This window comes from Sus scrofa, chromosome 5 (assembly GCF_000003025.6).
Source record: "Sus scrofa isolate TJ Tabasco breed Duroc chromosome 5, Sscrofa11.1, whole genome shotgun sequence".
Classification (NCBI taxonomy): Eukaryota; Metazoa; Chordata; class Mammalia; order Artiodactyla; family Suidae; genus Sus; species Sus scrofa.
This window is the reverse complement of record NC_010447.5, coordinates 13,171,059-14,303,754: the sequence shown is the minus strand read 5'-3', so window position 1 is coordinate 14,303,754 and position 1,132,696 is coordinate 13,171,059. Positions and strand designations below refer to the sequence as shown.

Genomic DNA, 1,132,696 nt, shown 5'->3' with positions numbered 1-1,132,696 from the left:
TAACATACAACAAAAATATATAGGAAATGAAAAAAGTGGAATGAGACACAAATGTTAGAGTAAAAGGAGGAGTTGAAATTTCAGCAAAGAGAGTCAGAAAAGCCCTCGCCAAGTGCCATTTCAGTAGGAACCTGAAGGAAACGAGAAGGCCAGCCCTGAGATTTCAGTAGGTAATGCTCATCAGGCAGAGGAGGCTGGCCAGTGCAAAGGCCCTGGGGCAGAGGCGTGCCTGGCCTCTTTGGGAAAGAGTAGCAGGTAGCAGGTTAGAGTGGCTGAGGTAGGGCGAATGAGGTAAAGGGGGAATAGCTGGGGATGAGGTCCTAAAGCTGACATGGGGCCAGAGATATAGAGTGTCTTCGGTACCCTACTCTGTAAGCTAGGGGAACTCTTTGAAGAGTTTTGAGCAAAGAAATAAAACATCTGACTTAAATTATTAAAGGATCTTTCTGGACCCTCTTTTGAGAGCAGACCGGGGTGGGGTGGGGGTAGCCATGGAAGGATGAAAGCAGTTTATGATCAAGGAACCTCATGGGGTTTTCTCTGACCCCTAATTTCCACCATACTTGTCTATAGTACTTGTGGACATTCATACCAAACCAGGGCTGTCCCCAGAGCCAGATCATAGACTGCAATGAATTGTACCACTGGATGCATTCTGTCCAGCCCAGACCACTCACAGCCTCATAAAATCAGAGCTTATCATGGTTGGAAAGAACCTGGACCATCGCTTGGCTTGACTGTTCCTTTTTAAAACTGAAATGGACTATACATACAGAACAGTGTAAATGATAATAATAAATATTCACATACCACTATCCAGTTACCAATGAGAACATGACTTGTCCCTATATACCCGCCGGGTGCCTTCCCAGCCACATGCCTCTCCCTTCGCCCCCACCTAGAAGCAGCTACTATCCGACCTTCAGGGTTAATCATTCCCCACGGAGGTTTTCTCGGTGGGTCTCCCACCTGTGCATGAAGATCCACATAAAATACTTAGTTTTGGAAAATGGGCAGCAGCCCAAACCTGCATGCGACCCTGCTAGATACACAGGAGAAGATAGGCTGACCTCGAGGGGGTGGTCTAGGCCAGCTTCCCTGAGGTTTTACACGAGCTCCCTTGGGGAAAGTCACCCGGCAAGGTCACACGTGAGTCCTCCAAAACACGGGGCTCACTTAGAACCCAACAGCCTCTCTGGTAAGACAAATGTGGTCCAAGCTTCCTTATTGTTATGAATAAAAATGAGGAACTGAGAAACCTGATTGGAAGCTCTCGGTCCAGGAGTGGAGACCCGTCAGCCTTGACTTCATCAGACCATGTATTAGGAAACCCCTTTTGTCAGGATCTTTCAGTCTTTCTCCTTGGCTGGAGGTTAGAGTCCCCAGAGAAATTCTACTGGAGGGGAACGTCTTGGCAGTGTCCTGTGGCCAAAGTAGGGAAGAAGGTCAGCGATCTCAGCACCCAGCGTGCATTGTGCCAACAGCCTCTGAGGTCCCTGGTCCTTGACATGGGGTCTGTACTTCATGCCTGGTGTCCCCTGCTCCAGTGACCTCCAGTTTTGCCCCTCCATAAAATAAGCCTTCAACTTACCAGCTGTTTAACCATTTAAGGCAAGTAATTGTAGCTGCTGTAACAAATTCTCAAATCTCAAGGGCTTGCAAAATAAATTTTCTTCTTATTCCTGCATAGCCTAATGTTGATGATCTACTTGGCAAAGATCTTTCCACTCAGGACCCAGTTTCTTTGCTGCTTCTTGCTTCACCAGGTCTCAGAGATGGTCTATGTAGCTTCTCTATGCAGAAAAAGAGAATTATGCATGTAAAGTTGTTATAGGTCAGGCCTGAAAGGGGTGCATATCATTGTGCCCACGATGCATTGTCGACTCAGTCCCGTGGCCATACCTGACTGTAAAGGAGACTGGAGCTTGTATTGAGTGTGTGCCCAGAAGGAAAAGGAAATGGGATTTGGTGAATGCATAGCAATCACTACTCTAAAGACCCTGGCATAGGGCTTACCCACCACCAGGAATCTCAATTTTTTCACCTATGAAATGGGAACTTTGGAACAATACTGCCTGCCTCCCAGGGTTATTGTCAAGGTGGCATTTGTGAAGTGCTGTGCCTAATGCCAGGCACACGATCAACCCCCAGGAAATGATTGTTGTTCTTACGGTTGCTGTAGTCTTGTCTTAGATTTTATTGTTCATTTTCTCAAAAACGGAGATCTACAAAAGGTCAAATCTTTCATCTTTTGGAGAAATTTAACAAGCAGATGGCAGCATACAGAGGAACAGTAAGGAGAAGAAAAAGGAGAGGGAAACTTGCATCCTGTACATTTCATTTGTCAAATGTTCCCTGAACATCAGCTGTGCATGTTGTGTGCAAGGTCCAGAGAGACGGAGATAAATACGATCCCTGCCCTCGTGATTATCACAGTCTGACTGAGAATCAAAAAGCGAAACCTTGTCACTCTTTTGGAAACCTTGGGCCATTTTTCAAAGGCAAGTTGGGAGATGACCCAGAGGATGGCATAATCTGAAATAATGTTCCATTGTCGTGGTCAAGACTCAGATTTGTCAAGGTTACCTATCACCTACATTGCTAAACCCAGTGGTAAATTCTCAGTCTCTGTCTTGCTTGGCTTACATCTGATCAGGACCTCATCCTTGAAACAGTGTCTTCACATGGTTTCCAGGATAACACACACCCCTGGTTTTGCTTTTACTTCCTTAGCTGCTCTTTCTTAATCTCTTACGCTGGATCTTCTTCCCTAGGGCTCAGGCGTTGTACCTCTTCTCTACATTCACCTCTCCCTTAATGATCTCATCTAGGCTCATATAGCTTTCAAGACCACCTAGAAATTAAGACTCCCCAAATTATGTATTCTGCTCAGACCTCCTCTGAACTCCAGATTCATATATCCAGTGCCTACTCAGCCTCTGTGTTTGAGAATCTGTTGACTGAACTTCTGGTCTTCCCCCCATTCCTAAGCCTCCTCTTCCCACAGCACTCCCCATCTCATTAACTGGCAATGTTCTTCTAATGTTCAGGCCACAAATCTAGGAGTCATCCTTGACTCCTCTCAAGCCGTCATTCAACCCATTCAGCCCGTCAGTAAATCCTGATAACTCCATTTTCAAAAGACACCCAAACCCAAATACTTTTTTTTTGCTTTTTTACTACCACTTCCCCAACCCAAACCACCATCCTCTCCCACCTGGATTGGTTCATTAGCCTCCTAAATTGTTTTCCTGCTTTTTACCATAGCATTTATCACCATGTATCATAATGATCACCTGTCTCAGCCACGAGAATGTGAGTTGCAAGAAGATATAGGATTTTTGGCTCTCGTGTTCACTGCTGTCTCCCTGATAGCTAGAACATCATCTGGTACTTGGTAGGTAGTCCATATTTTTTGAGTCCATGAAGGAAGGAATGTGGGTGCTGTTTTCAGTATACCTGCTACAGGGTAGGATAGCCCCTTCCATCCTGAAAGAGAGGGAGGAATGGGCTTAATCCGATGTGAGCCCTTCTGCAGCCTTTGTAGCTGTTAGGTACGATCATATTTGCTGGAGCAGGAGCTAAGGCTGGCCCCAGGCATGAAGGTGAGCTCTCAGAGCAACAGCACCGATGGAGTTCTCCAGGCACAGGAGAAATGGTATAGCCTGGTGGTTTTAGAAAAGCATGAGTCAGCGTCATTCCTCCTTCTCCTCCATGGCTCCTCACAGGCAAAGTTAGCAGCCATCTCCTCTAGGAATCCCTGGCACTTCCTTCATTGAACTGAGAAGATTCTGTGGTCCTTGCAGTAGACAGTGCTGCTCTGTCTGCATTGTCTTTTCCCACCTAGAGTGACCAACTCATCCTGGTTTTGTATCCAGGGAACCCTCTCAGCCCTGGATAAACCAGGAGGGTTGGTCACCTGATAGGACATAACGAATAAATGATGGACGGAGATGACGTACTACAAACGTCTGTACATGTATCCATTCCCACTCCGTGCCTGCATGTGGCATTATGTTTCCTGAAAGGTGTTTCGGAGAATGCTAGTTGTACACGACAGCACCGAAGGTCATTGCTATAGTAGGCGCTGTTGGGTGCCCCACCCAGATCTCCTTCCCTGAGGGGGTGCATCCATCCCCGAGAGGATTTGCCCATTGGCTCCGTACAACTCACAGCTCTGCCCTTTACAAAAATATTTGCCCTTAGCCTACAAGAGACTCCTTGCCTAGGGATTTCAGAGAGATTTTACCCTCCTTCCCAAAGGATTGCTTGAAGGTGATAACTGTGATACTGGCAAAACAACAACAACAACAAACCAGCAAAAACCTCATCCCATTTTCTTCAAGATGAGGTAACTACAAATGGGGGTGATTATTAGCCAAGTCCATTCCACCTGCCTTCACAAGTCAAAGTTGTTTTGATTGTTGCTATAAAAGACTCAGAGGTCCTGCAAGAGGCACAATAAGATGTTTTTCAGGAACCTGTAGTCAGCTGTGTCTAGTTTGAGCTGAGCTGGTTAAGACTGGTTAGGACCACTGACCTGGGCACCTCAGAGGAATGTCGATTGGTTACACCTGCACAGAATAATAATTATTTCACCTGTTTACAATCACATCCCCCCCCTTTATTCATAATCCCATAAATACCTCCAGCCCCTTGCCTTTGCGGAGGCGGGGTTAGGATTTGTTCTCCCATCTTCCCGCTCGGCTGCCTTTCAAACAAGCTCCCTTTCATTGCTTCTAGACCTCTGCATCTCAGCATCCTGGCTTGCTGTGCGTTGGGCAAAAGGAACCTGGCTTGGCAGCCTAATTCTGTAGCGTCTTTCCTACTCTAAAGCTCCCCGTGGGATTCTGTAGAGGCTAGACTTCAGCTGAACCTATATCTTTGAGAAATTTCTTCTCACTTCCTTAAAGATCTCTCCTGAGAGCTCTCTCAGTAAACCTCTTGCAAAAAAGTACTTCTTAGGCTCTGCTTCTAATAAGCCGAACATAAGACAGTTCTTACCTAGGGTTTCCCAGGAAGCCACCTCTAAGTGTTCTAGAGTTGAATCACTCACCTCATTGCAGTGAGGACCCCTCTACTGATCAGTGAAGATTGGTGGTCCTCGGCGTGCTATAGCCCAGTAAATTAAGGTTTTCCCCTGAACTTGGGTAGCATACAGGTGTAAGGATATGCACTCGTGTAATATACCTTTAATAGGGAAAGATACAGGGAAACGGTGATGGTAGGGACAGTGGAATTGGTACTTGTTGCTGAGTGCCCTTAATACAATGAAGAAAGAACATCCATAGGTTCAGATGAATGGCTCATCAATTCAAAGCAACATGTGAAATTCAACTGCGACAGTATTTATCCTGTAGTCAGAGGGCCAGCTGAGCCAAAAACCAGGCTCTAACCTACGTGTAAGAGCAGCAGAACTTCAGAGAAGTTTGAATTCTAAGCCTAGAAAAGCCTTCTAATGCCAGAGTTGGGCCCTGATCAGAAAGGGGGGCTGAGGCTGGGTGGGGATGCCTGGGGAGATGCACTTGAGAATCTTGAACTAGGATGAACCACCCCCACCCCGGCTCCTGCCGTGTGAGCCACGGCCCCTCGTTAGAAGACAGAACCTACTCTCCCCACCCGGCCTTACCTGAACACGGCACAAAAGCCTTGAGGGAAACAGTCCTGCCCTTCTCCATATCTAGTTCTGTTTCCCCTCCTGGCCACCAGGCTCTGGTTAGGGGCAAATCTCAGCTGGGCCTGGCTGAGGACGTGCTGGGCCCGCTAAGGCAGGGCAGGGGCTTGACACCAACTGAACAACGGATGTAAACAAAATACACCAGTAGGGGTTAAGAGAGATACCAGAAGGGGATCATGAAAGTGTTGGGTCTAGGAGAGTATGGGACCTCAAGGCTTCTCCAAGGAGATAAAATCAAAAAGCTTCCGCTGAGATAAGAATTGCCAGACCCTTATCAGCCACCCGTCTCACTGTAATTGTTACAGTGTTCCTAAGGATCCCCCACCCCAGCAACTCGGCCTGCTCCTCCCTGCCCCCTACTAGAAGAGGTATGTAGCCCACTCCTTACCCCACCCCTACAGGGGCAACATACGCCCCCCAACCAACCAGCAAGTGTATCCAAAGACCGCATCCTTCCCCAACCCATCAGCAGGTCACCAGGGAGAATGGCAAGACCACTCCTCGCACACCTTTGTCTTTGGGCTATAAAAAGACATGACCATGTGCCCAGAGACAGCTCTCATTATCAGAAGGTCGGTCCACTGTGTTAACAGGGCCTCTTGCCTCAAACTTTTCTACACTGTGGTTTAAATCCAGAAAATTCTCTTTCCACCCACGTGCAGAGACCACGACAGAGAGCAACGTAGAAATTTGGTTAAAGGAGAGTCTCTCAGGATCAGGGTACTCTCTTCCATCCCCCAGTCATTGCTGGAAAACACCGATTGTTACAGTAACTGACTTGGGGGCTAGTCTGATTCCCTGTAGAGGTGTATCATGCAAACTGGGAAGAAGCAACTATTGGTAGTAAAATGAAACTGAACCCAGATCTGCTGTGTAGACGTGGAGGGAGAGATCTAAAAGCCCATCCGTGGAAGTGGGCATGTGAGAGTGGGTCAGTGGAATAAGACCAGGGAATGCATAGCCTATCTGTGCTCCCCAGGAGGCCCCGAGAACATTCCATTTCTCCAGGTGATCAGGGCTCTGCTGGTCAGGAGAGCAGCAGCTTTGTTCAGACGCTCAGTAACAGCTGTCCTCTATAGGCTGAACTGATAGCATGGGGCTTCCTAGTAGCATTGGGAGGGCAGAGGTCAGGGGGCAGCCCTGAACTTCAGAGACCAGGTAACCAGAACTGGGGAAATGCTCGTAGAGGTTGGACTGGTAGCCAGGAAGGCCTGACATTCAAGCACATACAGTGATGGCTAACAGCAGGGCTGCCTTTCTTGGGGCAAAATAGCCAGCAAGAAATTTTCCTCTGAGACAGCTCAAACCTTACATTAGATTCAGGTGTGTTGCGACCATCTAAAACAGCTATTTCAAACTTATTTGACCAGGATGGAGTTCCCGTCTGGCTCAGTGGAAAAAAATCCGACGAGGAACTATGAGGTCGCAGTTCAATCCCTGGCCTCGATCAGTGGGTTAAGGATCTGGTGTTGCCATGAGCAATGGTGTTGGTCACAGAATGCAGCTCGGATCTGGTGTGGCTGTGGTGTAGGCCGGCAGCTGTAGTTCCAATTCAACCCCTAGCCTGGGAACCTCCATATGCCACAGGTGCAGCCCTATAAAGCAAAAAAAAAAAATTTTTTTCACCAGGAATTCTCTTTTAAAGAACCTTCACGTTGTCCTACAGAATAACAGTGCTACAGAATTCGTTGTTCAAAATACTTCGTGAAATTGAGTATGCAACTTCATATAGTCATGGACCATATCTAGTGGCCTAAAGCATTATTCTGATACTTACATCTTGAAGGAAAACTGGGAAAGTATTGATTTGATAATAAGAGTAAATTTATTAATGAAACGGCCAAACCACAAACCTCAAACTGCCCCAAAGCAGTCAGCAACTCAGCCACCCTCCCCCAACCCCAACCCCAACCAAGCTTATAAAGGCAAGACTTGGAGAAAAATGACTTTGGGGAAATTCATGGAACAATGTAGAGAGGAGGGACCAACGTCAGTAATGAAACTGGTTCAGTTTCAACAGGCCGACGCCACAGGTGACTTATTTACACTTACAGTCAGTGAAAATAAGTCCACATGATTGAGTTAGCATTCCCGAAGATAACGCGTGTGAAGCATTTGTTTATGGCTCTTTATGTTATCATCAGAGCTCTGTGCTTCCTCGATCTGAAGCGGGGTACCACCCCCTTCAAGAGGACCCAGTAAGTTTGGTCCCTGCCCTCTGGCTGCCTACACGGTTCCACAACTGCACCCAGAGAAAGAATCTAACCATCAGAATAAGACAGTTCCTCTCCATCCATAGGTGAGTCGTTAGAGGGAATAAATCCAGCATTAGCATGAATTCCAAAAGGAAGACCTCCGTTTTTCCAACCGCAGGTGGTTTCTTCCTGAGGTTTGTGTTGCCCAAACTCTGGGAACAGTCTCTGCTCTGTTCCTGTGGAAGATGTCTCTCGCGCCGGCTCCCAACCTCGCCCATGATGCCAAGTGCCCGCTGCTTCCTCTCCAGTCCCGCTGTTCCTCAGATACAGCCTTCGTCTCATGCTCAGACAAGTGCACTGGACTACTTATTAGTCACTCGACTACCTTGAGACACATTCACCGCTCTCCTTCACACCTGGCCTGCCCTGTCCTGTTCCGAACTCACCAGCAATACAGCGTGCCCGCCCTGCAAAGCCCAAAGGCCTTGTCCCTCGCTGGACATCTCTGTGAGAGGATCCAGGACCTAGTGAAGCCAGCCAGACCTCACTTCTCAGAGGGCCCTTTGCTAGCGGAGTCATCTTGAGAAAGTGATTTCCCCGCCTTGGGGCTTCATCCAAAAATGGGAATAAACCTTGATGCTGTAGGACTTTGTGGGCATCTGATGAGAGTGAACGGAGGTGCCTGGGACCACTGTGTCGCGTATAGCAGGCACCCTACCAGAGACCGCCATTTATCTGCATATGATATGTGTCCCTCTTGCCTTTTCCTCGCTTGTCTACGACCACACCCTTACCCAACCCAGCTTTCCAGTCAGCTCAGTTCTCCCACAGAACACAGGATATTTGGAGTTGAAAAAGGACCAGATTATCGTCTAGTCTAGAGCCAGCCCAGGAGTTTCTTTCCCCATCTCAGCCTCATCTGTTGGTAGAGGCCACCTGGGATTCTGCATTCAGAGTCATCCCAGCGAAGTGGGTTCCTTTTAATGCTGTAATTGATTCATTCGTGTCAGGGGAGGAGAGAGTGGGTAGTAAATAAGGCAAATACGTCTCACATCTGATCAAGATATTCACTCACCCACACCCAGGTTTATCACCACCTCATCACCTTTTTGGAATAGAAGTTTGGGAAACTTGCCCTGAAGCCACATTTGCATAAGACCTACCTTGATTTTGACTTAGATGACAGGGATTTTTGACATAATGTGGAGGGATGCTGCTAAGGGTGAAGGATTTCACAATTAGAAATTTAGAACGTTATGCAGCAATAAGCAACGAATTCAGGGTACATACAGCTATGTGATTTATCTTTATTTATTTTGCTTTTCTGGGCTGCACCTGTGGCATATGGAGGTTCCCAGGCTAGGGGTCGAATCGGAGCTACAGCTGCCAGCCTACACCACAGCCCCAGCCATGTGGGATCCGAGCTGCATCTGCGACCTACACCACAGGTCACGGCAAAGCCAGATCCTTAACCCACTGAGCAAAGCCAGGGATCGAACCTGACACCTCATCGTTCCTAGTCGGATTCATTCCCGCTGTGCCACGATGGGTACTCCTGTGATTTATCTTTAAAACGTGCTTCACTTTGAAAAAGAAACAAAGTGAGACACATAATCCAAGGTCTCTTATGGAACCGCACGCACAAAAACAAGATGTAATTACACACCCATTAGAATGGCTAAATTCCAAAACACACCAAAATACTACACTATCAAGTGCTAATGAAGACACACAACAGGGAATTCACAATGATAGAGCCACTTTGGAAAACAGTGTGGCAGTTTCTTACAAAGCCAAACCTGGTTTTACCATATGATCCCTCAATCATACTCCTAAGTATGTACAGATTTGAAAACTTACATCTATCACAAGACTTGCATGCAAATGTCTACAGAATCCTAGTCACTAAAAGCTTGAAGCAACCAACATGCTCTTCAACTGATAAATGGATAAACTATAGTACATCCATACGAAAGAATACTGTTGGACAGTAAAAAGGAACGAGCCATCAAGTCACACAAAACCACGTTTGCATCTGAAATGCATGTTGCTAAATGAAGGAAGTCTGCAATGGTACATGCTGCATGATTCCATTAATATGACATTCTGCAAGAGGCGTAGCTATAGAGATAGTAAATAGATGCGTGACTCCCAGAGGTTCAGGGGTGGGGAGGGGTTAAATAAGCAGAAGGGAAAAAGGTTTTTTTTTTCCCCAGGGCAGTGAATCTACTCTACGTGACTTTATGGTAGCAACATGGCACTATGTGTCAAAACCTGTAGTACCTTGGAGTTCCCATCATGGCTTAGCGGAAACAAATCTGACTAGTATCCATAAGGACACAGGTTCAATCCCTGGCCATGCTCAGTGGGTTAAGGATCTGGCATTGCCATGAGCTGTGGTGTATGTCGCAGACTGGGCTTTGATCCAGCATTGTTGTTGTGGCAGAGGCCAGCAGCTACAGCTCCGATTTGACCCCTAGCTTGGGAACCTCCACATGCCCCGGGTGCAGCCCTGAAAAGACAAAAAAAAAAAAAACCCCTATAGTACCTTGTAGCATAAGGAGTAAACCTAATGTGTTCAAAATTTTAAAAATTATTTGGAAGGTCAAAGGATCCAGGAAGGAATTCAGAATGTGATAAAAGATTTTCAGTGTACTACAAATGTGTGAAATAACCTCATCGAAGAGGATGGGGAGATAAGATCTATCCAAGTAATTTTGGAAATGCATGGAGCCTGAAAGACTGAAGGCCAAAGAAATTGTACAAGAGACCGATAAGCTAATTCATATAGTCATTTCCCATGGGGGGGGGAATGTGTTAACAATTCTGAAGCCACAATACATTATACAAATTGAACAATTAAACAAAAGGAGGCCAATGATGGGAGCCAGATTTTTCACTATTGGGGGAGGAGATTACAGATGAGCAAAGGGAGCAACCTGAATGATCTATGTAGTGATGGTTTGGGGCTAGAGACATAATTATGAACTCATGGTTAGTTTAATATAGATACAGGTTTTTGCATATGGAAATATTTATGTCTATTCAGGGTTTTTTTCCTTACTGTGTCAGCTAGGAGGGCACACAGAAGCAATGGCACCCATATAGCAATGAGCACACATTGCCTAGACCTTGAATTCTGATCTTATTCCCCAGGAAGAGGATCCTTAGAGAAATGGCTGATTCTAGGACTGGAGCATCTTATAGTGTCAGAAAGTAAGGAAGTGCTCAAGACTGAAACAATACTCATGATGATGAGGGTGTGTCAAGAGGACACGGGAGATTAACTGGAAAGGGTTCTAAAGGAAATCTGAGTCAATAAACTATTGAATAAATAAATGGTAGAGAACAGTTAAATCTCCCATGTAGAAGAATTCCAAATAAGTTGTGTAGATACTCTGCCCTCTGGGAGCACAAGCCCCTGCTCCCTAAGTGGAGGCCATACTTAGTCCCTTCCTTCCAAGAGGGGACAGTGTAGAAAGGGGGAGAGGAAGCAGGTGGAGAAACCTGACAAACGAGCAGCGAGGTGACCCAGATCCGTATCAGTGAGGAGGCCTGGCTCGGGAGTAGCCACCCTTAGCAGTGATGTGATGGGAATGGCATGTTACCTTCCCCAAACACCGCCTTCATCTGCTCATGAGAAAAACATCGGGCAAATCACAACTGTGAGACACATCCTACAAAATACCTGACCGGTAGGTCAAGGTCCTCAACACAGAGATGGAGAAATGGTCGCAGCCGCGGGGACCTAACTGCATTGAATGTGGCATCCTCAATGGGATTCTAGGATGGAAAAAGGACATTCAGAAAAAGACCAAAGAAACCTTAATAAAGCATGGGCTTTGGTTAATAATAGTCAGTATTGGCTCAAACTATGGCAAATGTACCACAATAATATAAGACAATTATAGTGAAGCAGGGATTGGTGTGGGAACTCTCTGTACTATCGTGGCCATTTTTTGGTGGATCTAAAGCTATTCTAACATTCTGTAAATCCGGAACTATTCTAAAATTTTTTAATTTTAAAGCAAAATGTAAAACGCATTCAGTTAAGGAAAATAATACCTTAGGAAATAACATAAATAAGAGATACATACAAAACCCAATGGTTGTCTATAAGGAAAGAGAATGAAAGTGTAGGATGTAGATGGATGGCGGGGAAGGAGCCCAGGAGGGAGAGAGGAAAAGACTTTCAGGAACCAGTGAGGATGATTTTCTGTGAACCAGTAATTGAGATAAATCTAAGCTTCTGACCAGAGATCTATAAAAGGGGAAAAAAATAATAATATACCCCATTCCAGTCCCATGATATCAATGCTTCTGCTGCATCACGGGACCAATATTTGTATTATATTTACCTGTGCTTCATTCTTTTGAAAGAATCACCTTCAGAGCAATGGCTTCTCCTGCTCACCTTCTACATTGAAGCCCAAGGGCATTGCTCATATCAAGTAGGAAACTGGGTACCTTCTCTGTACCCTTGCAGGTCAAGAACCCTCTCTAATGAGGGACTTTGATAGAGCAAAATAGGTGTATATGCACGGGTATGTAAGTATTATCTTTGTGGCTCTTAAATTCCTTTAATTTCCTTATAGTCGTAGTGGTCTGCGAGATATTTGGAGAAAATATTAATAAGAGAAAATGGACTTGCACTTGGGAGTTGGAGAGATCTGGGTTCAGATCTAGGGTAGAAGTTAGGCTTAAGCAAATGACTTAATTCTTTCGGTATTTCAGTTCTCTTATCTGGAAAAACTGTCATACTGGAGGTAAAGTGTGTGTATACCTAGAACTGGGCTTTATCTACAGCGGTGCTCAATTTTCCTTGACTTTCCCACTGTTACCTTTAGATACTGAGATAAATGATGCTATCTTAGAGGAAAATGGGAAAATTGCAGACCGAAATATCTACCTGCTTAGCTAGTTTCATGGATGTGCTCTCTGGTATTTGGTTCTTAGGTAAAGGTTATCTTCCAGTGAGGGTAATTCAGGGGGCTGTGTGCCCATGCCTTGTGAATCAGGAGGTGAAAGGACTGATCCTTTGTCTGTCATCCACTGAGTTTGTAATCTAGGGACACTCACCTCCTTTTCTCTGGACTCAGTTTTCTCACTTTTAAATGTCACTAGTTGACCTCCCAGAAGCCTCATGAGGAAGCCCTCTCAAGAAAGGAAAATCAAAATTGTTCTTTGTTTCCATAAACATTGCCCTCACCCTAGGTGGGCCTCTGTGCCCTTTGCTGAGATGTGGTTCCCTATTGGTGGAAGCTGATGTAGCTTCTAGGAACTTTTAAATATGTGCCCATTAGTAAAATTATCAGGGACTCAGATATGTTTTAGAACCAGTTGAAACTAAAAGCATGGTTTCGAAGGTCCCTACCAGTTCTAATATCCCATTTCTTATTGGACTATGAGATGACTTTTTTCCATAAGACCTCCCCCATCCAGTCACTGCACACAAAATTATGGGGGGAAAGTGTCTGCTGAAATGAAAGGACTTCAGGTGGGTACAAAGGTGAGAACAAGAAAAAATTCACAAGGCAAGGCCATTTTTGAGTCCTCCAAATGGATATTTCATTTGGCTTCATATGAAGATCCAACTCGATTTAATTCCAGAATATTCTACTGAGCACCCACCATGACCCAGACACCTGTCTTCAGTCCAGGAGTAACAAGGAGTGTTTGAAAGCGTAAATCACAGGAATTACGAGATCAAGTTTGCATTTGAGAGAGATCACCGCAGGGAGTGGAGAAAGTGGAAAGGCGGCAAGACCATGGGGAAGGTTGAGAGGTTCTTGAAAAAGTCCAGGGAAAATGCGACGGCGGTCTGTGTCAGCCTGGGCGGAAGAGACTGGACCTGGGTGGTTCTGAGGGAGATGCAGGAAGAAAGGAAACCCAAGCTTCGTGACTGGATAAAAGACACATGTACAATGAGTTTGTTGCATTTGTAATACGAGATGTACAGGGTTGGAGGGCGGGGACCGGAATGCAAACTAGGAGGTGCCTCTGAGAAGCAGATCCTCTTCCTCGGACTGGCTGAGGATGGGGTTTTCCTTGACTCCTCTTCATAAATCTGCACCGGAGAAAAACAAGAGGCCAGACAAGAAGATGCATGTCTGCGGTAAAAGGCAAAACATGTTTGGCCCTCACAGGGTTGGGGTGGGGGGAGGAAGAGGGGAGAAGGAATGTTCTGGAGCCATCTGCCCCGGAGGAGGTGAGGACTGGTTTGTGAGGCTGCCAGTATCTGCAGCGAGATGTTAATGGGGGTTATCAGCTGTCCCCGAAACAAAGGCAGGGAGGGTGCTGGCAGCCCCGGAGCCCCAGCCAGCCAAGGCCTGTGCGCACGCCCGCCCGCGTGTGCACGTCCCAGAAGAAACACGGGGCTTGCTGCAGACAGACGTCCTGTGAGAACAAAGACTCTGGGCATGGCCCCCTTTGAGCACCAGCTACTCAAGACGGACACCTTTCCCCGGCCCTTGGCACGTCTCAGCAGGGGCCCACCTGCAGACAGCCCCTCCTACTCCTTTTGCCTCCGGCAGAAAGTGGATCACTTTTATCCCAAAGAGAAGGTCCCCCCCACCAAGGAAATCCCTGCACCCCAATCAAATACACCATCACGCAGAGTCCCAGAAGCCTTCTCAGCATTAAAGGCGGGTCAGTTTTCTTGTCCTTGTCAATTCACATTTCCAAACCAGGGCTTGTATTTAAGCACATTCCTCTTAAATGAGCTCTTGTCGGAAGAGCAGATCCTGGGACATGCTCTGTACATGCGTCCAGAGTGGACACCCAACAGCATCTCTCAAGTACTTTGGCATTTTGCCCTGTTTGATGCCATCAGAAGGGGGTCCAGGAATCAACTTGATGTTCCTGATCGCCCAGAAACTATCTGACCTCTGGAAGTCTTGGTAGCAGGTACCATAAACGTGTGAATTTGCAATGAGACTGACGTGGGCTGAGTCCTGGCTTTTCCACTGACCTTGAGCCTCTGCCTTAATGTCTCTGCTTCAGTTTCCTCATCTGTAATCTGGGAATAATAACCATGAGTCGGCTCTATGAGCCCTATTTTACAGATGGGGAAAACTGAGACACAAAGAGAAGACCTGATTGTTCCCAAACGAAGCAACGCATGAAAAGCATAGTCGGAAAGTGAACCCAGGCAGTCTGGCCCCTTCCTGCCTTGCCTGCCACACTTCAAATTTCTTCTTTTAACTTTAAAACAGCTCTGCTCATGGGAACTGGAACAAGTTACTTAAGCCCCCTCAGTCTCTTTGCCTCAAGAGAAAGTAGGGTTTTCTCATCACAGACGTCATAGAATGCTAGGGCAGTAACAGGCATTCAGGTAACAGGGTTCGCAGAGTGCCTGCACTGTTGTGAGCACAGCAAGAGAGGCTGTAGTCACTTCAGCGCCAACACTAATCAGGTTGTTACCATCACAACACGCACTATACTTGTAATTATTTGTCTCAGTGTTTCTGATTTCTTTGAACTACATGTTCAAGGACAGAATCTGCCTCTTCCTTATTTGCCCCAGGAGCCACAGCATTTGGCAACTCACACAGCCCCAGAACGTGCTGTGCCTTTCCGTGATATCCACCGATGAATGAATTGACGACTGCGTGCCGCCTCTGTCTTGGATTGCTGTAAGAATTAAATGAGATAATGGATGTACAAAGAGCTAGTACAAGGTTTGGCTTGAGAATTCCACCCAATTAGCGTTAGACCTTCCCCCTTTGCAACCAGACATAACTATCTGAGATAAACACCCAGAATCACATGATCCAGAGAGTAACAAACAGAAGGCCTGGGCTGTTTTGACCAACACCAACATCCCAGACGTAATCCACATACCACGTGACCTGGGCAGGTGCTCGGAAGAGGAACACCAGCTGGGCTCCACCTTGATAGGCAGCACTACCGCACATCATGGGTGAACCACACTGGGCACGTTTGGAAGGCTCAAGAGCAGAAAAGGGAAGGCACTTGACGTCCTGATTGATTAAAGCTACTAACTGGGTCCATGCACGGTACAAGCACCGGCAGCTCTTGCTGATTGGGTACCAGGGAAGAGTTTGGCAGAGATGAGTGAAACTACAGCCAATCCACCCGTGAGCCAAGGTGCTGCATCCATAAAGGGATGATTGAATTGACTGCATTTGGAAATAGAAGTTGCTGACGGTGTTCAGAAACTCTAAGTAGAAATAGTTGTTCAGAAATGAAATAAAAGCATAATAGACAGGTGGGCAAAAAAGTCTCTTCACACTTGAAACAATTCAGAAAATCTAATAACTAAAATCATAAAATCAAAAGGCAGCAGGCAATGTGCATCACACAGGCTTCCCCTCTAGTCTTGGCTCTGCCAGCTGGGACCTGAGGCAAGTCAACTAGCACCTCTGAGCAACTATTTCCTCTTCTGCAAAATGGAGAATACCTACTTTGCAGAGGTATGGGAAAGCTTCCGTTAATAATCTATGCAAAGGACTGGCAAGTGGTTGATCTGCTGCCCTGACCACCACGACCTAAATTAGCCACCCTGATTAGATGAGCCAGCCCACCTGGAATCCGTGCACTCCTCTCTTCCCTCTGAAGTGGCTCTGGTGGTTGTGTACCATGTTGTGTTGTGAGTCTATTAATATAACTCACCCAGGGCTGGTAACAGGACAAGTGGCAAATAAGACTTAGAGGTGGTAGGGACCTGGATCATTCTCAAATAAGATAAGCCACTGCAGAAATAAATGACAGGGCAGTGGCTGGAATGGAGGAGGGAGAGGGGGGCTGGCATGAACCTAGAAGGCCAGGAAAGGGCAAATTCTGAGAAAAGAGGCAACAGGAAGAGCTCTAGGAGAGAGCTGAAGCCCAGCAGTGGCCCACATGAGAGAGAGAGAGCAGCTAAGTGATGATGCATCACCCGCTCCGCTGATTCTCTACCTGCCCAGCGTGAATTATGAAGGCCAAGCATGGTGGAGGCAGCAGCCAATGAGAGGCAAGCTAAGTCATGGCTGGCAGCCCTGGACCACCTCGGGAAGAGAAGGAGCAGATACCACAGGAAGTGGGAAGTGACCCTAGGCTGGAAATGGGGCTGGTTGAATATCCATGTAATAGGAACCTTAGCCACCAGGGTACCCTACCTCATCAGATACCCAGGGCAGGAGACAGAGTGGGTCACTGGTGACTCAGGAAATCTCTTGACTCACTTTTATTTAACTTCCTATTTAATTCCTTTTTAATTTATGCCAGAAGAAGTAAAAATCTTACAATAAATTTCTGCTATACACAATGCTAATGAGAGCTGGTATGTAACTATGCCAGAGTATTTTTTTTTCCTTATTTAAAGCCATAAATTTTTAAGTCAAACTTCACTGGAAAAAAATAGTCGATTACCCTTAACATTTCTTGAAAGTGATCTTTTTTCTTTTTATACATTTTTAAAACTCATAAGGATAACTCAGTACATTTCTGTCAAATAACTGCCTTAAGGCAAAATAGAATTTAATTTTCCTAAAGATAAAATAGGTTTGATATATTTTAAAAAAAGGTTGTAAATTTCTTACAAGCTATTTGACACATGAAAATGTATTGACCCTGTTGAATAGTAAAGCTACTAAAATCACAAACCAAAACAATATGAATAAAAATACAGCCTAAGACAATTTATACAAGACTTTGAAAAAACATTTTCTCATTGACATAATCGGGCTTAACTATAGGCCTGGTTATTCCAAAATAATTATAGACATGTGTTGACTTCTTGATTTTTTTTTTTTTTTTAATAGGCCTGTGTGTGCATAGAAAATGTTAGGTTTGAAATTTTTCTTTACTGCACAAATAGTGAATTCTTGATCAAACCTGATCGGTCGATACAGCTTTCATTTACAGCTGAAGTGAGACCATTTCTGTCCGGGCTCCTCATGCACGTTACACAAGGAAAAGATTGTTCACACGTGTGGGAAGCTGAAAACTGCAGCAGCAAAACGGCCCTCGCTTTCCTATGCAAGGCTGGATACGCCTCTGCACAGAACCAGGACTTGGGAGAGGACCTGACTGCCCCTCGCAGAGCTCTTCCTCTTCTCTCAACATCAAGTCCTCCCGTTGAGCAGAAGATTCAGAGAAAGGGTCCTTCATTCCATCAGATGCCTGTGCTGAATGGGAAGGAAAAGTCTGCTCAGTTGGGTCCCATAGATTTTCTGGGTGGTTGTTGCCAGGTCTTGCAGGCTGATCGCCATCCTCTCTCTCAAGCCCCAGCCCCAGTAAAAACATGTCAAGAGTTCATTTTGCAGCATGACTTTTCCCAAGTATCTCGCCATCGAAGTCAAAGCATTCTTCCTGAGGCCTTGCAGAAACGTCTTCCTTTGGTCCATGTGATGAAAACTGTCCTCAAGAAAGGCTCATTTCTACACCTTCAAAGATCTCCGCAAATCTGGCCCACCATTTTTTTCTGAAAGTACCCCTGCCATTCACTTTTCAGCTCAAACTCCTGTTGAAAACTCCTCCTCTGTGCAGCCACCACGTTTCTGTATGTGGAAACTTTGCATGGAGCCAGCCGCTGATGGGCCGCCATCAGATCAGGCACCAACACAGTGTCTCCAAGACAGACTTTGTGTTTCTAGATATAAACACAGAACATTAAATATAGGTGGTTTTTTGCTTATTTCAGAAAATCATTTTGGGTAAGTGATTTTTTTTTTGGCAGTAAGTTTTCTCAAATTTCACTATCTACAAATGTAGCAAATACCACCTCATACCGTTTACTGGTGAGAGCTGTTGACTCATAGAAAATCTGTTGTTTTTCAGTTTATTACACAAACCTCTTCATCGTGTGAGGAGTCATCCATGCATTGACTAATCAAATGGCTTGAAAGTGGAATCATTCCATTTCTCTTCCTGTATCCTGTCCTAGCATTTTACTCAGTGTACTCTTTCAAGGCTCATTAGGTTTTCACCAACTGTGTGACTTTTCCTTTGAGGGGCAGTAAGTTCTACTACTGAGGACCTTGCTCCTTGAACCCGAATGTGTCTTCTTAGCTAAACAAAACCCTGTTTGTTTTGAGATTTCAATAGCCATTTAAAATCATTAATAGGAGTTCCCTTCGTGGCTCAGTGGTTAATGAACTGGACTACGATCCGTGAGTATTCGGGTTCGATCCTTGACCTTGCTCAGTGGGTTAAGGATCTGGCATTGCCGTGAGCTGTGGTGTAGGCTGCAGACTTGGCTCAGATCCTGCATGGCTATGGCTGTGGTGCAGTCCAGCAGCTGTAGCTCCGATTGGATCCCTAGCCTGGGAACTTCCATATGCCACAGGTGCAGCCCTAAAAAAAAGCGCAAAAAAAAAAAAAAAAAAACAAAAAAACACATCAGCTCCTTTCCTTGTCGAAGTGTGATTTGTCATTAAAAGTCATGTTTTGCTAAGGCTACTATTAGTGAGGTGTTTGCCACACACCTGCCCAGTGCATAGATCACCAGCCTGTGTAAATCCACCAATGAGTAGCTTCCATCACAAAGAGGGACTTCTATTGTGTGCCACTTACAGCAGGAGTGCAGCACGATGACTCAGAAGACTGTAATTCTTCATTACTAATCTTATCAGAATTAGCCATACATGTAGGTCTAGAAAAGTTCACATGGAAAAACAAATATGGAAGAAGAGCCAAGGAACACTAAAAAAGGAAAATATCAAGGGGAACTAACCCTACTATAAAAGCCAGTGTAATAATAATATTATAATAATAATAATAATAAACCATAGTATTGACACATGAATTGACAAGTAGACCAATGGATTAGAATTGGAGACCCAGAAATAGACCCAAGTACATTTGGAAATTCAGTATATGATAAAGGTGGCTTCCCAAGTCACTGGTGCAAAAAATGTATATTCTAGGAAACAGTACTAGACAATGAAGTAGTCAAGAAATTGGGCTTATAGAAGCAAAATTAGAAGCCCTCCACAGAGTTGGGGAAAGAAGTGGTGCTGCCTCGTGCTGTGGCTCTGAGAGTTTCATGGGCTTGATGCTAAAAGAAGCTAGATGCTGAGGAGTTCCCATGGTGGCTCTGTGGGTTAAGAATAGTGTCAGAGAGGATGTGAGTTCAATCTCTGGACTTGCTCAGTGGGTTAAGGATCTGTGTTGCCACAAGCTGCAGCATAGGTCACAGATGTGACTCAGATCAGTGTTGCTGAGGCTGTCGCATAGGTCTGCAGCTGCAGTTCCAATTTGACCCCTAACCTGGGAACTTCCAGATGCTACAAGTGCAGCCATAAAAAGAAAAGAAGAAGAAGCTGGAGGCTGAAACCAACTGCCAGGGTGACTTTGACAGGCATAAGAAGTTCTTCCTTCCTTCCTTCAACCTTCTGCTCTCCCCTGTGAAGTTGCTGGTAAAGGAGAAACTGTAGTGTTCAAAGGCCCAGGACCAGCCCCACAGAGTGGCAGAAGGTAGGTTTGGAGCTGAACCTAATAGCTGGCAAACTCGTAAATGCTGAGTACTTCTAGGATAGTGCAAGTTAAGTCAGTCTATCAAGAGGAAGGAGCAAGGGCAAATCAAGGCACTGCATGGAGTAAGAGTGCTAAATCTTCATCTTTCTCCATAGAAAGTTAAGGCAGTATCCAAAGTGATAAGTCAAGAATAGTAATATAAACATAATACTTAGAAAAACAATATGAAACAGCTAAAAAATAGTTTAAGGATTGGCACTCAAGTGGGGAAGAGTAGGACACACGTTTGCTTTTTAAAATTAGATTTAAATTAAATTTGACTTTTAAAAAAAATACAGCTTAAGAACATATGAGTGAAGGGAAAATAAATTCAATATTATAAGGTAGTTTCATACTTGGAAAGTGAATGGGGAAACTTTTTTTTAGGGCCACGCCTGTGGCATATGGAGGTTCCCAGGCTAGGGGTCAAATCGGAGCTGTAGCCGCTGGCCTGTGCCACAGCCACACAATGCAGGATCTGAGCCACATCTGTGACTGACACCACAGCTCACGGCAAAGCCAGATCTCCAACCCACTGAGCATGGCCAGGGATCAAACCTGCATCCTTGTGGATGCTAGTCAGATTCATTTCCACTGAGCCACAACAGAAACTCTGAAACTATGATCTTGATAATACAAACTCCCCAAAGCAAAAAGCAAAAATCCCTTTTGTTGTTGGATCTTGTGAGAGATGGATAAGAAATTATATTGTGGGCCTGATGAGGACAAATCATGTGTCTGTTTTATTTACCAATTATACCTATATTTTATGAATAAATACATGAAGGAAAGATTGAACAGAAAATGTCACAACAGAAAGAGCAGCCGCATATACCTGCATTGATCACAAAGAATCTCAAGGGCTTAACAAGAGAAAAGACACCCACCCATCATCCAAGCCTCTGGTTTCAGATGAGCAACTGGAGAATTACAATAGCACGTAGTTAGGGCAATTTCAATAATGGGGACAAAGAATTGTGAGCCATAGAAAGTGAAGCTATCACTCAGCCTGGGAGTAGCTGGAGGTGACCTTGAAGACTGATGGGCCATTTTTGGTCTAAGTCTTGAAAAAAGTCTGAGTTTTCCAGGTATGGAAACAGAGGTTAGAGAATGAGAGGACAAAGAGGGATGACAAGCCTTAGTCTATCCAAGTAGAGTCCAATGTCCTGTGGGAGTGAAGCCAAGGGTCTAAGAGATGTGTGGTGGGTGATGAGATTGGAAAGGGAGGTAGGTTACCAAGTTGAGTTCATTGGATCTTATTCCTTGGGCACTGGGATCAAACAGAAGCAGAAAAGTTCCTGAGTCTGATTTGAATTTTAGGGCAGATCCTTCTGGTAGAAGTATGGAAGAAGTACCCAGAGCACAAGAGAACAGACACAGGCACCTGAAATACCAATAATAGTAGGAAAAGTTAGTGTGTAGTCAATACTTATGACATGCCCGGGTCTGTGCTCAGGCTTGGCCTGCATTGTCTCATTTAATCTTGACTATTACTATGTGAGGTAAGAATTTTTATCTCAACGGTACAGCTAGGGATACTGAGAAACAAGAGATTGGGCTTTTATTTCAGAAAAGAAAATGTGCCCTAACGAGGACGCCTCCGGTACATTTTCTGCCTGGGCAGGAACCAATCAACACGTGGGGCTGGCCTGATTCCAGCAGGTGTGATCACCTGGCAGAACAGGAAGCCTTTGGGCAGGAATGAGGACAGTTCCTGACAAGTGCAGAATGACATCCTTTGAGAGGGAAGTCGGGTTAATGCCTAAATATGGTTGTTCAGGAGAAGTTCAGGGCCATGGTGTCAGAAGACATCCAGCCAGCCTCCCCACATCCAGTTCTCCCCAAAGCTGTCTGCTCTAGCTCTGGGTGACTTAATCTTGCCATAAAGAGGTATTAGCCATGCCTCCCCTCAGTAAGTTTCCATTTGTTACTCCACAATGATGCGTGGCACACTGTGTGTTCAGTGAATGTTGTTTTCTTTTGCCCACTCCCTTTTGCACAGTTACTCCCTCCTCTTGTCTCCCTGTAACCTTTCTCCTGTTTATCGGACTCAACATCCTTTGCCCTCTCCACGCATGTGCCTCCTCCCACTTTCACCAATGGCTTCATCTACTCAGCCGCTGGCCAAGCAAGAAGTGTCCAAGGTAACGTTGAACTCCTCCTACTTCCCTCTCCATAGTCGCCAAGTTCTATCTTGACCCAAATCCCACCCCCCAATGCTTTTCCAGTCATTCTCTTTTCTCATCTGACTACCACGGACTTATTTGGCCATCCAAGGCACCTTCTTATGATTGCCCAACCACTAGTTTTGTCAGCACCAAAACATCCCCTGTGTTATGGTTGAAGTATGGCCCCTCAAAATACTTTGAAGTTCTAACCTTCATACTTGCTAATATGGCCTTATTTGGAAGTTGGTTTTTTGATACATGTAGACGTAAGCCTTCGTAACCTAAAGACCTGCTTGGCACATGGGACCCACTCTGAGGGAAGAACGTGATTTCTAGGACTTAGGAAGTACTCAGAATTAATGACTATAGGACTGACTTAAACAACAGAAGACAGAAGCACTAGATTGTAGAGGTCAGCACCCTGGGTGAAAATGATCCATGCGGCTGCCACTCAGTTGCTAAGCACAAACTACACCTCCCACTTTCTCTGCATAATCCTCACAACTCTCGGAGGTTGGTACTGCTGTTCCCATGTTGCAGATCAGAAGCCAAAGCTGGAGGAGCCTAAGCTGACTCAGAGTCACAGCCAGTGTGTGGTGGGGCTAGGATTTGAATCAGGATCTGAGTGATGCTGCAGGCTTGTGTTCTTGCTCTTAGGCTAGGCTGCTGCCACGATCATCTGCCTGTGGGGCAGCCAGGCCAAGGCCGATGAAAGAGCTGAGAAATTCAGGGTGGTCCCAAGCCCCACAACCACGGAGATCTCTCGGCGCACCGTCCTTTCCTGCGTCCCAGGTTCCTTTATGTGAACAAGATGATAGGAGTCCCTTCCGCATAGGCTTGTATGTTACATGTGACTTGTGCGCGTAAGGTCTTTAGCAGACCGCTTCTAAAGGCTCCGAAAGTCTTGCCTACCCGCATTATTGTCATCCTTCCCGGCAAAAGCTCTGCAAGAATCCGTGATGTGCATGGGCCCCGCCCTGAATGGAAGGCTCCAGAGGGCGCCGCTGGGTGCGCTGCGCCTCACAACTGTCGGAGCCTGCATGTTCTTTACATTTTGGAGACCCGGCCCCAACTTTTCACAGCCTTCGCAGGCCCCCCTCCTTCCAGCACAGATCCCCGGGGGCCTCAGAAATGCCTGAAACGTCTCTTTGTCGCTTGAAGTTCTGATAATTCACTGCTGTCACTGTCATGCTCAGCCAAGGGACCGTCCCTTGGAGCCTGAAGGCTCGTCCCTTAATCCCGCGCAGGTGTCAGGCAATGCCCCATGGGCGGACACCGCGCTACCGTCTGGCTCCCGGCCGGCCCCACCTTAGCACCAAGAGAGCAGCTGGGAGTTGGACGCGGCGGAGATGAGATGCGGGGGCGGATTGGCGTCTGAGATGCAAATCTGTCCGGCCGAAGGCTTCACATCTGTCTTGGCACACACACAGCCCCACGGAATCTCAAGAGTCGGTTACAGCTCCGAGCGGGTGGGGCGGGATCCTGGGGCACCGAATACAGGTGGGGCTAGATGCCGACCCTGGCGGAGTGGGCATGGCAAGTCCCACGGATGCCCGGGGCCTCTTGGGAGAGTCAGTGTGGGAAAGGATGGGGCAGGAAATTGCTGTATAAAGTAGGGTTTTGCCATCAGATCTGTGTGAATGCCAGCTCTCAGGCTTATTCATTGTGTTTTTCCTCCATCACTTTAACCTTTTAGATGCCGTTTTTGCATCTTCAAAGTGGGAAAATTAATAGTACCCACTGTTGTCAGGAATATGAGAGATGATTTAATAAAGCTTTTATCATACTTTGGGAAACTCTCAGTGCTCAATAAATATTAGCTATAATAACAACATAGCATTAGTATATGTATTACGAAAGCAAGAAGCTTCAAAACAATCAGTTACAAAGGGCTGTGTGCTCTGGGAGTGCAGGGGATTATATTTTTTGTTGCTGCTTATCTATGTCCTGTAAAAGTGTTAAGATGAATGGGCATTGTGCTATTTGGGGATAAGAACATATCCAGCTCTTAAACTACACGTTTTTTCAGTACTTACACTCTCCTCAGTGCTGCACTTGCTGTTCTGAATGAATAAAATTATCTAATATAGTTCCTGCTTTCAAAGAGCTTTCAGTCTAACTGGGGAGACAGCATAAACAGAGACAAAAGTCATATGAAAAATGTAAAGATCCGAAGTTCCCCTCATGGCTTAGCGATAATGAACCCAGCTAGTATCCTCGAGGTTGTGGGTTCAATCCCTGGCCTCACTCAGTTAAGGATCCGGCGTTGCCGTGAGCTGTGGTGTAGGTCAAAGATGTGGTTCAGATCCCACGTTGCTGTGGCTGTGACGTAGGCCGGCAGCTGCAGCTCCAATTCGATCCCTAGCCTGGGAACTTCCATTTGCTGCGGGTTCAGCCCTAAAAAGAAAAAAAAATGTAAAGCGCCTAAGATAAGGCACACAGCTCAGGGCTAATGTGGGTGGATGTAACCCTAACCCCTGGGATTATTCAGAAGAGACTAGTATCCAGGAGGGATGGAGTGGATGCCTAAGGTCCAGTTGGACCTCTCCAAAGGGGCCTGAATCCACTAAGATTTGAGGTTGATGAGGAAAAGTGAGAGGCAGTCCTTGCAGTGCATTTACCATGTGCCAGATACTCATCAGCACTGTATGTATGTTTTTACTTTCATCCACACAACAGCTCTCTGTGGTGGGTTGTGTTATGATTGCCATTTTAAGGATGAACAAGTAGGGTACAGAGTGAGGTAACTGAGCCCAGGTCCCACAGGTGAGTGGCGGAGCTGGATTCTGAACTCTGACCCTCTCCTTCCCAAAGCTGCTCCGAACCATTACACCATACTCCCTTGCAGAAGAAAGGAAACTAAAATGTATCAGTTTTGTGTAAGAAACAGCAGATGCTGTAACGCACAACCCCCCGTATCCTTAACACAGCAGAAGTTTATCACCTACCAGGTAACAGTTCAACGCACGTATTCCGCTGGCATCCTCCACACAGTGACTCAGGGACCCAGGCTTTTCCCCTCTTGTGCCTCCGTAACTCCCTAGGGCCATGAATTCTCTTATGGAGCTCTCCTGGAGGGGGTCTTGTGGTCAGGGCTGAAAGTGGCACCCCTCATTTCTACTACCACATGGGGTGCAGTCACACAGCCATTCCTACCTGCAAGAGAGGCCGGAAAATGTCACCTACCCAGACGTCTGGGGCCAACGTGGATATTAGTGAACACTCACAACCCCTGCCACACAAGGCAAGACTCAAACCATTTACCCAAGTGCAAAAAAAAAAAAAAAAAAAGAAATAGTCTTAGCTCCAAAGGCCAATCCCAAATACACAAATGTAGAGTGCCATATGCAAAGAGACAACATCTTTGGTCCTAATTCAAGTGTCCCTGGAGGGCCAGTTTCACGGCAAGGACCCTGCAATGTGAAGCAGAGAACTCCAGGCATGACTAAGGACTCAGAAGCACCATCAGCCGAGGCTCTGCCTTCCACTGGCTCCCCTGCACAAACAAACCCCAACACCAAAGAGGTGCAGCAAGCTCTGTGTCAGTGAGTCGGAGTGCCCCCTCCCCCCGCCTCATCTGGAGTTTGGCAGGACACCAGGACCCTGTCAAGATGCTGTAACTATAGGAGAGTCTAGAACATGGCTGGATTCAGGATGGGGCTCAGGTCTGGGGTGGGGGGTGACCAGCATGCCAAGCGGGGGGAGTAAGATAAGGTCGTGTGACTGAGTCACTGTAAGAGGTAGAGAGATGGCACGGGAGGATGAGGAAAAGAGAACAATCAGCCAATGGTGCATGGTGCTCACCCAGCGATCACCTCAGGCACATTGCAGGTTCTGAGCAAAACAGCCTTAAGAAACAGGACGAGACCACAGACACCTTGAACTCGGAACATCCAGAACGTCTCCGCATCTTGTATTCCACGTGCTGATGAGCCACGCCACATCCATCGAGCTACTTGAGACAGAGGTGTATCATCTCTAACCCTCCACTCAATTGCCAAGCCCAGTGGATCCAAATTACCTCTTAAAAATCTCCATTCTGTTCACCCCCACATTCTTGCTATAATCCAGATGCCTCCAATTTCCCACCTGGGCTAATAGAGCTAATAATACAGCTTAACTCCAGTTTCCCCTCCTTCCCATATTCATTTAGTCCAACAAATGTCTACTGAGCTCTGCAAGAGATACTAGGATGCTGCCCTCCAGGAACCTCCCTCACCCTCTTCCTTACCATCTGAATCCCAGTTTTCTCCAGGAAAGTAATATGCCCAATTTCAAAAATCTTGGAGGAGTTCCTGCTGTGGCTCAGTGGGTTAAGAACCTGACTATTGTCCATGAGGATGGGGGTTTGATCCCTGGCCTCACTCAGAGAGTTAAGGATCTGGTGTTGCCACAAGCTGCAGTGTAGGTTGCAAATGTGGCTTGGATCCCACATTACTGTGGCTGCAGCTGCAGCTCCGATTTGACCCCCAGCCTGGGAACTTCTATATCCTGCAGGTGCAGCCATTAAAAAAACAACAACAAAACTCACCTTCCCAGGCTTCTTTGCAACTAAATTTAACCATGTGACAGAGTTTGGGCCAATGAAAAGTAGGCAGATATCTCTAGAGAGGGTTTCTTTCCTTGAATGAGAACAAAATGCTTCCAAAGAAATATCTTTATCTATTCCCCTAGCCTTTTCCTTTCCTTTCTGCCTTAAGTGTGAACAGGACACCTGGAGACATAGCACCTTCTTACAGCCATGAAGAAATGCCAGGCATTAAGGATGGTGCACACATCTTGGGATGCCCACCTCTGGGTATTTTGTTCCATGGGTTTACCAGCTTCCTGTGGCTGCTGTCATAAATTACCATAACTTAATGACTTGACACAAAGTTGTCTCTTAGGGCTCCAAAGGGCAGAGGTCCAAAATTAGTCTCAAGGGGTCAAAGTCAAGGTGTTGGCAGCGCTGATGCCTTCTGTTGGCCCTGAAGGAAGAACCCATTCCTTCACCTTTTTCAGCTTCTAGCAGCCACCTGTGCTCCTCGGCTCTTGGCCTTGCCTCCATCTTCAACATGCTTCAGTCCAAGCTCTGCCTCCGTCATCACACCATCTTCTCACTGATTCCTCAGCCTCTCTTGTCTAGGACCCTTGTAACAGGCCACAGGAGGATACATCGGGGACCTCAGGATAATGCAGGATAACCTCCCCGTGTCAAGATCCTTAGGGCAATAGGATCTAATGTGAGAAAAACAATGTGCATATTTATATGTATATGTATATATGTGTAATTGGGTCACTCTGCTGTTCAGCAGAAATTGGCAGAACATTGTAAATCAACTACAATTTAAAAAAAAAAATTTTAAAAATCCTTAGTTACATCCACAAAGTCCCTTTTGCCATTTAAGGGAACATAGTCACAGGTTCCCGGATTAGGATGAAGTCATCGTTGAGGACCACAGCTCAGCCCACTGCAGTAGGAAAAATGAACTCCTTCCTTGTGTAAACTGCTATTTAATGATTGTTACTCACCGCCGAAGGCAATCCAAGCTGAGAGGAGCATCTCCTGGGTCCCGGGCCCTGTACTTGGTGCTGGAGACCCTCCAGCCGGCCGAGTAACCATTCCCAGCTAAGAGCCTGTCATGTTGTGTTTGCAACTCCTGTTTGCTTATTTGGTGGCCTTGGAAGGGTCGGCACTCTGGAGAGCAGGAAACGTGCAGCTCATGCTCTTCTGTCGTCCCAGCGCTGATCAAGGGCCTGACGCATCGTGGTGCTCAAAAACTGTTGGTTGAACAATTGTTTGAACTCAGCAGCCAGGCAGTCATGACTCGGCCACCGCGTCCTTAGCCAGAGTTCATTCTAAGGTCACTGAAGAGGAGCCTGGAGACTATTGTTTGATGCTCCGTCCCAACCATCCCCAGAAGAGGTTCCATGGAGCAGAGGCTGGATTGAAAACAAGAGGTGAGAGAGGGTTGGGGGTGGGGTTGAAACAGATTAATTTAGAAAGCCCACCCATACCTGCCAGTCTCTTGAAAGTTTCAGAACTCTGAGATGCTCCATAATAAAGAAATCTGCTTAACTTTATTATTTTATTTTGTCTTTCACGGCCACACCCGCAGCATATGGAGGTTCCCAGGCTAGGGGTCAAATCAGAGATGTAGCTGCCAGCCTATACCACAGCCACAGCAACGCCAGATCTGAGGTGCATCTGGGACCTACACCACACTCCGGGCAACGCCGGATCCTTATCCCACTGAGCGAGGCCAGGGATCGAACCCGCAACCTCATGGATACTAGTCAGATTCGTTTCTGCTGAGGCGCAACGGAAATGCCTTGTTTTTTATTTTTTATTATTTATTTTTGAAATCTGCTTAAGATTGTAGCTCGGCGTTTCCCTGTGTTAGTTTCCTGTGGAAACAGTCTGTGGAGCATCTTTTGAGAAACTTCTCAGTCCTTCCCAGGACTGGTTTGGGAGCGAGGGTGGTCCAGGACCCCCCAGGGGAAGTGAGCAGTGGGTCAGCCCCAAAGTGCACCAAGGCTGCCACGTGGAGGAGCAGCCATTGTCAGGGGGGCTTTGGGGGTACAGCTGGACCTCAGAGGGAGGTGGCACTGGTCCTGGTGGAGGGGAAGGTGAAGCGTTTTCCACTTTCTCCCAAAGGCCGCCTGGCTGGTTTTAAATTGCGCAGGTGCAGAGTCAATGAGCTGAGAGGAACCGTGGCTTCAGGACCATCCAAAGGCATCATTCCTCAGTGTCCCTGATCCCAAGCCAGCTGACTATTTCCCAGCCACCTCCAGCCAAATGGCAGCCAGAGCATTAGAATCTGATCTTTTTCTCCACAGTGGCCAGCCCGGTCAGGGCTTCCTGTGCTGTCCCAGGAACCCATGGGACCCTCCAGCCCCTCTGCGCACTGATCCAACCGCATTGAGACGTCCTGCTCTCTGCTCCTACTCAGCATTGACCTCCAGGCTCAGAGGAGCTCTGCACCCCTCCCAGCCCCGTCCCAAACGTCCCGATTGGGAGGGGTGTCCGTGGAATGATGGAGCTGCCTGTGATGTGAAAGAGCCTCTTCTGTGTGGCTTTTCAAATTGAAATCTGCAGTTCAATGTGTCCAGTTCCATTTAAAACCTGGGAGTTCATCAGGTTCCCTGGGGACCCACTCTCAGGAACACAGGGCAGCTTTTCCTTTTTTCAAATGGGACTCAAGAACTTCATTTATACGCCTTACAGATAAATTTTAAAAAAACTTTAAACCGCAGACTCTAGATGAAGTCTTCATATTACACATGGGAAAACTGAGGACCAGAGAAGGAAAGTCAGTGCCCAAGACTGCAGAGCAAATGAAAGGAACATTTGGAAGGTGGATCCAGGTCCCTTGAGTCCTAATTAAGCCTGGTTTCCACCACACTGTGCAATTCCTAGCATGGCTGGCACTGGACCAGAGGAGAGCATTTGAGGCAAAATCTTTATGAGCTATTTTTCCCCCAAATTCCCAACAGTTGCTAGAAACGGTGGTAGAAAACAGACTTTGAAAAATAAATTTGGATTATTATAACAAGCAGCATGCTGCTTAATGGGCACGCCCAGGGACTCCCTTTGGTAAGTTAACTCCTCCAGCATTGCCTCCCTTTTGAAGGTTCCACTGGCAATAAAATGATTTGGGTGTAGGGGTCTCCTTACCTGCCCCCAACCCTTTCAAACCCAATCCACTCTCTCTTCTCATCCACGTCCGTGTCGTTTTTAGCAACATGACTCTGCTCAGGAGGGGAAAGTATTTTAATCATTTATATATTTTTTTTCTACTGTACAGCATGGTGACCCAGTTACACATACATGTATACATTTTTTCTCACATTACGTGTTCCATCATAATTGACTAGACAAAAGGAGGGAAAAGTATTCTTAATCCTGCACAGGCTTGGAATAGCCATATACTTGAATATTCCAAAATAACGAAGCACTGTCCACCCCACAGAGTAGGTTCCAGCTCAGTCTACTTCCTGACCCAACCAGCCCCAGGCCAGGACAAATCAACAAAAAGGACACTTTACTTCTCAGAAGCCACAGTAAAGAGAATGAGGATCAGTAGGAAGTTTTAAGCAAAGAAATCCTCCATTGGCCAACTTGAGGACTGGTGTCCGAAAAGACCGGTGAAATTTAAATAGGTAGCAGGACCCATCCATCAAGTTCAATGGAAGATAAGTTTTTTTTCCTTTTCCTTCCCTACACCATCCTTGTCTTGCTGACTCTCTTATTCAGGGTACACAGCAGCCATTTACTTTCAAGGATGTATGCTCTCTGTGGGCCTGGAATTATGACCATAACACAAAAATGAAAAGCTGAAGCTCAGGATGGTTAAGTCACTTGTCCCAGGCCACACAGCAAGGAAGTGGCAGAGCCTGAATTCAGGCCCAAGTTTTAGACTGCCGGGTTCATGGTTTCTTTCCTGTGGCCATTGCCTCAGTGACAGGTCATATGAACACAATGAAGTCTTGCTGTGTGCCAGGCATTGTGTGAAACTGTAGCCCTTGAAGAAGTATTGAGATAAACCCTCTTCATCAAGGAACAGAAGTGGTCTTTGAATTTGTAAGCTCCCCCCCCCCACCCAGTTAAGACAGGAAAAACACTGTCCATCTCTGGAACTTACAATTGAATGGAATAAGACTCATGGACCCAGATAACTGAGTGGTCATCTTTGCAATCTACCCCCTTGTGTTTGGAAGAGAGAGACATGGTCCTTTTAACTTGTCACCTCCTGTGCTCTCGCCAGGTCACAAAAAGAAATAGCAGTGGCGTTTTGATGTTGCCCATCTGAAGATCAGATGTGGACACATGCTGGATGAGACCTATGGCATCTGATGTGCTAGATGTTTTAGAAAAGTTCCGGCCTTGGTATCTGTCCTCTGATCCACCTGCATAGCTTGTCAAACCTGGTAGTTACCATATATAAAGCCCACAGATCTACCCAAAGAGTTAAGACAAACCTCATGTCACCAAAGCCCAGAGTTGTAGGAGCTGAGCTTGCCTCTGGAATTGCTTTAATTTACAACCGTGTCAAAGGGGCCGGCTTTCAAGTTGCTGTCCATGATCTCAGAGGCAGGCAGGAACCCTGTCTCAGTTTAACAGGTTGGTTTCGGGAATCAAAGATCCCAAAGATTGAAGTGTCATCTGTGTTTTGCAGGTAAATATCTACTTAATCACTACGCCATTGCCCGAGGAGAGAATCATAACCCGTGCATGTGTTCTGAAGGAATCTGCTTTCCCAGTTGGCAATAAATAGCGTACGTTTCCAAACTGGGCATGTTTAGGCATTTGATGTATCGCTCTGCAGATCTAAGAACAAGACAAAGGGTGGTTTTATGCCAGAGCATAATAGTGGGGAAGCAGAGGACACCCAATGTTGTCTCATCTAAAAATATTCCTCCACCACCACTCCCATTCCGCTGCCTTAATCACCAGAGAGACTGCCCTCCGTTCCCCCAGGATTTGAACGATCCCCAGAGTTCCTTGGTCTTCAGGACCCCGGGAAGCCAGCTGGAGGGGGCAGAGGGGTTGACAGAGAGGCAGAAGCACAAGAGTTGGAGTTCCCATCATGGCTCAGTGGAAATGAATCTGACTAGCATCCATGAGAATTCAGGTTCGATCCCTGACCTCGCTCAGTGGATTAAGGATCTGGTGTTGCCATGAGCTGTGGTGTAGGTCACAGACTCAGCATGGATCCTGGTGTGAAGATCTGGAGTCTGGAAGGTCAGGGGAAACAAAGTGGGGAAAGCTGTTGATTCCAACTCATAGCAGCCTTGGACGAGTCCCTTTCTCTGGGTGAGCCTCTGATCTACGTTCATGGGCAGATTGGCTTCAATCGTTGTCCTTCAGCCCAGGTCCCTGGGTCCACTTACTGCCCCAGCATAAAGGATTAGAACCCTATTTCCTCCTTGCTCTTCTCAAATATGCCCAAAGAACATTTTTTTTTCTTTTTAGCGACACACCAGAGGCATATGGAAGTTTCCCAGCTAGGGATTGAATTGAAGCTGCAGCTGCCGGCCTGTGCCGCAGCCACAGCAACACCAGATCCTTAACCCACTGAGCAAGTCCAGCACCCTCACAGAGACTAGGTGGGTTCTTAACCCAGTGAGCTACAATGGGAACTCCCCCAGAGAGGAACATTTTAGCAGTTGAAAGGCAGCTCCTTGCACCTATGAAGGTGCACAGAGCTGAGGGATAAAGCCAAGTCTGGCCATCATATCATCCAGGCCCCAGCCCCCACCATGGCCGCAGCCAGCATCTTCCTCTGGACTATTCCATCATAGACACTATGGATTTCCCCTTTCTGCATACTCCATGGTGGGCTGGCTTTGCTATCCCAACCGAAAGAATCCCAAGCGAAAGAAATAGTGCACACCCCTCCCTATCTTGAGAAATGTGATGATGGATTTGATGTTTCGTGAGAGCACTCAGCTAACTAGAAGTGTCTGTCCTGGTGTAAGCTGAGGCAGGGAGTCTTGGCACCTGTGCCACACACTTGAGAAAATAAGTCCAAATCTGGGTGGGCGGTACATCTCCTGTCTTTAGTACCACGGATTATTGATGATTAATCAGACCCCAATCCCCATTCCCCCAAGGAAAAAACAAATAGAAACACAGCTAACTGCCACTGCCCAGAAAGATGCAGTTGGCCCATGGTTTTCCCAGTATATAAGCGAAAGTGCAGTGAGATTCCATCTGATCTGCAAAGTAGCAGGTCCTGTGAGCAGTAAGGTACTGATCAGCTTTCAGAAATGAACCAAGCATCAAGCCAAACTGAGGAGACTTAGACGGTCTTCATGTATCAGCCACCCTTATGATTAGTGTTTCATTTCACTTTAAAGATTAATTCTCCCGGTACAAGGGTGAGCATTGGTAATGCATATAAATTTACTCACCCCATAAGGAGCTTTGTATTAAACTAAATACCTAAGGCTCTCACGATATTGTGAAACCTTAATCCTTCAAATGAACAATTGAGGTCTTATGTGCAGCTTAGAAGGGAAAGCATTTCAAAGGCCTTGGACCTCTATACCTTTGGGTTTGGAGTTTGACTCACCTTTGGGGTTTGAAGGATCTGAACCAAATTTGTTCAATATAGAACCAAAACCTCATCACCACTGCCCTGTCCTTGCCTCACATGGTTCCTAGAACAAACCTAGAAGCCAAAAATATATGCTTAGTTTTATTTTTCCTTTCCCTCTAGAAGAAATTCTAAAGCTAAGAATGTCTATTCCCTGGCACTCAGGCCAATCCTAAATAATCAGTCTTTAGAAGACCAAATTCAAACAATAAAAGGAATTCAGTAGTTCACATAACTGAATGACCCAGGGATGAGTGAAACTTCAGGCAAAGCTTTATCCAGCACTCATACTTTGAGATCAGGTCTTGATTTCTTTCTTTCTTTCCTTCCTTCCTTTTTTTTTTTTTTTAAGCTTAATAGTAGTCCATTTTCTTTGATGTTGGTTCCATTCTCAAGCAGTCTCTCCCCTCATTGTGTTAGGAGATGATTGGCAACATCTCTTAGAGCTACACAATTCCGTATTCACATCCAACAGAAGTAGCGTCTGTGTCTCCGCATTTCCGGCAATGCTGGAATCAAAGGTTCCCTCTGATTGGACTGGCTTAGGTCACATGTCTATTTCTGAACCAATTGTAATGGGCGGGATGTCTCCTGCTGTTTGGCCCAAGCCAGAGTCCATCCTTGGAGTTAGGGGGAATGTCAGTCTCACTCCAACCACGAGACTGGAGAACTTGGAGGACAGTAGGTAAAGGAAATGAGGGATGGTGGGGGGCAATCCCCAAATGTCTGTTACAGCCCTCCTTTTACACATGAAGCAACAGAAACCAGAGAGATTATGTGACTCACTCAAAATCACACAGTGAACTGAGGGGGAGAAGGAGCAGGTCGACCCAGCCCCACTGCCCAAAAGAGCCTTGTTCTTTCCTCGCTTTGTTATACTAGCTCACTAGTTAGTTTAGCTCAACCCACACTGTACACATGTCATTGTGTCTTTTGATACTTCTAAAGTCTCTGGGGGGAAAAAAAGATAGAAACCCTCCCAGGTATGTAGGGTAAAGTAAGTCGCCTGCAGGGGCACACCATTCCTGGAGCAAACTCAATAATTTCCAAGAAGAAGCAACAAAAAAGAAAAGGTCCGAGAACCCTATGCATAGACCAACTCTATCATCCCTGCCAGATGGAGGAACATAGGATGCTGGGCGGAAGAACAAAGGAGAAAGTCCCGCTGGGGTCCCGGGGCCGCCTCCAGATTTGAGGGAGAAGGCTGGGGGCCAGGACCGCCTTTCCTCTGCCCCCAGTCCTCCACTAGGCTATTTGCATTTCATTGTGGTCCTGGATGATTTAAGGAGCCCAGTGAAAGCACTTGGATGTGGTTAGGACATTCATGCTCCAGTGATAAATAATGTGACCAATGTGTATGGCCCAGAGTCATTGCATTATCAAAGGACTCCTTGGAAACTGGGGAGATGGCAGGGCTTTTTTATCCTGCTTCTGCTGGTTTTCTTTCTTTATTTTTTAAGCCGCTTGATGAATTGATTTCTTGTTCCTTTCCAAGTATTTAATACCATCCCGGGAACTGACACTCTCCTCGTTCTTGGCATCAGATCTTTTCAATACTGTGGTTCCACTAGATGAGCGATTAGAATCAAAAGCAAAGGGTGAAGGATGCCGGGCTTCTTGCCCCATCCTTTCTCTTCTGCCGCCATCTCGACACATTTTTTTCCCCAAATGAAATCTCCTGGTTGACTTCAAAGGCAGCTCTGGATCCAGGAGAGATAATACTGCCTGGGAGCAGGGAAAGAAGGAGGAAGGTTGAGAAGGCGTGGGATCTCTGGCTGGGGGCTGGGGAACAGGGGACAGATGGGAGCCGGGCCACTGTCTGGGCGGAAGTTATCCCTGTGAGGGAGGCGTCACGGGAGGGCTCTGCAGGAGGAGTGACAGTAAGAAGTCGGGAGTCTGGGCTTGTCTTGACTGGCAGAAGAGTCAGGTTTAGACAGGTCAGGCAGTGACTACTGGTTATTTCTGGAACAGCTTCTTCAATTGGCTCCCATTTCTGCCATGATGGTCGAGAGCTTGGCATTTGCGGTCTGGGTTCAGATTCCAGCTCTGCCACGTTCTAGGTGTGTTCCGTTGGGAAAGTCTTTTCGTCTCCCTAAGCCTCAGCCTTCCCAGATCACCTTCTATGTGGGAAGACTGCCCTTCCCCCTCCACTGCAGTCACCACCAGCTACCAGTGTTGAGAAGAGCCACCTGAAATGGCTCTGCCCGCGGCCAACACGGGGTCACCATCAGGTCTGAGCATTTCCTCCTCCTCTGTGCTGGCAGGGAAAGCACTGTGCCTCGCTCCAAGCCTGGACTTTTCCAAGTCACAGGTTGTCGAGGAGGTGGGGATGCAGGCATTGGAGGAAGCAATTTGCCGAGGGGAAGGAGTACATGAGGTACACGCACAGACAGGTGACGATTGGGAGAGCCGGATGATCAGAGTGGTGGCTTTCTGGTGCCACCTTTGAATTTTCATTCACTCACCCTTCCCTTCTCCATCTCTAAGAGCCAGATTTTCGGAATGAGCTGACCTAGCATCAGGTTCCAACCATGTCCGCTCGGTAACACCATGAGCGTAACCACCAGCTCCCCAGTTACTAGCAGGGACCTGGGACCGCATCAGCAGAGGGAGAAGATACCTTGATAGAAAACACACACCAAGGGCTATTTCCCTGGCTGACACCCCATCTCCTAGAGCTGGAGATTGTTCTACGGTCAGAGAGAAGGTTACTAGGAAGCAGGATCAGAGCTTATAATCATGCTGCCTCTCAGAGGTAGCAGGCCCCAGTAAGATAATGTATGTGTGGGGTGCTCCGGCAGTGAAAGGCACAGCATACTCTCTCAGAAATGGTAGCTCTCATTAGCATGTCAAGAGCATCCCTTTTGCCTGATTTAGATTGTTAAGTTTCATCAGAACTTCTCTTTTCAAGATGGAAAAATCAGAACGCAACTCAGATTTCAAATGTTTACCTCCCTCCTTTTGCACGGTGGCTTCTGGGGCCTTGAGGCTGGTAATGTTTTTTTTTCCAGCTATCCAATCAAAATAGAACTTGTTTCTGACACCCTAAAAGGCCTCTATGCCTGGACAACCAATAGGCTTCCACGGATGGAGGTGCCTGTAACTCAGGGGCTCATTTTTTCCATCTGTCTTCCAAGAGCAGTGATGGTTGCTTTTCAGAGCCACAGCGACGCCATCTGTGCCAGACCCTCCAAGACAATGATTCACAGAGCTCTCTTCAAGGGTGCCTTGACCACTTTGCCGATTCAGGATTATCGAAATCACATTCTGGTTTCTTTCTGCCCTTCTGTCACACACCTAGACCTTTTGTGCACCCTCCCCGCCTCCCCCGCCAGTTGTCATCGTGTGGTTACCCAGCAATTGCCAAATGGTTTTTCTTGTTAGCCCAAGAAAAACATCATCAGGAAGGGTGAGCCCATGGCCAAATCCATTGCTTAATGGTTTGCAAAGCCAAAGAGAAATAAATTGGAGGTATCTGAAGTAAAGGCCTTTCTGCAGCAAGGAAAGTGAAGCTTGACTCTTTATACATGAAAAACGGTAGTGTGGCCATTGCAATCACTTATGGCAATGAACTGTTTTTCTTCAAGTCTTCTCACAAAGATGCTGCGGAAAGGAAGATCATTTTCTGTGCAAGGTAAAGCAATCATCTGCTCAGTTTTCATTAAAATTCTTGTTCCCCGTAGAACAACTTCTTTAGGAACTGGCGCTATTTCTTCTTAACGACTTGCAAAATTATGGAGAAAGCAGTTCAATGTCATCTCCCTTAGGGCTGCTCTTTTTCCTCCTCCTACCACTCTACTGCTACCTCTGCAATACTCACCCATCTCCCCATCACCGTCCCACCCCTACCTCCACACACCCCTCACCAACAGATGCCTAAGTGGAGAAACCAAGTCACCCTCCAAGGGTAAAATTCAGGCTGACATCAAACATCTCAACAGCATAAGACAGAGATCATGAATTCCAAGAAAATAAAGGGTGACCCAAGAATTTTACCTACAAGGAAGTTGCCTTTCAAATTCCAAAGCAACAGCCAAGATAGAACATACCAAGAAAGGGAAAAAAATAGAGAATATAGCTTAAAGTGCCCTTTGAAAATAATTGAAAAAGGACTTGTTTATCAAATCCAGCCAATCAAAAGATCAATCAAGAGAAGGAACTCCATCTTCCTCAGCTATAATGGAAAAAATAAAAATCATTATTAAAAAGGAACTCCATCTCCCCCCACAACTACCAAAAATACTAAAATATTAAAGAAGGCTTAAATAAATGGAGAGGTATAGCATTTTCATGGACCGGAAGGCTCAATATTGACAAACTGCACTTCCTTTCCAGAATGATGTATAGAGCAGCCTATGTGGTCCTTATCAAATTCCAGCAAGCTTTTTAAAAATAAATTTATGGGTGTTCCCATCATGGCTCAGCAGAAACGAATATGACTAGCATCCTTGAGGACACAGTTTTGATCCCTGGCCTCACTCAGTGGGTTAAGGATCTGGCGCTGCTGTGAGCTGTGGTGTAGGTTGCAGAGTGGCTCGGATCTGGTGTTGCTGTGGCTGTGCTGTAGGCCAGCCACTGCAGATCCAAATTTGGTTCTAGCTTGGGAACCTCCATATGCCACAGGTGTGGCCCTAAAAAGCAAATAATAGTAATAATAATGTATAAAAATCATTATATAACAAAGAGGAGGTAGAGGACAAGTAAACCATTAAAATTCTAATTTCTGAGTTTGCCATAATAGGTACTTATAGGTTTGTGTACTTTTTTTTTTTTTTTTTTTTTTGCTTTTTAGGGCCACACTTGTGGCATATGGAGGTTCCCAGGCTCAGAGTCAAATCGGAGCTGTAGCTGCTGGCCCACACCACAGCTATAGCAACACAGGATCTGAGCTGCATCTGCGACCTACACGACAGCTCATGGCAATGCTGGATCCTTAACCCACTGAGCAAGGCCAGGGATTGAACCTGTGTCCTCATGGATCCTAGTCAGATTCATTAACCACTAAGCCGTGACAGGAACTATTTGTACACATGTAAAGCACATGTTCAAAAATACATTAACCTCAGGCCGTTACTTTTCTATAATCTTTGTGTTTTTGCCTTTGGTAAGCTCTTTCAGAAACATTAATAGTTGTAAATAAATGTGTGAGGTTTTAGTAATTCTCTCACTTTCCCTTATTTCAATGAAAGAGAAGATTATTTAATACATTTTGTTTTGGAAGATACACATAGAATACTCCTATTTCTATTCTTTTTTGTTGTTGTTATGAGTTATACTTTAATTTCAGCCCCTCTATTACATATTTCCTATGAAAACACAGGTAGGAAATACAAGTTATAATGTATGACTATATTTGTTCCTTGGATTTTATAGTCCAACTCTATTATTTCAATGACAGTTCTATTTTATTTTATCTGTATAGAGAGGGAGAGAAGAGGGGATCATTATCACAGATGTTGAAGTGGTCATTTCTTAGTGAGACTGGACAAAATGCTGCTTTCGTTTTTCTGCGTTGTGTGTCTTGTTTTAATCATTATTGCATATCACTTTACACAACCAATATTATTGAAGAAAGTTAAAATGCTGGATTTAAACAAAAAAGAATGGTTGGTGCCTTTACCTACACTCCTCAGCCTTCTCTGACAGGGAAGGACGGTGATTGTGGCGAGGAAGGAGGTTCCCTCTGTGCATTGTCTCTGGAACTATTTTCTGTCTGTACCAGAGCTCGATTTCCTAGCCACTTGACTCACGCTCCCCCTTGGAAGCACCAATCGAATCTGGCAAAGTGAATGTCTAATGTTGTAAATTGCAGGAAACAGGCCTGAACATGAACATTCCTTCAAAGATGGAGGCGGTGGAATGGCTGATGCTGGGATCCCCGCCTTTCTGAGTCAGCCATCCAGGGACTAAGGCAAAAATAGTGACAAATCCTTTTCAACCCTTAGGACCAAATTCTTTATTCCTGAACCACTTGAAAACTTCAGGGGAAAAAAAAAATTCTAGAGGGAATTAACCAAAGTGGGAAAAAACTTGTTCCAATCAAAATTCAGTGGTACTAGAGGTCTTTGGTCTTTACTGTATTTGGGGCTCAGCAGAATGTACGGGTGGCAGAAGCTTTGCACCTGCTGCTGGAATGACCTCAATGTGTCACAGATTCCCAGATGTTCTAAGCAATGGGCAAGGCACACATTCAGGAGGGGCAATTGGAGCAGCCATCCAAGAACTTGTGAGTGCTCCCACAGGACCCCAACGTGAAGAAAACTATTTTTATGCATTCACTGAGCACTTTACATTAATAAATACCATTTATCTTCACAATCCTTATGAGGTCAGTGCTATTATCTCCACTTTACACACACACAAAACTGAAGCTTTGACAGTTTAAGTAACTAGCCCAAGGTCATGCAGCTAATACTGGTGGCCCCAGGATTTAAAAATAGGTTAATGGAGAGCTGCTCAAATATGACAGCTTTCCTACAAGAGGCAAGGATTTGAATCCAACAAAATCAGCTGAGTCAGAGAGAAACAGAATGGGATCTCAGGTATAATAGGACAAGATTTGAATCTGGGCAACTAAGGCTCAGGGTCTGGAGTTCTGAAAAGCAGCAGGACAGCCACAGCAGGCAGGGCTGCGGGCCCCTATCCTCTGCCAAATCTCCGTTTATATGGCCCAATGGGTCAGGGAGAGAAGCTCTGTTCCTCACGGTGGCACTATAGCCAGAGGGATCTGCACTTGGGCCCAGGCCTGAAGAGGCAGAGACCAAGATGCTGAGAGGTTCTTGGATCTTCTGGAGGCCCACCCTGTCTTCATACCAATACCTAAGATTAAGGTGACCGGATGTCTCATTAGAACAAGACGGGGTCATGAAGTCCAAACTGGTGTGCCCAGTCTCCACAATGAATTGCAGCTCTCAAAGTCACATTATCCAAAGATGTTTCCTGTCTGTTTGCAGTAGCAGCTGTGATTCTTTAAGGCTCTTTGTCCCCATAACACTAGCTGAGCCTGGAGGATGTCAGCAACCAGCCTGGAGAAGACAAGTCCTGCTGGGGCTCAGCAACTTCCTCCTGCTGGGGGAGAATCCTGACTCCAAGCCACTGTGTAGCATGTTGTCATGGAAACTGGGCACCGCACAGCTCTAGGAGGACTACAGCGTGAATGATGCCTCTTGAAGCCTGGCCATGCATCGGCCCTGAGTGCTTGCTAACGTCTGCAAAGCCAACTCCCATCCATCCTTCATGACTCAGCTCAAGTGTTCCCTCTCTGAACTCTCCACTAAGCAATAATAATAAGAGTAATGATAAGAATGATTAGTAGCATTTTCTGGGCACTAGGTACCTGCCAAACATTGTAGTAAGCACTGTATGTGCTTTGTCACTTGACATAGTGACCATTACTGCCTCTGTTTTACAAATGACAAAGCTGAAGCTTCAAAAGCTTACGTTGCTTGCCCAAAATTCCAGAGCTAGTTAGCAACCAAATTGGATTCAAAGGAAGGCAGGGTAAGATCCTCTCATAGGTAAATCCAGCTGTCTAGACGTCAGAAAATGGATTTTGCCTACACATCCCATCAAGCTCCATTAGTAATAAAGCTTATGAATTAAAGCCCACTATTCAGTCACTTCCAACTCTCTGGTGGGGGTTTGGTTTTGGAAATATATATCCCCCCCCACGACAATAACTTGTCCCAAGTCAATCAGGTAGGAAGGATATAGAGATGAGATCTGAATCCAACATCTGAGCTTTTAACCTCTGCTCTGCATTGCCAACTAGGAGGAAACTGAGGCCCGAGGAGGTGAGCCAGGAGGCATGTCACAAGCATCTTCTGGAATGTGGGAGAAACTTGGATGTTCTCATGAGGGCTGTGGGAAGCCACATGTGTTTTTCAAGCCAGGAGAGGAGCCATTACCAGCTGTGATAACCCTGTACCAGACCCCCACGGTTAAGACTTTGTGTTACAGTTTTCTTCCCAAAGAAAAAATTAGCTGAGAAAACAGTATGGTTACTGCCTCTGAAAACCATTCTTGACATGTGGGGCTGGGGAATGGAAGAGTTTATGATTGTTGTTTGTTCTTGAGGGAGAAACGTATCTGAGCCAGTGGATTTTTTTTTTTTTTTTTTTTTTTGTCTCCAACTTCTTCATTTTTAAGACGTCAGGCAGGTCAAAGCAGCAGCTCAGGAACACATGTGGTCCACCTGGGCCTCTCAAAAGAATCCTGTGGAGCCAGACTTCACAGGGACTCACTGGTCTTTGGCCCCACTAAGCTCAGAATCAAGCCCTAGCACACAGTTTGATTATCATCATCAGTGTCTTCTTTATCATGAACAATTTCCTCTAGTTCTTATGTCAACCTCAGGATGTACTAGTCACTTGACACAGTCAATCTCAAACAATTTTATAACAAGCCGATGAGGTTGAACCATTATACTTTCCATTTATAGGTGAAGACATTGAAGTGCAAAAAGTTTAAGCAATTTGGTCAAGGTTAAACATGCAGGAATTGGCAGAGTGGGTCTATTCAATGCCAGACTTCAAGCTGTTAACCACCAGGCTACCCTGTGCCACATAGGAGTTGCTCACAATTGATATCAAGACTATCAAAAGCAGTCTTTTGTGCAATGGTTGTGGTGTGGTTGAGGGTGGAGATAGCTTTGGTAGGAGTAAGGGTTAAATGCCCTGGTGCAAAGGCATGTGGAGATGCTTGTGATGACTAATAGAATCACATAGGGATGGGATGGATACCTTCAAGCTGGGAGACATTCTCAATGAGCTTCAAGTCTTGGCTCACTTAGCATAATGTGGAAACATCACTTTAGTCATCTGGCATACCAAATAAATAAATGAACAAACAGAAACATTTGTATTTTTATCTTTAAGCATAGGATGCACAACAGAAGTAGGGGCAAATGGCTACTGAGTCAAGGCAATTCAGTGTTTATAGAGCACATACCGTTACTAGATACTGGACACACAAATGAATCAGACACAGCCACTGCCCTAATAAGGCCTATGGAGCCCTGGAAGGCAGAAAGCTTAAAACTACCTATCCCACCATATCCAAAGTCGATATGTGTCATCTGAACAGGGCGTTCCTTGCAGAAAAGAAGCCTGAGCACTGATTTTTATTCAGAACTCAAGGGATACTTCACAGAGGCAGGGATATTAGAATTTAGCTTTGAAAGAAGGGTAGAGTCCGAAGAGAGGGAAGGAGATTCTGAGAGGGGAATGGTTTAAAGAACAAAAGTGTGAGCAGAGGGAAAAAAAAGTTCAAGGTATGCATGAAACCCAGGGGGCATGTTGTATTTCTGGGATGTTAGGACAGATGGAGGGGGAGAGAGGCAAGACCCAGAGCATGGGGTGCCTTCCATGCCAAAATAATGAGCTTGGACTTGATCCTGTGGGTTATGGAAAACCACTAGAGAGTTTTAGAAGTAATGAGAATCAATGGTTAGTGTGCATTTTGGGAAGCACACATGGATGTTGCAGTGCCTGCTGGACTAAAGAGTAAAGGCTAAAAGTGAGGATAAGCGAATACTTTGGAGGCTACTTAAAAGTCTAAGGCATTGATGACAAGGGCCTGAATCCCAGCAATGGCAGGAAGGGTGGAGAAGAGCTGGACAGATACTAGGATTCAATAGACCACGAATGGTGGAATTATTGGACGTGGAGTTGGGAGAATGGGAAGAGAAGTTGCTAAGGTCCCTCACGTCTGTGAAAAGGGTGGAGGGCTGGTGATGTCATGTATCAAGTTAGGAAGCCCAGGGGACGTGAGGGTGGGAACCCAGGAAAATAATGAGTTCAGTTTGGCGTGTGCTGCATTCGAAGCATTTCAGGGACACACACAAAATGGGAAATCAGTTGGAGGCAGAAGCCTGAATCTCTGAAGAGTGGGAGAGAAATGTGCACATCATCAGCGTTTCTTGGTAGTTGAAAGTCTGGGAGGAAAAATCTCCCAGAGAATACAGACATGGCCAGGAGAGCAGAGAGGGCAGAACCCCAGGGAAGAGGCATGTTCACAGGACTCTTAAGAGGAGCCAGAGAAGGAGTGTAAGAAAGCGTAGCCAAAGAACTAGCAGGAAGATTAGGAAAAAGGGGTACAATGGAAGGGAGGAAGGTTTTCCAAGGCTGTGTCAAAGACCTAAAAGAAACTGAACATTGGTGTCTCCTGAGTCATTGGAGAGCTTGTTCATTTTCAGATCTTGATACAGCAGGCTTACGATAGGACCTCTGATTCGTCGGTTCGAACAAGCTCTGGGGGATGCCCTGGATCCTGGTGCTTGGACCACACACTGAATTAGCAAGGGAGCAGAGTGAAGACTGAGACGAAAATCATAGAACTTGGCAGTTAGGAGATCTCTGGGCACCACTGAAGGGTTTTAATAAAGTGGCGGAGGTTGAAGCCAGATAATAGATCTGAGTGATTGAGACACTGGGGGAAATCCAGGCAGGGATGGAGCCATGGTCTCCTTGAGGCTCAGCAAGGAAGGAGAGAAGTGAGGCTGTGGCTCGAAGGAGAGGCAACGGCAGGAGAAGACGTTGGGGAAATGGGGGAAATTTGAGCCTCTTTGTAGGAAGGTGAGGGAAGCAGTGAAGGGGAGGTGGTTGACTGTTCTAGAAGAAGGTAGGAGGAAGGGAGGGCGTGGTACGAAGGGGTTGATCTTTGTCTCCTGACCTTCAAAGATACATCCTCAGAGGCAAAAGGGAAGAAGGGAAGGCTGTGCCAAGAAACAACAGGTCGATTTTTGAGGGGAAGGTAATGACTTTCATAATGAATGTCCTTTATTTTCTCCAAGACGCGAGATCCAAAGTTCTCTGCTGAGAAAAGAAGACAAGAGTTGGTTTTGGGGGTAGGAGAGAAGCATCATGATGTGGAATCGACCCCGTAGAGAATGGGACCAGATAGGAGTCTGATAAGAAAACACAAACTAGGACAGTGATGTCCAAATGAAGCATGAAAAAAACCCAAACGACAATTCATAATAATCCTATTTTTAGAATAATCCATTATGGATGTAAGAGTCTACTTAGCACGCAAGAATCAATTGTAGGAGCCCAGAGCCCAGAGAATTTTACTTGGAAGGGATCTCTTATTTTTGAAACAGAACCGCCAAAGCCATAAAGTGAGCATCTCACAGGAAATGTACCATGTCCACCTTTATCCTAGAGAAACCTTCGGTGGCTGTTGCTCCAGCTTGAAGTGTGGATCTCTTGGACCCCACCAACAAGGATTTCCCTGTACTTCCTCATTGCATCAAACTTAATTCAGATACCAGCCACACCAATTTCATCCCATTTTAGTATTTTATAAGAGGCAAATCTTTCTTTGCAATCTCCCCTGTGGGGGGAAAAAATCTATAAATAATGGTGCCTAGGCGATGAAATTTTACAAATATCATCCTCTTCTCTATCTGAATAAAGAGAGCAAGTTGCTTTGGAAGGATTTATAATGGGGTTACATTGCTTGCAAAGGAGGCCTCCCTTTGTACATGTAAAACCCAAAGGCTGTCTCCCTTGTCCTAGAGAAAACAGAAGCCACAAATGCTTCTGTTTTCTGTGGTTTTCTGAAGCTTTGCAGGACCTCTGCTTCTCTTGTCACCAGAGCTCAGGCGAAAGGGGACAATCAATTACATGGAGAGCCGAGGGGTCTCTGGGAAAGAAAGGCCCTGAGACCTCCAACTCCTTTTCCATGAAATTCAAAGTTAGAATATGCTGGCATGGTCTCACCGAGGAGTGTTGAAATGGAAATGTCACCAAGAACCCACAAAGTCTCCAAATCCATCCAAAACCTGAGCACTTCCCACCTGCTGTGACTGCCCCGTCTCTCTTCTAGATGAACTTGGTCTTTTTACTCTCACTTGGTCTCCCTGCTCCACCCTGGACACCAGCCTTCTGCTTTCAAAACCATGGCAGGGTGATGCTCCCGCAGCTCTCCCACTGAAGTCAGCTCTGGTCACATCTCTGCAGTGCCTTCCTGTCTCAGGCAGAGGAAGTCCCCACACAGCCTACAGGGTCCTCTAGCCATTTCCCTTCATCCCCCCTCCTCCCCTCTCCCTGTTCACTTGGCTGAGGCCATGCTGCCCGCTTGCTACTCCTCAGACAGGCCAGACACACTCCAGACTCGGGACCTCGGCACCCTCGGCTCCCTCTGCCTGGAATTTTCCTTCCGCCAATGTGCCAACGGTTCACCTTTTGCTCAAATGTCATCTCCTCCTGGGGCCGTTACTCACAACCTTGCAACCCCACCTTGCCCTCCTGCATTTCCAGCCTGCCTCCCCCGCCGACACCTATCGCATTCATGTGAACGATACATTCTCCTTCTTTGGTTGATTGGCTGTGTCCCTTCACTGAATGTAGGCTCCTAAAGTCAGGATTATCATCTGTTTTCACCACTTTAGCGTTCTCTGTGGACAGCGCCTGGTCCATATTAGGCATCTGATAAACATTACTTTAATAACCCTTGCCAAGCCCAATGCAAGGGCCCAAAGAACAAATTACAAGCCCAAATGCATGTAGGGCTGGGCAGGCCGTGACCAAGAAAATTGTAAGAGCTGGGAAGCAGCGTGTGTTGGAAAGTTCCCTCCCATCAGATGCTGGCTTCAGCTCACTTGGACTGAAGAACAATGAAAGGCATAGAGGCCCGGACTTCACATCTTTTATTAGGAGAAACCAGAAATATTACTTTTATATGAAATACCAAGATTTGGTTTCTGATGACTAGGTATCAGGCCTAGGAGGTGAAGGAAAATGGCCTGGCCCAGCAGAACATGTGGTCGAAGCCCAAAGTCCCTCCAGACCTGGTGGTCTTGTCCAGTGGGGGCCTTCAGAATGACAGTGAGCCCACGCCAGGGCCAAGGAAAAAGAGGGTACCAGAGAAGTGCACTTTGACAAACAATGCCAAGGCCGGAGTCTGCTGCCTTTGAATTCAGGAGTGTGCCAGGAAAGCTGTGTTCATAGAATATATATATGAACAATATAGAACATTCTCCCCAAGTTGATTCAATATAATACTGATTTAAATCCTAGCAGGCTTTTCTTAAAATGTGTACTGAAAGGCAAAGGAGGAGTTTTTTGATGGCCTAGCTGTTAAGGATCCTTGCTGTGGCGGGAGTTGCTGCTGTGGTGCGGTTCGATCTCTGACCCTGGAACTTCCTCAAGCCAAGGGTGTGGCCAAAAACAAAAACAAAAACAAAAAAAAACAAAAAGAAGAAAAGGCTAAGGAACCAGCATAGCAAAAACCATTTAAAAAAAAAACAAGTAGGCAAACCCATACTATCTAATACTAGACTTACTATAAAGCTGTAATAATTGGGACATTGTCATACTGGTGACAAATTAAACGCCTAAAATCAATGGAACAGGATGAAGAATCCAGAAATCAACCAATACGAATACAATCAATTGATTTTTGACAAAATTGAAACAGCAATTCAATAGAGAGAGGAAGGTCCTTTTAATAAATGATGCTGTAAAAATTAGGTGTTCAGATGCAAAGGAAAGTGGATCTCAACCTATAAAAATTAACTCAAAACGGGTTATAGACTGAAATACAAACTGGGAAACCATCTTTCTTTCTTTCTTTCTTTTTTTTTTTTTTTTTGGTCTTTTTTGTCTTTTTAGGGCCACACTCACGACATATGGAGTTCCCAGGCTAGGGGTCAAATTGGAGCTGTTGCCATCAGCCTACACCACAGCCACAGCCACACCAGATTCGAGCCGAGTCTGCCACCTACACCACAGCTCATGGCAATGCTGGATCCTTAACCCACTGAGTGAGGCCAGGGATAGAACCCACAACCTCATGGTTCCTAGTCGGATTCATTTCCGATGCGCCACAATGGGAACTCTTTTTTTTTTTTTTAAACCATCATTTTTAAAAGAAAGTCTTCATAACCTAGGGTTAAGCAGAATTCTTAGAAATGGCACCAAAAGTGATCTGATCTGTGAAAGGAAAATTTGATCAAAATCAAAATTTTTACTGTGTGGAAGAGTTAAAAGAATGAAAAAGAATTGACAAAATAATAAAGAAAAAATTTTTAAAGAATTGAAAAGGAAACCCCAAAACTGGGAGAAAAATGTTTGCAAAGCCTCCACCTAATAATGGACTTGGATCCAGAATATATTTTTTAAAAATCTCCAAACTCGGAGTTCCCTTCGTGGCTCAGCAGTTAACAAACCTACTAGGATCCATGAGGATGCAGGTTTGATCCCTGCTCTCATTCAGTGGGTTAAGCATCCGGCATTGCTGAGAATTGTGGTGTAGGTCGCTGATGCAGCTCAGATCCCGAGTTGCTATGGCTGTGGTGTAGGCTGGCAGCTGTAGTTCCAGTTTAACCCCCAGCCTGGGAACCTCCACATGCTGTGAGTACGGCTCTAAAAGCAAAAAACAAACAAACAAACAAAAAAAAAAACCTCTCAAAACTCAACAGTAAGGAAATAAACGGCTCAATTAAAAAAAAATGAGCAAAAGATTTAAGCACACTCTTTATCAAGGAAGATATATGGATAACAGATAAGCACATGAAAAAATGCTCAGCATCATTAGACATTAAAGAAATGCAGATTATAACCACGGTGAGATACCAACATGTACCTATTAAAATGGCTATTTTTTTTCAACTGGCAATAGCAAGTACTAAAAAGGATGCAAAGCAGTGACAATATGCATAACCTACTAGATAACTTACCTCTACTGCTGTTAGAAATGCAAAATGGGAGGTCCCTTCATGGTGCAGTGGAAACGAATCCCACTAGGAACCATGAGGTTACGGGTTTGATCCCTGGCCCTTGCTCAGTGGGTTAAGGGATCCGGCGTTGCCATGAGCTGTGGTGTAGGTCGAAGACGCAGCTCAAATCTGGCATTGCTATGTTGTGGTGTAGGCCAGCAGCTGTTGCTCCAATTCGACCCCTAGCCTGGGAACCTCCATATGCCGCGAGTGTGACCCTAAAAAGCAAAAAAAAAAAAAAAAAAAGGTGCAACCACTTGGGAAAAGGGTTTGACATGCACTTACCATATGGTATAATTCCCAGGTATTTACCCCAGAAAAGTAAAATATATCTACACCAAAACCTGTATGTGAATGTTTAATTTTTAGAAACTGGAAACAAACCCAAATTTCTTTTAACCAGAGAATGGATAAACAAACCTGCACATGGGATTACAACTCACAATTAAGAGGAGGGAACTTACTGATACAACAGCCTAGATGAATCTCAGATGCTTTATGCTAAGTGAAGGAAGCTAGAGTCAAAACGCTGTTTGGGAGTTCCCGCTGTGGCGCAAAGCGATCAGCGACATCTTCGGAGCACTGGCGCACAGGTTCGATCCCTGGCCCAGCATAGTGGGTTAAGGCTTTGGTATTGCCGCAGCTGTGGCTTAGGTCAGAGATACGACTCTGATCTGATCCTTAATATGTCTGGGGAACTCCATATGCTGCCGGCTGGCCACACACACACACACACACACACACACACAAAATGCCGTTTGGTCTATTTATCTGTTATCCTGTAAAAGGAAAAATGATAGGGATGGACAGGAGGTCAGTGGTTGCCATGGGCTGGGGTGGGGCATGGAGCGAGGAGGATTTGACCACCAAGGGACAACAGGAGGGAATTGGGGAGGTGCCAGAACTCTTCTTTTTCTGCATGTAGTGGTGGTTAGATAACTTTATGCAGCTGTCAAAACTTACAGAACTGTACAGCCCCCCAGATTTTATTACATGTAGTAATAGTACCTAGTCTATAGTCTGGAATAGTAGTACTTACTCCATATTTTATTTTATAATAGTAATACCTACTCCCTACTCAGAAGATGATATATAAGGAAATAGCCCATGTTCCACACCCATTATAGTGGCCAGCCCATAGTAGATGCTCAATTAATGGTAGTCACGTTATTCGGGTCTTCATTTGGTTTCTCAATTTTAGATGATGACAAACGCTTAGCATAGGGCTTGACACCAGCAAGTGCTATGTAAAAATCCAGTGCTACTACCAAGGTTTAGCATCGTGCTGTGGTTAAGAGTATGACTGACTCACAAACGGAGACCATTTGCGTTCCAATTCCATTTCACCACCAGTTGGGTTTTTGACCATGGCAAGTTACTTTATCTCCATGTGACTCGGTCTCCTTGTTGGTAAAGTGGGGCTAACAGGACCCGCTCTCAAGGCATGGCAGGCAGAATAATGACCACCCAGGATGACCACATGCTAAACTCTGTAATATGTTACTTGGCAAAGGGAGATTAAGTTTTTGGATGGAGTGACATTTGCTAATCCATGGACTTTAAGATCGGGGAATGATGCTGGATTATCCAGGGGGCCCAGTGTCACCACAAGGGTCATTAAAAGTGGAAGAGAGAAGCAGAAAAGTAGAGTCAGAGAGAGATGCGACTATAGAAGAAGAGTCAGAGAGATGCAGCACTGAACACTGTTGGCTCTGAAGATGCAGGAAGAGGCCATGAGCCAAGGGTGGACTCCAGAAGCTGGAAAGGCCAGGGAATGGGTTTTCCTCAAGAGTCCAGAAAGCAACATAGGCCTGCCTGCTCCTTGATTTCTTTTTACAGCCATACCCGCGGCATATGGAAGTTCCCGGGCTAGGGGTAGAATTGTAGCCACACCTGCCAGCCTACACCACACCACAGCCACAGCCACGCCAGATCCAAGCCATGTCTGTGACTTATACCACAGCTCACGGCAACGCCAGATCCCCGACCCACCACTGATCGAAGCCAGGGATCGATCCCACATCCTCATGAATACTAGTTGGATTCGTTTCCACTGAGCCACAATGGAAACTCCTTGACTTCAATGAGACCCTTGTTGGACTTCTGGCCTAAGGAACTGTAGGATAATACATTCATGTTGTTTTAAGCTGTGTAGTGATTTTTTACAGGAGCCAAAGAAAATGAATACACAAGGGTTGGTAACTATAAAGTGTTTGAAATAGTGCTAGGCAATAGGAAAGTGCTCAGCAACCTATCCTTATTTTATCAAGGTCATGAACCTGGTGATAACACTTCTTCTATTGTCAGTCCCACAACTTCTGTTCATTTCTGTATCAAAGCACATCACCCAAAGCCCCATCTCTCCCACTGTCACCCGGCTGGATTGCTAGAGATTCAGAATGAAAAAAAGAAATACTCTTCCAGCCCCAACTCTCTGGCTCGCCCCAAGCTGTTCACAGCCCACAGAGAGCGCCACCCTTGCAAACAAGTCATTTCTAGGCCAGGAGACCAGTTCTAACAGGAAAAAAAAAAAAAAAAAAAACCTAAGAGTTTGCTTTCTTGTGGTCCTGCTTCATTTCCTGAATGGCTGCTAAAGAAGATGTGTTGGCTGAGTGAGGATTAATCCTACCTGGCTTTCCTAAAACGTGAAGCAGAGGAAAATATCTGTGGTTTTCTGATATGATGACTCTGTGTGTTTCATGCGGATTGGGTGCTGTGTGGGAGAGCTGGACAATCAAAACACAGAGCTGACATGGAAGTGATAAAAGAAATTTCCACATACTGCGGTTTAGGGAAGTCACTCTGGCTTATACATGAGTTAACTTGAATTTTATGCTAACTGGAACAGCCTGTTTGTGGCCTATCAAACACACACTGTACATCTGCTTTAATTAATTTTTTAAAAAGGGCGCCTTGGAGTTCCCTGTGGGGCTCAGTGGTAACGAACCTGACTAGTATCCATGAGGATGCAGGTTGGATCCCTGGCCTTGCTCAGTGGGTTAAGGATCTGGTGTTGCCATGAGCTGCAGTGTAGGTCACAGACATGGCTTGGATCTGGTGTTGCTGTGGCTGTGGTGTAGGCTGGCAGCTGCAGCTCCGATTCCACCCCTAGCCTGGGAACGTCCATATGCTGGGGGTGCAGCCCTAAAAAGATCCAAACAAAACAAAACAAAAGGGTGCCTTATCCTGAAGTAAAGAACGTTCGTATTAAAAAGATGAATGCCTCCCTTCCTGGGATACCCTTGCTGGTCCTCCTTTGATGAGAAGACCCCCCTTCCCGGGTGCCAAGGCCACACTGATTCACCGTGCACGTGCCGATCTATTTTTTTTTTAAACATAAAGGAATGTATCCCTGACTTGTTTGATGTATGTTCTTTGTTCTGACAAGAAAGAAAACTCTGCTGAAACCCTGCTTCCCCAGAGCAGCTCCTCAGAGTCATCCAAGAGGCTGTCTCCCACCCTATAGTCCTCAGTTTGGTTCAAATAAGACTCTTTTCTCTTCCTCTTATAGACTGGTTATTGACTATTTTCATAGATATTACCTTCAAGGCAAACTTGAAACTTGTTCCAACAAATGCCTTGAGGAAGGAGAGGAAAGAGTGAGAGCGAGTGAAATGGCTCAGGAGCCAGAAGACCTGCATACACTGTGTTTCTCTCTATTTTATGTGTTCTTTGTTTCGTTTATTTTATTTGTTTATATTTATTTTTAGGTGCCATTGTACCATACCCTCCCCCCAGGGAGGTGTAATCAACCAGTGAAAATAGAACCTAGTGCATGTGGCTTGTGATCACAGTGGTGTGGGCAGTAAATGTTCAGAAGGAAAATGGATCAGGTTGGACTAGAGAGGCTTCCTGGTGTCTTGAGCTACCTTGTAAGGCAGAATTGTCTAAGAGCACACAATCCCTCACATACACACACCTACACACCATGACCCGTGGTGGTCCCCTCCCACGACTCTGACATATACAGCTTCAGGGGGAGAAAAAAGCCAGCCAAGAGTGAAGAATGCCTTACGATGGTTTGTGTTCATTCATTCATTCAACCAACATTCTATAAGCGTCGACTTGTCCCGCCAGGTACTGCCTAGGTGCTAAAGATGGACAGACAGACAAGACACAGTGTCTTGCCTACAAGAAGCTCTCCATGGCAAAGGAGGGGCAAACAAGAAAGTTAGTGATGACAACACCAAGAGACGGAGGTAAAAATAGCGGTGAGCACAGGTACTGCGGGAACTCAGTATGAAGATGCATCAGTGTGAAGGGGCCAGAAAGTCTTCCCAGGAGGCTGAGGTTGGCCTGCCCTTGAAGGATGAGAGTGGCTGGATTAGTGCCTGAGAGAGTAAGGACCAGCTATCTAGTGGAGAGCAAGTCTTAGTTTATGGTGAACCACGCCTGCTTTTTTCAAACTGTTAGGCAGTATTTAAGAACTTAGTTCCTGGAGCCCAATTTCCTGGGTTCCAATGCTTATTTACTAGGTGGGTCATTTAGGCAAAATTCCTTAACTTTTCTGTGGCTCTATGTCATCATTTTTAAAGGGACAGTAATAGTATCTATTGGATGGGGTAGCATCCTGATTATTTGAGTTAATCCATGCCTAGTTCTGAGGACAGGCCCTGACACACAGTAAGCACTGAAGTGTTCATTTTTATTATTTGTGCTTGGTTGTCATTACTATCCCACTGCAGGCTGGATAACCAGTAGTAAGCCCAACCACAGGAGAGGGGCAGGAGCTTTAAAGAAAGCCAGGAGAAAACTAGGGCCCTGTCCATTTCCTGAGCTTCTTGCTCACTGGTTAAACCAGAACTTTGACCCCTATGCCAATACTGACCCTCCTTCTAGACTTAGTTCAAACCTCATCTCCTTCTCCGTGCCTTAGCAGCATTTTCTAAACCATTTACTGCGCTATGATCTTTGCTGTCAGGTACTGTTCATCTCACTTCTCCAATGAGATTGAAAAGTCCTTTAAGAAGGTGAGAATCACACATTTGGGGGTGCCTCTCCAAAGCCCCAAACCTCCCAGCTGGGCACATACCGGGCTTGGAATGTCCTTCAGTTGAGTGGACTAGACAGAAGTCGGGTGAATCATTTTCAAGCTATTTAGCTTTCATGTTAATATTCTTCTCACTGACCTCCCACTCACCCTCATCGATCCTATTGTCAAGCCCAAGAAATGACCAGACTCTGTCATCCAGAAGGTTCTAAAAAGCCATGACAATGAGTGTTCTGTCCTCACAGTGGTACCTACATTTCATCATTAACATCCTTAGCGTAATCAGTATCGGGCAGCCTTTTCCGTGTCCTTCAGAGCATCACAGACAGGGTGGGGCCCTAAAGTTGGGAGGTTGAAAAATGTGACTACCATCTCCTAGTTGTGATCTTGGACCAATCAGGGACCACCTCTGAGGCTTACTTTTCTCAACTCTAAAGTGGGAATGATGAAATGGCTGCCACCTAGTCTTGCTGGTCAGAATAAAAGAATGTCTGGTGAAGTTCTTTGAAATGGTAACTGTACCAATCGAGGTGTGATTCCTAGTTTTATTTATTTATTTATGTGCTTTTTTTTTAGGGCTGCACCCACAGCATATGGGGGTTCCCAGGTGAGGGGTCAAATCAGAGCTGCAGCTGCCGGCCTACACCACAGCCAGAGCAATGCAGCCTCTGAGCTGCTTCTGCGACCTATATCACAGTGCATGGCAACACCAGATCCTTAACCCACTGAGTGAGACCAGGGATGGAACCCACAACCTCCTGGTTCCTGGTCAGATTTGTTTCTGCTGCACCATGATGGGAACTCCATATTCCTAATTCTAAATGTAAGAACCCACCAGAGAAAGGGGTGCCTAATGGAAGAGGCACAGACCATTGACCTTCCAGCTTGTCTTCAGCCTAATTAGCATTCGCCCCGAGAGCTTCTGAGACCACCACCAACAACAACAACAAAATTAAAAGGGACAGAGAACATGGGGGATGACAGGGTGGGAGAGAAGCAGTTGGTGATGAAGAAAGAAAAATCTAATCTTTGGCTAATACCGAGGGCCGCAGCTTAAGAACACACAAGTAAACAGTGAAGCGTGGTGACCCAGGACCAGCTGGGGGACCTCTACAACAAAAGCACTTAACAAAGCTGCTTTCAGCCCTGCAGCTCACCCGGGGCAGCTCCGGCCTGGCTCTGCTGGAAAAGGAGCTGGGGTCCTGCTTGGGGACCCAGGCTTACAGTCAAATGTCACCCTATCAATACCAAGTGAGCAGAAAGGAGCCTAATGCTTAGGGGCCTTTGTTTCTTTGTTTTTCATTAATTAGTCTTTTGTTCACCCATCTGAGTCGGAAAGAAATCTCTTCTGCAATCCTTTCAAACTCCAACTCCCCCACATGTACCCACATGAGTGAAAACAGAATAAAATCTATGGGTTTGGCTCACTGCCTCAGCCACATGGTCAAAAAGGACTTTGAAAGGCTCTTTTTTAAAAACAAAACAAGTGTTTATTGAGTAACTGCTATTCATTCAACAAACATGTAAAGAGCGTCTACTGCACTGCTGGCCCTGTGCTTGCTGTTAGGGACACAAAGATGAATAAAACCCAAACTGGGGACTCAATAAACTCCATAAGGGAGATGGGAGCTCAGCGGCGGTTCACACAGCGCCCGGTAGAAGGCGCTAACGGCAACTCCGAGGAAGAGAGCGCTTCTCTGGGATGGGAGCAGGGAAGGCTCTATTTCATGGCTTCGTGGCGCCATTGGAGTGCTGAATGGTGCAGACGTGCCTTCCTCCACGTGTTCACCACATTCAAATAATAGCGAGTTGGGGCAGAACATCCCCTGGGCGTGCCAGGCACGGTTCTCGGGAGTTTCCTCCTGTAGCTCCCACAGTGCTCTTTACACGGAAGGCCTTTGATTATCTCCACTTTGCAACTACACATCTAAAGCCGGGCCGCCTGGCTCCAGAGCCTGTGTTCTTGAACTTGGAGCCGGCTACGCAGCGTCTGCTTACCGGACCAACCATCCCCGAGACCTGTCTGCCTCGCCCCCCCGGGCCCTCAAAAGCGGGGCCTGCAGTTCCCACTGTGGCGTACCGGAAATGAGTCCAACTGGGAACCATGAGGTTGCCGGTTCAATCCCTGGCCTCGCTCAGTGGGTTAGGGATCTGGTGTTGCTGGGAGCTGTGGTGTAGGTCAGCAGCTGTATCTCTGATTTGACCCCCTAGCCTGGGAACCTCCATATGCTGCGAGTGTGGCTCTAAAAAGCAAAAAAAAAAAAAGTCCAACAGTGGGGCCTGTGTCTTCCTGATCTCTCTGGATGGGCTGGGATGGGGAGAGGTGAATACACCATCACTGACTCTGTCCAGAGAGGCTCGCTTTCCAGGAATGATGGCAGAGCTGGAGCTTGGGAAAAGGAGGCCCTGAATCTTCAGGACCCCATGCACATGCTGCCTCTGCTCGGAACTCAGACCTGCCCTTGGGTGCACTTTTGCGGCTCTGAGGACAGGGTTTGGGCTTTAGGTAATAATTGCATAGATTTGCTTAGTAAACACAGAGCAGCTGTAGGATAATGACATGTTCTTACAGAGATGGTGCTCGGTAATTACTTTCAGTGGCCCCAAAGTATTATTTAACACATATTCTGGTTTATAAGGCAGAAATAATGATGAATTTGCTTGGTAATTACACAGCACTTACCCACTACATATCCTGCCAGGAGCTGATACTTAGTCCATCATTAAGGGGCTAGCAGTTGCTTTGGTAAATAGTAAGTTCTTCTTATTATTGGTCTCTAGCACATAAAGCATTATTAAAACACCATTAGTGACATTTCTCCAAAGGGTAAATACACAAGCCGACTCGAGGAGCCAACTTTCCCTGGGCGACGTGCTTTATTTTTATCTTTCTGACAAGAGCGATAGAAAAGAGTCACTGCTAACTTGACCGTCTGCTCACGGAAGTTGCCTCCTTAATGACACAGCAGATGAAGCGACATTTGCCCTGGCTTAAGGACCGGGATGGGAGTCGCCAGCATTTTCATTGTGCAGATTGCTCTTTCGCTCATCTGAATGGCAGCGCCCAGTTTAGGAGGGGCCCTGGGTCTGGCGCCACCACCGCCGTGGTGGGCTGGGTCAGCACATTGAGTGCCAGGGCAAACCACAGCCTTTTGATGGGTCTCATTGGCGCATCCTCAAGGCTCCTCCTAGGATGGAGCCTCAGAAGCTCTTGGAGAGCCTGGGGCTCTAGAAGTGGGGGCTCCTTGGTTTTCAGGCCATTTGGGGTACATATGGGCAAGGAATATACACACATCGGATACCAAAGAAGAGGCAAGCCCAGAACCAGCCTCTTTGTCTGTAAAAAGGGCTCTTGGGAAAACTGCCTGACATATTTCATCTGGAAGGCAGTAATTTGGGGGGCCATGGCTCAGCCCTAAACGCTCTTGGCTCAGCCACTGGCTTCAGAAGAAATCAACTCTTTGTAATCAATAGGGGGCTTTAAAAAGGTGGTCAACCATTATGGCCAGTGGGCAGGATCGGGAATGGGCCTTCTGGAGCAGACAGAGCCCTCATTACCATCCCACTGCAACCCATCCCATTTCTGGAGGGAACAGTTCAAAACTGTATGTGAACTCACTTCCAGATCCAAACTGCCAAGCCAGCTGGCCAGTTCCAATGGCCTCTTTCTTCTGTAACAAATGCCAGGACTCTGGCTTTGGAAGTGACGTTGGTTGCCATGGAAACCAACTGGGAGTAGTTGGGAAACCTTTAGGGTTGCCGTCAGAAGGCCTGAGTTCAAATCTCAGTCCTGCTTTTACTAGCCGGGCAGTCTTTGGCGGTCACCTCTCTGAGCTTCAGCTTCTTTATCTCAAAATACTCTGTGACGACTATAAATTCCATCAGGCTAGAAATCACCCCTGTTGTCTTCACCATGAAATTCCCTGCCCCCAAATCAATACCCAACACTTTTTAAATCTATGATGAACATTTTTAATTGACTAGACTGGGGAAATGCATCACACATTTGATTTACAAACATCCACCGATTTGCACTGAGTGAAAAACAGAGTGAAATAAAAACAGCAATTTAAATAGTCCAGAAGATTCTGCCTGATAAATTCACTTAATGCACATGTGCCCTGGACTGATGCTAAAAAACAAAGATGTGGAACTGCTCTGCTCTCCCTTCCTGGTTTTGAGAACCTTGCTGTACCGAATGTATAAGTTAATATGAATAATTTAATATTGCACTTTGGAATAGACACACTCACTACGTAATATGCAATATGTTACTATATCCATTGCACACAATTCACATGGGTGACTGAAGTTGGTTGTAATCACAAAATCTTTTAAACTCTACTTTAGAGATGAGTTATAGGAGTTTCCCGGGAGATTTTGACTATGCCCAATTTTTTCTTTGACTTAGACTTAACCTTGAGATGTTAACCTCATAGCCTTTGGGTTATCTCATGGGGTCGTTGTGAGTGAGCTGAGAAGGAAAGCATTGTGCATAGAAGCACAAGGACAAAAGCACTAGACCAAAATAGCTGTTATCCTGTTCACTGCTCTGTAGGTATGGCTACTTAGCTTGGATAAGGTCAAGAGCTTTGATTATTACCTAGTCCTTCGACTCCCAGGCTTGAGTGCTGGCATCTACATCACAGTTTAACCAACAAAAACCCATTGGGTAATTATTAGGAGCTCATCAGCAAACTGCTCATCACATTTGGTGGCAAAATAGCCACCCAGAGCCCAGTGATGACACAGAGTCAATAAGTAGTCACTAGCCCCAAAGTACAGCACATCTTGGCATCCTACCTGCACATGGGGGCAGATACTGAGGAGTGTGAGATGGAGGGGCCCTCATACAAACAGGCAGAATCGGCCCCAGTCCTTGGCACTAGGGCCCATTTCTTCCCTGTTCCAGACTTCTTGTTCACTGCTGTAAATTCTTTCCATTTGAAGCTGCTTTGTTTCCTTCTTATTTCACTGGGTTTAAAATAAGGAAAAGGAAATACAATGTGATTTCTAGCTCCCATATGCTACCCACATCCCATCCCAAGTCCGATATTACCCAGGAAGACCCTCCAGTCCCATGGGAGGAGCAAGAGAGGTATATACAAGCCCAGATTCTTTTTATTTTATTTAAAAAATGTAATTATTTATTTATTCTGTCTTTTTAGGGCTGTGCCCACAGCATATGAAAGTTCCCAGGCTAGGGGTCGAATCAGAGCTGCAACCGCCGGCCTATACCACAACCACAGCAACGCCAGATCTGAGCCACGTCTGCGACCTACACCACAGCTCATAGCAATGCTGGATCCTTAACCCACTGAGCGAGGCCAGGGATTGAACCCGAGTCCTCATGAATACTGTCTGGGTTTGTTGCCGTTGAGCCACGATGGGAACTTCTATGACTCCTACAGATTCCACTGTAAAGTGTTACAGTGATGAGAAAGGAGAACGTGGACTGGGAGCACCAGGAAGGCTCCATGGGAAGGTCGGAGTTAGAGAAACGCCTGGGAATGACTCGAGCTTGAGAAGCAGGCTACGGCTTGTGTGTCTGCTGGATTTCTCTGTCCCATTTTCATTCAACCTTCTTTTCATAATAGAACCCTGATATCCTTTGGGGAAAGACCCTGCCCCCTGGCCTTGGGGTGAGCAACACACTCGGCCCTGAGAAATAAATGGGACTTTCATGCCCTTGAGTTACAGGGATGCATTCATAAGTGAACACATGTGAATGATGGTCTCATCAGCCCCATGCCCAGGATTATTGGGAAAGATGCAACCTCTTCCTGTAGAATAACTAACCAATAGGATATAAGCCTAGAGCTGCCTGGGCCAGCCCATCTAGTGCCTACCTGACACTGGAGCCAATGCAGAAGGAAATGTAGTCTAGACATGGAAATAGACTAAGACCAGGTCCTGGAAAAATCCAGTGCCTGACTTTGAAGTCAAGTGGTCTTGGATTTTAAGGTACATTCCTCAATAAATTTAGCTGTTAATGGAAGGCACGTTGGATTGGGCTTCTCTTAATTGCAGTGGAAAGAGTCCTAATAAATGCGATATTCATTTTTAAAAAGGGATGACAGTACAGGCATGGAGAACAGAGTGAGCAAAGCCCTCAAGGCAGGGATATAGGCTTTTGAGGGTCCCGACATATTCCCCAAGGACCATGGAGGGTAAATCATGGGGAGAGGGGCACATTATAAAAATGCCAAGTGATGGAAAGACGTCTTTGGTCTTCTGAGAACCGACATCCCCCGCTGAAAGTAGGCAACTACGTGCCTGGACGCCAGGGCAGCTCATGCACTGGCTGGTCCAGTTACATTCTCTTCGTTCAGGGAAATCCCTACCACATGCCAGATGCTGCACATCTGTGGTTAGCATTGTTCCCTTAAAGAATAACATGGATTCTTCCCCGGGCAAGCCACACATTTTCATTAACTGTGGTCAGGATGAAATCGGGCTCCCTCCGACGAGTTTCAGCTGACAGACTGCTCTGGGGCAGGTCTTTCAGGGAAGCTGATTCATCGCCTCTGTCGGCTGGCTGTGGGGGATGCACACCTGTGTCCCAGGATGACTTCAGAGAGAGGGGAGACAAAAGACCACGTGAGGCTCCAGCTGCCCCTGCAGACACTCTTACAGCGGAGCGGACGCAAGCGCAGCCATGCCTGGTGGGCAGTCAGCAGTGGGGTGGTTTATGTTCCGCTCCTGGGACCCTCCCCCCGACAGGGGGCTCTTCCTCTGAGTTCTGTCCCAACCGACGGCTTTGGGTCTGGGGGGGAGACTGGCTGACATCTGGGCTTGATTTGATCCCCCGCTTACCCACCTCTCAATCATCCACATGCCGCATTCTTCAGCCATTGCAGAATGCAAGCTGCTCAAAGATGATGCCTGAGACCGGGGTGGAGGTGCAATCCACACCGTGTCCACATTCGGCTTACAAGAATTCTGCTGTATGTGCCGGGTGAGAAAGAGAGAAAAAGAGACCGAAAGCAAGCAAGATAATAGGCAGGAGTGCCTTGACCTTCCATCCCCCCTCACAGGGCAAAGGCGCTCTAGGGAGTGTGAGAAGGTGCATATAATCTATTGTTTCCGCGGTTCATCTTAGCCCATTGCTTTGCTGAGTATACCTGTGAAATAAGTAGAGTTAGCTGCTAGACCCAACAATACCTAATCTAAGAGGCATAACACAACAGAGGCTAACTGCTTCCCCACAGTCACAGGGTAAGGTGGGTCTGGAATTGCTCTGTGGTGACTGTCTTCTTAGCCGGGGTTCAAGGAGCCAGCATCTTCCATCTGAAACACTGGCAGGAGATGGAAGCCACTGCACTCAGGCTCTGAGATGGAGATTAGAGTGCGGGATATTTAACAGGGAGTGCTCTTGGGATCCACACATGCGGAAGGGAGAGAAGGATATAACCTTGGGCAGAGGGGGGGAAGCTGAGATGAAGTGCAGCCCCCCAAAGGTCTCCTCCAACCCATTGGAGAACGCCTTATGGGCTGGGTGACCTTTAGAGCTGTCCGAAAGCTGGTTATACTGGTCAACCTCTGTGTTTCTCAGTCCCTGGATGCAGGTGTGGACCATCTTCCAGGAGTACTCCCAGCGGCTGAGGAATTAAGTTTTTCATTGCTAAAGGGGGATCTGGGGGGCTCACTCATCACAGCCTCCACCACAAGGGGATTAGAGCAGGGATCAGCAAACCTTCAGTAAATAGGTTTTACAGGCCACATGGTCTCTGTCACAACTTCTCACCTCTGCTGTTGTAGCACAGAAGCAGCCAGAGGCGACATGTAAGTAAAGGAATCTATGTTCCAATAAAGCCTTATTTTACAAAAAGAGGCAGTGAGTCAGTCCATAGAGGACTGATTTCTGGACTAGAGGATGAGGGATGTAATTAAGGTCCAACCCTATCAAGGACTTAGCTCGCTCCTGTGTATATTTCACTGGCCCAAACTTAACTGAACAAAGTTAGGAAGTGGAGTCTTTCTGTGAGTCCCTAAAGAAGATAAATGGAATTTGTGAACATCCAGCCAGACTCTGCCACAGTATGATTCTTGAAAATCATTTCTTAAACATGTAACAGCCCCGAAATATCTTATCCATTTCTTCACATCTGCGACTAAATAAAGTAGTATACGCTTTACCTCAAGGGAGACTTGGGAGATTTTTGAGAGTACTTCTCTGGCTGTGTGAACGCTGCTCCATGCACTGACTTTGGAACCGAATCCCTGTGTGAACGCTTACTCCACTGTGTGAAAGGGTGGAGAACAGGAAGGAAGAATTAGAAGTATGGGGTTAAGAGATACACACTACTGTATATAAAAGAGATAAACAACAGGGACCTACTGTATAGCACGGGGAACTATAGTCAATGTCTTGTAATGACCTATAATGGGAAAAAAATCTGAAAAAGATATATATGCACACACACACATATATATGTGTGTGTGTGTATATATAGCTGAATCACTTTGCTGTACACCAGAAACACAGCATAGTAATAAATCAACTGTATTTCAATTTTAAAAAAAGAAAAAGAACAAGAGTGAGGTGTTTGACAGACCCGGATCTAGAGCTTAGCTCTGCCATTTACCCGCTCTAATAACTGGTCCATTTCCTTCTTGATCCTCATGTTCTCCTTTTCTAAAACGAGACGCTAATAGTGCCCACTTCCCTTGGTTTTTTGCAAGGATGAAAGTGCTGCAGTATATGCAAAGCACTTAGAACTTGCATATAGCAAGCCCTCAGTAAAACGCCAAAGATGATCAGTTCTTTGTTAAGAGAAAGGCCATACAACAAAAGTGATCAACGTCTTGGAGTTCCCTTCTTGGCTCAACCGTTAATGAACCTGACTAGCATCCATGAGGATGTAGGTTTGATCCCTGGCCTCGCTCGGTGGGTTAAGGATCTGGTGTTGCCGTGAGCTGTGGTATAGGTTGCAGACACAGCTCAGATCTGGTATTGCTGTGGCTGGGGTGTAGGCCAGCAGCTATAGCTCTGATTCAACCCCTAGCCTGGGAACTTCCATATGCTGTGAGTGTGGCCGTTTAAAAAAAAAAGTCTGCTGGGGTGACCCAATGCATTCTTCTGTCTTCATGGACCTTGATTACATCTTCAAGATGATCAGAGGGTTCCCCCCAGCATGTGGGATTGGGACAAGTGAGAATTTCTGTGACTCTTGCAATTAAAAATAAATAGAAAATGATAGTAATACCTACCTGACAGGGTTGTTGGGAGGATAAAGTTTAACAAAAATGTGTTAAGGGCAGAAATATGCCAGGCATTATAGCAGATTCTGGGTACACAAACATGAATAAAATATTATATTGGTTATCTACTGCCCCAGAGCATAGTGATTTAAAACAATAATCATTTTATTGCCCACAGTTCTGTGTGTTGGCCCGGTGGTTCTGCTGCTGGTTTCAGTTGGGCTTACCCTTGCAGCTGCAATCACCTGGTGGCTTGGCTGTGGATTGTGCTCAGCTAGGACAGCTGGGAAAGCTGTGTTTCATGAGAACAAGCACAAGCATGTACCAGTCCTCTGCTTGCATCATGATTGCTGATATCCCATTGGCCACAGAATGTCACATGGCCAAGTCTAGCATCAGTGTGGAAGGAGACCACACAAGGGCATGGCATGAACACCCCAAGGAGAAATTCCCTCCAGGCCATTGTTGTAACAATTTACTGCAAATATCTTAAGCCTATAAGAAAGCTGCCATGAAGTGTCCATCTTAGCCCTACTGGACGTATCACTCTCCACGACCCACCTTCCCTGGTATCTCCCAAGGAAGCATGGATGAAAGAATCAGCCAGTGAATTTGCATGAAGTTGCGTAGGACTGACTCTCCTCCCAGAACATTAGGCATCATTATGTCCATCTCATATCATTAGATCATGGCTATTCAGATCCCATTGGTCAGAACCCAGTCACATGGTGCCAATATAACTACAAAGGAGCCTGGGAAATGTAGTCTTCCTGCAAGTTCCAGAACTGAGAAATGGCTCAGCCCTCATAGGGACTCTTACACTGGATGTTACTTTGCCTCCACAGGGTCCCTCACACTCCGGGAAGCTCACAGTGAGATCCTCCTTTGCCCTTTGGCATGACTTGGCCGACAGTGACGCAGTAAAGGGGAGATGGTGGTATCTGTGGAGCTCAGGCTGTTGGCCATGTGTAGAGTAGGATGATTCAGGAACATCCAGACATTATACCATGAGCCCCTTAAGTGGACACTGGGTGCTCCATACAGCCCAGTACAGTGTGTCTCTACTTAACCTTCTGGAAAAACAATGTAGGGATGGCTTTGGTATGTTTTTCTGGCAAAGTAGCATTGGGTAGGTTTTTCTGCCTCAACCCCAGGAGTCACCTAGGATTTGTCTCACCACACAAAGAACAAGGTCTCACCCTCTCTCTCCAGCCTGGTGGGGCGACCCCTAGGTCTCCAGGAAATGTTCCCCACAGGGCTTTCCCATGCCCTCTCCCCTATGCCTCTTATCTCTCCTTGACCCTTCAATCCTCTCTCTTTAAGCCTTGCCTGTATGGCATCTCCACTCTGCTTTTTTCTAGACATGCCAACCCTCCTTAAAGCATGGGAGTGGGGGCATCTCCCAGAAAGATGGTCAAACTGAAGGAGCTGAGGGAAAGCAGGACCATGAAGAGACTACCAGGCTAATAAGCCTCAAGGGACAGATAGAAAAGATATTTAATGGGGAAAAACAGCAGAACTTGGCAATGTGGGGCTCCTGACCCATTTCTTTTATGGACGACCCCAACTCCATAGTTTGCAGGACTCAGCACAAAATTAAAATGTGAGCCTCCTATTCAAAGTGCAGTAGTGCCATTAAAGGTATGAAAATGTTTTTCTTTCCTCCACAGTCTCTCTTGCGACTTTCCATGGTACTCTCTATTTGCCATTTAATGTCATTCTAAGGAGAGAAAAATTAAAATTTTTAATTATTTTAAATTATTAGCACAAATTATTTTTACCATTCATTCATCTTTATAGTGTGCAATATCTGTTTTAAAGGCATTTAACTCACATGCAGAATCACCAAGAGTGCATAATTCTTGTTCTGCGGCTCTTAGATACATATGTATTTTGTTTTTGCCAGAAGAGAAGAAACGCTGCACAAAACGAACTCGATTGTTTTCATTTCTGGAGTTCCCATTGTGGCGCGCGGAAACAAATCTGACTAGGAACTGTGAGGTCGCAGGTTTGATCCCTGGCCTCGCTCAGTGGGTTAAGGATCCCGCACTGCTGTGAGCTCTGGTATAGATCGCAGACGCGGCTTGGATCTTGTGTTGCTGTGGTGTAGGCTGGTGGCTGCAGCTCCGATTGGACCCCTAGTCTGGCAACCTCCATTTGCTGCGGGTGTGGCCCTAAAAAGACCAAAAAAAATTTTTTTTTTAATTTTTTTCATTTCTTAATACATGTACATCCTTTCGGGAATGATGAAAGAGGGAAGGAAAGAAGGAAGGAGGGGAGGGGGGAGAGGGGCGGGGATGGGGGAGAGGGGAGGGGAGAGGAGAAGGGAAGGAAATGGAAGGAAGGGGAAAGAAAAGGAATTATGGCTTCGCCTGTGTTCCTCTTTCCCTCCCCGTCTTCATTTTCGGCCTCAGTGAGGATACAACAGGGCTCCTTTGTTGGTTGTGTCTCCTTTCTGTGTTCTAAGAAAGTTCTGTTTCAGATGGAAAGTGTGGCCTCTTAGGGTTGTCAGTGCCCCATACTTAGCCAACCATAGACATAACACACTTATCTTGTACAGTGGTCCCCCCCGATCTGTGGTTTCTCTTTCCACGGCTTTCAGTGACCTGTGGTCAACTGAGGTCTGAAAAGATTACATGGAAAATTCCAGAAATAAATAACTCATAAGTTTTAAATTGCGTGCGCTTCTAAGTTGTGTGATGAAACCCCGCATTGTCCTGCTCCCTCCCGCCAGGGACATGACTCAACCCTTTGTCCAGCATATTCCACCCATTAGGTGTTTAGTGGCCGTCCAAGTGGTCAGATCAACCGTCAAGGTATGGCAGGACTTGTGTTCGGGTTTATTTTACTTAATAACAGCCCCCAAAGGGCAAGAGTCCCAATGCTGGCAATTCAGATCTGCCAGAGAGAAGCTGTCAGATGCGTCTTTTTACGTAAAAAAATGAAAGCTCTCAGCTTAATAAGGAAAGGAAAAAAATCATAAGCCTGGTTGCCAAGATCTATGGTAAGAATGAATCGTCTACCTTTGGAATTGTGAAGAAGGAAAAAGAAATGTGTGCCAGTTTTGCTCTTGCACCTCAGACTGCAAAAGTCACAGCTACAGTGCATGATTAAGTGCTTAGTTAAGGTGGAAAAGGCATTAAATCTGTATAATAAGGATGAGGGCTAGAAATAGTTATGCTTGGATCACAGGTACAAACGAGGACTGGCTGGCCAGCTGGATTTTGGTCACCCTAGGAATAGGTATATAGACATAGAGACACATAGAGAGATAAAAGGCTGTGTCACGGGCCCAAGAGCAAGAGTGGGGGGAACCTCAGATCATTCTAGATCGGATCATAAGAAAATTCTTGGGCGAACAGGCTGCTTCACTCCCTCCCTCTCTCTCCCCATCATTACCAGTTCCAAATTCCCAGGGAAAGCTCTAACTGGCCCAGCTTTGGTGAAGTGCCAACCCACCCAGCCCCAACCTTGTACACACTACCTGGACCGGGGGCAAGAAACTACTTCACAGACATGCCTTCTAGGTGGCACATGAAGCTGGGCAGACTCTTCAAAAGAGATGAACTACAAACTCTGAATAACATTAAGGTATTACAGCTCAGCTGGCCAGGCATGATGATGTATTGAATAAGTAGAGTCAGCTGTTGTTCAAAAGCTCCTGGCGGGGAAAGATAGTCAGGGAAGACTTCCTGGAAGAGGTGACCCTTGAGAGACTGGCAGACCTTGGGTGGAGGCAGAGGAACGGGACAAGTTTCCAGAGAAGGGAACAGCATGAACCAAGCCCAGGAAGCGAGATAAGTGATCATTGGTAAATTGGTCACCAATTTATCTTCTGCTCTTCCCCCGTTGGGCCTCATGGTCCATTATCATGAAGTCATGTTTTAGGTAATAGTCTGTTTGAGGACTTGAAACCTTACTCCCCGTCGTCCTCCTGCTCCTTGCCGGTGGGGAGCATGGAGCATCTGGCTGTAGCTGGGATGGTCTATAGGTCAGGCGGTAGGATTAACCAATATGTGAAACCATTTTTACGAGACGCTGTTGAGACCACTTACAGAGAGAGATTTTTTCAATCATTAGGGGGTCAACCAGTAGTTTCATTTTTGGTTTGGTTGGGGTTTTTTAGCAATAGAAAATACGACAGAACAGAACACGTCAGAACTCATTGCAGGAAGTGTGAATAGTGCTTTGTGAAGCGTGGTGCAGTCACATGTCCGTAGACGAGGGGGTCATGGTCAAAAATGTCTAAGAACATTGCCTGAGCCAGAGCCTCTTTGATGAACTTCTACTCCCGAGGAAACCGCTTTATAGGAGAGAGTACAGAGGTCAATGGTCTTAACTGGATGCTTTCCTAAGATTTTAAATGCGGATGGAAGAGCTTTTGGTTTTGGTTTTAAAGAGAGGCAGAAATGAGGTCATGCTCAGTTATGAAGCGCTTCTCTGACCTTCCTCTCCGTCTCCAGTCCTGTCCTCCTTGTGGCCATTAATAGGTCCATCAGTATGAAGCAGAAACACAGAAATAGCACAGGCTAACATGCAAGAATGATGCGTGGCATGGACAAGAATGAGCTGCTCAGCCGCAGTGTGGATGCCTCTGATGGGCTGCTCTTGAAACGCCCTATCAGTGACTGGTCGTGATCCTTGAACTGTCTTGCTAGGATATAAAAGGACCACATCTCCTTCCCATCCATGAAGAGATAAACCCCGATCTTCCCATGGTGGTGCCAAGCATCTGGCTTCACCAGATTGCTCAGGCTGAGCTAGCCCCCGCAACGAGCAGCTAAGCAAATTCCCAGAAGTCCAGCTACTAGGTCAAGATGCCAAGAGCCAGCAGATTCTGCCCTGCTCTTGCCCACCCATGGAAAAGTGTAGCCTTTGGGTCACTGCATAGGCCACTGAACAAATGCCCAGTTGGCCTGGGAGCCACGCCTTTGCTCATTTCACTGTGGGAGGTCAGTTTCCTTTTTCCCTAAGAATCCAACACGGAGTGTCCCAGTCCCTCTCTTCTCATTATACAATCCAGCTGTTTTCTGCAGCCGCCTGCTGGACGGAGAGCACTGGGCTGGAGACCTGGCTCTGAGACCAGCCTCTAGCACCCTCCAGCCACAGCTCGGTTACCGATCCTCTTGCCTCTTGGAACTCCATTTCTTCATCTGCAAAATGGGAGAACCCTCCCGGGGCGTCCCTGCAGGGCTGTGGGAGGATATGTGTGACTTGATGCCCATTTCCCTTTCTGGAAGCCTGAGGCGGTGGGCGTTGGATAAGCCACCGTCCCGGGCTGCAGTCTGGTGGGAGTCCGAGGGGGCGGCTGGGGAGGAGGGAGAGGCCGGGGTTGATGTTCAGACGAAATGCTGACCCTGGGACACCTTCACGGTACTTGGCCCTTGGCCCACCCACAACTTTCCCAGCAATCTTGCCGCACCTTAAAACCACCCAGCAAGAAAAGGGGGAAACTATTTCCCTCAGTAAAGCCCTCGGGTCCTCCCTCTGAAACCAGAGCTTCGGGGAGAGCAGCGAGCGAGCGGTGACTCAGTGTTTAGTCTGTGGCATTTCGTGTGCAGAGGGTGACCCAGGAGGGTCTAGCTGAGCTTCCGAGGCCGCTCGTGGGAGTCTGTCTGGGAATGAAGCCCATCCAAAGGGCCTCTGATCCCAGGAGAGCTGAGGCTGAGGTGAGATGCTGGTCCAGAGTCAGCGAGGAAGGGAAGGTTTAAGAGGCGGCCTGAGCATGCAAGCTGGGGTCAGGCATGGGATGGGCTGGGGCCAACCGGGAGGCCTTCCAGGTGGAGGCTTCTGGAGCCAACGTGAGGCAGTTTGGCAACCAGAGAACTTCTTCCCCTCAACGGATCCCTGGGAGGGCGTGTAAACAGGGCACCGTCTCCTCAGGGCCCCGGTCGTGACTGCGTGGAGGAGGGAAGAGCCCTGGCCCACCTCCCACCTCAGGCTTCTATCAGACCCCCCACTTGAGCCCTGGGAGAAGCCAGCAGTGGTCCCCCCACGTCTCGGTCCTTCCAGAGGTGGAAAGCAGAACACGGGAAACATCTGCTCCTCTTCATGGGAGTGAAATGGGCTCCATGTGCACGTCTCCCTTTCCTCCTCAGGCCTCCCCTCTCCCGCCTCTCTTTCTTCCTGACCTGTGTGAACCTGTGATGCTTACTATTATGAGCTGCACATAGCAGGGCTTACTATTATGAGCTCCCCAAGCCAAACCCAGGAGATCTGGATGGGTCTGATATGCGTGGTTCATTCACCCCCATGAAGGCCTGGCTGCCAGGGTGGGAAACACGTCCCTGAAGAGAGAGGGAAGGAGCAGGATGCAGGGACGAGTCGGAGGTGTGAGGATGCCGGGGAATGAGGGACAAGCTCAGCTTGTACCTGGAGGTGTCACCAGCTTTCCAGCCCACGTGCTGAGTGCATGGATGCTTGGATTTGTTCTTTCCTACATGGAAAGCCCCTCGGCCCCAGGCCATGCCTTCCACCTGCACCGTATTTTGTCCAAAACTCAATGCCCAGATTCAGCAAGCCATAAATAACAGTAAAATAAAGAATATCTAGTGAATGTTCAATGCATCACGCTTAACTGAAGGGACCAGTCACAGGAAAAGCAGCTCTTCCCTCCTGGCTCCTAGCTCTCGGCTGTGCATGTTGACCAACATTCAGATCCAATCTGAGCACCTGTAATTACTTTTTTCCAGCGTTATTGCAAAGTCCAGCTACTCTCTCAGGTTTCCCCTTTTACCTCCCAGAATCTTCTTTCCCACCTTAGCTCATGTGCTTCTTAGGAGACCAGAGATACTCATGCTGATGGTGTTCTGGATGTGTGGGGACAGGTCCAGGAATAAAATAGTCTTGGTGTCCGAGGAAGAGAAAAGAGGCTCAACCCCCTTTCTTCATAACAGCAATTTATCTTACCTGACATGATAGTATGTGTTTCACGTGTATCTTCTGGCTCCTTCACTACAAGATAAGTTCCAGGAGGGCAGAGAACTTGACTTTTAGAGTTGATCACTCCCTGTATCCTTAGTGCCCAGGACAGTGTCTGGCACAGAGTAGGTATTCGGTGAATATTTATTTAATGAACAGCAGATGGTTGAGTGAATCTGATCAGATTGGCTTATGAATGACAAATGGAACATCTAAACACACACACATAATGGGCACAAATATGCATGTGTACCCACACACAGGACCAGGAGGGCTTATGAGTGAATATGTAATGATAATACTAATGCTGGTAATAACGGCTAAAAGCACACCTTTCTATGCCAGGGACTGTGCTAGCATTGTCTCCATGCATATTCACAATGCCCTGTCCTCTTTTAAAGATGACAAAACTTTCAGAGAGATTAAGTGATTTGGCAAAATCAAGACTTAGTTAAAAATGGAGCCAAGGCAGAAGTCAGATCCATTTGTCTATAAAGTCTGTGCTTTTTACTTGTGATACTTCCTCAAAGTCATCATGTCACTCAGGCTTTCGTTGTGTTCAGTGAAACATGATTATATTATTACTGTTTGACCTCTCATGGGTGCCTAATCCCTATCACTAAACTAGAACTTCCTCAAGTTAGGGACTGTATCTTATTTCCTTATTACATCCCAAGCAGGGCTTACTATTATGAGCTGCACATAGCAGGTACACAGTACGTATCTACTCAATTAATTAATATAATCATAGGACACCTCACAAAAGTGAACTCAACTATAGATGACATTCAAAGAAAGAAACAGTAAGACAGGGGGGTCAAAATGGCCCTCCCTGACTGCTGACTGGACCCCTCGCCATGGTAGGGCCAAGTTTTATTTCTCTTTTTATTTCCAATTGTTCACAAAGTTCTTGGCTTCATGCTTGGCGCATGGATTAAGAAAAACTGGTTCAGGAAGCTTTCTGGTGGAGCAGTGGGTTAAAGGTTCAGCATTGTTGCAGCTATGGCGCAGGTTGCAACTGTGGCATGGGTTCAGTCTCTGGCCCAGGGAACTTCTGCATGCTGAAGGTGTAGCCAGAAAAAAAAAAAAAAAAACTGGTTTATAAACTGGGGTCTCACAGAGGCGTAGAACTGAATAGTCTTGAAGGATATTTTATCAAGACTTTTGAAGATTTTGATAGATAAGCACTTCATATAATGTCTAGCATACAGAAAATACTCAAAAAATTCATTGAATAACCTAGTGGCGCCTCATAGTAACTGGCACAGTATCTGACAAAGGGTGAATATTCAATAACTAGTCACAGAACTGCAGCAAATGATTTTTGCTGATCCAATAAAAATAGTTTCCATTTATTGAGCCAGGCACTAACCATTTTGCCTTAATCATCTCATTTAATCCTCATATTACTGTAGAGAGCAGGTGTTATTATTACCTGTATTTTACAGATCAAGAAACTGAGGCTCCAAAAGATTAAGTAATTTGCCTAAGGTCCTACAGCTGTAAGGGGTGGGAATAGGAATTGAATTGCTTGATTGCAAATGTTTAGCCATGATGCTTGGTCCTGCCCTGTCAGCTCCCTCTGGCTGAGTTGCTGTGTCCTGACAAGCTGAGAATGCTGGGAAACACCAAAGATCACACACCCAAGTCTGCTACCTGGAAAGAATTTCAGGTACAAGGCACAGCCTTGATATGGGGGCCCCCAGTCTGTCTTCAGACTTCCCTCGTGGCCCAGAGCCAGAATCTCTTTCCCTTGCAGCAACAACGTCAAGGCTTAGGTAGGAACATGAAAGAGTCAAGGGCCCTTGGTCTCCTTGGGATGTCCGCTATCCAAGTTCTTTGCTTTCATTGTGTGATTTAGGTGTCTCAAAACCATGTGACTAGATCCTGATTTATTCCCATTTTATAGAGGAAGAAACTGAGGCTTGGGGACGTTGAGCTGACTTGTCCACGCTCACACTGCTGGAAAAAGGCAGAGCTGGGTTTCGAACTGAGGTCATCTGACTTCCCAAGCTCTTCACCACCACAGCTGCTTTATTTACATTCTGCAGTGTCTACAAACTACCAATCAAGACATTACAAGTGACAGAATAATTAGAGTCCTGACAACCAAGTAATGGGTGACTACTGTGCTCCAGACATTGTTCTTAGAGCATATTCCTCATTTGATCCCTCTGCCAATGCTATGGAGTGAGGACTGTTAGCCACATTTTCATGACCAGAAAACTGAGGCTAAAACAAAGTATGTGGTAGAGCTGGGATTTGAACCAGGCCTGTCTAATTCCAGCGGTGGGATATGTGGATTCCAACCCATCTGGTATCCATGTCCTTAGCCATTAAGCTTTCCAGTCTTCCTGCTTTGACTTTGCTTTTGCCCTTGAGGTTGTTCTACCTGCCTCATCTACTCTATGTCTTGTGCTGTGTATTTCTTGGGAACTATAGTCTGGAAGATTATGGAGAAACACAAAGACTTGTTGATGCCTCTACCATCTGCTGGATCAACTGGGGGTTTTCCGCCCTTTTCAACAAAATCATCAGGGTTACACTCTCGAAGGACTTTAATACAGAAGGACATTGGAAAGATTCTCCGGATCTGTTAGAATTCATCTGGTTAGAAAAAGTGTGAGATGGGGCAAAGTCTCATTGATGAGCAGAATGGCTTCGTCAAGAAGAATCTGTTTGAAATCAGCTCTTTAACCAACTGCTAAACCACAGAAAGAGAAGCAGACATATGTGCAGAGTAAGACATGCAGATGCTAAATGGAATGCTCGTTAGCAGGTAGGCTCAGACCCCTTCAAATTACATTGCAAGACCAATAAAAACCTGTTGGAAAATAAATAATTCAAAGAGATGGCTCTAGGTGTTTTCTAGAAATAAGCGTGTTATGTTGTTATCATTAGAATCAACATTGCCAGAGCAAGTCTTACACATTAATTAAGCTGGCAACCACTTCTGAGGATAATTTAGGCCATCAGGGAATAGGAATAGGAATAACCTCTAACACCTGTAGGAATTTATGGTGTGCAACACTTTTTCACGTGTAATGTCTTGCGTTGTCCTTACCACAAACCATTGAGATCTACAGGATTTCCATTTAGAATCAAAGAGTCTAAGGTTCAGATTTTAGGTTTCCTGCCTTTAAATCCATTGCTTTTTTTCCCCACTACTCTAAAATGTAATAATAACAATAATACTAATATAAAATAATAACAATGGAAATTAAGGGAGTAACCTGGCAAAGCAGATATACTCCCCCTTCACAACTCTTCCTGGGCCCTGCATGATATATCGGCTTCTTGTCTTTTACAGTAGATGATGAAAAATGAGTTAAAAGTGGATGCCAGTCCTCCCTTCTGAAGGATTACATTTAAGTGCAGCCCATCTAAAGAGTAGGCACGTATTCATTCATCAAACACAAGGACATAGGGCTTTGTCGGCACATGGCGAGGTTTTGTGCAAATTTGAAAAAAGGTGCCTCACCCTCTGAGCTGATGTGGCCCCAGACAAAGACACAGCTACTGACCGGCACAGCACTGGCAGGACTTTAACACCCATTTTGTCCCCCAGACCGGACACCTTTGTCCGGAGCACAAATTGCACAACCAAAAGCAAAGACTCACCCTCCAGAGGAGGAAAAGGCAAATAGATATGGATCATTACAGCAATGTAAATAATATCATCATAGATTTGAGAAAGGTACTTCGAGAGGATTAACTAGACATTCTGCTCAAAATTTTACTCTTAATCCTCTTGTTGAGGTTTGATAGAGCCCAACTAATTGTGTTCTTTTTCCCTGACCCTGGATCCATGGAGAGATAACATTTAAAAATAAGCTGATATTAGAGAATGTGACTTGCAGCCTAGAAGCAAATAGACTTTGTCAGGCTAAACGTCAGAATCAGGCCAACTTACCTACCCTGTCAGTTAGAGGCAATGCTGGATTTCCATGACCTACAACCCGCCTGGACCCATGTGGGGGCCTGGCCACGACAACCTCAATTGCTTCCTGCCAAGTGAATTACGTATCAGAGAAAGAAAGAAGAAAAGGCTGAGAGGCCCATTCCCAGGTCCTGATCCCCAATTCAAAAATTCAAAAGGCCAGGAATTCTAGCAGAGCTTCTCCCACGTAGAAAGAAACATCAGACATGGGGAAGAATTCCCACTCTGCCCCCCCCCCTTTTAATGAGTATGAAGATGTATTCCATTTCTATTCCCAGCACTAGACCACGAGTGGGGACCACATCTGCTCTACTCCCCATTTTTTTTGCCAGTACCCAGCCAGGACTTGCCACATCGCAGGCACTCATTAGCTAGCCTTTTCAAAAACAATGATTAAATGTTGACTGAAAAGCTCAGAAAAGGCTTCCAGAAAGGAAGTGACATTTGAGTTGAGCCTCAAAGAGTCAGTCGCCAAGACAAAACAGTGATGGAAGGGAATTGCAGGGGTTTTCATAGGGGCAGCAGGCTCTGTGAAGAGGGGAAGATGAGAGGTGGCCCAGGAGAAGCCAGATCGTAAAATGTCATGTGTGCCAATCAAAACCGTACTGGAAGACAAAGGAAAATAAACAGGGATGAGCCACGGATTAGCCAAGTGGCGTCTGGGTTACCATGACAGCAGTGGAGACCTTACACATAAGCCCCCTCCAAGCCTCCTATTCAAATGCCCATGGAGCTGCACCAAAAGACACTCATCCCCCATGGAGTGAACAAAAGATGGTAAATCACATGATTTCTAGGAGGCGTCCCACCATCCATGGTATGGAAGGAGAGGCCACTACAAAGTACAATCTAGAGCTTTGTTTCACAGGCTCCACCTTGAGCCAGAATAGCAGAACCCCCAAAAAGCAGATGCCAACACTCTATATACCACTCATGCTGCTTCTCCCTATGGGACCAGAATCCAAAAAAGACAGGCTCTTGCCCCAGCAACCGGGAAACTGTCTTCTGAGCCAGCCAGAGCCCTGATCTTCTTCTCGCTCCTTCACCTATAGATCCTTCTAGAAGGCACTACTCCCAGCATAGACCACGATACCATCTTGGGATACTTGGGTGCACGGCAAATCAAAGGAAGCAGGATTGTGAGAGGGATGCAGCCAAGAGGGAAGAGCAAGGCTGGGGGCAGGTGGTCAGTTCTCACGGCCTTCAGTCCTCAAAGAGCAGGTCCCAAGTGCCTTTAAGTCAGAGGACCAGTCTTGCTCAGGCTTATCCACATTTGAAGAAGGGCAACCTGAGGATGGGGTTTACATACTCCAAGGACACCTCCTGGAATCCACGGGAGAGTAAAAGGCACCAAAGCTGTTTATTTCTCCAGCCCTCTCTGCTGGCAAACTTTAGACTAAGCTAAGCCTCTGTCCATCAAAGGAAAAGCAAACAGAAAGAAAAACTGCCCAGTTCTGGAAAGACTCTGTAGTTTAAAAGAAAAGACCAGTGTGTTAAAGTCTCAAATTAAAACAACACTCTGATAATAATTTTCTAGGACAAATAGGAAGTGTCGAGCGGACATCTATCTCAGCATCCTTCTAATCATAAGAGGGGGACATGAGGAGCAAAGGAACTGAAATGAAGACAAAGGTGAACAGAAGGATGGTTCCTCATGACTCATTTCTCAGATAGGGGTTCAGCACCTGCTATGGGCCAGGCACTGTCCTAGGCAGGATACAGCAGTGAAACACAGCAGATGAAGATCCCTGCCCCCCAGAGCTTCCATTCTAGTGGGGAGAGGGGGGACAGATAATAAACAATAATAATGAATACATTATTTGGTAAATTAAAAGGTGATACTGGCTGGGGGGGGGGAAGAAAGGAAAAGCAGGACAGGGTCGGGGGTTCAGAAGTGCTATGATGTGGGATGGTGGGAACGGAGGAGAGGGGCCAGCAGCCTTGCCGGATGATGCAGAAAGCCCAGCAAAAGTGCACTGTGGACAGGACCAAGAGGGTTGTTTTAAACTGATACAAGGTAAACTCCACGACAAGGGAATCACTCATTTTTATGGACTGGGTGCCTCCGTATTCATACAGTGAGAACTGCCACTGCATCATCTCAGTCCCTCTCGTTTCTCTTTGTATGGTGACAGCCTCCCAGCTGGTCTCCCTACCTTCGCCTTGCCCCTCTCCAATCCCCTCTACCTCTGAGGCCACAACAAGTTGTTACATGCAACCTGTAGGTGTCAGGGGTTGCGATAGCAGAGATTGTACCTGTGCTGCTCCCTTCTGAACGCTCAACACCCAGCCCCAGTGCCTGGCATCTGCTAGACTTTCACGAATGCGTTAGAGTGAATTAGAGAGATGGAGAGGGATGGGAGAAGGGAGGGAGAGAGATGCGGAGAGGAGAGGCAGGAAGGCAGAAAGGCAGAAAGAAAGGAAGAAAGAAAGATGGAGGGAGGGGGGAAGAAAGAAGGATGGAGGGAGGAGGGGAGGAAAAAAAAAGACATGAAAAGAAGAAAGACCCACTTGGAAGAAGCAAGAGCAGAGACCTAGTAAGGTGTTCAGCAGGAGGAAAGGGGTGGAGGAAGATTCCAGGGAGAAGGAGGAGCCCGTAGCTGAGGCTCTAGCGCTCTTTGAGTCTTCTGCTGGGGGAGGGGGGGGGTCTGCTCCTTGGCTCCTAGAAATCTTCCAAGAAACATGGGACAGATCCTCAAAAGGATGGATGGAGCCAAGCCCGAAAGGTCTAGAAAATAAGCCAAATATTTGAAACCAGGACACCCTAAAAATCTAGGAATTCTGGTCCCTTGTCCCCATAACCCACATGGGACAGCTGTACCCAGAATGAGTCCCTAGAGTTCAAAGAGCTCCACCACAGAAGCAAACTAGCTAATCAGCCCCTTCCACCATCATGTCTCCTTTCAGGGGACGTGAATCCCTCGTGAGATTTGGCAGTTTGAAGAGAAGCAGAAACCCCAAGCATCCAGTGGGTGAATAAGGACAGGTTTTGTCACCTTGTGGCCCCCATCACTGCCGTCCAGGACCATCCTCTTGGGGCATCCGCAGAAGCAGGCTGCAGGGACATTTGAGCTCCTTCTCGAGGACAGGAAGAAGGTCACATGCCTCTTCTCGGCTTCACCCGTCCTCCCTTCCCCCATCCCTCCATCCCTCCCTACACACACACACACACACACACACCACCCAACCCCGCTCCTTCTCAACACAAAAACAGCTGTGTTCTCATGGCTGGAATGATATGAGGTCTATTTATTTGGGCTTAAGAAGAAAATGTTTATCATCCACAAATTGAGTGAATAGTTTCCTAGCAACTTCTTGTATAACTGTTATGAAATCACTTTCCGTGCTCTCTCTCTCTCCCCCCGCTGACCTCCCTCCGTCCCTTTCTCTCTCACATCCTCTCCCTGACCACCAAGGATTTTTTTCTATTTTAAATAGCAGAACACATTGAGGGTTTGATTAAAAACTACAAATTTTGGAGTTCCCGTCGTGGCTCAGTGGTTAACGAATCCGACTAGGAGCCACAAGGTTGCGGGTTCGATCCCTGACCTCGCTCAGTGGGTTGAGGATCCAGCGTTGCTGTGAGCTGTGGTGTAGGTCACAGATGCGGCTCGGATCTGGCATTGCTGTGGCTCTGGCCTAGGCCAGCGGCTACAGCTCTGATTAGACCCCTAGCCTGGGAACCTCCATAGGTCGAGGGTGCGGGCCTAGAAAAAACAAAAAAGACCAAAAAAAAAAAAAACTACAAATTTCTCCCTAGGAGAATCCATGGAAATAGACACATGCTCAGTCACTCTTCGGTACCCAGAACTCAAGGAGGTCACAGCATGCCTGAAACCTACCCCCGGAACCCAGGTAATCACCATTTCTTACACACAGGTTAATGTTCTCTTAGTTGGCCTCTCTCTCATCTAGGCAAGGAAACCATGGCCAGGAGGCAGTTATCCTGCAAAAATGTGATGAACTCAGCTCGCTTCCAGCTATCTCCTCCACCCTCCCAACATGACACATTCTAATCCCAGAGCCTCAGTGCTCCCGCCCAGCAGCATCCGATCTTCTGCCTGTCTCCCTGCTCTCCCCCAGCTCGCCAGCCGGGAGTTAGGAAATGTGAACACGCTTTACGATCGCCTGAGAAAAATGCCATGAGGTCAAGGCACCTGCAAAGATTTCCAAATTCCAGGATGCAAGGCACCAGTCTCCCCTCCAGGCTTCATCCCACAGCCTCAGCCAGCGCTGGGTGTTGACGAGAGCCATGGCCAAGGGCAGATGCCAGGATGCCCTCCTCTCCTTCACCCCTTAATGCAGCCCAAGGTTGACTTCACTGCTTCACGAGGCCCAGAGGCCTCATAAATGTCAGCTGGTCTAGGGAGAGCCTTGGTTTCCTGATCGCTTCAAGAGCATCAAGTTGGAATATCTCCTTGACCCAATCTTTCATAAAATGAGAAACAAATGGAATAAAGGGAGAGATGAAAAATTTCCTCTTCATATTAATCACGACCATGTGCCAGGCACTGGGTCAGATGCCTGCCCTAAGTAACCTTCTTAAATCCTCATCAACAACCTTCTAAGGTGCCCCTTCCAGGGATGAGGTAGGAATTAAACAGGCATCTGATTGGACATCCATCTCTGCTACATACCTGCTGTGTGACTTTGGCCAAGTTGTTTAACCTCTCTGTGCCTCAGTTTTTTCATCTGAAAAGAGACTCTCATTTTACATTATTTACATTCTTGTTCTAATCATGTTTTAAAATATCTCTGTTACAGTGTTGTTGTGAAGATTAAGGGAACCATTCAGTATAAGCCATTTGCAACAACCTCTGGCAATAGTTAAGCGCCCCAAAATGTTAGCTAGTGCCACTCTACCCATTTTACAGATGAAAACACAAAGCCTGAGAGAAGTCAGGTGACTCTCTCAAGGTTGCCCTTCTAAATTGCATCTCTAGCAAGTGATTCCAAGGCCTGGAGCTGTAACCATTCTGTGATGCTTCCCATCTTTCTCAAAGGCCAAACCCTTTGAAATGATCACCTTTGCAAAGTCAGTCTTTGGGAATATCATCGTTCCAATGATATTCCCATCCAAAATGCAAACCTGCATCCAACCACAAGAGAACGTCACGTAAATTCAGGCTGAGGACCATTCCCAAAAAATAACTGGCCCCTTCTCCTGACAAATGTTGAGATCATGAAAGACAAAGCCTGAGGGCTATTCTGTGCTGAAGGAAACTAAAGGGCCTTAACCATTACATTCAATAGGTGATCCTGCGCTGGATCCAGAGCCAGAACAAGTCTTCTGCTTTTCCTTTATAGGATATTATTAGGTCAGTTGGCACCTTGAATAAGGTCTGTGGCTTGGAAATAGCATTCTAGCAATGTCAATGGCCTGATTTTGATTATTGTCAGAGACTGTCCTTGTCTGGTGGGGAAATAGACATGGAAGAATTTGAGGTCAAGGGACATCAAGGGACATCGTGTCTGCAACGTGTTCTCAAGAAAGTCAAAAAAAGAGAAATGATAATATGGAAAGAGAGGGAATGATAAAACGAATATGGTCAAATGTAAGCTGTGGGGAGATCAAAGTGAAGAGAAACGGGGCAACTCGGTAGGATACTTGCAACGTCTCTATAGATCTGCAGTTACTTCGAAATCAGTTTGGGAGAAAAGAAAGACAAAGCGAGCGTCAGCCTTTTCACCGCCCATGATTGCCCCTGAGCATGCTGCCTGGGAAGCGCGTCTTCTTGATGATCTCACCTGTAGACACAGCCTCGTTCCAGGGAAGGCTTCTTAGTCGATGTTAAGACAATAGCTTTGCTTTCCCAAGTGAGCAATTACTCCAAAACCATCCATTGGCCCCTTTAAATTAAAAGAGAGACTTTTAAAATTAGAAGGCAGCGTTCCCTCTTGCCCAAGAGGATGTAGCCACTCCGCACCCCTTTCCCCACGCCGAAAAAATGTCCACAGCTACACTCCTCATTTGACGCCCACACACAAAACCCTTGTCTGTCTGCCAGATTCTCCCAGGCTTCCAAAGAATGCGGTGAATGTGCATTGCTGAATGTGGCTCATTTGCGCAAAATTCCTCAACCCCTTTCTTCCCTCCTCACTTTCATCATCCCTGCCCTTTTCTCCAATAGGTCACTTAAAAATGGAACCAGAGAGTGAAGGGAGGAATAGCGAGGGCTGGAGGGGGAGGCTGCAGTTCAATGTGGTGACAGTCAGCCAGCATTTATTTAGTGAGCACCTACTATGTGCTGCCCACAGGACCAGGGACCCAGCAGGGAAGGAGGCAAGCCTGACCTGTCTTCCTGGAGCTTGCACTGGGGAAGCTTTGCACTGGGGGGGTGTGGGGGTCGGTTGCTAATCAAAGTGCGTAGAGTCCTGCGGAAGAGGAAGCATGGTGGGTTGGGGGGCATGCCGAAGGGGAGCCAACTTACTCGGTCCAGGTCAAGGGCAATCCTGTGCCTGATGATCACATGTCAGATCAGAGGGAGCTGGGTGGAGAGCAAAGAGGAAAAAGAATGCTTTTGGCTCAGAGCAAAAAACACCCGCACTTTTCGAAAGCAGAACAAAAGAGCCCAAAATTAGAAGGACAAAGGAAATAAAAAAGGTCAGAGCAGAAATAAGTGAAATGAAAAAAAAAAACATAAAAAAACCCAATGAAACTAAGAACTGCTTCTTTGAAAAGACAGACAAGATTGATAAACCTTTAGTTAGATTCATCCAAAAGTAAAGAGGGTGGGAGTTTGGAAGATCTAAACTCTTACATTTAGAATGGATAAGCCATGAGGTCATACTGTATAGCACAGAGAACAATATCCAGACCACGATGGAAGATGATATGAGATAATGTTTACATAAGTAAGACTGTGTCGCTACACCGTATTGTAGAAATGGACACAACACTGTAAATCAACTATATTCTAATTTTAAAAAATTTAAATTAAAAAAGAAATCAGGAGTGAGGCCCTACATAAAATCGGAAATAAAAAATTACAACACGACAGCAACCACAGAAATACAAAGAATCATAAGAGATTCCTAGGAACAATGAAATGCCAGTAAAATGGACCACCTAGAAGAAATAGATCAATTTCTAGAAACGTGCAGTCTACTATCAAAACCTCAGTTTCTAATCTAAGTTAAAGGTTCTCCCTCCATGTCCAGGCCCCTCCCACTACTCAGTTCAAGCCGTACCCCCTGCTGGGAAGCTTCCACTGAGGAGTGAGACAGGAGGGTGCTTTCTAGCCCTGCTCCAGCTTCCCTCTCACTTGCTCATCCTTTCCTGGTCTTTCCAGGGCAGAGGGAGAGCAGGAGCAAAAGGAAGACCCAGTTTGCTTGGTGCTGCCGTGGTGGTCATCTCTTCAGCAGGTGGAGACCCTTGTGTTTGTTCAGGCTCTCTCCCTGGTACTTCCCACTGCCCAGTGTCTGGCAAAAATGGTCCACCCTGACCGATCGGGTACCACCACCTTCTCCCATCCACCCCTCACGGCCCTCACCTCACCCTGCAGTTCCATGGAGAAAGGGAACCCCTCCACCAGAATCTGGCAAGGCTTTCCCATCCCATCCCTTCCCTTCCCTGCCACCGCAGCCCTCTCCCTTTGCTGTCCTGCCCCATGCCACCCGAGCCAGCGTCCTGCCTTTAAACTTCCCCTGGCCAGAGTCTGGCAACAGCCCCCAGATCTCCCCCAAACATCTAAGCAGCCCAGAGAACTCTCTCATTACACTCAACCCCACCCCAGCAGAGGCGTTTTCACAGCTTAGCCAGCGCCGGGGCCACGGGGACACATCCGTCTCCATCCCGGTGGCCCTCCCTGCTCTCTGTGAAGGGGACCTCCCAGTGCCTGACAACTTTCTTCACACGAAATCCTCCCTCTGCCTCTTGCCTTGATCCATCCCCTCCTCTCTTCAACATTGGCTGAAGTCAGCGATGGCTCCGGGTCCCAGAACTGGTTTGCGACTCCCCTTTCGTGGATGGTCTAAAACAGAAGTTCCCAATCAGGGGCAATTGGGTGCCCCCCCCCATTTTAGGAACATCTGACAATGTCTAGGGAGCTTTTTGGTTGTCAGGTCTGGAGGACTCTTACTGGCTTCTAGGGGGTCGAAAGGCAAGGTTATTGCTAAACATCCTGCAATGAGCCGGCGTCCCTTCTTAACATTATTAGTATATCTGGTCCCAAATGTCAACAGTGCCAAGACAGGGAGACCTGGTCTAGTACCTCCCTTTGTAAAACGCTGGGGGAGTGGAGAGGTGCCTCTAGTTCTCAGGTCTGGAACCTTGGTCAAGAGTAGAAAGAAAACAGAAGAAAGGGTGGGGGAAAAAAACTGTAAATGCAATGTATACATGTAAGGATAACCTGACCCCCTTGCTGTACAGTGGGAAAAAAAAAAAAAAAAAAAAAAAAAGAGTAGAAAGAAGTCCCGGGAGTTCCCATTGTGGCTCAGCGAGTTAAGAACCCTACTAATATCCATGAGGATGTGGGTTTGAGCCCTCGCCTGGCTCAGTGGGTTAAGGATCCAGCGTTGCCATGAGCTGTGTGGGTCACAGATGCAGCTCAGATCTGGCGCTGCTGTGGCTGTGGTGTAGGCTGGCAGCTGCAGCTCCGATTAGACCCCTAGCCTGGGAAATTCCATATGCCACAAGTGTGGCCCTATAAAGCAAAAAAAAAAAAAAAAAAAAAAGGAGAAAGAAGTCCCATTAGACATCTATCCTTTATTATCTGTCTTAAGAGCTCCTGAGGGAGAGTAGCTGCAGACTGGATTAATCCAGCATCTCAACCATGTCTTCAAGGGCCTTGGGGGAAGGAAGGCTTGGGGGTTCACCGTACCATCCTCACTGTGCCAACCCATCTGCTTAGGCTGGCTCTCCTCTTGCTCCCAAGATGGCTGCTCCACCCCAGGTATCCCCTGCTGACCCTGAGGTCCAGGGACAGAAAGGGGAACGAGTGCCCCTTATCATTTCACTCCACAAGGAGGGCCATTCCCGAAGCCCCTGTCGACATCCCCTCCTGTCTCACGTGGCCACACTCAAAACTGCAGTGGCGAGAGGAAGGAGGGTCCCTTGATTGGTTTCCACCAATCAGGATTCCAGGCTGGGTGATTGCCCAGCCTCTCCAGAATAGCACAGACACCCATTACCTAAAACTCAGTTGTTGTCCTGGCAGCAAGCATGAGGGCGGAAGGAGAGCTTCTGGGTAGGAGACCCACGGTGTCTGCCACATCCTGATCCAGGGTCCCTAGCCACCTCCTCTCACAGCTCAGGAAACTTGATTTCACACAGTAGCTCTAGGGCCGTGCTTCTCCAACCTCAAGACCCATCATGGTCACCTGGGGACAAAAGCTTTTGCACTTGGGACCCTTGCAGACTTTGTCCTATGTACCACTCCCTCTGGCTGCTCATTTGTATCCTTGATCCTTTAAATGGTAATTGTTAAGCGTAGCGGTGTCCTGAGTTCCCTTAGGTCCTTCTAGCAAATTATCAGACCTGGGGCGTAGGGATCAGGAGAACCCCTGCATTCGTAGCCAAGTCAGAGAAGATGCGAGTCGCCTGGAGACCCCCACTTGCTTCTGGCATCTGAAGTAAGAGCAGTTTTGTTGGGGACCTCACCCTTTAACTTGTGGGATTGGATGCTAATCTCAGTAGTGTCAGAACTGAATTGTAGGACACCCACTGGCTGTCAGAGAATTGGAATTGGAAGACACTCAGTGAATCATTATACAGACTTTTTTTTTTTTTTTTTTTTTTTTTTAGGGATGTACCTGCAGCATATGGAGGTTCCTAGGCTAGGGGCTGAATCAGAGCTGTAGCCACCAGAACTTATGCCATGGCCACAGCAACGCCAGATCTGAGCTGCATCTGTGACCTGCACCACAGCTCATGGCAACGATGGATCCTTAACCCTCTGAGCGAGGCCAGGGATCAAACCTGCGTCCTCATGGATACTAGCCAGATTCATTTCTGCTGAGCCTCGATGGGGGCTCCAAGACATTTTGTATATGATTTAATCATCCCCATTTTAGAGATGAGGAACTGACACACTGATCTCACATTCCCACAATCCCACAGTAGGAAGCCATGGAGCCCAAATTCACACTCACATTCGTTTAACTCCAGAGCTCTGTCTAAGTCTGGATGACAGTTTCGCACAAGGCCAAGGGCGCTAGCATTTTGTTTATGCGGATGGTCCACCTGCAGTTGTGCAATGCACAACCATACTCCCCCGTGTTGGCCAGACCTGCCCGATCCGCAGAATCACCTGGGGTGTTTATAAAAGAGGCCTTCCCAGGCCCTCCCCTACCCCATCACTCTGATACAGTAGCTGTGGGGTGGGGCCTGGGAATTTTTATTTTTAACAGGCTCCCCGGGAGATTCTGACCATCAGGCAATTTGGCAACCACTGCCCTGTGTTGCATTTACCAACGTCTTTGCTCAGGTGTGTCCATCTGCCCTGGTGCCCAGCCCTTCCGTGGCTCAGGTTTGTCTGGAGACCTGACACATTCTATATCCAGTGCTTAGAAACCCTCCATACGTAGACGGTTTCTAAGCACTGGATATAGGCTTTTCCAGTCTCCACACTGTCGCTCGGTCTTACAGTGGGAAGAATTTTAATGAATCAGGCAATGTGAGTCCAACTCAGCAAGGCCCAAGCCAAACCCATCCACAGCCCCCTCCTGCTTCCTGCCTTTCCTCCTACGTTCTCCAACTCAAATGACCCACCATCCACCCAAACGGCAGAGCCAGGAATCTTTGGCACGGGCTTGCTCCCCTTTCTCCTTCATTCCTCGTTTCCCAATCACCATTTCCTCGTGATTTCTACCTCCTACAGAGTACAAACCAGCCCTCCTTTCTTACTGCCTCCATGACATCCCACTCTACTTTTCACCCAGCCCAGCCTGCGAACTGGGCTTTCTGCCTTCATCCTTTGGGCAATGGGTGTATAGAGGCAGATTATATAGTCCAAAGATGGTTATACTATCTCCCATCTCATATGTTCTACTAGAATATCGCCACTACGCCCTCAAAAGCTAAGGTGTAATATACCTTCTCTTAAATAAAGATGTGGTTTTGTGACTATTTCAATCAATAAGTAGGCAGAAGTGACACTACAGGACTTCTGAGGCTAATTCCAAAAAGGTGATTCAGATAACACGTTGTCCACTCTTGCCTGACACTTTGTCTCCATTTATGCCTCCACGCCAGCAGTCACCTGCCCTGAGACCGACCGCCATGCTGGGAGGAAGCCCAAATTAGCCCATGCAGAGAGACTGCATGAAATTGTCCCATGACTACACAAAGAAAGAGAGGTTCCTAATCAGCCCTCAGCTGCTCCAGCCCTGCATTATTATAACTCCAGCCACCTTCTGACTGCAATTGCATGAGAGATTCCAAATCAGACCTGACCAGCCAGACCCCTCCCCAAATTCCTAACTCAAAGAAATCATGAAAGATATGAGCTAAGTAATTTTTTAAGCCGCGAAGTTTGGGGAGTGACTTTTTTATGCAGCAGTGGCCAACCAGAGCCCCATCCAATGGGCATACACACAGTGGCCAGAACCGTATGAAGGAGAACTACTCAAACTGTGGTCCCTGGTCCAGGACTGGAGAGTGAACTCTTTGTTCCCAGTCAGTGTGGAAATTGAGAGTAAGTGTTTAGAAGCATCCATAGAATGATTTTAGATTTGGTTGGATCTAATAATTAAAACAATTAAACTTGTGTTTTGTCGGCATTTGGGCAGACCTGGGTTCAAAAAGCAGAGGGGAAACCACTTTTGATTGGTTCGTCTCCCCCTGCCCCTTCTGGAAATTGCACGGGCATTAAAAGGATGAAGAGAGGCCCTGGGTGAGAAAGGGGAGGAGAAAGTGAGCCAGGCAGAGGTGGGGGAGTATGAGGGAAGTCCTATCTAACACAAGAATAGTGACATGTTCAGGGGACTGAAAGAAAGTGAGATGTCTTCCGATAAATGCTCGCCTTGGGAGTCCCTTCAGCTGCAAGTAACGGAAAATCCTCTTCCAGTGGCTAAACAAATTGTGGTTTATCTTTCTCATTGCATCAGAATCTTGTCGTGACACCCCCATAGCCTCTCGGCACTCGACACTCCTGTGCACACTGGACAATCTTCTGAAGGCTGGAATGTGCAATTCATCAAGGAGTTTTTCCAGAGCGACAGAAGGTCACTGTGCCCTTGGGTGCGATAAGAAGTGCATGTTCCACACAGGCTCCCAGGATCCCCCAGCAGGTGCCCAGAGGGTCATCCTTAGTCCTTCATTCTTCATTGCCTTTTCCCCCTTCCTTGTCTCCCATCCTGTCTCCTTTGTCTGCATGTCCTGGGATCCCTTGCTAAATAAACTGCTTGCATTCTGTGACGTTAAAGCAGCCTGAGCCATGGTAGGATGAGGATGGCAGGTGGCCATGCTGGAGAGTAGACAGGGACCAGAGAGGCACCAACTTGCCCAAGGGATGTGCAAGACACTGTGACACAGCTGGAATTAGACAGTGCTCCCAGGGTGGTGGGTCTGTCCTTTTCATTAGGGCGCATTGTGCTCCCTAAGAAGTCGGGAGCAAAATCGCCAACTTCAAGTTGCCTCCAGAAAGATCCCACTGATTCTTCCTACAAAGGACCTCACTGGGATTCTTATTCCTCACGGCGTCCTTGAGCCCAGCGGCACCCTGCACAGAGCATTTCTGATACTGAGGCTGTCAGAGCAGAAACTAGCAAAGAAAGGCCTGGAGGAGCTAGGAATGCCCCTGAGGCACATCCACATCCATCAGCTTCAGGTGGAAGAACCCGAGCGCTTTTGGTCACAGACTCTGCTCCGCATATGCCTCCTCCAGTGACTCCATGTGAGGCTAAGGGCAGTTTTCTCAACGTCTCTGTGCCTCCTCTTTAAATAGACATAAGTGCATGATGCTACCTTGCTGGATCATTTCAAAATAAAATATCAAGGAGTTCCCGTCGTGGCGCAGGGGAAATGAATCCGACTAGGAACCATGAGGTTGCGGGTTCGATCCCTGGCCTCGCTCAGTGGGTTCAGGATCTGGCACTGCCGTGAGCTGTGGGATGGGTCGCAGATGTGGCTCGGATCTGGCGTTGCTGTGGCTGTGGACTCCTAGCCTGGGAACGAACCTGTATATGCTGAGGGTGCAGCCCTAAAAAAAAAAAAATGCCAAGGGAGTTCCCATCGTGGCACAGCAGAAACGAATCCAACTAGGAACCATGAGGTTGTGGGTTCAATCCCTGGCCTCGCTCAGTAGGTGAAGGATCTGGCATTGCGGTGAGCGGTGGCGAAGGCCAGCAGCTGCAGCTCCGATTCACCCCCTAGCCTGGGAACCTCCATATGTCTCAGGTGTGGCCCTAAAAAGACAAAAACTAAAAGTAAATAAATAAATAATAAAACATAGAGCGTGGAAAATGCCTGAGTCGTGCCCGACACACGGAAGGTGCCCAGGAATGGCCAGCCTCCTCTCACTGCTCCCACACTCGCTCTTTCCCAACAGAAGGAAAGATCAAGTGAGGATGTGTTGGCCAAATAATCAACGGCATTTGTCTGGCGTTTCTCAGCCCACTGGCTTCACAGGCTAATACCTCATTACAGTAACACCGCACTCTAATACCAGTGGGCCCATAAACAGAGGCCCAACTAAAATAAAACGATTATAATCATGGCCCAGATTTAATCACTGGCTAGTGGGCTCCCCAGTGGTTTGACCAAGAGCCAGGCAATAGTCAAATAATCAAACTGCAGAGACTGGGATCGCAAATCGGCTTAAATTTAAACAGTGGCAAAGACCCAGACTGCAGTGGGGAGAAAAGAGGGACGAGGAGGCCGATGCGGCCTTGCACCGTGTCGACATTTCCTTTCTAAGGCCTCCCCCATTCACTGGCCTGTAAGGTAACCAGACTTGTCCATGAATGATAGGCTCATTCCTGAGGGGCACCTATGTCAGGTGGTCACTCGGGGTCTGCTGGCTGTTGACTCTGCTCTTAGAACTAAAAGGATCCCTGAGGGTGACAGGAAGGCGGAGGCATTGTATCTGCGTCCACTGACTGCTCCTGGGGACTCAACTTCTTGGAAAGAAGATCCTGGGTCATAGAACCTATAAGGAGAGGGAGGGAGAGGCAGATCAGTTTAGGAGGCCCAAAGCGTGTCTAATTTGGTCCCTCTTTAGGAAAAATCAGACAAAAGTACACATATAAAATATGCTGGAGAGTTCCCACTGTGGCGGTGGGGTTAAGGATCTGGTGTTGTCCCTGCAGTGGCTTGGGTCACTGCAGAGATGCAGGTTCAATCCCTAGCCCAGTGCAGTGGGTTAAGCATCCAGCATTGCCCCAACTGTAGCATAGGTCCCACTTGTGGCTCTGATTCGATCCCTGGCCTGGGAACTTCCATAGGCCTCAGGTGCAGCCAAAAAAAAAAAAAAAACTGGGGAATCCAGTACCACCTTGAAGGAAAGAGTAGTCACCCCTACACCACCTAACCCAAGAACTGTGAGGGGGAGGGAGTGGAGTGGAAACAGACAGCAAACTAAGCCCGCTGCAGCTCAAATAGCTCACAGAAGCACATGGCCAGGGGAACACGAAGCTAGGGCCACCCCTGGGCAAGTGAGGGGCCCCAAAGCTTCATTAGCTTCATGGCAAACCCATCTCTGTTGGGGAACTAAGACCATAAACTCCTGAGTTTTCCATGATTTTGCTTCCCAACGTCATTCTATCAAACCAAGAACCTGGCGCTAGCTGACATAAGAGCTGGGCTCCAATAAGAGCATGGCTTAACTAGACATGGAGAGCAGGGCAAAAGAGTCCCAAGGTGAATGTCTGAGGGCGCATGAGACTCTTTCCAAAACCAGACCATCAAGGACTTTGATTCTCCAGGGTGTAGTTTTCTCTTCTATCCTTGAGATTTTTGTTGTTGTTGTTTGGCTGCACCCAAAGAATGCGAAGTTCTGGGGCCAGGGATCGAACCCAAGGTGCAGCAGTGACAATGCCAGATCCTTAACCCACGGTGCCAGGTTGGGGATTGAACCTGCCTGGTCCCCTGGGAACTCCATGAGAAACTGCTTTAAAATGAGGCACTTCATGAAATAAGCAGTCACCAAAGCCCAAATTCTTCTAGGGAGCAGAGTAGGCTGTCAGTGGCTGAAAGCATCCTGGTCGAAAGTGTAGGTTTTTAAACTGGGCAGATGTGAGCTCAAAGTCTGGCTCTGCGGCGTTCTAGTTCTGTGACCTTAGATCACTTCACCTCACTGCCTGCAACTCCCCACGCCCCCCTTCCAGCTACAGGGGTGGGTCAGCATCCAGGATGGCCAACCTTCAGTAAAATTGAAGTAATGATAATATCTATTTCATAGAGGTGGAAGGATTAATTAATTCACATAAAGCACTTAGTTCAGTTTCTGACACACAATCATAGGAAACCGAGATTTACTGGGATTAAGAATAAATCTTCCTCTAGACTGAAAGTTTATATCACCCCAAAATGCATTTGTTGAAGCCCTAGCCCCCAGGGAAATAGGGCTTTTATGGAGGTAATTAAGGTTAAATGTGTTCATAACAGAGTCCCTTTATGGTCCTTATAAGAAAAGACACTGGACAACTCTCTACCATGTGAGGACACAGGGAGAAGGCAGCTGTCATTAAACCATGAAAAGGTCTTTCTCCAGACATGGATCCTGCCAGACTTTGATTTGGGACTTCCAGCCTCCAGAACCATGAGAAAATAATGCCTGTGTTTAAGCCACTCCAAGCACTATCTGCGGACTGCCGATCTCCCCACACCCCGCCTCCAGCTACAGGGGTGGGTCAGCATCCAGGATGGCCAATCAGAGCATTTCCTCTCTCCAGCCCCAGTGATTGGACAAGAAGTGGACACATGACCTGAGCCAAGCCAATTAGTCTTCACTGAGATTTTTCTGCAAAAGCAGTCTAGGAAGATAACTTCCTGTGATGGGGGTTCGTGGGAGGATGCGCTGTTATGGCTTCATAGTGGTCATCTTCTTGCACCACAGGGAGCTAACTTATCTATAGGAGGAGAAAATCAGGCCAATACAGAGAGGAGAAAAAAGCAACCTACACCCCCGCTCCAGTGATTTCATCCAGGATCGAGATCTGAGTTTTCCTTTATTTAGAGCCTCTCACCGATGCTCCAGCGCTATAGGTCTGTCACGACAGACGGTACAAAATGTGTCACTAACATATGTCAAAATGCAACGGAGGGGAGGTGTGATCTGGTGGAAAAGCCAGGAACGGTTCACTGGTGCCAAAACTAAACAAGGAGAGGAGACAAATTCAAAACGGCCGTCCATATTCACTAAAATAGATGCTAAGTTCCAAATAAATATTAACAGATCAGATTTAGCACTGTAATAAAAGAAATACATCGTGAAGTAAGACGTCTATTGTCGTAATTCATTACATTAACTCATTCAAAAATATTTCTTGTACTATTTGAACACTTACTTTTTGCCAATGCAGTATGGGCTCCAGTACAGCCTGATTGAACAAAATAGAAGGATGAATATGATTCAGCCTAAAAATATATTACTGGAACAGGGGGTTCCAGAAACAGACCCAAATAGAGAGATATACCATACTTTATAGATTAAGGTGACAATTTAAATCAGAAAGGAAGAAAAGACAATCCAATACATGGTGTTGACACACTTGTTAATTTACAAGGGAGAAAATAAAATTAGATCCTACTCAACATTATTCAAAATAATAGATCCCAGATGCTTTAGACTTCAGCATGAAAAAACAACTGAAGGGTATGCCTCATAACAAATGAATTCAGATATAGCGCGATCAGTGATTGACAATTAATTCTCACCTTCAGGGTTATAATACCAACCCCGCCTCTTAAGTGACAATGTTTTGGGCCCCACTTCTAGGATCATGATGGGGTTTTAGTTATACCAGAAGAGAACATAGAAGGAGGGTATTTTTACAACCTCAAGACTGGGGAGAAGGCGTTTTTTGTTGTTGTTGTTGCTTTTTAGGGCTGCACTTGCAGCATATAGAGGTTCCCAGACTAGGGATCAAACCGGAGCTGCAGCTGCCAGTCACAGCCACAACCACAGCCACAACCACATGGGATCCAAGCCGTGTCTGCAATCTACACCATGGCTCGTGGCAACGCCGGATCCTTAACCCACTGAGTTGGGCCAGGGATGGAACCTGCAACCTCATAGTTCCTAGTCAGATTTGTTTCCACTGCGCCATGATGGAAACTCTGAGAAGTCCTTCTTAAATGAGACACAAAACTCAGAAGCTGTAAGGGAAAGACTGACAGATACAATTACATCAGAATTTAAAGTCCTGTTACACTAACACCAAATGAAGTTCGAAGGTGAAGCACGACAAACAATCCAAACATTTTCAATAGAGAAACCATTAATAAATCAGATTACATAATCTATCACACAGTCATTTTTATGGACTCTTAATGTGGTTTCCCAACATAATACAAAGTTTTGTATATATATGGAAAAATTTCCAAGACATAAAGCTAAGTGCCAAAAATTGAGTCACAGAACTGGCTAGATGGATCGATCGATAGATGATAGATTTTTAAAGTGAGGTGAAAACTATGGAACTCCATAGAAAATGGACAACACTCATCCAGAATGAACTATTAATAGTGGGGTATCTCTGAGGAAGAGAGTGCGGTCAGCACGTAAGGGAAAACTTCCCTCTTCCCTCTCTATGCTTTTGAATTATTGAGTTTTTCCAAAAAGAATACATTCGGGCATTTCACGTAAGAGACAAAGAAAATCAAAACACGTGGACTCTGTGAGGCTGTCATCCTGGCTCCAAAGTACATCAGCTTGTGAGCTCTGGGATTGGCTCAGATGGGGCAATAGCACCTACCTCACTGTAATGTTCTGAGCACTGGATAAGTTAAAACTGCTGCCTATTGAGCCCACACTGCATACCAGGCTTAGTAAATGCACTATCGTCTTTTAAATACAGCAGCAGGCTGAACTGCGGTAGCAGCCAGAGAGCTACTGCGTTTTGCATGGAAGGACACTGAGGCCCAGAGAGGTGAAGTAATTTGCCCAAGGTCACAGAGCGGGAAGGGGCAAAGCTGGAGACTTTGGACTCTAAGATCAATGCCAAGTCCTCCCATGTTTGCTCATGGAGATTCTTTTGTCTTCTCTCTCTGAAGCGTGGTGCTTGCACTGGGCTTAAGCAACACTCTAAAATAAATCTTCGACCAGCTCCAGGCCAGCCCCCTGCCTTGACTCTGCAGAAAGGGGACAAGGAATGACTGACTCACAGCCGCAGCCGACTGCGCACAGACAGTGTCTGGAAGCGCCCATCTCCCACTTCCTCTGAAATAGATAACGATGGCTCTTTTAGCCTGAAATCCCCCTGGCATAGACACACCAAGAGTAGTAAATCTGAGCTGGGGAAAAAAAAAAAACTTCTTGTAAAATTGCTGTCAGGGACTTGCATTGTAAACCTCCATACCCTGCTACAGCCAGCCAGGACCCCGACTCTGGGGACCCCCTGCCAAAGCAAGGAGAAAAAGAAGCGAAGACCAGGAGACAGATACCCCAGACAGTCGGGGGTTAATTAGAACCTTTTGCGGAAGAAGCCGAACAGATGTAATTAGCCAGGAATGGCTAATTGGCTATTTGATTTGTTTATGGCAGGGTGCCACTTTTCCTCTGTGAACCCGGGATTGTCAATATACCTGCAAATATTAACCAACCCCTTCTAAGGACTTATTCTGTGCCAGAAACTCTCCTAGGAATTTTCACAAATCAAGCCCTGTAATCCCCACAGCAACTTCATTATTGTTTCAGATTTCCCGATGAGGAAACAGAGGCACAGCGGAGTTAGGGAAGTTGTCCAAGGTCCCAAAGCCAGTAAGTGACAGGAGGTCTAGGCAGACTGACTTCAGGATCCAGTCCCTTCACGGCTTCTCAAACACTTGTGGGGGTGGGGCGGGGGCAAGGCAGGATGCTTTGTATCACAATCAAGGTGGGAACTGAACGTCAGCTCTGGGTTTCCGTAGCTGAGAGAGGTTATTCTTAAGGTGGAAAAGGGCCAGGAGGATGGCAAGAATACTCAGAAGTCTGGAGAAGAGAGTTGGACTGCCTGGAGAATGGAATGAGCTTTCAAGCCAATCTTATCTGCATCTCAAGTGTTTCCAGAAACCCAGCTGTTGTCTGAGTTATGTTTCTGAAGGACGTCACCACTTTTTCTCCCCCCAAATCTCTTTGGGGGTCGAGAATCTCAGTGGGTGCTGGGTCTGGCATTCTCTGGTCCTGGACAGCTGGGCCCCCATCTTCTAGTTCCCCTTTCGGTCTGCCGGTCTATTAGACCTTTGTCCCTGCTGGGTTATGTTGGGATTGGAAGGCATCCATCTCATCTCTGTCCCATGGCCCCCGGGACAAAATACATTTAGAACTGTAAACACAGCACTCAGATGGAGGATAAACTGCCAACGTGGTACTGTCTGGCTGGAGGACATGGCTGATACTCCCTGGCTTTTAATGGAGTTCCTATGACTTCCCCCATGTCCAGCCCAGTGCCATCCAGTTGTCCTTTCTAAGACGATCAAAATACCCCACATCTGTATTGTCAACGGGCAGTCACAAGCCATGTGTGACTACTGAGCAGTTGACGTGTGACTGGTGCAACAAAGTAAATTTTAAATTAGTATTTATTATTATTATTATTATTATTATTATTATTATTATTATTATTACTATTATTGTTGTTTAGGGCCGCATCTGCAGCATATGGAGGTTCCCAGGCTAGGGATCAAATCGGAGCTGCAGCTGCTGGCCAAGACTTCAGCTGCAACAACAACAGATCCGAGCCACATCTATGATACCACAGCAGCAACAAGGGGCATTTCTGCCTAATACCAACTGAGTTTATATCAGTAGCCTATAACATATGCTGCAACAGATGACCAAAACTTAGTGGCTTAAAACACACAAAGTTATTTATCTTACAGTCCTGAATGTCAGAAACCCACATGTATTCATTTCACTGGGCTAAACCGATATGGTCACAGGGCCGTGTTCCTTTCCAAAGGCTCTAGGGGAGAATCTTTCCTGCATTCCTTGGCTCACAGCCCCCTCCTCCATTTTCAAAGCCACCAGTACAGCATCTAGCTTCTCTCTTTCCTCATCACATCACCTTCCATCTTAGAAGGACCCTGTGATTACATTGGGCGCACCCAGATAATCCAGGATAAGCTCTCATCTCAAGATCTTTTACTTAATCACTTCTGCAAAATCTTGTGCCAGGTAAGGTAACATATTCAGAGGTTCTGGGGATTCAGATGTGAATATCCTTAGGAATGGGAAGCCATTATTCTGGCCATCAACTGGGCCCTATATTGGGACAGCAAGAGAAGAACTTTCATCAGATCTGCCTTTCGAAACTGACACTGAGCCCTGATCCAGAGGGCCTGCTCCACTGAGGGCTGGAATTGGAGAAGGGTAGGGCTAGCATTCTGCTCAACTCTAGGGAGTGCCATTTGCCTCCTTTTTGCAAAGGATACCATGGAGTTTTGCAGTGCACAACATGAGCAGCTGCACATGGGAAACTGGGAAAAAGCTTCCATCCTGCAAACAGGCCATAAGGAGAAAGAGAGGAAAGGGTGACTGTGAAGCTTTACTTCCTTCATCTGGTTTGGCCAAGCAGATTAGACTCCTTTATTCCTTGGGGGAAGATTCAGTGAGCAAAAGGTAGGAAATGAATTACTTCCAAATACTTTCACCTCATGGAAATTGGGGCAGAAGTTCCTCGTGGAAACTTGAGGACAGAGGAAAAAGTTTCTCCTAAAGGGCTTCCCAGCTCAGAGCATCCAGCTACTAGTTGGCTGGAGTACAGATTCCTCCCCACACCACAACATGTACCCCATACCTCCCCACCCCAAACGTTCCTCAGACTGACGCAGCCGGAAGACTGATAAGCCCCAAAGGCCCTCATGACCACAATCACCCCTGACAACCAGCCCATAAAAATGTCCTGTGGGCTTGGCCTTTCCCCACTGCAGGAGACTGAGTGAAATCACCATTCCTTACAGCTCTCTCTGCCTCAGTCCAGTTAACCATACCCTGTCTCCCTTAAAGAAGAAGGTTTGTCATTGTAGCCACAATTTCCCCTTCCGCCCAGTACCAGTAACACACAGAATTTCTCTGACTCCATCCCCACACAGTCAGGGGAGCTCCAAACACCATCGGATCCTCCTCAGCGTGTCACGAGAGTCCTCGATGGGGGCTCAGGTGTGCTCACCAATGTCCCCTTCTCCCCCTGCAATGACATCTCCTGGCCCTCCTGATGTCTGGGGGCGTCACATCCTCTCTCCTGCTCCGACAGCCTTTGGGCTGCATCAGCTCCCAGCTCAACTTCTGCTTTGTTCCAGCCCCTCCCACAGATGCATCAGCTCCAAGCAGCCTGGAGTCGTGAGGGTCTGACAAGAGCTACTAACATGGTCCCCTTGGTGTCTCCCCTATTTTGTTAGTATGTCTTCTCTCTGGGGCTCTGCCTTAGACGGTGATGAGTATGAGCAAGATGACGAAACAGGGAGATGACATATGTGTGACTTGAGAGCAATCAGGGGGCGCAACTCGAGTGGAGGTGGACATGAAGTCTTCTCCGAGACACAAGATTTGAGCTAAGAGCTGAAGGATGAGCCCATGCAAAGGGCTTGGGGAAAGAATGCTCCGGGCAGAAGGAAAAGCTTGTGCAAAGACCCTGAGGCCAGGCCAGGCCAGTCTTTGAGGAATAGAAAGAAGATGGTGTGTCTGGAGTGAGGACAAGAGAGCCAGACGCAAGGTTGGAAAGTGGAAGAGTAGAAAGTGGTCAGACCATGTAGGGCTTTGTCAGCCATGACAAGATATTGATATTCAAGTGAGTCCTTAGTTGTTTGGGGGCCTTAGAAACTGGGTGGAAGAGGTGCCATTGACTGAGATAGAAACATGGGAGGGAAAGGAATAGGCTTGGGAGGATCGTGAGGTGAAGTTCTGTCCAATGGAGACAGTAGTGGGTAACCATCAGGAGATGGGACACTTGGGATCATTTTCTCAGTAAGAAAGATGATTTGAACGAGGTCCCCTACTGCCTACCCCATTGTCCCTCTAGAAGTGGCCAGAGAGCATTCTGGCGAAAAAACTAGAATGAAACCCACAGAGGCCCAGATAAATGAATTGCTCACTTCATTAACCTTAGTCCCTCACTCAGTCCGCTACTAACCTACACCCAAAATATTAAATCAGCCACAGCTTAAGTTGGATGGTTTTGTGCTTCTGCTGAAAATCTTCTAATGTCCTCCCTTTCACTTAAAATAAAACCAGGCTTCTTATCTGGATCTTAATGCAGCACCAGCAGTGATATCTACCACACCCCCAAATCTCAGTGGACAAACCTAATAGAAGTTTAATTCTTGCATCAAAGCTATGGACTGAAGGTTTGTGTCCTCTCTACTCACCCATCCAAATTCATGTCTTAAAGCCCTAATCATTAATGTGACGGTATTTGAGAGTGGGACTTTGGGGGTAATTAGTATTAGATGAGATCCTGAGGGTAGCCCTCCCACAATGGAATTGGTGTCCCACTCAGAAGAAGAAACTAGAGCTCGCTCGCTCTCTCTCTCTCTCTGCAATGAGAGGATACCCCAAGATGGCAGCCATTTGCAAGGAGAGCTGACACTTGATTTTAGATTTCCCAGCCTGCAGAACTGTGGGAAGTAAATGTCTGTGGTTAAAGCCACCAGTCTATGCTATTCCGTTATAGCAACCCAAGCTAAGACAAATGTATAAAGTCCAAATGTATTCCCCGTCAAGGGGTAGCTGGCATCCAAGTAATGATTCAGAATTCAGGCTCCTTCCATCTTAGGATTCCACCCCCTTAAATGCGTGGGTTGTAATATTACCCTACAGAAGAAAGAGCATCAAGTCCTGGGCCAATGGAGTTGCCCTTGGCTAGAGCTCAGTCACATGACCACACCTAACTGCAAGGAAGGCTGGGAAATGTAGTCTAGCTGTGTGTCCAGGAGGGTGAGGAGGACACCTAACAGGCCTGCCTGCCTCCATGCTTACAAAGTCCCTCACAACCTGGCCCTTGTCTACACCTCCACCCTTATCACCCACACTTCTCCCCTCACCCACTTGCCTCAGCCTACTCTGTTTCTTGAATATCAAAACTCAAACCTTCCAAGGTTTTTCCTGCCGTGGAACCTTTGTATTAGCTCTTCATCTGCCTAGAAGGCTCTTTGCCTGATCTCTCATTGGTTGACTTCTCGTCAGGCTCATCTTTATTCAGATATACCCTTTGAGAGACATATGACTTTCTGATGTATTAGCCAATTTCCTAAGTCTGTAACATATTTCTTTCCTTTTTTTTTTTTTTTTTGCACAGCAGGCTACAATTGCAAAACATCAGTTCTTCCAGCAAGACAAATAAAAGGAAATTATATGGATTAATGTCCTTATGGTGCTGATTGGGAACTGGTATGGACTGAATTATGTCCTCCCCCAAAAAATTATGTTAAAGGCCTAACTCCCCAGGACCTCAGAACATGATATTACTTGAAGATAGAATCTCTACAGAGATAATCAAGTGAAAATGAGGCCACTAAAGTGGACCCTAATCCGATATAACTGGTATTCTTTAAAAGAGGGGAAATCTGGACACAGAGACAAGATGATATGAAGAGACGTGGTGAAAAGATGGCCATCCGCAAGCCAAGGAGAGCAGCCCAGGACCCATCCTTCCCTCACAGCCCTCAAAAGGAACCAGCCTGGCATTCCCGCTGTGGCTCAGCGGTAGCACACCCAACCAGTATCCACGGAGGGCACGGGTTTAATCCCTGGCCTCACTCAGTGGGTTGAGGATCCGGCATTGCCGTGAGCTGTGCTATGGTTGCAGATGTGGCTCGGATCCGGTGTTCCTGGGCTGTGGTGTGGGCTGTCACTTGGATTCATCAACCCCTAGCCTGGGAACTTCCATATGCCACAGATGCAACCCTAAAAAGCAAAAACAAAAACAAACAAACAAACAATAAGGAACCACCCCTGCTGACACACATTCAAAATTGATTTTGAATTTATGGCCTTGCTAGTATTTTGTTATGGCAGCCCTAGCAAGCTATTATGGGACCATCTTAGCTCATTGTCAAATTTTGGAGTGAAACTGATCTTGAGTTTCTTTTTATTTATTTCTCTAAATGTGGCACATGATTTGAAATCTGTCTACCGGCGTAGATTAAATGAATTGTGAGACAGTACATAAAAACTTCACAGCCATAGCTATAGAAAATTAATATGGCAAGATAGTCCCAACTATTGTTGAATGAAGGTTGGAGTCAAATTGGCCAAGGTTTGAATACTGGCTCAATCACTTATTGCTGGGCCAGCTTATTGAAACTTTCTGTGATTCAGTTTCCTCACCTCTAATTTGGGGATGATCGTATTAATTAAGTAATTAAGTAATTAATACCTACCTCATAGTGTTATTATGAGGATTAAGTAAGCTAGAACATACAAAGACATTGGAATAATACCTGCACGTAGGAGGCCCTCTATAAATATTAGCTATTACAATTAGTAGTGCAATTTGATTCCATGTTTGTAAAAATCACTTATAGATATAGATGTATAAAGCTTACAGGTCTAGATATGGGTATGCGTATTTATTTTTACATATGTATCGGTATATAACTTTAAAACCTTGGTAAATAGCAGTGATTAGCTCTGGATGGCGGGATTACAGGTGATTTCTGTTTTCTTCTTTTACTGCTTATGTATTAGCCATTGTAAAAGGGGCATTAACACATTTTAAGGTTTTTTTGTTTTCTGTTTTTTCAATGTTGCACTTGCAGCTTATGGAAGTTCCCAGGCTAGGGGTCCAATCAGAGGTGTAGCCGCAGGTCTACGCCACAGCCACAGCAACACAGGATCCTTTAACTGACTGAGTGAGGCCAGGGATCAAACTCCAACCCTCATGGATACTAGTCAAGGTTGTTACCGCTGAGCCACAGCCAGAGCTCATTAAAAGATGTTTTTACTAAGTACTTACTACACACCAGGTCTCATATTGAGGATAAAAAAGGTGATTCAGATGGAGTCCCTGCCTTCAAAAGCTCACGTTGCCCTTGACATTTTTCTCTTTGATATTTACGTGGGACCAGTGGAGGAGACCAACTCAGACATCCAGGAACAAAAAGCATCCCAGGAGTTCTAGTCGTGGCTCAGCCAAAAGGAATCTGACTAGCATCCATGAGGACGCAGGTTCGATCCCTGGCCAACCTCAGCGGGTCAAGTATCCGGCATTGCCGTGAACTGTGGTATAGGTTGAAGAAGCAGCTCAGATCTGGTGTGGCTGTGGCATGGCGCAGGCTGGTGGCTACAGCTCTGATTGGACCCCTAGCCTGGGAACCTCCATATGCCATAGATGCAGCCCTAAAAAAAGACCAAAAAAGAGAAAGAAAAAGAAAAGCATTCCATTCCCATGGTACGCAAGCATTCCACTTTTGGACACCCTGCTGGGTATTAGGAATAGCTAATTAAAAAAAACCTTTATTAAGCCCTTTACAAATCTGATAAAAGACACCGTAAAACATCCCGGCTAAAGTTGGGAGATACATAGATGCTCAATAACAAGTGGTGATAACTGGGTCCCTTTCTATAAACTCTCCCCAGACTCTCAGGCCTCAGGCCAAGAAACCCACCCATCCTCACGTCACCCCCCAGAGCCTGAGCCGCCACCTTTTCAAAGCTCACCCAGCAGGTGCATTTTTCCACCCTGCCTTGCCTGTTATCCTCAAGACCCCCACAAGGCACAGGGAGAGGCTCCAAGCCTGGGGCAGGCCAGAAAGGAAAAAAATTTCTGAAGCCCCAGAAAGGAGGCGATTAAGAGTTCTCCCCACCTCCAACGTCACTGCCACCAGTGCCACCATCATTCTCACCTCCAGGGGACTTTTATTGAGCACCAGCGGTAAGCCCAGCATGACTGGGGCTCCAGCATGAGCAACACAGAGGAGGTTTCTGCCTCAAGGAGCTTCTATCCTTGTGGAAGAGCGACACTAAACCAATTTCATAAAATGCCAGATGATGAGAAATGTCATGAAAGCGACGAGATGGGGTCACGTGATAGAGAGGAGCTGGTGTCCTCGAGGGGGAGACAGCAGGCAAGCAGATGAGAGGAGGCATCCATGGAGGTGAGAGCCTAGCGATAAGGAGACCTGAGGCCGAAAAGTCATGAGAACAGTTCTCGGTGCAGAAGGAACCGCATGTGCAAAGGCCCTGAGGTGGGGATGGGCTTGGGATGCTGGAGGAGCCGGAAGATGAGTGTTTGCACAGTGTGTGAAAAACGGCAGGGAGAGGAGCGGAGACGCTGTGGGAGAGAGACACAGGATCCGAGCCCGTGGGGCTTGTAGACCACGTTGAGGAGACTGGATTTTGTTCATGGTTTTATTGAGCACCTGTTGCATTCTGGGCAGTTTACAGAGTCTCTGTCCTTAAGTCTCAGGGTAACCACACAGAGTCGAGGTAGTGAGCCGCATGTTATAAACGAGGACCGTAGACGTGGAGAGGTTACAGGTTCTGTATCCCCCAGTCAAGGGCAGAGCTGGAATTTCAATCCACGGTTGTCAGACTCCAAAGCCTGTGCAGCTAACCACCCCAGCACGCTGGCTAAAAGGATAGGATTTTAGCGGTTACAGCATCTTGTGTTTTCCCCTCCCCTCCCCCCACATCCCTACCCCCCACTCTTTCCCTCAAACATCTATGGTATGTGAACAATTTGAGGGCCAGGGAAAGACAGCCTCCCTGGAACCTTCTGAGAATCTCAGAGCCCAGGACTCTGCATCGGCTCGCAATTCTGACCATTGAAGGGGAAGCTTCCTTTCCTTGCCCTCGAGTAACACTCTCAGCTTCTCCGGCCTCCTCCCCACTCCCCCATCTCCCCAGGGAAGCAGGGGGACTTAACCTGATTGGTGAGGTGGAAAGGAAGCCCTTTCCCCTCCTCTCCCCTCCTCTCACGCTGCTTCCCTTCCTCCCAGGACCATGTTGCCTGCCTGGAACAAAAATGTCTCCAGACCTTGGCAAACGCCCCCCGAAGGGGAAAAAAATCATCCCAGTTGAAAATGACTGCTCGAGACCCAAGCCATGAATGTTCCATCCAGCAAGTAACCTTGGTAGTGAAGTGTGCAGCCCAAAGACCCCAACATTTTCAAGGACCCAAGCAGTGAGAGGTTTGGAGAATTTAACAGAAGGCTTAGAGATGCAAATTACCCGAGAGGGGCGAGAGCAGCAACATGGGTGAAAGTGAACACAAAGCTTCTAAAGGCATCCTTGTCATTGTCATCGTCAGCATCGACATAAGCTAGCACGTATGACGTGCCACTAGGCACTTTTCACTTATGATCTCTTTTCCCTCACACAGTAGTCTCATAAGAGGAAAGAATTTTAGAGAGAGATGAATCACAGATGAATAAATAGAAGTTGCCTGTCCAAGGTCACACAGCCAGCAAAGGGCAAAGGGCATGTTTGGGATTCAAACATAGGTACTCTGACTTCACAGCCCAAATTTTTAACAAAGATACCGTATTTGGGTTTTGTTAGATATTCCATCAACTGAATTTGCTGAATATATTTGATAATAATTCTAAGTGCGTCAAAGGAATTCCTGAGATGTTAGGCCTAGATGGGTGATAGATAGATAGATCAATAGATGATAGATGATAGGATAGATAGGTAGATCGATCGATCGATCGATTGATTCGATAGATAGATAGAATCAGAAATACAGAGCCAGAAAAAGTCTTCGACATTATTGAGGTCTGTGGGTCCCATCCTGGAGACAAGTACCCCACTGCTCCTTACTGATTAGAAGCCCTGATTTGCTATTGGGGCTACTATAAGAATTCTTAAAATGTGATTTTATTATATAATCAGAAATACACATCTGAATCGTAAGTAGCAGGAAACGAAATTTGGTTATCATTTAACAATTAGTCTGTTCAGAGTGCAGTATCTTACAATACAGGGAGAAAAGGAAGCAGAAAAAAACCCCAGGCACTGAACACTGTGAGTCTCTACCCCAGACCATCTTGTTGCTTCTCATGAAGGTGGGAAATCTCGGGAGCTGAGTGGGACAAAATTGTAAAAGAAAAACCCTCCATTTTCTTAAAATCACTGTCTTGAGAATACTGTCAGAAGACGTGCCATACAAATGTATTTCTTTTTTCTAACTATACATGGATTGGACTTTCCAAAGCACTTGCTGTGCTTAGTTGGTCAACGTTTCTAGATATGAAACATTCCCATAGAGCTTCATAAAATATTCATGTGACCATCAGGGGGATCTGGAGCAACCAAAGAATAAAACCACCAGCCTCCTTCATCCTGCCTCATCTTGGCCAAGTGTAGGAAGAACGACCGGCTTGGTCAGTTCACACAGACCAGCCGCGTGACACACGCTCATTCTCAGAGGGAGACGTATAAATCTTGGCTCTTGCCATTTGCTTATTCACCAATCTCCCCCCAAGTCTATTGCCTCTTTTTTGTATCTTTTGCACCCAGCACCTTTCTTTCTCTGTTTGTTTGTATTAAAGTAGAGTTGATTTACAATGTTGTGCTGATTTCTGTTGGGCAGAAAAGTAGCTTCGTTATACACATACATACATTCTTCTTTTCATAGTCCTTTCTATCATGGTTTATCCCAGAAGACTGGATGTCATTCCCTGTGCTGTGCAGTAGGACATCATTGCTTATCCGTTCCAAATGGAATAGTTTGCCTCTACCAACCCCAAACTCCCAGTCCATCCCTTCCCCTCAGCAACCATAAGACTTTTTCCTTGTCCATGGGTCTGTTTCTGTTCTGTAGATGGGTTCATTTGTGCCATATTTTAGATTCCATATATGTGATAGCATATAGTATTTGTCTTTCACTTAGTATGATAATCTCTAGGTCTATCCATGTTGCTGCAAATAGCATTGTTCCTTCGTCTTTATAACGAAGCCGTATTCCCATTGTATATACATGTGGCATCTTCTTCATCCAAACATCTGTCAATAGACATCCAGGTTGTTTCCAAGTCTTGGCTCTTGTGAATAGACCCAGCACCTTTCTTGCCATATAGTAAGCACTCCATAAATGTTTGTTGAATTCATTCGTTTTTATAGAACAAGACATTAATCAATAATGATTAATATGGATTTAAAGGACCAGGGCTCAAATCCTGGCTTTTACTGGAAAACTTGGTGGCCCCCCTCCGCCATCAAGGCCTGATTGCCCTGTCTGTAAAATGAGTAAATTCTAAGAGTAAAACTTCTATGCCATGTTGGTGAAAAGGTAAATGATTGCAGACATTTCCAAACGCAATCCATCAGCCCGGAGTGAAATTAAATGTGTCTATGTCCTCCTGCGTACGCAGAGCCCAGAAAATTCTGGGTCATGGTAATGGCTTATGGTAATGGGGGGGGGGCACCAGGGGAAATAACAAAGTTAAACGTAATAAATGTGTCTGTGGAACACGATGCTGCCAAGAGATGGGACAAACAACATCCCTAGAGCAGCTTGGAGATATTTCAAAGCGGTGGTATTAACATGCAAATAAGCAGGCCAGAAACACATGAAAAGACCAACAGACTCACCCATAATAAGAAAAAAAATACAAATTAAATTGGTGCTAAGATAACATTTCTCACCTACTACATTGTTATAAACATACAGCTATGCCCTCACTCTATTGGCAGGACTGTGGATTAATGCACATCTCATACATTGCATCATGTAAAGGATGCCCTCTCCATGGAGAGGGGGGGTGACAATATCTCTTGAAGGCATGCACCGTTTGTCCTTTGACACTGTAAATCCATGTCTAGGAACCTACACTGAAAATGCACCTCCTTAAAGACAATGTCTACTCAGGGTTATTCCTTGTGGCCTTGTCTGTAGTAATAAAAGAAGAGCAGCAGCCTAAATTTCCAACCAATAGAAAACTGGTTGAAACTTTGCCACGATGGGCTTCTATGCATCCTAGAAAGAAGGAAGAAGGGCTCCCCATGCTGAGCTGGAGTAACTCCAGGGTGTATTGTTAAGGGAAGGAAAACAAGGTATAGGATGCTGTGGATTCCTATGCTGCATTGCATGTAATAAGAGAGAAATGAGAATATATATACATGCATATGTATACGTAAGGATTTACTTTTGCCCCTCCCCCTAGATTTGCTGAAAACATAAACCAGAACCAGTAACTGTTCCTCTTACAGGTATGAGGGCCAGAAACAGAATGGAAGGGTGGGGACAGGAAGGAGGTGTCTGAGTGCACTTTTTCATCAGGTTTCATCTTGTGAACAATGCGCCTAACACATTCAAAAAAAGAAATTGAAGTCAGTTGCTTCATTTGCAAATATTTTCTCCCATTCTGTGGGTTGTCTTTTCCTTTTGTTTAGGGTTTCCTTTGATGCGCAAAAACTTTTCAGTTTAATAGGTCCCGGTTGTTTATTTTTGTTTTTATTGTCATTACTCTAGGAGGTGCATCTGAGAAGATATTGCTGTGGTTTATGTCAGAGAGTGTTCAGTCTATGTTTTCTTCTAAGAGTTTTATAGTATCCAGTCTTACATTTAAGTCTTTAATCCAGTTTGAGGTTTTTGTTTGTTTTTTGCCTTTTAGGACCACACCCACAGCATATGGAGTTTCCCAAGCTAAGGGTCAAATCGGAGCTACAGTTGTGAGCCTACACACAGCCACAGCAACACAGGATCTGAGCCACATCTGCAACCTACACCAGAGTTCATGGCAATGCCGGATCCTTAACCTACTGAGTGAGGCCAGGGATTGAATCTGTATCCTCATGGTTCCTAGCGTGTTCATTAACCACTGAGCCACGAAGGTAACTCCTTGAGTTTTATTTTTGTGTATGGTGTTAGGAAGTGTCCTGATTTCATTCTTTTACATGTAGCTGTCCAGTTTTCCCAGCACCACTTATTGAAGGGACTGTCTTTTCTCCATTGTATATTTTTTGCCTCCTTTGTCGAAAATTAGTCGAATATAGGTGCATGGGCTTAATTTGGGGGAGTGAGTTTCTATTGAAGGGAGAAAGAACGGGCATGGGTATTAGGGGAAAGGTGGGGAAAATAAACAAGAGGGAGACTTTGCAGGTACTAATTATGACCATGTGCTATGAGCTGAGAGGTGAGACTTCCCAAATGCTCTGACTACAAGGGGCAGGTAGTACAGATATTACAGAAATGAAATGAATGAATCGACTTGAGTAATTGCTGAGGTTTCTCCTAGCTCTGATCTAAATTTTAAATAGAGAAATTGACAAGACCATGAGCTACATTGATGTCATTCTTTTACTTCCAGAAGCCAGAGCAATATCTAGCTCATAGTAGGTGCTCATTAAATGTTTACCGAATGGATGCATATCAGCTATGAATTGCACTTGACTGTTACTGATAGAGATGAAACTTCATAAGAAAGGAATTTATTTCTCTCACACACAAATGATGTCTTGAGGTTCACCATCTAGGGCAAATGTGATGAACCCGTGGTCGCTGGGAACACTGGCCTCTGTCTTTCTGCTCCACTGACCTCATTGTATGGCTTTGGCCTCAAGGTCCCTTCATGGTCCAATATGAATGTCAGAGTGTCTGTCATTCATCTGCATTGCGGGCTAGATAAAGGGGGGAAATGTGAAAGACCAAAAGGGAGAAACTGTTCCCTCCCTTTTAAGGAAACTTTTCAGAAGTAACAAACAATGCTTGTGACCACATTTCATTTGCTGTAACTTCGTCACTTGGTCATACCTCAATATAAGGGCCCAGGAAGAGAAGCCAGGAAACATCATGTTTTATTCTGGAAGATGTGCCCAGTTAGAATTTATGGTTTATTACCGAGGAGAGCTAGTTAACTGGAGTTGGATAGGCAGCTAACAGTGTCTGCTGTAGGGAAAGGAAAGAAGGCCTTTTGAGCACAACTATGTGCTCTGTGTTTTAACAGACTTTGCACACTCATGACATGGCCATGGTGCATAGGACACACTTATACTAAACACTTATACTAAAAAATTATTCGTGGATTATCTGAATTTATTAAAAGCTTCAATTATTGAAATGTAATTGTGCAGGCTATATTTTTATTAGGAAAATCTGGCAATCCTACACTCTCGGGTAATAAAAGCTAGCAATTAGCTGGGAGGCTATATGACTCAGCTGTATGGCAGATTCTGAGTACAAAGGTTCAAATCCCCACTGGTGATAGGACCTTGGATAGTTTCATAGTTGTTTTAAGTCTCTTCCCATGCTTCAGATTCATGCATTGTGAAATGAGGATAATAAGATTCTCTTAGGGTATCGTTGTTCGGTTTGGATGAGTCGTGCAAACAAAGTACCTAGGGGAGTTCCCATCGTGGCACAGTGGTTAACGAATCCGACTAGGAACCATGAGGTTGCGGGTTCGGTCCCTGCCCTTGCTCAGTGGGTTAACGATCCGGCGTTGTTGTGAGGTTGCAGACGCTGTGGCTCTGGCGTAGGCCAGTGGCTACAGCTCCGATTCGACCCCTAGCCTGGTAACCTCCATATGCTGCAGGAGCAGCCCAAGAAATAGCAAAAAAAGGACAAAAAAAAAAAAAAAAAAACCAAACATAGTACCTAGGACAGAATGTGTCTAAATAGACACGGGAAGTGGGTTTTGGCCAAAGGACACAGTCCATTATCTTCTAGTCCCTCTAGTGTGTCACCTGAACAGGCTGTGGTCCAGAGAGCACATGTTACCACTGACCCTCTGTATTTCACAGTCATTACTAATGCTAATTATAATGATTAAACACAACAGTAGCAGTTGTAATCGTCACCCACTGTGCTTTACGATGTAGGAAAACAATCTCCCTCCTATTAGCTTATGCTCTCAGCCTCCATTTTCTCATCTATAAAATACCAGTGATGACATCTACTTCCGGCGCTGAGGTGATGAGTGAATGAGAACAGGTGTGCTGAGGGCTTGGCACAGAGTAGGTGTTCAGCAGTCCTTGTTCTTCATTCCTGGACCTACTCTGTGGCCCAAATATCAAGTACTTAGATATTGAAGATTTACTTTATCCATTTTTATATTATATATTTTATATTTGAAATCTGTATTGAATATATCTGTATGTGTTGAATATTTATCATCAAGAAATGCCTAAAGGAACCAATTCTTGTCAGTGCTACTAGTCATTCTCAAAGATAACTTGATCGGGGCGGGGTGTTTTCACTCAGGGCACTTTTGAATTGGGGTGTCCTCTCTCGGGGGTCTAAGCTTCGTTGTTTCCATTTAGCCTAGCCCTTACACCAGTAGAGGAACTCAGACCTCTTTTAATCCCTGGCCTGAACCTGGATCTGCTCCCCAAACCCTGAGTCAGGAAACAGGCTCTAATGAGGCATGTTGCGGGGTGGGGGGGCCGCAGTTGGCTCTTTCTGGTGTTGGTATGGCTCAGAGCCAAGGGGATACAGGGCAGAAGAGACCTGCCTGAAGGATGCTAGATGGTGCCTGGGGTGTTGAATGCACCAGGTGGGGCCCACGGCCCACCCAGGCCCCACTACCCCCAGGTGGAAGGCAGTGACTACTGTCCAGTGTGCCCAGGTGCAGTCCTGAGGGACTGGGGATCTCGGGACCCCTCCCACTTCCTGGCAATGCCAGATGGGAGGAAAACAACACAGGGGACAGGAGAGCGGTACCTGGTGTGGGCGGGCAGGACAGATGTAAAGGTGAGGCGTCCCGATGGGGCTCTCACCAGAAGGACCTCAGATGTCCCTTGTCTATATTTGAGGTGGGGAAAGGGCAGGCCGTGTCACACGAGAAACAGTAGCGGAAGAGGACTGACCCAGAACAGGTGTCAGAAGGCATATTTCACCAAGGAGGAAACATAAAGTTCTGCTATGCCCAGGCCTCGCAAGCAAACAGGTCAGAACGGTGTCTGGCCAGCTGCTGCTCCCATTCAATCCATCTAATCATCCATCTATTCAGAGTCTTCCGGACCAAGGACCCAATGGGATGCACCTGCCTCTTCTTTCCTCAGAAGGGATCTGAACCTTGACTTCATCCAGCTTGAGTTATAGCAGGAAGAGCCCAAGGGATGGGCTCCAGGCTTCAAGTCTTAGCTCTGCCCCTATAAGCTCAGGACTTGAGAAAGTAGCTTCACCATAGGAGTCCCCTGCTGGGTTATTATGTGAATGAACTGAGATGATGTAGGATGATTTGTCATTGTGGTGGGTCATTTTTTGGCTCCCCAGCCTCAGAAAGTCCTAGGCCTATGACCCAGGCCAGAACAATCAGATTCAGCTGCCAGGGATTTCAAATCTCAATGTCAAGATCCACAAAAGCAAGGAAGGGGAAAAATACATTTTGGCAGCTCTGACCAGGGCCCTCTCATTTTTAGGGGGACAGTGCCCTGTGGCCAGAGGTCAGACCTGCCTGTGGTAGCAAATCCTCTGTGAGGGCAGTGCCCAGCCATGACCACTCCAGCCTTCTCAGCAGTCAGGCTCTGTGGCCCGATTTTGACTGAGTTTTGGCCAACTTGCTTCTTTCTAAACCTGAGCCTTTGGGTTTTGTTTTAAGCCTTGTTTCCTAGGCTTTCCAGAGACTCTGGGATTTACCCATATTCTTTCATAGATTTCTTTTGCACTCAGATCGCTGGAGTTCCTTTCTGTTGCTTGCAGCTTGGAGCCCTGTCTGGCATGGCTGTGGGAAGAACTGGCCACAGTGGCCGGTCAAGAGCAGACCATGCTCATTTTCCTCAGAATTAATCTTAGTTTGGCTGTATTAGTTTGCTAGGGCCGCCATCACAAAGTATCCCCAATTTGGAGGCTTAAGACGACACTTGGTTGTTATCTCATAGCTCTGTAGTTCAGACGTCTGACTTGATACGACTGAACTCTCAGCTCAGGGGCTCAGGAGGCTGAAATCAAGGTGTTGATGGAGCTGCATTCCTTTCGGGAAGCTCTAGGGAAGAACCCACTGTGAGCTCATTCCGAGTGTTGACAATTCGATTCCTTGCTGCTGTAGGACTGACGAGCCCACTTCCTTGACCTGTGGTCTCCTCCATCTGCAAGCCAGCAACGGTTGTGGAATTCTTCTCATACTTCAAATCCATCTTTCCCTTCTGCTCTGAAGGGGTCATGTGAGTATCCTGGGCCCAGCTGGGCCCATCCCCCTCCCTTACAGTCAATTAATTCTAACCTAAGTCACACCTACAAGGTCTCTTTGCCATTAGGGTTGGAATCTGATGGGGGCTCTAATTCTGCCCACCACACCCTCCTTCCCAGCCCCTCTGCCATGCCTCGGACTTCTCTCCTTGCTGATGAAACAGCAAGGAAAACACTGACCAGCTTAAACAGGGCTTGCCTCCTTAAATAAGTGGATTGATTAAGCAAACCTTGAGTTATGTTATGAAGACAGCACTGCACATGGGCAAGACGGGAGCCTGGGTCTCCAGGATGACCTGGAACCAAGAATTGCCAGTCTGCAGAACTCAGAAAAAGGCCACGCTGCCACCAGAGCCCTTTACGGAGCAAGACGTGCTTTCCATGAGGAAAACCTGGCTTCCAGCAGCCCGAGTAGTTAATATGGTCTGATTGGAGACCAGCCAATCAGCTTCCAAGTTGGAAATTCCTCCTACCCCTTAAATGTGGCCATGAACCCTGGGTTAGGGGAGATAGATTTGAAAGGCTTGCTTCCTGTCTCTTTGCCAGTTCACCTTGCGATACCGCTCTTTCTCTTCTCAAAAGCTAGTGCCTCACATGCTCTCCTGTGTGACACAGTGAGCTCTTGCTCGATAACACTAATGCCGTTGGTCCCTCCTAGAAAATGTCTTGATAAGCCAGGTCTGAGCAGCGTTTTAGAAAGATGCCTTGGGTGGCAGCTTGCAGTAGGGAATGGAGAAGGAAGAAAGCAGTTGGGGAAATCAGCTGGGGTGGGAAACAGAGGGTGAAGAGCAGGATGCTGGTCATGGAAGCAGGCGTGGGGGGTGATGGGGAAACCAACTGGAGACGGAGATGGGGTGGCAAGGAGAAGCCGGGTAGAAAGAACGCCAGCTCTTCCATGTTTCCGTCTTTCTCATCTGGTGCCCTTAAGCAATAATGGGAAACTTTAAAACCCAGGGAGGCAAACAGGTTCGCTTGCTGGTGGGAAGACGTGGTTTTGACCTGAATGCATTGCGTTTGAGGTTCTGAAGACTCCCCGGGGAGGTGCATCCCCGGGCCCCCGGGGAGGAGGCAGAGGGACCTTGGAAAAACAAAAGCCACAGCCAAGAACGGGGCATGCAAAGGGCAGAGAGGGAGAGAGGAGGAACTCGGAGGGAAAGGAAAGTACAGTCAAGAGGGGGGAGGATAAGAGACTGACAGCTGACAGCGCTGCTAAGGAGTCAGATCCTGCTGGCTGTGCCCACTCCGACATGTGACTTGAAGTTCCCATCTGCCGCTTAATCATACACGCCGGCCTCTGCTTCCAAACACAAGGCTCTTAGGCTTCCCAGTAAAGCTGCAGCCCAGTACAGGCTGCTGGCCTGATTTTGCAGAGATAAAGGCAGCTCTGAGACTTCACGGAGCTGCAGATGGCACGCTGGGATGCCTGCCCACGTGCCTTATGCTTTCCAGGCCCAAGAGGGTCCCCGCCACCTGCATTCTCCTCTGTTCCTGCCTACCAGCCCCATCTGTCCTATGCAGCAAGCCCTTCCGTATTGCTCCCCTTCCTCATGCCTCTGCTCCGGGAAACCATGGAAAGATCAGGGGCTCGGAATCCAGCAGGCTTAGGCTAGTGCCTTAACCAGCTGGGTGGTCTCCAGCAAGTTACCTCTCCGAGACTCATTCTCCACCCATAGCATGAAATCCCTCCCACCTGCCTCAATAGACCTGTTTTAAGTAACTGCCTCACACAGTGCAAAGGTGAAACCCCATGACGTCCATCCCCACCCTCCAGCCTGGTGCCCATCCCGCAGCTCCCTCTCAGACAATGAGGTACCACCAAAGCGGGGCGGGGGGGCCAGAATGACGATGATGAGCACAAGCTTTACAATGAGAGGGACCGAGTTGCCCTCTGCCTTTGCCACTTCTTGATAGAACCTTGGCCTCATTGTCTAATCTCTCCGCTTTGGTTTCCTTGGCTAGAAATAGGGACGGGAGGAACATGTGCCTCTGAGGCTCTCCCACGTGCTCCTCTGGCTGTGCTTCGCCATCTGCCAGAGCCCTTGCAAGGTGTCTGTTACATCAAGAGCAATTCCTGGAGTTCCTGTTGTGGCGCAGTGGTTAACGAATCTGACTAGGAACCATGAGGTTGCGGATTCGATCCCTGGCCTCGTTCAGTGGGTTAAGGATCCGGCGTTGCTGTGAGCTGTGGTGTAGGTCGCAGATGAGGCTTGGATCCCGCGTGGCTGTGGCTGTGGTGTAGGCCAGCGGCTGCAGCTCCGATTAGACCCCTAGCCTGGGAACCTCCATATGCCGCAGGAGCTTCCTTAGAAAAGGCAAAAAGACAAGGCAATTCCTGCCCTCAGGCTCCCTGCCCTGAGGGGCCACACTGGCAGATCAGGGGGAGAAGAGTACATGGGCCCGAGTTCCCTCCCTGCAAGGTTACAGTGGGGCAGAATACTGCGGCCCACCACCGGGTCCAGGAGGGCTCTAATACTCCTGCCCACTGTATCTTGGTACCCGAGTCACCAAGAACACAATGTAGCCAAGCACTGGGTGGAGCAAAGCTTCACTTACACAGAAAAGGGGGAGCGTCAGTGTCCAATAGTGAGTGTGGTCCCCTTGGCTCAAAGGTCTCCCCTGGGGGCTGAGGCAGCGCAACTGGCCTACGCACATCCTTCTGTGCCAGTGTGGAAGGAAACGGTTCCCTCGCCAAGGCGTTCAGGCCAACAGGGGGGTTGGCCAGGTGCCATGTGACACCCTCTAGACTGAAGAGCACTGGTCTGTGCCTAAAGCAGGGAAAGATAATCCCACACACAGTGCGAGGCCCAACACGGGTGAGGTGGGCCCTTTCTCAGTAGGGACCTGGTGTCCAGGCCTGGGAAGGCCCATTCTTAGGCAGCTGAGTGGAGGCTGAAAGACTGGGGCCTGGGGACAGACTCTCCCAGCAGTCTTCTCCGGCTGGCTGCTTCCTCTGAGACCATCTCCTGTCCTCACACTGTCCCCGCTATCCCTGGATACTTGAGGAATTGTCCTTTTATTCAAATCTCGAGTTCTCCTGGTTCACGCCAGGACCCTCCCTAACGCGACGAGAAATGAGTTAATAAACGCCAAGGACTTAGAAAACCTTTCAGGCAAAAAAAAAGTGTTAGCTCTGATGTTTCCTAGGGTTTTCGTGAAAATGTAGTGGTTATCTTTGTAAAGTGCTTAGTGCCGTGTCAGGCACAGAAGAAGACCCAGTGCACGGCTCTACAAGGAGAGTGTTAATCCCTCCTGTCCTGACAAAGGAAGGGACTGCCTTTTGTACGTAATGGTGTGGGGTGGAAGGGGACAGGGACAACGATGACGCACACATCTCCTTCTCCTCACCCCTCTCTCCTACGGCACAGTGATTATGTAGCTGGTAAGACCAGAAAAGGGGTGAAGGGCAAGCGCATCACCCAAGGCCATTTGGGGATGCTCTCCTGCTCGACACCTGCCCACAGGAACCTCAAGTCCTTCCTTGGGTCCCAAGCGAAGCACCCTGGGTAGAGGAGGCTATGTTCATCCAGCTCCTGCCTCTCACTGCTAAACCAGCTCACCTGGAGAGAAGGAGCAGAAAGCCTGATGCTGCTGCCTAAGGGCCAAGCCGTAGTCTCCAATCTGCTTAATCATCACAAAAGCTAACAAAGCGAACGCCGTAACCAAAACAAGTTTGGGGGCCGGATGCACCATGTGGCCAAACACACCGAAAGTCGGTGTTTGGAGCAGAGAAGTTTCATCGCAGGGCCCAACAAGGAGAACAGGTGGCTCATGCTCAAAAACCACAAACTCCCAGAAAGAGTTTCAGCGAAACAGGTTTTAAAGGCCAGGCAGGGGGACTGGGAGAGCCCGGGGTATGGGATCAGCTCGCGCCTGTGCTCTGATGGGCGGGTGGTAAACTATCCTTAGGTGCCAGAAGGTCTGGGGGCCACGTGTTCATGACCATCAGGTAATTAATTACTTTCCTTTGGTGGTGGTTTTGGTATCTGAAGAACTCAGGAAAAACTCTGAGGCTATTACCTAGGTACTTTAGAGAGGAGATAAAGCAGAGGTATGAGGCAGGAGCCTTTCCCTGGAAGGTCCCAAAGGGTCTGTTCATTACAGTGCCTGGGTTGGTCTCTTAATAGAGTCAGAACATGGAGCCAAAAAAGTGAAACTGTTACCCTGTCGATCCTAAACCAGAAGTTGATTTGGTAGCAGCAGCATTATTTATTCTACTAAAAGATAACTTGCAAACAAAAGGGAAGCCGCATTCACTGCTTGGCTCTTTGAGGAAATGTGAGCCTATTTTGCAAAGCCTGTCAAACCTGGGTCTTCCCATGCAGCATAGGCCACAGTTCTTGTAGGTGTGGTTGAAGATGCTGTGTGTGCAAATTTCACCTTCCCTACTATAATCGGCACGTAGGTATTTATCATCCTACCTGCTGCCTAACCTCTTTGAACAAGCATCCTCTGTCCAAAGAAGTCCCCATCTTGTGAGGCTTGGTGCAAAGTAGAGGTTACTATGGAAACCAGAGAGTCACTTCCTTTGCCCCTCGGGTGACCCGGTCCCCACCTATTAGCTTTGGGACCCACAGGCAGACCACACATGGAGACCCTTCCAGGAAGGGTGGTGGCAGCCACCGCCAATTATCAGAGCCTCTGTAACAAATATCGTATCACGAGGGGCCTGTCCTCAGCATCACCCTGTCAGATGGTGGCAGGGCAAGGGGCAATATCTGTGACCACTGGGGCTGGCCCCGGAGCCTCCATCTAACCAAGTCCCCAGCAGCACTCTGTTTCCGCACTGTCTCCAAGGCTGGCTCTCCTAAAGGTTCTGTGTTTACCAAATAACCTTGAAGTTCCTTTTCTACATAAAAGAACCAGTACTTGTTTCTCATGTTTGAAGTAAGACCTTTGACGCCTCCAGCCGTTGAGATGACAGCCCCTTGGACCATGAACGACAGAGCAAAGGCCGAGTTTGTCTTGATCACCACTGTACACCACGTTTCTCTCGGCTTTTTAATCCCAGGTTATGCTCAGAAACCGTATCAGTCAAGAATTCTTTGGTTGCCAGTGACAGAAATTTGAATCAAATTAATGAAGCCAAAAAAGAAGGGAGCTAACTCTCGTAACTAAAGTCGTGGGTTAGTGTTGACTTTAGGGACAGCTGAACCCAGAATCTCAAATGATACTATGTTGCACATTTCACTAATTTTCTTGGTTTGGTTTTTTTTTTTTCCTTCTCATTTGGCTTTATTCTCAGGCTTTCTTATCACTTGGGTATAAAACTGCCACCATTAGGAGTTCCCGTCATGGTGCAGTAGAAATGAATCTGACTAGGAACGATGAGGTTGCAGGTTCGATCCCTGGCCTCGCTCAGTGGGTTAAGATCTGGCATTGCTGTGAGCTGTGGTGTAGGTCGCAGATGTGGCTCGAATCTGACGTGGCTGTGGGGTAGGCCAGCAGCTACAGCTCTGATTAGACCCCTAGCCTGGAAACCTCCATATGCTGCAGGTGCAGCCCTAAAAAAACAAACAAAAAAAGCCACCATTAGTATCTCTAGGTTTGCATCGTTCTTACGGTAATTCCGGAAAGAAAAGAAAAAGAACACAAACCCCTCTCACCCAATATCCCCACCTTATCCCCCAAATGGCACTGATTGGCCCTGTTTACATTTTGCGATAAACCTGGGACCCTTTGTTGGGTCCAGGAGAGGAGAATGCCAACTAGTTAGAGTGGTAAAAGCCCTCACCCCTTCAGTGTAGAAGGTGATTACAGCTGGGCGATGTCCTACTGGAGTCACATAGGACTGGGAGGGATTGGTCCCCAAAGGAAGAGATGCAGAACATGCAGACATGACACAAAGAGCAGAACCATATGTGGCCCAGAGTTTGTAGTCAATAAAAGCTACCAAAATGTTTTGGATTTTTTGGCAGCACCGGCAGCATGTGGTGGCATGTGGAAGTTCCCCGGCCAGGCGTCGAACCTATGTCACAGCAGTGACAGCCACTGCAGTGACAATGCCAAATCCTTTACCTGCTGTGCCAAAAGAGAATGCCCCAGTAAAAGCTGCTAAAATGGAAACTAAAAGTCTCCTCCTAAGATCATTACATTTCTCTCTCCCTCCCTCTCCTGTACCACATGTATGCACACAAGCGGATTCAAACAGTCCTGTGGCCCCGGAAAATGGCAGAGAATCAATCCCATTCTTAGAGAACAAAGCTGAAGTCTCTGATTACATCAGGAGGAAAAGAAAAACCAGGAACTGAAGCCTAAACTTCCTAGTTGGGAGGACTGTGATTGGCAGGCGGTGACTACCTCATCATTCTCAAATAGAGCATAAGCTTCAGGAAGCATTTAGTCAATATCCTATTATATTGACATGAATAAAGTTGAGAAGGAGTGGGCTGTGCTGAGGCAGAAGAGGCTGAAAGAGAAACTTGTTTCTGACGTCCCCTTGTATCCCACTCATAGACAGATACTGAGCTCGAACCACCCCAATAAGCCAAGTATCATATTCCCAAAATATCTGCCAGACATTTCTTGCCATTTCAGCTTTATTGAATTACTGAGTGGTGCGGCTTTAGAAATATAAATCACAGAGAAGCAGGAAATGCGTTTATTTCATTAATCCATCTTGCCTTTATTGAAGGCCTGCTTAAGCCTCTCTTAGGAAGAGCTTCGCGACCTCACCCTGCAAACACAGTGCGTTTTGTTTTCCAGCAGCAGCAAACCCTGACAATAGACCATCATTTGATGCCTGACTCTCCTCAAAAGGCCTCTTTTCAGTTGAATTGCCCAGATGGAGTACAGAGCTTTAAGATGAGAACATCTTTGTATGTTTTCGTGTGTCAATTTCTTGGTCTCCCAGGCAGTCATTGGCCAGACTTGCTTTTCACTTCCATTCCAATCAAGCAGCCACAAAGAGGAAGAACCCATTCCCAAGGTAGGCAACAAGCATCTGGATGATATGCAAGAGCCCAGATGACCTCTGACACAGAACTTGGTGCTCCTTGGAGGGGTTGCGCATGCAAAATGCATGAGGAATGGAGACAGATTATTGCAGCATAGCAAGCCATGCAGCATGCTTAGATGACAGCAGAATTTAGGATCGGAGGGCCTAGAGTTTTAAATGGCCTGAGTTCAGATTCTGGCCATGCATTTATCAGCTGGATGACTTGATCTCACGACTTCCCATCTCCAAGCTTCCATTTCCTCAGCAGTATTCATGTTTACATCCAGGGACTATTGAGAGGCAGCTTCAAGGAAAAAAATTGTATATGGGGGGGAACCTGTAACCTATAAAATCTCACCCAACTTTGTTATGACACCCAGACCTAGAAAGCAAAAGACATTAATCCTCAACTGGCTCAGTTGGAGGAAAAATTTCAGAGTATCTTTGCTACCTTTCCTGTGAGAATTCCTTTGCTTTCTCATCCTGTCCCATTTCCCAAGGGGCCTATGTTGTCCCCATTCTTACTCTCAGACCTTAATACATCTCTCCTGAAACACTGACGGCTGGCCAAGCTTTAGTGGTTCAAGATGTGATTCTGCCCCGTGGTGCTGGCATTTATTTAATAGGAATTAGGCCCTAACTTCTCACCACTAGATGCTTCACCAGAGTCCAGGGCTACCCTGAAAACAGCACCATCTGGGCCTTTCCCTCATGATCATGTTAAAGGTTTGGGAGCGTGAATAAGGGAAGGAAGAAGAAAGCAAAAGATGAACCTGTTGGAGTTACCATCGTGGCTCAGTGGTTAACGAATCTGACTAGAAGCCACGAGGTTGCGGGTTCAATCCCTGACCTCGCTCAATGGGTTAAGGATCTGGCATTGCCATGAGCTGTGGTGTAGGTCATAGATGCAGCTCGGATCCCGAGTTGCTCTGGTGAAGGTTGGCAGCTACAGCTCCGATTGACCCCAGCCTGGGAACCTCCATATGCCGTGGGTGTGGCCCTAAAAAGACAAAAAAAATAAAAACATTGGAGTTCCCGTCGTGGCGCAGTGGTTAATGAATCCGACTGGGAACCATGAGGTTGCGGGTTCGGTCCCTGCCCTTGCTCAGCGGGTTAAGGATCCGGCGTTGCCGTGAGCTCTTGCGTAGGCTGGTGGCTACAGCTCCGATTGGACCCCTAGCCTGGGAACCTCCATATGCTGCGGGAGCAGCCCAAGAAATAGCAAAAAACAAAAAAAAAAATTTTAAAAAACCTGTTGAGTGACTTCTTGCTCCCCAACATGAAGAAAAGCCTAGTGCCTGGAACCTGGTAGTTGTTCTATAATGTTGAATGGATGAATAAATGATAAAATGAATGAATGAAGCCATAAGGGAAGAGCTGCCCCATGCACTCTTCGCGCACAAGGAAAAATACATAAATAAATGAAAACTACTTCAGGAGGGCCCCTCTGAGAAGTAGCTGACCCCAATGGCCAACTGACTCCCTGTCTACTTTCTACTGCAATTACAAGGTAAGCAGCATAAGCAACTTGCCTTTTCACTGATTGGAGTTTTGCCTGCCTTCGGGAATGTGCTTTTAAAAAAAGGCCGGGGATGGTGAAGAAACACGCTCTTGATAAGGGTGAAAGGCACAGCTTTTGAAGTCGGTCATATTAGAGCTGAAGAGCCAGTTCTGCCATGAATTATTTCTGTGATTGGCCAAATAGCTGTACTTGAACTTTTTACTTCTATCCGTGAAGGAGAAACTCCTATGTTATACTCCTTGGCCCACTGTTTAATACATTCTGCATTTTTTAAACAATGTTTTTAGGCATTAGACAACAAGCCAATAGGACTCTGACCTCCAGTAGAAAGGAAAAAACTAGGTAACGATTGAACCTGGGGGTCATCTCTGATGAGAATCACCAGGAGGGGGGGAACCCAAACAGAGAAAGTGACAGTGATGGAGACCATGAGGGCCAAGGCAGCTAGATGTGGGGACAGAGTATTGGGAAGGAGGGCACTGGACAAAGAGCTCCAGAAATCTGCACAGGGACACTTTGAGTCTTTAGCTAAACACTAAAACCTGCTAATATGTAGGGGGAATGTCTATGAGGCTGAGCAAAGAATAATAACATGAAAAAGAAAAAAATACCTTCTGGGGAGCATCAAGCCAAACCATCTCTGAACCCACCCAGGGCTGGATATGTTCAAGTTCCCACCAGCCAGAATCGAGAGACATTGCTGAACTCCCAGGTACCAAAAAGAACTTTTAGAGAGAAAAAACACAACGTCTAAAACAAAATTTCACTGGATGGAATTGAGATTAAATGCTACTGAAGAAAAGATCAGTGAATTTGAAGATATACCTGCCCCCCAAATTCCAAAACAAAGCATGGAAGGAAGAAAATGCCAGCAGAGCCTCAAAATCACAACGTGAACAATATCAAGTAGTAAAACATACGTAACTGGAGTACCAGAAAGAGGAAAGAAGAATAAATATAAAATGTTTGAATACATAATTGCAATTTAAAAAAATCCAAATCTGGACAAAAACTTAGATGTAAGTAGGTCAATGAACCTGAAGAAGAGTAAACACAGAGAAAACCATACCAAGAGAAATCATAACCAAATTGCTAAAGAGAAAGTGATAACCAGAAAATAAGAAATGTTGTACAGGAAAAAAAATCATGTCATACACAGAACAAAGAAAATTTTCAGAGTTTTCAGAAACTGAAAACCAGAAGACAGTGGCATGACGTCTTTAAAGAACAAAAGATTAAAAATTGTCACCTAAAATATAACCAGAGAATATTTCCAAACTTAAGCTGAAATAAAAGCTTAGAGAAGTTGTCACCAACCAATTGTCACTGGAAGAAATGTTAATGAAAGTTCTTCATAAAGAAGGGAAAGATGATCACAGAGAAACTTGGAACTCAGAGGAGGGAAAACACGGCAAACATGAAATGAGGGGGAAACATGAAAGATGTGGTCTGATTTTTAATTTTTAAGAAAGTTCTATTTAAAAGGTACCATTAAGATACATCAAAAACAGTAACAGTATATTGCGGGACTTAAAGCTTATGTAAAAATGCAATATGTGAAAACAGTAGCATAAAGAATTGGGGGACAGAATGCTTTTATGCTCTATATCCAGTGGTGTAATATTTGTTTTTTACAGCCACACCTGCAGCATATGGAAGTTCCCAGGCTAGGGGTCTAACTGGAGCTGCAGCAGTAAACCCTAAAGATGTTAACTTTCAAAAATAATAAGAAAATCTGTCCTCGTACAGATAGGTAGTTGCAGAAGGTCGGGGTGGGGGAGGGGTGCGATTTCCAGCAGTCCTCAGACCATACCTTGCAAATTGCAAGGAAAAAACAAACGTCTCCGTGGGTTCCACAGTAGGGTTCTGCAGCTTGGGATGCTCCAGCTACCAACCTCTTTGACATCATCCCCAGCCATTCATCCTAAAGCTTCCTCTTCTCCAGCCGCACTGGTCTTAGTCATTTCTTGAACCCCTCAAGTATGCTCTTACTCAAGCCCTTTGCACTTGCTGCTTTCTTCTGGCTAAAGACTTGTTCAAGGAGGTCCCATCGTGGTGCAGCAGAAATGAATCCGACAAGGAACCATGAGGTTGCGGGTTCGATCCCTGGCCTCACTCAGTGGGTTAAGGATCCGGCGTTGCCGTGAGCTGTGGTGTAGGTCACAGACGCGGGCTCAGATCTGGCGTTGCTGTGGCTCTGGCACAGGTCAGCAGCTATAGCTCTGATTAGACCCCTAGCCTAATTAGACTTCCATATGCCGCGGGTGCAGCCTTGAAAAGACAAACTTTTAAAAATTAAAAAAAAAACTTGTTCAATACACAGCTCTAGGGCTTACTGCATAAATGTCACTTCATCAATAAAGCTTTCCCTGATCGCTTCACCAAAATTATTGCTCACCACATCCGCATTTCTTTGTCTGCTTTATTTCTGCTTTATTTCTTCCATTGACATGTCGTCTGTCATGTTACATGTTTATTTCCTTTCTCCTCCCACCCACCACTGTCCTGGCTCTCAAAAGGACTTGAGCATTTGATGATGAGCTGTTTCTTTAAAAGGGAAGGCATTTTCCCCCCCAACCTTCCATGTCTTTTAGTTCATCCCCATGATGCCCTAAAAGGGTGTTCATGAGAAGTCCGCCTAAATAGCACCAGGGCCCGTCTGCACTTCACAGGGATTCAACCCACAGCCACGGCCTCTTTGGGGCCATGTAGCAGGCCTGGTTCAGAGGGCTGCCCTTGGCTTTCTGCTTTGCACACATCCTTTTGTCTGGGCTGTGAAGTCTGATGGCTGAAGTTTCTGGGATGTCCCAGGCACTGCTGAGCCAGATGTTTTTCAGGTTCAGCAATACACAAATCTCAATTTCCAGAACTTTCTCAGGATAGCTATTTTGGGAGCTCTTTTTCTCCAGCTGCCTCTAAGATGAACCATTCCCCACCCTCAGTTTCATCTGACAGCAAGGTGTTCCTCTAGAAGCCCGCATTGGGTCCGTGCCGGAGAGATGACCCAGCTCTAGGCTTTGAAGACTTAAAGATGCTCTGTTTTGTGTGACAGAAGTGGCTGTCACGAGGGCTGAGCCCAGCCCGACATCCTGTGCTTGCACATGGTTCTAAGAAGCTGCTCTGAGCCCTCAGTCCTCTGGAAGCAGTGTCCCCTGTGTCGTGCCAGCACAGGAAAGAATGTCTGGAGCTCTGGGGGTGGTGCATGTGACTACCCAGCCTTGGACAGAGGGACCCAGCCACTGAAGGACTACTGTCCCCTCTACTGGGTCCTAAGACATAGCAGATTCTCAGGATAGAGAATCTTCAATTCCATTCCATTCCAACATACTTAAGAAATCTGAATTAATTGTTAACTTCATCTGCTGAGACTGGGTCTTCTAGAACCTGATAACAATCAGATATGGGGAGACAGCTGCTCTCCTGCCTGTATTTGTTTGGAGAATTCACAGACTTGGGCCAGCGTCCTTATTCTTGAGGATACCTGTTTAGCTCCTGCAGGAAGATGCCATTTACATGAACAGGGATAGTGACAGAATGGGGCATATGATGGAGCTAGACTTAAAGAAGGACCATCCCAGGCTCACAACAGAGTGATTAAAATCTTGGGCTCAGGAGTTGCAGTTGTGGTTCAGGGGTTTAAGAACCTAACTAGTAACCATGAAGATGGGGGTTCCATCCCTGGCCATTCTCATCGGGTTAAGGATCTGGCGTTGCTGTGAGCTGTGGTGTAGTTCACAGATGCGGCTCAGATCTGGCATTGATATGGCTGTGGCGTAGGCCGGCAGCTGCAGCTCTGATTCAAACCCTAGCCTGGGAACTTCCATACAAAGCAAGTGTGGTCCTAAAAGACAAAATAATATAATAATAATATCTTGGGCTCAGAAGTTGGTCAGCCCGGCCTGCACTTGAATCCAGCTCCACATTTAACCATTTGGGTGAGCCGGGAAAGTGCATGTTTCCAACACTGTTTGCTCATCTGTAAAAAGAGAAATAAAGGAACATGAGGAAACTTACAAGAGGTGATGTATGAAACGGTGGGTGCCTGGCTTGCAGCTCACTCAGCACTTGGTGGATTTAGCAATAATGATTTTTTTATGCTAGGACTCCCTTCCCCACCCCCAGCCATGCTAAGCAGACAGAAGCTATGGCAAAGGCATTGTTGTATATCCATCTGATTCCAATTTACTTGCCACTTTTTAAGTCCTATACACTTGAAGACGCTGCAGGAAGCTAGGTTGGGGCCAGCTGACTGAGTTCTGGCCAATGGGATGTAGGTACACGTGATGGACACCACGAGCAAGACTGATCCTTGAAAGGTCCTGACTTGGCGTTCCCTTGGTGGCTCAGCAGTTAATGAACCCGACTAGTATCCATGAGGTTGCAGGTTCAATTCCTGGCCTCAGTGGGCTAAGGATGCAGCGTGGCTGTGGTGTAGGTCACAGACTTGGCTCGGATCCCGTGTTGCTGTGGCTGTGGTGTAGGCTGGCAGCTGTAGCTCCGATTCAACCCCTAGCCTGGGAACTTCCATGTGCCTTGGGTATGGCCCTAAAAAGAAGGGGGGGGAAGTCCTGACTTGTGCTCACTCTCATTGGCACAGCTGGAAATGAAGGGCCTCAAAGTGGCAGAACCACAGGACACAAGTGCCTGCATGGAGATGGCATAGCAGGAAGAGCTGCCCAAACTATATTTCACTTGGTGAGAGCAAGTAGGCATTTATTACACTGAGCCACTGACGTTTCAGGGTCGGTTACTTTAATGTCACATAGACTATCCAGACTAATTTCAAAAATGAAAACTAGCACAGGAGTTCCCGTCGTGGCGCAGTGGTTAATGAATCCGACTAGGAACCATGAGGTTGCGGGTTCGGTCCCTGACCTTGGTCAGTGAGTTAACGATCCGGCGTTGCTGTGAGCTGTGGTGTAGGTTGCAGACGCGGCTCGGATCCCGTGTTGCTGTGGCTCTGGCCTGGGCCAGTGGCTATAGCTCCGATTAGACCCCTAGCCTGGGAGCCTCTATATGCTGCGGGAGCGGCCCAAAGAAATAGCAAAAAGACCAAAAAAAAAAAAGCACAGAGAGTGGATGGAGGAACCCGCGGGTCAAGGCACAGCGGATGCTCCCTGTCAGGCAGTGAGGGACAGCGTACATTGCTCATCAGTAGAGAAATGACTCAATTTTAAAGCAAAAGGGAGTGCTCATTTTCTGCATGATTGCCGACTGCAACCAGACAGTTGTGAGAACACAACAGGTCTTGTGACGTGAAGACCTGATCCTGCACTTTCTGGTCTTCACAGAGCATCACTGTGACTCCACCTCCAAGCCCCAAACTTCGCAGGAATCTGTGAATTAAAAACATTCTCTCCCTAAATTTCAATAAGTGGGCAGTGAATTTCTGCGGTGGAAACATACTCTCCTTTAAAATCGCGTGTCATGGTGTGTGTCTCATCTGGGGACCACCTGTCGAAGGAAGCAGCCATTTGTAATTAAGGGAACACGCAATCATAAATGATCACAGCCAGTTCATGTCAGAATGTGGCCACATATGTTTCGCAAAATGCGAGACTCCCCGGACCATGGTTGTCCTGTACGAATAGATCGGAATTTATCCCCGTAAAACCACTGTTTTGAAGACCCCAAGCCCTTTGCCTGCACTGTTCCCTCTGCCTGCAGTGCCTCCGTACAGCTAATTCTTCTTCTCTCCCTGAGGGTCACCTCCTCAAGGATGCCTTCCCTGATTGCTCTTTCTACAAGAGGGACCCCCTCCCTTAATTCTCTGACTTTGCACACATTTGACTTCATTGCACTTACTACAACCTGTAATTTCGAGGGGGTTTTGTTTGCTTACTATCTACTTCTCCTGCTAACCTATCTCCAAATAGATGAGCTAGTTTGGGCTCTATTTTCTGATGTTACACACCATTGAGAGCTAAAAATCTTGCTATCTGTATAACATCTCCTCTCTGTAGTTATCTTTCCCAATCTTTTCTATATAAATTAAATATCTTCTGTGTCAGGTCCTGAATTAGGTATTTATTTCATTTAATCTTCAAAATAACTCTGGAAGTTTGGATCTTTTAATGCTATTTTATAAGGTAAAGAACTTAATGCCCAAAAGTTGTAACTAACACAGGGGACTTTGTCAGGTTTGCATCCCTTCCTTTGGGAGAGCTGCCCTCCTCAACTCTGTGATTCTAGAGGAGCTGTCATTCAAGGATAACACAAGGGTGAGCACATGATCCAGGCTGGCCAATCATACGTATCTCTCCGCCTGGACTCTGACTGGGCCAGAGGGAGACACGTGCCCCCAGCAAAGCCAATCACAGTCCTTCCGGGGCACATAAATGCTAGGAACGTAAGAATTGCTCTCTGACTCTAGGATCCCACACTAAGAGGACCTCATAACTCTGTTACTACTGGGAGCTCTCTCAGTGCCATGCCCAGGGAGCCTGCCTAAGAATAAAGCCCACATCCAGGGAGAGTAAGCGAGAAAGAGGCCAACAGCATCACTTGAATCCTGGATCCAGCTGTGCCTGACACACCTTGAACTTAGTTGCACGAAGCAGTAAATTCGTCTTGTTATTTAACGTGGTCCGAGTTGGGTTTATACCACTTGCTACTGAACAGGATGAAATGAGCATCACGTAGAAGTTCAATAAATACTAATTCTCTTCATTTTCCCCCTTAAAGTGATTACTTCCCATTAACCTCACCAGCCTATCAGTTGACAACGTGTCACCTGTTTCCTCACTACCCCTTACCTGTGACATTTGACCCAGCCTCTAGAATAGGCATGAGCTATTCCTTCTACCAGGCTACCAAATCATGCCTTTCCAAAAGGGTTTTATTTTTTAATCACGTATTTATACTAGTGGGTTAGTTTCAGGGGTACAGCAAAGTGATCATTTTTTTCAGATTTTCCGTTATAGGTTATTATGAGACATTGAATATAGTTCCTGTGCTATACAGTAAATCCTTGTTGTTTAATCTATTTTATATATATAGCAGTATGTATCTGTTAATCCCATACTCCCGATTTACCCCCCCACACACCTTCTTCCTTCGGTAACTACAGGTCTGTTTTCTGTGAGTCTGTTTCTGTATTGCAAATAAATTCATTTGTATTATTTTTAGATTCCACATAAAGTGATATCAGGAGATTTTTTTTTGCTTTTTAGGGCCACTCCTTCGGCATGTGGAGGTTCCCAGGCTAGGGGTCGAATTGGAGCTACAGCTGCCAGCCTACACCACAGCCACAGCAATGCGGGATCTGAGCCACGTCTGTGACCTACACCACAGCTTGCAGCAATGCTGGATCCATAACCCACTGAGCATGCCAAGGGACCGAACTCACAACCTCATGGTTCCTCGTCAGATTTGTTTCCTCTGTGCCACAATGGGACTCCTGCTGTCATGTAATATTAACTTTGTCTGACTTAGTGTGATAATCTCCTAGTCCATCCATGTTGCTGCAAATGGCAATATTTCATTCTTTTTATGGCTGAGTAATCCATTTATATACACCATGTCTTCTTTATCCATTCATCTGTTGATGGATACTTAGGTTACTTCCATGTCTTGGCTGTTATAATTAGTGCTGCTATGAACACGAGGTGCAGGTATCTTTTCAAATTAGGGTTTTTGTCTTTTCCAGATACATGCCCAGAAGTGGCACTGCTGGATCCCATGGAAAATCTATTTTTAGTTTTTTACATAGCCTCCATACCCTTCACCATAGTGGCTGCACCAATTTCCATTCTCACTAAGAGTGTACAAGGGTTCCCTTTTCTCCACAGCCTCTCTAGTGTTTAACCAAAGGGGTTCACTTTTAAGTGAACTTCTCCTTAACCCCTCACCCTACAAACGACTGACAGGCCCATTTGCTAATAGCCGCTGGGACCACAGCAAGAGTTAAGTCTCCAGACCAGGCAGAGTGTCTTAAAAAGCCTCATTTTAGGAGTTCCTGTCATGGCTCAGTGGTTAATGAATCCGACTGGGAACCATGAGGTTGCGGGTTCGATCCCTGGCCTTGCTCAGTGGGTTAAGGATCCCAGCGTTGCTGTGAGCTGTGGTGTCAGTCGCAGACGCGGCTTGGATCCCGTGTTGTTGTGGCTCTGGTGTAGGATGGCGGCTACAGCTCTGAATAGCCCCCCAGCCTGGGACCCTCCATATGCCGCGGGAGCGGCCCTAAAAAAGGCAAAAACACCAAAAGTCTCATTTTAAAAGTCAGTGAATAATGAATGCCCTGTAAAGAAAGGACTACAGTTCCCCATTCACAGTGAGTTTTAGTCTCAGGATACTTTCATAAAAACTCTCTCATTCCTCTTCATAGCACCATTAGAATTGGGGAACGGCAGCAATTAATATTCCCATGAGGCAGATGAGAAAACTGAGGCCCAAAGAGGTGATGCAATTTGACTCAATAGCAGTCATCACATCCAAACTGGAAAGCTGCAACTTCTTTGGAAAGTCATACTCTTGCATGGATCCCTAAGCACTGCTCTTCAGGGCACAGCATGGCTCTCTAATGCTGGGGACTAGGGGTAGGATTTGATGTCATTTGACAGTGTGACCAGAAACCAGGTACGCCTCCATCTTACCCTATGAGTCATCCCTCTCCCCCTTTCCAAGAGCTTCCTGAAGGGTCTATTTGCCCAAAAAACAATGGCAAGTGGGGCTCCCATGGCTTTTCATTCTAGGCAAAGCAGTGGCCTTCCCCATTAGGAAATATGGCCCAGTGACCTTGGATTCCAAGCAATCATATTAGTGCTTCTTCTGCCCTTGGGACAGAATGGGGGGGCGGGGAAGAGGAGACTGGAGAGCAGGGAGTGAGTGACGCTGAGGGTTAACCTTTGATGCCAGTTCTCATCCAGATGGCAGGGTCAACATTTTGCAAACCAGAACTGAGAAGCTGTAAATTCAGAAGCTATGGGGTAAGCCAAGGTGGTCATGAAAGCAGGGAGGAGAAAGCGAGGCTGTAAAGGGACAAGAAGAAAACTGGCATCCAAGGAGGAGCAGAAAAGAGGGCCCTGGATCTCACTTTCCCAGCTACAGTGCCAGCTGAATTCCCTCTTCTGAGAACTTCAAAGAAATCCCCCTTTTGGGCTTAAGCTAGCTTGGGTGGGTTTCTGTTCCTTATACCCATTCTGTCACTTATTTAATTTTAATTAAGAGAAAAAAACAATCAAAGAAGCAAGTCCAGGTTCGGTTCAGTTCATGGCAATTTATTTAATTTAAAAATAAAAACAGGAACCAAAAAACCAAAACAAAAATCAGTTTCCAATGAAAATACAAACACTCTGGGTAGTTATCTGGCTTTTTTTTTTTTTTTTTTTCCTCTCCTGTAGGCAGTCCTGGGCTCAAACCAATCCAATGAATGAAAACCAATTTTTACTGGAGCCATTAAACATGTTGCACCAATTAAATTACACCAATATATTATTATAATACCTTTGAAATGCCTTTCAGACCAATAAATAAAAAAGACAAATTCAAATAAAAAAGTCAACTTTTTATTACCAAAAAAATAGAAATTAAATAAAAGTCACAACACGGATTTAAAAAAAAAAAAATGTGCAGTCAAGTTTCTTTTTTTTTTTTTTTCTTCTTCTAGGAATGATACCATGCCAGTAAACCCCTACAGAACATTTCCAGTTTGGCAATAAGCAGTCAGTCAGTCATTCACATTTGTACTCAAGGCAGCAGGCCCGGCCAACACCCATCTGAGATTCTCACCCTGCAAGGTGCTCCTTTGTCATCTGCAGAAGCAGCACCTTATAATAGGGACGGAAATTCAGAGAGTACTTAGCATTTTCATTTCGCCTGGGGTCTTGAAGCACTTCCTGAAAACTGATCAGGCCTTGAAATTTACCTGTTAAGAAAGAAGTATCATTCTACTCCTTTGGCAGATGTGTAAACTAAGACACTGAAAGGCCCAAGGAAGCAAGGAGAGGACCAGGAGCGCTAATCTGGAATCTCCCGCTTGGTCCACCAGGTCGTCAAAGTGCCTCTCACGCGTAATTCCATGGAAATGAATCAAGCAGGACTTTCTTGGCTGGGACTGGCTGGTAGGGATGATAGGACTGAATCAGGAAGCAAAGGAGTTGCTTTTCAGGGCTTCCTTTCCCCTCTATTCCAAGTTTTTCCTTGAAAGGACAGAGTCAACATCGCTCTAGAATTGGAGGATGTTAGCAGAATGTCAGGACTAGGCAGGGCCTGAGAGACCAGCTAAGCCACCCTTCCAGCTCTCACTGAAGGGGAAACTCAGCCCCCGAAACACTGAAGCCACCAAGACTCAACTCAATCTCTGCATCTGAGTGGAGGACGCTTTGCCATAATCCACAGTTTCGGTCTATTGACGAAAGAGGACATACCTGTATTTGGGGGGTGTGGGGGGAGGAGATTAGAATGATTTTTCCCTAATAGTGTCATTTTTACTTCAAAGCCTAGAAGGATGAAAAACACTAAGCAGACACAACCACTTGGGCAAAAGGAAAAGGCATCGACCAGTCGGTGGATGTTATCCCAAAGTCATACTGACAGCTACCCACCAGGCCGGCTGCCATGCAGGTGGGACCAGCAGCGTGGCAGGCAGCATAGGCTGCCCAGGAAAGGCTGCATAACATGGGGTCCAGGAGGAGGGAGCTCAGAGGTTGCAGAATGCCTTTCAGGCACACATACATAATTTGCTATCTACAGGTTTTTTTTTCCCTTTGACCCTACATTGGAGTTGAGGGTGGAGGTGGAATTGCATGAAAGGAGACCGAGAAGCTTCCCATAGGACCCTGCCCAGCTCAACCAGAAGGAAAACACAAGCCAAGACCCCAGTGCTGGTGGCAAGCGGAGAAATGGAGCCATCTCCTTAGGGAAAGGGCAGTTTCATTCTAAGGAATGCTCTTTGTGCCTGAAGGTGAATTCCTTCTCATCTCCCCATGAACTATTATCTCTTGGTTTTCCCCCAAAATACCTCCAAGGCAAGTCCTCCTTAAATATCTAGGTGGCTAGCTAGTGGGCCGTCTTGAAAGAAGAGGGTCCCTTTGCCAGGCCCAGGAGAATGAGAAATCAGCCCAAAGTCCCAAATGAGACCGTCATTCCAAACTCAGTACCTGAAGATGTCCTGCTGTGGGAGTCATCTCTTAATCTGGACCCATAATCTGACCGTCTGGAAGTTAAATGCCCAGTTACGTTACTTTTTAAGGTAAGAGTCCTGTCCCACTCCTCCTCTGCTCCCTGCCCCAAAACCATCTGGTGGACTTCTAAGGAAAGCTTTCCTCTCCTGCACACTCCCTCCCAACCCACTCTGCTCTTTCAGCACCTTACTCAGTTCAATGGCTGGAACTTTGGCCCCCGAAGCCTAGGACTTCAAACTCATGACAGAGACGACCTAGATCTGGGGGGGGAAACACCTTCTGCCTGACTTTCCCTTCCTCCAAATATCCCACCAACACACCAACTCCCTGCAAGCAAATTCGCCTACCTCGGAGGAGAGTCTACACTCAGTGGATGGGAAAACCACTGTTTTCTGCCACGAGTAAACAGGGGTAAATGGCTGAGCCAGCTACTCCTTGGAGATTACGGACAGTATCGCCCCCCATTCAAAGCATTCATGCAGGTGAGACCCTGCGAGGCGGCGTTCCAGTTAATATTGAGATGTTAAACAGACGAGTTGCCCCCTTGCTGGTGTGGCTCAATGTCCATTCATCCACACAAAGACCACAGAGGGTCCTGAGATGTTCTACACCATAGATCTGACCTTTGACACCACCATCTTTTTCCCTGCCCACCCTCGGGAGGTTGTGCTGAAGAGCCAGGCACACACCAGGAAAGAAGAGGCAGACAACAAGAAGCCAGAAGAGCACCATGGGCTGACTTAGCAGTCCTTAGCAGTGTTCAGCGCATTCTCTCTCTCACCCAGGCCCTGTCTTCCATTCAAGGTAGAGGAGCAAACTAACACATGCCATCCTAGTGGCATCAAAGAGATAACAGAGATCCCACAGGATCTATGTCAACACTAACCCTTCCCAGGGCTTAGCCAGGTCAAGGATGGCACGTAGGAGACGTGAGTGCTATTGCCCCACTTCCCATCCCTACGGCAGCCCTTACTATTCAATCACAGCACTCCTCCCACCTGTCTGGGCCACGCCAACCAGCACACCCAGCAGCCACTATCAATCGATCACCGACCCAAGCTCGGCTAGCTGAAATCTACATGCCTGCCGACCTCCTGCGGTCAGACCAAGCCTGCTAATGTGAGGACAGAAGGAACAAGCTGAGTTCCCTCAAAGCAGATGGCCCCAGTCTGTCTGGCCCCTCCTCCAGAAGCATGTGGACGACTTCTAGGGAGATGCTTCCTCACCCATATGCTTCCTCCCTGCCCGCTAAGTGCCGGCCAACACCACCTCCCCTGGACAGCTGGTCCTCAAGAGGTGCCGTCAAGCAAATGCCAATTAGGATCCAAATTCTGACTGGCAGGAGGCAGGACTGGCAGAGAGCCCACTTCTCCCTTTTAGGCGCTGCTCAAGGCTGCAAACAGAGCCAAAGCAAGACCTCCCCAATCCTTTTTCAGTCTATTGTCACGGCCAGCAAGAGGTAACTGGCTCCTCAGCCTAGTCACTGCCCCGACTCCTCCCTCGTACCCACCCCAACCCGCCCCTGTGCCCCGGGGGAGCTAGTTGAGTTTGTTACAGATCTCCAGCGCTTTCTTGTAGACCTGAGTCACATCGTCCATGTCTGTGAGGAGGGAGAAGCTGCTGTCTCCCAGCCGGTTCCGGTACCGCTTCAGGTACTGGGGCCGGGGCCGGTTCTGGAGCCTCTCAAAGTCCTGGATCTGGAGGAAGTTCTCGGCAGAGACGCAGCTGCGGATGCGCTGGCGGGCGGGGCGATTCTCCTGCAAGTCGAGCAAGTCAAAGGAGTCGCTGGACAGGACGCTGTCGTCGCTGATGACGCTGGAAGGCCGGCTGTAGCTCCGGGAGATGCCCTCGGCGGGGACGCCGGGCTCCAGCAAGGATTCCAGTGTGGGCATTTCAGGGCTGGCCAGGGCCGGGTCCATGGTGCCTGCTGAGTACTTGCTGCTGTGTTTCAAGATGCCCTTCCTGCGGCAGGAGAGGCTGTGGGGAGGCGCCCTGGCTGCGTCCGGGGGGCTCGGGGACGGGACAGGGCCACCCAGCCCATCGTTAGTGTCTAACAGCTCCGAAGACTCGCTGCGCTCCGGGGACGAGTAGTAACCCGATTCTCTCTGCTGGGTCTTTTTCAGGATGCCTTTCTTGGGCATCGTGGCCGACTGCTTGGGGCTGAGTTTGCCCGGCACCTCCGCCTCGGGGGAGCTGGGCAGGGGCACGGCTGTCCGGCACAGGTCCTGCTCCATCTTGAAGGTGGGGGGCAAGGCGGGGCTGACGACGCCTTCGATGAAGCCAGTGCTGTGAGAGCGATGCTCGCTGTTGCTCCGCTTCTTCAGGATCCCTTTGGGCCGCTTGGAACTCAACTTGGATGGGCTTTCGGGCACCGCGTCCTGGCCGGACTGAGCAAAGTCGTTCTCTTTCTTGGACTTCTTCAGCGACCGCTGCCGCTCCAGCACGACCTCAGGGGCCCCGGGTTTGGCCAAGCCCTTCACTTTAGCATCCGCCTCCACCTGCAGCCCCGTGGAGCGGTGGTGCCAGTCGATGATGCGGGCCAGCAGCGGGGACTCAGAGCTGTGAAGGGCGTCGCAGTCGCAGACGCTGCTCTTGTAGCCCCAGTTTACCCACCAGTGGTTGGCGATGTCCTCGATGGTGGCCCGGCGGTCGGGGTTCACCATCAGCATCCACCGAATGAGTCCTCGAGCATCTACAGCACAAGAAGCAGGGGTAAGGATACATTTTACGGAACTCTGGGCTTTGCAAGGGGGCTGCTGCTCCAGAAGGAGCTAAGGAGACACATGCGTTTTAGGAGAAATCCAAAGGGAGCCCTGGACCCACCACACTCTAAAGCAGGAAGCCACTGTCCTCCAGACTGCACCTCAAAAAGCATCAGCACAGGCCTTCGAGCTTGTTTCTCCATAGGAGTGAAGGACTGTCAAACTACTGAACTTTCCATCAACTCGGATCTTTACACAGTGGGGAAGCCCAGGTAATGGGAAAAGCATCCAGACCCGACCCCAAGCAGGACCCCACTATTCCTTTGGTGTGGACATCATTTTACCAAAGGGGAAAACAGGTGTAGATTACCATGGCTCTTTAGTTCTCCAATGGTAGGCTTTTAGAACACACAGAGCTCAGGTCATTGGAAAAGGGTGTCTGTACACAAAGGACATTGAGGGCTGAGATGGAGAAGAAAAGGCTTCTCAGGGGAGAGGGAGACACACAAGGGATGGAGCAGAGCACGCACCTGGGTGAGGAGCACACCTGTCCCCAAGCCTGGCCTGACCCTGGGAACCACACCCTCAGCGCACCTCCTCTCCGTCCCCCGCCCCCGACATAAGCCACAGCCTGGCGAGCTGACAGATCAGAGAGCTGACCTCGAGCTGCTGTCCGTTTACGGCCTGTCTGAAAAATTCCATCTGCAAACTTGTGCTGCCAAAGTATTTGGGGAAAGCCCCCTAGGGGACCCAAGCACAGGAACCAACAGACCCTCACAGCTTATAAATTGCCTTTTAAGATCAAACTGGGCTTCCCAAGAGGGGACTGCACTATATCCTGGGAAGGTGCCACCTCCCCTCAGCTACTGACGGAGGCTAATGAGTAGCTGGCAGGGGCCTGGCAATAGCGCCAGGGGTGTGCTGCACCCCTGAAACATAAGGGGATGTTCAGTCGGTTGGTCAATATATATTTTCTGAACCCCTGTTATGTGCCGGAAACTGTGCACGCACCAGGTAGCTGGGGAGGCCAAAAGTATGCCATAGAGGCCACCTGGAATTATCTCAAAAAACACCCCACAGGTTAGCTCACTGGAAAAATATATAGATACAGATATTTGCATATCTATATTTATACATGTAAAACAGTCAAGGTTCATTATTCAGAGATTCTCTAATTGCAAATTCACCGACTCACTAAAATATAGGGGTAACCCTAAAATCAACACCTGGGGTGCTTTCCCCAGAGTGGCAAAAAAATGTGAGTTGTGCCCAACACGCATGTGTGTCCCCAGCTGAAGCGGAACCAGGCGACAAGGCACACTGCCTCTTTGTTTCTGCTCTCATGCTATAAACAAGCATCCTTTTCATGGTCTGTTTAGTTCATGTTTTTCACATCCCTGCACCTTTTGGTGGCGAATTCACCATCTAAAATGGCCCCCAGGCGTGGGGCTGAAGTGCTGTCTGGTGATTCTATGGGCCACAGGGCAGTGATGTGCCTTCTGGAGAAAATGTGTCAGATAAGCTGCGCTCAGCCCTGAGTTACAGTGGTGTTGGCTGAGTCCTACCTTCATGAACCAATAATATATTTTAAATGAGGTGCCTTCAGACAGCCACACACATGAAACAAGGACAGGGACTGATCACGTCACCAAAACATTGTGCCCAGAGGCTCACAGGACTCAATGCTGTATTTCTCTAGGAGCGAGGTTTCTGTATTCACTGACTCAGTGGTCACAGCAACTTTATAGAACATAGCTGCTGCAAATGATGAGAATCGCCTTCATATAGGCAAGTATATGAAGTGTCTGTAAACTATGTTCCAAAGCCTGTACACATCCCCTCCATACCCGCCACGATGCTCTCCCACCAAGAGTCAGTGCCTTGGCTGCTTTGACCAATAGAACATGGCAGCAGTGATGTCATCTGGCTTCCAGGAAGACCATAGGAAGGCCCTGCAGCATCTTTCTCCCATCTCAGAGCCCTGAGCTGCTGCATAAGAAGTCCAACCTCCCTCCTGGAGAGGCAGCTGGTGGAGGGAGAATCCCCATAAAGGCGTACCGGGCTGTCCCCACCATCGACCTGGCTGCCATCTAGTTGCAACTGAAGGTGAGACACCCCCCCACCCCAAAGTCAGGCCAGCAGCACTCCAACCAATCCAGGGAATCAGGAGTGATGGTCAATGGATGCTGAAAGCACTGAGTGTGTTTGGAGGGGGTGGGGTGGGAGAGAGCTGCTCTTTGGCAGTAAGTAGCAAAACGGTGGCCACACACCACATCCCCGGCCGGGGCAAGGTGTGAAAAGGAGCAGCTGCCACCACGTGCACCAAGAGTCCAGTGAGAGGGGTTTATATGGATGGAAGGGACATCCCATGATACCTTTTCCAAAATGTGACTTCGTAGTGGAGACGTGGAGTCCCAACGGGGTAAGGGACTTGCCCAAGTTCATACCGAAAGCAAACGTCACGGGGGAAGGTTTGGGGAAAGTGGCCTAACAAGCCAGCTCTACCAGAAGGCAAAGATGCAGGGAGAAGAGAAAGAAAAAGGAGGCGTCTCCTTACAGACTTCAACGCCAAAGCGGCAGGTGGGAGCCCGGCAGGTGCGCTGGCCTCTCACCCGCCGCCCCGCCGCGGGCACACACCTGAGGGCTGGGTGGGCTCCCGGTACTCTCCGCTGCTGATCTGACGAATGAGGTTTTTGTGATCGAAACCGTCGAAGGGCATTGTTCCATAAACAAGAGTGTAAAGCAACACGCCCAGGGCCCAGCTGTCCACCTGCAGCAGAGAGAGACAGGACATGTGGGAGCTGGGAGGCGGATTCCGGGATGCCGTCCAAACCATGAGCATCGCAGACCCTGAGCAGCGGCCCCCAGCAACGGAAGTTAGCACCTGGCAGACAGGTTCCCAGCACAGCCTGATACCCGATATCTAATGCAGCTGGGGTCTGCTTCAGAGCCTGACCTTTCCGTTTTAAACCGAGATCCATGGTCCCAACCCACGGAAGAACTTTGACTAGATTATCATTTTTGATCCTCACTATAATTTTGTGGAACAGGTAGGCCCCCCTGGATTATTTTCAGCCCCATTTGACGGATGAGAATACTGAGGCCCAAGGATGCTACATGGTTTCTCCAGAAGTCCCCTCCCCAGTGGGGGAGGTAAGATGAGGACAGAGGGCTCCTGATTCCAAATCCAGGAATCCTGCACCTTTTTCAGATGGATCAGGGTTGGCAAACACAAATGCTTACAACAGCCAGGCAGACAGCAAATACGAACAAAGCAAGAAGAAGGTGGGAACAGCATGGAGTACTGGGCATGGAGACAAACTGTAGAGGGCGGCACCCATCTTATGCAGGCGGCCCCCTCTGGCTAGCTGCTGCCACACAGGAATATAAGCCCAGCACTGCTGGATCCTTTGGTTTTTTTGCAAGGGAAGTCAGAACCCAAACTTTTCTGTGAAATCTCCCATTTATTACATGTTTGCTCAATTTTTTTTTTTTAGAAAGATGCAGGTGGCCAAATAAAGCAAGCTTGCTGGCCAGATCACAGGCTGCCAGCTTGCAGCCTCGGAAACAGATCACCAAGGATCAAAGCAGCATTCATTATCTACGATAAATGCACAGCATCGAGTTTCTGCAGTTTTGTAAACTGAATCAGGCTCCTCCCTTACATTCTTATTTTAGAAAGACCTTCTCATTGCAACTGATGAAGGCTCCTGGCGTCTGTCTCTTTACCCTCCAGCCCTGCCCCCAAACACCCTCGAGCAGATAAATATTTAGAAGGAAACATTTCAACCCACTGAAGAGCTGTTATTTAAAGGATCCTGGGTGGATGAATCTCTCTGTAAATAGAACTATCTTTTTAAAAATGAAGAATCACTCAAAACACATTCATTTTCAAGATGACATTTTCGTATACCTAGCTCTTACAGTGGCCTTAAAAGCTTTAGACATACACAGCAATGCATTTCAAATGGATTTTCTTACTCAAACATACATGCAAAAAGATATTCACTGCAGAGTGAGGCTGCTTGCTTTCTGTTTTGCCTGTTTTGTTATAGGGAAAACTTGAAAACAATCTGTCTAAATCTAGGGAAGTGATGAAATAAATTATGGTACATTCATACAATAAAAGATTTGTCATTAAAAATGTTTTTAATGACAAATTCAGAAGATGTCACAATATAAAAACAAAAAGGCAAGACAGACACATACACATAGTGATCTCAATTATCTTTGAAATATGAAGATCTACACTGGAAAAGAGTCTAAAAAACCACATTAATATTAAGTAGTTAATGCTTGTGGGGAGACTGGAGGCAGCTTTTTTCTCTTTTAGGCATTTCTGGATTTTTCAGAATTTCTCCCAGGTATGTATATGACGATTTTTACAATCGTATAAGGAAAAGATTTTTTGTTTGCTTTTCATGAAGTTTTTTATTTTTTTTGTCTTTTTAGGGCCAATGGAAGTTCCCAGGCTAGGGGTCCAATCAGAGCTGTAGCCACCAGCCTATGCCAGAGCCACAGCAATGCTGGATGCGAGACACATCTGTGACCTACATCACAGCTCACAGCAACGCTGGATCCCCAACCCACTGAGCAAGGCCAGGGATTGAACCCGCAACCTCATGGTTCCTGGTAGGATTTGTTTCTGCTGTGCCATGATGGGAACTCCTATGAAGTGTTTTTTTTTTTTTTAAAGTTTTCCTGGGTCCAGTTCTTTTCTCTCCCCAGTGCCTACTCCTCCTACCCCACCAGCCATACACACCAGGTAAGCTGCTCACCTCTGGCCCTCGGTAAGGTCTCCCGTTGACGATTTCAGGAGAGGCGTAGAGTGGGCTCCCGCAAAATGTTTGCAAGAACTTGTCCTTCTGGTACAGGTTGGAAAGCCCAAAGTCAGCAATCTACAAAGAGAAGCAAGACCCAGGGACTGTTAGCACTGCAGTCACAGTCCACACTGGCGCAGCGGAGGTGCCCCTGGGCGGGTCTGCCAGTGGGGTCTCCCTTTTCTCTCCAGCCCTGAGCCTTCAGGAAAGGACTAGGTGACACAACCGGACCATGATTCCTGACTGCAGATCTTTGCATCATCAGAAGTTCTGCTGGATCTGCACACCGCCAGTACTTAAAATTGCTCCCTGCAAGGACTTGATTTTCGCATCAGTGCAGACTTGCCCTGAGACACAGCCACAGAATCACATCCCTTGATGTTTCGGATGAACATTATCGTGTATAACTATCAATCTGAAGACTGTCTGTGGCTTACTAAGATCACACTGCGTGCCTCCACAGCGGTGTAGCACCCACCTGTACAACAGACGTCACCACCTTTTAGCCACCCACAATCATGACTGTACTTTGCCCACCTTGGGACCCTAGAGGAAACAGCCCAGGGCACTGGGTTCTGAGTCATCATACCACAGCCCAAACTCTGCCACAAGCCATCTGTGTGACATGGAGCGGGTCACTTAGCCACTCTGAGCCCGTTTCCCCACCAGAAAATGGAAACCCTTGAGCCCTATCCTGTTCCAGATCACAGGATTATTGTGCGAATGAGGAGGGGAAAAAAATTAATCAAGAGGAGACCCTGAATGCAAAAGTGCTTTGTGACTTTCAAGTCTTCAAGTTCTATGCCAGTGCTTTACCTAACTTTGCGTCTCCTGTACCACACACCTCCCAGAATCATCCTCTTCCCCTTTGGTTTGTTTTTATTCTATTTTGTATTCGAGTATAGCTGATTTATAGTGTGGTGTCATTTTCTGCTGTAGAGTCATACACAGAAATACATTCTTTTTCTCACACCATCTTCTATCATGTTCTGCCCCAAGAGATTGAACATTCGTTCCACGTGCTGAACAGTAGGATAGTTTGGTAGAGGCAGACTATTACATGTGGGATGGATAGGCATCGGGGTCCTTCTCCTTTGGCTTCTTAAAGTGTTTTGTGATCCTTTAAGGCAGCGCGCTTCCATGCGCATGTGTGTGCATCTATTCATATATACATACAATGTATATATTACACATGGATACACATATTATCACACATATAAAATGTATGCATATCACAGACTTACTTAAAATGTACATATTATATACCTATGCATAGAGGTACCTATGAATACACAAAATATATATAAATGCACCTTGCCTACTAGACTCTGTGTCCTCAGAGGCAGGTGGCAGGTTCCACATCTGCGCTTCATCTTTGTATCGTCCACTGCTTGGCACCTGCCCTCACCTAAGAAACATCTGTCACCAGGGGAGGTATTGTGAAGAGCACAAGATAATAGATAATACAAGATAATAAGAAACGTAGCTACCACTTACGGAACAACCGCCAATTATCAGGCACCATTCTAAGCACCGCCCCCTCTAAACTAATCCCATCTAAAACCCCATTCATACAACAATATGAATGTACTTCACGCCCCTGAACTGTACACCTAAAAACGGTTAAAATGGTAAATTTTATGATGGATATTTTATGACAATTTTTAAAAACCCACCTCACAGAGGAGGAAACTGAGGTTTAGGGCAATGAGGTTATTCGACTTAGGAGCACTAACAAGTGACAGCGTAAACCGGGTGTCTCTAAAGCTGCAAACCGCTGCCCAGTGCTACCCTGGGTAACTGCAAATTTCACCCAGTAAACCAGCCTTACACGCGGAGCCCCTGCAGCCTCTACCCGTCCCCAAACTGATTTCCACTTGAGGCTTATAAATAGGATGAGAGATTCGCATACATGCCCAGCTGAGGCTGCAGATCTGTTTTGAATGCAGGCCCAGAATAAGCCTATTTTGTAAAAATCGTCCGTGAATGAATGGAATGGCATTGAAAGCAGCTGGTGCCCAACCGCCTTCAGAAAACACATTCTCAGCGCTCAGATTGCACTTAATTGCCCTGAATTCCACTTTCCTATCAAGGCCCCGGACTGGCTGGCAGGAAGTTGGTTGGAAGCTTTATGAAGTGTGTCCTGTCAATCAGAAGAGGAAGGGACCAGACCGGCTGCAGCCCGGGAACATCCCAAGAAATCCCTGGGCTTCGTCCTCTCTGCCTGCGGCTACGGCAGGACCCGACATGGCACTGTGAACGTAGGTGGCATCCAGGGCACCTCCTGAGCTTCCAAGCACACACACAGTCTCTCTCATACATGTATGGGAGACACCCTCAACCACCATGTGCAAAGCCCCCCCAACACCCCCGCCCCCCGCCCACCAGAGTGCTCCAAGTCTGGGCGTCCCTGCTTTCTCTGGCCCTTCTGAAAAGCATGTTTATGTTATGGTCCACTCCCATCCTCACAGACTGATGTTTATCAGCCTCTCCCAGTAAAACTGTCATTGCAGCTGACATAAGATTAATAGAAATCTAGATTAGTCCATGTTCTTGGCACTTCAACGGAAAAGCAATATTAATCAACAGACACACACACACACACACACACACAGTTCCCATCCCTGAGCCACTTAAACTTGGGCTGCCACTCTAAGATTCCACGCCATTTGGAGCTCATATCAACCGTAAGACGGAAAATGGCCATGGGTTAGAAAACATCTCAAAACCTCAATTTCCCATCTCTAAAGTCATGGTGAAAAATGGAACGACAAAGTAAGTGCCAATTACTATTTAAAGCATTTTACGGAGTTGGAGCTCAGTAAATATGTGTCCCACCTTTACATCCACATGGGTAACATCTCATTAACTTCACGATGCTCAACACTAGTTTTCTGTTGAAAGTAACGATGTTCGGTTTCTTTTTCAAATACATCTTTTTTTTTCTTTTTTGCTATTTCTTGGGCCGCGCCCGCAGCATATGGAGGTTCCCAGGCTAGGGGTTGAATCGGAGCTGTAGCCACCGGCCTACGCCAGAGCCATAGCAACGCGGGATCCGAGCCGCGTCTGCAACCTACACCACAGCTCACGGCAACACCGGATCGTTAACCCACTGAGCAAGGGCAGGGACCGAACCCGCAACCTCATGGTTCCTAGTCGGATTCGTTAACCACTGCGCCACGACAGGAACTCCTCAAATACATATTTTTTAAAGTGACTTGAACTAAGGAAAGATATTAAGTGAAATATCTTCTTCCTACAGAAGATAGTAGGAAAAGGCAAAATCAATGAAGTGAAAGAAAGAAAAATTTGGGAAGTTTGGGAAAGATGAAATATGGGAAATAATGATTTTAAACATAATAAAACCATGGACTGGGAGTTTGGGGTGAGCAGATGCAAACTATTGCATTTAGAATGAATAAGCAATGAGATCCCACTGTAGAGCACAGAGAACTATCCAACCTCTTGGGATAGAACATGATGGAAGATAATATGAGAAAAAGAATGTATATATGTGTATGCCTGGGTCACTGTTGTACAGCAGAAATTGGCACAATATTATCAACTATACTTCAATTTGAAAAACCTGGATTTTTAAAAGAAGTGTTATTGTTTCATTTTAGCATTTTACTGAGAGCAGCAAGTCTTAATGACTTAACCCTATAATGTCCAGTGAGGTCTTTTTTTTTAAATTTTTGTGTGTTTTTAGGGCCGCACCCACGGCATATAAAGGTTCCCAGGCTAGGGGTCTAATCGGAGCTGTTGCTTCCAGCCTACACCACAGCCACAGCAACATCAGATCTGAGCCGCATCTGTGACCTACACCACAGCTCATGGCAACGCTGGATTCTTAACCCACTGAGCGAGGCCAGGGATCGAACCCGCAACCTCACTGTTCCTAGTCAGATTTGTTTTCACTTCGCCATGACAGGAACTCCTCAAGTGAGGTCTTTTTATTTTATCAGCTCTTAATGCATTAAAACAATATGCACCTTAAACAAACAAACAAAAATACATCCCAGAAATGGTTCCAACCTGGAAAAGTCCTGAGAGATGAGCTAATCCTGCCCCTCGCTGTGAGGCAACTGAAAACCTTCAATGGACGTAAGCTTTGCTGAAGGTCACAGAGACAGAACAGGTGCGTGGAGGTCAGGTTCTGCATGAGTCTCTGGAAGAGAACATCGGCTGTGTACCAGGGTGACTTTCCACCAAGGAGGCATCCGGCGTTGCTTGCAAAGTCATACTCTGCTGCCACACTGGTCACCTTTGCCTTTGTCCCTGCCCTGTACCGGTTCGGAGCCACCCTCTGTCCTCACCCAGGGCTATTCCATTCAGCCTAGACTCTGAAAAGGAATCTGGGATGTCAACACTCACGTCCTGAATTGTTGGTGTTTTTGTTGTTGTCAAGCCTTTCTAGAGGTGCGCGCCGCTGAATGAAAATCAGTTAAGAAGACACATGGGGACGTGATTAGGCACGTTTCAAAAGAATTAACCTCCCTACAGCATGGATGAACCTTGAAGACACTGTGCTAAGTGAAACAAACCAGACACAAACAGATAAGTATTACATGATCCCACTTATGCGAGGGACTTAAGAGGTGTCATGTCCATAGCGATGGAAGGTAGAAAGGTGGTTGCCAGGGGCTGGGGGAAGGGGAGTGGGGAGCCAGTGTTGAATGGGGGCAGAGTTTCAGTTCGGGAAGATGCAAAAGTGCTGGGGAGGGATGGAGGTGACGGGTGCAAAATGTGCATGTACTTAATGCCACTGAACTGAAAACTGAAAAATCGTACTTTATGTTACACATGTTTTACCACCGTTAACTTCAGATCACAGAGAATAAGCCCTGTGAGCTCACCCAGTGAGAAAGGGAGCATCAGCTTGCTGATGGCTAACTGCTGGGAAAGCATGCTGATGTGGATGATAAGAGAAGCAACGGTCAGACACGCTGTTGCAGTGACAAAGAGGAAGTGCAGAGCGCTGGACAGACCAGAGGTCGTGGAGCCAGAAGAACCTGGAGCTGACCTTGGACTTAGGCAGTGCTAGGTGACGGGTGGGAAGTGCTACCCATTTCCTCATGAGCAAAATGAGAATAAAACAAAACCCACCTCATAAAGCTGATGTAAGACTGAAGAGCATGCAAAGCCCCTGACATGGTCCTGGTCCCAGCCAACGATAAATTACAGCTGTTGGGATGATGCTGATAGTTTGGTTTACCCAACAATTATTTGCTAGGAGCCAGTGCCCACCAAAGAGCCAAGAGAAAGGATTATCATTCATTTTCGAGATACGGGTGTCCAGCACGAGGGGCTGATTCCAAGATGATGGGAAAAGAGAGGGATGTAAGGTTGGAGTTTTGGGTTCAAATCTTGGCCTCACCTCCTGGGCCAACAGCCGAGGGAGCTCATTAGAACTGGGACTCGCCAGCCCCAACCACCCTAACCCGGGTCTGGGTCTGCAGTGACATAAGGTCCCCAGAGGATTTACTGCACACCAGCCACTGGAAACCTGGGTTCCTTCAACTGCAACATGGGGGTGATGATTATAATATAAGCTGCCTCACAGGGCTGATCTGAAATCAAATGAATTGATAGGTGGAAAGTGCCTTCGACCACGCCTTACACTTAGTGGGGCCTCAATCAATGGGAGCACTTACTACTTTCGCCCGAGTCTCCGTTCCCTTGGTTGGAAAATGGAATTGCAAGAGCACCCACCACACAGCGCTGTGCACAGCAAGGTGCGATTAAATGAGATAATAGCAACAATGGCAGCACTGCCACCGGCCAGTTGCTGCTCAGTGAGCGCCAAAAATATAAAATCCTCACAACAGCTTTATAGGCAGGGTACTCTCATTATCCCCATTCTGCAGATGGGGAAGCTGAGGCCCAGGGCAGGAACATGGCTGGCCTGCGATGTGGGTGAAGAGCTGCTTTGGCTGTAAAGCTCCATGCAAAGGGGCGTTACTGCTCTCAGGTAGCTGAGGAGGAAACGGACTCTCCGTGTCGCTCTGCAGAAGACATACTCCAGAGCTCTTTCCGGGCCTGGAGTTCACTGCTGGGGCTCTATCCGTGCCAGCCTCACCCCAGTTGTCAGGAAGTGGACATAGGGAGTGAAACAGCGAGCAGAAGTGAGTGGAGTCGGCTTGCATCTTCAGAAGACCTAAGGTCACACCTCCTCGCGGGAGAGACTGGAAATGACAGAGCCCAACGATCTGGCAAAGCTCTGCACGGAGGAGCCTTCCAGAAGCAGCCTCCCAGGCGACAGGAACTAGCCAGGCTCACTACACATTCGACCCCTGCAACCCTGCCCTGGCCATGGCGACCCAGGCAGCCTGGCCATGGCCACCATCTGCACTGGCAGGGTCTCTTGTCTGAAAGCTGCCTCCAGACAAGATAAAGCCACTGAAGCAAGGGCCAAAAAAGTGGCCGTACCAATGTGAGGACGCTCTGTGGGTCTGGGGCAAATCTGGGTGGGAGCAGTAGAGAATTTACCAGGTCCCTGGTCTTTCGAGTCAAACAGCCTTAGGTGTGTGGCCTGCCCCACTGCTTATTAGCTGCAGGAGCCTCCTCATCTGTAAAATGGGGGTGGTCAGACCCACCCCCTGGAGACATTCTGAGAACCAAATGAAATAAGGTGTGTGGCAGGTCTGACACAACTCTGGCTCCTAGCATGGGCTCGGTAAATGTCACTTTCCTTTCCTAGGCTTTATGCCCTGCCCGGTTCATGTGCTCCTAAGGCTGTCATCACATTCCTTTTTACCGAACTCCTATGCATCCTTCAAAACCCAGTTCACTCACACTGCTTCAACAAAGGCTTTCTGATCCACCCATAGTTCAGACCCACCACTTCCTGCTCAGCACTTCCACAACAGATTACAAAGGGGCTATGAGGCACACAGCAGAGCCCCGTGGACCTGCTAAGAGATGAGGACCAGGGAAGGCTTCCTGGAAGAAGAGGCCTTGCTACTGAGACTCAATGGAGGGGTAGGCAAAGAGCAGCAGCAGAACATTCCAGGCAGAGGGAACTGTGCGCAAAGGCCAAAAAACCTGGTGGATTTTTGGAGTTGAGTTCTATGAAAGGGGCTTCTCTGACCACCACCTCCCCACCTCCCCGTCCCCACCCACCCAACTAAAATAGCACCTGCCATTCATTCTCCATCCTCATCCTGCCTGGAATTTCATCACCACCAGAGAATTACATTATTTATTTACTTGTTGATTGTTTGCATCCTCAATGGAATCCTATGTCCATTAGGGCAGATACTTTACTTTCCTCATTTACCTGTGCATTCCTCTCATGGGCCGTTATTACGGCTCACTTTAACAACAGCTAGATTCTGAGCTCCAAGAAGACAAGGACCTGGCCACCTGGTTCACTATCGAATTCCCAGCATCCAGCACAGGACCAGGTACACAGTAGGAACTTAGCACATATTTGTGGTCGAATAAATAATGCTCATGGGAGATATTCAACTCACCAAGTGAATAAGCACAGGAATGGATATATATGTAACACACACACACACACACACACAAATGAACAAACAAATGAATGGACTCATTAATGCATGAATGCAGCATCTTCACATTCACACACCCTGAGCTGCCCCGCTTGGTCTTGGTAAGCCTCGGGGGGTTGCATCGTGTCTTAGCCCTGGCCATTCAGAGCTGCTCTTCTTATCCACACCAGCGGGTGTTTCCATTGTCATCGAGGCCAACGGGCCATTTCCCCTGTGTCCCTCTTACTCTGAGCCCGGGGAGCTCACCAAATTCCCAGCCCTCTTTGTGGAGGTCGCCTGACCCTGGCGCCTGGCCCCCTTCTCCTTGTCAAGCACTTTTACAGCAGCCCAGGACGGGAACTGTCGGCATTCCGTTCTCCCAGAGAGTGGGATGTGAATCGGGCCGTTTTTATTAATTGCAAATTCACGCTGCGCTTGGTGTCTCCTTTAGCAGACGCGCCGCTTGTCCACAGAGTACGGAATGCAACCCAAAGAAGCACATTGCTCTCATTCTTTCTGCCGACCGACTGTGTGAATATTTTTAGAAGCCTCGCCCTCGAGCAGTGGCCAGATAAATACTTCCCGACGCCAGATGTGCTCTCTGTGAATCAACATCAGGCAGGGAAGGGGAGAGGAGCAAACTCCCGGGCTCACGCCAAAACTGCAGTGACATATGAAAAGCTTAAACCAGTAGCATCTTTAAAGGCTTTCTGGCAAAAGCCCTCCACCCTCGAAATATGGAGGGTGGACCCACATTTGGAGAGGTACCGCACTGCTCGTCCTCTGCTGGTTGGCAATGGACCTTCAGGGTCAGTGGTCCCCCAGTCCAGACACTGACGGCACGAGCTCTCCTGAACGCAGAGGCCAGCTTGTGGCCATGTGTCTGCCTGCCTTTGCTAGAAGGGCCCTTTCTAAATATGTTTCCAGCAAGATGCTGAGTCAGGAAGAGCTGAGCATATCCAGCCGAAGACAGACCAGCAGCAGCTGAAACACATTTTCAAAAACCTTGGAAGTGGGTGTGAGATGATGAAAAGAGAATGTGCCTGGAAGTGAAACATGTGAGTTCTAACCCTGGCTGTCTGCCCTTCACTCCAAAATCCAACAGCTTAGCAGCCCTACTGTGTGACAGGCACTGTGCCACATGGCGAGGAAACAAGGACGTGGCAACATACTGGTTCACTGTGTACAAGCTTGGGCTCATCACTTAGACTTTCTGGGCCATAATCATTCAATTGAGGGGTTGGAAAATGACCTTTAAGGTTCTGTCAAGCTCTAAGATTCTCAGATCCTTAAAGGATTCCCTGAAGTTCGAAGCAGAAGGAACAGCACCAGAGAAAGGGAAGAGGGGTGTGTGTGTGTGTGTCCTTGGCAAATGCCAGGAACAGAAATTAAGGATTAAGAATCTTAAGTAAAAAATACGACCAAAACTTTTTTGTAATGCTCCACATAGCTGCTGTTACATACTGGTCAAGGATCCCAGATGAAGGACCTGGTCATGGGAGCTGAGAGGCCCAGCATCACTGCCCTATTGCGTTATGCAAATGAGCCATTCTCCGGGGCTCCTGCCCATTGTTCCCAGCACAATGGCTTTCAGAATGCGAACCATTCTTCTCTTCCATTGGGGAATTCTATGACTCAGTAGGAAGCTATGTGCCTTATCACTTCTGGGACTACATCAGGGGACCAAGAGGTCAAGCTGTACCAAAGAACCCAACCCCCAAGCGAGAGGCTCACATTCCAGGCCTTGTAAAGACTACATTTCATTCTGAGAGCTCTGGGCAGGTGGCAGGAAGAATCTGCAGAGAAAGTTAACAGGGTGGATGACAGAAGGCCTTAGAATGTGCACCCCTCAGACCAGAACCCAATTCTCTAGCCATGGCCTGACCACACGCCCCAGGTCCCACGGCACCCTCAGGCAGCTGACTTCCTGTTCTATTTGTTCCCCGGGTGGCCAGTCTTGTAAGCAGGGCCTTGGATATTAAGAGTTCAGTGCTCTGACTATATAGTGTCTAAAATCCTCCTGTTTGTCATGGACTCTTCAGGCCTGGTCACAGGGCCTGGCACATAGTAATTACTCTGCAAATACTCATTTAACAAATGAACAGATAGAATTCCCTTTGTTGCTTAGTGATAACGAACCCGACTAGTATCCATGAAGACTCAGGTTTGATCCTGGCCTCACTCTAGTGGGTTAAGGATCCAGCATTGCTGTGGCTGTGGCGTAGGCCGGCAGCTACAGCTCTGATTTCACCCCTAGCCTGGGAATTTCCATATGCTTCATATGCGGCCCTAAAAAGTAAAAAAAAAAAAAAAAAAAAAAAAGGAACCTGAGGCTTGGATACATGAATAATTTATCTACAACACTGCCATTAGTAAGGGGTATCCCAAACTCAGGCAACCCAACTCCAAAGCCACTGCTCTTAACCTGGACTCTGCACAGCGCTCAGCAGTTGCTAAAGCTAAATACTGAGCATCTGGTTCAGTCCTCAAAACAAGCCCGTGGGCATTATCCTCTCCCCATTTTATGGCAGAGGAAACAGCTACCATGGCTCAACCAGTGTCAAGCAGCTAGTAAACCACACAGGATGGAATTTTCTAACTCTGCTGCCACTGATCCTTCTAGAACAATCCAGAACTTGGCCAGAAATGGAGAGACCCTGAGATTTCACGTCCTGTTCCTAGAAAGGCTGTTTTGACTAGCTGTTTCCTCCTTACTCTATGGACCACAGAGAACTAGTGATCACAGTTAACCACTCATGAAAAACAAGAGGTCACCCAGAAGTGGCTTCCAGGGGCCTCTCAAAGGACTGTGGTGACTAACAGTTGCCACTATGATCTGCAAACAGAATCCAAAACCAAAGCCACTCCATCGGTCCCTGCAAGGAAACAGTCTCCGTGTGATGCACGTGCTCAGCTGAGGGCAACAACAACAACAACAAGAGGATGATGCAAGGTCATTCCCATGCTCAGTCGGGGACCAGGGATGCAGCACCCACGTCATCAGTGGCCAATCAGAGGGACCCCTGGTGCCAGGAGTGCTAAGGCCATTTCATAATGAAACCCATGCGGTGAGTTCCGTTTATTTTGAAACTGTATTTGCTTATTTTGCAGCCACGATCAAAAGGCCATTCGGAGTGCTCTGTAGGAGGCACTTGAACTCTGTCGGCCAGGAGAGCTTTCTCCAGCTCCGGCAGCAGCCAGCAATAATACTCTCCACAAAAGCAAACCCATCACCCGCCGATGCGCTCCTTCCCAACAGCAACCGCCACCCCCGTTTCCGTCAGCTTCCCAGTTCCACGGCTGGGGTGGCACGGTTGCAAGGGAAAAGGAGGACACGGGGGTGGGAGAGTCAGAGACGTGACAGGGATAGATGATAAAATAACTAGGGGCCCTGCCGTCAGATCCAGTAGAATGGGTCACACTTGGGCTTGGTGGGTCAGAGAGATGAATTCAATCCCCAACTCCACTACTTAACCACTGGGTTACCCCAGGAAAGTTACTTAATGTCTCTGTGCCTCACTTCCCTATCTGTGAAATGCTGTGGATAACAATACTATCTCATATGGTTGTGAGACTGAATTAAGTGCTATCGGGCAACTACAACCTGAAATACAAACGCCCTACTGTTATTGTCATAAGTATTCTGACAGTGATAATAACAGACTACGAGATCCCCAAGGACAAGATGGTATTTTAGTCAACTTTGGAGGACCATGTCTGGCATGCAGTTGGAGATCAATAAATGCTTGTTGGATTTTGCAGTTTCAGCTGAACTGAGGGCTGGAGCCCAGGGACTCTCCCCACCCACCTGCCTGGAAGGAAGTGGCTGCCTTATTTGTAGGCGGCAGGTTGGAGCAGCGTTTAAGCCCCCCGCCAGCTGCAGTCCCCAGGTCCAGCATATCAATCAGCAAGGCAAGGGCTTTACCTTGATATTACAGTTGTCATCGAGCAGTATATTCTCCAGCTTCAGGTCCCGGTGGACCACGCCGTTCTGAAATGAGAAGACAGGCCGGGAAGTGAATGGGAGCAGCTGGGGTGAGAGAAGAGGAGGGAGGAGGGTAGCAGAAGGAAATCTTTGACAGATTAAAGCAATGCGCCAGCCCCGGTGGTCTTCGTCCCCATCCTTCCGGGCCTTTCTCACTGTCACGAAGCTCCCTGCCAGCGACCAGGCGACAGGAGAGCATTAGTCACTTGCTGTGCGGTTAAGGGAAAAATGACTGGAATCCATTCTCCCCCAGAGCCTGTAAAACAGCAGGAGGACCCTTTGTCGGAACGCAATTCCACTGTGTGAAGGCACCACAGTCCCGGGCAGTGGCAAACACTGTCTGTGATGTGATTCCCGGGAGGCAGCAGATTTCTCTGCTGACGACTCAGGAGGTGGGGGTCGCAGACCTTGCTTGTCTGTCTGCCTATCTGTCTCCGAGGCACCTGGCTCAGTCTATTCGGACTCATGAAACCACGCACCTCTGTCCCCAGGAGAACGGATGTTTTCCCAAGAGTATTTCCTAAGCGGCTGGAAGGGAAGGTTCTGGAGGTCCCTCTCTGCAGGGCAGGACTCAAGGTGGGGTGACCGGTGGAGGTGGGAGAGGCCAAGGAGACCGAGGCAGGCCACCACACCTGGGGACATTTCCAGTCGAGCAAACGCTGGCAAAGCTGGCAGCTGAGCTCAGGGACAAGCAGCCAGCCAGGTGAATGGTGACAAGACGTCATTAGCCAAGAAGCCGTTGGTCTACACAGAGGTAACAACTGCCCTGCTCAATTCTTTTTAAAACCCAATGATCTTTGAAGAAGGAGGGGGCAGGGAAGAGAAGAGGAATTGAAAAGGACCAGCTCCTCGGGGCTGGAAGGGCGTTTTTAACACCATTCAGCGTAAAGGACCTTTGCAATTGAAGCTGTCCGTCCAAACCAACGGCCTAGCAATTCTTTGTCTTTCATTCAAGATTTTTTCAGTTCACAATCTGCATGTTTACAGCACGTGCTATATGCTTATTTTCCTTTCCATGTGGCAGTTCCTAGTATCTCCAAAGGCACTGAAGGAAAAGACGAAAACATGTATTTCTATTGCTCTTTCTAACCCAAATCTTCAGGGATGTGTTTTGAATTCAGAAATGCACACACCAGGGCTCCTGGAGGAAAGATATGGAATGCAAGGTAGCTGATTTTTAGGTTTGAATCTGGGAGTCGTTTGGTTTACACCATTGCCTTCCTCATTTTCACAATAAGATGGAATGCATCTAATAAAGCCCCATTCATACAAAATCCAAGTTTCAGACACTTCGAATGATGGAAGTAGAATCTGTGGTGCTTCACGAGGAGGCCGGACGATGAAAACATTGTATAATCTGAATTATCAAAGAGTCATCTGAGTCAGCAAGGAGGAGTCAAATAGGAGTTCCCGTCGTGGCTCAATGGTTAACCAACCCGACTAGTATCCATGAGGACGTGGGTTCAATCCCTGGCCTTGCTCACCGGGTTAAGGATCTGGTGTTGCCGTGAGCTGTGGTGTGGGTCGCAGACGCGGCTCAGATCTGGCATTGCTGTGGCTGAAGCATAGGCCGACAGCTACAGCTCTGATTAGACCCCTAGCCTGGGAACCTCCATATGCTGCAGATGAGGCCCTAAAAAGACAAAAGACAAAAAAAAAAAAAAAAAAAAAAAAAAGAGCACAGGCCATTAGTTGTATGGCACTAAAATGTCCGTGTCAGTTCATAACCTATGTGAATGTCACCTATGCAAGGAACAGAAACAAGGGCATAAACAAGGTCAGAACCTCTGGCCTGCTAATCCCACTTCTGGAATTTCTCCTAAATAAATTATTCAAATGAGAGGAATAAAGGTTCATGTATGAAGAGGTCAATCCTATTTAGAATCAGAAATTAGAACCAGCTTCAATGCCCAACCATCACAGTAATTACAGAGCATTTTTCAGTAACGGAGGAATATGTTTTGCGTTTTCACTTAGGATTTCAATGTAGACACAGATGTAAAAAAATACATGCACTGTGGTACTCTGGATGGGATCGTGGAAGGGAGAGTGGTCACTGGTGGAAAAACTGGTAAAATCCAAATAAAACCTGGAGTTTTGTTAATAGCAGTGTAAGAATGTAGGTGTCTCCGTTTTGACAAATGTCCTACAGTCCTGCAAGTTGTTAGCATGAGGGTAAAACTGAGTGAAGAGGTACCTGAGAATTCTGTGCTATCTTGGAACCTTTGCTGTAAATCTAAAATTATGGTCCGTGTGGTGGTAACGAATCGATAGAACATGATCTTGTGTCATGTAACGATCGCGTTCGTGACTTGTGTAGGCAGACGCTCGATCTGCGTTGCTGTGCTTGCGTAGGGGTACAGTCACAAGTAATATAGCCGGAGGAAAAATACAAAAAAAAAAAAAAAAAAAAAAAAAAAAAAAAAAAAAAAAATTATTCAAAATAAGAAGTTTACATAAAAAAATAAACATGAGGAGTAGGGGGACGAAGTTGGGAAAGATACAAACAAAAACGTCACTAGCAGGTCATCCTGGGCTTCTGGGATTCTGGGGAATGATGATTTTCTTCTTTCTAGTTTACAGATTGTCTCTATATACAGTGAACAGATGGCACCTTTATTTTCGGCCTCGTCTGCAGCATCTGGGCAGGGATCAAACCCAAACCACAGCAGGATTGCGAGTCACAGCAGTGACAATGCCAGGTCCTTAAGCAATAGGCCACCAGGGAACTCCAGATGTCACCTTTATAATATGAAAGAGTCACGTGGTTCCCTAACAACCTGTGGCCAGCGCAGCGCAGGGCTGGGCCATACCTTGTGACAATAGTGCACGGCGGAGACGATCTGCCGGAAGAAGTGCCTGGTCTCCCGCTCGCTGAGCCGGCGCCGCTCGCTGATGTAATCGTACAGCTCCCCTTTGCTGGCGTACTCCATGATGATCACAATCTTATCTTTGTTCTCGAACACTGCGGGGGAATGGCAATACACAGACAGCCTGTTTACCCGACCAGCTCACTTATGATACAGAGACTGTGAGAGGGGACGAGGGAGATGTCACCGGACGGGGCAAACAAGTCAGGCCATCAACGCCACGAGGGGATGAGCAAGCTTCCCAAGCAGGTGGACCGTGACATCATCGCTGTCTCTGTCACCTGACTGGGAAGCGTGCCTTCTTCTGAGGACCCTGCTCCCTTTACCAGGTTCCTTCCTCCCAAGCCCTTCCCATCGGATCGGCTCCCCTGTGGATGAGATCATGGGGAGTAACCGTTTGATATGGACCAGCTACCCAGACCCTGAAATGAATGGCTGAACTTGTTGCCTCTATTCAAAAGCTTCCAGACTTTCCATCCCACTCAAAATAAAACCCAAAGTCCCAAATGCAGCCACCAGACCCTTTTGAGCCCTTTGATGCATCTATTCTGTGTATTTCTTTGGTCTCCCCCACTAGAATGTAATGAGGATTGAGCTGTCTCTTTTTTTTCTTTTTAGGGTCACACCTGCGTCATATGGAAGTTCCCACGGTAGGGGTCAAATCAGAGCCTCCGCTGCCGGCCTACCCCACAACCACAGCCTATGTTGAAGCTCACGGCAATGCTGAATCCTTAGCCCACTGAGGGAGGCTCGGGATTGAACCTGTATCCTCATGGATATTAATCAGATTCTTAACCTGCTGAGCCACATGGGAACTCCAAGGATTGATCTCTTTCATTGGCTGATGTACCCCAGCACTCAATGCCCATTGGCAAAAGGTGTCAATTAATATTATTAAATGGGGGAACTCACAGCATCTTAAATGCATTCTGGACTATCACTGTAAATAATCAAAGCACTAAATGCGTCTCTCTCCCCAACGCTGATATTCTCTAACACTGATGTTCAAACGCTGCTCTCCTGAGTCCTAGGAGCTCCAGGCAGATGCCCAAGGGGGCAGGTTGGGAGACCATGAACAGAGTCTAGGTCCTCAGCTCCACTGCAGCCAAAGCCCCTCCAATGCTATCTGTTTCACAGTTGGGGGTTTCACACAAGATGCCCTTTGAGCGAAGATAAAATAATCATCATATTGAAATCTATCACTTCCAAGGGATATGGTGTAAAAACCTTTGTAGGGTACCCAAGACCCTCCCGTTCCCTGTAGGACCCCTGCCTACCTCCTCCATCTCACTGGCTTCTACCACTCCCTATCAGGCCCCCTCCGCCCACCAATACCAGATCTGTTCACAATTGAGCCAGATTGTTCACAATCTGATGTCAAGTTGTTATTTCTCTCTCTCTCTCTCTCTCTCTCTCTCTCACACACCCACACACACACATACTGCTGTTCGCACCTCCATGCTCTTCCTTCTGCCTTTACTCCTACCTATCCTACCTGCCAGGGCAATACCAACTCATCTGTCAAGAATGAACTCAAGGAGTTCCTACTGTGGCTCAGCAGGTTAAGAACCTGATACAGTGTCCCTGAAGTTACAGGTTTGATCCCTGGCCTTGCTCAGCAGGTGAAGGATCCAGTGTTGCACAAACTCTGATGAAACCCTTAGTCCGGGAACTTCCATATGCCAAAGGAGTGGCTGCAAAAAGAAAAAAAGAAAAAAAAAAAAAAACTATTTTAAAAAAAGGGAACAGGAGTTCCCGTCATGGCGCAGTGGTTAAAAATCCGACTAGGAACCATGAGGTTTCGGGTTCGGTCCCTGCCCTTGCTCAGTGGGTTAACGATCTGGCATTGCCGTGAGCTGTGGTGTAGGTTGCAGACTAGGCTCAGATCCTGCAGTGCTGTGGCTCTGGCCTGGGCCGGTGGCTACAGCTCCGATTGGACCCCTAGCCTGGGAGCCTCCATATGCTGCGGGCACGGCCCAAGATATAGCAAAAAGACAAAAATAAATAAATAAATAAAAAATAAAGAGAACACACGAATGAACTCAAATATGGTGTCTGCAGGTGTGGTTATAAAAAGGAAAAAAAAAACTATTAAAAAAAAAAAAACATAAGAATGAACTCAAATATGGCATCCGCCTTGCTTCCCTTCCACCTCTCACTGCGCTAATGGATACTTACCTCACAGCACTTTGAAACTGCATGGATATACTTGCTGATTACATATTTATTTCCCCTGCCTGGACTCTGAGCCTAGACTTGGAAAAGTAAAAACTGTCATTTTAGAATCAGGCATTCCTAAGTAGATGCCTGGATCTGCCTCTTACTTGCTGTGTGACTCTGGGGGAGTTGCTTGCCCTCTCTGTGCCTTTGGTATTACATCAGTATTTCCCAGATTGTTGGGAGGATTTATTGACATCAGGTATGTTAAGTGCTCAGAACAAGGCCTGCCCTCATGGCACACACTCAATAATGTTATTACTGTTGGTATCAATACTCTTGGACTCCAGAGGGCCCAGCACTGACCAGATGCACAGACACCCTCAATGAACTGGACTGTGCCCCCAGCCAGCATCCCCTGTCCTCCCGCACCTCGTCCCTGGCTGCTAGCAGCTCAGGCCCCTCCAGTTTCTTTCTGGCTCCTTCAAGTCCAGCCAAACCTCTCTGATAAAACGGAGGGAGAAGGAGGAGGGCAGGGAGGAGGAGGAGAGAGAACAGCCAGATAAAATTGGCTGCTCCCGCGTCTGCTGGCCTTGGTGTACCCTGCAGCTTTGGCTCCTGCCAGGGATCTCAGCCTGTTGTGCACTCTTCATTAACAATCAGCTTTGGAAACTGGAAAGCCTGCCTCAGGATGCATGGCTCAGGCTCTAAAAATGAACGAGTGATAGGCCCTGGAGAGGGCAGCGGGTTTTCTAATTTTAAAAATGGTTGCGGGGTGGGGGGTGCAGCAGGACAGAAAGTACTTTGAGAGGGAAATAAACAAAGAGCCTCACACCCCCAAAGAGTCGGATGTGCCCTTAAAGAAGGCCAAAGCCACTGGTCCCCTCAGTGACCATCAGAAGGTGTGGGTCACTGGCTTCATGCAGACGAAAGGACTGTTTCAGTGAGCAGACTTGTCCCTTTCCTGGCTCAAGGAGATAGAAACACGGTTCAGTTCAACACAGTTCAATGTGCCAAAGAGTTTACTAAACAGCTTCCATCGCTAAGTCCTGCTGGTCCTACCTCTAAAAACAGACCCCGATCCTGTCCACCTGTCTCCCATCCCCGGCCACCCCTTTCCCAACCATCTCCCCTCTTTCATGCTTGGTCCTCTGCTGACTGCATTTGGAGGGGCTAGGGACCAGTTGTTCCGAATGCAGGTTTCCTGGTGCCCTAGTTCTGAAAGACTTTCTGGAAGTAAAGAGGGTTCCACAGTGAGACAAGTAAAATATCTGGAAAAAGCTAATATTTAATCACTCTTGGAGAACCACGATTCTGTTTTTGGGTTTTTTTTTTTTTTTTTTTTGTCTTTTTAGGACTGCACCTGTGGACTACGGAAGTTCCCAGGCTAGGTGTCGAATCAGAGCTGTAGCTGCCAGCCTACACCACAGCCACAGCAACGCCAGATCCTTAAACCACTGAGCGAGGCCAGGGATCGAACCTGCATCCTCATGGATACTAGTGAGATTCGTTTCCACTGAGCCACAATGGGAACTACGAGAACCTGTTTTCTTTAACTCTTGAGTTTTGCAGAGTGATTTGACCATTTCTGTTTCCCTACTGAACTAACCAGGTGGTGGTCTGGGAACCACAGGATGAGTGGTGCTACCCTCCCTGTGGGCAGCCGGGCAAGAGAACAGCCAACGTGGCCAGGCCTGGCTCTGGGACTCCACCCCCAGGCCCCCAGCAGGAAGCAGCTGGAGTCCCATGGCCAAGGCCTTGATTGCAACCCTAGATTAACTAAATATAAACAACATTTCTAGACTTGGAGTGTCCATGATTCATCGAGGAGACCATTTGGTATTATACTTGAAGCTTCTTGAGTCTTTCCTAATAATAGCAGCATTTATTGAAGACCTACTATGTGCAGGCACTGTGCCAATAGCACATCTGTTCCACAGATGAGAAAATCTGGATACAGAGAGGTGCGTAACTGCTACGGCCACAGAGCAAGTACAAGGCCTGGACCTGCGTCAGACTGCACACTCCACGCCCTTAGCCCCTGTACTGTTAACCATATACAGCAACCCCTCTGACCCTCAGTCTCTTCATCAGTCAAATGAAGCTAATAACCGCCTCACAGTGTTATGGGGCTTCAGTGAGCTCACGGGTCCAGCACCCCCAGCACGGTGCTCCTGCCACTGCTCAATCAGTGGGAGCCATTCTCAAAATTTTTTCTTTTTCATCTTTTTAGGGCTGCACACATGGCATATGGAAGTTCCCAGGTTAGGGGTTGAACTGGAGCTGGAGCTGCAGCTGCTGCAGCTGGAGGTTCCCAGGCTAGGGGTCCAATGGAGCTGTAGCTGCCGGCCCATGCCACAGCCACAGCCACAGCCACGCAGGATCCGAGTCGCATCTGTGACCTACACCACAGCTCATGGCAATGCAGGATCCTTAGCCCACTGAGTGAGGCGAGGGATCAAACCCAGGTCCTCATGGCTACTAATCAGGTTCTTTACCGCTGAGCCACGACGGGAACTCCTGTTCTCATAATTGCTTTATCGGCCTCTTAGTTTCCTCTCCCCACCGGCATCGCTGTTTAAAACATGCCACGGCTGCCGCAGAACCAGGATTTTTTGAGCAGGAAGAACCTTAGATCAACTATTATTTTTCCAGAATGGCCCTGGATTTATAATGTATACGAGCAAGGCCTTGGGAATTCGTCCTAAAGAATGATCAGCTTCCGCAGCCACGGCTCCTTGCCTGCATTAAGGTCACCATCAGTGAGGTGATAGGAACACTCTTGGCCATTCTTCTGGCAGAAAGGGCTGCCTCCCTTGGGCACTTTTACAACTGGTTATTTATAAGCCCAGAAATCTTGTCTGTGTTTATGTTATTAGTCACTAAGCAAAAGCTTATTTTCCACCAGTTGGGAAGGGTTTCCTTTCTGAAGAATGAAAGCCTGTGTCTCTTGGCCAGACAGTTTTACCCAGAAGCCCGGTGGCTCCAGAATGGTAAGGAAAACTATGGCCCTTGACATGCCAGGCCTACCAGGAAAATTAAACCCTGAACAGAAACTGAGCTCAGCCTGAGTCAGCCCACGGCTCGGGGGCCAGGTCCACGCGGTGCACACCCAGGTTGTTACTAGAGCAACGAAGCTTTATAAAGCACCCACTATGTAGATGGCAGGATGGCAGAAAAGACAGCATAAGCAGAACTACCAGAGTTGGCAGGTGCTGAAAACTAAGGCAAGAGAAAGAAGAAGGAGACTAGGAACGAGACGCAGAGGCCTTCAAGTCCCATGAGGAGCTGGGGGCGGGAGTGGGGGGTGGTCAGACAGGTGACCAAGCAATGCCAAGAACAAGAATGGATGGAACAAGGGACAGGATGGCATCCAGGATCCTGGACCCATGAAATAGTGCAGGGCTCGCACCCCCAGACAGTGACCCCTTCTTCCCTAGACGGCTGAATCCTAGACACAGCAGTTAACATTTACACAGCTGCTGCATGCCACGGACGGCCACGTCCAATCCTAACAATCCTGAGACAGGTATTAACATTATCCCTCCTTTGTGAATAGGCGGCCAGCGCTCAGATCAAGAAACAAGGTGGCCAGGAGTTCCCATCATGGCTCAGCGGTTAATGAACCCACTAGTATCCATGAGACTCGGGTTCGATCCCTGGCCTTGCTCAGTGGGTTAAGGATCCAGCATTGCTGTGAGCTGTGGTGTAGGTCGCAGATGCAGCTCGGATCTGGTGTGGCTGTAGCTATGGTGTTGGCTGGCAGCTGTAGCTCTGATTTGACCCCTAGCTGGGGAACTTTCAAATGTCACAGGTGCGGCCCTAAAAAGACAAAAGAAACCAAGAAACAATGTGGCCAGTGGTAGGAAAGCACCCTCTCCTGTCCTCTTTGGTCACTACCCATCTCCCCAGGGACATGTACATATGCCAGTATCACAGATTCAGTACTGATTTTGATTCTACAAATGGAATCCTGCAGCACACAGTATATTCTATTCTTTTGTGTCTGGCTTCACTTTTTCAACATTTGTAAGAGTAATCCATGCAGTTCCGAGCTGTCAAAGACGGTCCACCCGCGTTGCTGTAGGGTACTTCATTGTGCGACTGTATCACGTTACAGAACCACGTACCAGTGGTTACTGATCCACTACTGGTGAGCGACACTGGGTGGTTTCCAGGTGAGGCTCATTACGAATCATGTCCCTACGAACATTTTGTGCATGTCTTTTTTTTTTTTTTTTTTTTTTTTTTGTCTTTTTAGGGCTGCACCCATAGCTTATAGAAGTTCCCAGGTGAGGGGTCGAATCAGAGCTGCAGCTGCCAGCCTATGCCACAGCCACAGCCACAGCAGATCTGAGCTGCATCTGCGACCTATCCCACAAGTCACAGCAACACCAGATCCTTAAGCCACTATGCAAGGCCAGAGATAGAACCCACGTCCTCATGGATACTAGTCAGGTTTGTTACTGCTGAGCCGCAATGGGAACTCCTCAGGTGCATCTTTTCATGCTCCTCTGTAGGCACCTCTGGGCAGAGGACCAGTACGGATTTGGTCCCAAATGTGAGTGACTCTAAAGATTATGTTCTTGCCACGACTCTGCACCACCTTCCCCAACATCCCTTTACCCTCCTTGCATAAAACTCGATGAAGATCCTTCTCCATCAGAGATCCCACATCACTACCTTTTCTGAAAATGCGTGTTTATCAGCCTCTCTGAAGCAATGAGCTGAGCAACTAACCATGTGATAAAGGAGACAGAAACATAGCCCGAGACACTGTCTTTGACCTCCGGGAGTTGCTATCTAGTTGATTATAACCCGTCCTTACAAAAATAAATACACTGCTAACCTGTGGGATACAGACTGGAAGTACCCAGGTGATCAGAGAGAAAGAGCTGAGGTCTGAGACCTGAGTGGGCTGGGGAGATTCTAGAGAAAAGAGGTGCAGAACTGAACCCCCCAAAATGCCTTGGGTTCTGGTGGCACAAGCCAGTGTTACCACTGCCCTCGGCATAGCCTAAAATATCCAGACTCTCTCTTCTCTTCTGCTGCTCCACAGAAGGGCCTTCTTCCCAGACACCAACTTGAATTATTTGTCGTGTTTTCTTTTTCTTTTCCATTTCAAGGGCGAGTGGGAATTGGTTGCTATGGGAACAGCGACGTCTCCCACTTAATTCTGAGTTTCATCAGATGTTCACTTTGACAGTCCGGTGCTGCTGCCTTCGGATGGTCTGGCTTTCACAGCCACGCTAATTACCCACCCCCTACCCAGCCCCTCCTGCTGCCCTCGGGGCTAATAACACAACTTGTTTGACTTGAGAGAAGGCCTGTGATTAAAAACAGTGCTCTGGCCTGGGGAGTGAGGCGATCTGGGGATTTCAACCCTTCGCCAGCCTTGACGAGGCCATTCAGCGAAGACATGGGCTCGGGAAGGGGAGAGGGTGGGAATCGAGTAACAGGAAGCTCCAAGAGAAGCAGGTTAGGAAACACGGAAGCAGGAGAGAGGACGTCTCCTTTGTTGGTTTTAAGCATAAAGGCCAAGGCCCTAGAGTGGACCCGTCAGGATTCTCCTCATGCCTTTGTCCTCTCCCAACTCCATCGCCTAAATGAGTTCGGCGTGCTGCCATCCCTTCTGCGGGGTGCCCTCCTCGCATGGCAGCATTTTCATTACTTTCCTAAAACCTCAAGCAGGAAGAAGTGCCATTCCGCTCCTCAGGGGTGCTCTTTTATTAAAGTTCGGTGGGATCCTCCCAGAAAAGCAGCCTTCTTCTTCATTTCAGAAATGGATTGTCTGCAACCTAATTAGGTCAGGTAATCCACACCAGGTTCATTCTGCAAGAGTTCCCTCCCCAGAACTCAATTTCAAACACCTTATGGGCTCACAGCTTCCTAAAATGGTCCTCTAATCCCACAAGAAAATTAAGCTACACTGGCAGCTCTCCTATCATCGAGTTGGTCACAGTTGACTCCGTTTCCTGGTTGGGACAATGAAAGGCTCTTTAGTTTACTCATTGTCTTTTCTTAAACCAAAACTCTTTCTGGATGTGGGCTGGCATGCCCAAGGAGAACGATGGCAGTGGACTCCACAGAAGGCAGAAGAAATGAAAGAAAGTTTCTAAGCTACCTGAGGAAGGAGATGCAAGAGGTTGGACAAGAACCATTCATTAGGAGTTCCCATCGTGGCTCAGTGGTTAACGAATCTGACTAGGAACCATGAGGTTGCAGGTTCGATCCCTGGTCTTGCTCAGTGGGTTAAGGATCTGGTGTTGCCGTGAGCTGTGGTGTAGGCTGCACTCAGCTCAAATCCACGTTGCTGTGGCTCAGGTGTAGGCCAGTGGCTATAGCTCCCATTCGACCCCTAGCCTGGGACCTCCATATGCTGCAGGAGCGGCCCAAGAAATGGCAAAAAGACCAAAAAAAAAAAAAAAAAAAAAGGAACTTTTCATTAGTGCTATTGGATGGAGGGGAGGGGGCAAGGTCAAACACTAGGAGGGCTGGGGACGTGGCCAGGACAGGGGATTTGTGTGGGAAAAGGAAACAGGGCACCATGTTGGGCCAACCAATGGACTCCATCCTCCTACAGAGTGAACTCCTAGAAAAAAGCATGCTCCCCATTTTGGACAGTGAATGGGGTCAACTCCCTCTCTTGAAAATCCAGGGGGGTCTGCTATCCCACTTCATCCCACCCTCATCACTTAGGGTAGAAAAACCAAACGTGTGGTTATCACACCTCCAGTTCTAGCCACTGCTTGAGCTGCCATGTGTGGCTCAGAAGTACTCCATCAACCTTAAATTCTCGTCTGCTTCATTAGGCAACGGAGTGCAGAGCTTAAGAGCTTGACTCCCAGAGACAGGTTCAAACCCAGGTTCTGCCATTTACGCAGTTGAGGGACCTTGGCAAGTTACTTAACCTTTTTGTTGCCCTGGTTTCTGCATCTGTTAAAACGAAGCTTCCAGCCTCCCTGCAAGAACTATCCCAGGACCCAGCAAGCAGGCAGCAGACATGTAAGGGTCAGCTGTTACATTAGGCAGCAAGTCTTAGTTTAAGAAAGAACAAATGAAGACATGCCTGGATCAAATCCAGGATCACTGTGGATATGTGTTGGCAGGATCCACACTTGAGATGGCACGTGTGCCTTTGAGAGGTGGGAGAAGGGAGGAGAGGGTGAACTAACACTCAAACACATCAAAGGTCTCAGCAAAGCCAGAGGTGGAGACGAGCCTGGCTCTCCGAACTGGAGTCCACCCCTCAGTCCCAGCAGTGTTCTAAAGCACAGATGTCAACCTTGGAGCCACACCTACCAGATGGACCCACCGTCAGAAATCACTGGAGGGCATGGAGCACAAAATCCGCCCCCCAAAAAAAATCCCAGACTCTGCAAGTTAGACATTACAGTTCATCTAGTCCAATCCCCCCGCCAATACCCAAAGGCCCCTGCAGGGTATGGCCACTGCAGAGACTCGCCTTCTACTCGCCACTGGCCTTCCTAAATGCAGCTGCTGACTGCCCGGGCAAATGAACAGAGCCATCCCAGCTTATTTCAAAAGACCCCAGGTTCCATAGCAATAAAGTGTCCTTTTTTTTTCCCCCTTCAAAAATTAGCTTTAAGTGCAAGTGGTATTTTTTTGAGGCACTAGAAAATACTGAATTCCAGGAAACCCAAGAGGGCGAGGCAGGACAGCCAGGGAGTAGCATTCGCGTTGGGTTGTTTTATTTCTAATCTCCAGCCTCTAGAAAAATGACTTGGGTGTAATCAAATAAAAACAATGAAAATAATACACTGGAAGGTCAAATGGCTAACTTCATAGGAAACTCATTAGAAACGTGACTGGACGGATTCACAGCCCAGGGGACCATTCGTACGATTCTGAGTGAAGAAAACCCTCTGGACCTGTGGGATTAACAGCGGTGGGTCCTTCCTTTGGATGCAGTCTGAGGAGACTGCATGAGGAACTCGCAAATCTGGCAGCAGAGGGAGTGTGCTACAATGCTCAGCAATTCACCATGGGTTCAGAAGAGTAAACACACGCATAATACACCACGTTGCCAAGTTCAACAAACTGTTTCATGGGGCTCTGAGCCCCTGATGAGGGCAGCAACCAAATGGCTGAGGAAGGAAACCCAAGCCCAAAGGTATCGTCCTCGGCTCTTGGGTGACGGCTGCCAGACACACGTTCTTCTCTGGAATTCACCGATGACAAATGATGGGATCAAGGCAAGGGTCTAGAGCAGGGCTCATTTCCTCTGGCTTGGAGGATGAAGTCCATCTTTCTCAGCCTGGCCAATGAAATTGAAATCCCTAGTGGGGCGGTCCAGGCATCAGTATTTCTTCTTACAAACGCCCAGTGAAATTCTAACATGCATCCAGAGTTTAGAATCACTGCAATGGACAATCTGACCCCAACCTTCTCGTTACCACCTCCTGATAGAAGGTTCTACTCCAGCCAGAAAGGACCCCTCAGATCCCAAACATCACATCAAGAACAACCAATAGGGGAGTTTCTGTTGTGGTGCAGCAGAAACAAATCCTACTAGTATCCATGAGGTTGAGGGTCCGATCCCTGGTCCCGCTCAGTGAGTTGGGGCTCTGGTGTTGCCGCGCGCTGTGGTATAGGTCACAGACGAAGCTTAGATCCCACTGTGGCTGTGGCGTAGGCCGGCAGCTGCAGCTCCGATTCAATCTCTAGCCTGGGAACTTCCATATGCCATGGGTGTGGCCCTAAAAAGCAGAGAAAAACATAAAACAGTGATCAGTATAGCTTATTAAGCATGTACCGGGGACCATGCTTTGCAATTTTATTCATTATCTTATTTAATCCTCACAATCTTATCTATTAAGTAGCTCGCTGGTGACCCCATTTTATAGCTAAGGGAACTGAGCCTCAGAGAGGTTAAGTCACTACCGCAAGGTCACGTAACAGTAACTGGCAAACAAGCTGACTCATTCACATCTAGGCCCATTTGGACCATAAATACATACTCATCCTGCTAGAACAGTACCTGGAACACAGGTGCTCAATACATTTTTGTCAAATGAATGAATGACTGAATGATGAATGACTCAGTAAGCAAATGAATGAGAACAGTGGGTAGTATTAGTGACCCACAGACGCTGTGAGATCAGCTCAGCCGCCCCCTGCCTTCAAAAGGGCCTAACGCAGGATCTGCTTGCTGCCTGAAAATCTGGATCACGACACTTGAGCCAGAGAAGAGATATGTTAACTGCTTCCTCTGTAGGTATTTCCAAGTCATTGATGCTCGCATCAATATTGGACTTTGGCTTCTAACCTACTGAGCAAGGGTTTTTCTAATACAGTGGTTTGTAAATTTAAGAGTACATCAGAGTCACGTGGAAGGCTGGTTATTACACAGCCAACACCCGGCCCACAGGCAGGGTTTCTGATTCAGTGGGTCTGGGGTGGGGCCTAGGAGATGCTGCTGCTGCTGGTCCTGGATCGCCCTCTGAGAACAGTGCCCAAATGCATTATTAGTCAGTTTATCAGGGTCCTGCCATCCTTAAGGGGTTCTTTTCCAGAGGCTGCAACAGTTCCTGACTCCAGGACTTCTGGCCATAAGCTGCGAGGGAGGAGAAGGTAGGAACGCCTTCATCTGAGTCCGGATTTTTTTTTTTTTTTTGCTTTTAGGGCCACATTTGTGGCATATGAGGTTCCCAGGCTAGGGGTTGAATCGGAGCTGCAGCTGCCAGCCTACACCACAGCCGAAGCAATCGGGATCTGAGCGGAGTCTTCAACCTACACCACAGCTCAAGGCAACACTGGATCCTGAACACACTGAGCAAGGCCAGGGATCAACCCAAGTCCTCATGGATACTAGTTGGGTTCTTTACCACTACGCCACAATGAGAACTCCAAGAGCCTGGATTCTTAAAAGCAGTATTTTTTCACTAAGTGGCAAAAACTATATCCCCTTTCAGAAAGATCTACTGGACAGTCAGGAGGCATAGGCAGCTTTAAGAAGCATATTGTAATGTATACTTCCAGGAAGATGGGAGGAGCTTTTTTTTTTTTTTTTTTTTTTTGCTTTTTAGGGCTACACCCGTGGCATACAGAAGTTTCCAGGCTAGCGGTTGAACTAGAGCAACAGCTGCCAGCCTACGCCACAGCCACAGTAAAGCCAGATCCAAGCTACGTCGGAGACCTACACCACAGCTCATAGCAACACCGGATTCTTAATCCACTGAGCAAGGCTAGGGATCAAACCTACATCCTCATGGATACTATCTGGGCTCATAACCTGCTGAGCCATGACGGGAACTCCAGGAGGATCTTTTAACTGGCAATGTCTTAACGGTAGACATTTGGAGAATTTTTTATTTTTTTTTGTCTTTCTTTGGGCCTCACCTGCAGCACATGGAGGTTCCCAGGCTAGGAGTCGAATTGGAGCTGTAGCCACCGGCTACACCACAGCCACCACAATGCCAGATCTGGCTGCTTCTGCGACCTACACCACGGCTCACAGCAACGCCGGATCCTTGACCCACTTAGCAAGGCCAGGGATCGAACCTGAAACCACATGGTTCCTAGTCGGATTCGTTTCTGCTGCGCCACAATGCAAACTCCAAGAATTTTTTGGAATATAGCTTCTTTTACATCTTCTAACGGGCAGCAGGTTTAAGGCTCATGGAGCCAGGTAATGAGGCTCCAGTGACGATCAAAACACACTTGCTTATTTGCTTTGCTATTTTGTTTGTGAAGTTTGAGAAATCCCAAAGGAGAACAATCACAGCTGACAAGCGCCAAATAGCCTCCCTTACTTTGTCCCAGAAAGCCAGGTTCACCCTTATCTAAGACAAGGGACATGACGAAACGCTGGCCAGTTCCGGCACATCACAATGCCAAGGGCCAAGAATGAGATGTAATCTTGCAAGGCCAAGAAGAGAGATTTCCAGGAACCAAAAAAAAAAAAAAAAAAAACCAAGGGGATAAAATGAAGGCCTGGCCCAATCCCCCGCCCCCCACCTTTCTGCTTTTATGCGCCCGACCTTTACCAGATGGGGTGCGACTTCCCTGAAGCCCTGTGCTGTGAGATGCTTGTCCTCAGTTTTGCAAATTGAGTCTCCTAGACTTTCAAAGGGGAAATGGGGGTGAGACAATGTGCCTTTGATGTTTGAACTTGGGTCCTGCAATCAGAACCCCAGGCAAAAATCGTTTTTTATCTCTTCCATCCTAGGCAACCAAGTTGAAAGCTCCAGCGGGCACTTCCTTTTCAGCTGTTCTTTGCACATTGTCAATTACTTCCCCGCTGGGAGACTGGAATTCCTTTGACTGGAAACAGGGGTCCATCTCAAGATGGTGCCAGAGATTGCTTTCTTCCTTTTCTCTCTCAATTAGGTTACCCTCAGCCTCACAGGCTGCAAGAGGTGTGTCTCTCCTTCTTTGTTTACTTAGCATTAGAAGCCAGCTACGGTTTGTGTTTACGCCAAGTTGACAAATTTGAGGGTCAGTCACCTTCACCTCTGGGTCAATAGGAGAGTAACCCCGGGTCTGGTTCAAGAAGGAAACATTCGAAAGAAATTATTTTTGAGATGTGGTGAACAGTAGCATCGATTCGGTGAAGTTGCAGATTTCTGGAGCCTGAAGGTATTGTGAATAAGATACCAGTAACTTCTATTTCCATGAGCTGTCGCTTAGAAAACACTTGACCAGTGAGTTTACCAGATTGGGGCCCCAAGCTTCTTCCTGAGATGCAGGCAGAAATCGTTTCTAAAATACCCAATGCTGGAGTTCCCGTCGTGGCTCAGTGGTTAACGAATCCGACTAGGAACCATGAGGTTGCGGGTTCGGTCCCTGCCCTTGCTCAGTGGGTTAACCATCCGGCGTTGCCGTGAGCTGTGGTGTAGGTTGCAGACGCGGCTCGGAGCCCACGTTGCTGTGGCTCTGGCGTAGGCCTGTGGCTACAGCTCCGATTCAACCCCTAGCCTGGGAACCTCCATATGCCGCGGGGGCGGCCCAAGAAATAGCAACAACAACAACAAAAGACAAAAAGACAAAAGACAAAAAAAAAAAAAAAAAAATACACAATGCTCTCACATTTCTTAGACAGTAACCTCTGTGGAGGCCAGGAAGTCTCTGGAACACAGGTTCTAGGACAAGGCAGCCCAAAGTAGGGGTCGCTGCAGACCACCACATGACCTGGCTAGCATTAGGAGCACCAGCTTCACAGTGAGGCTGACTAGGTTCATCTCTCAGATCTACCACTTACTGGCAGTTGGTATAATGTTGGAAAAGGCCCTTAGCCTATAAGCTTCATTTTTTTTTAACCATAAAATAGGGATGTTAACAATTTGTCTTTCATGGATGTAAGGATTAAATAAGATAATACATAATCCATCCTAGCACAAGGTACTCAATAACTCCTAGCTATTATTAGTATTATTTTCAAGTGTAAATTTTTTTTTTTCCTTTTTAGGGCCACACCTGCAGCATATGGAAGTTCCTGGGTTATGGGTTGAATTGGAACTGCAGCTGCTGGCCTATGTAGCAGCCACAACAATGCCAGATCTGAGCTGTGTCTTCAACCTACACCGCAGCTCATGGCAACACCAGATCCTTAAACCACTGAGCGAGGCCAAGGATCAAACCCTTGTCCTCAGGGATACTAGTCGGGTTTGTTACCGATGCACTTACAATGAGAACTCCAGTTTTTTTTTAATGGCCGCACCTGTGGCATATGGAAGTTTCTGGGCCAGGGACTGATTCCGAGCAGCAGCTGTGAGCTACCCACAGCTGGGCCATACCAGATCCTTCAACCCACCATGCCAGGCCAGAGCTTGATCCCGTGCCTCCAACCCACACCTCTGCAGGATGCAAGCTTCTGCAGTTGGATTCTTAACCCACTGTGCCACAGCAGGAACTCCTGTGTATATTTTAAATCACAAAGAACAAAGGTCCTTGCTGAAGAAACAATTCTAAGGCCTTAGAAGAAACCAACTCTACTGACACCTTGGTCTTGGGTTTTCAGCCTTCAAAACCAGGACCAAATCAACTCCTATTGTTTAGGCCATTCGATCTGTGGTAGCAGCCGAGGGAATCATTAACCTTCAGAGCCTCAGTTTCCACAACTACAAAATGGGAACACCTGGAGGCCCACCCCCCCAGGTGTGCTGTAGAGCTCAAATGAGACCAGATGTGAGAGAGCTTTGCAAACAATTCAGAGTTCAACAGGCGACATCAGGATGTTTAACTTCACTCTGGGAGCAGGGTCCTGGGGTCCTGGGCAGGGAAGCAGACAAGGTCACGAGCCCTAGAGATTGCGGAGTCAGAGTTAGAGGTATAAGAGCTGGAATAGCGCCTTGTTCCTATCCCCTGGGGAAGGGAGGGGAGCTGCCCTCCTCCACAGTTATTTCATGGATGTGGGAGAAACAGAACTTGCGTGGGAGAAGGGAAAGAGAACAGAACAGAAACTTGGAGCTCTCTAAGAAATTAAAAGCAAAAGCGAGCCACACTTAGGTCCCTGGGAGTTTTCTAGATGAAAACACTACCTTATTTGCAGGGCACTCTGCAGGTCACAAAACCCTGAAAGGCGGTGGGTTTCTTTTTCACCTACCAGAGGTCAGGACTCCCTCTGAGGGTCTGATGAAAGCTATGCATTTACCCCCTACCTAGAAAAAAATTACGCATGAACTTAACACTGAAAACATTATACACCAACAGGGTCCCATCCTGCAATGACAAAAACGTTCCATATCTGCGCTGTCCAGTGTGGCCGTCCCTATCCACACGTGGCTGTGGAGCCACTTGAAATGTGGCTAAGGTGACTGCAGAACTGAATTTTTCATTTCTTTCAATTAATTTACATTTAAATATCCAGCTGTGGTGACTGGCTTCTGTATTAGACAGCATAGTTTTATCCCATTCCAGAGGATCTACAGGACACCCCCCCTCCCCCGCAGTTCACCCGCGAAGTACTCTTGTCAATGGACCCCAAGTTAAGAACCACTTATGATGATCATGGGGTCTTCATAACAATGACCTTTTAGAGCTTACCAAGACATGCATCATCTCATTTAAACCTACTGACCAACCCTGAGAGAGGGGCAGAATGGTCATTCCCATTTTATAGGTACAATCACTGAGGCACTGAAAGGCCCACCATCCTGCCCAAGGTCTCAGGGCTGGTGTGAGAACTCACACTCTTTCCTGACTCTCTACCACCAGTTCTAAAGGTTTTATGAATTGAAGTCCAAGCCCTCACCTGAGGCCTTGGGAACTTATTTCTAGTCACCCAGAGAAAACTTAATTCATGCTGGTACCCATCTTTAAAGTTATAAGCAAGGGCTTCTCTTCCTGAAGCCTCCAGCTGGGGCTGGACTGAGGCCATCTGGATCTTGACGAGAAAATGTTCTTCCACTGAGGTTCGTCTCTGGCCTTCCCTTGGGAGGGGGACAGATTCCTGTTCCCCTTCTGGCCAGGAGTTCCCAGGCCGAGAAGGGCATGAGGCTGGCAATGGAGGTAGGCTTCTCAATGCCAGATTTCCATGACCACAGACCACCTCCCAGATAAAGAACCTGGAAACTTCACGCTGGATTAACACTCTCTCTCCCTTCCTGGTAAGGAAGCCTCCTGCTCTAGGCCAAGGACTTGCACACACAGCAGTGCTCACAGGGCACATGACCCACACTGGTCCACACTCCACACCATGCAAGGAGGGCCTTCAGGTTTCCATGGTAACTGGGCCACATAGAGCAAAAACACTCCAAACTTAATAAAACTCACTCTCATCCTGCATTTTGTGTCTCAACCCACTTCTAACTTCTGGAAATTCCCCTCAAGTACCAAGCATATTCAGATTTGTTTTATTAGTCCAGAATTCTACTTAAGCCAATTCTTCCTCAAAAAAAACTCCTTCAAGGCCCAGCCTGGATGTCATATATTTCCATGAAAACTTCTAAGCGTGGGCCTCTATGGTCCCAGAATATGTTGCTTATATATTGACAGCAAGTCCTGGGTAGGGCCTGGGATGCTGCACTTCAAATGATGCCAATTTATGCCAACAATGCTGGTCCAGGGACTGTGCTTTGAGACCCACTACAAGAGACGTTTGTGGAAGGAATAAATGACCAAATAAATGAAAATTTCCCTTAAAAATCCTATACCCAAGGACCCCAAAAATGAGCTTTAGAAAAATCAAGATAAAAGTACTACTAGCATTTACTTTCGGATGACAAGCAAAAGTAGAAATAGCAGAAAAGGAGTTCCCTGATGGCCTAGCAGTTAAAGAGTTAGCATTGTCATTGCTGTGACTCAGGTTCAATCCCTGGCCCGGGAACTTCTTCACCCACAGGCACGGCCAAAGAAAGGAAAGAAAGAGCAGGAAAGAAAGAATAGCAAGAAAAAAAAAAAGCAAAAGCCAAGGAACCAGAAGGAAAACTTGAAATATCAGAAAAATGTTAGCATTACCATCTGGTTTCCTCCCAGTCCTTACTGTATAAGTTATGATCTGACCAGAAATTAAAAATAAGTTTATTTCTCTGACTCAATCATATATTTTAAAATATTCTGCAGAAACATTTGGACTCAGTAAGTCCAAGACTAGGAATGTTTCATAAGAAAATAATTAGAAATGCATATAGGAGTTCCCATCGTGGCTCAGTGATTAATGAATCCACTAGGAACCATGAGGTTGCAGGTTCAATCCCTGCCCTTGCTTAGTGGGTTAAGGATCTGGCGTTGCCGTGGGCTGTGGTGTAGGTTGCAGATGCGGCTTGGATCCCACGTTGCTGTGGCTCTGGCATAGGCCGGCAGCTATGGCTCTGATTAGACCCCTAGCCTGGGAACCTCCATACGCCGCGGGAACGGCCCAAGAAATGGCAAAAAAAAAAGACCAAAAAAAAAAAAAAAAAAAAGAAATGCATATAAAACCGATGTACCAGGAAGGTATTTAAGACTTGTTTATAATAACCAGAAACTTGAAACAATTTATGTATTTGACAAAAGGAAAAAGATTCAATAAATTATGGTATGTCCATAAATGGAATACTATAAAGTCTTTTAAAATGTCCTAATAGGGGAATATTTATTGACATAGGAAGAGATACGTGATATAAAAATTGGGGGAAAAAATTAAGCTAAAACTCAGTATAAATAGTATAATCTAACTGTGGATAAAATCCACAGACATAGAGAAACTGATAAAATATAAATATGGATAGAGAGCTATTTATTATACTGAGAGTTCGAACAGAAATTACTTTTATAATTTTAACAGTTGTATTTCAGTCATGTCTGCAGTAAACACATGTTGCTCGTGTAAATGTTTAAGAGACTTTTTTTTTATAAAATGATAGGCTGTGGGAAGTTCAAACTCTCCATTCCTTCCCTCGAGGGACCAAAGCCTTGAAGCATGAGCACTTTTATAAGATTTTCCCCCTTCCTGCCTTTCTACAAACATCAACAACTTGAACGTGTGCAAAGCATCTGTCACCCCAACAGATCCCTCTTCTTTCTTGGGATTTCTTAGACCTGCAGGAAGTTAATTCCTAACTCAAAGGAGACTAACTTTGAATAATGCATGACACCACCCCTGAAGCATCGGCGCTGGCAATGACATTTACAATGGACCCACCGTTTCTTGGCCACCCAGCCAACTGCCATTTTCCAGACACCATGGCTATTTCACCTACCCACTTTCAGTAACTCATGCAGGTTGCTTAGCAACTGCCAAGGAACTGGGAAGACGGAAGAAGGCACCCACCAGAGCTCTTTTATGACCAAAGTGAGCTGTGTAACATGTGTCTGGCTGCACTCAAGGTAACCAAGTAAGAGATAACACCCAGCTATTTTTGCATCATGAGGAAGAATACTTGGCTCTTGCCCAGAAGGGCAATTACAAAAAAATCTTGGCAGGCCCCATGGTATGAGAAATGGTAACTGATACGGGGGTGAAAGAAGAAAAAAAAAAAAAATCACTGACCTTCATAAATACTGATGATATGAGGATGGCTGAGGGATGACATGATCTCAATCTCTCGTCTGATGTGAACCATGTCTTGTTCATCCTTAATTTTGTCCTTACGGATGGATTTTATAGCAACCTATAAAGTCAGGAAATGAAATGTTATTCGGAGAACTAAACAGATGCAAATCAGCCATTCGAAGAGTTTGGAAAATAAATACAGATGTTACTTGTTGGCAGGACCAGAAATAACCAAAACAAAGCTTCGAAATACCCCCGTCATGTCTTTCATTTATAGCAAAAACACCCTTCTCCAGACAACAGAACACATCAGGTTTTAACAGCCTGGGGTTTGGGATGGTGTGGGTTTGTTTTGCTTTTTTGGTTTTTTTTTTTTTTTTTTTTTTTTAAATAAGGCACAGGGCTGCTTCACAGGACCGGATTCATTTACTCTAGGGATCTTGATCCTTTGAAAAAATAAAAAAAAAAAAAAAAAGAGAGAGCTTGGTTTACAGGGTGTCAATGCCTACACTTGGCTAGGCGAAATTAGCATCACTCAGCCCCACCCGGCTGCCTCAGCAATGACTACAAAAGGCTTGAGCTCGGGTGGGGGGCCCCATCGCCAAGCCAGTTCTGCTCAAACCTTGGGTTTTAAGATTTCAGCCCCGGCCGTGCTGATGCAATTGCTCAGAAGCCAAATCCTTCCTACATCCTTCCTCTCATGAAGGCACCTCTGACAGCACGTGATGTGACCAAGAGGCTGCTAGAGAAAAATCAGAGTGAAACAAGGAAGCAACAGCTCGACTCCCTGCCCAACCCCGGCTGGTTCTGAAAGCTCCTTGCCAACATCATCTGCAAATCCAAACTGCAGAGGACTGCCAGGGCCACTGCACAGATCAATTACTCAAAAGAAACACATCAATCAGAAGGCATCAAATGACAATGGGAATCTAATAAGGAATAATAATAATGTTTGCCAATGGCTTCATCTCTGCTCATAGACAAGCTGGTTGGTAATTTAATCCACTTTGGCTCTAAAGGGGGGCAAAAACTACTCTGGTGGGGGGAGTTATCTGTGGGTTACAACGAAGCCTGCCAACCAATCTGCTGCCAGCTTTGCTTCAGCCCCCTCCAACCTGGTTCTGCTGTGACCTCGACTTTCACCTTAGCCCCTTTCCTGGATGAAAGGAAGTAAAACCATCCCTCTGGATTGCAAAGGCACGAAGTGCTCTGGAGAAAAAAGGCTTTGTGAGCAGCAGCCCAGGGCCACACTTTGACCATCACAGGGTCAAGCACAGCAGCCTCACCAGCCTCAGCAGGAACGCACTCACATCTGTGAACATTCGCAACGTTGGACCTGCGTTAGATCCCCACGCAGCTCTATACATGGAAATGCTTCTAAACTACAATCAGACCATCTATGACTCAACAAGAACTGGGAAGAGCTTAGTATTCTTTTTGCTGTTGGCTGGTTAAATCAACTGGCAGGTTCCTGGACGTCTCATGAGCAGAACCTTCCCCAGCTGTCATTAAATCAGTACTGGTTTCGTCACTTGATGCCACCCTCCTGGGGATCTTATTCACCTCTTTATCTCCAAGGCTAACACCATGCCCGGCAGGTGGCATGCCTGAGAAAGCACAGAGTGTGGGCAGGCATGTAGACAGAGAAGGAAAGGGAGAAGGTGGGAAGGAGGGCAGAGAGGGGAGGGGAGGGCTTGATGTCATCGGGAAGGTGAAAGGCCAGACCAGGGAAGAGATGGTGGAACTGGAGCAAAAAAAGAGAGACCCCGCCCATCAAACAACACGGCCAAGACGGGCACGTTAGGAAGATGACTTAGGATCCTCTGGCATCCTCCCTACGTGGGCCATCGAGGAATGGAGAAAGCAGAGGAAACGCTGGACACCCTGCTGTAAACCCGGGGCAGGCAGCTCCCTCCCCCAAGGACTGTGGGTGGACCACGTGGCTGGATAAAAGGCTGCACAGAGATGAATGAGCATCCAGCCTCAAGGCCCCTTTTTACCGCGGTGCCCAGCTCCCCAGCTCCCCCAGGCCCCATCCTGTGCAGCAAGAAAGGCCCACCTCTGCTTGCGTCAAATGTAAAGATCTGACTGGAAGGCTTTATTTTATCTGAGCCAGGCCTGCAATCCTGGGAGCTTGCTCTGGGAGGAAGCAGACAGTGAACACACACAGGCCACAGAGGATGTGGGTGGCTCTTGGACCAGCTCCTACATTCCTCCATGAACTCAGGAGGGGCTGAGGGGAGCAACCACCCCTTTGACTATGCAGCCGTCTGAACTTGGCCTTGAGGAGACCCTATTGTCAAAAGACAGCAGAAATAAATTCTTTTACCTTCCAGGGTCAAGGGAGGGTAGCAAACATTCTGGGGGGCAAGAAAAGAGCCCACTTGCCAATCCCCTCAGCCGTGAGCGAGAGGCCAACGGTCCCACGGTGTGTCTGCCGGGGGCCGGGGGGCGGGGGCGATGCTTCCAGCCCAGGACGAAAAGGAAAAGTGCCCACATTCTAATAAAACCCTACTCAGCACCGAGGAAACAAAAAGGACTCCATAAATGTTAATGGCCACAGTCCCTCCACAAAAGCGTCCTTCTTCCGACAAGGCATCTTCCATGGCAAACACAAGAGGGCTCATTCTGCCCCCCATCTCAAAGCGGGGGGATGGGAGACAAATGCTAGAAACCACTCAGAACTGTGCAACTGTCAAGGCCAGGGGGAAGATATTCAATTCAACTTCCAGGAGCGGTGAGATGACTCGACAAGGTCACGGATCCAGTTAATGGCCAATCACAAAAACAGTAAGGACAGGAATAACAGGCATTCACAGGGCATTTAATAGATGGTACAGACCCGGTGCCAAGTGCTCTATACACCACGGATCTTTACATCCTTGTCACTCAAGCATCAGCACCGTGGTCACCTAGGGAGGCCCTCCCTGACTCCTCGAGCTGATAAGGACACTCCTGGCCTTATCCTCTTTCTCTCTCTCCACCTTTCCTGAACCATCTGAAATGATCCTGCTTCTTTGCGGGCTGCATATTCAGCCTGAAGCCAAATCCAGGTCCCAGTAGGTTTCCATAGGACCCAGAGCTAAGAATGGCTGTCACATGTTTGAAGAGCCGGTTTAGAAAGGAGAATGAGATCTATAAATGCAGCTCGTGTAACGGAACACAGTCCCCCTTCGTGACATTGAAGGAGAAAGTGAGCCAGCACACAGGGAAGCAGTAGAGCCTAATGGTTAAGTTCAAGGCTTCAAATCCTGGCGAAAACCACGGCCCTTGAGCAGGTTGCATCACCTCTCTGTGCTCCAGTTTCTTCATCTGTCAAGTAGGGGAAAAACAGTACCTACCTCACAGGTTCCCTATGAGGATTAAACGGCTTCGCACATGCCTGGCCCAGGCTGAGTGCTCGATACATGCCAGCCATGTTTAACCCGTGGAAAATATCCCGTTAACAGGGCCGCCTGCCTTCCCTCCCTCCACGCGGGGAACAGACTTGAACCCCTGCTGCTGCCTCGTGGGACGGCAACTCAAGACCTAGGGAACGGAGACCACATCTGTTCCCAAACTGCACAAAAAGCAAGAAATCTCTCTCTCCTGAGTCTTCAAACTGTACCCTGGTCAGAAACGTCCAGGAGCTCAGAACAGCTGGACCCACACGAGCATCCTGGCTCCTGGGTCCTCCGCAGGGGGATGAACAACTGGAACCCAAAAAGCAACCTCAGGACCATTTTCCCCCTTCCCCTTCTTACAGTTCCCAGCTGAACAGGGGAATCCAATGTTCCCACTTAGAGTCAAAATGCTGACTCACGGTATCCACTTCAGCCTTTCTGGGTCTTGACTGTTCAGTCACGTAATCCTTTCGAGCAGGTACCAAGCGTGGTGCTGAGCCTGCACCATCCAATGTGATCCTGCCCCCAGCCCCCAAGGGGGAGTCAAAGGGACGAGGACAATAGGCAAAAATCACACACATAATTACATGATCACCCTCGGGGCCAAAGGCTACCAAAGAGACACACGGAGATACCCGATTTTTTTTTAAGTGGTCGCACCTGCAGCATGTTAGTTCCAAGGTCAGGGACTGAATCTGAACAGCAGCTGCAACCTATGCTGCAGCTACAGCAATGCCTGATTCTTTAACCCACTCGCCCCGGGCCAGGGACCGAGCCTGCACCTCTGCAGTAAGCCAAGAGGCTGCAGTTGGATTCTATTTTTTCTTTTCTTTTTACAGCTACATTGCAGCATATGGAAGGTCCCAGGCTAGGGCTCAAACCAGAGCTGCAGCTGCCAGCCTATGCCACAGCCATGGCAACACCAGATCCGTGCCACATCTGCGACGTGCATAGCAGCTTGTGGCAGTGCCAGATCCTTAACCCACTGCATGAGGCCAGGGATCAAACCCGCATCCTCCCAGACACTATGTCGGGTTCTCACCCACTGTGCCACAGTGGGAACTCTCAGGGATGCCTGATATTATGGAGCAAGCCCCCTCCCCAGTTTCCTTCAATCCTCGCCCACATCTACAAAGAAAGACAGAGGTAAGGAAAGGCCCCAGCAGGAAGAGATTAGCAAATGTCTGAAATCAAACACCCTCCAAAAAGTCAAAGTCCAGTTTGTTCCTGCACGAGTCTGAGAGATTTCACTCTGCTTCAAAATAACTGACGCTAAGAGCTCAGGTGTTTGAGCCCAACACGCAGCCCAGCCCCTCATAAGTGTTCCCAGGTCTAGACGGCACCGCGTGCCCTATAAAACGGTCTGCTTTCAAACAAGGCCACCCTATAGCTTAATGATTAAACCTTATGGCTGTGGATCTGCAAATGCTGCCCTGTGGCGGAGTCTGCCTGTTTAAGAGGCAAACGGCAGGGCCAATTCCGATCCCTTGTTAAATGGAACAGCCTTCGCTTCTGCAGGGAGAGAGGGGGAGTTTTTCCTTTTTGGAATAATCACCAAAAACCACCTGCTCTGCAGCCTGCCAGGCGTCCTCTTCCTCAGGGGCCGTGGTGAATATTAAGAGCTGGAGTCTCAGTTCCCTCATCTGTAGAATGGGGTCAGCGCGTCCTAACTCTTGAGGCTGTTGTGAGGAGGGGACCTAATGTAAGGAAGGGCCTGGTACTCAGGTGTTGACTGAATGGCAGTGACGATAAGGAGGCCTGTCAGCCATGCAGTGACACGGGGTCCTGGGCCACATTTACGGGGCTGACGAGCCCACAGCACATCATTACAGAGGCCTCTACCCTGCCCATTCTGCCCACGCATCCTCCCCTCCCTCTCATTTGCAATAAGGCAAGAGCAGGTTAAAATGAATACCCAGCCTGCATGCCTGTGTAGAGGGGGCAGCCAGCTGTCTCTCTGGCCTGCTTGGGGGGGGTCGGGGAAGTGCCAGGCAGACTATGTGCGCCTGAGGCTCCAACCAAAAGAATCACTGCCCTCTTCCCTGCACAGCCACCTCCGGGGATGCACACTGATCAACAACAGCCTGAAGGGAGAGTTCCAGAAGAGGCCTCTCAAAGGGCTCCCGGGTATCTTCTTTTTTTTTTTCTTTTTAGGGCTGCACCCATGGCATATGGAAGTTTCCGGGCTAGGGGTCGAATTGGAGCTACAGCTGCTGGCTTACGCCACAGCCACAGCAACACCAGATCTGAGCTGTGTCTTCCACCTACACCATAGCTCACACCAACACCGGATTCCTAACCCACCGAATAAGGCCAGGGATAGAACCCACACTTCATGGATGCCAGTAGGATTTGTTCCCACTGCACCACAAGGGGAACTCCTGGGTATCTTTTTCAAAAATGCAGATTCTGAATCCAAAGGTCTAACACGGGGCCTGGGATTCTGGATCTCTAGCAGCTCCCAGGGGACACCAGTGATGTCAGTCCAGGGGCCACACCTTGAGCAGTGACATCTGAGTGCTCCGCCGATGGCCCTGCCATCTCGACATTTTTTAAGCAATGGTAATATTTTTAATAAAAGCAGCAACAAGGAGTTCCCATTGTGGCGCAGCAGAAACAAATCTGACTAGTAACCATGAGGTTGTGGGTTCGATCCCTGGTCTTGCTCAGTGGGTTAAGGATCCGGCACTGCCATGAGCTGTGGTGTAGGTCACAGACGCGGCTGGGATTTGGCATTGCTGTGGTTGTGGTGGAGGCCGCAGCTGTAGCTCCGATTTGACCCCTAGCCTGGAAATCTCCATAGGCCTCGGGAGTGTGCCCCTTAAAAAAAAAAAGCAGCAAGTAATATTTACTATACATTAATCAGGTGCCAATGGACCTTATCTCATTTAGTCTTCCCTACAACCCCACTGTAGGGGAGCACTGAGGCACCGAGAAGATCAGTATTGCCCAAGGTCTGGCAGCCTGTAAAAGATGGAGCTGGGACTTGAACCCAGGCAGGCTGAGCCCAGAGGCTGCAGGTTCTTGAGGCCATGGATAATGTTGGGATGGACAGCAAACACGGCAGGAGACAGAATTTCTCGGTCTCTGAAGCCCAGGGTGTTGGGCCCCCTCCAAGCAGATGAAATTTTTTACAGGGTCCCACGTGAGGTCCTGCGAGGCAGGGCTGAGCAGCAGGGAAGAAACAGGGCCATAAACACGGCATTAGCATCACTTAGTGAGAACAAGTTTGCGTTCTAATCCCAGCAACAGGAGCTGGCAGCCTCACTGCCATTCGCAAGGTGTGATCTCACACCCGCCCCCCCCCCGCCATGTTCCAGGGAGCAACAGGGCACTGAGTCAGAGGCACCTTGGGGGATCTCTTCTCACCACAGGCCCAGAGGCCACTTGCAATGGGCGTGTTTAGCCAAGTCAAGTTGGAGGCCAGTGTAGGGGTTCCTGCTCTGGTCTGATGGATGATCAGTGTGGAGCAAGGCATAGCTCCACAGGCACCCTACTGGTCCAAACCTCCCCAGGATCACCAACCAGCTTCCACTCAGAAAGGCTGGGCCTGCCCATCACCACGGGGATGCCAGCCAGGAGGCCACCCTAATTAATGAAATGGCCCCCAGCTCTTTGTGAGGAGTCTGGCCAACTCAGGACAACATTCAAGCAAGCTGCTGTGATGCAATCAGCCCCACAGGGACCCAAGCCAGCCCTGCCGCGGGGCCCACGGGCCTCTTCCACTCCAGCCTGTTGATTCATGTTGATACATGGATGTTTTTTCAGACAGAAGTGGGTTGCAAGCCAAGCGATGTATCAGCAGGCTCTGCGAGAGGCTCCCCAATGCCAGGGAGCAGGGCATGTGGAAGAAAGGGCTTTTTCTTCAAAGAATGGCATCCTGCCATTTGCCACCACCTGCCCTTTAATTTTGTAAGATGTTCTGAAAATATCATCCTGTGTAAATCAGCTCTCAATCCTCGATTTCCCAAAACTTCTCCATAAGACATGATGTTTCCTTAGATGATGCTGACTTTTTTTTTTTTCCTGCCATGAAAAAACGTGGTCTATCCTCAGCATTTACACAGCAAACCAGATTTTGAATTGACTGGGCCAGGGCCCGCTTAGGAGGACCTCGGCGTTTATCTACATGTACAAGTCACTCCTTGTTTTGCACCCACCCCGCTTCAAAGCCTGAGCAAAGAGTGTCATTACTACCCGTTGGTGAGGCCCCAAGGGACGTGGAATCAATGACTAAAATCTCGGGCAGATTTGCACTCCCTGCCTTGGCGCTGAGGTTTGTAAACAGGAGATAGTGGCCATGGCTGACCGGACAGGAACCAAAGGAGTGGGGAAGAAAAGGCCAGTGGAAAGTTAACACCTGCAGCAATGCCCAAGCAAGTGACAAACCTGCCCGAGCGCGCAGCCAGATTCAAGAACAGAGCACCGTGCCAAAGGCTGCTGGGCACACCACCTGCATCAGATCCCTTCACCGGGAACAGAAAGGGGACGCTGGTTGTCAAAATGCAGATTCCGGGGCCCAACCCCAGGCCTATTGAACGTGAAGAGGAGGACAAACTGGGATGGGCACTTTTTTTTTCTTTTTTTCCTTTTCGGCTGCACTCGCAGCATATTGAGGTTCCCAGGCTAGGGGTCGAATCAGAGCTGCAGCTGCCAGCCTGCATCACAGCAACCCAGGATCTAAGCTGCGTCTGAACCTACACCACAGCTCACGGCAGTGCCAGATCCTTAACACACCGAGCAAAGCCAGGGATCGAACCCGCATCCTCATAGATACCAGTTGAGTTTGTTACCACTGAGCCATGACGGGAACCCCCTGGGATGGGCACTTTTTCCCAGCCTCCCAGGTACTTCTGCTACCCTCAGTGGTTTGAGAATTGCCACCTTAAACCAGAGTCAGTGTGGCCAGGATGGCACTTACTCCATAACTTAAATATCATGCAATCATATGAAACACTAGACGATTAAGGAAAATGAATGAACTGCCCATCTATAAAGAGGAGAATTTTTTAAAACAAGCTACTTGCTTGAAGGGACTGGGTGACAGGCATTCATTTTCCCCTGGGAAGGTGGAGATTTGTTCCCAGAGGACTTTTGGCCCATCAGAGCCCAGCCAGGCCTGTGGATGCCCTGAGGCCATGGAAGCTGGCTGCTCACAGGTACTTCATGCTCTGCCGGCCACCTGGAGCGCCCACACTTGGTGAAAGTGAATGAACGTGTTCAGGGGAAGGGAGAGGAAGTGGACTCTGCAGCCTCTGTCCCTCCTGCTCTGGAAGAGAGGGTGCAGCCACAGGAGAGGGGGGTGCAGGAGGGGGTCCAGCCACAGGAGAGGGAGTCCGGCCACAGGAGAGAGGGTTCAGCCAGGCCTCTGAGCAGCCCACTCTTACCAGGACCTGCTGGAAGTCTCTAAGGGCCTCCTGCAGGACAAAGCCTCTAGAAGCCCAAAAAATGCTACACAAATACACAGATGCTGCACAGTCACAAAAGGACTAAGACTGCAAGGCTCATCCAGCTGGGACCAGAGTGGCCAAGCAGGGATTTATTTTTGGATTTTCACATTCCTGAACGCCAAATGCAACACCAACTCAGAAATCTAAAGTTCAACTGCTCTTCTTCCTGGTTACAACTGGCCTGGGGGCGGCGAGAGGGCAGATGAGGGGGCTGAGGTTACTTCTAAGTTGGACAGCCTTAAGGAGCAGCATTGGATCACCCTGACACATTTATACCATGGCTTAGATAAACTTAGGGTCACACAACTCTGATTTATCAAACTCCAGGCCCAGTGGAGGCCCAGCCAGAACTGCTCAGATGCCCAGGCTCAGCCCCTTGGCCCTGTCATCAGTCACAGGAACTTGGCCCAGGCACCCCCTGCACAGGGAGGGACTCAGGCAAACCTGTCGTCGCAGCTTTGGTTTCCTCAACTGCAAACGAGGATGACAAAAGCACCAACCCCCGCCCCCACCCCGACACCGCAGGTGGCAGCAGGAATCCTATCAAATGATGAAGGGCAGAGAAGGTGTAACTAGCATCATTATCACCCGCAGATGTTAGAGCTGCAAGGATCCGGAATTTTCTATGCCAACCCCCTCATTTCACAGAGGAGCAAACTGAGTCCCAGGGAGGTTCAAGTACAGGCCCAAGTTCACGGAGTAAACAGCAGCCCTGGAGTGGCAACAGGAAACCTGAGCCCTCCTCCAGTCTGGGATCTGTCAGACCCAGGGTGAGAATGCCTAACCAAGTCCCAAACCAGAGCGAGAGCAGCAGGACTGAAAAGGTTTAACACTGACGTGGGAGGCAGGGCCCGGCATGGCCAAGTCCCCAGAACTGCTGCATTATTAATAAACCGAGATGGGAGGGGGAGGGGGGACAGCTACTGCTAAGCGTGCTGGCAAATTGGGACCCGTTTCACAGCCCGCCTGCCTGATGTCATGTCCATCTGATGCCAAGGGGCTGTCCTCACACACACACACACATGTGGCAGCACTGCTTTCAGTCCTACTCAGTCCCAACCGTGTTCCCATATCTGAAGCCTGATTTGATGTTACACAGAGTAGGCAGACCCGGGAGGTTCTTAGCCCATTATTTCTTAATTCACTGAAAACACTGCTTTTAAATATTAACTTCAGGCTGCCACTGAATCACTGACCTTGGGATCACTGAATAAGGAACACAAAGGACCTAGAAACAAAATGAGTTTTCTAAAAGGAAAAGGAAATTAGCCAATTGAGTTTTGCTGATCCAGGTGAGCAAAACAAAGAAAAAAAGCTTTTAATTTCTTAGGGCAGTAAAATACATATACTACACACACTAATTAAAAGGCATGGCTTTAAATTTTATATTTTAACCATGGGTGATTTTGCGGATAAGAGTCGTCAGAAGTTATTTTTATCCTGACCAAGTCCCTCTTCTCTCTTTAGAGGAGAACCAGCTTACAGCAATTAGTTTGCAAAGACTTATCAGACAGGGAAGGAACAATAAATGGCCCAGGCTGCAGTCTGTCCCCCGAGGCCTCATTCATCATCTCCTCGCAAGCAGCAGCTTCTTTTCCTTCCAGGAGAAGCTCTTATTGTCCATTACCCAGCGTGCTAACAGGCTGGCCTCTGCCCCCCAGCCCCCCTGCACAGTCCATCTGAGTGCTTGTCAGCCCGCTAATTACCACCCCACAAACCTGCCGGGGACCTTGTCACAGCACAGCGCCTCTGGCTACAAATGCACAGCCCCCATCCAGCCAGAAGAGCCCCACCCCCATGAAACACACTCAGCCCCTGCCAAGCCCATCAGGCCCGTCGCTTCACCCAACACCCATCCCTCAGTTCCCACCCCAGGGGAGACTAGGGCAGGGGTCCGTGGTCATTACAGGGACTCAAGGAGCTGCCTGGCTGTGATCACGCCCCTGGGCATTTGTGCTTGTCAATTCCTCTGCCAGGATCCCTCCACAGCCTACTGCCTGCAACAAACTTCTCCAGCTGAACTCCTCTCCTCCGAATGCATCCCCTGCAGGGAGCACACCCCCCCCCACCGCCAAAAAGGCACATTATCCGTCCCCTTTCATAACCTCACTCACCGTTCCTTGTAGGCTTCTCACACAGAGGCCATTTCTGTTTTATTCACGGCAACATCTCCTGTGCCTAGCAAGTGACTAGTGTTTTGTCTACACCAAAGAGCTGCTGCTGAAATGGACCCCAGGTATTAAAAAGGACCTTTTGTAGAAACCCTAAAGCAATAATTGGGCTGCTTGTTCCGCCCAACCCCCCCCGCCCCCCACCCCCGCCACTGAGTCTTTGAACTTGCTCACCTCTCAAAGCCGGCGAATCCCTGCTACTCCCCAAAGAACTGAGCCTGAACTTGCTCATCTTTAAAATGGAGTAATAAGTGTCCGCTCCAGAGGAGCTGGGAGATCATTCACACCAGCTAATGGTAATCACGATCATTGCCAGGGATCCGAGGCACTGGGCACCCGCCTGTTAAACCTCTCAACCGCTCACTCATTAAATTCTTGCGAAAACCTGCTTTCTTTCTCAGTGAGTTTAAATGGAGTCTGAGGGCGCTAAGTAACTTGCCCTGGGGCACACAGCTAATGAGTAGGAGGGCTGGGTCTCGCTAAACCCCAAGACCATACTCTGAAGCCCTGGACCCACAGTGACAAAGCAGGCAGCACAGTGCCTGGCAGTAAGGGGAGGTCTAATCCAAAAAAGGGGCTGAAATCAGTCTCCGGAGATCCAGGCCCCACCAAAGCCAACCAGCCTTGTCTCCACCCTAAGTCTTTTCTTATTTAAATCATTCCCATCTTCAAAATCCGGTCCACCTGTGTTCCCTGCTGCTCGCTTTGGGCCAGCCAAGGCATCTGGGCACAAGGCAGGGTGGATGGAAGGGGCTGGAGAGTATGTCCCTAAAAGGATGTGACAATGAGTCCATCCTCCAGCAAGCGATTTAGGGAGATTGCCTCTGGATAAGACAATGATCTAGGTCCGGCAGAGCATGGATCTATCCTTCAAGTTGCTTCCAATCCCAACGGAGAGGGCAGTGGACAGGCAGGCTCCTCCCTGCCCTGCATCCGTTCACCCTCCTACTAACGGCACCCTGACTTTGCTCTGGGGACCACTCCTGCCCCGCAGGTTGCAGGTTTGTTTTTGTTTGTTTTTGTTTTTTGGCCACGCCTGCAACATACAAAAGTTCCCTGACCAGGGATCAAACCCGCAGCGACCTGGGCCACAGCGGTGACAACGCTGGGTCCTCAACCCACTGAGCCACCAGGGAACTCCTGGATGCAGTTTTAAAGAGACTGTCAGTCAAGCTACTTCACTGTCCCCATGCCAACAGGCAGATGCTGACCCAGGGTATGGCCCAAGGAGAGACTCTTTCCAGGACTCTAAGACCCTCCCTAGGAGAGTGTTCTTTTGTAAGATCACAGGCAAAAGCAGGTACCTGTGCAGGGGCAGGGCCTCCTGAGAGGTCCTTCTGTGCATCGCTCCCCCGTTTCCACCCCCAAGTCCCACTCATGGTCCTAAGTAAGAGCGGCACTGAGTCTCACTCTGCTCGGAGTGTTAACTGCCCCGTCGCTGACAAGAGCCGGGAAAACACCTTCCCTTCCCTTCTGCTCACCCAGCCCAGTGCCTTACGCACCCACGTCTCCCCCACAAGGTGGGCCTCCAACGACTTCACTTGACTGAAAGGGGTCGCAATACCATCTTCAGCATCCATCCAGATGAGGTTTTTACAATGATTCCTTTCTCACCCCAACAAAGCCACAGTAAATTATTATGGAGGTCTGCCCTCTTTTCTGGCCGATGGGGGGTTCAGTCAGGTCATTCTGACCCAACTTGCAAGAAAGGGGCAGGAAGTCTAGTTAGTCTCTGCCAAATAATGCTCACATCTATAAAATATTTACCAGTTGTTATAAACTGAACTGCGTCCCCCCTCCAAATTCAAATGTGGAAGCCCTAACCTGCCCCCCAACCCGCCCTGGGTGACTGTATTTGGAGGTGGGGCCTTTAAGGAGGTGACTAAGGTTAAATGAGGGCAGAAGAGTAGGGTCCTGATGCAATAGGACAGGCGTCCTTAGAGGATGAAGAAGAGACGGCAGGAGCGCGTGCTCACTGAGCCAAGGCCGCGTGAGGACACAGGGAGAAGGCGGCAGCTGTTTTTAAGCCAAGAAGAGAGGTCTCCTGAGAAACCAACCCTGCCAGCACCTTGACCTTGGATTTCCAGCCTCCAGAACTGAGAGAAAAATAAACTTCTGTTGTTTAAGTCACTTAGGCCGTGGTCTTGTTATAGCAGCTAGAGCAGACCAATACACAGTTGTCCACACTGCCTGAATCACAGTCAACACATAATCTAACGAGAGAGGGTCAGTCATGGTCAATACCAGGCCTAGGAAGCGGAGATGGCAGGACAGGAACCCTAACGGCCTCCTTCCCCCTGTGTCCTCAGCATCTAAGGAAGAGTCTGGTCCCATAGCAGACATTCAATTAATACGTGTTGAGCTGAACTGAATCAAAGACGATGCATCTCATCCGCTGTAGTTTATTTAAGAATGTTTTACCCATCTACCCACTACCACCAGCCAGGGCCAGAACCTACAAATGGCTGAGGTCCGAGTCCTGAGTCCACTCTGGTCCACACTGAATCTGTACTTGCAGGTGAGACCACAAACCCGTGGATGCAACACCACAGTGTGTAAATGACCTCCTGCAATGAGCCCAATGCCCTCCTATTTTATGTTCCTCTCCCCACCACCCATGAGACAGGCTGCCTATTTTCCAGGAGAAGGAAACGGACACTGAGGGAGGGAAATCCCCAAGTCCGCACGGGTCATAAAGGCAACACCCCAAGTTCCAACCCAGGTACTTACACTCCATGGCCAACACTGCTTCCGCTGGGCCACACCTGTTTCCAAGTGCCAGCAAATCTATGGAACCCCAGGGTAAAGAAAAAACACCCCCCTCAGAGTTCCCATTGCGGCACAGTAGGTTAAGAAATCAACTAGTGTCCATGAGGATGTGGGTTCCATCCCTGGTCTTGCTCAGTGAGGTAAGGATGAGGTGATGCAGCAAGCTGCGGTGTAGGTCGCAGGTGTGGCTCGGATCCCATGTTGCTGTGGCTGTGGCAGAGGCCCCAGCTGTGGCTGTATTCAACCCCTAGCCTGGCAACGTCCATGTGCCACAGGTGTGGCCCTTAAAAGAAAGAAAAAATGAAGGAGGAGGAGGAAGAGGAGGAATACGCCCAAATCCTGCCGTTGCTGACACTTCTTTTCCCTGTCCTCTAAACCTTGGAGAAAAGCAGCTCAGATATCGGCCTGTTCAAATAGCGTGACCAATCTGGCCGGGAAGCTAATCAGAACAATTTGAGTGTGCAGCTCCATGAGGACACCCCCTCCTGGACCCAGCCTGGCCTTTATGGCAACACTTCATAAGAACCATTCGCTTACAACAAAACTGTCAAGTCCAGCGACCGCAAGCCAGAAACATCCCGGCTGAACCCCGCCAAGCTGCTTTCTGATGTACTGTACACACAAATACCAATATTCCCAGATGGTCTCCATGTAAAACATTTGGTTTGAGACACAGCCCTCCTTTCCCCCAAACTCTTACATTTGTTTAATGGACTCATACAGTTCAGCTAAAATATCCTGGAGCAGACATCTGAAGCCAGCCGGGCTCTGATGCAAGCGTCCCATCTGCAGAGAAGACGAGCAAGTAAATAAGACAGCCCTCCCCAAGATTTATGCTCCCTGCATCTTTAAGCAGGTCATAAAATGTAAGCTATGTATGGAGAATAATGCAAGTTGCTTTCAAGTTTGTTTCTGAGGCCATCCCGGTATTAATCTAAGACTGATGTTCGAAAATAAAGCGGGGCTGGTCTGCTGAAGAGGAGGCCGCTTTCTGCTTCCTGTGCTCCCAGAAAAGAAGTTTAAAAAATCTGTCACTTGAGCAACCTAGATGATTACGGCAAAGGTAGGTTTTTCCATGTATAGCAATGGCTCCTTTGTTCCAAGGCCACTTGGCCCTTAACCCACAATTCAGAACACAGGTAAGACGTGGCCAAACGGGAAATGCACTGGACCTTGACTCAAGAGACCCAGCTCGGCCACACAGTAGCCGAGGGATCCTGATGGGCCTCACTCCGCCCCACCCCCCCATGGCTCATTCTGTTACAAGAGAAAATGGAATTTCACTAGGTTCACTGCCAGGGCCACTCGTCTCTGAAGACTGTATGAGGAAGGGACATAAACTCTTGGAAAAGCCACCCCAAGAAATGGCACAGAATCTGTCCACGGAGCCCTTGCCTTTTCCTGCTAATACAATTCTAAGCATGGCAAATCTGTCGGGAAGTGGGAAAATGGAACTAAAGGGCTGCCAGAAACGGCCTCGGTGATGGAATCAAGACAGGAGAGCTTGCTTTACCTTTTCATCCATAACTTGTCTGTGTCTTGTGAGCTTTCAGGATTGCGCATGCATTATTTTTGCTAGAGGGAAAAGAAAAACGTTATCCTTTAAAGGGATTACCAAAAGGAATGGAAGCTGAGGAAAGGGCAGGCAGATAACCTATAAAGAGCAGACACGAGGACTCCAAATACGGTACCGAGAACCATTTAGGAGACGTTCCCCAAAGACATCAAGAAAAGGTTTAACTACCTTCAAGGTACTTGGTTTTAAGAAGGCAAAAAAAAATGTGCGTTCGCTTCAGAAACATTTCCATAAGAAATGGCCACCGTTTATTAAAAGACAGGCTTGCAAATGGGTGAGCATCAATTAACTGGAAGTATATATTTAGAGCTATTATAACTATCAGGATTATTTCCACTTAACCAATGCATCCAATGAACCAGAATTCTCCATTTTCTTGACTGATGCCCAGGACATGATGCACCCTAGGGGCTGTTGGGCTGCTCTCTGCTCTTCCCACCCCTCTCTGTTCAATTAGCCAACTTGCCCACCACCATGCTAGCCAAGTCACCAGGCCCAGTATGGCAGCCTCTACAGTCCATGGAACTCCTCATCCTTCGACGCAGCCAGCAAATCGTGGTAAGCTATAAATTCCTCAATTCAAGAATAAAGATCCTCAGGAGTTCCCGTTGTGGCACAGCGGAAACGAGTCCAACTAGGAACCATGAGGTTGCGGGTTCGATCCCTGGCCTCGCTCAGTGGGTTAAGGATCCGGCATTGTCGTGAGCTGTGGTGTAGGTGGCAGATGCAGGCTCGGATCTGGCATTGCTGTGGCTCTGGTGTAGGCCGGCAGCTGTAGCTCCAATTCGACCCCTAGCCTGGGAACCTCCATATGCCGCAGGTGTGGCCCTAAAAAGACAAGAGACAAAAAAATAATAATAAAGATCCTCAGATTTCAGACTTCTCATCACTGCCAAGAAAACCCAAAATGCAGTGAGACAACAGACAGAAAACGCCCAAGAGTGACCAACACATCGTATTCACACCACAGCTGCTTTTTAAATTATTATTATTGTCACCAAACAGGTCACGTGCAGAGATGTAAGTTAAAAACCCCACAGTGAGACCTTCAAAATACGAAGTTGAGAGAACAATGTCAGAGGGCAAAGTGAGAGGGGGATTGGGAGAAAAGGAACGGCTGCAGCCTCTTGAAAGAGGACATTTCAGGTCACTCCCAGTAAAAGAAGTCGCTCCAAGTGTACTTCCGGAGCCCCCAGGGAACTGACTCTGCAGGCAGGAATTATTTCCCTGAAATAAAAGACACACAAAGGTCTCTACGATTGGAGCCTAAAAAGAAACCAAGCCAGCGGCCGATTTACAGGCAGCCTCTGATGCAACAGAGCAAAAGGTCCCAGGCTCAGGTCCAACGGGGTGATTCTGAACACACCAGCCCTCCCTGGAGGACACACACCGGGAGCAAGATAGGGGAGGGGGGAGTTCCCGTCGTGGCGCAGCGGAAACAAATCCAACTATCATCCATGAGGACGCAGGTTCAATCCCTGGCCTCACTCAGTGGGTTACGGATCAGGCGTTGCCATGAGCTGCGGTGTAGGTCACAGATCCTGCTTGGATCTGGTATTGCTGTGGCGGTGATGCAGGCCAACAGCTATAGCTCCAATTTGACCCCTAGCCTGGGACTCTCCATATGCCAAGGGTGCAGCCCTTTTAAAAAAAAAAGACAAAAAAAAAGATAGGGGAGAGGCCTGGCCTCACTGGGGGCAAGGTCCCAGATTGAGCAGGCATGGATGGGACCTCCTTCAAGGGTACAGACTCCCGGGCCTCTGCACTCAGCACGCTCCATGTGGTCTCAGCCCCTGCCGTGCCCCTAGGTGTCTGTCTAAAACTGGTGCTGCCTGGGCCCCAGAGAGCTTCTGAAAGGTCCCAGGGCTCTTCTATCACTCAGCCAGGACTGAGAACCAGCAGAGTAGCGGGAAAAGGCCACGTGGGGTCAGAGGGACCTTTTCACTCAGGTGCTGCCTTGATCACTTTAGCAGATGAGGGACCCTCTCTGAGCATCAACTTCTTCAACTGCCAAGTAGGATACCAGTGACTCCATGACAGAGCTGCTGTGAAAGGAGATGATGCATGCAAACGGCCTCATGGAGGCGGTCCTGCCCACCCCAAGTCATTATTCTACAAATCTGCCCTCTGCCCCGCTTCTTTGAAGGTTCTCCCGAGTGGGTCAGGAGTTCTAGGCATCACCCAACTCTAAAAGGTAAGGGGGAGGCATATCTTTCCTTATGCTGGATCCCACCCCCCATCACACATACCAAATGCAAACACACTCAGAACACCTACAGGGTGACACAGGCATATTCTAAAGCACAATTATGACAAACATGGGGAGGAAGAGTCACAAGCAGTAAAAGGAGGGAACACTTAGTTTGTAAGATCTGCTTTGCTCTTTCTGTCTAGAGGAAAAGACCCATCTTGGGTGTGACACTTTCTTGGGAGGTCCCTGCCTCTGCCCCGTCTCCCCTATTTTAGCTGCAAGCCTCTTACACCTGCCAGCATGGCAGGAGCTGGCGCATAGGAGGCCCAAGGGAATGTCTGCATTAACTACGCTCCTTGAGGCCAGGGATGGGCATTTGTGGATCATCAGAGCTCAAAATCCCCCCAGTGTGTTAATCCCCTAAACAGGCATTTCATAAATATACCTGAACTTGGATTCCAAGCAACTGGCAGAAGAGGAGATAAAGGCACTTTCAGCATTCGGGGGGCCAGGGAGGTGAGGGGGGGAGCAGCTCAAGGCCCAGTGACTGGGAGCAGCAAAATTAAGCACTTCTGGGTTGGAATTCCACTCATGGGTAGTGACTCAATTTTCTGTGCCTCCATTTATCCACTGTAAAATGGGTTTGATAAAGCGGGGCACCATCTCTTAGGGTTACCCTGAGGACGAATTAGGTCAATGATTCAGCACGCTTGGTCTACTGCCTGGCACACTCCCTGCTGTGTGATCCTTTGCTGTTATTATGACTCCACAGGAAAATAACAGGCAAAGAGACCTCAAACTACAGCCCTAATGTAAGGCCTGGGGGGAGTTCCCATTGTGGCTCAGCAAGAACCCAACATAGTGTCCGTAAGGATTCGGGTTTGATCCCTGGCCTTGTTCAGTGGGTTAGGGATCCGGTGCTGCCACAAGCTGCAGTATAGGTCACAGATACAGCTCTGATTCAGCATTGCTGTGGCTGTGGTGCAGGCCTGAGGCTGCAGCTCCAATTTGACCCCTGGGAACTTCCATGTGCCACAGGTGTGGCCCTAAAAAGAAAACAAGAAAAAAGAAAGGGCTGGGGTCTTAGGACCCTCTGGTTACCACGAAAGAAGGCATGAAGAAAGCAGCGTGGTGTATAACTCTGATGAATGCAACCAGCTTCCCACTATTCTGTCTGCCAAGTTCAGACCAGGGGCCAGGCCCGTCATATTGCCTCGTGTTATCTGGTTAAAATGCTAAAGATGCCCAGGTCTCCCTAAGTCCTATCCCAGTCCGGCTGGATCAGGCTCTCTGGGGTGGGTGCCAAGGATGGTGCATTTTAACAGGCATTCCCAGGCGATGCCCAGATCCCCACAAATCTAAGAGCCAGTAAATTGGCCAAGCTCCCTAACTGGGGGACCATGTCCGTTTGCTCCCCATCGTAGCCTGGGAGCCTTGCACCATGCCTGACACATAATAGGTGCTCAGCAAACATCAGACGACTCCATTCAAGACGTAATTCAACTCTATAAGGATTCAGTCAATTTTCTGCAGGCACATGCAAAGCAACACTGAATCAGACAGACAACTGCATTCATTTATTCTGAAAATCTTCACCTGCTTGCTACACACCAGGCACTCTTCTGGACACTGGAGATGCAGAAGAGATGATGAATGAGGTTGCTTAGAGATGATTCACGGATGGCGACAAGGACTGTGTATGGAGCCACTAAAGCAAAGAAACAGGTGGAGCGTGTCACTGCTGTCACAACACTCTGCCCCTCGAGCAGCGCCATCCTTCAGAACTATTCTGATGGAAATGAGCAGAATGGCAGCCACTAGCCCCTTAGGGGTTATCAAGTGCTTAACGTGTGGCTCAAGTGACCGAGGAACTGAAGTTTTTAATTTCAGAAACTTGAGCTTTTAAGTTTAGTTCCTGGTCGTTAATTTTAACTTTAACAGTCATGTGTCTCCATATGTGACCGTGCAGGTCTAGAGACAGGAAGCGATAAGGAAGCTGGAATGAACAACCCAAGGCAACCGGGGCTCGAGGGCTGGGGCAGGAGAACGGAGCACCACACGGTATCAAATGCCTCGCGCCCAATTACCAGATGCCCTAACGTTCTCTGGCTCTGGGAGCTGCAAGAACAAGGTCAGGTACAAGGCAGTGTACTTGGGCTGGAATTTTTATAGGCCGTGATCCGTTGGAAGTGGTATGCAGCCCGGCCAAGCCCCAGACACTGCAGTTCAAGAAGACACCACCATCCCCAAAGCCTGCCCAGAGCTGCCAGAAAGATCTCCCTCTTCGCCGTCATTCCACAGATGGCCACTCTCTCCTTGGCTAGAATGTCCCATGGGGCCCTGCACGGAGGTTACGAGATTTCTTCGCTTCAAGCAGAAGTACAAATGCAAGCCTCCTAAATTCCACCGGAAAATTGGTGGCTAATCCAACCATTTCATAAAATTAGAACTCATTGTGGGGCTGAAAGGAATTCAGACTGTGCCGCCACCAGAGAAATGCAAAATATTTGTTATAATTTTTTCCTTCATGAGCTGTTTTAAGCAGCAAGTACTTTTTGGGCTTGAAGTTAAAGGAGACGGCGGGGGTGGGGTGGGGGGGAGTGGCAGGGAGGAATCGAGAGTTTTTGTTTTTATTTTGTTGTCTCTGTGGTTTGTGAAAAGCATCACCAGATGAAGAAAAAAATCAAGGAATCCTGCCTGACTCCCTGGTCCCTGGGCTAGCAGAGACAATAAACTTTCCCAATCTCGGCTGCGGGTTGCCTTTAGGAAGATGGTGTTATTCCTGGAAAAGAGTACTTCTGCTCCTTAATTTTCTTCTTGGGCTTTAGCCCCAGAATTTTTTATATGCCGAGATTTCATCAGCAAGACACAGTAAAGTCATTCACTCAGGCATGCATGCAGGTCCCCAATACCGATTGGCCATATAGTGTGCTGGCAGTGATGAAAATCCATATTCTGGAAGAGCCTGCCTGTCAGGAAGGAAGACAAACAAGGGAGGAGGGAGTTCCCGTTGTGGCTCAACAGAAATGAATCCGACTAGTATCCATGAGGACACGGGTTCGATCTCTGGCCTCACTCAATGGGTTAAAGATCAGCCTATGGTGTAGGATGCAGATGCGGCTCAGATCCCGAGTTGCTGTGTCTATGGTGTAGGCTGGCAGCTGTCGCCCTGGCCTGGAAACTTCCATGTGCTGTAGGTGCAGCCCTAAAAAGCAAAACCGCAAAAAACAGCAACAACAAAGCACAAGGAATGAGACGGTGACTGCCACTTTGGGGCAATTTGGCAACAAGACCTGAAGACTCACCAAATGCAGAATCTGGAGGGGCTGGACTATAAGCTCTAAATCGGTCCCAGAACTCTCGTCTTATAGATAAATTAGTTGAAGCCACAGAAGGGATGCTAACTCGCATAAGGCCACGGAGCTCAAGTTATGGCAGTGATGGTTCTGGCCCCCGGGTCTCCTGACACACACCCCACCCCCCGCCCCGCCCCAGACTCCTACCTGTCCACAGACATTCAGAAAGCATGCACTTCCTTCTTGTGCACCAGACACAGAACCAGACACCAGGAGGACAGAAGCGAGTAAGACATGAAAGAAGTAGGATCGTGGAACCACGTTCTTCAAATTGCTATTTTCACAAGCCTGGAGACAACGTCTCTGAGCAGTAAGTCTGGGTTTAATGGGAGTCTACCACCCAGCATGTGGGTGAGGAACCAAGCAGGACGTTGCAGACACTTCCAAGGATCCACACCCATGAGAGGCCTTGGAGCCCCGTGGTTTTGACCTTGACCCTGAAGTCAGAGAGCAGAGCCCTAGACTCCAGCTCTGTAACTTTGGGCAAGTCCTGTGACCTCGATAAGCCGTCCCTTCCTCGTCTGAAAAGTGATCGTGCTAATAATACAGGTGCCAAGGAGAGAAGGCATATAAAGTAGTCAGAACAGGGCCTGGCACCCATGCTTCCTGCTATCATGACCCTTAGGAAAGAATTCTCCTCCTGCTCTGGACCTTCTGACGCATCTAAGAAGGTGGATACGACTCAGCGGAGATTTTCACTTAATTCTCTCCTCTCCAGGAGTTCTGTCACCAGCTCCCCCAACACCCACTGGCACATGGGTCCCCCCACCACCACCACCAGCAGTCCACTTGGCTCTCTGCCTGGAACACGGATCATCAATTAACCATCAAGAAGATGCGAAGGGCGGTTCTCCCCGGAGCAGGTGCCTCACTGCCCTGCCTCGCCATCCCAAACTCATTCCGCAGGGCCAAAAAAAAAAAAAAAAAAAAAAAAAAAAAAAAAAAAAAAAAAAAAAAAGCTTCCCAGGCAGGGCTCCGAGCTCACAGGATCAACACAGGCATCAGCCTCTTCCCTCTCACGGCGTGTACAAGCTGAAGAAAGAGCTCACTCCCGAATCTACCAAGAGCTGTACCAGGTAGTAATGTTCCATCAAGGACCACTGAGAGCTTCTCAAAGTTTGCTGGCATCTCTTTTAATTGATACTGAAAAAGTCAGGGCTGCATAAAGAATGTACTGGATGCACAGGGATGAAATTCTAAAAGATGAAAACCAAAAAAAAAAAGGAATCAGTCTCCTTAACCGGACCAGCAAGGAGGGGTAAGTGGGGACCACAATGGCTGGGGATCTAGAAGTGACAAGAGGCAGCTGCTCATTCTAGAACCAGGAGGTAGACGAGCTTTTTGGGGGCAGAGGCCATATCCTGCTCCTGGGTGTCTGCACCGTGCCTGGCACAGAGGAGGAGTGCAGCAAATATGTGAAAAAATATGTTTCACCGTGCTACCGGGGAGAGGCAGAAGGAAAACTGACAGCTGCTTCTACCTACTCCTTCCTGGAAGCTGTCTAGGGTTGTAGCTCAGACAGTCGTGAGTTTCATTCCTGCCGTTATCCTCAGGTCACAAACAGGGTCCCCCTGGGCCTTCCTTCGCTCTGCAGTAAAGTGGGGGTTCTGATAGCATCTGGGGTGTGGGAAGGGAGGGTGTCTAAAAACAACCAGGAATTCAGCAAGATGCTGCAGGCAAGGCACTCGCCCAGAGGCCTGGCAGACAGAGTGCTCCACAAAGGTGAGCCTGATGGCGTGAGTTCATCTTTCAGGATGAAAGAGTCATAAAGGCACTAGTTGATTCTTCTTTTTAAGTGAGGCTGCCAAAAACACGCCTTCCCCTGGGGAGAGGGCCCCCTCCTTAGTCTTTTCCTACTTCCCAGAGTCTTGCCTCCACCCACCTGCCCCCAGCATGAAGGGGCTCCTTGGATGCTGAATGCCCCCCATCATTGCTAAAGCCACAGGGACTCCCCCCAAATGCGCGACGGAGAGCAGAGGCAGCCGCAGGCCTCCAGCCTCACTGAGACCAAAGGCAAAGCCCCCTAAACTCAAGGTGCCTAAGGAATGAGTGACCATCCCACCAGCAGAGTAGGAGCCTGCCTTCCTCTGAATCCCAAATAATAACAGCTTATGTTTATTGAAAACTGGCGACGGGTCAGGCACTGCTCTCAGCGCTGTCCCTGACAACCTAGGAAGCAGGTTTTATTATTATCCCACTTTGCAGATGAGAAAACTGAAAGAAAGCTCTCAAAGAACCTAACTCACACAGAGCCTAGACCAGAACCCACCTCACAGTCCTGCTTAAAAGGCAGTGCCTGGCTTGAGCCAAACGAGAATGCAGGCTCTCCTGGCAGCCGGGGTGAATCACACATGAACTGAGCCCAATTCGTGGTGAAGTGACAACAGCCAGCAAGGAAGCAAGGATTCTTTCTTTCTTTTTTTTTTTTTTTTTTAGAGCCACACCCGTGGCATATGGAAGTTCCCAGGCTAGGGGTCGAATGCAAGCTGCAGCTGCCAGCCTACACCTCAGTCACAGCCAAGCGGGATCTGAGCCTTGTCTGAGACCTACACTGCATCTCACGGCCACCCGGATCCTTAATCCACTGAGCGAAGTCAGAGATGGAACCCGCATACCCATGGATACTAGTAGGGTTCATTACCACTGAGCTACAATGGGGTCTCCAAGGATTCTAACTTGCACCTGTCGGCTGCCTTTGTGGCTTTCCCGCCACATGTCACACAAGGAGCTTGACAGAAGCGGGAGGGAAGAGACCATTAGGAAACACTAAGACGCAGAAGCAGCTCCCTTTTCTAAAACTGGCCACAGAGATGTAAGCTGCACCCTCAGTCACCTGGATGTGGCCCTCCCCCACCCTCCTCTTCCAGGGAAGGAGGGCACCTACCACAGTGGCCTCTTAGCACCCTCCTACTGGAAACCTCGGGCTGCCTCGCAATACCGCCAATGAAAGTGAGCAAAGTGGCGTTTTTTTTCCAGACACACATGAACGCCACACTCCAGCCGGTTTACAATTCTTTAGGTACTTGATTTACAACCCAGGGAGAAAAATGTGAAAATCTTGCAAATGCATTTTGCATCTAAAGCTTGCCTACTCTGCGGAGCTGATCACCTGGGACTCTCAGTGGTGGTGGTGGTGGTGGGGGGGTGTCTGGCGTCCCCCAGAAGTGTGGGAGTGACCCAAGGAGGCCACAGAACGCCAAGGAACTGCGGGGAGCCACCATCGAGGGTGGGAAACGGCTGCCCTCATCGTCCCTCCAACCTCAGTGCAGAGCGGCAATGGAGAGGCACCTGGCTGGGCTGGACTCCCCACAGCTGTCCGTGTCGTGGTAAGGAGGGGGGAGACCCAGAAAAGGAGGAGGCTGGGGCTTCAGGAGCCCTCCCTGCTGCCTCCTGCCTCCACAGAACTCTCCCTTCTCAGGACAGTGCTGGAGAAGTGCAGGCAGTGTGCTGTGCTGGGGTAGTGTGCACGCAGCTGTTCATTCACTCATTCATTCATTCATAAATTCTTACTGAGCACCTACTATACGCCGGCACCAGGCTACAGGCCAGGATGCAGCAGGGGAGGAAGGAGAAAGGGGTGCACAGACAAATCATCAAATCCACATGCTTTGAAGGCAACACAGGCCAGTAAGGATGTGGGAGTTTGGACTGTCAGGCAGGACTTGAAGGATGTAGCAAATTCAGAATTTAGCCCCTACTGCAACCCAGGGGAGAGTTTTAAGCAGGGAGAATGGTGACCTGGGATAAGAAGGCCACCAGGTCCTCAATGCTGGTACTTCTCACCAAAATGATAACACCAGCTCCGGTTTTCAAAAGTCTGCTCTGCACCGACTCGGGTGTTAGAAAGCCTAGTTCTCATGGTCATCGCGCTTGGTAAGATACTGGCAGCTGCACTGTCTAGATGAAAAAACAGAAGCTCAGCCCAGGATCCCGAGCCACAGGGGGACACAGGAACCCAAGCCTGTCTGATTCTACAGCCGGGGCTTCTTCCTCTGTTCCTCATTTACCTACTCCCTTGCATCGTTCTCAGGTTATTCCAGATGTATTCGCTACATACCCCAACTAAGTTCTTAGTACCTCAACAGTAAGATGTGTCATATTCTGCTCTGAAACGTCCCACTGTCCTGGGCACTTGAGGAAGCTCTTATTAAAGCCATCTGGTCTCTTGTCAGATGGAGGGAAAAGGGGTTGCCCATCCCAGTGGAGGTTGTGTCTTCAGTATGGGGATTCTTCAGGCGCGCGGGCAGAGCAGGGGGCAGGCACACAGGTGCCCAGGTGCTGGACAAGCAAAGCACAGCCCTTGGTCTCGCTGTTCTCCTGGAGCCACAGGGCTTGGGGATGCTCCGGGCCAGGAGACCAGGCTTTTCAAATCCATCCACCTAGAGGGAGGCCGCTTTCTAATTTGCACAAATGCACCTAGACTAGTGATGGCTCTCGCTGCAGTAATGTGTACCTACTATGTGCCAGGCCCAGGGCTAAAGGCTTGACTACATCTCATTGCCATACTGAATCCTCTCGACGACCCATAAAGCAAGAACTCCTAGGAGCCCCAGAGGAGGACACAAAGATTCAGAGGAGATTAGTGACTAGCCCGAGATCACATAGCTGTCACGGGGTGAGGTGGCACGAGGGCCCCAGCAGCCTGGTTCCAGGGCGCTCTCTCTTGAAGGTGGCACATAGGACAATGCTTTCCACTTCCACAAAATAGAGATCTGTGGCCCCTCAGGCTGGAATCAGGGGGGCCTGATAGGCACGGGTTTCTACCCCCCTCTCCACTTCCCAACCACCCCCCAAGTCTCAGGTGGTTTCTATAGCTATAACGAGATAAAACTCAGGTATCATATATTTCACTCATTTCAAATGCATTATTTGGCGAGGGGAGGGGTTAGCATATTCAAATTGTGTAACATTATCACAATCAATTTTAGACCATTCTCAGCACTCCACGAGGAAAACCCGACCCACAAGAAGCCACTTTTCCTTCCAACCCACCCCAGCCCGAGGCACGTGCCCTCTCGTTCATTTTCTGTCTCTGTGTATTTGCCTATATGGGATACTTCAGAGACGTGCTATCACCCAACATCTGATCTTTCGGCTTCCTTCACCAAGCACGTTCATCCACGTTGGAGCATCTATCAGTCCTGCATTCCTTCTTATTCCTGAACCACAGTCCGTAAATATCCCATCATCAAAATGATGGAGTGGGTCACAAACGCTATCCCATAAATCAAGTGAATGGACCACGCTTCGCTTCTCCATTCACCCACTGACGGGTCTCTAGGGTGCTTCTGCTGTGGGGCTCGTATGAAGAACGCGGCTGTGGACATTTGCGTGCAGGTTTTCCGGGTGGACACACGTCTGCGTTCCTCCTGGGGAGGCGGGGGAGGGGCAACGGCCCAGCCCTGGTTGAACATGCCGTTAAAAGTCTACCGAAGAGCCTCGAAGTCAACATCTGGCGGCTTCTGGACCGTTTCCAGAGAATTTTATCAATACGGCCAGACTCTGCTCACGGGTGGGTCATCTGGCCCAGCCCCTCCTCTGCCGGGGCCTGGGATCCTCTCAAGCCTGCGCTGCACTCTGCCGTCTGGGCCAGCGGGATGATAAACGCATTCTGCTTTAAAGCAGATACTTCACAAATCATAACTTACAGATGCTCCAGGACTTTCATGTGGGAAAGACAGATGAGACTTAGGCTGTCTGACTCCGGAGCCACTGAGGACAGGAAGCCCCGGCCAGGAAGGCTCTCTCTCCCCGTAAGGAGCACAAGAGCAAATGTAACAAAAAGGGAATTCATGCAGGGAAGGGTCTGCCTGGCTTTGCAGACTCGGCTACGGCTACGTAACCCGCCATTCATTTCCAGCCATTGTCTTCTCTTGCCCACAAATCAGGAAGCTCCTTGGGGTCGGGGGTGGTGACCTAGGGCCTCCACACCTCCTAAAACCATCCCTCGCTCAACGTATTCCCTTCTGTGCCATCCTACAAGGCTGTGCTCAGGACCTACTATGTGCCCAGCCCTCTGCTAGGTATAGATAGTAGGTTCACGAAGGTTATATGGGGCTTCCTTGCAGACAAGACACCTTGACTCAATCCTCATCTACTACGGCTTCCCAAGAGGAAGTGAGATCAGTCCTGGAGTAGAGTGGGTGCATTTCTGTCTGCAGGGAGGGAAGTGAACCAGCTGACCTCTCTCCAGGGCCCCATGGATTCCAGAACCTGAGGGTGCTGACGGAACAAAGAACTCAGTGTGTGTCCAGGTGGAACGCTCCCCAACCTGCTCCACTAAAACAGACTCATGGCCCAACAAGCAGACGCCTCTCCCCTGACAGCCTTCTTTCTGACCCTTATCTCCTCACGGCTCAACTCTTGTGAAAACCACCAGGCTGGCCTTCCTGCTCCAAGCCTGCACACCATACCAGACCATGGGCTCGGAGCCCCACTGGGAGCCGAGCCGGGCTCAGCCCAACTAGGGGGAGGGGTTGGGTCAAGATCTCTGCACTCACACTGCCTAAAAGCTGCCTCTGCTGCTGCGTGTGGCCGTGGCAGGTTAGTGACGCGCTCTGTACTCAGTCTCTTCACATGGAAGAGATGAGATGGTCACAGGCTTGTTATGAGCGTTAAATTAGTTAAATGGACCTAGCACGTTAGAAGCACTCAAGAAGAATTAGCTGCTGTTATTTATTACCATTCAATGCTATGACTTTTACCTCCATCCCAACTTCCAGCCTTGCCTCCCACCGCATCCCAGCATAACCCATTCTAAGAGATCTGGCCATTCGCTCGCTACCTGAAAGCCTCCAGAGTTCAGTCCTCAGAAACCCAAAGCGAGACTCATTTTTAACAGCCCTTGCCCTCCTTCCATCTCCTTCCCGAACAACAAGAAGCCCCCCACCCCCACCCCAGGAGAAGAGTCGCCCTGTGGCTGGCCTGGCGCATGAGCGAAATACCACACCCAAACCCAGAGGTCTCCCACTGTGTATCACAAAGAAGGTTCTCCATCTCTCTAGCAGCAGTGGGTCTCCAAAGACACAGATCTGTTTGACACCATCTGGCTGTTGGACCCCAGGCAAGTCGCTTAACCTCCCCAAGCATTGCTTTTCCCCATCTGTTAAACGGGTCTCATGAGCGTGCACACCTCTTAGGCTTGGGGTGTCAATGACATGAGAGGAAACCTCGGTAAAGTACTCAGCGCAGGACGACACGCCCCAAGCTCTCCAAAGCATCAGCTGGTAGTACTAACAGCAGCAGCAGCCATACAGGGAGGGGGTTTTCCTGTGCAGGATCAATTTGATGAACTGATCTTCCATGAGCTACGCTCCAACTTGAGAATCTCTGGAAGTAACTGATTCCTGCACAGAAGAGGTACCGAGCCTAGCAACTGCTCATATTGGCTCTTCTGTCAGACTGTACGTGGCTTGGGTCTTGTTCATGTGTCTGTCCCAGATCTTAACATGGTGAGAAGCATATGGCAGTTGGTAATAAATCTCAGTTGAACTGAGCAGAATTAGTTCAATATTTGTAAGTACATTTTTTCTTTGCTACTAGGTTATAAACTCTTTAAGAGTGAGGCTCATGTCTTGCTCTCATAAAGATTTATGAAATGAGTGATGGAAAAACACCAAACCAAAAATCAGGTTGTTTAGACTTACCAGCTGTGCAACCTCAGAGAAGTCACTTAACACTTCTGTGCCTCATTTTTCCCACCTCCGGGATGAGAAGTTTGAACCACATATCTACCAAGGTCCCTTACTCCCTGAAACTGGCTTTGGGCCTTAACTGCAATGTGGCATCTCAGCCACCATGCCTATGACAGCCACATGCCCTTGGCTCAGCAGCTTATGAATTTGCACCTGCCCTGTGGTTTTCCAGCACAAGGATATGAATAACTTGGGGCCAGTGCTTAAAACACCCATTTGTGATGGGTGTTTAAAATGACTTCCTCTGCTGGGCGAGGACATCCCATGACCCGTGTAGGGGGCACCATGGCAAACTGGGGGCACGTTTTGCCCACCAGCCCTTCCGCTCCCATGCCCGACCCCTCCCAGAGCCCTGCTTCCTGATCACACCACACCATGCACTGCTCCCAGGAGATAACCTGGTATAGAGGGAAAGCTGAACTTGGCCCTGGACAGTGAGGGGACTGTATGGTATTTCTCCTCAAAATGTTGTTTGTTTTTGCTCTTGGAGTTTTTCTGGCAATGCCGTATGCAGCTGGAGGATCCAGGGAGTTTGGCTCAAAGAAAATGCCATGTCATAACACAGGAGCTCGCTCCACAGCCCCGCCCCAAACGGCATCAAAACAAAGGTGCAATAAGCAAAGCCCAAACTCAAGGCCTTAGAAATGTGTCAAGATCCTCTCGGCATCTGGCTGTTTTGGCTTCCTCTGGGTACCCTTCCCTAATTAACCTGAAACGTTATCTCCCCTCCCTCTCTCTTAGTTAACTGCCCACTGCATCAGGCCTCTCTGACGGTCTTAACATCTAAATCAAAGTCCAGGAGTTCCCGTCGTGGCGCAGTGGTTAACGAATCCGACCAGGAACCATGAGGTTGCGGGTTCGGTCCCTGCCCTTGCTCAGTGGGTTAACGATCCGGCGTTGCCCTGAGCTGTGGTGTAGGTTGCAGACGCGGCTCGGATCCCGCGTTGCTGTGGCTCTGGTGTAGGCCGGTGGCTACAGCTCCGATTAGACCCCTAGCCTGGGAATCTCCATATGCTGCAGGAGTGGCCCAAGAAATAGCAAAAAGACAAAAAAAAAAATAAAAAAAAAAATCAAAGTCCAGGTGAGATGAGGAAAAAGCATCAGCTCCAAGAGGAAACTAAATTTACTCACTTCCCTTCCTGAGGCTTTCTGCAGGTTATTTTATTCAGTTCTCACTGCCAGTCCATGAAGTTGGTACTATATGAGCCCATTTTACAGATGAGGAAGTGGAAGTTTCTGGACAGATTCTGAGTCACCAAGCACTGTGCAGGCAAGAACAACTTGCTGACCAATTTTTTGGGTGTTTGTTTTATTTTTCTGTTCAGTCAGGCGCAGAGAATTTTCCACCTGACAATTTCTGTTTCTCACTGAAGTTCTTACACCATCTGTGAGCAGTGTGCTCAGCAGGGGGAGGACTCAAGGCCAAGGAGGTCTTCCCTTCACCCAACCTCAGTTTTCCCATCTGCTTAATGCAGCGTTTTCAACCAGATGATTTTGCTAACAGCCTAGGCTCATCTATCATGCAGAAAGCAGTCTGGGGATTGCCAGCTTCTGGATGTGGACCTGCCACCAGATTTGCAATCTTTGCAGAATTTTTGAGTAAGACAAGAGACTTAGCTGAAATTAATAGCACAATGGGAAGCGAGACTAGAACTGGACAATAACAGCAGGACTCAAATCCTGCAGCGAAATGAGCCTCTTCCGTTCTCAGGGCGCCCCCTCGTGGCTATTCGACTAAATCCTGACGGAATGTTCAGACTTTCTGCAAATAAAGGGAAAGACAGCCACCAAAAGAGAAAGGCAGGCTCCCATCTACTGATGGGATCCCTTTCACTCTAGACCATGGATCAGACAGCTACACAAATACCTGAAGCCCCAGCGAGGCTCAGAAAGACGTCTGCCATAAGACAAGCCTTCATTCTTTCAGTTAGCAGCAGCTCCCCAGCCTTCAGGCGGCTGTGTCCCCTCACAGATCCCAGACACACCCTGACCACTCACAAGCTCACATCCTCAACCTGCAACCCAAACCGCGTCTGTTTTTCATTATTCCACTTTCCAACTTCCCAGCGCGATTCTTCAACAGCTATTAAGACAACATGAGCAAGGAGCTTAGCTTTTGCTTATTCAACATCCAGCCTGGGGAATATCACCTCAGAAGAAAAGCATGAATGAAGCGCACGTTTCTCAGCCTCCTCTTCCACAAACCTGAAAGTGTGTTCCTCAAAGGACATCTTTGCAACCATATATCTCCTCTTGTAAATTTTCTACCTACCAAAAGGGCACCTGCCCTCTCAACTACTTGCTATAGAAATTTGTTGATAGGAGACAGCTTAAAAATAAAAGGTATAATCTCTCAAATGTCCAATGAACCTATAACAGACTTTTTTAAAGCTATAGGATAAAGCTGTATCAACCCAAATAGTGAAGCTTAGAATGAGGGCGTTATCCCGTATCCAAATATTTGAGGATTTGGGGGCTGAACTTTCTGATTAGTGCCCCATTTTGTCCGCAGAACTGCCCCTGCACAAATGCAAAAGACATCATCATACCACTTCGTTCCACAGTTCATTTTGCTTTCTCCCTGTGGTCATCTGTTAAGTTTATAAGCAACCCTGGGCCCTGAGTCACCCCCAAAGTCACACAAGGAGTCCCCTAATTAGTTCCTGACTTTGGCCCTAAATCGATTAAAAGCCATTTGATATGCTTCAAATCAAAGAATCATATTAATTTTCTGCCACACACCACACAAAATCTTTCTGCAACAGTCAGTCACTTTGAACCCAACCCTCTAGCCACAAGCAGTGTGGATTTCAAGGGCCTGTTTTGCAGAAAGGAAAATGACAACAAACCAAGGTTGGGACAACACAGAGAAGTCAAAGCACTCATGCCTCTCCTTGGGGCAATATAAATGGTCCTGGGGCCCTGGCAGGGTTTCAGCTGTCACAAAGAGCAGGGTGGCTGGGCCAGACCCTTTAAGCAATGCAGTAGCCCTGCAGCCAGGGCCTGAAATGCAGTTGAGTCTGCAACTCCGCGTCTGTGTGGCTGTCCATGCCCTGGGCAATTCAGTCCTCCCAGAAGCCAGCCGCAAACTGTCACAACCCTCAGCCATGCAGCAGCCTTTACTTTGCCCCCCTAACATTCTCTCTTATAAACAGGCAGGAGTCCACCCTCCGTTGCAGGCACATCGGCATCAGGGAGAAGGGGAAGACGAGTGGGATGATGCCGGGAAGGAGGGGGAGGGTCCCATTCATCTACTGGACGCGGGACTTGGGGAACCAACCCCAAGCTGAGGATGTGGCTCTGGAGTCAGAGCAATAGGCATTCCAGGGCATGAATGCGTGACTTCGAGGGAGACCCCAACGGTCCCGACGTTGCAAAGTGTTGGCAAATCATAAACACTACTTTGCTGCTGGGATCAAAACCCCCAAAATATGCGCAGACAGGATGTAACAAGTGTTCAGGGAGAAAGACACGCCTGAGCCACGGGGAGCTGGTGGGAGAGTCAGGAATCCGCCAGAGGGGCGGGGGTGGGGGTTCCCGGGAAGCCCCCTCGCGGACAAGTGATCCCCTCCGTGCCCCAGACCCCATCGCACGCTGGCTCCGTCCCCGGTTGCGTCTAGCCCCAAGCCCCCCGGGCTTCCCCCCAACTCACCACTCGGCCCGAAAACCTCTCGGTGGCCCTCTTGACTTTGCCGTAGGTGCCTTTGCCCAGGGTCTCCTGCAGCTCGTAGCGGTGCTTCAAGTTGTGCTTGTGGTGATGCCGCTTCACCCCGTGCGGCTTCCTGGGCTCCGGGGCCGCCGCCGCGGGGGCTGCGGTCGCCCCCGCCCCCGCCTCCGGGGGAGAGCCCGGCGTCCCCAGCCCCAAGTCCGGGCCGTCCCCGGCCGCGGCCGCAGCGGCCCCCTCCATGTCCGAACGCGGGGCGAACCCGGCAGGAGAGGGCAGGGCAGGACCGGGCACAGCGCTCGCGGTGTCGGGGTGCCCGCGGAGGGAAACCGGGGCGCGCTCAAGGTCGCCCCCGCAGCATTGAGGAAGCAGCCCGCTCCCGCCCGGGCTGCGGCTGGGTCACTGGCGGCGGCGGGGACTGCACATCTGGCGCCCCCGGCGCGCACGATCCGCGCACCGCCCACCGGCCGCGGCGAGCTGCGGCGCGTCGGGCGAGGTGGCGGCGGCGGCGGCAGGGGAGGCGGTGGTGTTCGCAGGAGGGAGGGGAGAGGGGTGGCTCCGAGCGCCGGAGGGGGCGTGTTATGTGGGGCGCCGCGCCCCCCAACCCCTCCCCGGCAGGACCCGCAGACGGGGCGGGGGCGGGGGCGGTGCGCTGGGCGGCCCCGGGGGAGGGGGCGAGGGGAGGCGCGGCCTGGGCTTCCCCCACTCGCGGCCGCCTCCGGGGCCGGGGCCGCCCCAAGCTGCGGGGGGATGGGTGCGTGTCGCGACTCGCCCTTTGTGCAGCGCCGAACAGGCCGCGCTAGCGGCGAGGGGGCTTTGTCCTCGCTCGGCCAGGATGGAGACGGGGGTGGTTCCCAGCCCAGGCGCCCCCTCCCCGAGCTCGCCAGCCGTAGCTACCGCGAGCCCTCTGCTGCCGCCGCCGCCGCCGCCGCCAACGCCTCCTCCGACGCCTGCTCCGGACGCTCGGCCTCCCTTCCTGCTCCCGCCTGGGCGGCGGCGGCGGCGGGCGCTCGCCGAGGTCCAGGGCCGGGCCGGCCGGAGTGCTCGGAGCCCGGGGCCGCCGAGACCCGCTCGCGATCCGGCGTGGGGCGCCGCGGGCTCGGGCGCCCGTTCATTTTGTTTTGGGTGTCGCGGCGGCCGCCAGGCCGGAGACGGGGGAGAGGCTGGGGGAGGGGAAGCAGCGCGGGTGTAGGGTTACAGGCGGTGAGTCACGGCTCCCCCTCCCCCGCCGCGGCGCTCTCCCCCTCCCGCCCGGCGGGGGCTGGCACCCCAGCCTCTCAGGCCCCTACCCAGGCCGGGGCTAGGGTTGCTCGCCCCGGACAGCTGCGCGCCTTGGAGAACCCCCAGGGGGCGCGTTGACCCCGGCCCCGCTCCCTTCCCGATTGAAAGGCTGAATCGGGGAGGAAGGGAGGCTCGGAGGCTGAACCTGGGGCCCCGCCGCCGCCAGACTGCCGGCCTTCTGACACCATCCAGGACGTCCACCCCTGGGAGAGGAGAAGAGTTGGGGCGCTAACGGCACCAGGTTGCACCTGGGTGCCCGTCCTGCCCGCTAAGGCTGCTTTTGGAGATGGACAGGCCAGGGACCTTGAATGGAGCAGGGCCTGGGGCCTGCTGAGCAAGAGATGACTCTTAGGCCCCTTGGGCCTTTGGAGTTTAACTGAAATGGCCAGATTCTGAAGATGGTACCAGGCACCCCACCCCCATCAGCGAGGGTCAGGCAGGAAGGGCCTAGGACTGCAGCAGGACTGCCCCTCTCATTCTTCTCAGAAGCCTCAACGGAAAATAAGGAAGAAGGCAAGAGAAAAAGAGGGCCTATGGGATTTTTTTTTTTTTTTCCTGTAACTGGTGCAGTATACCAGACTGGGATGGGAAGAGTGGGGTATGAAGCATGCCTGGTGCATTCTACAGATGGCTTGGTGGTTCTTTACTTTTTCACCTGTGAGTGGGGCTTGCAGCCCTCAGGTTCATCCCTTCTGCATTCCTGCTGTCTTCACTCCTGTCTACCCCTTATCACCCTACCCTGGACTCCAGCAACAGCAAGTCCTGAGTGTTAACCCCCTCCCTGCTGCCAGAGTAATGGCCTGTTAACACTGCACTCATCATGTGCTTTTGCCACACTCTCGTGCTTTGTACTCTTCTTGGTCCAAACTTTTGCTGATGCTTGACTTAAGCCCCTCTGCCCCTTCCTGCCTCCCCCAGGAGCACACCAGTTATTGCATAATACAAACAAAGGCCATGTTTATTCAGTTCTTATTCTGTCCACACTCACAGGGACTCCCTGCTCCCATCCTGCAAGGATTCTGCTTTTATACAAAGTCTGTAGACACTGTGAACGTAGATTAAAGACAGGGAGTGACAATGCAGGTTGAGAGTCTATCTGCCCTGTGGATAGACTGTGTGACCTTGGTCAAAAGACTTAACTGCTCAGAGCTTCACTTTCCTCTTCTTAAAGTATAGATCAGTGGGTCTGTTTCACAAGTAAACAGATTGTGTCTGTAGTGGTAATTAAAACTGTTCACTAAATATTTTCTGGTTCCTTCTTTCCCCCAGGAGTGTGGTAGAAATCCGCTACCCCATCTGCTTAAGATTAGATGTGGCCATGTGAGTTGCACAGACCAATGGAATGAGAGCAGAAAGGATATTCATTGCTTTTGGCTAGAAACTGGTAAGGGCCAATGGGCAGGTGCCCATTCTTGACAATCCTGAAAGTTCAATCTCGACAGTCTTATCTTGACAACTATGGGGTACAGTGAGGTGTCTCCATAAGAATGGCAGAGCTGCCCCACTAACCTTCATTGAAAAAGTAGTGTGAACAAATATTAAACTTGTGCTAAAACAAGGAGATTTAGGGGCTGTTTGTTATAGCAGCAAAACCTAGCCCGTTTAGGCTAATTGTGTTTCTCCCAAGAGCCTGCAGGACTTAGTAGGTATTTGGATAGCTCTTGTCGTATGCTGATCCTCTTTTTTGTTTTGTTTTGTTTTGTTTTGTTTTGTTTTTGATGACAAACCCTATTTTCAGTTAAGGAGACCATATCAGAAAGGTGAAGAAATTTGCCTGAGGTTACACAGGTGGTAAATAACAGCACCAGGATTTAAGCCCTACCTGTCCACTTCCAAAGTGCGTGCTCTTCTTCCACACAGGCCGTGCTACCACTCCTTAAATGGAAAGAATGGAAACAGTACAATGCCTGGCACTCAGTCATGCCCAAGCACAGGGAGTTCCTTTGCAGACTGAATTCCTATAGCATTTATAATTTGAACCACACTTCAGCACAATGTTATCATGCCTTGTCTCAAGCGTTTTCACACAGATAAAGCATTTCCTCCAACAAAATCCCAGGATTCTTGATTAAGAGCTCGAGTTCTGGAATCAGACCGCCTGGGTTCAAATCCCTGTTCCGCTACTAGTAATTGAGCATCTTCCCTTTCTAGCCCTTGTTTCTCTCGTCTGCAAAATGGTGATGGAAATAACATAGGTGGTATGGGTGGTGGTATCAGGATGGCCCAGGGGGTTGGTATGAAGATGAAGAGATATAATATACACCCTCAATAAACCAAGGCTCTTAATATCATACTTATTTTTTGTCTTCCGTGGCTCCTGCAAGAATTCAGGCAATTGTGAGCAGTTTAATCACACTGCCCAGTTAGACTCTGGCTTCATTCTGGATATGAGAGCGATGTTCTAACATCCAGAGTGTCCTACAACTTACATTTACATAGGCTCACTGCTTGTTCTTTATTACCCTTTTATTTTGAAAGCAATTTAAAAGAAAGAAAGTGTGTTTGCTTTCTTGAGAAATCTTTGTTCAGATAACACAGTAATGCCCGTTATCATTTATCTACTCCTGTCTACCAGGACCTTTGCATGTATTACCCCTAATCATTGTAAAACCACAAGATGGGTGTGACGATCCCCGACTGGCTGTTCAGAACACTGAGTCGCCAAGAGGTTAAGTGGTCTGTGATCAGGCTTTGCTCTGACCCCTACTCCAAGCTGCTTGACATCCCTGCTCAGGCCAGGGAATGCTCTGCTTGACACTAGCCTTCCATGTTTCTAGATGAGGTTTTGGAAAGTTATCTAAAGTTGTGATATTTCTAACAAGTATGTTGTCTGGTAGACATATTACAGGAAAAAGCAACTCAGGAAGGTTCTTATGCTTCACATGGCAGATTTCTAGCTGCTCACCAAATAGTCATGCTTTTCTCCTTCTGTAGGTGAGCCGACAGACAGGGTGCTCAGCTGGGATTATATTCCCCAGCCTCCCTTGCATCCAAATATGGCCACGTGACTGGTTATCTCTAATGGAATATAAGAAAAGTGACGTTTATTACTTCTAGACCAGGGTGTTTAAAAATGGCACAGAGGAGTTCCCATTGTAGCTCAGCGCATTAAGAACCCACAGAGTATCCATGAAGATGTGGGTTCAATCCCTGGCTTCACTCAGTGGGTTAAGGATCCAGTGTTGCCACAGGCTGCAGGGGAGGTCACAGAGGTGGCTGTGATGCAACGTTGCTGTGGCTGTGGTGTAGGCCTGCAGCTGCAGCTCCAATGTGACCCCTGGCCCGGGAACTTCCACATGCCACAGGTGCGGCTGTAAAAAGAAAAAGAAAACCTGGGTGTGCATTCCCCACTTTGCCCAGCTGCAAGCAGGGGACTCCAAGGCCCAGCAGATGATAGAGTCACGGGGTCAAAGAAGCCTGTGCCCCTGCAGCACCTTAAGGAATAAAGCCACCCTCTGACCAGGACATTGGACTGGTACATGTGTGAGAGATACACCTCTTGCCTGTTAAGCCCCTGAAATTAGAGGGTCTCTTTGTTATGGCAGGTAGGACTCCCTAATATGTAGAGCTTATACTGTCTGTATTTACATATAAAAAGCCAAGTGGAAAATGATAACAGCCATCTGAATAGTTGGAACCGAAAATGCATTTGTATGTTCTCTGTCAGCTTGCTTATTTAAGGAGAAAACTTATCATTTGGACCTGCAGTTTCTCCTTTAATGTTTCCTAGGTTACATGTATCAGAGATCAAACGAGAGTAGTAGTCAACAGTCATAAAACAGTAAGAAACAAACTGAGTCATTCAGCAGTATTTGTTTTTTTCCCCACTACATACCAGGCATCTGAGGCTGAGAATGCACTGTGACAAGTCATGCCTGGTCTCATCTTCACGGAGCTTCTAGCCTGTGGTTAATAAACAAAATTTATAGCATTCAGTTGACCTCAAGCCACCAAACTTCTTGGGAGAGCCCAGACTATTTGAACGTGGAATATGTACTTAAAATAAGAACTAAAATTTACTCATAAATCAAAACAGAAAACTATATTTCTTCCCCTACTAAGTGGCTTGAGAAACAGTAAAAATGGTGGTTAAGACCACAGGCTCTAGAATGGGATCTAGCTGAGTTCAAATCCTGGCTCTACCACTTTCAGGCTGTATGATCTTGGGGTAACTTCCTCTTTGTCGCTCAGTTTCCCCATCTTTTAAATGGGACACGAATAATACCTAGCTCAAAGGGTTTTTGGAGAAGATTGAGTTCATAGAAAAAAAAAAAAAAAAGCAGTGAATAACACAAGATGACACAAGAGAGCATCCAATAATTGTTGGCTGTTCCTATTTTTTGGCCACCTTCCCACTGATATGACATTTTTGTATATAAAATGATACAAGGGAAAGCCTTTTTGTGAGAGCTGACAGACGACACCACGAAACAGAATTATCAGTGGACTCAGTTAATATTTCATGGATTCAACTGCAATAACCCAGATTGAATCTTACTTGGAATTCTTCTCATCTATTTGGTGATTGAGGGGGCAGACGGATTCTATCGGGAAAAGCATCCCTTTGGGTCACCACAGGAGTGTGATAACCAGAAACGGGACAAGAGACAGGGCTTCCAGTGCCTGCTATGCCCAGAAGTGGTACTTTGGGCAGGTGCCTTCACCCCTCTGTGGACTGTGTCATCAGATGACATGCCCCCCCCGGGGTGGGGGGGCTGACAATTCATGATCCTTTTTGGAGATGTCGGTTTTACGTTCCCTGCATGTTCCTTTTCCTCCCATCTTTGCACACGTGTGAAGAGCATGGGGCAAACAGACAGCTGGCAGCAGTTCCATTTGCTTTGTTTTCTCTGTCCTAAACTTTATACCGAAAAATAAGATAGCATCTTCCTGTGGGAATACGACAGCGGGGATTTGTTGGAAGGTTCTGTTATCGAAAAAAGAAACTGCAAGGTGATAAATTCCCCATCAACAGGGAAAGCACTGGCAGGACTCCAGAAGCAGAAAACAACACAGTGCCACCCTGGAAAGAGTGGCTGGTACATATGTCATGCGCAGGGATGCACGGGGTCATGTGGGAGGAACCCTAACTGAAACTGTGGGCTTCACCGAGGTTAAATGGGAGGGTTCTGGGCAGGGTGGGGAAGCTCTCAGGATTTCTCCTCTGCATTTCTCCCTGCGTGGGCCAATGCACTCAGTCTTATTGACAAAGCAGTAGCTGTTCTTTTACTGTTTAAATCATAATATTATTAAATTTATCCTATCAGCTATATGTATTCTATTCCATCTATTATTATTTCAATAATAATATTATTACATTTATTCTACCATGTCAAGCAATTAAATTTCCCAAGTAATTCTGTCCCAAACAAACAAACAAACAAACCCTAGGTCAGGGAAAGATAGCCTTGGGATCTAGACATCCTACATAATTGCCTATATTTACCTGTCCTGTTTTTATTTGTATCTCTAACCATGGGATACAGGTCCCTCAGCCCTGTCCTGCCAGGACCCAGGGCAGCTCAGTGTCAGGCCCTGGGTCCATTATGTTTCCTGTCACCAGGGACTTAGGCTCTAAAAGCAGGCACGAGAGGGAGGGCATTCCAGGCGTGTCACCAGCCTGCCTGTGACGGCAGACGCCCTTGGCCCACCTGCCCTAGAGCAATTGCCCAAGCATTAGATGGCCCACAGCCTGGCATCTGGGCCCAACAGGAGCCAGGCTGCCTGGGCTGCCAGCTGCTGAGGGATGTGGTAGCTGCCTTCCCAGCAGATGAGACAGGTGCCCCAAATTCCCCTCCAGGGTCTGCTGCTCCAGCTCCCTCTGCATCCTCATCCTTTCAAACCCTTAATCTACTATGTGGGGAAAAAAGTCTGAAAGAGAATGGAGCTGTGTATAAGTATGACTAAATCACTTTGCTGCACAGCAGAAATTATCACAACCTTGTAAATCAACTAGACTTCAATAAAAGTTACGATTTAAAAAAAAAATTTTTTTTTTTACTTTATTCCTTTTCTAGGGCTGTTCCCGTGGCATATGGAAGTTCCCAGGCTAGGGGTCTAATTGGAGCTACAGCTGCCAGCCTGCACCACAGCCACAGCAACAGGGGATCTGAGCTGCGTCTGCAACCTACACCACAGCTCATGGCAACGCGGATCCTTAACCCATTGAGAAAGGCCAGGGATCAAACCCAAGACCTCATGGTTCCTAGTGGGATTCGTTAACCACTGCGCCACGACGGGAACTCCCCCTAACAATTTTTTTTAAAAAAACTTTAACAGGCACATTTCCAGTCTCCCTTTCCCTTCATGATGCTCTGCATCCACCTGTTTCATTCATTCGTGCAACCAACGTTCCTTGAGCATCTAAAAGATGCCAGTCCTTGTGCCAGGACTGGGCATCAAGAGTAAGATAACAGAGGGAGTTCCCATTGTGGCTCAGGGGTAATGAACCTAACTAGTATCCATGAGGATGTGGGTTCAATCCCTGGCCTCCAGGGGATCCGGTGTTGCTGTGAGCTTTGGTGTAGGTCCCAGATGCTGTTCGGATCCTGTGTTGCTGTGGCCGTGGCATAGGCTGGCAGCTGCAACTCTGATTTGACCCCTAGCCTGGGAATGTCCATACACTACAGGTGCAGCCCTAAAAAGAAAAAAGGAAAAAAAAAAAAAAAAAAAGAGTAAGATAGCAGAATCCTCTGACCTCAGGAGGCTTCTAACACCTCCCATCAGCATCTTGCTTTACTGACTTCACGCCTTCACGCCTTCACTCAGTCTGGTCTCTTTTCATCCCCATAATGATATTTTACTTGGGATTAGAGGTTTTGATTTTCCCCACATTTCACTTGATGTGCTAAGAGATGGAGTACCTTATCTAAGTCCTCGCAGCTCACAAATGGGGAGCCAGGACTCAAACTCAAGGCATTTTAGCTCCGCCACAGGGAGTATCCAAGCAACATCACATCTTGCAAACAGCAGTTCTATAAAAGTCACAAAAAGTCAGCTCACTGAAAGATAAAGGCCATCTGATTGTATGCCTAATGGCTCCAAAGAGAACTGCTGGTTATGTTTGGGGAAGAGAGAGACTGACTCCCTCCCCAGTAAGACAGAAGGGGGCACCTGGCCAGGAATTGGTATGAACTGGGAGACTCCCCAGCTCTATCTTTTCTCAGACCCTCCAATGCAAGCACCCTACTCAGGAGTCCTGAAACCTCGGCACTCAGAGCCCCAAGTGCCCGAATTAACAGGATGTGACAAAGACAGAAACACAAGCACAGGTGCGAACCACACCTCTTTTCCTCCCAAAGGTGCCATTTCTGGCATCCCTACCTTTGAACCTGGTGTTTTCTGGGAGAAAATTCCAGGTGCTTTTCATGAGAAGAAACATTTTCCCACAGCACCACCAAGTGGCTAAGTCCCTGCCCACTGAAATCTCTATGAAACAGGCAGAAGAAATCCAGTTCACTTCAGGGTGAACCAAGACACAAAATATCTAAAGACCAGGACTGAGAAAAAAGGAAAAAAGAAAAAAAAAATGGCAAAAATGGAAGTGGAGTGGAGAAATTCAGGGGCAATCCAGTAGGCGTGGATGCCTTCAGGACCAGGAGAGGGCAGGCAGTCAAAGCTCTTTATCAAGAGACGATTTGGCAGAAATTCATAGGCTACTAAGGCTGTGAGTAGCCAACTCTTCCCTTTTTGCATATGGGGAAAGTGAAGCCCAGAGGTCCAGGGAAGGTCATGCTCTTACACTGGGATACAAGAGTGACCATGTCCTCTGTGCAAAATGTATTCTCTGTATGATCTCATTTAATCCCTACAAGTCTAAGACAGAGGCGGAGTTTCCATCGTGGCTCAGTGGTTAATGAATCCAACTAGGAACCATGAGGTTGCAGGTTCGATCCCTAGCCTTGCTCAGTGGGTTAAGGATCTAGCGTTGCCGTGAGCTGTGGTGTAGGTCACAGATGCGGCTCGGATCTGGCATTGCTGTGGCTCTGGTGTAGGCCGGCGGCTACAGCTGTGATTAGACCCCTAGCCTGGGAACCTCCATGTGCTGCTGCAGTGGCCCAAGAAATGGCAAAAAAAAACAAAACAAAAAAAAAGTCTAAGATAGAGGCACGGGTGTTCCCCAGTTTTACAAACAAAGACAGAGCAGGGGCCCACACACTGTGGCCCACCACCTGTTTTTGTGCCTTTTAAGACTGATTTGCACATGATTTAGTGGTTGGGAAAATCAAATAAGAGTACTGTTTTACGATACCTGCAAGCTGGTATGAACTTCAGATTTCAGAGTTCCTGTTGTGGTTCAATAAAGTGTCCGTGAGAATGCAGGTTCGCTCAGTGGGTCAAGGTTCCAGCGTTGTCACAAGCATGGGTTGCAGAGGTGGCTCCGATCCAGTGTTGCTGTGGCTGTGGCAGCTGCAGCTCTGATTCCACCCCTAACCTGGAAACTTCCATATGTCACAGGTGCAGCCATAAAAACGAAAAAAAAAAAAAATTCAGATTTCAATGCCATAAATAAGGATTTCTTGGAACTCAGCCATGCCTGTTTATTTATGCACCTCTATGGCCATGTTTGAGTTATAAAAACAGAACTGAGTTGTTGCAACAGAGACCATATACTTGTCAAAGCTTAAAATATTTATTACCTGGCAGGAAAAATGACCAGCTCCTAGGACAGAGATTCGAAGAACTTGAGGAGCTCAGGGAGGAGTGAAGTGATGGAAAGAGACTAGACAATGGAGTTAGAGGACCAGGGCTGCCACTAATCATGTGACCTGTAAAATGGGAGATAGCAACACTTGTCACCACAGGGATGTTGTCCAAAAAAAAAAAAAAAAAAAAAAAAAGTGTGGGGCATGTTTGTGAAAACCACTTATAAGATACTTTCTGTGTGGTTCCTTGCAGGGTCTCAATGTACTTTCATAAGGAAAAGGAATGCACGGTGCCCTCAGCTTCCAGATTAGAGTATGATGAGCCAGAAAAAAGATGGGACAAAGAGCCCCGGCTGGCTTCAGCTTGGCCTCCTGATCTTTCAAAAGATCCAGCATTGGCACTTCAGCAGCTCACGTTGCTACTGTGGCCCTGGCCTGGGAGCTTCCACATGCTGAGGGCACGGGCAAAAAAAAAAAAAAACCAAAAAAACAGAACATCTGGCTGACTGGATGCTCTCCACCTTCATTATGCTGGCAGCATTTAGGGACATGAATGTGTCCTTGGGGTATTTTCACCTAGCAGTCAGTCCTCTTCCACTCACACTTGCTTTTCAGCCGCAGCCTTCTCCCCTTTCTGGCAGGCTTTCCCTTCAGGAGAAGAACCAGCCCTCCTATCAGATGTAGCAGATGATGAGTGGACTCCGGCCCGAGGGCCTAGATCCCCACACAGACAGAGTGGACCACAGCCGGTCCTCAAGGCTATTCATGAAAAGAGGCAAGGTCCTGCTGTGAGCAGGAGCTAGCAAGCAGCCTGCTCAATCCACACTCGCCCACAGCAAGACGGAGTAATTACCCAGAGTTTGGGTCCCCAAAACCTAAAATGTCCCAGCAGCTCTTACCAATTTGCTTGGGTCCTGGGCTCAGAGCTCCGTTTGTCAGTGTGGGGCTAAGCGGCCAGCTCCATCCACCTCCAAGAAGCCCAGCCAGAGTCAAAGGGAATAAAGCACAGAGATGTCCAATGCAGAAGAGGCCATGTATGTGAAGAATGAAAGGTCTGGATCTGAGTCAAATCCTAGCTCTCTCCATTGCTAGCTGTGTGACCTTGGGCAAGTTGCTTAACCTCTCTGTGCCTCTGTTGCTGCATGCACAAAATCAGAACAATACCTAACAAATATAATTTGGGAAGGATGCCTTGCATCTAGCACATAATAAGGGCTCGATTAAAGGGAGGTATTTTTCTTTTACTGTTGGGGCAGCAATTTCTCCCCATGCATCTTGGTAGCCCCCTGTCCCTCAGATCAGAACTACGACAAACTACCTGCTAAATGTGATGAAAAAACTAATAAGCAAAAGAGCAGGGTGCTTCTTTGGTCCAGGAATTGTGCTATTACATTATTGTGTCCAGTTTTCACCAGAGCAATGTGAGGCCCGAGAGTCCACATCACCCATGGAATTTGGAATTCAAGCCAAAGGTTTAAATTTTGGTTTCTGTTTGGGCCTCTGTTTCCTCATCAATAAAACAGGTATACTCAATCAAACCTATCTTACCATGTTGTACAGGGCATCCAATGAGGGGAAGAAATGTGAGGATATCACTTTTGTGGCTATGAAATGTCACGGTTCACTCTCCAAGGAATGTACCTAACAGGGCACTTTAGCCAAAAGGATGATACTCTAATTATAGAATTTCAAGCATGGCCAGATGAGCTTAAGAAGTGCCAGTGCAGGCAAAAGGAGAATTTCCATTATTTTTGCAAACACGTCCCATGTGGCAACGTTGTCCAAGGATATGCTTGTCCTCCAAGTGTGTTTTCCTAGATTGGTAGAGTTCAACCTTGACTATGGCTCTAGCCTCTTGAATGAAACCTGTAGACAGCAGAGTTGCAGAGACAGTGGACCCTGCAAACTCCATCTGCATTACTTAGAGGTATCCGGCACAGTCCTGGTTTATAGGCATTCAGTCAGAGCTATGGGGGTCTAATAAGGTGAGCCGGACTTTTTTCACTGCACTGGCTCTGAAACCCATCAGAGGATGCCTTTCAGATTACACACACACAGAGGAGGACTTGACATCAAAAGATCTTCCAGGAGTTCCCGTCGTCGCTCAGTGGTTAACAAATGTGACTGGGAACCATGAGGTTGCGGGTTTGATCCCTGGCCTTGCTCAGTGGGTTAAGGAACGGGTGTTGCCGTGAACTGTGGTGCAGATTGCAGCTCGGATCCCGAGTTGCTGTGGCCCTGGCGTAGGCTGGTGGCTATAGCTCCCATTCGACCCCTAGCCTGGGAACCTCCATATGCCACAGGAGCGGCCCTAGAAAAGGCAAAAAAAGACACACACACACAAAAAAAAGATCTTCCAATATAATGTTATTTAAACTAGACTAAACCTTTCCCTGGATGCATACACATATATTCTTTCGGGATAAAAGGCCTTAGAGTCTTGGGATAAAAGGCCTTACCGGAATTCCCGTTGTGGCGCAGTGGTTAACGAATCCGACTGGGAACCATGAGGTGGTGGGTTCGGTCCCTGCCCTTGCTCAGTGGGTTAATGATCCGGCGTTGCCGTGAGCTGTGGTATAGGTCGAAGACGCAGCTCGGATCCTGCGTTGCTGTGGCTCTGGCGTAGGCCGGCGGCTACATCTCCGATTAGACCCCTAGCCTGAGAACCTCCATATGCCGCAGGAGCGGCCCAAGAAATAGCAAAAAGACAAAAAAAAAAAAAGGCCTTACCATCTTAATGTCCAGGAAGGTACCTGTAGGAATCACTCACCTGTAGAAATGAATGTTCCCTCTCTCTCCTTAGCAATTGTCTCAGCCATCACTGTGGATTGAGTCCAGCACAAGAGTTCTCATCAGGGAGTTCCCATTGTGGCTCAGTAGGTGAAGGACCTAAAAGATTGTCTCTCTGAGAATGCAGGTTTGATTCCTGGTCTCACTCAGTGGGTTAAGCATCCAGCATTGCTGCATTAGTGTAGATTGCCGGCACGGCTCAGATCCAATGTTATTATGGCCATGGCCTAGGGGGAAAAAAAAGAGTTCTCATCAGAGCGTGATCCAGAGCTTTTGGTGGAAAACTTCCAAGGGTTACTTAGGACAACGTGGGAGGGGCATGCAGAGGTGCACAGCACAGTGGCTGCAGTGTTAACAAATGCCCTGTAGCAACGAAAGCTCATGGTTCCTGGGCTTCTTTTCTGCGATTGGTTTCAGTGGTGTGTTGCAGTTTACAGTCTTCCTCTGATTGGCTATATGCAAATAAGCAAACCCTCATGTGTTGATGGTATGCTGATCAACACATCTCTCTGTCGTTCATGCATGTGTAAATTAATCTACCACAATATGCCAATGATGAAAAGATGAGGGAGGAAGGCAGCCCCCATGAGCTAATATTAGTTCCAGAACTGGACTTCAAGATAAAAACCATGCATTCATATACTCTATACACCCCATAGTAGGTGTTCAATAAATATTTTCTTTCCTGGTTTGATTTGATTTACTAGCCCCATCAGCTCCCCCAACCATGTGGCTGGTTCCCTTCCTTTGTACTTCCATACCATCATTGCACTTTCCACTTTTTGGAATTATCTGTTTATCTCTTTGTTCTCCCCGCTAGACCGGGCAGGGTCGGGGTGTCTTTTTCATTGTGTGTCACTAATGCTATTACTGTGCTTGATATAATTGGTGCTAAGGAAATACTGAACTAAGCTGAGCTAAAGCCCAGGTGTGTAACTGAAGGGATGAGACTGATTTTAAAAAATACATTAAAACACATAAATCCAGAATGTCCTTGCTCTTTAAGGCTGAATAATTTTCATCCTATGTATACATCACAGTTTGTTTATCTATTCCGTCACCAATAGACACTTGGTTGCCTCCACCTTTTGACTACTTTGAGTAATGCTACTAAGATTGGAGCTGGAGCTGCTGGCCTGTGCCACAGCTACAGCAACACTGAATCCAAGTGTGTCTGTGACCTACACCACACCTCATAGCAATGCCGGATCCCCCACCCACTGAGCAACCAGGGATCGAACCCACATCTTCATGGATACTAGTCAGATTCGTTTCTGCTGCACCACAGCAGGAACTCCTATTTTCTGTGTTTTTAATAATAATAGCCATCCTGATGGTTGTGAGGTGCTATCTCATTGTGGTTTTGACTTTCGGTTTCCTAATGATTAGCCATGTTGAGCATCTTCTCATGTGCTGATTGCTCATTCCGATGTCTTCTTTGGAAAAAGGTCTACTCAGGTCCTTTGGTTTTCTTTTTTGTGACCAGATGCTGCCTTCCTGTTCTGTGCCAGGCTCTCTAGCAACATCCACAGAGACATCACTGAACTGCGTTTAGCTTCTCTACAAGCAAACGAGGGGTTATGGTTCCCATTTTACAGGTGAGGAAGCTGAGGCTCCTTTCATGACTTGCATCCTAAGAAGGGGCAGAGAGGGATTTGAGGCAGGCCTGGCTGAGCCTCACTGCATGTCAGGCAGGGGAGACCCGCAGGAAAGCAGCCTAAAGGGGGAGACCCAGTGGACCCTGGGCCGGAGGAGCTGGTCTTGGTGTCTCACGTGTTCCTTCCCGCCTTTTGTAGCACTTTCCTCCTCCTTTTCCTCCTTCCCTTCCCCTCTTTTCCAGTCTCAGCCATCTCCTCCCTTCCTGCCAAGATCTGATGAACTCTCAGCACCTCGGTAGGAATAGCTCTTTCCCCCTGAGAATTGTCATTTTCATAGGCCTGAACTAGAAAATAAGTGCCCCCCAAAGGCCCTCTGGAGGCCCCGACTGGGAAAGCTGGGCTGGAGGCCCTGAGCGGGTCTCACCTGGGATGAGACCATTGAAGAGCAGGCAATCCAACCCAGCTCTACCCCCATGACCTGGTGACTGGGGTTTTTTGTTTGTTTGTTTGTTTGTTGTTGTTTTTTTTAACAGCTGCACCTTCGGCATATGAAAGTTCCAGGGCTAGGGGTTGAATTGGAGCTGCAGCCACAGGCCTACACCACAGCCACAGTGACACTGGATCCAAGCCACATCTGTGATCCACACTGCAGCCTGCAGCAACAATGGATCCTTAACTCGCTGAGCAAGGCCAGAGATCAAACCTGTATCCTCATGGACACCATGTCAGGTTCTTAACCTGCTGAGCCACAATGGGAGCCTGGCTTTTTTTTTTTTTTTGCATGAGGAAGTGTCACCCAACTATTCATTAGTCCTTTTTTTCTGGGATTGGGGAAGGTGCACCCATGGCCTATGAAAATTCCAGGGCCAGGGACTGAACCTGCACCACAGCAGTGACAATCTCAGATCCTTAACCCACTGAGCCACCAGGGAACTCCTTGCTCATTCTGAATTAAGTGGGGTGTTGGCATAGCAAAAAACTAACTGAGCACCTACTACGTGTCAGGCACTTCTCTAAACACTTTACACATATTCACTCATCTCATCTTCCCAACCACCACTGGTCCCACTGAGAGGGGCAGAAACTGAGCCTCAAAGAGGTAAGACAACCAGCTCAAACCCCCACCACTGTTAAGTGGTCCAGCCAGCACACCAACCCAAGTGGTCTAGTTTCAAAGGCTGAACTTAGCTGCTACTTCATACCACCTATAATTTTCTCCTAGAAGAATTTAGAGACAGATACACGTGATAGGTGGGTAGGTAGATAGATGGATATACAGATAGACAGACAGACAGACAGTTGGGGGAGGGGAAGGGAGACAGTAGGACTTTTTCCTACTTGTGTACTTTTTCTTACTTGTGAAGAAACTTAGATTTTCTTACTTTTTGTCCACCATCAAAATCAGCCTCTCGCCCGCTCCTCACTCACTCCTCTCTAGGGCAGGAGGTTTCTGTTGCCCATTTGGTGCACCTTCCACCCAGCACCAATCCATTCCATTCTTTCTCTGGCCCAGGGAGGCCGACTCCCCTTGACCTCTGACTCTCAGCTGGGTGCAGCCAGTAGGAGTCACCAGCAAGGATCAGAGGGTGAGAAGTGCCCTACTGCTGGCAGCTCCTGCACCCTTCTGTGGCAGGGATCCTGCCCTGTAGCCCCCTCAATGGTCACAGCTTCTCCAAATCGAACGCCTCTGCCTTCCTGGCATCACAGGGGAGGTAAGACCTGCTGGCCGTGGCTAGCCTTAGCGCGCCCCACCTCTGCACGTCTGTTCCCTGACTCTGCCCACACACCTGTAATGCTCCCTTCTTCCTTCTCTTCAAAGATACTCGTCCCTGTTCTTCAGACTCTCTCAAGAGGTTCAAGTCTCAGATGGGAGAAAGGGCCGTTTTTGTTGGGCCCTACACACACATGCACACACTCACACACATATATCCACATCACACACCCGCATATATACTCACAGAAACATAGATGTCTACGTACACACATGTATGCACACATGCTCACATGTACACATACATGCACACACACATATATGTACATATGTGTGCACGCACATACACACTCACACTCCAAATACTGGGAGGACACAAGCCAAAAGGTTCACAGAGGTTTTCTATAGGCAAAAGGATTAAAGATGTTTGGTTTGGGTTTTTCTTTGTGTATTTCTAGATTTTCTATGATATTCAGGACAAATTGTTTTAATGTTCTTTCTTTTTTCAAAGAAATGCTGATCCATTGGTGAGATGGCAGAGCCTATGGGGTAAGAGTATAGATATGTTCAGGGGTCAGGGCTTCTTCTGGTTTCCCCTGAAATCACAAGAAAGAGGGGGGCTTCCCCCACCTTTGCAAAGACCTCTCCTCAAACCCTGCCATGGCCATCACAGAGCTCTGAGCCCACCTCTGCCTTCCCACCAAAGCTACCTTGAGGCCTTGAGCAGAGGAAAGGCCCGTGAGAGCCCTCCCATGCCCCCAAATGGCCAGAAGTGTCAGCCAGCCCTCTGCCTGGGCCCTTGTCCCCCACTAGCCCCTGTGCTCAGGTGTGGAGCCTCTCCCCCCAAAATTCCCCGTTCCCCATCTGTGAGAGGAGTTAAGGGTGGACCCAATTCTGAGGACAGCCTGGACTTCCCAGGCAGCCTAGGAGTCTGGTCAAGATCACAGGGCAAGGAGGAGTTACTGCTATGGCTCAGCAGGTTAAGAACTTGATTAGTGTCCATGAGGATACAGGTTCATTCCCTGGCCTCACTTAGTGGGTTAAGGATCCTGTGTTGCCATGAAATGCGGTGTAGGTCGCAGCTGCCACTGGGATCTAGTGTTGTCATGGCTGTGGCCTAGGTCTGCAGCTACAGCTCCAACTTGACCCCTAGCCCAGGAACTCCCATATGCTGCAGGTGCGGTCCTTAAAAAACTGGAAAAAAAAAAAAAATCACTGGGCAAGAAGGGCACATGCCCCTCACCAGGCACGGGCTGGGTCTGTGAGTCCACCAGCCCTCACCAGAGTCTTGCAGTGAGAAAAAGGAATTTCCCACGGCCCATCCTCACTCCGTATTCTCTCACCCACCCTCACAGTTCGCTCTCAGGACCTGCTCAGAGATCAGAGACACTCTGTGGCAACAATAGCAGGTCAGATGGAAGTGTGGGGGCAGCTCCCAGGAGTATTTGCATTTGAAATGGAGGAATCTAAGAAAGGCAGAGGGCCTTGAATGGAGGAGTTTCAGGCAGTGGTTGGGCAGTGGGTTGAGAAAGAAGTCGGGGGATGGGGGGATTGGTGCCACCCTGCCCTCTCACCAGACCATCAACAACTTTCTACCAAATTTCAAAGTAGGGTCAAGCAGGGCCTGCCGGGTCACTGCCCGTGGCTGCTTCTGAGAAGCTAATCTAACAACGATCTAGCCACGTCACTGGGAGGAACCAGCTATTGAGATGGGAAATTGGGTCCAAGCAAGGAGTCCACCCTCCACCCCACTCCCCGGCTCTGCTGAGCCATCCAGGAAGCTCCAGTCAACAGCCTCTAGGGGTGGTAAACAGCCCCAGGCCTAGAAGTTTAAAATCCTGTGGTTTGCACCCAGCTGTCTCCTAATTTGCTGGGTGACATTAGGTGAGATAAACCTCTCTGAGCCTTTTGTCATGACTGGCCAATTGAAGAGGGTGGATTAAATGGCTCTAAGGTCCCCTCTGGCTCCAGTGTGCTATGATCTCCCTCCCTGCTCTCTCAGCCCCTCCCCTTCACACACCCCTGGCCCAAAGAATGTTTATCAAGACAAAGGCAAAGGGTTTGGCTCAACTCAGTCCAGAGACTTCTGGGAACCGCAATAAGCCTACAGCTCACATCTGATCAACTGTGGCCAGCTGTCTTAGGGGCTGAAAGAGCCCCTTTTCCCAGGTCACACAAAAGTCCAGGCCTAGATAAAGGGTCTGCCCCAGGCTCGGCTAGTTGAGTTGCTCAGTCCACATCCAGGATTAACCAAGGCTCCTCACTGGCTCTCTGGTTTCAAAACAAAACTTTTGAAAGAGAACTGCATTCAGTGGAAAATCCCCCAGAAACAAGCCTCCTGGGAGCATTATGGGAACACCATCTGTTGAGCACTAGTTCGCACAACCTGTGACATTAAAAGGCTTTTTAATGTCAATACCAATCACAATCATTTCACCTTGTGTATTTAGACAGCGCTACTGACCTTTCAAAGCCCTTCATCTGGGCTCAATTTGGCCTCCTGCAAATTTCTGAAGTAGGCAGAGCAAGGGACTTGCAAATAACTCAGTCTCTGTGTTAGAGATGGAGAAATTGAAGCCCAGAAAAATAACAGAGCTGAGAGGAGAGACACTCAGAGCTGGAACAAAGCCCCTAAGCAAAGCTCAGTGAGTTTTCCTGCACCAGTGCGATCCAAATGCCATCTGCAGGTGACGGCCCAGCCGGCAGCATCAGAACCATCTGGGCCCACCACAAAGACATTAGAGGTCTTGCATGTGACCCCCAAACGAGCCTTTTTTTTTTTTTTTTTTTTTTTTTTAGTTTCCCACGTGATGCACAGATTTGGCCCACCATGCAGGGTTCATGAAATCTGGGGATCCTAGAAACTCTAGACATCATCTGAGCTCACTGAGTGCAGACACCTGCTCAATGCAAACCACCCCCTGCACCTCAACAAGTGCTTAGGACACTGGTTCTGCAACAGAAGGAGAGGCCCGAAGAGCACAGCTTGCATGGAGAGGCATTTTCCTTCTTTCTCACATCACACTAAACAATAGAGGGCCTATCGATCAGCTCCCTGGGGTCAGGAACATGGGCTACTTCTCTGCTTTGGGTTCTTTAGGGCGTGTTGCAGTTTGCACACAGCCTCACCCCCACCCCCAGGAAATGGATTCAGGAATGGAGGTTAGCATGCAGCATGGACACCTGTGGAGAAGGGTACAGGCTGGATGGAGCACGGGAGGAGCTGGGCTGTGAGGCAACCCCTGGCAGTGCTCTGTAGCTACAATGGCTTTTCAGGGTTGTCCAAGATGAGGTAATGACGCTGAACCTTTAGACACACACACACATAGACTGGTCATTGGATACTGTCTGCCACCTGGAGAAGGCAGGTGACCTTGGAGCAGAAGACAGTCTTGAGCTGAGGGCAAGTCTCAGCACAGGCCGATGGCCGAGGGCTGGTAACTGGGGGGACACAGGTCTCGGTCCTGAAAGGTAATCCCAGCACAGAAGCCACGATGAGGTGGTTATGGTCCCTCCCATAATTCATATAGGAAAGTCCTAACCCCCAGGGCCTTGGAATGGGACTTTATTTGGAAAAATAGGATCATTACGTTATAGGTTTCATGTCCCCTTCAAGGAGATTAAACCCAAAAGCCTCTGGCCATGTCTCATCGTAATGCCCCTTCCCCCGCCTTGACCAGCCTGGGCTGCTCACTCCCTACTAGGGAAGGAATGTCACCCCTTCCTCACTCACCTATATAAAACCTGTTCCCCATGCAAATAAGGTAGCCAGCATGTGGACATAAAAACACTGTAAAGTGAGGCAGGTCCTCTTTTTACCCCGGTGTGGGCATTTCCTCTCTCTCTCTTTCTCTCTGAAAATATACTTTCGCTTTAATAAATTTGTAAAAATGCCCGCTGTTTCAAAGCTTTGCTACAGCGGGGTGGGGACTGAGGAAACTGCAATTCTATCATTCTGGAATAAATGCTAACCATTGCAGATGTAAGTCCTTAAGTTTAGATGAGCTCATCCTGGAGCAGGATGGACCCCCCATCCAATATGACCAGTGTCCTTATAAAAAGGGGAATTTTGGACACAGAAATGCACACAGGGAGAATGCCACAAAGGCGGAGATTGGGGTGATGCTTCCACAAGCCAAGGAATGCCAAGGATGGCCAGCAAACCCTCAGAAGCCAGGCTAGAGCACCAACAGATCCTCTCTCACATCCCTCAGGAGAAACAAACCCTGCCGACACCTTGGTTTTGGACTTCTAGCCTCCGGAAGAGCAAGACAATAAATTTCTCTTTCCTAAGCCATTAAGTGTGTCATACTTAGTTAAGGCAGTTCCAGAAAAACTAACGTGGAGATGTTGCCTTCACCTACATGGTCCAAAATGGTCTACCACCATGTCTGCCTTCCAGCCAATGGAAAGGAGAAAGGAGAAAGAGGAAGAGGGAAGCAGGCAAACCTCCTCCCTCACTTCCAGTCATATCCCATTGGTCAGAACTTGATCACATGGTCAAAGTCGCTGCAAGGAATGCTGGGAAATAAAGTTTTTATTCTGGACAAGTGGACAAGCATGGGCCCTGGGAAAAACTCGGCTTCTAAGGAAGAATGAGGCCACAAATAAAGGGATGTCGATCCCTTCAAGGAGCTCAGGACCACTTAGGCAGCCAGATGTAAAAACAAAAAAAACAAATATTTCCCTTAGCGCACCTTGCCAAGAGAGGTAGTGTGCTGTGGGGAGGTTAGGAGGAAGTGAGGAATTTCTGCTCTGGCAGGAATTCTGGTAGAATTACTGGGGCCTGTGATAGTCACAGCAGTGGCTAAGTGACTCTGGACTCCAATCACTCTGGCAGAAGCAGTTCTATTTCAGCAGCCCCAGCCTGGGCTGAGGAGGCACCTCCTTTAACTGACTCAGATCTCACTGCCACAAACTCACTGCAGTGGCTCCTGCCAGGGGTGCAGGCAAATATATTTGGCTATTTCCCTTTGCCTCCAGTGAGTCAAAGATCTGTGTGCATGTTGCTCAGAAAAATACATTTTGCATTATTAGAACATATGGAAGATATAATTCTTGGAATATCCTTATATGTAGTAGTCATTCAATCATTGGGTCATTCTGGTTGTTTAATATTCATTTTGAAAAGCTAAGAGGGATCCATTAGATCTACCTTGATTGAAGTTTTGGGGTCATTATCTGATATTATCCCTCTAATGGTATTTTCCCCAGGAGAGTTTGGAAAAAGATCATCTCCCTTTGAAGCAGATAACCATTTGTGGACGAAACTCTAGATATGCCCCCACCTAGGCTGGGAGATCTATTCAGACAAGAAAAAAAGGAGTATGTGTCCCAAACGGGGGACTAAAGTATCATGGTAACAGCTGGATGTTGGCCAGGTTGATACTAAAGGGCAGGAGAACAATCTTTGAGTGGTTGCCGCATCTCCTAGTGTCCAGAAGCTTCTTCTTTGTTGCTTATTCTAAAAGATAAAAATGTTGAGGCCACTCACCATTCTTGAATTTGGTGAGTTTTTAATAATCTTGGTATGAGCTTCAGAAAGACTCACCCCAATCAGTTTCATCTGTTTTCACAAATAAATAGGCTCCCTCCTCAAAGGAATTCTTCTCTGGTCAGCTACCAAGACAAGAGTTTTCTCTGGGGTTTTGTTATTGCTTCAAACAAGTTGCCTCCACTGCCCCAAGCACAAGTGTTTTCATAGAGGGCTGGTTTGGTAGCTGAAACCATGAATATCCAGGTCTATTTGGATTGCTCTGTAGTCATGGAACAGATGTCTCATCTAAACCTCCGAGACTCTCCATCATACAAAGGCCTAGAAAAGGCACAGTTCTGTTAGGATAAGTCTTATATCATTGATTATCTTGTATGGAGGGGTGCAAAGGTGCAAGTTGGAACTTCAGTGCAGGATGGAGGGCAGGATTGCTTTTGTGAGTCTAATTGTCACTTGAGTTGGGGCTGGGCTTGAAGGAGGAGAAGATTGGAGAACCAACAGATGAAATACCAAGATGAGCTCAAAAAACACCTTAAACTGGGACCTAGGAATGACCCTTATAAAAACCATGGCATACCAGCCTCCACAAAAACTTGGGAAGAAAAAGTGATCCCCTGTCCTCATACATCTTTCAAATAATGTTGATTGAGTCACTCACTTCATTCCTTGACATTCAGAGAAGAATAAATGTCTTACCTTCAGTACTGCCTGGTAGTTATACTTGCCTACTCTTGAATCAGGTACACCTGAGTTTGAATCTTTTTTCTTTTTTTATGGTCACCTGCAGCATATGGAAGTTCCCTGGCTAGGGGTTGAATCGGAGCTACAGCTGCCAGCCTGCGCCACAGCCACAGCCACACAGAATCCAAGCTCCATCTGCCACAGCTCACGGCAATGCCAAATCCTTAACCCACTGAGGGAGGCCAGGGATCAAACCCACAACCTCATGGATACTAGTCAGGCTCATTACCACTGAGTCAAAATGGGAACTTCCCTGGGTTTGAATCTTGCCTCTTGTTCTTATTACCTATGTGTCTCAGGAAAATGGTTTAAACTCTCTGAGCCTCAGTTTCCTCCTATTTAAAAAAATGGGATGGGCTTAGCAGGTTAAGAATTGAACTAGTATCCATGAGGATGTGGGTTTGATCCCTGGCCTCCTTGCTCAGTGGGTTAAGGATCTGGCGTTGCTGCCAGCTGTGGTGTAGGTCGAAGATGCGGTTCAGATCCCACATGGCTGTGGCTGTGGCATAGGCCAGCAGCTGCAGCTTCAATTTAATCCCTAGCCCGGGAACTTCCATATGCTGCAGGTGTGGCCCTTAAAAAAAAAAAAGAAAAGAAAAAAGAAAAAAAATGTGGGTGATAATGCCTCACTCAAAGGGTTGGAGTGAGGACGAAATGAAATGGGTGCAAGTCACAATGAATGACTTACAGAGACACTCCGTTTAAAAATCTGATCAGGTCATGGCAGTAAGCACACTGCCTGGATTTAGGGGATTATTAAATGCTTATTGACTGCTTGGCCCATGGCCTGGGGCCCCTCTGCGAGAACACTGACCTAAGCTAAGCCAATTTGATTTTGTCTTTTTAAGATGTGTAAGTGGTACTCAGAAATTCTGACTCTTCTCTGTTGGTATTTGAACCAAGAGGACAGGTAAGAGCTGAGGCAGCTACTAGACATCCTAGGTCCAGAGAAGCTGAAAAAGCCTATGGGAGGAAGGAAAGAAGAAAAAAGAGAGGCAGAGCGAGGAGCAGAGATGAGAAGCCACTGGGGCAAGTGGAGGTTTAGGGATTAGGGAAAATCCAAAAAGGAGGGGAGAAGGAGAGGGCACATACTTGTTTTGTTTTGTTTTTTGTGGGGAGGGTTGTCTCTTTAGGGCTATACCCATGGCATATGGAATTTCCCAAGCTAGGAGTCAAATCGGAGCTGCAGCTGCTGGCCTATATCACAGCCCACAGCAACGCAGGAGCCAAGCCTCGTCACGTATCCTGGCTACCCTAACAACTGATATCATTTGTATCCTGTTTCTTTTTCTCATCTTTGCCCATGAGCATAGCTATTTTCCAGAGCATCATGTACAGTCCGTTTGCCCACAGGGATATGCAAGGATGGCAGAGTAGTGGCTCCAGGTGTGTTTTGCCCACAGGGATATGCAAGGATGGCAGAATAGTGGCTCCAGGTGTGTTTTGTTGGGAAGTTTGCTTAACCCACAAAATAGGACTTTTGTTGTTGTTTTTACCAGCCTGGTCCTTGAGTTGGCAAGTTCTGCATCATAACATCTGCCAGCTTTAGCTCTTCCTCGGGTCACTGATTCATCAGTTCAGGCCAGGGATCGAACCTGCATCCTCATGGATGCTAGTCTGATTCATTTAGTCTAAGCCGGGACGGGAACTCCAGCACATACTTGGTTTTCGTGAGACACCCCAGGATCCTCCCACTGACCCCTCCTTTTGCTTAGACTACTTCATGAGCCTGATCCACGACATCGCCCTTCAAGTCTCTCCTTAGCTGACTGGCTAATCTCCCATCCCTCTGGTTATAGGCATCCTAGTTCTTCCTCCTACAGGTGAAGACGTGACGTTTAGAGCACACATCTGGTCAGCAAGAAGCCCCATCACTCTGTCTCCCTGGGGAATGAACATGACTCTAGGAGGCAGGAGACCTTGGGTGGAGGGGTAGCTCTGTCCCTCAGCAGCCACGTGACCTAATCCAGCCACTCAATCACTGAGCGTCCTGCCTGCCTCTTCTGTAAACTGGAAATAACAATGTCTCCTCCCTTACCCTCCAGGGTTATGGGGGAAATACTCCATGTGAACGCACTTTGTAAACTGCAAAGCACTGCCAAATATTAGCCATTCATTCATTCATAGGTTTCTATATCTCTGCCCGTCTTAGGAGATTTTTAAGTTGAAGACCCCATGTCTATTTGAATGCCCCCACAGGCACCTGGAAATCTGCTGATCCTCAGAAAACATTAAATAACTCCAAGTTGAGAAATTGCAAACACATTTCTTTTTCTAAAGCAGAGGATACAGATTTCATAAGGAAAGTAAAAATGTTAAGAAATTACTCGATTTCTTAACTCGTGTTCCCAGTTGTTCTTTGGAAATGCCGTGGATGGCATTTGGGGTGATTAACAAAGAAATAATTTATGTGAATGTCTGCGTGTTGTTTCTTAAAGTAGCTATTAAAACACAACTGAATAGCATGTGTTTTTCCATTCTCTGGAAAGCAAGAAATATAGAGCTGTTTTTACTCAAATTTTTCCAAAACAAATCACCTTCTGTGATGGAAAATGTTGCCGGAGGGGGCAGACATTTTCAGAAAAATTCTGAGTGAATAAAACAGAGCACCAAGTGCAAGTTCTATTTAATGAGAACAAGAACTTTGGCTGGTAGACCTGACTCTGTTTGCACCCTGTGTCCCTCAGCTATCATCTACATGAGCACTGAAGTGGGACAGATCTGGGTTCAAATCCAGCTGTGACAGTTAGTTAGCAGAACAGCCTGGGTTATCTCGTCACTTCTGTAAGCCTCAGCTTCCTCTTCTGTAAAAGAGGGATGACATATTTTACTCACAGTCTTCTGGAAAGATTGAATGCGGTTGTGTATTTAAAGTACCACCATGTTGTTAAACTCTGACTATACTGTCATTTTTCTGCTTGCACTGGACATGCTTAATCCTATTGACCATATCACACTGCCTTATAGCATCTCCTAGGTCTAGAAACCACACTCTTCCTAGAATATTCTTACCCCCTCCAGTGAGATCTTAGGCCTCTCCTTCTAGCGTCTAACAGAATAGGGTTGGATATAGAAAGGTAAAGAGATTTTGTTTTCTCATCTTAATTGATTATTCTAAACAATATTTCCAAGTGTGAAAAAAAAGGTGGGAAGGGGACCTACCAGACGAGGGATATCAGTGCCGAGGGTGTGTGAGGAGGGTAAAGTGGGGAGAAGGAGGAGGTAGGGAAGTGGACTGAGAGAGAAGGGAAAAGAAAATTTCCATGTTATCATAATTTAAAATTTTCATGCATATAAAAAGATTCGAGGGAAAGAATATAAAACGTCAACAGCAATTCAAAATGGCAGGTACATGGATGTGCATTACGATCTTCTGTGTACCTTTCTGCATGTTTCACTATCAAAATTATTTCCAACTAACCACATTTTTCATTCAAACCATAATACATTTTTAGTGGCAAGAACCTCACCCGTATCCTGGCTACCCTAACAATTGATATCATTTGTATCCTGTTTCTTTTTCTCATCTTTGCCCATGAGCATAGCTATTTTCCAGAGCATCATGTACAGTCCGTTTGCCCACAGGGATATGCAAGGATGGCAGAGTAGTGGCTCCAGGTGTGTTTTGTGGGAAGTTTGCTTAACCCACAAAATAGGACTTTTGTTGTTGTTTTTACCAGCCTGGTCCTTGAGGTGGCAAGTTCTGCATCATAACATCTGCCAGCTTTAGCTCTTCCTCGGGTCACTGATTTATCAGTTCACTCTAGAAATTTATTGAATAACTCTCTCTACGTAGCCCTGTGCTGGGCCAGAGGAAAGTGAATGAGTCAGTCTGGGCAGTTGCCTTCAAATAACTCAGGGTCACATGTGAGAGACGGACAGGTAAGCAGCCCACGGAGGGTTATACATGGTGATGAGATGATGATGATGGAGAGAAGAGAGTGATGGGGAGGGGGGCACAGAGGAGACTGGGGGGAAGGGATGACTCCCCAGGAGAAGTGATAGCTGGGATGGGTATTAGAGGAAAAGATAAGAGTATGCTAACATTTAAAACTTGGGAGATTATTTTATGATTTTAAATCCAGGTATGTGAGCTTATCTTTTTTTTTTCTTTTTTTCTTTTTTTGTCTTTTTGCCTTTTCTAGGGTCACACCCGAGGCATATGGAGGTTCCCAGGCTAGGGGTTGTATCAGAGCTGTAGCCGCTGGCCTTCGCCAGAGCCAGAGCAACTCGGGATCCGAACCACTTCTGCGACCTACACCACAGCTCACGGCAACACCGGATCCTTAACCCACTGAGCAAGGCCAGGGATCGAACCCACAACCTCATGGTTCCTACTCAGATTCGTTAACCACTGAGCCATGATGGGAACTCCATGTGAGCTTATCTTTTAAAAATCAGAAGAGGGAGTTCCCGTCATCGCCCAGCAGTAATGAACCCAACTAGTATCCATGAGGACGCCGGTTCGATGCCTGGCCTTCCTCAGTGGGTTAAGGATCCGGTATTGCCATAAGCTGTGGTGTCCCCAGCAGCTGTAGCTCCAATTCATCCCCTAGCCTGGGAAATTCCATATGCTGGGGGTGCGGCCCTAAAAAGACAAAAAATAAAATAAAATAAAATAAAAATGAAAATAAAAAATAATCAGAAGACGTGGCAATGCCAGGGAAGAGTTCTACAAGATGAACGTCTGCTGGGCCTGAGTGGAGGACTGGGTGCTTGAGCAGGTGAAGGGATTTTGCAGCCAAACTTCATCAGATCCAACTGCTACCGCACAGGCCCAGGGGCTTTCACATTCCCCTCTGGTTTCTCTCAGCTCTCGGGCTGGGGTGCAGGGGGCGGGGAAGAGGAAGGGAGCATTGACTCCTGCAGGCAGAAGAGCCTGGATTCAGAGGGGTTCCTTCCTGGGATCTTCCAGGACAGAGACACACTGCAAACTGCACCCTCTGGTAGGAAATCCAGAGAGAGCTCTTGGTTCTGGGCCAGAGAAGTCCCTGGGACAGGGAAGATACGAGCATTAAGGGAGGCCAGTCGAAGAGACAGTTTGGGGGGCAAAGAATTCAGATCTCTGTAGATTATACCTCAAAGCCCACTTCCTTCCCTGTGGCCTCACAGAGAGGTCTTCCTGGGGAAACAAGAGTGAGAAGAGGCTAGTTGAGACACTGCCAGGTGTAGAGTTAGCTGAAATGAGAGGACAGCTAGAAAGCGTAAACGAGAGGCCTTGACCTATTATCAAGGAAAAAGTCTACAGAATGTCCCAAATGTTCATACCCCCCTTTTTTCGGTCTTTTTAGGGCCATACTCTTGGCATATGGAGGTTCCCAGGCTAGGGGTTGAGTCTGAGCTGCAGCTGCTGGCCCACACCACAGCCACAGCAATGCAGGATCCGAGCCTCGTCTGCAACCCACACCACAGCTCACGGCAACTCCAGATCCTTAACCCACTGAGGCCAGGGATCGAACCTGCATTCTCATGGATACAAGTCAGGTTCGTTAACCACTGAGCCAGGACAGGAACTCCCCAAATGTTCATACCCTCAAATTCGATAATGTGATATATTATGTAGTGGTGGTTATTGTTCAATACTAATACCTGGCAGACCTCATTTCGGCACTTACCCCTGAATCTTTACAATAAAAATGGGTTACACTTTCTAACCTATATTGTAGAGACAAGAAGCCAAAGCTCTAAGAGGGGATGTGACTTGTCCAGAGTCATCTAGATACTAAAAGGTGGAGCTGGGATGTGGCACCAGTTGTCTGACTCAGAGACCTAAGATTTTTTCCACTAACTATAGTCAACTGCCTCCAACTTCTAGGAAACTAGCCTAAAAAGATAATCTCAATCTTGAAAAAAAAATTATCATGTAGAAAATTGTTCACCCCAGGACTATGTACACCATTAGAAAAATGAACACAACCTAAATGAACACAACAGTTCACATAGTGCCGGACCCAGCCTGGGTCCTCAATGAACGTCTTTCAAATGAACAAAGAGGGAGTCCCCGTCGTGGCTCAGCAGAAACAAATCAGACTAGTAACCACGAGGATGCAGATTCAATCCCTGGCCTCGATCAGTGGGTTAAGGATCCAGTGTTGCCATGAGCTGTGGTGTAGCTGGCAGATGCGGCTTGGATCCCTGGTTGCTGTGGCTGTGGTGTAGCCGGCAGCTGTAGCTCCGATTCGACCCCTAGCCTAGGAACTTCCAGATGTCACGGGTGTGGGCCTTTAAAGACAAAAAAAAAAAAAAAAATGAACAAAAAGGAAATTAAAAAATCATGGGCCAGCCCTCCTTGATGGAGTATTAGATACACGTTACCAGAAGCACTTAAAAGGAATCTGTGATATTATTATAATATTATAGAAAAACAAAGGTACACAATTATGTACAATTATATGATCCCAATTATGTTAAGACACATTTCATGTAGACAAAAATAATGGGAGAAAATATGATATTGTAGTTACTGAATTTGGCTGTTCGTTTTAGGCTAAGGAAGATTTAAATTTTTTCTCCTTTTCCCATTTTGCAGATTGTCAGTTAAAAGTTTAATTGCTTTTATAATAAAGAGGAAACACTTTGTTTTATTTAAAGGAAAATTTGACTTTCAGAATTCCAATCTCAAAGGGACCCATCCTACACTGTTGGGGGAAATGTAACTTGGTGCAGCCACTACGAGGACAGCCTGGAGGTTCCTTAAAAACTAAAAATAGAGTTACCATGGAGTTCCCATTGTGGCTGAGCAGGTTAAGAACCTGACTAATATCCATGAGGATGTGGGTTCGATCCCTGGCCTTGCTCAGTGGGTTAGGATCCAGTGTTGCTACAAGACAGGGAAGAGTGCTACAAGGGGAGTTCCCATGTGGAAATGAATCCAACTAAGAAGCATGAGGTTGCCAGTTTGATCCCTGGCCTCGCTCAGTGGGTTGAGGATCCAGTGTGGCCATGAGCTGTGGTATAGGTTGCAAATTCAGCTCTGATGTTGCTGTGGCTGTGGCATAGGCCAGTGGCTACAGCTCCGATTTGACCCCTAGCCTGGGAATCTCCATATGCCAGATGTAGCCCTAAAAAGAAAAAAAGAAAAAAAAAAAAAAAAGTGCTACAGGGCGAAAATCAGCTGGGCCTGAGTAGAAAGAAGTCTGGGTGCCTGAGCAGGTGAAGGGATTTTGCAGCCAAACCTCATCGGACCCAACTGACACTGAGCAGGGCCAGCATTGCTGCAAGCCAAGGTGTAGGTTAAAGATGTGTCTTGGATCTGGTGTTGCTGTGGCTGTGGCATAGGCCAGCAGCTGTAGCCCCAATTTGACCCCTAGCCTGGGAACTTCCAAATGCCACGGGTGCAGCCCTAAAAACCAAAAAAAAAAAAAAGTAAAAATAGTTACCATATGAACCTTTCTAATTTGAAAAGATATATGCACCTCTATGTTCATAGCAGCACTATTTACAAAAGCCAAGTTGCCTTGAGCTGTGGTGTTGGTCACAGACGTGGTTCTGTAGAACTGGCGTTGTGGCTCTGGTGTAGGCCAGCAGCTGTAGCTCCAATTAGACCCCTAGCCTGGGAACCTCCATATGCCGCAGGTGTGGCCCTGAAAAAACAAAAAAGACCAAAAAATAAAAAATAAATAAAAGCCAGGACATGGAAGCAACCTAAACCCATCTATCCATAGACAGAAAAATGGATAAAGAATATGTGAGATATATATATATATAGGAATATTACTCAGCCATAAAAAAGAATGAAATAAGGCCATTTGTATCAACATGGATAGACCTAGAGATTATTATAATAAGTAAAATAAGTCAGAAAGGGAAAGACAAATACCATATGATATCACTTCTATGTGGAATCTAAAATAGGACACGAATGCACTTATCTACAAAGCAGAAACAGACTCAGACATAGAGAACAGAACTGTGGTTGCCAAGGGGGAAGGAGGGTGGATAAATTAGGGGTTTGGGATTAACAGATACAGGCTACTATAAAATAAACCTCAGGGACCTACTGTATAGCACAGAGAACTATATTCAATATCTTCTAATAACCTATAATGGAAAAGAATCTGAAAAAGAATCTCTACGTGTATGTATATGTGTGTAACCAAATCAATTTGCTATATACCCAAAACTAACACAGCATTGTAAATCAACTATATTTCAATAAAAAAAAAGAGAGAGAGAGAAAGAATTCCAGTCTCAGACAATGAGGACATGGACCTGGGGCATGCTGGGAAGGCTGGCCCTGCCAAATGGCCCAGCCAACAGGCAGGTGCCCAGGAAGAGGCAGCTGCTCTGCGACAAAGGCTCAGAGGAGAGAACAGAGTGGGCAACAGGGACAAGCAGCAAGGGAGAGGGTATTTAGGGGGAGGGTGTGGTGCAGAAAGGGCCTGGGGTTAAACAGGTGCCGGCAGCTGCACTAAGACACCAAGAGTCAGTAGACAGGCATTAATTGGGCACCTCCTTCGTGCTGCTGTTTTCATATCAAGCATTTGCCATGTCCAGGGCACTATTCACATTATCTCACTTGACCCTCACCAGGAGACTGTTAAGTTTTATTATTTTCATTTCCCAGGTTCAGAAAATAACTGATTGGAAACCATGTTAGAGGCGGGAAACACCTAAGACTTGATTGGCACCGGGAATGTCCTGGCCTCACTGTATACCACAAACTGTGATATTTTAAAAAGTATGAAATAGATTAAAAATAAATAAATAAGAAGTATAGTGACATCATTTATCCTGGTCACTCAGCTAGCAAAGTGGCCAGGCCGAGATTCAAAACCTTCCTGTAACCACTATGCCCCAGTCTTAGCAAAGTGTGGTGTAGCATTCACCTCTGATCATCTGAGGGTGATGTCATGAAGGGGTCTTTGCCTTCCCACAGACCCCCACCTCCAATACCCCACAGACCCAGCACCCCAAGCCTGCTCTCACCAGCAGTCCTGAGTGTGTATTGTGTATTTACATAATTCTCCCATGCACACACAGCAAGCTTGCAGCTATGGAATATTAGAGTCAGAAGACATCTTAGAGATGACCTGGTTCAACCCTCTCTTTGACAGATGAGGAAATTGACACCCAGAGAAGTAAAAGGACTTTCCCAGGGTCACACGGCCAAGTGGTGCCTCTAGTCCTAACTCTGACTTAGCTCTGCTAGAATTGGACCCTGAAGCCTGTGGCTTCTAGCCCACTTTCCAGTTTTCCTCTCTAGGCTTAATTCTACCAAGTTGCATTTCACTCTTCTAAGAAGAAGAATCATTAGACCCAAATGGGGAAGAAGGTAAACTTTTTTTTTTGTCCCCTAAAGATTTTATTTCCAATATTCAAGGGATTATTGCAATGACAATAATATTAAGTTATTGAAGCAACTCCATGTAAAATGAAAATGTCATCTCTCAGAACTGGCTCCAAAGTCATTTTTCAAAAATTGGGGGAAAAAAAGAGTAGAACAGAGCAGGACAAGCACAATTGATCCAAACTGAACACATGTACAGCCCAGGGCTCTGCCAAAAGAGGCAGAAATAGCCAATTTCTTTCAATTACCCCCATTTTCCATCCTTAAAGTAGATGAAGACTGTCATTTTATTGGCTTGTCAACCTTTAGGAAACTTGACCCTGCTCTTAATTTATTCAATTGTCTCCTCAGGCTCAGCACTTAGCCAGAGAAAAGCATGTGGTCCAAGCTAACTCACTTTTCCCCCTGGGGCGCCTCTATATTTATTCATCATTGCCCCAGGAGCTTCTCGTCTCTATTTGGTTATTTTTTATTTTCTGACATTCCCTAAAGCCTGTGCTCATCCCACCACTCAAGAGTGTGACTTAGGTGGCAGCCCGAACTTGGTTTTTATACCCAGTAGAGCCAGAAAGGAACTACACAGGTTGTCTTGAATAGTTGAGTTCTCTTAGCCTCAGTTTCCCAGTCTATAAAATGGGGATAATAGGAGTTCCCGTTGTGGCTCAGTGGAAACGAATCTGACTATCAGCATCCATGAGGACACAGCTTCCATCACTGGCCTCGCTCAGTGGGTTAGGGAGCCAGCGTTGCTGTGAGCTGTGGTGTTAGGTCACAGACACGGCTCGGATCCCTCGTTGCTGTGGCTGTGTATAGGCCAGAAGCTATAGCTCCAAATTGATCCCTAGCCTGGGAACCTCCATATGCTGCGGGTGTAGCCCTAAAAAGACAAAATTAATAAAATAAAATAAAATAAAATGGGGATAATAAAACTATACATAACTTTCGTGAGAAATGAAGATTATGTGTGTACAGTAACCAGCACATTTTAAGCACTCACTGAATAAATGCTGGTTTTATCTCTGAAGACACCTGGCACAACATACATATTAATCATCCTTTTAGTTCAGGAGACCTTACTAGTTGACTTCAGGGTCTCATGAAAGATTCCAGGGACTTTAAAACTTAGAAGACACAAAGGGGAAATAGTTACCAAAAAATAAACAGAAAAATCATTTTCCTTTTTTAAAAAAATCAGAATTGAGAATTCTAAGAACTAGACTAGAGATGAAGTTGGATAAGAAATCAGCTCAAGGCACTGAGAAGTTTTGCAGAAAGAAATCTGCTTCACTTGCATTTTCTAACTTATCTGGCCACAGAAACTTTTGTCAAGGAATACCTCTTTTTTTTTTTTTTTTCTTCTCTTTTTGCTATTTCTTTGGGCCGCTCCTGCGGCATATGGAGGTTCCCAGGCTAGGGGTCGAATCGGAGCTGTAGCCACCGGCCTACACCAGAGCCACAGCAACGCTAGACCGGAGCCGCGTCTGCGACCTACACCACAGCTCACGGCAACGCCAGATCGTTAACCCACTGAAAAAGGGCAGGGACTGAACCCGCGACCTCATGGTTCCTAGTCGGATTCGTTAACCACTGCACCACGACGGGAACTCCAAGGAATAACTTTTAATCCTCCCCTTTCCCCCCCCAAAAGGCCTGCATTCTTTTAATACACTTTCGGGACTATTATTAACTATTTTAGGAGGATTAACAGCTATAACTGGTCCAGCTGACCCCTCTGTGTTAGGTGTTTCAATGACACCTGGGCTCACACAGACCTGAGAGTCATCGCTGTCCATATGAGGCAACGGTCTCTAGGGAGTTGCCCCGTGTTACACAGGCAGTACAGGAAGAATTTGTCCCCAAGTCTGCCCAAATCCCAGGTCTATGGCCTTTCCCCCATATCCAGAGGCCCTCCCAATTTTGTCCGATTTCTGCCTCCTTCTTCCCAACCTGAGCTGCAGCCAGTCCTTCTACGTTCCACTGAATCAAACATTTTACCAAAACTCCATGATCAAACAATGGCGAGAGCTTGCCTTTGATAAGCATATACGCACTGTGCATCTCTTCTAGACACTGCCTAGCCTTCAACTACCTCCAGACCCCCTCGTTCACAGAGCACCTCACGGTATGTGCTGCTGGAAGGTGGAATTCTGGCCATTTTAGCATAGTTGAGTCCTGATCTTTTTTTAACATGTGACTGAAGTGGAAGTCATGGACTAGGTTCTCAGCCAGCTCCATCTCCAAGGCATACCCAATAGCCAAGCCCTATGTCTCCCAACATGCACATGAGATCATCTGAGTGTATTATTTCATAAAGATTTAGCTTCTGAAGTCCAACTGCTTGGGTTGGAATCCTGACTCTATCACTTACTGTGTGACCTTGAGCAAGTTACTTAACCTCTCTGTTCCATGGTTTCTCATCTATCAAATGGGATTAAATGAGAGAACTGCTTTGAAGGGTAAAGCGATCAGAATAGTGCCTGGCCCATTAAGCACTTGATAAGAGTTAATTATCATTCTCATTAGCATTAGCCTTGTTGCAAAGTGCTGCCCGGGAGGTTACATATCCCCAAATGCCTTGGTTTCTGGACAGAGCTGACCTCTCACCCACAAAGCTCATTCCCTCCTCCCCTTTCTCTTCTCCCTTCTCCCTCCTCCCTCCAACACCCCCTTCTCAGCCTCTGAGTCTGAATCCCTCAAAGAGCAGTCTCCAATAGCCTAAATGGAAATCGCCCTGCCGGGGACAGAGCGGCTGACCTCTCACCACAGCTGGCCCAGGCTCACAGTGACTGATGGAGTCACACAAGGTCAGGGGCGGCAGCAGGGTTAGCAGAGAGATTGGCCAGCGTGCCAGCCCATTCACTAACACCTGGCGCCCTGCCTGTCCCCCAGCCTCGGGGCCTCTGGAGCTACTGTGAGGGAGGAGCCCTCCGCCCTGCTGGGCTTAGCCACCTGGACCCCACAAAGGCACTGGCTGCCCAGAGCCGGCCCCAGAAAGGGCCCAAACTAACAGGGGGGAGTTTCGCTGCTGCAGCTGGACCAGGGAGAAGCTGGTGCGAGGTGAGGAAAGGAGGGGGAGGGGATAAAGATGGGGGTGGGGAGGTGGGCAACAGTGAAACACACTAGGATTTTTACCAAGAGCTGGGGCTTTTTACTTGATGGTTAAGAGTGCATGCTGGGGAAGGAAAGAGGTGAGTTTGAACCGGGCTGCCCTACTGCATCACCCTACACGTCCCCATGTCACTCAGCCCCTCTGCGCCTCAGTTCCTCAAAATGACATGTAGAAAACTCTAAGAAGACGTGGCAATAACTCGCCAGGAATCTTAACTATTATTCTCAGCGATTACTCATTCATGCTTCACAATCCTCTGAGAAATTACTTCCATCTCCATTTTCCTAATGGGAAATGGAAAATTTCCATTTCCACAAAGCTCTTAAGTTTTGGGGCCTGGGTACAAATGCAGTTCTGCCCTCAACATCCACACTGTTGCAAAGCCACCCTCTGCCCTGAGGCTTCAGACTATCCCCGTCGCACACATTCTTTTCTGGTAGAGACAAGAGCTGTGAAGTTTGTCCACTTAGGCAGCACGTGGGATGTGCCAGGTACTAACTACAGGGTCAGGGATACAGCAGGAAGCAAAGAAGTCATGTCTACCTTTATGGAGCTTATTTATGGGTTTGTGACAGAGACATACAGATCAAATCAGCAGGGTCGAGAGACTGTAACTCCTACAGGAGGCAAAAGATTCAAAGGAGCTGTGCCACCTGTTGTGGCTCAGTGGTAATGAACCCGACTGGTATCCATGAGGACGAGGGTAAGTGCCCAGCACCCAATGGGACTAGAGGCTACCCTACTGCTCAGCATGAGCAGACAGCATTTCTATCACCATAGAAGCTTCTTTTGGAGAGCACTGCTCAAGAGGAAAGAATCAAAACTAGGAGTTCTTGAGATGTGGACACCAAGAGGCTTCCCTGAGGAAGTGGCATTTGAGCTGAAACTGAAGGACAAGGAAAAAAATCCAGTGATAATGAAAGCTGGGGAGGGGCTGGAAAGCACGTAGGCACAAGACCCATAAAAGCGCGCAGGGGAGGGGAGGGCGGCGCCTGGGAACCACGTGACTGGAATGCAGCGAGGGGGAATGGGATGATTAAGACTGGAGTCTCCAAGGGGCTGGCTGCCTGGTTGGAAGCCAGGTCTCATTCCTCTAGCTGTGTGCTATTGGACCTGTTTCTTGACCTCGCTGTGCTTCACTTGTCTCACCTGTAAAGTAAAGATAAGAAAAGTACCTCCTTCCCAGGATGGTCTTAAAGACGGACAGCGCCTAGCACATGTTTAGCCCTATATGTATGTTTGCTGTTATTATTCCTGGAACAAGATGAGGACAGAGAAGTCAGGCTATGCAGGCCTTGTGGGCCATGGAAAGAATGTTGGTCTCTAACCTAAAAGCAACAGAAAGCCTAAAGGTTACAAACTAGAGGGTGGAGAGCATGACTGCGGGCAACGGTGGCAGTAGCTACTGCTCAATGCCAGTCTGGCACTGGAATGTGGGACAGAGAACCCAGTATTACCAGGCCTTCCAATTTTCCAAAAGAAGCAGGAAATTCACCCTCTGGCCTGGGGTTTTCAATATAAAATCTAACTTTTTAAAGTAGGCCTCTTATTCCCTAATTTTTTAATATCTTGAGGGACAAACCAACCACCTGCTAGGACTTCTGGTCTACCCCACAATCTGCAACTCTCCAAACTGTCATAAACCAAAGTCTTTAGTTAAAGCCACATCACCTGGTAAGCCAGGTGGCTCCAGGATAAAAATTATAGATTGCCTAGAACAAAAGCAGCACATCAAAAGAGTCACCGAATTAAATCTGATCCAAAATAGCTATACAACGGGGCTGGAGGACCTCAGCGCCTGAGGAAAAAGGGCCCAGTGATAAAAGCATGCACAAGCTGCATGGCCCTTTATTTTTTTTTTTTTTTAATCCTTTGGTGGTAAGAAAGAAAGTTATGAAAACCTATATTCTCTTCACTCTTCAGTTGTTAAATGAAGGTATTCTCAGCTCCTCTGTGGGGTCTGCCAGTCCTTTCACTGCAAAAATAGAGGGAGCAGGTGTTCATTGGGGAAATCTGTGGTTCATGTCATTTCCTGGTGCCAGTTATAAAGCAAAAGCACTTAATGAGGACACAGGAGAGTAGGAGCAGACATAGAGGTAAGACTGGTTTGATGAGTAAAAACCCCTGAATGAACACCTTAGGCCTGAGCAAGAATCAGGTATTTTAGGTTTTAGGTTCTCATTCTTGAGATCTTAACCTCAATTTATGTATGTATGTATGTATTTTGCAGCCCGCGGGGCATATGGAGTTCCCTGGTCATGGGCAATGGGTTAGGTCCAAGCTGCAGTTGTTGACCTAAACCAAACCTGCAGCAACACTAGATTCTTAACCCACTGTGCTGGGCTGGGGATCGAACCTGCATCCCAGTGCTCCAGAGATGCTGCCTTGCACCACAGCAGGATCTCCACCATTGCTTTTTTATAGATGCTTTTCTTCCAAAAATACTGAAGGTATAATGCATACTAGAATTTGGGACAGAGCCCTGGGTCCTGTCCTCAGGTAACTTCCAGTCAACTAGTTGGTGATGACCATTCCTCCAGCTTAAGAGAGAGACCCAGTAAGTGCTTGTTCGAGGTGATAAAACATTTGCTACAGAGAAAATTTTTAAAAATCTGATTGGCTCAAGCATCTTATTAACAGCTCTTTTCCCCATCTACTCCCTTAATCAGGAAGGAAATGTAGGCATTGGGCTTCTTGGGGAAGGTTTTATGACTACCAGGAAAGTACAGAAACTGTCTCTTTAGAAAGAAGCTTCTAGCACCTCCTCCGAGACTGGACCACCAAGGGTCAAGCTCAGCAAATAGCCATCTAGAATCACTAGACTGCTCTCTAAGAAGGGAGTGGATTTTTTTGTTGGGTGAAGAATGTCGGCTTGGACTGGCACCTGGAGCCGATCCACCCCATCTCCCCCCACTGCCCCCACCCCTCCTGTAGGTAGACGATGGAAGGGCAGGTTATGGGCTGGCTGAAGGTGCCCGTATGTGTCAGTCCAGCTATGAGAATAGAAGATAGAGACATGATATGTGACACAGAGTTAGGGACAAAATGCTCCCAGATCTTAGGTCAGGGCCATCTAAATCAGACTTAGCCAGAGCTATTAACTTTCAGTCAGTAGATCAAATTTAGTGGCTCCCTGAACTTGGGCAAGTAAATATTTTATCTTAATTTTCACCAACCTCTAACTGAAATAAAGAAAGCCCTTCTATTAAGAGTGTTGGTAACAAACCACAGTGGCATGAGAGTTACTTGTGACTTAGTCATAGATATTCTCATATCACATTTCATTTGTGGCAGAAACCTTGAAAGAACATTTGCATGCATTAGGACATCCAAATCATGGTTATTAGACTTGCTGCTGGATCTTATTATCTAATGCATTAATAAAGAAGCGCATAGGGAGTTCCCATCGTGGCGCAGTGGTTAACGAATCCGACTAGGAACCATGAGGTTGCGGGTTCGATCCCTGCCCTTGCTCAGTGGGTTAACGATCCGGCGTTGCCGTGAGCTGTGGTGTAGGTTACAGACGAGGCTCGGATCCCGCGTTGCTGTGGCTCTGGCGTAGGCCGGTGGCTACAGCTCCGATTCAACCCCTAGCCTGGGAACCTCCATATGCTGCGGGAGCGGCCCAAGAAATAGCAACAATAACAACAACAACAACAACAACAACAAAAGACAAAAAAAAAAAAAAAAAAAAAAGAAGCACATAGATTCCTATATCACTAATTCATTTTTTTTTCAGTGGGCTCCAAGGCATTAAAAGACTAATGGTCCCCGGACCATAGGACACAGGTGTGGTCTTCTAAAGATCGGTGGCTTAAATTTAAAGGGCATCAATTAAAGCAGACAAAGGAAAGGGGCAGGGGAAAGGCATCTGGGGCTAGGGAATAGCATTTGGAAAAGCACGTGCTTTTCAGGCCCTATAGCTGTTTGGTGAGACTGCAGAGGGTCTCTTAAGCTGGGGAGAGCTGAGGGGATCAGAGGCTAAGAGTATAGCTGGATGGGCCTCCCCATCACAGAGGGGCCCCAGATTCAGGCTTCTGATCCTAATCATCAAATGAGATAGTATCACCATTGACCTTTTCATGCATGTGTTGAAAGGGTTAATCAAAATATTTTTTAAAAACCCCAATTTTCCTAATCCTATTTTGACATGTCTTCAAGGCACCTCTCTTGACTTCTGAGGAAGTGAAGTTTTCCAAGAGATTTAAGGATTTATCAGAGGTAGAGAGGAGAATAAGGTCAGCAAAGTGAATGAGGGCCAGATCAAAGCGTTGGGATTTCATCCTAAAAATTACGGGGTTTTTTTCTTTTTTTTAAGTTGTTTTCACTGTCCTACAAGTGACATAAGGAATATAATGCTCACTTGCTGATTTCCCCGCCAACAGCCATCCCCTTTCTCCTGGCAAGAGTGGCTCAGATTTCTTTTTTTTTTCCTTTTTTTTTTAAATTTTTTTTTTTTGTCTTTTTGCCATTTCTTGGGCCGCTCCCGTGGCATATGGACATTCCCAGGCTAGGGGTCAAATCGGAGCTGTAGCTGCCAGCCTACACCAGAGCCACAGCAATGAGGGATCCAAGCTGCATCTGCGACCTACACCACAGCTCACGGCGATGCCGGGTCCTTAACCCACTGAGCAAGGCCAGGGATCGAATCCGTAACCTCATAGTTCCTACTTGGATTCATTAACCACTGAGCCACAACGGGAACTCCTCAGATTTCTTTAGAAGAACCACCTCTTTATGCCTCCTAGAGGCAGGGGTAAGGCCTGTGACCCAAACCTAGTCAGTCAGAGCACAGAATTCCCGAAGCCACAGTGACTGATTTAGAGGTAAGCCTATAACAACAATTCTATCCTTCTGACTTCAGAGACATTGTTTCAGGAATGAACATTCACCAGAGATGGTCCAATCAGAGTGACTGGGATGCATGCAAGCACTACTGGTAAAAGAGTGGGGTTTGTTTATTTGTTTGTTTTTAGGCTAGATTGAACCTAGAAGGGCTTAAGCCTAGAGAAGGGGGCTAAAATGGCCATCTTGCTACCATACAAAGCCTGAGAATAATGGGGGAAAAAATGGGAAAGCGGGAAAGCAGCGTCAAGAGATAGAGAGGGAGCCTTCGTACTGCACCTCGGGGTAAAGCCTGGCCAAATGTGTTCTGGACTTTTCAGTTAAACACGCTATACATTTGTTTTTTTTAATTGTTAGCTGGGTTTTCTGGAACTTGCAGTCAAAAGCGCCTCCATGGATACAAGCAGAATGGGTATGCCATCAGCTGGAAGGGAAATCATCAAGGGGAACCTGCAAGTCTCTGATCCAGACAGGGAAGTGGTGAACTGGGTGCCAGTAGGGTTACCAGCTGAGAGAAATGGAGAGATTCTGTACCCATCACTGGCCTCACCAGATCTTTGCCTCTCTTCCTCCCGTCTCCCCCACAGCTCTGTTGTCTCTAATTTCTCCCAGAGTCACCATCATTCCTCTGAGGGTCCCTCTTTCCCAAATTTGTTTTCATTGATGGGTATGTTAATTCATTCAACTCTCAAGATAAGCTCTGTATGATGGACACCATTATCTCCATGAGGCAGATGAGGAAGTGAAGCTCAGAAAGAAAACTGATCCAATGTCGGCCACACAGTGGTAGAGCCAGCATGTGAAACCACCTCTGGCCGGCTCCAAAGCCAAAGATGCTGAGATTCATTCATTCGCACATACGATAGAGTCCCTATCAAGTCCAAGTTCCGTGGGAAACTGGAAATAAATGGTATATGAGACCCACTCCTTATGTAGTTTATTCCAAATGCACTCAATAGATATTGTCTAAGCTCCCACCATGTTCCTGGGCCATAGTGGTTTATAAACCCCTAACAAATGCAGACACATTCCCAAGCAATTAACAGTGTAATTGGCTAAGTGCCGCAGTGATGGAAAGTCAGGGTAGGTGATAACAGAGGAAGAGGGTGAGAGGCAGCTCCTCCACCGCCTGCCCCCCCGTACTGGGTTGGACAAACCTTGGAACAAGCCTACCCAGCCCCACTTTCTCCATTTCTAATCATCCCCTTCCTTAACAACTCCTCCATAAGCAGAGGTCTCAGGGATTTAGGCTATACTGGCCTTTGGCCTCTCCCTTGCAGCTATAGAAAGCTGTAGTGGAGCAATGCCTTAGGCGGGGATTGATTTCCATCCAAGAAGCCAGGCAGTGTACTTGAAGCTCCATCAGGGGAAGGGACGGGGAGAAAGACTGAGAAAGACTGAGGTGGTTCTGGAGAAATCCAGAGATGGCTCTGCAGTTAGTTACTGATGGTGAGTGAAAAATGAGGTGAGGTCAGCTCCCTGACAGCAAGGTCCAAGAGAAGCAGTGAAATACCACAGAACTTCCATTCTTTGTGGCCCTGAGGACATGGTGTCTAAAAATAGACACACAATACCATTGGATCTGCTATGGATTTCACAACTGCTGGCCCAGCACAAAATGTTTGGCTTGGGCCAAGTCAGGATGCAATGAAAACCAGCCGGGAAGCTGAGCATGACCAAGATCAACATTCACCAGGACAACAGCAACCCCTCTGTCCATCAGGCCCTTGACCATGAAAAGTAAGTTACCCACTGCCCCCAGCTCTTGTTCAACTCGCTCTGCAACTTACAGAAAACTCGCCTCGTGTGCCAGGGACTTTCTAAAACATTACATTTCAGGGACACTGGGGGTGGAGGTACGGATGGAAGTTTGCCATAAGAACTGGAAAATTAGTGAGAAATGTCCGTAATTTCAGTGTAAGGGGAAACACAACTGCAAGCATGGGATGTGGGTGGATGGCTAAGAAAACATTTTAAAGAGAAAATAATTACAAACACATGAGAGGAAGGAAGGGTATGGCCCAGGCTAGAAATGTGTAAGAAAATAAAATGAAAACAAGAAAAGATTTGGCATTATGTTTTGTGGGTTTAAAACCAATTTTGAAGTTGACAGTTCTACTCTACTGGCAAATATCTATTTTTATAGTGTATGAGATATTATTGACTAAGTAGATAGCATGTGCCAGAAGCGGCTTTCAATCCTTTCTGTGTATTATGTCATCTAATCCTCAAACCAACCTTATGGGGCAGATACTAAGAATATTCCCACTTTCCAGATAAGGAAAGCAATTTGGACCCTTTAAAGCTTGAACAGACCTTAGCAATCATCTTAGCCAGTGGTTCCTAGGCCAACTTGTACATCAGAATTGTCTAGAAAACCCTACAGAATCTGAGATCTTAGTCTAGATACCACCACCCTCTATTAGAACAAGGATAGGAGGAGATTCCACTGTGGAATGTGCAGGTTGAGAACCTGACACAGTATCCGTGAGGATATGGGTTCAATCCCTAGCTTTGCTCAGTGGGTTAAGGATCCAGTGTGGCTGCAAGCTGCAGAGTTGGTCACACATGCAGCTCAGATCTGGCATTGCTGTGGCTGTGGCATAGGCCGGCAGCTACAGCTCCAATATGACCTCTAGCCTGGGAACTTCCATATATGCTACAGGTGTGGCCTTAAAAATAAAAAATTAAAAAAATTTTAAAAAACAGAACAGGGATAAAAGCAGGTCCAGGAACCTGTGTTCACAGAGCAGCCCAAATGAGTCTCAGGTACAGCCTTGTTTGGAATCCACTTGCCAATCCAACTGACCTCTTCATTTCCCAGATCAGAAAACTGAAGCTCAGACAGTTCTAGTGACATGCCCAAGGTACCCAGCCTGCTGGCAACAGAACCAAGCCTAGAACCCAGGGCTGGCAATAAAGCCCTCATAGAACACATACTTCACTGGATCGTCAATGGAGCATAAGTGGTTTCTTTCTTTCCCACTAAATCACTAGATTTGGCATCACCTTCACCCAACTCTTGCCCAAACTCTTCGACTCAATGCAATTAAACCAAATTTTGCTGAACCCCTGCTGTGAGCTAGGAATCCCACGGTGAAGAAGACTAACATTCACTTTTGCCCTCATGGAGCTTAAAGTGCAGCAGAAAAGGAGCATCTTTTAAATGTTAACCAGCTTCCCGAATGAAGTGGAATCCATTGAAAGCAATTTTATTTTCTCATCACTGCCTCTTCAAACCTGCTCCATCTTCCTATTCCTGAGAAATCTTAGGTATCTTCTGTGGATCTTATATTTATATCTTCTATGTTATTCTATTCTGGCTACTCCTGGGTATTAAAGAATAATCTCATGCCTTGGGTAATTTGTAAAGTCCCGTTTAGTCTAATGGCAAAGTTCTGCTCTTTCTTCCAGTTGAAAATTTCTCCCCCAGCCTTATCTTGGACCTGGCTAAGGCTCAGAAGCTGAGGAAAGCGACGGCACGGGCTCCTTTGCTGGTTCTTACCCTTCTCCCCCACCCACTGCTTCGTTGGCAGGAAGAAGAGATGGCAAAGGTAAAGAAAGTGAGAAGGCTTTTTGGAGCCATTCGCTGATACTGGTCGAATGTCCTCATTAACGCAAAAGGTCAAACACTGATTCCTCCTCCCAATAAGGACCTCCTCTCCACTCCCTTCTGCTCGTGGTGGAACTGGCCTCCTGGAATTTCCCGACATGGGCTCTGCCTTCCCCAGTTGACCTCTCAACCCCTCACTGCCAGCCCCTGTCCTATTCAGACACCCGCTATGGAAGCCACCTTGTGCCTCACATGGGACCGCTTGGATGGGGACCCTGTCGAAATGGCACAAGTCTGACTCCTCTTTTTTGAGACCATACCCAGGCTTCCGCTGCCACTGGGAGGACTAGTCACACCAGTGTGGCCCGTCTTCTCGTTCTCATCAAGGCAAATCCAGTTTGACTCTCTCTTTAGACCTTCCAAGCAGAGTTGTACACCAGTCACTCAGTCCCTTCATTGCCAGGGAATTTTCCAAGTGATTCTCCAAAGGCCTCCTCATCTGGTTTGGAGGAAGAGGAGAGAAGCACATACCTCCCTTTCCCCGCTCTGGCTACTCATTCTCTGGTCTTCCTAGATTAATCCCCACTCCCACCCTATTGTTTGTCCCCATGTGGGTGATGAGCTAAGATTTCTTTTAAATAAAAACTGATTTCACAATCTCTTAGCATTACTACACAGATGGCCTCAACCCTTGGGTACTTTGCCAAAACACCAAAAGTCAAATTTAACAACCTGTTACATGAGAAATTGCAAATTCAGAGTGCCGAGGGAACAGATAGCAAGGGTACTGGGGGCCAGCCTTCTTTAGTTTACTGAGCTATTTCCCCCACAACCCTCAGCTAAGGTACCAAGTCCCACCTTTTCTAGGCCTCAGCAGAGAGTGGCTTTCTAGAGGGCAAGTAAGTCTTTGCCATAGCTCACGATTCACCCAACCCACTTCACCAAAATAACCACTGCTTTGTATTTTACAGTATATATTTAACTTTATACACATGTGGACTCTATATACCTCTGTCCCTATCTTTAAAATCATAGATTATGGAGTTCCCTTCGTGGCTCAGTGGAAACGAGTCTAACTAGCATCCATGAGGATGCAGGTTCGATCCCTGGCCTTGCTCAGTGGGTTAAGGATCCAGCATGGCTGTGAGCTGTGGTGTAGGTGGAAGACACAGCTCAGATCCCGCACTGCTGTGGCTGTGGCCTAAGCTACAGCTACAGCTCCGATTCGACCCCTAGCCTGGGAACCTCCATATGCCGCAGGTGCAGCCCTAAAAAGACAATACATACATACATAAGTAAATAAAATAATAGATTAAAAAACTATGACGGTAGCCTAGGATATCTCTAGAAGGATGATGTTGATGATGATGACAATGACCTTGCTGCTGTCAGTTAACAATGGTGGTAATGATCAGGGGTGAAGGAGCAAAGAGAAATGATTGGTTCATACCACCCATCTTTTCTAACTTTTCATATATCGTCCAGGCTTCTAGATCTCACTCAAAAAATCTGTCACTTTGGAGTTCCCGTCGTGGCTCAGTGGTTAACGAATCTGACCACTGAGGTTTCAGGTTCGATCCCTGGCTTTGCTCAGTGGGTTAAGGATCCAGCGTTGCCGTGAGCTGTGGTGTAGGTCGCAGACATGGCTCAGATCTGGCATTGCTGTGCCTGTGGCGTAGGTCGGTGGCTACAACTCCGATTAGACTCCCAGCCTGGGAACCTCCATATGCATAGGAGCGGCCCTAGAAAAGGCAAAAAGACAAAAAAAAAAAAAAAAAAAAAAAAAACAAAACCTGTCACTTCCACCAATTCATTTCCAAAGATGTGAAATATTTTATTGCCTATCTTATTGAGTACTTCCTGTGTGTTGAAGTGGACGTTGTAGCACCCAGCCTTCGGAATAGTCCCTAGTGACCTTCAGCTTCTTTATGCACACCTTTGTGCAGTTTTTATCTATGCTGAATAGGGCTGACCTATGTCACCAAAAGAATGTTGTAGATATGGTGTATGACTTTTGAGCCCAGGTCATTCCAAAAAAATTTTTTTTCCTTTTTTTTTTTATGACCATAGTCACAACAATGGAAGGTCCCTGGCTGGAGTCAAATTGGAGCTGCAGGTGCCAGCCTACACTACAGTCACAGCAATGCCAGATCCAAGCCACCTCTGCAATCTACGCCACACTTTGTGGCAATGCTGGAGTGAGGCCAGGGATCGAACCTCCATCTTCAATGACACTATGTTGGGTTCTTAACCTGCTGAGCCACAATGGAAACTCTGTGGCTAGGTAATTTTTTAAAAAACTGTTAATTTCTACGTTGATCGATCTCTCTTTGAACATTCACGCAAGAGAAAGTCAGTGGCCATGCTGTGAGGACCTCAGGCAGCCTTCTGGAGAGGTTCACCTGGTGAAGAACTGGGGCCTCCGGCCAACAGCCAGCACCAACTTGTCAATCACGTGCACAAGCCATCTGAGAACTAGGTCCTTCAACTTGAAATAAGCCTTCAGATGACTGCAGCCCTAGCTGACACTTTTGACTTTAACCTCATGAGAGACCTTCAGCACCCAAGGTAAACAGCTCCTCAAGTCTTTACTGTGTGAGATAATAAATGCTCATTGTTTTTTAAGCTGATAAGTATGGGGATAATTTGTGACACAGCAATAGATAATTAGTATTCTATGATGGTTAAAAGCATGGCTCTGTAACTATGATGCTTGGGTTCATCTCTATCACTGATTACCGTGTGACCTTGGAGAAGTTATTCAATGTCTCTGAGCCTCAGTTTCCTCATCTGAAAAATGAGAAAACAAGAATACTTACTTCATAGACTTGGATTCAATTAAATGAGATGAGCCAGTAAGGCACTTAGCACAGGATCTGGCATCAAGAAGACACCAAATATTAGCTATTATTGTTAAGACCTGCAGAAGCTTTCCTAATACCCCATATAAAATGAGTGCTTCTTTCTTTAAATTCTGAGCATATTTGCTATTGATTTGTGAAAACAGAACGGTAATGGGAATGGAATTTACGTTATCTGACCATGTGTTACTGTACTGGGGACTTGACATGTATTATCACATTTGATCTTTGCACAGTCCTGGGAATATAAGGGAGTTGCAACGAAGGCATTTAAGTCATGTTCGTGCTAATATTTTGACATGTGTGGCTTGTTTGGCAGATGGATGGGGTAGCCTGCCAGAAGTCCATTTGCATGAGGGACCAGGGAGCCCTCTAGGAAAATATGCCACTTTAGGGAGCAGGATTTTTAACCTGGTGGTGCAGATTAAAGATGCCACTTTGACACTTCGCTCATTGAGAGGTGAGATCTATTTCACCTCCCCTGAATCTGGGCTGGCCTGTGACTGTTTTGACAAATAGAGTATGGTGAAAGTGACATTATGCCAATTATTGGTCTAGCCTTTGAAGAGGGCTCATAACTTCTTCTTAGGCTCTTGGAGCCTCCAGATCAGACAAGGGCCATCAAGGATTCCAGTTAACACCTTGTGGAGCAGCAGAAGAAAATGTGGAGGAGCATTAAGGTTTGAGGTAGCTTATTATGCAGCATAAGATGTTATTGGAGTTCCCGTCGTGGCACAGTGGTTAATGAATCCGACTAGAAACGATGAGGTTGTGGGTTCGATCCCTGTGCTTGCTCAGGGGGTTAACGATCCGGCGTTGCCGTGAGCTGTGGTGTAGGTTGCAGACGTGGCTCGGATCCCAAGTTGCTGTGGCTCTGGTGTAGGCTGGTGGCTATAGCTCCGATTGGACCCCTAGCCTGGGAACCTCCATATGCTGCGGGAGCGGCCCAAGAAAAGGCAAAAAAAAAAAAAAGATGTTATCTGGGACATCTGGGGTCCACATAGCCCAAAGTGCCTATAAATAGAACTTAGGGAGTCCAAAAATCTGGAGAAGAAAAAAATATATTTTTATTTTCACTAATCTATAACTGAAATATATTTTTCATTTAAAGTATAAGCAGCAAACCACAGTAGTATTAGCTTCATCTATGACCTTGCCACTGAGAAGGGACTGGTAGACTTTTCCAAACCGCCAAATGGGTTTGGGCTGTGTGTATATATGCGCATGTGTGCACAGGAATGCACACTCATACTCATGGACACATGGCTTAAGAACAATGGGAAAGAATGAAAGCTCAGCAGAGAGGGTCCAGGGCGATGGGCCGGTGTTGAGGGGGAAGTTGATTCTCAGCCCCAGGTTCTGTTTCCACACTGAGCCTCGGAAACAAGGTGACTGCATTGAGAGTAGTTAAAGGGACCGTTTACTGAAATAACTCTGAGACCTTGAGAGTCCACAGTGGCATTGATGCAGCCGCTCACACAGAAGCAGACAGTCCAATAAGAGCCAGAGAGAAAAGGAGAATGTGGCAAACATCTCTGGCAGCTGAAAGGACTCTGCGAACACAGGCTTGATTTGGGGGGAGCTATTCGGAAATCACTGAGGCGAACCCTGAGCTGGTCTGCAGTTCCGTAAAATACAAGGGGGGAAAGAATAGAGAGAGATTCTTTGGGACAATTTGGTGACAACAATTTCCTCCCACGCTGGAATGGCTTGGAAAACAAACATGAGTTGTATGACACAGGCAGCTCTGTTGCAGGGACCCCAAAAGTTTTAATTACTTCACAGAAGACATCAAGGCAGTAAGAGGCAGAACTAGGATTCAAACGCTGATCTGCCTGGCTCCAAAGTGCACGTTATTTCCACAACATTGGTCCAGTCACCTCCTATGATTCCTTCTCAAGTATTCTTGGTCTTTTTTTTTTTTTTTTTTTTTGGTCTTTTAAGGCCGTGCCGGTGGCATATGCATGTTCCCAGGCTAGGGGTCGAATTGGATCCACCGCCACTGGCCTACACCATGGCCACAGCTATGCCAGACCTGAGCTGCGTCTGCAATCTATACCACAGCTCATGGCAACATGAGATCCTTGGGATTGAACCTGCATCCTCATGGATACTAGTCAGATTCATTTCCCCTGCGGCACGACAGGAACTCCTATTCTTGGTCTTCTTTTTCTTTTTTTTTTTTTGTCTTTTTGATATTTCTTTGGCCGCTCCCGAGGGATATGGAGGTTCCCAGGCTAGGGGTCCAATCGGAACTGTAGCCACCGGCCTATGCCAGAGCCACAGCAACGTGGGATCCGAGCCGCGTCTGCAACCTACACCACAGCTCATGGCAACACCGGATCGTTAACCCACTGAGCAAGGGCAGGGATCGAACCCGCAACCTCATGGTTCTTAGTCGGATTCGTTAACCACTGCGCCACGACGGGAACTCCTATTCTTGGTCTTCTTAATCACATCTTGAGTTCGCAATCATCTTGTACCTTTGCTCACGTTGTTCCCTTTGCTGAGGGTTCCTCACCACCTCCTCCTACCCCGACTCCCCAAAATCCCTTTCATGTGAAACCTGATGCAGCAAGAAAAAGTTTTCATGTTTTGTTCTCTACTCCATGGTTCCATAACTCTTCATTCATTACAGATGGTATCATATTATGAGATTTGGCCTGTTTGTCTCCCTGATTGAAGAGGAGACTTATTACTAATAATGACAGCTGACATTCACTGAGCACTTAGTAAATACTATTCCTAAGACCTAACATTTTGGTCACTTAATAACAGCAGCCCTGTAAGATAGGTGCTACTATTATCCCTATTTTACAGACACGGAAACTAAAACACAGAGTTGGGTCGACGTGCCCAAGGGCACCCAGCTACGAGAGGGTAGGTCTGGGATTTGAACTCCCAGCTCATGTTCTTAACTACAAGGTTATAAGGCAGAGATTGCACCTTATCACTCTCAACCTTCCCTGCACCCAACCCAGGGTCTGGCCCTCTCAGTGTATACCTAGTAAATAATCATTGAATGAATGATGGGAAAATGTATCATCTCTGTGCACTGCTGCACCCCTGTTCCGGGTCTGGTGCCTGGACGAATGGAAGACACCATTTGTTAATGCGACTGATGACATGATTTCTTATTTATTTATTTCGTTAGTTAGTTAGTTACTTTGCTTTTTAGGGCCACACCTGTGAGGGTCCCAGGCTAGGGGTTGAACTGGAGCTGGAGCTGCCAGCCTACACCACAGACACAGCAACGCAGGATCCGAGCCGCATCTGCGACCTACACCACACCTCACGGCAACGCCAGATCTTTAACCCACTGAGCGAGGCCAGGGATCGAACCCGAAACCTCATGGTTCCTAGTTGGATTCATTTCCACTGTGCCTCGACGGGAACTCCAATAATTTCATTCTCAGCTCTGATGTCCTGAGATGGTGGGACAGGAACACAGAAATGAAATCATCTTCCCAGATGAGAGTTGCCAGACCTCTTGATTCTGAAGGCTCTATCCTTGCGTGGGGCTATCACCACCAACAACGATTTTTAAAAGCCGAACAGAACCCAAGCCCTGCCACATTCTTGGACTGACTCCCCAATACACTGGGGAGTCCGGTGAGCAAGTCCAGGAGGAACTGAACATGCAGTCTGTGAAGTTCACGCTCAAGTTCTTTTCCAAGCCAGACCCAGGGGTCTGGTCTTGAAGCGAGCCAACATTCACAAAGAACAGACTTAGCAATCTTGAGCCACTACTTCAATAAAACAATAATAATAATGAGTTGAAAGAATAAGCATTTCTAGGCCATTATGTCTGCACCCGTGAGCCAACCAGGCAGCTTCAGAGTAAAATCTCCACCGTGTCACATGCGACAGGGAAATATGAGGTGTGAATACAGACAGAAAAGGAGGCCCATTTGGCCCTCTTGCTGTTGGCCTTTTCTGGTTTTGCTAGAGGTGCTGGTCCCAGCCAGACCCATATGACAGCCCACTTTTCCTAAGCTGGTTTTAATCAACCACCGAGGTCCTAGGAGCACCTTTTTACCTGCCAGTCGCACTGCTAGAGTGGATGCAGAGAGAGGAAATTGGGGGCCTGGAGGAAAAGGGATGTTGAGGTTCGCGATTTTGGATTATTTTGAAATAAAACCACATGGACTAGAAAGTTAAATTAAATAATTTAACTGGCGGCAGATGAAGTGCTCAGTAGATGTGTGTTCCCCTTCTTTTGACTAATTAGAGACATTAGCCCTGGCAGTGCCTCTTGGCAGAACATGCCTAATACACTGTTAAAAGAGAGCAGCAGATTCTCAAACGCTGCACCCAGTGTCCCAGTCAAGGCTAATATTCAGCCAGAATGTCTACCCAGACTGTACGGTTGTTTATAGCAAATATCCATCCCAACTGGATCATGCCTCCACTTTCTCGTTATGACCTATTTTGAATATTACATCTAGTCCCAAATACTCATGTATTTACTACACATGCATGAGTGCCTACTGGATGCCAGAAGATGGTCAGACAGTAGCAAAAGCCTGGAAAACACCACCACCACCAAAAATGCCCTCTCTCTATGAAGCTTCCATTCCAATGGGAGAGACACATAAAACAGTACAACACGTAGTCAGTTACATGGTGATCGATGCCACGGAGAAGGAGGAAAGGCCGCAAGGACAGGAGCGCAATTTTGAACTTTTTATCACACACGCAAGGAAAAGTGAATGAATCGTCCATGTTCCACTCACCAAATTTTCCCACGACCAGGAATTCTGGAGTTCCTGTGTCACCACCAGCTTCCCCAAGATGCGGGAGCCGCTGGAAATGTTGCCCAGATATTTCCAGCACTCTGCCTCCTGGACCTGAGGCAAGACTGCACATCTCTGCTCCCTCCCAGTGCAGCCCTTTGCTCGCTCTGGCCTCTGATGTGTGAGCAGAAGGGACGAATGTCACTTCCCCGTGGTCCCCGTCAGGCTGTGGTGATCGGGGAATCCACGTGGTCACAGAGCCTCCATCAGCCTGGGTCCCAAGGACCTGTGATGAGCAAAGCACCCCTGTGAAGCCGCAGGAGCATGTGGCACGGGGACAAGTAAGTCCCTGCTGGTTAAGCCACTGAGATGACCGGCTTGGTTGTTACCTCAGCATAACTAACCCATCCTGACTGAGGGAGGAAAGGTCATAACTCAGGAGAGATCTGAGGAGATGAAGGAGTGAGCCTTCTGAAAACCTGGGGGAAGAACAACCCAGAGACAGAAAAACGCAAAGGACTTAAAACAGGAGGGGGTGTGAGGTGCGAGGAACAGCGTCTTCAGATGGAACCCCAGAAGCACACCCCGAGACGAGGATTGGGAAGGAAGCGATCTAGTCGGCAGTCGACCCCAGAAGCAGTGAGATGAGAATGAGGAAGTGAGGAATGAGGTCGGGGGAGGAAGCCATCCTAGGGAGGGTTCTTTCATGAGTGGGTCAGCCCCCGGGTTCCGACCCACTGGGGACCTTGGGAGATGGTGCAGAATAGGCCTGGGAGCTGCTCCCCTGCTCCCCTGGGCTGCTAGGGGCCTCAAGTGTTTGTCCTCTAACACTGGCCGCTGGCAGAGGCTGCTCCCCAGGGGTTAACTCCAAGGCAGGCCCAGAGCTGCAGGTGCCTGTCCCTGTGGGGTGCCTCAGGCGTGAAGTGGGATGGGGAGGGACAGGGGCTATGGCAGGGTACAAACGGCCTCTGCCACAAAGAGCAAGGGGACCACGGGGCTGGAGAACCAAACTACATACACACGCAAGTTATAGGAACCACCCAAACCATCGGCAACACCCTGGCTTTCACCCCATCATCTGGACCATGCAACCCCTCCTACCTGTGACCCCCTGCTCCAGCCCCTCCCTGATCTCATCCATTCTCCCCACTCAACCAAAGTGAATTGAGAATCTGACAGTGACACATCCCTGCCTAAACTCCTTCCGTGCTTTTCTGTCTCTGTCAAGAGAAGCTCTGGGCTCTTTGGGTTGGCAGACCAGACGCTGCGTGAGCTGGCCCCATGCAACTCAACGAGCCATTTCCTCCACGCTCCATCTCAACGGTGATGGGCCAGCCGCACCAGATGGCCAACCACCCCCCACAGCCCCTTGTGCCCTCGAAACCTCTGCCTTTGCAAATGCTGTTCCCTCTGCCTAAAGTTCTAGTTGGTCCTCCCCTCCACCCTTATTCACCTTGTCACTCAACAAATATTTATTCAGGGCTTACCATCTGCCAGGCACTATGCGACAGAGCTGCAAGTAACCAGACCTGCCCTCCTGCACTCAGTGAAGCTCACTGTGGGGGACAGGGATAGAGAGCAATAATAGAAAATTAATAGAAGGAATTCCTGTCATGGCGCAGCGGAAACGAATCCGACTAGCAACCCTGAGGTTGCGGGTTCCATCCCTGGCCTCGCTCCGTAGGTTAAGGATCCAGTGTTGCTGTGAGCTGTGGTGTAGGTCACAGACGTGGCTCAGATCTGGTATGGCTGTGGCTGTGGTGTAGGCTGGCAGCTACAGCTCTGATTTGACCCCTAGCCTGGGAATCTCTATATGCCATGGGCGCGGCCTTAATAAAACAAAAAGACAAAAAAAAAAAGAAAAAGAAAAAACCCAGAAAATGAATAGGAAAATCTAATAGCAATAAATGCAGTTAAGCAAAAAAGAACAGTTACATAGAGTGATGGATACAGGTGGGTAAGTGTTGTGACAATCGGGTGGCCAGGGAGGGCCTCCAAGGAGGTGATATTGGAAGTGACTGGTTTGAATGACAAGAGGATGTCAGCCAGGTAAGAGGCCAGGGTAGTGTGTTCTAGGCAGAGAGGTAACAAGTGCACAGGCCCTGAGGTTGGAAGGAATTTGGAGGCACTGGCATAACTGAAAGAAGGCCAGGGTGGTGGAGCAGGGCAAGCCAGGGGAGGGAAGCCAGAGATGTGCTTGGCAGGCGGGAGGCAGGCCGTCATGGAGGGCTTTGCTGGCTGTGGTGATGGTGGTGGACTTTATCCCACCACCTTCAATCCAGGTGACCCCTTTCTGTGTGTCCTTCTCGAGCCTCCAGAGAAGGTTGAGCGATGGAGAAGCCAGTTCTCCTAGTGTCCCTTTCATACTAGAAATAACCCCTGACACAGAGGTCTCCACAGAGGCTTCAGGCTTCTATTCTTGGCCCTGCCTCTACCTGACTGTGTGACTTTAGACAAGTTATTCACCTCCCTGTGCCTGGACCTTCTCCTTAAATCTCTGTTCTATCCTCTGAATGATGCTGAATCAACTCAAGCCTTGCAGGTAAATTAGGAGGAAAAGCAAAATTTTCTCCCTACAGGAAAGGGTTTCATGTGGCCTTCCTTTGTACCAGTCACTGAGAACCTGAGTTCTGAAGTCAGACCGACCTCATATTGCATGTGGCTTCATTGCTTTTTTGAGCAAATTATTTAACCTCCCTTAGCCTTGGTCTTCTTAGCTGTAGAATGGACCGCATAATTGTCCCTACTGCATAGTGTTTTGCAAATGATTTTGTGAAGTAAGGCCTTTAACCACTCACCGTAATCTTTATACAAAGTAAAGTCCAATATACAGTGTCTATAATTTTTTAGTCACTCCTTCTAAAGCCGTCTGGGCTGTCTCATTGCTTCCTCTCTAGGAAGGCTATGATTTGCACTACAAGGATTCCCACCCACCCTCTAAAGTTCAGCCTCAGATTCAAGCACCATGGAAAGACCAGGGATCCTAGACTAGCATTTGAGTCCCATCTCAGTCCATGATGGGCTCTATGATTTAAAGCCCTCTGTCCTCTGGGTCTTTCTACAAGACTTCAGGCAACTGCCTTTCCAAGAGGCCTGTGGGAGACAGAATAACGGTCCCCCAAAGACACCCACATCCTAATCCCCGGAGCCTATGAATGGCAAAAACTTCGATGGGGAGATTATTCTGGATCATCTCAGTGAGTCCAGTGTAATTACAGGGGTCCTTAAAAGAGTCAGGGATGCAGTGATGAAGCACGGTGTCAGAGCGATGCTATATAGATTTGAAGATGCCGGACAGCTGGCTTTGAAGACGGGTGATGGGGCCATAAGCCCCTAGAAGCTGGAAAAGGCAAGGAAACAGATGTTCTGCCAGAGGTGCTAGAAAGAACACAGCCCTGCTGACACCTTGATTTCAGCCCAGTGAAGCCCATTTCACACTCTTCTGTCCAGCACCATGACAGAGGACATCTGTGTTACTTTAAGGCACTACGTTTGTGGTCATTGGTCACAGAAGCCACAGGGAACCAATGCAAGGCCTCTCTGTGTTGTTCCCTACGTGTCCCTGCCTGCCTGCTTTCCACGCGCCGCTAACATTTAAGGTGAGTGACCTGGCGGCTCAGTAGATAGTTCGAGCTTTCACAGAGGGGAGAAGTATAAACACAGAGGTTTAGTACCCAGAAGCCAGGGGTCACTGAACCTTCATTAGACCAGAGCCAGATGGCACAGGACCTGAACTGGGAGCTTCAGAATCGCAGCTCCCCAGGAGCCCCAGAGCCTGGAGAAGGTCAAGGAATTTATGATCTTTTCAACAAACACTTATTATGCTTTCCATCCTTACTCAGAACCAAAAGATTTTGTCCCAACCAGATCCTCTTGGCAAAAGCGGGACCGTCCACAGGAATTTAGCAGAGCCCTGGCTCCTTTGCCTCCAATGTGAAAAGTGCTAAGGAAAAAAAAAAAAAAAGACAGCCTCCCTTCACCACTGCTGACAGTGGTGAAGTTTCCCTGATCCTTCGTAATTACCCTGTGTTGTTGTTGGTTTCATGTTTTGTTTTTGTTTTTGTTTTTTTTTCTCCCTTTTTTCTCCATAAACAATGCAATTTGCCTTTGCTTTTGAGACGGTTCCTTGGAGAAAGTGCAAAAAAAAAAAAAAAAAAAAAAAAAAGTTGCTTTTCGGGATCCCTCCCTGTGGTTTAAAACTGCCAGGTGCCAGATTTTTCTGAGGAAAAGTTCCATAAACATTCTGCCACGAGGAGAGCTCTCGCCTGGCACCAGGAACGTTGTTTTTGGCAGCCAGGCGGGTCACCAGGAGCACACCTGCTAAAGGCAGCCCTCCCTCGTGCTCAGCAAGAGCTGAAGCTGATGGAGAAAGGGGTGGCAGGCAGGGCAGGTGGCCAGGGGGAAAATGAGAACTGGGGCCGGGGTTGGGCTGGGGGGTGTCCTGGGCTTAATGGGACACATGTGGCAAGAACAGCCTTGCAAGGGAGCCCTTGAGTCATTTTTTAAGACCATGTGCTTTGACACCACAGATCAAGAAAAAGTGATGGAGCTCCCACAGTGGCTCAGCAGAAACAAATCCAACTAGCATCCATGAGGACACAGATTCGATCCCTGACCCTGCTCAGTGGGTTAAGGATCTGGCATTGCCGTGAGCTGTGGTGAAGGTCAGCAGTACAGCTCCAATTAGACCCCTAGCCTGGAAACTTCCCTATGCCGCAGGTGTGGCCCTAAAAAGATTTTTTTTTTTCCCAAAAAAAAAATGAACCATAGTGATGATAGAGAAGGAGAGTCTTGTGTGAGGAGAAGGGAGGTTGCTTTGGTGGAAATGGGTGGAGAAGGAAAAGGAGGAGTAGGAAGGAGAGACAGTCAAAGGAAGGAAGGGGGGATGGAAGGGAGTGAGGAAGGGAGGAGAGATAAACCATTAATGGAGAGATGTTCATACAATTTTTCAGAATTTATAGCTGGAAGAAAGATTCACCCCCAAACTGACATACTCTGAGAGAGTCCGTGGTCTGGATTGTTCACTTTGTTTCAAGTTCTTCTCTTTTCTGGGACACTTGAGACAGGGTGAGGGTGGGTGTGGGCATGGTGAGGGCAGCCAGTCCCCCTATTCCTGGCGCAGCCCCCACTGCCAAAGCCCTGGGCTCTGTTGGGAGCTGCTGCGTTGGAGGCAGGAAGCTGCACGCAGCCTCCAGTTTCTCCTTCCCTCTGCAGGGCTTGGGAGGGCTTACAGAGGTCTGGAGGAAACCCAAGTCCCAGGCAAGCCCCGAACTACCAAAATGTGCCTGCTGGAATAGGGTGACCAGAGCCCATCTAGAAAGCTCCTAGGTCAGTTAAATGCTGGAGGATTCAGGACCTCACTAAATTATAGATGATGGGAAGCTGGGAAGAGGTGCCTTTTTAAGGTAATGAAGCCAGTAATCCTTAGCCAGGTGGATTATGGAGAAGATAAAGGAAAAAGTATGGAAAACAGCAGAATGCCGTGATTTTCCATAAGGAGAAGATATACAGGCTTTACGAAAACAGATTCATTGGCTTCATCTTTCCCATCTTCGTTCTGGGAAACATAGGAAAGGATAATAAGGAAAATAAAAGAGATTCATTATACTACCATCAAGAGCTAATCTCATTATTAGCTTTATTGAGTATGATTGACATAAATATAGTACCTTTTGATATATATGTATATTCCCATGCAACCTTCACCACGATACTATAAGGATCATATTCATCACCCCCAAAAGTTTTCTCCTACTCTTTTGGAATCCCTCCTCTCTATTCCTTCACATTTTATCTCCCCTGTCAGCGTATTAGCTATAATTTAACTCTTTGGTTGGTGACGTTAGTTGATGCTCCAGGGTTAACAGTAGTCATTTTTAACTTACCACAGTCTCCCTCTATATGATAAATTCACATATTACATAAGGACTTGACAACAGTATCCTTTCCTTTCACCCTCCTCCTTTTGTTATATACCTTGCTTCTACATGTTCTTAATCCCACAGTACGTTGTTATTCCTCTTTAAACAGTCAATTACATTTTACAGGGATTTAAATAATAAGAATATTTATGCATGTAATTAACATTTCTTGGACTCTTCATTCCTTTGCATAGGCCGAATTTCCACCTGGTTTCATTTTCCTTCTGTGTGAAGGGCTTTCCTTAATATGCTTTATAGCACAAGTTGGCTAAGGATAAATTCTTTCCTCTTTATTTTGTCTCCATTTTTGGAAGGTGATTCATGGGGTTGACAGGTTTTTTTCTTTCAATAATTTAAACATGTTATTCCACTATCTTATAACTTACATTATTTCCAGTAAAACATCTGCTGTCTTCCTTATCTTTTTTTTTTTTTTCTTTTACATGTGTTTCCCTTTTTCCGGTTGCTGTTAAGATTCTCTGTCACTGGTCTTAAGCAATTTTTTTTTTTTTTTTTTTGTCTTTTTGCTATTTCTTGGGCCGCTCCCGTGGCATATGGAGGTTCCCAGGCTAGGGGTTGAATCGGAGCTGGAGCCACCGGCCTACGCCAGAGCCACAGCAACGCGGGATCCGAGCCGCATCTGCAACCTACACCACAGCTCACGGCAACGCCGGATCGTTAACCCACTGAGCAAGGGCAGGGACCGAACCCGCAACCTCATGGTTCCTAGTCGGATTCGTTAACCACTGCGCCACGACGGGAACTCCAATCTTAAGCAATTTGATTATGACGTGTCTTAGCGTAGTTTTCTTCATGTTTCTTTGGGTTCCACAAGCATTGCGGATCTATGGGTTTATGTTTTTCATCAAATTTGAAAACTGTCAACCATTATGTCTTCAAATACATTTCTGTCCCCTCCTCTTCAGAGATTCCAAATACATGTGTATATCAGGTCACCTATAGCTTTACCATTAACACAGCTCACTACAGTTCTACTCATCTTTTCAGCCTTTTTTTCTATGTTTTGAGGGATAATTTTCATTTTTACATATTTAAGTTCATTAATCTTTCTTCTCAAATATTTAATCTGATATTAATTCTCTCTTTGACATTGTCATTCTCATCTCTAGAGGTTCGACCTGAGTCTTTTCATAATTTCCATATCTCTACTTAATAGTTGATCTTTCCTCTAGGGTCTACAACATGTAGAATAAAACTATAATGATTACTTTAATATTCTTGTCTAAAACTTCTAACATCTGTGTCATTTCTAGGTCGGTTTCAATTGATTGATCTTTTTTCTCCTCATGATGATTATTTTTGCCTGCTTTTTCACATACTTCATAATGTTTTATAAAATGCCAGACATTATGGATTTTACCTTTTGGTAATTTTATAAATATTCTTGAACTTTGTTCTGGAACATAGTTAAGTCACCCAGAAATGGTATGATATTTTCAAGTTTTGCTTTTTAACTTTGTTAGGCAGGACTCAAGCAGAGTTTAATGTTCAATCTAACATTAACTTTCCCCACTACTAAGGCAAAACTCTACTGTGTATTCTCCCCACTGCCCTGTGAATTTTAAAGTTTTCACTTTGACTGGTGGGAACAGAAACTATTCCCATACCTGCATGAGCTCTCATCCATTTGAGGAGTTCTTTCCCCAACTTTGGGTATTCCCTCAAATACATGTGTTGATGGTGATTCCTCTGAAGACGGATGAAATTCAGTGGAATTCTCCTCCCCAGAACTGTGTCCTGTAAACAATAGCCATTGTGGACTCCCCAAGAGGAGACCTCTGTCTTCTCAACTCAGGGAGACTGCCAAGACCTGGGTTTTCTCTCCCTGACAACATCCTGGAAACTCTCTCCACGTAGTAAATTAGGCTTGTTTCAGGGCTCACTTGATTTGTTTCCCTTCTCTCAGGGATCACTGTCCTTTGTTTCCTGATGTCTAGTGTCTTGAAAATCACACTTTCAGGTATTTGGCTCAGTACTTAGTGGTTATAGATAGGTAAGTAAATCCAATATTATTACTCTACCTTAGCCGAGAAGCAGAAATTGAGATAATTGGGTTTTTGTTTACTTTCTCCTGTGATCTTTTTAGTTTCTGTAATATATAATGTATGTGTACATTCAACAAATCTTTATCCAATGCTTACTGTGGACCAGATCCTATAGTAGTGTTGGGAAAACAGTGCTCATCAAGACAGACATGGCTTGTACTCTAGGAAATACATCAGGCAAACCAAGAACTATATAATTACCATAATTCATCAGATCTAAGATGGCATTGCTTGCAAGTTGCACCATTATTTTATATACCGCTGAAAATGAAACACACTCACCAATGATACTTTTGAGACACATACAACTGTAAGATGCATCCTGATTTCAGAGATGTTAAAATATTTGGAAACATATATTAGAAAATCAGGGAAATAGAGTAATAATTAATTAGTTATGACAAGAGCTGAAACAGAGAAATCCAGAATGCTAGAAGAACATATATCAGAAGGACCTGACTTAGCCTGGAGAATCAAGGAAGAATTCCATGAAGATATAGCATGTGAGCTGAGGTCAAAAAGGTGACCAAGCCTTGGCCTTGTGAAATTGGGTAGAGGGAAGAGTATTCTAAGCAGAGCAACCAGATTATACCAAGTTGACAAGGTGTGAAGGAGTTTTGCATTGGCAGGAAACTGAAAGGTCCATGTACCTCTAGGGTGAATTTAGGGACTCCAGTGTGATTTTGGACTTTACCCACAGAGAAACACAAGGCACTGTAGGCTTTAAGAGAAGGAGTTATAAAATTAGATTTGTCTTGTTAAAACATCACTCTGGCTTCTGGGGGAAGGACGGGCTGAGAAAAGCAAGGACATCAGGCAGGAGGCAATTATAAGAAAGGAGGACCATAGTAATGGCAGTGGAGAGCAGGAAAAGTTCTCGAGAAATGTTTAGAAAGCTGTGTCAATGAGATCTGGTGACTGGGTGGTGACAGTGAGGGAGAGGGAGGTGTAAGACTCATATTGCTGACATAGAAAACCAGATAAATGGAGAAGCCATTTACTCCAATACAGTTCTCTGGAGGAGGAGAAGGTTTCAGAGGAGTAGATAATGAGCTCATTTGGGGCACAATGAATGTAACAAGCCTGTACCTTTGATGGGTTCTGGCTACAATCAGTACAAAACAACCTTGGGTTGGAAGGATATCTGGCAGCTCACTGGTGCGTCAGAAAGGCTAGAGACCCAGTCATCAAAAACAGACAAGAGGCAAGCAAAGTTCAAGTGAAAACAGCATGTTGTCAATGCTGCCAGGGGCTTCCCAAACCCTGAGCCCTTGCCATCTTAACCCTGGGTGCTCAATTTCTTCCGTATCACTGTAAATAACCTCTGATTACCTCTGCCCCCCAAAGGCTCAGAGCTCTAGACTCAGAGTTTGAAACTGGCTGAGCTCTAGACTCAGAGTTTGAAACTGGCTGAGAACTAGAAGAGAAAACACCTGTGCCTCTTCCCCCAAATACAAAGTGTTTTCCAGAGACAGTCTGCTATGGGGTCTTTAGTTGCCAAGAATGCATTTAACAAGAGCTTGTCCAGAACTCAGGAGAGAGGTCTGGGCTGGAGAAGAAATCTTGGTGTCCTCAGCCTATGGAGGTGGCATGCTGAGCCCAGGAGCAGATGGCATCACCCAGGAAGAGAAGATAGAACAAGGAGAGAGGACTGCCCATGACCAAGCCCGTCACACACTTGTGAGGAATAAGCGAGTTAAGGCATGAAAACAACAATATCACCAAACATTTAATCAGCACTTGTTGTATATTAGCACTTAGTAATTTCAGACAGGTGGGTATATTTAGTCCCTGTATCCACCTCAGCCAGACGTGGAAGTAGAGGTAATGATTTTTTTTTAAGTGTTTTCTTCTGGGATTTTTTCCTCTCTACATGTACTAGTCTCTGCAATGTAGACCTGAGTGTATATATTCAGCAAATCTTTATCAGGTGTCTACCCACCCTGGGCTAAGCACTTTCATCCTCACAAACACTGTGTAAGGCAGGTACTATTATAATCACCTCCATCTTACAGGTGAGGAAATGAGGCAATAAGAAGTTTAGGTAACTTGCCTGGAGTCACACACCCAGATGGTCAAGCTCCAGAGCCAGTGTTCCTAGCCACTAGGCCATCCTGCCCCCACTAGCTCTAAGAAGTCCAAGGGTAGTAACAGGAAGTGAGGCAAGAGGTCCACAGCCAACGGATGCAGGAACAGGCTGGGAAATTGGAAGCTCACTAGGAGGCTCCTGAACAAGGCTCACAGGTCCAAAGTTTATACCTTTGCAGCTGGCTTTTGGGTGAGTCTGGCAGAATTAGAGGCCTATGGAGATGCATAGACACCAAACCACTGAAAATGCCCATCCATCTTCTAATGACAAGCCTGACCCTTAGTGCTCTCTTAAGATACAACCTCACTGTCTCTGACTTCAGGACACCCTAACAAGTGACTTCAATGGAAAAAGACTCTGCCCCAAATCAGCAGGGGCCCCCAGAACTTTGATGGGGTTTCTAAAGCATAGCAAGGCACCCTGTTCAGTGGAGCTCCTGAGCCAGAAAGGGTTTTGCCTGCTGACTTCACTTTTTAATCTCTGCCAAGGGGTACCCCGTGGCCACCACAGGCTCTCCATCAAGCCATTTCTGGAAGGATTTCCACCAAGAAAAAAATAGGCTCTGCTATGACACAATGCAAGGATGGGTAAGCCACCAGTGCGTGGTATGTGTGGTAATTTTGAATACTTCCCCTGGATTAAGCAACTGCCCCCAGCAAGGGTAGGAGCAGGCTATAATGCCAAACTATTTGGGGTGGTTTGACATGCTGCCCAAATGCGAGCACATGACCCTAAAAGAGACACTTTAAGGCTTTTTACCCCCTGCAGGATTCAAACCTTAGAAAGGTTTGGGCCATCACAAAAGAAACCTCTCAGCTGCCTACACCACCACCCCATTCTCGCCATCCCCCACCGCTCCCCCACATCTGGTTTCTTACATAGACCTACTTGGAGTTCTTGGCTAGTTCATCCCGATCCTCTCCTGACAGGATCTCAGAACCTTAGAACTGGAGGGGGCTATCAGGAAAATGCGCCAAGCTTATTTTGCAGATCACCGCTAGCAGAGTGGACTAGAACCTGCGGCTCCGGAACTAATCTCCTCTCCGTCCTTTGCACTACACTGCCCTCTAGTGGCATTGAAAGGAAATTGGCTCTTGGGTCTGCATCCAGTTTTTAAGGCTCTGACACTTCCTCGGGGATTTGGGGCTCTAGGCTGTGTCTCTCTCTCTGAAAGTCTCACTCACTCTCTCTTGCACCCATTTTGACCTCAAGGGGCCTGATTCCTCCCTGGGAAGGACGAGAGGAAGGGAGACATCTGTGGAAGGAGGTAAGGTGGAGCTGGCCCTGGTTCTTGGCTAGCAGAGCCCCTGTTCTTGGCAGGAAAAACCATATTGCACGCAGAGAGAACCCAAAGATCTTCTCTGATATAAAAAGCTGTGAAGTCACAAGCTTTAAAAGGGATCTCCAAAGAGCCCCAAGTTTCTATTTCTCAGGGTGACCATTTCTATTATTTCATCTCCTACCCTAGAAGGATCAAAATCCCAAATGCCTTTGAAAGCCAGACAAGAATCCTAAGTGGATGGAGATGCAGGAGTGAGTGGGGGATGGGAACTGTGAGTATCTAGAGGACACACACAACCTGAAGAGCCTCAGACTCAAAATTCTAAACACATCTTTTTCTGGCCATCCGCAGGTGGGCTCATTTCACAAGACTCATATTTTCAATTTCCTGCCTTACTGTCAATTTTCCAGTAATATGTACTGAACACTTTCTGGTGTGGTGGGCACCGTTCTCCATACTGCAGGTGTAGTGACTGTGTTAAAGGTCACACAACTCTGTGAAGTAGGTGTTAACAGCACCATCTCTGTTAATAATGGGAAACTGAGGCCTTCGGCAGTTGTCCCTCTGTCAGACCGTTAGCCAGTGGTCTGGCCAGGATCTGAGCTCAGATAATCTGCCTCTAAAACCCAGTTTCTTTACCATCAGTATTATATACACAGCACAAGTATGTACAGCTGTAGCCTTGGACATTATGGGATGCCAGCTCTATCACTATGGCAAAGAGAATGTGATTTAGCGGACCAAGAAGAGATGTTAGAGACAGACGGATGTGAGTCTGAATCCTGGCCCCAACAACTACCTACAAATTAATAAAACCTTCTTAGCTGCAGTGAATGATCAGCAAAGCAGCGATCACTGTTCTTCCTCCCCAGGATAATCACCAGGATTAAGTGAGATAAGAAATGTGTTTTACCTACTGTGTGACATAAAACACAGATACACAATTATGGGCGACTGCTACTTATGTTAATGCCTAAGCATTCAGCACTGGACTGAGCTGCTTCAGGGGTCAGTGCTTGCCCTTCTGAACTAGCTGGACGTGGGAAGGACAAGGCCTTTAGGACTCTCTAAGCTTCTATTAACAAAAGATGCCTATTAACAAAACCCTTTATTATTATCTAAGTTTTCGGAGGGAGCTAATTAGGGGGAGAGTATACATATTACAAAAACGTTCATGTTACATAAAAATACACTCACAAGTCTTTTAAACAGTGGATTTTCTTTGTTTATTTTAATGGTATATTTAATGGCTTTACTGCTGCTTTCTGAAACACCTAAAAAATGAAATCACTCCTGTGATTCCCAACTAAGTCACTAGATGGTGCTAAATTCTCACTTCAAGTGGCATCTCTGGTTTCTGTAGCCGCCAGCCCCACAAATTTGGGGTTATACCCCAGCTGAAAGTTCAACAGTTCGAAATACTTTAGGTTTGTTCCTGGTGCATTCAGGCATCTTCTGAGAGTAAACAGACTTTGGAGGAGGTTATACAAGATGTCAGCCCACCTTGGCAGCTATTCCCAGTAAAGAATCTAACAAATCACTAACCCCACCCCAAGAAGAAAGAAAATATTTGCGTACTCACTGTATGCCAGACACCGATGAGAACTGGGAATACAGCCTGGGTTAAGACAGAAGTCAGCTCCACCCCCACCCCACCCAGGATTTGCCCACCCTCTAGTTTTTCCTCCAGACCTCCTGCTGCCTACAGGATGCTCCCAAAGAATCATATAAAATGATAAAGTCATGGAAAGTTGGAGCTAGAAGAGAACTTGGAGATCATTTTATCACCTTCTCATGTATCAGAGAGGAGGGCAGACAGGGGCCTAGAAAAAGGAGATGAATTATACAAAGCAACATCCAAAGACCAGAGCTAAGACCAGTTTCCTGATCTCAGGTCCTTTTCTGCCCTGCCGCCTGTCCTTAAAACTTCAGCTGGGGACTCCCTAAAGGAGAACAAACCAGGACAATACCGGCACAGGAGAAAAACAGACTTATGTTCCCCCATTTCTGACTGACTGTGGGAGAGAAAGCACCTTAGCACTGGGAAGAAAACACCTTAGCACTGGGCAGAAAACATTTTAGCACTGGGCAGCCACACCCAATTGGTAAGAGGCATTTCAACAGAACATTATCAGGTATTTAAACACAGATAGGTGAGGTTTCCCCACAGCCCATTGCCCAACAGGTATTGCTCCCAGCGGTTCATGACCAGTGTGCTCAGCAGGGCCACGGGCTGCTCCCCTTCCCACCCAGAATACAGGAACTCAGCTGCCTTGATCCTTTGCTTGCTTCTGGGCATTTCAGAAATTTGCTTAGGCCTGGGGTGGAGCCAAAATAAACAGTGGGGGAGAAGAGAAGGAACCAGGCTTCTCTTAACACTAGTTTGTGAGCTTGGGGGAGCAACTTCTTTTCTCTGAGACTCAGTTCCCTGATCTGTAAAATAGGGGAGTTAGACTGGAACCCCCTTTCAACCTTAGCTCTCTAAGGCCTGCCACGTAGTTATTTAGCTATGGCTATGGTGAAAAGTAACTGATTATGTTTAAATAGAGCGCTGACGTATATGGAGATCATCTTTTTTTGTTTTTGTTTTTTTTGAAGTTTAGGAGATTGGCTTTGGATCATCATTTGTTTTTGATTTATGCTGTTCTAAACAATGAAGGTATGGGTTTACCACCACACACTTTCAGAATGGCTAGCATCTAAAAACAAGTGACTTGTGGCTGTGGTGTAGGCCAACAGCTGTAGCTCCGGTTCGAGCCCTAGCCTGGGACCTTCACAGGTGTGGCCCTAAAAAAGCAAAAAAAAAAAAAGTGTTGGTGAGGATGCAGTGAAAACAGAACACTTATCCACTGTGGGTAGAAATATAAAGTGGTGCAGCCATTCTGGAAAACAGTATGGAGGTTCCTCAAAGACTGAAAATAGAACTACCATATGATCCAGCAATTCCACTTCTGGGTATTTATCTGAAGAAAACAAAAACACTAATTTGAAAAGATACATGCACCCCCATGATCACTGTAGCATTATTTACAAAGGCCAAGAAATGCAAGCAACCTGTGTCTATCAGCAGATGAATAGGTAAAGAAGATGTGGTACATATACACAATGAACTATTACTTAGCCATAAAAAAGAATGAAATCATGCCATTTGTGGCAAGACAAATGTGGATGGACCTGGATGGAGGGCATTATACTAAGCACTAAGTCAGATGGAGAAAGACAAATATCACATGATCTCACTTATACATGCAATCTAAAAAACAAACGAATAAACAAAACAAAAACAGATTCACAGATACAGAGAACAAACCAGTGGTTGCCAGAGGGACAGGGGGTGGGGGAAATAGATGAAATAGGTGAAGGAGATTAAGTACCAACCTCCAGTTACAAAATAAGTCATGGGAATGTAATGTATAGCATAGTGAATATAGTCAGTAATATTATAACCACTTTGGATGGTGACAGATGGTTACTAGACCTACTGCAATGATCACTTCATAATGTGTAAAAATATCAAATCACTATGTTGTACATCTGAAACTAACAGTTTATGACAATTATAATTCATTGTTTTAAATTTGAGTTTTTCCCTGTTTCAGCCCCCTTTTCAAAAAATTTAATTATAAAATATTTCTGACATAAAACAAGGTATCAAGAATATGGCGAGATCGGAATTCCCTGGGGGTGCAGCAGGTTAAGGATCCGGCATTGTCACTGCAGTGGCTCAGGTCACTGCTATGGTGTGGGTTTGATCCCTGGCCCAGGAACTAACACATGCCACAGGTACAGCCAAAAAAAAAAAAAAAGAATATGAGGAGATGGATATATATATGATAGCAAAATGTTCATTGCACTATCTCAGCTGTAAATGTATGAGAGTTCACTGGACAATTCTTTCCATTTTTTGTATGAATTTTCATAATAAATTGTTGAGAGGAGGAAAAAAATATTAAGAATAATATTATGAATGCCCAGGTAGCCCTCACTTAGCCAAAGAAATCAACCTGAATTTGGATATGCAGTTCTTAGCCATTTCTTGACCCTTTTACTACAATATATGGTATTATTTTGTAGGGTTTCCTTATTTTATATATAAGTTTTCAGATTGTGTATTTTCTTCTGCAGCTTTTTTCCTTTTCACTCAAGCATTAAGAGATCCATCCGCACTGATACATAGGATGCTGATTTATTCATTTTTATTATCATTTTGAGATCCATTGTATGAACAAGTGACACAGCAGTTGTTGATCAGGTTGACAGATTTTTTTAGTTACTAGCAGTGCCCCTATGCCTATCCTCTACATGGCTCCATGTCACTCTGTGTCCATATGAAAGGTGGCACAGTCATGTAAGATTCTGTGTAGTAAAGAACATGGCCTCTGGAGCTTCAGGCACAGCTGGATCAAGGTGCTTATACTATGTCATCAGGACCTGTCTAGTGCCATCTCTTGGCTTTGCTTTCCTCTATGCCAGCTTCATTCTCAGTGGTCTCTCCATATAGGGTGGTCCCTAGCAGCTCTGGGCTTATATCCTGGACAGAGGGTACTCCTTTTTAGAAAGTTCTAGTAGTAACAGACAAGATTAGGATATGTGTTCATCTTGAACAAGTCAGACAGGGAGAATGGGATTTCTCAATGGCCAGCACCAGGTCACATGCGTATCCTAGTCAGTATCATCAAAGCCCAGTGGACTGAGAGAGGAGACAGAAGGGTCTCTGAAGAAAAACAGAGGAGTTGTTGCTTATGGTTATGGCACCATTTACGTATCTGTGTCCCCCTTTCAGCTGGGAGTCTCTGGGAAAAGAGACCTCATCTTTTTTTTTTTTCCTTTATTTATTTTTTTGTCTTTTGTCTTTTTTGTTGTTGTTGCTATTTCTTGGGCCGCTCCCGCGGCATATGGAGGTTCCCAGGCTAGGGGTCCAATTGGAGCTGTAGCCACCGGCCTACGCCAGAGCCACAGCAACGCGGGATCCGAGCCACGTCTGCAACCTACACCACAGCTCACGGCAACACCAGATCGTTAACCCACTGAGCAAGGGCAGGGACCGAACCCGCAACCTCATGGTTCCTAGCCGGATTCGTTAACCACTGCACCACGACAGGAACTCCGAGACCTCATCTTTCATGTCATCTCCCAGAGTGGATGCAGTTCTGCCCGGTTCATAATAAACAGCTGCTTGTGGAATCCATCCCTTGACCAAACACAGCCTGAGGAGGGGGCAGGGCAGTTGAAGCCGCTGTGGTTTTCACCTCCTTCCCTGTAGACTAGCCAGAGAAGCAAGAGGAAGAACACTTCCACCACTCCTTCCTCCTTTTTCCTCTGAGTCACTGACCAGCAAGATGGAGACCTCAAAATGTGTTGTCCAGTTCAAAACACCTTTTGCACTCAAACAGATGCTATTTATTGAACACTTAGTATGTGCCACATTTTTTTTTTTTTTTTTTTTAGTATGTGACAGGGGCGAGATTTATCAAATTAGAAGATTTATCAAATTTACGGCCTTGTGTAAATATACTAAGAACAACTGTACAGTTTAATTGGGTAGATTTTACAGTATATAAAGTATATCTCAATAAAGCTGGGCTCTTTTTTTTTAAGGAATACCAGGTCTTATATGGTACAACTCCATCTATGTAAAAATCAAAAATAGGCACAAATAACTGACAGTGATGGCAGTCAGAAGAGTGGTTACCTTGGGAGGTTACTGGCTAAGGGGGCATAGGAAGCCACGGGGGTGCTAGAAATGCTCTGTATCTTGATCTGGTGTGATGTAATCTTAGTACGTGGTGTATCATGTGCAGAAATTCTTTCAGCTGTGTACTTAAGATGTGTATGCCTTAAAGCGCACAAATTACACTTCAATAAAAAGTAAACCCCAAAAGTACTAGTTTTTGTTTGTCTTTTTAGGGCCGCAACTGCAGCATATGCAATTTCCCAGGTTAGGGATCAAATGGGAGCTGCAGCTACCAGCCACAGCCACACCAAATCCAAGCCACACCTGTGACCTACACCACAGCTCACTGCAATGTCAGATCCTTAATCCACTGAGGGCTTGAACCCTCATCCTCATAGATACCAGTTGGGTTCCGTTACTGCTTGTACCCCACGGGACCTGCAGTACCAGGTATTTTTAAGTGAAGAAAAGAAACCAGTTCTAGAGTAATTCATAGCACAGGTTTTTAACTGGGATTTTCTCCCGTAGCCAAAGGAAAGATACCGAAGGATTTAGTGGGGAAAGGACACAGGGAATTCCCTAAACAAGAGCTGGGCTAAGGATAGGGAGGCCAATCAGGGCTGTTCCTGCCCCTCAGGACACTAACTGCACTTTGTACATTTAGCTCCGTTTCTCCACATCTATTGCTGCTCTCCTGCCAGCTAGACTGTGGGCTTCATGAAGGCAGGAACCACATCTATCTTGATCTCTGTCATCTGCTCCTTGTCCAGCAGAGTGGAGCTCTCCAACTGCTGCTGCATGAAAACTGAGCATACCAACTGTGGTTCTGTGTTAACAGGCAGGGGGGGTGAGGTGAGGGGCTGCTGCTGGAATCCAGGCAGCATCTGGTGATGGAGTGAAGGCTGGAAGAAGTGGAATGGGGGTGGCTGTGCCTGGGCTTCAACCTGAGTGGGTATGGAGGGACAGGAAAAGGGAGAGGTAGAGAGACAGGGGTGATTCTCAAGCAATGAGAATCTGGCTCAAGCAAGGAGGGAGCAGTGCTTCCACTTACTCCACGGGAAAAGGTCTTCAGTTCTGAATGATGCAAGATGTCCAGTGAGGTGGGGGGTGGGGGTAGCACAGGGAGGGAGGTTGTCCAGATGTTACTAGAAAAACAGATCGGTAGCTCAGAATCATGCTTTGAGGAAGGCATTAAGGTGATTTCAAAATATTGCACCACTGGCAAAGCATGGGTGCCCATCCATCAGAATGAATGCTGGCCACGGGGCTAGAGTCAGGTCCTGGAGGCCCCACTAGGCCAGGGTTTTAGCCTATTAGTTGCTAGACTGTAAGGTGGTTAGTGGTCCCAAGGAGGGCACTCAGGGGCCTCAAGGCCGCAGCTCTTCATGGAACAGCAAAGAAGTATTTCAATCTTCTGCCCATTGGTGTGGCTGCACATGGATGAGCCCTGGAGCTCTTACTATGTGCCAAGCGCTGTGTTAAGCTAAACCCTCTCTACCCATGACTTCATTCAACCGTTACAAGCATCCTGTGAGGTATCACCATCACCATTCTAAGTGACACGGGAAGTGGTGAAGCAGTCTCCTTACCAGCTGCCAGTCTTGCCCGGAGAATGTCACTGCAGACTATGATCCTGGTGCTTGATCACCTGCAGTTTAATCAATAGCTTCAATAACTTGTGCCTATCCCCTGTACAAAGGGTGGGGCAACCTCATGTTTCCTTCGGGCTCCCATTACTCGTGAACACATCCCAAGAGACTGCCCACAAGCTTTTGCAAACCTATTCTAACCACTGCAGTCCAACCCCGACAGAACTGGCCACTCCCTCCTCTGTGACCATTATGCCCACAGCACCCAGAATTCCCTGTAACATCTACCAGCTTACATGACTCACCCCGACTCGGCTACAAACTCTTTGAGGACAAGGATCCTGTCAAATGGGCATCTTGAATTCACCAATACTTAGCAAAATGTCTGGCTATGGGCGCAATAAATATCTGGTGAATGAATGAGTGAGCAGACACAAGAACAAGATTGAATTGTGATTGTTATTTGGGTTAAGATCTACCTCATAATGCATTCCTTTTATGTTCGCCACTTCAATTTATATCTAATTATTTCTCTGTCCCTTGTAGATGTTTTCAACTATTAACACTAAGTGAGAATACTTTAAACCACTCCACAGTCTGAGATTAGAGACTGCAGAAATGGGGCTAAAAGGAAGAGCAAGAACATGACCTGACAAGGAACCAGAACTTACTCTGCTCCACACATGGGTGTTTATGCTGCTCAGCACACTCTCCAAGAGGGCAAAATGAGTTATTAAAATATACATATCAATTCTTTGACTTTAAAATAAAAATACAAATGATTTCTAACACCTATAAAGGGCCCATCCTGATTTGCAAACTGCCTTGGGAAAAAGAGCGTTGTGAAGCCTCAGGGATGCAGGATGACTGACAGTTCAGAGATGAGGGGGCCTCTGGCCAGAAGGGGGCATGAAGCTCCAGGTGCACTCAGCTCTTGGCTTCCCTCTACTTCCTGGGTGGGAGAGAAAAGAGCTCTTGCAGCCTTTGGCTCTGAAACCAGGGTCGCAGGTGCCACACAGGTCACTGTGGCCCTTCACATGCGCTGGTGGGCAGCAAAGGATGCTGTCACAGTTAAGGGTAGGACTGGGTTCAAGCCTCAGCCCTGCCAATTCCTAGCTAATTAACATACATGATGCTTCTCAGCCTGCTGCCCTTCTGGAAAATGCAGAATGATACTGCCTACCTCCAGGGACTATTAAGAGGAATGAACAGAGGCTTATAAAGTGCAAAGCACCATGCCAGACACACAGGGACTCAATTCAATAAATAGTATTGCTTATTATTAAGTGGCAGGTGAATGGCAACCTGAAAAGGAAACATGCCTAGGTTTGCACAGGGACCAAAGGTCACCAAGGTGTCCAAGACAGTGGTTCTCAAACCTGGCTGTGCATTAGTATCAGCTAAGGATACTTTATTTATTTATTACTCTTTTTATTTTAGGCCCACACCCACGGCATATGGAGGTTCCCAGGCTAGGGGTCTAATCGGAGCTGTAGCTGCGACCTACACCACAGCTCATGGCAACACCAGATCCTTAACCCCCTGAGTGAGGCCAGGAATCAAACCTGCATTCTTACGGATGCTAATAAGATTCGTTTCCACTGAGCCACCATGGGAACTCCCTAAGGAGACTTTAAAATGCTAGTACCAGACCTCTTTACAACGACTGAATCTGAATCCATGGATTTTTAAAAGCCCCTAGAAGATTCTTTCTAATAGGTAGCCAGGGTAAAGACCCTCTGCTATAGCTAAGAGTTGGAGTCAAGCAATGACCTCTAAACAAGTCAGCTAATAATCAATCAAAACTATGTCCACAGGCCTAAGAAGAAGGTCATCTTGTTTCCAGAACTGAAAAAAAAAAAAAAAAAAATCTTAAAACTGAAAACTTGTCCATCTTTCTAATCCTGAATATTGTGCCTTAATAAAATGTATCATTAAAAGCTACTAAATTCTCAGAAGGCAACCACTCTGAAAAAGTCATAACAAAGCTCAAGTGTTTATTAAGAATTAAAAATACTGTAAATAAGCCATACAGTTCATTTCACAGTAAACTAAACAAACCTTTTTTTTTTCATTTTTCATTTTTTTCTTTTTTCTTTTTTAAAGGGCAAGACAGCCATTAAAGAACAGTACAGCTCAAAATGAAACAGCAAACAGCTACAGAAAATGCACACGTTCCTCACAGACGGATGGGGTCTGCTCTAATGGCAAACCTCTTCATGGACATCATGGCAAAAAGAAAGCCGTAGCCTCCACTCCCCAGGGAGGCAGCCCGTGCCTTTAGGAGCAGCCCTCCTAATATATTTCCTGAAAGAATCCAAGGGCTCCCCCTTCCAGGGATTCTAAACCCCTATTCTAATCGAATTATTTGGGGACCCTCCCAAGAGGTGACACAGGTCAGCCACAGGGGACTCTGTGGGGGGTTGTGCCTTCGCATTCAGAACCGTTTGGATTCTTTGCATAGTTACCTTTGAGATCTCGAGATGATTCAGGAATGGAAAAGACACCCACACCACAGGAGGCAACCGGCAAGCAGCTGATTCTTTTCAACTAAAAACGGAGGGGCTTGTCCCGCTCCCAATCCAGAGCTGACATTTGAGTTGTTACCAGTTTAAAATGGAAGACAGGAAGTGAGTGACATCTCATGAAAACTTCGGCCAAAAGTATTAAAAAAAAAAAAAAAAAAAAGAATTTTCCTCAAAGACGTTTAGAAAAAAAAAAAAGTACCTCCTCCCCCCATTTTTTTTTTTTTTTTTAAACTTGAAATCTGCCGGCCAGGCAGGGTTTTTGAGGTTAATCTGCTTCTGTTAATCCTCGGTTGCAGCCACTACAGTTCCTCCCCAACACTAGAGAGGCACATTCCTTCTAGAAGGCACCTCAGATGAACAGGGGCCGGGCCCTTCAGGAAACCCACCCAAAGCAGAAGCAGAAAACTTGCGCAACCAATGGCGCGTGGTAACAATCGTAAATAAATTAACCGGGCACAAAAACACAGAAGGCCCGGGGGTCCCGGCGGTGTGGCCGGCTCTTCCGGAGGGACCAGGCCGTGGGGGGAGGGGCGCGGGAGCGAACGACACATTTTTTTGGTCATGAGAACCTGGACTCGCCATCCGCGCCCTGCACACGCAATCCATTTAGACTTTCTCGTGAATCTTTTCCACTTTCACAAACAACCTATCCAGGTCATTCCTCAGGTCCTCTAGCAAGCCCTTGGCCGATTCCAAGTTGTTCTCGTTGGTCTCGATCTTCACTGAGTACGCGACCAAACTGTCCACGGCAGTCCTGAGCATTTTCAAGTCCGACTCCACCTGGCCCACCGAGGCTCTGAGGTTGTCGAGAGAGGAGAGTCTGTCCAGCAGGTCCTGTGGGGGCGCGGCGGTGGCGGCGTCCCGGTCAAGCAGCGTGCGGACCTGCTCCTGCACCTTCTGTAGCGCCTCCACTGCGCCGGGGAGCTCCGCCACGCGGCGCTTCAGCTCGTCCACGTCGCTGGACAGCGAGACCTGCGACTCGCCGAGGCCGCGCACCGCGCCCGCCAGGCCGCCGTCGGCTGCGTCGGGGGCGGGGCCCAGGCCGGCCAGGCGCTCCCGCAGCTCCGCCAGGCGCTGCGCATGCTCCGCGCTCTGCGCGCGCAGGGCCTCCAGGCTCTCGCTTTGGCGCGCCCAGGCCTCCTGCGCTGCCTGCACCCCGTCCTCCACGCTCTGCAGCCGCGAGTCCAAGCCCTGGCTCTCCTTCTGGAGCGTTTCAAAGGCCTCGGAGGGTCTAAAGACCCCGTCTTCTTCCGGCCGGAGAGCTGCGGCCTTCAGCTGGCCCAGCTCCTCCTCTAGCTCTGGATCTCCTCCGGGAGGCGGGCGGCAGACTCCTCGGCCCGGAGGATCTTCTCCGTGAGGGCCTGCAGGGTCAGGTGTTCCGAATCGGCCGCCTCCTTGAACCTCTGCTGCTCCTGTTTGAGACTCACCAGCTCTTTGACCTCTGTGTAGACATCTGACTCCATGGTCTGAACGGTGCTTCTCAGGGCCTCAATGTCCTTCTCTTTGGACTTCACCGAGATTTGTATTTCCTTCACCACTTCCTTCAAGGCTTTCAAGTCCTGTTTGTACCCCTCTGAGTCTTCCAGAGAGGCGACCTTGGCCTTCACGTCATTTATTTCCTTCTGGCTCCTCTTCTGGACCTCGGTGAAGATGGCGATGTTGTCGTTGATGGACTTGGTGAGCTCGGTCAGCCTCTCCTCTACCGTGTTCTCCAGGGACGTGAAGTCCCGCTCCCGGGCATCCTTTACCACGTGGATCCCGTCGGAGAGGTCTTTGAGTATCTCATTCTGGAGTTTTTGTAGAACTTCACTGATGCGGTTGATCTCACTCTCCCCTTGCTTCACGGCTTTCTCTGTGAGATCTTGTTTATGCTGGGAGCTTCTCACGATGGACTCAAAAGTCCCAAAGGTGGCTTGCAGAGACTGTACCTGTAACCAAAATCCAGATGTTAACTGCCCAGAAGACCTGATGGGTTTTATGTGTTTGAACTATGTTGCTTTTCATCTGCCCAGCTGCCAGGTCCCTCCTCCTCCAGAAGAGCACCATAATTTTCCTTTGGAGACCCATTCTTGCACACAGCCCACATGGTTTGGGAGACCAACAGGAAGGCCCCCCTCCAAGGGCGCCACGGTTGGTCTGAAACTCAGCCTAACCAATCAGTGCTTTTCACCTACCCCCGACCCCCTCCTGGAGCCACAGTGATTAACTGGGTGGATGGCCATGTGGCCTAAGCCAGGCCTAAGTCAATTCCAGAACTTCTCTTATGGCATTCTCTTGTGGCACAGCAGATTAAGGACCTAGCATTGTCATTGCAGCAGCTTGGGTCACTGCTTTGGCAGTCCTTGGCCCAGGAACTTCCCTATGTGGCAGGCCAGCGCGGGGGGGGGGGGGGGGGGGGGGGGGGGGACACACTATTGGGAAAGAAAACCTCTTTCTACTGATTGCTATAGGATGAGGGAAGCTCAGAACAACTCAGACCAGTATGTAATCAACACCAGTCTGCAAATCAAGCTAGCACAGAGGGAAGCAGAACTAAGAAACAGCGAGATCAAGAGTTTCACAGGTTTTCGTAGGAAAAAAGCAGAGGCTCATAAGAGGCACAGGGCAGGGAGGCAAGAGAACAAGGTTCAGGTCTCTGGCACCACTTCTGGCTGTAGCCCTGAACATTTTGTCCTCACCTGAAAACAGGATCAATGGACCAGTGATCCCTTAGTATTTTCTGGTTTTGTGAACACATGATCCTGTCTGCCACTACACATTCATTCTAAATAAATTCTACCCTACACAGGGTCTGACCTGGGAACCACCCTGGGGAGCAGTTTAATGTACTGAGGCACTGAGAGTGTGATGATTAATGGCCTGGGCTTCACCCTGATGTGGTCCATGGTACCACTTAATATGCTTTCTTGCCAAAAAAGAAAAAACAAAGAATCTGAATCTATCAAGTCTCTAGATCTAACATACAAGAGAAAACTATGCCATAAGGATACAATCAGCCAAATCCACATGTGGAAATTTCTACTGGACAAATAATCAGGATCTTTAACAATTAAATGGCATATGTAAATTATTACAGTTTAAAAGAAACTTAAAGAGATTTATCAGTCATTGTAATATGTGGACTTATACGGATCCTGATTCAAACCAAGTGTAAAAGATATTTTTTGAGAGTTGGAGAAATCTGATTTTGGACTAGGTATTAGATGATAATCAAGAATTACTATATTAACTTGGTTAGGTATAATATACTGCACTTTGCCAAAACAAACAAGGAAAGGGAAAAAAAGGAAAGGAATTCTTTGTTAGAAATAAATCCCAAAATACTCTGGGTAAACTGTGTCAATCAAAATTTAGATACTGGTTCACTATCCACCTCATCTGCCAGGCAACAGGGGCCCTTCAGAGGGCCTAAGAATTGAGTGCCAACGCTTTTCTGAAGTCCTGCACCCACGTGTGCCCACTGAATCTTCCGGGAAAAGACAGGACAGTTCCTCTGCCCATGCTCCAGCCATTCAGCAGACCTGGATCATTTCCCAATACCAAAAGCATCTGAGAACAAGAGAACCAGGGGTGCACCCAACAAGGCAGTGGAGTAGAGTGCTTCAGAGTCATATAACTTGCCATCCAGCCCCCAAAGAGCAAAACAAAACAGGAAGAGGGAAGGGTAGTGATGAGATGAAATAAAACCAGCAAAATAGTTGATAATTATTGAAACTGAGATTCACTATATTGATCTCTTCTTTCGTGTATACTTTGGTAACATTTCCATGATAAAAAGTTAAAAAATAGGAGTTCCCCTTGTGGCTCAGCGATTAAGGAACCCAACCAGTATGCACAAGGATCCGGGTTCAATGCCTGGCCTCCCTCGGTGGGTTAAGGATCTGGTGTTGCCATGAGCTGTGATGTAGGTCACAGATGCAGCTTGGATCCCATGTTGCTGTGGCCGTGGTGTAGGCCGGCAGCCACAGCTCTGATTCGACCCCTAGCCTGGGAACCTCCATGTGCCTCGGGTGCGGCCGTACAAAGACAAAAAAAAAAAAAAGGGTTAAATAATAAAATAGCATGGATTCTGGAACCAGGCCATGTGTGTTCAAATCCTAGCTTGGACACTTCCTAGCTATGTGATCTTGGGCAAATTATTTAGCCTATCTGTGCTTTGCTTTCCTCAGCCACAGGATGGAAACAAAAATAGTTCCTAACTCATAGGCTTGCCTTGTGAGGATTGAGTTAATATATGTAAAGTGCTTAAATTGTGCCTAACACATACTTAATGATCAATAAACAGTAACTATCACCTTCATTATCATTTAATCTTTCTTCTGCAGTAGCCCAGAAGTCTGGAGAGTCCTAGCCCACCCTTGGCCCAATGCCAAAGGGCAAACACACAAGAATGTGAACAGAACCCTGGGCTCTAGTCAGCCGCACAAATAACCAGCTCTTTGAGCACGTCACACTCAACGTTCCAAGTCCTATGCTCCTCATCTACTAACAAGCAGATTTCTAAAGTCCTTTCTGGCTTCTACTAGTCTGTGATTTTAAGACAAATTAAAATTGAGGTTCTCAAGGACTCCAGAATACACGACAGTTTCCCCTGCTCAACGAGATAGGATTTAACACATAAAGGACACTTTGAGAAGGTACTAGAGAGAGCTCACCTCTGAAATTAGGTTATTCAATCACAGAACCTGCCTATTCTAAGCACAGCATTTAGAACAGAGGTGGGAACAGGTACTCACAATACCTACAACATGGCAGATATTCCTTAGTGTTTTCTGAATTAGTCAAAGAATGGATTAATTTAGAGCAAGACCTGATGAAGACACAGCTGGTCCATTTCCCCCTGATCCTTGACTCACTCCTAATCTGAGCTGGTTCTCTACAAATTGCTAGGAAGGAGACTGGATCAGAAATTATGGATGGGACTTTCCACTGTGGCGCAACGGGTTAAGAATCTGACTACAGGGAGTTCCTGTTGTGGCACAGCAGAAACGAATCCGACTTGTACCCATGAGGATGTAGGCTCAATCCCTGGCCTTGCTCAGTGGGTTAGGGATCTGGCGTTGCCGTGAGCTGTGGTGTAGGTCGCAGATGTGGCTTGGATCCCGCGCTGCTGTGGCTGTGGTGTAAGCTGGCAGCTGTTACTCTGATTCAACCCCTAGCCTGGGAACCTCCATATGCCTTGGATGCAGCTCTGAAAAGCAACAACAACACAAACCCGACTACAGCGTCTCAGGTTGCTGTGGAGGTACAAGTTTGATTCCTGGCCCAGCACAGTGGGCTAAGGGATCCGGTGTTGTCAGAGCTGTGGCTCAGATTCAGTCCCTGGTCTGGGAGCTTCCAAATGCCTCGGGTGTGCCAAAAAGAGAGAGAAAGAGAAAGAAAGGGATCGAAGGAGGGAGAGAGGAAGGAATTATAGATGAAACCAAACAACCAACTCCCAACACAGAAAGCTGCACAGAAAACACAGAAAGTATTTCCCTGTGCTAGTGTTATGAGCTGTGCATCTTCACGTGCAAAGACCTCATTATAATCAATATGTAGTGGATGCATCTGTTTTCCCAACATATGTGGGATGCCCACTAAGTGGTGGACAAGAAGCCAGAGTAAAATAACACTAAGACAGTTTCCCTGTCCTCAAGGAGCTACAGCAGGGGGTGGAGGGAGAGAACAGTGGTGGCTGACATTCAACAGGACACTTGAGATATACCAGTAATTACAGGAAGAACTTCAGAGACATCATCTCCATCCACCCTGGTAATAATCAAATGAGTTGGTGGCTCCTGCTGATGCCCCTTTTACAAAGCAGGAGACTGGGAAGTGGTGGAGCTGAGCATCATAATCCCAGAATGCCTGACTTCAGAACCTGTGCTCTCAGCCTCCAGTGATACACTCTGGCAGAAGCGTGTTCAAAGTGCACTGACTGCCTGGAGGAGATGCTGCCTCAGCCTAAAGCCCCGACTCCCAGCCCAGAGTCAAGATGAGAAAACAAAGAAATACGACCAAAGGACTCACTCATCCACAAATAGCTCCTAGTCTTATTAAACTGTCCCTGCCAAGCCTAAGCCTACTCCTACAATCATTTTATGCCACCCTGGATCAGCTTTAGAGGGCCTAAAGCTGAACTGCCAGCATTTCCTGAAGCCCTGCATCCATTTGTGCCTGCTTAATCTTCAGGGTACCAACAGGCCAGCCTCTCAGCCCACTCAACAGACCTGGGCCATGCCCCAATATCCAGAGCATCTGAGAATAAGAGGAACCAGGAGGCCATACAAGAGGGCAGTGGAGCAGTGTACTTCAGAGTCAGCACTGCTCTGACTGCAACCCCAGCTCCACCACTGAGGGTCTGTGAGTGACCCTGAACAAGTAACATAACAGCTTCAGGCCCCTCTGTGAAACGGTGCTAATGCCTCAGAGGGTGGCTGAGACAGCCTGGCCCCGGCGAAGATTAATTATGAGTAATAATAATAAAAACTATGTCTCTCAAACCCCAGCCCCTACCAAGCCTCACATAGAGTTAAGGGGCTCAAATTCAGGTTATAAAGAGGACCCATCACTACTCATTCCTCAATGCAAACTAACATTTACTGGCCATCTGGAGGTGCAGAGAGAAGTGGCCACACACAGTGGCAAATCCGATGTGGCCAATGGCCACGTCCTGAGTTCCGAGTCAATGAAAGAAGCATTCATTGAGCCCCTAATAGGTACCAGGCAAGGCCTGGGAAAGACAGCACAATGAACAGGTGGGTGGTTAAGAGTGTCCTAGGAGTTAACTCCAGTTTGAATAGCCCTACCACTTGCTAGCTGTGTAACCATGAAAAGTTTACTTAGCCTCTCGTGCTCACTTTCCTCGTCTGTGAAAAGGGGATCAAAACAGTATTTACCTGGCAGGGTTGTGGGAATCAAAAGAGATGAGTGCATAATAAATATGAGGCATCAGCTCGATGACACGATTCAATATTAGCTTGATTACATTACTAAATGAAAGGTCACTGTTTCAATGGTTTACAGCCAGGTGGATTCCTAACAATCTGGGCAGAGCGCTCCCCTTACTGTGGAGACGGGAAAAGGGAGCCCCAAAAGGAAAGGAATCTGTACAAGGCTGTTGATGGAGATGGGGTGGGAACCAGAACGGAGAAGGGAGGGGAGGGAGGAAGCAGAGAGAGTAAAGCCCAGTTTCTTCCACCTGGATTCAAGACCTCCACCACCTAGGCCTCGACTTCACCTGCCCCTCTCACTGCTCCCTAAATGTTACTCTGCTCCAGGCAGGGGGACCACCTGCTGTCCCCAAACAAGCCTGTGTGTTCTTCATTCCTTCTGTCAACAGTGAACCATCTCTGTCTAGATCTAGACTGGCATGGCCCTGACCGCCAGGATACAGGTCTGGGCAAACTCCACATTCCATCTTCTGCACTCGCACAGTGGTTTCCCTTAACTGAAACCTACCTGTGGGCTGCTCCACAAGCAGGATTTGTCTTTTGCACCTTGGGAGCCTCCACAGGGCCTACACGGAGCCACACTATCAGACTTCACCAAATATTATGATTGATTGGTGAGTGGGTGGATCAAAGAGAGGAAACTGAGAGGCTAGTGATTATACTCCAGCAGTCTGTTTTTTAAGAATGATTTGACATTCAAGATAGGCGAAGCAGCACTGTCTACTTTATTCCCTTCAAAAAGTCACCTCCCTTGGCCTGCAGCATGGAGCAAGATGACTCACTCCAGTTGCTCTGCCAGTCTTAAGAGGAAATTCCTAGTCTTGCATACTCCACACAAGTCGATAGAAACTTGGCAGGGCAGGCAGCATGCTGGGAAAAGGAGGCAGCAGTTCCGGGCTCAGAAGTGGTGGCGGGATTTTTTGTTTCGATCGTGCAACCAACTTTCATTGAGCAATGGCATCAGTGGAGGATGGAGGAGGAGGAATGAGACTGAGGGAGCTGCCCTTGGTGTAGAGAAAAGACAGAAAGGGAGGAACCTATGCAACTTTGTGTTGAAAGTTGGGTCCATCCACACCTGAAATAGGCCCCTGTGTACACTGAACCGAAAGGGCCAAGACACTGTCATGCAGTCTGCCTATCTGCTGGGGTCTTTATCGATTCACTAAATCTCCAGACCTCAATTTTCTGGTCTGGAAAATGGAGTCAAAACTGCCAGTTCTCCCTCCCTCCCAAGGTTGCTACAAAGATTAGGTCATAAATGAGTAAGCCCTCTAAACACCATATAAATGTACCCCGTGGTGTTATTCACCAGTGTGACCTAGTCTTTTTGGCCTTGCCTTTCCTCTAAAGCTGAAATATGCTCTTCCAAGGCTCAAATAGGTACATTGGTCCAATAAAGGGCAAGGGACCTAAAGATATAAAATATTCCATTATAACTACACAAATGAGTAATCGAGTAAGATTACTAGCTTCTCCTTCTCCGGGCTCCAGGTCTATTAAAAACTGGCTCAGATGTCGCCCACCTGGCGAGCAGAGGCACGGCCTTGCCGGAGGCTTCCAGGGATGCACTGGCTTCCCTTCCAACCACCTCTTTAGACAACTCTGCCCATTCAGTGGTTCCTAATCCAAAAAGAATGGTCTCCCCAGAGGCCGCCGGCTTCCTTACAGGTCACCGCTAATGTCCTGTGACAGGCCCTTGGCCCACCCTCCGGGACTGGCCTGACCATCCTCGAAGCGGTCCATCCCTCGGGGCCGATTCCTCAGCGGCCATTAACAAAGAGGGTCTGGGGACCGCCTCAGAACTAGGGGGCCGGGGAGGGGGCCTCTCAGGTCTCTGGCGAAGGACACCAGGCCTGGGCCGGCAAGGGGCCCGGCTGTGGCTGCGGGGGCCGCAGACTGGCGGACGGGGGTTGAGGGGACCCGGGAGCACCCACCTTCTGCTCGACGCCCTGCAAGCCCTGACCCAGCTCCTCCCTCTGCCGGGAGAAGTCCTGGTGGCTGCGCCGGACCTGCTGGACCTCCTCCAGGACGTGGTGGACACACCAGCCCGAGAAGGCGGCCGCCGCCACCAGCGCGAGGTAGAAGAGAAAGTTGAGCGCCCGGCCGAGCCTGCGCGAGCAGGACGCCGAGGACGAGGCGGCAGCAGCTGCGGCGGCGGCGGCAGCGGAGGAGGACTTGCCGCCGCGGTGGCCGCCCCTACCGTGCGCCTGGTTCTGCGGATGCTGCGGCGGGTGCTGCTGCGGGTGCGGCGCGGGCGGCGCCGGCTGCTGCGGCGCCGGCGGCGGCTTCTTCGCCACGTCATCCGCGCCGCCCGACGGGTGGGCGCCCTTCTCCGAGGGGCTCGCGGCGCCGTGGCCGCCCTTGGAGCCCCTTTGTTTGGCCGAGGGCATGGCGGGCGCGGCGGCGGGTGAGGCCGCGGGCTACGAGGCGAGCGAGCGGGGCGCGCGGCCCGGGAAACTTCCTCGGGCTCCCCCGGGGCTGGGCGAGCGGCACGCGGGCGCTGCTGGCGTCGGAGCGGCCGCGAGAGAGAGCGAGAGAGAGAGCGAGAGAGCGAGAGCGGGCGGGCGGGCGAGGAAAGAGGCCGGGCGAGGGAGGAAGGAGGAGGGGGCCTGCCTCCGCCGCCGCCGCTGCCGCCGCGGCGTCGACCCCGCCTCCCGGGAAGGGAGGCCGGCAGAGCCGAGCGGGGAGCGCCTGCCACGCACGCGGGGGCCGGCGGGCGGCCCCTCCCCCTGCCGCCACGACCCCAAAGAGGGAGGGCCGAGCCCGGGGCGGCCCAGCGGGGTCCACGCGGGCTACGACAGGGCGGGGGGAGAGGGGCGGCCGAGGGGAAGGTGGCGGCCCAGCCGGGGATGCGGGAGCCGGGGTGGGATGGGGGACAACCGAAGGGCGAGGGGCGGCCCAGCGGGGTCTGTGGGGTCCAGGGGTCGGGGGGTCGGCAGAAGGGAAGGTGGTGGCCTAGTGGGGTTTTCTGGGGCCCGGGAGAGTGGGGTGGGGGGGCTGAGGATGGTGTCCCAGTCGGGTCAACGGAGGTCGGAGCAAGCGGCTGAAGTGGCCGAGGTGGGAGGGGGCAGAAGGCAGCCAGGGTGGGGAGCAGCCAGGCTGGATCTACGGAGGCGGGAGCCGGCAGCCGAGGTGGCCACAGGGAGGGGGTGGAGGGCCGGGTTGATGAGACCCGGACTGGCGACTGAGCTGGGGCCACGGGGCCCCCTGGGATAGGCGGCCGAGATGGGGGTGGCCCGGCGAGTCTGAGGGAGGAGAGCCGGGCAAGACCCGGTGCAGCGGGCTAAGTGCGAGCCCCCCTCCCTCTGGACCAGAGCGGGAAGGAAACGAAGGAGGGCGCCCCAGGAGCCCTGCCCCTGGGAGTAGGAGTAAAGGGGCGGGAACGGATCCCCCCCAGTCCTTCCCGCGGGGAGTTGGGAACATCCCCGCCCCTCCCCATCCCACCCTCCAGGCCTACGAGGGTTGGACCTTGTCTCTTTTCCTGGGGTTTGAAGGCGGAGGCAGAAAGGGCTTTATGAAAAGCAGTCGGCTCCAGTGGCATGTTTAGGGAGAGTTAGCAAAGATTCTTGCACTGTGCCAAGACTGTTCAAGGGGACAGACTTGAGCGTCCCACTTAGCCCAGCCGGTCCACTGTCGACGCTGTTGACTTTTTTCTGAAGCCCTTTCATCTCCATTTTCCCTTTGGGGGCCGCTCTCTGTCCACAGTCCCTGCTACGGACAGGCTCTTTGCTACATGCTGGGAAGGCGGCAGTGGCAGCAATGAGAGGGAAGCAGATCAGGTTGTCGGCCGTACTTTGGTAGAAGAAAATAGAACTATGCCAGGCTCTGGCTCTGCTTAGCAACGTACATACATGTTCTCAAAACCTCCCAAAAACCTTCTGAGGTCGGAATTATATTACCCACTTTCTAGGAAAGAAACAGGCTGAGCCGCACCCCAACTGACTGGCTCAAGGTCACACACAACCATGATTTGAATCTTGATCTGCTGCTTTCAGGGCCTATGCTGCTTAATAGGCCGCAGAGAAATTAAGCAATTTGCCTACTCTCAAAAAGGCTAGCTGATGCTGGGGCAAGGAGAGAGCTCCCCTCTACAAGCTGCTTTCCCCCTGAATCTGGTGTCTGCGGTGTGTTTCTGAGGTGTTGTTTCTTCTGCCTGGAAACTTCTCCCAGTTCTGTCTTTAAAAACAAACAAACAAACAAACAAAAAAAAAAAAACTCCCAATGAACCTATCTGCAAAACAGAAACAGACTCAGAGTTCCCGTCGTGTCACAGCAGAAATGAATCCGATTAGGAACCGTGAGGTTGCTGGTTCGATCCCTAGCCTCCATCAGTGGGTTAAGGATCAGGTGATGTGGTGCGCTGTGTTGTAGGTCCCAGACTCAGCTTGGATCCTGCATTGCTGTGGCTGTGGCTTAGGCCCGGAGCTGTAGCTCCAATTCGACTCCTAGCCTGGGAACCTCCATATGCATGGGTGCAGCCCTAAAAAGCAGGGAAAAAAAAAGAAAGAAAGAAAGAAAGAGACTCATGGACATAGAGAACAAACAAGTGGTTGCCAAGGGGAGGGGGGGGAAGTGGGATGGACCTGGAGTTTGGAGTTAGTAGATGAAAACTATTGCATTTAGAATGGATAAGCAATGAGGTCCTACTGTATAGGACAGGGAACAGTCTCTTGGGATAGACCGTGATGGAAGATAATATGAGAAAAAGGATACACACACGACTGGGTCACTGTGCTGTACAGCAGAAATTGACACAGCACGGTAAATTAACTATCCTCTAAAAAATAAAATTTTAAAAACGCTCCCTGTTCTTAAGGCCTAGTTCAAATACCCCCCTTTAAGACATGATATCTCTCATGGGACTTAGAGACAGAAAGTAATCACAACGCAAGGCATTGTGTATGTTAATTCAACATAACAAAACTTTGTGGAGGGTCCACTATATACCAGACAGATGTGTGAAAACTACAAGCCTCTCCTCTTTTGGAGGACAGGAAGCAACCATTGCTTATATTGGTGTATCTCAATTTAAGTTTTAAAAAATCTCTAATGGATTAAGTGGATACATGTGCCTCTCCTCAAGGGGCCTGCATTGCATTTGAAGAACTGCGCAGAAACATTTCGAGGGCTAAATTATACAGTTGAGAATATAAATGTAAAGGGAACTTGGAAAGCAAACCCTTGGGGCTGCACATGGGGAAGTCTTCTGAGGCGGAAAGTTCTTGAGCAAAGCCTTGAAGAATGAATTTGCATAGGAGGAGAGCAGGGAGGATATTTCTGTGGCAGAAACCCGCTGAACCCAGGACACCTGTCTGACATGAAGGGTGTGAGCTACAATTAGGAAAGAGAGAGATGAGCTGGGTGGAGTGGGTCCGGATTGCAGAGGTCCATAGAAGCCAGCCAGTTGAACAGAGGAGTCGCTGTTAGTGGGGAAAGCCAGGGTAGATTATAGCAGGTTCTGGACTAGAAATACAATCATTTGCCCCAGACAGAGAGCAATGTCCCCACTGCAACTAAATACTGGGAGCTCCAGGAGAAAACTCCTAGTTCAACACGCCTACCACTGACCTATGAAAGGGGAAAGGAGATGGCAGAGGAAAGCAGACCTACTCATCAAAGGTGCTGGAAGAACCTCCTTTAAAAATTTCAGCTAAATTCAGATTGTGTTTAAAAATCTCTAGTGCACAAAAGAGTAACCATCGTCCTTCAAGCAGTCATCTGTGTTAGGGCAGCGGGAGTGATAACTTGCAAAGCAGCTTTGGCGGCCCAGCCCAGCTCAGGCCTGGACTTTTTAGCCTTAGTTCTGCCCCCTAACGAACTCTGTGACCTTGAGAAGTGTACTTAATCTCCTCTCTAGATTTCAAGGTCAACACTTCTGTATCTCTACACGCTTTTCTGATTAGCAATCTATTTCTTAGAGAAAATAGTCATGTGATTATTATAAGAAATAATTAAATTTTTAGAAGTTGATTTAGAATATAGGCCAGATATAAGAATGGCAGGTAGCTAAACTTTCTGCCTCTGCTGAGCATTGGAAGAATGTGGGAGTGGGGAGGGTACCGTGGCTATTATTAGTGTTTCTCTCTTGTCCTTTTCCTTTAGGAAGCAGTGAAATATAATGGTTAAGACACAGGCTCTAGGGATTCCTTTGTAGCTCAGTGTTATCACTGCTATGGCTCTGGTTACAGCTGTAGCATGGGTTTGATCCCTGGCCCAGGAACTTGTGAAGGCTGTGAGCGGGACCAAAAAAAGAAAAAAAGACACAGGTTTTGTAATAGACTGACTTGGGTCCAAATTCGACTCCATGACTGGCTGGGGCATGTGACTTCTCTGAACCTCTGTGTCTTCACCTGAGAGAATGGGATATTAAGAACTATTTCACCTGGTTGCTGTGAGCGTTAAATGAGACACCATATGATACTGGGCACACATCAGGGCTCAGTGAATGAAGGGTAGCTAATACAGTTTGCAGAGTCACTGAGTAGAAGTCTAGCTGCACAGAGCTTCTGTGTCTAGATTTCAACGATATTCTTTCATCATTTCTTGGAACTCCCAGCACCCCATGTGGCTTATACACCACAGGCTCTGATGTGTTTAACTTGAAAAAGAAGCAGTGTTCCCCTCTGAAGCGTGGTTCCCCAGTGCTGTTTGGCTACACCGGGAGGAGGAGGTTGGTAAGTAGTCATGGCAGTTCATCTTCTAGGGCAGGAAGGCTCAGGTTTTCTTGGAGATTTCCATTCTTCTATCTCATTTTCTGAGTCAGAACAACAAGTATTTAGAGGACGTTTCCCTTCTTTTCCTCCTGATTTCTTCTCCTCTATCCCTTTTCATTTTCATCCTCCCTAGAGTGTGTTGGAGAATCAAGAATGTGGGTGCAGAAGAGGAGGAGCCAGAGACATCTCTTCCTTTCCCCCAGCTTGTGCAAAGATGCTTCTGAACACCCTTGGACTAGGTGGATCTTAAATTACAAGGTAGAACTTGATAAGCCTGCACCCCTCTTGGTTTTCTGCATTCCCATTAGAACGTCTAAATAGAAAGCCGCTATTACCTTGACTGCTTCCTTGTTCCAGGTGGACGAGACCCCCAGGGGCCAAGGCATAAGCCTCAATGCCCTGCAAACAGGGTGTGTGTTAGAGGTGGGGACCTCCTGGATAGTTTGGCTCTGGAGAGCTTGGATCACCCCTCCCAGCCTCAGCAGCTCCCACTCCCAGGAGCTCCCACTCCCAGGAGCTCCCCAGCTCCAAACCCTGCAGGGGTAGCTTTCTTGAAGCTCCCAGCACCATATGAAGTCTCACCTCACTGGGTCCCAATTTTTATGGAAGATAACCACAGTCCCAACCTTGCAGAGCAATGTGAATACTCACCTGATTTTCTCCTCCACTCATAGTCTTCTTCACCCCAGCCCAGGCCGGCAGCATCCATGCAGTTCTCAGGAATCATCCTTGACTCCTCTTTTCCCTCACCCATCCCCCCACACCCAGTGCAGTATGTTAGCAAATTTTGATGGCTTTACATTCAAAACACATCCAGGTTCTCTGACTTCTTGCAACCTGCACATTATTCCACAGATCCAAGTCCCCACCCAGCTCACGCTTGGGTTATTGGCATAACCTCGTGCAGGAGTTCCTGTTGTGACTCAGTGGGTTAAGAACCCTAGTATCCATGAGGATGCAGGTTCGATCCCTGGCCTTGCTCAGTGGGTTAAGGATCCAGCATTGCCGTGAGCTGTGGTGTAGGTCCCAGACACCGCCCGGATCCGAGTTGCCGTGGCTGTGGTATAGACCGGCAGTTGCAGCTCCAATGTGACCAATAGCCTGCACCATATGCTACAGGTGCAGCCCTAATAAATAAATAAATAGGGGAGGGGGAGGCAGTGGGATGGATTGGGAATTTGGGGTTAATAGATGCAAACTATTGCCTTTGGAACGGATAAGCAATGAGATCCTACTGTATAGCACTGGGAACTATATCTAGTCACTTATAATGGAGCAGGATGTGAGAAAAAAGAATGTATTCATGTATGTGTGACTGGGTCACCTTACTGTACAATAGGAAATTGACAGAACACTGTAAACCAGCTATAATGGAAAAAAATAAAAATCATTATAAAATCAATCAATCAATGAATCAATCAATAACAAACCTCATACTGGCCTCCTTGCTTAAGCCCTTGCTGCCCTGTGGTCCTTTTTTCCAATACAAAGGCCAGATCAGGCCCTGAAAATGTATCACATCATGTCCCACGTCTTTCCATAACCCTCCAACAACTTTCCAAGACAGAGGAAAAGGCAGTTTTTACAGTGACCTCCACGGTCCCCATGTCCTGGCCCTCTACTGCCTCTCTCATCTCACCCCTTCTCACCACCCCCTCAATTACTGCCATCCAATCACACTGGCCTCCTGCTGCTCCTCAATATGCCACGTATGCTCCTACCTTGGGGCCTTTGTAATTCTATTCCCTGTGCCCAGAGAACTTTACCCCCAGGTATCCGTGAGGTGGTATTCTCCACTTTCTCAAGTGGTACCTCTAGGTGAGATCTGCCACGGCCATCCTATATAAACTAACAACCGAGATACTATCTTCCTTCTCTCCTCCCTTTTTTTCTCTGTTTTCCTCTGACATACTGTATATCCATTTGTTTCATTATTGCTGCCTGTGTCTTCTCATTAGACTGTATGTTCCGCGAGTAGGAACCCCATTTAGCTCACTCTTGTATCCCCAGTTCCTAGAACAACGTGTGGCCCGTAGGAGGAGCTCCATGAGCGTTATGACTCTCACATTATTTTAAATTTCTCTCTGGAGGGCCTTCTCTTTCCGAAGCTGCCGTGGCTCATGAAAGGAAAGACCGTGGAAGGGAGGAACCCAGTGAGAAATGACTCCCTAGAATGTCAATATCAGGAAGGCGGGGGGCGGATGGTGATGGAGGTGTTGGAGGTGGTGATGGAGGAGGTGGTGATGGTGGTGGTGGTGGTGATGAGGATGGTGACGGCAACAGGGATCAGGATGGGGATGACAAAGAGGACGATTGCTAACACCGTGAGGCCGCAGGGAGCTGCACTCTCGCAGCCAGCTGACATTTACTGCTCTCTCGCTCCAGGCACTCTGCCAGGAGCTTCACATGCTTTACCTCCTTCCACGCTCAGCGAGCCTCTGATGTAGGCACCACAGTGGTATTGATTCAGTTTACCGATGAGCGCGAACAGCTTATACCGGGTGACATAGCTAAAGAATGGTGGGAGTCGGGCGAGAATCCAGGCAGTTGCTCCTGGGGCTCTCAGTACCCTCAGCCAGCACATGAGTGTGGAGCCCAACAGGAAGACAAAGCCTAGTGTCCGAGGCTCATCAGTCTTCTGACGAAATCCAGACCCTTAATAAGCACCATGAATCCCAAACCGGGAAGTGCAGGGCAGGGCCCTATCTCACCCTGACATGGGCAGTTTATCTCCACAGCTGCTCCTTCTCACCATGCCACTGATGGACGTATTATGCACCCCTCGGGAGTGTTGTAGGGAAAAAAATATATAAGAATCACTGCCTTGGAGCTCCTGTCGTGGTGCAGCGGAGGCAAATCCAACTAGGAACCATGGGGTTGCGGGTTTGATCCCTGGCCTTGCTCAGTGGGTTAAGGATCCAGCATTGCCATGAGCTGTGGTGTAGGTCGCAGACGTGGCTCAGATCCTGCGTTGCTGTGGCTGTGGTGTACAGCTCCAAATAGACCCCTAGCCTGGGAAACTCCATATGCCCTGGGTGTGGCCTTAAAAAAAAAAAAGAAAAAGAATCACTGCCTTATTGTGACCTTAAAAAATCCTTCATGATCTGGCCCCTGCTTCTCTCTCTAGCCTCATTTCTTCCTCCAATCCCTTCCTATCCTATGTTTAGCCAGAGTGAGCTTTCCTATAGTTGCCCTGATTTGCCATATTCTCTCAGGAACTCAGCTTCCCTGACCCTTTTCCTGCCCCACCTCCACCCTGAGAAGACGCCCCTCCCTGGTGCTCTCCCAGCTCCCAGATGGGTCACAGCACTTGCCACGATGTAATATAATTGCCTGTTTACTCAGTGTCATTCACACTGAAGCTTTCAGGGCAGAGACTGTCATCTGTTCCTTTTCTCATCCCTAGAGCCGGGCAGTTTGCCTGGATGTAGGAGGCACTCAGCCCACGACGGATTGGTCATTGGATGGATTCAACAGTGTGTGTGTGACTTCAATGCTAGACTTCAGATTCTCAGCATCCCCCCTTTCCTGGTACCCACTCTTGAGGGGCTGGGGGTGTTGGGAAAGTCTCCCAAGTTTTGCAAGTTTAGAATTGGGTACTATGTGGAAATGCAATGTTTCATGATACATTCAGATAATTTGCTAATTTAACAACAACAACAAAAAGCAGAAGAGGTGTGTGGACATAATGGAATCCTCAGTGAATGGGATGGAGAGGTAGCTGCAAAAAACTGTACACCTCAGAGACCATTTTCATCCTGCTCCTGCCTTGCTGAAGGATCTCCCAGATCTCTTTATTAGAGTCAACCACAATGGCCTGGAGTGTGGGGCGATAGGGGTGTGAGAACACTGCCTCCTCCCCCACCTAGGATTCTACTCAACCTGCCTCATCCTGACCTACAGCCACCTGCAAGCCTTTGTTCTTTGTTCAAGCTCTTCTCCCCAGCCCTTTGGCATGGAAGTCCCAATTGCTTCCTTCTCTAGAAAGAAGAATCTAGTCCTTGGCCACCTGCACCCCCTCCCCCACCCAGTTAGTCCCTCCATCATTTGGGTTGCTCAGAATGAGGAAGAGTGATAAGGGTACAGGTTGGGTTTGACTCTCTCTGGTTGTGTCCCTCTGGAAAGTTTTGTTTTTTTTTTTTGTTTGTTTGTTTTGTCTTTTTGCCATTTCTTGGGCGCTCCCATGGCATATGGAGGTTCCCAGGCTAGGGGTCAATCGGAGCTGTAGGCACCGGCCTACACCATAGCCACAGCAACATGGGATCCGAGCCACATCTGCAACCTACACGACAGCTCTCGGCAATGCCAGATCCTTAACCCGCTGAGCAAGGTCAGGGATCGAACCCACAACCTCAGGGTTCCTAGTCGGATTCGTTAACCACTGTGCCATGACGGGAACTCCCCTTCTGGAAAGTTCTTTAACTTCTCTAGTCCTCATTTACAGAGTAGAAGGAGTACTTTGCAGCATTCATAAGAAGTGAAGAATATGAAAAAGATCATTTAAGTTCCCTATACATAATTATCATCAACATGTGCCAACTAAATAAATCCAGTCCCTCTATAATTCAGAGATTATCTGTGTATTTTCAGCTAGAAAATAAAAACTAATATAGCATCTGTAAACCAGGGCTTATTACCAATGGCCTAATGTTGTGGTGAGGTTTCGATGAAATAACCCACCCATCCTATTTCAGCAGAATGGAGTTAGTATATAAGTCGTGTACCATCTTATCCACACCAGGTGGTGAACCTTTGGGGGCAAAAACCTTGTCTGCTTCGTTCACGACACTATCCTTAGTGCTTATCATTGGGTGGAAAAGAAAGCATGTCATTTGATTCATGCTTTGGGCAAATTTCAGCATCTGACCTAAGCAAGGGGGCCAGAGCAGTGAACAAAGCCATCCAATGTCCTCACGGAGCTTTCATGCCAGCAAGGGAGACCAGGCAGTAGCACACGAGCAAACACAGAATGCTGCGTGGTACTCAGTGCACAGGGCAAAAAGTAAAGTGAGGAAAGGGGAGTAGGATGGCCATGAGACTGGGGGCAGGGTGCAATTTTAGATTGGGTGGTCAGGGAGACCTCACTGAGCAGGTGACCTGGAGTCAAGACCTGAAGAAAGTGAGGGCTGGCCACGTGAACATCCCGAAAGCTTTCCAGGTAGAGAATAGAGCCCAGGCAAAGCCCCTGAGGTCCATCTGAGGAACAGAGAGGAGGCCAGTGGAGCTGGGGCAAGTGAGTCGTTCATCCAACAGTGTTATGGAGCCCCTGGTATTTATTGAATAAATGAATAAATGAGCTTGATGCCTGGGGCGCAGTCAGCTCTCACCACGGTTGTTGTTATTATCATGTCATCCTCATCTTCTCTGGGTCTGTTTTGCCACCACCACAACCCTCCATACCCAGCCCAAGACCCAGCACCCAGTAAAGGCTCAGTAACAGCCTGATGAGCGGAATCTCACTCTGTCCCTAACCATTAACACCTGGTTATCCCTCGAAATTTTGCTGCATTGGAGACTTACAGTTTCCTTACAGTTGGCCTTTTGCTCTGAAAATCCTTAGGTCTCAAAGTGCTACCAGAATTGTCTGTAGATGCAGTATTGCATCCTGTGGGTGGACTTCCTCAGCCTTCAAAGAGGTAAAGAAGGGAATCTACAGTTCGGATTCTGTGACATCCGACCAGCCCTGGGTCCCCCTTGTCTTACAGGAACAAACAGCCAGAGTCTGGACTCTACATCCTCATCCCCGTCACCTGGGACCCAACATCTTCATCACCTGGGACCCAGTGGCCAGACCTAGCAGCCTGCTGTTTGCAACTCAGGTTAGCCCCTGCAAAGGTTCCTCCCTAGACGGTGGTGGATGAGCGTGAGGGAAGCAGAACTCACCAAGAAACTTTCAAACACGACATCCTCACGGCAAGAAGGAAGACTTATCCAGTGACATGGAAGAGCCTGAGCGTCATCAATGAACTAATGAACTGTGAGTCTCCGCCAGCCAGGAGATCCCAAGTCCCTTAGGGAGGAGACTCCTTGGTGAGGTAGGATGACCTCGTCCTTTTCTCACAGTGAGTAGGTCAGTAAGTATTACCATCTAACTTAAGGCCTTCTTGCTTCAATAAGTCTAGGTCCCCTTGTTCTGTCTTCAAGTGAAAAAAAATACCATCCCTCTCTTGGTCTATTTCTCTGACATCCATTGAAGGTAAAACAGACAAGAAATCCGCCTACAGGAAGTTTGCAATTAAGTTCCAAGTGATTTTAATTTTTTTAGTTCCCAGCCTTGGGGTCCAGTCGGAACAACAGCTGCTGGCCTATACCACAGCCACAGCAATGCCAGATCCCTAACCCATTGATCGGGGCCAGGGATCGAACCTGCATCCTCATGGGTACTAGTTAAGTTCACTACTGCTGAACCACAACAGGAACTCCTGCAACGTGATTCTTAATGCATCCATCCCTCCTGCAGCTTAAGCCCCTCCATCACCCAGGGACTTCCAATACACCTGTCCTAAAGTGGTATGTGACCAGGGTGCAAAGCAGAAGGGCCCTTCTTTTGCTCTTCCAATATTATCTCATTGTACCTGTACCCACAAGTTCTTGTCTCCTAGAATAAAAGAGTTCTTTTGTCCCCTCCAGCCAAGAAAATGTTGTTCTTGCAGGAAGAGAGCACTGGTTTTATTAACATCGAAAGATATTCTCATTTTAGAGAAAAAGGCCAGGGCCCGGAGTCATTTAGCAATTGGCCTAAAGTCACACAGTGCATCCCCATCAAGAGTCAGGATTTGAGACCTCGAATGTCTGATTCCAAACCTCTCTCCCTTTCTGCCTTGCTGCCTCTTGGATGAATGAACGCCAAGGAATACTGATTAGTGTCCAATCCCCAAATAAATATTTGGTGTCAATTTGAAATGTAGGGAAAACTGGTTTTAAATGAGTACTATGCAGAGGCCAGTTCCAAAGGACTGGCCAAACAGAAGGGATATCAATAAATATTTGTCAAATCATTGAATGAGGAGTTCCTGCTGTGGCTCAGCGGTAACTAACCCTGCCAGTATCCATGAGGATGCAGATTCAATCCCAGGCCCCACTCAGTGGGTTAAAGATATCGCATTGCTGTGAGCTGTGGTGTAGGTTGCAGATATGGCTCAGATCCTGCCTTGCTGTGGCTGTGGTGTAGACTGGAGGCTACAGCTCCCATTCAACCCCTAGCCTGGGAAACTCCATATGCCACAGATGCAGCCCTAAAAAGCAAAAAAAAAAAAAAAAAAAAAAAAAAAAAAATCACTAAATGAATATCAATGAAACGAGTGGTGGCAGGTGGATCTTTTGAAAAAGGAATGGCATTTTCCATCCCTGAGAAAGGAGATTCTTAGTACTATAAACAGAATTTGTATGAGAATTTTTTTTTTTTAGGGCTGCATCTGTGGAACATGGAGGTTCCCAGGCTAGAGGTCAAATCGGAGCTGTAGCAGCTGGCCAATGCCACAGTCACAGCAATGCCAGATCTGAGCCACATCTGCGACCCTACACCACAGCTCACAGCAATACCAGATCCTTAACCCACTGAGCGAGGTCAGGGATCGAACTGTGTCCTCATGGATACTAGTCAGATTTCATTTCTGCTGAGCTGCGATGGGAACTCTGAGAGATTTTTTATAAAATGACTGCCTGTGTTATTTTCACAACAGCTGTCCTTGGTTTACAGGCTAAGCTGCCCAGGGGCTGGGATTATCTGTGCCACTGAGCAGAGGTGGCCTGTAGTGGAGCCAGATTTTGCCTTTGCCTGGTTTATGAAGGCAAGGCTTTGTGAAGTTCAAAGTGTCTCTCTATTTCTCTAAAGAAAAAGGGTTCCTCCTCTAAAAGGTACAGCCTCTTTGAAGATTTCCGAAACCTCTGGGACTAAAAGACAACTTGGACTTCTTTCCATTTCTCCTCCTGACATGTATTTGCCTGTTTGCTCTGGAAATGTCTTACATCAGCTCATCCTGAAGCAGGCCCAGTGCAGGCCAAAGATTTGTTCAAGAGGAAGAAGGGAGAATTTATTAGTATGTCAGGTGCTGAGCCAGGCATTTTATATTTAATTTCCCATTGAATCATCCCAGCCCAATTAGGTAAATATTACTAGGTCTGATTAGGACAGAAAAATAAGACTCAGAACCAGGGATCTGCCCAGATAACACAGCCCGCAAATGGCAAAATGGGATTGAAACCTACATCGGCCTGAGTCCAAAAACCCATGCTCTTTCTACTCTTAGCCCCAGAGGTTTTCTGGACGTGCAGCTGAATTCAGATTGGCATTGACAGCTCTCTCAGTCTGTTCCCTACTTATCCGACTAGCTTTATTCTCCATAATTTTCTCCATCAGAAAGTTCCCAGGGAGTTGTGTGTGTGTGTGTGTGTGTGTGTGTGTGTGTGTGTTTTAAAGAGGTGAACTCTGATCCCATATCAAACTGCTAATGACCAGCACCTTGATCTTGGACTGCTCAGCCTCCAGAATTGTGAGGGATTTCTGATAGGTTATTCTATTATGGCAGCCTCAATGGACTGAGGAATTTTTCATATTCTTCCTCAATTTTCACAAAGAGAAAACATTTATTATCTGAAGGGAGGTTTACTCCAAATGTGTAGAAATATATATATGAAGATGTGGTTCCTAGGAAGAAGACTTGATTTTCTCCATGCCCAGGGCAAAAAAGCTACTCATTTCCTGCTGCATTAACTTGCACCCAAAGAATAGCCTTGCAGTAAGATTGAGGATTTCAATACTATAAATAGCGAGATTTAGAAACTCTCGCTATTGCTCACAAATACTTGAGAATTGGAATATTAAGCATGAAAATTCAAGTGTCTACAGTCGATATGGAAATGATAATCATGTTTATCACTATGAAGAGTTGGGATTTGCATGATTGGCTATCAGAGATATGATAGAGGCAAAACCCTTGGGCAGTGCATTTTGAGTTAACACAGTTGAAAAAAAAAACTGACCTGTTGAAGATGAGGAAGAAATTATTTTCAAAAATACTTCCACTTCTGGAGTTCCTGTCGTGGCTCAGTGGTTAACGAATACGGCTAGGAACCATGAGGTTGAAGATTCGATCCCTGGCCTCGCTCAGTGGGTTAAGGATCCGGCGTTGCAGTGAGCTGTGGTGTAGATTGCAGATGCAGCTCAGATCTCGTGTTACTGTGGCTGTGGTGTAGGCTGGCAGCTGTAGCTCCGATCTGACCCCTAGCCTGGGAACCTCCATATGCTGTGGGTGCGGCCCTGAAAAAAAAGAAAAAAAAAAAAAAAAAAGAATCACTACAATATATGGATTCTTTATTCCAGACAAACTCCCACCCATTAAGGCCTTATGTTTCCCCCTCTTCCTCACCATTTCCCATACGAATTCCTAAACTGAGCAATTCCGATTGCCCTCAACAACCCCCCACCTCACCTCACAATCACAATTCTGACTCATTTTTACAAATCAGTGAAGGAAAGAAGACTTCAGTAAGCATTAAATGTTTGGGGAAAATGACCAGTTTTGATGTGCAGCTCACCCACACACTATGACAAGTTACAAACGACTTAAATCATTGAATACAATAGTTTCAAGCTTAGGCAAATAGAAAATAAAGTGAATCCTATCTTAACATGGTGAGGAAATGGAATTTAAACATGGAAGAAAAATCTTTTATTACAAAGGGGAGTTTCGCTGTGGTACAGTGGGTACCGCTGCAGCTGCAGTGGTTTGGGTTGCTGCTGAGGCACTAGTTCAATCCCTGGCCCAGTGTAGTGGGTTAAAAGGATCTGACGTTGCCCCATCTGTGGCATAGGTTGCAGCTACAACTCAGATTCAGTCTCTGGCCCAAGAACATCCATATTCCACAGGTGTGGCCATAAAAAATAACAATAAAATTAAAATAAAAGGGGAAAGTAGATCAGATTTAACTGCATGAAAATGTAAAACTACTATATTAAAAACTAAGGAAAAATATAGGAAAATTATTTGTTAAAAATATGGCATGCAGGAGTTCCCGTCATGGCGCAATGGTTAACGAATCCGACTAGGAACCATGAGGTTGCAGGTTCGATCCCTGGCCTTACTCAGTGGGTTAAGGATCCGGTTCAATCCCTGGCCTTGCTCAGTGGGTTAAGGATCCGGTGTTGCCGTGAGCTGTGGTGTAGGTTGCAGACACAGCTTGGATCCCGAGTGCTGTGGCTCTGGTGTAGGCCAGCAGCTACATCTCCGATTAGACCCTAGCCTGGGAACCTCCATATGCTGTGGGAGTGGCTCCAGAAATGGCAAAAAGCAAAAAAAAAAAAAAAAAATGGCACGCAAATATGAGTATATTACTATCTAAACAGTGCATACAACTAGGGTAAGCACCTGAGGACAGGAACTCTATCTTGTTTGCTATTGTATTTCTTAAGTCTGCAGATGCTTGGCCTATAATAACGATCAGTAAATATTTGTTGAATGAAGAGATTAAAAAAAAAAAAAACCTTAAAACCTTAGGAGATAAGTGAGAAAAGGGCATGAAAAATAATTCGCAAATAGGAAATATGATTATTCAACACTTAGGAGCATCTTGCTAACCTCTCTTGAGATGTAAGAAATAGAAGCGTTTAAAATACCCACGGGTTATCATTTTGCCTATGAAGTTAGCTGAGTTTTTTTTTTTTTTTTTTTAAACATGACATGTAATGCCAAGGCAGATGGGATAAAACAGCTCCTTCATGCTGTCATTGATTTGGCCACTTTGGAGACTAGAGGAAAAGGGAAACAGGAAGAATAACATATACACCCTACTGTGTAAAACAGGTTATTAACGAGAACCTGCCGTAGAGCACAGGCAGATCTACTCAATGGTTTGTGATAACATGTATGGGAGAAAGGAATGGATATATTTATACTTACGACTGGGTCACTGCCGTACACCTGAAACCAATACAACATTGTAAGTCAACTCTACTTCCATGGAAATAATTTTTTTTTTTTTTTTGTCTTTTTACCTTTTCTAGGGCCGCTCCAGGGGCATATGGAGGTTCCCAGGCTAGGGGTTGAATCGGAGCTGTAGCCACCGGTCTATACCAGAGTCACGGCAACGTGGGATCCGAGCCGCGTCTACGACCTACACCACATCTCATGGCAATGCCAGATCCTTAACCCACTGAGCAAGGCCAGGGATCAAACCTGCAACCTGCCAGGGATGAACCCGCAACCTCATGGTTCCTAGTCGGATTCATTAACCACTGCGCCACGACGGGAACCCCAATAAATTTTTTTAAAAAAGAAAGAAAAGTAATGGTAAACTGGTTCTGATGTTATGGAAATGGTCCGTGTAATGGGAATTATTGGTTCTATCTGACCAGCGCTCTCTGTCCCCCTCTTTTGACAGACCCCACGATGCTCAGGCAGTGCACCTACCTTCCAAGCCAAAGGGAAAGGGCACCATTAAAGGCTGGTTGACTCTTTGCTGGGACTTTCAAACCAGCACTGGTTGGAGGAGAAGCCCTTCCTTTTCTCTGGTTGTGAGTCCTCCTTGTGACTCTAAATGTCGCCAGCAGTTGTGTCTCTTGAATCATGCAGAGAGTATATCTGTAGTCAAAACATATAGAGAGATGGACTTGCAGAGAGAATCTGATGGGCATTAGATTCCTGGCTCCCATCATTCCTGAGGTCAGTTTCTGTGTCCCTGATCTCCCAACGTGTTGGTGACATGGGTCAATCAGCCCCCTCCTTTAGTGAACACCAGAGTGTTCTTGCAAGAGCTTATTGTTAAATTTTCAGGAATTTTGTGAACTGGTTGTTAAACAGAACTTGAAATCAGTGCTGTTAGAGGGATTTACTGAATAGCCACAGGGGAGTTTCCAGCCCACAGAAGAAATCTGCAAACCCTGCAAATTAAGGCTTTTTTTTTTTTCTTTTTTCTTTTCTGGAGATCCTGTTGTTAAACATTTACCAACACACCACTTTCTATAAGCTACCTGTGCTGGATTTCTCTAGCAATCCAGAGAACTTTGGGGAATGTAGTTAGAGATGCTGACAGCACCCAAATCCCACCTGAAACTTTTATTATCCCCAGTTTGTGTTTCTCTGGGCTTTCTGCACCTCTAAGCAGAACTCCGATGCATGAAATAGTTCAGCAAGGTCACGCCTAGACACCTAAAGGGGCAGCCTTCTCCCTTGACCTGAATATTAGGCCTGCCATTTGCAAGGAAGGGTAATACAGTGCACATCCATCAGTGCTGGGTGAGATGGAACCACAGAGAATGAGATCTCAAGAGAAAGTGCATTTGCCTCTAAGCCTAGCAAGGAGCCCTAGCAGGGCTGGGGTGGGGGGAGGGGGTGGTCCAGGCCCTCCCTGGGGTTTTGAGAGGAAAGGAAACTTCCAGGCATCCTTCAGAAGTTCATGCTCTGGGTCACCTTTTCTCTCAGTCTGCGTTCAACAGACTGGCAGAAAAAAGAGAAACTGTACCCTTCTTCAGACTTGTTTGTCCTGGTGATTCTGCCCCGTGGTAACGGTGACCCAGTAAGTGCCTGGGCATCTGGTTCATCACATCCCTTCTCTTGGAAAAGAGGCAAAAAAGAGGGTCTTAAGGGAAGAAACTGGAGGTAGACACCCCTCTTCCAGGTGCCCTCAAAATTCTCTCGACAAGTAGAAGCATTGAAACTATTCATATCTTCCACAGCAAGGATTTCATTTCCAGGCATCCTTTCTAAAGGAACGATACAAAATAAAAGAAAAGGTTTATGCACATACTTGTTTATTGTTGAGTTATTTTGAATAGGAAAAACAAACCTGGAACAGCACAAAATCGAACAAGAGGAAAATGATAAAGTAAATCACAATACATCAATTCAACTGAATATGTTGCAGTCATTAAAAATGTTTTGAAGAGATTATAATAAGATGGGAAAAATTCTTACGTTAACTAAATAAAAATTAGAGTTTAAGTTTTATATTCAGAATGCCTGGCAATACAAAAAGAAAAAAAAAAAAAAAGAGGCAAACTAAACTTTGCATTAACTGAAAACTGGAAAGGTATACTCCAAAATGTTCACTCTGATTTTTTTCCTATGGGTGGTAGAACTCTTGATGGTCTTCAGTGCTGCTTTTTTCTGTATTTTCCAAACTGCATTCAAAAATATGATAAAAATGGATACCATGTATTGAGTATTATTGAGTATCTTGTGCCAGACGCTATGCTAAGTACTTTTCATAGATTATTTTGTTTACATCTCCCGGCAAGCCTAGGAGGGTGGGTATTTTTAGTGTCTCCAGTTTAGAATCTGAGGCTCAGAGAGCCTAAGTCCCTTGCCCAGAGTCACACAGCTGGTAGACAGGATTTAGAGCCTAGCCTGTTTCATTTCAGAACCAAAGGCCACTATGCACCCCACCTTCCCCAGTAAGAGAAGAAAATAGAGAAATACTTTCTATAAAGCTATATGCATAAATATGTACAAATACAAATATATATATAAAATCTTCTTTTAAGCGGTAGACCCTTCAAGGCTAGTTCGAGGCTTACCTCATTCATAAGAAAGTCTGCTCCTGTCCCTAACCCTTTTGCTGACATCGGCTCCCTTCTCTGACTCTTACGTTGCTGGTTATCTTTTCTTCTTTCTCATTCTTATTCTTTCCTTCTTTTCTTCCTCTCCTTCCTTTTGCATCCTAGATGTCAGCTGCAGTCTCTCTGCACCATAAGATGAAATGAGCTAGAAACTCCTAAATCCATGTCCTAAGGGAAGTTTAAAAGCCTGCAAACTCCCCAGGAGCCTTCTTGCCTAACATGACTTGCTTAAGGCTGTTTCTGCCTCCAACTCCTGACTCCCCTGAACTAGTTCATTCCGGAAATGGTCTCACCTTTCTGTCCCTGACCCAGATGGAAACTCAGCTCCTTCCTCGGTTTCTGCAGAAAACCGACTCTACAAGGTGATCTGAACGTGTAGACTTTATCAAGGGTTCTGGAGGGTGAGGCGTTTACACTGCTGAAACTCAAACAACCTCAGTAGGAAAGTTAAACATCCTGCGAAAACAAAACAGAACAGAACACAACACAACCCAATCCTCTGGCTATCAGACCCTGCAAATGCACTACTTATTGGCCGCTATGCTCTCTAAGTATCTTATCAGATCCTGCCTCCCTCCTCGCCCTCTCATTGCCCTGCCCTCACCCGATACCCATCCCCAATCTCTTCTCTCCAGTACCCACAGCGGCTCAGCTCACCCAAGCCCCAACCTCCAGACTCAGCTCCTGACCCTTCCAGGTGCCCAGCTGAACAAAAGGGCCTTTCAAGGATGCCAAATCCTCTCTTCTTACAAGGCAGTCACATTGGCGGAAAGCAACCATTTTGTTCTTCTTCTGTTACTCTTAAATCTATAACTATAATCGAGAACCCGCTTTGTGCCAGGTGCTGGAGAGCTACAGAATTGGAAAAATACACAAACAACAATTCCTCAAATTCTCGGCTTATTGGAGTTCCCTTGTGGTGCAGCAGGTTAAGGATCTGCCATTGCCACTGCAGTGGCTTGGGTTGCTGCTGTGGCGCCGGTTCAAACCTTGGCCTGGGAACTTCCACATGTTGCAGGAGTGGCCAAAAAAAAAAAAAAAAAAAAAAAAAAGAAAGAAAGAAAGAAAAGCAAAGGAAAGGAAATGGATGGCTTATTGAACAATAATCCTCATACCAGGTTATTGGGGCTATGACAACAGTAAGGGCAACGTGCCATGTGACTCAAGGAGAGGGAAGCACCTGTAGACTGGGGTCTCTTAGAGAGTCAAGGGTCAGAAACGCAGGAGTCCTGAGTTCTGAGGTCCTTTCTCAAGCCATGGGTTCAGCAAGCGTTTCTCACATTTCCCTTCTAAAAACGTCTCTTTGGCTGTGGCTGCCAAGGTCCTTTGCCTTGCATTACACAACTTACAGCATTTATGGCTGACATGAACCCCCAAAACCCACATTTGACAATAACCGCAATTTGAAACACGCAGAACCTTAGTTCCACACTAGCTCTGCACCAGCCTGTAGGGTAACCTGAGCATCTGCAAGGCGATTTGGTGGGTTAAGCAACAGAGGATATTGAGGGTTCGCCAAGGAAGCCAACATGTGCTAAGATACTCAATAAAGTCCATTTTTTAACCTAAATTTCCTGTTTTTTTTTTTTTTTTTCTCTCTCTCTCTCTCCTTTTCAAAACCAAGTGCAAACTTTTGTCAGATTTTCTCAAATAAATGAGAGGCGAGGCAGGGCTGGGGATCTCTGTTATCACGAAGGATGTTGACACTGGTTTCAGCAGTTCCTTTACAAAATACCATGACTGTGCTTTATTTAGTCTCAGCTTGAATTTTGAGCATGGGACCATTGGTCGTCAAGACACTCAAACTGATTTGACAGAGAAGGTCTAGTATTTGTGGAACATGTTACAGGCTAGTTATTGTGCTCAATAAAATCTCAAATTTAATCCTGCAAATGAGCCTATGAAGTAAAGGATATGTTGGATGAAACAAAAAAAGAAGAAGAAAATTAAAGCTCTGAGAATTTGCCCAAGATCACACAGCTGATAAGTCAAAGAGCTGGAGTTTGAAGCCAGGTTCTTTTGAATCTAAACCTGTGGTTTCTCAAACACAATAATCTACAGAAATACAAATCATATTAGTTTTGAGGTCATTCCTAGTAATTTGAGAGTGGAAACCAAATATTGTACATCTGAAGGATATAATCAGGATTTGCTTTCAGGATCATAGTATACTGCTAAGTTTAAAGTTCAAATCGTAATGATTATTTTGCTCAGGATTGAGATATTTTTAAGTAGTTTTATTATAAAAGATATATGGTCACTGTAAACATTTTAAACATTATGAAATTTAAAGTGAAGTAGAAATGTCAGTAGCCCATAAAAAATTTTTTTTTAGCCATCCCCTTGGCATGTGGAAGTTCCCAGGCCAGGGATCGAACCCATGCCACAGCAGTGACCCAATCTGCTGCAGTGATAGTACCTGATCCTTGCACCACAATCTAATTCCTAGCCCACAAAAATTTGAATAGACACTTCACTGAAGGAGATCTTCAGATGACAAATAAGTTTGTGAAAAACACATTTTAATCACTGAACAAATGAATATTCAAACCACCCATGAGAAGAGCAGAAATTAAAAAGTTTCATCAGGAGTTCCCGTCACGGCGCAGCGGAAACAAGTCTGACTAGGAACCACGAGGTTGCGGGTTCGATCCCTGGCCTCGCTCAGTGGGTACAGATCTGGCGTTGCGTTGAGCTGTGGTGTAGGTCGCAGATGCTGCTCGGATCCTGCATTGCTGTGACTGTGGCGTAGGCCGGCAGCTGTAGCTCCAATATGACCCCCAGCCTAGAAACCTCCGTATACTGTGTGGGTGCGGCCCTAAAAAGCAAAAAAAAACAGTCTCATCATGCCAGATACTGGCAAAGATATGGAGAAACTGAAACACTCATCCAGTGCTGTTGGGATGCAAAATGGCACAACCACTTTGAAAAAAAGTTTCTGGTTTCTTGAACAGTTAAACACTCACCTAACATGGAATCTAGGTCTTCCTCTCCTACGTGTTTATGCAAGAGCAATGAAAGCACAAGCAAGTACAAAGATTGATGCATGGGATGTTCATAGCAGCTTTATTTATATTATCCAAAAACTATTAACAATCCAAATGTCCATCAGTAGACAGATGGATAAACCAATGTGGTACAACATACAAGGTATTGTTAATTAGCAATTAAAAAGAGGGAGCTCCCAGCGTGGCTCAGTGGTAATGAACCTAGTATCCATGAGGACGCGGGTTCAATCCCTGGCCTGGCTCAGTGGTTCAAGGATCCAGCATTGCCCTGATTTCTGATGTAGCTTACAGACATGGATCGGATCCTATGTTGCCATGGCTGTGAGGTAGGCCAGCAGCTGACACTCTGATTTGACCCCTAGCCTGGAAACTTGCACATAGCACGGGTGCTGCCCTAAAAAAAAGACAAAAAAAAGCAATTAAAAAGAATTAGTTATTGGTACACATGACAACGTGGATGAATCTCAAATTAGTTTCCCTAAATGAAAGAAGCAAGATGAAAAGTAAGACATATTGCATCACAGGGGTCATATCATCCACTGTTCTACAACTTGCTTTTTTCACTTGGACATGTTTTCACGTGGGCACTCAAATCTACCTCATTTCCTTAAATGACTTACTGGTAATCTCGTGGGGGAATGTTTCGTGATATTTAACATCTCTTCCATTTGAGGACATTTAAGGGACTTCCAGTTTTTGCTGGATAATTTTTTTTTTTTTTAATCACTACAGTTCTCTCCAGAGTTATGGGGACCTGACTCAGAAGCTTCCTGCTCATGCACACAGTCGGTTGGTGGTGGTGTCTCCTCTTTCTCCACATACCGCAGCCAGCAACCAAGCTGTTCTGGCCTACTTCCTCCACCTGGTGGGCAGTGTGGGAAACTTCCACGCTCTATTAGTTTTGCCATGTGAGTGAGGCTTCTGGACTCGCATTTGCCCTTCTCAAATCCATCTTGTCCCTGGATGCCAGGGTGATCTTTCTAAACATAAATCTGATCCTTTTGGAATTCCCACTGTGGCTCAGCGGATTAAGAACCCGATTAGGATCCATGAGGATACAGGTTCGATTGCTGGCCTCTCTCAGTGGGTTAAGGATCTGGCGTTGTCGTGAGCTGCAGTGTATGTCGCAGAGGTTGGTCAGATCCCTCGTTGCTGTGGCTGTGGCATAGGCTGGCAGCTGCAGCTTAATTTGACCCCTGGCCTGGGAACTTCCATATGCGGCTGGTGCGGCCCTAAAAAGAAAAAAAAAAAAAAAATCTGATCCTTTCACTCTTCTGTTGAGAACTTATCACCAAAAACAAACCCAGAGCCTCTTATCAGAGCTTACCAAGTATTAATACTCTGGTCTGGGCCAGCTCTCCAACCTCAGTTTTAGTAACTCACCTCCTGGCACTTTTTACTCCAGAAATTTAGAACCAATTATAGTTCCCTAAATACACAGTGCTGCTTCACACATCCACAGCTTTGTATCTGCTATTTGCCCTCTTTGGAGTGTCACTCTACCATCTTCTATTCTGTGTTTGCCTGGTAAACTCCTATGCAGCCTCCACAACCCTACCAAAGAGTCCCCTCTTCTCTGCAATGCGGTTTGGGTTGCAGTTTAGAGTCTCGTCCCCTTGGAGGCCATGGGGAACTAGTCCAGCAAATGGAGGGTTTTCTGACTTTTTTCCTACTTCCCCAGGAGAGCCACTGAAACTCTCCTTTTGCCTCCTTTGGGATCCAAAGGAAGATATTTCATCTTTTTACCCACTCAGCAAATATTTATTTCACTATTTCAGGCACCCGTCTAGGCTCTTAGGATATGTAAATGAACAAAACAATGATCTTTACCCTCGTGGAGCTTAATTCTAACGGAGGAGGAAAGACAACAGCAATAAACCTAAGTAAGTACATTTTCGTGTATGCTAGAAGATGTTAGGGAGTAAAGGGAAAGTCAGGTCAGTCAGAAGGTTCTGTCTATAAAGATACGCATATCAGGAGTTCCCTGGTGACCCAGCAGTTAAGGGTCACCAGGGAACCCTTGTCACTGTTGTCAGTGTTGTCACTGCTGTGGCACGGATTCGGTCCCTGGCCTGGGAAATTTCACATGCGGTGGACACAGCCAGGGGAAAAAAAAAAAAAAAGATATGCATATCAAAATGTGCAAAGTAAAAAAAAAAAAAAAAAAAAAAAGTGCAAAGTAAACAAAATACCGCTCAACTTCCTGCTATGAGAGAGTTGATTTCCCTGCTGTATAAGCCAGTTTGAATTGGCATTCTGTTCCTCAAAGCCAAAAGCATCTGAACTAAACTGAGGCAGCTGCCTTGGCATGCCTTCCTTGAGAGCAATGGTTGCCTTCCTCTAGTGCCATCTGTCCCTTTGGCAAGGAGAAATTAATTACAAGGAGAAGCCGTAGGCTCAGATTCCATGTGGGGATTTTCCTGACGGCCTTTGACTACCCTAGTTCTTACCGTTCAATTCTTTCCATCCCGGGTAATCTCCTTCTCCAGTCAGACATGAATTAAAAAGCCACACCTCAAAGGGCAGGATTCCCAGGGAGCACAGCCACCTGTTAGTCATAAGCTGATCTCTGCAAGGGACAAGGCTACCAGCACAACCCCAGGATGTTTCGCATCCCTCCAGACTGAATCAATACCACAGTCTCCGACTCTGCTCCCTGCTTCCTTCTCGCCCGGCTTTGCTGTTATCCTCGCGCAGCCAGGGTGATTCTTTTAAAACATCTATCACATCCTGTCCCTTCTCTCCAACCACTTTTCATCCCTCACAGGTCCTGTGTGATCTGGTTTGGGCGGCTTTCAACCTCCCACCCCCTTCTTCCTTACCATGCTCTGGCCATACTTGCTTCCTGGCTGTTTTTTGTATTTTTGGTTTGGTTTGGTTTTTTTTGCAGCCACACCTGCGATATATAGAAGTTCCCAGGCTAGGGGTAGAGTCCAAGTTCCAGCTGCCAGCCTGTGCCATAGCCACAGCCATACCAGATTCGAGCCACACTGGCAACACCAGATCCTTAAGCCACTGAGCGAGGCCAGGGATCGAACCCACATCTTCACGGATAGGAGTCAGTTTGTAACCTGCTGAGCCACAGCAAGAACCCCCTGGCTGCTTTTTTTTTTTTTACTATGCCAAATATGTTCCTCTTCACATCAGGCCCTTTGCATTTTTCCCCCCAACATCTTCTTTTCCCTTTGTTTTCCATAGGATCAAAAAAAAAAAAAAAAAAATAGACCAGTGACTCTTAAACAAAGAGAAATCAACTAAATGACATGGCATGTAACCACTTGCACTTGCTTTTTAAGTCTATACACATTCTGATTTCTCACCTCTCTGCCTTTTGTCATGCTGTCCGCCTACTCTGAACACTGACTCCCTTTCTTCTTTAGCTAACTCACTAACTCCTTCCTCAGGACTCAGCCTCAGGGCAGCTCATTCATCATTTAGTCACAAAATATTTATCAGAGATGGAATAATGTACCGGGCGCTAGCTACCCCAGGCAATGGAGAGACAGCCATGCAGAGTGATGCAGCCCCTACCTGCGCAGAGTCCAGTGGAAGGAGAAGCTTTAATAGGACATTTAACGAGACAGTGACGGTATCGGTTTCATCTGCAGCCCAAGAAAACGGCAGACAACATCTCCCATGTCCCTAAGAGCGATGTCAGATGACTTTGCTAAGACCTACAAATAAGGGGGTGCAAAGCAAGTTTTGTGACTCATGGCTCCCCATCCACTCAAAGGTAGAAAGGATCAGACTTAGGAGTTCCCGCTGTGGCTCAGTGGGTTAAGAACCCAATTAGTAACTGTGAGGATGTGGGTTTGATCCCTGGACTTGTTCAGTGGGTTAAGGACCCAGCGTTGCTGTGAGCTTCGGTGTAGGTCATCAATGTGGCTCAGATTCCCCGCTGCTGTGGCTGTGGTGGAGGCCAGCAGCTGCCGTTCCGATTCTCCCCCTAGTCTGGGAATGTCCCCATGCCACAGGTATGGCCCTAAAAGGAGGGAAAAAAGAAAAGAAAGGATCAGACTTACAGAGTCCAGGAGAGACACAGCACAGTCAGGAAGTCATGGAAGGGGTGGGGGGGTACCGGCAGGGGAGATGCGAGGGACAGTTTAGAACAAGAGCATCGAGTCATCTAAAGGGTGCATCAGGGGAAGAGGCCCCGGCAAAGACCGAGAAGGAAGAGCCAAGAAGTAGGAGAGTCTGATGCACAGAAACAAAGCAAAGAATGTGTTTGAAGGTGGAAAGACTGTTCAAATTGGGGCACGTACTCTACAGAGATCAAGTAGCTTGAGGACTGAGAATTCACCGTGGGGTTGGCAATGGGGAGGTTCTTGGGAAACTTCCCCCCCAGTTCTCAAATTAGCCTAAATGCACCTTTTCTATGCTCCCTTGACAGCTTGGGTGCTTTAAAAACCATATTCCCTTGATGGAGTTCCTGTCGTGTCTCAGAGGTAATGAACCCAACCAGCATCCACGAGGATGCAGGTTCAAGCCCTGGCCTCCCTTAGTGGGTTAAAGATCCAGTGTTGCTGTGGCTGTGGCGTAGGCGGGTAGCTGCAGCTCCGATTCGACCCCTAGCCTGGGAACTTCATATGCTGCAAGTGTGGCCCTAAAATAAAAACTAAAAACTACACTCCCTTGAAATTATCTATGTTATTCTTTCCCATCAGACCATAGCTATTTCATTTGAAAGTAGTTCAAGTGAAATAAAAGTCAGCACTGTGTTCCTCAGTTGCCCTAGCCACGCCCTAAATTCTTGAGAGCCACCTGCGGCTTGAGCGTATTGAGATCACAGGTCATCCCCACCATCGCTGAAAGTTCTATCAGGCAGCGTTGCTCTGGTCTGGGTCACTGAAGACAACGGTACCCTGTGTGAAGTGTCAAATCAGGCAGCCCATTCTTAGATCATGACTTCCCACCTGCCCTCTTCCTCCAGTGTCCCCGTCCTAATGAATCTTCTTTCCCACAGAACCTCAGGCCCTTGACTTTACCCGCAGAGCTGAGCCCCAGACCTCAGGGGAGGGGCACAGCCAGCTGCCAGGGCACCCATCGAGGAGCTTCACTGAAACCTAGGAAAGGCCGAGAGAAATCGGCTGAAGGTTGCCAAGGTGATGGACCACTGCTGAGGACCAAGGGCTTCTCTCCCCTCCAGCCTCACAGTTTCCCTCTGGTGCTCACCCCCACCCCAATTAGCAGAGCACTGAAGGTGGGTTGCAGTGAGAGGAGCCTTCCCTGTGCCATCCTCCCCTCCCCTCCCGCTCCCCCTCCCCCATCAGCTTCAGTCCCCTTCCTGGGCATTATTTTTGCCAGAGCACTTATTGCCACCCAAAATCATAGTATAAATTCGAGAATCATTATCTGTCTTCCTTCCTAAATTGTAAGCTCTTGGAGGTCTGGGCCCTTCCTTGGCTATCGTGTATCTCTAATGCCTAGAATAGAGCTGGACACATGGTAACTGCTCAATAAAAGCGTGCTATATATTTATCATATGTATATGCTATATGTCATATATGTTAGTATTAAAAACTATATATAGGAGTTCTCGTCATGGCTCAGTGGTTAACGAATCCGACTAGGAACCATGAGGTTTCGGGTTTGATCCCTGACCTCACTCAGAGGGTTAAGGATCTGATGTTGCTGTGGCTGTGGTGCAGGCCAGCAGCTGTAGCTCCGATTCAACCCCTAGCCTGGGAACCACCATATGCCGTGGGTGCAGCCCTAAAAAGACAAAAAACAAAATAAATAAAAAATAAAAAAGTAAAAATTATATATAACAGAGGTATAGATATATAGTTATATTATTATATGTTATATATATTTACTATATAAGTGAAAATATCTATCTTATATATTGTATATATAATAAATGAAGGTATGTATGATTATATGATATTACTATGTACTATATTAATATATGCATATACACACACTAAATGAAGGTAAAGCCAACTGCTCTAAATCTTTTTTTTTTTTTTTTGTCTTTTTTGCCATTTCTTAAGCCGCTCTTGCGCATATGGAGGTTCCCAGGCTAGGGGTTGAATCGGAGCTGTAGCTGCCAGCCTACACCAGAGCCACAGCAATTCGGGATCCAAGCCGTGTCTGCAACCTACACCACAGCTCACGGCAACACGGATCCTTAACCCACTGAGCAAGGGCAGGGATCAAACCCGAACCTCATGGTTCCTAGTCAGATTCGTTAACCACTGAGCCATGACGGGAACTCCTAACTGTTCTAAATCTAAATAACAGCTTCTTTGTTTCATGAACTCCAAATGTGTTTTCCTGACCAGCAGGCATCTGGGGACCGAGGTACCTTCCAGGGCCTCCACATCATCTGGTATCCAATCCGCAGATGGGGAGAGTGGTGTTTAAGGGTCATCCTGGAGGGGCCTCCATCCCTCCCCTCCCATTCCATTGGCCAGAACTCAGGCACATGCTAATATCTAACCTCTGGGAGGCAGTGCACCCAATGGAAAAGGAAAGGGGAGAGGCGGGCCAGTCTCTGCACATATTGGTATATAGACCTACATTTCATTTGTTTCCATGGGATTTCCAAGTAGTCAGACATTAGTCTTCTCACTTTACAGAGAGACGTGCTCAGACTCTGTAAGGTTAAGCAGCTTGCCTAAAATTATACAGCCAGTATAATTCCAATCGGAATTTATTTGAATAAACTCGCCCTCTTTCATGCTCATTTAATTTATGCTAATTTCTCCCACTCCAGGTACTACCCCCCAAAGAAATCTTACCTCATGACGAGTCTTCATAAGTAGTTATGAAGTTTGAAACACTGCTCAAACACTAATTTTCACACAGTTCTGGGCAGTCCTAACTGACCTTTAATCTTTCTTGGTTTGCTCGGGGCTTATTCCAGTTTATCCTAGCTCCAAAAAAAATCTACCTAGATTTTCCTCAAGAATCTCTGTGGGTCAGCTCCCCTGTAGTTTTGATCTTATTTAAAGCAACAGTGAGACGTATTTTCAAGTTAAACAGAGATAAGGGAATATATTTCCTTCCTAATTTTTGCAATTAGCTCTCTGATCCCTCTGACTATTTGTATGTTTCCTGGTTTTCAATCAAAGAAAAACAATTATACTTAAAGCTGTCAGAGTGGGAGTTCCCATTGTAGCTCAGTGGTAACGAACCCGAGTCGTATCCATGAGGATGTGGGTTCAATCCCTGGCCTCACTCAGTGGGTTAAGCATCCTGCATGGCCGTGAGCTGTGGTGTAGGTCTCAGACAGGTCTCAGATCCCACTTTGTGGTGGCTGTGGTGCAGGCCGGCAGCTGCAGCTCTGAGTCGATCCCTAGCCTGGGAACGTCCATGTGCTGTGGGTGCGGCCCCAAAAAGCCAAAAATAAAATAAAAGTAAAAATAAATGAAAATAAAGTTGTCAGGATGAATTTTCCTTTCTCTTCCCTTCCCCTGCTCTGCTCTGGGTCCTTGGGGGCTGATCCCTGGAAACCACATTTCCCAAGTTCCCTTGCCCACTGCTCAGGGTTTGGCTAAGGGGTAGCCCTGGCCAGGAAGAGAGGAAAGGCCCCAACTTTGATCCCTCCTTCTCCTCCCCTCACCCACCCCACCTTTAGAAACCCTCTCCAGGGGAGGGCTGATCTCTCTGGTTCCACTTTCCTCCCAGCCCTCCTTCTGGGGTCTCACCTCCTGCTGGGCAGTCCTGATGCCCTCTGCCTTTGGCCTTTTATTCCTTGGCTCTAGTGATGGAAATAGCTTTCCACTGATTCTATTATCTGGGTTGTTTCACCAGCCTGTAACAGGACATCTAGCTCTTCCTTCCTGTATATCATTTCTTCTCCCTAATGAAGTCTCTTTAGTCTGCTAAGTGGAACAGACTCTGTTTTCCTGACTGGGTCTGAGTTATTGGCCTAATGAGTAGAGAATAGCAATATGCACCTTGATATATCAATACCGGTACTCGGTTAGGCTCATTCATTAGCTAAGTAACTGGCCCCTGTAGCACCAACTTGTTGGATTCAAATTTGTTCCATGTCACAGATCTTTAAGTTGCTCAGAAAACTGCTGCCCAGTTGAAACTGTAAATATTAAATCAGCATATAACGAGAGCATAATAATAGTGGCTGCCGTGTTTTGGTCTGTACAATATTGGCACTTGGCTCAACTCCTTTGACACATAACCCTTTTAGTTCTTCAACACACTGCGGGGTCCTTCAGTCAACATTCTCAGTGGCAAATCATAGACACCTACTTTGACTAGAAATCTCAGAATGCTTGTGGGTAGTTCGTGGCATTGAGAGGAAGGCTGAAGATCCAGGCTTGGAAAAGAACCAAAGGAAGAGGCCTAGCAAGCCCATGTTACAGGGATGATCGATCTTTAAACACTCTGTGTGCTGGACACCACCACTGCAGGCCCTGTCCACCGCACTGGACACACCGCCTGCCTGTGGTGGGCAGCATTTCATGGCATGTGCTTAGTTCCCACGCCCATGGCCCTGATGTCAGGATCTGGGAAAAGAGAATGTCTTTCCCTCTTTCAGCTTCAATGGTAAAGTATTAATGGGATGACGAAGCAGGAGATAGCTGGGTCCCAGGCCGAGCAACTGGAATCTGCCCCTGTGGACAGATACTTCAAGATAAAGATTCTGGCAGGAGCAAGGAGGAGCTGTGTCATGCTGGGATAAAAGATAAAGAGACCACATATTTTTCATCTTGAGGTCAAGGAGGCTTCCCGAACTACACATGCACAGAAAGGTTCCTCAGGGTTCAGAAAAGGCAGGGGCGCCAGACCTGTCAACTTCCCAGAGACCGTTGCACTAGCATTCATTCATCTTGGCTAAAAGATGTTGGTACACATAGGGGAGGGCCCTGAGTCTGGCTAAATGTGGACTCAAGGTCAGACAAAGCAAGATGATGGCCAGAGGAAGCCTGGAAGGACTGCCCCCAAAAGTCATTTAAACCACCCCCAAAGCACAAGGGGCTCTCTTTCTCTTTCTCTCTGTCTCTCTCTCTCTCCCATCACCCCTGTGGCCCAGCAGTGCTTTCCCTATATCTTCTCTCTAATTAACACGTTGTTTTCCTCAATACTCCCGGTCTCTTTGCAGAATTTTTTCTCCAAAGGGACAGGACTGAGGATCCATATCAAACCTACTGGTTTAGAGGTCTAGTGGTTAGGGTTCAGCCTCACCCCACAGCCACTTGAGAACAATATCACCCCCCTTTTGGCTTCTATAGTAAATAGTAATAATAGGGCTACCATTTGGGATGCTGGACCAGCAAAATGACAAATGGACCCCACAGTATCATTACCCATATTTTACACCCGTGACGATAAGGCACAGCATAATGAGAGTAGTTGGAGCCCACTGGTAGGTGTGAATCCAAAGCCCTCCCTCTTTCTGCTAGAATACAGTCCTTTATATACAGTTTGTTTATACCTGAATTGATTTGCTCTTTGAAAACTTAGATCTACATATGCCTGTAAAAATTTTTAAATTGCTTAAAAATTTACAGTATAACCACAATAGCCTTCTTTTAAATAAGGAACTAAGAGTTCCCATCGTGGCACAGCGGAAATGAATCTGCAGAAATGAGGTTGCGGTTCGATCCCTGGCCTCGCTCCGTGGGTTAAGGATCCGGCGTTGCCGTGAGCTGTGGTGTAGGTCACAGATGTGGCTTGGATCTGATGTGGCTGTGGCTGTGGCATAGGCCGGTGGAGCTAGCCTGGGAACCTCCATATGCTGTGGGTGTGGCCCTAAAAAAACAAAAAGACAAAAAAATAAAAAATAAATTCAGTATTTTCACAAGAATATGAAAAAGCTAAAAATGAATGGATACATTTCCCAAAATTGAAAAATAAATAAATGAATAAGAAATAAGGAACTCCGCTTGAGCATTAAAATTCATTTTTCCACAGTTATGCTGTACTCACATTTTCAGGATTTGCTGATGATGTACATAATGATGTCGACTGAAAAGAATGCACAACTGAAAAGGTGAAGGTTATGTTTTATTTAGTGGCATTTTTAGGATTTCACATGACTCTAAGAGACTGCTCTGAGGAAGGGAGAGGAGGAGCCAAGATATATGGAAGTTTTTGCAACAAAGCCGAGGTCATTGGAAAATCAAAAGATTACTGTTAATAAGAGAATAACAGGAAGTTCCTGCTATTGCACAATAGGATCAGTGACGTCTCTGCAGCATTACCATACAGGTCCGATACCCGCTGACACAGGTGGTTAGGGATCCGGCATTGCCTCAGTTGCAACTTATTCTCAGACCGGTGGCTCACATCTCATCCCTGGTCCAGGAACTCTACATGTTGCAGGGCAGCCAAAAAAGAAAGAAAGAAAACAGGGAGCGTGAGAGAGAGAGAGAGAGAGAGAGAGAGAGAGAGAGAGAGAGAGAGAGAGAGGGAAAGCAAGAGTGAGAAACAGATAGTTCAAGGAATTTAGTGCTTTTCTGTATATGGGAAGATGCAAGAGTCTGGGCTCACTGAAATCATTCCTTCGATATGTACTCAGCTCTCTAGGGCCAGTATGCTGTGTTTCTTCATCCCGAGTTTCCTCTTGTGCACCATTGGGGGTGGTGCAGTGGCTGACTGATGGATGGGCTTGGCAGTGGGCAGCTCTTTTGCCTCTGTCCCAAGTTCCCTCAGGGCTCACCGTGTGGGCAGCTGTAATGTAAAGGCTTGATGGCTGCAACATCCTCGTTTACTGATATGGCAGGCAATATTTTAGTTTTCAGAGGTGTACGTGTAACACAATGTCATGGCCAGGAATCCCTACAAAGGAATCAGTCAGAAATGCCTTGTTATTGCTCTTTGATCCAGATTTTCTTGCAGCAGAATTTCTTTTGTTTTTTCCCCTCTGACTGCTTCGTATATGCATATGAGACAAGAATGGACAGCTTTGTATTTTAGGAGAGTTGCCACCATGTCATTCTCCTTGCTATCTAGAAGGCACGACCACCCCAGTACCTGGTCCAAGCACCCTTCTAGAGTAATGGAATATTGGAAACGAATCCGACTAGGAACCATGAGGTTGTGGGTTCAATCCCTGGCCTCGCTCAGTGGGTTTAGGATCTGGCATTGCTGTGAGCTATGTTATAGGTCGAAGACGTGGCTCGGATATGGTGTTGCTGTGGCTGTGGTGTAGGCCGGCAGCTGCAGCTCTGATTAGACCCCTAGCCTGGGAACCTCCAAATGCCTCAGGTGTGGCCCTAAAAAAGCAAAAAGCAAAAAAAAAAAAAAAGCTAGAGTAATGGAATGTGATTATAAATACTTTGGGCATGTAGTTGACTCAGTGCTGGTATGCTTGTTGACATGTCATGGAAGTTAGATAATTATGCCAATATATAATACTTTGCAGGTGACACTGTGTGTGTGTGTAGAGAAGCCATGAAATGAGTTTTGGTTTCTATTCTTGACCAGCCAATTCAGTGAGTCACTGAATATTCCTTGGCTCAGTCATAGCCCATTAATACCTTCCACTGGAACCCCCTGGAACCCAGGTAAAAGCTATTGTACAGACATCTGAATGTTTGGGGCTCATTTTTTTTTTATTCTCAAAAAGTATTGTAATTATTTAATTCCACTACCACATTGCTTTATAATTAAAGGAAAGAAAACATTAGAGCTCACAAGTGGGGAAAAACATGTTTTTATTTATTTATTTTTTGATGTTTTCATTTTTTTCTTTAGGGCCACACCCACTGCATGTGGAAGTTCCCAGGCTTGGAGCTGAATCGGAGCTACAGCTGCCGGTCTACACCATAGCTCACAGCATCGCTGGATCCTTAATCCACTGAGTGGGGCCAGGGATCGAACCCACATGCTCATGGTTCCTTGTCGGGTTCATTAACCACTGAGCCATCAAGGGAACTCTGCAAAACATGTTTTTAAAATCAAAGTAAGCTCCATGCGCTCTGACTATCTAAGAATTGGGCTTGAAAAGAACAACTTAAAATGTAAAGATTAGTATTCCAGCCACCACCCCTCAACATAAATTATTCTGACAGACCTTAGCAAAGGCCTTTTGTAAATCTATTCCTTACCATAGTTTACATAAAAAGCTCTTTTTGTTATCCTAACTTAAAAAAATATGAATACAAAGGAGATGGGAAAGTTATTGTACAGTGTTAATAGCCCACCACCACTAAGGTGTTCTTAGCATGACATTCAAATGATGACTGTAGAATCATTGCATAGCAATGTGAAATTACATTAATGATGTATGGGTGAATACATTCTCACTATAAAAAAAATAAGCCATTTGTATGTCTATAGAATAAATGAGCAACATCTTCCAACGTGCCTCCTAAACAGTTTGGAGGCTAAATTTTTAGTTCATTTCTATGCATTTCATACATACAAAATACATCCGTGCTTCTCTAGTGCCAGCTCTCTCTCCAGCATAAATGGAATCCCCGCATAATGACTGTTCTATAACTCATGTTTTTATGTTGAACACTCTGAGGAGTCACATTTCTTCATCTTTTCCTTTATATCTTCTGGGTTTTGCCTCTTATTTTAGAAGCTCTTCCCTGATCCCACTGGGTATTCCAATTGATTTTTTTTCCCCTGTTTTTTCTGCAGCATATGGAAGTTCCCAGGCGAGGGATGGAATCAGAGCCGCAGCTGCCAGCCTACGACTCAGCCACGGCAACGTGGGATCCAAGCCACATATGCAGCCAACACCAAGGCTTGCGGCAATGCTGGATCCTTAACCCACTGAGTGAGGCCGGAGATCAAACCCACATCCTCATAGATACTAGTCAGGTTCTTAACCCTCTGAGCTATAATGGGAACTCCCCAGTTGATTTTTAAATTGAGGGCCTAAATTTTCGTCCATGGTTGAGTAGGACTAGGAAGACATTTAGAAGGATCTGCCCGCTGGCCCCGAGGTGGGGTACAGAGCATGAATGTCTCCGTGGATCCTGAGCCATCATTTCTTTGGCTTCTCATAGGTGCTCCTTTGAGCTTCACCTCTCCCTGGCCCCGCCCACTTCCCCGTCCAGGAGCTGTCTTCTCTGCTGTCCGCATTCTCTCTTTTTCTTTCCCGGGGACAACAATACTTCCCAGGTAAGTGAAGGGAGCTCACAGAGGGTGAAGGGGAGTAGTAATTAAGAATGGTTTTCGCCATGGAGACCAGCCTCGGGGGTTCCTGGGGGGCGGGCAGAGGAAGTGGGATGGACAGACAATTGGGGGATTTTTTGGATGCAAACTGTTATATTTGGAAGGATGGTCAGTGGAGTCCTACTCTACAGCACAGGGAAATGTGTGTGATTGGGTCCCTTTGCCATACAAATTGAAACAACATTGTAAATCAGCTATACTTTAATAATAAAAAAAAGGATTGATTTTCTTTTTAGTATGCTAGGTGTGAAGGTAAAGGCAATTGGAATGAGAAATAACCTCCAAGTTTACACCAATTCGGTTCCGAGGAGTCAGGGGGAAAACTGGTTTTGGTGCATTGGAAACATGATCAAGCATCAATATTTTGATTCTCTCGCAAAACTGGTCGATGATCTAAACCTGCCTTATATTCAAGAACAAAAGGGAAAAAAAAATTGCAAAATCTGCCAGGAAGGTGTGGTTAAATTTTGAACATTGCGTGACTGGCTATCCAGTTTGTATCCAAATTATTTTTCTTCCTTCTATTATCTATTGCCTTTTTCCTCCCTTTTCTGCTTTTTAGGCCTTCTCAGAGCCATAAGATGGACAAGGGAGAGAAAAAGAGATGGGATTCAATTTAATCAATTTTTCTAGTTACAGTGGAGTTACATCTTTTTTGGGGGGGTAGTGGTGGGGGAACCAAGGCATATGGACATTCCTGGGCTGGGGATCTAATCTGAACCACAGTTGTGACCTATACCACAGCTGCGGCAACGCCAAATTCTTAACCCACAGTGGAGTCATATCTTATATGAGGGGATAGCTTCTAAAGGGAGAACAGAAGGTCAAAAATCATGTGCAAAGTTAACCTTGAAAATTCCTTAAATGGGCCATAAGGTCTGGGAAATAGCTAGGTTGTGTTTTGTTTGTTTTTGCCTACAGCACTGAAATAGACATATGTTTCTTAGCTTTAGCACTACATAAAATAATTGATTTGTATTTGGGGAGATAAAGAGAAAATAAAAACCTTCAAACACTAAACTCCTATTCTGTGTGGTGAGATCAGGACCAGCTACATCTTTTTCGAGGCCCAGTGCTAAATGAAAATGCAGAGCTCCTTGCTCAAAAATCACTGAGAATTTCAATTTGGCAGAAACAGAGCATTGAAGCAAGTGTGGGGCTCTACTAAGTGTAGGATCTTGAGCCATTGCCTGCCCTTGAACCCAGCTTTGGATAAAAAGCTTGGAAGGTTGTGAGAAGCTTGGAAACTGAGATCAACCCAAGAAGAGAAACCTCACAACTCGCACAGAGAGAAGAAAGGGTTAACATCACTGCCAGGGGACCAATTACCCTGCTGTGCTCCCTACTCCCTGTCAACCCCCCCCCCCCTCCCCTTGGTAAATTTTTTCTTTACCAAGCAAAAATTTTGATCTGCCCTTCGTCCTTTGCCAAAGGCAATAGATCAAATTTAGTCTATTGTGTAATTTACAGGGGCAAACTGCATTCCTGTGAGTCCTCTAAGTGATTCAAAAAAGGAAAGTTAGAAAAATTAGGTGTGATAATATATCTTCTTCAAATAAAAAGCTAATTATTTTACTTACTGAAAAGCTTGTCTTTTCAGACATTTTTTCCAGAAGGTCATGAACATAACCTGAGCAAGGAGAATTGTATTCTATGACTGTATATGATGCAAGCCTACCTTTTTTTTTTTTTTTTTTAAGGGCTGCACCTGTGGCATAGGAAGTTCCTGGCTAGAGGTCAAATCAGAGCTACAGCTGCTGGCTTACACCACAGCCACAGCAACACTAGATCCAAGCCACATCTGCAACTGGCTTGTAGCAACGCTGGATCCTTAACTCACTGAGTGAGGCCAGGGATCAAACCGGCATCCTCATGGATACTAATGGGGTTCTTAACCTGCTGAGCCACAACGGGAACTCCAAGGCTCTTTTTTTTTCTTTTTTTTCCTTTTCTTTTTTTTTTTTTTTTTTGCTCGTTTTAAGGAAACACCTTAATATTTTACAATACTATATTTCTTCAAAAGTACTTTTTATATATAAGCCAGGCTACGGGCAGTTGGTCAGGTAATTGACCAGAAGGTTTCCAGATAGCAAGTTATTTAACATTGATGTAATGGAAGACTTTTTTCCAGGATATTTTCCCTCCCTGTCATGACTCTGATGTTACCTTACCTCCTCCACTTCAAGGTTTCACCCAGCACATGCTGAAACTTGACTTAACTGCTCTGACAAAAACTGCTTCCTTGTGGCTTTGAGAGTTATGTATTGAGCTTTAAAATAAGTGCCATGCCCAGGGTCAAGCAGCTGGTGACCCAGGTAGACTGGACAACCTCTCCTGACTCATGTTTACCTGCTTCACGTTATGTAATATGGCAAAAACAATACTTAACAAGCTCCTACAAAGCTAACAAAGGACGCAAAACTGCAATGTGTCATTGCCACAGTGTCCAGAAGTTTGGGGGATATTTTTAGTTAGTCTTTCTATTGCGCAGTTTTTAGGGTGGTGATGGCAGTTGTGTGGTGGTTGTTATTTGGCAAGGCTTAGAAATGGAGGCTTCTGTTAACCCGACTGCTGATTCCAACAAACAATATAAACAAGGTTCATGGGAAAGGGTGGCGTAGTATTTTCTCTTTAATCTCTTGGTTTGTTTCAAGTTGTGTATTTTAGGAGAGGGGAGGAAAGAATGGAATAAGGAGACAAATACAAATTTATACAGACCATAGCTAAGGTTCTGAGTAGTTTGCCAAATAGTTTCAACAACTAACATTGACTGAGTGCTTACTGCATACAGCTCTAAGCTCTTCACATGCTTTATCTCGTTTCATCCCCACAGTAGGCCAATGAGACAATTATCATGTTTCCCCATTGGCCAAGATCTCATAGTAGTAAATATCAGAGCCAGGGTTTGAACCCAAGAGGAGTCCATGGTGTTACACCAAATGAATCCATCTAGGTTAACTGGCTTTCTACCCTCTTTTGAAATGCTGCCTGTCTGTTTTTTTTGGTTTTGGGGTTTTGTTTGTTTGTTTTTGTCTTTTTAGGACCGCACCCACTGCATATGGAGGTTCCCAGGCTAGGGGTTGAATTGGAACTGTAGCTGCCGGCCTACGCCACAGCCACAGCAACGCGGGATCCGAGCCGCGTCTGCAACCTACACCACAGCTCACAGCAACGCCGGATCCTTAACCCACTGAGCAAGGCGGGGGATCGAACCCACAACCTCATGGTTCCTTAGTCGGATTCATTAACCGCTGCGCCAGGACGGAAACTCCTTTTTGTTGTTTTTAGAAACCAATTTTGCCTCCACAATCCAGACATGATATCAGGGCTAAATGGAAATACTTGAGCCTACACAAAAATCACTCACATTCTTGCATGAAAGTGTCTCCCAAATAACACCAGTTTACACCTGGCAGAGGATACAGTGTGCAGTTGGGGGAAGGGTATTTCTGTACACCCTGAAGCACACCCACAACGGAGCTGAAAAGTAGGCCTGACTGCACAGAGCTCCTTATTTACATTAACCGCTGTCGAAACTTCTCCCCGAGATAGGTGCTGCCAAGTACCTAGGGGAAATAAGATGCTTTATCTTTTGCATGCACACGAAGTTCGTGTCTTCGGAGAGCCTCAGTGGGTGTGACTCCCAGGAGGTAATCATCCTGTCCAGCCACATGCAAATCTGGACTCCTGTTTCTGTGGAGGTGCAGACACAAACTCGGTTGCTGACATGAGTGGACATGCACTTGCCCCGTTGTGGGTTCAGTTGTGTCCGTGTAGACGGTGTGATAGTGGGCACTCAATTTGGATCGCCCGGTGTGGACAAGGGGTGTTGGGCCAGTAAAAGTTCCGTCCGCAGCCGGGGAGCTTGCAGGGGTGCCCACTGTGATGCGTCCCGGGAGCCCAGGCAGGGTCCATCCAGTGTTCTACAAGCCAATCCGCGGGAGGCTCCGCCCCGTCCCCAGCGGCCCCGCCTCCAACACCCTGCGCTAAGGAAGGCACTGCTGCCCCAGTTCCGTAAACACTTTCTCCCCGCCCCTAGCAGTCTGGGACTACACCACTCGCAGCCCACGGGGGGGAATCGTTCCCTCTCGCAGCTAAAAAATCCTCAATCCAAGCTCTCTCTCCTTTCTTATTCGAATATGAGGAAAATGTTCTGTATAGGTCAGATCTGTCAGACTCTGCCAGCGAAGCCTGAAGTGCCCTAGATTTCCCCTGCTCCCTGATGCCGTCTTCCCCCCTTCTCCAGTTACGTGGTGGCCACGTCGTGGCTGTCTCCCTAGAGTCCCTCCCGGCTCTTTAAATACCGCGTGGGGGGGCCGGGGGAGGCTGAGGGTTGTTGGACTCGTGAGTTCCTGAGGTATTTGTGCGTGCGCGTGAGGGGACACCCGGAGACCAGTGACTCGGCTTCACTCAGTCGCCTTTCTCCCCCGTCTGTCTCCGCGCCGGACCGGTGTGTACCATCCCGGGGGAGGGGGTCGCCAGATCTGAGGGGATGGGCCGGGGGTGACGGAGGGGGACACTTCGCCTCAGGGCAGCTCTAGGGCCTCCGCACCCCACCTGGAAGCTCCGTCCTGGGACGCCGGGGCCGGGGATGGTGAAGCCCCGCTCCTTGCTCCCCCTATCCTCCCCGCATCCCCTTGTTTGACCTCGAACCGCCGTTTCGCGCGGGAGCGGAGCGCGGACGCAGAGTGGCCGCGGCGGGTGTTGAGGTGGCCGCGGGCTTCGGGCCCTGAAGGCGTCGGGGTCGAGGCCTCCTGGCCTCTGTTTACATCTCTTTGGGCCTGTGCCAGCGACTGCGGCTCGGGGGGGCGTCCCACCATCGGGCTCCGGGAGGGAGCACCCTGTGGCCCGCGATCCCCGACCCGGCTGGGTGGGCGAACCGAGCGGCTGTGGGGCCGGGCGGGGCCCCAAGCGTGTGTTTGGGGTTTGTTGCCGGGGTTCCCTCGGTACCCGGCTCGGCCTCCGCCGTCCCCTCCCCCAAGGGTTTGTTTTGACAGGAAACGTGCTGCTGGAGGGAGGAGCGGCGGGAGGATGTGGGCGAGGGGTGTGCAGATTCCCGAAGCGTCCCCTTGGCTGTACCCTCAGTTAAGCCGGAGGGAGGTGGGCAGGAGGGGAGATACAGCCGTCAGGCCGGGGCTCGAACCCCTGGGCTCTCAGACACGGCTAGGGCTTCCCAAGGCCGCTACTCTGGGTGGCGCCACTCCGGGTTCCTGCGATGATTTGAGGTGGCTCGTGGACGAACGTGATTAAGTGTTTTCGTTAGTATTAGGGAAAAAAAAACTCTTCCCTTAAACCGAGCGATTTCACAACGCTGTGAAGTTCCTTTCAAAATAAATGTATTTAAATGCAGACATCTGGGCAAGATAAACAGAAGTGTTTGCTAGAGCATAGGTTAGCGGATGAAGGATGGAGATGTGGAAACGGGCCTGAAGAGTTGTGCTCAAAATACCGAAGTTTGGGAAATATTGTCCTCGATAGTTGTCCTGTTACTTTCACCTTGAAGCAACTAAACAAGTTGTCCTTGTCCCCAGTGTGCCCCTTCGGCCCCCAAGATCCCCCATGGTGCCATGGTCTCCAGCCCAAAGACCTTGCCTTGTCCTACCTGCCAAATTTTAGGAGGTTATACAGTGGCTCCCACTTTAGGTGGCGCCCTGCCTGCCTTTTCCTCTTGCCTCCAGAGAGTTCATACATCACCCTGGCAGCCCATGGAGGTTGCCTGACTTGAAGCAGCCCAGGGCTGAAGATACTTAGTTGTGTGTGGAAGCAGCTTCAGTGTCATTGAGGGGTGGGTATGGGGGATTGCTGGAGCCCAGAAGGGGAAACAAGTACTAAAACAGGCCAGCCAGGGGCGGAAGGAGAAGTGTTTTCAAGTGTGAAAAGTGCCTAGAAACCCTTTTCCCTGATGCTGTAATGTTATGAGTAGCGTGAACATCTGCTTTTTTAGACAATGACTGGCTTTGTTGGCTTTTATCTAGCTCTTTGTTGGCTCTAATTTGATGAAGACCAGTATTCGCTAGCTGAATGGAGCAGGCATCTACCTCTCTGCTCTGTGGTTTTTGCTTTGCTGCATATGAACAACTTTTTAGTGCCGCTGCTGTGTAAGACTCATTCTAGAGCATCATTTTGCAGAGGAGGAAGATGTTCCATGTCATCTGCGTTTGTTTTTTTCTTCAGAGCCCAGTCTTACTCTTCTGACTCCCTGCCCTTTACTACAAGTATGTGAATGCTTGTTCTTGCACCTGACCTTGATCTGGTCTTGAAGGATGATGCCCACTAGATGTTTCTTGAAAAAAATTTTTTTTCATGACTTAACCTTAATTGGATGGGTTGCCTTCGTCAGGGGCTGCTGAATAATCTGAATAATTCACCTCCAAATGCTTTTGACTTAGGCTCGCTGTAAGCAGTTAACCCTTTTGATAATATTTGGGTTTTAAGGAGGAATTTGGCAGTACATAAAGAATGGCTCTCTGGTAGAGAAGTTTCAGTCACTCCTGTGGGGCGGTTGAGAATGATTTTGGACAGTGGCCTCCTTCAGCGATGCCCTTCACGGTATAGCGTTTAAGCAGCCAGCCCGGCAGTAAGGTCTGCGTGCTACCACATGTGCACGTGTCCGTGTGGTGATGGGCAGATTGATCTGGCAGCGTGGGAGTGGAAAGAATGAGCAGTATACCGAATTTTCTGCAGCCATCTTAGAGTGATAAAGAGCATGTGCTTTAGGGATCCACTGCCTAGGTTTGAGGTGTGTCTCTGCTGCTGTTGTGAACGCTCAAGCAAATAATTTAACCTCTCTGAGGTTAAATATACAGGTTTTACCTATACAACAGGGATAATGATGATACCTAATAAAGTTATCATGAGGATTCTGGGACATAAAACATTTGAAGCACTTATCATGGGGGCTGAGACGTAGAAAGTACTCAATAACTATTAGCTCCATGTGTTATTATTTGCCATCACTTAGCATTAGGAAGGTGGAAAGTCACAATGCAAAAGTTTCTTTAAGCTCAGGGACTGTAAATCTTTGCTAATTTGAATTATTGGTGCCTTGGAGATGTGTTGAGATAATCACTGGAAATTGGAGAAGGGAGACATAGCTTCCTGCAAGGAGCTTAAAATGTATGGGGAAGCAGATTTGCAAACAGCAACTATTGTACTTTAAGTGACTGCATAATGAGAATATGAGCAATGTGAGTGAGGCAGAAGAGAAGGGCAACCCAAGTTGTCTTATGAGGAGAGTGTGGCTTAATTTGTTCATCAGAGATTCTCATTGAGCCCCCACTCTATCCCAGACAGTGTTCTAAGCTCTAAGATGACTGATTTAAACGGAATGAGTGGGGATATCAGAGAAGGTCACTTTGAAGTTGTAACACTTGCTTTCAAATCTGAATGATAACAAGGCTCCAACCACATAGAAAAGGGAGAAGAACATCCCACTGGGAAAGGAAAGCAGGTGCAAGTGCTCCAAAGGAGAAATTTTGTCATGCCTTGACGGCTATTGTGTCCAGAGCATGAAGGGTTAGGGAGGGAGTGGTATAGGATGAAGTGGGGAGAGACCAGATCACAGAGGGATTATAAACCACTGCCAAAGGACTTCTTAGGAAAAGAGACCCCACCTGGAGAAGAACTCTTACAAGGCATGATTTCTTTTGCCTCTTGTGAAGGGCTCTAGATGATTTCCTATTTTATTCACAAGGTACTGTTCAAGAAGACACTGGGACACATTTATCTAGAACAGCTTTTGTAATACAGTGATATCTAAGCTATCACAGTGTTGGGAACGGTCAAGATCTAAAAACCGTCATAAGAGAAGTCTGTTCTCAGACTTGGACTTTTAGTTCAGTTCTTCTCTTTTACCCTTTTGCTTGGAAATAATTTCAAACTTACAGAAAAAGTTTTAAGAACAGTACAAAGAACTTCCTATTGTTTACCTATTAACATATTGCTCCATAGGGAAAAGGGCACCTTCCTGCACTGTTGGTGGGAATGTAAATTGGTACAATCACTATGGAAAAGAGTATGGCGGTACCTTAGAAAACTATACAAAGAACTACCATATGACCCAGCAATCTCCCTCTTGGGCATATACCCAGACCAAACTTTCCTTGAAAAAGACACATGCACCTGCATGTTCATTGCAGCACTATTCGCAATAGCCAGGACATGGAAACAACCTAAATGTCTATCAACAGTAGATTGGATTAAGAAGATGTGGTATATATACACAATGGAATACGACTCAGCCATTAAAAAAGAGCAAAAAAATGCTATTTGCAGCAACATGGATGGAACTAGAGACTCTCATACTAAGTGAAGTAAGTCAGAAACAGAAAGACAAATACCATATGATTTCACTTTGTCTGGAATCTAATACAGGGCACGAATGAACCTTTCCACAGAAAAGAAAATCATGGACATGGAGAACAGACTTATGGTTGCCAAGAGGAAGGGGGAGGGAGTAGGAGGGACTGGGAATTTGGGGTTAATACATGCAGACTATTGCCTTTGGAATGGATAAGCAGTGGGATCCTGCTGTATAGCACTGGGAACTATGTCTGGTCACTTGTGATGGAGCATGACAATGTGAGAAAAAAGAATGTATACATGTGTGCATGACTGGGTCACTTTTCAGTGCAGTAGAAAATTGACAGAACACTGTAAATCAGCTATAATGGAAAAATAAAAATCATTATGAAAAATTTACAACAAACGTATTGCTCCATAGGCTTTGTTTTCTCTTTTTCTCTCTCATTGGAATTATTGGAGAGAAAATTGCATGTATCATGGGCCTTTATTTCCAAATTTATCAACTTTAGAAAATGTAACATTGTAATACAGACAGTAGATTCGAGTATTGTAACCATGCTGTCAATTGACCCAGTAGTGTCTGCTCTGTGTCTAGCATCCTCCCTGTGCCGCCCCGCCTCAGTACAGGATCAGTTTAGGATCATCTGTTGTACTCATTTGTCAAGTCTCTTTTCATCTGGAAGATATCTTCATCCTTCCCTTGCTTTTTTCTGACATCGACAATTTAAAAACTCATAACTTCTAAGAGTAAAATAATAGCTGAAATCTGCCGAACACTTACTGGGAACTGAAGTACTGGATGTAGACTATTTCAGTTAATCTTCATGACAGTTCTGTGAGGTAGATTCTACTTTGTCCTCAGTTTATAAATGGTAAGTTCCCTGTCCCCAGTCAGTTTAATCTTAAGAGTCAGAATCAAGAACCCTGTCCACCTGGCTCCAGAGCCAGTGTTGTTACTGCTTCGGTGATATGTGCATTGTCACTGGTGGGTCTTTGCAGTCCTGAATCAGTGCAGGATCATTTACAGACAGAGTTTGATACAGAAAGGAAATAAAGAAGTAAAATTGATAATCTGGAAGCAGGCTGAGGATCACTGGCAGATTAAAAACTGATCTCCCCTCCATCTGTGGTGGAACACAGGACTAGTCCCTCAGGTCTCCATAGCTGTTCCCTCCTCTCTAAAATGTCAGTGGTCGTACTGCCATTCATCCATCCACTCATTCAACAATAAATATCTAAGTGTCTGCTGCCTCTCAGTCATTGATCTAGGAAGGAATGACTTAATATTATCTTTATTATTACAAAATGTGGCAACAGGACAATGAAAAATATGATTATTCTGTTTGAATTGTGGCACACTGTAGGGTTGGAGATTTTGTTTTGGAGTTATCGTCTGTCTTCACATTGACTTTACCGTTGGCCAGTGAGTAAATCTTCCCAGGGAGGGTGATTTGTGATGTTTTGAGAAAGTTGTTTGGTTTGTGTGTGAGGTGCAATGGTGAAAGTCAAGTAGATCTAAGTTTGTTGGTATGAGAAGCATTACTTTTCTTAAAGAAACAGCCTATTTTCCCTATCACTATTCTAAGAATCCAAAATAGCTTTGAAAGCAGTGTAATTACCCTCAATGCCTTTGAGTCAGAGTAGCTTTGTCCCCAGATGACCTATATGGAAACATGAGACCAAGAAAGGAAAGAGCAAGTATGAAGGAACTTGCAAAAGACTGTTTAAACCATGATGGGCCATTTGGTTTTGATTTGTATATTTCAAACACATGCAAGAATTCTGTCATAGGTTACCTACTAGTTTTTTTATCTGTGGGGAACATGCTTTTTTCATCGTGGAATAAAGCTATTCTTCCCTCCAGAGTTTTTAATGTGAAAATGATGATAACAATAACTACAAAAGCAAATAATGCTAATAATAGCAAACATCTGTATTCTGTTTACTCTGGGACGAACACTGATCCAAGCACTCCACATGTATTGACTGAATGAAATCTCATACCAACTCTATGAGTTAGGCATTATTAATATGAGGAAGCAGGCAGTTTCTTGGCAGAGTATAGTGGGCCTCAAAGCACAGTTTCTCTTTGGATCCACTAAAACCCAGTTGTAATGTGGAGGCTTCTGCCAACTAAATGAGAGTTTTTAAACTTTTTTCTTTGTTTCTTTTTATGGCCACACTTGCAGCATATGGGAGGTACTCAGGCTAGGGATCGAATTGGAGCTGCAGCTGCTGGCCTACGCCACCACAGCAACACCACATACGAGCCACATCTACAACCTACACTGCAGCTTGCAGCAGTGCAAGATCCTAATCCACTGAGCAGGGCCAGGGATCAACCTGCATCCTTACAGAAACAATATCCTGTCTTTAACCCTCTGAGTCACAATGGGAACTCCAGAGTTTCAAAAACGTCTTTTTTTTTTTTTTTTTTTTTGCCTTTTCTAGGGCTGCATCCACGGCATATGGAGGTTTCCATGGTTGGGGGTCTAACCGGAGCTGTAGCCACCAACCTACGCCACAGCCACAGCAACTTGGGATCCAAGCTGAGTCTGTGACCTACACCACAGCTCACGGCAACACCGGATCCTTAGCCTACTGAGCAAGGCCAGGGATCAAGCCCACAACCTCATGGTCCCTTGTTAGATTCATTAACCACTGAGCCATGACGGGAACTCCTCAAAAATATTTTGAGGCTTCTGAATTTTCTATTACGTCTCCTAGGCCAGAAACTCTACCTTCAGTGAGCTGTTAGAAGAAAGCATAATTGCATGTTATTAAGCATGTCTACCATGAGTACATTTAATTTCTCAGAACTTCTAGTGATGCTTCATGGATTTCTGGGTTCATAGCCTTTTAGCAATTCCTCAGTAAAAGATACCTGATAGCTGGCCCCAACCCTCAGAAAAATGAGGCGAAGAGAGCAGATGCTATGTGGATCAAGTCATGCGGCAAATCAACAGCGGACGATTGTTGTCTGTTGGCCTTTCACCCAGGACTTCTACCTCCTAACCTAGAGCTTTTCAGCTTTTAAATCTTTGTACTTAGCTGCCTTGTTAAACACAATTAAGAGACCTACGAAGTGTGCTGTCCAGCTGGAGTAGAAAAATGAAATGGACAGTTATAGCTGTTAACCTGGTTCATAAATTCCAACGGATGAAAGCTTTTATTCACCTTTACTTGGAAAAATATCCAAAGTGAAGAGAAACTGAGGGCAGAGCATCATCGCACAGTTCTTGCAGTGGAATGACCATAAGAAATAGTAAAGTGGAAAGCGTTTAGGATATTCTAGTATGAGTGTGACAGGACCAGGGAATACTGAGTCTTATGCCACATAAGGTAGGTTTAGGTGGTAGGTTTTCTGCTCCGGGCCTTGAACTTTGACAGCAGCAGGCCTGTCAATGTGTAGTGATATCAGTTTGCAAATGTTCTGGTTGCAGCTGTACCAGATGGGATTCGGTAATTCCGATTCAGCTGACACCGAATGAATACTTGTCACATACTTGACACTGATGATGGATGAGACACGGTTCCTGCCTTATTAAGGAGAGTCGAAACTAGCCACAGGAGGAGAAGAACTACGAGGGACTAAGTGCTGTTATGCAGATACAGGAGATGTGCTGCAGTCCTATAAAGAAGAGTGTTTTTAGCTCAGGCCACGGCACAGAGGGAAGGCTTCCTGGAGAGGGTGGTGTTTTCAAGAAATGCCATCAACGAGAAGTAAAATGTTGGTAAAGAGAGAGCGAGCGCAGGAAGGTGAAGGAAGGTGAAGCAGTTCATTGGGGGTTTGAGGTTTGGTGGAAGTGAAAGGTTTTGAAACAGTGTCTTCTGTCTTCTCGTCCCACCCCTACCCCCACCTCTCTTCCAGCAGTTGGGTATTAAAGCTCAAGGAGGATCTGGTTTGCCTGGGGTATAGGAGGTGAGTTCACCACTGAGGGTGCAAGGATTCGGGCCCTATCTTAGCCGGTGTCCAAGGTGGTTGACCTCGGGACTCTGGGAGAAGGCGAAGGTCTCTACGTGGGAGCTTCCCGGCAGCTCCACCCCACTCCCTGCCCTTTGGTCTGCAGAGGCAGCCTCTGAGTTGGTGGTTTTCTGTTTGCCAAAGTGGTGGGCTGAGCATGGATGCATGTCTACAAGGGGCAGGACTGGAGAAGGTTTAGGTGAGGCCAAGGGCAAGTGCCCTTGGGCTTTTGACCTTTAATAAGTCCCTGTCAGGCCCATCCATTTCTCTGTCATCACTCAAAGGATACAAAAGAGTGCTATTTCTCTCAGCAAAGGCTCGATTCCCTTTAGCCCCAGCCCTGCCTCTCCTTTCTTGTGCTTCCTCAGCAATGCCTTGCTTTCCTTTTCCTGGTCCTCCAGCGTCCGGCACACAGTTTTAGGTGACTGGACTTGAGAACCATGAGAAGGTGGCCCTATGTATTTGTTCACTGTTACTTTTCCCAGTGCCTGGTGCATGGTAGGCACTTAATACATATGAAAGGAACCAATGGAGAAACTGCTGGCATTTCCAGGCATTCTATGGGTAGTTGTGGTTTCACATGCTGACAGCATTAAAAGCCCTGTGAACTTCATTGCATGGATTTGTTCAAGTGTGAAGAGGACTCAGTGAACCTTTGCCATGATGGCTGTCCATTCAGGATTTGAAGTACTTTCTCCTTGGGCCCAGATTTCTCCTTAGTGTCAGCTACCACCACACTCGTGTCAGGGCCAGCTCCCTCACAGGCCTGGCTAAGGCTCCTGGGCTCAGGCCTGAGCATCCTGTGTGCCCAGGATCTCCTTTCTAAGGAGTGTCTGGGCCCAACTGCCCTCCCTTCCTTGGGAAGCCATCCAGTGTCCCAGAAGCAGCCCTGGATGTAGCAATCCAGGGACTGGTTTTGTGGCCTAGTAAGTCTCCTAGAGTCTGTCTCTCCCAACCTGTGAATCAGGATCTTTTGTGCCCACTTGTTCATTGGGTGACAGTGAGTGCTTTGTCAGGTACAACCCAAATATGCCTTACTCTTCATAGCATGGCAGCTCAAGGGAGACTGGAGGAGAAAAACCCCTAGACTTGCCAGCTGAAGATTTTAGTAAGTCTTCCTCTTTTCGAAGGAGGCTCACAGACAACTAAAGAGGCTGATTTCACAAATAGTTTGTTTTAAAGTGAAGTCTGAGGAATAATAATAATATAACATGTGAAGGTTGTGCTAAGCACTCTAATAAAATTAATCCTATTTCACCAAGCAACCCAATGAGGTTAGTCTCTCGGCTCAGGTTTATTGTCGAGGTAGGGAGTTATAAATGACTTCTCCAAGGTCACATGGCAAAAGACAGAACAAGCTTCAAACCCAAGCGGTCTGACCACAGAGCCCACACTCTTTCTCTTAACCCCCAACGCTTTGGCAACCCCAGGAGGAGAGAGCGTGTGCATGCATGTTGCTTTTTAAGGGTCCTTTACTGCTGAGAGCTGCTCCACGTTCACTCTGAGTATGCCCAATGCGAGCTCACATCTAAGGCTGCGGAATCCCTTTCTGGAAGGCAGTCTTGCAAGCCTAGTGATGGCCTGGCATGAGAAGGATGAGGTCATCTTCTGGGGCCCTTTCCAGTGCTGTGACACATGTGACACAGGAGAAAGCATGGGCACCACGGGTGGAAGTGCTGCAGAACATTGACACAGGGTCTGTTTGTCTGTGCAGGTGCCATCTCTTTATCCACGCTCCAGTGACACAAGATGCCCTTCAATGGCGAGAAGCATTGTGTGGGCGAAGACCAGCCGAGCGATTCAGACTCTTCCCGGTTTTCCGAAAGCATGGCTTCCCTCAGTGACTATGAGTGCTCCAGGCAGAGCTTTACAAGCGACTCCTCCAGCAAATCCAGCTCCCCTGCTTGTAAGCTGACAGAGAGCAGAGGCTGGGGGGTGGGCGTGGAGGTGGTTCTAGACATGCCTGTTGTATTTTAAAACTTAGAAATGAGTGAACATGAAGTACTAATTTCCCTTCTTTTCTAGATGTACCAGAATGGCACTGCCAGGGCACTGCAGCTGTCTTGTACATGCGCTCAGCAGTAAATAGCCACCAACGTCTATAATCTGCCCATTTTTATTTTTATCGCTGTCTCTGATCTGCTTTGGTCTGACTATAAATCAGGTCTCCCAGCCCCACCTGTCTTCTCTCTCAAGTAGCGGAAAGCTACTCCTTCTTGAGATCTGTTTTTGAGCCACAGTCAAGGATAAATTCAAATCTGTCCTTTCTGATTTACATGGGGGGAAACTTGCCCCAACTCAAGGGTCAGGCAGGAAGTGAAATAATCTAAAGGGTTTCCTGCTGATTTCAAAAGCCATTGTGCAAATCTCCCCCAGAAAAGTGCCCAGGAGGAGAATTACCACACTAGGGGTGTAAGAAGGAGTTAAAAGAGTGGCCTTGGTGAAGGGGGATACCTTTTTCCTTTTCTGTGTGTGAAAGCTAGAGGCGTGTGAAACAGATGTGGGTTTTTTTTTTAGCTTTTTAATTGGCATTTTGTGTAGGAAATATAACCCATTAAACTGCCAAAGCAAATGCAAAAAGAAGCAACTGATGTTTAGTATGATTGAATGCCCACTTCAAAAAAAGTTTGTTCGTTTGTGTTTATTTGAAATGTGTACATTCTCATTAAAAAATGAGAAAGTCAGAGTTCCCATCGTGGTTCAGTGGTTAACAAACCCAACTGGTATCCATGAGGATGCAGGTTCGATCCCTGGCCTTGCTCAGTGGGTTAAGGATCTGGCGTTGCTGTGACTGTGGTGTATGCTGGCAGCTGCAGTTCCAATTCCATCCCTAGCCTGAGAACCTCCTAAAAAGACAAAAGACAAAAAGAAAAAAAAAGAGAGAGAGAGAGAAAGTAGATAAGTAGAGAGAGGAGAAACTATTGCCAATAATGTCACCCAAAGATGACAGCTGGCAGTGCCTTGTGTCACATAGACATACTTATGTATCCATGTGGACTCTTTTCACTTACTATTACAACTAAAACATTTACTCATGATAATATATTTTTAAAACATTGCTTTTATGACTACTTACTATCTCATCAAGTGAATATGCCATCAATTTATTTAACCTCTGATTTTTCATTGGACATTTGGTTCATTTCCTTTTTTTTCCCTCTGTCACAAATAATGATTTATGAACATCTTGGTGCATAAAGCCTTTCCAGGAATTCCTTTGGATGTAATTGGATTGCCGTGCCAAAGGGTACAGACATTTTTAAGGAAAATCTTAATGGGACAGAGAATTGGCAAGAGAATTTATTAGCAGCCACTCAGCTTTCAGTGTTTTTTTCTCACTGTTTATACTGTATATGGGATTGGTGTCTCTAGCAGGGTACCTCGGTGGACCACGGCGTCCTGAAGAAGGGTTTTACTGATTGTTCCATTCCCTGCTCCTCCTCCTCCCTCCTCTTCCTCTTCTTTCATCTCCATTTCCCAACTTCCTCCTCCTCCTCTTCTTTCTAAAATTATTTTGGTAGCAAAGTATTGCCAGTTAGGACTGTTGTTTGAGGTAATGACTTTTAACAGAAGTTAGGATTTCCAACAACGATTTAAAAAGACATGGTTTATTAGAATAACTTTTTGGGGTTTTTTGTTTGTTTGTTTTTGTCTTTTCTAGGGCCGCACCCTCGGCATACGGAGGTTCCCAGGCTAGGGGTCTAATCGGAGCTGTAGCCGCTGGCCTGCACCAGAGCCACAGCAACGCGGAATCCGAGCCGAGTCTGCGACCTGCACCACAGCTCACGGCAACACCAGATCCTCAACCCACTGAGCAAGGCCAGGGATCGAACCCACAACCTCATGGTTCCTGGTCACATTTGTTAACCACTGTGCCACAACGGGAACTCCAGAATAATTTTTGAATTAATCTTTATAAATTATTAGAATAATTCTTTATTCACTAGCTCCTACTGAGAAGTGGATTATCCAGCTTATCAGATTTATTTTATTGTAATTATCTGCACTTATAGAGTTCTTGCCCTATTATTATTTACTTAAATTATCTTGTTTAATCACCTCAGGACAACCCTATGAGGAGGTAAGTTATGCTTCAGTGAAATCAAATGATAATTGCTAATTAGCAAAACTTAGACTTGAACATTAGTATACTGCATATACTTTTAGAAACTATTGAGTCTGCTTAAATTTATGAGACTTGGAGTTCCTGCCATGGCACGGAAGAAACAAATCTGACTAGGAACCATGAGGTTGTGGGTTCAATCCTTGGCTTTGCTCAGTGGGTTAAGGATCCGGCGTCGCCATGAGCTGTGGTGTAGGTCACAGACGTGGCTTGGATCCCGCGTTGCTGTGGCTGTGGCGTAGGCCGGAGGGCTACAGCTCCGATTAGACTCCTAGCCTGGGGACCTCCATATGACATGAGTGTGGCCCTAAAAAGGACCAAAAAAAAAAACTTATGAGACTTATGAATCACAGAATAAAAAGTAGTCATCAATTTCCTATGTAGTCCATGTAATAAGCGCAGATATCAATAGGCACTAAAAAATTAGGTGATCTAATTTTAAAAAGTAACTTATAATAGCTTATGTTAATAAAATTTTCTCAGAAACATTTGAGAAGTTATTATCAATATAGTAACTGAAGCTATCAAAGGAGTTCTTAAGTTTCTGAAGTCAGGTATTAAGCAGGGGGATCCACCTATTTTAGTATGTATGCTTCTTACTTGTAAAACCCTGAAAATATGTATTGGAGTCACTTAAACCCTGTGTGCATCAGGAGGCTTCATTGGATGGCAGCTTCTCTTCCATAGCATTAACTGAATTTTGTTTTCCTTTCAGCAACAAGCCCTCCCAGGGTTGTAACATTTGATGAAGTGATGGCTGCAGCAAGGAACTTATCAAACATGACTCTTGCTCATGAGATTGCTGTAAATGAGAACTTTCAGTTGAAACAAGATGCCCTCCCTGAGAACAGGTAACCTGGGGCATCTGCTGTGCATAAGCTGTCTGTGTGTGTGTACCATGGACACAGATATTCACACTGATTCCTGAATGGTTTTGTATAATATCCACTGGAAGTTAACAGTATTTATTTCTCTAACAAGGTTTTTTTTTTTTTTTTTTTTTTTTTTTTTTTGTCTTTTTGCCATTTCTTGGGCCAATTCTGCGGCATATGGAGGTTCCCAGGCTGGGGGTCGAATCGGAGCTGTAGCCACCGGCCTACACCAGAGCCACAGCAACGCAGGATCTGAGCCACGTCTGTGACCTACACCACAGCTCATGGCAACGCTGGATCCTTAACCCACTGAGCAAGGCCAGGGATCGAACCTGCAACCTCATGGTTCTTAGTCTGAGCCACGATGGGAACTCCTCTAACAAGGTTTTATATTTGTTTTTTTTTTTGAAGTTTTTTATTGAAGCAAAGTTGATTTATCATGTTTCAGGTGATACACCAAATTCATTTATACATACATACATATATATATATATATCATATTCTTTTCTATTAGGGTTTATTACAAGATACTGAGTGTAGTTCCCTGTGCTCTACAGTAGGACCTTGTTGTTGATCCATTTTCTATATAGTTTGTATCTGCTAATTCCACACTCGTGATTTATCCTTCCTGGTCTTACACTTGTTTTTACAACCATTCCTTTAGGATATATGTTACTCATAATCTCAAGAATTCAGCTTATATGTCACTTCCTGAGGGAAGCTTTTCCTGATACTCTGAGCCTACTAGACTACATTAAATCCCCTTCTAAAGACCCCCATAGGAGTTCCCGTCACGACTCAGTGGTAATGAACCTGACTAGCATCCATGATGACGCAGGTTCGATCCCTGGCCTTGATCAGTGAGTTAAGGATCTGGCCTTGCTGCAAGCTGTGGTGTAGGTCACAGACGCGGCTTGGATCTGGCTTTGGTGTGGCTGTAGTGTAGATGGGCAGCTACAGCTCTGATTCGACCCCTAGCCTGGGAACTTCCACATGCTTTGGGTGTGGCTCTAAAAAGAAGAAGGGAAAAAAAAAAAAAAAAAGGCTCTTACAGCCCTCTCTACTCCCTCCTTGATAAATAAATGCAGCTGAGCTGCCAAAGTGCTAAGAGGTAATCCAGAAGTCTATGGCGGTGGGAATCACAGCAACATAGGCACCCCTGTCTAACCCCTCCCCTCATAAAGGACCTCTAGTTAGAGCCATGCCCTTGTATCCTGTCTCATTCTCTCTGGTTTCAGTGGCTCACAAATCCCCTGGGAGAGAGAGGAGAAAAGGCTTGTAGCTGTTACTGCAGGTAAATCATTAGAGGCAAAGTTGGCTCGTGGATCTTCAACCTCACAGTGCCATTTATAAATTGGGGGGCATTCTTCTATCAATTAGGACAACATAAAATATTTGATTCCATTTAGAGCTTTTTTGTTTGTTCTAAAACAGGGAAATAGTAAACATAATAGTTTTCCTTCATTAAAATCTGGGTCATAGTCGTCCTGCTCCTGGGGATGTTGTTCATAATAATCCTTAATATTTGTTAAGATTACTGGCCAGAGTAGGTGTATCTGTTTGGTTTTCCATGGTGAGTGCATTTTGCCATGATCAGGTTTTTTTTTTTTTTTTTTTTTTTTTTCTTTTTAAGGCTGCGCCTGCGGCATATGGAGGTTTCCAAGCTAGGGGGTCTAATTGTAGCTGTACCTGCCGGCCTAGGCCACAGCTCACAGCAATGCCGATCCTTAACCCACTGAGCAAGGCCAATGATTGAAGCCGCACCTCATGGTTCCTAGTCAGATTCATTTCTACTGCATCAGAATGGGAACTCCACCATGATCCTTTATACTAGCTCTGCTGCTACACTCCCAGGCCAGGCCACCATCATCTCTGACCTGGGCTCTTTCCATCCTAACTGGTTGCCCAGGCTTCATTCTTAGCTCCCCACTGTTCATCTTCCACAGCCACAGGCAGCCATAGTGATCCTTCTAAAGGGTAAATCCGATTAGATCATGTCTTTGCTTAAAAGTCTTCAGTAGTTCTATTACACTTAGAAGAAAAAAATCCAGGAGTTCCCGTCGTGGCGCAGTGGTTAACAAATCTGACTAGGAACCATGAGGTCGTGGGTTTGATCCCTGGCTTTGCTCAGTGGGTTAAGGGTCCGGCGTTGCCATGAGCTGTGGTGTAGGTCACAGACATGGCTCAGATCCTGCATTGCTGCGGCTTGGATCCCATGTTGCTGTGGCGCTGACGTAGGCGGCAGCTGCGGCTCCAGTTAGACCCCTAGCCTGGGAACCTCCATATGCCACGGGAGCAGCCCTAGAAATGGCAAAAAGACCAAAAAAAAAAGAAAAAAAAAATCCAAACTCTTTAGTATGACCAGCCTCCTTTGCCGGCCATGTCTCTCACTCACTCCTTTCCTTCCTGCTCACTGTGTTTCTGCCACACTGGCTTCCTTGCTGATCTCAGAGCACACCAACTTATTCCTGTCCCATTGACTATGTCCTTCATCCTTCTTTTTCAGTGTTCTTCACATACATCTTCACCAGCTGCTTTCTTTTCCCCATTCACTTCTCAGCTTGAAGGTCACTGTCATAGAGAAGCTTTCTTCAGCCACCTGCCAAATCGGCACACTTTTCATCACTCTCTATCAAACTGTCTTCCTCTACCTTCTTCATGGCTCTGAAATTGTCTTCCTTTCAATGTGTTTTTTTGTCTTTTGTCTCCGCTAACATAGAAGCTTCTTGAGAGCAGAGACATTCCTTTCACTACACCCCAGGGCCTACGGCCTACTACATATTGAATGCCGAATGATCTTTTATTGACTGACTAATAAAACTGAAATTTTGAAGTTAGAATGAGCACACTTTATGAAGTGCAGCAAAAGATGACTTGGGAAGGAGTTCCCTTGTGGCCCAGCGAGTTAAAGATCCAGTGTTGTCACTGCTGTGGCTCTAGTTACAGCTGTGGCATGGGTTTGATCCCTGGCCCCGGAACTTCCACATGCCATGAGCATGACCAAACACACACACACAAGACAATTTGGGAGTACTTGTGGGTTTTGGTGGGGGTTTTTTTTGGTGTTTGTTTGTTTTGCTGTACCTGCTACATATGGAAGTGAGGCTAGGGATCAAATCCAAGCAGCAGCTGCAACCTACACCGTGGCTGTAGCAACACCGGTCCTTAACCCACTGCACCAGGCTGGGATCAAACCCGTGCCTCATCAGTGACCCAAGCTGCTACAGAGACAATGCCAGATCCTTAAACTGCTGCACCACAGGGGAACTCCTGGGAGTGCTTATGCTTTAAATTCAAAAGTTACAAATACAGGCTGAATGAAGGCTCTTTAGAATCAGACAGACCCTGGGGTTTGAATGCTGGCTCTGCTGAGACCATATCTGAGCTTTGTTCTCCAAGGATCTGATGGGGACCACAATACTCACTTCATTATTTTTTTAAATGATTTTTATTTTTTCCATTATAGTTGGTTTACAGTGTTCTGTTGATTTTCTACTGTACAGCAAAGTGACCCAGTCATACATACATGTATACATTCTTTTTCTCACATTATTCTCCATCAAGTACTCACTTTATTATTTATTTATTTATTTATTTTATTTTTTGTCTTTTTGCCATTTCTTGGGCCGCTCCCAGGCTAGGGGTCGAATTGGAGCTGTAGCTGCCAGCCTACACCAGAGCCACAGCAACGCGGGATCCAAGCCACATCTGTGACCTACACCACAGCTCACGGCAACACCAGATCGTTAACCCATTGAGCAAGGGTAGGGATCGAACCTGCCACCTCATGGTTCCTAGTTGGATTCGCTAACCACTGCACCACGAAGGGAAGTCTCAAGTACTCACTTTAAATGCATGCTCCTAGGCATACATGTGCCTTGCATTTAAGTACTTTGATACTATGGAAGAATTCCCCTTCCTTTCATTTTCTGCCAAAGCTATAAAATGTAAGCAAGGAAAACAATATGCAGAGTTGGGACACATTAACCTTTGTCAAAAAGTAAAATAGTGTATCATTAGCTGTTGATTTTCTAGATAACTCTCCACAGTGGCCAAGTTGTTACTATTTTTTTTTTATCAAAGCATCAGTGTTACTACTTGTGACAGATAAGGAGACAGGAAGATAGCTCTCAAATACTATCTCCTCTTCCTCTTTAAAATATGGCTGGCTCTCACATTTTACCATGTATTTCCTTGGGGGGAAACACATGGTAAATAAGTAGGATTTCCTTCTTTCTTTCTTTTCTTTCCTCTTTTCTTTCTTTCTTCCTTTCGTTCGTTCTTTCTTTCTTTCTTTCTTCCTTCCTTCCTTCCTTCCTTCCTTCCTTCCTTCCTTCCTTCCTTTCTTTCTTTCTCTCTCTCTCTCTCTCTCTCTCTCTCTGTTTCTTTCATTCATCTTTTTAGGGTCACACCTGAGGCATATGGAAGCTCCCAGGCTAGGGGTCCAATCAGAGCTGTAGCCGCTAGCCTATATCACAGCCACAGAAATGTGGGATCCAAGCCAAGTCTAGGACCTACATCATAGCTCACGACAATGCCAGATCCTTAACCCACTGAGCGAGGCCAGGGATTGAACCTGAGTCCTCATGGATGCTAGTCGGGTTTGTTACCTCTGAGCTACGATGGGAACTCCTCGGATTTCTGATACTCAGTAGGAATGCTTATAAATGATTTGACTGATCTCATCTCCACCCCTCCCTCCCCACCTCTTCTACCCCTGAAAATTAAAAAAGCTAAAAAGTACCTTTGTAGCCTTTAGGAAAACAAACTCTTGCACCCCTTAAGGAGCTGTAAAGTTGTTTTAGCTCATTCTTGATTGGTCCATTCAAGCCAAGTACATGAGGCTTGTGAAGTCAAGAGCACAGATCCCTTCCCGTGCTTTTTGTCTTCCTAATTGTTTTGTAATTGTTCAAGAGAGTCTCAAACATTGGAAATGGAATTTATGTTGAGTAAATCTAGTCAGGCAACTAAAATAAGTCTTAACATTTAAAGTGGATGAGTAGAATACAGTATTTGTAGTTACAGAAACAATTTTAACTCACACTCCTCAGAAAGCTAATTTTCATTTCTCATAGCATTATTATGTAATTAGCTATTTGTACTTTTTTTTTGGTCTTTTGTGTTTTTAGGGCCACACTCACAGCATATGGAGGTTCCCAAGCTAGGGGTCTAATCGGAGCTGTAGCCACCGGCCTACACCACAGCCACAGCAATGTGGGATCTGAGCCTTGTCTGCAACCTACACCACAGCTCACGGCAATGCCGGATCCTTAACCCAATGAGCGAGGCCAGGGATCGAACCTACAACCTCATGGTTCCTAGTCAGATTCGTTTCCGGTGCATCATGACAGGAACTCCCTATTTGTACTTTAGAAAGAAAAATTAGGATATATGCTTAACTATCAAATTGTTAATTCACTTACCATTGCATTCATTGAACACTCAGAAAATGCCAAGTGCTCTGCTAGTGCAGTGGCAGGTACCTAGAAGTGGCCTCTGCCTGGGAGAGGTGGATAGCACTGTGGGGCCCAAGACTCATAAGTAATTACAGTTTAGGGACTTATGTGCTTTTCTAAAAGCTGTGGCAGAAGGGTGTGGGAGTTCAGTAGGGATGTATGTTTTAATGAGCACCTATTTTAAAGCATTCACATACAGGGTAAAGCAAGGTGGCCACCTCTTCTATTGTGAGCCTTTCCTAGGAAGGCTCCTGTTTCAGCAATTTGATCTGGCTAACTTTAAATGGGACGTCTAAGCTGAGGTTGGCAGGTGTTCAAATGCATGTCTCCTTAAGGCCAATCTGTTCTATTCCATGCCATGAAATTTCAGCTGTTAAGGAAAGAGCAAGTTTGCCATCTCATCCCCAAAATATAGAACAAGTCTAAAGATCTGCATAGAAGAGTAGCTAAGTAAATTATGGCATCTCCTTAGGACAGAAGGAACTTATTGAAAGCTATAGGAAGGAAGAATTTTTAAAAATATAGGGAGACACATAAGACAGAATATTAAATGAAATAGGTATATCATATTGTACAGACCATGTATTAAAACAGTTCACTGAATGTCTGTCATATATGTCAAAAGATTAGTAATGGGGAGTTCCCGTCGTGGCGCAGTGGTTAACGAATCCGATTAGGAACCATGAGGTTGTGGGTTCGATCCCTGGCCTTGCTCAGTGGGTTAAAGATCCAGCGTTGCCGTGAGCTGTGGTGTGGGTCACAGACGCGGCTTGGATCCTGCGTTGCTGTGGCTCTGGCGTAGGCTGGTGAGTACAGCTCCGATTAGACCCCTAACCTGGGAACTTCCATATATGGTGGGAGCAGCCCTAGAAAAGGCAAAAAAAAAAAAAAAAAGGACAATAAATAAATAAATAAATAAGATTAGTAATGGGATTATGAGCAATTCTTCTATTTTTCTGCATTTTTAAAGATTTCTACAAAGAGCATATTTCTTTTATAATCAGGAACAACAGTGCTTATTTAAAAAAAACGATTCCTATAGCTTGGCAGGTCGAGTGAGGCACATTGTCCACCAGGCCTTCTGGGACGTCTTGGAATCAGAACTGAATGCAGAGCCTCCCGAGTATGAGCATGCCATCAAGCTGTTTGAAGAAATCAGAGAGGCAAGTAGATGTTGTCTGTATTAATTAGTAATTTCCTCCTAAAGGATGTTTTTGTGTCCTTCACAGAGAGTTGGAGATTCTTTGAAAAAACTGAGCCAGTTCAACCACTGGAAAGATTTTTTTCCTGCACCTCCTCGAGTCAGGTGGAGGCTAGGATAGCAGGGCAGCAGCCGGAACTCAGGCCAGTGCTTAGCATGTAGGACAGTGGTTGGGATGCTTCAGGGCACACAGACTGGAGTTAGATAAACCTGCTTTAGTGACAGGCTCTCTCTCCTTAAGTCTGTTTCCTGAGTAGTTGTTAGAATTAAATCAGATGACAGTTACAGCTGCCTTTTACAAGACACTTGCTCTGTGCCAAGTGCTTGATTATTCATTTATCTTTACCATAACACTGTGATGTCATTATTATGCCTGTTATTATTTTCTATAAAGAAACCAAGTTCCCCAACTCACCCAGGGTCCCACAGCTTTGAGGGGTGGAGAGGGATTTGAACCAAGGCACTCCAGCTCAGAGCCTGTGCTTCACACATGCTCTGTGTGTGTAAGTATAGTGTCGACTGTGTGGTGAATACTCAATATAGGTTGCTTATATAATATGTAATATTTTCAATATGTGCAAATATAGTATTATTCTGCTAATGGAGCCCATGGGGATATTTCCATTTGCCCTTCTTTAAAGGATTCTTTTGGAGCCATGATCTGCAACTTGTTCTTTCTTTGCCTGGCTTATCTGTAACCTCTTTGAAGTTCTTTCAATAATACTGCTTCCTTGCCAGTTGTTTTCATTCTGGTAGTGTTAGTAACTTCTCATAGGAGGGGTGGTGGTGGTGGTTTTAATTCAGAAGATAGGGCTTTCTTTCTAGAGTCAGCACACTGGACTGCTCCAGTGATCCACTACCCAGTCAGTGGCATCATGGGCATTGAAATATGGACAGGGAGCTTGGTCATCTAGACACTGAAATAAAAAATAACGACCTTTATTCTCATAATGATGCTGTTAATTTTTCTTTCCTTTCCCTATGTAGATTCTTCTTTCTTTTCTGACTCCTGGTGGCAACCGGCTTCGCAACCAGATCTGTGAAGTTCTGGACACAGACCTTATCAGGCAGCAGGCTGAGCACAGTGCTGTTGACATCCAAGGCCTGGCCAACTATGTCATCAGTACGATGGGAAAGCTGTGTGCTCCCGTGCGAGATGATGATATCCGAGAGTTAAAGGCTACCGGCAACATTGTGGAGGTGCTAAGGTTAGCACTTCTGCTGCTCGCATTTTCTTCTTCTTTTTTTTTTTAATGATTTTTATTTTTTTCCATTATAGCAGATTTACAGTGTTCTGTCAATTTTCTACTGTACAGCAAAGGGAAATATACATATATACATTTTTTCTCACAGTATCCTCCATCATGCTCTATCACAAGTGACCAGACATTGTTCCCTGTGCTATACAGCAGGATCTCATTGCCTATCCACTCCAAATGCAGTCATTTGCATCTATTAACCCCAGACTTCCAGTCCATCCCACTCCCTCCCCCTGGCAACCACAAGTCTGCTCTCTAAGTCCATGAGTTTCTTTTCTGTGGAAAGGTTTATTTGTACGATATATTAGATTCCAGATATAAGTGATATCATATGGTATTTGTTTTTCTCATTCTTACTTCACTTAGTATGAGCATCTCTAGTTCCATCCATTTTGCTGCCAATGGCATTATTTTGTTCTTTTTTATGGCTGAGTAGTATTCCATTGTGTATATGTACCACATTTTCTCAATCCATTTATCTGTCGATGGACATTTAGGTCATTTCCATGTCTTGGCTATTGTGAATAGTGCTGCAGTGAATATATGGGTGCATGTGTCTTTTTCAAGGTAAGTTTTGTCTGGATATATTCCCAAGAGTGGGATTGCTAGGTCATATGGTAGTTCTATATTTAGTTTTCTGAGGCACCTCCATACTGTTTTCCATAGTGGTTGTACCAATTTACATGCCCATCAACAGTGCAGTAGGGTTCCCTTTTCTCCACACCCTCTCCAGCATTTGTTATTTGTGGACTTATTAATGATGGCCATTCTGACTGGTGTGAGGTGTACCTCATAGTAGTTTTGATTTGCATTTCTCTAATAACTAGCGGTGTTGAGTATTTTTTCATGAGCTTGTTGGCTATCTTATCTTCTTTAGAGAAATGTCTATTCAGATCTTTTGCCCATTTTTCAATTGGGCTGTTGGCTTTTTTGCTGTTGAGTTGTATAAGTTGTTTGTATATTTTAGAGATTAAGCCCTTGTCAGTTGCATCATTTGAAACTATTTTCTCCCATTCCTTAGGTTGTCTTTTTGGTTTTTTTTTATGGTTTCCCTTGTTGTGCAAAAAGCTTGTCAGTTTGATTAGGTCCCATTGATTTATTTTTGCTTTCATTTCTGTTCCCTTGGGAGACTCACCTAAGAAAACATTTGTAAGGTTGATGTCAGAGAATGTTTTGCCTATGTTCTCTTCTAGGAGTTTGATGATGTCTTGTCTTATGCTTAAGTCTTTAAGCCATTTTGAGTTTATTTTTGTATATGGTGTGAGGGGGGTTCCAGTTTCATTGATTTACTTGCGGCTGTCCAATTTTCCCAGCATCACTTGCTGAAAAGACTGTCTTTTTCCTGCTTTATATTCTTGCCTCCTTTGTCGAAGATTAATTGACTGTAGGTGTCTGGGTTTATTTCTGGGTTCTCTATTCTGTTCCATTGGTCTATATGTCTGTTTGGTATCAGTACCACACTGTCTTGATGACTGTGGCTTTGTAATATTGACCTGAAGTCTGGGAGAGTTATGCCTCCTGCTTGGTTTTCGTTCCTCAGGAATGCTTTGGCAATTCTGGGTCTTTTATGGTTCCATGTAAATTTTTGGATTGTTTGTTCTAGTTCTGTGAAAAATGTCATGAGTAATTTGTTCGGGATTGCATTGAATTTGTAGATTGCTTTGGGTCACATTTTCTTAGAGTACCTTTGAGTTCATTCAGAAGGGAATTATGGGAATTGAGGAACACAGAATAATAACTGGTCTCCCAAAGGATTCCTTGACTCCAGGAAAAAACCCAAATAAGTAAGAGGCAAGTCAATCATTTATTGTGTACATGGAGTTTTCACATAGAATAACCTAACAAGGTTGTTAGTTGGCAGGTCCTGGGCCTTAGGGACACGATGATGAAAAAGGCAGATACAGCCTCTGACCCCAGGGAGTTTACAGTCTAATGGGGAGACAGCCCTTAAACAAGGAATTACAGTTGTGATGAAGTGCTATGGAAGGGGAAGTAGAGGGGATGAATAGAGCCTCCAGCAGGGGGACCTAATCTAGTTAAGGATCCAGGAAGACATCTTTATTAGAGAATTGCTAGCTGCTATGAAAGGTAAATTCTGAATTCTCAGTGATTTAACCAGTAAAAGTTTGTTTCTCACTCATGTCATTCTCTGAGTCAGGGATTCTTGGTCAGGCAGCCTTCCAGGTGTCATTTAGGCACCCAGGCCCCTTCTGTCCTTGGTTCCACCATTGTCCAGGTCCTTGAAGTCCTTCACATTCAGATGGTGAAGGGAAAGAGATCATGGGGGAGGCAGGGGAAGCCCAATGTTTAACCACATAGGCCGAGAAGGGATGTATTCCATTGACTATACCCAGTCCCATGGTCCCACCTCGATTGAAGCGGGCCTGGGAAACATGGTTGCCATCTGGAAACACATTTCCCAGCCACAAATCCACATTGCAGAAAGAGGGCATGGACCTCTGGTGGTCTGCTAGCTATCTCTGCCGTAGCTTCTCTAAGGAAACTTAAAATCATGAAACTAAAATCCGGACACTAATCTGGCTCTGTAGATGATAACTTCTTTGTAATCCCAGAGGAAAGAGGAGTCTGCAGTACTTTTTGCCTTTAAAGAGAACTCTTCTCCTTTTGTGTCTATAGCTACATTGAGAATTAAGTTTAAATAATAGTATTGGAAGGGAAGCCAGTTTGCACATAGCAAGTAACTTACTTTATGATATTGGTAAAGTTGATAACTTCTTTTTTTTTTTTTTTGTCTTTTTGCCTTTTCTAGGGCCGCTCCCGTGGCATATGGAAGTTCCCAGGCTAGGGGTCTAATCGGAGCTGTAGCTGCCGGCCTATGCCAGAGCCACAGCAACGCAGGATCCAAGCTGTGTCCGTGACCTACACCACAGCTCCCAGCAACGCTAGATCCTTAACCCACTGAGCAAGGCCAGGGATCGAACCCTCAACCTCATGGTTCCTAGTCGGATTCGTTAACCACTGCCCCATGACAGGAACTCCAGAAGTGGATAACTTCTTAAAACCACACTTTTCCTATCTGAAAATGGGCTGTAAGTATTCTTGGAGTTGCACTCGGCTCTGGCAGACTGATTCTCCAGGTGCAGAATCCTTGTTTTAAGTTCTCTTATTACCCGTGTGTGCTATCAATTCTGCAGTATTCATCTTGGTCATATGTTGAGCACCTACTGGTTGCCCCTGCCCCCTATATTTTATATTCATTATCTCATTGCCTCTTCACAACATCCCTCTAAGGCTGATCTCATCCCTTTCTTTCACAGACGGGGAAACCGAGGCTCAGAGAGATTGAGTAACTTGTTCCTGGCCACAGAGCTGGTCAGTTGCAAAGCTGTATTTGAACCCAGGGCTGTCCAACTCTACAATGAAGTGTTTTCTCCCTGTGCTTCACTGTCTTAGTCTTTCTTTTCTTTTTCTTATTTCCTTAGGGATAGAAGCCATGTACATACACTATGTTGAAACTCTTTAAAATTTCCTTCTTGAATCTTTTTTGTCCTTATTAATAAGACTTATTGTTGATGCTTCTTAGTGTCTATCAGTTTATGGCTGGATGTAATGGATCGCCTGGAAATATTGTATTTGCTAAAGCAAATACTCTTGAGATCTATAGAGGAATACATTCGGAATGCATATGTAAAGTCTTTTGTGAACAATGACCTTGTCAAAGTGATTGGAATTTCAAAACTGTTTCAGGAATATTTATCTTTTCCAGCCTGTAAAATAGATAATAATTAATTTCAGCTTTATTTATTAATCACCTCTCTAACTATTTTAACTCTAAAATTTTTAGGCAAATATTTCATGTCCTGGACCTGATGAAAATGGATATGGTCAATTTTACAATTAGGAGCCTGAGACCACATCTTCAACGCCAGTTGGTAGATTATGAGAGAACCAAGTTTCAAGAAATTTTAGAAGAAACTCCAAGTAAGTACAATATAAGTGGGTATATATTATAGAGAGAGAAATTGAATGAAAAGATGATATCTTCATTTTTAACATTTTAAATAGTATCCCTGAAGACTGTTGGCATTTCTGGTCAATATTTTTTTTTTTTAAACATTTTTTTTTTTTTTTGTTGTTGTTGTTGTTGTTACTGTTGCTATTTCTTGGGCCGCTCCCGCGGCATATGGAGATTCCCAGGCTAGGGGTTGAATCGGAGCTGTAGCCACCAGCCTACGCCAGAGCCACAGCAACTCGGGATCCGAGCCGCGTCTGCAACCTACACCACAGCTCACGGCAACGCGGGATCCTTAACCCACTGAGCAAGGGCAGGGACCGAACCCGCAACCTCATGGTTCCTAGTCGGATTCGTTAACCCTGCGCCACGACGGGAACTCCTGGTCAATATTTTTTTAACTTCTAAAATTGGCATCACATGGGAGTTCCCATTGTGGCTCAGTGGTAATGAACGTGACTATCCATGAGGATGAGGGTTTGATCCCTGGCTTTTCTCAGTGGGTTAAGGATCTGGTGTTGCTATCAGCTGTGGTGTAGGCCACAGGTATGGCTCAGATCTGGCATTGTGGTGGCATAGGCCACAGCTGCAGCTCTGATTCAACTCCTAGCCTGGGAACTTCAATATGCCCCAGGTGCGGGCCTAAACAGTCAAAAATAAATAAATTTAAAAAAATTAAGAAATAAAATTGATGTCACGTACAGCTTTTGACCCTGACCAAAGAACTGTGCTGAGTACCATTCACTTCTTCATGCATTAAAAAAAAAAATTTCTTAAGCACCCGCTGTGTCCAGACACATCTTAGGTGCTGTGGCTATTACAGTGAACAAAAGAGAATAAAGTTGCAGCCCCCAAAGAGCTGACCTTCTAGTAGGCATGACAAACAAACAAGCATATATTACCAGATGTGTTTTTAAATGTTATGAAGAAAAATAAGATAAAGGGACAGATGGTAATGGGGTAGGAGTGAGGGTAGGGGGTGTTTTTTGAATGAGGTGAACTCTCTAAGAAGTAATGTTGGGAGTTCCCGTTGTGGCTCAATGGTTAGCAAATATGACTAGGAACCATGAGGTTGCAGGTTCGATCCCTGGCCTTGCTCAGTGGGTTAAGGATCCAGCATTGCTGTGAGCTGTGGTGTAGGTCGCAGACACTGCTTGGATCTGGGTTGCTGTGGTTCTGGCGTAGGCCAGTGGCTACAGCTCTGACTGGACCTCTAGCCCGGGAACCTCCACATGCCGCGAGTGCGGCCCTAGAAAAGACGGAAAAAAAAAAAAAAAAAAAAGAAGAAGAAGTAACGGAGCAGAGTTTGCAAAGGAATAAGGAAGGGGCATGTGAAGATGTAAGAGAGGAACATTCCAGCCAGAGGGAGCTGCACACATAAAGGCCCTGCAGCAGAACCTTGTTTGTGAAGTTGGACAAACACAAGGTAGACAGTGTGGCTGGAGCAGAGTAAGCAGGAGGGAATGGGAGCAGATGAGACCAAGAGGTAGGCAAAGGCGGGTCATATAGAGCCTCATTAGGAAATGAGAATTTAGGTTTCATTCCAAGTGTGATGGGAAGTCATTGGAGAGTTTGAGTAGGGGAGCAACATCTGATTTTCAGTTTTAGAGTGTGCCCTGGCTCCTGGGTAGAGAACAGATTGTACGAGAGCAAGGAGGGAAACAGGGATACCAGCTGGATGGTATTGCAGATGGTGGACTGGTCCAGGTGGTAGGGTTCAAAGTAGTAAGAACAGGTCAGGTTCTGGATGTATTTTGAAGGTGGAGTAACAGTTGGATGTGGGAAAAAAGAGAGGAGTTGAAGCTGACTCTTAAGTTTTTCCCTGAGCAACTGGGTAATTAGTGATGCCTGTTAGTGAGTGAGAGAGACCAGGGAACGAAGGTTGGGAGACGGTATGGAATCAGAGTTCAGCTTTAGAAATGTGAACCCTGAGATCCCATTTGATAGCAACATAAAGATGCCAGGAGGGATTTAGATAGAAGAGACGAGTTCAGGGGAATGGTGGGAACTGTACATCTGGGAATCATCAGTATGTTTATGTTTATGTTTATGGTAGATAAAGCCATGGAGCTGGATAGTAGCTAAATATAGAATGCTTACCAATTCTGAGTGCTTGACCTGTTTTAACAGATTTAATCTTTACAAAAACTTTAGGAAATTACTCCCCATTTCATGCATGAGGAAACTGAGGCATAGAGAGGTTAAATCACTTGCCTCCCTGACCCAACTTGTGAGCTAGGACTCACCCCAACAGTCTGGCTCCACAGTCCATGCTCTTACCCATCCATTTCACTGGATGGATTACGTAGGGAGTGAGTGTAGATACTGAGCAGGACTGACTTGGGACTCTAAAGCACCTAGAGCTTGAGAAGAGCGTTCAGCAACAGAGACTGTGAAAGGATAGTCAGAGAGGTGAAGAAAGCCAGGAGAGGGGGGCGTCCTAGAAGACAAGTGAAGAAAGTGTTCAGAGAAGGAAGACATGGTCAGCTGCAACGAGTGCTGCTAAGCAGTCAAGAAAGATGAAAGCTGGAGTTTCCATTGTGGCTCAGCAGGTCTGTGAGGATGTGGATTCCGTCCTGACCTCGCTCAGTGGGTTCAGGTTCATCGCAGCACTATTCACAGTAGGCAAGACATGGAAAAAACCCAGATGTCCCTCAACAGTTGAATGGATTAAGAAGATGTGATACATCTACACAATGGACTACTACTCAGCCATAAAAAAGAACAAAATAATGCTATTCATGGCTGCAACTAGAGATTCTCATACTGAGTGAAGTCAGAAAGATAAATACCATATGATATCGCTTATATGTAAGAATCTAAAATCTGGCACAGATGAACCTATCTACAGAAGAGAAACAGACTCACAGACATAGAGAACAGACTTGTGGTTGCCAGGGGGGTAGGGGAGGAAGTGGGATGGACTGGGAGTTTGGGGTGAGTAGATGCAAACTATTACATTTAGAATGGATAAACAATGAGGTCCTGCTGTACAGCACGGGGAACTATATCCAATCACTTGTGATAGAACATGGTAGAAGATAATATCAGAAAAATAATATGTGTGAGTGTGTGTGTATCTGTGTTATATATATATATATATATATATATATATATATATATAAACTGGGTCATTTTTCTGTACAGCAGAACTTGACACAACATTGTAAATCAGCTACAATAATAATTTTAAAAAGGATCCAGCATTGCCTCAAGTTGCATCATAAGTTGCATATGTAGCTCAGATCTGGTATTCTGTGGCTATAGTGTAGGCCTGCAGCTGCAACTCCAATTCAACCCCTAGCCCAGGAACTTCCATATGCTGCAGGTGCAGCTATAAATAGAAAAAAAAAAAAAAGGAAAAGAAAGATGAAAACCAAGCCTTGACCACTGGATATGACTGCATAAGGACCCTTGGTAACCATGATGGGAGCAGTTTCGGTGGACTAGTGGGCATTAATATTACCTTGCAGTATTGTCGCAATTATTCAGTGAGAGAGGTAGTTATACCTTCATTTCACAGGTAAGGAAACTAAGATGCCAGATGTTGGACAGCTAGCAAGAGGCTGGCAAACTGGTTCCCTATGGGCAGACTCTGGTCTTTATTTAACCACAATCTAAAGCTGTGTTCAGTGGTCCACTTACCCAACGCTCGTGGACTGAGCTTTTGTACCAGAACAGTCAATATGATAGCTTTATATAAACAAAGCCAAACAGATGCCACTTTTAAAGGGGCTCTGGTAGGCAGGAGCCTGTCCAGGGAAGAGGGCACGGCCATGGATAGTGACATAATAACAGTCAGTGAAGCTGGTCCATCCTGCTTGGAAACAAGGAGACTCAGGTGGGTCATGAGCACTGCCCTCCTAGCTGATAGTGATTCAAGGGACTTTGTTAAGTTCTTTAGGGCAGACTAGGACCCATGGGAGGGAAGTAGCAGACATCCAGTTTTGACCTTCCTAGCAGCAAGAGCTGCTGTTTTAACTTTGGAATGGGTCTCTCTATTATGAATCGTAGTCCATGCTAGCTAACATTTTAAAAATAAAGTATAGTTGATTTACAGTGTTGTGCCAATTTCTGCTGTACAGCGTGGTGACCCAGTCATACATGTGTCATGTATGTTCTAACCCAAGAGATTGGATATAGTTCTCTGATAGCTGACATTTTGTTCAAGCACTTATTATGTGCCAGGTCCTTATTATGTGCCACATATCTTACATTTATTAGCTCCTTCAAGTCTCACAAGCACCCTATGAGGTTGGTACTGTTGTCACCCACTGCTTATGAAAGAAGAAACTGAGGTTAAGGTATTTATCTAGGTGGTTGCTATAAGTGGTAAATTCCGGATAACCCAGATATGTCTCTGCTCCAAAGCATGTGCATTTAACCATTATGCAATACTGACTCTCTCCAAACAATACATCAACTCTCTTGGGGGATTTGCAGAGGGAGCTCTAGTATCGAGTGATTAGATGACTAGGTGACTTCTAAGGATCCTTCTACAACAAAAATTCTACGCCTCAGGGCTATACAGTCTCAGCTTCAAAGGCAGAAAGGGGTTATGGGACATAGAACCCTACATAGACCCCAGATCTGAAACCTGAATTATAATAGCTATATTCTTAGCAGCATTTCCCTGAGACTCCTTGGTTGGTTTGATTTGTCCATGTATATATGTGTATATACATATGCACAAATATCTCCATGTCTTGAATCAAGTTAGTGCGTAACCTTGAACAAATTCCTTAATAGAGGGTTAAGTTACAGTTTTGTTCATCTCAAATGATTTGTTTCTATCCTTAAAACCCAGGCTTAGTGACTTGTAATTCATTTGCACTTTTCACATTGACTTGGATATTTCCAGAGATTTAAGAATAGAATACATCCAGCTGTGCAAATAGGTCATTATTGCCCAGCTCTAAATATGTTCCCAGAGAAATCAAGAGTCCAGGAAGCAGAGTGTATGTCAGTTGTTAATTATATCCTCAAGTCATTCTGCCAAAAATTGGCCACTGTGACCTAGTATCAAAATAAAAGTCTTACTGTATTACATAGAAGGACAAAATTGTTGGATTTTTGTGTGTACATGATTTTATAAAATAAATATTGGAAGAAATCAATACAGGGAAGTACTCTGGGTTTCTTGACTCCCAGAAGATTGTATTTTGCCAACAGAGAGATTTTAGATAATTGCCCTATTTAAAATACATCCAAGAGGAGTTCCTGTTGTGGCTCAGCAAGTTAAGAACCCAACTAGTATCCATGAGGATGCGGGTTCAGTCCCTGGGCTAGATCAATAGGTTAAGGATCTGGTGTTGCCACAAGCTGTTGTATAGGTCACAGATGTGGCTTGGATCCTGAGTTGCTGTGGCAGTGGCTATGGCTGGAAGCTACAGCTCCGATTTGACCCCTAGCCTGGGATCCTCCATATGCCACAGGGGTTGCCCTAAATTTCCAAAAAAGAAAAATAATAATAATAATACACCTAAGAAAGACTTCACCAATGATAAGGGGCATGTATTAAATGTCAACAAGGTAACCATATTAAACCCAGCAACTAAATTATCTGTGGAATGGGTAGCACATTATTCTTGGGGTGAGGGGGGCAGGCTACAAATAATTTTTCAGAAACTCAGAAAGAAAACATTTTATTTATTTAGATAATATCTTATATCTGATGAAATACTCTCATGAACTTCATTTCATGTGATTCTTTCAGAAATCCTATGGGACGTAAATGTTTTTCAAAAATCTATCAGGAGTTCCCTGGTGGCATAGCGGATTAAGGACTCAGTGCTGTCACTGCTGTGGCTCTGGTTGCTGCTGTGGCAGAGGTTCGCTCCGTGGCCCAGAACTTCTGCATGCTATGAGTGTGTGTGTGTGGGGGTAATATATATATATATCAAACTGCACTGTGATTCTCTTTGCCTTGCACCCAAGGCATTCAGGAAATATTTATGGAACATTTTAGAGATGAGCAAGCTGATGCTCAACAATGACCTTTCCACAGACAGGGCCACACAGCTGATGTAGTAGAGAAGAGACTGGAAGCCAGGTCTCCCATAGTGAAGCCAGGGTTACATCAGGCTGTTGCTTTGGCTCTTTTCTTTGGATTTTTCAATTTTGTGATATATCAGCTGGGTTATATTGCAAGCAACAGCCAACTATTTTCCAACATAGTGGTGCCATTTTATATTCACCATCAATTTTTGAGAGTTCCAATTTTCACCAAGACTAGGTATTATCAATCTTTTAAATTTAACCCTATATTTATAGAGGGTGTGGAAATAGTATCTCATGTAGTTTTAATGTGCATTTCCCTAATTATTAATGATGTTTAGCATCTTTTCATATACCAGGTGGCCATACAGTTACCTTGTCATGTGAAGTGTCTATTCAGATCTTTTGCCCAATTTTTTTCTCTTTTTTGGTCACACCTGTGGCATACAGAAATTGCCGGACCAGGGATCAGATCTGAGCCACAGTCTTGACTTAAGCTGCAGCTGCAGCAACAAAGGATCTTTAACCTTCTGTGCTGGGCCAAGGATTGAACTTGTGTCCTAGCACGCCCAAGATGCTGCTGATCCTGTTGTGCCACAGCGGGAGTGCCCCATGCCCATTTTTAAAACTGTGTTCTTATTATTGATTTGAAGAGCTCTTTATGTATTCTGGAAGTGAGTCCCTTGTCAGAGTTTTGTGTTGTAAAACTTTCTTCCCATCTGTGGCTTGCTTTTTTCATTCTCTTTAACGCTGTCCTCTGAAGAGAAGGTTTTGATTTGGATGAAGTCCAAATTATGAAGTTTCTCTTTTATGATTTGTTCATTTAGTGAATTGTTTATAAAGTCTTTGCATAGCCCAAGGTCATGAACATTTTCTTGGAAGTTTTCTTCTAGAACTTTTATAGTTTTAGGCTTATGAACTTTTTCAAGGCAATGTATTTCAAAATTCAAATTTTTCTATATATATGTATAATGCTAGCACTATTTGTTGAAAAAAAAACTACCTTTTCCCCCCTTTGAATTGCTTTAACATTTTTTGTTGAAAATCAATTGACCATGCGTCTGTGAATCTATTTCTAAACTCTTCCTTCGTTTATAAATTGAGGTATAATTTATATACTATAAAATTAATGTTAAAAGTATATAACTCAGTAGGTTTTCATATATTCATAAGGTTATGCAACCAGCACCAGTATTTAATTTCATAAGTTTTTCATACCCCCAAAGAAACATCATACCCATTAGCAGTATCTCCCCATTCCTCCCTTCCCTTAGCCTTTGGCAACCACAGTTCTACCTTCTGTCTCTATAGATTTGGCAGTTCTGCACATTTCATATAAATGGAATGAGAATGTGTGGCCGCTTTGTCTGGCTTCTTTCACTTAGTATTATGTTTTAAAAATGTACCCATATCGTAGCACATATCAACACTACATTCCTTGTTATCGGACTCCCTGTTTGTTTCCATTGATCTATATGTCTACCCTTAGCCAAACCACACTATCCTGTTTATTGAGGCTAAGTCTTGAAATCAGATGTTAGTCTTCCACCTTCATGATTTTCAAAATTGTTCTGCCTATTTTAGGTCCTTTGAATTTCCACATGCATTTTTAATTTTTTTTATTGAAGTATAGTTGATTTACAATGTTGTGTCAATTTCTGCTGTACAGAAAAGTGACCCAGTCATGCATATATATACACATTCTTTTTCACGCATTACCTTCCATCATGTTCTATCCCAAGAAATTGGATATAGTTCACTGTGCTGTACAGTAGGACTTCATTGCTTGTCCATTCTAAATGTAATAGTTTGCTTCTATTCACCCCAAACTCCCACTCCATCCACTCCCTCCCCCACCCCCTTGGCAACCACAAGTCTGCTCTCCATGTCTATGGGTCTGTTTTTGTTCTATAGATAGGTTCATTTGTGCCATATTTTAGATTCTTAGATATCAGTGATATCATATGGTATTTGTTTCTCTTTATGACTTCACTTAATATGAGAATCTCTACTTGCATCCAGGTTGCTGCAAGTGGCATTATTTTGTTCTTTTTTATGGCTGAGTAGTATTCCATTGTGTAGATTTATCACATCTTAATCCATTCATATGTCGACTGACATTTAGGTTGTTTCCTTATCTTGGCTATTCTGAATAGTGCTGCTATGAACATATGGGTGAAAGTATCCTTTTGAATTCAGTTTTGTCTGGACATATGCCCAGGAGAGGGATTGCTGCATCATATGGTAGTTTTATATTCAGTTTTCTAAGGAAATTCCATACTGTTTTCCATACTGGTTATACCAATTTACATTCCCACCAATAGTGTAGAAGGGGTCCCTTTTCGCCACACCCTCTTTAGCATTTGTTATTTGTAGGTTTATTAATGATAGCCATTCTGATGGGTGTGAGGTGGCACTTCATTGTAGTTTTAATTTGCATTTCTCTAGTAATTAGTGAGGTTGGGCATTTTTTCATGTGCCCTGCTGGCTACCCATATGTCTTCTTTGGAGAAATGTCTGTTCAAGTCTTCTGCCCATTTTTTTGATTGGGTTGTTTGTTTCTTTTTTGTTGTTGAGTTGTATGAGTTGTTTGTATATTTTGCAGATTAAGCCCTTGTCAGTTGCATTATTTGCAACTATTTTCTCCCATTACGTAGGTTGTCTTTTCACTTTTGTTGTTTGGTTGGTTGTTGGTTGGTTGGCTTTGTTTTTTGTTTTTTGTTCTTTTTCTATGGTTTCCTTTGCTGTGTAAAAGTTTAGGTTCCATTTGTTTATTTTTGTTTTTATTTCTATTGCCTTGGGAGACTGACCTAAGAAAACATACGTATGGTTGATGTCAGAAAATGTTTTGTCTATGTTTTCTCCTGAGAGTTTTATGGTGTCTTATGTTTACATTTTTAAGCCATTTGAGTTTATTCATAGGCATTTTTTTTTTTTTTTTTGTCTTTTTGCTATTTCTTTGGGCATGTGGAGGTTCCCAGGCTAGGGGTCGAATTGGAGCTGTAGCCACTGGCCTACACCACAGCCATACCAACGCGGGATCCGAGCTGCGTCTGCAACCTACACCACAGCTCACGGCAACGCTGGATCATTAACCCACTGAGCAAGGGCAGGGACCGAACCCGCAACCTCATGGTTCCTAGTCAGATTCATTAACCACTGCGCCACTATGGGAACTCCCATAGGCATTTTTAATTAGCCTATCTGCAAAAAAAGAAAAAGTTTTCAAAAAAAAAAAAAAGGTGGGATGATGATTGAATTATATTGAACTGACATCTCAATAATATGACTCTCCTAAAGCTTTGAACTCAGTATCTCTACTTAAATCTTCATTTCAACTTTTTTTTTTTTTTAACTTTTGGTGTACTAGTTTTATAATTATTTAGTTAAACTTCATCTCATTTATGTTTTTCTGGTGTTATAAATGCTATCTTGTGATTACTGACTACTGACTTTGCATCCTGAGACCTTGCTAAATTAACTTTTGGGGGAGCACCTGCAGCATATGGAAATTCCCGGGCTAGGGGTTGAATTGGCTGCAGCTGCCAGCCTAAGCCACAGCTACAGCAATGTGGAATAGAAACCACGTCTGTGACCTACACCACAGCTCGTGGCAGTGCGCCATCCTTAACCCACTGAGTAAGACCAGGGATCAAACCTGTATCCTCATGGATGCTAGCAGGTTCTTAACCCATCAAGCCATGACAGGAACTTTGCTAAATTAACTTATTAATTCTAATAGCTTTTTGGGGTATTCCTTAGGTTTTTCTCTAGTATGTATAACCATGTTAACTCTAAATACAGTTTTTACTTCCTCTATTATAAAAAAAAAAAAGTCTGTGTGCCTTTTATTTCTCAGTCTTGTCTTATGTGCTGACTAGGACCTCCAGTCAAATGTTGAATAGAGTCATGAGAAAGGGCATCCTTGCATTTCTAGCAGGAAAATATTTATTGTTTGACCATTAAGTATGATGTTAGCTGCAGCTTCTCATAGATGTCCTTTTTTTAGGTTGAGGAAGTTTTCTTCTAGTTTGCTGAGAAATTTTAAATAGGTCACATCTTAAACTCGTTTACATGCCTTTTCTGCATCTAGTGGTCATATTTTTCTTCTCCTTTGTTTTATTAATGTAGTGAATTACAGTGATTGATTTTTTTCTAATGTTAAACCAGCCGTACAGCCCTGAGATGTTTATCCCACCCTCTGACCCTCGTGTATTATCTTTATCTTATTTCCATTCTAATGCTTCCTTAAGTATTTTTACATCTGTACTTATGAAAGATATCCCTCTGTAATATTCGTTTCATATAATGCCTTTGCCTAGTTTTGATATCATGGCAAAGCTCTCATAAATTGGCAAGTGTTTCCTCCTCTGCTTTTTAAGAGTTTGGAAAAAAAAAAAACCAAAACACCCTGTGTCTTTTAGCTTGATTTACATGCACTGTGTATATTAGTAAACACTTTACTAGATGACATTTGGAAGGGAAAGATATCTTCAGGCATATATCAGTTTGTTGGTCATAAGGATATGATTTGAGTCAGTTAAGCTCATGGTTACCTCTAGTGATAGTGAATTAAATTGGAAACCTACCGGGTCTCTTATGCCATGTAAGGAGATCATAGGCTTTTTGAGAATCTACTAAGTGACAAGCACTACTGGAAAAACATTTGATTAGTTTCCACAGCAAATGGTTCTGTCAAGACAAGGCCAGATATATCATATCAGGTTGTGCTATGAGTTAAGTCAAAGGAAGCAAAATGTAAAATGAAAGTCATAGGATTGGACTTTCAGAGTCTCATTTTCACATCACTAGTAAGATCAATGCAGATGGATATTTAATAACTTTTTTTTTCCTTTTTGATTGCCACACCTGTGGCATATATAAGTTCCCAGGCTAGGGATCAAGTCAAAGCTGCAGCTGAGGCCTGTGGCACAGCCACAGCAATGCAGGATCTGAGCCACATCTGTGACCTGTGCCTCAGCTTGTGACAGCACCAGATCCTTAACCCACTGAGCATGGTCAGGGATTGAATCTGGCCATCCTCATGGACACTATGTCAGGTTCTCAACCCACTGAGCCACAACAGGAACTCCTTTAGTTCAATTTAGATCTATTTCTTAAAAATTGTCACTAAAGGAGTTCCTGTTGTGGCTCAGTGGCTGTGTAGCACTGAGAACTGTGTCTAGATACTTACAACGGAGCATGACAATGGGAGAAAAAAGTATGTATACATGTATGTGTAACTGGGTCCTTACACTGTACAGTGAAAAAAAAATGTGTTGGGGATATAACAATAAAAAAAAGAAGAAGAAACAAAAATAGAGAAGCTGTTTTTCAGGTCAATTGTTTAAGAGAAATGACAGCCAGATCAAAAATTCAAAGGCAGGTGTGCTTCAAGAAGGGAGTGATAAGGATGGGTCCACTGAATCGAGAAAGGCTTCCCATAGGAAAAGGCATTTGGGCTGGACCAGTAAGGCCTGGCAGGATTTGTACTGAGAGAAAAACAGTTTTAGGGGGATTGGTCCAAGCCTCCCTAGCAGAAGATAGGAGCATGCATCGGAGGGGGTGCTCTTGGGCCCCCACTGCTCCTGAGTAATTCTTAGGTAAATGCACTTGGAAAGCCACTGCCCATTGTTCTGTTTCTCCTAGCAGATGAGATTTGTGAGTAGGGACTGTATTTACTCCCTGTAAATTCTGTGCACTTGGTACATATCTAGTACTCAGTTGTCATTGAAGAAATGAATGGAAGAGGCACTTTTTCACACGGAAAATGGAGGGTACCAGTGCCTTGTGGGGTGGGCCTTGCTTTTGGAACCAGCAGAGCAGTCAGTGTACTAGCTTATGGGGGTGAGATCTCAGCAGATTCCCTTGAGAAAAGCCCATGTTTCTTTCTCAACTCATGCTCTTTCTTCTTTACCAGTTGTACTTAATTCTGGCTACATATTAGGATCACTTGGGGGCATTTAAACACAGATGTTTGAGCCCCACCTCAAATGAGTTAAATCGAAATCTACAACAGTGGGTGCCCAAGACTAATATATATATATCTCCTAATATATATATTTCCATTATTATATATCCATATATATATATATATATATATATATATATATATCCTAATATATATATATTAGGTTATGGAGGTGATTCTACCTACAGTCAGACAGAATTAGGAACCACTATGCTACACTGTTGCTTTCGTTTGAGATAACGAAATGGGTTTTTAAATGTGTCAGCTGTAAATGATTAAGCTTGCAGTATAAATGCTTATTACTGCCACATTGTAATTATAGCCAGGAGGGTTTCTACTCTTTCTCTCTGTTGGGTATCTTTTAAATAAAAACTGCAAGTCTTTTACATCTTTATAAACAGAACTGGAAAACCAAGAACATTTGCCAACTGAAGAGAAACAAAGTTGTGAAATTCTGGGGTTGGTGTTCTTTGGTGTGGCCAAGAGAGCTACATTCATCAATTACCCCTGTTTACTGGCTGAGGAAGAATTTCAGACTGTTCTTTATTTCTTTTTTTTTTTTAATCTGCACCTGTGTTCAGTCTGAATTTTTAAGCAATTGCCACTTTGTAAATTCTACCAAATTCTTAATTTTATAAGAAACATGGTATAAAAGGCAGTGTATTTCAGGGGAAACCTTAGAACTTGGGGTGTATACCAGCATATTGGGAAAGGCAAGGCATAACTCTGTTCAGACACTCTGAGGGGCCCAGGACCCCAAAATGTTTAATGATCAATGCTTTTATAATCTAAATACCTTCACACAAGACTTAAGGTCATGAGTGAGCTGGCCTGTCTACCCATCTGATGCCATCTGCTACCACTCTCTCCCCCCTAGTTCTTTATGGACCAGCAGTACAGATTTGTTTGTAGCATTAAGAATGTTCCATATTTTCTCACTATTCTGTCTCTTTGTGTGGGCTCTTCTCCTGGCCTGGATGAAAGCCTTTTCCTCTGTCTGCCTTGTGTCTCTGAAGTGCCACTTGTGGATTCTTCCGTAGACTCTGCCCTGGACAGCCTCTGCTCCCTCCACTTCCGCTCTGCCGTCTGGTATTCACTATATCCTGCTATGATTGTTAGTGTACAGAGCTGTCTGCCCATCTGGACTGTACACTCCTTAAGGGGCGTGGCTGTCTTGTCATTCATGCCCAGCCGCCTAACCTGGCATCTGTTGTGTGTAGAAAGCATAAATGAAGGAATCCATCACAGATATGTGGCCTTTTCACTTGTAGGTGCTCTTGATCAAACTACAGAATGGATCAAAGAATCTGTACATGAAGAATTGCTTTCTCTTTCTGAGGCTGCTCTAACTCCTGGGGCCGAAAACAGCTCCAAGCCAAGCCTGAGCCCTACATTGGTGCTAAATAACAGTTATTTGAAACTGTTACAGTGGGATTATCAGAAAAAAGAATTACCAGAGGTGAGTGATTTTATTTTTCCAATCTTCTAATTCTGAAGTTCTAACTGTGAATCCCCTGGTCTGTCTGTGTTGCCTGTGGTTTAATGACTTTACTGAAATCAGATTTAAAAACGGGAATTTGGCTGTAACATTGCTTATTCTACATGTTCACGGTATTGAGCCTCCCTTTCTATTTTTACATTTTAAATAAATATGCTAGACGCTCATGACAGATGGAGCACGTCTTCAGGAACTGACAGAAAAGCTGAATCAATTGAAAATGATTGCCTGCCTGTCCCTAATTACCAACAACATGGTGGGTGCTCTTACGGAGGGCTTACCTGAGCTTGCAATCAAGCTGAAAAGGATTTCAGCTGTTCTACTTGAAGGCATGAACAAAGAGTAAGTCCCAAGTGTTTTTATCTGCTCCCCCTTGTATGACGGCTCTGCAGGTGTTTCAGAGCACGTGACTAACCTTGCACGTCTGGATGTGATACTCAGGACAGTGCTTTAGAGAAGCTTAGCTTACACTTCCTTTTCTAGAATTTCTTTTAATATCTCTCAAGACTTAGATGTCCTACCATAGGAAGGAGAGGTCTGTTCCATAACAAGTGCCAGGGGGAGTGTAGTGTTTCCACGGAGGGTGGGTGTGTGCAAAGGCTCTTCTTTGACAGTGTTGTGGAAAAAAAACAAATAAAACCCCAGAGATCTACCAAGCTCAGTGTTTAGAATGCCCTATCAAAGAGGCTTTCCAAGTCCATTGTTCCAACTCCATCATTTTCCTGCAGTGAAATGTTTACCAGCTTCACTGATCCAGCCTCTATGAGGTCTTCAGAGAAATGGTGACATCTCTGTCCTTCTGCAAGTCCAATGAAAATTTTGTTTTTCATTTCCTGTATCAAGCCTTCATTGAATACTGAAATTGTATTTCAGTTTTGCATTTAGATCATCCTATGGGGAATCCTGGCCACGTCAATCTTAGTCGATGACTGGATGTTTCCATGGGTCTCATGTGGGTCAGTTCCTCTTGCTGGTCCCCTTTCAGGTGTTTTCTGGGACTTGTACTGCTTATTCCTCTCTTTGAAGGGAGAAAGACCTAACCTCCCACCCTTCTGCCCATTACTTAGCACATAAATAACTTGATAACACCCTAGAATTTCATAAGCCAAAAGGAGCCCAAGTGGTTACAGCATCCAAAGTTCTCATTTTGAGCTGAAGCGCAGGGTGAGAATAGGATCGCCTTGGTCTACACACCAAGAAAAGGGAAAACCAAGGCCTGAGCCTTGGCCTGCCTGTCCCTAATTACCAACGACATGGTGGATGCTATCAGGGAGGGCTTACCTGAGCTTGCAGCTGTTCTATTGTGACAGTGATTCTGGTGCTGACCCGCCACCCTCTTTTATTTCACATTCTAGGATCCAAGACCTATAATGAGAAGAAACCCCTAGTTTTGCAGTAGATCTCACCTTAGCATTTTCCCACAGTAGGTAACCATTGTTTTCTAGGAATTCTAATTTGTTAAGCTTCTAGTGAACCCCTAATACTGCCTAAGTATTAATGTAAAGCATATAGCAAAGCAGTTACTAAGAGGACAGGCTTTCAAGTTGAGCAAAGCAGGGTTTAAATCCTAACTCTGATGCTCATTTGCTATGTACCCTTGAACAAGATCCTGAATCACTCCGAGTCTCCCTTCCTCACTTGTCAAGAGGGAATAATTATTCCTACCTTGGAGGTGTGGGAACTTAAGATGATTCATGTGAAGCACTTAGTGCAGGTGTCTGGCACATGTAACTGCTTAGTTGTTAAGTCATCTTCTTTATCGTTGTTCTGCCTATCTGATTATTTTGTTGTTTTGTCTAATTCCCCCACTCCATACCCCCTTCTGTTATTTTCTAATTCCCATTTTGCACAAAGTTGTTTTAAAGACCCTTTCTGAATAGTGAGATGCAATTTTCAATCATCATTTCCCAATAGCATAGACCCAACAAATGCTATTTCTAATTCTTTTTCCTTGCCTATTAAATAACCCGCCCACTGCCAATTACCTTTTACAATTTTCTGGACTCTATATGCCTGGGATCATTGATCAGTTACTTGAAAGTAACAATAGGAATGAGCTTCTTCCATCATGATAGGTCAAGAGTTTTAGGTAATTTGTCTTTATGGTATTAGCCTCTGAATATCCTCATTTCTTGTTTTTGATTTACTACTATGTTGGAGATTTACTGCTCAGGCATAGATAAAGGAATTGATTCCACCTCATTTTCCAAGCATATTAAAAAGAAATCTATGAATGAATCCACTCAGACCAAAGCATTTATTTTAAGAAGTAAATAGGTATTTTCTTTCCCTGAAAGCCCTGCCTGAAAATGGACTTGCAGACTTATTTTCAGGGACCACGTTTTTCTGTCTGTGCCTTCCTATTTGAATACTACCTACAGAATTGAGGGATTTTAAGCATTTAAAATCTGCTACATCTGGGAGTTCCCATGCTGGTTCAGCAGTAACAAACCTGACTAGTATCCATGAGGATGTGGGTTTGAGCCCTGGCCCCAATCAGTGGATTAAAGGATCCAGCATTGCCATGAGTGAGCTGTGGTGTAGGTCACAGATGTGGCTTGGATCCTGCATTGCTGTGGCTGTGGTGTAGGCTGGCAGCTACAGCTCCCGTTTGACCCTTAGCCTGGGAACTTCCATATGCCAAGGGTGTAGCCCTAAAAAGAAAATAAATAAATAAATAAGCAAACAAATAAATAAATAAATAAAAGCTGCTACATCTAAAGGCTGGCAGTTAGGAGGAGTTACTATTTTCTAAGCTCATTATAATAGAGGTAATCTTGTCTTTACAAGAGAAAATTGGTAGACATTTGAAACAAATTGGTATTTTTTTTTTAAAAAAGCAAGCAAAAAACTGCTGAACTTTTAAAAAGTATCCCTGATGGAATTTTGTTTCATGTTTTGTAGGACCTTTAACTTGAAGGAAGTCCTGAATTCCATCGGTATTCAGACTTGTGTTGAGGTTAACAAGACCCTGATGGAGAGGGGTTTACCTGCTTTAAATGCTGAGGTTCAAGCTAATCTTGTAGGTCAATTCTCAAGCATTGAAGAAGAGGACAATCCTGTCTGGTCCTTGATTGGTGGGTTCTCAGGTTTTTTTTATTGGTTTCGGCTTCGATTCCAATTTACTTTACCCTGCTGGTTTTGGCAAATGTTAAGTGTCCCTCAAATTTGAGTTTTAAACAGATTACCTGCTTCCCTTGGTGAATAAATATAGAAAATATAAAGAAAGGAGTGATACTCAAAGGTGTGGGACTCGCTGCTGCTCCTCTGTGTACATGTAGCAGAGTGGGGGGTGTTTTAGGGCCCTTCTACCTTACGACCTGGCTGATAGGTTTTTATGGAGAAAATGATGTAATGCTGCCAGTAATGTTAAATTCCTAGATCAGTACAGCGCTCTGCTCTGAGCCAGCTGGCAGTCTCTCGTAGACATGGGCTCTGCTGGGAGCCAGCCTAGTGAGCTGAGGCCCCTGTCTTGGTCGGCCTTAAAGAGACGGAGAATAAAAGTTTAAATAAATGTAAGTTTTTAAATCACAGTTTCAATTATAGTACTCATGATTGGTCTATTCATATTTTCTCTTTCTTCCTGGCTCAGTCTTGGAAGGCTGTACCTTTGTAAGAATTTTCCATTTCTTCTAGGTGAAATTAAAAAACAAACAAACAAAAAACCGTCTGTGAAACTGAGACCCATGGTGGATGGGCTTTTTTTTTTTTTTTTTTTTTTTTTTTTTTTTACTTCATTGCTAGGAAAGTCAATATCTCATCGTCAGGTTGTGCTGGTGAGTTGGGAAAATGGAGAATGTATCAGGGCCTTTTCTGTTACCTGTGACAGAGATCTAACCTTCTAAAGTGACTTAAGCAAAAAGGGCATGTACTTGCTCATAGAACAGAACGGAGCAGAGTGGGACTGGCTGCCAGTACAACTTCATCAGAGCTCAAACTGTGTCTCAGGGACTGGTTTCCCCGCTTTGGTCCCTCAGCACTGCCTTCTTCTTGGCTGACTGTCTCCACAGAGGTCTCTTCCCAACACAACAAGAGGACTTCAGCTCTAGCCTATATCTTTCCATGTTTAAGTCAAGCCAAAAATAAAAATAAAATAAATAAAATAAAAGAGTCTGCTTCCCTCCCCTCTTGGTTCAAACAGTGACCCTAGAATTGAGGCTCACTGGCTCTATTTGGTGGTTGTGTTCCATTGTTGACTCAGTCATGGTGGCCAGTGGGAAAGGAACTTAAACCCTAGACACGTATTCAGTTCCTGTAGCCAAAGTGAGTCAGCTTTGCCGGTAACACCTGGTCTGAAACTAGGGAAGAGATGGTTTCCCCCAAACAAAATCAGGGTGCAGTGGCCGTAAGAAGGGGAGAGGAGGGTGGGGAACACAGAGCAAGTGTTTACTCCAGAGGGTAAGGAATGGACCAGATGGAGGAAAAGAGTGTGGAATTAGAATATACTAATGATCAGGACTAATCTGACTCCCTAAGAATGCAAATACTTGTTATTATTTAGTTGAGCCTCTTAAATACTTTCTCCCATTCTTATCCCTGGGGACATGGGATGCTGGTGGTCTAGGCCACTCAGGCCACTTAATAGCTCAAGGCTTTAACCCCACCTCCAGAAAAGAGCCATTTTGATGCAGCATGTGGGCTGCTGGGTGATGGGGGCACCGGTAACACACACGGCATAACCACAGCTGCCTGCGAGCCAGCTCTTCCCGGTACAGCAGTCCCTTCCGACATGCCTCTGTCCTCACAGCCTGTAGTGTCCAGCCGTACAGCCAGTGCTTGGGAGATTGTGCTCCTCAGAGGAAGGGGGCAGGTCCTCTGCAGTCTCTGCCACATACCAAGAGTCCCCCACTAGTGCCCAGGCCTCAGGAGAACGGGTTGCATGTTTGTTCACTGCTCTTTTCCTGTCCCGTGCTGGGCCCAGAGATGGCCTTTAATAAACATTTGTGGAATGGGCAAGTGCACTAGAGACTTAGAGCAGTCAAGTAGCTCTCGCCTGAGCTCACATAACTAGCAGGTTGCGGAGCAGGGATTCCCACTGAGCTTGTCTGATTGGTATCCTTAACTCCTCTGATGGGCACTGTGGTCAGAGCTGGAGCCCTGCTGCTCATTGGCAGGGTGGCCTGAGCACCCGGGTATCCTCTGTGCCCTTGGTTAGATAAGGGAAACAATTGCAATGTGAGAGGGAGTGGAAGGTGGGGGCCAGAAGATGCCCCACCTCGAGGTGGCCTCTTAAAAAATCTAGTCAAGCAACTTTTTTCCACCCAGCCCTCCCCACTCCAAATTTCCTGTTCTTTTGAAAATTTAAAGTATTTTTTTAACCTCATTCAAAGTATTGTTGCCAAGCAACTTGAATGAGTCACTTGAGTGACTCTCCCTGGGCTCTGGAAGCCAAGGGCATGTCTTTGGCAGGGGCTTGGTTTGGCTGCTCCTAGATAGGCAGACACTTCTGTCACTGCAGTCTTGGCCTAAAAACAGTCTCCTCTGTCCACCGAGACCACTTATCAGCATAATAACAGTTTCGAAAGAGTTTCATTCTTTAACAGTGTTGTGGAAGAGTGTTTGGGCCATATCTGTGATGAAAATAGAGCTGGGTTCCTGAGACTCGAGCAGCCAGCCTAACAGGAAATTGAGGAGACAGTTTGCTCTTAATTCCCTGCCTGTAGAGGGGTTCGAATCCAGCAAGCACTAAAGGGATCCCTGGGACAGAAGAAGCACTCCCATCTAGCCCTGACTTTCCTCCCAAGTCGTTCATGGTATGACCCAGAGTTTCTCTTTTGTTCTTCGATGATGTGCTGTTTGTTTACAATGGATTAAAACTCCCACTACATTCTTGCCTTTTAAAAAGATCATTAGAAAGGGAGTTTTCTTTCAAATGAACTCTTTTCAAATGTATACCAAAACCAGGTAACAATTATTTATCGATTACCTGCTGTGTAAATAATTTGCATGCTGATAGTCACCTATGTTTTGAAAAGTAATTTTCAATTATACCAGTGAAACATCCATGAATAATTTCTTCTTGTGGACAAATTATGGATAAGGCCCAAGTCAGCTTTGATGGCTTCTCCAGCCCCATCCCTCCCTGGCTCCCATCCTTTTCAGTTTAGGGGTTATCTTTATAGAGCTTTTTCCTTCCATTCTCACTTTGATTCAGTCAGCCCTTACGATGGGCCTGCCATATGCCAGACCAGGAATATGAAAATTAAAAAAAGAGCTCTCAGCCCCCAAGAGCCCACTGTCTAAGACGGAAGAGAGATAAATTCTCAAGGAACAGTGATGGGGGTGGTAGTCTAACAGATGCTGAGGAAAGCCACAGGAGGCGTCAGCGCTGAAGGATGCTCTTGACTTGGACAGAGAGGAGGTGAGATGGAAGGGTATTCTAGGAAGAGGAAGCAATTTGGGCCAAGAGATGGGCGTGGGATACTGGGGACTTTGAGTTCCAGGACAGATCTGGATGGAACATATGATTTTGGGGAGAAGTGTTAGGAGATAAGAGTTTCAGTAATGTCCTGGTTGTCCACATTCGACAGCATGTATTCTCCTTCATAAGCTTTCTTATTTGTGAGACTTCTGTTTCCAAAGCCAGAGAACCTCGTTGGAGCAGTGTGGGCTCGAGCAGGTCTGGCTTGTCCAATACCGTTTGTCCAATACCACTGCAGCTTATTTATGCATGTGCATGCTTCTGTGAAGTAGTCTCAAATGCAGATGCCCTGAAACAGGGAAGAAGGAATGAAGGCAGTGCCAGTTGTGGTGGCCCTTCCTCAGAGCCTCCAGATTGTTGGCCCCATGGAGGGTGACCATATATAACTTACTATTCAATCCAGGATACTTTGGAGAATACTCTTTTTAATTAGGACAGGTCAGCAGGTGTCCACCTCGACTGCTTCAAACCTGATGTGGAAATTTAATTTGGGCCCCTAAGTTTGCCAAATCTGTAGATTTTTCCAGAAGAAACCCCCTGATTTTAAATAGTTCATTTATTTATTTATTTGGCCATATCTATAGCACAGGGAAGTTCCTGGACCAGGGATCAAATCCGCATCACAACAGTTACCCAAGCTTCTGCAGTGAAGTGTCAGATCCTCAGCCCACTGTACTTCAAGGGAACTCCATTAAGTGATTTTTAAGAAACACTCTTTGGGCTAAACTGGCAGTGTCAGTTTACAAACTCAGCATTAGTACCTACATGACCAACATTATGGACGTTGAGTTTTTGTAAAAGAGTCCCCACCCCCCATCCCCCGAAAGTGCTGTGCGTATTTTATTAGTTATCTATTACTCCATAACAGATCGCCCGAAAACTCCATCTGTCATTGCCTACAAGTCTCTGGGGGCAACTGGTTAGTTGTGGGACTCACGCGTGCGTTCCTTGTCAGCTGTGGCTTGGGTAGGTCGCTCTGCTGATCTTGCCTGGGCCCTCCAAAGTGTTTGGGGGTTGATGGGCTCTAGGGTGGTTTGGGTGGCCTCAGGTAGAACAGCTGGCCTTCCCTCAGTGTGGTCTCTTGTTCACATGGGGGTGGTAGGCAGAGAGAGCAGATGCAAACCATGCCTCTTGAGCACAGAACAGCATAGCAGCACTTCTGCTGCATTCTGCATTGGCCAAAGCATGTTGTAAGGCCATCCCTGATTCAAAGCCTGGGGCAACAGGCTCCAGCCTTTGATGGGAAAAGCTGCAAGGCTACCTTGCAAAGGCCATGGATAGAAGCAGGGGTAAAGAATTTAGAATATTGTTGCCACCTACCAAAATTACTATTCTCATTTTATTTTATTTTTTATTTATTTATGATTATTATTATTTTTGTCTTTTGTCTTTTTAGGTCTGCACCTGCGACATATGGAGGTTCTCAGGCTAGGGGTCAAATTGGAGCTGTTGCTGCCGGCCTGCACCCACCAGAGCCACAGCAATGTGGGATTCGAGCCACATCTGCGACCTACACCACAGCTCACAGCAACGCCGGATCCTTAACCCACTGAGCAAGGCCAGGTATTGAACCCACAACCTCATGGTTCCTAGTTGGATTTGAGTTTCTGCTGCGCCACAGTGGGAACTCCACTATTCTCATTTAAAAAAAAAAATTTGTGCTTTAATAATGGAATAAATAAAGATATCTTACTTTTCCCCAGATAAACGAATCCAGCTATACATGAAAAGCCTCCTTTGTCTGCCAAGCCCTCAAAAATGCATGCCTCCTGTGCCAGGAGGCCTCACTGTCATTCAGCAGGAGCTGGAAGTGCTAGGCTCTCAATATGCAAACATTGTGAATCTCAACAAACAAGTTTATGGACCATTTTATGCAAATATACTCCGAAAGCTGCTCTTCAGTGAGGAAGCCACGGGGAAGGCGGATGCTTCATCGTCTACTAACTAAAGAGGAACTGACATTGGATAAGAGATTGGAAACCCAGCACTTAGGTACCCCTCCTGTTTTCATCGTTGGCATTACAGGCGCGGCACATTCTCAGGCCTGTCTGTGGGACAGTGTTAGCCCAAATCTGTGTAAACCAGTAACATTAGTGCTGCAGAAGACGAGTGCATCTCATAGACTCTATTTGTGCACCATTTTCAAGTTCAAAAGAAACATTTTTAATGAACAGAAAGCAATTTATAATGAATTGTATTACCTATATAATACTCGTGAATGTTTTCTTATGCATTTATATCAGGCTTATTCATTCAACCCTTAAGGAGTTATATTTCCTCACTTGTCACTATCAAACCTAATGATTTTTTTTTTAACTTTGGTACAGCTTTTAAGGGGTTGAAAGTTGTATGAGATGCACTTGTCTTCTGCAGCACTAATGTTACTGAATAAATGATGCAAAGTAAGGATAATTGTATTTGAAATGTATAATTCAATTTTATTAATGTGTAGTAGAAACTTACACAGTAGGTCCTCATATTCTACAACATACCAAAATCACATTTTGTAATACCAATTGTCAGTATTTGTCTAGAATTTAAACATATTAAATACATTTTAAAGCTACATACAATTTTTCGATAAAACCTCCCTTGTTCGTTTAGTGAAAATAGGCACAAACTCCTTCTAAAATTTTATTCTAGAGGGTAGATTCTTCTTGCAACTTATCCTGCCCTCTGAGGGAAACAATTTTTGCACACATCTCTTTGTAAATGTCCTGGCATTTCTCAGGCCATTGGTAAGGTTTATATAAGATTTTAATATTTTTACATAGGCCGGAGTGGTTTGAATTGGTTTCCTTGTAAGAAGAGAAGTTGACAAAATGAGATCCTTATTTTCGGTGAAATTCCCATCTGAAAAAGAAACAGTAGAACTTTGGATTTTTTTTTTTTTTTTTTAACCATGTAATGTGCTAGCAAATGCCTTCTGTGCCGATTAAATTCTTGCCCTGCTGTGACCAAGATGTTCTTCTAAGTATCATCATCCTTTGCCATTCTTGTGCATTAGCCTTTGCCAGGCTGGCACCAGTCATCAAGATTCGAGAGAAATCTGCTTGTCCTGGAATCCCGTCCTTCTGAAGTGTTAAGCGGGGCACTACCGTTTGGGTGGACTCAGTCTGGGAAGTGCTTTATTTGCATACAACATTTTTTGATGGTTTGGTTTTCTGAAAACTCACTGAACCTTAGTAGTTTGGTGGGAAGAAGAGGTAGGAGGTAAAATACTCCTTTCTCCCTCACCCCCTCTTCCTCACGACGACCTCTTCCACCAAGATGTGCTCCCTAATTATTTGAAAAAGTTCTAGGAAATGATTGCGTGAATAAGTTGTCTCAATCTTTACATTTCGGAGGGCTCTGCCAAAATTCAAGGAAATTGTGAAAGTCTTTTTTTTTTTTTCTGTCACGATGACCGAGACATAAAGCAGCCGTTCTCTCCATTCGAGCAGCTGTGTGTAAGTGGAATTTCACTGAAGAACACGTCATTGGTCTTACCCGCTTTTTCCCTTTTCCTGTATTTCCATTCTGTCCCTGTTTCGGGATGCTTAGAAACCACAAGGTGCTATAGATTTTTGTTTTCATTTTCTCTTAAGTTGAAGTCGTTTTCAGCTGTGTTCCCTTTGGGGCCTGGATGGACGGCAGGGAAGGTCTGACATAGAAAGGTAATGTGTAGCCTGACTTTTTGTCACTTTCTGAGATGAACTGTATACTTAACCAGGAAGACCAGGTGGTGTACTTTTTTTATTATCAGATTGGTATCCAGCTGGTATTCTTATATATTTGATTATAGTGTAGTTGCCAGCAGGAAAACAATGTGGAAACATTTTTTTAAATACATTTAAAATGAAGGGCATTCAGCTTTTTTTTTTTTTTAAGTGGCAAAATAAATCTCAATGTCTCAAGCCTGGATTTAGGCAACTCCATTTATTAGGATTTTAAAATCCTATCCCTTAGCATGTTGTTTATTTGGTTTTTACTTAAATGTTTACCTCTACTTTTGAGAATTTTCTTAACCTAGTCTTGTTTCGTAATGTCAATTTTATGAAATATCATACCCATGTTTTCATTCTTCTACTGCTGAAACACGTATGGTATGCTCTAATTAAATTTCAAAACATTAAAAATTATTTCAACATAGCCAATGCCTCTTTGTTTTCTAAACCACCTTTGAGTAGATCAGGGCTGGAATATTAGTCAGTCCTGATTGCAGCTCTTTTAGAGGATTCTCCTGCTGATCATCAGAGCTCATGTTCATTCATTCATTCATTCAACAAATACCTATTGAGCAACTACTGTGTGCCAAGAGGTATTCTATGTGTATGATACACAGATGACTAGACAGGTACTGTTCCAAAGAAGTTTATAATCTGGTAAAAAGATCAAATTTCTGAACAATTATGGAAGTGTAATTCAGGCTATGAAACAGGTACATGTAGTGTTAGAGGAAAAATCTCCAGACTCTGTTTCATGGAGACCATCCTTGAGCTAAAACATGACGTACAGGCAGGAACTTGCCAAGAGGCCAAGTCCACAGTGGGCACGATGGTGTAGAGAAATGGCAAGCCCAAGGACCAGCCTGCAGAGGAGGGAAAGTGATGAGAGGGGAAACAAGAAAGGTACAAGGCTTCCGGGATGTCCTGCTCAAATGTATGGGTTTTGTCCTGAAAGAGATAAAGAATCATCAAATCTTTTGAAACAGGAGGTTACAAACAATTTAGGTTTTGGAAAGATTGCCTGGCAATGAACACTTGCTGTTGGTGCTAGAATGTTGTATGTTGTGTGCATTTTCATGCAGGTACTCACACATGACACAAGCAGTAGAAATGGACTCTGGCAAACAGAGCACAGAGTTTATTGGAGAGGTTTAAGGACCTCACAGAATCTATTTAATCTGGGGAACTGAGCTTGGAAAATGGGTAGGAACCAAAGTAATGAAAGTGTGGGACTTGAGCCAAGCTGGATTCAGTGCTTTGGCTTCAGAGATTGATTTCTCAACTGTCCTTGCTGCTTGGCCTCATTTGCTCAAGATTTAAAGTCCCAGATATCAACATTCAGTGGAAAGAATCTCTGTCAGGGGGCCCAGGCTCTAGACTGACCCACAGACTCCCCTGGTCCCACCAAGGTCACCCAACTGGGGATTTCTTCCAGAGAGGAAGGATGTGCTGAGGGGCAGAAGGGGAAAAACAAATCCACCATCGTGCACATTCACGAGGTCTTTAAAATTTGAATGGGAGAAATGTGTGCTGAGACCACCCAATTGAGCATCGCCTCTGAGGATGACACCAAAAGATGGTCCCAGAAAGGGCAGAGTCAGTGAGGTCAGTCTTTATTGGTGTATGTAGATGAATTGCTGAGCACATAGCTCCCAAGTCACCATGGCCTCAGCATAGACTTTTCTCAAACCGTAGCTTCAAGTGTAGGGTAGGTTGGTGTGTGCGTGTTGGGGGCCCTGCTCCATTCACCTTCTCAGGGACCCAACTTCCATCCATTTGGTAACTCAGTGGGTCCCTACATCTTCAGCATCTCCTTAATCACTCAGAAGATAAGGAAAGCCAAGGACTGCCCACTTGCATGCATGGTGCATTGGCCAAAACTCCATCACCTGGCCCCATCTTTCAGCGGCAGAGGCAGGAAGATGTGCCCAGGTGTTGGGAATAGGTAAGCATTACAGCCTCTACCTCAGACCCCTCCAGTTTGCTGGAATAAGCCCTATGAATCCTCTTTGCGTGAAAATAAGTTTAAAATCATGTGTCTTCCCTGATCTTTTAGTAGAGCACTGTGTTGAGAGGATTTTGAAGCCAAATCCAGGATAAGTGGTAAAGAATTCTGTGGCTGATGGGCTAAGTATGCCATGGGCATGCAGTACATTGCTTTTGGGTTTTTCTTTCTTCTTTTTTTTTTTTTTTTGGCCATGCCCATGGCAGGCAGAAGTTCCTGGGCCAGGGATCAAACCTACACTGCATTAGTGACCCGAGCCATAGCTGTGACAACACCAGATCCTTAACCGACTAGACCACCAGGAAACTCCCTGCCATGGGCACGGCGAGTGCCACCTTTTTGTGGCACTCTACTAACTTAATAGCTGTATGACCTCAAGCCAGTCTTTTAATCTCCCTGAACATCCGTTTCCTACCGTACCTGCCTGCTTCACAGAGCTATTGTGACTATGGAATGAGATAATGTATTTGAAATTGTCTGCAAACTCTAAAGCATAATGTGGTCAGAATCCATTACAATAACTAATTCATTAGTCCTAAATCTCTTTCAGGCTTCAAGAGGTTTTAGTATTGTGAGATGTGATGATCGAGTACTTAAGTACATAAGACCAGAAATTGTCACATCCCATCACAACCATGGTTCATTAAACCCAATATTGTCATTGGCAGAGAAACTCAAGGGTACGTAGAAAGCTGCGGTTATTGTCCTTGATGTCAACTTCAGAGGAGAGTGACACAACCTAACGTGTTCTAATTTGAGTTAGTAATCAGGTGTGACTTTATTCTCCGTGATTTAATCTAACCTTTTGGAAAGCACGCCCGCATTATCAACTTGTGCCCTCTTGTTCTCTATTTTTGAAGCGAAGCTTTATCTTTTCATGTCTAAGCTTGGTATGTTACCCTCATTCGGCTTTCAAGGGAAAGGGACTTAGGGACTTATTGCAGGACTCTATGAAGAAGAAAGGAAACCCAGGAAACTGTCTCAGCCGCTGTACTTGCAGGCATGGCGGAGAATCTGAATATAGTTTTTTTTTCTTTCAGAATCTAGTAAAATAATAGCAACCAAGCACTTATATATGGTATAAGCACTTTATATAAATATTCCCATATAACTGCACAACACGCTGTGCGGCAGGCTCTATCATTATTGTCATATGTGCAAAATGAGACACAGAGAGGTTAAGGAAGTTGTCTACGGTCACAGAGCTGGTAAGTGAATTTGAACCCCAAAGAGTCTAACCGTAAGCATGTGCTCTTAACTCTTTGCTGTTTGTTTCCTTAGGCCATTCAGTCAAAAGTGTTTCTCACTTTCATAACGCTGCCAAATTCTGACTTGGTGTTGACTTCCGTGCTCCCTCCCTTTTGGTCTTAACTGAAAACTTCCCCAGAGAGAGAATATGATTGGGTCTATTTGTCACTAGTGAGTAGGGACACCCCCTCCACCACTTTTGGCTTCATGTGGGGGTCTCATGACAGCTGCTTTGGCTCCTTTACGAAGCTGTCTTTAGCAGGTTACTGGCCCTATCAGTTCTGACAGGATCATAAGGTCACATGACACAAAGCAAGGCTTTTCAGAGAAAAGCCTGTGGGCCAGGCAGGCACCTAGAGGTTTTGGACCATCCGTCCAGCCTTGCTAAATGCAGAATGTTCTCTGATTACAGTAGAGGCTTCTGTCTCTGCTCCTCACCTTGTTCGTGAAATGATGGACTTCAAGGATCCCCCTTTGCCCTTGCCTTTTTAGGCAGAAGAGCCCTTATTCTTTCTCCAACATTGTTCTGGTCTTTCTCGGTTCTGTTATGAATTTATTCAGATATAGAAATCAGATGGATGACATTTTTTTTTTCCCCCAGACTAAATGCACCAAGGTTTTGAAGATGAGAGGGTCATCTTTATCCTTTGTTTCTAGCATCTTCAAGTTGAAGCCTCTCAGAATAAAGTCTCATTTCTTTAACATGGTGTGAGGGACAATAACTGCCCGGGCTCAGTGGCTCTCTCTAGGGTTATCTATAGACACGTCCCTAGACAAGCCCTGCGGGAGAAACACACTCAGGTGCCAGTATGTAGCATTAACTACTCTAAAACCCCCAGCCACCACTCAGGCTCTTTCTCTTGATGTCTTCGTCATGATAGACTAGTTGAAAGCCTGGGCTCTGGGGTCAGATGAGTATGGATTTAAATTCCAATTGTCCTTGGCCAATTTCTCAAACCCTACGAGCTTTCATCTCCTCACCTGTCAAGTGGGGATTACCTTACTTATTCCCTTTGATCATTAAATCAGAGAATGCACAGAAAGTGGCCACTCTGATGCCTGGCAAAGAGTAAATAGTCAACAGAAGGGCTCCCTGATATTCTCGGGGCCCAGCTTGGACACCTCTGCTCTTTCCTTTCTCTTGCTCTTCTATAACCAATGCCCAATGTGCTCCTCCCCATAGCTATGGTGTTGGTCACTCATCGGACAACCACAACACTTTATACCTAGATGACGGGATAGTATTCCAAGATGTTAACCACTTTTCTTCCTGCAATTTCCTTTCCAAAATTGTTCAGCCCTCTGTTCAAACCACCAAGTCTTTTTGTACCACTACCTCAGGAAAAGGATGTGACAGCGGAAAACAGGGAAATCAGGAGACTCTCCCTGGTGTGGTTTTTTTTTTTACTTGCCACACCTACAGCATGTGGACGTTCCTGGGCCAGGGATTCAATCTGAGCCAGAGCTGTCACCTATGCCATAGCTGTGGCAATGCTGGGTCCTTTAGTCCACTGCACGAGGCCGGGGATCGAACCCAAGCCTATGCAGCAGCTCGGGTCACTGCAGTTGGATTCTTAACCCACTGCACCACATTGGGAACTCCTGTTCCTGGCTTTTTGGTTCTAAAAATCCAGTCCCTTAGGGAATCAGAAGGACATCATACCTTGGGGGCCCCGCAGTTGTAATAAGGAAAGGATTGTGGCAGCTGTGGTATAAGGGCAGCCACCACTCAGGGACAATCAATTGTTCCCATGTAGGACTCTGGGACTGCTGTTAACAGATTCTCCTCTTTTCAAGAGAAACTTAAAAAATCAGACTTTAAAAAAATGTGAAATATGAAATTGAATTTATCACTCATTGCGTATTTTTATTTCAAAACATTTATTCAATACAGCTTTATTCAAGAACAAACAATGAGTAAGAACCTGAAAATACAAACAAGACAATCTCTGTTCCAGGAGCTCCTTGTCTGAAGGAGAGCCAGACACACAAACAGAGGATACGGTTGAGTGATAAGTCTTATGTTAGAGAGTGATTCCCAGCCTGTGAGCCCTGGGCCAGCAGCATCAGCATCATCGCCTGGGAACTTATTAGAACTGCCAAACTACGAATCGGAAAGCTGCTTGTTTTAACAAGCTCTCCAGGCGATTCAGATGCATGCCAAAGTTGGAGCGCCCACCTGAGAGTGGAAAGCAAAGCACACTTTGGAAGAGAAAGCCAATACATTTAGGCCAAACTCGAGATTTGTTCCATTGAGAAATCGCTTCCTGGTCCCTTCCAGACTAGATTCTAAATATGTTTCTCTATGATAGCTGACAAGGATGATACGAAAGGGTATCAATCTCTTTAAGTAAACGATAAGAACTTTAAGAGCAGGGTGTGATTCTTCTTTTAATTTTCCCTTCTCCCCCTCCTTTCAGATATCAGAACAATACTGAGAAAATACAGGCATTGGAATTTACTTGAAATAGCTAATTTAGAAATTAGACCATCTACGCTGGTGCAAGAATTATACATTCACTATGAGAAAATGGCAAATGCATATTGATAAATGTTCATAATTTCCTGTGACAAAATATACACAAAAGTTACCATTTCAACCATTTAACAAATATACAGTTAAGTGGTTTTTTGGTTTTTGTTTTTTTGGCTACACCCATGGCATGTGGAAGTTGCCCAGGAAGGGATCAAACCCAAGCTATAGTAATGACCTGAGCCACAGCAGTGACAATGCCAGATCCTTAACCTACTTAGCTAGCAGGGAACTCCTGGAAAATTTAAAAATTTTCATGGAACCATAAAATTATGGCTAGAATTATATTAATAAATCTATGAATATTTTTCTTTATGATTTCTGTTACCATCCTTGAAAGCAGTCACCACTCAATGCTAATGGATGTATTCAATTATATTTTCTTCTAAGTTTCTGTTAATTTAATACACACAGGATTTGCTTAGATGTATGTTTTTTCCTAAATGGCTAATCAGCAGTTTTAGCATCATCCTTTCTTTTTCTTTTGGCTGCACCCGCGGTGTGTGGAAGTTCTGGGCCAGGGATCCAGGGAATTAAACATGCACCACAGCAATGACCCAAGCTGTTGCAGTGACAACGCCAGATCCTTAACGATCTGTGCCACAACGAAAATCCCCAACATCGTTTTTTTTGCATAAGCCATCTTTCCTCCGCTGATTTAAAATGACATCTTCTCATAATAAATTTCTGCTGGTATTTACTCCTGGATCTTCTGTCTAGTCCTTTCAGAATATGACATTGTCTTAATTACTGTCCTGTTATGCTCTACTCTCTAGGTGAGTTAAGTCCTCCTTGCTTTGTGGTTATTAATGGTCATATAACAGTCCATCATGTAGCTGAAACCTGGCCTCTGTTCATAGGTACCAACTAAGTCTTAGAGACAGAGATTTGGGTGAAGCAGAAAGAAGAGCTTTACTGCTTTGCCAGGCAAAGGAGGCCACGACAGGCTAACATGCTCAAAACCGTGTCCTCTCTTGAGAGGGGATAGCAAGGAGTTTTAAAAGTTTAGCTAAAAAACCCACCCAACCTAACAACAAGAACAACAAAAAACCAAGGCTGTTGATAAGGATTAGGATGCCTGCATTTTTCTCCTGCCATAGATCATTTCAAAGTCATCCAGGCTGGCCTCAGGTGGTCCTGTGACAGTTTCTGGTGGTCTTTGGGGTTATTGCACTTTGACCTACTCTCTGCAATGAAGATGGCTTACAAGAGGTGAGTGTTTCCAAGGAAAAGAAGACACCAGGTGGGCAATGTAACTCTTAACTAGAAAGTAATCATTAGCTGCAGTTCCTGTCGTGGCTCAGTGGTTAACGAATCTGAACAGGAACGATGATGTTGCGGGTTTGATCCCTGGCCTCACTCTGTGGGTTAAGGATCCCGTGTTGCCGCGAGCTGTGGTACAGGTCATAGACTCTGCTTAGATCCTGCGCTGCTTCGGTGTAGGCTGGTGGCTACAGCTCCAAATTAGACCCCTAGCCTGGGAACCTCCATATGCCACAGGTGTGGCCCCAGAAAAGACCAAAAAAAAAAAAAAGTAATCATTAGTAAAAGAAAGCAGCTAAGCAAGAAAGAAATCCTTTTTGTGAAAAGCCAGTGAGAGGAAGGGAATGGGTCAAGCAAGTCAGGGCATAAAATAATGGAGACTGTTTCAAATAGTTTTTACTGTTAACAGTTTTTCCTAATTATTAACTCTTGAGTCAGTCTTTTGAGACTGACAGGAGGCTGGGGAGGCCAAAGGAAAAGGGATCTACTTCAAAACACAAGGACACAGGGGCTTGCACATGGTTTCAGTCACACAGGTACCTCAAGTTTCTAAACCAATCCCCTCCTTTGGCAAGTTTCCTATTTTTCATATATATAGTTTTGGGCTAAACTAAATGAACTCTACACTTAGGTGGCTCAAGTGGTGCAAATTATCTGTTTACCCTTTTCTTTGAATTATTAAAAAAAACTCGACAATATGCTTTGCGGTTCTCAGTCATGGGAGAGCTGACAATCTGTCAGCTGGGGTTTAAGGCAATCCAGGCGAGACTTCCGCGCGACACCAGGGGGCGCAGTTTCCCAGCTCCGTTAACCACATCCGGGTTCAACTGTATGTTCCGACTAGATTCAGTCGGAACCTTTCTGTTACGCCTCCAATTAATTTGGGCGGCGGGGACCATTTAGGCCTCCGCGCACCGCTCACCACGGCTCTCGCGGTTCGTTTGGTGCGGGAAGTCACACGTGAGGCTTCTGTTTGCTCGTTTCTTCGTCCTGAGCAGCATGGACGTGCTGGCGGAGGAGTTTGGAAACCTGACGCCGGAGCAGCTGGCTGCGCCCATCCCGACTGTAGAGGTGAGGGGAGGGCACGCGGGGAGCGGAAGGGGCCGGGACGTGTCCCCGAGAGGCGTTGCCCCCAGAGCTCTGGTCGGGCGAGGGGGGCGGGCCGCGGCTTCTGCGCATGCCCAGCACTCAGCGCACGCTCAGAAATCCACGCGCGCCCAGGGCACTGCTGGCACATGGAAGGGGCGAGCCCAGGGGAGACGTCAGCTGCCACGCAGGTTGAGCGGCCCAGTGCCCCGCTCTCGATTTGGGCTCTTCTAGTGTTCCCGCGTTGTCAGGGGAGGACTGCCTTGACCGCATTGGAGGACGTATCGCATCTTTGCGGGCTTATAAAGGATGATGAGTTCCAGGGAGCTTAGGCCAGTTTGGGCAAGTCCCACAGCTGGTTGTGGTGGTAAAACCAAGTCGTCGGAATCGCAGACTAGTAATCCCTCCCTGTCACCAGAACTCAAGTTTGGGCTGCAGGAGTATTTTGAACGCCCGGAAAATTTCTTCCAAATTTTGCCTAGGTGTTTTCTGGAGAGTGGCCCTGTAGCTTTAATCAGATACACGGAAGTTAAGGATATCTGCTCTACAGTGAGCTGCCTGATGAAGTTCAGCTGTTGACCATAATTTTTATTTTATGCAAAGGTAATAGAGCTTCTGTGGGCCTCAAAATCTTAGTTGGCATGGAGTGGGGGAGTGGAGAAATAGTCAAGGGAGGGATTCAGGTAGAAGGAAGAGGACATTTGAAACCCAGAGGCAAGACCATTTGATGTTTTTGAGGAATTAAGTCCAGGAGATCCCATCATGGCTCAACGGAAATGAATCTGACTAGTATCTGTGAGGATGCAGGTTCGATCCCTGGCCTTGCTCAGTGGGTTAAGGATCCGGTGTTGCCATGAGCTGTGGTGTAGGTCGAAGACGAGGCTCAGATCTCGTGTTGCTGTGGCTGTGGTGCAGGCCAGCAGCTACAGCTCCGATTCCACCTCTAGCCTGGGAACCTCCATGTGCCACAGGTGTGGCCCTAAAAAGACAAAAAAAAAAAAAAAAAAAAAAAGTCTAATAGTGCTGGAGTGAAGAAAAGTAGAGGAGGAGAGATTAAAGGTGACAGATAGATGAAGGACCTGATTAGGAATGGTTTTGTTAGACCTCTGAAGCAGAAGTGAGATGCTGCTGACAGATGTAATGAGAATGACTAGCAGCATCAGTGGAACTATTGGATCATAAGAATCTTTTTATAATCATTGGGCAAATTAAGGACTTAGAGTCAGTCGGTCTGTAAGTCCCTGCAGTACACTGCTGATCTTCATCAGGCAATACTGGATTTTATTTTTCCTTATTTTATTATTTTTTAATTAAAAACAATTTTTTTGTCTTTTTTTAGAGCCGCACCTGCGGCATATGGAGGTTCCCAGGCTAGAGGTCCAATTGGAGCTACAGCTGCCGGCCTACACCCCAGCCATGGCCATGCCACATCTGAGCCTTGTATGCAACCTCCACCACTGCTCATGGGAACACCAAATCCTTAACCCACTAAGCAAGGCCAGGGATTGAACTCACAACCTCATGGTCCCTAGTTGGATTCGTTTCCGCTGCGCCACGACGGGAACTCCCTTATTATTATTTTTTTTAAATAATGGATTTTAACTCTTTAAGAGTTATTGTTTAAGAGCCAGCATTTACTGAGTACTTACCCAGGCTCTGGTCAAGCCTAATTATGTTATTTAATCATCTGAAGTAAGTATTGTTCCCCCATTTTGCCAATGAAGGTTTTTGTCGTTGTCTGCCCTCGGCATGCGGAAGTTCCTGGGCCAGGGATTGAACCTGGGTTGCAACAGTGAGAAACTGAATCTTTAACTGGTTGAGTCACTAGTGAACTCCAACCAATGAGGATTTTTTAAGGCCCAGAGAGGTTCAGTAAGTAACTCAGTGTCAGAAGGGTGTTAGGTGATGGACTCTGTTAGGATTCTGGACTCCGGCAGTCAGACTCCAGAATCCTCATCCCTACCTGCTGACTGGACTGCTGGCCTGGAGAGCTGCAGGAATAAGCCTAAAGGATTTCTGTTTCTTGTCTGAATTTGCACAGCGGTGAAGGGACCAGTACCACATTTCCAGTCTTCTGAATCGGGAATAACAGTTTCTTTTCCTGGCCTCCTGCATCCAAACCACTGTCCCATCTTCAGGGTCCCGACTATGAATTCTACTCAATTCTGAAACCTCATTCCTGACGTTCTCCAGGTCCGAACCACTGTCATCTTTTACTTCCATGGCTCCTGACTTGTCCCATTCCCATCTCTTCTCTGCTTTGTAGTCAGAACCATCAGTTTAAACACACAGATGTGACCATGTTGCACCCTTGGTTAAAATTCGTCAGTCTGCCCATTGCTCTCAGTGCAGAATCTACAGTTTTTACCATGTTTGTAAGGCTTTCCTCATTCTGGGCCTTGCTTTCTTCTCTAGCCTGTTTCTCTCGCTCTTCTCCTGTGGTCCTTTCTGATCTTTCTCTCATTCCTCTTTGTGGATTTACCTACAGTAAAAGCATGAGTACTGAGTGTTCAGTTACATTAGTCTTTTTTTTTTGTCTTTTTGGGGCCACTCCCATAGCATATGGAGGTTCCCAGGCTAGGGGTCCAATCAGAGCTATAGCCACCGGCCTACGCCACTCAGGATCCAAGCCATGTCTGTGACCTACACCACAGCTCATGGCAACACTGGATCCTTAACCCACTGAGCGAGGCCAGGGATTGAACCTGCAACCTCATAGTTCCTAGTCAGATTCGTTTCCACTGTGCCACGACGGGAACTCCGAGTTAGTTACTTTAGTCTTGACAGTTAGGTGCACCCAGACAGCTACTGCCCTGTACAAGGTAGAGATTTCTGTAGTGATGAAAATGTTCTCTACGCTGCATCTCCCCTACCCCACCTTTTGCTAGATCAATTTTGCCTGAATCTCTTCCCCTCCTTCTCCTTCAGACTTGACTTTTTTTTTTTAAGAGTAGTTTTAGGTTCACAGCAAAATTGATTTTCCACATACCCTATACCCCCACCTACCTTTTTTCTTGAAAAATGTTTTTACTTTCTCCAGGTTGTCTGCCTCCCTCTCTGGCCACTCCCCAGTCTCCTTTGCTAGATGTGCCTTCTGCTTCTCATCTCTAAGTGTTGGGACATTTTTGATCTCACGTCATGGAACTCTGCTCCACCTACACTCCTTAGGTGATCCTCCATTCCTTGGCTTTAATGACCACCCGTTGGCTGACCTGTCCCTGATTTAGATCTCTAGGGCTCTCTCTTCCCAACCTCCAGACTCCTCCGTCTCTTGTCTATGTTCACATCTCCACCTGAATGCCTAGTGGATATTTCAAACTTAGCATGTCCCCATCCAAACTACTAATGGCCCTTAGCACCTAAAGCTGCTGCCCTGACAGCATCCCCACCTCTCATCGGCAGAAATGGCAACTCTGCAGTATCAATCTGGACGCCTCTTTCCCTCAGAGTCTCCATCTAATTTACTATTAAATCCTGTTGGCTCTAATTTCACGTGGTGTTTCCTGGCCAGCAGTTTCTCCCAACATGCATTGTTATCAGCCTGGAGGATTGCAGTGAACTCATGTATGACTTCCCTGCTTCTCGCCTTGCCTGTTTTCAGCCCAGCAGCTAGAGTGAGCCAGTTGAAGGGAGTCATGTCATCTTGTCACTCTTCGGCTCAGAACCATCCAATTCGTCTGTTAATCAAAGTCAGAAATTTTACACTTCCTCCAAGGTCTTACATGATCCTTCAGCCTTTACTCAGAAACTCTGTATTCTTACTTTAGACTCAGTTCTCACCATTTGTCAGATTTTCCATTAGCAGATTAGATGCCGTTCATGAAGAGTCTTATCGTGGTAAGCTTTTTACAACCTCAGGAAGGTGTGAAAGCAGGCCTAAGAAGCGTGGCAGTTTGCAGCTGTTTAAAGTAGCAGGGGAGCAGCGTGTGATATCCTTCTGCAGCCCTGAGCTCTGACCAGGTACTACTGAGAGAAAACAGAAGGAAGCCAGAACTCCTCTGGGGCTGAGAAATCCAGATTCCCTACTAGAGGCTCTGAAACTTACTTTCCCTTTCTCAAACTGGCAAACCCTGCTTACTCCGGAAGTGTCATGAGAGTAAAAGAAAAATGAAAAGTGCTTGGAATCTTGAGTCATCAAGAAGAAATTAAAGTATATTCTATTTAAGAAGTCTGTGATTTATATCTGTATATGTGTATATATGTGTTTGTATGTGTGTACACATGCATAGGCACGTGGTCTTTCCATAAAAGTGGTTGCAATGTAAAAATTGTTCTTTTTCATTTATTTTCTTTTGCTTACTGTGATAAAGGGGATCATTTTCAGTACATTAAAATAACTTCTTGTGAAAATATTGTGACTGCCAGCACGGAATTCTGATATTATTTATTGTCTTGATTCACAGGAAAAATGGCGGCTGCTCCCAGCATTTTTAAAGGTAATTAACATTTAATAATAATTAGTTGTTTTTCCAATGAAAACTCAAAAAAGCCTTTTTTTATCGCTAACATTTTTGGATTTTGTACAGCTATGTACTTTTCTAGGTTTTAGAAATACAAGAATTTATAAAGCAGTGTCTATGCCTATAAAGCACTGGTTAGCTTTGATAACCTAATTTTAGACATAAGAAGTAGTGTACATTGTAGCATGGCGCATGAGTAACATAAACCAAAGTGCTGTTGGCTAAAGAGTGATGCCGTAAATGGTCAGAGAGGGCCTCTCAAATGAGGTGAGACATAAACCCACATCTTAATAGGAAAGATGGAAGCTGGAAGATAGGATGCAGGGAGCCTGGCTTTGATAAAGCTGCTCAAGAGGAGCCTCCATGGGGTCTGTGGGAAACGGCGACCGGTCTGCTTGGCTGGAATGGATTGTCGGAGCAGCTGCGGATCATAAGGTTCCTATTCTTGAATTTCAGTATTAAGAATTTATGCTAATGGCGGCAGGTCCCACAATGAGAGACCACTTGACACCAGTAGGATGGCTCTAGTCAAAGAAAGAAAGAGAATAACAAGTGTTGATGAAGATGTGGAGCAGGCAGAACCCACGTGCTCTGCTGATGGGAATGCAAAATGTTGCAGCTGCTTTGGAAAAGAGCCTGGCATGTCCTCAAATGGTTAAACACAGAGTTACTGTATGGTCCTGCAGTTGTACCCAAGAGAGTTTTTCAGTAGCAATGGTGTGATATCCAGAACAAGAGGGCAGAAGCCTCACTGTTCACTGGTCAGACTGCTGAGAATTGTTGGTGAGTTCAGGGTGTCTGAGTGATGACACAGTGGAGCCCACCCAGGAGCTGTCTCTGGGCTGCTGGAGGGTCTGGAAGGCACCCGTGTGAGAAACAGAGGAAGGGCCCAAACGGTCTGAAAGTGAGAATATCCAAGAGAGGTGTGATAACTAAACTGACTGCCCTAGAGGAGCATTTTCTCCAGAAAAGACAGTGAAGCCCCAGTGCTGGAATCTGTGGGAAAGCAGAGTGCAGATCATAAGGTTGAATTCCCTCCACATCAATCAGGACTATTGCAAAGTGGGGTGACTGCTTTGTAAGCCAGTGAGAGCCCCAAAGATGGTGTAACTAAAGCCAAGGCCCCAAGATTATCTGTCTGTTGGGAGTGCTCTGGAAATGCTGACCTGATTGTGTTTGAAGATTAAAAAAAATATATATATATATATATATATGTATATGTATGTATGTATGTTACACACTCCTTTTAAATCCTAAGATTTTGGAGTCTGTGTGTTTATTGTTTCAGTGCTTTTCCTAGTAGCACTCAGCGCTGTCTTTGTGCAGCCATACTGACTTCTGAGATGAAAGGAAGTCACTGCCCGCTGATCTGATCTCAGGTCCCTGGGTTACACCCTGCTTCCAATTTTAAATGCAAGTGTTTTGGGTTTTCTTAATAGAGATATTTTTTCCCCTCATCCTTCTGTAAGTGATCTGACCAGATGTGTGGAAATCATAAAGTTGCTTACGTAGGAGAAAGACAAAAAAGAAAACAGGCATTGTTTGAGGCTCGACGAGATGATGCTCAGCTGCTGTGTTTTTTCGTGAATTTTCTGGTAAATTCAAAGCATGTGGAGAAAATCCTGCCTCATTTGTTAGCTCATGGGGTCATTTGGTGTATTCAGATACTCACATCTCAAATTCCAAAGGTCAGGTTGTTTTTCAGGGAGGAAAATTTGGAGGTGGAGGAGAGATGGAACGTAAATGTCAAGTGTTGCTAAGTAAAATGCATGGATTTTTTTTCCCCTCACTTTGGTTTTGAGGAATATTTGATCACTTCAGATTAGAGTCCACTGTGTCATCTCCCACATTATTGCTAATCTATTTTTGTCTGTTTAGGTGAAAGGCCTTGTGAAACAGCATATAGACTCATTTAACTATTTCATTAATGTAGAGGTAAGTATCAGATCCCAGAAAAGGACATACTTAAGAATTAACTGGAAGCCAGAATCTTTCCTCATGTTACTCTTTTCACTGCAGATAAAGAAAATAATGAAAGCCAATGAAAAGGTTACGAGTGATGCTGACCCCATGTGGTACCTAAAGTAAGCAATCAGCTACTCTTAATTTGCTATTTTCATTATGTTTAACTTTTTTTTGAAGTGAATGTAGATGCTATTAAAAAGCCTTTAACATAGGAGTTCCCATTGTGGCTCAGTGAAAGCGAATCTGACTAGCATCCATGAGGACCCAGGTTCGATCCCTGGCCTCGCTCAATGGGTTAAGGATCCGGCGTTGCCGTGAGCTGTGGTCTAGGTTGCAGACCTGGCTGGGATCCCGCATTAGCATTACCATGGCTGTGGTGTAGGCCAGCGGCTACAGCTCCGATTGAACCTCTAGCCTGGGAACCTCCATATGCTATGGGTGAGGCCCTAAAAAAACCAAAAAAAAAAGTCTTTAACATAATTCTCCTTTGTATCCGTTTAATAGGAAGATAATTATCCAATGCTCAATTTTTAATTGGTAAGCTAATGATAACAGGTAATTATGAGTGAGAAGTTACTGAAACGATTAGGTTTAATTTTTTTAAAACAATTGTAAGCTTAGAGAAAAATTATAGAAATAGGACGAAGAGTTCCCTTGTTATCCTTCACCCAGTTTATGCTAATATTAACGCCTCATGTCAGAGTTCCGGCCACAGTGGAATTGGCGGTGTCTTGGGAGCGCTGGGACGCAGGTTTGATTCCTGCCCTCACACAGTGGGTTAAGGATCCAGCATGGCAGCACCTATCAGGAACTGTGACTTAGTTCTGATCACTGGCCCAGGAACTCCATATACTGCAGAGCGGCCAAAAAAGAAAAGAAAAACCAAACCCACAAAACATCTTATGTAACCGTTGCACAATTAGCCAAACTAGGAAATTAGCATGGATACAATACTGTCGACTAATCTACAAATCTTAGTGTTCCCACTCACGTCTTTTTTGTGGTCCACGATTCAGTCCAGGACGCTGCATTATGTTTGGATGTCATATGTCTCCTTTGTCCTCTCCAATCTACGACAGTTCCTCAAGCTCTCTTGGTCTTTCACGACCTTAGCATTTTTGAAGAATTCTGGGCACTCGTTTTGTAGAAGGTCCTTTCATTTGGGTTTGTGCAGGGTTTGCTCATGACTGCTTTGGGTTCTGTGTTTTTGGCCATAATACCACAGAGGCAGTGTTTTGTGCCGGTCTCATCACGCCATATCCGAGGGTCCAGATGTCAGTATGTTTTACTCGTAGTGATTTAACTTTGTTTGCTTGATTAAGGTGGTATCTTCCAGGTTTCTCCACGGTAAAGCTACCTTTACCTTATAGCAACTGATGACTGTATTAGAGGGTGACCCTTTGAGACTATGCAAATATCGTATTTCTCATACTTTCCCCACTAATTTTAGCACACATTGATGGTTCTTAGCTCTAACGGAAATCGCTGTGGTGTTGACTTAATGCTGAGTGTCTGCTTCCATCCTTCCTGTGCGTTACTGTTAGAATTGCTGCTGTGAGGACGAGCTTTGTTTTCTCCTCATTTACTCTCCATCTATGCTTTTATTTACATCAATGGGAACTCACGGATATTTATTTTATTCTCTGGGTAGTAATCCAGTATGGTCATTGTTTGATTTCTCAAATTGTCCTAGATTTGGCCATAGGGAGATTCCTTTCAGTTAATTTTCAAGCAGTCCTTTACTTTCTGGTACAGTGAGATATGTCGTCCGCTATTTTTCCTGTTGCAACCAGGAATCAGTCATTTCTCCAAGGAGCCTTAGTCTCTTTTTTTGGAGAGCAGTGTTTAGCAGATAAGGGTGCCAGAGCCTCGGTAGGAAATATATGTATGAATACTAACACGTGCATACACAAATCTGGATCTTGATATCCTATTCATTTTTATATATGTTATAAAACCATGCATACTGATAGCTCCAATTCTCATCCAACTCTCCGGTACTCATTCTAACCTTCTGTCTTATTTGTAACGTCTATTCCTGACCTTGAGAGCGCGGACTCTCATTATCCACACTCTGTTTACTTATTCAGTCTCTAGGGTAGACATGAGGTCATTTCAGAATTGTTAATTCATCACTCTGTGAGAATAACATATACCAGTTAAAGTCTAATATTTGTATGCTGCTTGTCTGTATCGTATCCACTGTTTTCTGAAGTTATTTAGATTAGTTATTTTCTTTCCTACCTTTTCAGTGCTGTTGTATTATTCATTTCTAGGGCAGTAAAGTATGTATTTCATTTTGGGTTCCACTGCATCCTGGTTGATTTTAATTATGTGTTTACTTTTGGGGCTGTGTCACACATTATTACGGTTGTAAGAGTTACGCCTGTAGAAAAAAAGTCTGTTCAGGAAATTGTCCCTCCCCACCCCCCCATTCTTCCCATACTGTTCCCAGTGCTCCCTGTAGGTAACCAGTCTCATTAGTTTCTGCTTTCTCCTTCCTGCTTCTTTTGCACAAATGAGCACCTATATCTTTTTTATTATATATTTTCTTACAAGAATGATAGCATGCTATAAAAACTTTTTTGCACTTGATTTTTTTCATTGAGTATCATTTCTAGGAAGCTATATTTTCAGTATTTGTAAAGAGGTTTTTATAAAGAGATCTGTAATATTTTATTTTTCAATTGTGTGGCAGTGCCCAAGACATGCAGAAGTTCCTGGGCCAGGGATTGGAACCTGCACCACAGGAGTGACTCAGCCATGGCAGAGACAATGCCAGCTCCTTTACCCACTGAACCACCAGGGAACTCCAACAGTATTTTTTAAAAAGATAACTTGTTAGGATTTTCTCACCTTTGTAGACTAGATGTACTATGACTTCAAGAAGATCTCCAATTATGATTTTGTTTGTCATCCTTTGCAAGACAAGCATTTGTCAAAGCATAATCTTGTATTTGGGAGGAAAATAGCCTGATTGTTTATATGTTCTTCCGAGAAGTGTAATTGGTCATGAAATCTTTTGCTTTTCAGGTATCTTAATATCTACGTCGGGCTTCCTGATGTTGAAGAAAGCTTCAATGTGACTAGACCAGTGTCCCCTCATGAGGTAATTATCAACCTTAATTTAATTGCTTTAAGAGGAAGACTCAGTGCCCTTCATATGTATTCTTAAAAAAAATGATTTAACAACAGGAAAAAATAACCAAAATAAAAAAGCACCTGTGTAATACTGTACTATATTAGGAAACAATTTTGTACTAGTTGGTTTGTCCTTTAATTAACTTGCACCGTTGGGTAACTGGGTCCTATTTATGTCCCGTTGCTGAGTTTCCTCATGGTCGCCCCACCCCCATCCTTGCTGGCCACTTTTGCTTGTTAGTGCGATGTGTGCTGTTCGCGGCAGGGGCTTCTCACTCAGTATGTTTTTTGAGGGTCAGCAGGCCTTGTGTTAGCAGAGGGGACAAGGACAAGGAGCTCTCGGTCTCACAGAAAAGGCTGATGAGAAGAAAATGTAAATACTAGGGTTTTCACAGAAGTACGGACAAAGGCTTATAGAACAGGCCTATTATCTTGGCTTTTAACAGATTCTAGATTTCTCTTCAAATTCTTCTGCTTAGAGTCTAAATTGAGAATTGACTCAGGAAAGAAAACAATTTTTGTAAATTTTTCTGGTTTGTATTAATATAAAGCTAAAATAGCAATGAGGGAACATAGCCCAGGAATCTTTATTAATGAACAAATAAGGTGTTAAGAGTATTATGATTGCTATCTAAGCAAGGTTACACAGGAAGTATGATCAAATAACCCAACATTTTATATAGGTAAATTTTGATATTATTTCATCACTGAGGCTTGACCGAACATTTGTTTTCTGCTGCAACATTGAGAGATACAAAAGAAAAAAAGAGGGGGAAAAAAAAGAAAAAGACAAGATATAATATCTTTCTTCAAGTTCATACTCTTGTAGTGAGATGAAAATAACAAAACATATGACACATGCACCAGGGTTGCAGACTTGAAAGCCTAGGAGGATCTCCTGGATAAGGCAACTATGTGGCATTGTATCGAATAGGGAGTGGTGAGGACTGGAATTGTGGAAAGTGTGTGCCCTGATTTTGCTTTCCCCGTCTCCCCATTCCTAGAACTTGCCAGTTTTTCTAGAACGAGACAGCCAGTTAGCAATTTCCCGGTCAGCTTCTAAACTTGTGTTCCTGGGTTCAGTGAAGGGAGAAGAAAAAGAGTTTGAAATAGTTCAAGAAGACTGAGGCCACAATTGTCATAATAATTCTTCCTGATGTTGAAGAAAACACACCACTATTAGTGCAATTAGAGAAAGAAGGTGCAGAGATTTCCTGGAGGACTCTGACTCTAGGAGAGATGGGAGTGTGGGGGAGTAGGTGGGGGGCAGTCATGGGACCCTCAGCAGGACTGGGGTCCACCTGCACAGTCCTACTCCTGTGGATGAGAAAGTCCAAGGGGGGCCCTGGGGTTTGGGTCCCCATTTTTACCACATCTGTCAATTTCATTTCTATTTAAAGGGAGGAGTTTGTTGAGACCCACAAATATCTGCCTATCATGAGCATTACCTCTGCTTTTTTAATGAGACAGTATTTATATATTACTCTGTGCCGGGCACCATTTTAAAAATAAATACTTTTGGGAGTTAAAATTATTCACATTCCCCTTTTACATATGAGGGACTGAGATGCAGCAAAGTTATTTAAAATTTAGCGGGTAGAGCCAGGATTTGAGCGCAGGCAGTAGAGTCCACACTCTTATCCCCATGCTGCCCTGCCTTTGGTCTGGCCCACGGAAGGACGCTTGATCTAACTAATGTAAGGTAAACAGTCCTTACTGGTCAATAATAGACATAGCTGATATTTAAAAATCCTGGGCATGGTTAGAAAGGCTAGAAAAGGTTTAAATCTAACTGTCTGTGTTTCGGTAGAAGCCCCAAAAAAGATTCAGTTCTGGGAATTGCATGCTTGATGTGTAGAGAGATTCTTTTTGAGATTACAAGGCACGTGAGGACCATCAGTGTAATGAAGACGTGAGGATTGTGATGGGTTTCCTGTGTCTCATCATGGCCCAAGAGGGATCGTTTAGAGAGTCATGACCATGTAAAAGTAAAGCCTGCGAGAACAACTTCTGAAGTTCTGTAAATGATTCAGAAATTGTTAGGAAGATACGTGGAATGATTTGTGCTCTGCCGTATCACTCGGAAAGGAATCTGCGACCTAGTTTAGTTTATCTAGAGAATGGAAGGAAGTATCATGTAGTTTTTTTAGTTTGTGCAATGCATGCTTTGGTTATTGTACTGGTTGTTCACTGTTGTGAATAAGCCAGCCACATGGGTGACTTTCCAAGGACCCAGTTTGCAAGGAGTAATGTAATGGCTTCAAAGATAAGGGGGCAGATGGTGATGGCATCAGATCAGTGAGAAGAGAAATAGTACCACATTTATTGTAATTTCTGGGCTGGCAAGAGCAGGGATTCCGTGTGGCTGGCATGGTCCCTCTCGTGAGGAAGGTAAGCTCAAAATTCTTGGTGGCCTTATGGCAGCTCAGCATTGGTGGAGAGATCCGCAGGCCGTGCTTCTGCGAGAGAGGAGTTCTTGGATGCTGTCAGGATGCTTTCTTCTCCAGAGAGGAGGAGCCGTGACTGTCTGACTCTCTTTCATCTTTCAGTGCCGCTTGCGGGACATGACGTACTCGGCCCCCATCACAGTGGACATTGAGTACACCCGAGGCAGCCAGAGGATCATCCGCAACGCCTTGCCCATTGGCAGGTGAGCAGCGATGCCTCCTGGGGCCACACCGCCAGCCTTCTAGCCCTGGGAGGTGACCCTGAGCAAGGCCAGCATGCCCCTGCCCCATTTCCTCATCCGAAAAGTGTGGGAAAATGGAGCCTCCTGCACGGGGGTTATTTTATGGGTCCAGCGAGTCAGGGCACATAAAGCACTTGGAGCAGTGTTCCTCATGTTGTGGGTTTATGTTTAAATTTTGAAACCTGTTCCGTAAAGTTAAGGAAATTGCTTCCATTTCCTCCTGTAACTCCAGGCTGTTAGGGAAACATGGGGTAAGACAGCGTTTCATTGGACCCTCCTGAACTGCTCTTCTTGGTGGATTCATGCATATTTTGAGTTTTCCTGGAAGCATGACTGTTTATAGTGGTATTTAAGGACGAGGTTATTTACTTGCTGAAATATTGTTGGAAATAATAGATAGCATCAGCTGGCATTTTTGCTGTCTGCTTTTCCTCATCAGGGAACTATATTAACTCCCCCATGGAAATGGACAGAACCCACAATATTGTGCGTTTAATAATGGTGTTGGGGAGTTCCTGTCGTGGCGCGGTGGTTAACGAATCTTGACTAGGAACCAAGAGGTTTCAGGTTCAATCCCTGGCCTTGCTCAGTGGGTTAAGGATCTGGCATTGCCATGAGCTGTGGTGTAGGTTGTAGATGCGGCTCAGATCTGGCATTGCTGTGGCTCTGCCGTAGGCCTGCAGCTACAGCTCCAATTAGACCCCCTGGCCTGGGAACCTCCGTATGCCGTGGGCGTGGCCTTAAAAAAAAATAATAATGGTGTTGGACTTGAAACTTAGTGCAAATAGTTTCCATACAAGTGCCCCCCCCACTCAAAGTGCTAAGAGCTTAATGAACATCCGTTTGTTCATCAGATATGCATGAGCTACCTATCATTGTTATGTACTGTGCTGGGTCCTCAGGTAGGTAGAGGATACTTAAGATATAGCCCCTTTGGCTGCCTTCCTTCCCAGCTGCCAGAGAAGGCAGGCCGAAGTAACTGTGGCACCAGTAGACAAGTACTGTGACAGAGAGAGAGGACCAGAGTCCCCAGAAACACAGTGAAGTCCTTCCCCTACACTCCTCCTAAAGGAAGGGGCTGTTGGTATTGTTTCTCTCTTCATTCTTCAGTTAAGAAAATAAAAAAGGATGTAAAATATTAATTTAGTGTGACCGTTTATCAGTGTTAGCTTCTCTTATAAATGGACCATACTTGTGTCCAGTTAAATCTTGGACCATTGCTAAATTATCCAGATTGCCTGTTGTGAAAGAGAGGAGAGATGGGAGCAAACCAGAAATAGTACCATTTAGGGTTTAGATCCTGTGTTAAAGAGGTTCAGATCCTGTGGGGAAGGTGGGGCATGTAACTAGTGTTTGTTGAATGTCGCCTGTGTCTTGCGACAGGTGATTTCATCTGTTAGCCCCGCATTCAGAGAAGCGACCTCTGTTAGAGTGCTTATGTGTACCGTCCACTTCCCTAATTACATACAGTATCTCGTTTGTTTTTTTGAACTAAAAAGATTTTAGTTTAATCCAAATAATATTCGTACTTGGTAACAAATCAAATAGTATGTAGGAACATTTCACACGGAGCGGGAGCTTTCCTCCCCAGCCTTCCTCACCCCAGTCCCATTCCCGACCTTGTAACCAGTTCTGTTGTTTCTTCTGGGGGTTATTACATCCATAACTTCAAATGCCAGCCTTATACATTTTTTTTCTTGGCACATCTATTTTAGACACTATTTATTGACTCCTGACATCGAAGGTGTGGGTTGGCTTGTCTGTATCACCCACTTTCCTTCTCCCTTCCTCTTCCAAATTTTGCTGCTTGTTTTTTTAATTCATCTTTTGTTTGGTAGTTTTTTTATTCTTATAACACTAAGATATGTGTCTTGAATTTTATTTATTTAAGTAAATTCAGGCTATTCCTATCCCTACCTTCCCATTAGGATTTCCTTTTTAATCTATGAGTTACTTAGAAGACTGTTTTTATGTTTCCAGATTGGTCCTTTACATCAGGTTTTGGGACTTTGTGGAGATCTGTTTCTTTTCATACATATTTCATGTGTGTTTGGAAGCAAGGGGTATTGTGTAGTGGTTATGTCACTGTCTATGTGTTTCTTTTATTTTTATTTATTTAAAAAAATTTTTTTTTCCTTTTTGTCTTTTCTTATGGCCACACCCGTGGCATGTGGAGATTCCCAGGCTGGGGGTCTAATTGGAGCTACAGCTGCCAGCCTACACCACAGCTCACGGCAATGCCGGATCCTCAACCCACAGAGCAGGGCCAGGGATTGAACTTGCAACTTCATGGTTCCTAGTCGAATTCGTTTCCGCTGTGCCACGATGGGAATCCCGTGTTTCTTCTAGATCAAGGTTGTTGGTTGTGTTGTTTAGATGTTATATGTCTTCACTGATTTTTAAATTTTTTTTGTAATTACTAGGAGACTTGTTAAAATTTCCACTTATGATGATGGATTTGTCCATTTTTCCTTAGGTTTGTGTACTTTTGCTTTTTGAAGGTATGATATTAGGTACACGGAAATTTTGAATTGTTACATCTTCCTGGCAAATTGAACCTTTTATTATTAGGCATTTTTCCTTCTTTCTTTTTTTTTTTTTTTCTGCTTTTTAGGGCTTCACCTGTGGCATATGGAGGTTCCCAGGCTAGGGGTTGAATCGAGCTACAGCTGCCGGCCTATGCCACAGCCACAACAACACAGGATCCGAGCCGCGTCTGCAACCTACACCACAGCTCCTGGCAACGCCAGATCCTTAACCCACTGAGCGAGGCCAGGGATCGAACCTGCAACCTCATGGTTCCTAGATGGATTAGTTTCTGTCGTGCCATGGTGGAAACTCCTATCTTCTTTATTTCTTGTAATGTCGTTTCACCTTAAAATTAATTTTATCTGTTCTTGCTATACCCACATCTGGGTAATAGTAATCAGCTTTCACTTGATTATTTTTCTGGCATATTCTTTTTCTTTTTAACCACTGTGTCCTTATGTTAACCTTTATGTCCTATATATTTGAAATAAACTGCATATGGCTAGATTAAAAAAATTTATCTGAGAATGTAATTCATTCACAGTTATTATATGTTACTAGGCTCTAGAACTTTGCCTTAGTTCTTCAGAATTGCCTGGTTAGTTTTGATAGTCTCCTGTGCCTTACACTTTGATTAATTCTGCTATTTCTACGAAACTAATGGGAGTCACTTTGTTCATCATGAATCAAAAGTTGCTGCCGTTTCTGACTTTCTCTAAGGCTTGTCCGCCAAGTTTAAGGAAAATAACATTGAATGTTTGTTATCTGAGCCACAAGAGCAGTGTGCCTGAGGAAATACTTCCTTTCACTTGGCCTTTCATGCAGTACATCCCTCTGCCCTTTCTAGCACATAGAATGCATGTATGTGGTACAGTTTATTTAACCAAATTCCCCCTTACTGGGACATTTTAGGTGTTTTTTTCCTCCTAACTTTTCACTCTAGTACAGCACACTGGGTGTCCTTATACACACGTGTTTGTACATGTTGCTGATTATTTTGTGAGACTTAATTGCTGGGAGTGAAATTATGTTTCTAGCAGATCAAGCAGGGCCTGCAGACCCCTTAGTGAGATGTCCATTGCACAGTTTGTAATCTTTACAACTTTTTTGAAATGACAATCTGTGTGTGACATTTTCTTTTCTTTTATTTCAAACAGAATGCCCATAATGCTACGTAGTTCAAACTGTGTTCTTACAGGAAAAACACCAGCAGAATTTGCCAAACTGAACGAATGTCCTCTAGATCCAGGTATGTGTGATTTCTGGGATTTGTCCACTTCTTTTTTTTTCTTCTTTCTTTTTCTTTTGTTTTCTCTTGCTGTTGTTTTATCATTTTTTCCTCAGAAATAATACCAGCCTTTCTGCTTTATAATAAACTTGGATGAAACGTTATTTGCAAAACATCTGGAAATTTAGTTCCAACTTTATTAATTTGTATTTTAAAAAAATACGGTTTCCTCTTTCATTTCAGTTTAAAAGCTTTCATACCTCAAATTCTGATTTATTATTGTGGTTTATAAGGCTTTTCTTTGTCTCTTTGTTCAGTGGTTTCTTTTGGAATGCTCAAAAATGCAAGAATAACCTCACAAGGTTACTTGTCTGGCTCATCTGAAAAGACTCAAGTAGCTCATTTAAGACTGTTTTAAATGTCCTATGGGGGCAGAAAGCGAAATTCTTTTGTTTAAATTTTTAAAGTTATGTATTTGTAGTTATTTCCAGGCAGTGGTTGTTTGTTTGTTTGTTTGTTTGTTTTTTTCAAGTTTCAAGCGTAGCTTTTTTTTTTTTTTTTTTTTTTTTTTTTTTGGTCTTTTTGCCATTTCTTGGGCCACTCCTGTGGCATATGGAGGTTCCCAGGCTAGGGGTCTAATCGGAGTTGTAGCCACCAGCCTATGCCAGAGCCACAGCAACTTGGGATCCCAGCCGCGTCTGCAACCTACACCACAGCAGAATGCCGGATCCTTAACCCACCGAGCAAGGCCAGGGATTGAACCTACAACCTCATGGTTCCTAGTTGGATTCGTTAACCACTGAGCCATTTAACAGAAAGTTCTTTTAATCCTTAATTCATGTTTCGTGTTGATTTAGTTTGTAGTTGCTCTTATCTACTTTGTTTAAAGTTGCATTGATGTAGAATCCCAGAAGGTTTTGGTCTTATTGGACTACAACAGGATGTTGCATGAATCAAATATATTGTATTGTTTTGCTTATATTCTGAAGGTAAAATGAAAGCTCACTTTATCCTATTCTGAATTGTGTGCAAAAAAAAGACTTGTTAGAAAACTTAGAGCAACTTTTAGTGTGTATTGAAGATTGTCAGTTATTTCTATGCTTATAAAATCTGAAGACTAATTAATTTAACGCATTTTTTCCGTTCACCTTTCATATATGTCAGGGGCTAGTGATCCGTAGAACAATAAGGTACCTTCTTTATCCTCCAGAAGTTTATCATCTTGTGGCTCATTTGTATAAAATTATGTGCTGTTATCAGTTCATAAAACAATATTGGCAAACCCTTTGAATCACATGATGGCCAGCACTTGGCGGCGATGGAAGAACTCTGTCTTAACTGGCCACTGCTGTTACCAAGTCCACCACTGGAAGGATAGGTGGTCACGTTTCTCTTGTTTCCCTCGGGCAGGTGGTTACTTCATTGTCAAAGGAGTAGAAAAAGTTATTCTTATCCAAGAGCAGCTATCTAAGAACAGGATCATCGTGGAGGCGGACAGAAAAGGGACCGTGGGTGCTTCAGTTACCAGGTATGGATAGCAGAGATGGTGTTCTTAAGAAATACTGATCCTGGAGTTCCCGTCGTGGCGCAGTGGTTAACGAATCCGGCTAGGAACCATGAGGTTGCGGGTTCGGTCCTTGGCCTTGCTCAGTGGGTTAACAATCCGGTGTTGCCGTGAGCTGTGGTGTAGGTCGCAGACATGGCTCAGATCCCGCATTGCTATGGCTCTGGCCTAGGCCGGTGGCTGCAGCTCCAATTCAACTCCTAGCCTGGGAACCTCCATATGCCGTGGGAGTGGCCCAAGAAATAGCTAAAAAAAGACAAATACTGATCCTTCCGTCAATGTTAGATGGCTGTCGTTTAGTATGGAGGTACCAGTTATTTCTCTCTGGTAACAGGTAGTGTAATATTTAAACTATCTGGTTTAAATATCAATTCATGGTGTAAGTCTGTAAGCACGGAGTATTGATTTAAAATTTGCAGAGATGAAAAGGTGAGGCATTATTTGAAAGGCCAGTAGTTATTTTCAATTTGAATCTTAGGTTAATTTATAACATTACAGGAACTTTTAAAAAAGAAATTCAAACCCACTCTACTTTTTCATGTTCCTTTTCAGCCTTTGACCATTTTTGGTTTGTATTCCTGTATTGATATAACCAGAGACTGTTTTAGACTTAATGAGTTACATATCACGGACTTAACATCTTATTGTTAGTTTTCTAGACCAGCCTCCTTCACAGTGTGCTCATTTTTTTTTTTACAGTAGTATGTCTTTTTTGTTGTTGTTGTTGCTTTTTAGGGCTGCACCCACAGCATATAGAGGTTACCAGGCTAGGGGTTGAATCAGAGCTACTGCTGCTGGCCTACAACATAGTCACAGCAATGTCAGATCTGAGCCGTGTCTGTGACCTGCACCACAGCTCACAGCAACACTGGATTCTTAACCCACTGAGCGAGGCCAGGGACCGAACCCGCAACCTCATGGTTCCTAGTCAGATTTGTTTCCGCTCAGCCATGATGGGAACTCCTGCAGTAGTATTTCTGATATCACTCCTGTGACTTCTTTTCTCTGGTTTATTCCATGTTGTTTGAAATCTGAATGTTAACGAGTTCTGGGAATTTAAAAAAATGTAGCATAGTTCAGAAGTCAGTATGCAATAGAGTTTCTCTTCTGAAAACCTATAGTGAACTTCTTGGCTCAGAGTTTCTGTGTTTTTCTCTCTGGTGGAGAAGCAGCTAACGATAGTGCCCACTTATTGAGCACTTTCTAGGAGCCAGGCAGTGTGCCAGGTGCTTTGCATATATTTAATTGTCCCCCAGGCCTCGAGCACAGAGTGACATCTATCATAGGGGGAAGCCACCATTTGAATCCAGAGCTAAGAATTCTTCGGCACTTGTCTTCTTCCCATTGTTGCATCTTTTGGAGCCTGGGTGATCAAGATTTGTGTTCTCAAAGCTAGTTGTTTACTAGCTCTGAGGCACTGGGGGGTGCAGTAACTTAGCTTCTCTAAGCCTTGGTTTCCTCAGATGTGACTTGGGGACAACACTTGGAAATAAGTAGTAGTCTGCTGGAGATTAGAGCTAAGGTGAGTAGAGTGAGCAACCGTGCACAGTATGTAGCAGGTGACCCATGTGTGCCATTATTGTGGTTGCGTAAAGCTTGGATCTGTTTTCATATCCATTGGGAGTGTAATAGCTGATAGATATCAATAGTAGGAAATTCCTTAATTTCTTTTTGCCTCACTATATAACAGAATGTAGGTATGTTTTATTGGATTATTAGTTTCAAAACTCTTAGCATTCATTCATTTCTTCTTAGTTTTCCCATTAGAGTGTAGGCTCATTTTGAAGTTTTTCTTTTAAAATGTATAAAATTGATCACAAATATACCTCACCCTGGATCAAAGCAGTTTAGGTAGAATCAAAGTGAAGTAAGTCAGAATGAATTGGTGATTGTCACGCATCCACCCACAAAATTTCCACTATGATCTCAAAGCTAAAGGAACAATTGCAGTGTTTTAAAATGTTCATGGAAGTGGCAGGGAAGGCATAAAAGGAGTTGTGTGTCTTTAAAAGGCATCTGCTGGGAAGGACCTTCCTGATTGATTGGTGATTATTGCTATGGCACGCTGCTAGCTTGAAACTAAGTGGGATGTTGTTTAACCAACTTGTGTTTCCTTGTAGCTCTACCCACGAGAAAAAAAGCAGAACCAACATGGCCGTGAAACAAGGACGATTTTATTTGAGGCATAATACTTTGTCAGAAGATATACCTATTGTCATCATTTTTAAGGTAAGGCTGCAGGTGTCTACTGAAAATTATAAAGAGTTCTTTTCATGGTTTATTTTCATATGTAATTCAAAGTTTGGAGCATAAGGAGTCCTAGGAATAGAAAGATTGGCGACATAGAGGAGTTGTCAGGCATGATGTATTTTATTTTGTTTTATTTTATTTTTATTTTTATTTTTATTTTATTTTATTATTTTATTTTATTTTTGTCTTTTTGCCATTTCTTGGGCCGCTCCCGCGGCATATGGAGGTTCCCAGGCTAGGGGTCTAATTGGAGCTGTAGCTGCTAGCCTACGCCAGAGCCACAGCAATTCAGGATCCAAGCTGCGTCTGCGACCTACACCACAGCTCACGGCAACACCGGATCCTCAACCCACTGAGCAAGGGCAGGGATCGAACCCACAACCTCATGGTTCCTAGTCGGATTCGTTAACCACTGCACCTTAACGGGAACTCCCCAGGCATGATATATTTTAAACTGAAAGCTAATAATACTGAGGTTCCTGTCTTTCTTAAAATAGTGACCAATTTTTTAAAAAAATAGGTGACATGATAAAGAATTCCCAAGGTGGAGTTTCTGTTGTGGCTCAGAGGAAATGAACCCAACTAATATCCATGAAGATTTGGGTTCTATCCCTGGCTCTGCTCAGTGGGTTAAGGATCTGATGTTGCTGTGGCTGTGGTGAAGGCCACAGTAATTTGAACTCCAGCCTGGGAACTTCCATATGCCACGGGCGTGGCCCTAAAAAGCAAAAAGAAAGAAAAAGAAAAAAAAAGGAATTCCAAAGGTACAGAAGGATATACAGTGATGAGTAAGCCTCCTACGCACCTGTACCTAACCGCATAGTTACCCTACCCAAGGACACCACTGCTACTGGTTTCTTGTGTATCCTCCCAAAGACAGCACAGGAGGCTGTAGTAATTTTCTTTTCTGCTTTTTACTTATATGCATGGCACACTATTTTGCACTTGTTTTCTTTTTTATAACTTACATGTTACAGATAGTGTTAATATTAGTTCATACAGTTACGTTTGTATATTTATTTATTTGGTCACTCCCATGCCATGTTGCCATGTGTAAGTTCCCAGGCCAGGGATTGAACCTGAGCCACAGCAGTGACAACACTGGATCCTTAACCCACTGAGACACCAGGGAACTCCAGCATTACCATTGTTTATGTAACTATTCCTTCATCAGTGGACGTACACTTTGCTATTGCGAAACTACTGTAGAATGTTCTATAGAGTGAGGATACTTTAGGCTAAGTTCCTAGCAGTGAAATTTTCTAGGTCAAAGAGTATGGGCCAAGTTTGTTCTTTTTTATGGACTTCTGGATTCTGATGAATTTTTTTCATAAACATGAATCTTTATTTATTTATTTATTTTTTGTCTTTTTGCCAATTCTTGGGCTACTACCGCGGCACATGGAGATTCCCAGGCTAGGGGTCGAATCGGAGCTGTAGCCACCAGCCTACACCCAGAGCCACAGCAACACGGGATCCGAGCCGTGTTTGCAACCTATGCCACAGCTCACGGTAATGCCAGATTCTTAACCCACTGAGCAAGGCCAGGGGTTGAACCTGCAACCTCATGGTTCCTAGTCAGATTCGTTAACCACTGAGCCACAACGGGAACTCCAAACATGAATTTTTAAAACTGACTTTTTTCATCTTGTTTATGAATTCTTGGCTTAGAACCCAAAAAGACATTTTTCCTGTAGAAATAGTGTTTAAATGGTATAGTTGTCTCAGGTAATCATCGGATAATAGTGGACCACTTAATCTCTGGGTCTTAAATACTATATATAGTCTATGAACAGTTAAATTATAGAATTAATCATTAGGCAAACAGAAAAATAGTTGGCTTTAGGTGTTAGAGTTGTTCACAGTATTTGTAGATTCTGTATTTGCCAGTTTTCCTACTTGCTAAAATTTATTTGTAATTCCAAAATCATCACTGGTGGTGATTTTTATTGTTTTTCATGGCCATGTGCATGCACAGTCGTAAAAATTTTGAGTCACCAACCTGTACATTCCCAGGTGAGGTCAAACACGGCCACACTCTGCTTCTCATGTCAGCTCTCATACTGGAAAACAAGTGCCTTATAGTCTATTTAGTGTCGTGTTTTTAGAATTTTTTGTGCTTCGTTGGGGCGATTTTGCTGTTTAAAATAGCCCCCAAGTGTGGTGCTGGAGTGCTGTGTAGTGTTTCTGATTACAAGAAGGCTGTAGTGTGCCTTATGGGGAAAATGTGTGTGTTAGACCAGCTTTGTTCAGGCACAACTTACTGTGCTTTTGAACAGGAGGTCAGTGTTAATGAATCAGTGATGACTAGTAAATAAGGTGTCTTTAAACAGGAACACATGTAAAACAGGGTTCTGTATTCATTTGAAGACAGTGTAACCAGGGGCTCACAAGAGCCTAACTTGTAGGAACCATGTGTCACTATTCACTAATTCAGTGTCTACAGCAACTTTGTAACATATAACTACCATGCAACTGTATATGGACATAAAGTGAATCTTGAGGACTAGGTTAATTGAAGTAAAAAGCTCTGGTTATTTGAGGAATTACTGAAGAGATACTGGATAATTCAGATAATTTTAGAAGTTGATAAGCCCCCTAGGTGTTCGTAGGTATTGAGTAGATGTTGACAAGTTCATTAAGTCAGGACATATCCATATTCTAAATCTATTATGTGAAGGAAGTTGTAGAAATGTTTTTCAGTGTTTAGTATAAGCTAATGTGCTTGAGTTCTCTAAATGAGATAGTACCATTTATTTTCTTTTTAGGATGATGATGCTCATGAGGGTAATAGTCGTAACGGCAGTACTATTATTATATCAGAGGGGCCAGAGGAATTCTTAAACTTACTTTTAATACCTTTCTTTAAAGTTTATAATTTTTTGTAATTATAATTTTTGTAAAAGACAAAGTAATTCCGTCTTTTTTTTTTTTTTTTTTTTTTTTGTCTTTTTAGGGCTGCACCTGCAGCGCATGGAGGTTCCCAGGCTAGGGGTTGAATCAGAGTTGTAGCCATGGGCCTACATCAAGCCACAACAACTCGGGATCCGAGCTGAGTCTGCGACCTACATCACAGCTCACGGCAACGCTGGATCCTTAACCCACTGAGCAAGGCCACGGATCGAACCTGCATCCTCATGGATGCAAGTCAGATTTGTTAACCACTGAGCCACAATGGGAACTCCTTGTCTTTTCTTATAGGGATCCCACAGTGCTCAACACAGTATCTTGTGTACCTATATAGTAGGGTTTAATGGTTAAAGAAAATTTTATCCATGTAGAGTTACATCTCCAGCAGAGGGCAGTATGTTACTATTCATTAGGAGGACTTTTATGGACTGTTTCAATCTTTGAAAATGCATAGGACTGCTTTCCTTAGACCAGAAATTATAAATTAATTATAATACATACAATCTTGTATCACTCATACGGAAAAAGGGTCACGAAAGGCATGCATACATTAAAACCAGAAAACCTGAAATTCCCATCGTGGCTCAGTGGTTAACAAATCTGACTAGGAACCATGAAGTTGTGGGTTCGATCCCTGGCCTAGATCAGTGGGTTAAGGATTTGGCGTTGCCATGAGCTGTGGTGTAGATTGCAGACATGGCTCGGATCTGGCATTGCTGTGGCTGTGGTGTAGGCAGGTAGCTGTTAGCTCGATTCAACCCCTAGCCTGGGAACCTCCATATGCTGAGAGTGCGGCTCTAGAAAAAGGCAAAAAGACAAAAAAACAAAAACAAAAAACAAAAAAACCCCCAGAAAACCTTTATTAAATATTTTTTTGGTCTAGGCAACCCGAATTTGATAAAACAATTTCTTCTGTCAGATTTGTTCTAAATGTATGTATGCATTTATAGCTGACTTAAATCCTTTTTAGAATGGGGCTATAAATTAACAATGTGCATTTTTATGTAACCAGTAGTCAAGATTTCAGACTTCACTCTTTCTGATTATGAAACGGTCCTTGCATTGTAAACATTTCAGAAAGCCACTAAGAAGTACGACTACATTTTGGGTATATATTTTTCAAGTCCTTTTTTCCTTTGCCTTTGTACTATACACATTGATTTGATTTGATTTTTTTCACTTAACAATGAAGTGTGGTTAGCTTTCTCATCTGTAAATATAAATCTACATTATTTTTGGAAGGTATTGTATAGAATGCATGTATGTGGTAAATTATTTAAACAAATTCCCCCATAGTGGGCCATTTTAGGTGTCTTTTTTCTTCCTAAGTTTTCACTCTCACACACAGTACTGGGGGTCCTTATACATACATGCTTGTGCCTGTTGCTGATTATTTTGTGAGACTTAATGCCTGGGAGTGGAATTTATTTATTTTTTTAAAAACTTGGTGCGTGCTGTTAAATTTTTCTCCAGAAATGCGTTTACTACATTCTAATCAGCAGCGGGTAAGAATTAAATATTTAAAAATTTTCAGTTCAGATATATTAACTAAATGTATTGGTCACCCATAGTCACTTCTTTGATCTCCCACTATAGAGATGTTTTAATGAACTCATTTGATAACCACTGTTAAGGCTTTTCCGTTTGGGAGGCAGGATGGAATATTGCGTATCTTAGAATCAGACAGATCTAGATGGAATTCCAGCTTCTCCACTTATTGGCCATGAGACCTTGGGCAGATTTCTCAGTCTTCCTGAGTCTTGGATAACTCATCTGTAAAGTGAGCATTTCACCTAAGACTGGTTATAAAGAGCAAATGAGATAATATATTTTTTAAAAAGTACGCTGGGTAGAAAGATGATTCTGTTTCTCCTTACATCATTTTCCTTACACATTTAATGTCAGAAGCCCAGGAAAATAAAGTAGGGGACCAGAAAAGTCAGATCGTTTCTCTTTTTGTGTGGTGTGGCCCTAACACAAACCTTGACAGTCATTAGGACTTGATAGTTGTTGATTGTAGCCAACAATTGGCTAAAAGTGACGGAAGCAGCAGGGTTTCCAGACTCCATGCTGAGTCCGAATCTGACGGATAAAGCTGTTAAGACCTAGACCAGCCTTATTTATGGGCTTGAATCACTACAGAGGGTCTCCTGCCCTTGAATCTTTCCCACTTTACATTTTGTGTCCCTGAGTTGTGCTCAGATGGCATCTGCAGTTTGAAAACTTCTGTGGAAAGGAGGGTAAATATCAAAGGTGCTGGGTATTATATTACATTGAATTTTTTAAGCTGGAAAGAGAAAAAATTACTAAGATAAAGTTGGCCATTGTGGTTCTTTTATTATCTACTAGAACTGCTGTTGGTAATAGTAGGTTGACTTCTGTCTAATTTAAAGCAAAACGAGCCATTTCTGAATATTAGCTGTTTTAAGAACTTATCCCCCTTCTGTTCTTCACTTCACATAATGTATTTCAGCTCATCCCCATTAGCCTGTGTATCAGGCTCTTCTGCTCATTAATGTTCCTCTGTCTCCTGAAGTCACACTTTGACTCACACTTAGTGGATAAGCAAGAAGACATCATGCCACCTTTTTAAAGAGCACCTCCCCTGATTTTTGTTCTTATTTCTGGTTGCCAGACTGGTGACCTTCTGCTGAAACGTATTATCTCTGCTGTTTTTTTCATAAGGCTATTGAATAGCATTCACTTTTGGCTTATTAGGTGAAATGATTTCAGATATCTGAGGTACAAAAGAGTTCTGTATAAAGCTAGTTTTCAGATGTCTAAATTATGTCTGTAAAGTAAAACGGTTGAGCATTTTGCTCTCGTTTCCATAGCAATATGTCATTTATTTGTAGCTGTGACTCCCGAAGGCTAAATAGTCATAAGTCAGTTCCATCTTTGGCGCTGGAGAGCTATTGATGATACCCTGCCTGAGTTATCACCCTGTATTTCAGCCATCTGATCAGGAAGAGTTTAGGCCTTTTAAAGCAAAGCTTTGCCACTGATCTTTGTTTCTGCACATATGGTGTCATTTACCATGTGTTTGGCATATTTTTGCTTCATAGTTTAGAAATATTTGGAAGGCCTAAGCAGTCTGTTTAGATTCCTGTTAGGCTGTTTGAGAGCTTTGTGCAGTTATAAAATTACTTGGATCAGCAGGGACGACCTGAAGTGACAATCCATATGTCAAATAAGGAAGGACATTTTCATGATTATCAGACACCAAAATAGGCAATCAAGTATACAGTCTTTGGAGTTCCTGTCGTGGTGGCTCAGTGGTTAACGAACCCAACTAACATCCATCAGGACGCGGGTTCAATCCCTGGCCTTGCTCAGTGGGTTAAGGATCTGGTGTTGCTGTGAGCTGTGGTGTAGGTCACAGACTCAGCTCAGATCCCTCGTTGTTTTGGCTGTGATGTAGGCCGGCAGCTACAGCTCCAGTTCAACCCCTAGCCTGGGAACCTCCATGTGCTATGGGTGAGACCCTAAAAAGACCAAAAAAAAAAAAAAAAAAGTGTACAGTCTTTTTTACTTGGAGATTTACTGAACTAAAACTTATTAAGATAATGTAAGTGGCCCTCAGATGATTTAGATTTCAACTTGCTTGAAGAAAGGGGGCTCGTCCAAAAAGCCACGGCCGTTTCAGCTCCGGGATTCTCTTTCAGTGAGACTTTTTCCTGCTACATCATTTTGCCTGCTTGGTTTAGCATCTGTCTCATGTAGATCTCTTTTAGTGTTTGGGCTTTCCTCTGAGAAGTGAAATGCACTAGTTACAAAGTTTTACGTCAAAAATTTTAGAGAAAGGTAACTATTATTGCCTTAGTATTGGTATTTTTTAAATAATATTTTGATTCCATTGAAACCCATGTGACATTGTTTTGAGAGAATGGCAAATAAAAACCTATATTCTAATTAGCTTTTCACAGAGAAATACTCTTTTCTGTTATTTCTGAGTGGCAACTTGACAGACCAGGAGAAAATGTAGATGTTTCTACAGTAACGTCATCACCATCAGAGTAGGTATAACTCGGTGTGTTTGATCAAAAGATAATCTCTTCCCCCCACACTTATTTAAAAATTAGAACTGATATATATGTATATTTTTTTTGTCTTTTTAGGGCTGCACCCTTGGCGGAGGAGGTTCCCAGGCTAGGGGTCTAATCGGAGCCACAGCTGCCGGCCTACACCAGAGCCACAGCAACACCAGATCCGAGCCTTGTCTGTGACCTACACCACAGCTCACAACGCCGGATCCTTAACCCGATGAGGCGAGGTCAGGGATCGAACCCGAAACCTCGTGGTTCCTAGTCGGATTCATTTCCACTGCACCATAATGGGAACTCCTAGAACTGATAATTTTTAAGGATTGCTCTTCTTTAATCCATGAAAGACTAAATGTTTTAATGAATTTGTGTAATTTTTAGAGTTTAAGTGTCCATATGAATAAATGTATCCAAGACAAAAAGACCTGAAAATTAACATATAAGAAAGAGATTTGTATTCTGAGAACTTCTCGATTGTTCGCTAAACTTTTTGGACAAAACTAGTCATATACTTCAATTTTTTTTTTTTAAGTTTAGTGAATTTAATTTCTGAAGTTAGTCTGTTAGTGATCTGTATGAACAAATTTTAGCAGGTTTCTGTTGGTCAGGGATCTGGGTGTTGTGTGGGTTCTGGCTCAGGGTCTTTCATGAGTCAAGATGCCAGCCAGGGCTGCAGTCGTCTCAAGGCTGGATTAGGGCCGGAGGGTCTGCTTCTACGGTGTGTCACCCCCAGGGTGAGAGACCATCACTCCTCACCACTGGGCCTTTCCATAGTCTGCTTGAGTGTCCCCATGACCTGGGTGCTAGCTCACCCCAGAGGAGCGACCAGAAAGCTGGGGTGCCTTTTGTGACCAAGGCTCCAGAGTCGTACACTGTCCTGTTTCCACCTTTTCTCTATAGAAGAGAGTCATTTAAGTTTAGCCTACCCTCAAGGGGAGAAGAATTGGTCTTTACCTTTTGAAGAGCATATCAAAGTATTGGTGAACATTTTCAAACCACCACAGTTGGCCTAAAAAGGACATCGTGTCTATTTAATTTCCCCCAAAAGCTTCAAAACGTTCAATAAGCTTACATCTGATCCTAAGGTGTCCCAACCGAATTTGTACAAAACAGACTAAATTCAGTGTAGAATCATAGGCTGTTGAGCTGGAAGGGGCCTTGTTGTGCCCCGTCTTGACAGGAGTGAAGAAGTTGAGGCAGAGGAGGTGATGTGTACCGGGGGTTTTCAGGACCACTTCGGCACGCCCGCTTGACTTTGCAGAGGCGCCCTTTCGGTTGTGCTCGGGATGCTGTTCCCCGAGTTCTGCACCGCACTCGGCATTCTGGTCTGTCTGTCTGTCTCTCTCTCTCTCTCGTGTGTGGAGAAGAACTGAGAACCAGATCATCCAAGATGAATGAGACAGTTACCCCCCCCCCATTCTGTTTTCTCTGTGTGGCTAATGGAAGAATATTAACCCAAACATAACTGCCCCCCTAACTTCTAAGAAGCAGATTACTTCTCTGCCAAGAGAGGTTTAGTGAGATGATGCTCTATTTCTTGGTATGGCCGAATGCCAGGCGAATATGTGAAGGAGTGAGCCTTAGTACCATATGGAAGCTACAAAGACCTGCATTGCTAACTGCCACCTTGAAACACTTAAGGATGGGGGGGGTCTTCAACTTAAGTGTGTTCTTAGTTTACAGTAAGGGGGAGGGGGAAGGGAGTGGGATGGACTGGGAGTTTGGGGTTGGTAGATGCAAACTCTTACGCTTAGAATGGATAAGCAGTGAGGTTCTACTGTACAGTACAGGGAACTATATCCAGTCTCTTGGGATGGAACACGTTGGAAGATAGTATGAGAAAGAGAACGTATATTTATGTATGCCTGGGTCACTGCTGTATAGCTGATATTGGCGCAACACTGTAAATCAACTGTAATTTTAAAAAATCCCCTTTAAAACCTGCGTAAAGTCTAGCTTGATATCTCTAGAAGAGTGAGGTTAAAACATCCTTTAGGGAAAATCTTTTTAGCCTAAAGGTGCATGATTTGACAATTCTCAAAAAAATTAATCTTGTGGCAAAAATAATTGGGGTTCTGTTTATTTTCCGCCATGCATATTTTCTTTTGCCTGTTTTGTTTTGTTTTTAGTTTGCCTTTGTTAATTGTGACCAGTGTCTCTACTGCACCTCCCCACTTCCTTTTCTCGTGATGAAACTCATCGAGTATTTTACGGAGAAGCAGTACATATCAAAAAGTGCTTGAGAATGTTTGTTTTCCTCTTCCTAATCAAAATTTCTGTTTCAGGTTCTTCTGCAGCTTGGGCTATGGCTGCCAATGCCAGATGGCACCGTTTCTGAGAAAAGAGCTAGCTTTTGCTTAGAAGTAATACCCACAAACAATGCCAAATTAGCATAAGCAAATGTCAGTGAGTTAACACAAAGCCAACCCTCTTTCTATCTTTTCTTTCCTTCCTAGGCCATGGGTGTTGAGAGTGACCAGGAAATCGTGCAGATGATTGGAACAGAGGAGCACGTGATGGCTGCATTTGGGCCCAGTTTGGAAGAGTGCCAGAAAGCTCAGATTTTCACACAGATGCAGGTGTGTCTTTTCATGTTGTCCTCTGCCATGAAAGGGAATGGGAGATTTAATGTTGCTCCTTGATAAAGCGTCCGATGCAATGACTTTCTGGGGTGTAGCTTTGGGAAGGATGTGAGAGAGATGGGAGGAGTGATAGAGAAGCTTCTCTGACTCATTATTTTAGGGATTGGAGGAGAGACTTTGCCCAGACAAATGATCAGCCCTTGGTGCCTAACTTAGAAGTAGGGTGGGGGTGGGGGGTCAGCAAGCAAGCAGCTTTTCGTCCCTATTAATAATATTAATTAATAGCAAGTACTCTTGTACCTTATTTGCCTGAGCGATATAATTTCTTAAACTGTGGCAACTCTTGTGTAGAAGGGTTTTTTTTTTCCATGCGTTTCTCTTTAATGTTCCTTTTTATTACTTATTTTCAGTTGCTTTTAGCATCCAAGAATATGTGGTCTCTACCTCTTTTCCTGAATTCCCAGTGTCACCAGCAAAACAGGCCCAGGTTCAGAGACCACTTTACCACTCCAGAGCCTTCATCGACCTGCTTAGGCACTCCTAGTTGGAACCTGTGGCTTTTTGGACAAGACTCAAAGATGAAGATAGGGAACTGTGTATATGTTAAACGTCATCAAAATAATTCACTTTCCATGTAACAGGGAGCCCTAATAGCCGTGCTAACAATTTTCGGTTATATGTTTGTAAAGTGTTTTGCTGAGTGTAAATCAATAGTGACATTCTTCATAGCCATCTCATTCCTACTATAGGAGCACAAGAGACTGTTCTTACTTATCCGGATGTACATTGTCTAATACGTGGGTTGCTTACCACAAGGTAAAATTCCAGGCTACTTCTTTATTGTCCCCCAGGATGCTTGTAGAGAGAGCATTTTCCTACTTGTATCAGTATGTGTTCTGAAAAATCAAACCAGTCTTGATATTTTCATGGACTGAGCCAAACTTTTAGGGGAAGGATAATTGTCACCTGTAAGTTTATATAATTTCAAAGCACAAATCAGTAGGGATTATTCTCATCACCGCCTTCTTCTTTTTCTACAGTTAATTCACAGTCAATTCTAGTTGTCAAGCAGGCAGCTTCAGGAAAAGTTGTGTGGATTTGGGAGTTTCTATTTCTGGTCTTAACTGAAAGTGAAATATTTAGTGAGCATGTATCTTTGTTATAAACTGAAATGATACTGTCCGGAGGTTCCAAAAACATGAAGGGATAATATTCAGAAATACCCAGAAACATGCTCCATTTGGAGGATACACTCTATGATTTAAAGCTGTGAAATACAGCAGAAGAGCAGTTTACCTTAAGGTACCCCAGTGGATTCAATAAGATCCATTATTCATTTTATTACAAACATCGTCATTCTTGGTCAGATAACCCTAGCATCCTAAAGCTGTTTGAGCAGGAACTGAATAGTGGGTTGGAAAATCCTTCATTTATTTCTCTGAAATAGGTACTGACAAAAAATTTTAGCTAACTGAACGAGAAAAGTTCAGTTAAAAGATGAGAGTATGCAATCAGTTAACATAAGAAAGAAATACTCCTCACGTGAGAAAAACAAACACGAAGTAGACGTTTGAGATGGCATGTTTTCTGTAGGCTGGATTAAAGCAAAGATAAATTATTTGCAACTGATACAAGGTTACAGAGGCCTGTGTAATCTGAAGTGGTTGATAAATTGGACATACAGTATGAGTTAGGGCAACATGAAATATTTTGTTATTCTAAACGAAAATGTAGCAAGTACACTTCGTTTTATGTGATAGAACTTTTGACAACATGGCGTGTTAATGGATTGCTTAAAATCTGCTTTGATTTTAATGCCTCCCTTTTTAGTGTCTTCTCCCTTCTGCTTACAGAGCCTTTTTGCTGTATATATCGATCACAGATGATTTTCTTTTCTTTTCTTTTCTTTTTTTTTTTTTTTCCGTCTTTTCTAGGGCCGCACCCATGTCATGTGTAGGTTCCCAGGCTAGGGGTCCAATCGGAGCTATAGCCACTGGCCTACGCCAGAGCCACAGCAACGCCAGATCTGAGCCGTGTCTGCAACGTTCACCACAGCTCACGGCAGTGCTGGATCCTTAACCCACCGAGCAAGGCCAGGGATCCAACCACAACCTCATGGTCCCTAGTTGGATTCGTTAACCACTGAGCCACGATGGGAACTCCCCCACAGATGGAGGATTTTCAGCCTCCATGCTGGGGGCTCTGATAAATAGAGAAGAAAGTAGTTATTACCTTTTGGGAGAATAGGAGGCACTAGGAGTGTCATCTTGGCCTGTTATGAACAGATTGGATTCTTACCCCTGCCCTCACCCTGTGAACCCCTGGCAACTTTATTAGGTATTCTAGGAAAAAGGTGACTTTCCATTACATCAGAAGGGATACTAGGCTTCCCTATGTTCCTCTCTTCCTTAAGAAAGTGAAGAATCTTTCTCAAGGAAGCCAGAAGACCAGCATTTAATGAAGACAGCTCCTATAAGGGAAAACCGAAGTACCTGTCTGTTCCCACCAGCAGCTGACTTGCTCTAATCAGTTACTTAGTTACTTCTTACTACTTACTAGGTTACTGCCGCATGTATGTGTTTTAAGTGTCTCAGTTGGTCTTGCACTCTAGTGACCTTTTAAAAGGGAAGCTCTAGATTTGATACTCATTCTTAACATAGAGGATTTCCATTCGGTTCCAGGCACTATACTAGCATCAAAGAAAAACATGACACATTGTCTAGTAAGAGACATGCATGCAAATAGAATATTAAAATGTAAAGTGATCTGAACACGAATGGAAGTACTCAGTTCTTTATACATAGGAGTTAAGATAGCAGAGAGAGGGGAGTGGGGTTGGGAAAGGCTTCAAAGAGGAAGTGATACCTGATCTAGATTTTGGAGCATGGAAAAGAACTTTCCCAGGCAGGTAACTGGGGACAGGAATTCCAGGATAAAGCACCAGGGATCTCAGCCCTTTCCTCTGACGAAGTTAGACAACAACAACAACAACAAACAAAAAACACTCATTGCTGTTACAAACTAATAAGAACCGCATGATCTTCTTTGAAAGCTTTTTATTATGGGAAAAGTTCAACAGACAAAGAAAGTGTGCAGAGTAGTATTATGATCCCTCACGTGCCCATCACCCAGCTTCAACAATTAAAAATGTTTTGTCATTCTCGTTTCATCTACATCTCTACCTACTCCTCACCTACTGCTGGATTAGTTTTTAGTATTTCATTTTTTAGGTGAAGTTTATATACATTGATATTTACAAGTTGTTTTTTTTTTTTTTTTGTCTTTTTGCCTTTTCTAGGGCCACTCCCACAGCATATGAAGTTCCCAGGTTAGGGGTGGAATCAGAGCTACAGCCGCCGGCCTATGCCAGAGCTACAGCAAAGTAGGATCCGAGCCATGTCTGCGGCCTACACCACAGCTCACGGCAATGCCAGATCCTTAACCCAGTGAGCAAGGTCAGGGATCAAACCCACAACCTCATGGTTCCTAGTTGGATTCATTAACCACTGAGCCACGACGGGAACTCCTACAAGTCTTAATTGCATGATTTTTACAAGACACAGACTCTTTCCATTGCCCCCAGAAAGTTCCCTCGTGCCCCTTCTAGTCCGTCTTCACCTCCATCCTCTGATTTTTCTCCCCATGGTTCTTACTTTTTTGCCATAGTTTTGTTTTGCCTGTTCTGGTTTTTTGTATGTGGAATTGCGCAGTGTGACCTCTTTTGTGTCCAGCTTCTTTGGTTGAACATATTGTCTGGGATTCATCCAAGTTGTCTCTCTTTCTGTCATTTATCCATGCAGTTTGTTCCTTTTCATTGTTGAGTAGCATTCCTTCCACTGTATGAGTAGACCATGGTTTATCTTTTCCTGTTCGTGGACTTTGGGTTTGTTTCACTCTTTGGCAGTTGTGAATGAAGCTGTGGGAGTTCCTTTTGTGGCTCAGCAGTTAACAAACCCAACTAGGATCCATGAGGATGTGAGCTTGATCCCTGGCTTCACTCAGTGGGTTAAGGATCCAGTGTTGCCATGAGCTGTGGTGTAGGTTGCAGACGCAGCTTGGATCCTGCACTGCTCTGGCTGTGGTGTAGCCAGCAGCTGTAGCTCCGATTGACCACTATCCTGGAAACTTCCATAAGCCATGGGTGCAGCCCTAAAATACCAAAAAAAAAAAAAAAAAAGCTGCCATAAACATTTCTGTATAAGTCCCTGCCCACACAGTCTGGCATTGCTCCTAGATAAATACCTAGGCATAGAATTGCTGGATCAAAAAGCAGTTGCGTATGTGACTTTCACAAAGTTGAAAACTGCCAGATCTTTTTCCAAAGTGCTGGTACCATTTTGACATCCCCCCAACAGTGTCTGAGGATTCTGATTGCTTCATGTCCTCACCAGCATTCAGTGTTGTTAGTCTTTTTAACTTTAGCCATTCTAGTGGCTGTTTGGCGCTATCTCATTTTGGCTTTAATCATGCATTTTCCAGATGATTAGATGTTGCATATTTTTTTATGTGTGTATCAGCTTCCTTTGTGAAGTGTCTGTCCAAAGCTTTTGCTCATTTTCCTTATTGAGTTGCCTTTTTATTATGGAATTTCAGAGTCCTCTTTTTAAAAAATAAATATATCCTGGCTATAAATCTCTTGTCAGGTTTATGTATTGCAAGTATTTTCTCCCAGACTATCACTTCCCTACTCTTTATCTTAGCTGTGATGAGTTTTTAATTTTGATAAAATCTGATTATCAAGAGCATTTTTTTATTTGCATTTTATGGTTATTGATTTCTGTTTAAAGAAATCTTTGCCTGCCCCAAGAACAGGAACACTTTCTCCTATATTTTATTCAGCAAACATTATGGTTTTAGTTTTTATGTTTATGTCTAAAATCCATCTTAAATTAATTTTCCTGTTTGGTGTGAAGAAAGGGTCAAGGTTAATTTTTTACTTTATGGATGGTTATTTCAACACCATTTGTTGAAGACTTTCCCTTGCCCATTGAATTGCTTTGGCACTGTTGTCAAAAATCGGTTGACCATAAAAGTGTGGTTTATTTCTGGACTTTTATTCTCTCCCGTTGATCCGTTTTCTGTTGTTATCCTCACCTCACACTGTCTTGATTACTACAGCTTTATAGTTGAAATCACATAATGTAAATCCTCTGACTTTTTTGAGATTGTTTCCACTATCCTAGGACTTTTGCATTTCCATATAAATTTTAGAATCAATCGATTTTTTTTAAAAAGCCTGCTAAGAGTATGATTAGCAAGTATGATATTGGTCAGTTTAGAGAGAATTTTAACAATAAGTCGTCTTAACACTATTAAATATTCCAGTCCATGAAAATGGCCTAACCTTCAATTTATTTAAGTCTTGTTTTCTCTCAGCAGTGCTTTGTAGATTTCAGGATAGAGGTCTTACATGATGTGCTTTCTTTTTGAGGGGAAAAATCCTACCCCAAGTGTTAGCTGTAGACTGTGGTTCTCTCTGGGTGGAGGGCTGATGGCTGCTCTATCTCATCTGTATTTTCTTTTTCTTTTTTCTTTTTTTTTTTGTCCTTTTTTTGTGTGTGTGTTTTTAGGACTGCACCCGCGACATATGGAGGTTCCCAGGCTAGGGATCGAATCGGAGCTGTAGCTGCCTTCCTAGCCACAACCACAGCAACATGGGATCCGAGCCTCGTCTGTGACCTACACCATAGCTCACAGCAATGCCAGATCCTGAACCCACGGAGTGAGGCCAGTGATTGAACCCGTGTCCTCATGGATGCTAGTTGGGTTTGTTAACCGCTAAGCCACAACAGGAAGCCTCATCTATATTTTCTAAGTTTCATAGTGGTCCCTATCAATTTTATAGTAAGAAAAGAAATTGTAAAGGAAAAAGGAAACCAGCCTATTAAACAGCATATAATACTATTTTGTCATTGATTTATGATCAATGTTGATTTTTGACTAGGACCAACTCAGCTTTCTCTATAACCAGGGTCCTTGACTTTTTTTGTTTTCAGTGTCACGTATGGGTAATTGCTTAATAAATTCTCTCTGATGATGTCATTCACACATTATTGTAATACATCGTGTTTTTTTATAGGCATTAAAATATATAGGGAACAAAGTAAGAAGGCAAAGGATGTGGGGAGGTGGACCAAAGAAAACCAAAATAGAAGAAGCGCGAGAGCTCCTGGCTTCTACCATTCTGACCCACGTACCGGTGAGTAACCCCTTTGCAACTGTGGATAATAATAATGGTCATTGTGGGGTCCAGGCCTTTTGTTATAGGATTTTGAATACAGGCTTATGTTAATTAAAGTCTCCTTCCTTAAGAAAAGAGAGAATCTGAAAGAGAGCTCTCCACTGGACTGCCCCCGGACATAGTCTTCCATTATCAATAGTTCGTTTGTATTTAGAGAATGTTAACTTTATCGTATCATTGCTTGATCATGTTTACTCTCTCTGTTCTTCTTTCAATCCAGAATTATGGTTTTTTTAAATATGCATACATATATTAGCACTGCGACTAGATTTCACTTAGGTATTTTTAAATAAATCAAAAAAAGCTTACAATGCTTTGCCCCTATGGATCTTTTTTTGAATTGCAGTAAAATATACATAACATAAAGTTTACCATTTTTACATGTATAGTTCTGTGACACGAAGTACATTCTCTTGTGGTACCATCACTGCCATAAATATTAAAATATCAGAGGGGCTTATCCTTGAGTTATGGAGTTTGCATTGTCCAGCCTCCTTGGTTTTCATTGAGGATGCTCCGGTCCAGAAAATGAGCTGATTTGCTTTGTCAACCTGCTGGTTAGTGGTCAGAAGGCGCTAGAATACCATCTTCTGAGCCTTGACCCGGTGCTTAATATTGATTTTTTTTATTAACTTATCGTTAAACAGAGATCAGCCATGTTGGCAAGCGTCATTCTTCTCCCATTCCTGTTTAGTACATATGCTACTCTTTCTAAGTTATAAAATTACTTGTTAACCTAACAGTGTAGTTCCCGATGAATTTGCATGTGTATTATTCACAAGTGATCTCATTGAGGGATTGCAAACTCTACTTTCAGGGACTGATTATAAAAAAAAAGGAAAGTTGAGGAAACTCTGGAAGTGGAGGGTGACCACCTAGGCACATTAAGAATCAGGTTTTTCTTGGAGTTCCCTTGTGGCACAGTGGGTTTTCGATCCAGTGTTGTCATTGCAGTGGCTTGGGTGACTGCTTGGTGCAAGTTTGATCCCCATGCCATGGGCATGGCTGGAAAAAAAAAAAAAAAAGGTTAGGTTTTCTTTTTTCTTTTCTATTTTTCTTCATTTTTTTTTTTTTTTTTAATGACTGCGCTGGCGGCATGTGGAATTCCCAGGCCAGGAATTGAATCCAAGCTGCAGCTGTGACCTATAGAGAGCAGCTTTGGTAACGCCAGATCCACTGTGCTGGGCTGGGGATCCAACCTGCACCCCTGCAGCAACCTGAGCTGCTGCAGTCAGATTCTTAACCCACTGTACCACGGTGGGAACTCTCACATTTATTTTTTAATACCTTGTTAGCCAAATAATAAGGGTCTCTGATTCTGTGTTTTGGCTGCCATTTATTTGTGTGTGTCCTTGATGTAATGCAAAGAATTAGAAAAGTTTTAATGTTAAAGCTGGGTTTGAACCAAATTTTGAACTCTTAGATGATGAGAAAAACAGTTTAAAACTCAAAATACAAAAATGAGTAATGGAAAAGACTAGGGCTTTAGAGCCAGAGAGATAAGGATTCAAATCCTGGTTTCTTACGTTCTAGCTGATTTCCTTTGGGTAAATTGTAACTTTTTTTGTTGTTTTTTTTGTTTTGGTCTTTTTGTCTTTTTAGGGCTGTACCCACGGCATATGGAGGTTCACAGAGCTACAGCTGCTGGCCTACGCCACAGCAATGCGAGATCTGAGCTGCTTCTGTGACCTATACCACAGCTCACAGCAACGCCAGATCCTTAACCCACTGAGCGAGGCCAAGGATTGAGCCCTTGTCTTCATAGATACTGGTTGGGTTCATTAACCACTGAGCCATGACAGGAATTCCCAGTTGTGACTTTTTTAAGCTTCAGTTTTCTCATCTGTACAATGAAGCTAGTACCACTTCCTCACAGGGTGGTTGTGATGATTCAGTCATGCAGTGTACATAAAGCTCCAGGGTTCTGCACATGGCCATAGGGTCTCTGCTGGGGGCTCACTTACCTTGACAGTGACTGAGGAGACCTTTTGCTTAAAGAGGCTTAGCTGATAGAATGCTGGCTACACTGACATTCACTTGCTGAAGCTGATACAGCTGAACATTGACTCTTGGTGTGGTTGAAGTGGGCCTAAGCTCAAAGTTTTCTTTTTCTTTTTTTTTTGTCTTTTTGCTATTTCTAGGGCCGCTCCCGTGGCATATGGAGGTTCCCAGGCTAGGGGTCGAATCGGAGCTGCAGCCACTGGCCTATGCCAGAGCCACAGCAACTCGGGATCCGAGCCGTGTCTGCAACCTACACCACAGCTCACGGCAACGCCGGATCGTTAACCCACTGAGCAAGGGCAGGGACCGAACCCACAACCTCATGGTTCCTAGTCAGATTCGTTAACCATGAGCCACGACGGGAACTCCAAAGTTTTCTTATATAACCCAATGAGGACTAAAGTCAGAAGAGAGAAACCAAGAAAAGGCCTTCATTTCCTATAATGGTTTAGGACAGCATTTACCTGAGTGTACTGTTAGAAGTGATTTTAGACATAAGAAGGACATTTTTATTTAAGTAGGTATGTATGTATTAGAAAAATACAACTAGCACATCAAATCCATTTTTATAGTATTTGGGATTTTATGGTATTATTGTTGTAGGATGAGGCTTACTTAAAAATGAGTCGTTTAGTAGGAGTTCTCCTGTGGTGCAGTGGGTTAAGGATTCAGCTTCGGTTGCTGCTGTGGCACGAGTTCAACCCCTGGCCCTGGAATTTCTGTATGGCGTGGGCACATTTCAGCTGTGTCTGCACACCTGATGGAGAAGGACGGCTGGGATACTCGGCAGTCCCAGCACGTGAACTTGAAGGTGACCTGCAGAGGCTTTGGCTTGGAACGCTAGCCTCTCAGTTCCTCGGAGGCCGTGGTTCTCAGTACACTTCTCAGATGATAGCGTAGAATCAGCATCACCTGGGAACGTGTCAGAAGGTCTTTGACTCTTCCTCAGACCTGCTGAATCGGGCGCTCCGGTGGTGGGGTCCCACAGCCCTGCAGTAGTTGTCACGCACACTGAGATTTAGAAACCGTGCTCTAAGGCTTTTCCCAAGGTGCCCAGGACCTCTTTTTCCTCCAAGGTCATATTAAAAGGACTCTAGCATTTGGGTGACAACAGTTCTGTTTCAGTGTTCCAAGCTCATCTGGTAGGTCTTTTTTCTCTTCTCCTTTCCGATAATCCACAGGTCAACACCCTCAAAGGGAATCTGAACTATTCCTGGCATTCTACTAAAAGGTGATGGCAGCCCCTAGATGAAAGGATTCCTACTTTCCATATCAGTAGGGAAAAATGGGCTCAGTGCTAACTCAGCTTTTTGATGTAGACCAAAAGTTTACTCTTCAGCATATATTAGTTTTGGGGCAAAATGAGTTAATGTTCTGGTGCCTTTTAAAGTGCAGGGCGGGAGTTCCCGTCGTGGCTCATGGTTAACGAATCTGACTAGGAACCATGAGGTTGTGGGTTCGGTCCCTGCCCTTGCTCAGTGGGTTGACGATCCGGCGTTGCTGTGAGCTGTGGTGTAGGTTGCAGACACGGCTCGGATCCCGTGTTGCTGTGGCTCTGGCGTAGGCCGGTGGCTACAGCTCCAATTCGACCCCTAGCCTGGGAACCTCCATATGCCGCAGGAGCGGCCCAAAGAAGTAGCAAAAAGACAAAAAATAAATAAATAAATAAATTGCAGGGCAGCATCTGCAAACAAACCAGTGCAGTGATTTAACCAGTTCTTATTTAACTTATTGATTGGACCAGATTCAGATTTCAGTTGTACCAGAGAAGATTGAAGAGAACATTTGCAACAAATTTATTCATCAATCCATTCATTCATTCCATAGATACTTGTTGAGTCCTGTTTTAGTACCATTCTGGTCATTTATTCCCGCACAACAGACATTTCCAAAACTTAATGGCTTGAGAGAGAGCTGTTTACGCTGTCTCTCCTGGTTCTGTTGGCTCAGTGGTGGGGAAGGGGGTTCTCGGCTTGGGTCTCATGAGGTTGCAAGCAGATAGCAGCTGAGGGTGGTGTCATCTGAAGACTCAACTGGGCGAGATATCTAAGAGAGTGTCTTCACTCGTATCTCTGGCTCCTCATAGTGTTTCCAGGTGGTCCCTTTCCCCAACAGAATGTCCTGGACTTCTCACATGGTGCTTCAGGATGCTAAGAAAGGAAGTGAAAACTGCTCATTTACAGGCCAACCCAATGGGGGTGATGAATTCCACCGCTTAACTAAAGAATGACATGACACATGGGGTAGGAAGGAGTAGATGGTGGTCATCTTTGAAGAAGAGCTACCACAGTTTTGAGTGCAAAGATAAAAAGTCATTACCTCAGCTCTCAGGAAGTTTATAGACTAGTTGAATTTCTTCGAAGAGGCATAATTATAACAATTCATTGTTTTCTTATTCAAATCTGTAACATAGGTTCTTGAGATACCCTAAATGTAAGTATGCATCATCTCAAATATGTTCTCTAATTTCTGAATTACAGGTTAAAGAATTCAACTTCCGAGCCAAGTGTATCTATACGGCAGTGATGGTGCGAAGAGTAATTCTGGCCCAAGGAGATAATAAAGTTGACGACAGAGATTACTATGGTAACAAGCGGTTGGAGTTGGCAGGACAGGTGACTTAATTATTTTATGTCATAAATCTTATTTTCCTCAGTAAAAATTAATTTAGTGTTCATTTTAGATGGGGGAAGAGATGGTTGAATGGAATATAGGTTTTGTATGTTTGAAGTATAAACATTTCACATGCAACTTCCTCTTTGACTTGAGAATTTCTTTAATCATGAAAACTCTATCTTAATTCTTTAAATATGTTACCACTACTATGTCTTTTCTTGAGATGTTTGCCTTCATTCTGTTTACTGTAGGAAGTGGAGTATGACTTTAAGTAATACCGTTTATTCAAATAAAAAATATTAAACTCCTATCATGTTCCAAGCATAGTTCTAGGAACTGGGTACACAGGGGAAATAAGACAGAAAAAAGTTCCTTTTCTCTTAGGCTGTATTATACTCTATCACTCAGAGAGTAAGTATAGCTTGGTAAGTTATACTTTATCTTGAGAGTATCTATCCCTTTCAACTGGGTGACAAGTGTCTAAAAGTCTTTGAAACTTCAAGTTTCAGCATTTAAATCAGAAATTGCCTTTAAGTCAAAGAGCTACAATTATAGACCTGGCTGCTTTTGACATTTTCTCTCTATTTTTTTGTTTCAAAGACGTGCCTTGGTGTGGTGGCCTCTGTTAACATCCCACTTAGGGTTCACTAAGTTGGGTCTGTAAATATATGTCTTAACCACATTTGAGACATTTTTAGGCTTTACGTCTTCAAATGTCTTTTTTGTACTAGTCCCTCTTCTCCTTCTGACTCAAAGTATGTTGTTAGACCCTTTGATGTTAAGGCAGTGTTAATCTTCAGTCCTTTTCTCTTCTTCAGATTGGATAATTTCTATTGATCTATTTTTGAGTGCCCTTACTTTTTCTTATGTCATCTCTAACATGTTAACTAAACTCTTCCAGTTAATTTTTTTAAATACTGTGTTTTTTCAGTTCTAGATTTTTGGGGGGTATTTTAGCTTCTGTTTCTCTACTGAGATTTCTTGTTTCTTCATCACAACTGTATTTTCATTTATATCCTTGAATTTTAACAGCTGTTGTAGAATCCTGGTCTAATTCCAACATCACAGTCATCTTAGGCCGCTGTCTCTTGATTAGGTTTTCTCTTTTAAGTGTGGGTCATGTTCTCCTTTTTCTTCATATGTGTAGCTGTCTTGGATTATATCCTCATGGACATTGTGGATGATGAATTGTAGAGACTCAGGATTCCGTTTTATTCCCTTGAAGAACATTCTGGTTTTTGCTTCTTTTCAGGCAGTTAGTCTTGGCTGTAAACCTCTGAATCGTGTCTCCTTGTAGCAAACAGCTGAAACTTTTTGTGTCTTTCGGTCACAGCTGGGGTGCAGGATGTTCTTCTTGCCATTCTTGTGGTTATTTGTCTTAAACACATTTAAAAAAAAATGTTTTTAATTTTTTTAAAAAAGGTTACATTTAAAAACCTAACAGTAAATTAGACATTACAAAATAACAGATATTAAAGTAAAAGTGGTAGCAGACAATAAAAATGTCTTGAAAACATAATGTATGAGCACAGTAAAAGGAATTTCAAACAATCCCAAGAAAGTTTAAAGTGAAAGTGCGTCTTTCTCCCACATCTGACCCCTCCCCGCTTTCCACAGTTCTCTAGTCCTTCTCCCCGTTAACAGTCACTTTCACTTCCTCTCCTTTATTCTTCAGGAGGTGCCCTGTGCACATACGAATGTCTTTATGAACTGGCGTTTTCAAGTTATGCTGCTGGAAACTGTCGGCTTGCAGACTTTCAGGCCTGTGTGAATTTATGCTGTTTTGTGGGCCTCCTTTGAGACCTTTTGTCAGGGGCAAGTTTGGAGTCAGGCTTTGCAATTTTAGAAGAAAGATAAAGGAACAATTTGTCCTCATTAGTATGAAGCAAATATTCAAAGTATTCAAAACAGTATGCCTGCTTACCTAGGAAGGGTTTAACCAGTTAAATATGTGTGTTGCCACAGAAATTGACGTATGCCTGCTTTTGTATAGGCGCTTTTTAGTTATGAAAAATTTCATACATGTTAGACTATATATGTGTCTGTGTATTAAGACTCATAAAGCAAATATTCACATGTCCCAACTCAGCTTATGAGTGAGCACAGCACTAGTATGTTGAATCTGTTGTACACCTTCTCTGATTCTCAGCCGCCCCTCCCATCTGTCTGTCCTGGGGGCTCTGGCCAGAGACCTGCCTGTTTACCTGGTGCAAACCCATCCAAAACATTCCTGAGCATTTACTGAGATTGGGTGAAACATAGGTCCATTTCCCGGGAGCATCCTTCAGCAGGCCTGAGTGTCAGATGTGAGTTTCAAGATTTTTTTTTTTTGGTTTTTAGGGCCACACCTGCAGCATATGGAAGTTCCCTTAGGGGTCAGATTGGAGCTACAGCTGCCGGCCTATACCACAGCCACAGCAACTCGGGATCTGAGCCTCCTCTGTGACCTACACAACAGCTCACGACGACACCAGATCCCCAGCCCGCTGAGCGAGACCAGGGATCAAACCCTCATCCTCACAGATACTAGTCGGATTCATTTCTGCTGTGCCACAATGGGAACTCCCTCAAGATTTTTAAAGCATGAACTCTTCCTCAGAATCCTGATATTAAAACAGGTAAAAGCTGAGCCTCTGGTTGAGGTGGGGTGTAAGTGCTTGTTTCTTTGCCTGTTTGCCCTCCCCCCTGAAACTCCTCTTTGAAGTTGATAAACAGTCTGCTCTGCAGAACCCTCTGTAGACTCTTTGGCCAGCCGGACAGGGCCCTTGGTGATCTTGTCCCTGTGCGCCTTTCCAGTGGGCCAGTCCCTCCTTCACGGACCCACCAGGATGCCCTTTCATCCTTCTCTGCCTCTGAGTTACGCCTTCTGCCCAAGTCACCCCTCCTTTCATTCTGCTTCTTCCCCCCCATCCTGAGGAGCTCCTGCCTAGTCCTCATTCTTCTAGTCATCCTCTCTGACACCACCTCTGAGCCCCAAGAGTTGTTAGTTGCTTTGTCTTCTAAATACCAGCAGCACTTGGTTCAGGTCTCTTTGCATGCTGAGTTTCTATAAAATTCTCTGCCTGCGTGCTTCTGTCCCCCTTGAGACTCTCAGCTTGTCGAGGGCAGGAACCACTTATATCCATCTCTCTGACCCCAGAGAAAGGACTAGGCACTGGAGATACAGTAGTGAATGAAACTCGATGGGGCTTCTTGCTGTCAAGAGCGTCCACTTTGGTAGAGGAGACAAACAGTGAACAAGTAAATAGTAAATCATTGTGATATTAGATGGTCATGAGTGTTTAAAGAAAACCAAAAACAGGCTAATCGAGGTTGGAGAGAGAGTGGGGTGTTGGTGGGGGAAGGAGTGTTACTTTGTTCTGGATGGTCCGGAAAGACCTCTTTGAAATGGTGATCTGTTTTAAGCTGAGCCCTCAGACATTCCAGCTGAGACTTGAGTGAAGAGAATCTAGTCCCAGGCAGCTTCGGGAACTGCATTCTCTCGAGGCCGGCACAGCACATCCACCCCAAGGCAGCGTGGTATTGGAGGAACTGGAAGACGGTCAGTGTGGCTGGAGTGTGAGGTGTGGGTGGTGAGACAGGACACAGGACAACCAGCACCTCAGGCCGTGGGGAGGGTTTAGACTTAGTTTTGCATGCTGTGGGAAACCACAGGAGAGTTTTAATCAGGGCAGTGCTTCGGAGATGAGCAGGCCAGGAATGTACTGGTTGGCAGGCTGTGGCAGTATTCCAGAGGGCAGGTGATGGTGGCTGGGATGATAACAGTGGCAATTAATGACCACATCTAAGATTTTAAAAACTAGAATTGCACGATGAGAGCAGTTTTAGGTTTTGAGGAAAAGCGGATGTATGGAGTACTTGGGAAGTTCTCATTGGTGAGTGGTTAATGCCAACAGGTGGGTTTTTGGCCCCCTTCCAGGCGACCACTGTTGGGGGGGGGCATACCTATCCCCACCACCCCCACCGATACCCATTTTTTACAGTTTTTAATTGGAAAAAAAAATCATGCTGTTAAAGGAGTTGTTAAAAAAAAAAAGTTTGTTTGGAGGACTAAGGCATGGCGTCTAGAGGGGAGAGGAGAGACCATCCTGTTGCTTGAAAAATTCAAATTAAAAAGGGGGTTCCCATGTGCAGGAAAACCTTGCTTCATAAACAATGTCAAGACATAAAAGGCATTGTGTTGGCAAAAATATGTAAAAACAATAGCTGCTAATTTCACACCCCATGGGATGGGAGTATAAATGTGCTTCAGCTTTAGATAACAGAGCCGCGTCCACCAGCCAGGCTGGTTCACGGAGCTTTTCCCTCAGTCTCTCTGCCACCAGAGGGCCGGCCGGCCAGCCGCCAATAGAGGTGTTAGCAAAACCTACCCGTTTCAGGCTTAATCTTTTCACCTACCTTTTCTTTTTCGGTAATGTGTTCATTATTTGCCGAGCATTACTCTATTCTTTGTCTGCACATTTTTTTGTTTCGCATGCAGCTTGCTTTGTATGGGTGAGATATGGAACGGCACCAAAATCCGGCACCCTGGAAAGCCAGGGATTTCCACCCTGTGACAAAAGAATGCCGTCTTGACTTCAGAGATTGCCTAATCCCAGCTGTTCTGATAATGTAATTAAGGCTGCCTAATGTCTTTAATTTTGCAACCAGTTTGTGTGAAAAGGAGAATTTGGCACTCTGAAGGCTTAAACACTAAATAGCAATCTCAAGACGCCTAATTAGAATTCTCTGACATTAAGCTAATTGGTGAAACTGTATTTCAGCAGCTTAACTTCTTTATTAATTTTTTAAAAGCATTTTCATTGAAAATCAATTGACGAGCTGTCAGCATTTTTTCTTAAATATTATTTGCTCTTTGGTGCTCCTGTCTTAGGCAGACTGAAAGGCCTCGTACTAGCAGTGAAAGGTGTTGAATATTATCACCAGCATTCCATCCCTTTTAATCATTTCACTCTTGACCTAAATAATGTGGCTTATTGTGTGACTTGGCCTGGTAGCATCTACTGCTCTGTAAACTGGAGAACATTATTTCTCTTACATTGAAATTTTTAAGGGCGGGGTAATTTATTAACAAGGCAATAGTTTTGTTGAGTGTGCTCTTACTTTTTGCTTGTTTCGTCCTGGGGAATTTCCTTGTATTTGAATCAGAAGACTAGAACAAATTCAGCTGGGATCCAAAAAAACTTTGTCATAATTTGAGACACAAAAGTCCAAGTGTAAGGGACTCATTGAAACAGAGCAGAGCTTTTGTGGTTTGGGTTAAGGGCATTTGCTTCTGTTCAGGATGCTTATTCAAGTTCCTTTGCCAGTTTCCACAGGAAGTTGCTGAAATGTGCTTCTTCATCCGTCTGCCCGGCTGCACCTGCTTCCATTCCCATATTCTTTCTTTCCAGGAGGGAGACTGCTGGGTCTGAGTAGAAGAAAGGATTAAGCCCTCCAAGGAGGAAGTTTTCTTTTTAGAGCACTTCTGACATAGTAAATGAAGTCCAAGATCCTGGCCTTCCCATCTGCAGAGCTGATTTTGGTAGAAAAGGGGAAGGATGTGTCTACCTTAAGGGGAAGAGCGGAAACTCACCTTCCACTTAGGAACTGCTCTTAGAGGTGCTCTTGAGCAGTCGCTGGAGGAGAAAGCCCATTGGCTTTAATGTCTTCTTCATTATGCGTCAGAAAACACCTGTGGGGTATAGACATTCAGAATACAGTGTGGAATTTGGAAAATCTTCAGCCTCCTAGATTTCCCTGAATTTCAGAATTCCTGTTGAAGTAAATAGTAAATAGTGGGCAGATGTAGTGCTCCCCAATATTACTTTACATTTTTGTTAGGTTACAAATGTTGAGCTTTTTTTCTTCCTCTGTAAAGGAAAAAAACCCTAATTTTGCAAGAGAACTTAAGTGTTATATATATACATATTAAGTGTTATATATTTGGTTATTGAAGAAGTATGCCTGCTCTTTATTTGTCATAAGCTACGTATTTCGTTTTGTGAACTGTATATAAATGGTGTCCTGGTTATCTGTTGTTGCATGATGTGGTATCTATCCCAAAACAGTAGCTTAAGACAACCACCGTTTTGTTACATCGCACAACTTTGTGGGTCAGGAATTCAGGCAGGATTCAGCTGTGTGGTTCTTCTGTTTCATATGGAACCCAGTTGGGAGCGTTCTGCCAGAGGGTGGTGAGGTAGTTGGAAGGCTGGGCTCAGCTCAGTCTTGACTGTTCCAGGGCTGCAACATCAGAGTGGCTCAGGACCCTGAGTGAGTTTTCCATGAATAAGAGAACTGGTGTGGCCTTAATGACCTAGTCTTTTTTTTTTTTGTCTTTTAGCTATTTCTTGGGCTGCTCCCGCGGCATATGGAGGTTCCCAGGCTAGGGGTCAAATCGGAGCTGTAGCCACCGGCCTACGCCAGAGCCACAGCAACATGGGATCCGAGCCACGTGTGCAACCTACACCACAGCTCACGGCAACGCTGGATCGTTAACCCACTGAGCAAGGGCAGGGACCGAACCCGCAACCTCATGGTTCCTAGTCGGATTCGTTAACCCCTGTGCCACGACGGGAACTCCCTTAATGACCTAGTCTTAAAAGTCACAGCTTCACTTGCTTTCTCTATGGAAAAAGCCGTCACAACCTCTCTGATTTGGGGCACTGAAGTGGGGGGACGTGGACCACACCTCTCAAAGTATAGTTCAGGGATCAGCTAGAGATTTGGACAGAGTTTATATACATAGTCTTGGGGTTTTCTCCCTGTGGTTCTCTCCTCTCTGTGAATTTCCCTTCACTTTCCAGCTACTGTGGTGGCTCAAATCTTTTCCCTCTGGTCCTTCAGTCCAGTGAGACTGGATCTCTCTCAACTTCCAATGGTACTTAGATGTTTTTTCTTTTTTCTTTTTTCTTTTTTTTTTTCATCTTTTTGCCGTTTCTGGGCCACTCCCGCGGCATGTGGAGGTTCCCAGGCTAGGGGTTGAATTGGAGCTGCGGCCGCTGGCCTACAGCAGAGCCACAGCAACGCAGGATCCAAGCCGCGTCTGCGACCTACACCACAGCTCACGGCAACGCCGGATTGTTAACCCACTGAGCAAGGCCAGGGATCGAACCCGCAACCTCATGGTTCCTAGTCAGATTCGTTAACCACTGCGCCACGACGGGAACTCCTAGACATTTTTTCTAATGTGTCCTACTCTTAGTTGAAAAGCCTTAAAAATATAAGTACACTTTTGATGTGTCAACTTTCTTCCAGTTTCTGCTTGCTTTTACTCTTCAGTGCCTTCAAATAGTTTTAATATTTTGTCCACCATATAACTTTTATCAGTAGACGAGTCAGTCTGATAGGAGCTATTCCATTGATTCTGGAAACAGAACCACCCTGTCGGTTTTTATGACTTCCTATTCCATCCCATTAGTTTGTTTTCCATGGTAACTGTGGTGTAACATCATTTATTGTATAGTTTTTTTTTTTTTTTTTTTTTTGTCCTTTTGCCATTTCTTAGGCCACTTCTGCAGCTTATGGAGGTTCCCAGGCTAGGAGCCCAATTGGAGCTATAGCCGCCAGCCTACGCCAGAGCCACAGCAACGCAGGATCCGAGCCGTGTCTGCAGCCTACACCACAGCTCACGGCAACGCCAGATCGTTAACCCACTGAGCAAGGGCAACCTCGTGGTTCCTAGTCGGATTCGTTAACCACTGCGCCACGACGGGAACTCCTGTTGTATAATTTTTAACAAAAAATACATTAAAATGTCACATATGTAAGTTATCAAGGGCACGAAGAATATCAACACCCTCAAATCCACTACCAACTTAAGTGATTCTTCAATAACTGACCATTACCATGTCATTTACATACACATTTCTTCCTTACTCTCCGCCTCTCCTCTTTCTCCCCACTATCCTGAATTTGTGTACTTATTATTTTCTTTTTTATTTCATCATTTATTTTAAAATTTTAAAGTATTTTATTACAGTATAAGTTCTGCTTATTTTTGAGTTTTATAAAAATAGATTCCCATCATATACATTTTTCTGCAAGTTTTTCTTCACCCAACATTGTTTTTAAGATTAATCTGTATTGTTTCTTGTGACTGTATTTCACTTTCATTTTTGTATTGTATTCTGTTGTGTAAAGATGGGATACATGTGGTAAATATCACTTCATTACTGATCAAGGCCTTTTATGACTTCCCCCTTTTCAGAAAATATTACCATGCTTGTTCATATTTTCTGGTGCCAACACGCAGGTTTCTACAAATAGGATTGTCCTCTCGGAGTCAAGTTAAATCTTGAACTTGACTGGAAAGTGTCAAACTAGTTTCCCAAGTTTTTGTACATTGTATTGATTGTACCCGAGTGCTGACATCTCCATCCGGTAACTTAATGTCAGGCTTTAAATTTTGTCTGTCTAGTGGGTGGAAAGTGGCATCTCCTTGTGTTCTTTTTTTTTTTTTTAGCTGTGCCCCTGGCATATGGAAGTTCCTGGGCTAGGAATTGAACCCTGAGCCTCAGCAGTAACAATGCTGGATCCTTAACCCACTGAGCCACAAAGAGAACTCTTGTCCTTGTGGTCTTAATTTGCATTTCCTTCATTATTGATGAGCCTCTTTTTTCATATGCTTATTGACCATTTTTGTTTTTTTCTTCTTTGATATGCCTTTTGGGTTGTTTGTATTTTCCTAACTAAGATTTTTTTTTTTCGGTATACTTTGGAACCATTTTTTTGTCAGTTATGTATGTTGCTGATATCTTCTCCCAATCCGGATTTCTTTTTAAACCTTATGAAGTCTTTTTTATGGTACATATCTGCTCTGTCATGTGTCCTCTCTCTCTTTGCAGAGGCTTGACACCATTGGCAATTTGGTTCACCTGGTTTAGAGTCAAGAAATTTATGATTTTGTAGATGATTCATCTTTTTAATTATTAGAGTGGGAGGTATGTGGTCCTGTGGCTTTCTGTGTTCTAAGTGGAAGTGAAACTTGCAAAACCTTTCTTAAGCTTTCAACTTCCTTTTCAAATCCTAACCTTCCTTCCACCTCTGTGATTCATCTATTCAGTGAAAGCAATGATTAATCTCAGTTCCCCATAATCTTTAGTGTAGAGGTTTAAGCACATTTTTTTCCCTAGTATAGCCTGACCTATCTCATTTCACGCTTTATATTGGTCTCTCTTGCATCTATATCATTTTCTGCTCATTTAGACTTGTGGCACCAGACACAGTGTTTTTGTTTTTGTTTTTTTTTTTTTTAACTTATTTTCATTGCTCTTTAGTATTCTATTATGTATTTGAATTTGCTACAATTTGTTTAAATAAATATTATTTGCATGGTGTTGTTTTTAGCTGATACAAAGGATGCTGTTATGAACATTGTGTATATGTCTCCTGATGCCCATAAAAACACGTCTGTAGGGCAGTGACTCTCAAGGTGCCCTTCCTCCACCAGCAGCACTGGTGTCTCCTGTAAACTTGTTAGAAATGAAAATTCTTGGGCTCTTCCCTAGACTAATTAAATCAGATCCCATAAAGGCAGGGCCAGCCATTTGTGTTTTAATAATCCCTCAGTGTAATTCCTTTACCATGGAAGCTAAAGTTTGAGGACCATGGCTACAGAGGTTATACCTATCAAAGAAACTGCTAGGGCATAGGGATGGGTAGATAATGGCAAACAGTTTGGTTAATGGTTGAACTCGTTCACATTTTTCCCAGTGATGGAGGAAGGCCCAAATGGTACCTACCCTTGATGTTGTCAGACTTTTTAATGGTAATTCTCCTCCCAGCTTTTTTGGGTTTTAATAAGCTTTACTTGTAAAATTAAAAGTTAAGTCACTGGTCAATGTAATCTCAGTCTGGGAGTGATTGGTCTAAAGTAAATATCTTTGAACGTAGGGATTATGTCATCATCTTTTGCTCCTATTCCCAACACCAAGCATAGTGATAAGCACATATAAAAATAAGTGTTTATCAAATTGAATTTTAAAATATATATATTTTTCAGTTTTAAGCAGTTGCTCGATCTGTTTTTAAGCAACATTTGAGACCTAAAATTTAATAATGCTAGTAATGCATCTTGAAAGTTCGCCATATCCTTTTTTTTTTTTTTTTTTAGCTTTTATCTCTCCTTTTTGAAGATTTGTTCAAAAAATTTAATTCCGAAATGAAGAAGATTGCAGACCAGGTGATTCCTAAGCAAAGGGCTGCCCAGTTTGATGTTGTGAAGCATATGCGCCAAGACCAGATTACCAATGGCATGGTGAATGCCATTTCAACCGTGAGTTGTCAGTCATTTGGGTAGAGTTTTGTAACTTATTTGCAGATCTGTTCAGTGGAATAGAAATTTAAAGCACTTTGAGAATCTAGGTGAAGTATATATATTTATGAGCACATACACACGTATATCTAGAGATAGATATATAGATGCTACAAGTCACAAATTTCCTTTTTAAGATAGTCTATAGTTTAAATCGGTAGGAATTCTACTACTCTATGACTATTGCCAAATTATAGTTTCTGTTCTATGAAACAGTAAGAAAATAGATATACTTTTATAAAAAGGAAAAATCTTTTAGTTTAACCGTTAATAACCATCCTTTCAATGGATACTTTTCCCCATTATTTTTTTCTGTAGAACTGACACAATGCAAATAGGTTTATTAATGACAACTTTTGTCCAAAATGATACAAAATGTATTATTTCATTAGAGGTTTATATTCCTCAAAGAGCTGTCAGCTGTTCCTCACGTGATCGATGAATTCAAACCTCAGCAGCTGCTGTGTATTCAGGGCCTCCTGCTGCTCGTGAAAGGTTATCAGATAGGTTTTTGCTCCTTTTCTTAAAGCATGGCAACTATAGGTCTATCTGATAAAGGCTGGTTCACGTTTTGTATGCCAGACATAAAATTAGTTTTATGGATGGGATTCGGTCCCAGTACAAGAATAGTGCAGGGTAACACATTGACTCCCATAGCAATGGAAGAATTAGTGATGGACTTGCGGCACTTCTTGACTTTGGACCTTTGCAGTGGGTCTGCGTGAGCAGCACGTGCCGTGTAGACGTGAGGTGAGCCTGGCCTTTGTGCCTGTTTAGACACGTTACACTCTCGCGGCCCAAGCTTGTCCGAATGAAGTTCCCAGGATATTGAAGAGACGCCTCCAAGGAGCCCTTAAACACAGTAGTGTTAGGATGACTTTTCCTTGTTTCCTCACCCATGATTTTCAGGCCAGAATAGCTGTTTTGAGTAGTTCTTTTGCCCTTAAGTGACACCACTTTACCTCTGGGAGCTGACTGCTTATTAGAAAAATCAGTAGTAAGCCTTGTTGCAGGTGAACCCCAACCGATAGGCAACCAGAAAAAGAGCACTTTCTAAAATTGTGCATGCTGCCATATGTGGAATATTTTCAGCAAAGACGTTTTCTCAGAGGAGCAGTTTAGACCCTTTGCCGTCTCTTCCTCCTCTCTCCCTTTTGTGAAGCTCCTGAGGAATACTGGAGCAGATTCTCTTGCTGGGCATCCTGGCTGCCCTGCCCACCTGCTCCCTATTTGCCAACAGCTATGTCTGTGCTGAATATTTCTTCCTTGCTCTTCCTTACACTCTGGTCATAAGTCAGGTTTCTAGGTTCATTCTCATTCAAAGCACAAAGGAGTTAACTGAATAAGCAATATAAGGAGAAGTTCACTTGTGGGATAAATGTGTTTGGTCTGTTTCTTTGCCTTATAATACATCAAGTTTCTCCCTAGGTTTTAGCTTTTTTCCATTTTATCAAAAAGTCAGATTTCTCAAGTGATAGGTTTTCACTGTAATGATGATTAAACTTTAATTTGTGAGGAACTCCCCTGAAGTCATATATTTAAGTGCAAACAGATCGGTTTTTCTACCATGAGGGTTTTTATCTGGGATTCATGAATTCTCCTCTGAAACTGAACGAAAATTTTATGTTTGTGGTCCTCTGTGCATTTTTCTCAAGAGAATAGTCACAGCTTTCATCAGGCTATCAAAAGAAAAATGAAGAACCATTATTTAGGAGACGTAATAGTTTCCCTTTTGAATCAGAAAGATCATTCAGTCAATCATTTTTTGACATTTTACTTTCTACTCTGCTCTTCTCTGCATACCATTTTCTGCTAATTCATTATACCATGAGTTGAAAATTTAACAATTCCAAACAGTCTTTAAGTTATCCCTGAGAATAGTTAATATGTGCAGTTAATACCACTCTATAATATGTAATATATTTCAGTACTTTTGGAACCAGTGTTGCTACAGCTGTTGGAGTTGCTGCAGCTGTGGTATAGGTCACAGCTCTGTCTCAGATTCAATCCCTGGCCCAGGAACTTTCATATGCCTGGGGGGCAGCTGAAAAAGAAAAGAAAAACTTTTAATGCTTGGGAGATAAAGTAATCTAATGCTTATGATTTATTTCATATGAATTTAAGATTGACACTATAGCCAAAGAGGATATGCAGTTTTTAGTGTTGAATTAAGAAGCTTGTAGTTATTCATTATCCCTGATAACTGCTATTAGAGTCTTTTTTCCATGGCTGTATTTTCCTCTAATTAAGACTAATTTTGGAAGACATCCAAATAATGGTACATTCCAACATGAAATTATCTCTTGGAGTTTTACCTTAAATGTGTGTAGAAATTGCTAGAGTTCTATTAGTAAGCTTATTGCTTCCAGTAGAAATCTGGTTGAACTGGCTTGTTCAGAATATAATTAGTTTTTCAGAAAATACCTGTTCCGATATGACAGTGTTGATACATTGAAAATTCCGAGATGGTTGCCACACACAAGTAATAGTCATTAAATTCCTGGAAAATCTCAATGGCCAAATTTAAATTTTTTTTTTTTTTTTTTTTTTTTTTTGCTTTCGTTTGGCAGGGGTCAGGGAGGGCAGGGCTACACCTGCAGCATATGGAGGTTCCCAGGCTGGGGGTCTAATTGGAGCTACAGCTCCTGGCCTATGCCACAGCCATAGCAGCTCGGGATCCGAGCCGCATCTGTGACCTACACCACAGCTCATGGCAATGCTGGATCCTTAACCCACTGAGCGAGGCCAGGGATTGAACCTGAAACCTTGTGGTTCCCAGTCGGATTCGTTTCCACTGCACCACGACGGGAACTCCCGAATTTTAATTTTAATTATGACATTTTGATTTCTGAATCTATGTCATGGCTCTAATTTGACAAACAGGCAGTTCCTGTGATGAGCTTCTCAGGATGAGTGCAGAGTGTCAGGCAGTATGGCTGGATCAGGGGTGGTCTCATGGTTTTCTCTCTCTTCAGGGAAATTGGTCTCTAAAGAGATTTAAAATGGACCGCCAGGGTGTGACTCAGGTGCTGTCTCGCTTGTCCTATATATCCGCACTGGGCATGATGACAAGAATCTCTTCCCAGTTTGAGAAAACAAGAAAAGTGAGTGGTCCTCGATCCCTCCAGCCGTCCCAGTGGGGGATGCTCTGCCCTTCGGACACTCCTGAAGGAGAGGTAAGGTCCCTAAGGAGTCTTTGCTGTGTCAGAGGTCATGCCTATGTCAAGGTCATGCCTGTTGGTGATGTTCTGCCTCTGCTGCCATTGCCCCCGGGCCATGTCCTTTCTGGGATCAGCCCCTTAGCTGGCAGTGAATTGTCAATGCAGCCTGTCAGGACAACAGTATCATTCCCAAACCGGTACCTTCAGAAGCCTTTGATTTAGTATTGCACCTACATAGCAATATGGTCTAAATTTTCCTGCTTGTTTTAATTTATCTTGAGTCAAACCATGTAATGAAGAGGGGATAAGAACGTGAAGGAAAATCGAGAGCCCATCACCTTTGCCCACGAGGTGCTCTTTTTAAGCAACTCCTTATTTTCCTTTGTTGTACTTAGACATCATAGTCACAGTCGCGGCCAACTAGGAGCACACGGTCCAAGACCCAAAGTGGATTCTAAGTCACTTACCTAGGAAACACATTCAGTTCCCTAAACACTAAGCCAAGCAGTTTGAGTTGGTCACATTCATCGCACCCACTGCATCCCGTGTCGTGGCCCCTGTTCCTCTGTGTCAACCATTGTTGGTTTCACTTGGTGTTTTTTTTTTTTGGTCTTTTTGCTATTTCTTGGTCTTGGGCTGCTCCCGCAGCATATGGAGATTCCCAGGCTAGGGGTCCAATCTGAGCTGTAGCCACCGGCCTACACCAGAGCCACAGCAATGCAGGATCCGAGCCGCGTCTGCAACCTACACCACAGCTCACGGCAACGCCGGATCGTTAACCCACTGAGCAAGGGCAGGGATCGAACCCGCAACCTCATGGTTCCTAGTCGGATTCGTTAACCACTGCGCCACGACGGGAACTCCGGTTTCACTTGGTTTTATTCATTCTAAAGTGTAAACTTCTGGAGGAAAGAACCCTGTTAGTTTCACCCTTGTACCCTAGGCTTCTAGTACAGAATCTCATTCAGAGTAGAGGCCCCATAAATGTAAGCTGAATTAATAAGTAAGTTAATTATGGCAAGTAAAAGATACATATTCCAAAGCATAGAAATGTGTTATGATTTGGGAGAGGTGAAAAATAGAGTCCATACAGAGTTATAATTTTTAGAAATTATCAGTCTTCTTTTAATTTATCTTAAGCCATATGGAAATATGCTAAAATTGTGCAGTTTGTTAAATTTGCCTAACTTATACATGTTGAGCTTTGGTACACTAAATTTCCTAGGGATTGAGTCAGCTAATCTCGGTAAAGTACATATTCTGTGCATCACTACAGCAGCTGGTTTTTAAGAATTGAACATATGGGAGTTCCCATCGTGGCTCAGCAGAAACGAGTCTGACTAGCATCCATGAGGACGCAGTTTCAATCCCATGCCTCACTCAGTGGGTTAAGGATCTGAGGCTGCCGTGAGCTATGGCGTAGGTTGCAGACACGGCTTGGATCCTGCATTCCTGTGGCAGCAGTGTAGGCCGGCAACTGTAGTTGCTATTCAACCCCTAGCCTGGGAACTTTCATATGCCTCGGGTGTGGCCCTAAAAAGACAAAAATAAAAAGAACTGAAGATGTAATCTTTATATGTTGCATATGTCTCAAGGTTTTTTTTTTTTTTATTTGCTGTATTATGGCCTTGTTTATATGTTTGCTGTAGATTTTGTTTCAGTTGTATAGGAATTTTACAATATTTTTAAAATTTCCTGTTTACTTGGAAATGACCTCAGACACACACAAAAATGTTGTAAAAATAATGCAAAGAATTTCCATGATCCTTCACCTAGATTCCCCAGATGTAACATCTTACACATTGTAGCACAGTTATCAGCCTCATGAAGTTAATGTTGATAGCAGTATTATAGTCTGTAGGCCTTATTCAAACTTTGCCAATTGCCCCACTAAATTTTTTTTTTGGGGGGGCGGATCCAGGATTACACATTGCTTAGCTGTTGAGTCTCCTCAGTTGCTTAATCTGGAACAGTTCTTTAATCTTTATTTGTCTTTTATGACCAAGAAGCTTTATATAGCATACTGGCCATTTATTTTGTAGATTGTCATTTCAGACCAGAAGTTTGTTGTTTTTTATGTATTCACACTTATTAATGTTTGCCGTTACTTTCTTTATACAGTGTCATTTTAATGACCATGACGTTTGTTGCCAGGAGTAACAATTTAGATAATAAGTTTCTTTGGCGGGGGTGGGGGGAGAGGGGAGATGCTTATAATGCCATCATCATTTCTTAGTTCGTATAGTCCTGTGCCGAGCATTTCTGTGGTTAAATCTTCCTTTATATCCTTGCTTGTTACCTTAAGATAAATTCCTCTGGGTTAAAGGGTGTGTACATTCTTGAGGCTGTGTATGAATTGCCAGTGTCGGGAGTTCCCGTCATGGCGCAGTGGTTAACGAATCCGACTAGGAACCATGAGGTTGCGGGTTCGGTCCCTGCCCTTGCTCAGTGGGTTAACAATCCGGCGTTGCCGTGAGCTGTGGTGTAGGTTGCAGATGCGGCTCGGATCCCGAGTTGCTGTGGCTCTGGCGTAGGCCAGTGGCTACAGCTCCGATTCGACCCCTAGCCTGGGAACCTCCATATGCCGCGGAGCGGCCCAAGAAATAGCAACAATAACAACAACAACAACAACAAAAAGACAAAAGACAAAATAAATAAATAAATAAATGAATTGCCAGTGTCCCCTCTGAGGTTGTACTGCTTTGCATTGTCACCAGCAGGTAGTGAGCTATGTTCATACACTCTACTTTGTGTTACTAATGTTCATTCTTGGACATGACTTTCTTTTGTTTTTCAGGCATGTGGTTTGGTTAAAAACTTGGCCCTCATGACGCACATCACAACTGATATGGAAGATGGACCCATTGTTAAATTAGCCAGTAACCTGGGGGTAGAAGATGTGAATTTATTATGTGGGGAAGAGCTCTCTTACCCAAATGTGTTTCTCGTCTTCCTCAATGGTGAGTAAGTTAGGGAGACATGTTGATGCGAAACAGTTCAAGGCCGGAGAGGGAGGGAATCAACCATTATCCATGGATATAAAGCACAGATATACATCAATTCCATAGTCACTTTCTCGACCACTAAGCTACTCCCTGAATATACTCAAATTCTGGACCCAGATTGACCTTAATTGAAATGTAGAAAAAATGGTAACAGAAACAGTTACTCCATTGGCTGGGTCATCTAGGTTCTGAGACAATAACAGCTGTCAGAGCTAAAGGCTGAGAGTGTAGAGACCATTTGCTTTTGACCCTTTGGCAGCTGCCAACATATCCATAGTGGAACAGGCTCAATGTGGTACCTTTAGATTGAGTTAAATATGGAGACACTGTGCAAGAATAATCAGATCAGCCCTTCTAGTGGGATGACTTGTATTCTGCCACTTGGTGACTGATTGTTAGGAGCCTCTGGGGAGAGAGGGTTCCTTTCCTTCAGCTCCTGCTCAGGTTGCTCTTCTCTCATACCACCCCCACCCCTTTGGAGCCAGCCAGAGATGCTGCAGCAGGTGCAGCTCGGTAGCCTGGGTACTGTCTGCTCATCCAGGCTGCGCTCCATGTGCTCATCCAGGCCTTAGCCCCACACTCCTTCCGCTTTCCCTCCCCACCTCCCGACCCCAGAAGGCCCTAACCATTTCCCACGTGGGCTGATGAGAAGGAAAATGGGGCTGTTCACATGCCTGCCTCATTCAGGGAATCCGAACACCGCGCTTTCACCCAGAACCGCTCTGAGTCCTCACACTAACCCTGGGGACCAAAGCCCGTTTTCCTCGTTTCTCAGATGATGAGGGCAATGCAGGCGGTTTAATAATAGCGGTTACTAGGTGCTCGGTCCAGTTCCATGTGCCTTATGTGAGATCATTTAATCCCCACATTGACCCGTGGAAATGATGGGGGTCTGGACCCCGAGTTCCTGTCCCAGCGCTGTGCTGACAGACAAGGAGATGGAGGCCAAACTTAGCAGTGCTGCTCTGGCCAGCCTGTGGTAGGGCCGGCCCTGGCCTCCAGTCCCTTGGGCTGCCCTTGACCGTTCTACTCTGTTGCTCCCCCAGCCTTGTGGACTGGCTGCAGACTTGGTAACAGTATTTCCAAATGACTGCCCAGCACTGCTTATTATTTTTATTGAGTAGATATTTTAAATCCCATTAGATTTGTTTTTTCATTTCCATCTTGAATAGTCTTACTTCCTTCTGTTTAGGTAACATCCTGGGTGTCATTCGAGACCACAAGAAGCTGGTGAATACTTTTCGACTGATGCGCAGAGCAGGTTATATCAATGAATTTGTTTCCATCTCGACAAATCTGACAGATCGATGTGTCTATATTTCCTCTGATGGAGGAAGGCTTTGCAGGTAGATGTGGCTAGAAAGGGTTCTTAAGGTTTCTTTATGTTTACTTTTTTTTCTTTTTTCTTTCTTTATTTTTTTTTCCGGTCTTTTTGCCATTTCTTGGGCCACTCCCACAGCATACGGAGGTTCCCAGGCTAGGGGTCCACTTGGAGCTGTAGCCACCGGCCTATGCCAGAGCCACAGCAACTCGGGATCAAAGCTGAGTCTGCGACCTACACCACAGCTCACAGCAATGCTGGATCCTTAACCCACTGAGCAAGGCCAGGGATCGAACCCGCAACCTCATGGTTCCTAGTTGGATTCGTTAACCACTGAGCCATGACGGGAACTCCTATGTTTACTTTTGAAAGAAATAGATTTGTTTTTATTTTTGAAGCTGCTTTAACCTTTTTCATTGTTAAGATAAATTTAATTCACTTTTCAAACACCTCATGATTGTGCATACTGGGTACTGAGCACTCAGAGATTAATGGGAGTATGGCGTTCCACAGTTCCTGCTGAGGCGCAGCGGGAACGAATCCGACTAGGGACCATGAGGTTGCAGGTTCAATCCCCAACCTCACTCAGTGGGTTAAGGATCCTGCAATGCCTTGACCTGTGGTGTGTAGGTCACAGATATGGCTTGAATCTAGTGTTGCTGTGGCTGTGGTGTAGGCTGGTAGCTACAGCTCCAGTTTGACCCCTAGCCTGGGAACCTCCATATGCTGTGGATGTGGCCCTAAAAACAAAAAGGAAAAAAAAGATTAATGGCGGTCAGTCTCTGCCTTCAGAGAACTCAGTCTGCTGGGAAAGGCAGAAATAATTAGTAATAACAACCAACTACGTTAGCAAAAAAATGCAGGCCTTTATTTATTATCTTAATGGATGTGCTGTGTATAAGGATGTCACTACATGTAGCCCTGTAAGATTGGATTATTATTTTCCTTTAACAAATGAGATACTGGAGTTTAGTGAGACTGAGTAAATTACGCAAAGCCAGATAGCAGTGGAGTCTGTTTTTTACTTGAAAGTCCTTAGAATTCGTTCGATTCCAACAGTCCTGATTTTACACACTTTATTCTATTACTGTGAACTGAGCTTTAAAGGAGAAGTAGGGTTGTGTTGTTGATAACGGAGACAGGCTGAGGAATGGCAAGAATAAAAAACATGGAAGGATGAGGAGATAAACTAACAGTAGGCCCAGTAGAAAGGTAGGTGCCTTATATTCATTCAGCAAACATTTAGGACTGATTTTGTACTGGTGCTGTGTCAGAGGTGGAGGTGCCAGTATGACTGTGACCTGGTATCGAGTCCTTTGGGGTACGAGAGACCACAGCGGAGGATGTCTCCTTGTTCCGCAGCCTTCACTTGCTTCCCATGGTCATTCTCTGTGGACCTCAGGTGGTGTTAGGCACACGTCAGTGGGGCTAGTAGTGGTTAGAGTGGCAGGCAGAGCCGGGAGGGCGGACAGAGCTGGGACTGCATCGTTTCTCCTTCCACGTACCTCCCCCCACCCCCACCACCTTCCTCTGAGGATTGTCCTTCCCATCAGCAGTCTTCTTGGGACGGCCAGTCTTGTGCCCTCTCCTGCACAGCCGAAGGTCAGGCATATGACCCATACCTGGCTAGTCAGACTCTTCAAAGATTTTGCAGCCCTAGTGGAAAACCTCAAGGGAAGAAGTGGTCGGAGCTGATTGGTTCTGACAGTGCTGCCTACGAGAAATTGCCAGTGTGCCTACCTTTCTGGATCCTTGGGACTCTTCCAGCTCCTTTTCTATCTGAGGCTGAGGGTTGCACTTTTTTCTCTGATTTTTACCCTTCTGGCAAATTCTTATCCTTTTGGTGCATTCCTTAAAAATATTTCTTCTTGGGAGTTCCCGTCGTGGCGCAGTGGTTAACGAATCCGACTAGGAACCATGAGGTTGCGGGTTCGGCCCCTGGCCTTGCTCAGTGGGTTAAGGATCCGGCGTTGCCGTGAGCTGTGGTGTAGGTTGCAGACGCGGCTCGGATCCCGCGTTGCTGTGGCTCTGGCATAGGCCGGTGGCTACATCTCCGATTCGACCCCTAGCCTGGGAACCTCCATATGCCGTGGGAGCGGCCCAAGAAATAGCAACAACAACAACAACAACAAAAAAAAGACAAAAGACAAAAAAAATATATATTTTTTTCTTAATATTTTTTTTAGTAAGTTCCATCTTTGCTTAATTTAGCCAGAGTTGGTTTCTATTCTTTGCAACTAAAAGGCCCTACCTGATGCTACCTATGTTTGAGTCCTAATATCCCATCCCACTTACTGACTGGTTTGACTCTGAGTTTATTAAGTCTCTGGGCCTTGATTTCCTTGGCCATAAAAATGTAAATGGAGTTCCCACCGTGGGCCAGTGGGATCAGTGGTGTCTCTGGAGCACTGGGATGCAGGTTCAATCCCTGGCTCAGTACAGAGGCTTAAGGATCTGGGGTTGCTGCAGCTGTTGTGTTCCTCACAACTGTGGCTTGGATCTGATCCCTGGCCCAGGGACTCCATATGCCTCCAGACAGCCAAAAAAAAAAAAATAATAATAATAAAAAAAAATAATAAAGGGGAAAAATGTAAGTAACAGTGCCTCCCTAGGATTGATATAAGTTGTTTTAAGTGCCTTACAGGCTTTCCGGCGAACCTTGGGTGCTTATTTATAGCTATTAACATGGTCCAGTTAACGATGAGGAAAACAATGACATTTTCCAGCTTACTGTTTTTTTAGGATTTTTCTCTTTCATTACATCCAGTATAATATGGCATAGCCTACAAGGAAACTAATTCTTTTTCAGAATTGATTTTATAACGACGTAATGTAGATCTGGCAGGAAGAATTAGTAGCATTTGCTGAGTAAAGTAAAAGGTAGCTGAGGTAGCTAAGTGTGATCCCTTCTTGCTTCTGCCCCTGCTGCGTCATCGCTCATGAGTCTCTTAACCTGCACTAAACTGCAGCCCCCAAATGAGGGAGATGGCAGGGTCCCTGCTTCCGCTGAGAAGCACAAGAAGCCGCCAGGGTTCCAAGGTAGTGTTGATTCCCATGAAAAGTTCACCCTGTTCATTTTTCAGCAGCTTGTGTCCTCTCTTTGTAATTGTGCAGCTCCTCTTCTTAACTTTTTAAAAGTGCTCATTAGTCCTCAAATAGTTATTTGGATGTGAGGGTGGAGTGTCTGCTGCTTGCTTGCTCCTCTCTGTGAGAGCCGCTTATCCAAATAGCAACAGCCCTTGACGTCTCGGTGCCGCATGCCATCCTTTGTGTCACTGTTTCCTTGTGGTGGCGAAGCCCTCAAAGACACATCACTCCTGACAGTTACAGGTTAATCTACCAGAACAGTTGTGCACCGAAGCTCTCTACCTTATGACCATTGCATCATTAAAAAATCACAAAGTTGGAGTTCCCTGGTAGCCTAGTGGTTAAAGACTTGGTGTTGTCACTGCTGTGGCTTGTGTTGAGTTCATGGCTCAGGAACTTCTGCAGGCTGCAGGCATGGCCAAATAAAAAAAGTTATTATTTTTTTTAATCACAAAATAAAAAAGCTTTATTTTCTGCAAACTCCTATCCACTCTTTTTGGTCATGTATAGCTTTAGGTAACCTGCTAGTATAGTCCAGTGATGTTTATCTTAAGTCAGATCACTCTAGACCGCTGATAGTCATCAGACCGTCACTAAAAAAATGCCATCGTTTTACTCAAGCAGCTCCCTGTCTGCTGATTTCATGGGTAGATCCATATTCCCAAGATGAGATCAGGAGACACTTTTGGTATGATGCTGTTACACAGTTTGTTTGTTTTTTTAAAGGTTTTGTTTCCTTTCTAGATTTATTTTCATTTTGTATTGCCTTTCCATTCAAAGTCGAATATTTCCCAAGATACTTCCTGAGAAGTACTGTGTGTATACATGTACCCGTGTATACATGCACTGGTGTGTGTATGTGTATAAAAGAGAAAATAGGCCCCTATGCAGAAAATACCTGCTGTCCTCAAGCAATCCAGAAATAAATTTGCTTAGACCTACAGCTTCCTCATTTCACTATAGTAAACTTACTGATTTAATTCTCTTATTGTTTTTTTTTTTCTTTCCTATTCCAGACCCTACATAATTGTTAAGAAACAAAAGCCTGCTGTCACAAATAAGCATATGGAAGAGCTGGCTCAGGGATACAGGTAAATAGCCAAAAGCAAAACTTCTCGTTCTCTTGATGACTCATTTATATGATCTAAACAGAAGTAACACTATTTGATCTGCTCTTTTAAGAAAAACGGAATTCCTTTGTGACCAGTGGGTTAAGGATCCAGTGTTGTCTCTGCAGCAGCCCGGGTCGTTGCTGTGGCTTCAATCCCTGGTCCGGGAACTTCTACATGCCATGGGTGTGGGCCAAAAAAAAAAAAAAAAAAAGAAAGAAAAGTATATTTTCCTCCCAGCCACATATATCAACCTGTTAAAAATCTGTTTTTCTCTATGTGACTTGCTTGGACATTGTGAAATACTTACTAAAATCATGAGGATTACAGAGTCTTGGTGTAATTTAGCGCGCCAGTAAGTGTTTCTAGTAGGGGTATGTTGACTAGACACTGGGGGCCTCTCATTGTATAGTGTTTTTAAAGTCATAGACGGTATTTTTAGAAGCGGGACCAGATTGACAAGAATCACAGAGGTTTTACTGTTTGTTTCACTGATTTGTAGTTACTCCTTAATCAAGAATAGCATGTTTCAGGTATCCCAATGTATTGATTCTTGTTAGGAGAGAAAGATGCTCTGGGCCTAAATGAAAGCACATATTTTCCATGATTACATATAAAATACTGCAGTAAAATGTTTTTGTTTTTTTTTTAACAATGTTCATTTTACCAATATTTTCCTAGGAATTTTGAAGATTTCTTACATGAGAGTCTGGTTGAATACTTAGATGTGAATGAAGAAAATGATTGTAACATTGCACTCTATGAACATACAATTAATAAGTAAGTAACATCTGTGACAACCATAATGAAAAACTGTTCTTACTGTAGAAACTGTGTTCTTTAAAATTTCATCTTCATGGAGTTCCTGTCGTGGCGCAGTGGTTAACAAATCCGACTAGGAACCATGAGGTTTCGGGTTCAATCCCTGGCCTCGCTCAGTGGGTTAAGGATCTGGCATTGCCGTGAGCTGTGGTATAGGTTGCAGACACTGCTCGGATCCCGCGTTGCTGTGGCTGTGGTGTAGGTCGGCGCCTACAGCTCCGATTTGACCCCTAGCCTGGGAACCTCCATATGCCGAGGGCATGGCCCAAGAAATGGCAAAAAGACAAAAAAAAAAAAAATTTCATCTTCAGTTCTATTGTGTATTCTCTTGTAGGAACTGTTAGTAATATGTACTGTTTTATAATGAAGCATAACCCATCCTTTATCCCAAGAGTATCACAAAACTGCTAACAAATAATCTTTAGATTGAATTATCCTTCTTTTTCATTTCATACTTAGTGTATATTTCTTAAAAGGAATTGCATCTCTGATTTTAATGTTTGATTACTGCCAAAATTGAACTAATGAATTGGGCTGTGTAATGCTGTATTTAGCTCTCCTAGGGATGATTTTGTCAGGGGATGTCTGATTTCTGTTGTCCCTACCCTGTATGTGGTAAAGCTGTCTCTGAACTATGTGCAGTATAGACATGAAATGGGAACATGTTCCCAGTGTTTCTTCCAGCACAGTGATATTTTTAGAAACATCTGTGTCCCATTTGGAATACATTAGAGGACTGTATTTAACTTTCTGTCTGATGCATGTAGCTGATGTACCACTCACCTGAAATAAGAATTTTTGCAGTTTTATTGTTAAATGGTTAGGGAGTTTAATACCACCACCTGAGAACTATTTATGTCTTCAATCAAGAAAGTGCTTTTTGGAGTTCCGTCATGGCTCAGTGGTAACGAACCCGACTAGGATCCATGAGGACTGGGTTCAATCCCTGGCCTCGCTCAGTAGGTTAAGGTTCTAGCATTGCTGTGAACTGTGGTTGCAAACATGTCTTGGATCTGGAATTACTATGGCTGTGGCATAGGCCAGCAGCTGCAGCTCCGATTCGACCCCCACCCTGGGAACTTCCATATGCCGTGGGTGTGGTCCTAAAGAGACCCCCCCCCAAAAAAAAGTGCTTTCCCTGTTTTTGCTACCAGATGAAATATACCACTTTGTTTTATCTTATGATAATTTAGTAAATAATGCTTTTCAGTCAGAATATTTATTCCTTAAAGGTATGAATCTCTCAAAGTACTCTTTTTATGCTAGATTTCAAGATTGACAGAATGCAAAGAACTGTTATATATAGTAACCCCCACATAGCAATTCTGTCCTTGTTACTCAAGTCAGAACCCTCAGTTTCAGCCTTGACTCCTTTTCCCTCTATACCCACATCTAATCTCTCAAAACATCATGTGGACTTTCAAAATATGCCTGGCATCTGATCCCTTTCCACCACTTCCACCTACCACCCTACTGCACGCCACCGCCCTTGCTTGTCTGGATCTTTACGAAAGGCTCCTGACTATATCTGCACTTGTTCCCACAGAGTCTGTTCTTAATAGATCACAATGGTCTTGTCATTTCTCTTCTCAACACCTTCCTTCCCCCCACCCCAGCACCACCACCCACCAGTGGCTTTCCAGTTTCTGGTAGCATCTTTAGAATTTTCTATGCATGGTATCATGTCATCTGCAAAGAGTGATAGTTTTACTTCTTCCTTTCCAATTTGGATTCCTTTTATTTCTTTTTCTTCTCCAATTGCCATGACTAGGACTTCCAAAACTGTGTTGAATAAAAGTGGTGAGAGTGGACATCTTTGTCTTGTTCTTGATCTTGGAGGAGATACTTTTAGTTTTTCACTGTTGAGTTTGATGTTAACTGTGGGTCTGTCATATTATGGCCTTTATCCCACTGAGATAGGTTCCCTCTGTGCCCACTTTCCGAGAGTTTTTATCGCAGATGGATAAAAACTTTTTCTGCATCTATTGAGGTGGTCATAGGGGTTTTATTCTTCAGTTTGTTAGTGTGGTCTGTCACACTGATTGATTTGCAGATATTGAAAAATCTTTGTATCCCTAGAATATATCCCACTTGATTATGGTATATGATCTGTTTAATGTAGTGGGGGATTCAATTGGCTGGTATTTTGTTGAGGATTTTTTTTTAAATCTGTGTTCATCAGTGATATTAGCCTGTAATTTTCTTTTTTTGTGGTGTCTTTGTCTGGTTTTGGTATTAGGGTGATGGCCTCATAGAATGAGCTTGGGGGTGTTCCTTACTTTACAGTTTTTTGGAAGAGTTTCAGGATAGGTGTTAATGCTTCTAAATGTTTCATAGAATTCACCTGTGAAACCATCTGATCCTGGATATTTGTTTTTGTTGGAAGTTTTTAAATCAAAGTTTCAATTTCAGTACTTGAGATTGGTCTATTCATATTTTCTATTTCTTAGTTCAATCTTGGAAGATTATACCTCTCCCAACATGTGTCCATTTCTTCTTGGTTGTCCATTATATTGGCATATAGTTCCTTGTAGTAGTCTCTTATAATCCTTGTATTTCTGTGGCGTCATGTGTAACTTCTTTTTTAGTTTTAATTTTATTGATTTGAGCCTTCTCTCTTTATTTCTTGATAAGTCCGGCTATATGGTTTATCACTTTTGTTTATCTTTTCAAAGAACCAGGTTTTAGTGTCATCAATCTTTTCTATTTTTTTTTAGTCTATTTCATTTATTTCTGCTCTGATCTTTATGATAATCTCTCCTTCTACTGACTTTGGGTTTAGTTTTTCTTTCTGAATTTGCTTTAGGTGTAAGATTAGGTGTTTATTTGAGATTATTCTTGTTTGTGGAGATACAATTGTATTGCTTTCTTCTTAGAATTGCTTTTGCTGTGTCCCATAGGTTTTTGGATCATTTGCGTTTTCATTTCATTTGTAGGTATTTTTTTATTTCTTCAGTGATCTGTTGGTTGGTAGTAGCGTATTGTTTAGTCTCCATCACAAAAGTGCCTCACCTACTGGTTTGCTGTGCCTTCTTCTTTGTCTTTGGGTGTAGAATATCTTTTTTGCTACATTCCAGTGTGTTTTTGTTAATGGTTGTTCAGCAGTTAGTTATGATTTTGGTGTTTTTGTGAGAGGACATGAGCTCAAGTCCTTCTCCTCTGCCATCTTATCTCCTCTCCCCTTGTACTTCGTCTTAATTTGAACTAACTGTAAGGCCCTTATGCACAGTGAACAGGAAGTCTCCTATTTCCTGTTCAGGATAGAAACTTAGAGTGGTTATAATTTTGAATAATACTATTGCTTTCTCTTTTGTAAAATTCAGGTCCAGACTGGACTTTGAGAAATTACTGGATAATATATGATCTCATATGTGTTGTTGTCGTGGCAAAAGAAAATAACTTAAGGTCTTTACCCTTTTCATTTTCAGTTCATCCCAATCTTTATATGGGATAAAGCCGTTTTTGTTTGCATGAGGAATGTCAAATTGGCCAATATATAAACAAAACAGTACATTTTAAACAAAAATTTTTTTCTAGGTTATAAAATATCACTATAAGCTATTTCTCTTTTAAAAGTAAAAACAAAGAGAAGAAAACCTAAAGCCCTTTCCCTCTCTGCTGACAAGAGCCTAAAATGTTTGAGAGAATTGGGGTTCTGTGAGGTTGTGAGGTCACAACTATATTCTTCTAAGAACTTTTACCAAACTAAGGACGTAATATTTGTGCATTGAAAACAAATAGGTGGATAACTGGATAAGTGGGAGATCTTTGCCATGTACATTGCAACTAATTTTCCATGATGTGTTGAGCTGTCTTGGAAATCACTTCTCTTCAGAAGTACTATAAAGCCATTGAAATTGTTATTAAATTTAGGCTTTAGGAATACTTAAGGAAGGGAGAAGAATCATTGGAGACACAGATCCTGGATGTGACATCTGTTATTTTCAGCAAAACCTAAAATCAGTCTGGCTGCCCTTTGCCATTCAGATATCTGAGTTGCTTTATCACTTTATCATTTAGCCAAACCTAAGTTTTCTATGAAAATATAAAAGTAACCAGGATTCTAACATCTCCTAGGTAAAGTCTTTGTGCCCAGTAAGTACAGCTGAGCTGTCTAGTAAAAATATAATGCAAGTCACCTATATAACTTTTAAGTTTTCTAGTAGCCACATTAAAGAAGTAAAAAGATGAAATTAATTTTAATAATTTTATTTCGCCCAGCATAATTAAATGATTATCATGTCAGCATGTAACTGATACAAACATATTGAGATGTTTTACATTTTTTTCCTACTAAGTCTTCAAAATCTGGTGTGCACTTACACCACATTTCAATTTGGATGCTTAATTTTCATTGCAAAAACGTGATCTGATTTAATAACATTTACAATTGAAAAAGTAGATTAAGAAATGTAGTGGTTGCCAACATAACTAAAATTTTTAAATACTGAATTGAATTATTTCAATTTAAATTTGAGCTTTAATGTTATATTATAAATTGTATATTTAAGCTAATATTGTAAGACAATTAAAATTAAGTAAAATTAAATAGTCAGTATCTCACCCATACTAGTTTAACTTTTCAAGTCCTTAATAGTCATGTTTAGCTCGTACTGGTCCCCCTAGGTCTATAGTAACTACTCTTAAAATGGATATATTCCTCTCTCTAAAAGGATGATACAGCTTTCTTATTCATATAAATTGGAGAAGTAAGGAAAAGCAGGAATCCATGTGGACGTTTTTTTTCTTTTTTGGCTGCCCCATGGCATATGGAGTTCTTGGGCCAGGGATTAGATCCAAACTGCAGTTTTGACCTGTCCCACAGCTGCAGCAATGCTGAATCCTTTAACCCACTGTTCCTGGGCCAGGATTGAACCTGTGTTCTGGCACTGCTGAGACACCTCTAATCCTCTTGCACCACAGCAGGAACTCCTCCATGTGCATATTTTTGATACCACATTTCTATGTACTTAATATAGTAGTTTATTTTAAAATGTTAATTAATAGTAGTAGTAGTAGGTAATACTGCTATTTTTTTGTATAGGCAGTCCATGTTGTCTCCCTTGTCTTATAATTCCATGATTAATAAAAGTTTCACTTTCGGTTTCACTGAAAGAAATATGCTTTCTTATATTTTATTGAAGTATGATTTTCTTCTGTCAGTTTTACTAGCATTTTATTATTACTGAGGTTTTTATTATGTAAATTTATTATACATTTTATGTATAAATTTATATATATATATATAAACTTTTTTATACTCTGTAAGAGTTTTTTTTTTTTTTAGTACTTGGTGCCTAAGATATCTGATTCTTAATTAACTTGATAGAGATACCACCCACTTGGAGATTGAACCCTTCACTCTTCTTGGCGTTTGTGCTGGCCTGATCCCATACCCTCATCATAACCAGTCCCCAAGAAACACATATCAGTGTGCCATGGGGAAACAAGCCATGGGTAAGATTTTCTTCTTGAAGTTCATTCTAAGTACTTTGATAAATACTTATGCTGTTTTTTTTTTTTTTTTTTTTTTTTTGTCTTTTTTGTCTTTTTGTTGTTGTTGTTGCTATTTCTTGGGCCGCTCCCGCGGCATATGGAGGTTCCCAGGCTAGGGGTCGAATCGGAGCTGTAGCCACCGGCCTACGCCAGAGCCACAGCAACGCGGGATCCAAGCCGCGTCTGCAACCTACACCACAGCTCACGGCAACACCGGATCGTTAACCCACTGAGCAAGGGCAGGGACCGAACCCGCAACCTCATGGTTCCTAGTCGGATTCGTTAACCACTGCGCCATGACGGGAACTCCTATGCTGTATTTTTAATTCACTAGTATCGCGGGTTTGGCCAAGTTGGGTATTACTAATATCTGAGTGTTAACCAGACTCTGCCTGTGGAATTCTGCAGTGCTGATAGTTGTCCTTGTCATGTCTAAAGCTTAAACAAAAATGGAGAAATCCTCTCTGAGCGAGTCACAGAGTTATGAGGGGGTAAATATAAAGAGAAAAGCCCTATGTAAACATGTGTTCTTAACCAGAAGGATTGAAGAAAGAACAGAAAATCTCAAGGCTAAGGGGTGAGAATCAAAGGCGGTAGAGATAAAGATGCACAGTGTATGGTAGAATGTACCTAGGGAGTTTCTGTTGTGGCTCAGCAGAAGCATATCTGACTAGCATCCATGAGGAGGCAGGTTCCATCCCTGGCCTTACTCAGTGGGTTGAGGATCCAGCATTGCCATGAGCTGTGGTGTAGATCGCAGACTCAGCTCAGATCCTACATTGCTGTGGCTGTGGTGTAGGCTGGCAGCTACAGCTCCCATTCGACCCCTGGTATGGGAACCTGCATGTGCCGCGGCTGCAACCCCCAAAAGACAAAAGACAAAAGACAAAAAAAAAAAAAAGAATGTACTTAATAAGGATGACAATCACTGGGCCCATTATAACCATGCAATTGCTCCTATAGCTCCTGAACATTCAATTTGGGCCACACCAATTTCAAATTCATTTTCCTTTCTCTTCTTCTTCCCTTTCATTCATTCATCTATTAGTTTATTCATCCATCATCTGTAGCATCTATTTATTTTTAACAGTAGACCAGCCAGTGGGGCTGGAACCTAAAAACAGAGAGATGAGACAGTGCCCTGTCCTCAGTGAGTTCACAATCTAGGAGGAGTGACTAACAAATAAAACAATTCAGTTAATCTGATAAATGCTATAATAGACTGATAACCAGAATCTAAAGGAGTAAGAGCAGAAAGAACAGCAGAGTTAGAGAGTAGGTTGTTTCTGAAGAAAAGAACTGAACTGAGTCTTCAGAGGCACCGAGTCCCTTTCACAGGTGTGAGGATATAAGCAAGCAGTGAGTGGGGAAGTCTCGGTGCTTTGGTACGGGTGTTTTGTGTAATGTATGCTGTGGTACGGGTGTAGAGGCATGCTGGAAAGCTGCCTCGTATTAAGGAGTTTCAATTTTGTCTTGAAGGGGATTCAGAGAGGATACCAGTTTAAAAAAAAAAAAAAAACAAAACCTGTTATGTTTGTAAACTTTTTTTTGAAATGTTTTTGAAACTCATGTAAATCCTAAAAAGTTTAATACATTTTACTTTCATATATATCTATGACATCACTATGACTTGTCACCTCTTTTTTAAAGTATGGTACAAGGAAGATTATAAAGATACTATAAAAGGTTTTTGCATTGCTTTTGGGTAACAACCAGAATGCAGGTAGCTTCTCAGTCACTAACAGTTATGTGGCTGCAATTGACCACGCAAAGCTTGACAATTTAAAAATTCCGTTCCTCCTTATGGATGGAGTATGTATTTCTTTTTCAGTTTTTGTATCGCCCTTTGGTTGGCTAAGAAGAAATGAGGAGCATGTTGTCCCGCTCCCATTTACCTGAATGATGTAATGCCTGGACAGTTCAGAATAATTCCCAGTGGGAAAATCTAAACAGCGGCTCATCAATTTAGCCTTTCCCATTCATCCTCAGCAGCAGTGTAGGCTGATTTCCCGCTTGTGCTTCTGACTTGCTAACAAGTTGAAATATACAGTACTGAATCCTGTGTGTCATGAAAGGGCTATCACTTCTATTGGGTTTACCAAACCATTTTGTTTCATGATGTGAATCCTGGCTGAAACAATACACCTTTTGTGTAGAACCTTCAGTAGAATTAACGGAAGACTAATCACTTCATCGCTAATGCCACTCTTTAGTGTGTTTGAAGATTGAAAGGGCTGCATCTATCTCCACTTGGCAAAATCTCTTTTCCTTTTTGTAAAAAAGAAGAAACGGAAGGAAAGAAATAATATTTTTATTTTTGTAACTCCCCTCCCTACCCCCGCCAAAAAAAAAAAAAAAAAAAGAAAAAGAAAAAAGCCTTTATTTTGTAGCCATGAGTATCTGAAACGTTCAGCTAGTTACCACACACAGTTAAGCAGGATCAGTGTGTACAGAAAGCCAATTCAGTGTCTGTAGAGTTCTTTTGTAGTTTTCTGTGTGAAGGTTTTTTTTCCTCGTTTTGTTTTGAGTGTCATTTGCAATTCATTGTCTGTGTTTTCTGAGGTTGGTGTATTCAGCTGCTCTGACCCTGGGTCCTGCACATTTAGCTCCTTGGATACAATCCTCTGACGTTACTGCTGACGCTAGGAAGACAAAAGCCACTGAATATCTTAAGTAAAAAAAAAAAAAAAAAAAGCCTTTGTTACTGTTTGTTATTATAAAACACCTGACAGGAAAGAAAAGCTGTGAGATAAAAGTACATTTAAAGTTGGCACATAAGATGGCCACATTTCTCTTCGGACACTGAAATAGCTGCAGAAGTATTGAGCGAGGACTATAGGAAAACTTGCAGAAGGACAGAGGCTGGCAGACGGAGAGACCCAGCAGTTTGAGTTGGACTTCTCTGTCATTATAATCTTGACAGCTAATAACTAGACGTCACATCATCCCATTTTTAAATAGTAGCCATTGCTGAAGACTGTGTACATCTCAGAGACTCTGTGTGGATTTTTTAATGTTTTAGTTGCTGTTTGTTTGTTAATCTATGTGGAAAGTGAAAGACACTATCCCAGAATTAAATTTGCCACATGGTCTAACCAACCTGGAAGTTCCCTATATACCTTTTCCAACCAACCCCTCCCGTTCAAGAGTGAAAAAGTAAGAAACCCATTTTCTTTCACTACGAAGGAGACCAAGACAGCACAGACCACCGAGACCGAGAGCCTTACCTTGTGTGTAAAGGAGCACTGACTTTAATCCAGCATGAAGCACCAGCAGAGGGGGTTTCTTCAACCTAAGGCTCTTTAGGTTATTCGTAGAGTTCAAGTTTCGACCCCATGTCCTACTGTACTACGGAGAAACACCCCCCTTCCCTGGATACGGCTCTGTTTGTTGTGACATGGTTCAGAGCAAGAAGTCAGGTAGATACATGCGGAAGTGGCAAGGTCCCCAGGTCGCTCGGTGCTGCAAGTGTGATGGGTACATTGTATTCTCTCTCCCTGGCACCAGACGCCAAGTTCACATGAGTCACGCTTTCCTGTCCTGCCCACTTTATTAGTTGGCAACCCTCTAGTGGAACACTTTCTCCTGTTTAAAAGGATCTTTTAGTCACTATCAGCTCAGTTAATGAATATGCATCACATACCTCCTCTAGCCCCTGCTGCTTCTCACCACCCCTTCCTCCTTCAACTCCAAATTGCTGTTTTTTTTGTTTTTTTGTTTTTGTTTTTTTTTAAGTCAGGAGCTAATGTAGCTTCTGTTTTGGTTTTTGTGTTCAGTAGAGTCTGTTCCCAAATGGGTAGTTCCTTCTCTTATTTCCCCCACTTTGCACAGTAGGATGGGATGTACTAGAAATAGGCTGGGGAATTTTGAAACATTCCAAACACGTAGTATACAAAGATCCTCATAAAATATTGTTTCATTCTACATCTCCTCCTCCACTTTCTGATTGAAATTTTTTTAGAATATTTATTTTTTTTATCCATTTGGGAATGCAAAATAGAAATATGTCTTGACCAAATTATCCCTGGCAATTTTTTTTTAGAATTTTTTATTGGTTAAAAAAAATAAACTCATTGTAGCTGTTTTAGATACATAGTTATGTGACAGTTCCTGAGACTAGAATGTTAATAATAAGCCCTTGTGGAAGTAAAACTTAAGCTCAGTATGTAGGGTTAGAGTGGAGGTAGAGTGTGTGGTATTGCAGGATGATGGATAAGTATTTTAATTACTCATATTGTTTGTATGAGTCATAATGAATGTTGCCAATACCCAGCTGATTTATGTACCTTTTTCTTTCAATGACAATAATAATTTTGTCAGATATAATACATACCTTTTTTGTTCCTGATGAAGTGAATTCCAGTTTGGTTGAGTAACTTATAAGAGGTTATATTATGTCTTCTACACAATGATAAATACATAGAAAACTTATAAAACTGAAGCTAACTTCTCTCCTCACTTTTTCTGATTACCTATGGATCATGATAAAGGTACCTTTCCTGCTAGACTGTAGATTATAAACTCCTTGAGGGCAGGGACTATGTCTGTGTTATTTGCTGCTGTATCCCTTGGGCCTGAGCCTAGCACCAGTTTCGTAGGTACTTACCAAATGTTTCGGCAACAAATAAGTGAGTCTCTGAGCACATTAAAGTTGTTAAGAAATCAGATGCAGATTTTGGAAAAGAATCTTTGAAGTGAAGACCCAAATTGGAAGGCTCACACAGCCTGATATTTAGACTTACCATGAAGTCACAGTCATGAAGACAGTATGGTGTCGACATGAGGGTAGACATAGAGCAATGGAACAGAATCCAGAAATAGACCCACATATTCATGGGCAACTGATTTTTTTTTATTTTCCCACTGTACAGCAAGGGGATCAAGTTATCCTTACATGTATACATTACAATTACATTTTTTCACTCAGTATGAGATTCTCTAGTTCCATCCATGTTGCTGCAAATGGCATTATGTCATTCTTTTTTATGGCTGAGTAGTATTCCATTGTGTATATATACCACATCTTCTAAATCAAATCATCTGTCGATGGACATTTGGGTTGTTTCCATGTCCTGGCTATTGTGAATAGTGCTGCAATGAACATGCGGGTGCAGGTGTCTCTTTTAAGTAGAGTTTTGTCCGGATAGATGCCCAAGAGTGGGAGGCAACTGATTTTTGATAAATGTATCAGGGCAATTCCGAGGAAAGGAAAATCTTTTGAGCAAAATAAAACATCTGAGTATCCGTACAGAAAAAAATGAACATCAGCTTCTACCTGATACCATAGCAAAAGTTAATACAAAATTAAGCACAACCCTGAGTGGAATGTTGCAGGACTTGCATACAGAGATGGGACACCAAGGCTTATTGCCAGGAAGCAGCGTTTATTCCTGCCGGCACTGGCTCAGTGGATTCATATCCAAAGGCACAGTGGGGTGTAGCCTCATATACCCTCTTTAGTTCCCCTTTGCTTTTGAGTCCCTTTGTCTTCCTTATAGGGTAACATACATTTGATTGGGTGGTCAATGTTACAGAATTACACATGCACACATAGATGCTGATTATACCACATTGTTCTGGGAGGGCCCTTACTACAGTAAGAGGTGAAACTATAAAACTTACAGAAAGAAACTTAAGCAAAAATCTTCATGACCTCAAATGACCTCAGATTTCTTAGAACACAAAAAAAGCACAAACTCTAAAAAAAGAAAAAAGAAATTGGACTTCCCAAAACTAAACTTTTTCTCTTTGAAAGACACTGTTAAGAATATGAGAGACACCATTAAGCCACAATATGGGAGAAAGTATTTGCAATACATATATCTGATAGAGGATTTGTATCCAGTAAATGTATGTATATACACAAAGGACTCTTTGATAATTAGACAACTCATTTTTTTAAAAATTTTTTTATTTTTATTTTTTGTCTTTTTGCCATTTCTTAGGCCGCTCCCACGGCAAATGGAGGTTCCCAGGCTAGGGGTCTAATTGGAGCTATAGCTGCTGGCCTACGCCAGAGCCACAGCAACGTGGATCCGAGCTGCATCTGCAACCTACATCACAGCTCACGGCAACGCTGAATCCTTAACCACTGAGCCAGGCCAGGGATCGAACCCTCAACCTCATGGTTCCTATTGGGATTCGTTAACCACTGAGCCACCATGGGAACTCTCTAGACAACTCATTTAAAAGCTGGAGTTCCCATTGTGGCTCATGGTTAACGAATCCAACTAGGAACCATGAGGTTGCGGGTTCGATCCCTGGCCTGGCTCAGTGGGTTAAGGATCCAGCATTGCAGTGAGCTGTGGTGTAGGTCGAAGATGTGGCTCAGATCCCGTGTTGCTGTGGCTGTGGCTGTGGTGTAGGCCTGCAGCTGCAGCTCCAATTAGACCCCCAGCCTGGAAACTTCCGTATATGCCATGGGAGCTGCCCTAGAAAAGACAGACTAAGTAAGTAAGTACGTAAATAAATAAATAAATAAATAAGTAAATAAATAAAAGGTGGGGAAAACCCAGACACCTCACAAAGAGTAATAGGAATAGCCAATAAGCTCATGAAAATGTGTTCAACATCATTAGTCATCAGGTGAATGTGAACTAAAACTGTGAGCTAGGACCACACACTCATTAGAAAGACCAAAGTGAAAAAAACTGACATAGTAAGTGCTGGTGAGAATATGGAGCAACCAGAATGCTCATACACTGCTGATGAGAATGAGAATGTAAAATGGTGAAAATCGCTTTGGAAAATTCTTAAGTAGTTTCTTAAAGTTAACCATGCCCTCAGTACCCCACCCAGAAATTTTTCTGCTGTGTATCTATCCAAGAGAAATGAACACTCAGATTTGTGCATGACAGTCACAGCAACTTTATTCACTGTAGCCCCAAACTGGAAACATCCCACATATCCAGCAGGTGGGTGGATAAACAGAATGTATAGTCTTAGGATGGAATACCTCTCAGCAGTTAAAAAACATGAACTGTGCTACACACAACCACATGGAAGAGTCTCAGAATCACGCTAAATGAAAGCAGCAGCCCAGGATTGTGCATAGAGCATGTATGATTCTACTTAGGTAAAATTCTAGAAAACACAAGCTAATCTGTACTGATAAAGCACAGATCCTTGGTTGCCTGGAGCCAGAGACAGGAGAGATCTGGTGGGAGTGTCAGAAATGTTCTAGATCTTGGTTGTGGTGGTGGCTTCACAGGTGTAATATATCTGTCAGAACTCATCAATTCGTACACTTTAAATTGTTGAAGTTTATTGCAATTCAGTAACATTGATGAAATAAAAAGAAATTGGGCAAAGGAAGATGGGGAAAATAAATGTCTAAAATTTCATTTTATTTTTCTCAGTATACATTTGCATGTGCATCCTCTTCTTCATCTTGCCTTAAAATAAAAAACTTCTTCGGTGTTTTAATCTACATGCACGTACCTTGTTATGCCAACTTGCGACTCCTTAAGAAAGTTTTGATCAAGAAAATAAGACTTTGTAAGAAAGATTGTGTCCTGGATAGTAAGAAAATTAAATCAGTGCAGATGAAAGTTATAGCAAAATATGGCAGTAGAAGGAGAATTCAGCTTATAGATGTTCTCATTGTATTAGTTACTCTATAAACACAATGCCCTTCTTAAGGAAGCTGAAAATGCTAATAAAGTTATCTTATTTGGGAATGTGCTTCACCCAGACTAGTGTTAGAATTTAATTTCTCATGTTTTCTCAGAAAAGCTGGCTTATTGGCTAAAAAAAATGGCTAGTCAGTCATTAATAATTTTTACAAAAATTATAGCATGTGGTGGCATTTAGAAGTTTTGTAACATAGAGGTCATAGTTTATAAGTCACATTTTAACCTACATGCCCAATCATCAGTGCTGCTAAAGATGTGTATACACGTCAACCCCTACAAGTTCTTAAAAAGTCTTTAAAAAAAAATTTCTGATGAGAGCATAAACACCACACTCTTGCTAAACCATTTTGCTGTCATCCATTCGATGGTCAGTGGTAATGCCCAAGAATTCTGTCCTGCACCTGGTAGCACAATTTATAGCAGGATCCCATCCCTATCACCGTTGTTTAGAGGTGCAGCCAACTATACTTCCTGCTGCATAATAGTGCTTGTCTCAGGTTTCAGAGAACAAGCTTGGCAGCCTGGCAGGACATTACCTGAACCTGGTGCTGAGCTGGATAAAAGAGACAATTGGAGCTGAAATCTCAACATAAATTTTAAATGATTTCATGTAGAAGAACCAACTTATTGCCCGTGAACTTTACCACAATCCGAGCAGCTGCAATTTGATTTCTAAAACAGTAAGTGATCTATTACCAGGTATCCTGCCTGGTTTATTAGTTGGCATTAAAATAACATTAATTGGCAATTTGTAGTGTAAACTTGACAGAAATTTCATGAGGTTCTGTTATTGGTTTTCAGCCGGATCTTGATAAATTTTCTAGGGATTTAAGCACAGATTTTGTACTCTCATAAAAAATATATTACAATTCTTTAATTTCATTCATTTGACATTTATTGAGCATCAGCAGTGAGCCCAGCACTGTACTGGGTGCTCCTGTCCTACAAATTTCATTATTTCTTTCAATAGTTATCATCATACCGTATCATCTTTGCCACCTGAATAGGTTATTTTCATCCCTGAATTGAAATCACCATTGACTTAATGGCATGAGGAAGAGGAAGAGGTAGAGGAGGTGAATACTGAGTTTGGTATCTGCTCACATTAAAGCTTAACTCCATTCAGCAACATGTTAGCATCTTGGGGGGTGTGCGTGTTGTGAATGTGCCACTCGGAAGAGAAGAACCGCCTGGGAGAAGTTAGAGAGGATCAGTAGCCCACACTCAAGTTCAGCAGTGGGACAAACACAGCTTTCCTGGTTTTAAGGTCTCTGAGTAGGAGCGATTGTATGTTCACAAGCATAGGAGACTGAAAGCCTTTTGGGGAGGGGGGGCAGATCCGTAAACCCTGATGAATCCCAGTGGGGGAAAGAGAAGGGTACGTTAACATTCTGATTTCACTTCCAGTTGACAGTGATACCCCTCCAAGGTTTAGTCAAGTGGAAAGGCTGATTGCTAAGGAGAGAAAAGGCCACCCCTGATTGGATAGGGTCCCGGCTGAGGAAGGGATCCTGCCTTTCCCCGTTTTGTCTCCAGGGCTAGGCACAGAGTAGGTGTTTATTAACTGTGTAATAAATAAATAGTTGAGCACATGAATAAGTCTACTCATCTCTGCTTTCACTCTCCTCCTCATCCTGTTCCCCCCCCCCCCCCGCTTTCTTTCCTTTGTAATTGTTGATTTCTTTTTACGAAATACATCTATATTTGTCCCACTGTGTAAACTCCTTGCCTGTCAGCTCTGAGGGGTTTTCTCCAGTTGCACCTGGAAATGTGCCTGGAACATAGTAGAACCAAATAAAGAACTGTTGACTTGTGATAGTAACTGAAACTCTTCAAATGCAATCAATATGCTAAACCCCAAAAGTTGGAATTATTTACATAAGTGTACCTTGGGTGTGATTTTTCTTCTTTGTACAATTTTTGACATAACTGAAAAAAAGTTGTTTTTAAAAGTTGTGAAATCCACTGTGAGAGCCTTGCTTTTTAAATGTTTGACCTGAAGGATCTCGTTAGTGAAATTAGTGTGTTGGTCTCTGAACTCATGGCTCCCTGTTTGACCTAATAGAAGGTTGCATTTTGTTTTCTCCGTTATCAATGAAGGTACCATTGGATACAACCAGCGGAACAGAATTGATACTCTCATGTATCTCCTCGCATATCCACAAAAACCCATGGTTAAAACAAAGACCATTGAACTGATAGAATTTGAGAAACTGCCAGCTGGGCAGAATGCGACAGTTGCTGTGATGAGTTACAGTGGCTATGATATTGAAGATGCTCTTGTTTTAAACAAGGCTTCCTTGGACAGAGGTAAGTGAATTTTTAACGCTCTGACACCAAAGGTGCTTTGTGTAGAATTAGACGCAGGCATGATCAGTGTGGAAGTCATCTGGTGTCAGTGCTAGTGTCGGTTTCAAGTGGTTTGAATTTTATATAATATACACACAGGAGGTGCTATTTTGGTGTGGATGTTTTTTAAATGACTGTCACATGGAGATAATCATTAGTTAAATGATCAGTAAGGAATCTTTTTTTTTCTTCATTACTTTATCAGTAGCTTGAGACAATTCCTCAACAGAAAATCTGTAAGAATTTGTCTGTTTCCTAGCAGGAATTACACCAAAGGGAAGATGTTTTTTGAAAATATCTAGCTATGTATTCAACAACAAACCTGTTGGAGAGGGCAATAGCAATATTTATAGGTAAAAGGCTGTTTTTTAATTGTCTGTCTCAACCCCATGATGTTGTACATTTTCGTTAGTAAAATGATAAAAGTTCACATGCACAAACCCTGGCCTGTCGTTTTTACATTTTTCTGTCTCCATCTTTGGACAGTTTATTTTCATAGGGCCCCACTCGGTGGTTTGTTCGCCGTCACCTGATCTGCGGTCGGACTTCTGTCTTTATCATCTGTTTCTCTTTCCTCCCTGGCATCCCCGTCCTGCCTTCCCCTGCACTCTCCATAGTTGCTAGGCAGCCATAATAGTACTCCTAGACATGTGTCTTTGGCATTAATGTTGGCTGCACTTAATTTATGCCTCTTTTTTTTCCTCCAAATGACAACAGCCATGCTTTAAAACTAGATGTTTTCCTTTCTGATTAACTGGTAACGTTTATGTGGAAATCTGAAGACTTTGTGATATCTGTCAGAAACTCTGCAACACAATTTAATGATCCGAGTTTACTGTCCACTTGCTTTTAAGCTCCTACCTGTAAAGAAAATGTCCATTTACACTTAGAAGAAAACACTTCTGATTTCATGCAGTTCAGATTCACACTGCACTTCAGCACATTGCACTTAGTGGCCATTGTAGGAAATTTCAAGATCGCTCTGAGCTGAGTTTATTATGGCCATACACAGTTTACCAGGAGCCGTAACAACAAAGAGCTTTCTCGAAGACACACAAATGTCTTCATCTACCATCCAGTTGTAGAAGTGTATTGTTTGATCACACGGTCACCTTCATATTTAAAACATTACATTAAAGCACTGAGATTTTACTTAGAAATCCACTCTTCCCTGATTGATTTTCTGAACTCACATTCTTAGATTTCTTGAAAGAGTTCTGCTTTTGGTGGAGAATCATAAGCAAAGGATTTTATAGCCATGCATCTATTTCTTCAGTAATAGCTGGTGTTTAATCCTGAGAACATTTTCCTATTTCAGTGAACTCTGACATGGCTCAGTATATCCTGGGGAGATTAGAGAGAGAATCCAGTTTAAAATAGCAGCTTGGCAAAAGGGGAAGAAAGAAAGAAAGAAATGCAGCCGTAGCATCTTGGGAAATGTGTGGAAGGTTTGGCAGCTTTTTGAGCAACTGATGAGTATTTTGTGGGATTCAGTGGTTGTTTAGACTGTTAGTTGGTCCCAGGACTTTTTCCTCATCCACGAGATAAATGTATTAAAAAATATAGTCAACGTAAACTCATCTTCAGGGCAGAGAGGAACTGTCTCCCATTCAAGTCATTTGATTGCTTCTTTTCATTCTCCTTCCTCTCTGGAAGAAAATTATTTTTTGTTCGTTTGTTTGTTTATTGTGTGGGACTTTCTCTGAATGCCAAAACGAGAAAAAGGAAAACTTTCGAGAGAAGGTTAGCAGAAGTTATGCACCCAGATGACTTGTGGGAAGGATGCTGCCTGATCATTGGACTTGGTCGGTCTCAACTCAGCCATGACTTTGCTGGGTGACCTTGGCCACTTAGTTTCTCTGTGCCGTACTCTTAGCACCTGTAAGGCAGAGGGGCTATGCCAGGGGATCTCTAAGGCCCTTTCTGATTTTCCCATGTCCTTGCTCTCTGTGCTCTCAAAGGCGAGGTCTATTCCACGTGGAAAAACGGCTGTGGAGATGGCAGTGTTTATAAATAAGGACAATAGGTAATAGGTTAACGGATAGGGGAGAAATCTTGAGCCAGTTCTTCAGGTTATCAAATTGTTATTTGGTTTGGCCAGTCTCAGATTGTCTAAATAGGGAGCACTTTTGGTGTGTTTATTTTGGGGGGAAGGAAGGTAGAGTGGGGTGAGTTATCGAATAACACAGATCTGTGCTCTCTCATAGTTTCATATTCTCACCTGGTGATTCTGATGCCCATTTTGGTTTCATCTTAGGCTTTGGGCGTTGCCTTGTATATAAAAATGCTAAATGTACATTGAAGCGATATACCAATCAGACTTTTGATAAAGTGATGGGGCCAGTGTTGGATGCTGCTACAAGAAAACCCATCTGGCGACATGAAATTTTAGATGCAGATGGTATTTGTTCTCCAGGTAAGGGTCTTTACATTTTTTTAATATACAGGGTTTTTTAAAATTATGAAGATTATTCAACAGTATTTTGAATATTTGGTATATAGGGCAGAAAAAAATAGCAGCTTATAAAACCACTGTCCTAATTCAAGCAGTGTGGTCATTTTTGATGAATTTCCTTCCGGTCTGTTTTTCTAGGCCTATGTTTTTATATAGCAGTAATTTATTCTAGTTATACTTTTCTAGTTATAATTTTGAATCACTTTAAGAAAATATTTAGAATAAGATCATGTCCCTGCATCTACACTGATATTTCATCATTTGTTCATTTAGCTTATAGACTAACTTTACAGTCTTTTTCCCCTAAAAAGTGTAACTCCGTTGTAGTTACAAATTTGTGATGAATCTTGGGTTTTCTTAATTACAAATTTTTTATTATTATTTTTTAAATTTTTATGTCCACATCCATGGCCTATGGAAGTTCCTGGGCTAGAGGTTGAGTCAGAGCTGCAGCTGCCAGCTTATGCCAAAGCCACAGCAATGTGGGATCCAAGCTGCATCTGAGACCTATACCACAGCTTGTGGCAAAACGGGATCCTTAACCCACTGAGCAAGGCCAGGAATAGAACTGGCATCCTCACGGACACTAGTTGGGTTCTTAACCCACTGAGTCACAACAGGAACTCCATGGCGAATCTTTTTGGTGCAACCCACAACTCCTGCCCTTGTGAGTCGATGTAGGCTAGTGTGGGAGGCGGACATTGATCAAAGGACCACGTCAAACATAAGTCAAGTTACAACCAGGAGCTCTGAGGCCATTTTATGGCAGGAGGATTTGACCTAAGCGGGAAGATCGGGGTTGCCGTCCACAGGAGGTGACTAAGAGCTGCAGGCTGAGTGGGATTAACTAATGATGAGGGAGGGGCTGCGTCTAAGCAGGAGACAGGGCTCTGCCTGGGTCCTGCAGCTTGACCCATCGCTGAAGGATCCTAAGGGAGGCCTCTGTGGCTAACGGAAGAGAGGGAGGTGGGGAAGGGAGGGAGAAGTAGGGTCCAGACGCAGTACTATTTTCACTATGTTCCTAAAATCCATGATACAATCAGATATGCATTTTGCAGTGATCATTCTGACTGCAGTGTGGAGAAAAGAGTAGAAGGAAACCAGAATAGACAGGGACCAACTGAGAGCTCTCGAGTCAGACCAGGCAACAGGAGCCATGGTGCAGTGGAGAGAAGGGCTGGCTTGGAGGGAGATGCACAGGGTCCTGCCACGGATGATGCCTGGGTGGTGGATGCTTCGGGGTGATGCTGCATCCACTGTGGGGCCCGAGCCATGTGGCACCTGGCTTCCCCCTCCTCTTGCTGCCTTTATTTCTTGGAGAATTTCTTCCACTCTCAACTTGCTTGCTGTGGCAGTGCTGCAGTAGTTGGTCTTTGAGCTTACCAAGAAAAGCAAAGGTCAGCATAGCTGGAAAATCAAAGAAATATTTGTATTTCCCCATTGCCCAAGTCAGATTGGTGGTGACTTATTACTGGTTGAAATAACCATTAAGTAGACCAAACCTGATCTAATATCCTAAAAGATATTTTATTTTATTTTTGCTTTTTAGGGCCGCAGTTGCGGCATATGGAGGTTCCCAGGCTAGGGGTCCAATTGGAGCTATAGCCACCGGCCTGTGCCACAGCCACAGCAACACGGGATCCGAGCCACGTCTGTTTACCTACACCACAGCTCACAGCAACACCAGATCCTTAGCCCACAGAGTGAGGCCAGGGAACGAACCAGCAACCTCATGGTTCCAGTCAGATTCATTTCCGCTGCGCCACGAAGGGAACTCTCTAAGAGATATTTTAAATTGCCACTGCTGACATGAATGTTCTCTCATTAATGTGGCCCCTCTAAATCAGTTTCTTAATTTTTTACACACTGTGATCTTAATCTATGACTTTCTCAAAAAGCTTGCAGAATTACAAAGAAGCCCTGCTGATGTCTAGTTCCCACTGCGTGGACATTTTTTTTTTCCTTCCATGTCTGGGTTTCGTGCACCAAGTCTAATCACATGGTTTGATGCCTTGGTAATCTTTGCATTCCACGCAGCTGACAGTGGTGTGTCGAACACCCTTCTCTCTCTCTCAGGTGAGAAAGTGGAGAACAAGCAAGTGCTTGTCAATAAGTCCATGCCCACAGTGACTCAGATCCCCTTGGAAGGAAGTAATGTTCCACAGCAGCCGCAGTACAAAGATGTGCCCATCACGTACGTATCGGCCGCGCCTTGGAAACAGGTAGAAAGAGTTTTTCAAAAGAAGGAATGGGAAAATTGGAGGTCAGCTCCTTGGGCTGATGCCTCCCAGATAGACATCTGCCCGGTTTCCGCCCCATAGCAGGCCTTGGACAGCTGTGGTTCCCAACCCAGATCCAAACCATCTCCTCCCATTGCCCCACCCCAGCCTCAAACGTGCTCCTTCTGGGTCCTTCGCTTGGTGAGTGGCACCACCGTCCGGTCAGTCGCCTGCAACATGCATTTGACTGGTTTCCGTTGCCTGCTTCACACACTAGTTGGGTAACCCCCTTGAGTTCTGTCGTCTTCGCAGTTCTCGTATCCCCTCCATAACAGCTGTGGCTGAGTTCGGCCCTCCTCTCCTGCCAGACTCTTAGTTATTGGTAACCGCTCATCTGCCTCCAGTCTTGCATCTCCTCAGGCTCTCTCCGCTACTGCCAGAGGGATTTTTCTCCCCTCTATTACTTATCTGCTCACATTACTCTCTTGAGTAAGTAGAATAAAACTTGAATAGACGAGGTAAAATCTCACTGACATTGTTGCCTGTAGGCTAAAGGCCAAACCAAAGAGTGATCCATGCAGGACCATCCGTGACCCTCGGCATACCTCTCTGGCCTTACCCTTTTGCCCATCGCCCCCATATTTCTGGCAAATTGTCTCTTATTCTTCAAACATTCCATCCGACTTCAGGCCTCCTTGCGTTGCCTCATGCTGTGCCCTTTGCCTGGACTGTCTGTCCCTCCCCCCAGGTCAGGGCTCAGTGCCAGGGTCCTCCCCCCCACCGTGAGACAGTGCTTGATGGCCTTCCCCTTCCTGCTGCCATCGTCATTCCCAACCCCTGGTAGGACTGACTTTTGTTTCCTCAGGCCTTTCCCGTTCCCCACACCGCTGATGTCTTTATTGCACTTCCTTTGCTGGTTGTGAGTTGCCTTGGGGCAGGTCCCATGGCCACATAACCTTTGTATGTTCAGAGCCTCCACACCCCTGACACAGATTAGACTCTGAACAATGTTTGCCATATAAAAAACAGATAAGAGGCAAAGGGTGTGAAAAAATAGATAAAAGTAGTATTTAAAAAGTGGTTAACAATTTGAAGTTGAGTCTAACAGGCTTCAGCTCAACCCCCAGGTCCACTTTGTATGAGTCATGTGTCCTGGACAAGTTCTTACCTCTCTGAGCAAAAAGAAGATGCCAGGAAAAGCATCTGAAGTAGATGATTAAGGAAAATAAGTTTTCCTTATTTCCTGTAAGGAATAATGTGTGAAGAGTGTAAGAGGTGAAGATTAAACTGCATTATGCCTGCCCCATAATAAATGTTTCTAAATGTTAGCCATTTTAAACTAGGACAGTAAAAGGGAAATTGTAACTGCCTTTAAATTTAATATTGAAAAAATGAGTCATTTTTCAAGAGGCCCAAATGGGAATGTCAGACTATTCTGATAGGTATTTAATATAATATGTCAGGGTGATGGGTTCAAACAAAAGGCAGTTTGAAAACTCTGCTGTATTGACTTCCTCTTGATATTAGCTACAAAGGAGCGACGGATTCATATATCGAAAAAGTGATGATATCTTCGAATGCCGAAGATGCTTTTCTGATCAAAATGCTGCTGAGACAGACAAGGCGTCCAGAGATTGGAGACAAGTTTAGCAGTCGTCATGGGCAAAAAGGTAAGTTGTTTCATTCCTCACCTTGCTTGCTCAATACAACTGAATGTAGTATTTATTCACCATATATATATATAAGAACTACTTTATAACTTTTCCCCTGTTAGAAAAATTTACTATGTTTCAAAAATTATTACCTTGTTATCAAAAGTATTCTTATTTACTTCTCGGTTTAACTTGTTTGTATTTTAATGGTATTTAAAAATATACCGAGAGCCTCCTTGCCTGCCTGCTCACATCTCTCACAAGCGTCCTATCTTAATAAATCTATTTCTTGCCTAAAAAAAAAATTAAAATACTGTAGTTTTGCTTTTCTATGCTATTTATTTCATTCTCCTGCAGTAGCTGTGCCCAAAGTTATATAAATACCTTCTAGATGATGTACCTACTGAAGTACATGCGGCTGATGAGAAATAAACTATATATTTATACTGTTTATGAAAGGTATATATTTAAAATACTGTATGTTCTATTGGGTCATAGTATCATAGGATGTTGGCTCCAGGAGCTACCCCAGAGTCATCTGCCCCCCTTTATTTAACAGATGAGGAAATGCAGACCCTGCTTGGTAAGCAGCCGTTCATTGCAGGGTACCAGCTAGTTACTGAGCTGGTGTTAGACTCCTGGTCTCCCACCTCCAATGAAACGCTTTGTCCTCTGCATAGGGATCCCTCCCCTAGATGCTCTTTCTCCATCTGATCCCCTTGGCAAGCCTCACTCTTTCCATTGATGTTCTTGCTAGGTTTTCTTTCATTTGTAGTTTTGGGTTTGTTTTTTTTATCTTCAAGAAACGTGACACTCTTTCACCATTGATTAACTCATTATCAGTAGGGTCTCTTTTAGTCAATATACCTAGTGTTGAAGTTTGTCCTGGACTTTGAATTTTGGCTCCATCTGCCACTTATTAGTTTTAAGAACAACAACAGCAGCTAACACTTGCTGCACTAGCTGTGCACCTGGCAGCATTCTCAGCACTTCACGTATCCTAACTCTTTTGTTTCTCACACAATCCCAGGATGTAGGTACTATTATTACCTGCATTATTGTAGATGAGGAAACAGTACAGAGAGAGTAGTTTCCCCAAGGTCCCAGTTGGTGGCAGAACTGGTTTCTGAGCCCTAGCAGCCTGGTTCCAGAGTCCATGGTCTATAACTAACTACTGTTCTTTCCTGACTGCCAGGCAGTTAGGATTGTGCCTGACACATAGTAAGTGCTCAAGAAGTGATAGCCGTGATCCTTAATATTGGCTGTTATTCATTCTTTAACTTCGAATTTCACCTTTGCTTCTAAATCGCTAGTGAGGTATCTTTTTGTTTTTAATTGATTGAGTTTAAAGATAATTACACATTCTATTCTTGATGATTTTGACTGTTTATTTGCCAAGCAGGTATATCAAACATTACAGTTTATTTGGTCAAATGAATCAAGCCTTTGTTGTCATTCCATCAATTAAACTATTTGAGATGAAGATACTATTTCATAGGAAGCATTTTTTAATTCAGTTGACAGACATAAGATTATTTTAGACTATCAGTATTTTTTTTTTTTTGGTTTTTTTTTTTTGTTTTGTTTTGTTTTTGTCTTTTGTCTTTTTGTTGTTGTTGTTGTTGCTATTTCTTGGGCCGCTCCCGCGGCATATGGAGGTTCCCAGGCTAGGGGTTGAATCAGAGCTGTAGCCACCGGCCTACGCCAGAGCCACAGCAACGCGGATCCGAGCCGCGTCTGCAACCTACACCACAGCTCACGGCAACGCCGGATCCTTAACCCACTGAGCAAGGGCAGGGACCGAACCCGCAACCTCATGGTTCCTAGTCGGATTCGTTAACCACTGCGCCACGACGGGAACTCCATAGACTATCAGTATTTTATAAGAAAGCATTGGTTCCATCCATAAGTGTGAATTTGACACCTCTACTTCATACAGGTTCCTAAGATGCTAATTCTTACCTTTTGAGTATGTTTAAATATATCTTGAGGTTCCCGTATTTTCCACTGATTACCAATGAATATCAAATTTTCTATATTGGGACTATTCCTCCTTCTCTCTGGTCTGGTCAATTTTTGAGATACACTCCTGAGTCCTTCCTAGGGTAGCCGTGGCCTTGTTTACAGCTTCTGTTTTACCTGACCTGTTACCTAGACAGGAGCAAAACTTGAAACTCCTCTTAAAATATTCGCACTTGGCAGCTTTACGTCAGTGTACGCATGGAAGGACGTCTCCATTCGGAATCAGTTTACGAACTTGAACTATTCCAAACCTTGTGCTTTATTCCAGCAGAGTATTGTGGAAGGAGTCAAAGGCTGGCATACATTTCCATGATTATCCACTGTGCTCTAACTCCCTTACACTTCTTGAGGACAGAGACCTTGTTCTTATATTCTCATAAAGCCTGAAAGAGCCTTTCATAGTAGATACTTAGGTAGTTGATAATGGTTAAATATATGAGTGAATTAAAGGTAGGGAGAAAAACGAAAAGAAGCAAGATTCCTCACTCTGGAGGGGCTGACTTTCCCCAGGTTTTAATCTCTACATTCGACGTGAATGTGTGTGTGTATAGTATAGACAAAGCAGTGCTCTTGAAAATGGAAACCGCACTTGATTAGTAATTTCCTGTAACTACAGACCTTTAGGTAATATGCCAGCAAGCCTTTGTGCTGTCCCATTTTCTCAGACTGTTAATATGCTACGGATAAATGTTCATTGACAGAGGTGGTTTCCAACTTGCAACGATCTGAAATGTAGCAGATTTTAGAGAGCTGTTCAATCTTAGGGGGTTTTGACTGGTACATCTCTAAACGAAACTCAGAGAAGTCCTCCTGGGTCTAGATGACCTTTCGCTTATCGTGAGGAGTTTATCTTGCGAGTTTTCCTTTTCCAGATGGCTTTTAATCTGAGGGTAAAACCTTCTGATTAGCCCGGATTCCCTTGAGATTCTCTTCTTTTTACAGCTTCATTAGATTTATTGAAAAGATTGAGAAAAGAACAAGCAAACATAAAAATAGGTAATGTAAGGTTTAGCAGAGTAGTGGAAGGAACAACATAGGACCCTTAACTGAGCACGATTTTATTTCTTCTTAACGTATAATTTTTTCATCAAATAATAAATGCACATGGCTTAAAATGGTCAGAGAGTACAAAAAAGGATGGCTTGTACTGAAAAACATAAGTTCTTGCCTTTCTTCCAGTTCTGCTTCCCAGAAGCAATTTCTTCTCATTTTCATCTTCATATTTCTAAATAATAGTCTTAATATATCCATTCATCTGTTTCTGTATTGCCTGCTGGTTTCCTATCATGGTTGGTAGGAGGATCAAGCATTTTGCCACCTCTCTTTCCCATTCTCAACCTCCATTTCTTAGTAGATTTGTTATAATTTTAAGTTGCTTAATTATTTAGATTGCATTATTTGACTCCATAAATGTTGTTCATTCTCAAACCAAGTAGTTGTTGGCACGCGTTTCCTTTGTTATATAACTTTATTTTTTTAGAAGTTAGTACTCTCATTTTTAAAAAATTGCTTAATTTTCTCAGAGTTCCCGTCATGGCGCAGTGGTTAACCAACTCGACTAGGAACCATGAGGTTGCGAGTTCTATCCCTGGCCTTGCTCAGTGGGTTAAGGATCCGGCGTTGCCGTGAGCTGTGGTGTAGGTTCAGACGCGGCTCGGATCCCATGTTGCTGTGGCTCTGGCGTAGGCCGGTGTCTACAGCTCCGATTAGACCCCTAGCCTGGGAACCTCCATATGCCACTGGAAGCGATCCCAGAAAAGGCAAAAAGACCAAAAAAAAAAAAAAAAAAAAAATGCTTAATTTTCTTTATTCTTATCTATTATATATTTTTCTATACCATTGACAGCCTTTCAATGCAATTTTCCACATGATCAATAGTCTGTTAGGACCAACAAATTTATTGGTGCTCAGTTCTGGAGGTCAAGATAAGTTCAAGATCAAGGTGTTGGCTGGGTTGCTTTCCTCTGTGTCTTCACATCATCCTCCCTCTGCACCTGTCTGCATCCACATTTCCCCTTTTTACAAGAACATTAGTTAAGTGGATTGGGGCTCACCCTCATGACCTCATTTTAACTTGATTGCCTCTTTAAAGACCTTGTTTCTACATAACGTCACATTCTGAGGTATTCTGGGAGTAAGGAGTTCCGTAAGAATTTTAGCGGGGACAGTCCACAGTGCACTTTTAAGCTTGCTGAATGGTAAACAATTATGAAATTCCCATTTGAGTTCCTGTTTCTTGGCTCTTTCCATGTTGCTTTTCTCCCCATCTCCCACTCCTGTAGTGCAGTAGTCCATCTGTTAAATTGCTGAGAAAAGTATGCAGGGGAAGTAAATTTTCTGAGCTCATGTATGTCTGAACATGTTCTGTCCTCATACTTGATATATAACTTAGTTGAGTATAGAACTCTAGATTTATGTATTCTTTTCCCTGAGGATTTTGATGGCATCGCTACATGGTGGTCCAGATTCCATGTTCCTTACATGAATTGTATTATCATTCTTCCTGATCTCTGTGTGCGCTCTGTTTTTTTCTCTCTTTTCTTCCTTCTCTCCTTCTCCATCCCACCCCACTGTCTGGAAGCTTTTACTGTCTTCTAGTCTTGGATTCTGAAATTATATAGACCCTTTTTTCATTCCTTGTCCTTGGAAATCAGGCATCCTCTTATTCTGGAGGTTCAAGTTCCATCAATTCTTGAACATTTTCTTATTTTTTTTTGTTGGTAATTTCTTCTTCATCATTTTCCTTGTGTCCTTTCTGGTTTTCCTATTAGATATTGGATGTTCCAGATTGGTGCTCCAGTTTTCTTATCTTTTCTCCTCTACTTTCCATTTCTTTCTAGGCAATTTAACCAACTTGATTTTCCAGGGTTTTTTGTTTTGTTTTTGTTTTACCTACCCACCTATCATATATTTTTATTTCTAGTTAAAATTTGATTTATACTCTTCCTTTTTTTAACAACAGGTATATATATTCATATATTTTCAGTTTTCTTTTTGTTTTTACCTTTAGTTTTTTGCATTTGTTTTGGTTTTCAGTTTTCTTCTTTTTTTTTTTTTTTTTTTTTTTTTTTTTTTTTGTCTTTTTGTCTTTTGTTGTTGTTGTTGCTATTTCTTGGGCCGCTCCTGCGGCATATGGAGGTTCCCAGGCTAGGGGTTGAATCAGAGCTGTAGCCACTGGCCTACGCCAGAGCCACAGCAACGTGGGATCCGAGCCGCGTCTGCAACCTACACCACAGCTCACGGCAACGCCGGATCGTTAACCCACTGAGCAAGGGCAGGGACCGAACCCGCAACCTCATGGTTCCTAGTCGGATTCGTTAACTACTGCGCCACGACGGGAACTCCTCAGTTTTCTTCTGTTCCTAGTTTTGTCTCTTTCTTGAGAGGGGTTTCTTTCCCTCCTGTGTGTTTAAGGGTCTGGTCGTTGTTGTTGAAAGCTTCCCTTTAATGTCTGGTATCTCTTCGATCCCTAAAAAGTAGTTGGAAACTCTGGTTCCCAGAGATAAAACTTGTTGACCAGTGAATGTCATTGTACGGCTCGGGCAGTGAACCATTTTTCTTGCTGGTTTCTACTTTAGGATCTTTCTGAATACTGCCTGAGGGTTGCAGCTGGGAATGAGGGTGGTGCAGTGCTTAAGGCTATCAGCTGACCTTCTGGAACCAGATGAGGGCGGGACAGTGCACAGACTTTGACTTACTTCCTCTGTATCAGGGGCACCTCACCCCACCCTCTGCTGTGCTCACTACCCTTGGGTCATGGCTCACTGTGTTTCATTTTCTTGGTTCAGTGTTGGGGTAAAAGGGTAGTTTTCTTGGCTCTTTGGGGTGGAGAATAGAAACTTGGGTTCTGATGATTTCTTATGTGGACATATCCAGACATTTTTAAAGTATCTCAAAGTGTCTGGTATTACTCTAGGACCTGGTGATAAGTAATGAACAAAACAGACCAAATCCCAGCCCTCGTGGGGCCTACATTCTTCTGGGCACAAGAGATAATGATAAGCACTGAGATGAAAAGAAACAAACAAAAAAGACAGAGGAGCAGCAGGGGAAACACGGGGGCGGGGTGGTTAGTGGTGGAATTTTAAGTAAAGTGGTTGAGGAGCAGCAGCTCACGGAAAAGATGACTTTGAGTGAAGCCCTCAGAGGAGGAAGGGAGCAGACCCTCTCTGGCTGGGAAGCAGGGGAGGTAAAGGGATGGCCCGGAGTGCTGGAGGGCCGGCCCGAGGCCAGTGTGGCCGCAGCAGAGGGAGCGGGCGGTCAGGAGGCAGATGTGAGGCCTCGTAGGTCACCCTCAACTCCAGTTTTTACCATGAAGCGGGGCACCAGGGTGAGATACATGATCGGACTTGTTCTGGCCGCTGTGAAAACAGACCGTCGGCAGCAAGTGAGGGATCAGTGATGCCAGTTAAAAGGCTGTTACAATAACCTGGGTGAGAGTTGGCGGTGAGTGGGGAAGTGGTGAGAAGGGAACAGTCTGGACGCACTGAACCTCAGAGCCTGCTGGGACTGCTGATGGAGGGGGAGACTCCGAGTCGGTCCTGGGGTCCTCGGCCCCACACCACATTCCGCTTTTCACCTACTTGGTATCCGTTTCCTGAGCCTTCCCCGGAGTGGGAGTGGTGGGGGTGGCAGTGGTGGCGAGGGCTGTCTGCTTCCTCCCCGCCCCCGCCCTGTGCCTCCTCTGCGGGTACTTGGGTTACGTTTCTCCTTCTCTTAAGCCACCTCCATTTCTTTCCTCTATTCGTCAGCTTTCAAGACTGGACAGTTATCTCTTGCCCATTCTTTATCCTTATAGGTTTTTTAATTTTGTCAACTCCTACATTAGTGAGGTTTAGAGAAGGAGTGGGAATAAACACATGTTCCATATGCCCTGTTTACCTGAAGTCCTTATGTCTGTTATTCGAGAATGTTCAACACAGAATGCTAAGCAGGCCCAGTGTTTTTCACTGCAACTTACAGAACTGAAGTTAAAATTATTTTAGTAAAAAGCGAGAAGGGTTTCCAGAGCGCCAGTCTTCTGTCTGTTGACCAGAGCCTTGCCCCAAGGTGTCTTGTTTTTATTGACTGTTTAATCATTTCCAAGATTGAAAACTGACTTTAAAATGTTTAAAGTTCACACATTCAGAATTATGACATAAATACTAGCAATTATCAGAAGGATGTTAATCATCTTTTAAGAATAGCTTGTCTTCGGATCCTGCGTTGCTGTGGCTCTGGTGTAGGCCGGTGGCTACAGCTCCGATTGGACCCCTAGCCTGGGAACCTCCATATGCTGCGGGAGCGGCCCAAGAAATAGAAAAAAAAAAAAAAAAAAAAAAAAAAAAGAATAGCTTGTCTTTTTCCTGGATTATTATTGTAACCGAGGTCTACCATTTTGTCTTTTTCCTGGAATGTCACCGACCTAAAATCGAATTCTTTTCATTTATAAATGAAAGTGTAAAGATTCAAAAATAGCAATGGTTTTGTTAAAAATACTTGTACATGTGGTTGTTAAATATCAGAATATCTTTGTTGGCTGATGTTAGTATATTTTAGGTTCATTGAGGATAAGAAATATGCCCTGCTGATGTATTTACTCCCTTCCCCCGCCCCTGCAACCCCACCACCACCAAGCACCCAGCACATCACTTTGCCTATTATATGGTATCCACTCAGTGTGTCTGTGGAATAATTTATTTTTTAAAATGTCTTAAATGCACAGATACAACAAGCCAGAATCTTCCCTCGCCAAATTAGTGTGACTTACTCTTCCTAGTAAATACCAAAAATGGAATGCCTCATCTTTATTCAGACTGGCACCACGACTTTTATCACCCTGCACTCATAACTCCCCAATCCTAACTGTCCACACAAGCCCATTGACGTTATTCCAGCCGAAATAGCTAAGGGCACATGCCCACGCATAGGTGCACCTGAACTCCAGTGAAAATCTGCCCAGAGAAATCTGTTCGGTCATATCACAGTCACTGCTCTGGGCTCAAAACTCTGTTGGGTTCTCTGGGAGGTAGAAAGGAAACGCAACCCTTGGCAAATGCCCAGGAGGAGTTGGCAAAAAATGAATACAAAGGATTTCATGTAGTTAAATACTTAGGCATGTGGGGAAGACCATTCATGCTAGGAAGTTTAGAGTTTATTGTGGATAGGGGTAAAATCTCAGGGCTTGAAAAGCCTGGTCTAAATCCATCTTCCCCAGTACAAGAATTTCTTTTAGATTATTTCTGGCAGCTGAGTTTTCCATTTTGTGCGTGACCTGCCAAGGGAGGCCCTTGCTGCTTTCTGAGGCAGCCGTTCTGAGGTGGCACCATTGTGATGGTCGTATTGAGTCCTGGTGCACTTTGCTGTGACGTACACTCACCGGCCCTGCCCGCCCTGCCCTGTGGGCTTACGGAATGGGCACAGTCCCCTTTACCTCATGGCCAGCCCTGTTCAGCATTAAAGAAAGCCTTCAGGTTGAGGAAATATAGCAAAGAGGTAAAGGTTTTGAGCACCAAGTGAGCAGTTTTATCCATTTATGCCTTGGCCTCCTCCTCTTTGAAATGGAGACGGTTTCCTAGGAGTTGTTCCCGGGATTAAACAGAATGATGTGTGTAAAGCAGGGAGCACAGTGCCTGGTGCACAGCCAGCGGTCAGTAAAGGGGACTGCTGGTAGGTCTGTCCTGAGTCCTCTCTTGCAGGCTGGGCAGGAAAGGAGGGCGGACTAGGTGGGGTTTGGATGTGGAGGGCTGTGACAAAGATTTTTTTTTTTTTTTTTTTTCCTGTGAAAGGAAAATAGGGAACAACAGTAAAGAGCAAGTCAGTGGAACCTGTTGACTGACAGGCCTAAAAAGAGCGCAACAGAGGAGGGAGGCCACGGGGACTGGTATTAAGCCAGTGCCTCTAGCACCAAGACCTGGAGGAGCCAGTGCAGCAAGTGTCTGGGAGAGTTAAGGTCAACAGCCCAGAGGCACTAGTGAGCTTGGTGTATCCAGGGAACAGACAAAGGCCAGGCCTGTGCTGGGAAGGAGCATGGTTTGAGATAGTGAGACAAAAAGAGAGGGGCACATCCTACAGGGCCTTGTGGCCACAAGACAGGAGTTGGGACTTCATTCTAAATATTCTGGGAACCAGTAGGCCTGCTGGATGGTGAGTGTGAGCAAAGGAGTGAGAAAACCTAACTGTTTGAAGAAGTCAGCTGGATTCCACATGGAGAGCCGACTGGAAGGGAGCAAGGAGGGGAGCAGGGAGACTACGGTGCTGGTCCAGGTGGAAGGGGACAGTGGCTTGGACGAGGACAGTAGCAGTGGAAGAAAGGAGAGAAGTGATGGTTTCCAGGGGTGCTCCGGAATTAGAGCAACAGGGCTTGCTGATGGCTGAGAGGTTGGGGAAGGAAAAGACGGGAGCTGAGGATGAGGTTTGTGGCCTGAGCAGCTGGCAAGGCTATTTTACCAAGAAGGGGAGGATTGGGGATGGTACTTTGGAGTCAAGCAGGGGCAGGGGTAGGGGTGAAAGTTTGGCCCTCAGGTTTGAGATGCCCTTTAGACTCCAAGTGAAGATGTTGAGGAGGCATTTGGATGTAGCTTCTGGAGCTCTAGGAAGAGTGTAGGACTAGAGATAAAATTTGCATGCAAGTTTATGTTATTTTGCCTTTTGTGTTTCAATGGTTTATGAGGGTGTTCCTCTAACTTCTCTCCCTTAACCGTGAAGTTCTAGCTGGTATGGTTATTCCTCCTCTACGGAGGACGCTGAGGGTCAGGGATGTGATCACGTCGCTTGCCTATTACAGCTTAGTGCTTGCAGAGTCAGGATTCAAATCCAGATTTTTGATGCCAGGTGCATTGCCCATTCTGTTCATTGCAGTTAAGGTGGCTCTTCTCCCTTTTGCTGTCCTGTTACCACTCTGCCCCCAAGGTTGCCATTTCTCCTGAGATTTCCTCTTGGAAAAAACACAGCCTTTTCCTGAGATAGAATTCTAGTATTTCTTAGTGCTATATTTAATATTACTAATTTAAATATTAGTTCTAATATATCCTTAAGGAGAAGACACAAAGTTCCTTTTCTTCCTGGATAAGCAGCTTTACCTCGCACTTCTCTGCCATCGGTCCGGAGGAAATACTATCCGCACATACCTTGTTCCAGAAATGCCTGCCAAACCCCTATATTAAGACCCACTCCTAACACAGAGCTGTGTTTTCAGGTATTCCTGTCTTTCTAAAATCAACTCATTGTAAAACACTATCCCCACCCCCTTCTCTAATCGGTCCTCTGTCAAGGCTTCGTAGCCTTGGTTCAAATTACAAATCTGTGAAGAATTTAAGCATATGTAAAATGGAGTAAATTTTTGAGTCCTCAGCGTTAACCCTTCTGCTGATTCATTCGGCTCAATGCGATAGAGGCAGGACAGAAGGAGCGCTTGAGGGTTGTGACTTGGACGGTGATGGCAGAGAGTCGATTTGGAAGAGTCGCACGTGCAGGCACAGCGGTGGCCTCTGTGTGGAGCCGTGGGACAACCCAGCCGTCCGAGTAGGGCCCAAAGAGGAGCTGGATGAGGCTGAAAGAGTTGGGTGTTGGCAACCAAAGTGGGAATGAAATGGGGAATAGTCCACAACATCAGTTGTGCTCGTCATGAAGTGAGCCGATACAAATTTCATAGTGTTGTGAGTTTTCTTTCTGTTTTCGGTCTAGGGACACACCAGTGCAAGAGCAGCAGTTATTTGAACTTAATTTTCACTCTTGAAATGTAAAATTGTTTGGAAATACTATTTTTTTTTTTTTCCTTTTGGTAGCATCACCTACAAGCTGACACCATGTGTGTTCTCTCTGAGACAATATAAAGATGGTTTTGATATGGGTTATCTTTATGCCCCCTGCTTTTCCTCTTCCATTTTTAGAGCATTCCCGGTGTTTGGAAAATCCAATTTTCGTCTTTTGTCGCAAGTTTTCTTTGACAAAGCTGTTGGTAGGGATTCTTTTTGTATACGCACACTATGTAGATGGCATTTCTGTATTCAGCGCCTCATGGAGGAGCCTCTCTAACAATTAAAGGAGACTTGCAAATTTAGTTTCATGGAACATGAGTGTCTATCCTGCTCAAGCCTGATCACTTCAAAGGTGGAAGGATAATTAGTAGTGAAATGAAACAAATGTGACGAGGAAGCTGAATAGCAGTAGTTATGTGCTCTATGTTATAAAGGCTCAGGAAGATGGAAGAAGCCAGAATAAGTGGGTGAACCGGAGCGGGAGAGTCCGTGCTCAGTCGTTGGGAATGAGCATCAGCGCTGCCTGATAAGAGAAGCTTAAATGTAATTGATCAGACACAGAAGCCCACTGAGGAAGGGGGAGCAACGAGTAGCTGTTAGAAGGGCGGCCGACCCAATAAGCAGCATCACTTTCTGTGACGTCAGGAATGGAGGAGGCCCAAGCAGAGGGACCAAGGGTGGAGGAAGGAGAAGGTATTCCATCAGGAAGCAGACGTGACAAGAAGACCACTCCAGCCTGGAAGCAGAGAGGATTCCCTCCCAGCTCACTTTATAGATGAGGGAATTCCAACTGTCTTCTAACGTATATGTGTCCTTTAGGTCTATGGGGGTCCGTCTTTATGCATCTCGTTAGTAAATGCTTCATGAGTCGGCTCCGGTGGGTTGGAATTCCCTCACCTGTACCGTCCAGTATCTCTCCAACAGTCCAGCCTTTAGTAATATGCAGAGTACTGGCAAAGGCGAGGCGACATAGCACACCTCTGCCCCCACAGGTATATTTGTTGTGTGTTTGTTTACAAGGAAAACAAGGAAGGTTTTGGTTTTTTTTTTATATATATATAATTTTTTATTTTCCCACTGTACAGCAAGGGGGTCAGGTTATCCTTACATGTGTACATTACAATTACATTTTTCCCCCACGGAAGGTTTTGTTCTAAACTCAGTGGCGGGCAGGGTGGGCTTGTGGGGGATACTCCAACCCCGAGGACTTGATCTCCTTTCCCAAGCATTCTAGACTCCCAGGTACTTCAGAGTGAAGCCATGACTTACCTAATAGATGCGTCATGCTGCTCCACAGGGAGAAATAGAACAGAACATGGGTCTGGAATATTCTTCGTATTTTCTCTTCATATTCTTTATCGACTGGCTGTATAGATAAAGATAGGAAGAGACATTCGCACAGAATGCTGATGGAGCCGTATTCGGAACTAGACTTTTTATTAAAATCAAAACCACTCAGGTAAGCCTCTTAAACTTTGGCATGAGTTCTATATGAAGGGAAGTCATTAAAGGCAAACATTTTTATCTTGAGCCTTGCTTTCTGTGATGGTTAGTGCATTCATTAGAAGGGTGAGCAGGTTTCCTGTTCCTTGGGGTTTTTGTTTATTTGGTTTGCTTTATTTTTTAATTCTTGAACAAAAATTATCTGTCAGCCTAAGGAATTCCCAAGTTAAATTTTGTTTCGCTGCTCAGGAAACCAAATTATTATATTTCCAGATTTCCTCTTACTTTTGCTGCCCTTCACAATAAGGGAGGAAAGAGTGGACTCCTTTGATGTAGGGGGAAAAAAGGCAATATATCACTTCTCTGAAAAGAACATTTCTCAGCCTCTCATGTGAAAAAGGATTAGCACCTCCAACAAAGGTCCTGTAGATCACAGAATCAGCAGCAGTACCAAACAGTATTCCTAAGGAGAGGAAAAACTGTATTTGAGCGAGAGTGTTTGTCCTGGCAGACAGAAGCTTTTTAATAACTGCAAATCTGAGATAATGGCATACACTCCTCAGTATCGCCCCCTAAATCCTCAGCTAGTTTAAGTGCAGTGAAGTCGATCTTTGTGTTAAAATAGAAGTATAGTCTTATCAAAATGCAGTTTTTTTCATGGAATGGCTCAGTGTCATCTGTCTTCCGTCCATAAGGAGTATGCATTTATGGATAACCTTGTTTGGAAGATTCCTCTCCAACCCTCTCTTTTTCAGCAGAAATTTCATTATAAGTTCACATCCTCCACTCTGAATTGATACACGTTCTTCAGCAACCTGCTGAATTAATTTATTAGGATTTGAACTGAATGTTTATTAGAAGAAAAGACAGTCTCCTCTGAGTTCCCAGCACAGTAAGAATCTTCACACAGTAGGCACGAAGAGCCTGTGGGAAGTAAGAAAATGTTAATATGTGTGTGGCAGAGAAGCCAAGAGGGAAGTTTGTTTGTTGAACAAGGCTGGGCAAAACCTTTGCTTTTTCCAGACCTTTGCTTGTTATTTCTTTTGCCTATATTATGTTTTCTAAAATTGAGAGAATGAAAAGGCTGCTTTAAAGTAATAATAATAACACCTTGTACTCATGTAGCACTTGAGACCGTCCAAAATCCTCTCTGCAAGTCTGCAGCTTCAAAGTCTGGATGTCTTTGGCTCCCTACTTTGCTTGATCCTGCTTGAATGAAAGGCTCCAAGGGGGAGGGAGGAGGGGGCCGATGAGCTAACAGTGTGAGCCCCAAGATAAGGTATATGATGCCAGACAGTTCTTCAGAGTTTTGTTCCAAAAAGAAACTCTGGCAACTCTTACTTTAATGTTAGAAACCAAGATTATTTTGTCCACGGAGACACCTTAAGATTTCATTTACTTTTTTTTTTCTTAAGAACAAATTTTGGTCTTCAATAGCTAGCCAGTAACCCTCTGACCTTTCAGTAAATATTCCAGTAAAGCTTTGAAATTAGGGTGTTTAGTGTTTTACGGCCCAGAATAAAAATCTCCAATTCTGTTTCCAAATAGTGTAGCCTCAACACATTTTATTAAGCTCTTGACACATTCAGCCATGTGTATTTTGTAAAGTTCCTATGGTTATTGTTTTACAATAGCTGCTTCCAGAAGCATTGTAAGGGTTTCAATTAATCAGCCCTTTGTGTGCTTCAGACTATGCAAATTTATCACATCAAACCATTCAACTGCTCATGGGAAAGCCGTGTAAAAACTGTATTGTCTTCTAGCGCCTCCTCTCATTTAGAGTGATGTTTTAATAAGAAAGCTAATCAAGTTTTCTTATGCATTATTTATCTGTTAACATGTAAGGAAGAGCCGAATTAAAATTATGTCAAGCGGGATATGGCAAGTGATGAGATAGATCTGGACGTGATTCACCCACAGAACAAAGCTAATATGATTCAACAGTTTTCGTCCCCTCCTCTCCCCCTTGGGATTATTTAAGGTGGTGGGGTGAGGAATAAAAGAAGGTTAATTCGGTAACTGGGAAGGGGGGAGGAAGAAAGGCGTATGCACCTGTGTTCGCCTTCACGTTTTGATTTAGAGGTTTACGTTACTGACTATGCAAAGGCTTATTGAGACGAGTTTGTTCAAAGTAGAGACATTTCTTAACACTCACAGGCGAACTTGAAAGCATTCCTGCTGCTTCTTCGGCCCCATTTACCACCACGTTCATCAGCAGTAAGCTGTCGTGCGCTGGAAATCCGCAGCCCAGGTCCTGTGAAGTTCTCAACTTATTAGGAGACACCATCCTGATCGTGTGAAATGGTCTGAACAGCCCAGCAGAGCAAGCTGCTTTTCGGCCACAGTTAGTGCAACTGCATCTGCTCCTTTCATTCATTCCCCTTTGCGTTGCTAGTTTGTTTCCTGCAATAAGAGTAATTCAGTTTCTTACGTAATAATAGATGCTGCTTTTCTCTGAGGACCTTAAAGTACCTCTCAGACGTTAGTTCATCTGTTCTTGTGACACAGTTACCTCATTAGGCGGGTGCTAAGTATTCCCATTCCAAAGACCAAACAACTAAGGCTCAGCAGCAAGTGGTACTTTACCCCCAAGGCAGCAGCATCAGCTGAACTGCACCCAACCAAATTGAGGTCACCTGATTCCTTGATGACCCATCCTACACAGGTCTGAGAGGCCAGGGGGTGATGCCCTTTAGAGAGGGCATTCCCCCCAACCCCCATATAGGAACCTCATTGATATTGGGCTTCACGGTAATTGCTCCTTCACCAAACACCACCCCTCTTCTTGCACTATGACTAAGAAACATGGCAGCATCATTTCACCTTCGTTCCGTGCACAGAGCATTAAACTGTGGAGAATAAATAGCCGTGTCTAAGCAGTACCTACAGACAGTAACAGTAGGCAGTTTAGACTCTGATTAGTGTTATTTCAGCAGGATGCACCACCAGGTTTGCCCTGCATCACGTAGAGCATTCGAGTGTGGCTGGGTGACCTCTACAGGTGTTTTCACTTTCAGCCTTCCTCTAGGGAATGTGTATGGGACACCCCTCGAGGGGACTCGTGGCTCTGAACCTCGTCATTTACCCCCCACCATCAGGGCACTTTTCGCACAGCGTGTAAATTGAGGGAATTGAGGAAACTAATTCTCTCTCACTCAGAAAATAACATATCCATCTCAGAGTGGTAAATTTAACCCAAAAGTGGTTATACATAGGAGGTATATTTGCTAACTAATAATTTTAACAATTAAAAGTGAAGCAGAGTGTGATCTTAAGGGGAGACCTAGCTGTCGGCAAAATAGACAACACTTTGCTAGTTGATTCTTAATAAAGTCACACCAAAAAGAGTTTTCAAATTAAAGATATTATTGCAGGTTTTTTTGCCAGTTATTTCTTGGTTTCCTGTCTCTGTAAAGTAATACGATGTTTTAGTTTTCTCTTACCTTTTTTTTTTTTTTCATGTTCTTAGCTTTTTTCCCCCCTCCTATTTGGATTGAGATGGATCCATTATACTAAGACTAGTTTAAAAAAAAAAAAAAGTCCACAAATGACTTTTGAACAAGTCAGTTGCTGTTCATGATTAGAAATACTTTCTAAGAGTGATTTGTCAGATTAACCAGACTTTTGCTGGATAAACCTATTCTTAAAATGATTTCTATATTTCTGCAAGGCCACGGAAATAGAAATAACAAATTGGCGTAAGAGCCCCCAGTGTCTGGGGCACGACACAGAATGTGGCAGTGGGCGCCCCTGACTTGCCTTTCCCGTGTGGCTTGGCAGTCAGGCTTGTGGCTTCTTTAGATGCCCTACGTTCTTCGCCTTTACAGCTTGAAATTAAGATTGATGGCAATGGAATAATATTTTTTGACTGGGTATCTGTAGAACCTTTCTGCTCTAACTTCCTGGGTTCCAGTTTTTCCTTATTGTCTGTTTTCATTTGTTAAAAGTTCTGTAGTGTGGTCTGTGGTCTAATTCCCATTTGGCCCCTGTGAGTGCATTAAATGTTCCCCAGGCCTGTTAAACTGGTGTCTTTGCATTTCCCTGCCAGGAGGCTGTGCTCTAAACAATGGGGTTGAGACACCAGCCTGAGCCAGGGGATGAAATTTTATTTTAAAATCTGAAATGCTGTGTAAGCATTTAAGGTATGAATCAGTAATTGTTTCACAACAGCTTCCATTCGATATGGTTTATTTGTAGTCCATCCTCTTTTGAAGGATCCAGGGGCGTGTTAACACACTGAGGCGTACTGCATATCATTTACATTTTTAAACCAGCATTAAAGGAAAGTGACTATAACTTTTTTCTAAACATGGGAAGACGTTTTTATGGCTCTGTCCCTGGAGAAACCAGAGTTTTAATTTTTCCTTTGAAAATAAGAGGGGGAAAAAAAAAAAGACCTCCTGCTCTGATTAAAAATGTGAATAATTCTGAAACAGAAATACCTTCTAAAAAAGAAAAGTGTGGTTCTAAGATTGAGAACTCTCTTCCCCCCACTAATGAATTCCGTAAAATACAAACTTTAAAAAATCATCTGTCTAATTTGAGATTCGAGATCATCACATTCTGTCTAAATATTTTGTTTTAACTTCTAAGCTCATTATGGTCTCTTTGTGTTAACTTGTATTAAAATCTGTCAGCTATGGCTGGTCTCATAAGCACAGTCAGCGGACCAGAATAAGTTAATTATTTACTCGTGTGACTAGTGCTCTTCATCTAACGAAATGCACAGCTGTGTTAGATCTGCAGTTGGATGTGTAGCTTCCATTGTTCCGCAAGTCAGCAGAGGGGAGAAGCCGCAATGATGGAGAGCCCTCGGTTCTTTCTGCTGTTCTGGCTTTCTGTGTCGATTTCATGGATCTTTTATCATTCACTTTCACACAAAACAAACAACACAGGCCTGTCTGCTATGGGAACCATCTTGGCATATAAAAGGGTTTTCAGAGCCTAAAGTAATTTTAAGTTAGCTAAGATTTAATTTTTGGCTTACAGGTGCCCTTGATTCAGATGCAGCCACAGCGGCTCCTACAATGGAATGAAAAAAATCTGAAAGTTACTTACATAACCAATGTATTTTTAAATTGCAGTGTCAGAAGAGGGCCTGTAAGAAAACAACTTCCCAAGCGAGGAAGCTCTGTACCAAATATTAATCAGATTTCGAGCAGATTCATTAGGGATCAGATTTCAGGGGAGGGAGCCTTGCTTTCCTTTTAGTAACAAAATAAATTTGCTTGATTGAACGTGTCCGCTGAGACTGAGAACACAAAATGCAAATCGCCCCTCTCCTTACCCTCCCCCAGTGTGTCCTGCTTCCACGCTGCACCTCACTCCCCACCTTCTCTTGTCGGGGTGAAGGGGCAGCTTCCTCTTGAGCAGACGCCGCCGTCCCCCATGAACTGGCCTGGAAGGGGTGCCGCTGATGGGGGTGCCGAGGCTCTTCTCTTACACTTTTACACTTTGCGTTAAGGGATGTAGCTGAACCCTCCAGCTCCTCACCAGCCAAAGGGACGTTCTCACCCAAGCGCATCCCAGGACTGGCCTCTTCAGGAATTGCCGGTTCTAACATTTTGTTCACTGCTAAACAATGTTGTTGTCGGTGCACCTAGATTTACAGTTTGATCTCTTTCAGGGTAGATTTCCCAGTGGCTCTAGTGTTTTGTCAGATAATTTCAGTGTGGACAAGATGGATTTTGGGAGGGAAGAAAGGAGGGTCACAGACTTAGCTTGATTTAAATTCTAACACATTGCAGCTGAATTTGAAAAAAGTGGACTGAATGTTTTCTGTGCTTGATGCAGGAAAGCGTATGTTCTTTATCATTAAACAATACAATTTCAACCAAAAAGCCAATTAAAGTACCTCCATGCTCTAGAATTCAACCCCAGTCTAACTACCATACAGTTGGCAGCCGCTAGAAATCTGAATATTGATAACTGACATTAAATAGGCAAATGGCATTCTTTTTCTTTAGATGTCAGCTCTGGGTGGTTATACACATCACGAAAAATTTAAGATAGTGTGAGTAATTATGTAGAAATCAAACTGAGGAATAGTTTGAGAATAGTTTCTTTTCAATAGGTGCAGATGTTTGATAACTTTATATACAAAGGAGAAGAAATTTTACTGTAACAGCACTTTTTTCTCGGTCTAACACCATCATACATTAGCTTTCTAATTCTGAATTGTATGGTCAATAGTCTGACTTGTGCCCCTATATGCCTTGTACCAAGGAAGAAATCAGAGGAATTAAAAAAAAATTTAAGCAGTAAATTAAATGTAAGGCTGAGTTCACTTACAACCAGTCCGAGTAGCAGGTTTGAACTTTGGCATTGGCTGTTATCAGGTGTCAGTTTGCAAAAACTTAAGGATAAAGTTGATTATACCAAGAAAAAAGTCCCCACAACTTAAGCAATAAAATCCCCTATAGGTTGGAATAATATTTAAGGAATAATTTTAGACACCATCCATAGCATGCAGGGAGTTGGTGGGGTTTTGTTTTGTTTTCATTCTTAGAATTCCATTTCTAATTCTAGCCTTTTCTACCAAGAATAATTTGGCATTTAATTTTCTTATTCAACTTTACAACTTCAATCACAGGTCACTTTTCTAATGTGCCATAAGCTATAGGAATTAAAATTCCTTAGGGCAGTTTAGGCTCAGCCAGGCAAGCCCTGGCAGAAACCAGCCAACCTCCCAACCAGCCAGGGCTCGGCAGCCAATAGGTAGACGGGTCAGCACATCAGCCACACACAAGTCCTCCTTGTCCCAGTCTTTCAAAACCACAACTTAAACACAGCCCTCGCTCAATCAGTTCTGTGTTTGGTGGTCAGAGAACTTGCATTCCTGTGATTTGGGTACAGTACGTAGCAGATCCTCAAACACGCTGACAAGGAGCAAGATTGCAGCTGACTTGCAGTTTCAGGGACGTCGCCAGGGCCCAGGCCCAGTGAAGCGGCTGCTCCTCGTCTCCGTGGCACAAGAGGTTGGGCGAGCAACCTGACAACACGCTGTGTGGCATGCCAGCAGCCCAGGCCCCAGGCTGCAGTGCCTTTCTGCAAGGACAGCCGTGTTTTAACTGTCTGTCCAGCAGGGTTGTCGTGTTTGTTTCTGTTTCTGGAGACCGTGGAGGGGGTGTGAGAGCAATGGAATCGAGATGGCAGCCAGGAGACCCCCGTTCAGTGCTGCGTTCTTCTTTCTGCTGACTTGCTTTACGTGGCATGAAATCCTCTCTCCCCAGGTGTCTGTGGCTTGATCGTCCCTCAAGAAGACATGCCATTTTGTGATTCTGGCATCTGTCCCGACATCATCATGAACCCCCATGGCTTCCCATCTCGAATGACGGTCAGTACTTTTTCAGAGGCGCTGCTGTTTTTGTTTTTTGTTTTTTTTCTGGTTTGTTTTTTTATTTATTTATTTTTTGGCTGCCCCCATGGTATGTGGAAGCTCCTGGGCCAGGGATTGGACTGGAGCTGCTACAATGACAATGCCAGATCCTTAACCCGCCGCACCACAAGGGAGCTCCCAGAGGCACTGCTTTTAAGGAAAAAGGCAGGCAGTTGATTTGCAGTAAGTGAAAGAGATGAGACCCTCAAACTGGTTTCTAGAAAGGGCCCTGTGCCCTCTTGCTAAATAAATAGGTTCCTAGACCCTGGCAGTGGTGGGCCAACCTCCTCTACAGAGCAGACGTGGAGAGGTCTGTGCTTCCCTGGGGAGCTGTCTTCTGAGAGACGAACCTGCCCCCCAGCAGAGGAGCCCTGTGTATCCAGCCCAACTCATCTCCCTTCCAGGGTTGTTGCTTTGTCATCCTGCCTCTCCCACCTATCGGCTGTGGCACCTTCTTAACCCCTCTGCACCTCCATTCCCTCGTGGGTAAACTGAGGGCGGTGAGAGTCCTATCTCCGTGGGGCTCGGAGGCGTAAACTTAGGTCACAGTGAGAGAGGATAGTATTCGCTACTATTCATTTATTACTCTCAGTAGTAGTTGTCTCGTAATCTTTGGGAGAATTCCAAAATAAACAGAGCTAAATAGACAGAATTCCTCTTTCCCCGGAAGGGGCTCACTGAACTTGCTCCCATCCCACAGGTGGGAAAGTTAATTGAACTGCTGGCAGGCAAGGCCGGCGTGTTGGACGGCCGATTCCACTACGGCACTGCCTTTGGGGGCAGCAAAGTGAAGGACGTGTGTGAAGACCTCGTTCGCCACGGATACAACTACTTGGGGAAAGACTACGTTACATCTGGCATCACAGGGTGAGTGTGTTTAGATTACCTTAAAGAAAAAGTAGGATTTTATTAAAGCATAAGTGTGATAAAACCTAAGAGCTCTCAAGATACACAGCTTTACTCCTTTAAGAAATCTGATACAAGAAAATTCAGATTTATGGTGGAGGTGCGAGCTCATGCTCTGGTGATAATCATTTTGCAATATATAAGTGTATCCCATCAGCACGTGGACACCTTACATGATGTGATATGTCAGTTCCATCTCCAGAAAACTGGGGGAGGGGAGAACAGAAAGTCCACATTTAGAAAGCTGAGAAATTGAGGGCTGTTTTGCTGGTGAGGCTCTCATTTAAAAAGTAGGAAAGATCTCATTTGCCAAAATAGGAATTCTACACAGCTCTTAAAGAACATATCCATTGTATATAATACAAAATCTCTTAACCGTTGGCCTTTCTCTGCCTTGCTCTGATGAATATCAGCTACTTAGTGCTCTGACAGGTAGCCCGATGCCTAACATTTGTGCATTCATTCACTAATGATATGTCAGACACCCGACACGTGGTAGGTACTGAGTACATAACAGTGAACAAAGTAGACGCTGACCCTGACTCTGGAGTTGACCATTGAGATTTATTACTAGACATTAAAAAATAATACAAAAGGTAACTTCTCAGCAGGACCTACCCTGCCTACTTACTTTAAATATTGCCCATTTCCTCCTATATTTTTCTCCATAGCATTCATCATTGTCAAGTACTATGTAATAATACTATATAATATCAGAGTTCCCATCGTGGCTCACCGGTAATGAACCCGACTAGTATCCATAAGGATGTGGGTTTGGTCCTTGCTCAGTTGTTAAGGATCCACCATTGCCATGAGGTGTGGTGTAGGTCGTAGACGCGGCTCGGATCTGGCTGTACTGTGGCTTGGTGTAGGCCAGCAGCTGTAGCTCTCATTCGACCCCAAGTCTGGGAACTTCCATATGTCACAGGTGCAGCCCTAAAAAAAGGCAAAAAAAAGAGAAAAAATACTATGTAATATCATAGTTTGTATCCCCAATGAGAAGGTAACCTCTATGAGAACAGGGCTTGTCTCTTTTGTTTACTGTTGTATTTTCAGGGTCTAGCACAGGGCCTAACATGCAGCCGGTGCTCTGTAAATGTTTGTTGGATAAAGGAATGAAAACAAATAAATACAAATGCAAATAGCTCTCACCAAAATGTAGACAAGGAATACGTTGGAGGACCCCTGTGGGGAGGGGGATGTTTCAGTAGAGATAAGAAGGGTGAGAGGAGACCGTTTAAAGAGTCTTTCATGCCTCTAGAAGAAGAGGGTGTTGAATGTCTTACAAGGGACAGAGCTTCGTAAGTTCAGGGAACTGGAAGAGGCCAGACCAGCAGCCGTGCAGGGAAGGGGCAGCGGCTGCAGCCAGAGGAAGCAGGAGAGCAGGTCACACAGGCAGAGCGCTGGGTGTTCTGAGCCTCCTGGGAGAAGCTGTCCCTGAAATGATCATGAGTGACGGGGTTTTCAAACTTTACTCACAGGGTTTTAAAGGATAAAATCAATTGCTTAAATTAAGACCCACTTGCGTATTTTATCAGATAAAACTCTGGGGTGTAGCGTTTATACTGTTTGTCTGAAGTTTTAAACTGCTTGAGCGCCCGTGAAACTCGGCATGGAAGCCTGTGTGAGAACACAGAGCTTGATTTTACCACTGCAAACAGATCATCCAGATGTGATCAAAATGACGCAAACCTGTATCTGTTAAAATATTGATTGCTCTCCAAAGTGATCTTTCCAAACTAGTAATAAGGATTCCTTAGGTGTATTGTACTTGAGATGTTTTAGAAAATCACATTACAGGAAGAGAGTGACGGTCCATTTCAAGAATGATTCAGTGAAGTAGATAAGGTCCAGTTCAAAAAACGCAGTTCTTGCTAAACTGATCATTTTAGTCTTTGCTTCTCATCCAGAAATAATGCGGTAGTTGACCAGAGACTGTGCACAACAAGCATCAATTTGGCGGACCTTCTGAACCTAATTGTACTGGAAGATTTGGATGGCTTATGCTCTGCTTCCTGTGGACAGCCATAGGCTATGTCTATACCTTCCCCAGTATCCCCAGCCACGTGTTTCATTTCTTTGCCACTTATCTCGGTGACAAAATTTGAGAAACATTAGTTTAGCTTGCTAGTTGTAAGCACCACAAAGGCTTACCAAAACAAATATGTTTGCCTTATCACAATGTTGAGCATAACTAGGGGGGAAAATTGCATATAGCTTTATTCAGTTGATGATCGAGTGACATTAGGTAACAGAGCTCTCACAATTCTACTGTGAGCATCCATACACTAGAGGAATAGAAGCATTTATTATTAGAGCTGGAAAGAACCTTGGTCTGACCCCCTGGTTGTACAACTACTTCAGAGCCAGGACGAGAGTAGAGTCTCTGGCCACCCTGTCTGTTGTGCCTTCCACTCCACTGTGTCTTCCAAGAATCTGGTTGTGCTTAAGCCCATGGAATGGCTTGATAGCTGTAAAAGCCTTTGCTAATGATGAAGTGTGTAAAGCAAGCGGAGGCAGATGCTTGGATGTCCTCTCTGCCGTGTCTGTTGCCTCCTTTACTCTTTCCACTCATGCATCATGCTGTGACCCATATTCACTTGGTTCAAGACTGGCCACTGTGGAGGGGTGTGTGTGTGTGCTCTGAATTTGCCTCGCCATATCACTGCTCAGCTCTTATTTAATCCCCATGCCCATTTCTTCATCTTCAAAAATAGGGAACAGGGAGTTCCTGTTGTGGCTCTGTAGAAACAAATCTGACTAGTATCCATGAGGACACAGGTTCGATCCCTGGCCTCGCTCAGTGGGTTAAGGATCCAGCATTGCCATGGGCTGTGGTGTAGGTTGCAGATGCGGCTTGAATCTGGCAATGCTGTGGCGTAGGCCAGAGGCTATAGCTCTGATTTGACCCTTAGCACGGGAACCTCCATATGCCATAGGTGCGGCCCTAAAAAGACAAAAAAAAAAAAAAAAAAAAAAAAAAAGGAACAGCGAAAGACAAATATCATGTGATATCATTTATATGTGGACTCTAATAAAAATGACACAAAAGAACTTATTTATAAAACAAACTCACTTATTTTGAAATCAAACTTACGGTTACCAAAGGGGAAACCGTTGTGTGTGGGGGGGTAAATTGGGAGGATGGGATTAACACATTCACACTACTGTACATCAGATAGGTAACTAACAAGGACCTACCGTGTAGCACAGGAAGGTCGACTCAATGTTCTGTAATAACCTATATGGGGAGAAAGAGTGGATAGATATAGATTTTTGTATAACTGATTCACTTTGCTGTACACCTGATACTGACACATTATAAATCAACTGTATGCCAATAAAATTTTGAAAGATAAATTAACATAGGAAGACAGCCTCTCTCTCCATGGACTGTTGTATGGATTAAGTCAAGAGGTACATGGCATATAGAAGACGCTTCCTTTCTTTTGAGGAAGGAAGTTCAGGGACAGTTAAAAATATGTGTATATAAAGGGGCATCAATTCTCTGGCTGCCCTTGCTCCCCACTAAAGAAAAGCACTTAAATATTCACTGTCAAAGCACTTAAATATTCAGTCTCTCTTTAAATTCTTGTTACAGTTTTTCTAAAGGTTCACTGAGTCAGCTCTGTGATAGACATTTGCCAAGGACCAACTATGTGCTAGGCAGGGTCATTTGTGCAGGGGTCCCAGTGACAAGGAGATGAAGGGCGTATTCTGCAGAGTTTATTTCTCGTGGGGAAAACAGGCAATAATCAGAAATAACAAATGCTCATTTTAATACCAAACAGTAATAAGTGCTCTGCAGAAAATAAAACCTAGGTAAAGAGTTGAGACAGGGCACAGGCACCTTGATGCTGGGGTGGGAGGAGGACTCCTTGGTAAGGTGGTCAGGGCATGTCTCTCTGAAGAGGTGAAGTGTTGGACAGAGCCATGTGAATACCTGGGGGAGGATGTTTCAGGCAGAGGAGCCAGTAAGTGCAAAGGCCCTGAGGCAAATGGGCTTGCTACATTGGAAGGTTGGTGAAGAGGCCGGTGTTCCTCCAGTAGAATAATCGACAGGAAAAGAGAGTAGAAAATGAGTCAGGTGGATAGGAACCAGGTTATGTTAGACTTTATGGCTGTGTGATACAAAAGTTGGGCGATACAGATTCTGCGTGTAATGGGAAACCATTAGGAATTCAAAGCAGAAGAATGAGCTATGATTTCTATTTTAGAAGGAGTCACTCTATCTTATCATGTAAAGAATAGATTGTTGGAGTTCCCGTTGTGGCTCAGGGCGTTAAGAACTCAGTATCTATTAGGATATGAGTTCGATCCCTGACCTCACTCAGTGGGTTAAGGATCCAACATTCCTGCAAGATGAGGTGCAGGTTGCAGGTGCAGCTTGGATCTGGTATTGCCATGGCTGTGGTGTAGGTTGGCAGCTGTAGCTCCAGTTCCATCCCTAGCCTGGAAACTTCCATATGCCACAGGTGTGGCCCTAAAAAGAAAAACAAAACAAAACAAAACAAAAACAAACAAAGAATAGATTGTTGAGGGAGTCAAAACAGGGAGACCAACTAGAAGATTACCTGCAGCAGTCCAGGCAAGGACGGCAGCTTGCCGAGGGTGGTGGCAGTGAGGGAGGGACTGTCCTGTACACACTGTTTCACAACTTGTTTAAAATTTTTTTCACAAATTTTTTTAATTGAATGCAAGATTCTTTAAATTTTATAGTGCTTTATGATTTTCAAGAGTTTCACACACATGATCTCACATAACCCCTTGATAACGTTTCTTCCCCTGCATTGCCCTTTCCTTTCCTTCTTCCTGCTAATAACCACTAGTTTGTTCTCTGTATCTGTGAGTCTGCTTCGTTTTTGTTTTATTCACTGGTTTGTTGTATTTTTTAGATTCCACATCTAAGTGATATCATACAATATTTATCTTTCTGACTTATTTCACTTAGTATAATGTCCTCCATGTCCATCCATGCTGCTGCAGATGGCTGAGTATTATTCCATTGTGTGTGTTGCGGGGGGCACATCTTCTTGATCCATGCATCTGTTAATGGACATTTAGGTTGCTTTCATACTTTGGAAATTTTCAATAATTTTAAAATTCGTAAGGAAACACCGAAGACCCCAAAGAGCCAAAACTGTCTTGAGAAAGAACAGAGCTGGAGGAATTACACTCCCTGACTTCACAGTGTACAAAGCTACAGTAATCAAAACAGTAGGGCACTCACACAAAAACAGAAACATAGATCAATGGAACAGAATAGAGAAGCCAGAAATAAACCCACACACTTATAATCAATTAATCAATGACAAAAAGACAAGAATATACAGAAAACAATCTCTTCAGTAAGTGGTGCTGGGAAACTGGACAGCTACATGTAAAAGAATGAAATTAAAACATTCTCTAACACCATATACAAAAGTAAACTCAAAATGGATTAAAGACTTAATTTACATACCAGATACTACAAAGCTCCTAGATGAAAACACAGGGAGAACACTCTTTGACATAAATCACCACGCTATTTTTTTGGATCTGTCTCCCAAAGCAAAGGAAATAAAAGCAAAAATAAACAAAGGGGACCTAATTAAACTGAAAAGCTTTTGCACAGCCAGGGGAAACCATCGACAAAACAAAAGGAGGATCTACTTAATGAGAGAAGGTATTTGCAAATGACATGACCAATAAGGGATTAATATCCAATACATATAAATAGCTCATACAACTCAACATCAAAGAAACAAACAACTCAATTTAAAAATGGGCAAAAGAACCGAATAGACATTTCTCCAAAAAGGAAATGCAGATGACCAACGGGCACGTGAAAAGATGCTCAGCTCGCTAATCATCAGGGAAATGCAAATCAAAACCACACCTGTCAGAATAGCTATCATCAAAAAGAACACAAATAACAAATGTTGGCAAGGATGTGGAGAAAAGGGAACCCTGGTACGCTGCTGGTGGGAATGTAAATTGGCTCAACCACTGTGGAAAACAGAATGAAGCTTTCTCAAAAAACTAAAAATAGACTACCATATGACCCAGCAATTCCCCTCCTTGGTATATATCCAAAAAACCCAAAACACTGACTTGAAAAGGTACATGCACCCCAGTGTTCATACATTTTTATTCCTTAATTGAACAATGTATCTTTAATTTCCATCCACAATACTTTTATATTTTCAGTTCTAGCACTTTTTATCTTTCATTTATTCAGTTATAGACTTGTTCTTAAACAAACAGAGGCCTGTCAGTGATCATTCCTAGAAAATGCTGTCTCTTGTCAGCCCAAATGTAGTTTCTTAACCTTAAACTCTGACTTTTCTTTCAGTGAGCCCTTAGAAGCATACATCTATTTTGGCCCCGTGTACTACCAGAAACTGAAACACATGGTGCTAGATAAGATGCATGCCCGGGCCCGAGGACCACGAGCTGTCCTCACCAGGTAAGAGAAGAGCATTTATAATGTAGTCAAGTCTACCTTGCATCTCTCGGATGTTGCAATAGGTGGATGTCAAAATTTGGAGGGTTAGACGTCAACAAAAATCACATAAGTCTGATTAACATGAAAAAATAGCAACCAATTAAAAACCAATCCATAGGCGATTAACATGAAAAAATAGCAACCAATTAAAAACCAATCCATAGGCATAAGAGCAGGCTCACCGTAGCTCTTGCTGGTAGTCTCCTAAGAGTCGTTACTGTGTTCCAGTTTGCAGATATGGTCCTGTTCAAAAAGGTTCTTCATATAGGAACGTCGATACTCTTTACATGCACACATATTGATACACCTGCGTGCTCCCACGTGTACACAGAAAACCCATACATGTGTTATTTGGTAGCCCAAGCCACAGCTGTCATTTTTTACTACAGTTACTGGAGCATGAGGCATCCGTGCTTGCATACTCATTTGAGTAAACTCTGGGAGGTTAAGTAAGGTCCACAGGCACCCCCTTCACCAGTGTGTCTTCCATTCTAAGCACAATGTGTGTGTGTTGATGAATGGGTATAGTTGGGAAAGGGAGTCGTAAACATTAAGCTTCGCATGTTCTCCATATTACCTTTTCCAGTAGAGAAGCAGAGTCTAGGGCACTGGTTCTCAACCAGGGGTGATTTTGCCTCCCAGGGGACATTTGAGAAGAAGACATTTTGGGATGTCACAACTGTGGGGGAGGTGCCAGGTTTGGGGGTGGGTGGGGGAGGGATGGGTGGTAGGAATCTGGTGGCTTCTGGTGCGTGAGGGCCAGGGATGCTGCTGCACATCCTGCAGTTCACAGGACAGTCCTCACCATGAAGGTTCCCCAGCTTGTCACTTTTTCGTACAGCAGAAATTGATACAACATTGTAAATCAACTAACCTTTAATAAAAATTTTAAAAATTAAAAAAAAAAAAAGATTGCCCAGCTCAGTATGGCAGCAGTGCCAAGGTTGCCAGAGGTTGGGCCAGGGGAGCCGGGCAGACGTGGATGTGGACTCATCTCCATCTTGTACCGCTCCCGTGAGCCCTGGACCGATCACTGAGCTGCTCTCAGCTTCAGGTTTTCTTGTATGTGAAGTGGAAACAATAACACCCACTGCGCAATGTGCTGGTGAATGCTGGATGTTTTAAAATAGAATGTGTCCAGTGCTGATCCATGGGAGAGGCTCAGCAAAATCCAATTCCCTGCCTACTTTCACCCAACACTGTTTGAATGTTATAATGCAGGGGAGAGAGCAGGAGGGAAAAAACTAGTGTTTGGGTTTTTTTTTTTTTTAACCAAAGGAGAGGTGTAGATGACTCAGTCCCTTGACCGTGGAAACTGAGCAAATGCACGTGCCTGTTGACGTGCAATAGACATACGTATGCTTGAAATTGCACAAGAGGGAAGAGAAGTGGAAACTCTTAAAACAGTAATGACCTCAGCAGTGACACTCGACCTAGACTAGGTGCAACTCTGCTCTGAATGCTGTCCCCTCCAGAACTTCCATTTCAATTACAACATCCAAAAATTATTTCAGAGTAACTTATTTCAAAATGGGTTTCCTATTTTTTGCTTTGTTGTGTAGAAAAAGTTACTGCTTTAGAGTTACTTTTGTGTATTCCATGTGAATTTGCCTGGAGTGTATTTGTCTATAGTCCTTGGTCTCATTTAGTTAAAATCCACATTTGGGGTTCTGCCTACCTGTGATCTGACCACTTCCATTTGTTCAGTGACCACAGGTGTAGGGATGCCCCCCCCTCCGACTTCCACCTCAGAGAAAAACTTGTTGATGTCATGCTCAGTTATGAAGTTTCCACTGCAGTGTATTTATTTAGACCTATTCATAAGTTTTTCATATGTAGATTTGCTTTTGACAGATAATCTACAACTTTCCATTTTAACTTTCAACAACAGAAGGTAACATTTCAGTGTGTATTGTATACTGTTTACCTTCTTAGTTCTTTGGGAAACTGAAAGCAACAACCAAGATTAAAAGATGCTATGGAATAAAGCAAACAAGAGGTCGATGGCCCACCCCTGCTCAGACTACCTCCAGGGACTGACACTCCAAAATCAGTCAGTCAGGGAGCTCACTTTTTCCTTTTTTCTTTCTTTTTTTTAATAATTTGTGTCATCAGTACGTAGGTAAGATCTAGGTGTTGCCTGAGTTGTTTCAGAGTCCCGTAATTTTACCTACATCCCTGGATCTTGAATTCTTAACCTTTTAAAGTATTCTCAAGCCCAGCAGCTGTGTAAACCACAGGGAGTCCATTCCAGGGGCTGATAGCTTCCCAGTTCTCAGGCAAGAAGGAAGGACCTGAATGGGACATGCAGAATGTTCCCAGTCTCCGGGGAACCTCCCCTCTAGTTCAGGTCCTCCATCCTTCCAGATGATTCCTGATGTATCCCAAATTTTATAAAAAAAAAAATTCTTTTTGCTTCTTTCCATGTCTAATTTATTTCTTATTAGCAAGGCTCTTCCCTGGAGCTCTGGCAATAACCACTGATTGACCTGGGTTTCTCCATAGTCTGTCCTACTTAGTTTTCCTGCTTTTAGATAACAGAGAACTGAGACATGTTTGAAAGTACTCAAAAGACATTGTTCCCTGATTTGGGGACTGTACTATCCTAATAATAATGATAGTGATGGTACTAGTGATGCTAGCATTGCTGTTTTATATGATTATATAGTAATTTATTATTTCATCACATGACATAATTATTATTCCATCTAATAATAATCACAGCAACCCCTGGTGTTACATCTCTTCTCATTTAAGACTCTTCGGGATGGGTAGTCTTACATGCGTTTCACAAATGAGGCTTAGAGGCTGCACAGCAAGCTTTTGGATACTGTCTAAAAGCAGTTTGAATCCAGGTGAACCCTGCTCTGAGGTCTTTGTGCCAGCATATGGTGCTGCCTCTTTGTTTAGTATAACACTAACACGTTTTTCTAACTTGTTTCAAAGGCAGCCCACTGAAGGCCGATCTCGAGACGGTGGTTTGCGTCTTGGAGAAATGGAACGTGACTGTTTAATTGGCTATGGAGCCAGTATGCTTTTACTGGAGAGACTAATGATTTCAAGCGATGCCTTTGAGGTTGATGTCTGCGGGCAGTGCGGGCTTCTGGGATACTCCGGCTGGTAAGTGGCTCCCACATGTCTCTCCTACCACATCGCTTGCCTCTTAAATCACAGCTCCAGGCTTGACCCTGGCTTGTACCCACGTATTCTCCAGTCGTCCCCATCTAGGCATTCCTGGGATTCAAAATTCTAAAGGTAATATGCTTAGTTCGTCTACCTAATGTTCTGCTTTTCTACAACCTCTAGTGTTCAAGTTCCCCAGGAACACGGACTTTTTCTTCTTTTTACCAGTAGCTTGAGTATCTTTCTAACACTATTCCCCTGTAAAAATACTGGCAGATTCATTGTTGAATGTCAGAGTTGCAGCTTATTTTAACTAGAAACTTTTCATAGAAGATTGTGTCGAATGCCCTCCTTTAACATCAGGCCCGAAGAGCCAGGTATGTGGCCACAGGTCTTAGAGCAAATTGGTGACGGCAGCGGGACTTTGTCTATACTCTTCCTCCTTTACACTTGCCCTTGAGTAGTCTGTCTCAGTCATTCACTCAACAAACATTCAGTAAGAATCTGCTAAGTGCCAGATCGTATTCTAAGCCCCAGAAATACGATGGTGAATAAGACAGATGAATGACTGCTCACAGGTCATTGACTGCTTATTCTAACTACAGCCATTAGTTAGAATGATGGTTCATTCTAACTACAGTCTGTCTGGTTTACTCCTGCTTCTCCAGCCTGGGGCCTGGCTGATGCTAAATCAGATATAATTGCTAAATGATACTGTCCCTGCGTATGAAGAACTACCAGTAGGTAAATGATGTAATTCAGTAAGTTTGTAATTTCTGTGTAGAGTGCAGTACACAGAGGCCAGCTTAAAAGGTGGTGCTCCATATTTTTTGTTGGTGTTTGTGTACTTAGAGCACCTTTCCTCTTTGTAACACTTCCACTCTGCCACCAGAGAGCAACCACCCTGCTCAGTCATGCTCCAGAGCCCCGAAATACCTCTGTAGGCAGGAGGGCCCATAGTTGCCCAGTCTCTTCCAGAGGTGATATCTAACGAGATATAAGGCAGATGCTGCAAGCACAGGAAACATCCTCAGCTCCCTTGTCAGCCCTCACCCACCCTCCCCGGTCCCCTTCCCTAGGTGGGGTGGGGGGTATCCTTAGAAGGACAGAGTAAGGCCCAGATGAGCATTCATTGCCAGAGTTTGAGGAGTACCGGGGCCACCTTTTTCCCTAGGTCCCCATCAAAGCCTCCTTCCAGAGAGAGCCACCGCCTTCTGCCATCCCAAGCTGCTAGTTTCTTGGTGAATAAAACAGATCAAGAGTCAGAATGAGGAGTTCCGTCGTGGCCAGTGGTTAACGAATCCGACTAGGAACATAAGGTGCGGTTCGGTCCTGGCCTTGCTCAGTGGTTAAGGATCCGCGTTGCCGTGAGCTGTGTGTAGGTCGCAGACGCGGTCGGATCCGCGTGCTGTGGCTCTGGCGTAGGCTGGTGGCTGCAGCTCGATTCAACCCTAGCCTGAACCTCCATATGCCGGGAGCGCCAAGAAATAGCAACAAAAACACAAAAGACAAAAAAAAAAAAAAAAAAAAAAAAAGAGTCAGAATGAGTTAGCTTCTTAGAACACAGTATATGCTGTGTGCCAGTTAAATGACAAAACCTTTTAGTCAACTACTGTATGATTTTTTTGGCGTAGCAGAATTGATGAGACTTGTCTGTGAAGAAATCCTTTCACTTAAAAAACTAACACAAGAGGTGGCCATTTGCAGTTGGTTCCTTTTGTAAGGTGGCAGAGGTGGGGTGATGTTATTCTAAGAGTAAGCCTGACTCTTTCTTACATCAGTGACATGGTTAGGGGGGTTATTTCAATTCCGCAGTGTCTGTTTGTCTTTCAGAATGCATATTGCTTGTGCTTTTTATTGTCCTGGCTCTGTAACCGAAAAAGAAATTGTAATAGAAATATGCCAGGTTCCACTATGTTCCACGTAGTTCCGCTATGCTTAAATCTTCAAATTTGGCACAAGGACTTTTATGCAATTTACTTTGAAAAGATGGTGCAGAGGAGTCATTTTAGTAAGAAGAGAAATCATGAAACTTCACAAAGAGTTTCTTTTCCTTTTTCACCCTCCTCACATTCCCTCCTGTGTCCCTCCACCCCCCACCAAAGAGAAAAAAGAGAGAAAGGGAGAGAGAGACAAAAAGAAAGCCGTAGACCAGCTTCACCCATGCACTTGGAAAACCTTCCCCTCTATTGCACTGCATGCTCAGGAAAATTAACATAAGCAGTGATAGATCTCAACATTATTCTGTTAAATTCATATCTCCTTTCCTGCTTCGTTTCTATCTCATTTAGAGCTCCGATGGCAGCGCCCGATCTTGAAGCTCGTGTGTTCAGTGCACAGTGTATTTGAAATCCTTTGAAAGAGGACTAAATCAGGTTACACGGTTTAAGGGTCTTTACTGTAATTAAACAGACCTGGATATACCATATGTCTGATTTTGAGTGGCCTACTTATACCCTTGTTGCCAACAGAAAAAAATCCGAATCCAGTCTGCTAGTCTAGCAGCCTGCTCATGCAGCCTTCTGGCAGAGGAGCGTAATGATGCTGTCTTTCTCCCGTCGTTACCTGATCGTGTGCACTGGGTTGTGTGGGAGGGAGCACAGCGTTTGCTGGAGGAAGTCGCTCTTTAATGAACCGCACAATGGAGGCTGAGTAATTAGAGCAGTTCAGAACCTTGAAACTGGCCTTTTGTCAGTGATTTGCACATTAGTAAGGCATTGCTATGGGGATGTTTACAGCAAGACTGTTGTTCTGCAGAAGACACGGAGGGCATAAGTCACAAAAGAGAGGTCCAGAAAGAAAACTGCAGAGAAAAGAAAATCCCTATTAAGATAATTAGCTCGTAGAGGATATTTTACTGGACAGCCATTCCTCATGTGAAGCTACAGCCTCCTCCTTTTGCTGCCTTTGCCCTAAAAAAAACAGTTTATTTTATCGTTGTTTAGGTCAGGTTTCTTCCTTTGGAAACCTTTCAGACATAGGGTAAACATTTGTATATTTTTATTTATGTACATTTATTTATGCCTATATGTGTACATAGCATTGGAACATCTTAAAGGATGGAGAAATATTTAATAACAGAGAATATTGATGGGCTTTCTGGATTATGAATCAGCACATATGGAAATTTTGAATAGATTAGCTTGGACTGAAGTCACAAGATAATGCACGGGACAGAAGAGTCAGTGAGAAGGTCCCCCGGTTAAATCCTTTTCTCCAATTTAATTAAAGCATGGAATCAATGCAGACACATTAAAAACATAGTTGTTAAACTATAATGCATTAAAGGGTCTTTAGGTGATCTTTTAGGAAAAGGCATCCACCGCATTCCTATTATTTCTATTGATGAACTCTGTTCTCTGCAGTGCTCGTTAGGGCCTCTGCAAGTCCCCTCAGGGGGACCCAAGCAAGGGACCATCATGGCTCATCCTTTTTCCATTCTCTTCTCCTCTAGAGGCTCATATCTACATAGCCACCCATCACCACATTCAGATTCTCAGCCTTAGTGCTTTTCTTTTCTAAAATAATAAGGCTTTATTTTACTGAGTGCAAAAAATGATCTCTGCTCTTTGTAAAATATTCATAGTTACAGAAATATGAAGAAAAATATAAAGAAAAATACAAATGTTCACATTAATTCCTACTACCCACCAACGACCACTCTTAACGTTTTAGTGACTCACTTGGGGACCTGTCTGTGTGCCAGTAGCTCTGGACCCTCTTTTGTTTTAAATCCCAAACTCTTTTTTTTTTTTTTTTTTTTTTTGTCTTTTTGCCCTTTCTAGGGCCCCTTCCCACGGCATATGGAGGTTCCCAGGCTAGGGGTCTAATGGGAGCTGTAGCCCCCTGCCTACGCCAGAGCCACAGCAACGTCGGATCCAAGCCACATCTGTGACCTACACCACAGCTCACGGCAACACCAGATCCTTAACCCACTGAGCAAGGCTGGGGATCGAACCCGCAACCTCATGGTTCCTAGTCGGAATCGTTAACCACTGCACCACGACGGGAACTCCTAAATCCCGAACTCTTTTGAGATTCTGATACTTGCAGAAAAATAAAAATATATAATCACACAAAATCTTGTTATATGTGATTTTGAGACCTTCATATATGTACTGAAACCCGTCCGAGGGCCCCCTTGTGCTCGTGCGGTTTAGCAGCCTGGTTTTTCTCCTTCACAGTGTGCCCCGAACACCATTACGTTTCAATCATATGGGTCTGCATCATCGCGTTTAATGTTTGCTCCGTATTCTTCTGTATACGTGTCCTGTAATCACAGCCCCAAGTGCTTACTGGACATGTGAGTCGTCTCCTATTTTATGCTGTCATAAATGGTGAGGCTGTGAACATTCTTGTGCACATATTTTGCCACTGTTAGGATTACGCAATGAAATAACAGGCACATCTATGTTTTATACCTGACTGTCTCACTGCCCTCCAGAAAGGCCTTTACCATTCTTTAAGGACCCTCCCTCCAGTTCCCAGTCAGCACTGACTTTTCGGATCCCTGGCTACTGTTTTGTACTCACCCCCACCGCCCCACCTAGTAACTGGGAGGACCTAGTTTTCAACCTATTAAGTCCCAAGATTTATACTGGGAACCTATTGTCCCAGATGCCCGACGTATAGGGTGAAGTCCTCTTTTTGGTCTGAAACCTGAGAGAATAATTCACTTTCTCCCCAGGAGCCCTTTTTTAGTTGTAGCCATTGATAAGACCTAGGTTCCATTCACTGGCTCTTCCTGAAGGAAGAGGAAAGAAAATCCTAATTGGAAGAGCAGGCACATTGAAGAGGAGCATATGCTGTTGCAAGGGTTAAATGGGACTCTGTGTACGCACGCACACAGGTTCTTTAGTTCTGCACAAGGTCAGCGCATCATAAGTACCGCTGCTTCTAGTACTAATAGAAATAACCGAGCTTGGAGTTCCCGTCGTGGCGCAGCGGAAATGAATCTGACTAGGAACCATGAGGTTGCGGGTTGGATCCCTGGCCTTGCTCAGTAGGTCAAGGATCCAGCATTGCCATGAGCTGTGGTGTAAGGTCACAGATGTGGCTCGGATCTGGCATTGCTGTGGCTGTGGCGTAGGCCAGCAGCTGTAGCCCCAATTAGACCCCTATACTGGGAACCTCCACATGCCACGGGTGTGGCCCTAAAAAGCAAAAAAATAAAATAAATAAAAAATAAATAAAAATAGAGATAAGCGAGCTTGAAGAGCACTGGAAAAATAAGTTGCATTTGATTGGGCGTCACTTTCTATATGAAAGTCTTATCTTTCCCATCACACTTCAAGTATTTCAGTGATAGAAATTAATTTGAGTATCTTGCCTAGAATAGTATAGTGTCATAGATGCTTTTCAAACAAGATCTGGCGTGTTCAGGGTACTGTGGCTATAGACCATAGATGCTTTTCCAATACATGGAGATGAATCAGTTTAAAGCACTTTCAACAATGAAAAAGTCTAAATATGAGTAACTTTTAGATGGTTCAGATTTCTGGGCTTCATTTAGAATAAGTAGACAGACAGCTATTTTGCATTTGAAGGAGAAAGGTCTAGAAATAAGAAAGTAACTGATTAAAATTCTGTGCTTTTAAAACTGGGGAAGCCATGTTTGTTTTGTTTTCTTTTGCTTCCTCGGATGCTGCTGTTTATTTTGGGGGCACATACGTACATATTTGATAGTATGACCGAACACTGAGGAATGGAAAGCTAATGAACTTGAAGGAACAGTAGTAGATTTTTATAGAGCACATCCTCACTTCCTGCATGCCGGCCTCCGATTCTGAGTTGCTGTCCCTCTAACACAACTGACTTGGGTTTCAGGTGCCATTACTGCAAGTCGTCGTGCCACGTGTCCTCCCTCCGCATCCCGTACGCCTGCAAGCTGCTCTTCCAGGAGCTGCAGTCGATGAACATTATCCCCAGGTTAAAACTGTCCAAATACAATGAGTAAGGATGGAGGAGACGGTTATTGAAAGAGAACGGTCGATACGCCCAGTGCAGTGGGAAGCAAAAGGGGTGAGGACCGATTCTGCTCCTATGCATCATTCCTTCCACTGCTCGCGCTCTCAAACAAACAAACAAAAGCACCCAAGGAAATTGATGGAGAGGCTTTTCACACCGTGGAAGACCGGCCGAACAGCCTCGAGCTACGAGCCTCGGGCCAAGGGAGAGGGACCAACCATACTGACTGTTGTGAAGTCTCTCGTCCATATATTGGAGGTGATTCACAAGTGGCTGGGACTGCAAAGATAAATAAACTTTTATTTATGGTCTGGTATCTTGAAATGTTCTCGTTCAAAAGACCTTCCCCCTCTAAAAGGATATTTGGGGTTAAATAAAACTCAAGATTCTGATGAAAGGACGTGAAGAATCTGTTTGAGTTGGTTGATTCAGCCTTTGTCCCAGAGGCTGATCTGAGCAGTATTTGAAGGAAGGACAACTTCAGGAAGCTGGCAGAGGGGCTGATAAGCAGGGCTTTCTTATCCAGTACATGAGGGGATAAATTTTCCCAACAACTGGATCTTGCCTTTTAACACCCAGCTTTTTAAATCTAATCTTGGCAAAGATAATAAATGTCTTCCTCCCATCTTAAGCAAATTTACTAAGGATGTCGCCTTTTCATAAGGACTAATTGCTGCTCTTCTGAACCTCTGTGGTCACACTGTGCAGGAATATTTGCTGACTATCTGAAAATAATAATCCATGGAGCTTTGAGTGACTGTGAGGCTAGGAGATAGGGGTCAGGAGGACATCGGATCTCACTGTTCTCCCAGCCCTTCAACCCTCCCCCAAAGCCCCTCGGTAAAATGGATTGATACCCCACCAAAAAAAAAAAAAATCCATGGATGCTTTATATGTTTTCCATCCCTTCTTTCCCTGCCAGGATGTTAGCTGCCCATTTTGTTTTGAATCTGCCAGCCCTCTTCATCCATTTCTAAGTTGGTCTGAATTGCTCTGCTCTAAAGCCTGATGAATATTTGTGTTAGGGATTGTTTATGAGGCAGAAAAGCTTTGAGTGGTGTGGTCGAAGGCTGCCTTCCCGGCATGTTACAGTGAACATGTCCCACAGAATATTAATAGGTATCATACACTGACAAGAAGCAAGGTACAGTGTCAAATCAGGCTGAGAAACCGGGTATATACAAGTTAAGCATACCAAGGACTTTGTCAAAGCCTTCACCAAGCTGCTGTGTGCCGGGGACTCTCCTACAGAGGGAGCCAGGCCGGTCACCCGTGTGAGAACCCAACCACGGTCTCGCTCAGGCGTGCAAGTCCTCGAGAGGACACGGTGCAGGTGAGCAGGCCTTCCCCCGCCGCCTCCACGTACCCGCATTCCCTTCAGGGACGTGACAGGCATCACCAAGGCAGAGGGGGTCGAGTGCCCAGATCTGTGGCTCTGCCCGTGGTTCCTTCCTTGCCTAGAGCGCTTTATTCTCAAACGGGATGGTGCCTGGACTGCTGCACTAGACAAGCTGTGTGTGTTCGGTGCTCTGGGGCCGCGTGAGGAGCTCTGCAGGGTGCTTTTGACTGTTTCCCTTTTGTGACGACTCTGCAGAAGATACCCCAGCCCTGCCCTGGGAGGCACACCTCGTCGGTGAACGCTGGGAGGAGGGGCCGGTGCTCGGGGTACCTGCATGGGCTCCGTCACATCACGCGGGACGGGAGGTGCTGACCGAGGAGGAAAGGAGCAGGACTCGGCCTCCGCTGGAGGAGCCAGAACCCAGCGGAGGTGGCCACGGCGTCAGTGCTGAGCCTTAACCTCGGTCGGGCTGAGGGAGCTCCCAGAGCACAAGGCTTAGCGGTGCTCTGGAGGCTTGGGAGCACTTGCCAGGCGGGATTATCCAATTCCTACAGCTCAGGAGACTGAGGCGCCAAGTGGCCGACGCACCTAGTGCCCACAGCTGATGGGGCAGCAGTACGAGCCTTGAGACCAGGCTTCCTGATGAGGAGGTTTTTCCTTGGGTTTCACCCATGATTCTGTTTTTCAGTCACAAGATGTAACAATTTTTTTAAATTCAGGTGCCACCGAGCATCTGAATTGTTTTTCAAAAACAATTCAAGCCATTCTCATCATTTTGAGAGGAGTCGCCTAAACCTGGGAAATTCTCAGTTCTCCAAGTTCATGAAGACCTGGAAAGGGTGGGTTTCCAACTGAGACATCCTTAGAGGAAAAAATCGTGTCAGGCTGATATTTCAAAAACGAGCAGGAGTTCCCATTGTGGCGCAGTGGTTAACAAATGCGACTAGGAACCATGAGGTTGCGGGCTCGATCCCTGGCCTTGCTCAGTGGGTTAACGATCCGGCGTTGCCGTGAGCTGTGGTGTAGGTTGCAGACGCGGCTCGGATCCCACGTTGCTGTGGCTCTGGCATAGGCCGGGGGCTACAGCTGCCATTAGACCCCTAGCCTGGGAACCTCCATATGCCGCAGGAGCGGCCAATTAAAAAAAAAAAAAAAAAAACGAGCAGATGCTACATGCGAGTAGCTCGTTAACGCTGGGTGATGCTTTTCATAATAAGAGTCCAGAATTGGTGTTCGTCCTACCATCGTTTCATTTTATCACTTGTAAGTTTCCTGCTTTAAAAGCGGCCGGTTAGATTCCCATTTCCAGTAATGATGGAGTAAGCTTTTGCAGGCCACCCTCGACATGCTTTTCCCCTCAGGGCTTTGCCAGGTTGGAAGTGGCGTAGGGATGAGAGGTAAAAAGCCAGACCAAAGCCACCAAGAGGCTGCCACGCTGACCTGAGCCTTGGCAGAGTCAAAACGGCTGGCTCAGCGTTGCCAGGACCCCCCAGGCCTGGAAAGGCCAAGCCCCCAAACAGAAAGAAAACTCATTGAGGTGAACCCAGCTTCTCTGCCACATTGCCACTTGTATCAGTCTCTCTGGCTGCCATAACAGGATGCCGCGGGCTGGGTGGCTTAAACAATAGACATTTTATTTTCTCACAGGGCTGGAGGTTCAAAGTCCAAGATCAAGGTGCTGACAGATTTGATTTCTGGTGAGGGCTCTGTTCCTTCCCGGCTGCAGATGGCCACCTCTCCCTGTGTCCTCACACAGCCTTTCCTCAGTGTGTGTGAGGACTGGGTCTCTTCCTCCTCTCCGGAGACACCAGTCCTAGCGGAGTAGGGCCCCGTGTCGTCGTTTAACGTTACTGACCTCCTTCAAGTCCCTGTTTCCAAATACAGTCACAGTCAGGAGTTGGGGCTTCCACAGAGGAGTTTTGGAGAGACAAAGTACAGTCCATGATACCCTCAAGGCGTTCGTCAGCCCCTAACAGCCCTGGTGAACTACTAGCAGTACCTCTCAAAGCCCAACACACCCAGCAGCCTTGCTCCAGGGTGTATGTGTTCCGGAAGAAGTGTGGGTGTGTGATCAGGAGGCATATACAGAAACGTTTCTAGTAGCACTATTATAATTGCCCCAACTTAGAAAGAACCCCTGCCCATTGACCATGGAGCAGATCAATTCTGGGATGTTTGCACAGGAGGACAGTATGTAGTGATGAAAAGCCTCACATAATATCCATAGTCTCACAGCTGTTATAGTGGGTGAAAAAACAATTTAAATACAAAGGAATACACCCTGTATCCGGTCCACTTAAGGTTTTTAAAAAAAAACAAAACTAATCTACAACCTAAGAAGTCTTGATAACAGTTCTTATGCAGAGCTGGTGGCTGATGACTGTGTAGTTTAGAAAGGGAGCTTCTAGAGTCCTGGGCATATTTTTTTGACCTAAGTTGATTACAGGGGTGTGTTTACTTTACGAAAATGCACTGAGCTATATACATAGGACTTTTCACTTTCCTGAATATGTGTTATACTTCAACAAATAAGATTTTTTTTAAAAAAGGAATATAGGTTTTAAACCTGTGTTTCAGTCTCTTATAGCTTTGTCACCCCAAATATCATATATGGTCTTTGCTTTAGTTTATCCATCTCCAAAATGGGAAAAATGACAGTACCCAGGAGGGGGTACCCCCAGGGCTCTTTCCAGGGTTAAATAATACATCTAAAGGGCACAGCCCAGTGCCCAGCACACAATGCGTGTGCACAAGGCCTGTTACTGTTTTCATCCCTGATGTCATGCTCCTCACAGCGCTGCTAGGACTGGCCTTACCCTCTCCTTCTGCATCAGGAAAGGGTTAGGAAAAGCAAACCCCAAGTTTCCTTTGGAAGAAGGGGTTTGGGAACCAGGGCCAAGTGCGGAGACCAGAGTTTTGCAAAAGCTCTTTGTGAACACTGGGACAGGCGGAAGGAGGGCGGTGGGATTAGAGAACACGGCTTCCCTGGAACAACCATTTACCGCCGACATCAAAGCGAGGCCTGTCGTCGGGCGCGGGAGTCCCAGAATAGCTTCACAAAAAGCCCGAAGAACCAGGTCTCAAAACGCTTCCATCTGCGGAGAGGCAAGGCCAGGGGGAGGGGCCTGATGGGGTGCCATAGAATGGGATCGTTTTCAGCTGCTCCGGAGCATCGGGGGCCCACACCTCGATTCGCAGTAATGAGTCGCATGGAAGGAGCGCACAGGCCCGGCTGCCTCTCGCCATCCGAGGGTAGAGCAGCCAGTTTCCGAGAGACCCGTAAATAATGCCTTTGTGAGACGGAGGCTCCGTCCGCAAAGTGACTGTAAAAGTCGCACCTCTTTACCGTCCATATTTACTCCATATGTGTCTTGAAAACAGTTTATTTCATTTGCTGACTAAAAGTTGGATTTTTACTACATCCGTCCCGCAGGCCCAAGGTTGGTGGGAAATTGATGTCAAGCCTTTAAAGAGTCTATTTTAAGTGGGGGGGGGGAAGGGGTGGCACTCCAAAAGTATATGGTGTTTGTTTCTAAAGCCACGCTACCAATGTGGATTTCAGGATCCAGAAGCAATTAAGAGATTTGCTTCAGCAAATCAAATTTAGTGTGACCAGGATGCCATGGCAGAAAGTCTCAGAACAACCTGAAACTCACATTTTCGCTCAGGTCTACAAATCTCAGCCTGTAATCCAAGGAGTTAAAGTGTTTTCCAGGTCCAGGTAATAGCTCTCATTCCATGCATAATAAATTTTAAGTGTGGTTAACTCCAGATCATCCATGTTAATGAAGGCAAGGAGTGGTGTCAATAAATTAAAACAGGTGATGGGCCCAGCATCTTTGGTCTTGGATGGTGGGAGGACGTTTATATTCACATTTTTACTATAATTTGAGTGTTGGTTTGCTGTATACTTTAAATAGGGACTCCTATGAACGCTGTATTTGAAGAAACTGTGCCATTTACAGTTAAGTAATGATGAGCGGGGGCAGGGTAGCCCTACTCAAAGTGTGGTCCCTGAGCCAGCCGCACCTGCATCACCTGGGAACCTGATAGAAATCTGGATGGAACCCAGCGATCTATGCTATAAGCCCCCCAGGTGGTTCCAAGGCAGTATGGAAGTTGAGACCCACTGTTGTAAGATGCATGAAGAGCATTTGTCCGCTCCTCTCTTAGAGCCAGCCTTTGGATTTTCAGGGGCGCCTTGGGAACTAGCTCCCCAGTTTCTTCTCTTCCTTGTGGCATGATTTCCTCTGGTGCACACCTCTCATAGGCCTCCAGCCCCACCTTCCCAGCCCTCCCCGCCCCAGCCCTGCCCAGGGAGAGCCTGCACAGAGGAAATGCTTCCTTAAAGGCCAGCTTTCTATAGGAAAGCTCCCCTCCAGGAACCTAGGATGCTGCTCTCATTTAGCTGAGTGATTTCTGTCTCTGCAGCCCTGAGGTGTCCACTTTCTCCTGCAGTGTCTTTCCACTCGGGACCAGATCTGCCTGCCAGGTGGCCTGTCAAAGTGAATCTGGAAAACCCCAGTTTCTCTCCCTACCCCTGCTGGTCATTTCAGTCTGGCATCCAGGTCCCTCCAGATGCCACAGAGTCACCTCTCTGGATGCAAAGCACAGAGTCAGCAGAGGTGCTCCGGGGGCTGTTCAGCTTCCTTGGGGTCTAAAGTTCTTTCGAGGTGCTGAGCCTGCAGGAGTGGGTGGGGGAACCTCAGAGCCACTTACCTTGCAGCCGATGCCTGAGCACGAACTGGCAGTGGTGTTACCGACAAAGAGGGAGCCAGCAGAGCCACTGCGCCCTTTCAGTTCTGTGCATGTGAACACAGCAGAGCCACCCCATGCCCTGTGCTGGAGCTGGAGGCCCAGGTCTTCCCCTAAGAGATGGAATCTCAGTCTTCTCATCTGTACCATGGAGTAGAACCTGCCTGCCTGCCTCATCCACCCTGCCCAGGCCTGTGCAGAGGGAAGAATAGGTTTGTTGTGACCCGATGGGTTAATTCAGGTGAACGGTCCTGCCCGTTGTAAACACTCAGTAAAGGTTAGTTTTCCTCTCCCTGTATCTGTAAACACCAAACTAGACTAGGTGACTGATGTGTCAGCCGCAGCACTATCAACTTTTAGAGCCAAATAGTGCTTTTTGTGGGACGCTCTAGAATGTCGAGCAGCAGGTCTGACCCGTACCCACTAGATGCCCGTCACATCCCCCTAGGCGTGACAATCAAGAATGTCCCCAGACAATGCCTATGAAAGTGGTTTAAATTGCAAAGCAAAGAACAATTTCAGACTATGGTTATACGGATTTGTTCTCAGTAGACGGACAGCCCATGTGTCTCCGGATGATCGAGTGACTCTCCTAACAAATAACGTGCACCACAAAGCCCTTGCTTTTCTTTCACTGTGCCAGTTGTAAATGGCATCGAATAAAACATGTCACTCATGTTGCTCATTAAGTTAATTAGGTTTCATTCTCATTGTAAAATGTGCTTTTATATATCTGATGATAAGGTTACAGATACCAAAATATAAGATTAGTTATAATCTCTCCATTTTTATTTACATGTGCCCACAGCCTGACTTTTTAGATCTCGCCTATTGTTTTGTTTTTATCGAGGACATGTGCTGATTTTCGCCTCTTACCTCATCAAACCTCAGCTTTGAGTCTGCCTGCCATGTAGCAAGGACTCTTCAGCCCCCAGTCCACCCCAAAGCCAAAGTCTTCCTTCCCTTCACATAGTCCTGTGAGAGTAATCCGTGTCAGAAGCCCTCCTAGCAAGCCACAGTCCGGCCTGCATTTTTAAGACCACAGCACTGGGGCTGGGCCTCTAGAGCAGGAATCTCAGCAGCAGCAACTGTCTTTCTGAGTTACTGGAAAATTTCCTTCATCGATACTCTGGGTTTTGCATGTCCCAAGTAGGTCTGTAATCTGTCAGGACCTGAAATATATCACCAGCAGTCCAGAAAATGAAGCAGGAGGCGCTTAGTGATTCATCACCTGCTCTGCCTGCAGGAAGAGCTACCCTAATTACCTTTCTCAAGGTCAGACGTTACAAAAATCTAGGCATAAATATTTGTAGAGATGGAGACAGGCACGGTTCTGATAACACAGATGTTGTAGCACCTTTTTCTTTAAAGTCAGGGATGCAAGTACACATACACGTGCTATCCTATGTCTGGATCCCCTTGGCAGCTCACCAGTTAACCCTGACAGTCAACCCTGCTTAACCTGAATTCGGCCTCAGACAGCCATCATCCATCAGCTGGGAGGCAGGGCCATGCCATGGTCAAGAGCAAGGACTGTAGTCAGACTGCCTGCTTCTAGTCCTGGCTCCGCCTACTAGCTATATGATCTTGAGTAAATTATTTTGCCTCAGTTTCCTCATCTGTAAAACCGATGTACTAATAATTCATGTGACACATAACGCGTGCTTGGCAAATATCAACGTTCATGACTGACTGAAGCAACTTCCTTATGGACCCTATTTGCTATTCTTGCATGATAATGTTTCTTCTCTTTCTGAATGAAGTCCAAGTCAGCTGTGTTGATTTGTTACATTTGAGAGGCAGCCTATCAGGCTGGATCTTGGTTGGAGTGGTTGAAATGTGCCTCTCGCTTTTATTCAAACGTTCCCAAATGCGTGCCTCGGTTAACAGTGGAGTTTGGGGAGTTCCCATCTTGGCTCGGTGGTTAACGAATCAGACTAGGAACCATGAGGTTGTGGGTTCGATCCCTGGCCTCGCTCAGTGGGTTAAGGATCCAGCGTTGCCATGAGCTGTGGTGTAGGTTGCAGATGCGGCTCAGATCCCACATTGCTGTGGCTGTGGTGTAGGCCGGTGGCTACAGCTCTGATTAGACCCCTAGCCTGGGAACCTCCATATGTGGTGGGAGCAGGCCAAGAAATGGCAAAAAGACCAAAAAAAAAAAAAAAAAAAAAAAAACCAAAAACCAAAAACCAAAAAACAAAACAGTGGAGTTTGGGTCAAAGGGTGTGGTCGACTGAAAGTGACACTCTTTCCACTCCTGGAAAACAAGCTTAAAGTATTTACCTAATCCTGGGTAGGGAGGGCCATCTTCATGTGTGAACAACATTCAGGACGTGCTCATGGCATTGTTGGCCTTCCCATCCAGCATCCCACTCCCTCAGTTACCAGATTTTATATATAATATGTATGTTCATGTTCAGCTGTGTGCGCTGAACTCCGTGTTAATGTCTCCCACACAAGAATCTGATGACCTGCATAAGAAAGAATTTGTGTCTGAAAGAATCTTTGGCTTATGTGCAAAGGAAAAAGTCTCCCCTGGAAAAAAGCAGGCCTTACACATTTAGCAGAGCCTCGTGTCCACAGAAACAGTCATTGGCAATTAGGCGACTGCGAAAGATCAGAGGCAGAAGCCTGCACATGAAATGGAGGCGGTGTGCAGAGATCACCGCCTTCTATCTCTGACTTATGGGCGGCCCGGGGCCGCCTCCCCCTGGGCCCAATCTACTCTGAGCTTTTCCTGCTGTGAACAGAGGCCCTGGGGACTTTTACGCACCCCAGTTTCCACGCAGCTCACTTATCCCTCTTCACATGAATGAAAACCGCCTTTGATTTTGAATCCTCACGTCTGTTTTGTGTAACCCTTAACTGATGTGCCAGAATCACTCTGTACCTTAAAGGGGGTCTCGTGCTGGGTTATTAAAATCAGTCCTTCTGTGAAGAGTCACTTTGCTCACTTAAAGGATAACCGCCCTGCCTTTCCTAATGATGCTCATCTCGTTAAACCTGGATTAAGGGAAAGGGGCAAGCAGACCAGCCGCTGGAACCCGGCCAGAGCCTATCGATGAGTTTGTCCAGCCACAGAAGAGGCTTCAGAGAGATATTATCATCTGCTGATCAGCTGATCGGGAGCCTTCCAAGCCTTTCAGGCCTGTTCCTCTTGGGAAACCCTGCCTCGAAGCAGTAATTGCAGTTAAACTCTTGGGAAGGCAATAGAGACCTTGAACTAGTGGGTCTAATCTTTTCAGATGACATTATAAGTGGAAGTCCCCATCTCTGGAGAAGTCCTAGGAGAAGTTAAGCCATTTATCCATTCAATCAGCATTCTCTGTTTCTTCTAAGTGGAGGGCTTTCTACTAAGTCCTGGGAATGCGGTCATGACTTAGATGCCCCAAATCGAGAGGGAAACAAATCTGACTAGGAACCATGAGGTTTTGGGTTTGATCCCTGGGCTCATTCAGTGGGTTAAGGATCCGGCGTTGCTGTGAGCTGTGGTGTAGGTCGCAGATGTGGCTTGGATCCTGCATTGCTGTGGCTGTGGCGTAGGCCAGCAGTTGTAGCTCTGATTCGACCCCTAGCCTGGGAACCTCCATATGCTGTGGGTGGCCCTAAAAAGCAAAAAAAAAATAAAAAATAAAAATAAAAAAGAGAGGGGTTGTAGTTAAACAAGGCAGACAACTGCTTTTACCTTCCCATTGTTGAGTCTAGTTTAAGTGAACTGTAATCTGCCTTCTCCTTGTGCCTCTCACAGTGTGAGAATCTCTGCTCTGGTGTGAGTCTCTGGAGTTAAAAAGATTACAGGGGATTTGGGGTGCGGTTTTGGTACACGATGGGCCCTAAATTTAAAACACTCTCCCATCAACCAAAGAAATAGTCAGTTGTCCCAAGGCTGAGTAGTTTATGTTGTCTTCAAGGGTAATTTTGACTTTATTGGGTCTTCCCTTTAAATGCTAACCAGAGAAGCTAATCCCCCAGTGAGACTTAGTTCCTCTGTCAGAAAGCAGAAGAGGAAGCAGGGCTGTGACCTCACAGAGTGGGAGCAGGTTTCCCAGAGGAGTGGACTGGCAGAGCTGACTTGATGAATGAATGGACATTGACCAATGGAAGGATAGCAGTCTGGGGTGGGACTGGAGGGAGGAGGAGGTGGAGAATGGGTAGAGAGAGTAAGGAAGCAGAATTGACAGGATGTTGTAGGACGTGAGAGAGAGAGAGAGAAGAATCAAGAACTTAGACGTGATGGCTCAGAAAGGCACAAGAAAAGCAGCAGTTGCAGAAAGCCAGTGATGGAGCGGGGCAGCGGGGTGATGCTATGTTTCATTCAGAACATACTGAGCTGGGTGCCTAAGGGACACCTGAGTCAACCGCTCTTCGGGAGATGAGAGGCAGGGCTGCCAAGGCAGATTTGAAGTCACTGGGGATTGAGGCTTCCACTTTAAGGATACAAAGTTAGGTCCGTTTATTTTCATTTCACTTCATTTTGGCTTTTAAGAATTTTTTTAAACTTAATTGGAGTTCCCACTGTGGCACAAGGGGGTCGGTGGCATCTTGAGAGCACTGGGAAGCAGGTTCAATCCCCAGCCCAGCACAGTGGGTTAAGGATCCAGTGTTGCCACAGCTGTGACATAGGTCACAACTGCAACTGGGGTCTGATCCTTGGCCCAGGAACTCCACATGCTGTGGGGCAGCCAAAAAAAAAAAAAGAGGGGGAAAGATTTTTTTTAAACTTAATTGTGTTTAATATTAAGTCTAGCTTCTCTACCCTATTTCACTTCCTTCTCTAGGCAACCATTTAAATTTTATGTTTATGTTGTATTTTTTTGAACTATATCCATACATCCTCCTCTTGGAAAACCAGAAACATCCTATGTATAGTTCTCCACCTTGATTTTTTTTCACCCAACATTATATCCGTGAGGCCGCTCCATGGTATACAGAGAGTAAATGGGTCTCTCAATGAGACTGGCTCTTACATGCTGCTTTATAGGCTGTCCTTTATCAACTAGTACCCCAGATGCCTCTTCCCGTCTTCCCTTCATGCTTTGGAAATACCGTCAGATGCACACCAGCTTTGTGGGGGGGGGGTGTCCCTATGACAGTACTCTTCAGGCTTTTGTTTTCATCCATCAGTTAAAGGCTACACATATGTAGTCCATCAGTTTAGGTCACATAATATATCGAGTTTCAACACATTTTGTAAACAATAAAAAAATATTTTAAATGACTTCCACTTGTTTTAAATCTGTGAAAGGGATGACATTTGCCATTTTTACCCAGGATTTATATGCAACTTGATGATGAATGGCTGGAGACCTAGTTGAGGGTTCCCATCAATCTTTTCTTGTTTTTTGTTTTTTGTTTTTTTTCTCAACTCCTAATTCTTACTCAACCAGAGAATCCCAGCTCACAAATCTTCAGTGGTTCTAATAAGTTGTTCTGGGTGTACATTGTGGAAAGTGTTTCTAGTCCTTCCTTGAACTGTCTCAAAACGTAGCAGCTTAAAATGGTGGCTTATTTCTCATGATTCTGTGGGTCAGGAACGTGTGCAGGGCTTAGGCAGGCAGTTTGCCCGTGTCAGCGGGCATCTCTCAGCGGCATTCAGTCATGGCTGGGCTGAGCTGGAAGGTCCAAGAAGGCTTCACTCACATGTCTGGGACCTCAGCTGGAGCGTCTAGAATTACTGATGGCCTCTCTCCATCTTTGTTCATGTGGCTCCCCAGCAAGTGTCCAGTTTACAAAGGCAGCTGTTCTCCAAGGGTGAGTTTTCTCTTGGAGAACCCCAGGCACTTATCAAGGACAATTTAGCATTTGAAAATATCCCATTGGTCAGAACCGGTCACACAGCCAAGTCCAGAGTCAACACACAGGAACACACAGGTGTGTGAACACCAGAAAGCATAACTGGGAGCCACCACCGTAGCAATTGACACAGGAGACTTTTTCGTTTGAGCTCCTTTCAGCTCCGTGTTAGACTCTAGCTTCCAAATATGTCCTGCCCCACAGCCAAAAGAGCATAATGGTTCAATCTGAGATGCAGTGATAAACACACCCCTTGAGGCAGTCTTCGGGTTTCACCCTGGAAAATATTTTCTCATCCATTGCAACATTTGGATGTGGTTTTTTTTTTTTTCTTTAAGTTGCCTTGATCATTGATTTATTCTGACAAGTAAAGAAAATAAAGGATTGGGAAAGATTCAATCTTAGCATTTAAGTCATCTGCACCTGCTTCTCCTTCTTAAGAAGTCTGATACCTGCTTTTCCTCAGAAAACTCAGAGGATACTGGCTCTGAAGTGATAGGCTCTGGCTACACAAAACGCTTCCTGTTTCGCGAGTTGCTTCCCTTGAGCAAGGCACTTGCAGTCATTGAAATAGTCCTTACTGGCATCATCGGCATGATGAAAAATGTTTTATCTCATCCCTCATTTTAAAAACTCACAGTAGGAGTTCCCACTGTGGTACAATGGGATTAGCAGCATCGCTGGAGCACTGGGGCGAGGGTTCAATCCCCAGCCCAGCGCAATGGGTTAGGGATCCAGCATTGCTGCAACTGTGGCGCGGGTCACAACTGCAGAATATGATTCCTTACCTGGGAACTCCACATGTCACTGGACAGCCAAAAAAAGAAAAAAAAGAAAGAAAACCCTCATAGTAGGAATCCCCTAGTGGCCTAGCATTAAGTATTCGATGTTGTTACTTCTGTGGCTTGGGTTTGATCCCTGGCCCAAGGAACTTCTGCATGCCAGAAGTACAGCAAAAACAAAGCATAACAAAGGGGAAAACAAAACCTGAGTTCAATACTAGGTACAAAAAAAATTTTTTTTATACTCAATAATGGTTACCTCCAGGGCAAGAGGTTGGATAGGGGTGGTTGTCAGGTCTTTAGCTTTTTTTTTTTTTTTTTTCTTGGCTTTTTGCCTTTTCCAGGGCCACTCCCGAGGCATATGGAGGTACCCAGGCTAGGGGTCTAATTGGAGCTGTAGCTGCCAGCCTATGCCAGAGCCACAGCAACTTGGGATCCAAGCCACATCTGTGACCTACACCACAGCTCACGGCAATGCCAGATCCTTAACCCACTGAGCAAGGCCAGGGATCGAACCTACAACCTCATCGTTCCTAGTCAGATTCGTTAACCTTTGCTCCACAACAGGAACTCCAGGGGTCTTTAGCTTTATATGTCCTGTTTGCTTTTCTATAATCAAGAGTATTCTCAGGTACTATTTATATAATTAAAGATCAAATAAACAGGAGATTTACATAAGCATTTACATAACACCTCTGTAGTCAGCATACTTCACTATGAAAAAGCCCACTCTTAGCCTTAGACTTCATATAATCCTGAGATTGGGTCCCATTCTCACCATTTCCCCCACTGCTGAGTCCCGATCTGGAAGCTTATTATTATACTGACTCTTCTCTGTGATCCAGCACTGTGTGGTGGCCTTTATGGGCAACTCCTTGTTGGGGGATATTTTTCTTATCTTTCTGTCATTACTAGTCCCAGCACTCCTTAGCCTGTCCACATCATCTCAAATAAGAACTAACCATTAACCACATGGGAAAAAAATCTTGTCTCCTGTGTCAGGGTTTTTACTAATAAGGAAACCTACTTTCAAGATGCAGGACACATTTGGCTCACATGTGTGCTGTAAAATAACGTGAGCAGGACCACAATCTGTTATGTTAGAGGTTCTATCCAGCTGTGTGTACATCCACATGGGAGCAAGGGCTGGTCTACTTTGCAGGCCATTGATAATATCCACCCCCAACAGGTCATTTGAGAAAGGAAAGCTGCTAGATGATTACACCACTTTTTTTCAGAGCATGATCCTGATGGCGTGGTTGGTTTCAGGTAGTGACTTACAATGGACTTATCAGAAACCAAGTAAGCAGGAAGAAACTTGAATTAAATATTTAAGATGTTGAAGGAAAAAGCCACCAACCTAGAATTCTATATCCAGCAAAATTATCCTTCCATAATGAAGAAGAAATAAAGAACTTCTTAGGCAAATGAAAACTGAGGGAAAAACTGGAAGACCTACCCTCCCTGAAATATTAAAAGATTTTGTTCCAGCAGAAGGAAATTATATAGGACAGAGACTTGTATCTACATAAAGAAAGGAAGAACATTAGATGAGGAATAAATGAAAGTAAAATAAAATCTTTTATTTTTCTTAATTGATCTAAAAGATAACTATGATAATAATAATAATGATTTATTGGATGACTATAGCTTACATATAAGCATACGTAAAAGTGAAATTAATAAGGGATGGCGTGAGAGGAACACATTATACTCTATTATAATGTAGCTGTGCTACACATGAAGTGATACAGTGTTATTTAAAGGTGGACTTAGATTAGTTAAAATTTTATTTTGAGGATGTGGGTTTGATCACTGGCCTCACTCAGTGGGTTAAGGATCTGGCATTGCTGTAAGCAGCAGCATAGGTTGTAGATGTGGCCCAGATCTACCGTCACCATGGCTGTGGTGTAAGCCAGCAGCTGCAGCTCCAATTCAACCCCTAGTCTGGGAACTTTCATATGCCACAGGTATGGCCCGGATAAGGAAAAAATATATATATATGTTTTGAAAACTCTAGAGCAACCCATTAAAAAAAAATGTTTAAAAAGAAGTACAAGTCATATCCTAATGGAAGAGATAAGAGAAACTATATAAAATGCTCAGTTAAAACCAGAGAAGGCAGGAATTCCCGTTGTGGCTCAGTGGTTAACGAATCTGACTAGGAACCATGAGGTTGCAGGTTCGATCCCTGGCCTTGCTCAGTGGGTTAAGGATCTGGCGTTGCTGTGAGCTGTGGTGTAGGTCGCAGACACAGCTCAGATCCTGAGTTGCTATGGCTCTGGCATAGGCTGGCAGCTGCAGCGCCGATTAGACCCCTAGCCTGGGAACCTCCATGTGCCGCGGAAGCGGCCCTAGAAAAATGGCAAAAAGACACAAACAAACAAAAAAAAAAACAGAGAAGGCAGAAGAAAAATGAACAAAGAACAAATTCAAAGAACACAGTTACAAACATGGTGGATATTAATCCAAGTTTATCAATAGTCACTTTTAATGTGAACTATCTAAATATACCAATTAGAAGACAGAAATTGCCAGAGTGGATTAAAAAAAAAAAAAAAAAACACTAACTATGTCACTGCTGTGGCATGGGTTTGATCCCTGCCCGAGGAACTTCCTCATGCTGGGGGCATGGCCAAAAAATACCAAAAAACAAAACATATGATCTGGCCATCATGCTGCTGGGTATTTACTTAACTGATTTGAAAATGTTTGCTCACTCGAAAGTCTGCATAGGAATGTTTGTAGCAGCTTTATTCATAATTCCCAGAAAAGGAAAGCAATGAAGATGTCCTCCAATAGGTAAGTTGATAATCAAACTGTGGTACATACATGCAGTGGGATATTATTAATTAATAAAAAAGACAGAAATCAAGTCACTAAAAGATATGTTTGCATTTTAACTGTATAGTGCTAAGCATCTGGAAAAGGCTAACTTTTTGGCAAAAAAGAGATGGTAAAAACATAAGTGACTGTCATGGGTTTGGGGGGAATACAGGAGGGTAGCGTGGGGATGTGAAGAAAGTTTTTTTTTTTAGTGTGGAAAAATTATTGCATATGATACTGTAGTAATGAATATATGATGCTCTAATAGTGAATATATGATTCTCTAATAGTGAATATATGATACTATGCATTTGTCAAAAGCCGTATAACTTTATAGCGCAATGAGTGAGTCTTAATGTATGAGAGTTTTGGGAAATCATTTAGAAGGATTTGTAACAATCTGTGTTACAAACGTATGAAGAACCTTCACTGAAGGGAGTGGGAGGGAAAAGGTGCTGACCAGGTAACTTTGGAAATTAGTCGTCTGTAAGACTATTGGTTCTATACTCCAGCTGAAAAGGTGGTTTCATATGGGATATGGATTCACAATTTAAGTGCCACTATATAGTATCGCAGTTGAACAATTAAGGACACAGTGGTGGATAGTGAGCCAGTCTTCTCACTGTGGGAGGGGGAGGGGTGACAGGGAGCCAAGACCATCCTAAGGAGACATGACTTTTAAGCGTAATATGTATCTTGGATGGGATTCTGAAATAGGAACAGGACATTAGAGTAGATCCACACTAAAGAAATCGGGATCAAGGGCTGACTTTAGTTAATGATCATAAATCAGTGTTAGTTCATTCGTTAATAAGTAAACTATACCAGCGTTAATCAGGGAAAATGGATACAGGGTTTATGTCAACTCTCTGATCTCTGCAATTGTTCTGTAAATTAAAAATTTTAAACAAAAAGAGTTTTAGGGGGAAAAAAAGCATTGCAGAATGTGAGTGTTCCGCAGAATTGCAATTAGAATGATTTAGACTTATTTAAATCTATGTATGGCAGTAAAATAATAAGACAATACTAAAATTTTGAAGAAAGGATAAGCAAAAACCACACTGGGATACTGATAAACCCGTTAGAATGACTGAAAATGTTTAATTTGATGATATTGAATGATGACGTTGCAAGGGTGTGGAGACACTGGATCTCCCACACATTGCTGATGGGAATGTAACGTGCTGCAGCCTCTTGGGAAACTGACAGTTTTCTTATAAGTTAAACATGCACTTACCCTGTGACACAACAATTTAATTTCTAGGTGTTTCCCCAAGGGGTATAAAAGCATATGCACACACAAAGACTTGTTCATGAATGTTCGTACAAATTTTATTCATAGTAGCCCCAAACTGGTAACCACTCAAATTGCTGAGTGTCTACACAAATCATGGTATTTTTATGTAATGGAATAGTACTCAGAATTTAAAAGGAAAAACAAACAAACAGGAGTTCCTGTTGCGGCTTGGCAGGTAAAGAACCTGAGGTAGTCTCCGTGAGGATGCAGGTTCAATCCTTGCCCTCACTCAGTGGCTTAAGGATCTGGTGTTGACACAAGCTGTGGTGTAGGTCGCAGATGCAATTTGGATCCCGCATTGCGGTGGTTGTGGCATAGTGTGGCAGCTGTAGCTCCTATTCCACCCCTAGCCTAGGAACTTCCATACACCACAGGTGCAGCCGTAAAAAGAAAAAAATAGTAAAAAGGAAAAAACCTACTGCAACAAAATGGATCAATATAAAAAAAATTATGAGTAAAATAAGCCAGACAGAAAAGAGTACATACTATATGATTCCATTTTGATGAAATCAAGGGAAGACAAATCTAATCTATAGCAATAGAAAGCAGATCTGTGGTTGCTTGCGGCTGGGGAGGGGAGGTGGAAATTGAGAAGGGGCAAAAAGGAATTTTTAGGACAATGAAAAGATTACATATTGATTGTGGTGGTAGTTATACATGTGCATATGTTTATCAATACTACTGTAATGTGCGCATTTTATCATATAAATCATTTCATAATGAAGTTTATTTTTTAAAAAGAGCAGAGGGAGAAATGACAGATTAAAAAGTGAAGGGGATTAAATTTATGAGATTAAATTTCTGCAAATTTGACATCTCTGAAGAAGGATACCAAATAGATAGAACAACAAAAAGATCTTCAAAGTACAATTCAAGAAAACTTTCTAGGGAAAACGTCTCAAACTACAGCTTCACAGACCCCTCCTATCCCAAGAATATTTGATACTGAAAAATCAATACTGAAATTAGAATATTTAGTGTGTATTGAAGTGAAATAAAGAATATTTGGGGCTTCCATGTAAAAAATCAAATCGCTATATATTGTAACATAAAGATACTATTTTAAAAATACCAAATGTATCTGTTGCTATCAATAAATTCAAATGGATAAACCAAATTTTAAAAGGAAAAATGCTCTGGCTGAGTCACAATGTGAAACTCAGCTATTTGCAGTAATAACAGACATCAAACATGATAACCAAGAAAGTTTAAAATAGAGATATGGGGGAAAATTCTGGGCTATATAAACAAAAAGAATGCAGAAATGACCACAATAAAATTCAAGGCAAAAAATATTAAATGGGGGTAAGTAAAGGCAATATATAATAAGGGGCAAACTGCACAATGAAGACCTTACATTTATATTTATTTACGCAACAATTACAATATCATCCTAATTTGTAAAGCAAAAACATAAGGAAATAAAAGAAGAGGTAGAAATAGAAGTAGGAGACTTTAAGAATCCCTGTCGTGGCTCAGCAGGTTAAGAATCGGACTAGGATCCATGAGGATGCGAGTTTGATCCCTGGCCTTGCTCAGTGGATTAAAGGATCCAGCGTTGCTGTGAGCTGTGGTATAGGTTGCAGACGTGGCTCAGATCTGGTGTGGCTGTGGCTATGGTGCAGGCCAGCAGCTGCAGCTCCAATTCAACCCCTAGCCTGGGAACTTCCATATGTTGCAGGTGTAGCCCTAAAAAGAAGAAGAAAAAGAAGTAGGAGAGACTTCATCCCTATTAGCCTAAGAGTTGAAGTTCACAAAATAATAAATAAGCTAGAGAAGACCTTAATAAAATATGTAAGACAAATTTAATGCCCTGAACATTATACAACCAAAGTAAATAACCATTATCTTCTCAAGAATGATATGCCATGTAACATTCTTCAGTCACAGGGCAAGAAAACTGAAATCAGCGACAAAACTAGAAAACAAAGAAAAACAGAAAACCATCACCAACTGTTGAATCAAAGAGGAAATCAGAACAAAAATTGGAGAATATTTCAAAAACAACAGTAATGAAAACACTTCATATTTCAGATGATGAGATGTGACTAAAGTAGTCTAGAGACAAAAAATCATAGCCAAAGACATAATATTTATAAATAATAAATAAGAAAGTAAAATAATAATCTAGCTCAAGAAATTAGGAAGAGAACAAAAGAATAAACATAAGGAGAGAAGGAAAAACGGATGTAAAAATAGAATTTAATGTATTAGAAAGTTAAAAAGGTATAACTAATAAGACAAAGGGATTATTTATAGTAAAAACAAGAATCTAATCACAAAAAAAAGAGAAAGCACACAAAGCACAAAATGTAAAGAATGAAGAAAATAATCTTAGATTTAGAATAAACTAACTTTCTAGCTCAGTTTCAAAATAAATAAGATTATTTTCCAGGGAAATATGAAGGTCTAATATTAGCCTTAGAAAAGGGAGGAAAATCTAAACACACCATTATATAGAAAAAAGTTAATTGTAAAGACTTAGCTGTCTTTCACCAAAAAAAAAAAAAAAAAAAAAAAAAAGAGGCCCACATGGTTTCTCAGGGGGAATTGAACCAAAACTTAAAGGAACTCTAATGCTTTAAAATTTTTACTGGAAAATTAAAGAATATTGTTTTGTAAGTTTATGCATTGAGGTCCTCCCCCTCCCCCCAAAGATAGCAATAATGGACAAAAATACTCAAACAGAAAATTAAACAAACATAGCTAGTTCAAAAACAAATTAAATATCTCTATGCACTGGGAAACAGGATAGTGACACAAAGTGCAAACCTCAGCTAAAGAAACTGGCAAACTGGGCTCAGAACCTGCCCACGGCAGCTGGGAGTTTATCTTTTGTAGGGTCAGCTGAGTCTAAATGTCATCATATGTAGTCAAGGTCATCACCAGAAACCAGAGGCTGTACCAAGGCTCCTCCATCTATGAAAGGAGGCTGAAAAATCCTTGCCATCTCTTTGCTACCTAGCAAGGCTTGCATGAAGCTGTGGTCCTGGGGAGACACAGTTTATGACCAGGAATTAAATCAAACTGTCCACTAACAGCTCAGCAGCATGTTTGCTATTGCCTCAATATCACCAGGGGGTGGGAACCCTGCATTGCCAAATAACACCTGGCTCAGGACTGAGAGGACGGGGTTGAACTACTAGTCTGGCTGCTAAGAGAGTGAAGAAAGAGAGGGAGAAGGGCTGTGATCACAAAATAGACATTTTCCAATGTACAGAGACTGGAAGAATTTATTACCCATTAAATGTGTTCTTCAGCAAGAAGAAAAGAGAAAAGCTGTGGGATTCAAAAAACATTGGAGAGGGAGTTCCCGTTGTGGCGCTGTGGTTAATGAATCTAACTAGGAACCATGAGGTTGTGGGTTCGATCCCTGGCCTTGCTCAGTGGGTTAAAGATCCAGCGTTGCCATGAGCTGTGGTGTAGGTTGCAGGCGTGGCTCAGATCCCTCTTTGCTGTGGCTCTGGCGTAGGCCGGTGGCTACAGCTCCGATTAGACCCCTAGCCTGGGAACCTCCATATGCTTCAGGAGCAGCCCAAGAAATGGCAAAAAGACAAAACACACACACACACACACACACACAACCAAACAAAACCAATGGAGAACACAGAAATTAATAAATGTGTGGGTGAATTTAATTAACTATAGACTATAAAAGTCATTAGCTTTGTGTATAGAAAAGTGAAACACATCCCAGGAATTAATATTAGGTGGGGTTATGTTCAAAGGGCAGTTAAAGCATGTTAAGATGCTTGCTTTTTGTGACTTCAGACTTTTTATAAGAAAATTAAGTATATATGCTACAAGGGCAACCATTAGAAGAACAGAAATATAATCAGCACAGAGGGAGGTACAAGAATGTAGAAAACCTTAATTGATATGCCGTAATAAATTACGACAAACTTGGTCACTTAGAACAATTGAAATTTATGCTCTAAGTATCTGGAGGACAGAAGTCCAAAATCAAGGTTACAGGAGGGCCATGGTCACTCTGAAGGGTCTAGGGGAGAATCTTTCCTTGCATCTTCCAGTTTCTGGTGGCTTTAGGCATTCCTTTGGCTTTCTCTTTGTGTGTCTTCTCTGTGTCTCTTTTTTATACAATTAAATTTAATCTTTCTAATTTAATTTTTTCGTATTGGAGTATAGTTAATTTACAATGTTGTATTAGTTTCAGGTATACACAAGGTGATTCAGTTATACATATACATATATCCATTCTTTTTCAGATACTTTCCCTATATTGGTTATTACAGAATATTGAGTCAAATTCCCTGTGCTATACAGTAGATCTTTATTGACTATCTATTTTGTATATAGTAGTGTGTGTATGTTAATCCCAAAGTCCTAATTTATCCCTTACACCCCTACCTTTCCCCTTTGGTAACCATAAGTTTGTTTTCAAAGTCTACAAAACAGAGTCTGATTCTGTTTGGTAAGTTCATTTGTATCATTTTTTTCATATTCCACGTATAAGTGATATCAGATGATGTTTTACTTTCTCTGACTTCACTTAGTATGATCATCTCTAAGTCCATCTATGTTACTACAAATGGCATTATTTCATTCTTTTTTATGGCCGAATAATATTCCCTTGTATATATGTACCAGTTCTTTATTCATTCCTCTGTCGATGGACATTTAGGTTGTTTCCGTGTCTTGGCTATTGTAAATGGTGTTGCAATGAATACTGGGGTGCATGTATCTTTTTGAATTATGGTTTTCTCCAGATATATGCCCAGCACAAAAGATCCTGAATAGCCAAAGCAATCCCAAGAAAAAAAAACAAAGCTGGAGGAATCAGGCTTCCTGACTTTAGATTATAATACAAAGCTATAGTAATCAAAGCAGTATGGTACTGGCACAAAAATAGAAATAGATATCAATGGAACAGCATAGAAAGCCTAGAAATAAACCCACACATCTATGGTTAATTAATCTGTGACAAAGGAGACAAGAATATACAATGGTTGAAAGACTGTCTCTTCAGTAAGTGGTGCTGGGAAAACTGGACAGCTATATGCAAAAGAATGAAATTAGAACATTCTCTTATGCCATACACAAAAATAAACTCAAAATGGATTTAAGACCTAAATATAAGGCCAGATACCATAAAACTCTTAGAAGAAAACATAGGCAGAACATTCTTTGACATAAATCGCAGCAATATCTTTTTGAATTCACCTCCGAGAGTAATAAAAATAAAAATAAACAAATGGGACCTAATTAAACTGAAAAGCTTTTGCACAGCAAAGGAAACCATAAACAAAATAGAAAAAAAAAACCCACAGAATGGGAGAAAATATTTGCCACCAAAGCAACGGACAAGATTGAACTCCAAAATATACACACAGCTCATGCAGTTTGATATCAAAAAAACAAACCACCCAATCAAAAAATGATGGGAGGGAGTGGGATGGACTGGGAGTTTAGAGTTAGCAGATGCAAACTATTGCATTTGGAGTGGATAAGCAATGAGATCCTGTATAACACAGGGAACTATATTTAGTCACTTGTGATGGAACATGATGGAGGATAGTGTGAAAAAAAGAAATGTATATATATAACTGGGTCACTTTGCTGTACAGCAGAAATTGACAGAACACTATAATCAACTATAATTAAATTAAAATTTTTTTAAATGAGCAGAACATCTAAATAAACATTTCTCTACACAAGACATAAAAATGGCTAAAAAGCACATGAAAAGTTGCTCAATATAACTAATTATTAGAAAAATACAAATCATGAATTCCCATTGTGGTTCAGCAGAAACAAATCCAGCTAGTAACCATAAAGTTGTGCGTTTGATCCCTGGCCTGGCTCAGTGGGTTAAGCATCCAGTACTGCTGTGGCTGTGGTGTAGGCCAGCAGCTTGTAGCTCTGATTTGACCCCTAGTCTGGGAACCTCCGTATGCTGTGGGTGTGGCCCTAAGAAAACAAACAAAACAAATCAAAACTACAATAAGGTGGAATTTTCACTGTGGCACAGCAGGTTAAGGATCGAGCAGTGGTGTTGCCTTTGCAGTGGGGTGTCTTCAATCCCTGGCCCAGCACAGTGGGTTAAGGTTACAGCTACAGCTCAGATTGATCCCTGACCTGGAAACTTCCATATGCTGCAGGTGCGGCCAAAAAAGAAAAAAGAAAAAAACTACAAGTATCACCTCAAACTGGTCAGAATGACTATCATCAAAAAATCTGTAAATAATAGGAGTTCCTGTTGTGGCGTAGCAGAAACAAATCTGATTAGGAACCATGAGGTTGAGGGTTCGATCCCTGGCCTTGCTCAGTGGGTTAAGGATCTGGCGTTCCTGTGAGCTGTGGTGTAGGTCACAGATGCGGCTTGGATCCTGCGTTGCTGTGGCTGTGGTGTAGGTCAACAGCTGTAGCTCTGGTTCAGCCCCTAGCCTGGGAACTTTCATATGCCACAGGTGCGGCTCTAAAAACAAAAACAAAAACAAAAAAACCCCCCAAAATCTACAAATAATAAATGCTGGAGAGGGTGTGGAGAGAAGGGAACTCTCCTACACTGTTGGTGGGAATGTAAATTGGTACAACTACTATGGAGAACAATATGGAGGTTCTTAAAAAAAAAAAAATAGAACTACCATATGATCCAGCAATCCCACCCTGTGTTTCTCTTATAAGGACTTTGTCATCAGGTTTAGGGCCCATTTGAATGATCCTGGATGGTCTCATATTAAGGTCCTTAATTATTTACATCTGTAAAGCCCCTTTGTCCAAATGAGGTTACATTCCTAGGCTCTGAGGTTCAGGAAATGGACATGTCTTTTGAGAGGTCACCATTCAACTCACTATACACGTTAACTTACGTATTAAAACAACGAAAAAAGAGGTTATCAAATTGGATTTTTATAATTCAGCTATGTACCCGTTACAAATGATATTCCTAAAGATAAATCACATATAATGATGCAAAATCAGGGGAAATAAAAATATATACCAAGGAAACGCTAATCAAAAAGTTGATATAGCAATATTAAAGCAGACAGCTTATATAGCTTGTATTTTCACTTAACTTTTAATGTCACCTGATGAACAGAAGTTGGTGATCTGAGTTAATTATTTGTGTGGCATGAGATAGAGATCTTCTCCATTGTTTTGGATATGAACAACATTTTTTTTTCAGATTCATATACAGAATGACAGATAAGTGTGTCTGTTTCTGGGATCTGTATTCTACCCATCGTTCAAATTGTTTATCCCTGTCCCTCTACTGTTATCTTGATTGCTTTAGCTTCATAATAAGTTCTAATAACCCGTAGGACAAGTCTTTCCTCTCTACTTTTTTTCTCTAGAAAGTATTGACTTCTTTGGGCCTTTTATTCTTCTATATCAATTAAGAGACAGTAGAGATCTAAATAACAAAATCTATTATATTCATGAACAGGAAGATAACACAAAAGATGCCAGTTCTTTCCAAAATGATCTATGACATTCCAATCATAATTCTAATGGGATGTTCCTGGAACTTGATAAGCTGATTCTAAAATACATGTTCTCTTTGATTCAGCAGTTCCATTACTAGTAATATATCCTACACATACTACCAAATATAGGCAAAGTGACTGTACAAAGAAATTCACTGCAGCATTGTTGACACTAGAAAAAAAGATTAGAAACAATCTAACATCAACAAAGACAGAACTGATTAAATAAGTTATGGGACATCCATATGAAGAAATAAAAAAATTTTAAAGACCAAGCCAACTCATATACATATAATATACATATAATATGTTATGAAATCCAACATACATTTGTTTAGTGAAGAAGAAAAGAGCATAATAATTTATACTTTTACTTTTTGATTTTAATTCTTATCATCAATATCACTAATATTTCTTGAGCACTTTTTATGAGACAGACATTTTTCTAAGTGACAGTACATGGCTGTGTTGGTTTTACCCTAATGGGGTTTTGAGAGGTGGCATTAGTAGTCACCACTTATTGCCAGAGAGAAAGGCAGTGCGATGGAGGCAGCACACACTTTTACTTAACCTGGAGCTTTGAGTCCTGTGTTCAGGAAGACGGCATGTCTGCAGTGTGGGCAGTTCTACCCACCATTCCATTTGATGAGCACATGGTCAGAGGAGAAGGACCCATAAGGGAGATCAACGTTGAAACAGCAATTAAGACATTGACCTCGTGTCTCAAAGGAGAACAGGGCATGATGAAGGTCTATGACATAAGAAATTATTTATTTGAGGCCTTTTGGTTGCAAGTGGCAGAAACTAAATTCAAACTGCCTTAAGCAAAAAGATGAATTATCAGCCCACATTATCTGAAAAGTCCAAAAGAAGGCTGAACTTCAGGCCTGGTTGGATCCACTCAGAAAACATCACTGGGACTCTCTCTCCCTGCATGTCTTGGCTCAGCTTCCATCCAGGGAGAATTCAGCCTCAGGCAAGCTGTCTTCCCAGGTGGCCCCCAGTAGATCCAGAATTTTGTCCTGTTTGTAAGAATTTTTTTTTTTTTTTGGTCTTTTGTCTTTTTAGGGCTGCACCCGTGGCATTTGGAAGTTCTCAGGCTAGGGGTCGAATCAGCTACAGCTGCCGGCCTACACCAGAGCCACAGCAACGCAGTATCCGAGCCACGTCTGCAACCTACACCAGAGCCAGCTGCAACCTACAGCTCACAGCAACATTGGATCCTTCTTGTTTATAAAAATTCTTACAAAAACCTTGGCTATGTTTGGGCCATCTGCCCATACCCTGGCACTGGGAATGGGGTTAGTTCCATACAGTCCGGCCATATAGACTGAAGTAGATGGTATCAAAGGAAAAATTAAGCTGTTTTCAATAGAATGGGTGTGTACAGACAGATGCTGAGCAGGCAAAACCTACAGTTGTCCACAACTGGGGCTTAACCCAGTTGGAACCCCAAGAATGGCTATTTTGGAAATGTAGAATTTAAGATGAGGCTTTAGAAAACCCTACCAAATATGAAAATATTTACCACTGTTTGGCACAAAGGTTCTTGGAGATGCTAAGCTGCCGTTTATTGCTTTACCCTTATGTAACGGTATTGACGTGTCCCCTAAATTGGGACGTGGAAGAGGACGAGCCATGATAGCCTTGTCTCTACTTTTTGCCCTTACCTTGTATCTATCTACGAGTAAAGAAAGAATATCTTATTCTTGTTATATTCCTAGCATTTAGCCTGGTCTGTGGTAGGGAATAAATAAGTATTTGATAATCAAAGATAAACTGATGCAGGAGTTCCCATTGTGGCTTAGTAGATTAAGGACCCAACATTGCCTCTGTGAGGATGTGGGTTCGATCTCTGGCCTAGCTCAGTGGGTTAAGGATCCAGTGTTGCCATAAGTTGCAGTGTAGGTCACAGATGCAGCTCAGATCCTGCATTGCCACGTCTGTGGCATAGGCCAGAGCTGCAGCTCTGATTCGACCCCTGGCCCAAGAACTTCCATATGCCTCAGGTGCAGCCATGAAAAAAAGGGGTGGGGGGTAAACTGATGAATAAAGTATAATTTATAAAAGTGTCTTTTGTTATTAGATCTTCTAAACCATATTCTTGCTATCGGCTGTGTTGTCTTCTCACTTCAATTACCATTCTTTTTTCTGGTTTTCCTGGCTCTTCCATCCCTTAACTTTGTATCCTGGTTCTGATAACCAATTCAGGCAATTCACATTTTGATGACTAATTTTTTTTTTTTTCTTTTTAAGACCGTACCTGCAGCCTATGGAAGTTCCTAGGCTAGGGGTTGAATCAGAGCTGCAGTTGCAGGCCTACATTGTAGCCATGGCAACACCGGATCTGAGCCACAGCTTGTGGCAACGATGGACCCTTAACCCACGGAGCAAGGCCAGGGATCAAACCCGCACCCTCATGGAGACTATGTTAGGTTCTTAACCCACTGAGCCACCATGGGAACTCCTTGACTCTTTTCAACTCTGTGTTAGATTCCTCATTCTTCCATAGAAGTTGAACCCTCAATTTTTATACAGCCATATTGCTGCTCTGTTTTAAATGACATTTTTCAGCCTCCCTTGTCGTAACAGAGTTCCGGATGATAGGGGGTAAGCAGAGGTTTGTGGTCCCTTCCAGGAAACTTCTGTGGTTTCTAGCCCTCCACAAATGGCCCTTGGCAATTCCCCTCATATGCATGTCACTCTTCCCATCGAGGGGTGGAGTGTGTCCACGACCACCCCTGCTTCAGGCTGGCCCTGCGACTGCTTTGAACAGTAGAATGCACAAGAGGGACATTTAGGGACTTCCAAGCTTAGGCCTTAAGAGAATTGTAACTTTCATTTTCTTCCTCTTGGGACACCCTTGCTTGGAATGATCCTTTTTGAATGCGACTTCCATGCTATAAGGGAGCCCAAGCAGCTGTGAGGAAAAGTCCCCATGAAGGAGAACTGAGGCTTCAGGCAGTGGCAGCTGTGAGCACCTAACTAATATTCAGTGCCAACCTGCCAGCCATGTAGTTGAGGTCCCGTTGACCTGTCATTTGTTCCAGAATGCTGTCCAACACCAAGCAAAGCAGAAGAACTGTGCAGTCTACTCACAGAGTCATGATGTATAATAAATTATTGCTGTGTTAAGCCACTAGGTTTTGGGGTGGCTGGTTATGCTTCCACAGAAAAACGAAAACACATTCCTTAAAATATGGGTATTTGCTCTTTGCCTCTTCTTTTTGCCGTTTTCCTTCGTGTATACAGGAATATATATACATGATAAAAAGAGCTGAAGCCTTGTTAGACCAAGGCAATCTTAGGGACGCCAGTCATGCAAGAGAAAATAACTTGAACTGTCTCTATTTCATATAAGAAATATAGCTTCTATCTTGAATAAGCCACTGTTATTTTGGGTCTCTATGCAAGTTGAACCTAGTTCAAACTGTGTTGATTCATTGTCAGGCGTGATTCAAATGGTAACCTTTGCACATCCCCTCAGTTTTGTCAGTTTGCTTGTTCTTCCGTTTATTTTTAAATTAATTTCTGTTTTATCAAATATACGTATGTATACAGTTTTAAAATCCATGTATTTGGGGAGTTTCAGTTCCTGACAAGATGAAGGATCATCTTAGCCTCACTAATTCCTTCCTTCAAATCCTACCTCATAAATGCCACAAAAGCCAGAAGGAAATTATGTGAAACTAACATAACTACATGAGAAATCTCTGGTGTAACAGAGATGCTTAGGTCTTAGCGTGAGGGAGAAGTGGAAGCCCAGCACCAAACATCGGCTGAGCACCGTGTTGGGATAGAGACGGGGCTGTCGAACTGCAGAGACCTTGAGACATGCCTTTGGTTCTTTCACATTATCCCGAGCAGACTTTGCTCATCTCAATGCCACAGGGAAGCAGGAAAAACAACCGCCAGCCCTGTACTGTCAGGACGGCCACTGTAACACCAGAGCGGGCACCCAAGCCAAGATGGGTGGTTAAAAACCAGTTAACAATGGGTGCAGGTGGACTGGCCAGCTCCTCAGCCTTCCTTGCCTGCCCTGCTTTTGCCCTGGACCCCTCCTTCACAGACAACCTGAAAAAAGAGCAGAACTGAGATGGAAGTCTAAACCAGAAAGTCCTGGTCATTCTCTCTCTGCAACCCCTACGTCAAATTTACCAGGAAAGACAGCAACGAGGGCTTATGCTTTGGCTCTCTTTATAAGCCCAGGCATCTCGTACTTCTAGGATAGGATTTCTCAATCTTGGCTCTTTTGAAATACTGGGCAGATAAATTAATATTGTTAGAGGATGTTCTGTACATTATAGGGTTTTAAGGCACATCCCTGATCTCTATCCACCAGAAGTTAGCAGCAGTACTCTAATACTGCCCCCTGCCCCCTGTCCAGACTGTAGCAACCCAAAATATCTCCAGAAATTTCTAAGTGTTTCCCTTTGGCGCAAAATCAGCCCTGGTTAAAACTTCTATTCTAGGAGAATGGGCATAGGCCCCCTGCATTGCAATGTGATAGCCTGGAATATGAACTCATAGGAAAAAATAATTAGACTTGTTGGGAGAGCCACTGAGATAAGAAAGCAAATAACAAATCAAGTATATTTTTTAAAAAATGAAGTGTCTTAAAGAACTAAGAAAGGATATTGCTATAAAGCCGAAGTGATACAAGAGCCCTCAGCAGAATTTCTGAGTATGAAAAAAAAATTTGAAAACAGATATTTAATAGGTTGATTTTTGAATATTAGATGGATTATCAGAATAAATGTAGACTAAATCAAGGAAGTGGAAGATTAGTTGCAGAAAACAGCAGGATGGGTTATATAGTTGAAATATAAAAAGAAAAAGTTAAGAGACATGGAAAATAGAAATATAAGCATCAACATTCAAATAGTATGAGTCCCAAAAGAAGAGGAAAAACATAATAAACATTTAAAGAAATAATATCAGGATTTCTCAGATTAGAAAGTTTTAAAACCCCAAAGTAAAAGTACAAGTATTCAGACAAATATGATCAATAAAGAAAAACATACTTAGGTATATTTTTATACCATATAAGTGCATCAAAGATGAAAGGGAAAGTCTAAACAGTTCTAGAAATGAAGTAAATTGCCAACAAAGGAATGAGAATCAGACCATCATATTTCCCAAAAGCAATATCTGCAAGGAGATCACAGAGCAATAGTTCCAGGGTTGAAGTAGAAGAACTTGGGATCTAAATTCCACATCCATCTAAATTATCATTTAAATGTAATGTCAAAATAATTTTTTTTAACCATACAAAGACCTTCTTTGAAAACTTTCTTAGAGGAAGTAATCCAGAAAGAAGCAAAAAATATCAGGGAAATGTGACCAAAACTGGAAAGGTAAATAAATAAATTGTGAATTTCACTGGTGTAATTATAATTCAGCAACCATTACAACAAAATAAGCAAAGAAAAACTTTACACACTTGGCAGTCATGACTGATACTGATCAGATTGAAATTTTTTTTGGGGGGGTGCCTCACCAAGTTCCCAGGCCAGGGAGGGATCAAACCCAAGCTATAGCAGTAGCTGGAGCCACAGTACTGATAAGGCCAAGTCTTTAACCACTAGGCCATCAGGGAACTCCTGAAATTTCTTTTTTTTTTTTGAAATTATACATGCAATTTTATTCTTCTGATGGTTGCTCATAATTACTTTTTTTTTTTTTTTTTTTTTTTTTCTCCCTTTTTAGGGCTGCACCCATGGTTTATAGAAGTTCCCAGACTAAGGGTACAAATGGAGCTACAACTGCTGGCCTATGTCACAGCCACAGCAACACAGGATCCTAGCCGCGTCTGTGACCTACACCATAGCTCATGGCAATGCCAGATCCCCAACCCACTGAGCAGGGCCAGAGATTGAACCTGTATCCTCATGGATACTAGTCGGATTTGTTTCCGCTGCACCACAGTGGGAACTCCCTAATTTTGCCCTTTGTAATGGCAAGTAACAGAAGGAAAACAAAGAAAGTATGATGAATAGAATACACGAAAAGAAGGCTGATACATATATATATTGGCTATGCTCACAGCATGTGGAAATTACTGGTCCAGAGATCAAACCTGTGCCACAGCAGCAACCTGAGCCACTGCAGTGACAGTGCTGGATCTTTAACCTGCTAAGCCACATGAGAACTCCCAATTTTAAAAGAATTTAAATATGAGTAATCGCAATGAGTGGAAATTGATAAAACAATATAAAATATAGAGACATGGAGCAGTATTATTTACAAGAGAAACACTCAAAGAAAAAGGATACAAAAAGATTAAAAGTATAGGAATGAAGAAAGACAAACCAGAGAAATATGAGTTTTTTAATGTAGCATTTTAATCATCAGAACTGTTACATATATGACAAAGAAGGATGCTATATATTATGTAAAATATATTTCAGTAGACAGTGACCATACATATATATTCACCTAAGAATTCTCTGAAATATATATTTTTTAAATGACCATTGAGAGAAATAACCAAGTCAAGTATGGTTGGTAGTATGATACACACAGGTGTAAGCCTTTGTCATGCTCATGGAACAGAAAACAAGATCTCTGCATTTTACTGTATGTAAATTACTCCTTGTCTCAGTTCAGGTCCTCCAAGAAGGAGGAGCCAAAACAAGATTAGACATGCAAGACATTTATTGGGGAGACACGCCCATAAAGAGGAAGGGGGACAGAACAGGAAAAGACGGGGAGAGGCTTCATGCTGAAATGCACATCTGCTACCTGAGAAAGGAGAAGGGTCAGCAGACAGGGCAGGAAGACTCAGACGTTGACATGGTTTCTAGGATGTTTCGGCAAGAGGGAGCCCTAAATCCCGCAAGAATGAACAGCCCTATTAGCCCCGCTGTACCCAGCGACTGAACTATGCCTCAGCAGGCAAGAGCTCGATGGTGGGTTCAGCCGTGCCTGGCAGCCCTGCTTCCTGCAGCAGGTGCTCTTGAAGGAGAGAGATCTGAGCAGCACATCTCCATGTCCGGAACATGCCTAAATAAGGCTGTGAGAAAATACCCCAGTAATATTCCTCCACACCCGCCATAACTACCTGTAAAATAACAAGTGTCGTGCACAATAGCAGCTCAACCATAAAGTCTCCTGGAATAAATCAAACCAAGGCAAAGAGTTTTACCAAGGAACTCAATGAAAGGGCACACAAATTGTTTGAATAAATGGAGAGATTATACTATGTTTATATAGGGAATGATTAACATGCTGATTTAACCCCAAATGACTTTAATTTTAATCCAAGTCCAGTTAAATCCTTAAGGATTTAATAAATTTGATAAGTTTACTCTAAAATATATATGGAAAAATTAGCTCCATGAGAAGCCAAACCAATTTTGTAAAAGAAGAGAAGGGAGACTTTGCTTACAGGGTATAAAGAACTGTTACAAACCCATAGTAATAAAAATGGACTGGCTGGGGAGTTCCCTGGTGGCCTAGTGGGTTAAGGATCCCATGTTGTCACTGCAGTGGCTCAGGTCCCTGGCCCCGGAACTTCCGCATACCACGGATGTGCTCACCCCCCCCAAAAAAAATAAAAAGAATTCACTAGTATATGAAAGGAAGAGACTAGAGAATTCATGTAGGAAATGGAATGTGATTGTGGCGGTACCAAAAACCAGTGGGCAGACTATGGATTACGTAGCAGTTGTTGCTATGGACTGCGTTGTGTCTCCTGCATTCCCCACAAATTCATTCGTTTTGGTTCTAACCCTCCATGTGACTGTATGTGGAGACAGGGCCGTTACAAGGTAATTAAGGTTAAATGAGATACAAGTGTGGGGCCCTAATCCTGTAGGAGCCGTGGCCTTAGAAGAAGAGAAAGAGAGGTCTCTCCATCTCTCTGGGTGTGCACACCCAAGGCCATGTGAGGACACAGAGAGAAGGCAGAGCCACTTGCAAGCTAGAAAGGCAACTGTCCCATGAAATCAAATCGGCCAGAACCTTGATTTTGAACTCAAAGCCCCAGAACTATGAGAAAATGAAAATCTTTTGTTTACGTCATCCAGTCTGAGTTCCCATCATGGCACAGCGGGTTAAGAACCCAACGTAGCGCCTGTGAGGATGCAGGCTCCATCTCTGGCCTCCCTCAGTGGGTTAAGTATCTGGTATTGCCACAAGCTGTGGTGTAGGTCATGGATGTGTAGCTGCATCTGGCATTGCTGTGGGTGTGGTGTAGGCCGGCAGCTGAAGCTCCGATTTGACCCCTAGCCCGGGAACTTTCATATGTCTCAGATGCAGCCTTGAAAACAAACAAATGAACAAACCACCCAGTCTGTGGTATTTTGTTATGGCAGCCTGAACTAAGGCAATAGTTTTGGTAAAAAAAAAACCCAAAAAAACAAAACAAAGCAAAACAAAAACCAAAAAAAATCCCAGTTACCTACATTAAAATACACACACACACAAAGATTAAATGTGTGGATGGAATGGTAAAAAGATTAAATTAATGAAAGAGAAATGGAAGCTTTCTTTGTAATTTTGGAGAAAGAAAGATTTTCTAAATAAGACCCTCAAAGCATAAACCATAGTGTGGAAAAAAAAAGTGGAAGTGACATTCCATCAATTTTACCAAATTCTCTTCCTTAGAAGTGAATCAGTAGGTCCAGCTCACACTCAAGAGGAGAGAATTACACGAGTGTCAATACCAGAGGTGGGGATTTAAAGACTGCCTCACACAGGCTAGGACTAAGCAATTCACAAAGGACACAATGCAACAATCTAATAAATGCAAGAGAAGGTGCCAAACCTCCTTAGTACAAGATAAAACAGCAATTATTCACCAATTTTTACTCCACATTTGGCTAAAGTACTCTTTAAGTAATAACGTTGTTTCCCACAAGAAAGGGCATGCATGCACTTTTGCATACTGGTGGTAGAGGTGTGACTTGTTAAACTTTTAAGGAAAGCAGTCCATCCAGGTCATTCAAATATTAAATGACCTAGCATTCCCCTTCATGGCAATCTATTTGATAAAAAGAAAAGCACCAGGATTTAAGAACATATGTGCATGTGTAAAAATGGTCTATTGTAACATTAGGCATGATGGCAAAAAATAACAACCAAAAAACCGGTACTGGAAACAAATCAAATAGCCTTCAATAAAGGAAACATTGGAGAAATTATGGTACAACTATACTGTGAAACGCCCTTTGCTGTTTTTTTGTTTTTGTTTTTGTTTTTGTTTTGCTTTTTAGGGCCGCATCCATGGCATGTGGAGGTTCCCAGGCTAGGGGTCTAATCAGAGCTACAGCTGCCAGCCTACACCATAGCTCGTGACAACGCCGGATCCTTAACCCACTGAGCAAGGCCAGGGATGGAACCTGAAACCTCATGGTTCCTAGTCAGGTTCATTTCTGCTGCAGCATGACGGGCACTCCTGAAATGTTCTTATCCAATTAATTTATGTCTGAGCATGGAGAAAGATATGGAATCACATATACTACATTATTAATAATATTAATATTACTATAATAGGATTAAAGAAGGGAAGGGAGATTATTAATTTTTAATACATGCTTGTATATAATTTGAGTTTTATAGCAAACATATTACTTTCATTAAACAAAGGCAAAAATTTTTGTTAAAAAGATAAATTTACTTTTCCAGGTGAATTAAAATGACATGGGAATTTCTTTTGCAATTGCCTTAAATGTGTAAATCATTTTCTCCCAGTCATTTATGCATTTTAAAAGCATGTGTAGTCCCTGAGCATGACCTGTCTACTATATGTAGGAGCAGCAGCTACCAAGAGTAAAGCATTTCATTGTGGTAAATCAGTTCTTCTCATGAACGACAAGGGGGAGGGAGAGTTTGGCAGGACCGGGGACATGGGTCTTCTCTGCACCCGTCAAACCAAACCAAGGAACTGAGTTTTGAAGATTCCATCTTGAGAAATGGGGGAGTGCAAAGCTTTGTGTCGTTCCTCAATGAATATTATTTCTCACAAGTGAACTGTTGATGGGAATCAAACAGGAGGGTATTGGAGGTCATGTGCTCCAGCAAGGCAAGGACCTGGAGCGAAGGTATTCATGGACAAGATGTATGTTTTGTTAGTTGAGCAGAGCGCCCGTCCCACCACACAGCGTGAAGTTATGCAAGGCTGATCCTCTTTTAAATGGTATAGCAGACACCACTGGCTGCCTACCCATTCCTCTCCTTCTTCCTTGGTAACTGAACACAGATTTGGTTCATGGACTTGATGTCTGTGTATTTTTAGAGGAAGATGGAGAGTTTTATTTCATCTTAGCCTATCTTGCCTTTTGTCTATTATTGGCTAAGGAATGGACAGGCAAATCAATCGCTTGATGGGACAGGAAGAAAAAATCTGCAAAAAAGCTTGTAAGAAAGTTTTCCTACTTTAAAGAAAGGACAAAGGAAGAGGGAGATTCTCTTTTCTCTTTCCAGTCTTGGCAAGGTGGTTGTTTATCTTGTAATTCTCTTGATTAGCAATTCATTCCTTTTTCCTTTCCTTTCTTCCTTCCTTCCTTCTTTGTTCTGACTTGCTCTCCCCTCTCTGAACATCTTTTTGCAAATGCACATTAATCTTTCTTTGGCCACACCCACAGCGCATGAAAATTCTTGGACCAGGGATTGAACCTGCACCATATTTGTGACTTGTGCCACAGATGCAGCAACGCCAAATCCCTAACTTGCTGCACCGCAAGGGAACTTCCCAAATGCACATTTATTGACTCCGTCATAAGACAACTCCCTGAGATAATGTTTCTTAAAATGGGTCTAAGAAGTTTCTTCAGCATGTTATGTGGGGCATTTATTTTTAAAGAGCAACCATGGGGTGATAAACCAAAATTTTTTAATTAAAAAAAATTTTTTTTACTATAAAGGAAGGAGAATACAGGACAGGGATAGAATAGGAAATCATTCCTTTTTTTTTTTTTTTTGCTTTTTAGGGCTGCACCTGCAGCATATGGAAGTTCCCAGACTAGGGGTCGAATTGGAGCTACAGCTGCCAGCCTAGGCCACAGCCACAGCAACTTGGGATCTGAGCCACATCTATGACCTACACCACAGCTCACAGCAACGCTGGATCCCCTACCCACTGAGCAAGGCCAGGGGTGGAACCTGCATCCTCATGGATACTACTAGTCAGATTCGTTTCCTCTGTGCCATGATGGGAACTCCTGAAATTGTTTTACAGATTTGATCTTCATATTTGGCTTTGGAAACATTCAAATGATTTACATTTTTTGTTTGTTTGTTTGTTTTTTGTTTTTTAATGAAAGCAAAGTGGGAAAAAAAATTTAAATGAAATGAATGATTCGACTTTCAGTTTCATCTGTGCTTTAAAAAGCTTGGAAATCATCTGTTCCATTATTACAATAAGAAAATGCTGGACAAACTGAAGAGCAATGACTTTTTGGACTCATCATAGAATTGAGATTGCAGGGTAAAGCACCACCCCCAGCGTATGAAGAGATATGAAGACCTGGAGCATCATAACTGAGATCTTCTTACCTGGAGCAGAAGCCACTGGACCCATGAACTGATGGGCATTTACATATTAAAGCTCATGAATTGTTGGAGACTGAGTGTGGACTAGTTTGAGTGAGAAGTCCATGGGGATCTCAGTCTTAAGGAGGCCTGAGTTTCATAGGCTTTACCTCCAATAACCACAGCAGATTCTCAGGGTAAAGAGCTGAGAAAGATCCCTCATAGCTCTGGCTATGGGGAGGAAATGATGAATAATTGTGAAATATGCCTTGAGCTTGTTCCATAACAAATGCAAAAGACTAGCAGAGCCTTGTTTCAGAGCCCTGGGAGAAGGGTATTACTCCTGTTTCAGCTACCTCTAGCTTTTCTGTCTTGCCTAAAGAGAGAGGAGGTGGGAAAAAAAGCTATAGAAGAATAAGCAGTTGTGAAAATCACAGTCTAGAGACACAGGACCACTGAGATTTAGTTGGAATATTATGGAAGGCTCCCTCCCTCACATCCTACCACCACTATACAGGGATCCAGTATAATAATGGATCAGAGCTGAAAAAGCTGCAAGGTGCTGACCATGCATGAGGAATACTTAAAGGAAGCCAGAAGTTGAAAGGGGAAACAAACAAGAACACTGAGGGAAACTGAAGAGTCCATTGTAATTCTTACCCTTGTTCCTCTCTAGATAAGACATTTTTTGCCTTTGGCTTTGTTCAAGATTTTCTCCTTGTCTCTGGTTTTCTCCATTTTGAGTATGATAGGCCTCGGTATAGCAGGGTGGTTTTGTTTGTTTGGTTGGTTTTTGGTGTTTTTTCTGCTTGGTGTTTTCTGAGCATTGAATCTGTAGATTGCCTTGGGTAATATGGTCATTTTGACAATATTGATTCTTCCAATCCAAGAGCGTGGTATATCTTTTCATCTGTGTGTTTTCTGAGCCTCCTGGGTCTGTGATTTGGTGTCTGTTATTAATTTTGGAAAGTTCTTGGCCATTATTACTTCAGGTATTTCTTTTGACCTGTTCTCTCTTTTCTTTCTGATATTCCAAAAGCACGTATATTATGTTTTAAAATTGTCCAGCAGTTCTTGGACATTTCTGTTCCTCTTTTTTCATTCTTTTATCTCTTTGCATTTCAGCTCAGAAAGTTTCTATCTTCAAGCTCACTGATTCTTTCCTAAGCTCCTCAGCTGTATCAAGTCTTTTTTTTTTTTTTTTTTTTTTTAAGGCTACACCTGTGGCCTGTGGAAGTTCCAAGGCTAGGGGTCAAATTGGAGCTACAGCTGTTGGCCACAGCCAAAGCCACAGCAACACAGGATCTGAGCCATGTCTGCAACCTAAACCACAGCTTATAGCAATGCTGGATCCTTAACTCACTGAGCAAGTCCAGGGTTTGAACCCACATCCTCATGGATCCTAGTCGGGTTTGTTAACCTCTGAGCCATGAAGGGAACTCCCTGTGTCAAGTCTATTAATGAGTCCATCAAAAGTATCTCATTTTTGTTACAGTTTCTAATTTCTAGCATTTCTTTTTGATCTTTTATTAGAATTTTCATGTCTCTGCTTCTTAAATTACCTGCCTATTCTTTTTTTTTTTTTTTTTTTTTTTGTCTTCTGTCATTTGAGGGCCACAGCCATGGCATATGGAGGTTCCCAGGCTAGGGGTCCAATTGGAGCTGTAGCTGCTGGTCTACGCCACAGCCACAGCAATGCCAGATCGAGCCACATCTGCAACCTACACCACATATTACAGCAACACTGGATCCTTAACCCACTGAGTGAGGCCAGGGATCGAACCTATAACCTCATGGTTCCTAGTTGGATTTGTTTCCACTGCACCACAGTGGGAACTCCTCTTTTTTTAAGTTATAGTTGATTTACAATGTTGTGCCAATTTCCATTGTAGAGCAAAGTGATCCAGTCATACACACACACACACACACACACAGACACACACACACACACACATATATACATGCATATATATATACACATTTTTTCTCATATTATCTTTAATCATGTTCTATCCCAAGAGATTATATATAGCTCCCTGTGCTATACAGTAGAATCTCATTGCTTATCTATTCTAAATGTAATAGTTTGCATCTAATCACCCCATGTGAAGCAGAATAGTGTTATTTGAAGGTAGATTTAGATCTGTTAGAAATATGTATTGAAAACTCTGATAACCACTAAAATTTTTTGAAGTATAATTTACTAAGAGAGGATATAAAATGCTCAATTAAAACCAAAGAAGGCAGAAAAAAAATTTCTGGCAGTGACTAGAAAATAGTTACAAACATGGTTGACATTAACCCAAATATTCAACAACCATTTTAAATATGACCATTTAAAAATATAAATTAGGAGTTCCCTTTGTGAATCAGCAGTACTGAATCTGACTAGTATCCATGAGGATTCAGGTTCAATCTCTGTCCTTGATCAGTGAATTAAGGATCCAGCACTGCCATGAGCTGTGGGTGTAAGCTGAAGACACAGTTTGGATCCTGAGCTTCTGTGGCTGTGGCATAGGTTGGTAGCTGCAGTTCTGATTCGACCCCTAGCCTGGAACTTCCATATGCCACAGGTGTGGCCATAAAAACCAAACCAAACCAAAACAAACCAAAAGAAAACAAAATTAAAAGACAGAGATTGTCACGGTAGATTAAAAAAACTAGCCTCAGGAGTTCCTGTTGTGGCTCAGTGGTAACAAATCCAACTAGTATCCATGAGGATGCAGGTTTGATCTCTGGCCCCACTCAGTGGGTTAAGGATCCAGCATTGCCATGAATTGTGGTGTAGGTCGTGGACTCAGCTTGGATCTGGCATTGCTGTGGCTGTGGTGTAGGCTGGCAGTTGCAGCTCTGATTTGACCCCTAGCCTGGGAACTTCCATATGCCTCAGGTATGGCCCTTAAAGAAAAAAACAAACAAAAAGCTAGTCTCAACCATATGCTGTCTACAGAAACACACTTTATTTATTTGTTTAATTTTTTGGCCACTCCTGTAGCATGCCTATATTCCTGGGCCAGGCACTGAACCCCACCTACCGCAGTAACCCCAAGCCACAGCAGCGACAATGCCAAGTCCTTAACCACTAGACCACCAGGGAACTCCTACAGAAACATCCGTTAATTATAAAGACCCTGCTAGGTTAAAAGTGGAGGGCTAGAAAAAGACATCTGTAATATACTAACACTAATTAAAAGAAAGCTGAAATTGCTCTATTTCAGACAAAACAGACTTCAGGATAAGGGAGGTTATAAGGAATAAAGAGGGGCACCACATAATAGTAAAAAGATCAAGTCTCCACAAAGACATAACAAATAAAGCCAATAATTTATCTCTACAGATATTTTACCCAAGGGACTTTAAAACAATTATTTTTACAGTACTTGCAAAATATACCCTGATGGCAAAATGGCCCAAAAGAAAAAAATCTTAAGCAATTGTCAGTAATCACATTATTAATAATGTTGATTAATAATAATAGTGTTATCCTGAAACTATGCCGCCCATGGACACAGCTATAAAGTGCACTGTCTTATCCTTGAGGGACTTAGGGCCAAGTGCAAGAGACAAACGCAAAAGCTATTAATCATGGCAACATGATAAGTAATATAATAGGGATATGAACAAGACGCTAGGATAATAACCAGGAGGAAACACTTAACTTTGCATAATAAGGTCTGGAAGAGCTTCCTCAAGGAAGTAACAATTGAGCTATTATTTTTCCTTAGGTGTTTAAAAGTGTAATATTTAATTCTATCATTGCTTTGACATATATTAGCTGGAATCCTCAATAAATTTTTTTCCATCAACTCTTTTGTTGCCTTTAGATAGAGTTCATACAGGAAAGGAAGAATCAATATTTGACTTTCCTCCTTTACTTACCAGTTTTTAAAATAATAATTCTGGAGTTTCCATTGTGGCGCAGTGGAAACGAATCCGACTAGTAACCATGAGGTTGCGGGTCCAATCCCTGGCCTCGCTCAGTGGGTGAAGGATTTGGCATGAACGCGAGCTGTGGTGTAGGTCGCAGATGCGGCTTGGATTCTGCGTTGCTGTGTTGTGGTGTAGGCCAGCAGCTGTAGCTCTGATTAGACTCCTAGCTTGGGAATCTCCATATGCTGCAGGTGTGGCCCCCCCAAAAAAACCAAAACAAAAAACAAACAATAAAATAAAATAATAATTCTGTTCCTTGGAGTCTTCCAAAGGTGAGCCTCTTTGGGTATCTTATTGTGGTGCTATTATAATCTCATCACATTAACATCTTAGATGTGCTTCAACCCATTATTATTTTCAGTGCCCAAACTGTCCCATCTTTAAGTTGGTCTCTCTATGTTTTGGCCTGACTCTTGTGTTTCTTCCTAGCTTCCTTTCTCTTTGGCAGGATCCAAAGATCCAGGATTCTCCTTTACATTTCTTGCCCCAGACATGGAATTAGCCATTTCTCCAAGAAACTCCGGTTCTTTCCATGGGAAATGGTATTTAGAGCGTTTAGCATTTTTTTTTTTTTTTTTGGCTTTCTAGGGCTGCACATATGGAGGTTCCCAGGCTATGGGTTGAATTAGAGCTACAGCTGCTGTCCTATGCCACAGCCACAGCAATGCCAGATCCAAGCCGCATCTGCAACCTACACCATAGATCACGGAAACGCTGGATCCTTAACCCACCAAGCAAGGCCAGAGATCGAACCTGAAACCTCATAGTTCCTAGGTGGATTTGTTTCCTCTGCACCACAATGGGAGCTCCTAGTAAACTTTTTATTTTTATTTATTTATTTATTTTTGGTCTTTTTGACTTTTCTAGGGCCGCTCCCGCAGCATATGGAGGTTCCCAGGCTAGGGGTCTAATCAGAGCTGTAGACACCGGCCTATGCCAGAGCCACAGGAACGAGGGATCCGAGCTGCGTCTGCAACCTACACTACAGCTCACAGCAATGCCAGATCGTTAACCCACTGAGCAAGACCAGGGATCAAACCCGCAACCTCGTGGTTCCTAGTCAGATTCGTTAACCACTGCGCCACGACAGGAACTCCAACTTTTTATTTTTTTATATAATGACTTTTTTTCATTATAGCTGGTTTACAGTGTTCTGTCGATTTTCTACTGTACAGTTAGGTGACCCAGTCACACATACATGTATACATTCTTTTTCTCACATTATCCTCTGTTGTGCGCCATCATAAATGACTAAATATAGTTCCCAGTGCTATACAGCAGGATCTCATTGCTAATCCATTCCAAAGGTGGTTGTCTCCTGTCTCTAGTTTCTCTCTCTTTTAAAACTTTCTCCATCCTCTTTGCCACTGTCTGATGATCTTTCTCTAATGCAAATCTGATTGTGTCTCTTGCCTGAGGAAAAATGTCCACCCAGCATCATCCTCCACAGGTTCAAGTCTAAGCTCCTTACCCTGACTCAAAAGACCCTTTTTTGAAACCCATCATTGTGGCTCACATCTCTATCTACATTTCAGGTCTACTTTCCTGGGCACACGCTGCCCTCTAACCCTGTCAAAGCAGCTTGTAATTCCACCTAAGCCATTCATTTTTGTCTTTATAATTACATGTTGGTAGCCACTTTCTGCTCATTGCCAGAAACTTCTTTTTCTGCCTTCTTCTTGAGCATTTTCTGACTATCAGTGACAATGGTGGGCAGAAATCCATTCAGACCTCAGGTGGTTCCAGAGTGAGCTGGGGTTCCCTTTGTTCCATAACAGCTCCAGGCACCCCACTTGTAGAGTACATATCCAGCTGTTTTATAGTTCTTCTTAACTCATCTTCACTGAAGCAAGACAAGGAAAGATAAACACAGTCTTAATGGACTATTTATCCCCACACCTGGCAGGGGTACATAGAAGGTGCTCCAGCAATGTTTGTTGAAGGTATTACTTAAATGTGTAATTCACAAATGAATCATTAACAAAATATAAGGTTGGACTCATATCTTTAATATAAGATCCATGAAGGCAGGAATATCATTCATCATTCATTTGTTTATCATCAGCCCTCCCAACAGCATGTAAACTCCAGGAGGTGGAAGGGAGGGAAGGAAGCTTGTCTGTCCTATTCACCTCTGAACCTCTGCTGAGAACAAGACTGATTATTCATGTATTGGCTGAAATAAAGAAAGGAAGAGAGGAATGAAGGGAGGGAGGGAAAGGAGGGAAGGGAAGAGGAGGAAGAATACGTCTTAATGAGCAGGAGTTTCTCTACTGAAGGCGACACATAATGCAGCTCTAAAATATAAACTTGCAATTGGAGATTTTTAGAGATGAGATATTGTCTTTCAGATTTCATTTTTAGAATCAGTTTCACAAAGCTCTAATTTTCACTTAGAGTGTTTCAGTACTGTGCAAAGTGCAAAACTAGTGTCCAGCAACTTCACTGCACAAGGAAATCCATTGTCCTGCACTCTTGTGGGTCTGTGTCACCTGCTACCAGTCAGATCAGTGGGCGGGCCATTCATAGAGATCAATACATGTTGGCCAGACTCAGGGATGTTAGCAGTGGGCGAGGACAGAGTCCCAGCCCTCTTGAGGTTTGTGTTCTGGAGTGCAGAGGCATACAATGAACAAAAAACAAAACTAACAATTTTAGATGATGGTGAGTTCCATAGAGAAAATAAAACATCAGACAAGTAAATAATTACCAAAACGTGAGTGTTAGGATTGGGAAGTACAGTGCTGGGGAGACTGCAGCAGTGGGGGCAGAACATCCCAGATGATCCGAAAGGAATCCATCCTGTGCCTTCCTCTTCTGTGCTGCTCTTTCAGCCATTCAATGGGCTTCAGCAGGTCTATGCATCAGTGCCAACTCCACGCATTTGTGGGGCTGCCTGCCTGTCACTGCTGCTGGACTACTAGAAAGTTTTACCAGCCCTTCAAGTCTCCTTTCCTTTGCTGCCAAATCTTCCTTCCTCCTGCCACTCCGCCCTCCCCCCACTGGACGATCTCTGTGATTGGTGTCAATACCCCAAGTCAGAGACCTGGACATCACTCTATCCTGCCTCTCACTGGCCACATCCAATCGGCACCAAGGAGGATAGATGCAACCTTCTCAGTATCTCTGGAATAGAGTCACATCTCCCTGCTCCCACTGCCATGTCTCTATTTCAGGCCACCAGGATTCCTTCCCACCCCCACCCCAACCCCCAAGGAACACCATCTCTAGCAACCAACCCCCATCCTGATGTCACACTGTGGCCACACTGGTCTCTCAAAACACAAATGTAGTCCTGTGTGCTCTAATCCCTTCTGGGATAAACCTCTTAACATGACCCTCCTGATCTGATCCCCACCTACCTCCCAAAGAAATTGCCTGTTACTTCCTCCTGTTCTATGGGCAGCTGTGCCGAGCTCCAGTCCCCAAACATGCCACACATTCTCCTCTGTCTATAACAGCCCTCAAAACCCCTGCCTGGTGAATCCGCCTCCTGGCTTAGTCATCATTTCCTGGAGGCCTGCCTTGGCACTAGCCTCTTGGGCTCAGTTTCATGTCTCCATTCTTGTGGGTGGTATGAAAGCACCCACACTTTCTCCACAGCCCCCTTATGCTGTACTTGCTTTGGATTTCAAGCTCCTGGAGTATGGGAGCTGGGTCATTCATTGTTGTGTCCACAGTGCCTGTCAAGGGCAAGAGAGCTATGCTGCACTCTAATTGTCTTCCTCTCCAAAAGCGGGGAGCAATAATATTTACATGTTAGCTGAATCATCGGGATTAAATGAGATAATGAGTGGAAAATACCTATCATGGTGGAAGCACAGTCAGTACGTCAAGAGTAAATGATAGCTATTATTACTAAATGATTTTGTTAGCACTAAATCTAAACAAACACTAAGGTTTGAAATGCATTCAGGAAAATGCATAAAATCATAAATGCACAGAGCTCAATGCATTTTCACAACTGAATGCACCATTGTCACCAATCCCCAGAGAGCACTATTTTATTTTTTTATTGAAGTATAGTTGATTTATAGTGTTGTGTTAGTTTAAGGTATACAGTAAGGTGATTCAGTTTTTATATAGATATATATTTTTTCAGATTCTTTTCATTATAGGCTATTACAAAATACTGGATATAGATCTCTGGGCTATACGGTAGGTCCTTGTTGTTTATCCATTTTATATGAAGAGTGTGTATCTGTAAATCCCAAGCTCCTAATGTATCCTTGCCTGCCCGCTTTCCCCTTTGGTAAGCTTAAGTTTGTTTTCTATGTCTGAGTCTGTTTTTGTTTTGTAAATAAGTTCATTTGTGTCATTTTTTAAGATTCCACGCATAAGTGATATCATATGATATTTATCTCTGACTTACTTCACCTAGTATATATTCTCTAGGTCCAACCATGTTGCTGCAAAATCGCCTTATTTCATTCTTTTTTATGACTGACTAGTATTCCATTATATGTATGTATGCAGCACAATTTCTTATTCCATTCATCTGTCAATGTACATTTAGGTTGCATTCATGTCTTGGCTATTATAACTAGCGCTACTGTGAACACTGGGGAGCATGTATCTTTTTGATTTAGAGTTTCCATATTTTCCAGGTATAAGCTCAGGAGTGGGACTGCTGGATCATATGGTGGCTCTATTTTTAGTTTTCAAAGGAACTTCTATACTGTTCTCCATAGTGGTTGCACGAATGACATTCCCACCAACAGCAGATAGAACTATTTTAAAGCTCAAATATTACCTTCTCAGAGAGGCTCTCCTTTCGTCCCACCCCCTACATAGCACTCATCATCAGACATCCTCTGCCATCTAATTATGTATTTTATAAATTATCTATCTCACCTCACACCAACATAAACGGCAAGAGAGCAGGAATTTTTTTAGTCGATTTTGTTCATTGCTGTATCCTCAGCTCCTAGAATAGTGCTAGGCACATAGTAGGTACACAAGAAAAACTTACTAAGGAGTGAATAAGTGCTTATATTTGTTTTTTTAAGTTCTAGGTGCTGCTGCACTGTCATGTCTCAGAAACAGTACCCTCCCAGGTTAGACAGCACACCAGCAGGGACTGGTTGCACCCAGCCCAGCCTGCCTCCTGAACTGAGCAGGGCAGGCAGCCCATGAGTTCTTTCTCCTCACCCCTCCCTTCAAGCCTGGTCCACCACACCCAACACCATTTCGTGTGTATAATAATTAAATTAAGAATAATAGCAACAGCTGTAATAATAGCCTCATCCACCCTCTGAGACCATCCAGCCCCTGGCATCCCTCAAGGGTTTTCCTGGGACCTGAAGAACTTCCGGCAGGGGCGGCTCTCCATTCTGAGGACGTGCTGCTTGCAACCACCAGATTGCACCTGGTCAGGCTCCTCGCCAAGTTTTTTACCGCCCGATGGGTCCGTGGAGCTGGCTGATGTAGGCTCTTTATCATTCACCCCATTTTGCTGAGGGAGAAACGGAGGCTTCCCAAGGAGGGCCTGGCCGCTGGGATCTTCTGACTTGGAGTCCCGCGGTTTCTGCCACCATGAACATCGTGACCGCGTGCAGAGATCAGCACCGTCACCTTTGGGTAGCTCCATACTCCGTTTCCCTTCGCCAACCTTCTCGGCCAGAAAGAACGTGCCTTGTGCTGCTCTGGGCTCTGAGCAAAGGCTGTGAACAAAGTTCCTGCAAAAACAAACCAAAATGGTCAGGCACGGCCACTCCGAGGAGGCGACACTTAGCTGAGGCCAGGGTGATGGGGAGGAACCTGTCACGCAGGGACGAGGTGGGAGGGGGCAGGAGGTGGAGTGCCGAGTAGAGAGAACAACTACCCAGCTCCTCTTACATCACTACCCGTTTCATCATACCCCCACTTCGAGAGGGGATGTCTCTACCCCATTTTACAGATGAGGAAGCTGAGGCCCATAGGCGTTTACCGAACCGGGAATCGAACCCAGCGCTCGGAAATACGCCAAGCCCGAGCTCAGTCCAGCCGTATTCCGCGCCCCCTCCTTTCTTCTGCACCGTGACCTTAACTCGGCACGTGCTGGCCCCTCGCCAACCCCCCAACATGGTCGCGCTTAGCCCTGCCTGGGGAGGGCAGAGTGGGGGGCTCTAGGAGGGACCGCGGAAGCCGCGCCCAGCTGGGGGTCCCGGGTTAGAGACCCCCTCGCTCTGCGTTAGGGACCCGCCCCGCCCCTTCCGCGGCCCGGCCGCCGCTGCCTCTGTCCATGGTCAAAGCACCCGGGTAATCCGCCTTTCTCTTCCGCCCGCCGAGCCCCATTCATATTCTAATCACAGCGCGGCCGGCCCGCGAACGGCCACTTTATCGGGGCCCGCGGAGGCACAGCCTGCCCCCCCCACTTCCACTTCCAGACCCCCAGCTCCTCGCCCCCCTCTTTCTGCACTTTACACTCCGCCGAGGAGGGGGTCCCTGGGAAAACCGCGTCCCCAGCCCGGCGCGGGGCTTCTCACAAACTTCGCGGCCGGCTGGGGGCGAGGGCGGGTGGGGGGAGGGAGGAAGGGACAGAGGCAGACAGACTGACAGACAGAGTTACGGGAAGAGGCGGGGGCTGCCAGAGAGACCCAGGGGGATAGAGACACAGAGGGGCAGAGACAAAGAGATGCGGGGGCAGGGGTTAGACAGAGACACAGGCAGCCCAAACGGAGAAAGAGAGGGACCCAGGGGACGAGGGGAGGACAGAGTGGGACAGAGACGGGGAGGCAGGCAGAGGGGGAGCGAGAGGCAGGGGAAGGAGAGAGACACCGGGAAGGAGACAGATAAACCCAGAAGAAGACAGAAAGTTCTGGAGGAGATGAGCCAGCCCCTCACACCCTCCCTGCCAAGCGGTCTTCTCGCCGCCCAGGTTGCGGGGTGGGTCTTGGGGCTGCAGTTCCCCGTCCCCCTTTCAGATCTTTCCACGCTTCCACGCGAGTCTGCGGATCCGCGCGGAAGGGAGTCAAGGCTTACCTCATCCCCCGGGCTCCCCCTCAAAATCTAGCCCGGGACCAAACTTGGGGAGGGGGCACAAGAGGAGAGGCAAAGGCGTGGGGCCCACTCGTGGCCGTGTAGGCAACTCCCCAGGCTCCTCGGAGTCCCCTGCCCCCAGGCCTGCGCCGGGCCCGACCGGATGGGGGGGAGGGCTGGGGAGGGGGGAGGGGGCCACATCTAAGCCAATTTTGATTTCGCCTATAATGAGTGCCGGGCGAAGGCTGGAGAAGGCCTCTGGAACTTTAAATAAGAAAAACGTTGCTAATGCTATAATAGAAGGGGGAAGTCGGAGGGCTGGGATTGCGTCGCTCTGAGCCCCCCTTTTCGGAGGCGGCTTTTCTTATTCAAAACAGGCCCACAATGGGCTTCACAGTGCGCCTCGCCACGGCCCCATCTGACGAGCGGCCATTCATCAGGCCGGCTGGCCTATCAATGACATTGCTCCCATCGGGGCTCCTATAAAATGATGCTTTTTCCCATGAAACATCCGCAAACATTTTGACGGGTTTGGCTTTGCCCGGCTGGATTACTGAGGGTCCCCTTGCTCGCTGGCTCTTTCTCTCTCCCCCTTCTCTGAACTCTCTCCCTTCTCTCTCTCTCTCTCCTTTTCTTCTTTCTCTTCTCTCCTTTCTCTTTCTTCCTTTTTCTTTCCTCCTTTATCCTTTCGCCCTTGCACTCTCTGCGTTTCTCTCCTTCCCCCCCCCTCCTCCCCTCCTCCTTGGGCAGCCGTAGCACAGGGGATCCCCAAACATCAGGACTTTTGGGGGGCGCCTGTGCTGTCCATGGGAAGAGCATGCATTGTGGGTTACTGGAGGAACCCGACATGGATTCCACAGGTTAGTCCTACTGGTGGGGGTTGGGGGGAGACATGGGAGGGAAAAAAGAGGTAGAAAGGGAACTTCAGAAAGAGTCGCAAAAAGTTCAGAAGGGTCACCCTGACAGTGGAACCCCAGGAAATAACGGAGTGTGCAGAAGTTTTCAATCCCATGCGATGTGCGATATGTGGAAGCGGATGCGTGGAAGTGTGTGTGTGTGTGTGTCTAAACGTGTGACTGTGTGTGTAAATGTGTGTGTGCGCGCGCGCTGAGGAGCGCACTTTCGCTTACCCTGGACACAAAGTTACGTAAAGATTCTCTGGCTCGCGGCGAGCTCGAGGTGCCACTTGCAGAAACTTTGCGAGCCGACCGCCCCCTCCCAGGCCCGGCTCCTCCCCCGGTTTGGGGGCCCCGGGATAGCGGTGCGCTCGGATGCTGGCGGCTAGGGCCAGGAAGCCGAGCGGAACGCCCCGGAGGCGGGGGAGGGCAACGGCTTCGCACAGCGCCTGGGAGGTGGGGACCGAGGCTCCTCCGACTGGTGGAGATGCGCAGCTGGAGGGAGTGGCGGCGGCGAGCCCGGTGGTCCTGGGGAATTCGCGCCCGGTTGGGAGGAGGGGAGCCTTGGGCCGTCCGAGGCGGGGTGTAGCCTCCCTGTCCGGAAGGGGCACCCGACGATGCGCTCCGCTCGGGGACGGTAACTCTGCTGGAGGGAGAGCGGGACACTGCGTGGCCGGCGAGGCCTGGCGTTTGGGTCTGCAAACTGCTCGGCACTTGGGGGCTGTGGGCGGCAGGTTTGGGGGTCGCGGCGGTCCCTAACCACGGAGAAAGAACACCAAGGGATTTCTTACAACGAATAAGCCCAGTGTCTCGGTTCTTTCGCCAGCAGAGCCTTCTCCACCTCCCCGTTCTAGCACCTTTGAAGAGCCGCTAAACTTCTAGATCAGAGTTATACTCCCTCTGCCCCTTCTAGGTGGAAGAATTTCTCTGGAAATTCACCTCCTTCCCCGGTCGTAGTCTCCCAACCGGTGCACTCCTATTGGGCTTGGCTGCAGCCTCGGGATTTCCTGGGGAGAGGCAGAAACCCAGCAGTGAGTGCAGCGGAGGCAAGAGCTTGACGCGCTGCTTTGGAGGATGCCTAAGAGCATCCGCTGCTGGACTACGCAGCGCGGAGCAACAAGTGCCTTCCAGCCTCTGCCATCCCATAACACGAGCATCTCTTTCCTGAGCAAATAAACACACAACACATAATGGTACCTTCACCTCTACCGCGAGGCAGGCTGGAAATGGATGAGGGGTAGGAGTAGGGGTCAGGGGGCATCGACCCAGATGGTCTTTCTTCCGTCCCTGCAGATTTCCAGCCCCTCCTGGCTTCTGCTGAGGCCCTGGTGGCCAAGACATCCACCCTCTCTGGCCTGGGGTAGCTTTGATTTTCCAGGATAGGGGTCTATCTCTGATCCCAAGACCCAAGTCCCTCTCCATTGAGCTCCCCCGAGTGGGTGTGGGTCCCCTGGGAGTGAGGAAAGGCTGAGCCTGGAAGTCCTCCCTACTATACGCGATGACAACCGAAGGCAAGGGAGAGAGAGGCGTCGCCTGTGGCGTGCTGGGCTGTGGACTGTGCAGAGGGCTCTGCTGGAATCCTCTCCTTTGGCGGTAAAGCCGGCACCCAGAGAGGGGAAAGAGCCCCTCTATGCCAAGCGTTCCTGCCACTACGCACCTCATGAGCACCCCTTTAGAGGTGACTATCTTTTAACAAAATTAAACCCATGTTTGCATTATCTGCAGTTTTTGCAAGGGAGCCACGTAGGGACTTAGAGTCTCAGCGCCGGGTGCCAGCTATGGCCCAGCTGGGGATTTTAGCCACCCCTCCATACGACTGGAGCTTCTCTGTGCGTTCTGGGGAGAGCTTTGGGGCTGTGGAAACGTCCTGTTTTCCGTCCTCTAGTTGGTGGTCATGGAGTCACCTGGTCACTTTTACTTACTGCAAACACCCCTAGCGGGTTCTGAAATCTCCCCCCCCATCTCCCCATCTCCCCCCTCTCCTTTTCGAAAATCTGAGACATCCCCAGATCACCATCCTGAACTCAAAACGTTCTGGGCAACGGCAGCATGAAGAAATGCCATGGAACGCACCAGGTGACATTTCACTCCGGCTTGCAAAACCGACGACAAGGAGAAGTGCAGCTTGGCGCGGTCCGGTCCAGGACCTTCCCTCACCTTACTTCCAGAGAACTTAAAATCCAATTAGCTTTTCTTTGGAGAGTCCCTTGTTATGTAAAGGTCCCTTCTCCCGGGATTGCTGAGACCAGCACTCCTTGGAGCAGTTGCCTTCCGGTCCTTTTACAGCATATTTGCGTGCAAACCTACGGCAGAACCACGAAGATGAGATGATGCTGATGATCATGATGGTGATGGTTTCATTCGAAAAGGCTGGAACAGTGGATTCGCAGCAAGGGCTGGGGCGAAGTCAGGAGCGCCCAGGGTCGGAGAGGCCGGCGGGCCAGGCCTCCGTCCTCTACTCTTAAAAGGAAAATCTCCGTAAAGTGCCTCCGACCGGGAGGACAGTTTTGCAGGGGCCGAGGCTCCAGCGGTCTGTCTGGGGCCACTTCAGCGTGACCTGCGGAAACGTGCCTCTTTGTGCCGCGCACCGAGCCGGTAACATAGTCCTCGAGTTTTTCCCAAATACTCAACAAGTGTGGGGCCAAGACAATGGCCCCGTCGGAGGAGGCCGGGAGCCGGCGCGCCGCCGAGCGCGACGAGGCAGGAGCCCCTCTCCCGGGAGCCCCTCTGCGCGGCAGAGCTTGGGGAGGCGGCCAAAGCCGCAGGCGCGCGCGTGGGGCCGTCCACACGCCGTCCGGCGGGTGCGGCTTTGCAGTTGCGTCCCTCCCGGCTCGCGCCGCAGCCCCGCGCCGCGCAAAAGCCTGTGCGGAGCCCCGTGTGGCCCGCGGCGCCTACGTGTTTACGGCCGTGCGTCCACTCCCGGCTGCCCTGCCCAGGCGAGCATTGCTCAGTTCCTCGAGGTACCTGGAAATTCGAGAACGAGGGGGGAAAGTAGGTAGAATTTTAGGCCGCGGAGAACTGGCGCGAAGTGGGCCAGGTTGGTCGCCTACGCAACAGAAGCGTCGTTTCTTGTTAAACGGGATGGCGCCTTAGACAGGGGCACTGCGGGGCCCGACCTGGAAACTTCTGCCTCCACCCATTTTCCGCCCCGATTTCCAAAATCTGGAGCGGCCAAGGTACCCCGAGAGCCAGATTTGAGCCCCCCAGGCCACGACGGCGGGAAGGCACTCGGGTCTCCAGGCCCTTGGCTCAGCACAAGGCCCGCCCTGGCTCTGTGGGCCCGCAGGTGGGGATATTCAGTGGTTTTGGCGTGGGGCCGGCGGGGCAGAGAGCGCCCGGGTGGGAAGAGGCCCCGGGCCTCCTCCATCCTCTCCCAGGCGCGGGTCTAGGAAAGGAGCCGCCTTCTCCGGCCGGGGGACCCGGACCGCCCGCTCGGGGAGCAAGTGAAGTGGGCTCTGAACGTTGCCTCCGCGCCCAAATAAGACTGTCTCGCCCTCCCTGGACGTGTGTGTGTGTGTGTGTGTGTGTGGCCGGTGAAGGGGGCATGCTCGCCCCACCTTCACCACCTGCCTAGCACCTGCACCTGGCTTTGGCATCAGGGTCAAGTAAGAGCCGCGTGGTCCCCAGTCCCCAGGCCGGGAGGCAGCAGCGCTAGCCCCGCACGCGACTTGGTGTGGCAGCGCAGGACAGAGCTCTTTCCCTCTGCTGTAGGACGCGGAGACCCGGAAAAGTTTGCAGGGGCCGCCGGGCGGCTAGGCCCCGGGATTTCCATAGCTGAGCCCACCCCCCTCCCCAGCGCGTCGCCATGGAGACTGCTGGAAGTTGGTGGTGGAAAACAGACTCAGCGCAAAGCAAAATATTATGAGTGCAGTTGGGGTGACTTCGGGGGGGGGCAGGGGACCGGAGGGCATGAGCGGGAGCCAGAGGCAGAGGCCGACAACAAAAGGCCGAGTGCGAGGAGGAGAGGGGCGTTTGCACGGGGCCTCCCCGCCGCTGTGTGAGAGCTGGACCGTCCTGCTTCCCAGAGGCGCCGAGGTCTCTAATTTCTCTCCAGCAGCTACACCTTTTCTCAGCCCGCCTGTGCGCCCGCCCTCCCTCCCACCCCTCCTCCTCCGAGTTCTCTTCCAGCCTCCCTCCCGGTCCGAGGTTAGGCGCCAGCTGGGCAGTGCGCCCGCCTCCCCCACGAGCCACAGGCTCACCAACGTGAAAGGTTCTGGCTTTTCTTCCCCACGACCCGTGGGTCGCTCAAGATGAATTTCTCAGCGCCTCCCGCCCCCTTCTCAAACTGGATCTGAAAGGGTAAGGGGTTAGGATAAGGCGGGAAAGAGAAGAGAAGGAGGTGCCTGGCCAGAAATCTTGGAAGGGGTGGGGGTGGGTGATGAAGAGGCGATCGCTTGGATTTTTATCCCCCCTCCTTTGTACAGTGAGAAAAGCTCTGAGTTATAACTCCGACTCGGCCCGTTGCGATGTTACTTTAGGTAAATCTAGCCTTTCCCAGATTAAATTGCTTGTAAAATGAAGGGCTAGACAGCTCACAGGCTGGGATTCTCTGACTAGTTAAACGTGTCCCTCTTTACCATAGAGCCCAGAAAATATAATGTGGACTGGTCACCACTCTCTGCCCAATCAGTGAATCTCTTCCCAAACTAATAATATCCTAAAACATTTTTACAAGTCATTGAGGATTTTAAGGCTCAAGAACGTTGGGTAACGCCTCATTGAAGGCCTAGAATTGCCTTTCTCCATTACACCTGAGGTGCATTCCCTGCGGCACTAGCTGGTAAGGGGCTGTGCCCAGCGTTTTGGAAATGCCTCTGGATGATGAAGCGCGTATTCCAGCCCTCACACGCGCTTGAGAGGAAAACACACGGACACATGTGGTGAGATGTTGCCATTAAAAGAAAACCAGCCTCTCCCCTCCACTGTTCCGGCTTTTAGGAAGAGGGGAGTCTTCAGCTCCCCTTCCTGGTGATCATTTCAGTGGGAGTCCCTCCCTGCTGCCCAGACTCTAGTTGTCTCAGCTGTAAATGAATGGATGTAAAGATTGGGCCGAGAGGTTACGACTCATTTACATGCCTGCATCTGTGTCTGTGAGATCTGCCTGGTACTTTGTTGATCAAGTAGTTTATCACACATCCATCCTCACAAGTGCTCTGCAAGAGAGGCCTTATCGTGACCTGCATCAGGCACTGGGTTTCTCTTCCGTTGCCAGGACTGTTAAGAACACGATTCTAAGTCCAGTTGATATTTTTGTTTGCCTCGGTGTCTGTGCAAAACAAAAAACAAAACCAAACTAAAACAAAAAGCCTGAAAAGGTGTAGACTGGTGACATCACAAGTTGGGACGCTGGACAGTCAGGTCATCACTTGCATCGGCCCCGCCTGACCTGCTGTACAGGAGATATGGGAGACCCCTCGGCTGCCCCTCTAGGGCTCCACACTCTGCAGGATGGAAAAGGTGGAGGAAGTCTTTCATTGCTTTTATCCCTTCCACTCTATTTGAGATATCTTTGCAATTTTATTAAGGTTAGGGGAGAGAATAACAAAGAGATGATTTGGAGGTGTCAGTTAAAAGTAAAAAAAAAAAATTACTTTGACTGAATGTATTGGAGTTTTATTCAGTCTCACTCACTGAGCGCCTGTGGCAGACCCTGCTGTCAAAATGGTTTCACGAGGGAGGGCATGGCCATGTTGAGAGTGGTGAGTCCTACAAGGGACAGAAAAATAGAGTCTCCTTGGGCCTAGAGGAAATTAAGGATGCCCTCTCTTATCGGGTCCCGGCTACGTGGCAACCCCATAACAAGCACTTTTCAGTGCATTTGCCACTTAGGTCTGCCCGAACTTCTGCGTTGTCCCTTTTTAGGATGAAAGAGTGTCTGGAACTTGTCTGGGGTCACAACTTGGACCTGGCGGAGCCAGATTGGAAGCCAGGCTGGGAGAGCCTGTTCCCTTACTCCACCCAGCCTGCTTCACCTGGACCCAGGTAGAGTTCCAGCTGGGCAGAGCTTGGTGATGATGCTGGCTGCCGGGTGGATCTGAATCCCACTTAATGAGAAGGGAAAGGTATAAATGAGAGTGGAGGATCAAGGAAGGTTGGGTCTTTGAGCTCTGGAAAAAACCTCTCTGAAGGAGTCATATGATTCTGTATTTGAAGAGGATTTGAAATCATGGCAGTGAGGGGAGGCAGTGCATCATAATGGTTGAGGATAGACTTTGGACAAATGTCAGCTTGCTTCATTCACTCATTCAAGAATACTGTGTGTCTTCTCTGTGCCCTGCGTTCTACTAAATGCTGGGCTTAAAAATGCCATCCTCTGGAGCCTAAATTCTAGATAGATAAGCAAGTAAACACAGAAACAGAAATTGCCAGGGAGTGATACATGCTATGAAGAGAAAACACTGGATTAATGACGATAGACCATAGTGACGGGGAGGTTGCTTTTTTTCACAAGGTGCCTTTCTGCCCCACCAAGCTGTGAGTCTTTGGCCTGGACGCTTGTATCGCTGAGTCTCAACTTTCTTTTGGAACTGATAGAATGATCTGATAGGGCTGTCGTGAGTGTGCAACATGGAAGTGGTAGTAGACAACATATATTCAATACTTACTGTACGTCTTCACTTTGCGAAACGTTTTCCTTTAAATGCATTATCTAGGTAATGCTCCCAACAACCCTGTAAAGAAGGAACTGTTTTCATTCACACTTTAAATGAGGAATCCAATAGGCTAAAGACAAAAAAATGTTTCTGGTCTCTGTAAGTTGGCTGGTGAGACATACCTTGACTGCACGGGAAGCAAAACCCGTCTTAATTGTGTATGTCAAATTTTCCTGAGGCAGGATGCAAGTGATCTGTTTAATTTGTATAAATCAATGTATTTGTATTTTTAAAGCTAATGTCTGTCAGATGCCTTTCATGTGCCAGGCATGTACTAAGCAATTTAAATTCTTTATTAGTTGTATTTTAAAATATATGTTAGGGGTACTGTTATTATCCATCCCATTTTATGAAGTGGGAAATTGAAGTGGATAAAGGATATCTTTGAAGGGGTGAGTAGCCTAACCTGCAGCGATCCACACTCTTAGTCACTAGGCTACCCTGTCTTTCTCTCTCTTTGTATGTGTGTGTGTGTATGTGTGTGTGTGTGTGTGTGGTGTGTGTGTATGAGGGAGAGGTTTGTGTTGGAAAGGATGTCCAGTAAAGCATACATCGTTTTTACCAAAAGCATTTTCTCCATATAAGAAAGTGTTAGGAGAGTCCTTTACACAGTGGAGACAAAACTTTATTATTGGCAAAAATAGGGACATAGTGGGACATATCTTTACTGTGGGTGTGAAACGCACTGCAGTTTTCTTGGGGTTCATCTGAAGTTTAGTTACCGTTCTCTTTGTCTCTGAGAGAGTGCAGGCTTCCTTCATGCTCACATACAGACAGCCAGAATAAGCTAGTGAGGCAGGAGCTATTATGTGCTGTGATTATATATGTAGCCTTTAGGTAATTTAATAAGCCATATATTGCAGCTAGAAGTCATTCACAGAGATGTTAACCTATGACTTCAGTGGATGTGGGTGTAACTTCATGAAAAGAACTGGGCTTTGCCACCGGCCAGATCAGTGTTGAAATCCAAGCTCGGTCACTTGCTAGCTATGGGACCCAGGGCAAATGAGCAAACTTCTCTAACTTCCTTCTTTGTGAAAACATCCACTCTTTACTTTCTAGGGTCCTTAAGAGGACATATGGGGGGGTTTGTTGCGTGAAATAGGTGAAGGGGATTAAGAAATACAAACTCTAGTTATAAAATAAGTAGGTCACAGGGCTGTAATATACTGTATAAGGAATACAGTCAATAATACTATAATAATTTTGTGTCGTGACAGATGGTTACTGGACTTGTGGTTATCACGTGGTAATGTATTTGTCAGATTACTATGTTGTATTCTCAAGAGTAACATAATATTGAATGTGAACTGTATTTCAGTAAAAAGGAAAAGAGGCTATCATGAGATTGTATACTTTAAGCCTGGCTCCTAGAAATTGCTCAGTCAATAGCAGATTTTGGGGGGCGGGTGGCCCGTGCTTGCAGCCTATCAAAGTTCCCAGGCTATGAGTCAAATCAGAGCTGCACCTGCTAGCCACAGCCACAACCACAGTCACAGCAATGGGGGACCTGAGCCATGTTTGTACCTACACCACAGCTCTCGGCATCCCCGGATCCTTAACCCACGGAGTGAGGCCAGGGATTGAACCTGCATCCTCACGGATGCTAGTCTGGTTCATAACCTGTTGGGCCACAATGGGAACTCCCAACAGATCTTATTATTTTTAAAAATAGGAGTTCCCATTGTGGTTCAGCGGGTTAAGAATCTGACTAGTATCCATGAGGATGCAGATTGGATCCCTGGCCTTGCTCAGCGGGTTAAGGATCTGGCCATAGGTCCAAGATGTGGCTCGGTCTGGCATGGCTGTAGCTGTGGCTAGGCTGGCAGCTGCAGCTCCGATTTGACTCCTAGCCTGGGAACTGCCACAGGTGCGGCCCTAAAGAGAAAAAAATAATAATTATATGGTCTTCCTGTGCTAAACCCTAGTAGGGAAAAGGGGTGGAGAAATCTGAGTAAAATTTAGATTGTTTCAGCATATCTAGATGTTTTCTGTACCCTGTAGACAAAGCCTCAGTTCTAATGTCAAGATAAATCATTATAATCTAAAAGGCATTCGTGTCATTTTCATTTCTCTACTTTTCCCATGAACAAGGGCATTTTCCTGCTCCTGTTTGCCATGGCTGAACCCTCGTGTTTTCCCAGTTTGTCAAAGGATGTGGAAAATGTGTCTCTGTAGAGGGAACACCTGCTGACAGGGATTTGAATCCTGGAAGAGAGTTCCATTGAGCTCTCGGAGAAGGCACACACTGCACACCTCTGATGGGGCCCCTGCACAATCCTGATGCCTGCCTAGATGGCCACATTCTTCATCCACCCCATCCCCACCCCGCAGACTTGGAGCCATCACTCTTCTGAAGACTAAACCATTTTACATTTGATTTTCAGGAAGTGGAAACCTTCTGCTTTGAGCCTTTCTCTGAAATTTGTTTTAGCAGGAAACTTGTTCTTTGGCCTTTTGTGTATGTGTGTGTCTTTTTAGGGCCGCACCTGTGGCGTATGGAGGTTCCCAGGCAGGGGGTCTAATGGGAGCTGCAGCTGCCGACCTACACCACAGCTCACAGCAATGCTGGATCCTTACCCACTGATTGAGGCCAGGGATCGAACCTGTATCCTCATAGATGCTAGTCAGATTCGTTTCTGCTGAGCCACGACCAGAACTCCTTCCTTGGCCTTCTTGTGTATTTTTCTGATGTGAGGAGAAAATGTCCATTTGTTTTCTCTCTCTCTTTATAATTTTATTTTATCTACAATGTGATTTTTTTGAGTTTTTGAAATAGTAACAGCTTTCTTTAAGAGAGAGAAAACTCATAAAAAGTACAAAAGAATGAAATTCTGCCTCTATGTTTTCAGCCAACTATGATCCTAATTTAGGCAAGTAGGACTGGATTAACTTGTGCAGGTAGATCGTATGGCTTCTGTTGTCAGAGCTGATGCTCAGAGCAGAATTTCTTTAAAAAATGTTTATAGTTTACACTTTTGTGGTTGGTTAATCCTCAATAAAACATAAACGCATATAATCTGGCTCTGAGCAATCAATAATTATTAGTAGACAGGTGAACCTGGACGTGTTGGGTTTGTTTTGTTGTGATTTCTTTGCTTTAATTTAAAGGGATGATAAGAAAGCCTGTGAAGAGCCTGCAACCCAGTGAAGGTTAGTTAGCAGTTAACGTCCTGTGTGTTTTCTGAGTACTCAGTTGTGCTAATGGCCGGCATTGTTTAGATGCAGCCTAGGTGAGATTGATGAATATAGCAGATTTTTATTTAATTGGAAGGGAGAATTACTATTTCATAAGCTGCGATCCCCTGAATCTAACATGTTGGAGAGAATGCACTATCAGTCAATACGCGTGAACTACTCCTGAGCTAGATGTTGAACTATCATTTGAATAAGCTAAAGAGTGATTAGTGATTAGTGATTGCTAATTACACTGTCAGTAACTAGTTTTTGAGGTGTGTCAACCCATTTGTTTTGAATCTTGTGACTGCTCTGAAATCATTTATGCTAATATTAGACTTTTGAAGAAGGAAGTGCTTCTTTGAATGTTATAATTACAGAATTTATATAATTTTTTAAAATGAGCATGAGTGATTTTTGAGTGCCACATCACCTTTCCTGAATGATTAGTCTAAATTTGGGGTGTAATGTGTTTATAATTTGTGTACTGATTCTAAATGCTTATGGCTAGGTCAGATTTCTATTGAAGTTATTAGAGTTTTAGAAAGTTCCAGAATTGGGCCCATGGCATAAACTCAAACCTATTTATTTATTTATTGTCTTTTGATGGCCACACCTGTGTTACGTGGAGGTTCCCAGGCGAGGGGTCTAATTGGAGCTATAGCTGCCGGCCTACACCACAGCCACAGCAACACAGAATCCGAGCCTCGTCTGCGACCTATACCACAGCTCACGGCAACACCGGATCCTTAACCCACTGAGCGAGGCCAGGGATCGAACCTGCAACCTCATGGTTCCTAGTCGGATTCGCTTCCACTGCGCCACGACGGGAACTCCTCAAACCTATTTATGATGGAATTGATTGGTTCCTTTACACATTTTGCCATGTTTTCTTTGTGGTGTTTCATTCCGCTGCTGATAATCAATCAAGAGTGGGGAAGAATTAGGGCGTCTCTGCAGTTCTTTGTTCTACTAAAAAGAAAATCAACTAATTTCACATCATCCTTATTTGACTACTAAAAAAAGCTAAAATTTTGTTCCTAGGAATTTTATTTCTTTTACTTGATGACTTCTGTTACAAAAGCACGATAGTTTCTCCATAAAGCATCATTCGACGTCTTAAGCAATAAACACCATTGGCTGAGAAAGCCCCTGGAGTTTACAAGGAAAAAAGATTCCGCAGGCCTTGAGGCCTTCAGTTAAAACCTTAGAACTTTTGAGCACCAGAAGGAAGGTTTCCAAAGTGTTGAGCTGTTGTTGTGAGAGGGCCTTTGGTCTCCATGAACTCTTATTTTCCACGCAGTGGGCAGAGTTTTTGAGGTTGCCGTGATTTGGGTAGGGGACCTTTTCAGAAATGCCAGGCTTTTAGGGGGAAAAACAAACAAACCAACAAACCACAGCTTTTCTTCTACTCAAGGCTCTGTTTTAAAGTTTGGAAACTATGCTGTGATTAGAAGGATGAATTGGCCCGTCCCCCCCACCCCACCCCCGGTGCCCAGGGCAGGGCATCCTCCTGTGCTACCTCGCAGGAGCCGGCTTTGCTGTGCACCCAGACCTGGTCCTGCTGCCCCAGGCGTGAGCCTCGCACAGAGGCTGGCTGAGCCCTGAGCGCACCTGGGGAGCCCCGCAGGGCAGAGGGGTCCAGAGCAGTCCAAGTGATAAGGAACCTAAAAAAAGGATTCACTGTGGGTGTGTGTTTCGTTCAAAGTTTTTCTTGGTATCGAGAGAAATTTTTAAAAGAAGAAGAAAAAAAAAAAAGTCAAAGCCTTTAATGGTAGACGGTATCTGGAGACTATATATGGATACATAGATTGTTTTTGAGAAGGAAAGAATGAAGGAAAGGGGAAAAAGAGACGAAGGGAGGGAAGAAGAGATGGAGGGAGGTTGGGAGAAAAGGAGGAAAGTGCATTGAAATCATTTTTTTTTTTGTAATTGACACAGGCTGACTTAATGAGTTATTTTCAGAGTCATGAGTTCCTTTTTTAGTCGAGTGATTCCCTTTTGGAAATTCGGTGGCAGATTACTAACATTTGCAATCTTTTCCAGCCCCTGTGCTAAATGCTTATGCATGTTTATTCATTTAATTCTCTTACCTGACCTATGGTATCATTTTCCCCATCTTAGGGATGAGGAACCTGAGGTTCAGAGAGCCTTAGGTAACATGTCCAAGCCACATGGCTGCTATCAAATGAGGATCTGAACACAGATATTCTGATTTCAAGGCCAGGCTGCCTCCTCTCCTCCTAAAACTTAGAGCTAGAAGACCTTGGAGCGGTCTGTTCCAGCTCCTCTACTACATAAAGAAGTTCAGTACTGAGTTCCCACTGTGGCTCAGTGGTTAATGAACCTAACTGGCATCCATGAGGACACAGGTCAATCCCTGGCCTCCCTCAGTGGGTTAAGGATCCAGCATTGCCTTGAGCTTGTGGTGTAGGTCACAGATGTCCCTCGATCCTGTGTTGCCGTGGCCCTGGCATAGGCTGGTGGCTACAGCTCCGATCGGACCCCTAGCCTGGGAACCTCCATATTACCATGGTGCATATGGAAAAAGACAAAAAAAAAAGTTCAGGGGGTCAGGTCACCGTAATCCTGGGGGAGACAGCAGCTCGTACCGCACCTCTCTGGAGCATAGAGTTATGGGTGTCAGTGGGCTTCTGGCTGCCATGGGCACCTTGGTATGACTTTGGCAGCAGGCTGCTGACTAAGGGACACCCCGCCAGTGCTCCTTCCTTTGGGGATGCCTTCATGCCCTGCATTCCTTTCACCTCAAATGGTTCTTGGAGCTTCTGCATTCCACCTGGTACCACTGCTGGGGAAATGTCCCCACCTGCCAGTTCCCTGGCAAATTTGACATTTTACATATTATGGGATTCATATCTATTTATTTATAGGCATGATTTTCCTTATAACAGGTTCAACACAAGAACCTTGGCTGTTAAAAAAAATAGCACCTTCCATTGCATAGCTTGTTATAATTTGCAATCACTGATGCAAATCCTTAATAGCAGGGAGTTTGCAGTCCCTAGGACAATCATTAACAGCTCTGGCTCTGGAATCCCACAGGCTTGGTGAGAATCAGCTTTGTCATGGGCTAGATGTATGAACTCAGCAAGTCACATGACTTCTCTGAGCCTCAGTTTGCTTGTCAGTAAAGTGGGGCCATGCACAGTACCCACCTTGTAAGATATCATTGAAGATTAAATTGACTAAAGCATATAAAGGGGTCCACTCAGGGTCTTGGCACATTGGAAAAGCTCAATAAACAGAAGGTGTTTCAAGCCCTTACTTCTCCTTGGGTCCCCCTAGAAGCTTCCAAGACCCACCTTCTCCCCACAGTCCCTTTGTCCCCCCACCTCAGTCAACTGCACAGGACAAGAAAACATTTTATATAACATTTTCACTGTGTTCAGTCTTTTCAGTTCATGACCTCAGAAGCCTATGATCTAGCCTATGATCCTTCCCATCTTTTACTTAGTGAAACTGCTGCCCCGTAGGATTCAGTCATGTGCACTGTTTGTACAACAGGAGTATCCAAACTGAGGGTTGTTATGACCCCAAAGCTGGTCTTGCTTTCCCTAAACCAGGCCATCTCCACACCAGTTAGAAAATGCGGTTATAAGAAGGGCCTGGTGGCTTCCCTTTCAAAGTTCTTTCTGACTGTCTTAACCTTGCCTCGTGGTGGTCTAAAGTGGGTCTAAAGTGCACATACTTCCCATCCTCGTTTTATGTGTTTGCTTGATGCTTCTTCCTTCTTCCTTCTCATAATTTCCACGTGTGTTATTATTATCTGTGCTTAGCACGGTGCATAGCACCTGCCAGAGTGTCTTGCACGAGTCAGTGCTCCATTAGTGTTTACTTAAGATATAAATCAATCCCCCCTTCATATTTTGAGGAATTCTGCATCTCTTTGCTTGCTTTCTAGGAAGCCTAGCTCAAGGCTCCATGCAAGCAGGTACTTGATAGATGAACTGCAGATGAACCTACACTCTCGAGCCCCTCCGAGGTGCCAGGCATGGTGCTGGTGCTTTGTTCACTCATTTCTTTCCCTTTCTCCTCTCCTTTCTCATTGATCTGCTCTTCTGTGCCAAGTGCCATCTTAAGTATGGGGAATAAGGTGCAGTCAGCTCTTAAGGAGCTTATATTATTTCTCCTAATCCTCATAATAACCTCATGGGGTGGATTTTTTTACTGTAGGAAGGAAATTGAGGCTCATGAGGTGAAGTAATTTGTCCAGGGTTGCAGAGTTACTTAGTCCCTTGGATAAGCTTCGAGTTAGTGTCCTCCTGATTTCCAAGGCTATGCACCACGAGATCCAAGAATCAAACAGAAAGAGTGATAATAGGAAGAGACTAAAGAGCAATGCCTGGGAGGTGGGCATTATCTAAGAATTATAATAGCTAAGATTACAGTAGTGCTTCTCATGTAAACACCCCATGCTTTATTCATTTAATTCTCATCCGGACTCCATGGTGTGGTATTATTACCACTCCCATTTTGCAGATAAAGAACCCTGAGGCTTTTTTACACGTGCCTGCTGGCCAATTGCGTGTCTTCTTCAGAGCAATGTCTACTTAGGTCTTCTGCCCAATTTTCAACTGGGTTGTTTGTTTTTTGGTTGTTGTTGTTGAGTTGTATGAGTTGTTTGTTTATTTTGGAGAATAAGCCCTTGGCAGTTGCATGTTTGCAACTATTGTCTCTCATTCCATAGCAGGAGGGGGAGGGAGTGGGATGGACTGGGGGCTTGGGATTTGTAGATGCAAACTATTACTTTTAGAATGGATAAGCCATGAGGTCCTACTCTATAGCACAGGGAACTATATCCAGTCTCTTGGGATAGAACATGATGGAAGATAATATGAGAAAAAGAATGTACATATATGTATGACTGGGTCACTTTGCTGTACAGCAGAAATTGACACAATATTGTAAATCAACTATACTTTAATAAAAAACAAACAAACCCTGAGGCTCAAGGAAGTTGAATTTCTCACCCAAGATCATACAGCAAGGAAATCAGACTTGAACCTGGCAGCTGAGCTCCACAGTCTGTATCCTTAACTACTACACTGTTATTCAAGCAAACCAAAAAAGTGCCTCAGTCATAAACAGGTGCCTGGAACTCACAGTGGTTCTGTGTAGCCAAAACTTGCTCTGTGCTGGGCACTGTGCTGTAAATACTTTGCATGCATTTGTTCCCTGAAATCTCACACCACTAAGATGAGGTAGGCAGGTTATTACCCACATTTACACAAGGGGATACTAAGAATTTGCCTAAAGTCATTCAACTAATAAGTACTAAGGCTGGAATTCAGACCATTTGTCTGTAGCTGGTTCCTTACTTTTCCTTTCTCCTGTGTGCTCCTCAGGAAATAATCCAAAAGAAAGAAAAAATAAAATGCACCAAGTTGTCCGTTAAAATATTGTTAAAAATAGGAGCATTAGCTCAATGGAACACTGAGCATGCATTAAACAGTGATGGACGTGAGGACTGTAGCATGATAGGACAAGAAGGGTTACTGTTCACTTGTGTCCACATATGGACGTGAGGCTGGGGAGGAGCGCAGAAAAAAGACGAGGAAGTTCACCTGTTGGTGGGGGGGATTGTGGGTCAGTATGTTTCTCTTTCCAACGTTAAAAATAAAATTCCTCTGGTGGATTAACTCAGGAAAGAAAAGAAGTGCTTTGTCTAAAAGAAGGAAGTCTTTGTCGTTTATGCCAAAAGCAAGCACTAGTTTGAAGTCTCTTTGACTCTGGCAGCCAGGAGTGCCTGACTCCTGAGGTTTCAGGGTAATCCACATCCCCTGACGGAGGAGGTGAGAAGAAATGCAGAAGAGGTAAAACGCAAACAAACAAAAACCTAGAAAAGGCAGTGATGTCAAGGATTGAAAATATCAGGGCACAGTGAGTAGATTTGACTCCAATGATCTTTTACAGATTTGTCTATATTTTAATGATATTGTGATAATAGAAACAGAAACAAAGGAAAAGTCTGCTGACATTGGGTAGGGTAGGCATGCCCCCACCCCACCCCAGAAGTGGAGGGGAAATGAAATTTGTACAAACTGGTTTTGTAGTTATGTACCCCAACTCTGGTGTTCCCAGGGGTATTTTCAGAGCAGACCTGCTTTTACGTTGAATTTGTCTTCGACAGGAGATGGCACTGAACACCTTAGCTTTAATATTCTCTAGTCTCTGGAGACCTGGGGAGTTCATGATCTGTGAAACACTGGCATAGGTGCACCCTCGGGGTTCCCTTGCTAATTCTTGTATATTGCAAATGATAACACCTTAATTAATCTCTTTGCCCACTTTAGAGTTTCCCATATTGAGGTTTCCTAAAGAAAGAAGGGGCAGTAATGTTACGCAGCACGTAGTGTGTGTTCAGTATTACTTTAGACACAGCTTTGTACCACAATGAGACTTGAAGGCATGTGCAATTATGGGTTTTAGAGTAGAAGTTAATGCTTAGGTTTAGTCAGATTCCGATCCTGGCTCAGCTGCTTGCTGCATGTGTGATCTTGGCCAAGTCATTGCTGTGATGATGATGTTGATGAAGACGATGGTACTTACACTGAGAAGCCACTTTCCAGGAGGTGTCAGTGTCACCATGGGCTCACCTGCATCCTTCCATGATGGAGACCACGCTGATGATGCAGAGATTTGGGGACCGTGGTCACATGGATTGACCAGTTAGCTTGAAAGAGGGTGGAATTCTTATCTTTCCTCATCTCACTCATCTGTTCTAGTTCAAGCCTCTGAGACTTGACGAGACTCTTACAGTGGCCTCCTACTGAGGTGGGACTAACTCCCAATTTCCCTGGGGCAGTGTCCCTTATGCCTATAGTCCTGGCAAAACTGTCACTAAGGGTTTCAGTCTCGGAAGGGTCCAGGTATAGATAGTAAGTGATACGGTCTCCCACTTCCCTTTCCCTCCCCACTAAAACTGTGTTTAGTGGCACCAGATGGAACTGTCCACAGAACAGATTTGCCTGGAGTTCCCATTATGGCTCAGCGGGTTAAGAGCCTGACTAGTCTCATGAGGATGTGGGTTCGATCCCTGGCCTTGTTTGGTGGGTTAAGGAGCCAGCATTGCTGCAAGCTGCCACATAGGTCACAGATATGGCTCAGATCTGATGTTGCTGTTGTTGTGGCTGTGGCGTAGGCCATCGGCTGCAGCGCTGATTTGACCCCTAGCCCAGGAATATCCACAGGCCACAGGTGTAGCCCTCAAAAGAAGAACGTTTGCTTATGCCACTTTCTACTTGAACACTTTTAGAGGTTCTCAACCATGTATTGAATAGACTCCAGACTCCTTAACCCAGCCCTGTGTGCAGAGTCAGGGTGATGCCCTGCAGCGTCCTACACAGTGCGCATCAGACAGGGTGGTCTCCATAAGCATGTGTCGAATTAGTATGTGAATGAATGTGTGCATTCGCACTCAGGCTGCTCGTCAACTTCTTGAACGACTCGTTCTCCTGCCAACTTCAGGGCCTTTGCACCTGCTGTTTCTTCTGCCAGGAACATTCTTCCCTCCCTCTTTACCTAGGGTAGTAACACATGTCTTCTTACTCTTTAGCTGTCAGTTTAAATGCTACGTCCTTTGAGAGGCTTCCTGACGCTCACAGATTAGGTCAAACCTCCCCTTTTCTCCTCTCCCCTGGATCGCTCAGTAATTCACTCTCTATTTGCATGCTAATTGAATAGCTGACTCCCGCACCAAAGTCTAACCTTCCAAGAAGGCAGAAACTGTCTTGTTCCCTGTCATTGTCCCTACTGTGTACCTGGAACATGGTAGCCCATACATAGTTGATAAACAAACAGAATGAATGTAAGTCGCCTCACAGGCTGCCCTTTCGGAGCCAGTGCAGTTCATGTCGCCTGTTAAAGCTCTCCGTTAGTTCTCAGCATACCTGGAACACATGTGACGCTCTTCCTATGGCCGGCAAGTCCCTACACACTTGCTTTGGGCCCTTCCTAACTGTCTACCTCATTTCGACTGCCCACCACCTTCTGCCCGCCCCCCACATTGGTTTCCTGGCTCTTCCTCACATACTCCAAGCCCACTCCAAGCCTTTGCACTTGCTTCAACATCACCTCCTCCGGGAGGCCCTCAGTGTCCCTGCTACTGAAAACAGCCCCCCATCTGTCTCGCATCCCACGGTTTCCTTTTCTTCATAACACTCATTGTGCTCTTCCTCCACCACAGACCGGGCTCCTTGAGAGCAGGGACATGCCTGCCATGTTCATCCCCAGCTCCTCAGAGCCCGGCAAACAGTTGGCACTAAATCAATGTTTGCTGGGTAAGGGAAGGAATGAAAGAGCAGGGGCAGGGTTGGACTACCCCTTGGAGGCAGGGAGGGGACCCCTTCCTGGAACCCAGCGGCCCTGGGGCAGGGCCTGTGGTGTCGCCATGGCAACCCACTGACCTGAGCCCCCCCCCCCAGAGGCCCAGCTGCCTGTGTCCTGGGTCCACTTTCCACACCAGTTGCCTGTCACCACCACAGGGGGTCCAGGGGAGAGAAAACGCTGCTGAGAGAGAATGATCAAGAGGAACGCACCCCCTGGTGCCGGGGAGACAGGAATAGGCCATGTCCACGTTGTTCCACTGGTAACGACCAGGGTCTGGGGGCAGAGGGACGTCGGGGCGCACTCTGGAACCTCCAGAGGGACCTGGGGCCCCGTCCTCCTCCCGGAGCTGCGGGTGTGGCCTGTCAGGTCTTTTCTGTAGCATTTCTAAAGCTATGAGCTCCAGAAATAGGCCCCAGCACAGTGCCCTGAAAGACTGTTGATCTAAAGGGGGATGAATAACTCCTTCTATTAAAACCCGGTGACACTTTATAAGTCAGGCGGTGTTTTCTGCAGGTATTGCATAAGTCGGGAACTCTCTGTTCTCATCCGGTTCCTCAGAAACAAAGCTCATCATCGCCTTACACCCCCACAGCTTAAAAGTCGAGGCTGGCTTCCAGCCGCCTGCAGCCTTCTTGGCCTGGAGGGTGAGGCCTTTGCCATGGGCTCCTAACAGACTCTCCCACCGCTGCCTGGGTCACAGGCCGGTGGACTCTCCACCTTTCCAGAGCCCATTCTGTGCCTGTGTCTGGGACGGAGCCCCTCTCCCCCAAGATGCTCTTCTTTCCTCCTCGCCTGGCAGAGGCTGACTCCTTTAAGGACCAGCTGAAATGCCCCTACCTCTGCGAAGCAGCCAGGCTGAGCTGGGGGCACTGTATCATAACTGAGAACACTCCTGGCTGCCTTGCTGGCTCAGCGACGCAGGGTGCTGAGGGGACGCCAAACAGCTTTGCGGGCAGGCAGACCTGTGGCGGTGACCTCCCTCCTGGTGAATCGGGGTCTGTCCAGGCCTCTGTTTCAGAGCTGCTGTTGGAGCAGCGGTGAGCAGGGGTGAAGCGGTGACAGGGCTCAGCAATGCTGGATGTGGCCGCTGCTATCTGTCCCCATCACGGCTCTGAGCGCCTGGTGGATGGAGACCAGGCTTTCCTCATCTTCCCCCAACCCACGAAGCCAGGCATGCGAAGAGTTTCCACGTGTATCATGTCAGCTCATCTTGGGAGAAAGCTGCAAGGCAGGGCTTTAGGGAGGGGCAGGATCGTTTTGGTGTTACATAGCTGGTCAGTGGCAGGACTGGGATTTGAAATCCAGTCGTTTTAACCGCAGACCCCACCGTCTTCCTGGTCTGCCTCTGTCTTCTCTCTGATCTTGTACTGTCCCCTGGAGGTCACTCTCCATTAGCCATGGGGCCTTCTTCTGGCTCCTTAAATTGGTCCCACACCATCCTACCTCAGAGCCTTTGTCTTTGTGGTCCCCGATCCTAACCTTCCAAGACGTTGCCCCCTCACTGCACTCCGCCTCTGCGCAGATGCTGTTTCCTCCCAGAGGCCTTCCTGGGGAGGAGCCTGTCCAGTATTTCCTGTTCCTTCTGCTTCACCTGCTCACAACCATTGCCACCAGCTCTGTGCCTGACACCACCCCCACCGGGCGCTTGGGGACTAAGCCTGAACAAGATACTAAAGGTTGTTAGAACTGACATTTGTAGAGTGGGAGAAATAAATAAGAATAAAATAGAAAACATAGACCAGATGCTTTCGAGTCCTGAATCCCTGGTCCGTCAGAGAAAGCCTGCGGTGGTATAATGGCTTCCTGTCAAATAGCTTTTGTCCATCTCTTCTGTTTGAACTTTGCACTCAAGACACTTGATAACAGTTTGCAAGGATGGATGGCGGCCGGGCTGGTAGATGATCTAGGAGAGAAGAGCTGGTCTGTGCTCCGTGGAATGCAGCAGGGAGCATAAACATCGCTTTGGAGACTGAAGATCTGGGTTCAAGTTCTGATTTTAATACTTTTGAACTGTATGTCTCTGGCCATGCCACTGCCACGGTCAGTTTCCTTATCTGTAAAGTGGAATAAATTTCTATCTCACGAGATGGACTATGAAGCTCAGGTCAGGCTCGTCACGTCAGCGTGCTCTGTAGACTTCAAGGATTACCTGCCTTTTGGAAACCAACTTAGTTGGCTCCTCCTGCCAGGCCAACACATGTTCATGAGGCGCTGCTCTGAGCCTTGGACTGCCTTGGATGTGCCATGTTCCCCAGTGCAGCTACTTCCTGATTCTTTTTGCCACTGCTAAGGAACCGAGCCTCCTAGAAAGCCCAAAAACCATTTACAACTCATTCTGTGAACTTGAGAAAGTCATTTCAAATTGGGGTTTCCAAATCTTCGATCTCAGGTGTAGAGGCATGAAGATTTGCTTCTAAGCGGTGTGGGTTAAACTCCTTGTAAAATGAAAATCTACACAGCATTATCTGCATCCTCCTTCCTGCCCATGATGAGTCAGGTGAAGGGATGCTTGGCAGCCTAGGAGCCTGTACTCACAGCCGTCCGTAAATCCTGCTGGGCACATAGAGCAAGTGTGGTCCTTACCAAAAGGTCAGATGATTTTTATGGATCAAGAATAGGCAGTTGGGAACAGGAGGTTTTATCCAAGTGTGAATTGAGCGCCCCTTCTCCCACGTCCCAGAACACAGCGCCAACACTGCAGGCCTGATCACAGTATTAGAACTTTGCTTCAAGTCTCAGTTTTCACATCTATAAATAGAGATGTTAAGGCACACCACAGAATATCGTTCTGAGGTTTAATTTAGACCACACACGTGAACACTTGCACAGTACCTAGCACACAGTAGGAATTTACTGTTGTTTTTCAAAAAAAGGAATGCATTCAACACACTTATTGCACAATATCTATGGGGCCAGGCATGGTGCCAGCCACTGGGTACAGGTGAGCAAAAATGACAGGGTCCCCGCACTCATGAGCTGGGAAGTAGCATCTGCCTCGCTTTATTGATGACAATTAGAAGGCAGAAATCAGTCTTATTCATGTTTATATCAGATTCACTTTGCTACAGCTTCTTGTATCTAGAAGCTTCACGGTAAATTTTTGTTGAATTTTCCTTCCTTTATTTGGAAAATCACCTATTATGTATTGTACGTTTTCATGCCTTATGTGGTAAAAAAGAAAATGATTAGGAAATTCTGTAGATATGTGGACGCATCTCCTTATATGCAGGGCATCCTTTGATATTTTGCATGTCAGTAATGTAAAGTTCCCTGAGGCCAGACCACAGGAAAGACTTTTTACCAGGCACTAGTGGAGAGTCAAAAGAAACAGAATAAAATGGACCACATTCTTTTTTTTTTTTTTTTTTTTTTGTCTTTTTGTCTTTTCTAGGGCCACACCCGTGGCATATGGAGGTTCTCAGGCTAGGGGTCCAGTTGGAGCTGTAGCCGCCAGCCTACACCACAGCCACAGCAACTCAAGATCCAAGCCTCATCTGCGACCTACACCACAGCGCCTGGCAACGCCAGATCCTAAACCTGCTGAGAGAGGCCAAGGATCGAACCTGCAACCTCATGGTTCCTAGTCGGATTCACTAACCACTGAGCCACGATGGGAACTCCTGCAGCACATTCTGAAGATGCTTAAGCTCTGAACTTGAAGAGCTTGTTGGGAATGGCAAAGGCTTGCAAAGGAATATGTAAATGAATTTAGCAAAAATTGTAATGTGTAACTAGAATTTTAGCAAAAGCTCTAATGCAAGGCAGACTGTGATCAGTGCTGCAATATTGGCATCACGTTCTGGAGACTGCGGGGGACATGAGACAAAGAGAGCTCAGGGCACACTTGGAGAGAGCATTATGGTCATGACCTGAGTTTGAATGCTGGTCCTGCCCCTTACTAGCTGGGTGACTTTGGACAAGTCACTTAATCTTTTTAAGCCTTAGTTTTCTCATCTCTAAAATGTGCATATTAATAGACCCTAACTTACAGTGTTGTTATGAGGATTTAGAATGATGGTATATGGAATGCATTTGCCTAATGCTTGACCTATAAGGGCTCAATATATGGTGGCCTTTATTAAGTCATGTAATCTACAGATGAATAAGATAGATGAACACAATGCTTTATGAAAAGCTCAATAGGAGTTCCCTGGAGGCTCAGTGGGTTAAGGATCTGGCATTGTCATTGCTGTGGCTCTGTCTACTGATATGGCATGGGTTCAATCCCTGGCCCCGGAACTTCTGCATGCTGTGGGCATGGCCAAAAGAATTTCAGTACATCTTTCATTCTGGTTGAGTAATTCTTGACTTTTGCAAGACCAAATCCACTGTTAGTAGTTTGAAAATATATATGGGGTACTTCAGGTGACCTAAATAGAGGCTTTCCAATCATGAGGGACACAACTTACCAGACATGAGTTAACGGAACACGAGTTGCATGTGCCACTGCTGAGGGTCTCCCTAGGGAAGAAGACAGGTCAAAGGGCACCTGTGGACCCAAGGCCCATGGCCTATTTAGATATTTCAGAGTGCCATATCCATGTAGCCTGGAAGGCAAGACCTTTGAAACTCCCATGTCCACAACAGAGGTGGGGTTCTGCTGTGCTTGACACTGCTCAGATGCTGTCTAACCCTCAGAGCTCATCCTCAGGCCACATGTCACAATGACAGTGATTAAGTAGAAGGCAGACAGAAGCAGGTGGACTGGATGGCAGAGAAGTGGGAACAATTTCTCCCAAAAAGAGCTGAAACAAGTGGGGTATTTTGACTAGAAAAATGGAGACGTGATGGCTTCTTCCTATTTCTGCCACAGGCAACAGATATCAAACTTTTTATGTGTTGCTCCAGGGAGCAGATCTGGGTAGCAGAGTGGCTTCAGGCATAAGCCATGGGTCAGAGAGACCTGAGTGGGGGCAGCAGGTGGGGGAAGGAGTACTTGGTGGGATTTCTTCCCTCCACCCTCTCTCCCTTCTGTAACCTTGCTTTCAGCTCTCTCCAGGGTTGGAGTTAGGCAGTATTGTGGTGGTTGGGGGTTGGGGGAGGAACAGCCTCAGTAAGATTCTTACCTGACCTGAACTCTCATGGGTGGGTATTGCCTCTCTTGGCCCAGCTGGTGTTCAGAGCCAGCTCCTATCCCGAATGTTGCCATAAGTTCTTCAGAGACCATGCCCCACCAATTACTGGGAATTCTCACCGGCAAGAATAGGCCCTTGCAAGCACTCCAGTGATAATAGGCCTGATCCCAGCACAGGCAAATGGGTGAGACGGAGAGCGTTTCCTTGTTCCCTGTTTCTGATGCAGGGGAGGGGGGTGTTTGTGTGAACGTGTGTGCCCACACGCACGTGAGAGTCAGCAGGTGTGCATACCTAGCCAGGAAGGCCAGGGGTTGGCCCAGAACTGTAGAAATTGCTATCGGTGGTGTGGTTGGGCAGAAGAAGGGCCTGCATGTTCCCGGAGATGCCATTCAAAGTCGGCCCTGGCCGTTGCCAGGGAAAATGTACCAGAACTTGAAAGCGTTAGAAAGATCTGAGTAGAGACATTCTGAAGAGTTCTGAAAAGCATTCTGGAGGTTTGTATCCTGATATGGTTTTGCATAAGATGTGATGACAGACGACCACCCTGGGCCATCACAGCTCTGAAAACATGACAAAGCCATTTGTTTCCATGCCGTGCATTTGGTTTCTAGAAGCGGGTCGCGTTTCCATGTTTTCAATCTCTCTGCTGCTCAGTGTTTCCTCAGAGATACCAGATTTCCATATCCTCTTTACAAGCTGCCTCCAGTCTTTCCCCTTGGCTATTTCTCTCCTACTTATTTACATTTTGGAAGCCGCTTTTTAAAAGAGCAGTTTGTTGGTACGTAAAATACAAATCCAAACCCTGACACTTCTCCCTGCCGTTGGCATTTGCTTGCCCCTCCCTACACAGCCTATTCGCCAGCGGCAGCGGGGCTTGCTTTTGCAGTGCGTTACTAAGGGCCGAGGAAAAGTAAAGATCTTTTCCTTGGCTCTTTGAATTATGAGGCATCACATTGCTCGATGAAGCTTCAGTTTCTTTCTAGGGAAACTGGAGACGAAGATCCTTACTTCAGCGAGTTGTGGTTCAAATGCAATGAAATAACACATGTACCGGGCCTGGCATGTTTTTACATAGGGGGTTTGATAAATGCAAGTTCCCATGTTATAAAGAAGGCAGCGGGAGATAGCGCTGTTCAAAAGCACACATCCATAGGTATGGTCGGTTCTGCTGTATTACTACATATGTGTTCCTAAAAATCCCCACCATTCAGCAGAACTGCACGAAAAAAAGCACGGAGTTTACTGGCATAATAAGGTAGAGGTACAACATCTCGAAAACTTTTGTCAGTGACACACGGGAGAAAAGATGGGAACCTGATGAAAAGGACAGCACAGTCTCGCACATGTAAAGTGGCTACAAGGCACACAAATACAATAAATACGGCATTTCACCTCAAAAAAGACTCGGAGTTTGCTTTTGGAAGTGGACTTCAGAAGAGCTGCAGCTTGTGAGTTACTGTGACATGGTAGAATGTGGGTTATCTGGGCAGGTGTGTCTCATAACCCACACCGTGAACTGAAGTCAATGGTAGATGTTGGAGGTGTGAGCGTGTGTGCATTTTGCGTATTCCTTCAGGGCTCAATTCGGCTCTGTGCAGTTTTCTGCATTTGCTTAATTTTTTTTAAGGAAGAAATCAAGCATAAGCAAACACAAAGTTTGTGCTATGCAGACTGTTCCCTAATACGTCACTTGCATTGGAACACATTTGTATTTTCCAAACAAGAACTGCAGCAGAACTGATGTACTTGGCCAATGCTGTTGAGGGAATGAATGAATGAAAATGAATAGTAGATGGTCTAGAGAATAGAGTATACTTTATGCTACATGGTGGAAAGTACACTTGTCGTCTTTGGAACTCAGGTATTAAAAACCCATAGTCTTTGAGATTTCAAAGGTAATGGCAGCTGCCACAGAGCTTTTGATGCCTCCTCCTGCAGTGGTTTTCAGTCCGTGCTTGGACGAGCCCCTTCAAGGGTCACTGGTAAAGGGAGGGGAGCTGCAAGGTTCCCTGCCTTCCTTTCCTCTTCAACTGGAGCCCTCAGGGTTGTATATGCTTTTCTTTTTCTGGCCGTGCCTATGGCATGCAGAAGTTCCTGGGCCAGGATTTGAACCTGCGCCAGAGCAGTGACCTGCGTTGCTGCAGTGACAATGCCAGATCCTCAACCTGCTGCGCCATAAGGGAACTCCTCTTTTTGTTTTCTTTTGATGAAAGGGTTCGGCAGCTAATTTACAAGTCTCCAAACCACCGCTGTTGATTCACTTGACCAAATTTTGTTTTTACAAACTATTTCTCAGGAACATGTTTTCTTTCTAAAGAAGGAGTCTCCTCGGAGTTGCCTCTGTGGTGCAACGGGATCGGTGCATCTCTGCAGTGCCAGGACGCAGGTCTGATCCCCGGCCTGGCACAGTGAGTTAAAGGATCCAGCGCTGCGTTGCTCCCTCTGCAGAGTAGATGGCAATTGCAGCTTGGATCTGATCTCTGGCCCAGGAACTCTATATGCTGTGGAGTGGCCAAGGAAAAAAAGAGAGAGAGAGAATCCTCAGTGGGTACTACTGGGCTATGAATGCTCCAGAATTAGTAGAATTTAACTACAAAATAGTCAAGTGGGACTTCAAATTAACATTTGCCTCCAAACTACTCGGCAAAGTCTCATCGGCCACAGTGCATCTTCATTTCAGATCCAGTTCCAGTCTGGGCAGATCTCAGATGAAAGTCGAAGGGCTTTTAAATCGAGTGCATTGATGACATTCCTGTCTCTCCACAAATACCAACAGCGTGATTTTCCTTCTTTTTCATTTTCAGAGAGCTGGATTGAGAGATGTCTCAACGAAAGTGAAAACAAACGTTATTCCAGCCACACATCTCTGGGGAATGTTTCTAATGATGAAAGTAAGTGCTTGAAATTCATTCTTCTGTGACGTTCTGGATGCGGCCTTTGTCCCGATGGGAGGAATGATGCTTCTAGAATGCTAGACTGGAGCATGTCTCCTGAAGCAAGAGGCTCTTTAACCCTTTATGAAATACCCCAGACCCTCCCTGTAATATTCTGCTGCTAGTAGGGAGTGCAGTGCAGTCAGGTGGATGTGGAAACCAAGACCATGGTAAAAATTTGCTGACTATGCATTCTTAGTGTCTTGAGTCCCAAAGACTCTGTCTCAGTCATGCTTCAGTGGGAAAATGTGGACCCTGAATGGGAAGGGCCCTTCTCTGTGTCACTGTAGATGCGGGTTTAAAGTTGTGTGTCATGGGACAGTTGTTTTAGAGTGACAAATGTCCTTGGTATGTGAAAGTAACAGGTTTCTCTGGATCTTATACTAGAGAATTGGAGTTAATGGAAAGATATACACTGCTGTGTTTATACCTTTCCCTAGGTTATGTAAGACTGGGGCTTCTGAGTGATGTGTATTCAAAGCAGAAGATATCTGGGGCTTGTATTTATCCCTCAAGCACTGCAAAAAAGAGGTAGCTTCTTACAAATGTCATTTCCAGCAGAGACACAGTATCTTTCTTGGTTGGTGAAGTGTATCTCCTTAGTTTAATTTTCTTGAGAAGCAGGCCAGGGACCACGTGCTCTGTAATCCCCAAAGGGTGTTTGTTAGGCTGAACAGCTTCCTTCCAAGTCCTCTCTAGCGTTGTCCTTCTGTCATCACTATTTTTGCTTCATTTTCTAAAGCTGAGGTAAATTGAACACAAGGTACATAAATCTTATGTGAATAGTTTGGTGAATATCTTTCCCCCCCTGCATATTGTATTCACCTGCATAACCACTCCCCAGCAAAGAAATAGAACATTTCGAGCACTGTGGGCTTTTCTCCTATCTTAGCCCTGTCAATAACCACGCTTCTGACATTTATCACTAGAGTTTGGTTTTGCCTGTTTCTGAAACTTCGTGTAAAGGGAATCATAGAACCTGTATTCTTTTGTATGTAGCTTTTTTTACTCAACATAATGTCTGTGAGATTCAGCCTACTGTGGTATATCACAGTAGTTTTTTCATTGTTGCATAGTATCCACTGTATGCATATATCACAATGTACATATCCATTTAAATGTTAATGGATATTTAAATTGTTTCAAGTTTGTGACTGTTTCTTAAGCATCTCTGAACATTCTTTTTTTAAACTTTTATTCTATTGTGGTAGAATATACCCGTCGTAAATCTTATCATTTGAACCATGTTAAGTATATAATTCAGTGGCATTAAGTATATTCACCTTGTGCAACCATCACCACCATCCATCTCCAGAACTTTTTTTCATCTTCCCAAACTGAAATTCTATACTCATTAAACAATGTTTCCCTTTCCGTTTTCCCCTATTCCCTAGCAACCACTATTCTACTTTCTGCTTCTATGAATTTGACTACTGTAAGAATCTCAAATAAGTGAAATCATATAGTATTTTTCTTTGGTGACTGGCTTATTTTACATAGCACAGTGCTTTAAGGTTCATCTGTGTTGTAGCATGTATCAGAATTTCCTTCCTTTTCAAGGCTGAATGACATTCCATTGTATGTATACACCACATTTTATTTATTCACTCGTTGATGGGCATTTGGGCTGTTTCCACCTTTGGGCTATTGTGAATAATGCTGCTATAAACATGGGCGTACAAATATCTGGTGAGTTCCTGCTTTCAGTTCTTTTGGCTCTATACCCAGAAGCGGAATTGCTAGATCATATGTTTACTCTTTGAGGAAATGCCATGTTTTCATATTGGATGCGCCATTTTACATTCTCACCAGTATGCACTAACTGTTCAAATTTCTCCACATCCTTGCCCATATTGTTATTTTCTGTTTTGTTTTGTTTTTTTAAATAATAGTCATTATAGTGGATTTAATGTAGTATCTCATTGTGATTTTGATTTGCATTTCCCTGATGATAAGTGATATCGAACACCTTTCTATGTGCTTATTGACCATTTGTATGCACACTGTATGGAAATGTCTATTTAAGTTTTTTTATTGCTTTTTAATGAGATTGTTTACTTTTTTTGTTAAATTGTAGAAGTTCTTTATACATCCTGCATATTAACTCTTTTTAGGTATATGTTTTGCAAATATTTTTCTCCCATTCTTTAGGTTGCCTTTTATTCTGTTGATTGTGTTCTTTGATGTATAGACATTCAATTTTGATGCAGTCTATTTTATCTATGTTTACGTTTGTTGCCTGTACTTTGGTGTCATATCCAAGAAATCACTACTGATCCAGTGTCATGAAGGTTTTTCTCCAAAAGTTCTTTGATCCATTCGTGTTAATTTTTGTGGATAGTATAAAGTAAGGGTTCAAATTCTTTCTTTCATTTATGGATATCCAGTTTTTCCAATACCGTTTGTTGAAAAGTCTGTCCTTTCCCCACTGAATGTTGACACCCTCATCAAAAATCATTTGACCATGTATGCAAGGTTCATCTCTAGGCTCCTTATTCTATTCCATTGATTTGTATGTCTGTCTTTATGTCAGTACCACACTGTTTTGATTACTGTGAGAACGCTAATGTTCTTTTTCAAGATTGTTTTGGTTATTAAGGGTCACTGGAAATTTCATATGAATTTTAGGGTGGTTTTTTTTATTTCTGCCAAAAAATGTTATTGGGATTTTTGAATTGAATCTATAGATCTCTTTGGATAATACTGACATCTTAATAATATTAAATCTTCCAATCCATGGACACAGGATGTCTTCATGTTTACTGGTGTCATCTTTGGTTCTTTTGGCAAATTTTTGTGGTTTCAGTGCACAATCTTTTGCTTCCTTGATTAAGTTTATTTCTAAGTATTTTATTCTTTTCAATGTGTTGTAAACAAAATTGTTTTCTTAATTTCTTTTTTGGATTGTTCATCAGTAGTGCAGAGAAATGCAACTGATTTTGGTTGCTGATTTTGTATTCTGCAACTTTGCTTAATTCACTTATTCTAGCAGTGTGTGTGTGTGTGTGTGTGTGTGTGTGTGTGTGTGTGTGTGATCTTCTCTAATTGCTCTAACTAGGAATTCTAGTATATTGAATAGAAATGACAAAAGTGGACATCCTTATCTTGTTCCTCATCTTAAAGGAAGAGCTTTTTGTTTGTTTGTTTGTTTTACCATTGAGTATGATTGCTGTGGGTTTTTCATTTATGTTTTACTATGTTAAAAGTAGTTTTCTTCTCTTCTTATTTTGTTGAGTCTTTTTGTCATGAAAATATTTTGAATTTTATCAAATGCTTTTTCTATATCGGTTGAGATGAACTTGTGGTTATTCTGTTAATGGGGTTTATTACATGGATTTATTTAATATGTTGAACCATCCTTGCATTCAAGGAATAAATCCCACTTAGTCATTGTGTACAATTCTTTTAATGTACTGTTAAATTTTGTTTAATAGCATTTTCTTGGGGATTTTTGCTTCACTATACATAAGAGACATTGATCTCTAGTTTTCTTGTAGTATGTTCATCTGGCTCTGGTATCAGGGTAATATTGATCTTGTACAGTGAGTTTGGAAGAGTTCCCTCCTATTCTGTTGATTTATTTATTTTGGTCATGTCCATGGCATCCAGAAATTCCTGGGCCAGAGATTGAACCCAAGCCACAGCTGTAACCAGAGCCACAGCAGTGACAATGCTGGATCCTTAACCCATCGAGCCACAATGGAACTCCTCCTCTTCCATTTTTTTGGGGAGAGTTTGAGAAGGATTGGTGCTCTGAATATTCTTGTGTACACCCTCTTTTATGAACAACCTATTCAGATTTTTGCTTGTCAGTTTTTTGTTTGTTTGTTTTTGTTTTTGGATGGTGCTTTTGTCTTTTTCTTAATGATTTGTAAGAGTTGTTTTTATAATCTCAACAAGAGATATTTGTCAGATAAAAGTATTGCAAACATCTTTCAGTTTGTGGTCTGCCTCTTAAATTCTTTTGGTGGTATCTTTTGGTGAAAAGAAGTGCTTAATTCTAATAAAATTCAGTTTATCAATTTTTTCTTTTATAGTTAGTGCTTTTGTATCATATTAAGAAGTTTTTGCCTACCTAAGGTTAAGATTACCTAAGGTTATGGTTATTTTTTTCATGTTTTTATCTAAAAGTTTTATTATTTTACCTTTTATTTTTATATCAACAAGCCACCTGGAATTTGTGTAAAAGGTGTAATGTAGGAGTCAAATTCTTTTTTTATTTTTCATTTTTGCTTGATAGAGCACCATTTTTTTGAAAAGAATATTCTTTACCCACTGTTCATAAATCAGGAGATCATATACGTGTGTATTTATATCTTGATGTTCATTCTGGACCATTGGTCAGCTTGTCTATTTTGGCCAAGTCTTTATTACTGTAACTTTTATAATACATTGTGATATATGGTGGCATAAGACCTCTTTTTCAAGATTGTTTTGGTTAAGTTCTTATATTGCCATATAGATTTTAGAATCGAGCTTATCTATTTTCACATGCACACATACAAAAATCTGCCAGGATTTTTATTGGCATCACATTGTATTCACAATTGATTTTGGAAGAATTAGCATCTTACCAATGTGAAATTTCTAATCTATGTATGTGACTTTAGACCTCCATATATTAGATGGCCTTTCGTTTCTCTCAATAGTGTTTTGTAGATTTCAGTGTAGAGATTTTGCACACCTTTTATTAGCTTTATTCCTAGGTAATTGATGTTTTTCAGTGCTATTATATATAGTATTGTTTTGTTTTTGTTTTTGTTTTTGTCTTTTTAGGGCTGTACCCATGGCATATGGAGGTTCCCAGGCTAGGGGTTGAATTGGAGCTACAGTTGCTGACTTACACCGCAGCTCATGGCAACACAGGATCCTCAACCCACTGAGCAAGGCCAGGGATTGAACTGAGTCCTCAGTGGATACTAGTCACATTTGTTTCCACTAAGCCACAATGGAACTCCTGTTTTTAATTTTTTTCTGTCAGTTGCTAGAATATGACAATTCAATTTATGACTATATCAAGGCACTTTGCTAAATTTGCTATTGATTGAGTTTGTTCTGAACACCTGATAATGATAGTTTTCCATCTTCTTTTATCTTCTTTATATTTCTTTTCTGTGCCTTAGTGTACTGACTGGGACCTCCAGTGTAATACTGAGTTGAAATGGTAATAGTGGACCTTCTTGCCTTGTTCCTAGCCTAAGGAAAAAGTATTTACTGTTTCATCATTAAGATAATGTTTGTTGTGCATTTCTTGTAGATATCATTATCAAATCTGATTTGCTGGGATATTTTTCTTAAATGGGTGTAGAACTTAAATGTTTTTCTACATCTCTTGAGCTGATCATATGTTTTTTTCCTTTATTTCATTAAATGTTATGAATTTCATTGATTAAATTTCAAATGTTAAAGCCATTTTGCATTCCTGGAGGGCACTGCTCCTGGTCAGAAGTTTAATTTTGTATATATTTCTAGGTTAGGTTGACTACCACTCAGTTAAGAATTTTGACATCTGTGTTTATGAGATTTATTGGCCTGTGATTTTCTTTCTTTATGATATCCTTGTCAAGTTTTGGTGTCTGATAAAAAGAGATGGAAACCTCCTTTTTTTTCTGTTCTTTCGAAGAGTTTGTATAAGGTTGGAATTACTGACTTCTTAAATATTAGGAAAAACTTAACACTGAAGTCATCTGGGTTTGGAGCTTTGAGGGAAAGATTTTAATGATGGTGAGTTTTAAAAATAGCAATGGAATTATTCATATTTTTCTATTTCTTGTTTTATTACTCTTACAAATTATTACTTTTAAAGAATTCATTTCATATAATTTTTCAAATTTATTTACATGATATTATCTAAGCTTCCCTCTCATTGTTTTTTGTCACGTTTTTAGCAGCTACGATGATGTTCTTCTTTCATTTCCGATGTTATCTCTATTTTTATTAAGCAGTCTTGTCAGAGTTTATCAATTTCAAAGATCCAAATTTTGGCTTTGTTTTTTTCCCCTCAATTTACACTCTTTTAAATTTCATTTATCTCTGCTTTTATCTTTATTTTTTTCCTTCCTTCTACTTTCTTTGAGTTTAGTTTTTTGTCTTCTTCTATTTTGAGATAGACATTTAGATAGTTGATTTTTAACCTTTTATAAGACAGGCACTTAAAGTTATAAAATTTCCTCTAAGTATCACTTAATTGTAGCACATACTTATCTGAGGTCATACTTTCATTATCATATTATCAATTATTTTATAATTATTTTCTAATTCCTATTGTGATTTCTTCTTTTACCCTTATATTATTTGGAAATCTATTGCTTAATTTCTTTCTTTCTTCTTCTTCTTCTTCTTTTTTTTTTTTTTTTTTTTTTTTTTGTCTTTTGTGCTTTTAAGGCTGCACCTGCTGCATATGGAGGTTCCCAAGCTAGGGGTCCAGCTGGAGCTGTAGCTGCCAGCCTATGCCAGAGCCATAGCAATGCCAGATCCGAGCCTTGTCTGCGACCTGCACCACAGCTCATGGCAACTCCGGATCCTCAACCCACTGAGTGAGGCCAGGGATTGAACCCGCAACCTCATGTTTCCTAGTCAGATTCGTTTCCACTGTGCTATGATAGGAACTCCCCCTCTATTGATTAATTTCTAAAGATTCCTAGTTGTCTTTCTGTTACTGGTTTTACTTTGTAATGTCACATGGTCAGAGAACATATTCTGGATGACTTCAGTATTTAAAATGAGTGTGACTTGCTTATTGTCCAAATGTATGGTCTATTTGGCAGATGCTCAGGTATATATGTAAAGAGTGTATATTCTGCAGTTTTTGGATGGCATGTTCTACAGTTATCAATTAGATCAAGTTGTTTAATCATGTTATTAAAAATGTTCCATATACTTATGGATTTTATTGTTGTTGCTTGCTCTCTCTGAAAGCAATTGTGCTTATCTAGCTTTTCAGTTCTGTTAATTCTGCTTGACATGTTTTGAAGTATTCATTTCTAGAAATTTAGGATTGTTATATCCTCTTGTTGAAATGATCATTTTTATTAGATGTCCCTCCTTATATCTAGTAATACTTTTTGCCTTCAAGTATATTATCCATATTAATACAACCAGGTTTCTTTTTTTATCAGGATTGTCATGGTATGTCTTTCTTTGTCTTTTTATTTTCAGCCTTTCTGAATTCAATATTAAGAGGTTTTTTTTTTTAAACAGTTTTTAAAAGCCAGTCTGATCTGATTTTATTTATTTATTTATTTATTGCTTTTTAGGGCTGCACCCACGGCATATAGAAGTTCCCAGGCTAGGGGTCGAATTGGAGCTACAGCTGCCAGTCTGTGCCATAGCCATAGCAACACAGGATCCAAGCTGCATCTGTGATCTACCCCCACAGCTCACCTCAATGCCAGGTCCTTTACCCATTGAGCGAGGCCAGGGATTGAACCTGCAACCTCATGGATACTAGGCAGATTCATTTCCAATGCACCATAGTGGGAACTCCAGATCATCTTTATCTTTAATTGGGATTTTTAGAGTGTTTATTTATTTATTTATTTATTTATTTTTGTTTTTTTGCTATTTCTTTGGGCCGCTCCCGCGGCATATGGAGGTTCCCAGGCTAGGGGTCTAATCGGAGCTGTAGCCACTGGCCTACGCCAGAGCCACAGCAACTCAGGATCCGAGCCGAGTCTGCAACCTACACCACAGCTCACAGCAACACCGGATCGTTAACCCACTGAGCAAGGGCAGGGACCGAACCCGCAACCTCATGGTTCCTAGTCGGATTCATTAACCACTGTGCCATGACGGGAGCTCCCTAGAGGGTTTAAATTTAATGTAGTTGCATTGTTCAGTTTAAGTCCACAAACTTGCTTTTTTTTTTTTTTTTTTGGAGGAGGGGGTCGGGTTATGCTGGTCTTTTATTCCTTTTACCAGGATAGTAAGGATTGAAATGAGACTGTGTTCCAACCTTGTTTTTTTTTCAAGTTTTTTTTTGCAAATTTGATGCCATTGCTTTTAGAATAAGCTTGTCAATTCTTCAACAAAAGTTTACTGAGACTTTGACTGTAATTTCTTGGAATTTACAAACCAATTTAGGAGAATGGATATATTGAACCTCCAGGCAAAGAATGTGGCTTGCCTCTCCATTTAGTTAGGACTTCACTTTCTCTCACATCTTGTATTTTCCATATATTTTGTTAAAATTTCCCTGTGTTTCATGTTTTTTAAGGCTATTGTGAATTGTATTTTTAAAATTTCATTTATTTCACTTAATTAATTTCACTTGCTAGTATATAGACGTACAATTGATTTTTGTATATTGACTTGGTGTCTTGTGATCTGGCTGACTTCACTGAGTAATTTTAATCATTTTTTTGGGGGGACAGATGCTATAGGGTTTTCTATTTACATTCTTATATCATCTGCAAATAAAAATACTTGTGCTTCTTTTGTTTCATTCTTATGTCTTTATTTTTATTGCCTTATTACACTGGTTAGGACCTCCAAAACAATGTTGAACAAAAATAAGCTGACATTTGCACCTTTTTCTGTATCTTAGGGGAAAAATTTCAAAGATTCATCATTAAGAATGACATTAGCTATAAGTTTTTTTATAGCCATTCTTTATCAGGCTAAGTTCCCTCATAGTTCTAGTTTCTTGGTTGCTGTTTTTTCTTTAATCAAATGTTAAAGTTCGTCAATTTTTTACGTTATTGAGGTGGTCATATGATTTTTCTCCCTTTATTCTGAAAATGAGAATTGTCTTTGATGATTTTTAAATTAAATTAAACTGGCATAACCCCCTTAGTCATGAAGTAGTATCTTTTTATATACCCATGGATGTGATTTTCTAATATTTCGTTAAGGATTTTTGCATCTATATTTATGAGGGATATTGAGCTATAAATTTATTTTCTTGTAATATGCTTGGCAGAATTTGGTATCAGCATGATGCTAGATTCACATAACAATTTGAGAGTGTTTCTTCCTGCCCTATTTTTTGAAGAACAAACTTGCTGTTCAATTTTGATTTGTCCCATCTGCCTTTATTTCTTTATTCTTCCCTTGTCCCTTTTTTTTTTTTTTTTTGGAGAGATTAATGCAGTAAATTTTGTTAATGTGTTTCTCTGCTTGCTTTCCAACTAGATATTCTGTTTGAGTATCTTCTTAGGGGTTACAATATGTACCTTTCCTTTCATGTCTGCCTCATATTACTCCTTCTCCCACTTCAAATAGAGTGCATGAATACTCTCACAGTTTAACCTCATTTACTGCTTTCCCATCCTTTCTGCTATTGCTTTTTACTTCCGCATATGCTATAAACCCTGAAAGACATTATTATTGTTGTTTTTTGTTTACTTATTTAAAAAAATTTTGTTATAGTTGATTTGCTGTGTTCTGTCAACTTCTGCTGTACAGCAAAGTGACCCAGTTATACATTTATATACATTTTTTTCCACATTATCCTCCATCATGTTCCATTACAAGTGATTAGATATATTTCCCTGTATACAGCAGGATTTCATTGCTTATCCACTCCAAATGCAATAGTTTGCATCTACTAACCCCAAACTCCCAGTCCTTCCCCCTCCCTCTTGGCAACCACAAGTCTGTTCTTCATGTCCCTGAGTTTGTTTCTTTTCTGTAGATAGGTTCATTTCTACCGTATGTTAGACTCCAGATATAAGTGATATAATATGGTATTTGTCTTTCTCTTTCTGACTGACTTCACTTAGTATGAGCGTTTCTAGTTCTATCCATGTTGCTACAAATGGCATTATTTTGTTCCTTTTTATGGCCAAGTAGTATTCCATTGTGTATATATACCACATCTTCTTAATCGACTCATCTGTGGTTGGACATTTAGGTTGTTTTCATGTCTTGGCTAGCGTGAATAGTGCTGTAAGGAACATAGGGATGCATGTTTCTTTTCAATGAAAGTATCTTTTTCAATGAAAGTTTTGTCTGGATATAGTCCAGGAGTGTAATTGCTGGATCATATGGTAGTTCTATATTTAGTTTTGAGGTACTTCCATACTGTTTTCCATAGCAGTTGTGCCAATTTACATTCCCACCAATAGTGTAGAAAGGTTCCCTTTTCTTCAGACCCTCTCCAGCATTTGTTATTTGTAGACTTACTAATGATGAACATTTTTTCATGTGCCTTTTGGCCATCCATTAGTCTTTTTTGGGGAAATGTCTCTTCAGGTCTTCTGCCCATTTTTTAATTGGGTTGTTTGTTTTTTTGCTGTTGAGTTGTATGGGTTGTTTGTATATTTTGGACATTAAGCCCTTGTCATTTGCATCATTTGCAACTATTTTCTCCCATTCTGTAGGTAGTCATTTGGGTTTTTTTTTTTTCTTTTTATGGCTTCCTTTGCTGTGTAAAAGCTTGTCAGTTTGATTAGGTCCCCTTGGTTTATTTTTGTTTCTATTTCTCTTGCCTTGGGAGATTGACCTAAGAAGACATTTGTACAGTTGATGTCAGAGAATGTTTTGCCTATGTTCTCCTCTAGGAGGTTATGGTGTCTTGTCTTATGTTTAACTCTTACGCCATTTTGAGTTTATTTTTGTGCATGGTGTAAGTGTGTGTTCTAGTTTCACTGATTTACATGTGGCTGTCCACGTTTCCCAGCACCACTTGTTGAATAGACTTTTCCACATTTTTTATTCTTGCCTCCTTTGTTGAAGATTAATTGACCATAGGCACCTGGGTTTATTATTGTTTAAAACATTAGTCAATACGTACTTACATTTATTCACATATTTACCCTCTCCAAGGCTCTTCATTCCTGTTAGGAGGTCCATGCTTCCATGTGGGATCATTATTTCTTCAACCCAAAGAAACTCCTTTACTATTTCTGGTAGAGCAGTATAGAATAGTGTAAGAACTATTTCACCCATATTTTTGAAGGACCATTTTGCTGGATATAGAATTCTTAGTTGATAAGATTTGTTTTCCTTTAAACCCTTTAAAGTTTTCATTGCATTGTCTTCTGCTTTCTATAAGTTAGCCATCAGACTTGATTTTACTCCTTCAAATGCAATGTGTATTTTTGTCTCAGGCAAAAGATTTTTTTCTTTGTCTTTAGTTTTTAGCAGTTTGACTGTAACATCCATAGGTATGGTTTTGTTATATTTTGTCTTCTTGGGGTTCAGTGAGTTTCTTGCATCTGTGGATTGTCATTCATCAAACTTGTAAAATTGTTGACTGTTATCACTTCAAATATTTTTTCTGACCCATTCTTTTTTATCTTTTTATTGCTGCACCTGCAGCATATGGAAGTTCCCTGGCTAGGGGTCCAATTGGAGCTGCAGCCAGGGCTTATGCCACAGCCCTGGCAACATTAGATCCAAGCTACATCTATGACCTAAGCCGCAGGTTGTGGCAATGCCAGATCCTTAATCTGCTAGTGAGGCCGAGGATCGAATCTGCATCCTCACGGACACTATGTCAGGTTCTTAACCCATGAATCACAGTGGGAACTCCTATCCCATTCTTTTTTACTTCCTTCTGAAACTCCAGTTACATGAATAGTAGACATTTTGACTGTACCTCCTATATTTCTTTGTTCTGCTCTGGTTTGTCCATTTTTCTCTCTCTGTACTTCAGTTTGGTGTTTCCTCTTGACCTGATTTTCAGTTCTCAATTCCCATTTTCTCTTGTGTCTAGAGTCTGCTATTAAGCCCATCCAGATTACATTAATTTCAGATATTGTAGTCTTTCTTCTATGATAGATGTCCAACTGATTCTTTTTTTACAATCTCCAGTTGATATTCTGCATTTTTTGTCTGTTTTGTCACATCATTTCCTCTATTTTGACTGTCTTTTCCTTTATCTCTGTAACCACATTTACCATAGTTATTTTAAATTCCCTGTCTGATAACTCTAGTATCTGAGTCATCTCTTGATCTACTTCTTTTACCTATTTTTTTTCCTTGGATTATAGGGTTTTAATTCTGTTTTTCAATATGCATTATAGTTTTTGATCTAACACTCAACATTATGGATGCAAAATCAGAGAGGCTTTGAGTGAATGATGTTATCATTCTCCAAAGAATGTTAAAATTTGTTCTAGCAGACAGATAGAAAACCAGATTCTCCTTGATCCTGTCAAGACTTGGTTAAGTCCAGACTGTTTCAATTTTTGTCCCTACTACTAGAGTGTAGCCTTTACTCCTAGCTCCTAGGTCATGGCCTTTCTGGGTCTACAACTTAAATCCCTGGGTACTTAACCAAGTTCCTTCTACCTTTTCCCAGCCTGAACTCCAACTTCTGACTTCCTAGCTAAGCTGATGTTCTCTCTTTGTTTTTTGTTTGTTTGTTTGTTTGCTTTATTTTATTTTATTTTTTTGGTTTCTCTCTTACATTTGCAGCATAGGAATGGGTTAAAGACTTGAAGGGAATTTGAATGCAGGGATGTTTGTTTTCTTCTCTATGGGTCTCTTCTCTCTGGATTGTTGCTGTTTTATATCTTAGCCTCTCTGTCATCTCCAAACTCTAACTTCAGTCTCATAAGCCTAATGGACAGCACTCTTTGCGTAGGTTCCAATGTAGCAATTTAGAAATATCCTCAGGGAAAAAGCCAGGGTTGATGAGGAGTCCATGTCAGTACCAGTGCTAGAGCTAAAACATGAGCCACCTAACTCCTCTCTCAGTCTGCATATTGTCTTTACTTTCAAAACACAAAAATATTACATTAGAGAAATACATCCCCTAGCTATGAGTCATGTTTGTATGTATTTGAAAAATGTAGGGGAAAAATGACCAAGAAAAAGAATTGTCTCTAATCCCACTAATCAGGGATAACTACTCCTGATATTTTTTGTGTTCCCTTCTAGTAGTTCTTTCTAAGCATATATTGTTAAACAAATTAGTTAATATGTATATAGCTAATGTGTATATATGTCAGTCATTTATTAAGCAATGAGAAGTGCTTTAATTCCAATATTTCATTCAACGCTCACAGTAGTCCAAGGAGGTAGCTTATAATTAATAGCTTTATTTTATACATGTGAAAACTAAGGCTCAACTGGTAAAAGGTAGAGCTAGAGTTTGATCCTGGGTCTGTATGTCTGCCTTTGAACTTTAGTCAGTTAGTCTTTGCTCTGTTTAGCCTCCCAGATGGTAATGCTTCAAAGACTTACCATGAGGATTTCATTATTTGTCTGTAGGAATACTAAAACCAGAGTTAGGAAGGCTCATCACCCACTCTTAGTGATTCCAATGTGACTATTTGTCTGTGCCTTGCCATCTCTTCCATTAGACTGAAAGCCCCATGAGGGCAGGAATGTTGTATGTTTACTGTTGTAACCCCTGGTCCTGGCACATAGTGGAAGGCTCAGGATATAGTTGAGACTTTAAAAATTAAGAGAAAATTTCCTTGATTTTAATATTTTAAGAATGTTTTGAATTGTAAAGGCAGAAAGCTGACAGTGGTTTAGAGAATCTTATTTAACCAAAAGATTGGAGGTAAGAAATTCCAGGGTTTATTCAACAGTTCAGCACATCTGGGACTCAGGCCCTATACATCTTTCTGCTAATTCCTCCTAAGTTGTTGGCTTTTTTTCCTCACGGCTTGTGTCCTCATGGTCACAAGATTGCTGCTTCAGATCCAGGCATCAGGTCCACATTCAAAATAGATGGATAGGGCAAAGGAAGGCATCAAGTAGTTTTCCTCTTATGTGTCTTCCTTTTATCAGAAAACAACAACAACTTTTCCAGAAGCCCCTAGTAGACCTTTTAAACTTTGTGTCCCAAACTCTATCATCTGTAGCTGAAAGGAAATATAGCAGAGGTGAATATTTGTTAAAATAATAGAATAGAATCACGATGGTTGCATCACCCCCGCATCAAATCTGGCCTGGCTCTTGTTTTTGTACAGCCCATAATCAATTTTTTTTTCTTTTTTAAAGAGTAGAGAAAAAAGGAGAAGCATATGCAATAGAACCCATATGCCTGAAATATTTACTATTTAGCTCTTTACAGAAAATGTTTACTAACTCCTAGATTGGATGAATCATGAGTGCTTCTGGGGCTTTCACATTATTGCCTTGAATAAAACTGGGGTTTGATTAGCAAGCAGGGAAAAATGAAAGACTAGCTATTGAGTGGCTAGCTGAAGGGTATGCTGTAGAGTTTATCTCTAAACCAGACCAAGCTGGTAAAAATGCATTCATAGGGTGCTTTGAGAGAGATCAGAGTTCCACTTGCTGAAAAATATTCCTCCCACTGGCCTGAGCAAGAACTGGGTATTAGCACCGGGAGGTCCTAGATCAAATTTAGTGGAGTGGCTGGATAATCAGTTTATTAGCCTAGAATCAAAGACCATGAGATTTTATAGATCATCTTGGCCCACTCTCCAATTTTACAGATGAGAAACTGAGACTTAGAGAAGGGAAATATTTGTCTAAAATCACACTCTTGGAGAGTGCTAAAATCAAAATTGTTGCTTAGGTCTTCCTGTTATGTCAAATGCTCTTCTTGTTATGTCCCTTTTGGCAGCTCAGAAAAGATCGATTTAATTGACTCACTAGAGCTTCATTGAGCATGAAGAAATGGGACATAGGACATTTTTATGAAATACAATTGGGAAGAAAACCCTGAACCAGTGAGGTCAAGCCCTGAAGGCCTGATGAGTGGGAACCTGAACAAGAGTGGGTGGGTTATTTATAGTAACTTGGGTCAAATAAATATTCGTTTCTGACCTGAACAAATTGTGTTTTATTCCTGGCAGATGTCAGTAGATCTTTATGTTTAGAAACATATGGCATACTCACCAACAATAGGAAGACTATGACTATAAAATATCATGTTTATTCCTAGTTAGAGCATCTATCCAGAGAGGAAAGCTTAGCAGTGTGGATTGAACATAACTGTACAGGTAGAACAGAAGTTCCTGCAGAAGTCAGGCCCAGAGGATTCCCTGAGCACTTACTACATACAAGACTGCAAAGCCCCAAAGTTAGACAAGGAAGGAACGAGCAGGGAGCCAAACTTAAAATATATTCAGTATCAGGCAGTATGGTGGGCATTATCACAGCCACTATTTTTTCTAATACTCTGGGAGGGAGGAATTTTTTAAAATCCTTATCAGAGTTTATGTGACTTAAGTGTCCTAGCAATTAAGTAATAGAGTTAAGAGTCAAACTTGAAGCAGTCTGATTTTATAGCTGGCTCTCTGTTCACTGTATAAACTCTCTCTTCTGTGGGTCCCTACTTTCAAAGAATGTTCATTCCAGAGGGAAGCTAAGGCACATACTTGAATATTAATAATACAAGTTTGTATGTGATAAATTCCACTTGACTTGTGCAAGGTGTTCAGCCCTGCCATATCAAGCATGTTCTTGGACTCCAACACAACCTCCCTGGAAGCTTGTTAGAAATATAGAATCTTGGGCCCATACCAGACCCTGTGAAGCACAATCTGCATGCCCAAGTTTGGGAGACATCACAAGGTTGGAAGGTGACCAGGGAAGGTGTCTTGGAGGAGGTGGCATTTGTGATGGGTCTCATGGGACCTATGTGGTTCCTTTAAGTAAAGGGCTGGGGGCAAAAAGCCACAAGGCAGGTTTTGAGCTTGGAGGGCTTTCCGGATTGTCTTAAGCAGAGAAATTGAAGAATCATGGGAAACAGGGCTAGGAAGATAAGTTTGGGCCATACTGTTGAGAGACTTGAATTCCTACAAGAGGTTTGGAATTTGATAGTTAAAGTGCCACTGGAGGTGCTGAGTGGTGGAGGGACACATCGTTTTTGGAAGACTAGCGTGGAGGGTCAGTGCAGGTGGGTTAGAGCCAGGAAGGCACTTCAGGGGCTTCCACTTGGTCCAGGTCAGCTGATGAGGCTGTAGACCAGCAGGATAGAGAGGAGTGGAGAGATAGGAGTGGGCTGATAGGGTGGGTCCAGAGAACAGGAGTCCAATGGGAGTCCTTGGGATTCTTGTTTCCCTCCTTGGGAAACAGAACAAATTAACACAGCCCCAAAATGTCCAAGTCCTCTAGCCTCCAGGTTATTGTTTCCTTAATATCCCAGTCAAATGACTTCAGTCTCTATCTTGTATCCTAGGCAGGAGTCCAGAGTTTCCCCTTCATCTCCAAGAGTTACCAGACACTGCGTATATGAGTGAGATGGTCCATGCTAAGTCCTATTCCCTCTCCTCTTTGACAGCTTCTAACAACCGCCATTCCCCTGTCCTGCCTGCCCCTCTGGAATGTACCTGCTTCCTTCATCACCCCCCAACCTTTCACCAACTCATCATGGCTATCACTGACTGACTGCTGGTGACAGAGGATATTTATAGCACAGGGACAGGAAAATTTGGAATTTAACAGCACGGTGGCCTAGACTGGGGTCCCAGTGGGTCATAACGTAATGTGACTCATCCTTATTGTGTTAAAATCTGATCACATTTCTGGGATCTATAGTTGAAAGTTACCTACCTCTCTCACTCCACTCAGCTCATTTAGCATGTCGGGTTATTTTCTAGTTTGAGATCTTATATGTTCATAAGAAGGGGTTCCAGAGAAGAGGAAATGTGGTTAAATTCTTCCATATTCCCACTGAGCTGTGAACCAAAGCCCCCACGCCCGCCAACAGCAGGAAGGCAGACAGCTGCCAGAGCAAGGGCAGTGGCTCAGAGTGGGACGTCCACGGTCAGGGGAGTTTCACAGAGAAGTCCTCCCAAAATGGCTTTTCAAAACCAGATTGTCTTCGTAGAGTGAACACTTCAGTTAGAGTCCTGGCTGGGAACTGAGGTGCAGTACCACTGGTGGGCTCATGAGGCCCGTGCTTAGGTTAGGATTTAAGACTCTTCCCCTTCTTCAGCCTCTATATCCATGCTGCCGTCACAGCTGCCCTTTCTGGCTCCCGGAGTGTCTGTCTGTCCTCTCCTCTGGTAGAGAGTTAGGTAGACCCAACTCTGGGGGTGCAGCCACGGCCCGGGCCCCTCCTTACCTCTACCCGCCTCCCTGAGGGGAAGAGGGTGTGTCTGGTTGACTGTCTCACTGGCACTTAATATGCACTTACACTCAGTAAGTGTTTATTAAGTAATGGATATTAGCAAAGCGAAATACTGTAAAGCCATGCCAGATTAGGAGTGGTATTTGTAATTCACTTTTAGGTCTTGATGCTCCAGGACCACTTAACCATTGGAAGAGATTCTTCCTTCGGATGTTTCCTCCTTAATAGGGTCTTTTAATTTGTTCAAAATTAATTACAGTATTTTTGAATGGATAACATATTCATATGGTTCAAATATCAAAATACTCTAAAGGTACTACTCACTGGGAAATCTTCCCACCTCTGTCTTCTCTCCTCAGCTCCCTATTGGGAAGCACTTTTATTTGTATATTGTGCATTCTTTCAGCATTTTCAATATTTATTGCATATTCTTCCAGCATTTTATTTGTACAAATAAAATTTTAAATATATGGGGGTTGCCACTTTTTACACACAAAAAAGTAGCACTTTATACGCATTTTTTTCCAGTGACTCGCCTGAAAACCTGATAAACCCGAATGTTCCCTATCAGTAAGAACAGAGAGAGCATTCTCATTCTTTTCTTGTTTTTAATTGTATTTTTCACAGCTTTGTAGTATTCCACTGTGAGCATGTACTGTAATTTAGGTAACTAGGTGAGCACTGCGCTGTTTCCACACTTTTGTGGTTACAGCCAAGTTGCAATGGATAACTTCGCGTAAGGTCATTTTCAGTGTGTCCAGGAGTAGCAGCAGGATCTGTCCGCAGACCTGGAGACTGCTGAATAAAGGGCATGTGAGATTCCAGTAGATTCTGTGAAATGTCCTTCCGTAGGAGGAGGCACCATTTTGCACTCTCCCAGCAAGGTAGGAGGGCACCTTCTCCCACAGCTTCATGGCAGAGTTGTGTGGTTGTGGATTGGATTTTTGCCAGTCTGATAAGTGAGAAATGGTGTTTTAGTGTAGTTTCCTTTTTAATTCATTGAGATTAATGATCTTTTCACACTTTAAGGACATTTGCATTTTTCCAACCAACTGTGTGTCATAGGCTTTGCCTAAGTTTTTCTCTTGATTCTTGGTCTTTTTCCTTCTGGTTTTGTTGGAGCTCTTTCTGTGGTGGGGAGGTAAGACCATTGTCTGTGGTAGGATTGCAGTTTTCCCAAGCGAGTCATTATCTTTGTACTTATGGTGTATTTCTCCCCCCGCCCTGCCCTGCCCCACAGAGCAGCTTTGGACTTCTTATGTAGTAAAAGTTTCTCAGTTTTTTTGGTATGACTCCAGGGTGTGTATCAGAGTTAGAAAGGCCCACTCCTACTACAGGATTATGAAGGAATTCACCCAGAGGAGGTGAAAGGAAGCAGGTGTGGGGCCCTCTCCGAGCAGAGCTGCCAACATCACAGTTTTGTTTGGGACTTAGCCCTGTTCCCACGGGGAGAAGGGTTTGCTGCCAGGGGCTGATGTCCACTGCCAAAGGCCTGGGTCCAGGCACCCTGATCATCAGCTGGTGCTCTTTGCAGGGCCTGGAAAGGAGGTAGATAAGGGGAAATGAAATGTTTGGCAGCCCCATGTTCCCAACAGGTGAGGTCTAGCCAGGTGCAGTCTGATTCGTATAATGAAAGGAAATAGAATTAGGACTTTGAAGTGAAACTTGAGACTCACATAAATTTGAACCTTTCCTGGGATTTGAACAGAAGTAATTAATTTAGAAACTTTCGCCCTCAGTATTGAACTCTGCCACACTGGCTCTAGGCAGGAAATATTCTAGAAGAGGGTCCCAAATATCATGAATTCAGTCAGCATAGAGGCAGAAAATAAATGATTAGGTAGATAGTATGTTCTCTAAAGTCTTTAGTCCAGGGCTACAGGTTTGAAGAGAGCACGAGGCGCGTTTATGGTTGGATTCGGGGAGGTTAAGCTGTCAACTAGACTGGGTCCCTCTCCTGGCTCCACTGCTAAACTGCGTGACCACAGACATAATACCTCACTCCTCTGAGCCTCGATTTCTTCCTCTGTAAAAGGGAATCATACTAATAATTAAACCTAACACTGGGTAAGCACTAAGTATACATCAAGCACTGTGCATGATGTTTCACTGTCTCAGGAAGCTATGGAAAAAATTTCTTGGTTTTTTTTTTGTTTGTTTGTTTGTTTTTTGCTTTTTTAGGGCCCACGCGAGGCTTGTGGAAGTTCCCAGGCTAGGAGTTGAATCAGAGCTGCAGCTGCTGGCCTACACCACAGCTCACAGCAACGCCAGATCCTTAACCCACTGAGCGAGGCCAGGAATCAAACCGAGTCCTCACAGATCCTAGTCGGGTTGTTACGCTGAGCCACAACGGGAACTCCCAGAAGCTATGAAGACTAATGCAGTAATGTAAAGAGCTTTGCCCAGTGCCTGGTGCATTATAAGACTGCAATAAACATTCCCGGATAGTATTACTACTTTATATTCTCACCGCAATCAGATGGGTGGTCTCCACCTTTAACTGTGGGATTATCTTAGCCATTCATTCAGTCCACAGATACTTCCATGGGTGGGTGCTGCAGACACACTGGTGAGTATGGTCTACGCCCTACAGAGTTGACAAACCAGCAAAGCAGAGTCTGCAAGTGGCGGTTACACCTATGACAAGGGCTTTGCTGGGAAGTGAATAACTCTGGCCCAGGTGCCAGGCTTACCAGACCTAGGCCTGGGGGATAGTGGTTTAGTTACCCCTCATGGTTAGCACTTGGTACTGTTATTACCCCTATTTTACAAACAGGGAAACTAAGGTTCCAAAGTTTGTTTGAGGTCACACAGCTAGCAAGTGATGGAGCCAGGATGTGAGCCTGGACATTTGGCCCCAGAGATGGTATTAGGAGATAGATCCAGAAAGGGGAGTAGAGACGCTCACCATTGGGTGTTGGACAGGGATTCCCTAGATAGGGGTGAGTGGGGGACTTTTAGGATCCATTACTGCAAAGTGGGAGCAGACCAGGATGGCAGGGAGAAGACCAGGCACTGGGCAGCTTCTCAGTGGGAGGCTTTTTAAGCAGATGCTGCTTTCTGGCTTTGGCAGGATGCGCAGGGCGGCCTGAAGGGTGGATGGCTCCGTGGGTGCTGTGAGTGGCTCCAGGAATCTTGTCAGCCTGGAATTCTGCCTTCTAGGATGAGTCTTATTTGGTTTGAGGCATTTCTGCCTATTAAGATGAGAAGGCATTTGGCAAGGCCAATTCCTGAAGTCTCTATCAATCAGGGCTATTTCCACCTTCCCCAAAGGGGCTCTCCTGTCCTCTTTGCCTAGCTGGCTCCTGCTGCCCCTTCAGACCCTGAGGCTGGGCTTGTACCCTACCCTTGGTTGCCATTGCCTCTTGGACCTGCCCTTCTCAGCTCTTGCCTGGAATTACATTTTATTTGCTGAAAATTTGACCTCAAGAGAGCAGAGACCATGTCTGTTTTCTCCCCCCATTAGCCGCTGACACAGGGCTGGGACACACTCAGTGAATATCTATGAAGGAGCACATGAGTTATGAGCCCTTCTCGTGAATTAGGATTGAGACCCATCATGTAGAGGGTCAGGCCTGGGGGTGACGCACACCCTCTTTGGGGAAAAGAGGCTGGGAATGAAGGTACCAATGGTCTAGGGGGAAAGGGGCCCAAGAGGTAGAAGGCACCTGTTGGGTGACTGAGCCAGAGGGTCCCTGTTGGCTCCAGGTAGACCAGTTCTCATCTGCTGTCTGTAGACTCCATATGCTGATCACCGAATGAGGTCTAGTCTCCTCTCTTGGGCTGCATGACTTCCTGAAAAATTTTCAGCCTCATGCGAACCTGTTTTCTTATTTATAAAATAGGGGTATAAAACGAACTCATAGCACTGTTGGGAGAAACAAAATGAGACAGGAGATCAAGTGCTGCACTGTGCCTGGCGTAACTACTTGGCCAATGAATGCTATTAGTATTGTTATGGTATTTATTATTATCATTTTTTTTTGTCTTTTTGTCTTTTAGGGCTGCACTGGTGGCATATGGAGGTTCCCAGGTTCGGGGTTGAATCAGAGCTGCAGCTGATGGCCTACGCTACAGCCCCAGCAACGTGGGATCCGAGCCGCGTCTATGACCTACACCACAGCTCATGGCAACGCCAGATCCTTAACCCACTGAGTGAGGTCAGGGATGGAACCTGCATCCTCATGGATGCCAGTCGGGTTTGTTAACCACTGAGCCATGATGGGAACTCCTTTTATGATATTTTTTTAAATGTATCTTGTTTTTAACATATTGTGTTTAATCCTCTAGTCATCATAAGTTATGATTCGCATGTTTAGATGAGGGCCCGCAAACTTGGATGAGTCAAGTAAGTGACCGCTTAGGCCCCCCCCCAGACTTAGGGGCAACGCTGGAATTCAAACGCAGGTGGGCCAGCCCTCGAAGCCAGTCCTCTTACCAGAAATGGGCCCTCACAAAGTTTAGGTGGGAAAAAAAATCTGACACAGTAGTGATGGGTATCCCCTGAATGGGAGACCTGGTGGCAGAATCTCAGAAGGGGGTACTTTTCCAGCTCCATTTGCCTTTCCCTCCTCCATGCCTTTCCTCATGATGCTTGCACCCCTGCCCCGCCCCCTGCAACCCCAACATCCTCCTCTCGAAGTCTGACCTGTCCTTGTAAATGTGCATGAGATCGTTTACAAGCCAGGATGTGCTGTGACCCTCACTTGTTTTAAGTTAGGGGTATGTGTGTGCTTGGCTGTGAAAGAGAACATTGAAAAACGACTGGAGGTTAAGCGAATAAAGAGTTGACAATAGTTCTTTCTGGTGAACGGTGCTTAGATTTCCAGAGATTTCTATTTTCCCTATATTTTCCACATTACAGAAAAATGAACACGTATTATTTTTGTAAACAGTAAAAAAAAAAGTTATCTTTTAAATCCTGATCATTTCTTCACAATTAGCTCGAATGCCACCTCCTATTTGGAGCCGTGATGTCCCCTGCTATGTGCTTAACCTGTGGGGTCCCATCTATGCAGTCATGTTTATTTGCCCCTGTTAAGCTTCTGGAGCAGAGGCGGCCTCCCTTGCCTGCTTCCTGTGGTAGATCCCAGCTGAACAGAATCACTCCAAGGCCTCCCAGCCAACTGGGCAGAGCAGCGCAGGGCAGCCTTTGCTAAGGGGCTCCTGCAGCTGATGTTTTCAAGCTCTTAGCTCTGAGTTCACCTCACTCGGTCCTCCCAAGTCCTCCCCTTCAAGGTAGGCGTTATTGTTACCCCCAGTTTGGAGAGCAGAGACTGTCTTAAAGCTTCACAGGATTACTAGGTGTCACATAGCACCTCTCCATCACCCTCGCCCCACTCCACCACTCGACCAGGACCTGTGCTGCAGCCACTGGCTTCTGGGAAGGTGGCCTGGTCTTTTATCTGTCCCACACCTTCTCCTCCCTCCTTCGGACTGCATCCCATCTGGTTCCCATCCCTGGCCCAGTCCAGGGCTCAGCTCACTCTCAGTGCCTCCCAGGAGGCCTCTCTGATAGCCTCTGCTTTTTCATGCAGTCTGGGTTGACGGAATCCTGTTTTCCTAACCTGCATTTGTCATTCCTTACTGAACTTGGCCTCTCTCTACTATTTGACTTTCTTGTTCCCCAACCAGACTCAAGGACAAGAGCGTAATTCCTTTTTCCCCAGTGTCTAGCTGGCATACATTAGGTGTTCAATGAATATTTGTGGAATTAAAATAATCCATTCAGTAGCCCTTTAAAATGACCATTTTTACAAGTGAAGAAAATGAAGCTCAGAAGTCGAGGGTTTGTCTCAGTCATGGCCAGTAAGGTTTTTAATTGATTTTAGAACATAGATCTTTGGACGTGTAGCCCAGATTGACTGATGTGCTAACATTTAAAAAAAACAAGAGAAACAAATACTAGCAATTTTAGGGGGAACAAAAACATAAATTATGTGTCAGCATAAGCTAGGCAGAGATATATTTAGGTTGTTTATACATTTTTTTCCTTGTTTAAAAAAATTCAATTCATCATTTTTTTAAATATAGCTTTGCTTTCTTTTCAATTATTTACTTAGTATGATAGCTAGGAGTTGTGGGGCAAAGTGAAAGGATATTTCAGATAGCTCTCAACATCATTACAAAATTATTTACAAAACCATTGTACCACTTAAAACTACCTTGAGAGAAGTATGAGACTTTCAGTTTTACCATTTAGATACCATCATCGGGGATTATTATTATTTAAAATTTGTGTTGCTCTTAGAGATATAAAACTGTTCATTTCTTTGTGAACAACTGAGGTTGAATATTGTTCTTTGAGTCTATTTACCTACATTCTTGTGAGATCCATATATTCATGCTCTTCATGTTCCTTTTTGTGAGATATATATATATATTTTTTTTTTTTTTGGCCACCCCAAGGTGTATGAAAGTTCCCAGGCCAGGGACTAGATCCAAGCCACAGTTGCAACTTCGCTGCAGCTGCGGCAATGCCAAATCCTTAACTCCTGCACTGGGCCAGGGATTGAACCTGCGTCCCAGCATGGCAGAAATACCACCCATTCCCTTGTGCCACAGCAGGAACTCCTATGCTATATAAATATATATTTCATATATATATCACATTTGTGAAAGGCAGACTCAACTATTTAACTAAGTGCCAAGTAGAAGACACTGTCTGGATGAAACACAAAGATGACTAAGATATCATCTCTGCTTTCTTCTTTTTTTTAAAAAAATTGAAATAATTGACATACAATTCTATACTATTTTCAAGTGTAAAACATGATGATTCAATATCCGTATATATTGCAAAATGATTACCATAGGAATCTACTAACATCTGTCCCCATGCATAATTGCAGAATTTTTTTTCTTGGGATGAGAACTTTTAAGATTTACTCTCTTAGCAATTTTAAAATATGCAGTACAGTATGGTTAACTGTAGTCACCATGCTGTACATGACATCCCCATGACTTATTTATTTTATAATTGGAAGTACATACTTTCTGACTCCCTTCACCCATCCCCTACCCCCACCCCTGGCAACCACCAATCTGTATCAGTTCTCTTTATCCGTGAACTTTTTTTTGTTTCACATGTAAGTGAAATCGTATGGTATTCTCTGACTTATCTCACTTAGCTTAATGCCCTCAAGGTCCATCATTATTGTTGCAAATGGCAAGATTTCATTCTTTTTTTATGGCTGAATTATATATACATATATAAAATACTTTCTTTAGCCATTCATCTATCCATGGATGCTTAGGTTGTTTCCATGTCTTGGTTATTGTAAATAATGCTGCAGTGAACATGGGATGCAGAGATCTTTTCTTATTAGTGTTTTTGTTTTCTTCAAATAAATGCCCAGAAGTGGAATTTCTATATCATATGGTAGTTCTATTTTGAAGTTTTTGATGAACTTCCATACTGTTTTCCATAGGTGCTACGCCAATTTACATTCCCACTGATAGTTCATGAGAGTTCTCTTTTTTCCACATCCTCACCAGCACTTGTTATTTCTTGTCTTTTTGATAATAGCCATTCTAAAAGGTATAAGGTCTCATTGTGGTTTTGATTTGCATTTCCCTGATGATTAGTGATGTTGAGTATCTTTTCATGTACCTATTGGCCATCTATATGTCTTCTTTGGAAAAATGGCTATTCAGATCTGCCCATTTTTAAATTGGATTGTTTGGGGTTTGGGGGCATTTTGTTGTTGTTGTTTTGCTATTGAGTTGTATGAGTTCTTTATATATTTTGAATATTAACCCCTCATCAGATACATGATTTGCAAATAGTTTCTCCCATTCAGTAAGTTGCCTTTTTGTTGTTGATGATTTCCTTTGCTGTACAAATGATTTTTAGTTTGATGTAATCTGACTTATTTATCTTTGCTTTTGATATCAAATCCAAAAAAATCATTACCAAGACCAATGTCAAGGAGCTTATTGCTTATCCTTTTCTTCTTCTCGGACTTTTATGATTTCAGGTTTTACATTCAAGTCTTTAATTGGTTTTAAGTTAATTTTTGTGTATGGTGTAAGATAATGGTCCAGTTTATTTTGCATGTTGTTGTCCAGTTTTCTCAGCACCATTTATTGAAAAGACAGTCTTTCCCCATTGTATATTCTTGGCTCCTTTGTCATAAATTAATTGGCTGTGTGTGAGTTTAATTTCTGGGCTCTCTATTCTGTTCCATGGATCTGTGTGTCTATTTTTATGCCAATACCATACTGTTTTGATTATTATAGCTTTGTGATACAATTTGAAATCAGGCATCCTTGCCTTTTTAAATAGAATCTTCTTAAGTAGGATACTCAAGTCAGAAAGATGAATATGGATATGTATAAAAATAATGATCCAGATGGCTAAACTGTTCAACTGAAAAGAAGTAATCGTATGTAGAGAAACAGAGTTAGAATTAATTATTCCTGATTTGGAGGGTATCAGGAAAGGCTTCAAGGAGGTGGTGTTGTATATTCTAAACTGGAAAGGATTACAAACATTTGGAAGTAACTCCACATTGACAAAGCAACATAAACAGGTGTTGAGCCCATGATGTGTTGGGCATTTTGTCCCTGAGAACATTTTGTGTTACTGTTGGTATCAGGATGGTTTTAGTGGAGTGACTACCCAATGAAAAGAGGTTTCATTAGCTCAGAAAAGTGTATTATCTCACAGAACAAAGAGGTAACAATTTTTAGGCTTGGCTAATCAGAGGCATGGCGTGACATTTAGAATCCCCAAGTTTCCCCCTTTTACTTCTGTGCCTTCCTTGGTATTGACTTCATCCTGAGGCTACTCTTCTCCCAATTGAAAGTTTGCCACCTCAGTCCAGTTACCATGGCTACCCACAGCCATGTTCAAAAGCAGGACAGATCAGGATGTGTCTTCTTTTTCTTTCTCCCTCCCTCCCTCCTTCCCTCCTTCCCTCTCTCCCTCCATCCCTCCCTCCCCACTTCCTTCCTTAAAAAAAAAAAAAAGATTTTTTTTCTCACATTTTTGGGCCAGAAATTCAAAATCAAGTCCTTCATTCCTTTTTGACAGGGAAAAATAACTTTCCCAGAAGCATCCAGAAAGCTTCTTCTTAATCTGATAGGCCAGCACCATATCACATACTCCACCTAATCCTCAGGGGCTAGAAGACAAAAAATTACCATGATAGACTTAAATTAATTAGCATTCACTTCTCTCGGATTTGAGAGGGGATAACTCTCCCTGAACACACAGCCCCTTTAAATTAAGATTCTATTAATAAGGAAGAAGGTGAATATGTACAGTTGTTGAATAAACAACAACATCTTCACATTTTTTGAGCATTTTAGTCAGATTTATACCAATGCTGATAAATTTTCATCAATAAAATATTTTCTAAACTCAACTTCATTAAGCTAATTCACTTAAAAATATTTTCATGCAGTATACTTCATTTTCTTCCACCTCCATTTTTGTTTTATTTAAATTATTTCATGACTACAAATTCTTTCCCATATAAACCTTAACCCAGTGCACCACAGTGGGAAGTCCATTTTCTATATAAATCCTATACCACAAATTTATTTCATTGACTGTTTTACATGTATTTATTAACTTTTGTTGATTATATTTGTAGATTTTGACATCATTTTCTTTTGAGACTATTATCTGTACCAGTTCTCTTGGGTAAAATTTTGTGGGTCGGGAAATTTTATTTTATGAATAACCTTCAGTAGGAATTGGATGAGGCTAATAAAATGTAGTTCTCAGTTAATCCATGATAAAATTGTGAGTAGTTTTTAGATATGCAAAGATTGATCTGTTATTCAAGATTGCTGTGTTGCAGAGATCAGCAGACTAGAACTCCACAGACTAAACCTGGCCTGATGCCTGTTTTCATAGGGGTGTAAACCAAGAATTTTTTTTATAGATGAATGTTGGTAATCTGTTGGATGAAAAGGAGTGTGACCTTTGCACCTCAGTTAAGAAAAATGTTACCTGCTCCCCCCAAATTAATTTCTTTTTTTATTAATAGACCCATATTACAAGAAATATTATTATATTTGGAGGAGTTACCATTTGGCTCAGCAGAAACAAATCCGCCTAGTATCCGTAGGATGCAGGTTCAATCCCTGGCCTCGCTCAGTGGGTTAAGGATCTGGTGTTGCCGTGAGCTGTGGTGTAGGTCGCAGACATGGCTTGGATCCTGCATTGCTGTGGCTGTGGTGTAGGCCAGCGGCTATAGCTCTGATGGACCCCTAGCCTGGGAACCTCCATATGCTTCAGGTATGGCCCTAAAAAGAAAAAAAAAAAAAAAGAAGAAGAAGAAGAGAGAAAAAAACCTATTATATTTTGAATTTTGTCAATGAGAGTTTTGTAGAATTTGTCTTCTCTCTTGTTATGTAAATAACATAATATTTTTTATTTTACCTCTTGGCCCCCAAATCCCAAATATTCACTATCTGACCCTTTATAGAAGAAGTTTGCCAACCCCTGCTCTATTATATTGCTAATCTGACTCTTCTGAACCTTACTCTCCCTGCCCTACACTGTCTGTTCCATTAGAGTTACAAGGAGCAAATGGCACGTGAGGTCAGTATGTTCTTAGGGTCAGACTCATCCAGTCAAATGTGCAGCTTTAGTGGTGAAGATAGCAAGGTGGATGAGTACAGTCGTATTGTTCAGTGATGAAGACAGAGAGCTCTGCCAACTGTAATGTTATTATGTCATATAAAATATAAATTGGGAGTTCCTGTCGTGGCGCAGTGGTTAACGAATCTGAGGGAACCATGAGGTTGCGGGTTTGGTCCCTGCCTCGCTCAGTGGGTCAAGGATCCAGCATTGCTCCGATTCGACCCTAGCCTGGGAACCTCCATATGCCGTGGGAGCGGCCCTAGAAAAAAGACCAAAAAAAAAAATATCTATCTATCTATCTATCTATCAATAAATTGGGAGTTCCCATCATGGCGCAGTGGTTAACGAATCCGACTAGGAACCATGAGGTTGTGGGTTCGAACCCTGGCCTTGCTCCGTGGATCAAGGATCCGACGTTGCCGTGAGCTGTGGTGTAGGCCGGCGGCTGCAGCTCCATTTGATCCCTAGCCTGGAACTCCATATGCTGTGGGAGTGGCCCTAGAAAAGGCAAAAAGACAAAAAAAAAAAAAAAAAAAAAAAAAAAAACAAATATATATATATTTTTTTTTTTTTTTTTTTTTTTTTTTTTTTTTTTTTTTTTTTCTTAAAGTATGGTAAGTGTAGACCATGTTGGAAAAGCCAAAATATCGTTGCTTTCAAAGCATCAACGTTTGAGGCAAATAGTCTTTTGAAACCTGGGAGATCTGGAGGGCCTTGGATGTTTTCCCACAGAAGTTCATTCCTTTTCCTTTCATTTGACAGATGAGGAAAAAGAAAATAATAGAGCATCCAAGCCCCACTCGACTCCTGCTACTCTGCAATGGTAAGTCTGTTTTAAGCAAGTCCTCTCTTGCTGGGAAGCTCGTATGTCCTCCTGCCTATAGGACAGCACATCACTTGGGTATTTTAACATTGTTGTAATAACGTGACATCCACTGGGGGCTGTGCAGTCAATTTAATTTGCAGTATGTATAAAATACTCAACTTCGATATAGCCTGGAGATTTGAATTTTCATGTTTATTTTATTTGGGAGCGTTTTTTTTTTTTTTTCGTCATTAAAATGCTGGCAAGGACTGGATTCCACATGGATATTATTAATTTTAATAGTCTCCATTATTTTAATTAACAGCATTGCTACAAATTATAGAAACATAATTTCTATATGTTTCCTCTATAGGGTCTGTTCATCCTGACCAATGAACCCTTAACAAATTAATAATGAATTACAGCTATGCTATACCTGTTTTACATTAATCACATTAATGTGAATTATCCACTAGAGTGACTCTCATTAATATTTGGAGCTCCTGGACTTGATAGTATTACATCAAGTTTAAGTAGTTACACTCACGTTTGATATTACAGATAAATTCTCATGTTTAAATAGTTACACTTCTGTTTGATATTTATAGATAATGTGTAAGTAAAGCTCTTAGAGGAAATGTATGTTTTTATTTGTTTGTTTGTCTTTTCTAGGGCCACTCCTGCAGCATATGGAGATTCCCAGGCTAGGGGTCTAATCGGAGCTGTAGCCACCAGCCTATGCCAGAGCCACAGCAATGCAGGATCTGAGCTGCATCTGTGACCTACACCACAGCTCACGGCAACGCCAGATCCTTAACCCACTGAGCAAGGCCAGGATTGAACCCACAACCTCATGGCTCCTAGTCGGATTTGTTTCTGCTGCACCACGATGGGAACTCCAGAGGAGAATTTATGTTATAGCTTTGAACACCAAGGCTGTCTATGCCTGAGACTCACCCCTTAGAGGATCTGGTCAGTTAAGGCCATTACTCCCCTAGCAGTACAGCAGCAAAGCTGAAAGAAGTAAGGGACAAAGGGGAAGGAGAGAGAAGTGGGGAGGTGAAAGGAACAAATCTCCTCTGTGCCACGTACATGCTAGCACTTTGTGTACTTGCCTCATTTCATCCTCACAATCCTATGAGGTTGGTACTATTGTGCCCATTTCACAGATGAGGAAAATAAAGCCTAGACAGTGAAATCATTTGCCTGAATATACACACAGCTGTGAAGTGGCAGAGGCAGGAGCCTGGCTGGGTCACTTTAACTGCAAAGCCTATGCTTTGGAAGAAAGGAAAGAGAAACATCAGGAAGGATGGAGAAGAGACCAGATCAGAAAAGGAAACAGACGGCTTTAATGAGTAAATTGTATTAGAGTTTCTTGACTAATCCATCCACAGGTGAGAGGAAAACAACATTGGGAGAAAGCCTTCAGGAATGTTAACTCAATCTCCTCTAACAGGAGTCTTAATTGTCAACTTATTTTACTACGAGGACAGCAAAGATTGTTTTCAAGAGCGCCATTTCCAGTGTTTTGGCCTTTTTTCCATCCATTTGTCCCTACATTCTTTTTGTCATTGCATTTGCTCCTTTTCACTTTATTTAAAATTCTACTCCACTTTCTTGGTCAATCTCCCCCTGCACCCTTTCCCCTAACTTATAGCCACACGAATTCCCTTAATGCCAGCACATTGAATGTAAAGGACTAGAAATGGGAGTGAGAGTTTCTAAGAAATGCCAGGAATCAACAGACATTCTTGCTTTAATAATCTGAACATGTTGTACATTTCAGAATAAACCATTTGAAAGGGACTAGAAGAAAATCACCTTGTTCATGTCTGTTTTCCCGTGATTCTCTGATGTCTCCTGGCAATGGCAAGGCTGCAGATAGTGAAATCTCTTAAATCAAACTGCCAGGAATTAACTCCTAGCTCTGCTTTTCCAGCCCTGTAACAGTGGGCCAGGTGCTTCACGTCTCTGTGCCTCCGTCTACTCACCTGTAAAATGGGGATAGCAGTCGTATTTATTTCACAGGGTATTCATGAAAAGGAAGTGAGTCAGTATTTACAGAGGGCTTGGACAGTGTCTGGTGTAGAGGGAGGCGCTGGGTGAATCCTAGCAGCTGTGGACGGCTCAGCAGACCTCTTTCTTCTGAGTTCCACAGACATCCTGGGGTAGGACTTCTTCCTGACCTGTGCATAATTCTACACCAAATATCTGTTTTTCTAAATGAAGGGTCACATAGATCATTCCAGAAGAAATTTCACCCTCTCGTTCACAAAGTCAGGCAGTGGATTTGTTTCTATGAAGAAATTTGTTTTCAGAGCCAAATCAGATCTGAAAATTTATAAATTTTAGTCTTATTATTATTAATCCAGAGCCATCAAGTTGTTCAAACACCAAACTGTCCTCCCGTCCCTTTAAGCTGTGTTTCTAAGGTAGAATTTCAGTCATTAACTAATTTAAGAATGGTTTTTTTGAGCACCCCGTGTTCGCTAGGTCCTGTTCTTAGACTCTGGGAATGCAGTGGGGGATAAGGTAAACTAAGAATAGGGGCTCTGAGGGGGGACGTTGGATAATAATTAAAAAAATATCATATTAATGGTAAATAAACAAGGAATGTGTTGGATAGGGATATGAGCTGTGCAGAGCATTGGAATCGCCTGGAAGCATCTCCGAGGCTATTTTAGGTTGAATGGTAGGGGAAGCTTCCCCGAGGAAGTGACATCTAAGTGGACGTTTGTATGACAGGAAGTCCTCCTGACACCATGACAGTGTCAAGGTCAGGGAAACCTTTGCAGAGGGAACATCGCAGGTCAGACTCTCACAGAGGCACACTCTGAACAGGATGTGCACACTGGTGGTTTGTTAGCCAGTGCAGGGCACCCAGGATCGACAGTGTGAGGGTGCGAGTGAAGGGGCAGAGGGCGTGCTGGCTGCAAGGAGGCTATGACAGAGGCATTAGCGATCCCTCGGGAGTTCTGAAGCAGGATGGCCCTGGAGAAGATCTAGGCCTTTTTCCCCCGCCTTGCCCATCACTGGGGTAGGCTGCCCCCAGGGAGGGGGTGTAACTTTGGGTGAGGCAGTTCCCTTCGTGTGTGCTGAGGATGGCTCCCCAGGGTCAGCAGTCAACCTCAGCAATCAACCTCTCAGCAATGGGGAAGGGTCACCTTCGTCCTGAAAGTTGACCTGGGCACACCCACAGCATCTGCCACTCTCTCCAGAATGGGAGCAGGCCGGGCTTGTTCGAGGCACCGCAGAAGGTGCCCATGTGGTTGGAGTACAGCCAACAAGGAAGAGACCAATGCAGATGAGGTGGGGCAGGAGGCAGCGGAGTCTGTAGAGAGCAGGGAAGAAAAAGTAGGACATTTCTCTAAACTTAGGAACAGAGTCACGCTTAAAATCATGGTGGAGGCCATGTGACCTCCTCTCTCAAGTACGTTGATTCTGTTCTTTTAGACTAGAGTTTCAGTATAAAATCTTTGTCTTGCCAATGGAACTGAACATACCCTCCATCTTACAGGGGAAAGTGACATAATTTATACTATGTCCACTTTTTGCTCTGGCTGCCAGGGAGTTCAGAGCTAAATCTGATCTTTATATACTTTTCAACCTCTTTCTTTTGTCTAATTTTCTTCTTTCTATGTTTAGTTTGTTAGCTTTTTAGAAAAAGGCAAGTTGCAAATAAATTCAACACATACACATTTTAATTTGATGTAATTTGCACAAAATACATTTCCTTATTTAAAAATGAAAACATTGTAGATAAGAATAAAGTTCATTCTTCACGTATTTCCTTTCTCCTTCTCCAGAGCAAGGCTGTTACAAATGAGACGTACGTATGTATAGGTATGTGTTTGTGGGTATATGCATATATATGTGTATTTACTGTCCCTTTCCTAAGCATTTTACGTACTGATAGAAGTTTCTCAACTGTGGTTTTTTAATTTAGTATTTTCTCCTTTATAAAAAGGATGCAGTCATATAACACTAAAAATATTGTTCCATGACCTGTCACACTGTCTTGAGCCACAGCTTGCCTGCTTCCCCAGTGGAATATCCTGAAGCTATACCCATATTAGTCCACAAAGGCAACTTCATTTTAACCGCTGCACAGTATTTCATGTAAGACAGTAGCAGAATTCATTTCGCCATTTCCCTCTTGATGTCCATTTAGGTTGTGTCCAGATCTCTTCCTCACCATTACCAGTGGAGCCCCAAAGCACATCTTCATGTGTCCCCTGGCACATACACCTGCTGAAGTGCTGCTTCTTATGGGGGTCAGGCAGTGGGAGTGCTGGGTGCGCAGAAGAAGTTAATGGGATGGCAAAATTGCCCAAGAATAGGAAGCTAGCTCCATGGTGCAGCATTTCATTATCTGAGCTTTTTTTTTTTTTTTTTTGGTCTTTTTGCCATTTCCTGGGCCGCTCCCGCAGCACATGGACGTTCCCAGGCCAGGGGTCTAATCGGAGCTGTAGCCACCAGCCTACGCCAGAGCCACAGCAACATGAGATCCGAGATGCGTCTGCAACCTACACCACAGCTCATGGCAACGCCAGATCGTTAACCCACTGAGCAAGGGCAGGGACTGAACCCGCAACCTCATGGTTCCTAGTCGGATTCGTTAACCACTGAGCCACGATGGGAACTCCTATCTGAGCATCTATATTCTTCATGTTGTCTCCTCTCTGCAGGGCGAGCGTGCAGCTCCTTAGGACAGTGAGGTGGGCAGGCCCAGGAAAGGACAGCAGCCTCACTGCCAAGGTGGTAGCCGTCGGCCCAAGAGTGCCCAGCTCTCCCAGGGCACTTGGCTTGTTTCTGGAATTGGGTTAGGAGCGATGTGCCTTTCTACCTTCCCCCTGCCCCCTCCGCCTTGCCTCGAGCCCCCTCCCCACCACCCTAGAGACCATCCCCGCTCTAAGAACAAATAATACAGCAGCCAAGCAGCCGAAAATAAGCAGGGCCACGTGATCTGGAGGCAGCTCCCAGCAGAAAACAGGCAAATATTGTCAAATGCCTTCTGCCAAACACTTTCCAGCATCCTCGGTCATGAGGTTAGTAAAGCCCAACCCTCTGGGGCTGGTGAGCCCTGCTGGAATCCTGGCCACACAATAACCTCTATTCACAAAGAGGATCTGGGCATGGAAAGCAGCCTGTTCCACCATCCTGGCCTACTTGCCGCCAGCACAAGCCCTTCTCCGCGGCCCCGCCCTTGCGCACACCTCCCGTGTGGCCCGCATGGCCGGTGTCCCTCTGAGTTCCTATGTGCCATCAGCATGGAGGTGCTCCCCTGCCTGCAGTTGACTGGGAAAGTGAGCCCCCCACCCCCCACCCCAAAGGAAGGGGATTGGAGACCAAATTGTCGCTTCCTTGGGAGACATTTTCCTTTCTTTGGAAAATATAAAAATGAAACTTGGGTGATTGATGGGCTTTCAATATTTCAAATCGGTACAAAACAAAAATAAATTCAGTGTTTCTCTTTAAAATGTTCTCTTTTAAATGTTCTTGGAAGCCAGAGGTAGAAAATTGGGCTAGGGACTGTTCTAAAGAGGTAGGCTGATGTTTTAGACCAGCCACAGCTGCTAGACCAGACTCATCGGATATAACCAGTTCTTGACACCTTGCACTCATTTCTGACTGAATTCTTTATTCCATGGTGACATAACCTGATTTGCTTTCACAGTAGGAGTTAGTCTGCTTGGTTCCAGAAAGGGACCATTTTTAGCTCCGAATGTAACCAGAAGTGATAGACAATGCCAACAGGTGTGACCACGTCCTGCCAGAAGCACTCAGCTAGAGATGGGGAAAGGTAAATTAAGCAGGACATCATGACGGATCTAAATGTCTCAGAGAATGAGATGCTAGTTGTAGAGCTAGGTTCTTATTTTTGAAAACATATTTTGTGCCGTGGGTATAAAATGGCAATACCATTTATGTGGACAATTTTGCCATCCCATTAACATTTAAATACGACCATCCACTTCTGGATACCGACATGGAGAAACACTCCCCAGGTGGGCAAGGGGGGCGTGTATGAACACGTCCTTGGCAGCCCCTTTGTGACGGTGAAGTGCAGAGGAGTGGAGACAGGGAATCGATGGAAAGGGAAGATTGAGGACGGTGCCAAAAAATCCTCTTTGCTGCCACTCAGGGCCCTCAGGGCTCTGGCTGCCAACCCCTAACCTAGGCCCTGACAGATGGGTGAGCAGCAGCACAGAGCTTGTGACACTGTGCTATTATACTGTCTAGTTTTTGTTTAAAAAAAAAAAAAGGACTTGATTAACCAAAAAATGAACAGAGGGATGCCAGGACCTGGCTAATCCCTGGCCTTTCTGGAACACCTATTCTGTAGCTTGTAGGCGAATCGCAGGATTTGAGTTAGACTGCTCCAGATGCTGGTTCAATTGAGTAATTTAGAGTGGCAGATATAAATCCCTGATTCAGTCCATTGCTGAGCATTGACCAAACTTACAGGTTGAGCCCACACCCAGGGCATGCCAGGGTGAGCTCATTGGATCCCCACAAAAACCTTGCAGAGAAGCAGAACTATTACCCCTATTTGAAGAGAAAAGGAAGCCACGGCAGATGACTCAACATAGCAGAGGGTCCCAGAAGGGGAATGCCAGACTCATAAGAAGACCCTCAACCAGGGAGGTGGGCCAGCCGTGGTCCTGGGAGAAACACCAGGGACCCACCTGAACTGGTGTGTCTATCCAGCTGCAAATCATGGACACAGTTGTTGTTGAATAAAATAGACTGGCAGATTTTTGTTTGTTTGTTTTGGTCTCTTGTAGAATCACCTCAGGCCAGAGCCCACATGAGCCTAATTCACCATTTTGTCCTTCTTTGTCATCTATCTGGTGGCATTTTCTCCTCGGTTCCCATCTTCCTTCTGAGAATTTGTCAGTTCTTAAAGGCAGTGGTAGAGATAACTTCTTGTTCACTGCTGTATTTGACAGACAAATAGGAGATGCCCAGTAGGTAAATGCAGACTCCCTGGCCACATGGATGTCTGTCCCTGGCACAGAGTGAGAGCTTTAGAAGCATCTTCCCTAAGTTCATACTCCAAGATAGTCCAAGGAGAGCTTTCCTTTTTTTTTTTTTTTTTTTTTTTGCTTTTTAGGGCTGCACCTGTGGCATATGGAAGTTCCCAGGCTAGGGGTCAAATCAGAGCTGTAGCTGCCAGCCTACATCACAGCCACAGTGATGAGGATCCGAGCCACATCTGTGACCTACATCCTAGCTCATGGCAATGCCGGGTCCTTAACCCACTGAGCGAGGCCAGGGATTGAACCCACCTCCTCATGGATACTAGTTGGGCTCGTTTCCATTGAGCCACAGTGGGAACTCCCAAGGCGGGCCTTTCTTGATTGAGTAATTTGGAGCGAGTCACTTAGCCTCCTCGACCCCCCATTTCTTGCTCCGTGTCATGGGGTAATGTTACCCATCTTGTGGGAGTGGTGATAGCGAATATGAACATCTCTGGCACGGAGTCGACCCTTGAAAATATAAGTCAAATTTGTTAATGCAAACAGGCTTTTCCTTCAACCACCCAGGTCCTAAGTTTGTTTGTTTGTTTGTTGTTTTGTTTTTTTGTGGGTTTTTTTTTTTTGCCATTTCTTGGGCCGCTCCCGCGGCATATGGAATTCCCAGGCTAGGGGTTGAATCGGAGCTGTAGCCACCGGCCTACGCCAGAGCCACAGCAACGCAGGATCCAAGCTGCATCTGCCACCTACACCACAGCTCACGGCAACGCCGGATCCTTCACCCACTGAGCAAGGGCAGGGATCGAACCCACAACCTCACGGTTCCTAGTCGGATTCGCTAACCACTGAGCCATGATGGGAACTCCCTTATGGTTGTTTTTTTTTTTTTTTTTCTAAGAGGACTCGGTTGTTTGTTTTATCTGTAACAGCCGGCCTTCCTCCCTCCCCCACTGTCTCCCTCCTCTTCCCTCCTTCCCAGTGTTACTGACCATGTCCAGGAACTATGGTGACATACATAGGAATTTGGTTTGGTCCCTGCCTTCGAAGGTCTTTCAGTCTAAGATGTGAAGTGTCACCTGAATGCTTGATGATAACAGAATAATACCAAGAGTTACCCTCTGTTGAGTAATCTGCAGATGCCAGCTAGAGAGCTGAGGGCTATGCATGGATTCTTGTTGAACCCTCACAGCAACCTTGAAAGATGGTATTGGGTATCGTTTCCTGTATCTGACAGATGACAATAATGAGCATCTGAGAGTTGGAGTCACATACCTGAGACCGTAGTGCTTGCAGAGGCAGATTTCAAACTCAGTGATTCCCTGACTGCAAAACCAGTGCTGTCTCTCAGTGAAGGCTGTGAGAGCCCCAGAAAGATTGGAAGGGCTAAGAAAGCTCCAGGCAGCGGCGAGAACCTCAGGAGCAGAGGATGTGTCTACTCAGTCAAGATGTTTGCCCTATAGGCACAACTCGGCACTCTACTTGTTATCAAATGATGAAAACGTGAATTTGGCAAGGAAGACATGATTAGAGGGTGATTAGCAGGTGGGGTGGGAATTCAACATAGTTTTGTGGGAGAGAAATTTGAGCCGAGCCTGAGAGGGTGAGGCCCAGCCGAGGGAGTGGCCTTCCCGTGGTGGGAAGACCATGGAAGGTGTATAGGGTGGAAGGTGGCAAATGTGTGTGAGAACCCGCACACAGTCCAGTTGGCTGCAGAGAAGTTTACGTGCAGGGAAATGAGGCCAGAGAAGCCTGGAGAAGTGGAAGAAATCGGGTCAGAGAGAGGGGGCCTTGGGCGCCAAGGTAAGGAATTCTCTGGGGTGGCAAGGGGAGCCACTGAAGGGCTTAGATTCCTGTTTGGCTCTGATTGCTTGGACAGTTTTGTTTTGTTTCCATGTATTTTACAGTCTCAGATCTCTCTGACAACCTCAGTGATAAATTATAATGTTCAGCAAATTTGAAGAAAAGAATCCTGTTGTCTTTTCTTTTTGTAAGATAGAAGAAGAAAGTTTCCATTCCAGACATGTCTGCAAGGACTTGAGATGCGGAGGCCGAACGTGTGGACAAATAAGAAAGCACAGGTTTAAAATGAGAGCAGAGGGAGAGGTTATGCTACATGCCCTCAGATGCTGCGTGCCGAAACCCTGCGAGGAGGTCTTTTTAAAAATGTATACTGCAGAGAATGACTCAAAGCTGCCTCGTAGACCAAGGTCATTATCTCTCCATAATAGGATAGGCTCAATTCAAATATGACAAGTTGTTAAATAGAAGATCAGAAAATGGAAGAACTGGGGAATGCTTTTGTGATCATTAAAAAAAAAAAAAATCCAGGTATAATGGAGTATTGTTCACCATGTCAGACTAATGATGTCCTGTAAAAGTGAGGAGGAAAAGAGGAAATTTCATCAGCTAGAAAGAGAAATAATTAACTGCCTTTCTTTCTGCCATGCCTTGGTCGGGGAAGCTGGCATTCCAATTAGCAACTCGAGTACACGCACGGACCCTCCGGAGTTTGTAAGGACATTTGGGGAAAGGTGTCACGATGCTATTCCTATAGAAACTCATCAAGCATCAGATGAGTTCACGCCAATTACATCCCTTCGTTCACAGAGCTTATTAAAATGCTTCATAGTCATAAGCCACCTAGCTACCTTGGGGGCAAGGAAGCTCCAGTAAGAGAAACAAACCGTGGATAAGAATGCGGTTGTTTAGAAGGCGCTGGCCTTTGGCAGGTGACCTTAATTAGCTCAGCCTGTGTGACCTGTGACTTGCACCTGTGAGATTCAAATAGTGTGTTGCTGCGATAGGTTCATTTAACGGAATGTGTCTTAACCTTGATCGCAGATTTCATCCTGATTTCTTGACCGGATTTAGTGAGCAAAGAAGCCACACAAACAACAAATAAAAACTGAGGCACGGGGGCGTTTAAAGTAACTAACGAGTGCAGGAGCCGGGAATTGACCTGGGAGCCCGTGCTCTTTCATCCATTTGGGAAGCATTATTTCCGCCCCAGACTCACCTTCTCAGCATTTCTTAATCTTTCATCCATTCACCCCAGTTAGGAACTTGAGAGCTTCCTTGGCGGCTCCCACTCCCCTCACATCTGGCAGCAAAGGCCCACACCCTCTGTGTTTCCTCTGCCCCCACAGCCACTCCTTCAATCCCTGCTCCAGCATTTCCTGCCCAGACTGTTGACGTAGCTCCAGACTAATCTCATTTGTTCATTTATTCATTTGACAAATACTACTTAGCCTCCGTGTGCCAGGTTTCACTTGTCCACCTTGTCCACTGACCATAGAGGTGCCAGGGTGACCTTTCCAGAGAATAAATTTCATCATGGCACTCCCATGCTCTTAAAAACTTAACTGGCTCCCTGTAACTTTAAAGGATCTTATCGTTTTTATAAGGTAAATTCTGAATAGTTTGAAATGCATGTTAGTTGAATGGGTCCATGGATTTTTATGGTCAAAATTATTTTGCTTAGCAAAGATAAGCTAAAAGAGCATAGCTGGTTATGCACAAAGTTCCAACTGCTCAGATTGCTCTTGTCTATGCATTAGACTAGAAAATGTCCAATAACACAGAAACCTAAAGAATGAAGTCAGGCTTTCTAAGGGAATTGCTGATGGAACTCAATAGTCTAAGGTGAAACCTCTGAGATTTGGTTGTTGTTGTTGTTTTTACTTAAGTATAAAGTGTTATTCAGTATAAAAAACTTAATCTATTGCTGGCAAATACCACATATTAAACTTTATTTTTTTTAAAAAATTTGTTGGGAGTTCCCATGGTGGCGCAGTGGTTAACGAATCCGACTAGGAACCATAAGGTTGCAGGTTCGATCCCTGGCCTTGCTCAGTGGGTTAAGGATCTGGCAGTGCTGTGAGCTGTGGTGTAGGTCACAGACGCAGCTCGGATCCTGCGTTGCTGTGGCTCTGGTGTAAGCCGGTGGCTACAGCTCCGATTGGAAGCCGGAACCAAAGGACCAAAAAAAAAAAAAAAAAAAAAAAAAAATTGTTGAAGTATAGTTGATTTACAATGTTGTGTTAATTTCTGCTGTACAGCCAAGTTATTCAGTTATACATACATTCTTTTTCTATTCTTTTCCATTATCGTTCATCACGGGATATTAGATATAGTTCCCTGTGCTATAGAATAGGACTTTGTTGTCTAACCATCCTGTATATAATAGTTTGCATCTATTAATCCCAAACTCCCAATCCATCCCTCCCTCACTCCTCTCCCTCTTGGCAACCACAAGTCTATTCTCCCTGTCTGTGAGTCTTTTTCATAGGTAAGTTTGATTTGTGTCATATTTTAGATTCCACATATAAGTGATATCACATGGTGTTTGTCTGGGTTGCCCGTGTTGCTGCAAATGGCATTATTTCATTCTTTTTGATGGCTGAGTAGTATTCCCCCCAGTTTGTGTTTGTGTGTGTGTGTTTATCTTCTTCATCCATTCATCTGTCAATGGACATTTAGTTTGCTTCCATGTCGTGAGTATTGTGAATAGTGGTGCTATGAACATAGGGGGTGCATGGACTTTTTTGAATTATAGTTTTGTTGGGATAGATGCCCAGGAGTGGGATTGCCGGATCATATGGCAACTCTTTCTTTTTTCATTTTTTAAGGAACGTTGATGCTGTTTTCCACAGTGGTTGCACCAGTTTACATTCCTGCCAGCAGTGTAGGCGGGTTTCCTTTCTCTACACCCTCCAGCATTTTACTGCATGTTAAACTTTAAATTAGTATCAGCTATTGCTGTTGTTGACTACCTTATTATTATTCCTACAACATCCCAGAAACACTCAGGTCTTCCTGCGTCTGAATTTTTTTTGGGGGGGGCGTGTGGGCTGCACTTATAGCATGTGGAAGTTCCAAGGCCAGGGATCAAACCCATGCCACAGCAGTGACAACCCCGAATCTTTAACCACTAGGCCACCAGGGATCTCCAGAATATTTTTTTCAGTGTTCTTTGAGTGCCAGTCCATCGTCTTCCAAAAAATAACACTTTCCTAGTAATTCTTCAATGCCGGAGGTTGCTAAACTCTTATGCCAGGCCATATTCTCTTGTGTGGCGTTTAAGGAGTCTCCATGCCCCTCCCCATGGTTCTTGTCTTTTAGACACTCCTTTATGTGCCCCTTCTCCGCTCAGAGCAGTGTTTCTATTGTCCAGAGCTTGTGCCACCTTTGTCTCTTCTCCTCGCTGTTCTCCCTGCCTGGAACCCCTCCATCCACCATGGCAGAACACCACAGCGTGTACCACAAATGCTCCCATTGACCAGCTGCATGTCCACAGGCAGATGTGTTTCACTCCCTGAGCCTCCGTTTTCTCATCTACACCATGGGGATGACACCTCCCTCATATGGTTTTTGCAATTGTGGAATGAGATAGTGGAGATACCCTCCGCCTGGTACCTAGTCAGAGCTCAACAGATGCCAACCGTGGTGGTTGTTATGAAGTTCTAATCCCAGCTCATGCTGAAACCTTAATCATCTCTTCTCATCTGCACACTAATCTCTTTATTTTCCCACCTTCCACTGCACCCCTGGTCGGAAGCTTGCAGTTCTCAAATACTCTTATTTCTATGTGTTATTCTCCCCCAATAGACCTACAAAGTGAACTAGGGCATAGATCGTGTCTTACATCAACACAGGAGCCTACAGGAGCCAGACAAGGCACAGAAAATAGATTGGGTGTAAGAAAAACAGGGAGGAGTGAGGACTCTGGCCAAGCCGAGGGCACATGTAACTCTGGCCAATTGTTGTCATGCGGGAATATGGGCCCAGTGCTGCCAGATCTCAGCCTTTCAAAAGAAGCCAGAAATCTAGGTTCTTATGTGAAATGCCCTGAATTTTAAAAGTTGGGCCAACACTGTTCAGGCCAAACAAAGAATGTTTGTGAGACCCCATTTTGTGAACGCTGTGTTACTCAGATGGCCCCTACAAGTTTGTGCATAAGCTGGTTATTTGGACCTTTGAACTCACTTTTCTAGAGAAACAATACTGTGAATGGCATTTAGGGGTCCAGGCTAAACTCGAAGGCTGATTCCCATTCATTCCAGCTCTGAAGCTTAGGATCCGTCCTAAGAAACCTAATCTCTATGTGAAACCATTTTCCCACAGGGAAACACATTTAGAGTTCCGATTGACAACGTGGGCGGCACATAGAATGTAAACCCTTTCAGGACAGGACCTTTGTTTTCTTCACTGCTATTTCCTTAAGTCTAGAACACTGCCTGGCACCCAATAAATATTTGTCGAATTGAAGATTACCTGTGTCTTTATCTATTTGTTCGCCGTTAATCCGTCCTCTGGATGCAAGCAAGGGCCACCTTGCTTACCATGGATTCCCCAGCACCTGTCAGTAAAAAGACATCCATAGCTATGTGTTGACTGAATATTGGATTGAAACTGTCTATCCATCAAACACTTACTAAGCACCTGCTGTGTGCCAAGGAGTATGCTGGACTTGAAAAATGCCAAAATGAATCATACACCACCCCAGCCTCAAGGAATTGGGTTGCCTAGAAAGGATTGCATAAACGATTTCCTGGAACACTTCTAAAAGTTGTCAGGAGTTACTCTGTGTTCCCTTCCCGGAAGGGGGCTTCCCGGAAGGGGGCTGGGGGCAAGATGAGATGACCTGGGACCGTGGAGCATAGGCTTCTTCCTTTATCCGAGTGTCCCTGGGGTTGTTTGGGGGTCTGCGTCATCTGTGGGGTTGGGACATGAAATGATTGAACTGCTTTTCTTTCAACCACATGTTGCAATGAGCTGAAGGAACACTGCCCTTTCAAGTGGGCACCTTGGGAGGCCGTGTCCTCATTCCACTTCACTTACGACAGCGCTGGACCACTTCTTTGGCAAGTGCCCTCAGAGAAAGTTAGAAGCCACTTGAGGACATTTGCTTCATTGCTTTAGCATCATGCCTTGTTTTTGACCCCCTGGAAAAATGGTTGGGAGAAAAGAGTTATTCCAGTCACTGGATCCCTCAAACTTGGTTCCAAATGACTTGGGTTTGTGTCCTAAAATCCAATTCATGATCAATGGAGAAATATTTTCTGTTGGTAAATTTATTGAATAGTATGTGCCCCATGCTCTGAAGGCAGCAGGGCCCAAAGGAAGGCCCCAACCTGTCAAGGGCCCCAGTGGTTTTGTTGGAAGGGATGTTTAACCTGCCAGCATATCCATGACAATGGAGGCCAATTCTTTTGGTCGCCTACATTCTGGTATTTGGGATAAAGATGAAAAAAAAACACACAAAAACTGCAGCTAGTTTATTTTGATGTCCCCGATATCTAGCACAAAAGCTGGACATGTACGTGCCCAAAAATGTTTTCTGGAGAGGAAAAGTGGATGCTGATGAGGTCCAGCCCCGACTAAGCACTTGCCACACACAGGGCCCCATGCAGGAGCATGTCACGTGTTACATCTGATCATCACAGCAATCAAAACAGGGGTTATAGTCAATATCTCCAAAGGGAAACTGAGGCCTGAGGTTGCATAACTTAATCGATGTCACCAAGGCAGAAGGTGACAAGGCTACTAGGTGGAGAGTCCCTATCCAGAACCCTTGACCTAAACTCATTGAGAAAGTAATGGGTGTAGAATCATATGAGCCTTGAATAGCAGAAAAGTTGCACCTAAAGAAAACAAGCAGGTCAGCTCCCGGCTGTGCTCATAAACCCCCCTCAGTCCGTGGTGAGCGACTGTCTAGCCATCCAGCCTCTCCTGGAGGCTGTTTCCCTCAGCTGCTCTAGTCAGAAGAAGCTCCAAGACTTTGACACCTATTAGAAACGGCTAGGAGTTCCCATCGTGGTGCAGCGGAAACGAATCCGTCTAGGAACCATGAGGTTGTGGCTTCAATCCCCGGCCTCACTCCGTGGGTTAAGGATCCAGTGTTGCCATGAGCTGTGGTGTAGGTCACAGACACGGCACGGATCCCACATTGCTGTGGCTGTGGCGTAGGCCGCAGCTGTAGCTCCGATTCGGCTCCTAGCCTGGGAACTTCCATATGCTGCGGGTGTGGCCCTAAAAAGACAAAAAAAGAAAGAGAGAGAGAGATAGGGAAAGAAAGAAAGAAAGAAAGAAAGAAAGAAAGAAAGAAAGAAAGAAAGAAAGAAGAAAGAAAGGAAAGAAAGAAAGAAAGAAGAAAAAGAAAGAAAGAAAAAGAAAGAAAGAAAAAGAAAGGAAGGAAGGAAGGAAGAAACAGCTATACGGTAGCTTAGCTTAAGGGGCAATGGCAAGATCCTGTATCATTCTTTGGAGTATGGGGGAACCTGATGCACCCAGAATGTGGTCAGGCCAGTGAAAGCACAGAGGGACTGGGATGTGGGCTGGAAGAGGGACCTGAGGTCCTACCCAAAGGGGCCAGGAGTCTGATCCTGCCAACCTGCTAACTCCGTGCCTGGCCTTTGGCAGTTTTCTTTGTCTTCCTGGGCCTTGATTTCCCCACCCATAGGACAAGAGTTATTTCTCAGTTCTGCCCAGCTCTGGCAGAGAACTAGAAAGAACAGATCTTTCTTGCTCGGGGTTTGCTTATTGGGCTTTTATTTCTCCAGGCTGGAGGAGAACTATGAGATTGCGGAAGGAGTCTGCATTCCTCGCAGTGCCCTGTACATGCATTACCTGGATTTCTGCGAGAAGAATGACACCCAGCCTGTCAATGCTGCCAGCTTCGGCAAGGTGAGTCCAGCCTCGCCAGGCTTATTCCTTCCTTACTCCCTCTTCTAAGTAATGTATGAACTGTTCCTAATCATGTTTTAAAACATCCAATTTTTTCTTTTCTTTCTTTCTTTCTTTTTTTTTTGTTTTGTTTTGTTTTGTTTTGTTTTGTTATCAAAGTAACTACTTTGGTTATTTTGCTATAAAAATTTCAAACACGTGTTAACAAACCAATACCAGACCAAATACCCAGAGTAAGACCAGAGTGTTACACATTTCACATAATTCAGAACTGTTGTAAAATCAAAGGGAAGGTCTACCTTAAATGTCTTTGGTACTTAATTTGCAGACAGTAACTTTTCTTTGAGAGGCAAATAGTGAATTCGCAAGTGTGTTAGATTTATGTCAGTGAGCCACGGAGAGGCAAACTGCTGGGCTTGGTGATGTGAAAGCCTTGGAGAGACTGGGCAGTGGCCTTACGTCGTTAGCTTGGAGGCCTGGGAGTCCTCAGCTGGGAGTGGTACTGTTTTTAGTGTCACTGCAGGGCTGACTGTTCTCTCTCCATTATGATACAAATACACTGCAGGAATTCCCACTGTGGCTCAGCGGAAACGAACCCGACTCGTATTCATGAGGACAGGGGTTCAATTCCTGCTCACTCAGTGGGTTAAGGATCCAGCGTTGCTGTGAGCTGTGTCGTTTGCAGATGCGGCCTGGATCCCCTGTTTCTGTGGCTCTTGTGTAGGCTGGCAGCTGCAGCTCCGATTTGACCCCTAGCCTGGGAGTTTACATATGCTGTGGGTGCAGCCCTAGAAAACAAAGAAAAAAAAATACATTGCACATTTAAGGGTATCTCTGAAAAAAACCACTGATCATTTGTGTTCAATAAGCCGAGGAAGGCTGTCAGAGCTCTCTCTAAGATTCATCATACGTTTATCTGATTGATAAAAATCCAGATTTTTTCTTTTATACTCTGAAAATACCCAATTTGAGTCAGTACATCTAAACTCTTTTCTATTAACGTCTTTTTTCCTATGTGCAGTTTTTATGCATCTGCTCACCAAAAACACTTTCTTACAGTATCCCTTACTAGTTTTCTGAGTGTGAGCATAACAAGAACAGAAATGGCAGGGAGCGGTCAGGGTTGCAGTTGCAGAAATTCCCTTTTCAGATCCTTAACAGATAAATTGTTCAGCAAGAAAAAACAAAAGGCAATGTTAGGCCTGAGCCAACGACTGCGGAGAGTCTGAAACCGAGTGGCTGAGCTCCGGCTCCACTCAGTAAATGAGAAGGTGCTCTGTGGTGACTCGGGAGGGAAAAATGTCTGCATGATGCATTAATGCTCTTTCTCCAAAGGGAAAAGAAGGTTTTCAAGAAGTCAGTGGAGAAACTACCGTCGCTGTTTCTTTCATTCATTTCTTCAGTCCGGCAGTGTTGCCCGAGACAGGCTGTGTGGCAGGCCCTGTGTCAGGCCGCAGAGACTCAGAGGGAACCCAGGATGGGCCCTGCTGGGGAGGGGCTCCCTCCCAGTCCAGGGAGGGGGACTTCAAGCCCCTCAGCAGTGGGAGGAGGACGAGCACAGCAGGAACATTTCCCTCCGTCCACACACTCCCTCGAGGAGGCCGCAACGGAGGGTCCAGATGAGGCTTCTCAGCTGCAGGGACAGGTTGGGTGAACGCAAGACGGAGACTCCTAGCTCTCCTGAATTTGCCACTTAACCTCTCTGAGCCTGTGCCCTCTCAGCTGTGAAATGGGAAAGTAACCCCTTCCTTCTCCGTGGGATGCCAAGAGAGGATGGCGGATGATGTAGGTGCTGTGCCCTCAGTCATCTGCTAGCACAGACATTGAGTAACACCTACTATGTGCCTTTTCTGTTGTTGTTATGAAATCTCCACCAGATACTTGCGTGCAGATACAAACAACCATTTGTTGTCTTAGATTCTGCAACACAAAACAACCCCCCCCCCCAAATCCCCTCACTGTTTCTAGAAACTCCAGTTGGCCTGTGTAAACTATTCCTTTTTCAATTCCTTTTTCTCTTAGATCCTTTTGTAACCCTGTGGTCCGCTCAGGGTTTCCTTGACTGCGTGATCTCGGTAAAATTGACTTAACTCGGCCCCTCCTTCTGGCACCCTGGTTCCATTGCCATTTCGAGTCTCCTGTCTGCCCCCAAGATTTCAACAAGTCCCCAGGGTGTCTGCATCCTCAAGTCACCTTGACTTGGACTCTTCCTCCCGTATCTTCCCCCTCTCTCTACATCTGTGCTGTTCGGTATGGCAGCCACTGGCCATACACAGTTGTTTAACTTCAAGCAAAATTAAAATTCAGCAAATGAGTCCATTTGTAAATAAGTTCAGGTGTATATACTTTTTTTTAGACTCCACATATAAGTGATATCATATGATGTTCGTCTTACAGAACAGAAACAGTCTCACAGACTTTGAGAACAAACTTATGGTGACCAGAGGGGACAGGTAGGGGGAGGAATGCACTCGGGGTTTGGGCTCAGCATATGCACACTGTGGAATATGGAATGATTGGCCAACAGGAACCTGCTGGATAGCACGGGAAACGCAACCCAATATTCTGTCATAAGCTCTGTGGGAAAAGAATCCGAAATAAATGTGGATGTGTGGTATAGGTATAACTGAATCACTTTGTACAGCAGAAATTTTTACAACATTGTAAGTCAACTAGACTTCAATAAAACTTTAACAAATAAAAAAAAAAGAGAGACAAGTCAGTTCTTCAGGCACACTAGCCACATCTCACAGGCTCAGTAACCACAGGTAACGAGAGGCTACCACATTGGGCAGTTCAGATAGAATATGTCCATCTTCACAGGCAGTTCTGTTGGGCAGCCCTCTTCGGTACCATCATGAGCCAGGCATGACACCCAGGGTCCTCTTCGCTTTGCGCGAGACCGTTCGCAGAAGACATCTGTGATCCTAGCAACTGAAGTTTATAGCAGTGGTTTACATCTCCAACAGCTGTCCCATGGAACAGATGTTACCACCACCTCAGAAGGCCCCCTGGTCCTCCAGGAAATGGTCCTGCCAGTTCCCCACGCTAGGCCGAGCCTTCTCTACTCTGCTGCCTCCTCTCCCACCTCCTTCTGCTCCCTTCGCACTCTCTCCTTTCTTCTTGGGACAATCTCCACCCAGTTTCCTCTGTTCTCCAGTCCTTGGTCCCTGCTGACATCTATGCCCACAAGTCTCATTTACTCCCAAAGGCTTTTCAAAGTACTTTTCCAAATAATAAATTTCCTCTCTAAGAAGGATGACAGTGCTAGTTGCTTCCCAAATCATCATTTAAAAAAGCATCCAAATGCCATCGTCTCTTCAGTCTCAAAGTAAGGAAATAGTCTAATGGAATTGAAAGCACAAATGCAAAAGCTCTCTGCAGCTGCCTTGCCATCGATTTCAAATGCACTGGAAACTGGGGCTGTCCTTGCAGCCACAGAGGACAGAAGGTGCCTGCTGAGGGTTTTCACATTGAGCTTCTTGAATTGAAATCCCAGACACATTTGCCCTTCCTGAAGGCGCCCAGCACGCTGCAGCTGCCATCTCCTTGAGAGAAAGGAACTAGCTGTTCTGTGAAACCTCGGAGTGTCATTGTGGACAGTCTTCCTTTGAGCAGATCCGTCCGAACTTATGATTCATCTCTGAACTTTTAACTCAGAGCAGGCAGAGGTCATTAGGTTGGCTTAGGTTTTAGAGAAAAAATTAGAGGGGTGGTCGTCCTCCCACCCGCCTTGCGAGTGGGCTGAGGTGAAACAAAGGTTCGTGGTGAAGCTCTCCCCCATGTTGCCTGGCTTGGGTCCCGTTCTTGCTAAAGTGGATGGCGGCAATTGCTTTGCTCTAAGTAAGACCTGAAATAGAAATCCTCTTTCCAACACTGTGGCCAAGCTCCAAAAGCACTGGCTTCCAGTAATGTTGTATTGACTTTGGGTCCCGGAATTAATTTAGGAATTGCAGAGAATGCTGAGGCTGCTAGCCGAACTGGTCTTGTGCTTGCTTTTGCTGTTGGCTGGGGTCATGAAAGGTCACCCAGCTTGGAGTCACTTAAAGTTTCTGAGCTCCCATTTCCTTACTTTTAGATAGGAGTAGCTTCTCACCAAATTACTCTGGGGATAAAATGAGACAGCGCTCATGAGAGCATTTTTTAAAGCTGCGAAGCTCTCTACCAATAGAAGAAATCACCATTATCTAAAACTGCATTCTATCTCCTCCATTTCCTTACCATGCTTTATTTTTCTTTATAGCACTTATTATTGTCTGAACTATTATATGTATAAATATATAAAAAGTTTACTAATATACCTGTATAGTTATATATTATAGTATGATCTATATATTATATATATATATTTATTTATATATATTAGTTGCTTGTGCTTTGTCTGTCTCTTTCTGTAGAATGGAAGCTCCACAAGGACTTTTTTTCCTTCCCTCTGTGCCCCCAGCCCCCAGAATAGTGCCTGGCACATAAGAGACCCTCAGAAATGTAAAGATTGAAATGATTTATATCATTACTATTTGCCAAGAACACTCTAAATCAGTTCACATATCGGAATTTGTTTAACCTGTATGGTCACCATATGAACTTGGCATTGTATCCCTTTTCCGTTAGCCCATTTGCTGAGTGGGGCTGCACTTGTTGAGGTACCAGTGGTTGTATTTTCTCTTCCTTTGAGAGCTGCCTCCCTGCTCTGCCCTCTGACCACATCACAGGGAAATCCCTCAGGATGTGACCGTGGTCAGCCATCATATCAGTCTTGGTTGAACGATTAAAACTCATTCTCAGGAGTTCCCATCGTGGCGCAGTGGTTAACGAATCTGACTAGGAACCATGAGGTTGCGGGTTTGGTCCCTGCCCTTGCTCAGGGGGTTAACGATCCGGCTTTGCCGTGAGCTGTGGTGTAGTTGCAGATGCGGTTCGGATCCCGCGTTGCTGTGGCTCTGGCGTAGGCCGGTGGCTACAGCTCCGATTCGACCCCTAGCCTGGGAACCTCCATATGCCGTGGGAGCGGCCCAAGAAATAGCAAAAAGACAAAAAAAAAAAAAAAAAAAAAAACTCATTCTCAGCTATGAAAAAGCCCAATTCTGTCCAATTTAAAATTTCCATCTGGAATTCCCACTGTGGCTCGACAGAAATGAATCCGACTAGCATCCATGAGGATGCAGCTTTGATCCCTGGCCCCACTCAATGGGTTAAGGATCTGACATTGCCATGAGCTGTGGTGTAGGTCACAGATGCAACTCTGATTCAACCCCTAGCCTGGGAACTTCCATATGCTGCAGGTGCGGCCCTAAAAATTTTTTTAAAAAATCCCATCTCCCATGGCCATCAAAGCCTCCCTCCCTATGTCTCAGAATTTGCTCTGTGGAAGGGAAGGGGGGGCTCTTTCCTCTTCTGACTCCTCCAGGGTTAGGGGAGGTGCAGTGGAGGGGGCTAGAGGAAAAACCCCAGGAGTCATTTTAACCAGCAGGTGCTCTTGGAAGGCTCCTCCCAGCTCTCAGTGCCTTCTGCTGGGATGTCATCCTTATGCTGGGGGAAGGGGTCCAGGGGTCCAGTGGTGGGCTGGGGGGAGCCCCTGGAGATCTCGTCCACCCTGGCCAAAGGGCTCTGCTCTCGCCCCTCCACTGAGGATGCATGCTGAGGCTCTGCTCTTGCATCGGAGGGCTTTGATCAGCTCTCAGCACAGCAAGTATTACACCCTGATTCTTAGAGATGCCCAGATGAGCCCCCACCAGTGTAACGGGTATGGAACAGGCCAAACTTGGTGACATACAAACAGAAAATGGCTTTGCTTTTGGCTTCCTCAACCATGTTATGGCCAAACTCCCTTCCCTGACCCCTCATGGTTTTGTTTCAATAGCTTTTTGGTTATTGATTATAAAAACAAGCTTCTTTTCAATAATTTCGATGCTTTGTTAGACACTTAAGTCCAGTCCATTGCTCAGTTGAAACCTGCAGTCTCTTATCCACTTGAGAACGTCTCCCCTCCCCCCAGCTTGAGAATGGCCGGGCTTGGGCAAGGGACCTGCCATGGGGCAGGGGAGAGCGTGGTCTGACCTGCTCTTCCCTGACCCTCCCATCCTGCCACTGTGCCACTAGGCTTGTCCGGGTGAGAAAAAAAAAAACACTTCCAAAATGAGAACTGTAGTTCTCCAGCAAAACCAGTGAAGGAAATATCTAGAGACCAACAGAGTTATAAATTGAAACAAACACAGGGTGGTAGGTATCAGAATTGGCCGACACAGGATATCAACTCAGCTAAATTACCCAAGTTATGAAAGACAATTCTTTTAACAGACATCACAAGTGTCTAGCTATGTCTAATTATGAGTGCAGCATTCACAGACTTTTCATAAAATTAATAGCAAACACTTACAGAGGGCTTTCTGTGTACCCACCAGTATTCTAAACACTTTACATAAATCAACCTTATCACACCCCCCAAACAGTGGTATGGGGTAGAAATCATGATTATCCCCATTTCATAAATGGGTAAACTGAGTCCTAGAGAAGTTAGGTCGTTTGCCCAAGGTCAAACAGCCAGTAAGTCGATGTGTGATTCAGAAGATGAACCTGAGAAGTCTGGCTCCAGACTCCATGCTCTTTAAAGAGCAAGTTATTTGGGGGGTAGGGTGGGTGTGTGTGGAGGCAGATTTTGAGTGAATAGTTGTCCTTTTGACTTTGGTGTCGTCATTATCTGTCACCTGGAAAACTCCAGATGATCAGATTTGGGAGTGAAGGCTCGGCCTCTCTGTCTCTCAGGGGTCCAGCGTGCTGGTCACTGCAATTGAGAAATTCCCCCTCACATCTCCCCACTATGGGCCAGGATTCCCCATGCTGCTTCCCCCTTGGGTTCACCCGTTTATTAGGTATTTATTCATTTATTTCCAGAGATGGGAAATGGAGTCCTTGAGGGGAACTGGCTGCGCAGGGACCCCAGGCTGCCTCCTCTCACCCCGCAGCCTTGGGAGATCTGTGGACGCCGAGTGGGTGTTTTCATTTCACCAGATGCTTCTTTCTCCTGCTTGTCCACCAGGCTTTTGGAAACTCCAGACCCAAACCTCTGCCTGCGCGAAACTGGAGCGTCACTGTGCTTGGCAGTAGCTAAGCTTTTTCAGAAAGAAAAACTGGGCCTCAGATTTCTGAGTTAAGAGAACATCTCTACCTTATAAATTGGGTTGCTTTCCAAGCATTTGTAACAGGCATTCCAGGGGAGGCTCAAGGCAAGAGTGTCTTCTTCCACGAACCTTTAGTGAGGGTCCACCGGGTGCAGTAGGCGAGGAGTTTCTAATAATAATGCCAGGTTTTCAGCCCTGAATCTGAGGAGCTATCGCCCTTCTTCTCTGTGTGACCCTGGGCAGGTCCTCTCTGAACCCCAGTCCCTCTGTCTATCCAGTGGAAAGTTAGTCTACACACGTATGGGCATCCTTACCGTATTAACTGGAAACACTTTGCAGCTAGAAATCCTAATGACAATAATGCTGACTCTTTTTGCCAGGCACTGAGCCAAGCCCTCTGCTAACCCTCACACAGTCCTGTGAACTAGACACCGTTTTTTGTTCCCATTTAAAGATGAGATAGGAAGTTCTCGTTGTGGCTCAGTAGTAACAAACCCGACTCGTGTCCATGAGGATGCAGGTTCGATCCCTGGCCTCACTCCGTGGGTTAAGGATCCAGCATTGCCATAAGCAGCAGCGTAAGTCGCAGATGTGGCTCAGATCTGACATTGCTGTGGCTGTGGCGTAGGTCGGCAGCTGCAGCTTCGATTCAACCCCTAGTCCAAGAACTTCTATATGCTGTAGGTACAGTCCTAAAAAGAAAAGAAAAAAAAAAAAAAAAGATGAGATAGCTGACTCTAGGGCTACTGGAACCTTCCCTGTGAGATAAATCTTGGTTGGGAATTAGAAGGTGTATCAGTTAGGAATTATGTAGGGGCTGTGGGTAGAAGTTGCCCCTCCCCCTTCCCAAATAATGGCTTAAATGTATTCACGGTTTTCTTTTCTTCATATAGACTACATCCAAAAGAGGATAACCTAGTGCTGGTATAACAGCTCTATAAGAGCATCAGGGCTCCTTCTCTTTCTGTGCTCTACTATCCCAGATGGCTTCTCATTTCTAGATCGCCACATGGTCTAAAGTGGCTGCTGGACAACACAGCCTATATTCCAGGCAAGAAGTGGAGAAAAGCATATAGGAGAGAAAGGTCAAAACTCCTGCTGAGTCATCACTTTAGGAGCTTTCCCAGAGCCCTGCCCAGTGGTTCTCCTTTTGTCTCACTGGCTGCCCTGGGCTATCTGGGAGGCAGGTAAATGTAGTCCATTGCCTCCTGGAATAAACAGTTTGGTTAGAGAGGGAAAGGGATAGACAACTAGCCATTTTATCTACATAAGGGCATTTCAGAAGTCCACGTATCATTTTTCTTTAAAAAAAAAAAGTGAGATATAGTTGAGTCTAACATTGTATTGGTTTGTTTGTTTTTGTTTTGTTTTTGCTTTTGCTTTTTAGGGCTGCAACTGAGGCCTGTGGAAGTTCCCGGGCTAGGGGTCAAAACGGAGCTGCAGCTACCGGTCTATACCACAGTCATAGCAACACCAGATCCAAGCCACCTCTGCGACCTACACCCCAGCTGTGGCAATGCTGGATCCTTAACCCAGTAAGCGAGACCAGGGATCGAACCCGCATCCTTTTGGATACCAGTTGGGTTCATAACCCACTGAGCCACGAGAGGAACTCCTCATCGTCTGAGTTTTAGGTGTACAACATAGTCATTTGACATATGCACCTGTTGCAAAATGAGCAACACAATAACTTTTGTTAACGTCCATCACTCCACAGTTACATATTTTTTTCTTGTGATGAGAACTTTTAAGATCCACTCTCCTTGCAACTTTCTTTCCTTTCTTTCTTTCTTTCTTTCTTTCTTTCTTTCTTTCTTTCTTTCTTTCTTTCTTTCTTTCTTTCTTTCTTTGTCTTTTTGCCTTTTTCTAGGGCTGCACCCACAGCATATGGAGGTTCCCAGGCTAGGGGTTTAATCGGAGCTGCAGCTGCCAGCCTACATCAGAGCCACAGCAATGCGGGATCCGAGCCGTGTCTGTGACCTACACCACAGCTCATGGCAACACTGGATCTTTAACCTGCTGAGCAAGGCCAGGGATCGAACCGCAACCTTGTGGTTCCTAGTCAGATTCGTTAACCACGGAGCCACGACAGGAACTCCTCCTTGCAACTTTCATACATGCCATAGAGTAGGGTTCTCTGTAGTCACCATGCCATATGTGACATCTCGGGACTTAGCTGTTTTAGAACTGGAAGTTTGTACCTTTTGCACCACCTTCACCCATTTCTTCCCCGTGTGTCCTTTTACGTGTCACAACTGTGGAGTGGAACCCAGGGTCCTGGGAGGGTGTGGAGTATATTCTCACACGTGGAGCCCCTGGGAGGTAACATAGGGGGCCCCATTTGACCAACTTAGACTGTGTAGGGGTAACATGACTTATGGCCAATGATCTGTCTGGCTTGTCGGGAAGAGGCTGATTCATGGATAGGCAACCCAACAGCTATGGCACGGTGTAATTTGAAGATGCAGGGAGGCCATCTGGCCTCACAAGCACACCTCCCCAGAGGCTTGCTCCTGCCTCAAAATCCTCAATTCCTTTCGTTTAAGACTGTGAAAAAGCAACTACAACAGAGCAGGATAATTCATTGATCCTTATCAGTTGCTAACACCTCAGTGTCAGTGAGTTTAATCTATGAAGGGGACTTAGAGGTTTGTTGGTGAGACCCTCTCATTTTCTAGACGGGGTCATGAAATGTAGAGGGATTGGGTGGGTTTCCCAAGGTCATGTATGTAGTGACAGGGCTGGATTTGAGGGCAGGGAAGGAGATCCCCAGATGCCTGTTGGGGGGTCAGGGACCACAGAAAGAGGGAGGGAGCCTGGGGAAGGGGAATCCGGGGCGGCAGATGTACTTGTGTGCGTTGCATTTATTTATATCCTGCTCTTTTCCCCGTGAGGACTTGAGGTACGTGGCACTTCGGGCTGTGGGTGGCTCTTCCTTGAATATATGGCTCCTTCCTCCCGCCCATCCATGCTCGTACAATGCAAAACACAAACAAACAAACGTGTTCTGGGGACCTGCACTTCTGTCAGCCACATACATCTGGAACAGAGATGAGGCTGAAGATTCCTTTTGTTTTGCATGTGTGCCCTCTTCCTCAAGAATCCTTATAATGTGCCCTGACCCCTATGGAGGGGCACAGAGGAAGATAAAAGTCCTCTTGAGGCATCATTAGGAGTCATCAGCGATGGTCTTTTTTTCAATTTGCAAAATTAAGCACATGGATAGGGTTCCTTGACTTTAAATTCTCGCATATATTTTTCTTAACCGTTGGTATCTGCTGTGGTGTGTCCACATCAGAAGGTCTGATTTCACTCCGGACTCCATAGTTTGTTATTTCAGGGTGTGTTTACTGATGTGCCGTGTAAAAGCTCAGAAATCAAATTGTTTGGGTTTGAGTCCCATTTCCACCATTTGCCAGCTGCGTGAACTCAGGAGATGTCTTAATAGCTCTGAGCCTCAGTTTGCTCCTCTGTAAAATGGGAGCATGACAGCAGCCACCTGAGGATTGCTGAGCTAATGACTTTTAAAAGGGCCATCTTTGCACAGTGCCTGGCAAATATAAACACTCACTGCACCTGAGCTGTAATTATGATTTCAGTTTACTGTAGCAACATTTCATGATGTTAGCACATCATGTTTTTAATAGACATCACTATCATATCAGCGCTTCAACCCTTCTAGCTGCTCTTCCTTGTGAACAATTTGGAGAACAATTGTTCTAAAAATTTCTTACATCGCGCACATGCTACCATTACCACCCTCACCCTCTCTTATTATCGTCTTCAGCATTATTCCATTTTTGACTTAACCTGTATCTTATGTAACTCACCTCATTCCAGCTAAATCGGTGTGCGATGATTGTCTCTTCTCAAACTCACCATCCAGTCAGCCTAAGGACAAGCCAGGGCTCTCATATTGGTTTTTGGACTTTGTGGAATTGTACTTATCAAGGGGCAGCAGATGGCTAGCTTTCTAGGCCTGGGGGTTTGCTCAGAATCCTTCATCAATCCATATCCATGATTTGAAACTCCGTTTCTGTCTCATTGCACTAGATATAAATTCCTTGTCATTTTTTTGGAGTTCCTCTTGTGGAATTTCCTGTGGAACTGGCAGCATCCTACCCACCTTGACACCTGATAGGGGTGACTCCTCCCAAAATTGTCAAGTGGCTAGAGCTAGACCAGCACAGGAAAATTACACTGACAAACACCCCTTTCAAGATGGTAGCCCTGAGGTAGAGTGTTTTGGAATCCTGATTCATACCACCAGGCTTAATTATTTTTTATTCTCTGAAAAAGGAGCAAGGACCGTTGTCCACAAAGAAAGTGAGGATCCCACTTTCAGACTTAAAGTTGTCACAACTGGAATCCCTTTAACTAACCCCTTTCCCTAATCAATCTCTCGCTTGTTCAAAAGTTTGGTATGTGTGTTTTTTAAGAGAAGGCACAAGACTTTTACAATTCATGGTTATAAAATAGCAACTTGTCGCCGGACTGAATTTATAATTTCGTGCTGTTTGAAAAGCCCCTTTTCTTTTCCCACACCCAGATGACCTCTGAAATAAGACCCAGAGCTCTCATTTTAAAACTGTTTGAAGCATACTTGATTCTTTGTACATGAGTTAGTCTCCTTCAAAGTGTGGGAGGACCATCCGCTTATTCCACGGCACTGGCCCTTTTTTCGGATCAGTTCTTGGTGGTGGCAAATCTTTGCCTACTGAGAGGGGACTGAATTTTTGGTAACAACCAAAAGACTTCTTTCAGAGCATCCCTGATGACTAAATTTGGAGATCAAGACCATACGACTTTTGGCCAAAGTCAAAGCCTCTCCGTAGAATAATGAGACTGAGTGGCTTTCCTGGGTGGCTCTGAAGGTGTCTCTTGAGGTGACACTTATAGAGGGCGACGAGGGGTTTCTGCACAGGTAGTAGACACCTCGCTGGCTCCCCATGGTATCCACTAAAGTGATGAACAGGAGACGCAGTGGAACAAGGAGATTCCTGCTTCTTCCACTCGTGGGCATCTGTGAATCTGAGCAGCCTGCGTCACCATAGATCCCAGTTCTCTTCGGTGAGATCATCCTATTCTCCTCCAGTGTGGTTTTTTGATAAAATACCGAGGAGAATCCTTTGTCTAGTGTGTGGTGCCCACTGATGCCCAGTGGGTGCCAGTTCCTCCTCTCGCTCTTCCCCTCCCTTATCTTAAAGGAATCCCATGAAACCATGGGCAGGAACATTTGCCCCCAGACTCACTCACGTGTCTTAAACTGCCCCCACAGAATTATGTCAGGGTAGCCTGCAGTGCTGAGTTTCCTTCCACGTATGGAGAGAAGGTTGGACCGACCCCGGCGGGAGCAGGGCCAGGGGAGTGAATAACCTGACCACCACCTATAAAAGAGTTCCAGCAGCTCCAGAGAGACCGGTTCTCCAGAGCTTCTCTGCTTCCCACTCCCACTCCCGGCCGGTGGAGCCCCCGGACTGTCTGCCCAGGCTGAAAGAGCAGAGGGTGGGATTCCCGAGTAATTAAAGGGAATTTGGAAGGCTGGGATGTTGCGGAATGTTAGATCAGTAGCTAGAACAGCATGTGGTGTTCTTTAGGCAGGCTTCATTGAATCCATACAAAAAGAGAAAGAGGGGCTGCCTGCCGTCTGCTCATTTATCAAACAGCGAAGCTCAACTTTCACAGCTCCACAAAAGTGTTTGACTGTTTGCTGAGTCTTGCTCCAGAAATTAAAAGCTGAACAGCCTTAGTGGGGCTGAACCGACCCTGCGTTTTGAGACGCAAACTAAATTGTGCTGGGCTTTCAGATTCAGGGACCAGTTGATTATTTGGTGAAAGGAGAGAAGAATAATTTGTAATTTGCAGCCCATAAGAAACACTTAAAAAAAAAAAAAGAAAAAAAGCTAACTCCCTTCTCACAGGTTTTTGTTGGGGCTGGAGGGAGGAGGTGCGATCTGCAACAGCTTTCTTTGCTCAGAGAGGGAAAAGTCTCGACCTCCAGTGGGGACCAGATCGATGCGGTGCCCATCCCCCACCCAACTCTAAACAGCCCTTCCTCTCCTCCTAGTTCTTTATTTGAAATGGCCTTTCTCTCTTTTTAAGGAGGAGGCTCTCAAATATTTGGCCCTCAAATATTTTTAGAGAAAAAGCAATTTTACAAATGGAATTAAATATTCTACCCATGCAAAGATATTGCTTGGGTGGCCATAATATACCACAGAAGCCTGGAAACTGAGTTGAATAAGAACCCTCTGGAGATCCTGAAAGGATTGACATATAGAGTGCTACCTCTGTCAGTGGAAAGAATGTTCTAGAAAAGGGGGGATGGCTAGTGGAAGACATCATAAAGGAGGCAGAAACATGTCAGCAGAGGTGGCCTTCCTGGGCAGCTGGTCCCTCTTCTCCACCCGTCCAGCCAATGCAGTCCCACCGAGGCCATGTCCTACCCTCCTCCCTCCTACTCTGGGCTGACAAAGCCCGGGAGGCAAGGCTGAATGTCCACTCCCTAACCACCTGGATCCTGCCACAAACCTGCGAGATTGGCTGAGCAAGTGTTTTTATTCCTATTTGATAGATGAAGAAACCTGGTGCTCAAATGGAAGAAAGAGACAAAGTCTTTTTTTTTTTTTTTTTTTTTTGGCTCTTCAATTTAGCACATTTTTTTTTTTTAAGTGGTAATACCCTTCTACACTTCAGGGGAAGCAACTTGACAGTTTGTTTTAAGAATCTTGAAATGTTTCTCCCCTTTGATCAAGCATCTCCATGCTTGAGAAGCTATTAGGAGGGGAAAAAAGCAAACACAAAATATCCACAATAAAATCCTATGCCAAAAGTATTGCTTAAAGCATCATTTATATGAATACAACCCTGCAGTCAACTTCAGTGGCCAGCAAAAGAGGAACAATTCATTCATTCTTTCTTTCATGTGTTGAGTCAGTGAATTAATATCCTGGGCCATTATATCTCCCACCTGGACCACCACCGTGGCTTCTGACTGGTCTCCCTGCTTCTACCCTTGCCGCTTGCAGTCAGCTCTCAACTCAGCAGCCAGTGATCCTTTTGAAGCGTGGGTCAGATCTTGTTCCCCACTTCCCTGCTAAAAGCCCCCTAATGTCTCCCCATCTCATTCAGAGTAAAAGCAGAAATGCTTACCAAGGTCTGCAAGGCCCACATGAGCTATGTTCCTTCAAACCCTCCCAGCCTCCTGACCTCATCTTCTGCTTCTCTCATTTTGCTCCAGCCACACTGAGCTCCTGGATCTTCTTGAAACACATCAAACAAGCTCCTACCCCAGGATCTTTGCACGGGCTGCTCCCTCGACTTACAACTCTCTTCCCCAGATATCCACAAGGTCCACTCCCCCACTCCCTTCAAGTCACCACTCTAATGCCGCATTTGATCACTGAGTCCTGACTGCCCTAAATAAAATAACATCCCCACCCCCATTTCCCTATTTCCTTCGCCCTGCTTTTTGTGTCCTTCTCTTTTGCAATTATCTAATATAAGATATATTGACTCTTTTTATTTGTTTATTTTTGGTCTTCTCCTACTAGAAGGTGAGTTTCCTAAGCAAAGGTTGTCCCACTTTTGTTCACTGTTCTATCCCCCAGTGCCTGCAAAACGTTTGGTGTATATCAGCGCATGTTTGCGGCTGAAGGAATGTAAGCTATATGCCATGAGTCAGCCTGCTATGGTTATTGAAGGTGCAGCTTGTCCAGCATGGGGAAGAGCAGGAGACAATGAGGCTGGAGATCTGGTTTGTGTGGAGTCATAGGCCTAGGCCAGGACTTCGTAGAGCTGAATAGACCATTGACTTGTTATGAAGATTCAGCGGACCACATAACTATGGTCACTTAAACCAAGTAAGTGGCCCAGGGAAGATTTCTGGGAGAAAATGAGGCACAAGTAAGATCTGGAGGATATATAGACTTTAAGCAGGCAAAGCACCTGCAGAGAAGGTTCCAGAAAATGGGATCAGCCTGCAGAAAAGGCCAGAGTAAGAGAAAACATAATGTGTTCATGAGACTTGAAAGATGTTCCGTGAGCACCAGGGGTGGGAGAGGAGAGCGGAAGGGTGAGCTGGAATGAAGGCAGGACCTGGTGGGTTTGGACTTTGTCCAGAGGCTTCACAGAGAAGTGGTTGGGGTGAGGCATGATGGCAGCCAGGGCAATGAGGAGACCACTGCAGCAGTCCAGGGGCATGATCCTGGCCCTGGGGCTGGTGGAGATGGAGGTTTAGGGACAATCAGGATATATCCATGATAGGGGAAGGCTGGAACTTGGTCATAGACTGGAAGTAGCAGGTGCAGCAGTTTGGAAAAGGAAGAGCTCTTACTTGGTCAGGGAATCAGGAAGGTCTTCATGGAGGAGGGTACGCTGGGTGGTGGGTTTGAGGGCATGGTGGTGGGGGGTGGGTAGACGGGTGCAGATAGAAGGTACAGAGGTTCAGCGCCCAGAAGCCGGGAAGCATTTAGAGAATTAAACTGCACCCAGGAGTCTGATTTGGATGGCGTTCACGTAAGGAAATTTCAAGAGAAAAGGTGGAAGGAAGGAGTTCCTGTCATGGCACAGTGGAAACGAATCTGACTAGGAACCATGAGGTTGCGGGTTCAATCCCTGGCCTTGCACAGTGGGTTAAGGATAGTTGTTGCTGTGAGCTGTGGTGTAGGTTGCAGACATGGCTTGGATCTGGCGTTGCTGTGGCTGGGACACAGGCCAGCAGCTGTAGCTCTGATTAGATCCCCAGCCTGGGAACCTCCATAAGCCGCAGGTGCAGCCCTAAAACAAAACAAAACAAAACAAAGCAAAAGATGGAAGGAAAACATGGCCCCACACAAGAGTGTCTGAGCTCCAGGTAAAGGAGCCTCTGTGAGTCAGCTGTGGTGGTGAATTGTCTGAGGCCACTGAGTAGACAGATATTGATCTGGATTGACCCCTGGAGTAAATCCACTTGGGGACCTCAGTTATCCAAACAGAACGACTTTTTGCTTAGTTAATATTTTCGTCAAGCTGAAGGAGAAGTGTTTAAATGCCAGATTTGTACTTTACTGGATGCAGGTAGATTTAACCTCAGAGGAGACACCAGGCTGCCTGCTGATGTTGGTCCTCTCTGCTGTTCCCCCGCTTCCCCAGCACATTTGGGGGCAGGGCTCTCAGATCCTGTTCACAGCAGAGGCCACCAGAACGTTTCCAAGAGGGTTAAAGTGGGGGGGAGTTGAAATCACCATGGCAGGGTAAACAGGAATGAGAAATCATTTCATTCCTCAAATACGCCTAACTTGTATAAATGCAAGAGTATGACATCACAAAAAGAAAGGTTGCTGTTGAAAGAAGGAATGGGGGACTTGGGGGCACCTTCATCCATCCAGAGACAATAATATTGTTGTGGTAGAGTGTCGAGTCAGATTGGGTACGTTTGAATCCTGGGTCTGCATCTTGTGAGCTGTATGGCTTTGTGCAGCCTCTCCAAGCCTCAACTTCCCCATCTGTACAGAGGGAATAGCGATGGAACCTGACCTGTTGTAGTGATTAACTGAGATAATACATGTAAAGTGATCGGCACAGTGCCTGAGCCAGGACGTGACCCCAAAGTCTGTGTGCCTAATCACTGTATCCCAATTCTTCCCAACTTGCAAGGAAAAGAGAGGCAAGGGGCAACTGAGGCTTCATGGGCAGAGTTCAGGGGAAATGGGGGAGGCTCAGAGAAAGAGACGAGTTCCTCAGGGGTGGGCAGGGGACAGCATGGGTTTGGCATTCCAGGCAGAGGGGCCAGCTTGTGCCTGGTGCTCAGGGAGCACGTGGGGGTGGGGGGAAGCTGCATTTGAGGCTGGGGAATGGGCTGGGTAGGTCACAGAGGGTGTCATGGAATTTTATTCAGCGTGAGTTACAAGAAGGCACCCACGGTTGTCAGCAAGGAAATGAAATGGTCACATTTGGATTTTAGAAAGAGCCTGCTGGCGGGGCAGAAAGATGGGAGGGAGAGGGCACCCAGTTAGGAGGATGCATCTGTGGCCCAGGTGAGAGGTCACAGGGGCAGGAGGGAGGGGGGAGCTTGGGCAGGGGCAGGGCATCAAGAGAAATGGCTGAGTTCACTGGATGCTTTGGGCAGAATCAGCAGGATGGGTTGTGCCATGTCAGGAAGAGAGTGGAGTCTGTCTTGCTTCTGTCTTGGGTGACTCAGCAGAGGGTGATGCTGGCCACAAAGATGGTAAAGCTGCATGCATTGATCCACACATTATTCAAAAGGAATAAGTAAAACCCATCAGCTCTGGAGGGAAATAACAAGTTAAATTGATTGACGAATTCGCAGGTCCAGCTAATTCCTCAAGATCATAGTGCAAAGAATTATACACATACTGATTATATATTTTATTGCCTCTCAGAGGCAGAATAAAAACAGGGCCTCCAGAAGACCTGTCCTCATTTCCCAATGGTTCTTGGCATGTCTCTGGACCAGAGTCTGTGGCCCCTGGTACCTTGGTGGAGGGCTAGGCACTGATGTTTGCTTCGTGGGCACTGTTTGAGACTCCATTTGGATTAACACTTAGAAAGATTTCAGAACTTTGCCCATTTTCTTAAATCAAGTAATAATAAAGCTCAAAAATGAAAGAAAGAAAGAGAAAGAAAAAAAGAAAACAAAATAAAATATCAATTCTGCTTTTTACAGTTATCTACATGTTGTTTATAGGGAATGATCTGTTTTTTAAAAAGGATAAGAAAAAGGGAGTTCCCTCGTATTGCTGAAGGTTAAGGATCCAGCGTTTTCATTGGAGCAGTTCGGGTCACTGTTGTGGTGTGGGTTTGATCCCTGGCCTAGGAACGTTCACCTGTCCAAGACCTGGCCAAAAAAAAAAGGAATAAGGAAAAGAAAAACAACCACTATAACATTCCTTTAGGTTTTTGGTGCTTCTTTCAAGCTTATCTTGAACTTCACTCATCAATTAAGAATATTTCTAGTGGAAAATCCTTTTCTAGTTACAAAAAAAGTTGATTTTGTACACAAAATGTTATACAAAAATTTTTTTGTTCTGCCCACCATCCTACTACCCTAAAAAGATCCATTTCTATTTTTCCATTTCTATATTTGTAAAAACATAAATTACAACCATAGCCTAAATGTAGTTTGGGATTTGCTATTTCATTTAACATTATGTCTTAAGCATTTTCTATGTTGTAACAGATTTTATTGCCATCATTTTAAATGCTGAGTAATATTCTATTGAGTGTATATCAGTCGTTTGTTTAGCCGGTTCCCTGTCATTGCACATTTATGTTGTTTCCAATTTTTCATTCTCATTATAGCCCTGCACAGAGCTTTCTCTTTTTTTTTTTTTTCTGGCACATAATTTTTATCTTATTTAATTTTAATTTTTTATTAAAGTTGATTTACAGTGTTCTGTCAACTTCTGCTATACAGCAGAGTGACCCGGTTATACGTATATACATGTATGTTCTTTTTTAAATATTATCCTCCATCATTCATGTTCCATCACAAGTGATCAGATATAGTTCCTTGGGCTATGCAGCAGAAGCTCATTGCTTATCCACTCCAAAAGCAGAGCTTTCTCTTATTTTAGATTATTTCCTTGGAATTAATAGGTCAAAAAGTACGAGTATTTTGTGGCATTTGATATACATTATGAAACTCCTTCTCAGAAGGCTTGTAATAATAAACAATGTTATCAGCAACCTGGGAGCTTTTCAATTTTACCACACCCTTTACAGCACTTGGGATCATCTTTTTCACAAGGGACGCCAGTAGGAGAGCGTTGGACATGGCCCCAGCGGCATAGAGGAAATTTCCCAGACCCAAATATTAAAAATCTCTGCTTTTCCTAAGCAGCTGGTGTGTGTTTATCTTATGGATACTGGGACTCTTGTAACTTTATTGTATTACTTTCTTTGCCTGGGTTGATAGGAAACTTAGAACCCAGATCATAACCGACTTCTAACCAATGTGAAGAACCCTCAGATGTGCTTTACACTTCATGTACTTCTCCCCCCATCTCTGCTGAAGTGTCTAGACTGGGTCAGTGTTATACCCTGTGAACAGCTGGCTCGCATCTTGACTCTGAAACCGGTCATGTGATGAACATCTGGAGAGCATACTTGGCCAGATGTTAATATAAGTGGCTCAAGGTGATGACACCACTAGATCTTGGTCTGGTCATGGGCTGCATAACGGGCAGAGTGTTTAGAGAGTTCCTGTCACTGACCCCCCACTCCCACCCCTGGTCAGACCCCATCCTCAATACTGCATTTCCTTTGGATCACAACAGCTTTTTTTTTTTTTTTTTTTTAATATATTTGATTTACAATGTTGTGTTTCTTTCAGGTGTACAGAAAAGTTATTTAGTTTTATATGTTTTTCAGATTATTTTCCATTGTAGCTTATTACAAGATATTGAATATAGTTCCCTGTCCTGTACAGTAAATCCTTGTTGCTTATCTATTTTGTGTACAGTACTTTGTATCTGTTAATCCGGTACTCCCAGTTTATCCCTCCCCCTTTCCCTTTGGTAACTACTGTAGGATTGTTTTCTATGTCTGTGAGTCTATTTCTGTTTTGTTTATAGATTCATTTGTGTTATTTTTTAGATTCCATATATAAGTGATATCATATAATATGTCTTTGTTGTTTTACTTCACTTAGTATGATACCCTCTAGGTCCATCCATGTTGCAACCAGCAATATTTCATTCCTCTTTTTTTGTCTTTTTTTTTTTTTTTTTTAGGGCCATACCCGTGGCATATGGAAGTTCCCAGGCTAGGGGTCAAATTGGAGCTGCGGCTGCCACAGCCACAGCAACACCAGATCTGAGCTGCATCTGTGACCTACACTGCTACTCATGGCAATATTTGATCCTTAATCCACTGATCAAACTCGCATCCTCATGGAAACTCAGGTTTGTTACCACTGAGCCACAACGGGAACTCAATGAACTCCCATTTCATTCTTTTTAATGGCTGCATAGTATTCCATTGTGTGTATGTACCACATCTTCTTAAGCCAGTCATCTGTTGTGGTCACTTGAGTCGCTTCAGTGTTTTGGCTATTGTAAATAGTGCTGCTGTGAACATTGGGGTTCATGTATCTTTTTGAAATTCAAGTTTTCCTCTTTGTGGATGTGTGGGTCAAACCAATTTGAGAGGGATATAGACAAAGCAAAAAGCCCACATTCTATGCTCACAGGAGTTAGGGATATAGAAACCAGGAATATGTTGCCTCGTAAGTGACCCCTAAGGAATTCTGAGAATTATTGCATCGTTTTATTAGTATCATCACTATGAGATAATCTTTAAAATGTTTTTTACTTTGTACTTCCAAAAGTGGTATCCTGATGTTATCTCATTGGAATCTCTAAACCATCCTTTTGAGGAATTCAGCTTTTTTTTCACCCATTTTCAGATGAGGACACCTTCCCATCCATTCTCCACCCTGCAGATAGTCAGCAGCTTCCTAATGCACAGAAATAATTCAGCTTCACACTGCCCATTCTAGGTTTTCAATTTCTCTCTAATTTGCCCACTTCTTTCCACCCTGCTGATGCCAGTTTAGTTGAGGCCACCATCCTCTAACCCTCCAGTCAGGGAGGACTACAGAAGGCCCAGAGTCCCCAGACGTCAGAGGAGGAAACTAAGGCACAGAGAGATTAAACAGTATGTCCAAGTTCATACAACTAACAGGGCTGCCATCAATGTTTGCTGGATGAATGAGCAGCCAGTTGATCAGAATATCAGTGTGAATGGAAGAGGGTGTGAGGGGGTCAGTAGACACTCATCCCCCCTCTGAGAAGGTGTTCACGGTTCCGGCCCTGCCAGCAGGTATCAGCAACGGTATCTCTCACAAAGGGCAGCCTGCACAGGCTCGTGTTCTCTGACTGTGCCTGCCTTTCAAAATGCTATATTAGAAGGGAAAAAAGTTAAAAGAACCACTAAAGAAAAAAGTCCCTGAAATAAAAGGGAACGAATGACTTCCACTGTCTGACTTACTTCACTTAGTATGATAATCTCTAGGTCTACCCATGTTGCTACAAATGGCATTATTTCATTCGTTTTTATGGCTGAGTAATATTCCATTGCATATATATACTGCATCTTCTTTATCCATTCTTCTGTTGATGGACATTGGAGTTGCTTCCATGTCTTGGTTATTGTAATAGTGCAGCAATCCAGGAGTGGGATTACTGGATTGTATGGTAGACAACAAACATCGTACCATATCACTTATAAGTGGAATCTTAAAAAAAAAAGGAGTTCCTGTTGTGGATCGGTGGAAAATGAATCTGACTAGTATCCATGAGGACACAGGTTCGATCCCTGGCCTCACATTGCCATGAGCTATGGTATAGGTCACAGACTCGGCTCAAATCCCATTGCTGTGGCTGTAGTGTAGGCCAGTGGCTGCAGCTCCAATGTGACCCCCTAGCTTGGGAACCTTCATATGCCATGGTGCAGCCCTAAAAAAAAAAAGAAAAAAAAATTTTTAAAAGGATACAAATGAACTTATTTGCAGAATAGAAACAGACTCACACTTTGAAAAGCTTATGGTTGCCAAGGGGGGAGGGGGCAAATGGACTTTGGGTTTGGGATTGACATATGCACACTGAGGTTTATGGAATGATTGGCCAACTGTGACCTGCTATATAGCACAGAGAACTGAGCCCAGTATTCCGTGATGACAATCTATATGGGAAAAGAATCTGAAAGAGGATGGATGTGTATATGTGTGGCTGAATCACTTTGTTGTGCAGCAGAAATGATCACAACCTTAACCTAAATCAATTGTACTTCAATAAACCTTTGAAACACACACACATACACACACACACACACACACACACACACACATGCAAACCCAAAAAATGTAAAACTAAAAGGAATGAATAGTCATCAGGACAGCCAATGGTAATAATGGGTAATGTTTATTGAACATTTACTAAGTGCTGGGCACTGTTGGAAATTATTTACATACCCTGACTTTTTAATTTTTCACAAAAATTCTCTGAGGTACAAGTCATTATCATTCCCATTTTACAAATGAAGTAACTGAGTCATTTGAATGTTAAATGACTTTCCCACAACCCACAAATGGCTGAGCTTGGATCTAATCCAGGTACTCTAGCTGCAAAGCCCTTTCACAGAATTCTTGATAAACATCACCACTGTAAACACCAGGGAATGAGGTGTTTGTGTTTGGTTGTGCTTTCACCTTGGCATTTGGCACCTCCTGGTAGGTTTCTGGCAAAGCTATGTGGTTGTCCTGGGTAGCAGCAGTTAGCATCCTCCACTCTGCAGATGAGTAAAGGATTAAAAAAGAACAACATAATTCCATGTGCAGCAACATGGATGCAACTAGAGATTATCGTGCTAAGTGAAGTAAGTCAGAGAAAGACAAATACGACATGATATCACTTATATGTGGAATCTAAAATGTCACAAAGGAACCTACCTACAGAACGGAAACAGACTCACAGACATGGAGAACGACTTGTGGTTGCCAAGGGGGAGAGGGAGTGGACTAGAAGTTCAGGGTTAATAGGTGCAAACTATTCCATTTAGAATGGATAAGCAATGAGGTCCTGCTGTACAGCCCAGGGAACTATATCCAGTCTCCTGGGATATACCATGATAGAAGCTAATATAAGAAAAGGAATATATATATACACACACATATATAGTTATAGTTATATAGTTGTATAGTTATATATATATAGTTATACATATAGTTGTATAGTTGTATATATATAGTTATGTGTATATAACTGTTATGTATATATAGTTATATATATAGTCATATAGATATCTATATATATATACACATATATAGTTATATAGTTGATAGTTACATTGTTATATAACTGGGTCACTTTGGTGTACAGCAGAAATTCACACAACACTGGAAATCAACTATAATTTTAAACACTAAAAAAAAAAAGCTACCCTCCAGGATGACCTCTGGGTCAGGCTTCTTTCTGTCATTCAACAAGCATAGACTGAGCTCTTAGCATGTGCCCTGGGCTGGGCCCTGCTCTCATAGAACTCATGTTCAAGTACCGAGAGACAAAAATGAGCCCTCAGAGAGTAAGCAACCAAGCCAAGAGAGTGCTGAGTGAGGGCAGGACGTGAGGTGGGGTCATGTGACAGCGAGGGTCTGCTTGTGTTACTCCACCTGGCTGGTCACAAGGCCCTCTGCCCAGAGGCCCAAGTGTCGTAAGCGAAGGAGCCAAACTTATGACGGTCCGGGTGAAACTGCACTCAGACAGAGGGGATCGTAGTGCAAAGGCCCCCAGGAGGGAGGAAGCCTGGCATGTTTCTGGAATAGGGAAAAAAGGAAAACCAGTTGGGTGGGATGCAGTGAGTCAGGGTGAGAGCTGGAGATGAGGGAGGCCAGGAGGTGAGCAGGACCAGGTTATGAGGCTGAGGTGGTGGTGGGGGGGTTGGGGAGGAGTTGCAGGTGCAGTGAAAGCCTTTGAAGGGCTTTAAACAGCGGGGTGACAGGTTCTGGACCAACACGCAGACTTCCTAGATTGTGAGTTGGAGGGCGAAGCTCAGAGCGGCCAAGGGAGCCCCCCCTGCAGATCCAGAGCTCCACCATCGCTCAAGTGCCCCCTCTTGCCTGCCTAACACCTGTGGTCTTCTCGGGGACTCCAAGAACTCCGAATAAGTCATGACAGCCAAGGGTGTATGTTTTCTTCCCGCCTTTAGATGTTGTTTGTAAATAAGCTGTCAGTGTGCTCCCCGCTTTTCCCGACGGATAACTGATTCTTGTGTTGACTTCCAGATCATAAGGCAGCAGTTTCCTCAGTTAACCACCAGAAGACTCGGGACCCGAGGACAGTCAAAGTAAGCACCAACAGCCTTTCCCCCTGCAGAGCGCATGTCTCTGGACCTCCACTCAGGCCCAGACCCCAGGCCTCTCATCCTGAGCTCAGTTCACAGACCTGGTGGGAACTCTGCCTGGTGAGAGTGACCAGAAAGTGGCCCCCTTTCCCCAGGACCCCTGAGAGAGAGCCCATCACAAAATCCAGTTGCTTTAAAGAGCCTGACTTGGTGCCACTTGCCTTTAGCATTTTTGTAAAATAGTCTTCATCATCCTTTAAAAGAAACACCTTGTAGTTTCTTGACCGATCTCCATGATACTTGCGCTGTTTTGGCCAGAAAACTCTCTACTGTGACAGTATCCTTTTGCCCAAGAAGCAACCCTGTATCAATCCCTGCAAGGGAGATGGGGTGGAAAGGTCCAACCATGCCGTGGTACCCAGGGCATACTGCCTCCCATTCGTCTGTTCTGTCAACCAACCAACCAACCAATGTTTGCTTCACATTTTGTGTGTGTCAGAAAAATGGTGCTAAGTGCTAGGGACACAAAAACAAAACAGGAAACTGTCCTCCTGGTGGAGCATATATTCTGGTGGGAAAGATAGACCAAAAAAGATCATCAGATTGTGACCAAGAGGGTTATCCTAGAGAATAAAAAAAGGGGAGTGGTCTAGTTTAGAAAGGATAGCCCAGGAAGGCTGCATTAAGCAGGCAACCCAAGGAGTGAGAAGGTTGCGTGGCTGCCTCTCTCCCAGGTGTATCAGGGGAAAGGAATCTCTGCCTGTTCTGCCCAGGCTTCTGGATATAAAAGACTTGCCTTGAAGGTGTTTCAAACATTGTTGCAAGTGACTAGGTCTTCCATGAAGAAGGTCTGTTGGCCATGTAAGTTTGGTAAGTACTGAGTTCAGCAGGTTCTTTTATGCAGGACTTGTCAGAACCTTTAGTAAGCTGGTGTGCATGGTGACTCCACAAAAGGGTACCTTATTAATGGCATTTCTAAACATTTGACCATGTTGAGTAGCAAATCAACACATGACAACTTATAAAATAATGAAACTTTTTATTAGAAAGCAACAAGCACATAGGACTAGTAAGACTTGTCACTACAAGTGTCTTAAAAACAGCATGTCCAGTTCTGTCCCTCTGCCCACCCCCCCAGCCCTCCCTGGGCAGCACATTCCCATCCCCCAAGAGTGGGTTTAACTTTGGAGCCAAGTTGGGTAAAGAAAGTGAAGAAAAGTGGATGAGGAGTGGATGATCAAACTGGGAGAAACCCTTTTTAGTAAAGTTCTGAAAATAAGGAGGCCAGTGTTTTTGGTATGGGGCTTAGAATCTCAGGGGGCAATTTCCAAAGAGACTTACAGAAAAATTTTGAGCAAGGGACATTTTGGAATACACTTCTCAGAATTTTTCAAGGTGACTCCTCTGAAGAACAAATCTCATTCATGATGAAAAAAATGCAAGTAACTGTTTTAAAATGAGGTTTCAGGAGTTTTCATTGTGGCTCAGAGGTAATGAACCCCACTAGTATCCATGAGGATGTGGGTTCGATCCCTGGTCTCACTCAGTGGGTTAAGGATCCAGTGTTGCCGTGAGCTCTAGTGTAGGTCACAGACATGGCTGGGATCCTGTGTTGCTGTGCCTGTGGTGTAGGCCAGCATCTGCAGCCCTGAACTTCCATATGCCTCAGGTTTGGCCCTAAAAAGAAAACAAAAAACAAAAACAAGCAAACAGAGTTTTCAGCCCTGGTAAGAGTAGAGTAGAAAACTCTTGTGTGCTGGTGAACACAGTGGTTGGCACCCAAGGGCAATTCACTTCACAGATAAGTGGATGCTGGAAGACTATAGAATGAATGGAAAGGAATTATTTTTCTCCAGGTCAAGGGCTTTGAAGAGTCACTGGCTCTAACACACTGTTGCCCATTTCTGAGATAAAAGAATACTAATAAAGACAGGCAGTAAAAATAGTAAAGGTAGAACGGAAACGTTTCCCATCCCGGAGAACGTTTCTTTCTGTCTACATGTTAGAGCCTGCTTTCGTTTTTTGTTTTCTTTTTCTTTAACCTAGAGGTTGGCCAATTGCACAATACCTTCTCGAAAAATTCAACTTTCATTGTATCCTCTCCATCAGGATCCTCCAAGGTTGGTCACACCTTCCACCACTTGAAAGGTGATAAGAAGCTCTAGTTTCTAACATGCCACTTGGCCTTATAGAGAAAATCTCTCAGCAAATTTGCCTTGACAAAATTGATGGGGGGAGCAGGGCTGGTGGAGAGTGTGTTGATGTGTCCTTGAGAACCTAAATAAAAACTGAGAAGTACTCAGAGCACTAGCTTCATGGCAGTGGCCAATTCTAGCAACATAATGCTCTGAAAAAATCAAGAAGCGGTCTGACCTGAACATGTTTTGACTTCCTTGATCTGTCTTAAAGTTTAAGAGGGGGCTTGGTAAAGTTAGGGTGGTACGTCATAACTGCCTTCCCTCCTGGAGGGGCTTCCAGAGCAAACGGAACCCCCCCTCACCCCACCCCCGGCCAAAGGAGTGCCTTCCCGGTAGAAAGGCAGTTATGACAGTTGGGAAGTAGAAGGCGCAGAAGACAGAGATCAGCTCAACACAAAGGAGAACTTTCTGATCACTGTACTGCCCTAAAATGAACTGGGCTGCCTTCGGAGGGTCTGAGTTCTTCGTCCCAGGAGGCATTCAGATAGAGGCGAGATGCCCACTGAGCAGAAGTAGCACCGAATGGTATCAGGAGTGAAGGGGGCGAGGGAGAGGGAAGGTTACGGTCGGTGCTCAGCTCTCCCCTGCCCGGGAGGCCTTGCCCAGAGCTCGGAGCACTTTCTCATTTGTCTTACCTTATCTCCATGGGTAGGAAAGAGCAGTTTGAGTGTTGTATACATAGCACGGCTGAAATCGAGGTCCATGAATTACATTAGTATTGCTGTGTGGCTGTAAAATTCTATGCTGGACCTGCTAAATCCGAATCTTTGGAAGTGGGACCCGGGAGCCTGTGTTTAATATGTTTAGTAGGTGATTCTTATTAGTAGTAAAGTTCGGAAATCACTGGCTTAGTGGTTAAAAGCACGTTCAGAGGTCCAAATCTTGCCTCGAGTGCTTACTGGCTGGATGATCTTGGATGTGTTAGTGTAATTCTCTGGGCCTTAGTTTCCTGGTCTATAATATGGGACTGATAAGTAGTTGCAGCCTCATAGGGGTTTTGTGAGCTTAAATAGGGCAGTGTGTGTAAAGCACTTAGCACCTCGTCAGCTGCTGTGTTACAACAGTAGCTAACGACAGTCTCATAGAGCCAGGAGTGTGATGCAGGGGGCTGATGGAGCAGGCTGGTTGATCTCAGATGGATGTTCATCAGAATGACCTGTGGGGCTTGTTTCAATGCTGATTCCTAGGCCCTACTCCCTTGTTCTGCATCCCCAGGTGTGGGAAGGGGCCTCAGAATCTGTATTCTTATTACGCTTCATAAGTGGCTCCGATAAGCATCGACGTTTATAATACCACCATGTAGTCTATTTTCTGTTAGTGCAGCACAGTGGCTTTGTAGTCAGATGGACCTGCTTCCTCCCCTAAACAGCTGTATGACCTTGAACAACAAATTACTTAAGCTTTATTGCCTCCATTTCCTCATCTATAGAGAGACTACACTAGAATCCCCATTTCATAGTATTATTTTATAAGTTAATATGTGTAAAGTGCTTTCCAAAGTGCCTAGCACTTAGCAAGTGCTCGCTACGTTGTGGCTAAAATCCAAACAACATACAGCCTCCATCCCTCATTAGCCTTAATTGAAAACATTGCTATTATTAAGCCCATTCTGAGTTAATAAAAGGTTCTGGTCTTTGACACTCAGTATCAACTGAAACACTGACTTGATCTTTTTAAAGATACAGTTTAAGACTACCATATTGGGGTTCCCACTGTGGCTCAGTGGGTTAAGGACCCAATGTTGTCTCTGTGAGGATGAGGGTTCTATCCCTGGTCTCGTTCAGTGGGTTAAAGATTCAGCATCACTGCAAGCTGCAGCATAGATTGCAGAAGCAGCTCAGATCTGGTATTGCTGCAGTTGTGGTATAGGCCTGCAGCTGCAGCTCTGATTTGACCCCTGGTCGGGGAACTTCCATCTGCTGCAAGTTCGGCCTTAAAAAACAAAAGGCTACCATTTATTAAGAAAAATATAGTCCAAATGAATTTTAATAGGAGGTATCATCAGCAGTCATAGACACACTCTCCTTGGGTCCCTGAAGAGGGGAGCACTCAAGGGCTGTGGCTCTCTGGAATCACACTTGGCTAGGTAGAAGAGATTAAGTACAAATGGAAATTTTTTCATCCCACTTTCTGCTTTGCAAAGTGTTTGACTTAACGTTTTCTGTAGGAGGCAATTTTGGTTATTTTTACCTATCTGATTGATGGCTGGCAACATGGAATTTTGGTTTAATTCTAGATTTCCAAGATGTTGAGCCTTAGAGGGGAGTTAACTCTTGTAGCCCAGGGAGGATGGGTCCAGCCATCCTTGGCCCTGGCTCCCCTAGCTCAGGAAACCCCACCTGATAAAGGTACATGTGGGTCTCTCTCCCTCTCTTTCTCTTTGTGGCCCAGGTACCATTACTATGGCATCGCAGTGAAGGAAAGCTCCCAGTATTATGATGTGATGTATTCCAAGAAAGGAGCCGCCTGGGTGAGCGAGACGGGCAAGAAGGAAGTGAGCAAACAGACGGTGGCATACTCACCCCGGTCCAAACTTGGAACATTGCTGCCAGAGTTTCCAAATGTCAAAGACCTAAATTTGCCAGCCAGTCTGCCTGAGGAGAAGGTGACCACGTCTGAAGTCTTGCTGGGAGCTGGGAGTGGGTGGTTTCTTTTCCCTCCCTTTCTCTTCCTCCTCTTTCTCTCTCTCTCTCTCACAGACAGACAGTCAGACAGACACACACACACACTTTCATTGTAAAATGATGAATTTAAAAATATAAAGATAGTGAGTTCCCATTGTGGCTCAGCGATAACAAACCTGTGGACACAGGTTTGATCCCTGGCCCCGCTCAGTAGGTTAAGGATCCAGTGTGGCCGTGAGCTGTGGTGTAGGTCACAGATGTGGCTCAGATCAGCATTGCTGTGGCTGTGGTGTAGGCCAGCAGCCGTAGCTCCGATTTAACCCCTAGCCTGCCGTTATGCTCTCCAGCTGATAGAAATAATGTGTCAGAGCTGGTCCATTAGTTGGGACCAATGTAGCATATTAATGCAAGATGTTAACAGTTGAGGTAACTGGGTGTAGGTACTCAGGAGCTGCCTGAACTATCTTCACAACTTTCTACAAATCAAATGCTATTCAAAAAAAAAAAAAAAAAAAAAAAAAGACTTTTGGGCATTCCCATCATGGCTCAGTGGTAATGAACCCGACTAGTATCCATGAAAATGCAGGTTTGATCCCTGGCCTCGCTTAGTGAGTTAAGGATCCGTTGTCACCATGAGCTATGGCGTAGGTTGCAGACGAGGCTCGGATCCCATGTTGCTTGGCTGTGGCTGCAGCTGCAGCTCTGATTTGACCCCTAGCCTGGGAACCTCAATTTGCCATGGGTCCGGCCCTAAAAAACAAATGAACAAAAGAGACTTTCTTCTCTACCCATCTAACTTACCTACCTACCTACCCACCCACTCATCTATGATGCTGCACTATTTCATTTCACGAGGGAAAGACCCCTCTCCTCTGCATTGCTTTTTTATAGGATAAATGTTATTCTCCCATGTGCTGCAGGGGATGTGGTGAAGTCATAGTCCTATAGACAACCTGTAGACAATGAAGATTTTGTAGGTATAGTGAATCAGATAGTCTGGGCATAGAGTTTTGGGAGGAAATTATGGAAACACATAATTAGGGACTTTGCCCTGGGCATCCCATCTCTAATGCCCCCATCTTGATGCAGCCAGTGTGTCAGTAGGCACTGAGCTTCTACCTGTCACACTGGGAGCTGGGATGTGGTGAATAAGTCCCACTCTCAGGAAGCTTACAGTCAAGCAGGGAGACAGATGCTTGCATGAGCAAGCCAAGTTTATGTAAAATACATATCTGTGTTCTAAAACAGCAAGAATACCTGTGAAGAATGCTTTAAATCTAAGAACTAGGTAAATCCTTATTTTTCTCAAATTTGCCTTTTTTTTTTTTTTTTTTTTTTTTTCCTCTCCTTCCTCAACAAAGCTCCTGTATCATTGCTTAAAAATTCTTGGGTAGGAGTTCCCATCGTGGCTCAGTGGCTAATGAATCCGACTAGGAACCATGAGGTTGCGGGTTTGATCCCTGGCCTTGCTCAGTGGGTTAAGGATCTGGCGTTGCTGGAAGCTGTGGTATGGGTCACAGATGAGGCTCGGATCCTACATTGCTATGGCTCTGGTGTAGGCTGGCAGCTACAGCTCCAATTAGACCCCTAGCCTGGGAACCTCCACATGCTGCGGGTACAGCCCTAGAAAAGACCAAAAAAAAAAAAAAAAAAAAAAATTCTTGAGTAAATGAAGCTGGACGTGAAATTTTTTGCTAAGCAGATTCCAGAGAACTTCCAAATGTCTTTTTGTGATTTTGGTAAAATCACTTCTTCTTATAAATATACCCTGGGTTTTAACTTTTCAGTATCTCAGCTGATGGAAACTTAATTCAGTAGGCTGCACAGAACCCTCCTATGGGCCAGGCACTACACTAAATGCTAGATACACAAGTAAGAATAATATGCTGTTCTAATTTTCCCAGAGTCCGCAGTGTCAGGGGGTGGAGTTGGGGCAGAGCGAGAAACCCCAGTCTTTAGGTACCACAGGCTGAGTGCCCGGATGGAGAAGTGCACTCAGGGGCTTGAGGGAGCACAGAGAGGGAGCTGAGGGTCAGAGAGCCCCACTAATGCGAATGAGTTTCATTTGGGTCTTGCAGGATGAGTAAATAGGTTTTAGGCGAATTTCATCCCCTCAGCAGAGAATACATTACTTAAAATTGAAATTCCAAGGGCAGCAGTAACATGTATTAACATCTGCTTTATTGTTGATCCCTCCCCACCCCCACAGGTTTCTACCTTTATTATGATGTACAGAACACACTGTCAGAGAATACTGGACACTGTAATAAGAGCCAACTTTGATGAGGTAGGTCAACAAGTGTTGAGCCGTGCATCCTCTGCATTAAATATTCTAACAGTAGCTCCTATTTCACGAGCTCCTGCCAGTTGCCAGACCTTTTGAAGCTCTCGATGTACCTTAGTTCACTCACACCCCCACAGTGATCCGAGGAAGCAGGCACTCTTTTTATCCCCATTTTACAGATTCTCTGTGTGACCAGCAGTTGGCATGGCTTGCTCCTTGGTCTAACTAGCGAACTGCATCCTGCCTGGTTGGCCTCCTGGGAACACAGTTTTGCCATGGTATCATTACCCCCAGAATTATAGATTCAGACAAACAGGAAAGGAAAGCTTTTCTATATTTTGGAGTTAACCTTTTCCTGAGGCTCATCCACTTCAGTGCATTCGGAGCCAGTTGCCCTCCACGGTCAAGGTCTGGTGGGCACGTCCGTCAAACTCTGCCAGGAGGGCCATCTTTGAATACAAACAATGTAAGAATTCACTTTTTTATGTTAAAATACAATTAAAGGATGGAGAGGGGAAAAAAGAATGGACATTAATGGAAATAATGGTTATATAACTAAAGGGACAATAAAATCTTGCCTAAAAGGCCATCCGAAAGGCCAAAGGCAGGTTACCCCACATTTCACCCCCATAAACCTGGGGCTTTCTATTTTTTTAAAAAATGTCTTTAGGCAAAAGTAGGGAAAAAAAAAAAAACACCCTGGGATCTGGTGTGGACATTGAATTTCAGGCTCCAAGGGAGCTGTAAAAATGTGTAGTTACTGGTGAAAAAGATGCTGGCGATTCCTTTTGTGGGGGGTGTTTTTTGGGGGGAGATGGAGGGAAGAGAACCCTTGTTGAGTACTTGCTCCTGTTGGCCACTTGTTTACTGTTCCCCCAGGAACCCCATGTAGCAAGGCTACCACCACATGTGAGCTGTCACTTGGTTCACAGACACAGCTCCAGAACAGGTGGCCATGGCTGTGTGTTGGTAGAAAAGGACTATTCTTCCTGCTCCCAACTTTCATCCACTAGATTTTTTTTCTTTTTAGGGCTGCACCTGTGGCCTATGGACGTTCCCACTCACATCAGAGCTGCAGCTGCCAGCCTACACCTCAGCCTCAGCAACGTAGGATCTAAGCTGCATCTGTGACCTACACCAGAGCTCACAACCACGCTGGATCCTTAACCCACTGAGCAAGGCCAGGGATTGAACCCACATCCTCATGGATACTAGTCAGGTTCTTAACCCACTGAGCCACAATGGGAACTCCCCATCCACTAGAGTTTGAAACCTCCCATATTCCTTGCCTGACTAAGTAGAATTTTTTTTTTTTTAAGAAACTCCCTGCTTTCTCTCACGCTGTGGTTTTTGGCTGAGTCTTACATATCAAAGACCACTGAGATCTGGGTAGATCATGACTCCTGATTGGTTAAGACGACACTGGGTCTGTAACAAATCACCCCAAGTCTTAACTCAGTAAGACAATACATGTCACCATCCAGTGCCCTCGGGTGGAAGTCTGGTTGTTGGAGGGGTTCAGGGATCCAGGCTCCTTCTATTGGGGGGCCACACCCTGCTCTTGAGCCTTGGAGTCCTTTGTTCACCTGATGGATGGGGAAGAGGGTTACAGAGAAGACACCCTCCCCTTTTAACACAGTCAGTCCAGAAATGGCGCACATCGCTTTTGCCCACATTCCATCAGCAAGAACTGGTCTCTTGGCCCCATCTTGAGAGAAGAGGAGCTGGGAAGTGTGGTCCCTCACTAGGCAGCTGCTTGTTCTACTGTAAAAGAGGAGCTCTAATGGATAGCTGTCCCTCTCTGCCACAAGTAACTAATGACAAAACTAGTGACAACCCTCCTTATGTTCGTATCTAGCTTTATAGACCTCAGAACTCACACATCATCTCACTGCACTGAATTCCATTCATTCCTTCCAACATCTATTGGACATCTAATGACACCATAGGCTGCTCTAGGCTCCAGGAATGAGGTGATAAGACACAGCCTTAAGGGGGAGAAAAGCATGCACACCAGCAGTTAAGATGCAGAATATATGGTAGGAAGGTCCAGAAACCTTATGAGAGGTTGAGTGCTCCTGTGGGAAAAGTGCCAGACTTGGAGCTCAGGCTTGGAATCAAGATGTGGCTCAATTCCTCATTCTAAAAATGAACATAAAAACATCACTCCTGCTGATCCAGTTCACAGGATTACAGGAAGGAGGAGATCAGACAATGCCTGGCAAAAGGTCATACAAATACTTGCTCTTATCAGATATGTCAACCAGAGAAGTAAGAGAAGTCACACAGTTGGTTAGGGCCAAAGTCATGGCTTTGTCACCTAACACTGCTAGTCTAATATTCTTTCCAGCCCCCCTTGCAGGGGTATTTGGTGGCTGTGTTTAAGATGGCTGATCAAGATGTGGTTTATTCTACCCAAACACAAAAGAGTGAAGGGGGTTATTTTATTTCTGATGGGCCTGGCTTTCTCCTACAGCTAGAAAAATCATTGGTAAATAGATGGTGGATGCATCTGGTACCTGGATTATATAGTTTGTTTCAGATCTTCAAGATCTTTAGTATCTGTTGCAGTCACAACCTATGCTGGTATCACAATCTTAAATCACCTTATTTGTTTCTTTGTTCATTGTGTGTCTCCTATTGCTACTATGTAAGCCCTTGAGGCAGGGATCTTGTTTGTCTTGTTTATTACTGTATCCAGGTCAGCTATACTCTCAGGATCTCAGTAAATGTTTGTTGGGCAGATGAGTGAGTGGATGGATAGAGGATGGATGGATAGATAATGGAAGAAATGAAGGAAGGAAGGGAGGAAAACTGTCTTATAGTATTGTCAGGCAAGTACAAAGAACCCAAGTCTGCATGGAGGGGACTTGCTGCAAAGCCTTCTCCAAACCACATTGCACAAAAGCTGTAAAATCAGACCGTCCAAATCCACCACTTACTAGCCTTTAACCTTGAACAACGTACTTAACTTCTCTGAGCCTCAATTACTTTTGCTGGAATATAGAGATAATAACTATTATCTATCTCATAGTGAAATTGTGATGGTTACACGAAATTGTATAAAGTGTCTGATTTCAAATTCAGAGTATACTAAGTGGTAGGTGTTTTGGTAGTTATTATTTTGTTGAGTTCCTTTTAACACTGTAGCAATTAAGGACCCGTGACTGGAAGCCATCAGATGTGCTTCTACAAGGTGCCAATATATTAGGAATAAACTAAACATGGACATGGAAAGAAATAGAAAACTTACGTAGGTATTCTTAAAGAAATTATCTCCTGATATGTCACTGAGCAGAGAGAGATAAAAAGGGTTGAGAGTTCAAGGGACTGAAATAAATAATCCAGGAAACTTGTTTTAAATAATCATTTTTGGAGTTCCTGTCATGGCTCAGGGATTAACGAACTAGCATCCATCAGGACACGGATTCTATCGCTGGCCTCGCTCAGTGGGTTAAGGATCCAGCATTGCCGTGAGCCGTGGTGTAGGTTGCAGACGCAGCTCGGGTCTGGCGTTGCTGTGGCTCTGGCAGCAACAGCTCCGATTGGACCCCTAGCCTGGGAACCTCCATATGCCTCGGGTGTGGCCCTAAAAAGGCAAAAAAAAAAAAAAATCATTTTCAATCATTTATCTCTGATTCTTTCTCCATTTATGCTTACAAAGAGTAAGGAGAATTTCTTCCTCTGACTAATTATGTTTCCATTTGTTAAATGCCTTCATGATGCTAGGCATTTTACATCTTATTTCATCCTAATAATAGGTAGACATTATCTCCATATTGTAGAAGCTGCTGTCATATTTATATATTTATTTAGTCCTGAGCTCCAGATTCAATTGACTTGACATCTAACTTAACATGGCCTAATCAGAGCTCTAATTTTCCACCCCAAATTTCTTTTTTTCCAAGTCCTAGATTGCCTCTACCACACACCAATTGCTCACGCCACAAGCCTTGATTCTTCTTTTCCCTCACGCTTCGTATCTAGTCTATTGGGAGGTCCCGTTGGCTCTGCCTCCTGATGTAAAAACACTGGGTCTGTCCATTTCACACCTAACTTCCAAGTATCAGCTCTTGAGTTTTGTGCTGTTCTCCCTCCTTCCTTTTCTCCTCACCCTGAGGAACCGGTCCATTGGCCATTAAATGCTCTTAAATGCAGAGTAGGAAGGGAGGTCAAAATGGAATAATCCACCCCCTACAAAGGCTGCTCTGGTGACAGGCCTGATCCAGGCTCCCTGTGCCACTTGAACAAGCTGAAACAGACAGATGGCTGCTAATGAGAGTGATTTTCTACAGATTTGTTTTAATGTACACAGCCGCTGATGCTTTCCAGAATTTCTACTAGAAACTGACTGCTCATTAAAAAAAAGAAAAAAAAAGGGTAGGGATGCATGCAAGGAGAGCTTTGAAAGGCCAGTGGATTCAGAATCTACCAAATATTAGGAATCAGCTGGGCAGTGCTTCTTACTTGGAGTTGGACAGGCAGGCAGGGAGGTCCAGGACCTGAGCAGAGGTCAGTGCCCAGGGATGAGATGGGATCTGGGACAGCAGAGGGTTGTCTGGAGTGCAGGCACCTTGTCTAAGTGACGTGGCCATCTCCAGGCCCAAGCTGGCCAACAGTCAGCCACCAGCTGTCCCAGTGACAACAAGAGCCTTGACGGGGAGCAGAGCCACAATGGGGACCCTGGCTAGGTAACTCACAGAAACTTAGGCAATGTTTAGGCCAGTGCACTGACTTCTTGGGCCCAGTCGTTGTTGTTCCTCCATGATATAGTAATAGTAGTAGCAGTAGTCATTGTAATGGCTTCTAACCTTTATTAAGCATTTACTATGTGCCAACCACTATAAGAAGTACTTTTTGGGAATCTACCAAACTCTAGTAAATACTGCTTTTATTTCCATTTCACAGGTAAAGAACCTGAGGCATAGAGATATTACACCCCTCGTTGGTAGTGGAAACAGGATTAGAACCCTGGAAGGCAGTCTTCACTCAGCGGAGGTCTTTTTGTTGGTTTTAATTTTCAACCTGGTTGAAAACTTTGCAACATTTTCACTGTCATGGAATTGACAGATTGTGATTTGAGTTTCACAATTTGCAAACCTGACCTCACTCACCGCTTTGATCATGCTTTTGGCAATTACCTTTTTCCCCCTGGGAAGGCAGTGGGCATGCTTTTCTCTCCGTTCCTCACCCCCAATCTTCCCATCTAGTGTTTTTAGCAGAAGTCCAGCCAGACTGTGAACATAAGGGAAATTTGTCCATCTGAGACTGAGTTCAGGTGACCAGGCTGGGGTCAGAGGTAGCCTGGTCAGAGGAAAGCAAAACCCTGCTTCAAAGAGGGGCTTGAAGGACAACTGCAGGTCCCCAGGATAGAGGCAGAAAGCAAGAAAGCAGGCAGCAGTCCAAGGAGAGGCATAGGTCTCAGGAATGGGGTAGAAGTCCAGTTACCATGTGAAGATTTGTAGAAAGACAGGCAGAAATGCCCTCCATTCATCTATTGCCTGACTTGCTGTCTGGCTTTGGACAAGTAAGTTCATGTCTCAGCAAAATGGGAGCAATGATCCTCAGGTACCGTATTAACTGAGCAAACGTATGCGAATTTGCTGGCATTTAGTCGCACTCAAAACATAAAGCTAATGCCAATAATAATAACACCACTTCCAGAGTGTCAGACTGGGTACTAAATTACCTCCTGTGCTGGATCGGGATTGATTTTGCGAAACCAGGGATGTGGGCCATGCTATACACGGGGGTTCAAGAGTGCCCATCTGTGGAAAGAAAGATACATAGTCCAGGAACCAAGTCAAGCTTAGAAGAATTCACAATAATTCAGTTATTTGTTCCGTAACTTTAAGATGAGCTACTCCTCAATGTTAGCTGAAGTCTAGATATTTTTAAGGTTGTTATACACACCAGAGAACGTCTTCTGCTCTGTCCCTTCCTGTCCCTTATCTTATGCCACCCCTGCACCGCCCACCCTGCTCCCCCAGCCACCTCCACCTCGGACACTGGAAGATATCGGTGTAGGGGGCTGCTATCCTTGTATTAATAATGGTAACTGCACTTTGAGTGCCTGCTAGATTTCTGTTCTGTGCTAGCGGCTGGGGTTGGCGTGCTCTCCTAGCTTACTATCCGGATAGCACCACCTGGCATTCCATAATGACACCAGCCAGCCCCGGTTGGACCAAGGGCTCTTTGAGAAAATGCTGGAATTTGGATACAAAGAGGCTGTTGCACTTTATCCAGTTTGGGGCGCATTAAGATTGAATCGGGAGACTTGTATTTGTGGCACCTACCTTCTCCCCTCCTAGACATATTCCTCTTACCAGAGACTCACACGTGGTTGCCTTCTTGGCTTCCTTTCCAGAACACCCTGGGGCTCCCGAGGCACCCACAGGCCCAAAGAATATTACTAGTGCTCTGAGCTAGAAGCAATATGCCTGCTTCCCTTTCTTGCACTTTTTACCCAGACCCCCATCAGCCTGAAGGGGCTGATGGGATACCATGCTATTGCTTTCTCCCGGGGGTAGAGAGGCCCCAGGCTGCCAGGCCAAGTGCTTCTCCAGGGCACATGCCACACAGGTGGGCAGGGGAAGGACTTGGGGCAGGAGGACCTTCTGGGCTGGGGCAGCCTCTGGCCGAGCCTCAAGACTCTGTTGGGAATGCCCTTTATAACCTCATGGTTCTTCCCTCTCTGTGGGTCGATACAGGTTCAAAGTTTCCTTCTGCACTTTTGGCAAGGAATGCCGCCCCACATGCTGCCCGTGCTGGGCTCCTCCACGGTGGTGAACATCGTTGGCGTGTGTGACTCCATCCTCTACAAAGCTATCTCCGGAGTGCTCATGCCCACCGTGCTGCAGGCGTTACCTGACAGGTGAGCACCTTTCTTCTCACATCCCCTCCTGGCTGGTCCTCAGCAGGTGTTGTTCCTGCTTCTCTTTTGTTGACTATAACCATGCAGTGTCTGGGGACCTCCCTTGTAAAGACCATTGATACTGGATTTTAAAAAAGTGAATTTTATTTGAAGGTAAATACAAATGTTAATATTTGGAACTACTTGTATAGTTGAAAATTCATAAAGTAAATATAATGCCTAGCAAAAGTCCCCTTCCTACTCTTCCTCCCCAGACACCTAGGTCCCCTCCCCAGAGCACAAAATAGAATATTTTTTCTTGGGGAGGGGGGTCCCTCCAGATCTGCTATGCGTATGAAACCAGTGCTTATCATATCTTTAAAAAATGTTTTGTAATTTTTTCTTTTCTTTTTTTTTTTTACTTTTTGGCCACATTTTTGGCATATGGAAATTCCCCAGGCCAGGGATCGAATCTGAGCCACAGCTGCTGCGTAAGCCAACAGCTGCAGCAATGCTGGGTCCTTAACTTGCTGCACTGCAGCGAGAACTCATATACTTTTTCTTTCAGAAATGGTAACACACTATATCTACCATTCTGTACAGTGTGTCAAATACATGTCTTGGGGATTATGTTGGACAGCCTGTGTGCCCTCCAGATGCTCGTCCCACTGTGTTCCCAGAGGTTTTCTTCCCCGCATGGGGCTTGAGGGTGTGTGTGTGGGGGGGGGGGTGAGGGGAGGGTGGGCAGCTCCCTTTTCCTCTGGCTTCCGGTTCAGATCAGCCCATGGCGGTTGAAGGGTTGAGAAGAGAGATCTGAGGGAAGGAGGACGGTGGCTTCCGGAGACTGCCTTTCTGCCTCCCTCCCTGCGAGGTCGCCTCCCTCAGGTCACGTGCCTCCACGGGGCTCTGGTGCCTTCCGGGCAGCCTCTCTCCTTGCGGGTTGTCCTTTAGACAGACATAAGGTGGGCGAGAGCCTGCTGGCCCCACCCCATTGCTGCAGTCACCCTAGGGTTCTCTTCTGCCTGTCTACGTGTGTATGCCTTGTCTCTTATAAATAGACTCTGCTGTTTTGAGTGGCATTTGTTTCCTGTTGGGACTGTTAAAGAGAGTGTTCTACATCAATTTATAAAGCTCTCTCTCTCTCTTTTTTTTTTTTTCCTTTTTAACACCTGCGTATTGTTCTGCTGTGCTGAGTTTAGTCTGTTGTCTTAATGTTTCTAGTCTGGTCCGATTATAGTGCTGTGATGAATGACATTTTAAAGAGCCCTTGAGGGCAGATCTGTGCTGTGCCTCTCTCCCAGCTTCTGATGGTTGCCACCAAGCCTTGATGTGTCTTAGCTTGTAGATGCATCCCCACAGTGTCTGCCTCGTCTTCACATTGACTCCCACTAGGTCTCACTATCTCTGTAAGAACACTTGTCACTGGGTTTAAGGGCCACTCAGTTAATCCAAGATCTCATCTCAACATCCTTAATATAGTCACATCTGCAAAGGCCCTTAATTCAAATAAAGTTAACCTTACACGTTCCAAGTGAACATGTTTTTTGAGGGGACAAGTCTTCGTCCTACTACATAGAGTATATGTACAGGAGAATTTCCTAAAGGGCTGAATTTCTGGTTCAAAGGATATGGGACTTAAACTTTTCTCAGTGCAATTTTAATTTGCATCTATCTTATAGGTGGAGTAGACTATCCCTTCATATCTTTAAGAGTGATTTCTATTTTCTTTCCTGTGAACTTTCTCTTCTGATGCTTTGACTGTTTTTCTATTGGGCAGTTGATATTTTTCTCATTGATTTTTTAAGAGCTTTATTTTTTTAGGGATATTAACCACTTGTCCGTAATAAGAGTTGTAAATATTTTTCTCACTTTGTTCTTTTGTCTTTGGCATACAGAAAATATGCTTGTGTAGTTGAATTTATCAGTCCTTGTTTTTAATGGCTTCTGAATTTTGTCTGATTGCCTTGGAAGTTCTCCCTGGTCCAATTACAAAATATCCCACAAATTTTATGGTTTAATTTTATATTTTTGAATTATATTCAATTTGAAATTCATTCTGGTGTAAGATGTAAAGTATGGCTTTTATCACCCCCCCACCCAGCAGCTCTCCTCTTTATCCTAACGCATATGTTACTTATTCCATCTTTTCGCCACTGATTTGAGAGCCCTCCTTTTTCATGTGGTAAATGTTATGTGTATTGGGGACTAACTCTAGACTTCCTAGCTTGCATCATTGATATTTCTATAAATTCATGTTCCAGGGTCACACTGTCTTAAGTTTTGCACTTTTAAACATATTTTAATATTTGATAGGCTAGCTCCTCATACTTACTTCCTTTTGTAGAATTTTCCTGTTATTGTCACTTATTTTTCCATATGAACTATCTTAGCATTAGTTTGTCTATTTCATTGTATACACACACACACACACACATATATATTGTATTTATAGATGTGTGTGTATTTTTAATGGCATTATATTATCCTTATAGATTAATTTAGGGAGAATTATATCTTTATGATTTTGATAATTCCTAGCAAAGAACACTGTTTGCCTTGCCATTTATTCTGATCTTAAATTTTGTGGCCTTTAAGAGTGTTATAAATATTTTCATGTAAATCCTATAATCCCTCAAATTGTTTATTCTTAGATACTTATTTTTTTGTTGTTGCTACTATAAATGCAATCTTTTCCTCCATATCTCTTGACTGATGGTTATTTATATGTATGAAAGCTATTGATATCTGTGTGTTGTATTTGGACTTGACCATGATAAATTTACCTTGTTGTAGTCCCTTTTGGGATTCTCTTTAAATTTTCCAGGTTTAGAATTATATTATCTAAAAATGGTTTTCTAAATTTTATACCTTTCATTTATTTCTCTTACCTAATTATGTTGGCTTATTTCTCAAGGACATGTTAAATGCTCTTGGCTTTAATGAGAATGCATCTAGTGTTTCTCCATAAAACATGATGCTGGCTTTGGGTCAAGACTGAGATACTCTATCATGTTAGGGAATTCTATAGTTTCTTAATCCATCAAATTTGATGAAGAATAGCTGTTGAATATTGTCCAGTGCTTTTCATCATCTATAGAAATGATCATATTATCTATGTTCTAGATAGAACATTCTTGCATTCCTAGAATATATCCCACTTACCTAAAGTATATCATTTTCTTTAATGTGTTACAGGATTTTATTTGCTAATGTTTTGTTTAGGATTCCTGCGTCAAAAGTCATACATGAGATGGGTCTTCAGTTTTCCTTTGGTGTTTCATCTCTGTCAGTTGCTGGTAGCAATGTTATTCTTGCTTCGTAAAAGGAATCTGGAAGGTCCCCTCCCCACCCTAGTTTTTTTCCTAAGGTCTGAAACAGTTTAGATAGCATTGAGATTACTTGCTCTGGAAGATTACATAGAACTAATTCCTCTTTGAAGGCATCTGGGCCTAGTGTTTTGTGGGAATAAATCTTTGAAAATTTTTTCTTTCTTTCCTATAGTAATTTGTTAGTTTAGATTTTCTGTCTTCTCTGAGGTAAATTTTGGTAAATTATATTTTCATAGAAAATTATCAGTTTCTTTCAGATCTTTAGGGTTTGTGTGTCTATGGTTATTTCTGCTTTACGACATTTTTGTTTGTGTAGTTGTACTTTCTGCCATTTCTTTGTGATTAGATTACCTGATCTATTTTATTTTTCTCCAGGAGCAAGCTCTTGGATATGTTTATTTGTACTATTATTATTTATTTTTTCTAATGTATTAATTTATGCTTTATTTTTTAAAAACTCATTCATTTTCCTTTCTTAAGTTGACTCTGTTACTTATTATTCAACAAATATTTATTGAATGCCTCCATGTGTCTGGCTTAATTCTCAGAACTTGGGTTATATCAGTGACCTAAAAGAGCTGACCAAAAAATAGATGTTTAATTTATTTACTTCCTTGTACTTTTGATGAGTAATGTAGGTATTTCAGGTTTGGATTTTTCTTTGAGCACTATTTTAGTTATATCTAACTAAAATAGGTTTTGATATGTAAGTTTTAATAATTGTTATTTTCTAGATATTTTGCTAGGAATTTAAGAATTTTTGTCCTAAGAATTTAAATAGAGCATTTAAAAGTATCCAGTTGTTAGGAGCTATTATTTTTTGGCTATGTTATTCATTTTAACTTTATTGCTTTGTGATTAGAGACTGTTTTCTTCCTTTGAGACTTTATTTAGATTTTCTTGTCTAATATATGGTCAATTTTGTGACACTTGAAAAGAAGAAACACTATGTCTTCAAGGCCTTTATGTATTTGAACCAACTTTATTATTATTTATTTCTTATATTGTCTTAATGTTTGTCCATTCAGACTGTTATGGACTGAGAAAGGTTAGTAAGTTAAAGACTTATTACTAATGCATACCAACCTATGTCACCTTGTATCTCCTATAATTTTGCTTTTGAATGTGATGCTATATTATTTAGTGCTTTGATATTCCTTTGTCTTCAGTTTGAGTTGTCATATCTTCCTTATGAATCACAATTGTAAATTGCACTCTTAGCATTATAAAGTCTCATTTAATTTGTTTTGGCCCAGAATTTAACTTGTCTGATATTAAGATCATGACCTCTATTTTCTTTTTTTTCATCTGATGGAATACATTTGCCCATCCTTTTATTTTTAACCTTTATAACTCACTTGTGTACAGAATCATTAGAATTTGTTTTACAATCCAATCTGATATTTTTCTCTTACTAGATAAGTCCAGCCCATATATATTTATTGATGCAAAAGATAATTTTTACTGAAGTATAGTTGATTTAAAATGTTGTGTTAATTCTGCTGTACAGCAAAGTGATTCAGTTTATACACACACACACACACACACACTCTCTCTCTCTTTTTAAAATATTCTTTTCCATTATGGCTTATCATAGGACGCTGAATATTGTTCTCTGTGCTATACAGTAGGATCTTGTTGATTAGCCCCTCCATGTATTATAGCATACATCTGCTAACCCCAATTTCCCACGCCATCTTCCCCTTAAGCCCCTCACCCCCTTTGGCAATGAGTTTGTTCTCTATGTCTGCAAGTCTACAACAGATACTTTTGTTATTAGTTTTATCAATTTATTTCATATTACATTTATATTTTATAGCTTTTTATTTATTTATTTATTTATTTTTTGGTCTTTTTGCCGTTTCTTGGGCCGCTCCCACAGCATATGGAGGTTCCCAGGCTAGGGGTCGAATGGAGCTGTTGCCGCTGCCCTACGCCAGAGCCACAGCAACGTGGGATCCGAGCCGCGTCTGCAACCTATACCACAGCTCACGGCAATGCTGGATCCTTAATCCACTGAGCAAGGCCAGGAATCGAACCTGCAACCTCGTGGCTCCCAGTCGGATTCGTTAACCACTACGCCACGATGGGAACTCCTATTTAATTTTATTTTTAACTTCAAGTTTATTGAAGTATACTTTATATTCACCAATATTCATCATTTTTAGTATGTACAAACAAAATACAGAATAGTTTCATCACTTAAAAAACTCTCCTATTTTGTCAGTGCCTCTCCTTGCTGGCAGCCCCTGGAAATTACTCATTTATTTTCTCAGCTTAGACATTCACCTTTTCCAAAATCTTTTTTTTTTTTTTCAGGGCCACCCACGCCCACGGTATATGGAGGTGCCCAGGCTAGGGGTCAAATCAGAGCCGTAGCCGCTGGTCTTCACCACAGCCACAGCAACTCCAGATCCTTAACCCACTGAGCGAGGCCAGGGATCGAATCTGTGTCCTCATGGATACTAGTCAGATTTGTTTCCACTGAGCCATGATGAGAACACCCAAAAGTCTTATATAAGTGGAATCATATGATAAGTAATCTTTTGAGTTTGACTTATTTAACTTAGCATAATCCATGTTGTTGTATGAATCCATAATTTGTTCTTTTTAAGGGCAGAGTGAGTATGGATATACCACAGTTAGTTTATCCATTCACCAGTTAAAGAGCATTTAAATTGCTTCCACATTTGGGCTATAGTGAATATACCTAGTATCAACATTTGTACAAAAGTCTTTGTGTTAAGTTTTCATTTCCCTTGCATTAACACTCAGAAGTAGGATTGCTGAGATATATAATGAATATATATATTTAGAACCTGCCAAATGGTTTTCCAACATGTGTCCCTACAAATAATGTTGGAAATGCCTATTGCTCTGTATCCTTAGCAGCACATGGTATTGTCAAGATTCTGTTTTAGCCAATCTAAAAATTGCATAGTGATATTTCACTACAGTTTTGATTTTCATTTTTCAAATGACTGATGATGTTGAACATCTTTTCAGGGACTTGTCATCCATGTATATTTTTTGATGAAGGATATGTTCAAATATTTGGCCTACTTTCTTGTTGGGTATTTGTTTTCTTATTACTGAGTTTTCAGAGTTATTTTCTATCAAAGTATAGTTGGTTTACAATGTTTCAAATATACAGCAAAGTGATTCAGTTATATATATGAATATATATGTGCCTGTATATTGCATATATTCTTTTTCAGATTCTTTTCCATTACAAGTTATTACCAGATGTTGAATAGAGTTCCCTGTGCTATACAGTAGGTCCTTGTTTTTTATCTACTTTATAGCAGTGTGTATATTTTAATCCCAGATTCCTAATTTATCCCTCCCCTCACCTTTCCCCTTTGGTAACCGTAAGTTTATTTTCTATGTTGGAGAGTCTATTTTTGTTTTGCAAATGAATTCATTTCTATCTTTTTTTAGATTTCCAGTATGTTACATCATATGATGTTTATCTTTCTCTGTCTGACTGTCTTCACTTAGTATGACAATCTCTAGGTCTATCCATATTGCTTCAGGGCATTATTTCATTTTGTAATGGCTGAGTAATATTCCATTATATGTATATATATGTCTATACATATTCATATCTTCTTTATCCATTCATGCGTCAATCTGTCAATGGACCTTTAGGTTGCTTTCATGTCTTGGCTGTTGTAAATAGTGTTGCTATGAATGTTGGGATGCATGTATCTTTTTGAATTAGTTTTAGTTTTTTCTGGATATGTGCCCAGAAGTGGGAGTGGGATTACTGGATCATATGGTAATTCTATTTTTTATTTTTATTTTATTTTATTTTTTGCTTTTTAGGGCCACACCCATGGCATATAGAGGTTCCCAGGCTTGGGTTCCAATCAGAGCTACAGCTGCTGGCCCACACTACAGCCACAGCAACATCAGATCCGAGCCACATCTGCAACCTACACCACAGCTCAGAGCAACACCGGACCATAACCCATTGAGTGAGACCAGGAATCGAACCCACAGCCTCATGGTTCCTAGTCGGATTTGTTTCTGCTGCACCATGATGGGAACTCCTATTTTTTATTTTTTAAGGAACCTCCATACTGTTTTCCATAGTGGCTGCACCAATTTACATTCCCGCCAGCAGTGTAGGAGATTCCCTTTTCCCCACACCCTCTCCAGCATTATTTGTAGAATTTTAATAATGGCCATTCTGACTGGTATGAGGTGGTCTGTCATTGTAGTTTTGATTTGTATTTCTCTAATAATTAGCAATGTTTAGCATCTTCTCATGTGCCTGTTGGCCATCTGTATGTCTGCTTTGGAGAAATATCTATTTAGGTCTTCTGCCCATTTTTTTTTTAATTTAGTTGTTTGTTTTTATGACATTGAATTGTATGAACTATTTGTATATTTGGGAAATCAATCCCTTCTCTTTCCCAGTCTTATCGCACTGCCTTGGACCTCTCAAATGATGTCCTAGTTTAAGTAGGGGTGGCATTTTTGTATTTTCCTTGATTTTAAAAAATGAAAGCATTCAATACTCATTATAAAAAATGATGCTAGCTATAGGTTTTTCTTTTAGAAAAAAAAAAGAATGCACTTTATCAGGTTGAGGAAATTCCTTTCCATTTCTAGTTTGTTGAGAATTTTTATCATGAAAGGATTTTGAATTTTGTCAAAGGCTTTTTTGTATCAAGGATCATCATATGGTTTTTTTAAAAAATGATTTTTATTTTTTCCATTATGGTTGGTTTACAATGTTCTGTCAATTTTCTACTGTAGAGCAAAGTGACCCAGTCACACATACATACATACATTCTTTTTCTCACATTATCCTCCATCATGCTCCATCACAAGTGACAAGATATAGTTTCAGTGCCATACAGCAGGATTTCATTGCCTATCCCTTCCAAATGCAATACTTTAGATCTATTAACCCCAGATTCTCAATCCATCCCACTCCCTCTCTTTCCCCCTTGGCAACCACAAGTCTGTTCTCAAGTCCATGAGTTTCTTTTCTGTGGAAAGTTTATTTGTTCTGCATATTAGATTCCATATATTAGTGGTATCATATGGTATTTTTCTTTCTCTTTCTGACTTACTTCACCTAGTTTAAGAGTCTCTAGGTCCGTGGGAGGGATCGGGAGCTTGGGCTTATCAGACACAACCTAGAATAGATTTACAAGGAGATCCTGCTGAATAGCATTGAGAACTTTGTCTAGATACTCATGTTGCAACAGAAGAAAGGGTGGGGGGAAAATGTAATTGTAATGTATACATGTAAGGATAACCTGACCCCCTTGCTGTACAGTGGGAAAAAAAAAAAAAAGAGTCTCTAGGTCCATTCATGTTGCTGCAAATGGCATTCTTTTGTTTTTTTATGGCTGAGTAGTATTCCATGGTGTATGTATACCACATCTTCTTAATCCATTCATCTGTCGATGGACATTTAGGTTGTTTCCATGTCTTGGCTATTGTGAATAGTGCTGCAATGAACATACAGGTGCATGTATCTTTTTCAAGGAAAGTTTTGTCTGTACATACACTCAAGAGTGGGATTGCTGGATCATATGGTATATTTAGTTTTCTGAGGTACCTCCATACTGTTTTCCATAGTGGTTGTATCATATGGTTTTTCTTCTTTAGTTTGTTAATATGGTAGATTACATGTTTGACTTTCAAATATTGAACCAGCCTTTCATTCCCAGAGCAAACTCACTTGATCATGATGGTTTCATACATATGTATAATTGCTACATCTGAATTGGTAATATTTTTTGAGGATTTTTATATCTACATTAATAAGGGTTATTGATTTTTAGTTTTATTTTCTTGTAATGTTTTCTGGTTTAGGTACCAGGGTAATCCTGGCCTCATAAAGCAAGCCCTTTTCTTCTGTTTTCTCTAAGAGTTTATATAGAATTTTATCTAAAATTTTTAAATCCATAAGCTTAAAGCTGTCCATAGTATTTCCTTATTATCCTTTGAATATCTGTAGGATATGTAGTGATGTCCCTTTCCCATTCCTGATGTGGATAATTTACATCTTCTTTTCTTTTTGTTTGTGAGTGTACCAAGAGGTTTATCAACGTTATTAATTGTCTCCAAAACCATTGTTTAGTTTCTTGATTTCTTTAGTTTCTTGCTATTTTTCTGTTTTCAATATTATTGACATATGCTTTTATCTTTATGATTTCCTTCTATGTTGATGCTTTGAGTTTAATATGCTCTTTTAGTTTTTTTAAGTAGAAGCTTATCAGTCTTTCTACTTTCCTAATAAAGCATTTAATGCTATAATTTTTTTTTCTAATCACTGCTTAGCTGCATCCCACAAATTTTGATATGTTTTCATTTTAATTCAATTCAAGTATTTTCCCTTGTGACTTTCTTTTTGCTTGATGGGTTGTTTAGAAGTGAGTTGTTTGGAATTCCCATCATGGCTCAGTGGAAACAAATCTGACTAGTATCCATGAAGACACAGGTTTGATCCCTGACCTTGCTTAGTGGGTTAAGCATCCAGCATTGCTGCAAATTGTGATATAGGTTGCAGACGCAGCTCAGATCTGGCGTTGGTGTGACTGTGGCATAGGCCAGCGGCTACACCTCCAATTCGACCCCTAGCCTGGGAACCTCCATATGTCATGAGTGCAGCCCTAAAAAGACAAAATAAAAAAAAATAAAAAGAAGTGAGTTGTTTAATTTTAAAATTTTGAGTATTTTTAGATCTTCTGTTATTAATTTCTATTTTAATTCTCTTTATAGTCATGTTACATATATTTCATTATATCAATTCTTTCACATTTTTTGAGAGTTGTTTTATGGCCCAGAACATGGTCTATGTTGGTGAATGTTCCATATACTTGAAAATAGTGTATATTCTGCTGTCATATGGTGTAATAATGTTCTATAAAATTTGGTCACGTTTATTGTTAGCATTATTTACATTTTCTATGCCCTTATTGATTTTCTTTCCATTTGTCCCTTTGATTACCAAGAGAGGAGTATAGAAGTCTCTACTGTAATTGTGGATTTGTCTATTTCTTTTTCAGTCCTATCAGTTTTTGCTTCTTGTATTTCGAAGCTCTATTTTCCTTTTCTTTTGGCTAAAATTTTAGGGCTGCATCCACAGCATATGGAAGTTGCCATGCTAGGGGTCAAATCAAACCTGTAACTGCCAGCCTATGCCACAGCCAGGGCAATGCCAGATCCGAGGCGGGTCTGTGACCTACACCACAGCTCATGGCACTGCTGGAACCTTAACCCAATGGGCAAGGCCAGGGATTGAACCTGCGTCCTCATGGATACTAGTCAGATTCACTTCCAGTGAGCCATGATGGGAACGCCTCTATTTTCAAAAACATACACATTAGGATTGTTATAACCTCTTGATGAATTGCCTGCTTTCCATAAGGTAGTGTTTTTCTTTATCACTGCTGCTATTTCTTGTCCAGAAGTTTACTTTGATAGTAATATAGCTACTCCAGCTTTTTTTTTTTTTTTAAATTAGTATTTGCGGAGTTCCAATCGTGGTGCAGTGGTTAACGAATCCGACTGGGAACCATGAGGTTGCGGGTTCGATCCCTGGCCTTGCTCAGTGGGTTGCGGGTCCGGCGTTGCCGTGAGCTGTGGCGTAGGTCGCAGACGTGGCTCGGATCCCATGTTGCTGTGGCTGTGGTGTAGGCCAGTGGCTACAGCCCTGATTGGACCCTTAACCTGGGAACTTTCATATGCCGAGAGAGCGGCTCAAGAAAAGGCAAAAAGACAAAAAAAAAAAAAAATTAGTATTTGCATTACACATATTCTTCCACTCTGTGACTCTGTGTCTTCATATTTAAAGCAGATTTCATATAGACAACTTATAATGAGGTCTTGCTTTTTTATTCAGTGTGACAATTTCTATTTTTAGTTGCTATGTCTAGACCTTTATATTTAATGTAATGAATTTATATGGTTGGATTAAAATATTCCATCTTGCTAGTTGTTTTATATTAGTTCCTTCAGCTTTTGTTTCTTTTTCTCCTCTTCGTGGGCCCAGCTGATGGAAAGCACACAGGATAAATGAGAAATAAATCAACCAAATCAGACTGTGGGGCATTCCAGGGAAGAAATAACATGATGTGGCCAATAAACCAATGGCAAGAAATAGAATTTTTTAAAAAGATTTAAAAACGGAACAGGCAATGTGGTATCTTTTATGCAATGTGTGGAACGTATTTAGATCCTGATTCAGACAAACCAGAAGTTGTCTTGGAGAGGACTAGAGGAATTTGAGTACAAATTGGACATTTGATAATATTAAGGAATTACTATTCATTCTGTAAAGTATAACAATGACATGGCGGTTTTCAGTGTTTATGTGTGCATGTATGTACCTACATAAATACATGTTTAAAACTTGCCTGAAATGCATACTCCATTTTTAGGAGTTAAATGATATAACATCCTGAATTTGTTTAAAACACTCTAAAAAAGGAAGAGGAACTGTCATTAATAAAACTGGCAAAATGTTGCTAATTGTTGATGCCAAGTCATGAGTATTTGGACATTTGAAATTTTTCATAATAAAAACGTTAAAACAAAACTTCACCCAAAGCAGAGTTCACACTGAATTAGGGGGGAGAAAAAGAACCAGTTCCGATGGGGAAATGATGAATTCCATTTGGACATGTTGAGTTTGACGGGGTTTGGGGGGCTTTGAAATGGAGATGTCCTGTGTGCAGTTGGTCTGGAGTTAAAGTCCTCTGCTCCAGATGGAGATCAGAAAGCGAGTGTAGATGGTGACTGAGGCTGTGGGCATGGAGAAAGTACCCAAGGAAGGAATACACTGTGATAAGAGGGGACCCAAGACTGGACCTGGAAGATGTAACAGCCAGGGACATCAGAGGGGGCTGAGCTTTGTGACAGAGGAGAAGTAGCCAGAGATGGAGGGGTCAGGAATGCCAAGGGAAGCAAAGGGAGCTAATGTTGCAAAAGGAAGAAGGGCCAACAGAACCGAATGCAGCCAGACGTCAAGCAAGATGAGAACCAAAACGCGTCCATTGGGTTTTGGCCATGGATGGCGTCTGCTGCCTGGGTGGGAGCTGTGTAGGCAAAGGATGAGGGTGAACTGAGGAGGAAATGGAGATGAAGAAGAGGAGGCAGAGAGTCTGGACAACTCTTGGAAGAAGTATGGCTGTGAAACAGAATAAAGAGGGTGGGAGCTTGAGGAAAGAGGTTTCTTGTTTTTTAAGGTGAGACATCCTTGAGCACATTAATTCGACAGGGTGGGGGTGGGGGCACAAAAGGTGAATAGGCAGGAGAAGGAACAACCAGGAATGGAAAGTGCTGAGAGGGAAGGAGGGAGAGGGATGCAGCTGGCTCCTTGATTCTATCAGGAAGGTGGACTTCTTTGGGGGTTTTTTTCCCCCTCAGATGTAGGAGGTGATGCCACCTGCTGGTGGAGAGGGGGGAGATGGGGTAGATGGGAGATTGGAAGTGTGAGGGCCATGGAGAAGGTTGGACTACATCCTGGAAAAGGCAAAAGTGAGTGAGCAGAGAAACACAGTAGGACTACCCAGCTGCGGGGGGAATCAGTGGGAGTCTGAACACGGGCAGGGTGGGTGGTGTTGATGGAAGGCAAGGATGGGGTGGATGGTCGGCACGGGGAGAGGTCCCTGTGGCCAGCATGACCAAGGAGGACCTCATGGAGGACACTGGACCTAGGATGACTTTGATGGCGAGAGCCTGAACGTGGTGCTGCAGGTCTCCTCAACCCCACATTCCCATCTAGAGCAGACACCGGTCCCCTCAACCCTCCACTTTTAACTCCCCTTCTCCTGCCCCCAGGCAGTCCTTGACTTTCCACATCTGACGTGGTTTCAAGGCCCAGGTCAGAGTTGTTTGCCAGTTTAAAAACATTCTATGGCTTCCAGTTTCTGCCAAGAGGCCAGCAGTTTATTCAGCCTGAGCCCTGGCCGGGTTGCAGGTGTAACCATCTGCTGTAGACAGGGTTCCTGCCTGGCTTGAGGGCTTGGACAAGACGGGGCCGCAGGAGGAGGAGAGGCCAACTGCAAAACAGTGCTCTCAGGCCCACTGCTCCCTGTCATTACCCCTCCCACAAAAGCCTCTTCAAAAACACCAAGGATGGTGTCTTGCTCACAGGGAGGGTTCTGGATGCCGCCAGGCCTGGCAGGGGGCTTTCCCCCACACCTGTGTATGCTGCGTCTCCTTGGTCCACAAGCATCGGCACCAGGGCACATGCTGTCGGTGTCTTTCTCAGACTCGCCAGCTCTCCACAGGGCTTGGGCTGCCCACCCTGTCGCTGCAGTTGCCTCACCACACACATCAGTGGCACCAAACGGTTGCAGCCAACACAGGATCAAAGGAAATGCAGACTCTGTAGGGGCCTGTGGGGAGGACCAGGCAACAGCTGAGGCACTTAACATGTGTCCTTTCTTTTTGAGTTTAACCCAGGTGATCCGAAAATTTGCCAAGCAGCTGGATGAGTGGTTAAAAGTGGCCCTCCACGACCTCCCAGAAAATTTGCGAAACATCAAGTTTGAATGTAAGTGCTGAGTTTGGGAGCAGAGGGGAAGGGAGGGTAACATTTTTGTGCCAAACATTTCACCTAGGTTGTTAATAAAATAATAAGAATAGCTATCATGGACTGAGGCCTTAGAGCACCCAGTATCATGCTTCGCGCTTTCCGTGCATTAACTTATTTCATCCTCACAAAATATTTATTATGGGAAGCACCCCTCTCCTTTACTTAAAATGAAATAGGCTTAGGGAGGGAGCAAGCTTCAGAGGCAGGACTGGCTTCCCCGGTCTCTCTGTCTGAGGCCAGGGTTTCTGCTGTCACCCCCACACGCCTCATCCCATTCAGTCCTCACCCACCTCTGCAACATGGGAAACAGTATCCCTCTTCTACAGAGAGGCAAAGACACTTCCCCAAAGCCACACAGCCACTCAGGTGGTAACTAGGGGCCAGGAGTCAAACTCAAGTCCGTCTACAACAGCGTTTTCTCCAAAGCTCCTGCCCCTGAAATGGGGTCGCAGAAGGCGGAGAGCATCTTCAGGGCTTCCCATGTTTACCTCTCTGCCTAGTGGGAAAGGAAACATCAGTATTTCTCATAGGGGATTGGGACTGTGAATCTTTTCTGCCGAGTCTCACCACTCATTCCCCAGCGTTCATTTTGCCTGAGAAAGCTGGTCCTATTTCTCTGGCTCCACGCCTCTGTGCTTGTGAGAAGATTCACGTGCTATTAAGCACAGATGAAATGATTTTCAGCAAAACACAGTTTTAAGATATATGCTTCTTAAAGCCCCATTTGAATACAGCTTGCCATTCTTGCCCGAAATAAGTGCCAGCAAGGAAAATGAAGGAGATCAAATTACCCTCTCTCCACAGGCAAAGGGGGCCCTTTCAGACGTGCTTTGAGGCCGCCTGCCGTGCCCATCACCTATTGATAAAGCCCGCTTTATTTCACGGCTCTCAGTTCTTTTCTTTTCAGGAGCACTAAATTCCACATCACAAAGTTAAAGAAAAAGTAATTAAGGAGAAGGATTAACGATTGATCGGCCTGGAAAATTAGAAGTTCATCTGTCCCCCCACCCCCCCATCGCTCTACCCCACGCCCTATTTTTCCAACCAAGCTGGCTCTGAGTACAAATTAGAATAATCCCAGGGAAATTTCTGTTTCTTGACCAGTTCAGAAATTAATGAGAAGAATGCCCCGTGCCTGTTTTAATTATGCTGGCAAAACAAACCTGTTGAAAGTCCCCAGCCAGGAGGTTTGTTAGACCTGCCACCTGTGGGTGCCTGAAGGCACCTGCTCTTCCCAGGGGGCCTTGGGGGTGCACGTAGGAAACACAGAAGGAGTAGAGACACATGCCACTCCAAAGGACTCTGTAAGGATGAAGACCTTGGCCTGGCCCATGGCTTGTCTGCTTCAAAAGCTACAGATGCCAGGACTTCCCACGTGGCTCACAACAAAAGCTACAAATACTAGGTGGCTCTCCCTTCAAAGCAACAGCCTGTTATGTTAGCATACGACACAGGATCATCAAAACACACAGGTCATGGAGATGGTTGGATAAAAAATGACAGATTATGAATGCAAAGCCACATTCAAGGTGTGCTGCCCAGGGGTCCATCCTAGAAGCAACCCTGAGCCCTACCACTGAGGTGCAGTCTCAGTTTCCTAGTAGATAGTACTAATTCTTAAAGGGCCTTCTTCAAAGCTTCCACTTGATTCCTGCCATTATTTATGGGGAGAAGTGATTGAGCCGGCAATTAGTGAAATGAAAGACAAGGGAATAATTGCTTTTACTCACGGTTGATTGATGCCACAATTTCTCACACCTGCCAGTGTGGTGTGCGGGCACCTTTGAAATACGTACCCCAAATACCACCATCTTTGGAAATAGTTGTCCAAAGGGGAGAACAAAGAATCAAATGCAGGTTTTGCCTGTGGATGCAGGAAATAGGGTTGAACAGGGAGACAAAGTTAGGTGAATAAGGAAGCTACTTTCTGAAGTATGCCTGTGGAAAAGCCAAGGTAGGATCATAAAGCATGCAACTATTTCACGCTCACTCTTTTCTTCTTGCAGTGTCGAGAAGATTTTCCCAAATTCTGAGACGGCAAACATCACTAAATCACCTTTGCCAGGTAGCGGTCCTGTGTTATGCGTTCTAACTTCTGCTAAATCACAACAAATGAGGGGCAAACCCACCGTAACTCTAGAGAGGCTCTGTCAGGGTGTGGCTGTTCAATAGCACACTGTTATCTTCAGTTTCTATAGATACAGGGTAGCAATGTTAGCCAATCACGACATTGTTTCAACTAACATACGCAATAATTTCTGACCTCAGTTGCCCGTTAGACTTCCAGATGGTCTAGGTCCACAAGTTTGTGTTTCAAGTACATCAGGGTTTCTTGGCACCTGTTGCCTTTGGGGGCTGGATGATTCTTTGCTGCCAAGAGCCGTTCCAGGCATTGTAGATGTGTAGGCGCATCCCTGGCCTCTACACACTAGATGCCAAGAAGACCACCCACTCCCAGGCACCACCTTGGTTGTGACTGCCAAGAATGTCCCCAGACATCCCCATGTGTAGCCTGGGGGTGCAAAATCACCCCAATTTTGTCTTTTTCCAGATTTCGGTCCTTTGAAGCACAAAAGTGACATGTGCTTACTATTTAAAAATGAAAATATACAAAAAAATTGTATACAGTAAAAAGTGGAAGAGTCCACCGTTAACTCTCTAGTTCTGATAGTATAAAGTTTTGCATTTCTGTTAATTTTGCACCTCAATGAAGAGAATCTAAGTCTGTTAAGGCAGCCCATTAACATTCATTAAACTATTAACGACCTTAGAGCAGAGGGGGCAAACTGGTGGATGCAGGTCCAATCTGGCCCTCAAATGTTTGATTGGCGTATGTTCAATTTTTTTTTTTTAACTTAGGCACTAACAGTTGAAACTAGGAGATGACAACTAAAGATACAAATTTTCTGTAGAAAAATGTGAAGAGCTGGCAATTTCAGAGCTAATTTCCCCGGGGCAGTAACCAGCTGAACGGGCAGAGCTTCACTCCAGCCGGCTAGGCCCTCCTCATCACCCCACTTTCTCTTACGCTTGGACCTCATGTAGATCCCCTGCCTGCCTTCTTTCTATGCTTGGGTTTTTAACCTTCCCCTTATACTCTCAGTTCTAGGTTGGTGCTGTTTATTCAAGGTCAAGTTGGAAGGGAGGGGTTTCCAGAAGGAAGGCTCCAGGCCTGGAACCAGAAAGTATAATCGGCCCCTGCATAAATGGCACATGGGGTGATTCAGAGACCAGAGGGAAACCCTTCCACATTCAGACTGTGACAGGGGCCATACCTGGGCATTGTTCTGGGTTGAGCCTCACAGATTAATGGGATTTCAGGAAAGAAAACAAGTATTAGCAAAAGAATTAGAAACACTGCCGTATTTCAGAGACTACATACCTTCTGGTTCTTTCCCCCAGCTTGGAAGAGCTGCTTTGGGATGATATCAGGGAACTAGACATGGTTTTAGGAACTTCCTAAGAACCAGACATAGTTTAGGAAGGACTTTGACCCTTTAATGTGCATGTAGGTAAAAGCATCCATACCCATGCGTCTAACTACCTGCCTGCTCATGTGTGCACTCCCTCTCTCCCCCGCTCCCTCTCTCCCCCTCCCTCTCTCTCCCCCTCCGTCTCTCCCTCTCTCCACTTTCCACAGGGACAGCCCATAATTTCATCAGCAACTGCTGTCTTTCCATCCTCACGGTTAGACACATTCCTCAGCCAAAGAACTGGGGTTAGTGGCTGGGAATGAAACAACACGGAGCATGTTAGCTATTATCCCAGCGAGCTTTCCTAAATACACACAAGGCAAGTCAGACTAAACAACATCTAGCCAAAAACTCATCCCCAGATACTTAAGCCCAAGAGCTTAAACCCAAATATTCAGGCCCTCTCAGATTCACCTAAGCCAGCAACTTGACATTCATATCTCAGTCAGTCAACCCACAAAATCTTGTGAGGGCCTACTGTGTGCCAGACACATGCTTAGTGGCACCTGCCCTCAGCAGGAAAAAAAAAAAAAATTAAAAGTGCTAAGTGTTACAAAGGAAAAGAGAATGGAAATAGAGGGTAATGGGGGCTCTTTAGGTCCTGCTTAGATAAAGTGTTGAGAAGGCCTCTCCATAGGTACCATGGGTTTAAGTTGGAACATACATGATGATAGGATGGATGGGGCAGGGTGAGAGAAGAACATTCCAGCAGTAGGAGCACCTGTGCAAAGGCCCTGAGGTGTCAGTGCCATTACAACGGAATCGACCTGCATAACAGTAGCCTCATATCTTGAATTCATACTCCCTGGACTGTGTACCTTTCAAACATCCCAAGGAATCCTCAACAGCAGCCCTCTTAAAGTGATACTGTTCCATCTCCGTTTTATAGATCAGGAGGCTGAGTTTAACCTGCTTGCCTGTCCCAAATCAATCAGCTGGTCCAGGATTTGAACTAAGCATAGTTGACCCAGAATCCCAGACGTTTACATTCAGTTGTTTTCATTATCATTAGAGACCAACCCAACTCACTTTTCATTTATTCATATATTCTAGGCCTCTGTGACCTGCAAAGAGTTCTATAATGGTTTAAGTAAGATTATACCTGTGCTTGGACAGTCTAGGTGTTAAAGGGGCTGTCAGTATGTACCTTTGATTGGAAATTCACAACCATCAGGAAATTTAAAATGTCCATGTGTCTTTGAAATCTCATTTTGTTTTATTAAAGACATTTTTGAAAACATGCAAGTAAAGGAAATGATTCTGGAAATGTTTTTCTTTGCTTTTATCAATATTGTTCCAACTTGGTGGTTTCAAGTATTATTGTTCCGAGTATTGTTCCAGCTTGCAAATTTAAGTTCCACTAATGAGAGTTTGCTGAGGAAGTCACCAGTTAAATACACACACACACACACACACACACACACACACACGCACACACTCACACATACGTTAACCAGGGAGTTGTGTTTTTTTTAATACCGATTTTTATTTTTCCATTATAGCTGGTGTACAGTGTTCTGTCAATTTTCTGCTATAGAGCAAGGCGACCCAGTTACACATTCATGTATACATGCTTTTTTCTCACATTATCATGTTCCATGATAAGTGACTAGATACAGTTCCCAGTGCTACACAGCAGGATCTCATTGCTTATGCATTCCAAGGACAATAGTTTGTATCTATTACCCCCAAATTCCCTGTCCATCCCACTCCCTCCCTCTCCCCCTTGGCAACCACAAGTCTGTTCTCCAAGTCCATGATTTTCTTTTCTGCGGAAAGGTTCATCTGTGCTATATATTAGATTCCAGATATAAGTGATACCATATGGTATTTGTCTTTCTCTTTCCAACTTCACTTAGTATGAGAGTCTCTAGTTCTATCCATGTTGCTGCAAATGGCATTATTTTGTTCTTTTTTTATGGCTGAGTAGTATTCCATTGTGTATATATCCCACATCTTCTTAATTCAATCATCTTTTGATGGACATTTGGGTTGTTTCCATGTCTTGGCTATTGTGAAGAGTGCTGCAATGAACATGCAGGTGCATGTGTCTTTTTCAAGGAAAGCTTTGTCCGGATATATGCCCCAGAGTGGGATTGCTGGGTCATATGGTAGTTCTATATTTACTTTTCTGAGGCACTCCATACTGTTCTCCGTAGTGGTTGTACCAGCTTACATTCCCACCAACAGTGCAGGAGGGTTCCCTTTTCTCCACACCCTTTCTAGTGTTTGTTATTTGTGGACTTATTAATCAACGGCCATTCTGACTGGTGTGAAGTGGTACCTCATAGTAGTTTTGATTTGCATTTCTCTAATAATCAGTGATATTGAGTATTTTTTCATGTGCTTGTTGCCCATCTATATATCTTCTTTGGAGAAAGGTCTATTCAGGTCTTTTGCCCATTTTTCAATTGGGTTGTTGGCTTTTTTGCTGTAAAGTTGTATAAGTTGTTTGTATATTTTAGAGATTAAGCCCTTGTCAGTTGCACCGAACAAACCACTGAGTTGTAAGGTATAGTTTTCCTTTTCTTCCATCTCAATTTTTCATCATTGTTTTAGTCACTATAGTTAACTATATAAAAAAGCAAAAAACAGGAAGCTCAACCTTAAAATGCTTCAGAATGCGTTTATATGAAAAACACACACTGTAAAATTTCTGGGGTTGAATCTATCGTAGGCTCAAGTGCAGCAAGACCCTCCCTAGATCTGTACCTACTGCAGCTCAGGCACTGGAGACATGGGTTATTAAACACAGAGCTCTCACCCCACTAAGTCACATCAGGAGGCTGACAGATCTCTGGGCGCCATCCCATTGTCCCACAGGATCAAGACCAAAGGGGACGGGAACAGCAGGTCTGACCTAGGCCACTGCAGTGTAGTTTCCTCCAAAGAGCGATGTGAGGAGGGAGCCACAGAGAAAACACTACACAGATCTTCTGAGTTCTAGACTTGTGTGTTTATTTCCTGCAATCGAGTTTTCTGGAATTGCAAAAGAGTTTGCAAATGCCATAAGCAGATTCATTAAAAAGGACTAAAAGGAAGTAAAGGGAAGGGATTATAACCTAACAACCCGTGAGCTAATGAGTTGACTGGATTGGATTCCAGGCATCTCGAACAGTCATCCACAGTGCAGACATCACATTCCAAATGCTGGAAGACTGGAGGAACGTGGACCTCAACAGCATCACCAAGCAAACTCTTTACACCATGGAAGACACACGCGATGAGCACCGGAAGCTCATCATACAGTGTAAGATGTTCTACCAGGGCGGGTTTGTTTGTTTTAAAAAAGGGTGTGGAGTTCCTTTGTGGTGCAGTGGGTTAAAGATCCAGCATTGTCACTGCAGTGATTCAAGTTGCCAATATGGTGTGGGTTTGCCCCCTGGCCCAGGAACTTCCATATGCCAGGGGTGCAGCAGAAAGAAAAAAAAAAAAAGAAAGTATATCTTGACAAATAATTAAGTGGCCTCCCCACCCTATCCCGCTCCCTGGGATTCCATCTCTCTTCTTGTACCTGTTAAATGGGTCAGCTGAGATGAAAGGGCTGGTTGATTTTCGAGGACGTGGGTCAACATGGCTGGGGAAAATGGGTTCTGGGGTGTTGGGCAGCACGAGACGTCAGGCAGAAGATCCCACACATGACTGTCAGTGCCAGGTGCAATTCCCTCAATGGCATCAACCAAAGAGGACAAAAGCTGGCTGCCTCTCTCATGTATGTCAGCCTGGAGGCAGCTGGACGTGTTGCCTACTTTTTGGTGGAATCACAGGAGTCAGCCCACTTGTTGGCACTTAAACCTCTCAGTCACAGTAGATGTTTGAGATGGGGAAGGATGGTGGTGGTTTACTTCTGAGAACCCATGTTCATGCCCCTGTGGACACAGGCTGATAGAATACCGCTCCAAATATTATCCCGATGTGGTGGGGTTGCTGTCCTTAGCAGCAGAGGACATGAGAGGACCAGAGAACACCGCCGTTCTTAGCAGGTCTCTGCCCTTCCTCAACAGCCCATCACAGCCTCTGCCCAGGGAATCCCCTGGACCAGGGTCTGGCAGCCACTTCCTTACTTTGCTCAGCCTCCCTTTCTCATGGCTGGGGGGTGGGGAGGGGCAGTGGAGAGAGTGAGTCCACCCTCCCCCCCATCAGCTGTCAGAAAGCTTGGTGCTGAGATTGTTCTGGAGGTGGGGAATAGGGCAGCTGCTGCACCTTCTGAAGGCGAAGTCCCAGACCCTAGTAGTGGCATCACTCAGGAAGCTTCAAAGTGGCTGTCCCCCACTCTGAGGAGCCTGCTTTTCTGAGAGTCCCTAGCCCCCTAGGTTTCCACTATATCCCATCAACACTGTTACCCTGAAGGAGAAGGTGTTCCCCAAGGCGTTTCTGTGAGAGACCTCTTTTCAAAAGCAAATGGAGCAGCAGAAACAGAGGACAACGCCCCCCCCCACCCCCGGGGCTTCCTTCCTGATGACCCCAGAGCTCCTCTCAGGCTCTTACTCCTTCCTCTGCAACAGCCTCCAGCCTGCCTTTCCCTGCTTAAGAATTTTCGAGATTGCCACTAAAATAATCGTTCATCTGATCGACTGCCTAGTTTATGCCAGGTCCTGTGTCATGATCTCAATCTCCACCTCAGCCCCCTGGGGAAGACTGGCTTATCACCCCCAGATTACAGATGAGAAAACTGAGCCTCAGAGAGCTGGTGAGCCTTTCCTAAGGGAGCAGAGCTGGATCTGGAATCCAGTTTAGTTTTCAGTGTCACTGCCATGCACCCGTACATGACCAGCGGAGACAAAAATAACAAGAGGTAGGCAAGCCTCAGAGGTTCCAGGGTCTTTCCAAGTTCTTACAGTCATGCTCTTTGCTCTGATTTTCCTTCTGGAAGGCAATGGAAAGCCTGGCCATGAGCACCCGAACAGTGCTAGCCGTACCCCTGATGGCCATGTCCCCCAGGCCTCACGCAGGGCCAGGTGTGGTGGAGGGGCCTGGCCGTGTTTGGGGAGGGCCAAACAGATGGCTGGAAGCCCAGAGTGATCCACCTTCCTGGTTCTGCTCACCCGTCTAGCGACATCAGACTCAGCTCCCTTGTCCCCGCCGAGGCTTTCTTGGAGGAAGAAAAGGTGACTCAGACTCAGAGGGAAAAATACAGTCACCATTGCTTGTTTTAGGGACTGGGCTCTGAGCCTTTGCTGGAGCAGCAGGGAGGTCACCGCTGCCTCTCCAAGAAAGAACCTTTGGGGGCTTTCTCTTTATGCCCTCTGAGGCCAGGAGCAGAGTGTCACCCTTTAAATCTGTGATCACATTCTTCTAGAGGAAGAGAGTGATGATAAGAGTCAGTTCAGCCCACCCGATACTCAATGCCTGTCTTGGATCAAGCACTGTCTTGGATGCTGAGCAAAGGGCTGTGAATCAGATGGACCCTGCCCTTCCCACACAGAGCGTAGAGCTAATGGCAAATGAGAGATGGAGCAAGTCATTTACAAATGGCTATGTTTTGCCACAGAGGACATCCTGTGTGATGCGGTGTGGGGGTGAGGGGGATTAAGGAAGCCTGAAGGCAGATGGCCTGGCACACCTCCCTGCCCCTCCCAGACAGGTGGGAAGCAAGTCCCTGAACACAGTGAGCTGGAGCAAAGGTCAGTTTGAGTAGGACTAGGGGCAGCTGGACGCTGCACTCTCCTTTCTTTGCAGCCAATTGACGGGTCCATGAATTCTTGCTTTAGGGGGTTACCCTCACATCTGTGATGTAGATGCTGCCTTAGGATGCTTGGCTTACCTTAAGATGTGCACACTGGGACTTGAGCATGCTGATTAGACTGAGTGTCAAGTGGTACTGCAGTAAGAGCATGGGGTTGGGGTGCCTGACAGACCTTGATTCAAACCCTGAGGCTCTGGTGCCCTGCGACCTCGGATTCCAAATCTGTAAAATGGCAATAATGCATAGGGATGAAATGGGACACTGTGTGTCACGTGCCTGGCACACAGCCTAGAGCTAGTGTAGGGAAGCGGTTAGGAGGGAAGCACCCGAGTCAGGCTGTGCTTGAAACCCGCCTCTGTCATTGACCAGCTTGAAACCTTTGGAAGGTCACCCATCTCTGAGTGCCTCCTTTGTCCCAGGCGGGGTAGTAATTACAGTACCTTCCTCCATGGACTGTTCATCCTTTCAACAAACATTTGAGCAGGTACTGTTCTAGGTCCTGGCTTCATGACATTGACATCGTCTAAGCTTTGAGTGTGTCCATATAAAATGTTTTAGAAGAGTGCCTAGCACGTGGCAAGGACCCAGTAAATGGTGGCAGTTAGCACTTTCCCTGCCACCACCATCATTATCATCCTCGGTTGAAGCACAGTAGCTCAGATACAAAGACAGTGTTGTGAAGACTGAAGGAAAACCAAAGAGAACGTCAGAGACCCAGGCTCCAGCTCCTGCGCCACCCCAAATTCACCCTCTACCTTTGAGGGAGTCATTTAATCTCCAAGGCATAGCTTCCTCATCTGTAAAATGAGACAGATCAACTAAATGGGCTCTTAAAGCCCTTTCTCATTCTAACATGTATGACATCAGGCCCTGGAAACTGACCTCTTGCAGCCGTTATCGAGATGTAAAATAGAGCAAAATGTCCAGGCCTATAAAATGAAAGAACAAAAATGCTCAGATAAATGAAAACTGTAGGAATGTGTGGATTTTGAGTTGTGATTGGAGTTCTTGAGCTCCACATACAAAAAACACACAAAGTGTAATAAAAAGAGATGCTTCGAATTGGAGATCACACAGCAGTGTTTCTAGTTCGACAGGGTTTCACTGATTGAAAATTCTTCTAGGTTCAGTTATTTGACTTGAACTTGAAGACAAGTTGTAAAGTGGCCTGATTATCATCCTTTTACTGATGCGGAAACAGAGGGCACAGAGATTCCTTTACTCCACAAATGTTTATTAAGCATCCACTACATGTCAAGCACCGAGAGGCTAGTTTGGCTACTTGACCAATATAGCTGTGGTTCAGAAACATTCGAATTATCACTTGTGCCCTATCACAGGATAGGAGGGGGTAGTGAGAGCTCGGCAGTGCCTCTGCCCATTCAGGCAAAAGCAAATGCGCACCAGATCAGAGCTATGTCATGGGTAACACGCCAGCTAACAAAGGGATCAGACAAAGAAGTAGCAGACACACACACCCCCCCCAACTGTAACAAAGTGTTCTTAGTGATATAGTGAAGGTAGACTACAAATAATAAAGTGCTATGAAAGAACAGAGGAAGAGTCATCAGTTCTGCTGGCAAGGGGCATGGGGAGGGTACCTAGGATTTTATAGAAGGATCTTTTCCACTGGACCACGATGGACTAAACAGCCCAGGCTGAGGGAGCTGCCTGAGAAAACAAGGTTTGCTGGGGAAATGGCAAGTTGCATGGGGTGGCCAGGATTTAAAGTGTGCACACGGCATGGAAGATGAGCCTGAAAAGGTAAGTAGATGTGTGTTTTCTAAATCCTTGAATGCCCTGCTAAGACTTTGAAGTTTTATTTTATTCAGTTGTGGTCCTTTGTTCTTGTAAGATGTATCTCTGTTTAAACACAACTTCACGGTGTGGGGATTCTCCTTTGTCTCACAGTGTATCAGGAGTTTGACCACCTCCTGGAAGAGCAGTCTCCCATTGAGTCCTACATCGAGTGGCTGGACACCATGGTGGACCGATGTGTTGTCAAGGTTGGTAAGCAGGCGCGGCAGGTGCAACCCATCACTCGCCTTGGTGGCCTTGGGTGAAACAGAGGCCCGCAGTGAGCTGGCTGAGTGTTCCTCGGCAGCCTCAGAGCCCTAGGGTTCCCAGGAGAGGCCTGGCCCCTCCCAGGAGATGGGAGCTGGGAGGGCAGGTCACAGGAGGCAGGACTCTGAGTCTCCCTCCCCTGGTTCAGTTGCACACATTGGGTCTGGATATAAGATTTCATTTTAAAGTGTATTTTTGCTGCTAAAAATAAAAAGTGGAAAACCATTGCTCTGTAACATTGAACTTAAGACCCATAAGCCTTCCTGTCATTTTTATAAGAGGCAGTAACAATGAAGGTCAAGTCAACCACTCTTAAAGCCTTTCGCTCTCTTGTAGGTGGCTGCCAAGAGACAAGGGTCACTGAAGAAGGTAGCCCAGCAGTTCCTCTTGATGTGGTCCTGTTTTGGCACAAGGGTGATCCGGGACATGACCTTGCACAGTGCCCCCAGCTTCGGTAAGGCCGCCCCAGCCCTCCCCATATCCGCACACTTCTTTTTCTGGGCGCCATGTATCGAGTCCCCCTCTTTGAAGTCAGGCACGATCTTGCTGTTTCTGAGACCACAAGGACACCACCTGGAAACGTTCTCTGTTCTGGGGGACATGAAAGGGTGAGGACTTTCAGGAAGAAAGATGGCATTGCATGCTAAAGAAGTATCCAGAAGGAAAATGCAGGGCTTGCACACAGACAGTATCATTTGAGTTTAAAAAGGAGTAAATAGCAGTGGCCATGCCCCCTCTTTTCTGGAAGTCCCCCATCATGGCTGCTTCCCCAGGACTCTTTTGCCAGATTTCATAGTGTGATTTGCCAAGACTAGGCACATGAAGAAGCCTCTGACTTCATACATTTGCAAGTGGCTTGACTGACAGGCCGGCCGTGGGTAGACTATCTGGTTTTCTTTGATAATGTGCCCCAGTCTGATCCCTAGAAAAGGACTTTTGCATTCATGTTCCCTTTTGTTTTGCTGACCCTATGGGTTTTCATCACCTCCAGGAGACATCCCTTCCCCAAGTCCTTGTCTCTTGTTTTCCAATGTAACGGGACTTGCAAGCTTGGCCCGGTACTCATAATAGTCTCTGTGGGCAGGACCCTCATCACCAACTTAGGGCGAATGCTATTTTTTATTTGAAAGAATGGCATATGCATCGAGTCCAGGTCATCGTTAGCAAAGTGAGGTGGGACTTTAAGGCATCACCCAGACATTTGAAATTTCAAAACACTTTGGCCTCAATTTTCCAGGCATTTCACCAAAGGGCTGTTGGTAAATTTTCTGGGTAATTGCTTCAGTTCTCTGTTTTACTCTGCAAGTAGAGATGTGGTTTTGTTTCTCATTATCTCCAATTAAGCCAATCAGCTCTGGGTTTTGCTCTCGGTTTAATTTGACACTTTTCCATCTAGCTTTTTATGGTCTTGTCACTATTTTCCAGTTGTGCTATACAATGAAGTGAATATGTGGTGAAACAAAGAAGGCACTATTATTTCTAAACAGCTCTGTCCATGAAAGACTGTGTTTACCCAATTGGAGGAGCGTTTTGTTGTGGATTTCTTTAATCTCAGTGTTGGGAAGTTCTCTGAACCTGCCTGCACCATGGCTACAGATGGAAATTCTCTTTGAGCTATGTAGGGAAATGCTCTGGTGACTGCTACCTGGGCAGTGCCATCAGGCGTGGCATTTTGATGACTTCCAGTTCAGCATAGTTAGTGTTAGCACATGTTACTTCTGGTCCTGGGAAAATTATTCGTGCATAACCGCTTTCAGTTAAACGGGTGGTTGAAACATATTTGAGATTTTTTTCATTGCTTCAGAATCAGAGAATCAACGGTACCACACAAATAAACATATACACATTCACAAAGCAAGCATCCTTTCCTGGCTCCGTATCTCCTTCTTCAATGTGCTGATTTTCTTAAACGCAGTATATTATCAAGTCGCCTTCATTAGACAGGGAAAGTAGTTCACGTTGCAATATTCTTTGAAATCCATTTGTATTTACTAAGGTAACCGTCAACGTGATAAAGAAAGTTTGGACAGTAGAACAATAGGGTTCCGTGAATAGGTTGAATTTGTTACTAAGACATATTGTTCCTTAACATGGGTTTGTTTCTTTTTGAACAACACACTATTTTAGGATACACTGGAAACACAGGCAAATGGCAAGAATGGTCACAAATCCTTTAGAAGCGGAAAGAAAAAAGATATTAACCCCGTTTCACTTTTACAGTATTTTTCAACCTTGAACAGATGGAAATAAGACCTGCCTCCAAGTCCATTTAGCAAACTCTCTGAAATGGTCCTGCTCATCCGACTCATTGTTGAGTTGTGCAGCTTGGGGTGACAGGCAAGTTGAAAGAATTTGTGGCAGACAAAAGCCCAGCTCCCCCGTTCTGCCTGTATATGTCAAAGACACAGTTGGTGGTTGTGTTTGGGTCATGTGTTCCCTGTATAAAAACAGCTAATTAGGAAAAAGAGCCCTCTGTTCCCTGGCCCCTCCCCCAGCCGCAGGGGCCAGCTCTATATATCTTATAACTCCCACACGATCCGCGTTGCTGTGAATGGTGCAGGGTTTGTGTGTCCGAGCAGCAGGCCGACCGTCACAATGATCGTGTGGAATATCACAATGATCCCGCGGGGACTCCATCACCTCTTCCCAGAACAGCCTCTTTCAAAGGTAGTTGACTCCTTTCTTCTCCTTAATTCCTTTTCACTCTTTTCTCCCTAATTCCTTTTCACTGAACGAGCCGATGCTGTGAACTAAAGTAGCCAGACTTTCTTTCTTTGCTGTAAGCAGCACTTTTTAGCAAAATGAATCAGCAAAGGTAGGCTAGCGGGCAATGAACTTTTCATCCCGATGGGGCTGAGGAAATGAGAAGTTCCACTTACAACACCACCACCACCAACTCATTTTCAGGTGACTGCTCTGATCAGTTAGTAGGAACCTGGATCCCAAGTCAGTGCAGGTGCCTTTACCCCTTCACTCTGAGTTTTCACCGGAAGCCCCTTTCGCTGTTAGGAACACCCGGAAAGCAACAGCAGTTCCAGAAGTGCTTTGGCATAAAACGGTATGGAAAGCTGCCGGGGACTTGATAGCTAAGGGGGCAGGACTATGTATCATTCCCCAGGTTTTCACCCTTTCACACACTTGTTTTCTGGCCTAGCATCATCTACTGGGGCAGGGCCGGGGAGGCCATGTGGGAGCAGTTCTGCCAGAGAGGCACTCCCAGACCACGTGGCCGTGGCAGAGCCTTCCAGACTGCTTCTCAATGTTTAGATGTCCTGTCCTGGCCCTCTTACCCAGAACCTGCTAAGCTGCAGGATCTTGACGTTCAAAATGTCACTCAGGTCTCTGCCAAGCACCAGGAGGCAGGCATTGCTTTCAGAGACCCGAGAGGAGAAGAGGCTTGCCCAGGACACACAGCAAAATGAGCCAAGCTACCCTCCCCAACACCCCCCACACACACTCCAGATCTGTCCTGTGCTACAGCCACACTGCCACTGCCTCTTCTCACTTTCTTCCTTTGAACACTAATGATACAAACAAAGAAGTGTTTATTCAGGGCCTAGCGTACGCTAGACATAATATCAGGCACTTTCTCATTTAATTCTTGCAACTTATGAGGTCCACTATTACTGCCCTCAATATAACAGACAAGGAAGCTGTGGTAGAATGTGAAGCAAAGGCAGGTTAATGTTATTTTTTATAACAAATATTTAGGAAGCACACACTACCATTTAATTCTCACAGTATCTGTGCAAGTCAGATGTATAAGATGTATGATCATCACTAAAAGAATACAATAATAATTTAACAAGGAAAAACAGAAAAATGTGAAAACTTAAATGCAAGAATTGAGAAGATAATAGTATAGAAAAAAGATGGTAAACTCAAAATATAAAATAGGATGCTAGAAATAAAATCAAATAGTAACCACACTTAATGAAAAGGTCTCTTCCCTCAAAAAACATCAGGCGTAAATAGCAAATTTCACTAAACTTCTAAGAAGCATAAAATTCTTAGTATATGAAAACTGAACATGAAAATTAGTGTTTTAGAGAATGAAACAAAAGAAGGAAAGCTCTATAACTAATTTTATGAAGCTAATATAATCTTGATTTCAAAATCTTGGAAGACCAGTAGAGGAAAAGAAAATTACAACTCAACCACACATAAATATAGATGAAAAAGTTATGCTTTTTTTTGTTTTTCTTTTTCTTTTTAGGGCTGCACCCATGGCATATGGAAGTTCCCAGGCTAGGGGTCAAATTGGAGCTACAGCTGCTGGCCTACACCATAGCCCACAGCAAGGCAGTATCTGAGCTGTGTCTGCGACCTACACCACAGCTCATGGCAATACTGGACCCTTAACACACTGAGCAAGGCCAGGGATCAAACCTGCATCTTCATGGATACTAGTCAGATTTGTAACCTTCTGAGCCACAATGGGAACTCCGAAAAAAATTCTAAATAAAATACTAGCAGATCAAATCCAGTCACAGATTTTTAAAAATCATGATTAATAACACCTATGCCAAGAATTCAAGTGTGATTCAAAGTCAGAAAATTAATTAACATACTGCATTAGCAACTTACAAGAGAAAAATCATATGATAATCTCTATAGATTCAGAGGGAAAAACGTATTTGATACAATTCAGTAGTCAAGTATAATTTTTAAAACTTCTTGGAAAATGAGGACTAGGAGGGAATTTATGTAATATGTTAAAGGACATCCAAAAATCTGTGGAAAACATTATACTAAGTGGTGAAACTTTAGAAGTCTTCCCATTCGAGTGATGAATAGACACAAATGCCTTCTAAGGCTATTTCTGATATGTATTGGAGATCCCAGCCAATGTAATAAGAAAAGGAAATAGGAGTTCCCATCATGGCGCAGTGGAAATGAATCCAATTAGGAACCATAAGGTTGTGGGTTCGATCCCTGGCCTCACTCATTAAGGATCCAGCATTGCCATGAGCTGTGGTGTAGGTTGCAGACACAGCTCGGATCTGGCGTGGATGTGGCTGTGGTGTAGGCCAGAGGCTATAGCTCTCATTTGACCCTGAGCCTGGGAACCTCCATATGCCACAGGCATGGCCCTAAAAAGCCAAAAAAAAAAAAAAAGAAAGAAAAAGAAAAAAGAAAAGGAAATGAACTATAAGGATTGGAAAGGAAAACACAATTATCTTTATTTATACACATCATGATGTCTGACAAAAGAGAATCTGGAGTTCCCACTGTGGCACAGTGGGTTAAGGATCTGGCATTGTTTCTGCAGCAGCTTACATCACTGCTGAGGCACGGGTTTGATTCCCTGGCCCAGCGCAGTTGGTTAAGGATCTGGTGTTGCCACAGCTGTGGCTCAGATTCATTCCCTGTCCCGGGAACTTCCATAGGCTGAAGGTGCAGCTGAATAGAAAAGAGAATCTACAAATTAATAGAACAAAAAAGAGTTTAGGTAGGTTTAAAAGCTGAAGGTTTTTTTGTTTGTTTTTGTTTTTTAAATCCCTGGCATTCTTAGCATTAACTGGAAAATATAATTAAATACCTACCTATTTATCTCTATCAATATCTGTGTACCTATATGTATCCCATTCATAATATCAACAGAAAGATATCCGTAAAATAATTCTAACAAATGTTTTGAGACCTTCAAGGAAAAAGATTTTTAAATATTATTGACCTATACCCTGTTCATGTTTGGAGAAATTCAATATCAAGAATATATGCTCTTTGGAGTTCCCGTCGTGGCTCAGTGGTTAACGAATCTAACTAGGAACCATGAGGTTGCGGGTTCCATCCCTGGCCTTGATCAGTGGGTTAAGGATCCAGCATTGCCATGAGCTGTGGTGTAGGTTGCAGATGCAGCTCAGATTCCGTGTTGCTGTGGCTCTGGCGTATGCCAGTGGCTGCAGCTCCAATTGGACCCCTAGCCTGGGAACCTCCATATGCCGTGGGAGTGGCCCTAGAACAGGCAAAAAGACAAAAAAGAAAGAAAGAATATATGCCCTTTAAATATATAAATCAAGTGGAATTCCCATCTGGTTCTTAACTATTTTCCTTTGATTTTGAAAATCTGATGTCAAAATTCACATAGAAAACCAAAAGGCTGAGAATAATCAAGTCATTTTGAAGATAAAAAGAGTTGTAGGGACTTCTTACCAGAGGATATTCAGGTTACTAAGGAATAAGATGATGTGGTCGTTGGACAGAGCCAGACAAAGTGTAATGAAACAGGCCAGAAATGCCCAAGGCAGACCTGCATGAAGCTTGTCTTTGCCTTAGCAGATTCTTGCTTTTTTGTAGGACTGTATAGATGATCTATGTGACAGAGATGGCATTAAAAACCAGTGGCTAAATGTTCTAGGACAAGCATTTTAGGATAAATAAAGTAAACTTACACCTTATCACTTCTGAAAGAAACATCTAAAAAAAATTTTAATCTTTTAGAAGAAAATATGGATGATATCTGTATGACTTTGGAATAGAAAATTATTTCTTTAAAAAGGCACAAAAAAGGACAGATCATAAGGAACATATTGCCAATATTGACGGTACTCAGATTTTAAACTTCTGTTCAGTAAGCATGCCATGAACAAAGTTAAAAGATAAAAGCCACAATAAAGGGGAAGATTCTCACAATGCACATAACTAACAAAAGATTAATATCCAGAATAATGATAAGTCCCTCTACATATATTTTTAAAAGACAACCCAATAGAAAAGTGGGCAAAGAATATGAACAGACAGTTCCCAGAAGAGGAAATGGACAATAATCCTAGGAAAAGAGGTTGCACCTTCCTAGAAATTTGGGTAATGCAGGGGATAAAGACAAAAACATTTCACACCCTTCAGATGGCAAATACTGTATTTCATACCCGACCAGTAAGGATGTAGAGGATTGTGGGGCGCAATCTGGCCCTGTCTTGTCAGACTGAAGATGCAGGTGCTCTTCGACCCAGTATCCACACAGTGTATACTTTTCCTCATTATAGTACTTCCGTAACCTAGGGTTTGACTGTTCCCCTTTAGAGAGCTGTACTGCATGCCTAAAGGACAACTTCAGAATCAGGCTTGAGTTCAGCTCTTATGTCTGCCCGTTAATGATTGTGTTGACACTGAGCAGTTACCGTACCTCTCTAAGCCTCAAAGTTCCTCCTTTGCAGAAGGAGCACATCACTCATGTGGTCGTGATGAGGACTACATGCAATGATGAATCCACAGCACTTAACACAGTAGCTGCCCCAGGGCAAGGGCTCAATAAATGGCTGGTTTTGTTTTTAACATCCAGAAGGAGCAACTCATCCAAGGTCCCCGTCACTAAGTGGCAGAGCTGGAGCTCAACCTGGGCAGTTTGATAGGCCCAAGGCAATTCCCCACAGTGCTGCACCTCCTCCGCAGTTTACAGGACTCATTTTGGGGACGTGGATGGAAAGTTTAGTTTTGGAAAACTGCATCTCACAATGACTCAACAAAACCTGGATCCTGCAGAATTCCAAATGCGGTCAAAAAACAGACACAGCACCTTAGGGATGAAAGAAGAATGTGGGGAAAGTGCAGGGTGGAGAAGGGTGGCCTGAGCTCTGTGGGCACGAGGATCTTAGGTGTGGCAGATTCTGAAGAGACGGGGTACTGGAAGTGATGTGCACGACCTTTGGGTCAGAGTTAAGCCAGGGATATTCTTCTATAGCTTTTCTGGCGCAAAAGAATCTAAGGAGTTCCCTTGTGGCTCAGCAGGTTAAGGACCTAGCATTGTTACTGCTGTGGCTCTGGTCACTGCTGTGGTGCAAGTTACCTGGCCTGGGAACTTCTGCATGCTGCAGGCATGGCCGAAAACAAACAAACAAAAGGAATAATCTGAAATGAAGTGCGCGTGTATGTGTGCGTATGTGACTGTGCACGTGTATGCACAATTAGAAGCCAGGTGCAATTAAAAAGGAGAAAATAAGTCCCATCAAAGAGGAGTCCTCCAGAAGCCCCCAAATGACCCTTATCACTTTGTTTCTGAGACTTGAAAAGCCATAACACCCAACTCAAATGGCCCTTCTAGGGACCAAGTCCTTTATTTTCCCATGTGTGCTATAAGGAGACTGGACTAGATGATCTACAGGAGAAAAGGGAACCAGACCAAACTGGGGCAAATTCCGTCATGATTTTGGTGGAAAGCCTCATTTGCTCATGTGTAAGAGAGGATACCATCTCCTTTGTCACCGTTTGTTGTAAGGATGAGACCTGTGTTCAGTAGTTAGCAGAGTTCTAGGTACATAGCAAGCACTCAATAAACGGTAGGTGTGATGACAGTGGCGATGATGACAACAACAGTAACAGTGGTACTGATGATGATGGGATCCCAAGATAAGTGAGTCTCATAAAGCCTCTAAAAAAGCAAACCTGAGGGAAGTTCGAAGAGGTCAGCCTATAAAAAGTCGATGAGAAGTTCAGGAAACTTCATGGGACAGCAGGATATCCAGATGCAGATGTACCTTTGAGAGGTGGAAAATGGGACTAAAGATGAAGGCTTGGCTCCTCTCTCTGACTCTAGCATCCACGGAGTCCTACTTAGAGCAGACACAAAAGCCTTTCCATATGTTGATTGTTCTCCTGTGTGTGGTGGCAGCTGGCACGCAAGAAAAGATGGTTTTGAAGTAATATATTGTGTCATCTTACACGAGTCCTTGACTTTGAAACAGTAATAAAAGTACCTACCTTACAAGGTGGTCATAGAGATTAAATTAGAGACCAATAAGGCTTTGAGCACAGAGACTGGCACATCGGAAAAGCCTTTTTAAATGATTGTTCACATCCCTTTTTATGAAATAGTCTACTCTCAATTTGAAATGAAGAATACTCCTTGAGGATCTCAAATTCTTTCAGTTTAATACCTTTTGTAAGAACCATGTGCTTAAAAAAAAAAAAAAAAGTCGCAGAAACAGTTAAGGTAAGGAAATAATTGAGTTGTTGCTGTTTTAAAATGTCAGTTACGCTCCTGGAATTGTGTTGCGTACATTGGTAGACGCCAGGGAGAAGGCCAAGCCCTGCCATGGATATCCTTACAGTCCAGCAGGGGAAATAAGATGAGCTTGTGGAAGAGAGAAAAATGCAAGACACCATGTCAACAAATACTGAACAAAAGTGAGGGGCGCCTGAAAGGGGATGAGGCTGGTGCAAGTGTGAGAGCTCAGAGGGGTTTTGACAGATGGCTCAATGGGCGCCATTTTTGATGGAGTCCTATTAATAAGTTGAGCAAGGAAAAGATTAACTTGCTGTGATGTTGATGACATTTACCTTATGCTAAACCCCAGTCTAGGTGGGCAGACAGCAAAAGACAGCAACCTCTGACTGCAAGGCAATCACAGCTGAGTGGGAAATGAGGGTCTCAGACAGATGTTAGAGCAGCATGTGACATGTTGTTGAGTGGGCAGAGGGGCTTCCCTGAGCGGACATGACTTACCTTTCTGTCTGGATCTCCTCTCACCAGGGTCTTTTCACCTAATTCACTTGATGTTTGACGACTACGTGCTCTACCTGTTGGAATCCCTGCACTGTCAGGAGCGGGCCAGCGAGCTCATGCGAGCCATGAAGGGAGAAGGAAGCACTGGTAAGCCTGCACGTCACTGGGAATTGCCCCCCTTGTTGATTTGATTTAATATCCTTACTTCTCTGCTCTGTGTTTCTTTAGCTCTGCATCCTAAAGAATTGAGTTATGGTGAACAGGTCACATGGTGGGAAGCCAGTAACATCTTTTTCTTCTCTAGAGTGGGCCTGTGTGTATGCAGACGTTGCTTTGCAGTCACCATGGCAATGGGAAGCCATCAAAGGGTCTTAAACAGAGGAGTGATGTGACACAGATTCGAAAGAATATTTCATTTTGTAAAGGCCTTCTTACTTGCTAACAAGAACCCACCCTTTCTCTACCCATAGCAGACGTCCGAGAAGATATTATCTTGGCAGAGGCTGCCCCACCAACCCCTTCACCAGTGCCATCGTTTTCTCCAGCAAAGTCTGCCACGTCGGTGGAAGTGCCACCTCCCTCCTCCCCTGTCAGCAACCCATCCCCAGAGTACACTGGCCTCAGCACTACAGGTAATGAACAGTCCCCCTCAAAGGCATTGTTTGGGAAGTTGATGGTTAAAAAAGCAAGAGGTTTCTGGGAACAACATTATCCCTCAGCCCTCCAAAACAGTGCCCAAACCCGAGTATCCTCCTGACTTATGGATGACTTGCAGTTATTCATTTATTCGTTTGTACATATTCTTTATGCTTCTGTTTGCAAATTGGCAGGTTAAGTGCGTGATAAAATCTTAAGTCACTGAAATAATTAAAATGATACAAAACATAAAACACAGCCATTCTTGAAAACAGAGGGAGCTCTCTAGGAACCAGAAAATGGGGCAGACAGGTCTAACCCATACGCTAAGTCATGGCGGCCATAATCAAGGCACGGGCAGTACGCAAGGTACAAACTACTGCCCGGGGACCCCCACGGAAGGGAAGAGTGCTTCTGGTTGGAGACCTCACAAAGGAGGGGATTTGAGCTGAAACTCAATTTTAATTGATAGAGGTGCAGCAGAAGGGCCTCTGGGGCACAGGACAATGTAAGCAGAATGCACAGGGGCTGGAGGTGTGGGGTCTTTTCTGGGCATGGTAAACCCTGTAGGCGGTTGTCAAGGAGTGTTTTAAGCCTGGAGTCACACCTGGAGGATCTTCCATGCCGAGACAAGGTTTGAAAGTGGAAGAGGTGTTGCAAGGATAATAACAGCTAGTGGCTAATGCCCAGATGTTGCTCTACCATGTACAAAGGCCCCTCGCATAATTGCCTCACTTGATATTCACAATAGCACTTGCAAGGTACTGTTGTTTCATTTTACAGAGGAGAAAGAAGGGTTAAATTCCTTATCCCAGGCACCACAGTTAGTAGTTGCTCTAAACAAGTCCATGCACTCATTCATTCAGCAAATGCCTTTGCTCGCCAGACTTGGGGAAATGATATATTGTATGTGGATTACGCAGTACGTGTTAGCTAACGTATAATAGTAAATAGAGTACTCTGAGTGTGCGTATACGTGTGTGTACATATCAGGTTCTCCCACAAGGCTGCTGTGGGGATTTGAAGAAGTAAGAAAAGCCAAAATGCAGTGTCCAGGGTGCAGTGCCGTCCAGATAGAAGGGGTTACTATTATGAATGCCTGTAAAGTGAGGGCTGGCGCCAAGCATGCTTCAGGAGTTCAGAGGGAGAGGCAGATCCTTCCCATCCCCCTGAACTTCAGCAAGCAGGAGGGGTGAAACTCAAAGGCAGCTTCCAAAGATGAGACCTCAGCTAAAGGAGAGGAGTGGGCACACGGGAAGCAAAGGCAGAGACGACCTTCTGCTGATGGGCCCTGAGCGAGCGAGCGTGGGGCAGGTGCACACATCTGACTTTGGGGAGAGCTTGGTAGTCTGTGACAGTTCGTCATCTCCCCATCTAAACCTACTCTTCTAGTCTCCCAATCACCCAAACACCAAATTAGGGAGTCAGCTTTCCTTTGCCTCAACTTTTGTGTTAGGTTTGGTTAAGCTACTGAACAGACGGATCCAAACATGGATGGAGTTAGCACAGCAGAAATCTATTTCCTGCATGCAAACAGCCCTGGCAAGGTATTTAGGTCAGAGAGGAGGCTCTCTTCAAAGCAACGATTTGGAAACACATGTTCCTTCAATAGGAGGCTCCACCATACCCCAGGGCAGTGGTTCTCAAAGAGTGGTCCGTGGACCAGCAGCACTAGCATCACATGGGGACCTGCTGGAAATGCTCACAATCAGAGCCCACTGCAGACCTACTAAATCAGAAACTATAGGGCCGGGACCAGCCATTTGCTTAAGAAGCCTGCAGGTGAATTTTTCTTTTTTTCTTTTTTCTTTTTTTAGGGCTGCATCCATGGCATGTGGAAGTTCCCAGGCTAGGGGTCGAATCAGAGCTGCAGCTGCCAGCCAATGCCACAGCCACAGCAACACTAGATCTGAGCCATGTCTGTGACCTATACCACAGCTCACAGCAACACCAGCTCCTTAACCCACTGAGCAGGGCCAGGTATCGAACCCACATCCTCAAGGAGACTATTCAGATTCATCACTGCTGAGCCACAGTGGGAACTCCGGGTGATTCTGATGCTGACTCCTGTGAGGACCACTGGCTTAGGGGTTTGTCAAGTGTGGAACCAGCTGACAGAAATGGAAAGTGGGTCTGGAGGAGGGAAACACACTCATGAAACCCCTGGCCTGAAGGTGGCACATGTCCCTTCTGCTTATATTCCAACAGCGAGAACTTGGTCACGTGGCCTCATGTAACTGCAAAGGCAGGAAATGTAGGGTAGCAGGGTCCCAGGTAGGGAAGGGGGACAGATTTGGGAGAGACAGCTGGCATTCTCCTCCATACCTGCCAAGGCCAATTTTTCTTTTCTTTCTTTTTTTTTTTTTTTTTTTTTTTTTGGCTATTTCTTGGGCCGCTCCTGCGGCATATGGAGGTTCCCAGGCTAGGGGTCGAATTGGAGCTGTAGCCACCGGCCTACGCCAGAGCCACAGCAACGCGGGATCCGAGCCACGTCTACAACCTACACCACAGCTCACGGCAACGCCGGATCGTTAACCCACTGAGCAAGGGCAGGGACCGAACCCGCAACCTCATGGTTCCTAGTCGGATTCGTTAACCACTGCACCACGACGGGAACTCCAAGGCCAGTTTTTCTAACACAAATCTTGACCGACCCATTTCTTCTCAGCCCACTACTGCCATCTGGCCCAGGCCTTCCCACCTCTCATGGAGCCACAGTGGTTTTCAAGCTAGGTGTCCTCCAGGTTAGGCTCTTCCACCAGACCCTCAGAGCATGGTCTTCGTTGTATTCTAGTTGTACTTAGAATGGCTTGGGAACTAAATTATACTGTTTTGAAGAGCAAATAAAGAGGATGAGGTTGTCTGTTGAGGTGCCATCTTCTCTGCATTCATTCATTCACACATCCTTCCCTTCATCTGCTCAATTTGTCCAACAAATAGTTCTCAAGTGGCTTCTATGTGCTGACCACTTCAGAAGCTGGTTCTGCAAATAAGCAAATCATGGTCCTTGCCCTGTGGAGGTTATTTATGTATTTATTTATTGTCTTTTTACCCATGGCATGTGGAGGTTCCCAGGCTGGGGTCGAATTGGAGCTGGGGCTGCTGGCCTACACCACAGCTCACAGCAACACTGGATCCTTAACCCACTGAGCAAGGCCAGGGATCAAACACACGTCCTCATGGATGCTAGTCAGATTCGTTTCTGCTGAGCCACCACGGGAACTCCTGGAGGTTTATTTTTTAGAGGCTAGGGCTCTGATGAGCAAGACAGAAGTTAAAACATAACTTGATGAGTGCTAAGTTGGGAGACAGGTCAGGGTGTTGGGGGCACACAAAGGACAAGGGGGCTCCAGCCTCTATTTGGAGGCCTGAGGAGCTGCATAATGAGAGAAAAGGTATTCCAAGCTGAGGAAGTAAGTAGTACAAAGGCCTGGAGCCAAGAGAGAGCATGATGTTATTTTCAGGGAACTTAAAGTATATATCCCAGGAGTCTTTTGATGAATTTTTCCCTAAAGTTTCCAGAACCCGAGCTACTCAGAGAGGGAATGAGAGGGGTGTGTGTGTGTGTGTGGGGGGGAGATATGCCAAAAAACCCCAAGGGCCCTTTGTCAGGGAGCACACAGGAGACTGGGTTCTTCAGAGCAGTGATGGAAAGCAGGGCTGTCAGTAACTAGCGTTAGATCGAGCTATGATTTCACTGTGGGGCCATAGCTAGAGTCATCCTCTTCTGTGAAAACTGAGAGGGAGCAGTATCGTATTTGTTTATGTAGATGCATCTCAAATGGTGTTTTGTTTCTACTTTGAGAAAGAAAAACTTGACACCCCCCCCCCCTTCTTCCCATTTTCTCTCCACGGTGGGCTGGAGCTCCTGCTTAAAAGGCTCAGGAAGAAAAACTGTACAGAAAAGAACAACTGGGAATTCCCTGGTGACCTAGTGGTTAAAGATCTGGTGTTGTCACTGCTGTGGCTCAGGCCATGGCTGTGGCATGGGTTCGATCCCTGGCCTGGGAATCTCTGCATACCGCCAGCTTGACCAAAAAAAAAAAAAAGAACAACTTTATTCACTGAAAATAAAAAGGGAAAGAACTTGAGTTCTTTTCACAGCTCTGCAAGCTGCTCAGGGAGGGGTCCTTCCAAGACTGGAATTGGGGACAGCCATCCTGAGTGTCCTGCCTCACACAGGAAGGGCAGCGAGAGCAGCTAGGAGCCATTTACATGAATAATCCTGCCCACACACGTCCCCCACACCCCCACCGCCCGGCAGACACACACGTCAGTCAGTCTGTGATAACATCCTTGCTTTTAAAATAAACAGGGAAATTATGCAAATGAAAGAGTTCTGCATTATGAAGCAGAAACAATTTGAGTGGAACCTCTCTTCCAGTCTAGCAACAGATCAAACAAAGAGATTCCAAGAAAATAAAGGGAAGGAGGAGTATGAGGGAGAGATTTCTAGGATGTCTTCATCATTCTCAGCCAGCTAGTGAGTCTGCTGGCTTTCTCTGCAGCAATTTGGAGGCCTCCAGGTATAGCAGGTGTGATAGTCAAAGGCACAGGACTAGCACAAATGTGTTCAGAGATTTCTGCACAATGTGGTCAGGAGTCGTAAAAGTAGCTTCTTAGAAATACAAATGTGAAACAGGTTCTCTTCAGATGAGTGTAACCTTTGAAGATTTTGGCACATTCCAGCTTTGTTCTCAGATATCTCCAGGGGGCATTAAAAATGTCATCCTATATAAAACTATCTGTAATATGTTTCTCAAGTCCACTTTTGAAATACTCTATTGGTAAATTAGACTAGACCTTGGCATGCACTTGGGTCATGGTCTTGGAGGAAACATACACATAATTTCCTGACAACATGTATGGCTTTATAGATATTACAATATAAAGCACAAATTATCTAAGAAATACACCTAAATATTAGGAAATCTACTACTACTGTAGTTTTCTTAAATTTCAGAATCTATGCAATTTTTTATTGAGAAATACTGTAAATTGGCAAGCACTTATTATAAATCTTATTAAAGGCATTCACCATGTTTTTTATAAGTTAACTCAGCATATGGTTTTCATGTTAATTTTTATTTCCATCTTTAAATTATTGCTTGATTTATAGACCATTACTTTCCAAAAAGTATCTAAAGTGGTTACCAATTAAAGGAAAAAAAAAAAAAAGTCAAAACCATTTTTTAAAGAGAACCCAAACCTGGAAGCAAGAAATAAAGACATAGAGAAAAAAAAATTAAAAACAACTCTTGGCTGAAACAGCTTATTAACACCTTCAGTGAAACTTTATGTGGTCTAGTGACCTTGTTGGGTTCTAACACTGAATCTCATTGCTCAGATGATGCATGTATTGCTGAGAATCAGGGCCAATCAGATATCTGCAGCTCTTCCACATGTCAGTGTCCCACTGTTGAGGGACACCTCCCCATTTTTCAGCTGTGGAAAAGAGAACAGTATTGTGTCTGCTCGGTGAGCACAGAGAGAAAATTCATTCATTGCACATAACCTTTTGGTATCCTTTGATACAAGAACTAGTGCATACAAAGCAGTGTAAAGAATGAGTCATATGACAGACTAGGGAAACAGCCTCTCACCTATACCTATATTGAATTCTCTGTCCATGCCTATATGTATTACCAAATATGTCTTTTTTTTAATTATTATTATTTTTAGGGCCACACCCGTGGCATTCGGAGGTTCCCGGGCTCGGGGTTGAATGAGAGCTGCAGCTACCAGCCTACACCACAGCCACAGCAACCCGGGATCCTAGCTGCGTCTGTGACCCACACCATAGCTCTCGGCAATGCCAGATCCTTAACTCACTGAGTGAGGCCAGGGATTGAATCTGCATCCTCATGGATCTTGGTCAGGTTCGTTAACCACGAAGCCACGAAGGGAACTCCCAGAATATGTCTGAAGGTGGTATTTATTGTTTTTAAGGTGTAAAAGCAAAAAAGGAATATCAAGCACCCCACATTGCACCTGACGCAGGGCCAGTTGTGACTGGGTGTGTCAGAGTCTGAGGCAGCACCTGGATAAAAGACTAGGGCAAGGGTTCCATTTTGACAGATTTCCACAAGGTGGAACCTTGCCCGCTTATCCTTTTTTTTTTCCTTCTAATTTTGTGGGTTTGCCACCTCCCTCATGGCCCAGCAAGGTTCAGAAACCTTAGCTTCCTCTAAGAAAAACTGGATCCGAGCTTGGCAGGCAGATCCAAACTGAGCAGCCCACTTAACATGACACTGGGCTGCCGTTCATTAATGTCTTTTAAAGCAAAACATTCAGATTCCACTCTGGCCAGGTCAGGCCACCAAAGGGTTCTAAGACAACCTCGTTTATGATGTCATTTTAAGTATTCCCTTCTTCAGCAATGACAATAAAAGTTAACTATTAAACTCATGTTTTCAACTTCCCACCAAGGGTTCCCTGCAACACAAAAACTGCAAATTAAATCATTGAGATGCTAGGATGCCTAAAGAAATAAAGGCACATTCCTCATAAACAGCCCTAACTGTAGAACATCTGGCCTGCCCAGCTGCGTTTTCTCTGCATCAGTCGAGGTGGTAACAAAGATAACTGGCCCCTAGTCTTTCCAAAAAACAAAAGCTCAGTTATTCTGAGGACAGCTAACAGGAGTGGGATATGGTGGACACTGCGGCCCTGCCACAGAGCCGCTATGACTCATTTACAGAACCTTACAGTTGTCCTCGCCAGTGAATTCCTCCTCCTCCATCCCGTTGCTTCCTTTCCTTTAAGAGAATGGAATTAGGAAATAGAGTGTGGAATTGAAAATAGATTGTTTAATCAGCCTCTGATTTCTCACCATCAAGGTCTTGGTTTTGTGTTGGGGTCTTTGGATCTGCTCATTCGTTCATTTGTTCATTCATTCAGCAAACTGTAATTCTGTGTCTAATCTGTGCCATGTCCTGGGGTAAAAAAGTGAAAAAGACAGCCACAATCGCTGCCCTCTTGATACCTACATGCTAGTGGGTAAGAGAATCAATACAGAAGTAAACCACCAGGTAAATATATGATTTTAATGGTCATCAGTGCTATGAAAGGGCATAAAATGGGGATCCACCATAGACGGTGATCAGAGAAGACCTCTCTGAGGAGGAGACATTTATCTGAGACCTGAAGACTCACACAGAGCCAGCCACATAAAGGTCAGGGAGGAGAAAAAGTCATTTGTTGGTTGTGGGGAGCAGCATGTGCAAGGCTTGTGGCAGAAAAGAGCCTGGCAGAGCGGGGCTTACCAGTGCATATACAGAAGGGAGAGGGTGCCCGCCTAGGAAGATGCAGAGGTGGTCAGGGGCCAGGTCATGAATCCATCTCTCTCTCTCTGGGAGCTGATTAATTTGCTGCCCCTGGTTAGTTTTGTTGGGCAGATTTTGGCCCTGGAACTTTTGGTAAAGTGTAACTCAAACAGTTGTTTTCGACTTCAGCAAATATTCTCCTTAAGCACAAACACCTTTAGGATAGATGATAGCCAGTGGGGATGGAGACAGATGCATACATAAACTCTCCTTCACTTCTCAGCTTTGAAGGTTACAGGAAATGTTTGTTTAGTATCCAATACTCTCAAGCAATGCTGTTCAAATAGAACTTTCCATGATGATGAAAAATTTTTGTTTTTCTGGTTTCTTTTTTTTTTTTTTTTTTTTTTTTTAATCTGAGCTGTCCACAACAGTAAACACCACTCTTGAAACGTAGCTAGTGCAACTAAGGAACTGAATTTTTAATTGTATTTCATTTTAGCTAATTTAAATGTATACTAGTGACCATATAGGTCAGGGCAGCTCTAGAATCTAGACATACTTAAAGGAGCTTATTTCTCAGGAAGGTATTAACAAAGACTTAGGTTTGCTCCAAATGTGAGCAGTGTCTGTGATGGTTCATAGAATCCAAGGGGCAAAAGGTTCAAATTATTTAGTCCAAGTTCCCAAGGGAGGGAATGACCAGAGTCTCATCACTCCTGATTTGTAATGGCCGTCAACATGCAGGATACATGATAGGAGGCAGTGTTTCATAGGGCCTGGCTGCTCAAAGGATGCTCCATGGACCACCTGCACCATCATCATTTAGAATCTTGTTGTAAATGCAGGATCACTGGCTCAACTCCCAACCTCCCAACTGAATCAGATCTGCAACTTAACAAGATCTCAGGGATTGAAGGGTACACTCAAGGGTGAGAAGCAACTGTTATGTGGAAAGGCTGTACAGTTGGGCAGATCTGGGTTCAAATCCCAAGTCAGTTGCCACTTACCTACTGAGTCTTGGGCCCCGATTTTCTCACTTGAGGAAGGTGAGGTAATATTACTTACCTCAAAAGGTTGTTGTGAACATTCAGTGAGTCAATGTATAAAAAGAAACTAGCATGAGGCCTGGTTTATGTTGGCTGGTCATTCATTCATTCATTCGTTTAACCAGTCACTATTAATTGCCTATTATGTTCTAAGCACCCTCCCTATCCTGAGACACTCCCTTTTTAAGCACCTCCCCTTTTCAAGGAAAAAAAAAATTGAAGAAGAATGTTTTGTTGGGGATAAGAAGGAAAGAACACGTTCCTCTCTAGCAGTTTCAGTACGATAATGTGAACAACTTTATAGGGTTCTCAAATCCTATAGCATCTTTAGAGGATTCTCAAAGATCAGAGACTTTCAGCACTATTCTCGGATTTTTAATTAGAGGTGAGGGAATGAGGAGGGGAGTATAAGAGAAAAAGAGGGGATTTAGACAAACAGGAAAGGTCTGTTATTGTGTCACCAACAAATAAAAAGCATTAGAGCTGTCTTAAAAATTAAGCGCAAACTGTTAATTGCACAGATTTTCTTTTACCGGTTACTTTAAAAAAGCAGCGGCAGCACTGCTCACTGGAGGTCCCACTGTTAGAGGAAGGAATGAGAGGGGTGTTCTTTTCTGCTCCCCAGGCAGAGAGGGCTTGTCACCCAAGCCAGTAGGTGTGAGTCTGCTCAAGCCTGCCTGAGTGCATCTGTTAGATTGCTGGCACATGGCCATTTAGGGGTTTTGTTTCCCAGACCACAGGAGCCCATTTTCCCAAGAGTTCCACTAGCTTTTTGTTTGATAACGTCTATTTCTAGCAGCACTTACTCCTCCAACAACAACTTCAATGGAACAAAAATTCACTGAACACCTACTATTTGGCACACTCTCTGTTGGGGATACAGAGACGAATAAGGAACAGTTGCTGTGCTCCAGAAACTCTCACAAAAGTAACTTCTGCTGCCTTCTCGCAGGTGATGGCCAGTCTCACCATGTCTTCCTGCTGCTTAATGGGAGCAGAAAATCCTTTGGCTTCCATGGCTGCCCCTTTTAAATATCCACTGACCTCGCCGTGCTCTGCTGAGGTCCCAGGGGTGTGAAGGGTTAATTGCTTGCTGTGGCTGGTTCATTGTTTTCCCAAGCTTCCCACCCCCTTCCAATTTCTTTCCAATTGTGAAATTTGTTTAATATATTTTAATAATGTTTTTCTCTTCACAGAAACAACATATATTCTTTATAGAAAAAATACAGATAAGCAAAATGAAGAAAAAAAAAGGTTAAGCATTTTTTAACCTCAGTCTTAACACCCAGCGATAACTTGTTTGAATTAAAAGGGTATTTTTAAAAATTATAACAGTTATATAATTTCATATGAAATTCAAAATATAGAGGAGGGCAGTCGTGAATAATCCAATCATCTGAGACATGACCGTTTTGGGGGGGTTTCCTTCTAGTCTTCTTGCATTTATTATAAATGAGGCCCAGCACACAGGCTGCTAAAGTCACTGTCTTTGCGGGGGGTGGGGGTGGGGGATATGGTGTCGATGCCCAAAGCAGAAAGGGGTTCTTTCAGCCATACTGATGGATAAGGACAGTTGTCCCTTTGCATAAAAACATGTTTGGGAATTTCTGTAATTAGTTAAATCGTTGTTGCCGTTCCGACGTTTCATCCCTGGTGAGAGAATCTGACCCAAGGAACTTGTCTTAATTCCCGGAATCTAAAATGGGAAATACAGAGATTTCTACTTTGGGAAAGTCTGATATAAGAATACCTGAATTCATAATGAAGAGCGCTTGAATATCATTCAGAGCCTCCACATGCCAGGCTCTTTGACATATATTCCCTCTGTTAATCCTCACACCAGTCCTACAAGCTAGGTATAATTAGCCCTATTTCACAGATGATGAAAGGCATGTAAAATTGAAGAGGCTGGCTCAAGATCTTACAGCCAGTGCATGGCAGAACTAGGACCCAGAGCAGGAGACATTATGGTGGATGAAGTGGAAGATGTGCAGCTGACTGGAGTTCAGCCCCACTGGGCCACCCCCTCACTGTGGGCCCTTGGGCATCACATCCTAAGTTTTTCTGAGCTGGACTTGTGTGTGATGCTACTCTTCTGGAGTCAGTGCTAAGAAAAGGAACAGTCCTCAGATCCAGACACAGGGTCCACCCTGTGGGTGCTGTTGAGGACACTGCTAAATGGTTTTCTGGTGCCTCTTTAGGAGGGTGCATCTGAAAGAAATTCCTGTTTGATCTTAATTCCAAAGACCATCTACTCCTGCAACTCACTAGCATATGGCTCCTAACTTGTCAGGTGTCCCTTTGAGTGTTGGCTCCTGGAAGCTCTGAGTCAAGTTTAAGGCCCGCCTATGGGAAGCATCTGGACCTCTAGGGTATATGTTTTGCCTCATTCCAAATTGCACTTTTCACTCCAATTTTGTTTTCATTTCTTTTATCACTCCTACTTTAATATTATCTTTTTGAATCTTCCATATTACGTGCTCCCTTAAACTATCGTAGATTTAGCTCCTGGTTTCCTCATCTGTGAACTGGGGGTAATATTTCCTTAAAGGGTGTCTGTGAAGCACTTAGCACAGTATCTGGCCTATATGAGACGCTCAATAAATAGTGTCTCTTTTCATGCTCTCGAATCTTTGTCACTTCATTAAAAAAAAAAAAAGACAGTATTTGCATTCTAAAAGATTCTCCAGTTTACTGCAGGGTTCGATACAGAGTTCTTCGAATAGTAAACGAACGTCTTTAAAACAGGATGCCATTCTCACACACCTTTCAGGGTGTCCTCGCTGTCATGTAACTGGCACAGTGCTGACCCACCAACCCTCTGCTTCCTTCTCCTGCTCTGTGTTAGTGCAGCTACCCGTGGGTTGTTTGCAAAGTCCTTGGGATGGAGTGGACTAACGTTTTAAAATGAAAACCTTTCCTTTATCCTCCCAGAAGAGTTTCAAGATGAAAATGGTCTGCTGCACAAAGGAAACGATTGAAGGACCAAAGTTTTCTTTTTTACTTCACCTCCCTTAACCGGTTCTTCAGCCTCCCCTGTGCCTGCAAAGAGGTGCTGAATCCTAGTCCCACTACCTTTTAAAACAGGTTTAATTCTTTCTATTATATCAACATTCTAAAACGTATCAAGCAATTAAGTTGATAAGTTTTTCTTATCACTATTAGTGATTTCTTAAATTACTACATTTTGTCCTAACGATCTCATAAAGTTCTTAAGCCTCTCGAGGGTTTTAAATATTGTCAGTGTCTTTCCCAGTCCCTAGCACCTTCAAGGTATCCAATTAAAAAGCAAATTAATGGAATTAATACTACATATAGAATAGGTCACCGTTAAGGTCACTGTCTAATAATCTTCAAAAAGACCTGGGCAGGCAGAGCCCAGTAATCTACTTATGTTTGCTTAAAGCAATTTGCTGGCTCCTTAACACCTGTTGAGTTGAGTGTTGAGAGGTTATTTGGGGCGCCTGTCTCAGCTGTATCACCCTGAGCTTTCATTTGTCCCTCTATTACATCCCTCTTTCTCTTTCTTCCCATTTTTCCTTTCTCTCTTCTTCCTTTTAAAGTTTTTATTGAAAATCTTTGGCCTACCAGTGGTGGGCCCTACCCTCATAGAGCTTATAGTCTGGTGGGTGGATTAGACATTAATTAAATCGATTCATTAATGGGTGTTAAGATTATAAATTGTAGTAGGCACCACCATGCAGTATGAGATCTGACTTAGCCTAGGGTTAAGACAGCCTCTTTGAACTGAAATATGAAGAATGACTAAGTACTAAGGGAAGCCTGAGGGTTCCAGGCAGCAGAAACCACAAGTGCAAAGGCCCTGTGGTGCTGGGAATCATGGCACCCTGAGAAAAATGAAAGAAAGCTACTGTGGTTGGATCCGATTGTTCAAGGGCAGTGAGGAGAGGGGGGCTTCTGATGAGGCCAGTAGGAGCCAAGCCCCATGCTTTGTAAAGGTTTGCGCTTTCAGCTGAAGAGCAATGGGAAGGCATTAGCAGCCTAAGGAAAAACAGGGGGGTGCCTGACGCATCTTCATCTGTCTCTGCAGGAGCGATGCAGTCATACACATGGTCTCTAACCTACACGGTGACAACGGCGGCAGGGTCCCCAGCTGAAAACTCCCAGCAGCTGCCCTGTATGAGGAGTACGCATGTGCCTTCCTCCTCGGTCACACACAGGATCCCAGTTTACCCCCACAGAGAGGAGCACGGGTAGGTGACTTTCCCGGGACGTTGCCTTTTAAGTTTGAAAGGCCAGGGTTTCTTCAGCAGGGGTCTTCTCAGAGGACAGGAAGGATGCGCCTTTGTTGAGGTCTCAGGGTGCCCAGCCCCACATCCCATAAGACGGTCTCACAGGTGAGGTAGGCGTGGGTGACCCTGCTTGATAAATCAAGTCCAGTCCCCCACGGCGTGAAAACTCCTTTTCAGCAGCTCCCCCGACTGGCTCTCTGTGCACGCTGGAGCCTCACAAAATACAGCTGCATGGTACGTCCCAGTGCTTTCTGACTCCCCCCACCTGAGGCTGGAGGGCCCTGGAGGGCTACTAATGGGGTTCAGGGAATCCCTGCGGATCCAGTGGTGCTTTGGACCCCGGACAGATAAATCATTTGTTTTGCCCATATTTTTTCTCCCAATTTGTGTAGTGATGTTACCGTGAAGAATAAAGTACAAACCCATTTAAAAGGGTGACCTGAGTCGTAGACCGCTTTTTGCCATCCTGCACTCTCTTTATTAGAAGACACTCCTTGTTCGGTGTCGAATATGCAGTGATCTGAAAAACATGTATGTGTTAAAAAGGGCCCTTTTTCTCAGGAAGGCGAGACTCTCCCGTGCGGGTGTTGTGAGCCTCCCGAGCCAGGTTCCAACAGACCAGCTGTGGGGACGTGGAGGAGGATCACTCCGTCCTGTCTGCTCGGAGGCCTGGCTGTTGGTGCAGTTCAAGTTAATTCCATGGGTTCAGGTGTCCCGACCAGTCAGTAGGGCAGCCATGATTTTGTTGGGGGGCCGGGGGGGGGGCTCTTAAGAGTATTTTTCCACGCATTTAAAATTGACTTTGAGATTGCTCCAGAGAGCTTCCAATTCTGCAGAAACGGCCGATGAGACATCCACGTGGTCAGGTGTCAGCATCTTTGCCGTTCTCCAGGAGGCTAGTGGTCAGAGGCTATGTTTCCTCCTGACTTTCTGTTTTATCAAGTGTCCTCACGTATATGATCCCCAGAATAACCACGTGCGGCACTTTCACAGATGTGAGAAACAAGGATGTGCGTAGCCCAAGGTCCCACAGCTCAGGAAGTGGTGGAGCCAAGCTTAGAACTGGACCCTGATGCCTGGTTGGCTGAGGTGTCCCCGCAGGAGAGAGCTCATGGAAACACACCACATCCTTCCCCAGACGGGGAAGCAGAGGCCCCAACAACACAAAAACATAAGTCCCAAAGTGTCCCTTCTTTTTTCCCTCTTTGACTGCAGGCTCTGACCTGGGGCTTTTCGCCACACCAGGGGGAGAGGTTTGTGTCACTAATGATGTTTTGCTCGGGGGCTGGCCTTCACTCCCTGTGCGCGTGCCAGGGAGAGAAGGAAAATCCACCTGGGAGCGTAAAACTACCACAACAAAGCTGCAGAGCGGAGATGGTAGAAGAAACAAAAAGAAGCAAAATGGGGGAGAAAAGAAAAAGAACTAAAAGGCAAAAGAAGTAGATAGAGGAGGTTGATTTTTTTCAAGGTGTCAAACTGATGTGTTCTCCCTGCTATTACTCACCACATCCAATGTGCTTAATGCGTTGTAGATACACGGGAAGCTATAACTATGGGAGCTATGGCAACCAGCATCCTCCCCCGATGCAGAGCCAGTACCCGGCCCTCCCGCACGACACAGCCATCTCGGGACCGCTCCACTACTCTCCTTATCACAGGAGCTCTGCACAGGTGAGTCGCCGCCCTGTTTGCCTGCCCAGGCCTTGGTGTGCCTGGTGCCAGAACCAGCCAGTTTAACACAACTAGTAAGCACCTTCTGCATACTGTGTGCACAGCCCGTGGGCCTCCAAGGAGAGGGGCCATCTCTCCCCTCCAGTGGCTCCCACGCTGGGTGCTCAGCCAGTGTTCACCCCTCCTTGCTTTCACGTTCTCGGGTACCAACCACGTGTTTTTAGTTCTGTCTCCCCTTTGACCTCGCTCCCTGGAACCAGTCAGCCGCCATGTCTGTCACCTTTTCTCCGGCAGCCACTCTCAGACCGGACCTTTTGTCTCCTCTGCCCTCGCCCCTCCTGGTGCAGACAGACCGTCATTGAGTCCTGTCAGGACTGTCACCTCAGCATCATCCTACCTGGTCTCTCGGTTTCACGTCTGTTCCTTTTAGTCAGGCCCCCACACAAAATCTTACCAGAAGAATCCTCCTGAAACGAACCCTTGTCAGATCATTCTCAGGCCTCACATCGCCCTTGGCTCTTCACTGTCTAACAAACCAAACTGCTCTTCTGTGGCCTTGGTGAATGGCAGTTGTGGCCACTCCTGTCACACCAGTGCTGGGCCCTCTGCTTGTCTCAGACACTCCTGTGCACTGGCCCCCAACACAGCTGGGCACCAATGCCATCCAGTTCCCCAGCGTCTCAGCACCTTCACTGTTCTTGCCTTAGATCAGGTCTTTATCCAACCCAGATGATGACAAAAGCCTACCCTTCCGTTTCTGTGTCGCTAAACTTGCCTCGTCTCTGTTTCATCCCCAGTACTATAGCTAGAGAAAGCTTCAGCAAAAAAAACCCAGCTGGCCGTAACACTCTTCCTCTTTTGCATGTCGTCGCTGTCATACTCAGGTTTAATTCCTCAGCATGTCTCTCAAGACTCATTACGGTCTGGGCTCTACTTGCCTTGCTGGCCTACCAGCCACACCCCCACTTTTGCCCCGGCTATGCCAGCCCACGTGGGGTTCTCCCAGGTCCTCTCCTTGAGCTGGGGTTCTCTTCCCCCACCTCTTCTGCTTGTGGTCAGGCCAAGCATCCCTCTGCCTGGGCGGCACTTCTGGACACCGCCCTCGCCCTTCCTCCAGGACCGTTTTAGGTACCATTCTGCTGGGCCTGCCTCTATTGGTTTATGTCTCATTGCCTCCTTTCCTGCCACCTGCAGGAGACCCCCAAAGCTCCTTGAAGGCAGACATTAAATGTGACATCCCTGGGTCACAGGACATGGCACACCCAACAAAAACAACAGCTAACTTTTACTGCATGCTGGCTTGTACCAAGCATGGTGCTGAGCACGTTCCACATCCACATGGTAACCCTTGCAGAAGGGAAGTGAGAGTAACTTGCCTGAGGACTTGAACCCAGTGTGACCCCAGCTACCCAGACACTTAAACACCAGCCCATGTCACCTCCCACATGAAGGCATTCCGTGCTTCCTGAACAGAGGGGTGGACAGAGGGTGGGTCAGCCTAAGCAGCTGTGGTGTGCAGCCAGGCAGGAGCTGAGGTAGGTTTGGGTAGACTAGATGAGAGCTACGTCCCACAGGCAGGACGACAAAGCGGAGAGGGGGCCGGGAAAGCAGGGAACGCTGCCATGGAGTATTTGCAGGCATCTACAACAGAGGCGGCAGGTCAGGAGCTGGGATGGAGGCTGCATGACATCAGCTGTCAGTGCAGACTTGCCTCTGAGGGAAGGGACCGAGCAGTGTATCCACAATACACAGGCACTGGGGGCAAACAGGCATCTGTTTTGATTTCCATCGGCAGTACCAAGGGGAGCTCTGGTATAATCCCCAGACAAGCCAAGAAGTTGATTCCTCTAAATCATCCCCTAGGGCATTCATTATGCTCTCCAAGTGCGTCACACAGGGATGCCCCTCCATAGGTCCTGCTTCTCTTGGGAGCAGAGTCTGCTCCTCACGGTGATGCCCTAAATGACTTAGAGCTGCAGCCACCGTCTAAGCAGCCCATTCATTCATTCCTTCATTCCGCAATGACTGTTGAGTGCCCGCTATGAGGCCAGCACTGCTCTAGCCTCTGAGAATGTGGGGAGAAGGACACGGAAGCATGCCCACTTTGGGAGAACTTCTGCTCCAGTGGAGACAGGAGGCTGAAATCCCAAGCCACAGCTCCCAGCATTATCTTCCCTCTTTCTTCCCTCCTTCGACCTCCTTCTGAAATTTCTGGAGCTGGTTTTTCCAGGGTGTTATTTTTAAAGCCTTTGCCATAAAATGAAGCCAAGTGTTCCTAAAGGCCCGTGCGGTTCCTGGTAATCAAAGACAGGTCTGCAGCACCCTCTCTGGAAATCCCAGCAGGCCCCAGCTGGAGCACTGTCGCTTAATCCCTGGTCCTAATCCAAGGGCTGAGGACTCAGTGAATGCCCGTGGAGGAGCCCTCTGAACCCAGACTAGGTGTGGGAAGGCCGTAGGGTCCCGCAGGCCTCTTGACCACCGTGCCCTGTGGCTCTTAGACAAGGTCTGTCACCCCCCGGACCCCTGCACACCCTCACGCTCTGCACTGGATGGTTAATGCCTTCGCCTCCATTTGTAAAGTGGGGAGGGGAGACATTAGTTACATCACATCTCTGCCAGGGAGGTGGGTTAGGTCAGCGCGTCTCCTGGGGAAGGTACTATTTAAAGACAATGAATCCATTGTTTGACTTTTCATGAACATTTCTGCATCAAGCAATGTTTCAGGCACTTTCAGATCTATAGGCTCACTTAATTCTCAGAGCAACCTCAGGAAGAAGGCATTTTCTGCAGTTTTTAAAGATGAGGAAAATCTCAGGAGGAATCTGCCCTGGGTCGTGCATGCCATAAGGGACAAAGCAGGTGCAAAGGCCAGTTCCCTGAGTCCCCACCCTGGGCAGGGGCAGTGAACACTACACGGTGTGTGTTTCAGAGGGCAGGAGGTAAATGTGAGAGGTTACTGCAGCTCTTCTTAATAAGTTTCAAGTTCGCAGAGAGAAGAATCGCATACCTGAGATACTGTATTTCTTTCCTTGAACACTTTGGTTCAAGGCTGAGCACATAGAGGAATATCCACTGCAGGGCTAATTTGTTTTAGCTTTCTGGAGCAGAGGTCGAGCTGTTCCAATCCCAAGGGTCAAATATCATGCTTTCTTATATCAGACTCAGTGGGGAAAAGATTAGTCTGAATTGAAGAAAAATCATGGTTAAAGAATGTGATTGGTCATCAGCCCAAGAAACTAACTTTTGCAAATAAACGCCTACCAGGCTTGCCTTAAAAAACTGATAAAGCACCTCTCTGAAGTTCAGTAGTCACAGACATCTCAGCATTTATATATTCAAAATAATGTGAAGTCATTTGCTTTTTGAAATAGGGCATTCTGTGCCCTTGTTTATAACTACTCATTTGTACATGACATGCGTTCTTTGTGGGTACTACAAAGGTTAACCTCTGCCCTGCCTGAATTCTCATAATTCCTGAAGTAGTGAGTCCAGATGAATGAAGTTGCATAGGGTAAGGTTTGAATGATTTCAGAAAAACACCCTTCTTGCCACTATGCTGCACTTGTCCGCATCAAACAAAGTAAGCGAACAAGAGATGGTATCAGCTGCCGCTCTCCCAGTTCCCCACTCTCCTGCCCGAGCAGAAAGAGAAAACAAACCAGACCAAATGTATGGCCACAGGACACTCTGCCTTGTCAGCAGCTATAAATGTGAACTGGGCCCTTGAACTCAAAAGCCACTTGATCAGCTGAAGCAAAATGGCTAGAAAGACACTTAGAGTGGGCCAGAAAGTTATTCCTCATTTCTCATCAGTATGGCCAAAGCCCAGCCTTGCCAGCCAGTCACATGGCACTCAAGGCATCTCCCGTGGACCAGCCCAGGGCCAGTGGGTGCTCCACTTTGGGAAAGCCTCTAGAGCCAAGAGGATAAACACAGTCTACCATAGTGATCTAAAAATCTCTGACTGTACAGCCAGGCTGCCTAAGTTCAAATCTCAGTTCTGCCTCTGATTAGCTCTGCACCTCAATCTCTTCATCTGAAAAATGAGGATAATTCTAGGACCTGTTTCCTAGGGTGGTGGTGAGGGTTGAGTGAGTTAATCAAGTCTAGGACAGGGCCTGGCTCATAGTTTATATTATTATCATTATCCATAATATCATAGTTGCTACATTTTTTTGTAATTATAGAATTAATATCTGTCTCCCTCACTATACTAACTCTGTGAAGGCAGGGACCAGGTCCTTTTTTCCCGATTGTTATAGTCCCAGGGCCCAGAACATACCTGACCCTTGGTGGGTCCTCAGTAAATACTCGTCATTGAGTGAATGAATGAATGAGTGGATCCTTACTCTGGTCCTTAAGTTGCTGTGTGACCTCAAGTAAATCACTTCCCCTCTCTTGACCTCAATTCCCTCATCTGTAAAATGAGAGGTAGGACCAAATGGTCAGTCACTAAGGTTCTTCCTATCATGAGTGGGCAAATGATCCTATGACTTGAAGAAAAAGAATACTAGTAAGAGCTACCATACTTTGAGAACTTGCTATAGTGAAGTCCTAAGTGTTGCACATGTAGGAACTCAATCCTGGCCCTAAAAGCTCAGCAGATATGGACCGTCTGGTAAAGATTTGGGGAGCTATGTCCTGGCTGGGGGTGCCCACGGACAGAATTTCGGGTAGTAAGAGCCGCCTTTTATAGGAAAACAGTTTGTGCTCCCGACAGGCTGCTCAAGTAGCAGCCCGTTTGGTAAGGGTCTGGGATAAAGGGCTCATTCTTCCCTCCCCATGAGCAGGAAAGTCAGCCCTGGGTGTGAGGAGTCACTTCTCAAAATAGAACTTCCGAATATGGTCCCCTGGAGGCCCCGGGTCAGTCTCGGCCAAGACGGACTCATGCCATGCCACCTGGCAGAACCCTTGCCCGCTTGTGCACACGGGCACACACGTGCCCATGGGCACCCCCCCCCACACACACACACACCACTCACAGGGTGGGGACTAGCGACTCATCTCCACCTTAACATCAGTCGCAACAGGGTGGGATCTGACCTAGAAAAGGCTAACTTCCGGTTAGGGGCCCTTAACAAAAAGCGCCTTTATTCCGGGCAGAGGTCTCTGGACCCCGGGGTTTGTGCCCAGCATGCTCGAGGACCCCGCGTGAAACCGGATGTAAAGTGTGAAAGGTGAGGCGGGTGCTCCCCCCGGACTACATAGAAGCTTCATTGGTGGCGTTCATCGCCAGACCGAGGCGGCAGGCACTGCAGCCTCTCTTCTTTCAATGGTCTCTTCACCACGGGGAAAACGAGTCACTGACTCATTTGCAATTAGCTGACCTAACAGGACAGAATTTTCCAGGCCGGATTCCGTGGTAACAGAATTTTATTGTCACATTGGAGATATTTTGAGCCAGTCTCATTTCCAGGCAATTACTCTTTTGAGTCTGTGACACAACCCCTGGGCACAGCTGCATCTAGGATCCTTGATTAGGCACAAAAGCCACACTCTCTTGGACTCGGTGGGAAGGGAGCCCCAAGTCCACACTGCCATTTTACCTACCCAAGCCAAGGCGTCACCTGAGGCCTGGTCAGTCGTAAGACCCTGTGGTCTGTAGGGGAGGACGGAGCTCAAAGGAAGAGTGACAGAGATCCAAGCTTAACGGGCTGAGTTCCAAAAAAGGAGTGTTTTCCTCCCCGAATTTTGTGCAGTTCAGTTGAGGTGGGTTGTGTCTCGCTTGGGCCGGTCAGATTGATGTGGGGGAAGGTGCCACCTTAGGACTGGGCTTTTGTGGCAGCTGCTTGCTACGTGGCACCTCACTTTGTGGATCCCACTTTTGTCACCTGTACAACATGGGTTCTTTCCAGAGGTAACATGCTAGCGTTCACTCCCCAAGTAGTTATGTAGCACCTGCTAGGTGCCAGGCATCTTCCCAGATGCTGGAAATGTGGTGGAGAACACGATCAAGCCCCACCAGGAGCTCAGGAATATAAGCCAGTGGAAGGAGACAGCAAAGCAGCAGGGGTACTAAGATCCTGACCTGAGAGTGGAGGGTGGTGCACTTAGCTTGGCGAGATGAGATGTCCAGAAGAGTCTCTCTGCCGAGGTGACATCTGAGCTGAGGTCCTGAAGAATGCTGAAGAGGCAGGCCTGGATGGAGCTTGGAGGTGGGGGTGGTAAAGAAGTGTTCTAGGCCAAGGGGACAGGTGGGAGCCAGCCTGGCATGACAGGGGACTAGAGGCGGGACCTGTGTGCCAGGGAGAGCACCACCAGTGAGGGTACATGCATCTTAGGGAGCTTCCTTGAGAGATATCAGAGGGGGAAGCAGAAGCTTTGAGAAAGTTAAAGACGATTTGGAAATAGTATTTCTTAATATCATCTGCTTACCACCTGGGATCTTGTCCTTGGGCAGGGCCCAATCTTGTTATGGTCTCTTTGGGAATTAGAGTGGGTCCTGGGCTAGAATCCCAGTGCTCAGGCCTGAGGGTCCACCATGGCTGCCATGCACACAGCCAGTTGGTTGGGGTTATAAAAAGCCTCTGCATGCTGTCCATAGTCTCCTTGGCAACAGCCCTTGGCATCTTCACCCCCGAGTTCAGATGCCACCGATGCCCTTTCCTCTCTTCCCTACCTGTTCTTTTGACCATCCGTGGCTGCCCTTTGCTCTATTAAGACATGCTGTCTGTCCTGTGTAGGACAGACCCCTTGCTGTTGGAAGTTGGAGCCCTCTTTCTTGACCTGTGAATAGCTGTATCTCTTTGCATGCTTTAGGCCTAACAGCCTTCCCCCGCTTTTCCTCGGGCTCCCGCTCAAAGAGGCAGAACAGTTCTTTAGCCCCCTTGACTCCAGGGAGCAGCCATTGTTGTCATAACCCCTTCTCCTGGCTGTCTAGGCTTCTGCCATCTCCCTCCCTCACAGGAGGCAGCCTCCCACCTAATCCCTCCGGGTTCCACTCTCCAACTGTCAGGGAAGACAGATGGGGAGCAGAAGAATTCATACATTCACACGTAGACTCTTTTCCCTGCTCACTGCCCTTGCCATCCTGCTCATGTTGGGGTGGCCTTGAGCACAGCAAGGAAATCTTTGTGTTGACTGGTCTGCAAAGAGGGAGCTCTCAGAGGGAGCCCAGAGCTCCTCCCCTTCCTCCCCTCGGATTGTACTAAAAGCGGCTTATTTGCATAGCTGTCTTGGAAACGGAAAAGAATGTATAAGAAGCTGCACTTCAGGGGCACGCCTCTTATTCCTAATTCTTTCTAGAACCGTGTCCCCTCTTCCTGTAGCTCCTAACACCTGTTTTTCTGACCTGCACAAAGCTTCCCCACCTCCCCTCCCAGGTGGCTTATCTTGACTCCTTCTTCCACAATCACACCAAGCCCAGTAATTTACCATTTCCTGCTGATGTGTCTTCCAGGACTTCGGTGACTGTGAACCAAAAAGAGAGATGTTCTCTAAATGATAGGCACTAATAATAACCTTTGAAGCTGTTGACTTGCTTCCTCTTCAAAAGCCTGCTTTTAGGCTGCAGTTCATAATTGCATTCAACTGTAAAATGCTATTTTTAATGATGTCATTGTGTTTTTCTTGGCAGTATTGTTCTCTCGGGTTTATGGAGTGGGACCTATCACATCTCCATAAATGATAATATGATCAAGTTCAAAACCATCCATCCATACATTCTTATCTATCTGGACATGCTGTTACTCGTGCACACATGTGCACACACACGCGTGCGCGTGTGCACACACACACGTTCCTGTATTCCCACTGCGGTTATTCCTTCTTCTGGGTTTGACTTCCCACAAGATTAAGAGCACAAACTCCATGTTACTGGTCGAGCAAACATCAGCCCAGCTCTGCCTGTGAAATCCTTTGCATGTCTCCTCTTGGATACTTCCTAGACCAAGAGTCGGTCTTTCAGCATTTCATTGCTGACTTCCCATCGACTTTCATTAATAGCATCTTAAGAAGTTTAATGTAAATTGTGAGCATGACTGATTCTGTGTATGTGTAAATTCAGGCTAATTTTAACTTTGTGGAATTTCTTTTCCCCTCAACAAGTACCCTTTTAATAGCCCTACTTCCCGGATGGAACCTTGTTTGATGAGCAGTACTCCCAGACTGCATCCTACCCCAGTCACCCCCCGATGGCCAGAGGTGCCCACAGCCAACACGTGCTACACAAGCCCATCTGTGCATTCCACGAGGTATGGAAACTCTAGTGACATGTACACACCCCTGACCACGCGCAGGAATTCTGAGTATGAGCACATGCAACACTTTCCTGGCTTTGCTTACATCAACGGAGAGGCCTCCACAGGATGGGCTAAATGACTGCTTTCATAGGAATCCATATTTAATATTAATAATAATTATTAATAATAATAATAAGCCCCATACCCACCCCCCAGAAGACTTTATCTCTATACATCATAACTCCCAGACTATTCCTAGGCATCCATTTTCCTAATGACCATGAGGCTGGGGTTCAGTGTGGGATGCGTAAACTTTAGTTCAGAAATGGGACTCACTAAAAGTCAGTTCAGACTGGGTTCCCGTAGCCAAGCCAGACTTGACTGTTTGGATAAAGCACTATCTTGGGCAGGCTGACCTGTGCCTCTTCCCTCTATTCCATGACTTTGCGTTATGTTGGCAACTACTCCCAGTAAACTACTTATTTTCCTGTTGACAAAAGCTCTGTAGTCTTAAAGGATGGCTACTGGAGACAGAATCTGGTTTGTGTTCTTGGATGGGCACATAATTTACCAAGAGCATCCGCCTTTCCACCTGTCTGTCATCTGACTGTACAAAGAACAGCCCTCAGATATGTCCCAAGTACCCCTTCTTTCTGGTGGTGTCACCAGGGCTTCCTGGAGCTCCAGGGCTAAAGGGAGGTGTCTGGAACCTCGAGATTCCCAGTACCCTCATTCATGTCTGTCACAGTCCCTGCATGGTCCTGGAATGTAAGCACTGTTGAGAGGGAAGGACGAGGCCTGTTCTGTATGCCTTAAGTTGACTGAGGGTTGTAGGGGACCGGTTCTTCTACATGCAAGTATTTGTCCTAAGTTTGCACAATGGGTAGTGTCAGCAAAAGGCAAGAGAGGGGTTTTTAAAGTTCTCTGAGAATGTGGATTTATGGCATTGAGTATCATACTCAGCTCTGCTGTATTAACTTTGTGAAACCGAATGGGCCAAACTTTTAACTTACCAAGCACCAAGTGTGAGAATGACTTTCATGGTTCCTTCATAAACTATAATAATTTCCGACACTTTGATAGAAAAAAAAAATTCAAAGCTGTGCCTTTGAGCCTATACTATACTGTGTATGTGTGGAAATAAAAAATGTATTGTACTTTTGGAAAATTTTTTTCGTAGGCATTTTTCTGTCGGATTTGTAGCAATTTGTGAGGTTTGTTAGAGATTTAACATAGGTTTTCTTTCTGTATTATAAAAACACCAAGAAATTATGGTGGACCTATTACCCTATGGGTAAGAAATAAATGGAAATATGACATCGGATGTTTTAGCAATTGTTCTGTAAATAAAATCTTTGATCACACCACTTTAGTGTGATAATCATGTCTACAGCTAAAATGGAAATAGTTTTATCTGTACAGTTGTGCAAGATATGAATGGTTTCACACTCAAATAAAAAGCATTGAAATGACCTGCGTTCTTCATTTTCATTCTGCATTTGATATGACGTGTGTGTGTGTGTGTAAGATAAATGACATTCTCAGTACTTAGGGTACGAGTAGGCAAAACGAAACTAGGTGGTTGCATAGTTGTATAGTTGTGCTTATCCAGTTGTCATCATTAACATTTGGATGGCCACACCTGTAGGCCTTAAACAATGATGTACCTACAGCCTGACTGTAGCGAACCAGTGCTATCTATATACAAAGATTTACCTTACGTTTGCATGATGGTGAGTGTCAGCAAAGGGCAGGAGCCTTTCAGCTCTTAAAGGGAATATTACTCTTCAATACCAGCATCATTAAGAGTTACCCTGGTACTTAGTTCGCTATGCTTTACTGATCACCGGGTGTAAAGATATTTCAAGTGCAGTGCTTTAAATGCTAATAAGCTTCTGGAACAGAACAGTAACATTACTAAACACTTAATAAGTATCAACAAATTCTTTTCCAGAACTGCATTTTGATTCTAGGGTTGGAAGTGAAGATATAGAGGCAAAAACGATTAAATGTTTTGCCCAAGTGTTAAAAGTCTAAGATCTAGGAGAAATTCAGAGTCACAGAGTTCCACAAATGGCAGTAGTGACTATTTTAACTAAAAGGCACGAGCATTTGACAACTCAATTTGCATTTTGAAAGATTTATTTTTAAAGCCAAGCTCTTACTTGCTATTACATAACATTCTTATACCTGAAAATGATTTTAGGATTAAAATTATACATTTTACATAGCATCCCCTTTTGAAAAAAAAAAAATTAGCTATGCTCGTCTACCAAAAGAGAGCAGATGTTGGGTTTCACCCTCTGATGGTAAATTAGTTTGATCTTTCGGCCAAGGTCCATTAGTTGGCTTATATGAGGAAAATAAAGGAGGAGAAGAAGGAAATTTCATATTTAGTCACTGAAAATAAGCCTGAGAATAACCAGACCTATTGCTCTCTTGCAACCCAAAGCTTGTGCTCCATATATGAAAGGGTTTGTGCTACTAAGCACAAAAAATTAAGCACTTGCCAAATTCTCTAGCCAGGTAGCAGCAGCACATAATAAACCATGTCCGTGTACAAGTAGCAACCAGTAGCTCTTTAAATGCACAGGTATTTATGCAAAAATCGTCACAATCAGCAAGGGCCTGTATCCAGAGAATATAGTAGTTGCTCCAAGAACTTTGCAAAGGAATGTGTGCCTCCTTGTCACAGCACAGCCAAAACACTGTAGGAAGAAGGCAGTGTTAGATGAGGGCAAGTGGCCCCAGGGTGTTCTCTCTCGAGCACAAGGTACCCGTCTCTTGAGAGCCGAACATACTGCCTGTGTTCCCAATTGTTAAAGCTTCCACTTGAGAACAGAAGGGGATCTGACTAGGTCAGGACAACAGCTGCCATGAGCTCAGGACTCAACTGCACCTTCTCTCCCTCTGCTGGTTCCTAGCCTGTCACCAGAATGGGAATGGGCAAGGTTGGCAGCTGGGAGGAGGGCCAGCCGCTTGTCAGAGGGAGAACCAGAGGAGTCTTGGCAATAAAGGGACACTCCCCTCTTTAGGACTCTTTCTGAAAAGGACTCTGCCAGCTTGAAACTGGCTGAAGTCATGAACAGCGGCCAGGATGGCTCACCCACGTCGGGGGCCTGTGGCGTCCTCAGCATCCGTCCTGCTGTGTCCTTGTCAGGCCTCTAGTGTAGCCCAGGTCTGGAAAGAAAGGGGATCTGTGGCCCCTCAGCGACTGCAGCCCAGTTACAGGCCAATCAGAAATGTCTGCCATCCAACCTCACTGGGGAGAGAGGCTGAAATCATGGAAAGAGAACTGAAAGGGAGCCTTGGCTTTGCCGCCATGTGACCTTGGAGGGGTCATCTCCCCACTCTGGACCTCGAGCAGGCGGGCTATATGACTATGACATCCCGCATTATAGTCTGTGTGCTGATGGACCAGGGCCGGCAGATCTGGGTGAGGAGGGTGGAGGGCTTAGGGAAAACAAAGAACAGACTGGCAGCTGGGCACTGATTCAGGGTGGCAGCCACGAGACAGAAGGCGATGGCTCCACCAGCTGGTGCTAAAGAAATGGCCCTGAGGTTCATGCCCATAAGCTGAGCCCATGTACCTGCTCCACCATCAGCAAACAACACCCCCTCATCAGATCCAGCCCTCCTCTCTCTTCCGCCACTGGGCTGGGGATAGGAGTTTGCTGCTATTTCCCCCTCCCTCCAGATTTGCCTGTTTGCTTTAAAGTGACATCAATCCAAGTGTCTGAAGTGAAGCTGGAGAAGGAAAGAGCAAAAAGCAGCAGGCTATTTGTTGCAGCTTCTCATAGCTCTTAAAGGAAGAATCAGAAGTGTTTTTCAAAAAATTAAATCCTGGAAAGGGGATCATCTCAACACTCCCTTTACACAGGGGAAAGGGCGTGGGGAGGGGCAGCTGTAGGTCTCCCGAGCCACAGAGGTCAGATTTAGTCATTTGAAGTGTGCAAATCATCGTCACTAGACGCTTAAAAGAAAAAGATGGATCGGAGTTTCTGTCGTGGCTCAGTGGTTAACGTATCCGACTAGGAACCATGAGGTTGCAGGTTCGATCCCTGGCCTCGCTCAGTGGGTTAAGGATCCAGTGTTGCCGTGAGCCGTGGTGTAGGTCGCAGACGCGGCTTGGATCTGGCATTGCCGTGGCTCTGGCGTAGACCGGCGGCTACAGCTCTGATTGGACCCCTAGCCTGGGAACCTCCATGTGCCGTGGGTGCGGCCCTAGAAAAAGGCAAAAAGACAGAAAAAGAAGAAAAAAAGAAAAGAAAAAGATGGATATATGTATTGACTTCAAAGTGAGATAAAATTGAAATTAACTCTTGGTTCCACCAAAGATGTTGGAGAAGGAACATTCCTGCTGTAAGTAGGCTTGGACCTCAGCAGTTCTCAACTCTGGCTGCTCATAACAGTTACTCTGTCAACTCTGTAAAAATACTGATAGGTGGCACCCACACACTTCAACACTTGACCTGGAATATGATGGGGTTATCAGTATTCTTTTAAGCTCCTCAGGTAGCTCTGATATGCAGCCAAGGTTGAGAGGCATGACCCTTCCACCTTGAAGTTCTCAGATCCAGGGACTGCTCTTCCCTGATGTACATCCCAAGTTTCTTTTTCACAGGGTTCCAGTCGGTCCAGAGTGGAGAAGGGTGGCAGATGCCGATAATCCACAGTTTTACAGTCTCTCCCCCAGCTGACAAGTCCTCCCCTGACTGTACTCTTGTTTGCCCTCCAGCCCAGCCCACCTCCCTAGCACTTTGCCGCCTGCCCTCCTAACCTGGACCTTCTCTGCTTCAGTTCCTTGGCAGCCTCCCAAGCTAAGCCAGCCCTTGTGGTTTCCTCTTCTTCCAAGGAGGTCAGAACCTTTTGTGCTTCATCAGCCTCCTCCCTGAAGCTCTTCCCCCATTCCCCCTCCTGCACCTCGCCTCCCCACCCCCCCAGCCTTCTCACCCCCATATTTTGCTGCTACTGGTGTAGGTGGGACGGAAGACGTAGGCCCAAGAGTTGAGAAAAGAGCTGTTGCTAGGAAGAGAGTGTGGGTGAAGAGAGAGGGTGGGCGGGAGAAATGGGGCTCCCCGGTGTTATTCCTCCCTTTGTCATCATAAATGCCTGCAGGGCTAAAACCAGTTGTTTAAGGACTATTATGAAAAATAATGAGGTCTGACCGTGACAGCAGGGGTGAGAGAATCAGCCTCAGAAACAGCCGCCGTGCTGATCCTTGATATGTGTTACAGCCTCGTGTTAGAAGGGAGAGCCACGGAGAGAAGTTTAGAAGAGTGGATTCTCAAAGAGCTGCCAAACATTGCTTCCACCAGAGATGGTATGCAAAATGTCTTGGCCCGAGCTACACCTCTTGGAAACTGCATACTGTCTTCATAGGAACTGAAATGTAGTTAAGACAGAACGACAAGCTTTAAAGGAGGAGACGCGTTTTCCCCATCTCATGCCGAGTGATATGTGGTCCATTCCTAAAACAGCTCTGCCTCAGTCTCTAGAGGTTCCCATCTCTGGGGGTCTGCTACGTGCCAGGCCCATCAGCAGCAGCATCTCCTCTTCTCACGAGCTCCCTGCAGTGCATTGGTATCATCATTTCTGTTTACAGGTGGAGAGACAGAGACTCTGAGCTATTTAGTGCCCTGCCAAAGTCATGCAGAGGAAGTGGCAGAACTGGGATTTGCAAACTAAACTGCCCTACTCCAGAGTCTGTGCTCTTTCTGCTATAGCACCCTGCCCTCTTCCTCCTTCCTACTTTTGTTTCCACCCCACCCCATCCCTGTTCCTCTCTCCTAAGCAGTTTTGCAGTTTTTAAATCAACATGGACTGTGGTAAGAGAACCTAATGGGGTTGAAGAGAGTTTCAGGAGTTCTGGGAAACGTGTGTGTGTGTGTGTGTGTGTGTGTGTGTGTGTGTGTGTGTTAAATGAAAGCACTTTCTAAGCTGGGCACCCAGGTGGCATTCCAGTCACTATAAGGTAACAGCAGACTAGCTTTCTCTCCGTCATTTCCCAGGGCACCTACAAACCCATACATTATCAAGGACCAGAACTTGGTCATTCCATAGAGAAACAGGAACAAAAGAAAATCGATAATAATGTAAAAAAAGAAAAATACCAGGTCACAGGAGGATTTTTATTACTAGGTCCAAAAAAAAAAAAAAAAAGCAAAAAGCTCTGCAGGGGAGATGCAATGAGCCAAGTATTCGCTGGAATGAAGTCATTGGACAGGGGGTGGGGCTGGCTACCTCTTGCTGTTCAGGTCACTCCCCTTTGACAGCAGTGGCCTCTGACCTCAACAACCCTACAATTCTGTTTTGACTGACCCTGAAACCCATGAAAGTCAGATGTAGGCACTGCCCAAAAGTTGAGATAAAGCTGACTAATATGGGAAAAGCTCCCGGTATGTGCCCCCAGCTGAAAGGAGCTGGCAGTTCTTTGGCGAGAGATGCAATTTATTCTGTCCTCCTCCTTTCAGAGAAATGCTAATCCTTCATAGGCAACTGGAGGGGAAGACTAAACTGTGTTGATGATGAATGACAATAATCCTTTGTCCACAGCTACCTCCTCCTAGGGTGGAACCTTAAGAGTTTAATCAAATGTTGGTAAGTAAATTAATGCCTTACTGCTTAAAGAGTTAAAAAGGAAGTGGTGGCAAGAAGGGTTGTGAGAATATATTTCCTCTGCCGTGACTCTCAAAAGCTTAATTGCAAAGACACTGATGTGTGTGTGTTTAGTGTTTTAGGCTCCTTATTTACAGACACACATATTTAACAGTCACTGTCCCCAAACTGTCTCACGTCAAAGCACGTCAGTGTTAAAGACGTTACCTTCAAGGTTTTAAAGATCAAAGCGCTGTGTTGGAATTACTTTCCTGTTGTTAAAAACAACACCAGCAACAAAACTCATGCATCTGTGCATCAGTAAGAATAACATGACCTTTATCTCCAAATCTTCCAACATCATCGTGAGGTAGGTTGCATTTTTCATTCCAGTTCAGCTCACATTTGAGGGGCAACTCCATGCCAGGTCTGCTGTGCTGGCCCCTCTGACAGCCATCTCCTTTAACCCTTATGAGAGTCTGCCAACTAGGTATTATTATGTTCATCACAGTTGAGAAAAAAATCCGTGCTCAAAGAGGGCAAGCAGAGCCTCTTGGCTTTCAAGTTTTCCTCTGACATAAAAACAAAAACAAAAAAACTGGTTCCCAGAAGGAATTTAAAAATTTGACCAATGATTAGCTTCTGAGACTCACACCGTGAGTAAGGACTAAACACTAGGTTTTCCAAGTCCCAATCCAGGTTCTTTCACCACATGACAGCATTGCCACCCAAAGTGCTGGGTTTTCCCAAGAGGTGTTTGGATGGGATTCCGAGCCAGCGAGATGCAAATAGGTCTGACCCACATTCCAGCGCTTGGATAAATAAAAACTCCTGAAGAGCAGAGCCCACTTCGTGTGCTTAATTTGAGAGCCCCACTGTGGACAGTCAATCAATGTTAAACAACTCGAGGCACATTTGCCAAGGACTAACAAGCATGGACTCAGTTTTAGCAATTAGAATACTAGGAATATTATGGCGGAAACTCATAAAGGTGCCGAAAGGCTGAATCAAGTAGTCATAAATTTTTAAGAGTGAAAAAACCCCTCTGAAGTCATCTAATGAAACTCTAATTTCATAAATAATATCCTGAGAAATTAATGTGTACCAGGATTTGACACCAGTCGGCAACAGACCCTTTCCTGTCCCCTAGTTCTATTTAATTTTATTTATGTCGTGGTATTATGAGATAATGTTTTCAGGAATGTAATATGTGGTAAGCTGAAATTGGATTGACTGGTTATACAGTCATCAGTGACAATGAATTGTCGGTCAGATTTAACTTTTCCTTATTCCACTGACCAACTGACCTCTTAAGAAATCTTCCTTGCTGGCTTTCAAGTTCAACCAAATTGGTATCCTTTCTCAATAAGTGTTTCATTAATTGTGGCCTCCGGAACTTCTCTCCTGGCATTTCTCCCTTTCTGCTCGCCCTCTAAGCTCTCTGCACCTCCTCCAAGGCTTCTCTAATTACTCTTCTTCCCATCAATGTTTATCTTGCTTTGATTTGCATAATATTTATGTTAAATGTGTTCCTTCCTATCAGAGAAATGACTTGCTTATTGCCTGGATGTTTCTTATATCTGTAAAGGACAGGATAAATTTTTCTACTCATTTAATTAATTTATTTATTTATTCTTTTTACAGCCACACCTGTGGCATATGGAGGTTCCCAGGGCTTAGAGGTCGAATCAGAGCCGCAACTGTAGGCCTACGCCAGAGCCACAGCAACACTGGATCCGAGCTGCATCTGTGACCTATGCCATAGCTGCAGCAGCACCTGATCATTCATCCACGGAGCCACAATGGGAACTCCTGTTTTTATTTTTTATGAATATCTAAGACCGTGCTGCGCTCCAAATATTTGTTAAAGGAACAAACCATGTTAATTAACTTTGCTACAATGGGGAGGCTTCATTCTTGACAGAAAATGAAATTAACTTTTACCTCGCTTGATTATTCCGATTTCTCAAAGATTAATTAATGAGTCACATGCACATAAGTTTGATAGTCTTTCAAACATTAGTTCAGTGGTTGATATTCTATCAAAATATTGGCCTAGTGGTTCTCAACTTTGGCTGTTCATTTGAATCAACTGAGAAGCTTTTAAAGCTACCAAAACCCAGGAGTTCCTGTCATGGCTCAGAGGGTTAAGAACTCATCAGGTATTCTTGAGGATTTGGGTTCAATCCCTGGCCTTAGTGGGTTTGATCCCTGGCCTTAACCACTCAGTGGGTTAAGGATCTGGCATTGCTGTGGCAGTGGTGCAGGCTAGTTGCTGTAGCTCTGATTCCACCCCTAGCCTGGGAATTTCCATATGCCACAGGTGCGGCCCTAAAAAAATAAAAAACAAAACAAAACAAAAAACTCACTACCAATACCCAGATCCCACCACAGATCGACTGAATCAGAATATCTGCAGGTATGCCCAAGCAATGATTTGCTTGTATCATACTGATACTTGGTTTGCACATATTGATTTGTACAAGCTCACCCTTAATAGATTTTTCTAAAGAATGAGCATGTTCAAATATGCTTTTGCTTTGTCCTTAGAATTACAAAATTTTAGAACAGAGAACTGAGATCCTGCCTGGATCAATTCTTTGACAACCGAGAACACTATCCCATGGCAGAGGACATGCTTCGTAGGATATAACAAAGTCCAAAATAAATGACTATTTATGGGTTTTTCACTGGCTCTGACCTATCAATCTATAACATTTTATGCTCTCAGAGCCAGAGCACTTCTAGCCACTTACTATACCACTTACTAGCAGAGCAAAGCTAATCCACACACTGAACTTAGCTTTTTCTATGAAAAGGAAGATAGTGCCTCTCCTACTGACCTTGCATTTTTTCACCTATTACAAAGATTCAATCAGATATTTTAAGAATAGCAAAGCACTGCCCATATATATGTATGGAATTATATTACCATCTCTCAGAGAAGTAACTTGTGAATAAACATGTTGCTTTGATTACCTAGGCTCTAAATCCTAATTCCTTGGCACCAAGCCCCCCAAGAATCAACAGGAACTGGAGTTACTATGGACTAGAAACTCTATTCACTGAAAATATCATATAACTAAATATTCAGGGTGATAAAGTGATGTAGTGACCCAGGATTTAGCTAGTCTAGGCTCTAGTCCCAGAGTCTGCTTTTAACTATTGACTTTGGACAAGTCACTTAATTTTTCTAGGACCAGAGTCTCGGCAGTGGTCAAAGAGGACTTGAATTTAGAGTCAAAGATCCTTTTCATTTATAAAATCAGTATATTAGTGCTTAATTAAAATTACTAAAGAGCAATTTCCCAAGCCATTAATTCATGTGGTTTCACATTTAAAAAATCTCTTTTTAGAAGTAGAGAGTTGGAGCCTAAAAACATAAGCCTATTTCTGGTAAACAGACATTTCAACTCATGTGTATAAGATCCTCTTTAAAGAAACATCTCTACTCAGATACCTTATGCTTGTCAGTATCCTGTGCAGGAGCTCTTGTTCCAAAAATAAATATATGGTAACCCAAAAAGCATGTAATACAGTACTAGGCAGGCAGTAGGTACCCAAATATTTTATGTTACAGCTCTCGGTTTGGATTCTAGTTGGTGTTATTTATCTAATCTGAGTCTGATTTCTTATATATACACAGGAAAATTACCTTCTTCAATGCATTGAGATGGTGTATACTAAAATGTTTTGTAAACAATTAACTGCAAGGTATTATTATAACCTAGGGAATATAACTTCCTATTCCATGATCTTTCTAAGAAGGAGATTTTTCAAAAATCTTTCTGACTTTACTATGGATGTAGCACTTAACCTCAATGTCTGGCTCAACAAATATGCTAAATAAAGGTTTGCTGCGTGAAAAGTAAAATCCACAAAAAGACCAAAAGCTCCATGAGCTCAGATTCCATACTTGTTTTTATTTCTAAGTTCTCAGCACCTAGAATGACACTTAGGAGACACTCAATAATTATTAGATGAATAAATGTTTGCGTCCCCCGCCCCAGTTCCTCTTCAGCGCAGCTCAAAAGGGAGAGGCAGGCAGGGGCGGCATGAAAGATGATTTCTGGTAAAGGATGCTTAGAATGGAAAGCTGAAAGTTACTTGGAGACTTCATCCACTCTCTAGCAAATAGCTTGGCAGAACAAAAAGAGCATAGATAGGTCCTAAGTTCAAATTCAGTTTCTAAATTCTGCAGTCTTGGCAAATTAATCTATTAACCTCTTCAAGACTCAGTTTCCTCATCTTAAAATGAGAATAGGATCTCCCTCATAGGGTTAAGCACTAAAATGAAAGCGCCATAATAGCAGGGACTTTATTTTGGGTCCACTGTATTCATACTGATCAGGATTGTATTGTATTGAATAGTGCCTGGCACAGCATAAATTCTCAAATATTTGTTAATTTGTGAGAAATTGACTGAGATAACACAGGTGAAGTTTGTAACAATGTGTGTGCATGCAGTGAACACTTAGCAAATGTGAGCCTCTATCATCATCACCATCATCACTACCATTACTAGTATATCCGTATTATTACATTTCCTGGTCTTTGGGGAAAGATCTGTATTCAAATCTTGAATTACCCATTTACTGGCTATGTGACTTAGGACAAATTACTTAACCTATTCGGGTTCCTTCGGTTCCGCAAAAATCTGTGTTGTGAGAAATCACCTGACTGAAGTCTGGAATCTCGGGGGCACGCGATATATGGCAGCTATTATTTATTATTAAGGCCAAAAAACCGCTGAGTCCCCTCTTATCCGAGAATTGCCAGCAATCTCTCACATTAGTGTGGCTGAATACACAGCACGACCGCAAACAAGGAAGGAAGGAATTTCAGAGACCAAAACCGCTAAACGAGAAAAGAGGGAATGAAACCGGTGTTTGACAGTTCCCACCAAGAGGTGTCAGTTTCCGCGGCTGTCACCTAGTCCGACCAGCCAAAGCTAGAGCCGGACAGTCAGCTCGGTAAGGAACACAAAGGAGGCACAGCCGACGCTCAGACCCTCCCCTTAACGGTCTCCGGGCCGCTGGCCTCAGGCGGCCGCCGGACTCCCGTTTCCGGCCTTCGCAGGACCACAGTTCCCAGCATGCCTTTGGAGGGAAGTCTTTCCCGCGGGATGACTACCAATCCCGGCATGCCATTCGGCACTCCAGTAAATTAGATGGAAGAGTGGGATGACCCCATTGCCCGAAGGGAATTGTAGTCCATACAGCTGCTGGCTCTTAGAGGGGCGGGGAAGAGCCGGGTCGCTCTCGTCAGCTGAGGAGAATGATTCATAGAGGAGGGTCGGGAGAGAAGAACAGTTCTGTCTGTGGAAGCCCACTTAAAAGGCTGGACTCTTCTCCGAGGAAGGGAGAGGAAGGAGAGAAAGTAGGACCTCGGGTCTGACCCCGCCTCTGGCCGTTCGCCAGGCCTCTACCGAGTCCTGGGCCTTGTCGGGGGTGGCCGCGAGGCGCCGGTTGCTGGGGGACCCGTGACGTCGCGGGGTGAAAGTTGAGGGGCGGTGACGTCGGGCCTGCCCGGGCGGAGGCTGGCGGGTTGGAGGCAGAGGGAGGGAGGGAAGGAGGGAAGGAAGGAAGCTGGGAAGCAGCGAGCGAGCGGGGGCGCGAGGCGTTTACCTGGAGGCAGCGGCTTGGGCGCGCACAGCGGCCGCGGCTCCCCCGCACCTGCGGCCATGGATGAGGAGCGCGCCCTCTACATCGTCCGGGCCGGCGAGGCGGGGGCTATCGAACGGGTCCTGAGGGATTACAGCGATAAGGTAAAGAGCCCTGGCCCCGGGCATGCGGTATAGCACCCCGGGCCGCTCCCCCAACCCCCCTCGGGCTTGCACACCGCATCTCTCCCAACCCCCCTCATTCCGGGGATGCGCACTGCTCTCCCCCGAAAACGTTTCCGGCTTGGGCATGCGTGTTTGTGCCCCCCCGCTTTTTCCATCCGTGCATCCTGTATCCCCCTGCCCCCACTCTGGCGCCCACTCCTCTGATTCCGGCCCAGCAGCTTGTCCCATGGCCCTGTTCCCAAGCGTGCAAGTCACACCCCCGGAATCCGTGAATGTGTGTCTCCGCTTTGCGCCCTACTCTTGAATGCATAAACGCACGCGAGGCTTCCTTACCTGCATAGCATAAAAATACGTGTGTCTGTGCATCACCACGGCCCTTGACATGCATAAAACGTATCAGCTACGATGGCAGTTCCTTATATATCTACAGCACTGCTGTCTCAAGGCGTGGTGTCTCTTATATGGTCTAACTTGATTCTCAGAATTTATGAGGTAGAGAGCATCCTCCTCTCCATTTTATAGATGAGAAAACCGAGGCACTAGGAATTGAAATGACGCCAAGGTCATGGACACACTGTGTTTTAAGTGGAGGGAGACTAACTACTAACAATACCCGTTGTTTGTATAGCCTTAACAGTTTTCCCATCCATTATCTCATTTAATCTTGACAGCAATCCTGTTTTGCAATTGAGATTCTAGATCTGTTAAGTAACTTGCCCAAGGTCATGCTTGTAAGCTGGGATTCCAACCTAGGTCTTCAAACCATTCATTATTCTTTCCAATTTATAACCCTGCAGTAAAAAGCTATCTTCTTATATATCCCAGTCACTTCTCTGAATGTCTCTTCAAGAACCGTTAGCTCTCCATTACTTTTCCTTCCAGGAATTTTACATGCTGACTTCAAAAGGTAACGTACCATACCTTTGTTCTTCCATTTAGAAGACTGCTTTATAGGAAAGACTGACTACTCCCTTCTGTGAAAACACACCCAACACACCCTAGATATAATATCTTTCTTCCTTTCTTTTGCTTTCATTCATTTCCCCTTCTGTATTTGCTATGTGCCCACCACTGCACTTCCATACATTTGTATTGAGCTGCCAGTATGCCATTTCTGCCCTGTGTGGAGAAGAGCCACATTCCCATTTAATCTTTCCCTATAAGGAAAGTGGTGGTATGCCCCATTTTACAAATGATAAAATTTAGGATAATGTTGCCCTAAGTCCATACAGTCATTGAGATGGGACAGATTCGAATCTAAGTGTCTGACTGCCCTATTACAGTACTATGTATTTCTTTGGGAGGATGCATGGATTCGGTTCGCATCATATCTCAGCTTCTTCACTTTCTGATAGTGTTACTGTTGCATATCTGCCAAATTTTGGAGAAATTCATTTAATGCACAGATGTATGCATTGTGGAGATTACAGTCATCCTTGATAACTGCAGGGGATTTGCTCCAGGACTCCCTCCCCCTTGGGTATCAAAATCCATGGGTAAGTCCCTATATAAAATGGCATAGTATTTGCATATAACCTACACACATCCTCCCTTATACTCTAAATCATCTCTAGATTACTAATAATACTTAATACAGCATAAATTATATGTAGGTAGTTGTAAATATAATGTACATACTATATAGCTAGTTGCCAGTTGATTCATGTTTTGCTTTTTTGGAACTTTATGGAATTTTTTTTCCAAATGTTTTCTTTTTTTTCAAATATTTTTAATCCACAATTGATTGAATTTGCAGAGGTGGGATCTGCAGATACAGAGGCCTTGAATGTCTATTCATTTAACTTGATTTATAATTGCTTTCCACAAAAGATTTGTGGTAATTACAAACTGATTTTCAGAAGAAAGAAATATAGCAAAGAACTTGGCTATTGTGTTGAATCAACTAGTGTTTATTTAGCACTTGTTATATGCCAGGTAGCCAGCAACAAATAGGAACTTTTTTTCTGTAGGGAAGGAGGAGGAAAGACCTCCAATTGGATCTTATCACCTCCTTCAATGTTTCTTCTTCCCTTTGTGGTTAAACTAATTAGAACTTGAGATTTGCTCCCTGCAGTTTATCTCTTCCTCTCCTTGATCTTCCTCCAGGTTGGTTTCCGCTCACCATTCCTGGCCAAGTGCTGTCAGAGCTTATGTTCTGCACATCTCCAGCTCTTCTTTCACATTGGGAATGTGTTTAAAGTTGTGATGCCCACTGTATATTGTTTAGGGTGGTATTTTTGGGGCCAGTGCTCTTACTTGTTGTGAAGTGGGTCGGTCAGCATCTTCTGAAAAGAGCTCTCATGTTTAATGCTGGTTAGATTAAGACCAGAGTACAAAGAAGGTAGCTGAGTTTTATGTTGGCAATGGGGCTTTGCCCACTCAAGGCAAGAGATACTAGAGGCAGATGAAGAGGAAGTGGAAGTATGATTGCAGTCGTCTTGGAATAAGAATGGGGAGGTGGAGTTAAATTGCCGCGCTCTGTGGAATATGGAGTCTGAAACCCTGAAAAATTACTTGGATACTACCATGTGCCTCATTTTCCTATTCTGGAAAAATGGATTTGAGAAATGTTTAGAGTGAAGTGATTATGGGGCATCAAGGAGTTTAACCAAGAGGGAAATGAATGATTGGTTCATTGTTTGGCAGAGGAGGTTCTTTTACTGCTTTATTTCTCTAATAAAGCCAATTCTTGAAAAAAGGCAGTCAAGTATAGTGGAAAGAAGGTGGAATTTGGAGTCAGATAAATCTTGGTTCAAGTCTGCCATTTATTAACTTCATGACTGTGGATAAATTGTTTTAAGCCTGAGTCTCAGTTTCCTTATCTGTAACATAGGTTTATGTCACCTATCATGAGGCTTAAATTAACTGAAGTACAATGCCAAACACCAAGCACAATGCACCTGGGAGGCGTTTACTAATGATCAAGTTACTCAAGAGGTCCTGTGGCCAGAGCCAGACTCTGAACCCTAGTGCCCAATTTACCATCCTGTGGCGTAGAACAACATACTTAATTTTTCTGTGCCTCAGTTTACTCATGTGCCAAATAGGGATAATAAAAGTATCTGCACCATAGGTTTGTTGTTAGGATTAAACGAGTTGTATGGGTAAATCACTTAGAACAGTGCCTGGCACTGAAGAAAAACCCATAGCTATTTATTTTGAACAAAAAAGTCAGGAATCAGATGTCTGGCACTGAGCTGACAGCCTGATTAAAAAAAAAAAAAAAATTAGTACTCCATTCTTTCTCTTTTTCCGTGAACCTTGCACTTTCTAATGGTTAGCAAAATACCTTGTCCCGTGTTTAGAGCAGCATTCATCTTGTTGGCTCTAGGTGACATCTAATTTCTACTGTGTTAAAGGGACTAATTTTAAAGCCTTTTCTCTTCATTCACTGACCCTTGTTATCTTGGGGAAAGGGAAGATCTATCCATCCCAGAAAAAAAGGAAACTTGTCTTTTTCTCAAGGGCACAATACAAGTTGACTCAGCATATGAAAGTATTTTTAAAAAATAGGAAGAGCGATTGTTCTTTTTCACTCCTCTCAGTTTATCTGTTAGCAGTTTTTGAGAGCCCACTATGAACTATGTATTATCCTAAGTGGTTTCGCATGTCATCACATATAATCCTCTTACATTAAAACTTATGAGGGAGATAGATGTATTCTCCCTTTTACTAGGTGGTGTGGGGGAGGATAGGAAGTCGAGGTTCAGAAAGGCAAAGTAACTGTCTACGGGCCCAAGGGCACGTAGCTAGAAGTGGCAGGCCTAGTCTTCAGATTCCATATCTAGGGCTCTTTTTCAATACCATGTTGCCTTTACCCTGTCTATTCTATGTAACTGAGCACAGAAGAGGAAGGGTTTTCAGGACTGTTTCCTTTGGCTGCTCTAGAGCCCCAATCACCTCCACTCCAGTTGTAGAATGGGAAGTGTATATTGTTCTAGTCTAGGCTGTCCAAGCTGCTTCTCCTCCCTTAGAGCCTGCTCAGCTAACAGACTGGGTAGAGAGATTGGTTGCCATCATTACGATTATCAAAACAAACAGTGATGAGCGGCCTTGAAGTGCATAGTAGTACCTTAGTTCCATGAATCCAGGATATTTAGACTAGAAGGAACCTCAAAGAAAATCGAGTCCAACACCTTCTATTAATAGGCAAAGAACTGAGGCCTAGTGGCATCAACTGTGATGGTAACCAGAAAGATGGCTTGGTGGCCATAGAGGCCACCTGGACATATGATAACCCCTTAGCAAGCTCCAATAGGATTCCCTTGTGGAAGTATGACAAGCTTATGGCCAAGTGAAAGGTAAGAGTTACTTAAGATACCGGCAGGCAGGTAGGTGTCTAAGAATAGTCCTCAGAGGAAAAAGACACTGAATAGGAGTAAGGTCTTTACTTATGTGGTAGAAGAACCTGATGGATAGGGACCTAACATTGGGACAGTTCTAGAAGTACAGCACCCACATTTGAAAAGGGTATATAAATATCCTGGACTGTGTAAGAGGACTTTTTGTTTTAAACTTTGAGGTTGAGTTCTGACTCTCTGAGTTCATTCTATGGATTTTTGCAGAGGAGCGTGTGTAGTGGACTGTTCCTTTGTTATACCATATTCTTATTTCCAAATTGGATTATATAATATGTAGTTCTAGAAGTAATTTCTATTCCTGAAACAGCACAACACACAACACACACACACACCGAGGCACCAGTTAGGTTAATTCCTTTGTTACCACCACTTTTTGAGTGTATCTTTAAAAATCTAAGAAATGAATCCTAGTTCTTTAATAGGTCAGCATTTGGCCAGATGCCCCATCATAGGCCATACAGTAATAATAATAGTGTCCACTTATTGAACACCTGCTATGTGCAAAGTGCTATACATAATGATAAGGAAACTCTTGACAGGTGGTAAAGTTGAATAACTTGACCAAAGTCACACTTTTAGTAAGCATCGGGACTGGACTCAGACCTAACATTGTCTGACTCCTGAGCCTGAGCTTTTTAGAGCCTCTTCATAGGATATGAAACTTATAGTGGGGAATCCTTGTGAGTCAAGTGTGCCACTGAGCTGATTTTAACTTGGTCTCTAGATTGAAGAATGGTTTACTCTTAGTTTATATTTGGCTTCTTGCTCCTGTTTGTCTGGAAATAAAGCGTGTAAAGAAAATGAAGTGGTTGACTATTGGTCAGCTGTTCTGGAGAGGCATTTATAGCCAGAAATGCTGGATCCCCTTCCCCACCCCTTTCAGCCTTAGAAAGTGGAGAGGATATGGAGTTCCAATTGTGGCGCAGTGGAAACAAATCCAACTAGGAACCATGAGGTTGTGGGTTTGACCGCTGGCCTCACTCAGTGGGTTGAGGATCCACTCTGGTGTAGGTTGCAGATGTGGCTCGGATCTGGCATTGCTGCGGCTGTGGTGTAAGCTGGCAGCTGTAGCTCCTATTTGACCCCTAACCTGGGAACCTCCGTATGCCCGGGTGCAGCCCTAAAAAGCAAAAAAAAAAAAAAAAAAAAAAAAGGAAAAAGAAAGTGGAGAGAATAGGGTTGGAGGTACTGAATAGGTTAGGTATGATCAAAGTTGGATAAAAGAATCCAGCTTTAGAGAAGCCAACATCTCCAAATCCAAACAATCTTAGAGTTTGAGCTTCTGTATAGATTGGCATATTCTGAATTCAATCTGTATTACCTCACAATATTTTCTAATTAAATTAAGCCCTCATGCTAGTTAAGGCTTTTGAAAGCTTTTCTTTTCTTCCTTCCTCCCTTCCTTTCTTTCTTCTTTCCTTCCTTTTTTTTCCTCTTAATCAACACAGTTTTATGACTGGATCAGCCTTGCATTTAAAAAGCAAAAGAGGGAGTTCCTATCGTGGCTCAGTGGTTAACGAATCCGACTAGTATCCGTGAGGATGTGGGTTTGATCCCTAACCTTGCCCAGTGGTTTAAGGATCCGGCATTGCCATGAGCTATGGTGTAGGTCGCAGACACAGCTCGGATCTGGCGTTGCTGTGGCTCTGGTGCACACCAGCAGCTACAGCTCTGATTAGACCCCTAGCCTGGGAACCTACATATGCTGCAGGTGCAGCCTAGAAAAGACAAAAAAGGCAAAAAAATAAAAGAAAAAGAAAAATTAGTCCTTGGTACTATTCTAAATTATCACCTTAAAAGATTTAATTCTTTGTAGAAACTATTTAAAAGATATTTTTATAACTTAATGAAGGTCTTTCCAAAAGATGATTTCTTTTTCTCTTCCCTTACCTCAATTGCCAAAAGAAGTTTAGGAGAAATATTATATTGGCAACTAGGTACATTTATTCCAGATAATGTATAGGATTAATATTTTACATACAGTGGCAAAAATTAGGCTTTCTTGGTTTCTAAGTGCAATTATTTATTTTCATTTGTAGTGAACCTTTTCTAAGCTTCAATTTACAACCATACAATCTATGATTCATTATCTTTTATTCAATGTTAGTTTTCAATAAACCTCAGGTCTATAAATTCCTGAGTTACAGCCTTTGTTCTTTGTTCTTTTTCCTCTTTCTTTCCTTATTCATTCATTACTTCATTTATCTTTTATTAAAATTTTTCTTTTAATTATAAAAATAATATACTAAGAATGAGTTTTGTCATGAAATCACTAGAAATTCCACCAACTTTACATAGTTGCTTTTATTTTTACATTTTAAGACACTAGCATTTGTTTGAATGCATCCATATGTTTATGTAGGTACTGTTATCATAGACATACAATTTGATGTTTTACTATATTTCCAGTTATTGCCATCACAAATAAATTTCCATGTTATAGAACTTTTTAACCATCTTAAAAAAAATTGCAACATAATATTCCATCAGATGAATGCATAGAAATTTATTTCATCAGTCTGTTGTTGGATATTCAGATTGTCTCTTTTATACTCTAATAATTGATAACACTGCAGCGAATATGCTTACATGAATAATTTTTCTCTCCCTCTGGATGATTTCATTAGGATAAATTCCTGGGATTAAAATTTTTGGCCCAAAGATATAAGTATTTTTATGGTTTATTTTTATCACATTCATTTTTATTTTATTTTTATTTATTTTAATTTTTTTGGGTCTTTTTGTCTTTTTAGGGCCGCACCTGTGACATATGGAGGTTCCCAGGCTAGGGGCCCATTCGGAGCTATAGCCACCAGCCTACGCCACAGCCACAGCAACTCGGGGTCTGAGCCACGTCTGCAACCTACACCACAGCTCACAGCAACGCTGGATCCTTAACCCACTGAGCAAGGTCAGGGATAGAACCTGCATCTTCATGGATGCTAGTCAGTTTCACTAACCGCTGAGCCACAACAGGAACTCCTGAGCCACATTCATTTTTAAAGTTGTGGTGTCAATTTATACTACCTCTAGCAATATCACACCTGGATTTTTGATGCCCATTTCTCAGAGGGCTTTATGTCCCTCAGTCTTGCTCTCCTTCGATCTGGCCTGTAAGCTCCTGCCCAAAATATTCTTCCAGAATGTGCTACTATTCACACCTCCCTCAGAGTCTTCCCCTGGTTCAGGTATAAATTTTTTTTTTTTTTTTTTTTTGCTATTTCTTGGGCCGCTTCCACGGCATATAGAGGTTTCCAGGCTAGGGGTCTAATTGGAGCTGTAGCTGCCAGCCTACACCAGAGCCACAGCAACGCGGGATCCGAGCCGCGTCTACAACCTACACCACAGCTCACGGCAACGCCGGATCGTTAACCCACTGAGCAAGGGCAGGGACCAAACCCGCAACCTCATGGTTCCTAGTCGGATTCGTTAACCACTGCGCCACGACGGGAACTCCTAAAGATTTTTTTTTTTTCCCCACACTCGTGGCATGCAGAAATTCCTAGGCCAGGGATCGAACCCATGGCATAGCAGTTCCTGAGCCACAGCAGTGAAAACACTGAACCCTTAAACTGCTGAGCCACCCAGGTATAAATTTTTAAATCCAGGCCCTTACTACCTGATACCCATTTTGTTTTGCAAACTGTATGTGAGGGAGCCTCACTTTGGTTTCCTCAAATGGCCCTTCTCTCTTCCCTCTAAGTCTTCCTTCTAACCCTTTCTTACATTCAGAACTATTTACTTCTCTGTCAGTATTTCTCCATCTCATTTAATTTAAAAATTTGTTTCTTCTACAAAGCTGTCAGTGCAGAACTACCTGTAATGATGCTATCTTTAGTACTTAGTGTACTTAAGCCCTGATGGGTTGCCAGTAAATGTTTGTCAGTGTTGCCAAATGAGAAATACAAAGGAAAGGCAGAGGTGTTCAGTGAAGATTTTTTAAAAGGAAAACTTAGGATTCATAAGGGTACTTGATTCTCCTGAATAAAACTTGAGCAGATAATGAGGAACTTAATGCTCTAGTTTTTGGGTACTGTTGCTTTTTGAGAGTGGAGAAGTCAACTTACTCCATTCTGTTTTAGCTACTGTATTTAGAGTGGAAAATACAGTGTTGCCAGTGATTTCAGGAGAGTCATGGCATTCTCTTCTCTTTCAGTTATTTTTTCCCTTAATATCATTGGTATCATCATTATTATCATCCTAATATTTACTGAATATTTACTATGCATCAGACACTGGGGTAGTACATTATATGCCTTAGCTGCTCGGCGAACTAGTCACCCCCGCTTCTCACGTGAGAAACATAGTTTGTTACTTGCTCAACTAGTAAGTGGTAGAGCTGTGATTTAAACTCTTCTTCTTACAGAATTACTTCTCTAAAATACCAGTCTATCAGTTTCTTCCCTATCTACAATTCTCTGATGATTTTTTTATTGCACATGAAAAAGAAAGTACAAACTCCTTAGCAACATTGGAAGACCCTTCCAAATCTGTCCAGTCTACTTTCCTATTATCTTTCTCCACTCCACTCATCCCCTAACCTGTATCCTGTGTTTTGCTCTGACAGAGCTGCTTATTTCACAAACATACCATACCATTTCACACATCTGAACCTGTGTTTCTATCTCTAGAATGCTTTCTGTTTGCCTACTGTGCAATCTATTTATCCCTCAAGGTCCAGCTCAAAGGCTCTGTACTCTGTGCAAAGCAATCCAGAATTATCTGAGCAGTTAGTGGCTTGTTTATATATTTTTGCTTTAGTCATTTTGCACTGCTTTGTAATTATTTGCTTACATGCCTCTCTTTAATAAGAATATCGAGACATGATAAAGGAAGACAACTTTTTTACAGACATTAGGTAGTTTTAAACTTAACCAACATCTAAAATCTATGTATTTAAAATGACATTGTTTCCCTTTTTTTCCATCTTCAGCATAGGGCTACTTTCAAATTTGAATCAACAGATGAAGATAAAAGAAAGGTAAGACTTGGTGTTACTGTGTGTATATGTGTGTGTGTGTATACTTCATTCATGGACTTTATAAACAGTGGACTTGATTTCATCTGATGGTTTAGTTTTCAGTTTCCCTTCAGGTTGGTTTTTAGGAACTCTGAGAAGAAAAGCAAGTGCCAAGTTTAGTATGGATTACACACAACTCCCTCCTGCTCCATTCCCAAAGGACCATTACCCTTGTATAAATCCAGGGAATAGAAAGAAGGGATCAGTTACTCTCCCCTTTATCGTCTCACCTCCAGAGATTGGCATTGTTTGGTGTCAGGATTGCAGACTGCCCAAAATGCATTGCTGAATTGATAATCTTGGCTTTACAGTAAAGCTTGGCTTTAGATTAAGTTTTGAGAAAACAGCTGTTCATGCTGCTGCCCCTCAATCATATATTGTTCCCTGTGCTGGTGGTTATTTATGTTGTCAGCAATTGTCTTGGTCACTGACTTCATGGGCAGAGAGGAAAATGGGGTCAAGAGACTGACCACTAGAGGAGGTGCAGAGGGTGACCATGTAATGTTACACTGGTCTGTGGGGGTGGCCTGTGGTTGCTGTACTTGGTTGATTGGAGCATGATACTCAAAGAGAAGCTCACCAGTTCAGCCTGAGTGTTTGCTGGGCCCTATGCATCTATCCTTGGCCTCACAAATGCTAAGACCAGGTGAGAGAACATGGCTGAATCTGTTTAAACCTATTATTGTTGCTGGAAAAATAACTTAAATCTAGTGCTTTCCTGGTAGTGGTTTGATCATACTTTGGAATCATCCCTCTACTCACCTCCATCCCCATGTCTAATGTCTACATCCTGCTCATTTGGCTTTGTAAGATTTCTCAGTACGCTCTCTCCTTAACCCCTGCCCTAATGCAAGCCTTCATCTGGATTACTGTACTGGTTTCCTAATCCTTCTTTTTCCAGTTATGTGTCCTGCTAATCCATTGTCCATAATTCTATAACAACAATCTGATCGTGTCACTCCCAACTTTAAAAACCATTGAATGACTTTCTTTGTCTTTAGAATAAACTTGAAGCTTCTTAACATGGCATACTGGATGCTCAGTGATGAGATCTTTGCCTACTTTTGCAGCTTATTGCTTACTTCTCTCCTACGGAACTTACGCTCTAGCAATTAAGAAATCTTTCCAGAGGTACACATACACATCCCTTCTGTTTCCTGTTTTGTACCTTCACATATGTTTTTTTTACCTAAAATTCCCTCTCCCTCTTGTATACCTCTTCACCTGGTTAATTCCTACTCAACTAGAGGAGCGCCTCCTTCAGGAAGCCTCCTCTTGTCTACCTGATAGGGTGAAGTACCCTTTTTCAGTATAACTATAAAATTCACTGTAAATCTCTAATACTATGCTTATATAGTGTCTCTTAATTATATATCTCCGTCTCTCATTGTTAGACTCTGTAAACTCCCTGAAGACAAATACTATTATTTGTCTTTATATCCTTAACATCTAGAGTGCGCAGCATATAATAGGCTCTCCAAAAGTTTTATTGAATGAATGACATGGAGTATAAACTTTGGAGCTTCAGAATCTAACTCTGACTTTCTTTTGGACTTGAATAATGTAAACAATACTGGAGTACCTTTTAGAACAGGGTTTTCAGCCAGGGGTGTGCTGAAAGATATAAGATAGGCCTGCTCAGGCCCCACCCATATCTAGACTCAGAATTTGGAGGATGGGATCCCGGCATGTGTATTTTTATAGATGGTCTTCAGGAAATAAGTACTTTACTTATTTGGTGAGAGCACAAAATGACACAAGTCTCTATGGAATAGAAACTGACAGTATCTACCAAAATTTACAGATGCATTTTGCCCTTTGACTAGTCAGTGTCACTTTTAGAAATCTGTTCTGTAGATAGATTAAAGTAAACAAAGTTATTCATTGAAGCATTGTACAAAATAGCAGACGATTGGAAAAAAAAAGTCTCCAGAAATTAGAGAATATTTGAAGAAACTTTTCCATACATTTACATAATGAAATACTATGCTGTGGTAAAGAGAGAGAGGCAGAGGAAAAAGGAGAAAGACGGACCATTATGTGCCAATGGGAGAGAGAGTTAAGTAGAAAAAAAAGAGGAGCATGATGTTAAAAAGACTATTTTAAAAAATGTATTCATGATAGGAAGGCAGATGCTATTTGGTTTAGTCAAGAGTAAGTGCATTAAGACAGATTTTTTTTTTCCCCCTCTCCATGATAAGTTTCAGTTAAGGAAGAAAATTTTCCTATACAGTTATTAATAAAGCATGTTTATTTCCTGTAGGATAGTATTAAAACCTAACTTTTTAAAAGTATTGTTTTTACTGCCTTTTAGATTTTTGGTGATAGTAACTGCTATACTGGTGTTATTTTCAGTTTAGTGTATAGATTGCTGCTTCCTGGGAGTTCTGATACAAACAGATGTCATTAGGGACCTAGCTAGGTAATCTTCATTAATGGAAAAACATTGACAAACAAAACCATTTCAGTCTCCAAGGGTTAAAACCATTAATGACTCTTTCATGCCTAAGGCCCTGAAAAGATTTTAAAATTAAAATTATTGGACTTTTCTAAGGGGTCTACATCCTAACAGATTTTTAAGTTCTTAGGGTAGAAGGGCATAGAACAGTAGGCATGTCTTCACATTAAACCCAATCTGAAAGTAAGAGGAACTCAAATTACCATCCAATTTGTTTTGCTGCCCTAGTTCTCTCTTTGCTAAACATGTCTCTGGAGCTTGCCACGAGTGCCCCTTTCAATAAACTGTGGGTGCTGTCTCTCTGAAAAACACCTCTCTTATGTGAAACCTTTGTGGCAACTTAAAAGTAAATGTAAGGGAACAGGGCCTTTCAAAAAATAAAACTTGATTATATGAGCTTTTTAGGAATTGGTTATAAATTAATTTTCCTTAGACCTAATTCCTAATACTTATGTAGAGTTTTGTATTTTTACAAAGATTTGCTTTGCAGTAGTAATGCAGTAATGCTGTAAGTGTGGCAATAGTATCACCATCTCACTTTTATGGATAAGAAAACCAAGGCTTATGTACTTGCTAACACTCATGTCACTAGTAAGTGGTGGAGCCTCAACTAGAGAACAGATTTTCTGGCTATTCTATGCAGCTTTTTCATTGCTCAGTGCTCCATAGCTCCCACTCATTACCACTTGAGGCATATTTCAGAACATTTGAAATTATGACTCAGTACCTTGTTTTATCTCTTATTTCATACCTTGAGACACCATTTAGGCAACTAGACTTAAATTGGAAAATATCAAAGAAAATTACCAACTAGGGATGCTTAAATTTTTCCAGAGAAGTAAAGTTGGATACAACTGCTAATGTTTGTGCAAAGAATGTGAATAGTTCCAGGTGCATGTGGCTTATGGTATATTTGGATATAAGCACCTGTGCTTATTGAACATTTGCTTTACATCTTGTGGCTATGATTACCAGCACGTAAGCAAATATATCATGCAAATATGTAGGATGAGGGGTATATGATAATAATCTGAAAATTTACATCTTGAGGGAATGAAAGCTCTTATATTGGTTTCTAGGTTTTTTATTTTTTTTCTTTCCTTTTTTTTTTTTTTTTAATGGCCACACCCACAGCATATGGAAGTTCCCAAGATAGGGGTTGAATCAGAGCTACAAACACAGCAATGCCACTGAGTTCAGGGATCAAACCTGTATCCTCATGGACAATATACTGGGTTCTTAACCCACTGAGCCACGGTGGGAACTCCTTATATTGGTTTCTAAACCACAACTGATTTCAAGGCCAATAAAGAGAATTAACTGCAATAAAGTTTGAAAAATACATGTCATAAAATGAGTGAAAGAATTGTAGCTCTTTTACTTGTAAGATAAGAATACAACCATGTCAAATACAGAAAACTTCATTGTTGTATAAGTCTTTAGGTAATAGTAATTTCCTCAAAAGAGTGAAGTTAAAAATAGTTAAATTTCAAGTATTTATTTCATTACCCTTAAACTCACATAGGTAAGCTCATATTTCTGTGAAGGCAGAGGGTAATTACTGAGTTGAGAACTCTGAGGACAAAAATTCTGGCTTACTTTTCTTTGTATTTTCATTCCCCAGCACTGCATGGGGCACAGAATAGGAATCTATAATAAACACCTGTTAAATTAATAAAGGGAACTTGGAGATTAAGTGGAGGCCAGTTCCTATGACTTGTATATATTGTTTGGTTTTGAGTTTGATATTCTCTTTACTAGATAGCAGAATCTCAAGCACATTTCATAATGTTGTTTACTGAAAAAGCAGAATAGAATAGAAAAGTATTCATACAGTATGATTGCAACCATGTAAAACTACTAAAAACTATACAATGAAAAATGTCTGCAAAGAAGTTCACTAAGTAGTGGCTATCTGAGTATTATTACTATGGATGGTATTTAATTTATCTTTTCTGTATCTAAAACTTTTCTGTTATAGTATATTAAAGTGATATGAAAATATAATTATATATGTTTATATTATATATTTATATATTATATTCTTTTATAGTAGCATGGTTAGGGGCATAACCAAAGACCAATACCCTTTTTTTGGCCACACCCACAGCATGTGAAATTTCCTGGGCTAAGGATGGAACTCGCTCCATACCACAGCTGTAGCAACACCAGATCCTTAACCCGCTACTCCACATGGGAGCTTCCCCACTGCTTTTTTAAAAAATCATTTATTTTCTCTAAAATTAAATTAAACCTTCATGATTATCTTACATGTTCCTTTTGAGGGAACATAAAAATGCTCTTTAGGTCTGGAGATAATATCACTTATGGAGCCAGTTTATGGAGTGAAATAAATTTATTTGAACATAAAAATTCATGCTGCCCTTTGAAATATTTCTCTTTACTTTTTGCCCCCAAAGTTAGGTGTACTTGGCATATAGTAGACATCTCTAATCCACAAATATTTTTTCAGAAATTCCTATGTGCCAAGTCCTGTGTTAGGCCTTAGTTCCTAAGTTGGCTGTTTTCCTGGTTTGGCACTTTCTCAGCTACAGATGCATACTGAGGGTTGCTATTGTTGACTATAGAAAATGAATGGGTAATTTTCCATATTAGAGTCTCCCAAAGAAAATATGCCAAGATAGAGCCATCAATCCTATACTGTGAATCCATGCTTAGGAATAATTTGAGGCATGAATGCTTGTTAGGAAATCCCTTCATACTTAGTTTAGTCATTTGAAATTGTTAAACACCAATCAAAATGAACTTTTTATGTCTTTCAGATTTGACTCAAATTTTATTTGATGTCTTCACCTTAGGGAATACTTTGATACATGATGCAAGTATAGTTCTCACTTAGAAACCAATAACTTTAAAGATAATCATTTTCATCATTTTTATTTCTTTAAAACACACAAACACACGCATGACCAAAAGCATTCTAAATCTTTTACTTTTTAAAGTACCTGTCCATGTATTCCCACTGTGGTGCACCAGGTTAATGAGATGGCGTTGTCTCTGTAGTGGCTCAGGTCTCTGCTGAGGTGCAGGTTCAGTCCCCGACCTGGCACTGTGGGGTTAAGGATCCAGCATTGCTGTAGTTATGGCATAGGTTGCAGCTGTGGCTCAGATTTGATCCCTGGCCTGGGAACTTTCATATGCTGTGGGTATAGCCAAAAAACAAAGTTCCTGTCCAGCTGGGATCTGGCATAAAATTTAACTAGAAGGGATGAATTATATCATAGGCCAGGATAAATACCTCACAGTAATTAAAAATAAAACAATTTAAAACTTCATTTCAGATTCCATTTTTAAATTTTAGATGATGTTTTGCTCTGGTATTGAAGAACTGCATGTAGGAAGAAAGAATAGAACACTCTTCTGATTTAGTAAGCCATAGATGTCACAGTCCATACATAATTTTATATGATTCACTTACAATTTTTTTCTTTTAAATTATATTGAATTATAGTTGATTTACAATGTTGTGTTTACTTTTGCTATACAGCAGAATGATTCAGTTACACACATTTATATCTTTTTTATTGTGAATTTATCACAGGATATTAAATATAGTACCCTGTGCTATACAGCAGGACCTTGTTAATTCATCCTATATATAATAGTTGGCATTGGCTAATCCCAAATTCCCAATCCTTCTCTCCCCCACCCTCTTCTCCTTGGCAACCACAGTTCTGTTCTTTATATCTGTGAGTCTGTTTCTGTTTCATGGATATGTTCATTTGTGTCATATTTTAGATTCCACATTGAAGAGATATCACATGTTATGTATCCTTCTCTTTTGGACTTATACTTTGCTTAATATGATAATCTCTAGGTCCATGTATGTATCACTTTTTAGGATTTCTCTCTGAGAAGGTTTCGGATCCTTTTTCTCATATTAAAAACTCATCAAGAGGGTCTGCTTCCAGCCATGACAGTTGTGAAAGTTCTATGAATCTGTTCTCCAGGGAAACTTTAAAAAAAAAAAAAAAACAAAATCAAAAAAAAAAAAAACAAAACCCAAAAAAACACAACCATTTAAAGACTCTGGAAGTAGTCCTAAGAGCATACAGTCAGTGAAGGAACATTTATTTAGAAAAATCTACTAAAACTCAGAAAAAGTCAGAAAGTGAAAGTCTGTGGTATTTGAACTGAGACCTGCTCCCTCCCTCCCCTCTCTCAGCTGAGTGAGATGGAAACTCTCCTCCAAACTGATGCAGCCAAGAACACAGAACTCCCTCTTCCTTCAGCTTTCAGTTGAAAGGCTCTCTGCCTGGTAAGGACAGGCATAAAGTCAGCATTTCTCGACTTGCCCAGCTCCATGTTGCTGAGACTAAATTAAGAGTGAGTACAGCTGAGAGTTGGATTCTCTCGCCTTTCACCCAGCCCCCACTCATGGGACAGAAGCTCTGCCATGGGTAGGGCACCACTGAAAATATTGAAGTCCCAATTGCATTTTTCCCTGGCTAATGGGATACAGGTTCCACCCTGGGAGAGGCAAGCTGAGGAGTTCTGTCCCCTTCCATTGAGCTCTTAAGGAGGTGTCACCCAGAAAGAAGAATATTATTATCTCTGTCCTCAGCATCAGAACCAAGGCTTAGGAACTTTGCCCAGAGGAACAAACAGGCGTATTAACACTGAGCTTTGAATCTCTCCCCCAAGGAACAAACTTAATTTGCAACAGCCTGAAGTTCCTGCCTGAGGATATAAGTTGTGAAAGGCAATTGAGAGGAGATTGACAGATTCCTTGGAGATAGAGGGCTAACCAGAAGGCTGGTTAGTTTGCTAGAAAGAAGGGAAGAAAGACAGGGAGGAGGAACCCTCCTGTAGTTTAGAACAAATCTTAAATACTCACCTCAGGAACTATCCCTTCAGAGGAGCCCTATAAATTGGTTCAGTTTGTAGAGCAATTTATGCCCCAGGACACTATTGAAGACAATAGATCAATCAGCCTGCAGTTAGTAGAGCATAACAGCTGGGTGTGGTCAGGGAAAGAGAAAGTCAAAGAGAGGCCTGCCAAAGCCACTGTCATCAAGGGTGACCATGGCATACTAAAGAATGAGCCCTATGAGGAGCTACATCTGCAGAGAACAAGGGGGAGAATATACATAACTAAAGTAATTCATCTAGTCACTGAGCAAATAAACAAGCAAATAACAATGGTAAATTGTGGAGGGTAGGGGCAATACCCATTGTTGCTATAATATATTATCTAAAACGTCCAGTTTCAAAAAAAAAAAAAAAAGCCATGCAAATAAACAAAAAAACAGGAAAGAAGGACCTATACAATGGAGGAAAGCAGGCAGGGGAAACTGCCTGTGAGAATGACCAGATGTTGGATTTAACAGACTTCAAAGTAGACATTACAAATATATTCAGAAAACTAAAGGAAACCATAATTAAAGAAGTAATGCAGGTTTGATGACAGTGTCACATCAAGTGAAGAATAGCAATACAAAGATAGAAATGATTAAAAGGAAAAGAAGAGTCCCTTCTGTGGTGCAACCGAATCAGCAGTGTCTCTGCAGTGGCAAGGATGCAGTTTCAATTCTCAGTCCACCAGAGTGGATTAAGGATCTGGCATTGCTGTAGCTGTAGCATTCAATCTTCAGGAACTCTATGTGCCATGGGGCAGCCGAAAAACAAAGAAAAAAAAGAAGAACCAAATGGAAGTTTTGAAAGTGAAAAGTACAATAACCTGGGAAAAAAATCACTGAAAGAGACCCAACATTGGGTTCAACCTGGCAGAAAAAAGAATGAGCAGACTTGAAGTTAAATCAATAGTGTGTAAAGAAAAGAACAGAGAAAAGAATAAAGAAAATGAAAGCCTCAGAGCAATCTGAGACAACATTAATGTACCAACATACACATAATGGGAGTTCCATAAGAAGGAGAGAAAAGAGAAGAAAAAATACTTGAAGAAATAATATATAAAAACTTCCCAAATTCATTGGGAAACAACATACATATCCAGGATGCTTAATAATGAGGATAACCTCAAAGAGACCCACAAACAGAAAAATCAGAGTAAAAATGCCAAAACTCATAGACAAGGAGAAAATCTTGAAAGAAGCAAAAGAAAAGGGACTTGTCACTTACAAGGGAACACAGCCACTTCTCATCACAAGTATAGGTCAAAGGCAATGGGATGATATATTCATGGAGCTTGAGCTCTTTTTTTCTTTGAAGAAAAAAACCTTAGCCAAGAACTATCTTTTACCATTGCACCAGAGGTAAAGACATGTTTAGATGAGTGAAAAGGTGAATTTGTTCCAGACCCACCTTACAAGAAATACTAAAAGTTCTTCTCACCAAAAGCAAATCACCACAAATAGGAATTCAAATCCATACAAAAACACAAAAGAGAGGAGTTCCCTGGGGGTCTGTCAGTTAAGGATCCAACATTGTCACTTCTGTGGCTCAGGTCACTGCTGTGGTGCAAGTTTGATCCCTGGCCGAGGAACATCCACATGCTACAGGTGTGGCCAAAAAAAGAGAAAGAAACAGAAGAGAACTGATAAAGATAATTTAAATGCATATTTATTCTCAACTGAAAAGCATTTGTATAAAACAGTGTGTGTGCACGTGTATTGTTCAGCCAGTAACATGGAAATGTGATATATTTGCCAAAGTGGCACAAAGGTGATAAGAGCAAAGCTGTACTGGACTTAAGGAAGTGACACTAGATGGTAACTCTAATCCTCAAGAACAAATCAAGAGAACCAGAAATTATAAATAAGACTAATATAACAAAAACTGTAAATACATACTCCGTATCCTTTCTTCTCAGTGACTTTAAAAGACAAAATTATTTTGTTCTTTTTTATGGCTGAGTAGTATTCCTTTGTGTACATATACCACATCTTCTTAATCCAGTTATCTGTTGATGGACATTTAGGTTGTTTCCATGTCTTTCTTCGTTGTGAGTAGTGCTACAATGAACATGCTGGTGCTTGTGTCTTTTTCAAGGAAAGTTTTTTCAGGATTAATATAAAAAAAGACAAAATTATATATCAAGTGATAATTTACGTATAATGTATATAACAATAATGCCACAAAAGAAGGGAAAGGAATAGCATCGTATAGAAGTAATGTTACTGTATCTCGGTAATTAATATAAATCTAGAGTTAATACTGTAAGGTATGTGTATACTAACCAAGAACAACTGAGGAAATAACTCAGATTCAGAAAGTACCTCAGTTTTGTAGAAAACTACAAAACATTGTTGAAAGAAATTTGAAGATCTAAACAAGTGGGAAAACATCCCATGTTCATGGATTGAAGACTTACTATTGCTCAGATGACACTACATACCACACTGACCTATAGAGTTAAAGAAGCCTTTTGGAATCCTGGGTAGCTTCTTTGTAGAAGTTGACAAGCTAGTTCTGAGATTCACATGGAATTGCAAGGGATATAGACAAACCAAACAAATCTTGAAAAGGACAAACTTGGAGGACTCCCAGTTCCCAATTTCAAAACTTATTACAAAACAGCAATAATCAAGACAGTGTGGTATTGACATGAGGATAGATAAACATAAATACAGTTGTCCTTTGAGCAATTTGGGGCTTAGCAGTGCCAATTCCTTGAGTAGTCAAAAATCCATGTATAACTTTATCATTGGCCCTTCTCATCTGTGGTTCTGCATCCACAGATTGAACCAACTGTGGGTCTTAGAAAAAAACTATGTATAGATATGTGGATGGATAGATATATAGATAAGTATAGATCAATGGAATAGTATTAAGAGTCCAGAAATAAACCCACATATCTGTGGTCAACTAATTTTGGCAGGGGTATAAGACCATTCAGTGGGAAATGAAAAGTGTTTTAACAAATGGTGCTGAGACACCTAGCCACATATAAAAGAATGTGTTGAACCTTTACCTCACACTCTATGCAAAAATTAACTCAAAATAGACCAGACCCAAATGCATGATCTAGAACCATAAAACTCTTAGAAGGAGCATAAGGAGGATAAGTCTTCTTGACCTGGACTTCACAGTGGATTCTTAGATATAACACCAAACCACTGGCAACCAAAGAAAAAATAAATAAATTGGGCATCATCAGTAACTTTTGTACTTCAGGAGTTCTCATTGTGGCTTAGTGGTTAATGAACCCTACTAGTAGCCCTGAGGATGTGGGTTTGATCCCTGGCCTTGCCCAGTGGGTTAAGGATCCGGCATTGCCATGAGCTGTGGTGTAGGTCGCAGACACAGCTTGGATCTGGTGTTGCTGTGGCTGTGGTGTAGGCTGGCAGCTGCAGCTCCAACTTGACCCCTAGCCTGGGAACCTCCATATGCTGTGAGTGCAGCCCTAAAAAGACAAGAGACAAATAATAATAATAACCTTTGCGCTTCAAAGGATACTATCAAGACAGTGAAAAGACAACCCACAGAATGAAAGATAATATTTGCAGATCATATATCTGATAAGAGACTTGTATCTAGGATTTATAAAGAACTCTGATAAAAAGACAACAAAATTTTTAAATGGGCAAAGGATGTGATAGACATTTTTCCAAAGAAGATATACAAATGGCCAATAAACACATGAAAAGATACTCATCATTAATCTTCAAGGAAGTGCAAATCAAAAACCACAATGAGATACTGGTTTACAGTCACTGGTATGGCTGAAATAAAAAAAGTTAGATAATACAAGTGTTGACAGGGATGTGGAGGGATCAGAATCCTCATACATTACTGATTTGGTACAGCATTTAAAGTGGTGCAGCCACTTTGGAAAACATTCTAACATTTCCTCAAAAGTTTAAACAGAGATACTAAATAACCCAGCAATTGCATTCCTAAATATCTACCCAAAAGAAATGAACATATATGGCCAAACAAAAACTTGTGCTTGAATGTTTACAGCAGTATTGTTTATAATAGCTAAAATGTGGAAACAACCCAAATGTCCATCAGTCTGTGAATGGGCCAATGAAATGTGTTATATCCATACACTGGAATATTACTCAGCCATAAAAAAGAGTGAAGTGATAAGTGCTTAAAACATGTTAGAACTTTGAACACATTATACTAAGTGAAAGAAGCTGAACTCAAAAGGCCACATAATGTACGATTCCATTTGTATGAAATGTCTAAAATGTCTAGACAGATTTGTTGTGACAGAAAGTGGGTTGTGGTTGCCCAAGGGTTAGTGCGGGATAGGGGAATGGGGAATTATTGCTAATGGGTATTGGGTTTCTTTTGGGGTATTGAGAATGTTCTAAAACAGTGATGATGGTTGCACAAGTGTGAACATACTAAAAACCAATTAACTGTATACTTTAACAGGGTAAACCTTATGATATGTAAATTATATACCAATAAAGCTGTCTTAAATACTACATATCCATCATCATTCCAAACATTATTTGAATATTAACACATTTAATCCTCACAACAAAGCTATAAAGTAGGTACTACTATCTTACTTATTTTAGAAATGAGGAAACTAAGGCACACAAAGAAATTACTTGTCCAAACTAGTGAAGTGGGAGGATGTGATTCTAGCCTATGCAGTCTGTTGCCACAGCCCATGTGCTGCACCATACTGCCACTCAATTAATAATTGAATTGACTGGTTGTATGGCTTATGAATCGATTCTATTCATTTTCTGATTTTAGGCATCCAAAATATGAGACTTGATGCAGAGCATAAACAAAGCTTTGACATTGAACTATTTAAAACAATTGACAGAAAACAGAAGCACATGATTTGCAGCATGAGTGGACAGGATAACTACTAAGGATATGCCCTTCCCATGAGCAGTATAGTGCTTGGCCTATAGGAGTTAGGCGTGGTGCAGATTTTTTTTTTTTCGCTATGATTATTATTTTTTTGCTTAAAATGTTAAGTTTCTTTTTCTCAGCAATTAGCTCTTTGTTACAAAGTTTGATTGTGTACTAAGGAAAGTAGAGAACATGTACATCTTTGACTAATTAGGACCTGAAGGAGTTCTTGGCTGAACAGACATTTCCAGTGTTCCCAGCTTCCCCTTTTGTAGATGAAAAACTGAGAGGTTGACCTGCCTAAAGTTATAATTAATGAATGGGAGAGCTGGGACTCAAACTAGGTCCTCTGTCTCCTTTTCTGTCTTCAGTGATCATGATTGCAGGGTGGCTTCTAAGGGAACTTCCAGTACAGTGATTCCTTCTATGGTATCTTGTGCTGAGGGTTATAACACTCTGAATACTTTCAGTAATGGGAAGCTCACAGCAGCCACTGTGCTGTTGGATAACTTTAATTGTTAGAAAGCTTTTACTTGTATGAACTCTAAATCTGCTTTAATTGATCCTCCTACTTTATCCACATCCCTCTCTGCCTCTGCCATTGTCTACCATTTAGCTTGTCTTCCTATTCCTTCTGCTCCATCTCTTTCACTTTTTTCCCCCTACTTACTGCCCAGCACTCACATTTATCAAGAAGCTTTCTCTGGCTAAATTCTCTGTATGTAGTTTATTCCTTCAATCTTTTACTATATAGTTTAAATATATTGAAATACATATAACTTGAGTCATCTGCTTTTATAGTTCCCCAACCCAAAATAAACTTTTTGTCACCAGTTAAAATTTATTTCTCTTGAATATTATGCATGTACTTGAATTTTAAATTGGGAGCATTTTAGGTTAGATGCTTATAGCAGTCCTGTGCACGTAAGTGCTCATTTATAGACTCTAAAGATTCTAAATGGACACTATAGAATCTAGAAAATTAATTCAAAATTGCAATGTTGTATTTATTTTCCTTTCCTTTTCAAGGGGTTTTGTCATTAGATGCAAAATACAGATAAAAATTTCCTAGCCCTGTTGTGCCTGTGCAATGTGCGTGTTAATGTTACTTGATCTGTTGGTTTATCTGGCCATCTTTATGATGTCATGTGCTTGAGCCTCAGTTCTACCCCAAGCGCTGTGCTAGAGATCTTAAAATATATCATCTCATATATAATATTTATATACCCCTAGATGTTATTCCTATTTTTAGGTATAAGTAAATGAGGCACAGTGAGTTCAAGAAATTTACCTAGATCACTAGCTACAAACTAGTGTTTGAACCCTGGTGTTTTTTTTTTAACTTCAGTTGTACTGTTTTCCAATAAATAACTTGTAAGACGCCTTATGATATGTTGTCTCAGATGCTATTAAGTAATATAATACTAACAATATAAATAGATATTTCACAGTAACCTTGTGAAATAGATATATTTCTATCTTCCACATGAGGTAATTTAGCTTCAGATAGAATAAGTAAATTGCTCCTGATCCAAGTTCAGAAAATAGTTGAACTAGGAATTAGAACCCAAACTGTGTTTCTGTACTTTTTTTGCTATACAGTTACAGCTAGTGTGTTCTTGTGCCTTTGAAGACCTTTAAAATCACTACTATCTCATTGAGACAACTTCCCTGTTGTCGCTATTTTCAACTATCTTAGTTTGCTTAGGCTCCCTTGACAAAGTACCAAAAACTGGGTTGCTTTAACAAAAGAAATTTATTTCTCAGTTTGGGAGGCTGGGAAGTCCAAAATCAAGGCTTTGGTAAGGTAGGTTTCCTTCTTGACTTGTAGTCAGCTGCCATCCCACTGTGTACTCATTTGACCTCCTGCTCTTTATGCAGAGAGGGGACTTCAGTGAACCAGCTCCCTGATGTTTCTTCCTAAAAGAGTGCTAATCCCATAAGACCAGGCCTGCTTGCTCATGACTCCACCTCCCCAAAGCCCCATCACATTGGAGTTGGGGCTTCAAACATGAATTTAGTGGGGATACAAATATTTAGGCCATAACATCAGCTTATCATCAGAGCCTCTGTCTTTCACACATGCCTGGGCTACTAGAGCTGAAAACTAGGGATTTAGAGATAGAGTAACTAGTTCAAAGTGAGTACTTGAGAATTGGAGAGTACATGGCATTGGAGACAGAATAAGGAAATTCCAAAAAGGCTGTATTTGGGAGAGACACTGACACACTGGAAAAGGCAAAAAGCTGTAGAGATTCATAGGACCAGGATCTACATCAGCCACCAAGATACAGAGTATATGTTGTGATAGAGTACGTCTTCCAGCCTTGTTAGTGTACTGCATAAACTGTAATGTGGCTAAGTACTCACTAAAGATTAAATGAGTTGATGTTCCCTTATTTGGCAAATTAAAATGTGGCAAATGATAATGCTCCTCTATTTGCCAGTATGTGAAATTAAAATATTAAAATATGTTTTGCATAGGTAGTGGAAAAGAGGGCTGTCTGAAAAATAAAGACTCCTACTTAAGTAGTAAGAGAAGTAGTGTTGACTGGTACTATATTTAAAGAAAAACAAAGTTTTGACATGCCCATTTCTGTCCTGAGTCAAGAAAGGAAAGGGAGCTGATTGGTTGTTAAGTTTTCATTTACACCTAAGCTGCCTTTCCCATCTGTAAATGAACTCTTGATGATGCAACATGTCTTTCTCAGGGTTGCTAATTAGCAGAGAAGCTTGAGCCAAACTTACATAATTGTTACTCCGAACTCTCTCTTCAGTCTTTTGGCAGGATCACTATGATATAGAACATAGCCGGAAAGATTGTATTACTGAAGAAAAAAAAAAATGTACATATGCAAGAAGGGGAGCTAGAGGTGAAATTTAGAAAGTGAGGTAAAACCTCACTCACTAGGACAGTATCCTTTAACTAAAAAATGACAGTTACCATTGCCTCCCACAGTACAAGTAGGAAAAAACCCCAAACTGTATAGATATAAATAAGCTAAATATAAATGGACCCAGCTGCATTTGTATTCATTTAGAAAATCTCATCTTTAGCTTTTTATAAAGAAATTCCAAATTTGACCTCCAGAATCCTCTCTAACCTTTGTTAAAAGCACATTGTAGAATCCTGGAAATAATTATTTAATGTTTTTCTAAAATACAATTTTTGAATTAGGTCTGTCTTCAGGAATTGACTGCATTGTTGTAATTGTTGATTATAGCAAGCTTATTTTAGAATTTAATACCTCTGTCTTTCTCCTCCTTTCTTGCGCGCATACACACACACATACAACATTGCTGTACACAGAGGGCAAAAGTTTAGAACTATCAGATTTTGGTGGCTGACCTTCAGCTCCAGTTAAGAACTAAAATTAGATTCCTGTGGAATATATATCCAGTGACATCCATCAGAGAGACGTGTAGGCATAACCTTGAGTCCAGGGAGGCATTATTTAAGGGATCCTGCCTTAACTACAAAATTGCTTTCACATTTAATTTTTTATCCTAAAAGTTCGTGTGACTTTTTGTATTGTGAGTTGTAATGCGTTCATTTATTTTCATGTAGAAATTCTTCCCCATCACCACCCTTGATAAATCTTTTAGTAAAACAGTGGTTAAAGAGGATGCACTAGGATTGTCCTGTGACTTTATGTATCCTTGGCACTGTGCCCTCTCTCCCAGATGAATGTGCCTATTTTAAGAGCAGGGTCCTATTCCATCACTGTAGGAGCACTGGTTGATTGCAGTGAGAGCATAAATCAAGCATGCAGCTAATGTTGTAGACATAATGGGCAAGAACATAGGGGTGGGGGCAATCCATTCTTATTAAAGAGAGAGTGGTAGGCTATAAGGATAGGTATTTCACTTCCACTACAGTGGCAGAACAGAAACAGTAAGAAGAAGAGGAATAGAACCATGTTTGAGGACTTAAGTCTTTTTATTTAAGGAGAAAAAAAGTCAATCCTCAGTAATTCCTTTCACAGACCTAGCTTAACACAAAATTGCTTTGAATGTTAGAACATTCATTTTTGCTTTATCGTCAGATACCAGTAACATGAGAAGAGAGTAGGACTGGGAGTCAGATAATAACCTTAGTCCCCTTTCCCATTGTAGCTTTCTCTGCTACCATAAGCAGATCATTTAGCTTCCTTGGGAGTAAGTTTTTATATCTATAAAATAAATATCTCCTAGTCCTGAATACCTTATTAGATATTTTTTGCAGAATGGATTCTATGATCAAATAAATAAAGGAAATACCAGCTTTAGAAAATTAAACAAGTTTCTTTTCCATAGTACATCTATAATCAATATTTTATTTATTTATTTATTTATTTATTTTTACTGTTGCACCTGTGGCATCTGGAAGTTCCTGGGCTAGGAGCTGAATTGGAACTGCAGCTCAGTCCTAATATTTTACTAAGCCTTATAGATTTTCCAGACTTACTCTCCCATTAAATCCATTTTTTTTTTTTTTTTTTTTTTGTCTTTTAGTTCCGCACCCATGGAACATAGAAGTATGAAAGTTCCCAGGCTAGGGGTCAAATCAGAGCTACAATTGCCAGCCTACACCACAGCTCACAGCAACGCCGGATCCTTAACCCACTGAGCAAGGCCAGGGATCAAACCTGCATCCTCATGGATACTAGGTAGATTCATTTCTACTGAGCCATAATGGGAACTCCTAAACCCATTTTTTTATCAAAGCTTTTGCACTGCTATTGTTTGTTGATGTTAAGTAGTCATTGTAGCCCTTTCTAACTCTTAATATTCTGATTCTAGAAATTATACTCATTTTGTTTGGCTCTTGGACTCTTTTCTAGCCTGTGGTTATCATAGGGTTACTGCCAAGTTGAACTCACTGGCTGTGCTGTGTGTGTACCCTGCCCTTCTTTCCAACTTGAACGGGAAAGTTATTGCATTCTTCCTGTTTCTTATAAATAAAACAAACATTAGTTTAGTCCTTGTCTTTTGTAGTGTTCACTCTCTCTGTTCACTGTTTCATTTAGATTTGGTTGTTCAGTTATTGGCCAATTTTTATTCTAAATTAATTATGAATCTTTACTGGAATTTCATCAACTAATAGTAAAGATTTTTGAGAACCCCTGCCCATTAAATCCTTTTATTAATCACTGATGTTGGGGAAAAAACTAGATGTCAAATCTACATGTAGCCTTATTATTTCAATTAAAAAAAACAAGCCTCCTTCAAGAAACTGCTCTTGGCTGAGATCTTTAATCATAGGTCTTGTTCTTAAAATGCACAATTTTAGCTCTTACTCTGTACCATCATCTCATTTAATAAACAACACTGTAATACATAGAGTATTATCTCTGTTTTACATGTAATGAAACTTGTGCTCAGAAAAAACAAATAACTTGCCCAGATCTCTCAAGTAATAAATAGCAAAGTGAAGTCTGTATGACTGGACAAACTCATATCTATTACACCATATGGAGCTTACATTGTAGTTATAATGGTAAATAACATTTATTGTTTATTTTATTCTAAGGCAGCAATACACTTTTTTCTCATTTAATTCCCCCAACCACCTTATGAAGTAGATACTATCATATCCATTTTATCTTGGATTTATTAAATAGACACTTGGTGAATTCTTATGAATGAATGAATAGATGAACAATTGAGTATACAAACCAGCCATGACACAGACGGGCCAACTTGGTCTAACTCTTGGTATTTGTTGTGGAGAGTATTTGCTTAGCTATTGAGATAAAGTATAATTTCTGTTACTTATGGAATGATGATACAGGAAGTTCTGTATGGGGCATTGATGGGATACCATGTTTCAAAAATGCATTCTTATTTAAATGTAAAGCTAAGTTGTTGCAACAAAAGGCCTCCAAGAAGGAAGTGAGTTAAGGAATATAGGTGTTTATTACCTTTCCAATTAAGAGTTCTGAGGTCATCAACATGCAGGTGAGTAGCTCTGCTCCATGTGTTTATAGTGACTCAATTTCTTTATAAATTTGTCAGGTTATTAGCCAATACTGGGTTGCCACTTCCAGGTTCTGGGCTGCAGAAGGGGACAAGAAAGGAGAGAAGGCATAACCATTGTCTTAATGACTTAAACCTGAAAAGGGTGTATGTGTCCACACTCCTATGGCCATGAAGAAGAGCTGAGGAGTATGGTATAGCTAGGCAGTCATGAGTCTTGCCTCAGTTCTTATATTCGCAAAAGGGAGAATGGATTTTGATGGACATCTATCACTTTTCACCATGTTAACACTGTCACCTCTGTTAACAGTTAAACAGAGTCTTAGTAAGTATATTTGTGAGGCTTTGTATTATTTCCTTATTATCTGGAATCTGAGCTAGTTTTACTACCTTCGTTACATAGTTGAAGAAAACATATAGGATAAAATACATTCTCTAGAACAGTGCTTCTCACATTATTTATGATGAAGGACCAAGTTTTTTGTTAGTCTGTTAATGTTTCCCTAGTTTGTCAAAACAAAAAAACAAAAAAAAACTGGTACTTTTGTAAAGTACAATAAAAATGAACTATTAAAGAAATAATCACATCCTTGGATGTCATAGCAAAGTCTAATTGCTGTAAAGGTTTCTGAATGCATACTCTTAACTTTTTATACCTTTCTGAACTTACTTATCTATTTTGACATGGTCTAGTAACAGTTTGTGAACTGGCACCAATATGCAGATATTTCTGAATAGAATTTATCTTAAAAGTGTTTTCCTTTTTTTTTTTTTTTTTTTTGTCTTTTTAGGGCCGCACCCATGGCATATGGAGGTTCCCAGGCTAGGGGTCCAGTCGGAGCTGTACTGCTGGCCTACGCCATAGCCACAGCAATGCGGGATCCAAGCCGCTTTGTAAGTCTGCCACTTACACCACAGTTCACGGCATCACCAGATCCTTAACCATCTGAGCAAGGCTAGGGATTGAACCTGCATCCTCATGGATGCTAGTCAGAGTTGTTTCCGCTGAGCCACTCCAGGAACTCCTCAAAAGTGTTTTCTGACAACTTCTTTTTGGTTGCCAAAGTATAATAAACCAACTACGGTATCTGTATTATAAGCAACGGCATTTTCTTTGTATATAAAAATTGATTTTTCTTTTTTAAATATTTTTAGAAATTACCTTTTACAACAGTATTTAAATCATGATAGATCATTTGAATGCTCACATATGCTTCATAGCATGTTTTGCTTGTATCGTCGTTAAAGCCACAGCTGATCCTAGTTTTAACAGACTCATAGTGAAAACCCTGCCATTCTTGAGCTGGGAGCAGGTTGCTTTAGAGCATCTCAATGTATGGTATAGAGGAAGAAGAAAGCCTAATAAAGTGACACGCTCAAGGTCACAATTAATAAACGAGCGACAGCTATGGTGCTATCAAGGACTGGCAGTGGAAATCACAGTGCAGTCAGATGATCTCAATTGAGTCTTGATCTTCTGCTTTGTAGTTAAGTGCCTTTAGAAAATCATTTAAAGAATCATAGTAAACACTCAGGAAGCATTCCTTAGATTGAGAATATATTTGAAAGCTTTTTGTAAATTGTAAAGCACATAGGCAAACAATAGTACTGTAAATATTAAAATTATGAAGCTACCCCTTCTGATGCTAAGTCCACTGATTTTCTGAACTATGCTGGGTTTCATGCTGAATACTTATTGAGAATAGGACTCATTTAATATTGCATCAAGTTAAAATTATGTTTATAAGGACTCTATAGCAATGTGGAAATGCTTAAAATTACATTAGAAATTAAATTTAAAAGACAGGAAGCAAAATTATATACACATGATGAGTGTAACTATGTAGGCTAAATTGATATGCCTGATACTGATAATCAGGTAGATTGACTAAGGATAAACCCTCCTGTCCACTTCATATAAAATATACGAGGTAGTATAATTAGAATGTTTTTTCCATTCAGTAGTTAATGCATTTTACATTTTAAAGAATGTAATTTAAACTCTTCAGAAAAAAGAACTTTATGTGAAGAAATATAATTTCATCTGTTCATATGAGAAGAGTTTTTTACCCAATGGGGCAATTATAAGAATAACCTTTACTACTTAGAAAGGAGAAGAGGCAAACAACATTAATAGACTTTTACTAATGCTTTACGTTCAGGAAACTTCTTAGTACAGTTAGTTTATATTTGGGGTGCTTACTGTGTGCTAGTTGCTCTGCTCAGGGCTATGAGCATTATGAAAAAAATAGAGTAATTGTCACAATTCAGAGTGCTTATTATGTCCCAGAGTCTATTTCACAGCAGCCCTCTGAGACGTGAGTGATATTATTCCTATTTTACAAATGAGAAAGTGAAGCTCAGAGAAGCAAAATAACATGTTTGAATCACACAGAAGTAAAGCTGGGTATTAAACCCAGGTTTTTCTGATTCAAAAGCCACTACAATACATTTTCTTCTCTCATAAAAGAAAGATGTCCTTTCCACCTTCGGAGAGCTTTTAGTAGTTGAAGCAAACTCATGAAAAGAAAACAGGAAGAATGTACTAAGTGCCAAGTGATTGCTACAAATTTTGGTTTGAATATTCCATGGAGAAGGAGAAGGTTGGGGACTGAAATGGTTAGAGAAAACTGTATCAAGTAAATTTTAAGCTTAGCTTTGGAGAGTGTTTACAACTTGAATAGTCAGAGGAGACTGATGCACATAGAGGGAAGATGATAAGAAAGCAAAAGATGCTATGTGAAGTAATTTCAAAGGAATATAATTAGAGAGGAGGGTTCGATAGAGGAACAGAATGAAAGAGAAGACTCAAAAAGCAGGTTGGAGAATCTTAAATGGAAAGCTTGAGGACGTCGAGATTTTTCCTTAAAATCATACATAAAAGATAACCTGCACTGAACACTTAACACATTCTAGGCACTGTTCTAAGTGCTGTACATGTGTGCTGTCATTTAACTTTTACAGTAAGTGAAGCTCAGAGAGATAAGTAACTTGCTGAGGTCACACCAGCAGAAGACAGTGGAGGAGTTAGCCTTTGAACATAAGAAATTTAAATCTAGAGCCCCTGCTCTTAATCACAACACAGTTCTAGTTTTAGAGTCCTTGGTAACTTGAACAAGTTTCAAGCCCAGGACCACTGATCTTAAACAAGGAGTATGCTTCACACCTCTAGTAATTTTTAACACTTAAGAAAGGTAATGTGACCAGACAATAACATCCCATTCCTGTCCATGCCACCTTTATCTTCAGGACAGTTGAGGAAATGTATTTGTACTAATGGCTTTCAGCTCTACTGTGCTTATCTGATCAGTGATTCTTAGTTAACCTCTGGTCCCCAACATCTAACTTGTGTCAGTCCATTGTTAATTGTAGTTCAGTGATTCTCAGACTGTGGCTCCTGAACCAGTAGCAACATCATCAACTGGTTACTTGTTAAAGTCCCACTTTTGACCTCACTCCAGATCTGCTGAATCAGAAACTCTGAGGGTGTGAGGTACAACATTGTTGTGTTTCGACAATCCCTGTAGGTAATTATGATGCATGCTAAAGTTTGAGGACTGTTACTGTGTTATACTCTAGGATGTCCATTCAAGAGAAAATTACAAAAATTTTTTTTGCAATACCTGGTATTAACATCAGGGAACAGTTTGGAATCTCAATGTTTAGTCTCTGTTGATGAGTCTTACAGTCCAATTTTAAGGAAATAGCCATGGCTGCCAAGCTAATGAGCATTTTAAAAGGGATTTTTTTTTCTCAGCTTCTCTGAAGTAATTATGCTTTGTAGACACATTTCAGCTTTGCTTTATGACTTTAGTTTATTCCTGAAAACCTTACCTCTAAGTGAAAAGCTTTTAAATCAGAAAACATTCCTGTCAATTTTAATGAAAAAAATTATGTGTTCCCTGGTTATCTAAGATATCAAAATAATTTTCTGATTAAAAAGTATCAGTTGAACAATGAGAAGTTTGTATAAATAAATACTTTGAGAGTAAATAAAAAGTTTGTACTTAAAATGTTATGTAATGATGATTTATTATATTTGCAAAAAGAGGAAGAGAAGATGGTAATGAGAGGTGGCAGAGGAATGCAGAGGAGTTATTGCAAGGGACTGGAGAGTCAGGTAGTAGACTTTAAAGTAGGTAATCTTTGGGAGTTTGTGGTTATCTTATATTTTAAAATAGCTATAGCACACCTGGGCTACCCACTGGATACAGATTAAACACAGCCTCTGTGCTCAAGGAGCCTGGAAAAGGAGTGAGATGCCCCAACAGCTCATTCTGTAAAAAAGAACTAAATGCTTGTTGGAAGTAAATGCTGTATAGAAAAAGACCAAAGGAGTCTTCTAGACCCCTCAGTCTTCAAACTAAACCTTAGAAAAAGATTGGGGTCCTGCCTGGTGGAAGTGGGGACAGGGAGGTCATGTTAAAGAATGGTGGGAGGAAGGCTCAGGACATATGGTCAGGGGACTGGGAGTCTGTTTGGAGCACTTGGAAGAGAGGGAGGGTGTGTAACAGAGACAGCAGTAGGAAAGGGGACACTGGGCTCACCTCAGCCTGCATTCTGTGGGCAACAGGGAGCTACAGGAAGTGTTGAAGAGAGCAGGGCATGTTTTAGGAAGGGTGAAATCAACTGGAAAAATTTATAGTTAAAGCATAGTAAAATACCATTAGGGCAAATTAAAGGTGAAATACAGGGGGTATCTTTGAAACATAGGAGCAGTGCATGCAATCAAAAAAGGAGGAATCAAAGAATGCTACCTCTTCAGTGTTCTTGCTTGGTGTACCTATGCAAAGCAAGACTTTTCTGATTCATCCAAATGTGATACATGATTTATTAATTTGTCCTTTATAATATACTCTGAATAGAAATGATTGTGCCATTGAGAGCAATGAGTGTGTCTGTTAAATATTACTTCTTTTGTTAGGTTTTGAATATGTATTTTTTTAAGTTGTAATACAAAAAAAAAAAAAAAAAAGGAAGGGTTTCATTGTTCCACAAGTGGTATTACTTTTCAGGAAACATTATAGCAAAAAACTACTTAATAGTCATGTGAGGCAAGTTTGTGATGAGAAATGGCATGTTTAAGAACAACTATGATAGAAAACTGTGCCTAAAACAGTTTTTTGCTGAAGATCAGTCTTAAAGCTTTTAGATGAGGCAGTTTTTAACTATAAATTTTGTAGTTATCACTAATCTCTTATGTCCCAGAGTTTAAGAGTCCATTTGGTTTATAGCCTTGGCTATTCCAATCTGTATTCAGACTTTGCTTTTTTTCTTTCTCGAATATGAAGTTAGGAGAAAAAAGAAGCCATGTTACCCACATATTGGGGAAGGGGGCATGATTTTATTGTCACTGTTGTTTTTGGTTTAGAAAGAAAAGAGCTAAAGATTTCGGTGTTTTCTTAGATATGTAGAACTCCAAATTCACATATATGATATTTTATAATACCCAATTTATATTTCCTAAGTAGGAATACAGATGATTTACCTCTTGGGAAAAATTAAATGGGAGCAGAGTTTATCTAACTCCACTCTCAGGAATATACCACATAGGAAATAGTATGCAGGATTTTTTTTTTTTTTTTTTGTCTAGGATGTGAAAGACCTGAAATCGGAGAAAATTTCCCGTTTTACATATTTTTAATAATGAGTGTAATAATTACACTTTCCCCCACCCCTAAACTACACTCATTAAAAAAATTCTTTAACAGGGAGTTCCCGTTGTAGTGCAGGGGAAACGAATCCAACTAGGAACCATGAGATGGCAAGTTCAATCCCTGGCCTCACTCAGTGGGTTAAGGATCTGGCATTGCTGTGGCTGTGGCATAGGCCGGCAGCTGCAGCTCCGCTTAGACCCCTAGCCTGGGAACCTCCATATGCCATGGGTGCAGCCCTAAAAAGACAAAAAGACAAAAAAAAAAATGCTTTAGCAGTGATATTAAAACATTAAATGGAAGTCCCTTCTAGTTAATCACGTATGTTAAGGGATAGAGTTAACATTGTTATGAAGTTTTGTTTTGTTTTGTTTTTTTCTTTTTTAAGTTTGTTAGATTAATTTCCTTCCCTCCTTCATCTAGGGAACATAGTGCATTTAAAATTGGCATTTCCATAACTGTATGACTAGGATGTACTGAGAAGATTCTCATGGCCTGGCATTCCTGCAAAGATCATAATGCTTGACCCATGGATATCCTCTTTTTAAAAGAGTTAAAGTCTGATGATAATTAATAAGTAAAACTTTATATTGGTCATAGTTGTTGCTGTTGTTTTTATAAAATGTGACAAGTATAGAAATGGTCGGTAGTAGAATGGTTATACTTATTTGCTCCACATATAAAATCTGTACTTCAGAGACCCAGATCTGCAGTTCATGGAGAAGAAAGCTCCTCATCGAATTTTGAGAGAATTGTCAGCAGTTTATAAATTTGGCAAGATAGAAATAACTGTTTTTCAAAAAGTTCATGATAGAGTATACTTTGGGTCCAAATAAAGAATTGTTTCTGAGATAGTGGTAACAAGATTTGGAACCAGGACTACTTCATATGTTTGTGTACTCTGTGCCCTACCCCAGGAGAACAAAGGGAAGCAAAGATCCTGCCCACGCTCCAAGTTTCCCAAGCCAGTGTTCTGGCACAGGGCTGCCCAGAGGAAGAGAGCTTTTTTGTAATTTGTCCATCCAGTAGGAACACGTTGCAGTTAGCCTGGAAAGGGGCATCTTTTTGCAGTTGACTCAAAGGCATCATATATGCTAGCTGAGCCTTTTTGGAATCCTACAACTTGGAATAGCTTCTTTGTTGTTTGTTTGTTTGTTTTGGTCATGCCCACGTCATATAGAAGTTCTCTGGCTGGGGAGTGAAGCCATGTACAGCGCTGATGACACTGGATCCTTAACCCACTGAGCCACCAGGGAACTCAGGATAATTTTTATCAGTGTTGTCAGTAAAAGATCTTCTCTGGGGTCATTTGATGGTTAAATGTTATTACATATTGCCTAAAGAACCTGAGGTTTATAAAACATAGGACTACTGCCATAGTACTATAAATTCAGAAATAGCACGGCTGAAACTGGGCAGAAATGCAGACTTCTTCAAGTCTTTTTACAAGAGCCTGTACTTGTGGCCAGTTGTTCAGACTGATGACCTTCCATCCTGATATTATGTGTAGTCTGATGTTAAAAATTCATTGAGAACAAAGCTATATAAGACATTTTAAGCTAGTCAGTTTGAAAGAGAATAAGTCTTTTTATACAGAGAATATTGGGCTGGAAGTTAGGAAACCTGTACTCTCCCTCTTCCTACCCCACTAATTCACCCTTGCCTAGTACAAGTTAACCTTTCTGGCCCTCAGTTTCCATATCTGTAAAACAAAAGAAGTGCATCAAATGTAAGGTCTTTTTCAGTTCTAACATTCTGTGACTTCAGAAAAATCAAAATGTTTTCTAGCCAGATCCTAAAGTGCTGTTAAATACATTGATAAAGAAACATGCTGTTTTAAGTCATATAAACCAAGTGATGGTTTTTTCATACTCATTCTTGTTTTTCAGAAACTCTGTGAAGGCATATTTAAAGTCCTTTTAAAGGACATCCCAACAACATGTCAAGTGTCCTGCCTGGAAGTTCTCCGCATTCTCTCCAGAGACAAAAAGGTTTTAGTTCCTGTAACAACCAAGGAAAATATGCAGATACTACTGCGACTAGCCAAGCTAAATGAGTCGGATGATTCTTTGGAGAAGGTGTCAGAGTTCCCAGTTATTGTGGAGTCATTAAAATGTCTGTGTAACATAGTGTTCAACAGTCAAATGGCACAGCAGCTCAGCCTGGAACTTAACCTTGCTGCAAAGCTCTGTAACCTCCTGAGAAAGTGCAAGGACCGAAAGTTTATCAATGACATTAAGTGCTTTGACTTGCGCTTGCTCTTCCTCTTGTCACTTTTGCACACCGACATCAGGTCACAATTGCGCTATGAGCTCCAGGGACTGCCGCTGCTAACCCAGATCTTGGAAAGTGCCTTTAGCATCAAGTGGACCGATGAATATGAGTCGGCCATAGACCATAATGGACCTCCTCTCTCACCTCAGGAGACAGACTGTGCCATTGAGGCCCTGAAAGCTCTCTTCAATGTGACGGTAGACAGTTGGAAGGTGCATAAAGAGGTAAGGTTGAGAAGAGTATTCTTACCTGGAATGTCCTTGGTTTGGAGTGTCTCTAGAGCTGCCTGCAAGAGAGGAATGCTAAGTTGGGAAATGGAAAAAGTTTCCAATTCCCTCGTTAATCAGTCGTATGACTCAAGATACATTTCCTAACCATTATAACTCTTATTCTTTCCATTTGTGTAACACTTAGCAGAAGAATAGGGTGAAGATGGACTACTGTTTTGAAAGATGCCAAATATAGTTCCTTTTCTTTTCCTTTTTTTTTTTTTAGGCCTGCACTGGTGTCGTATGGAAGTTCCCAGGCTAGGGGTTGAATCAGTAGCTGCCAGCCTACGCCACAGCCACAGCAACTCAGAATCTGAGCTGCGTCTGTGACCTACGCCACAGCTCACAGCAACAAACGGAGCTTTAGCCCACTGATCGGGGCCAGGGATGGAACCCGAATCCTCAAGGATACTAGTTGGGTTCATTACCGCTGAGCCACAATGGGAACTCCGTAGTTCCTTTTCTGAGTTGTACAGTCATGTGTCCTTTTTTTTTTTAAATGCATCTTTGAGGAACAAGCTTTAAATGTAAGATTTGAAAGAAAATAAAACAGTGTGGTTCATAAAGGTAAAGGTATTTCCAATGCCTGCAATCTTTTTTTTTTTTTTTTTTTTTTTTTTTTTTAAGGGCCACACCCACAGCATATGGAGGTTCCCAGTGTAGAGGTCCAATAGGAGTTACAGATTCCGGCCACCACAGCTCCCAGCAATGCTGGATCCTTAACCTACTAAGCAAGACGAGGATCGAACCCGCAACTTTAATGGTTCCTAGTTGGATTTGTTTCCACTGTGCTATGATGGGAACTCCAATGCCTGCAATCTTAAAGAAACATTAAGATATTTAGGCTAGTTGAACTTGACCAGTTAGAACTGATGTCTGCTCAGAAGAGTAAAAGACTGTGTTTATCACCTAGCATCCTGATCTCTTAACTTGTTACTCTGTATTGTTGGTGTAATGTAGTTAATAGTTGTTGTTAGAAATAGAGGATTACAACTAGATATCCATGCTTATACACAGTCCTAGAAAACAAGTATAATTACACCAGAATATGGGAAAGGTTATTTTAAACCACTTGATTTATTTCTAGACTATGATCCTTTTCTGTGGTTTGGACCTTTCAGCAACCCAGAGTAAGGCAGATTTGATAGTTTATATTTGAGTACCCGCAAGAACAATGTGCTAAACAAGAAACTTATTTTAAGGAAGTCAACAATTTTAAGTGAAGTGGACATAAAGTTTTTCCCTTGCTTTTAGAATCTTAGCATTTCACATTTACCCTTTCTCTTTAACCTTAAATAACTCACAAAAAAAAAAAAAAGAAAGAAAGAAAGAAAGAAAAGAAGTATTTTGGTGCCAGAGCAAATTTTCTTTTCTAACAATTGACTTTAGGACTTAGGCTAACATTTTGCTGTATCCATTTGAAGCAGTTCTCACCATGAATAAAGATCTGTTTTTGCCAACAGCCTACTTTGAAAGGATTATCTCAGTGCAGTACCATAGTAGGAATATGCAGGCATCTGAGTTTTAAAGTGCAAATAGGTCTGTATTTTGAAACCAAATATTTGAAGATCAGTCCTAACAGCTGTTTTAGATGACTGTAGTATGGTCAGTTTTTCCTGGGACTTGGCAGAAAAATATGTGGAAGGGCCACATGCTCCATTTATGCTTTGAAACCAAATATTTGGAAGTATTTAAAATGTTATGTCTCTGTGCTTATTTGGTACCTTCTATGGTTATTTTTCTTACACTGTTTGTTTTGGTGTTTTTAAGTTCTCCATTTAATTGCAGTAACTCTTCTGAGACTGTTGGTTTGCCATTGTTGGAGTCCCTATTATTTAAATTGTGCCCAAAATAGTAGTTCACACTGTTCAGATTCCTGGCAGAAAGGGTTTATAATTCAGTGGCTATACATCAACATATGTGTGGGATGATGTATGCTAAATATTAGTATATTGAGATTAGCCGTCATTAGTATGCTTCAATTATAATTCATAACAGGACTGGAAGAAGCTTTAGAAAATGAAGTGGCAGATACTTAGTCTGTATTATAGAATGTTTATTTTCCAAAGGATACATGATAGAGGATCAGTAGTCCTGAAGTAGGCATCGCAGCAGACCTCTGTGAATAATGAATCAGTTGATACAGCCTATTTAAAAATGTGCCTAGTTAATATGACTCTGGACTATTATTAAAGTTATCAGAAATCGTAAACGGTATTGAAAACAGGACCCTGCCAACCCATTTAGGTAAGAGTGTGGGAAATGTTATTTTAAACCACTTGAGTCTCCATGAGTCTCTAAATTCATATTTTAGCAAGAATTTAATCAATCAGTCAGCAAATATTTATGAATAATCACCAGGTATCACACTAGGCATTGTGTAAGATATTGGCAAATAATACACATAGTCTCTGTACACTTCAGTTTTGTTGGTGAGACAGGTAGTAAATAAATATATAAATCAGATTGTGTTAAGTGCTAGGAGAAACAGTACAATGATTGAGAACACTTAGTATAGTCAAAGACCTCTAAAAGTCTCTCCTGAGATTTGAAGACTGAGATGATTCAGCCACTTGAAGAATAGGAGGATGGAACATTTGTCAGAAATTGAATAGCATGTGAAAAGACACAGAAATCAGAGCAGAAAATACTTTTTATTGAGGTACCCACAACTTAACATAAAGAAAATCTATAGTAAGGTTCTAAAGCAACTTGCCAGTAAGAGTCCATTTACCTGAATTTTAATATCTCCTTGATTGTCAGATTAAAGACAACTTTCTCCAGTTGAATAAGGACCTAAAGAATTATTAATACTTTTGTTGGAGTTCCTGTTGTGGTGCAGCGGAAAGGAATCCGACTGGGAACCATGAGGTTGCGGGTTTGATCCCTTTCTTTGCTCAGTGGGTTAAGGATCCAGCGTTGTCAGCTGTGGTGTAGGTCACAGACATGGTTCGGATCTGGTGTTGCTGTGGCTGTGGCGTAGGCCACAGCTGTAGCTCTGAGTGACCCCTAACCTAAGAACCTCCATATGCTGTGGGTATGGCACTGAAGAAAAAATAAAATTATTAATACTTTAAAATACTATCTGTAATAAAGGGATAAGAAAGTTTACTGCACAGAAGAAACCAACGTTAAAGTGTAGATTTAAAAATAATATTTTCCTTATGAAAATAATCCATGCTAAATAATACTGTAGAAGATCTAAGGAAAAAAAGTATATAAGCAATAAGAAAATACAAATTATCTATTAAAACCAATCAAAGATAAGCCCTGTTTGCATTTTGATGTATATCTTTAACCATTCTTCACTGTATAATATATAAATGTATGTGTGTGTGTGTATATATATATCTATATTTTTTTTTTACAAAAATGCAGTCATTTTGTCATCTTACTCTTTTTTCTCACAATATTGTTCCTAAAGAGTAGTGGTTTACAAAATGTGTCCCTTGAATCCATAAAATTTCTAGGAATTATCTTGGAGGATGAGTAGATAGTGCTTCATTCCCCACTTACTTTAAAAAAGAGCACCTTTGTTCCTGTAGCTATTGCTGTTTTTCTTTAAATTTAGGTTGAAACTAGATTTCTTTTAGGATATAAAAAGAGTTCTGCAACCAAAAAAAATATATTAACAACCACTTTCTTCTCATATTTGTTAAAGATAATAAATCTTTATGAGAGAATACTCAGCACTTGAGTATTCCTTCAATAAGGATTTACCTACCTTAAACAAACCTCTTATATATAAGCATTTGGACTATTTGTAATTGTTTGCTATTTTATTTTATATATATATATTTTTTTGTCTTTTTAGGGCCGCACCCACAGCATATGGAGGTTGCCAGGCTAGGGTTCGAATCAGAGCTACAGCTGCCAGCCTGCGCCACAGCCACAGCAACGCCAGATCTGAGCTGCATCTGTGACCTACACCACAACTCAGGGCAATGCCAGATCCTTAACCCAGTGAGCAAGGCCAGGATAGAACATGCATCCTCGTGGATGCTAGGCAGATTCGTTTCCACTGAGCCACGATGGGAACTCCTACTATTTTAAAAAGTAATACAGTGAATTTTCTTGTAAAATCTTTATAGATAAATTCCTGAAAATTTTGGACCAAAGGATTTTTCAAAACCTTAAGGGTTTTTTTTTTGTATGTATTGCTTGTATTTATATGTACTGCCAAGTTGGCTTTCAGAAGAATAGTGCTAGTTTATGCCTTTCAAACCCTGGGCATTTCACTTTTTAAAATCTTTACGTTTTTCACAACTGAATTGTAACAAAATGCAGATGTTCAGTTTTGGTTTTAGCTGTATCAGTAGGTATTTTTATGACCTTTACAATTCACAAAAAAACCCAGAAAATTAGGTATTTCTTAAGGTTTAGCAAGGTAGTGCCATTTGTTGTTTGTTTTAGGTTCATACCTCAGTGTTAAATCCCTGCCTGGAAGCTGATGCCATCAGCAGATTAATTTGGAGATTCCTTTCCATTCAGTAGGACATGTAGCTAACCTTATTTCCACGTGTGATATCAGTCTTTCCCCCTCCCTCTTCCCTTCCTCCCTGTCTCTTTCTCTCCCTTTCCTGAAAATAGTACGTTTAAGAAAGTTAGGAGCTCCCTGGTTATTTCTACATGCTGTGGGAATGGCAAAAAACAGAAAAAGAAAAGAAAGTCAAATGATTGCTTTAATAGGACCTGAAGTCAATTCGAGAAAAGTGCATCAAAATGGTTTTGATGGAGTTCCTGTCGTGGCTCAGTGGTTAACGAACCTGACTAGCATCCATGAGGACTGGGGTTCGATCCCTGGCCTCGCTCAGTGGGTTAAGGATCCGGTGTTGCTGTGCGCTGTGGTGTAGGTTGCAGATTTGGCTGGGATCCTGCGAGAATCCTGCCACAGATGAAGCTCAGATCCTGTGTTGCTGTGGCCCTGGTGTAGAGTGGCAGCTACAGCTCTGATTGGATCCCTAGCCCGGGAACCTCCATATGCCGCAGGTGCGACCCTAAAATGAGAGAAAGACAAAAAAAAAAAAAAAAAAAAAAAAGGAAGGTCTCGTCTTTCCCCTGCCTTTTTTTTTTTTTTTTTGTCTTTTTAGGGCTGCACCTGTGGCATGTGGCAGTTCCCAGGCTAGAGGTTAAATTTGGAGCTATAGCCACAGCATCGTAGGATCTGAACTTCATCTGTGACCTATGCCATAGCTAACAGCAACGCTGGATCCTTAACCCACTGAGCAAGGCCAGGGATCAAACTCTTGTCCTCACGGATACTAGTTGGGTTCATTACTGCTGAGCCACAACGGAAATTCCCTTCTGCTTTTATACTTGTTAAATTGCTCTGTTGATGGAGGAAAGCATTGTTATTGTGAGATCCCTTACTTAGCACATGTTCCCTTCTGCAGTACTTCCTAGGATCCAGAATTGTCACTGCTGTGGCATGGGTTTGCTCCCTGGCCTGGGAACTTCATATGCCACAGGCATGGCCAAAAATAAAAGATAGAGTTTCAAGCTATACCATGTTTTTTTGCTGAATCACTTTTTTTCAGCAAACATTCATTGAGTGCTCAATATATGCAAAGTTCTGTGTTAGGCATACAACATGCAATATAAAGCTTCTCTGCCCTCAAAGAACTAATAGTCTAATAGGAAAATCAGACATGTAAACAGGTAGATATACAACTGTTTGTTACATCATTTACTATTCTTTTTATTTTCTATGTATTTCAAAATAAAAAAAAAATCACTTCAGCAACGCACAGATACTTCAAATGCCATATATTCTAGATCTTTGGGGGTGTGTCAGACCTCATGGCATAGTCTTTCTGCTAAGGAGCATACCTAGCACATAGTAGGTTTTCTGTGAATTTTTTTATGAAAAATAAAATGTAATACATTTTATAGCATAAATATAAATAGCCCAAAGTTGTAGCATAAATATAAATAGCTCAAAGTTGAGGGAGGAAGGAAAGTTTATGATACCTTTAAAATTTTCAAGACTATTAAGGAATTCTCTAGAAGTCTAAAACATTTAATAACATCGTTTAGAGAACAAATTCTAGCTTTTTGGAGATATAGCACACTGCCTATTTTATACCATTTACAGCTGTTTTTGGTAAGTTAATTCAAAAACATTTGTTTCTTTATGCCCATCACCATGTTAGATGCAAAAGATACGGAGGTTAAAATACTTAACCTTTGCCTGTAAAGAGATAGAGATCTTTGAACATATGCAATTTAGTAGGACAAATAACTGCAAAAAGCGTAGGGTAAAACATAGAGTGAAATACTACCTGAGATTTAATTGTATTTCCAGGTAAGAGTGCATGTGCATTTGTGCTTCACTTTTTTGTAAAACTGAAATTGAATTTTCGTAGCACAAGTTTTGTAAACCTTGTTGAAGTAATTAGAGCTACCCTAGGATAACAAAACCAGATTAACACTCTGATGTGAAGTATTCTCCTTTCAGACTTTCTCTCAGGCATTGATTAGATCAGTTGAAGCTTTGAATGAAAAGGTGTGAGGATATTGATACCTTTACCAAACAAAAATGAAAATCCTGCCCAGGTTGCACAGGAGAAAAAAAGCAATGGTACAGGAGTGGAATCTGCAAATAAGATCTGAAGCCTGTATTAAGAAGATTCCCCAAGAGTTTCATGTATTTTTTACCTCTCAATGTTATCTCATTTTGATTTCCACTGTCACAACAAGCCTGCATGCTTTCTCTTTCTTCTTCCTCTTTTTGTCTTAGGGATTTTTTTCCTTCTCAACCTTTGGAGATAGTAGGATATCAAACCTAAGCTCACAAAGAAGTAAATGACAGTTGTAAAAACTGTGTTTGTATGCTGTTTTATAGAGAACAATTACATTTAATCCTTCCAGCATCTGTGTGAGATAGGAAGAGCATTAACCCCTTTTGACAAGTGAGAATACTAAAGATCAAAGAGTTTGATTTATTTATATAAAATTACCTAGCAGAATAACCAATAGTAGGAAGTAGAGTCCGCTCTAACCTTTGTTAAGTAAGACTTCTTAAATGATAGCTCTCGTTCAACAAATATTTATAGAAATATAGACTAATAGAAATAGAGAGTCTAGAAGTAAACTTACACATACAGACAACTGATTTATGATACAGGTAAGGTTGAAGTGCAGTGGGGAAAAGTGGAAATTTTTAAATAAGTTGATAGTGAATTTAAATTGCTACCTTATATGATACAGAAAAAATTAATTTGAGATAGATAAGAGACTTAAAAGTAAAAGGTAAAATAACAAAGCTTTTGGAAGAAAACAGAAGGTTGTCTTGATGACTTTAAATAAGTCAAATGTTTCTTAAATATGCAGAGATTTTCAATATTTTTAATGATTTTTATTTTTCCATTATAGTTGGTATAGAGTGTTCTGTCAGTTTTCTACTGTACACCAAAGTTGACCAGTCACACACATATATACGTTCTTTTTCTCTCATTAGCAAAGATTTTTAAAACAGGACAAAATAAAGATAAAACTATAAAAAGATTGGGAAAATAGTCTTCATTAAAATGAGTTCACTAAGAGGAGAAAGTAAAAAAGCAGGCCAACAAATGGAAAAAGATACTTGTGTCACATATGTTTAATAAAGGACTCTACCTAGAATACATTAAAAAGTCCTACAGATGTCAGTCAGCCCTATAAAAAATATGCAAAAAGTTTGAACAGGCACTTCATAAAAGAGCTATCCAAATGATCAATAAAGATAAAAGATGTTCAACTTTATTAGTCATCAGGAAAACTTATAATAAACTTCTGCACACCCACAAGAATGATAAATTTAAAAAGCTGACGAAGAGTTCCTGTCATGGCTCAGAGGAAACAAATCTGACTAGCATCAATGAGGATGCAGGTTCGATCCCTGGCCTCAGTGGGTTAAGGATCCGGCGTTGCCATGAGCTGTGGTGTAGGTCACAGACACGGCTCAGATCCCGTGTTGCTATGGCCATGGTGTAGGCTGGCAGCTACAGCTTCAATTTGACCAAGCTCCATATGCTGTGGGTGCAACCCTAAAAAGACCAAAAAATTAAAAATAAAAAGCTGATGATGCCAAGTGTTGATGCATCTGTAGAGTAATTAGTGAGAGTATTAGCTGGTATAAACACTTTGAAACACTGTTTGACAGTACTTTTTAAACATTTGCCCTATGTATATGCCCTATGACCCAGCATACCAAATGACCTGTAAGCAAGTTTGTTCATGGCAGCCCTCTTCAGTATAGCCCCAAACTAGAAACAACCTAAGTGTCCATCAAGAGTAGGATGGGTAAGTGAATTGTAATATACTCGTTGTACTCAGCAGTGCTTTCTTAACCTAAATGTCTGATGTACAGCACAGTGATTCAGTTTTATATATATAATTTTCTTCATTATGGTTTATTGCAAGATATTGAATATAGTTCTCTGTGCTATATAGCAGGACCTCGTTGTTTATCTGTTTTATATGTAGTAGTTTGTATCTGCTAATCCCAAACTCCTAATTTATCCCTTCCCACCCCCTTTCCTCTTTAATAACAATAAGTTTGCTTTCTATGTCTGTGAGTCTGTTTCTGTTTCATAAATAAGTTCATTTGTGTCATATTTTAGATTTCACATATAAATGATAGACGGTTTTTATCTTACTCTTTCTGACTTACTCCACTTTATATGATAAGATCTAGGTTCATTCATGTTGCTGCAAAGAGCATAATCTAATTCTTTTATAGCTGAGTAGTATTCCATATCACATCTTCTTTATCTGTTGATGGACATTTAGGTTGCTTCCATGGCTTGGCTATTGTAAATAGTGCTGCTATGAACACTGGGGTACATGTGCCTTTTCTCATTAGAATTTTCTCCAGGTATATGCCAGGAGTGGGATTGCTGAATCGTATGGCAAATATATTTTAGGTTTTTAAGGAAACTTCATACTGTTCTCCATAGTGGCTGCACCAATTTACATCTCCACCAATTAATAGTGGAGAACAGTTCCTGTTTCTCCATACCCTCTCCAGCATTTTTTTTTTTTTTTTTAATGTCTGCACCCATAGCATATGGAAGTTCAAATTGGAGCTATAGCTGCCAGCCTGCGACGTGGGATCTGAACCTTGTCTGCAACTTACACCACAGTTCAGGGCAATACCAGATCCCTGAGCAAGACTGGGATCAAACCTATGTCTCATGGATACTAGTCAGGTTCATTACCGCTGAGCCACAATGGGAACTCCCTCCAGCATTTGTTTTTTTTTTTTTTTTTTTTTTTTGTCTTTTTTTGTTGTTGTTGTTGTTGTTGTTGCTATTTCTTAGGCCGCTCCCGCGGCATATGGAGGTTCCCAGGCTAGGTGTCTAATCGGAGCTGTAGCCACCGGCCTACACCAGAGCCACAGCAACGCCAGATCCGAGCCGCGTCTGCAACCTACACCACAGCTCACGGCAACGCCGGATCGTTAACCCACTGAGCAAGGGCAGGGACCAAACCCGCAACCTCATGGTTCCTAGTCGGATTCGTTAACCACTGCGCCACGACGGGAACTCCCCAGCATTTGTTTTTTATAGACTTTTTAATGATGGCTCTTCTAACTCATGTGAGGTAGTACCTCTTTGTAGTTTTTATTTGTATTTCTCTGGTAATTAGCAATGTTGAGCATTTTTTCATGTGCCTGTTGGCCATCTGACTGTCATCTTTGGAGAAATTCCTCTTTAGGTCCTCTGCCCATTTTTTGATTGGGTTGGTCGTTTGTTTGTTTTTGTTATCCATTTGTTTGAGTTTGTGTATTTTGGAAATCAAGCCTTTGTTAGTTACATCATTTGCAAATATTTTCTGCCAGTCTGTAGCTTGTGTTTTTGTTTTGTGTATGGTTTTATTTGCTGTACAAAAGCTTATGCTTATCATTTACATTAAAAATTATCACACACTTATTAAACACATGCCCTCTAAACTTGTGAAAGTATTAAATAAATGGATAGAACAATGCATATGCAAATATATAAACAAGTATTCAATTACAGGTTATGATTTCCTGAAAGAATCACATAGAGATATAATGATAGAAAATAATGAAGGAACAAGTCTACTTAGATAAAGAGGTCAAAGAAGAGGCCTCTCTGAGAAGATATTTTAGTTGAGACCTGGAGGATTAAAAGGAATCAGTTATACCAAGAATAGAAGCAAAGAATCCAGGGACTTCAGTAGTTATTTTCAGTAGAGAAATAGAATTTAGTGGATTTACAGCAAAAGAGGACGTGCAGACATAAGGTACAACTTGGGAACTGATGTCATGAAAACAGACAGGAGGAAAGAAGTAGGATTTTCATTTCCAGTTGTAAATAATGGAAAAACCAAAATGGACAGTTTTACAAGAGGCTTGTCAACATCAGCATGAGAGAATGATTATGATATTTAGAATAAAGGAAAATCTAGTTTAAAAGGAAGTACATTCCTAGTTAATTATCAAAACCAAGGAAGATACAATCTTTTTTTTTTTTTTTTTTTTTTTTCTTTTTTGCCTTTTTGCCATTTCTAGGACCACTCCCGCGGCACATGCATGTTCCCAGGCTAGGGGTCTAATCAGAATATAGGATACATATGCATAATATGTGAATATATTTCACTTTACATAGACTTGAAATCAATTCTATATACTAAAAGCTTTAAAATTTTTAATAGCTTTTGAAGTAATTGGAACTTCCCTGAAATATAACATATCCAGGATCTGATTACAATAGATAATTATCACTAATTTCATGTCTTCATAATTATTAAAAATCTGGAAGAAGTATGACCTTGATGTAGATGGTTAAAGAAATTGTAGTGACCCAAGGTCTCACTTATGAGGAGGTAGACCAAGTGATTATTCAGAGCTTAGCTTATTTCCTATTATTTGCCTTCTCGCTGACTCTCTGTCTCTCTACTACCATTACCAATGAGTAAACACTGGGAAAGTAAGAGATTAACTCAGTTTGCTTGTTTTTTATCACTTACTGGTAGCTTTGGAGAAACTAGGAGCAAGATTTGGGAAAACTGGGAGATTAAGATGATTGATTAAAATGAAGTTGATAGATTATAGATATTATTATTATTTGTCTTTTTAGGGCCACACCCACAGCATATGGAAGTTCCCAGGCTAGGGGTCAAATTGGAGCTGTATGTGCTGGCTTACAGGATCTGAGCCACATCTGCGACCTACACCACAGTTCTCAACACTGCCAGATCCTTAACTTGCTGAGTGGGACCAGGAATTGAATCTGTGTCCTCAAGGATACCAGTCGGGTTTGTTACCACCGAGCCATGACGAGAACTCCAGATTATAGGTATTAATCTGTTGTTTTTGAAAGTTAAGAGGTAAGACATTTTTATTAAGGATGTACTTTTAAAATTCCATGTATCTGGTATATATCTGTTTGAATTTTTATAATGACTCATAAACTGGAACAGTATCCTAAAAGAATAGGCAAAAGAATCTAGACTTTCTGGAAATGGAAAGGATTCCTAGTTGAATTGAATCTTATGATAAATTGAAACAGAATAGGTAATATATGGATGCTGGTCATGTTTCTCTTTGCCTGACATGTCATAAGGGAGTAGCTAGATCACCTTCTGTTTTTGGCCATTTCTGGCAGTGGCTGTAGCTGTTCATATGAGATGACAACTGTTTGCCTAATATTACCTTGGGAATTCTAGAATATCCTGACTTCTGTTATGTATGGCATAGGAATATGTTTTGGGGGTCAGATAAGCCATAGGATGACTCGCAGTGATGTAGTAATGTACCAGACTCCTTCATTAAGGCATTCATTATTCAATCCTCCATTTTTCTCTTCTCTCTTTTATTTGCCATAGAGTGATTCTCATCAGTTTCGTGTCATGGCAGCTGTCCTTCGTCATTGTTTACTAATCGTAGGTCCAACTGAAGATAAAACAGAAGAGCTACACAGGTAGGTAGCCTCTGTATTGATGTATCAATAAAAGATATAATCAGTTCTTCTTGTTTTTATGCATCTAATTTTAATTTCTATAAACACAAGAAAGTGAAAATATTATAGTAAATCAGTAACGGGTAGGTTAGAAATCAATACCATGCCCTGATGAGAAATTTTCATTCTGTCTCCTTTGACTTCGTTATATGGAGCCCCAACAAGAGAAGAGAATTTGGCATTTGCTACACTCAACAATGAAACCCAGGGAGTTACCATGTGGCTCAGTGGGTTAAATCTGGCATTGTTACTGCAGTGGCTCAGGATACTGCCATGGCGAGGGTTTGATCCCTGGCCTGGAAGCTGCCACATGCCACTAGTGCAGCCAAAACAAAAAACAATGAAACCCAGAACAGCAACAATAGCACACAGTTTCTGAATACTGTGTGTGGCATTATGTTAAGTGCTTTGTAAAGATTAACTTCTTTTAACCATCACACCAACCTTATAAGGTAGGTACTGTTTTTCCCTTCCATACGTGATGAAACTGAGACATAGAGAAATCAAGTGATTTCTCTTGATCAACCCATTTAATAAGTGAAAGAGCTTGGGATTGAACCTGATTTAATTACTACATGTAAACTAATATTCTCACTAATTTCACTGTAAGAGTATTTACCAAAAAGTATATCTTAAGCAACATTAATTAAATTTCTAAAACTTATTATAAGAATTGGGTCACAGTCTCAAGTATTAATATATAAAAAATATTTCAAGTTTTGTGACTTGCCTATTAGAGCTCTTTATGAACTGCTATTAAAAGTTATTCTCTGAGAACAACTGAAGAAGTATTAATGCATTTTTTTAGTTCTCTTACTTCTTATTTTGTATCAGATTTTGGTAACAAGACCTCTGGCTTTAACATAAGATTGCTCATAGTGCTTTTTTCTGTAAGAATACAAATGGCATTTTAAACAATTCAAATAAATTCAAATCTGCAAACAAATAACTTTGGCATTAAGTCTGCTTTGCAAATAAATTTAAAATTGGGTACTTCAAATAGTAGAAATTACCTTTTGAGCATTTACAACATTCTCTTTTCCAAAGTATGGCTTAAATGAAACTTTATAGAAACACAACCAGTGTGTAAAATGAAACATACCTTTGCTATTTTTTGATCATATCCATATTATTGTATTTATGATTGGCAGTTTATCACTTGATGTTGTACTGTTTGTTGGTAGGTTATCTTTATGTATGCTGTAAGCCTTCAGAAGATTGTTTTCTCCAAAATTAAAAAATATGGTTTGTTTTTTAGCTGCAGATCAAAGTTCCTTTAATTTTCTTGAGACTATGCCTTTAAAAATAATTGGATTAACTACAATAAATCATATCCTCTAAAAAGATTTTATTAAGCATTTTGTCTCACTAATTTGTTTCATAATCAAGAGATACTGGAAATGGAAATACTAAAACAGAAAGAAAATGGGTTTATAAGCCCAAATATATGTTGATTTTTTTTTTTTGAAATTAGATATCACAAGCTAAATGGCATTCATATAAGGATGCAAGAAGGAAGTGTTGTGATGGAAATAGACTAGTCATAAAAACATTGCTAAGGATTTCTCTGAGGAATGAATTTAAATTTTAACACAGTACCCAGTATTTGTCAAAAGAGAGCAGAATGGTGTATAGAGATTTTAAAAATCAGATTTTTTAAAAAAGTGATCAAATGTCTTTATTTTACTTTTTGATGATAATTGCTTTAAATATTTATTTTTCTCAAATAAATTTTAATGATGTTTTTCTCTAAGTTTACTTTTATCTTATAAGATGCTCTGATAAAACATGTTAGCCAAACTGTAAATAAGAAGGGATAATTACTAGAACTGTAGATAAGATTTATGAGTATTTCTAAAAGGTTTAGGAGATTGAGGTTGCTGCTGACATGACAGTTTATCTGGACTGACCCTGCATGTCCCTTTGATCAGAATTAAAGTGATTAGTATCATTTGAGCAGTAATGACTCTAAGCTGATCCATTTAAATGCAGACAAAACTGTACCAACCTCCAAGGGCTATTTAAGAACCTTGCTAGAATTGTAACATATATTAAATTCTGCCCATTTGTAGTAACTTTGAAAACGGTATGTGTATGTATGTAGGTAAGGCATCAATTTCAAAATAATCAGATGTTTCAAAGTAACATCTAATTCTATTTTTAACTGTTATTTTCTAAGTTTTTTTTTTTCTAAGGAAAAATGTAATAAAATAGGTAAACCTAGATAGTGTGGTACATGATTATGCATGTTATCAAACTCTAAGGGTTGTAATAATGATTAAATGAGAAATTAGTAAAGCACTTCATCCCTGGCACTGAATGAGCTCTCAGGAAGTGGCGGAGCTGCTACTGCCACTGTCACAACACTACTGCCCACTGCTACTTCTGTTACTATTATTATAATGAGTATATAGGCTTTTAGATCCAATATTTAGTTCTGAATGTCTTTTTAAAAGTTATTTCTGCAATTTTGGTATTTTGTTTAGAAAGCTATTTCTCTGTTTATATTGTGATGGTATAGTGAAACCTGTTTTCTGTAATCAAAGTTTTTCTCAAGCCAGATGCTTGGCAAGCATGGCAGGAGCCCGTTAAGGTGCTCTAGGAGAAGAGTGTGTAAAAAATGGCTTAGCAGCAGCTTTTTCTGATATTTTGTCTCTAAGACAGAGCCTTTTTTCTCCCAGAGAAATCAAAAGAACATGGACAGAGAGATATAATGAGTTAGCTCACAAAAGACAGCTGACCTTGACATCAACTTTATTTCCACTAAGTAGCACCTAACATAACATTTAAAATCTATTGGTTCTGGAGTTCCCGTTGTGGCTTAGTATCCATGAGGACATGGGTTCGATCCCTGGCCTCGTTCATAACCTGGCTTTGCCGTGAGCTGTAGTATAGGTCACAGACACTGCCCAGATTCCGTGTTGCTGTGGCTATGGCTGTGGTGTGGGCTGGTGGCCACAGCTCCTCTTCAACCCCTAGTCTGGAAACCTCCATATGTTGCAGGTGTGGACCTAAAAAAGACAAAAAAATAAAATTTATTGGTTCTGTTTCATTTCCTTTTGTCTCTACTTATGGTAAAAGATAAATTGTTGGTACGATCTACCTTTTTGGCTCCATTAAAGGACATCCTAATTCTGTTCATCTCTGTTATCTGCCTGAGAGTGTTTTCAGCCCTCTTCTGCATGATCGATAAGCTTATGCATAAACACTTAGCCAAAAAAAAGTTGCATGTGGATGTGGTTGTGGTTTTGTTTTATTTTGTAGAAAAGAGGGAAGATGGGGATGACCTATACACTAGAGAAGAAAGGAGAGGAGAAGACCAGATATGACATAATTTCATTTAGCCTCTCAGTCTAATTTCTTTCACTTAACGCATTGGCATTACCAAGGGTTTTTTTTTGTTTTTTGTTTTTCTTTATTTTTGTACCCAAAAGAGCCAGCATGTATTTTAAAAGTACTTACCTCCTGGCCTTTTCTGTTGTTCTTTGTTGGACCAATTTATTTTATCTCACATACTGATGAGACAGTTTGTACCTAATGACACTTCATTACAGTGCTAAGCATAATGTCTTTTTTCTCCTAGCTTTATTGAGACATAATTAACATTTAACATTATGTACATGTAAGAGGTACATTGTGCTGATTTGACACACGTACATTGCAAAATGTAAATGTAAAAAAAATAAGGATAATGCCTTACACGTGGCAGACTTTTAATAAGTGAAAATTGGATGATTTCATTTTGGTTTATATTTATTAATGGAGCACTTACTATGTGTCAGGCACTGTGTTGAGCTCTAGAGGTAGCAAAGATGAATATAGTACAGTCTTTGTTCTCCAGGGCTCACCAACCAGGGAGTAAAAGAGGCATGTCAATGAATAAGTGCAGTTGTTTTGATAAGTGTTGTGTCAGACATGAACAAGCTTATATAGGTACACAGAAAAAGGAGAGATTGGGGGGGAGGAGAGAACATTTTGGTTTTTGGTTATCATTAAAGCTTTTAGCTCTTTAACTTCATTCTCACTGTGAATAACAATTGTCTAGGTGAGCAAATATTATCTGAACTATAGCTGAGTACGGCTAGGTTCTTGAAGGACTCCACAGATAGTATATGGTCTAGAGGAATGTAGAGTTTAAATGGGGAGGTAAGGCATAAATATTATGAGAAGTTAAATAAAAATCCAAGACAAGAATAGATGTCATGAGATAGTTTTTATGTAGTTGCCAGTGATTTAATTATTCAAATAATAATTCATAGAACAAGTTCACTGATCTAGCATGAGAGGAAAGTCTTCCTCACTTACCATTCTGTGCCTGTTTTCCATCCTCATCCTCTGGTCCCCTGGTGATTTCTTTTTATATGAAACTCTATATAGGTTTCATTTCTTCCCTCTCTATTCTAAAGCCTTGGTTCATCATTTCAGCCTCTCTCTACTCCCTCATTGTTGTATCCTGCCCATCTGCAAGCACCCAACCCCAGATGTGTCAGACCGCCTTCTTCCGGTTCGAAACTCAAGCTGCTCTGTCCTGTGGAAAATTTTTACCTAAGACAGATTGGCCCATCCTCTCCACTGCACGCAGAGGTGTTCTTCAAAAAGCAAATCTCTGCTTAGAAACCTCTCATGGCTCCTTTTCTGTCTTTAAGATTAAGAGCAAACTTCTTTTGTCACTTTGCATTTATTAATGATCCACAGCCTCATTTGGGACACCTCTGTTTTCCTGCACCTACTCCTTTACCAGTACAACTCTGGTTTAAGGCCGTCAGTAACCCATCTGGCTATAACATATATCTCATCATGGCAGTCCCCTGTAAAATCCCTTTAGGACACTAGACACACATATACGTACCCTTCTGGTCTTGGTTCCCAGGCTAGGGATGGAATTGGAGCTGTAGCTGCCCGGCCTACGCCAGAGCCACAGCAACGTGGGATCTGAGCCACGTCTGCAGCCTACCACAGCTCACGGCAACGCCAGGGATTGAACCCACAACCTCATGGTTCCTAGTTGGATTCGTTAACCACTAAGCCACGACAGAAACTCCATAACCTTCTGGTCTTAATGCCTACTAAGTCCCTGTCCTTTAGAGGCTTTGTCCTTTACTTTAAACTTAGGGGCCTGTTTTCATTTCCTCATAGGTACCATATTCTCTCATTCTTCCAGATATTTATTGTTGCCTCTTATAGTACAGTATGTTTTCTGTTCAAAAGCCCCTTGATAGTTGCCATTTGCTGTGTACCAGGCAGTGTTTTGCATTTAATCCTCACATCAACTTGATGGGATAAATTTATTTCCCTTTACTTTAGAGATAAGGACACTAAGGCCTAGAAGAGGTCATGTAATTTGCCCAATGCACACTTTTACTGAGACAACCTAGAATTCAACCTATTGCTCTGCAAGTTATGTTATGCTGCCTATTCTTAGGAAAAGGAGCTTTTTTTGCTTATTTTGTATACTTAGCACCTAGTACAAGGCATAGTAAATATTTGCTGAGAATGAAGTAAAGTTTGAGCTAATCATCAAGAATGAGCCCATTCTAAGCAGGAGAAAACATGGACAAATACAGAAACGAAAATATGTCTACAGCACATGCAGAGAATAAAAAGCAGGTCACTGTGAGTTTATACTTCTCCACTGGCCCCAGTCTCCTCTTGCCCTGTGCAACAAACCTCCTCTAAAGGCCAACTATCTGATTCTTACACTATTCTCTCTTAAATCCAGTCTACTCAGGCATTTTAGTCCCACTACTCCACCAGAATGGCTGCTATTAAGGTCACATCTGTGTTGTTAAATCCAGTGGATGTTTTATCAGTTGTCATCTTACTTGATCTGTCCACATCATTAGACATAGGTGATCACTCCATTCCTACTGATAGACTCTCTTCCAGGCTACCATCCTTCCTTGGTTTCCCTTCTTCCTCACCAGTTGGAATAGTCTGCAAAACCAATCTGGCCTCTTGTCACCCAGCTGATCTCCCTGTGTATGGTGGTTCAGCCACACCAACTTCTTCACAGTTCTTCAGACACCCTACTGCCTCTGTCCTGGGACCTTCACTCTTGCCCTTCTTCTTCCCCACATAGTCACAGGGCTCACTCCCTAACATCCTTTTTAAGTCTTTGCTTAAATGACACAGTCTGGTGAAGTCTGCCCAAAACTACCCTCTTCAGAATTACAACTCACATGTTCCGTTTCAGCCTCCTGAATTTTACCTTTAGACCTTTATTACCTTCTCTTCCATTAACTTATTTTTTGTTTGTTTACTTTTCATTGAGTATGCTCTCCACATTGGAAAATAAGCTCCACAAAGGCAGGAGTTTCTCTCTCTTTTCTTCATGATACCTGCCTAAAACAATGCCTGGCATTAAGTAATTAGTAGATAATTACTGAACTGAGTTAGATGAAAGTAAACTTATGTATTTACATCTGAAAATCTTTTCGCGATCTTGAAATTCATTCAAGTAGATATTCCAACAATGAAAAAAGATATGTAAGCCCCAAATATAAAAAAGATACATTTGACCAGGAAGGTTTGTTAACAAGCTGTAGGTCTACGTGTGCTGTTATGCTTCTCAGTGTCATCTGATATTAAATTATATTTAGCCCAGTGATTGATACAGGACTGGATTTCAGATTGCCTCTTCTCTCCCACAACTAACAAGACTTTAATCAGAGCTTTAAGAAGCCCAAAATAGGTCCTGCTTTTGAATTTGCATATCAGGAGGGGGCTGGGAGTATGAGTGGGAGGATGTCATGTCCCAGTGATTAATGATCCCTAGGAAGCTGAAAAGGAGAGAGTAATATACACAGTATTTCTACCCCCTGGAGTAGGAATGCAAACACCATTGTGCAGATCTGTGCATAGTCACTGACTTCCTGGTAGCTGGAGAATTTCATACACTCTTCTACCACAAATAAAACTGTCAGAGAAGTGACAGAGCTCAAAAAGCTGGCTTTCCTTACTTAAAAAGAATAGCTCAAACACAGTGAGCCAGAAAATTAATTTTGTAGTTGTTTGAGAACCCAGTTGTTTAATAAGAAACAAGAAAATGAGAACTTTACTTGAAAAGCCTAAAACCTGCAAATATTTGTTGAATCAAACTCTATGTTTCGTTTCTTAAACTTAGCAGATTCCTGGAAACTGCTTATTTTAGATGAATATAAAGGAAAACATTCCTTTGTAATGAACTGCATTGCCTTAAACTTTTCAGTGTGTTCTCTCTGGTAGACTCAGAGAATCACACTTTTGGTGGACTCCAGCCTGTTGCCCTATGTGTTGAAAAAAAAAAAAAAAATCCTCTAACATTTCAGAATGGCTTTTAGTTTTAGAAAGTAATTCCAAGGTAGAGTTCTATTTTTTTTTCTCTTTTAACCTCAGTGAATCTATATTTAATAATAGTTTCCAAATGCTTAAGTCTGAAACAATATTTTTATCTATAAGGAACTACAGATGTTTGCAAAATTCTTATTTTTTAACAAAAATGTTTTTTTCCCCATTTTTAAAAAAGTTTTATTGAAGTGTAGTTGACCTACAATGTTGTGATTACAAAAATTTTGAAAAGAAAGTTTGTGGGTGAAGTACTGTATTTCAGCCAATTGTGATTATTTCCAAATAAACAAAATTAGGGACTTTGCTTAATAATAGTAGTAATAGCAGCAGCAGTAGATTCTTGGTGGGGACAACCAAATAACTTGTGTTTTACAGGGAACCATTTACTTATAGGACTTGTTACATTATTTTTGTTCTTAGTTCCGATTTTTTTGATTCCCTGCACATTACCACTTATTGTTCTCCATTGTCTACTTTTTTAAACTTTGAGTTTTTATGAATTTTTTCCCCAGTAGTATAAAAAGAAAGGAAATATTCTTGGAGAAAAGGAGCCACACTTCAGGGTAAAGGAGAGAAAATATTTTTTATTTTGTTTCTGTTTTGTTGTTTTATTTTATTTTGTAGAGTATCACTCTAATCTAAATTAAAATAAACTACTGTGGGCTAAATTAAGGCAGCATCAGTTAGATTAAGCCCTGAATTTAGTTTCTAAGTAGTTAGACTTTTAAATTGCATTTGCAAGAGTTTATTTTTAGTCAGGATGTGGTTATTTTTAGATCTGGTTCTCTGTCACTAGGAAATGTAATGCCTGTCTCTCCATTGTTGTTTATCAGGAAGTTCTGAGGCACCAGCTTTTAAGATCCAGTTAGCACAGAACATCACCTCTCCTTTTAAATGAAAAAAAATATGAAATAATGTATGGGGGAAAATCAATTAATTGAGAGCATGTCTAATTTTAAAATTGTTAGTGTCATTTTAATCTCTTATACACTAAGGAACAGAACAAGATTTTTAGGGAATACCAAAAAAATACAAGTCTTGAGTTCCCCCTACTGGTGTGCATCCCACGCTTATTATTTCATTAATACATAGCAGAAAGGCCTAGGAATAGAGATTCAAAATAGCTATGTTGGCCTCTTTTAAAGAAATCTGGGGGCAAGAGGGAGAAAAAGGATCATTTTCCATTTTCTGCAAATGTCTTACAAAAAAAATCGTATTTTTACATCTAGAAAGGACAAAACATAATCTTACAGTATTTGTTTCTTAATGTTGCCTCTGTGATAAGCTGCTTATATACTGTGCTCCTCTAATGTTTTATGTTGTAATCTAAGGAATAATAAAACACCAGCGGATCCACAAAAGGATTTAAAACCCCAAGGAAGAACTGCAAAGCTAGTATTGTGTTATAATAAAATTAAGGAGCTGGTGTTAAAGCTCACTAATTCCATTTTAGCATTTCAGAGAGTGACATGACATTATGTGTGATTGTGTATGTCTGTTTAACATCTTTCCAATTTGTCATATGTATATTTGAAATAGTACTCTTTATTTTCTCTCTCTCAGTCATTAAATGCCAAGTAATATTAAAGGCTTATTTTGAAAAAGAAGAATTTTAATTGACTCCTAAAAGTCATTTCTGAACTTCTTATTATGTTTGCATTTTAAAGGACTATTCAATCAAATTAAAATATTGTCTTTTTAAATTGCTTTTCAGCAATGCGGTCAACCTTTTAAGCAATGTTCCAGTCTCTTGTTTGGATGTTCTCATTTGTCCATTAACCCATGAAGAAACAGCCCAAGAGGCAACGACTCTAGATGAACTGCCCAGTGATAAAACAGCTGAGAAAGAAACAGTTTTGAAAAACAGTACCATGGTATACAATGGCATGAATATGGAAGCCATTCATGTTTTACTCAATTTTATGGAGAAGAGAATAGACAAGGTGAGACTGATAAAATGGAAGCTTTGGGAATATGCTTCTAAAGAATATAATTGTACACACATGCAAACATCCAGGACGATTTTTTAATCTAAGCTTTTTTTCATAGGTGACATCTTGAATAATTATTTATATTCTGGAAAGCATTTTATTATAATAAATGATAAATTGCTGAAACCAAATGAATTTACTTATTTAAAGATGAAAATTGTGTTGATGTGACACCAAAATTGTGACTAGTGCCTGAAAACAAAGGAAAAATAGTTAGGTATTTTGTAAGTCCTAGAAGTAAAAATTATTCCCCCCCCCAAAAAAAGTTGATGGTAAATACTTTCCATAACACCTAAAAGACAGACATATTTGAAAGTGTCAACTTTCCATTTGTTGTAAGCTGCTTATTTTCTCTTTTCTATCACTTGCTTGTCAAGTAACTATATTAAAAGGCAGCAAGGTAGTATGGGTTAGTCATCAAAATCTTTGCCTCATCTAAGCTGATCATCTGAACGAGGACCCTATAAATTATAGGAAAATCTACTAAGGATAAAAGATGGGCGCATTCGTAAATGTGAAGATAACTAATGAGACGGAAATATTGTTAGGAAAATAATTTTTTAAATTGTTTGTACAGCTTTGGCAACATCAAATGTTTCCTCAAAATAGAGTATTAATATATAGTTATATGGAGAAAAGTAAAACTGTTAGAAACTAAACTAATGTACATATGGTTTTCTTTATAGGGAAGCAGCTATAGAGAGGGTCTAACTCCAGTTCTCAGCTTATTAACAGAATGTTCTCGAGCCCATCGAAACATCAGAAAATTTCTCAAAGATCAGGTAACTGTTTAATGCATAGACATATCAAAGTTAATCTTTTATGTGTTTTTTTTAACATGGTATTAATGAATCGAATTCTTTCACAGTGTTTTTTTTTTTTCAGAATGTCAGAAATTCAAAAAAGTTAATGTTAATCTTTGAAATCTTCCTAATCCAGAAAAGTGGTGTTGTATATTTTTTGAGTCATTCATTCATTTAGTCAACAAATGTTTACTGAAGTCTATGTGCTGTGTTCTAAGCTTTGAAATACCAATGAGTTTTTTGTTTTGTTTTTTTTTAATGGCCACACCCATGGCATGTGGAAGTTCCCAGGCCAGGGATTGAATCCAAGCCACAGCTGCAACCTGTACCACAGCTGCAGCAATGTCAGGTCCTTTAATCCACTATGCCAGGCCAGGGATTGAACCTGTGCCTCTGCAGCAACCCGAGCTGCTGCAGTCAGATTCTTAACCCATTGCACAACAGCAGGAACTCCACAGATAAAGTCTTTGCCTTGTGGGGTTTACCTTATAGTAGGGGGACAAAAAGTAAACAAATAAATATATGATACAATGGCAAATAGTGATAAATATTCTGAAGAAAGATACAGGGGAAGGGGAAGCTTAAAGGAATAAGGAAGGGCCTCTGAGAAAATGACGCCTGGACACAAACGTGCATAAGTAAAAAAAAGGATCTCTGAGACTATCTGGAAGAGGATATTCTCTGTGAATATTTCTGAGACTATTCTGGAAGAAGAGTATACCAGAGAGAACAAGTTTCAAGTCCCTGAGATGAGAGGATGCTTTGGTATGCTTAAGGAAAAGGAGGAAGGCTAGACAGCACTAGCCTTCAAGGGGAGAATGGTAGCTGAAGTAAAGGAGGTAAGCAAGAACCAATAACATAAGGTTGTATAGAACTTGTGATTCTCTTCTAAGTGAAATGGGAAAGCCCTGGTGTGTTTGAGAAGGAAATAGTGTGGCCTCATTTATATTTAAAAATATTTTGGCTACGATATATAGGATAGACTAGAGGAGTGTCTATACGAGGAGACTGTCCCAAAAGAGACCTGATGATGAAATTTGAGAGTAAGATGGTAATAGGGTTAATGGTAAGAAATCATCTTTCTACCTCTGCATCTCCTGTCTGCATCTGTACCACCATATCCTTTGTTTCTCCCTGTATCACACAGGTGAATTGTCCCTGCTTCCTTCTGTGGCCAGAATATGCACTCTTTTCCTCTCACTTCAAGAACTTTGCTCCTACATTTTTTCCCTCTTTTTCTTCTTATATTAATCATTTTTTTAAAGGTACTAGACCATTTTTGTCTGCACCCAAACACATCTTCCATCTTAAAAGCAGAAGAATCTTCCTTTCATTTTACTTCTCAAGCTGCCTTCCCATTTCTCTGTTCTTCTTTATACAGTGTTCCTCAGAAGAGTTTTCTGTACACACCCTCTCTATTTTTATACATTTTGATTTTCTTCTGGACCCACTGTAATTAGGTTTCATGCTTTCCACTCTTTACAAAGGTGTTTATCAAAAGTCATCAACCCAATTTTGCCAAGTCTAATGGTTTTCAAGTCTTTTTTTAAAATTCCCTGATACCACTTTGATGCAATTAAGTATTCTCTCCTTCTTGAAATACTTTCTTTACTTGGTTGCTAGGACACAATAGAGAACCTCTTCTTTCAGTGTTTGCGTTCCCCAAGGCGGTATTTTCTCTGTCTCCATTTCTCCTCCTTTGGTGATCTCATTCAATAGTCGTGGTTTTGAAAATCATCTATTCACTGATGACTCCTAAATTTCTATCTCTAGCCCTGACCTGTCCCCTATGTACCAGACTTATGTAACATAACTGCCCACTCATCTCCAGACTTATAAATATACTGCCCACTCATTTCCAGACTTATATAACATACTGCCCACTCATCTCCTCCCCTTGGATGTATAGTAGGTATCTTAGGTTTAACATATCCCAAATTCATCTTGTAATTTCCCATCCCCTCACCTTCTATCTTTCCCTTCTCTCCACATTGCAGTACATGGTGCCACCATTCATTCCAGTGTTCATTTATTGCCGTACAGACTTTCCCTTAATAAATAAACCAGTTTTATTTTTCCTCTGTGTGTTTATGGTTAAGATTTAATAAGCGCTTTACTTTGTGCAGAGCATATTAATAGATATTGCTGATGAGGAGATATTAGAAAGTAGGGACACTATCTTTGAAGAATTTACAGTCTGTTGGAAGAACAGTACTCTCAAAGCAGGGTAATCATTTAAACAAAATAAATTAGTTAATTGATGAATTAAGGTGATTTCCAAGTTTGATTAAGACATTCTGTTGTGACTAGGACTTGGTGGAGAATAATAAATGGAAATACTTTAAGTGTTCTATATTTTAGCTTTTTTACATAGGAAGTCCATGTTCAACTGAACTGTTTAGATTTGCTATCTCTAACCAGGATAGCCAAAAAAAAAACCCCTGAAAACCCTATTTGTTAAACAGTTTCTTTGTATGAAGTTCTTAAGCCAGGCATTATGTAGATAGAAAAGATTATGAAGCCTACTCCTTGTCTTCAAAGAAAAAGCACAGATAAAGAAAGATATAAGGCACAGTACAAAAGTCACCTTTCCTTCTGAGCAAGATATGGACTGTGATCAAGAAAGGCAGAACTTAAAGTAACAGATGATTAGCTTTGTTTGATAATAGTGTAAATGGAACATGGCTAACTAATTATTCTTCGCTGTACCTAATACCTGATTAAATCCAACTCATGCATACCTAAAGGAAATTGGTCTTGAGTATTCAGACCAATGTGGCCAGGTAGAAAGAGAACAGATGGTAGAAATTACTGATACAGATTGGATTAGTCTCGAGAGGCTTATAGAAGAGAGGACATTTCTGTGGATTTTTTGTTTGGTTGGTTTTTGTCTTTTTAGGGCCGCACCTGCAGTATATGGAAGTTCCCAGGCTAGGGGTCAAACTTGAGCTGTAGCTGCTGGCCTGTGCCACAGCCATAGCAACATGGAATCTGACCTACACCTACTGAGTCTATGGCCTACACCACAGCTCACAGCAGTGCCGGATCTTTAACCCACTGAGCAAGGCCAGGGATCCAACCCATGTTCTCATAAATACTAGTTGGGATGGTTACTGCTGAGCCATGACAGGAACTCCCTCTGTGGTTTTGAAGAAGGAACTGGACAAGATTTGTCAAAGACAAGGAAAAAGAATTCTTGGAGGGTAGTATTGGAGGGAAATAGAAAAGCTCATACATAGGCAGTTTGGGCACAATGGGTAACAATAAAAACAACAAAATTTCACTTTAAAAACTTATTTTAAGGAACCCAAAACATTACTAACAAAATTTTTGTGTGATATTATACTCTGTAATAGATACTGTAGTCTGGAATTGTAGGTACATACTACATACTCTTGTTACATGTCTCTTCTAAAAATTAGAGGTAAAACTCAGTATGGTTGACTAAACCAAACAGTAAGAATTTATTGTGCAATTACTTCATGCCTCCAGGGCACAAAGAGCATTTTGCTCTACCCTACCAGAGATACTGAAATATGGATTCTTTAGACACTTCGGGTAGATTACTCAATTTTCTCATATTTAGTTTCCATTTTTTTATATAGCAGTATCTCCAGGTCCTCCAATAACTCCTGATACATGGTAGGCACTCAGAATAGAAGGAGATAAGGAAGGAAGGAAGTCATTGAATGGATTGAATAAAAATAATATACACATAGAGTCTGGCGTAGTAAATTATATTTGTCTTTGTGTCTATCCTCATTTCCTGGCATAGTATGTAGTTTATAGAAGGCACTTTTAAAGAGTTACTAAAATAAAATGTTACTTGAATTCATTCTTTTTTTGATCAGCAAATATTTATCCAATACCTGTAATATGCTAGGTCCTGAGAGCAGTAAACAGAACAGAAAGAAAACCCTGCCCCCATGGAACTGACTCTTGTGGAAGAAGGCAGACAGTAAAGAAAGAAATATACACTGTGTCAGGTGGTTAAGTGCTCTGAGGAAGATTAAAGCAAAGGCAGGGGGATAAAAAGGGGAATGGTGAAGGTTAATTATATAGGGTGCTCAGCAAATATCTTCCTATAAATGACATTTGAACAGAGACCTAAAGAAAGTAAGGGAATGAACCATGCAAGTTTCTAGAAAAAGAATTTCTGGGCAGAGGGAGCAGCAAATGTAAAGACTGTTAAGCAGGAAAGTGCACTATGTGTTTAAGGAATTTCATTGAGGTCCGTGTGACTATAGCAGTGTAAGCAAGGAATATAGTAGAAGCCACAGTATGTGAAACCTAAGGAGGCTGTAAGGATTTCTTTTCTATGACTAAGATGAGAAGCCATGGGAACTGGAGGACTTTGAAAAGATGATGACATCATCCTAGCTGCCATGTAGAGAATAAATTGTAGAAGAGCCAGGAGGGAAGCAGGGACTAGGCATCAATGATGTTTCCAAGATTTTTGCAGTAAACAGTTGGAAGAGTGAACTTGCCATTTAATGAGGGAAACCTGTAGAAGGAACAGCTTTTGGGGGAGATCCAGTATTTTGTTTAGGACATGCAAAATTTGAGAAGCCTATAAAAGTCTGGAGGTCATGGAAGAAATCAAGATATAGTTTAGGGAATTATCAGTAAATAGAGACCATATAAGTCTATAAAACTGGATGAGATCACCAGTAGAATGAGTGAAAATAGTAAAGAAATGTTGCCCGAGAACTCAACCGTTGAATATCCCAACACTTGAAAACAAGAGGAGAAAAGAGAGTTGGTGCAGAGGCTAAATGACGCAACCAGTGAGATAATAGAAGAACCAAAAGAGGAAGTGTCTAGGTGGATTCACAGATGGGTAGGTGAGTGAGCAAACAGACAGACCAACAAGTTGTGTAACCCCTGTGAGGATCAGTCTGCACAGTAGGGACAATGGTGATGTTAACCTTTTCAAGGTTACTGTGAGGGTTGATTATGGAGGATTTATGTGTACCATCTATTATAACAACTAGCACATAGGATGTACTCAATAATTAATAACCATTTTATTATAAAATAAAACAAATGTAGTCTTTTTTAGTAAATAATGAAAATGAATTAAGAGAAAAATCAAAGCGAGTCAGGTAATTCATTACAGGCATAAAATTATTTGAGGCTTGTTTTTATTGTTATTGTTTAGTTTTATTTTACCTAGAAGTAAACCTATTTATTTTTTAATGTTTTCAACTCTTAGAAAACTAAGTGCAGTAGACATTATAAGACTGACTAGCTAGATGGTACCATTCTTCCTTATTCTAGTACTTAGATTGATGATGGTTTTGCATTTGTGCCATTAGGTTTTACCACCATTGAGGGATGTGACAAACCGACCTGAAGTTGGCTCAACTGTGAGAAATAAGCTGGTGCGCCTCATGACTCATGTTGACCTTGGAGTCAAGCAAATTGCTGCTGAATTCCTTTTTGTCCTTTGCAAAGAGAGAGGTAGGTTAAACTCTCTTTGCCCTCTACTTTTTCATCTTTCTGAGGGAATTTGAGAAATGTTTCTGTTTTAGTAGTGGCCATCTCATTCCACTCTTTTCAGAGCTTATTCTCTATCTGTTCTATTAGAGGGCTTGGAGAGATAATAGAAATTATTAATTTAAGAGCATTTTCTATATGCTTCTGAATTCCTTGAGACATGTAAACAGATATACTTCCAAACATACTCACATGTAACTTTGCCTTCTGGATCCTTAACCCAGACTTCTTAATCTTAATAAGTCAGGACCTGGGGCCATTATGAAAAGTCTGCATTCAGGTGTTACTATTTTGATAATCAGGCAAAGGCCTAGGTTCATTCTCCTTTTTAATTCTTCTTGGAATTAAAGCTATAGGAGTTTTTGTGTCTATGCTAATAAGTTCTTTAATCAATAAATAGTTATTGAATGTGAGCTATAAATGTGGAAGATAACACCCCTTACCCTTGAGATAAGGGTAAGACAGAAGTGGAGAGAAATTAAAAAGTAACTACAATTGTGTAATAAATACTATCCTACTAGTATAAATAAAATGATTGTCTTCTGAGATACATCTAACAATTTAAAATCTCTCTCTCCTAATACTATATGGGTTATTTCACTTTATAAAAGGTAAGTTCTCCAAACACAGAACTTCAGCCAAGTTATTCAAATATTCTTACCTATTTGTATCTTCATCTACTAGTTCATAAAAGTACTCGAATAAATGTCCCAACATAAGCAGATTTTATGTTCCACTTTTTTATGTGTGAGATTGATAATTTGGAGATGGAAAACTTGACTCACTTCTCTCAAAAATCTTAAATCAGTTGAATTCTCCCCCACCCCCTTTATTGAGATATGATTGACAAATAAAATTATATATATTTAAAGTATACAGTATAATTATATATTTAAAGTATACAGTATAATTATTTATATACATATGTGTTGTGAAGTGATTGCCACAGGTTAATACATTCACCACCTTACATAGTGTGAGTGTGTATGTGGTGAAAAGGCTTAAGATTTATTCCGTTAGCAAATTTCAAGTGCACAATTAAGTATTATTAACTGTAGTCACCATGCTCTACAGTAGATCCCCAAAACTTCTTCATGTTATAACTGAACTTATTCATCTTATATTCATCATCACATGTACCCTTTGACCAGATCTGTTTCCCCTACCCTCTAAACCCTGGTAACCACCATTCTACTATTTCTAGCAGTTTGAGCTCTTTTTAAAGATTCTACATATAAGTGAGATCATACAGTATTTGTCTTTCTCTGTCTGGTTTATTCACTTAGTGTAATGTTCTCTAGGTTCATCCATGTTGTTGCAAATAGCAGGGTTTCCTTCTTTGTTGTGGCTGATAACACCATTTTATATACAGTTGATTCTTGACCAATACAGGTTTGAACTGCTCGAGTTCACTTAGATGTGTGGACATTTTTCAATAAATACACGCAACAGTACTGCAAGGTCCTTGGTTGGATCCAAAGTTAATTGGATCTATGGATGTGGAACTGCAGATAGAGAAAGCTGACTATGTTATAATACACATATTTTCGACTGTTTGAAGGGTAGGCATCCCTAACCCTACCATTCCTTGGAAGTCAAGTGTGTGTGTGTGTGTGTGTGTGTTTATTTATCCATTCATCTGTTGATGGACACTTAGCTTGTTTCCATGTTTTGGCTATTGTGAATTGTGCTACAATGAACATGGGAGTGCAGATATCTCTTAGGAATACTGATTTCCTGTCCTTTAGATATACACCCAGAAGTGGGATGGTGGATCATATTGTAGTTCTGTATTTAATCTTTTTAGTAACTTCCATTCTTTTTCCACAGTAGCTGACCAATTTGCATTCACACCGGCACTGTACAAGGGTTCCCTTTTCACCACATCCTCACCAACACTTACCTCTTGTTTTTTGATTTAAAGCCATCTGAAGAGGTGTGAGGTAAACTTTATTGTGGTTTTGATTTGCATTTTCCCTGATGATTAGGGATGTTAAGCATCTTTTCATGTACCTGTTGGCCATCTGTATGTCTTCTTTGGAAAAGTGTCTGTTCAGGTTCTTTACCCAAGTTTTAATCAAAGTATTTGGGGTTTTTTGCTATTGAGTTGCAGTCATTGAATTATTTTTTTAATTGAAGTACAGTTGATTTACAGTGTCATATTAGTTTTAAGCATACATCACAGTGATTACTATATATATATGTAAAATATATATATATTCTTTTTCAAATTTTTCTCCCTTATAGATTATTATAAAATATTGAGTATAACTGAATTCCTAAACTTCATTTCTGACTAATTGATACAGCCACTCAAGTTACTGTTAAAATGGTATATTGTCAACATAATTTGATCAGTATCATTGCAATGATAATAAACACAGTCATGTACCAAACATTCTATGCCATAATCTCATTTACTTCTCATGGGAACTCTCTAACTACTAGTTCAGTGTCAAAAATGAGACAGAGGTCTTTCAGTAATTTATCTAAGGTGACTTAGTTCCTTAAAGCTAAAGCCGGAATTTGAGCCCTTTCTTTCCATTCTATATTTCCCATTGTAGTACAGTTGACCCTTGAACTGCCCATGGGCCCTTACATGTAGATTTTTTTTTCAGTGAATATATAATACAGTACTGCGTGTTCCATGGTTGGTTGAATCCATGGATGTGGAACCATAGATACGGAGGGCCCCCGGTAAAGTTATACAAGGATTTTCAACTGCATAAGGGTTGTCACCCCTAACTCCTGTATTGTTCAAGAGTCAACTGTAATTATCTTCATCTCTTATCATAGACTTGTTTAATTGACATCTGCTCTTTTAAACTATTCAGTCATTTTAAGACTTTTGAAAAAGTTTGACATTACATCTTGAAAGTAAGTAACTGGAATAATGCTTTGCATATAGTAATCTGTAAATATTGGCTGAATTGAATTGATTTTTCTGAGATCAGAAATTAGCTTTTTAAAAGTATAATTATGTATGTATATACATAAATCTAAACCACACGTGTATCTGTTCATCAGAAATGTTTATAAAAATACACATCAGCATTCCTGTCGTGGCACAGTGGAAACGAATCCAACTAGGAACCATGAGGTTGCGGGTTCGATCCCTGGCCTCGCTCAGTGGGTTAAGGATCCGGCATTGCCGTGAGCTGTGGTATAGGTTGCACACACGGCTCGGATGTGGCGTTGCTGTGGCTCTGGCATAGGCCAGCAGCAACAGCTCCAATTAGACCCCTAACTTGGGAACCTCCATATGCCGTAGGTTACCTCTAAGTAGTAGAATGACTGCTACTTTTTTTAGTTCTCTACATTTTGTAATTTTTCTGCAATGATTTTACCTTTCTTGTGTACTTGTAAAGTTTTTAAGAGGGGAAAATGAAGTTTATCTCTTCTGTAATTACGCCTCTAAATATATATTACATACCTAAATCATAAGTTACACATTTAAATGTATATCTAAATAATTTTACATATCTAAATACATAAGTTATGTATCTAAATATAATCACTTTACTAATGAGTTAGTGTCATAACAAATATGGTATATACATTTATAAATGAATTTGTCAGTTTTTAAAATTTGAAATGATTCGCTTTGTTCCCCCTGGTACCCCATATTTGAAGGTTCATAGTCCTAATTTTTGAGTCCAAAGCCAACCCATATTAGCAAAATTGTCTTTTTCATTTGATTTTTAACAATTCTCTATATATTCTTATGCTTCTCCTCCTAAATTGATTTTAAGTTTAGTAGCTGTATTCTTCTGAAATAAAAATTTGCACATCCAGCAAATACTTTTTGAGCTAGACTCTGGGAATACAGAGGTATACGAGATACACAAGGTCTCTGCTCTCAGATTATTTACCTACTTTATTAAGGATTACAAACTCAAATGCCTACAAGTGCCCAAGTTGGTAATAAAGTTAAGTCACATGGACTGAACATAAGATGATAAATAAAAACTGATACTTAGCTCATTGTGGACATGAAGGAGCATGGGGGTTGTGGGGACTGGAAAGAGGACCTTGCTGCTATTTAGCTCCAGCTGGTTGTTACCATATAGGAACATGGGGCCAATGTTACCATATCTTCCAGATTTTTTGAGAGAAGCCAGGACTCTAGATTTCTACATAAAATTCTCTAGTTTTTAAATGCTATCAACTGATTCTAATTTGAAACCCTCTACCAAAAAAAGTTTATAGTCCATATTCAATTTATAAGTCATCAGGTTTTAATGTTTGGCTTGCATTTGAATACAGACTATATCCAAATGAAATAAAAATAATTTATTGAAATAATTTATCAGAGTGACTGAATTTTCCTCTTATGGATTTTCAAAGCTGAGTTGGAAAGTAAAGGTACTATGATCAAGACACAAAGGTCAGACTACTAATTTTGGACAGCAAACAGCAACCAAATTGGGTTAGGGACACAAGGACAAGATTAAGAAGGAAAATTGAAATGAGGCAAGATACAAAGAGCAAAATGTTACAGAAGATTTGGCACAGAAAAAGCCATCCAAGTGCCGTCTGTGTTAGGCTAAACTGTATCTCCAACTGATAGCAACTCACAGGTTCACTTGTGTGTTCATACTACCAACTTGTTTTGTTGAGCCCAGACAAAACTAAATTTTCATTACCTCCTCTGCAAATGATGTTCTTATGCGGGGGGAGGCCCTAAAGATGGCCTTACATAGTTTAATGAGAGGAAATAATTTGTTAACCCAACCCCCTGCGTTTGTGGGGTATTCCCCTTCTCCCCACATGGCCACGTTTGAACACATTCATTAATCCCCGTATGTGCTAGGCATTGTGGTAAGGTAGGGGCTGAATTGCAGAGGTAAACAAGGCGTTAACTCTCTGGATACAGAGCCCCATACCTTTATAAATTTACCTTTGTCTCATTTATATCAGTCTCAGAAGAATAAATGTCTTTTTAGGTTGGAGCTAAGCAATCTCCCTCTCCTGATGATCTTTTCTCTTCCTGTCTTCTCAAAAGCCTTGCTTCATCAGTTGTTATCTTTTGTTTGTTACTTCTCCCTGTTTTCCTCAGTCTGTATACATCTTCATGTCACAGACTTTCACATGTTAGCGTCTTGGAAGACTGATTTGTTCTTTTCAGTATCCTTATTTCCCACTCATGCCTCAACTTGCTGTAAGTAAGGCTTTTCCACCATTCCTTACTCCCCAGATTACACTGAAAATGTGTTCAGGAAAGTCACAAATTAACTAATTTTCAAAAGGAATGGATTTTTTTAGTCTTTATCTTATCACATCTCTTGTAACAGCTGGCACTATTGACCACTGTCTGTGTTTCTGTGCCACCATACACTCTTACATTTCTTTTGATCCACCTCTTTCTTCTTTCTTTTCAGTGTGACATGCTAACTCCTATCTCTGTCCACATCTAATTGCTAGCATCCCCTAAAGTTCTCTTCTGGCCCAGTCTCACTTTACATTACTCCGAGTGGTCTTATCCCCTCCCTTGGCTTCTGCTTCAGCCTATTTGGGTGGGTGTGTGTGTGTGTGTGTGTGTGTGTGTGTGTGTGTGTGTGTGTGTGTGTGTGTGTGTCAAATCTGTCTCTTAATAGTCATTCCCCTTTATTTCTGGTCAGGTTTTTTCATTTTGTCTTCCATGTACCTAACAGAGGGACTGTTCTAAAATACATATATAATCTTGTCATTCCTCCTTATAAAACTTGCAGTGACTCCCTGTCACTTGCATGGTAAAATCCAAATTTCACCTCCATGGCCTGTCTCTGAGGTGTATCCTAAATCTACTCTTACCCTACACTTTCTGCTTAATTATACTGAATTCTTTATTTTTACCTGATTATATATACTACACTGTTTCTTGGCATATCTCCATGACTTGGCCAATGCTGTTCCTTTTGCATGGAATGCCTCTCCCAACTTTGTTAGCATGTGTATTCTTGAAGATCACTCTAAGTATCATTTCTGTGAAGATATCTGAGGCAGAGTTCATCATTCTCTGCTTTGCATCATTTTTACTGATCTTTTTTGACATTTGCTATGTTGTAACTTTTTGTTTATCAAAAACTTTTATTCTAGACATTTTTATTATAGACTTTTATTCTAGACGTTGAGTTTCTTTAGGTCAGAGATCATGTCTTCTTTGTCTTTGGATCCCCATGTTTAACAAAATACCTTACAGATAGTAGGTACCCCATAAATGTTTAATGAAAGACCAAACATTTGTGTTCTCTATGAGTTCAGTGTGGTGAATACACTGTCTTACGGATTTCTCCATATGAAGGAATAATTGTGGTATGCCATGGTGAGCACCATAGAGAATATGCCAGGTACCATAGCAGCCTGGAAGAGGGAATGATTGGCTGGTATGGAGAAGGTCAAAGAAAATCTTCACAGACAGCCTTGGTATATACAGGAAAGAGACTAGTTTCAAAGTGTGAAGACTCCATAATCACAGGAGTGATAGGAGATGAGTTTGGGAATGAAGGCAGAGGCCAGAAAATGAAGATCCCTTTAGGCTCTGTTTTAGAACTTGAGTTTTAGCCTTTAGGGGAGATATTAGAGGTTTTATCCAGGAAGGTAATGAACATCATTATTTTTGCTTTACAAAGATAAAACAGGGAGTTGTGTGGAACAAGGAATGGGGGGGCGGTATGAGACTGGAAATGGGAAAACTAGTTAGAGGAAACTTCTAGAATAGGATTTCAAAAAGTCACAGCATTTGACTGAAAGGAAAAGGATTATAAATCCTTCTCTATGTAACAGAGAAGAGGGGATGTTTTCTGGGTAGACTCTGGCTCTGCCATTCTTCTCCTTAGCAAAAGAGAAAAGCCCCTTTTTTGTTTTCATAGTAGAGTGTGATTAAAAACCCATGTGTATATAAGCAACAGTGCCACTACTACCAGTGCAGTTCTGACTTTGCAGTGTGCTGCTGTGGTTGGTTTCTTCTGTTCATAGTGCCCTCTAGCATCTTGATGAAATAATGGTGAAATATTTCTTGCAACTTTCTGACTGAATGCTGGTTTGTTTCATTTCAGCAGCAGTTTCATCTAACTGCATAGATGAGTACTGTGACAAAAAACAATGCATCTGTGTCCTTTTAAGGATCACCCATAAGATCTTTTGTGTGCCTTAGCAGTTCACCTTGACATCCAAATTCAGTCCATTTTCCTTTTACTACTTTCCCAATATCAAATAGGATGTTATACAGTATATTTGAAATCGATTAAAAAGTGACTTGAAACACTCCACCAAATAATGTCAGTCAGAACTTCTCAAAGAAAATGCCTCTCACTATGTGGGTTTTGTAGTCCATTTGTCCCCTCTTCCCCAACCTGCATTTTTAAGTATTTTATCCCATTAGCAAAAGTTCATTTGACATTTAAACTATTGGCTATATAGCCTTATCTATGTATTCTGAAGGCAAGTTGTGTCTAAAGCAGTCTTTGTAACCTAAACTATTATAGTCACATAGAATGTTTGTTCCAGTGAATGAGCAGTAAGCATTATTTTCATAAAAGTGCTAGGGGTGTTTTTACTATTAACTAGCTTCCAGGAGGAGTTTATGCATAAGAAAGCAAGATATTTAGGATTCTCTTGGCTTATTTTTAACCTATTTTGGCCTTTCATAAACTGCATTCTTAAATTACTTTAATGTTGAACCACTAGAGTGGTTATTTACATTTGTGTCACTTTTACTATTTTAAGTATATTTAAGCCATTTATTCATATCATCTCAATTTAGGCTTTCACAATTTCAGTGACTATTTCTTTTCTGGAACCACCAAACATCTTTATTTGTTAAAAAATAAATCTTATCCAGAAACTTGAACAATGAGAATATCATTTTCATGTGAGTTCAAATATATGATCCTTCAACCTCAGTGACTTTGTGTCTGACCATGTCATTAAAGTCATGAATATTAAGAATATCTATATACACTGGATACTCACTTCCTGTAGTAACCCACTAAGAATCCAGGTACGGATGGCAAGAAGAAGCATATTAGATTCATTCAGAGAGCTTTCAAATTATACCACCATGATCCCTCATTAAATTCTAATATGATACCCAGCACCCCCTGAGAAATACCAAAGGGACCACAGTCACCAAGAGGTTTTAACATAGAAAACAGTTGAAAGTGACTAGTGTAAAACTTTTATTTAATCTACTTATATTATTAAACTGTATTTCCTTTTGTACAAATTTCACCAGTTGGCTGTGTCCTTTGAAAGCAGGACTTCCTTTTATTTACTCCCAGACTACCTATATTCATTGTCAGAGGAGGCACCCTCTCATTCAAGTATTTGGAAATTTAATCAACAACTCTATCCTGGACTATGCACTGTGCACCCTATCCATGCCCTTCATGAGTTCATACTCATTATATATCTTCTTTCCTTAACCATCTAGTTCCCTATCCACCGCCCCTTTCAGGTGGGCACTTTAATTGCCCTCTTCTGAATCTTCTCCAGCTTTATTTTGTCTTTTTTGAGGTAAGTTATCTGAATTACAGTAGTATTTAAGATGTAGATTTTACTAAGTCTTTATACATGGATAAAATACATAGTGATATGTTTTGCATCCTATAGTTGTCTTTAGAATATTTTATTGACAGCTTTAAGTAAATTTTGCCATCTTTTATCTTTTCATTGAACATTCTAGTGTTCACCTTGAAATTGTACCTGGAAAAAAAAAAGTGTTGTTGCATAAAGCTGCTAATGACTGTTTAGTATCTTCCTTAAAGGTACTTAGAAATAAAAAAAAAAAAATTCCTACAGTTCAGGATTCCCCTTACACTGGTGAACTGATGGCAAGGTAATACAGAGGATGTGCACCAAATGCTTTATGGGGCTTTTTCATTTGATTAAAATGTCTAAAACGATCATTTTACATTTTGCCTAATATTACCAGGAGAAAAGAACATGCTTACTTTGTGACAGCTACTTTTCTAAGCACCTTGCATGTATTAACCTGTGAGGTAGTTATTTTTCCAATTCTCCATATTTGAAAGTTGGAGTAAGGAGCTGCAAAATAATTTACTTAAGGTCAACCTGCTAGTAAGCGGTAAAGCCATTATTAAAACTCCTGGGCCTACCTTCTCAGTGGGTATTGTATGCTTACATATTTTGCTAACTTCTTTGAAGAAGTAGTAACTTACCTATCCTATTTGCTAATATCCTTAAGTATTCTTATCTCTTATACTCTTTCCCTCCACTTCCTATGAAGGGAATAAGAAAGATCTCACATTATGTGTTATACTGATAAAATCCCACTCTGGCTTTCATAACTTTCTAATCATCATTTCTCTGAAGCTGGATAAAGACATAAAATTTTCAGTCAGAAACTTAAGACACCACCATTACTGATGGCCTGGTGGTTACAGAGGCCCCACTCCTGCCACAAAATATATTCAAAACAGCTCCATTTGAATTTCTGATACCTGGGAAAAAAGGCTTTTCGTCCTCAGACCATGTAGGATTACCATAACCACACTTCGAAAACTTTTCAATTTTAAGATTTACTGTCGTCACATCTATCTCCAACCTCCCTGTGTTGGTGAGTAGTTGGTGATGATAGTGAGCACCCAAGGATTCTTGCCTAAAAACCTATTCTGTTTTTGCAGTGGATAGTCTGCTGAAATACACTGGCTATGGGAATGCTGCAGGACTGTTGGCGGCCAGGGGCCTCTTGGCTGGAGGAAGAGGAGATAATTGGTACTCAGAGGACGAGGATACAGACACTGAAGAATACAAAAATGCAAAACCAAAGTATAGTATCATGTTTCTTTTCACCTAACTTTGCTTTGAGTTGGTTATTTGCCTTTCACTTCCTTTGTCTTTCGTTTTCCAAGTATTTCTTTTCTTTTGTGGATTTGGAAGCTTCCTGTTTAATAGTGTATTAGAGGCAGTTTCATAGCTAGTGCCTTAGAGAGTGACTTCAAGTGATTGAGGGAAGATAATATTGCAAGAAACGATCTGCTCCATATTTTTAAAATGCTCATTGTCCTCTCCTAAGTATTAAGAGAGATAGTGTTTTTAGATATCTAAAATGGAGTTCCTGTCGTGGTGCAGAGGAAGCTAATCTGACTAGGAACCATGTGGTTGTGGGTTCAATCCCTGCCTCCAATTGGACCCCTAGCCTGTGAATTTCCACATGCCGCAAGTGCGGCTCTTAAAAAAAGCAAAAAAAGGTCCCATTGTGGTGCAGCAGAAACAGATCTGACTAGGAACCATGAGGTTGCTGAGGTTGCGGGTTTGACCCCTGGCCTCACTCAGTGGGTTAAGGATCCGGCATTGCTGTGAGCTGTGGTGTAGGTCACAGACACAGCTCGGATCTGGCGTTGCTGTGTCTGTGGTTTAGGCTGGCAGCTATAGTTCCGATTAGACCCCTAGCCTGGGAACTTCTATACGCCGTGGGGTGTGGCCCTAAAAAGACCAGATATATATATATCACATACATCATTATATACTTAAACACAGATACTGTTGCTTATTTTGTGCTTTCTTTTCCATAAGTTGAGACTGTATAAAGCATATCAAGACCAAGTATTTAAGTTGGTTATTTGATGCTTCAGCCTTTCTCAGAAATCTAAATGTAGGTTCCATACATTCTCATCTTTCCTCTTGCATAAAAACCCTTAAGAATCTATAAAGTAAAGCAGTAAGACACATTACTAGCAAAAAGAAAGAAGTTTAGGAGTTCTGGTTGTGGCACAGTAGAAACAAACCCAGCTAGGAACCAGGCTGCAGCTTCGATCTCCAGCCTCACTCAATGGGTCTGGCATTGCTGTGAGCTGTGGTGTAGGTCGCAGATGTGGTTTGGATCTGGTGTGGCTGTGGCATAGGCTGGCAGCTGTAGCTCCAATTAGACCCCTAGCCTGGGAACCTCTATATGCCACGAGTGCAGCCCTAAAAAGAAAAAAAAAGTTTATAGTAAATTTTAATCAAACAGGGAATCATCTTTTAACAGAGGCATTGGTGCACTGGATAGGCAAACCAGAGACTGTATCAAATCCCCCAAGTCAGTGCTTACGAGATACTAATTGTCTCTTGTCCCAAAACAAACCACCTCTCCTCTCTTGTTTTCCCTTCCCATCCTTTTCATCCCCCTCTTAACTCCAATTCTAGGTAAAATTTCTTAGTTTCCACTTACTAGGAGTTATTTGAGCTCAGTTTTATGGTCTTCATTACTGAATATTAAAAAGATATGTCCTTCCATTGACATGCTATGTTTCCTACCTACAGTCTTCGAGAGTGTGATGTGGGTAGATTTTCTACCCACAGTCTTCATGTGTGTGATATAGTAGTTGATTAGCGACAGAAAAGTCATTATCTGAAAAATTAGGCCCTTTTTTAAAAAAAGTATAGATACTGCCTTGTTGATATGAAAATAATAGGTTGTCAGAAGGTAAAAGAAAAGGTCATTCCCTAATCAGACAGGAATTATATGGCTGGTATTCTCGTAAAATCAGGTCTGAGTTGGTAGTGTTACTTGTAGCATCCCCAGTGCTGTCAGCCTCAACAGGATCTTACAGAGTATGCCCTAAAAAAAAAGGCTTTTGGGGAAAAAAAGCTAACAGTGACCTAAGCAGTAAGTTCTTAAGATTGACACCATTTAGATGTCATAAATTGAGCATCTCTATCAAGTATTTTAAGCTAAGATAGAGAAATAATGCATTCATCTTTCCGTAATTATAGAAGATATTGTTCTAAATCCTTTTTGTTAGCCCTTGCTTTTTCTGTTCCATAAACTGTATTTCCGTATCAATTTAATATTTTCTATCTCTCCATTTGAGACATTAAAATATACCACTTGAGAAGCCTCATTTTTTAACAAAGGTAGAAATTACATCAGGCCTTCATTATGTCCCGGAGTATGTGGACACAGGCACCGAAGATAGAAAATTCCTCAGTACTCATGGATGGTTGATATCATTGCATCTCAATGTGTACTGTTATTTTTATTTGGTAGATGATTTCTAAAATGGTATTGGTATCTAGCAAACACAAGAATGCTACTATAACAAGGAGGAGCTTGGAGAAAATACAAGAGTATTGGGTCTCTCCCAGTAGTACAGGAAATAGAAGTGTGTTAACATTATGGAAGTAAAGTTAGATTTCCTTGTTTAAGTCAAGGACCGTGGTGTTTTATATTGGTATTGTCTTGGCACCCTGGCATAGAAAGATTCTGTGCTTAGGCTTTACATCCCTGTTTAGAATCATCTTCAGCCTTTGCATCTGGCCTATATCGTTAATAGGAATGGTGTGTTAGTGTGGCCAGAATAGCCACCATTGTGAAATCTTGTTTCTTAAACATTGTACATTACAAGTATAAGTGCGTTTTTTCCTCACTTAGCGTCACACCTTCTCCCTTCATACAGATTTGCATTTGTATTTTTTTCCTTACGTCTTCCCCTTTCAGGTGAAACAGTGTAGTGGGACATTTCATTTGTTAATTTAAAATACTTATTAAAATGGTCTCCAGGAAGGTAGTGGTGAACTTTGCAAGCAAGGCAATCCTTTGTGCTCTGGACAGTGATCCTTAGGTCTCAAAGAACTTCTTCCTTTAAAATCGTTATGAAAACCCCTTACTAATCTAGTCAAGTTTATAAAGTCAGCATCTGAAAGGACTGCTTACTCCCTTACCCCGATTACTCTTTACCAGTCAGTGCTCCCAGAATCACAGTCTTTCTTACGATGCATTTATTCACCAACAGTGCAGTGTTGGCAGAAGCAAAGAAATTACCCTCCATCCAGTTGGCCCTCGTCCCATTGTCAAAAATATAAGTGGATTCTGATTAATGCACCAAGGTAACCTGTAATCCTTTAGTGGAATCTGAAACTAAGAATTGTATGGAGCTTACATTCAAGCTATGAGAGACAGTTAATATCACAACAGTCCTTTTTGTGTCAAAATAAATGTATTTAATGGACTGGAAATGGCTTAGTCAAAGTATACTCATAGAATCAAGTTACATGCCACACAGGTTTTTGGTATATGTCTAGCCGTCTTTGTTAAAAGTTTTCAGATTAAAAAAAAAAAAGTTTTCAGATAATTTTGGTCCTATGTCAAAAAGAAACCAGATTTCTGAGTTCTAACTTTTATACCAGTTTCTTTTATGTCTCTGAGCAAGGAGGCTCCTTTACTGTATAGATATAACAGAGGCTACTGTGGTTTGTGCATCCTTCCAAACATAAATTAAAAATGTGTATCTAATGACATTTGGCTCATTTTAGACACGTTGCTTGTAGGCTGGATATGGTATATAGAAACCTATGGGTCCAAAAAGTTGTCTTTGAAAGGCTGCTATATGGAGGGACAGAAGGAGGGAATGGCTAAAGTTGGCCTAAGTCTGTAGGATACCCTCTTCCTATATTCTGACTGCTTCTTATATTTTTAATACCCCATACTAGGTCATAATCACATCCAAAAGTTTAAAATTATTATACTAAGCAATTCAGAGGAATTTCCTTCTTGACTCTATCTCTCAGCAGTAGCTGTGGCTGCAGCTTTACAGATAGTTTCTTCAACACAAAAAAAAAACCCTTTTTTTGTCAAGATTTTGTTATATTGCTTTAAGTTTCATTTTAATTGTCTCTATATATTAGGGCTATACAAATGAAACAGATATCTTTTGTTTTTAATATTTCTTGAAGTAGATGAACCAGAAACAGGAGCTGAAGATTTTTCTTTTTCTTTCTTTCTTTTTTTTTTGCTTTTTAGGGCCACACTCAGGCGTATGGAGGTTCCCAGGCTAGGGGTCAAATCAGAGCTACAGCTGCCAGCCTACACCACAGCCCACAGCAATGCTGGATCCTTAACCCACTGGGAAAGGCCAGGGATCAAGCCCACAACCTCATGGTTCCTAGTCGGATTCGCTTCCGCAGTGCCACAATGGGAACTCCCTCTTTTTTTTTTCTAGTTTGGACTATTGTGGTTTGTTTATATATAATAGGATTTAATTAGCATTCCTAGGAACTGGGGTTTATTTACTGTAAGCAATCATGAAACACAATCTAAATTTGATCTCTAAGGACCAGAATTGAAAATAAAATCATTGCCACTTATGCTATGTATACTGGCTAACCAGCCTTGGTGATATTTGCAGTCACACCAGTTTTACACTTTAAAAATTGAGTTCTCTAATTTTTCTTTTGATTTTAATCTAAGTACAGGTTTCATTTCCTATAGATTCACAACCACAGTTTTCTATATCCCTTATACCAAGGATATCACTCTTAATCTAGCATTCCAACATAGGAAACATAAAGCACTATAATTTAAAAAGGTATTTTGGAGCTTTCTTAATTGCTTACATGCAGCTTGGTATTTGTGTATATATATATATGTATTCAGCATGTCTGTCTGTATGGCTGATACATGATAGATACTTAATAGTTGATAAATAAGTGAAAGAATTACACTACAATACCCTGTTTTCTTTGTATTGCTAGTAGAATGCAAAAACTTGGAGTTCCCATTGTGGTGCAGCAGAAATGAATCCGACTGGTTTGTAGGTTCGGTTCCTGGACTCGCTCAGTGGGTTAAGGATCTGGTGTTGCCCTGAGCCATAGTGTAGGTCACAGTTGTGGCCTAGATCCTGTGTGGCTGTGGCTGTGGCTATGGCATGGGCCAGCAGCTATGATCCCAATTGAACCTCTAGCCTAGGAACTTCCATATGCCGCAAGTGCAGCCCTAAAGAGCAAAAAAAAAGGGGGGGGGGCAAAAACTTGGATTAAGGTGTTGTTTCATAATTTACCCTACTTCTTCAATGTGGAGTCAGTTTTACATTTATATGGTAATTCTCAAATTACTTGAGACATTTTCACCTCAGTCACCATTATTAACTGGTATCTCTCCAAAATATCTTGTATGATATAGCAAATTCCACGAAACACCTAGTTGTTGTGTGGCTTCTTTAGTTAATGAAGATTGTACATGAAGCTCCATAGTGACGATTTAACTTAATGGACTAATTCACTGGATCATCTAAGGCCTCTGGCTTACTTATTTCTTAGCAAGTAGCTCACTTATGTAATACTAATAGCTGGTATTTATTGAGTATTTAATGTGTCTGGTACTATTTTAAGAACTTTCCTGATATTTCATTTAATCTTCACAGCAACCTTTTGGATAGATTTGGTAAAATGAGGATAGGTTATTGAGGAAACTAAAGCTCATGATTTCCAGAACTTGTCTAGTGCACACAGTTCATGAATGGTCAGGTGGCCTAACTCCAGAGCTGGTATTTTTAGGGACTTTTATTGTTTTTGAGGTAGACAAAGGAGGTTTTAGTGTGTTTTTCACTTTGCCCTCTTATTTGGGGGATAAAATACACATAAAATTTTCCATTTTAAGTATACAGATCTGTGGCATTATGTACATTAATGTTGTACAACCACAAACATCAGCCATCTCCAGAACATTCAGCATCTTCCCACCTGAAACTGTTTACATTCCCTCTCCCAACAGCCCTTGGTAACTAACATTCTACTTTCTGTCTCTATGGATTTGACTAGGAATCTTACATAAGTGAAATCTAAGAACCTCATGTAAGTGAAATCATATATAATATTTGTCCTTTTGTAACTGATTTCACTTAGAATGTCTGAAGATTCATCCATATTGTAGCATGTGACAAAATTTCCTTTTTAGGGCTGAATAACATTCCATTGTATGTATATACCATATTTCGTTTATCCATTCATCCAACAGTGGACACTTGAGTTCTTAACACTTTGGCTCTTTTGTGCATAATGCTGCTCTGAACATGAGTGTACACATACCTGCTTTAACTTTTTTGGGGCATATACCCAGAAGTAGAATTGCTGGATCATATGGTAGTTCTATGTTTAATTTTTTGAGGAACTGCTATACCATTTTACATTCCCACCAGCAATGCAAAAGGGTTCCAGTTTCTCCCCATCTTCTCCAATACTTTTTTTTTTCTTCAGCATAATGCCATCCTAACATGTGCAAAGTTCAAGCTGGTATTTTAACTGCTTCTACATTATTCTTCAAAGCCAGCAGAGAGAGAGAGTGTTTGCCCTTCACATAGTTTCTCTGTTTTTAGAGCATCTATTATCTTTCTTTGATATAACCAAAATAGGAAATAAGAGGAATAGGAGTTCCTTGGTGGCCTAGTATGTTAAGGATTTGGCATTGCCACTGCTGTGGCTCAGATCACTGCTGTGGTGCAGGTTCAGTCCCTGGCCTAGGAACTTCTGCATGCCATGGGTGTGGCCAGTAAATAAATAAGTAAATGAAACTGAGGATTTTATTTTTAAAAAAGAGAAATAATGTGTATTTTATAAAACCCTGATGCCTCTGAAAGTTAAAAGTTTTATTAAGTTCATTCTTTTTTTTTATTAAGTTCATTCTTATTCATATAAATTTATCAGGTAGTTCTGGTTCTACCTTCATAATACATTCAGAATCCAGTCACCCCATACTGCCATCAATCACTACCACCTCTTCAGTCCAAGCTAAAATTTTATCTCCCTCCAAGATCATTTAAAATAGCCTCCTAGGACTTCCTGTCGTGGCTCAGTGGTTGATGAACCCAGCTAGTATCCATGAGGATGCAGGTTTGATCCCTGGCCTCACTCATTGGGTTAAGGATCTGGTGTTGCCATAAGCTGTGGTGTAGGTTGCAGACAAGGCTTGGATCCTGTGTTGCTGTGGTTGTGGCATAGGTCGGCAGCTATAGCTCCAATTCAGTCCCTAGCCTGGGAACCTCCATATGCCACAGGTGCAGCCCTAAAAAGACAAAAGACAAAAATAAATAAAATAAAAATAAATAACATAGGCTCCTAACTTGTGGCTTCTCTGTCACTCTTCAGACGATTCTCAACACAGCAGCCAATGCAATTTTTGTAAAATTTAAATTGAACATTACCACTGCTCAGAATTGTACAGTGGCTAATGATGCAGTGTGTTGCAATTTTTGTAAAATTTAAATTGAACATTACCACTGCTCAGAATTGTACAGTGGCTAATGATGCAGTGTGTATGTGTTCCTTTTCTCACCGTGCTATCACCACACTTAACTCTTTACTGTTTGTCATGCTCCAGACATACTCCTACCTGAGGCCTTCGTATTGACTGTTCCTTCTGCCTGGAATGCCATTCTCCAGATGGCTACAGCCTTACTCCCTCACCTCCTTCAAGCCTTTACTCAAATAGCATCTTTCTAGTGAAGCCTTTTGTATCCTCATGTTAAAAATTGCAACACTCCTACCTTCACCCTGTACTTCCTTGCTCTTTTTTCTTCATAGCATTTATCTGCCTTCTAACATACCATATAATTTACTTATTCATTTAGTCTGTTTTCCCCACTAGAACATAAGTGCCATGAGGAATTTTTTTGTTCATTGAGATATCCCCAAAATAATGCCTAGCATATAGTAGGCACTCAATAATTTTTGTTGAATAAATTAATTTTTTGAATTGTTTAACAAATTTAAGTTGGTCACCCTCTTCTCAGCATTGGGATACCAAAACGATTAAGGTCCCTGTCCTAATTAAGCTCCACATCTGGTTGGGGAGTGGGAGCTAGGGAATGGAATTCAAGAAAAGTAGGATATAGTAAATTTCCAAATTATTGCTTTATGGGCTGCAGATATTATGGAGAGTTTTTTGCTGGAAAGACATTTCTAATTTCATGTGCATATAATGTCTCCTTTACCATCCCACCTGCTCCCCTCTTCCCTACTCTAGGCTCACAAATGCCTTTTCTTAAAAATCCTGATCATGTTCCTAAAGGTTGCAAATTGTCAGCTCATAGACTCCATTTACCCCACAAGTAGGTTTTGCTAGACTTATCTAATGTTGCATTGGTTATTTGGTTTTTTGTTTTTATTTTTTGTTTTACATAAGATTTCTTAAAATAATTTATAATTCACATATTTCAGGTGAAATTTGGAATTCTAACTTCTTTTGAAAAAGCAGAAGTTTTGATAACATTAGGCCTGTATTCTTACAAGGCGGCTGACAGGGTTGAGTGGCTCTTGTCCCTATCATACCAGGCATGAGATCCTTTGATTTAATAATGTATCTTTTTCATTCATCTTGTCTGTCTTAGCCTCTGTAGGGATTTGATATAGATTCTTCAATAACTAGAATGCTTTAAGTAAAATTTAATCCATATTTTTTTAGAGATAGATGTTAACTTTCATATAGCTCAGGGAACATTTAATAGCTCTTTTCTGTTGTTGTCGTTATTGTTGTTTAGGGAACTAGTATAAGTACTATTAACATTGGCCAAATGTAGCAACAAATTTCAAGAGCAAAAGTCTTGAAATGTATTTCAGCTTTGATGCATATGTTAATTTGCTCATACCCTTTTAGTATGTCTTAATCCTTTTGTCTCTAGGCCGATAGCTGCAGTCAGTTCATATAATGTGGCCTTATATAATACAAAACTCTCTGTGAAATACCACACATAAGATTTTAGATATTCCTTGTCACCTAATTGGAAGATATACATAATCATAGGATTGGAGTGCTGAGAAGATGGGGGAGTGGAACAAAGACAAGGGAAAATTATGGTAAATATAAAATTTAACATAATAAAATAGCCGCCATATTTAGTGTACTTAAAGCAACTTAGCACTCAAGAGTCTTGGAATAAAAAACCAGTCCCAGAATTTTGATGTTAAGTCCTGAAACCTGGAAAATTAAGTTTCAGACTATACTATCTGAGGTTTTAAAGATGGCAGGTGTTTGTTCAACCAAAAATAATCTTTTTTGAAACTTCACTCCATTATTATGGTATGAGTATTAGTTGTTTTCTCTTCCTCTGGATAGGGAAACTACCTAAGACTGTTTGAGGTAGGAATAAGGAGGGGAGATAGTGTACAAGTCTGCCTCCTGGCCCCAGCACATTGGTATTTTTCCCATAAGAGAGTGGCATAGTTCAGTAATCCAACTTGTGTTTTCTGTAGTGGTGTTTACATTCTTCTGAGGCGGGGGGGGGGAGTTGGAGGGGTGTCTTTTTCTGTTGTTATAGAAATACAGTTGATTTACAATGTTGTGTTAGTTTCAGGTGTAGAGCAAAGCATTAGTTCCAGATATAGAGCAAAGTGATTCATTTTATATATATATATCTTTGTGTATATAGATATCTTTTTTTTCATTCTCTTCCATTATAGGATATTGCAAGACATTGAGTATAGTTCCCTGTGCTATATAGTAGGTCCTTGTTGGTTATCTATTTTACATGTAGTAGTTTGTGTATTTTAATCCCAAATTCTTAATTTATCCCTCACCTGTTCCCCTCTGATAACTGTAATTTTGTTTTCTATATCTGTGTTTTGTAAGTTCATTTGTATCATTTCTTTAGATTCCATAAATAAGCAATATCATATATTTGACTTTTTCTGGCTTACTTCACTTAGTATGATAATCTCTAGGTCCATCCACGTTGCTGTAAATGGCATTATTTTGTTCTTTTTCACGGCCAAGCAATATTCCATAGAATATATGTACCACATTTTCTCTATCAATCTTCTCTTGATGGGCATTTAGGTTGCTTCCATGTATTGGCTATTGTAAATAGTGATGCAGTGAACATTGGGATGCATGTATCTTTTCAAATTGTGGTTTTCTGCAAATATATACCCAAAAGTGGGATTGCAAGATCATATAGTAGCTCTATTTTTAGTTTTCTAAGTAACTCCACACTGTTATCCATAGTGGCTGTACCAGTTTACTTTTCAACCAACAGTGTAGGATGGTTCCTTTTTCTCAACACCTTCTCCAACACTTATTATTTGTAGACTTTTTGATGCTGGCCATTCTGACTTATGTGAGGTGATACCTCATTGTAGTTTGGATTTGCATTTCTCTAATAATTAGTACTCTTGAGCATCTTTTCATGTGCCTTTTCGCTATCCATATGTCTTTTCTGGAGAAATGTCTTTTTAGATTTTCTGCCCATTTTTTTATTGGATTTTTGTTTTGTTTTGCTTTGTTTCATATTGAGCAGTATGAGCTGTTTGTATATTTAGGAGAATAATCCTTTGTCAGTTGCTTCATTTGTAAATATTTTCTGCCAGTCCATAAGTTGTTTTGTTTACAGTTTCCTTTGCTGTGCAAAAGCTTTTAAGTTCAATTAGGTCCCATTTGTTTATTTTTGGGTTTAGGGGAGGGGGTTGGGGGCTTTTTTGGCCTCATTGATGGCATACAGAAGTTCCCAGGCCAGGGATCAAACTCAAGCCACTGTAGTAACCTGAGCCACAGCATTGACAATGCCAAGTCCTTAATCACTAGGCCACTAGGGAACTCCTTATTTTGTTTTTATTTCCATTACTCTAGGAGATGGATCCAAAAAGACACTGCTGTGATTAATGTCAACGAGTGTTCTGCCGTGTTTTCTTCTAGGAGTTTTAAAATATCTGGTCTTACATTTAGGTCTTTAATCCATTTTGAGTTTATTTTTGTGTATGGTGTTGGAGGATGTTCTAATTTCATTCTTTTACATGTAGCTGTCCAGTTTTCCCAGCCCCACTTATTGAAGAGACTGTCTTTTCTCCTTTGTATATTCTTGCCTCCTTTATTTTAGATTAATTAACCATAAGTGCATGGGTTTATTTCTGGGCTTTCTATCCTGTTTCATTGATTGACATTTCTGTTTCTGTGTCAGTACCATACTGTTTTGATTACTGTAGCTTTGTGGTATAGGCTGAAATCAGGGAGCCTGATTTCTCAAGCTTCATTTTATTTTTTAAGATTTCTTTGGTTATTTGGGATCTTTTGTGTTTCCATTCATATTAGTTCTCTGAGAAATTCCATTGGTAATTTGATAAGAATTGCATTTCGGAGTTCCTGTCATGGCTCAGTGGTTAACAAATCCAACTAGGAACCATGAGGTTGCAGGTTCGATCCCTGGCCTCACTCAGCGGGTTGGGGATCCAGTGTTGCTGTGAGCTGTGGTGTAGGTCACAGACGTGGCTCGGATTCCGAGTTGCTGTGGCTCTGGTGTAGGCCAGCAGCTACAGCTCCAATTAGACCCCTAGCCTGGGAACCTCCATATGCTGCAGGAGTGGCCCTAGAAGAGAGAGAGAGAGAGAGAGAGCGAGCGAGAAAGAAGAAGGAAAGAAAAAGAAAGAAAAAAGAAATTGCATTGAATCTGTAGATTGCCTTGGGTGGTATATTGATTCTTCCAGTCTAGGAACATAGTATATCTTTCCATCTGTTTGTGTGATCTTCAATTTCTTTCAACAGCATCTTACAGTTTTTGGAGTACAGGTCTTTTGCTTCCTTAGGTAGGTTTATTCCTAGGTATTTTATCCTTTTTGATGTGACAGTAAATGGGATTGTTTCCTTAATTTCTTTTTCTAATAGTTTGTTAGCGTAGAGAAATGCATACACTGATTTCTGTATAGTGATTTTGTATCCTGCAACTTTACAGAATTCATTATGAGCTCTTGATATTTTCTGGCAGTGTCTTTAGGATTTTTTATACATAGTATCACATCTGCAAATAGCAACAATTTTACTCCTTTTCCAATTTGGATTCCTCTTATTTCCCTTTCTTATCTGATTGCTATGGCTAAACTTCCAAAACTATGTTGAATAAAAGTGCCAAGAGTGGACGTCTTGTCTTGTTCCTGATCTTAGATGAAATGCTCTCAGCTTTTCACTGTTGACAATGATGTTAGCTGTGAGTTTGTCATATATGGCCTTTATTATGTTGAGATAGGTTCCCTCTGTCACCACTTTCTGTATATTTTTTTATCGTAAATGGATGTTGGAAGCTTTTTCTGCATCTGTTGAGGTAATCAATATGGTTTTTATTTTTTGTTAATTTAACAAATAAATTTTACTCTTCAGTTTGTTAATGTGGTATATCACACTTATTGATTTGCAGATATTGAAAAATCCTTGCATCCCTGGGATAAATCCCACTTGATCATGATGTATGATCATTTTAATGTATTGTGAGATTCAGTTTGCTAGTATCTTGTTGAGGATTTTTGTGTCTGTGTTCATCAGTGATATTGACCTGTAACTTTCTTTCCTTGTGGTATCTTTGTATGGCTTTGGTATCAAGGTGATGGTGGCCTTGTAGACTGAGTTTGAAAGTGTTCCACCTTTTGCAATTTTTTGGAATAGTTTCAGAAGGCTAGGTGTTAACTTTTCTCTGGATGTTTAATAGAATTCACCTGTGAGGCCATCTGGTTCTGGACTTTTGTTTTTTTTTGGGAGGGAGTTTTAAAATCACAGGTTCAATTTCAGTACTGGTAATTGGTCTGTTCATATTTTCTGTTTCTTCCTGGGAGATTATGCATTTCTAAGAATTTGTCCATTTCTTCTAGGCTGTTCATTTTATTTACATATAGTTGTTCGTAGTAGCCTTTTATGATCATTTGTATTTCTGTGGTGTTGGTTGCAACTTCTTTTTCATTTCTGACTTTATTGATTTTGGGCCCTCTCCCCTTTTTTTGTGAAGAGTCTAGCTAAAGATTTATAAATTTTGTTTACCTTTTCAAAGTACCAGCTTTTGGTTTCATTCATCTTTTCTATTGTTTTCTTCAACTCTGTTTCATTTATTTCTGCTCTAATCTTTATAATTTCTTTCCTTCTTCTAACTTTGAGTTTGTTTGTTCTTCTCTTTCTAGTTGCTTTAGGTGTAACACAAGGTTGTTTGAGATTTTTCTTGTTTCCTGGGCTTGTATCACTATAAGCTTCCTTTGTATAATTGCTTTTGTTGCATCCCATAGCTTTTGGATTGCTGTTCTTCATTTTTATTTTTCTCTAGGTATTTTCTTATTTTCTCTTTGACTTTTTCACTGATTCATTGGTTGTTTAGTAGCATATTGTTTAGCCTCCACATATTTGTGGTTTTTGTAGTTGATTTCTAATCTCATAGTGTAGTCATAAAATATGCTTCATTCAGTTTCAAGTTTCTTAAACTTACTAAGGCTTGTGGCCCAGCACATGATCTACCCTGGAGAATGTTCCATCTGCACCCAAAAAGAATATGTATTCTGTTCTTTTAAGGTGGAATCCTCTATAAATATCAATTATGTACATCTAGTCTAATGTGTCATTTAAGGCCCATGTTTCCTTAACGTTTTTCTGTCTGGGTGACCTGTCCATTGATGTTAAGTGGGGTGTTAAAGTCCCCCACTATTATTGTGGTATTGTCAGTTTCTCCTTTTATGGCTGTTAGTAGTCGCCTTATATATATTGAGGTGCTCCTGTTGAGTGTCTGTATATTTACAATTGTTTATCTTCTTGGATTGATCATTATGTAGTGTCCTTTGTCTCCTGTAACCATCTTTATTCTAAAGCCTATTTTGTCTGATATCAAAAGAAAGCTGGAGTGGTAATACTTATTTCTATTTGCATAGAATACTTTTTCCATTCTTTCACTTTCAGTCTGTATATTTCCCTAAATCTGAAGTGCGTATCCTATATTTATAACCATTCAGCCAGTCTGTGTCCTCTGGTTAGAGCATTTACTCCATTTACTTTTAGGTAGATTTGATATATGTGTTATTGCCATTTATTTTTTTTTAAATGATGATTTTAATTTTTTTCCATTATAGCTGGTTTACAGTGTTCTGTCAGTTTTCTACTATACAGCACAGTGACCCAATTACACATGCATGTATACATTCTTTTTTCTCACATTATCATGCTCCATCATAAGTGACCAGACATAGTTCCCAGTGCTACACAGTAGGATCTCATTGCTTATCCATTCCAAAGGCAACAGTCTGCATCTGTTAACCCCAAGCACCCCATCCACCCCACTCCCTCCCTCTCCCCCTTGGCAACCACAAGTCTATTCTCCAAGTCCATTATTTTCTTTTCTGTGGAAAGGTTTATTTGTGCCCTATATTAGATTCCAGATATAAGTGATATCATATGGTATTTGTCTTTCTCTTTCTGACTTACTTCACTCAGTATGAGAGTCTCTAGTTCCATCCATGTTGCAATGGGTTTGTTTTTGTAGGTCTTTCTTCTTCTTTTCCTCTTTTGTTCTCTTTTGATTTGATGACTGTCTTTAGTGTTCTTTCGATTCTTTTTTTTTTTTTTTTTTTTTTTGGCCTTTATATATACATACGTAGAAGTTCCCATCTTGACACAGCAGAAACGAATCCAACTAGGAACCATGAGGTTGCAGGTTGAATCCCTGGCCTTGCTTAGTGGGTTAAGTATCTGGCGTTGCCATGAGCTGTGGTGTAGGTCACAGATGCGGCTCGGATCTGGCATTGCTATGGCTGTGGTGTAGGCCAGCAGCTATAGCTCCAATTAGACTCCTAGCCTGGGAACCTCCATATGCCGTGGGTGCAGCTCTAAAAAGACAAAAAATAAAAATAAAAAAATACATATACATACATATATATATTCTTATATATAGATGATTGTTATATATGTGTGTGTATTTTAAGTTGGTTATCTCTTAATTTCAAATGCATTTAAATAGCTTGCATTTGTGCTGTCCTCTTCTCCCAATTGTAGGTTTAGATATATTTGTAGGTGGATAATTTCCTACCTTTAATGTATGTTTGCTTTTACATACATTATGTGAGCCTTCCCATTTCATAGTTTTCTTATTTCTAGTTTTGGCCTTTTTGTTTATGCCCAGTGAAATTCCTTTAGCATTTGCTGTAAAGCTGGTTTGGTGTTTCTGAATTCTTTAGCTTATGCTTGTCTGTAAAGCCTTGATTTCTCTGTCAAATATGCATGAGAACCTTGCTGAATAAATATTCGTGGTTGTAGGTTATTTCCCATCCATTCTTTTAAACATATCATGCCACTCCCTTATGGCCTGCAAAGTTTCTGCTAAGAAAATCAGTTGATAACATAAAAATGAACCATTGTTCCTTTTCCCTTGTTGCTGTTAATATTTTCTCTTTATCTTTACTTTTTGTCAGTTTGATTACTGTTTGTCTCAGTGCATTCCTGCTTGGGTGTATCTTGTATGGCATTCTCTGAGCTTACAAGATACAAGTGACTGCTTCCTTTCCCATGCTAGGGAAGTTTTCAGCTATTATCTCTCTAAATATCTTCTTAGGTCTTTTCTCTCTCTTCTCCTTTAGGGATCCCTATAATGCGAATGTTGGTGCACTTGACATTGTCCTAGAGGTCTCTTAAACTGTCCTTTTTTCTTTTTATTCTTTTTTCTTTATAATTTGTTTTGTAGCAGTGATTTCTACCACTCTTACTTCCAGCTCACTTATCCTTCTTCTGCCCTATTTACTCTGCTATTGATTCCCTCTAGTGTATTTTTGTTATTGTATTCTTCAATTCTTTATTTTTTTATTTCTATTTCTCTTCATTTTTTCTAATTCATTGTTAAAAACTTATTGTAACTTCTTGTCCTGCATCCATTCTTTTCCCAAGTTCTTAGATTATCTACGATCATTAATCTGAATTCTTTCTTTGGTAAATTTCATATGTCCACATCACTTAGTTATTCTTCTGGGGTGTTATCTTGTTCCTTCGTCAAGAACATATTCCCCTGCTGTCTCATTTTGTTTAAATTTCTTTTTATATTTTATGTATGTGGAAGGTTTGTTATGTTTCTCTTCTTGGAGAAGTGGCCCTCTGTAGGGGATGTCCTATGTGTGCCAGCAGTATACTCCTCTCTTGTCACCCAGTGGCCAGTACCAGCTGGTCCCAGGGTAGGTTCTGACCTGTTTGCAGGCTCAGTTCCCCGGCTGTGGGACTGTGTATTTCTTGCTTCTGGTGTTTGCCCCCTGGTGGATGAGGCTAGTCTAGAGGGTGCGTAAGCTTCCTGGTAGGAGGGGCCCATGCCTGCCCAGCTGATGGGTGGTGTTGGATCTTGTCCCTCAGGTGGGTAGGGCTGTGTCAAGGAGCATTTCTAGATGTGACTGTGGGCTCAAGTCTTCAGGCAGCCTGTCTGTTGATGGGTGGGACTGTGGTCCTGCCCCATAGTCCCATCCCGTTGGTTGTTTAGGCTGAGGCATCCCAGCACTAGAGCCTATAGACTGTTGGGTGGGTCCAGGTCTTGGTGCTGATGTCCTAACCAAGATGTCAGAGTCTTATATTCCTGAATATGTTCACCACCAGCTTTTATGTTCCAAGAGAGAGCCATAGCCACCCCTTGCCCCACTTCCCCCAGGAGACCATCCAAGACCAGCAGGTAGGCCTGGCCCAGGGTCCTGTGAAGTCACTGCTTTTGCCCTGGGTTCTGGTGTGCACAAGATCTTGTCTATACCCTCCAAAAATGGCTGTCTTTCCCCCATTCTTGTGATGCTCCTTCCCTCAAGCCCCATAGGCCTGCAAATCCAAATGCTCCGGGGGCTCCGCCTCCTCATGATAGACCCCCCCCAGACTGCAGAGTCTGATGTGGGGCTCAGAACTCTCACTCCCATGGGAGAACTTCTGCAGTATAAGTATTCTCCGGTTTGTGGGTCACCCACCCCAGGTGTATGGGGTTTGATTATATCGCAAGAGCATCCCTCCTATTGTTGTGATTTTTGTTTTTTGGATGTATAATATCTTTTTTGGTTGGTTCTAGTCTTGTTTTATTGACGGTTGTTTAGCAGTTAGTTTTGATTTTATTGATCTCATGGGAGGAGGGGAGCCCGAGGTCTTCTACTCCACCATCTTATTTCCCACCTACAAAAATTCTTTCCATCCTCAATGCCCTCTTGTTCCAAATGCAAAACAGACTTCTCATGGATAGAATATATGGGTTGTTGCTGGTCAAGAGATGGCTTTTTATCATGTAGACAGTTTCTCTGTTGTTGTTATTACTAGTGCTATCTTCTTTTTCTTTTAATTTGGAAACTCCTCAGGTACATGGTGGAAGCTGATTAAAATTTTTTCTCTGGTGGAGTTCCTGTCGTGGCTCAGTGATTAACAAATCTGACTAGGAACCATGAGGTTGTGGGTTCGATCCCTGGCTTGCTCAATGGGTTAAGGATCCAGCATTGCCGTGAGCTGTGGTGTAGGTTGCAGACTTGGCTTGGATCCCGCATTGCTGTTGCTCTGGTGTAGGCCGGCGGCTACAGCTCCGATTCAACCCCTAGCTTGGGAACCTACATATGCTGCGGGAGCAGCCCAAGAAATGGCAAAACAAAAAAAAAAGACAAAAAAACTTCTCTGGAGTATATCAGAGATGTGGCCCCACTGGATATGCTGTGCTCGAGATCTAAGTGACAGGAAGCTTGCACTGCAGCCTGGACTTGCTACACAGCTTTGGTTTTTGACACCCCCGATCAAAGAAATTCTCCTTTGAGCAGTGGATTCTAGGAAGTCAAATGGAAGTTTTTAAAACTTGTACAGAAATAGAGCAAGAGCCTAGAGAAGGTGTTACTTCTAAGACAGGAAGGAAGAGGGCAGAGCACAACCATTAAAAGAATGATACAACCATTAAGAAGAACAGGTTAGAACTGTTAGAACCTACTTGGTTCTACTGGTTAGAACCAACTAGGCCCTGAAAAAAATGTCTTTTTAAAGGGAAAAAATGAAACCTGAATTCCCGGAGTGATTTTGGGGGTTTGGAATATTTGGCTACATGGACAAGAGATGGTAAGTTCTTACTCTGTAAGAGTGAATTTCTTGCTGCAGCTTTTATGCTTAGTGAATACAGGATTTTTGTGACTTAAGTAGCTAATTTCACAGCAAGCCATTTATCATTTTAGCTGCAGTGGACTTGAGGTCAGCTTATGGCAAATGGACATCATTTCCACTAAGCCCTTAAAAGAACCAAGAAAAGAATCAAATGTGCCCTGATGCAGGAATCCATGTCATGACTTTGTATGCCGTGGTATCTACAATACCACAGAGCTGACCAGTGTCTTCCTACAGATTTTTTCCCTGAGGCACAGGATGGCTTGTACTAATCTCATTATATTCTAAAACAGTGTAGGGATCTGAGTTTTTAAGTCACCCTTCCGTTGAACTTGAGAAGAGGAACCTTTTCTCAAAAAACAGTTGAACATGATCTAGATAGTTAATTCATCTACTTTCCCTTATACTTTCTTCTAAGGCCTTATTTCCTTTGTCTGCTTGAGAAGTGGTATGTACCTATAATAAGTACCTTTACTTAATTAATTATGAGACCAGTTGTGTTTCTAGTTTAGCAGGCTGCAGAAGAGAAACCAGTGAAAGTGTCATATTGTTATATGCCTAAGTAAATAATGGATGGTTGGTGGCATTACCTTTTTAGTATGGCATCTGAATACTTCTTTAAAACCCTGTAGTTTTCAGAAGCTTTGTCTGGGTCCTCTTTTTTCTTCTTGATTTTTGGGAAATGTGATAACCCCATTCAGCATTTTTGTTAATGGCCATTAACTAGAGGCCTTTTTCTCTCCTTTTATGAGTACCTGGGAAAAAAAGGAGAGGGACTAGTCACACACAGTGAGTATCTCAAGGAGGCACTATAACCCAGTGGTTCTTAAACTCATCGTGTATCACAATCACCTGGAAATAAAACATTTAGTTGGCTTCTGGTGAGGCCAAGGCTAAGGATCACTGACAAGCCTGTGGGTTTTCAGAGTATTTTCCCAGAGTTCCTGAAAGTGCCTAAGGGCTGCCTTAAGAGGAAGCAAGTGAGTGCAGACACACAGAAGGGGTTCTAGGTGTCCACTCTTCTTGGCTGTTCCTGTCCCCTTTTCACCCTGAGCAGTTCCACTTTCATCTGTTTCATAAACCAACCGTCTGTGTAGATTTCATTTGTTAAAATAAAAAGGGTGAGGGGTTCCACTGCTTTGAGGGAAAAAAAGTTTTTTAACCATGGCTGTAGATGTAGGTCTTATTCAAGAATGGCATGTTTTAGATCCAGTTTTTAAGAATGGTCACCATCCTTAAAGCACTTAAAGTGCTGAGTCCTTTCATATGAATGTGTATGTCAGGCAGCTCTGAGGAATTTAGAGAAGGAAATTTTTAGTAACAGATAATAGTACCTAGCCCTTGCTCCAAGTCAGAAAAGCCCTGCTCAGCAAAGACAGTTAACTTGTCCAAGTAAATGTCTAAAGCAGGGCTGGCAAGCTAACCACCAGAAGACGTAATTAATCACAGTGTCTTAAGATTTGGCCTACATGATTTTTTTTCCCTCCCCTTTAGACTACTGTTATTCTCTATTTTTTCCCCAGTCCTCAACACTCCACATTATTACTATACTTGACCAGTTCACTCATTTGCTTATCCTTAAGGCCTGGCTCCTGAAAGCATTTGTGTTTGTAGACCCTAGAAAGTAATTTAATGGCAATTTGCTCTTCACAGGGATATTTCATTTGATCACTGAAAATACATTGTCTGTACGTGGCTGGTACAAAATGCTATAACCTCTTGTCTGCTTCTCCAGAAAGATGTTTAAGCTATAGATACTTAGCAGCCATTGCAAGAATTACCTTTTATTTCACCTCCTCAAAAAAAAAAAAAAAATAGTGTGGCTTTTAACTAAGAGATGAGTTTTGTTTGGTATAAGAACTTCAGACAAAGTTTGTGGAATGTATTCATTTTAAGTACTTTATTAAATCTATTTCCAGAAAGCCAGATGGTATACCTGTCTCTTGGTAGGCTAAATTTCATTCCTTTTTTTATCTAGATCAGGTCAAATCTAATTAAAATTGTTCTTCTGCTTTATCTTTTATTATTTAAACACTCATTGCCTTCTGTAGTCTCACTAATGGACTAATTTCCTGAGATTATAAATTGGCATGCTTTCATTTTCAGATTCCAGCCTCTCTGTCATCATTTTTCCAATTTTTTTTACATATTTGTTTTATGCTGTATCACAAAATAGACTTTTCCTTCTCTGAAATAATTTGTCCCATATATAATTAAAGAATAAGCTGTGCATCCAAGGATATTTATCCTAACGGCACCAAATTCCATTATTTTTAAAAAGCAGCAATGCCTTTGAAAAAAAAAAGTTGGCAAGTTAGCTATAACCCATTTCCCAAAATAAATTAGTAGAAAAAGTCAATTTTTTTTATAATTCCTATAGCAGTTCTATACCATAAAATTGCTATTGCCAATTTTTTGGCTATTATACTCTTTCTTATTATAACTTATAACTTGGACCAAAAAAGTATAGAAAGAGCATAATTTGAAAACATACAGCATAACTTTTTTTTCTTTTTGTAGCATTAATCTTATCACTGGTCATTTAGAGGAACCAATGCCAAACCCCATAGATGAAATGACAGAAGAACAAAAAGAATATGAAGCCATGAAACTTGTCAACATGCTTGATAAACTTTCCAGGTATTGTATTCCCATCCATTTTTTGCTTGGTTTCTAAAAATGTTCTATTTCTTTGTCTCTCTCACTGAGAGTTACCATAGAACAGCAACTCTAGAAATCCATGTTGATTGGAACAGGATGGCCCAGGCAGCAGTAGTTCAGATCTCTCTTGGCTACCATGGTTCTTCTACATGTGCCGCTTATGGATGTGCATTCTTAAACATTTAAACTCTCCAAGTAGGATAGTAACTACTAGATCACTATGACATTTAACCAACTAACCTCCCTGTCTTCAAAAAGATGCTATGAATTAGGGTTCAATGATTTTGCTGCTGCTTGTATTTTTTGTTTTAGTCTGTTTTGGTTTTTGTTCCAAATCATGGTGCTTTTTTTATTCCATTTTTGATGTGCAAGTTTGCAATTCTGTCTTTTTGGGTTGCTGCTGAAACCAAGAATTCTAAAATGTCATGCACCCCATAGGAAATAGTGAAAAGAAATAGCTCAAATGAAGGATTTTCTGAAAGCAGGCACTTGTGTTAATTAGGGATTCTAGACAATTGCCCCTTCCCTTCTTGCTTCACACTGCCTTCCCCTCCAAAAATAGCCAGTTTTGAGAATAATTAAATCAAATGTACATCCTAATAAGCAACTGTTCATCTTGGAGGAGTTATTAGAAAATATTAATTCCTTTCACACTTGCCTGAATTGCTCTATTTTCCAGTCATACATTGAGTCACTGTCTCCTTTAAGCCATCTTGAATGAGTGCTTCTGTGTGTTAGTGGCAGCTGCCACTGAAAGGTGAATTTCTTCTGGTCATCTCATTTTTCACAACAGCTTTGTAAAGGCTAGTATAACTGGAATGGAAAAGCCAGAAAGCCAATCATTAAAGGGAAAGGTGTGATAACAAGCAGAGGCCAAGACCACAGCAGGAGGCCTCGAGTAGGAGTGTGACAAGTGAAGGTATTGTGACACTCTGCAGAGTCTGAGTTTTCACATGATGCTGGTAACGTGGTAGAAGTTACACAGGAGTAAGTAGCTTCATCATCTTCAAAGCTAGTATGATTAGAAATTAGTTGACTTGCAGCTGGTCCTTTTAAATTTCCATCATTTTCCCAAGATAATTAGAATTTACTGCAACTATGGTCACAGTCTTCAAAAGACATTGTTATCTGTTTGCATATGACATTCTTAATACCTTCATACCTATAAGAACATATATGTTCCTTCCCTGAATGAATTTACAATCAAAGAGAAGACATTGATAGAGCAAACCTCTTGGAGGCAAAGTAAGTTCTGAATGAATACATAAAAATAAGATTTTTACCCCAAAAGCATCTGATGTGGCTCATGAAACAGTGGTCTAAGTACAGCAGTTAGGATGAGAACCAACAGTGTCCATTTGGTAGAAGCTGGAGGGGAAAATGTTATCCAGGACCTGAATAGAGCATATTAGTGTGAAGACAGTGAACCAGTTAGGCTGCATAAATTCCATTTTCATAAATTTCATTTCAGTAGTATGAATTCTTAAAAGATAACACAGATGCTATCCAACTGGCCCATGTACCCTAGATGAATGAACACCTAGCAGAGGCCCAACTCAATCTAAAGGTGATACTGATTTTTGCATGGATAAAATGCAGAGCAAATGTCTTCTGTTGGCTTTGGTGGTATGAATTTTGCCATTAAAGTTGAAGCTAAGGGCAACTTTGAGAACAGTCCTAAATCACATAGACTTTTTCCATGACATGTGGTGGGTTTTTTACATTGTCCGCCTTAATGTGCTTTCTAACCTTTGCTCGAACTAATAACAGTCAGTGACAAAACTGTATGGAGATCAGCAGTGGGCATTCCAAATCGGGAATGCAAAGAATGAAGCCATTCTTTATGCATCTTATGTGTTTGTCCTAAGTTTCTTCTCTGTTTTCACTGTTGTTTTGGTTTGGGTTTTTTGGTTTTTGTTTTTAGGTTAAAAAAAAAAAAGATGCCGTAAAGTCAAAATAGACTAAATTCAGTACCATTCAGGGAACATTTATTAGGCAGCTACTCTGTGCAAGGCACTGTGCTAGGAAGATGAGGGAGATTCAGAGGTGAATGTGACAGTCTCTGCCTTTGGGGAAACCACATTTTAGTGCAGGATATGGTAGTAATCCATTCTATAATACAAGGTAGAAGGAAATAATGACAAAATAAGGTCTGTGTTGAACTGTGAACACCCAGGAAAAGGAGCAGTTCATTCTATTGGGATGAATCAGGGACTGTTTCACAGGAAAGGTAGCATTTGTGCTGATCCTTGAAGTTTAAGAGGTATTGAATTAGCAAATGGAGAAATAACCATTCATTCCAGGTAGAGGGAAACATACTCTAGTTAATAAGATAAATCTTTGTTATTTACATTTTGCATCTTTTTCCCAAAGAGCTCAGGTTATCAGTATTTCATTAATATGTTATCAGATTTATCATTGGGGAAAGACCCAAAGAATTGCCCCAAACATAATGAAACCAGTGAAAATCCATTTCCTTTCACAGTTTACAGAACACTTTCATATACGCTATCATCTAGTTAAAGTGAGACTAAGAACTTCATTTTCCAGAACTCTGTCCATTGTGCTACTTACTGTGTCTGTCTGTTAGAGTCAGTGTCTGCCAGAATACTTCTTGATCATCCTCTTCAGCAGTGTGCTTTGGTTAGTTCTCTCAGTTCAACTCTAAGGTTGTTCTTCATCCCACCAAGTCTTACTGTGCTAAGGGTGTACTGTAGCTCTGTCTGATTAACTTTCCTTTCCAAAAATGAAATCGTTTTCTCCTGGGCCTGATTTGAAAGGCATGCAAGTAAAGAATAGGATTGGAGGTGATGTGGCCAATGAATGGACACTAGACACTTCCTTTTTTCCATCCATAGGAGAGCAAATGTGAAGGACCTGCACCAGGATGATGGTTAGCAACAGTGGCCCGTGCCAAAGCACTTACCAAAGTGATGACTAAGGTTGGTCATGCCAAGTACTGTTACTGAGCCTGGTGTAGGGTACAGATGTTCTTTACCACCCAAACCGTAAAACCATCAATGCAAAAATTAAAATTACCTTTCCATTTCACCTCCATTGTGGACACAGCCACTGTCTCAAGTTGCTCACCATCCTAGCAGCCTTATCTCAGTTAGATTTCCAAGGGCACTGGAGAGATTAGTGCCCAAAGCTTTTCTTCCTATGGAATACCACTGACAGTATTCCAAGTGATTTTTGTTTTTTTGTTTGTTTTTAGTGTAAGAATTGTATTTGTGACAGATGTAGGTAAGGGGATTGAGAGTGGACCTGGAGGTATTAAGAGTTTGAGAATAATCTGAACTCTATAAATTCCATCCTGTCTAGCTAGTACAGTGCCTTGTACCTTGTGGTTTCCCCAGTTTGTGATGATGAAATAATGAACACAGCTGATCCCCAAAATGATTAAATTTCTGCTCAATAAAGTAGCCTACATGTTTTAAAGCCTTTAAAGTATACTTTTGACAATTTCCTTTCTTGGCCCGTGTCATTAAAGTCAGGTCTGGAAAAGAATTCTGTAAGGTACTTTGGCCCATGACTGGCCCTTTAGTTTCTACAAGTTAAATATTAGGGTACATAATTCCTTTAATATAGAATAATTATGATATTTATCAAACATAAGCATTAAGGCTTTAGGCATGAGATTAGAGAAAGCTGTAGTTGACATTTTTAATGTGAGAACAGAGGTAGAACAGAGGATGAAATCTGCCTGCCTCTCCACCTCCTCTTTGCTTTTCTGAATTGGGAAAAAATAATTCCCTGCAACTTAAGTGGGAGATTAGAATGGGGATTGCATGTAGTTAAGCAAGTCCAGTGTGCCTAATACAATTGCATTCACCTTAGCTACAGCACACAGCTCACATACAATAATGAAGCCTTCTCTCTACAAAAGGGGAGAGAGGACTGATTGGCTTAAGGCTAAACTAACCAAGGGAAATAATATTTCAAGTTTCAGTTTTGTTTTGACTTTTCTCATTACCTTTAGTTTCTTAATTAAAACTAGGACTGATTAATCTTCTACCCTACCCTTATCCCATCACTGTTTAATAAGGTACATAACCTTTTTGCTTATATATTCTGTCAAAATCTTCTAAAATTTACATTTATTAATTGTTTTCCATCTCTTCCTTTTCTTATCTACTCCTTATCAGCCAGCCATTGTGTAGTATTTGGCACATGGCTTTTTTAATAAATGCATATACTAAATAGAGGAATAATTCCCCTTTAATCCAAAGATTTTTTTTTAACTTACTGAAGCTGGGACAGTAATTTATGACTGGAAAGTAATAACTACATAATTTTTTCCTTAAAACTAAATTATTCTGCTTACAAAAATAACTGATTATATCGACCTTTATGATGAGTTAATCAAGAAAATGCTTTTCAGGTACATTTCAGAAATATAATCCAATTTTTATATCAATGCAGAGCTATTGTAGGTACAAAAGGGTAAAGATCCTAATTCTTAATTAGAAAGGCCTTTAGATCCACACTGTCCTTGGTATGGTAACCACTAGGCATATATGACTGTTGAGCACCTGAAATATGGGTAGTCTGAATTGGGATGTCCTATAAGTGCTAAATATTCAGACATTCAAAGACTCAGTACTAAAAGAGACTGTAAAATATGCTAATTGTTTAACATGGATATGTTGAAATATTTTTTATATATTGAGTTAAATTATATTAAAATTAATTTTACCTGTCTTTTCTCACTTTTTCAATGTGGCTACTAGACATTTAAGATTACATATATGACTTACATTATATTTCTCTTAGACACTGCTGTTCTGCATCATTAAAATAAATACACTACAAAGTTGCTTGGAAGTTTAGTTAAGGGAACTTGGATCCAGTTAAACTAATATACCCTTAGGGAACGTGGATCCAGTTAAAATAATATACTCTTATTTAAAGTGGTAGGGGAGGATGAATTTGAGAAACTTGATCTTGTATATATTTAGTTTATACAAGGCCCTTGCACTGGCTAGACACCTCTAAGTAGGAAGTCTTGCCACCTTTGTATTGCCTGCTAGTAGTCATTGTCCTTTAATTCCGTAACAGGAATGACTACTTTGAGCTCTTGGTTTAAGCGCTAGATGAAATGACTTCTGTCTATTAGAGAAACAGCAGATAAGAATAATCTCCATTGACTATTTGCTTTCAGTCACCCTCCTCCTTTAACTTTTAAGTCTTTCAAATTAGGAAGACCATGTAAGAACTTCCATTTCTACTATCTTATTCAACATTTTCAGCTGGCATGCTGACCTCTCATTAATATTTATTTTGCTAATTTGGGACAACAGGATAGAAAGGTTCTATGTAGAAATTACTAAGAAATAAAGAACACCTTCACTTAAGGATAAAACTGAATTATATTTTTCTAGCACTACCTCTAACCTCTTTCTGTCTTTTTAACCATGCTCTTTAAGGTGAAGTGGATAGCAAATTTTTAGAAGCTTTGCATGTGATCTTCTAACAAATGAGAATAATAAAGGACTAATAATTTACATAGTGCTTTAAAGTTTAAAAAGTACTTCCATATATATTATCTCCATTGGTTGTTAAAACAGCCCTGTAATTAGGGCAAAAGATATTTTATTGAGAAGTAAATGGGACCAGTGATTAAGTGACTGAACCAAGATCAGGCATCTCGTTAATGACATTGCCAGGATTTGGTTCTTTGTCTTCAGACTCTAGATCTTATGTTATTTTGAAAAACTAATATAGCTTTCAAATTTGTCAGTCTGATCATTTTTAATAAGAGTCTCTAAATTTTAAATAAATGCAAAGCATAAAGACAGTTAATAAGCATATTTACCTGAGAAGAAAATTAAAATTTGGAGGACATCCATTCCTGGTTTTTCATTCCATAGTTGAGCTTTTCTCAGATATCAGGTCACATGCTAAATAGCTTATATCAAAAACAAACAAAAACAGCTTCATATGAAGGAAACCAGTAAAACTGTTGTAATTCTATGTTAATATAAGGTCTTTTAATTATTTTGAAAAGAGAACGACTATAGGTATTCTAATAAATTCTTATGTTTAATGTGATCACATTAAGAAAACTTAACTTTTAAAAGGCTTCTCTATTTATAGGACTGTTCAGGCAATCCCCAAAGCCTAAGTACATGCTATAGACAACATGCCATATCCATTTGTCTTGGGAATTATTTTTTTATGTTACATTTTACCTTCCCAGTTGTATCCAATCCCAAAGTACAATGGTGAGGCTGGGGGAAGCATCTCAGAAGTATTTTTGAAAGATGCAGATTGAAGACCTCGAATTTGCTATGGAAAAGCCACCACACTTCTCCTAACTACTGGGTTAGTAGCTTAGTGAAAGATCAGTAAAACCAATCAGGCACAAGGAAACCATTAGATGAAAGATTATACTGAAAGATGAAGGATGAGCATAGGACACTCTTTCATAGTATGTAACTGAACATGTTAACCAGTGCCAAAGATTGTATTAATTTCTGTAAGAAAAAAGGTTAAAAACACTGAAGAATATCACAAATTACTGGGAAATCCATTGTACTTCAGTGGATTATGGACTATTCCATTGATGCTGAAATCTTGAAATAAGATGCACTCTCAGACTTGGAATTATAGCAAAGATTACAGAGCTTCTTTGGGCTATCACAGGCTCCATTATAGCAGGCATTTTTTGAAAAGCTCTGTTAATTAAAATGCTTTATATACTAATTTTTCATCCTATCTTTCAAATGTGAAAGGGAATTAAATATGAAATGGCTAATTTAAAATGTCAGGGTTCTTTTTTTTTCCAAGCCAACCTTATATTAAGAACAGGAATCCCTGTGCCAAAGAAATGGTTCCCAATTATCCCATCTTGGGTTTTGTTATACATTGTACAGAAGTCAACAAAACAAGTATGTAACAGAACCTGCCTAAATAGCAGCCACCCTCATTAAGAACAGAGAATTAAGCAGGGGGTGATTGAAGGAAGCAGTACCTCATAGGTTCCCCCTTTTTCTTCTTTTCTAATCATAGAACAAAATATGTTACATAAAAGAATCGGAACTATTATGCAGTACTCAATTAGAGGGAGGTGAATAGGTCTCTAACATGCTGTTTTATCAAAAGAGCAGACTGGTGTTTGCATGACTGTTGTTTCATTACAGACCCTGTCATTAATTCCATGTGTCAATACTGCCCTGTAGTACACAGAGCAGACAAGAAAGAAGAGCCCTTGAAAACAAGGGAATGATTTTTGAGTCGTTATCAAGCTAAGTGGCAAGCGGGAAGCTGAAACTCGTATAGGTAAATTCGAAGGGACTCTTGGGAGATCTGCAAGTGGGAAAGAAGAATGCATTTTACCAACTGCTTAATTATGTCCTGTTTTTCAACAAGTACACTTGAATTGAATGCTTTGTTTGTATTGCACAAAAACATGTGCTGTGGGCAAGAGTATTCTCTTGTTTCCAGGTCAAGTAAGGTGTTTTATACACATACATCTGGCCTATTCTATAATGTGCTATTGGGTATGTTAGTATCTGAGCCCCAATATTGCACTGTCATTTCTGGGGGAAAGAGTTACATAGGAACTAGAAGCCTAAAAAGTGGAACCTGCTCTAAGGTCCTGAAAGGTTATATAAGCCCAGGCATCCAAGAGGACCATACTTACAGGGAAATGGTGGCTCAGGAAAATGTTAACTGTATCTGGGGAAGCAAAAGACAGACCATAAAATCTTAACTATGGTATAAGCCCCATAATCTCCCACCCCTTAATCTTTAAGAAAGTATTTTTTGGTTTCCATTAGCAGTCCCAAGGGATAGGCTGGGGCAAAGTAAGGTTTCCTTTCTTGGACGTGCTTTATCTGTGTCCTCGTGCCTGGCCAAGCCCTTATAGATTATGGTTCCTTATCGTTTAGTAAGATCAAATTTCTAAATGATGTTTCGTTCCAGTTGAACATTCTTGGAGGCTTATCTCTTCCCTGGCCAGATGCCTGATCAGATGAGAAGCCCGCCATGATACTGTCACAGTGCCTAGAATGGGCTCTTTATCCAGTAGACATCACTGTTCTTTTTGATGATAACGAGGGCAGTCTTAACTTGTGTTAAGGCCTGTGTGTAGCATTGAAGGTAAGTATGAAGGAGTTATTGCTATGTGAATATCTTAATCCTGATGCACATTTCAATATACAGTATCTTCGTTTAAACATGATCTACATATATCTGACACTTAGCTATCCTTTTTAGATGGGACCTTCATAATTTAGGACCAGTAACTCTTCATGAAACAGCCTGTTTATTGAGGGCCATGGTTGAATTTAGATCCTTCCTTGTTAACACTTGCCATTGCTTTGATTTACTTTTGGAATCATTCTAATCATTTGCTGGTAGTTTTGCAGAAGGGACTTGTGGTGGTCTTGGTGCATGTCAGTGACAGCTGGGATGCTGCGTTTGACTCCTAGGTTTAGATCTTGGTTAGAAACAAAAGCATAGCAGTATTGAGTTTTAGTGTCTTACAACTTTTTTAAGTAGATCAAAATTATTTAGTAACCTAATATTTAGACTCTTAGAATTAGAATAGCATCTTGGGGATCATCTTGTCCAACCCCTTCATTTCATAGATGGGGAGACTCAAGCCCAGAGAAGGAAATGACTTGCCCAAGGACACCCAGCAAGTTAGTGGAAGATCGGAGACTAGACTCTGGATCTGCTGTTGCCCCATATATAAACAGCTGAGTCTATGCCAGTTATTGGTTGTAAATTCCAAGTTGTATGGTACAAGAGGGGCCTTGACTTCTCGATTGTCACAATGTCTGACGACATTGACTCATCAGGGAAATAACTGCAGTTAAAATAACATGAGGATGATTCCGGGCAAATGGTTCTCTACCATTGTCCATTTATGCTATGACCCATGTATTATATTCTTTCAGTGAACATATTTACTGAGCACCAACTATGTGCCCATCCTTTACTAGATACTGCACATCACAGCCAGATAAGACATGGACTCTGCCCTCAAGATGCTCACAGTCCAGTAGAAAATGAGAAATCCCTGGAAAGCATTAGGTAGAATTCCCTATAGAAAGCTTATACTTTCCTTAACTGTAAATCTTGGCGATGAAATTGTATCTTCTATCCAAAGAAATAGCTTTTCTCTTGGTCAGGGTTTGTGTATTAGGAGTCCCATAAAACACTATACTTTTCCTTTCTGTGAAAGTGCAAAATAATACCAACTGCAACAAAATCTAGTTCATAAACACTTATTGAGGCTCTACTATCTTCAAGGCACTGTGCTAGACATATAGGGATATGAAAATGAATAAAGCATAGAACATTTTCTTTTTAACGTCAAACAGTAGTTTCATAGCTTTCAACCTTTGTAATGAGAATTATTTTTTAAAAATATTAAGTGTGAGACTCTTGAAATAGAAGACAAAAATACCTCTGTACTATAATCAACTTGTCAGCCCAGGATTTCAAAGTCTCCATCCAAATCCTCTTTTGTATCCCCTATTTTGAGCTTTCTTTTTCCTTTACTTCAGCCAAGCCAGCCTGCTTGCCAATCCCTGCACACAACTAACTCTCGCTTCTGTGCCTTTGCTTGACTAATCTTCTGCTTTTGGGATGCCTTTCTCCCCATGAATCCATGTCCATCACTGCCATTACAGTCTGGCTCTGAGTCCATCTGTTGCCAGGAGCTTGTGATCAGCAGCCCCATCTCCTCTGTATCCCTCCCACATGTACATGGCCCATATGACTGGTGGAATAACAGTTCTGTGGTATTCATTAGTGCTTTCCATTCTCTGTCCACATCTTGCTGATCTAGATACAACAGATCTTATTAAATGAAACAGTCTAGTATAACCAGGTCATTTACCAGACCCATTAGAAGTGAGTCTCTATATCAAAGACTTCATTTTATTTGTGGGCTGTCATATGATAGAGAGGAAGATGATCAGAATTGTTAAGTTGGGGGTTTGAAAAGTAAGTGTGGGGTCCCTAAGAAAAAGCAGTCACATATCTATAAGTGGTCCTTGCTCCTTCCACTCCCAAATAGGATGAGAAATCTCCTTTAAATAAATATCAAATACAATAAGGGTGTATTGATGAACTGTCAAGCTAGGGAAAGTAGGGCTCTGCCTGTTAATCATCTCAAGCTTGTTGATCTGCTGTTCTGTAATTCTTTTAATATTGTTTAATGTGTGTGTGTTTGACCTTCTGAACTGACTAAAGCTTCTTGAGGACAGGACCATGTCTTTTATTTGCTTCTGCACATTCTTCCACTTATTCCCAAAGGGTGCCCTAACAATCTTGGGGAAACCTTCCTTCTATAAGCATAGAAAGGACAGGAAGTGCAGCTTTTGGGTTCCAACTGCATTCCAGCCATTGCACTATGCACTTTATATGTGTAATGAACTTTCACCCTCATGACAACTCAGTGAAGTGGGTATTCCTCTACCAATTCTACAGACAAGGAATTTGAAGTTCAGAGAGTTCAAGGTCTTTCTGCTAGAGAATGATAGATCCAGGATTAGAACCTAGGTCTGATTCCAAAATCTGTATGTGCCTTTCACTATGCCACAATAGTAATAACTAATGTTTAGGACTCCTTTACAGTTCATAGAACTTTTTCATCTTCACTATTATTATTATTTTTACTATTACTACTACCACTACTAGTACTACTACTCCTTAAGTTATCACTGGGAAGTAGGTGGAGCTAGATTACCATTATCCCCATTTCACAGATGGGGATTCTGAGACTTAGAGACTTGCCCAAGATCACACAACTGGTAAGTGGAAGAGCCAGGATTTCAAACAGACTTCCTGACTCCAGATCATTTTCTTTCCACTATATCAAATTGCTGCCTTAATTTATTTGCACAAATGCATTTTAAGTGGCCAGCTATCACTGACATCTCTGCTACAGAAATGTCAGTAAGACCAAGCATCGCATGGAGCCATGTGGAAAAGAAAATAATTCATATCTCAGAGGAGCTTCTATGTTAGTAAAGGGGTGACACAAAAGATCCAAAAAATAAAGGTTTGAGAATAGTTCACAAGTGAGGATTAAAATATGGGCCCCTTTATTCCATAGATGAGTTCCCATACTTTGGCCACAAAACTTTTCTAATATTCCTAATTATTTGCATTATAAAAATGGATTAGGGAATAGGGGTAAAACCAATGGACTTGATTTGAAAATACTCCTCCTGGGTTTGGATGCCAAACTACTAGCTACTTTGTATAAGCTGGTAGCAAGCCCTGGTATCATCCTGTTACCAGAGAAATGCAGCAGTGTTAGTAGTGTTGGTTGGCATATCCTCCAAGCGATTCATCACTCTCTTGGTAGAACTGCTACAGTCCCATCTGCTGATCCTACTTCAACCTACCCCTGCCCACCACCTCCTTCAGACCTTTGAACTTTCTAATCCCTTAATGTTTCATCTCCAAAAGTGGTCCCCTTCTCCTTTCGTATCAGTTATTAGTAAACTGTATCAGTGTCCAGTATCACAGAGCCCTTCAGCACAATTGGAACAGGAACGTGCTACTAAAATAGAGATATGTAGTGTATATCAGTGCTAGAGAGAAGTTTCAGTGGAAGTAGTTTCTAGTTCCATTAAACATTTCAACCTGGTTGTCATGCAGAGCTTTTCATTGTCCTGAAAGATGTCAGCATATGCTCCATCTGCTGTGCTCTTGCTCCAGTGAATGGATCACCATCCATGTGCTCATCTGAGCTGGGAGCACAGCGGCACTCTCCTCCTCACTCTCCTTTACCAAGCCCCTGCCCTTCCAGTGGGGTCATAGATCTCCCTTGGAAGTGATGCCTTTTCTTCCCACAACCACACCCATACCCCAGCTTTCTGTCTTCTCTCACAGGCAAGGTTACAGTGATGTCCTTGGGTCTTTCTGCTACAGCTTCCCCCTATTCCAGTGTGTCTCCTGCACTGGTGCCAGAGATAACTTCCCTATAAAACAGACCTGATCAGGCATTCCTTACAGATGAAGACCCAAGCTCCTTACTTTGACGTTCAAGACACTTGACTATTCGACCCCAAACTACCCTTGCAGCCTTACCTCCTGCTGCTCTTTATTGAACCTCACCACTCCCCAGATACTGGATGGACCCTTTCCCAGCTTCATGAGAGGAGAGACGGCAAGTGACATAATATAAAGATCTCCCCCCCCAAAAAAGTCACAAGTCAGTGAGTTTACACAGAGACCTTCACACAGTCTCCTTTGCCTTAAAAATTCTGTGCCGTCTTGCCTGGCATAGGACACCTCATTGGAGATGCTGCTCCCACCTTCCTCTGGCATTATAGTCCATGCTTCATCTCAGGAGCTGGGATTCCTTTTGTTCATGATTCCTTAAGTTATTTTTCATGTATATGTTTTGCTCACTCCTCAAGGGCAGCAGCTGTGCCTGGTCTTTTCTCCCTAGTCTATGACATAGTTCCTGGCACATAGTTGTTGAACAGCTGATCTCAGCGTGTGCTTCTTCAGTGCAGTTAAAGTAGTTAATCCAGATGTATGTGCCGCACAGTGCACTGGACTGGGATTCAGAGACCTATGTCTCAGGTCCAAGTGTGCCACTAGATATGTGACCTTGGGTAAGTCACTCAGTCTCCTTTATTAAACAAGGGGGTTGGACTAAATGATCTCTAAGACCCCTTCAACTTTCATGATTCCGACCCCATTTCTTGGATCAAGAAATACATTTCCTACTCTGTAATGTTCAGCAGCCTCAACTTAACCAGTCAACCATCCATATTCCTCAAATAGTTTTCAGACTCTTAGAAACAGTTTTCTGGATCTAGCCAAAGCTGCCCGATTAGGCTCCTGTTGGCTTATCCAGTGACCACTGAGCTGTTGCAACACTTCCTCAGAAGTTTTTCTGTGCCTATTACACCATCATACTGCTCCATGGCCTCCGTCCCAGGAGGGAGCCCTTCTTTGTGTTGGCCTAAGGGACAACAGCAAGGAAGCAGAGGGAGAGGAGGTTTTGTCATTTTTCTTCCCTTTAACTCCCACCAACATTACAACTGCTGCCGTGTGGGTTCTTTTTATTGACATGTTTTCAGGGGGTGATGCCTATTTCTGTGAGAAATAAGTTTTAAGCAACTCATATGCCTCTTTCAAGGGTACATTGCTTTTTGAGGTGGGAGGACTAGGGTTAGCAACTCAACAGGTACTTTCACCATAATCTCCATGTAATAAATAAGAGCCTATGAAAAGATTAAATCTTTCTTAATGCTTTGTGATTGGCTTAATCAATAATTAATCATCTTTAGATAAGGCTGTAACTTGTGGAGTAGATATAATTGGATTAGCTGAAAAGAGGCAGTTGGGGAGCTTTGAAGAGATTAAAATGGCTGTGATCCCATAATTAAACTGCCACAAACAAAAGCAATGGTGTTTAAAAAAAAAAAAAAAAAAAAGGAGAGAGAGAAGGAAAGAAAAGGGAGGGAGAAAGCTGGGGAAGGCCAACTGATTTGAAATGAATCAACAAGTACTTATGTATCACTAGAGATTGGAGAGGCAAAAATCAAATGATGAGATTTAGTCCATTAAATGAAATTCATACATATCAAATCAGCCATTCAATTGTATGCCTGGCCCACTGGGCCAGGTGAAATTATGGCAGCTTCAACTTCACTAAAACAAATCCACAAAAGGAAAAAAGTTCATTATTAAAAATAGAAGAGACCTGCTCCTTGTCCTGAGCCCATTTAGACTTTGACTTTTCATACTTTTAATTGGCTTAGTAGGTTTGGCCTGTGTGAATGAAGTCTTTTATCTCCCTCTTTTTCTTTCCATGCCCCTTTCATCTTTCCTGTTACAAACACACAGAGAGAGCTTGAGGAAAAATACTTTGGTTTTTAAAGACTTTTCTTTTTTTAAAGGATATGGATTTGGGTGGGGGGACGGTGTGTGTGTGTGTGATGCTGGTGAATACTTTTTTTTCTATCTTTTATCTCTTTTTCCAGAGAGGAGTTGCTTAAACCAATGGGACTAAAACCCGATGGGACAATAACGCCTTTGGAGGAAGCACTCAACCAGTACTCTGTCATCGAGGAGACCAGCTCTGACACAGACTAAAAAGCATCACGTGCTCAACTCTCAATATTGCTTTTATCAGCATCTTTTCTCTGTAGCTCCAGGGGAATCTTTTCTCTAAAACATTTATGCCCTTGCTTTGGCTAGAAACACATTAACTGGTTTACTCATTGAGAATCCAGCATATTTAAGAGGTGATCCTGTGTTTTTGCGATATTGAGGCATTCATACAGAGCTGCAGTTAGATGGAGTTGCAGGGGCTAGAAATGGGAAAAAAAAATTCCATTCCATCAAGATGAAACTGAAGGACTTCACTCTATAAAGCAGCCCTGGTTGAATCTGGCAGTTCTGTTTGCCAAGATTCTTAACAGAAGATTTAGCTGTGTCCTTCTTCTCACTTGTGTGAGCTGCCCATTCTGAATCTCTCCAGAGATGGAGGCATGTGAGAAGCGGAAAGAGCTGCTAAAAAGGGGCTGAGGCAAGTGACTTGTTAAATCAGGACCGAGTGAATGGAAGCCAAGCAGCTGCTCCATAAACCTAGCCCCACTCTTTACTTCATTTCAATTTTGTATAAATCTGTAGAAATGTGCACACACGCACACACACACAGCCCCAGACCTGCAAACTGATTACACTCAAAAAGTCTGTATGTCTGCTGTCTAGAACTTCAGAATACATTTCTCCCTGTCAAGTTATAAATGATGGTTTAGTTCTGAGGCAGCTACAGATGCCTATTTATTCCCTAATGTACCTGAACACTAGTACCATAGAACTGAGCCCCCATCTGTATCACTGCATGGGGAGCATGCATTCTGAGGTCTAACGTAGGGGTGCCGGGGAAACATACTCCCCAACCCTGTAGAGGGAATGGGGACCCTTGGGTACCAGGAGTTCTTTTGTAGCCTCTGCTGGGGGCAGGGGAGTCAGTAGCACCCGTTTGTACATATAGGTCATTCTTATGTCACATGTTTTAAATTGGGGACTGTGTGTGCTTGTGTGTGTGTTCTACCTTTCTACCATATGTGATCAGTTTAATGGCAACTTTATTTATTTAAAAAAGAAACACAAATAGTTACTGTTAAACTGACTAAAGCTGTTTATTTTTACTTTTAGAATTGGTCATGTGAAGAAGTAGAAAACAAATCATGCAATAGACTGTGGGCCTAGTTAATCAATGGCTAAAGTTGAAAAGGGGTTGGTTTCCTTTTATATATATATATATATATATATGTATGTATGTATATACATATATATGTATATGTGTGTGTATATATATATATATATATATACACATATATATGTACACAGACACACACAATGTGCTTAACCACTGCCTTTTAAAACTTTAAATTAAATAAAACATTGGGGTTGATTCAATTTAGCCATCTGTGTGTGTTTCTTTAAAGATACATGGGGTAAAAAAATACTATTTCACAGTTCATGCTTTTTTAAAGTGCTTTTTTTAAAGTGCTTTTACATCTATTATCTCACTTACAATAAATAGCTTTTCTAAGGATAAAGTACATGGAAAATGTTATTTATCCAGAAGTCACAGCTCTGGCAAAAGAACAAATCAGGAATTAAGTTTTAAAAGGCCTTTGAGCTGCCAAAAAAGATGTTGGAGTTTCTTACGGTTTACTTATAGGACAGACCCTCAAGAATCTCACTTTTTGCCTCTTTACTAAAATTTGCATATATTTCTAACATGTTCAGTTATCTGACTTTCAAGCCCACAAAAAAAAATGGCAGAGGAGGAGGCTGCTAGATGGAAAGTGGACCTATTGAAAGCAACAAAAAGCCAACTGAAAACCACATAGGAAGGTGGGGAGAATGAAAACTGCTCAAAGCATCATTAAGTCTGGGGCCATTTCCCAAAGGACATTCTAGTTGACCCAGGAAGTGTATGTACAACAATATGGCCCATAAACTAATTATCATACTAATGACCTGTGTTTCTTTTTTTAAAATAAGTTAAATCCAGAATAGTCTATAAAAGGCTAGGAAAAAAATAATACATTTTAGGATTTTCATCCAAAACAGAGTAGAAGTTATGGGTGACCCAGGTTTTAATAGTAAAATGAAAGTTGGCAATTCATAATTTTAAATTGAGTGAAAAAAAGTTTAGAAAAAGAATTTAAGTATTTTTGTTATTTTATTCTACAAATGCATTTTTAAAGTATTTTTATAATTTCTGCAATCAAATAGCTTTGGCATGAGCATTGGCTTACCTAAATGAAGACATGTTTAATGAAATACCACCTTGCCAGCTTTATGCAGAGTTAGTGTTTGAATAGTCCTGTTTAAGTAGCTGTGTTCTTCTGCTTTCAGTGAGTTCTGTTAAAGTTTTGAGCTGCCCCATGCTGGACACTAAGCTTTGTTTTGAAGAGAGAATTGGCACATGGAAAGAGACTCAACATTTGTTGAGGGCCTGCTCTGTGCTGGGCTTTTTATGTATCTTATCTCATGTAACCCCATCACATCCCATGTTAGAGATCATCTCTGAAAAGCAAAGTAGGTTACCCAACGTCACACAGCACCTAAGAGCCTAATTCTGGCCGGCCTGACCCCCCAGCACCTCTCCTTCCCCTTCGCCACAGTGGGTCCATGTTGTGCCTCCTTATGACTCTGGAATGCTGGGAGAGTGGAGGTTCTCGGGCCATTTTAAGCAATAACTATTTCAGCAAAACTGGTTTAAAGAAGTTATTAAGCAGGGAGGTGACCTGAAATTGAAGTGTGACTAGGAAACTTGCTCAGTTAATACTGAATTTCAAATAGGGACTTGGAATCCTTTAGGTCAAAGATTAGGGCGGCAGGCTTCTGCCCACCCAGCCCCCAACATCTGCTTGGCTCAGTGGCCTGCAGTGAGGATGCTGAGAATGCAGTGGCCAGCCACGCCCGTAGGCCCCGTGTTCACATCTCTCCCAACCTTCAAAATGGTACGGAGGAATGGGTCCTAAAATAAGGCACTTGAGCTGCTGGTTTAGAGGAATGGTCAACAAACACTTGAGGCCCTTTCACACACCCAGTGGTCCTGGGAGATTAAGAAATGAGGACAGACGCAGAGGCAGTACAAGTACTCAACACCTTCTTACTACCATCAGTACTGCCACCTCCCAGGACCTAGGTATCACTTATATTGACTTCCTCCCCCACGATTATAAAAGTAATATATGTTCATTGTGGAAAGTTTGGAATATACAGAAAATAATAAAGTTAATAATTCACCCCAAAACCTACCACCTAAGATAATCTATGTTTTGGTGTATTTCCATCTTGTATTTTTTCTATGCATATATAATTTATTTTACTACAAGATTGGGATCATGCTGTATTTACAGATTTGTATCCTGCTTCTTTAACATATTGTAAGCATTTTCCCATGTCAATAAATATTCTTCAAAAGTTAATGGCTATATGATATTCCATTATATGAATTGTAAACACTGGTAATTGCTTACCCAATACTATTCCTTACTAACCAAGAAGACATCATGCCCTACCCCTCCTCTCCCCCCAAAAGATGCCCACTGCCTTTCTGGGAGGTATCATGAGCCTTGTCAGCACTGAAGAGGAACAGCAAATAAGAATGGCATCACAAACAGCAGACTTGCTCTGCCATAGAGCGTGGGTCCTGCCAAAGCCTTGGCAGCACCAATCGTGACACAGCTAGATTAAGTGCCTAGATAATTCTGTAATTTTTGTTAGGGAGAGGCATTTGAAAATAGCATGAGATCTAGATGACTTTAAAAAGTCTGCACATGAAAAAAAAAAAAAGACAAGCTATCAGTCATGTTTACATCTGTGTAGTCCAGTTCTGGCATTAATTTTCATGGGTATATTCTTCACTGCAGTGCCAGAGGTGAAAGGGTACACACAGGGATAGGGTGAGGCATGTTACTCTTTCAAGAAAAGTAAGGTGACACCTGTCAAAACTATTACGTGTGTGGCAAGTACAGTATGGAGATGGAACAAATAGAATTCTCATATGGGAATAAATCATATGGGTGAGGGAGAGATTTTTAACAGCTGCCATAAGTAGAAGATTCAAGGAAAAGGAGAGGACTTAGAAGGGTGTGACTCTGATGCACTTTGCTGAGTCCCTGCACCAAGTCTTCAAGAAGTAACAGAGCAGCCTTTCCTTAAGAGGAGGGGGGGCGGGGGCAGCGGCAAGATTAAGCCCCAATTCCTAAACCATGCATTGTATACAGTGAATCAACTTTCCTGTGCATCTAGAATAGCGCTAGTTACATAGCATCCTTGGTGTAGAGAAAAAAGAGTCATGCCAGTCATTTCCCGAGCTCTGTAGTTTGGTGAACCCTGACTGAGAAAGGCTGTCCTAAAGAAAAGTAATTCTCCAAGCCTTCTGAAGTCTGATTTGTGTTTTCTTTTAATGTAACATGGGGAAGATCCTGGCCCTAGGCTCCAGCGGTATCCAGATCTCACAGACCTATACCTTTTCTGCACTGATCATAACAATTTCAGCTGTGTATGCTTCCTGAGCAGTTACTGTGCCAGACACTGCTAAGCACTTTACATAGACTTTCTAGTTTGATCTTCATGACAGACTTACAAGTTAAATACTATTAGAATAACTCTCACTTTGCAGATGAGAAAACTAAGGCATAAAGATGTTAGGTGCTATGCTCAAGACACACAACTAATAAGTAGCAAAATCTGAACTCTGGCCTGTCTGATGTCCAAGTGAATACTATGTGCTACTTTTGCAATCAGAGAAAAATGCAATAAAGTCTCATTTATTTGGGAGGAAACATTTCAGAAGAGATCAAAATGGGAAAAACAATTGGGAAATAATTTTAACATATATTTTTCCTCACTCCATCTCCATATCTCCACACTACGTAGAATCCCATACTGCTGCTAGTCTCAAACAGGCCCATATTCCTAAGCACACCAATCCATATCAGTGTGTTTAGTCAACACTGAGCATTTACTATGTACCAGGCACTATTCAAGGTGCTTGGGGTTACAAACACGACTAAAAGCCCAGTCCCCAAAGTGCCTACAGTGTGAGAAGTCCATAACCAAAGCCCGTACAAAGTGCTACAGGATGCCAGGAAGGTTGTGGCGGTTGACTAACAGTTTCATAAATGACATTTGAACTGAGCATGAGCATGTCGTGTACAGGAGATAGACTATTCCCACCAAAAGAACTGGCTCCAACAAAAGCTCATGGGCTTGAGGTGTTGAGAATGACTGAAACAGGCCTCCCTTTTCTCATGATGGGACACAATAGTAGCAGTATTTCATACAAGGAAAGGACAGAGCCAGAAAAATCACTCTGGTTATGGTATGGAGAATGGAGTAGAGAAGGGACAGACAGTAAGAAAAGAGACCAGATAGATGCTACATGAGTACATGTAACAGATAAGCAGGGCTAGGAGAGGAGCAGTGGCAGGGCATTTCAAAAAGAGGCAACAGAGTCAAGAAATACTTAGAACTGGAAGAAACACAATTTGGTGTTATAAAAAGGCAAGAAAGAGCTCATTTAAACTCAGGGTGAGCAGGATCAAGATGGCAGAGAAGAAGGACCTGGCACCCACCTCCCACAAACACATCAAAAAATATACATATACATGTAGAACAATTCACACATAACAGCTACTGAATGCTGGGAGAAGACCTCAGACTTCCAAAAATGGTAAGAAACCCTTCACATAACTAGGTAGAGCAAAAGGGTAAAGGAGAGAGAGGGAAGAGAAAAACAGGAACCAGGATGGAACCAACACTTCAGAGAGGGAGCTGTGAAAGAGGAAAGGAACTCATCCTGGGAGGCCCCCTAACTAATGGGGAGATCACCCAGGATGGAGGGGGAGCCTCAAAGCCTCAGTGAAAAGTACAGTGGCTGGTCTGAGGAGGGCAAAGCGTAGAGAAAGCCACAGAGACCATGGGTGCCACCACCCTGCACACCACAGCCTGAGTTACTCAGGCAAGGGCTGAGCATTGAGACTCAGGCTACTGAGGTCAGTTCAGAGAAGACTAGGGTTGGCTGTGTGGAAAAAGCCTGAGGAAGCTAGGGAGCAGTGTGCCATGGGCTAGGAAGGGCCAGGCAGAGGTCTGGGCCCATAAGAAAAGCAAGGCACCATTGTTGGGAAGGGAAAGAGGAAGGGTGGATAAGGTGAGAAGAAGGTGGAAGGGTGAGAGGAGGTGAGGGGGTAGCCATAAGAACTTCTTTCTCTGGGTACACACAAGCTCTCAGGAGGCAGGGCGCCTCTTGCATGTGCTAAGGCAGCAGATGCAAACTGCCACAGCCATCTCAGACTCCAGCAGTTGATGCAGCCCACTGTCACTAAGGGTTCCAACAGAGGACCCTGGAGCTGAGCAATGCCCATTGCTCCCAACTATCTGGGAACATACACACCCTGCCATTGCAACTTCAAGAGCTCTGGGCACCACCCCCACCTCCCTAAGGGTCAATGCCACCACAAAGGGCCCTGCAACCAGGAGCAGCCTGCCTCCTGCCTCCTACTCTACTGATGCAGAGTAATCAGTAATCATTTACTGATTACTCTGCATGAACAATGCAGAGTAATCAGTAAATGACTTGGAAGACTGAATAACCAAAATCACAAATCCTCCCTGTGGATCTCCACCACTGTCAAGGGCTTGTTGAGCAGGTGCTGCCTTCAAGCACAGCCCATTGCCTACACCTCTCTGGAAACACAGGCAGGTCATTCATCTTCACACCCCCTATCAAGGGGATAACAGCCTGCATACAATGAAGAAAGAGACAGCAAGCATCCAAACAAAAGCATCCCTCAGGCCAAAAAAATAGTAAGCACTCATGACCTACCTCACAGGAATGCTCCTGCATATAAATAACCCACCAAGACTATAGTAGATGATTATTTTCCTTAAACTCACAGAGTAATAAAAATACAAAATGAAGAAGCACAAGAACCACTCCTAGTTAAAAGAACAGGCAAACAATGAAACAAACCAATGCAGAATAACAGACACACATTCAAAGAGGAGGTAACATCAAAAGAGATGTTATTTATAAACATGGACAGAGCATGGACAGGGAGAGCAGACTTGTGGTTGCTGAGGGGGAAGAGGGAGGAAATAGAATGGATGAGAAGGCTGGGATTGGTGGATGCAAACTATTACATTTGGAATGAATAAGCAATGGGGTCCCACTGTACAGCACAAGAAACCAAGTCCAGTCTCTTGGGGTAGAGCATGATGGAAGATGGTATGAGAAAAGGAATGTATATATAAATGTGTGTGTGTGTGTGTGTGTAGTCACTGCTGGGTCACTATGCTATTCAGCAGAAATTGACACAACACAGTAAATCAACTATAATCTAATTTATAAAAAGGAGGCAATGAAAATACTGAAGAAATTAAGAAAAGATAGCAACAGTTATGCAGATTAATTTTAAAAGGAACTAGAAACTGTAAGGAGGAGCCAAGAAAAATTAGAAAATGCATTTGTGGAGACAAAAGCTGAGTTGAAGGCATTGAACAGAAGAATGAACAATGCAGAGTAATCAGTAAATGACTTGGAAGACTGAATAACCAAAATCACAAAATCAGAACGACAGATAGAAAACCAAATTTTTTAAAAAAGAAAGAAATATAAGAGATCTATGGGATAATATAAAGCAGGTCAATCTATACATGATAGGGATTCCAAAAGGAGAAGAAAAAGAAAAGGGAATTAAAAATCTATTTGAAGATATTATGGCTAAAAACTTTCTAAAGCTGAAAAAGGAAAAAGATACCCAGATACAGGAAGCAAAGAGAGCCCCAAACAAGTTGAACCCAAAGAGACCTACACCAAGACACATTATAATACAAAATGGCAAAAGTTAAAGTTAATGAAATGATTCTAAAGACAGCAAGAGAAAAATGAAGAGTTAATTATAAGCGAACACTCGTAAGTCTATTGCCTAATTTCTCTACAGAAATGCTACAGGTCTGAAGAGAGTGACAAGATATACTCAAAGTTCTAAAAGGGAAAGATTTGCAACCTAGAATATTCTACCCATCAAGATTATCATTTAAAATAGGATAGATAAAGAACTTCTCAGACAAACAAAACTGAAAGAATATAATTATACTAAAAAGAAATATTGAAAGGTCTCCTTTAACTAGGAGAGAAGTAAGAAGATATAGGATGGAGGAAATCACAATTGGAAAATAATCACTGAAAGAAGCCAGTACACAGATTAAAACTCTGTGAAAGTGGTGATAAACACAAGGAACAGCAAAAAAGATAAATGTGAAGATGTAAAAAAGGACATCAAAATCATAAAGTGTTGGGAAGTAAGAAAATCTAGACTCTTTTTTTAAGAATGCTTTTGAGCCTATATGACTATCAGTCTAAAGCAAGCAGACATAAGAAGAGGTTAACAAACTGGAAAAATACAGCAACCACAAATAAAAAAATAATATATTCACAAAAACAAAAAAGAAAAAGAAACAAAATAAAAGGAAATCATCCAGAAACCTGAGGCCAAACAATAATCCAGGTAGGACCACAGCCCCATCCATCAGTAAACAGGCTGCCTAAAGAGCCCGGAGGCACACAGCCACCCCCAATCTCACCCAGTGACAAAGCCCCACCCATCAAAAGGATATCAATCAGCCCTGCCTATCAATGGGCAGGCACCAGTCCCTCCCATCAGGAAGCCTACAGCAAGGCCCCATGCCAACTTCAGCCACAAGGGGGCAAACATCAGAAGTAAGAGAGGCTACAACTCTATTGTCTGCAAAAAGGTGACCACACAAAAAACCTATAAAAATTAAAAGACAGAACTATAACTCAGATATGGGAGAAAGAAAAAAACCCAGAAAAACGGGTAAGTGATCTGGAGATCATCAGCCTCCAGGAAAAAGACTTTAGACTGATAATGGTAAAGATGATGCAAGACATTGGAAATAAACTGGAGGCAAAGATGGATAATTTACAGGAAACACTGAGCAAAGAAATACAAGATTTAAAACTTAAGCAAGCAGAGATGCAAAAATACAACAACTGAAATAAAAAAATTCATTAGATGCAACCAACAGCAGAATACAGGAGGCAGAAGAACGAATAAGCGAGGTGGAAGATAGACTAATGGATATCACTGATGCGGAACAGAAAAGAGAAAAAAGATAGAAAAGAAATGAAGACAGTCTAAGATAACTCTGGGACAATGTTAAACACACCAACATCCATATTATAGGGGTGCCAAAAGGAGAAGAGAGAGAGAGAGGGACAGAAAAAATATTTGAAGAGATAATAGCCGAAAACTTCCCTAACATGGGAAAGGAACCACTCACTTAAATCCAGGAAGCACAAGTACCATATAAAATAAACCCAAGGAAGAACACCCCAAGACACATATTAATCAAACTGACCAAAGTTAAAGACAAAGAGAAAATATTGAAAGCAGCTAGGGAAAAGAAACACATAACATACAAGGGAACCCTGATAAGGTTATCAGCAGATTTTTCAGCAGAAACTCTGCAGGCCAGAAGGGAGTGGCATGATATACTTAAAGGGAAGAAAGGAAAAAAACCTCCAACCAAGATTACTTTACTCAACAAGGCTTTCATTCAGATTCAAAGGAGAAATCAAAAGCTTTACAGATAAGCAAAAGCTAAGAGAATTCCACAACACTAAACCAGCTTTACAACAAATACTAAAGGAACTTCTCTAGGCAAAAAAGAAAAGGCCACAACTAGAAACAAAATTACCATGTGACAAGGCTCACCAGTAAAGGCATATATACAATAAAGGTAGGAAATCATCCACACACAAATATGCTACCAAAATCAGAAATTGTGAGAAGAGGAGGGTACAAATGCAGGATACTGGAGATGCACTTGCAATTAAGAGACCAACAACTTAAAACAATCTCGTATATACATAGACTCCTATATGAAAACTTCAGGGTAACTACAAACCAAAAATCTACAATTGATACACAAACAAATAAGAAAAATCAACTCAAATACAACACTAAAGATAGTCATCAAACCACAAGAGGAGAGATCAAGAGAGAAGGGGGGAAAAAAAGTAACAAAAACAAATCCAAAACAGTTAATAAAATGGCAATAAGAACATATATATCAATAATTGCTTTAAATGTAAATCAACTAAAAGCCCCAACCAAAAGACACAGACTGGTTGAATGGATACAAAAACAAGACCCATATATTTGCTGTCTTCAAGAGACCCACTTCACTTCTAGGGACACATGTGAATTGAAAGTGAGAGGATGGAAGTAAATATTTCATGCAAATAGGAATCAAAAGAAATCTGGAATAGCAATACACGTATCAGACAAAAATAGACATTAAAATAAAGAATACTATAAAAGACAAATAAGGACATTACATAATGATCAAAGGATAAATCCAAGAAGAAGATATAACAATTGCACAAATACATATGCACCCAAAACAGGAATCACCTCGATATATAAGGCAACTGCTAAAACCTTAAAAGAATAAATTGACAATAACACAATAAGAGTGAGGGACTTTAACACCCCGCTTATAGCAATGGACAGATCATCGAGACAGAAAATCGTAAGGAAACACAGGCCCTGAATGAAGCATTAGACCAGGTGGACTTAAGAGGTATTTATAGGACATTCCATCCAAAACCAGCAGAATACACATTCTTCTCAAGTGCACAAGGAACATTCTCTAGGATTGATCACATTCTGGGCCACAGATCAGGCCAAGGTAACTTTAAGAAAATTGAAATCATATCAAGCATCTTTTCTGACCACAATGCTATACAACTGGAAATCAACAACCAGAAAAAAAATACAAAAAGCACAAACACATGGAGACTAAACAACGTGCTACTAAACAACCAATGGATCATTGAAGAAATCATAGAGGAAATGCAAAAATACCTTGAAGCAAATGACAAAAAAGATGCAACACTCCAAAATGAATGGGATGCAGCAAAAGCAGCTGTATGAGTAAAGTTTATAGCAATATAAGCCTACCTCAGGAAACAAGAAAAAGATCAAATAAACAACCTAACTTTACATCTAAAGTAGCTAGAGAGAGAAGAACAGACAAGACCTAAAGTTAGTAGGAGGAAAGAAATCATAAAGATCAGAGCAGAAATCAATGATACAGAAATGAAGGAAACCATAGAAAAGATCAATGAAACAAAAAGCTGGTTCTCTGAAAAGATCAACAAAATTGACAAACACTTAGCCAGACTTATCAAGAAAAAAAGAGAGAGGACCCAAGTCAATAAAATTAGGAGTAAAAAAGAAGTTACAACGGACATCACAGAAATACAAAGGATCATAAGAGACTACTACATGCAACTATACACCAATAAAATGGAAAACCTAGAAGAAATGGACAAATTCTTAGACAAGTACAATCTTCCAAGACTAAATCAAGATGAAATAGAAAAGATGAAGGGACCAATCACAAATACTGACATTGAAATTGTGATTAAAAAACTTCCAACAAACAAAGGTCCAGGACCAGATGGCTTCACAGGCGAATTCTATCAAACATTTAGAGAAGAGCTAACACCTATCCTTCTGAAACTATTCCAAAATATTGAAGAGGAAGGAACACTCCCAAACTCATTCTATGAGGCCACCATCACCCTGATGCCAAAACCAGACAAAGATACCACAAAAAAAAAGAAAATTACAAGCCAATTTCACTGATGAACATAGATGTAAAAAAACCTCAACAAAATACAGCAAACCGCATCCAACAATACATTAAAAAGATTGTACATCATGATCAAGTGGGATTTATCCTAGGGATGCAAGGATTCTTTAATATCAGCACAGCAATCAGTGTGATACACCACATTAAGATACTGAAGAATAAAAACCATATGATCCTCTCAATAGATGGCAGTAAAAGCTTTGACAAAACCCAACACCTATTTCTCATAAAAACCCTTCAGAAAGTGGGCATAGAGAGAACCTACCTCAACATAATAAAGACCATATACCACAAACCCAGAGTTAACATCATTCTCAATGGTGAAAGGCTGAAAGAATTCCCACTGAGATAATCACTCCTATTCAACAGTTTTGGAAGTCCTAGCCATAGCAATCAAAGTAGTAAAAGAGATAAAAGGAATCCAAATTGGAAATGAAGAAGTAAAACTACCACTATTTGCAGATGACATGATACTCTACCTAGAGAATCCTAAAGACTCTACCAGAAAACTGTTAAGAGCCCATCAATGAGTTTGCAAAGTCACAGGATACAAAATTAATACACAGAAATCGACTGCTGTCCTATATACTAACAATGAAAGATCAGAAAGAGAAATTAGGGAAATCCATTTACTATCACATCAAAAAGAATAAAATACTTAGGAATAAACCTACCTAAAGGAACACAAGACCTGTACCCTGAAAACTACAAGATGCTGATGAAAGAAATTAAAGATGACACAGATGGAAAGACATACCATGCTCTTGGATTGGAAGAGTCAATGTTATCAAAATGAATATACTACTCAAGGCAATCTACATATTCAATGCAATTCCTATCAAATTACCTAGGACATTTTTCACTGAACTGGAACAAAATTTTTTAAAGTTTTTTTGGAAGCACAAAAGACCCAGAATAGCCAAAGATATCCTGAAAAAGAAAAATGGAGCTGGAGGAATTAGGCTCCCTGACTTTAGACTATACTATAAAGCTACAGTCATCAAAATTGTATTGTGCTGGCACGAAGACAGAAACATAGATCAGTGGAACAGGATAGAAAGCCTAGAATTAAATCCATGCACCTACAGCCAACTAGTCTATGACAAAGGAGGCAAGAATATTCAATGGAGAAAAGACAGCCTGTTCAATAATTGGTGCTGGGAAAACTGGACAGCCACATGTAAAAGAATGAAATCAGAACACTCCCTAATACCATACACAAAAAATAAACTCAAAATGGATTAAAGACCTAGATATAAGATCAGATACTATAAAACTCTTAGAAGAAAACATAGCCCAAACACTCTCCAACATAAACAAGAGCAACATCTTCTCAGATCCACCTACTAGAGTAATGACAATAAAAACAAAAATAAACAAATGGGACTTAATTAAATTTAAAAGTTTCTGCACAGCAAAGGAAACCCTAAACAAAACAAAAAAGACAATCTTTTCAAATGAAGCAACTGACAAGGGATTAATCTCCAAAATGTATAAACACTTTTTGTAGCTCAATAACAAAAAAACAAACAACCTCCATCAAAAAATGGGCACCAGATCTAAACTGACTATTCTCCAAAGAAGACATATGGATGGCCAAAAAAACACATGAAAAGATGTTCAAGATCACTCATTATTAGAGAAATGCAAATCAAAACCACTATGAGGTACCACCTTACACCTGCCAGAATGGCCATCATCAAAATGTCTACAAACAATAAATGCTGGAGAGGGTGTGGAGGAAAGGTAACCCTATTATACTGTTGGTGGGAATGTAAACTGGTGCAACCACTGTGGAAAACAGTATGGAGATTCCTCAGAAAACTAAAAATAGAATTATCTTTTGATCCTGCAATCCCACTCCTGGGCATCTATCCAGGGAAAAGATAACTCAAAAAGATGCGTGTACTCCAATGGCCACTGCAGCACTATATATAATAGCCAAGACATGGAAACTACTTAAATGTCCATTGACAGAGGAGTGGATAAAAACATGGTACATATACACAATGGAATATTACCCAGCCATTAAAAGGAAAGAAATAATGGCATTTCCAACAACATGGATGTACCTAGAAATTATCATGCTAAGTGAAGTTAGTCAGACAGTGAGACATTAACAGCATATGCTATCACTTACATATGGAATCTAAAAAAAGGACATAATGAATTTCTTTGCAGAACAGATACTGACTCATGGACTTTGAAAAACTGTTGTTTCAAAGGAGACAGGTTGGGGATGGAGGGATATGCTGGGGGTTTGAGATGGAAATTCTATAAAATTGGGTTGTGATGATCATTGTACAACTATAAATGTAATAAAATTCATTTTAAAAAAAGCTCTGGAAGTTCCCATTGTGGCACAGTGGAAATGAATTGACTAGTGTCCATTAGGATGCAAGTTCGATCCCTTACTTTGCTCAGTGGGTGAGGGATCTGGCATTGCCATGAGCTGTGGTCTAAGTCACAGATGTGGCTCCGATCTGGCACTGCTGTGGCTGTAGCATAGGTCAGTAGCTATAGCTCTGATTCGACCCCTAGCCTGGGAACTTCCACATGTCATGGCTGTGGCCCAAAAAAAACGGAAAGCAAAAATAAATAAAATTTTTTAAAAAGTGCAGACTTGGGGTTCCCAAGGGGCAAAGGGGAGAAGTGGGATGTGTGGGCATTTGGGGAGTTTTTTGGATACAAACTGTTATATTTTGGATGGATGGGCAATGGGATCCTACTGTACAGCACAGGGAAATGTGTGTGATTGGGTCACTTTGTTGTACAACAGAACCTGATGAAACATTGTAAATCAACTATACTTTAATAATAATAATCAACAATAATAATAAAAATATGTTTCTTACAGATGCCAAAAAAAAAAAGAAAAAGGAAATCATCCAACCAAAAAAAAGAAGGAACAAAGGAGAAATCTAGAATCAATTGGAAAACAAGGTTTAAAAGGGTGATAAATACAAAATACATATTTATCAACAATTACTTTAAATGTCAATGGAATGAATGCTCCAATCAAAAGACAGAGTGGCAGGCTGGTTTAAAAAAAACAAACAGCCTAAAACTGACCCACCTTGGGACAAAGGACATGCATAAACTGAAAGAGGGGAGATGGAAAAAATATTTCATGAGGATGGAAATGACAAAGTGGGAGTCGCAATACTCATATCAGACAAAACAGACTTTAAAACAAAGTCCATAAAGAAAGATAAGGACAATATTTAATGACAAAAGGATCAATTCAAGAAAAGGATATTACACTCATCAATATATATGCCCTTAATATAGGAGCACCCAAATACATAAAACAAATACTAACAGATATAAAAGGAGAAATTGATGGGAATACAATAACAGTAGGAGACTTTATCACCCCATTCACACCAATGAACAGATCTTCCAGACAGAAAATCAATAAGGCAATAGAGATCCTAAATGACACAAGAGAACAGTTAGACTTCATTGATATTTTCAGGACATTACATACAAAAAACAAAGAACAGGCGTTCCCATCATGGCACAGTGGTTAATGAATCTGACTAGGAACCATGAGGTTGCAGGTTCGATCCCTGACCTCGCTCAGTGGGTTAAGGATGCAGCATTGCCGTGAACTGTGGTGTAGGTCACAGACATGGCTCAGATCCCGTGTTGCTGTGGCTATGGCATAGGCCGGTGGCTACAGCTCCGATTAGACCCCTAGCCTGGAAACCTCCATATGCCACAGGAAGTGGCCCTAGAAAAGGCAAAAAGACAAAAACCAACCAACCAACCAAACAAACAAACAAAAAAACAAAGAACAAAATAAAACAGAACATACATTCTTTTCAAGTGCACACAGAATATTTTCCAGAATTGACCACATGTTGGGGCATAAAATTAACCTCAACAATTTGATCTCACAGAATTTATTTCAATCATCCTCTTTGACCACAATGGCATGAAACTAGAAGTCAACTGCAGAAAAAAAGAGATAAAACACTGCCTACATGGAGACTAAACAACATGCTACTGGAAAAGGGGGGAGGAAAATGAGGAAATCAAAAGGGAAATTTAAAAATGCCTTGAGACAAACAATAAGAACACCACCATACAAAATCTATGGGACGTCTCAAAAGCAGTTCTTAGAGGGAAGTTCATAGTGTTACAGGCCTTCTTCAAAAAAACAAGAAAAATATCAAAACCAACAACTTAACCTACCAACTAAAAGAAATAGAAAAAGAACAAACAAAAACTAAAGTCAGCAGAAGGAAGGAAATCATAAAGATCAGAGGGGAAATCAATAAAATAGAGATTCGAACAATAGAAAAAAATAAACAAAACCAAGAGATGGTTCTTTAAAAGGGTAAACAAAATTGACAAATCTCTGGCCAGACTCACCAAGAAGAGAGAACCCAAATAAATAAATAAACAAAATAAGAAAAGGGAAAAATCTCAATGGATACTACAGAAATTCAAAAAACCATAAGAATACTATGAACAATTATATGCCAACAAATTTGACAACCTAGAAGAAATGGACAACTTTCTAAAAACATACAGCCCACCAAAACTGGATCAAGAAGAAATAGATAATCTGAACTGACCAACGACTAAAAATGAAATTGAACACATAATTTAAAAACTCTCTACAAACAAAAGTCCAGGACCAGATGGCTTCACAGGAGAATTCTACCAAACATACAAAGAGGAACTTACACCCATCCTTCTTAAGCTTTTCAAAAAGGTTGAAGAAGAAGGAACACTCCCAAAGACATTCTATGAAGCTACCATCATCCTAATACCAAAACCAAAGATACTACCAAAAAAGAAAATTACAGGCCAATACTTTTGATGAATATAGATGCAAAAATTCTCAACACAATTTTAGCAAACTAAATCCAACAATGCATCAAAAAGATTAAACACCACGACAAAGTGGGATTCATCCCAAGCTCACAAGGACGGCTCAACATACATAAATCAGGAGCTCCTGCTGTGGCACAATGGATTGGTGGCATCTGGGGAGCACTGGGACATGGGTTCAATCCCCAGTACAGCACAGTGGGTTAGGGATCTGGCATTACTGAAGCTGCGGCTGGGTGATAGTGTGGCTCTGAAATGACCTTTGGCCCAGGAGCTCCATGTGCTGTAGGGTGATCAAAAATGAAATAAATAAATAAATGTAATACACACATGATCATCAAAAGAAAAATCAAAAACCACATGATCATCTCAATAGATGCAGAAAAAGCATTTGACCAAATTCAACATCCATTCATGACAAAAAGTCTTACCAAAGTGGGTATAGATGGACCATAACTCAACATAATAAAAGCCACTTATGGAATTCCCGTCATGACGCAGTGGTTAACGAATCCGACTAGGAACCATGAGGTTGCGGGTTCGATCCCTGGCCTTGCTCAGTGGGTTAAGGATCTGGCATTGCCGTGAGCTGTGGTGTAGGTTGCAGACACAGCTCGGATCCTGCGTTGCTCTGGCTCTGGTGTAGGCTGCAAGCTGCAGCTCCGATTAGACCCCTAGCCTGGGAACCTCCATATGCCATGGGAGCGGCCCAAGAAATGGCAAAAAGCCAAAAAAATAAAAAAATAAAAGCCACTATGACAAACGCAGCCAATATAATAATCAATGGAGAAGAGCTGAAAGCCTTCCCAATAAGCCAAGGATGCCCACTCTCACCAATTTTATTCAATATAGTACTGGAAGTCCTAGCCACAGCAATCCAACAAATAATAGAAATAAAAGGCATCCAAATTTTTTTTGTCTTTTTGCCTTTTCTAGGGCCACTCCTACAGTATAGGGAGATTCCCAGGCTAGGGGTCTAATCAGAGCTGTAGCCACTGGCCTGCACCAGAGCCACAGCAATGAGGGATCCAAGCCACATCTGCAACCTACACCATACCTCACGACAATGCCAGATCCTTAACCCACTGAGCAAGGCCAGGGATTGAACCCACAACCTCATTGTTCCTAGTTGGATTCATTAACCACTGCACCACGACAGGAACTCCATTTTTTTTTTCAAATTGGAAGAGAAGAGGTAAAACTGTCACTGTATGCAGATGACATGATACTGTATATAGAAAACTCTAAGGACTCCATGGAAAAGTTACTCAAACTGATCAACGAACTCAGTAAGTAGGATACAAGTTTAACATTTAGAAATTGGTTGCACCTCTGTATACTAACAATGAAATATTAGAAAAAGAATATAAAAAAATACAATACCTTTTAAAATCACACCCCAAAAATTAAATACCTAGATATAAACCTGACCAAGGAGGTGAAAGACTTATTATTATGTTGAAAACTATAAAACATTAATCAATGAAATGAAAGAGGATTCAAAGAAATGGAAAGATATTCCATGCTCCTGGACTGGAAGAATTAATATTGTTAAAATGGCCATACTACCCATACTACAGAGTTTAATGCAATCCCTATCAACTTACCCATGACACTTTTCACAGAACTAAAACAAACAACCCCAAAATTTACACGGAACCATAAAAGACCCAGAATTGCCAAAGAAATCCTGGTGGGGGGGAGTGGAGACAAGTAAGAGGCATAACTCTCCCAGACTTCAGACAATATTACAAAGCTACAGTAATCAAGACAGTGTGGTACTAGTACAAAAACATATATACAGACCAATGGAACAGAAAAGAGAACCCAGAAATAAATCCATACACCTATGGTCAATTAATCTTTGACAAAGAAGGCAAGAATATAAAATGGGAAAAAGCCTCTTCAGCAAGTGGTGTTGGGAAAACTTGACAGCTGCATGTAAATCAATGAAACCAGAACACACTCTCACACTGTGCACAAAAATAAACTCAAAATGGCTTAAAGACATAAACATAAGACATGATACCATAAAACTCCTAGAAAAGAACACAGGCAAAACATTCTCTGACATCAACCATACAAATGGTTTTTTAGGCCAGTCTCCCAACAGAAATAAAAACAAAAATAAATCAATGGGACCTAATCAAACTGACAAGCTTTTGCACAGCAAAGGAAACTTTAGAAAAAAAAAAAAAAAAGACAACCTACGGACTGGGAGAAAATAATTGCAAAAAATGCAACCAACAAGGGCTTAATCTCCAAAATACACAAACAATTCATACAATTCAACAGCAAAAATACCAAACAATCCAAATGAAAAATGGGCAGAAGACCTAAGTAGACATTTCTCCAAAGGAGACATAACAGATGGCCAGCAGGCACCTGAAAAAATTCTCAACATCACTAATTATTAGAGAAATGAAAATCAAAACTACAGTGAGGTACCACACCAGTCAGAATGGTCATCATTAATAAGTCTAAAATAACAAATGCTAGAGAGCATGTGGATAAAAGGGAACCTTTCTACACTGTTGGTGGGAATGTAAATTGGTACAACCACTATGGAAAACAGTATGACAGTTCCTCAGAAAACTAAATATAGAACTACCATATGATCCAGCAATCCTACTTCTGGGCAAACATCCAGACAAAACTACAATTCAAAAAGATTCATGCACCTGTATATTCACTGCAGCACTATTCACAGTAGCCAAGACATGGAAACAACCTAAATACACATAGACAGATGAGTGGATTAAGATGTGCCATTTGCAGCAACATGGATGGAACTAGAGACTCTCACATTAAGTCAGAAAGAGAAAGACAAATACCATATGATATCCCTTATATCTGGAATCTAATATACAGCAGAAATGAACCTTTCCACATGAAAGAAACTCGTGGACTTAGGAGAACAGACTTGGAGTTGCCAAGGAGGAGGGGAAGGGAGTGGGATGGACTGGGAATATGAGGTTAATAGATGCAAACTATTGCCTTTGGAGTGGATAAGCAATGAGATCCTGCTGTATAGCACAGGAAACTATTATCTCATCACTTACGAGGGAGCATGATGGAGGATAATGCGAGAAAAAGAATGTATATATGTGTGTGACTGGGTCACTTTGCTGTACAGTAGAAATTGACAGAACAGTGTAAACCAACTATAACGGAAAAAATTAAAATCATTATAAAAATTTAAAAAAGAAAATGTGGTACATATGCACAGTGGAATACTACTCATCCACAAAAAAGAACAAAATAATGCCATTTGCAGCAACATGGATGGAATTAGATTCTCAAACTAAGTGAATTAAGTCAGAAAGAGAAAAAATACCATATGATATCGCTTATGTCTGGAATCTAAAATATGGCACAAATGAACTTATCTACAGAAAAGAAACAAACTCATGGATGTGGAGAACAGACTTGTGATTGCCAAGGGGGAGGGGAAGGGAGTGGGATGGACTGGGAGTTTGGGGTTAGTAGATGCAAACTATTGCATTGGGAGTGGATCAGCCATGAGGTCCTGCTGTATAGCACAAGGAACTATATCCAATAACTCGCGATGGAACATGATGGAGGATAATGTGTATATATGTATGACTGGGTCACTTTGCTATACAGCAGAAATTGACAAAACATTGTAAACCAGATATAATAAAAATTTTAAAAAGTTCCAATCCTCTAATCACCTGGCTGATTCCACTGGCAACAAGCCACCCTCCTTATGTGTTTTTCAAAAGTCATCTCGTTAACATAAAAGACATCTTTTTGACTCTTCTCACCTAGGAAATTCCAAGGGTTTTAGGAGCCCTGTGCCAGGAAACTGATGAAGACTAGGTATGTATTTCTTATTATAAACTGGAATATCTCAGCTTGCTTTCGTCATCATCATCAAGCAAAATGATAACTGTATGACCTGAATTGTGAGAACAGTGAAGGTAAAACTCAGAACAGCATTAAAAGTACTTAGCAGTAACTTCTCTGCTCTAGAAAATCTTCCAGAGTTTAATCCTAGAGATCCTCATGTATGTTTTATGAAAGGAGTCCAGACTCACTATTCAACACCATCCCATATCAGTTTCCTATTATATTACTTGCCTTATCTCATTCAATACTCACATCAACAGTAAGGATTCCTATACCTTTTTTTTGCCATGCCCATGACACATTGAAGGGTTCCCAGGCCAGCGACTGAACCCATACCACAGTAGTGACAACGCTGGATCCTTAACCTGCTGAGCCACCAAGGAACTCCGGAATTCCTATACCTTTTAACTGATGAGAAAAACAAGGCTTAGAAAGATAAAATAACTTGTCCGTAGTTACAAAGCTGGAATTGGCAGAGAAAGAATTTCATACCTATCTGTGTGACCCCAAAATTCTGCTTTATATTACTACACCACACTGACGAATGAAATGATTTACAGTTGATTCTGAAGAAACCAGTGCTAAAGATTGCTCTCTTCTATGTACCTGTCAGCCAGACAGGAAGAAAGAAAGGGAAGGAAGTAAAGCCATCATCAACCAGCCTCCATTTTGAGTTCTCAGGAATAATAAGAAATAGATCTAATAGGTATTTACACTATGATACTAAGGGCTTTATATGATTAAACTCATTTTAGTCCAAACAACAACCTTAAGGCATAGCTACTGTAATTATTCCTAACTTACAGATGGAAAATGGAAGCCAAAAGTTTAGGTTACTTAACTAGTTAACAGTCAAGCTCGGCTCAAGATCAGCAGAAGCTAATCCATGCCTTCTACCCATCAAAGGAGCACAGTGTACTTTGCTCGGCTGCCTGAACCAATAAGACTCTTCTTTGTGCATCTCATGTAGGGAGTCTTTCTGAGCATCCTTGATATAATTTCTAGTTTTGAGTCTGAATGTCTTATAAAACTGTCTCGCTATCCTTATAGCCTGGATATCTTATCCTGGGGGCTCCACTTCCTTGCTCAGAAATGGTTTCATCAAACACTGTCATGGGGCATCTAATGCCTACCAGAGTCGCATCCTACACATAAGCTCATTTGCTGCTCCCAGCAATGTTGTGTGGTGAGTTCCACTATTGCCCTCAGCTCACAGACAGGCCACTGTGAATCAGAGACATGTGTTAGCAGGATTGGTACAGGGCCAAGTCTGGAAATGAGCTAAGGTCTTTGGATTTCACATCCAGTTGCTTGTACACAGCTGGATCTCAGAAGCGGATCATCCAGCCTTGTTAAACAGGAGACAATAGACCCTCAAATGGAGTTGCTTATACAACACCCTAACCTAACTACAGTTAAAACCTCCCTGGGGAATGTGGTCTTTTTCTTTAAAATTGAAGTACAGTTGCTATAAATATTATATAAATAATTTATTATATAAATATGTATATTATGTTATAATAAATACTATAAGTGTACAATATAATGAAAAACACTTTTTAAAGGTTATAGTCCATGCAGTTAGTATAAAAATTAGCTATGTTCTCTGTGCTATACAATATATATTTGTAGCTTATTTTAAACTAATATCTGCTGTACAATTTATCACTGTAGCTTATTTACTTTAATCCCCTGGCCCTATCTTGCCCCTTCCTAATTCCCTCTCCCCGCTGACAACCACTAGTTTGTTCTATCTGTGAGTCTGTTTCTTTTTTGTTATATTCACTAGTTTGTTGTATTTTTTAGATTCCATATATGATATCAAACAGTATTTGTCTTTCTCTGAATTTTTCACTAAGCATGGTACCTTCCAAGTCCATTTATATTGTTGCAATGGCAAAATTTCATTCTTTCTTACGGCTGAGTAGTATTCCATTGTGTGTGTACCACACCTTCTTTATTCATTCATCTGTTGATGGACTCTTAGGTTTCTTCCATATCTTGGCAATTGTAAACAATTCTATGAACATTTGAGTAAATGTATCTTTTCAAATTAGTGTTTTTGTTTCTTCCAGTATACCCATGAATAGAATTGCTACATCACACACTGTGGTTCTATTTTCAGTTTTTTGAGAAATCTCCACACTGTTTTCCACAATGTCTGTACCAATTTACATTCCCACTGAAAGTGTTCAAGGCGTCCCTTTTCTCCATAGCCTTGCCAACATTTGTTATGTTTTCTTTTTGATGACAGCCATTCTGATAGATGTGAGGTGATATCTTGTGATTTTGATTTACACTTCCCTGATGATTAGTGTTGTTGAACATCTTTTCATGTGCCTTGGCCATCTTCATGTCCTCTTTGGAAAAATATCTATTCAGGTCTTCTGCCCATTTTTTAATCTTTTTTTAAATGTTGAATTATATGACCAGTTCATATACGGTAAATATCCCCTTATCAGTCATATCATTTGCAAATACTTTCTTCCATTCCCTAGATCATTTTTTTTTTTGTTCTGTTAATGGTTCTCTTGGCTGTGCAAAAGCTTTTAATTAAATCTCATTTGTTTTCTTTTTGTTGTTGTTCTGGCTGCACCTATAGCATGTAAAAGTTCTCAGGCCAGGGATAAAACCTTTGCCACAGCAGTGACCTGAGCAACAGCAGTGAAAACTACAGACCCTTTACTCCCATGACACCAGAGAACTCCCTTTTTATTTTCCCCTCTATTTCTTGTACTTTAGGAGACAGATCCAAAAAATATTGCTACAATTTATATCAAAGAGAATTCCATCTATGTTTTCCTCTAGGAGTTTTATGGTTTCTGCGCTTACATTTAGGCCTTTAATCCATTTTGAGTTTATTTTTGAATATAGTGTTAGAGAATGTTCTACTTCATCATTTTATATGTCCAATTTTCCCATCACCACTTATTGAAAAGACTGTCTTCTCTCCATAGTATATTACATTCTTGTCACCTTTATTGTAGAATAATGGGCCATAAATGTGTGGGTTTATTTCTGGGTTCTCTATTCTATTCCATTTATCTATGTGTCTGTTTTTGTGCCAGTATCATACTGTTTTGCTTACTGTAGATTTGTAGTATAGTCTAAAGTCAGGGAGTATGATTCCTCCAGCTCTGTTCTTCTATCTCAGGATTGTTTTGGCTATTCAGAGTCTTTTGTGTTTCTATACACATTTTAAGATTACTTGTTCTAATTCTGTGAAAAATGCCATTGGTATTTTGAAAAGGATTATATTGGATCTGTGGATTGCCTTGGGTAATACGGTCATTTTTTTTTTTTGTCTTTTTTTGTCTTTTTGTCTTTTGTTGTTGTTGTTGTTGTTGCTATTTCTTGGGCCGCTCCCACGGCATATGGAGGTTCCCAGGCTAGGGGTTGAATCGGAGCTGTAGCCACCGGCCTACGCCAGAGCCACAGCAACGCGGGATCCGAGCTGCATCTGCAACCTACACCACAGCTCACGGCAACGCCAGATCATTAACCCACTGAGCAAGGGCAGGGACCGAACCCGCAACCTCATGGTTCCTAGTCGGATTCGTTAACCACTGCGCCACGACAGGAACTCCCCAATACGGTCATTTTAACAATATTAATTCTTCCAAACCAAGAGCACACTCTGCTTTCCATCTGTTTGTGCTGTCTTTAATTTCTTTCATTATATATATATCTGCCTATAAGAGACTCATTTAGATCTAAAGACACACACAGACTGAAAGTAAGGGGGATGGAAAAAAGTATTTCATATAACTGGAAATCAAGTGAAAGGCAGAGTAATTAATAATATCAGAACAAAATAGGCTTTAAAACTGTTACAAGAGACAAAGGACAACATATAATGATCAAAGGATCAATCAAAGAAGATGAAACAATTGTAAATATATAGGCACCCAACATAGGAGCACCTCAGTATATAAGGCAAATGTTAACAGACATGAAAGGAGAAATTAACAGTAACGCAATACTAGTGGGGGACTTTTAACACACCACTATTAACGGAGAGGTCATCCAGACAGAAAAACAATAAGAAAACACAAGCCTTAAATGAAACATCCAACCAGATGGACTTAATGATATTTATAGAGCATTGCATCTGAAAGCAGCAGAATATACATTCTTTTCAAGTGTACATGGAATATTCTCTAGGACAGATCATCTGCTAAGCCAAAAGACAAGCCTTGTTAAATTTAAGAAAACTGAAATCATACAAAGCATATTTTCTGACCACAACACTATGAGACTAGAGATCAAATACAAGAAAAGAACAGCAAAAAACCACAAACACCACACACAAAAATAAACTCAAAATGAATTAAAGACTGAAATGTAATGTTTGATACTCTAAAAGTGCTGGAGGAAAACACAGGCAGAACACTCTTTGACATCAACCACAGCAATATCTTGTCAGAACCAGCTCCTAGAGTAATGAAAATAAAAACAAATTAAACAAATGGGACCTAATTAAACTTAAAAGCTTTTGCACAGCAAAGGAAACAATAAAATAACAAAAAGACAACCTATAGAATGGGAGAAAATATTTGCAAATGAAGCAATCAGTAAGGGACAACCTCCAAAATATACAAACAGCTCATACAGCTCAATAACAAAAACTAAACAACTCAATCAAAAAACGGGAAGAAGACTGAAATAGATGTTTTGGGAATTCCTGTCATGGCTCAGTGGAAATGAATCTGACTAGTACCCATGAGGATGTAGGTTCGATCCCTGGCCTCCTTCAGTAGGTTAAGGATCCGGGGTTGCCGTGAGCTGTGGTGTAGGTTGCAGACATGGCTTGGATCTGGCATTGCTATGGCTGTGGTGCAGGCCAGTGGCTTCAGCTCCAATTCAACCCTAGTCTGGGAACTTCCATATGCCATGGGTGTGGCCCTAAAAAAAAAAAAATAGATAGATATTTTGCTAAAGAATACAGACAGCCAAAAAGCATAAGAAAAGGTGTTTAACATCACTAATTAGTAAAGACGTGAAAATCAAAACCGTAATGGAGTACCACCTCATACTGGTTGGAATGTCCATCATCAAAAAGTCTACATTTAATAAATGCTAGAAAGGATGCGGAGAAAAGGGAACCTTCTTTAACTTTTGGTAGGAATGTAGATTGGTGTAATCACTATGAAAAAAAATATGGAGGTACCTCAAAAAACTGAAAATAGAACTACCATATGATCTAGCAATCCTACTTTTGGGCATCTATCCAGAGAAAACCGTAACTCAAAAAGCTATATGCATCCCAGTGTTCACTGTAGCACCATTTACAAAAGCCAAGTCATGGAAGCAACCTAAATGCCCATTGACAGAGGAATGGAATAAGAAAATGTGGTGTATACAATGGAATATTACTCAGCCATAAAAAAGAAAATGCCATTTCCAACAACATGGATGGACCTAGAGATTATCATACTAAGTGAAGTCAGTCAGACAGAGAAAGACAAACATTATATGATATCACATAGGGAATCTAATAAAATGATAGAAATGAACTTATTTAGAAAATAGAAATAGATTCACAGACTTCAAAACAAACTTATGGTTACCAAAGAGGAAACACTGGGGGAGGGATAAATTAAGAGGCTGGGATTAAAATATATGCACTTCTATATGTGTAATAGATAATCAACAAGGATCTACTGTACGGCAGGTAGATCTCTTCTCAATATTCTATAATAACCTTTATGAGAAAAGAATCTGAAAATGAATGGATATATGTATAACTGAATCATTTTGCTGTACACCTGAAACTAACACAATATTGTAAATCAACTATACTCCATTTTATATTTTATTTATTTTTTTGTCTTTTCTAGGGCCACATCCACAGCACATGGAGGCTCCCAAGCTAGGGGTCTAATCGGAGCTACAGCTACCAGCCTAGGCCAGAGCCACAGCAGTCTGGGATCTGAGCCACGTCTGTGACCTACACCACAGCTCACGGCAACACTGGATCCTTAACTCACTGAGCGAGGTCAGGATCGAACTCGCAACCTAATGGTTCCTAGTCACATTTGTTAACCACTGAGCTATGACAGGAACTCCCTACATTTTATTTTAAAATAAAAATTAAACTTAACCCCCCCACAAATATGGAGGCTAAATTATATGCTACTAAACAACCAATGGATCATTGAAGAAGTAAAAGAGGAAATAAAAAAATACCTAGAGACAAATGAAAATGAAAACACAACAATATAAAACCTGTGCTATGGGAAACAGCAAAAGTAAAATTCTAAGAGGGAAGTTTATAGCAATACAAGCTTACCTCAGGAAACAAGAAAAATCTAAAATAAACAACCTAACCTTACACCTAAAGCAAACAGAGAAAAAAGAACAAAAAAAATCCCACAGTTAGTAGAAGGAAAGAAATCATGAAGATTAGAGCAGAAATAAATGAGAGACTAAAAAACAATAGAAGAGATCAATAAAATTAAAAGCTATTTCTTTGAAAAGACAGATAAAATTGAGACACCTTTAGAGGACGTTCCTGTTGTGGCTCAGCAGGTTAAGGACCCAACATTGTCTCTATAAGGATGCAGGTTTGATCCCTGGCCTCACTCAGTGGGTCAAGAATCTGGCATAGATTGCATATGTGGCTCGGATCTGGTGCTGCAGTGGCTTCGATTCAACCTCTAGAGCTGGATCTTCCATATGCTGCAGGTGTGGCTGTAATTTAAAAAAAAAAAAAAAAAGGAATGGGGGAGTCAATAAAATCAGAAATGAAAAAGGAAAAGTTAAAACCAACACCACAGAAATACAAAGTATCATAAGAGACTACTACAAATGACTAGATACCAATAAAATGGACAACCTAGAAGAAATGGACAAATTCTTAGAAATGCATAATCTCCTAAGACTGAACCAAGAAGAAATAGAAAACACAATCAGATCAATAACAAGTACTGAAATTGAAACTGTTATAAAAAACTCCCCCAAAAAAGTCCAGAACCAGATGGCTTCACAGGTGAATTCTATCAAGCATTCAGAGAAGCATTAACACCTATACTTCTGAAACTATTCCAAAAAATTGCAGAGGAAGGAACACTCCCAAACTCATTCTCTGAGGCCGCCATCACCCTGATACCAAAACCAGAAAAAGAAACCACAAAAAAAAGAAAATTACAGGCTAATATCACTGATGAACACAGATAACAAAAATCCTCAACAAAATACCAGCAAACCGAATCCCATAATACATTAACAGGACTGTATACCATGATCAAATGGGATTTATCCAGGGGATGCAAGGATTTTTTAATATCTGCAAATAAAGCAGAGTGATACACCGCATGAACAAACTGAAGAGTAAAAAACAGATGATCATCTCAATAGATGCAGAAAAAGCTTTTGACAAGATTTCAACACCCATTCATGAGAAAAAAACTCTCCAGGAAGTAGGCATAGAGGGAACCTACCTCAACATGATAAAGGCCGTATGTGACAAACCCACAGCTAACATCATACTCAACGGTGAAAAGCTGAAAGCATTTCCACTAAGATCAGAAACAATACAAGGATGACTATTCCTGCCACTTTTTTCAACATAGTATTGTAGTCCTAGCTACATCAATCAGACAGGAAAAAGAAATAAGAGGAATCCAAATTGGAAAAGAAGTAAAACTGTCACTGTTTGCAGATGACATGACAACATACATGGAAAATCCTAGACACCGCGAGAAAATATCTAGAGCTCACCAAAGAATGCTGTAAAGCTGCAGGATACTTCTTTAAACTTCACTCGGCTGAATACTATTTTTTAACAGCTCTCATTCCAATTGCATTCAAAAACTTGGTCCTATTTCCTAAGGCCCAATAGTTAATCCAAAGTTCAGATCACAACTACCTGGGGGTGGGGGCCAAGGGAACACCATTTGGCCATCTTCCCAGAAGCCCATGTGTTTCATTCTCTACCTCTACTCTCTCATCATAATCTAACAACCCTCCATCAGTATCACACCTTTAAGACTGCTGAGGTGGTGCAGCCCTCAGAAAAGCAACCACTCCCCTGCCTATTCCACCTTTCACACTGCCCTCCTGCCTTCTGCACTCTCACCCTTCACCTGGTCAGACGCACAAGGTAGCCTTCAGGGAGTCTTCCGCCTTAGGAACTTCCTCGGTAGACACAGTAAGAGTTTCCTCTGCCTCAGAGTTAAGAAAATCTCCCTATCTTAAAAGAACGGGCCACAAGCCTCCTGGTCTTAATACTTTCTGAAACAGAAGCAAAAATTTCTAAGTTCCTGAAGTTCTCCTGTGGCACAGTGGGTTAAGGATCTGGGTTGCTGCTTTGGCATGGATTTGAACCCTGGCCCAGGAAATTTCCCATGCTGTGGCACAGCACCCCTGCCTACCCCCCCAAGAAAAGAGTTTCTGTGGGTCTGGAGGCTGCCATTCCTGGCCTGGAACACTTATTTTCCATGCTCTTCATTGTAAGGAGAGGAGGGAGTTGGAGATGACAGAGTGCCTGGGTTGGTTGGAGATAGTCCTCCCTGTTTTTCTTGGTGTCAATTAGCATAATTTAAAAGGCAAGGGAGAAAAACTGGATATCTGTGTGCCTGCTTTCACGCTTTGAACTTTTCCATCCTTCGGGGCTGATTATGGCCAAGTGACCTATATTTAAAAAGCATTTACAATAAAATGATGTACTTCCTTTTGTGCTATTGGTTTTTCCAAAGAAAAGCAAAAATGTTTTTAAATTGTCCCTTTTTGTCAATGGTAATGGCTGTGCTATATTTCGGCTCGTCCCCCTTGAGGGCATAGAAAGGGATGGGTAATAAAGGCACAGCTGTAGACACTTTATGGCCTACTTGGGGGGTAGAGAGGGGAGGAGGGGAGTGGAGGCAAGAAACAGATTGACTGTGTGTCAACAAATGCAGCTGGGAAAAGAGAAAGCTCTTAAAGACCTCTGCAACTTAAAGTCCAAGATAAATGATGTTCCTATTTGGAAAGGGAAAAAAAAAAAAAAAAAAAAGAAAGGGAGGTGAAATTCAATAAAGCCCGGCTGAAAAGAGAAGGGTTCCAAAGGCCTTTCTCTGCAGCCAGGCAGCTCCCAAGAGAAATGAGCAAGAGTAGCCATAGGCGAGGGGGGTGTGCAGCCCAGAGAGACAACAAAGACCCATCCAGGCTGATTACGCCAGGCCTGGCAAAGCTGGGCTCAATGGGGCACAGCTAGGCTGAGGGTGGGAGGATAGTCTGGTCCACAGAAATGCTCCAGGAAACTCTGACACAGTCCTGCTTCAGCAATCAGTCAGGCCTTGCATTTGGGGAAAAGGCAGAAAAGCACAAGTTGACCCTTCAGGTGCAGAGAGATATAGGACTTTGCCCAAAGCCTCATTGCTATTCCGTGGCCAAGCCAGGATTTAAATCTAGATTCTCTAGCACCTCCCCTCCATGCTGCCATCCTCAGCAAGAGCCTTCTTTCATTCCACACATGGGTAGAAGAATCACACTGTTTGCCAGAAGACCCCTCCAGCCTCAAGAGTATATCTAAGGGCTAACACTTTGGATGTCTTCACGGAGCTCATGGAGCAGAGTGGTCTTTGAAACCATGGCAGCTGAACCTCACCAAGGAGCTAAGACCCACGATGGGAACGGAACATCAGCGGGCAGACCCATTTGCCACTGACTCACCAAACAAAGATAATCACAGCTAACAATTTGGTCTTTCTAGTCTTAAACTGCAATTGGGATCATATTATATAGAATTTTATAAACTCTTTTCATTTATTGTTATAACATGAACATTTTCCCCTGTGAAATTATACACTGAAACACTTGGGATTTTAGCAACTTAAATAGTATTGCTTCACATGACCATACTGTCCTTAGCTTAAGCATTCCTCCTACTGCTGGCTGACTAGGTTGCTTACAATTTAAATTTGTTATTATTTTGGGCCTTACTATAACGGCATCAGTGAATAGCTCTGTAAGTCTTTGTATCTCTTATTAGTTGCTTAGTGTAGATTTCCTAGAAGTGGAATTGTTGGGTAACAAGGAATAAACATTCTTAAGGCTTTTATTAATCCAGCCAAACTGCTTTGCATTAAGTAACCTATATTTTCTAAGCAATAGTTTAGTGCATCAAATTTCTATGTGACTAGTCACATCTGAGGCTCTAACAATTCGTTTCATCAAAAAACATCAGTCCTTTCATTCCATGGCCATTTTCCCATCTTGTGTCTATACACGGTATATCACTGAAGGCATTCATTCAATAAACACAGAATAAAAGCTCTGTCTCTATGTTGTATCTGTACTATGTAGTATCCACTCTACGTACACATAGTCTATGTACTAATGCTTAACATACATATATTTAGTTACTTCATATTCTTTAACCCAACTAACAACTCTAAGAAGTGGAATTGTTACTGTCCTCATTTTATAGCTGAGGAAACTAAATACTTTGAGTAAATCTGCTAAGGTCATACCACAGTAAGTGGTAGAACTGAAATTCAAACCAAGGTCCATCTGAGTCAAAGTGCAATGGTTTTCAATCATAGGCCAACAGTTACTGCTCATGAGTGTGGGCTGCTAGGTTAGGCCTGTGACACTAACTGCTCAGAGAGGCTTTCAAGGCTTATTATTCTCATCTCCCAATATCCATTTGGTCTGATCTCATTAGTCTCAGCCCCACTTCCCTCCCCCGGCCACTTACTGAGCAAGTACGTCATATTGTATGCCAGGCCCTGGGCATACAGTGGTCAACAAAAAGATGTGGTGCTGTCTCCATGGAACTTACAGTCTCGATGTTGTGAGGAGATGGACAATAAGCAAATAAACAAATCACTGTGTCATCACAAACTGCAAAAGTTCTTGAGAAAGAACAATCATGTGAGGGGATAGGAGATGGACATGGGCTGGTATGAAATAGGCAGCCTGTCACCTGAAAAAGTAAGATTTAAGCTGAGAGTTTGAGGCCCTCCAATCTTGGGGCAAGGCTTACTTTCTTCTAGAAAACTAAAGACCTATAATATACCTTCCTTCCATTCTTGAGATTTTGAAGATTTTAAAACATCTCTCAGTAATCCTCCAGGGCTACTCCATCTCTGCAATTTCTCAGTACTTTTAATCCAGCTCTATATTTTAATTTTGCCCTCTGGACCAGGGTCTGGACAAGCAAACACTTTTGATTGCATATGTCAGCAGTAACCTGAATGGCACATATGTTTTTTCACTTATTTATTAATTTATACACATCAGCTAGAGTATCAGTGGAGAGTCTATATCTGTGGTATCCAATACAGTAGTCACTAGCCACATGCGGCAACTTTAATTTAAATTTAAAACAATTTTCAATTCAATTCCTCAGCTGTACTGGCTTTCAAGTGATGATATAAAACTTTTCCATCACAAAGTTCTGTTGGACAGTGCTATTCTAAACTTTATACTGCACAGCAAAATAGAAATGTTTAAAGGGTAAGAGAAAATTATAGTTTCCAATATTTTCTTCCTACACCTCCTAAAGATCATCTAGTACATCCCCAGGAGGCATGATGCCCACCCCTTTTAGATGCCTGAAACATACAATGAATTAAAGAACAAAAACAAAAAAACCCGCCTTTTTTTTTTTGGTCTTTTTGCCTTTTCTAGGGCAGCTTCCCACGGCATATGGAGGTTCCCAGGCTAGGGGTCCAGTCAGAGCTGTAGCCACCAGCCTACACCAGAGCCACAGCAACACAGGATCCGAGCTGCGTCTGTAACCTACACCACAGCTCACAGCAACACCGGATCCTTAACCCACTGAGCAAGGCCAGGGATTGAACCCGCAACCTCATGGTTCCTAGTCGGATTCGTTAACCACTATGCTACGACGGGAACTCCAAAACCTGCCTTCTTAACAAATATGCCTGAAGTTTACATATCCAAGTAAACGTTGTTCCAATCCTAATACCCCCTCTCTCACCCCCATGTGCAACATCAAGCCACACTTACCTAATTGCCTGAATTCCCTGAACACCTGATGTGCTCCTTCACACCTGCCCCAGCTACTCTGGAAAGATGAATCCCCACTTCTCTGCTTGGTGAACTCGGCTTTCAAAGCCCACTTCTAAGCCACCTCCTCTATGAAGCTTTCCAAGAGCTCCTAGAAAAAAAAAAAAATCAGTGATTTTCTCCCTCCATTATGCTTATTTACTCAACTTTTTTTTTTTTTTTTTTGTCTTTTGTCTTTTTGTCTGTTGTTGTTGTTGTTGTTGCTGTTGTTGCTATTTCTTGGGCCGCTCCCGCGGCATATGGAGGTTCCCAGGATAGGGGTTGAATCGGAGCTGTAGCCACCGGCCTACGCCAGAGCCACAGCAACTCGGGATCCGAGCCGCGTCTGCGACCTACACCACAGCTCACGGCAACGCCGGATCGTTAACCCACTGAGCAAGGGCAGGGACCGAACACGCAACCTCATGGTTCCTAGTCGGATTCGCTAACCACTGCGCCACGACAGGAACTCCCACTTTTTTTTTTTTTTAATTAAAGTGGCTACAATAGGCCGAGTTGGAGATTGGAATGAATGTACAGGGGTTAGAACAACGCAGGGCACACTGCCTGACTGTTAGCTATGATGATGAGGCCAGTGGGGACTAAAATGCTGCTGCTGGATTTCAGAGAGAGATGGTTAATCACCATACATAATTTAAGAAGTCTGGAGCTGCTGAGAAAGGCCCACAAGAAATCACAAGACAGTGCAGGAAGTACTTTGTAATAAAGCACAGGGCACTGCGGGATTACCAAGACAGCATTCTAATCCAGTTTAGGTTCTGGAAGAGGTCAGGAAATACCTCCAGGAAGATGGCCTGGTCTGTTTGGGCTACTATAACAAAGTATCAGAGACTGGGTGGCTTATAAACAACATGAATTCATTTCTTACAGTCCTAGAGTCTGGAAGTCCAAGATCACGGTGTAAGCATGGGCAAGTGAGGGCCCTCTTTTGTGTGCAGACTCCTCATGACCTCACCTGGTATGGTCCTCTCAGGCCTTTTCTATAAGGGCACTAATCTCGTTCGTGAGAGCGCCACCCTTATAACCTAATCACCTCCAAAGATCTCACCCCTAATGCCATTAAATTGGGCATTAGGGTTTCAACAGATGAATTCTGGGGGTACACAAACATTCAGACCATAGCAGAGGGGACAAAGGCTGGAGCTGTATAAATAAATATACATATGCCAAGTAGCTGCCAAGCTCTCACCTTTCTAGATCTTCTAGCCTTCCTACAGAAAGCTTATGTAAGCCTTTAGAGTCAGGCCTCATTTCTGACCCAAGAAACCATGACCCAGCTTGACCACCCACCTTGTCCAGGGTACCCAGTTTGTAAGTGGCAGTGGCAGGATCAGGTTTAGATCTGACTAGGAAGCTTCCAGAAGGAAGTCTATCCCAGCCCCCAAGAGACTCACACAATCCCCTGTACTTTCCTTTCACAAATCTCACAATTTGTCATTACATAATCATATACTTGTGAGTGTTAACGGTCTGTCTCCCCAACCGGGCTATCAGAATTTCGCTTACCACTGTATTCTCAGTGCCCCGTGCTCAACAATATTCAGATGTTTGCTGTTGGGTTTTCTGGGACAGCACATTTCATACCCAGGTCCCTCACCTTCAGGCGAGCCCCGCCCACTCCTCGCCAGGCCCTACCCCTCCCCACCTTGCCAGGGCTGCTGCTGCCAGAACACACTGGGATGCGTGGCTACCCTCAGCCTGACCACCTGTCTTCTCCCGGCCCTCTGCCAGTTGCCGACCAGAAGGCTCAGGCCCAGCGCCTGTGCGCTGGGAAGAGCTGCAGGTCCAGGGGGGCCTAGACTCTCAGTCATTCTTGAAACCTCTAACCCTCGGCAGTTCCCCTGGGTTCAACCCGCAGGGCTGAGGGAGAAACCCAATCTTGGCCAATGAAAGCCGATAGGCTCCCAAGCCGCTATTCCGAAAAAGGGCCCGTCAGACCTCAGAAGCAGGAGGGAAGCCTTGGGAGTTGCTGAGAGATGGAAGGGGACCACCAGCCACTGCGCTTACCGGCTCTCTTAACTACTCGTTATGTGCACAAATCCGCGGAGTTTGGTGGGCCCGGGACCTCCTGAGGAGCGCCTGGGTCTGGCTGAGGAGTAGGCAGGGCCTGAGTGAGATGGCGAGGGCCCCAGGCGAGATAATAGGAACTTAATGGGGAGGGGAGGGGCCTGATGGTAGGTGGGCAGGGCCCTGGGCGAGGGGGCGGTGCCTGGAGAGGAAACCATGCACGGTTTCCCTGTGCTCTTCCCAGAGATTCTATTAGGGTTTAAGACACTGCAGGATCAAAAGTCCCTATCTAACCTCTCGGTTCCTCCAACCAGTCTACTTCTACCATATGGAAACTGAGCTTTAAAAAATGTACATTTGACTCACTGTAGTGGCTTTCTCTCTTTCAGAATAATCTGAATCTTGTTTTTTTCTTTTTATGGCCACACCTGCAGCATATGGAAGTTCCCAGGCTAGGAGTGGAATCCCAGCTGCAGCTGTCAGCCTAAACCACAGCCACAGCAATGCTGGATCCGAACCACATCTGTGGCCTATGCAACGGCTTGTGGTAAAGCCAGATCCTTAACCCACTGAGCGAGGCCAGGGATCCAACCCACATCCTCAAGGACACTCTGCTGGGATACAATCTGCATCCTCATGTACACTATGTTGTGTCCTTAACCCACTGAGCCAAAACGGGAACTCCTGAATCCTAAATGCAAGATTACAAGCACCTGTATTCAGTACCATTTCAAATCAACTCATTATTACCTTGCAGTATTTTCCAAAACTATTTAGGCCTTAAGATATGTTAAAAAGCAATTCCTGGAGTTCCCTCATAGCCTAGTGGTTAAGGGTGTGGTGTTTTCATTGCTATGATTCAGGTTCGAGCCCTAGCTCAGGAAATTCCACATGCTTGAGGTGAGGCCAACAAAAAAAAAAAGAAAGAAAAAGAAAAAAAAAAGCAACTCCTATATATGTGAGGAAATTGCATAGAAATAAATATACACATTAATGTATGTAAAACTAGTGAAATCTGTATAAATTCAATGGATTATATTAATACCAATTTCCTAATTGTGATACTACACTATGGTTATGCAAGACGTTTTGTTTTTTTTTCTTACAATTACATGAGAATCTACAATTGCCTCAAAAGTTGTTTTTAAAAAGCAACTCAGTTTGGATATGTAACAGAAAATGGTTTCTAATAAGCTATTTTTAAAGTATATTTTTATGTATAATTTGTGTTCCCTGAAAGGTAGTTGAAGGCAAAATTCAGGTCTGATTAATTTTTGTAATAGTAGCTAGCAATTAGCTCAGGGTTATGTACATAGTACAAATGAATTTCCATGAATTCCCAGGCTATAGTACGGCACCTAACGTAACAAATACATTTGCCAGTGTTATGCTCTGGGAAGGAAGGACCTTGCCTTCAGGAAGCTGGCAAGAGCACACAGAGGATTAAACTCACAATACAATCCATGGGATCAGTACAGTGAGAGAAGGAAAGGATGGGTTCACTGAGCTCAATCAGAGAAGGCTCCCTGGAGGAGACAGATGTAACTGATATCTGACAAAAGCAGGCTTAACTTGAACTCAGTGAAGATTAAGCTTCCGGGCCCCTTTAATGCCCTGGGAGAGACCTTATTAAAGGGTTACCTGATTATATATTTTTGTAAAATTTGAAAATTTATTTTAACGGCCATCTAATAAAATCACTGGGTTTTTTCCACCCCCGTCTTTCCTTTATCCCGCTTTCCTTCCATTAGGTGGCACTGTCCTGGCTGAGGACATTTTGGGAGTCTTGCTAAGACGAGGTTGAGTTGGGAATATTCTGTTTTAACCACAATTTGGAAAGATGATTTGAGAACTTTTAAGTAAAACAAATGAAAAATTACCAAACTCCTGATATGGATATATAAGAGGAGTTTCTTGGAGTTCCCATCACGGCTCAGTGGAAATGAATTCTGACTAGCATCCATGAGGACACAGGTTCGATCCCTGGCCTCGCTCAGTGGGTTAAGGATCTGTTGCTGTCGTGAGCTGTGGTGTAGATTACAGACATGTCTCAGATCCTGTGTTGCTATGGCGTAGGCCAGGAACTATAGCTCTGATTCAACCCCTAGCTTGGGAACCTCCATATGCCACAGGGTATGGCCCTAAAAAGACAAAAATAAAATATGTTTCTTATTTTGCATCTTTAAATATATTTATAAAACTCTCTAAAGAAAGTGCATATAATTTTAAAAAAGACATGTAAATTGAAAAGAAAAAAGAATGAGCAATGAAATCAGAAGAAAGCTTCTGACACTGAGAAGATTAACAAAATCAATTGCAGATAATACCTAAAACAGTAATTGATTGAGAAGAGACATATTTCAAATATTTTGAATTAATAATCTAATTAATGAAGAAGAGTGAATCACAGGAATACACTGAGAATAGATGTGATGAATTATTTAGTTATTTGTCAATAAATACAACTATGAAGATATTATAAAACACATGATGCATAGCACATGATAACATTAAGGACACGCTGGTGAATGGGAATCATCAATTCAATGAGTATATAATCTTGCAGTCATTGTGCAAGAAAATTTTGTCCTGAAATCTTAGTTATTGCCGTCATGACAACAGTCCTAAAAAACTTATATGACATCACTGGTCTATGACACTTGTGGGTTTAAAATAAATATTTCCAAACTATCCATATAACAAATTTTGATCAACCACACTATTCTCTCTGCAGAAAATATAACAAAATCATTGGCAACATGAAGTGCTTAAAAAGTATACACCCAGGAGTTCCTGTTTTGGCTCAGTGGGTTAAAAACTCAAAATAGTGTCCATGAGGATGTGGGTTCAATCCCTGGCCTCACTCAGTGGGTTAAGGATCTGGCATTGCCACAAGCTGCCATGTAGGTCACAGATGTGGCTCAGATCTGGCATTGCTATGTCTGTGGTGTAGGCCCACAGCCGTGGCTCCAATTAGAGTGGGGAACTTCCATATGTCACAGGTGCGACCATGAAAAGAAAAAATAAAGAAGAGTATGCAGCCAAACAATGAGGAAAATAATAATAGTATTAACAGGTATCATATAACTAATAAAATTACTGTGTATTTTTCTGAATTTTATGATGTTTGCAGTACTGGACACCTTTAAATTTTTGTATTTGTTGTGATTCCATTCATCCTTCTGACCAAACATTCACTTCCAAGCCTAACTTTGTATTCATAATTTTGCATTATTAAAGAGCAACAAGAACAGTCTAAACATCAGGACTCACAAACTTGGATCTGTCTTGGATTTCTGTAACTGAAGTACATCCCCTGGCCCCTGCTGACGTCTTCTATCTGCCACCCACCCACCCCCAGCCTCACAGACACATTCAGAGTATGTTCCAAGCACATGCAATGCACATGTGTTACATCACCTAATCTTCACACAAACCCACTGAACCATGGTACTATCTTTATTCCTATACTGAGGGATTATTGGCAGAGCAGAGATTTAAACCCATGTACTCAGATTCCAGCATCCATGCTTTTAACTATGACATTTGATTGCCTCTCAACAGTGGTCATATCTATAACATTCATCAGGAGCTTACAACTAACACTGCTAGAGACATATAGGCATTCTCTCACTGAATCCACATAACCACCTAGGGAGATAAGTATATTACTGTCCCTAATTTACGGAAGAGGAAATTGTTTGTTCAAGATCACAAATCTCATCAGCAGAGGGCCTAGGAAAGCCTCATGAATTATTTACTCTCCCTAGGATGCTCTATGTCTGTCTTGCATGCAGACCTTTACAGGTGCCTTTTCCCTTTACCTGAGCCAGAACCCTTCCTCCCCACCTCCACCTTGCTTATTTCTGCTGTACTCTAAAATTCAATTCAAGGATCAGTTCATTTAAGAAAGCATCCTTGTCACTCCCTTCTCACTCTCCAAGGCTAAGATAGGTGCTGTTTTCTCCCATAGCATCTCGTGCTCACCTCCATCTGAGCAGCCCCAGTCAGGCTGGTTATGAGAAGAGCCTCACAACCACTTATAAGTGTCGCAAGAGACATAGAACAGGTGTTGAGAAGTAAACCTTGGTGTTTTAAGGCACTGATATTGTGAAGGATGTTTGTTTCTGCAGCATATGACAGCTTATCCTGACTGATACACACCTAACATTTCTTGAGTGGAAGTGGGAAGAAAGACTCATCTTTCTCTGGCAGAAAAGATACGAGATACACAAACTGCTAACTAACACTATGCTTCCAGCCCAGTGGAGAAAGCTGATCTGAGAAAATGAGACCAACAGAGAGAGGCAGCAATGGAGAAAGGGTGGTGATAATCCAGATCCCAGGTTCTGAAGGTCTCTGAGGCTCAACTGGACTCCTGTTTCCAACAGTTAGGTGAACCTATAAAATCCAAGGTTGCCTCTCAGGGAATGAAAGCCCTACACAAACCACCTGTACTGAGCTCCAGAAGACCCTGTCATCAGAGAGGAGTGATCTACCCAGGACCATTTAAAAACACTAATATTTTGGAGTTCCCGTCGTGGTGCAGTGGTTAACGAATCCGACTAGGAACCATGAGGTTGCAGGTTCGATCCCTGCCCTTGCTCAGTGGGTTAACGATCCGGCGTTGCCGTGAGCTGTGGTGTAGGTTGCAGACTCGGCTCGGATCCCGCGTTGCTGTGGCTCTGGCGTAGGCCGGTGGCTACAGCTCTGATTCAACCCCTAGCCTGGGAACCTCCATATGCACAGGAGCGGCCCAAGAAAAGGCAAAAAGACACACACAAAAAAATAAATAAATAAAAAAAATAAAAACACTAATATTTTGACTTCTAAGGGCTTATACCACAACTCTGGCTCTGCCTAAAAAACTCAAGCTGGAAAATCAGCTTGTAAGAACTCCATTTTTGCACTCCTAGTTCAGGGTCTCCTATTACGAGGGTCTCAGAAGAGTGAGTGTGAACAAAATCAGAAAGTCATTTTTAAGTAGAAAAAAGGAGTGGGGACAACAAGTGCCTGGAAATGTGGGCTCTGTGTTGGAAGCCAGCTCTCCAGCCCTGAGGAGGTGGAACAAAGGGGGAAAGGAGCTGCCATATGCAAATGAGCCCTGGGGCAGGAGGGATACCTGGGAACAGGCACCCAGGACACTCATTTGAATTTGGACAAAACTGGAATGAGCTGAGAAAGAGGCCTGGGAATCAACTGGGAAAACCCCAGCCCAAAGGGCAATCTACTCAAATCCCAGGCTTTCTGGACTCTGCATTTAACAGTCCTCACACTTACAGATTTTCCCTGTGCCTGCCTGGCCTCCTCTTGCTCCCCAGCTCCCACCCCTCCCACTCCAACACACACACACACACACACACACACACACACACACACACACACACACACACAGCTTTTTTTTGGTAACACCTGTGTCTATCAGCCCTGGCTCTAGCTGAGGTAGCACAAGGAAGGATGAATTATGCATGTGGTAGAAAGCAAAACCCAGGCAGCTCTGGAGTACTACAGTGAGTCACCACAACCAGGACTTTCCAGGACCTTAAGGCCTGGTTACTTGTATCCATTTGTTTGTTTGTTTAAGCCAGTTGTGCGGGTACTAGCAGTGGTTCTTAACCATTCTGGGCCATAGACCACTCCAGGAATCATAATAGAATATGGGAACCATGTCCCAGGAAAAGACACATGTGCACACAATTTGATAAACAGCAACATGGGGAGTTCCCGTTGTGGTGCAGTGGTTAACAAATCCGACTAGGAACCATGAGGTTGCAGGTTCGGTCCCTGCCCTTGCTCAGTGGGTTAACGATCCGGTGTTGCCATGAGCTGTGGTGTAGGTTGCAGACGCGGCTCGGATCCCGAGTTGCTGTGGCTCTGGTGTAGGCCAGTGGCTACAGCTCCGATTGGACCCCTAGCCTGGGAATCTCCACATGCCGCAGGAGCAGCCCAAGAAATAGCAAAAAGACAAAACAAAAAAACAAAAACAAACAAACAAACAAAAAAAAACAGCAACATGGGAGTTGCAGACTCCTGAAACAGAATGGGGACCCTAAGTTAAGAGCCCCTAGTCTAGAAGACAAAATTTAGGTGCTGGACAGAGGGTCACAAGGCTATGGCTGAGAGCCTTGTAGTGGAAGGATCAGAGAGACCCAGATTCAAATTCTAGTTCAGGTAATAGCAACCTATGAGAATCTGTGTGTACTGGGAGGGGCAGTGATAATACACATACAGAAAGTCCTAAAACACGAAGGTACGGCTTAATCAATTATCATCAAGTGCACGCCTGTGAACCTCTAAATCAAAAGACTGGAACATTGCCAGCACTCTAGTAACCTGACTCATACTAACTTCCAAACATAAACCATCCCCTTTCCACCTCTACCAAAGGATAATCACTAACTTTTACCATAATCATTTCCATTTCCTTTATAATTTTACCATCACAGTGTGAATCCCTAAACAGGTGATTCACTTTTGCTTATTTTTCAATTTTGTTTTTTTTTGTTTGTTTGTTTTGGTCTTTTTTTTTTTTTTTTTTTTTTTTTTTTAGGGCCGCATCCGCAGCATATGGAGGTTCCCAGACTAGGGGTATAATTGGAGCTGTTGCCGCTGGCCTATGCCAGAGCCACAGCAGTGCCAGATCCTTAACCCACTGAGCGAGGCCAGGGATCGAACCCACAACCTCATGGTTCCTAGTCAGATTCATTAACCACTGAGCCATGACGGGAACTCCTCAATTTTGTTTAAATGGAAGCCTACAGGAGTTCTCATCATGGCTCAGTGGTTAATGAATCTGACTAGAACCCTGAGGTTGCAGGCTCAATCCCTGGCCTCGCTCAGTGGGTTAAGGCTCAGGCGTTGTTGCCGTGAGCTGTGGTGTTAGGTTGCAGATGCGGCTTGGACCCTGCTTTGCTGTGGCTGTGGCACAGGCCAGCAGCTACAGCTCTAATTAGACCCCTAGCCTGGGAACCTCCATATGCCGCAGGAGTGGCCCTAGCAAAGAGAAAAAGACAATAAATAAATAAATAAATAAATAAAAAATGGAAGCCTACAGTAGGAATTCTTTGGGGTCTGGCTTCTTTCCTTTAACCTCTCTGTGAGATTTATCCATGTTGTTGCACGTATCTGTGATGGGTTAATTTCCATTGCTGTGTTGTATTCCACTCCATGACTACCATAATTTATTCATTCCTTCCATAGTTTATGGATATTTGGATTGTTTCCAGATTGGGATGATTACAGATAATGCTCCTATGAACATTCTTATACATGTCTCCTATTGGTTTGAGGCTCACTTTGTAGCTATACACATGAGTGGAAATGCTGAACAGGATGTGGATATTTCCAGCACAGCAGATGAAGGCAAGTGGTTTTCTAAAGTGGATGTGTCCCATCTACACTCTCTACAGTAGTGTGTATATGTTCTTGTTGTTCTAGTCCTCTTTTCCCCTAATCTGTTTTACAAAGGCTTCTAGTTTTGGTCATGGAGATACTCAGACCCCGTCCTAGGTGAGGCAGAGTCTTTGATGGCAACTCTTGTGTCCTGTAGTGCCCATAGGGCAGCAAGCTCTGGAACTCCACTTACTTACCAGCATTAGGCCCTTCCTGAGGACTAACAGTGAAAGAAGGTTGCCTGGACAGTCCAGGCTGACCCACTGTGGAGGAAGCAAGAGCAGGGGGAGACAGAATCAGCAGTCAGGAAAAGAGGTCAGCATTTTTGACATCTGTATCCTCTCTATGTAAGGCCGTTAATGAGCTCTGTTCTTGGGCATACCCATTAGCCTCTCTGTGTACCCATTTCTTCCTCTAGGGAAGGGGGAAACACACTAAAACCTGCCTACCTCTTAGGTGGGAGCCCTTATGGGCATCACAAAATGATAGGTAAGAAGGCCATCAGAAAAGAATTTTAAAATGCAAGTCACTTTGTGGTTTGCATTACTTCCTAATTTTGCTAATTAAGAGTAATAAACAAAACCACCTCTTCCCTTTTTTCCTCTTATCTCTAAAAATTGTATGATGATGGATGATCTCTAAAAATTGCATGATGGATGTTTTACTTCTCAGTTCTCCCAAAAGTTCAGGCAGAGCCTCCAGGGCTTCAAGCAGAAGAAAGGCATTCTGGTGAAAAGAAGATCAGCCAGATCAGGAGTCTCTACAAATGGAAAATTTCACCAAGTCCCTCAGTCAGTAGCAAACTAGAGAATCTCCCCATAAAATCTCTGAGCATCTATCAAATGCAGGATAGGAGAAAGGCTAACACAGTCTCCATTTTGGGTCCTTTCTGAGCCTTGACTGCATTTCCTGTCTTTGGAGGCCCTGAGATGCCCATGGTTCCCATCCCTTTTTTGATTAAGCACTCAGGGAAAATAGGTTTTTATTTCTAGCATTCACATGAACCCTGATTAAGATAGAAACAAATTGATCCAGTTCTTTAAACCCCTCCTGGAAGCCTCGATGATGATGTTTATGAAGTTTCAGATACGAAAAATGTCTCCCTATCTGGTCAAACTGAGGAGCACAGACACGTTCTTCCACCCTTGTCTTCTTTAGGTGACAAGCTCTGCTGTGTACACACTCTTCCAGCTGCTTTCAGGATTTACAGGAAGCATAGCCTAGTGGGAGAGGCCTGGGTTTTGGTATGAAGGCAGAGTTTGAATCAGGGATCCACGATGTGAGCAAGCACCTTCATTTCCTTCAACTCCAGGGTTTCCTCAGCTGTAAAATGGAAATAATGATATCTCCATTTGTAATGATTTGTTGTCATAACAAATACCACAGAGAGGACAGCTTAAACCACAGAAATGCATTTTCTCTCAGGCAGTACTCTTTGCAGAAGGCTTGCAAAGGTGCCCTGCTGGTCCAGGTTCCTTCGACTTTGACCAGAGCCCAGCTCTTGGGCTTTCTTCTGTAACTGGGGGGAAGAAGTTCATGGAATACTCTCAAGTGAGGAATGACTGCCTCCACAACTCAAGAAAACACTTTTCTCTAACCAAATGACTTTTAGATATTTTAGACACTTTCATATAGCCTAAATTCTATAGAAATTGATGAGTCAATTCAAACTGGGCAAAGGAGTAAACTTTTAAGTGAAAATGAGCTCATTATTTTGGTGAAGTGCTCTATACTTAAGACAAACCAAACCATTATCATGAAATGTTTCAAAGTATATCTCTTTCCCAAGTGAGTTACTGGTATTTTTATACCTGGAATATCACGCATGCTTTATCTATTGAATGTTTACATGTTACAAAGGAAAATATTTTTTTAAAAAAAGAATATAATTTGTTATTCCTAAGTTTTTTGTAGTATAACAAAAAATTTGTTTTCTCCTGAATTTACAGTTTCTAAATGAAGACAGGCAAGTATAAAACTGGGGGGAAAATAAGCTTTACTAATCAAATGATGTCTGGACTTTTCTAAATGAGAAGATAATCTTATTTTAAAAACTAAACATGAGAAATATTTTTTATATAAATTTTATTGGAGTATAGGTGACTTACAATGCTGTGTTAGTTTCAGATGGACAGCAAAGTGATTCTCCCATATATATATATGTGTGTGTGTGTGTGTATACACACACATCTTTTTCAGATTCTATCCTGTATAGGCTATCACAGAGTAATGAATAGATTTTCCTGAGCTATATGGTGGGTCCTTGTTACCAATAAATTTTATATATAGTAGTGTGTATATGCCAATTCCAACCTCCCAATCCATTCCTCCCCACAATGTTTCCCCTTCAGTAACCATAAGTTTGGTTTTGAAGTCTGTTTCTGTTTTATGCATAAGTTCTTTTGTATCATTTTTATTAGATTCCACATATTAGTGATCTCATATGACATTTGTCTTTGTCTTACTTCACTTACTATGATAATCTCTAGGTCCATCCATGTTGCTGCAAATGGCGTTATTCTGGTTTTCTTTATGGCCAAGGAATATTCCATTTGCATATATGTACATCTCTTTGTCCATTCCTCTGTTGATGGATATTTAGGTTGCTTCTATGTCTTGGCTATTGTAAACAGTGTTCAATGAACATTGGGATGCATGTATCCTTTCAAATTATGGTTTTCTCTGGGTATATAACCAGGAGTAAGATTGATGGATCATATGGTAGTTCTATATTTAGTTTTTATTTATTTATTTATTTTGGCCACACCGATGGCATGAGGAAGTTCCCAGGCCAGGGATCTAATCCATGCCATAGTTGCAACCTGAGTCACAGCTATGGAAATGCCAGATCCTTAACCCACTGTGCCATAAGGGAAATTCCTATATTTAGTTTTTAAGGTACTTCCATACTGTTCTCCATAGTTTTTGCACCAACCTACATCCCACCATCAATGTAGGAGCGTGTCATTTTCTCCACACCCTTTCCAGCATTTCTTATTTGTAGCCCTTTTGAAGATAGCCATTCTGACTGGTGTGAGGTGATATCTCATTGTAGCTCTGATTTGTGCTTCTCTAATAATTAGTGATGTTGAGTATCTTTTTTTTTTTTTTTTTTTGCTATCTGTACATCTTCTTTACAGAAATGTCTATTTAGATCTTCTGCCCATATTTTAATTTTTTTGAATAAAGCTGTATGAAATACTTGTATATTTTGGAGATCAATCCCTTGTCAGTTACTTTATTTGCAAGGATTTTCTCACATTCTGTGGGTTGTTTTTCTTTCTCTCTCTCTTTTTTAGGACCGTAATCATGGCATATGGAAGTTCCCAGGCTGGGGGTCCAATCGGAGCTACAGCTTCGGGCTTACACCACAGCCACAGCAATACAAGATCTGAGCCAGTCAGATATGAGACCTACACCACAGCTCACAGCAATGCTGGATACTTAGCCCACTGACGGAGGCCAGGGATCGAACCTGCATCCTCATGGATCCTAGTGGGTTCATTACCACTAAGCCACGATGGAGACTCCTGTTGTTTTGTTTTGTTTTGTTTTTTAATGGTTTCCTTTGCTGTGCAAAACAAAGTTTTAAGTTTAATTAGGTCCCATTTATTTTTGTTTTTATTTTCATTACTCTGGGAGGTGGATCCAAAAAGATATTGCTGTGATTTATATCAGAGTATTCTGCCTCTATTTTCCTCCAGAAGTTTTACAGTATCCAGCCTTGCATTTAGGTCTTTAATATATTTTTAGTTTATTTTTGTGCATTGTGGGAGAGAATGTTCTAATATCATTTTTTTTTGCATGTAGCTGTTGGGAGCTATTTCTTGGCTTGTTTGGAAAGATTAACGCTGTGTTGTATATTAGATTTCCCATCCAGTATATAGAATAGATTTGATCTTTGTCTTCTTAAGTTCCTCTATTTTACAGTTGTGGTTGTACTTTTAAAAGATACATTACCTCATGTCTTTAAAAAAATGTTAACAACAACAACAAAAAAAATGGAGTTCCCATCATGGCTCAGTGGAAACAAATCCAACTAGGAACCATGAGGTTGCGGGTTCGATCCCTGGCCTCGCTCAGTGGGTTAAGGATCCAGAGTTGCCATGAGCTGTGGTGTAGGCCGAAGACACAGCTCAGATCTGGCATTGCTGTGGCTCTGGCCTAGACTGGCAGCAACAGCTCTGATTAGACCCCCTAGCCTGGGAACTTCCACATACTGCAGGTGTGGCCCTAAAAAGACAAAAGACAAAAAAATAAAATAAATTAAAAAATGTTAAGGAATTCCTGTCATGACTCAGCGGAAAAAAACCACAATAGTATCCATGAGGATGAGGGTTCAATTCCTGGCCCAAATCAGTGTGTTGGGGATCTGGCATTGCCGTGAGCTGTGGTGTAGGTCGCAGACATGGCTCAGGTCCCTGATTGCTTTGGCTGTGGTGCAGGCTGGCAGCTGAAGCTCCAATTCGACCCCTAGCCTAGAAATCTCCATATGTCGCAGGTGCAGCCCTAAAAAGCAAAATAAAAATAAATAAAATAAAATAAAAATAAAATAAAACAGTGTTTAAAATGTGACCTACAAAACATTGCAAATGGTTAAAAAGGCAACTGAAAATGTTACAACCTAAAAGAATTCCTAATATCACAAGTGTTTTACTTTGATGATGCCATTTTGATTTAACTTGGGACACACCACAGCATATGGAGGAGGTTCCCAGGCTAGGGGTCCAATCAGAGCTATAGCCACTGGCCTACACCACAGCCACAGCAATGCAGGATCCAAGCTGTGTCTGCCACCTATACCGCAGCTCATGGCAATGCTGGATCCTTAACCCACTGAGGCCAGGGATAGAACCTGCATCCTCATGGATACTAGTCAGATTTGTTTCCACTGAGCCATGACGGGAACTCCTGACTTGGGACACTTTTAAAAGGATATTTTATGTTTGTAATTTTCTTTGAAGAGCTTGGAAATGAAATTTCTGCTTAATTCATGAAGAAAAGGTAAATATTACTGTACTTTGAACCTCAGATTTCCAGGGACAATCTTTATTGAAATATTATTCTCTCCTGTTGTTCATGTAAACTGTATGATTATCCCAGTCATTCCAATATTTTTGTATCCAATCTCCAGAGCTGAGACCTCATGCCTGAGTCTTGTGTGGAATCTGTGGTCCTTGTACTTGAGACTGGGCTCCAGGAGGAGTCACAGAGGCACAGGCAGCTCACTGGTCTCTAACAGAACTTCATCCCTTCCAGGCTTGAGAATCCTGTTCTGTGGTGGCAACATTGTCCCTGCTATCCCACAGAGACACAATTCAGGCCCCATGCTTGGCCCTGCCAAGCTCCTGGAGAGCTCTGGATCCTAGTGAGTGGTCACTGGCCTCCAGTGCCAGCCATGTGAAAAGAGGCCACTTTACATTTGATACAAAGCGTCAGCCGGTCTCATTCATGGTGCCCGGAACATGCTAAGCTCCGGACGTAGGGCTGGAAAGTGGCACTTCAACACAAACTCCCTTTCCTGCCAACCCTGCCTGCAAGGATTTCACAGGCGGAGAGGAACACGCAGTGGCTTGTCTTTTTCACTTCTCATCTCCTCAGATGTCAAGAGATGTTGTTCTGGGGAAAAGCCCAAGAAAAGCCCTATTCTCCTCACTCCCCCTCACCTGCCAAGAAGCCCTGGCCTTGCAGGTGCCTGACCCAACTGAGGAGCTGCCAGGAAGCGTCAGGCCATTCACTCTGGTTGAGAAGTGGCCTCCCCTGTGCCAAGTCCCAACCTTGGCAGCCCTATCCATGGGGCCTGGTTCTCAGGAGCAGCACCTGTCTGCCCTAGGCCTCAAACCCCAGGTCCCACATGCTGCTTCACACAAATGCAGGTGACCCTATGACCAGGGCCTCCCTGGGAGCCACAGTTTTTCCTCTGACTAAGCCCTGGCTTGTTTGAATCACTGGGCCTCAGGGAAGTCTCAAGCCCTATAAATCAGAGAAGCTGGGAGAGTGATGACATTGCCCAAAGCGCTCTTTTCACAGATGGAGAGATCCAGGGGACGTGAGAAGTGGGACCTTGGAGACTATTATCATGGTCGGGGGGTTCTCAGCCCCAGCTGTAGTTAGAGTCACTGGGAGGGACTTTAAAATATGAGATCCTGATTTAGATGGTCTTGTAGGGTGGGGTAGGGGGGTGGGGGTATGACCTCTCAGTAGAGCCCATGTAGAATCCCTCATCCAGTTCGACTCCCTTGTTTTTCAGACAAGAAAAACTGAGGGCCTGACAGAAAGGACTTTCAAGATTATTAATCTTGTCCAATTCACTTGTTTTACAGATGGTAAATTGAATCCCAGGTAGGTTAAGGAGAATCACCCCAGGCTCCACAGCTAGTAAGTGGTACCTTAGTATTTTTGGCAGTTTGACTTTTAATTTTCTCAGAATGATTCACTTCTACCATGTCTAGTTTTATTATCATAAAGCTCTGCTTTAAACCCATCATGGTTCCCTACTGCTCAAGAAATAAAGTCTACACATAGGGAATAGACTTGTGGTTGCCCAGGGGGAGAGGGCGTGGGAGAGGGATGGAATACAAGTTTGGGGCTAGCAGATGCAAACTATTATATATAGAATGGATAAACAACAAGGTCCTACTGCATAGGAAACTATATTCAATACCCGATGATGCTCCATAATGTAGAAGAATATTTTAAAAAAGAATGTTATATCTATCTATCTATCTGATTCACTTTACTATACAGCAGAAATTAATACAACATTGTAAATCAGCTATACTTCGATAAGAAAAATAAATTACAGAAATAAAGCCAACAGTTTATAACACAGCATCCAAAGCCCCATCACAACCTGGACCCGCTTACTTTTCTAAAAGTACTACCTTCATACCCAGGCAAATGGGACCTATGCCCCGGTCCCCTCACTTTAGAAGGCTCCACTCTGTTTTTTTCTAGCTGCGTCACATCTCATGGGACAGAGTTCACAGGGCCAAGGAAACAATGCTCATAGAGGTACCCTGGAATCTCAGAATATTCCAAGTTCACCTATAAAGCCTATGCAGGCCTCTTCCCTATGTCTTTCTGAAAGAAAAAGAAAATAGTGCTGTTAGGCCTGAGGCGAAGCCCCACAGCAGCTGTTCAGTGGGAGACGAGATTATGGTTGGAGATTGGACATGCAGGCTGGATATCCTCACACAAGCACTCAAGTCTCCTCCCGGTGCAGGGTAGAGGAGCAGAAGAACAGGCTTCAGGTTGGGAGCTGGCTCCTCCATGTTCCAGGGAATCTGAGAATTCCAAATTCAAATGTAACCTTCTAGGTTATCATGAAGGCACACTTGTCAAATGAGGAGGATAGAACATATTTAACTGTTTTCTTTATAAATTTAAAAGATTTAGGAGTTCCCACTGTGGCTCTGAGGGTTAAGAAGCCAACTGCAGCAGCTTAGGTTACTGTAGAGGTATGGGTTTGATCATCAGCCTGGGGCAGTGGGTTAAAGTATCCTGCATTGCCAAAGTTGTAGCATAGGTTGCAGCTGTGGCTCAGATTCAATCCCTGGCCCAGGGACGTCCATATGCCATGGGTGCAGCCATAAAATTTTTAATTTTTTTTTTTTTTTTTAAGATTTAGACGTGGTACGTAGGCCTCCATCTATACCCTTGCCTTGGCCCTGCACATGCTGGGGAGGTGGGTTGACCCCTGGTGTCAGGGAAACAGTCAACATTGCCACTGGAAGAAAAGTGGCCCAGTTCTCCAGTATGTATGAGATCTGCATTGGCAATTCTAGAGGAATCACAGGCTGCATTTACGGCAAAAAAAGAAAATATATAGTGTTGGTGTGATGTGAAACTAGGATGTGGTGTCTCCCAGGTCCTGGTTGGGAAGCACTTCCTTTCTTCCTGCAATCCAATTCTTTTAAATTCTTAAATTTAAGTTTTTAAATTTCCAGGCTCTGGTCATTTTTCCACAACAGAATTTCCATGGAATATATGAATACTAGAAACAGGATGCTAAATCATGATAATTCAGATATTTAATTTGCCTAAGTAATTCCAAATTGTTCTTTAGAATGGCTGTACCTGTCTACCATCATACAAACTGTACATGAGGGTTCTACTGTCCCCTTGTCTCTGCTGACACTCAACATTAAACTGCTTTTGGATTTTTGCCAGATTGCTGGTAGAAAAGTTATATCTCACTGTTGCTCTAACTTAAAAAATTAAAAAATTATTATCTCAGCCTATCTGGGCTGTTATAATAGAATACCATAGGCTGGATGGTTTATAAACCACAGAAATTTCTCACAGTTCTGGGCTAGACGTCTCAGATCAGGGTGCCACCGTGGTGGACTTCTGGTGAGGGCCCCCTGCTGAGTTGTACTTGGCTGTTTTCTCACTGGGTCCTCCATGGAAGAGACAGCAGAAAGCTCTCTGGAGCTCCTTTTATAAGGGCCCTAATCCCATTCATGAGGGCTCTACTCTCAGGACCTAATTACTTCTCAAAGGCCTCACCTCTTAATGTCATCACATTGGGGGTTATGGTTTCCACATGTGAATTTTAGGGGTGACGCATTCAGTCAATAACAATTACTAATGATTTTGAGCAGCTCAAATCTAACTTTGTTTTCAAGTTGAAATTGCTATAATTGCTCCAAATCCTATTAGCCAGTCCACCTTTCTCCCCAGTTGTCTGCAAGGATAATTTGAAATACTAGGAATCAACCTGCTGATCCCTAGATTTATTGTGACACTGAAGGGTGGAGATGCCCAGCATTTGCCGTTTCTGTTTATCCTCATCTCTTGGAGATTTCATCTCCTGCCTTCTTGCCACCCCAGTTTCCTGTTCTCCAGATGCACCGGCCATGAACATGCAAAGTCATTCCAACCTCAGGGACTTTGGCTCCCACTGTTCCCCCTGCTAGGACCACTGACATTCTCAAGAACTGTTCCTTCCCTCCCTTGAGTTTCTGTTCAGATGTCATCTTGTCAGTGACATCTTCTCTGTCCTTTGTAACCAAGGTACCTCTTTTTTCTCCTCTTAAGTTTTCTTCTTAACAATCCCCACCAATTGGCATTCTCACTGCCTGTTATTTACTGGTCTGGTTTTTTAATGTCTGTGTTTCCTAGATGCCACGATAGCAAAGACTGTATCACTGCTACATTCCAAGTGCCTGGAAGGTTGCCTGGCATATAGTAGGCTCTCAATAATCACTTACTGAATTGAATAAATTCTTACTGTTTTCTCAGGGTAGGTTTTAGATTAATAGATAAACGGGTTAATGTGGGAAGAGGTACTACAGTATGACAAAACCCACAAACAGGTGAATAGGTCACAGACTGCATGCACTGCTTATAGAGGTTCAATTTAACTCCCCCAGGGTTTCTGGCGCCTTCCCCAAACTGACCAAAGCAATGTACTTCCATATCTATGAAAAAAAATGTTAAGTTTCTCCTAAATGTGAGATTATTTCCTAGAGCTGACAGCACAAATTACTTTGGTTGTCTTGTTCCAGTGATACAAGTTTAGTTTCAAGTATTGGCTTTTAGCTTGAAATTATAGTCAACACAATGACAAATAATTAGAAAAGCACCTTGTCAGAGTTGCACAAACCCTTTCTAAATAACTGCACGTACATTCTCCAAAACCTGGGGGAAAAAAGCAATTAGGAAACACTGGGGCTAGAATACAGCCACGGCATGTCTTTCTTTAAAAAAAAAAAAAAAAAAAAAAAAAAAAAAATCAGTTGGAGTGCCAGCTGTATAGGGCTGTTCATTGTTTAAAAAAAAAAAAAAAAAAAAAAGTTTTAACCCCAGGGTAGAAAAACTAACATTGTCACTAGGATATGAAGAAACCATGGCGAAGAACTAACCACAGCGAGGCCCTGCAGAATGGCCGGCGGCATCTGCTCCGAGGGCCTTTATCAGCAGCCTTGTATGTTCTATTCAAGACTCTCAGAATGATTGTTGGCATGATGTAGACAAATTGACGCAAATTAGTTTAGCACAGGCTATGCAAAGTTTAAGCTTGTTGAGCAACACACGTGGACCACATAGCAACAGCTCCCGACACTATGCAAAATGTGTTGGATGCAAAGTACTAACTACCCAGACTCTCTTCTTCCAGACTGGAAGCAAAATTTGCAAATCATTGGTGGAGGTTAGGGGAGGGGTTGGGGGGGAGGTCAGGAAGCTGGCAACAGAGGCTGGAGCCCCCCATACTGACCCTGAAGACTAGTGAGGGCTGTGAAAAATATTTCCTGAAAGGGCTGCTTTTCCTGTCTAAAACCAACTGCCTGTTATTTCATGGTCACAAATCCTCAAAGGATTGGCCCCCAAAGATTAAGGGGATTCCGCCACTTTGCTCTTTACTTTGGTTCAAATATCTCAAAACAATTCTTTCAGGGCTGGTGTCACACAGACCACCTAGAGGAGCCATCTAATTGTATTTACTGTAATTTAATTACAGCAGGGAGAGCTTGAGAAGGCAGTATTTACCAAGATTGCTACTATAGGTATCACTGGCAGAGTTTTAATCTGCTAAATCAACAGAGAAATGGTAAAAATAAAACCAATCCAGAGTTTAGAAACTACTTATGAAACTTTTCTCCCTTCCTTTTTCCCTTTCTTTCTTTTTTCTTTCTTTCTTTCTCCCTTTCTCTTTCTTTTTCTTTCTCTCTCTCTTTCTTTCTTTCCTTCCTTCCTTCCTCCTTCCTTTCTTTCTTTCTCTCTCTCTCTCTTCCTTTCTTCATTTCTTTTACAGGAAGATTGGGTGAGTGAAGGAGACATTTTCCAGGGGTCCATAGTCTTCCAACTTTGGTTCATATAATTTTATACTTCATGCACACATTATATCCATCTGATCACACACAGACACACACATACACAAATTGGGTATTATAAATGCACCACAGCCGTGTGTGTGTGTATTTAATTAAGTATATCTTTGGTGAGTTACTGAAGAACTTGGCAGTAGTGGGGCTTCTGGGGAGGACATTGGTGGGAATATGGGGTTGGGGTGGGAGGTAGACATTTTTAATTCATTCTCATTCTTCTGTACTGCTGCCTTCTTTTTTTCCCAAACAAATAACTTTTTACACAAAATATTTAAATTAGCTTTTCAATGAATCTTTTTTTTTTTTTTTTTGGTATTTCTTGGGCCGCTCTCGTGGCATATGGAGGTTCCCAGGCTAGGGGTCCAATTGGAGCTGTAGCCACCGGCCTACGCCAGAGCCACAGCAACGCTGGATCTGAGCCACACCTGCAACCTACGCCACAGCTCACGGCAACGCCAGAACATTAACCCACTGAGCAAGGGCTGGGACAGAACCCGCAACCTCATGGTTCCTAGTCGGATTTGTTAACCACTGCACCACAACGGTAACTCCTCAATGAATCTTTTAAGGAAAATCTTCCTTCAAATATTACATCACAAAAGTCAGAAATCTGTTCACAATTTAGATTTGGTTAACTACCTACCTAGCCTTGGCCAGTGTCTTTCCCTGGAGCTTTAGCCTTCTTACCTGTAAAATGTCAGGGAAACTCCTGAAAGCTCCTTCCTCTCATGAAATTCAATGAACAGAGTCTAAAACAGTTATGTACTACTACTGCCATCTAGCAGTCCAACCTGGGATTCTGTGGATCCAATTTTTTCTGGGCAGTTAAAAAGAAGTCTGGGGGTTATTATTCAACACACAAAGACTTCACTGGATGTGTAGACATCCTGTAGTCTCTAATTGCTTTCTGGAGAAGTATATATTATAAACATATAAAGAAATTCTTATATATTTAAAAAATAGTTCTCCATCAAAAAACGATTAGAAATAATAAATGAATCCAGTAGAGTTGCAGGATACAAAATCAATATACAAAAATCAGTTGCATTTCTTTACACCAATAACAAACTATCAGAAAGAGAAATTAAGAAAACAATCTCATTTACAATTGCATCATAGAAAATAAGATACTGCACAGCAAAGGAAAGCAAAAAGAAAACAAAAAGACAAACAGAATGGGAGAAAATAGTTTCAAATGATGCACTGACAAGGGCTTAATCTCTAGAATATTCAAGCAACTTATACAACTCAACAGCAAAAAAGCCAACAACCCAATTGAAAAATGGGCAGAAGACCTGAATAGACATTTCTCCAAAGAAGATATACAGATGGCCAACAAGTACATGGAAAAATGCTCAACATCATTGATTATTAGAGAAATGCAATAAAAAACACCGTAAGATATCACCTCACACCAGTCAGAATGGCCATCATTAATAAGTTCACAAATAACAAATGCTGGAGGGGGTGTGGAGAAAAGGGAACCCTCCTGCACTGTTGGTGGGAATGTAAGCTGGTACAACCGCTATGGAAGACAGTATGGAGGTACCTTAGAAAGCTATACATAGAACTACCATATGACCCAGCAATCCCCCTCCTGGGCATCTATCCAGACAAAACTTTCCTTGAAAAGGAAACTCCCCAAACTCCCATTCTGTAAGTTGTCTTTTTGTTTTCTTTTTGGTTTCCTTTGCTGTGCATGTTCATTGCAGCGATATTCACAATAGCAAGACATGGAAACACCCTAATTGTCCATCAAAAAATGACTGGGTTAAGAAAATGTGGTTACGTATACACAATGGAATACTCCTCAGTCATAAAAAAGAACAAAATAATGCCATTTGCAGCAATATGGATGGAACTATAGACTCTCATACTAAGTGAAGTAAGTCAGAAAGAGAAAGACAAACACCATATGATATCATTTATATCTGGAATCTAATATAGGGCACAAATGAACCTTCCCACAGAAAAGAAAATCATGGACTTGGAGAAGAGATGTAGACTATTGCCTTTGGAATGGATAAGCAATGAGATCCTACTGTGTAGCACTGGGAACCATGTCTAGTCACTTATGATGAAGCATGATAATGTGAGAAAAAAGAATGTATAAATGTATGTGTAACTGGGTCACCATGCTGTACAGTAGAAAATTGACAGATCACTGTAAACTAGCTGTAATGAAAAAAATAAAAATCACTATATATATATATATATATATATATATAAAAGAATAATATACCTGGAATAAATTTAACCAAGGAGGTGAAAGACCTGTATATTGAAAACTGCAAAACATTAATGAAAAAACTAAGACACAAATAAGTAGAAAGATATTCCATGCTCATGGATTGAAATAATTAATATTGGTAAAATGACCACATTGCCCAAAGCAATATACAGATTTAATGCAATATCTATCAAAATTCCAGTGGTATTTACAGAAATAGAACAAACAATTTTAAAATTTGTATGGAACTATGAAAGATCCCAAATAAACAAAGCAATCTTGAGAAAGACAGACAAAGCTGGAGGCGACGTGCTCTCTGATGTCAAACTATATAACAAAGCTATACAATTAAAACAGTATGGTATTGACATTAAAAACAGACACATAGATGGATGGAACAAAATAGAAAGTCCAGAAATAAACCCATGCATACATGCATTATATATCATATATGCAATGCATATATATATATCTCATAAGTTAATGATCAATTAACTTATGACAAAGGAGCCAAGAATATAAAATGGGAGGACAGTCTCTTTCATAATTGCTGTTGGGAAAAGTGAACAGCCAACACATAATAAAGTGAAACTGGACCATTATCTTACATCATACACAAAAATTAACTCAAAATGGATTAAAGACTTGAATATAAAACCTGAAACTATAAAACTCCTAGAATAAAACACAGGTAGTTAACCCCTTGACACAGGTCTTGGCAATAATTTTTTGAATCTGATATCAAAAGCAAAAGCAATAAAAATCAAAATTAAACAAACGGGTCTACAATAAATTAAAAAGTTTCTTTCTGTACAACAAAGGAAACCATCAACAAAATGAAAAGACAACCTACTGAATGGGAGAAAATAATTACAAATCACATACATGATAATATGATGAGGCTAAATTCAAAATATAAGTAACTCATAAAACTCAATATATAAAAAAGCTGAACAATCTGATTTAAAATGAGCAGAAGTGTGGAGAAAAGGGAACCCTCCTGCACTGTTGGTGGGAATGTAAACTGGTACAGCCACTATGGAGAACAGTTTGGAGATACCTTAGAAATCTATACATAGAACTTCCATATGACCCCGCAATCCCACTCTGGGGCATCTATCCGGACAAAACTCTACTTAAAAGAGACACGTGCACCCGCATGTTCATTGCAGCACTATTCACAATAGCCAGGACATGGAAACAACCCAAATGTCCATCGACAGATGACTGGATTAGGCAGATGTGGTATATATACACAATGGAATACTACTCAGCCATAAGAAAGAATGACATCATGCCATTTGCAGCAACATGGATGGAACTAGAGAATCTCATACTGAGTGAAATGAGCCAGAAAGACAAAGACAAATACCATATGATATCACTTATAACTGGAATCTAATATCCAGCACAAATGAACATCTCCTCAGAAAAGAAAATCATGGGGAGTTCCCATCGTGGCACAGTGGTTAACGAATCCGACTAGGAACCATGAGGTTGCGGGTTCGGTCCCTGCCCTTGCTCAGTGGGTGAACGATCCGGCGTTGCCATGAGCTGTGGTGTAGGTTGCAGACGCGGCTCGGATCCCGCGTTGCTGTGGCTCTGGCATAGGCTGGTGGCTGCAGCTCCGATTTGACCCCTAGCCTGGGAACCTCCATATGCCGCGGGAGTGGCCCAAGAAATAGCAACAACAACAACAACAACAACAACAACAAAAAAGACAAAAAAAAAAGAAAAGAAAAGAAAATCATGGACTTGGAGAAGAGACTTGTGGCTGCCTGATGGGAGGGGGAGGGAGTGGGAGGGATCGGGAGCTTGGGTTTATCAGACACAACTTAGAATAGATTTACAAGGAGATCCTGCTGAATAGCATTGAGAACTTTGTCTAGATACTCATGTTGCAACAGAACAAAGGGTGGGGGAAAAAATGTAACTGTAATGTATACATGTAAGGATAACCTGACCCCCTTGCTGTACAGTGGGAAAATAAAAAAAATAAATAAAAATAAAAACAATAAAAAAATAAAAATGAGCAGAAGATCTGAATAGATATTTTCCCAATGATAAATAGATGGCCAATCGGTGCATGAAAGATGCTCAACATTATTAATCATTACAGATATGTAAATCAAAAACACAATCAGATTCACCTCACACTTGTCAGAATGGTTATTATCCATAAGGTAAGAACTAACAAGTGTTGGTAGGGGTGTGGAGAAAAACGGAACCCTTGCATACTGTTGGTGGGAATGTAAATTGGTGAATCCATGATAGAAAACGGTATGCGAGTTCCTTAAAAAATTAAAAATAGAACTATCAGAAGTCCTCTCACGGCTCAGTGGGTTAAGGATCTGACATGGTCATTGCTGTGGCTGTGGATATAGCTGTGGCACAGGTTCGATCCCTGGCCCAGGAACTTTAGCATGCTGCAGGCAAGGCCAAAAAAAAAAAGAAAAAAAAAAGAAAGAAAAGAAATAGACCTATCATACAATCCACTCCTCCTCCATTTCCTGAAGAAAATGAAAATACTAATTTGAAAAGATACATGCATTCCCATGTTCACTGAAATTTTATTTATAATAACCAAGATATGGAAACAACCTAAATGTCTATTGCTGGATGAATGGATACACATACACATATATTGATAAAAAATACTGCCATTTGTGACAACGTGGATGGACTTTGAGGGTATTATGCTAAGTGAAATAAGTCAGAAGACAAATACCATATGATCTCTCTTATATGTGGAGTCTAAAAACAAAAAACAAACAAAAATCCCCCACCAAAACCAAGCTTAAAGATACAAAGAATAGATTAGTGGCAGGGATGGTGGTCAGAGGTGGGGGCTAGAGTGTGGGAGAAATGGATGAACTGGGCTTTTTTTCAGTTTAAGAAAACTGAATAAAAATTCTGTTAAAATTGTCCTGAGCCTTTAATATTTGATTAAATGTAAAACCCTCATTATAATTCATTGGCCTCAAGGGCTTTTGGGGTGTGCCCAGATTACTCAATGTAACAGATATTTGCTGGGTATCAACTATGTGTACAGGGCACTGTGCAGATGTGTGTGTGGCAGAAAGAAGCAGAAATTTGGTGTCCTGAAGTTCAGACACTGTAGTCCTTTAAGGACAGAGATCAAGATGTTTTGCAAGTGTATTCCTGGTTACCCTAAGTATCTCCAGCAGCTAGTATGGTGCTGGCACATACTAGAAACTTAATAAATCCTTGTTTTCAGTGAATGAATGAATGAATGAGCTGGATATGAGTTCATGTTCTCCGTTTATGAGGGCATTTTATTCTCTGAGCCTCCATTTCTTAGTCTGTAAAGTAGATGATAATCAGGAGTTTCCACAGTGGTGCAGCAGGATCGGCAGCATCTTGGGACTGCTAGGACACAGGCTAGATCCCTGGGGCTGGGAGGGTGGGTTGAGGATTCAGCATTGCTGCAGCTGTGGCTTAGGTCACAACTATAGCTCAGATCTGATCCCTGGCCTGGGAACTCCATATGCCTTGGGTGGCCAAAAAAAGAAAAAAAAAAAAAAAGAAAAAGAAAAAAAGAAAATAATCCTTCCCCCTAATTGTGAAGGTCCAGTGATTAACACAGGGCAATACCTCTGTCAACTGAAAAATATTTTAAAATGGAAGTGGACTAGGGAATCTCTGTATTTTGAGGCTTATCAACCTTTTGTTTTACATGACTAAGAAATATATTCTTTACTCCACAAAGTGATATATCCATTTGAGAACTAGGAAATGTTTTCTGCCACACAGCCTGAATTTACTTGAGTAGCTAAAAGGGATATTGTGGAAATAGCCCAAATTCAGTGTGACGTATACAGAGATTGTTCTCACAAATGCACAAAAGACTGATCTCTTTCTCAAACCCCACCCTTTTTGGCAAATGAATGGATTGTGTTCTTTGCTTTTACTTCATCTCCAGGTTTCCATAAATGTAAATTGAAGAAACTGAATTTGATAAGCTTGATAGTCTCTTTCCCTTAAAAAAGATTCTAATAAGGAAAGTTGTCCAGCAAGGACACCAGGGCAGAACCAGTACTGTGACGAAACCATGATATGCTGCCACCTGTTGGTGATGCATTGAATTATTTTAAATTTCAAAGAAAGCTGAAGCATTTAATTAACTACAACCTAATGAATTGACACACACATTTACAGTAGAAACTCATTACAGTGCCAAGAGAAAGAGGTCCTTAAGACTGGTTTGTTTAAAATGGGGCCCAAACAAGGTCCATAATTTCATCTGGTTGACACAACTCTTCAATCTAAAGGATATGTCTCTTTTAATCTAAAAGTTCCCCCCACCCCATTTATTTTTTCCCTTGATATTTCCTATTTCCCTTGCAATAAACTGATAAAATGTTTTCCTGTACAACTTCTCATTGTCTTGATTTACTGATCTCATCCATGTGCTGTTGTTTAACATGTTTCTCTGTTCCTAGTCTTGAAAACACCTGGCAGAACTAGAGATTTGCTCAGATTCAGGTTTGATTACATGGCAACAGTCCTCCTTCACAGGTGGAGGTGCACATTTCCATCAGCAGGTAGGTACTTAATGCTTTGTCTTTTCTTTGTAATGTTAGTGGCCATTAATGATCAACATTAGTAGATGAATTACTTTATTAAAGGCTTGCAGAATGGTGATATTCTAATTTCATCAATCTTTCATTATCCAGGATACTTTCCTTCATCATCTGACTGTCCCAAGATACAGTTCATATAATTAAAGCAAGTAAAATACTTAATTTTCCCCTCTTATTTACTAATTTTCAGAAAGATTAGTTGGCTCTCTAGCAATCTCCAAAAACAATGAGTTTTTGACTTGAATAACATATAACTCATGGACCTAGTAATATCTGATGTATTCTACTTACTGCAGTTGTCATTTTGTTGATGCTCAAACTGTCCCATCTTTGGTCAGAGGAAGCCTCTTCAGTCTGACTCCTGAGTCATTTTAAAAGGACATTAGCAGTTTTTGGCAAATGTTTAATATTATTCTTCTCTTAAACAATCATATATTAAAGTGTATTTTTTCTCTACCTTGTTTTTCACTTTATGATCTATTCTAGAAATCTCTCCGTGGTGGTATAGAGATCTTCTTCATTCCTTTGCCCAGGTACCTATGATTCTATTCTACAAATGTACCAAAGTTTAGTCAACTAGTCCCCTACTGCTGGACATTTGGATTATTTCCAGTCTTTTCTATTACAGATAGTGCTACAGTGAACAACCATTTGTGAACACCTTTTCATATTTTTGCAAGTGAATCCTTAGGAAAAATTCCTAGAATTTGAATTTCTGGGTAGAAGAGCATTTGCATATTTTTCTAGATATTGCTAAGTTTCTCTCCATGAGGTTTCTGTCATTTTTTAAAAATTCCTACAAGCAATGTATGAAAGTGCCTGTTAAACAGAGTTTAGTAACACAAAGTCTTGGATTTCTGCCAGTCTTATAGGTAGAAAATGAGGTTTTTATTTTGAGCCAAGGTGAGATTTTTTTTTCTTGTCTTTTTGCCATTTCTTGGGATGCTCCCGCAGCATATGGAGGTTCCGAGGCTAGGGGTCAAATTGGAGCTGTAGCCACTGGCCTACACCAGAGCCACAGCAACGCGGGATCTGAGCCGCATCTGCAACCCACATCACAGCTCACAGCAATGCCAGTTCCTTAACCCCCTGAGCAAGGCCAGGGATCAAACCCGAAACCTCATGGTTCCTAGTCGGATTCATTAACCACTGAGCCACGACGGCAACTCCGAGATATTTTCTAATGTCTTTGTATTTCTTTTTCTATGAACTATCTACTCAGTATCCCTTGTTCATTTTTCTATATGATTCTTAGTCTTCACCATTTCTATTTTTATAAAGTCTTTACATATTAAGGACATTAACCCTTTGTGACATAAGTTGCAAAATTTTCTGAGTTTGCTATTTGTATTTTCAATTACAGTGTTTTCTGTCATGCAAGTTGGTATTGATTGAATAATTCCCCCCCCAAAAAAATGCCTGTGTTGAGGTCCTAACCCCCAGTACCTCAGAATATGACTGTATTTGGAGATTAGGCCTTTTAAAAGGTAATGAGTGTGAAATGAGGTCATAATCATGAACCCTAATTCAACATGACTGATGCTCTTCTAAGAAAAGGCTGTCAGAACACAAACACAGAGGGAGGACCACATGAAGACAAAGAGAAGATGATCATCTATAAATCAAGGAGAAAGGCCTCAGAAGAAACCAACCCTCCTGACATCTCAATCTCAGACTTTACAGTCTGCAGAATTGTCAGAAAATCAGTTTCTGTTTAAGCCATCAAGTTGTGTCCTATCATGGCAGTCCAAGCAAAATAACACACAAGTTTTAAAAAAATCTTGCCAGATTTATCTTTCCCCTTCTAAGTTTTGAGTCACAGTTAAGAAACATCTCCTATTCCCAACAGAGAAGTTCACCCTTGTTTTTTTCTTGTACTTATATAATTTCATTTTTCTCTCCATAAACAATGAATTTTAGAATAGTTTTAGATTTATAGGACAGTTGCAAAGATAGCAGAGAGCATTCTCGCGTGGACCTTACCCTGTTTACCCTATTGTCGACACCTTATATTACTGTAGTACATTTGTTAAATCTAAGGAACCAATGGTGATCTATTGCTATTAACTAAACTCCAGACTCTACTTGGAGTTCACTAGGTTTTTCTCTAATGTTCTCTTTCTGTTCCAGGATCCCAAACAGGATGCCAGATTACATTTACATGTTGTGTCTCCTTAGGTGCTTCCAGGTTGTGATAGCTCTTCAGACTTTCCTGGTTTCTGATGACCTTAACAATTTACAGGAGTACCAGTCAGGTATTGTATAAAATATTCCTCTATTGGAGATTATCTGGTGTTTTCCTAAAACCTACTATTTATGGAAACCATATTTTTTTTAATCCAGGAAAATATATATGTAAATTATCAATGGCACACATTGGGATAAGTTGCCAACTCTGTCTTTGGATGCAATATGTAATATTGTAGCATCAAGTTTACTTATTGGCCACAAACCTGCATCTGCTCTTTAGTGACAGACAGTGACAGTTTCTTCATCCATGGAAAAAGTGAAAGGAAAACACCTTTATTTATTTATTTATTTATTTTTTGCTTTTTAGGGCCTTACCCATGGCATATGGAGATTCCCAGGCTAGAGGTCTAATCAGGTGTGGTCTGTGACCTACACCACAGCTCATGGTGAAAAACATCTCTTTATTTCATATAGTTAAATAATTTCAGTGATAAATAGACTTGAAAAAAATCAATTTCTTTCTAATGAACTTTAATCTTTTTGAGTTGTTAGGTTTTATTATCCATTGCTGCATGAGCAAAAAAAAGGCAAATGTTGCTTTAAGATGTAATTGAGAATAGGCTATGGATGTTATCCCTGATTATTTTTTTTAAAAACTTGTTTGCTTTTGTGTTTTATACTTAAAATTTTTAAAATGTATTTTCATAGCTTCAAAAAGGTAAGTTCCTCCTTCCTCTTTCTATTCCCTTTCTCCTTGTAATTTCCCCTTTCCTTCTTTTTGTGACAATTCAGTCAAGGCCATTAGAAGGAAATGGCAGAGTTCCCGTCATGGTGCAGCAGAAACGAATCCGACTAGGAACCATGAGGTTGCGGGTTCGATCCCTGGCCTTGCTCAGTGGGTTAGGATCTGGTGTTGCCATGAGCTGTGGTATAGGTCAAAGACGCGGCTCAGATCTGGCATGGCTGTGGCATAGGCTGGCAGCTGTAGCTCCGATTGGACCCCTAGCCTGGGAACATGCCATGGGTGCGGCCCTAAAAAGACAAAAAGACAAAAAAAAGAAAAAAAAGGAAGGAAATGGCAAGGTGAGCGTCCACAGCAGAGTATGGAGTCAGGGCTGGAGAAAAATGTCTACGTGGGGTGGCAGCAGTATGGGATTTCAGAGCCCAAGTGGAGTGAAGAGACTAGCCTATCAATGTAGGAGGGTGCCAGGTGCTGGGTGCTGAGGGCCAAGTGGGAGAGGAAGGCATCAATATGGAAAATAGGGCCATTCTGGCAATGAGAGATGGACTACATAGAGTGGAATTAGTCAAATAAGTAAATACATTAAAGATAATGGAACCAGGTGTTTGACTGTCAGAGACAGGACAAGTAAATATGGAAAGGGAAAAAGCAAAAATGAATCCTGTGGCATTAATGTATCTACTAGATACTAAACATCAAAATTTAGTAATGGGAACTGATAGTTATATCCTATTGCTCTAACTCTTTCTGGAAATTTTAGGACACAGAAGAAAAAAAAGATTAAAATAAATCACTTGAAATGAGGCAAACTGTATGGAAAGATTTTTAGTAGCAAATATCACCAATGTTAAGATGAGAATATTAAAAATAGTCATGGAAATTTTATTTAAATGTTTATATATTCTAGGTTATTTTTTAAAACAAAAATTTAAAAATTACCCAAATTCCTTATTATAAAAAGAGAGTATGATCTGGTTCTACTTAAGATCTGTGTACATTCTAAATCTTTCATTTAAAAAAAAGAAGTGATACAAACATTCACAAGTCTAGCAAAAAAGAAATAAAAGTGAAGATTAGGACTAACATTTCAAGCTGCCTTTTGGAAAGAAAATTAAAAACAGAGGTAGATGGTTAAATATTTTAGTGGCCAAGTTACTTAAATGAATTATTTTTCTTCTGGTAGACATTCACCAAATTTTTATGTTTGAAGCTAAACAGTAAAAAATTTAGGAGTAGAGAATAACACCTAATGCAAATTATTTTCCTTTTATCAAAGAAAAGTAATAAAAATATGATTGTTTAAAGCACTAAAGGTCATGCACTTTTTAAAGCAGGAGAATGAACCTTGTCCCTAAGCTTCCTAGGTTTATTTGAGGCCATGTCCCATGCCCCAGCAGACCTGGTCAGTCAAAGTAGGACTGTAGGGTGCCTCAATGCCAAACATCACAGGTCCAGCAGTGGAAGCCTCCTCCCAAGGAGCTGGCATTACAAATATTAACCTTAATGATACTAATACCCTTCTTTTCAAACATCCTTTGAATCAGGACTTCATTGACATCCACCATGACACAAAAATTTTTTTTTTTTTTTTTTGGCTTTTTGCTATTTCTTTGGGCTGCTCCCGTGGCATATGGAGGTTCCCAGGCTAGGGGTCGAATTGGAGCTGTAGCCACCGGCCTACGCCAGAGCCACAGCAACGCGGGATCCGAGCCGCATCTGCAACCTACACCACAGCTCACGGCAACGCCGGATCATTAACCCACTGAGCAAGGGCAGGGGCCAAACCCGCAACCTCATGGTTCCTAGTTGGATTCGTTAACCACTGTGCCACGACGGGAACTCCCCACCATGACACAATTTTTGTCTAGCATTAAGATATTCATGGATGGAGCTCCCTGATGGTGCAATGGGTTAAGGATTTGGCATTGGCACTGTTGTGGCTTGAGTTGCTGCTGTGGTGCAGGTTCCATCCCTGGCCTGGGAGCTGCTGTATGCTGCAGGCATGGCCAAAATAAATTCATGGAAAGCCACTTGGACAACATCCAGAATGGCGTTATCATCTGGATGACTGGTATTAGAGGAGTAACTATGGTCCATCCTGCTTTCTTGAAAAGAGTGCTCTGGTGACACAGTTGTTGGGCTTGGAAAGCATGACACCTCCCACTTGGAAGGTGGTATCAATGTGCACTGGATTAGGGTCTTTGAAGGAGATGATGTGCACACTGTAGTCTGGAGTGAGATGCTTATGCATCCATTCAAGTTTGTAACCTGGCCATCTCTGTGCAGAGATAGCTCTTCTAGTTTGAATGAAGTCAGCAGTATCACAGCATAGTAGGAATCCAGTTTAAACAAATTTTTCTGAACAGCCAATTTGGTTCTGTCTTCTACAGATGGTATGGGCTAATCCTGGTCATAAAGGTCATTAGCCATTGTGAGCTTAGGAGACACTGTCCACCTGGCCCCACTTTGCAGAAGTAGTCTTTGATAATTGCACTGTATGTACAGTATTCAGAGAAGTGAGCACGCCAAGTCACAGGAGTCTTGATAATCTCATTCCCCACAGCTATCAGGATGTCTTGAGGCATTGCACCATAAAAACCCAGAGACTTAAAATCAGGAGTTTTATACTTCAACAAGTTCACTGGGTTCAGGCTCCTCACTGTCACTCCCTTCATTTTTTTTCCCCTTCACTTGGGGTAGAAGGTTCCCTGGCCAGGGACTGAACTCATGCCACAGCAGTCACCTGAGCCACAGTAGTGACATCAAGGCCTTAACTGCTAGGCCATCAGGGAACTCTTCCCTTTCATTTTAAAAATATTGCATAGGAATTACTGTCGTGGCTCAGTGGTAACAAATATAACTAGTATCCATGAGGACATGGGTTCGATTCCTGGCCTCGCTCAGTGGGTTAAGGATCTGGTGTTGCCATGAGCTGTGGTATAGGTCACAGACATGGCTTGAATCCCACGTTGCTGTGGCTGTGGTGTAGGCCGGTAGCTACAGCTCCAATTTGACCCCTAGCCTGGGAACCTCCATATGCCGCAGCCTTCACCTCCACAGTGAATGGTGGAACACAGGTATTTTCTGCTCTGCCCAATATCACTTCCTCTAAGGGGTCCCATCCATTGTAAAAGGAGACAAGGTGGTCCTTGGGCAAAGGATCTTGGACAGTGTCGTCAGCTGCGGAGGAATTCTGGGAGGAATCTGTAGCTACCTGGGAGTTCTGGAAAGTTCACTGCACCCATCCTGTTAACAGTTCTTCCAAGCAGAGACCTGACATAGTGCACTGCTTCCTGCACAGGCACTACATTGGCAGCACTGTTCCACACCCAATGGTCCACAAGTAGACCTCCTTTTTGCTTATTAGAATTTAGTCTTTATTTTTTTAAACATTGATATTCTTTTTTTAAATAGTTATTTCCCCAATACAATTTTCTCTTCTACTGTATAGCATGGTGACCCAGTTACACATACATGTACACAGCATGATAATGTGAGAAAATTTAGTTTTTATTTTCTGAAATGGTTTTGTTTTTTCTTGTTTTTCCTTTGATACCTACTGCTTCATGCTTCGATTCTTCCGATCATCTCATGTCACTTCCTATTACCTGACTGTTTCTTTCTTGAGCTCTTTTACTTCCGTGGGGTGATTTTTCTTCTTAGATTCAATTTAAGCATGACATTTCTGAAAGTTCATGTTGGGATGTTGGACAATCATTTTCTTTTTCTTTAGGTCAACATTTTTCTGTTGAATTCCTTTGTCCTTGGGGACATTTTGTTGCCCCTTTCCATCATTTTTTAAAATTTCATTGTGAAAATTAAAAAAAATATATTTGATTTTTTGAAAAAATCTATTAGCTGGAGATTCCTAAGGAGAATAGAGGAGGGCAACTTCTAGATTTTGCAGTACAAATTAGGTTTGTCACAAAAGATCTCCCTAATAAGGTGACATTTGATCATACCTGAAGGAAGTGAAGTGGCACGCCAGAAATCTGATGCATTCTAGGAGAGGAAATAGCAAGTATGAAGGCCCTGAGGAAGTATACTTGACATGTCTGAAGAATAGCAGGGGGCCAATCTGGCTTGGAACAGAGAATTTAAGGGGGAAAGAATAGAAGATGAAGTCAAGGTGCAGACAAGGGAGAAGGAATACAGTTCCAAAAGGCCTTCATAGGAAAAGATTTTGGTTTTACTCTGAATAAGATAGGAAGCCCCTGGAAGACTGTGAGCAGAGGAACTGACATTACCTGATGTGAATTTTAGATGGACCACTCTGACTACTTTGTTGAGAACTGACTGTAAGGGTGAGAGTAAGGAGACTGGTTAGAAGTCAGCTGCAATTATTCATGTGAGAGATGAGAGAGGTCTGGACCACAGTTACAGGCAGTGGAAGTGGTAAGAAATGACTGGATTCAGAACATACTTTTAAGGTAAAAGTAACTGGATCTCCCTCAAAGACTGGATAATACGAGATATTAGCAAAAGTAGGAGCTCAAGACAACTCGAAGGCTTCTGAACTGAGTAACTAGAAGGAAACAGCTGTCATCAACTAAGTTGGGAAAGACTGCTGGAGGATGAGGTCTGAGGGGCAAGATCAGGAATTAGATTTTGGAAGTCAAATTTGAAATGCCTGTTGTATATCTTAGTGAAGACTTCTAGTAGGTAAGTGATTATACATATACGTTTGGAGTTCAAGGGAGAGGTCTGGACTAGAGTTACAAATTTAGAAGCAATCAGCACATTCATAACTTTCAAAACCATGATACTAGAACTAGATGAGTACCCTCAGCTACTTTCTTTGCCACATCAGTGACAATGCCGAGTCCCTAACCACGAGGCCAGGAGGGAACTCCTAGGGCGTTATTTTCGGTTAAGGTGTCTGAAGCCTAAGCCCTAGGACTCAGTGTTTAGTAAGTCAGGATAAGAAGGCACTGAAACATGAGATTCAGATGGTACCTGAAACACCAGTGAGGACGCAGTGGAGAACTCATTCACAGCACGGCCTCCTCGTCTACATTACCAGGAGGTCCTGAAAAATAAACAGATGGCTCTTGAGAAAGGGAAAGGCAGGGAAGACCACCCCAAAAGATTAAGCATTTTTCCCTAAAGAGGTTAAGCTGACTCTAAAAAGACTCTTTATAACAGAAAGAAACTGAGTTGTCCTTAATAACTGGCAAATTGTGACATTCCTCCTGTCATCAAAAGCAATGGGAACATTAAAGCAAGTTACAGAATATAGAGCACTATATGTTTTCCACATTTGAATACAGTGTGCAAAATTTAGATTCTGCTATGTTAGTTTACTGTGTGATCAAAGACATCCACATTCCTCAGCCCCCATGAGGCTCTGACAGCCTCAGAAGATCCAATTTACCACAGGCCTCGACTGCTTGAAAGATGTTGTGCCTTCAACTATCTATCACAATGCAGGCAGCTACTGTGTACTGAGTACGTGCTCTGTGGCTGAGCAGTTTTATATGTTTTATTACTTGATAATAACCACAGTCTTAGGAGATGAGGACTATTATTAGCTCACATTTTAGAGATCAGGGAAAAGCACAGACAAGTAACCTGACCAAAGCAGTAGAGTCATGATTAAAACCCCAGTCTGATTAAAAGCGCCCGGACTTTGATTCACCGTATTATCCTGCCTAGTCACAATCACCTTGAAACTCAGGTTTAATCTACTCAAGGCTCCAGGAATCGTGAGGAAAGCAGGGAGGAGTATAATTAAGGTAACCCACCAGAGACCAAGTGAGCCAAGATGGCTGGAGGTCACACCTTTCACAAGCATAAAGGCACTGAGAGCCATAATCTTGCTCAAATTCTGTCACTCCTATAATCAGTCCTCCTAAGAAGCAATGGGCAGTGGGACTAGCGGTCTATTTTGGGACTATTAACTAGCACGGAGGCTCTGAGAACTAATTAATCTCTTGGCAAATAAATGATTAGACTCCATGTAAGAATGGAAGAAAAGTAGGTCAAACAGTCACTGATGACAAATTTTAGCTTGGCAGTTTTAGATCTAGGAAGTGATTAATGTTGGCTCCTTTACACTTTGGTGAAAGATTTGTGGTTATTTCCCTCCCATTTAATATGGGTATAAAAGGTAAGTTTTAAACATTTTAAACCTGTTTAAAACAGGTTTTCCCCTCCTAGAACTCATTTGCCCTGTATATTGTTTGATATTATTGTTTCACATGAGGAGAAGTCCACCTATCCTAGTTACAGAGGACCTGATTTAAGATGCTAGATATCATCAGGCTTTTTCTTCACTTATAAATGAGGGATCAGAGCCCTCAGATGTACAGCGTTGCTTAATACATAGGTGGGCAACTGTTCCCAAATACAGACTAGACTGAGAGGCTCTCATACTATAGTTCACACAAATCCCAGACAAGCCATATTGTTTGGGGTCACATGAAAAGTAACATCCATGTTCTTTCAATCTGACTGTTTCACATGACAGTAAATACCCTATGGCTCAACTTTGGGTTCGACTTGGTATTTTTTTGTCTGTTTTTTGGGGGGGCTGCACTCCCAGCCTATGGAAGTTCCCAGGCTAGAGATCCAATTGGAGCTGTAGTCACTGGCCTACGCCACAGCTACAGCAACGTGGGATCCAAGCCGCATCTGTGACCTACACCATAGCTCACACCAGCGCTGGATCCCCAGCCCACTGAGCGAGGCCAGGGACCGAACCTGCGTCCTCATGGATGCCAGTCAGATTCGTTTCTGCTGAGCCACGACAGGAACTCCTGACTGGGTATTTTTTTAAAGCTCCACCTTGCCCATCTTCACTAATCCCAATTTAACTCTTTACCATTGAAAAGGCTTATGTCAGGTGAGCTATACTATCATTTTGGGTGATTTGCCCCAAGGTGAACAAGCTTCTTTTTCACTAGGCCTCTCCATGGGGCTAACACCTATACTAGACATAGGTGGAAAACAGTACTCATTCTAGTCAGCCTATTTCTAAGTATCCAGCTCAAATCCTTTTTAAAGTAGGTACTTTATACTTATCTAAAAAATAACTTCCTCCCCACTTCCTATCCCAGGAGCTCTCTGAAGCCTACATCTATTCATTCAGTTCTGATTTTCTGACCCCTTATTTTGGCGTTTACTTATATGATCCTTTAATGATATATAAATGCTTAATATGCATGTCTTTTTCCAGTGTAAACTCCTTAAGGATAAGGTGACAGGGGTTACAAAATGTATCTGAACATTTAAATCATCCGAGTTTATTTCCTATCGTCTTCCTTTTACCTAGGTCTAAAGCAGAGCATCCATTTATGCTCCTAAAGGGCAGTGCTTCATGATAATTTCAGAAATTATAACCCAATTTTGAAGATGCTCAAGTTGCTCTTATATTTTTACCTACTTGCTTACCACAATTGTCTGGTTTTGCTCTCAAAGCCCTTATCTTTACAGTACAGTATAGGAATCTCATTTGCTAAATAAATATGTTCCTGAAAGCTGTAAATCAATTTTTGAAATGCGATTATATTTTCCCAGTTCTGACAGTCTCAGAGATGCTTAATATATCATCAAGGATAGAACTCACATACTCATGGATACTAGTCAGGTTTGTTACCACTGAGCCACAATGGGAACTCCTGGAATTATTTTTAAACCAAGTAGTGACACTTTATTGTAACTGTGATATGCACTTCTCTAATGACTAATGATGCTGAGCATTATTTCTTGTGATCATTCAGTTAGGCTGATGTTTAAAAAACTAGTTTACTTACCTTCTTATCAAGTTGTGGTTCTTCATAGAGTCTGGATACAGTCATTTATCAGATATGTATTTTTGCAAATATTTTCTCCCAGTTTGTTGCTTGTCCTTCCATTTTCTGAACAGTCTCATCTACAGAACATAAGTTTTTATAAAGTAAAAAAAAATTTTTTATGGATTTTGCTTTGGGAGTTTATCCAAGACATTTTTTTCCTAGCCAGAGATGACAAAGATTTTCTATGTTTCTTCTAAAAATTTTTTTATAACTTTACATTTATATTTATGGTCTATTTTAGCTATTTTGCACACAGTACAAGATAGGGGTTGACAGAAGTTTTTTTCCTTGCAAAATGATGTCCAGCATCATTTGTTTCTTTTCACTATCTTTTGATAAGGTTCTATTTAACAGAGAATTTATGTAAAAATCTATAAAAAAGAAAGTAACTCTCTAGATATGGTATGGCAGTCCTATGGCTGGAGATGGGAGGGTAGTTCCCTACGTTTTTCACTCATGAGAAATGGCTAACTAGTATGTTCCACTATTCCATAAACATGCATGGTATAGGACAGTTCAGAAAGAAATTTCATTGCTCTCTACCCAAAGATCACCAGGAACACACCTGTGGTTGAACAAGTTAAGCTAATTACTCATTGCAGCAAGGGAGCACACACACTATGGGGAACCATACGGCATCTCAGTAAGAGGGTGTTAGAAAGAACTTATGTTAAGATTTGGGTTGTTTGGTGACTTAAAGGACTTTGATCTGAATTGGATGCTGTCAGGCAGCAAGGTTAGTTCTACAGTCGGGTAAATTAATAAATCTTATGTAGAAAGAAGGAAGACTAGAATGAGGATAAATCTACAAATGGTTAAGAAGCAATGGCTGCTCACATTGGTTTGATATTTTCAGTTTGTGTATTCCACTTGGTGACTTACATAAAGTTTGTTTTTGTCTATGTTGAGACATGATTATGTAATAACCTTATTTTTGTTCTGATCCATCATGAAGTAACCCTTTCTGAAGGTGATATTCTCTGAAACAGTTTATATTCAACAGAAGGCACCAAAGCCAAGCTGTGGCAGGCTAGCTCCTAGCAATACCAAGACCTAGCTGACAGCAACAGACCAGTCACTTGATGTCCAGGACTGCTTTTCTCTGTCTCAGAATATAGTGGTTAAGAATTTAGGCCCTACAGTTAGAAAAAAAATGTGCTTGATTCCAAGATGTGCTTTTCACTAGCGGTAGGCCCTTGGGTAAATTATCTAACTTCTCTATGCCTCGGCTTCTTCACATGAATATGGGGGTAACAATAGTTCTTGCCTTCACATGTTAAAACTAACGTCAAGTAAATCTTAAGTTATCATTATTACATCACAAAAAATATTAAGGATTGGGGCAGCAAAAGGAAAACCAAGAATAGTCCAGGTAATTGTGCCAGGAAAGTCAGAGTAGTAAGAAAGTGAGAACAGAAAAGCAAAATATTTTACATTCAGTGGAAATCTGAATATAAGTAGCCAGCTCATTTCAAAATTCCAGGATAATACATGATATCTGTAAAAACATGTTGAAAATAGGAAAATGTGTGGAACCTTATACCAAGTGATCTGTCATTTAAATGAGTTTACACAGAAAACACTGAGAGGTTGACAAAAATTATGATTATTATGCATATGCTAGGAGGAAGATTCTTGTGAAAGTTAAATTTGGATTCCTTTTAACTTCGATGTACTATGAGCCTGTAAACAATTTATTTCTTGTTTTCATGTTTCTGGTTTTCACCCTGCTTCCTACTGGCCCTTACTTTTGAACTACCCTACCTTGTCAAACATATAATATCACATCCAATTTCTTTAGTTTTTCAATAATGAAAAAGGCTCTGTGTGTAATTAACTACAGGAAAAGTCAGCCATTTAAGAAATTGGAAAATTGATATAAGTGGTATTAAGAAACTGTTTGAGTGGTCTAGCATGGAAGTTCCTGTCATGGCTCAGGGGTAACAAATCCGACTACTATCCATGAGGATGCAGGTTCAATCCCTGGCTTTGCTCAGTGGGTTAAGGATCTGGCATTGCCTTCAGCTGTGGTGTAGGCTGCAGATATGGTTTGAATCTGGAGTTGCTGTGGCTGTGTAGGCTGGCTGCTATATCTGCGATTCTACCCCAGCCTGGAAATTTCCACAGGCCACAGGTATGGCCCGAAAAAAAAAAAAAAAAAAAAAAAAAAAAAGTGGTCTAGCCATTAAGGATCTTGTAATTTTTCACTGCTGTGGCTCTGGTTCCGCCCCTGGCCCAGAAACTTCCACATGCTGAGGGCATGGCCAAAAAAACAAAGATAATTATCATTTATCGGAGTTCTCACTGTGCGACAGTGGGTTAATAATCTGGCATTGTCTCTGTGGCAGTGCGGGTTTGATCCCTGGCTCTGAGCAGTGGTTAAGGATCTGGTGCTGCTGAAGCTGTGGTGTAGATACTAGTTGAGGCTAGGATTTGATCCCTGGCCCAGGAACTTCCATATGCTGCTGGTGCTGCTGAAAAAGGGCAGAAAAAAAGAATTTGTTTTATTAAAAGGAAGTTACTGCTGAAAGGCATGAAGGTCTCATTATTTTGACATGATACAATCTTTCAGAAATACGTTTCATTTTTATAATCTAAGATGGGATTTCACAGAATGGGACTCAAGAACTCAGCACATTCAGCCTATAAAACAAACATGGCCTGACTTCCTTGAGGCTCTTTCTGCTATAAAAGCGTATCCCATATCAAGATAGCATCCTTCTGTAGAAGCCAATCCATCAAGACACTTAGTTTCATTTTAGATCTAGGGGTGGGTGAACATTGAGTGGTGCTATTCACTTTTACAGGTAAGAAAACTGAAACAGTAAGAAATGAATGCTGTCAGACTTATAAGAAATATATAACTACCTATACTTGAAGTTTCAGAAGATTCAGGTGAACTCAAAACCTCGCCCAAAGAACTGCTTTACATCCTGGTTGGTTTGAGATGGTTTCAACCCATTGTGGATTACAACTTCAATAAAAGCAAAAATGTAAAATCTCCCAGGAGTGGCTACAGTTTTACTAGTCATTTATATATTAAGGATTAAACTCTCCTGCAGAGAGAAAGAAGTGGAAGGGGAACAAGAAACTGTGTAATCGTGCACCTCATAATTTTGCCTAGCATTCACATTGGAAAGATCACATTTTAAGTGGTTGCTGTGATAACAGGAAAATAGAGTTGTTATGTACCTCTTTCACATGTTGAGTAGACACAACAATCCATAGATCCTGCTAACAATTCAGATCATATTTTAAAGTGACAAGATTTTTGCATCTCTCCTTTAACTTCTGGAAAACTAAAATATCTTGATAGTCTCAGAACAATGGTCTAAGAAGATATGAGTTGCTGCTTTGATAAATCAATGACTAGGCAGAAACCATAAACCATATTTAGGCCATTCCATTCAAGACCTGGCTCAATGTAAGCTTCTTCCAGGATGCTTTCCTTGGTTAGCACGTCCTTTTCTGAGCCTTGCCAACAGTTATTACTCAGTTGCACCAAACTGATTATTTTGCATTTGAAAAAAAAATTGTGTGACCTTATTAGTTATCAAACATACTAAGACAAGCGTGTTTTGTCTTGCTAATCAATCTGTGAAGGAAGACCTGACACTTACATACACATATAGGAATTCAGTTTATAAAGCCCTTTCACATCCATCATTTCTTTTGATTCTCTAGAAAAACCTATCTATGATGGACTTACTGTAATCTTCATTTTAAAGGTGTGGAAAATGAATAGATACCCCTTCTCTAGTTTAGCAGCCTTTTCACCACTTATCTCGTTCAGTCCTCGCAACCACCAAGCCGTGAGGTGAGATGCCTCACCTCACAATGGGTTCAGGGCCTGACAATATCCTCTTACCGCTGCACTCTTCTCACCACCTTCCAGAACCGCAAGCAGAGCCTCAGCCTAGATGGGGAGACCTGAAGATGCACCACGCTAGGCGGCAGGTGGCGAGGGAGGGGCGCGAAGCCAGGATTCCTAATTCCAGGTTTCCAACTCCCTCCTCTTAGCTACTAAGCACCCACTCTCTTCAGCCAACTGAAGAGAGTGGGCCCCTGGCGAGCCCTCAGCACTGCGAGAGCGGTGGGTGACGACGACTGATCACAGGAGTTCTTCCTTTTAAGAACCTCAGGTCTAGGGCAGAAGAGACTTAATAATAATAATAATAATAATAATAGAGCAAGTCCTCTCTGGTCACCCCTGTCACCTGGGCAGTAAAGGCACGTCGAGAGCCCCAAACTGAAAGGCGCAGAGAAGTCCCGGCTGGCGACCGTCCCATGTTCCTTCGGGCCAACGTTCTGAATCCCTAGCGACCGTTACTAGCAACTAAAGCCAGAGTCCGAGAAGCAGGCGGCTCCAGCGCTTGCGGGCCGCAGCGCCTCAGCCTACGCATGCCCGGGGCTCTGAGCCCCTCGCCCGATCTGATTGGACCGAGGAGGAAAGGGGGCGGGAGGCCCCAGGCGGAGGCGCGCTCGCAGGCCGGCCCTGGGTTCTCGCGGTGGCACCTAGCGGGCGAAGGGGCGGGAGCTTGGCCTGGGAGCAAGGGGGGGGGGGGGTGTCGCGCGTGCGCACCTCGGGAGGCGACTGTCTGGGGGCTGCTGGGAGGGCTGGGCAGTTCGAGAAACGGGTGGGCGTGTGCCGGGTGGGCGCGGGAGGGGCTTCGTGTGCGCTTGCGCGTCGAATCGCGAGCCGCGGGAGGAGGCGGGAACTGAGGAGGCGGTGGAGGGGGCGGGTCGCGTCCGGCGCCACGTCCGCAGCCAGAGGCCGCCGTCGCCAACCGAGTGTTCTGGTTCCACAGCCAGAGGAGGCGTCTCCGGAGCTCGCAGTTGACCCAGGCTGTGCCAGCCGCTCAGGCCGCCTCAGCCCTCCTCGGTGCTGCCCGGTCTTTTCGCCCGGCCCCGGCGTCGGCCCCCGACCCGGCGGTAAGTCAGGCTGGAAGGGTAGAGGGCGCCGTCTCGGCTTCTTTTCCTCCTCTCTGTTGCCTTTTTCCGTTAGCTCTTCAGCACCTCACCGCCTCATTCTCTGGGCCTGGCTGCTGGGAGTTGGGCCTTTTGGGGGGACTGAGCGGGGAAGGGGGAGGGGCGAGATGATGTTGGGGGCGGGTGGAGGTTCGTTGGCACGGTTGCCCCCTCTTACGGGTCTTTTCCTCCTCGGTGGTTTGAGATTGCGACCCTTCTTGGAAGCATCTGCCTGACTTCTTAGCTCCTGGGGTGTCGGGTTGGGGGAATGGGGGTGGGAGGGCGTCAGCAGCCTGGGAGATGAGAGGAATGTGGCACAGGGCCTGGGTGCTGGGCTTCCCCTCCCTGCTAACTCCTAACCTGTTGATAAATCATTCTCTTGGGTTCAGGTCCCCAGTGGGCATTCACCGTGTTCTTCACAGGTAGCCCTACCCGCCCCCTCCGTGCATAACCTAAACTTGAAAATGTAGCAATGGAGAGAGACGCTGATGGCACCGGGGGCTGCTGGAGCACCCATCAGTGCCGTCATTGCCTTCTGAGTCTAAATAAAATTCGTGTCTGCTATATACACACGCATTCTCAAGTCTGGTCCCCAGGTTCCTACTTCCAATCAGATCCTCTTTCCTAAACAGATCTCCTCTTGTATGTTAGAATAGGAATTCTGGAACCCTGTGGGAGTGCGGGTGTGCTGGGTGTCCAACGTGGAGCGGAGGGAGGAGGTGCTGAGCTCAGCCCTAGCCAGGGCTCCTCCAGGGTCATTTTCTGCTTCTCCTGCCACGTCACTCCCTCTGGTAAAGAAGAAGGAAAAAAAAAGTACTTGCTAGTGCCCAAAGGGATCCGTGGGGGTTGAGAAGGGGCCACTGGGAAAGGTTTCGAAACACCTAGAGAAAGAGGAGAGTTTGATTTATTATGTCCTTGTGAGCACTTGTGCTGATTCTAAATGAAAATACTTAATTTACTGTGTGCGATTATTTGCTATTGTTTAACCTATGTAAAACTTGCACTGGCGTGGGTGCTCTAAAGGGCTTCCCAAGAGTATTGATATCATTCCATCAACAGGTATATATGTGTGTGTACGTGTCCACGTCTGCTTTTTTTAAAGAAAGAGGGAAGTAACCTTGAATAAACCCTTATGCATCCTGTTTTGATTTTTTTCCACTTTCATTTCTTTAGTTTTTGTTATAACGTGTACTGGAAAACAGGTTCAATAAAAATATGCCCATATGTAGAGAACATCGTTAGAAAAGTTACCGTGTGAGGTCCATTTTTTAAAAGTCCAGGAATGTCTTTGCCTTTGTTTCAGTCATTGAGTATTTGCTGTTTTTCCTCTTTCTGAAGGTATCTTACTGCATTATATATAAACACCCTCAGAGTAGGCCTTTACATACTTGTTCAGGCTGAAACCTCAGTGCCTAACACAGTGTAAACCTCAGTGCCTAACACAGTGTCTGACCTGTAGTAGGGACACAGATAGCTGTTGAACTAATGAGGAATAATTTAGTGAAAATGACTGGTGTACTGGTTTGATAGCTTACTGTAATTCTGCTTGATGTTCCATTTAAGGGCTACACTTAAAAATTGCCATTTGATAGTGTCAGTCGTTACTTGTCAGGAGATGGTCATTTATAGGTTTTACTGGCAGATTACTTTATTTCCCTGCTAGATTCAGTGCATTTCTTGTAGTTTACGTGTTGTTGATTTAATGGGCAGGGGCCATTTTTAAAAGCAGCCTGTTGGTTAAGTAGAGAAGCCTAAAAATAGTAAGTTGGTGTTTTAATATACACTGTTGATGTGTGTGAGTTAAAGCTCTGTATAAATATATTTTTGAAACTCCTCGTAGTTATTTAGCAAAGAAACTAAAACATGGGAATGAGGATGTGGCGGAGTCCCTATATATAGAATGTGTAGAAGAATTTAGCTAATTCATTTACAGTCTTTTTCTTATAAGGAAATTGGCACTTACTGTTTAATAAGAAATTTTTGAAGTGGCTTTGAAGAAAAACTGTTGTGCACTGTATTTTGTGGTTAGGCTTCACAGACAGTGTGTTAGTGCTCTTTAACTTCCCTTGGTACACAGAGGGTTGTTGAGCCATAGGCACACTTGAGTACTGTTTTCAGATTTTGTTTTTACGATCAGTGAAAACTTTATATAAAAAATGTTACAGATATCCACAAACAACATTGATTCTTTGTTTTCTTTTCTTGCCTTTTTTTTTTTTTTTTTAAGAAGGGGGTCCACAGAGGCATTTGTTTACTTATTTCTATTATTAGAGGAAATTATCCTTTGGGGAATAGTGTTGTTTTAAATCCTTGCTCAATGTATTTGCCAGATGCTATATCTATGATACTATTGTACAGGACAAGACTTATTTCTCCTTAGCCTGAAATGCTTAAAGGAACTGCTGATATATTGCAGTCTATAGAAAAGAAGTCTTTCACACTTCACAATGTCTTAAAAAAACATTTATGACTAGTTTTAGTTGGTACTTTAGTTTGTTCGTATGTCAGGACCAAATGGTAAAACTGATTTATGTCCATAGAATAAGTTAAATTATTTATCCTGATCTAATGGCTGTTTTTTGTCTTTATTGCCTTCCTTAGAAAAGTATTTTTTTAGTAGAAATTTGTGTGCATTATGAGTTCCTATACTTTTTTTTTTTTTTTGGCTTATGAATGAAACTAAATTGATAAAGTGCAGGAAAAGTATATCCCTCCTGGATTGTAAACTCTGGCTTAGAGTAGTCCTGTGTGTGTGTGTGTGTGTGTGTGTGATCACACTGTAGCCTTTTGTGCCTAGCAGGGTGCCTGGCACATAGCTGGAATCCAAATATATGTTGAACAAATGGCTCAATGAGTCTAGGGCAGATGGTTTGTGTAGAATTTAATACTGTTTTATAAGGCTAACATTTTTTAATAGTCCTTTTAAAACTCTTACTGTCAATTATTTGTCTTCACATGTATACTTTAAATTTTACCTCTTCAGTTTTGGAGATTAGAGGTGTATTTGTCGTCACAGTTCCCAGTAGAGAAAAAAATGTGATGATAATGAACAGGGTGGAAACATAAAAAATATTTCTAATGATAAAGTGATAATATCCATAAAGAGGTAATATCACTAAAAGTTTGGCACATATATGCATGTAGAGGTTGGGAATGGTTTATGTGAGTAAAAAGTATAGATGGCATTGCAGATAGTTAAGGATTTTAGCAAAAATACCTTTATCAAGTGACTTGGCATCTTTATTAGGGATTCAGAAAAATATATTCCATATACTTAGAGCTTTTACACAATTTTTATTACCCTAGGAGTTCTGTAGGAATTTTAATACTACATACTTGCTGTTAATATGCATGATGTATAAGAAACTTAAACGTTAAAATATATACATACACACACCAGAGAAAAAATAATAATAATCTCTGTGGCCTCATAAGGTTTTCAAAGCCAAGTTCTGGTTTAGGTAGTCAGGCTTCTGGCTGGCTCAGCTCCAGATTTTCTGTTTTATCGTTTATTGATAGGTCTGTATGTAACTATTGGTAAATGTACCTGTGTTTTTGTATAATAGTATTGAGATTCCTACATTTCAGACTCTTCTACCAAAAATATTCCTAATTTAAGAGCAGAGTACACTCATAGGGGAGGTGGTAGTGTGGTTGGGCAGGGAAGGAAGAGCTGGTAAATCTGAGACTAAAAAAGCTGCAGGCAAGAATGAAATTTTTTAAAAGTCTAGTATCTTAAAAAATTCCCAAGCACTTTTCATTTAACTTTTTGATTAGTGTATATTTAAAAGCAGGAGTTCCCTTGTTACATAGCAGATTAAGGACCTGGTGGTGTCACTATGGTGGCTCTGATCACTACTGTGGTGCAGGTTTGATCCCTGGCCCAGAAACTTCCACATGCCATGGGTGTGGCCAAAAAACAAGAATAAAACTATTTTAAATTACTGTGTAGTAGAAGTCATGCATCATGTCTCTCCTGTGGTTCTTGAAGCCCCTGGCATACCTCTGCCTATTCTTAAAGAGGTACATTTGAAGAGCACAAATCTAGCTTTAATTTTTTTTAAACCAAAAATTTAGACCATAATTAGTATGCATCTTGTGATGCTTAAAGTTAATGTGAATACAAATGATATTTTTCATCCCACTTATTCCACAAATACAGTGTGTCAGTTTACAGCCAAAACATGTCCTAAAAAAAATGGGGAATATTAATGAAATTTTCAAATTGCAAGCCAGGGAAAATTGCAATAAAAGTGGAGGACTTGGGAGGTGTGAACAGGGTAGGGGAAGGTGGAGAAACATAACCGTGAATAAAATTCTGTTGTCATTTTCTTCAGATCAGCATTTAGTGATTCAAGAACATTATTTTTTAGGTGATCAACTTGATTTGATGATTAAAAACCTACAATAACTCTAGACAGATGAACTGCATCATTTTTAAAAATATCCCTTATGAATATCACTGATTTCTAAGATTTAAAAATATCTATTTTTCTTTAATTTCAAAAACAGTACGTTTTATGATATAAAATTAAAATATGGATATTAAATGTATATATTTATTTATAGATATATATCCATTTCTCTCTCATACATGTATTTCCACCCCCTAGTGGCAGTCTTTGTTATCACTTTCATATATTTACTTTCCATCTTTTTATGTGTAGTTAAAAAAAAATGTGTTGGAGTTCCCGTCGTGGCTCAGTGGTAATGAACCCGACTAGTATCCATGAGGATGTGGGTTTTTTCTCATATATATATGTACACTTTTTTTCTTTTTAGGGCCAAACTGGGGCATATGGAAGTTCCTAGGATAGGGGTCGAATCGGAGCTGCAGCTGCCAGCCTACACCACAGCCACAGCAACGCCAGATCCAAGCTGCGTTTGTGACCTACACCACAGCTCATGGCAACGCCAGATCCGTAACCCACTGAGCAAGGCCAGGGATTGAACCTGCAAGCTCATGGTTCCTAATTGGATTCATTTCCACTGTGCCATGATGGGAACTCCTAATCTTCATAAATTAATGTCTGCATCATGTGTATCTTTAGGAAGCTTATAAAATCATCATCTTGCCTTCCTGAGGGTGTACTCATTTGATTATTTTTGCAGGCTTCTCTTTTACTCACCTTTTAAATAGGACAGTCCAAAAAATCTTATCAGCCTACTCTCTTACTGCTCTTTTCTTTGATCATATCACCCACACCCTGCAGCTTCAGCTGTCGCTTCAAACCATTCTCAGGACCTTAACTCTAACTCATACATCATCCTGAGTTTCAGGCCCTTTAAATCCAGTTGCCTGCAAAGCATCTCTGTGGATGCCCTGAAGGCATCTCAGATAGCTGTTTAAAAACAAGTCCTTTAACAAGTCCTAAACCTATAGTCAACAATAATAATGTACATTTATTTGTCAGAGGGGAGACCTTATGTTAAGTGTTCTTACCACAATAAAATAAACATTCTTTAAAATGTCCATCTTCTCTCAGAACTTGTTTCTCCTGTCCTGTCCCCTCATCATTTCTATTTAGTTGTGCACTCTAAAGTTTTACATTCTATATTCTCATTTTATCTCACATTAATATTCAAGTTATATTCTACTTCATATAAAAAGTTGAAGGAGTTCCCATGTGACTTATTGGGTTAAGGATCTGGCATTGTCATTGCAGTGGCTCATATTGCTGATGTGGCGTGGGTTTGATCCCTGGCCTAGGAACTTCCATATGCTGCAGGCATGGCCAAAAGAAAAAAATAAAGAAAAGGAAAAAATTCAAGTATTTGAGTGTCCGCATAAGGTATTGAATAAGACTCTGAGAATGGATCAATGACAAAACTAAGCTTTGTTCCAACAGAGCATACTTCTAGTTGGGAGAGACACAAAGTAAACACACATACACAGTATGTATCTGTCAAGTGACAATAAGAACAATGAAAATAGAGCAGTGCTAGATGAGTGATAGGGAAAGGAGTGGAAGAGTGCCAAGCTTTCAGCAGATGAGCACATGTTGTCAGGCTGGAGTGAGCAAGAGGCAGAATTGTGGGAGACGATATCAGAGTATTAATAAGATACTGGGCTCTCAAAGGCAAAGGGAAGGACTCTGAATTTTATTCTGAGCAAAAGAGGAAACACTTGGAGGATTATAAGCAGAGTATGATATGGCTAGACTGAAGGGAGAACAAAGGTGGAAGGTTGGAGGCCAGTCAGGAGATTTTGTAGGAGTCCAAGTAAGAGATTATGATGGCTTAGTCAAAAGTGGCAGCAGTAGAGATGATGAGTAGTAGTTGTATTCTGGATTTATTTAGGTAACAGAGTTTACCAATGATTTGATTGGAATGTAAAAATAGAGGCCCAAATATTTCCTCAGGAAATGGCAGCATTCAGACTGTTATTCCATCTCATTGGACATCTAAGGTAGCCACTTATTGTATTTAGTCTCTCTGTCCTTCCCTCTGATCTTGATTCAGTTAGCTTCTTAAAATGCAGATCTGACAGTGTTAGCTGATGGCTCCTCATTGCCTACTGACAGGAGAATAAATTTAGATGAATTTGCATATGTCTTTTATGCTATCATAGTATAAAGCAGCTCTCATCTGTTAAAATGATGGTCTTTTTAAAAAAATTACAAGACGTGGAAAAAATTAAGTTTCTTTAAAAAGGGATTTCTGTTTTAGGAGAAGTTAAGACTTGGTAAGGATTTGTGGGATAGATACAGAAAGGTATGCAGTTATCATCATGCCCATTTTAAAACTCCAGCTAAATATGTAAGAGGTGTATGTGTATGTAATCTCCCATGTGTCTGTATTGTGACATCTCTTGAGTAGTTGATCAGCTAGGTGATCTCTTGGAATACAGACACTGGAACACAGTGATGAATAAGCTAGACAAAGTATCTTTCCTTTTGGAATTATCAGTCCAGTGGAGAAGAAAAGTGGCTCCAAAATGGTCATTCCTTGGGAAGAGACACACACTCCTGGCAGTTTTGCCAGAAGTTTCTGCATGTTTTGTTTTGAGTTGTAAAATAGGATTCTTATAAGAGTTAGGGCTAGAACTTTTTTTTTTTTTTTTTTTTTTTTGCTTTTTTAGAGCCAAACCTGCAGCATATGGAAGCTTCCAGGCTAGGGGTTGAATTGGAGCTGCAGCTGCCAGCCCTACACCACAGCCACAGCAATGCAGGATCTGAGCCGCATCTGTGACCTATACCACAGCTCACAGCGACATGGGATACTTAACCCACTGAGCAAGGTCAGGGATCGAACCTGCATCCTCATGGATACTAGTTGGGTTCATAACCTGCTGAGCCATAATGGGAACTCCCAGGGCCTGAACAGCAAGGATCTCATGAAGATTTTTTTATCCTCAGCTATATAGTTCATAGTCAAGTTGGGATTCAAACTCAGCCTCTCTGATCCCAGAACTTTAAACACTATGCTGTGTAGTTTCTCATGATCTTACCATAATGATAAATAAAATAAATATAAATATGAATGAAAATAAATTGAACTTTCTGATTTAAGGGAGTTTTAAAATTAAGGCATATCAGTTAGGAACTCCTCCCTGTAATGAATCAGCTGATATTCTTTCAGGTTTTTTGGTTTGTTTTTGTCAGAGATTACATATCTTTACTGTTACTTTTTAAATCTTAAGCGAATATGGGATGCTATGCTAAATTCACAAACCAGATCAGCATAAGATTAGGTGCTTTTGATCAATGGTCTGAATCACGGTTTTCACTAGAGCAACTAAAAAAATATTTAAGCACAGAACATGTGCCACTGGACACTGTAGGGTATAGTGAAGTCCTATCTTATAGGTTTTAAAGGCATTTCAACTTGAATTACACAAAGTTAAATTACCTTTGAAAAATCCCACTTCTCACTACTGCCTGTACCACCCTCATTTGCCACCAGTGTTTTTTGCTTGGATTATTGAAATATAGATGGAAATATGAATGGATTTTTATCTGATCATCTGGTGCTTAAAAGCAGTAGGACACATAAAGGAAAGGGGAACTTCCCTGACCCTCTGACCACTTAAAATTAGTTCTGATAAACTGCAATACTTAAGAACCTTGAAAACATGATGTTGTCTTGTAATAGGTCTTTCTATCTCTGTTTTTGCTTTCTGATTGCTTGTTCTCCCCACGGAGCCGTAATGGTCCTTTAAAAGTCTAAATCAGCATACATCACCCCTCTAGTCAGTGCCTTCCACTGGCTTCCCATCTCAGAGTTAAAAGGTAACTGGCACCATGGGCTGTAAAGGCTATGCCATCGAGACCTTGTTCTTTGACCTCTTCTCCTACTGCCCTTTGCTGCGCCCCTGGCACATTTTTCTGGCTGTTCCTTCTTGCTCGTTGTAAGCTCCTACCTTAAGATCTTTGTTGTTACTGTCTTTTCTGCCCTGAGGACTGCTGACCCAAATATCTTGTATCTCACCACACTGAGGCCTTCACAGGCTCCTGTTTAAAATATCACATCCTCGCCCCCCCTTCCATCCTTTTTCCTACTTACCATTTAATACTGTCTGACATACAGTATATTCTTTGTATATTATTGTCTTCCCACTAGACAACATGGGATGTTCATGATAGCAGAGATTTTTGGGTCTGTATTGATTAGTTATATCCCGTGCACCCAAAACATGACCCCAAATAGATACTCAATTAATAATTTGTTAATTAATCAATATATAGAAGATATAGAAGTATATTGTTAGTTTTCACAGTGTTCTTTTTTCCCCAGCTTTGTTGAGATATAATTGACGTAAAACATTGTGTAAGTTTATAGTGTATAATGTGATGGTTTTGATACACATTTATATTGCAAAATGTTTATGAGAGTAAGGTTAACACATCCTTCAGCTCATAAAATTACCTTTGTTGTTATGGTGAGGACATTTTAAGATCTACTCTTAGCAACTTTCAAGTATACAATACAGTATTATTAACTGTAGTCACCATCCTGTACATCAGATCTTCAGGATTTATTCCTCTTTTATCTGAAAGTCTGTACCCTTTGACCAATGTTTGCTTCTCCCACCCCATGCCCACAGCCCCATGCAACCACCTTTCTGAGTTGGGCTTTTCTAGATTCCACAAAGAGGTGAGATTATATAGTATTTGGCTTTCTCTGTCTGAATTATTTCACTTAGAATAAGGTCCTCAAGATTCATTTGTATTGTTGCAGAAGCAAGACTTTACAATATTCTTTTAAATCTCTTTTGTATATGTACAGATAGAATAAGTTAGGCTCCATGGTTTTATGACTAGGATATACTTAGTTGACTGCTGGGATCACAAGCCTAGTTTCTGGCCAAGCAAGAAAGCTTTTAGACCAATCTTGACTTGTTTTAATCTTAGTCAAGTGAATATAAAAGCAAATATTTTAAGATAGCAAAGGAAGTTTGGAAAAGTTACTTTTTTTTCATTCCAACATAGTTTATTTCCTAGCCTACTTTATTACTTGTACTTAGATGTAATCATAATATATATGTATTTTTTTTCATGGTAGATTTTGAATTCTTTTGCTAGTTCTATTTATAAGGGCTCTAAAAATAACAATAAGAAAGTAATCACAATCCTTCTCTTAGTAATTTAGATTTGTCCTGTCATCTTTCTAGGAAAGAATGCCATGTTTTTTAGAACATTTTTAGATAGAATATGTATTTTAGTTTGTAGCATAGGTTTTTCTCTTAAGTCTGTTGTGAAATAAATTACAGTTAACTGGTATTCTGTAGGAGGAAGCACTTAAAATTTTTGTCTGCTAACTCCCACTTTCCAACTAACTTTTTTTTTTTTTGTCTTTTTAGGGTCGCACTAGCAGCATATGGAAGGTCCCAGGCTAGGGGTCCAATCAGAGCTACAGCTGCCTGTCTACACCACAGGTCATAGCAACGCCAGATCCTTAATCCACTATGCATGGCTGGGGATTGAGACTATGTCTTCATGGATACTAGTCGGGTTCATTACTACTGAGCCACAACAGGAACTCCCTCCACTGGTGTAATTAAAAGTATTTTTTTTTTCTTTTTGGTATTTTTGTCTTTTCAGGGCTGTATCTATGGCATATGGAGGTTCCCAGGCTAGGGATCGAATCAGAGCTGCAGCTGCCAGCCTACACCAGATCCACAGCAACATGGGATCTGAGCCACATCCTTGACCTATACCACACAAGGCAACTTTGTGTCCTTAACCCTTTGAGCAGGGCCAGGGATGGAACCCGAGTCTTCATGGAGACTAGTCAAGTTCATTAACCACTGAGCCATGACGGGAACTCCCTGAATAAAGTTGGGTCTTAATTGAGTATATGATAAGAGGTAGTCTTACATATTGAAGTTGTAATGAAATATTTGTGGTTTTTTTTTTTTAGGAAATCATGAATCAGGCAGATAAAAATCAACAAGAAATCCCATCATACCTTAGTGATGAACCACCAGAAGGTAAATATGCGTCTGTAACACTAAGAATGGAAAAAATATCCTAGTGAATTAAGTTCTGATTTTTTTTTTTTTTTTGGTCTTTTTTTTTTGCCATTTCTTGGGCCGCTCCACAGCATATGGAGGTTCCCAGGCTAGGGGTCTAATCGGAGCTGTAGCTGCCAGCCTATGCCAGAGCCACAGCAACGCAGGATCCGAGCCGAGTCTGCAACCTACACCACAGCTCACGGCAACGCCGGATCCTTAACCCACTGAGCAAGGCCAGGGATCGAACCCGCAACCTTATGGTTCCTAGTCGGATTTGTTAACCACTGCGCCACAACGGGAACTCCCTGATTATTTTTTTTATTAAAGTTATACACTGGCTTGTCAGTGAATGTGTTTCAAAAATAATTACAGGTAAATATTTTTAGCCTTTAATAAAAAAAGTTATTGGTGAATGGGGATACAATATAACTATTTTATTGTAGAAGATGCTTTTGTTACTCTTTTATCCTTTTAAGACCATTTCACAAGTAAGAGTATCCTTTCATTTGTAAAGAGTCAGGTGGGGTGCAGAGGAAGGATAGACTAGATTAAATTTTTTTTTTTTTTTTTTTTTTTTTGTATTTTTGTCTTTCTAGGGCCGCACCTGAAGCATATGGAGGTTCCCAGCCTAGGGGTCTAATTGAAGCTGTAGCTGCCGGCCTATGCCACAGCCACAGCACCGTGGATCCAAGCCGCATCTGTGATCTACACCAGAGGTCATGGCAATGCCAGATCCTCAACCCACTGAGTGAGGCCAGGGATTGAACCCACATCCTCATGGATGCTAGTCGGGTTCATTAACCGCTGAGCCAAAACAGGAACTCCCAGACTGGGTTTAGTTTTGATATCATGCATACAAAAACTCAACTCAGGAGGCACCTAAGATGTGTTGTTGAACTCCTATTATTCATTACATTATAACAGGCAGCCCTTTCTCCCTTTGTTAATACCTGGTCTTTTTTTTTGTCTTTTCTAGGGCTGCATTCGTGGCACATGGAGGTTCCCAGGCTAGGTGTCTAATCAGAGCTATAGCCACCAGCCCATGCCAGAGCCACAGCAATGCTGGATCCGAGCCACATCTGCAACCTACACCACAGCTCACAGCAACAGTGGATCCTTAACACACTGAGTGAGGCCAGGAATCGAACCCCGCAACCTCATGGTTCCTAGTTGGATTCGTTAACCACTGAGCCATGACGGGAACTCCAATACACGGTTTTAGGGTCTGATTAACTCATCTTTTAGTTTGGAAATTGTGACATCAAGAATAATTTTATTCTTACCTTTACTTCAGAAATCAGTGCATACCTGAATGTCCTGAGTGTATACAGAAAGTAATTAGCCGGGTTTTGTTTTTGCTTTTTGTTTTTTAGGACTAGAACTAGAGTTTTGAAAAGATGAGTTGGGGCGTGATAAGGAAGTTAATATAACACTTGTGAGAAAGTAGTCAGGAAAGGGATAAAGGCCATCCAGGAGTATGACTGTCAAGGAGAACAGCCTCAGGAATGTCTTGATGTGGCAGCCTGCTAAACAAAAGTAGTCTGCAAAGTGCTTAATTTAAAAGGTGGTAATTAAGAGTACACTATGGGAGTTCCCTTGTGGTTTGGCAGGTTAAGGATCTGGCATTGTCACTGCAGTACCTCAGGTCACTGCTCTTACATGAGTTCAGTTCCTGGCCTGGGAACTTCCACATGCCATAGATGTGGCCAAAAAAATTAAAAAATAAATAAAGAGGTAGTTAAAAAAAGTACACTGTAATTAAAGTGATCAAAAGCATTAATTATTTATCTAATTTGACTAAGAAGAATTATCTTCATTAAATGCATGTACACCAAATATGGCCTAGCAGGATAATACCAATGAGGTATTTATCATTTTTATCCTCATATCAGGATTGTCCCTGTTTTCCCCTAATGTTACTAATCTTGATTACAAAAGAATCACCACTTATGTAATCCTTTCCATCATAATTTTAAAATTAGCATATTCAAATGATTATGCCTTAAGTCTTTTATTTTGGCTATTTAAAAATTTATATTAACTGTGCCTACTCAGTTAATAGTTTCAATTAAAAAGCTGGTTTTATAAATTTAGCCATTGCTGTATCTTTATCAATGAGCTATTTTGACTAGTCGGTGAGATTTTCCTTCTTGTGTTAAGATGTGAAATCTTGAAAAGAAAATCTTACTCAAGGTATACTTGTACCTTGTGTGTTTTAAAAAACTCAATTTTCAGAATTTTTTTCTCTTTCAAATACTGTTGGTTTCCCAATGTTATCTTCTCTGATAATCACATTCTGCAAGGACTTAGTAACTTTGGTGGTTTTAGTTGGGCCCTCATACCCAAGAATTTACCTTTTTTTTTTGTGACGTTATATACCTTTTTAAGTGAGTATAGCCTTAGTTGTTTAGTTACCAAATATTTTTCATGATGTTTAAAAAAATAAAAACACCATTGCTTACATGTTATTTGCTGTCTATGGCATTAGATTATGAAGGAGAAAAGAGCCGTATGTGTTTGAGGCTGGCAGAAGTAAATTTTTTTGAAATCTTCTGCTAATCATTTTATGCTGTAGTTAGGGATGACATACCAATTTAAGTGACTCTATTAAACAAACCAAAGAGAACAAACTTATGACAAATCTGAATTTTTCATATTGTTACATTTTCTGGGAGTATTTGAAGAGTTTTTTTTTTTTTAATACACTAGATACTATCTTTTATAAAAATCACTGAGGTAATGAAAGTATTAACCATAGTTCTAGTTTCTTCACATTGTAGAAAAGATTTTATGTAGGTAACACAATTTTAAGTGGTGACAATTTTCCTATTTTTACATATAAACATTAGTTCTTTAAACAGGTTATTAAGGAGCACATAGAGTAAAAATCTAAATATATTTAAGTTAGTAGTTCTCAAATCGTTTGGTGTCAGCATTCTTTCTACTTTCAAAAACTGAAGTCTCTAGAGAGCTTGTGTCTTTGTTGATTATTTGCCATATTAACAATAAAAACAGAAATTAAGTATTTTAGTCATTAAATAAATTCAAATTTCATTACATATTAGCATGATTAACATATTTTTTGAAAAGCAACTATTTTCCAAAACAAAACAATGTGAACAAAGTAACAATGATTTAAAATTTTTGCAAATTTCTTTAATGTTTGTATTAATAGAAAAGAACTAGAATCTCACAGACTGCTGTGTTTGGTCTGTTGCATTTACTACACATCATTTAGCTTCAGGAAAATTAAGTTGTGACTGGTGACAAAATGAAAGTGAAAAGACAAGTGACACATTAGATTAGAATTATTATGAAAGCTGTTTCTATCTCTGAAATGGTCTTGGGGGTACTCAGGGGTTCCAGGTCATATCTTGAGAACCACTGCTTTTGATGAAGAAGGTAGTTTCAGTAATGATTGGTTGAATTCTGTCAAGGAAATAAAGGCTAAATGTATTTATCCTTTTATTTTTTAAAAATTTTTTGGCTGTGCCTGTGGCATATAGAAATTCCTGGGCCAGGGATTGAGCCGCTGCGGGACAATGCCAAATCTTTAACCCACTGAGCCACCAGGGAACTCCTATCTTTTAATTTTTTATGCTCCTTTTAGGATATATTTTTTATTAACAGCAACAAAACTGTAAATCAAAGAAACATTTTAAGCAATAAGATCCTGCTGTATAGCACTGGGAACTATGTTTAGTCACATGTGATGGAGCCTGACAGAGGATAATGTGAGAAAAAGCATGTATACATGTATGTTTGACTGGGTCACTGCTGTACAGCAGAAAGTTGACAATACTGTTAACCAACTATAATGGAGAAAATAAAAATCATTTAAAAAAACCAAACTTTTAAAATAGCCTTGTTTTATGGAATTTGTCTGGTCTCTAAAGCATTTTTTTCTCATAGATACTAAGACTTAGCATCTATGACTTGGACCAAGATGTTTTAAAAATGTGTACCACTATACCCTTAAGGGAAGAGCTTTTCGTGCCTTGATCAGATTTGCATTTATGTGGTTGACCTTACCAAAACAATCTGATTGTCAGGAAGTCTTAGGTTACTTAATGATTTGTACTTTTCTTTTAACTTAATATACTGACTGTCTTATGATATTTTCTCTTGTTAGGTTCAATGAAAGATCACCCACAGCAGCAACCAGGCATGCTGTCTCGTGTGACTGGGGGTATCTTCAGTGTTACAAAGGGAGCTGTTGGTGCCACCATTGGTGGTGTGGCTTGGATTGGTGGAAAGAGTCTGGAGGTGACCAAAACAGCTGTTACAACTGTGCCTTCCATGGGAATAGGGCTCGTGAAAGGGGGTGTGTCTGCTGTGGCTGGAGGTGTTACAGCTGTTGGGTCTGCTGTTGTAAACAAAGTGCCCTTAACAGGAAAGAAGAAAGACAAATCTGACTAAAATATGGAGATATACTTGCTCTCCACAGCATTATGATGCCAGTGGCATTGAATTGCTAAATTATGGACTACAACCAAGTCACCTGTTTTGGACGTTTATCTTCTAACTGCTGTGTTGAAAGTATTGATGACTGACTGGCTTTTGTCGAAAAAGAAGAGACCAATACTAGCACAGTGTATGAAGGTTTCTCACACTCAAATTCCAGCTTTTTATCTGGTAAAATGTTACAGTTATTCAGTTGTAACTGAAAATATGGTATATTTGAATATTTACGACATGTCTTTCAGTTTAACTAAAAATGTGAAAGTTGAATTTAGTGAATGATCTTTACAGTTCCATATGTATAATGTGCCAGGTAACTCATTTGCCCCTTAAGAAGGGAACCTTGAACTACATAAACTGTACCTTTGATGTGCCTAATAGTTTCAGATGTCTTAGTTTTTTAAATAACCATAGTTGATTAGACCAAGAGGCATTCTTTTCTTATTTAAGATGGTAAAAGTAGCAGGAATTAGAACAGTTTAAAAGAGAGATTCATGGTTTTATGAGTATTAACCATCTTTTGTTAGATATGCATTATATTAATTTAATCATTGATGCCTTACAAAAGAAAACATCATTTCTAATACCCTAAATATGTGCAGTTGTCAGGATTCTTTCAAAAGTTGTTTGTGAAATTATTTTTCCCTCAAGAATCTCAGGAGTAGTGGGTTAAAGGAATCTCTTGCTCTTAGCAGATAAGATAGTGCTTGTTAAGTGTCAGTAGTTGTAACCAAATTGTATGCTTCAGCTTTGGTTCATGCTCCATCAGTAATAAACCTCACAGTGCCTAAGGAACATTTCTTTGCTGGTCAGAAGCTATGTTGGAACAGTTTCATGGTGAGGAGGAAACATAATTTTAAGTTCTTAAAAATTACCTGTAGCATCCAAGATATAAAAAGAATTTGTCATACCTGTTTTTGTCTCAAGGATGGCTCAAATTATTAGCAGTACTTCCTTTTAAAAAACACAGTAAAAGCAACTACAAACATGTGGGGCTGACTTTTAAACTGAATGGATGGGCTCTATACATTAGTTTTGAATGTAAAATTTATCTAAGTGCTTTCGATGGTGACAGGCTTTTAAAATATTTTATCTAACAAACAGTCCTTTAAAGCAACTGTAGACATTGTACCATTTCCTAAATCACCTTCAGGCGGGGACTTGAATATTTTGGTTGTGGATGATAAGTGTGTCGTGTCTTAACATCTCATCATGTCTCATTCATTCTCAAAGAATGTGGCTTAGCTGGAATTCATCTTTTTTTGTTTCATGTTAAGTTTCATAAAAATTACAAAAGTGGCATATATATAGATTGGCATTTCTCCAAGCCTGAAAAAAATCCTAATTTTTTAATACTTAAGTCTGGAAATTTGCCTCCATTATGCATACTTTTTTTTTTTTTTTTAAATGATCAAGAGGAGGAAAGGAGGTGATGCTCTGGAGTAAGTAAGTTAACAGCATTCCTGAGAACTTAAAACAGATCACTCCAGCACTCAAAGCTTAAATGTTTATTTGCAAACCATGAAGAGTTTTACCTTAATAATGTGGATCAAATGGATAAGAACAAAGCTTAACTTATAAAAGCTTTCATAGGTACCAGCAGGGGTTTAAGTAGGTCTACAAAGGTTTTTGAACATTTTAAGCATTTCTACCATATACAAAACTGAAACGTCATGAGGGAGCTAAATTAATTAGAAAGTAAATGGTCATTTATTTCATCCAGCACAATTTAAGGTATATTTGTTGGTATATCTGGTCAAATGTCGTAATTAACAAAGGGGATTTTAAACTCCAAAATTAATGAAGAACACTGACTAATGAGCTAAATAATGGTATTGGAGAATTTGTTTCCTGCTATTTGAAAGAAATTATTGCTTCATTGCTAGTTTGTATTTCTAAATTATCTTACATAGTCATAGGCTCTGCTGTGCTTTGTAACTGAGTTTCTAAATATAGATGTTAGTTTACTGTATGATTGCAATATTTATTTTCAACTATGCTTGTCTTTAAAATTGCTTGAGGAAAAATGGTTGTAATAATTTTTGCTACAGAAAAGCCACCTGGTACAATTTATCTCATAAAGTTTGTTTTAAATTTTAAACTATAACTTTGTTCAGGAGAGGCTTTTGCAATGATAGCAGAGAATTTATGCAAATGGACAGTTAGTTATTGAGGTTCTTGTTGAAATGAACTTGCCATTTGATGATATGTACAGCTGTACCCTTGGGTCCTTTCCAGCTTATTTTCATAGACTAGCAGTTTGATCTGTTAAACAGTACTAGTTCAAGAAACTAAGGTTGTTGTATTCACCTGGAGACATCTTTTATTCATATCCTTCAAGTGGGTGTTTGGCACAAGGAGGATAAACTTACGTGACCCACTTGAATGACTGATAGAATAACGTTGACATTATGAAAACTATACTTAGTGAAATGTCAGATGAAAGTAACTGATGATTGAATAAAATTTTTTTGTATTAAAGGAATGGGAAAGGAATACATGAATTTGTTAATAAAGCACCATGATCTGCATAAGATGAACTGTTGCATAAAGATCTAAGGAAATAAAGAAAATTTTAAAACAGGGTAGTCTTAAAATTTTAGTTACATAGCAGTTCAGAAAGTACTGTAGTCAGTTTTTAAACCTTTTTGATAACTAATGTACAAACATGACAAATCATCTCCGAATATGAATTTTAATGCCAACACAACAATGAAATGCAAATATACTTTTAACAACTCCAATAAAATAAAATTAAGATTTCTAGGTTTTACCCCAGCTTGCTGAATCTCTGCAGGGTGGGCCGCAGAACTGCAATTTAACCACCTGGGTGGGTGATTCTTGGGCATTCTAAAATTTAGGAACTGATAGAGGAATTACAAAGGGGTACCCTTTCCTCTGTCTTCATGAACAGCTGTGGAACCAACTCAGATCTCTTACTAGCCAGAAAGGACTCATAGGGATGGGAACCAATCAGAGGAAGGCAGAAATTGATATTTACTAGGCACCTACTTGCCTGCCTGGCACGGTCCACACATTCTCTGATTCAGTCAGTGTGAGGAAAGTATCTTTATTCCTTGTTAAAAAAATATGGAACATGCTAACTTTCAATGTTAGTTGAATTTCCCATGTCACTTCAGAATTAGTGTAAATCACATCCTCTCCAGCTTATGTCCAGAAACAAAGGGGACCACTCAATGATTAGTCTTTTTTTTAAATGATTTATTACATTAAGACCTCATTTCTTTTTTTTAGTTTTTATTTTTTGCCTTTTAGGGCCAAACTTGTGGCATATGGAAATTCCCTGGCTAGGGTACAGCTGCTGGCCTATGCACATATGCAGCAAGGTAGGATCCAAGTTGTGCCTGTGACCTACACCATAACTGATGGCAACGTCGGATCCTTAACCCCTTGAGTGAGGCCAGGGATTGAATCCAAGTCTTTATGGTTACTAGTCGGGTTCATAGCCCTCTGAGCCACAACGGAACCCCTCAATGATTAGTCTTTAATTTTGCTGTGGGTATTAGTACTGCCTGAATGCTTGATTTACCAGGCTGTGTGACTTGAGCTCACTGGAAATCTAAGCGATTGTATTTATTTTGGCAGCTAATTACATTTTGTCACAGAAATGAATTTATACACAAATTGTTTAAAAGAAATAATGTAATTTTGTTCTTAGAGCATTTTTCAGAGGAAATGAAATTTGACAGTGTTTTGTGTAAGGACATCTCCCCCTGCTATGTTGTTATTTTTGAATGTCTAAAATTTTATTTATAGGAAGATATGAGTAAGAATGCAAGAATAGAAAAAGGCAGAGGTCGAAGGGCTAAAAGATAATAGACTATGATTTAGTCTAAGGGAAAATAAAGTCAGTAATACTATATTTTACCATGGATTTTTTTTTTTTTTAGTTTAAATTTTCCAAGTTAGCATAAGCTACAAATATATTTCTATAACCATAACTGCCTCTTGTTCTCTGTGCCTGGGCACCTAAATTTCACTGCTGTAGTGATGAGGCTCTTTTTAAATTAATGGCCACAAAGCACACATGGCCACTCAACTCTGCCAAACTTTTATATACCTTCTTGTTTGTCCACCTTCCTGCTCCTAAAAATGATTATTTCACACCTCCTTTTCCCAGCCCTCCTGCTATACTCCCCTTCTCCCATTCTGAATTCCCCTGCCTCTTACAATGCCCACTCACCCCATCAACTTACCTGCATCTGTTCCCACACTCTGTGGAGCAGGACTAATATCTCTGCTCTTATCTGAAATCAGCCCTTCACTTCCCTCATCTCTCATCCTCCCTTTTCCTGTTTCCTTTCTCAGCAAAATTTCCTAACTATGTAGTCCCTGCCTCGTCTTCTCTTCTTTTGACCCACTCCAGGTGCATTCTTACATTTCTCATTTCACCAGAATCACTCTTGACAGGGACAACTAATGATTTCACTTTTGCCAAATCCACTGGTCACTTCTCCAAATCTTGGCTGACCTCCCCATGGCATTCAATATTATTAAAAATGTCCTCTTTTCTTGGGACTTATTTTAGTCAACCCTTTCCAGACTTTGTGTCCACCACTACTCCAAATCTATCCTCTTTCTGGGCAATCTCATCTAGAGTCTTTTTTTTTTTTTTTTTTTTGTCTTTTTAGGGCCGCGCTTGCGGCATATGGAAGTTCTCAGGCTAGGGGTCTAATCGGAACTGTAGCCACCGGCCTATGCCAGAGCCACAGCAACTTGGGATCCAAGCTGCCTCTGCGACCTACACCACAGCTTATGGCAACGCCAGATTCTTAACCCACTGAGCGAGGCCAGGGATCGAACCTGCAACCTCATGGTTCCTAGTCAGATTCGTTAACCACTGAGCCGCGATGGGAACTCCAAGAGTCATAGCTTTAATACCATAAATATGCAGATGATCCTCAAGTATCTATCTTCAGTCCTGAACTCTCACAACTCTACACTTCAGTTTTCCTGTTCAAAATTTCTGCTCAGATTCTAGTAGGCATCTCAAAACTGACGTCTAAAATAGAGCTACCAAGGTGACCATATAATGTATTCCAAACGGAGACACTTTCGAGGGTGAAAGAAAGCACTACTGACAATTACATCAGGACAAGTCAAGCATAACCTAAAATCTGACCAAGGGTTTCCCGTCACACATACAATTGAGATCCTGCTCCTTAAATGGACCTGTGATGCTCATCTTGTGTCAGTCTTCTCATCACTTAACTCTGTCCCAACCATAATAGCTACCATGCTTTCTTTTGAACAAACATCTGGGTGACTGTGAGTGACTTACCCTCTCTGTTCCTGAGTGTCCTCATCTGTTAGAACCGTAAACAATGGTTCAGAGTTGTAAAGCACGATGTTGCAGGAATCTAGGTGCTGCATAGAGGTATCTTTTGCTTTCCTAAATAAGAAACTGAACAGAATTAGATAGTGAGGGTTACTTACATTTGCTGGATGAGGGAACAGAGTGAAGACGTGCTTTTTCATAATTTTTTCATTACTTAAAGTCATTATCTGCGCACATACAGTACACAGATGTTTGAGTGTCAAGAGTCAATTGTTTAGTTGTGTATTTGTTACAAAGTTCAAACTCTACAGCTGAAAGTGAGCCAGTCTTTATTTGGGTAGTATTAATCTTGGAACAAAATTTGGAAACTTGAAACCTAGTAAAATCATTACCAACCATCACACACTTTACCATTTACATTTTATAGTCAGATCTAGATTTTCAGAAAGTTTTCTTAAAAGCTGCATTTACTTCAAATGTATACAAACTAGATCATTTCAAATTTAAGGAATTTTACAGAAGTTTTCATAAAAATCCCTAAATTTGTAGTTGATATTCTTTTATGCTAAGTCATAAGTAATCCTTCTGTTCACAAGGTTTTGAACACAAGAGAGATCTTAGTAAATCAGGGCTCTGGCACTTGGCAGTTAGATGGCCTAAGCTTCAGCTTCCTCATCTGTAAAAAGAGAGTAATGAATGCACATAAAAGCATTTCACCAGACAAAGTAATCAATTTCAAACAAACTGACCATAAGGTCTAAGTATTCCTTTTGATGGGCAATACTTGGTTCTCAAAGATACTCATCATTTATTCCAACCCGATGAAATCAGCTTTCTCTATGAAGATGTGTTATAAGTCTGTTTCACTAAACACTAGGCTACAGAATTCAGACTTCAGTTCAGTGAGGTTTTCAGAATTGGTAGTGAGAGAAGAGCAGACGAAATGTACTATATGAATGAAATGTATCCATACTTTGAATGAAGGGAGTGCACTTGTCAGTTTCTCAGAAATTATTCACTAATAAAATATCACACTGATATGCAATTCAATATTCTTTTTTTTTTAAAGCTCAAGGTCAAAACTACAAACTTTAAATACAATTTATATATATATAAATATATATATATTTTTTGGTCTTTTTTGCCATTTCTTGGGCCGCTCTTGCGGCATATGAAAGTTCCCAGGGTCGAATCGGAGCCATACCCGCCAGCCTACTCCAGAGCCACAGCCAATGCGTGATCCCAGCCGCATCTGCAACCTACACCACAGCTCATGGCAATGCCGGATCCCCAACCCACTGAGCAAGGCCAGGGATCAAACCTGCAACCTCATGGTTCCTAGTTGGATTCGTTAACCACTGAGCCACAACGGGAACTCCCCATAATTTATATTTTTAAAAACAGCAACTGAGTCAGAGATTATCTACTTAAGAGGTAATTCAAACACAATTTAGAAGCTAAGTAGGTTCTTAAAATTACTGGTGCCCACAAGCTACTCAGTTTCACTGCACTGACAGAAGCAAGCAACATCAGTCAGTAAGTTACTCTTCAACATCTAAAGGTGCCACAGGGTTAAATAATGGCCGGCCTTTTTTTGCCTGAATTTTACCAAAGTTCTCCTCAAACTCTTTTTTTGTTCCATTTAAATGTGCTAGATGTCCATCCTTTACTCTATAGCCTAAGGAATTCAGTTTTCTTATCCTGTATTGTACTATCTGTGGCGTTAATTCAAGAACCATTGGTGTCTCTCTTATCTGAGTTATGGAAATTCCTTCTTTCAATAATCCCTGAATTCTCTCTTCCAAAACTGCAACAGAGTAATATAAAAGGGCGGGACACTTCAAAACCAATTGCTTTAGGTCATGATCAGTACATTTAAAAGCATTTTCCGTGAAGGACATACTGTTCTGTATACTTCTTGGGCAAAGTTGAAAAAGAAATCCTTTGAGTTTGGACAGAAGCTGGAGAATTTCAAAGTTTGTGAAACCTTGCTCCTGAAGAAATTCTAGTGTTTCCTTTATAGCTGCAGAGGACTTTAACAAAATAAATGGGTTTTGGCTTAATAATTTTAGTAGCCAAACTTTCATATTGGCCTCAGAGCCACCTAAATTTAGGTAACTCTCTTGGAGAATCTTTATCATTTGCTTATTTTTCTCAAGTGGATTATGAAAAATATTAGATGCAGTTGTCAAAAATCTGCTAATGACCACATTTTTGAGTCCCAACTCTTGAAAGAACTGAACATTCAACTTCTGGTTTTCCTGGTCTTTAACAGTAAAGAAAGATTCTGGAAACTGTTCTATTAACTTGACTAACTCTTCCTTGTTTTTGCAGACCAATTGCCAGAGTTCTCTCTGTGTGTTAATAGCAGTTGGACTGCAGATAATTGCTTCTGGGCAGCGTTCCAAGATACTGGCTACAGCAGTCTGATTGGCACCTAGTTGTTGTAAAATATCTGCAATTTCTTCAACATAGGTTTCATCCTCTAGAAGTACCCATCCTTTTAATCTTCGAATTTTCCTGATGTCCACTGACAATTTATAGAGCTTTTCCACTGTCATTTTATTTTCTTTGTTTGACTGATTATCAGTTGTGTAGGTGAAGGATGCTAGGAAAGGTCTGTATTTGGAGCCGATAGCATCTTTTGGAAAGAACAGAGCCTGCAGGGCTGGGATCTCATGAGCAACTTCCACAACATGCCTGCAATCCACTGGCTAATTCCCACGGTCCTGAGGTTCAGAATATACTCATCATACCTGTAAGAAAGAAAGTGTAGGTTTTCACATAAAGGGTGTTGACCTTTAGAACACAGACACAAATCTGAGCTGTAAGCAGTGAGGATGGAAATAAATGGATTTAAATTAGCCAAGTAAAATACTTATGTGTGGAGTATTAAACAGAGCCTCTTAAATAAGTGAAGTAATTATATACCACTTCATATCTTACACACTATAAATACATTGTCTATTTGAGCTTTGTAACAACCTTGTGAAGCAGTTATTTCCATGTTACAGATCAGTCACAAAACTACAGAGTTCAATGATTCACAAACCTCAAATGTTACTTTGAGACAAATTCCCTTTCTTACAACTCTGGTATGTTTCTGTTTAGGAGACATATTATTTACACACACACACACACACACACACACACACACTTTTTAAAAAATGTTTTAAATTTTTCATTGTTTAGCTGAAGCAAATGCTTTTTAAGAAGAGGAGGGAGTCAACTCTAACTTTATATTAAATATTTTTTGCTTAATAACTAACATTCAAAATAAGTCAGTAGATTTGGTTTATTTAAAATAAGTTAATATACCTGTGGCATATGGAAGTTCCCAGGCCAGGGGTCAAATTCAGAGCTGCAGCTGCCAGCCTACACCAGTCACAACAACATGGGATCTGGAGCCGTGTCTGCAAACCTACACAACAGCTCTCGGCAATGCCAGATCCACTGGGTGAGGCCAGGGATCGAGTCTATCCTCATGGATACTAGTCGAGTTCATAACTTGCTGAGCCACAACGGGACTCTAGAAAACCGTTATTTTTTATTTTAGGACCACACACACAGCATATGGAGGTTACCCGGCTAGGGGTCCAATCAGAGCTACAGCTGCCGGCCTACACCACAAGCTAGGGGTTGAATCGGAGCTACAGCTGCCAGCCTATACCACAGCCACAGCAACACCAGATCTGAGCCATGTCTGCGACCTACACCACAGCTCACGGCAATGCCAGATCCTCAACCCACTGAGTGAGGAATTGAACCTGCATCCTCATGGATGCTAGTCAGATTCATTTCTGTTGAGCTATGAAGGGAACTCCAAGGAAAACTGTTATTTTAATGCTCTGGTTGTCCAAAATGATAACTGCTTATAAAAGCAATACATGCTCACTACAGCGAATGTGCCAAGTTTCTAAAAGTATAAGTGGAAAAAGTCACAATTTTACCGTCTATAGACAACTTCATATTTTGACATGTATGTCCAGTTTTTTCTATGATTCTCACTCCCTTTATTATAATATTTTAAATACATAAAGCAAGGCTGCCCTTGTATGTGAGTGCTTTGCTTTAAACTTAGCCTATAAAGTGAAAATGGCAAAAACTCAGAATTTTCCTTGAAAATCTCTTAAGCAGGCCCCATGCTGGATACCAGCATACTGTCCTTCCAGTAAGTCTAGTGCAGCCAGGGGCTCCTCCAGGGTAGTAACAGATTCCAGTGTTTGGTTAAGCAAATAATAAGAGGTGTTGACTTTTAAAACACAAACATGAATTTGAGCTATAAATAGTAAGTCTGGAAATAAAATAGATTTAAATTAAACAGGACACTGTCTAAGCCACTAGAGGAAGTAGTTGTCTTAGTGTGGGGGTTACTCTACAAAATGCCAGATCATTAAATGTAAGAACCACATGGCCATGGCAAGAAGTTCCTGCCCAATGAGCCTAAGAGACAAGCAGGCTGTCTCCCATTTCTTGATTATTCCAGGGTGAGCTATCATGTGCTCAGATGAGCTGTCTGAACAATTAAAGCTGTCTGGGAGTTCCCATCGTGGTGTAGCCGAAACGAATCCGACTAGGAACCATGAGGTTGCGGGTTCGATCCCTGACCTCGCTCAGTGGGTTAAGGATCTGGCATGGCTGTGCTGTAGGCTGGCAGCTGTAGCTTCGATTAGGTTCCCTAGCCTGGGAACCTCCATACGCCACAGGTGTGGCCCTAAAAAGCAAAAAACAAACAAAAAAGCTGTCTGTTTTGCTCTATGTCTGATGAGCAAACACAGCACAAGTGAAAAACAAATGTTGAGAACTCCTCTGTGATCAATGCACATTATAAATATAATTCATTTTCTTCTTCTATACACTATAAAGATCTGACCTTGGCATCAAAAATTCTCTAAACATTTAAAATGAGTGCATGATATATTGGATGGATACACTATAATGTTGTAATTCATTTTCTAATATCAAGCATTTAGGATTTTTAGTAATTTTTGCAAAATGCTAAATTATCTATCCACTTTTTTTTCTTTAGGATGAATTTACATGAGTAGAATTAGTGAGGAAGTGATGTATGAACATTTGAAAAGCTAAATTGTTAATTTACTATCTAGAAAAACTATTCAGCTCACATTCTCACAGGCAGTATAAGTAATTCTGTTTTAATTTTGCTATGTGAAAAATGAATACAACACTAATTTAACCATTTTCTTTTTTTACCAGTGAAGTTGAGCTGTTCTTTATTTTGCTGACCTTTATTTCCTTTTGTGAATGAACTATTCCTGCCTTTGCCTTTTTAAACAGCAATCTCTTTTTAAAAACTGACTTGTACAAACTCTTTATACTTTAAGAAAAATAATCCTCTCACTTTCGGAAATATTTTCTCCAGTTCATCTGTACCCATTAACGGTTTACCTTAGTGTGCGAAAGTAGCTACTTTTTTCTTCCTGTGGTAAGATATACATAACAAGGTTTACAGTTTTAACCACTTTTAAGTATACAGTTCAGGGGCATTAAGTAAATTCACAAAGCTGTATGACCACTACCACTATTTCCAGAACTTTCTCACCATCCCAAACAAAAAAATTTTTTTTTCCTTTTTAGGGCCACACCTGTGGCATATGGAAGTTCCAGGGTAGGGGTCAAATCAGAGTTGTAGCTGCCAGCTTACACCACAGCCACAGCAATGCAGGATCTGAACTGCAACTGTGACCTACACCACAGCTCTTGGCAATGCCAGACCCTTCACCCACTGAGCAGGGCCATGGATCCAACTGCATCCTCATGGATACTAGTCGAGTTGATGATCACTGAGTCATGACAGGAACTCCTCAAACGAAAATTTTGAACCAATTAAATAACTCCCCATCTTCCTCCTCTCAGCCCCTAGTAATTTCTGTTCTGCTTTCAGTCTCTATGAATTTGCCTGTTCTTGGTACTTAATATCAGCGGAATCATACAATTACTTGTCCTGTGTGTCTGGCTTATTTCACTTCTCATAATGTCTTCAAGGTCCATATACAGAGTAGCAGGTGTCAAAACAAAACAGAAGTTACCAAAAGGTTAGGGAAGTTTCCTTTTCCTTTATGATCCCTACTGCTTTTATGAATCAGATGATAAGATAAAAAGCCCCCCATATTTCTTTCTGTATTTTTGTTTGACTTTTAAAAGCCAGCTCCTTGAATTCTTTTGAAATTTGTGGTCGTGAGCTGAAAATCTGAGTAGATTTTATCAACAGTTTAGCTATCTCAAGGATTATTTTTGAATAATCCTTTCCTTCTCCATGATTTGTGATGCCTCCTCCTTTGTTATACAGTATTAAACGTAGTTCAGGTTTCTAACCAGCCTCCAGCCTCCATCCTCACTCCTCTACTATATTTGCAGTTCCCTGAATGAACCAGCAGATTAATTTCTGGTTTTTGCTGCATCCTTGGCTCCCTCTGCCACACCATCCTTGTCCACTCACTCTTTCGCATGCACACCCCCGCTCCAACTACGTCAAACCTTCTCAACTCAGACCCTCAGACCTGCAGCTTCCCCACACACCCAATCTCTCCTTCACTCTCAACCAATACTCTTGCCTCTGAAAGGAATGCAACGCCTCACACCAGACGTGAGGTGTGAGGACTCATTACTCCTTCTGCTATCTCCTCTTCCCTACAGTCACACCTTTCATCATGCAGTGTAGTTCCTGCTCTTGTGCTGGTCCCAGCCTGACTGGCCTGAGATGGCTGGAGCCCTTCTTTCTTAGGCACTCACTCCCTCGGCTGCACCCTCCTCTCTGACGCCCCCCCCCCCCAATCACCTCAACTGGCTCTTCCTCTGGCTGCCTCACCAGCTAAAATCCTGTTTTTTTCTCCCCTTCAGTTAATTCTTACAGCTCCTTCTCTCTCTCCATTTCCTCTCTTCCTATTTATATAACTCTCCACAGAGAAGTTCCATGTGATTAAAGCCAATGAGTAGTTTCCGTTCCTCCCTCTTTTGACATCTGCAGCTTTCAACGCAAGTGATCGCTCTCTCTGTGAAATACTTGCACTTGATTTCCAGGACTTCCCACCCCATCCCCTCCCAGTTCTCTTCCTTCCTTCCTACACTCCTGAAGGCCTTTTATTTGTCTCCTCTACAGACTCATCTTCAAGGCTTAGTTCTAGACCCACTCTTCTTACCTTAGTTTCTCCCCAGAGATCCTGTCCTTGTCCAGAGCTTCAGTTAATCCACTTGGGCTTCCTTCCAGCTTCTTCTCAAAATGTGATCTGGTCACCTTCCTGCAATGAACCTTTCAATAGCACTTCAGGATAAAGACATAAAGTAAAGATGCTTTATCATGATTCTTTGTCTAGGCTCTATCAGCACCCAAACCTCCAGTGCCCTCTGCCGACACCAGCTGCACCTCTTTTCTTTAGCCCCTGGTATCTTACCTGTTCCCATCCCAGAGGATCTGAAGACTGAGGGCTGTTCCCCATGCCTACAATGCTCTAACTTCCCAGGTCTAAGTATCATTTTCTCAATGAAACTTCCCTGTTCTTCCCAAATACATGAGGCCTCCTGTCCCTCTTAGAGCCTCTGCTGGCACCATGGATGTTCCTCTGGGCCACCTGGCATAGCTGCAGCTCGTCACATATGGTTTCTGTTTCACCCTCCATGAGGGCAGAGATTGTTCACCGCCATACCCCAATGAACTGCTTCCCTACCTTTCACTTGGCTGGCACTCTGACACTAGGAGGTATTCCTGGGCAGATGACCTTCATGTGTGCTCTTCCACAGCATCGTGCGCTTGACCCCACTGTGGCACTTATACTCCTGTGAGTTCTTTATTCACTCGACCAGTTTTTTTTGGTTTTGTTTAGCTTATGCTCTGTGTCTTCTGCTAAAACATTTCTTCATACCTTTGGATCACAGACCCATCAGAGAATCTGGTGAGAGCCACAGACTCTCTTTCCAAAAAGGGTGGGTGGGTGGGCGGGGAAGGGGCATACAACATTTTGCAAAAGACTTTTAGCACAGTTCATGGGCAGGGCACCCTGAAATTTAACTATGAACAACTTGCACTAGAGTGTATGTACCTGTAAGGCAGGGTCTAAATGCTGTTCTACTTTACCCTGTGTACCCAGCAAAGAACTTGACCCACTGAGAAAATCAGTATCCATCTTGAATCTTTCTACAGAAAAGAAACTCATGGACATGGAGAACAGACTTGTGGTTGCCAAGGGGGAGAGGGAGGGAGTGGGATGGATTGGGAGTTTGGGGTTAGGAGATGCAAACTATTGCCTTTGGAGTGGATAAGCATTGAGATCCTGCTGTGTAGCACAGGGAACTATATCTAATCACTTGTGATGGAACATGATAGAGGTTAATGTGAAAAAAATATAATATAACTGGGTCACTTTGCTGTACAGCAGAAACTGACAGAACATTGTAAATCAATTATAATAAAAAAAGTTTCAACGGGTCACACACACACAAAAAAAATCACTATCAACTGAAGCTCAATGAACAAGCCGCTCAATGAACAAGCCAAGTTCACTATAACTTAATGTAGGTGGGTAAAGCTGTGGGCTGCCTGGGTTAATTTTAATTCCTGGTTATTAGTTGTGCTGTGATTTGAGGAAGTCAATTCCGTCTCCGTGCCTCAGTCTGAGCACCAGGACAATGAGAACACTGGGTAACTGTGAAGATTACATCCTGGATGGTTGTGAAGACTAAATAAATTAATACTATAAATCACGGCGTGTTCAGAAACTCATTAAATTATCACAACAACCCACCTTGAGGATAAGGAAACATGCAGGTAAAGTAGCCTGCCCAAGATTGCTCAGCTAATAAAAGACAAAAGTTGGATTCAAACTCAACAGCTTGCCTCAGGGCTCTTAGCCCTGTGCTATGCACACAGTAATGACCTAGGTAAATGTTTTTTAAATCATAACGTAGGCCATTTTCTGATACTTCATGTTTCTTAAGCATCTTTGAAGAGTGAAATCCATTTCTGTTTACAATGCACAATTTTCAAGATACAGTCCCCTCTACAAACACGAGTAACTCAACTGAGTTCTACTTTTGTAACATGTACTTGCTGCTAACCGTTTCAATTAACACCAGTGCTTATAAAACAGAACAAGGGCCCAAAAACGAGGATTTGGGGAGCGATGGAAAGCCGCACATTCATTACGTGGGGCCTGCACTTTCTCAAAGAAACTTCCAACCTGCAGCCCAGGCGTTTACCAGGCAAGCCAGGCGGAGCTGAGCAGCTGGCGAGGAGTCAGGCTTCGCTGCGGGCAGCTTCCGACTCCCGTCCCTAGGCCGGTAACAATCGCCCCCAGGGGTGCAGGAAAGGCGCACCTCACCTGTCGGCATCCGCTCTGTACCGTATGCGAATACCGGGTCTCTGGCTCCGTCCTTCCTTCCTCCCCGGGCTGAGGCTCCTGCGGTCTACCTCCGTTCCTCCCGAGGTCCGGGAACTGAGGCTGGGTCCCAAGCCGCCCAATTCCCTCAGTCGACCCAGCCACCTGTGAACCCGCAGAAAACCCCGGAACCCAAAACGTAGCCAATCAGGGTGCGGGACCCAGGCTACGTGACCCTCCTGACGTAGCGTAGCGGGCGGGGCAGGTGTTACAGCGTGGGAATCGCCTTTCCAGGGAACAGCGCCTCCCACCAGCAATTATTGGCTTGGCGGTTTTCACGCCTGTTTCCTTCCAGTATTTTAGAGAACTTATAAGTTGCAGTCCTTTTGGCCCTTGGGGAATGTCATTAGCCCGTGAGACAAAAAAAGGGTAGAAGTAATTCAAATTGCTTTATCTAAAATAATTCAATAGTAAAAGAATGAATTTACAAAAGAAACGTAGTTTAAAAGATCCCGAAACCTCTTTGGAACCTATCTAGCCTTCCTGCCTCTCTTCTCCCTCCTACCCCTCATCCAGCAGTTAGCTACAGTGTCTTTAAGAGCCTCTCTCCTGCCACCTTCGCCTAAATATGAGACTTTTCTGATAAACTGGTTTACATTCTAATTCTTACCTGTGATGCCAACTTCATAAACAAATTTCTCCTTAAAACCATGATCAATGTCTGCCTCATTTCATATTTATCTATACAAATGTTTATGGTATGCCTATAAGTGTCAAGCACGTGAAGCAGCAATGACAAAACGGGTGGACAAGACAGAGGAGGAATAAAGTACATTCCCTATCTCGATGGAATTTACATGCTAGTGGAGGACAAAGACATTAACAACCAAGGACATGATGAATCACAACCGAGTTAAATGTTTTTAAGGACAGAGTGCTCTTGCTGTCCTAGCTGTCCTTTGCTGGGTGTGGAGCTGAGGTCAGGAAAGCTCTGACTGTCCCAGGCTGGAGGCCCCTCCCTTTGTGTGTTTCACAGTATACACCGTGTATAGTTCTAAGAGCCTTAACACACAGCGCTGTGATTCTGCTAGACTTCCCTCTCTCCTTTTTGGGTGAACTCCTTGTGGATACTGATGAATTTATTTTCCTGTGACCAAGGCTTGGCACATCGTAGCAACTCATGAAATGCTAACAAAATCTTTGAGTCTAGCTTTAGCACCCAGTTTTTGTTCAATGGGCTTTGTTGATAAGTGGCTGACACTTGCACTTTAATTCCACAAAGCAGCAAGAATTCTGGCTCCTTGTCTCCAGATCAACTTATCTCCAGGATATTCCAGAATTAACTCAGTAGCTCATGTATATATGGTAGGGGAGTGTTTGTCCAGTAACCCTTCCCCCTCTGAGTTGCCCCTATACAAAAACCCTACCCTATTCATGACTTTATTGCACTCTTCTTTCTGAAATACAAGGATCTGGGGTCCACACTAATCAAAGTGTGTCACCTGCATCCAGGAAAAGGGAATTAAAGTAGGATACAGAAAAGAAAAGGAAGTTAAGGAATGTAAACTCAAGTCTTAGAACTGCATGCCAGTCACTGGTCATGGGGGAAGGAGAAGAGCTGTTCACTAGGGTGCTGGCAACTTGTACCATGGCTCCATATACCTATATAAGGAATGACAATACATATAACCCTGTACATTGTAATCAACACTTGAAACTGAACAACTAAATGCTACCTGAAGTTTCTTTTCCCATCCTAAGTATTTAAAGAGTTCATTTCTAGGACAATAAAATTAAAAAAAAAACAAAACGTAGGAAATTGGCACAACACTGTAAATCACTATACTTTAATTTAAAAAAATTAGAAAAAAACACTTAGATGGAGAAATGGGGGTCCAAAGAACCTAGTATTAGGCATATTATCTACAAGAAAATTACATACATATGTCTGAGATTGTGGGAAGGTACTGAAGTTTCTAATACATAAGAGATGATAATATTGTTGGAGCTCCCTTGTGGCACAGTAGGTTAAGGATCTGGCACTGTCACTGCAGCAGCTCGGGTCACTGCTGTAGCACAGGTTGGATCCCTGGCCCAGGAATTTCTATCTGCCATGGGTGCAGAAAAAAAAAAAATTGTTTTTGGATTTCTGACTCAAACTGATCTCGCATTACCTTTAGATACAATGATCACACTGAATATCTTTTCTTCTGGCTGTGCCGAAGGCATGTAAAAGTTCCTGGGCCCGGGATCCAATCTGTGCCACAGCAGTGACAACACTGGATCCTTAGCCACTAGGCCACCAGGGAACTCCCCACACTGACCACCTTATCACCAATAAAGGCGGGAAAACAAAAGCCAATGGTGATAATTCCAAATGGTAAGAACTAGCCTGCTAGAGAACAATAAAGGGACAATAATCATGGTAACCAGAGCTTCAGCATGCAGTTACACAGACTGCACTGCACAGTCCAGGGAGCTACACAGCATGACAACCCTGGAACTAACATTTATCAAGCATCCTACTACATGCCAGGCACTGTTAAGAGGACTTCATGTGTAGTGTGAGGCAGATGCTACTCTCATCCTCATTTTATAAACAAGAAAAAAGAAGGCACAAAAGGTCAATAACTGCCCAAGATCTCAAAGCTAATGAATGAGCGAGCCAATCATTTGACTCCAGGGCCCACACTCTGTTATCCCGTATTGATTAACTCACAGTTAATCACCGTATAAGCCCTATTACTTGAAAAAAAAATCTCTCTGGTTTTAAATCTTTCTTATAGATAACTTTATTTTTAAAAGTATGAAGTATCTGGAAGACAGTATTCTTATTTGGAATAATTCTAAAAAATATTCTACTAAATATATAGCAGCTGTTTCTTCATTCAGAATAGTGACATGTAGCTTATAAAATAAGTCTCTAATTTGTAATTACATCTCACATACTAATGCTCTCCACCTTACCTAAAACAAACAAAACATTCTTTAAAAGAAAAAAAAACCACCACCAAGTACACAGGATTCCATATGTGCATATACTTTAATAACAAAGTCACTTTAGCTACAAATGAACAAAGAAAGGGAAACAAGAACTTAACACATGATACTGGCACAAATTTGGGTCAAAACAAGCATACACAAAGCTTTAAAACATATATAGTCTGTGTTAACAGAGGCTATAACTACCAATTTTGATTACACATATTTTTCTAAAACATTATTATCAAAGAGTATGAAGTTAGACAAAACAATGATTTCAAGAAAAATTTTGTCCTAAAATTTTAACAAAGTCTTTTAAGAAAGTCTAAAAACTTCCTATTTTCCCACATTGACTCTCAAAATTTTGATATCAGAATATCAACTTTTCACTTTAACTTCTACCATACATGAAAAATTATCAAAAATATATTGATGGGTCTATTCTAATTGTAACTATATTTACATTAAGCAAATTCTTTTAACAAGTTCTTTATATACAAATTACCATTTGTCCTGTCAAATTCATTAAAAAGTTAAAAACCACAGAAATGTTATTAGAAATAATGCATTTCAATATGTAATTGCTTTCCATCAATGAAGAATGTTTTAAAATAATTAAACTGAAAAAGTATTGAATTCCCCACCAATTTCAGCTGCAACAGTATTTCTCCTGAATGTTTTCTGTGATTTAAAGGAAAAACAAAAACTGGGTAAAGCTTGATTGCAAGGAATTAAATGACTAAAATCTGATGAGTGTTTACTGATCTATAAGAAATCTATAGTCTAATTAAGTTGGCATTAAAAAACAGCAATAATTTTTAAAATGTCAACATTTTAAGATAACTGAAGAAGCAAAAATCTTTAAAAACTGACAAATGCACTGTGTGAATACTTTTCATATAAATTTAAATCACATAATAATATTCCATATCCAGTTGAACTGAATACAGGCATGGCTTTTCGGTACTTCTGCAAAAAGGGCCAACATTTTAAAAAACTTAAACTATTTCCAAACTGGAAAGAATTTATATTTTAGAAGTATCACAATAAATAAAAGAAATTCATAAGCACTTACGAGAAGATTTGGGGGAAAGTTCATAAAGGGATTATATTAATACCACTAAAATAAAATGGTCACTTTAATTGTTTTAGACTCATGGTCACATAGGAAGGAAATGAAAAGGATGGCTTTTTATGAGAAAAAACTTGAGCACATCATAAGCTTTTCAGATCTGAAGATCATTGGTTCAGATGACCACAAAACTGAGTACAGCAGCACTCTGTTCAGTACAGATGCATTTCTCTTGTCTAAGAATTGACTGATTTTATAACAATCACTGAAAAATGTATGCCTCATGTTCTCTGGTTTGAAAATAGAGATAGCTCCATTTTGGAAATTAATTTATGTGGATCACACAATCCACTAAAGCAAGAAATACAGCTCTAAAATATTTACCTAATTAGTGCTCTGTCGCTGGACTTTAGGACCGATGATGCTCTGCGTGTCCTCTTCCTGACTAGGACGTTTCGCACTGCTAAGACCACTGCCCGTGGAGCTTCTTCCTACACATTTTTTTTAAAAAATGTATATTTAAGATAGGAAAGGTGAAAAGAACAATATGCTCGAATGCTACATTCTTACCTTGCTTTAATAGGTGATTTTGCTGACTCTCTCCATGAGCGTAATGTAAAATACCACTTCCTTGAGGGCAACCTGTTAGTATTTAATACATAGTAAAATTACTTAAATTCCAAGTTGTATGGACTAAGATTATAAATCCAGTTTTCAGTATTTGTATTTAAGGTCATTTATACTTTTTAGGACTAATCCACAGTCCTTCATATGAACTGAAAATCACATGCCCAAGTCAGGAAAATTTAAATTTAGGGTCAAAGAAATGTTGACTACTCAAAGGCAGAATCACTGATAATCATTTCCTAAAAAACACTTCTTTACTGGATGACAAAAATCAGACATTTAACCATGAATGCAAAACACAGGGCATCAGTGAGATATACACACCCTTCCTTCATCTCCTGTCCCCTCATTCTACCCTCTTCCTCCCTCAGCACCCAACTAAAACATAAGTCCTTGGAGATAAGGGAATGAGGGCCTACCAGATGAGAGTTAAACAATTCACACAAGGAGACACAGATAATTGGGCAGTTACCTAGCTTGTGTATCAGCTCTTTTAAAAAGAAAAAAATACTATAGAAGAATGGGTTGGCACAAAAAAAGTAGGTTCTATGGTAAAATATGAGGACTTTATCCCTGGAGTGGTCATCTGATGGCCCGAACAAGACAATCTGCTTGTTTTTAGCGTAACTTCAAACTCATCAAGTTCCTCTGGATAAAGAACTCAGCTTTTCAGATACTCGAAATTGGTAAAGTAGATGCCCTGATCAGGATGAAGACTTCTGGAAATGGAAATCTCCACTATAAACTAACAACCTACTGCTCCCTGGTGATGTTTTTTTTTTGGCTGTATCCATGGCATACCTAAGTTCCCAGGCCAGGAATTGAACCCGCACCACAGCACTGACAATGCTGGATCCTTAACCTGCTGCGTCACAGGAGAACTCCAAGGGAACTCCTCTTAGTAATTTATTTGTTTGTTTTTGCCACACCTGTGGCATTCTGAAGTTCTTGGACGAGGGCTTGAACCTGAGCCAGAGCAGTGATAATGCCAAATCCTTAATCGCTAGGCCACCAGGCAACTCTCTTAGTTTTAATTTGCAATTCTCCAATGACTAGTAATGCTGAACAGGTGTTTTATAATAGAAAAAAATTTTAACTAAAAATTAAAACTATTACTGTAATAAAGAGATTGTAGCCTGCCTTATTATAAGAACAAAAATACTTCACAACATCTATGTATGCTGGCTTATTCTTTCCTGAGCACAAAAAGTCAGAGACCTTTGGTGTTTTTTTGTTTGTTTTTTTGTTTTAAATGACAGGTTTTATTCCCCCTGCAGTGTGTGTGTGTGTGTGTGTGTGTGTGTGTGTGTGTGTGTGTGTGTGTGTGTCTGTCTGTCTGTCTGTCTGTCTGTCTGTCTGTCTGTCTTTTTAGGGCCCTATCTGCAGCATATGGAGGTTTCCAGGCTAAGGGTCCAATCAGAGCTGTAGCCGCTGGCCTATGCCAGAGGCGCAGCAACGTGGGATCCGAGCTGTGTCTGTGACCTACACCACAGTTCACGGCAGCACTGGATCCTTAATCCACTGAGCAAAGCCAGGGATTGAAGCCCCATCCTCATGAATGCTAGTCAGGTTCATTAACCGCTGAGCCACAATAGGAACTCCCAGTCAGAGATTTTTGAAGGAAGAATGCAGAGAAGGAAAATGCAGTTTGGGTGATAGAGATTAAAGATTTTTGCACAAGTCATTAAGAAACTTGAGAAAAATCATAATCTTGCCCTTTGAAATGCCTTGTAAGACACTGTAAAATAAAAGCCTACAAATAGGATAATTATAGGGCATAAAGGGATATGCTTCCAAAGTATATAAATCTTTTCAAATGGAACAGAAACCAGAGGGGGAAAATGCTTAACAGCATATTTTCCTAAGGATCTTTTCATAGTCACTCCCATTTCCAGGTTTACAATGCTCTCTCCTTCATCTGCCTATTAAATGCTACTTACCTCCACTATCTTCCAAAGAAGTTAGTCCTAGTTCCTTGGGCTCTCAATGATCTCTTTTTCCCATTGCATGGGGAGGCAGCAGCTTACCACTTATCACTTATTTCATTTGTTTTTTTTTTTTTCCTTCCACACCCTCATTTAGACTCTAAGTTCTAAGTAGCTTCTATGTCTTCTATGTCTTTTGAAAGCCTCATGGCACCTAGCCACAAAGGGTGTTATAGGAAAATATTTATATTAGACTTCTTTCAAGATTTATTAATCCAATACTAAAACAGCATATGTTTATAAATTTGTAAAGCAAAATTATTACAATTTAACTTGCTATCATGATTAGTTTTTGCAGATAACTCTAAGTAATGAATATAAATCTGACTGGACTAGGAAAGAGGAGGTCCCACCATTACCCATTAGCTAGGTACCTGCACCCTGTTGCTTTCCAACCCTTTGCTATCTGCCTGTTATCTTAGTGCTTCACAGAACTTCTGTGTCCTCAAACTCACGTGGGCAGAAAAGGCAGTCTTTGAACCACTTAAGAAATCTGATAGAGCTTCTGAAATGATATCTTGTTAAAGTTTACTTCAAATTGTAGGAGACCCAAGAAAGAACATTTCTGAAGTACACTGCCATCATTAGCAACAATGTGAATGCAAGTCAAACACTTTCCAGGAATAAAATATGCTGTCTTATAAACACTACACATGGCACTACATTTGCACGGGAGGCCAGTGATTCAGGAAAGAGGATGAACTTCAGGACTAGACTTGCATCTGGATTGTTAGCTCAACTACTTACTGTCTCCATAAGCTAATTGTTGGAGGATACGTGCTCTCAAAAGTATGGAAAATATTTCTGAATTCAGAAAGGTTTGATTTGTTTTAGGTTTTATTCTTAATATATTTTGAACATTTGACTTAAAAAAATTAAGCATTCCTCAAATGCAGCCTTATTTTTATTTTTAATCAAATTAATTAGCTTCATGCTAGTTTTGGTTAGAACCTTTGAAAATTGATAGAATGACTCAAATATCCAATACATACTGACTTCTTGGCATTATTAATATCACACGTATTAAGAACATATGTGGAGAAGTTCCAGTCGTGGTGCAGCGGAAATGAATCCCACAGGAACCATGAGGTTGTGGATTTGATCTCTGGCCTTGCTCAGTGGGTTAAGGGTCTGGCGTTGCCATGAGCTGTGGTGTAGGTCACAGATGTGGCTCGGATCTGTCATGGCTGTGGCGTAGGCCGGCAGCTATAGCTCCGATTCAACCCCTAGCTTGGGATCCTCCATATGCTGTAGGTGTGGCCCTAAAAAAAAAAAGAACATATGTGGCAACCAAATATACATCATAAAGAAAACCATTACAGACCAGGCTTTGTAAGAAAAAACTCATGTGCAAATGAGTATGATAAATACTCATAGGCATGTGTATAAATCTTCTGGCCATGTTCACAGGGCGTCTGACTTTATAGCTGATAAATACCAAAGAAAGTAAAAGATAATGAGCAGCATTCTGAAAATACAATATTTGAGTTTCATTTTATCCTTAAAATTGCTCTCCTCATTCAGTTTGCAAAACACTTTTTACCTTGACCCCAGTTCTACCACATGTAATGATGCTTTCCATCTCTAAGATGTCACTAATGGAGTGAGGATGTGTGTGTGTGTGTGTGCGTGTGCGTGTGTGTGTATACACATACATGTTTGCATATATGCAAGAAACCTATTACACAAATTTTAAAGATAGACTTTTTTAAAAGGTATATTATAATGAGGTACAATAAACAATGTATTTCATTATTAATCCCTTTATATTACTACGTGCAGAAATTTCCTTTTCACTTACTTCCACTGCTGCTACAACCTGGGATATTTTCTCCAGGAGAATACCCCATGAGGCCTCCATTCCCGTTAGGATTAGATGGCACTGACGCAAGAAGACCTAAAGGGAAAAATTTTCCTATTAAGTTATGATCAAGATCAAATTCAAGGATAGGTGCATAAAGAGCTGCCAAAGAAACAAATCAAAGGCATTTACTGACATACCTAACCCTCTATATCGTGAAAGCTGCTGATAGATCTGCTTCATCCTCTCAATATTCAAACGGCTTGCCTCAGCGTGGTTCACCATTGGTTTAGGATAATTAACTCCTATCAAACATTTGGCTACCTTTTGAATACCTTCTGGTGCATTCCAGGGATCATAGATATATTTTGCAGGGAAGCCTCTTAGGACAGGCAAATAACGCCTTTTGGGAGAAGGAAGAAAAATTATTAATAAACTGAATTGTAAGCAAATTAAAACAAACTATTAACTATGAGTGACAAAAATCAAATCTATACCATTCAAATGATTCGGTACCCTTCTCCTCATCTCTATTGCCCATTGTGAGTGGGGAATACTTTAAGTATCACTTAAACATGAAAAGCTCTTCCTGGATTAGCTATTCCAAACAGTAATAATTACCCTTGATTCACCTGATATAGTCTCCATTAGGGTCTGTTCTCCTACCAAAACCAACAGGGCAATAGCAGTGAAAAAACTGTTGGAAAAAGGAACTACAAGACAGCCACATCCAACTTCCAGCATTTATGCTCCAATCTGCATCAAGCAGTAATTCTTCAAATACCTTCAAAAGTAACAGTAACCAATTAGTGTACACACACATAATTCTCAAAGCAAGCATTTTCCAGATGTCTGTAGATCAAAAGCCAAGGCAAAGAAAATCTAGCACAGAACTGTAAAATTAAATATTCCAAAGTTAGCTCCCTTGTCTATTTTCTATTCTGAGTTATTTCAGGGAAAGAAATAAATTAGTAATATATAGATTTCTGAATAGAATTTACCTTTCTAATCTTTGCAGTGTTATTGAAGGGGAACAATAAAAATCACTCAAAGGTCGCAGATGCAGCTCGGATCTGGTGTTGCTGTGGTGTAAGCCGGCAGCTGCAGCTACAATTCGACCCATAGCCTGGAAACTTCCACATGCCACAGTTGTAGCCCTGAAAAGCAAAACAAATGAACAAAAAAATTATTCAAGTCACCAATTTTATTAGAAAATGGGGGGGGGGAAAGCAGTGAATACTTTTTAGAAAGCAAACATGCTACTAAGTAAACCACCAAGAAAAACTTAGAAACTTGGTACACTGGCCTACATAATGGGAGCATCCAAATATTAATGACCTTTATTATTTATTTATTTATTTTTGCTTTTTAGAGCCACACCCTCAGCATATGGAAATTCCCAGGCTAGGGGTCAAGTCAGAACTGCAGCTGCCGGCCTACACCACAAGCCACAGCAACTTGGGATCCAAGCCACATGTGCAATCTACACCATAGCTCATGGCAATGCTGGATCCCCAACACACTGAGCAAGGCCAGGGACTAAACCAACATCCTCATGGATACTAGTGGGATACTAGTGTGAGCTGCACTACAATGGGAACTCCCAAATATAAATGACCTTTAAATTGATTAGTATTATAGAATTTAAATTTGGGATTCCTCTATTCAAAAGGGAAATAAGAGTTAAAATAAATTAGTATTTATAACTTCATTAAGTGCATGCTATATATCTACCTCAAGTACAACTTTGTACTAGGAAAATACAGGAGATGTCAAAAAACACAGGATCAGAAATGGTCCTTGGTGAGTTCCCATTGTGGTACAGTGGAAACAAATCCATCTAGGAGCCATGAGGTTGAGGGTTCAATCCCCGGCCTCGCTCAGTGGGTTAAGGATCCAGCATTGCTATGGCTGAGGCATAGGCTGGCAGGTGTAGCTCCATTAGACAACAGAACTATGACTAAAAAGCTATGGTGCTAAAGTGAGGTAAAATGATTTATATTTTAAAATTTATAATACAAATTTACTATTTCTAAGAACTCTGGGGTGAATACTTTGTGTGATAGAAATAACCGCCTATAAATATATATCAATTCAATAAGTCCAGAGTATTAAATCCTACAGTTCCTTCAATGGCCAGGCTGATTTAGCCATTGAAATGACTTCAATTTATTGAACCTGTTTTCACCAATTCTCCTGATTACACCATTCTGCTCCCCAACAGTGTGCCTGTATTGTGAGAATTACATGCTTTCCTACTGAAAAATTAAGACTATAAATGAATCTACATAATAGACAACTTTTATGAACAGTTTAAATAAGGTATAGAATTCTTCAAAATAAGACCATGCTTCATCACTTGGAAGAAAACTTACCTTCATGCCTTCTTCCCAACTAATCCACAGGTCACCTCGTGTCAGGAAGCAAGCAACTGCATGTCTAGCTAAATGATGAATCCAACCCTCCTGACGAAGCTGTGTCATGATGGCATCAATCCATGGAAAGCCCGTCCGTCCTTCTGCCCATTTTGCTAAAGCTTCAGGATTCTTATCCCAAGGAATCTGAACACAGATGGGGTTTCCTTCCATTTTGTCAAAGCGTGGATTATTTGTTGCTGCTGTGTAGAAAAATTCACGCCATAACAGCTGCCCATAAAGGGAAAGGGGAGGAGAGCTGTTCTTCTTTACCTAATATTTAAAAAAAAAAAAAAAGTATTATCAGCAATTAAAAAAACTGCTTTGAAAAATAAGCTCCAGTTCTAGATAGTACCTTTTTGTAGAGATCTGTCAGTTTGAAGTAAAACAGTCGACATGACAAACAACCAAATCGGAGATAAGGACTGAGTCCTGTAGGGCTAGCAAGCAGGGAATTTGCATTCATTCGAGGTCTTTCAAAGTTTGCCACCCAAGCCTGAAAACACAGAGAAAATTATACTAACTGCCTTTTCCATTTAAGAGTGTGTTTAAAATTGAGATTTTTTTTTTAAAGTTAGATAGTCCTTAGGGAAAAAAAATCTCATTATTCCAGCCACAAATGACAAGTTTTAATGAAAACGAAGAAAGAAAAAAAGTGAGCATTCTTTTGTTTCAGCTATCCTCCTGCAGCACATTATCATGTGAAACAAATTACCTACAAATTCCTAAGACAAGCCTGAGAGCATAGTCAACCTGTCTCTGACATTGAGATGAATGTGAATACAAGAACTCTATCCTAGCTCAAAGTTATATTATCAGATACCAGCTTACACAGAAAGACTAGAATGGGTAGTACTGGTAGTAGCTTAAGAGGAAATAATCAGAGGAAGTGAAGTAAAGGTATTAAATGAAGATACAGTTGTTAATTTTAAAACAATTAGGTTTGTGCTATTTTAACTATTTCTCTTAATCCTTCTTTTTCAACAGTCTATTTTTTGTTTTTTAAAAAGGTGAAATTATTTTTTAAATGCCAGTTTGACAATACGAACATCATCTATATGACCGTACTTTTCTTTCCAAATGCCTTTCCAAACGTGTAAGTGCTTCAGTTTCTCCACCTGGCCAAACTGCAGATGGTAAGCCATCTGTATCAAAACCTGGAAAAAAAAAAAAAAAAAGGAAAGAAGCAACATAATAATAATTTTGAAACTAAAATCATTTTCATTTAACCATAATCATTGGGAGAAAAAATTACTTTCAGAAAAATCTGAAAATAATGTAAAAGTGCAATGACAGCCCTGGATGAAACAGATGAGATATATAACATGATCTCTACTCTTTAAGATGTACATCTTAAGGTGATAACAGATCATGTGTTTATAGAACACAGATTTATTACTTCTTAGCTTAAGAATTTGGTTTTTTCTCCTTTCTTTTCTTTTTAATGCAAAATACTTTATATGTCAAATTCGAAGTGGGATTTTTCTGAATGGTTTCTTAACTCTTAAGCTCCACGTGTATTACCATTTACACCTACCTAGTTCTTCCAGTGAGGGGACTCCGTATTTCTCATCATGGTCGTCAGATAGAGGAGTTGTGCACTTTTCTATCACTTCCGAAGTAATTGTCTCTACTGGTATCTCTAGTGGTTCCATTTTGCTGATGAGAGTCTGGAATCTTTTATAAGTAAGAGGTGGCTGTCCACCATTTAGTTCTATGATCCTATTATAAAAGTTAGTAAAATGCAGTTAGTATAAAAAAAGGACAATATATTTTGATTGACAAGCTCTGAAAAGGCTTAAAATCAGAAAATAAAATGAATCACTTAAGACTTCTAGGAGAATGTTAGCTTCTTATAGGACTAAGAAACTTATTAAAATAACAAATCTAAAATCCATTATCTTCATTTTATAGACATCTACTAGATGTCAAAAATATATAGTATGCAAATGTCAAAACTTTTGAGACAAAGGGAACTAAGCACCTAGGAGTGAAAAAAAAAGCAGCTAAATAAGCCTAAAAGGCAAAAACAAAAAAATTATATGGAAATGTAGAAACATATCACATCACAGCTCAAAGAATTTTCAATCATCAATAAAAACTAAACCAGGCCAATATTATATCAAGGAACAATCACCAAGTCTAATTAACTAGGATTCTATATTACTGCAGTGATAATAAGTACTATTGTAATCTTATGCTTTTGCTAAATGTCAGCATATGTATCTTATGTGTATATTTTATGTTGAATTCTGATCACTAATTTCTCAATCAAGTCGTACTAAAAGGAAAGATAAGCCTTACCGATGGCAGTCTAGATTAGACATAATTTGGGAGTAAATAATTATTCTTTTTCACTATGGCCATTTGCTTATGAGCATTTACACTTAATAAAAAAATCACTGGAGAAGTTCCCTTCATGGCCCAGCAGTTAAGGAACCTGACTAGGATCCATGAGGATGTGGGTTCAATCCTTGGCCTCGCTCAGTGGATTAAGGATCCAGCATTAACGTAAGCTGTGCTGTAGGTCACAGATGCGGCTAGGACCCCAACTTGCTGTGGCTGTGGTGTAGGCCGGTAGCTCCAATTCGACCCCTAGCCTGGGAACCTCCATAAGCTGCAGGTGCAGCCCTAAAAAGCAAAAAAAAAAAAAAAAAAAAAATCATTGGTAAAATCCAACTCCACCATTTTATGCATCAGAAACTGAAGCCTACAACTAATAAATAGCAAATCAAGGTATTCTTAATCCAAGTATACCACATTTTTCATTACACCACATATAATTATATATCAATGTATGTACAGAAAGTAAGCACTGTAAAATAAAAACTATGCTACTTTTAGTAATTTTGCTTTATGTAATACTTCGAGTTTATACATAGGGTCATAACAAAATTTGTCTACTAGAATGATATTATAATGCTACTACTGAGGACATTGCTAATTATAACAGAGGCAAAGTAGAAAATCTTAGAAAAAATGTTTTCTATACGTTACATTTTTATATGATGGATTATATATGGTAAAAATTCACATTCAATCCAATAAACAATCCAATTTTTTGCATAACACGGAGTTTCCCACTTAAAAGCAACTGCTCTTATCCTGTTTTGACTCCTTGTTATTAGTTCTCTAAAGTTAAGAAATCTGGTAAACTAGAAGGTAAGTTTATTGTCAACTTCCAGCCTAATATCAAGTAAGACCCTTGCCTGAATCAAACCACAAATTTTTGATACACTTGGAAAAGTGAAATGAAATTAACTAAAAAAGTAAAAATAATTTAAAAGGTTCATAAATCATGAGATTTTAGCACTTGTAAGGATGACTTACACCAAAGGTTAATGTTAACAAATCTTATGAACCTTCAAAACTCACAGCATATAAGACCTCTTAAATTTATACTTGACCACGGATTTTTTGTTGGACAAAGCATCTCCATGGACTGATATTTTAGGAAATATACTTTGAATAATAAGGTATCATTCTGAGGACTATGTAATATAACATATAATTCACATATGGACTTAAAATCCAGACAGACTAGCTATACACATTTGAAATAAAATAACTCAAGACAATCATATAAAATACATCAAGGCAGTTTATGACTATATATCATGTAAACTATAAATTAATATTATAAAGAGCCCAGAAAGGCAAGACCACAATAGGCTGAGTTAGAATAGTCAAAGATAATTTTGTGATACTTTTAAGAGTTTTGAAACTGAAATTATGAGTTTCTTTATCTTATGCACTTAGGTCTGTAATTGTGTTATTTGTCACTGGGTAAATAAAAATCACAGAAGTTAAATAAAATGCCAAAGGTTTGACATATATTCATTTAATTCTCATAACTCTATTGTATATGATTTTATTTACACTTTAGAAACTTAAGCTCCACAGTACACTCCACAGTATACTATATAGTTAATACTGCTAAAATGTACACTTAAAAATGGTTAAGATGGAGTTCCCATCATGGCGCAGTGGTTAACGAATCCGACTAGGAACCATGAGGTTGCGGGTTCGGTCCCTGCCCTTGCTCAGTGAGTTAACGATCCAGCGTTGCTGTGAGCTGTGGTGTAAGTTGCAGACATGGCTCGGATCCTGCGTTGCTGTGGCTCTGGCGTAGGCCGGCAGCTACAGCTCCAATTCGACCCCTAGCCTGGGAACCTCCATATGCTGCGGGAGCGGCCCAAGAAATAGCAAAAAGACAAAAAAAAAAAAAAAAAAAAAGGTTAAGATGACAAATATTATGTTATGTGTATTTTACCATCAAAAAAAACTTACTTGGGAGTTCCCATCGTGGCTCAGTGGTTAACGAATCTGACTAGGAACCATGAGGTTGCAGGTTTGATCCCTGGCCTCGCTCAGTGGGTTAAGGATCCAGCATTGCCATGAGCTGTGGTGTAGGTCTCAGTCACAGCTTGGATCCCACGTTGCTGTGGCTCTGGCGTAGGCCATTGGCTGCAGCTCTATTAGACCCCTAGCCTGGGAACCTTCATATGTCACAGGTGCGGCCCTATAAAGACAAAAAACCCCAAAAAAACCCACAAAAAAAACTTACTTGTCTAGGTCATATAATGTATGTGAAATTCGTACAATTACTTCTACTCCAGCTTCAGTAGCCAGTTTTTTAATAGCTGCATCTCTTTCCTTTCCAAAGGGCTCAGAATCATACTCAATTGAAAGTTTAGTAATGTTCCATTCCTAAAATAAGAGAAAGGGGCAAAAAATACATAAATTTTAATAATTACTTTTTCTATTATAACAACTCAGGCTGGAAAAAAGTGAAAAGCTCAAACTCTACATATCAAATGATTATACATAAACCGAACTTTGAATATGTAGGAAGAAAATGTATAATTTATACATTCAAAAATATGTAAATCAGAGATATATACTCATCAGATTTCAGGCATTATGGTAGGCATTAGACAATTAAGCAATAAGCTTAAAATTAGTCTCCTACACTAAATGTGTTGGTATAACACTTTACTTTTTCAAATAATTTGAACTTATCTGCTACTCAAAACAACCCTCAGAGTGTGGCATCCCAGCTGGCATCTCCATTTCACAAACAGGGTTATTTTAAAAATTCAGGGATCGGCTAAAGTTAAGAGCCAGAATACCTTTATGTCTGCTGATTCTAAGAACTGGACTTTTAACAAACCTCTGACAGTTAATATGGCATAAACTGCTTTGCTGAGGTACTCTGTTTCACAATGTTTTACTTCTGATTACCAAAAAACGTTAACTGTGCAAAATATAAAGACAGTAATAAAAACAGCAGATATTACTGAGTGTAGGTGCTACATTAATAAACCCCTGTAAGCCTTGTCATAAGGAATTTCAAGGAGAAAACTGTGACTTCAGGGAGTTAAGTGATTTCCCAGGGGAGCAGTAAATTGGGTTTTTTGTTTGTTTTTTGTTTTCCTTTTTAGGGCACATGGAAGTTTCCAGGCTAGAGGTCAAATCAGAGCTACAGCTGCCAGCCTAGGCCACAGCCATGGCAATACTGGGTCAATGACCCACTGAGCAAGGCCAGGGGTTGAACCCACATCTTCACGGATATTAGTCAGATTAGTTTCTGCTGCACCATAACAGGTACTCTCCCCCCCGCCCCCGCTTTTTTTTTTTTTTCTTTTTATTCTAAAAATCTACTCTGCTATATCTTACAAAGGAAAAAAAAAATCACTTGTCATTCTATCATTATTTAACTGACTATATGGTCACAAACTGTACTCCAAACCTGCACAGATTAATTAGACTAGGGCTATTCCAATGGTGGGGTTTTTTTTTTTAATCGTTGTTATAAACCTTGCAATATATATATATATATTGCAATATATATATATATATATATCTTTATGCATACATCTTAAATATTTTCATGCATTTGCCCCATTTTTCCTAGAAATATTTCTTCGAAACACAATTAATGGATACAATACATTTAAAATTTTGATAAGCACTGCTATATTTTCCACCAGATCCACTGTACCAATTTACACTCATCAGCAGTATACCAAAGTGTTTTAAAAACAACTAATACATACACATGGCATACAGAGAAAACTGATACCTCATTTTAAGTTTTTTCATTTCTTGAAAGTCCTTAAGAATGCATTTTAAGTTGTCAAAAGCTGTTACCTTTCCAGTGTAGAATTTAAGAGTATAAACTCGTGTTTATTTTACAGTTGTATTGTTCACATTTGTTAGTACAATCATGTACTGCTTTTGAAATTTAAAAATAAAATTTCAAATGAGAATAGGAAAGTATTATATTTCTTTGTTTCATAGCGGAGAGGCAGTACAGAGTGGTAGTTAGAAAACAAAAGATCTAAAGTCTGACTTCCTGAGTTCAAAGGCTGACTCAACCCAAGTGCAAATTTCTACACCTTCCAATGCCTATTTCCTTATCTATAAAATGGGTAGAATGTAAGTGTTTTGAGAGTACTTAGACAAACACTGTATAAGTGTTTGTTACAGTAAAATGAAAAAATATTGTTATTACTTAGTTGCTGAAAGATTAAATGAAACAATGCATGTAAATTGTTTAGGACATAGTAAATAGTTAATCCTCAATGAATAACAGCTGTTATTACTACTAGTTTTGTGTATTTCTTCCTTTGTGAGTTACAGCTTATGTTTGCTTGTTTTTCTATCGCAGTTAACTTTTCTCTTATGGATTTGTAAGAGCTCCTTATATTTTAACAATAGCAAACTTTCTTCTGTCACGTTACTTTTTTTTTCTTCTAAATACCTTGTAATTTAATTCTATGACTTTTTGACAAATAATTTTTTAGTTTCCAGTTAGTAAATGTAGTTTAAAACAAGTCAGTAACATTCCTTTTTTGAAAAGAAGGGAGGCGTTCCCATCATTGCTCGATGGAAACGAATCTGACTAGTATCCATGAGGATGCGTGTTCAATCCTTGGCCTCACTCAGGTTAAGGATCCGGTGTTGCTATGAGCTGTGGCGTAGATCGCAGATGCAGCTTGGATCTGACTTTGCTGTGGCGTAGGCCAGCGGCTACAGCTCTGATTCGATCCCTAGCCTGGGATCTCCATATACTGTGGGTGCAGCCCTGAAGAAAGAAAAGAAAGAAAGAAAAGAAAGAAAAGAAAGGAAAGAAGGAAGGAAGGAAGGAAGGAAGGAAGGAAGGAAGGAAGGAAAGAAAGGAAGGGAACAAAAGTCAAAAAACTAAAGGCAAAAATATAGACCACATTACTACTGAATTGGAGAAAACATACTAGGTTTAAGGACAGGTAAGCCTGCTTATATTACAGCCCTGAATTAAACAGACTTATCTACCCAGTGATAAGTAGCACCTTGCCTACAGTGTGGGCTGCACCTATAAAGTTTATCACATGGAAGAAGGGAATAGGATATGTGCTCTCTGCAAAGAAAAAAGAAAAAGGTATCATCTCACCTAACACCTATCAAACTCACTAATGAGACCATTCACTTCTTCTCTGGGGAGAAATCAGTAAACATATCCTCATAAGAAAAATGAAAAACCAGGGAAGAGAAGGTTCCCCAAACATTAAATGTATTCATTCATCCAAATATTGATTTAATACAGTCTTGGTGGTATAGTGGTGAGCATAGCTGCCTTCCAAATACTAATTATAATTCTTATTATAGGCAAGTTCCTATGCCAGGGAAGACTGGCACTACAGAGGTAAATAAATAAGTAAATATATAACAACTATTAGAAAAAAATAAGATGCTATGGTAGAGAATATGAGGGTGAGGTGAGCTGGTAAGTTAATTAACTACTTGTTTTCATTCTTAATTACACTGGCTAGACTTTCAGTAAGTGGTAAAAGTGAATATCCTTGCTTTATTCCTTATCTTAGGGCTAAAGCGTTCAGTGTTTCACCACTAAGTATGATGTTAGCTATGTTTTTTGTGGACAACCATTAACAAGTTGCCATTTAGCAATTTTGTGTCTGTTTTATTTTTTGTTTGATATTCAGCAATTTTCTATTCCTAGTTTGCATAAGTTTTTTTAAATTTTAAATAGGTGTTGAATTGTCAAGTGCTTTTTTCTTCATCTACCAAGACAATCATATCTTTTCCTTTAGTATATTAATAGGGTAGATTATGTTAACTTACTATTTCATAATGTTGAACCAACTTTGTATTCCTCCAACAAACACCATTGATCATAACATAGTCTTATTTTAAATCTTTCCAAGTTCTATAAAGTTGTGCTGGCCTCATAAACAAGCTGAATGTCCCAACATTATCCTCTATTTTCTGAAAGAGTGTTATAAAACTGGTGTTATTTCTTTCTCAAATATGTGGTAGAAATCACAAGTAAAGTCACCTGGGATCTGCAGTTTTATTTGCTGGAACTTTTTTATTACAAATTCAATTTCTTTAAGAGAGGGCTATTCAATTTTTTTTTTCATCTTAGATGTACAATATACTGGCATTAAGATATTTACAATATCCTTTATTATGTTTTTAAAGTTTAGAGACGCTCTAGTGATGCCCCCTTTTTCTATTCCTGATAAGGATAATGTTTATTTTCTCTTTTTCTGGCCCTTATCAGTGTTGCTAGGAGTTAATCAATTTTATTAATCTTTTCAAAAGATCAAGCTTTTGGCTTTGATAACTGAATTAATTAAAAAGTGAAGTCAGGAGACAGAATCCACATTAGTAATTTAAAGAGGGAAAATTTGAAGTTCCTGTCATGGCGCAGTGGAAACGAATCCAACTAGGAACCATGAGGTTGCGGGTTTGATTCCTGGCCTCACTCAGTGGGTCAAGGATCCAGTGTTGCCATGAGCTGTGGTGTAGGTTGCAGATGCAACTCGGATCCCACGTTGCTGTGGCTGTGGTGTAGGCTGGCGGCTACAGCTCCGATTGGACCCCTAGCCTGGGAACCTGCACATGCTGCAGGTGTGCCCCTAAAAAGAGAAAGAAAGAAAGAAAGAAAGAAAGAAAGAAAGAAAGAAAGAAAGAAAGAAAGAAGAAAGAAAGAAAGAAGGAAAGAAAGAAGGAAAGAGGGAAAATTTAATCTGAAGAATTATGAGCAAGTAAAAAGTGGTGTCAATGGTAAGGAGTTAAAAAGCAGTCAAGGCTATACTGTCCAATATGGTAGATAACACTAGCCACCACAGTGGCTTCTGAGCACTTGAAATGTGGCTAGTTGAAATGGAGATATGCTGCAAGCATTAAATATAACTAGATTTCAGTAGTTCCTGTCATGGCGCAGTGGAAACGAATCCAACTAAGAACCATGAGGTTGCGGGTTTGATACCTGGCTTCACTCAGTGGGTTAAGGATCTGTGTTGCTGTGGCTGTGGTGTAGGCCAGCAACTGTAGCTCCAATTTGACCCCTAGCCTGGGAACCTCCATATGCCACAGGTGCAGCCCTAAAAAGCCAAAATAAATAAATAAAACTAGATTTCAAAGACTTCGTATAAAAAAGGTTAAAATATTTTAATGCTTTTGTTTTTATACCAAAAGTATAATATTTTAGATATACTGAGTTATATAAATACATATCAAAAACTAACTTCACATTTTTCTTTTTAAAGTATGGCTACTAGAAAATTTTAAATTACACACGCGGCTTCTGCTGGATGTCCAAACAGAAGGTGTCCAAAAGCAGCTACCACCTCTAAATGGGGGAAGATAATTAAGTAATGAATTAAGAATGCAGAAGAGTTCCCTTTCTCCCCTCTGCTGAGATTCATATCTCACTGTATGCAGTATGCTGCCTGAGGAATGACTTTTTCTGTAGGAAGGAAACTTGCCAGAGGGCAAGGGTCAGGAAGTTCAAGGGACAGCCCAGTGGGTGGCTGAGAAACTTCCTGGAGGTTGTGGGCTAACTGGAGCTGATCTGCAGAAGTGGTCCACTAGGTGGCAGAGAAATTCACCGGAGAGTGTGGATGAACAGGAGCTTGTCCAGGAGGGTTACTGAGATAAGTGCTACTGGTCCTTCCACAAGCTCATCTGGTGGCCAAGATGCGAGGGAAAAAAGTATAAAGATACCAAAAGGAAAACCCTTTCCTGCTATGACCTTATAAAGAACCATCAGCAGTTACTACTGATAAAGCCTAAAATCAAGCCTAATGGCAAAGAAAACAAGTTTATAGCGTCCAGCTTCAGTGTCACAAAGCAGGGCAAAGAAGAGTGGATTCAGAGCTGTGAGACAAGAAATTGTTTATTCCACATTTGTTTTCTCTATCGTTCATTTTCTGTTTCATGGGGATTTCCATTCCTCTTATTTCCTTTCTTCTATTTACAATTGGTTTAATTTACCCTCTCTATTTTTTGTTGGCCACCCCGTTCACCCTGCTTGATGTGGGGGATTGATCCCAGGCTATAGCACTGAGAAGTGCCAAGTTCTAACCAATAAGCCACCAAGGAACTCCTATTCTCTGTTTTCTGAACTCTTTAAAAAAATTTTTTTTTCTTTCCTGAGAACTGAAAGCTATTAATTTTCCTCTAAGCACTGCTATAGCTGAATTCCATAAATTCTGATATATTGTCTTCCCATTACCATGTAGTTACAGATTTGCTATTCATTTTAACTTAATTCTATTGAAGTCAGAGGATATATTCTGAAAGATTTCAGTCTTTTGAAATTTACTGATACTTCTTTTGTGGTCTATCTTGGTGAATGTTTCATACATGCTAGAAAAGAATATGTATCCTCTAGTTCTTGGGTATAGAGTTCTACAAAAATCATTTATACCAAATTAATTTGATAGTGTTATTCACATCATCTATATCTTTACTAATTTTTTTATATTCTATCAATAACAGAGAGACACAAAAATCAACTTCCGTGACTGTAAATTTATCTATTTATCCCTGTAGGTTTTTTTTGTCTTTTTAGGGCCATACCCACAGTATATGGAGGTTCCCATGCTAGGTGTCAAATCACAGCTGTAGCTGCTGGCCTATACCACAGCCCCAGCAATGCAGGATCCAAGTTGTATCTGCAACCTACACCACAGCCCACAGCAATGCCAGATCCTTAGTCCACTGAGCAAGGCCAGGGATAGAACCCAAGTCCTCGTGGATACTAGTCAGGTTTGTTAACCACTGAGCCATGATGGAAACTCCTCCCCTTAGTTTTATTAGTTTGAGATTCATGTATTTTTATGCTGTTAGCAGATATAACCTATTATCTTTTTGAAGTCAGACTTTACTCTTCATCTCTGATAATTCTGTCTAGAAATCTACTTACTTATCTATTTATAAAGTATATCTTTTTCGGTCTTTTATTTCAAACTATCAGTTTCTTCGTATTTAAAGTGTCTCTTCATAGAGAACAGATCCATGGTTGCTGGAGGGGAAAAGGGAGGGAGTGGGGTGGACTAGGAGTTTGGGTTAGTAGATGCAAATTATTACATTTAGAATGGGTAAGCAATGAGTTCCTACTGTAGAGCACAGAGAACTACATCCAGTGTCTCAGGACAGACCATGACGGAAGATAATGTAAGAAAGGGAATGTATATGTATGACTGGGTTACTTTGCTGCACAGCAGAAATTGGTACAACATTGTAAATCAACTATATTTTTATTTATTTACATAATTACTTATTTATTTGCTTTTTAGGGCCTTGCTTATGGCATATGGAGGTTCCCAGGCCAGGGGTCTAATTGAAGCTACAGCTGCTGGCCTACGCCACCTAAACAACTTGGGATCTGAGCCACGTCTGGGACCTACACCACAGCTCATAGCAATGCTGGATCCTTAACCCACTGAGCAAGGCCAGGGATGGAACCTGCAATCTCATGGTTCCTAGTCTGATTCGTTTCCATTGCACCACAATGGGAACTCCATAAATCAACTATACTTTAATAAAATATATTAAAAAAGTACCTCTTCTAAATCAGCATATAGTTGGTTCTTGCTTTTCTTTTAATCTAGTCTGATAATCTGTGCTTTTTAAATGGAGAGTTTAAAGTAGACCATTTACATTTAATATAATAATTTATATAGTTAGGTTTAAATTTACCATCTTAGTGAGTTCATTTTGCCCATCTCTTTTATTCCTGTGTCCCTACCTGCCTTCATGTGAATGAGTCAAATAGTTTTAGTATTACATTTTCAAGTTCTCTACTAACTTTTTAAAAATAGCTCTGTGTTATTTTAGATGACAATTTATATTATCACAGTCTACTGTCAAGTAATATAATTGAATAATGTAAGAATTTATATATACTTCTATTTACCTTCTTCCTACCTTCTGTGATCTTGTTAATAGATTTTATTTCTTTACACATGACATGGCCCATAATATTGGTATTATTCACTACAATTTATCAATATGAGTTGGTTTTTACCTATCAATGTTTTTTTGTTTTGTTTTGTTTTTGCCTTTTCTAGGGCTGCTCCCGGGGCATATGGAGGTTCCCAGGCTAGAGGTCGAATTGGAGCCATAGCCACCAGCCTACACCAGGGCCACAGCAACTCGGAATCCGAGCTGCGTCTGCAACCTATACCACAGCTCACGGCAACGCCAGATCCTTAACCCACTGAGCAAGGCCAGGGATTGAACCCGCAACCTCATGGTTCCTAATCGGATTCGTTAACCACTGCGCCACAACGGGAACTCCTCAATGTTTTTTTAAATAGAGTATATAAATATACATAACTAAAAATAATGAAAAAAGTGGTCTTTTATATTTACCCATGTATTTGTGCTCTTCCTTCTTTCCTGCAGACCCCATCTTTCACCTAGAATTATTTCCTTTCCCCGCCTAACAGAACTTTCTTTAGTATTTCTGTTAATATAGATCTGCTAGAAATAAATTATCTCTGCTTTTGTCTGCCTGAAAATGCATTTAGATTCATATCTATTTTTGCGTATCACAATTATTTGTTTAGCCATCAGAGGCATAATATTAAACACTATGGAGGTAAAGTTCTTAGTCATAAATGATATTGTGGAAATAATGAAACATAAAATTTTATAGAAAAACAAAGTTATAAGTTATAAACTTCCTTGGAGAAAGCATTTAAAGTTGTACAATTACATAAAAGTTTTATCTCACAAAATAACCCAAATATAAAGAAGGTGAAGCTCTAAAAATTTCTATTAATCCATTACCCCTTCTTTTACTCCATAATCTAGTTTCAAGGTTCTAAACATAACATATATTTAAGATTCCTAAATTTCCCCTGTGCTCTGGATTTGAATGCAACTCAACAAGTACATTTAAATGTTTAAAAGGCATCTCAAACTTAAAACATTAAAAAAAATGAACTTTCCCCTAAACTTATTCCTTCTATAGTCTTCCTCATCTCACTAAATGGCAATACACTGGGTTATCTGCCCAGACTAAAAACCTAAGCGTCTTCCTTGACTCTCAAATCAAATATTACATAAACAAACCCTAAAGCCTTTACTTAAAAAATATATCCATAATCCTACCACTCCTCAACACCCCTACTGCTATTTTAGTCCTACACCATGATCTTTTTGTTTGTATTTTTGGGGGCTGCATCTGCAGCATATGGAAGTTCCCAGGCCAGGGGTCGAATCGAATTGCAGCTGCCAGCCTATACCACAGCAATGCAGGATCTAAGCCACACATTTGCGACCTACACCACAGCTCACAGCAATGCCAGATCCTTAACCCACTGAACAAAGCCAGGGATCAAATCTGCATCCTTATGGATAGTTGGGTTTGCAACCTGCTGAGCCACAACAGGAACTCCCATAGTCACTGTGATCTTGTTTCTGAATAATTGCCACAGCCTCCTAATTGATTTTTCTGCTTAAACCTTTACAGCATTTCTCTCTCTCTTTTTTTTTTTTTTTCCTTTTCTTACTAGGGCCTCACCGATGGCATATGGAAATTCCCAGGCTAGTGTTTGAATTGGAGTTGCAGCTGCCGGCCTATAACATAGCCACTCAGGATCCAAGCCGTGTCTGAGACCTATGCCACAGCTTGCAGCAATACCGGATATTTAATCCCTGAGGGAGGTCAGGGATCAAACCCACATCCTCATGGATACTAGTCAGATTTGTAACATGCTGACCCACAACAGGAACTTCTACACGATATTTATTCTTCAAATTATATACTCTATTGCTACAGTGATTCTTTTAAAATACAAGTGAAATAATGTCACTCCTCTACTCAAAAATCTCCCAGTGCATCCCATTTCACTCAGAGTAAAAGCCAAAGTCCTTAATATGGTACAGTCCTATGATCTGGCTCCTGCAACCTCTCTGACCCTATCTTCTGACTATAGAGCACACTGGCCTTCTCACTGCTCCTAAACAAATCATGGCACATTTCCACACCAGGGCCTTTATATCTGTTTCCTCTGCCTGTGACACTCTTTCCCCATTTTGCAATTATCTTAGCTGCTTAAAACAATTTATTAATTTGCCAAATCTGTCAGTTAACTAGATGGTTCTTCTATTGGTCTCACTGGGGCTCCCTCATGAGCCTGCCAGCAGGTGGCAGCTTGACTGATGCCAGAGGATCTAAATGATCTTTCTTCAACATCTCAGACCTTGGTGATGGCTGTTGGTTGGCCTTCTTGCTCTACACATGGTCTCCCACAATTTGAAATTCTAGTCCAGGTTTCCTTATATGGTACAAGGAGCATTCCCAGTGTGCAAAGATAGCAGCTGCAAGGTTGCTTGAGACCTGAGATTTGGAATTTGGCATCTTCCTTGGCATGCAGTCAAAACAAAATGAAAGGCAAACCCCAATTAAAGGAAATGGGAAAATAAACTCTACCTTTTGATAAACAAGCTGCAAAATATTGTGTCTTCAATCAACATGTCACACCCCGGATTCCTGCTTTGCTCAATCTCTTCATACATTTGCTCAAATGTCACTTTATCAGTGAGGCCTTCCATGATTCCACATAGAGCAACTATCCTTCCTTTGCCTTCAGACTTACTATCCACACTATTTCAGCACCTATCACCACCTGACATTGTATATTTACTTGTTTATCACTAGTCTCCTTCCTAATATAGTGTGAGCTCTGTGAAGGCAGGAACTTTTTCTCTTTGGTTCACCAGCATGTCCCTGGCACCTTGAACATTACTGCTTTGTATATAACAGGCATTCAGTTAATATCTGCTAAACGAACTCTTATTCAAATGAACATGTTCCATGAAATAATAAAGAATATAAGATAACTCAAAAAGCATAATATAAATTTGTGCATGTGCGATGTTATCAACTTTATTATATATTCTTCTTTGATTTATTCTATGATTTTGAACAAAACATTTTATTATGCCTCAGTGTGTCCATCTATAAACACTTCAAACATGTATCTGTTTCTTAGATGTAATGAGGATGTTTTAAACCAATACTTTAAACTCCTCATAAAAAGTTTCTGCAGGCCCTAGAATGTACATGGTCTTGAGAGCTTATAATTCTGGCACCCAAATGTAGAAGACGTAAGACTTAATTGCATAGTAATAATATTTTATGTAAGACAGCTATGATTAACAGTGACATTCAAGTTTTGCCTAGGCAAAGTTTATCAGTCTGCTAAGTTTATCATTTCTTCAGTAGAACATTAAAAAAAAGTTTAAAAAAGCCATCCTGTCAATTTGTTATAAGCAGAATTTAACTGAGAAAAATTCCAAGTAGAAAATACATAAGAGGAGTTCCCGTCGTGGCGCAGTGGTTAACGAATCTGACTAGGAACCATGAGGTTGCGGGTTCGATCCCTGCCCTTGCTCAGTGGGTCAAGGTTCCGGCGTTGCCGTGAGCTGTGGTGTAGGTCGCAGACGCGGCTCGGATCCTGCGTTGCTGTGGCTCTGGCATAGGCTGGCAGCTACAGCTCCGATTCGACCCCTAGCCTGGAAACCTCCATATGCCGCGGGAGCGGCCCAAGAAATGGCAAAAAGACAAAAAAAAAAAAAAAAAAAAGAAAAAGAAAATACATAAGAAAAAATCCAGTTTATCAGATACTTGTTTGTGTAAAATATGTGTTTATAAAAACGCTCTGGCCCCAATACCAACAGAATACAAGGAGTGAATGCTATAGAGAGAAGATGTACACTAGAAGACACATCAGTACTGAAATCACTGTCACCATCCCAATAAACTAAAGGCATTGATATCAGGCCTAAACCAGTTTTAACTCCAATGTGGGAAGTAGGATTACTTATCTATTAAAAGTTCTCACACTTGCTGTACTAGAATAAAACCAGAAAATAATGTAAATGAGTCAGCTAGACACCTACAAAAAGAATCTTACTCCTCAGAGAAACTGGGAGCATTAAGGGATAGAGGGGATAGAGGTGAGAAAGAGACCTGCCTTTTTTTTTTTTTTTTTTGGTCCTTTCTAGGGCTGCACCCACAGCATATGGAGGTTCCCAGGCTAGGGGTCTAATCGGAGCTATAGCTGCCGGCCGAATCCATAGCCACAGCAACACCAGATCCAAGCCGCATCTACGACCTACACCACAGCTCACGGCAACGATGGATCCTTAACTCACTGAGCAAAGGCCAGGGATCGAACCCACAACTTCATGTTCCTAGTCAGATTCGTTAACCACTGAACCACGGACAGGAACTCCCTGAGATCTGTTTTTTATTGTACATGCTTTTGGGGCTTTTTTTTTGAAACACATGTATGTGGTACCCCTAAACAAAAAGTAAAAATAAAAACATCAATATAACAAAAAAGGAAGTAGGAGTTCTCTTGTGGCCAGTTCTCTGCTGTCACTGCAGCAGCCTGGGTCTCTGCTGTGGTGCAGGTTCGTTTCCAGGCATGGGAACTTCCACTTGCCATGGGCATGACCAATAAATAAATAAAATTAAAAAGGAAATAACTCCCTCTATGGTTCTAGACATATTAAATAAATCCAAAAGTTCTCAAAAATGACATTTTACATAGACTGTTGTATCAGAATAAAATAACAAGCACTCCTTATTTTATAGCCCTTTATGGCAGTAGAAGCTACTGCCTCTCTGCCAAAGTGACAAGACAGGACATCATCTAAATAGAGAAGATAGTCTGATCCAATGACATGCTATTTCAGGCAGAAGAAAGCTCAAAACAAAGAACTAAAAGACCTGCTGGCTTAAATCATTATTTTCAGAGCAAGTAAATAAATGTTTTGTTATTTTAAAGGAACTAAAATCCTCTAAGGATTCATTTACTTAAAACACATGAATTTAAAGATAGGGTTGAAGCAATTATTCACATATACTTCTATACTTATGAGTTACTGATATTGCTGATAAACTATTAGACTGTTTCTGATATACTTTCTGCTCAGAACTCTTTTCTATACCTAGGTTAAATTCTGACTCTAAGTAGTTAGAGTAGTAAGAAAATTTTAATAAAATAAATTTTCACTAGCCATAATTTTTGCATTAACCAAACCCTAAATATTAAGAGTTCTTTCACATGAATGAAAAAAGGCTAAGTAATGTTGTTTTCATTCCTAGCACTGGGGATATTTTCATTCAGGAAAAGGAACTTGTTCTCTTCTGCATTAGAAATAGAAACATTGCCATTATAAAAATTTGATGAACCAAAAAGCTGCAAGAAAAAAAAGCAGATATATGTTAGGAATTCTAATGGTAGTAAATAGGAAGGGATGAAAAAAAAAACTCAGGAAACTCTGTTTCTGGTCTGAAGACTTCCATGAGCTAGTTTTATGACCTTGGTTAACTAATTTAATCTCTCTAGGACTAATTCTTTTCATTTGGGAGAAAAGGGGGAAATAAGGAGATTTTTAAGATTCTACCAAGTTTAAAAATTTATAATTTTGTATTATTGGTAGCATGTCAATTGCTACAGCACTTTGACTCAGAAAGTCTTCTATGAATTATCCCACAAGTGTACCAGCACATGTGAGCAAAGATATATAATCTGAACAAGGATATTCATTGATAGCATTACTTGTATTAGCAAAAGGCCTGTGGAAAAATAAATGTTCATAGAAAGCTAGTGAAAGAAATCACATCCTCAAAAATTTAAAAATAGAACTACCATATCATCTAGCAATTTCACTCCTAGGTATTTATCTCAAGAAATTGAATACACTAATTCGAAAAAATATATATACCCCAATGTTCACATAAGCATTTTTTACAGTAGCCAGTATATGGAAGAAACCTAAGTGCCCCTTAACCAATAAATATATAAAGATGTGTATACACACATTATATGCATGCTGAACTATTACTCAGCCATAAAAAAGAATGAAATCTTGCCATTTGCAGCAACATGGATGGACCTTGAGGATATTAGGCTTACTGAAAATAAGTCAGAGAAAAGACAAATACTGCATGTTTTTACTTATATGAGGAATCTAAAAAACAATAAGCAAACAAATAAAATAGAAAGAGGCTTGCAGATACAAAGAACAAACTAGTGGTTACCAGAGAAGGGTGGTAGGAATAAAACAAGTGAAGGGGATTAAGGGGTATAAACTACCAGTTATAAAATAAAGTCACAGGGGTGTAATATACAGATCAGGTAATACAATCAGTATTTTACCATAACTCTACATGGTATATCATCTATAAAAATCCTGAATCACTATGTTATATACATGAAAACTAATATAATATCACAACTATAATTTTAAAACAAAAGAAATTATAGCATAGTCTATACAATGGACTACTATGAAGCCGGTCAAAAGACTGAGTAACATGGAACAATTTTCAAAATACTTGGTTATGTGAATAAAGTATGGCATAGAATAGTATAATACAGCATGTTCTCATCTTGGATTTAAAAGGGGGAGTGGTAACATACACACAAACACATTTATATATAACCACATACACATATACATTTTTATTTATACAAAGAGTATTTCTAAGAACAGACAAGAAACCGGTAGTAGTTATTGCTTCTGGGAGAAAAACTAGCAATTTAAGTAGAAGAAACATTTAACTTTTCATTATAAATCATTTTTTCACTGATTTTAAACTGTCCATGTAACTTTATTAAGTAAAAACTCACAAATTTTTATTGAAAAATACTTGTATTTCCTACACTGTAAATTACCAAAAATGCCTAATTTACAAAATATGTGTCTTCTCTGACAAAAAAATTATTATTTTATGCAAAGAGTTTTCCAATTACCTTGAAAAGCCTGGGAAACACATCTGCTGGTTGTCCACGAATCACAAACAGACGAGAGTTTAATTTTCGCAAATTGGCATCAAGGTCTTCAAGACACTGAAGCAAAAATCTAGAGAGAAGAAAATACTTTTTAAATTCTTCAAAATACATATTTAGAAGATAGAGAAGTTCCCATCCTGGCTCAGTGGTTAGGAAACCCAACTAGTATCCATGAGGACACAGGTTCAATCCCTGGCCTTGCTCAGTGGGTTAAGGATCTAGTATTGCTGTGAGCTGATGCATTTCAGACCCTGCCTTGCTGTGGCTATGGCACAGGCTGGCAGCTACAGCTCTGATTTGACCCCTAGCCTGGGAACCTCCATGTGCCATGGGTGCAGCCCTAAAAAGACAAAAAAGACCAAAAAAAAAAGAAGATATAAAGTACTGCACAATCATGATGTCATTTTAAAAGTTGAAATGCCACCCATCGTGGGTTTTTTTTTTAACCTCTTATCATGTTATTATTTCTAACTGATATATAAATGACTATTTCTAGAAATGATACTCATAATTTTTATAAATTAGAGCACAAGTTTCTCAGTATTTTAATGAAATTCCTAAATTAAACTGCTAACTTTCATTAAATAATAGGGATTGTTAGCAAAGTTTAATTTGTAAACACAGAAATCATATACAGAAATAAAGTAATTAAATGAGTTGATCTCATTGTTTAAATTTGGTGAAATAAATTCAAGTTTATATACAAGAGGCACCTTGAAAAATCTAGAACATTTTCTACTGGGAAAAAAAAAGATATAACATCCTATTTAATCACTCTGAGCAAGCGAATAGTTTAAAAGTTGAGCACTTAGGGGATGTTATAATCATCTAAGAGAGAAAACGCATACTGTCCATTTTCAAATTTCTAATATAACTAAAGAAAAAGAAATTGATAATAAATAGATGTCAAAAGAGTTCCCACTATGGCACGTAGGTAAAGAATCCAAATGCATCAGCTCAGGTTACTGCGGAGGCACGGGTTCAATCCTTGGCTGGTTGCAGTGGGTTAAAGGATTGGGTAGCTGTAGCTGCAGTGTAGGTTGCAGCTGTAGCTGATTCAATCCCTGGCCCAGGACTTTCCATATGCCATGGGTGTGGCCAAAAAACAAACAAAAAAAAAGATATTCAATTACATGGCATTAACTGAGTGTAAAGAATGCCAGATTGATTATTTTCAAAAAAGGATCTCATGAGGCAGGTGGGGCTATTGACTTTTTTTTTTTTTAATGAAATAATTATCAACAGGTCTTACACACAAAAAATCTCTAGGAAATTCTAGGACAATACCAGAAGGCTGCTTAGTGTGCATCCTCTATTGAGAAAAAAAAGGAGCAATCCTCAAGACCAAATCTAAAACAGATATCACCCCTGGAAAGTTCAACCTCATTGTTTGCCTCATGTTAATTTTCTCTAACATTTCATCTAGGTTCTGTTCCTCTCAGCTGGACATATCTTATTTCTTCTCTACTCTTCATTTATGTCTTTGATCTTACAGTTAAATATCTGCCTTTTCTACGCTTTCAGAATAATGATCACGTCTTACCTGTGAAGAGGAGTGGTTAAGATGAATGGAAAGGATTTCAGAATTGCACTGTCCAATATGGTGGCCACTAAGCAATATAGCCACTTATATTTAACTTTAAAATTCAGTTCCTCAGTCACACTTGCCACATTCCACGGCCTCTCAACGGCCACATGTGTGGCCAGTAGCTATCACACCGGACTGCACAGGTGAAGAACATTTCCGTCACTGCAGAAACTTCTATTCGGCAGCACTGTTCTAGAAGGTTGTTCAGCCTGGATCATTTTGTTCTCTTTGCCCATTCTGATCCCATCATTTCACCAAGAAAGTGTTGCTAATTTTCTACAACTGCAGTTATTAGTGATATCAGTATACCTAGTTATTAAGTTTGATATTCTTTCCCCTTTAGGATTCATCACCACTATGTGCTTGGGGAGCACAGTGGTATATTTACAAGGATGTTAAAAATATCCCATCATTTCACCTCAGCAAGTCTCACAGTTGTCCTTAAATAGGAAATAAGCCTTTATATCCTCATATTTATATTTCACACATCCCCTTTCTGTCTTGGTTTGGAGTCACCGCCCTAAAACCCCATCACTACTGCAACCCATCACTACCAATGTGCAAATACTTTGGGGAGAAGACTGTTGTTGATTGTTGCTGTTGTTACAGCAATATAAAGGCATCTGAGTTTTGTAAAATTATCTGTAACTATGAATAACTTATCATGTTTGGTGATAAATGCTTATTGGGAAGCAGCCAGTCTTCTGTATTTGCTTTATGTAAGAGTTTTTTCGACACTGCAGTACTCAAGTTGAAAATTAAGAAGCTGAACGAACCAGAAATTTTAAAACTTTTTTTTTTTTCTTTTTAGGGCGTCACCCATGGCATATGGAAGTTCCCAGGCCAGGGGTTCAATTGGAGCTGTAGCCATCTGCCCATACCACAGCCACAGCAACGTGGGATCTGAGCTGTGTCAGTGACTTACACCACAGCTCACAGCAACACCAGATCCTTAACCCACTGAGAGAGGCCAGGGATCAAACCTGAGTCCTCATAGATACTAGTCAGATTCATTTCTGCTGAGCCATGACGGGAACTCCCAAAAGTTTTTTTTTTTTTTTTTTAATTTATATGGAAGGATAATCCAAGGCAGAGTTAATTCTCAAATCTCTTCTGTACTATTTGTTTCATTATCTTCTCCACCAGAGCTGGTAATAAGTAGCAACAGTTCTCCATATTCTACTTTCTTGGTAGAAAAGTTTTGATGTAGTACAAGCAGGTCAATGATAGACAATAAGATGGGAAAAAATTTTTAAAGGACCTGATTAATTTATAAAATGAACAAGTAAGCCTGGATTAGTTAATGATTAGCCCTTTATTTTTCCCTGTCTTGTTCACAAGCTGAGTAAGTTTTTTTTTTTTGGCTGTGTCCACAGCATGTAAAAAATTCCCAAGCCAGGGATCAAACCAGCAGCATAGTAGTGACCCATGCCACTGCAGTGACAATGCCAGATCCTTAACCCACTGTGCCACAAGAGAGCTCCTGAATAAGCATACTTAATGCTTTTTAATAAACACTCTGTGAACCAAACACTATACAGAAGGATACAGAATGATGCAATAGAAAAAGTTTTGCAACCAAAAAATTAATTTTGACACTATAAAACAAAGGACTATAAATTGTATTTCAGTATGGTGTTCTTCTCCCATAGATATTATTGATGGTGTTTTTCTTCCCTAGCATATTTTTCTTTCATGGATGTCATCATTTATATCACCATAATTTCATATAAAAATTACAGAGGCACAATGGACTCAAATATGTATTTTAGAAAAGATTTGTGAAATAAAGAAAAAGAGCATGATGGAGGAGAACACACGGTGATGCTAGCCTTTGTTTTAAGGCTTTTTGTACTATGACTTCTACAATTATTGCATATATTATTTTGATAAAATGAAATTTACTTTGCATCTATCAGTTATATGTGCATTAGAAAATAACTGAAAGGCTATTCACCAAGCTATTAATAATAGCTACCCTTGGGGAAAGGGAGTTTGAGGTGGGGGTAAAGAAGAAAGAAACATATACTTTTTAAAAGTTCATAAAAGGTATAAAATTAAAAATAAAATAAAGTTTTAAAAAGTTCCTAAAAGGTATAAAATTAAAAATAAAGTTTTTAAAAACTTCATAAAAGGTATAAAATTGTTAATTCCTTTAAAGTAGAATGAAACTGAGAAATACTGTATCTATTGTAAACATGGTTTAAAACACAGTGAACATCTTTTCAAAGTACTAGATGTTGTTCTACAGCATCAATTTTCATGGTTCCATAGTATTCTATTGCAGAGATGTCCCATAATTCAACAATTAATAGCAAAAAATTACTATCCCTCAATCCTGATAAGCTCTAACTTCCTTATCTGTTAAAAATGAGACAGTAACAGGATCTATATCACAGTATTGTGAGAATTAAACTAATATATGTGAAGCTCTTAGAACAGTGCCTAACCCATAGTAAGCACGATTATGTGTTATCTATTATTTTTCAGTCCCCTCCTTACCACTTCTATTCTTGCTACAATAATTATACTGCTTGTTATCTTTTATTAGTATTATTTACCACAATCCCTAAAATAGATCTGCCTACCAACAATCTCTCTCCACTCTAATCTATTTTATACATAATACCAAACCTTCCTGAGGCACCTTCCCTGTACAAAGGTCTTCAAATATACATTCCCCATAAAATAAGGAACAAGTTATTTTGTTGACTAACTTAGGGTTCCAGGTTTATTTCCTACCACTCCTCTTTCCTTCCTGCTAAATCAAACTACTTCTCTTTTCCCCACACATTCAATCTCCTGGAATTTGCTCCATGCTCTTCTCTCAGCCAGGAGTACCTTTCCCCAGTTCCTATTTCTTCAAGTGCATATTCTACTAATCTCCAGTCTTCCACATGAAAATAATTTCTCCATCCCCTAAATTGTCAAAGGACATAATATATCTCATCCTAGAGCAACTTTCAGACTTGCCTTATATAACAGCTATCAACTACACACACACCAATCATATATACCTGTATATGTATATATGTATACATCACTTTTTCCTCCTGACAGTTTTTAAATTAAGTATATGTATCTCATTCCTAACTACGGTTCTCTTTACTTGTGTTTTGGTTTCCACATTTGGCAAACAAATCTGATCATGTGCCCTATGCAATTGTTGAAAAAATCCGATATAGGAGAAAATGACCAACAGAGCTATCCTAAACATTTGCTAAAAGGCTTAGAAACAGCATAAAATCACCAGTAATTCGTAGATATTCATTAAGCAAAAGTTATAATTATTCTCCCTTGGGAAAAATTTTTAGTTTTGAAAAAGGTAACATGTATTTCTATATGTAAATACCTGGACATGACAACAGAAGACCATGAATTAGCTGGATGCCTACACCTTTATACAGAATCATCTCCAACTCTTAACTTCTACTGAATGTGACTTTGAAAAAAAGTCTGATGAAAATTTTTCCCACTGATAAGGCAAATGTGAAAATGGATGGATAAGTAGATTAGATAGATAGACAGATACAGTATAATTAAGACCTTGAATCAACTAATCTCTAAGCATATTAATTCCTTGATAATACCATAAGATAAAATATCCAATATCCCAAGTTTCAAGTATGAACTCACTGAAAGTTTAAGATTTCTTTTTAGTGCTGAAGGAATTAATTATTACAAAAGATACTATAGAAAACCTAGCATTTCATCCTTTACCCTCAACTGGGAAGAGAGTGAGTTCCGTCAGAGTTTAGATTCAATGTGTTCCAGAGAACACACCAATTTCAACTTTTATATATTTCTAATGCATGTTCCAAAGAACAGGAATCCAATAATGAATGGAATAATTAATATAATACATTTAAATTACATAAGGTACAATTTTAATTGGAACGTATTTTCAAGCCTTACCCAATTTGGTAGGTTTACTGTTTTTTTGAAACCATAACCCTTTGAAGGCTCAGTTAATAATGCTATTATTAACTACATGTAACAGGTTGATTTTTAAATAGAACAAATGGTAGTAAAACCCCTTTGCATAATTCTATTGACTACAGTACAATTCTGGTGCTATTTAATTACAATACTAATTGTAGCACTTCAAAATAAACTGAAGCAGTATTAGGTGAAAAAATATATTTCTTCACATTAAACATTTTAAGGATTTTTTTTTAACCTCCAAAGATCACTACCTTACTGCTGTTAGAAAAAATTACATGCAGTGAATTTCCTTATACCAGTTCCAAAAGATGATTTCAACATGAATCAACAGAAATAGTTTCTTAAAGTAGGTCATTGCTATAGCAACCAGTGGGCGGTTTGGTATACTCCCCATAACAATGACCTACTTTCCAGCCTGTGCTAGAACAGCTTTATATAACTAGAATTTCTAGTTCTGTCTATAAAATAGTCTAAAAAAGGGAATGGTAAGATACAACCTAATCCCATTCCTGCTAAAAACAAGACATTATGAATTACCATGTATCATACTAGAATAAAGCAATCTGGTTCTTCATTTAGTTTATAAAATTTATGTATTACATGCTCAACAGTGAAAACTACACTTAGAATATCTAAACCAAAAACAACTCATTGCTGACCCTAGAGAACTGATTTAAAGAATATAAATTAAGGTCTATTAAAACCACATGCAAAGCATTTCTCATGAAACAAATGAGTTAAATTTTTAAAAAGTAAAGTTGTGGATATATTAACTATAATAAAGTAAAAAATGAAGAGTCTCAGTGTTTAAGCAGTCTACATTAGTGTTTCACTAGAGATTCAAAAATTATAAATAGCAACTAGTCTCTATAAATTGAATAAAGTTTATATATATTTTTTTCTGGTTTGTACAAAATTTTAGTGCTTTTACCTAACATTATTCTAATTATCAGAGTATGTGTGACACACACTTTCTCTGAATAGTTCAATGTTGAATAAGGATTAAATATGTATTTTAAAAGCAAATTTTGTATTTTGCCAGGCTCTAATGGTTCATACATCAGTGGGCCTATACCATGACACAATGTCACGTCCCCCACCGCCCTGCAGGGCTGCATCACATGTGAGTTCCCAGGCTAGGGTTCAAATCGGAGCTGCACCTACTGGCTCACACCACAGCCATAGCAACGCAGGATCTGAGCTGCATCTGAGACCTACACCACAGCTCATGGCAACGCTGGATCCTTAACCTACTGAGGCCAAGGATCGATCCCGCATCCTTGTGGATACTAGTCAGGTTCGTTTCCACTGAGCCACAATGGGAACTCCACAATGTCACTTTTCATAGCAAATAGTTTTCACTGCCTTCTTTTAAATTCTGAAATAAAATTCACGGATAATATAACATTCATACACACAGTTTTAAAGTAATATAATGCTCTAATGTAATATATGGGAGAAGTTAAGGGAAAGTCATTTATACTTTAAAAAGTAATATTTTTGTCCCATAAGTAAGTATCTGTATATACATAAGAAGACAATGAATTAGTTGGATGCCTATACCTACATATAGAATTATTTAAAATTCAACAGCAACAAAAACAGAATGGTACAGTTGTATTATAGGTGACTCAAATACCATGAGTGATATTGCCTTTGGTAATGTGATTTTCTGTAATGTTGATCAAGACTTATTAGTAAAGTTCTGGAAAAATTTCAATCTTCTCTTGATTTACATGAGTAACAAATATATTTCAGGAATACTCAATGTATACCAAAACTGTGTGAAAAATACTAGTATTTACATATAAAAATCGATTTAGGCTCTAGATTTTCAAAATTATGAGTAAGTTTTGCACTTACATGAAATATCTGGTAAAATATTTGAAAGTTATGTGGGGAGTTCCCATTGTGGCTCAGCAGAAATAAACTCAACTAGTTATCCATGAGGATGTGGGTTCGATCCCTGGCCCCACTCAGTGACTTAAGGATCCAGCACTGCCTGGAGCTGCTGCAGTGTAGGTTACAGACCTGGCTCAGATCTTGTGTTGCTGTGGTTGTAGTGGTGTGTGTTTTTTTTCTGAGATACCAACATCAAATGCCATAATTTACATATGGCATCTATGTCTACAAAAGGACACAACAAACTTTTTTGCACAACAGATACTGACTACAGACTTTTAAAAACTTATGGTTTCCAAATGAGACAGATTGGACCTGGGGGGATGCGCTGGGGGTTTGGGCTGGAAATGCTATACAATTTGGTTGTGATGATCACTGTACAACTACAAATGTAACTGAGCAATAAAAAATGCTATATGTAAAATAAATAAATAAACAAACAACAAAAGGAAACTTTTAAACATAATTTATTGGACTACCCCAGAAATAAGGAGTCATAAGAGGCTAAGCAGAGTACTAAAGTCAGCTTCAGCCTTGACGTTTTCTGCAGAGCCCTGGAAACCTTGAACACAGTGCAGGTTGAGGTCAGGAGATAAAGCTCAAGGCCCACCCAAGAGAGGAAACTAATAATAGACCCTCAAGATAAAGCCTGGGATTCAAAGAGCTCCATCCACAGTTCAAATGTAAAGAAGACATAAATCCTAATAGGACAGAATAGCACAGGAAGGAAACTTGTCTGTCTCTACTCAGCCTGGACTGAAAGAAAACAAAATCTCCCACTGCTGAATGGAAAGGGAAAACATAGCAGTTTTACAGTGGATAAACCTGGCAAACATCGCTTTAACCACATGATCAGAGTAAACATCACCATTGATAAATCAATCATGCTGATACCATGTACATCCTGATATGATAAGAACATCTCACCTTTATGAAAATTTCCACCAGACCATATCCCCACTCTAACGATTACAAAAAAATCAGACAAACCTAAATTGAGGGCCATTCCACAAGATAAATGACCAGTACTCTGAATCGAAAAGGTCATAAGAAATAAGGAAAGCTTGAAGAACTTCACAGGACAAAAGAAACAAAGGGGAAATATGACTAAACCCAATGTGGTATTCTGGATGGAACCCTGGAATAGAAAAAGAACACTAGTGGAAATCTGAATAGTGTGGAATTTAGCTAGTGCTACATTGCTTAGTTTTGACAAAAGTGGTAGTAATATAAGATGTTAATATTTGGGGAAACTGAGAACAGACTACATAGAAACTTTTATCTTAGTAAAAAATTCTTGGGAGTTCCCACTGGCTCAGTGGAAATGAATTTGACTAGTATCCATGAGGACTCAGGTTCTATCCTTGGCTTGCTCAGTAGGTTAAGAATCCGCTGTTGCTGTAAGCTGTGCTGTAGGTTGCAGACATGGCTGGGATCTGGCATTGCTGTGGTTGTGGTGTAAGCTGTCAGCTACAACTCCTATTCGATCCCTAGCCTGGGAACTTCTAGATACCTTGGGTGCGGCCCTAAAAAGACAGGAAAAAAAAAAAAATTCTTGTGCACCCCCCACGTAAAATTTCAATGCAAATTCATGGAATTTAAATGGTACCAAACACTTCAAGCATATCATTGTAAAGTCATCCTGTCGTAGTGCAGAGGAAACTAACATGACTAGGAACCATAAGGTTCGGGTTTGATCCCTGGCCTTGCTCAGTGGGTTAAGAATCCGGTGTTTCTGCGAGCTGTGGTGTAGGTCGCAGATGCAGCTTGGATCTGGCATTGCTATGGCTCTGGCGTAGGCTGGCGGCAACAGCTACAATTAGACCTCTAGCCTGGGAACCTCCATATGCCACGGGTGCAGCCCTAAAAAGACAAAAAGACAAAAAAATAAAATAAAGTCATCCCAGGTTGGTTGTGGTCTGAGATAACTGTTAAAAGAAGTTATAATTCCTCTCTGGATTCTCAACTTCAATCTATGTTTCAATTTTTACAGAAAAAAGTTGTACCAAAAATCAATCGATCATAAAATACACAAGAAGACAATTTAATCTGAGAGGGCTGAAAATGACTGAGAATTTTCCAGAACTACTGAAATACACCAATTTAAGGAGCTCATGAATCTCAAGCAAAATAAAAAAGATAGGGACATAGGGCTAGAGATGGAAGGTGGGATGGAAAGGAGGGGAAATAAAAAAAGGAATGAAGAACAGATTAAAACAGGCAGAGATACAGAGAGGGAGAAATGAGAAAGAGAGAAAGGATTCACATCAAACACATCATACTGAAACTACACAAAACCAAAGACAAAGACATAAGACACAAAGCAGTCAGAGAACATTATACCCAGTAAGCAGAGAATATTTATTTATTCAAGTAAACATGTAATACTCATGAAAACTGACCCTGTATTAGGTAATAATACTATTCAACAAATTTAAAGGAATTGGTATCAATCACACATTTTGAAATTAAAAAAAAACTCTTCTCTAAACAATTTATGGGACAAAGAACATCAAAATGGATTTTAGAAAATACCTAGAACTGAAAGATAATGAAGAAAACATATTTAAAATGTGCGGAATGCAAAACAACAAAAAAAGTGGTATTAGAAGAAAAAACACAGGCTTAAATGCTTACAAGAGAAAAAAAAAAAAAGACTTGAAATTGAGTTAGGGAAATGGCAAAATAAATCCTAAAAAAATATGAAGAAGGAAATGATCTCTTGCCAGCCAACACTGAGCAATGGGCATATCTCAGGAGAGTGGGCATATCTTGGGAAAATGGGCACAAGTATTGCAAGACCAGGAGCAAGATAAAGCCCTACCACAAGAAGCAGTATGAGCTGGGATGAGCTGGGAATCCCTGCTGCCTACATTAAGATTGACACCCTGCCCCCTCCCAACCCCATACATACAGTCCATATGCAGAGAGCAAACAAGAAGTACTGAGGCTGGACATAGGGAAGGTCTTCTGGGCCTCAGGGTGTTGTACATGTAAAACAGGGATTACTGATGTTGTCTACAATGCATCCAACAGTGAACTGGTCAGTATCAAGACCCCGGTGAGGATCTGCATCATGTTCATTGACAGCACACCATTCTGACAATAGCAGGAGTCTCCACTGTGCACTGTTCCTGGGCTGCAATAAGTGAGCCAAGCTGACTCCTGAGGAGGAAGAAATTTTAAACAAAAAATGATCACAGAAAATTCAGAAGAAATAGGATAAAAGGAAAAAGAATGCCAAAATCAGCAATTTTCTGGAAAAGCAGTTCCATGCTTGCATCCTCACTTCAAGACCAGGGCACTGTGGCTGAGGCATGTGCTAGCTATGTGCTAAAAGGCAAGAAGTTGGAGTTCTGAGGAAAAACAAGGTCTGAAAAGCAAATAAATCCTCCTTCTTTCTATCTTAGCTCAAATAATAAAGGTGCTTATTGTTCTAAAAAAGGAAAGAAGGAATGAAGGAAGGAAGGAGGGAGGGAAAAAGGGAAGGAAAGAAAGAAGGATGAAGGGCAAGAATTAGTGAAAATAGAACATAAATACATAATAGAAACAACAAAGTCAAAATTTATCACTAGAAGAAACACTATTATAAACCTGTGACAAGGTAAAATAAGGGGAAAACTGAGAGGAGGCAAAATAAGCAATATTAAGAATAAAAAAGGAGATATAATATCAGCTATTATAGGGATTAAATAAAAATAAGATAGGATGAAAGTTTTTATGTAAATACATTTGAAAACTGATGAAATGAATAAATTCCTTAAAAAAACTGACTCAAGAAAAAATTTAGGAGTTCCCGTCGTGGCGCAGCGGTTAACGAATCCGACTAGGAACCATGAGGTTGCGGGTTCGATCCCTGCCCTTGCTCAGTGGGTTAACGATCCAGCGTTGCCATGAGCTGTGGTGTAGGTTGCAGACGTGGCTCGGATCCCGCGTTGCTGTGGCTCTGGCGTAGGCCAGTGGCTACAGCTCTGATTGGACCCCTAGCCTGGGAACCTCCATATGCCGCGGGAGCGGTCCAAGAAATAGCAAAAAAAAAGAAAAAAGAAAAAATTTAAAACTTACCAAAACCAACTCAAGAGCAAAAAAAGAACATGAATGGTCCCAAAGCCATTAAAGAAATTGAATTGGTGGTTAAAAATCTTACATGGAAAACACAACAGCTAGTCAACTTTATATATATAGATGAAATTTACCAAGCATTCATGGAATAGACAGTTTTAATTTTAAAGAGGATTCTAACCTCATATAGAAGACAGGCAAAAAAGGGAACAGTTTTCAACTCACTTTATGAGGTTAGATTTACCATAACACCCAAAGCAGACAAAGACAGTACAAAAAGAAAATTACAAAGCAATCTCATTCACAAGCATACTGGCAAACCAAATACAGTAATATATTAAAAATATACATCATGAGCAAGTTAGCAAACCAAATACAGAAATACTTAAAAAAATATACATCATGATCACCTTGGGTTTATCCACAGAAAGTTGATTCGTTTATTTATTTATTTATTGATTGATTGATTGATTTATTGTCTTTTTGCCATTTCTTGGGCCGCTCCCGCGGCATATGGAGGTTCCCAGGCTAGGGGTCGACTCGGAGCTGCAGCTGCCAGCCTACACCAGAGCCACAGCAACTCGGGATCCGAGCCACATCTGCAACCTACACCACAGCTCACGGCAACGCCGATCCTTAACCCACTGAGCAAGGGCAGGGATCAAACCCACAACCTCATGGTTCCTAGTCGGATGCGCTAACCACTGCGCCACGACAGGAACTCCCGGATTAGTTTAATGTTTAAAAATTGGTTAATGTATTCACCTCATTCATAGAATAAAGGAAATTTCATATGACCAACTGAACAGATGTAGAAAGGGTAGTTACTAAAATTCAACATCCATTTTACCTCAACGAACTAGGACTAGAAGGTAACTTCCTTAATGTTAAGAAGGTCATCCACAAAAGTATAGAAAACATCATATTTAATGGTTAAATGTTGAAAGCACTTTCTTCACTATTTGGAAGAAGACAAGGATGCCAGTTACTGCTTCTATTCAACCTGGTACTAGTGTGCCTAACAAGTGTAGTAAAAAAAGACCAAGAGATAAAAGGTATAAGGGTGGGAAATGAAGAAATAAAAGCATGATTATTTATAGATGAGTATTAATATTATCAACATATAAGAAAGGAAATACACAGAGAAATTATTATAATTAACAATAGAGTTTTAAAGGGTTAATCACTTAATTTCTGGAATCAATTTACACTAATACATATGTAACTTAAGCCTCTCTGATCTCAAAAATCACACAAAGCTATTTATAATGTAGAACTCTTACTCCTTGTTTAATTTTAGAAACCACTGCATTGTGACTCTACCAGGTTAGGCCAAAATCAAGTATAAATATGTACTTCTAGGCTTTAAAGGATTTACATGTAACTAAACAAAATCTGTCCAACATGTGTTCAAAAGCGTGCTCTCCCAGATCTATGTGTAATGCTTTTCAGAAGTCTATGAGTCCTATTTGAAATTTCTCTCCTTCAGAAAAGGACTAGTTACAAGTCAATTATATCTCAATAAAGCTTGCGAAAAAATATTTAATAAGTCTCTATTTTCATCTGTGAAAAATAAAAGTAATAATGTTGAAAAATCCATTCCTGCCTCCATCCCAGTCCCATTCTCCTCCTCATTTTCATCCTCGTCAAATCTACAACCTAGCACATGTCACACAGGTCTGTCTGAGGTTTGCCAATGGTCGAGATCTTTCCCATACTGATATTACCACAAAAAGTGATAGTCAGATAATGCAATCTATCCATCAGATTATGAATCATAAATTTACTGAGATCCTACTGACGTTATTGTGGGCCCTGGGGTAAAGGAGAAAAAATTAAAGTGCCTGGATAAACAACAAGGTTCTACTGTACAGCACAGGGAACTATATATTAAATATCTTATAATAACCTATAATAGAAAAGAATCTTTAAAAGTATATATGTATATACATACATATATAACATATCTGAATAACTGTGCTGTACATCAGAAACTAATACAACATTGTAAATCAAATATACTTCAATTAAAAAAATTAAGTGCCTAGTGTCATGAAGTTTGCATGTTAGATGATGATGACAATGAAGACAATTTAGAAAGTGTGTTATCAGATACTGGACTAAGAACTTTACAGGTGTACATGGAACAACCCTTTCATATAGGTACTTCCTTCATATACAAATGAGGAAACTGAGACATAAAGAGGATAAGTCATTTTCTCAAGGACATATGAATAGAAAACTCTGAAGACCTCACAAAAAAAACTATAATAAATAAAAAAAGTTGCCAGGTCTAAAATCAATATACTAAAATCTGTTGCATTTCTACACACTGACAAAAAACTAGCAGAAAGAGAAATTAAGAAAACAAGGAATTTTCTAGTGGCACAGCGGGTTAAGGATCTGGTAGTGTCACTGTAGCAGCTTGGAGTGCTACTGTGGCAGTAGGTGCGATCCCTGGCCCAGGAACTTCCACATTCTGTGGGTGAGGCCAAAAGGAAAAGAAAAGAAAACAATCTCATTTAAAATTTCAAATAAAGAATAAAATCTCCAGGAATAAATTAACCAAGAAAGTGAAAGACCTGTACACCTGTAACTTATATAATATTGTATATCAACTAACATGTTGATTAAAAAATATACTATACATAGATTGCCAGTTATCAAAAAAAATTAAAACCCAAATCAACGCAGAGAAGAAAACTAACTTAAGCAAAGGCAGGAACAAATAGTAAAGAAAAAAACCAATAACAACATCAATTAAAGAATTGGTTGGTTGTGAAAAGTAATGAATTAGATAAATCATTGGTTAACCAACCAAAGAAAAAAAGAAGAGAGAAAAACAACACAAATACATCACAATTGAAATGATGATGGGTAAACATCCACAAATACAGAGAAAAATAAAAGAATAGAAAAAATTTTTTAAAAGAACGTTAAACACTCATACACTGAAAACTATAGACATTATTGAAAGCAAGTAAAGAAGACACAAAGAAGTGGAAAGATATACAATACTCACAGACTGGAAGAATAACATTATTAAAAACATCTATATTACCTAAAGCAATCTACAGATTCAAGGCAATGCTTATGAAAATCCTAATGACATTTTTCACAGAAATAGAATAAAAAATACCAATTTGCATGGAAACACCAAAGCTCCAAAACAGCCAAACAATCCTGAAGGGAAAAAAAAGAACAGAACTACAAAGCTCAAACTACCAAGCTATAGTAATTAAAATGGCAGGCTATGGGCAGAAAAACTGACACACAAATAAATGGAAAGAATTGAGAGTCCAGAAAGAAACCCTGAATATATGGACAACTAATTTATAACAAAGGAGCCAAGAACACACAATGGAGAAAGGAAAGTCTCTTCAATAAATGGTGCTGGGAAAACCAGACAGATGCATGCAAAAGAATGAAATTAGACCACTATCTTATACCATACACAAAAATGAATGCAAAATGGATTAAAGACTTAAATGTAAGACTTGAAACCATAAAACTCCTAGAAGAAAACATAGACAGTAAGCTCCTAGACATTGGTATTAGAGATGATTTTTTGAACCTGACACCAAAAGCAAAGACAACAAAAGCAAAAACAAACAAAAGAAACAACATCAAACTAAAAAGCTTCTGCACAAAAAAGCTTCTGCAAAAACAAACAAAAGGAACAACATCAAACTAAAAAGCTTCTGCACGAAAAGATATTTGCAAATCATACATCTTAAAGGGGTTAATATTCAAAATATGTAAAGAACCCATAACAACAACAAAAATCCAATTAAAAATGGCAGAGGTTATGAACATTTTTCCAAAGAAGACATACAGATGGCCAACAGCACATGAAAAGGTGTTCATCATCATTAGTTGTTAGGGAAATTCAAATCAAAACCACCATGAAATATTACATCACACCTGTCAGAATGGTTATTATCAAAAGGACAAGAAATAGAAAAGTGCTAAAGAGCATGTGGAGAAAAGATAACCTTGTAGTGGTTATCATTCACTTTTGTACATGGGCTGAATAGATTTTATTTAGTGCTCACAAGAAGGTAAATTGGTATGGGTAGAAATTCAAGAGGTAATATAGCAGAAGACGTGGGATTGTAAGATGTGTTTCAAGGTAAAAGTATGGGTGGAAAACATAAAACTGGAATTCAACAGTACATATATGACAGTCATACAACTACATAAAGGAAAAGAAGAACTGATGGGAGAAAGGAACTTCACTTTGAATGAACAAAGAAGGACATGAAGGACATGATCACAGAAGGACAGAAAAAAGGCTGGAGAGAGAAAAGGAAAAAGAAAAAGGATGGAATGAGGTCCGAATACATAAAAGCAAAGAAGAGATGTGTGTATTTCTAGAAGGAAATATGGAAAGAATGATGGAAGGAAGGGAAGGAAGGAGGACAGATAAACAGGATAAAGATGCAATGACACATAAGAGAAGTAAGGGCACATAATAGAAAGAAGGAAGAATGTATGGGACAAAGAAGCAAAAACTTGGTGGGACAGAAAATCAAGAATAAACAAAGAAGGATAGAGTAGGGAGTGAGATGGTAAAAGGGTCAAAAATGGAAAGAAGGTAACAGAACAATCAAACTTAAATTTGAGAATCTTAAGTCTGATGCAATCCTCACTAACAAAAGGGGCCAATTTTATTCAACTACTACTAAGTGAGTTATGAACCAGTCATGGACCTCAAACATATCCCATTAATTTCACAGTTGAACATAGAAATGTCTTTTCTTGGAGTTCTCATTGTGGCATGGCGGAAACGAATCCGACAAGGAACCATGAGGTTGCGGGTTTGATCCCTGGCCTTGCTCAGTGGATTAAGGATCCGGCATTGCTGTGAGCTGCGCCGGTGTGGGTCGCAGACATGGCTCGGATCAAGCGTTGCTATGGCTCTGGCGTAGGCCAGCGGCTACAGCTCCAATTGGACCCCTAGCCTGGGAACCTCCATATGCCGCAGGAGCAGCCCAAGAAAACGGCAAAAAGACAAAAAAAAAAAAAAAGAAATGTCTTTTCTTTAACAGATGCTATAAAACTACACACAGAACTTGTTCTATGTTTAGAGAGAGAAATATAAGTGAAACTAAATGAACCCAAAGTATTATCCTACCATTTCTTATTTGGTAGACTCATTTAGATTCATATTAATGTTTACTCTCTTTAGAGATATTTGAGAGTTAATTATTTGTAGTCTAATAAAATGTAGAATCATATATTATGTGGTAAATTCCTTCATTCACACATTCTACCACTATCTGGGCATCTATGTAGAACAGCAACAACAAAATAAAACCAGAATTCTAGTCCTTGGAGCCTCTAAGTTCAATGAGAATAAAACACACAAATTTATTATTATAGTAATTATTACACTGTATTACTGAAGTCTCTATTATTAAATGACATACAAAACGACGGAAATTACACTAAGGAGGATCTCTGAAGTTTTACAAAGATATGACTGACCTGGATCTTTTAGTATCTATCACAGCACTTTGTGACAAAAGTTTTAAGTCAGTGTTCACTTGAAGTATATTTTAACTTCTGAGGTTAGCTTACACTAGTATAAGGCTATGTAATTTATGGGTCCCTAATCCTCAAATCACAAAGGTACTTGAAATCTAAGACTTTTACTATTCCATGTGTATTTTTAGAAACCACTGTATTGTAACACTATGAGGATAGGCAACTATCACATTTAAAAATCTACTTTTAGGCTTTCGAGGATTAAAATGGAACTAAATAAAATCTGTTCAGTCCATGTACAAAAGCAAATGATAAAGTTACATGCACTGGTTTTCTGATATTCCTATCAGAAAATTCTCTTCTAATAATGCTAATTTTCCTCTAATTCAAGCTTTTTGGAGGCTTTCATGGTGGTAGGACTACGAAAAAGAAGAAAAAAAGAGTGCCAGGGAAGAAAAAAGAGTGCCATGAAAGAAAAAAGGCTATAGAAAATGAAACAGGTACCCAGGTCTTGGTTTCTAAATATCCTTCTCCAATAAGAAGAACCAGGGTTCCACAGAGCAACAGCTGATTTCAGGGCAGAGCAAGGAAAATATAAAAGGAACTAGAGCATCTCAAAGTGCCAGAAAGTAAGGAAGTACTCAAGAGAAATATGATGTGTGCATGTCTAAAAATAAAATGGGTGCCAAAGCTGGAACAATTTAAACAAAATAAACAGTAAGTGTAATAGATTATAACTCAGAGAATAAAACAAATACTCATAAATCCACACTATTATAAATAAATTATTGAATAATTAAATGGGGGATAAGGAACAAGCCTTCATTACATAAGAATTCCAACTAATTAATAGAGAAGGAGTTAAAAAATCATTATTGGACTAGTACATAATAATTGCTTCAGGCAAGAGCCTCTGATGAATACTAAAATTAACGTCTAAAGTATAAAGAGATAGAGAATATTTAGTCAAAATATCTCTTCCAAAATATTTATTAATGACAAAGGAAAAAATAGTAATTTTACAATGGAGAACTCCGGCATACACTATCTTAACCACATGACCAAAGGTAGTATTGCAGGAAGACACACATGATACCATATTTCCCCTGATATGAGAAGGCCACAACCCTTCTGCAGTATTTTCCAAAAACATAAAACCTCAATCTAATCATGAGAATACATCAGATTAGTCCAAATTAAAGGACAACCTACTAAATGCTGCTGACTAGGTCTTTCAAAGTCTCAAGATCTTGAAAGACAAGGAAAGACTGAGAAATGGTCACCACCCAGAAGAAATTAAGGAGAAATGACAACCAAATATAATAGAGAATTCTAGACCAGACTCTGGGGCAGAAAAAACAGTAGTGGAAAAAATGGTGAAATTCAAATAAAATTTGTAGTATCATTAACAGAATTGTAGCAATGCTAATTTCTTACTTTTGATAATTGTACTATGATTATACAAGGTATTAACATTGAGATACTGCCTGAAAGGTATATAATAACTCTCTGTATTATTTTTGAAACTCTCCTTTAAGCCAAAAATTATTCCAAAATAAAAACAAAGAGTTCCCTGGTGTCTCAGCAGATTAAGGATCTGGCACTGTCACTACTATGGCTGTTTACTGCTGTGGCACAGGTTCAACCCCTGGCCTGGGAACTTCTGCATGCTGTAGTTCAGTCAAAACCAAACCAAAACAAAAATAGATGAATCAGAGCACTGCATCCTGAAAGAAACAGGTTTGGAAAGTTCTTCTCCACATGAATATTATTTTCACATCTCTATTGGTAATAACCACTTGAATGGTTCCAACCATGAATTAACTTATTTACCTGGAGTTCCTGTCATGGCTCAGTGGAAATAAAATTGACTAGTATCCATGAGGATGCAGGTTCAATCCCTGGCCTCCCTCAGTTGGTTAAGGATCCAAATAAATAGAGAGTGCCAAACATGGGTAAGAAAGGGATCACTGTTTTATGGGCTGATTAAAGAAGATTTTGTGGAGTTTCCATTGTGGCTGTTGCCCTGAGCTGTGGTATAGGTCTCAGATGCAGCTTGTATCCCACGTTGCTGTGGCTGTGGTGTAGGCTGGCAGCTACAGCACCGATTCAATCCTTAGCTTGGGAACCTCCATATACCACTGGTGCAGCCCTAGAAAGACAAAAACAAACAAACACCTGAGTGTCTGCTATGTGCCAGCCACATACTATAGAGAAAAATAGAGAGTGCCAAACATGGGTAAGAAAGGGATCACTGTTTTATGGGCTGATTAAAGAAGATTTTGTGGAGTTTCCATTGTGGCTCAGTGGTTAACGAATCAGACTAGGAACTATGAGGTTGCGGGTTTGGTCCGTGGCCTTGCTCGGTGGGTTAAGGATCCGGCATTGCCGTGAGCTGTGGTGTAGGTTGCAGACGCGGCTCGAATCCCGCATTGCTGTGGCTCTGGTGTAAGCTGGTGGCTACAGCTCCGATTCGACCCCTAGCCTGGGAAACTTGCAGGAGCGGCCCAAGAAATGGCAAAAAAAAAAAAAGAAGATTTCGTGAATAAAGTGATACGTAATAAAGTTCTAAAGTGAGGCAGTAAGTCAAATGGATATTTGGGGAAAGGAAAAGCAAGTGCAATGACCTAGAAATTGAATAGCATGTGTGAGGAACAGCAAGATGGCCAGTATGACTGCAGCCCAGCGAGGGACAGGAAGAGGGCAAAAAATAAGACAAAGTGAGCAAATTATTTAGTTTCCTTGGCCATTGTAACAGCTTTCTTTGGCTTTTATGCCAAAAAAAAAAAGATGGAAAGTCAATGGAAGAATATGAGAACAAGAGTGACAAAGGTTTTACAGGGTAATCTGATTACCTTATGAAAAAGTGGACTAAGAGAGGGGATACAGAGATCAATTAAGAAATTACAGCACCTATATAGGTAATGACGGCTTAAGTCAGCCTGTAATCAAAAAAGGGAATAAAAAGTGATTGGATCCTGGACATACATTTAAGGTCTAAGCTATAACACTACCTGATAGATTTAAGTGTAAGGAATAAGAGAAAGAGAGCAGTCAAGGTTGATTCTAAATTCAGAGCATATGATACAATAAAATTTTTATTTATGGAGATAGGAAGAATACAGGATGAAGAGCTTTTGAGATTTTGTTTTATTCTGTTGGTTTAAAGAGGTGGAAACAGCATTTTCAGTTTTAATTTTTGTTCATATTCATTATTTCCTTCCTTTCACTTAATTTTTTTCTGATTTTTGTATTTCAATTTCTTAGAAAGGAAGACTTAGCTCTCAGATTTTTCAGTCTTCTTTTCAACTGTACGATTTAGGGTCATAAATGTCTTTAGCTAGATATTCCACAAATTTTGACATGTCATTATCATTTAGTTCAAAATATTTTAAAATTTCCACTGTAATTTCTTATTTATAAGAATATTGCTTAATTATCAGTAGTTAGGCATTTTCTGATTATCTTTTTCTTATTAATTTTGAACTTATTTCATTGTGGTTAGAGAACATAGTCTCTGTTATTTCAATATTGTGAAATACACGACTTGTTTTATGAGCCAGGATATAATCAATTTTGTTAATCTTTTGACATGCTTTTAAAAATATATGTATACTACAGGTGTTGGATTATATGTGAATTAAGTCAAGGATATTAACCGCATTGTTCCAACCTTTCATAACAATACTAATTTTTTTTTGTCTGCTTGTTCCATTAGTCACTAAAAGAAATCCATTAGTATTGTCCTCTGTGACTATGAACTTATCTACTTTATCTGATATTACTAAAGTAATACTAGCTTTCTATTAGTGTTTGCATGATATACCTTTTTCCATGCTTTTACTTCAAGCTGTCTTAGTCCCCATATTTAAGTTGTTTCAAAATTTTATTTAATAAAAAAAAAAATTTTTTTTGGCCCCTCCTGCAGCATGTGGAACTTCCCAGGCCAGGAATCGAACCTGTGCTACAGCAGTGACCCAAGCCACCACAGTGACAACACTGCATCCTTAACCTGCTGCACCACAGGAGAACTATATATTTAATGAAGTTTTAATGATCAGTGAAAAAAACATTAACAAAATGGAAAAGTGGACAAGAGACCGGAACAGGCACTTCCCCAAAGAGAGTATCCAATGACTACTAACCACATGAAAAAATGCTCAACTTCTTTAGTAATGATCAAAGTGAAAATTAAAGCTATAATGACAACATCTCACATCCATTAGAATGAGTGAAAATAGGAAGTTCCCATTGTGTCTCAGCGGTAACGAGCCTGACTAGTATCTATGAGGGTGTAGGTTCGATCCCTGGCCTCGCTCAGTGGGTTAAAGATCTGTCGTTGCTGTGAGCTGTTGTATAGATCAAAGACATGGCTCAGATCTCATGTTGCTAAGCAGCTGTAGCTCCAATTCCACCCCTAGCCAGGGAAATTCCATATGCTGCAGGTGAGGCCCTGAAAAGCAAAAAAAAAAAAAAAAAAAAAAAAAAAAAAGAATGACTAAAAATAAAAAGACTAATAATAACAAGTGCTGACGAGAACATAGGACAGCTCAGACTCCCACACACTGCTGGTAGGCTGGAGGGAATGCGAGTGATACAACCACTTTGGAAAACTGTCATTGTCTACTAAAAATGAAGAACTGCCCACCCCTATGACCCAGCAATACCACTCCTATGTACTTGTCCCCCAAAAATCGTTTGGATGTGTTTACTAGAAGACATATACAAAAACGTTCCCAGTAGCTTTATTCATCATGGTCCATTTGGAGAAGAATGGTTGAGTCATGATGTCTAAAAAAGGAACTTGACGGAATTCAATAACTAATCTACAAAAAAGTGATTAAAAAATAGTTGGATATTTAATATCTATCTTCCAGCATCAGATTTTTTTCTTTTTAATAGAGAGCAGACTTTATTTTTTGGTCTTTTTGCCTTTTCTAGGGCCACTCCCACGGCATATGGAGGTTCTCAGGCTTGGGGTCTAATCGGAGCTGTAGCCTCCAGCCTACACCACAGCCACAGCAATGCCAGATGGAGAGCAGACAGTTATTGAAAGTTTTAGGTAATGGTAGGAGATGCATTACAAGATAGGTGACAATTAAAAGTTGAATATTAGACATCTCTACCCTAAAGCACTAGGGCTAATTCATACCCCAACCTTCTCACTGGCCATGACCCTTTGCTGGCCCCCCAAATTTATTTTATTCATTGTACTCTTCATCTTCCTTAACTTCTCCCTATACACATGTCTTCCTGCCAGGTCTTAGGTCACTCAACCCTTTTCTCCAGAGTTGTCCAACATACATGGCAGAAAAACACTAGGGGAGTTTCCACTACAGTCAAGGGCAAAATAAGGATGCCGAGCATCACAGTCTGGCCTTTCCAAAATCAGACCCTGAGTCAAAGACTTGGAAATGGTAAATTTACTGGAACATCATCTCAGGGAGCAAAAGTGAAGGAACAAGGAAAAGTCAGGAAAGTGTGCTTTACTAAGTAGAAGAGACTTCAGTCCTTTGTTCTTCAGAGCTCTGTCCTTGAAGGGGTCTTTGCATTTCCATAAGAAATGGCCCTTGTTGGCAGCTGATTGGCTTTCTCTCACTCTGGTTCCTACTCAAAAAAATATTGGGTCCAGGAGCCTTTGTGCAACTTGAGCCATCTCAGTTTACACTGCTGTGCTTCTATCAGTACAACTCTCTTTAAAACAAAGACTTATGAATCTGACTTTAGTCCTCTCCATTCAAGAGAGCTCATACCCTCAGTTCTTCTCTAGACAGGCCTCTCTCCAGTTTGGGCAGGATATGAAAGTTCTACAAGACAATACCCTTAAGATTCCTGGGCTCTTTAGCTGGGAGATCTATTAGCGATTGCCTGGAATCCTTCTGAAGTCTCTCTTTTCTTAAACTGAAGTATAGTTGATTTACAATAGTGTGTTCATTTCAGGTATGCATCGAAATGATTCGGATTTTTTTTTCAAATTATTTTCCATGTAGGTTATTACAAGATATTGAACATAATTCCATGTGCTGTATAGTAAATCCCTGCTGCTTATCTATCTTATGTATTGTAGTCTGTATCTGTTAATCTCATACTCCTAATTTATCCCTCCTCACTTCCCTATTCTCTTTGGAAACCATATATATATTGTGTGTGTGTGTGTAAAATGTATATCACTACATCACATCTTCTTAGGCCAATCATTTGTTGATGAGCACTTGGGTTGTTTCCATGTCTTGGCTGTTGTAAACTGTGCTGCTATAAACACTGGGGTACATGTACCTTTTCAAATTAGTTTTCAGATTTTTTGGATATATACCCAGGAGTGGGATTACTCAATCATATAGTAGCTTGATTTTTAGTTTAAGTAACCTCCACACTGTTTTCCATAGTGGCTTCACCAATTCATATGCCCACCAACAATGTAGGAGGGTTCCCTTTTCTCCATGCCCTCTCCAGAATTTATTATTTGTAGATATTCTGTAGACTTTGTTCCCTGTCCTCAAGATTGCTTTGGCAATTCTAAGTCCTTTGCATTTCCATACAAATTTTAGGATTATTGGCGGTAGTCCTTTGAAAAATGTCATGGGTATTTCAATAGGGATTATGTCTGCAGATTGCTTTGGGCAGTATGGACATTTTAACAATATTAATTCTTCCAACCCAAGAGCATGAGGTAACTTTCCATTTCCTTGAATTATCTTCAGTGTCCTTTCTCAATGTTTTATAGTTTGCAGCATAGAGGTCTTTTACCTCCTTAGTTAAGTTTATTTCTAGGTATTTTATTTTGTTTCTTGATGTGATTTTAAACAGGAACTTTTTTTTTACATTTTCTTTCTGATATTTCTGTTAGTGTAAATAAATGCCATAGATTTCTACATATTAATCTTATATATTGTTGCCTTGCTGAATTCATTTATTAGTTCTAATAGTTTTTGTGTGGAGACTTTATGGTTCTCTATATAGAGTATTTTGTCATCTGCAAACAGTGACAGTTGTATCTCTTCCCTTCCAATTTAGATTTTTTTTTTTTTTTTTTGTCTTTTTTAGGCCACAGCCATGGCATATGGAAGTTCCCAGTCTAGGGGTCGAATTGGAGCTGTAGCCACTGGCCTACACCACAGCCACAAGTAACCCCAGATCAGAGCCATGCCTGCAACCAACACCACAGCTCATGTCAACGCTGGATCCTTAACCCACTGAGCGAGGCCAGGGATCAAACCTGCATCCTCATGGATCCTAGTCAGATTCATTTCTGCTGAGCTACAATGGGAACTCCAATTTAGATATATTTTATTTCTTTTCTTTTTGTGATTGCAGTGGCTAGGGCTTCTAATACTTCCAATATCTTGAACAAAAGTGGAGAGTGGGTATCTTCTTCTTTTTCTGAATTTAGTGGAAAGGCGTTCCCCAACCTACTGTTGAGAATGACACTGGCTGTGGGTTTATCATAAATGGCTTTTACTATATTGAACTATGCTCCCTTGATACACACTCTGATAAGAATTACCATAAATGGATGCTGAAATTGGCCAAGTGCTTTTTCTTCCTCTATTGAGATGATCATGCGGTTTTTCTTTCTTTTTGTTAATGTGGTGTATCCCTTTGATTGATTTGAGTATGCTAAACCATCCTTGTGACTTGGAATGATTTCAACTTGATTATAGCATATGATTCTTTTTTATATATTGTTGGATTTGGTTTGCTAACATTTTGTTGAGGATTTTTGCATCTATATTCATCAAAGACATTGGACTCTAATTTTCTTTTTTTTTTTTTTTGTAGTGTCTTTGTCTGATTTTGGTATCAGTGTGATGGTGGCTTCATAAAACAAATCTGGGAATGTTTCCTCCTCTTCAGTTTTTTGGAACAGTCTGAGTAGGATATGTATAGGCTCTTCTTTGTATGCTTGGTAAAATTTCCCAGTAAAGCTGTCTAGACCTGGACTTTTTTTTTTTTTCTTTTTTCTTTTTTCTTTCTAGGGCCACACCTATAGCATATGGAAGTTCCCAGGCTAGGAGTGGAATTGGAGCTATAGCTGCCAGCCTATAACACAGCAATGCCAGATCTAGCCACATCTGCAACCTATCCTATGCTGCAGCCTGTGGCAATGCCACAATGGGAACTCCCAAATTAGTACTTTTATTGCTTCTCTAATAATGCAAAGATCTTAGAATACAATGACTATTTAAACATAGTTATATACACATATAAAAGACATTATTATTACTTCAAATGGTTAGAATTCATTCAGATGCATCCAAATGTTATACTAAATGGTTCTACTGCTCTTCACATCTTTTTGTATCTCGGTATTTCTATGTAGAATCATTCTTCCTTTTCCTGAAAAACCCATTTTAGAGTATCTTTCATGTTTGATTTGCTACTCCTGGATTTTCTCTTTTCCTTCTGGAATTTCAATATAAATATGCTAGACTTCTTTGCTGTGTCCCATATGTCTCTCTCACTTTTTTTTTGTATTTTTCCATCCTAATGTTTCTCTGTGCCTCAGAGTCTGGTTATTTTCTTCTGAACTATCTTTCAGTTCACTAATTCTTTCTGCAAGTTTCATCTAATCTTCTGTTAAGTCTATTCAGTGACTTATAAATTCCAGTTTATTTATTTATTTATTTATTTATTTTGGAAGCAAAGAGTAGGGTTTATTTAAAGGGACCATTGGCTACACAAGAAAAAAAAAAACTTTCATGAGAAAAAAATCTCATTTTCCAGGGACACTGTCTCTTACAAATGAATCAAAATGAGGCTGGTCAAAGCCTACTTAATAAAATACAAAACCCAATCCATAATAAACCTTTTATCAAATTGAGATGGGAGTGACCTTACCTTGATCACACCTGTTTGAGAAAACTACAGGAAACATCCATTTAATGGTGAAATGAAATGTTTAAAATATTCCCATTGAAGCCAAGAGGTGAGGAGGCAGTTGCTCACTTATGACTCCTTAGTATTTTAAGTGTGTCCTGCCTTCTCCTTGTTCCTAGTACCCCTCTGACTTTTATCAAATTTCCTTTGATCCACTTGTTCCTCAATCAACTGATAAAGGAATTACTCATTCTACTTCAGCTGTTCAGAGGTCACCAGTGGGGACAGGACACATGCATAAAATGCCAGTGTACCTGTGCTCTCAGATTCATCATCTGTAGGACCCCCAGGACTAGACAGAGTCTCAGTGATTTTAGCTCCTTTGAACTTCCACCTCCCCAAATTTCCATCAGTGCCTCCTGGAACTTCAATTTCAGCTTATTCATCTTCCTCTAAGGATCATATTGTTCACACTGTACACAGTTACTCATTTCTAGCTTTCCGGTCCTTCCTGCATCCCACTTCTTCCTCTTGCTTCCACTTCTTTCTTCTGGCTTAAAAATCCTTATCTGTGCTTTCACTGCATGGGGCACTCCAGTGGCTCTCAGGGAGGGGCCTGCCCCTCTGCTCAGCGCTCAGGTCTGTGATGAGCACTAACTAAATCTGACCCCATCCCATCCACTCTGTGGGAGGCAGACCTGGGTGGGATCCTGGCGGAGCTGGCAGGCTGGATCCGGGGGGTGGGGATTAGGAACGGGGCTTGAGTTTGGAGAGTCTCCGGAGTACAGGAGTATTTAGCAAATGCCCAGATCAGAGAGATGGGGGCTGGTGGGGGGTGGAGGGCCCTGGGACCACATACAGGTAGGTGCCCTGGGACGTATGCATGGCTATGAAGGCTGAGCCTGTGGGTATGAACCTGATGTAGGGACAGATGGCTGAAGGCCAGGACCCCCTGCAGTTCCAGTACCCATAGATGCTGGTCTGCCCCTGGTATCTCATCGGGAGTGGGTTGGTGTATTTTTCAATTCTAATATTCTCATTTGATTATTTTCATAGCTCTCTGCCAAAACTCTCTTACCCAATTTCTTGAAAACATTTATCACAGTTGTTTTAAAGTCCATGATTGAGAAATACATGGATCTCTTATGGCTATGCTTCTAATTGGTTTTTTCTCTTCTTGGTTTCAGTCATTTCTTATCTTTTAATAAGCCTTGTTACTTTTGACTATATGCCAGACATTCTGCATTTTAAAAAACCATAAATATCCTCCTCTAGAGGACTGTTGTGTGAGGCAACCTTCTATATTACAGGCTAATACCATTAATTAATCAGTGATTGAGCTGATTTAATGCTGGACTTCAGTACCTGTACAAGCTGTTTTATTCAAACCCTACCTCTAGGATATTCCCCTTCAACGGTCCCAACCCAATGCTGAGAGTATTTTCCAGGGCCCTTCTTCCTTGGCAAGATCTGAACTCCATTTTTTTCATTCCTGTCCCAGCTGAGCTGAAAATTCTGCTCAGCTTCCTTTTTAGTCACCATCCTAATTTTTAAAATTGATTTCTGCATTAAGGAAAAATCAGCAACAAATGCTAGGTTCAGTTCTCATGGCTTCTCTTTTAGTTTAGATCTTAATTCTACCAATTCTTACTGTCTTTGTAACTCTCTAATGACCTAAAGAGATTTTAAAAAATATTTTTTCAGCTTTCCTAGTTATTTTTAGCAGCTAAGTTAGCCTAAGACAACCTAATCAGCCATTTCCAGAGGCATACATACTCAGGAGTTCATTTTACATATATTTAGTATGAGGTGTTATTAGATATTACATATATTTAGTATGAGGTGTTATTAGATATCCAAATGGGCTTGTTAATTATCAAATGATTTATGTAACTCTAGAATTCAAGAAAGACATCTTGATAGTTAAGATATAAGATTGTTATTCATTGTATAACTGATATTAATAGCTATAAGACTAGATGTATGGATGGAAGGACGGATGAAAGAAAAAGAGGAGTTATAGAGAGAAAGCAGTTGAGGAATTGAAGAGGTAAGAAAAAAGGGGGTGGACTCAAAAAAGAAAGACAGGAAGATATACTGGAGAGCAAAAGTAAGGAGAGGACATACTTTCTAAAAGAAAATAGGAAGAATAGAAAGAGAAAAAGCTGGAAAAAATGGGAGGATCTAGAGGAAACCATGAGGAGGGCTGAGCCGAAAGAAGTCAAGGGGAAGAACACTGGGAAGAAGGAAGGTAGGAAAGCAGATGGGGCACACACACAAAAGAAGAGGTAGATCAGAGTAAGGAGGAAAGGTTGGCATAAACAATAGACCTTTGATGAGACAGACCTCTGAAAGGAGGACACGGATGGAAAAACCAGCCTTTGGAAGGACAAACTAACTAATCTGAGAAAAGACAAATGGATATCTAGATGTCAGTTAGGAAAGAAGGAGGGAGGAAGGATGACAGAAAGGAAAGGTGGGATGGAAAGAAAAGGAGAAGGCAGATACTTGACTGAGCAGGTCTAACAGGAAGTCATTGTGAGGGCTCTAATGAAAAAGAGATAAATGAAAGAATGAAAAAAGTCCAATTAAGACAGACACTAATACGACGCAGGTTCCAAAGAGAGAGTGAGCAGAAGCAAGAGCACAAGAGAGCGAGAGAGAGAGAATAAGAAACATTTCTTAAATACTAAACAAGAGGGTCTGGATATGTCATGGACCACAAACAAATTCCAACTGCACGTACTTACACATCTCAAAATAAAAAAATGTCTCTAGTTACTTATGATGGACCATAATAGAGGATAATGTGAGAAAAAGAATGTGTATCTATACGTGTATGACTGGGTCACTTTGCTGTACAGAAGAATTGACAGACATTGTAAACAAACTATAACTTTAAAAATAAAAATCTTTAAAAAATAAAAATTTTTAAAATATCTCCTGATCATACAGATATTACATAAATATATGGCAAAACAGAAGCTAAGCAGAGAAAAAAAAAAAAAAACCAGCAGTGTACTTAAAGACCTAGTTGTGTGAACTACATTATCTTACTTAGGTAAAAAGTCATATTTAGGCCTGTATTAACTTTTTTCTGTCTTTGTGGTACACACCTTTATAATATTTTAATAATAGTTATTAGAGACAAAACGTAGGAAAGTCTATCTGAAGCATCTCCATTCATTCCTTAAATCAACATTTGGGCATTTTCTTCAGATACAAAAACAAATACAGAATTTTCGTCTCTACAAGGCCTCCAAATTTAATAAAAATAAGGTATAAAATAAACTATTACATTATTTATTAAATGGTGTTTAAATTAAAGTTTATGGTACTAAGGAAACACAGAGGAGTCACATTTGTCAAGGGAGGGTCATAAAGTTTCACGAAGATGATGTTTCATGTGTCTTTTACTATCAGAGCATTTCGCTTTGTGATAGCAGTGTAAGATGATCTTTAACACAAGTATCAGATATCTACTGGAAATGAATTACGCTAGTACATGTACCTTATGCTGTCCTCAATTCAAAAAATCACATCAAGGTATTTGTAATCTAGGCTTCCTACTAATCTTCGTCTATTTTTAGAGAGCACTGCATTGAAACCACAAAAGGACAGGCAAAATCAGGTAGGAAATCTATTACATGGAATTAAGTAAAATCTGTTAAACATCTATAAAAGGCAAACTGTCTGAGAGAACATATAATGTTTTTTTTTGTAATCAGAAAGTCTAGGGAGTTCCCGTCGTGGTGCAGTGGTTAACAAATCCGACTAGGAACCATGAGGTTGTGGGTTCGATCCCTGCCCTTGCTCAGTGGGTTAAGGACCTGGCGTTGCTGTGAGCTGTGGTGTAGGTTGCAGACGCGGCTTGGATCCTGCGTTGCTGTGACTCTGGCGTGGGCCAGTGGCTGCAGCTCTGATTGGACCCCTAGCCTGAGAACCTCCTTATGCCATAGGAGCAGCCCAAGAAATGGCAAAAAGACAAAAAAAAAAAAAAAAAAAAAAAAAAAAAGACAAAAAAAAAAAAACTCTAAAATCAATTTTTCTGAAAATATTTATTCAAAAATGCTGAAAGTCATACTGATTTTTCTGATCCATGACCTAAATCAAACATAATCATCCCAAGTTTGCCAGAAGTTTCTCTAATTGTAACCAAATGAGTATGCCAAAATAATAATAATAATAATGATAAAGAAGAAATCTAGAAGGTCATAGAAAATGAACCACAGCATTATAATGTAACATGATTTGTGACTTTCCCAAAATGATGGTACCTACTCACCATACTAATAGTCACTTGAAAAATGCTGTGTGATCATTTATTTAGTCAATATATATATTTTTTTCTTTTTAGAGCCACACCTGCAGCATATGGAAGTTCCCAGGCTAGGGGTCGAATTGGAGCTACAGCTGCAGGCCTACACCACAGCCACAGCAACACCAGATCCAAGCGACATTTGCGACCTACATCACAGCTCACGGCAACACTGGATCCTTTAACCCACTGAGTGGGGCCAGGGATTGAACCCGTGTCCTCACGGATACTAGTTGGGTTTGTTTCCACTGAGCCACAACGGGAACTCCCTAGCTGTGACTTTTTTTTAAAAAAAAAAGACATTTCCACTATTGTGTAGCTTCATTCTAGTGGGAGAATGATAATGACAATAAAAAAGAAACAAAAATCAGTCAGATGGTAATAAGTAATACAAGGTTGAAGGGAGAATAAAAATTTTAGGGAATAAAAGAATGGAGACTGCTATTTTATATAAGACTCAGGTAAATCCTCAGTAATAATGGAACATTTGTGCAGAGACCTGAAGGGAAGGGAGCAAGCTATGTTGGTAGAAAAACAGCAGAGAGAATAACAAATATACAGTCCAGATGAGAAACATGCATAATATTTTTAAAAGAATACTCAAGAGGCCAGTAAGGCAGAATTGTAAGAGATTAACTTTCAGTTCACACAGTATAAACTATTTATATTGCCTTTTACTCTGAGACTGATCTCATGATTATGAAGAATCATAATAGGTTGAAAGGGAGGAAAGGCAGAACTAGAGAAATCTAAAAGAAAACCACTGCAATAGTCTGTGTGGTGGCTTGGGCCAAAGTAGTTAATACAGAAATATGAGATATTGTATGAGTTTGGATACATTCTGAAAACAGAGCCAATACGATTTGATTAATATATTTAAAGTAAAAAAATATAAATAAAAGCAGGCAAAAAAGCAAAAAACAAAAACAAAGAAGTTTAGAAGAAATGGCATGTTTAAAAACAACCAAAGAAAACCTATTAAAAATATAATTGAAATAAAACATAATGATACAGTTAAAAAGAGAACTTATGAAATGGAAAGCTGATATAAATAAATTTTACAAAATGGAATACTGAGAGACAAAGAGATGGAAAATATGGAGAAGACCTTAAGAAGGCAGCAAAAACATCTGCTACATATACAGATTTCTGAAAGGAGAAAGAAGAATGAAGTAAGGACAACATTTTAAAAGGTAATAGCTGAGAATTTTTCAGAAATGATGAAAGATACCAACTCTCAGGTTGAAGCAGCCTTACAAATCCAAAAGGAATAAAGGTAAAGAAACTCACACCTATATCCATCATTGAAAATCTGAAGAATATATCAGAGAAAGAGAGGACTTTAAAGTAGACAAAAAGAAATAACATTATTACCATCAAAAAAAAAAATAATAGTGGGAGACTCTACTGTGGTGCAACAGGATTAGCGGCCTCTTCAGAGCCTCTGGGATGAGGGTTTGATCCCCAGCCTGGCACAGTGGGTTAGGGATCCAGTGTTACTGCAGCTGTGCCTTAGGTTGTGATTGTGGCTCCGATCTGATCCCCTGGCTCAGGAGCTCCATATACCTCAGGGTAGCCAAAAAATGACCACCGCCCCCCAAATAAAAAGTAATAGTGAGACTGGTGGCTGACTATAACTATTATCTCCGATATGCTGAGAAAAAAAACTACTGCCAATATAGAATTCTATACTTGGTGTAAAAAATGACAGAAATACAGTATTCTCAAGCAAACAAAACTTTAAAGTTTGCAACTAGCAGTCTTTCACCATAGACAATTCTAAAAGATCTGAGATAAAACAAAAGTGACCCCAGGACGTTCCCATCATGGCTCAGAGGTAATGAACCCAACTAGGATCCACGAGGACACAGGTTTGATCTATGGCCTTGCACAGTGGGTTAAAGGATCTGGTTTTGCCATGAGCTGTCCTGTAGGTCACAGTTGCAGTTCGGATCCTGCATTGCTGTGGCACAGGCCGGTGGCTACAGCTCCAATTTGACCCCTAGCCTGGGAACTTCCATATGCCTTGGGTGCGGGCCTAAAAAGACCAAATTTAAAAAAAAAAAAAGAAAGAAAAAGAAAAGTAATTCTATGTGGAATATATGTGATATTCGGAAGAATAAAGAACAAGATGGTAGTAACTATGTAGGTAAATAAACACCAGCTTTATAAATAAAAAAAAGACAGAATTAGATATACAAGTCAGGAGAAGACTAATTGGAATTTAAAAGTAAGTGTTTTAAGGGCCTGGTATGATCGAATATAGGGATAAAGTCATTAATTAACTTTAGACATTGATGAGTATGGCTGCAGTAACTTCTAGGGTAAATACTAGCTGAACAGTTAAAATAATGTATAATTCCTAAGCTTGCAGAAATCAATGAATAAAATTTAAAACAACCAATTAAATTTAAAAGAAGATAAATAAAACAGGCAGAACAAAAAGAAAATGCAAAATAAGATGGTAGACATAAATCCAAACACATAGGCAATTACAACAAATTTATATAGGCTTCAATTAAAAAATAAAAACAATTGTGATGGAACACGTAATGTGAGAAAAAAGAATGTATACATGTATGTGTAACTGGGTCACCATGCTGTACAGAGGAAAAATACATATTATAAATAAATGATAAAAAAATAAAAAATAAAGAAATAAAAACAGAACGATTAACCGAAAAGCCAAATATATGGTGTTCACAAGAGATATCTAAAACAAAGTTTCCAGAAAGACTGAAAACAAAAGGATACCAAAAGTTCACCATAAAAACATCAAAGAAAGTTGCTATAGCCATATTTATTACAAAGATAATGAATGAACTTTAAGGAAAAGTATTTTAAATAAATAAAGGCAGGATTCATAATGATACATACTTCAAGTCACCAGAAAGATACAGTAACTATATATATATATATATATACACACATATTTGTGTACATATATATATGTGTGTGTATAAAATTTTACATATACACCCATCACACTTCATAATGATAAAAACTAAACGCATCAATTCATCAGGAAAACATGTATCTATTACAATAATTTCAAAGTGTATAAAGTAAAAAGTGACAGAACTTCAAAGAGACGTTCATGATTAAACTATAGGATATTTTAACATTTTTCTAATAATAACCGAGATGATAAGCAGACCAAAAATGATTACAGAAGATTTGGACAATATATTAACAACTTTGACGTAATGAAGAAAAAAAAATACTCCATGTAATAATAGTGACAGACTGTTGCTGGAAGAATTGTATGAACATGGAACTTTTAAAAAAAACTGACCATATACTGGGATATTAAAAAAGTCAAAACAAATTTCAAGGAATTAAGTAATGCATTGCATATTCTCTAACGATGTATTTAAGCTAAAAACTAATTCTAAAAGATAATTAGAAAAACTTTACATCTTTGAGATTTAATAAATGTTATAAATAAATACCATAAGTACTATTAAAGGTATATTTACAAACCTAAATGCTTATATTGGGGGAAAAGGCTAAAAATTACTAGTCTAAGCCAGCAGCTCAAGATGTCAGAGTAAGAAGATAGCAGAAGGAAGAAATAAAAGTAACAGAAACTATTAACAAAATTGAAAACAAATCTACCATAGAGAAAGATCAGTAAGTGTGGCACTTCAAGGCTTTTCCAAGGAGATAAAACTCAAAAAGCCTCTGGCTGAGACAAGAACTGCCAGACCCTTATCATTCCACCCTTCTCACTGTGATTGTTACAATGTTCCTAAGGACCTCCTCACCCCAGCAACTTGGCCTACTCCTCCCTATTCCTTACTAGAAGAGGTATGTAGCCCACTCCTTATCCCACACCTACAGGGGCAACATATGCCCCCAACCAACCAGCAAGTGTACCCAAATACCCAAACCAGCAAGTGTCAGAAGACCCCATTCTTTCCCAACCAATCAACCGTCAACAGGTATATGGCAAGACCACTCCCTGTACTCCTTTGTCTTTGGGCTATAAAAACAGACATGACCATGTGCCCAGAGTTGGCTCTCCCTGATCATCAGGAAGTCGGCCCACTGTGTTAGCAATGTTTCTTGCCTCAATAAACTTATCTTTTCTACACCTTGCTTTAAACCTGGAAAATTCTTTTTGCATCCATGTGCAGAGACAAGAGTAAAGACAAAAGTTTGTCCTCTGAAGAAGATAAAATAATCAACCTCTGATAACCTTTTTCAACACAACAAAAAGAGAAAATACACAAATAAGCAATATCAAGAATGAAAAGGGCAAAATAAGTATAGATGCTACACATACTTGAGCCACATACACAAAAATAGGTTAACTGGGTTTCAATTTCAAGTAATGGCTTAGTTATTTAGACCAAAATTTCCACTAAAAACAAATTAATATGTCAGTTAATATTTAAAAACACATCTTCTCAAAGCAGCTAAGACCTGGCACGACAAAAAGGAATTAACAAACCAAAAGCTAAGTAGAACACACAATTGGCTTTTGCCCTAAGAACATTTGCTAATCCCAATGCATCTAAGGGTTTTAATCACCTCATGATGCAAAGGTAACAGAAGACAAAGCCTAGCATGAGCCCAAGACAGGTCTAAAAGAAGACACTCCAAAACATTAGGCCAAGATGCCAAAACACTACACACATCCTTAGCAAATGAGTAAACCAGATATAACATCCTCCTCCACAGCATACTTTACAGTGAGGTTGCCTTGGCATTCCATAGAAACAGAGAGGAGAAAATAAACAAAAAGAAAGAATCTATAAATTGTAAGCACTGCCTGGCCATGGGGCAAATTTGCAGCCCAAATTCAAATAATCAGCATGGCCCAAGAATCTTCAAACCAAAAAGTTAGTGTCCCTCAAGTGGCAGTGACTCTAATGCCACTGAGAAATTAGTTCAAATTCTCTCCAAAGAAAGGCACCCTTACCCTGGGCCTTAGGAAGTTGCCACAAATAATTTTCAAAGACAATGAGAAAAACCCTCAAAGCACCTAGAGGGTAAGGGTAGATGACAGATTACCTTCAAGGGAGCAACAGTTTTCAATAGCAACAGTAGAAACTAGAAGACAGTAGTATAATTTCAATAAGCTAGAAAAACAAAAACCAGCCAAAAACAGAATCTAAAATTCTATATTCATGAAAATATCTTTTAAGAATTGAGATAAACAAACAGACATGCTGTGATAAAAAATGAAAAGCTTTGTCTCTAAAAGATCTCACTAAAGGAAATTCTAAATGATGTTTCAGACAGAAGTGATTTCAGATGACTGTCTAGTATGCAAGAAAAATAAAAAGTAGTAAAAACATGTGTAAATATAAACTCTGACTTTACAAAATAATTATGTAATAATGCCTAACCGATTTTTTATAAAAGGATAGAATTAAAACAGAGTAAAAATTTAAGTATGGAAGGGAGTTAGTGAGATTCCAGGCTCCCTGTACTATGCAGGAGGAAAGCAAAAGATATGGATCTACTTTAGACTTTGAAGGATTAAGTAATGCATCCTCTTAACTTGCTTTTTTCTCCACTTTGAACCACATATATGAAAATACTCTTAGAAAAGTAGAAATTATTTTCCTTAACTTTTTTTACCCTGATAAAAAGCTATCTAATAAAAATGTAAGCAAAAAGCATACTCAATGGGGAAATATTAAAATATTCCCTTTAAAAGGTGGAATAAGAGAAGGAAACCTATGACGGCTTCTTTTCAATACTTCTTAAAGGTCCTAGCTAGTGCAGTAAGACAAGAAAATTTGAGAGACTCTACAGGTAAATAAGAATTAATTAAATATTAATGAATATAAATCATTTCTACATTAGCCTAACAATCATTTTTTAAAGATACCATGTCCAATAGCCTTAGAAGACGTGAAGGATCTAGGAATAAATGTAATGAAAGTACAAAACCTTTTTATGGAAACAAATGTCTTTCAATAAAATTTTAGCTATAACCAAAATAAATGAAGAAATACAGAATAGACTGGAAGATGCAATGGGGTAAAGATGTCAATTCCCCCTAATTTCTATGTAGATTTACAGTGCAATTCCAACAAAAATTCCAATAGGTGGTTTGTGGGAGTTAGGGAAACGACAAAGACTATGTTCTGCTTTTTCTAAAGAGCTTTAGCATATTTTTACAATTTGTTTTTATTTTAATTTTTTATTATGATTGATTTACAATGTTCTGTCAATTTCTGTTGTACAGCAAAGTGACCTAGTCATACATATACATATATTCTTTTTCTCACATTATTCCCCATCATGTTTCAACACAAGTGCTTAGATATATAGTTCTCTGTGCATATAATAGGATCTCATTGCCCATCCACTCCAAATGCAAGAGTTTTCATCTACTAACTCCAGATTCTCAATCCAGCCCACTCCCTCCCCGCCCCCCACAAACACGAGTTTGTCCTATACGTCCATGATCTTTTCTGTTTTGTAGACAGATCATTTGTGCCATATTTTAGACTCCACATATAAATGATATCATATAGTATTTGTCTTTCTCTTTCTGACTTACTCAGTATGATAGTCTCTACTTCCATTCATGTTGCTACAAATGACATTATTTTGTCTTTTATGGCTGAGTGAGAGACACCGTACATATGTACCACATCTTCCTAATCCATTCATAGGTCGAGGGGCATTTAGGTTGTTTCCATGTCTTGGCTATTGTGAACAGTGCTGTGATGAGCATAGGAATGCATTTATCTCTTTCAAAGAAATTTTTGTCTGGATATATGCCCAGGAATGGAATTGCTGGATCATATGGTAGTTCTATATTTAGTTTTCTGAGACATTTCCATACTATTTTCCATAGTGGTTGTACCAATTTACATTCCCATCAACAGGTAGGAAGGATCCCTTTTCTCCACATCCTCTCCAGCATTTGTTATTCGTTGATTTCTTAATGATGGCCACTCCAACTGGTGTAGAGCTATAGCTCACTGTAGTTTTAATCTGCATTTCTCTAATAATTAGTGACGCTGAACATTTTATCATGTGCCTGTTTGCAATCTGTATGTCTTCTTTGGTGAAATGTCTATTTAGGTCTTCTGCCCATTTTTCAACTGTTTTTTTTTGTTTGTTTGTTTTTGTTGAGTTGTATGAGTTGTTTGCATATTTTGGAGATTAAACCTTTGTTGGTTGAGTCATTTGAAAAAATTTTCTCCCATTCTATGGGTTGTCTTTTTGTTTTTTTAATGCTTTCCTTTGCTGTGCAGAAGCTTTTAACTAGGTCCCATTGGTTTACTTGTGTCTTTACTGTCTTTATTCTAGAAGGTGGATCAAACAAGATGTTGCTGTGCTTTATGTCAAAGAGTGTTCTGCCTATGTTTTTTTTCCAGCAGTTTTATAGTGTCTGGCCTTACATTTTGGTCTTTAATCCATTTCGAGTTTATTTTTGTGTATGGAGTTAAACAATGTTCTAATTGCATTCTCTTAAATGCAGATGTCCAGTTTTCCCAGCACTCTTTACTGAAGAGACTATCTTTCCTCCACTTTATGTTCTTGCCTCCTTTTTCATAGATTAAATGACCATAGGTGCTTGAGTTCATTTCTTGGCTTTCTATCCTGTTCCACTGATCTATATTTCTGTTTTTGGAAGTCCCATCATGGCGCAGCAGAAATAGATATGACTATAAACCACGAGGTTGCGGGTTCAATCCCTGGCCTTGCTCAGTGGGTTAAGAATGCAGCATTGCCGTGAGCTGTGGCATAGGTCACAGATGCAGCTGGGATCTGGTGTTGCTATGGCTGTGGTGTAGGCAGGCAGCTGTAGCTCTGATTCGACCCCTAGCCTGTGACCCTCCATGTACCGCGGGTGCACCCTAAAAAGCAAAAAAAAATTTTGTTTTTGTGCCAGTACCATACTGTCTTGATGACTACAGCGTTGTAGTAGAGTCTGAAGTAGGGGAGGCTGATTTCTCCAGTTCTGTTTTTTTTCTTTTCCATATTGCCTTGGCTATCCGAGGTCTTTGGGGTTTCCATACAAATTTTAAAATATTTTGTTCTAGTTCTGTGAAGAATGTCATTGGTAACTTGACAGGGATTGCACTGAATCTACAGATTGCCTTAGGTAGTACTGTCATTTTGACTATATTGATTCTTCCAATCCAAGAGCATGGTATATTTTTCCATCTATTTGTGTCTTCCTTGATTTCTTTCATCAGTGTCTTATAATTTTCAGAATACCGGTCTTTTGTCTCTTTAGGTAGGTTTATTCCTAGATATTTTATTCTTTTTGATGCAATGGTAAATAGGATTGTTTCCCTAATTTCTCTTTCTGACCTTTCATTGTTAGTATATAGTAATGCAATTGATTTCTGTGTATTAATTTTGTATCCTGCAACTTTACCACATTCATTGATGAGCTCTAATAGTTTCCTGGTAGTGTCTTTAGGATTTTCCTGGTATAGAATCATGTCATCTGCAAACAGTGATAGTTTTATTTCTTTTCCAATTTGGACTCCTTTTATTTCTTTTTCTTCTCTGATTGCCATGGCTAGGACTTCCAAGACTATGTTGAATAACACTGGTGAAAGAGGACATCCTTGTCTTGTTCCTGATCTTACTGGAAATGCTTTCAGTTTTTCACCACTGAGAATGATGTTAGCTGTGGGTTTGTCATAAATGGATTTTATTATATTGGTAGTTCCCCTCTATGCCCACTCTCTGGAGAGTTTTTATCAGGAATGGGTGTTGAATTTTGTCAAAAGCTTTTTCTGCATCTATTGAGATGATCATATGGTTTTTATTTTTCAGTTCATTGATGTGGTGTATCACATTGACAGATTTGAGGATATGGAAGAAGAATCCTTGCATCCATGGGATAACTCCTACTTGATCATGGTACATGATTTTTTTTTTTTTTTTTTGTCTTTTTGCTATTTCTTTGGGCTGCTCCCGCGGCATATGGAGGTTCCCAGGCTAGGGGTCGAATCAGAGCTATAGCTGCTGGCCTACACCACAGCCATAGCAACGCAGGATCCGAGCTGCGTCTGCAACCTACACCACAGCTCATGGCAACACTGGATCGTTAACCCACTGAGCAAGGGCAGGGACTGAACCCGCAACCTCATGGTTCCTAGTCGGATTCGTTAACCACTGCGCCACGATGGGAACTCCATGATCTTTTTAATGTATATTTGTATGCAGTCTGCCAATATTTTGTTGAGGATTTTTACATCTATGTTCATCAGTGATATTGGCCTATAATTTTCATTTTTGTGGTATCCTTGTCTGGTTTTGGTATCAGGGTAATGGTGGCTTCAGAGAATGAGGTTGAGATTGTTCCTTCCTCTGCATTTTCTGGAAAAGTTTCAGAAGAGGTGTTAAGTCTTCTCTGAAATTTTGGAGAATTCATCACATCCTGGAGTTTTTGTTTTTGGAAGTTTTTTAAATCACATTTTCAATTTCAGTACTTGTGATTGGTCTAGTCACTTTTCTATTTCTTCCTGGTTCAGTCTTGGTAGGTTGTACCTTTGTAAGAATCTGTCCATTTCTTCTAGGTTGTCCACTTTATCAGCATACAGTTGCTCATAGTGGTCTCCCATGATCCACTGTATTTCTGCAGTGTCAGTTGTAACTTCTCATTTTTCCATGTCTAATTATATTGATTTGAACCCTCTCCCTTTTTTTCTTGATGAGTCTGGCTAACGGTTTATCAATTTTGTTGATCTTTTCAAAGAACCATCTTTTGGTTTCATTGATCTTCTGCTCTAATCTGTATGTTATTAATTTCTGCTCTAATCTGTATGATATGTTATTAACTTCTGCTCTAATCTGTATGATTTCTTTCCTTCTACTAATTTTGGGCTTTGCCTGTTTTTTCTTCTATAGATGTTTAAGGTGTAAGGTTAGGTTATTTGCATTTTTTCTTCTTTCCTGAGATAAGATTTTATTGTTATAAACTTCTCTTCCAGAACGGCTTTTAGTGTATCCCATAGGTTTTAGATTGTTGTATCTTCATTGTCATTTGTCTCTACGTGTCTTTTAATTTTCTGTTTGATTTCTTCAATGATCCATTGACTGTTTAGTAGCATATTGTTTAGCCTCCAAGAGTTTGTGTTTTTTGCTATTTTTTTTCTTGTAGTTTATTTCTAGTCCCACAGCATTGTGATGGAGAAAATGCCTGAAATAATTTCAGTTTTTTAAAACTTTATCAAGGCTTGATCTGTGACCTAAGATGTGATCTATCCTGGAGAATGTTCCATGTGCACTTGAAGAGAAAGTATATTCTGCTGCTTTGGGGTGAAAAGTTCTACAGGTATCAGTTAACTTTATTTGGCCTAGTGAGTGTATCATTTAAGGCCTGTGTTTTCTTGCTGTTTTTCTGTCTGGATAATCTGTCCATTGCTCTAAATGGGATGTTAAAGTCCCCCACTATTATTGTGTACTGTCAATTTCCCCTTCTATGGCTGTCAGAAGTTGCCTTATATATTGTGCTGCTCCTATGTTGGGTGCACATATATTAAAAATTCTTATTTCTTCTTCCTGTATTGATCCTTTGATTATACAATGTCCTTCTTTGTCTCTTGTGACATTTTTTATTTTAAAATCTATTTTGTCTGATATAAACATTGCTACTCCTGCTTTTCTATAATTACCATTTGCATGTAATATTCTCTTCCACCCCCTCACTTTAAGTTTAGATATGTCCTTAGACCGGAAGTGGGTCTCCTGTAGACAGCATATATATGGGTCTTGCTTTTGAATCAGACTATCCATCCATAGTCTTTTTCTTTTAGTTGGAACATTTAATCTGTTTACATTCACTGTAATTATGGATAGGTATGTATTTATTGTCATTTACTTAAAAATTTTTTTTGGATCGACATTTTGGGTCTTTTTTCTTCCCTTCCTCTTTCTGTTGTCTTTTCTTGTGATTTGCTGACAATGTTTAGTGTTATGTTTTGCTTCGTTTTTCCTTTTTTTTTTTTTTGTCTTTTTGCCATTTTCTTGGGCTGCTCCCGCGGCATATGGAGGTTCCCAGGCTAGGGGTTGAACTGGAGCTATAGCCGCCAGCCTACGCCAGAGCCACAGCAACGCAGGATCCAAGCTGCGTCTGCAACCTACACCACAGCTCACAGCAATGCCGGATCCTTAACCCACTGAGCAAGGTCAGGGATCGAACCTGCAACCTCATGGTTCCTAGTCGGATTCGTTAACCACTGAGCCACGACAGGAACTCCAGTTTTTCCTTTTTATGTGTGTGACCATTATAGTTATCTGATTAGTGGTTCCCCTTATATTTTAATATATCCATCTATATGTATGCAGGCTGGTTTCCTTAATTTCAAATGCATTTTCAATGTTCTGCATTTGTCCTCTCCTCTTCTCATGCTTGCTAGTTTAGATATCATATTTGTCAATGGGTGATTTACTACTTTTAAATTATCTTTGCCTTTACCAGTGAGCTTCTTCATTTTTAATATTATTGTTTCTAATTGTGGCTTTTCCTTTTCTGCTTAGAGAAGTTCCTTCAATAGTTGAGGTAGAGCTGGTTTGGAGGTGCTAAATTCTCTTAGCATTTGCTTGTCTGTGAAGCTTTCAATCTCTCCATCAAATCTGAATGAGAGCTTTGATGGACAGAGTATTCTTGGTTCTAGGTTCCTCCTCTTCATCATCTCAAATATATTCTGTCACTCCCTTCTGGCCTGTAGAGTTTCTGCTGAAAGATCAGCTGTTATTCATATGGGAATTCCCTTATATGTGATTTGTTGCTTCTCCCTGTGGCTATTAATATTTTTTCTTTGAACTTAATTTCTGTCAGGTTGATTAGTGTGTGTCTTGCTATATTTTTTCTGGGGTTTATTTTGTATGGACGTCTCTGTGCTTCTTCCACTTGAGTGAGTGTTTCCTTTCCCATATTTGGGAAATTTTCAGTTATAATCTCTTCAAATATTTTCTCTGGCCCTTTTTCTCTCTCTTCTCCTTCTGGAACCCCTATGATGCAAATGTTGGTATATTTAATGTTGTCCCATGAAGTAAAGTTTAACACAGTGTGTACCAATTATCATATATGCCTGTTATGTAACAGATAATTTGTAAATCTTTCTACTTGACCATTTACCAAATATCATTTACACTATGAGACAGGTACTTTGTAATTCTTTCTACTTGGCATTTTTTTAATATACCATTTTCAATCTTGTCCAGTTAGTTCAGGTTTTATGGTCTTGTCTACAGAAGTATCAGTAAGTACTATACAATACTTTTTATATTATAGTTGTTGTATAACTATTTTTCTTGCTACACTGTGTGTGTGCTTTTTTTTCCCTGCCTGCGGCTCATGGAGTTCCCAGGCAGGGGTCAGGTATGAGCCACGGTTGCAACCTATGCCACAGACATGGCAACACCAGACCCTTTAAACCACTGTGCCAGCCTGGAATGGAACCTGCACCCTGGCGCTGAAGAGATGCCACTAATCACATTGTATCACAGTGGGAACTCTTCAGCTGCTATGTTGTCAACACTTGGAGAGCCCCTAATCCAGTGATTCTACATATGTACATGAGCTGGATCAAGAAACTCATACTGGGATAGATCAATAGTTTGTGTATTATTTTAGAATTGGAAGTGAACCCAGATCTTCTGATTATTAAATATTCTTCTCCCTAAAATAGGAGTAACTTGGTATCCATGTGGAAAAAATAAAAATAAAAACTGAATCCCTACCTTGTGCTATAACACAAAAAGCAATTGTAGATCTAAATGTGGAATGTGAATTAGTAATGTTTTTTATGGAAAGGAATTTCATGAGCTTATAGGAAGCAAAGATTTCTTAACCAGGGTGCATGCTCTTGTGCATATGCGCCTGTGTGCACACATATGCACACAGGGGCATTAATTAAAAGGGAAAATTTTATTTCATTTTATTCATTTATTTAGTTTTTGTCTTTTTAGGGCTGCACCCATGGCATATGGAGGTTCCCAGGCTAGGGGTCAAATCAGAGCTGTAACCTCTGGCCTATACCACAGCCATAGCAACATCAGATCAGAGTTGCATCTGCAACCTACACCACAGCTTATGGTAACGCTGGATCCTTAACCCAATCGAGGCCAGGGATGGAACCTGAGTCCTCCTGGATACTAGTCAGATTTGTTTCTGCTGAGTCACGATGGGAACTCCAAAAGGGAAAATTTTTTAAATTAGAATTCTTTAAAATTAAGAACTTATAATTCTCAAAAATAGCAATAAGATCATAAAAAGGCAAGCTACTGAGTGGCCAGTGGGCAGAGACATTTGAAGCACATATAACTGACAAGGGAGTTCTATCAGGAATGTTTAAAGAACTAAAAGTCAGTGAGAAAAATATAGACAACTCAAATAGGGCAAGAATTTGAAGAGGCATGTCACAAAAGAAGCTATCCAAATGGCCTACAGACATGGTAAAAGTTGCCCAGTCACATTAAATATTTGGAAAATGTAAGTTAAAATAACAGTGAAACACTACTACATACTTTCTTGGATTGACTGGCTAAAATTAAAATTAAAAGACCTGTCAGTACAAAGCACTGATGAAGATATAGAACAGCTGGAACTTTCATATGTTACTACCAGGAGTATGAACAGTGAAAACTTTGGGAAACTTTAGGGCTCCACATTGAATATTGATATTACTTTACACTACATTTACATTTGCATTACCCAGCCCTTTCACTCTCAAGTGTACACTTAATAGAAATAATGAACATATGTAGATGTGTGTATGTTATATTCATAGCAGCATTATTTGTAGAAATAGTCCCAACATTTGGGATCCCAAATGTTCCCAAACTAGAAATAACCCAATGTTCATTAACAGTAAAATGGATAAGTTGTGGCATATATTCATATACTGGAATACCATATAAAAGGAACTACAGCAGTGACATGGATAAAATCCAAAACTATGTTTAATGAAAGGAATCAGAAAAAAAAAGCCAACACGAACTCCATTGACAAACTCAGCAGAACGATATTCATTAGACAATCAATCGACAAGTGTATAATGATCACCTATCCTATGCCAGGTGTTGTTCTAAGGTAACAGTTTTCAAACTTTTGGGCCTTAGGACCCTTCGTACCCTTAAAAATTACTGAGTAACCCCAAAGAGCTTTGTCTTAGAGTTAATATCTATCAACATTTATGTGCGAAGTTGCAAAAAATTTTAAAACACAATACACCAGCCACCATAGCCAATAATGTCATTACTTATCATGTAGCTTCTGGAAAACTCAACTGCACAGATATGAGAAAATGACAGTAATAAAGTCAAACGATGTCTTAGTATTATTACAAAAAGAGTCTGACTTCACAAATACCCTGAAAGAGTCTTGGGAACCCATAACATCCCTAGACCGACCATTGAGAACTATTGTTACAGAGCTAAAGACCAATAATGACTCAATCCCTCTCTTATGAAATTTGATGAAGACAATAAAGAAATAAATCAATAAATACATGATTTCAGGTGGTAATAAATGTCATGAAAAATAAAACAGGGCAAGGAGATAGAAAGTGAAAAGTGACAGTGGGCATTTACTTTACATAGGATAGTCACAAAAGGCCTAAGGAGAGATACTGAAAGAATGAGCCCTGCCAAAGTCTATGAGAATAATATTCAGGTAGAGAAGCAGAAATGCTAACACCATGGAAGTCATTTAGAAGACTTGGAGCATAGATGTGACCTGATCTGATTAAGGTTTTTGAAATACTACTCTGGCTTCCACATGGTACAGACTGGGAAGAAAGGTATAAAAAAGGAAGTAGAGAAGTTAGGAGGCTACTGCAGTAATCCTGCAAGAAATGTTGGTGATGTAATAGAAGTGGAATGTGAGATTTGAATGAATATGGGAATTATTTTGAAGGAAAAGCTGAGGGACTAGAGACAGTGTTGTGAGGGGAAAAAAAGTAATGAAGGAAAGATGCTCCTAGGTTTTTTTTTTACAGAACAATGAGGTGAATGTTGCCATATGTGATATAGAGAAACTGTATGTGGTGGGGAAACAAAGGCAAAATCAAGTTGAAGATTCTCATTATGTGGAATCTGAGTAAAAATCCTCGATATGCAGGTCTGTAACTCAATATAAAAGTCAGGGCAGGAGATGCACAAGGTATTCAAGTGTGTGACTAGATCAGATCACCTAAGCGTAAATGAGGATAAAAGAAAGAATTGAGACCTAGAATTTCACCCTACATCAAATGCTGTTACATTAACATAATTTATACATTATTTTTTATACTTCCTTTTTCAAATAACTAACTGCTAAGTCCCAATGATATCAGTTAAGAAGGCTTTTTTTTTTTTTTTTAAGTAACTCCCTTCTCATATTAGAGGACACTGACTCAAGAATTTCCCTCATCAAGAAATATTCTGGGAGTTCTGGGTGGCCTAGTGGTTAATGATTCGGCATTGTCCCTGCTTGTGGGTCAGAGTTCAATTCCGGGCCTGGGAACTTACGCTTGCCACAGATGCAGCCAAATACACACACTCACATATACACACACATATATATTCTGAAACACACACACACCACCTCTACTCCTAATCCCTCCTTCTTCTCCTGGAGTTGTCTCTTTTTCTGTGCTCCTAAGATTACCTTTGCATACTTCTGCAGGAATCCTATTTAGCACTCTATATTTTAATTATTTGTCCTTGAGCAAGGTGAGTATTCCTTTATGGGCAAGAACTATGACTACCTTGGCCATGCAAAGTGCCTAGCAGATAACAAACTCTCAATGAACTTTTAATGAATGAATAAAATGAGGGAGTGACTTAGCCAAAGTCAGTCCAAGTACTACTTAGCAGGAAAGCAGGGATTAGTATCTAGGTTTGAGGACAGCCAGATGTTCCAAACTTACTTCAGAATGTCATTCAAAGAACTATACATTCAGGTCTCACTTTATCTATATATTTTCTTTTCTATTTATCATCCTATCTTGACTATAAGGCTGGTGATTTCATTGTCTTGACTGTAAGTCTAGTGATCTACCCAAAATTCACTTTTCCCCAGCCTGTCCAGAACCTGTACAACCAGCTTATATCTTAAAGACACCTCTCCCTTAAAAACCTTCTTCATCAACCCCTCAATCATCACCCTCCTCTCCTACACTAGCCACACACACACTTTCTGTAATACTGTATACAATCTGAATTCTGTCCTTATAACCACATTGAAGCTACTTTTTCAAAGTTTATCAAAGACCTTTGTTAACTAAAGTAAAATTTTCAAAATGGTAAAATCATGATTCTTATACAAATATGAAATGAATATATGGGAAAGATTTTATTTAACTCATTAATGAATGATGGAACCAGTAAGACGTTAAAACTGGTTTAAATGAGAATCTTTCAGAGATTTATACTACCCAGTCTATAAAATTCATTTGCATGGCATGAACAGCAATAACTGCATTGGTATGGACAGGAAACATCTGTTATCAGTTTTCTAGAACTTAATTGTTGCCCCTTTTTGAAGAACTATGAAACTATTTAGTCAATTGAGGACAAAAAATGACTATATCAATCAAAATAATACAGTTTCTGGAGGGTCCTCTAGCTCCTGGAGGATCAAGGCCCAGCATTCAAAATACACAGTAATTTCTTCTGCCTGTTTCCATGTCTTTGACAATTTTTTCTGCATAAATGACAAAATTCATCCCAACTTGCCTTCTTTAGCACAGTGAAGGAAAATTCTTGCCACCCTTGCTTTTCATGATACAGCATTCTCCTGACTACTTTTCTCTCTGATTGATTCTCCTCAGTCTCCTTCACCAGTTCCATTCACCTTAAGCACAGTATTCACCCAGGTATTGATGGGTCTTATTCTATCCAATAGCAACAGTCACGCTTCACCTATTAATACAGGAATTACGCCCACATCCACAGCTCTAATTGCTGTAATTCCCAAACTTGAACTTCTATTTTTCTCCATTCCCTATGCTGTCATCTTTTTTTTTTTTTTTGCTTTTTAGGGCTATACCTGCTGAATATGGAGGTTCCCAGGCTAGGGGTTGAATAGGAGCTACAGCTCCCAGCCTACACCACAGCAACACAGGATCCCAGCCACATCTGCAACCTACATCACAGCTCATGGCAATGCCAGATCCTTAACCCACTGAGCAAGGCCAGAGATCAAACCCACAACCTCAGGGTTCCTAGTCGGATTCATTTCTGCTGCGCCACAACAGGAACTCCCCCATGCTGATATCTTAGCAGCACCTCAAATTCATCATGACCTAAACTAAACTCACTCTTTTCCTCATCTAAGTATGATCTGCCCCTGTTTTCTAACTTAATGTCTAATTGTCAAAGAAGCAGAAAGGGGAGTTCCCGTTGTGGCTCAGTGGTTAAGAAATCTGACTAGCATCACATGTTTGATCCCTGGCCTTGTTCATTGGGTTAGGGATCAGGCATTGCTGTGAGCTGTGGTGCAGGTCGAAGATGAGGCTCAGATCCTACATTGCTGTGGCTGTGGCAGAGGTCAGCAGCTACAGCTCCAATTTGACCTCTAGCCTGGGAACCTCCATATGCCGTGAGTGCCGCTGGGGAAAAAAAAAAAAAAAAAGAGGCATTAAAGCATGAGAATCTTACATTCTTCTCTTTCCCTCACCCTCCTCCTGCCTTTTCCAGTCACCTAAACTATCCACTGTATCTCTACAATTACTCTCGTCCATCTTCTGCTTCCTCACAGCCTTTTCCCTAATTCAAGTCTACACTGTCTTTCACCTGAACTGTTGATACAGCTTTCCCACTGTTATACTGTCTCTTTCCTCTTATCATTCACTCAGATGTGAAAGTTTTCTTTCCCCAAACAGGGGTCACAGTTTTTCCGACTTAGTCCCACTTTCTGATCTGAGTTCCAATATAATACGCACCTGTTATTCTAGAGCATCTACCTACTTCCTACTTATTCTACTTCAGTTACTTCAGTACAGTCAAGCTGATCCCACCCATGAGGTACACAACTTCAGCTCAAACAGGCTCACAATGATTGGTACGGAATTGGCCCAAACAGAGCCACTGAAGTGCCACAGATGTTTGCTGATGCTTCTGGGGCAGAAGCAAATGGTTTTCACTCTTATTGCTATTGCTATACTTTACCACCAGAGGACAGCCTGTCTTAAAAGCCAATTCAGAATAAGTGAAGTTGGAATACACAAAGAGAGAATGTTGATCCTTCTGAGCCGTAGCATCAACCCAATGCCTAAAGCCAGTTTCCCTTGGATTGTTCAGTTAATTTGCCAATAAACTTTCTGCTTAAACCCATCTGAGTCAGGCAACCATCTAAATCACTGAATCAAAAGAGTACTAAAGAACACCTCCTATCTTTCTATGCACCATAAGATTCAGTTATATCAACCTCCTCCCCAGTATCAGAACACAGTGCCTTCCCTCATGTTTTTTCCTAAGTTTGGAATTTTCTTCCCTCTGCCTGGACTTCCCTTCCCACCTTCCCTTCTGTATTAAGATCCATCTCATACTTCAAGGCTTAGTTAAAATGCCTCAGTGTAGCAATTCTTGGAGGCTGAGTAGAGAAGTAAAGAACCAGACTACACAGAGGTTTTAAAATATGCTATGGCTTTTTGAATCTTAACATAAAAGTAAATAAATGTCATAAAAGCATTTTAAAATAGTAAAGGACATGATCAGATTAACAATTTCAAAAGATTACTCTGGTTGTTGCATGAAGGATGAATTAGAGAAAGGCAAGGGGGACAATGATTTGTAAACTACTCAAGAAATCTACACAAAAAGGACAGTGGTATTAGCTAACGTGGCAATGGAGACAAAAGAATGTACATCTGTGATTATTTTATCTCTGAACAAATCCCTCTCTACGCTGTAAACTTCCTGAAGACAGAGAACTTATCTGCTGACTACCATTTTACCCACAGAAATTAGCAAGGTGATAGGTGCACAACAGGGACACAAATATTTGCTGAATAGCTGAATATATAATTAACAAATGAGAGTATTATTTATGTAGATAGAAAACACAGGAAAAGTCAGTCTGGGTTTTGTTTGTTTGTTTCGCTTCTGAGAGAGAAGTAAGGGAAAAGAATTCTGTTTCAAACCAGCTGAGTTTAAGGCTATATAATACATTCAATTATGGAGGGACTCTACATATAGTGGACACTTATCTGGGGATGAGGTGAGAGATTTGAGCTGAAAATACTGATTTGTGAATTTTGGGCATATAGATTGTAACTGGCTTTATGAAGGGAGATTACCTAGTAATGATGTAAAATGAACAGAGAGTAGAGATCACAGACCTAAGGCACATGTAAAGGCTGAACAGAAAAAGAGAGGTCAAGGAAGAAGACCTCTAGGAGCTCTGACATAAAAACAAACATAGGAAGGTTCTCTAACCAAAGCAGAGGGAAAAAGAAGGTGTGGTCAAAGGTGTCAAAGGGTATAAAGTCTAAGAATGAAGTTTTAAAGTATCATTTGGATGAAAACAGTTTTCCTAGAGAAGGTGGGGGTGGAACCAAGTTTGGAATGGGTTCATGGGTAAACAGAAGATAAAGAAGTCATTCAGTATTAGACATCATATTCAGAAAGGGTGGCTTTGAAGGAATTGAAAAACATAGTTTCAGTAGAGGAATGTCAAGGGAAGCTTTTATTCCTGTTCGGCTTTTTGTTGTTGTTTGTTTGTTTGGAGAACTTGGCTTTAAGCATTCTTTTTTCCTTTTTTCTTTTTTGGTTGCCCTGTGGCATATGGAGTTCCCAGGCCAGGGATCAGATTGGAGCCACAATTGCAACCCATGCTACAGCTGTGGCAATGCTGGATTCTTTAACCCACTGTGCTAGGCCAGGGATTGAACCTGCTTTCTGGCACTGCAAAGACACCACTGATCCCACTGCACCACAATAAGAACTCCTTAAGCATGTTTAAATAATGATTAGAAGCAACTTAAAAAGAGTACGGGGTTAAAGAAAAAGCAAGAGAATAATAAAAAATGAGGTTCCTGATGTACATATATATCAAAACATGTTTTATATCTAAAATATATATACTTTTTGTCAATTATACCTCAATAAAGCTAAAAAATATGAGCAAAAGTTTATAAAACAGAGTACAGATGAATATACTGGTTTTTAAAGACATTTATTTTATACAATTTTTAAAGATTATACTTCATTTACAATTACTAAAAAATATTGGCTATATTCTCCATATTGTACCTTATAGCCTATCTTAGTCTAGAAAGTTTGGAATCTCCCACTCCCCTACCCCCTAGCCCTCCTCCCTCCACTGGTAACCACTAATCTGTTCTATCTGTGAGTCTGTTTCTTTTTGTTATATTAACTAGTTTGTTGTCTTTTTTACATTAGATAGATAAGTGATATCATACAGTATTTGTCTTTTTCTGTCTGACTTACTTCATTTAACATAATACCTTCCAAGTCCATCCATGTTGCTGTATATGGCATTTTTCTTTCTTTTATGACTGAGTAGTATTTCACTGTATGTATGTACTTGTGTGTATATATACATATCTTCTTTACCCATTCATCTGGTGATGGACTTAGGTTTTTTCCATATTTTGGCAATTGTAAATAATGCAGCTATGAATACTGGGGTGCATGTATCTTTTCCAATTAGCATTTTTGTTTTTTTCAGATATACACTCAGGAGTGGAGTTGCTGGGTCACATGGTAGTTCTACTTTTAGTTTTCTGAGACTCCTTTAAATTGTATTCCACAGTAGGAACACCAATTCATATACCCACCAATAGTATGAGGGTTCTTTTTTCTCCATATCTTTGTCAACATTTGTTATTTGTGTTCTTTTTGTTTATAGCTATTCTGACAGGTGTGAGTTGATGTCTCATTGCAGTTTTGAGGTTCATTTCTCTGATGTCTATCAATCTTTTGATTGAGCATCTTTTCATTTGCCTATTGGCTATCTGCAGTTCCTCTCTGGAAAAAGGTCTATTCAGGTCTTCTCACCATTTTTTTTTTCTTTTTAGTGCCACACCTGCAGCATATGGAAGTTCCCAGGCCAGTGGTCAAATCAGAGCTTCTGTTGCAGGCCTACACCACAGCCACAGCAATGCTGCATCTGAGCTGCATCTGCAACCTACACCACAGCTTGTGGATCCTTAACCCGCTGAATGAGGCCAGGGATCGAACCTGCATCCTCATGGATACTAGTTGGGTTCTTAACCTGCTGCACCACAACAGGAACTCCTCATCACCATTTTTTCAACAGGTTGTTTGGTTTTTCAATGTTGAGTTGCATGAACCAGCTGTATATGTTGGATATTAATCTCTTATTTGTCATATAATTTGCAAATATTTTCTCCTATTCTGCAGGTTGTCTTTTTGTTTTGTTGATGGTTTCCTCTACTATGCAAAAACTTTTGTGGTTAATTAGGTCCCATTTGTTTATTTTTGCTTTTATTTCCTTTGCTTTAGGAGACCAATTCAAAACATACTGTTACAATTTATGTCAAAGAGTGTTTGGACTATGTTTTTGTCTAAGACTTGTATGGTTTGTGGTCTTACCTCTAGGTCTTTAATACATTTAGAGCAGATCAATATTAATTCTTCCAAACCAAGAACACACTACATATTCATCATCTTCAATTTCTTTCATCAGATCCATATATATGCTGCCTACAAGAGACTCACTGTAAATCTAAAGACACACACAGGCTTAAAGTGAGGGGAAGGAAAAAAGTATTCTATGCAAATAGAAATCAAAAGAAAGCAGAGTAGCAATATCAGAACAAAATAAGACTTTAAAATAAAGACTCTTATAAGAAACAAAGAAGGACACTATATAATGATCAAGGGGTCAACCTAAGAAGATATAACAATTAAAATACATATGCATCCAACATAGGAGGAATAAATACATAAGGCAAATAGTAAAGGACATAAAGAGAGAAACTGATAGATACAAACAATACTGGGAGACTTTAACACCCCACTTATATCAATGGACAATTCACCCAGAGAGAAAATAAGTAAGGAAACACTGGCCTTAAACAGTGACACATTAGACCAGATGGACATAACTGATATAGAGCATTCCATCCAAAAGTAGCATAATGCATATTCTTTTCAAGTGCACATGCAACATTCTTCAGGATAGCACACATTATATGCCAAAAAATTTAAATTCAAGAAACCTGAAACTGCATTTCCTAAACTGGTTTATCACGGAAAACAATGTGTTTAAATTACTTCCCTGTGTGGGAGGGGATATTGTTCTGTCACTTAAGTCTGGAAAATGCCTCTCTTAGAGTTTTACTTTCTTTATTAATATTTTTAAGTTTTAGAGAAGGTTTAAAATGCTGGGCTATTTTACAGTAAACTTTCGTTTCACTTTTTGTCATGTAAAAAAAAAAAAAAACCCACTGACTTGCTATGGTTCTAATGTTATAAAAACACAACTTGGGAAATGCAGAACTCAATTAAAATTACTTTCTCTATGAAGAAAAAAAAAAAAAGAAAAATGAGGAATTCCTGTTGTGGCACAGCAAAAACAAATCCAACTAGTATCCATGAGTATGCAGTTTGATGCCTGGCCTTGCTCAGTGGCTTAAGGATCAGCACTGCCGTGAGCTGTGGTATAGGTCGCAGAAACAGCTTGGATCCCATGTTGCTGTGGCTGTGGTGTAGTTTGGCAGCTCAGATTCATCCCCTAGCCTGGGAACTTCCATTTGTGCAGGTGCAGCCCTTAAAAAAAAAAAAAAAGAATAAAAAAATTTAAAAATATAATAAAATGGGAAAAAGAAAAAAATAATAAAATGTTATGGGCAATATATAAGAAAAAAATAGATTTGCTATCAAGATTCTTTTGTCTACACTGACTACTTCAGCTTTCTGGCTTCAAATGAGAAAAATATATTCAATTACTTCTAAAGTCAATTCATCAACTATACTTACTTCATGTCATTGGGAACTCATTATCTCTATAAGTTTATGAAAGATAAGAGAACTCATATTTATGCCAATAATACACAAACTTCAAAATAAAAGACAAGATGTTGAAAAAAAAAGAAAAATGAAATCATATCGAGTGTCTTTTCCAAAGACAACACCACGAGACTAGAAATCAACCATAACAAAAAAAATTCAAAAAACACAAAACACATGGAGGCTTAACAATGTGTTACTAAATAATCAATGGATCACTGAGTAAATAAAAAATACCTAAAGACAACTAAATTATGAAAACATGATGATCCAAAACCTTTGGGATGCAGCAAAAGTAGTTCTAAGAAGGAAACTTATAGTGATACAAGCTTACCTCAGGAAACAAGAAAAAAATCTCAAACAACCAAGCCATATACCTAAAGGAACTAGAAAAAGAACAAACAAAACTCAGCTAGTAGAAGAAAAGAAGTCATAAAGACAAGATTAGAGATAAATGAAAGAGACTTTAAAAAATAAAAAAGATTAAGAAACTCAGAACTGGTTCTTTAAAAAGGTAAACAAAATTGATAAACCTTTTGCCAGATTCATCAAGAAAATTGGAAACGAAAACGGTGAAGTTACAACCAACACTACAGATATGCAAAGGATCATAAGAGACTACACACATACAAACAACTATATGCAAATAAAATAGACACTACAGAAGTGATGGATAAATTCTTATAAATGTACAATCTCCAAAGACTGGACCATGAAGACATAGAAAATATGAACAGACCAATTGCCAGTAATGAAACTGAATCAGTACTTCTAAATTCCTAAAAAACAAAAGTCCAAGACCAAATGCCTTTACTGGTGAATTCTATCGAACATTTAGAGAAGAGTTAACACCTATCCTTCAGAAAATATCCCAAAAAAACTGCACAGGAAGGATCACTTCCAAACTCATCCTATGAGGCCAACATCACCCTATGAGCCAAAACCAGACTAGACACCACAGAAAAGAAAATTACAGGCCAATATCACTGAAGAACATAGATGTAAAAATCTTCAGCAAAATACTGAGCAAACCAACTCAGCAACACATTAAAAGGATCATACAGGAGTACCCGTCATGGCTCAATGGTTAACGAATCCGACTAAGAACCATGAGGTTGCGGGTACGGGTACGATCCTTGGCCTTGCTCAGTGGGTTAAGGATCCAGCATTGCCGTGAGCTGTGGTGTAGGTTGCAGACGCAGCTTGGATCCCACATTGCTGTGGCTCTGGCGTAGGCCGGCGGCTACAGCTCGGATTCGACCCCTAGCCTGGGAACCTCCATAGGCCGCGAGAGCAGCCCAAGAAATGGCAAAAAGACAAAAAAAAAAAAAAAAAAAAATACATACATCATGATCAAGTGGGCTTTATCCTGGAGATGCAAAGATTTTTCAATATCTGCAAATCAATCAATGTGCTACACCATATTAACAAACTGAAGAATAAAAACCAAATAATCACCTCAATAAATGTAGGAAAAGATTGTGATAAAATCCAACAACCATTTATGATAAAAAGCTCATCAGAAAGCACACATAGAGGGGACACACCTCAAAAATCACAGCCAGCATCATTCTCAACAGTGAAAAGCTGAAAGCATTTCCTCTAAGATCAGGAATGAGACAAGGATGTCCAATCTCGCCACTTTTATTCAACACAGTTTTGGAAGTCCTAGCCATGGCAATCAGAGAAGAAAAAGAAAAGGAACCCAAATTGGAAAGGAGGAAGTAAAACTGTCACTGTCTGCAGATGACATGATACCATATATAGAAAATCCTAAAGACACTACCAGAAAACTAGTAGAGTTAATCAGTGAATTTGGTAAAGTTGCAGGACACATAATTAATATATAGAAATCTATTAGATTTCTATACATTAACAATGAACTATCAGAAAAAGAAATGAGAGAAACAATCCCATTTACTACTGCATCAAAAAGAATAAAATATGCAGGAATAAACCTACCTAAGGAGGCCAAAGACCTGTACTCCAAAAACTATAAGAGACTGATGAAAGAAATTGCAGACTACACAAATAAATGTAAAGATATACAATATACCATGTTTTTGGACTGGCAGAGTCAATATTGGTAAAATGACCACACTACCCAAGGCAATCTATAGATTCAAGGCAATCTCTATCAAAACACCAATGACATTTTTTCAAAGAATTAGAACAAATAATCTTAAAATTTGTGTGAATTTTTAAAAACCTAAATAGCTAAAATAATCCTGATAGTGGTGTTGCTGTGGCTGTGGTATAGGCCAGCAGCTGCATCTCTGATTTGATCCCTAGCCTGGGAATTTACATATGTTGCCAGTACAGCCCTAAAAAGCATAAAAAAAAATCTTTCACTGAAAATTATTTTTCTGAATTAACAAATCTATTACGTATTAGCATCTAAGTTAGAGGAAGTAACTGCCCCCTCCCAATCCTAGACTAAGAAAATTAAAAAGAAGATTACCAAATATCTACTTTGTACAAAACACAATGCTAGACATTGTGGCAAATACACAGAGGGCTCTTTCCCCACATATCTGCATAGCTTGTTTCTCCTTCATTTAGGTCTCAGTTCTCACATTCTGCTTTATTTATCTGCATTACACTTGCCACCTCCTATTATATTTGTTATATTGTCTGTTTCTATTCCCAGGCTAGGAGCTCCTCAAGGCAGGGACCTCTTCTATTTATTCACTGTTGCATCCCCAGTATCAAGAATAGTGCCTGCCATGAATATGAATGCAAAATAAATTCTGATGAAATGAAATGGTATTATTTCTTTAGGAAGAAGAGGTTCAATTCATTCAATGGGGGAGAAATGAACCTATGAGGACTACGTCAACATTTACAAATGAAAGAAGTAAATACTAAGGATGACAAAAGAAACAATATCAATAAATGGTGTAAGAGTTCACAATACTGCTAATTATTCAGACAAGGTCATAAGGAAAGGTATTTTGGGAGTTTCTGCTGCAGCATAGCAAGTTAAGGATCCAGTGCTGTCTCTGGGGCAGCCCAGGTTCAATCCCTGGGCTGGCACAGTAGGTTAAGGATCCAGTGTTGCTGCATTTGTGGCACAGATTACAGTTGCAGCTCAGACTCGATCCCTGGCCCAAGAACTTCCACATGTCGTGGTTGTGGCCAAAAACACCACCTCTCAACTTACACAACCACTCACCCATCCCTAAGAAGCCACTAATCTACTTTCCATCTCCACTTTTACTCATTTCATATAAACAGAATCAAATAGGAGTTCCAGTTGAGGCTCAGGTACATGACTAGTACCCGTGAGTATGCAATTTGATCCCTGGCCTTGTTCAGTGGGTTAAAGGATCCAGCATTGCCGTGAGCTGCGGTGTAGGGCCCAGAGACAGCTCAGATTTGGTGCTGCAGTGCCTATGGTACTGCAATTCGACCCCTAGCCTTGGAACTTCCACATGCCATGGGTGCAGTCCTAAAAAGACAAATAATAATAATACATGGGATTTTGTGACATGCTTCTCAGCACAATGTTTTTAAGGTTCATCCATGTTATAGCATGTATTAGTACTCCATCCTTTTTTGTGGCTGAATAATATTCCATTGCATGGATATACCATATTTGTTTAGCTATTCATCAATAAATGGACATTTGGGTTGCTCCCACCTCTTGGTTATCATGAAGAACAATAATTCTACAGACATTCATGTATAAATTTTTCTTTTGCTTTTTAGGGCCACACGTGTGGCATATGGAACATCCCAAGCTAGGGGTCAAATTGGAGCTACAGCTTCCAGTCTATGCCACAGCCACATCAAGGCTAGGACCGAGCCACATCTTCAACCTACACCACGGCTCATGGCAACACAGGATCCCTGACCCACTAAGCGAGGTCAGAGATGGAACCCACATCCTCATGGATACTAATTGGATTCATTTTCACTGTGCCATGATGGTAACTCCCCATGTATAAATTTTTGTGGGGTATGACTTTACTAGGAATTGAATGAAAGAAGGAATTGTAATATTTTAAATCATTTAAACCCAAAGATGACAAATTCAAGATAAAGTTTTCACTGGTATTAGATCAAATGAGGCAAAATAAATTTTCATAAAGCTTAATTTATTCAAGTCAAAGGACTATTCTTTATTTTGTTACAATATCCTTCAAACTTTTTCTAATGTTAAAGCACCCTTTTTAAATGAAATGATGGCAACACAAAAAGGTAGTTTTGTTAATTTACCTAGGAAAAATAGATTTTTAAAAATTTGCTTTTCTGTTAAATCCAAAAATCTAAGGAATATTGCTGAGCTCCCTGGTGGCCTAGCAGTTAAAGACTTGGCATTGCCACTGCTGTGGCTCAGGTTCATTCCCTGGTCTGGAAACTTCTGTTATGCCTTGGGCACAGTTAAAAAAAAAACCCAAAAACAACAACAAAAAAACCCCCAAAATCTAAGAAATATTGTTTATTGAAGGAAATGGCACAAAGGAAAGAAGACAGAAAGCCACTAGATAGCCTGAACATCAAGCTAAGGTGTTTATACATTATTCTATGGTCAATAGGGAAATTAATAAATTTGTTTAAACATAAAATTGACTCCTTGATGTCATTTCATTCAACAAACAGTGATTTGTTACTATATGAAAAGCAGCAAGTTTGGTGCTATAAGAACAGAGTACATAAAACTCTGTCCCTGCCTTTTTTTTTTTTTTTTTTTTTTTTTTTTGTCTTTTGTTGTTGTTGTTGTTGTTGTTGCTATTTCTTGGGCCGCTCCCGCGGCATATGGAGGTTCCCAGGCTAGGGGTCGAATCGGAGCTGTAGCCACCAGCCTACGCCAGAGCCACAGCAACTCGGGATCTGAGCCAAGTCTGCAACCTACACGACAGCTCACGGCAATGCCGGATCGTTAACCCACTGAGCAAGGGCAGGGACCGAACCCGCAACCTCATGGTTCCTAGTCGGATTCGTTAACCACTGCGCCACGATGGGAACTCCTCCCTGCCTTTTTATAATAGTCTTCAGTGGAAGAAAATCTGTCTTAATCTCTCATTATTTACATCATACCTATCTATTACTCACCAAGGGCAATATTTAGTAGCAAAAAAAATTCTTTTTTAGAAGAAAATATGGTATAACTGAGTCACTTTGCTATACAGCAGAAACTGGCACACTGTAAACCAACTAGACTTTAATTTTAAAGAAATATGGGACTATTTCTATTGTGCTTTCCAGTTTTAGTTACTCATTATTAAAATAATGAGTTGTTGGGTATACAAAATTAAGCAATATAAAACCCCTAATCTGAAGTTTATAGTCTAGATTTTATAAATTTATAAACTGCTCTGGAAGAACTGAGCATTTAATTAGATATTATTTACCTAGGGCTTCAAATTTAAGGGCAAATAGCAAGTAAGCACTTAGTACTACCACTCACATTTTAAGCATTTTACATTTGTTACTAATTCTAACAATCTCACGAAGAGGGAATTATTACTATACTACTGTTAAGATATTAATAGATTAAAATGTTACATTTATCATCTTATTCCAGAATGAACACTGACACTAATTCTGCTAATGTACTATAATTATCTCCTATCTTAAAAAAAAAAATCCTCTCTTGACTTCACATTCTTCTCCAGGAAGTACACTGTTTCTCTGAATCCCCTAGAGCAAAACTTCTTAACTTCTTAAAAGAGCTGTATATATAAGTTGTCTCTCCTCTCAGCCTCTCTCTTGAATCATTCCTCTGACACTACTGAAACCACTCAGTAGTGTCAAGATTATCAATGATTATGAATTATTAGTAGTCAAGATTATAAATGATCTCAAAACGCTAAATACAGTTTTTAATTTTCAGTCCTCATCTCACTTGACCAGCAACTTGACGGACAAAGGTAAAACAGTTTCTTTCAAACACTCTCTGTCCTTCTCTACTTGCCTTCTAAGACAGCATATTCTTCTGGGCTTTCTCATCTTATTAGATGTTGCTTCTCAATCTCCTATGCTGTTTCTTCCACAGCTCCACAATTTCAACACATTAGAGGCCCAAGGCTCATTTCCTGATTTTGGGTTTTGGGGGTTTGTTTTTCTTCTGGGTCTTTTCCTTTTTATTTTTGTGGCCTCACCTGCAGTTGGAAGTTCTTGTGCTAGGGGTCAAATGAGAGCTGCAACTTAGACCTATGCCACAGTCACAGCAACAGTGAATCCAAGCCGCATCTAAGACCTACATGGCAGCTTGTGGAAACACTGCATCCTTAACCCACTGAACAAGGCCAAGGATGGAACCTGCATTGTCACAGAGACAACATTGGTTCCTTAATCCACTGAACCACAACGGGAACTCCCCAAGGCTCAGTTCTTGGACCTCCTCTCTTTTCTACCTATACTCACTCTCTTAATGTTCTGATATAGTCTCATGGCTCTACTAGAATGTAGCTTCAACAAGGTAGAGATTTTTTAGCTATTTTATTTATACTGAATGCCCTGCACCTAAAAGTATCTGGCATGTAGATGAATGACCTGAATTTGTTCAATGAATGAATGGATTAATAAATGGCTTTAAATATTATCTATAAACTGATAATTCTCTAATTTATACCTCCTGCCTGGGTCTCTGTCCTTAGCTGCAGATATATCCAACTGCCTATCCGCTGTCTCCACTTGGATGTGCAATAAACACCTCAAAATTAACCAAGTTCAAAAGAGAACTCAAATCACCCTTTCAATGGCCTTTCCCACTAATCACTTAGCAAAAAGCAGCTCCATCCTTCTCGTTTCTCAAGTCAAAAAAATTTACATCATTCCTAATTCCTTCTCTTTCTCTTATGTCACACATACAATCTGTTGACAAATACTGTGTGTTCTGCCTTCAACATACACGCAACATTTGACTATTTCTCACTATGTCCACCATGATCACTACAGTCTAAGCCATTATCATATCTCACCTGGATGAAAGCAATGAACTGCTAACTGGTCTTCCTGCTTCTTGCCCACCTCCACTCTACAATTCAGTCTGTTCTCAGAACCACAGCCAGAGACTTTTTTAAAAGCTTGATTCAAATCACATCACTTCTCTGCTCATACTCCTACAGTTATTCCCACTTTGCTATGAGTAAAAGCCCAAATCTTGACAACTGCCTATAAAGCTCTACTCAATCTGGCCCATTACATCTTTGACCTCATTTACTACTTTTCCTCTCATTTACTCTGCTCCAGTAGATCGGTTTCTTCTGCTATTCTTTCCAAAGGTTAAGAATATCTCCATCTCAGGACCTTTTATCTTACTGTTCCTTCTCCCTGGAATGCTTTTCCTTAGGTATCTGTAATCTATTACTTGCTTCATCATCTTGCTCAATATGGGTTTTTCCCTATCACCATATTTTAAATTGCAACTCCAATCCCACCCCGTCGTATTTTTCATCCCCTTTCTCTGTATTTCTGCACATCATTTATCACCACTAAATACTATATACTTTCTGGGACATGTCTTCAAAAAGGACAAGAATTTCTGTCTGTCTCATTCAATAACTGTATCCCTGGTGTTTTAAACAGTGCCTGGTATACAGTAGGTGATCAATAATCTGTCAGCTGAATGAATATTCTCATTCCACCAGGCGGTCTAACAATCATCTAGCCTGGCATTTCGAGAAAAGATGGTAAAACTTCTCTAAGATTTCTTCCAGTGCTCTGAATCCTAGGATTATACTTTGCTTAGAAAGAAAAACTGTGCTGTGTCTAGTCAACCACAAGGAGGAGTTGAAAGAGTTGAGCAAAGGGAAATGTAGTCTTCCTTGCTTTTCCCAAAACAACCTCAAGGTGGAAGAAAACTGGGTTTGGAGGCGACAATACTGAATGAATGATTTTCTCCATTCTATGAGTTACCTAGACACACACAAACGTAAACATTAAAAACCGCAATCCCTTCAGTGTCACACGGCGGCCAAGGAAATCAATCCATGGCCACTTAATTGGAAGGGGTGGTTCTTTAACTCCCCCACTAAGAATTTTCCATAAACGCAGAAGAGTCCTCATCAGCACAGAGATACATAACTCATAGCTGAAGGCCAAGGTGTTCCAGGCTGCCGGCACTCTTCGGCCAGAGAACCATTAAGCCCATTCTATTTAATGCTTAAAGCACCTGCAATAATTAAAACTGCATAAGCACAGCGGTCCCAGGTCTACATTCTTAGATGTGGTCGATCGCACGTAAAGTCCCAATTCATGAAACAACGAAATCAATTTCTCACAGGATTTTGACTCACCTCCACCTGTTGATGCCCACATTGGAAGAGCCGGCGAACCAGGGGTCGAGGATGTAGACGCAGCGGATGGTGTCGGCGCCCTGAATGCACTCCTTCAGGGCGGGGTTGTCGTGAAGCCGGAGCCCCTTTCGGAACCAGTGCACCGCGTTCACCCCCATCCCGGGGGCGCGGTGGGCGGCAGGCGGCGCGGCGGCGCCGCCGAGTTCCTGCCCCGAGAAATTCAGGGCAAGAGGGTCCAGCTCATAACCGACACCCCCGCTTCCAGGAGAATCGCCGCACCCAAGGAGTGAGGAAAGGGCAGCAGAGCGGGGAAAGGAAAAAATGAGTCCGAGTAGGGGACCCGCGAGGGAGAGGGCGCTGCCCGTGCGGCTGGAAGATGAATGGAGATTGCCCAGTCAGCGGAGTCCTGCCGTGACGCCCTTTAAGAGCCGGCACCCGCCACGACCGCCTGGATGAGACGCCTAACTTCGAGGGCTCCGGACCCCCGGAGGATGAGCAAGTTCCACGAGCCCGAGCCGCCACGACGGCCCGAGCCGGCGCGGGCAGCCCCAGGAGATTCGTCACGGAAACCTCGCCCCACGGAGGCGGCCCCTGAAGCGCAAACGGCCCGCCTGAGGCAAACCACCGACAGGGAGGAGAGAGAATTCAGCGACTGTCGGCCACGCTACCTCTCGGCCCAGGAAAGAGGCGTGAGGACGGAACGCTGAGGCGGTGGTCAAAGCCGCTGGACGGTTGCCGGCCCGAGACCGGTCCCGAGGCTGCCCGGGTGACTCCTCCGCCACCGCCGCGTCAGCGGCCTTGGCCCCGCCCTCGGCTCCTCATTGGACAGAGCGCTCCCCACGTGACCCCCGGCACCTCACGTTTCTGAAGTGTGTTTACTACAGCGGCTCTGACTGGGGACTCTGCTCGCTATTCAGTCTCTAATTTTTAGACGGCAGCCGCTCCATCTCAAAACCGTCGACCCTCGCCCAGACGCTAGACTCTCTGCCTCTGTCCTTTCCTCCGCGGACGAGTCGCCGTTGCCTGAAAGCGCCCACGGTGACCAGAGGCCCCGTGTGAGGCAAGATTTAGCCCCGCCCTCGGGGGCCGTGAGCGGCCACCATTGGCCGAGGCTCTCCGAGACCCGGATGAGCACGGGTATGCGGGGAGTTCGCGAGCGCGCGCTCAGTTCCGGTAGGCGCGCGTGCGCACTCGCTGCCTTACGGAGGGAGGCGAGGAAGGCGGGGCCGGGCTGCTGGAGCGCGCTTGGGGCTTTTTCCCGGGGGGTTTCGGGGGAAGGCCAGGAAGCTTCCTGGTGTCTTAACAGGAGGCGGTGGGGGCGCCAGGTGGGGAGTGCGGGCGGTATGCGGTGAAAAGAGCGGAGTAAGAGGCTCCCCTTAGACGTGGAGCCCAAACCATGTGCTTCCTTCCAGCTTGACTGCAGAACCCAACCCTGCCTTGGAGCGTGTAGAGCTGGCGTCCTTCTCATTCTTGTGGCCCTCGAGGCAGAGCACCCTTGCACGTGCTCTGGGGAAGAGGGGTAATTCATAGGATTGGTGCCAGGTGTTACTGCAATTCCTTGATACCATCTGTATATTGTCAACTTGTCAGCCCTAGTTTCTTAAAGTTGGTGCGGTTTATAGGGCTCTTTGTGATGGGGCCTTTGCCTACCTTTCTAGAGGCAATGCTTCATGCTCCAGAGCCTATTATACTTTTAAAAAGTGTTTCATGTTTCATTTTAGGTAGTTTGAAAGTAAGCAGATTGTGTCTAAAGACACAAGAATTATTTTCAAGCATCCAAATGCAACAGTTGTAAGTAGTATTGATTTGTGTAGAATTGCCTTATTTTTGCCTATTGTCCATTCAATAAAGAAGGGTTTTTTTTTTTCTTAAATAGCTGTATGTGGATGTATGTAACTTTCATTACACCTAAAAGTACTAACTTTTTATAAAAGCATCAGTACTGTCAATTGTGCATTCCTCAGAGACTGAAGGGTTTTTAATGGCATATAGATTGTTAATATATCTTTGAGAGGAGTAACCATTTAATAAAAACTTTGACTTAACACCTACTATAGGTCAGGCACTTTATATTGGTTATTATGAGCCCTCATAATAATCTTATGAGGCAGCTTAGTATTACTTAATTTATGCCCACTTTGCAGTTGAAGACATTGAAGCTTCGAAATAAAAATAAATAGATGAAACACCAAGACTGTTTCTGAATCCAAAGCTCTTTCCTTATCACATCCCTCACTGACACCACCACTCCTGTTTTTGTTTTTGTTTCCAGAGTGAGTGTTTATGCATGAAGAAAGATGGTGTGGGGAGTATTGTTAGGAATCTCATGTAATTCTGGTTGACTCCAACATCCTGGTGGTGAAAAGAGTATGGGACTAAGAGAAAGAGAGTGGATAATATCTCAGCTCCTCATTAATTAGTTGATGATCTTGAGCTAGTCATCTAGGCTTTCTTGGACTGCTTAATTCATGTATAAAAGGGGAAGGATTGAACTAGATAATTCATAAGTTCTCTACACTATTTTAAAATTCTAGGATTCTATAAGCACAACCCTGCCATGGGCTCAAAAATAGCTATGAAGAGTCCTCCTAAATATTCTTTGAACTACAAACTGTGTTAGAAAAATCATTATCGCTTTGATATCATGAGCACCCTTGATAAAAGTGTGTCAGCCTCTAAATTGAAAGCCTGTGTTCTCCCTTGACCCCATCTTGCAGAGGTGGTTTTTGGCATGCACTATCAACATACGAATAATGAAGGAGTAGACAGAGCCATCTGCTCATTCAGTTCTGATGTGATGTGACAGTTCGGCTGGTAGCCCCTGGCTGAGTGACCCCCAGCAGTGGAATCTTTGGGGGGATTGAACTTAAATGTGTTAAAGGATTTTTTTTTTTTTACTTGAAGTAACATTGGCTTGTAATATTATATGTTTCATATGTACAATGTTGCATTTCAACTTCTGTATACACTGTAGTGCCTCACCACCAAAAGCTTAGTTTCCATGCATCACCATACAATTGACCTCCTTTACCCATTTTGCCCTCCCTGCATCATCATTTTTTAAGGTAAATTATGACTCACATATGCATATAAAATGAGCATGTCACAGATTTCACTTAACTTATTAATTAATGAGGGAACCAGTAAGATGTTACAATGGAATAAAATATTCTAAAGAGCAGTTGCATATATAGGCCACTGGGAATGCTAAAAATTAATTTGTTTAATATAGGCAAAACTTATGCAGTTGTGGGGGGTATCAATTTCACTTTCAGAGGACAAAGTCCACTTGCGTGTCTGTAGATAACATTCTTTCGCATTGCTGTCGATTATCTACAATTTACAAAGTTGTAAAATAATTGAAAGATAATGACAGGCAGATAATAACTGGAAGGGTACCCCAGACAAGAGACCTAGTAATCTTTTTTGCCCATTTCAAAGTCATTCATGGTTTTTGTCACCTCCTCAGAGGTCTTCCCTGTCAGTCCATTTTAAAAAGTATCCCTTCTTTCTGTCCATCTTAGTTTCCTATTTACTTTCATCATAGCACCATTTTTTTTTTCTTTTTAAGGCCACACCCAAGGCATATAGAGGTTCCCAGCCTAGGCGTCAAATCAGAACTGCAGCTGCCAGTTTACGCCACAGCCACAGCAACGCCAGATCTGAGCTGTGTCTTCAATCTATACCACAACTCATGGCAATGCCAGATCCTTAACCTTCTGAGTGAGGCCAGGGATTGAACCTGTGTCCTCATGGATGCTAGTCAGATTCATTTCCACTGAGCCACAATAGGAACTCCCATAACACCAACTGTTACACGTATGGTTTTGGTGCTTTACTTATTTATCATCAGGCAATCTATACCTGCCCCCACCCCACATGCAAGCTGTAGGAGGAGATATTTTGATCTGTCATATTCCTCGTTATACCAAGCACATGCCACAGTGCCCGGTACCCAATGGACCCTCAGTCAGTATTCTTCTACAGACCATGACAACACTCAATTGATCATATGAACACTGTCCTTCATCCACATGTCAGATATCACCTTATTGCCTCTGAGCTCCAAGTTCACCTTTCATGCTTTTTCTATGTCAATGGAACTAAACCCTGTATGGATTTCTCCTTCACCGCTGGCACTGTATTAACTATTGTCAGTAGAGGGTGCTGGAGGGAAACTGAAGGAGGAAGGGGCTTCTCTTCCTAGTTCTGGTATGCTTGGTTTTTTTGTTGTTGTTGTCCCTCCATTGTTGCCAAAAGAGCATGGGGAGGCACATGTATTAGGCCATCAGGCTCTCTGAATCCACAGGTACCACATCTATAGATTCAAGCAACTGCAGATCAAAAATATTCAAAAAAAATTTTCCGGAAAGTTCTGTTGACAAAATTTAATCAGTTGATCTAAGAAAGAATTGGAACTTTTTATTCAAGCCAAATTTGAGGATAATAACCCAGGAAGACCATCTCAGAAAGCTCTGAGAACTGTTCTGCTTCTTACAGTTGAGACACAGTTTATATAAGTTTTTTGAGACAGGGGGCTATACATCAAATGACTCATTATTGGTAGTTTACACAGTCCAGATATAAGCATCATCCTGGTGGGACATGAGACTTCTTATAAGATCAAGAAGAAATGTTACCTTTAAGCAGTTGTCTTGTTGATGGCTAAGAGAATGTTGCTCTTTATGGTTGAAAGGTGTTCCTGCCCACAGGGAGGTTTGGTGGATGCATAATACAGATTCACATGCACAGTGAGGGAAAGAGAAGGCCAAAGGGCAGAGAAGAATTTTCATGTTTAAGTTTTTCTTGTCTTGCCATAAAATGTAACTTTTATTTTATTGTTCCAAAAAGCAAAATTTGAATTTGCTGTGCACAGTCAACTATTACATATCATTTTCATTGATCATTCTAATTTGAACAGTATTTACATTAAACTGTAAGTAATCTAGAGATAGTTTAAAGTATACAGGAGAATGTGTGTAGGTTATATGTAAACACTGCATCATGTTCTATAAGAAACTTGAGCATCCACAGATATTGGTATCCTGGCAGTGGGGAGGTGAGCAGAGGGGTCCTGGAACTGATCCCCCAGGATACTGAGGGACAACTACTGTGGAGTTCACGTCTATCAAGTTTCAGTGATATCCCTACTGGTGGCTTCTCAGTGAGTCCTGCAGGCATCTCAGCAAGCAGCTGCCCGGCATCAACTCACCTGCATTCTGGCCACCTGTTTCCGGTGGCCACTCCCAACCGTGGTTTTCTTTCTACCAGCCTTGGTCTGGCACATATAGACCAGCTCTGGTCTAGGGCAGCCCAATCAACCTCTTCACCATTAGTAGCTACAACGACTCCTTCTCCAATGAGATCTGAATCCTACCCTTTTCTTTGACTGCGCCTAGAGCACATGGAAGTTCCCTGAGCCAGAGATCAAACCAATGCCACAGCAGCAACCTGCTAGATCCTTAACCCACTGCTCCAAAAGAGAACTCCTGAATATAAATCCACAAATAACAAATGCTGGAGGGGGTGTGGAGAAAACAGAACCCTCCCGCACTGCTGGTGGGAATGTAAGCTGGTATAACCACTATGGAGAACAGTATGGAGGTACCTTAGATATCTATACATAGAACTACCATATGACTCAGCAATCCCACTCTTATCCAGACAAAACTTTCCTTAAAAAAGATACACGTTCACTGCAGCACTATTCACAATACCAAGACATGGAAACAACCCAAATGTCCATCAAGAGATGAATGGGTTAAGAAGATGTAGTATATGTACATCATGGAATACTACTCGGCCATAAAAAAAGAACAAAATAATGCCATTTGCAGCAACCTGAATGGAACTAGAGACTCTCATACTAAGTGAAGTAAGAAAAAGACAAATACCATGTCACTTTTATCTGGAATCTATAGGGCACAAATGAACCATTCCACAGAAAAGAAAATTATGGTTTTTGATGTGGTGATCTTTTTACAGATAATAGAGTTGTAGCCTCTCTTACTTCTGGTGTCTGCCCCCTTTGTGGCTGATATCGGTATGGGGGCTTGCTGTAGGCTTCCTGATGGGAGGGACTGATGCCTTCCCACTGGTAGGTGGAGCGATTCTTATCCCTCTGGTGGGTGGGGCTTTGTCTCTGGATAGGATTAGAGGCATCTGTGTGCCTGGGGGGGTCTTTAGGCAGCCTGTTTACTGAGGGGTGGGGCTGTGATCCCACCTGGATTGTTGTTTACCCTGGGGCTTCTCAGCACTGATGGGTGGGGCCAGATTTTCCCAAAATGGCCACCTCCAGAGACAGGCATGGTGGTACTGAATATTCCTGAGAGCTTTGCTTTAAATGTCCTTCCCTCACAACAAGCCACATTCACCCCTGTTTTCCCAGGATGTCCTACAAGAACTGCAGTCAGGTTTGACCCAGATTCCTATGGAGACCTCGCTCTGCCCTGGGACCCAGTGCACGTGAAAATCTCTGTGTGCCTTTTAAGAATGGAGTCTCTGTTTCCCCCAGTCCCGTGGAGCTCTTGCGTACAAACCCCACTGGCCTTCAATGACATGCTCCAGGGGCTCTTTCTCCCAGTGCCAGATCCCCACACGTGGGAGTTTGATGTGGGGCTCAGAACTCTCACTCCTGTAGGTGAGTCTCTGTGAAGCAGTTAGTTTCCAGTCTGTGGGGCTTCCCACCTGGGAGGTATGGGTTTGCTTATGTTGCATAATAGCCCCTCCTACCTCTTGATGTGGCCTCCTCTTTGTTTTCTGGAGTAGGATATCTTCTTTAAGGTTTCCAGTCCATTTGGGTGAAGATTGCTCAGCCTTTAGTTGTGAATTTTGTTGTCTTTAGGAGAGAAGTTGAGCTCCAGCCTTCTATTCGCCATCTTAATCCCATCTCCAAGAAAAGAAAATCATGGACTTGGAGAATAGACTTGTGGTTGCCAAGGGGGAGGGGGAGGGAGTGGGATGGATTGGGAGCTTGGTGTTAATAGATACAGACTGTTGCCTTTGGAATGGATTAGCAATGAGATCCTGCTGTGTAGCACAGGGGAACTATGTCTAGTCACTTAGGATGGAGCATGATACTGTGAGAAAAAAGAATGTATACATGTATGTGTAACTGGGTCACCATGCTGTACAGTAGAAAAAATAATAATAATGTATTGGGGAAATAAAAAAAAGAAGAACTGAATCCCACTCAAAGATGGCTCCTGGCACTCTCCCTTCCAAGTTTGTCCTTCCTTGGGGATCCTCCCTGAGTCCTGGAACTTTCTAGATAGTTTCCTTTCTCCCTTCATAATTAATCTCCTGTGATAATTAATCATTCTTCTTATGAAACATCCCCTGCTGTATTTACTGTGTGGTTTCTGTCTCCTCATTGGATACTGACTGATATAGCCCATTAACTGATGGAATCCACAAAAACTTGTGGACTGTTTTCTTGTTTGTTCTTATCCTTTTTCTTAACCAAATGGATTTAGAAGGAGTAAATAGCTAACAAGTGTGGAATGTGATATTGTGACATATAGGCATTGATTTTCCCCCATAATTTTTTTATTTTTTCTTGTGACCATCTCCATTCATTCAGGTCTCTGGATATGTGTCCTCTGTTGCCTCAAAACGGTGGAATTAGAGGACCAAGGTGGCCCAGCATGTTTATTCAAGAACATATCCAGATTTAAATCAGGAAAGGTTTGCTGCTCCCCGCCCTTCCCTCAACATAATGCAAAAATTCTCTAAGCTGGAGTAGGATAAGTGCCATATGAGGGAAATAAAATAAGTATCTCTGTTTTCTAAAATGGGAAGATAGTATCTCACTTACCCTTTTGGATTAACTTCAGATTCCTAGAAAAGCTTAGGATGATCTGAGAGTAGAAAAGATCTGTGCCAATTTTCCATCTGAAATCTGGTAGCTGACCCTCATGGAAGTCCCATTGCCACTTTACTGAGAGGGAAGGACCTGGGGAGCCCTGCCAAGCATCCTGTTGGCTAAGAGATCAGCTGGATTTTTCTAGATATCTCCTCTTTCTTAGAGGGCTGCAAAAGTTAGCTGAAAGAGAAACACAGTTAAATAAGGCACTTTTCCAGAGGGTACATCATGTGCAAAATGTTGCAAGAGGTATGATCAAGGACTAGATAGGATATGGGCATCTCAACAGATGCCATCCTGGAGAAATAACATCCAAGGACCAAACAGGATCTGACATTCAGTAGATGTCAGTGTTGGCAAGTGAAGAATGACGTCAGATCAACCCTTCCTTCCTAAAGATGCACTGTTCTTTAAATATCTGGGAGAGAAGCAAAGAAAGGAGATTTTTTAAAAAAAGATTTAATTGAGTATGAATGACCAAGAAAACCTGGAATTGACTAGGCCAGTTTTCAACCAGTGAGCAGACTTAGGCTTTAAGACAGAAACTACATTTAGCTACAGAAAAATAAACAGTTACTCTTGGACTATGCTTTGTGGACAAAAAAAAAAAAAAAAAAAAAAAAATACTGCACTTGCTACAAAATCCAACCAGTCATTATGGAAACTCCAGAGACTTTACACAGGCTATCTGGCCCTGGGATCTGGTCTGCATCTCTACTCTTCTCACTCTCCATCTTACTCTCTCCTTTCTGTTCCTTAAGTGGGCCAGAAACACCCCAAGGACTGTTGCACTTGTTGTTTACCCTGCCTGGAATGTTCTGTCCCAAGATATTTTCACAGCTCCTTCCTCATTTCCTTCAGGCATCTGTCGGTGTCACCTCCTTGGGGTCGATTTTCCTGTCCACTGTATCTACATTCTCGTCATTCAAAAACCCCTTCACCCAGCTTTATTTTTCTTCCAGCACTCATCAGTACCTGAATTATATAATTATCTATTTGGTAATATGTGTGTATGAGTTATCTCTGGCTGCTGTAACAAAATACCAGAGACTGTGTAGGCTTAAATAATAGAGATTTATTTTCTCACCATTCTGGAGGCTGGCGGTCCAAGATTAGAATGCTAACATGGCTGGGTTCTTATAAAGCCCTTTTCCTGGCTGTGAACTGCCTTCTTATTGTGTCCTCACATGGAGGGGACTGGGGGGAGGGAGAAAGGAAGGGGGAGGGGGAGGGAGGAAGAGAGAAAAAGAATTCTGGTGTCTCATCTTAAAAGGACATGAATCCTGGAGTTCCCATGGTGGCTCAGTGGTTGATGAATCCTACTAGGACCACGAAGTTGCGGGTTTGATCCCTGGCCTCGCACAGTGGATTAAGGATCTGGCCTTGCCATTAGCTGTGGTGTGGGTCGCAGATGAGGCTCCTATCCTGCGTTGCTGTGGCTCTGTCGTAGGCCAGCGGCTACAGCTCCGATTTGACTGCTCGCCTGGGAACTCCATATGCCGTGGGAGCGCCCAAGAAATGGCAAAAAGACAAAAAAAAAAAAAAAAAAAAAAAAGACATGAATCCTATCAGATCAGAACCTTACACTTATGACCTCATTTAACCTTAGATACTTCCAGAAAGGCCTTAGCTCCAAATACAGATACACTGGGGGATAGGACTTCAACACATGAATTTGCGAGGGATACAATTCAGTCCGTAGCAATATGTCCCTCCCAACTCTATTTGAGTAAGCCCCATGCCATAGTCCCCTTCCTCCCAGTTCCTATGTTGAAACACTAAACCCTTCATGGATGGGATTAGTGACTTAGAAAGGAGGCTCCAAGGAGCTCTCTAGCTCCTTCCATTGTGTGAGGGTCCAGTGAGAAGTTGGCAGTCTGCAGCTAGGAAGAGGGCCTTCCCAAGGGCTTGACCATGCTGGCACTCTGATCTTGGTCTTCAAGCCTCTAGAACTGTGAGGGATAAATCTTTGTTGTTTATAACCTGTTTCGTCTCTGGTATTGTGTTACAGCAACGCAAATGAACTAAGACACCCCAAAATATTTATTAACTGAATGAGTGTAGAAATATACCCATTGGACTAATAATGTCCAAGATTAGTTGAGTCCTTAACATGTGCCACAGAACTATTATAGTTGGCACTGTGCTGAGAAACTTAGATACATGATTTAATTTTCACAACAGCCATATGAGATAGATATTATTACTCTTGTTTCATAGATAAGAAAACTGGGGCCCAGTGCAATTAAGATCTCATAACCATCCCTCAGGAGTGGAAAAGTAAACCCAAGCTCTCCCAACTCCAGAGGATGTGGGTTTCCCAGCACACTCTACCGCCTTCACTGCACTGGCATTTAGGTGCTTTTACATAGATGTAGGGCAAGGACTGTCAGAGAATGCGGGGAGACTGAGTAATTCTGGTTGGTTACAATGAATCTGTTAGGTCTTTCGTAGAAAGTAGCAGTTGCATACGGGAAAAACATTTTTTTAATGAAGAAAAGATTCCAAAGCAGAAGATGGTTGTGCAACATGGGGCAGTATGTTTATTTAAAATAGTCATGCGGTGAAGTAAGTGTGTGGAGGAAAAACAGTTGTCAAGTATAAATTGAAAGCTAGTGAACAGTGACAGAAACCTGGAGGGTGTTTGCTGTAACTGCAACATCACCATCAAGAAGAAGGAGGGCAGAAGAATGGCACTGAATTGTGCTGCATATTACTCAGAGCTACTGCTGTGCTTTCAAAGGGCTCATCACCACAGTTCTTGAGCATTTGGTGAGGAATAAACTAGCCACCCCTGGGTTGTTGTGTGGAGATGGTAGCACTTAGAGAAGGGTCAGGATGGAAAAGTGGATTTAGGAGTTGCTTCATAAGTTAATCAAGGCCCCAAAGGTCTGCTAGGAACTCTCTAGAAAAATACTCCTAAATGACAGGTGTCATGAACTCAAGGCAGAAGAAGGAAGAACAATTCTTCTGTCCTTAAAGCTAGATTTTTAAGTATGAAAAGTTAGGAGACAGGATGGAGGCAAGTTGGAGAGGCAAGTCGTGGGAACAGGCTTTCATTACCCAACCTGCTACTTCCCTGGCTCCAACCTCTCAGAATCCCTAAAAAGCAAGGTTGCCTGGGGCAACCACCTGATGGCCAGTGCAAGACCCAGAGGCAGTTCCAAGAGAATCTATGCAAACATTCAGAAAAATCTCCATTCTGCAAAGAAGCTCAGTTAAAACAAACGTCTTAGGGAAAACCTTTGAAATGAACCCTTTAAAATGCATGCAGCTTAATAACCACAGCACTAACAAAAACAACAACAAAAACCTGATCCTAATAAAATAACTACACAATAAGAAGACAAGTTTAATCCCTAATAAAGACATGAATGATTAAATATAGGGCCTTACTTTTTTAAAGTGAAGCTAGCTTGATGTAAAGGGTATAGGAACAGGTTGACGCTATTGATTTAGAGAGATAAGAATTCAGTCAACAAAAATCGGAGTTCCTGTTGTGGCACAGTGGTTGACAAATCTGACTAGGAACCAAGAGGTTTCGGGTTCGATCCCTGGCCTTGCTCAGTGGCTTAAGGATCCAGCATTGCCGTGAGCTGTGGTGTAGGTTGCAGACAGTGCTTGGATCCCGAGTTGCTGTGGCTCTGGTGTAAGCCGGTGGCTATAGCTCCGATTTGACCCCTATCCTGGGAATCTCCACGTGCCACAGGAGTGGTCCCAGAAAAAGGCAAAAAGACCAAAAAAAAAAAAAAATCAGGTAGAATTCCACCCTAAGGCCAAAGACGTGGCTAAATTAAGACATGAGAATAACATGAGATGAATCACGGGTGTTCTGTACAGCGTACAGTACGGTAGTCCCTTGTGGCTTGCTATATTCAGCTCTTGCTACCTAGTGGAACAAAATGGAACAAATTTCATGGAAGAAAACATTAACATATTGGTTAAAATTTCATATGAGTCAACACAGCTTTTGCCTTTTACTGACATCATTTCTTTATTAGGCAACCACAGGTAGACAAATTTGCACATCAGGAACACCTGTGGTGGGAGAGCTTGTAAGTCACTTTCCCTTCCCCAATACTCAAGGGGAACTTCATCTACTGAGCATTTTGCATCCAATCCCTGCCAATCAATCCCCCCACCCGACTCCCATGCTCACATTTCCTCTAGTCTTCAAAACTGAATCCCACCCCAGGCAAGCTCTTGATCACGCTCATGTAGCTGATACAAATCTGAGCCCACCAAGCCAAGTGTACAGAAAAATGATTTTCTGCATATCAACTTGATTGTTCATGTCATGCTCCTATCCTGCCAAGTTGGCAAGAAATTTATTGCAGTCATTCTTAGAGCTTTCCTCTTCCTTCCTAGGAGTCATGTCAAGGTTATGTGGCCTCATGCGGTGCCCGCAATTTGGGAGCCCTCAGTCATCTGTCCTTACTGGCCACTGTAGAGATGGCTGTTGTCTTTCTCATATGGTCCTTTCAGTTCGGGGTCCTATCTACTAATATTTGTGCCTCACTTACAGAATGATGGTTTCTTGGTGTTGGGATCTTGCCCACCCTAGCCCTGCAGCCTCCTCCCTAAGTCACCACTTCATCCCTTTGAGGCCTTGCCATCTCCTTGAGGCACTGTCACCAGAGGCTTATAGGATCCCCGCTCCTCATTCATTGCTAGGGACATCTCTTCTTAGTCCCTGGAAATCTGAATACCCCTTCTTGCTTCTCTGAGATACTTTATTCTCCCTTTCCACTCGAATCTTCGTCTTAGTTAAGAACCTTATAGTTGTGAGTGATAGAAAATAGAGTTTGACTGATTTAAAAGCAAATATTGGCTCATGTGACTAAAAATCTAGATGTACGCTTGGTTTCAGGTTGAGATTGTATCTGTCAGTCAAAAAAAAAAAAAAGGACTGAAATAAATTTCTGTGTGCCAGGTCTTATTAGACCTGGTGATATAGAGGTAGGCAAGTGTTTTGGTACAGAGACAGATGCTCCTCCAAAGCCCTGCTCAAATTGTATACTTGGAGCAAATTAACAATTATTGCTATTTTGAGTCACTAAGTGTTGGAGTGGTTTGTTACACAGCAATGGCAACTGGAATACAACTTGAGGAGCCCAAAAGAAATTCTAGTATTTATTTGATAAATGTAAGATTAATGCTAATGAAACACTTTTTTTTTTTTTCAGCCATGCCCACAGCATGTGGAAGTTCCTGGGCCAGGGACTGAACCCATGCCGCAGCAGTGACAATATCAGATTCTTACCTGGGGTGTTGTAAGGGAAGTGCATGAAACACTGTTAGCAAGAATAAAGAAAGTGTGAGGTTCTCTTGTGGTACAGTGGCTTAAGGATCCAGCATTGTCACTGTTGTGACAGGGGTTTGATCCCTGACCTGGGAACTTCTGCATGCCTTTAGAATAAGGAACGTATACATTTTGAAATTAGAAAATAACAACAACAACAACCAAATTAATGTCTATAGATCAACTATTTCCTCTTGTTTGCCCTGCTCTGAATGCCAGTGAATGCTTTTCCCAGGCTCCTTGGTCTCTGGCTTCCAGATAGGTTTAGCCAATGAGAAGCACTGGCATTGGACTGGACAGTAGAAAGAGGGGATAAGCCAGGGTTTATCTCCACCCACCCCCTCTCAGCCACCCTATTTCTTGAGACATCATTTCTTACAGTGGCTATGATTCCATCCTTCCATTAGCAGCTGGACAGCCCTTCTCTCAGGGGTTCCAGTATCTGTCTGGTGATCCCCACTGTGGTCCTTATTCCCTTGACAGCCTGGCGTCTGGGCTCTGAGAAGACTAACTTTTCCACTTGGTCCTTAAGCATGAAGAATGGTAGCCACTTGATCTCATTAGGGACCTCTAGGTTGTCTCACCAGATTGTTCTGCTTCTTAGTTCTCCAACCCAAGTTCCCTTTGTTTTTTTCCCTTCGTTTGAAATACTTAGAGTGGTTCCTAATTTCTGGATGGACTGTGATTAATTCAGTCTCCAACATTTATTGGTATATTCTAGAAACAATGCTATTGAGAAACTATTTTATTTATTTATTTTTGTCTTTTTGTCTTTTTAGGGCTGCACCCACAGCATATGGAGGTCCCCAGGTTAGGGGTCTAATCGGAGCTACAGCTGCCGGCCTAGGCCAGAGCCACAGCAATGCCAGATCCGAGCCATGTCTGCAACCTACACCACAGTCTACTGAGAAACTGTTATTATCACACTTTTCCAAGTGAGGCAACTGAAGCTCAGAGAGCTTAAGCTGCCCAACACCACACATTCCTACTCCATGCTGTTAATGTCCACAAACAATGAAGTGTCCTCAGATTTTTTAAAATTAATTTTGAATAAACATGGAAGCCACTGTTAGGTGACACAAGAGGGCTTTCTGGGAATGTTCTGTTTGATTCGGAGCTGGTTACATAAACACTCATTAAGCTGTACACTGACTTGGGCACTTTTCTGTATGTTATGCTTGAATAAAATTTCTCTCTAGAAATCTCATTGTGGCTCAACGGCTTAAGAACCCAACTAGTATCCATGAGGACACAGTTCAATCCCTGGCCTGGCTCAGTGGGTTAAGGCTCTGGTGTGGCCATGAACAGTGGTGTAAGTCACAGACATAGCTCAGATGTGGCGTTGCTGTGGCTGTGGTATGAGCTGGCAGCTATAGCTCCAGTTCAACTCCTAGCCCCCAAATTTCCATATACCTCAGGTATGGCCCTGAAAAGCAAACATGAAACAAAAATTTCTTTCTATATATGTCAATTTTGAAATCTTCAGAAATCTTTTCTTATTATTATTCCGTTTTTTCCTTTATTATTTTTATATTCAATACATTGAGTACAACATAGTTAATGCATACAGAATTCTATACTATTTATTAATTATGTAAGCATAATATAAGCAACCATAAACCTACCATACAACCCAAGAACTATAACATTATTAATAACCTGCATCTACCTATGTGTCCCTCTGTCATCTGCTCCCTCTATATAATCTTCAGAAATTTTTAACTCATTAAATCTGTTTTTCTCAAATGCTAAATTTCAAGATACATTATTTCTTCTTTAATTTTAGAGATTAGAGTTCCAATTCCAATTCAAATGTAAATTATAAATAGTTTTTGTTGAACAATCAGTCATATGCCAGACATGTGCTAGGTGTTGCGAATAAAACTAAAGACAAACACAGCCCTTGCCCTGGGGGAGCCCAATGGGGCAGACCTCATTGAAAATGAGTTCCTGTCATGGCTCAGTGGAAACGAATCAGACTAACATCCATGAGGACGCAGGTTCAATCCCTGGCCTTGCTCAGTGAGTTAAGAATCCAGCATTGACATGAGCTGTGGTGTAGGTTGCAGACATGGCTTGGATCTGGTGTGGCTGTGGCTGGCAGCTACAGCTCCAATTAGACCCCCTAGCCTGAGAACCTCCATATGTTGCAGGTGTGGCCCTAAAAATACAAAAAAGAAAGAAAGAAAAAATAATCTATCACAATGTAGATGTGTAGACTCTACCCAACAGGAAGTTCATTAGAATGTGGGAGTTTATAAAGAAGGGAGTCCTTGCAAGTGAAATTGAAACTAGGACCTGAATGTTAAAGGTGAGAGAAGGGAGAGGGAGATAGGCAGAAGAAATGCCAAGGGTAAAGGTCCTACATGGAGAAAAAGCAGACGTGAAAGACTGCTGAGAAGTGGGTAGAACAAGGCAGGAAATTGTAGAAAAAATGGCTAGGAGTATGACAAGATAATAAAGCAGGCCAGCAAAGGCCACATTTAAAGAATGAATTTTCTGATGGAAAAGTGTTATCACTGATTATCAGTGGCTCTCAGGTATGCCTGCAAAGAAGTGCTAGGGAACAAAAAAATCTACATCCAGGGTTTCCCCTTGGGATATCAGGATGCCAGAAATAATCATCCCATGAAGCACTGAGATGAGACCCTGCCAATTCCTCCACTACCACCATCACCTCATGGGGGGCAGAGGTAGGACAGAGATAATAGCAAAGGGAGGACACACTTTGGAAATGGGGAGGTCAGGAGTTACTGCATAGAGGCCTCGGACACAGGCCCTTGTTACTGCAATGCCTCTCTTCCCAAGGATGCATTTCTGGATATCCAGCCAGCTCCTTTCTGTCCCATCACACACACATGGCCATGATCTTCCCTTCCTAGCCAGGCTTTCTCCCTTTCCCCATTCCTGCTTTAACCAGAATGCAGTCTCAAAGTGTTCCTAGGACTTATTCCTTCTTTGAAGCAAATTTATGTCGTTGTTACCAAACTCCGGTTTGGCTATTCACTGCTCAAACGCCAATAATCAAGGGGCGAGCATTGATAGGAAAGGTGCTTTATTCAGAAAAGCCTGCAATCTCAGGAGAAGATGGACTCATGTCCACAGACCAACTCTAAAGATTTGCTCTGCCGTGACAATTTGCAAAGGAAAAAAGGAGAAAAAAAAAATCTCAGTTAATCATTAAGGTAGGAGGTCAGACACCTTGTCATTTTTCTATTACAAGCAGACCTGCCAAATTCTCTGGGTCTTCCTTTGGATGTTGTCTTGCCCACGCGGTCCGCTTACAGATTTGCTAAGGAGAAGCTGGATTAGACAGTCATTCTTAAACTACTTCGTTCTTCATTCTTACTCTTTTTAATTCAGGAAAAGAATCAACAGGTTAGGCAAGGCATTGCATGCATTCAGGAAAGCAGAAATCAGGAGTTAGGTTAAATGTTGCCCAATGATCTCATCTTTATGATGAAGGTCTGAGGCAAAAAAGAGAGGAACAAATAGAAAAGAGGCAAAAGTGCAAATTACATCATCCGTAAGACTTAGAGAATGAACAGATAGTAGATGAAATTTGAAAATAATGCTTAGTTCAATCAAGCGCTGAAAAGACTAGTTGCAGCATGAAGAATGGGGTGGGTTGCCCACTCAAAGAATTAGATAATGCTGTAATTTACACTCAGAAGGCGGATTCAGCAAAAACAACCATTTCCCTTGGAAACATTTGGACTTAAAAGTCCCCAGTTGGAATAAGTGAATAATTTTTAAAAAGGCAAGTGCCATCTATTTTCGGTACTAGGAAAATAAGCCTGGAATTCAGATCCTGCCTTGGGCCAAAAATCTCTGGCAGGAAATCAGTGCAACTTGCGTGGGATAGGAACATCAACTAATTTTGAGATGCTGTGACTATTCCCTTAGTTGTAGTATGTACATGTATTTTAGCCTTGGGAAGATTTTGAATTAAATATAGAAAAGCAAGAGACCAAATCCACAGTATTAACACTTGTGTATTAAATTTAGGAACAACGATCTCTGTATATTTGGTACTCACAGTATTTATAATGTTTAAAATAATTGGGTGTAGGAAAATAGCTGAGAGATTAGCTTTCTGATTCCAACTTGAAATGTGTAATGGGGTAATTGGCTTTAGATTTGTAATTTATTGCTGAAAGGTATAAGAGGATTTTATGGTTTGCACGCAGTCTGGTATTGGAATGTGTAAGAGATTTGTTATATTTATAAATTTAATTTAGTCTGTAAGTATTGAGAATGTTTTGCTTGTCAGGCTAGGTGATAAATGTGCTTAAAAAAAGAAAATTGAATATGTTAAACTTATTAATGCAGTTTAAAACATTTAAGGAAAAGTTAATTAAACTAAGCTTGTAAACACCTGGTTGAAGGGAGTTTCATTTGTTCCACTTGAGAATATTAATCAGAGCCCTCTCATTAAAATGTATTACACTTATTAACAGAATAATAAGATTTGTATTTTGAATTTAAAGGCTTGAGGAAAACTAGGCTTTAAATTTTATCATTAAAAAATTGAATGTAAGTTAAAAAGTCATCTATTCTGTACATATCACCAAACTTCCACCTCTCCTCCTCCATGGACCTCAAGCTAAAAGAGCAGTCTCTTCAATTTTTTTTTCCCTAAGAGCTTTTACTATTCAAAAGATTGATGAAAGAAAAAAAAAGAGGGCTGTGATGAAGTCCCAAGAGTTCAGGAGAAGAAAATTGGGAGCGTGGAGCGGAAAGGAGAGCCTCTGAGACCAAGAGGCCAATTAAGCTGGATCAGCTTTTCCTGCAGGGCTGTGTATGTATAAAAAACATGTGTATTATAGCCTTCTATGCCCAGGGCTCCCTTCCATACGTGACAGTATTGTTTCCTATGGTTTTCAGTTCAAGTGTAATTGATTTCAACTACAATATGACTGAAATAGACTTGGGGAACTAGCCTGGAAAGGAACTAATTGACAAAATTGTTTTGATCGAAATGGAATTTGATAACATTTTAGAACTTTTATTTATTTATTTTTTGAGTGGGGGCTGCACCTGAGGCATATGGAGTCTCCCAGGCTAGGGGTCGAATTGGATCTGTAGGCGTCAGCCTATGCCACAGCCACAGCAACTTGGGATCTGAGCCATATCTGCCACCTACACCACAGGCCACGGCAATGCCGGATCCTTAACCCACCCAGCGAGGTCAGGAATCGAACCTGCATCCTCATGGATGCTAGTTGGTTTCTTTTAACTACTGAGCCATGACGGGAACTCCCATTTTTGAACTTTTAAAACAAGAAACATTTGTAAGTTTGGTGTCAAATGTTGACTCTCGCAAATGAGAGAAAAATGCAAGACTATCCAGGGGGAGTATTGTGAATTAGCTGCAAATGACTCCCTGAAAGTTAATGATGTATCCTCTTGTATATGGCCCACTTTAGAGTCTGTGAGAGTGAGTGGATGTTAGCATTGCTGCTCTCATTAGAGTTTTTAAAGGAGTATAGCTAATTTAAGGCTTATTAACGAGTGTGGTGAGATAATATTGGGAAGTATTAACTAAAGTGTTCTCCTCAACTCCTACAGAAAAAAAAATCCTTTGAATTTCTTCATATTTACCATGAGTTTCAGCCTCTTCACACACACTGGACCACTTCAGTTGCCCCAAAGAGAAGGAGGCCTAGCAGGACCAATGGAACATAGCTTTCAAATACTTGGGGTTTCGGTAAAGCAAAACAAAAAAGTAGACAAAAACCGACCAAACCAAAAACCCAAACAGGGTTTCAGATAGAAGGTTAATCAATTTGGATAATTTTTGCTAAGCCTTTTGTGACACTTGCTCCCACCCCTAATTATGCAAAGATCCCATGGGCAGAAGGGGAGAGGGTACATGTGGAAGGGCAAGTTGCATAAGAAACTAGAGTTATTAACCTCTGCTAGGATTTCTGAGATTAGCTAAAAACATGCTGGGGGAGGTAGAGTTGAGCCTCTAGAGCTGGACTGTCTAATACAGTAATCACTACTACTTGGAGCTCTTGAGCCCTGGAAACTTGCTTAATCGAAACTATGTGTAGAAAGAGTTCCCTTTGTGGCTCATCAGGTTAAGAACCTGACTAGTATTCATGAGGATGCAGGTTCGATCCCTGGCCTCATTCAGTGGGTTAAGCAGCTGGCATTGCAGTGAGCTGTGGCGAAGATCCCAGACTCAGCTTGGATCCAGTGTTGCCTTGGCTGTGGTGTGGACCGGCAGGTGTAGCTCCAATTCGACCCCTAGCCTGGGAACTTCCATATACCATGGGTGTGGCCCTAAAAAAAGCCAAAAAAAAAAAAAAAAAAAAAAGAAAGAAAGAGACTTTGTGTGTAAGCATAAAACACACCACATTTTGATGTTTTAGTACAAAAAGGAATGTAAAATATCTCACTAATCACTTTTATATTGATTGCATATTGAAATGGTAATATCAGATATATCAAATGAAATACAGTATATTACTAGGTTTAATTTCACCTTCAGTCAGGTGATCAAGGTCAACCTCAATGGTCATAAACTATGTTGAGCGTATGTACCTTTGATATGATAGAAATGGCACTTTACCTCTGTGATCTTCCTCACAAATACCCATGGCCCCAATTTAATCACGAGAAAACATCAGACAAATTCCAGTGGAAGGACATCCTATAATATACTTGACAAATAATCCTCAAAGCTTTCAAGGTCATCAAACACAAGAAAAATCTGTGAAACTATCACAGCTAACAGGAGCTCAAGAAGACATGGCAACTAAATGCAAAGTTATAACCTGGATTGAATTCTGAAACAATAAAAGGACGTTAGGCAAAAACAAAGGAAATCTCGACAAATTTTGGACTTAGTTGACAATCATGTATCATCATTGATTCATTAACTATAATGAATATGCTCACTTAGTGTAAGGTGCTAATAATAGGGGAAACTGGGTGTGTTTGTGGAGGCACATGAGAACTATTTTCCATCTGCTCATTTTTTTCTATAAATCTAAAACTGTTCTAAAAATATCTATAAGTTGGAGTTTCCATTATGGGCGCATTGTGACAACAACCCGACATTGTCTTGTGAGGATGTGGGTTCCATCCGTGGCCTGACTCTGTGGGTTAAGGATCCAGCGTAGCCACAAGCTGCAGCATAGGTCACAGATGCAGCTTGGATCCAACGTTGCCATGGTTGGGGCGAGGATAACAGCTGAAGGTCCAATTTAATCCTTAGCCCAGGAACTTCCATACGCTACAGGTGCAGCCCTAAAAAGAAAAAATGCATATATATCTGTATGTTAAAAAAATATTCCAGGAAATTCCTGTCGTAGCTCAGTGGAAACGAATCTGACTAGTATCCATGAGAATGTGAGTTCGATCCCTGGCTTTGCTCAGTGGGTTAATGATCTGGTGTTTCCGAGAGCTGTGGTGTTGGTCGCAGAATTCCGCACTGCGGTGGTGAAGGCTGGCAGCCGTAGTTCCAATTCGACCCCTACCCTGGGAACTTCCATATGCCACGGGAGTGGCCCTAAAAAGCAGGGGAAAAAAAAAAAAATTGTCAGGAGACTGGTAATACATAGAAGGCAGGATTGGGTTGCAATTAGGCCAGGACACATGAAGAGACTTCTGAGGTGGGCACTAAAGTCCTATTTCTTAATCTTGTCAGTCATTACACAGATGCCCACCTTATTAAGCTATACATTTGTTCTGAGGTTTTCAGTATCTATGGCCTCGCTTTTTCTTACAGTATAAAAGCCCAAACCAAATAAACTAACAGTGAATTTCACCTGTTCCTTTTTACCTGTTTTTAAAAGTATGGCTACTAAAAAATTTTTTAAATTACATGAAACAGGAGGGAAGGAGGCTGGGTTCAACCTTTTAGAAGTATGACATAGCCATTGAGGATAGGACATTAAACTGGGTGGAACCAACTAGATCCAAGATGGTGGAAGGATCAACTTCCAGGGGACCTTGGGCTTCATTGTAATACCTTATCATGCTAAATGACACACCCACAGGGGCCAAGACATTTCCCAGGCTGACCATAAAAGCCAAAAAGTTGGCAGTGGCCCCATTCCTGGAGATCTCCCCCCTTGTCCAAAATAGAACAATCCTCCCACGTCTTAGCCTATGAAAACTAACCACTCCCACACCTACAGAGTGTGTATCTCTCTAAACACACCTGCTTTCACTTTACTATGACTCGCTCTTGGCTCTTGAATTCTTTCCTGAGTGAAGTCAAGGACTCCCATTTGATGGCATATTCCAGGGACTCACTTGAGAGACCTGGAACATGACCATCCCCTCATGCCCCATTTCTCCTGCGACACGTGTGGCTCACATTATATTTTTATTGGAGAGCTCTCCCTTCAAAGTTTCCAGTGTCAGAATATTTTTGCATCTTGCCTTTGTCTGGCCCTTTCGTGCAAGATGCTTGCCAGGCTCTAAAAAGGCTGAGAGAAGGAACCTCACTGAAATTACCGTGAGTAGTCATGTGATGTGTTGTATGTGTGTGTGCCTGCTTGCTAATACATATCGTTTCTGTTAATCCAAACCTGGACTTGCCTCTTGGTGGGTGTCCTTGAGCCAAAAGACACAACCAAGCCAAAGTGTGGGGGAAGGAAGGATTTGTTACTTGATGCAAGTAAGGAGAACACCAGGCATCTTTCCCAAAGCTGTGTCTCCCCAAACAGCAAAACGGAGGCTTAAAAGCTAGAGTATATGCATATTCATGAAGGGGTTCCTGCAGAGGCTTGTGCATGGAATTGGGACAAAGATCAACAGAGTCCTAGCTTTGGTTGATTGAAGTCTGGAGGGACGACATCACCATTCATTCCTCCACCTGGGTGGGGGCATTAATTTCTGCAGAACTCAAAGATCAGATTGTTATGTATATTCTTTGAGGAGGAACTAGGATTCTGTTGTATTGCTGAACTACTGTTTCTTGACTGCTTTTCCTTTGTTCCCACATTCTTTCAATTCCCTCAAGATTACCTAATTACTGAGACCTGTTCAAGGGCGGAATTAGTGGCTGGGTGGTTTTTTTTTTTTTTAGATTTTTGTTGTTGTTGTTGTTTTGGGGGGCCCCACCTGCAGCATAAGGAAGTTCCCAGGCTAGGGGTTGAATCTGAGCTACAACTGCTGACCTATACCACAGCCACAGCAACGCTGGATCGGAGCCGCGTCTGCGACCTACACAACAGCTCATGGCAAGGCCGGATCCGTAACCCACTAAGCGAGGCCAGGGATCGAACCCACAGCCTCATGGTTGCTAGGTGGGTTCATTAACTACTGAGCCACAGCAGGAACTCCAGTGGCCAGGTTTATATCACAAAATGTCTTAGGCCAAAAATGGCTTCTCTTATGTCAAGAAAGTCATGCCTGTTTCTCTTTCTCTGGGGACCCCCTGTTTAGTGGTAAGGGTACAATTGTTTGAGGTAACTCCACACAAACGAAAGCTCTATGCACTATCCGAAGATGCTTTCTGTTTTCTGAAGCAGATGTAGAATTATTGCTGTCATTTCCATATTTTGTTCCTTTTTTATTTTGGTCACACCTGCAGCTTGTGGAAGTTGCTGGGTGAGATATCAAACCCATTTCACAGCATCTCAGCAGTGACAACACCAGGTCCTTAACCCATTTGAGTCACAGAGGAACTCCTCCATATTTTATTCTTAATATTTCTGCACATACTTGCTGCTTTACACCGTCGCTTGAGAAAACAAAATTGTTCTTAAGTCTTGGGTCCAGAAATGTAGCAATGGACCAAATTAACATACTTCCAAGGTAACACAATCCCCTGCATTTCCATCTGCAATTTGGCTTTTGTGGCATGCACACAAATTTTAGCATCTTCCCTGACTTACTTAAAAATAAGAAACACTTGGGAGTTCCCATCATGGTTCAGTGGAAACAAATCTGACCAGCATCCATGAGGACACAGATTTGATCCCTGGCCTTGCTCAGTGGGTTAAGGATCTGGCGTTGTCATGAGTTGTGGTATAGGTTACAGATGTGGCTCAGATCCGGCATTGCTGTGGCTGTGGTGTAGGCTGACAGCTACAGCTCCGATTCGACCCCTAGCCTGGGAACCTCCATATGGCTCAGGTGCGGCCCTAAAAAGACAAACAAACAAACAAACAAACAAACAAAAAACAACAAAAAAACAAAAACAAAAAACCCAAGATTTTTTAAGGAACATTGCTTTGGCTATTTCTTTGGCAGTTTCTGGCATGTGAACCACTTTCTCTGCAGGCAACGATTGGTGGTTTGTAAGCCCTGCTATATTGGTATTTTAATCAGCAAAGCACTGCATTAAAGACTTTCTTTGGTTCAAGCAGCCTTTTAAGAATGTAATAGCTGCTATTTCATCTCGTTTGAACATCTTGCCTTGTATAAGACAAGGCAGTTCCGAAGTCCTTTGTCTGCCTTGTGGTTTGTCTTTGCTTGAAGAAAAATGATGAAAGTGGCCTGTTATCTTTCTGTTTACAGTCAGTAATTCTGCTTCATTAAGCTGCATGCTAATTACTTTCAGAAAACTCAACTGAAGATTCATGGCCTAAATGGACTTAGTTAAAAAACTAAGAGCCAAATGCAGTTTTAGAGATAATTTTATTGAATGTTATAAATCTTAGAACACTAAACAGTTCTACAAAGATCAGAATCATGATATAAATGAATCTCTATTATTCTGCTTTGTTTTATTCAAATTTTTATAAGGTTTGTTGATTCAAAAATGAGGACAGTCTTTCTAAAATTTCCCAGTTAATGCTGTCTATGTTAAATGTTTCTTAATTTTCTTTTGTACAACACAAAAAGCTTTCACAATCCTCAATTTTTCCAACATTTTACTCTTGCAAACTAAAAATAGATATTTAGACTTCAAACCTGAATGGTAGAAATTAAAAATCCAAAGCACGCAATTTTCTTTTCTCTGAGTTACATTAAATGCTTACCTGTATTTGAAAGTACTTATTTGGATATTAATAATGACTCTGGGTGATATGTCTATTCTATTATTGACATTGTTAATCTTAGTAGGTTTAATGGTAACTCTGCTGCCGTCACTTGCAAATTCATATGCAAGTTCAGGAAGGCCAGAAATGATATTAAAGTTGGCATTCTGAGTAGCAGAAGGCTTTTGACCTTCCAAAGATCAAAGCCAATGCCAAAAACAGTTTTCACCGAATAATGTGGCTGAAGTCAAGCTTTGCTACAACCCTTATTCCTAGGAAACAGTGATTGAAAAGATGTAAAGACATTTAGGCAGGAAGCAAAGTGTAGCTATCATAGGCAGCTACAGTAGATACAAATAATTTTTTGCTTAAATTAACAGGGAATATAGGGAGTTCCTGCTGTGGTGCAGGGGGTTAAGAATCTGACTATAGTGGTTCAGGTCACTGAAGAGATGCAGATTCAATCCCTGGCCTTGGTCCGTGGGTTAAGGATCCAGCATTGCTGCAGCTGCAGCATAGGTCACATCTGTGGCTCAGATTCAATCCCTGGCCCAGGAACTTCCATATACCACACATACAGCCATAAAATACAATATAAAATGAACAGGGAGTATTGAATTAGGCCAGGAATAGAATCTGACGATCAGGGCTATAAGACGTTCTTGTCAATTAAGGGGAATCTTAGATTAGACCTGCCCTTTAAGAAAAGTCCGCTAAATATCACACCTGTGGTCCATTGTTTCCAGATGCAGTTCAGATGTCTACTGGATTGATGGGCCCTGCTGGTTAGAAGTTATCCTACAACTTGCCCCCACACCATCAGTGATCTCAGTTATTTCCAGAAGATGCCTAATTGTGGGACTCACATCTTCCTTCTTAGTATCTTGTGTCTGTGGACATTGTTGAAGCAACTGCTTGGGAGAAGAGCCACCACTCAGCCTGGGAGTGCCCAGGACTCTGCCAAGAGCGTGGCTTCTGCATATGCTCAGATTCTAATCCCTAGGATGCCTGAACCGTGTTTGCCAAGGGTTTGGGCAGTAGTAGTCGTGGTTTTGTTGCCAAAACTCAGCCTCTGTCCACTGCTGCTGAATAGAAATGTGAAGACCAAAAGGAAAAAAAGAAAAAAGAAAAAGAAAAAGAAATGTGGAGACAGAGTTTTGGGTGAAGGAGAAAAAGAGAGCTTCATTGCTTTGCCCGGCAAAGAGGGCCATAGCAGGCTAATGCCTCAGAGACTGTGCTCTCCTGGGAAGGGATTAGGGGTGGTTTTATAGTTTGGGGAATGGAAAATAGGGCTGCAGATAAGGATCAGGGTACAGGCAAGCTTGCTTAGTCTTTCAAAGCCAGTGTTTAGTGGCCCCAGGACTGATTCCAGTGGCCCTCCTCTTTCCTGGAATGAAGAATGCTTCATCAAGTAGTTCTTCCATATGTTGGGGGTTTTAGTTCTGCAGAAAGGCTCAAAGATACTGTTATGCGTGTTACTTGAGGAGGAACCAGGACCCAGCTCCAAGGCTGCAGTATTGTCTCTTGACTGCTCCTCCCTGGTATCTCCATCCCCTCCCTTCCCTGATGAGCAGCGGCCCTTTGGAACTTAGGGAAGGTCATGGAGGCTAAGGCTCATTTCCTAAAAACAAGAAACGGAGGACACAGAAAGGCTTGTGTGCCCAGGAGCCCCACAGGGCACTAGCTTGGTTACAAGTTTCTTCCTTCCTTCGTTCTTTCCTTTCTTTTCTTAGAGCCATATTTGTAGCATTTAGAGGTTCCCACACCCGGTGTCAAACTGGAGCTGCAGCTGCCGGCCTACACCACAGCCACAGCAACCCCAGATCTGAGCCATGTCTGTGACCTACACCATAGCTCACGGCAACACTAGATCCTTAACCCACTGAGCAAGGCCAGGGACCGAACGACCCCACATCCTCATGGATACTAGTCAGGTTCATTTCTGCTCAGCCACAATGGGAACTCTAGTAACAGTTTCTTCCAAAAGTAGTTTTCCTTATGCTGAAAGCCCCTCAAATTCCCCTTGAATAGCCCCATCTGCCTTTAAATTTTAAACTTTCAGTCTCTTTAGAGTAGTCACTACTCTATGATCTTTCATTTCCCTGTTTCTTTCCCGTTACTCAGCTCTACTCATAAAAACATCCCTCCATCTTCTTCCAGTTCAAACTTTAAAAAACACCTTCAAATGTGGTCAGAGATAAATCAATGCTGGTGTGTATGGAGGTTAGGGGAGTGAGAATAGGATATTGTTTCTAGCCATTCCTAAATTTGGATGTTGTTCTGGTTTTCCATGGCTGCATCACAAGTTGCCACAAGTTGAGTGGTTTAAAACAACCCCCATATTATTATCTCACAGTTCTGTAAGTCAGAAGTCCAGGTGGGCTCCACTGGTCTCTCTCCTTAGGGTTTCATACATTTTCTCTTCTGTGTCTAGCTGGAGAAAACTTTGTATGTTGAAATGAGAGCCACCCATTAATCCCTTTTGGGGAAATGATATCCCATCATAATCACAGGTTTCATCCCTACTCAAAAGGGATGGGATGATGTAAGAGTGAAGGTCATGGGGGGCATTCTTGGAAGGGTGCCTGCCACATAGGTACATCTGATTTATCACTTTGATCGGAATCAAATTAACGGATTCTTAGCCATCCCTCCCCTTCTCTGAGATTCTGGTTTAGCAGAGCTGAGCAGAACTTAGGAATCTGTATGTTTCCCAGGTTCCTGAAGTGATTCTGAGGCAGTTTTTTGGGGGGAGGCGGGGGGAGATGTTGGGATATCAGTAGGTAGCCCCAAAAGGTCTGCTACAACTATACCATCCTTTATCCTTACAATAGCTCTTTCAGATAAGTCTTATTTGCCTTCCATTTTAGAGGAGAGGAAACCGAGATATAAAAAGTCTCAGTAGGGAGTTCCTGTTGTGGTGCAGTGGTTAATAAATCCGACTAGGAACCGTGAGGTTGCAGGTTCCATGCCTGGCCTTGCTCAGTGGGTTAAGGATCCGGCGTTGCTGTGAGCTATGGTGTAGGTCACAGATGTGGCTCGGATCCCATGTTGTTGTGGCTCTGGCATAGGCTGGCGGCTACAGCTCCGATTAGACCCCTAGCCTGGGAAGCTTCATATGCCACAGGAGCGGCCCTAGACAAAGGCAAAAAAACAAAACAAAACAAAACAAAAAGAGTCTCAGTAACTTGCCCAGGATCTCAGAGTAAGGGAAGAGTTTGGGAAGTATGGACTACAAAACTGCATAGTTCATCATTCTTTTAGAGATGGATCAATACCTATAGTCTTTTTGTTTGTCTTAAATGTGTTTATCTTTTTATTAAATAATAATTATTTATAATTATTAGTCTTTAATGAAAACATACATGATAAAGAAAGTTTTCATTTTTCACACTAGCCAATCATGACTTTGAAAGAGTATTCTCTCAAATTTTGGAATTTGAGATGATTAGAACAGTTAATTAGAATGTAAGTAGGTCCACTAAGAAGTGGGATTAAGACACCAAGGAGAATAAACCGCCAGTTATACAAGGTGAATGGAAATGACTGAGATTAATGTTACTTTGAAGTAGACCATAGCTCCTGAGAAAGTTAAAGGCACTGAAAGTCTAGATAATACACGTTTACAAAAAGAAATACTGATTGGGACTCACATGTAAGCAGAAAAACACACAGTGATGTTTGTGTTAAACTCTTTTAACTTCTTTTTTTGTCTTTTCTAGGGACGCTCCCGTGGCATATGGAGGTTCCCAGGCTAGGGGTCCAATGGGAGCAGTAGCCGCCGGCCTACGCCAGAGCCACAGCAACACGGGATCCGAGCCGTGTCTGCAGCCTACACCACAGCTCACGGCAACGCCGGATCCTTAACCCGCTGAGCAAGGGAGGGATTGAACTCGCAACCTCATGGTTCCTAGTTGGATTCGTTAACCACTGCACCACAACGGGAACTCCTAAACTCTTAACTTTTAAGCAAAGTGAAACAAGGTTTGGACAAATGTCAACCAGAAGTGATATCCAATATTGATTACTAGTATTTTTACATAAAAGTTGAATAGATGCTATTAGTTAATGAAGTTGTATACTTTTTATCAGAAAATAGAGCACCTGAATGAATCTATCCCAGAATATGTTTTAGGAGACTTTATTTACCAAGAGCATCACACAGGACATGCACTACCTTGTCTTCTTGTTGTAGGTCAAAGCAGGCTACTTATGTGAGAGACACCTGCATTGTGAAAATTCTTAGTATTTTTTTTTTTTGTCTTGTCTTTTTGCCTTTTCTAGGGCTACTCCCTCGGCATGTGGAGGTTCCCAGGCTAGGGGTCTAATCAGAGCTATAGCTGCTGGCCTGCACCAGAGCCACAGCAACGTGGGATCTGAGCCGCGTCTGCAACCTACACCACAGCTCACAGCAATGCTGGATCCTTAACCCATTGAGCAAGGCCAGGGATAGAACCTGAAACCTCATGGTTCCTAGTTGGATTCGTTAACCACTGAGCCACGTTGGGAACTCCGAAAATTCTTAGCCTTTTATCTTCATCTGACTTTACTTGAATGTACTTGAGAAAGGCATTTTTTTTTTTCAAAGCACTGTCTGTCATAACATCTGTTTGTCACCCTGATCTTTATAAAGCAAATACTATGTAAGGCAAGAAAACTGTGATACCTGAATGATTATCTTAGACATAGAAGCATGAATAACTGAAAACTATGTTAGCTGCCAGGGATATAGAGTGTCTTAGTTCATTCAGGCTGCTGTAACAAAACACTATAAACTATGTGGCTTAAACAACAAATACTTGTTTCTCATAGGTCCACAGTTTGGGGAAGTCTATGATCAAGGACCAGGCAGTTTAGATGTCTGCTAAAGTCGGGTGAGTTTAACCATTTTTTTCTTTCAGCTAATATTCATTGAGCTCTTGGTATCGGGTGTTATGTTGTTTACGTAATTATCACATTTAATTCTCTTAGCAACCCTGTGAGGCCGATACTCTTGTCATCTTCTTTTCTCAGAGAGGAAACTGAGGTACACAGGAGTTAGGACCTTAGCCTAGGGTCAGATCAGCACACACACACTCTTGTCTCTCCAGTTCGGCAAGAGGCAGAGCACCATTCCCTCTCTGCATTCAACCAATTCATACACACCACCTTCTGAATGCTTAATAGTGACTGGGCCTCTCAAATACCAAGCAGGACCCAGAGCCAAGGGCTGCAAAAGGATGGACTTCAGGAAATGCAGCCATGGGAACATGGAAGATGGGTGGGGAGTCAGGTGGATGTGGTAGAGGAGAGAACTAGAGGACCTGAGGTCTAAGGGGAAATCTTGGGGACACACAAACACACACAAAAAGGAAAAATCAATTATTTCTCCAAACAAACTGGGGTGTTTAAAAATATTGATTAGTGGGAGTTCCTGCTGTGGCTCAGTGGGTTATGAACCTGACGGGTATCCATAAGGATGAGGGTTGGATCCCTGGCCTTGGTCAGTGGGTTAAGGATCTGGCATTGCCGCAATCTGTGGTATAGGTCGCGGATGTGGCTCAGATCCTGCATTGCTATGGTTGTGGTTGTGGCACCAGCCTGCCACTGCTGCTCCAATTCTACCCCTAGCCTGGGAACATCCACAGGTTGCAGATGCAGCCCTAAAAAGAAAAAAAAATACATATCAATTAGTCCAAGTTCTCTTTTGGCACCAGTGGTTTAAGAATCCTGCATTGGCTTGGGTTGCTGTTGTGGCATGGGTTTGATCCCTGGCCAGGAACTTCCAAATGCTGAGAGCACAGTCAAAAAAAAAAAAAAAAAAAAATTGTGATTTAAGAATGAATCACAACATTCTAGAACTAAAAATGACCTAATGTAATCTAGACACCCCCCACACTTTTACAAGAGAGAACAAGCCCAAAGATGTTAAAGAATATACACGGAGTTCCCGTCGTGGCGCAGTGGTTAACGAATTCGACTAGGAACCATGAGGTTGCGGGTTCGGTCCCTGCCCTTGCTCAGTGGGTTAACGATCCGGTGTTGCTGTGAGCTGTGGTGTAGGTTGCAGACGCGGCTCGGATCCTGCGTTGCTGTGGCTCTGGCATAGGCTGGTGGCTACAGCTCGGATTGGACCCCTAGCCTAGGAACCTCCATATGCCACAGGAGCGGTCCAAGAAATAGCAAAAAGACAAAAAAAAATATATATATATACATACACCACACACCCTGGGCTCCTTGGCAGGAAGCTCCCATTCTCCCAGCCCAATCCTCTGGTCACTGCCCCATGGGTAAATGCCAGGAGATGTTCCTTTTATCACCCCGAACTGCCAGGGATCTTGGCAAAGGATCTTGTCCTTAACCACAGTAACCAAATTATTCCCATCCCTTGATAACGTCTGTTATTCTCCCGTAGAATTTTTTTTTTCCCTGGTGGTTTACAATGAGTATGCTTTATTTGGCTTTTAGTTAATAGCTCCAGATATTTTTAGAAAGTACTACCATAAATGATAGTAATTGTCTTTAATGAGTGCATAGAGGATTTATAAATTAGTCCTACATGTTTAGAATTTGGAAAGTATATTCCTGTGTAAATCATGTTGAACGTGGTAATTCATTTCTACCATCAAAGTCCTTAACCCATAATGTAGCTGAAATTCACTGACAAGCCCTCCCCCCCTTGCCTTTTTATGTTTTGCTTCAGAAATCCTTTTCTTTTTCAAGGTGTTCAACATTATATTTGTTTTCTAAAAGTTTTATGGTTTTACTTTCTACATGTAAGCCTTTTTTTCCGTCTGGAATTTGTTTTTGTGTATGGTATGAGATAGGGTCCAATTACTTTTTATCCATATGGATAGCCTCCATTTCTCACTGCCTTGTAATTCCAGCTGTGTTAGATAATCTCTAGAGATGGCTATGATCAGTTCCTTCCCCCCTGGTATGTATGCCTTTCTGTCCATCAAGAGGCAAGGTAAATTTTCCTTTTCCTTATGTCTGGACTGATCTAGCTACTGGCTTTAACAAATAGCAAGAGGTTATCTCAAAGAGAACTGAACCCCAGTACCACGGCCCCAGCCATATGAGAACAGTCTTTTTGGACTTTCCAGCCCAGCATAGCCACCAGCCTGAGTGAAGTTGCAAGGGTGTATGGGGGTGAGACCAACATAAGAACTGGCCAAATCAATCCTTATAACTGTAGGAAATTATAAGATGATTGCTGTTTTAAGACATGAAGTCTTGGGGTAGTTGGTGACACAGCAATAGATGATTGCTCTATAACAAATCCAGTTTCCATACACACTTGAGTCTTTCAGTATTGTTTATTCTTGGCTCATCTTTACTATCTTTCCTCTGAATTCTTTTTCAGGTAGACTGCCTACATCCATTTCACTTAGTTGTTCTTCTGGTGTTTTAATCTTGTTCCTTTGTCTGGAACACATTTCTCTGCTGTCTCATTGTGTCTAACTTTCTGTGTTTGTGGTCTCCAGTCTGAAGGCTGTAGGATTGTAGTTCCTCTTGCTTCTAGTGACTGTCCCATGGTGGGTGAGGTTGGTCCAATGACTTCTTCAGGCTTCCTGGTGGGAGGGACGGTTGCCTGCTCACTGGTGGGTGGACCTGCGTCTTGTCCTGCTGGTGAGCAGTGCTGTGTCAAGGGGTGTGCATAGGCTGTGGGCTCAGGATGACCTCAGGCAACCTGTCTGCTGATGGGTTGGGCTGTGTTCCCAGTCTGTTGGTTGTTTGGCCTGAGGCATCCCAACACTGGAACGAGCCTGCAGGCTGTTGGATGGGAGGTCTCGGTGCCAAAATGGTGACCTCTGGGAGAGCTCACACTGGTGAATATTCCCTAGGGCCTCTGCCACCAGTGTCCTTGCCCCCACAGAGAGTCACAGCCAGCCCCTGCCTCCCCAGGAAACCCTCCAGGACCCACAGGTAGGCCTGGCTCAGGTATTTGTGGAGTCACTGCTTTGTCCTGAAAACTTGTGTGTGCCCTCCAAGAGTAGAGTCTCTGTTTCCCCCAGGTCTGTAGAGTTTCTGCTGGCCTTCAAAGCCAAATGCTCTGGGGGCTCCTCCTTCTGATGACAAACCCCCAGGCTGGGGAGCCTGATATAGGGCTCAGGACTCCCACTCCTGTGGGAGAATCTCTGCAATATAATTATTTTCCAGTGTGTAAGTTGCCCACCCAACAAGTATGGAATTTGATTGTACCGAGAAAGTGCTCCCCCTACTGTGGCTTCTTCTTCTTTGTCTTTGGATATATAATATCTTTTTTGGTAGCTTCCAGTCTTTGTTGATGGTTGTCCAGCGGTTAGTTGTGATTTTGCTGTTTTTGTGAGAGGACGTGAGCTCAAGTCCTTCTACTCCGCTGTCTCGTCTCCTCCCCCCAATCCAGCCTTCTTTATTCTGCTTCATGGGTCAGTTGGTCTCAGTTACTATATAACAGGGCAAGTATTTCTACTTTGTTCTTTGTCACATTTTCTATAATAGAATTAGTTTATTCATTTTCACACACACACACACACACACACACACACACTCTTATCTATTACATATTTTTCTCCAATTATGTGGTCTTAGTAAAAGGTTAACTGAGGCATATTAAAATTTTCAAGGATTTATTTGAGCAAAGATCCATTTGAAGGGAGCAGCATTAAACCAGAAGTAGTGAGAAGCACTCTGTTAACAGGAGCTAGGGAAAATACTTTTATAGAAAAGAGGTGGAAGCAAAGCAAGCCAATTATTTAATTGGCTGTAGCTTAAGTGGTTGCATTATGGCAGAAATCCTAGTAGGCTGTTTGTGATTGGTTGTCCTTAAGTTTCAATTTCCTAATCTTGAGGCATTACAGGCTTAGGTTTTGCTTTGCTTACATAGGCTACTAAGGCATTAAAGTCACTTTTGTCTAACGTGCCCCTTGTTTACGTCTTCCTTAATTTAATATTTCATGCTAGAGTTATATTTTCTTCATAGAGGTTTTACATGTCTTTTATTAGAATTTATTTCTAAGTAATTTTGTTGTTATTGTTATATGTCCTCTTTGTTACTGATGCATATAAATGCAATTTGCTATGGTATACGGATTTTGTAACCAGAGACTTTGCTAACTCTCTTATTAATTTTTAAACTTTATGTTTGAATTCTTTGGAGTTTTGCAGCAATTCTATTAGCCAGAAACAAGAATAGTGTTGTTTCTTTTTCTTAAACCCTTATCTATTTTATTTCTTATTCTTATCTTACTTCAGTAGTTAGGACCTCTACTAAAATGGTAAATAAGGGTCTGCTTCCTGATCTTAAAATAATATTTTTATTTTTACATTTCACCATTAAGCATGACCTTTGCTATAGCTTTTTTTTTTTTTTTTTTTTTTTTTTTTTATTGCCACACCCATGGCATATGGAAGTTCCTAGCTCAGGGATGATTGAATCTGAGCAATGACAGACTTACGCCACAGTCATGGCAACGCCAGATCCTTAACCCACTGCACTACAGCGAGAACTCCTTGCTGCAGTTTTTCTAGATAAATTTTGACAGATTAAAAAAATTTTATTCTATTCCTTCTCTTTTGTTGCAAAGGATTTTTTCCAAAACAAGATTTAATGTTTAGTTCTATTAAATTATTTTTCTGCAGCTGTGGAGGTGATCATATGGTTTTTCTCCCTTAATTTGTTGCTGTCGTATATTAAAACATTTTCAAAAGGTGAACCAATCTTGAATTTCTGAAATAAAATCCAGGTTTGTGAAGTTATTTTTTTATCTATTGTTATTATATTTTGTCTATTGTTAGAATCAGTTTGCTGAATGTTGTTTAGGATTTTTGCATTTGTGATTACTACTGGAATTGACCTATAATTTTTTCCTTCTTATGTTGCTCTTGTCTGTCTTTGATTTATGTTCTGCTTATTGACATTGACCATTATAAAATGATTGGAATTTTTTTTCTCTTTTTCTATATCCTAGAAGAATTTTTTTAAGACTGGATTTACTTGTTCCTTAAATAGTCGTTAAGATCTCCCCATGAAGGCGTTCCCATTGTGGTGCAGCAGAAATGAATCTGCGTAGGAACCATGAGGTTGCGGGTTCCATCCCTGGCCTCACTCAGTGGGTTAAGGATTCAGCGTTGTTGTGGCATAGGCTTGCAGCAATAGCTCCGATGAGACCCCTAGCCTGGGAACCTCCATATGCCACGAGTGTGGTCCTAAAAAAGACATTTAAAAAAAACCAAAACTTCCCATGAAACTATTTGGGCTTGGTATATTTTGTGAAAAGATTTTTGATTAATTATTCAACTTTAAAGGTATTGTTAAGGTTTTTAATTTCATATGGAGTCAGTTTTGTTATGTTATATATTTATAGCTACTTATCATTTAAAAGTTTTTCATGATATCTTCCTATCTCTTTAACAGTTAATTATATCCCTTTTATGACCGTAATAGTATTTATTTGTGCTTTCCCTTTTTTTCTTAATTGAGCTTTCCAAGGATTTGTCTATTTTATTATTCCTTAAAAAAATACTTTTAGTTTTGTTGATCCTCTCTGTTTTGTGTTTATTAATTTCTGATTTCATATATATATATATATATATATTTCTTTCTACTTTCTTTGGGCTTATTTTTTCTTTTTCTAACTTCTAAAGTTGGATGTTTATCTAATTACTTTTGGCCTTTATTCTTTTAAAGTACGTATTTAGGGTACTGTAAATGTTCAGTTTTCACTATGATTTCTTTGTTCCATGAGCTATTTATGTTTTTTAGTTTCCAAATATGTGATTTTTTTATTTAAACAAATCTATACCTAAATTAATTCTATTATAGTCAGAAAACATGGATCCTAGTTCTTTTGAATTTGTTGAGACTATTTCATGATTAGTACTCAAGTCATTTTCATAAATTATTTTACGGGGCTTGTAAAGAATGCATACTTTCCTGTTCTTGGGTTCAATATGCTACATATAGAGATTACATCAAGCTTGTTCACGGTTATTCAAATCATCTGTCTCTTCACTGGTTTCCTTGTCTGCTTGATGGTAGACTTCTTTATATGTTTATGTTTAATTTCTTGTCTGCTCCTGGAAGTTGTACCTATTCTATGTTTGCCTTTGTTTGAAACCCACTGGGTGCCTGAAACTTGGTGATTTAGTCTGCTCTTGCTAGGTTATACAAAATAAGCACCAACTCTCAGTGGTTTACAACTACAAAGGTTTACTTCTTATTTGTCTTACTGATTATTTGCTGGTCAGCTCTGCCACATCTTCATTCTGGGACCTAGGTTGGAGGAGGAGGCCATTCCTGGGACATGCTACTTTGCATCAGAAGGAAAGAGTGTGTAACTACTGGAAAGCTCTTATTAAAGCCTCTGCTTGGAGGATGCATACAACACTTTCAAGCACATTGCATTAGGCAAACAAGCCATGTGGCTTTATATGGGGGGGTGGGTGGAGAAATGTAATCATATCACAGGAAGAGAGGAGGCAATGATGGGGAACAATAATACAATGCACACCGTTTGCCTTATTGTTCTCTTTGAATGGTCTCTGCATAGAATTTCTAAACAAGATCTTTTGGTAACTCATTCAAAGCTGCCCCTGCCTGGCCCCAATTATATGTTACATCCAGTTCAAAATAGTTAAGCTGGATGACTTGTTTATGCTTGGGTTATACATGCTCTTATACTCTCTGCACGTAGTTTTGTCTCACCTGAACTATTATACAGAAAATGTTTAAGAACCTGCTGAAAACAATGAAAAATGCACATTAAATACACATATCCAGCTGTGCTTACCATTTAAGGGATTAAAAAAAAAATCCCTGAATTTCATTCATGGGCTAAACTATCCCTGCTATTTTTGCAGGTGCCTGTTAACATATCTATATTTTCCTCCAGACTATACCGTGAGGTCAGGGAGCATCTGTTTTGTTCGCTATTGTGTCCCAGTGACTAACACTACATTTGGCATATAACAGACTTCAGAAAAAAAAGTGTGGCTGTGGTATATGTATGATTGGCCAACAGGAACTTGCTGATAGCATAGGGAACTCTACCCAATATTCTGTGATGGTCTGTATAGGAAAAGAATCTGAAAAAGAATGGATTATGTGTATATGTATAACTGAATCACTTTGTTGTACAGCAGAAATGATCACAGCATTGTAAATCAACTCTACTTCTGTAAAACTTTGAAAAATGAAAAAAAAATGTGTGAAATGAACAAACAAACTAAACTGGAATTAGCATACCAGGCTAGGGTCCCAAATCAAATGAACAAGGTCAAGTCAGTGAAGATAAGCTGTAGTCATCAGAAGCCTATGATAAAGTACAGATAATCTTTATATTAAATCAGCAAAGTCTTTGAAGATTGTTTGCTTCTTTTGTGTAAAGCTAATTGAATAACAAAAAGCCTGAACAGATTAGAACTAGCTTCTAGGTTGTACAAGTGAACTGGTTTTTATTTTTGGTTTTGCATTTTTGCCCTCTTTCTTTCAAGGAGTCACAGGCAGAACTTGTTAGGCTGGTAATGATGATTTTTTTTTGTTTGTTTGTTTGTTTGTTTGTTTGTTTTGCCTGAACCCATGGCATGTGGAAGTTTCCAGGCTAGGGATCAAACCCAAGTCATAGCAGTAACCTGAGCCACAGCAGTGACAACATTGAGTCCTCAACTGCTAAGGCCAGGGAAGGCCTATTTTTTTTTTTTTTTTTTTTGTCTTTTTTGGGTTGTACCCTCAGCATATTGAGGTTCCCAGGCTGGGGGTTGAATCAGAGCTGCAGCTGCCGGCCTACGCCACAACCATGGCAACTTGGGATCTGAGCCATGTCTGTGACCTATACCACAGCTCACGGCAACAGCTCCACTGAGCAAGGCCAGGGATTGAACCTGCATCCTCACTAGTCAGGTTCGTTAACCACTGAGCCACAACAGGAACTCCTTTTTTTCTCTCTTTCTTTCTTTCTTTTTTTTTTTTAATGTTTGTTTCTATTTCATGTCATACCTCTTGGAGAATAGTCCCAGGTGAGAGTCCCGTAAAGGTAGACAGTCTGGATGAATGAATGAGTGCTAGCAGCAGGAGAGAGTAGGCCATGTCAAGAGCTTTTTAAGGACCAGCCTCCCCCATATGCCCCAAACCACCAGCAAAGATCATGCCTGATCTCTGTGGTGACCGTGCTGTCTGCTTTTAGTTAGTTTTCATAGCACAGTGTTTTTCCATATATGGCATGTTTCTTATATGTAAGGCACGTTTTCTCTATTATCGCCCATGATCAAGGACAGCTATGATGTACTTATTTATTTATTCATGCAATAAAGACTGTACCTGAAACTGACAGCACTAATAGCCTAAACCCAACCTAAACCCAGATTGGGACTTGAACCCACGGTTTTAAATTAGAATCACTCATCCTGTGTCTGGACTCACTGAAGTTCAGGTTCTTCATGTCTCCTTGCAGAAGGAATTCAGCAAGAGACAAAGGGATAGGCAAGAGATAGATTTATTAAGATAGGACACTTGTGAGAGATACAAGAGGGCAGGCATGGAAGCTCTGCTTCAGGATCTAGTGGGCTACAGTTTTATCATCCAAGGGGAGTGGGGGTCGTAAAAGACCGCCCCTTCATTCCTGGAGTAGTAGCTGTCCTTGGTATCTGGTAAGGTGTGTATTCAAATCAGCAGAAGGGTGGTCCTCAAGCTCCTGCCCTTGGTCTGAGTATGAATGCAGGCCTCATCCCACCCCCCACCCAACGACCTGAGGCAATTCTCTCATCTCCACTAGCCAAGCAAGTCTGCCTTATTCTTTTTTTTTTCCTTTTTAAAAAATTACTCAGTGAATTTTATTACATTTATAGTTGTGCAACAATCATCACAACCAAATTGTATCGCATTTCCATCCCAAACCCTCAGGGCATCCCCCCACCCTCCAACCTGTCTCCTTTGAAACCATGGTATTTCAAAGTCCATGATTCAGTAACTGTTCTGCAAAGAAGTTCATTGTGTCCTTTTTTTGAGATTCCACATGTAAATGATATAGCATTTGATGTTGGTGTCTCATTGACTGACTTCACTTAGCATGATAATTTCTAGATCCATCCATATTGCTGCAAATGCCGTTATTTCTTTCCTTTCAATGGCTGACTAATGTTCTGTCATATATACGTACCACATCTTCTTGATCCAATCCTCTGTCAATGGACATTTAGGTTGTTTCCATGTCTTGGCTATTGCATATAGTGCTGCAATGAACACTGGAGTTACATGTATCTTCTCAAGTCATGGTTTTTCCTGGATAGATGCCCAGGAGTGGGATTGCTGGATCAAAAGATAATTCTATTTTTAGTTTTCTGAGGAATCTCCATACTGTTTCCATGTGGTTGCACCAATTTACATTCCCACTAACAGTGTACTAGGGTTCCTTTTTCTCCACACCCTCTCCAGCTCTTATTGTTTGTAGACTTTTTATGATGGCCATTCTGGCCAGTGTAAGGTGGTACCTCATAGTGGTTTTGATTTGCATTTCTCTAATAATTAGTGATGTTGAACATCTTTTCATGTGTTTTTTTGGGACATCCATATGCCTTCTTTGGAGAATTGTCTGTTTAGATCTTGTGCCCATTTTTTGATGGGGTTGTTCATTTTTTTTTTATATTGAGCTGCAGAAGGTGTTTATAAATTTTGGAGATTAATCCCTTGTCAGTTGATTGATGTACAAATCTTTTATCCCACTCTGTGGGTTGTCTTTTCATTTTGTTTAGGGTTTTCTTTGCTGTGAAGAAATTTTTAAGTTTAATTAAGTCTCATTTGTTTATTTTTGTTCTTACTGTCATAACTCTAAGAGATGGATCTGAGAAGATGTTGCTGTTCTTTATGTTGGAGAGTGTTTGGCCTATGTTTTCCTCTAAGAGTTTTATAGTGTCTGGTCTTATATCTAGGTCTTTAATCCATTTTGAGTTTACTTTTGTGTATGGTGTTAGGAAGTGATCTAATTTCATTCTTTTCCATGTGGCTGTCCAGTTTTCCCAGCACCACTTATTGAACAGGCTGTCTTTTCTCCATTGAATATTCTTGCGTCCTTTGTCAGATTAGTTGGCTGTAGGTGTGTGGGTTTAATTCTGGGCTTTATATCCTGTTCCACTGATCTATGTTTCTGTCTTTGTGCCAGTACCACATGGTTTCGATAACTGTAGCTTTATATTATAGTCTTAAGCCAGGGAGCCTGATTCCTCCAGCTCCATTTTTCTTTTTCAGAATGTCTTTGGCTATTCTGGGTCTTTTGTGCTTCCAAATAAACTTTAAAAAATTTTGTTCCAGTTCGGTGAAAAATGTCCTTGGTAATTTGATAGGGATTGCAATGAATCTGTAGATTGCCTAGGGTAGTATAGTCATATTGATAACATTGACTCTTCCAATCCAAGAGCATGGTATGTCTTTCCATCTGTGTCATCTTTGATTTCTTTCATCAGCATCTTATTGTTTTCAGAGTACAGGTCTTTTGTCTCTTTAGGTATGTTTATTCCTAAGCATTTTATTCTTTCGATGCGATAGTAAATGGGATTGTTTCCCTAATTTCTCTTTCTGATCTTTCATTGTTAGTATATAGGACAGCATTCGATTTCTGTGTATTAATTTTGTATCCTGCAACTTTGCCAAACTCGATGAACTCTAAGAGTTTTCTGGTAGAGTTTTTAGGATTTTCTAGGTATAGTATCATGTCATCTGCAAATAATGATAGTTTTACTTCTTCCTTTCCAGTTTGGATTCCTTTTATCTCTTTTACTTCTCTGATTGCTGTGGCTAAGACTTCCAAAACCATGCTGAATAATAGTGGTGAGTGTGGACATCTTTGTTTTGTTCCTAATCTCAGTGGGAATTCTTTCAGCCTTTCACCATTGAGAATGATGTTAGCTGTGGATTTGTCATAAATGGCCTTTATTATGTTGAGGTAAGTTCCCTCTATGCCCACTTTCTGAAGAGTTTTTATCAGAAATGGGTGTTGGATTTTGTCAAAGGCTTTCTCTGCTTCTATTGAGAGGATCATATGTATTTTATTATTCAGTTTCTTAATGTGGTGTATCACAGAATTGTGAATATTGAAGAATCCTTGCATCCCTGGGATAAATCCCACTTGATCATGATGTACATCCTTTTAATGTATTGTTGGATGTGGTTTGCTAGTATTTTGTTGAGGATTTTTGCATCTATGTTGATCAGTGAAATTGGCCTGTAGTTTTCTTTTTCTGTGGTATCTTTGTCTGGTTTTCGTATCAGGGTGATGGTGGCCTCATAGAATGAGTTTGGGAGTATCCCTTCCTCTGCAATTTTTTGAAATAGTTTCAGAAGTATAGGTGTTAGCTCTTCTCTAAAGGTTTGATAGAATTCACCTGTGAAGCTATCTGGTCCTGGACTTTTGTTTGTTGGAAGTTTTTTAATCACAGTTTCGATGTCAGTATTTGTGATTGGTCCCTTCGTCTTTTCTATTTCATCTTGGTTTAGTGTTGGAAGATTGTACTTCTCTAAGAATTTGTCCATTTCTTCTAGGTTTTCCATTTTATAGGTGTTTAGTTGCATATAATAGTCTCTTATGATCCTTTGTATTTCTGTGATGTCCGTTGTAACTTCTCCTTTTTCATTTCTAATTTTATTGATTTGGGTCTTCTCTCTTTTTTGCTTGAGAAGTCTGGCTAAGGGTTTATCAGTTTTGTTGATCTTTTCAAAGAACCAACTTTTCGTTTCATTGATCTTTTCTATGATTTTCTTGGTTTCTATATCATTGATTTCTGCTCTGATCTTTATGATTTCTTTCCTCCTACTAACTTTAGGTCTTGTCTGTTCTTCTCTCTCTAGCTACTTTAGATGTAAAGTTAGGTTGTTTACTTGATCTTTTTCTTGTTTCCTGAGGTGCGCTTGTATTGCTATAAACTTTCCTCTTAGAATGACTTTTGCTGCATCCCATAGGTTTTGGTTGTCCTATCTTTGTTGTCATTTGCTTCAAGGTATTTTTTAATTTCCTCTTTGATTTCTTCAGTGATCCATTGCTTGTTTAGCAGCATGTTGTTTAGTCTCCAGTGTTTGTGTTTTTTCAGTTTTCTTCTTGTTGTTGATTTCTAGTTATATAATGTTGGACAAGATGCTTGATGTGATTTCAATTTTCTTAAAGTTACTGAGGTTGGATTTGTAGCCCAGGATGTGATCAATCTTAAAGAATGTTCTGTGTGTACTTGTGAAGAATGTGTATTCTGTTGCTTTTGGATGGAACGTCCTGTAAATATCTATTAAGTCCATCTGGTACCATGCTTCATTCAGGGCCTGTGTTTCCTTATTGCTTTTCTGTCTGGATGATCTGTCCATTGCTGAAAATGGGGTGTTAAAGTCTCCCACTATTATTGTCTTATTGTCAGTTTCTCCTTTTAAGGCTGTTAGCAGTTGCCTTATATATTGTGGTGAACCTATTTTGGGTGCATAGATATTTAAATTTGTTATATCTTCTTCTTCTTGGATTGATCCTTTGATCATTATGTAGTGTCCTTCCTTGTCTCTTAAAATATTCTTCATTTTAATGTCTATTGTGTATGATATGAGTTTTGCTACTCCAGCTTTCTTTTGATTCTGGTTTGCATGGAATATTTTTTCCCATCCTCTCACTTTTAATTTGTTTGTGTCCCTAGAAGTGAAGTGGGTCTCTTGAAGATGCATATATATGGGTCTTGTTTTTGTATCCATTCAGCCAGTCTATGTCTTTTGGTTGGGGCATTTAGTCCATTAACATTTAAGGTAATTATTATTATTTTTTTAAACTTTTAATTTATTTTTCATTTCAGCTTCCTTTGCTTCTGAGTATACTTCTCAGTGTTTTCTTTTTTCTTTTTTTGTCTTTTTTTAGGGCTTCACCCATGGCATATGGAGGTACCCAGACTAGGGGTTGAATCAGACCTGTTGCTGCCAGCCTATACCACAGCCACAGCAACATGGGATCTGAGCCATGTCTGCAACCTACACCACAGCTCACGGCAATGCCAGATCCTTAACCCACTGAGTGAGGCCAGGGATCGAACCCACGACCTCATGGTTCCTAGTCGGATCTGTTTCTACTGTGCCACAACGGGAACTCCATTTAAGGTAATTATTGATATGTATGTTCTTATTACCATTTTATTAACTCTTTTGGATTTGTTTTTGTTGCTCTTTTTTCGTCCCTTCTTCTCTTGTTCTCTCCTCTTGTGGTTTGAAGACTATCATTAGTGTTGTATTTGAGTTTATTTTTCTTATTTGTGTGAGTATCGATTGTAGATTTTTGGTTTGCATTTGCCCTGAAGTTTTATATAGGTCTCTTCTCTCTCTCTCTCTTTCACACACACACATAAGATTGTTTTAAGTTGTTGGTCTCTTAATTGCTAGTGCATCTCCAGTATCCTGCATTTGTACCCTCCTCATCTCATGATTTCTGATTTTGGTAGCTTAATTGGGCATGGATGATTTCATATCTTTATATATGCTTTTACTGGGGAGCCTTGTCATTGTTTCTGGCTGTGGCCTTTTCTTTTCTGCCTAGAGAAATTCTTTAAGGATTTGTTGCGGAATTCTCTTAGCTTTTGCTTATCTGTAAAGCTTTTGATTTCTCCTTCGAATCTGAATGAGAGCCTTGCTGGGTAAAGTAATCTTGGTTGGAGGTTTTGTCCTTTCATCATGTTAAGTATATCATGCCACTCCCTTCTGGCCTGCAGGGTTTCTGCTGAAAAATCTGCCGATAACCTTATTGGGGTTCCATTGTATGTTATTTGTTTCTCCTCCCTAGCTGCTTTCAATATTCTCTCTTTGTTTTTAATTTTGGCCAGTTTGATTAATATCTGTTTTGGGGTGTTCCTCCTTGGATTTATTTTATATGGTATTTGTTGTGCTTCCTGGATTTAAGTGAGTGGTTCTCTTCCCATGTTAAGAAAGTTTTCAGCTATTATCTCTTCAAATATTTTTTTCTGTCACTTTTTTTCTCTCTTTCTCTTCTCCTTCTGGCACCCCTATAATGCAGATGTTGGTGTATTTAATGTCCCAGAGTTCTCTGAGACTTTTCATTTCTTTTCAATCTTTTTTTCTCTTTTCTGTTCTGCATCAGTGATTTCTACTAATATGTCCTCCACCTCACTTATTCAATCTTCTGCCTCCTGTATTCTACTATTGGTTGCTTCTAATGAATTTTTTATTTCACTTATTGTATTTTGCATCTCTGCTTGCTTAAGTTTTAAATCTTGTATTTCTTTGCTCAGTGTTTCCTGTAAATTATCCATCTTTGCCTCCAGTTTATTTCCAATGTCTTGCATCATCTTCAGCATCAATAGTCTAAAATAGTTTTCCTGGAGGCTGGTAATCTCCAGATCACTTAGCTGATTTTCTGAGGTCTTTTCTTTCTCCTTTATCTTAGTTATAGTTCTCTCTCTTTTCCTTTTTTTTTTTTTTTTTTTAAGAGCTGCACCTACAGCATGGCATATGAAGATTCCCGGGCTAGGGGGTCTTATCAGAGCTACAGCTGCTGGCCTATGCCACAGCCACAGCAATGCCACATCTGAGCTGTGTCTGTGACCTACACCACCGCTCATGTCAATGCTGGATCCTTAACCCACTGAGCGAGGCCAGGGATCAAACTTGCAACCTCATGGTTCCTAGTCAGATTTGTTTCTGCTGTGCCATGATGAGAACTCCTGTCTTTTCATTTTTATAGGTTTTTGGTGTGGTGTCCTTTTCGTAGACAATAGAGTGTAGCCTCTTACTTCTGGTGTCTGACCCCTTTGTGGCTAAAGTTGCTGCAGGGCCTTGCTGTAGGCTTTCTGATGGGAGGGACTGGTGCCTGCCCACTGGTAGGTGGGTTGGTTCCTATCCCTCTGGTGGGTGGGGCTTTGTCTCTGGGTGAGATTAGAGGTGGCTGTATTCCTGTGGGGTCTTTAGGCAGCCTGTTTACTGATGGGTGGGGCTCTGATCCCACCTGGATTATTGTTTGGCCTGGGGCTTCTCTGGGCTGATGTGTGGGGCCAGATTTTCCCAAAATGGCCACCTCCAGAGAATCGCACACTGATGAATGTTCCCAAGAGCTTTGCCTCCAATGTCGTTTCCCCATAAGGAGCCACAGTCATCCCCTGTTTTCCCAGGAGCTCCTCCAAGAACTGCAGTCAGGTCCAACCCAGATTCCTATGGAGCATTGCTTTGCCCTGGGACCCAGTGCACGTGAAAGTCTGTGGTCCCTTTCAAGGATGGGGTCTCCATTTCCCCCAGTCCCGTGGAGCTCCTGCATACAAGCCTCACTGGCCTTCAATGCCAGGTGCTCTAGAGGCTCTTTCTCCAAATGCCAATTCCCAGGTGTGGGAAATTTACCTGGGGCTCAGAACTCTCATTCTTGTAGGTGAGTCTCTGTGATACAGTTATTTCCCATTCTGTGGCTTCCCACCCGGGAGGTATGGGGTTGCTTATATCATGTAATCACCCCTCCTACCTCTTGTTGTGGCCTCCTCTTTGTCTCCTGGAGTAGGATATCTTTTTGAAAGTTTCTAGTCCATTTGGTTGAAGGTCGTTCAGCATTTGTTGTAGTTTTGTTGTTTTTATGAGAGAAGTTGAGCTCCAGTCCTTCTATTCCTCCATCTTAATCCCGTCCATGCCTGCCTTTTTCTGATGGCTTTTTTGAGCAATGTATTAATTTACAGTGATCTCCCAAAGTCCCCTAGATTTCCCTATCTATGACCCTTTATTGGGACTTCTATAACTATCTATGCCTACTCCATCCCTGTCATACCTACTCATGCCCTGTCCTGAGACTATAGTGGTAAGTAAAACAGACATAGTCCCTGCCCTCCTGAAGAATTCTCCTGGGGAGGACAGTTAATTAAATGTGTGCATTTCAAAAGTCATGATTTGAGTTGTGCTGGTTGAAGTACATGTTACTAGGAGGATGAGTTTAAGAAAATTGTCCCAAAGTAGCCCAAAGAACAAGGGAAATTCTTCCAGGAAAGCAAGGTTTCTAGTGAGTTCTGAAAGATATCTGAGCTAAGTAGACCAAGATCTGTAGAGAGAGCCTGTAATTTATCTTAAGTCTTTGTTCTTATAATGAGAAGAGAAAAGAGAGAAGGTCTTGTTCAACTAATGGACTCTGGGCTATGCTCAGGAAAGTAACAGTTTTTAATTCATGGAGCTATTATCGGGATTAAATGAGTTAACTCATGTAAGTGTCTGGCATAAAGTAAGCATTCAATGTATGTCAGCCCTTGTTATTTACTGGAATATTTAGCAATATCCATTGCACCTCAATTATTTTTCAGATGTAAAAAGTCTCTGTAAATCAGAACTCTGTGTATCAACTAACCCAATGGACTTCAATCTGCTAATTTTTTTTTTACAATTAGTTTTTTTTAAATTTTCATTTTATTTTTTGCTTTTTAGGGCTGCACTCATGGCATATGGAGGTTCCCAGGCTAGAGATCAAATCGGAACTGTAGCTGCCAGCCTACACCACAACCACAGCAATGCAGGATCTGAGCTGTGTCTGTGACATACACCATAGCTTACAGCAACGCTGGATCCTTAACCCACTGAGCAAGGCCAGGGATTGAACCTGTGTCCTCATGGATGCTAGTCAGGTTTGTTGACCACTGAGCCACATTGGGAACTCCCAATCTGCTAAAGTTTGTTTCTGAAGCACAGCTACTTTGTGGCTTTTATTGTTGTTTATGTGTCTTGTGTAGACAGCACCGGAAAACCTGGTTCAATTTCACATGATGGTGTGAGATGTACAACTCCAAGCCCTGTAATGTACTTATAAGTTGTAGAATGTAGAATGTAATTTTCTCTAATCTCATGAGAAATTCCGTAGATAACATGACTGCATTGATAGAAATAGCGTCTTTGAATCTTAAGATAGCAAATCATAGACTTATTTCAAAGTTATTGATTCAGAGCTCTTTGTAGTGTCCTATATTCAATCAGTTGTAATTGCTTTTCATCTCACTTGACAATATAATCCCATCAGTCTCAGAGCTGCACAGCATCTTAAGTCACATAATTTTCCTTGATTTTTTTTTTTTTTTTTTTTTTAGGGCTTCACCCTCAGCATATGAAAGTTCCCAGTCTAGGGGTTGAATCGGAGCTATAGCTGCCGGCCTACATCACAGCCACAGCAATGCCAGATCTGAGCCATGTCTTTGACCTATACCACAGCTCATGACAGTGCTGAATCCTTAACCCATCGAGCAAGGCCAGGGATCAAACCTGGGTCCTTGTGGACACTAGTCAGGTTTGTTTCTGCTGAGCTGTGATGGGAACTCCTCCTTGACTGATGAGGATCTTTGTGGCTAAATTTTGGAGAGTGCTTTGACATCTCTTTCCAATAAAGAGATGCTAAAAAGATGTTCAGGGCATAACTGAATGGTCTCAGGTTGTTGCAGAGATTAAAAGCAAAAACAAACAAACAAACAAAAAAATCTCTGAGAAGAAGTAGGCACCTCTTATTTTTTATTTATTTTTAATTTTTTTTTTCTTTTTAGGTCCGCATCTGAGGAATGTGGAAGTTCCCAGGCTAGGGGTCTAATCGGAGCTACAGCTGCCGGCCTACGCCACACAGGCACAGCAACACCGGATCCTTAATCCACTGAGCAAGGCCAGGGATTGAACCCGAAACCTCATGATTCCTAGTCAGATTCATTTCTGCTGTGCCACGACAGGAACTCCCTTTTGTTTTCTCAATTTTTTTTGAAAAGAAGTGGACACCTTTTAAATTACCAATTGTCTCTTTTTTGAAATTATACTCTACTCCAGAAAATCGGTCAAATGCCCTCCTGGATTTTGAGTTTTAGTTTTCTAACTTGAGCATTACCCAATTCTTGTCAATCTTTTTGATTTTCAAAGTATGTCAGAACATTTTTTTTTTTGACTAGAACTTTCTTTATATCTGTTAGAAAATAAAGTCATAGATTTTATACCATTTTTATTTACATCTACATACAGACATAATAGAAACTTTTTTTTCTCTTTCTAATGTTAGTTTTGTAATGAAAACATATGATGTTGGTTTTCTTAGTGGACCTAGATAATAGTTCTCAGTCCTAAGCAATTCCATTTGAACATAATTCACTTATTTTAAAACACAACAAAGCTAATCAAAAAATTTGCCTGGTAAAATAAATATTAGATTTTATTGGAAAATTCCCCAGTTCCAGTATGCTTTGCTGGTCAAAGGCTAGTATGTGATATCTACAACTTGCCTTTATATGCTTCTTAAGGGTCTTAGCCTTGGATTGATTTATTGTTGAGACCAAGTTAAATTTTCTGGAAAAGAGAATTCCACTGCTCAGCAGGCTGGCTGCTTTCAGACTGGCTGCATTAACTCTACCTATCCCCAGCCTAGCCAAAGAATCAATAAAAGCTGGTGGAATAAGACAGCTCATAAATTTGATTTCTATAATCAAAATCACTTCCATTCTGGGCTGACCTCACATTGGCAGTCTGGTTTGATTACAAGGTCATTTTCCCATGTGTTGTACTCAGCCATTTGAAAGGTACAATGTGTTGGTTCAAATCTGATCCTGGGGGAATATTTGCTCATTTTACAAGCAGCTCCTCTATTTGACATAATTCAATCCAATGGGCAATTGCCCCTCAGGGAACCCGACCCGCTAAACCTGGGGATTGTCCCCAGTCTCCGCCAGGTCTCCAGGTGCCCAGAGGAAGGCTCTGCTCATTCAGGCCAGTGGAGCTCAGGCTCTGCTCCATCCTCCCCCCTCCTCATTTCTACTCAAACCTTCAAGAACAATCAACAAGGAGGTCTTTGTGCTCCAAAATGTTCTCATATATATGATAGCTCTTATGTGGGGAAAAAGGCTCAACCTCAAGATTTGATTAAACCGTTTCTTCTTAGCCTCAGAATGGTCATTTTTATAATAATAACATTATTTCCATTACTCAGAACCTTAAAAGCACTTTAACAGCAACAGATCTCATTGATTTTAATTTCAGAGCTGAAAAAGACCAGGTGCACTAGCAATTTTATCTCATAAAATCTCAAAGAGAACCAACAGGACTGGCCTTGAGTCATATGAGTGGTTCTTATTGGAGCTGAGATGAAAACCCGATTTCCAACCCAATTCCCTTCCCATTGCCTCATTCTGCCTTTCTAGTCCCTTGTCAGTACTGGCTAAGGGATCATTATTAACACTAATGATCACTACCAGTTATGGAGTCCTCTTCAGTTGCCTGATGGTGGGTATCACACTCAGTCTTGACATCAGCCTGATGACTATTAGGTCCTCTAATTTTTCCATTTTATCGCTGAGAAAATTGGGTCTCAGAGAGGCTAAGTAACACAGCATTTTATTCTTTCTTTCTTTTTGGGCCTCACCCACAGCTTGTGAAAGTTTCCAGGCAGGGATTGAACCTGAACCACAGAATCAACTCTAACCGCTGCAGTGACAACTATGGATCCTTAACCTGCTGCACCACAAAAGAACTCCTTTCCCAGCATTTTAAATGACAGTGAGTGAGTAAAGGACAGGAGGAGATTTAATGAGTTCTTTCTGACCTGAGAACCCAAGCTTTGAACTACTTAGCACTATGGCTGGATTTCTCAGAACCTTCTTTTCTTAGGAAAAGATCTAAAACTGTCTTTTAAAAGCTCTTGGCTGCAAACGCTTAAGTTATCTCACCTGATATGAACAGCATTATGATCAGGCTCCAGCCTAGGATCTCATTGTAATGCTCTCTCCCTTCCCAGCCCACAAGTCAGAATATAGTTCTTTTAAAATAGGTTCATTTTGTTGGAAGGTCACTAACCGCCTTAAGTCTATCTTACACTAAATTCTGTTCCTTGGAGGATGGGCTGGTAACAAAACTACAACAGACTCCACGTAATGATTTCAAGCACCCTAGAGTTGTAGTTGCTAAAGACAACATTAAAAAAGCCAGGGATGGCTGGGCAGAGGCTTCTTGCCTGGGAAAGACAAGAGTGTGAGACCCATCTGGGCCGCCCACCAGATCCAGGCAAGCATAGCACGTCATAAATAACCTCTTACGCATGCCTCGCTGCCAGCCCAAAATGAGTCTTGAATGTATTTGGTTTGTTTTTCAAGAAAGTGTGAGCTAAAGGCTGTCATTTAAAATTGCCGGAACTACGTCACAAGAACAGGTGGGCCCAGATTGAAAACAAAATAAATGAGAGGCTGAATTTACCAAAGCAAACATTATGGAGTGATTATTTTGCTATAGAACCAGATTACCCCTGGGACTCTTTAAAGCAGGGATCTCCCTTACTGCAATTAAAATGAAAATTTCTCTATTCAAATTCGGTTAACTCCTGACCTTCCAAAAAAATACTTGTTTTATTAAGCAAAAGATCTCTTGTACAGAAGAGTACATTAAGTTTTGACTCTTTCTTAGAAATACGAAAAAGGTCTGCAAAAGGAAAGGTCCCTTTCCCTTCTAAATATTAAAACTGTTATATAAGCCCCCATACTAGAGAATTTTTGTAAATATTACTTGAAATTCTTTCCTGAAACGTATTTATTAAAGCCCAAGATTAGAAAAAGAAAAACCTTTTTTGAGATATTTTATTGGCTGCTGAAAATCTCTTAATCAGTAGGTGGCGCTCTAAGAATGAGAGTGCTATATTGTGGGGCCAATGAATTCAGCCTAGAAAGCAAAATTCCACCCTTTCTGGGGCACCTTTCTGATGGAGACAACTTTGTCCTGCCCCCTGAGGTGGCCCCTCTTCCTGGGTTCTCCAGCTCTGCACCTGCTCTTTTGCACAAAAGGACTCCCACAGTGCACCCTTCTTAGAACCATAGACTATGAAGGCTAGAAAGGACCTCTTATGCAATGGCTTAGCTTGCAGCCTTTTGGTCCTGGGATCACAGGATTTGTAAAATTTGGAGGAACCTTAGAAATCATCTTCAACCCTCTCATTTTTTGATGAGACCTGAAATGAAGGACTGATCATCCAAGGTCACCTAGCCAGTTCTTAGATGAGCTAGGACAAGAGTCCTAGTGGGCTTGCTTATGTCCAGTGCTTATCAGTGAACATTATTGGGACAGGATGGAGAATGAAAAGATACCAGCCTCTACTCTACATTCATGACGGCCATTCTAGCCAGACCTATTGCAGATGTCTAGTACTGAGTCTTTCTCTCCAAGTTAATTTTCTCAGGTATCTTATTTCTGCTAACCAAACCACAATTTCCCTATCACCCAGAATCCAAACCCTAGGGTCCCTATTGACTAGTCCCTTTAGCATGGATTCAACTTGGGCTTGGAAACATTCTGAGCTCAGGGTATAGATGTGAACGAAACAGACAAAATCCCTGCTCTCATGAAAGAAACAGAAAATAAAGAGAATAAATTCATCAATTATGTATTGCTTTTATGTATTATATATTATATATCTGCATGTAGTGATGAGTGCTAAAGAAGAGGAGAAAAAAGCAGGAAAGAAGTATCTAAGGTGTTAGAAAGAGAATGGGAGTTGGTTCAGGGGAAGCCTCACTGAGGAAGTCACTTTTGAGCTAAGAGTGAAGAAAAGGATGGAGTTAGTTGTAAAGCTGTGTAAAGGAAGAGCATTCTAGACAAAGGGAACAGAGGGTGGGAAGGCTCCAAGTCAAGAGCAGCATTAGAATTTTAGAAAGAGTAGAAACCAATAGATTATACATTTTTACCAAGTATAGATTTTTTTTAATCAATGTAACTCACTCTCTCATTAATTCTTTTTGTTATCTCTTTCAGCTAGGTTCCTAAGCCTGAATTCTTGCCACTTTTATCTAATTGGTCTCTTCACCCTGAGTCTCTTTCTCAGGCTGCCAGGTCTTTATCTAAATGTGCTGTGGCATCCTGGATTAGTTCCTAGAAAAGATACAGGACCTTAATGAAAAAAACTGAAATCCAAATAATACCTGGAGTTTTGTTACTAGTAATATTGCAATGTTTGTTTCTTAGTTGTAGCAAATGTAAAATGCTAACAACAGGGAGAACTGAGTGAAGGGGTATAGAAAGACTTTGTACTATCTTTGCAATTTTTCTTTCTTTTTTTTTGTCTTTTTGCTATTTCTTGGGCCGCTCCCGCGGCATATGGAGGTTCCCAGGCTAGGGGTCTAATTGGAGCTGTAGCCGCCGGCCTACGCCAGAGCCACAGCGACACGGGAGCCGAGCCGCGTCTGCAACCTACACCACATCTTACACCTTTGCAATTTTTCTATAGATTTATTTAAAGTTATTCCAGCATAAGCTTATTTTATTTTTTAAATTTATTTTATTTTTTTTTTTGCAGCAGTATCTGTGGCTTATGAATGTTCTAGGGATGGGGGTTGAACTGGAGCTGCAGCTGCAGCCTGTGCCATAGCCGTGGCAACACCACTGGATCAGAGCCACATCTGCTGCCTACCCTGTGGCTTACAGCAATGTCAGATCCTTAACCTACTGAGCAATAGGGATTGAACCTGCATCCTCCAGAGACAATGTTGGGTGTGTAACCTGCAGAGCTGCAATAGGAACTCCAACATAAGCTTATTTTAAGAAGTTAAGATATTTGCTGCATACCCCTAGACAAACATATTCATAACAAAATAAGGGAGGAATACTCATGAAAATTATAGTCCTTGTTTCTATAACTGATCGTGTGGTCATAGCTGTGTTTATAACAACCTCATCCCACTACCTATTCTGTATTCCTTTTGCTTTTAGCAAGCACCTCAGTGGTCATGCATGATTCTTTAACTGAGGGAGGGGCTCAAACCTTCATTTCTGAAGGATCTGGCCCATTACTAGTTCTACCTGGATTTTGTTGTAGTTTTCTATTGACCTTAGTCACAAGGCATGGTATTACTAAGTGACACCTTCAGGGGCTCCCTGTATTCCAGATATATTCTTTCTCCCCTCCATTGTGGAGTAGCAGCCCAAGTCCCCTTGATCATCAAGATCCATCACCCCAGCCAGCACAGTAACTCCCTTCCTTGTCTGTTGATTCAGAGGCATGAAGAGTCAGAAGTGGCCAGGCAGCCCTTTTAACTTCCAGTTCAGTGGGATCATTGTATCTCCTGATGAAAGCATTCCTCCTCTGCAACTAAAAAACTCTAGGCTAGCTGAGCATAAAATTGTGAGAGCAGAGAGAAAAAATTTTGCTAGTGTGTCACTAGGAGGTCACAGTTCAGAGGTAACTCCTTGATGCCTGTACCTGTGAATCCTGGCTATAGGAGCATCAGTATCATATACTGGACTTTGATCCAGAGTATACACAGACTTCTGGAGAACCTTGCCCCATCCCTGCATGGTATTGCCACCTAGCTCATGCTCTGAGTCTTCAAACACTCTATCCAACCAACACTCTATCAAACCAGTTGCTTTAATGGTGGGGAACATGGTAAGACCAGAAGATTCCATGAGCCTGGACTCACTGCCATGCTTCTTTTGCTGTGAAGTGAGTTCCATGACAGTGGGTAAATAACTCTGTAAGCCCACAAATGATAGTTTTGGCAGAAGCACTGCATGCACAGAAGGCAAATTCATATCCAGAGCTAAGTGTCTATTCCAGTAAGAACAAATCTGTCCCTTCCATGATGGTGTAGAGTATGATCTGTCTGCCACCAGGTAGCTGGCTGAGCATCCTGAGGAATGGTGACACATTGAGGACTTAGTGTTGGTCTCTGCTGCTGGCATATGGGTACCCCACCAGGTCAGCTTTGCTGATTGGGAAGTCCATGTTGCTGAGCCCATGCATAACTTCCATCCCCCAAATCATGGCCACTTTGTTCATTAGCCATTGGTCAATGATGGGGTAGCTGGGGAAGGACACTGGTATCCACACAGTGGGTCATCCTATCCTTTTGATTAATAAAATTATCACCTGGGACACAAATATCTTCATGCTTTTTACCCATTCAGAGAGATCTATTCACATACCTTTTCCCTAAATTTCTTTGTCACCAATTTTCTAATCATGTTCCTCCCAAATCATTGGTTATATAATCACACCCCTGGAAATTTCTTCTTCCAAGCAAAGTGAACAACGAATACCCACTGAATGGATTTCTGTTTACCACTGTCCTTCAGGAATGTCCCAGAAAGCAGCTGCAGTGCTACAGCTGTCCACTTTTGGACTACCTGTGTATCATGTAGAGCCATCTGTAAACCAGGCCTGAGCCCTCGCTTCTCTGTCAACTGATTGTAGGGAACTCCCCATGGGACTGTAGGTTCAGGCTGGGTGAGAGAAGAGAGTGGTATAGCCAGTGTGAGGACCAGGAGCATTTGACCTCTTCATGTTACTTAATTGTGCCTTCTGGGCCTGCTTGGGGCTCATCAGGTATTTATCACCTCCATCTATGATGGAGTGCTGCTGTGAATGTGCAACTTTATGGCTTGTTGGGTCAGATAACACCTAGTTCATGATGGACAGTTCAGGTCATGTGACAACTTGGTGGACCATGGTGAAGCATCCAGTCTCTACTAAGGCCAGCAAAGAGCTGTTTCTCAAAAGGAGAGTAGGTTTCTACAGATGGTGGCAGGGCTTTGCTCCAAAATCCCGAGTCTGTACTATACTTCACCTATAGGGGCTGCCAAAGGCTCCTAAAAGCATCCCTCTCTGCTACTGATGCTGCAAGTACCATCAGATCTGTATGAACCAAGTGGTAGAGTCTTTTCTGCAAGACCTTCTCTTGTTCTGTGCTCTGCTCAAAACTAGCAGCTTTTGCTCTATGGTGTCTTACTAAGGCATTTCTTTCCTCTTTAAAAATGTTTTCCTTCCCTCTCTCTTTTTCCATGTGAGCTTTAGAGGTTTGGAGAAGTTAGTTTAAATTTGAATGAATGAATGAATAGTGAGTTTCCTTAGAAGGAACTTGGAACTAGTCCATTCAGCTCCAAAATCTATACCCTAGATCACGATACAGTATACACATTGGTAAACTGCCCCTCCCCACTAGTATATACGATGAGCATTTTCCTCATAAGTATTGTTTCCCATAACATTAAAAACCTAAAAGCATATGCTTCTCATAACACAAAACTCCTCCAAACCTATTTTTTGTAACTGTCATTTCTATGACCTTTTGGTTATTAAAGACAGCATATAGTTTAACATCTTTCTGCATGTATTCTTATTTGGCTTTCTAATTGTTTACTTAGAATATTCGTGGAATTAAACTGCTAAGTTAATGGTATGAACATTTCTAAAGCTCTTTATCTTCTATGCCAGATTTCATTCCATAGTGTTCTTAAATTCTTTTGTCTTAGACACCTGTTGCCATAGAGATTATATGATCTTTAAGGTCAGACATCATTTCTAAATTCCTAAGTCCTTTTGCAGCACAGGGCATAGCTCTGCATATATATGAAGAATGTAGTAACTAGTTGATTTGATTGGAATGGTTGGAATTGAGTAACTTGGAAGAGGTTATCTTGTGTGGAGAAATTGAGACCCAATTGGATAGTAGTTGGATGGGAAGTGGGAACTTTTTACTTCAACCAGCTTTATCTGTGTAATTAAGGGGAAAATGGGCAGAAACACAGATATGTGTCAGAATGAAAAGACAACCTTCTGAATGGGAGAAATATTTGCAAATGGTGTGACCAATAAGGGGTTAATATCCAAAATATATAAACAGCTCCTACAGCTTAGCATCATAAAAACAAGCAACTTGATTAAAATATGGGCAGAACACCTGAGCAGACATTTTTCCGAAGAGGGACATGTAGATGGTTAACAGGCACATGAAAAGATGCTCAACATTGCTCATCATCAGGGAAATGAAAATCAAAACCACAGGAAGATTTCACCTCACACCTGTCAGAATGGCTGGCATCAAAAAGGACACAAATAGCAAATGTTGGCAAGGATGTGGAGAAAAGAGAACCCTCTTAACTGTTGGTTTAAATGTAAATTGGTGCCACCACTATGGAGAACTGTTATATGACCCAGCAATTCTACTCCAGGGTACATATCTGAAAAAACCAAAAACACTAATTTGAAAAGAAACATACATCTCAATATTTAAAGCAGTGTTATTTATGATTGTCAAAATATGGAAGCAACTTAAATATCCATCAACAGATAATGGATAAAGAAGATGTGGTGTACACACACACACACACACACCCACACACACACAATGGAATGCTACTCAGCCACAAAAAGAATGAAATTTTGCTATCACAACAACATGGGTGAACTTGGAGGGCATTTATTACACTAAGTGGAATAAGTCAGACAGAGAAAGACGAATACCATTCCATATAACTTACATGTGCAATGTGAAAAATTCAGCAAGCGAGTGAATATATCAAAAAAGAAGCAGATATAGAGAACAAACTAGTGGTTATCAATGGGGAGAGGGAAGGTGGGAGGGGCATTAAGAAGTAGGGGCAGAGGATTAAGAAGTGCCAACTATGATGTATAAATTAAGCTACAAGGATGTATTGTATAACATAGGGAATAGACCCAGTATTTTATAATAACTGTACATGGAATACAACCTTAAAAAATTGTGACTCACGGAGTTCCCGTCGTGGCTCAGTGGTTAATGAATCCGACCAGGAACCACGAGGTTGAGGGTTCAATCCCTGGCCTTGCTCAGTGGGTTAAGGATCCAGCATTGCCGCAAGCTGTGGTGTAGGTCGCAGACGCGGCTTGGATCCTGTGTTGCTGTGGCTGTGGCGTAGGCCAGAGGCTACAGCTCTGATTCGACCCCTAGCCTGGGAACCTCCATATGCCGCAGGAGTGGCCCTAGAAAAGGTAAAAAGACCAAAAAAAAAAAAAATTGTGACTCACTATTGTACACCTGTTATATGATATTGTAAATCAACTATAATTTTAAAAAATTATAAAAATCTAAACAGATGTATGTCAACTGTTAACAACAATTGTCTGGAAGCCATGACAGACACTATTGTATTGGCTGCCCGTAGTTCCGCCCCCAACTCCCATTCATGATCTCCTTGACCCATCTCCGACCCTGTACTCCACCACCTTCCAGGCAGGTGTGGCCACATGGCACAGATCTGTCCAATGAGACAAAAGCAAAGTCTGTAGGGCAGGACTCTTAGAGAAGATTTTGTGTTCTTGATTTTAAAAGGGCCAGATTTAGCCGGCATGCCATTTCAATTTCTTTCCCCTTCTTCCTGTCCGGAACACTTCATGACATCTGAGGATGCAGCAGCCTTCTTGAGATCAGGAGAGGCCAAGTATGAGGACAAACTCCAGCTACTTAAGGCTCGCAGGGCATGAGTATTAACAACTGTAATAACACATATTGCTTACTTCACCATGCCAGCAGTTTGCACGTATTAAACTATTAATCCTTTCAATAGGCCTGGGAGGTGAAGGCTATTATTGTTTTGGAAAGGTAATTTTTAAAGAGAAGTTTTAAGTTAACAGCAAGATTGGGGGGGAAGTTACAAAGATTCCCCCACCTGTCCCTACGTATGCATAGCCTCCCTCATTATCAACATATCCCACCAAAGTGGTACATATGTTACACTTGATGAATCTACCTTGACACATCATAATCACCCCAAATCTATAGTTTACATTAGGATTCACTCTTGTGTTGTACCTTCTATGAGTTTGGACAAATGTATAATGACATGTATCCATCACTATAGTGTCATACAGAGTAATTGCACTGCCCTAAACACCCTCTCTGCTCTTAATCATCCCTCCCTTTAGCCCCTGGCAACCACTGATCTTTTCACTATCTCCAGAGTCTTGCCTTATCCAGAATGTCCTATAGTTGGAATCATACAGTGTTGTAGCCTTCTCAGATTGGCTTCTTCCATTTAGTGATACACATCCCAGATTCCCTCATGTGTTTTCATGGTTTTATAACTCTTTTTAGCAATGAAAACTATTCCATTGTCTGGATGTACCACATCTAGTCCCTTGTGATGAAACACGATGGAGGATAATGTGAGAAAAAGAATATATATGTGTGTGTGTACACACACACACACACACACCCACACCCACATTGGGTCACTTTGCTGTACAGCAGAAATTGACAGAACATTCTAAATCAACTATAATAAAAAAAATGAAGCCCTTAAAAAATAGAAGTATCAGAGTTTATTCATCCTTCATCTATGGAAAAACGTCTTGGTTGCTTCCAAGTTTTGACAATTATGAATAAAGCTGCTACGAACATCTATGTGCAGATTTTTGTGTGGACATAAACCTTCAACTCCTTTGGGAAGACACCAAAGAGCATGATTGGTGGATTATATGGTACGAATATGTTTACTTTTGTAAGCGACTACCACAATGTCTTCCCAAGTGTCTTTACCATTTTGCATTCCCAATGGAATAAAGGAAAGTTCTTGTCATTCGACTGCTTTGTCAGCCTTTGATATTGTCAGTATTCTGGATTTTGGCCATTCTAAAAGCGTGAAGTGGTGCCTTCTGGTTTTGGTTGGTATTTCCCTGATGGTGTATGATGTGGTGCATCTTTTAATATGCTTATTTTCAATCCATATATCTTCTTTGGAAAGTTGTCTGTTAAGGTCTTTGGTCTGGTTTTTTTGTTTTTTATTGGGTTGTATGTGTTCTCATTGTTGTGTTTTGAGAGTTCTTTGTATATTTTGAATAATGGTTCTTTATCAGATGCATCTATTGCAAATATTTTCTCCCAGTTTGTGGCTTGTTTTCCCATTCCTTTGGCATTGCTCTTTGTAGAGCTGAAGTGTTTAATTTTAATGAAGTCCAGTTTATCAGTTATTTCTTCTATGGATGCTGTCTTTCATATTGTATTTAAAAGCCATCGTCATATCCAAGGTCATCTAGGTTTTCTCCTGTGTTATTTTCTAGGAATTTTATAGTTTCGCATCTTACACTTTGGTCTGAGGTCCATTTGAGTTAATTTTTTTTTTTTTTTTTTTTTTGTCTTTTTGCTATTTCTTGGGCCGCTCCTGCGGCATATGGAGGTTCCAGGCTAGGGTCGAATCGGAGCTGTAGCCACCGGCCTACGCCAGAGCCACAGCAACGCGAGATCCGAGCCGTGTCTGCAACCTACACCACAGCTCACGGCAACGCCGGATCGTTAACCCACTGAGCAAGCGCAGGGACCGAACCCGCAACCTCATGGTTCCTAGTCGGATTCGTTAACCACTGCGCCACGACGGGAACTCCTGAGTTAATTTTTGTGAAGGGTATAATGTCTGTATGTAGATTCACTTTTTCACATGTGGATGTCCAGTTGTTCCAGCACCATTTGCTGAGAAGATTATTTTTGCTCCACTGTATTGCCTTTGCTCCTTTGTCAAAGATCAGTTGACTATATTTATGGGGGGGAGGGGCTATTATTTGTCATCACCACTTTATAGACAAGAAATACAGAAAAACTAGAAACAGAGTAACTTTGCCAATGTTACACAGCTAATAAGTAGCAGAGCCAGGGTTTAATAATGAGTTAATAAGAGCTAATAAGTAACAGTCTGATGCCAGGATCCATGTTCTTTTTTTTTTTTTTTTTTTTTTTTTTTTTTTTTTTTTTTTGTCTTTTTGTCTTTTTGCCATTTCTTGGGCTGCTCCTGTCGCATATGGTGGTTCCCAGACTAGGGGTCGAATCGGAGCTGTAGATGCCGACCTACACCACAGCCATAGCAACGCAGGATCCAAGCCGCGTCTGCAAACTACACCACAGCTCATGGCACCGCCGGCTCCTTAACCCACTGAGCAAGGCCAGGGATCGAACCTGCAACCTCATGGTTCCTAGTTGGATTCGTTAACCACTGAGCCACGACGGGAACTCCAGGATCCTTGTTCTTAACCGCTGTGCCACATTCCCTGCCTAGATAAACAGACCCAGTTTGGGCCCTCGTGTCATGTTTGAGCATTTGCCCCTTCTTTGGATATTTCTATTTCTATGTATGAAAAAGAAATCGCTCTTTACTTGTGTTTCTTATCATGTGTGAAAAATCAATCTTGATTAGTTTAAGCCACTATTACTTAGGGTTTCTGTTGTATGTAGCAGAATACAGTCCTGCTATCCCAGCCATCAGTAGCTAATAACCTATGTGACTTGATAGTACATCATCATCCCCCCCCCACAGCCCAATCCCTAGTTAGAATGTTAGCACAATGAGAGCAGGTACCACAGCAATTGTGTGTATGATTGTGCTTTAGTACGGTGCCTGGTACATGTTAGATGCTCAACAAATATGTCTGAATAATAAAATAAGTCAATAAATGATTGAGGGCTAAAACTGCAGTAAATCAAATCTTCTGTGCTTGCTTTACTTAGCATCATGCTAATTTGCATTCATTGTGTATAGGCTAGCCAAGAGAGAAGGTGATAGTTCTATACCTCATGGTTATGTCAGTCTAAAGTGGCATTAAAAAATACTATGAATAAATCATCAAGTCCGTGACCTATTGAGAGGTAAGTGTATTTTTTTTTGGTGTCTGGTTCCCTGGCAGTTTTTCTGTTCCCTTTTCAGCTTCATCTTTAGCCATCAGTTTCTTACTTCCTTTTAATTCCATACTACCTCTAGCATCAATGTATCCTTTTGATTTGTGTATCTCATATGTGCTCTTTTCTTCTTCCTTGTCTCTCCTTATTTCCCTGGACAGGCTGCACGGTTCCTCTCCATCTCTGATAGCGTGATTTCTCTAAGGCATAGAGAACTGTTTGCTACCCTCTAACGTACCCTGCTTGTGCCATCCTCACCACTCAATATTTCCTGGTGTGATTTATCCAGCTATCAGACCATTGCCCAAAATTGGCTTTGCGGAAAGGCTTAATACGTTTGTCTTACCCCTTCAGGGACTGTTTCTGATTATCTTCCAGAGAAGCTCAGGTCTCCATTTTGCTGATTATTCACTTGAGCCAGATCGGCCATAAGAGCCATTTTGTTTAATATCAAATTGCGCTATTAATTCCCAGAGTAACGTGCAATATGTGGAAGGAGTCAGAATGCCTCTGTCGGCAGGAAGGGATTCTGCTTCTCCCTTGCAACAGCTCGCTTTTTCTCCCTGTGATGCAGTGGAGGGAGCTTTGGAAGACAGGTGAGCTGGAGCTGAGGCTCATCTCATGCAGATGTTGGTCTTGAGTAAGTCGGTGATCCTCTCGAAGCCTCAGTTTTCTCCCAAGTCTCTAAGCTATCATCCAGCCCTGTGATTTATGATTTTATAGATAAGAAATGGCAAAATAACATTAAAAAACCCATATTACAAAGGGCAGCCTTAATTAAATGGTGGGGGGGGGAGCTCAGAATTTCCCCATAACATTTATTATAAAATTAAGCATGTTATGCCTCACAGGTGGCATTCAGAAAAATAGACCATAAGATTCAAATAACAGGTAACATCAGAGTCCAGGATGCAAGGTTAGATTCATGGCAGGAATCAAGAACAAAGGGGTCAGGTCCAACCCAGTGACTCCTGTGAGACGCAAGAAAGAGCTTCAAAAAGTGAAATGTGTTTTGTCTTTCCTAGTTTTGCTGTTAATGTTCTTTATTTCCTGACCCCTACTATCCATTCTCCTTTCTCTCCCCACACCAAGTGTGTATTTTATATTTTTTATCTTTATTATGTTTGTTATGTAAAAAAAATTTTTTTTGTAGGAAATTTATGAAATAAGAAAGCATGTATTATTTCCTTGTTCATCCACAATGATCCTATTCAGGTATGTTCAGCCTGCTGCATTACAGCAATCTAATCCTTGGCTGGCTAAAATCGATGGAGTCCTAGGTCAACAGGTGAATGAACTCCTGACACTCCCCACCTCAAGGTTGCTTCCAGGCAGTGATGCCAATGGGTGGAGCAGGTGCAACATGACTAATATGCAACCGCACCATTTATTATCTACATGGACCCCATCTGAGTCAGTGGGAGAACTGAGAATATCATTCAGAACCCAGATGCTCTATAAGTACACTGGTTCAATTTAAGACATTTATGCATAACTCACACATGTTCCCTCTACTGTGCAAACCTCTCCCAGACCCCTTCCCTTCCCTTTTCCCAAGGTGGAGTCAGTTAGACCAAGTGTTGGCTTTTTGACTTCACTTGCATGGAGTTGCCTCATTATGAAATAAAAATCCTGTGATTGTAGTGAGGCTGTTGTGATAGCTAATTTTATGTCTCAAAAATATTATTATGTTTTAAAATGTGCCCAGATATTTAGTCAAATATTATTCTGGTTTTTTTTTTTTTTTGGATTGGATTTAACATTTAAATCGGTCAACTTTGAGTAAAGCAGATGCCCCTCCATAATGTGGGTGGGCCTTGTCCAATCAGTTGAAGGCCTGAATGGAACAAAGACTGACCTCCCTCTTTTGGCCACCACATGGCCTTCAGTCTTGAACTGCAACTCTTCCCTGAGTCTCTAGCCTGCTGGCCTGCCCCATCAGATTTTGGACTTACCAAGTCTCCAAATCATGTTAGTCAATTTTTTAATATCAATCTCCCTCTGTATGTACACATCCTGTTGATTCTGTTTCTCTGGAGAACTCTGACTAATGCAGATTTCCATAGCTAGTCCTGCACGTAGAAAGCCCTTAGGCAGACAGAAACAAAAACTCCTGTCCTAGAAGTGCAGGTGCAGATAATGGGAGATTACCCCAGTGCGGAATTTCAAGTTTTGGAGCCAGGACCTTAAGCTTAGATGACCTGACTGGCTGAGAAGCAGAGTTATTGCCTTATATGATAATATTAGTTGTTTCTGGCCACTGCCATGGGGTGTAGAAATCATTGAGCCTGTGATTCTGTGCTCCTCTCACCTGGTGTGGGTAAGTTTAGGTGTACTTCTCTGAGATAAGAGAGAAAGGGGACCAAGTTCACTCTCTTGCACCTTTGTCCTGTTTATACAATTCGTGCTACTTCAGGAGTAATTCTGAAAAGGAATTTCGAACTGAGTCTCAGGTGTCATTCTATGTCTAGAACACAGACCAAATATTATGGTGCAAGTACATGCAGTCATGCTAAATCCTGCAACTGTTAGTCTAACTGGACCTGCTGCTCCTTTTGGTCAAATTCCAGGTGCTCTTGACTGCCTTACCTTCTAGTTCATATGAATGGAAAATTTCTGCCGTTTCCAGTTTCCACCTCCTTATTTTACCTATTTTTCCATCAGGTCTCTGCATTTTATACCGATTGCCTTAAGTTCAGGGTCCCTTTGTACACTTTATTCGTGAATCCTTTCCCTTCTCTAATATGATTGGTTCTTCCTCTGACCAATGCTGCTTATTCAATAAAGAAAAACAGAAAAATCACCTGTAATTCTGATATCTAGGGATAGCTCCTATTAATATATAGGCCTGGATAACAAGGTGCATGGTAGTGCCCATTTACTTATACTGGAAGATTGTTGGAAGAGCAAGTTTCAGAGATGGATGTCAGGGTATAGGGGAAATTAAGAATCCAGTTTTGGACACGTTTGAGATGCCTATTAGATATCTGATTGCAGAAGGTAGGATAAGTGGTTTGATATAGGCATCTGGAGTTCAAGGGCGAAACTCAAGTTGGAGCTAGAATTGGAAAGCTATCAGTACATAGATGAAAAGTAAAGCCATAGGCAGGAGAGGTCACCAAGGAAGTAGAAAAATAAAAGAGTAGAGATTTGAGGATTGAGTTCTGGGGCTCTGCAATGTGGGAAGTGGGGAGAAGGGTGAGGAACAAGCAAAAAAGACTGCCTTACCTTCACAAAGAGTGAACAGGAAGGTATGAGAACAAGAAAAAGTCAAGTTTCAAAAGCCAATGAGGGAGTTCCTGCTGTGGCTCGGCGGTAATGAACCCGACTAGTATCCGTGGGGATGTGGGTTCGATCCCTGGCCTCCTTCAGTGGGTTAAGGATACGGTGTTGCTGTGGCTGTGGTGTTGGCTGGCAGCTGGCAGCTCCGATTCAACCCCTAGCTTGGGAACTTACATGTGCCCTAAAAAAAAAAAAAAAAGAAAAAAAGGAAAAAGAAAAAAAAAAGATTCTTAGCAAGCTTGAATCCAGGTGAAAATTAGCATCGACCACCATGTGCTCTAATAGTCCACTGAGGGCTTTTGAACATGGCGGAAGTGAATGATGCCACCCCCACCCTGCAGCTCTGTCCGCCCCCCAGCAGCGCTGCATCGGAATGTTTCCATACCCAGCCTCAGAGATCTGTCTCCTTTGACAAACCTCCAGCTTGAATTGTTGGAGAGCCCAGGCAGGGCAACTTCAATCCATCCACCTCAGCGTCTCAGCAAAGAAACCAAGCAGATGCTTGGGGAGCTCATCTCAATGCACCAGAAAGTAAACTCTAGCTTCTGCTTGGGATTTCTTTTGTGTCCTCCATTCACCTCACTGACTTTTCCTGTCAGCCAAGAGAACATGCTGGAGGCCGTGGAAAAGCAGCAGCTGATGGTGGCAAGAGTGCAGGTCATCCCAGCTCAGCCCCTTCTCCTTTTGAGGGGCTTGTTTGGATGTCAATATGATCCATGGGGCCTGATTCCATTCCAGGCACCTCTAGCCCAGCAGCCCCTGATCCCCTAACCAGTGAACATTGTTCCCAGGCTATCCACTGCAGTGAGTGAATCCCTTAGGAGGGAAAAATGGGCCTTTATTCCACAAAAGGGAGAGGAGGAGGAGAAATAAAATTTCATCTTTAAAATTGCCTCTTCAAGTCTGATGTCTGTGAGACCTTTACAAGCTGAGAATAATGCAGAGACTGCTCATCCTTCCTCTCACCTCTAAACTGCCAGAACTTGGGTTCTATGGCTTCCCTCCAGAGTGTATTTTGATTCCTTTATTATTAATGACTCTCCTGGCTGTCGTTAATACCTCCGTGAGTAGATTTATATAGTGTTTGCTTCTAATAGCGAAGAGAGCATTGGACAACTAAGATGCACTGCATGTTGTCATTTATTTTCTAGCTTTTTTAAGGTTAAAAACTAATAAACTCCTCAATATTAATTAGTTCTGGAGTGAGACAAATTTGGGTTCAAATTCCAGGTCTCCTGCTTTCTAACCACATAGATCAGAGGTGAATTCCTTGATCTCTCTTGGCCTCAGTGTCCTCATTTACAAAGGGGAGGCATGAGTTGTATTCACCATATGAGGCTGTTAAAAGTTAATACACCTAAAGTGCTTGGCACATGATAAATAGTGCCAAGTATGTACTGGTGGCGAAAGACTATAACGAAATAAATAACATTCGGTCAGGTGGTGTCATGTTCCATAAACAAAATTAAAGGGACTCAAAGAGTATCGGAGGGAGGTTGCTATTTCAGATAGGGTGGTTAAAGAAGGCCCCTTTAATGAACTGACTTTTGAACAGAGACCTGAAAATAATGAGAGGTGGGGAGGCATGGGGATATGTAGGGAAATGACATATGTTAGGGAGGTTGGAGTGATTGCAAAGTCTTTGGAACAAGAGCATATTGGCAAGAGCCACAAAGAGGCCTGTATGGAAGTAGAAGAGTGAGCAAGGGGAACAGTGGCTGAAGATGAGTTTGAAGAAGTAGAAGGGAAACTAGATCTTTTAGGATCTTCTAAGGCCGTGGGAAGGATTTGGACTAATTGGGGTAAAATGGGAAGTCATTGGCGAGACTCAAGACAAAAAGGAACAAGATATGATGATGTTTTGAAAGGACTTCTCCAATGCAGTGTGTGATATCCACACCATAGTGGGTGAGCAGGGAGGCAAAGATGCTGTATGGAGGACCATGGAGTAATCCAGGCAGTAGATAATGGTGGCTTGGACAGGATGGTTGCCATGGAGATGGTGAGATGTGGTCAGATTCTGGGTATAATCGCAAAGTAGAGCTAACAGTGTGTTAGAACATGACAAGGTAATACAAGAAAAAAAATGTATATATATGTATGACTGAGTCAGTGTGCAGGAGAAATTGACAGAACATTGTAAATCACCTGTAATAAAAAAAATTAAAAGTAGAGCTAACAGGATTTGCTGAGAAACTGGATGTGGGAGAGGAAGAGAGGCATGACTCCAAATTTGCGGTGTATCAGTCAAATGGAAGTAATATAGCACGACTAAAACCATAATTATGAAGACTGGAAATATGAACAAATATTATGATACAATGTTAAGTGAAAAGAGTAGAATTCGAAATGGTTTGTTTTGGGGCGTTCCCATGTGACTCAGCAGTATTGAATCTGACTAGTGTCCATGAGGATGCAGGTTCGATCCCTGAGTTCGCTCACTCAGTAGCTTAAGTATCTGGCGTTGCTGTGAGCTGTGGTGTAGGTCACCGATGTGGCTCGGATCCTGCATTGCTGTGGTTGTGGCAAAGGCCGGCAGCTCTAGCTCTGGTTCGACCCCTAGCCTGGGAATTTGCATATGTCTCAGGTGCAGCCCTGAAAAGACAAAACAAACAAACAAAAACAGTGTGTTTTTGATGATTCCAAGTTGGTACCTTGCCAGTGAGTGGTCATATGCCAAAATAATAATACGTCTATGATAAAGAAATTTTCAAAACTTATAAGCCCTAAATCCAAAGGCAAAAGGTTAGTGTGCCCTTTTCAGGATTTGACCATCATGTAACTTCACAATTAGCTCTTTTGATTTCATTGCATAAGAAATGGAATCACAGAATTTAGACATGGACAGGGCTTTGAAGATCATCTGGTACATCTATCTCCTCTTACAGAACTAAAGGCCCTAAATGTTAAAAGGGTTCCATTATGTCACATCGCTAATTATGAGCAGAGCCCAACCTAAAGCACAGCCTAGTAATTCCTCACCCCCTAGTCCATGTAAATCCCTGCACCCAATTTTATTTTCTGCTTTGAAAATTATTCTGGAAATATGTTTCTTATAGTTTACTCAAACCTTTTCTCTTGGTGATTTATTCAAAATCGCTATACTCACATAGACTTGTTTGCATGCAAAGTACACCCTATTTTCAAAGTCGGGAAGATGTGAAATGTCTTTTCCTCTGCAAAGCCTTGCACAACATGTGAATCCTAATATTAGACCTTCAAATGTGGAAACTTGGTAAATCCCACATGTGCATAACAAACGCTTACTCCACATTTTCCCAGGGTCTCTGATTTATTCAGCAGGGCAAGTTATTAAGAACTCTGTAGTGTTGGGTGAGAGAGAGTTACCTGTCATCATAAATTTGAGTCTGGAAGTAAGTCAAGTCAAAAACTGGGAAAACCCCACAAAACCCATTGAGATTTTACATTTATTAGATTCCCATCAATGTCACCTTCCTGGTTCTAAGGTTTGGGGGTGAATATTACAGAGGAATTAGAAAGAAAACCCCCAATAATAAGACGGGTTACATATCTTTTAGAGGGATTCGGATAGTGCAGAGAGAACATCATGATTCCTGAAAGGAAGGCAGAGCCAAATACTCATATCACTAGATTGGTGATATTGAGGTAGTACTAGGTAGTAGAAAGAGCTCGGGGTTGGAACTCAGCATACCTAAGCTCCGGCCCCTGTTCTCTCACTAGGATGAACTAGCTTACCCCTTCAACCTTGAGTGTCTAGTGCTGACATTCAATCTGCAAGTATTTATTGTTTCAACTGTGTCACGGACTGCAGCAGACACTGTGAGTAGCCGACTCAATATTCATCCCTCCTTCTTACTTGATCATAGTACCCTGGTTTAGGGAGTGGTGGTGGTGGTAACATGCTCGGTTAATCTCTTTCCCAACCTCCCTTGTAGGTAGGGGGTGATCGTGTGACACAGTTTTGGCCAATGACATAGAAGCAGAAGGTGGCTCAAGATGAGCATGGATGTCAGGGGTTCCTGGGAGGCAGAGAAGACTTGGTTCCTTCCTACAAGGAGTTCGGAATCTTGTTCTGTTTATTACCAAGTTCTATGACAGACGAAGGCTACCTCACTCAGCTTGCGAGGGAGAGGAGAAAACTGAGAAAACTTATTGGAGGAAGTGATACTTAAACTGGGTCAGGAAATATCTCTGGGCTTCTATTTTCTCATTTATAAAACAAGAGGAATGAACTAGATCCACTCTGTCTTGAGTTTTTAAAAAAATACAGTGATTTTAAAAAAACCTGCTTATAAACACAGAGGAAATTTAAAACAATAAAAAGCCATATTCTATTGGGAATAATAGACAGGGCATTTGGATATATTTGGGGGAGGGAGGGTGCAGATGAGAAATTCAACAATTTCAATGTGAAACTACAGCCCAGGGCAAAGAATGAGCTTTATTATGAACCATGGCCCAAAGATGTACAAAAGTTATTTCTATTAATTTGTTTTTGGACTCATTTTTTAAAATCATTTTTCCTTGGGCAAAACTCCAATTGCAAAAATTCCAAACAGTGAAAAGAACGACTTTCCTGTTCACAGAAGCAAGGGAAAGGGGGAGGAAGTGAACCTGGCCCTCTGAGAAAAAAGGAGGGGAGAATTAACTTGACAGCATCAGGATCAGAGACAATGAACTTTAAAGGCAATTGCAACTTGACTCCCTGTTATTGGAGATGAGAACTAATTTTGTTTCCAGCTTTCCTGTGAACAAAATGTTTCCATACCCCTTATCTTATTTGATCCTCATAAGAACCTGACAGTGAGGCATTGTTAATATCCTTGTTTGACAGAGAAGAGAGCTGCTGGGATCTACCCAAGGTCAGGCAGCATAAGGAAGTGGTAGAACTCGGACTCAGACACTCCCGACACCATCTTCTTTGTGTGATTCCAGACCTGCATCAAAAAGAAATCATTTGGATGTCCTTTAGCAGGGAAAAAAAAAAATCAGTGCATATATTTCCTACACCAAATGGTCAAACAGAAAAATCTTCGTGAGGCAGTAAATAGACAATTTTCTACTTCAGTCTCATAATCCAGCTATTACAATTTAAAGCCAAGCAAGGGGAATTTGAAAGTGGGATTACAGGAGGTAACAGAGTAAAGTGCCTTAGAGGCTGAGTGCTATATGAAAGAACCAACCACTCTTACCAAAATAAAACTTTACCTGTCACTTTCCAAATGTGGATATTCCTAGTCACATGACTCTCCTGAATGATTTTCACATAAGTGGTGACTTAGGGATTAAGGTTTTTTCCTCTTGTGAGACCACATCTTTGCACAGGATCTCCAATGTCACTGTGTGAAGGGGAGTCAGCCCAAGGCCACACCACATACCTAACAGTCTTGGCCATGCAGCAACACACATCACCTCTGCTTTCATTTCATTGGCCAGAACTAGTCACCTGACTGCCACCTAGAAGAACACGAGGCTGGATCATGTAGTTCCTGTCTGGGTGGCTGCTCCCCAGTCCCAAGGCTGCATAAATGGAAGGAAAACATGGATCTTTGCTGTCAGATATCTCCGCTGTAGGGTTCAAGATAATCCAGCATGTGGTTCTTTTCACCCTAATAAAACCTAGAGAGGCCCCAAAGCATTGTTCCATTGCAGCAATCTAGAAAGAAGACATTTTGTACCAGGAATATTGGCTGAATTAGAGGAGTGTTGTACCATCCACATTGGCTCAGATAAAGCAGCTAAGCAAAGCAAAAGTGGCTAGAGCCAGAGAAATGCTGAGAAGACTCTGTGCTTTAAAGATGAGTTGGTGGCTACTATTTGGTACCCGCTTCATGTAGCAGTTTTAGAAGCACAGTGTCATTGAGACCGCGGGCCAACTTCCTCCTATGGCTCTCCTAGATTCACTTGTCTCATTTTCTGCTCTGTTCTCTGCCCGAGGAGCTTCCCTGTATGTTCTACATTAAAGGGTTCCATTGCCCTCCAGATCCTAGATGGATTTGACCAATGGAAGTCCTTGCAAGGGACCGAGGGGAGAGAGGGTAAAGGGCAGGGACTTATGCCCTCCCCTCCCCCTTCATTCCTGCAAGGTCCCTGTACTGAAGGTTATAGTCCTCTCTCAAGGCTCCTTGCTCTACCCTCTCTTTTCTTCCAGGTTCTGGTCATCTCTCTCTCTCTCTTCAGGTCCTTTCAGTCTTGGAGGTGGTAAAAACTCTGTTGCTAGCCTAGGATTTCTGCAGCATGTCTTGTGGCTCCCCCTGGATCCCACTCACATTTTCGTTCCTTGTTCCTTTGTAAATGTATTATTCCAATTTTATTTTACCATTTGTTTTCATTTGTTGTTGTATCTTTTTTTTAAATTTGTTAACATTGTGGTTTCAGCCCCAAACAGTAGGTCTATTCTCTCTTTACACTACAAGAATCTTTTTGTTGTTGTTGTTCTTCTTAGCATTTTAAAATAAGGGATTAGAGATTCAGGGCTTTAGCCTCCCAGACCTTGTTCTTAGCGGGCTTTGCTAGTTTTGTACATTCAGCCTTGATTCTGTGTCCCTCGTTCCTCTTCTAGTACATGCCCTTTGAAAATCTGAGCTCATCAGCACGCTCTTCACCCAATCACATGTCCCTCATCATTGCTCCCTGGATCTTCTAAAAGAAGAAATTGCTAACAAGGCAAGTGGAAGATTCATCAAATAACTTTGCTTTTTGCCGAATGAGAGTTCTATCAGATATCAGAAAAGCTGAATTAGGACAAACCCAGTATGGGAGGTAAAAATTTGTTTTGAGATTTCCTGTGTTACTAGAGAAATCCAGAAACACTAGACACTGGATTTCATCTGTTCTTTGCCCAATTCTTTGTCTCCCTGTACATTGGATTATTCCCCCCAGTTTTACCTGTTTCTATCCCAGCTCCAAGCTGAGTCATCTCCCTCCCCCAATTCGCCCAAATCTCCAAGGAAGATTTTGTTCGATTTCCAGTTCCTACATCTAGCCTATACTTCTTTGATCCTGCCTAGCTGAGAAGCAACTTTATTTTAGCCTTGACTGTTATTGAACCCACTTGTCCTTTTCATTTTTCTCTTCCTTGTATTTTCATAAGTGAGTGGCAGTATAGTATAGTGGTAAACAACAGGATTTTTCAGTCAGAAGTTAAGCTTGAGTCCTGGTTCTGCTGCTTTCTGAGTGACCTTGGGGAGGTTACTTAACTCAATTCTCAGTTTCCTCATTTATAACATGGAGATAATAAAGATTCCTAGTTTAGAGAACTATCAAGAGGTTTAAATGAGAAAAGGAATGTATAATGTATGGTACATAGCAAGCATTCAATAAATCTTGGTCATTTTTTTTTCATTATAACGCTCTGTATGTCACTCAAATACAGGGTTGTAAATTTGATCTGTTGTTCAAAGTGGGACCTGAAGTCTTTATATCCCTTCTAGAAGCCCCCAGAAGTGTTCTTGTTCATTGCCTACCAATGTCCACCAATTAGTTCTGGTTATTGCTCTAAATTGAGAATAGTTAACTCATATATATTATACAAAATCATATTCAACCAACATATATGGATTACTTCATAAATATCAGATATTTTGCTCATAAATTTTCTACCAAAAAGGTTAATGGCACTACAGAGTCAGAGACAAGCAATGAGGAGCTTTTTTTTATGTGGTACTATAGATAATCTTCAACTCTTTTATTCCTTATTCTAGTCTGACACTAAACTCATTTCTAATCACCTGATCCACAGACAATCTTTTCTGAAAATATGGTATTTTAAAAGTCAACCATAGGAGTTTCCATTGTGGTGCAACAGAAACAAATTCGACTAAGAACCATGAGGTTGCAGGTTTGATCCCCAGCCTCGCCCAGGGGGTTAAGGATCCAGCATTGCTGTGAGTTGTGGTGTAGGTCATAGACATGGCTCAGATCTGGCATTGCTGTAGCTGTGGTGTAGGCTGGCAACTGTAGTTCCGATTAGACCCCTAGCCTGGGAACTTCCATATGCCACGGATGCAGCCCTAAAAAAACAAAAGACACAGACACAAAATCAACCATTGACACATGAAATTTAGCTGGGGAGGGATAATTTTAAAGTCACTTGTTTTTAGAACTCTTTTACTTATCAAAATACAGCACTTTGGATGAATATAATTCAGAATTCTTTTTTAATGGTCATTTGTTTCTTGATAAAGCTCTGCATTTGTTTCAGATTATATTTACCCTCTCATTCTGTACCTGCAGACTTGTACCAGCTCTTTTCCTATCTCCATATACCGAAGTTTAGCCACCTTTCCCCTTTTAAACTTCACCCATCGCTTCATATATTCCAAGACAGTTGCCTTCCCTGCCTCCTCTTTTGAAATATTGTTTAATAATCTGATGATTTTTGACCTGGAAAGACCTCTGGAAGTTACCTACTTTGTTGGGGATGTTCTTGGCTACAAGTAACAAGATATGCAAATAAGGTGGTTCAAACTATAAGGGTGTACATTTTTCAAGTAACACTTTGAAAGATACTTCCAAGATTGGAACTAGGTCATCCCAGGGTTGTTTCAAAGGCTCAAAAATGTCACTGGGGAGCCTAGATCCTCTGATCTTTCTGTGCTGGATCTTCAGTGTGCATGCAATCTCTCCTTTCAAGGTCCTGGGCAAGTCGCAGAAGTTCCAAGTATCACAGTCTCACAGCTCAGCATCCCAAGAAGAGGGGAATGGAATGGGGCCAAAAAGTCCTTCTCATGCAGCCTTATCTTTTATCAGGGAGGACTCTTCTTGAAGATCGCTAGCAGATTTTACTTTAATCACATTGGCCATACCTGATTCGCTAGCTTCCCTTTAGACTAATTAGTGCCATTGTTGGCTTTAACAATCACAATTAATCCCCTGAGGATGGGAAGATTGACATCAACAAACAACTGCAGTTCTTTTATTCAAGTAGGAGGTAAACTGATGGATAGGCCTGTATCTCCTCCCACCACTATTTATAGATGAGGACTCTGAGGTTCACTGAGGTGAAGGGCTTTGCTAACAACCACATACCTAGAGAATGTCAAAGCCAAACCAAACCCTAGGTTTTTATGTTCTGGAATTAACATCTCCATCCTATGCTCTTGAAAGTAACCCCTTAACTGTAAAAAGTTCTGGGGAAGAAATGGAAGTCAGTGAGGAAAAAAGTCAAGGGGAATTTCTGTTTGTATTCTAAGTCTGAGACTTACAGGGTGATAGATAAACTTGCCATGTCCAAGTGTGGGAGGTTATTTCATTCATTCGCTCAACAAGTATTTACCACCCTCCTATACTTACGTTAGGAACGGCGTTAGGTACTGGGAATATAGTTCATTTGGTTCATTTTCATAATTGCCTCCTCAAACAGGAAATGGAAATATAGGGGTAAAATAGTAGAAATCAATGTAATTGAGGACAGAGATGACCTATACATTTCTCCAGCCTGATTATTTCCTCTTCCTAGTCACATAGGAAGACTACATTTCCCAGCATCCCTTGCAACTAGGTTGGACCATATGACTGGCATGTGACCAATGGGATGTGAGCAGAAGTAGTGTGTGCCATTTCCAGGCTTGGCTGTAAAACCCACTCTACTCTTGACAGGGGTCTCAAGGTTAAACCAAGGCCATCTCTGCTAGTCATTTCACCAGCAGTTTGGATCGTCAAATAATATCTTCTCTTTTTCCTCCCTTCTTCATATGGTTTAGAAAACTAGTAGGTTTAGGGGTGGTCTTGAACTTTCATAGCTTTTTAATTTAACTTTTTTAACATGGATTCCTTTTAATTAATACCTTTGTCTTATTTTACTTCAGCTTCCTTAAAATGAGGAAAGGTTTTCCTTTTCTAAATATCTGAAACAGGAGTTCCTGTCATGGCTCAGGGGAATCCAAACTGACTAGTATCAATAAGGATGCAGATTTGATCCCTGGCCTCACTCAGTAGGTAAAGGATCCAGCATTGCCATGAGCTGTGGTATAGGTCTCAGATGTGGCTTGGATCTGGCGTTGCTGTGGCTGTGGCATGGGCTGGCGGCTACAGCTCTAATTCAAACCCTAGCCTGGGAACCTCCATCTGCCACAGGTGCAGCCCTAAAGAAAAAAAAGACACCCCCCCCAAAAAAAAAAAATCTGAAACAGAACTAAACTGCCATCCAGAGAGTAAGGCTAAGGAGTAATGACCTTCTTATTGGAAATTCAAGCCAGTCAAAGATAGTGGAGAATGGGGTTGAGGTTTGTATTAGGGATTAGACCTTAGTTTTTGCTTAAATCCCTTCTAGTCTTGAGATTCAATGTTTTCTAGCATTCACCCTGTTTCTCTCTCCTAACATCAAAAATCCAATGGGGGAGGGGAAGAATGCAGTAACAAGTAACAAGATAAATCTAAGCCTTTTAAAGTTCTAAGAGCCTCACATTTAAAATGGCAGTAGCAAACCCAACTTCATTGAGATGTTGGAAAGATTAATGAGATAAAAGATAAGATGGTCTTACAATAGAGCCTAGCATATAATAAGAGCTTAAAAATGATGTTATTTAGGGGGAGTTCCTGTCGTGGTGCAGTGGTTAATGAATCCGACTAGGAACCATGAGGTTGTAGGTTCAATCCCTGGCCTTGCTCAGTGGGTTAAGGATCCAGCATTGCTGTGAGCTGTGGTGTAAGCTGCAGACATGGCTCAGATCTGGCATTGCTGTGGCTCTGGTGTAGGCTGGCAGCTATAGCTCCGATTAGACCCCTGGCCTGGGAACCTCCATATGCCACGGAAAGCACCCCTAGAAAAGGCAAAAAGACAAAAAAAAAAAGATGTTATTTAAATTATTATGTTGTTGAAAGACACCTGAACACAGAGGTTAAGAACCTGGACTTGTCTGTATTCCAGTCCCTTCTTAGTCATTTCCTTTTTGTGTCACTGTGTGTTGCACGTGGCCCCAGTCTCATATAGCACATTGTTCCCATCTGCAAAATGACAATAATAATATAATCTGTTCCACAAAGTTGTGGTGAGGATTGCGTGAAGCACCCCAAAATGTTAGGTTTTAAGTTCTTTTTGCCAATTATATCTCTTTCTTAAATGAGACAGCATGGCACCAATAACCATAATGACACTATATAGGCCAAGCAATATTGGCCCTTTCAAGTTCTCTCTGTTTGAAAATGGGAGAATCTCTTTTCTGGTTTTGTACATGAAGTTTATTCTTGCTATATCTTATAAGTCTCTTCTCAGTTCTGGTATTAACAGTAGGTTCATAATCAATTCTGTATTAAAGCTATATGCCTACCCTTCTTGATTACATATACATACATATCTTTTCTCATTTGTTAATATGAAATATTTGGTATTGTGACTATTTCATAAGTTCTAGTATCTAAAAGTGTTAAATCACTTCTAAAATCCATCTAATACTTGTGTGAATAAAAATCACATTCTCATAATCATTGAGGAAGATGTAAATTGTCAGCCTTTCAAAACAGGCTGAAGTGCTTTGAGTTTTTGCTTCAACTGAAGTTTTAACTTCTGAGTTAATGATTCAGTGGTAGCTATTGGCTACATATAAGCAAGCCCTGGAGATTGAATAACAGCCTTAATCAATACGTCATTAAAATGCATGAGAACATTGAAAGTAACCAATGATAACCAGTGACCTATGTAGTGTATGGAAAGGTTATCTGACTTCTAAGCCATTTATAGCTGATTTGAACATAAAAAGAAGATAACCTACAATAGCTTTTGAATCTTTTGAATAGACAATAGAAATCAATTCCATAAGTCTTTGTAATCTGTTCTAGTAACCCACAATGTCACATGTTCAAGATAGCCTGCCATATGTTTCATTAAAGGTAATCTATATCTGGAGGAGATTAAAACCAGGGACAGAGAAAAGCAATAGTTTAACTCTCACTCTACTTCCTCAGTTTAACAGGAGCCAAGTTCAAGAGGACATAAGAACAACAAAGTCAGTGAAGGAACCCATTGGAAGTCAGTTATTTGTGAGTCCTTATATTGTTCTTATCTACCTAACTCAGGAGGATGGGAGACCAGTATTGGTTGTTGTAGCACAAGGAGTTATGGTACCCTGGAGAATTGTACAGGGTTGTGGCTTTGACATCAAACTAGATCTGGATTTGAGTCTCGGCTTCATTATTTCCCAGTCGTATGGCTTTGGGCTCATTGCTTCACCTTAGAGTGTCACGTTTTCCTCATCTGTAAAATGTGGATAACAGAGGAAGTGTGAGAATTATAGAGCACTTTGCAATGTATCTGACACATAGTGCAAAATAAATATATCTGTCGTCATCGTTATGTTTAATTTTTCATTAGCTAAGTTACTTTGGCTCCCTGGGTCTCAGTTAATCTCATAAGTCAAAAAGGGTATGACTGTTTGTACTCATCTGAGGGAATAAGGTTGTGTTAGATGACCTCTAAGGCCATGTCCTGTGATTCTTGGAAGAATCTATATATTCTTCTCTATCTATCTGTCTCTATCTAGCTACCTACCTATCTATCTATCTAATCTATCTGTCTGCCCGTCTCTATCTATCTATCCATCCATCCATCCACCCACCCACCCATCCATCCATCCATCCATCCATCCATCCATCCATCCATCCATGCATCTACTTGTCTTGAGAAGAGCAGAGGATTAAGGCTGACTACATAATGAATCAGGAAATGAGCAAAGGCAGCCCCATGATAGAGTCATTTTGACACCTCTCTTTTTTCTCACACCTCATGGTCAATGTATTATTCATTAAACAAATACATAAAAATATGTATTGAGTACCAGTTGTATGGCAGGCACTATTTTAGGAAACGGGCGATAAAGTGATGAAAAGTCAGACAAAACAAAAACTCAAAGTTTTTGCCCTGTTGGAGGTCATTTCCTACTGCCAGAAATGGACAAGAAACAAACAAGTAAGTGAATGCCATGGCATCAAGGCCTGGGGGCTGTGGTACCTTAAACCTGACTCTGCTGACTGCCTTTTCTGATACCACTGTAGAGATCACCATCATTTCTGGCCTGGGTTACTGAACCAGCCTCCTCACGGGCTGCCCTGAGTCCGCTCCAGCTTCCCTAACGTCAAGTTCCCACCCAGAAACATATGTGGATATGACATGTCATCACTTCTTTACTGAAAATCTGCAAATGGCTTCCTAGCCCACTTGAAACAAAAGCCAAAGTCTTTCTATGACAGCCATTGGCAGTCTCTTCAATGTCTTCGGACTGCTCACCTGCTTCTCTCCACTCCAACCACACTGTTCTTCCTTGAACCTGCCAAGCCTGCTGCTGACTTGGGACCTTTCTGCTTCCTGCCTCCTCTGCTGGGCTTCACTCTCTGTATCTTTCTCCTTCACCTCATATGGGTCTCAGCTCTTCAGAGGTCTTCTTGACTGCTCTATTGAAAACAAATTCTCCAGTCCATCTCCCTTTAGCCCCTTATCCTGCTCTATTTATCTTCATGGCACTCATGATCTCACAGCATTCTCTCGTTACTGGTTTGCTTGCTAACTGATGTTTCCCTGCAGTGGAATGTAAGCTCCAAGGTCAGGACTTTGGTTCACTGCTGCACCTCTAGCCTCCCAGCACTGTGTCTGGTTCACTGTGGGCCACAAGCCCAAGCAAAGAGTGCAGGTTCTGGAGCTGGATGGCCCAATTTGAAACTCAGCTCCCTTAGTCATGATATCTTAGGCAAGTCCCTCAACTGCTCCTCATCCATACAATGGAGATAATAATAACCATGTAGATATAAGGTTATTATCATGAGGCTTAAATTGGTTAACATTTGTAAAGGGCTTGGAGTTCCCGTCATGGCACAGTGGTTAACGAATCCAACTAGGAACCATGAGGTTGCAGGTTCGATCCCTGGCCTCACTCAGTGGGTTAAGGATTCAGCGTTGCCATGAGCTATGGTGTAGGTCACAGATACGGCTCAGATCTGGCATTGTGTGTGTGTGTGTGTGTGTGTGTGTGTGTACACTGTCTCTAGAAAGTTCTTCCTTAATATGATTCTTTTGGTACTGGAAGGCTTTTTAAATTTCCTTTTAATCTTATCTATCTATTTAAGAGTATTTATTCTGAGAGGTCTGTTTATCCCATAATGATGAGCCTTTAAGCTTATTCATTTTTGCATTTCCGCCAGCTAGCAGAGCCTGGCAGGTAATAAGCATTCAGTAAACATCTACTGAACTGACCTCTATTAAAATATGAATAATCCTGGGAGGAGTTTTCTAGGCAGAGTACAGCCTCAGCTATTCCTGCCCCTCCCCTGTCTCTCAATCCGCCTCCCTCATGCCTCATCAATGCCACACTGTTCAAGAGTTTTCCAGGATGTGGATTTTTAAAACTAAAGATTATAAATAATAGTCACGGAAAATCGCTCTCTCTATGAAGTCCTATGAAAGGACTTCAGATCAGTGGGTGGGTGGCCAAACCAGAAGCAGGCTCTTATTTATAAGTTAGGTGAACTGTTAAGTACGTACACACGGTGTGTACACACAGTGTATATACACACGTATCCTTTTTATATACGGAGAGAAACAAAGCGAAAGATTTTTTTTCGCATTTCTCCTGCCTTAACCACAGAATGTTGTTTCCGTTTGCTGGAGTGCGTGATTATCCACTCTGTAGAAAATTGCTATTTTGGTTTTTGCTAAAGAGCGGTTTGTTCTACAGTAGAAAAGTACAAAAGACTAAATTTCCAAAAGGAGTATTTTTGTCATATAGCAGAACACCAGGATGTGGAAGAAGGAGTGCTGGCTTGGGGGTCAGGAATTCTGCCTGGACAGACTTGCGTTGAGGGCAAGTCCCGTTTCTGAGTTTCAGAGTCTTGCCTGGGAGTACTGCTCATCTCTAAAAGAAATGTCAGGGAAATAACCCTTACCTTCCATTCTCTACTCTGTAATCCGACCTATGGTAATTAATGCTCGGGAGCTGAGTGTAGGTTTGAAATCAGAGCTAAGACTCAGTCTGGCTGCTTCATGCTGAAGATTCAGCCTCTGTGAGCCCCTGTGTCCTCCTCCATGAAACCGGTAATAACCTCACCCACTTTCATTTTCTTTTTCTTTTTTTTTTTTTTTTGTCTATCTAGGGCCACACCCGTGGCACATGGAGGGTCCCAGGCTAGGAGTCTCATCGGAGCTGTTGCCACCAGCCTACGCCAGAGCCACAGCAACTTGGGATCCGAGCCGTGTCTGCAACCTACACCACAGTTCATGGCAACGCCGGATCCTTAACCCACTGAGCGAGGCCAGGGATGGAACCCACAACTTCATGGTTCCTAGTCAGATTGGTTTCCACTGCGCCACGATGGGAACTCCCTGCACCCACTTTCTAATGTTGCTGTGAGGATCAATACGGGCTGCGTGAGAACACTTGGCTCAGTGTCTGACACATGGTGTTATATCCCTGACCAGCATTAACTCTAGGAATAGCAGCAATAACAATAATTATCGAAAGAACAAACTATCAAAAACTATCCGAATAGCAGAATAATCATCGAAAGAGCAATAATTATCAAAACTGTGTGCCAGAAAAGAGATGGGAAGCACAAAGCAGAAGACACAGTCCCTGACCTTGAGGAGACAAGATGTATAAAACATGAAAACAATAAAAGCCAATGTGAACTGAGCCCCAGGAAGAGGTAGAGAGAGGGGATATCAGGATTCAGAGGAGGTGAGAGCCCCTCGGACTCACAGGGTCCACAGAAGCTCCCCAGAGGTGGTGGGAGAGGAGCTGGGTCTTATCATATCTGGGTTCTCGAAGGAAGATGGTGAGATTTCCAGGAGAGGCTTTCAGAGGTCCGGACACAAACTATTTTGACAGAGCAGAAGGTTTTTAATAAAATATAAGTGAGTCAAAGGCCTGTCTGTTTTTGTTTTGTTTTTTTTTCTCTCCCCAAGGGAATGCAAATCAATAGTCATTGTTTTCTTTCTACTCAAGATTCTAAATCTGAAATTTACTTCGGTAGAAGGCTGGCTGTGTGCTGGGGATTGTGTCGGTGCGGTTTGAGCGCTGAGATGTCTGTAGTCTCCCAGGGCATGTGTGTAACTTAAGGACAGAGCCTGGACCAATGGGGCAGGGGGCAGGGGACAATGAATGCGCACACAAGAGCCATGCCTGTTATCCAGCTGGGCAGAGCCTCCAGGTACACAGAGGATTTGGCTGGAATGAGAAGGGGAGTCCTGCTACGTCACTTTTATGGGCTTGCACTGTTTTCTGTGGTTTGGATTCCCTGTGGTGGCCACCCAGGAGTCCATATACCCAGAATGATTCTGTTAAAGAGGCCATGAGTTTGTGTGTTGAGCCTCACAGTTGACTGAGATTCAGAAACAGTGTAAGTTATTAAACACAGGCACACAAGACCAGCTAGTTAGCTCTCACTGTAGTCTAAAGATTAGTTGTTGAGTAGGCTCGTCACTTGAGAGCAGAGACTGCCCAGGATCCAGGCCAGGTGACAAGTGTATAGTGTTTATACTCACCAGGTCCAGACGCATCCGAATCTCAGAGGATCACATTACAATTGCAGAATTTACAAGGCACATTTCCAAGGACAATGCTGAATGGTGATCTTTGACTCCCTCAGCAAGATTAAGGATGTAAAAAGGGCCAGCGTGTGGGAGGGAAGGTTTGATGAGAAGGCTCCTTGGGGACATACTGAGCAAGTCCTCTCTACCTCCCCAGGAAGGGAAGGGAAGGGAGTTCAAACTGCTTCATCCCAAGTTTAGTGCAATCATGGCCATAATCAATTTTTACAACTTTTTCATCACCCCCCAAAAAACCCCCTACCCACTGGCAGTCACTCCCCAAGCACCTCAATCCTAGGCAACTGCTAATTACCTTTCTCTTTCTATAGATTTGCTTATTCTGGGCATTTCATATGCATGGAATCCTATGTTACATGATATTTTATGACTGGCTTCTTCACATAGCATAATGGTTTCAAAGTTCATCCATGCTGTATCACAAATCAGTACTTCATTGCTTTTTCTTGCCCAATGATATTCCATCATGTGACTGAACCACATTTTGTTTATGCATTTATCAGGTGATGGACATTTGGGTGGTTTCCACTTTCCAGCTATTATGAATCATGCTGCTGTGAACATTGGTATATGAGTTTGTGTTTGGACATAAGTTTTCTTGGGTGTATATGGTCTCTTGGCTGTATATATATCTAGGAGAGAAATTGCTGGATCATAGGATAACTCTATGCTTTAACCTTTGGAGGAACTACCAGATGGGACACAAGTATAAAACTGTGTTTTGATTATGCCACAAGTGGTGCTTGTTCAACATACTGACTGCGGATGAATTCATCCCCCACCTCACTTCAGCCACCTTCTGTGGTCAGGACAAGAGTAGTGAGAGAGAGAGAAAGAGAGAAAGACACACACACACACACACACACACACACACACACACACACACACACACAGAGGGAAATAGGCAAACAAGAGGTTAAAGACAAGGCATAGAGACACCAGATAAGACCGCAGGAGTGGTCAGAACTGGGTAAGAAGTAGCTTTGATCTAGAGGTCTGTGAAGCAATTGGGCTAATAATGTGTTCTTGGAATGGACTTATTTGGCATTTAAGGTGTGTGTGCCTACTACATAGCTACTTTGGGCCAGGGGCTATCTTCAGGTGAGGCTATGATTGGGCACATAGTGTTTTACCTAATCATCACAACCATGTGCCATGGCTGTCATTGTCCCTTTTTACAAATGAGAAAACTCAGGCTCAGGTAAATAACTTGGTGGGAGTCCTACAATTGTGAGTGGCAATCTGAGATCAGAAACCAGTCTGCCCAACTCTGGCCAATGTTTGTAACCACTACATGCCTCTCAGTTAGCCTGCACTTCTGGGCTTACCTTGTCAGCTCCTGAATGACTCGTTGTCCATGCCTCCAAAAACCCTTCTATGTAGTGGGGTGCACTGGTAAAACGACTGTCAAAAAAATAGTAGTATGGTACCAATTTCCATGGTGTAAATATACCCATCACAGCAGATTTCAGGGTACCATCACACTTTAGCAACTAGCTCACAAAATTCCTGAATATTTAACGATTAGCTTTCATGAACCAGTTTTAGCAACAGTTCTGTTCTTTTTCTGTAGAGTTGTATGGACCTTTGCTCTTAGTCTTTTGAGTCTGATAACCAAAGTTCTAGGATGATATGCATCCTTGAGTGTTCTGGTTAATTGAAGGGTTTAACCTGTAATACCAACACAACGAACCATTTTTGGGGGGAAGACATGTTTGCAGAACCTGATGTTTCATGACTCAGAAATAGAAGCAAAGTCATATTAAAGAAATGTACTAAATTTGTATGCATCTTCCTCTTTTACCTCTAAGTGATAGTTAACATACTTTTAGGCTTATTCCAGAAATGTCAGTTATAAGCCAGTGACCATATGATAGAAACTAAAATTGAGAAAACCCAGACTTTCTTTGACACGATATTTCTCCAACTGGCATCTACGTGTTCTACCAGAATTTAAAAATATAGTATATATTAAAAAAAAAAACTTTGTCATTTATAAAGACAAAGGTAAAATTTCTCTTTGTGCCTAATTCACAGCCATTTAGCAAAAAGGCTTTAGTTTTTTATGGGAACAAATTCCTTGGTGGGGAAGGGGATAACATTTTTTTTCATTTAAGATGGGTGTGTACGCCCTTAGAATCTGATCATCTTAAAAAAAAAATTCCATATTGTTTCCAGATTTTTTTTTTTTTTACAGACTCTTTTCAGCTTTATTCAGTTTCTTTTGTTTTCACACAAACAAGCAACCGGTGACAACCCTCAGCTCTCACGTTATGCAGCAGATCAGTGAGATCAGGATAAATTGGCCATCGGTAATCTTCCAACAAATTTCACGTGGTTCACCAGAGCAAGAGCGGCAGGAATAGTATTTCCTAGCTGCTAATGACCAACTTCATTATCACACTGCCCCAAGCTAACATTTCGCCTTTGGCTTATAATGGGAGTCATTAGATTCTAGAAAATTCCCTCTGTGTCCTGTTTCTAAATTTGATTTCCCCAGAATCAGAGAGAATACAAGTTCTTCTGAGCTTTGCGTATAACAAGCGAACGTGTGGATGAAACAAGAACCTGCATCACCTCGGAGCTGCCAGAGCTCAGCCCCTGATCCAGGTGGAAGAGCCAAGCTCCAGATGGACACTGCAGCTCAGATTCTCTAGTGTAGCACACGTGGAGTTTTTCATAGGAAATTCACTAAATAACTCTCAGGTTGCTTCCCTTCTCTCTTTTCCACTGTTCACTTCCCCCTGTAATGAAAGAGCTTAAGCTCAGCACTTTAGTCTGGGGGTGGGGGGGGGCAAAAGTGTTTGACAATTTCATTCTCTTGTGACCCTTTGATCAAAAAGAAAAGTCTCTTCTCTCCTTCACTTGCTTAGTCCAAAGAGTGCTTCTCATCAAGGCTATTGTATTTCACTGAAGACGCAGCTTTCCAAAAACAAGATGCCCTGAAATGGTAGTTCAAAGATGCATTCTTTAAAATAAAAAGGCAAAAGTGGCACTTTAAAGAGAACCCAGTCATGTTGTAAGTGGATCTGGTCGTGTATTCAACAAAATGACTGTGGCACAGTCAAATAGCAAATAGCTAATGCCGTAGACATAAAATCATCCAATGAATCAAAATGAGGGGCAAGTCTTCCCCAAGTAGTCATTCTTTTGTTTAATGTGTATGCTCCTTCTTCCTAATTAACCCAGTCGTGGAAGGTTTAAGTGGAAATGTTCAGTAGCAATTTAAAAATATTGATGGAATGCCTTGTAAGTACAAAGCAGTTACTATCCACTTTAGAGACACAATTCAGCCTGCTCACAATCCACAATCCACAGAACTCGGTGATAGGTGATAAGGGGTGTATGTAGGTGCTCCCTGTCCTCAGAGAGTTTGTGATTTAGAGTAGAAGAGGAGTCAGTGTAGAAATAACCAGAATACAAACAATTACCCATGCCGTGTATGTTCCCTGAAATCCTCTGATGGGCCAGGCACCTTGCTAAGATGGTTGAGACACAGCGGTGAGCCGAGGAGAACTGGTACCTCTCTCTTCAGGGAAAATGCAAGTGTTAAAAATTCCTTCCTTTCTTCAACAAATATTTATGAGCATGTACTATATGCAAGCTACTCTTCTCGGAGCTGTAGATATAGCCATGAACAAAACAACCTGAACCTGAACCTGAACCTGAACCTCCCACTCCCAGAAAAGAGTCTATGGACTGAAAGTGACAGAAGGTGCTATGTTACATAGGGGGATTGGGGAAATCCTCTCTGCGAAGACCTTTGAGCAGGGACACGGTCGCATTAGAGTAGAAGCCCGAGCAGATCTCTTAGGTAGAAGGAATCACAGGTATAAAGACCTTGAAGTGAGAAGGAGTTTTGTGTGCTGGCGGAAGAGCAAAGAAGCCAGTGTGCCTGGAGGAGGTAGAGCCGGGGTGGGGGGGGGTTGAAGAGATAGCCGAGGTCAGATTGTGTGAGGCCTTGAAGGACTTTAGAGGTTGTTCTGAGGGTGATGGGAAGCCAGTGGAGGGTCTTGAGTGGGGGAATGCTCTAACATGGTTATTATTTTTGAATCATTCTAGCTGTTATGTAGGGACTAGATGCTGTGCATGGGAAGGCAAGGGAAGAGGGCGGGAGGGAACCATCCCTTCTGCATGTAAGACAGAATTCTTCCCACCTGACTGCCTTCAAACTGGGTCTGAAGCTTTTCCTACCTTGGGACTTGAAGTATTGGCTCTTCCTGGGTCTTTAAGCCAGCCGGCCTTGGGACTAGAACAGTGCCATGGACTCTCCTGAGCCACCAGCTTGCAGACTCCTGCAGATCCTGGCACCTGTCAGCCTCCATCCCATGAGCCTTTTTGTTCTACTCGAGAACATCTAATGGGATGAAACCTACCCACATTCTGGAAGACAATCTCCTGTACGCAGTCTATGCATTTAAATGTTGAACTCATCCTAAAATACCCTACAGAGTATGTGTAAATGCCAGCTCCATTCCTTCCCCCTCCCCCAAGCTAAGCAGGACCAAGGATGCCTCAGCCTCACCAGGTCCTCAGCTCCTTCAGCCCCTTGCTCAGCCCCTCTCCTCCCCCAACCCCGCCCCAACTTCCACAGTGGAATCATTTAAGCATCAACCCATTAGAGTAATGTTTGACCAACTATCTGGATACTTCATGGCCCAGTCAAGTGACACATAAAATTAACCATCACACTGTCATTGGGGTATACCCAACCTCTTTTTCCAGCCCCATCAGTCACTTTCTATATACTCTGCACTGAATGTATGCCCAGGAGTGGGATTGCTGGATCATATGGTAACTCTACTTTTAGTTTTTTAAGGAACCGCCATACTTTCTTATTTTTTTTAATTTTTTTTATTACTCAAATGAATTTATCACATCTGTAGTTGCGCCATACTTTTTTCTATAGAGAGTGCACCACTTTTCCAGAAGTTACTTTTTTGTGTGTGTCTGGCTTCTTTAGTTCAAATTATTTTCATGTAATTCATTTATTGAGTATAAAATTATTTTACCCATTCTCATTGCTGAATAGATTTCTACCATATGAATATGTCATAATTTACCCATTCTACCATTAATAAACCTTTGGGTGGTTTCTGGTTTGGGGCTGTTCTAAACAATGTTACTATAAACGTGCTAATACATACCTTTTGATGCTCACACACTTGCATTTCTGGTGGGTAAATACTAAGAAATTAAATTACTGGGACTTAGGGAATGCATATATTTAGTTTTAATAGTAAAATGGTGTACCAATTTACACTCCCACAGAGAGTGTATGAGTGTACCCATTTCTCTGTAGTAGTGTCTCTATATCATTGCCAGCACTTGGGGTTGAAAAACTATTTTTTTTTTTTTTTTTTTGCCTTTTGTTGTTGTTGCTATTTCTTGGGCCGCTCCCGCGGCATATGGAGGTTCCCAGGCTAGGGGTTGAATCGGAGCTGTAGCTACCGGCCTACGCCAGAGCCACAGCAACGCGGGATCCGAGCCGCCTCTGCAACCTACACCACAGCTCACGGCAACGCCGGATCGTTAACCCACTGAGCAAGGGCAGGGACCAAACCCGCAACCTCATGGTTCCTAGTCGGATTCGTTAACTACTGCGCCACGACGGGAACTCCTGAAAAACTATTTTTTAAGGTGGTACCTGTGGTTGAATCGGAGCTACACCTGAGGGCTTACTGCTGAGGGAATGCGAACTCTGAAAACCTTAGCCATTATGTTGCGTGTGGTACGATGATCGGCTTTTAATAGCACTGCAATGGGGCAGTGGAAAGCAATCGCCAGAACGGGTCTGGTCCATTACCTTTGAGTTCCTCAAAATGAGATGTGCTTCCCCACGAAGGCATAAAACAAGAGGTGAGAAGAGGAAAGAGAACTTCTATTTATACATATTAAAAAAAAAGCTTTATTATGAGCTATAATTCACATATAATTCATTCATTTAATGTACACAATTTAGTGGTCTTTAGTATATTCACAGATATGTGTAACCATCATAGTCAATTATAGAAAATTTCATCACCTCAAAAAAGAAATCCCATACCCTTTAGCTATCACCTGGTGTACCAACTAGCCCTAAGCAACTGCTAACCTACCTTCTGTCTCTATAAATTTTCCTAATCTGAACATCTCTATGAATGAAATCAGATCCTCTGTGGTCTTTTGTGACTGGCTTCTTTCACTTAGCATAATGTTTTCAAGGTTCATTCATGTCACGACATGCACCAGTAGTTCCTTCCTTTTTACGACTGAATAATATTCCATTGTATGAACATACCACATTTCATATATCCATTCATTCATTGATGGACTATCCATATTTTAATCATTTAAAATGTTGTTTTCTGTGTTTTATAATATGACACAGTATACTAGTATATAATTTAAAATTTTTTAAACTTTTTACTTTTTTAAACATATTTTATATTTTGGCCACGCCCATGGCATGTGGAATTTCTCAGGCCAGGGAGTAAACCTGCGACAGCAACCCAAGGTGATGCAGTGACAATGCTAGATCCTTAACCCCCTGTGCCACAGAGGAACTTTGTATATAATTTAATATATTTATGAATGAGTAAATGTACACATACATTCAAACGCTGGGGAGACAACCTCAAAGAGGCTTTACTGATAGGGATTCACAATCAATAGTGTTTTAAGATTACTGCTTTAGAATCAATGTCCTCTTTTGCTTGGGGTTAAAAGTAGGCATCTTCTCTCCTCCAAGAATTTGTTGGTTTGTTTCAGATAATCATGGTGGAAAAGGGAACAACCTGGAGTGGTCCAGCTAAATTTAAACTTAGAAAAATAAAAGAGATATAACCACATTTCTACCTCCAATGTTAAGAAGAAGTTGCTTCTAAAATTATTCTCTCTTTAGTAGCCTCTAACAGTAGAGGCTGTGCTTCTCTCAATTCCACATCTTCTCTAAGAGTCTGGCATTCAAGTCCAGCCCGGCTCTTGTGTCTGGAACATTCTTTCTGCTGTTGATGGCAATGCTGCATCTGGTAAAGCTCAAGGAGAGCACCACCTCCTACAGCAAGGATCTCAGTCAGAGCTCTTTGGTTGCAAATAACAGAACTTCACTCATTCTGGCACAGGGGTTCTCCAGGGAGGTGCACTTTTGCCACTCCTCCCAGCCCCTAGGGACTTTTGACATTGCCCAGAGACATTTCTGATCATTGTAACTAGAGAGTACTATTGATATCTGGTGGATAGAGGCCAAGAATGCTGCTAAACATCCTACAGAGCACATGGTAATCCCCAACAGCAAGGAATTATCCAGCCCCAAATACCAATGGTGCCAGTCTCTTGTGCAATATTGCCATCATCCCTTCCTACTCCCACGCCCACCCCCCATCTTTAACATAGCTATCCAGGTAGTAGCCTGTCTTTGTATCTCTCTGGCAGTGAGTTTTATTCTCCTCTGTTTACATTCTGGCAGTCTGTTTATCTAAGTTCCAGGGCTAGGGGTTGAATCGGGGTACAGCTGCCAGCCTATGCCACAGCCACAGCAACACCAGATCCAAGCTGCACCTGCGACCTTCACCACAGCTCAAGGCAACACCAGATCCTTAACCCACTGAGCAAGGCCAGGGATGGAACACACATCCTCACAGAAACTATGTTGGGTTCTTAACCCACTGGCCACAATGGGAGCTCCCACCCACAGCTCTTAAATGCTCAATTCCCAAGTTTTTGTTTGTTTGTTTTTTTGCTAGGTCTATTGCATGTGGGAGTTCCTGGGCCAGGGATTTAACCTACACCACAGCTGTAACTAGAGCCACAGCAGTGACAACTCTGGATCCTTAACCCACTGAGCCATGAGGGAACTCCCTACATCCCCAAGTTCTTAGTTCAGAACTTGGACTAACAAGCATCAGTAAAGCCTAAGGAGCATCTCTGAGCCACAATTCCAAAGGGAAGAGACCACATTCACCCAGTTTAGGAGAGTTGTCCATCTCTCATCCCATCTGTTATGATGGGATGGCAGGATGGCTGTGCCACACCCTTACAGGGTTCAATTGCTGTGGATCAGAAAGGGCAATTCTCAGAGAAATGAGAGCCTTGCTTGAAGGTACCATGGTAACCATATAGTAACACCTGTCACTTTTTGGAAATCTTTTCCTATACTCTTCTGCCTCCTCTACTAGATGATAAGCCCCCAGGGCACATTTATAGCTCCAGTGCTAAGCACACCACCTGGCACCCTCTGGGCACCCAGGAAAGGCTCCTTGAATGAAGGGGCATTCGCTCATTTGCCTTCATACACAAATGATCATGGAAGCCCCTGTTTAAAAACCTCTCAAAACACTGCAAAATAAAGCTCAGTAAGTAAAACAACAACAACACTGAGGGTCTTGAGGCATATCCTTTGAAAAGAGAGAAAAACAAACCTGAAAAGTGCTTGCCTAGAAACTTACTGAGCATGGAATAATTTTTCTTCTAAGGCAGTCACTGTCAGTCATGGGCAGGACAACTGTTACATATAAATACTGGTGTCAAACCTCATTATGGCAGATGATTTAAAACTTCACTCAGTATTTCCTTCCACATTTCTAAAACCAGAACTTCTCTACATAAAAAAACAAAAACAAAAACAAAAAACCCACAGACCCTGCAGCCTCAGAGACAGCCTCCTCCCCAACCAAACTTCTCAGCTCAGGTTTTACTATCTGAAACCTGCTTGTGCAAAAGTCCCATATGGTGAGGTCAGAGTGATCATTGACATTAAACAATGAAACAATATTAAGTCTCTGTTATGGGCTGACTTGTGTGGCCCCCAAATTCATAGAGTAGAGCCCAAAATTTCAGCACCTCAGAATGTGACTGCCTTTGAAAATAAGATCCTCAAAGGAGGTGATTAAGTTAAAGTAAGGCTGTTAGGATGTGCCTTAATCCCATCTGGCCAGTGTCCTTAGAAGAAGAGGAGATTAGGACACATGGTGACACAAGGGATGCGTGCACCAAAGGAAGACTGTGTGGTCACAGAGGGAAGGTGGTCACTGCAAACCAAGAAGAATCTCAGAAGACACCAACCCTGTCAGCCCCTTGATCTTGGACCTCCAGTCTCCAGAACTCTGTGTAAATACATTTCTACTGTTTAAGCCACCCTGTTCTATGGGGTTTTGTTATGGCAGCCCTAGCAAGCTAATTCAATCTCTCTCTCTAATGGCTCCTCATCCTTTCAAGCATGAGGCCTTTTTATTTCATTATTTGCTTATGATATAAATTTACTTCATTGAACCGGCAAAGGAAAAGCACAGAAAATTTAACTCCATAAAAATTTTATCAGACATACCCAGAAAGAAAGCCTGAACACCCAAGGATTGGGGCCCAGCCGAATCCAGGATGACCTCATCCTAACTCAGTTATAGGTACAAGGACCTTATGTCCAAATAAGGTCTTACTCACAGGTACCAGGGGATGAGGATTCAAATATATTTTTTTTGGGGGGGGGACCCAGTTCTACCCACGATAAATGGTTAAGCTTGAGGGGAATTGACTAGTAAATGCAAGAAGCACAAGTGCCACCATAACATTGTAAATCAACTATACTTTGGTAAAACTTTAAAAAATTGAAAACAAAACAAAAAGACAGTTACAGAAAGAAAGAAAGGAAAGAGAAAGAAAAGGAAGAAAGAGAGAGAGGAAAGAAGCACGTGTGCTGAGGATGTTCTTTTTCTTGATCTAAGTGCTGGTTATACTGTGGTTTCAGTTGATGAAAATTCATTCAGCTATTTCTCTATGATATGTGCCCTTTTCTCTATGGCTGTTATGCTTCCATAAAAAATTTTTCAAGTCACTTTTGTTTAGAATTCACACTTGTTTATTCTTTCGATTTATGTTTCTCTGAAATAGTAGGGAAAAGCAAATCTATCAGTGTCTTGAAATAAAGCAAAAGAAGACTGTAATTGGATATATCACCTTGGGCTTAGATTCCTCCCCTGTGTCAAGAGAATATGTCAGTAAAAGCCACAATGTAGTCAATATTTTAAAACTGATATTTTCATTCTCTGCAGTAGCATCTATACATACTTGAAAAATCTTTGTACATAAATGTCTCAGGTATTCTTATGTCTGTGTACAGATTAGGCTTGCCTGCCAAATGGATTCATAGGCATTTTGTATGGAGTTCATGGCAACTCTGCAGTCACAGGTTGGGGATCATTTGTCGAAAGCCCTGCAGAAACTAGTGTACAGCAGTGAAGAGCATGACTTTAGAGCCAGACTGTCTGGGTTAGAATCTCAGATTGTTATTTTTTTGGTATATGAAATTGGTGTGTGCCTCATTTTTTCCACGTGTAAAATGGAGTGATAATAAGGGTCTAACTCTTAAGACTGTTGTCTGAAGTTGAGTTAATACATGTTAATACACAGAAATTGGATCAGATTATATATGGGTATCAGCTATTATTATTATCAAGGTTTGCAAGGCAGAGTGAGGGTCCAAGGCTGGTAGCTGCCTGCTCCTGATTGGAGTAGATATTAGGGGTACAGATTACTTTGGGGGAGTCTTATCTTTTGGCTATTGTGAATAATGCTTCCATGAACATGAGTGTACAAATATCTGCTCCAATCCCTGCTTTCATTTCTTTTGGGTATATACCCAGAAGTGGAATTGCTAATCAAATGGTAATTCTATTTTTAATGTTTTGATTATTTGATTTGTATTGATTTTTGAACTATCATACTATTTTCCACAACACCTGCGCTAGTCTATATTCCTACCAGCAGTGCCCAAAGGCTCTAATTTCTCATCCTTGCTAACACTCACTTTCTGTTTTTTTTGTTTGTTTGTTTGTTTGTTTTTCTTTTTTGGGGTCACACTTGTGGCATATGGAAGTTCTCAGGCTGGGGGTCGAATCAGAGCTGCCGGCCTACACCACAGCCACAGAAATGCAGGATCCGAGTCACATCTGCAAACTACTCCACAGCTCATGGCAACACTAGATCCTTAACCCACTGAGCAAGGCTAGGGATCAAACCCGCATCCTCATGGATCCTAGTCAGGTTCGTTACCGCTGAGCCATGACAGGAACTCCTTGTTTTGTTTTTGATAATAGCTATGATGGTTAATTTTATGTGTTAATCCACTGGGCCACAGTGCCCAGAAGGTTGGTCAAACTTTATTCTGGGTGTTTCTCTGGGGATGCTTTTAGATGAGATTAATGTTTAAACTTGTGGACTTTTTTTTTAATTGTTATTTCCCCAATACAATTTTTTTCCTGCTGTACAGCGTGGTGACCCAGTTACACATACATGTACACATTCTATTTTCTCACATTATCCTGCTCCATCATAAGTGACTAGACATAGTTCCCAGGGCTACACAGCAGGATCTCATTGCTAATCCATTCCAAAGGCAACAGTCTGCATCTATTAACCCCAAGCTCCCAATCCATCCCACTCCCTCCCCCTCCCCCTTGGCAACCACAAGTCTATTCACCAAGTCCATGATTTTCTTTTCTGTGGAAAAGTTCATTTGTGCCATATGTTAGATTCCAGATATAAGTGATATCATATGGTATTTGTCTTTCTCTTTCTGACTTATTTCACTCAGTATGAGAGTCTCTAGTTCCATCCATGTTGCTGCAAATGGCATTATTTTGTTCTTTTTTATGGCTGAGTAGTATTCCATTGTGTATACATACCACATCTTCCTAATTCAATCATCTGTCGATGGACATTTGACTTTTTTTTTAACAGTATTTTTATTTATTTATTTATTTTTAAAATTTTTTATTTTTGTCTTTTTGCCATTTCTTGGGCCGCTTCCATGGAATATGGAGGTTCCCAGGCTAGGGGTCTAATCGGAGCTGTAGCCGCCGGCCTATGCCAGAGCCACAGCAACACCAGATCCGAGCTGCGTCTGCAACCTACACCACAACTCATGGAAACGCCGGATCCTTAACCCACTGAGCAAGGCCAGGGATCGAACCCGCAACCTCATGGCTCCTAGTTGGATTCGGTAACCACTGAGCCATGACGGGAACTCCTACATTTTTTTTATTATTTTTATCTTAAATCAACATATTGGAATACAGCATTTCACATCCTGTACAGACGCGAAGTTTATTTACTGAATACATGAAATCTCTAAAACAATAATTTGACCATTATTCAGAAGCTGAGTATTTTTTTTCCTATTTTAGAGCAAAATATAACCTCAATTGTTTCAGTAGTATAAAATAATAAAATCATTGATGTATCTCTCTTTAATGAAGCATTTATATGTTTCACGATATTCTGAATGTTTTGACTTTAAAAATTTAGTAGTTTAGAAATTACTATGAGGGAGTTCCCTTCATCAGAGTTAATGAACCTGACTAGGATCCATGAGGATGAAGGTTCGATCCCTGGCTTTGCTCAGTGGCTTAAGGATCGGTCATTGCCATGAGCTGTGGTGTGGGTTGCAGATGCAGCTCGGACCTGGCATCACTGTGGCTGTGGCATAGGCCAGCAGCAGTAGCCCCAATTCAACCTCTAGCCTGGGAACTTCCATAGGCTGTGGGTGCAGCCTTAAAAAAAAAAAAAAAAAAAGGCAAAAAAAGCAAAAAAAAAAATTTTAGAAAGTCGATGGACTTTGAATAAAGCAGACTCCCCTTCATAATGTAACTGAGCTTCACCCAATCAGTTGAAGACTAGATTGGAACAAAAAGACCTACAAGCAGTAGGGATTCTCCAGCAGCTGGCTTTTGGACTGGAACAGGAACACTGGCTCTTCACAGACTTTGAACTGGAATCATCAGCATCAGCTCTCCTGGTACTCCAGCCTCTCGGCCCACCCTGCAGATTTTGAACTTAGCAGCCCTTTAATCATGTGACTCAATTCCCTACCAGAGGATAGGATATACATATTTATACTATCCTATAGGTTCTGCTTCTCTGGAGAAGCCTAACACAATAGGCATCTTAATGGGTGTGAAGGTCTCATTAGTATTTGAATATGTATTGTAAGTAGATGCATAGTACATACACACTGTATGTAAAACTTTTCTTGAGACTTCCCATGAGCCAGGCACTGCCCTCAGCACTTTACACATCTTAACTTGTGTGATGTACACAATAGCCCTCTGAAGTAGGCATTGTTACGACCTCTAATCTATAGATGAGAGAAGGCAGGCACACATGGAGATTAAATAACACTGGTCTAAGGTCATGCAGCTGGTATGTGGTTGAACTCAGCAGTCTGGTTCCAGAATCCATGCATTTGCCAAATGATGCTCAGACACCTTCTGTTCTAGTAGCTACAGTTAATTCTAATCACCCCTGTGACTTCTTGTGCACTGGCTTTCTCTTTCCATCCCCTGTCCCTCTTTCTAAAAATCCTTCTGTACTTCTGCTTCTCCAGATTAGTCAAGGCTGGGTACTGCAGTATTCCCTATTGTGGTTTGTGGTGTTAAGGGGAAGAATGATGGTTTCTGGTCCCGACAAAACCCTGAAAATATGCCCTTGCAAAAAAAAAAAAAAAAAAAAAAAAGAGGAACTGCTAAATCTTTTACATTGGAAGGGGAAAAATTAAGTCATTTAAAAAGGAAAATCATTCCCATAATGTATTTCAGCCCAATAATTAAAGTGTACTCACGTATTAATTATACTTCAAGACTCTCCTTGCCCTGCTTTTCGGGGCTCTCCTTTTCCTGGGGTTAAGTGAGGACAAGCTTTTTGAGTTAGCACTGAATTCCATTTCAAGAAAAGCCTCACAGGGCTGGTTAGGCGAAGATTCCCATCCAAAAGAATTGCCCAGCCAAGCAATTAAGTCACTTTCAGAAGTTGCTAACTTCCAGCTGACCTTTGTGGAAGCTTGAGTCACAGTTATAACTCACAGGTTTGATTTTTTTTTTTTTTTTAAGATCAAACTCCTCCTCCAGGAAAAAAAAAAAAAATGCATCCAACACTTGAAACTTGGAAACAGTACTAAGCCAGATCCCTCTCTTAAGAATTGCTGCAAATGTTTTCACATCCAGTTGACCTTACTGTGTCCCATCTTTCAAAAACCAAAGCCTGAATAATTTCATCAAAGCAGTTTGCTTTGACCTTGGTGGGATTCCCAGGATAATTGTCTTCTGCAGTGTGTCTTGGAAATGTGGACTCTCTAAGGCTGCAAAGCTTTAGCTACTGCTAGAAAGAGGCTTAGCAGGGCATGTCATACCTCAAACGGTAGCAGAGACTTTTTCGTTCTTTTTGTGGCTGCACCTGCAGCACACAAAAGTTCCAGAGCCAGGGACTGAACTCATGCCACAGCAGTGACCTGAGCCATGGTGGTGGCAATGCCAGGTCCTCAGCCCACTGAACCACCAGGGAACTCCAATCAGAGTTTTTTAAATCAGAGATGGATCCAAAGATGATCAAATCATACTTGTTAAGTTTATAGATGAGGAAATGGAAGCTCAGAAGGATCATGAGAAGACACCAAAGGATTTTAAACCTGGAGGACCAAGAGGGCTCTTCTATTGAACTCATAAACTCTGTGGGTGAGACAAAGGAAAGAATCAGAGATACTCCCGTAGGTTGGAACAATGGGACTATACTAGCATGGTAAAATACAATAAACAGTAATAATGAAGCTCTGCTTCCAGCTGCAGAACCAGCAAGGCTTTCTAATAATTCAAGGATGTGGGACAGGCAGGGTTTGGCTGACTGCAATTTCTGTATGAGTCTGCAGAGACAGTGACCAGCCAGATGTTTAAACACTTAATTAAATTCTAATAATGGCACAATTATGTTGTGGTAGTATATGAATAAATCCTAGAAGGACACATAAAATTGTTCATGGTAGTTATCTTTGGGCGGTAGAACCAGGAAGAAGAGAGGGCTGTAGTTTTACTTTAGACATATTGTGTTACTTGAGTTATTTTATGAACATTTTATTAATTTTGTAGTAAGTGAATCTTAAACATTTTTAAAAAATAGGGATTAACAAATAACTGAAACGGAGTTCCCGTCGTGGCTCAGGGGTTAACGAATCCAACTAGGAACCATGAGGTTGTGGGTTTCATCCCTGGCCTTGCTCAGTGGGTTAAGGATCCGGCATTGCCGTGAGCTGTGGTGTAGGTTGCAGACACAGCTTGGATCCCGAGTTGCTGTGGCTCTGGTGTAGGTCGGCATCTACAGCTCTGATTAGACCCCTGGCCTGGGAACCTCCATATGCCGCAGGAAGCGGCCCTAGAAAAGGCAAAAAGACAAAAAAAAAAAAAAAAAAATACTGAAGCAGAAGGAGAGTGTCCAGACAAAGGGCAGGGATGTGCTAGATAGATTGTATGGGATGGCTAGACTTGGGCATCGAAGGGACATCAATAAGTTAAAATACTGTATTCAGGAGGAATGAGGTCACAGTGGTAGAGGCAGCTGTGAATCAGGTCCCAAAGGGAATTATTGAGCAAATTTAGCTAACTTCAAATTTTCGAAAATTCAGCATGTAAAACAGAGACTTACTGTCTACCTCACTTTGAAGCGCTAGTGCACGGAAATTCATTTGTTCAATCATTCATAAAATAACATAAACAAGGTGTGTCTTCCTTAAAAAGGCATTTCTCCAAGCAAAGAATTAGATTGCTTTAAGAATAATGAGCTGCTTATTCTGAAACATATTCAAGGAATCCTTGGCTGATCAATTCTCAGAGACACCTGCATTTTAAGAAGGAAGGATTAGGAAAAGTCTAATGATTTTTATCAATTTATGCTGATACCATGCTTAAAAATACTGCAAAGATGGAATTCCCATTGTGGCTCAGCAGGAACAAACCCTACTAGTATCTATGAGGGTGCAGATTTGATCCCTGGCCTCGCTCAGTGGGCTAAGGATGTGGCATCGCCATGCACTCTGTGTTACTGTGGCTTTGGGGTAGGCTGCCAGCTGTAGCTCTGATTAGATGCCTAGCCTAGGAACTTCCATATGCTGCGGGTGTGGGCCTGACAAAGAAAATACTGCAAAGGCTCCACCGCAATGTAAAGGAAGGACAAATTTCTCCCTGTGATGTGCAAGGCCCTTCAGGATGCTGCCCTGACCACTGTTTTCAGTGCCACCTCCATTAGGCACCTACTTCCCAGCCTCCCTGGTCCATTTGTCAAAGTACCTTCTCACCACTGTCTTTTCTTTTCTAGAATGCCCTTTCTGCTTCCTCGACTTAATGAAAGGCAACTCGTTTTTCAATTTGGGTCACCAAATACCACCTTGCTTCGAAATCTTCCCTCTCTCGTAAGTATTACTTTTGGGGCGGCGGGGGGGCTCTGCCACCCACAGGCATACGGAGGTCGAATCTATGCTGTAGCTGCTGGCTTATGCCACAGTCATAGCAACATGGGATCCGAGCTGGGTCTCCGAGCGACATACACCACAGCTCAGGGCGACACCAGATCCTTAAGCCACTGAGGGAGGCCAGGGATGGATCCCACGTCCTCATGGATGCTAGTCAGGTTGGTTAACTGCTGAGCCACGATGGGAACCCCTAGGTTTCAAAGCCGACGGTCACTGGTGGGAATTCATAGTCATTCCCAGTAATTTACAGTCAGGGTCCTCTTTACTTGGTCAGTGCCCACACGATATCAGAAGTTAAAAATGTAAAAACATGGTAATACTTCTAATACTGTCATGGTAATACTTCTAATATTGTGTTACGGTTAATTTTCTAGGCGCCTGTATCTCTGTTAGATCATGAGCTCCTTGAGGTCAAGATCATATCCAGTCAAATCCAGATCCTCGAGGCTTAATAAAAGGCCTGCTGCTTCCCAGCTATCTGGAAATCTGAGTTGAATGGATTAGTGGACTTTATATATCTCTGGTTGTAATGCTCACCAGCCAGTTAAAATTTGCAACTTCCAAAAGCAGTTACCCCCTTCATGCTTAAAGACTTTAGGGGAAATCGATATGCTATACAAAGACAGTATTTCTCACTACTTCAGAGGTCTTTGGGAATGTTCTGAGAATACACCTAGTTGATGTAGTTAAACCTTCAAACAGGCAGACATACCAGTGATTGCCATTCTTAGAAGGGGTAGAATGAGCCCTACAATGGAGTTCCCATTTTGGCTCAGCAGAAACGAATTTGACTAGTATCCATGAGGATGCAGGTTCGATCCCTGGCCTCAATCAGTGAGTTTAGGATCTGGCGTTGCTGTGAGCTGTGGTGTAGGTCACAGATGCAGCTTGGATCCTACGTTGCTGTGGCTGTGGTGTAGGCCAGTGGCTACAGCTCTGATTCAACCCCTAGCCTGGGAACCTCCAAGTGCAATGGATGTGGCCATAAAAAAGACCAAAAAAAAAAAGCGGGGGGGGGGATAATGAGCCCTCCAATGAAATGTACTGTAAAGGATAATCCAAATTGAGTGCAACAGATCAGACTTTGAATTATGTTAAGTGCTAGCCATGCAAGGTTGAGTAAGTTATTCCTGTATCTAAGCCTCAGTTTTCTCATCTATAAGAAGAGGATAAAGATGGTTGTTAGAAGGAGGATTTCATAGGATCCTGCATACAAAGCACTAAACTCAGTGTTGGCATTAAAAGTACATACCTTTTACAGAGTGCCCTGGTTTGGCAGCTATAGAAACAACCTTGGATTCACAAACAGCTGCTACCTGTTATAACTTCCTCTGGCTTCATATAATACATATTTCTAGTGCCTGATTCCCAAAAGGCATGGTGAGATGTTGAATACACTCAAACATGGATTTCAATGTTTGTAGCATTTGGATTCCAAAAGGAATATGCTTTCATATTTGCTATGTTTTAAAGTTACACTTTTTGCCTTAAATTCAGCAGCAAATGGGCTTGACCCATTTGTATTAAGGCCCTTACAGGAGCAGAGCATTGTGGCTTGCACTTAAATCCAAATTAAGATCTAAATCTGAAGAAAATCACCTTTTAAAAGAACCAAACTCCATGAGGAGAGAAAGTAGGCCAAACACCTACTGGACAAACTGTTAGAAGGGATCCACCATTTCTTTTAACTTTTGCGACTTGTCACTGGCACTAAAATAAATGCACATGTGCCAATACCTATTATTTCCCCACTTCCAAAAAAGGTCAGCATTCAAACAATACAGAAGATCCTGAACTCATAATAACGATCCTTCTCAGGGAAAGTTTAAGTTCTGGTTCTGCATATTTCTGGCTATGTGATTTTGTCATGTCAACACTTCGGAAGCTCATTTCCTGTTTTCCAACCTCTAAAATGAGGATAATAACGTAGCTTTGCCAGTCCCTTGACCTGTGACTCAGTTTTCTTTCCAACCTATACAACAGGGCTAACAATACCTACCTCAAGGTTTGTTGTGAAGACTAAATGAAATATATATATGTAAATAAATATACATGTATAATATTTATGCTATATACTGTATGTTATATACTTAGTAATTAATATACATTTATGCTACACATAGCATAAATATACACTAGTGTTTATAATATGCACTGGAATATTGGATTATAGCTATCCTTGTGGATGTGAAGTGGTATCTCACTATAGGTTTTTATTTTATTTTTTGTTTTTTTGCCATTTCTTGGGCCGATCCCGCAGCATATGGAGGTTCCCAGGCTAGGGGTCTAATCGGAGCTGTAGCCGCCGGCCTATGCCAGAGCCACAGCAACTCGGGATCCAAGCCGCGTCTGCGACCTGCGCCACAGCTCACAGCAACGCTGGATCCTTAACCCCCTGAGCAAGGCCAGGAATCGAACCCACAACCTCATGGTTCCTAGTCTGATTTGTTAACCACTGAGCCACAATGGGAACTCCATCACTATAGGTTTTTTGTTTTTTTTTTTTTTGTCTTTTGTCTTTTTTGTTATTGTCGTTGTTGTTGTTGTTGCTATTTCTTGGGCCGCTCCCGCGGCATATGGAGGTTCCCAGGCTAGGGGTCCAATCGGAGCTACAGCTGCCAGCCTAAACCACAGCCACAGCAATGCAGGATCTGAGCCTTGTCTGTGATCTACACCACAGCTCATGGCAAAGCTGGATTCTTAACCCACTGAGCGGGGCCAGGGATCAAACCCACAACCTCATAGTTACTCATTGGATTTGTTTCTGCTGCACCACAACAGGAACTCCTAAAAAAATCTTATAACTGTATTTATTGTCTAACATCTTAGGAACATTTTGGGGGTATTTTTTTATTGAAGTTTATTTTATGTATGGTATTATATAAATTCTAGGTGTACCATATAGTGATTCATGATTTTTAAAGGTTATACTCCATTTATAGTTATAAAATATTGGACTTCCCGTGTGGCTCACAACATAATTACTCGGCATTGCTTCTGCAGTGGCTGTAGCCTGACCCCTAGCCTGGGAACTTCCATATGCCGCAGGTATGGCCACTTGTTTAAAAAAAAAAAAATAGGAGTTCCCGTCGTGGCGCAGTGGTTAACGAACCCGACTAGGAACCATGAGGTTGCGGGTTCGGTCCCTGCCCTTGCTCAGTGGGTTAACAATACGGCGTTGCCGTGAGCTGTGGTGTAGGCCAGTGGCTATGGCTCTGATTCGACCCCTAGCCTGGGAACCTCCATATGCCGCAGGAGCGGCCCAAGAAATAGCAAAAAAATAATAATAATAAATAAAATAAAATAAAATATTGGCTACAATATATTCTCATAGCTTATTTTACATGTAATAGTCATACCTCTTAATCCCCTACCACTATATTACCTTCCTCCCTTTTTTCCCCCATTGGTAACCACTAGTTTATTCTCTACATCAGTGAGTCTTTTTCTTTTTTGTTATATTCACTGATTTGTTGTATTTTTTAAATTCCACATATAACTGATATCATACAGTATGACATTTCACTTAGCATAATGCTCTAAAGTTCATGAAGTTAATCCATGTTGTTGCAAATGGCAAAATTTCTTTTAATGGCTGAGTAGTAGTCCATTGCATTTATCTTCTTTATCTACTCATCTGTTGATAAACACTTAGGTTGCTTCCATATCTTGACAACTGTAAATAATACTACTTTGAAATTGGGGATGTGTGTATCTTTTCAGATTAGTGTTTTTGGGTTTTCTTTCTTTTTTTTTTTTTTTTTTTTTTTTTTTTTTTTTTGGTCTTTTTGCCATTTCTTGGGCCGCTTCCGTGGCATATGGAGGTTCCCAGGGTAGGGGTCAAATCGGAGCTGTAGCCACCGGCCTACGCCAGAGCCACAGCAACGCGGGATCCCAGCCGCGTCTGCAACCTACACCATAGCTCACCGCAACGCCAGATTGTTAACCCACTGAGCAAGGGCAGGGACCGAACCTGCAACCTCATGGTTCCTAGTCAGATTCGTTAACCACTGTGCCACGATGGGAACTCCTGGTTTTTCTTTTTCAGGTATGTACACAGGAGTAGAATTGCTGGGTCATATAGCAGTTCTATTTTTAGTTTTTTTGAGAACTCTCCATACTGTTTTCCACAGTGGCTGCACCAACTTACATTCCCACCAACAGTGTAGGAGGGTTCCTTTTTCTCCATATCCCCGTCAACATTTGCTGTTTGTGTTCTTTTTGATGATCGCCATTCTGACAGGTGTGAGGTGAAATCTCACTGTGATTTTTTTTTCACAGCGTATTATGTTTTATTATTAGATTTCTTCTAGTCATTCCAAAGAAAGTTTTTTATTATAGCTGATTTCCAATGTTATGCTAATTTCTGCTGTACACCAAAGTGACCCAGTTATATATATACATGCATTATTTTTTTCACACTAGCCTCCATCCTGTTCCATCACAAGTGATTGGATATAGTTGTGGTTTTGATTTGTGTTTCCCTGATGATTGGCGATGTTGAGCATCTTTTCCTGTGTATCTTGGCCATCTGCTTTTCTTTGTAGAAATGTTAGCCATCTGCATCTCTTTGGAGAAATGTCTATTCAGGTCTTCTGCCCGTTTTTTGATCGGGTTGTTTGTTTTGATGTTGAGTTATAGGAGCCGTTTATGTATTTTTGGATATTAACCCCTTGTTGGTTGTGTCATTGGCAAATATTTTCTCCCATTTCATAAGTTGTCTTTTTGTTTTGTTGATGGTTTCCTTTGCTGTGCAAAAGTTTTTAAGTTTGATTAGGTCCCATTTGTTTATTTTTGCTTTTGCCTTGGGAGACTGATTTTTAAAAGTTTGCTATGATTTGTGTCAGAGAATGTTTTGCCCATATTCTTTTGGTATGATCTTGTATTTAGGGCTTTAAATGATTTTGAGTTCATTTTGTTTATGGTGTGAGGGAGTGTTCTGATTATCATTGATTTACATGCAGCTGTCCAGCCTTCTCAATACCACTTGTTGAAAAGAGTGTCTTTTGTCCAATTTATATTCTTACCTCCTTTGTTGCAGATTAATTAACGATAGTTGAGTGAGTTTATTTCTGTACTCTCTATTCTTTTCCATTGATAGATATGTATGTTTCTGTGCTAGTACTTCATTATAGTTTTAATTTGTATTTTAATAATCTTTTGATGTGCACATTAACCATTTGTATGTCTCCTTTGGTGAAATGCCTATTCAAATAGTGGGCTAATTTTTAAATTGGGGTTTTGTTGTTTTAGAGTTGTAAGAGTATTTTATATATTCTGAATATAAGTCTTTTAACAGATAAGCAATTTGTAAATATTTTATGCCAGCCTATAGCTTACCTTTTTGCTGTCTTAGGTGTTTTGCTCTTGTTGAGGCCCCTGTGAATTGAGTTGTTTTCTTAATTCCATTTTCAAGTTGCTTGCTGCCAGCATAAAGACATGCAATTGATTTTTTTTTTTTTTGTATATTGATCTTATTTCTTGTGATCTTGCTAAAAATCATGTATTATTTCTAGCAGGATTACTTTTTAAAAAGTTTAAATATTCCTTAGGATTTTCTATGTATAGGACCTTGCTTTTTTTTTTTTTTTAAATTGGGGTGAAGTTCTCATAACATAAAAATTAACCGTTTAGAAGTTTACAGTTTGGCTGCATTTAGTGCATTCACATTGTAAGGTAGTCGCTACCCCTCTGTATGTTCAAAACATGATGCCCTCAAAGAAAACTCGAGACCCATTAAGCAGTCACTCCCCATTTCATCCTCCAACCGTCAGGCCCTGGCAACCATCTGCTTTCTGTCTCTATGGATTTGCCTATTCTGGATAGTTCACATAAACGGAATCATGCAGTATGGGATTCTTTGTGTCTGAGTTTTTTCAACTCAGCGTATTTTCTAAGTTGAGCTGCACTGTAGAATGACTCAGCACCTCATTGCTTTTGAAGGCTGCATAATAGACCACTGCATGTATGTATCACATTTTGTTTATCCATTCATCCGTTTGCGGGTCTGAGGGGATCCCCATCATTGGGCAATTGCAAATAGTCCTACGATGAGCATTTGTGACAAGCATCTCTTTGAGTCTCTGTTTTCATTTCTTTTGGGTCTACACCTAAGAGTGGAATTGATGTATTACGTGGTAATTCTATGTTTAACTTCTTGAGGAACTGCTTTCCACAGCATGTGCACTGTATTACATCCTCACTAGCCATGTACGGGGCTCCAAAGTTCCACATCCTCACTAAAACTGGTTATTTTCCTTTCTTTTAAAATTATAACCATCCTCATGGGTGTAAACCAGTACCTCATTGTGGTTCCGATTTGTATTTCCCTAATGAAATCATGCTTTGTCACTCTATATTTTTAGTTGGTTTCTTAGTGATTGCTTTAGGAATTATGTGTCTTAATGTATCACATTTTACTTGAAGTTAGGCCTGACTTTATTTGAGTAAAATGTAACAAATTTGCTCCAACATATCCCCCTTTTATGCTATTATTGTCATAGACATTACATCTATATGTATTGTAAACCAGATACTGCAGTGTTATAATTACTGCTTTACGCAGTTTATGCCTTTTAAAGACATGAAGGGAAGATAAGAGACAAAATATGTTTATGCCATTTTTACATTTACCCATATATTTACCATTCGCCTCTTTCTGTCCATTCAGATTATCATCTGGTGTCATTTTCTTTTAGTCTGATGGATTTCCTTTAGCATTTAGTTTAAGGCAAGTCTCCTAGCCACATACTCCCTCAAACTTTGTTTCTCTGCTAATATTATTTTGCCTTCATCTTTGAAGACTGCTCTGTTGGATATAGAATTCTTTTTTGACAGCTTGTTCTTTCAGCATTTTGAATATGCTATTCCATCCCTCATTGCCCTCTGTTGTTTCTGATGAGAAGTCAGCTAATAGTCATGCTACTCTTTTCCTGTATGTTATTTTCCTCTTGTTGTTTTTAAGATTTTTATCTGTTTTTTGGCCTTCAGTAGTTTGACTATTAGGCGTCTAGGCGAGGGTCTCTTTGTGCTTATCCTACTCAGGGTTTTACAACTTCGCAGATCTATAGATTAATGCACAAAGGCGCTGAATTAGCCAGAGATGTGTGGCAAATTTTTTTTTTTTTTCGGTCTTTTTAGGGCCGCACCTGCAGCATATGGATGGTCTCAAGCTAGGGTGGAATCAGAGCTGCAGCTGCCAGCCGACACCAGAGCCACAGCAATGCGGGATCCAAGCTGCATCTGTGACCTACAACGCAGCTCACAGCAATGCTGGATGCTTAACCCACTGAACACGGCTAGGGATAGAACCTGCATCCTCATGGATACTAGTCGGGTTTGTTTCTGCGGAACCACAGCGGCAACTCCCACTGTGCGGAGAACTTATCTAGCTCTTGTGACTCATTTCCAGGATTTCCCTGTTAAATTTCTGGTTGCCCATTCTGCCACTCACCCCAACCAGCAATTCAACTTCAAACTAACACAACCATGAGCTTTCCCTATTTGTTACCTACCAAGTTTGTTATTTTTCCTGATAATGTGCTGGGCACAGTTTTCTCTTCCTCTACTCCAAATCAAGCCCCCTCCAGCAGGAAAGCTACTGATATTTATAGACTAACCTGCTCTGGTAGCACTACTGTGCTGAGAGCTAGGTGGAAGGATTGGAGCAATTCCAGGCAAGAATGCCATAGACTTCTTCTGTCTTACCTGAAATTCAGCAGTTTTTCATGAATAAATAATTTTCTATTTCCTTTGGTCAGTTTCCAGAGGTTTGAGATGATCCTTTTTGAAGAATTTTGTTCAGTTTTATTTTTTTATTTTTATTTTTGCAGGGGGGAGGAGAATTTACCTTTTTCTCTCTGTCCTAGCCAGAAGTTCTGCCTGCACATACATTTTTAATGCTTTCGATGCAGAAAGATAAATTGCCCTCTAGAAAGATTATGCCAATTTGTGCTTCTATCAGTAGTATATGAGAATGCCAATTTTCTCATAATTTTTCCAGGATTGGATAATAGCTTTAAATAAATCTATCATAATTTATAGGTGAAATCTTACCACTATGAGTTTGATTTAAATTCCTCTAATTGATATTACTTCAAGGAGCTTCAGAATAAGAAAAGGTGATATTATGCATGTCAAGATTCTCTGGATGTAAACATTTTCTATAGAAATGCAAGGCATATATTACTATTTTGCAATACTTTAAGTCTGACCACAAAACAAAATAGTTCTTACAAATCCCAGAACACAAAGATTTCTGGGATAATCCCAGAAAGATCCCTGCTATATATCTGGAGAACTCAGGGTTTAATGCATAAATCATACTCATCCTTGGGGAACATTAGTGGTGATGTTCCAGAAAACCAAGGTTAGAATAATTTCTTAGTAAATGCAGGAACTGGGGGAAGTAGAACAAACCACAATTCCACCTGACAGCTTGGTGCTTGCAGACCAGTTCAGATGTGGATTTAACATTTGAGACTGTCAAGACGATGGTTCTATGACAGTGCCTTACAACTTTTCAGGAATGGCATATGAAATACTGGAAGAATTTCCTCTGAAGAGAACAAGGGAATAAAGAAAATCCACAGAAAGTCAATAAAACCTAGGGGATGAGGGCATGAGCTTCTTTTTCTCTTTATAACATAACACATATTCATTGTAGAAAACAGAAAATTCAGCTACAGAAAAGAACACAACTTCTACTCATTGTCCCATCACCCAACAAAAACCACTGTTGTAAATTTGTGTATATCTTTGGGTTTTTTGTTTGTTTGTTTTCGTCTTTTTGCCATTTCTTGGGCCGCTCCCCCGGCATATGGAGGTTCCCAGGCTAGGGGTCGAATCAGAGCTGGAGCCGCCAGCCTTCGCCAGAGCCACAGCAATGCGGGATCCGAGCCTCGTCTGCGACCTACACCACAGCTCATGGCAATGCCAGATCCTTAACCCACTGAGCAAGGCCAGGAATCGAACCCACAACCTCATGGTTCCTAGTCGGATTCGCTAACCACTGTGCCATGACAGGAACTCCTATCCTTGGTTTTACATATGGAAAAGAGAAAGAAAAGAAGAGGTATTTTTTAATCCATGGGAGCTTTTTAAAACTCTGCACTTCTCTTTAGCCCTTCAGTTGAGAAAGGAGGCTGCCAAGAAGTCAGAACAATGGAAGCTAAGCAAAGATACAGAATCAATTTCTGAAGACCACGAGGGAAGAAGCTGATGAAGACTCTATGTATAGTTAGATAATGGGACGTTTCATCCCTGGAAAGATAATATTAATAACTGCTGGAGGAGGGGAGAACTGTGGAGCAAAGAATCTTGAGGGTGAGCAGTGCTGCTCAAACCACCTGTGGCAATAGATCAGTTTTAAATTTCCAATCCAGGAGTTCCCGTCGTGGCGCAGTGGTTAACGAATCCGACTAGGAACCATGAGGTTGCGGGTTCGGTCCCTGCCCCTGCTCAGTGGGTTAACGATCTGGCATTGCCGTGAGCTGTGGTGTAGGTTGCAGACGCGGCTCAGATCCCGCGTTGCTGTGGCTCTGGCGTAGGCCAGTGGCTACAGCTCCGATTCGACCCCTAGCCTGGGAACCTCCATATGCCACGGGAACGGCCCCCCAAAATAGCAAAAAGACAAAAAATAAAAAATAAAAATAAATAAATAAATTTCCAATCCATCCTAGGGTGCTGCTTTCATGAATTATTAAAAAAAAAGGGTTATGCATTGAGATGTCACAACAATTTCAAATT

General features: G+C 42.8%; 11 protein-coding genes, 3 long non-coding RNA genes and 2 pseudogenes across 43 annotated transcripts; 8 read left to right on the top strand and 8 right to left on the bottom strand.

Moving 5' to 3' along the window:
• On the bottom strand, positions 70,274-76,864 carry LOC110260653. The gene is made up of 2 exons (XR_002343922.1): positions 76,354-76,864; positions 70,274-70,478 (listed from the first exon to the last, which is right to left on the bottom strand). It is a non-coding gene; the product is annotated as an uncharacterized LOC110260653 (long non-coding RNA).
• NUAK1 (NUAK family kinase 1) lies at positions 126,171-214,171 on the bottom strand. 5 transcript variants are annotated; one of them, XM_021091583.1, is made up of 9 exons: positions 214,004-214,171; positions 211,228-211,356; positions 206,424-206,491; positions 169,051-169,171; positions 149,904-150,055; positions 147,031-147,096; positions 135,568-135,687; positions 133,427-133,559; positions 126,171-130,779 (listed from the first exon to the last, which is right to left on the bottom strand). In XM_021091583.1, the coding sequence occupies exons 4-9, from the start codon at positions 169,121-169,123 to the stop codon at positions 129,626-129,628; spliced, it is 1,698 nt and encodes a 565-aa protein (XP_020947242.1). In that variant the 5' UTR covers positions 169,124-169,171; positions 206,424-206,491; positions 211,228-211,356; positions 214,004-214,171; the 3' UTR covers positions 126,171-129,625. The 5 variants fall into 5 exon arrangements, with proteins under 5 accessions (XP_020947242.1, XP_013843691.1, XP_013843690.1 ...); XM_013988237.2 differs by lacking the exons at positions 206,424-206,491; positions 211,228-211,356; positions 214,004-214,171 and adding exons at positions 183,527-183,612; positions 184,340-184,401; positions 201,296-201,428; XM_013988236.2 differs by lacking the exon at positions 211,228-211,356.
• CKAP4 (cytoskeleton associated protein 4) lies at positions 272,559-282,624 on the bottom strand. The gene is given in 3 exon segments (NM_001244631.1): positions 272,559-274,405; positions 274,408-275,037; positions 281,979-282,624. Coding segments are annotated over 3 exon segments (1,776 nt in total). The 5' UTR covers positions 282,435-282,624; the 3' UTR covers positions 272,559-273,715.
• Positions 316,297-369,591, top strand: TCP11L2 (t-complex 11 like 2). Of its 5 annotated transcripts, none has more exons than XM_021091579.1 (11): positions 320,712-320,871; positions 330,404-330,595; positions 333,528-333,663; positions 340,183-340,303; positions 341,329-341,549; positions 345,406-345,542; positions 358,813-359,000; positions 359,200-359,381; positions 361,944-362,116; positions 366,329-366,426; positions 367,164-369,591. In XM_021091579.1, the coding sequence occupies exons 2-10, from the start codon at positions 330,439-330,441 to the stop codon at positions 366,382-366,384; spliced, it is 1,371 nt and encodes a 456-aa protein (XP_020947238.1). In that variant the 5' UTR covers positions 320,712-320,871; positions 330,404-330,438; the 3' UTR covers positions 366,385-366,426; positions 367,164-369,591. The 5 variants fall into 5 exon arrangements, with proteins under 5 accessions (XP_020947237.1, XP_020947236.1, XP_020947238.1 ...); XM_013988238.2 differs by lacking the exons at positions 320,712-320,871; positions 366,329-366,426 and adding exons at positions 328,069-328,484; positions 328,600-328,647; XM_021091578.1 differs by lacking the exons at positions 320,712-320,871; positions 366,329-366,426 and adding an exon at positions 316,297-316,367.
• Positions 377,022-498,598, top strand: POLR3B (RNA polymerase III subunit B). 3 transcript variants are annotated; one of them, XM_021091574.1, is made up of 28 exons: positions 377,022-377,287; positions 381,706-381,738; positions 383,641-383,697; positions 383,782-383,846; positions 386,761-386,836; positions 389,418-389,518; positions 393,244-393,335; positions 394,725-394,842; positions 396,999-397,107; positions 406,538-406,660; positions 412,743-412,862; positions 417,386-417,520; positions 427,618-427,779; positions 430,794-430,994; positions 433,777-433,939; positions 435,177-435,330; positions 439,409-439,483; positions 440,183-440,281; positions 445,653-445,780; positions 455,554-455,763; positions 458,060-458,218; positions 460,334-460,451; positions 462,004-462,146; positions 481,564-481,667; positions 482,410-482,576; positions 488,950-489,063; positions 492,049-492,222; positions 498,052-498,598. In XM_021091574.1, the coding sequence occupies exons 1-28, from the start codon at positions 377,216-377,218 to the stop codon at positions 498,179-498,181; spliced, it is 3,402 nt and encodes a 1,133-aa protein (XP_020947233.1). In that variant the 5' UTR covers positions 377,022-377,215; the 3' UTR covers positions 498,182-498,598. The 3 variants fall into 3 exon arrangements, with proteins under 3 accessions (XP_020947233.1, XP_020947234.1, XP_020947235.1); XM_021091575.1 differs by lacking the exon at positions 498,052-498,598 and adding an exon at positions 494,517-494,653 and having other exon boundaries at positions 377,031-377,287; XM_021091576.1 differs by lacking the exon at positions 377,022-377,287 and adding an exon at positions 377,440-377,905 and having other exon boundaries at positions 498,052-498,589.
• On the bottom strand, positions 542,262-546,839 carry LOC110260837 (translation initiation factor IF-2-like). The gene is made up of 3 exons (XM_021093104.1): positions 546,633-546,839; positions 545,928-546,448; positions 542,262-543,515 (listed from the first exon to the last, which is right to left on the bottom strand). The coding sequence occupies exons 1-3, from the start codon at positions 546,837-546,839 to the stop codon at positions 543,119-543,121; spliced, it is 1,125 nt and encodes a 374-aa protein (XP_020948763.1). The 3' UTR covers positions 542,262-543,118.
• On the top strand, positions 544,842-712,910 carry RFX4 (regulatory factor X4). Of its 5 annotated transcripts, none has more exons than XM_021091569.1 (18): positions 544,842-545,657; positions 571,752-571,838; positions 600,188-600,248; positions 615,775-615,898; positions 639,800-639,861; positions 644,448-644,661; positions 646,890-646,967; positions 653,675-653,838; positions 667,574-667,674; positions 669,723-669,781; positions 674,295-674,439; positions 678,787-678,881; positions 679,276-679,393; positions 688,412-688,531; positions 688,858-689,016; positions 701,386-701,548; positions 703,120-703,258; positions 711,305-712,910. In XM_021091569.1, exons 1-18 carry the CDS (start codon positions 545,615-545,617, stop codon positions 711,575-711,577), a joined length of 2,205 nt encoding a protein of 734 aa, XP_020947228.1. In that variant the 5' UTR covers positions 544,842-545,614; the 3' UTR covers positions 711,578-712,910. The 5 variants fall into 5 exon arrangements, with proteins under 5 accessions (XP_020947228.1, XP_020947227.1, XP_020947230.1 ...); XM_021091568.1 differs by having other exon boundaries at positions 544,846-545,657; positions 688,855-689,016; XM_021091571.1 differs by lacking the exon at positions 544,842-545,657 and adding an exon at positions 546,045-546,149 and having other exon boundaries at positions 688,855-689,016; positions 711,305-712,802.
• Positions 546,157-549,794, top strand: LOC110260652. Its single transcript, XM_021091573.1, has one exon. It carries the CDS (start codon positions 548,343-548,345, stop codon positions 548,784-548,786), a length of 444 nt encoding a protein of 147 aa, XP_020947232.1. The 5' UTR covers positions 546,157-548,342; the 3' UTR covers positions 548,787-549,794.
• Positions 723,258-834,822, top strand: RIC8B (RIC8 guanine nucleotide exchange factor B). 7 transcript variants are annotated; one of them, XR_001303486.2, is made up of 13 exons: positions 723,258-723,802; positions 733,118-733,165; positions 758,911-759,519; positions 771,400-771,494; positions 780,574-780,802; positions 781,537-781,632; positions 786,972-787,116; positions 796,779-796,923; positions 817,235-817,354; positions 820,234-820,317; positions 824,521-824,659; positions 825,305-825,481; positions 831,346-834,822. XR_001303486.2 is itself a non-coding variant. In XM_005655526.3 (10 exons), exons 1-10 carry the CDS (start codon positions 723,719-723,721, stop codon positions 831,455-831,457), a joined length of 1,683 nt encoding a protein of 560 aa, XP_005655583.1. In that variant the 5' UTR covers positions 723,258-723,718; the 3' UTR covers positions 831,458-834,822. The 7 variants fall into 7 exon arrangements, 2 of the variants coding, with proteins under 2 accessions (XP_005655583.1, XP_001926315.4); XR_001303487.2 differs by lacking the exon at positions 820,234-820,317; XR_002343917.1 differs by having other exon boundaries at positions 820,234-824,659.
• Positions 818,060-866,344, bottom strand: LOC102157854. Its single transcript, XR_002343920.1, has 5 exons — positions 865,832-866,344; positions 863,765-863,915; positions 825,024-825,058; positions 823,194-823,286; positions 818,060-818,188 (listed from the first exon to the last, which is right to left on the bottom strand). It is a non-coding gene; the product is annotated as an uncharacterized LOC102157854 (long non-coding RNA).
• Positions 874,189-1,028,490, bottom strand: CRY1 (cryptochrome circadian clock 1). 9 transcript variants are annotated; one of them, XM_021091562.1, is made up of 18 exons: positions 1,027,421-1,028,206; positions 966,091-966,199; positions 951,582-951,724; positions 948,552-948,736; positions 948,083-948,171; positions 947,370-947,510; positions 946,976-947,287; positions 945,233-945,384; positions 944,801-945,003; positions 944,601-944,696; positions 940,758-940,829; positions 940,572-940,678; positions 936,137-936,298; positions 933,962-934,060; positions 926,805-926,927; positions 901,576-907,373; positions 898,778-898,850; positions 874,189-874,546 (listed from the first exon to the last, which is right to left on the bottom strand). In XM_021091562.1, the coding sequence occupies exons 1-12, from the start codon at positions 1,027,576-1,027,578 to the stop codon at positions 940,572-940,574; spliced, it is 1,767 nt and encodes a 588-aa protein (XP_020947221.1). In that variant the 5' UTR covers positions 1,027,579-1,028,206; the 3' UTR covers positions 874,189-874,546; positions 898,778-898,850; positions 901,576-907,373; positions 926,805-926,927; positions 933,962-934,060; positions 936,137-936,298. The 9 variants fall into 9 exon arrangements, with proteins under 9 accessions (XP_020947221.1, XP_020947216.1, XP_020947218.1 ...); XM_021091557.1 differs by lacking the exons at positions 874,189-874,546; positions 898,778-898,850; positions 901,576-907,373 and having other exon boundaries at positions 922,892-929,557; positions 1,027,421-1,028,209; XM_021091559.1 differs by lacking the exons at positions 874,189-874,546; positions 898,778-898,850; positions 901,576-907,373 and having other exon boundaries at positions 922,892-929,557; positions 933,962-934,083; positions 936,132-936,298.
• Positions 894,040-896,594, bottom strand: LOC100521268 (annotated as a pseudogene).
• Positions 906,343-924,265, top strand: TMEM263 (transmembrane protein 263). The gene is made up of 3 exons (XM_021091567.1): positions 906,343-906,549; positions 916,948-917,017; positions 921,174-924,265. The coding sequence occupies exons 2-3, from the start codon at positions 916,954-916,956 to the stop codon at positions 921,458-921,460; spliced, it is 351 nt and encodes a 116-aa protein (XP_020947226.1). The 5' UTR covers positions 906,343-906,549; positions 916,948-916,953; the 3' UTR covers positions 921,461-924,265.
• Positions 927,114-929,512, bottom strand: MTERF2 (mitochondrial transcription termination factor 2). The gene is given in 2 exon segments (XM_021091566.1): positions 927,114-929,427; positions 929,430-929,512. Coding segments are annotated over 2 exon segments (1,155 nt in total). The 5' UTR covers positions 929,500-929,512; the 3' UTR covers positions 927,114-928,342.
• On the top strand, positions 967,694-977,351 carry LOC110260831 (annotated as a pseudogene).
• On the top strand, positions 1,048,605-1,132,382 carry LOC102157760. 2 transcript variants are annotated; one of them, XR_298411.3, is made up of 6 exons: positions 1,048,605-1,049,062; positions 1,056,348-1,056,409; positions 1,086,754-1,086,860; positions 1,102,059-1,102,133; positions 1,122,796-1,122,889; positions 1,132,072-1,132,382. It is a non-coding gene; the product is annotated as an uncharacterized LOC102157760 (long non-coding RNA). The 2 variants fall into 2 exon arrangements; XR_002343921.1 differs by lacking the exon at positions 1,086,754-1,086,860.

Bases quoted from the DNA above. Each gene is read 5' to 3' on its own strand.
- NUAK1 (XM_003126093.6), bottom strand. From the start codon at position 201,550: ATGGAGGGGGCCGCTGCGGCCGCGGCCGGGGACGGCCCGGACTTGGGG. The intron at 169,172-201,295 runs GTGAGTTGGGGG...CTGACTTTATAG, and splicing joins AGAGGTTTTCGGGCCGAGTG to GTTGCTATAAAATCCATCCG. The intron at 135,688-147,030 runs GTAAAGCCCTTG...TTCTCTTTGTAG, and splicing joins ATGACAACTGTAATATCAAG to ATTGCTGACTTTGGGCTTTC.
- TCP11L2 (XM_021091578.1), top strand. From the start codon at position 330,439: ATGCCCTTCAATGGCGAGAAGCATTGTGTGGGCGAAGACCAGCCGAGC. The intron at 359,001-359,199 runs GTGAGTGATTTT...TAAATATGCTAG, and splicing joins AGAAAAAAGAATTACCAGAG to ACGCTCATGACAGATGGAGC. The intron at 359,382-361,943 runs GTAAGTCCCAAG...CATGTTTTGTAG, and splicing joins CTTGAAGGCATGAACAAAGA to GACCTTTAACTTGAAGGAAG.
- POLR3B (XM_021091574.1), top strand. From the start codon at position 377,216: ATGGACGTGCTGGCGGAGGAGTTTGGAAACCTGACGCCGGAGCAGCTG. The intron at 377,288-381,705 runs GTGAGGGGAGGG...CTTGATTCACAG, and splicing joins CGCCCATCCCGACTGTAGAG to GAAAAATGGCGGCTGCTCCC. The intron at 394,843-396,998 runs GTATGGATAGCA...GTTTCCTTGTAG, and splicing joins GTGGGTGCTTCAGTTACCAG to CTCTACCCACGAGAAAAAAA.
- RFX4 (XM_021091568.1), top strand. From the start codon at position 545,615: ATGCATTGTGGGTTACTGGAGGAACCCGACATGGATTCCACAG. The intron at 545,658-571,751 runs GTTAGTCCTACT...TTTCATTTTCAG, and splicing joins ACCCGACATGGATTCCACAG to AGAGCTGGATTGAGAGATGT. The intron at 600,249-615,774 runs GTAAGTCTGTTT...TTATTTCTCCAG, and splicing joins ACTCCTGCTACTCTGCAATG to GCTGGAGGAGAACTATGAGA.
- LOC110260837 (XM_021093104.1), bottom strand. From the start codon at position 546,839: ATGGGATGGCAGAGGCTGGAAGGCACTTGTTGCTCCGCGCTGCGTAGT. The intron at 546,449-546,632 runs GTGAATTTCCAG...CTCCGTGGTTAG, and splicing joins GACTACGACCGGGGAAGGAG to GGACCGCCGCGACCCCCAAA. The intron at 543,516-545,927 runs GTAAGCGAAAGT...TTGTTTTTGCAG, and splicing joins TACGTAACTTTGTGTCCAGG to GAACTTTGTTCACAGCCTTT.
- LOC110260652 (XM_021091573.1), top strand. From the start codon at position 548,343: ATGGCCCCGTCGGAGGAGGCCGGGAGCCGGCGCGCCGCCGAGCGCGAC.
- RIC8B (XM_005655526.3), top strand. From the start codon at position 723,719: ATGGATGAGGAGCGCGCCCTCTACATCGTCCGGGCCGGCGAGGCGGGG. The intron at 733,166-758,910 runs GTAAGACTTGGT...CTTGTTTTTCAG, and splicing joins CAGATGAAGATAAAAGAAAG to AAACTCTGTGAAGGCATATT. The intron at 787,117-796,778 runs GTAGGTTAAACT...CTGTTTTTGCAG, and splicing joins TGTCCTTTGCAAAGAGAGAG to TGGATAGTCTGCTGAAATAC.
- TMEM263 (XM_021091567.1), top strand. From the start codon at position 916,954: ATGAATCAGGCAGATAAAAATCAACAAGAAATCCCATCATACCTTAGT. The intron at 917,018-921,173 runs GTAAATATGCGT...TTCTCTTGTTAG, and splicing joins TAGTGATGAACCACCAGAAG to GTTCAATGAAAGATCACCCA.
- CRY1 (XM_003126079.5), bottom strand. From the start codon at position 1,027,578: ATGGGGGTGAACGCGGTGCACTGGTTCCGAAAGGGGCTCCGGCTTCAC. The intron at 966,200-1,027,420 runs GTGAGTCAAAAT...TCTTCTCTCTAG, and splicing joins GTGGGCATCAACAGGTGGAG to ATTTTTGCTTCAGTGTCTTG. The intron at 947,288-947,369 runs GTACTATCTAGA...TTTAAATATTAG, and splicing joins TGACAGATCTCTACAAAAAG to GTAAAGAAGAACAGCTCTCC.